The sequence below is a fragment of the Loxodonta africana genome, chromosome 4, assembly GCF_030014295.1.
Source record: "Loxodonta africana isolate mLoxAfr1 chromosome 4, mLoxAfr1.hap2, whole genome shotgun sequence".
NCBI lineage: Eukaryota > Metazoa > Chordata > Mammalia > Proboscidea > Elephantidae > Loxodonta > Loxodonta africana.
In genome coordinates, this window is record NC_087345.1 from 111,734,993 (window position 1) to 112,823,715 (window position 1,088,723).

Consider the following 1,088,723-nt stretch of genomic DNA (forward strand, 5'->3'; position numbering starts at 1 on the left):
TTGGTTTGTAATATTTCAATGTTTTGGATTCTGCTAAGGGTTGCTTTATGACCTAATATGTGGTCTTTTCTAGAGAACGTTCCATGTGCACTAGAAAAGAAAGTACTCTTGGTCGCTGTTGGGTGGAGTGTTCTGTATGTGTCTATGAGGTCAAGTTGATTGATTGTGGCATTTAGATCTTCTGTGTCTTTATTGAGCTTCTTTCTGGATGTCTAGTCCTTCACCGAAAGTGGCGAGTTGAAGTCTCCTACTGTAATTGTTGAGCTGTCTATCTCACTTTTCAATGCTATTAGAGTTTGTTTTATGTATTTTACAGCCCTGTCATTGGGTGCATAAATATCTAACATGGTTATATCCTCCTGGTATGTTGTCTCTTTAATCATTATATAGTGTCCTTCTGTGTCCTTTATGACGGATTTAACTTTAAAGTCTATTTTGTGAGAAATTAATATTGCCACTCTTGCTCTTTTTTGTTTATTGTTTGCTTGATATATTTTTTTCCATCCTTTGAGTTTTATTTGTTTGTGTCTCTAAGTCTAAGGTGTGTCTCTTGTAGGCAGCTTATAGACGGATCATGTTTTTAATCCACTCTGCCACTCTCAATCTCTTTATTGGTGCATTTAGTCCATTTACATTCAGCATAATTATGGATAGGTATGAATTTAGTGCTACCATTTTGATGTCTATTTTTGTATGTTGTTGACAGTTTCTGTTTCCCACTTAATTTTTTTGTGCTGAGTAGTTTATCTTTATATATTGTCTATTTTTGCTCAGATTCATTGTTGTTGATTTTGTTTCTGCTCTCTCTATTTTTTTCTTGTATTTTATTTTAATGTGTAATATAGTTTGTCTCCTTTGTGGTTACCTTAATATTTACCCCTATTTTTTGAAATGTAAACCTAACTTTTATTTATTCATATTGCATTGTGTTCCTCTCTGTATGAAAGATCTATGACTACATTTCTTAGTCCCTCTTTATTGTTTTAATGTTGTCTTCTTTTACATAATAACATTGCTGTTTCCTTGTTTTGAGCGCTTTTTTATCTTGATTTATTTTTGTGATTTCCCTGACTGGGTTGACATGTTATAGCTTTGTCCAGTTTTGTAGCCTTAGATTGATACCTGATATTATTGATTTTCTAACCAAAGAACTCCCTTTAGTATTTCTTGTAGTTTTCTTCTGTTTTTTACAAATTCCCTGAACTTCTGTTTATCTGGAAGTGTCCTAGTTTCACCTTCATATCTGAGAGACACTTTTACTAGATATATGACTCTTGGCTGGCAATTTGTTTACATCAATGCTTTATATAAGTCATCCCATTGCCTTCTTGCCTGCATGGTTTCTGCCGAGTAGTCCGAGCTTATTCTTACTTACTCTCCTTTGTAGGTGACTTTTCATTTATCCCTGGCTGCTCTTAAAATTCTCTCTTTATCTTTGGTTTTGGCAAGTTTGAGTATGTCTTGGCAACTTTCTTTTAAAATCTACCTTATGTAGAGTTTGATGAGTATCTTGGATAGATATCTTCTCGTCTTTATGATATCAGGGAAGTTTTCTGCCATCAAATCTTCAACAATTCTCTCTGTATTTTCTGTTATCTCTCCCTGTTCTGGTACTCCAATCACTCGTAGGTTATTTCTCTTGATAGAGTCCCACATGATTCTTAAGTTTTCTTCATTTTTTAAAATTCTTTTATCTGATTTTTCTTCAGATATATTGGTGCTTTACCTACAAGTTCACAAATTCTGCCTTTCACTTGCTCAATTCTGTTCCTCTGACTTTCTATTGAGTTGTCTAATTCTATAATTTTATTGTTAATCTGAATTTCTGACTGCTGTCTGAATTAAATTTTTCATTGCATTCCTGAATAACCTTTTTTAATTTCTTCAACGGCTTTATCTTTGTGTTCCTTGGCTTGTTCTGTGTATTGTCTCGTTTCCTTTCTGATGTCTTGTAGGGTTCTGTATATTAATCTTTTGTATTCTGCATCTGGTAATTCCAGGAAGGCACTTTCATGTAGAAGACCCCTTGGTTCTTTGTTTTGAGAGCTTGTTGAGGCAATCATGGTCTATTTCTTTATGTGACTTGATATTGACTGTTGTCTCTGAGCCATCTATAAGTTATTGTATCAGTTTATCTTATGTTTGCTTACTGTTTCCTAGCTTCTTGCTTTGTTTTGTTTTGATATGCCCAAATGGGTTGCTTGAGTGTGCTAGCTTGATTATTTTTGCTTTTGGAGCTCTGACGTCCTGTCCCCAGATGGCTAGAGCTGTTATCAGGTATATCAGAGTAGGAGTCCATTTACTTGTATGAATTCAGGTCAGGTGTCCAGGTAGCTGATCATCAAGTGTGTGGTACAGGCTCTGTCCTACAGTCTTAGAGGAACAAGTGTGACTGGTGTAGGTACCGGTATCTAGTTGCAGCAGGGTTTCATGCTCTGAATAGGCAGGGGGCGGAGAATCATCCCCCAGGTGTCTCTGAGGACACCCACAGTTGGATAGGTTCTGCAGATGGACCACGAGCACCCAATGTTTTAGTTGTAAGGCCTGGGAGGTACCAGTTATCCTAGGACCCTGTCACAGGCGGCTGGGTTACCCGAGTGGAGCCACCAATCCTTAGGCCCCTGATGTGGGTAGGTGAGGACCATGTTTAATAGGCAAAGCAATGTCAAACATCAAATACCCAACTGTCCACCAGTCAGCTGAAACAGTTGTGGCCTGCCAACAAGGGCCTATTCTCCTGAAATAGGCCCACACAGGTCCATGCAGTGGGGAAAAGTACTCAAATCCATGGACCATTTATGTCTGGACAGGAGCCGCTTCTGCCCTGAGCTCCACTGGTTAGTGGACCTGGCAAATTATCTTTCCCCGAATTGTGAATTTATTCCTTCTCCAAGGCTGGGAAGATGGCTCTAGATGCTCAACAGGGCCAATCTCAGGCCCAGGGAATTTAGCTGCTGAAGCCAGCTTGGGGGTGGGGGAGTGGTAAAATATGTGCAAGTACTTAGCTTTTGCTGAGAGCACCGTTCTTCTCTGGATCTGGAGGTGTGAATAGGCTGTGCGGCTGGCTGCTTCTTCCTGAGGAAACTGCGGCCAAACACTAATATCAGGCAGCCGCTGCAGCTCCTGGGAATGGTGCCTGAGGGCTCCTGGTGATTCACGTCCAGTAACTCCTCTCAGCTTCTGAACCATCTTTTCCTCCACTGCTGCTCGCTTTGTTTTCTACCTTTGTCTTTGTTGTACAGGGCTCCAGGCTTGTTGCAAATATACTCCTTTCACTTGTTTTTTTTTGGGTCTTTGTTATAAGAGGGCTTGCTGGAAACATCTGTCTATTCCATCATCTTGGCCCCACCTCCTAGTTAAGGTATTATTCATTTTTGAAGGTTCCTTATTCTTTTTATAATTAATAAATAATCTGTGGGGGATACTTCAAGACTGAGTGAATATTCTGTTCCCATTCAGTCAAATTATTAGAAGAGTCTGGGCACATGGTCTCTACTCCCTCAGCTTCTACTTCAGTGTGGCTTCTAGCACCACTGCTCTACCAAAACTGTTCTTGTTGAGCTCATTTATGACCACCAAGTTGTCTAATCCAAAGGACACCTTTGAGTCCTTATCCTGCTTTTTTACTCAGTTATACTGACACAATTTTATATTTCTAATCCAGTCTTGTCTAGTAAGTTTCAGTTTTCTATATCCCAACCAATTTATTAACATTACTAATTATTTTTCCCATTGTCCAACCCATAACTTGGAAGCCCTCTTTGATTTTCCTCTCTGCCTTCCCCTTTCCATCCAAATCCATCACTAAGTCCTTTGAGTCTACATTTTGAATACATTTAAAATGAGTCCACTTCTCTTTATCTCTGCCATCACCACTAGAGTTCACACCAATATTATTTCTCACCTCTACTGCTATATTAACCTTCTAACTAGTGCCCCTGGATCATTTTTCTTTCTTTTTAGATCTCTTCTTCACATAGCAGTCAAAGCAATCTTGTGTCAAATACTGCTGGGCAGTAGGACTGGAAGATGTTTAACAGACAAGCAAGCAGAGATGTCTAGGCATTTGGATATAGACTTTGGAGTTCAGGCTGGAGTGGAAAATCTGTTAATAAATGTAGGGTGAAAAGAGAAGAGGTCCAACTTCTGAGCCCTGGGGCACTCCATTGTTTAGGAATATGTTGGGGGAGATAAAGAAGAACCAGCAAAGAAGACTGAGGAGTAGCCAGGGAAGTAGAAGGAAAATCAGGGTGAAGAAAGTGTGTAAAAGAGGAGGGACTTAACTGTGTAAAATGCTGCTGATAAATCAAGTAAGATGAAGACAGAAAACAGACCACTGACTTAGCAAAATGTAGGTCACAGATCACCTTGACGAGAATAGTTTCAACACATTAATAGGGACAAAGGCCTGACTGGAAGGGGTCCGAAAGAGAATGGGAGGAGAAAAGTTGGAGACAGCAAATATATAAAACTTCTCAGGAGATTTGCTAACAAGGGGATTAGCTGGAGTGGGATGGGGTAATGTATGATTAAGAGAGGTTTTTCGTGTTTGTTTGAAAAACGAGAGAGATTACAGCATGTTTATGTGCTAATGGGAATGATCCAGGAGAGAGGGAAAGAATTGTTAGAGCCATGTCCTTAGGTAGATGAGAGGGGATGGGATTTAATGGACATATGGAAGGGCTGGCCATCACTAGAATTCATTAGTAACAACAGGACAGAAGGCAGAGAAAACACACGGATGCAGTGTCAGGTGCTTTGTGGAACCGTTCCAATTACTTTTACGTTCTCAGTGAAATAGGAAGCGAGGCTGTTAGCCTGGAGAGAGTAAAGTTTGGAGGAGAGGTGTTGGTGGTTTGAGGAGGTAGGAGAAAGTATGAAGCAATCATCTAGAAGAGTGAGAGAGTGAATGGATTAAGAGAGCATATTATGACTGACTGCCCTCTGAAGTACAGTTTTATTCTAACACACAGGAGGCTGCCGTGGATTGGAATCTACTCGAGGGCAACCGGTATTGGTATTATGATGGTTACCCTCACTTACAGTTAAAATGAGACTGGTCAGTGTGGTTTTACATTTTTCTCCAGTGTATATGAGTCAGAGGTGTAGGTAGATCAGGCTGAGCGTTGGATTCGACCAAGGCTGGGATTTACCAGGTGAATATTACAAAGAGGGAATGGATGAAGACAGTTGAAGTAAGTGCAAAAAAAGTGATTGTAATGACTGACTTTAATCTAACAGAGTAAAAAGGGAAAATATGACATGTGAGAGCTGGGTTACAGTGTAAGCATAGTGGATCTATGAATTTATGGGGGTTGAAAACTACTGGAGTTAGAGTATTTAGAGGGAGCAAGTAGAAAGTTAGGAAGTAGATAATAGTAAGGGAGTGCGCTGCTTGAAACTGATATTATGGGTTGTGATTACTGGTAATGATAAGATAAACGGTATGCGTGTGGGAGTAAGTACCCGAAGCAGAGAGGAGGAATTGGGGTTAAGTGAGAGTCCAGAATGTGAGAAAGATTATTTATTATAGATATTAGATATTATCATGAATTGTGGCAGGAGACATGTTGGCAAGAGTAACAGTGAGCCTGGAGGTAAACCTGGAAGGAATTGAGAAGGATGACTCAGGGGTTTATAGATAACTGAAACAAGAATGAATAATGTATATTTATAGTCTGATAACATATGAGATTCAAACCTGGGAGAAATGGGGTAGTAAAACTAAAACCACAATGCTGGAACGTAATAGATCTCATGAGAGAGGAACAAAGTGCTGTGACGATGGTTCTCAGGCTTCAGCAAGCACCAGAATCACTTAGAGACTTTCTGAAGTACAGATTGTCAGGCCTCACTTCCAGAATTTCTGATAAAAAATTTATGAGGAATTCCCAGGTGATGCTGATGTGCTGGTCCAGGGACCACATTTTGAGAATTGCTACGCTATGAAAATTCAGAAGAGGGAGGAATTGCTTCTAGCTGGAGAGATCAAGGAAGATTGAAGGAGAATATTCTTTATTTCTCTGCATATGCTTAGAAAGAGGAGTTTGGTATTGTCAAATATATTGACTCAATAGAAAAGAAGTCATAGTTTTCTGTTGGGCCACACATTTACTCATTCTGCAAGTCAGAGGTACAGAAGAAACATAGTTTCTTCATTTTGTCAAAAACTGGTCTGGTCTTCTGCACAAGACCCCACCTGCTGGATGGCCAGGAAAAAGCTGACTTTAGTCCATTCCATTTTCTAATTTGATATAGTTACAAAATTTTGAACAGTCTCTTTAGGTAAACGTCTACTCTCTTTTGGGTAAAATGTTTGGTTTTTTAGATTTCACCTGGCAGGATGTGGTTTTTGTGACCTTGTGGCTTTGGGGGGTGGGTCCTCATTTCCACGTGGTGTCCTTGTGCTGTTGTCTGGCTTCTCAGTTCTCTGTGGCAATGTCTCTTGTCTGCCAGGTTTTTGGCCGAGGCCCATCATTGGTGTAACTCATGGCCTGGTCACTTTCTCAGCTTGGTCTGAGCCCAGTGGTTCTCCTTGACTGACTTGGCATTACCTTGCTCACCCAGGTGCCTGGTCGCCTCTGAGTTTCTGGCCCGTTCTCTATCTGGCCACTGGGCTAGTTGATTATGGGGTCATCTCATCTTCTACCACACGGTAGGGAGGGATTTGCTAGAGCAGCCCCATGGCAGCCCCTCTAGGTCTCAGTTCCCATGCATTCTCATTCTCTGCCAGCACTTTTGGATCCCATCTATACCACATAAAGTACAGACAAGCTTTAGGGACCTGGTCTCAAACTTCCCTCTCTGCCAAATGACACTGAACCACCACTTTTTCTCTGACGTGGCACCACTCAGTTAGTGTGGGGACTACCTACAGGTTATCTTTTCTCCTAAACCTAACTGGAGGCAGGACAAGACACGCTCTGCCCTCAGCATTCCCTTCAACTATCCAATGGGCCTTCCTCCATTCTCCTTAAAGCCCCAGAGTTGGCAGGGTAGAGCGCATCATCCTCCCTCCATTGCCTACCTTCTTGTCCTTTCTTTTAGTGTATGTCATCCATTCTAAGATGCACTTCTGCCTCCCCCTCTGTTGTTGTTGTTGTTAGATGCCAAAGAGCCAGTTCTGACTCATAGTGACCCTATGTACAACAGAATGAAACACTACCCGATCCTATGCCATGCCCACAATCATTATGCCTCAGCCTATTGTTGCAGCCACTGTGTTGAGGGCCTTCCTCTTTTTCATTGACCTGTACTTTATCAAGCATGATATCCTTCTCCAGGGACTGGTCTCTCCTGACAACATGTCCAAAGCATATAAGATGTAGTTTCACCATCCTTGCTTCTAAGGGGCATTCTGGTAGTACTTCTTCCAAGATAAATTTGTTCATTCTTTTGGCAGTCCATGGTATATTCAATATTCTTCCCCAACACCACAATTTGAAGTTATCAGTTCTGTCTTTCTAATTCATTGTCCAGCTTTCACATGCATATGATGCAATTTGAAAATACCATGTCTTGGGCCAGGTACACCTTCATCTTCAAGGTGACATCTTTGCTTTTCAACACTTTAAACAGGTCTTTTGCAGCAGATTTGCCCAAGGCAATGTGCCGTTTGATTTTTTGACAGCTGCTTCCACGGGTGCTGATTGTGGATCCAAGTAAAATGAAATCCTTGACAACTTCAATCTTTTCTCCATTTATCATGATGTTGCTTATTGGTCCAGTTGTGAGGATTTTTGTTTTCTTTATGTTGAGGTGTAACCCATACTGAAGGCTGTGGTCTTTTATCTTCATCGGTAAGTGCTTCAAGTCCTCTTCACTTTCAGCAAGCAAGTCTGTGTCATCGGCAAAAAACAGTTGTTAACGAGTCTTCCTCCAATCCTGATGCCCCGTTCTTCTTCATATAGTCCAGCTTCTTGGATTATTTGCTCAGCATATAGATTGAATAGGTATGGTGAAAGGATACAACCCTGACATACACCTTTCCTGACTATAAACTGCCCAGTATCCCCTTATTCTGTTTGAACGGCTGCCTCTTGATCTATATACAGGTTCCTCATGAGCACAATTAAGTGTTCTGGAATTCCCTTTCTTTGCAATGATATCCATAATTTGTTATGATCCATACAATCAAATGCCTTTGCATAGTCAATAAAACACAGGTAAACCTCTTTCTGATATTCTCTGTTTTCAGCCAAGATCCATCTAACATCAGCAATGATATTCCCGGTTCCACATCCTCTTTTGAATCCGGCCTGGATTTCTGGCAGTTCCCTGTCGATATACTGCGCAGTCACTTTTGAATGATCTTCAGCAAAATTGTACTTCCTTTTGATATTAATGATATTGTTTGATAATTTCCACATTCAGATGAACCACCTTTCTTGGAAATAGCATAAATATGGATCTCTTCCAGTTGGTTGGCTAGGTAGGTGTCTTCCAAATTTCTTGATATAGATGAGTGAGCACTTCCAGCTCTGCACTAGTTTGTTGAAACATCTCAGTTGATATTCTGTCAATTCCTGGAGCCTTGTTTTTCACCAATGCCTTCAGTGCAGCTTGGACTTCTTCCTTCAGTACCATCAGTTCCTGATCGTATGTTACCTCTTGAAATGGTTGAACGTCGACAAATTCTTTTTGGTATAATAACTCTGTGTATTCTTTCCATCTTCTTTTGATGGTTCCTGCATTGTTTAGTATTTCCTGCATAAAATCCTCACTATTGCTACTCTAGGCTTGAGTTTTTTCTTCAGTTCTTTCAGCTTGAGAAATGCTGAGCGTGTTCTTACCTTTTGGTTTTCTATCTCCAGCTCTTTGCACATGTTATTATAATACTTTACTTTGTCTTCTCGAGCTGCCTTTTAAAATCTTCTGTTCAGTTCTTTTATTTCATCACTTCTTCCTTTTGCTTTAGGTGCTTGACATTCAAGAGTAAGTTTCTGAGTCTCTTCTGACATATATTTTGGTCTTTTCTTTTTTTCCTGTCTTTTTAATGACCTCTTGCTTTCTTCATGTGTGATGTCCTTGGTATCATTCCACAACTCACCTGGTCTTCGATCATTAGTGTTCAACTCATCAAATTTATTCTTGAGATAGCCTCCAAATTCAGGTGGGATATACTCAAGGTCATACCTTGGCTTTTGTGGATTTGTTCTAATTTTCTTCAGTTTTAACTTGAACTTGCTTATGAGCAATTGATGGTCTGATCCACAGTTAGCCCCTGGCCTTGTTCTAACTGGTGATATTGAGCTTTTTTATCATCTCTTTCCACAGATGTAGTCAATTTGATTCCTGTGTAGTCCATCTGGCGAGGTCCATGTGTATAGTTGCTGTTTATGTTGGTGAAAAAGGGTATTTGCTATGAAGAAGTCATTGGTCTTGCAAAATTCTATCATGTGTCTCTAGCATCATATCTATCACCAAAGCCATATTTTCCAACTACCGATCCTTTTTCTTTGTTTCCAACTTTCTCATTCCAATCACCAGTAATTATCAATGTGTCCTGATTGCATATTTGATCAATTTCAGCCAGCAGAAGTTGGTAAAAATCTTCAATTTCTTCATCTTTGGTCCTAGTGATTGGTGCGTAAATTTGAATAGTAGTTGTGTTAACTGATCTTCTTTGTAGGCATATGGATATTATCCTATCACTGACAGCATTGTACTTCAGGATAGATCTTGAAATGTTCTTTTTGACAAAGAATGCAATGCCATTCCTCTTCAAGTTGTCATTCCTGGCATAGTAGGCTATATGATTGTTGAATTCAAAATGGCCAATACTAGTCCATTTCAGCTCACTAATGTCTAGGATATCAATGCTTATGGGTTCCATTTAATTTTTGATGATTTCCAATTTTCCTAGATTCGTGCTTCGTACATTCCAGGTTCTGATTATTAATGGATGTTTGCAGCTATTTCTTCTCATTTTGAGTTGTGCCACATCAGCAAATGAAGGCCCCAAAAGCTTGACTCCATCCGCGTCATTAAGGTTGACTCTACTTTGAGGAGGCAGCTCTTCCCCAGTTGTCTTTTGAGTGCCTTCCAACCTGAGGGCCTCATCTTCTGGCACTCTTCAGACAGTGTTCTGCTGCTATTCATAAGGTTTTCCCTAGGTAATCCTCCCTCTCTACCCCTCGCATATTTTAACATCTCTGAAATTGAGTTTTAGAATTCATGTCATATCCTAGTTTAATTAACAGGATTTTTTCTTTCTTGGTGGTATAATAGTGCATCTTAAGATCAATACTGTCTTAAAAAATATAAAATATGGCATTTCTCCTATATCATGCTCTCTTTCCTTCCAACTTTAACCTCAGAGCTGAGTGCATTAATGGTGCCAAAGTCATTTTCCCTACCCTCTGGCAGAAGTTCTCCACTAAATACACAGAAAGAATTTAGTATATTATTTCTCCACAAGCCTGGCTTTCTGGCATATTTTCATGATCGAGAAGCCTGGAACAGTACATTCTAGTTCTAGTTCTGGAGAGCTTGGCCTCTGAGGTGGACACTGCGGTGAAACCTGATTTAAGGGAGAACAAAATACATTCATTTAATATTTGCAAAATGAATGTTATTCATGTTACACATGAAAAAGTAAAAGCAATAAATATTTTTTAAAAGATGTTTATTGATAGTGATGGCAACAATTTCATGCATAGTCTCTCAATAAATTTTAATTGCTAATAACTAATCTCCCAAAGTTATTAGAAAACATTAATATAAATTGAATCATCTTTAAATTAATTTATTTATCATTGAAAAGATGATGTTGTCCAGATGTTGTCAAAACTGGAAGTGTTCCACATGCAAAATCAAAAGGAAAGTTGAGTTCAAAGCCAACCAAACAAAAAAAATAGAGGGCAAAAACAGATACCTAAGCTTAAACTCAAGTATTCAGTTCGTTCATTATAGTATTAATCATAGAGCAAATTGCTTGAATTTTCTCCACCTGCTTTTGCCTGATTACTAGAACCATCAGAAAAATTCACAAAATGACATACTTTAACTTCTTTACCTGTAAATCTAAAAGGATTAAAAAAAGTTAACTGAAAAGTATATATAGAAATAGTCACCTGGTTATTTTTGTAGAGATGTTGTTGTTGTTAGGTGCTGACAAGTTGGTTCCAGCTCACAGCGACACTATGTACAACAGAATGAAACACTGCCAGGTCCTGAGCCACCCTCACAATCATTGTTTTGTTTGAGCCCGTTGTTGCAGCCACTGTGTCAATCCATCTCATTGAGGGTCTTCCTCTTTTTTGCTGACCCTCTACTTTACCAAGCACGATGTCTTTCTCCAGGGACTGGTCCTGCTGATAACATGCCTAAAGTATGTGAGATAAAGTATTGCCATCCTTGCTTCCAAGGAGCACTCTGGCTATTTCTTCCAAGACAGGCTTGTTCTTTCTTCTGGCAGTCCATGGTATATTCAGTATTCTTCACCAACACCATAATTCAAAGGCATCAATTCTTCAGTCTTCCTTATGCATTATTCTTCCTTATTTGCATGCACACGAGGCAATTGAAAATATCATGGCTTGGGTCAGGCGCACCTTAGTTCTCAAAGTGACGTCATTGCTTTTTAGCACTTTAAAGAGGTCTTTTGCAGCAGATTTGTGCAATGTGGCACATTGATTTCCTGACTGCTGCTTCCATGGGCATTGATTGTGGATTCGAGTAAAATGAAATCCTTGACAACTTCAATCTTTTCTCCATTTACCATGATGTAGCTTATTGATCCAGTGTGAGGAGTTTTGTTTTATGTTAAAGTGTAATCCATGCTGAAGGCTATAATCTTTGATCTTCATCAGTAAGTGCTTCAAGTCCTCTTCACTTTCTGCAAGCAAGGTTGTGTCATCTGCATATTGCCGGTTGTTAATAAGTCTTCCACCAATCCTGAAGCCACATTCTTCTTCAAAGTGTCCCGCTTCTCTGATTATTTATTTGCTCAGCATACAGACTGAATCGTAGGGTAACTATACTGTTGTTTTAGTCATTTCCCATAATAGGATTGAATAATTTGAAGCTCATGATCATTGATCCCTTTACTTCTCTTAGGCACACCCTCTGCTCCCTGTAATACATCTTAGAGTATAAATTATGTTAAATAAATTATTGAATAAGGAATTTCTTGTTCATCAGGAATATTCAAGTAATATAGCAAGATAAAAGAACTTTCATTTTAAGGATAATGGTGACATTGTAAGATATGTGTCAGGACTATAAGTATGATCCTTATACAATTCTCCCCGTTTATGTGGTGATTTTCTTCAGATTGCATAAAATTTAATAATATAAACTTTGACTTTTTCAAATAGAGAACAGGTGTGTTTTCTGCTGAAAAAGCCCAGTTTGAGAAATCTCTTTATTAACTCAGAATGAAGATGAAAAATTCAAAGGTGGACAAGCTATATATATCTGAAAGCTTTTAGATAATTTTCACTACAAATTAGAAGGTTGATAATAAATGAGAAAATGGAATTTATTTTTATTTTTTCCAAAACATTACCTAAGAAACTAGGTCTAGTCATCTAATAGTATACAGCACAATTTTGTTTGAATTTACTAATAGCCTCACTATGTTCACACCTGTAATTCCAGCATCCCCCCCCCCTTCTTCACTGGGTATAAAAGTAATTCTTAAAATTCTAAAAACTGTTAAAATATTGATAAGTGACAAGGTTGTTCAAAGTAGTCCTTGTATGAATGATTAGGCCAGGTGAATTTTGTTACAAGAATTAATATTAATATTCAGACAGTGACATCTGTATTTTATATGCAGAGCATGTAATTGAGGAGTTATTGCGATATGGAGATTTTTCCCTTCCTAATTTGCATTGAAGTGCTAGCCCAGGTTATTAGAAAATTGCCAATGAGCAATAGGTAGTTGAAGATATATGATGTTTTTGGTTTGATAATTACCACAGTTTCCTGTTTTGCTTTGCAAACAAGTCTTTATTGTCTACATTAATAAACTAAAAAAAGGCATTATTTTAATTAACTATGCCCTCAACTGTACGTTTTGCAAATGTGACATGAATCCAAAATACACTATAGTTTAATCAAATCAATATGCAAGTTTGCTTATACAGATGCTGAATTTTATTGCTTAGTCATTTTATTGAGCTAATATTAATGTTTTTTAATGTGAAAATATTTAACATCCCTCAGTTGTAATACAAACACCTCTATGCTTCACTTTCTATCCTTGAGGTTCCTTATAATCAATAATTATGTTAAAAATTTAAGTGTCTGGGGTTTTTTTTGTGTGTGTGTGTGCTTTGGAGGGCTTGAACCATTATACTTATTGGCACATAAATGTGTAAGTATATTTTGGCACATAAATTGCTGGATCACATGACAGTGTACGGTTTGACTCTTTTGTTTGTTTGTTCATTTGTTTTTTTTTCCTCACAGGACCAGTTTCCTAAATTCTCATCCTCTTCCCACTCCCACAAACCCGTCACAGGAATGTGGCAGTTGAAGAAATTCAGGAGTTCAATTTTTATTGTGAAGTTGAAACGTAGCTAAATTTAATATAAAAGTTAACATTTTCTTCAGAAAATAAACAAGAAGTAACAATTTTAGTGGTGCAGGAGATTTTGCTTGCCCCTCACTGAGTGTGGCTCCTGGAGAGAGCTTGAGAGAGCAGTTGTTCATTTGCTTCCCTCTCAGTGTCCGCAGCCCCACCTTGGACAGTGTGAGCATCTGACAGTTCTTGGTGTGATTCTAATCCTAAAAAAAAAAGGGTAATTTTTCTTTTTTTACTTTATTCAACTTTTACCTTCATGCTAATTTTAGAACTTAATCTTCAAGCAAGATACAACTGTACTGTGTAATTCATAAAATATTCATTATTTCTTTCCTTAATACCTATCTAATTTTTCACAAGGCTAACAAAAATGGATCCATGTTTTCTAAAGGATATTTTTGTCAAACTTCTTTCGGGCAGAAACAGTCTATTTTTCAGCCTTGTATATTTGCCACTTAGCATAGTGCTTGGCATATAGTAGGTGTTTGATAAATAGTTACTGAATGAATGAAATGACTACCAGTATGTCCCATTAACTTTGAGTAGATGATTACATTTTACAGTGTTTAAAATGTTCATGTCTTCTTGCTTATGGGAACATTGCCTGGTAGATGACAAAGTAATTAGTTTTATGTTTCCAAAGCCTATGCGTGATTAGATACAAGTTGACCCAGTCATGGATAAAAAAAACACAGTGAGTCTGGGAAAAAATAAAAGTTAATACTTCTATCAGTTTGGCAGAAGAAATGGGTAGGTTCAGATGTGGAGCCATGTGAAAGCATCCCAGGAAACCCAGACTATGGAAGAGCTCTTGGGAAAGGACAAAAGCTGTGTTAAAAAATGATACAAAGGTCGGAGAGGGAGAGCGGGGGTTATTGCTTACGGGGTGCTGAGTCTCTGTTAAGAATGATGAAAAATTTGAAAATGAACAGTGGTGGTGGTTGCACAACATGGTGAACATAATTAATGTCACTGAATTTTACATGAAAAATGTTGAAATGGCAAATGTTTTGTTCTATGTATTTTTACTAGGAAAAAAAGAAAGGAACAGACATGAGTGAGGTATGGTGGCTGGTCTATTTAGATTAGTGGGATAGGTTGCAGCAGGGGTGAGGGAAGAGAGAATGAGATTTCTATTTCCTTATTCCTGCCTTTTGTTCAAGAATAGGCCTGACAATAAGAAAACCCACAAAGGAAAAAAAAAGTTAGATAAATATTAAGTTGGAAATTAAGAAGAAAATACTAATGAATGAAGAATATAGGATTTTAAAACTCTGAGAATGCAGAGTAAAGTTAATACAGATTCGTAACATAGCTGCCAAAAAACCAATATGGTCATGAATATATGTACTCCTGGGTGTTGGGGGCAATTATGGAGGGACTCTAGCTGAGAATGTTACAATGATGTTGGGGTGGAAAAACAGTGATCTGATACCATGTTTAGCATGATAACAGAACAGATAGTGCTAGTGAGTTTTCTTAATCTACCACCACCCTCTACCCACCCTCTAGCTTCGTCCACTGGCATTAACACATTCTCTGAGAAATTCTAGAATGCAAAGACAGCCTCTCAAAAGCTAGTGTGTTTTCTTAGTTTATACATAAACATGGGCAGGAGGTGACGGCTGAGGCAGGTGTCCCTACTTTTGGAGAAATGGAAGTTTGTGTAAAGCAGCTGTGATGGGTGCAATCCCTGAAGAAAAATTTTGAGTTTTCCCTAGTGTAAATCAATAGGAAAACTACTGGGTTAGATTTACACAATACTCCTAGATCATTCTTAAGAGTAGATGGAAGCTGATTTGGGAGAGTTTTGGGGTGTTGAATTTAGGCACATGTATTTGAATATCTGTGAAAATCTCCTATTGATTTTAGCATTTTATCTCTCTATCAATATTCCTGTGCCATATACTGCAAGTCTTATTCGATACAATGCCCGCTCCAGTTTGATAAGCAGGGATTGTAATGGTGAGCATAGCCAAATTCTTGCTTACCCTGAGGTCCATAGCTAAGGCAAAAATGGTAACAAGTTTAGTTGCAACACTTTCCTGGAACATGGTACCCAGAAATAAGCAGACCCCAAACACTGATAACGTCGTCATGGAGAACTAGATTCCAATCTTAAATCCATTTCTGCCAAGAAGGGTGTATTCAAATTCTGTGAGCTTCTTAAATTTCCACTTGGCCTTTTTTTCCACTAAGATGTGAAAAGATGCCAGGAGATACTGGCCCGGCAAAAATGAATCACTAAAACACCTCGAAGCTGTATATCCTCTGCTCATGGTTTCACTACCAAGAACATATTCTTTAAATTATGCATTAATATGAAAAAATCAATTCAAACACCAATATCAAGAGACAGTTTCCTAGTCTGTCTTCTGCACAGCTCAATCTGATGATTTCATCTTCTACTGCTCTGTATTCACTCTGTTGTGCTATCAGTAGGCTTTGCTTGAAGAAGTCTTCCTCATAATTTTTTCTTTGGGGATTTTTCCTTTCAACAGCAAATGTCATTTATTGCTTTATGTTTATATTTCTTCATTTAAAAGTAATGTATACTATCTAAAGCATTAGGGAAGTAGGAAAAAATTACCCATACTTTTTTTCTTGTATTTTTTTCCTTCATTGTAGTGACCATACTCAATATAGAATTTTTTATCCTGCTTTTTGCCATTATATCATAAATCATTTTATATATTACTACATATTCTTCAGAAGAACCACTGACCCACAGACCATGTTAGTAACTACAGTTTATATCACTAATCTGCTATTTTTCAATATTTACTTTGTTTCCAATGTTTATTATTATTAATAATACTGTGATAAACATAATTATAAAGAAAGTATTTTCCATATATAGGATATTTTCTTTGAGATATATTATCATATTGTTATTTAAAATGGTTGCACATGGTATGAGATTGCCTATTTCACTATTATCAGCACTGATTATGACAATTAAAAAAATTTGCTAACCTGATAGCTAAGAATGATATCTCACTATTATATTACCTTTAATTTCTTGCCTATAATCAACCCTTTGCCTACAATATTTGTTGCAAATAGTTTTTCCATTTTTGTTGTTTGCTTTTTAATTTTGCTTACTTGATTTTTGACATAAAAATTTAAAGTTGTATGAATTAAACTTACATGATATTTTGCTTTATGTTTTTATATTAATGCATATGTGTTTCTAAGTTAAAAAATTCCTCCTTCAGAGGGCATTAAATATTCTATTTTCTTTCATATATATATATTTTATATTGAATGACAATATATTTATCTGAATTTATTAATATTTTAGTATATCATATGATATCCTAAACTGTGCCAAGCTGGTATTATAGAGATAAATAACCAATCATCTCAGCATTATTTCTTGAATAATTTCATGCTTTCCCATTGAGTTAGGATGCTTCCTTTATTATATATTTAGTTCTTACGAATAGTCAGGCCTGAAGACTCTAAAAGTGCGTACGGGGACAAGTAACAGATAGCAGGATAAGTTGTGTTTCTAGGAGTATCTCTCAGCAGAACCAGATTTCAGGCCTCTCTGAGGTTCATGCCTCCTTTCAAGTGTGCCTGGCATTTAAATAAACACATGCAACTTGCTCTTCTCCGTCCTTTAGATATTTACTTGGTGTTTCACGACAGTGGCCCATATCCCTTCAAATGACTTGAAAAGATAGAAAAGCCCTTCCGATGAAACCCATTTCAAGAGCATCTGTCCCCAAGTAGAGCATGAAATGGAAGAACTATGACTGTAGGATTTGTGAGCTTCTCCTGGACTAATGATTTTAGCACTGGGGTGTTAGGTGAGATATAAGAGAAGTACAGGACAGAGTTCTTGTCTTGGACAAATTTATCTTTTGGTTACATAATCAAAATGCATATGCCTTGTCTTAGTTATCTAGTGCCGCTACAACAGAAATACCACAAGTGGATGGTTTTAAAGAAATTTATTCCCTCATAGTCTAGGAGGCTAGAAGCCTGAATTCGGGGTGCCAGGTCCAGGGAAAGGCTTTCTCTCTCTGTTGACTCTAGGGGAAGGTCCTTGTCATAAATCTTCCCCTGGTCTAGAAGCTTCTCAGTGCAGAGACTGGGGTCCAAACTACGTGCTCCCCTCCTGGTTCTTCATTTTTGTTTGTAGAAGGTCTGCATGTCTCTGTGCTCATGTCTTTGTTTTACATCTCAAAAGAGATTGACTCAAGATAGGACCTAATCCTGTAGATTAAGTCCTGCCTCCTTAACATAACTGCCTCTAATCCTGCCTCATTAACATCATGGAGGATTTACAATACAAAGGATAAATACATCAGGTCACAAAATGGTAGACAACCACACAATACTGGGAACCATGGCCTAGCGTAACCACGCAATACTGGGAACTTTGGGGGCCACAACTCAATCCATAGCATGCCTGAAATAAAGTACAAGAGCAGGCCTACAGTATTGCAATTCAAATTGTGTACACAGATGAGAGGAAACCAAGCTAAACTTGGGAGAATGGGACGGGGCAAAAAAAAAAAAAAAAAAAAAATCAGAAAATTGTCCCTGAAAATATGTCCTCTCTGTTTTTGCTCTTTTCTAAGTTATGGGGTTGTTCCCTACCCCTCATCCCCAAGTACCTTTACTAGTTGGGTAACCTTAGGTAGGGTCCTTAACTTCTCTAAGTCTCAGTTTCTACATCTGTAAAATGGGGTTAATGATAGCAATTATCTCATGGGGGGTATTAGATAATGTATAAAGAGTGCTCAGCACAGAGACTCAAACATTAAGGCTATCAATAAAAGTTTTCTTCTCCACAACCTATCTTTTTGCCCTCTCTCAAAACTTATTCTCAAACCCTTCATTCCCACTGAAATTTACCAGACAGTGGAGATGGCCTTGGTAGTCTATTTGCATTAATAGACACGAATTCCTAAAGCAAACTTTAACAGCAGTCCAGGAATCCTGGGGAATTTGGGAAACTGGACAACACTTTGAGAAATCTCTTTTAATTTGAGTTTTAGGATCTCAACTCCCTAAACTGCCCTTCTTAGAGTCAGTGTGGTCTCTAAGAGGTGAGGGATGGCCAAAGTGCTGCTTGACATCTTCCCTGTTATCATCCAGGGGACTGCAAGTGTGAGAGCATTCTCTGGTGCTAGATGGCAGTTTTATCTGTTCCCTTCTGAGAAGAGATAAGAGCAGGCAGCCTGTGAAAGGCAGAGATCCCCTGTGATATTTGCTGATGGTTTTGTAGCAACAAGATGGACATTTAGCTACTTTTGTCTCAAAATGTGTTCCCCTGACTGTGTCTGAAATTTCTATGTTAAAAAGTCGATTTCTTCTCTTATACAAGAAGTCCTGGTGGTGCAGTGCTTAAAGCTCTTGGCTGCTAACCAAAAGGTCAGCAGTTCAAATCCACCAGCCGCTCTGTAGAAGAATGTTGTGGCAGTCTGTTTTCATTAAGATTATAGCCTTGGAAACCCTATGGGGCAGTTCTACTCTGTTCTATAGGGTTGCCATGAGTAGGAATCAACTCTGTTCTGCAAGTTATTTTTAGGAATTTAAAACAGTATAACCCCAAAAACCCAAACCCATTGCCGTCGAGTCAATTCCGACTATAATGACCCTATAGAACTGCCCCATAGAGTTTCCAAGGAGCATCTGGTAGATTCAAACAGCTGACCTTTTGGTTAGCAGCCATAGCACTTAACCACTATGCCACCAGGTTTTCCAAAACACTATAGGAAATATTTTTGTAAACTATTTAAAAAAACCAAACCCATTGCCCTCTAGTTGATTCTGATTCATAGTTATCCTGTGGGACAGAGTAGAACTGCCCCATATTTTTTCCAAGGATTTGAACTGCCGATCTTTTGGTTAGCAGCTGTATCACTTAACCACTGTGCCACCAGGGCTCCTGGGCTTCTTTTACACACTTTTTTTTTTTTAGTGCAAATATCCCCAAGAGGGGTAACAGTACAGTTTCCTGAATTGTCAAGCATTTACTGTTTACTGAAGACGATGATGTGTAAATTAAAAAGGTGTGGACTGGAAGTCTGGAGACAGTTCTGATGCTAGCTTGGTCCCTAGAGTGTCTTCCTGCATTGGTCACAACTTCTCTGATGCATGGCTTTCTTAAAAAAAAAAAAACTAATATTGCTTTTAATGACACTGATAATCACAATAACAGCTAACATTTATTGAGGACTTACTTTGTGCCAGGCACCCTGCCAATCCCCTTAAATACATTTTCTAGTTTAAACCTCACAAGCATCATCTGAGATAGTGACTATTATGGTCCTCATTTTTCAGATAAAGAAAACGTGGCCCCAGGGGTTAAGTATTTGCCATCACGACTGGCAGATAATAAATCAGTGAACTGGTAACTTAAAGCAAGTCTATGAGATGCTGAGGTGGTCTTCTTGATTATTCTGTATACAGTTATTTGGTTCTTTTATATGATTGATGTTTTCTGAAGACAGGTGAAAACATAAAATTTTATCTGGGGAAGAATCATTGCAAATTGAAGAATGTGGCAATATTTGAGATGTTTGTGTTTTTCCTAAAAATTTCCATTTTTTTTCTATTACCAAGACTTGACCATTTTCTCCCTTCTTTAATATTTTGATGCATCCCATCTTTAATGGATTATCATTCTTAAAATTTCACAAATTTAGATTGTGGAGAAAATTTGTTAGCTATTTGCAAAATATTTCTAATTACAACAATTTTCTTCTACTTTTTATTTGGCAAGACCCTAGAACTGTGACACCAGAGCCAGACAGAGTTGTGGGTGATTTAACAGCAAGTTAAGTATCTCTAAGAGTTGTGACTCTATGAAATAGGTTGGAAGAATATTTTAATAGGATATTTAATTACAAGTGTTAGCTGAGGTATTAAGATACATTAAGACTAAGATGCAAATAAAACTGATGAAAACCAGGAGTGTAATAAAACAGCTGGGCCGTTGGAGATAAGAGAGGGTTTTGTGACGATGAGTGTTTTGGGAATAAGCTGCTGCTGTGCTTGAGTTCTGCCTCTCCCAGTGCATGGAAGAGGAATGTGTGCAGGGGGGCAAGGAGAATGACCTTCAAAGGCACTGCTTGGAGAGCTTGGTGTTTATTCCCTGCAGGTAGAAAAACACAGTAGACAGATGGCAGATTCTGGGTTTGGCAGACAAGAGGTCAAGGAGTCATGAAATGGGTTGGACAGCTCTTTCAGCAGGGTAGTCAGACATGATATTATTTTGAGATTGTTCTGCATTTCCAGAGTTTTCTTAGGCTAAGAGATTATTTCTTGTGGACCAAATGGGGACCACACCTTCAAAAGAGATTTGGTTTTGGGTTGTTCTAAAGATCTTTTCTACCAGATGACACTTTGAGAGTGATCAAAACTCACAGCGTCAACGAGGGGCACGTGAATTTCATGTGCCTGAGGTTAAGATACATTATCACTTGTGTAGCATTCTGGCTAGAAATATGTAACCTAATCTAATTGTGAAGATAAGTAAGACTAGCTCAAATTGATGTATATCCTATTAAAAAAATGGCCTGTATTCTTCAAAAATGTCAGTGTCATTAAGGACAAAGGAAGGCTAAAGAATTGTTACAGATTCAAAGATATTAAAGAGACATGATAACTAAATGCTATATGTGATCCTGGTCTGAAATCTGTACTGGAGAGAAAGAAAGTGCTATAAAGGACTTTATTGAGACGATTGGCAACATTGGAATATCAACAGTAAATGAGATAAAAGTTTTAAATAAAAGTTAAATTTCCTAAATTTGACAGCTGTACTGTGGTTATAGAAGAGAGTATCTTTATTTCTAGGAATACTTGAAGTATTAAGTGGTAAATGGACATGGCGTATGCAACCTACATTCAAATGGTTCTGTGAAATACATTGCGTGTGTGTACGTGCACAGAGAAAGTGAATGTTCAAACGAATGTGGCAAATGATAAAAAATCCTAATTATGGGTTAAAGTTATGGAGGAGTTTTCTGTACCCTTTTTGCAACTTTTTTGTAAGTTTGAAATTATTTCAAAATAAAAGTTAAAAAATAAGCCAAGTTCTCAGCAAAGCCTTCCCACTAGCCAGAGTTTTTTCAATCCCCACTTCCTTACTTCCCACCCCCACAAACACCCCCTTCAAGAACCATAGCAAACCCTACTCCAGACCTAGTAAATCAGAATTTCAGAAGATGGGACCCAGGGATCTGTGTTTTAACAAGCTCTCTAGATGGTTCTTATGCATGGCAAGAACTAAGAAGCACTGGTTTAGATTAGTCAGGACCCCCATTTGGAATTCGGGGGTAGTTAACCCCATTTGGGCTGTTACACAATGGGGGAAAGGTAGGTTGGCATAGGGGAGGTGACCACAGCATCTACCTCACAAGGGTGTTGAGATAACAGTTGTTGAGGAAGGTAATGAGATTCTCCTTTCAGCTTGAACCTGGAGGCCTCAAGGGCACAGTATTTTTTAATCCAGCATTTCACATCAGGAAGTATAAATGACTAATGTATATTCATTAGCAAACAAATCCACAGAACTCTCTATTGTGAATGCAGAGGGATTATGGTGAGTTGGCAGAGTTGTCCATTTTTGGCCTAGTGAGAAGTGGTGGAGCTTTCCTCTCCTCTCATTGGGGATGTTTTGGAGAGAAACTTGTAAAGAGTGGTAGTACCTATAAGAGGAGGAGGAGACTGGCCACCAATTTCCTAATTGGAGAGGGTTCGATATGTTAGACTTGTTGGTCTGTCTGAGTAGGGAAAAAGGAATAGCATTAGAAAGATAGATGGGATGAAAGGGACTGGTAGCAATTTACACACCTACTCTCCGGTGTGGTAAGGACCAACTGCATAATTTGTGGGATCCAGAGAAAAATGAAAAGGCAGGGGTTACTATCAAAAATGATCAAGAATTTCAAAATAGCACCAGCAAAACATGAAACAAAGCAAGGGGCCTTTTTAAGCATGGGGCCCTGTGTTTCTCCACAGGATGCAAGCCCAGGAAGCAGTCCCTGCTTAAATCTTTCATGGTCAAAAGGAGGCCAGGCTTGCTAGAACTCCACCCATTAAAGTTGTCCAGTTGTCGGGTATTTTGCCAGGGGAGGAGCTGAGGGGATTTGGAACACACAAGTCCAGACCTTGCTCTCCCACTTCAAAGAACTGTGTGCTGCAGAGGTCTTTCTGGGTGTCTTAGTTATGTAGTGCTGCTATAACAGAAATACCACAAGTGGATGGCTTTAAGAAAGAAAAAATTTTCTCTCACAGTCTAGGAGGCTAGAAGTCTGAATTCAGGGTGCCAGCTCCGGGGGAAGGCTTTCTCGCTCTTGTCAGCTCTGGAGGAACGTCCTTGTCATCAGTCTTCCCCTGGCCTAGGAGCTTCTCAGCGCAGGGACCCGAGGTCCAAAGGACGTGCTCCTCTCCTGGTTCTTCATTCTTGGTGGTAGGAGGTCCCCATGTGTCTCTGCTCACGTGTCTCTTTTATATCTTAAAAGAGATTGACTCAAGATACAAACTAATCTTGTAGATTGAGTCCTCTCTCGTTAACATAACTGCTGCTAATCCTGCCTCATTGACATCATGGAGGTAGGATTTACAACACATAGGAAAATCACATCAGATGACCAAATGGTGAACAATCACACAATACTGGGAATCATGACCTACCCAAGTTGACACACATTTTTGGGGTCACAATTCAATCCATAACACTGGGTTACTAAAAACCTAACTGATATGCTCAACAGAGAACCGATACTTGGCAACTACCCCAAAAGTCCTCTGTAGTCAGTCATTTTTGGCTAAACAAGCAGTGAAATTCAAGAGAGGATTGAAATCACACACCGAGTTAAGTAATGATATGTTTACCTCATCCTAACTCTCTGATCTCAACTTCCACTTCCCTGTCCCAACACCCAAGGGGCTAAAACGTGGAGATGTAGGGCTAGGACTAAAAGGGCAGACCATACGTCCTTCCCCACTGCTGGTCCCTTGATCTAAGGGAGCCAGGAAAAGATGAGACCAAAATTTGAAACTGGAATGGGCTGCACGATTTGTTTCTTTTTTATAACTAAAACAACTATAAATCCAAGGAATCTCCTTGAAATATTATTAAGAGACAGAAAGTACAGATTTGATTGAACATTGTTGAAAGGGAGTGATTAAAAAACTCATTTTTTATTTGTACCCTGTGAAGCAGACTGTTCAATAAACTAGTTACACATTAAAAATTGTGTTTATTACAAGGCAGGGGAGTGAGGAAACCAATTCACAGCAGACTCAGCTGACAGATAATAGATTATGAACCTTTTCATTTCAAATATTGATCTGTGGATATCCAAGTAAACACAACATAAATTACCCTGAAAACATCTTCTGTAAAATAACTCTTTCCTGGAACTTCTTTTTTTTTTTTTTAATAATTTTTATTGTGCATTAAGTGAAAGTTTACAAATCAAGTCAGTCTCTCACACAAAAACCCACATACACTTTGCTACACACTTCCAATTACTCTCCCCCTAATGAGACAGCCTGCTCTCTCCCTCCACTCTCTCTTTTCGTGTCATTTTCGCCAGCTTCTAACCCCCTCCACCCTCTCATCTCCCCTCCAGGCAGGAGATGCCAACACAGTCTCAAGTGTCCACCTGATCCAAGAAGCTCACTCCTCACTAGCATCCCTCTCCAACCCATTGTCCAGTCCAATCCCTGTCTGAAGAGTTGGCTTCGGGAATGGTTCCTGTCCTGGTTCAATAGAAGGTCTGGGGGCCATGACCACCGGCGTCCTTCCAGTATCAGTCAGACCATTAAGTCTGGTCTTTTGATGAGAATTTGGGGTCTGCATCCCACTGCTCTCCTGCTCCCTCAGGGGCTCTCTATTGTGTTCTCTGTCAGGGGAGTTATTGGTTGTAGCCAGGCACCATCTAATTCTTCTGGTCTCAGGATGATGTAGTCGCTGGTTCATGTGGTGCTTTCTGTCTCTTGGGCTTGTAATCACCTTGTGTCCTTGGTGTTCTTCATTCTCCTTTGATCCAGGTGGAGACCAATCGATGCATCTTAGGTGGCTGCTTGCTAGCATTTAAGACCCCAGACGCCACTCTTCAAAGTGGGATGCAGAATGTTTTGTTAATGGATTTTATTATGCCAATTGACTTAGATGTCCCCTGAAACCATGGTCCCCAGACCCCTGCCCCTGCTACTCTGGCCTTCAAAGCATTCAGTTTATTCAGAAAACTTCTTTGCTTTTGGTTTAGTCCAATTGTGCTGACCTCCCCCGTACTGTGTGCTGTCTTTCACCTAAAGTAGTTCCTATCTTCTATCTAATTAGTGAATGTCCCTCTCCCATCCTTCCTCCCTCCCCCACCCCGTAACCACGAAAGAATGTTTTCTTCTCAGTTTCAACTATTTCTCAAGTTCTTATAATAGTGGTCTTATACAATGTTTGTCCTTTTGCAACTGACTAATTTCACTTAGCATAATGCCTTCCAGGTTCCTTCACGTTATGAAATGTTTCACAGATTCGTCACTGTTCTTTATTGATGCGTAGTATTCCATTGTGCGAATATAACATAATTTATTTATCCATTCATCAGTTGATGGGCACCTTGGTTGCTTCCATCTTTTTGCTATTGTAAACAGTGCTGGAATAAACATGGGTGTCATATATCTGTTCTTGTAAAGGCTCTTATTTCTCTAGGGTATATTCTTAGGAGTGGGATTGCTGGATTGTATGGTAGTTCTACTTCTAGCTTTTTAAGGAAGTACCAAATCGATTTCCAAAGTGGTTGTACCACTGACATTCCCACCAGGAGAGTATAAGTGTTCCAATCTGTCCACATCCTCTCCAACATTTATTATTTTGCATTTTTTGTATTAATGCCAGCCTTGTTGGGGTGAGATGAAATCTCATTGTAGTTTTGATCTGCATTTCTGAATGACTAATGATCATGAACATTTCCTCATACATCTGTTAGCTACCTGAATGTCTTCTTTAGTGAAGTGTCTATTCATATCTTTTGCCCATTTTTTAAATTGGGTTATTTGTCTTTTTGCAGTTGAGTTTTTGCAGTATCATGTAGATTTTAGAGATCAGGTGCTGATCAGAAATGTCATAGCTAAAAACTTTTTCCCCATCTGTAGGTAGTCTTTTTAATCTTTTGGTGAAGTCTTTGGATGAGCATAGGTGTTTGATTTTTAGGAGCTCCCAGTTATTTAGTTTTTCTTCTACATTCTTTATAATATTTAGTATACTGTTTATGCCATGTATTAGGGCTCCTAACGTTGTCCCTATTTTTTCTTCCATGATCCTTATTGTTTTAGATTTTATATTTAGGTCTTTGATGCATTTTGAGCTCGTTTTTGTGCATGGTGTGAGGTATGGGTCTTGTTTCTTTTTTTTTTTGCAGATGGATATCCAGTTATGCCAGCACCATTTGTTAAAAAGACTGTCTTTTCCCCATTTAACTGTTTTGGGGCCTTTGTCAAATATCAACTGCTCATATGTGGATGGATTTATATCTGGATTCTCAATTCTGTTCCATTGGTCCAAGTATCTGTTGTTGTACCAGCACCAGGCTGTTTTGACTATTGTGGCGGTATAATAGGTTCTAAAATCAGGTAAAGTAAGGCCTCCCACTTGGTTCTTCTTTTTCAGTAATGCTTCGCTTATCTGGGGCCTCTTTCCCTTCCACATGAAGTTGGTGATTTGTTTCTCCATCTCTTTAAAGAATGTCCTTGGGATTTGGATCAGAGTTGCATTAAATGTATAGATCGCTTTTGGTAGAATAGACATTTTTATAATGTTAAGTCTTCCTATCCACGAGCAAGGTATGTTCTTCTACTATGTAAGTCTCTTTTGGTTTCTTGCAGAAGTGTACTGTAGTTTTCTTTGTATAAGTCTTTTACATCTCTGGTAAGATTTATTCCTAAGTATTTTATCTTCTTGGGGGCTACTGTAAATGGCATTGGTTTGGTGATTTCCTCTTCGATGTTCTTTTTGTTGGTGTAGAGGAATCCAACTGATTTTTGTATGTTTATCTTGTATCCTGATACTCTGCTGAACTGTTCTATTAGTTTCAGTAGTTTTCTGGAGGATTCCGTAGGGTTTTCTGTGTATAAGATCATGTCATCTGCAAATAGAGGTACTTTTACTTTTTCCTTGCCAATCTGGATGCTCTTTATTTCTTTATCTAGCCTAATTGCTCTGGCAGGACTTCCAGCACAATGTTGAATAAGAGTGGTGATAAAGGGCATCCTTGTCTGGTTCCTGATTTGAGTGGGAATGTTTTCAGGCTTTCTCCATTTAGGGTGATGTTGGCTGTTGGCTTTGTATAAATGCCTTTTATTATGTGGAGAAATTTTCCTTCTATTCCTATTTTGCTGAGAGTGTGTATCATGAATGAGTGTTGAACTTTGTCAAATGCCTTTTCTGCATCAATTGATAAAATCATGCGATTCTTGCCTTTTGTTTTATTTATGTGGTGGATTACATTAATTGTTTTTCTAATGTTGAACCATCCCTGCATACCTGGTATGAATCCCACTTGGTCATGGTGAATTATTTTTTTGATATGTTGTTGAATTCTATTGGCTAAAATTTTGTTGAGGATTTTTGCATCTACATTCATGAGGGATGTAACTCTATAATTTTCTCTTCTTGTGGTGTCTTTACCTGGTTTTGGTATCAGGAATATGGTGGCTTCGTAGAATGAGTTTGGTAGTATTCCGTCCTGTTCTATGCTCTGAAATACCCTTAGTAGTAGTGGTGTTAACTCTTCTCTGAAAGTTTGGTAGAACTCTGCAGTAAAGCCATCGGGACCAGGGCTTTTTTTTTGTTGGTAGTTTTTTGATTACCTTTTCAATCTCTTCTTTTGTTATGGGTCTATTTAGTTGTTCCACCTCTGTTTGTGTTAGTTTAGGTAGGTAGTCTGTTTCTAGGAATTCATCCATTTCTTCTAGGCTTTCAAATTTGTTTGAGTATAGTTTTTCATAGTAATCTGATATGATGTTTTTAATTTCAGTTGTGTCTGTTGTAATATCGCCCATCTCATCTCTTATTTGGGTTATTTGCTTCCTCTCCTGTTCTTCTTTTGTCAGTTTGGCCAGTGGTTTATCAATTTTGTTGATTTTTTCAAAAAAACAACTTTTGGTCTTATTAATTCTTTCAATTGTTTTTCTGTTTTCTATTGCATTTATTATGCTCTAATTTTTATTATTTGTTTTCTTCTGGTGCCTGAGGGTTTCTTTTGTTGCTCTCTTTCTATTTGTTCAAGTTGTAGGGTTAATTCTTTGATTTTGGCCCTTTCTTCTTTTTATATGTGTGCATTTATTGATATAAATTGGCCTCTGAGCACCGTTGTTGCTGTGTCCCAAAGGTTCTGATAGGAAGTGTTTTCATTTTCATTGGATTCTATGAATTTCCTTATTCCATCCTTAATGTCTTCCAAAATCCAGTCTTTTTTGAGCAGGGTATTTATTGTTCAGTTTCCAAGTGTTTGATTTCTTTTCCCTGCTTTTCCTGTTAATGATTTCCACTTTTATGGCCTTATGGTCAGAGAAGATGCTTTGTCATATTTCAATGTTTTGGATTCTGCAAGGCTTGCTTTATGACCTAATATGTGGTCTATTCTAGAGAATGTTCCATGTGCACTTGGAAAGAAAGTATAGTTGGTTGCTGTTGGGTGATGTGTTCTGTATATGTCTACGAGGTTGAGTTGGTTGATTGCGGCATTTAGATCTTCCGTGTCTTTATTGAGCTTCTTTCTGCATGTCCTGTCCTTCACAGAAAGTGGTGTGTTGAAGTCTCCTACTATTATTGTGGAGCTGTCTATCTCACTTTTCAATGCTGATAAAGTTTGTTTTATGTATCTTACAGCCCTGTCATTGGGTGCATAAATATTTAATATGGTTATATATTCTTGGTGTATTGTCCCTTTAATCATTATATAGTGTCCTTCCTTATTCTTTCTGATGGATTTAACTTTAAATGGATTTAATTTTGTCAGAAATTAATATTGCCACTCCTGCTCTTTTTTTGATTGTTGTTTGCTTGATATATTTTTTCCATCCTTTGAGTTTTAGTTTGTTTGTGTCTCTAAGATGTGTCTCTTGTAGGCATCATATAGATGGATCTTGTTTTTTAATCCATTCTGCCACCCACTGTCTCTTTATTGGTGCATTTAGTCCATTTACACTCGGGGTAATTATGGATAGCTATGAATTCAGTGCTATCATTCAGACGTCTTTTTTTGTGTGTTGACAGTTTCTTTTTCCCACTTGATTTTATGTGCTGAGTAGATTTTCTTTATATATTGTCCTTTCCTCATATTTGTTATTGTTGATTTCGTTTCTGCTGAGTCAGCATTTTTCCCTTGTATTTTATTTTGATGAGTAGGATAGTTTGTCTCCTTTGTAGTTAACTTATTATTTACCCCTATTTTTCTAAATTTAACACTAACTTTTATTTCTTTGTATTGCCGTATCTTCCTCTCCATATGGAAGGTATATGATTACATTTCTTAGTCCCTATTTATTATTTTAATGTTGTCTTCTTTTATATAATAACATCACCGTTACCCTGTTTTGGGCTTTTTTTTTTTTTTTTTATATCTTTCTTTGTTTTTTTGGATTTCCCTCTCTGGGTTGACTTCTGGTTGCTCTGCCCAGTGTTCTAGTCTTGGGTAGATACCTGATATTATTGATTTTCTAACCAAAAACTCCCTTTAATATTTCTTGTAGTTTTGATTTGGTTTTCACGAATTCCCTCAACTTGTGTTTATCTGGAAATGTCTTCATTTCACCTTCATATTTAAGAGACAGTTTTGATGGGTATATGATTCTTGGCAGGCCATTTTTTTCCTTCAGTTTTTTAAATATGTCATCCCATTGCCTTCTTGCCTGCGTGTTTTCTGCCGAGTAGTCCGAGCTTATTCTTATTGGCTGTCCTTTGCAGGTGACTTTTCGTTTATCCCTCGCTACTCTTATAATTGTCTCTTTATCTTTTGTTTTAGCAAGCTTGATTATAATATGTCTTGGTGACTTTCTTTTAAGATCTACCTTATGTGGAGTTCGATGAGCATCTTGGAGAGTTATCTTCTCCATCTTTCACAATATCAGGGAAGTTTTCTGCCAAGAAATCTTCAACAATTTTCTCTGTGTTTTCTATTATCTCTCCCTGTTCTGGTACTCCAATCACTCATAGGTTATTTCTCTTGATAGAGCCCCACATGATTCTTAAGGTTTCTTCATTTTTTAAAATTCTTTTATCTGATTTTTCTTCAAATGTATTAGAGCCAACTGATTTGTCTTCGAGTTCAGAAATTCTAGCTTCTGCTTGCTCAATTCTGCTCCTCTGACTTTCTGTTGAGTTATCTAATTCTGTAATTTTATTGTTAATCTTTTGAATTTCTGATTGCTGTCTGTCTATGGATTTTTCCAGCTTATTAAAGTTTTCATTATGTTCCTAAATAATCTTTCTAATTTCTTCAGTTGCTTTATCTGTGTGTTCCTTGTCTTGTTCTGCGTATTGCCTCATTTCCTTCCTGATGTCTTGAAGGGTTCTGTATATTAAACTTTTGTATTCTGCATCTGGTAATTCCAGGAATGCACTTTCATCTAGAAGATCCCTGGATTCTGTGTTTTGAGAGCCTGTTGAAGTGATCATGGTCTGTTTCTTTATGTGACTTGATATTGACTGTTTTTTCTGAGCCATCTAGAAGTTATTGTATTGGTTTATGCTTGCTTACTGTGTCGTAGCTGCTTGCTTTGTTTTGCTTTGGTATACCCCTATGGGTTGCTTGAGTGAGCTAGCTTCATTATTTTTGGCTTTGGGCTCTGACATCCTGTCCCCAGCTGGCTAGAGGTGTTATCAGGTATATCAGTCTAGGAGTCCATTCAGTTTTCTTGTATGAATTCAGCTCAGGTTTCCAGGTAGCTGATATGAAGTGCATGGTACAGTCTGTCCTACAGTCTTAGAGGGGCAGGGGTGATTGGCGTATATACAGGTTTCTGATTGCAGCAGGGGGTCACGCTCTGAACAAGGCAGGGGGCTGAGAACCGACCCCAAAGTGTCTCTGAGGAAAACGCATCTCTTTTCCCTAGAGCATGCTGGTGGTTGGGTAATGCAGAGGGACCATGGGCACCCAAAGTTTTTGGTTGTAAGGACTGGGAGGTACCAGTTATCTTTGGACCCCTGTCGCAGGTGGCTGGGTGACCTGAGTGGAGCTACCAGTCCTTAGGTCCCTGATGTGGGTAGGTGAGGACTTTGTTTAATAGGAAAAGCAATGTCAAATGTCTAATGCCCACCACTCCCGCACAGCTGAAATGGTTGGAATTTGCCAACAAGGGCCTAGTCTCCCAAAATAGGCCTGCACATATCCATGCAGAAGGGAAAGGTGCTTAAGGTCCACAGATGGCTTATGCCTGGACAGGAGCCGCTTCTGTCCTGAGCTCCCCTGCTTAAGGGAGCTAGCAAATTATCTTTTCCCCTCAGTTGCAATTTTTTTTTTCCCTTCCCCAAGGCCAGGAGGTTGGCTCTAGGTGCTCACCAGGGTTTATCTCAGGCCTAGGGATTCAGCCGCTGAAGCTGGGTTGGGGGTGGGGAGGGTGCAGTAAAATATATGCAAGTATTTAGCTTTTGCTAGGAGTGTGCCGTTCGAGGTGTGAGTGCGCTGTGCGGCCGGCTGCTTCTCCCTGAGGAAACTGCGGCCGATTGCTCGTACCAGCCCGCTGCCACCACTACTGCTCCAGGAATGGTGCCTGAGGGCTCCCCGCGATTGGGGTTCAGGAACTCCTCTCCACTTCTGAACGGCCTCTTCCTCCCCCTGCCCCTCAGTTTGTTGTCTAAGCTTGCCTTTGATGCTCAGGGCTCCCAGCTTGTCACAAATATACTCATTTCACTTGTTTTTTCGGGTCTTTGTTTTAAAGAGGGCTCGATGGAAGCATCTGCGTATTCCGCCATCTTGGCTCTGCCTCCTGGAACTTCATTTTTTAACATATTTAATCTGTCTTAGTCATTTAGTGCCGCTTTAACAGAAATACCACAAGTGGATGGCTTTAACAAAGAGAAGTTTATTCTCTCACAGTCTAGTAGGCTAGAAGTCTGAATTCAGGGTGCTGGCTCCAGAGGTAGGCTTTCTCGCTCTGTCGGCTCTGGAGGAAGGTACTTGTCATCAGTCTTCCTTTGGTCTGGGATCATCTCAGCACAGGAACCTCTGCTTCTGGTGCTGCTGTCTTGGTAGTATGAAGTCCCCAACTCTCTGCTTGTTTCCCTTTCCTTTTATCTCTTGTAAGATAGAAGGTGGTGCAGGCCAAACCCTAGGGAAACCCTGTTTACACTGGATAAGGGCTGTGAGCTTAGTAAGGGTGTTATAAAAAAAGTAAGGGTGTTATAATCCCACCTAAATTCTTTTTAACCATAGGCAGAGATGATGATTTATAACACATAGGAAAATGACAAAATGTAGGACAACTACACATGACCTAACCAAGTTGACACATGTTTTGGGGGGATACAATTCAATCCATTATACAATCCGTTGAGAGTAAACATTTCAAACGTTCTACTTTCCTCCTTTTATTACTGTTCCCTTTGGATTTTTTAGGGCATGGTGACTGGGGCTTTTGATGAAATAACTCTTTGTCTCAGCACAGGGGACTCTTTGAATGCCATTTGGTTGATCTGATGTTTATAACACTTATTGTTATTATCATGAAGCCTTGGTGGCCCAGTGGCTAAGCATTTGCCTGCTAGCCAAGAGGTTGGCAGCTCAAATCCACCAGCTGCTCCTTCAAAATCCTATGGGTTAGTTCTACTCAGTCCTATAGGGTCACATTGGAGGTTATAAAAGTATTTAACCATTCCAAAATTCTGGATTATTTACTGATTACATTTATCTATCAAACATTTACTGAAGACTCAAATAGGTACTGCTAGGCCTCATGATGGATAAAACGTGAATTAGACACTGATCTCATTCTGAAGATGCTTCTAGTTCGATAAGGCTCAAAATGTACAGAAATAACAAGAAGGCAAGTGGAAATTGTTGAGAGGTACCTTAAAAGGACTGTGCCCTTAGATGCAGACAACTGCACTCCTACCTTGGGCTCTGAGTTTAGAGCACCGCACTGTGGCCCTAGGTGGCATGTCCACCAGGAGCCTGAAATTCCTCTCCTTCTCTTCTGTGTTCTGCATATCTGAGACCTCAGAATTCCACGTCTAAGTGGTCTCTTAGCTCTCGTCCCGAGGGTGGACTGTCTACTAGTGTGTGCGGGGGTGGCCAAGGAGTGGCCAAGGGATATATGCTTGCAGGGGCTGTGGATAGAACTTGTGAGTGTGCACCAACTCTTCCTGAACTATCTTTAACCATTATTTACTCATTAAGCATACTTTAATATCTAGACCATGTTACGAGGGACTCCTATCTCCCTTGCTTTGGGCCCCTGCAAATATTAGGAACAGGCTGGCCTGGCTTTGGGGATTCAGGAGGAGAACTTTGTCTTGGCAACATCTGGGAGGCTTCACTGGGGAAGTGGAGCTTGAACAAGCAGAGCTGGGAAAAGGGAAGGAGAAAGAGGAATGTCTGGTAGAGGTAACAACATACTCCAAGACATGGAGACTAGAAGTGCCAGACTTAAATGTGGAAATTGTTTTTTCATGAGGATACGGGTGTGGAAGAGTAGAAACTGAAGTTGAAAAAGTAGATGGAGACAGGATCACGAACAACACGGAGTGCTAGGACATAGTGAACAAGATTTTGGTGAAGTGTCTCATATGATCAGTACTGTAGACTCCTTGAAATCAATTTAGATGAACTGAAGTTCACAACATCTAATGTTCACATCCACAGGTTGTTGTTGCAACATGCTGAGTTGATTCTGACTCATAGCGACCCCTTGTGACAGGATAGAACTGCACCATAGGGTTTTCTTGGCTGTAACCTTTACAGAAGCGGATCATGAGGTCTTTCTCCTTCAGAGCTGCTGGGTGGGTTCGAACTACTAGTCTTTCTATTAGCAGCTGAGCAATTAACCTTTAAGCCACCAGGGCTTCTTATCAGCAGGAGTGCCGTTGTAGATTTGAACAACTTCAATCAGATCAGCTTTTTGAGGAGAGAACTCTGGCTTGCCATAGGGTAGCAAGCAGGGGAGTCTAGAAGGGCAGAGACCAGTGAGTGGACGACAGTATAGGACAGAAGCAATGATAATGGGGTTGGTAAAGAAGAGGAGTATTTGAGATTAAAAAAAAAAAAAAAGGACCATTGCTGTCGAGTTGATTCTGACTCATAGTGACCCTATAGGACAGAGTAGAACTGCTCCACAGGGTTTCCAGGGAGTGGGTGGTAGATTCGAAACTGCAGACCTTTTGGTTAGCAGCCGTGGCTCTTAACCACTGTACCACCGGAGCTCAATTTGAGATAATAGAAAGGAAGAAATAGATGGAGAAAGGAATAAAGAATGGATCTTTTTGTATCTGCATTCTTAAGAGGCTGGTGATGCTATTTGATGAAAAAGGTTATTTTTATTGGAGGACGGGGCATTTTAGAGCTTGTATAGTCAGTGAGATGATTAGTGAAGAATGAAGTTATGTGTTCTACCTCACTTAGAGCTTTATTGAATTATTTTAAGTTCTATCCTAACACCTTTTCTCTAGTCCAGGAAGCTAGATATGAGCCTTCTGTTGCCCAAAGAAGAAATTATCAGGTGGGACGAGAAAACATAGAGGTAAAAGTCAAAAAAAAAAAAAAAGACACTGAGCCGCAGGTATAAATTTGAAGAATACTTGTTGAGCCAGTTTCTTTTAAACTCGCTTTCTGTTCCCCTTTGTCTTCTCGGCTCCAGATTATATTTTTCTCATTGATGCCTTTTTTTTGGTAACAGCTTTACTGAGATAACCACACTATTCACCCATTTAAAGTGTACAATTCAATGTTATTGTTAGGTGCCATCAAGATGGTTCCTACTAATAGTAACCCTGTGTACAACAGAACAAAACACTACCCGGTCCTGTGCCACCCTCACAATTGTTGTTATGCTTGAGCCCATTGTTGCAGCCACTGTGTCAATCTATCTCATTGAGGGTCTTTCTCTTATTTGCTCACCCTCTACTTTACCAATCATGATGTCCTTCTCCAGGGACTGGTCCATCCTGATAACATGTCCAAAGTATGTGAGACTAAGTCTTGCCATCCTTGCTTCTAAGGAACAGTCTGGTTGTATTTCTTCCAAGACAGATTTGTTCATTCTTTTGGCAGCCCATGGTATATTCAGTATTCTTCGCCAACACCATAATTCAAAGGCGTCAATTCTTCTTTGGTTTTCCTTATTCATTGTCCAGCTTTCCCATGCATATAATAAGGCAATTGAAAACACCAAGGCTTGGGTCAGGTGCACCTTAGTCCTTAAAATGACATCTTTGCTTTTTAACACTTTAAAGCAATCTTTTGCAGCATATTTGCCCAATGCAATGTGTGGTTTGATTTCTTGACTGCTGCTTCTGCGGGCTTTGATTATAGGTCCAAGTAAAACGAAATCCTTGACAACTTCAATCTTTTCTCTGTTTATCAGATTGCTTATTGGTCCAGTTGTAAGGGTTTTTGTTTTCTTTGTGTTGAGACATAATCCATAGTAAAGGCCGTGGTCTTTGATCTTCATCAGTAAGTGCTTCAAGTCCTCTTCACTTTCAGCAAGCAAGGTTGTGTCATCTGCATAACGCAGTTTGTTAATGAGCCTACCTCCAATCCTGATGCCCGTTCTTCTTCGTATAGCCCAGTTTCTCAGATTATTTGCTCGGCATACAGATTAAGTATGGTGAAAGGATACAACCCTGACACACACCTTTCCTAACTTTAAACCTTGAAGTATCCCCTTGTTCTGTTTGAATGACTGCCTCTTGATCTATGTATAGGTTCCTCATGAGTACAATTAAGTGTTCTGGAATTCCCATTCTTTGCAATGTTATCCATAATTTGTTATGATCCACAGAGTTGAATGCCTTTGCATAGTCAATAAAACACAGGTAAACCTCTTTCTGGTATTCTCTGTTTTCAGCCAAGATCCATCTTATATCAGCAATGACATCTCTTGTTCAAGTCCTCTTCTGAATCCAGCTTGAATTTATGGCAGTTCCCTGTTGATGTACTGCTGCAGCTGCTTTTGAATGATCTTCAGCAAAATTTTACTTGTATGTGATATTAATGACACTGTTTGCTAGTTTCTGCATTCTGTTGGATCACCTTTCTTTTGAATGGACACAAATATGGATCTCTTCCAGTCGGCTGGCCAGGTAGCTGTCTTCCAGATTTCTTGGCATAGACAAGTGAGTGCTTCCAGCACTGCGTCTGTTTGTTGAAACATCTCACTTGGTATTCCATCAATTCCTGGAGCCTTGTTTTTCACCAATGCCTTCAGTGCTGCTTGGACTTCTTCCTTCAGTACCATCCATTCTTGATCACATGCCACCTCCTGAAATAGTTGAATGTCAACCAATTCTTTTGGTACAGTGACTCCGTGTATGCCTTCCATCTTCTTTTGACACTTCCTGCATTGTTTAATATTTTCCCCGTAGAATCCTTCAATATTGCAACTCGAGACTTGAATTTTCTCTTCAGTTCTTTGAGGTTGAGAAATGCTGAGCATGTTCTTCCCTTTTGGTTTTCTAACTCTAGGTCTTTGCATATTTCATCATAATACTTTACTTTGTCTTCTTCAAGCCACCCTTCAGAATCTTCTGTTTAGCTCTTTTACGTCACCATTTCTTCCTTTTGCTTTAGCTACTTTACATTCAAGAGCAAGCTTCAGTCCCTTCTGACATGCATTTTGATCTTTACTTTCTTTCCTGTCTTGTTAATGGCCTCTTGGTTTCTTCATGTGTGATGTCCTTCATGGCCTTCATTCATTAGTGTTCAGTGAGTCAAATCTATTCTTGAGTTGGTTTCTAAATTCAGGTGGAATATACTCAAAGTAAAATTCAATAGTTTTTAGTATATTCAGAGTTGTGCAACTATCACCATAATCAATTTTAGAACATTTTTGTCACCCCCAAAAGGCTCCCCGTATCCTTTAGCTATCATCCCTCAACCCTCCATTCCCCCCAACTCCAGCCCTAAAGCAAACGAAACCATACCCTTTGCTGTTGAATCAATTCTGACTCATAGCGACACTATAGGACAGAGTAGAACTGCCCTGTAAGAGTTTCTAAGGCTGTGATCTTTATGGAAGCTGACTGCCACATCTTTCTACCGTGGAGTGGTGGTGAGTTTGAACTGCCAATCTTATGGCTAGCACCTGAGCACTGTACCACCAGGGCTCCTTCTGACCTTTCTAAAAAAAAAATTTTTTTTTAGGCAACCATTAATCTACTTTCTGTTTCAACGAATTTCCATCTTTAGGACATTTTGTATAAGTAGAATCATATTACGTGTGGTCTTTTGTGCCTGGCTTCTTTCACATAGCATTTTTTTTTCCCAAAGTTTTATCCACATGTACCATGTATCAGACTTCATTTCTTTTTATGCCAAATAATATTCCATTGTGTGGATATAGGGGAACCCTGGTAGCACAATGATTAAGCACTCAGTTGCTAATTGAAAGGTCGGTAAGTCAGCAGTTAGAATCCACCAGCTGCTCCGCAGGAGAAAGATGTGGCAGTCTGCTTCTATAAAGATTTACAGCCTTGGAAACTCTATGGGGCAGTTCTACTCTGTCCTGTGGGGTTACTGTAAGTTGGAATTGATTTGACGGCAACGAGTTTGTTTTTTGTTGTGTATACACCACATTTTGTTCATCCATTCATCAGCTGATGGACTTTTCAATTATTTTCACTTTGGGCTATTATGAATAGAGCAGCTGTGGACATTCGTGTACAAGTTTTTCTGTGAACACATGTTTTCATTTCTCTTTGGTACGTACTTAAAAGTGGAATTGCTGTGTCAAATGTTAAGTGTATGTTTAAATTTTTTAGGAACTTCCAGACTGCACTAGTTTACATTCCCAACAGTGGTGCATGATGGTTCCAATTTCTTCACATCCTCACCACACTTCTTATTATCTCTTTTTGATTATAGCCACCCTAGTGGGTATGAAGTGGTATTTCATTGTGGTTTTTATTTACCTTTGCCTGATGACTAATGATGTTGAGCATCTTTTCATGTGCCTACCAGCCATTTATATATCTTCTTTGGAGATATGCCTCTTCAGATCCTTTGCTCATATTTCAATTAGGTTATTTGTCTTTTTATTGTTGAGTTGTAAGAGTTCTTTATATTTTCTGCATACTAGACCCTTATCCAATATATGGTTTGCAAATATCTTCTCCCATTCTATTAATTGTCTTTTAACTTTCTTGATAGTGTTCTTGAAGCACAGAAGTTTTTAGTTTTGATGAGGTCCGATTTATCTACTTTTTCTTTTGTTGCTGTGTCATATCTAAGAAACAATTGCCAAAGCCAAAGTTATGAAGATTTACCCCTATTTTTTTTCTGTTTTCTAGTTTTAGCTCTTATATTTAGGTTTTTGATCCATATTGAGTTAATTTTTGTATATGGTATGTAGCCAGACTATGCTTTGATAATTAATTTGTTTTAAGTGCTCAGTTCTACTGATGGCAAACAATCTAGTCAGTTATGAATAAACTCAATAGCTTCAGGTTTTCTCTGTCACTTCAGTTTTAATCCTAGTTTAAATCAGGATTTCCCTCTTTCCTCTTTTCTCCTTTTGTCTGGGATTTAGCTAAATCCCAGGGAGGTTAATGAAACATGTTGGCATGTAGGGTGGAATGGGTTAGAATTAGGGTTAAGGTTAAGTATGGGTCTCTGCCCCAGGATTAACTTCAAAAAGAGGACAATGATAGAACCTCAAAAAAGTTTTGGAATCTGAGATTAGGATGGACCTGCTCCCCAGTTCAAGCATGGCTACTCTGAGAGGCAGCAAGCTTCTCAGAGATTCTTATGGCTTGGTAAAGGTAACTGAACTGGCTGGGTAGTTTTTATTTTCACTCATTTAGTATATATTTCTTAATTGTTTACCTTGTGCCAAGAACCATTCTACAGTAGGGGGATAAAGAAGTAAACAGACAAATTGCCATCAAAGAGGAGTGGGAGGAGACAGGACAATAAATAAGCAAAGAAATGTATAAAATATTATGTGACAATAAATTCTAAGAAAAAAAAATTAAATAGAGGATAGAGAGTAAATGGGGCTGGGGATGGTATTTTATACAGGTTGGTCAGAGGAGGACTATTCTGATAACGTGACATTGGAACAGAGACCCAAAGGAGGAGTGGGAGTGAGGCTTGCAGATATTTGTGGGAAGAGTATGCCTGGAGAGGGAACAACAAATGACGTGTCCTCAACAAGGAGCAGGTTGGCATACACGAGGGTGAGCAAGGCCAGGGTGGTCATAATAAAGAGCGTAGACGCAAGGGGGTAGGAGATGAGATCAGAGAGGTGGTTGTCAAGGTGATAGTGGGCTAGACCTGGCTTGTTGCTGCCCAGAGTGATTGTGCAGGTGTGTACTGCAGACTGCTGGGAGTGCCGTTCACATATGTGAACCAGTGCAACAGTACTATAGGGTGATGCAGGGGGCAGATCATATAGGATTTTGCAGGCCATAGTAATGAGTTTAGAATTTACTCTGAGATGGGAAGCTGTTGTAGTGTTTTGCACTATTACCTTCCATTTAACAGCAACAGCCTGGCTTCTTGGTTGCAAACAGATCATAGAGGACATGGTGTAAACAGAGAGACCAGTGAGGAGTATTCTGTAATCCAGAAGAGAGATAACATAGACAGGATCAGAGTTGGAGAAGTGTTGAGAAATAGTTGGATTTGGTTGCTAGTTTGAAGATAGAACTGACAGCATTTGCTGATGGCCTGAGAGTGGGGAGTGAGAGAAAGAAAGGAGGCAAAAATGATCCCAAGGTTTTTGAACTGAGCAAATGAAAGGATGAAGTTGCCATAATAGCTAAGGCGGGAAGATCCCCCTTAAGGAGGCTTCACTGCGATGGAAGGAGAGCCTGAATCTTTGGTAGTTGGGTGACCATTGCCATGCCAATACTGAAGGATTAGATCTAGCTCCCAGGGTATAGTGGACACCTCAGTGGGTGGTGGGTGGGGGTGGGGTGAGGAAGAAGAAAGACATTGGACCTGGGTATATGACTTGAAGTTTGTACTTATTCATTAACATGAACAACTACCCACTCATTTTGTAATGTGTTGCCTATGGATAATCTGTGCTTAGAGGAAACAGAGTTCATGCCTTTGCCCCATAAGAGTTGAGCATCCATTGGCTGCATGCGACAGGACTGTGCAATATGGGGAACCACAGGATGCAGTGCACCGATCCCTTAGATAAACAGAAACCTCCATTTCCAGAGTTACTATTTTTATTTCATCTGAAGCTTTTTCGTAGCTCATTCGTCCAACGTCTTAGAGGTTCCCAACATTAACAGCATGTGTCTTTTTTGGGGGGGGAGGCAGGGCTTCTATCATGTAACAGCTATTTTGAAGTTGCTTTGTAACCCTTTCTAAAAGAGAACTCAGATGTAAAGAGAAGATCTGTCAGTTGGAATAAGACAAAGATCAGATTCAATTTATATCAACACAGATGGGCTTTGTGCTGGCATTTCCTGGATTCTGTGTCTAACACCCTATTTTTTTCTGTTCTGCAGGCTTTCCGATCCCAAACATTTGAGTGATAAGCTTATTATTCTTTCATATTCCATTATTTGAATGTAAGCCTCAAGGAGAAATTCATGTCAGTGGATTTTCATCTTTGAACTGTAAGATTGAAGACATCTTTGAACATTAAATAAAAATTTTGGTCAGTTGCACAATTTGGCACAGCGCCTCTGCTCGCCCGGAGTCCCTCCGCCTTTCTGCAAATCTTGCTTCGCGGGGACTACTTAGGTGGAAATTTTTTGATTGGGTGGCAAGTGTCATAACCGCCGCACAGAGTTTGGCTCCTCCGCGTCTTCAGAAGAGTAGGAAAAAGGCTTTTTAATACGCTGTTATACGACGAGGCTTCAAAGGCAGAAGGGCTCGAAACCTGTCTTGCCTGAGTTTCATTTATAACCGCTGGAGTTTTAAGAGTCAGCAGCTTTAAATATAAACAAACAAGAACTGTCAGCGAGACTGTGACAGTGGGCTCCTGAAGGTGGAAGGCTAAACCTTGATTTGGAGGCGCAAAACATGCGGCCTTGGAGGCTGAAGAGAAGGTTCAGCTCCACAGAGCCCTCAGGGCCAAAGGCTGGCTACAGATTGCTGAGTGGGCCAAGTAACGCTTACCCGGTGGAAGTTTGCGTCCACCTGGGTATCTGCTGATGGATCAAGTTTCGTTAACGCCCTATACTTGGGAAAAAGGAAAACTACAAGCTCCAAATCGAGATTATTTTTAATTCTCTTCATATCACTTATGTTTGATTTGTATTATTTTTATTTTTTCTTATTTCAACATCTTTCTCTCCCTCGGTCAGCATTTGCACACTTCCCCTTCCCACACCCGCTCCACCTTTTCATCTCCAGTCATCTCACGCTCCTGTCCTCCTTTGCGCCCGCCCCATCGCCAATTCTCACCCTCCTTCCTACAGTACCTCGCTTTCCCGGGGCGGGGACTGTCCCAGCCCAGGTCCGGCGACCCCTAGTAGCTGTAGAGCGCCCCCTCCCCGGCTCGTGGCCCCGCCGCCCCTCCGTGGCACCGCCCTGCGTTCTGTCCCAGCGCCGGCCCGCTTGGCCACCGCCGCGGCTTCCCGGGTGGCCCGGCGTCCCCAGAGTCACCCCGCCCCGGCTCAGCTCCGCCCCCGGCCGCCGCTGCCTGATTGGCCGCCCGCCCCCTCTCGGAGCTTCTTTCCTTCCCCTTGCCCAATGGGCACCACCACCTGGTCCAAAAATTTCCCCGAGGGGACCAAGGGGCTCTGCAATCTCCAGGTCCCGCCGGGCGGCTGGGACGACCGCAGTGAGGCGCAGAGCCGGGAGGGGACGCGGAGGGGGGAGCGGAGGCAGGAGGAGGAGGAGCAAAGGTGTTGGAGAGAAAACTTCTGAGAGGAACAGGAAACCTGCCGGAGAGGCGGCGGCTGAGGCTTCTCCGCGCGGCCGGGCTGCGCGCTTCGTGGGGTGTCGGTATTTCGGGCTTCGCTCCTGCAGGGCTCCCCGGCGCGGCGGCAGGACTGAGCCCCACACCCGGGTTCTTCGGCCGTGCTCTCCGCCGCCGCTCACGGCCGCTGCCGTCCTGCGCTGAATTCGGCTTCTGCCTCGGCGGCTCCTGGAGAAGGGCGCAGGGAAGAGGAGGGACATCCACTCTGGAACATGAAGCAGCATGTCTGATAAAATGTCTAGCTTCCTCTACATAGGGGACATCGTGTCCCTGTACGCGGAGGGCTCGGTCAACGGCTTCATCAGCACCCTGGGGTAAGCGGGGGCGCGGGCTGGGCAGCGCTCGCCCTGTCTCTTCTCCGAATCCATCCTTGTCCCTCCTCGTCCCCCAGCGTCGTCCCGCTCCCACCCGAGAGGGGCCGGGCCGGGCAGGGTCTGCGCCCGCGGACAGCGCCTTGCGCTCGGCTCGCTCGCAGGAAGCCGCCCGGAGAGGCAAGACTTTCTCAGCAAATTCTTAATCTCAAGTTCAGAGACACATCAGAAAAGGAGGAAGTGATTCAAAAGCCCCGAGACAGGCCCGGCGAAGAAGTCTTCGCTGAGTTCTCCATGGGTTGTTTTGATTAAAATGTCTGTTTTCCCTAAAAGTAAAACAAAACAACTCCTCTCATCTTTTCTCGCTACCTCTCCCAGTCCCCGTCTCTCAGTCCCTGCTTTGAAAGAGCAGTCGATAAAAGTCCGTGGCCTTGGACGTGAAACTCAAGCTATGTGGTGAGCTAAAGTGTGCCTTTGTCCTGCGGGAGGAGCTCACTGTCCCCTCTTCGCTGAAGTAATTTCCTTTTGGCCTTGCCAAAACGTAGACTAGCCCTTGCCCTCGGGAGAAGCCTAGTGGCTTTGACCCTCAAAGGTCTCTGACCCTCCTGGGCTCCAGAACTCAGACCTGCTTTCTATCCTTCCCCGGCCTTGGCCCACTGAAATGCTGAACTTCAGGAAGGCAGCCAGTGTAGGGTTCTTCAGATTCGAGATTGGTTTATGAATGGGATATAGGATTTACTTGATTGCTAGCATCTTTTTTCTGTCCTGATTATGAATTCCAGTTCATAGCAGTTCACAGTTTAAACGCACAGGTTTTTTGTTGTTGTTACTGCATGGTCTCAGCACGTAGACACGCCAGTTTTATTTACTTATTTTTTATTCTACTTTAGATGGAGGTTTACAGAGCAGACTAGTTTCTCATTAACCAATTAGTATACATATTATTTTGTGACATTGGTTGCCAACCCCACGACATGTCAGCACTTTCCCCGTCTTGACCTTAGGTTCCCTTTTACCAACTTTCTTGTCCCCTCCTGGCTTCTCTTACTTGCCCCTGGGCTGGTGTGTCCATTTAGTCTTGTTTTGTTTTATGGGTCTGTCTCATCTTTGGCCGAAGGGTAAACCTCAGGAGTGACTTCAGTACTGAGCTATAACGGTGTCCAGGGACCATACTTTCAGGGTTTCTCTAGTCTCTGTCAGACCAGTAAGTCAGCTCTTTTTTTTTGTGAGTTACAATTTTGTTGTACCTTTTTCTCCAGCTCTGTTGGGACCCTCTATTGTGCTCCCTTTCAGAGCAGTCAGTGGTGGTGTTAGCCGGGCACCATCTAGTTGTGTTGGACACAGTTTGGTGGAGGCTGTGGTAGTTGTGGTCCGTTAGTCCTTTGGACTAATCTTTCCCGTGAGATACCCCAGTTTTAGAGATTTTGGCCTGTGGAATTGGTATTCCTTCGTCCTGGCTGGTTACTGTTTTCTGCTGTTGGGTTTTGGGGCACATGACTTCACATGTGGTGTTCCCGGACAGTGACTTCCAGGCATGTTATAATGCAGTGGTGCCTACTCAGCACTGGGCTGTGGAAGTCACCAGTACTTCCATGACTCCTGTGACTTGTGCATTTCCCCTAATGAGTGAAAGAACCAAGGTAGATTTAACTTAATCCCTCTACAGTCAATATTATTTACCGATGAAACTAAAGCGTGGAAGATAAAAATATGAGTGACAAGTGCTTATACTGGGTTTGTAAGTCATAAACTACCTTTTGACTTAATTCTTATTTCTGAAAGAATGAATAGCACAAGTTCAGTTTTGGGCCCACAAGGACATTTTGCAGATGAACTCTGCTACACTTCACCCTTCCCCCTCATAGACGCTCTAGATGTGCGGAATGTGGTAGTTAAACTCCTGGAGCTTCAGGGCTAGAATGTGTAGGGTTCGGATCCCGACTTCACCACTTGTAAACCTTATGACCCCAGGCAAGTTACACAAATCACTCTGTGCCTCAGTTTCCTCAGGTCTGAAATGGTAGTTACAATGGTTTCGACCTCAAAGAGTTATGGTGAGGAACAAGTAAGTTAATATATGTAAAGTGGTTAGCACAGTGCCTGGCACATAACCTAATCACTTAGGTAAATATAAGCTGTCATAGTAATTATCACTACTTTGGTGACCTGTGAACAATAGTTACTTTTGTGGATAAAATAATACAAGCGATTAGAAATAAAGTATGAAGCCAAACAAACAAAAGGCCATATTTTTGTAAGGTCTTATTCAGTGAAAGTATGGTAAGCACAATATAAAATAATTACTAGAAGGGCTGTAGATGGTAAATCAGGAAACTACCACTTAAGCAATCGTGGAGTCTGCCCTACTCATTTTAGAGATTAAGAAACTGAGACCTAGAGAAATAAAGTCATTTACTCAAGAAACAGGGCATTAATGCCAAAAGCTGGAACCCTAGCCCTGTCTCCAGACAAAAATAAGCTTGAATGACATTTAATATAGCATATGCATTTGTATAAATAATTCTTATTTGCATTTAATATTTCTTATTGATATTTCGAAAGTTTAGTTTCCTTAGAATATGTTTGTGCAGCATATTAGTTTTCTGTTAACAGGCCAGGCCTTGTTGCAGATAATGTGACAAGACCTTCGTGCAGCTTGATTCTGAGGCAGGGCTTCCAACCAGCTTGGTCCAGTTTGAACCCCTGCTAAAAGCGTGCATTTCTAACAAGTTCCCAGGTGATGCTAATGCTACTGTTTAGGGACCAATTCTGAGAATCACTAGTAGACCCAGTGGTTCTCAAGAATCACCTGGGGCTCTTAAAATATATATTCTCATTCAGTATATCTGGGGTGGAAATGCAAATTCTCAACAGGGGTTTGAAGCCCTATTCTAAGGAGGGGTCATTAGAAATGCTTCTTGGTGAAGCTTGCTGCTTTGATTGCTTTCATTGGATATTCTTTTTTCTGAGATAGACTACCCAGCGGTTCAGCTAACTTTATATTCCTTTTGAGTCCTTTCTGTACTTGCTTTTGAGCCTCTTTTCACAGGACAGTTATAGTTCAAAGTCATTGCTGATGGGCCCTGATACAATTCCCAGCCTTCACTGAAAAATGTCCAGAGAGTATTCGAGGATTGCATGATGCTAGCCCTGTAGTTAGAATGGGTTCTGGGTTGAGAGTGTCCAGAAAGAATAATCAAGGGACACTGTAAAATTAGAAGTTTTGTGATATCTCAGTTGATAATGACATAATTACAACTGTGGTGCCTAAAAATATATCACTTTTCTTCTTTGAAAGCTCTGGAAACATACTACTTTAAAAAAAAATTGGAAGCTTCAAAAAGAAATAAAACTGAAATTATTAATCATTAATGAACATTTTCAATATCTGCTGTATGTGAGATATGCAAGTAAGGTTGCAAAAAACAAAACAAAAAAATCCTAAGTTGCTTTCAGAAAGCATCTGGCACTTCCTTTAAAAAAAAAAATTCTTAAAGGTATCATATTGCCTATTTCCTATTCTAAATAGTAAATTGAAAAGTCGTATAAGAGAGGAAAAGAAATTTGGGAAGAAAGAAGAGAATTGGCTTTCCTCACCTTAAGTCTTATACATGGACAGAACGACCTGGGTTCTTGTGCTAAGATACGAAGGTCTGCTCACAGCCCCTTTCGTCCTCTAATCCTCTGTGCTTCTAGCCATCAGGGTGTAGATTTCTGTGGGAGTGGTTAGGTAAGATGCTAAAACTGAGTTTTGATATTTTATCATAAAGTATTTTGTGGGTATTCTCATCACATTGATTTTTATTAATAGGCAGAAAGTTTTGCAAGTTAGGGATTCTGGATATGAAACAATTTTCTAAAAATTGGAGATATAAAATTTTAAACATTTGAGAAAATATCCCATTTACTTTCCTAATGGCTTAATCAAGGCTACGACATATTAATCATGCGTTGAGTTTATCCTGAGAAATCAGGAAAGCAGGACCTCTTTGAACATGATTGTTGGATTCATTCTGCTTTTTATCTACGCACAGTTTTTCTTTTTTATGGCTATGGTTCATTTTAATGCTTAGGACTTTCTCTTACCCTGTGGAACCACACTGTTGTCAGATTTTTGGGGGTTATAATGCTTGCGGGAGCGGATGTCCATGCCACGTGAAGTGTTATTCAAGTAATGTTTTAAGGTAACAAAGTAGGTGATGCTTAAAATATCCTTGGTGGATATTTTCTTTTGTAAGTTAGTGCTATGAAACTGAGAAGCAGCTAGTTATCGTTTTTCATTTTGTAGGGTTATTGTTTATACATTCTCTGTGTCAAAAGCAGAGTACATATTTCTAGTTGAATTTCCTTGCTTCTGTTAGTTGGAAATCTGTTGTGTTTGGTCTGCTGCTGATTACCCATGTCCTAGGTTTGCTAATTGTTCATATCATTTATTCTCTTTTCCTGTCAGTTTGTCTTTCTGAAGAATAAAAGGAGATTATATGTTGTTTCTTCTCCACCACCCCCGCCCCACTGTGGTATATTATAAAAGCAAATGAGAGGAAGAAACAAAAAAGCTTGACTTATTTTTTTTTATGGAAATTTTCTAGGAAAATTCACAGTATTCTTATATTTTTGTAGCCCTTACATCTCTTCAGAGACCTTATGAATTGTAATTTACAGTTCTCAAAATTTATTATACATAAGAATTGCCTGGGGACTAGGCTCAGTCAGAATCTACAGTTTAACAAGATCCCCGGGTGATTCCTATGTATAATAAAATTTGAGAACCACTGCTCTATACTAGTGGTTCTCAGAATTGGTTGCTACTTCTTAACCAACAGCATTAGCATCACCTGGTGCCTTGTTAGAAATGCAAATTCTCAGCAGGAATGCGAACCTGAAGGAACGTGTTGGAAGCCCGGATTGAAAAGGTGAATCAGAGAGATGGATTGAAGATACTGGCATTGTTATCTATTCAGCCCAAATAATTTGTTCCACTGTAATATAAAAAACTCAGTCCCAGCCACCCACTGCCACCAAGTCAGTTCCAACTCGTAGTGACCCTATAGGACAGAGTAAAACTGCCCCATAGAGTTTCCAAGGAGTGCCTAGTGGATTCAAACTGCCAAACTTTTGGTTAGCAGCAAAAAGGGCTAAAAAGTAAACTTAATCTCAACTCTTCATCCATTTGACACTTTTGGTAGCATGATTGTATTTTTCAAATTCAGTTTAGGAAGGTAGTTAATGAGAACCGAATTACACAGCATTTCAGGGTAATGAATAGATATTTATTTGTATAATAATACTTGGTGTGTAAATGAGTTTTGGAGAATATACATTGTTATTTAGCCTTTCAGAATCTTCAGTAAGGTGATGAGTTTTTCAGCTAACAAGGTGACAGTGTTTCACTGTATCCACAGTTTAGCAGGCCCTGTCTTGGGGGAGTCCCTTCTCACTGGGGATGTGGAGAATTTTCTTAAGCTTGTGACCCAGTTTTCAGTTTGAGCTCTCAGTCTGTTTCTCCCATCTTTAGAATCAGAGAGGCTTTGTTTGTGTAAAATCTGAATGCTTCAGTTGTAAAGATTTGCATTTCTCCCTCTGTCCAAAGTTATCCTTTAACCAGTATTACCTGATGTTTCTGAGTCCTGAATTATTGCAAACTAAAGTACAGCATTGTTCTTCCCCAGCTTGTGTAGGTGCAAGGGGCCTGATTTGTATTTTCTAGTTTAATTTTCCATCTAAGGATCTATTTAGGAAGTATTCATATTGACTCATTGAACACTGCCTTAAATCCTGTTGAATGAAGATGGTTAATATATTTTAAATAAAAACTAATTTTTTGCTACTGGTACATTTTAGGGTTATAGTTTATATTTTTCTTTTAGAAGGGAAAGAGTTTTATGATATGCTGTGCATTTATTTCAAATGTAGTACTAATTGCCCCCCCCCCCCCCATTTTCTTTATTCTGGCATTTATTTCCTTTGTCTTTTGACACTTCATATTTCTGGGTATATTGACTTGACCAAATAAACGGTCCAATACGATGGAGTGAGGAGTGAGCCTAGCAGAATTCCTGGGATGAATGGGATAGTAGGATCAGCGAAAGCTGTTATCGTTCCTTCACTGACTATATTCTGCACGGTTGAGAGGGTAGCAAATGAAAAGGGTGTGTATGTGTATTTGTGTGTATGTGCAGCTGTATATGTACGTTTAAGTGATTGCTGCCCCTGGCTTGAAGTTTCTTTTTAGCATCTACCAAGAATCAAAACTCACTAGTTAAAAGGGCTCAGAAAATATCATGTGACCACCAAATGCTACAGTGACCTCAGAGCATCATGATAGTCTCTTAGCAGAGTAACAAAAGATTAGGACCCTTATTTTTACTTACTGTTTGATTTTGGCCAATTCAATTAATTTTTCAATTCCTTTGTTTTCATGTTCAATGATGGATGTCAGGTGGGGTTGATGGTGGGTCACACAGTTTATAAGTCTGACTCAGTTCTTTAGATGAACAGGACTGTGTAAATGCTTACATTTTATTGTTGCCAATTACAGTCCCTTGAATTTTCTTTACTTTTTTTTTTCCTGCTTAACATTTTTGATATTTAAATGTTTGCAGACATGATTTATTGTTATCTTTTCTGTGGTTAAGAGCTACGGCTGCTAACCAAAAGGGTAGCAGTTTGAATTCACCAGCCACTACTTGGAAACACTATGGGACAGTTCTACTCTCTCCTGTAGGGTTGTTATGAATCGGAATTGACTTGACGACAATGGGTTTGATTTTTTGGTTTGATATTGTTATAGCTTAAAAAATCTTTTCCTTAATAGGACTGTGTAATCAATATTTTAGAGTTGTGTATGAAACAAGCAGTGGTTATAGCTAACTTTTATTTTTGCATAATTTGTAAGTTATGTTTAGCATCTTCCAAATATAGCCCTTCCAATTAATAGCCATGAAAAACCAACCAAACCAAACCCATTGCATCGATTCCAACTCATATGACCCTAAAGGACAGAATAGAACTGCCCCATAAGGTTTCCAAGGAGCGCCTGGTGGATTTAAAAAGGTTGGCAGCTATAGCTCTTAACCACTACACCACCAGGGTTCCGCTATAACTAGACATATATATTTACCTTTGCCTTGGCTAAGGCACATGATAATGCAATAAAATTATCTAAGAAACCACTGGACATTTGCATGTGTGTTTGGTGAGGATAGAAGATAACAATACGGTCTTTAATAGTGAGCTGTTTTGGAAATTCTAAGGGTTAGAAGTATAATATCATGGAACTTCAAATCAGCTTATGCACAAAGACCGTTTCTGAAGCGGTGAACATAAAGTCTATTTTAAGCTGAAGGTAGACTATTTCTTAAACCTAGAAGTGATTCAGTAAATTACATTGCAGCTTTTAGATCCTCTCCGGCAGAGAGCTCCGTCAGGTAAACAACCGTCACTCCTCAACTGCCCCTGATTGCTTGGCTTTGATGGAATAGAATTCAGAGGCAACTGCTTGGCTTCATTCTAGGTTTAACTGAGCCTACCCCCCTCCCATAGGTAACAATTTTCATAATCACATTTTACTTTTGTAATTGTTCTTTCTTGTACAGATACTATATATAATATATATATATAATTTATAGAATATAGAGAGAATACTATAGGCTCAAAATCTATAATTTAAATTTCAAGCACAGGGAGTGTCTTGTATACAAATATAAAAGAAGAAGTAATAGCCGATTTTTATGACAAGTTTATGGCATAATAACAGAATGAACATGACCCTTCTGTTACATCAGACCTTGGTAATGGATTATGAGATTATAATCAGAGAAGTGAAACTTTAATGATTTTTTATTCGTTCATTTATGCAACAGATGAACTACCTTTGCACATGTATTGATGCCTTTTTTTGTGTGTGTGGCTATCTTTGTGACCTGGGAAAATTTTTAATATATACTTTAGAAAACCATAATTTTAATAAAAATATATAAAACAATATACATGGAAACTAGTGAAAGAAAGCAGAACAGCCTGTTGATAGTGGTTGCCTCTGCATGGTGATCATGTAGGGGGTTTTAATTTTCATTTTTTGTATCTTCTGTATTACCCAGAATTTATGTGTTCTCTTTAATTGAACCATCTATTACTTTTATAGTTAAGAAAGTTAACTAAAATGAAAATGATGGTTTTAAATATTCTTTAATTTTATTACTGTTAATCAAAAGTACTAATTTTCAAAAGCATAAATAAAGCATTTGCCTGGTCATGGTCAGTGGAGGAAAACCACAGACTAGAAAACTGCACATTGATGCAATAGACAGTCAGATGTTTACCATAAAAAAGTTTATTCCTGGCTATTATTGGTATTTTAAAATTTGTCATGGAAAAATGTTTGTCTGGCCAGTAATGATGAGCAATTACAGATGGGTGATTTAACTTAGGCAGTAAATACACATATTTTTTATTTTAGAAGTCAGTTTGCACATATTATAAGAAATATGTACCTCAGCATGGCTGGCTTGTTCATTTTAGTAATTTAGCACTTACTGTGAAACTTTTTTACCTGTATATTTAGCCAGCTTCCATAGGGTCACTGTAAGTCGGAATTGACTCGATGGCACTGGGTTTGGTTTTTTTTTTTGGTTCTCTAGGCACTAGTTTTTGAGGGGTGTTGAAATCAATTATGTGTTTTCATTGAATATCTTTGAAATGGAAGGGTTAGCTCTGTTAAAATTCAAATCAGTAATTGGCTAACAATAGCTATTATACGGTTTATACCAAAATACACACACAGATCTTTAACATTGAGTTAGGAACAATTCATTATCAGGTTATTCAGAAAAAAAATTAATGATAAAACTGAAACAAATATCCACATGATAAATCAAGTACATGTGGTGGTTTACACTGAATGTGTTGCAGATTGACTCATTCATTCATTCAACAAATATTTACTGAGCCTCTATTATATAGTGGGGACATAAGTGTGATGAGCAACCAGATGTTAACTCATTTTTAATTATTATCTCAAAAACTTAGTCTTCCTTTGAGAATTTGGGGTGCGACACTTAGCTAGGATCTGTGGGAAACATAAAGGCATTCAACACCTTCTCTGCTTTCAGTGTTCTAAGGGCCACAAGGACAGGAATTGAATCTTTTAAACCTTGTGTGCTGTGTCACGCGGGCTTGCTATGAGTTGGAATCAGCTCCACAGCACACAACCATGCTCAGCACTTCACCCAGTTCCTGGTACACAGTAGTGTTTAAAACATATTTATAAAACGAGTGAAGCAATTATTTAGTGATGGAGATAAGGCAATTCTTTTTAAATGCCATTAAAGTGACTAAAAACAGTCTCAGAGGAAGTTAGAAGGGAGGATCCCTTCTGCTCTGGCTGGGATGACCTGTGAAGGACTTCAGGGTGAAGGTGGTGTTTAAGCTGTACTTTGAAGGATGGTTAGGATACATATTCTTGTACCCTTTTCTTTCATTTATTAAAAATTGGGGCAGTTTTAATGCCCCTTTTTTATGTTAATTTTAATAGCTTCAAAAAGCTGAAGCAAACAATTGGGTATTATTGAGATATGTAAAAACAGAAGAAATAATTTAAACATATTTTATACTTATTTATCAAATATAAGAGGTTTAAGTTTGGTTCAGATCCTCTGAGTTTTTTAGACTGCCTTCAATCCTTGTCATGTATACTGAATTTACTGAGACATAGGATAATGAGGCTGGCTCAGTCAAAAAGAAAATTGGCAATTATTTGTGGAAATTAATGTAATGTAACCAGCCTCTTTGGCTATAATATTTTTACTCCCTTTCTCCTCCGTTCTCCCCATTCGCAGTATTACATAGTATTTCTTTATGAGTAGTGCCCATAATTAGAGTCTTAAAATTTTGCCTCATACAGCATATGACGATTCAGGACACAGACACATTCCAACTTGGTATAGCACACCCGTCTGGTATGTATGGGGTCTGCCATACGCTCTTTTCCTTTTCGTGTTTCAACAAGTGATAAAGGCCATAAATGGATTCCCATGAATGGAGAGAAACACTGAGGAAGTGAGCAAAGCATAATCTAAATTCATATCTAGATTCTTAGAATTCAAACATGTATTATTGAGGTCTTATCTGTTATGGGAGGCCCTGGTGGCACAGTGGTTAAGAGCTCAGCTGCTATCCACAAGGTTGGCAGTTCAAATCCACCAGCCACTCCTCGGAAACCCTATGGGGCAGCTCTACTCTGTCCTATGGGGTTGCCGTGAGTCGGAATTGACTTGACAGCAAGGGGTATGTTTTTTTTTTTTTTTTGATATCCGTTATGGAAGTGTTTAATGTTGCAATATTATCACAGGTGTCGCTTTTTGCAGATTATAAAAAGCTGGACTTTTATTTTCTATCAGTTATCCAAGAGAATTCCTCAAAAAAGTCCTAGAGAAAACTTAGGTTTTAAAGGAAATAATTCTTAGTTATCTCAGGCATTTGAGACCTTGTTTTTGACTTCTTTGTGATGGTAATGACTAATTATGAAAATAAAAAAAATCACTAAGGGCAAACATTGCTACTCTCCACATATTATCTCCTGTTGAAAACAGGATTCTTTTAATTACGTAGGGAATATACATGGATTATCAGAGCTAAACATAAGAAAAAAAAAACATAAAAGCTTGGTTCAAATGACAACAAACCAGAACTGGATTAAAAAGTTGTTGATTTACTTTTCTAATGGTAAATCAAAGTATATTATTTATAAGAATTTCAGAGAATAAAGTGCTCTCTGACTTATATTCCAGTTCACATTTAGTTATTTGCAAACCTAATGCATTTTCTTGGGACTCTTGAATAAATACTCAACAGGTATCCCTTTCTAACCTAGCTCTTCTGCCTGATCTCAGAAGCCAAAAAGATTTGGGAAATGAGGGGTACTTGTTTATCACTTTGCCCACACGGAGGAAGCTGAAGAATTGGAAGACTACGTTATATTAACGAGTTGCTGTTGAGTCAGTTCTGACTCACGTGTCAGAGTAGAACTGTGCTCCGTAGGGTTTTCAACAGCTGATTTCTCGGAAGGAAACGGCCAGGTCTTTCTTCTGAAACACCTCTGAGTGGACTTGAAACTCCACCCTTTTGATTAGCTGTCAAGTGTGTTAACTGTTTGTACTATCTAAGGACTCCATATTATATTAGAAATAACATTTTTTCGTTGTTGTTGTTTGCAAGGAACAGAAGCCAAAAAAAAAAAAGCAAAGAAGAAAATTTATTGTAGGGATATTGGAGGAACTCCAAGAAAGTGAATGATGAACTGAATGCTCAAACTTAGGAAAGGCAGAAACCCAGGACTGCTGCTGCAGTATCAACAGCAGGACCTTCTGTTTGGGCCCTGCTCTTTACATGAGTTGGCACCAGCAATCCTATACAGTACTCTGTGTCTCTCTCCTTAAATTTCACATTACAGGGTGATAGAATATGCACCCACTTGAACTGGGATTAATCACTTATGTCCGTGAAGTCAAGTCACAATACCTAGATCTGGGTACCTGGGAAATCACTGTGAGCAGGGCTATGATTTCTGCCTACTTCAGGGGCAGTGTGCTATGGGGGAAAGGGCGCAAAGAGGACATTTCAGCTTAAATGTTGCTAATTCGTAGGTAATTTAATAGCAATTTATTAGTGCCTTAAAAACAAAAACACTATGTTGTTGTTAGGTGCCCCTGAGCTGGTTCCGGCTCATAACGACCCTATGGACAACAAAATGAAACACCACCTGGTTCTACACCATCCTCACAATCATTGCTATGCTTGAGCCCATTGTTGTGGCCACTGTGTCAGTCCATCTCATCAAGGGTATTCCTCTTTGTTGCTGACCCTCTGCCTTACAAAGCATGATATCCTTCTCCAGTGGCTGGTCCCTCCTGATAACTTGTCCAAAGTACGTGAGGTGAAGTCTCACCATCCTTGCTTCTAAGGAGCTTTCTGGCTGTACTTCTTCCAAGACAGATTTGTTCATTCTTTTGGCATTCCATGGTATATTCAATATTCTTCACCAACAGCATAATTCAAAGGCATGAATTCTTCTTCAGTCTTCCTTATTCATTGTCCAGCTTTTGCATGCATATGAGGTGATTGAAAATACCAGGACGTGGGTCAGACGCATTTTAGTTCTCAAGGTGACATCTTTGCTTTTTAACACTTTAAAGAGGTCCTTTGCAGCAGATTTGCCCAATGCAATACGTTGTTTTATTTCTTGACTGCTGCTTCCGTGAACGTTGATTGTGGATTCAAGTAAAATGAAATCCTTGACAACTTCAGTATTTCCTGTTTATCATGATGTTGCTTATTGGTCTAGTTCTGAGGATTTTTGTTTGCTTTATGCTGAGGTGTAATCCATACTGAAGTCTTTGATCTTCATCAGTGATTGTTTCAAGTCCTCTTTGCTTTCAGTAAGCAAGGTTGTGTCATCTGTATATCGCAGGTTGTTAATGAGTCCTCCTCCAATTCTGATGCTGCTTTCTTTGTCATATAGTCCAGATTCTCAAATTATTTGCTGTATGGAGCCCTGGTGGCACAGTAGTTAAGATCTTGGCTGCTAACCAAAAGGTCAGCAGTTCCAATCCAGGAGCTGCATCTTGGAAACTCGATGGGACAGTTCTACTCTGTCTGATAGGGTCGCTATGAGCTGGAATAGACTTGATGGCAATGGGTCACAGATTGAATAGATGTGGTGAAAGGATGCAACCCTGATGCACACATTTTCTGATTTTAAACCGCGTGGTATTCCTGTTCTGTTTGAACAACTGCCTTTTGGCTTATGTACAGATTCCTCCTGAGCACAATTAAGTGTTCTGGAATTCCCATTCTTCCCAATGTTATCCATAATTTGTTATGACCCACACAGTTGAATGCCTTTGTATAGTCAATAAAACACCAGCAAACATCTTTCTGGTGTTCTCTGCATTCAGCCAAGGTTCCTCTGACATCAGCAGTGATACCCCTTGTTCCACGTCCTCTTCTGAATCCAGCTTGAATTTCTTGAGTTCTCTGTTGTACTGCTGCAACCGCTTTTGAACAATCTTCAGCAAAATTTTACTTGTGTGTGATATTAATGATATTGTTCAATAATTTCTGTATTCTGTTCGATCTCCTTTCTTTGGAATGGGCACAAATTATGGATCTTTTCCAGTCAGTTGGCCAGGTAGCTATCTTTCAAATTTCTTTCATAGTTGATTGAGTACCTCCAGCACTTCATCTGTTTGCTGAAACCTATATAGAATGTGGAGAAAAATTATACCAACTCTGTTCCACAAGTTATTTTTAGAAATCTAAAACAGTATAGGAAAAATATTAAAAAAACTATTGCCGTCTAGTTGATTCCGACTCATAGTGACCCTGTGGGACAGAGTAGAACTGCCACATAGGGTTTCCAAGGAGTAGCCGGTGGATTTGAACTGCCTACCTTTTAGTTAGCAGCCATAGCTCTTAACCTCTGTGCCATCATCAGGGCTCCTTATAAACTGTAAAACATTTAAATATGAACTGTTGCCTCAGCATTCTATTTTTGAATGGCTTTACTGAGATATAATTCACATATCATAATATTTACCCTTTAAAGTGTGCGATTCAGTGGTTTTTGAGTATATGCATAGAGTTGTACAACCATCACCACAATAAATTTTAGAACCTTTTCATCATCCCCGAGAGAAACCCTGTACCCATTAGCAGTCACCCCATATGCCCTCTTTCCCCCCAGCCCTAGACAAATTCTAATCTACTTCCTGTATCTATGGATTTGTCTATTCTGGATATATCATATACATGGAATTATACAATATGTGGTCTTTTGTGACGGGCTTGTTTGAGTTAACATAATGTTTTCATTCAGTGTTTACCCACTGAATGAATTAGCATATGTCAGTACTTCATTCCTTTTTTATGGTAAAATAATATCCCAGAGTAAGGGTACATCACATTGTTTTTATCCATTCATCAATTGATGGATATTTGGATTATTTATACTTTTGGCTCTTATGAATAATGCTGCTATAAATATTTATGTACACCTTTTTGTATGGATATATGTTTTTACTTCTTTTTGGTAAATACCTAGGAGTGGACTTGCTGAGTCATATGGGAACTCTAAACTTTCCCTCAGCATTCACTGTTGTCATTACCCTGCTCTACCTTTTTTTCTCACACCACTTAATTACATACAATATGATTAATTATTTACTTTTGTTTATCCTCTGTCTTCCTGGTAGAATGTAAACTGTTTCAGGGCAGGAATTTTTTTTGTTTGTTTTGTTCAATGAATATTCAAAGTGCGTGTCTCTTTAGATATTTATTGAATGAACACTTGCTGAATTAGGATATACATATTTGCAAATTGCTAAGTAACCGTTAGTATAATCGCCTCTCTAAAAAAAAGGCAGTGTAATTATTTTTATCTATTAAATATCTGAGATCCATGTAGGTAATTCTTCTAAAATATGTAGAAGTTATCACTGGATTTATAGTACCTTGCTATAGCAAGTACTTTAACAGTCTGTTACATTATATCTATGTATACCTCCAGGTCAAGATTTACCCAAGCGTAAAACTTAGTTACACTGGCTAAGGTGGTTATAGAGGTTGGAAAGTCCAAAGTGCGTGGGTCAGGCTGGAGGCTTCTCCTGACTCACATAGCTGCAGGGGCTGGCGAACCCAAGATTGGCAGGTCAGACAGCAAGCCTCTGGCTCACAGGCTGCTGAGACCAGTGAATCCTAAGATCGGCAAGTAAGCCGCTAGCTCAAGTCCCCAAACCCAGAGACCAGATGTAGGATCCAGAGTGGGCAAAAGCCTGCAGTCTTTGCTAGAAAGTCCACATATATTGGCTGAAAGCCACACCCCGAGCAAACTCGTTTTTAATTGAATGGCTGCTCATAGCAGATCTCCTCATGGAGGTGATTATAGTATCTCAGATCTCATTATGGAAGTGATTACATCATTTCATAGCTGCCAAACTACATCATAACTGCCAAACCACTAAGTATTATTGTCCAGCCAAGTTGATACACAACCTTAACCATCACACTTGGTATTTCTGAAAGCTCAGCTTTATTTTTATGTGTGTGAAGAGTCAATTTGTAAGCATTTGTGAGAATATTTCTAAATATAGGCCAGCCCTTTCTCTTAGTGGATAGTATATAATACATCTAGGGAGACGTTTAGTACTTTAGCGGCTATTGGAAGAAAAAGTTTAGTTAGAAATAATTTGCTTATATGAAATCTAGGGAGTAGTTGAGAAATTTATAGAAAAGGGCATATGACAACCAGTAATTTTTAGTTTTAAAACTCAGTAATAAATGTCCAGAAAAGAACAGTCACTTAGTAACTATAGTCTGAGAACAAATGGTCAGTATATTTATTCTTCATTAATTTGTATTATATCTATTGAGATATCTATTGAGTAAGCCTGTTATAAGGAGCCCTAGTGATGTAATGGTTATGTGCTTGGCTGCTAACTGAAAGATTGATGATTTGAACTCACCTAGCAGCTCTGTGGGAGAATGACCTTGTGATCTACTTCCTGTCACATGGGGTTGCTATGAGTTGAAATAGACTTGACAACACCCAACAGTAGTAACAAGTCTGTTACAATGTGCTTGGCCTCAAGCTTGTGCCAAAAGAAATATGTTTGGCCAGTTGCTTTAAGAATTTGAAATTCTCCAGTGTTGTTATTGATTCTTGTTCTAGGAATTCTCACTGTTATCAATGTTTAGATACACTCTTTGAGAGCGTATTTGCATATAGGACAGAGAAATAAAGTGAAAAATATATGTACAAATTACAAAACTTAAAAAAGGAAAACAATGTCATGATTTATTTCTTCCAATTCTAACATGCTGTGAGCCTCTATGATGGATGGTTAAAAATGTACCATCTTTAGAAAAGTAATTTTGAGATGAAAGATACAAAATATTATGAGTTTTGCTTTATTTCTGTAACATGTAAATTAATCCAGTTTAACTGGATCGTATCAAGAAAAGACAGTGACTTAAAAAAAATTTATTATCCAAATCACAAAACATAGTTACCTGACGAATCCAAAGTAAGTTAATAATTTAAGGACTAGTGACTTGTGTTTGGCTAAAGTGTTCAAGGTCATTGCGAGTATCAGGGACATAACTACTTAAACATTTGCATTTCAAGTAGATTTTTGGCTTCAACCATGTTTTCAAAGAGGGTAATTTCAGTCCTGGTTCATTACATAGGTGGAGAGGGCAAAGAAAGGAATTTTGTTATACTCAGGGCCCAACACTTGTGGCTAAGAATGTAAACATTAAGTGATATTTTAAATCAGATCGAAACTCACTGTCAATGAGTGTTAGCTGCTAAAAGCTCTACTAAATTAATCTATCTCCAGGATTGATAACAATGAGAAAATGACCGTTATTTAAGTTTCTTTTATTTATCTGACAAGTTATGAGTTAATAGCTGAGTTCTAATTCTAAACCCCTGAGAAAAATGAGCCTCCTAAAGCCATTGTTATCTGTTAGGGGAGAAATCAACTGATTACTTCCAGTCTTAGCTGCTGGAGAATCTCTGTATAGGTATTTTAAATTATTATCAAATTGCAAGTGTAACTTTGTTAATAATTGGAGAATCTGAATAAAGAATTATTTAGGCAAACTGTCATGTAGATGTTTTGAAAGGTAGTAATTACTTTGGCAAGAGATGCACTTAAAATTATACTACAAGAATTTTCTAAAGACTAGGTTAGCATTCATATTACACATTTTTTTTTTCAAAATGGAAGTTATAATTAATCCAGTAAACTCTAAATAATTAATATTAAGTGCATAATTTAGTTTGAACCCTATTTAGTTAAAATAAATACATGTTAATTTCAATTTCTGTGTCAGAGACTGCTAGTTATTCCGCCAAATTCATTTTCCCTTCTTCCACACTCTTAGGAGTATTTGAGTTTTTTGGTGACCAGAATAAAGACCACGTTTCCGAGCCTCCCTTGCAGCTAGGTGTGGCCATGGAACTACACTTGTGGTCAGGCTCTCAAGGAGGCATTTACTGTCGAATCTTCCACCCCTAATCCAACTGCTTGAAATATGGGCATCATGGGGAGAAACTATCTTGGACCTTGCAGGTGAGACCAATGCGCTAGGAATAGTAGAAAATGAACCTTTTCTCTGGGTAGCCTCAAATACTGGCTCTACTATATTCTAATAAAAGATGAAACTAGATAGGCAGTTAAGGGCCCCATAATGTATTCCCTATTAGGCAATGGGAAACCATTGAAGGATTTTAAGCAGGAGAATGAAATCAAATTTTGCTCTGGGAAGATCAGATGGTGGGAAAGAGAAAGAATGGAAGAAGGCTGAAAACGGCAGACTAGGAGGAAGCAGGGTGACACACGATGGCAGCCTGAACGCAGACAGCTGTAATGGGGATGAAAAGTAGCTTGTCAGCAGAATCATTGAAGGGACAATATCTGTGTTTCACTTTAGACCTAGAAAAGATTTATGAGTTAAAATAGCCACCATTGCTTTTGAAGTCTTATTGTTTTTAGAAATCAAACAGTTTCTCTTTCATTGTGCACATTCAGGTAAATTGTCATTAAGCTGAGTATAACTTCAGGCCTTCCAGGTTTCCGAGGGGCTGTCTTCTCTCCAGCCTTAGCTTGTACCCATCTCCCTTTCTCTTGCTCTCTGTTTTATGCACACTGACTTGTTTTTACTTTACAATCATTCTCAGCTCCTTCTTGGCATCTTGCCACAGGGCCTTTACACGTTCTGCCTGGTAGGTTTCTGTTATGGATTGAATTGTGTCTCCCAAAAATGTGTGTCAATTTGGCTAGTCCATGATTCCCAGTATTGTGTGATTGTCCACCATTTTGTCATCTGATGTGATTTTACTATGTATTCTAAATCCTACCTCTATTATGTTAATTTGGTGGGATTATCGGCAGTTATGTTGATGAGGCAGGACTCAATCTACAAGATTAGGTTGTAGTTTAAGTCAATCTCTTTTGAGATATAAAAGAAAGAAGTGAGCAGATAGACAGGGGCCCTCAAACCACCAAGAAACAAAAGCCTGAAGAATAGAACATCCTTTGGACCTGGAGTTCCTTTGCTGAGAAGCTCCTAGACCAGGGGAAGATTCATGGCAAGGACCTTCGCCCAGAGCTGACAGAGAGAGCTGGCACCCTGATTTCAAACTTCCAGCCTATTAGACTGTGGGAGAATAAATTTCTGTTTATTAAAGCCATCCACTTGTAGTATTTCTGTGGTAGCAGCACTCGGTAACTAAGACAGAATTTAGGTACTGGAAGAGTGTGGTGGTGCTCTAACAGATACCTAAAATGTGGAGGCAGTTTTGCAACTGTGAATGGGTAGAGGCTGGAAGAATTTTAAAATGCCTGGTAGTAAAAGGCCTAGATTGCCTTGAAGAGACTGTTGGTAGAATTATGGACATCAAAGATGATTCTGGGGAGCACTTAGAAGGAAATGAGGAGAGCTGTTCACTGAAAACCGTGCAGATGGTGAGAAGCAGCAGCAGAAAAACAGCAGCAACAGAACCAGGAGACCAGTGTGAGACAGCACTGGAACCAATGCAGGATCAAGAATGCTGAGTGCCTTCTGGCAGAAGTTTATTGGCAGAGTGGGGAGCCTCCAGTCACTTATTGGTGGAGCAAAAGAGCTTTGGAACACTTTCCGGAGCAGGGCAGATGCTGGTGGTGAGGCCTGAGGGGCCAAGAGCCAAGAAACGAGGAAGTAGAACCTGAAGAGACAAGCAACAGGGGAAACAGAGCTACCTCAGTCTCAAAGTGTAGGGCCCTGACCTCCGGGGTCTCAAAGGGTGGAGTCGCCACTCAGATGGACTAGGAGAATGGAATCACCTAAATGCGAGGGAGCAGTGTTAATGTTCCAGTGGGCCTGGAGGGCAGAGCTTAAGCCTAGGGCTGAGGGGCCTCCACTTAGAATCTGGAGAGTATTGCCAACACCCAGGGTCTGGAGGGAAGGGCCATTGTGTAAATGATCTCAGAGAACAGGATTATTTTCAAGCGTTAAGGGTTTATATAATGGGTTCTGCTGACTTGCTTGGTGCCTGTTATCCCTTCTTTCTTTCCAATATCTGACATTTGTAATGGAAATGACTAGTTTGTGCCTGTTCCACCATTGTACTTTGGAAGCAGGTAACTTGTATTCTAGATTTCACAGATGAAGAATTTTTGGATTTTGGACTTGATTTAAGACTTTTGCTGTGATATGATGGGGTGAATGTATTTTACATGTGGCAAGGATATGAATTTTTGGGGCCAAAGGGTGGAATGTTATGAATTGAATTGTCTCCCAAAAATGTGTGTCAACTTGGCTAGTCTATGATTCCCAGTATTGTCTACCATTTTGTCATCTGATGTGATTTTCCTGTGTGTTGTAAATCCTACCACTATGATGTTAATGAGGCAGGATTATCAGCAGTTATGCTGATGAGGCAGGACTAAATCTACAAGATTAGGTTGTGTTTTAAGTCAATCTCTTTTGAGATGTAAAAGAAAGAAGTGAGCAGAGAGACAGGGGACCGCATACACCAAAGAACAAGAGCCAGGAGTGTTTCCCTTCTTACCCCTTCATCTTTCACCTAATTAATATCTACTTATGATTCAGATTTCAGCTCCATGGCTCTTCTTCAGTGAACTTTCCCTGATCTTCCAACTATGTAGAATCCCTTTGTTATATGCTCACACAACGCTATATACTTTATCACATTGGTATTTTTAATTTTACTTCTATTTCTATGATTATTTGATTACGTTTGAGTCACCCACTAGATTTTAAGCCCTGTATGATTTTGTTCACAAATATGTGCCTAGTACCTTGCATAGTATCTGTCACATAGTCAGTACTTGAGAAATATGTGTTGAATGAATGAATAACATTTTAGCATAATGGTTAAGAGCATAGTCGTTTGATTCAAACAAACCTGGTTTCAAATTATGGCTGCTCTACTCTTTCTGGTGATATGCTCTTTAGAAATAACTAGATACTGAAACTTCAATTTCCTTGTTTGTAAAGTGGGATTATTATTTAGTTTATAGTATTATCATGAGAATTAATGGAGACCTGTGTAAAGCACAAAGCATGGAGTGTCTGAGTGGGGCACACAGTTAATATACTTGGCAGCTAACCGAAAGGTTGGAGGCTCAAGTTTACCTAGAGGTGCCTCGGAAGAAAGGCTGGGTGATCTACTTCTGAAAAATCAGCCATTAAAAAATGTATGAATCATAGTTCTGCCTTTACACACATGGGGTTGCCATGAGTCAGAATCGACACCATGGCAGCTGGTTTATGTAAAGCACTTGGGAGCGCACCAGGCACATAAAACAAAAACAAAAACAAAACAAAACAAACAAAAAACCCATTGCCATTGAGTTGATTCCAACTCATAGCAAAACTATAGGACAGAGTAGAACTGATCCATAGGGTCTCCAGGACTGTAATCTTTATGGAAGCAGACTGCCACATCTTTCTCCTGCAGAGCGGCTGGTGGGTTTTAACCCCTGATCCTTTGGTTAGCAGCCAAGTGCTTAACCACTGCACCACTAGGGCTCCCCATCAGGTACATGTTGTTAGGCGCTGTGGTTCAACTCATAGAGATCCTATGAACAGCAGGATGAAACACTTCCCAGTACTGCGCTTTCCTCACGATCATTATTATGCTTGAGGCTAACAGTGCAGCTACTGTATTAATCCATCTTGTTGAGGGTCTTCCTCTGTTTTGCTGACTCTCTGTCTTACCAAGCATGATGTCCTCCAGGGACTGGTCCCTCCTGATAACATGTCCTAAGTGGTGTGACGAAGTCTTGGCATCCTTGCTTCTAAGGAGCATTCTGGCTGTACTTTTCCTAAGACAGATTTGTTCATTCTTCTGGCAGTCCATGGTGTATTCAATATTCTTCACCAACAACGTAATTCAAAGACATCAATTCTTCTTCAGTCTCCCTTATTCATTGTCCAGCTTTCTTATGCATATAAGGTGACTGAAAACACCATGGCTTGGGTCAGGTGCACCTTAGTCCTCAAGGTGACATCTTTGCTTTTTAACACTTTAAAGAGGTGTTTTTTAGGCACATGGTAAGTGTTAAATAGGTGGAAGCCATTATTATTACTATGTAGAAAATCAGTATGAGTCTCTCTTTGGAAGCTTAGCTGAGTTCATATTGCATTTATGCTAAAAGTTCTGTTGTATGGTGTTTGTAAAATTTTGTGGCATGCCAGTTTTTAAGCTGGTGTTTGTTTAGTAGGCTGTTCAAAGGCATGCTACCTTATCTATTATTTGTTTTGGTTTTGGCCTTTGTTTCTTCCTTACTGTGATAAAGTATGTTTATAAGTTGCAGGTGCTTATATTTATCTTTTATTACTGGTTTGATACATGGTATCCTTTTAATGTAATGAAAACACCCGGAGTGTGTTGACATTAGTAATAACCTTAGAATTGCTTGCCGTAAATACACCATATCTTCCTGGACTAAAATTTTCAAGTTTTTTTATACAGACAGTCCCCAGGTTACGAATATCTGATGAAAACCTAACACACGGGCAACTCATACTTGCACTTTAATGTTATGAACCAACCCCTACTCGCAACAAATTCAGCACTAGCACCTCCACTTGCTGCACCGGCAGCTTTTCAATCATGGGATTGCTTTGGGCCTTTTTTTGGGTAAAGTAAGGCTAAATCAGAGCTGTGTGCACCTGTTCTGACTTACCTACAAATTCTCAGACACGCTCAGAAACGGATCTAGTTCTTAACCTGGAGGCTGCCTGTGTTTGAAAGCCAGCATGTTTAGTTACTAACATTTCTTTCTTACTAGAACACAGTAGTAATAAGAAGTAATTTTGTTTTATTTATGCAGACAAAACAAATATTTGTTTGGGGACCATTAGGATAGAATTTTGTACAAGTTTCCACTGAATAGCTCGTGCTATTGTCCCTTCTCTGAGGTTTCCTATTGGCCAAAAATTCCTATAGAACTTCTGGGACTGGAAGAAGGATTAGCAAAAACATTTATCAAGTTTGGGTAATTAATCAGTTAATCAGTAAACAATCTGGTTAGAAAAATCTTGTTAAGTTTCAAACAGTGACTAATGCAATTATGATGCTTGCTTCTCTTAGAAATACTAATAATTTTTAGAGAAAACCATAGGGATTGGAAAGACAGAGAATATATCTACTTCTTAGGTATTAAATTATTGACACTCTAGCCTTCTTAGTTATGCCATATTTTACTAGCTTAGTAAAATATATGCATAGAAGGTATTGAAGAGCCTTTTAAAGGTTAAAGTTTTTTTTAAAAAACACTTTACAACAACCATTTTGCAAACCCTTATTAAAAAAATTACCTATGAGAAGGTATTTTCTTTTTGTTGTTGTTAGTTGCTGTCGAGTTGACTCTAACCCATGACTACCTTATGTATGACAGATTGAAACATTGCCTGGTTCTGTTCCATCTTCGTGTTTATTGGTTTGTTTGAGTCCATCGTTAATGACTATTGTGTAGTGCATTCCAATTTAGGGGGTCATCTTTCAGCACTATATTGGACAATATTCTATGTGAATCCATAAGGTTTTCATTTGTTTATTTTTGGAAGTAGATTTCCAGACCTTTCTTCCTAGTCTCTCTTAGTCTGGAAGCTCCATTGAAACCTGTCTGTCATTGGTGACCCTGGTGATATTTGAAATACTGGTGGCATAGCTTCTAGCATCATGGCAACATGAAAGCCACCACAGGACTACAAACTGACAGTATTACCAGTTGCCGTCGAGCTGATTCTGACTCATGGTGACCCTGTGCGTGTCAGAGTAGAACTCTGCTCTGTAGGGTTTTCAGTGGCTGTTTTTCTGAAAGTAGATTGCTAGACCTTTTTCCTGAGGTGCCTCTCGAACCTCCAACCTTTTGGTTAGCTGCCGAGCATGTAACTATTTGCACCACTCAGGGACTCTTTTTTTTTTTTTTAATTGTGCTTTAAGTGAAACTTTACAAATCAAGTCCATCTCTCATACAAAAATTTATATACACCTTGCTATATAGTCCTTTTTTTTTTTTTTGCTATATAGTCCTAGTTGCTCTCCTCCTAATGAGACAGCACATTCCTTCTCTCCATCTTGTGTTTTCGTGTCCATTCAGCCAGCTTCTGTCCCCCTTGGCCTTCACATCTCCCCTCCAGACAGGAGCTGCATGCATAGTCTCATGTGCTTACTTGATCCAAGGAGCCCACTCCTCACCAGTATCATTTTCTGCCTTATAGTCCAGTCCAATCCCTGTCTGAAAAGTTGGCAACGGGAATGTTTCCTGTCTTGGGCTAACAGAAGGTGTGGGAACCATGACATCCCTGGTCCCTCTAGTCTCGGTCAGACCATTAAGTATGGTCTTTTCATGAGAATTTGGGGTCTGCATCCCACTGCTCTCCTGACCCCTCAGGAGTTCTTTGTTGTGCTCCCTGTCATGGCAGTCATCGGTTGTAGCCACGCACCATCTAGTTCTTCTGGTCTTAGGCTGATGTAGTCTCTGATTTATGTGGCTCATTCTAACTCTTGGGCTCATACTTACCTTGTGTCTTTGGTGTTTTTCATTCTCCTTTGTTCCAGGTGGGTTGAGACCAATTGTTGCATCTTAGATAGCCACTTGCTAGCGTTTCAGACCCCAGACGCCACTCTCCAAAATGGGATGCAGAATGTTTTCTTAATAGATTTTATTATGCCAGTTGACCTAGATGTCCCCTGAAACCATGGTCCCCAAACCCCTGCCCACTCAGGGACTCTTAACTGAAATATACAAAAAAACAAACCTGGTGCCATCAAGTCGATTCTGACTCATAGTGACCCTATAGGACAGAGTAGAACTGCCTCATAGAGTTTCCAAGGAGTGGCAGTAGGTTCGAACTGCTGACATTTTGGTTAGCAGCTGAACTCTTAACCACTGTGCCACCAGGGCACCAACTGACGGTATAGCTAGTATTATTTCCTTATAGAACTGCTTAAGGTTTTTTGCTGTTTCTAGTCATACTGGAGTAGCTGGAGATGAAGTTCTTGATAAGTGCCACAGTAATTAATGTGACAGAAAACTAGTGTATCTGAAGGTTATTTCATCAGTCAGGTTTATTCCAGTTGCAAGAAACAGAAAACCCATTTCAAACAATTTTCAGCAAAGGAGAAAACTTTGAGGTCAAGATGACTGAAAAGTCTAGGTATAATAAACATTGTTACAGGACGCTGTTGTTCTTTATCTCTTGATTCTGTTTTATCATCGGTGTTACTTCATCCCAAGGCAGATCTTTTGCCTATGGTGGCAGTATGGCTGTGAGCAGCTTCAGCCTACACCCTAACCTCTTAGCACCCAGAGCTGGAGGGCGGGGAGGAAGAATGTCTCACTTTCTTAAACTTTAGAAAAAGTGCTGAAGTTACCTATGTTGGAATGACTTGAATAATAGGTCTGTCTTTCAGTTATACACTCTGTCCAGGGAATGAGATGTTCTGATAACAGAAGGGACGTCATCACGCGCTGAGCATTCTCTACTCTTCAGTCAGGGCTCTCTTGCCAGAAGGAAGAGCAGTGGATGCTGGGTAGGCAAAGGAGTACGCGTCTACCGCAGCCAAATAGGATCACCCCTCAGCCTACGCGAAACCACTTTTCCTAAGTCCTTGCAAAGCATTTATTTAAAAAATTTGAAGCCCTTAATTATTTTTGGTACATATATCAGAATATTCTCTTCCTGGTTCACTATTCTTGGGCTTTATGCTAGGATTGTTTCAAGTGGAGTCTACTTCCTGAGAAAAAGGAAAATTAAATACTTTTACACATGCTATTTTGAAGTCTCAATAGTCTGGTCTGGTTTAAACGTTACCTTGACATTAGCTAATGAAGAAAAACATTCTGAGGAAATCAAAGGTAGGGATAGTAGTGAGGCATCAAAAGGAAAGGCATTGGTTTATTGTACATAAATTATATCTCAATAATGTCGATAGAAAAAAAAAGGGGAATTTATGAAACAAACTTTTCCAAATAAGCACAGTATTCCTAAGTACAGAAGTACTTAGATAAATGCATCTCATGCATGAAAGCATAGGCATTCAAATCTCCATTTTATTCTTTTTGGATAGTTTTATATGTACTTGAAAGTCACTGAACAGTGTCACTTCCAATTATTCCCTTCTATTTTTTCCATAGTGCTTAACACCTTCCTTTGTATTATATAATTTATTTATTGTTGATTGTGTATCTCTCCTTACTAGAACGTAAGCTTCTTGAAGACAAGGGTTGGTCTGATTTGTTCACTCTTCTTTCTCCAGTGCCTGGCACATAGCAGGACTCTTAATATATATTTATTGAACGAATAAGTGAATGAACAAAACTACAACTAGTAGAGGATAACACTTATATCTTGGTGGCATATCTCAAAATTTTGGCAAAGTGTAGTAAAATCTGCTCTGATTATCTGGAATTTCTCGCATGGAGCTTGAAGGGAGAAGACTGGGTAAATACTGAATATTTGTATTAAGTGTTACTTTTCTGGTACCAGTACTTGAGTAAACCAAAACCGGCTGCTGTCAAGTTGAGTCTGACTCATGCAACCCCATATAGTCAGGGTAGAATGGTGGTTCATAGAGTTTTCAGAGGTTGACTTCTTTGGAATTAGATCACCAGGGCTTTTAGAGGTGCCTTTGGGTGAACTCAAACCTCCAGCCTTTCGGTTGGCAGCCAAGTGTTGTTAACCATAACCATTTGTACCACCCAGGTACTCCTGTACTTGGGTAGAACAACCATAATCCAAAGTTTGCCCACCATGGTTAACGAATGTAGAAAAGGGATTAAAATGACATTTAACTTTCTGATGTTAATGGTAGAAATTGATTTTCTGGATAAAAATTTTTCTATTTTTGTGGGAAGACTTTCTTTTGTCACTAAAGCTTCCTTTTCTTAGTACTTTCTTTTTTTTTTTTTTAAATTGGAGACATGAGAGAAGAAATGAGACATGGATTTAAAAGTTTATTGATTATTGGAAAAAAAAAGGAACCGATCTGATTGAGTTGTTACTAGAAACTCCAGCATTTGGGGAAGATTAAAAGGTAAAATACTAAACACAGCTATGGGTCTAAAGCAAGAGATCCATAAAGGAAATGTAACAGTAAATAAGGAAAAATAAAACATTTCCCATCACATCCTTTCTTTTCCTGTTTTTAAATTCCAAATCCTTTTAAGAAAACGTTTACTACTTAGCAATTCTTCAGGCAAAGCTTGGAATACTTATGCTGGGTTTCTGGCCTAGTGACAGCTCCTGAGCTGCCAAGTTCTTGGAATTTAGATTTTAGACAGAGAAGAGGCTTTTGCTTGGTGTGTGAAAAGGAGGTTGGACTGAACATCCCTGTGTGCTGGGGAGGAGTGAAGAAAAAAACGGGTGGACACAGCGCCGAGTGGCAAGCCCCTACTTTATGACTTTTTTACATTTAGAGACAATTCAGTGGTTAAGAATATTGAATAAAGAAGAGATATTGTTTAGTTTCACGCTGGAATATAGGACAGTACAGAAAAAAAAAGTATAATGATTTTTTTGGAACCAGTTACTATAGGAACTATGCACTTTTTACTTGAAAAAAATTTTACTTAAAAAATTACTTAATATTAAACTTTTTAAAATTATATTTTAGGTAGAAGTTTACAGTGCAAGTTAGTTTTTCATTCAAAAATTTATACACAAATTGTTTTGTGACATTGATTGCAATCCCCGCAATGTGTCAGCACTCTCCCCCTTTCCCTTTCAACCATATGTTCTCCACATTCATTTGTTCAGTTTTCCTGTCCCTTCTTGCCTTCTTGTCTTTGCTTTTGGGAAGGTGTTGCCGATTTGGTAGCCTATACTGAACTATACTGAACTAAGAAGCATGTTCCTCACATGTGTTATTGTTTGCATAGCATTACTTTGAAAGGGCAAAAACTAAAGGAATGGGTAGTTGTAATACTAAATCTCAAGGCCGGGGTAAATCTTTGAGTCCTGTGCCTTTCACAGACCTTTCAAATAGGACGACAGCAAGGCAGAGTTAGATCATGAAGATTTTTTTTATTCTTTATGATGTAGGATAATTCCTACTTATCCTGGCAGGAGATGCTATCATACTTCCTTGAGGTGGCGTTTCAGTGACAAAGCCCTCAGTGGTGATGGTGTTAGATGCCGTCGAGTTGGTTCTGACTCATAGCAACCCTATGCACAACAGAATGAAACAGTGCCCAGTCCTGCGTCCTTCTTACCGTCATTGTTATGCTTGAGCTCACTGTTGTAGCCACTGTCAATCTACCTTGTTGTGTATAATCCAGAAACAACCCATAGTTAGAGAGTTGTTTGTCTCCTAATAGATGTAATTTTTCCATGTAATTTGTAGATATGAATGGCATTATGCCTTAACATGTAAAGCTAAACAAATAAACAAAAAGCTGAAAACTGTATTGTTTGTGAGAAAGAGAGTGTTTTACTAAATCTACCTGTGTTCCTCCTAGCTTGTCTAATAAGATAGGACAACTATGGATGTTTGCTTATTTCTTGATTAGAAGTTTCATTGGAAATCATCAGTTTGGCAAGGTGATAAACCCAAACCAAACCCAGTGCCATCGAGTCGATTCCGACTCATAGCGACCCTATAGGACACAGTAGAACTGCCCCCATAAAGTTTCCAAGGAGCGCCTGGCGGATTCGAACTGCTGACCCTTTGGTTAGCAGCCGTAGCACTTAACCACTACACCACCAAGGTTTCCTGGCAAGATGATAGGACCCTAAAATAGCTGCTCAAAAGACAGTTTTAAAATATATTTTGGATAAGTTTTACTCAAAGTCTGTTTCAAGCTTGACATAGTAAAAGAGAATGAGAGAGACAGATATAAAGAAATAATGAGAACATGTGCTACAGAAAGACAGTAGCTCATTTTGTTTATGGGGCATGGTGGCTGCTGGTGAAATTGTCTTTCTCTTACCCCTCGGGGGACAAGAACGTCATGCCACCTTGGAGGCAATTGGGACAATCTTAGCAAAATGTCAAATGAGATTGCCTTGTTCCCAGGGAGACATTGCTTAGGGAAGAGTGAAGGCAGTGGGTACATGTTTGAATATGAATTGGTGAATTATTTGGGCAGAATAAAAAAAAAATATTGTGTACATTGGATTACTTGAGCCTTAGTTTCGTTCCTTAGGATGGCAAGAGGCTGAGAAATAAGGTGGTTTGCATTTAAAAGAAATTTATTTCTGGTAGCTAGGAGTACAAGCAACCAGAATGAAAGCTACCAAATTATATTCTTAGAAAAAGTTTAAATGAGAAAATAATTATGACTCTACTGCTGTTTGGACATCTTTGTTGTTGTTAGTTGCCATAGAGTTGGCTGTGACTCATGGTACTCGTGGTGACCTTATGTGTAACATTACTGAAAAGTTGCCTGGTCCTTAGACATCTTTAGAAGACCTTTTTGGAATAAAAAAAAAGCAATGGTCTTAGTTCCTGTTTTTCTCTTTTACCAGATAGGAATATGATCAGCATCAGTTTTGCAGATGAAAAGAGCACCTTTCATTTTGTGCCAAGGGAATACAAGTGTGAAGCAGAGACACCCTATTGACATGCTTCAAAGGAGTTAAAAAGTAGGGTCTGGGGTATTCACCAACCACTCAGATGAAGGACAGAATGTGGAAGGTGATATCTTTCCTGAATGTGTTTTTGTAAAATTGGTTTCCTTCAATTAAAAATTCTGAAGATGGAGTCCTTGACTTCAAGAGAAGCTTCTATAACGTTAATATCCTTTATGGCTTTCCACAGTTGACATTTTGCTTGTTACAACTTGATTACTTTTTATTTTATTAAATTATAACTCTGAGACTTTCAAATTCAAATTGTGAAAGGAAGAGAAATAAAATTGGCTAATAATGATTTTTTTGTTTTGTTTTGTTTAATGATATTGGCTAACGACAATAGCAATATTTATAAACTGGGCCCTTTAAGACTTAATAAGGGTCCTCATTTTGAAGAGATTATGTGCCATTCTTTTGTTCTCTACCAGTTGTTTAATATTATTGAGCTATGTATTCACCACAAACAGCATCCTAGGAAGAGGAGACTGTGAGATGTGAAGAGAGGGTCTATTTTATCCTGTTTCGTATATAGCCCTTAATTAAAGCACTAGTATTTGAGATGCTCTGCTTTCTAGCTTATTTTAATTATTAAAGGAGTTAGCCTCATAGTCCTCTTTAAAGGAGAATGGTATTTCTCTGAAATATCTGTTGAATAGAGTTTATCTTCTTTGAACGAACCTGTGCTAAGGTTAAGAGATTAGGATTTCCAGAAGAACTTTGAGACAGCTTTGAGATATGCTTATGTTTGAGTTTTTCTTAATGTTCCTGGGGGCTCATATGTCTCTTCGAGAATGTGAGAAAATTTATGTCGTAACTTCCCATAAATACGCACAAACAAAAATTTTGACATGCATTTGAGGGTCTTCAAGAACTCCCTGAAGTCCTCGCCTTAGACCCAAGCTTGGCAGTACTTGTGCTAACATACAATAATGTCTCTTACATTAAAATGCAAGCTCCATGAAGGCAGAAATTTGGTCTGTCTTGTATACTGCTGGATCCCCAGTACCTAGAACAGCCTGGCTCGTAATGGAACTTAATAAACGTTCATTGAATGAATGAATCAATCATTAAATGAGCAAATGCATACCTGTATTTGATGTTTTGGTATGAGGCTAGTCTGAAATTTTTGGTTCTTTGTACTTTATTGGTTCTTTACTAGCTATGTGACTTTCATGGCTACATATACTTACGTTGCAAGGGATAGAAATTAAGCTAGTTTAAGCAAAATAGAGGCTTTTTGGACTTGTGTAACTGGGAAGTCCAAGAGGAGATTCTGTCTTTAGGTACATCAGTTGTTGACATCAGAACATTGTCCTCTTTTTGCACTTCTTTCCTTTTTGAAGGCTTCATTCCTTGGCAAACTTTTTGCACTCATGGTGGGTAAAAATATTCCTGGGTGCTCCAGGCCTATGCCTTCCCTCATAGCGCTTGGTCTTAGAGGGAGCTAGTACCTGCATCTCTACTTTTTCTTTCATTGTTCACATCTGCTTTTGTAAAGGCATATTGGCCATGCTTGGGTTAAAGTACTCTCCTTTGGGGAAGCACTGTGTGTGGGGCCATAAGAGGGAAATGGGCTGGACTGAATCACATATCCTCCCTTGAGGGATAGAGGGGGTCCCTTGGTTCTTAGCTGTGCCATGGTAAGAGTTATAAGTGGGAAAGGGTACTTTATAAAAGGATATTGGGCAGACTAAAAAGTAACAGATGTCATTGGTACCTTTTGTATACAACTAGTTTAATTTAGGGTAGTATTGTGGTTTTACGATGTCAGGAGGTTCACTGAGTGTCCCTTACTGAGCAACTAGGTTTCTGGGTGATATCACCAAAAGCGCTTATGCCCTTAAAAGAACTTTCTTGCAGAATTCTTGATAAAACAAAGGTAAACATATTTCTGGTATTCTCTGTTTTTGACCAAGATCTGTCTGACAGCAGCAATGATATCCCTTGTTTCATGTCTTCTTCTGAATCTGGCTTGACCTTCTGGCAGTTCTCTTTTGATGTATAGCTGCAGTTGCTTTTGAATTATCTTCAGCAAGATTTTGCTAGCATGTTTTGTTAGTGATATTGTTAGATAATTTTCACATTCTATTTGATTGTCTTTCTTTGGAATGGGCAAAATGTGGATTTCTCCCAGTCTCTTGGCCAGGTAGCTGTCTTTCAAACTTCTTGACATAGAAGACTAAGCACTTCTAGCATTGCATCTGTTTTTGAAGCATCTCAATTCCATCAATTCTTGGAGCCTTATTTTTTTCTCAGTGCCCCCAGTGCAGCTTTAGTACTTTAGAATCAACAGTTCTTTATCATATACTACCTCCTGAAATGGTGCAACATTGACCAATTCTTTTTGGTACAGTGGCTCTGTATATTCCTTCCCTCTACTTTTGATGCTTCATGCATCATTTATTTATTTATTTTGTTCATAGAATCCTTCAGTAATGCAACTTGAGGCTTGAACTATCTCTTCAGTTCTTTTAGCTTGAGAAATGCTAAGCGTGTTCTTCCCTTTTGGGTTTCTAACTCTAGGTCTTTGTATATTTCATCAAAATAGTTTACCTTGTCTTCTCGACCCACCCTTTGAAATCTTCTCTTCAGCTCTTTTACTTCATTTCTTACATTTGCTTTAGCTACTCTGTGCTTAAAAGCAAGTTTCAGGGTCTTTTCTGACATCCATTTTTGTCTTTTCCTCCTTTCTTCTCTTTTTGGTGACCTTTCACTTTCACGTCTTCTGTGTCTTCCTGCAACTCTTCTAGTCTTCAGTCATTAGTATTCAGTGCATCAGATCCATTCTTGAGATAGTCTCTAAATAGATGGAATATATTCAATGTTGTACTTCGGCTCTTGTGAACTTGCTTTGATTTTCTTCAAATTCAACTTGAATTTACACATGAGCAATTGATGGTCTGTTCTACAATCGGGGCCCCTGACTTTGTCTTGACTGATGATATGGAGCTTCTGCATCATCTTTTTCCACAGATACAGTCGATTTGATTGCTACGTAATCCATATGGTGAGGTCCTCATGTATAATCATTGATTGTGTTGTTGAAAAAAGGTATTTCCAATGAATAAGTCATTGCTCTTGCAGAATTCTCTTGTGTGATCTCTGGCATTGTTTCTATCACCAAGATGGTATTTTCTGACTACTGATCCTTTTTCTTTGTTTCCAGCTTTTATGTTCCAATCACCAGTAATTATTAATGCACCTTGATTGCATGTTCGATTAATTTCAGACTGCAGCAGGTTATAAAAATCTTTAATTTCTTCATCTTTTGCATTTGTGTTTTGTGTGTAACTTTATAGTTGTATGAACTGGTCTTCCTTGTAGGCTTATGGGTATTAACCTATCACTGACAGCATTATAGTTCAGGATAGATCATGAAATGTTTTTTTTAACAATGAATGCAATACCATTTCTTTTTCAATCTGGGTTTCCTGGCATAGTAGACCATATGCTTATCGGATTCAAAATGGCAAATATCTGTCCATTGTAGCTCACTAATGTGTAGAACAGGAGCCCTGGTGGTGCAATGGTTAAGCGCTTGACTGCTAACTGAAAGGTTGTTGGCTCAAACCCATCCAAGGGCTCCGTGGGAGAAAGACCTGTCGATATGCTCCTGTAAAGATTACAGCCTAGAAAACCCTATGGGGCAGTTCTACTCTGTCACGTGAAGTTGCTATGAGTCAAAATCTACTTGACAGCACCTGACGACAACACTGCCTAGGATATCAGTCTTCAAGCATTCCATTTCATTTCTGATGACTTTAATTTTCCTTGATTCATCCATGAATCTATATTCTGACTACTGATAGATGTTTGCTGCTGTTCTTCTCATTTTGAGTTGTGCTATATCAGCAAATGAAGGACCCAAAGCCTTTACTCCATTAAGGTCTACTCTACTTTGAAGAGGCAGCTCTTCCTCAGTCATATTTTGAGTACCTTCCAACCTGAACACTCATCTTTCAGCACTATATTGGAAAATGTTCTCTTGTGATCCATAAGGTTTTCATTGACTAATTTTTGGAAGTACCTTGCCAGGTGTTTCTTTCCATTCTGTCTTTGTCTGGAAACTCTTCTGAAACCTCTCCACCATTGGTGACCCTGCTGGTATTTGAAATATGGGTGGTATAGCTTCCAGCATCATGACAACACACAAGCCACCACAGTATGACCAACTGACAGATGGGTGGTGGATTGCCATGTATAGTTCCACCCCCCCAAAATATAATCACCTTTAAAGAGAGAAGCAACTGCTGTTATAACTGTCCTATGTTTTCCTGCTGTTCTCAAGTAGGATAGTGACAGTTTATATGAACGGAGTCCCTGGGTGGTGCAAATGGTTGATGTGCTGTGTGCTAACTGAAAGGCTGGGGGTTTGAGTCCACCCGAAGACACCTTGGAAGAAAGACCTGGTGATCTACTTCCAAAAATCCAGCCACCAAAAACCATATAGAGCATAGTTCTACCCTGACGCTCTTAGGGTAGCCATGACTTGAAATCAGCAAACACATTTTTTACTTGGTTTACTGTGCTGGTCTCCCTGTTTCTATCTCCTCAGCTCCTACCAGTCTATTCTCAACTCAGGAGCCAGAGGGCTCTTTTTTGTAAAACGGCCAGATCATGCTGACCTTTTTCAACTCCAAACACTTCAATGACTCCCATCTTGTTCAAAGTAAAAAACAGAGTTTTTACTACAACATAGGCCCTGCAATATCTGGCCTCCCACACTGTGACCTTTCTGACCTCACTTCCTATTGCTCATCTTCTTACTCCTTGTCAACCACACCAGCTTCCTTGCCAGCCTTCAAATATGCCCAATATATTTCCCACTGTATTTACTCTGTCTGTTCCTTCTTCCTGGAATGCGCTTCTTCTAGGCATCTTCCTCACCTCCTTTAATATTTTTTAAGTCATATTTTATGTTTTCTTTTTTTTCCATAGCATGGATCCCTTAGCACAGTATATAATGTATGGATTTATTAGGCTTATTGTTTGTTATTTGTCTCCTCTGCATTCTTTCATGCAAGAACGTTGGTTTTGTTTGCTCTCAGACAAATAGCCGCCACGTAGTAGCTGTTCAGTTAACATGTGGAATGAATGAATTTCTTTATGACGAAATTTAAATGAATTTTTTTCCTGAAGTTACTGTCTTACAGGTGAACTTCTTTTAACAATTAAGTGGTGATAAATAATAATAATGAAAATGGTGAAGCTAATTATTATTGAGTGTGAAAGTACTGGGTATTTACAGTAAATAGCATTAATGATGATAATGATAAAATAGCTAACCTTTATTGAGTGCCAGCCTTATACTGGGCATTGTGCATTATCAAATCATTTAATTCTCAAACCAACCCTATGAGATCGATACTGTTATTGTCTCAATTTTATAGTTATGCCAGAGAGAGAACTCCCAACATCATGCATTTAGTATAAGATAGATACTGATATTAAATTGTGATATTAAAATTTTAAAAAGAAATCTATATTATTAAGTTTTCATTAACCCTATTCTAGTAGAAGCCAATATTTCTCTTTAGGAACTTTTATTTGTGGTTATGGTGATCACTATATGAAGGATTATGGATTAGGATTAAAGGTACACTTGCCTTTAGAGATAAATGCATTATCTTGGATGAATTATAAATTTTACTTTTGCCTCCAGAGGTTGGGGCCCTGGTGGTGCAGTGGTTAAGAGCTATGGCTGCTAATCAGAAGAGTAGGCAGTTCAAATCTACCAGCTGTTCCTTCAAAACCCTGTGGGGCTGTCCTACTCTGTCGTTTAGGGTCACTATGAGTTGGAATTGACTTGACGGCAATGGATTTGGTTTTTTTGTTTTCCAGGGGTTAGAAAACATAAATTTGGTCCAACTTGGAAGCAAGGATAATAATTTAATTTAGCATGTATACATGTAGCCCCTTTCAACCATCAGACTTTTCTGCTTGATTTTGTTTTCTTTGATTTTTACACCTTCAACTGGCTCTGTTTTCAGAGGTCATATAGGTTTACTTCATTATTTTGGGTAAAGATCATTCATGCCATTCCAGAAAGAGTGCTTTCTGCTCTTTAATGAAAATTCTTCAGAAGAGGCTATATCTGTCATTTCTACTGCAATTCAACTCTTGCTAGTAATATATTATTTTCTTTGTACACAGAAATGACTTAAAAATGGACTTTATGAACCTTGACAGCTGTGGCATTTTTAACTTGTGTATATTCACATTTATCCACTGTTAATTAACTGTTGGAAGCTGGGCCTCAGAAGGAATTATATATGAAAATGGGAAGCTGTTTTGTTTTTTGCTCTTCCCCTTTCTGGTAGTTCTTAGAAATACCCCAGTTATTGGTTGACTCAGAAATAACTGCTTGTAGCTTTAACAAGGTTAAGTTTTATGCCCTCCAACATGAGCCTAGTTACTCATGCCATAATGACTGTGGAAATTGGTCTATAGTTGCCAGAGGTTTTTCTGGCCAGGGAACTTCTCTTGTCAACTCTTTTCTCCTAGGTATGTTTCTCTTTTATGTATGACTAGCTAGGAAGTGGTAGTTGGTTTTCGTATTCATCTCTTTTTGAAGAAGGTAGCAAGCTTAAAGGTACATGGAAGAAGCAGTTCCTTCTGGCTATAGAACTAATCACCAACTGCATTGTACTGTATTCTGAAGATTTCAAAGGAAAGGGATGATTTTGAGTAACTAATGTTCCATTCTGCCTGGAAGCTTTGACTGGATTATTTTTTGAGGCCTCTTTTAGCCATCCCCTTCTAGAATACATAATTAAATGTTACTTTATAGTTTGCTGAGGGGATGAGCTAAAAATGGGCAGTTGTGTCATTATTACATACTTACTTCATCTTTCCTTTCTCTGATCTTCCTGCTACATCATCATCAATACTTCTTACTTCCTCTTTTGCAATTTGTTTACCCTTGTGGTCCATTAAAATATCAACTCATTCATTAAACAACTATTTTTTTGTGCACTTACTATGTGTGCCAGTCACTGTGCTAGGTGTTGAGAATATAAAGATTAAAAATACACTGCTGCTCACTATTTATTGGAGACATGCTGCTAAAGGTACAATACAATAAATAACATCTTGAGTGAATTTATATCAAATAAGGTGGGATCATAGAAGGAGACCCTAAGTCTCTGCAGGACGGGTGACTGTGGGGTTTATAGCTAAATTTTAGTTCATTTTGAGCCAAGGAAATAATATATATTTTTTTAAACTGTAAATTTAGGCTCTATTTTAGAAATATAGTAAGGATACAAAAAACACTGTCTCAAGGCAGTTGAGGGAACTGATGTAACATATATGTTTAAATAGAATCTTTTTTCTCCAATTGTTCAGTTTCATATATTTCCATTAGAAGTTATAGGTTTTAAATATTTCCATTAGATCAGGCTTGTTAATGTGGACATCAAAGCATGTATCTTTACTAATTTTTGTCTCTTTGCCCTACCAATTAGCGAGAGGTATGTTGAAATCTTCCACTGCGATGATGTATTTGTAAATGTCTCCCGGTAGTTCTATAAATTTTGTATGATATATTTTGAGGCTTTTGCGTATAATTTTAGAATTGTTTTATCTTCTTAGAGAACTACCTTCTTTATCCTGAATGATGCCTTTTCTTTGGCCTTGAAGTCTATTTCCGGATATTATCATTGCTATCGTAGCTTCCTTTCGATTAGTATTTTCCTAGTGTGTCATTTTCCATCCTTATATTTTAGGTATGACTCTTGTAAATAGCATATGGCTAGATTTTCACCGGGTTAGATTTTTTTTTTTTTTAGCGAATCTGAAAATCTCTCTTTTAAGTGAAAAGTCAAATATTTTAAATTTATTATGATTATTATGGATTAATTTCTACGTTTTCACTTTGTGGCTTCATTTATCATGATGTTTTCCTGATTTTTTCCCTATTTTCTTGACTCTTTTTGGATCAGTTGAATTTTTTTTTTCTTTCTTATTTCATGCATCCCCCCCCAATGGTTTTGTATTTATATACTTTGTTTCTATTGCATCAGTGATTACTTTTGAAATTTTACTATACAAAATATAAAGTATAAAAGGAATTGATATTTTATCTTCCTCCCTGTTTAATTCAGAACCATAGAACTATTTAACTCTGACCATTCCCTCTCAACTTATATGCTATTGTTATTCGGTGTCTTACTGCTGTTCTTTTTTTAACTCCACATTAGTAATTATTATATTTTGTACTGAAGATATTTAGATTAATTCATATGTTTACCAGTTTCTTTTTTCTGGTCACCTCATTCCTTCTTATAACTCAGACTTTTATACTAAGATTATTTACCTTCTACCTGAAGTATATCATGTAGATGATCTTTTAGTGAAATTCTGTCGGTGGTAAATTCTTAGTTTTTATTTATCTAAAAATGTGCACATATAGCCTATGTTCTTAAAAGCTAGTTTTGCTGGCCACATATATTTTGCTTGTGTGCTAAATTTTCTCTTGGCATTTGAAGAAATGATTTCACCGTCTTCTGGCTTGTGTTGTAGATGCCGAGAAGTTTGCTGTCAATCTAGTTGTTTTACAGGTGATTGTTTCCCTTGGGCTGCTTGAAAGGTCTTCTCTGTCTTTGCTGTTCTGTATTTTTCTCAACGTGTCTGCTGCTTTTTTTTTTTTTTTTGATATATATATATATATATATACACTTGGAATGGAAACCCTGGTGGTGTAGTGGTTAAGTGCTATAGCTGATAACCAAAAGGTCAGTGGTTTGACTCCACCAGGTGCTCCTTAGAAACTCTATGGGGGCAGTTCGGCTCTGTCCTTTAGGGTCCCCATGAGTTTGAATCAACTCAATGGCAGTGGGTTTTTTTTTTTTTTTGGTTTTCTACTTGGAATATGTTGTGTTTTCTGTATTTGTGAATTCATGTCTTTGATCAGCTCTAGAAATTGTCAGCCATTATCTCTTTAAGCATTTCCTCTCTCCTCCTTCTACGATGGTAGTTATGTATGAATGATACCCTTCTTATCCTACCCTTTTTGTCTTTTAGCCTTTCTTTGGTGTTTCTCTGTCTGTTTCTTTCTGCTTCCACCTGAGTAAAAATTTAAAAAAAATTTTTATTGTGCTTTAAGTGAAAGCTTACAAATCAAGTCGGTCTCTCACACAAAAACTTATACATACCTTGCTACACACTCCCAGTTGCTCTCCCCCAATGAGACAGCCCGCTCCCTCCCTCCACTCTCCGTTTTCGTGTCCATTTTGCCAGCCTCTAACCCCCTCTACCCTCTCATCTCCTCTCCTGATCCAAGAAGCTCACTCCTCACCAGCATCCCTCTCCAACCTATTGTCCAGTTCAATCCCTGTCTGAAGAGTTGGCTTTGGGAATGGTTCCTGTCTTGGGCCAACAGAAGGTCTGGGGGCCATGACCACTGGGGTCCTTCTAGTCTCAGTCAGACCATGAAGTCTGGTCTTTTTATGAGAATTTGGGGTCTGGATCCCACTGAGTAAATTCATAAGATCTATCTTCCAGATTATTAATTAACTCTGTCTTATTTACTGTTTAAACCCTGCTCACTTACTTCAGCAAAGCTGAAATTTACAATATCTGACGCTTCTAAGAATCCAAGTCTGTTATTGTTTTTGCAACGTATCTTGCATAGTGGCTTGTTTCCTTGTCCTATTAGTAATTTAAAAAAAAATTTGTGCTCATATTTCTTTGAATTTCACCTATAGCACAATGCTGTAATCTCTGGACAAAATATCAAAAACAAGCATCTGAAGGTGCTGGAAAGTGAGCAATAGCAGGAAGAAACCAGTGATGGAGGGTGGGGGTGGAGGTGTGTGGGTGTCTGTACTTGGAAGAGAGTGGCATTAGGGGCTTCCCATTTTTATGGCTTTTTTTTTTTTTTTAAATTACACCCACATTGGTGCCAAGCAGGTGACTAAAACTTAAACAGGAATCACAGTCTGGTAGTTGTAAACATCTGGCCTGAACTTTGCCTAGTGAGTCACTTTTACCAGTACCAATGATTTTCAAACTCTTTGCAGATAATTGAGAACTGATAGTAGTTCAGGTTCACTTCGATCACTGTTCATACGCTGAAGATAATCGCTTCACTTCAGCCATCACTGAAGAATTGGTCTCAACTGGTATTTCTTATTAGTTGCTGTCCAGTTGGCTCTGACTCATGGCGACCTTATGTTTAACAGAATGAAACATTGCCCAGTTCTGCACCATCTTCAACAGACATAAAAAACAAAGAAAACCAAATTTGTTGCTGTTAGTTGATTCTAACTCATGGTGACCCCATGTATTATAGAATAGCACTTTTTCATAGGGTTTTCTTGGCTGTAATCTTTATGGAAGCAGATTGCCAGGTCTTTCTTCTGCAGCATCACTGGGAGGGTTTGAACAGCCAGTCTTTAGGTTAGTAGTCAAGTGCAAACCCTTGCACCATCCAGGGTCCTTCAACTGGTATACCCCAAAACCAAACCCGTTGCTGTTGAGTTGATTCCGACTCTTAGCAACTCTATAGGACAAAGTAGTACTGCTCCATAGGGTTTCCAAGGTTGTGAGCTTTATGGAAGCAGGCTGCCATGTCTTTCTCCCTCGGAACAATTGGTGGGTTTGAACCACTGACCTTTTGGTTACCAGCCAAGTGCTTAACCGCTGTGCCACCAGGGGTTCCTTCAACTGGTATGAAAACCAAAAAAATACCTGTTGCCACTGAGCTGATTCTGACTCATAGCAACCCTATCAGACAGAGTAGAACTGTCCCATATGGTTTCCAAGGAGCGCTGGTGGATTTGAGTTGCTGACCTTTTGGTTGGCAGTTGTAGCCCTTAACCACTACGCCAAAGAAAGGTACTTTGAAAACACTTTGGACCTTGATGAACTATAATAGACAAGCTATGAAAAAAATGTTTCACAAACTGACTTGCAGTTGTACTGGGTACAGGGAGGTCTTGGAGGCAGGGTAGTGAGGATCAAGAAAAGGAAGTTATTAGATAGAGGAGGAAAATCCCAGGAGAAAAAGTCATGATCGCTTTCTTTGGCTGGATTAAGACTAAGTTTCAAGATACACAGGTTAAATCCTTTCTGCAATCATTGTCAGATATATGTTACTCTTTGAAAGGATATGTGTAACTCTTAGTTTCTTCCCTCCCAGTTTGGTCAGTGTCCATACTCTGGAGATAATCGCTTCACAAAATGTTGGCTTTTTGCAGTGATTTCTAAAAAAGTCAATATGTGAGAGACAGCATATTTTTGTTTTCCACATGATACTTATTTTTAAAAAGATAATGCATAGTTAAGTCATTTGGTGTGGTGATAGCACTGGTCAAGAAATTTAAGCATTTGGGTTTATGCAATATTTTTAGGGGGTTTTATGTACCAGTAAAGAGCCCTGGTGGCACAGTGGGTAAAGTAATTGACGGTTAACCAAGTAGTTCAAGTTTAGTGTTTATGCTAAATAAACATATGGATATAGATTAATTATATCTTTAATCAAACTCTATCTGGAAATATTTTTAATACCTAAGAGCAAGCACAATCCTAGCTTTGGAAGGAACCACTTTTGGGACTAGTAGCAGCAACAAACCAGTGCATAAATAAAAAACTTATTAAAAACTTTTACTATTTAAGCTTAAAATATTTGTGTTATTAAAGCACAATTTTTGTTGAATTAACACATCTTAAGTGTCATTGGTGTTTAGATTAAAAAAAGGTACATATTGAATGGCAAATAAAAGTGAATTTAACTCCTCTTGTCGTCATAGACAGGCAAATGTTGAGTACAGCCCTGAGTGAATTTGGTATGTTGCATCTGTTTTGCATTTACAAGTTAGAACACTTTTGGCAGGAAGTTTTGCAAGGAAGTTCCTTCCCTCTACTTGATTTGAATTGTATATGGCCTTGTGCAGCGGTATATCCATAGGAGCTGTCAGATATATAGTGTGAAATTGGACAATTGTAGCACCTAGTGTTTCCTGTCAAGTTATTCTGAATTATTAGACAAGTTAGTTGCCATAGAAACATGAGGTTGGCTCCTTATTTGGGCAACCTGAATATTGGTAAGTAATAAAAACTGTATATTGCTAAAAGTCAGGATCTTCACTTTTCTGAATACTATATTCTAAGAGCTATGGTGAGTAAATGGAACAAATCTGTTTCTAGCATTTTGCTTGGAGTGATAAAATAATGTATATACCCTTTTAAAAATACATACTAAATAATTAAACTTCAGGACTAGAGTGCACAAAATATGACAAATGTCAGAATCTACTATTGGAGGATGATAGCGCAAGCCCATTCTGTATAATTACAAAACAGGATCAGAGAAGTGAAAAACTACAAAATAGAAGGAACTTGTGAGATCGCAGCTGCCCCAGTTAAAAAATGAGACACAGAGAGGTTCAATGACTGGCAAAAACAGATGGTTATGTGGAGTCAGACCAAGGATTAGAACCCAAGTTTTTTTGTTTGTATTCTAGCGCTACTTTTAAATGGAGGTGAGAGAGGGAGTTAAATGCTGTAAGAGGATGATGGGGGCAGCGGTGATGGTGGGCAGCAGGACGGGGAGGACAGGAGGAGCTGTGTAGGTAAGAAGCCAGAAGTTTGCAGTTGAGGAAGAAATTTATATTGTCATCACAGTGAAAGTCCAAGTTTGGGAATAAAATTATTTGTGAGTAAGTTCTGAAAGTACTTGAATGTCCATTCAAGTCTTTGGGCCATTTTTTAATTGGGTGTTTTTTCTTTTTTTTGTTGAGTTGTAGGAGTTCTTTATATTATCTAACTATTTACCCCTTATCAGATATATGGTTCCTAAATATTTTCTCCCATTCCGTAGGTTATCTTCACTTTCTTGATTAAGTCCTTTGATGCACAATTTTTTTTGATTGTTTTGATGAAGTTTAATTTATCTGTTTTTGTTGTTGCTTGTGCTTTTGATGTCCTGTCTAAGAATCCATTGTCAAAAAACAAGGTCTTGAAACATTACCGCTGTGTTTTCTCCTAAGAGTTTTATGGTTTTAGTCATTGATCCATTTTGAGTTAATTTTTGTATATGGCGTGAGGCGTTCTTTTGCATGTAGAGATGGTATCTTAATTTGATTTGCATTTTCCCGGTTACTAATGAGGTTGAGCATTTGTTTCTTTACGCTTGTTCATGTCTTTTTCTCATTTTTCTGTTTGGCTGTTTGCCTTTTTCTTATTGAGTCTTTATAGATTTCTGACACTAAACTTTGCTAGTAAATATTTTCTCCTAGTTTATAGCTTGTGTGTTAGGAATGCTGCTAATATTTATGGATTCTTTGCATGAATTAGAAAAAGGTGCCTCCACTGGTTGAACAAACTATTCTCTTGTGCAAACGTACCACTTCTGGAAGATGCAGCCTGTGCCACTGTATATGGCTTTGCCAGTGGGACATGAGCATGTACTGAATTTCAGAACTGACTTTGTAGGCTGGACACCTATGTTTCATGTACAAATGCACAGACACAGCAGAGTCTTGTGTCTCTTTGTATTGTCTTTTGGTGAATGGAAGTTCATCTGACTGTCTACAAACAGAATTTATAGACAAGCTTATCAGTCTTTTCTTTTATGGCTGGTGTTTTTTTTGTTTTTCCTCAGTCTGGCTTAAGTAATTCTTCCCTACTCTCTATTAATAAAAATAATCACTCATACATTCATCTGAAAGTTTTATAGTTTTACCTATCACATTTGTCTTTAATCTACTTGGTATTGACTTTTTATGTATAGCGTGAGGAAGGTATGAATATATATTTTTTGCATATGAATAACCAATTGTCCTAGCATCATTTAACAGTCCATTCTTTCTCTGTTTTGATGTGTTTAGGTGTGGATTCCTGTTGTTTATCTGCTTGTGATTTGTTGGACTTCCTGGTTCTGAATAATTAGTACTTTTCAACAATTCTGGAGAATTCTGAGTCATTCCTCTTCAAATGCTGCCTCTTGTTAATTCTTTTAAATCTCTGTTTCTGAATCTCTGAATAGGTGTATGTTTAACTTTCTCCCTCTCATATTTTCCATGTATTTGTCTCCCTAAGCTCCATTCTAGATGATTTCTTTTGTTGTTTTCTTATATTTCACTAGTATCCTCCCCTTTGTCTGATCTGCTATTTAATCTATCTACTGAGTTTCTGCCTATTATATTTCAATATCTAGAATTTCTATTTAATTTTTTAAAAATCTGCATATTCCTTATATTTTTAAGTAACTCTTTTATTTCTTTTAACGTATTAGGACTCTTATTTTATATTTTGTATTTTTTTAGTCCAGTCTCTGAAGCATTTGAGGGTCCAATTTAACTATCTGTTGTGTATGTAGCTTTTCACTTATGGTTCCTGTTTTTGGTATTTTTTATTTTTTGTCATTTTTTAGTATAACCCAAACCCAGTGCTGTCTAGTCGATTTCTATAAGCTGTTCATTTTCCTTGGAACTTTATAGGAATTCTTTAAGGTTGGATGGAACTTGGGCTTCTTTTAGTGGCAAAAATTAAAAAGGCATTATGCATTATTAATGAAGTTTATGAAATACTTCAGTATACCACACTGCTTTGTGATTTTAAATGCTGTTAAGAATGAGATTATAGAATTAAGCTGTTTTAGAGATGGAACAGTCATCAATGAAGTCAATTAAAGTTTCAGTAAAAATACTAGAGTATCTACTACGTATCCATTATTATACTATGTGTGTAGCCTATACAAGAGAATTACAAATTTACCAGAGTGTAATGGAAGATGGAAGCATAACCTTTGGTCTTACATATCTAGATCCAGATCCTGGCTCTGCTCTTCAGCTCTCACGTAAGGCATGTTACTTGTTCTCTTCAAATTGAGGGAGAAAATACCTTGCAAAATTGTTTGGAAATTAGTGATAATGTATACAAACGTCTAGAGCAGTACTTGGCATATAATCAGTGTAGTTATTATTTGATAGAAAAAATAAAACTAATATGGGTGGGATACTTATAGAATATCTTGTAGACTAGATAATACCCTGAAAGTACAATAGAAATTAAGAGAATTTCTCCTTTTGGGAAATATAGCTTCCGGAGGAATTGGAAGCTGTATTCAAAGAATGAATTTCAGTTAAATTCTGAATCTTAAGTCCAGGCTTCAGTTAAGGTTTTAGATATGGAGAGAGTTAAAATTCTAGAAAAAAATTTTTCGGATAATAAGTGTTTTTTATTCATTATACTATAGCTTCTAATTTGTGGACTATTCACTAAAAAAGGAACACGCTGTCTTAGTTATCTAGTGCTGCTGTAACAGAAATACCACAAATGGATGGCTTTAACAAACAGAAATTTATTCACTCACAGTCTAGGAGGCTGGAAGTCTGAATTCAGGGTGCCAGCTCCAGGGGAAGACCTTCTCTCTCTGTTGGCTCTCGGGGGAGGTCCTTGTTATCAATCTTCTCCCGGCCTAGGAGCTTCTCAGCACAGGGACCCTGGGTCCAACGAATGTGCTCTGCTCCATCTGTTTCTTGGTAGTAGGAGGTCCCTCCTCTGTCTGCTCCCTTTTCTCTTTCATATCTCAAGAGATTGACTCAAGATAAAACCTGCTCTTGTAGATTGAGCCCTGCCTCATTAACATAACTGCCTCCTGCCTCATTAACATCAGAGAGGTAGAATTTACAACACATAGGAAAATCACATCAGATGACAAAATGGTGGACAGTTATACAATACTGGGAATCATGGCCTAGCTAAGTTGACACATTTTAGGCGGACGCAATTCAATCTATAACATACCCAATGAGCATAACCCAGTGGAAGACAGTGATGTGCCGGAGCCATGTCCTTCCAGCTTGTGAGCTGATTGTGCACATCTCTTACCAACTCTGTGTTTAGTGACTTTGAGGTGGTAGCTTCAAATTGACATATTGGGAATATTTACACCACAGAAATTGGCAACATTGCAAATCAGACCTCCCCACTCCCCCTTTTCCTGAAGTGGTTGTTAAATATCTACCAGCACCCCATGGTGTGAGGTAACATATCATTGCTGTTAATAGGATAGATTCTGAGTCTAGACTGGTTAGTTCAAATTATGAACATTTACAAATTGTATGATCATGGCCAAGTTATTTAATTTTACTGTGGTTCAGTTTTCTCATGTGTAAAATGACACTTGGAGTATATGAGAGGATGTTGAGCTCCTTGGAAGCTAACTGTATGAGAAAGAATGGAAGAGAACTAGGCTTGTTCATCCCAGAAAAAGAACACTTAGTGTGTATAGTTCCAGAAGGAAGAACTGGGACCAAAGAGGGAAGATTAACTGTAGGGCAAATTTTATTTATTGATTCATTTATTCATTTAACAACAAATATTTACATAGTATCTATCTACTATAACTCATTCAAGGAGCCCTGGTGGTACCGTGGTTAAAGTGCTTGACTGGTAACCCAAAGGCTGACAGTTCAAACCCACCAGCCTCTCCACAGGAGAAAGATGTAGCAGTCTGCTCCCATAAAGATTACAGCCTTGGAAACCCTATGGAGCAGTTCTACTCTGTCCTGTAGGGTTGCTAGGAGTCGGAGTCGAGTCGATGGCAGTAGGATTTGGGTTGGTAACTCATTCTAGTAGATGCCAGGGATATAATGATAAATCAGATGGATTCAGTCCTTGACTTTATGGGGCATATAATTTATTGGAAGGCCCAGACAATGAAGCAAGCAGTTATAAGAAAATGTGTTAAGTACTGTGATGGGAAAGACAGAGCTATTTCACCTCCGTTTAAAGCACATTTTTAATATTTGTGCTCTCAGAAAGATGCCAAATGGCCCTGGATGTATTCAAGAAGGGGCTGTTAGGGGTATTATAAAAGTTGTTTCAATGTTGTTGTTAGGTGCTGCCGAGTTGGTTCTGACTCATAGTGACCCTACATACAACAGAACAAAATACTGCCCAGTCCTGCACCACCCTTAAATCATTGCTATACTTGAGCCCCTCATTGCAGCCACTGTGTCAGTCCATCTCATTAAAAGCCTTCCTCTCTTTTGCTGATCCTCTACTTTACCAAGCATGATGTCCTTCTCTAGGGTCTGGTTCCTCCTGGTAACATGTCCAAAGTACGTGCGATGAAGTCTCACCGTCCTGGCTTCTAAGGAGCATTCTTGCTGTACATCTAAGACAGATTTGTTTGTTTTTCTGGCATTCCATGGTATATTCAATATTCTTCACCAACACCATAATTCAAAGGCATCAATTCTTTCTCGGTCTTCTTTATTTATTGTCCAGCTTTCACATGCATATAAGATGATTGAAAATACCATGGCTTAGGTCAGGTGTACCTTCGTCTTCAAAGTGGTACCTTTGCTTTTTAGCACTTTAAAAAGAGGTCTTTTGCAGCATATTTGCCCAGTGCAATGCATCTTTTGATTTTTTGACTGCTGCTTCCATGGGTGTTGATTGTGGATTCAAGTAAAGTGACACCCTTGTTAACTTTAATATTTTCTCCGTTTATTGTGATGTTGCTTATTGGCCCAGTTGTGAGGCCTTTTGTTTTCTTTATGTTGAGGTGTAATCCATACTGAAGGCTGTGGCCTTTGATCCTTATCCGTAACTGCTTTAAGTCTTCTTCACTTTCAGCAGGCAAGGTTGTGTCATCTGCATATCACAGGTTGTTAATGGGTCTTTTTGGAATCCTGATGCTGCTTTCTTCTTCATATAGTCCAGTTTCCCGGGTTATTTGCTCAGCATACAGATTGAATAAGTATGGTGAAAAGATGCAACCCTGATGCACACCTTTCTTGACTTTAAGCCACACAGTATTCCCTTGTTCTGTTCCAATGACTGCCTCTTGGTCTATGTACAAGTTCCTCACAAACACAATTAATTGTTCTAGAATTCCTATTCTTTGCAATGTTTCCATAATTTGTTATGATTCGTCCAGTTGAATGCTGTTGCATAGTCAGTAAACACAGGTAAATATTTTTCTGGTATTCTCTACTCTCAGCCAAGATCCACTCACATCAGGAATGATTTCCCTTATTCCGTGTTCTCTTCTGAATCTGGTTGGAATTTCTGGTGGTTCCCTTTGGATGTACTGCTGCAATCACTTTTGAATTATCTTCAGCAAAATATTACTTGTGTGTGATATTAATGATACTGTTCAATAGTTCTCACATTCCACTGGATCACCTTTCTTTGGAATGGGCATGGATATGGATTTCTCCCTGTCTGTTGGTCAGGTAGTTGTCTTCCAAATTTCTTGGCATAGATGAGTGATTACCTCTGGTATTGCATCTGTTTGTTGAAACACCTCAATTGATATTCCATCAATTCCTGGAGCCTTGTTTTTAACCAGTGCCTTCAGTGCAACTTGGACTTCTCCCTTCAATACCATCGGTTCTTGATCATATGCTACCTCCTGAAATGGTTGAATGTCGACTAATTGTTTTTGGTACAGTGACTCTTTGTTTTCTTTTCATCTTCTTTTGATGCTTGCTGCATTGTTCAATATTTTGCCCATAGAATCTTTCCATATTGCAACTTGAGGCTTGAATTGTTTCTTCAGTTCTTTCAGCTTGAAAAATGCCAGGTGTATTCTTGCCTTTTGGTTTTCTAACTCCAGGTCTTTGCATATTTTATTACAACACTTAGTCTTCTTGAGCTGCCCTTTGAAATCTTCTGTTCAGCTCTTTTACTTCATCATTTCTTCCATTTGTTTTAGCTGCTCTACATTGAAGAGCAACTTCCAGAATCTCTTCTGACATCCTTTTTGATCTTTTCTTTCTTTCCTGTCTTTTTAATATGTGATGTCCTTGATGTCATCCAACAATTCATCTGTTCTTTGGTTGTTAGTGTTCAATGCATCAAATGTATTTTTGAGATGGTCTCCAAATTCAGGTGGGATATACTGAAGGTCATGCTTTGGCTCTCCTGGACATGTTTTAATTTTCCTCCATTTCAACTTGAACTTGCATATGAGCAATTGATGGTCTTTTCCACAATTGGCCCCTGACTGATTTTGAGCTTCTCTGTTGTCTCTTTCCACAGACGTAGTTGAACTGATTCCTGTATATTCCATCCGGTGAGGTCCATGTGTATATTTTTCATTTATGTTGTTGAAAAAAGGTATTTCCAATGAATAAGTCATTGGAGTTGAAAAATAGCTACCATTAAAATCCTGTTTAACTTTTAACATCGATGATTGTATATGTCTTTATACCAGATTTATGCTTCTTCCCACTGCTCCTATCCTTTCTTTCCCTTCATTGCCTCCAAATTCAGTCTTAATTCTTTAAGTCTACAGGATGAAATGATTGTTTTTGTGATTTTCACAAAATTTGAGTATAAGGAATAGGACAAATTCTTTGAATTGGAGTCACTCTTAAGTATTGTGTTTTTATCTGAGCTATCAGGAAGTTGACTCATAGGGTTTCTATGAATTAGAATTGACTGGACAGTGAGGGCTTTGGTTTTACAGGGATCAGGTAATTGAGGATAGGCATACCCGTTAAAAACCCGTAGCCGTGGAGTCGATTCTGACTCATAGCGACCCTATAGGACAGAGTAGAACTGCCCCGTAGAGTTTACAAGGAGCACCTGCTGGGTTTGAACTGCCGACCTTTCAGTTAGCAGATGTGGCTGTTAACCACTATGCCACCAGAGTTTCCGAGGATAGGCATAGTATTTATGTAAATGTGTTATGATCTGATTTGTAGCTTTAATTTTCTCATTTGCCTTTAGGTTGGGATGATGCAGGTGGGAACTGTTAGCAGCCTTCAGTAGGAGCCTGTATATCTGTGGGAGTGGGCAGTCACAAAAATGAGTAAAAGGCCAGTGTGACTTAATATGTAATTTTGATGTGCTCTAAATACGATGATGACTTTTTTTGATCATCGTATGTTTTGAATTCCTAACATACCCTGATTAGAAAAGCTGACCTTTCTCTCACAGCATTTTTATTTAATATTATGTTGTGGTATTCTCAGGACTGTTTGAGCCTTTTAGAGTTAATGTCACATGCTGAACTTGGACATTGTGGAGGGTTGATTTACTTTCTCTTGACTCAATGTGACTTCCTGTTTCTAAGAAAACAGTTTTTAAAGACTCTTAAAAGGAATTTTCTAAATGCCTGGCAGCTCCTGGAAAACCACAGTTTAGTAAACTAGTGTGAATGAATCAGATGTAAAATAAAGTATATCCAAAATTTAAAAAAAAAAAAAGGAAAGAACCATAATGCTTGACCAAATTAGCATTTTGTTTTGAGAAAATTGAATCTCATAGAAAAATCTAGTGACTTAGGAAGTGTTTGCTTTTGGTAACTAGACAAACTAGGAACCAAAAGTTTCATTTTGTTTCAAGGAGACATTTTATCACAAATTGGGATTTGTTCTGGGCTGGAGTTGGTGCAGGCTAGTGAGTCTGGTTAATAAGTTTTAAAAAGTACGAAAAGCTGCAGTTTGGACATTTCCCTTCAAATGAATTCATATACTTGGAACTAATTCCTGTGCATTCTCATGATATTCTGAAAACAACAACAATAACAACAACAGTTATTTCCACCACATTGTCAACGGAAAAAATCCGTATCAGTGAGTCTTTGGCAGTTAGTGCTTTCCCTTTGGAGATTCACATCTCCTGCCTCTCAGGTCAGAGGTTTTGCTTCTATTTTCAAGGTGTCCTAAAATTGACTTCTTATGAGTATTTTAATTAGGGTTAAACATGTTTTTGTAACTACAGAGGCAATTTATCCATTTGGTTAATGTCTTAGTCATCTAGTGCTGCTATAACAGAAATACCACAAGTAGATGGCTATTAACAAAGAGAAGTTTATTTCCTCACAGTCCAGTAGTTCGAATTCAGGGCGCTAGCTCTGGGGGAAGGATTTGTCTCTCTGTTGGCTCTGGAGGAAGGTCCTTATGATGCATTAGTCTTCCCTGGATCTGGGAGTATCTCAGCGCAGGAACCTCATGTCCAAAGGATACGCTCTGTTTCCGGCACTGCTTTTGTGGTGGCGTGAGGTTCCCATGTCTCTCTGTTTGCTTCTCTCTTTTATATCTCAAAAGAGATTGGCTTAAGACACTACCTAATCTCGTAGACCTCATCAGTATAACTGCCACTATTCCATCTTATTTCATCACAGTGATAGGATTTACAACATATAGGGAAATCACATCAGAAGACAAAATGGTAGACAATCATGCAAGGGAATCATGACCTGGTCACGTTGACAGATGTTTTTTGGGGACACAATTCAATCCATTGACAGTTAATTATTTGTTGAGCACCAGCTATGTGACAGGCGCTCTTTAAGAAGCAAAGGATATAATGAGGAATAAGGCAGACAAGGTTCTTGATTTCATTTACTTATTAAATACCTCTATAGGGCTTACTGTATGTCAGCAACTGTGCCAGGCGCTTTATGAATATTAGATCATTCAATTCTCCTAACAATGCTATGAATTAGGTACTAGTATTTAGCAGTCCCCAGGTGATACAAATGGTTAATCAAGCCCTTGACCACTAGCCAAAATGTTGGCTCTTGGAACCCCCCCAGAGGTGCCTCGGAAGACAGGCCTAGTGATCTCCTTTTTAAAGGTCACAGCCTTAAAAACCCTATGGAGCAGTTCTACTCTGTACATGTGGGGTCGCCATGAGTTGGAATCTACACAACAGCAACTAACACCAGCACTCCTTATTTTACACATATACAGAAGATGGTCTAAAGTCACTTAGCCAAAGTGGCTGAGCTAGGTGCTGAATATGTGCTGCGTGCTCGTAACTATTTCACCCTGTGGTCACTCTATAAGCCTGATCTCATAAGTTTACACATCCCTAATATTAAAAAAAAATAAAACCAAAAGATACACACACACACAAAAAAAAGGAAAATAAAAACCACTGGTAATTTGGCCACCGTTAATAATTTGGTATCTGTGCTTTATCCCTTACATGTGTATGTATAGAGTATGTGTGTATGTTTAAACATATATGATCTTATTGATTGGTTACCACTTATTTTCACAGTGTATTATAAATGTCTCATGGTCTAGTACCTTTTTTTTGGATAGAATTTTATATAGTTTTGTAGGAAACCCTGGTGACGTAGTGGTTAAGAGCTACAGCTGCTAACCAAAGGTTGGCAGTTCAAATCCACCAGGTGCTCCTTGGAAACCAGGTGAGGCAGTACTATACTCAGTCCTTTAGGGTCGACTAGAGGGCAATGGTTTTTTTTTTTTTTTTTTTTTTTAGTGTTCCATGGTTTATCTATATCTACTATTTAACCATGCTTCATATTTTTTAATTTTTGAAACTCGTTGTAGTTAATATTGATACAACCAAATCTTTCTACAAATCTATGATCATTAAAAAGTTTCTAAGTTAAGAATGGTGTTAAAATTTTGTGAATAATTATACAATATCCACGTTTAGCCTATGCCTTATGAAAATGTCTCAGTTGACCATGTAAACATACTTTTCCTTATAGGTTGGTGGATGATAGATGTGTGGTACACCCAGAGGCAGGGGACCTTGCCAACCCTCCCAAGAAGTTCAGAGGTAAGAAATAGTATATTTGATTATGTGATCTAAGGGGGGATTACTTTTGTGTTTTAAAATAAATAATATTAAACTTTATTCAGTATGAAATTTTCAAATATAAATGTGTTCACTGAAAAGTCTCTCAAAAATTTCTCCATTATTTTTCTTCTTTTACACATTGAGAGATTTACAATGAAGGGATAATTTAAACCTTTGTTTTGCTATACAGTAGTCTATCTGTTGAAAACAATCTTGATAATTAACTGTGAAAGGCCACTTTTCAAGACAATAAATACCGCCATATTTATTTATATATTTCTGTGAGAATTATAATACAACTGTTATAATGTTTCATTAACAGCTTTAATTTATCTTTATAAAATTTCCAGGAGAGTGACAGTGATGTGTTGGCTTAGCTTTTAAAGTATCACTTTGGATGGTGTGTGGTATCTAACAATCGTCTTAGAATATTTTCCTAAGTATAATTTTAGATATAGCTTGATTATCTCCTCAATTCAAAAATTAGTCATGGTAAGAGACTGATTATAACTCAACTGTTATGAAAGAAGGATTAATGGAACCTGTAGAGAATCATAGAAAAATAAAACCAGTAGTTAAAAGCTTGCTCTGATCACTTTTATAGTTTATGTATATTTATAATAATAACCATTTTTAAAACAACATTCATTTTGAACTCTGTGTAAGCATTCGTTCTCACAAATGAATGGTGAAAGTGACTTTAATAAAGGGTAAGTAACTGGAGAGACAGTTGAAGGGGTTCTCTGGAGCCACACACCCAAGTCAAGAAATGCTACTGATTGCACTGGGGAAGGGAGATAACTGACGTTTGTTTCACTCTCTGTATTAGGCACTTTACATACAGTATCTCATTATAGGAATAGCTTATTTATTTAATTTTCCTAAGCTCAGATCCTTGCAGAGAGAGTGATATGCACAATAAATGCTCTTTGACACGAACTGGTCACTTTGGAAAACAGATCTAAATTTATTCCCAAGTAGAGAAATGAAGATAAAACAGGCTGTGAAAGATAACTCCCCTCTTACCACCCCCCTCCCCCAGGCCTTCATCAGCAACACCAACAAGACTACTCAGTGCCCCTGGGCCAGTGAAGTCTTCCCATAAACAATCTCCATTTAAGATGTACTTACAATAAAACTAGCATGAGGCAGAGTCAGCAGTTTTGACAAACGAGCTATTAGTAATCAAGAACAAGAGCTAATAGAACAACCTGATACAGACTGTATAATCATTGTGTGTAAATTGATTTAAAAGAGTATAGAAACCCTAATGGAAGAAGAAGAAGAAGAACAACAACAAAAAATCCAAACTCATTGCCATCAAATTGATTCTGACTCATGGTGACCCCACGTGTTCAGAGGAAAACTGCTCCATGGGGTTTTCTTGTCTGTATTCTTTACCGAGGCAGATCGCCCGGGTTTTCGTCTGCAGTGCCGCTGGGTGAGTTTGAGCTTCCAGCCTTTAGGGTAGTAGACAAACACAAATCGTTTGTTCCACTCAGGGACTTAATGAAAGAACAAACAGTATGAAAAAAGAATAGGTAGTTCTAAAAATCACGAACTATTATATAAAGATGAGGAGAGAATCGGTGCTCTGGAAAATAGATTTGGGGAAATCATTCAGAATGTAGTACAAAGAGATACAAAGAAGGACAATATGAATGAGTCATTGTCTTAGGCCGGGTTCTCTAGAGGAGCAAACCAGTGAGTGCGTGCGCGCGCACGTGTGTGTATGTATGTATATAATAGAGAGAGAGATTTATCTCAAGGAAATGGCTCATGCACTCGTGGAGGCTGGCAAGTCCCAAATCTGTGGGTCAGGCTGGAGGCTGGGAGGCTCCTCCTGACTCCTGTGGTTGTAGGGGCTGACGAAACCAAACTAAGCAGGTCAGGTGGTAGGCTGCTGGCTCACATCCCAAGAACCAGAGGTCAGAGTGTGATGAGTTGGATGCAGGATCCAGAGAGAGCTTTGCCAGAATGTCCGTGTATATTTGATACAGCCTATACCTCCAAGGAGACAGATTAGCTTTCAACTGACTGGCTTTTAACTGCTTGGCCTTTCAGCTGATTGGCTGCTCACTTCAGATTACAACATGGAGGATAATTACATAATACCTGCCAACCCACTGAGAATCATGGCCTAGCCAAGTTGACACATAACCTTTCATCGCAGTCATGAAAGTTTTATAGGACAGACCGAGAAGGTTTAGCAGTATCAAATTAAATTCTAGAAAGAAAAATGAAAGAGAATGGGAGAGAAGCAATATATAAAGGGAGTTAGACACAAACTCTCCTCAATTTAAGACAATTTTTCAAGTTGAAGGGGCATATTGAGTTCAAAGTAGGGTAAATAAAACAAAATCCACAGCTATACATACCTTTATGAACTGCAGAGCATTAGAGACAAAGAGCAAACAATTTAAAAGCAAACTGTGACAACAAATCTGTATTTGTAACAGGAGAAATCATGGGGTTCAGGTTCTGGCTGTACCCCTTGCAGCTGTGTCATCTCAAATAGGTCACTTATTTACTCTGAGCCTCAGGGAATATCTGTCATTGGCCAGTGGGAGTAGGAGTGGGTAAGAACATGAACCAAGGTTTTGTCAGGCTTGAAATCTTTTGTGAGAATATATGTAAAAATATTTTAAGACATTACACAAATGATGTTAGCTGTCGTAGAGTCAGCCCCTGACACGTGGTGACCTCATGCACAATGGGACAAAACACTGTCTGGTCCTGGGTAATCCCCTTGATTGGTTGCAGATTGGACCATTGCGATTGTAGGGTTTTCATTAGCTCATTTTCAGATGTAGATAGCCAGGTCTTTCTTCCTAGTCTGTCTTAGTGTAAAAGCTCTGCTGAAACCTGTTCGGTGTCATAGAAACACGTCAGTCTCCACTGACAGACGGGTTGTGGTTGCGCATGAGGTGCATTGGCTGGGAATTGAACCCAGGTCTCCTGTATGGAGGATGAGAATTCTACCTCTGAACCACCAATGGCCAGATACAAATGATGTTGCTTTTGTTAGTTGCTGTGGAGTCAATTCCAGTTGATAGCTACTCCATGCGTGCAGAGTAGAACTGCTTCTTGGAGTTTTCAAGGCTGTGACCTTTGGGAAGCAGATCACCATGCCAGGCCTGTCTTTTGAGGTGCCCCTGGGTGGGTTCAAACTACCAACCTTTCAGCTAGTAATTGAGTGCTTAACCATTTTCACCACTCAGGCACCAACATACAATATACATATTAAATTATGTATTTATAGGATCACAATGAATTGGAATTGATTCAACAGCACACAACAACAACCCTTCCATTATAAACTCCTTAAGGACAGTATTTTTATTTATCTATTTATTTCTCTATTATTGTGCTTTAAATGAAAATTTACAGCTCAAGTTAGTTTCTCATACAAAAATCTATACAGACATTATGTGACCCTAGTTGCTCTCTCTATAATGTGACAGCACATTTCCTCCTTTCCACTCAGGATTTCCTGTGTTCATTCAACCAGCTCCTGTCCCCCTCTACTTTCCCGTCTCACCTCTGGACAGGAGCTACCTATTTACTCTCATGTATCTACTTGAACTAAGAAGCACGCTCTTTGAGTATCATTTTATGTCTTATGGTCCAGTCTAATCTTTGTCTGAAGAGTTGGCTTTGGGAATGGTTTTAGTTCTGGGTTAACAGAGAGTCTGGGGCCATGTCTTCTGGGGTTTTGCCAGTTTCAGTCAGACCATTAAGTCTGGTCTTTTTACTAGAATTTGAGTTCTGCGCTCAATTTTTCTCCTTCTCTGCCAGGGACTCTCTCTTGTGTTTCCTATCAAGGTGATTATTGGTGGTAGCCGGGCACCATCAAATTCTTCTGGTCTCAGGCTGATGGAGTCTCTGGTTTATGTGGTTAAGGGCAGTATTTTTATTCTTTTTGTGTTTCCTAGGCATAGAGCTTTGCTTGTAGTGTTGTTTTTAGGCGCCGTCGAGTTGGCTCTGACTCATAGTGACCCTATGTGCAACAGAATGAAACACTGCCTGGTCCTGTGCCATTCTCACAATTGTTGTTATGCTTGAGCCCATTGTTTTAACCACTGTGTCAGTCCATCTTTTTGAGGGTCTTCCTCTTTTTCGATGACCCTCTACTCTTGTAGTAGACATCCAAAAAATAGCCATTAGTTGTTTTTGGATGAGAGATCCAAACTTTCTCTGGAATCATGTGATATAACTTGGTTCTCAGGGATCCCTAAACTTCATTGTCACAAGCTTGGTTAGCTTTTTTTCTGTTGTCATTGGGAGGGATTAATCTTATACAGATAAACCTTTAGGGTTTATGGCCTTCTTTCATCTGTTCTCTTTCCCAGTTAAGTGAATTGTCCTAAAATGCAAAGATCATTTTAATGTGTTCATCTTAGGGAACTAGGGGATACCAGTTCTGTAACCAGTAAGTAATTACTGTATATACAGATACTTGATCTCACAGTATTTGGCTAGTGCTGTTTCAAAGTACGAATTGTTCTTTTAGGTGCTCTGCCCCTGGAAGGCTGGTTTTTCCTGTAACCTGATATGTTAAGTTATTATCCTTGCTAGTTCTCATTTTCTACCTCCAGTCTTAGACTGGAAACCCAGGTGGCGAAGTAGTTAAGAGTTATGGCTGCTAACCAAAAAGTCAGCAGTTCAAATCCACCAGGTGCGGCTTAGAAACTCTATGGGGGCAGTTCTACTCAATCATTTATCCTATGCCACTCATCATTAGGGATCCTTTTATATTCGGGACTCTGGGCTCCCTTTTATCTCAAACTCCAGGCTTATCTATGACTCTGAACCGTATCCCAATGGAGCTTCAAAAAACGACCCCCTGAGCTGGGCTTGCATTTACTCTGGTCAACAGCCATAAGCAGATCTTGTCATTAATGCTTCATCCTTTCATATAACTTATCATTCTACAGCTCCTACTTTAAACCATTCTCTGCCTGAGTGCATTTCCCCTGCTCCCTTTGGCTTAAAAGGTCATTGCATTTTCACAGAATCACCTCCCAGAATCACCAGCCCTTTATTTCCAGACTCCTCTGCCAAGTTTCCAGAGCACCCTCCCTTATTACTACTTTTTAGATAGCGTGTAGAAACAGTAGCATATCAACAGTTCAGCTACCTCAGTTCCTCTTGCTTCAGCAACACAAATGGTACTCTGAAATTAATTAAAAAAAATTTCTTTCTGTTTGTTTTGTTTTTTCATACCCACTCTGTAATTTGTTAAAGTGAATCATAAATTTTTGGAGCTGTTAGGCAATTAAATCTAGTACAACTCCCCCCAGGTTTTGAATGAAGAACCTAAGTTCTAAAAAGGTTAAAATGATTTTCTCAAATAGAAACAGTTATACAATGAAATGTTCTTTTGACTGCATTGCATGGTCTTACATATGAACAGAGGCAGCTAAGTTTTAACCAATAAACACTTCCAAAGTGGTATTAAAAACTAGAGGACAGCTATTTTTCAATAGAAGCTATATAATCAGAACAATATTAACAGCACCACAGCAGCTTTATCTTAAGTGAGCACAAAACTTCTTTAATGATCTAATAGTCCCTATTTTTTAAAGATAGATTTTTAATTTTGGAATTATTTTTGATATACAGATGAATTGCATAGACAGTAAGGAGAATTCCTGTATATCCTTCACTAAGGTTCACCTTCACCCTGTTTAACAGCTTATATGACTGTGATACATTTGTCAAAACTAAGAAATAAACATTTGCATATTATTATTGACAAAATTCTAGATTTTATTTGAATTTCACCAGTTTTTCCACTAATGTCCTTTTCCTGTTCCAGAATCTCATTTCAAGATGCTTTTAGCCATCATGTCTCCTTGATCTTTTCCTTGAGTTTTATGACTTTGGTACTTCTGAAGAGTATGGGCCAGGTATTTTGTAGAATGTCAGTCAGTTTGGGTTTGTCTGATACTTTTCCTCATGATTAGACAGGGGTTTTGCCATTTGAGGAAACCCTGGTGGTGTAGTGGTTAAGAGTTTGGCTGCTAACCAAAAGGCCAGCAGTTCGAATCCACCAGCCACTATAGCCACTCCCATAGGGTTGCTATGAGTTGGAGTTGACTCGAGGGCAATGGGTACCAGTTTCTGGGTGGCGCAAATGGTTAAGCACTTGATTACTAACCAAAAGTTTGGCAGTTAGAACTCACCCAGAGACACCTCAGAAGAAATGTCTGGGTTGTTATAAGTTGGAATTGACTCAGCAGCAATGGGTTTGGTTTTTTTTTTTTTGGTATTGGCAACTGGTGGTTTTATGGTTTTTGTGAAGAATACCACTGAGGTTAAGCACTCTTCTCATTGCATCATATCAGGGGATACATGATATCAACATGGTTTATCACTAGTCCTACTTTTTATATACACTTAACCCTCTTTCCTCACGCTAAATTATATTAGTTATTTTAATTTATATTCTTTTCCTACCTAGCTCATTTATTCACCTACTTCAGCCCATTTTTTATAATATTCTTCCTTAGAACAAATTTCTCCAAAAATCGGTACATTGGACCTGTTGATAAACGTACGTTTTCTTTTCCGAGGAGAAGCTGATTTAAATCAAAGCAAGAGAGGTTTATGGGTTATTCTTTTACCATCAGGGTGATAAAACACAGATGCAACGGAGAACCCAGGGAGCCACTCCCCAGGTGGGCTGCGGGAAGAGAAGATAGCTTCTTGTCTTGGTTGATTAGGTGTTTTCTAGGTTTGGGCGATTTGGTCTTGAAAATTTCAAATCTGATCCTGTGATTGTTTGACACTTGACTATTTCATAATCTACCAACATTACTCAGGGATCACTTCTGATGAGCAACGAGTCCTTCTGAAGCAATGAGTCAGAATGCCTCAGGAGATGGAAATATAGTGCCATGAAGCACTAAAGCAGACACTGAAAAGCTGAGACTTGGGGGAAAGATTGACAAGATCATTTCTTTAACTCAGTTCCTTCTTTTCAGGTAATTCAGAAAAGTCACTTTGAAGGCCGGGCCTCAACTTTTTCGTGGTCATTACACAGTCAGACACATAAAACGAAAAAGGATTAGTTGAAATGGAAAGTATTCTTGCTGGGTAGTAGCTTTGACCTTTTATGTAGTTGAGCATGTCAATCTTGTCTAATACACTGTTTCTCTAATGTGAGCCAATTATAATACCTCCTCCACCAGCTTAAACAATTGCTGTGTTGGATTTTATCAGGTTTGGTGATTGTGTAGTAAGTTTTTTTTATGATGAAGGTAGAAACTCTTTCAGGCTTGAAATCAGCTAACATTTGTTGAGCATTTAACCCATGTACACTGTGCTTGGGGCTTCACATGCCTTATTATTTAGTCATCACAATAACCCTATGAAGGAGAAATTGTTGCTATCCCAATTTGCAGTTGAGAAAGTTAAGCATAAAGAAGTTATGCAACCATCTTAAGGTTGCAGAGCTCATTAGTGATAGAGCTGGGACTCAAACCAAGTTTGACTCCAGAGCTGCTTGTTTTTAACCACTACACCATGCTCTCTATTCAATTATGCCCTCCTATAAATTCTACCTGTTGGTCTTGTAAAGCCACATCGATTAAATCTGATCCCTCTTCTGTACAATAGCCCTTTAAACATTTGTTTAGAATGATAGTATTCCTGAAGACCTTTTCTTCGATCGTCTTGTTTTCTTTTATGTCTTTTACCTGTTGCCAGCTTTAAATTCTTCAATGATTTATCTAAGTTTTCATCATTCTGCCTTGTTTGTTTGTTTTCTGGCTAGGCTCCTGCTTGACAGTTTAATTTTTAATGGGGTAGAAAGAACTGAACACAGCACATTTGGGTGTAGTCTGATGATAATCTCCCTTTTTTTGGATGCCACACTTGCACCCCAAGAGGCTAGGCAGGACTCCCTAACTCACGTGGAGATATTGGTCAACCCAAACTCCTGAAGCTTTTTTAGTCACGTCTCTGAACCCTCATTTTCCTCCTCCTGTGCTGTGTAGGAAACCCTGCTGGCGTAGTGGTTAAGTGCTATGGCTGCTGACCAAAAAGTCAGCAGTTCGAATCCGCCAGGCGCTCCTTGGAAACTCTATGGGGCAGTTCTACTCTGTCCTTTAGGGTCACCATGAGTTGGAATTGACTCGATGGCACTGGGTTTGGTTTTTTGGTTTTGTGCTGTGTAATTGGTTTTTTGGAACCAAATGAAAAACCTGTTACATCTCACCTTGTTAGCATTGGCTCTTTGTTCTAGCCTGCCAAAGTCTTTTTTTGGATCTTAATTCTCATCCAAATGATTTATTCAAATCCCAGCCTCTTGACATCTCGACATTTGGTAAATTGGTGAAAGGTATGTGCTGTGATACTCATTTCATGTGTTATTCCAGTACTATTGAATATGTCTGAGGAGAAATAGATTAAAACTGTGTTAGCTGAGGTACCTGCAAATCAGACTATGGAACACTTGGATGGAAGTAATTTATTTGGGAAGTAATCCCTGGAAACATGAGTGAAGAAGTAGAAGAGAATAAACTGAAAGGAAGAAGAGTTAATAAAGCGCGTGTTAGTGCCCACTGCTGTGGGCAACTGGGACTTAATCCTGGTGGGGCCCTCTGAGAAACCATGCAGAACATGCCTCAGAATCACCCATTCGAGGACAGAAAGGCTGGGACCAACTTTCATCCTCTGCAGGTTGAGAGTTGCCACTGGAGGTGTTAATTACCTCCTTCCACAACCCATTTCTGGGTTGCTCCTCTATGAGCTAAGCAAGCTGCCCAGGTGTCAGAGAAAGACAGCCCTCATGCAGAGAAGAGAGATAGAGGAGGGTGAGGTGGCAACCTGATGGCGTGCTGGAAATTGCACTGCAGTTTTCAGTGAACTTGGGCTGAGGGGATGTGGGATGGACACCATCCACGACAAAGGCTGAGAACATGTATTTAGATTGCCCATGCATGCTCAGGATTAGCATACTTTTCTTTATTTGAAAGACCCAGAGCTAGACTGCATGAGGACAAGAACTGTGTCAGCCTTGTGCTCTGCTGAATTTCCAAGGTCAAGCCCAGTGTTTTCTTGGTGCTGAATTAATTTTAGTTCAATAAATGAATAAAGTTCTAGAACAAATTGTAATTCTTGAAAGCAATATATAATTCCATTTCTATCATCAGATACTTTTCTCATGTCTTAAATGTTCCATAGCATGTAACATAGTTAGCTGATTCATTGTTTGTGATAAAAAGTAATGTGTATACCCAGGAATGGATTACCCAGGAAATAAGGTAAGCACGTGCTTAGGGTATAACCAAACAGGGGCACCAGTTGTTCAAAGCAAAGACCCATAGATGCCAAGCAGACAGGACATAGGTAAGGGAAAGCAAGCACTGCAGTGGAAGAGAACTGGCAGGGCACTAAATGAAACTGATACCAGCTCCAGTGCTGAGGATGTGCCTGCCAGAAATAAAGTTTACGCAGGGTCACGAGTGCGCCCATGAGCAAGGTTGTTTAAGCTATAAGGCCCGTACTACTTCAATACCTTCATTGACAGCTGTCTCCTACAGTCCTCTCCCATGTGATTGAAACTCCTTATCTCAGCAGGTCTCTTGGGATTATACTACTTCTGATAAACAAGAGGTGGGGGGAGGGGGCCATCGAGTTTAACACTAGCTACTCTCACCCAATATGCAACTGGATCCAATGTGAGAGGTTACAGGGCAAGGATAGATTATATTGATAAATAACAGATCTCTGATCCATTTTGAGAGAACTCTTTTGTACATCCACATCTGCTGGTCTAGCAGCTCCAGCCAGGAGGGCCAGCAAAGCTCTTTGCAATGATACAGACACAAGGGTATGTTTTTGCACATGTCCTGGTGAACAACCAATGGAAACTCCAGTCCTAGATGATGCCCAAAAGTGAGGGAACTCTAATAAGTCGACTGTTGTGCTGAATTCAATCAAGTTACTTTTTACCTGTGTAGCATTTATGTATAGAGTTATGTCCTAAGTAAAAATTTTAGTACCCTGCATCCACTAAAAATTTATAATCTAGTTAATCTTATTCCACTAAAATGACATACGCTACTTTTGTGTTCAATTGCTAATGCTATAGTCACATGTAAAAAGAAGTTACAACATGGACAGCTAAGACACACATACATGCATACATATACATGTGTATATATATAACTCACATATCCTGTTTGAATGCACAAGTAAGCAGAGGAGGAGGCACCCCAGATTATCAGTGTTTACAGCCCTCATGTGCCTTAATCTGGCCTTGTGCAGACCCATTAATTTCTTATAGTCTTCAGTTTTATAATTCCAAATTTAAGTTCATTGGTAACAAAAGTGCATTCTCACTTATAAATCTGTAGTGTGAGTAGCAGAAGATGGGAACTTCTACTTGTAGTAGAAGAAAAAGTTTTAGGTTATTTAGCATTTTGTAGTTTTCTGCTACTCAAAGAAGTTTGGAAAATTGCTGGATTTTCAAGCCAGCCATTACATGGTTTATTCTAAAACATCGTTAAAATTCCTCATTTGAATGCTATTGCTATGTTGATCCTGTGCCTATGTGGTAAGTCATATTAACTACCTTCTGCTATAATCCCCATTATTAAACTTTTAGGAGGCAGTGGAAATTGGGTAATAAGTTTACCCTTCTCAACGAGGGTTTCAGAGAAAGGCCACATGAGGAAATGTAAACAAGTTCTTCTGCCTCTTTGCTTCTCCTGTTGAAGCTAGTCAGGGTTATAGAAGTGCTTGTACTTCAGTGGCTCTGGGAGGGAAGTTACTGTGGTTCTGAGTGGTAAAATAGGACTGCTATGGAAATTTCATGGGTTCCTGTTTAAGACAGCACTCACACAATTAATTGTATATCTAAAATGTGAATCATGCGTGAACTTTGGTTGCTTTGCTACTTGGAGTGTGAGGTTTAATTCTTCCCTCATAAGTTAGTTTTTTTTTTAAAAAAATACATACATACGTATATATGTATATATAAGAGACGAGTGATGGGCAGAAAATTAGCCCTTGGAATGTGTGTGGCTTGGTGGAGTAAGAACAGTTTTCCTTGGTAATCATGGGTCCATAGGCCAGTTTTCCTGCACTACAGGCTCACATGTAAAAATCTCCCTTCCAGTGTTGTGCGTGCTGTTAGTTGTGTATGTCTACATTTCTTGTAGATGCTGAATAAATACTGAGTATTTTAATGGTCAACACTACTCTTTCCCGGAATAGAACAGTCCTAAATATTGAAATTCTTGAGTGCTTATGATGATCTTCCTCTATATTGCCTCATTTAATACTTAACAGCCCTGTTTTGCAGACAAGGAAACCATACGTAGAGAAGCAAAGTAATATGCTCAAAGAGACAGGTAAAGAGTAGGTAAAGAGGCAGGCTTGCTTGAAGCTGGAAGATGGTGTTTTTTAACACTACAAGATTTTGTATGTATTTAGCAGAGATTTATTTTGACTATCTACTGTGTGCAATACAGTGTGTGAACTAGTTGTTCTTGTTCAAATGAATCAGAAATGAGTGCTGCTCTCAAGGAATTTATAATCGAATGAGGGAGATAGGATGTGTGCCTAAATAATGCACACAAGGTAGAGAGAGATAAGAGCTAAATAAAAATGTACAGCAAAGGTGTTGTGGGAGGATGGAGATTTACTTCCTGTTCTGAGAGATGAGGAAAGCGGCTTGATTAAGAGAGCATTTGACCTATAACCCGAAAGATTTGTACCTGTGGGGAAGGGCCACCTAGGCTTCTCAGGCCTAATATGCACCTTTTCTTGAAAGTAGTTCTTAGGATAATAATTGGTACGCAAAGCTAAATTCATTTTCTTTTTGAACAGTGTTGGATGTTTAGTGTTCTTTTGCGTGTAATACTAAGATGAAAGTACCAAGCCATTACCCTAATCTATTCAGTATTCTGTGGGACATAGACATGTAAGCCAATGATGACAAGTGGGCTACTCTACTACCACGGTTACTGATAGCTAATATTTGTTTAGCCTTTACAATGTATCAGGTATGATTCTAACTGCTTCATCTTCTATTAATCCATTTTATCCTTTCACAATCCTATGAGGTATATATTATTACTAAGATATTATTATTATCTCCATGTATTAGAGGGAGTACAGGGTAACATTCTGTAACAGAAATCCAGAAATACGATGGCTTATATAAGATAGAAGTTTATTTCTCTCTCGCTTAATAGTCCAGAGGTGAGTGGTCCAGGACCATCTTAGAAACTCTTCAGTCCTCAACAGGTGGCTTCCGGGGTTACTCCAGTAGTCACCACTTACCAGTTAGCAAGTGTAAGAGGAATCCAGGGCAAGCAGATTCTTCTTTCAGGAGGATGCCTGGAATTACACGTATCACTTCTACTCATACCTCATAGTCACATGGCTACATTTTGCTGCAAGGAGGCTGAGGAATGTGGTGTGAGGGGAGTGGCCATTGTGACTACCTAAAACTCAGAAGTCTGTCACCTTAAGGAAGAAGAGAACAGCTATGGGGGAGGGTAGCATTCTCTGTTATATCCCATTTATAGATGAGGAAACTGAGGTACAGAGAAGTTAAGTAACTTACCCAAGGTCGTACAACCAGAAGGAAACAAAGCTATGACTCAAACCCAGACCCTTAACTACTAACTATGCTATCTTTAAGCTCAAGGAGTATAGTAGCACAGAGCAGAGGAATGTAACTGGTTTGGGAGCCCAGAGCAAGAATTTAGGTAAGCTGGAGCTGTGGAAGACTGCGCAGTTGTTAGCCAGACAGAAAGGAGGGGGTTGAGGAGAAAGAGGCATTTCTAGCTGAGGCACAGAGGTGTGAAATAGCATGACCTTTCTCTGGTGTGGCTTCTAAAAAGGGTTAGAATTTAGGACGATGTGAAAGAGTGGCAGAGATAAGTATGGGGAAGGGTCCAGATGCCTAGCAACCTTAGATGCTGTGCTAAGGCATTTGTTTTTTATCCTAGAGGTTGAGGAGAATTATAGAATTTTAAGCAGAACTATGACATGATGAAAAGCGAAATATTGAAAGACGATTTTCTTAGACGGAGAGGTTGAAAATGGAGGATGTGATACCAACAAGAGGCTTTTAAAGTAGTTCAGGAATATTGGGTAATGGACTAGTATAGTAGCAATGAGACGGGAAGAACAGGATGTGTTTAACTATATTTAAAGCATGAAAAGACTATTTGATGACTAACTATGTGAGGGTGGGGTGAGCCAGGTATGTGAGGGAGAGAAAATGTCCTGGAATTTTTTCAGGTTTCAGACTTGGGCAACAATGTAGGTATTAGTTAAATTTGCTGAGATATAGATTAAAATAGGAGAAACAAATTAAGAAGGGGAAGGTAATGGTATCAGTTCTCTATTGCTATGTAATAAAACATTCCCAAACTGAGTGGCTTAGTGAGCAACATTTGTTTAACTCATGAATATTTTGGCTGGTTGGTTCTTCTGCTGTGAGCTAGCTTGGTTGATCTCTGCTGAACTTGTTCATGTCCCTGTAGCTTGTTGGCAGCTGGATTGTCTAGGATGGCTTCACTCATATCTGCTGGTGGGCAGGTTGCAAATGAGGATGACTGGACCACATGTCTCTCATTATCCACCAGGCTAGCTTAGATGTCTTCACATGGGGATAGTGTGCTGAGAACAAGAAAGGACAAACCCCAGTGCTTGAGCACTTTCAAGCCTATGCTTGCCTCCCATTTGCTGATGTTACATGGCCAAGGCCAGATGAAAAGGGTGGAGAAATAGACTCTGCCTTTTGATGAGGGGAGAGTGGGCTGAAAGTTATATTGCAAAGGGACATGCATATGGGGATGGGGAGAACTTGTGGATGCGTTTGGAGTTTACTACAGTAATGAACTTGGTTTTATGCATCCTTGATTTGGGTGCCTGTGAGCCATAGTTGTAGATCTAAAGTTTGTTGGATGTATTGGTCTGCAGCTCAGAAGAGAAGTCTATAGAAAGTCTATGGAAAATTCAGATTTGAAAGTTACCAACATATAGATGGAACTTAAAACCATGAGAATGGTTGAAAGTAGAGTGAGAAGAAGAGAGTACCCTAAATGGAGTCTTTGGGAAGATTTAAGGAGCCAGAAGAGAAACTAGACATATTGAGAGCCACAGTGAAGTACCAATATACAAATAACTAAAATAAAAATACTGACAATATCAAGTGTTGGTGAGGATGCAGATCAACTAGGAGTCTCATACATTATTGATTGCATACAAAATACAGCAACCACTTTGGAAAAGAATTTGACAGTTTCTTATAAAGTTAATTATGTACATACTATATAACTCAATATTCCCACTCGTAGATATTTATCAAGGAAAAATGAAAACACACAGAGAACCTTCTATGTAGATTATGTAGATCTTCATACAATGATTTGTACATGAATATTTATAGCAGCTTTATTTATAATTACCAACAAGTTGAAACAACCAAAATGACTTTCAACTGGTGAGTGGATAAACAATGCACACAGTAGTATATCCTTACAATGTAATACTCCTCAACAATAAAAAGGAACGAACTACTGAAATACTCAACACAGTTGAATCTCAAATACATTAAACTTTAAACAAACCCCTAACCAGTTGCTGTTGGGTTGATTCCAATTTATGATGACCCCATGTGTGTCAGAGTAGAACTGTGCTCCAGAGGATTTTCAGTGGCTGATTTTTCTGAAGTAGATCTTCAGGGCTTTCTTCTGAGGTGCCGCTGGGTAGACTTAAACTTCAAATCTTTTGCTTATCAGCCAAACACATTAACCATTTGCACCATCCAGGGACTTGCAGTGAAACCCTCTAACTCTTTTTAAAAAGCCATAACCCGAAACAGGTGAATGTATGAAGGCTATATATGACTCCGCTTATATGCCATCCTGGAAAACTCTGAGGCAGGAGGGATGAATTTGGCCAACTCAAGACAAAATAGCCATGAGGGAGGAAAAATAAGTCTGAGGTGATTAGAAGTTCAGTTGGCCCAGAAATACTCTGTCAACTTCACTGAAAAAAAAAAATTAAGACTTTCCAGTTTACACTTCTGTGACTTTTTTACTCTCAAGGCTGATTATGAGGGAAGAGGGAAAGAAACCTTTATTCATTTAAGATTTGTTGTTTCTTTGGATCCTCATAAGAAGGTCCTTGGTGAGGTCTTCAGATATTTATACAATAAAGTGTTACTTTTTCGGGGAAATTATAGGGTCACTGTGGAGTTGGAATCGACTCGATGTCAGTGGGTTTAGTTTTCTTGTTGGGCTTGTCCTTATGATAGTACAGCAAAGTACATTTTAGTCAGTTTTATAGAATGTTTGCCATTGTAAATGATTGTAGAGGTTAGAGTATTTCTATCTATACTCTTCTATATATTATATATATATGCTACTGTGTATATATATATATACATACTGTATTGTAGCTCTTAGGAGAATTGTCCCAATTATATTATTCCAGTAGAATTTCTTATGGGAAATGGCAATCTTTTCATAACATAGCTTCTGGGAACACATTGTGGTGGGAAACATGGACTATTTGTGAAACTGAAACTATATACCTCACTCAAAATACTCTTCAGTGAATGAATTAGTAGCTGTTCTTAAGTAAACTATTTCCCCCCAAGGAACTCTGGTGGCACAGTGGCTAAGCGCTTAGCTACTAACTAAAAGGTTGGTGCTTCAAACCCGCCAGCCACTCCTTGGGAGAAAGATGTGACAGTCTGCTTTCATAAACATTTACAGTCTTGGAAAGCCTATGGGACAGTTCCACCGGTCCTGCAGGGTTGCTATGAGTTGAAATTGACTCGAGGGCAATGGGCAGTGGGTATTTTCCCCAATTTTCTCTTATCTTGTAATACATTAAAAAACCAAACCAAACCTATTGCCTTCAAGTCGATTCTGACTGATAGCGACCCTACAGGACAGGTTTTGAAGGAACAGTTGATGAATTCAAACTGCCAACCTTTTGGAAGAGCTAAATCAGTGTGACTTTGTGTGAACTGAGATTGTGCTTCTGTGGTTTATGGTAGGTAGGGCTTACTTGTTTAACTCTCTTCTGAGTATAAACAGATTAATAAAAGTTATATTTTGCTTATGAGAGTCTGTGAATATCCTTAAAGCTTACTAATCATTAACTATTCAAGCTCACACTAAGAACTGAAGATAAAAGATGGATTTACACATTTTGTATTCAAGCCCAAGTCAACTACCTTTCCTTTCCAGGTGTTGATTTAGTGAGTGAACAGTTTAAAGATCTTCTTTGATCAGGTGCGCTTGTTTATAGCTTGTGGTTTTAATGGTAAATAGAGCAATTTCAGAATAAAGCAAACAGTGCTGGAGAGTGGCAATGTTTGTTTTACAAATGCTTGGTAATCGTTTGGAAACTTTGTCTTCTAAAGAATAAGATGGGTAAAGAACTAATAAAGCAGCTCTTGTAAATAGAGATCTAGCCTTAGTTGGAAATGCACCAGCAACCCACCCTTGTTCTCCCTAAGACTCTTGCCAAAAGAGATTTACTCCCTAAAAATGAAAGTGATGGGTCCCCAGAAACTAAGTCTTGGTACTTCTCTAATGTACTGCTATATGACTGTGATTGGCCTCTGTGTGTGTGTATCTTCCACTGGTTGACTTGGAGGTGATTAAACTTAAATTTCCAGAGGTTCTCAAGAGCCATGAAGACCTGAAAGATTATAAGCTTATCCAGAGAATGTTCCATCTTGGAAATGAAGGCATAAAAAAAAAAAAGTAGGCTAAAAGTGCTTTTCAGATTAACATTTTTCTAAAAGACTAAGGCTTTAATTCCGTTTAGAAATAGAACTACAGACATTTGTCCCTTTGCTTCTATTTAGATGTACTGCATGAAGAACAAGTGCAGCTATAATTGTTGTACGAAGCTACACAGTTACGCAACTTGACTGTGATTATATCTGCATAATTGAATATCTGGATGGGGTAAATACTGGTAGGGAAGGAGTCAAACAATGGTAATTGGGGGGCTAGATGAAGTGTTAGGTTCTGTAATTGTGTCATATAAAAGAAAAAAAAAAACCCATTACCAAAAATGCCACATTAAAAAAAAATGTGCAGAGGAACCAGATCGTTCCCTACTTTCACTTTAACACAAGGGATGAGTAGCACTGTTCTAGAGGCTTCTTTGGAGCATCTGCCTGTCCCTTCCTTCCCCTCCTAAATAAGGTTTATCAAACACGCTGGATTCAAGGTTTCATCGCTTTTTACTAGCCTGGAAATTCTGAGTTAGTTGAATAAAAACTTTGGCACTTTGAGACTGATCACTTTTTGCAGAATAAGCAAAGACAATCAGGAGCATTTATTTCATGTCCCCTGTGAGCCAGGCTAGTGCAGTGTATAGCAACCAAGCAAGCTAGAGACAGCCCCTCTGCGGTTGCCACAGGCCATAGCAGATGGTCAATGCTACGTATGAACTAGGTAACATAGGAACTCTTAGGAAGAAGGCGTAGATATAGTTCTTCAGTCTGGGAATCGCTGGCAGTCTCCTAGAGCCTTTCAGGTGGGTCTGTAAGATCAAACTATTTTTATAATAATACTAAGACAATGTTTGCCTTTTGCACTCTCATTCTTTCTTGAGTGTACATTAGAGTTTTCTAGATGCTACATGAAGTATGATGGTGTCATTTCTCTAATAGCTAATGGAATGTGCTCTGACATTTCCTTGTATCTTAAATTCCTCACTTTTAATATCTAATATAGTAAATAAAGATAGAAATAACCCATATAAACAAAACCTCTTTGGGGTTCTCAATAATTTTTAGGAGTGTAAGTGAAGTGGTCCTGAGAGCAAAAAGCTTGAGAACTGCAGGCTAGAGAAACAAACAGGTAACAAGAGTTAGGATTAGGAAGGTCAGCTGAGCTATGGAGAAAAATATGCGTTAAAAGCAGTGGGTAGTGAAAGAATGATGAACTATGGTCAGGGAAAGTAATTAGAAATCAGGAAGTCATCTGGTATACTAAGGAGGCAGGACAAAATGAATGGGAGGAGAAACAGCTGTTTTCTGTGAGCTCCCTGTGGGTCAACTTTGTATCCCTAACATTGTACCTTCAGCAGGATAGGTCTTTGGTGAACATTTGCTGAATGATTCAATTGATAAGTACAAAGATTATTGTGTCAATTAAAAATTTACATAGGAGATATTTACCACAGTATTATTTATAATGGAGTAAACTTAAATATATGAAAACAAACGAACAAAAAAATTCAGCACATCACGGTGCATTCTCAAGTGGGAATTTTATATTTTCAAGTAATATTTAATGACCTTAGAAAATGTGAAGCTTAATGTGATGCTGTGTATTTAATACATTTCTGTAAACCCATTACTGTTGGGTTGATTCCAACCCATAGCAACCTTATAGGACAGGGTAGAACTGCTCCATAGGGTTTCTTTGTGGAAGCAGATTGTCACATCTTTCTTTCAGGGAGTGGCTGGTGGCTGATGGGTTCGAACTGCCAACCTTTTGGTTAGCAGCTGGGTACTTAAGCATTGTGCCACCAGGGCTCCTTAATACATTTCCAGTTCTCTGAAATATATATGCATGAATAAGTATATATTTTCATAAATGTCTAAATGTCTCTCTATAGACTAGAACAATAGCCTTGGATAACCATAGGATATGGAAAGAGGTGAGACTTTTTAAAAAATACTCTTCAGATTTTTTTTTTCAGGGATTATATATCAATTTTATATTAAGGAAAAAAAATTTTTTTTAGACACATTTTTTTTAAGCTCACAAGGAAAAAAAATTAAGTTGAACTTTATATTAGGAGAGCTTTCTCTCCAGGCTGAGGATTTTTTATTTCTTCACGGTCTGTGTGAAGCCAGCCTGAAGGTCTGGAGGTAGCAGAGAAGGTGGGATTCCAGGCTGAGTGGGGAGCACTCTGCCTACCAGAAGGAAAACACAAATCTAAGAAGTTGCTTTAATTTGTACTGTAATACCTAATGCTCCATGTAAGGAGTTGTAACAAAGTCCGTGGTCAGGAGGAGGCCTGGCTGTTATCATGGAAGGGACAAGAAAGCTTATAGTAGTGACAACAAGAAAGTAGTGACTGGTATATCTGCAAGTGTTTCTGAGCCTTGCCATTTGGAAGGCATAAATTTAGGCTTACAATAGGAGAAAAAAAATAGTAATTAAAAATCTGTAATACATGTATTTTATCTATATGTATACATAAATACACTGCTGGCTAATAAATTTTCAGTGGTTTGAGTTTTTTAGTGCTATGGGAAGTAAATTGTCCTGTATTATTTCTATTTTACCTTTTTTTTCTCTTCCTTTTAGAGTAATGGGGACTCTGGGCATTTGAAAACAAAGGACCATACACAAAACTTAACTCAAAGTGAACCCTAGACCTCAATATAACAGCTAAACTCTAACGCTCTTAGAAGAAAACATAGAAGTAATGCTAACCTCCCCTCCCCCCATCTCTCCCTTCCTTCCTCCCTCCCTCCCTTCCTTCCTTGAAATGCTTAATTGTTTTTGATTTTATCTTTATTACCCCAATGAAGTCATATTTGTTCCTGGTGACCTTGATATTGCTATGGATTTCTTCAGTTCAGACTTTGCTTGGGTTTAGTGGAAGTGTTACCGCTAATCACTGACAGCTCTAGATAGGATGGTACGGAGCTGACATACCTTGTTCCTGGGTCACCATTTCAGTATTCTTATCGCACCCTCCTTCAGTCCTGCTCCACCACCTCTAATTACTTTTTGAAGAAACCCTTTTCACCCTTCGCTGGTAGGTTGTGTGTGTATGTGTGCCAGCTCATAGTATCAGTAATTCTGTATTTAATTTGTCTAGATTTGCTTGATGTTTGTAAAACTAGTATAATTTCCTTAGGTAAGATATAATTTGCAACAGAATGATACCTCACAATTTAAATAGCAGCTGTTGAGTGAAGGCAGACAGTTACAAAGTACGCTTTCTTTCCTTTTGAAAAAGAGCTGTGCTGTGGTGATATGAATAATGTATTTCAGGATGTATGTGGGTTTGCTACTGTCGTTTGATTTACATGGACAATGAAATAACTACTCATTTGAATTTGTTTTCAAATGCAGCACATGTTAGGTTCCTGTAAGGGAATTTAGAAATACCAGCTGTCTTGTTACTAAAAGAAGGTAATTCCTTCTGTATGTCAGTTTAGGTAACGGATACGGCCCATCCCCACCCATGTGGGGAGGGATGTTTCTTATGAAAAGTGAGAATTTGTAAACCCTGGTGGTGTAGTGGTTAAGTGCTATGGCTGCTAACCAAAGGGCTGGCAGTTCGAATCCACTAGGTGCTCCTTCGAAACTCTATGGGACAGTTCTACTCTGTCCTATAGGGTCGCTATGAGTCGGAATCGACTCGACGGCACTGGGTTTTGTTTTGGTTTATCATTCATTTGGAGCCCTGGTGGCACAGTGGTTAAGAGCTCCAGTGAACTATGACTGCTAACCAAAAGGTCAGCAGTTTGAATCCACCAGCCATTCCTTGGAAACCATATGGGGGCAGTTCTACTCTGGCCTATAGGGTCACTATGAGAATTGACTCAATGGGTTTTTTTATGGGATCATTCATTTGCAGCCCTGGTGGCATAGTGGTTAAGAGCTACAGCTGATAGCCAAAAGGTCAGCTGTTTGAATCCACCAGCCACTCCTTGGAAACTCTAAGGAGTAGTTTCTACTCTGTCCTATAGGGTCACTATGAGTTGGAATTGACTTGGCAGCAATGTGTTTTTTTTTTTTTTTTTTAAAGCATTCATTTGTAAACTATTTATTAAACAACTTTTATGTGTTAGGCCTGTGAAAGACACTGGAGGTACAATTGTAAACAAGCAGGTAATTTCTGCCTTCCCTGGCACAAAGGGCCGATGATACCTAGAAGGTTTTGGTTTGGCCTCTTGACCTTGATCATATAGAAAACTGTGCAGGGTAAGATGTGGCCCACAGACGATCCGTACCCTATTGTTTGAAATACTTTTAAGTATTATAAGTATTTCCTTTTATATTTTCCTTGGCATTTAATAAGAAAATATAAAAGAAAATACTGGCTGACGTTGGAGAATACAGAAAATCCCTTTGTCTATCTATGTGCCCAATTACAAAGGCGGAGCTATAGGCCCTTGGGGATGGACAGGTAGGTAGCAGCAGGTGAAACAACCTTAGTGGAAAGTGAAACTGTAGGACAGCCAGGCTGCTGGATCAGACGCCCTGCCATACCTGGAGTTTCTCCTTCTAGTGTCTAATCTGTGAAGCCGTGGAAATCCTCTCTTCTCATAGAGGATGAAGGTTTATACACTGAACTTGTATCTTTTAACAGAAACATTATGAAGACGGAATTTTTTAGATTCATCATGGCTAGAAAGAATGACTTATAGAAAAGCCTAGAGTTAGGGTGGGGAGTCCTTTTTTCCCCCTATTAAGGGCTGTTGATCTTGGCAAAAATTTATCAGTTAAGGGCCAACTACAAGGGAAAAACAAACACAAACTAAGGGGGGGAAGGAACTAATGTTAACAGGTATCTATTACTAGGTGATACTTGGTTATTTCTAAATTTTCAGGCTCAACTAATTTTTTACAGCTTAGCAAAAGGAGACATCAATGAATGTTAAATGAGTATTTATTATATGCTTTTATATATATATATTTTTAATATATTATGTCTAGTTAAAGAAAGAAGATTAGAAGTGAGGAGATGGAGAGAGAGAAATGTGGGAAGAAACAGTGGGGAAGAGACTGGCTGTCGGTGGATAGTTAAGAGATTGGCTGCAACAAGGGGATAGTTATGCAAGAGAAAGAGCCTTGCAGAGGTGGGGTGGGGGGGCTGGTGGGGAGGAGGTAACAGGACAGGTTCTTACCCTGGCCTGTTAATTCTGTTTCAGCAGGATCAAATTTTAGTGACCATTATTCTTTGAAATTCTAATTAACATTTAAGCAATTATTCTTTTATTTTGTGATCCATAAGGTTTTTAATTGGCTAATTTTTGGAAATTGATCACCAGGCCTTTCCTCCCAGTCTGTCTTACTCTGGAAGTCCATTTGAAACCTGTGCATCATGGGCGACCCTGCTGGTCTTTGAAATACCAGTGGCATAGCTTCCAGCATCACAGCAACATGCAAGCCACCACAGTAGGACAAATTGACAGATGGTGATGGATATATAGCATAGGAGTAATTATATAATGTTGTATAACATTGCACTGATTTTCAAATACATTTGGATGATTTTTCTGTCGAAAAGGATATTATGAAATCACTGTCATATGAAGAAATAGTCAGATAATATACAGATTAAAACGTAGGAAAACATAGAACAGACGTATGCCAGGCATATTATGTAATTTTTCTGAATATAATGATATTTGCTAGCATTTTTAAATTGATAATTTTCGTGATTTATATTCTCACTGTAAGTAAATGTCCATTTCAAGAATATGTGTTATTTTTTTGAAACATGGTCTCCAGAACTGTACATGCGGTGAGTATACAAAACCTCGATCTGCCCAAATTCCGTATGTTTCTAAAATCTATCCAAATTGTGGCATATATGAGTATATTGCAATTTTTTAGTGCTGTAAAAATTTCTGTTGTGTGAATATGCATGATTAGGACATTCAGTCTCCTGTAAATGGACATTTGGGTTGTTTTGATTTGTTTGCTACTGTGAACTCAGCTTGTACATATACACTAGAGCAAATGCACAGGAGTTTCTCTGCATGTTACCTAGGAGTGTAGTTGCTGGGTTCTAAGGTATGTGATCCTTCAAATTTACTGGATAATTCCAACTGGTTTTGTAAAATGGATGTACAATTTTACTTCTCTACAAGCTTAAGCAATTACTTTTAGCACTTCCAGAACTGTTTTTGAATTTCTGTAAATTCTCAAATGGGAGAGTCATAACAGCCACCTCCTATCCTCATTTTCTCATCTCATGCATCCCAGAAAGGATATTTTTCTAGGCTCTCCTCCAAGAATTATCACCACATAGGTACTTCCTGAGAGTTCAATAAAATCAGGGATGGATTTGGATCAGATAGTGAAAGAATAACAGTTGACTTAATTAAATGTTTTCATGTATTTGAAAAGTTCTATGAAAAATATAAGAACCAACTAGTCATCGTTTCAACTGAGAATGCAGTTGGAGAAACAGGCTCATATACTCTGAGAAACTTAGCATAGACAAGAAGAGATCTGTTACTAGCAAAGAGGGTGTTAAAAAAAAATTAAGGTGTGTTTTTAGATGTCTAATGTGAATGTGAAACCTTTTTCCTGCTTATACATTTGACCTCTCAAGACTGTGTACACATAGCCCTACAATTCTGTGGGATTATGCATGTGGTAGGAGGCCTGGTAGCACAGTGGTTAAAACACTCAGCTGGTAAATGACAGGTTGGCAGTTTGAACCCACCAGCTGCTCTATGGTAGAAAGATGTGGCAGTCTGCTCCCCTAAAGATTCCATTTTAGGAAACCCTATGGGTTGATTCTACTCTATCCTGTAGGGTTGCTATGAGTCTATGAGTTGAAATCAACTCGACGGCAACAGGTTTGGTTTTTATGCATGTGGTAAAAAAAAAAAATTTATGTCTAATTTTAAAGGATCTTTAAATCTTTTAGAATTAGATGATGATTCTGAAATATCAAGCTCAGTTGATACCAGCTGATAGGAGTTTATCTTTAGAATGTATAAGGAAGTGAGGAAAGAACATGAATCCATCTTGGTCAGATCACTACCCCCGGCCCTCAAGAACATGACACTGGCCCTAGTAGTTTGAGGTTAGTCCTGGTAATACCACAGCGACTGTTGGAGCCGCCTTCTCAGGAGCGGCATCCATCACTCTGAACTCTAATGCAGCGGTCTTTCAACTTTTTGGATCATGTGCCCCATTAGAAAATGAATGAGCATAAAATACATTTCTATGTAAATTATGTATAACTATAGTAAAAAAAAAAAATTTTTTTTTATAGTACCTGGTTGTATACATTTTTGAACATACACCAAAGTAAATTTGGAAAGATGGGGTAAAAAAAAAAAAAAAAAGAAACTTAGTTTCTGGCATTTTCTGTCACACCCTGGTGGACTGTTTGGAAGTCCCCTAGGATGTGCACACCTTTTTTGGAACCTGCTGCACTGGTATTCTGCCATTGTGATGACTCAGCTGTTTTTGTGCCTGGGAGATGCCTTGATGTGTAATCTAGGGCAGATATCTTCACTTTCCTTATTTTTTAAAGTGAGAATAATTGTACCTATCTCACAGGATTGCTTTAAAGAATAAATGCAACAAGGTACGTAAAGTTGTTAGCCCAGTATCTGAAATGTTAGCTTATTTTTCTGATGATGTTTATGAGTCTCTCTCTGCTCCCCTCTGTTTCACCTCTTCTGTTCATTCATGACAGCTCCTGCCTTTTCTTCTGCCTCAGGGATTTTGCTGTCTCTGTTGGCTTTCTTCCTAAGTCTTACTTACAAAGAGAGGATCTGCTTGGGCTAATTGCTTATATGTCCCATTTTGCCTGGAGCAGTGCTGGTTTTCCCTGTGTTCTTATAGTGACTCCTCTAACTTTTTTTTTTATTGTGGTATAACATATATAACAACAATTTTGCCATTTTGACCATTTTTAAGGGTTCCTTTAACGTTTAAAAGCATCCTGGCTTTGAAATAAAGGACATGGTCACTCTGTTACTGAGTCACCATCAAGTATAGAGGATGTGTGTGGGAGCAGACCTCTTGAACAAAGGCTACCTCCTAGGCACTGCATGACAGCCTAGAGGTGGTATCTTCAGATGAGGTGTTAATCTCTATCTACTCTAGCTAACCCCAGCTGTTACCAACAGAGAGAGGTTCCATAACTTACTATATATAAGGAAATGATGGTGGGAGTGGTGAGTGTGGCATGCCTTCAGAAAGATGTCTGATATAAGAGGTAACTATTAATAAATAGAACAATGCATTACTTTATGGAAGGGCTGGCAGCTGGAGTCAAAACCATGGTACCTTGGTTCTCCTGATAACTGTCTACCTGGATTGCAGAAATAGAAATCAAGAATTTATTGGGTACTGAGCTTGGGAAGGAAACCCTGGTGGTGTAGTGGTTAAGTGCTACGGCTGCTAACCAAGAGGCTGGCAGTTTGAATCCACCAGGCGCTCCTTGGAAACTCTACAGGGCAGCTCTACTCTGTCCTATAGGGTCGCTATGAGCTGGAATCGACTCAACGGCAGTGGGATTGGTTTGGTTTGGAGCTTGGGAATCTAAATCTGCAACCTGAAATTCGACATTATGGTGAATATTTTCCAAATTACAAAAAAAGTTTCATTTGATTTGGAATGAAATTGTTACTATTATGTAAAGTCACACTAAAGTTTATAACAGGAGTTAGAAAAAGGCCTTCTTGTCCTGCACCCAGTCCTCTAGAAAGTGCAAAATAGTTTCTTGTTCTCCGAATGGCTTACTCTGAACTGTTGCTCTTTGTCCCGTGGGTTGGCTCAGCTCTGGCCATGCTTTACCCCTGTTGGACATGCAATAAATTTTAATTAGCAATTGTGAAGGTTATTCAGACAGTGACAGATGAGAAAACCACACATGATTAGTGATTCATGCCTGTCTTCTTCACTTTCAAGTGGTTTTGATAACTGTGTTCCTGAGTCACAGTATTTAAAATTACTAGTTTATTTAAGGAGTCATAGGTAGAGTGTACACATCATAATAAAGAAAAACCAGAAACCAAACCCGTTGCTGTTGAGTCAATTCTAACTCATAGCGACGCTACAGGACAGACTAGAACTGCCCCCATACGGTTTCCAAGGAGCCCCTGGTGGATTTGAACAGCTGACCTTTTGGTTAGCAGCTGTGGTTCTCAACCACTATACCACCAGGGTTTTCTAATAAAGAAAAGGGTATTTTTTTTTTTTTGATATTTATTCCTTCTTTTGTAATATGTATTGGAATTGATGCCATAAAAATGGACAAGCTAACTTTTGCATATTCTGAGACGTGTAGGCTTGGTTTCTGAAAATGAACATAATATTTGATTGTGATTCTCAGACCTGAAATGTTACAATACTGGCACAATAATTCAAAACAAGAGTCTTTATTTCCTCTCATAGAATCAGGAGCAGGTGATGAATATAGTGGAACATATTCATTATTTCATTACTTCCCCAGGATAAAAAAAAACAGTGATTGAAACTGTATGAGTTAGAAAAACCAGTTATGACTTTAAAATGGCTACAATTCAGACTTTCTTTGACCTTTTCCATTATGGAATAAGCAGTAACTTTTCTTGGGTAATGTGTTTGAGTGATTGTTGCCTTGGATCACAGTCCATTTTTAATTTCCTGACTTGGCCATTTGCAAGTCAATGCCAATCTACCACGAATTTTGTTTCTTCTACTAGTTTCCTTCTTGGCTTTTCAAACTGAAGCATTGGGATAATAAATAGTAAAAACTTAACAGGGAATCAAGCTAATACCTTTGGAGAAAGGCTGCAGGTGTTTGAGTATACGTGGTATCATACAGTCAGATCTAGTACTGAATCTCACTTCTGTTAGTCTTTTAACACGTATTTATGAGTATGGATTTCCCCAGCCTTTGGCCTTTGCCATTTTCTCTTCATATTCTTTACACTTCCATTTTTAAATTTTTTCTGTTTCTATGATTTAAATTGTTATCTTTGTGCTGAAGGACTCTAAAATTATTTTCCAAGCTCTTTCTAACTTCCTAGTCTTTCCCGCTCCACTGTGACTCATCACCGCCCCCCATGATTCACTGAAATTTTAAACGTGTATGCTTTATGTATTAACTGAAAGTCTCGTATAAAACAGTATAGTCTATTGAACCTGTACTTAAAGGTAGTACTTAAAACATAGTACTTAACCAGTTTAGAGGAACTTCGGAAGATTATTTCTTCAGACAGTTTGGCTCTGACCTGGTCAGTTGCTCGGTATTGAATTATTTGGATAGTTAGGAAGAAAAAAGTATTTTTTTGTGAATTTGAAGGGAAGTCTGGAAGCATGTTTTTGTTCACTTTTATAGTTCCTTTTATGTAGCTACTAAGAGAATTAGACTCAAGTTAATTAAGAAAATAAACAAAGTAACACTCAACACACACACATACACACAAGCACCACTGATAAGAGAACACTTGAGATCTTTGTAGAGAAAGAGAGGTACATATAGTACACTCTTTTGAAACACCTAGTTTGGCTGCATGGCCTCATTGATAACCCTCTGCTTTTCTTCTTGTGGATCTGATTGGTGAGTATAAGTTACTCATAACATGGCCCACTTGTGTTTAGAAATAAGATGATAACAGCATTGCCAGATTCAGTTTATGGTGCTTTCAGCAAACCAGTTGGTGATAGAAGTCTGTCCATGAAATCCCCAAGAGACTCCTTTGAAAAAGACATGATTCACAAGACCAGATCTCAAAGGAGAGATGCCATTGTGTGAGGACCAAGCAGCAGCTGAGGAAAGAAGTTTACATGTTTTAGAGTGGCAAATTGTCAGGTTGTTTCTGCTCATTTTCTATTCAAACTCACGTCCCACGCTTCCTGAGTGCCACAGAAAACACTAGCCCTGTCTTCTCGAAGCTCAGTGAATGTGGGACACTAGGCCAAACAGAATGGGCTTATTCTCCAGGTTCCGTTTATTTGCATGCATATTTTGTTGAGGTTTCAAAGCAGCAGCTCACGAAGAACCATGCAAGAATCTTTGTGTGTGTGTGTGTGTCTGTGTGCACGTATACACACAAGTAGGTTTTATTTTGGATTTCGAGTTGTTTATGCTCACTTGGGATAAATGGGGTCAGATGTTTCATATTTAATTCCATGCTGTGCCCTTCCTGGTTAGGTACTATCAAGTTCTTCAAAAGAAATGTTAATGTTCGGTCTCTGAATTTGAGGGACAGGAGATTAGTTTGAGACACAAGTACCTATGCATAAAATATTTAAAGAGCAGAAAAAAATTTATAATCATTGTTGGATAGTAAACAAGGGTATAGGAGGGGGCTTCTTGTGGGCTTGTATTGTCAAGGAAGACTTTTCGAAAGAATGAGGTTTACGGTTTTGAATTTAATTTCAGTTTATTGGCATTTTTAAAATACTTACAATGCCAGTCTCCATGCTTAGTAATTGCTCTAAATTTTGACTTATAAGGAAGAAATGTAATTTCTTTTTGTGTAGCTTAGGTTAAAAACAAAAACAAAACCATAGCTGTTGAGTCGATTCTGTCTCATAGCAACCCTATAGGACAGAGTAGAACTGCCCCATAGGGTTTCCAAAGGGCGGCTGGTGGATTTGAACTGCCAGCCTTTTGATTAGCAGCCAAGCTCTTAACTACTGCACCACTAGGGCTCCATAGCTTAGGCAGGGACACAAGTGCTTTTTGATAATTGTGTTCCACAAAAACACATTGTGACCACCACAACTCTCTCTCCTTTTTTTTTTCCAAAAAGCAAATATTTCCTAAATTTTGCTTGGTTAAAATGTGATTTCTCTACAGACTCCTAACCCTCTGTAAGTGAAGTTTTTGTTACAGAATTTCTTCTTGTTTCTTGAAGCTGTGGTTCTGGGAAGGAGTTCAAAGGTCCTTCTTCAAACAGTGAGAGTCAGCTATCTTGGTAACAATTGTTCTAACAAGCAGATAGTTCAACTTTGCAGTCGGGCTATAGAAAAATAACCTTGGTACCATTTACCAGATAGAGTAGCCACAATTTATGTCTCAAATAAACTTTTACGTCTATGGTGCCACGAGGTTGCTTTTGTCCCTGCCTGGATTTAGGCACACAGAGTGGGGATATCACAATGTGTAATCATTAGAAGTGCAATAGAAACTGTGCATCAGTTGAACCAGCTTGTGTTTAGTGAAGTCACATCTGCTTTATGTCTGTGTTTGTTCAAGGATAAAATGGAAGAGAGCGCCAGGGCTCCTTTATGTTCCTGTGTTTTCATTTATCAGGCGAGAAACACGGGAGGTCTGTTGTTTGTCATTCTTGGATAACTTCAAAGTCCGTTCTGGCAAAGCTGTTGCTAATCTGTGGGCGGGATAGGCCTCCATGACCCCTGAGGAGATTTTTAATACTGCTACCTGGGAAATACTTCCTCACTTTTATCTGAAAAAAGTTGCACCTAACGTCATTTGCCTACAAAACTTTTAACAGAAAACTTCTGACTGTCTATAAATGAATAACATTTTGCCTGCAAAGTTATTTTCCTCCATACTCACATTTTCCTTTTAAAAGCTTATAGTAACACTTTCTGCATAAGGCTGTGTAGACGGTAAGACAATCAAGAAAAGATAGCACAATTGCTTTTTAATTTTTTTTAAAGGCATATCAGGAATACCAAACTCATTGCTGTTGAGTCATTTCTGCCTCTTAGCAACCCTCCAGGACAGAGCAGAACTGTCCCGTAGAGTTTCCAAGGAGCGGCTGGTGGATTGGAACTGCCAGCCTTTGGTTAGCAGCCAAGCTCTTAACCACTGTGGCACCAGGCTCCGTATCAGGAATAAACCCACCAAACCCACTGCCATCAAGTTGATTCCAACTCATAGCAACCCTAAAGGACAGAGTAGAACTGTTCCATAGCGTTTCCAAGGAGTGCCTTGTGGATTTGAACTGCCAACCTTTTGGATAGTAGCCGTAGCTCTTAATCACTATGCTACCAGGTTTTCCATATTATGTATCAGGAATAGGATCCAGTTAAATTATAGGCTCCTGTCACTGCATCCTATACTTTCTGTTTATGATCTAAATAATCCATATTTGTGGTTAAAAAAAAAAAATTCTGATTTTACCAAAGGCTGTGGGCTTTTATCCAACATTCAGGAATCAGAATAACTGATACTCATTCATTGCTTTCAATCATTTATTCATGCATGTGTTCATTCATTCAAGACACAGTTGTGGAGCACCAGGCATTTATCAGATGGTGATAAGTGCTATGTAGAAAAATAAAGCAGGGTCACCCAGAGTGCTAGCTGGAAAGGGGTTGCTATTTTCCTAGTGCTTCACTGATACTTGAGCAGAGGCCTGAAGTACAAGAGTGAGTCAACTATGCAGAAATCTTGGAGAACAGGCAGAGGCAGAGGGAGCATCAAGGGTAAAGGCTCTGAAGTAGAGGTGTCCTGGGTAAGTTCAGGGAATAGCCAGCAGGCAGGTGTGGCTGGGGTGGAGTGAGCAGCTGTACCTCACCTTAATAGCAGATGAGTCAGGAAGGTTGTGGAAGTGGTGTAAGTGGAGAGCAGATCATGTAGGGCCCGTAGGCTACTGTGAGGCCTTTGGCATTTACCCCCAGTGAGATGGAGCCATTGGAGGGTTTTCAGCAGAGGCCTGACAGGACCTGACTTCTGTTTTAACAGGCTCTCTCTGCCTGCCGTGTACAGAATCCATCACAGAGAGGCAGGGGCAGAAACAGACAGGCTTGTTAGGAGGCTGTTGCTATGGGCAGGAGAAACATTATGGTGGTTTGGATCAGGTTGAGGTGGTAAGAAGTCAGTTGTCTGAGATATATATATATATATTTAATTTTATTGTGTTTTTGCTGAACATTTACATAGCAAATTGGGTCCCCATTTAGCAATTTATATGCATATTTTTCAGTGACATTGATTACATTTTCACAATGTGTCAACATTCTCATTACTTCCATTCTGGCTGTTCCATATCCATTAATCTTGTTTTCCTGTGCCCCCCGCCCCCTTTTACTTTTCATTTTGCTTTAGGGTAAGTGTTGAGTATTTGGTCGTATATAGTTGATTTTTTTTTTTTTTTTTTAAAGAGCACAGTACTCACGGGTGATGTTTATTTTATGAACAAATATGTTATTTAACTGAAAGGTAGCCTCTGGAGTGGTTCAGTTTCAGGTTTAAAGGCATCTCAAGGCGACAGTCTCAGGGGTTCCTCTCGTCTCTACCAGTCCAGTAAGTCTGGCCTTTTTTGTAAATTTGAATTTTCTTCTATGTTTGTCTTCCATTCTATCCAGGACCATCTATTGTGTCCCTGGTCAGAAGAGTCAGTAGTGGTAGGTGGTAGCTGGGCACCATCTGGTTCTTCTGGTCTCAGGATAGAAGAGGCCATGGTTCATGTGGGCTATTAGTCCTACAGTTTGTTTTTTGAGTTTTTGTTTCTTACTTTTTCTTTTGCTCTAGGCAAGTAGAGACCAATAGTTGTATTTTAGATGGCTGCTTGCAACCTTTTAAGATCCCAGACTCTACTCACCAAACTAGGAGGTAGAGCATTAAGTTTATGAGCTATGTTATGCCAGTTGGCCAAGTTGCCCAAGAGACTATGGTCCAAAGCCTTCAAACCCAATAAACCAGTTCCATGAGGTGTTTGGTAATGTCAAGGAAGTATCTGTAACTGTGCCCCCTTTGTGCTTTATTATGTATATGAATATATATATGGCACAAACATGTGTATAGCTATGCCTTCAGATGCACCTATATGTGCACACGTATGTACACGCATATACCTTCCTATGCACACATATGCATACTTACCTACCTATGTAAACTCACATACATTTTTTGGTTGATATTGCTGTTGTTGCAAAATTGCATATGTTATACCATTTACCAAAAATGTCCCTTATTCTTGGATACTTCTTACTGTCATTATTTATCTTGGTCAAGTTGTGCAGACTTCACTGGCATTAGGTACTGCCTTTCCCTTCACCCAAAGTAATAAGTGTATACTATTTTTTTTTTTTTAATTTATTTCCCCTCCCTCCCCCTCCCTTCCCTGGAAACCACAGGAAAAACTTGTTTTCTGTATACACTGTATTTTTATGCAAATATTGCACACCTTCTAAATTTGTTTGCCAGTCGCTCCCCTCATCCTACTTCGAAGCATTTTCATAAGATTTTTTCCCTAGTCTGTTGGATCTCTTTTCACTCTTTTGATAAAGCCTTTTGATGAGCATAAATATTTAACTTTTAGGAGGTCTCAGTTATCTAATTTGTCTTCTGTGTTTGATAATCTATTTCTAAAAAAAATTAGATCCCATAGTTTTGGTCCCTGCATTATCTTCCAGGAACTTTATAGTTTTAGCTTTAGCACTTAGGTCTTTGATCCATTTTGAGTTAGTTTTTGTGTATGGTGTGAGGTATGGATCTTGTTTCAATTTTCTGCAAATGATGCCCAGTTTTGTCAGCACCATTTGTTAAAAAGACTGTTTCTTCCCCATTGAATGGACTTTGACCCCTTGTTGAAAATCAGCATCCATAGATGGATGGATTTACTTCTGGGCTTTCAGTTCTATTCCATTGGCCTATTTGTCTGTCATTGAATCAGTACCAGGCAGTTTTGATTACTGTGGCTGTATAGTATGTTTTGAAATCAAGAAATGTGAGGCCTCTTACTTTGTTCTTCTTCAATATTGCTTTCACTATTAGGGGGCTCTTTCCATTTAAAGTTGATGCTTAGCTTTTCCATTTCAGTAAAGAGCAATGTTGGAATTTGGACCAGGATTATAATCTATAGATTGCTTTGGGTAGCATCGACATTTTCACAATGTTAAGCCTTCTAATCTATGAGCATGGAATGTTCTTCCATTTATGTAGGTCTCCTTTAGTTTCTTGCAGTAGCGTTTTATAGTTTTCATTGTGTACATCTTTTACATTCCTGGTTAGGTTTACTCCTAGGTATTTTATCCTCTTGGGGGCTATTGTAAATGGTATTGTTCTCTTGATTTCCTTTATGGAGTTCTCCTTGCTAGTGTAAAGAAGCCCAACTGATTTTTGTGTGTTAATTTTGTAACCCGCTGCTTTTCTGAATCTTCTATTAGATCGAGTAGCTTTCTTGTGAAGTCTTTGGGATCTTCTGTGTATAAGGATCATATCATCTGTGAATTGAGATAGTTTTACTTCTTCCTTTCCAGCTTGGAAACACTTTATTTCTCTTTCTTGTCTTACTGCTCTGGCTAAGACTTCCAGTACAATATTAAATAGGAGTGGTGATAATAGGCATCTTTGTCTCGTTCCCGTTCTCAAGGGGAAAGGTTCTCTGTTGAGAATGGTGTTAGCTGTTGGTTTAGTATATATGTCCTTAATTATGTTAAGGAACTTCCCTTCTAATTTTGTGGAGAGTGATTCTTTTCCTTTGTTTTATTTATGTGATGAGTTACATTAATTGATTTTCTAATGTTAAACCACCCTTGCATTCCTGGTATGAATTCCACCTGATCATGATGTATGTTTTTTTTTGATATGAGGTTGAATTCTGTTTGGTTAGAATTTTATTGAGAATTTTTGCGTGTATATTCATGAGGGATATTGGTCTGTAATTTCCCTTTTTTATGTATCAGAGTGATGCTGGCTTCACGGAATGAATAAGGGAGTATTTTTTCTTTTCTATGTTATGGAAGAGTTTTAGTAAATTGGCATCAACTCTTCTCTGAATGTTTGGTAAAACTCCCCAGTGAAGCCATCTGACCCCAGTTATATTTTAAAGGTAGAACTTGTAGGGATTTTATTATTTTGGACAAGAATGAAAAAAGGAAGTGAAAGATGACTTTAGGGATTTTAATGTAGGTGACTAGAAGGGTAGAACTGATAGACACCATTATTTGGGATTTACATATTTTAATGCATTGTTTTTTACAATAATGCTATGAATTAAAAATTACTTTTGTAAAACAGAGCCTGCTGAAATACTTAGCTTACATTCAGTAAAATTCAGTGTATCAAGTGTAAGCTTGATAAATATATATATGTATATATCCATGTAAAAACCACCCAAATCAAGATATAAAACATTTCCAGCACCTCAGAGATTCCTTAATGCACCCTCATTATTGGTAGCTCTTTCAGAGGTAACCAATATTTTTACCTCCATCATCATAGAACAATTTTGCCTGCTTTTGAACTTTGTGTGGATGGAATGATATAGTACATACTTTCTTTTTAATTAATTTTTTTATTAAGATAAAATTCACGTACCATAAAATTTGCTGTATAAAATGTACAACTCAGTGATTTTTTAGTAAATTCACAAGATTGTGCAATAGTCACCATTCTCTAATTCCAGAACATTTTCATCACCCCCAAAAGAAACTCCATTGCCATTAGCATTCAGACCCCCACCTACCAGTCCTAGCAACCACTCATGTAATTTCTGTCCCTATGGATTTTCTTGGAGATCCTGGTGGTGTAGTGGTTAAGTGCTACGGCTGCTAACCAAAGGGTTGGCAGTTCAAATCCGCCAGGTGCTCCTTGGAAACTCTATGGTGCAGTTCTACTCTGTCCTGTAGGGTCGCTATGAGTCGGAATCGACTCCATGGCACTGTTTTTTTTTTTTTTTTTTTATGGATTTTCTTATTCTGGACATTTTATATAGTTGTACAATATGTACAGTTTAATATGGAATTGTACAATATGTGGCCTTTGTGTCAGATTTCTTTCACTTATCATAATGTCTTCATGGTTCATCCATGTTGTAGCATGAATTAATATATCATTCTTTATGGCTGAATAATATCCTCTCATATGGAAAAACCACATTTTGTTTATCCATTCATCAGTTGGTAGGCATTTGGGTTGTCTCCACTTTTTGGATATTATGAATAATGCTGCTAGGAACATTTGTGTACAGGATTTATGTACATATGTTTTAAATTCTCTTGGATATATTTCTTTTTTTATATTTATTTTACAGTAAAATGAAAAATTTTTTATTGTACTTTAGATGAAGGTTTACAGAGCAAACTTGCTTCTCATTAAACAATTAATAACATATTGTTTTGTGACATTGGTTGCTAACCCCATGACACGTCAACATTCTCCCCTTCTCAATCTTAGGTTCCCCATTACCAGTTTTCCTGTCCGCTCCTGCTTTTTAGTCCTTGCTCCTGGGCTGTTGTGCCCCTTTAGTCTCATTTTGTTTTATGGGCCTGTCTAACCTTTGGCTAAAGAATGAACCTCAGGAGTGACTGCATTACTAAGCTATAGGGTGTCTGGGGCCATGCTCTTGGGGTTTCTCCGGTCTCTGTCAGATCAGAAAAGTCTGTTTTTTTTTTTTTTTATGAGTTAGAATTTTATTCTACATTTTCCTCCAGCCTTGTCTGGGACCCTGTATTGTGATCATGTCATAGCAGTCAGTGCTGGTAGCCAGGCACCATCTGGTTGTGCTGGACTCAGTCTGGTGGAGGCTGTGGTACTTGTGGTCCGTTAGTCCTTTGGACTAATTTTTCCCCTTTGTCTTTAGTTTTCTTCATTCTCCCTTGCTCCAGATGGGGTGAGACCAGTGGAGCATCTTAGATGGCCAGTCAGAAGCTTTTAAGACCCCAGATGCTACTCACTAAAGTAGAATGTAGAACATTTTCTTCGTAAACCATGTTATGCCAGTTGAGCTAGATGTTTCCCGAGACCATGGTCCCCACAGCCCTCAGCCCTCAGCCCAGTAATTTGGTCCCTCAGGGAGCTTCCATGACCTTGCCTTGGTCAAGTTGTGCTGGCTTCTCTTGGGTATATTTCTAAGAGTGGAAAGTATATACTCTTTTGTGGCTGGCATCTTTTATTCAACATTGTATCTGTGTAATTCATTTATGTCATTGTATGTAGCAGTGGTTCATTATTTTTCATTACTTTGTTGGATTCCATCCTATGGACATACTATAATTTATGGATGGATTCTCCTATTGATGGGCATTTGCGTTGTTTATAGTTTTCGGTTATGATGAGTTATACTGCTTTGAAAATTCTTGTACATGTCTTTTGGACTGCCAAAAACACTCTTTCTCTTGGGTGAATATGCAGAAGTGGAATTGCTGGGTCATTCATCTTTCCCATTATCAGTCTTTCTACATCATTTTGTCATGCTTGTTCATGTTGGTGCTGGGTACTCCCTTATCAGTGACTAGAGCTGAGGAAATGTGCTTCTTGTAGACCTGCTCTAGGCACACATTTAGGACTGATTTTTCTTCTTTCTGTTTCCTCTAGGGCATGTTTTAGCATTCCTCTCTCTCCTTATGTATTTCCTCTTCTGCTGTTTACCAAAGCAGAGTTTAGCTTGTACCTGTCTGCAACTGTTTGTACAGTTACAGACTTGACAGTCTAAGATGATTTATAATGACACACTCCTTTATAGCAGTGGTTACTATGGGTTTTTGAAGGGTCTGGATTCCTCTCAGGGAAAAAAAAAAAAAAGCTATGAACCCTTCTGTAGAAAAATACACTTGCAAATATGTACAATTTTTCATACATTTTCAGGGGATTCATGGATTTCCATGAATCTAATCCGCTAGGGGTTCATAGTTCCTTCCCTACTTTGTAATTCCTTTTTTTTTTTTTTTTAAGAAAAAGTATGAATATACTTCAGTTTTTCCCAGACTCTTTAAAATCTTCCTCCCCAAGCTGTCACTTAGAAGGGCCACATATAAACAGATGTATATAAAACTGGCTGTATAGAGGCCCTGACTTGTGTATAGATGACAGAAGACGTGAGAATCCCCAGAATTTAGGGAAGTAGTTTTAGCTGTCTCGGAATCCTCATTCTTTTCAGTCTAGCCGGCATTTGAGAACTTTTCTACTGATATCCTTCAGCACTCCTGTTAAACTACTTAACTAGGGATTAAAATGAATACATGACAGGAGAGCTGGACCCTCCCAGGCTGAGATGGCACCACCTTGGTCTCATGGCACCCAGGAGGGATGTGTTCTCACCATTCACCTCTATTACCATGAACCCTGCCCTCCGCAGGCCTGGGCCAGTGAGCTTCCAGTCTCACATTTTTTTAATGGATGAAAAATTGGGTGCCACTCAGTTACAGGGTTACATGGAAAAGAACTGTTGTAGACTAAATAAAGTAGGTAATTAAGTAAAAAACAAACCAAACCCATTGCAGTCGAGTTGATTCTGACTCATAGTGACCCTATAGAGCAGAGTAGAACTGCCTCAGAGGGTTTTCAAGGCTGTAAATCTTTATGGAAGCAGACTGCCATATCTTTCTCCCACAGAGTGGCTGGTAGGTTCGAACCACTGACCTTTTGGTTAGCAGCTGAGTGCTTCAACCACTGCACCACCAGACCTTTTCTAAATATGATATTTAAAATAATTTGATGACAATGGTAGCAGAGGTAGGGCCTCCATGACCTGTTCTCTGGTGTTTTCTCCCTGAGTCAGAAAGTGAAAACTGCAACATTAGACTAAACATGTGCTATTTATATTTGTTGAAACTTTTGCTTTAAGTTTTTCATTTTAAGAACACACAAACTTAAAGGACATTGCCATAAGGTAATCTTGAAGTCCCACCATAGATAATTACAAGGTTTCAAATATAAAGCCCATAATAAATTAGATTTTTTTCCCTTGAAGATTAAATTTTTTTTTATTGTTGTTGAAAAATCTATTGGTTTAAAATTTTTACAAATTGTAGTACAAGGTGACAATTCTTTCTCCTCCTCTGCAACACCCATTTCCATTGCTTAGGAATAATCACTGCTAATAGTTCATCTTCCCAGGTTTTATCAAGCATGTATAAGTAAGGCATAGATTTGTTTTTACAACAATGGAATCACACCATACCCAGTGCTATGCAGATTAATTTTTCTACTTTGCAGGGTGTCACAGGCATCCTTTTTGTGTTATTATGTGCTGATCTACCTTTGTTGTTTCTTATCTTTCTCTTTTGAATGCTTGATTATTTCCTTTTACTTACCAGGTTTTGGAATAATGAGTTGGTACCCTAAGCCCCAAAGATGTCCAATAATAATTTTTTTTGTATAACTATGAACTCATGGATTTAAACATATTTGATGTGTTTCAACTCAGTGCAGTCATTAATCTTGAAGCGCAGATGGTCTCTTTTTTGTTCACTGGGAGTTTCTTCAAGCCTTTTGACATGACCTCAAGAGTCTCTGTTGGCTTCCTTGCTTGCAGGTATGACAAGGTATTCCAGGCTATCCTTCCTCCAAATTTAATTTAATTTCACCACTAAGATTAACTAGATCTACCTGCTGCACCCCTGGGTGTGCCTTATCAGTCAATCACCAAATAATTTTGAGAGCTACTGTGTGCGGGGAAGTCAGCCTGATCTTGCTATGTAGTGAGCAAGTCACCTCAGGGTTTTTCCCTTCTTCCCATGCCAAACGAGCCACAGCCCACAAAACAGCAAAAACAAATCCTTCTTATGCCTTTAAAATTTAGCTTTATTTTAAGAATATTTATGGGAAAGCACTGATCAGTAGAAAAGTAAGCAATTTTCAAATACAGCCATTTTTTTTTCAATTTTATTGTTCATTAACTGACATACAATAAAATCCACTCATTTTTAAGTGTGCAGTTCAGTGAGCTTTGGTAAATGTACACAGTTGTGCAACCAATGCCAGAGTCACACTTCCATCTTCCCAAAAGGTGTCTTCCTGTCCATTTTCAGTCAGTCCTTTCCCCCACCCCAGCTCCAGGCAACCACTGATCTACCTTTTCTTAGAATATCATATAAATGGCATCCTGTAGTATGCAGTCATTTGTTTCTGGCTTTTTCCAGTTAGTATGATGTTTTTGAGATTCATCCATGTTGTTTTGTGTGTCAGTAGTTCTCCCCACCCCCACCTTTTTTGGGGGAGGCTGAGTAGTATTTTATTGTGTGGATATATTTCCACATCTAGAGTTGGACATCTAAGTTATTTTCATTTTTTTGTTTTTGGCTCTTATGAGTAATACTTACATGGACATTTGCATGTAAGACTTTGAACATGTGGACATGTTTTGTTTCTCTTGGGTACATCCCTTGGATTGGGAGGGCAGTATTGTATGGTGGGTGCATGTTCAACTTCTCAGGAAACTACCAAAATGTTTTCTAAAGTAACTGAACCATTTTGTACTCCTACCACAAATATATGAGGGTTCCAGTCGTTCCACGTCCTCACCAAAATATGATATTGTCATTTTTTATAATTTTGATCGTTCTAATGAAAGTGTAGTGATACGTAACTGTGGTTTTTATTTGCATTTGTCTTATGACCAGTGATGTTATGTGTCTTTTCATGTGCTTGTTGCTCTTCCATGTATCATTTTCTGGTAAAGTGTCTGTTTAAATCTTAGGTTGTATGTCATCTTTTATTGAATTGTCAGAAGACTTTATATATTATGTGTCTAAGTCCTTTATTAGACATATGTTTTGCATTAGCAAAATTAATTTTATGTTTCATTAAAAAAGTATCCAAATAAGTCTATGTTTTTATTTGAAGAACAAAAGATATAACTTATCTGAAGATAATAATAATACATTTTAAACACAATTTCATAATCATGTAAGGGAGAGAAAAAGGGGAAAATTCATGACAGAAAGAAATATTGGGGAAAGAGTGAAATAAGAGTGTAGAGGGGTAAAATGATTAGCAAAAAGAGAGAAGGGGATAAAACCAAAGAGAGATGGAATGAGAGAAAATTTAAGAAATGGAGAGAGAGAACAACAAACAAATTTAAAGCTATTGAGGAAAACAGAAGAATAGGTATGAAAGGGAGATGAAGACAAAACAAACAAATACACAAAATGCTGGGAGAAGAAAATGCCACAATTGTTCCCCTTACTGCCCATGTCCTCTCAGCCAGCACTCTTGTTACCTCATCTCGGTTCCCTATGTCTCGCGTTCAGCCTGCTTTCTGGAGATTGCACCTTTCCTCTGACTTTGCAGCTGGTCAATATTTTACAGCCCCCGCCCCAAAACACACAAAATATCTGGGTTGTGTCCTTTCCATCTTTAGTGTATAAATGGCATGGACACTGGACTTAGTTTTGTTGAGTTCGAATCCTAGCTCTGCCACTAGTAGCTCTATGATCCTGGCAGGAACCTACCCTGTAAGCTTCAGTTTCACCATCTGCAAAATGGGGAGTAATAGTAGTTCCCACTTCATAGTTTTCTATGAAGTTTACATGAAAGAAACCATGTAAAGTCCTTATCACAGTACTTGGTACATAATGCTTGGTCAGTAAATGTTAGCTGCTGTTATTTTGTATGTGTGTGGTGGGGGCAGTTCTTGGCTGTAATTCCTTCTACCTTTGACTCTTGCCCATCTTCTTTTAATCTGGGAGTGTTTTATCAAACTAGAATAAGTAAGTGATGAAATATCACATCACGCATCATGCTTCTAAAATTTTGAGATAGAAACACGCCTGTATTTGTTCATCTGGAATGTAAAGTTGGAAGTAATAATAATGAATATTTATGTACTGCTGTTAACCTAGAGCACTTTCACATAGTACTGGTAGATATTTAATAGCAGAAAACTTACAGGGTGCAAGCCTGGAATTTCCTGGTCTCTGTAGTAGTGAGATGCCAAACCAAACCACGGTTTGATAAATACAGCTGAGGCAGGTGAGAAGTCTGAGCTTTTTATCAGTAAATGCAGGATATGAACTCTACTACCCCTTTCTTGACAATCACCTATGCCACAATTCCCATGTACAACACAAGGTGGTATTTCAAAGGTTGTGGAGAGTTCAACCTCTTTCCCAACGCGAGATTCCTTCTGCAGCATTCCGCATCTGTCTCTACCTGAATGGTACTAGCCAAAGTTTATTTGCCTCTGATTAATTTGTATTTTTTGGAGTTTTCCAATTGCTAGCAAGTTTTCCCTTGTAGTGAACCAAATTTTGTTTTGATCCTGCAGCAATATAGGAAAAAAAAAATTCCCTCTCTTTTTCATGCAAAGCTTTAGCTATGTATGGGGGATCATGTCTATTCTTTCACTATGCTAGGCAACGTTTCCCAGTTCCTATTATTGTTCTAATAATGTGTTTTCTTTCTGTACTCTCCTTACTTTCTCATTTACCCAGCTCTGGACACACCCTAATTTGTTAGGGTGTCTCTTAAATGTGGCACATATAATTGAGCCTCATATTTGGGATGTGTATAACTGAGCCCAATAATCTGAGTGTTTTTTTACTTCCTCTGATTGAGACCTCGTTCTTCTATTTGACAGCCAAAATCGGTTGTATCAACTTTTCAGGTGCCACATCAAAATATTCATTTATTGTATTTATGGTGACTGTATATCATTTGAATCGGGACACTCTTAAAAGTGAAAGGGGACATGATTAGTGACTAAACTTGGGCAACAGGTATAAACCAGAACTGTCCTGGGCACACAGAGATGTAGAGCCACCCTGATTTTATTATGTCAAACTCAAGCCTCAGGTCTAGGCTTTTTTTTTAAATTGCTAATAGTCCTGGTTTTCCCCTGCATGGTGTACTTAAGCAGTTGAGTTTTTTCTGAACCCAAATACAGAACTTTATATTTGTGCTTGTTAAAGTTTGTGTGGATCGTAACAAATTATGGATAACATTGTGAGGAATGGGAATTCCAGAACAGTTAATTGTGCTCATGAGAAACCTGTACATAGACCAAGAGGTAGTCCTTTGAACAGAAAAAAGGGATACTGAGTGATTTAAAATCAGAGAAGGTGTGGGTCAGGGTTGTATCCTTTCACCATACCTATTCAATCTGTATGCTGAGCAAATACTCTGAGAAGCTGGACTAAATGAAGAAGAATGGGGCATCAGGATTGGAGGAAGACTAACAACCTGTGTTATGCAGATGACACAGCATTGCTTGCTGAAAGTGAAGAGAACTTGAAGTACTAACTGATGAAGATCAAAGACCACAGCCTTCAGTATGGATTACACCTCAACATAGAGAAAAACAAAAATACTCACAACAAAACCAGTAGGCAACATCATAATAAATGGAGAAAGGATTGAAGTTGTCAAGGATTTCATTTTACGTGGATCCACAATCACCGCCCACGGATGCAGCAGTCAAAGCATCAAACAATGTGTTATATATGTATTTTTCCTTCTATTTTCAGTTCTTTTAGCTCTAACCTGTGCACATGTGTAGTAGTGGTATAGAGCAGTGAGTTTCAAACATTTTTTCATTTCAACTCTCAGTAAGAAATACATTTTGTGTTGTAATTCAGTATGTGCGCACATACATGTGCGTGCCAGAAACAAAAGTTTCTTTAAAGAGCAATGGGTTTTTTTGTTTTTTTTTAACTACTTGTAATACCTTTTATTTTCCATTCCATTCCACTCCATTCAAAAATGGTGGTTAAGACCCAATAAATTAATTTGCATGACCCATTTTGAAAAACACTGCTGTAAAGTTGTTCATTGACTCCTAAGATATCTAAAAGAGGTAGATGCTTTATGGTGGTAATAATAGAAAGCTAGTCTCCCTTGGGTAGTAAACCTGCAGTAATAATGATGAATAAGACTCTATGGCCTTTTTTGTTCTTATGGATAAATCCCTGCTTATAGAGGACTTAGCACAATAAATTGATTTTGTTTCAGGTCTCGCATATGAGAACAGCCATTAATACAGTACTTGGCCAACGAACAACAAGCAATTCTTGGATCTAAATATCTCTATTACATAACTATAACCTGGCATAAATACCGTGTTTTAGGCTTTAAGAAATTATTTTAGGCCAGGAGTTATCATTGCTATGCTAAAACTGGTTAAAAAAGTCAAGCCTACCTCTTTAATGTTTATTGCCTGTATTAACTGCATAATTGTTCAGCTATTAGAAAATTATTTTCTGAGTGGAGAGCTTGAGGCCATAATATTCCCTGCCCAAGTGTTTCTGGTTTGCTACTTCAATATTTCTATTAGGTCATAGTTACAGACATTCAGGTCTCTTTCAGTTCTCCTGATTCCCTGGTACATTTTTGGGTCCAGCATGGCTTATAGTTTGAAAGTGGAGAAAACTAGACTATTCCTGTTATGTGTTTTAATTTCAGTGTACCTGGACGTATTTTGTTCATTTTATCTTGAGAAATATAGTGTCTTTTATTAAACTGGAGAGTGGGCTTTGGAGACAGATTGAACTGAATTAAACCTATATCCTAGTTTTGCAACTTTAGGATAGATCTTTAAAATGATTCATGTCTCTCATTTTTCATTTGTAGAACTAATGCTTACCTCAAAGAGTTTGCACAAGAATTAATGAGGTAATTTATGCGACAACCCCTGATACATAGGCAGCACTACAGAAATATATATTTATAAATACACGTAAATATACATGTATTATGTAAAATGTATTTTATATAAATATTATATATGTGTGTGTATATATTTTTTGGGACCTGGTATTTTTGTAATGGGATTTAGAGACTTGTATTTAAGTTTCTGAATCAGTCTGTTTATTACACTTTCTTGATTTGCACTTTGAAGAAGGAAAAATTAATTGAAAAATCTTACCATATGATTTTCTGATAGCAAATTCCTTGTATGTCTTCTGTAATGGTTTACTTAATGCTAAAAATTAAACTTTGACAGGAATGTAAATTAGCATTAATACATTTGAATTTTATTTTCCTTCCCCTGTCCAAGTGATGGAAAACATAAGTTTCATTTGTTCTTGGGTATTAACTGTTAACATGTGAATCAGGTAATTTAATGTATGTGTGACTAAGATTTTGTAATGTTCCATTAATGTTTTAGCATTTATATTATTATTTATATACATGCAACATATTTTCCATGAAAAACCATTTATTAGTTTCTTTTGAAGTATTACAACTGTTTTATATATATGTCACGTTGAAGACCTAACGTGTGTCTGACTAGAGCCATGGTGTTTTCAATCGCCTTGTATGCATGAGAGAGCTGGATGATGAATAAGGAAGACTAAAGAAGAACTGATGCCTTTAAATTGTGGTGTTGGTGAAGAATATTGAATATACTGCTGACTGTCAAAAGAATGAACAGATCTGTCTTGGAAGAAGTACAACTAGAATGCTGCTTAGAAGCAAGAATGGTGAGACTACGTCTCACATACTTTGGACATATTATCAGGAGGGATCAGTCTCTGGAGAAGGACATCATGCTTGGTAAAGTAGAGGGTCATAGAAAAAGAGGAAGACCCTTAACAAGATGGATTGACACAATGGCTGCAACAATGGGCTTGAGCATAATAACGATTGTGCAGATGGCACAGGACTGGGCAGTGTTTTGTTCTGTTGTACATAGGGTAGCTATGAGTCGGAACTGACTTGATGGCACCTAACAACAGCAACAACAATATACATGTATATGTACGTATATGTGTATATAATTATATATGTGTGTATATGTATATATATCAGTATATATACACATACATATCTATATAATATTTCTCTAGAAGTTGTAATATGGTACAAGATTGTGATAGGATGGGAACCAAGACATGTTTCAATCCTGGCTAGTGTTTTTTGCCACTGTCAAACTTGCTAAATACCTTAATAGATACTTTAATAAATGCCTTAACAATTCAATCTTTAATTAAGTTCACTTCTATTATGAGGAAAGAGGTATTCTTAGCATTGGTAATAAAGACAGTACTTTTAAAGACATAAAAAAAAACCCATTGCATTCGAATCAATTCTGATTCAACTGTGATAATCAAATCAAAGATGAGGTACTTTAGAGAAGTCAGGTGGATGCTACTGTAGGAGATTTAAACGTTTATTGTATAGAAGTTGGATTAGATTTGTTCTAAATGATCTCAAGGGATATTTGTGGAATTATGAACCACATTTGCCTCAATATGACAAACTTGGTCAATACATACAAACTCCCAAATGACCCTGTTGTATTGTGACAAAACACTGAATTTGGGTTTAAAGGATTTTGGTTCATGTTCCAGCTCAATTTCATACCAATTTTGTGGACTTAAGAAAACTTTCAGTTTCTTTCTATGTAAAATGGAGAAAATAATCCTTGCTAACTTTCAAGGTTATTGTGAAGATCAAATGATCTTTATATCAATGTGTAGTACTCTTTACAGTGTCCAAAGCACTATAACTTTGCTAGTAAACTACAATGAGCTAGAGGTAGTGTGGTATTAACATCCTTTTGTACATCAAGAGATGTACTTTAGGGGTCAGTCACTGGTCAGGGCATTCAAGCATCCCATTGAATGGATAAACTTGTTCATATTTAGAATTTATTTTAATCTTGAAATTCTATGACAAAGGACCCAGGCAAATAACTTATTCTCTGAGTTTTTGCATCTTTGTCTCAAATAAGGGAAAGGCTGGATTTTATCTGAGGCCCCTTTGAGCGCTAACATTTTAGCAGTCTATGAATTGTAACTAGAAAAGGCTTATTTCTCTTCCTTCTCCAGTAGTAAAATAGCTGATATTTGCCTAGAGGAACTTATCCTGCAATCTTCATGGTTGCTGACCCATGTGTTATGATTAATTTTAATGCTTACTAACACACACAGTAAATTTTCCTTGGCTTTTGTAGTGTTCTAGAGGACATTTTACCTTTTAGATACTCTCTCTAAACTTGTCTTAGGCTGTTATCAACGGAGGTATAGGTTTGGTTTGAAATATCCAGGCTTAAAGAAAGCAAACAAAACACGTTCCTTTTAAAAACCTCTAAGCATAAACAGTTTTATATAAATACTGTAATTCAGGATGCTCTTCTTAGAGAAAATGAAGAAAAAAATACTAGAGTTAGAGTTATATTTTCCTCTAATGAATGCGTGCCTCTCCCTTGATTAACTCTGCATTTTAATTGCTCTTGTCTAGATGCCCTTCTGTCTGGCCCTAGGGAGAGTTTTCTTACCATTTTCCATTTTATCATTGGGAATGTCCTAGCTTACTCTTCTACTACAGAGACCCTTGTCTTCCCTTAACTTTGCTGCTCCTCTGTAGAGCAGAGAGAGAGAACAAGAAAAGCTCCAGAGGCTGTTCCTCCCTGCCTTACTCCTAGCGGGGATAATAAAACCCTTGGCAGCCATGTTCACTATACTCAGTATGAGGTAATTTTACAGGCTACCATGAAAGAGCCATTTGTTGACTGGCACTTACTGATGCCTTACCTTATTTAAATCTCACAACATCTGTAGGGAGGGAAGAGAAACAGATTTTCTTTCTACCTTACCAAAGGAAGCTGCTGGCCAAGATGCAACTTGAACTTTACTACTGATAATAGCCCCGAATGGAGCTCCAAGGGCAGTTTCTGAGGTCCAGAAACAGAAACCACCTCAGATACAAATATTTTAGAAAGTGCTTTTAGAGGGACATGGCAAAGCATTGCAAAACTACTTGGGTAATAAGTATTGTAAGTGGAGGTTTAGACTGGCTTCCTGCCGGGTTTGCTTAAAATCACATTGGAAGGTTAGGTCTTTGATTTACAGTTTTACATGCTGTGGATTTCCTGCTTCAGGCCATTTGAATGGCTTTCATATGTTTTTCCGCCACTTGTATTTCCACCAGGCGCTCCTTGGAAACTCTGTCCTATAGGGTCTCGACTCGACAGCGCTGGGTTGTATTTGTAAGCAGACTAAAAATGCCACCAATTCTTTCCATTTAAACTTATGAGAAGTTTAATTTCCTTCCATAGGTACAAAAAAAATGTTCTAATCCTAAACCATTGTTCTTACAATATTGCCTGACTGGACACAACACATCTTGTTGGATTACTAATATTTCCCGAACTTCTGTAATTCTGCAAAACTGTCGGCCTTAGGATTTAAGGTTAATCTTTTTAAAAATTTAACTCAGATTACTTCCTTTTATTTCTGCTTTTGGAGCTTGCGCTGTGAGGCAAACTTTTGCATTTTTTTTTGTTCTTTGAGTCTTGAAATGCTGAAGATATTATTGTTACCTAAGGAAAAAATAAAAATGCTAAACCAATTTCTAATTGAAGACCCCCCTAAAACTTCTTCCTAGCAGTTTATGCACCTCTAATTTTAGAGAATGAGTGAACTGCAGAATACTAGGGAGCTAGTTTTTTTTTTTTTTTTTTTTTTAGTTTTAGAAGCAGGGCTGGGAGCTCAGATGAGAGTGGGTAGGCTGTGAAATAGCTGAGCTCCTGCATGCCAAAAAGAGCAGGAGGCTTGTCAAAGTCTCCACCCTTACTGTGCTAGTCATTGTATCTGCATGTTTTAAGAGATATTACAAGGTAATAGAGATAAAATATTTTGCCCACTGCTATTCTGTTTTTGAGAACTTTATACAAAACATACTGGTGTACCTTAATCCGAAGGAGGCAAACCCTTTGTCATTAATTGGGCACTTTTGGTCTGTATTCAGGTTTTATGAGAGAACTCTACTTTTTGTTTCTCTTTGGTGAAAGCTCTATAAGGGTTTAGTCATCTCTTAATCTTAGTGGCGCTACTGCTGAAGGAATGAAGCAATGTTAATCATAATGCCTTATGTTCATAATAGGGCTTAAAGTTCACAGAGTACCTTCACACAGACTGTTTTTGTACATCTCAGCAGCCCTATGAATTAGGTGTGGTAGGTATTATTAATATTTTTATCAATCATGCAGTAAATTTAGAATCAGACAGAATAGCCCAGGACCAATATATATGTTTTTAATGTATAGTAAAGGAGACAGGGAATTGAAAACACACATGCACACACACACACACACTGCCACCGTCAGCAGCAACAGCAACAGCAGCAGAAGCATTTTTACAGAAGGCTGTATATGCCCTGTGTTCCCTCCTAGCAACGAAAATAGTTCTGGAAATTAGTCTCCACACTGAAACAAATACCAGTTATTTACTGTAATAGGAAATGGGATGTCACCTGTGGCAGGTTACTGAGGGAAACCATAAAAACTAAGCCCTGAAAGTGAAAAGGGCTCTTGAAATTGAAGCCTTTGTACCTCAGACAGGGAGAGTGGAGGGAACCTTGTTCATTATTTTGGCCGTCTTTACTTTCTCTCTTCCTCCTCTTTCCCCACCTCAGCATCTAACAGATTATTAAGCCCGTTGGTTCTGCTGTTTTTGTTTAAATGTATGTCTACCCTACAACTTCTGTACAGCCAAATTTGGATCTTCACCGTCTCAAATGAAACTTGCATGCTGAGCTTTTTGCTCTTGCTCCTGTCATCTTTCACATGTGGTAAGAGCTGAAGACTCTAATAGTTTAACATCTTCCATGGGATAAAGTCCAAACTCCTCAGCCCAACACATAACACCCTGCAGATGCTACCTCAGCCAAACACTACATTTTCCTCTCACAGCCTAGGCAGTTTCCTGAGCAGTTACTGATCCCTTGGCATTCTCCTTTGCTGCCTTTGCACCAGCCACTGGCTCTGTTTCAAATGCGCCTCCTTTCTGAGCATCTGAACCCCATGCCCATGTGCTGAATTAGTACTGATTCTTTAAAATTTGGCATGTGTCTTCTCCTTCAGACCTCGTCTGGTAAAGCTGACCAAGGCATCTTTGTGCCCCATAGCACCTCCCACAAGCTCCACTGTGCAACTTCAACTCATACTAGATGTCTGTCACATCTTCTAGACTGTGAACTTTCTGAGAACTGAGTCTGAGTTTAGCACCTAGCAGCACAGGGCCTGGGCCCTGGTAGGGGGTTACAGTAATCATGGGTTGGCCAAGTATTTGCCTTCATTTCATAATGACCTCAGCCACAGTGATCAGGAGTGGTTTGGCCACAGCATGGTCTGCACGATAGCTAGTGGTATCTTTGATTGAGATGGTCTAGAATTTAGAAACAAATATTTTTTTCTGTCAAGGAGCCCTTCATTTCTACTTCACTCAAGGACTAAGATTTCTTAGGAATTTGTAGTAATGGAGAGGAACAAACCCTTCTCCTTCTGTTTTCATTACATAAGTAAAGTCAGATGTGTAGACTGAAGGTTATAGAGTTCAGTTGTACTTGAACGCTAAAACAAAGTAGAGTCTGGCCTCTTGCCTGATAGAGGAGAGTCAGAAGAGTTGGCTTCAGTAAATTGGGAGCACCTTTTTAGTGATATCTGTGAACAAACTCTGTATTTGTGCTTTAAAAAGTTCATATATTCTCTTTGTAGTTGTTAGTATATATGAAATAATTTCTAGGATTTATAAGATATACTGCCAAGTGGACCAGCATTCAGGTCTAGTTCTTTGGCTGTCACATGCATGTGACAAGGGGTGATTATTATGTCATACAGTAATCGTGACTGTCTCTCAGCCTATGTTTAGCAGTTGGAAGGTGTCTGTTTTCTGCTACCTATAGAATATTAACTCATCCACATCAGTGGATTATACTAGAATTTAATAATTAGTTTTCTGTAGACTTGTGTGTCTGTGTGTGGGGGGGGGGTGATTGATAGAATTTGTGCTTGTAATTATAAGCTATAACACCAAAAATATTTCTTCTCTATTTTCTAAATTCCTTAAGAAAATTCACAGCCTTATTCTTTGATCATCTATGCCTTTACAACTGTAAGAAACTGAAATTTGAAAAAGATTAAGCCCAGCATTTGATTTTATCATTAATTTTAGAGAGAAAAATAGAACTTGAGCATGTTAGATAATGTAGTCAAGAATGTGGCTAAAATGGATAGTTGAGTTGACTGAATTTTATTTTTGTGGCACATATTTGAGAAATGAGAATGATTTTAAATATTAACACAAATCAACCAAACAAAGGTAGATTTGTTATATTAAATTCAGGCAATTTTTTTTTGTTTTGTGAGAAAAATGAAAATAATGCTTGGATTATTTATATCACTATTCCTTTATCATAGAATATAAAAAATTGACCCGATCCATTCCAAGCATACAAAATTATTCACATGTGGAAGACTTCCATTTTTCCCATTAAAAAGAAAATATTTTACTTTTGAGCTTGACAATATCTCAAATTCTAGTATTCTCATAGGTTTTCCTATCATGATACTTAGGGATAGACTCCGGACTATCACCTTGGTTTATTTATTTTTGTTTTGTTTTGCTTTGCCCTATTTTTCCATTATATCACACTGCCTCTCAGATTTCTATACTGTATTTACCTCCAATATGCACAACCTGGAAGTGATGACTTGGGGAATAGATGACTATAATGGTCAGCTTGATTGTTTGTACTTCCTGCACCACTTTGGCTGTCAAAGATGCTTATCACAAATAACTAATTGAGCAAGGTCAGATAAGGCAGTGAAAGTCACATGTCTCTTTCTATGCACTTTCGAAGACCAGGTAGTCCACCATAATTAAGAGGTGCTTATAATGTAATGATTACACTGGTTTGATTTCTTTATACATTGCACTGGCTATACTATAAAAAAACTTCAGCTAATGGAGAGGGATTATTTTAACTGAGTATAAAAAATTATTTGAAAAGGATGTTATAGAGGGAATTAAAAGAATTGGTTAGAGGATGGATTAGATGATCTTTAAATGTTCGTTATAGTCATGGATTCCAAGATTTTGTAAAATACTAGACTATAAGGGGGATCTGAGAGATGCTGGTATCCATAGTTACAGTGTTTTTGTTTTGCTGGTTTCTTGTAGACTGCCTTTTCAAGGTGTGCCCTATGAACCGGTATTCTGCCCAGAAGCAATATTGGAAAGCCAAGCAAGCCAAACAAGGGAACCACACAGAAGCAGCCTTGCTGAAGAAATTACAGGTAAGGGCAGAACTTGCATTTGTCTGGCTTAGGCTGGACTTAGACGAGTAATAATGGAAGATATGTATTCATAGTGTTCTAGCTTTGTAATTGTACCCAATACACAGAGAGTTAGAATAGATGTAGCAACACATTGAAAATGGAAGACAAAAGTTCTAAGGTGCGACCATTTACTTCCAGGAACGTAGGTCACACATTCTTGCTACTATTTTTAGGGTATGCCAGAGTAATTCAAAGCTTCACGTCAATCTGGAAACCAATTCAGAATCTCTGTTGGAATATCAAATCCAGTCATATTTTACTAGACAGAGTGCGTTTTTTTTTTTTTTTTTTCTGAAAGACATGGAAAAAAAATAATAATGGAAGTCTATTTTTCTGGTTTGGCTGAGTGTAATTTTGATAGAACTTAGTTTTATGTGTCATTAAAATTCCTGTTATTTTCAGGATTGAAACTGTATTTTGAGCTGTTGAAATTCACTTATCATCTTGGTTGGTTTTACTTGCAGTATTTCTTCTTACAGTAATTTTATAAGACGAAAGAGCCTAGTACTTTTCTGAAATTTCCAACATATGAGTGGCCCAGGATATTTGGCTGTATTTCAGCATTAAATTGAGATGATTATTTCACTCTGATGAAATATAATGATTTATATGATTATCTACTCCATGTGCCCTCCTCCCTCCAAAGCATCGAGAGTAAAGGAACCAGCCTATTTTATTCATAGTTTTATTCTTTGTTCCTAGAGCAGTGCTTGGCATACATAAATGTTCAGATATACTTACATCCTTGTCACTTACTGAACTCTGTTTATTACATTACCACACTGAATACTTAATAATCATTTTATAGCATGCTGCAGAACTGGAACAAAAACAAAATGAATCAGAGAACAAGAAGCTGTTGGGAGAAATTGTGAAATACAGTAATGTTATACAAGTAAGTCTCTAAAATATTTACTTTCTCCTAAAAGAGATGAATGTTTTATGGGTAATTTGCATTTGGTATGAATGCTAAACTGCATTAAAATTTTGAGATACAATAGTTTGTTCTTTGGTGGGAATTACTGATACAGTGACATTTCCAGTTGATGTTCAGCATACTGTTTTATAGATTTGGGAATAAGTTCTGTGTGTGCACATGAAGAATTTATCTGGATGTATGCGCAAATATACGTCGTTACTACATCAAAAGACAGTGGATGAAGAAATGTGATTTCTAATAAAATAGCCCTTTATAATTAGTGGGACTAATTTGTAACACATGAAGCTTTTTCTTTCCATTTTATAGAGAGAGGAAAGTTTCAAATTGTACTTTTATATGGAAATCATCCTTGAGTTGTTATTGCTATTTCAGGTAGTATGCATGCTCTGATTTATCTTAGCTACATTCTTTTCTTGTGCTTCATTTGATTGTTTTAGCTTTTTCTATGGTTATTTGTTAATATATGCCCCACCTTGTTCCAAAAAGAATGTAAGGCATCTTCAAAAATACATACCACATAACAAGATAAAAAAGAAGTAAGTAAGGCAGTTGGGTCAAAGAAAAAATGATGGTTGAATAAATAATGTGAATTCAGAGGTGAGGCATGTTTATACAATCCATGCTGCAAAGTCTGGTCAAACTTTTCTGGAAGCCTTTTTGTTGTCCCCTTAGCCAGAAGGGAAGCAAACATGTCACAGCATTTACATATAGCGTCCTTAACATAGCACTAAGTCAGAGGTCTAGAAGCACAACTGTTACCAGGAATAAGACCAGAGCAATGTTTCTTCTATCAACTCTCATAAAGAGGACACTGTTTAATATAGTGAACAATAGTCTTAACAACTTCCTTACAGTGAATACTACAATGAGGTGTTTCATAGAGCTGTTTTTAAAAATAATATTCCCTGATGTTTTGTCATAGGCCAATGTTAAAATGCCAGAGCATAGGCAGTCAAAGCAGTTCTCTGATGGGGCAGGAAGAGAGAGCTAAGGTTTGCAGTTCCCTGAATATATGATTTAGTAATGATATTAATAATGATAGATAATGTGTGGACATGTTATCAGGAGGGATCAGTCCCTAGAGAAGGGCAACGTGCTTGGTAAGGTAGAGGGTCAGCGAAAAAGAGGAAGACCTTCAATGAGATGGATTGACACAGTGGCTGCAACAGTGGGCTTAAGCATAACAACGATTGTGAGGATGGCACAGGACTGGGCAGTGTTTCCTTACGTTGCACATAGGGTTGCAGTGAGTTGGAACTGACTCGATGGCACCTAACAAAAACAACAACAGATAATGTAGTACCTGTACCATGAGTGGGCTGCATGTACCTTGGGCAGTCCTCCATGAATATTGTTTTTCTCACCAAGTTTTTTTTTTTTTTTGTTAGGTTTTCTTTTCTTTTTTTTTTTTTTTAATTAATTTTTATTAAGCTTCAAGTGAACATTTACCATTCCAATCAGTCTGTCACATGTAGGTTTACATACATCATACTCCCTTCTCCCACTTGCTCTCCCCCTGTTGAGTCAGCCCTTTCAGTCTCTCGTTTCGTGCCAATTTTGCCATCTTCTCTCTCTCTCTATCTTCCCATCCCCCCTCCAGTCAAGAGTTGCCAACACACTCTCCAGTGTCCACCTAATTTAATTGGCTCACTCTTCATCAGCATCTCTCTCCCCCCCGCTGACCAGTCCTTTTCATGCCTGATGAGTTGTCTTCGGGGATGGTTCCTGTCCTGTGCCATCAGAAGTTCTGGGGAGCATTGTCTCTGGGATTCCTCTAGTCGCATTCATATCATTAGGTATGGTCTTTTTATGAGAATTTGGGGTCTGTGTCCCATTGGCCTCCTGCTCCCTCAGGAGTTGTCTGTTGTGCTCCCTAGCAGGGCAGACATCGATTGTGGCCGGGCACCAACTAGTTCTTCTGGTCTCAGGATAATGTAGGTCTCTGGTTCATGTGGCCCTTTCTGTCTCTTGGGTTCTTAGTTGTCGTGTGGCCTTGGTGTTCTTCCTTTGCCTTTGCTCCAGGTGGGTTGAGACCAATTGATGTATCTTAGATGGCCGCTTGTTGGCATTTAGGACCCCAGGCGCCACAGTTCAAAGTGGGATGCAGGATGTTTTCGTAATAGAATTATTTTGCCCGTTGACTTAGAAGTCCCCTCAAACCATGTTCCCCAGACCCCAGCCCCTGCTCCACTGACCTTTGAAGCTTTCATTTTATCCCGGAAACCTCTTTGCTTTTAGTGCAGTCCAATTAGGCTGACCTTCCTTGTATTGTGTGTTGTCTTTCCCTTCACCCAAAGCAGTTCTTATCTACTGATTGATCAGTAAAAAACCCTCTCCCTCCCTCCCTCCCTCCCCCCTTTGTAACCAGAAAAGTATGTGTTCTTCTCCGTTTTTTCTGTTTCTCAAGATCTTATAATAGTGGTCTTATACAATATTTGTCCTTTTGCCTCTGACTCATTTCGCTCAGCATAATGCCTTCCAGATTCCTCCATGTTATGAAATGTTTCAGAGATTCGTCACTGTTCTTTATCGATGCGTAGTATTCCATTGTGTGAATATACCACAATTTATTTACCCATTCATCCGTTGATGGACATCTTGGTTGCTTCCAGCTTTTTGCTATTGTAAACAGAGCTGCAATAAACATGGGTGTGCATATGTCTGTTTGTGTGAAGGCTCTTGTATCTCTAGGGTATATTCCGAGGAGTGGGATTTCTGGGTTGTATGGTAGTTCTATTTCTAACTGTTTAAGATAACGCCAGATGGATTTCCAAAGTGGTTGTACCATTTTACAATCCCACCAGCAGTTCTCTCACCAAGTTTTGATTAGGTATTAAGTGGCCACAAATGGAGCTTCTGTTCCTTGTCAAGTACCTGAAGTACAGATGCCTGTGTGATCAGTTAGGGGCTGAATCAAGTGCACAACATGGTGGATGCCAAAGGACTGGAATCAGTCCATGAGTATTCTCATTGATCTTTGGTAAAATGACAGCCAAGTATATAATAATGAGCTGTTCAAAAACGTGATTTTTTTTTTTCAATTAAAGAACTGTCTTTCATTCTGAGATAAATTCCTTCTGATATTTTGGGTATTAAAATGACCTTTTGTTTTTGAGGTGCTTGTGACGGTAGATAGGAGGGTTGTCCTGTTTTGTTTTTCTTTACTCAGTTGAATCAAAGTTGTCAGCACTATATTGATCTATAGTTATGGAAGTGAAGTCTCTGGGTGGTGCAAACAGTTAACACACTTGGCTGCTAACTGAAAGGTTGGTGGTTTGAGTCCACCCAGAGATGCCTTGGAGGAAAGACCTGATGATTTACTTCCAAAACAATCAACCATTGAAAATTCCGTGAAGTACAGGTCTGCTCTGACACATGCTGGGTTGCCATGAGTCAGAACCAGCTCGACGGCAACTGAAAGAAGAAAAGGTTTGGAAATATTTGGTCCATGAACTCCAAACACCCTGAGAAATGAGGCTTCTACCCCCATCCGAGATGGGGGTAAGATCGGCATCCTCTTGTGCAGGCTGCAGAGCCTTTTTAGGATTCACACTGAAAGTAAAGGCCAGGCTGCCGCCTCATGGAGAAAGAGCTTGAGCACGCATGTAGGCAGGCATGGCTAATAATACTAAGTCCGCTGATGCATTATCTCAGCTTCTTTGTTTATCTTTAGTTTATTCTGTTTTTGTGGCTGTGCAGGAATTGAGAAAGGATGTGGTTTAGGGGAACCTCCAGGCTTCCTTTGGAAAGCCTGGCATTATTCCATTATTTATCAGTAGATGAAAATCATTCTGAAGTGTCCCCTGGTTTGTTTTCCTCATGTGCCCACGTCATTGTGAAGAAGATTTGGGGGTGGAGGTGAGGAGGACCCTAAAGGCAGGTTGTGGTAGTCAAGTCAGAAAGGTGGTGAGTGTGGAGAGTGAAAACAGCTCCTGTGTTTAATCTCCAAGCCTTGTGATGTGGTACATGATGCATGTATAAACATAAATGTAATTAACAGAGGAGATCAAAGAATGAAGGTGGTAACTCATGTCTTTTCCCTACAGCTACTGCATATAAAAAGCAACAAATATCTGACTGTCAACAAGAGATTACCTGCTTTACTGGAGAAGAATGCCATGCGCGTGTCTTTGGATGCTGCGGGCAATGAAGGGTCTTGGTTTTATATTCATCCCTTCTGGAAGCTGAGAAGTGAGGGTGACAATGTATGTAAATGCAAAATCAAGAAAAAAAGTGGGCTTATAAAGAAAATAATTCCTAATTTGTAAGAGACTCCAGAAAGTACAAAGAAAGGAAATACAGTTTTCATCCGTCAACACATTATTTTTAGGTTAATATCATTAATAGGTTAAAACAATTTATTTATAGTACAACTATGTGCAGAAATCATAAAAAGACAAAGTTCAGATTAAGTTAAAATTATCTTTCAACTGAAAGATAAGAACTTGTGAAAACTTGCATGAAAAGACTTAGTTGTCGTTGAGTGGATTGCAATTCATAGCTACCCCATGTGTTACAGAGTAGAACTGCTCCATAGAGCTTTCTTGGTTGAAATCTTAATGGAAGTCCCTGGGTGTGCATGCAGTTTGCAATCAGCTGCTAACTGAAAGGTTGGCAGTTTGAACCTACCCAGTGGTGACATGCTTCCATAAAGATTATAGCCAAGAAAACCCTATGGAGCAGTTTTACTCTGTAACAGGTGGAGTTGCCATGAATTGGAGTTAAGTGGATGGCAACTTTTTTTTTTTTTAAATCTTAATGAAGCAGATTGCTAGGACTTTTCTTCTGCAGTACCCCTGGGTGGGTTTGAACCATCCACCTTTAGGTTAGCAATGGAGCACAAAGCGTTTGCATCACCTAGGGACAAGTGAAAGAACTTTAGGCACCTTAATATTTGCTGAAGCTTTTAAAAGAGAGGCAGAGTTTGCTTTCTTGCCTAATCAGGACGAAGTGTAGTTATAAGGAGAAAAAACTATGTTTAGGAAATTGTCTGCATCCTTGAGTAATAGAGGAACAGTGTGAATCATGACAGTATTCCATTAACTGGCTTTATGGCCAGATGCTTACAGTCTATGTCTTAATAGATGTGTACAGTGGAGCTGTTAATTGGCATCTGCTCATCAATTGATGTAATGACAACTATATTTAAAATATGTTGTGGAATATATGTGTATTGTGTGTCACGTAAATTTTAGTAGTTGCTAAAATACTTGCTGCTACTTTACAGAGTGGGAGATAATGAAAAAAGTTATGTGAAATGATTCAGTAGGATCAATAGTTTAATTTTTTTGTGTGTAGTAAAGTAATACATGACAGTCCCTAGCACATGGGAGATGCTCAGTACATGCTGGTTGACACTGAATACTGAATCGGTTTCATAATAAATAGAACACCTGCCAAATATTGGGTCAGGTAATCAGGCAACAAATAGTTGAGATTTTTTTTCTTTATTAACATGAATTAGAAGCAATATAAAAGTATAGTTATCCTGACAGAATTCTCTCAATACTTTGATGACGTTTTTAATGTGCTATTTTAGATATATCTTACTTAGAAAAGTCTTATTTTTATGGTGAATCTATTTTTCTGGTGAATTTTGAAGTACAAATTCAATTCCACAGGATGCAAGCCTCTTGGTGTAATTTGGTTAATAAATTACCTGGTGACTTCCCCCCTAGGTAAGGTTCCGGAGGAGCATGGCAAGCAGGAATGTAATGCACTGTCAGCTTTGTGTGGGGTTTGCTTAAAAAAATAAGTGTGCTTTTTTTTTTGGCATCAAGTGATAGGAGCATGATACATGTTTTGATTTCAGCAGGTAGTTAGTTACAGTCAACTCTCAATTATTCAGGGGCTGATGATGCAGTTTGTGAACAGCCCATGTCCTTTGATGCCCTTTCTTGTCACGCCTGTCCCTCTCTGGCTCCTCAATGTGAGGGTCCTGTCCTGGCCCATAAGAATCAAACATCCAAAACAAACCAAACATGAGCTCATGCTCTGAAGGAATGCGATTTAATGATTGGCTACACGGGAGCTTTTAGATCAGCTGTGGATTTTATGAATTCATTGAATTGTTTCCTTTCCGTGTTCCCAAACGCCTTTTACAGTCACAGGAGAGTTGAATGTAATGAACTATTTCAAATAATTAGTTTTACTGGAAACAAAAAAAAGCATACCCAAACACTTTATCTTGGTCAAAGTGGACAACATAATTGTTAAAGTGCAATATAGAAGCCCTCCTTATATAGATGTGTCCTGTAAAGCATGGCTGAAACAACCTTCCACGTTGCTTTTTGCTGAAACAGCTCACTTTCTTTACTCACCACTGTGTGGCTTTTGTATGTGATTAAGGTTGCTTTGAAAGCAAAGCACACCCACAGCCCTATATTTGTCACGTATATAATTGATTGTAATGCTCATGTTCTTTCCTGGGAATAGATGGTATTTTTCTAAAATATAAACCTACTATATTTTGTTGGAGGCAATTGGGAACACTGTTGCTTTGTTACAGGTGGCTCGATTACTACTGATTTTCCTTTTTCTTTTTATTAACTTTTATTGAGCTTCAAGTGAACGTTTACAAATCAAGTCAGACTGTCACATATAAGTTTATATACACCTTACTCCGTACTCCCACTTGCTCTCCCCCTAATGAGTCAGCCCTTCCAGTCTCTCCTTTTGTGACAATTTTGCCAGCTTCCAACTTTCTCTATCCTCCCATCCCCCCTCCAGACAGGAGGTGCCAACACAGTCTCAAGTGTCCACCTGATATAATTAGCTCACTCTTCATCAGCATCTCTCTCCTACCCACTGTCCAGTCCCTTTCATGTCTGATGAGTTGTCTTCGGGAATGGTTCCCGTCCTGTGCCAACAGAAGGTTTGGGGACCATGACCGCCGGGATTCCTCTAGTCTCAGTCAGACCATTAAGTACGGTCTTTTTGTGTGAATTTGGGGTCTGCATCCCACTGATCTCCTGCTCCCTCAGGGGTTCTCTGTTGTGCTCCCTGTCAGGGCAGTCATCAGTTGTGGCCGGGCACCAACTAGCTCTTCTGGTCTCAGGATGATGTAGGTCTCTGGTTCATGTGGCCCTTTCTGTCTCTTGGGCTCTTAGTTATCGTGTGACCTTGGTGTTCTTCATTCTCCTTTGATCCAGGTGAGTTGAGACCAATTGCTGCATCTTAGATGGCCGCTTGTTAGCATTTAAGACCCCAGACGCCACATTTCAAAGTGGGATGCAGAATGTTTTCTTAATAGAATTATTTTGCCAATTGACTTAGAAGTCCCCTTAAACCATGGTCCCCAAACCTCCGCCCTTGCTCCGCTGACCTTTGAAGCATTCAGTTTATCCCAGAAACTTCTTTGCTTTGGTCCAGTCCAATTGAGCTGACCTTCCATGTATTGAGTATTGTCCTTCCTGATTTTCCTTTTAAAGTTATTTCATATAACAAGAAGCGGAGAAAAATTGAAAGACATAGATAACTTTTAAAGTTATGTTCAGGTACTTAGCAATTAGTTAAATTATGATTTAGGTTTTAAGTATCCAAAAAGATGTTCTGTGACCTAGATGAAATGCAAGAATGAAGCTGATGATAGCCTTGGGAGAAAGATGCTCACTCATAGCCTCAAAAATCAATGGTTCCTAACACTTAGGAGCACCTGTGTGATCTAGCTTTAGGATTGTGGGGTGGATAGTTGTGTACTAAAAATAGATTCATGAATCCCTCAGCTTTTAATTGTATAGAAAGCCCTTGCTTGCTGTTGAACAGTTAGAAAGTCATTGGGGACAGTCATCAACAGAGTATATAAATATTTCATTTTCATTTATCTTCTCATGATTGAATAGTTAATTTTTCATTTTCAATTTTGATTTAAGAAGACATTAGTTATTTACCTTGATGGTAGATTTAGAAGTGAGATAAGATCAGATATTCTTTTAATTACTGTAATGATCGAGAGACAATTTTAACTATTAGGGAAAGAGCTTCAGACAGCAAGTAGATTTTGCTATTTTGAAAGCTAAATGCCTTGAATTTATAGCAGCGGTGAGACTAGAACATTGGAGTTTTGGTTCTCACTGTAAAGTTCTTTTCATTGTACCAGGTACCACTTGAAAAGAAAGGTAGCTGCTAATGCCATATATTAGTTTTAATTTGTGAACGGTGAGCAATTCTATAATTGAGACTGTGGGTACTACAGAAATATGTCTTCTAATGAAACCTGGTAACGTAAGTAACTATAAAATTAAGCTGTTCATTATTAGAATGTAGCAAGCATAATTTTATGTCCCTACAATTTGATTTATGAATAAAAATACTCAGAGATGAAGTTGACATTGTTAATGATCCAAAAAAACCCAGTGCCATCGAGTCGATTCCGACTCATAGCGACCCTACAGGACAGAGTAGAACTGCCCCGTAGAGTTTCCAAGGAGAGCATGACTGAAAATCAGCTTGGGCTTATTTCTTTAAAGCAGTGTTCCCATAACCAATTTTAGTTTTTATTCAGCAATGAATACCAGGTTTAAGGAGTAATCTTATTTTTGAGTGTTTAAGATAAGAGAAAAGTAGATGCCTGAGGTCTAAATAATAAACACATTTCTATAAGGTCATACCATTGCTACATTCTCTAAATCCGGATGTCATTAGAATGTTTAGTAAAATTTCTGAAATTATAGGGAAGATCAAATTTACCACACTTACCTTTCATTCCAGAGAGAATACAAATGTAATATATTTTCTACATGCATTGGAAGTGATTTCAACATTTAGGTATACTGTTTTTTTTTGGTGTGTGTGACACACATAGCCTCTCTCTGTATTTGCTATGTTCATGGCATAAAACCTTGTGAGGAGGGGTAATGACCTATGTTTTAACTTTAAATAAGAATGCTCTACTGAAATGGGAGAGTAATAAAAAAAAAAGAGCTACAGTAGCTTTAAGAATCTAGACCGATAGGCACAATGGGGCATGATTATATGATCATTTATCAGAGGTATTTCACTGCAAAGACAAAAAGAATTGAACTAAAATGTGTGTGCAGGATTAAACGGGCCAGGCGTTTGGTCAATAACAAGGACTTCTGTGTAGTTACTTTCAGCTTCAAATCTAGCACCGAAGACCCACGCAGTGTCTCAAATGCAATTTATTTTTGCTTCCTAGATTGTTGTAGGAGATAAAGTTGTTTTGATGCCAGTGAATGCAGGACAGCCACTACATGCCAGCAACATTGAGCTTCTTGATAACCCAGGGTGTAAAGAGGTAAGTTCAAGAGAGCAGAGAATGAATTTATGGATTTTTCTCATGAGAGGAAAAAAGTCAAATAGTTTTTTTCATTGTGTTCATAGCATAATCTCAGTTATGCTAATTGTAATCCAAAAATAGATGTAGATAATGATTAGCTATTGCTATTTTCTGATGGTTCTTTGAAGATTTTATATGGAAATACATACTTCATTGTCCAAAGTTGTCTTTTGTTCTTCTTCTACTAGTTGAAGTAATAATACCTAGAATAGAATATGATCTATAGTCTTGTAACTCAACATTTCTTTATTGATAGGTGAATGCTGTTAATTGCAACACTAGCTGGAAAATCACTTTATTCATGAAATATAGTTCCTATCGAGAAGATGTATTAAAAGGCGTAAGTATGTGCTACATAGAACATTTGCTGAAAGATTGGAGATAGTTTTACTCAACTTGTAGATGTAAAACCTATGTAGCTGCTGCTGTTTCATATTTTAGAATTGTCACTATAAAGCATAATACTCACTATGAGTGTTTCACTGAGTTTTCCTTCCAATATTTTGAAATGTGTAATAATTGTTAACCAAGCAGCTAGCAGCAGAGCCCAGAGTATCAAAACCAGAAAGAGGTACCTGCTGCTTACGTCTCTTGTGTTCACAATTTTGTTGGAAATACAGTGTTTTTGACTTGTTTTTCTAGGGTGACGTTGTTAGACTGTTTCATGCAGAGCAAGAGAAGTTTCTGACTTGTGATGAGTATGAGAAAAAACAGCACATTTTCCTTCGTACAACCTTGCGTCAATCAGCCACTTCTGCTACTAGTTCTAAAGCACTCTGGGAAATAGAGGTGTGTAAATAATTTTGATTTTTAATAAATATTTACATAAAAAAGATAAGACTTATTAGACTGGTTGATGCAGTCTTATTGATATAGGCATCATTTACAATACACCCATAAAACAGAATAATTTTTTTGAATCAACTTGTGCCCCTTCATTTCTGTGACCAATTTGAAAGGATACTACTTCCTTTCCCTATCTTCTCTGAGGCCTCTCTCTCTCTCTAGGCATATCTATGGAGAGAGAGAGATGTATAGTATGAAATAATGAAATCATATGTATTTCAATACATAGATATAGTTTTTGTGTTTTGTGTATGCATATTATAGTTTTCTGTAGGGTGTGAACAATTGTAGATTAATAAGCACATATATATGGTTTTACCTTTAAAAATCCCTTGTGAAGTGTTGTCAAGACTGAACGGACTGAAGGCCATGTGCCTCAAATGGCATTGGAGTTCAGATGGAGTAGTGAGGACAGATCTTAGAACCATACAGCCTCTGAAGAGAACATTTATTTCTTCTGAGGATGCCATTTCCATTGCAATCAGGAGACCCATAGTTAAGAATTTGTTATCCTCTAATTCAAAAAGTACTTTTAAATGTGTCAATACAGTAGAGTTATTAAGAAAATGTAAGATACAAATTTTTCCTTAAAGTGGCTTTTAAATGATGAAGGGGATAAGGTATACATAACCACCTATGAATAAGCCAACATCTGAAAATTCCATCCTGATTTTTGGACATCTAAGCCTAAAGCAGTGATTCTTAACCCTTTCAAAGAAATCACTTCCCTTTTACAGCTTATATCTTGTAACACTCTCTTTAATACCCTAAAATGAAATTCATAATTTCATGATTAAAAAATTACCATAATGCCAACATTCTAAGATGAAGAAGAAATAAAAGGAAAATAACTTGTAATAAAATAATATGTATTTCAACATATAGATGACTACTCTAGAGGGTATAGTATTTATACTTAGCTTTAGTGGATACATTTGGATTTAAGAGAAGTAATAAAAGAAGAAGATCAGAAGACATTCCATATGAGAAATAGAGAGATATGAAAGAGCTGAGGTAAATGTAGGCCTCTGAATAAAAATTGGCGTCAGGTGAAGCAATAATAGAGCATATTTATTGTACATAATTTAAAAAAATGAGAGAAGGAAGTAACCATAATTGAAGTTGCGATAACAAGGCAAATTACATAGTTAAAAACAGAAAATGACCTGAGCCTTATTCATAAATGTTAAGCAAAAAACAAACAAACAAACAAATCAGTTGTTGTTGTGTTGATTCTGACTCATGGTGACCCCGTATGTGTCAGAGTTGAACCATGCTCTATAAGGTTTTCAATGGTTGTGATATTTGAGAAGTAGATTGCCAGGTCTTTCTTCTGAGGCACCTCTGGGTGGATTTGAACTTCCAGTCTTTACGTTAACAGCTGAAGTTCTCAGCTGTTTGTACTACCCAGGGACTCCATTTGTAAATATAACATCAGAATAATTCTCTATGTTATGACATGGTTTAGAATGCAGATGAAATAGTACCTTCTGTCCTGAAACCCACTACAATGTCTAGTACTCAAAAGGACTTGGGAGGCCCTATCCTTCAATAGGTGGCAGGGAATTGAGAAGGTCTGGGGGAAAGACCACACCAAAGCCAATAACCAAAGAGGCCATAGAGAAGTTGTAAGGTATACCTCTGGGAAGAGTTTCAGGGTTTAAGACTGAAAATTAACAGTCAACCCAAATAAATACATGATTAAAGTATGTTGTTTTCACACCATACATTTCTTATCATTGCACTTTAAAATTTTTAAAAATGTATGGATGTAATAATATGAAATATTATTTTGCAACTTTATTAATGAAATGCGGTGAGTTTCCTGCATTTCATGTGTCTCCGACTATTTCATGTTTGATTTTAAGTCTTTCATTCATTGAAGCGTCCCTTTCTGTAGTGAATTTCTCTTAAATTATTGAACTTTTCATATAGCTTGATGTAAAAACTTGTTAACCCACTGCCACTGAGTTGATTCCGACTCATAGCGACCCTATAGAACAGAGTAGAACTGCCCCGTAGAGTTTCCAAGGAGCCCCTGGCGGATTCGAACAGCCGACCTCTTGGTTAGCAGCCGTAGCAGTTAACCACTATGCCACCAAGGTTTCCAAAACTTGTTAGTATGATTATATACTAAAGTATTACCATCTTACATTTATGGTTTATTTCTGAAGGAGATTTGAAAGGTGTGCAGGATGTGAGGCATTTCTTCTTTTGTGCGCTACATCAGTCAGGCTTCAGCCAGGAAATAGAAATCATTCAGGCGTTTCGAGCAAAGAGGTATTTCATATAGGAAATTTGTTTTCAGCATTATCGAAAGGACTGGAGGAGGAAAAATGGGATGGTGTAGGTGGCATCATCTGAACATCAGGCACTGCTAGGATCCACTTCTGCTCCTTCTCTGGGCCTGCACACCTTGTCTGTACCCCTGTGCAGTGGGCTCATCCCCTTCAGAGTCTTCTGCTCAACCCAGCCTGCAGAGTCTGCCCTAGCCGACTGCTACCACTGTTACTGGAGCCCAAGGAGAAGCCTCTTTCTCACCTTCCTCTACTTTCCATCCTTATGGGAATGCTGCCCAAAGCCTTGCTGGTGAGAGCTTAGAAGGGTGAAGATGGTGCTGAGTGCCAACACACAGCATCTAGCACATACTGAACTGTCTTGTGAGTTGCAGACTAGATGACATCTTGGCCCTGCCCATTAATTGCCAGTAGCACCCTCCAAAATCATCATGATAAGTAAATGAACCCTCTCCTTTCCACAAAGGAGCCTTATTGGTGCAACAGTTAAGTGCTTGGCTGCCAAGCAAAAGTTGGTGATTCTAACCCACCCAACTGCTCTGTGGGAGAAAGACCTGGTGATTACAGCCGAAGAAAACTCTATGGGGCAGTTCTACTCTGTCACATGGGGTCACTATGAGTCAAAAATCAATTTGATGGCATCTAAGAACAACCCTCTCTCCCCCAAATTTTCAAAATGTCTTCCAGGGAGCTGTACCACCATTGTTGGACTCACTAATGTATGGGATAGGAGTTTTATATCTGGGATCCACAGATGGGCTTCAAGTTATTTGTTAACCCCTAGTAATTTTGGTTGTCACACACAAATTTTGTGTATCATTACTAAAAAAAATTTAAAAAAAAAAAAATTTTTTTTTTTTTTTAGTAATGATACACAAAATTTGTGTGTGACAACCAAAAGACTATATCAGATCCTCAAAGGTATCCATGACTCCCTGAAAGGCGTAAGAGTTCGAATATGGATAAGATCACAGGGGATGGTGTGGTTAGCAAAGGGTTTGTGGAAGAAAGATTTGAGAACTGGGCCTTGAAGGATGGGTGGGTCGTCAGCCACAGAGGAAGCATTTTTGTAAGACTTTATAGTCTTTGAAGCATTTTTGTAATTACTGTATTTGACCTGTGGGAGTAGAGGAAGACGAAGAACCTGGAGTCCGGCAAAAAGCATTAGAAAGTGTTATATATGTTAGTATACAGAATTTGAGGCTGGGGGAGGAGCCCAACACCAACAAAAAAGGTAATTTGTAGAGAGACAATAAACTATCCTAGTGGGACACACATTATGATATTTAATCTTCACAAAATTCCTATGAATTAACAGCATTTTGTACATGAAGAAACAAGGCTCTGAGATGTTATACTTGCCAAAATTATACCATAGTAACGAGCTGAGCTGGGACTCAAACACAGTGGTCTTTGGGCAATAAGACCTGTGCTTTTCTACTGTACTGTACCACTTGGCATAACCAGCTGCGTCAGAACTTCTAGCGCTTTCGTTTCCAGCTCTGCCTAGTGGCTCGGCACTTGGGGAGAGGCCAGTTTGAAGGACTGGTGCTGAAGGGCATGGTGTTAGTCAAGAGCATACATGGAAAGGCCAAGAACTAAGTTAGTTCAGACATTTTATACCTTGCGGTTCTCTTCACCTAGAACGATCTCTCTTCTAGTCTCTTTGCGTGGCTGGCTCACTTGCATCCTCCAGGTTTCACTTAACACACCATCTCCTCACAGCGGTCTATGCCGATTAGTATTTCTAAAGTAGCCTTCTCTAGTTACCCAATCTGTTTATTTCCTTCTTTGCACTTGTCAAATCTTGCCCATTTATTTGTTTTTGGTTTACTGTTTTCACCATTAGAATGAAAGCTCTAGTTTTATTCACCGCTGTGTTCTCGTTGCCTAGAAGAGTACTTGGCACATAATAGGCTCTTATTACAATCTGTTGAATGAATGGGGGAGAATGGGGAGAAACCCCACAGTACTTCCAGTTTCAGCCTTGGAAACATCTTTAGGAGAGACGCTGCATTTGCAGATGCAAAGCGTGAGCATCATGTGTGTACAGCAAGTTAATCGTTGTTATAACATGTCTCTATGGGGAATTTTATTTTTCTGTCATATTGTACTCTTATGAAAATAGATATTAGATTTGACAAGTCAGCATTAACAGGAGGGCAGTCATCTAAACTGTTGGCATTTGCTTGTGAGCAACATGGATATCATTTAGCCATTATCATCTGGGTTTCTTTGTCTTTAGGTGGTTCATCATGACCCGTGCCGTGGGGGTGCAGGACAGTGGAACAGCTTGTTCAGATTTAAGCATCTGGCAACCGGGAACTATTTGGCTGCAGAGGTAAGACTAATGGACATAGTGCTATTGGGTTCTCCAAAAGATGTTTTACTTGTAGAAACAGTCACTATACAATTTTGATTATTGCCTATATATTTCTGGATTGGCATATAAATTATTATAAAAATGCAAACAAAGTCTGAAAATAGTCTTTCTCTTAAAAACTTAAAACAATAATAACATCAACAAAACCCTACAGTTGATTTACTGTAACTTCAAGTGGAATGGGGTATCTGATTTGCATATGTATGCGATGCGGCCTAAAATTTGTTTAGCTATACTCTTTCTGAATGTTTGCATTGGAGGCATGATCCATTCATGTTGCTGTAGGTAGGATAGCCCAGATGGTTCGAAGCTTATTTTCCATGGTCTCTCTTTCACTGATGGATGGCTTTTATTGTTTAAGCCGGAGAAGAGGAAAGAGTTTTCTTCCTGAGAGATTGAATTGTCCTAAAACTGTTGATTAAAATGGTGAAAACATGCAAAGGTCTTTTCTTTCTCCACTAAAAGCATGTTGACAGCTAGGTAGATATGAAGGGTGGTAGAACTAATATAACATAACATAATAGGAGTTTTAGGAATGATTTAATTAAATTTTGGTTATCTATGTTAAAAATAATTTCAAAAAAATATTCATTTTCAGATGGATGAAAATATCCATTTAATACTCTCCTTAACTCTGTTTCTCTTTTTTAATCAGATTTTGCTCTCAGAAATTGCTCTTAGAATTTTTAATATTACTTATCTAACTTTTGGTTTTGGAGTTGGGGGAGAAGAAGGAAATGCGGTAGGCAGTGAAGATGGAGAACTGGTAAGAAGGTGCGGTGAATTGGAAGTGTGTCCTGAAGTTTCTATAAGTGTAGAACTATGTGGACCTCATCACCCTTTCCATCCTATTAATCAGCGTTTTTTTCTTTGTGGTACTTACCACCATCTGACTTACTGTACATTGTGTTATTTGTTTATTGACTGTCTCTGTCAGCAGAATGTATGCTCCGTGAGGGCAGAAATTTTGTCTTATCACCAGTGTGTTCCCAGTGCCTAGAGCAATGCCTGACACCAAGAAAGCATTTCACCAGCATCTCCTGAATGAACGAATGGATAAATAAATACAAAGCTTAGAGGATAGAAAGAAGAGACTTCAGGGTTTGTGAGCAGCATTTGAAGCCTATCTGGGCAAATTAATCTCTCTAAGCTCCAATTTCCTCCTCTGGAAAATGAGGATAATCATAATATTTATATAACAAGGTTATTAAGAGAATTGAATGAAGTAAAGTGCTTGGTATAATGTGTGATTCATGGTAAGCACCCAGTAAATGATGCTGACATGATTAATTGTATTTAATATGTGATTAAGTAGGGGTTATTTTTACTTTTCTAAGTATCTGACATTATATACTACTCAAATAAATGTTTTGAAGTAACGTTTTGGAAAAACAACCATTTGAAGCAAAAATAAGCACCATGGAAGGGAAGTTTGTCTAAAATAAGAATTAGAGAAGCCTGACAAGATGTGCTATAAAAGATAAGAAATTAGGATTAAATCCTCTCAGATCTTACGTTAGTGTTCTCTCGAATTTGCTTTTCAATCAATGCCTTTTTAAAGCTTCTGATGTTCTGTAGGAAACTGACATGATTTACACAACACTAGTTTTCTATGTTAATTTACATAATTAAAACTTGTCATTGATACATTCAAATAATTAGATTTTTAAGAATTAAATGGTTTATTAACTTCAATGAAAACCTAAGACTTCAATGCATAAATAATTAAAAATTGAAAAATAGAATGCAATTCATTCCTTGAAAAGAATTGGAAAGACTATCTTTTCAGTCCATCTCTAGAGAATATGACTTTAACTGCCAGATGTTATTTTGTCCGTTAAAGAGGCTGGTATATTTGGAAGACCTTTTCTTTAACCTTTAATATTTTATGTAGCAACTTTTTCATGGCAAGGTGGGAGGAGAAAATTAAGCATTAAATTATCTGAGAATTGAAAGCTAGGAATCTATTTTTGACTGATTTTAACTAGTATAACAAAATGGGTGCTTCTGTGTAGTATTCTAACCCCAAAATAAAAATCATAGCCTCAAAATACTGAAATCCGTAAGTTGATGTTACGTTTCCTAGGTCAGCTAAGTTCAGGCTAGATCCTGACACAGCCATATCTTCATGTCTCAGCAGGGTTGTTCCACTGGTATGCAAGCGCCCACAGGGGAGGCAAAGTCACAGTGATTGTAGTTACTATTACTTGATAAAAATTTGATTTCCAGTCAGGAAACAGGTGGTAACTAGCCTCTGCCAGCAGTTGATCTTTTAACATTTTGCTTTTGAATATGCCTAGCTATTTGGTTTTAAAGCATTTTCCATGCCAAAATTTTGAGTTGCAACCTCCTAGCATTATTTTTTAAATTATATTGTATTCTTTTTCTTAGGAAAAACTTATGTGGCTTTCATTTGTTTTATTTTTTTCTGTTATCTCTTCAATATCTGCATATTAAAAAAACAAGACATACATACTGGAATGTTGAGAATGCAAGAGTTGCAGTTCATTCTTTTTGGAATTCATAAAAACAGCAAAATAATCTTTATGATTTCATCTAACCTTCAGTATATATTTATTAAGTGCCTGAGAAATGCACAGCATGGTTGAGAATGCTGCAGGTACAGCAGAGGAGGCAGAGGACTCAGTCTTTGGGCTTTGCCCTCAAAGAATTGACCTTCTAGTTCAGAAGACAGCGAACAATAAATGACCACAGATAATAAGCAGGCAAGATCATGTGGGGCTGATTATGTGTGCAGGTGGAGTTATATCAGTGTGAGATTAGTCAAAGAAGGCTTTTGCTGGAAGTGAACTTTTCCCTGAATCTCGAAGAAAGTAACAGACACGAGGTGGTAGAGAAGTCAAAGGACTGTCCTTCTAGAAGTTGCCAAGGAGGCACAGACAGGGCCATGGAATGCCCGAATCATATGTAGACAATGTAATAAGGGAGGCCTAAAGGCGTTGTTTTGTTCTGTTACATATAGGGTTGTCATGAGTTGGAGCTGAGTCAATAGCAGCTAACAACACCAGTTCAAGAAAAGGGGCTCTGAAAGGAATTATTTAATGACAGATCCTTTGGCTTCAGTATTTTTGAATGAAGGGTTTGGACTGGATCTAATTAGTAATAGGAGTGAACAAAGAGTTTGAGGAAGTTTATTTTGGTAGCTACCTAGGTGCTGGGACTGAGAAGCTATTTGTCAACATTTGGTAGACATTGGAGATACACAGTTAAAAAAACAAAGAAACAAATAACTAATTTCCAACGCTGAGGAGCTCACAGTACTACATGATAAATATAGATAGCAGTATGAACAGTGGCATGTTTATGGGGAAGCACTGAAGTGCAACACACTTTTGATAGAAGGTGGTAGAGGCCAGAAGCGGAGCTGTGTGATGGATGTGTAAATCAGATGGGGAGGACAAAGAACATGCGGGCAGTGAGGACTGCCTGCGCACAGGCAAGGAGGTGGTATCATACAGGCTAAGGTGTGTGTGGACTTGGAAGTGATTAGAAGGTGGACCTGGTTGGCAGTTCGAATCCACCAACTGCTCCTTGGAAACCCCGTGGGGCAGTTCTATTCTGCCCTGTAGGGTCGCTATGAGTCAGAATAGACTGCATGACAGCGCGTTTGGTTTTTTGAGAAGGTGGAAGGTGAGTGATGAGGCCAGAAATGTAGGGCATCCAATCATTTCAGGTCATGTATATCATCATCCATTCAGGAGAATGGATTTTATCTTTAAAGAAAAGAGGAGTGTTATAAATAGATTTGTGTTTAAAGATGACTCTAGAGCTACACTGTCCAATATGGTGGTCACTAGTCACATGTTGGCTATTAAAATTAAAATTACTAAAATTAAATAAAATTAAAGTCAGTTTCTCACACTAGCCACATTTCAAGTGTACAATAGCCAGACCATGTCCGGTAGTGCAGATATAGAACATTTCCTTCACCACAGAAAGTTCTCGTGGACAGCACTTTCTGGAGCCTTTGAATTTAGAGGCAGAGTGACCAGATAGGAGACTGCTGAGTGATACTTTCAGGATATTTTGACAACTTGAACCAAGGGGAATGGCAATGGTATTGGCAAGGAGGGGAGGGGTTCAAGACATTCTTAGGAGAAAGACTTAATGGAGTGACAGTAATCCATTGCACGTTGGGGGTTAAGGAGGAGGAGAATTTTCCTAGATACCTAGCTTAGGTAAGCTGGTGATGTCATTTATCAATTTGGGGAAAATGGGAAGAGGTACAAAGTTGATGAGGGAAATAATCAGTTCACTTGTGAATATGTCTAGTTGGAGGTGCTTGTAAAATGTTGACATGAAGATGTTTAGTGGGCACAGGTTGCATAGCTTCTAGAAGTTTGGGGACTGACTAGGGCTAAAGTAGATTTGGGTGTCATCAGTATGGATAAGGTTGTCAGAGTATGAAGAGAATGGTAAGATGTTTTAAAGTAGAACCACAAGGAGCATCATCTTTTAAGGTAGACAAAAGACCAGGAGCCTGAGAAAGAGTTTAAAAAGGAGAAGTAACTAGAAAATGAATTGGGTTGAATCACAAATACCACAGAAGGAATGATAGAGCTTCAAAAAGGAGGGAGTAGTCAGCAGTTTCAGATACCACGAAAAGGTCAGGAACAAGATGTATCTACTGCATTTGGCAAGAACACGCTCACTTGTGAGTGTATTAAGAACATTTTCAGTGGAAACAGATTGCAGGGGTTGGAGGAATGGCCAGGAGGCCAGGAAGCAGAAGTGAGTACAAACTGAGTTTTCATAGCATGCCTTGAAATGGGAAGAAACAGATTAGTAATAGGATTCTATTAGACATATATTTTCATAAAATACATTTAAAAAATAAGATCGGTGAAGTTTGAGCTGTTTTTTGTGTCAAAGAGAAGTACCTAGCAGACAGGCATATTTATCATTTTAAATATTGCTTTAATGTGCCTGGTAAATTGGATTATGCAACTCTTCAATTATGTTTGAGTTTATGGCATTTATTTTGGTCAGTGTGGCACAGAGAGCCTACCCATTCTGACTCATAGCTACCCTATAGGACAGAGTAGAACTGCCCCCTAGGGTTTCCAAGACTAAATCTTTATGGAAGCAGATAGCCACATCTTTCTCCTTCAGAGCAGCTGGCAGGTTCAAATTGCCGGCTTTTCAGTTGACAGTTGAGCGCTTAACCACTGCACCACCAAAACAAAAAAACCAAACCAAACCTACTACCGTCAAGTCAATTCTGACTCATAGCGACCCTATAGGACAGGGTAGAACTGCCCCATAGGGTTTCCAAGGAGTGCCTGGTGGATTCGAACTGCTGACGTTTTTGGTTAGCAGCTGTAGCTCTTAACCACTACTCCACCAGGGTTTCCACTGAGCCACCAGGGCTCCTTTATTCTGACAGTAGATGATTGATACAAGTGGCGTACCAGGTGGAGGTATTATTTTGATAGTGTGAAGAAAACAAGATGATTAATGTTTGGTCCTTGCCTTCTAAGAGTTTGCAGTCTGTAGAAGAATGAAATTAAACCAATCATTGGGACATTGAGCTCTTTTTTGCGATTTCTTCCAGCGTGTATACATGTCTGGTTTTGTGTAATGTTTAAATTTTTAATGTCTACAAGTGACCATGATAAATCTCATATTAAGTATAAAGGATTGAAGGATTGCAACCTTAAATCTAAGCATAAATGAAAGAAGACCTAAAAATTGACTTATAGTGCCTAAACATGATATTTTAACAAGCACTTACTAGGTGGCTGAGTTATTAAAATATAGCCAGAGTGCTCCTTGGAAGTGAGGATGTGAGACTTTGTCTCACATACTTTGGACATATTATTAGGAAGGACCAGTTCCTGAAGAAGGACATCATGCTTGGGAATGTAGAAGGTCAGCGAAAAAAGAGGAAGACTGATGAAATGGATTGACACAGTGGCTGCAACAATGGGTTCAAACATAATGATTGTGAGGGTGGTGCAGGAATGGGCAGTGTTCGTTCTGTTGTGAATGGGGTCCCTATGAGTCAGAACCCACTCAACAGCACCTAACAACAACAATAACAAGTTATTTAAAAAAGAAATGTAAGAAACCCATTGTTTGTGTGGAAGTGAGGGGTGCACATCCAAAGGAAACTAGGGGATTTCATATGCTACTGATTTTGTGGTGTATTTGTAGGGACAAAAACACATAAATTGTAAGCTATTTAAGAATAGCACTAAGCAATAACTTTTTTTTTTAAAACAAATATGGAAAACATCTAGGAATTAAAATAAAGATATAAGACTTCATAGATTCTGCAAGATACTAGAGTGAACCAAGGTTTAAAAGTGGACCCTTATTCAACTTAATGATGTTCAACAGTTTAGTTTTAGGGAATTCAAGATCAAATTTTGAGAATAGACAATGCTGGAAACCTATGGACAAAATGTGGAAGAAAGTACTTAATTATGAATCAGACAATAAAGACCTTTGGGGCTTCAGCAGGTAATGCGTGACAGAGCCGTGGTAAACGTTAGTGATGCTCACAGCGGGCAGAGGAGGAGACTGGTACATTAGCCGGCTGTTTTCCCACAGTGTCGGTTTCTGTGAGGCACACGTGACATGAGGTGACAGGAGGGGAAGGCAAACACTCAGTTTTTTGCCTTTAATGCACAGCACAGCTGTCAGCACACTCATCACTGTTTTGCCATAGATCTACTTATATTACCTTATCAGTGCGGAGATAAAGTCATTCTATCACCTTTTGAATAGGATAATATAGCATCTGCGGTAAGTAGCTCTTTCACAGTCATGGGAAGAATTATAAATCAAGCATCATAGTTTCTGGTCCACTGCTTTCTACATTTTCTTTCCCTGGATATTATTAAAGCATAATTCTTGATTATCTTTACCAGAACAAGATAGACTGAATAATGTAAAATATTTTTTATGGTGCAGTGGTTAAGTGCTCGGCTGCTAACCTAAAGGTCCATGGTTCGAGCGCACTCAGTGGTTCCACAGGAGAATGATGCAGAAGTCTGCTTCCATAAAGATTTATAGCCTTGGAAACTCTATGGGGCAGTTCTACTCCGTCCTACAGTGTTGCTGTAAGTTGGAATCCATTAGACTCCAAGTTTGGTTTTAGCTTATTTGTTTGTAGATAAGCAAAATTGCCACCAGATGGCAGTAAACATTTATTTCCTAATTCTTCAGTAGTCTTCAGATTTAATTAATTTGCTAAAAACTTAGTACTTGTCCTGTACATTAGTTTAGAATCTTTTATGTTTAGGGCTGTAGTTTTAAATATTCCTGTGTTTAATTCTCTATCAAATGTATCAGCCATAATATATGTAAAGGGCCTGGCTTGTATGTACATGCATGTAAGTATAAACCAAAAAAACAAACCTGTTGCCGCTGAATCTATTCCAACTCAGAGCAGCCCTATGGGATAGAGTAGAACTTCTCCAGAGGGTTTTCAAGGAGTGCCTGGTGGATTTGAACTTCAGTCTTTTGGTTAGCAGCTGAACTCTTAACCTCTGCGCTGCCAGGGTTATACATCCACATAGATGCATACCAGACCCTCCCCCCCGCTCCCCAGAATGTAAGGTAAAGCTTATTTTAAACTTCCTTTCCTTTCTGGACTTACCAATCAGAATAATAAATTGGCCCTGAAATGCCAGTTATTGGCAGGAGGATCATAATATATAATTACTTTAAACCCGTAATGATTTTATGACATTAATGTCATAAATGCCGCATTGGTCTGGGATAGCCTTCCTTCCCACCTTGGAGGCAGGAGGCAATGCCCATAGCAACTAAGAGGTGTTGCTTTGGAACCTGTCACACCTGTGCTTCCTAACCCTGCCGCTCACTGTGGCGTCACTGCGCACGAAGTACTTAACTATATGTGCCCCAGGTGCCCCATCTGTAAAATGGGGTTAAGAATCCCTACTCATCCCACTCAAATGAGTTAACCTTTAAAAGCATATAAAAAGTATTCAATAAATTGTATTTACTGAATGAGGCTCTGAACAAGTCTCATTTTCTCACCTGTATGGCATTCACTCCCCCTGCACTGTCTTCTTCATTCTCTGGTCCCCTCTGTGCCAGTTAAATTCTACCCATCCTTCCAACCTTATCTCAAATGCTACTTTTTCCATGAATAGCTCTTGAATAAATTTGCCCACCCACCACAGATCCCTTCTTCCTCTGACCTACATTATTTATAAATTATTCATCCTTCCTTATCTCTCTTGTCACATTCTATTTTGTACAACAGCTGACTGTATTTATGTCTTATTTTCCCTCCTAGATTTTAAGGTCTTGTGGTTAGGGACCATATATTCTTTATCTTTGCTAAAATATCATATGCCACAATGCTTTGCCCATAGTAGGTGTTCTATTAATATTTATTGAATAAGTGATGAAATAGCATATCAGTTAAATGTCTCCAATGCCAGATTTATAATTTGTTATTATTTTTAACATAAGGAAATGTCTCCTTTTTAATTTCTAAAAGGTTTAGGAACCTCTGTATATTTCTTTGTCTTCCTTCTTTCCATTCATTCTTAGTTTAATTGCCTTCATAATTATTACTATTATTACATTTAGAGAAGGAGAGCAGTGGTATAATATTAAACACATTTGGCCTTGAAATAGTTAATATTGATGAATTTATATAGCAGTAGATTTGAGTGGCTTCTCTTTGTCTTTTTCTCCTTTTCATTATTATTATTGTTATTATTTTTGTTTATACTGTACTGAATTTACTGAAATAGTGACTTCATATTAAAAAACAAAAACACGGTGCAGCCTGAAAGACACAAGATGAGACAAAATCTAACTCATTGGCATCATCTTTAGTATCATTGCCAGACATGAATGTGTAAAATTTATTGGCATATAATTAGCATGATTAGAGTGTAATCATGAATTTTCTCTCACTTCACAGATGATGACCTTGAGTTCCGTGGAGGTTAGGTGACCTTTCCTAAGGCCTGTGGTATTTCCTTACAGAGCAGAGCCTGGATTCTAGTTCACCAGGCATCCGGTCAAGGATTGAACTCAGTGATTCTGAATGGGTGAACTATATGAAGACTGAATTTTAGAAAATAACATTGTCCTTGGGGTAGAATATGATTTAAGTTTCAAAGGGTGTTATTTTGAATTTGTCTTAGGCACCTTAATTCCTGTTTCTGTATGTGTTTTAGTTATGGGATTGTTTCTAGAATGGATTTAATTTCCAGTGCCTGGAACCAAGCTATTATAATGCTTATTGAATGAAAACTTGGACTATAAGGTACATCTTTGGTTACACATGTTGCATATCTTTGGATATAATTTAATTAAAATTTTAGTTTTTTTTTTTTTCCTGAATTTGAAAGAAAAGTCCGAATCCCTCAAACTGAAAACAAACAAAACCACAGTGATAACTGAGTAAAATAGGTGAATAACCTTCTTCTGGGTATACACTGGAACTTCCATTACTACCAAGTAAAAGTTGTCTTTCGAGCTTGATTAATCAGTAGACAGGAGGCCAGTCGCCTCTTTGGGCATCTACCTTTCACCCTTGTATTCCAAAAGCAAGGTTAATCCTGTTTTGGAATTAGTTCTATCACTCATAATTCAAGGGAATTTAAGTAGCGTGAGATAAGTATTTCTGTAGAAGAAGATAACCTTAAATCACCCTAGTTGTTGGTCTAGCAGTAACAGGCAAATCATAACTGGATTCCTATCCTTGTCTTAACCTCCTTGTACGTGAGTTTTGAACTCATGGAGACTGCTGTTATAAAGTTCTTGGAGTGCATTTGCTTTCGGTCCAATCCCCTCCTTTATGTCCCATTCCTAAACCGAGCATCTAGTGTCTTGCCCTAAAACTGCAGGCCCAAATTGGGACTCCTGATGCCTGCCTGATGCCACCCACCTGCCTGCCTGGATGCTGAGCTTTCTCTACCTTCATAACTTTTGTGGATACTGCCCAGTTTTAGTGCATCTGTGTAGTCCCTTGGCCCTGACCATCTTTAGTCTCTGTGTATTATGACTCGTTGCTCTGCTTCTGATTCAGGTATGAATAACTAAAAGAGATACATAGATGACATTGCTTATCTCTGATTTTTTCCTACTGCAATATTAAGAAATCAACCCTTTTTTTATTCAACAAATACTTATTAAATCCTACTACATACCTGCCAATGTTCTTGCTCTGAGGGTACAAAGTAAGCAAAATAGACAAAAATCTCTGCTTTCACAGGGCTTGCATTCTAGTGATTGGTTAGCCTTATTTTTTTATTCTTATTTTCTTTCTTTAAATAACTTAGTTTATTCCAATTATGAGTGAGTGTTAAGAAATTGTCAATATGAATAATTATTATACTGATTGGCCTAAAACAGTGTCTGATACATGGTAGGCACAGAGTAAGTATTTGTTAACGGAGCCTCTGGAGCCTATACATATAATTGGATGAGTTCCACTGTGATTCATGCCATCGGAGTCAGTTTAATTCTCAAATCGTGTATTCCCAACGTTAGGGTTTCAGCTCAGCCAAATAAACCTAGTTCGTAGTTATGCATATACATGTTAAAGTTGTTTGGCTCATAAGCATTTCTATTGGTCTTAACCATTTCTCCACCCTACTCTTCAAATAAATACATTAAACAGCAAGAATTGCACTGCTTCTGGAGAAGTGAAGAGAGAACCCTCCTTCAAATTTTGTCTCAAGGTTTTTCCTACCTCTTCGTTTTCATACTTGTGAAAACATCCTGACTCAGTTTCTTAAAACACAAGAGCTGTGTTTCTCCAGTAGGAAGAGTTGTCAGATCTTTTACTGTGCTTCTCCAAATTTCCCTCTTCTTTTTGATCAGTATCTTACTAGGGTGTAGCATGAAATGAAATATGTACTGCTATTACCATGGCAAATAATTTTATTTTATAAGATAAAATCTGTATCATTTTTATAAGGCTGTATTTTGAAAAGAGCTTAGTGTTATAAAAGTCTTATGAAAACACATCTAAGCAGTTTGTAAGCTTAGATTTTTAAATAGATACATAGGAGATTTTACTATAAATCTATTAAACATATTTTCACTTCATAATACAGATTCACAAGGATTTTTTTTTCCCTTGTCCACAAGTTTACTTTTGCCTGGGAAAAAGAATTGCCACCATTGGAGACACAGGATTGGATTGGAGTGGGTGAACCATCTTCTCCCTTAGTATTTGTCTTCTATTTGTATCCAAAATGGGTAGTTAAGGGAGGCTAGAGATATTACAGAGTAAATTTGTAATCTTCTGTATTTGATGATGTGAAGAACAAGTGTGCCCTCAACTGAGATATTGTATATAGAATCATCTAATAAAATCTATAAACTTACGTTATTATGATTTCTTTCTAAAAGCTTCCCTTTAATTTGAGGTCAGAGAAGAAAATACTGGGCTGGTTGGTCTCACTATTGGACCCATCATAGTTTTTCTTATGCTCTTAAGAAAATTTACTTATTCATTAAGTGTAGGTAATATACTCTAAAACTCTAGGGGAATATTAAATTTTCTCATGAATTTGACATATGGTCAGATATTTTGAATGAGGGCATCATGTTTACCTTTCTAAAGTGACCCTGTAGTTGGTACGCTTAACACCACGTGGGTAGGTTAGCCGAGCACCTGCATCCTCACCTTTCTACCTGGGATAAGTCAATGGGATTTAATGAGGAAGCCCAGTTTATAAGAGGGTAACGACGCTGTGAACTAAACTCGATGGGGAAGATGATATAAAGGTGATCTTGTGTTGCTGAACTGCTTCTTGTTGTTGTGTGCCATTGAGTTGATTCTGACTTATAGGGACCCTATAGGACAGAATGGAACTGGGAAAAAGGGTTTTCGAGGCTGTAATCTTTATGGGAGCAGATCGCCTGTCTGTTCTCTGGAGGAGCCACTGGTGGTTTCTTCTGTGGACCTATCAGTTAGCATCTGAGTGCTAAACCATTGCATCCCCAATGCCTCTGAGCTTCTGAGCTGTTAATAGCCTACCTTTTTTGCTTCCGTACTCGCTAAAGCAGATACCAATTGAGATCTCTTGATCAATATCCGGCATGTAGATTAAATGTGAATTCTTCCAGGACAGAGGTAAGCCTACTAGCAAGTTTACAGTCTAATTGTGGTCTGCTCCTAACCCAAATTAGGGTGTCATAGTAGGCATTTTTGTATTTTTATATTTTTATTGAAGTGCAACTAATACTCAACAAAATGCACAGATCATAGGGGTTTCATTGGACAAGTTTTTCACAATTGTATACACCTGTGTAAACCACCCCCCAGATTATGTGGAACATTTCCATTACCCCAGAAGCTAGTCTTTGTCTCTTTTCAGTCAATTGTCCTCCTCCTCCCCTTACCCCTATTTGTATTACCATAGTCTAGTTTTATCTCTTCTTGGATTTCAAATAAATGGAATAATACAGTGTGATCTTTTTGTGCCTGGCTTCGTCCACTTGACATAATGCTTTGGAAACTCTTCCTTGTTGTCGTGTGTATCAATAGCTCATCATTTTTATTGCTGAATAGTACTCCATTGTATGAATTTGCCACATTTTATTTACCTACTTTTGTCTAAGCCTAATTTCTGGCTCCATTTTATGTTCCTACCCTCTTTTCCTTCCTTTTCCCCCAAAATACTTCAAATGAATACGTCAGTCTCTTTTAGTAGATTTTTCTACAGTATGGTAACCTCTGCATACGTAGTTCTTTCTGCAGCTGAGGACAATTTTATTTTCTATTTCATGTGATTATTCTATTCCACTTATTCTTTCTTCCCTTTGGGTACTGGTAGCCCATTACTTGATACTCTCTTTGCTTGTCCTTTATGACTATTTTCTTTTTCTTAATTTTCATTTCTTTATGCCTTTCCTCTGTATCAAGGGGTATCTCTTAAAGTTTTTATCCTCTGCATCACTGATTTTCTGTAGCATCAACTATACTTTTCAGTGCTGCCAAAATGAGCTCTAATTTTGAATTTGTTTTCATTTTCATTGAAATACTCTAGCACTCCTCCTTATATTTTATATATTATTAGTCTTTGTATTATTATTGTGTTATTGTTGATAATATTATTCTCATCTTTTTATCTGCTTATCTTAGTCTGTTGCCTTTACAGAGAGTTCCTATTTACTTGTATTTCCTTAAGTATGACAAACCATTTCCTGGGAATTTATTCTTCATTTATTTTGCAGGAAATATTCAAAAAGACTAAGAAATAGATTTCTCTTGTTTTGACATATTTTTCTTCAGCCCCATGTTTTATTTTCCTTTCTTATTATCCTTGGACAAATGAGCTCTGTCCAGAGCCAGATGGGCTGAATGGATTGGCCTTTGTTTCATGTTTTGTTTTCTACTAAGGCAATTAAATCCTCTTTCTCCATCTTCAGCGGCAGGGCAGACTGATGGACACATGTACAGAGCAGTTTCTCGTTCTAGCAGAGGTCAATTTTATGTACCTGGGCTCTATTGCAGTCGCCTCTTTCTCCTACACCTTTCTCTGTTTTAATGTTATTACGGTGTGTAATTCCAGCACACACGTCATCCACAGTTCTTTCTCTTTTCTCCTCTTTCTCCATCCATGACCTCTCAGAAGTCTTCTGCCATCTACTCCCTCTACTTTCTGCCCAGTTGTTTCCTGAGGTTTGTAGTATCTCTGGTCATGAGGAGATAGAGGTGGTAGAACCAGGAAGGACAGGGGAAACAATTTTCTGCTCAATCTAACACCAGTTCCTAAGGGATGGAGAAACACTTGTGTGTAGGTTTTTGCTTGGCATATACCCTGGGTCCCTGACTCTGGGGACAGATAGTGAGAGCCATAGCAAGTACAGGTGGCTGCTATCCTTGAGTGAGGTCAAAGTGTGCTATGAGATGAGAACTGGACAGTTATCTGTGCTCTCCTCCAGCTGTATCGGCTTTATAATTAGTGTTGATTCATTGAAGATTTAGGTACTTTTTCAACTTTAGTTTTCAATGATATTGAGAGTTCTTTTGTTTCTGTTTTGTTTTGCTTTTGTCATTTTTTTCAACACTTTCATTGGTATTTAGTGATAAGTTGGGAGGGACTGTTCTCCTAGCTATTAGCTAAATGTCCTTTTGAAAAAAGACTCTCGACCTTACATTTTAAATGATAATTTTAACTGTCTGGAGTTGTGTGCTCCACAAGCCAAGCAAGTCAAATTAAAATGATTAAATTCAACTGGAAAGCTACTTATTTTGAGAAAAAAACCTTAGAAACCTGTTGTTTTACAAATTATTCAACTAGTTATTTCAGTACAACTAAGACATCCTCTTGAGATTGTGTAGTCAGTTGGGAGTCATCAGTTATGAATTCTAACAAGCTGGATGATGTGTGAGCCAAAACCCAACATATTCAGAATTCATTTTTTCTCATCTGAATAACCCCTAAGTGCCATATTCCCTCTAAAGCCCAACAGCATGTGTTTTTGTTTGTTAATTTCAGTAGTCCTCCTGTATTGGCCAGCTATCTGATCTACAGCCCCTGGTTTGCTCAGTTTTCTTTTCTTTGTGTAACACATGGAGCATGATCTTGCATCATTGTTAGAACTTTCCCTTGATCTGTATTTTTAAATTGGGTCCGAGTTATTGGTAAATGGCAGATTTTGTGGCAGGGAAAGTGGTGAACTCTCCTGAATGCTTCCCCAGAAGAGCTGAGACTGTCAGTTCTCACTTGTTCAAGGATATCAACAGTTCTGATATAAACAAAGCCCCTAAATGTGGCATTTCAGCTCTTGTCTTCTGCAAATAAAAAAAAAAAAATGCTTTAAGCAGATGTATTTTCTAACAGGTTTCTTCTTAGCTTCTTTTTTTATTAAACTTATTTAAGAATAGAATGAATTAAAGATCATTGGTCTTGTTACTGTAGAGTTTTTAATACAATTCAGAACTAATTACTTTTTTTTTTTTTTTTAGCTTAATCCTGATTATCGAGATGCTCAAAATGAAGGAAAAAATGTGGTGAGTAGAATTTTTTTTTTTCTCCAACAAATCCTAAGTATATTGTTCATATTTATAAGAACAAATAGAAAATTTAACGGGGAATTTAAAAACTAGGGACTCTTGAGAGAGAGTCTCTGTGTAGAGGCTGTGGATCAAAGGTAAAAAGTAAAAGAAGAGATGGGTTAGATTATAAGAAGATGTCCAGTAGTTGGGTGTTTAAAGAGATTTCTAGAACCTTGGAGGCCATTTATAACTGAATGGTAAAGGTAACTGACATCTGGAAGGTACAATGCATCTAGGCTTATTTTCCAGAAGTGTGTAGAAATTAGGAAGGAGAAATGGAGTTATAGCAGAATGATAAAATGGAACAAGAAGATAATCCATTTGCATTCAAAATAATTGGGTGTTATTTGTGGAGAGAAAGTGAAACATTAGGCAACTAGATGAGAGATTTTTCTGGTATTCTAAAGGGTTGTACTTAAAAAAATCTCATTTTAAAGTGGATTTTCATTAAAATATTTATTCAGCTTTCTGATCTCATCATAATTTGTAAATAAGATAACACTTTAGTCCTGTGACTTCATAATGCCAATATGACTTCTTTATTCAATCAAAATTTCAGTAATTCAGGACGTTTGATGTGATGCAGACAAAACCTCTTCTGAATGATGGGCTCTTTTTTTCTTTTAAAGCAAGTTAGCTAGATACTTTCATGTAATATAGAGAGCCTATAACTCAATTTTCCTGGGAATTTAGCAATACCTTTTGAAATTTATAGGTATTATTACTGCGTCATTAAAAATTCTACCCTTTGATAGAAAAAGTTAGAAGGCTTAATTAAAATGACTACTGTCATTGCACTGGTACATAGCTTTATGTTTTATGAGGATATTGGCATGGGAGAGGTGAATCAAATCAGAATTTCTAGATTGGATTAAATCCTTTTTGACCCCTTGCTTCAACTGGCTATCAAGTTTACAACAGAAATGAAGCTAAGGTATCATGTCATTGATCCAATGAAAGTTTTAAGTTATGTGAAAATGCTCCTAAATATACAGGTAAACTTATTAGATCAATTGGAACTTCTATTTTTAATTCAATTGCATCATCCTGTGTGGGGTCTTCTCCCCTTGGTTTTCAAATGATTGTCCCAGGATTGTTGGGTTCTTACTTTCCTATAATTTAGGAAAATGATATAATGTTTAAAAAGTTGACTATGAATCATGGCTCCTTTGGTCTTAGTATAAAGTTGTCCATGGTCTCCAGCTGAAGACCACTAGGAACACATCTGTGGTTGAACAAGTTGGGTTTGTTAGTCATTGCAGCGACAGAGTGCACGCCATGGGGGAATGGTGGAGCATCTCAGTAAGAGGGAGTTAGAAAGAACTTATTACAAGATTTGGCCTTGTGTAAGGTGATTTTGGGGCAGTTTAAGAAAGTGGGGCTTTGCTGTGGATTGGATGTTGTTAGGAAGTGTGGTAGTTCCATGATTTGTATCTTAACAAATCTTATTTACAAAGAGGGCAGAATAGAGCCAGGGTAATGCCATAATTGGTAAAGAGGGAGCCATCACTCATATCAGCTGGGGGAGGAGGATATTTACATAGTCTTTTTTTTTTTTGGCTTGAAGAATGTTCACATTGTGTCTGTGTTCAAACATAATTATGGAGTGGTCTTATTTTTGTCTTGATTCATCGTGGTCACATAGTGGGCTTGTCTGATGTTGGTGTTCTGTGAAATTGTTTATAGCCAAAAGGAGAACGCTACGGCCAGGTGAGGCCAGGCCAAGTTTGTAGTAACACCAAGACCTAGCTGATCCAAGATGTCAGGGGCTTTCTTTCTATTTCTCAAGGTTTATTTTTAAAATATTCAATGTGACTTCTTCAGCTTGGTGTAGGATAAAGAGAATTCTGTCTCTAGCACCACCATTGACTTGTATGGCCTTGGACAAGTCAGATAGATTTCCTGTTACTCGGTTACCCCACCTGTACGATGGAGTGAGGTTGTTTTCCCTACATACTTCATCTCCATGTTTTGAAGATAAAATTAGATCAGAAAAATGGAAACTCTTTGAATAAAAGAGGTTAGTAGACTAAAAATGTAAGTAGTTTCTATTAAAAAGGCATCATATTAAATCTCCAAATTGTGCAATAGAATTAAATCTCTGTGCTCATTCCCTTTCTGCTACATACTATTTGGTGATGCTATGGATGGTTCTGGGCAGAGTAGGGTGGGCAAGTGTAGCGTATAAAGGTTTACAAAGCAACACAGAGAATATGGATAAGTCATGAATCCATGGTGAAGTGCACTCTTTGTGCTAATCAGGATTTTAGTTAAACTTGACAGATTTTTTAAATTTCAAAATAAAACTTCTTTATTCACCTTTAAAGACAAGAAAGAGGACTCCTTGTTTAAGCAATTATCGTGGGTAAGACTTTAACTGCATACAACACAGGTGGGTCTGCTTTTGCAGTTTATGACTGGATCTCATCTCTCATCACAGAGGGACATCCAACTGGAGATGTTCAATTTAATTTTTGTTTTTTCTCCAAAGTCACTAGCTTGAAAGTAAACAAAGCTGAAAAGAGGGAACTGTAAAACTAACAGTATGGCTTCTCATTTTGTAGACTGTTTGCCACCTAGCAATAATTATGTTTCTGTCTAAAGAATAAAACAAAGGAGCAATTAGAGTTTATCTGCAGCCTGTGAAATGAAATCAATTTCCCAAAACAGAATGCTACCTCACCTCAGATCTGGATTCCAGTAACACTGAGTTCACTGTGACCATGCTAATTCTTTCTTTCCTAATTTTCCCTATGTTGTCTATTTAATGCCCAGTTAATATTTTTCCTATAATTTAGAAACCTTTCTCAAAATGTTGCTTTCCATTTTTGAAGTTTCAAAGGTTAATGCATGGTGCCGCTAAAATGGGGCGGTGTGTGTCAGAGCTCCCATTAAGACCCAAATTGCTGTATTTATTCTACAAAGGAGTCTATTATTTCCAATCTTACAAATGGACAGCATCCACAGGGACCCTGTAAACATTGGAACCGTGTCAAGCCCAGCTGGGAACCTGACGGTCATTAGTTTCTTCTCCTTGAAAGGCTACATCTTTCCAAATGGCTCTTTGAAGGGCTGTTTTTTTTTTTTTTTCAAATAACACCACCCACCTTAAAATTACAAAATTTATGTGGAATGTGGTCTGATTTTTCATGGCACTGTCTTTTGTCTGTCCCGGGGTTCCTCAGCCTCAGCACTATTGACGTTTTCGACTGGATAATTCTTTGGTGTGGGGGGCTGTCCGGTGCATTGTAGAATGTTTAGCAGCATCGTTGGCCTCTACTCACTAGATATCAGTAGCATCCCCAACCCCACCCCAGTCCAGTTGCAGCACCTATAAGTATCTCCAGAAATTGCCAGGTGTTCCCAGAGGAAGGGCAGAGTGTTCCCATGTTGAGAACCACTGGGCTACATTGGTAGTTCAGTGGTAGGATTCTTGCTGTCGAGACCCGGGTTCGATTACTGGGTAATGCACCTCATGTGCAGCTACCACCCATCTGTCAGTGGTGGCTTGGGTTTTGCTATGATGCTGAACAGGTTTCAGTGGAGCTTCCAGACTAAGACAGACTAGGAAGAAAGGTCTGGCAATCTTCTGAAAATCAGTTAAAGAGAACCCTATGGATCACAATGTTCCAGCCTGCAACCAGTTACGAGGGTGGTGCAGGACCCGGCAGTGTTTTGCTCCATAGTGCATGGGGTTGCCGTGAGTCAGGGTTGACTCAGTGGCAGCTAACAACAACAACATAAATAGAAATATCCCAGGAACCACGAAACTTTGCTGAAAGGTATTCGAAAATTCTATTCTGTAGATTTTCTTGAGGGATGCTGTTACCAGATTCTGAAAGAAGATCCCACAATTTCCTTGAGAAGACCATGTATCCCTCAGTGATCAGGTGATAAGAAAGAATCAAAGTCATAATAGAAATTAGTTTGAGAGTAAGAATTTGTTAAGGAAACATGGCAAGAAAAAAGTGTTGGGCGCTTTAAAATGGCTGTGTTGTATCTGATTATATCAAGTCAGCAGTGAGAGCAGTGGAGGATTTGAACAGGAACCCAGATGCTTGTACTTCATTATGCTGCCGTGGCTGAACACCACCAGGGTCTGAATGAATCAGCTCTGAAAACACATATGTTGCTTTTTACAGAATGTCTTTCTGGCTCGTAACAACAGAATTACGACAGAATTGCAATGTGATGTCTCTGCTAAAAATTCGATGACTCGCAAATGAGTGAACAGAGAAGGTGTTACAGAAGCTAACTGCTGTGCTGCCACTGGCAGCCTCCAGGACAGGCAGGAGAAGCAAGGAGAGCCATTAGGTTGCTCCACTTGCTTTTCATGGGGGATTTTAGACTTGTATAACCAGAGGAGCTGTGTGCTTGTCCTTCCAAGAAAAAATGCTGCTTTTATAAGAGCACAGTAGACCAGGTTAACATTCTGAGGGCCCACATTTTCCAAAAATGAGCATGTTTTGCAGAACTAGCTGATGATAAATTTAACACCTGTTCAAGCACCCTTGTGGCGGTGGTGTCTGCCGAGGAAGTCAGTTTTGTATCTTAATGTATGTTCATGATGCAAAAGGGAGCACATTGTGCATCGGTAATTCTGTGAAGGGAACTAGTGTTTCTGTGTCATTTTTCTTGCTTACAAAGAGATATAGGTGTAGGGAGAAAAAGCCACATGCACACAATTTTGAACTGGACTGTCTTCATATTATAAAGACATAATATTGATTTTCTTTGATGCCGAAGCTTGATTTGTAAATTAAAAAAATTATTATAAGTCATTGTTTAGATTTCCTTAATTAAAAATTCCTAGGGGCTGGCTTGATATTTACTGTTAAACTGTTTATAAAGGTGAGTTTGTTAAGCAAAGAGTACAAGAGATTAAAAGCAAAATGTTCAAGACCCACAGCATTGTTTTCAAAACCTAAACATGTCAGAAGCTTTTATTCACACAGAAACAATTGTTATGCTGTTTATAAATGGAACTTATCTATTCATTAAGGTTGTTGTCCAAAGACCTAAAAAAACTATTAAAAAAAAAAACAAAACAAAAATCCTTTTGCTGTTGAGTTGATTTCGACTCATAGTGACCCTATAGGACAGAGTAGAACTGCCCCATAGGGTTTCCAAGGAGGGCCTCGTGTATTCAAACTGCTGGCCTTCAGTTAGCAGCCGTAGCTCTTAACCACTGTGCCACCAGGATGTATTAATACATTCTGCTTATCCTATGTAATGGAAATAAAACCACAGCCCTTATATAACATGAATAATTCAGACAGCCTCTTTTAATTAGCCCTAACTGGTGAGGTTTTTATATGTTTAAGAAAATTCTTATTGTTATAGGTTGGGAGTGTCAAAATAAAGAGGCCCCCGACTACTCTTGTTGCCCTTCACCCGCAGGCATACCAATGGGTAGGGGCTGGGATGGCAATCTCTAAGAACATGGATATGATCTCTTTTTATAAGCCTAGAAAATTCATTTTATTAGCATTCCAAAAGGGGTGTGGTTGTAGAAGGATTGGCTCCTGCTAAATGAACTCACAAGTGACTGATGTACAAACCACAATGCCAACTTCCATTTGCTGAGTAGACCTAAATAGTTGAGTCAGTTTGTCAGTGCGTTTTCCTTGAATGAAAAAGCTGTGTCAAAAGCTAAATTATAATCAGAAGATTGCTGTGCAGGAGGCTTAGAAAATTAGATGACACATATTCCTTTCAGAGAGATGGTTTTCTCCCAGGAAAATTGAAATACTCCCTTGCTGTGTCAGGTACTGTCTATACTGGGCAATGGTGAGAGAAACTGTCAAATTCTTGCTCATCGATTCCCTGTGTTTATTTAGGCTTCATGCTGATCTTCTGTTAATAAAGCCTTTCTTCAAATGTGGTTCAATATAATATATTGGATTTTCCTTAGTTAAAATCATTTTTATTGATGACTTTCCAGTACTCTGCTTAAGCCACTTATTCCCAAATCTCCTTGGCCACATATTAACAAAACCCCTTGAGTTATTTGTATAATGACTAACCTTATTCATTTTTTTGTATTCTTACATTCTAAGGAACTCTTGCCATCTTTCACATGAATTAACAACACTTATTATATTGGTGGTTCCCTTTTTTGGCTGTAATACTGCAAAAAAAAAAAAAAAAACTCCTTTAAAATATTTCTTTATGATTGTTATTCTTTGGGTTTATTTTCCCCCATGTTTTAATGTTATTGAGGATATAATTAAAAACAACTTTCCTTTCCATCCTTTCAGAATTATCACTCCTTCTTCTTAAACCTCTTCTTCTACCTTCTTTTCCATCATAATCATTATCATTTTCTTTTTGTTTTTTTATTGTATTTTAGATGAACGTTTACAGAGCAAATTAATTTCTCATTTTTTTCAATATCAGATGTCGCCAGACTTTTTTTTTTTTAACCACTGAGAAGGAGTAAAAGAGGATTGTGTAGAGCCCGTAAAGAGTTTCTTGCCTCAGCTATTTGTAGTTTAAGGCAGACTGGAGTGTGGTTCCTGTGTTACCATTAGACTTCAGGGCCTCCAGGGAAAAATCCTTCCTTGTCATTGGTATCTTGGTATAACACTCGGATTTTTCTGTTGAGCCTCATGGTGGAGATCAACCACATAAGACACTTTTGAGCTCCTTCCCTCTTTCCTTCTTTTCTTCCTTCCTCCTCCTTTGAAGCACGTTTTTAATTTTGGTGAAGTCCAATTTGTCTACTTTTTCTTTTTTTCCTTTGTATCTTTTGTGTTAACATCTAAGATCGTGCTTAAGCCTAGGTCAGAAAGATTTACTCCTGTGCTTTCTTGTAAGAGTTTTATAGTTTTAGCTCTCATATTTAGTTCTATGACTTACTTTGAATAGGTTTTTGTATATAGTGTGAGGTGGGGTCTAACTCTGTTTTTTTGCATGTAGAGATCCAGTTGTCCCAGAAGAATTCATTGAACAGATGATACCTTCCCTGTTGAGTAGTCTTGGCATCTTTCTTTTATAGAAAGAGACAGTACATCTAGGGATAGGTGGTCATAAAAGTAGGGAGGAAAAGGCAAACATGTAGAAACAGTTATGCTTATCTTCTCAAGATGTTAACTGGTGGCTCTGGAAACTTCTTGATTATCATGGTCTCACAGTAGCATAATAGTTATAAGGACTGGAATCAGCTAGAACTAGGTTTGATTTTCGGCTCTAATACATGATATTTATGTGAACTTGACTCCTAGAGTCTTAGTTTGCTTATCTATATTATGGGGATAATAATATGTAACTCATATCCAGTTGTTATTAAAACCAAAAACCAAAGCAATTGCCGTCGAGTTGATTCCGACTAATAGCAACCCTACAGGGTAGAATAGAACTGCCCCATAGGGTTTCCAAGGAGCGAATGGTGGATTTGAACTGCTGACCTTTTGGTTAGCAGCTAAGCTCTAACCACCATGGCTCCACTTTTATTAAGCCACATATGTATTTTAGATATTGTTTTTTTTCCTGCCAATAAAAAGAGCTTCCAGCAAAACTGGGCCATAGACCATTTTCTTGCGTACTACTGTTTTTCTTCTAGTATACATACTCATTTCCCCCTCTTCAGCCCCCTCCCCCCATTTCTACCTTCCTATTTCAACTAATTATCTTTCTTTTAGGATCATGCTCCCAACTCACTATGAGAGTTGAAATGCAGCAAATGAGCAAGACCATGCAAAAGGTTGTCTGAATTTCAATTGGTAATAATTAAAACCCAAAATATCTTCAAGACCCCAAAGAATAAATTACAAGTAATATAACTTCACTTAACTGCCTGCTGGCAGAAATTTTATTGGGAAGAAGTCTTTTCAACTCAAAGGTGATCTCTAGAGACCCTCCCCAAACTTGGGATTCCATGATCCTAAGCTGTCACATCATCTGGGCAGCCATCTCTCCCAACTCACCTGGCTGGCCAGACTACTTATTGTTGGGTGATTTAAAGACTTGTAGATCTTCTCCCAGGATGGGAGGGTGTTTCTGCCTTTCGTAAAATTTTGTCTTTAGTTCTCAGGCTTCAGTGCCTTCAATGTAAAGAACTGTGAAAATGGGCCTCATGATGCAAGGTAATTCTTTCAAAAGACTTGAGGAAGGCTCTTGGCCAAGAGTTCATACTTAGCCTTTGAACAGTGACTCAGCCAGTGTTTGAGTGCTCTAGGCCTTTGGCTTTGGCCAGCTAGGACTGAAGCCATGGCCGGTTGAACTTGGGCTTCAACATTTACTGCCACCACTCACTGCTCCCTTCTCCTTTCCTGTCTTTCCCTTTTCCTCCCCACCCTTCCCCCCATTTCCTTCTCCTCTCCTTTCTCTTCCCTTCTTCCCCTTTCCCCTCAGTTCTTCCTCCTTCCTTCTTCCCTTCCCTCATCCTCCTTCTCCTTGTAGGTAATTTTACTCTTTTGTTTCATGGCAATGACAATACTTACCTTTCCATCTCTCAGTTTTTTCTTGTGATATCGATGAGAAGAACCAAGGGAACAGCTTTGTTACTGTGAGAAACTTTGTGTAACTTCAAAAGTATAATCTGCTTACTGTTTCTGCATGTCTTTCTTTCCCACCTCCCCATACTCCCTTATAAGGCAAAGTTGCTTAGCAGACAGAGAAAACCCCAATAACTTTCTGCCTTTTTCTAATCAATAAACATAGTTCATATTTACTAATTAGAAACACCTATTATGGGAATCACATCACCTGGGGAGAGTTTACAGTTCTCTGCCATCATTTAACTTTGAATTTTGGTCTTAGCAAAAGACATAAATCAAAGATGACAGGAGTTACCAGGCGGTGCTGGGCCATGTGGGAGTTTAGCAGAGAGCAGCCCCACTCCTTCTTAGGAATCCTGGCGGTTCTCTCTGTTTGTTCATAGTTCAGTTGTGCTGTCAATTTGTGCACCATTTACAGAAGAGACTAAAAACTAAACTGCAAGGGTTTTCTGGTCCCAGGAAGATGATGCACACAGTCTTGGAGAGCAGGGAATGGAATGCTATGTGACTGTCTTCCAATGATCAACAGTAATATCTCATCATCACAGCAGCCATTCAGTACACATTTGTTTTAAAAGGTTTTCATTTGCTTTTTGAGCATCCTTTTCCTCTCCCACTTTCATGTACCTTCTTGTGATGGTGCAATGACTCCCTCTCTCTGTTTTTCAAATTTCGCTTGTGTTAGTAAGTACATGTAAGTAATTATATTTATGTACTTAATTACCAAGATGATAATGCATTTGTTGAATTACATTTCGGTTTCTTGCACATCAAAGTAGTCCATGGGGCACTGGAGGTTGGGGCAGTTCAAGTAAAAATACATAGTTATTATTTTGTGTTACTTAATGTAAAATGGTAAGGTGTGCTGGGAATATTGACTAAGTTTCACATTATCATGAGGGATTCTATTTGTGAAGGTCTCATTTTACTTCACCTTTTATGCAATCATGGTATGTTCTTGGATCTAATGGAACAAGCTGATGAACTGAATGAGAATGTTGTTGATTATGTTTTGGGAGTTTGAGCATGAACTCTGGAACACGTCCATGCTTACCCTTTGATATATGAAATCTATTCAACACACTATCTTATCTCTTTATTTTTAATGTAGAGTGGTTAAAATTGCTGCTCTGTAAATAGATTTAATACAAGAGATGGGACTATAGATTGTGACGGTTAGTGCCTTAATGTTCAAACCACCCTCCAGAAGTGTCTAACTTATCACTGTTGATAATAACTACCTCAGAGGCTTCAGGTCTGAGCAACTCTTTCTGGATGATGCAAAAGACACAATGCTATAATTCAATAAAGAAATACATACATTTAAATCTTATCTCTGGATTAATTGGAGAGTTCAGTAAGAAATCTGATAAAAGTAAATAACTTTGTATACTTGCCTCCTCGACAGAGAGATGGAGACCTCCCAACTTCAAAGAAAAAACGCCAGGCAGGGGAGAAGATTATGTACACTTTGGTCTCAGTCCCACATGGAAATGACATTGCATCTCTTTTTGAACTGGATGCCACAACTCTTCAGAGAGCTGACTGCCTGGTTCCAAGGTAAAACAAACAAACAAACAAACAAACAAACAAACAAACAAGACATTGTTTATTTGAATAATTTTATCAGTGTGTAATGAATTAAAACCATAACGTTAATATTTTTTGACATAAAGATAGCAAGCATAAATGAAAAACAAGTGTGAGAAACATGCTTCTTGTGTGAGTGGATAATCATAGTTTGTTTTATGCTTATAAATAATTAAAATGTGCAGGGCCAAAGAAATTCTGAAAAATTCATAAGACTTATTACTTCTATGGCCTTTGGTTACTAAAATGAAAGATAATATGAAAGCATTTCTATCATTACTTATGTTGTTGATTTTTTTATGTGAAATACCCAAATCATTAATCTATTCACCCATTCTTTCATTTATCCAGTTATTTAGTCAACAGGCATTTATTGAGCATCTATGACATTCTAAGCATTGCTTTAGTCACTGGACAGAATAACACTGAAAAAATTGGTTATGTCCTTGCTTTAATGACCCTCTCAAGTGGGAGATAGTCCATAAACAATAAACTAATAAACATGAAATATATGGTCAGGCATTGAAAATGCTTTAAAGCAAAATTGCAGAGTATGGAGAGTTCTATTAGGTAAGAGTGTTTAGGAATAGCCTCTTTAAGTTGAGACATTTGAGAAAAGATCAGAATGAATTGAGACATCATGTCTTCTCTGTCTGGGGAAGAGTAGTTCAAGCAGCAGTGACAGGAATTGCAAAAATCTGAAAATTTACCAGGTGTGTTTAAGGACCAACAAGGAGACCAGTGGCTGGGAGTGAGGCGGGGGCGGGGGAGGAGAATTGGTTATAAGGTAGCCAGGATTTAATGTAAGAAAATATGTCTCCTTTTTTCTTCCAATTTGACTATTATAAGTAAGCTCTTTTGTCTAAATCTGTCTACTTTCCAGCAATAGCACAAGAATATATTCTCTAGTTGCATAAAGGAATCTTACCCATATTAATAGGTCTAGTGGCGTGGTTCTAAGTTGGCCTTGGGAAGATACCAGTAGTTAGGCTGAAGGTGCCTGTACACAAATGCAGACATTGTTGTATAGGTTCCTTTCAAGTAGGGTGAAAAGTTGCTGAGAAACACTGCAGCTGGCTTGAGCTTCCCAAGGTGTCTCATGGCCATTCAGACTCATGAGAAATGGGGCTGAATCTTGACCTTATGTGAATACATCTCTCACTCTTCCCTGCTCCATCAATATAAGCCTGTAATGAAGATTTTACTTGATCCAGGCATGTGACATTCTCTTCTTAGTATTGGGATCTTAGTCAATCCTTACTATGACTTGATTTGTTTTAGATTTAACTCATCAAAAATGGAGTCCTTTTAAAATTCTAATGGAGTTTGCTTAAGGAAATGATAAAAAGGATCTCACTTTGAAGTGCATGGATCTATGACAAGGCCCCTGAGCCTTGCTTTGTATGGAGGTGTTTATTACTATCCAGAACTGTTGAAGCACTTCTCAGTATAGTACAGAATTTTGTATTAACATGGATCAATTTGCCATTAATTGTATTAAAGATGGTATTAAGTAATATATAACTCTTGAACACTAGCTGTGTGTTAAGCCCTGTTTCAAGTTATTTATAAACATTATCTTATTTAATCTTGGCAGCAATCTGTTTTACAGATCAGGAAACAGAGGTTTAGAGCACCGCTTCTCACATTAGCTGTAAATTAGAATCATCTGGGTGGCTTTGAAAACTCTTGGTGCCCTGGCTGCACTGAGACCAGGGCTTAGAATCAGTTCATTCTGGTTTGAACCACTGCTGAGAGTTTGGATTTCCACCCCAGATATACTGAATCAGAATCTACATTTTAACAAGATCCTTAGGTGATTCTTATGTGTAATAAATTTTGGGAACCACTGCTCTACTAGTGGTTCTCAGAATTGGTCCCTAAGCAGTGGCATTAGCATCTCGGGACCTTGTTAGAAATGCAGATTCTCAGCAGGGGTTCGAACTGGATGGAACCAGCTCAAAGCCTTGATTTAAACCAGTGAAATCAGAATCTCAGGGATGGGAGGCAGGCTTTACTGTTTTTTTTTTTAAGACTACCCAGGTGATTCCAATTTGGAGTCTATAGTCCAATGCTTCTCAACATTTAATGTGTATATGAATCGCCTAGATTACACTTCAGATTCTGATTCTAACTTAGTCTAGGGTAGGGCCTGATACCCTGCATTTTTAACAGCTCCTCAGGTGATGCTGATGCTACTGGTTTGCAGGCTAGACTTTGAGTATCAAGAGCTTAGAGCTGTGGTTCCCAAACTTTGCTGCACTTTGGAACACAGGAGATCTTTAAAAAGTACTGATGCCTGGCTCCTGTTCCCAGACATTCTGATTTAATTGGTATGTGGTGAGACTTGGGCATTGGGAGTGTAAAAGCTTTCCAAGTGATTCTAATGTGCAGCAAAATTACCAAACTACTGGCTTAGAGTAATAAAGTTAATTGGCTGCTGTTACGCTCATGATCTTGGAGTGTGTGGAGTCTATATTCTTCATTACTCTGCTACTATTTCTTCATATTTTAGACATTCAGATTCTGTCAATGTCCTAATGACAACATGTTCTGTGGCATTGGTGCTAAAGAGTTACTCAATTTCCAAAGTTCTCCCAAATTGGAAATTATTATTACTGGAATGTAGTCTTTTTAGTGTGAAACTCAATAATCTAGGATAATTTAGGTAGATTTAGATTAAGAGGCCACAAAGCTGAAAAAAGCTATGACTTCACTTTCCAGACACTTAAAATATACTGAGGAAGAAAACTGAGTACAAATATGTCCTGTGTAATATAGTGCAGAAAAAGATAAGTGGTAAAATAGAGGAAATGCAGAATTTCTGATTATTTGAACAAAGATCGGTTTTTGAAATTCCTGCACTCTATTTTTATCTACTTTTATGCATGAACAGACTGTGGCATTGAATGAATCTCTCTCCCTGAGGTTGTTGGCCTTTTACTTTTGTTTTTTCTTATTGGCCTTAATGCTTTCTGCCTTATGTTGTATGATTTATTTGTCTTATCTTTCCTACTGAACTGTAAGCTCTTTGAAGACAAGATTACTTAATACAATGCTTTTCTTTTAATAGGCACTTTATACATATTTGTTGCAGAAATGAATGATAATAAAAGATTCACTAAAAATGGAAATATTTGAATTAGATAAAGTTCTAGCTGTCGTTTCATAGGTACTCTACCACAGTTTATATATCACGTTTACATGCAGATAATTAAGGTATAAAAAAACTACCATCAGGCAGTAGTTTTACCGGAGTTTGTTCCTTGATCAGTGGTTCTCACTTTAGCATACATCAGAATCACCTAGAGGGCTTGTTAAAACAGAGAATTGGGGTCCCATCCCCAGAGATTCTGATTTAGTGGGCTGGGAAGAGGCCTGCGATTTCGCGTTTCTAACAAGTCCCAGGTAATGCTAATGCTGCTGATCCAGGGACCATTTTTTGAGAACCACTGGACTAAGTAATAATACTGCATGCTTTGAAATAGTTTATAATACAGAATTCTCCCTCAAACCAAACTGATATTCTTATGTTTGAGTCAATTATTAGTCTAACATATATTTATATTCATATCATGTATGATGGTATAAATATTTACTGTGTGTCTTAATTTTTATAATCTTTTTTTTTTTTTTTTTAGGAACTCATATGTTCGGTTAAGGCATTTGTGTACCAACACGTGGGTAACCAGTACCAGCATCCCCATAGACACAGATGAAGAGAGGCCTGTTATGTTGAAGGTAAATGTTGCTGGGAATGGTTTAATTTTCAACTAAATGCTTTGTGACTAGGATTGGGGGTAACACAGGTTCCTTACAAATCACTTTCACTAGTATTAGAGATTATTGCAATTAAGGTCATTAAACACTCATTTCTGCAAATTGCTTATTTAGGTCACTCAGCTGAATGGCTGTGATTCAGGGGGATGCAGCCCAGGTATCACTGGTTTCTTAAGGTTCAAACTCCTGAGGAGAATTTGCATTTCTAAGAAGTTCCCAGAAGTTATACATAAGAATGACCTGGGGATCTTGTAAAAATGTAAATTTTGATTCAGTATATCTGGGGTAGAAATTCAAACTCTCAGCAGGGAACTTGTTAGAAGTGCAAATTCTCAGCAGGGGTTCTATCCTGAAGGCACCAGTTTGAAGCCCTGGATATCAAAAATGTGGTAGCAGCATGTGTGAGAGGAGAAGCTGCCAGGAGTGCATTTTCTCTGTTGACGCTGAAGCAAAGGACACGTGTGAAAGGGATACATTTCCTATGGGGCCTTGGAATCAGGGCAGAAAGTGGGGACCGCAAACTTCTGTGTCCCTACAACATTTCATGATGTATGACACATGTGGGAGTTGTGTCTGAATTATCTACTCCGCCTTGTATTTTTAAACTCTGCTAAGATGTGTTGTTGCTCAAAGAATAATGCATAATTATTTAAAAAAACTAATCTTAATGGAAAAACCCATTGCAGATTGGAACATGCCAAACAAAAGAAGATAAAGAAGCATTTGCCATTGTGTCCGTCCCACTGTCTGAGGTCCGAGACTTAGACTTTGCCAATGATGCAAATAAAGTGCTAGCGACCACAGTTAAAAAGCTGGAAAACGGCACAATAACTCAGAATGAAAGGAGGTTAGTAACTTTTTAAAATGCCTCTTAAATCGTCAAGAACCAGTTGTCAGCTGTTGCAGTAAACTTCAAGTGAATGAGGGGACTCTAAGGGAATATTGAGAACATTCTGAATGAGATGGCATCTCGATTTCTCTTGAGCATGGTGAGTGAATGAAAATGGCGAAATTAAAATCTAGCAGAATATTTACTTTTCATGTTTTAGTTTGGCTTGGAAATGGCTGTTTTTAGTTACTGTCTGATCTGTCATTTTAAATGCTTCCTAAGAAATTTGCCATAACTTTTACTGCACCCTGGAACCCTGGTGGTATAGTGGTTAACATCTCAGCTGCTAGCCAAAAGGTCTGTAGTTGGAATCCACCAGCTGCTCCCTGGAAATCCTATGGGGCAGTTCTGCTCTGTCCTGTAGAGTTACTGTGAGTTGGAATCAACTGGATGGCAATGGGTTATTTGTTTTGTTGCTGTTTTCCTGCACCGGTAAGTCAGGTAATAAATTTGATTTGATGTTTGGATTTAGAGTTCTTAGGTCCTAAAAGAAGTTTCATACTTTTCTGTTCTTATTTATTCAAGACACATTTTTCAGCTCACAAAACAAATATATTAAACACAAAAAATCTGCAGGGTGTAGCTCTCTGCCCTTATAACTCCCTCAGAGAAACCAGATCCTTGATTCTTAAGCTCTGATTGTGGAAATAAGTGAGAAAAAGAATGATATTGAGGACTAACAATTGTTGCACCCTACCTTGTATCAGATATTGTTTTAGGCACTATAAATATACTTTATCCTTCAGATAGTCTAAAGATAGATATTATCCCCATTTTACATACAAAGAAATTGAGAGGTTAATCACGTTGGGTAGAGTCACACAATTAGTAAGTAGGGGATTCAAGTATGCTTTTCAGTACAATAGAGTGTAAGCATTCTCCATATTTCCCTTGTTCTTGATCTGCTGTGTAAGTTTTGATTTGAATAAGAAAAACTGTTTACCAGTCTACCCAGGCATTCATACATTGGCATTCTCACACACAGCTGGTGAGATGAAAATTGGTATAAGTACTTTGGAAATAGTTTGGCAGTAACTAGCAAAGTTAAAGAAACAAATAGCTCCATGGCTCACCAATCCCATCCCAAGGCTGAATGTTCTCGATTATCTGTCCAAAAGAAGCTCCTGCATATGTGTACCAAGACACGTGTTCCAGAATGTTCAGCCTTGTTCTAAAAGACCCCAAGCTGGAAACCATCCAAGTGTCCATCACCAGGTGAATAGATGAATAAAGCGTGCCGTGTTATACAATGGAATGGTATAGTAATGAGAATAAATGAACCACATCTATGTGTAACAACATGGATTAATCTAATAAACTTCAGATTGAGTGGAAACTAGACACGACAAATGCATTCACTGTAATTCTGTCTGTAAAGTTGAAAAAAAAAAGCTCTCTTCTTTGGGGTGTTTAGGCAATTGGCAGAACTATAAAGAAATGCAAGGAAGTAATTATCACAAAAATCAGGACGGTGGTTAACCTTCGAAGGGAGAAAGAGGTTGTAATTGGCCAGGGGCTTGTGGGGGCTTCTACAGTGTTCCATTTCCCATTCTAGGTGGTGGTTTCATGGGGATTCATTTTATAAATATTTGTTAACTAAACAGATATGCCTTATGAGCTTTTCAGTATGTATCTTGCAATACAAAGGAACAAAATCCAACTTGCTTCCCTCCACTTCCATCAGTTAAAAAATCATAAATAGGCAAACAAATGAAATAGCTGTTCCTCAGCTTCCTCTCTGTTCTTAACCTCTGTTTTCCCCTTCACAAACCCCTTTTTGAAAACAACAGTTGTGTATCCAATTGTACCTCTAACCCTGTTGCGGGGAAATGATAAAGGCCAGAAGCTGAAACAACTGCCTCATTTTCTGGGCTACAGAGAATTGAATAGGGAATGATACCCGGTATGCAGATAGCACTGTTTATTTGCCTGCTATTTATCTGTTAATTCTCCTTTTGTCACTCTCGCACATGCCCAGAAATTAGACAGCCTTGCTTAAAAGTCTCTCCTGCTAAGCGCTAAGGTATTCCTGGATGAAAAAGACAGAGATTCATATTAGGAGTGGCTTCACCACTGTTGTCTGTAACCCTGCCCAAGTTACCCTTACCCAGTTCTTCCTGGAGAGAATCATAACTGTTAAAGATGATTCTAAGGAAGGTGGTGGACCAGGATTGATCAGGGAGCAGGCACCTTTATGTTCCCCATTTCCTTCCCCACTGTTTTAGAGTGAAAAACATTGTAGCAAAGAGATGGCTTTGCCTGAGAAATAGAAAATTGCAATAATTGGTTTTAATTTAGTAATTTCAGAAAAGCTACCTCCTATCAAAATTCATTCAAAGCTCCTTTCAGTACAGCAGGGCTTATTGGCATAGTTCAATGCATGTATATTATTTTTGCGCCTTTAAAATTCAATATAAAATTCTTCTGGAAAAAAAATCCTCCAAACTCTGACTTTTTTTCCCTCTGGAGGATGGAGTTATTATTAGACATTCTTTTACTCAAAACCGGGAAGAATGATACAAAGTGGAAGGAAAGGCTATACAGCACTGCAGATCTCTGTCTCAAAATGCCTGTATTCTTTGAATCCTTTCTCTTTGTTTTAGCTCCCCCTTTAATCACCCCAGCAATGGACTCTGGAGACATGGCTCCTGTGTTGTGCTCCAAGGTTCTCAACCTCTGAGATTTTTCAGGGGAATTTTCTGATCTTATAGCTGCATCCTGAGTTGAGAGTATTGGGAGCGTGGTTCAGGGGAGGGGAGGGGAGAGGGTAAACTGCTCTTCAGAGCTTGAGGAAATGACAATGTCATTCTAAGCCGAAATTTCTGCACCCTGTTTTACCTCTGTTGTATCTAGTTGCTGTCAAGTCTATTCTGACTCATGGCGAACCCATGTGTGCAGAGTAGCTCTGCTCTATAGAGTTTTCAAGGCTGTGACCTTTTGGAAGCACATCTCCAGGTCTGCCTTTGAGGTGCCTCTGGGTGGGTTTGAACTGCCAACCCTTCTGCTAGTAGTTGAGGCCTTAACCATTTACACTACCCAGGGACTCCATGTTTTACCCCTAGTTGGTACAGAAAAAGATGTGAAGGCTTCTATTGAAACATCTTATAGTTTAGAGATGTAATTAATTCAGCATTATGAAAGCCCTGTATATATGTATACCACTAAAGAAAGAAAAAAAAATCAAAGTAAGATAAGTCCATGTATATTATTTATTAAATGTAAAGTAACTGAACTTGTCAACTAAAGATAGACTATAAGATTGTTGTTGTTGTTAGGTGCTGTCGAGTTGGTTCTGTCTCATAGTGACCCTACGCGCAACAGAACGAAACACTGCCTGGTCCTGCGCTATCCTCACAATTATTGTTATGCTTGAGCCTATTGTTGCAGCCACTGTGTGAATCCATCTCGTTGAGAGTCTTCCTCTTTTCCTATGACCCTCTACTTTACCAAGCATGATGTCCTTCTCCAGGGACTGATCCCTCCTGATAACATGTCCAAACTATGTGAGATGTAGTCTCACCATCCTTGCTTCTAAGGAGCGTTCTGGTTGTACTTCTTCCAAGACAGATTTGTTCGTTCTTCTGGCAGTCCAAGGTATAGTCAATGTTCTTCACGAACACCACAATTCAAAGGTGTCAGTTCTTCGGTCTTTCTTATTCGTTGTCCAGTTATAAGACTAGGTTTTAAAAAAATCCAGTCTTTAAAATGTGGTAGACACTGGGCCATGCCATATGTTTATATGCAGTGGTAATAGAGTGGTAAACGCCTTGCCGTCAGTCGATCTCTACTTATAGTGACCCTATTGGACAGAGTAGAACTGCCCCACAGGATTTCCAAGGCTGTAATCTTTTGGAAGCAGACTGCCACTTCTCTTCTCCTGTGAGTGGCTGGCAGGTTCTAACCAAGCTCTTTAACCACTGCACCACCAGACATCACAAATTATATTCATGTCTTCATTCATCTTGAAGGTTGTTTTTAATTCTCCACTATAGAAGCTCAGAATCTAGAATAGGGGAAATCGAACATGAGATTGTCAGATCAGATATCCTTCTGATTCAAACTTAATATCTTCCTATAGCAATGCCACTTTCCCCTTAAATTTTATTTGCCTGTTATTACTATCCATCACCAGCTATCTTTTGTTTAGTATTTACCTGAAGTCTCTTTTTCTATCCTTTTATTTCAAATTTCCTAGACATTTTATTTTGGGTATGTCTCCTGTGAGTACTAGAGAGCTGGATTTTAAAATCTGATTTAACAGTTTATCTTTAATTGGCAAGGTCAGTTACTTGCATTTTGATAAATGATGTATTTGGACTCATTTTGTTCTTTTTTTAGTAGAGTTTTTTTCCCCCCTCCTCTCCTTTCTTGCTTTCCATTAGATTGATAGAGTTTTATATATTTTTTCCAATTTCTCTTTTTACCCTACTGGTTTAGAAGTTATAGGTCATACATCTGTTCTTTAGCCATTGCCCTTAAATTATGATCATACGTTTAACTATATATTCTTTCTTAAAAAATATGAGATTATTAATTCTTTCTTTCTTATTATGGGAGACAAGTATCCCAACATACTTTAACTTTGCACTGATATTCTCCCTCCCAACTTTTTTGTAATTGTCTAAAACCTTAGTTCAGCAGTTCAAATCCATCAGGTGCTCCTGGGAAACCCTGTGGGGCATTTCTATTCTGTCCTGTAGGGTCTCTATGAGTCAGAATCAACTCGATGGCAATAGGTTTTTTGGTTTGTTATTGCCGTTAAGAAGTTTACAGTTAACAGAATTGTTATTCTTATTCATAATATATATATATATTTTACTTTCAGATAATTTTGTAGTTTTTAAGAAAGTCTTTATTGTTCTGCAATTTCATTATGATGTGCTTACAGAAAATGTTATTTTTATTTTTCCCATTTGCCACTTGTGATACACTTTTAGTCTGAATGCTCATGTCTTCCTTAGATTTTGGAAAAATTTCAGCCATATTCTCTTCAAATATTGCTTTTTTATCTTTTTTTTTCTCCTTCTTTTGGAACTCAAATATATATTGGATCTTCTTAATTCACCCCCCTTCTCACTTCACTTTTATGATTTGTCATTTTTAATCTCTATGTTGCTTTCTGGATCAAGTTCTCAATATTGTCTTATAAATCACTGGTTTTTTCCTAGAATTTTATGCAGAATAGTTTATCTTCACTAGGTAGGTTTTTATTTAAATGGCTATAGTTTTTATTTCTCAGGTTTCTATTGGTTCCTTTTATACTTGTATATCCTTTATTCATATCTGCCTGTTTTTAAAATATATATGCTACCAATTTTGTTATAATTGCCTTCTTTATCTCCTTAAGGATTGAAAACACACTCATTAGAAGTTATTTTGAAATTTTTCTCTTGCTTGTACTTCGTTGGTAACAAATTATCTTCCTGATTTTTGAGTATGATGGCTTTTTCATTTTAATAATTTATTTTTGTTGTAGTTGTGGATATACACAGCAGAACATATACCAATTCAACAATTCTATTTGTACAATTCAGTGACATTGATTACATTCTTTAAGTTGTACAACCATTCTCATCCTCCTTTTCTGAGTTGTTTCTCCCCCATTAACATAAACTCACTGCCCTCTAATCTCCTATCTAATCTTGCCAGTTGCTGTTGTCAGTTTGATCCCATATGGATAGATCCTAAAAGAACACAGTCCTCAAGGCAGACATTCTTTACTAGTTAAGCTAAACTTTGCTTGGTTGTAAGAACACTTCGGGGAGATATTTTTGGTTTAAGGTTTAAAGATTATCTTAGGCCAATAGTTTCAGGGGCTGAGGATCCAGAAAGTCAGAAGTCCATGAGAATTTGAAATTCTGTTCTGTATTTTCCCCTTTTTGATCAGGATTCTTGTATAGAATCTTTGATCCAAATGTTCAGTAATGGTAGCACTCAGTTCTTTTGGTCTCATAGCAAAGGAGGCAGTTAGCCACATGTTCCATTTCCTCCTCCTGTTCCTGACTCTCCTCCTTCCTCTGTTGCTCTAGGTATCATGGCTTCCTTAATGTCAGTTTTCCATCTGGGGTTTGGAATTTTAATATGCAGGCCCTGCTTGAGTAGTAGATTTTTTTTTGCTTCTCTCTGCATTTACTCGTCTTCTCTATCGATTTTATGGTTACCTCCACCTGGCACCCCTAAACTAGCCCAGAATGATATCTGATATTGAGGGTGGGGGTTTATTGTCCTGTGGTAGTTTGGGGCTTTACCCACTGACATTTCAGGTGGTTTGAGCCAGTCCTGTCTATGTTACTTCCTCTGTTTCCTTCCACAACTACACAGCTAGAACCTGATCAAGGATCATGGAATTGTTAAGATTCCTTTTAGGGGTGGTGAAGCCCTACTTTGGTCCCTGCTTTCAAATCTTTAACCTAGTTTCTTACCAGTTGTGCGTAGTTCCTGTTACCTTGCAAGAGTTGATCATTATCCCTGCTCATCACTGTTTTTCTTATTTTGTTCCTAATCCACAACACTTTGTATGATGTTTTTGGGTGTGCTGTGTCTTTTTATTTTTAAAAATATATTTTACCTTTTGTTGCTGCATTTTTATTAGGGAGTGGGGGTGTTAAAGTTTGAACTAAAAGAATTACGTGACGGAAAGTTACAAAAATGGTTTTTAAAAAACAAATCAGTAATGGTAGCAAAATATGAGTTTGTAGGACCTGAGCACCTACTGACACAGAATTAGAGTTTGATCTAAATGGAAAAGGTCCAGTTCACTTTGCCACAGATATGATATTTAAGGTGAAATGGTAACAGTTTCAGAGGTCAAAAGAGAAGGTTGGTGTTCTTGGCTTCCATTGCCTCATCCCCAGAGAAGGTAGACTCTGCAAGCAAGGGTAATGTATAGTGACCCTCTCCAGACTGTTCGTTTTCTCCATCAGTCCATTAACCATCACCAATTTTCGGGCTATTTGAAAGACTTTGAAGCAGGGTGGTCCATAGTCGCTCACGAAACTGTGCTGTCTTAAATGTTTAAACACCCAAATATCATGAACTTGGAAGAGCAAGGGAAAAGGAATATTGCTAATTTTAAAAAAGAAAAATGCAGAATTTATACTCAAGCTGCACTTGTGGATTGAGCAGATAGCAACCGAGGCTCAACTTAATTTCAGTTTGTGGAAGTAACCTGAGCTCAAAAGAATTAGGTTTTTTTTTTTAAAACAATAACAGAGTTATTTGGAAGGCATTAAGTTACAATTTTAAAAGAAGTTCACATCACATTTTGATGAGCATGAATCATTTTACAATTCTGTGGTTGCTCTTGGAGATTAAACCTAAATATGTAAGTAGATTCTATCAGACACATTTTTCAAAAGGGATAGATTGGTCTAAAAGTTAAAACAAACATATGAAGGAACCATAGAATCCCTGGAGTTTTGAAGTGAAGTTTATGATCTTTGGAAGTATGCCGAGATGTCTATCTGTGTGGGTAAATTCTGGATTAAGCTTGTGCCCATTTGACTCCATAAAAGTACTCTCTCTCGGGAGGTAAATCTGGAGGCAGGATCAAGATGCTCTCTAACTGAATACATTCCACACTTTTCTGGAGTATTTGACTCCCAAAAGAGCTGTACCGTGTTTTTACACAACTAACAGGTGCCTTCTGAGTTTGTTTGCCCAGCTGCACCCTCCCCCCGTGAGGTATTTTCGTAAACCAAAAGAAACCAAACCCAGTGCCCTTGAGTCAATTCCAACTCATAGCGACCCTATAGGACAGAGTAGAACAGTCCCCATAGAGTTTCCAAGGAGCACCTGGCGCATTCGAACTGCTGTCCCTTTGGTTAGCAGCCGTGGCATTTAACCACTACGCCACCGGGGCACTACTATTCCAGTTTTTCTTAACATGTTGGCTGTGAAGAAAAATTATCTTGATGCACTTACGAGGATGCCTCATGGGGGTGGGAGGGAGGGTGCAGCTGGCAAATGCAGGAGGCATGCATTATTTGCATAAAAATAAGGTAGTAAATTGTAGTTTTCGTATTCATGTGGTCATAATTGATCATACTAATAATAGTACAGGATTGTGCTGATAGCAGTATATGGTTAAACTAATTTACATGCACAGCTTTTGCCTTATTTAAAAAAGTCATGTTTTCTGAGATTCTGATTTGACTAATGACAGCCTGTGGAAGACCCTGAGCAAGAACCACCCGTCCAAGCCATTCTTAGACTCCTGACCCATAGAAACTATGAGATATTAGGTTTTTTTTTTGAAGAATTACAGAGTTATTTGGAAGGCATTAAGTCACAATTTCAAAAGACATTCACATCACATCTTGATAAGCATAAATCATTTTACAGTTCTGTGGTTGGTCTTGGAGATTAAACCTATATAAGTAGATTCTATCAGACACATTTTTCAAAAGAAATAGGTTGGTCTAAAAGTTAAAACAAACATATGAAGAAACCATGGAATCCCTGGTGATTTGAAGTGAAGTGATCATATGAGATATTAAGTATCTAGTTTTCTCAGCCACTACATTTTGGGGTAACTTGAGCATCTTTTTATGTGCTTTTTGGCCATTGGTATTTCTTCTTTGGTAAAATGTCTATTCAAGTCCTTTGCCTACAAAAAAACAAATACAATGGGTGTGGTGAGGGGGTGGAAAAATTGAAATCTTCGATTGTTGGTGGCGTTGTAAAAGAAATCAACCACTGTGGAAAAAGTTGGGCGGTTCCTAAAAAAGTTAAACATAGAACTATCATATGATCCAGAAGTTCCATTTCTAGGTCTATACTCAAAAGAATTGAAAGCAGGAAATGTATGCAGCAATGTTTATTGCAGCCCTGTTCACAATAGCCAAAAGGTGGAAACAACCATAATGTCCATGGACGGATGAATGGATACATAGATGTAGTACATACATACAATGGAATATTCCTCTTCCATAAAGAGAAATGAAGTCCTGATACATGCTACAGCATGGATGACCCCTGAACATATGCTGAAATAATCAGTCACAAAAGGACAAATATTATATGATCCCACTTATATGAAATAGGCAAATACAGAGAGATCAAAGTTTATTAATGGTTATCAGAGGTGGCAGGGAGGAGGACATCAGGAGTCATTGCTTAGCAGACACTGGGTTTCTGTTAATGGTGGTGAAATAATTTGGAAAAGAGTAGTGGTGATACTTATACAACAGGATGAATATAATCAGCGTCACTAAATTGTACATGTAAAAATGTTGAATGGGCAAATGTTCTGTTATGTATATATATTTACCACAATAAAAACAAACAAACAAACAAGAACGAAGTGGGGGAGAAAAAGAGGGCTAAAGGAGGAAGGGTTGCTAAGACATGTCAGGTACTAAAGGCTACTGCTCTCAGCTATGATAATAACTAACGTTTAGAGTTAGAAGTGAATGTTATTGTACAGTTCTAGGATACTAGGTGATTTTTGTAGATCTGTTAATACTTTCATAACAATTTAAAGCATCTCATTGCTTACTCTGTTTTTATTCCAGATCATTTAAGTTTTTCCTGTTGTGTAAATTAAAGAGATTGAAATTTGGTGATGATCAGGAAATATAGTTTTAGTTAATCATTAAAAAAAAAAAAAAATGAATTCAGGAACTTAGAAGTATAGCTGCTCTCTCTTAAGCAAAAATACTCTGCTCTGAACAGCATCTGATGGTGTTTTCCTACCAAGACATCTGTTGTTGAGGCTCACGTGGCTTTGTTTTATAGTAGTATTTGCAAATGCTTGATTAGAGCCGGAGGTGGGGGTTGGGAGAACTGGAGAAGGGATATTCACTGTGAAGATTTAGGTTAACAATATTATCTTTTGCTGATTAAAAAGAATTCCTTTGTTTTCCAGTGTTTTAGTTCTAACTCTTTATTTTTCCAAAATTAAACATACCATAAAGTAAAATTTCCTTTTCAATCTGTGATAGGTTTGTAACCAAATTACTAGAAGACCTCATCTTCTTTGCTGCTGATGTACCTAACAATGGACAAGAAGTTCTGGATGTGTTTATCACTAAGCCAAACCGAGAACGTCAAAAATTAATGAGGGAACAAAATATATTGGCACAGGTGAATTTTTTTCATTAGTATTTTTTTTTATTGTATTAGTCATCTATTGCCGTGTAACAAATTACCCCAAAACATAGTGGCTGAAAGAACAAGATACTTAATATCTCATTGTTTCTGTGGGTCAGGAGTCTAGGAGTGGCTTGGACGGATGCTTCTTGCTCAGGGCCTTTCACAAGGCTGCAACCACAATGTTGGTTGGGGCTGCAGTCATCTCAGGGCTCTGCTAGGGGAGGATCTGCTTCCAAGCTTACTCATGTGGCTCTCTCTACAGGGCTGCCTCAAGACATAGTAGCTAGCTTTTCCTAGAAACTAGGGATCCGAGAGAGAGCACCCAGTGCAGAAGCTATAATCTTTTTTATACCCTAAACTTAGAAGTGACAGCCTATCAGTTCTACTAGTTCTATTAGTTAAACCAAAACCAAACAAACCCAGTGCCGTCGAGTTGATTCCAACTCATAGCGACCCTGTAGGATAGAGTAGAACTGCCCCATAGAGTTTCCAAGGAGCGCCTGGTGGATTTAAACTGCCGACCCTTGCGTTAGCAGCCGTAGCACTTAACCACTGCGCCACCAGGGTTTCCAAAGGAGTAAGTTAATAACTCCAGCCCACACTCAAGGAGAGAGAATTACACAGGTGTGACTACCAGGAGGCTGGGATCAGAGGGGCCCATCTTAGATGCTGCCTACCACCAAAATCCAAAAAACCAGATGCCATTGAGTTGATTCCAACTTATGGTGATGCGTGTGTATCAGAGTAGAACTGTACTCCATAAGGTTTTCAATGGCTGATTTTTTGGAAACAGATCCCCAGGACTTTCTTCCATGGCACCCCTGAGTGGACTCAAGCCACCAACCGTTTTACCTTCTAGGGACTCTTTTGCCTACCACAGGCCTCTAAAAATTCTGTGTGGTCAGATTATCTCCTGAAAGTGTGTTGGAAAAATTTCTAGGTAGGATTTTCAGGAGACCTGGAAACTGCCATCTCCATCAACTTCCTACTACTTTCTCCTCTCTTCCCTTGTTTTTGTTGGGTGCTGTCAAGTTGGTTCCGACTCATGAAGACCATATGTACAATAGAACAAAACACTACCAGGTCCTGTGCCAAGCTCACAGTTGTTACGCTTGAGCCCATTGTTGCAGACACTGTGTCAATCCATCCTGTTAAAGTTCTTCCTCTTTTTCACTGACCCTCTACTTTCCCAAGGTCCTTCTCCAGGACTGGTCTGTCTCTTCCCTAGGGAAGTATAAAAATGACAGTGTATTCATCAGCTCACAAATGCTCTATAAAATATCTTAGTTTTTTTCCCCCTAAAAATCTAGAGCTGCTTGTATACCTTACCTTCCTGAAATTATTCATAGCACTCTAGTAAACTAATTCACTTCTGAATAATATGCACATATGAACGTGTTGAATTTTATACATTTTTCATTCAGTCAATTGCTATTTAAAGTAATGGGCTTTTGCATTAATTAAATGTGGGCTCAAAGAAGATACTAAAAAAAAAATCCTATTATTAATGTACGTGTCTTGTAGAGGTGGGAAAAAGTAACAGTAGACATATTGTCAATTAATATTTTATAACTGAGTAAAGATATAAAATTGATATTTTTCTCAAGTACAATAAAGGTTGCAGATCTAATGGGGCAAAGTCTTTTCTGACAATAGCTATTCTTTTGTACAGAACATTTTATTTCAAGGACATTTATGACCTTGAAAGGTTTATTAATTTTAATCAACATATGTCAAACGTTTTATTTCACTAAATATGAAATTCAAAGTTTAGTGAATATGGAATTATTGAAGAAATTTGAATTTGTATTATATTTCATGAATTCCAAAGAGTAATTGCTTTCATTTGGCTTTTTCTTATACTAATTCTCACGCCTTTGCCTATGTGCTCTGTACCAATTTACTCATCCTACCAGCTTCTCTGCAGGCGATTCTACCTGCTGTCCTGCTGCCTAAAAGCATTATATTTCTTGATGTTTTTTAAATACTTCCCAACCACTAAACTTTCTACTAAAAGGTGCCCATCAGCTGCACATATGGCTCCTTATTTGTTAATGTTTGAATGCTAATACCCTGATTTGGCCACATCTTTGTATAACAAGACCAGTAAATAAAGTCTTTCATGAAGAGTTTTGGGAGCAATATTTGGAAGGAATTTTCTGATGTCAGTTTTAGGTTAAAAATACAATTTTTTAAAAAATATTATTTTGTTTTTAGATAATTTTGAAAGCAACAGAAGAAACTATAAAGCCTATATCTATATTTTAGTTCATCTTAATATACTCACGTAACTCGGTACAACCTCTTAACTTTGTATTTCTTATTTTAATAAAATATAATTTCTAAACAAAATTTATTTAAATAATGTTTTTGTCATTCCGTTTAGGGAAATCTTTTAGCAGTGTTTTTCGGTTCCTCAATAAATTGGCCCTGTATCCTTTTCTTTTTCTTTATATTAATTTTACTTCAATAATACGGAAGTGTTTTTTAGTCAATGTTTTTGTTAAAAAATGTGAGTAAGTTGTAAAACTTGTACCTCCATTCATCAGAATAGGCAGTTGTTTTTATTCCTATTAGGTATTTGGGATTCTTAAAGCACCCTTTAAGGAGAAAGCTGGAGAAGGCTCAATGTTGAGGCTTGAAGATCTGGGGGACCAGAGATACGCTCCCTACAAGTACATGTTGCGACTCTGTTACCGCATCCTGAGACATTCTCAGCAGGACTACCGGAAAAATCAGGTCAGAGGGTGGCCCTTATTTTAACTCTTTATAACATTTAAGGTATGGGGAGGTTCTTTTAGTTACTACTCTAAAGCATGTACAGATGAATGGGAAATCTAACTTTGAAATGTAATGTCTTATGTTGACAGCCCACAAAAATGATCTGTAAATCTTTTTGAGCTGAAGTGTGTATTCTTCCATATAGAATTAGAGCCATTGGGGGAGGATGTCCAGAGTCCTTATTGTGTGCTTGGTACCAGCTCCTGCTGGGCAGGATGCATGTATGTATGTATTATGGAAAAAAAAACCCAAACCCATTGCCATCGAGTCGATTCTGACTCATAGTGACCCTATAGGATAGAGTAGAACTGCCCCATAGGGTTTCCAAGGCTGTCAATCTCTACGGAAGCAGACTGCTCCTGTGGAGTGGCTGCTGTGTTCAAATTGCTGACCTTTCAGTTAGCAGCTGAGTGCTTAACTACTGCACCACCAGGGCTCCCGTATTCTGGAAGGAGAGGACGTGAAAGATAAAAGACTGCATGGGGAATTCAGAAGATGGAGATGTCATTTTTGGCTGGGGGAACATAGGAAGGGTACTTGCAGAAGAAGCATTTGAGTGGGATGAGAATCATTTTCATAAAGTCGTATAAAAAAACCAAGTGCCGTTGAGTCGATTCCGACTCATAGCGACCCTGTAGGACAGAGTAGAACTGCCCTGTAGAGTTTCCAAGGAGCGGGGTTTCCAAAGTCGTATAGAAGCAGGAATTTTAGGAATAGGGATTTATGAGGATAGAATGATGGATACTTAAAAGGGCACTTCAGACTTTTGCCCTAAGATATCCCTAACTGTGGAGGAAGGGAGCCCCAGTGTATTTATGGATTAGCTAAAAGGTGCCAACTGAGAGCGAAGTTCCTTTTAAGTCCCATTTTATTTATCTATTTTTCTTTTTATTGTGCTTTAGGTGAAAGTTTACGGCTTACATTAATTTCTCATTCAAAAATTTATACATATAATGTTTTGTGACATTTGTTGCAATCCCCACAATGTGACAGCACACTCCCCCTTTCCATCCCAGGTTCCCTGTGTCCATTCATCCAGTTCCTGTCCCTTCCCGCCTTCTTGTCCTGCTTTTGGACAGGAGCCAGCTATTTGGTCTCATATATTTGATTGGGCTAAGAAGTAAGAAGCACGTTTCTCACATGTGTTATTTTTTGTTTTGTAGGCCTGTCTAATCTTTGTCTGAAAAGTGGGCTTTGGGAATGGTTTCAGTTCTGGGTTAGCAGAGCATCCGGGGGCTATACTTTTGGAGGTTCCTCCAGTCTCTTTCAGACCAATAAGTCTGGTTTTTTCCTGTGAATTTGAATTGTGTTCTACATTTTTCTCCTGCTCTCTCCAGAACTCTCGATTGTGATCCCTGTCAGCGTGGTCGTTGGTGGTAGCCTGGTACCATTTAGTTCTTCTGGTGTCAAGCTGATGGAGTCTCTCATTTATGTGGACCTTTAGTCCTTTGAGCCAGTATTTTCCTTGTGTCTTTGGTTTTCTTTTGCTATGAGTAGGGTGGGACCAATAGATGTAATTTAGATAGCCCCTTACAGGCTTTTAAGACCCCAGATGCTGCTCACCAAAGTGGAATGTAGAACGTTTTCTTTATAACCTTTGTTATGCCAGTTTACCTAGATGTCCTCCAAGACTGTGGTCCCCAGAGCCCAGTCCCAGATACTTTGTCCCTTAAAGTGTTTGGATGTGTCTAGGAAATTTCTATGCTTTTGCTTTAGTCTAGTTGTGCTGACTTCCCCTGTATTGTGTGTTGTCCTTCCTGTCACTGAAGTTGACACTTATCTACTATCTAGTTAGTGATTTCCTCTCCCCCTCCTTCCCCACCCTTGTAACTCATTTTAATCTTTAAATCACATAATATTTTGCACTGTGTTCAATAATATAAATGTTTGTTTAATATAAATTTGTTTAAAATTTGGTTCGTTTTTTTATCCCCTGTTTCTGCTAACCAGTTTGAGAGAAGAGTGCATCATTAGTAAATTTCATGCATGAGTTTAGTCCATGAGGAAGAGTGGTGTGAGAGAAGGCTGGTAAGCCTTGTAGTGCCTAGGATATCAAGACTAGAGAGTGGAAGTTTTTTGGGAAGAGTTAGTAGCAGTTATTCAATGCTTACTTGTATCAAGTAAGTTCTAAGCACTTTTCATGAATTATCTTATTTAATCCTTAAAACAGCTGTATGATTTTCGTCCTGTTATTAACTCTCTAAAGATGAAGAGGGGCCCTGGTGCCATAGTGGTTAAGAGCTCGGCTGTAACCAAAGGGTCGGCAGTTGAAATTCATCAGCCACTCCTTGGAAACCCTATGGGGCAGTTCTACTCTTCCTGTAGGGTTGCTATAAATTGGAATCCACTTAATGGCAATTGGGTTAAAAGATGAGGAGCTCTGGTGGTGCAATGGTTAAGGACTCAGATGCTAACCTAAGGTTGGGGGTTTGAACCTATCCAGTGTCTCTGCAGGAGAAAGACCTGGCGATCTGTTCCCAAATAGATTATAACCTAGAAAATCCTATGGGTGCAGTTCTACTCTGTAACATGAGGTCTCTATTAGTCAAAATCAACTCTATGCACCTAGCAACAACAACAACAAAGATGCGGAGCCAGGCACAGAGAAGCTTACTAACTTGCACACGATCACAGTTTTAAGAATGGAGCCAGTATACAAATTCAATATTTTAATCATCACACTATTGCCGTGCTTGGTACTTCGGAATTTTTTCAGCAAGAAAAAAGACTTGCTTTAGGAAGAATGTGTTAAAATATGTTGGCTTTGAAATTCTGTTTAAAGATCAAGAAAAGGTCTGAAAAGAATATGTAAAAGAGATTAGTCAGAACATAAATCATATGGGAAGGGGTGGGGAGCAAGGGGACAATGTAAATAAATTCTTAAATACTTCCTAATATGATCCTAAATATAAATATTTTTCTTTCTAAGAACTGAAAATGGTATCATTGGAATTATTTTTCTTACCCTTATTGCATTCCTCTTATTTGGTGAGATAAAGTAGATAGAGCCATTCTTATTTTATTGGAAGAAAAATTAAGTTGCAGAAAGTTAGATAACTTACCTTCAAGCATTCTGAGAATCAATGTCTGAGATGCTCCCAATATGAGGGCCTCTGTTATGCAATGAGGGCATGTGTGGGTGGTTGTGAAAGATTGCTCAATGTACTCTATTTGTTCTTGTTTCTCTTCTTGGGTCTGAAAAACATATATTACTAGACAGGCCACCCTTCACATTTACAAGCAGTGCTGTGGTATCCGACAATGTGTGTCATTCACGATTGCTCCGTGCCTTTGGAAGGGTCGTTCTATAGCCCTGCCCTGCACTTCAGGGCCAGGTCTCCTTGGTTTGCTTATTCTGCTCAATCCTCATAGGTTGCCCAGGCAGCATGTCTCAACTGGTGTTGGTTCTTAGTACCTCAAGGTCTGGCATACACGGCTCTTTCTTTCTTTCTCTCTCTTTTTTTTTTTTCTTAGTACACGTATTGTTTTATGACATTGGTTAACAACCCCATGATGTGTCAGCACTCTCCCTTCCTGACCTTGGGTTCACTATTACTAGCTTTCTTGTCCCTTCTTGCCTTCTTGTCCTTGCCCCTGGGCTGGTGTGCCCATTTAGTCTTGTTTTGTTTTATGGGCATGTCTAATCTTTGACTAAAGGGTGAACTTCGGGAGTAACTTCATTACTGAGCTAAAAGGGTATCCAGGGGCCATACTCTGGGGGTTTCTTCAGTCTCTGTCAGGCCAGTAAGTCTGGTCTTCTTTTGTGAGTTGGAATTTTGTTCTACATTTTTTTCCAGCTCTGTCCAGGACCCTCTATTGTGATGCCTGTCAGAGCAGTCAGTGGTGGTAGCTGGGTACCATCTAGTTGTACTGGACTCAGACTGGTGGAGGCTGTGGTAGTTGTGGTCTTTTAGTCCTTTGGACTAATCTTTCCATTGTGTTCTTAGTTTCTTCATTCTCCCTTGCTTCCAAAGGTATGAGACCAGTGAGAATCTTAGATGGCCTCCCACAGGCTTTTAAGACTCCAGACGCTACTCACCGAAGTAGAATGTAGAACATTTTCTTTATAAACTATGTTGAGCCAATTGAGCTAGATGCCGCCCGAGACCATGGTCCCCACAAGCCCCAGCTCAACACTACCTCAGGGAGTTTGGATGTGTCTATGGAGCTTCCATGACCTTGCCTTGTACAAGTTGTGCTGTCTTCCTTAGTATTGTGTTCTGTCTTACCCTTCACCAAAATTACCACTTATCTGTTGTCTACTTAGACACATAGCTCTTTCTTACTCTACTCTGTCTTAGCCCAGAACTCATGTGACTGGTATGCTGAGAGACATGCAGTTCCCCCCTGAAAACACCCATCCTCTGATGAGTAAAAATAACAACAAGGAAACTCAAACTCCATCCTTCTAATTTTTTTCTCATTTGCTCTTAGTTTACCTAATCACACCACTTCTCTTAGGTAAATGTACACTTTGAGAGATCTGTTTTCCAAATTTCTTTAGAACATGTAACTGTAGGTGGTCCATTCCTTTCTTTCCTTTTGGAGCATCTCCCTAAGAGGTACATTGTTGAGCAGACAAAGGACTAGCATTCTTTGAGGGTTAGATTTTCTTTCTGCTCACTTTCTTGTGAATGTCCTATTTGAATCTCAGTGATAGTTGAAAAACGTTTTTTTATATCTGCTGAATTACGAAGGCTTTGTATCAAACATAAAGCAACTTTCTGATGTTTTTAGTACATGATGTAAAAAATGTAGGCAGCAAAATCTACTTTTTGCATAATTACTTTTTCTTTTATTGTTGCCTACATTTTATAGAGTTCTTAAAGGGAATTCAGTCATGGTTTAGTGGTGAACCAAGCCTTTAATATCGAGTCTCTGTTTATTATTATTTATAGAATTTGGTAACACTCCTAATTTTATTTGATTATTTATCTACATCTTGGATGTTTGCCTTTTACCAGAGTATGACTACAATCGTCATCAAAATGCATAAATCAATACCTATCTTTAAAATGATACACTGACTGAAGACATTTGCTTTACTTAACTGGCTACTTAATATACAAAGCCATCATTTGAAAAACCACAAAAATGCTGCCTAGAATGTAATTTGATTTGTGCAACGAATATCTATTTCAAGAAATAGGTGTGTTCCAGGAAATTTGACTTAAGACAAACCACTTTCTAATCAATACATTCTCCCAACATAGAACCAGAGATACATTCCCATGGAGAATCCCCAAGAAATCAAAGTGAAGACTTTTGATTGTGGAAGGGGTTAAGCCCACCAGTTCTATGGTTGAGTGTGATATGTTTCTTGGCCAAAGAATGTAAGAGATGATCAATAGTGATTTGAGATGTAGGAGAGTTAGTGTGAAGAAGGAACCCTGGTGGTGAAGTGGTTGAGAGCTCTGCTGCTGACCAAAAAGGTTGAATCCACTAGCAGCTAATTGAAAATCCTATGGGGGCAGTTCTGCTCTGTCCTATAGGGTCACCATGAGTTGGATTTGACTTGATGGCAGCAGATTTGGTTTTAGGTTAGTGTGAAGAATAAGGAGCAGACTAAATAACTCACGATTGAAACTTCTCAGTGGCTTACCTTTGCTCTTAGAAAAGCATCTTTGTCCTTTACCATGGCTTACAAGGCCTCTTTTGACCTACCTTTCGAAGTTCAGTTCTTGCTTTGTCCACTACTACTACACCCCAGCTACAATGGCCACCTTTATTTATAGAACACAGCAAGCTAGGTTCCATATCAGGGCCTTTGTACTTGCTATTCCCCTCTGCCTAGATGGCTGTCTCTCCAGACCTTCCCATAGTTGCCTCTTCATTTCTATTCTAGCTCAAATGTTACTTCCTTGATGTATATGCCATAGAAAGTTGCCACCTTTCTCCATATCTCTGTTTTCTTCATTTAATTTATCAACATGTAAAATGATCATATTTGTTTGCTCATTTACTCTCCTTTTCTCACTAGAATGTAAGTTCCACGAGAGTTTATCTATCTTATTTACTGTCGTACCCCTAGACTCTCAAATAGTGCCTAAAGTAGACCTTTGAGAAGTTTTATTGGGTGAATGAATCTGACTGACAAAGTAATTAATCATATTATCTTGTTTGATAGCTTTCTAAAGGTAAAAAGTGGCATGAAATTACACCATTACTTTAAAGAACAGGTTTCATAGATCATTGTATGTTTGAAAAGGAAATCAACCCAAGTGCAACTGGGATCTTCATGTAACAGCATAGTTCTCACGTCTCATGAATGAAATATGAAACAGTCATTTTCTTTTATATGATTATGCCCAAATTGTTGATTATGACTTTTAGTTAGGGTTACAAGAAGGACCTCTGTTAGGCTGATGAAAGCTACTATGTCATCAAAAATTGTTGATTTAACTAGATTTACTTTTGTTTTAGCAACTTATTAGAATGTAAGCACCTACATTAAAGATTTAATTATTTCTAGGTATAATATAAATTTCAAAACCATCGGTTTCCATTGAGTTATTGCTGACTCATGGAGATTCCATGTGTATAAGCATAGAATTGTGCTCCATAGGATTTTTAATGTCTGATATTTTTGGAAGGAGATCACCAGACTTTTCTTCCAAGGTGCCACTTGGTGGACTCAAACCTCCAACCTTTGTGTTAGCAGCCAAGCGTTGACCTTTTGTACTACCCAGGGACTTCATTATATAAATTAGGTATACGCTAATGAGCTTATTATAATTTAAATTAGATATATGCTAGAGTGTTTCATTTTCCTTTTTCAAAAAGACCTATGTATTGAAGAAATATTTATTTTCTTTTGACAATAATTTTTAGTGAATTTTCTGTTGTGAATAAATTAATCAATGTTGCCAATCCTAATAGAATGTGTCATTTCTAAGCTCTTTGACAGCTTGCTCTGACAGCCTTTCTTCTTTGCAGGAATATATTGCTAAGAATTTCTGTGTCATGCAGTCACAGATTGGCTATGATATTTTGGCAGAAGATACCATCACAGCTTTGTTGCACAACAACAGAAAACTACTAGAGAAACATATCACAGCAAAAGAAATAGAAACATTTGTCAGTTTACTCAGGAGAAATCGGGAGCCAAGGTTTGAAATGGTTCATGTAGTATTCTTCTCTGGTGGGAATTGTGGCTTTTTGATTTATTTTTAGAACTTTTAAAAGGTAGAATTCTTTCATTTCGCTAACTTTCATGAACAAACTATGTTGGACTTGGCATTATAATAATTGTGTATAATAAAGGGTTACTTCCTCCTAGGAGATCAAAGCCCATTATAGGTTTGTATTTAAATGTAATTATTTTCAACCTAAGTTGAAAATACATTTATATACATTATGTATATATAAATAAAGACTCTAGAAAGTAATTCAAAGCTATACCTAAAAAGAAAAATCTCTAATAAAGAGAAATGCATGGACAAATATAAAAACCCTGCTGTCCTCGAGTCAATTCAGACTCATAGCGAACCTACAGGACAGAGTAGCACTACCTTATTGAGTTTCCAAGGAGTGGCTGGTGGATTTAAACTGCTGACCTTTTGGTTAGCAGCCGAGCTCTTAACCACTGCACCACCAGGGTTCCAAGTGTAGGGGCTAGTAATAAGATATTCATGGTTGATAATTTTAAATTTTTTGTCCTTCCTGTTTTTTATTAACAAATATATAAAGGGCAAGGATAAAATTATGTTACAGGGCACATGAAATATAAAGATGTAATTAGTGATAGCAACAACAAAAGATAAGGTGGGAGAGGAATGGTATAGAAACAGAATTTTTTGTATGTTCTGAAGTTAAGTTGGTACCAACCTACTCTAGAATGTTATAAATACAAACTCTTAAGTGTAACATTCATGGTAACCACTAAGAAAATACATTAAAAACATATACAAAAGGAAAGGAGAAGGAAACCAAAGAGGCTAACTATAATAAGCCAACAAAACACAAAAGCAAGCAGTACTAAAGGACAAAGACGGCTTAAGACACACAAAAAACAAATAAGAAAAAGGCAGAAGTAAGTCACTTCTTATCAGTAATTACAGTGAATGTAAATGGACTAAATGCACCAATCAAAAGGCAGAGAGTGGCAGAATGGATAAAAAAAAAGCATCATCCAACTATGTGGTGTTTATAAGAAACACACCTTAATCCTAACGACACAAATAAGTTGAAAGTGTAAGGATGGAAAAAACATTCCGTGGAAATAATAACCAAAAGAGAGCTGGGATGACAATCTTAATATCAGACAAAGTAGACTTTAAGAAAAAATCTGTCAGAAGAGATAAAAATGGACATTATATAGCGATAAAAGGGTCAATTAATTAAGAAGATTTAACAATAATAAATATATATGCACCCAACATTGGGGCGCTCAAATATATAAAGCAAACACTGATAGAATTGAAGGGAGAAATAGATAGTACTACAATAATAATTGGAGACTTCAATACATCACTATCAATATCGGACAGAGCACCTAGAAAGAACATAAACAAGGAAACAGAGGACCTGAATGACAGTATAAACCAACTAGACTTAACAGACATGCATAGAACACTCCACCCCAAAACAGCACAATATACATTCTACTCCAGTGCACATGGATTATTCTTCAGGATAGACCATATTTTAGGTCACAAAGCTAAATTTTAAAAGATTGAAATCATAAAAAGTATTTTTTCTGACTACAACAGAGTGAAGCCAGAAACCAATAACAAAAAAAAATCTGGAAAATACACAAACATATGGAAATTAAACAACACACTATTTGAACTACCAGTGGGTCAAGGAAGAAATCAAAAGAGAAATCACAAATTATTCACAGTCAAATGAAAATGAAAGCATAACATACTAAACTTACGGAATGCAGCTAAGGCAGTATTCAGAGTTAAACTTATAGCAATAAATGCCTACCTTAAAAAAAGAAGATCTCAAATTAACAACCTAACCTGACAACTCAAGGAACTGGAAAGAATAGAGCAAACTAAGCCTAAACTTACCAGAAAAAGGAAATAACAAATATCAGGGCAGAAATAAATAAAATGGAAAACAGAAAGATAGTAGAGAGAATCGATAAAACCAGAAGTTGGTTCTTTGAAAAGATCAATAAAATTGACAAACCTTTAGCTAGACTGACAAAGAAAAGATGCAAATAACTAAAATAAAAAATGAAAGAGGGGACATTATAACTGATGCAATAGAATTAAAGACAATTATGATAGAATATTATGAACAATTGTATGGCAATAAAGTGGATAACCTAGATGAAAGGACAAGTTCTTAGGAGCACACAACCTACCCAAATTGACTCAACAGAAAATAGAATGTCTCAACAGACCCAGAACAAGTGAAGAGATGGAATCAGTGATCAGAATTTCCCAATAACAACAAAAAAGTCCTGGGCCAGATGGCTTCACTGGGGAATTCTAACAAACATTTAGAGAAGAACTGAAACGAGTACTATTCAAACTCTTCCAAAAAATAAAGATGGAAGGAATGCACCCTAATTCATTCTATGAAGCAAACTTAACCCTGATACCCAAAGCAGAGAAAGACACTACAAAAAAAGAAAACCACAGGCCAGTATCTCTTATGAATATATAGATGCAAAAATTCTCAACAAAATACTAGTGAAGAGAATCCAACAGCATGTTAAAAGAGTCATACCCCATGACTTAGTGGGATTTATTCCAAGAATGCAGGGATGGTTCAACATTAGAAAATCAATCAATGTAATATACCACATCAACAGAACAAAGGAAAAGAGCCACATGATTATCTCTATGGATGCAGAAAGAACAATTGTTAAAATCTAACACCCTTTCTTGATGAAAACCCTAAAAAAGATTGGAATAGAAGGGAAATTACTCAATATGATTCAGGGCATATATGAAAAGCTAACAGCCAACATTATACTTAATGGAGAAAGACCAAGAGGTTACCGTTGAAATCAAGAACAAGACAAAGGTGCCCACTCTCACCACTTCTATTCAGTATTGTGTTAGAAGTCCTAACCAGAGCAATAACACAAGAAAAAGAAATAAAAGGTATTCAGATTGGAAAAGAAGTAAAAATATCTCTATTCTCAGATGATGTGATCCTATATATAGAAAATCCCAAAGATTCCACAAGAAAACTTCTAGAGCTAATAGAGGAATTTAACAATGTTGGAGAGTACAAGGTCAACAAAAATCAATTAGGTTTCTCTTCACTGGCAATGAGAAATCTGAAAGGGAAATTAGGGAAACAATTCAATTTACAAAAACATCTAAGAGAATAAAATACCTAGGAATAAACCTAACCAAGGACTTGTAAAACTATATAAAACACTGCTGAAAGAGATTAAAGAAGACTTAAATAAATGGAAAGCTATTTCAGGTTCATGGATTGAAAGACTTAGTATTGTTAAGATGTCAACATTACCCAAAGCGATGTATTGACTCAACACAATCCCGATCAAAATTCCAGCAGCCTTCTTTCAGAAATAGAAAAACTGATCCTCAACTTTGTATGGAATGGTAAGAGGTCCCAAATAGCTAAAACATGTTAGAAGAACAAAGTAGGAGGACTAACACTTCCTGTTTTTAAATTGGTATACAGCTATAGTACTATAGTACAGTATAGTATAGTACAGGCAACAGCCTGGTACTAGTGTAACAGTAGACACATAGACCAATGGAATAGAATCGAGAATTCAGAAATAAATCCACACGTCTATGGTCAACTGATTTTTGACAGTAGTGCTAGGTCCATTCAATGGGAGAAAGAAGAGCCTCTTCAATAAATGGTGCTGGGAAAATTGGATTTCCACTCACTGAAACAAATTAAAAATGTATTAAGGACTTACATGTGCAAACTAAAACCACAAAATTCTTAGAACAAGAAGCAAGGGCAAGACTGTCAGAGCTAGCTTTCAACAATGGATTATCTAATAACACAAGCACAAACAACAAAATACAAAATAAATGAATGGGACCTTATAAAAATTAAAAACTTTTGTTCATGAAAAGACTTTACCAAAAAAGTGAAAAGATAGGCTCCTGACTGGGAGAATATCTTTAGAAGCCATATATCTGACAAGAATCTAATAACCGATATATATAAAACTTTGACAACTTAATATCAGAAAGACAAATAGCCCTATAACAAAATGGGCAAAAGACGTATATAAACATTTCAACAAAGAAGATATTCAGATGGCCACTAAACACGTGAAAACATGCTCAGTGCCATTAGCTATCGGAGAGATACAAATCAAAACAACAATGAGATACCATTTCACTCCCATTTTTAGGATGGCTAAGGAAAAAAAAAAAAAAACCCAGAAAAGAACAAATGTTAAGAATGTTGGGAACTTGAAACTCTTATCCATTGCTGATGGGAATGCAAAATGGTACAGCTGTTGTGGAAAACAGTGTGGAAATTCCTCGAAAAACTAAAAACAGAACAACCATAACAAAACAAAAACAAACCCGTTGCCATTGAGTTGATTCCAACTCATAGCAGCCTTATAGGATAGAGTAGAATTGGCCCATAGTGTTCCCAAGGAGCAGCTGGTGGATTCGAACTGCCAACCTTTTAGTTAGTAGCCAAACTCTTAACCACTACACCACCAGAGCTCTAGAACTACCGTATGACCCAGCGATTCCTCTCCTAGTTATATACCCAAAAGACTTGAAAGTAGAGACTCAAAAATAGACTTGTACGCCAGTGTTCATTGCAGTGCTATTCACAAGAGCCAAAAGGTAGAATACAAGCTAAATGCCCGTCTACATTTTGGATAAACAAAATGTGGTACATACATACAATGGAATACTGCTCAGCCAGTAGGAGAAATGAAGTCTGGATACGTGCTTCAGCATGGATGGAACTTGAATACATTATGCTTAGTGAAATAAGCCAATCACAAAAGGGCAAATATTGTATGATCTCATGTAAAAAGACAAGAAAAGCAAATGTGTAGAGACCAAAGTTTATTATTGGTTATCAGGGGTGGGAAGGAAGAGGAAGAACAAAACAAAACAAAACATTATCTCATTTAAATCCTTATACATTCTCATGAAGTACGCTGGGCATATATTATTATCCTTAGTTTAGAGATGAGAAAATAGAAGCCCAGAGAGCAACTTGCCCAAGATCACCCAAATAGTAAGGGACAAAATATGAGGTCAAATCACTGTTTTCTGATTCCACATCAAGTTCTCTTTCTGTACCATGCTGCATTATCTAGGAAGAAATGAAGGTAGAAAAGTCAAGCAGATTAACAAGGTTTTCTTAACTAATTAGTACAGCAAATAAGTGCTAGAAGCTAGAAACAGGCCTTGTAACTAGACCAGGCCACAGTCACTCTCATTAAGTGTGTGCTTATTTTACTTAGTACAACATTAGTTTTGATCTGCACTTGTTTTGATCTTCCGTTCTGGGATAATCTCACTTGAGGGCAGATAAATAATTTTCTTGATATTAATAAGTCATAGTGCTGTGGAATGAATATCACCAAATAAATATAAGCAACTGCATATCCTTTTTGGACAAAGTTTGTCTTCAATACAAACAATTGAATATTTGATTTGTTTCTAGCCATGCAGCAGATAAGTAACACATTAGAAAAATTTTGCATGAAAATAATATAAAATATTTATAACATTATAAAATAAAAATTTCTATGATTATATCTCAAATTATGTTTTTACTGTGATGTTTGTGTAAAATGCTGTGTTTTATGTTCAATTTATTTTTTTTTTCTCTTGCCAGATTTTTGGATTATTTATCAGACCTGTGTGTGTCTAATACCACTGCGATACCTGTAACTCAAGAACTCATCTGTAAATTCATGTTGAGTCCAGGCAATGCAGACATTCTCATCCAGACTAAGTAAGCCCAGATAATGGAGGCACCTTTTTCTGTTCATTATTTGTAGGCATTGTAGTTTTTTTTTTTTAAATCATATTTGTGAGTTTCTTAATGGAGTTAGTACGTGTTATTTATTTCAAGGGTGGTCTCTATGCAAATCGACAACCCCATGGAGAGCTCCATCCTTTCAGACGATATTGATGATGAAGAAGTTTGGCTCTATTGGATCGACAGCAACAAGGAACCTCATGGCAAAGCTATTAGGCACCTTGCTCAAGAGGCAAAAGAAGGCACCAAAGCTGATTTAGAAGTTCTTACCTATTACAGGTTAAGTATTGTACAGAATCATTATTCTAAATCTCATGTAGAGATTATTCTCTGAAACCTCTATGAAGAGGAAATTAAAAACAATCATATCAGAACCAGGGTATTTGCAAATTTATTACCATTCAAAGTATTTGAGAGTTAACATCTGTGTTTTTCACGTATACCACTTCTAATTTTATGATTTTGCAGTATTTTTGGAATTTTATGCAACAAAAGGTTTTTTTTTCCTAAAAAAATAATTGCTTGGAGTCGGTGTATATGAGAGATGTGTTGGAGCCTGGTGTCAGAGGTGGCTGTGGAGGAAGTTAGCCAGTAGTTTAGTATATAGTATTTATGAATATGTGGTGAACTAGGGCTTATGAGAAACTGATATCTGTAGTTATTTAGGTTCAACAGTGGTATATAGTCATAGAAGTCTCAATGGTAGTGAAAACTGAAGTTAGGGTGGTGGGTAGAGGTGCAGTTCCTGGTGGTCAGTCTGTTGGGAGCAGGAAACTAGCATCTTTTAGTTTAAGGGAAAGAACTCAAGGCAAAAGCCCTTGGGTCATGTTGGATTCAAAAGTGAGGAATTAGAAAAAGGAAGAGAATGACTCACCTATCCTGGTCTCTAGAGTTATAGCAACGAAACCAAAAACCCATTGCTATTGAGTTGATTACGACCTATAGTGACCCTATAGGACAGAGTAGAACTGCCGCGTAGGGTTTCCAAGGAGGAGCTAGATGATTCCAACAGCAGACATTTTGGTTAACAACCATAGCTCTTAACCACTACACCACCAGGACTCTACAGGCTAATTCTTGATCTCAAAGCCTGATGAATCCAGGTGTACTAATGCCGTTTGACTTGGTTACATTTGATTCAGGAACTGAGTGGTACTAGTCTTACAGAGCTTAGATATTAGAGGCTGTAGCTGAGTGGGGCTGGGAAGGGCAGACGGGTCTCATTTCATGTGAACTGTTATCACAGGCTTAGTATATTTGTATCGTAGGAGCCTGAGAACTGTGAGCCTAACAACACTTTCCACCAGACTCATATTACTGGAACAAGTAAGAGAAATCCTAATTGAGTCGGCCTAGGTACAATTTCATATATATATTGTCATTTGATTACTTAACCTACTACCAGAAGGGTTCCCCTCCAATATCACATACCCTTGAAATACTGGTGTCATCAAAGTAGATACTGACCAGTAATATGATGTTTTTAGAACTTTATCAAGATAAGACAAATAATGCAGTATGTTTAATATTTTTAAGGTACCAGCTAAACCTCTTTGCAAGAATGTGCTTGGATCGCCAGTATCTGGCCATAAACCAGATTTCTACCCAGCTGTCTGTAGACTTGATCCTGCGGTGTGTGTCGGATGAGAGCCTGCCATTTGACCTCCGAGCATCTTTTTGTCGCCTCATGCTGCACATGCATGTTGACCGGGATCCCCAGGAGTCTGTGGTGCCTGTTCGTTATGCCAGGCTCTGGACGGAAATTCCCACTAAGATCACGATTCATGAGTATGTTCAGGAAAAGCTCTTGGGGCCCTCGAACTTAGGAGAGGAACTTAAAATCAAACAAATGTCTTCAATTTTAAAGTGAATATATGGGAAGACATTTCTGTGTTTTAATTCAGGTTGTTACTCTTGTAGGGTAAAAAGACAACTCTTAACGAGAATGGAGAATCTTTCTGGAAGCCAATAAACAGAAATAGTATTATTAATAATAAGAGTAATAGGTGGTTAAAAAAAAAATAGGTGGTTAAGTGCTTAATATTATGGCAGACTCTGGTTTAGGTGCGTTACATGTGTTAACTTGTTTTACAATAGCCCCATTTTACAGATGAGACACAACACCTAGAAAGGCTAGCTGATTTAACCAAGATTATGAAGCCAGGACATTAAAGTAGTATGTGTATTTTCCTATTTTTTAACTATTAAACAATCAGTTTACCTTCCTTTATCTTTTTTCTATCTTTTCAGGTATGATTCTATAACAGACTCTTCAAGAAATGACATGAAGAGGAAATTTGCACTGACGATGGAATTTGTTGAAGAATACTTAAAAGAAGTTGTAAATCAGCCCTTTCCTTTTGGGGATAAAGAAAAAAACAAACTGACATTTGAGGTATTTTTTTTTTTTAACCAATTCATTTGTGAAGTTACTAAGGTTTCCATATAAAAAATTAGATACCTTGAACATCAACTATTTCCTACCCCTTATATTTAGGATGTTTTGGTAATTGAGTAGTTTAGTTCATGAAGGTATAATCCTCTCTGCTATTGATTAAAATATAGACTTACATGGTTCTATGATTACACTTGATGTTCAATATTCTTTTTCTTGATTTTTTTTGTTTGTTTCTTTATAAGTTTTGTTGCATTTAGTGAACACAGACATTGTTGTATGCTGTAATATGTTTGGATACTTTTTTTTGATCTCTATCCCGCTGATGTTTTTAAAAAGCCTCATGAAAGAACTGAAACATCTTCTAGTTGTAGTGTCATTTTGGGACATTTGGGACAAAACTAGAGAGAAGATACTGTAACTTTTTACCTGTTGTTTTAGCTATCTATTACTATGGAACAAATTACCCCAACACTTAACATCTAAAGCAACAAACATGTATTATCTCATGGTTTCTATGGTCATGAATCCTGGTGTGCTTAGCTGGGGCCTCAGTGTATCTCATGAGGTTGCAATTGCTGTCAGTTGGGGCTGCAGTCTTCTGGAGCTAGGTGATCTGATTCTAAGCTCACTAACATGGTTGCTGGTGGCCTTCCTTGCTACCTGTCGACCAGACACCTTAGCTCCTTGCCATGTGGGCCTTTCTGTGGGCTTCCTGAGTGTTCTTATCACATGACACCTGGCTTCCTCCAGAGCAAGTCATCTGAGAGAGAGAGAGAGAGAGAGAGAAAGAGTGCACAGGATAGAAGTTAGTCTTTTATAACCTAACCTTAGAAATGACATAGCATCATTTCTGCTGTGTTCCAATGGTCACACAGTCCAACCCAGGTTCAGTGTGCGAGAAGACTATGTATTGGTGGCCATCATGGAGGCTGGCTTTCACCCTGCCATGTCTTATATAGTATTCAGAAAACCACATAGCAAGCAGAAGAGGGAATATGTGTGTTTCTAGATAAATTTCGTGGATAATAACCACTTATTAAAGTAAATCTTAATGTAATATTTATTAAATAATATCTTCTGAATGAAATGAGTTCATATTTAATTGAGGCAAATAATTCTAATAAAAACTTCTTTTACGATCTTGATACACCCAAATCTTATCTTTTTGGTGGGGCTGATTAACTGGTCTTACTTGGATTTAATTCTAGAGTTGAAAAAATTGAAGTTCGAGTGGTTGCTTTTGCAGATATTTAAAATCTTAGGTGTTAAAGAATTAGAAAGTTCAGCAATACCTGAACTATTTTAATAAAAAAAATGTCAATTTGTTTCAGTTCTCAATGTTTTTCTTTTCTTTTTCACATCTTTTTTTTCAAATCAAAGGTGGTCCACTTGGCTCGGAATCTTATATACTTTGGATTTTATAGTTTCAGTGAGTTATTAAGGCTGACAAGAACACTGCTGGCTATCCTAGATATTGTACAGGCCCCCATGTCATCGTATTTTGAAAGATTAAGCAAATTTCAAGATGGAGGTAAGAATTTTTGAGAAAACTTATAACCTTTTTGTTTACTTAGAAGTAAGATAAAAAAATGAACCCATAGAGACGTGATCATTAATGTCTACCTACATGTTAATGTGTGTGTACATATAAACAGTAACTGTATGATAGGACTGAGTGATAATAGGGTTGATTTGAAAGCATGCTTGTTTCTTTTGCTAAAGCTTTGAAAGACAAATTTATAAGACCAAGTTCCATCCTTAGCAACTCACATTATGGCCAATCCACTAATGAAAATATTATGTGTTAAAAAAGATAAAATCATCTTAATATTTGTAATTATCCTGGTGTGTGTCAAAAGCTGACTGTTCTTCATAGCAGGGCATGGAAAAATGCAAAGAAAGGCAAGCTTCGGGTTACATCAGAGAAGCTGTGAGTGCACAGCCAGTGTGGGAGGCAGCCTAGTGAAGTGGGCAAGAGATTAGACTTGGGAGTCAGAGTGTTTGGATTCAAATTCTGACTTTTCCATTTATTAACTTAGGAAAAGTCCTTATCTTTTCTGTGATTTTCTTTTCTCACCTGAGATATGATGATGATAATAATCATATCTTCCTCACAGCTTCCTTACGAGAATGAAGTGAATGTGTACAAGGCATACAGAGCACTTACAACAGTGCTTGTCTCATAACTCAATCAGTATTATTTACAGTGATGATGGTCTTAGATTAGATGCACTGAAAACAGACTCTGAGATGGACAATTGTTTGGAGAAGGCATACCGAGGAGTCCACTCAGTATATACATCTATAGGGAAGTGAGGGAGGTGGACTAGGGTAGACAGAGAAGCTGACGTGCAGTGCAATTACAGCTGAGACTTCAGCTGATCCTACGGGAAGCTCTGGAGCTGGGATGATGCTTCAAAGTTGACGCAAATGAAGGCAAGGGGACTGTACTTTGTATCCTTGCATTAGCCAGTCATTAGTTGCCAGCTTCATCATGGAGAGGGTGGGTAACTTTCGGCAAGGCAGTTTTCTATGGTTAAGGTTTATGCCCAGTGAGGGACATAGTTGTGAGCAGTCAGCAGACATGATGCCCAGCAACTGGGAGAATAGGTGTATCAGCTCTGAAGAGGGGACTTGGGTGAAGCACAATAGTGTTCACTACAGCAAAAGAAGACAAGATTAAAAAAGTAAAACCAGAAATCAAAGTTCAGATATAAGGATGAAATACCTGGTTAATAATCATAAATGAGGGACATCCAGGTAGCTGAAGTAATTTACCTGTACCTAAATTTCAATTTCTCCTATATCCTCCAAAAAAATGGACAGATCAATTAAAAAAAAAAACTAAACCCGTTGCCATTGAATCGATTCTGACTCATAGCGACTGGATAGGACAGCGTAGAGATGCCCTACAGAGTTTCCAAGGAGTGCCTGGTGGATTTGAACTGCTGACCTTTCGGTTAGCAGCCGTAGCACTTAACCGCTACACCACCAGGGTTTCCACAGATCAATGTGAAGCAAATTAAACCACATAAATCCTAGAAGATAGAGGACTGTGCAAACTTCAGTTATTGTCAGTGGAGAGTTAACATCAATTATTAGTAGGAGTATCTCCACTTCAAGCCTTTGTGGCACCTAGAGGTTTCTGGAAAAAGTGTGTGGAAGAGACAGGAGGGGATTGAGAAAAATCACCCTTAGAAAGGGAAAATCCATCCTAAGTGTGAAAATAAGAAAAACGAATCTAGGTAGGTAAGAGAACTGACAAAAGAGGAAGGGACTGAAAAGTATATAGGTGGCAATCATGGAAAAACAGTGTTCCTGTGATGAAGAGGGTTAAGAGGAAGGGAACGGCATTGTTGGGGAAGGGAAAAAGAAACAAGATGGGAAATCCAAAATATCACATGATAAAAGAAAACCAGAAATTGAAGGACTTAAAACTTCTCCACCGCCCTTCACTAAAAGCTAAATTTAAAGCAACTGCACTTCATTACTCTGACAGGAGAGGGTGCTCTTGAACTAGGGAATCATGTAAACCACCTCCTACTGTCAACCGCATCTATTAAATGCATAGATGTAATCAGTCTTCTTCTATATGAAATTATTATAACACCAAAACAGAATGGAGAATCAAAACATTTCAGCTGATGAAAATTATTCTCTGAAAAATTACCATGAAGCAAAAGAAAATTGTAACATGATCCTCCAACCTGAAGTAAATATCTCCAAACAAACATTGAGACATGAAAAATAACTTGAATCGTAGAATCAAAAAACTAAGGACAGAAATGGACAAAGACCCAGGAAGAAATGAAATGAAAGGTGATTGAACTTAGGGAAAAAATAGAATAAAATGGTAGAATTCACTTTTTTTCAAAAATACAGATTAAATTGCAAGGTGCCAAAGGGAGATAGATTTGACTGAACGTACAGTAAAGGACAATGAAGAAAGGTAAGATAACAATGAAGAGAATGAACATTATGTAAAGAAATGAGTAAAACAGATGAACTAAATGATGCCTGGTTACCACTACTGACCGTTCTTATCAAGAGATGAACCCTGAGAGAACAGGAGAAAAACATGGCACAGAATTCAAATTTTTAAAAAATACAGATTTACTGGATCAGTTGAGACTAGAGGATTCCCTGAGACTATCACCCTGAGATACTCTTTAAACCTTGAACTGAAACTGTCCTAGGGCCACCTTTTAGTGAAATAAAAGATTGGCACATAAAATAAAGGATATTATCCATGAGTATGGTGCGCCATTAAAAAACCATCTACATGAGACCAAAAGGTCAACAATTACTCTAAAGCAAAGATGAGAAGATTAGGAGGCAGGGAAACTAGAGTAGTGGAAATGGAACAACCAGAACACAATTAAAGGCAATTGACACATTGTGAAAAATATAACTAATGTTTCGGAACAATTTGTGTAGAAATTGTCAAATGGGAACCTAATTTGCTGCATAAGCTTTCACTGAAACACAATAAAATATTATTTAAAAAAAAAAAGGAGAGAAAAAGTGGTTGAAATGGAAGATAGGCAAAGAAGAGTCATATGAATAATTGGAGTCCCTGAAAAAAGAAAAAAAAAAAAAAAACAATGGATCTGAACTAACATTTAAACTACAATTCAAGAAAACATTCTGGAAATAAAAGATGATGTGAATTTACATGTTGAAATGGCCTAGAGTAATCTACAAGACCTATCATAATAAAATTATTATATATATATTCAAAAAAATAATAATTAAAAAATAATTTAAAAAATTAGTCAATATTCAACCACTTCAAGAGGTAGCATATGATCAGGAACCGATGGTACTGAAGGAAGAAGTCCAAGCTGCTCTGAAGGCATTGCCGAAAAACAGGGCTCCAGGAATTGATGGAATATCAATTGAGATGTTTCAACAAACAGATGTAGTGCTGGAGGTGCTCACTCATCTATGCCAAGAAATAAGAAATATGGAAGACAGCTTCCTGGCCACCTGATGGGAAGAGATCCATATTTCTGCCTATTCCCAAGGAAGGTGATCCAACCGAATGTGGAAATTCTCAAACAATATCATTAATATCACACGCAAGCAAAATTCTGCTGAAGATCATTCAAAAACAGCTGCAGCAGCATATCGACAGGGAAGTGCCAGAAATTCAGGCTGGTTTCAGAAGAGGACGTGGAACCAGGGATATCATTGCTGATGTCAGATGGATCCTGGGTGAAAGCAGAGAATACCAGAAAGATGTTTACCTGTGTTTTATTGATTATGCAAAGGCATTTGACTGTGTGGATCGTAACAAATTATGGATAACATTGCGAAGAATGGGAATTCCAGAACACTTAATTGTGCTCATGAGGAACTTTTACATAGATCAAGAGGCAGTTGTTTAGACAGAACAAGGGAATACTGATTGGTTTAAAGTCAGGAAAAGTGTGCATCAGGGTTGTATTCTTTCACCATACCTATTTAATCTGTATGCTGAACAAATAATACGAGAAGCTGGACTAAATATGAAGAAGAACGGGGCATCAAGATTGGAGGAAGACTCATTAACAACCTGCGTTATGCTTGTGACAAAACCTTGCTTGCTGAAAGTGAAGAGGACTTGAAGCACTTACTAATGAAGATCAAAGACCACAGCCTTCAGTATGGATTACACCTCAACGTAAAGAAAACAAAAATCCTCACAACTGGACCAATTAGCAACATCATGATAAATGGAGGAAAGATTGAAGTTGCCAAGGATTTCATTTTACTTGGATCCACAGTCAACAGCCATGGAAGCAGCAGTCAAGAAATCAAAAGACGCATTGCACTGGGCAAATCTGCTGCAAAGGACCTCTTCAAAGTGTTGAAGAGCAAAGATGTCACCCTGAAGACTAAGGTGTGCCTGACCCAAGCCATGGTATTTTCAATCGTATCATATGCATGTGAAAGCTGGACAATGAATAAGGAAGACTGAAGAAGAGTTGATGCCTTTGAATTGTGGTGTTGGTGAAGAATATTGAATAACATAGACTGCCAAAAGAACAAACAAATCTGTCTTAGAAGAAGTACAACCAGAATGCTCCTTAGAGGCAAGGATGGCGAGACTGCGTCTTACGTACTTTGGACATGTTGTCAGGAAGGATCAGTCCCTGGAGACGGACATCATGCTTGGTGAGGTACAGGGTCAGCAGAAAAGAGGAAGACCCTCAACGAGGTGGATTGACACAGTGGCTGCCACAATGAGCTCAAGCATAACAACGATTGTGAGGATGGCGGAGGACCAGGCAGTGTTTCGTGCTCTTGTGCATAGGGTCGCTATGAGTCGGAACCGGCTTGACAGCAGCTAACAACAACAACAACATATTCAAAAAAAGTAGGAAAGGGAAAAGGGAGGGGCTATGAAAGTAAACGGAGAAAAATGGAAAGCGTATATGATGTTTGTTACTATTCTTGCATCTTTTCTGTAAGTTTAAATTTTTAGAAAAGTAAAAGTTTATTAACAATATATGAATGAGAGCAAAGTGAAGGCCAAGAACTGCAGTGATAAATCAAAGAGTAGGGACATGCAGGTATATACCTTTAATCTGCTGCTCAGATCTCACTAGTTTAGAGGCTTCTTTGAAAGATGCCAGAAAATACTCAGGAGTTGAGATGTTCATATTAAAGACACTTCCTGGTATGATGGTTGCACAATTTCCAGTTTGCTTTGAGCTGAAACATTCTAAAGAAGTTAGAAAATTGATCCTAACATTTGGTCTCAGCACTTAACTGTCAAGGTTTTACCCTAAAGCAAAGTATTTTTTTCTTCTGAAAGTTTGCTAACATCTTGTTTGCATCTGTCCTGTCCATTTTGTTACTTTAAGACACATTTTTTCTCTCTTTTAAATTTTTTATAGTTCTTATCTTTTTTAGTGAACTGTATGCATCTATGGATACCTTAATCATTCTTTCATTTATCTGACAACCATTAATTTTTTTATTCAACAAGTATTTTTTGAGCAACTGCTGCATGCCAGGTACTGTTCTAACTACTGGGAATAATAAACAATAAGATAAACAGCCCTTTCCCAACCCTTGTTGCAGAGGTTGTTGTTGTTAGGGGCCACTGAGTTGGTTCTGACAACAGAATGAAACACTGCCTGGGTCTGCGCCATCCTCACAACCATTGTCATGCTTGAGCCCATTGTTGGCAGCCACTCTGTCAATCTACCTCATTGAGGGTCTTCCTCTTTTTCACTGACCCTCTACTTTACCAAGTATGGTATCCTTCTCCAGGGACTGGTCCCTTCTGATAACATGTCCAAAATACATGAGGCAAACTCTCACCATCCTTGCTTCCAAGGGGCACTCTGGATGTACTCCATCCAAGACAGACATTCTGCCAGTTTGTTGTATTCTGGTGGCTTGTGTGTTGCTGTGATGCTGGAAGCTATGCCACTGGTATTTCAAATACCAGCAGAGTCACCCATGGTGGACAGATTTCAACAAAGCTTCCAGACTAAGATAGACTAGGAAGAAGGACCTGGCGGTCTACTTTTAAAAAAATTGGCCAGTGAAAACTTTGTGAATAACAGCAGAACATTGTTGGGGAAGACAGACAATAAATAAACCAGCAAACTCTCTACCCTTCCCTTGTGGTAGAGATAAGCAGATAATTAAAAAATGAATACACACTTAGCATCAGATAATGCTATGAAGAAAAAGTAGGACAATGATATGGCAAGTGATGGAGTGGGGGAGGGACAGCTATTTTGTGGTTATGGGGGGATTGAACAGCCTCTCAGACTTCTGAGCAGTGGCCTGTATGCAACTAGGAAGTAAGCTCTGAGGCAGGAATGAGTTTAGTGTGTGGAGGAACAGCAGAAGGACCATTGCAGCTGAGGAGGAGTAAGAAAAAAGGATAGAAGGAGAGACATTTGGAGAAGCCCAAACTGTAGAGCCTTAGAGGCCTTTGAATTTGTTCTCAGTTTGATGGGCAGCCTTTGGAGGGATTTGAGAAAGGAATGATGGGATTTGATCACTTTGTCTGCTCAGTGGAGAACAGAAAGTGTACATGTGGTCATGTTAGGAAGACCATTGTCAGGAGGCCATTGGGGAATTGGATGATGGTGTTAGACAAGGGTAGTAGTGGTGGAGGTGATGAGAAGTAGATGGATTTGGAATTTTACAGTCTAAAGTAGTGTAACTTAGATGTGGAATGAAAAAGACAGAAGAGAGTCAAAGATTACTTCTAGGTTTTGAACCAGCAACTGGGTAAATGTAGTATTATTTATTGAGATGGGAAAGATTAGCACATGATTGGGTTGGAGGGAGAATCAGGATTCTGTTTGGCCAGGTGTGAAATGCCTTTTAGACATCTAAGTGGAGATCTTATATAGACAGCTGTATATATGAACAAAACTTAGGGTAATATAAATGTGAGCAGCAGTGCACAGAAGGCATTCGAAATATCAAACTGAATGAGATCACCTAGGGAGTGATTGTTGATTGGGGCACCCCAACACTGAGCCATTAGAGGAGGAACAGAGCGGCCAGTGAGTAAAGAGGAAAACCAGGAGAAAGCGACATCTTAGAAGCCAAACAGAAAGTAACTCTAGATAATTTTAATTGTTTGTTAGCTTATGTAAACACATTATTGTTGTGTGCTGTCGAGTTGATTTCAACTCAGAGAAGTCCTATAGGACAGAGTAGATCTGCCCTTTAGAGTTTCCTAGGCTGTAATCTTTATGGGAGCAGATTGCTAGGCCTTTTCTCCGGCGGAGCAGCTGGTGGGTTCCAGCCACTGACTTTTTGGTTAGCAGCCGAGTGCTTAACCATTGCGCCACCAGGGCTTCTTCTGTATAAGCGTGCTTCCCAGATAATCATAGTAGGAAGCAATACTAGCTACTATTTTTTGAGTATGTGCTAAGTGGTTTTACATGGATTACCTTCCCTATAGCGTGCTTGTGCTTAACCATTGTCTTAGTTTTTCCTAGAGCTGCCATAACAAAATACCACAAAGTGGGTGGCTTTAAAGAATAGAAACTAATTTTCTCACAGTTCTGGAGGCTCGAAGTCCAAATTCTGAGGGCTTTGAGAGAGGAACTGTTCCATGCCTCTCTCCTAGTTTCTGGTGGTTGTCAGCAATCCTTGACATTTTTTGCTCGTTATAGATGGCTCTGCCTCCAATATTACATGGCATCTCTGTCCCATATATGACTCAGAAGGAATTATAATTAGGACCCACCGTACTCTGTTATGACTCGCTTAATTTCTGAAACATCTCCAAAGAAAAACCATTTTTTTCTCCCAAACAAGGTTACAACAGTTACAGAGGTATGGGGCACACAATTCAATCCATAACACCATGGTGCACAAAATCTTACTCCATTTTTAAAAGATAAAAACCATAATTTTACTCAGTATTAAAAATGATTCATGATAATCTTTCTCAAACAAAACAAGCCATTCTGTGGGAGAAAAAACCTGGTGATCTGCTCCTGTGAAAATTTGAGCCTAGGAAATCCTATGAGGCTGTTCTATTCTGTCATATAGGGTCACAATGAGTCAGAAATGAGTTGAGAGCACACAACAACAGCAACAACAAGAAGTTTCTTGTTGAGGTGATAAGAAGCATCTCTACATATACTGCATGAACTGTGACTTAGAGGGTGCTTTTGAGACTGGCATGTCATGTAGAGTGGTGTCTATTTGGGAAAACATACTTCTTTATTTTGTGGAAAAATGTTTGTGGATTTTGGCTAGATTTTTGGAATCTGAAAGAATGTGCTTATTCACTATGGTAGTAAATACCCAAGAAATCTGATATTCTAGTTCTTGGTGTATTAGAAATTAATTTGAATACAAGGGCCATAGTTTTAAGATCCCTTTTCTTAATATCTGCAGATCAGAGAATAAATTCTTTCTTATTGTATGCTCCTGTGGTTGGGAGCATGATGCAAATGGTGAGAAAATTATAATTTTGTTTTGTATTCCAGCATGATTTAATAACAATTATAATTACCATACAGATGGTACCTCGGAGGGAAGTTGTTATGGTGGGCTTCTTTCATTTCTCTCAATCCTAAAAGTCTTTCACAAGGAGTCATTTTGTTGTAACGAGCATTAAATATTTATTTAATATCATTAAATTACATACATTTGGAAGGACAATGTTTTTGTAGTAAAGCATTCCAATCTAGATTTCTTTTTGATACATCTATACTTGCAATCTCTTAACCACTACACCTAGTGGTGTAGTGGTTAAGACGTTGGCTGCTAACCCAGAGGTTGGCAGTTCGAATCCACCAGGTGCTCCGTGGAAACCCTATGGAACAGCTCTACTCTGTCCTGTAGGGTCACTATGAGTCAGAATTGACTCCACAGGAGTGGGTTTGGTTTTGATTTTTGTATTTGCAACACAAAGAATATAAAGTGCTTTGCTTTTTTGTCAATACTTCCTTGAGATGCATTTAAAAAAGTGACTGTGTGCTTTATTTACATTATATAACATAGAAAAAGAAGTGCCCCACAGGGATATATATTATTTGCTCATAAAATCACCAAAAATGCAAAATGTAATTAATGCTCAATGGATCTCAGATTGTTTTATAAATTTTTTTTTTTTTAAAAATACCAGTACAGAAAAGTATACATATTCACAGAGATTTTGGTTTTGGTTTGGTTTTTTTTTTTATTCACAGAGATTAATTAAATTTTTTTTTTTTTAAGATCTGTTAGCAAGTTAGTGGGATTGCTAAGAATTAAGTGCAAGAAATTAGTCTTATCCTTTGTACCACTTAGATCATTTATTATCCCAATGATCTAATATTTTAGAAAAATTGTATTAAGTTTAGAATTTTAGCCCATAAAGTTATTTTTTAAATTAACACTTACACTGGGGATCAGTCTTATAATATAGATATCTTGCAAGCCAAGTAAGCAAAATAGTTTAAAAATAAAATAGGACGAAGCAACGTCATGTGCCTCTGTATGTCATGCACCGAAAAGGACACAGCATCACTTATGTAGTGTTCTTGACAAAAACTTCACAACCTGTATCTCTTCACAAGGGATTAACAGACTTGTGCAAATTATGGAATATTTTACAAAGAAATGACTTGACTCTTCAAAAATGTCAATGTTGTTGTAGTACCAGACTGTTTTGGCTACTGTAGCTGCACAGGGTTCTGAGGTCAGATAGAGAAATAAGAGCCATCACACAAATAGACAAATGCACACCCATGTTCATTGCAACATTATTCACAGTAGCAAAAAGATGGAAACAACCTACGTGCCCATCAACAGATGAATGGACAAACAAACTATGATATATGCACACAATGGAATACTATGCAACAATAAAGAACAATGATAAATCTGCAAAACATCTCACAACATGGATGAATGAATCTGGAGGGTATTATGCTGAGTGAAATAAGTCAATCACAAAAGGACGAATACAGTATGAGACCATTATTATAAAAAATCATGAAAAGGTTTACACACAGAAAGAAACGGTCTCTGATGGTTATGAGGGAGGGAAGGGGTGAAGAGGAAAAAATACTAACTAGACAATAGATAAGTGGTAACTATAGTGAAGGGTAAGATGGTACACAATATTGAGGAAGTCAGCACAGCTTGACAAAGGCAAAGTCTTAGAAGCTTCACAAACATCCGAACTCCCTGAGGGACTGAGCTACTGGGCTGAGGTCTGGGGACCATGCTTTCAAGGCACATCTAGCTCGATTGGCGTAATATAGTCTATAAAGAAAATGTTCTGCATCCAAACTGTGGTGAGTAGCGTCTGGGATCGTAAAAGCCTTCAAGCGGCCATCTAAGATACATTAACTGGTTCCATCCTGGCTTGAGCAAAGGAGAATGAAGAAAGCCAAACACACAAGGAGAATATGGCCCCTGGCTACCCTTCTTTTTTTTCTTTTTAATGAAAGTTTACACATCAAGTCAGTCTCTCATACAAAACTTTATATACACCTTTTCTTTTTTTATATCCTCCTAGTTGCTCTCCCCATAATGAGACAGCACATTCCTTCTCTCCACACTGTGTTTCTGTGTCCATTCAGCCAGCTTCTGTCCCCCTTGGCCTTCACATCTCCCGTCCGGAGGGGAGCTGCCCAGATAGTCTCATGTGTCTACTTGATCCAAGAAGCCTACTCCTCACCGGTATCATTTTCTGTCTTGTAGTCCAGTCCAATCCTTGTCTGGAGAGTTGACTTCAAGAATGGTTCCTGTCTTGGGCTAATAGAAGGTCTGGGGACCATGACCTCTGGGATCCCTCTGGTCTCAGTCAGACCATTAAGTATGGTCTTTTTACCAGAATTTGGGGTCTGCATCCCACTGCTCTCCTGCCCCTTCAGGGATTCTCTGTTGTGCTCCCTGTCAGGGCAGTCATCGGTTGTAGCCGGGCACCATCTAGTTCTTCTGGTCTCAGGCTGATGTAGTCTTTATGTGCCGGCCACCCTTTTAACTCAGTAATGAAGCCCCTCCTGAGGTTCACTATTTAGCCAAAGATTAGGCTGTTCTATAGTGCCAACAGAGTCCTGGTGTTGCAGTGGTTAAGAGCTTGGCTGCTAACCAAAAGATTGGCAGTTCAATCAAATCCTCCAGTCACTCCTTGCAAACCCTATGGGGCAGTTGTACTCTGTCCCATAAGGTTGCTATGAGTCGGAATTGATTGGACGGCCTCAGGTATAGGGCCAACAATAACACACGTGAGGAAGGTGCTTCATGTTTAATCATGTAAATGAGACTAATGAGCACACCAGCCCAAAAGCAAAGACAAGGCAAAAAGGGACAGGAAAACTGGAGGAATGGAAACAGGGAATCCAGAGTGCAGAAGGGGAGATCCTGTGTACACATCGCAGGGTTGGCAACCAAAGTCACAAAACGATTTGTGTATTAACTATTTAACGAGAAACTAATTTGCTCCTTAAACTTTTGCTTAAATCGCAATAAGCAACAACAACAACTACAAAAATGTCAATGTCATGAAAGATAAAGAAAAACTGAGGAACTGTGTTCCAGATTAAAGAAGAAAGAGGCAGAACTAAATACAATATAAGATTCTGGAATGTGTCCTGGATTAGGAAAAAAATTACCTAAAGAAAGTGTTATTGGAAAAATTGGTGAAAATCGTGTATGGGTTGTATATTAGGTAGTAATATTGTACCTGTTAGATTTCCTAAATTTCATAATTGTACTGTGGTTATGTAAGAGAAAGTACAGGTTTTTAGTAAATATATGATAAAGAATTCAGGGATAAAAGTTATGATTCTGAAACTAACTTTGAAATTGTTCAGGAGATCGGTGACGATATATATATACATAGACAGAGATATTGATGTAGATATACAGAGCCCTGGTGGTACAGTGGTTAAGAGCTCCACTGCTAACCCAAATTTCTGGCTAAAAGACCTGGCATTCTGCTCCCGTCAGGATTATAACCTCTAGGAAACCCTGTGGGTTAGTGCTACTCCATCCTATAGGAGAGCAAGCACAGATACGGCAGAATTTGTGAATTCAATCAAAATCTGGGAAAAAGGTATATGGGAATTCTTTGTACTATTCTTGCAACTCTTCCCATAAATTTGAAACAATAAGGTTAAAAACTTAATTAGCTAAGTAGGAGAATTAATTTATTTTGTGCAAGTTGACACTTCAAACTTAAAGAATTATTTTTTACAACTTTACCAAGTATGTTGTTATAGCTGAGAGCCCTGGTGGCACAGTGGTTAAGAGCCACGGCTGCTAACCAAAAGGTTGGCAGTTTGAATCCACCAGGTGCTCCTTGGAAACCCCGTGGGGCAGTTCTGCTCTTCCTACATGGTTGCTATGAGTTGGAATTGACTCGATGGCATTGGTTTTTTTTTAAATAGCTGAGTCCTACCAGACTATAAATTCCTAATAAAAGGTCTTTTGGGCTCTAGATTCTTAACAAAAGAAGCAAGAGAACACATTTCTGGAATCTCCAAATGTGGAGAGAGAATTGTCAGGCATGGGAAAAATTCTTGTGGTACAGGGTGAGACAGGGGTTGATGCCAGGGAGGAAATCCCAGATTATGGAAAGTACCTGGGGGAAAAAAGAACTGTTATTTTAAAGGACAACTCATAGGAGGTGTGGCAGTGTTGCCACATCACAATACCCAGTGTATCATCGTTTTGGCATTTTATATCCAAATGTTTTGAATTATATTTTTGTATTTAGGTGAAGCTTTATTTCCAATTGGAAGTTATTTGCAAAGCAAAACGTTAAAAAAAAAAAGAGTAATTTTATAAACGTTGTTAGAGAAACTAGTTCCTTCAAGTGAGTGATAACAGTTTTCTATTCTCATACTATGCTTGGTAAATTCTGTGCAAAGAATCCCTCGGAAAAAGACCTGGTGATCTGCTTCTGTAAAGATTACAGCCTAGAAAACTCTATGGGGGCAGTTCTGCTCTGTCACATGGAATTGCTGTGAGTTGAAAATTGACTCTATGGCACTTACCAGCAACAACAATTCTACTCCAGCACAGCACAGTTGGAATTGGGCATTCAGAGAGATGGGTGCCTCGGTAGCCCGCCCCCAAGTTTGTTCGGCAGGTCAGGTGCAGGGGAGCGAAAGAAGAGGTGTGACTAGAAGGAAAAGACTTTCAGTTCTGGAGTTGCGTTTTGTGCCAGCCTCAGTGGCGCCAGTCTTAAATAGGGCGTGCATACACAGCATTCATTTGTCTTTGTGGCAAATCCTGTCAGTTTAAATGTTGGTGATTAGTGTTGGAGGTGATGGGGCTGACTGGCGTGGAAAGTGGCAATTACAGAAGTTTTCCTCTTCTGGGTCCTTGGTTCTGGTGCAGCCCACTCGGTGTCGCTAGAATTATCATCACCCTAGAGCTGGTTGGGGGTTTGAGTCTAACTCCAGTCTGTGGCAGCTCACCATCACAGTGACTTTTAGTTGGCACGCTCAGCAGAAATTGCTAGGTTCAGAAGCAGCTTTTCATTTTTGTGCCCTAGAGGTAGTCCATTCAGAAAATTACCCGGGCGTACTTGCCTGGACACACAGGGAGCCGGCATAGCCCTGGCCTTCACTGTAGGGAAATAGAAGATTCTAATCCTCAGAACTATCAATCCAATACCTTTCATTGGCCATGTGCTGACTTAAGAAAAGAAATATTGTTTTCAAACAAATGTATTCATTCCCAGCAGGCTATGTTGTTGAGTCAATTTGCTTTGCCTAATACCTATCATTTGCTCTCAGTGATTTAAAATGCACAGGCACCATTCAGTGTAATTGATCTTTTAGATAGAAGGATTATATCAAACAGTGTGCTTTTTTTTGGTCACATACAGAAGTTAAAATCAAACGTACATACCAGCTGATACACTGGATTTTTAAATATAATTTGCAAACATCCCATTTTTAACATTATGCATTTTTTTTGGCGTGTGTGTGTGTTTGCTTGCCAAAGGCTCTACAATCCAAAGATTTCTACTACTAATGATTAAGATCATGGGCGGCTATGTTTTGTTCTACTAGGGTCATTGAAATAGCTGGGGTCAAATGTAAATCCTGCTTACACATTCTTCTAATGAGCCACATGACTTGCTTTAACTCTGAATAATGAGAATATCGGCTGCATTTGAACCCATGTGTGCTAGAGAGGAGAACTTGACACAGTCTGTGAATGGTTTAGGTCTGATTCATTATTTAGCCATGCTGTTAGTATCTGCCCAATTATCCATGTTTGTTGTTTGAGTGGAACTGGGGTGCATATTTTAAACCTCCAGTGTGGAGAAATAGAGTCTTCACCATTAAGTAAACTTTGGGTCTTTTCACAATTTCCCCCCCACCCTTAAATTCACCATGATTTGGAAAGGCAGTGTATTATAGAAAACTGTAATTCTGGGACTAGGTAGAGACCAAAAACGGAGCTGAATGGTTTCTTTTCATCCTCCATCATCTTGCTTCTTCACAACTCTAAATTCTTGGGAGTTTCCAGATTTGAGCACATGTGGGGCTCTTTCTAGTCAGTAACCATATGTGCTTTTTTGTTGAATGTGTGGTTATGATGCTAGAAATGGGAAATCATTAAAAAAATCAATGGAGAATCCATTTACTTTTAGAATTTCCTTTCCTTTGAGGTTTCAGGTTTGGAGTTCAAGTGCCTGTGGTCCTAGAGACAAAGGCACAAGCAACCACCATAACCTGATATTATCCTTCTGCCCTAAAAGGATTAGAGCTTATTTTATGACTTATAGCCCTGTGGACCCAACCCAGTGTAGGGAAGAAATAAGGAGGGGAGTCAGAAGCACTTTGAAGTGCCTCTGAACCAAAACATGGTATTTTCAATTACCTCACATGCATGTAAAAGCTAGACAATGAAAAAGGAAGACTGAAGAAGAATTGATGCCTTTGAATTATGGTGTTGGTGAAGAATATTGAATATACCATGGTCTTCCAGAAGAAGGAACAAATCTGTCTTGGAAGAAGTATAGCCAGAATGCTCCTTAGAAGGGAGGATGGCAAGGCTTTGTCTTACTTATTTTGGACATTTTATCAGGATGCACAAGTCTCTGGAGAAGGACATCACGCTTGGTAAAGTAGAGGGTCAGTGAAAAAGAGGAAGACCATCAACGAGATGGATTGACACAGTGGCTGCAACAATGGGCTCAAACCTAACAATGATTGTGAGGATGGCACAGGACTGGGCAGTGTTTTGTTCTGTTATAAGTATCGCTATGAGTTGGAGCCAACTCGATGGCACCTAACAACAATGTATATATTATTAGAGAAGAAAGTAAGAGCATGCTTACTCTCCATCTAGTGGCAAATAACCAGCTGCTTCTTAAATTTAATTTTTTTTTTTTGGTCTTAGTAGGGATTTCACATGATCCACCTTGAAATGCTTTTTCTGGCAGCATAGTTGCTGTTAAAAAGGAGAAGGGAAATTGAGATGGAGGGTGGAGCAGAAACATTTTTTAATATTGTTATATGGGTAGGAAAGGAAGAAAATATCTGCAGACAGAAAATCTGCCAGAAAATAGTTTCTTTCTTTATAAAATTAAGAGGTTAGTCTAAATACAATCTTCACAGTCTCCTTCAGTTCAAAAATGTGATTTTTCAAAGATTAGTATGTAATTTTCATTTAATCCCTGGATGGCATTCTTTTTAATGCATGTTACAAAACACTCTTTATAGCAAATATCCATGGAGCATATCTTCTGCTTAATAGCTGTGATTGCTCTTTGTAGAAACACCAGCTGCAATGCCCTGAACCCAGAAGCCTTAGTTCACTCAAAATATCTGTGTACCTAGAAAGAAAGAAAGAAAAAGAGTGAGAAAATTGGGGTGCGAGGTGAGCCTCTGAGGAGGTATATATTTGGAGATGAGGGACGAGAAAGGACAGAAACAAGGTTTAGCATGAGGACCAAACCCGAAGAGCGAGTACCTACTTACCAGCCGGCTTTATTTTAAGGATTCTCCCCACTGTTCCTTTTTCTTCTTTAAGTTTTTGTCTCACTGAGCTTTTTTTAGGTCTCTGTAAAGGATTTTTTTTTTTTTTTTTAAGGATTTACAGTTGCAGTAGGGTTCACTGTGCTCAGAAGTGTTAGCAAGATTTACTTGCAAAGGGAAGATACCACAATTACTGTTCATCATTTGAAAATATGCCTTCATTAATTTTTTGTAATTTGGCCTCTCTCATCATTCAAGTTTTTCCTTTAAGTCGCCTTATTGTACCTGTCTTCCCTCATCTCTCTGCTTTCAGTGAGGTCTCTTAGCTTCAGACAGAACTCTCTTATGTCTACTACATGTCTTGTATCTTATACCTACTTCCCATATGCTGTTCCCTTCTTCCAACACCTTATCTCCACCCAAATTACACTCTTCTACCAAGGGGAGGCTTATAGATTCTAAGAAGAGGCAGGTACCCAGGGATGGATTACCCAATAAGCAAGGTACACATGGGCTTACTTGTGTTTACTTACTAATCTGTAGTGCACAGTTTCACCTGTGTTTTTTTTTTTTTTTTTTTTTTACCGCATCAGAGATGTGTTTGTGTGACCTTGGAGAGGCAGTTCTCTTCAGCCTAGTCAGTCTCCATGGGGGTTGACAGCTGGAGCAGGAGCTCTTCATTCCTGAAAGGAAATCTGGGCAGGGCAATCACAGCATCCACCACATTATCTTCTAGAAAAGTAATCTGATCAGAAAAACTGTGGGTCAAGACTCATATCTCATAGAAAATAGAGATTAGGGAGAACAGTAAAAACAACATTAAAACATTTGAAAGGATATCAGAGTTCTAGACATGAAAGAACTTTCTAGAAGCTACCTACTTCCAAATGTCCCAGAATCACTGGCATAAGAACTTGTTCCGGGCAGCAAGTCTTTTCCAGAATTCTCTTCCTCAAGATGTTGAGAAAGCTTCCTTGTGACATTCTGATCTTCTGAGTCTGCTTCTCCCACCAGCTCTGTGTTATGTTGATTGTGCCTCTGAGCACTTACTGGCTTAATAAATACTGTCTTTTATACTTCTATTTGTTTTTCTTCTTCAGCTTTTACAAGTTTTAGGAAAAATGCCTATGTAACCTTCTTTTGGAGCCCTGGTGGCATAGTGGTTAAGAGCTCGGCTGCTAACCGAAAGGTTGGCAGTTTAAATTCACCACCTGCTCCTTGGAAACCCAAGGGGGCAGTTCAGCTCTGTCCTGTAGGGTCGCTATCAGTTGGAATTCACTCGATGACAACAGGTTTAACCTCCTCTTAAGGAGCCCCGGTGATGCAGTGGTTAAGCACTTTGCTGTGAACCCAAAGGTCAGAGGTTTGAACCCACCAGCTGCTTTGTGGGAGAAGGATATGGCAATCTGCTTCTATAAAGATTTACAGCCTTGGAAACCCTGTGGGGATCGTTCAACTCTGTCCTGTAGTGTCTCTAAACCCAAAAACCCAGTGCCGTCAATTCTGACTCATAGCGACCCTGTAGGACAGAGTCCCTATGAGTTGGAATCGCCTCGATGGCACTGGGTTTGGGTGCTTTTTTTCTGAACTTTTTTTTATCAATGATGTTTAAGAGAACATTTTTTTTTCTGGGATTAATCTTCTCCCTGTATATCAAGAGAGTCTCAAATACGTGAATCTACTCTAGATTATGTTCGTTTAAAAAAAATGAAGTAAAAAAACCAAATCAGTTGAAAATAACAATATAATAATGTCTTTTCTATACTGAGTTTCTACTATATGCCAGGCTAAATTTGACAAGGTTTATATTGAACACCTACTACATTTCTAGGCCTTTTTCATATTTTTATATTTAATGCTTATCACAGTCTAGCAATTTAGGTATTATGGTCACTATTTTGCCCAGGAAGTAGGCTCTTAGAGAAGTTCAATAATTTGCTTAAGATCACACAGTTTGCAGTTTGCTAAGCCATATTTTAAATTCAGGTTTCTTTGCTTGTCCTTTTTCTGTTTTTCTTTCTTTAAAACAAAACAATGCTGCACTTTTTTTTTTTTTTTTTTTACTATTTTCATGTTGCTTTTTACATAGGTGATTTTCTCATGTGCAGGAAGTCTGTTTTATACTTCTTCCAGGTTTCTTAAGAAAGTTCAGTACAAAAGACTAGGCATTTTCTAAAGAGTTTTACTTAACTTGAAATGTAATTTGTCAGTCCAGATTAAAAAAAAATTTTTTTCAAGCAAAGAATCACCTCATTGTGGATGGTTTTTTGGCTTCTCAGAAACGAAGTTTTAATCACAAGTCTTAAAGGTTTTACCACCTAAGTATCTCTTGAAGCTGGATGTTTCGTGTCACTCCCTACAACAGATTTGACAGATCTCTCTGACTCTACTCTTGGCTCCTTCTTGGCATTCTGCCATAAGGCTCTTTCTAAATCCTTTCTTTCACTAGCTCTGATCATCTCTAGAGGATAATAATACAACTCTATAAGCTGGGGGTCTTCATCAAAACCAAAACCCACTGTTGTCAAGTCAATTCTGACTTATAGCGACTCTGTACCAGGTGCTCCTTGGAAACCCTATGGGGCAGTTCTACTCTGTCCTGTAGGGTTGCTATGAGTTGGAATTGACTCGATGGCAGTGGGTTTGGTTTGGTTGGTTTTGGTGGGACAAAGTAGAACCGCCCATAGAGTTTGCAAGGTTGTAAATCTTTATGGAAGCAGATTGCCACATCTTTCTCCTGTGGAGCTGCTGGTGGCTTTGAACTGCAGACCTTTTGGTTAGCAGCCAAGCTTTTAACCAGTGTACCACCAGGGCTCCTGCCAGAGGTCTCCATAATTGGAATTAAGTGGCTCTAGCTCTATCTATTGCTGTTCCCTAGGTAATCCTAAACAATTTTATCCCCTTAGATACCTTTCCATGAGCTACTTCTGAACCTTGTACATAGTTTTGTAACTCATCATCATCAGGTTGAATATATGTAACATGCCTTATAAAATGTGCATATACTTGAAGGACAAAAATATTTAGAGACCCTAATATTCCAAATATATAATGGAGCCCTGGTGGTGCAGTGGTTAAGAGCTCTGCGGCTATCCAAAAACGTTGGCAGTTCGAACCCACCGGCTGCTCCTTGGAAACCCTATGGGACAGTTCTACTCTGTCCTATTGGGTCACTATAGGGCTGCTATGAGGTGAAATCGACTCAGTGACCATAGGTTTGGTTTGGGTCTTTCAAGTGGAATTACTGCTTAGGCATTCAATAATAATGATTCAGGTTTATTGACAGAGAGAGGCCAACCAAAGTAATAAAAACTAGGAAAATAGATTATATTTCTGGTTCTATAACTCTAGTACCATGTCTAATATACTATTGTATATATACTGGGCTTTCAGGAATAATTATTGAGTGAAATGCATTGCATGAATGTTTGTAAATGACATGCTTTATATAAATATGTGTGTATTTGAGTGATAAAAGTAATTTCTAGACCGTAACATTTCAAATAAGTGATTGTTTTCTCTTTTATTACTTCTAAACTTTTAGTTTGACTTTCCAAACTTCCAATGAATGGCAGATAACATATAAATGCCGGTTCATGTTAAATCACGTTTCTGTATCGAGGCTTCCTATTTTGTTCCTGTAATTTTACTTTAGCAACTTAAGAATTCATATTATGCCTTTTCAGGAATCCCTGATGCACCATCTGAACAGAGCAATATGGTTCAAATATTCACTTGGTAACTCTGTAGGTTGATAAACTTCAGCAAGACTTAATGGGTCTGGTACAGACATAAACTATGTAATAAAGTTAAGTCACAAAGTAACTCTATAAATTCTTTATATTTCTTTAAGTCAGGGGTTACTCACATGAAGTTACAATAAATGATTTTTTTTTATACTTTGCAATTAATTTGATTTAGCAGAGGCAGAAGACTCTAATTCTAGGTTTGTCTTTGTGTCCCTGTAGGATGTGCCGGAAACAAAGGCACTGTCTGCAGTTTTTTGGGGGTTTGGTTTTCCAAAAATATCAGTCACACAGTACGTGAAGCACCTTCTATAGTTTGGTGTGAGGTAGTTTGTTCTTATTTTTTAAGCCATAGTATGTAGTCCTAATGTTTAAGCTATAGGGTGACTGAAACCTCTGGAGTTATCTAGGAGTGATATGAATAGGCCTAGACATGATTACTTGGCACCCAGGAAGAGCTACTAATGTTGTCTAAATGAGTTTATAGAACAGGCTCAATGCCTAGGGATGACTTCACAATAATAACAATGATTAAAAAGGACCTACAGTTATTTCCTCTAATTATAAACATGTTTAACCCTCAGAATCTGATGCCTCAGGGTGTTAATACAGTGGGATAGGGCCCCCAATTCTCTTAGTTTCTGTTCAAGAGAGTCCATCAAATTCCCTCTAAGGTGTATTATTAGAACCCAAACATAGATTTATAGGACATTAGCATAGAAAGTGACCCTAGAAAGCATCTACCTCATATATTAACTTTAAATCTTCATATACTACTCATTACAAACGGTTATCTAGATTCTCCTTGAACACCTGCAGAGACCAAGAATTTATGGCTTTCCTACTCTAATCATTGGGGTTCTCCCTTTAACTTCCGACAAGCAGCCCTACTGTTGTTCTCTGGAGCCGTATAGGAATCTAACATCATTTCCACGTGTCATTTCTTCGTATGTTTTATATCGAGATGAAATGTGATTTGTATGAGTGTATGCCTTTATCAAGACTGTTCAAACTTTTCATTTAAGATCTGTGCATTTCATGGTATGTAAATCATATTGCCATTCTAAAAAAACAGTATGTAAATTCATTTCGTGCTTGTGTTACCAACTGCTAAGCATTAAAGATTAATTTTGCAAATTAAAAACTTAAGGCTTGAGATACTGAAATAACTTCAGTATTTGACAGTGATGAAATCCAAAATAAGATACAGAACTCAACCACAATTTTTTATGAATTGCTTTTTTAATTCATTCTTTGAATAACACATCTTTAGGTGTGGGATAGGAAGTAATTTTCTCCTAAGTAGTCTACTTAATAGTCAAAAAAATGGATAACAATATCACTATATTAAGCTACATGTTTTCAGTAGGCTTTTGTTTTGTTCTATTTCTAAGTTTTTGGAAATAGGAGATCTGTAAATGTGCTATCAACATACCAGATTCAGTTAATGTTTATTTAGAATTAAGAAAATTAGGTGTCATATTACCCACTTTGTTCATTGACAATTCGTTATAATTTACTCCTGTGAAGGACCTCTCCATTTAGAGGTGATATTGTGTGTCAGTCATGCCATATTGTCAGGGACGATGAGCTGTGAGTACAGGATGGAACCACGTATTCATTAGCAAGGAGGTGGCCACTGCAATGGAAGACAATGAAATGGAGAAGAGTTGTTTTTCAGATATACAGTGAAAACATTCACGTCTTCCACTTTTCATTTTGAAGTAATACCTTATAATCGTATGGCACTTTTTATTTTTCGTGGCTCCTTTGCACATATCAGGTAATTTTATTCTTATAATAAAATCACAACATATTAGGATTAAAATTCTGAACATAGGATGGTGAAATGATTTGGCAAAGATCATACTTCTCTAATCTAAATCCTTTACCCCAGTCAAGGCCTCTTCATTGAAGCAGTCCCTTACTCTGCTCAACCTAAGATAATTTTCCCAATTAAAAAAATTCTTAAGCAATTTTGTGTAGTGTCCATGCCATGCTAATACTGTGTCATCTGCCTTTACTTGTTTTTCAGCTTTTTTTAAGAACAGATTTTATGTTTCCCCTGGTGGTGCGACAGCTAAGCATTTGGCTGCTAACTGAGAGGTCAGCAGCCCAAACCCACCTGGCCACTTCTGGGGAGAAAGACTTGGTCACCTGCTTCTGAAACGATTACAGCCAGGTAGACCCTATGGGGCAGCTCTACTCTGTTACATGGGGTCACCACGAGTTGGGATTGACTCCACAGTACCCAACAACTAGATTGTAAATTCAGGTGCTATTCCAGGCCCTAGAGAGAGCGGTAAACCCAGCAGAGTCCCTGTCCTCGTGGAGCTTGTGTTTCTATTGGAGGAGAAGGGAGGGATAAAATAAGCACCAAAACTTCCCTCCTCCTGCCCCCCCCCAAAAAAAAAAACCAAACTTGTGGCTGTCCAGTCAATTCTGACTCAGTAACCCTATGGGGCGGAGCAGAACTGCCCCATAGCAACCTTATAGGATGAAGTGGAACTGCCCCATAGTGACCTTATAGGACAGAATAGAACTGCCCCATAGGGTTTCCAAGGAGCGGCTCGTGGATTCAAACTGCCAACCTTTAGGTTAGCAGCCAAGCTCTTAATCACTGTGCCACTAGTGCTCCACGATAAACACAGAAACAAACAAATATAAAATATGATGTGAGATAGAAATACTGTAAAGCAAGTACATGGATCAAGAGTGATGGTGACCCTATTTTAGATAGGGTGACAAGAAAAGGGCTATTTGAGAAGCTGATATCGCACCAGAAATCAGAAATGAATGAGACAGCAAGTGATATGACCATCTGGGTAGGAGTACTCCAGGCAGAGGAATAGCAGGTTCTCTCCAGGTCTAGCATGTGAAGTAAAACTCCTTTGTGGAATCTTGCAAACACTGTGACCTAACTTGCAGTTGGGAGTGCTGATTATCTGTTGTCTTCATAGGGTGTTAAATCTTGCTTTTCTGTTTATCCCAGGTTGGTACCACGTTAACTATTATAACCCGTTGCTGTAGAGTTAATTCCGACTCACAGCGACCCTACAGGACAGAGTAGAACTACCCCCATAAAAAAAAAAAAAAAAACAACCCCATAGGGGTCCTAAAAGCTAGCAAGTGGCCATCTAAGATGCATCAATTTGTCCCAACCCACTTGGAGCAAAGGAGAATGAAGAGCTCCAAAGACACAAGGAAAATATGAGCCCAGGAGACAGAAAGAGCCACATAAACTAGAGACTCCATCAGCCTGAGACCAGAAGAACTAGATGGCATTCACCACCAGTGGCTGCCCTAACGGAATACAACAGAGAGTCCCTGATGGAGCAGAAGAAAAGTGGGATGCAGAACTCAAATTCTAGTAAAAAGACAAGACTTAATGGTCTGACTGAGACTGGAGGGACCCAGAGGACATGGCCTCTGGACTCTCTGTTAGCCCAAAGCTAAAACCATTCCTGAAGTCAACTCTTCAGACAAAACTTAGACTGGACTGTAAGACATAAAATGATACTGGTGGGGAGTGTGCTTCTTAGCTCAGGTAGAAACATGAGACTAAGTGGCCACTCCTGCCCGGAGGTGAGATGAGAAGGCAGAGGGGGACAGGAGCTGGTTGAATGGACATTGGAAATACAGGATGGAGAGGAGGACTGTGCTGTCACATTATAGGGAGAGCAACTAGAGTCACATAACGATGTGTGTGTAAGTTTTTGTATGAGAAACTGACTTGAACTGTAAACTTTCAAGCATAGTTAAAAAAAATATACTACCCAAGGATTTACATTTTAGGTTTATAGTACAAAAATGTAAACTTAATATTCCCTTAATTACCACTGTTGGTTGAATGTGGGCAAAAGAATATGGTTAATCAAACAACAGAGACCCAAGTCCATGAACCTTTGTTAGAGGATCTGGTGAAGTCAAATGGTTGGCATAAAAATAAAGTGAAATATTCACTGTAGCTATCAGTTAACAATAAAAAGCTGGAAAAATAAGAATAAACAACTGATAGTCAAACTGATAGTTTGAATCCACCAGCTGCTCCTTGGAAACCCTATGGGGCAGTTCTACTCTGAACTATGGGGTCACTATGTGTCGGAATTGACTCCATGGCTATAGGTTTGATTTTGGCTTATCCTTAGCTTAATGGAGGCCTTGATGTTATGTTAGTGTTTTAGTTTTCTTTGCATACAGAGAAGTCCTTTTATAACTCAGACCCCTGACTACTAGGGAGGAAGCACAGCTCCAGAGAAAAGTGGTGTAGAGAGTGTAGTCTTTTTCCAGCAAGCAGAGGCTTATAAGGAGATGCTGAGCAGAGATGAGAAGTAGAAAGACCTCCTGAGTCATGTCTTTATGGCTTAATATCATTTGGTTTCAAATAAACTTTGTAACAGCAGATGCATTTATTCAAATCTATTTATAAAAATAGGTTTCAGGGTAAATAAGAATGGTTTTTGGATTATCCATTTCTTGGGCTTCTTTTATTATAAAATGTCGAGCTGACTTTAGTAGTTCCAGAACAATTAAATTGTGCTGAACGATTATTCACCAAACTCTTCTAATCATATACGTTTACCACTCATAAATGCTAAGAATCTTTTACAATATCTATCTGAAATCTAAGCAACTGGAAAATACAAATTATTATTTTTACTCCTATGTGTTCACATTCTAAGAGAAAAGTGATAACAATCAATTAAATTGATGGCTTTAAATAATGTAAAATGCCAACAAACTTTCAACTAAAGGTCAGCAGTTCGAACCTACCAGCTGCTCTGTGGGAGAAAGATGTGGTAGTCAGCTTCCATAAAGATTACAGCCTTGGAAACCTTATGGGGCTGCTCTGCCCTGTCTTATAGGGTCATTATGAGTCAAAATTTACTTGATGGCAAGGGTTTTTTTTTTTTTTTTTTTTGTTAAGAGCTTGTCTTAGTTACCTAGTGCTGCTATGACAGAAATACAAATAGATGGCTTTAACAAAGAGAAATTTATTTCCTCACAGTAAAGTAGGCTAGAAGTCCAAATTCAGGCATCAGCCCCAGGGGAAGGCTTTCTCTCTCTGTTGGCTTTGGGGGAAGGTCCTTCTCATCAACCTTCCCCTGGACTAGGAGCTTCTCTGTGCAGGAACCCCGGGTACAAAGGACGCATTCTGCCCTTGGCACTGCTTTCTTGGTGGCTGAGATCCTCATGTCTCTCTGCTCCCTTCTCTTTTCTATACCAAAAGAAACTGGCTCAGGGTACAATCCAATCACATGGTTTGAGTCCCGCCTCACCAACACAACTGCTGCCCATCCCCCCTCATTAATATCATAGAGACAGGATTTACAACACATAGGAAAATCACATCAGATTTAAAAAATGGTGGACAATCACACAATACTGGAAATCATGGCCCAGCCAAATTGATGCACACACTTTTGGGGGACACAATTCAATACACGACAGAGCTGTTAAATCACATTTAAAAAACCAGTTGCCATCGAGTCACTTCTCACTCATGGCCACCCATGTGTGTCAGAGTAGAACTGTGCTTTATAGGGTTTTCAATGTCTGATTTTTTGGATGTAAGTTGCCAAGTCTTTCTTCCAAGGCTCCTCTGGGTGGACTCGAACCTCCAGCCTTTTGAATAGTATCTCAGCATGTTACAGTTTGCATCACGCAGGTACTCCAAATCTCTTATACGTTCTATGAATTCGCATAACTGTTAATGACTGTTGAACCCAATAGTGCTCACCAAGCAGTAAAATGACTTTTGAATAGGGAAAAACTAAATTATGGAATAAATTCCTTATGGCTTTTTACTTCTCTGAAGTTGGTAATGGAAACTTGGCTCATTGGAATAGTAAAGAAGGAAAGCATTCTATTCCCAAACCATTCCCATTGTACATTTACTACATCTGTCCTCCTTTTGGATTCTTCTCTTGAGGGAAATGGGATTAGTAAAAATATCTATCCAATTAAATAATAAAAGAACGTGAAAAGTCCATCTGCCTTTCTTTTTAAGCAATTCGTTCCCTCTCACCAAAGGTAACTCCTATTTTTTCAAATCAACTCAACACGTTTTATACATAATTTCAAATTGTGGTTGTTGAGTTAATATAAAAGACAGAGAAGTTGAATTTGTAGAGGTCAGTTTTTCCAAAGAATTTATATTATAATACAGTAGCTTTTTCATGAAAAACTTTTTAGTGGTGTTAGCTGATTATGGTTGAGAAAAGAAATAGTAATAGTTCTTCTTTTGCAATGTTGAGGACTGATCATCTCTGAGAATAGTCTAGCATTAGAAATTTTTCTGTGAAAAACAGATACCGGGCGCCTTGTACATTAGTGATTTATGTGATATTTGGCTTCTGTTTATCAAGCTGTAATAGTTCACAATTTAAGCACTGCTCATCAGCACCAAGCAAACCCAGAAAATATAGCATCTTTTAATTTGACACCCTTGAGTTGGCCATACATGGAAATATCAGGAGAGTTTTCTGGCTATCACGTACCACAGGCCTGTAAGGATGTGGTACAATTGGTACGGACCCTCCTATTTCACTGACAACATGTGTTACATATTATTATGGTTCTGGCTTCTAGATTTTAATTTCTTGGTGACAGGGTCTATATTTGGGGGAAAGAATTGTCTGGGCTAACTTTCTGTAATAATCATTTGGGTTAAATGTTTATTTCCCACGCAAACCTAAATAAGATGCAGACACTATGGATGCCGAGGATTTCTGTATGAATCAGGGGTTAGAATAACAAAGGAGCCCACTCTGCGTTAGTGGTGAGAAAGCATTTTTGGAGGCTAACACATATACATACTCAAATCAAAACTCAGATACATTTACTCGTTGAACATTGACAACCTGAAACTTTGCCAACAACCAGATGTGCATCTCTGCAATCCATGTAGCAAACATCGGGGGTTAGGGGGGTTAGAAATACTCGACTGCCGTGATTCTTTGAGAACCACAGAGAATGACGCATTCTGCTTCTAGGTTATTCTGACAGAAAATAGAGCTGTCTCAAATCCTTTTCCCTCAACCTTGTACTCACTTGGAAATTACCTTTTATTATTATTTTTTCTTTATCCCCTTTTTTGGTTTACACCAGTAGCAGTGTAATGAAAGATTCCAGACTGTCAGAAGGAACACCCACATTAATTTTTCCCGAAAATATGCTACTCTGGAAGATGTTACTTCTTTGCATACTCTAAAATATACTATTGGAATACCACTCTCACGTTAATTTTGTGTATGGTTAAGATAATGAATTTTAAAAGATATTTTCACCTTTCACAAGGCACAATAATAGTGGTTACCAGTGGCTTGATGATGATTGTGGTCTGTCTGCATAGGACCATCAAGATTCTTTTGAATCGTCTTTTAATTTTTTTCTTTGTTTGCTTTTCCATCCTGTAGGTATTCCCACAGTTTATATATCTGCACAGATCCAAGAGCTTTATCTCATCCCATCTTATTTCCATTTCTCTTTCTCTTGGTTTATACCCTGAGACACTCAGGAAAATTAAAATTCTTTGTCAGATTCTTAGGCCTTCGCCTAAAGTGAAGCTCCATAAACACCCACGAAGCAAAGACCGCTGTTCTGAAAGGAAAGTAGACATCTGTTCTTTTGACTCCTTGTTGCTTGTTGTAGGAATTTAGAAGTGAGAAGCAACAGTCAGGCTGGAGAATGTAAATTGTAGTGGTGTCAGGAGAATCCTTTGATACAGCTACTCTGTGTTCAGTGTAAAGAACTGGTGCATAGTGTGAATTTTGTTGGTGGACAAGTGACTGAGAAGCCTCACTCAGGAGAAGGAATAGAAAGGTAGCACCCTCTCATTGAAAATGATGTTTGTCACTAATTCGTTTCTGTAATTACCTTGAATATAATTGCTGTTTTGGAGTTTGAATTATGGCTTTCTATTCAAATTGTGTGAAGGAATGGGGAACAAATTGGCTAATACATGCATCTTCTCTAAGTGGGACTTCCCTTTTTGTTTTTGTGTTAATTTGTAATAGTTCTTTGTGTTGTTGTCTGTTTATTGTACTTTAGATGAAGGTTTACAGAGCAAATTAGTTTCTCACTAAACAATTAATACACATATTGTTTTGTGACATTAGTTGCCAACCCCACGACATGTCGACACTCTCCCCTTCTTGACCCTGGGTTCTCCATTGCCAGCTTTCCTGTCCCCTCCTGCCTTCTCATCCTTGCTCCTGGGCTGGTGTGCCCATTTAGTCTCATTTTGTTTTATGGGCTTATCTGAACTTTGGCTGAAGGGTGAACCTCAGGAGTGACTTCAGTACTGAGTTAAAAGGATGTCTGGGGGGGCCATACTCTCAGGGTTTCTCTAGCCTCTGTCAGACCAGTAAGTCTGTTTTTGTGAGTTAGGATTTTGTTCTACATTTTTCTCTAGCTCTGTCTGGGACCCTCTGTTGTGATCCCTGTCAGAGCAGTCAGTGGTGGTAAACCAGATATTGTCCAGCTGTGCTGGACTCAGTCTGGTGGTGGCTGTGGTAGTTGTGGTCCGTTAGTCCTTTGGACTAATCTTTCCCTTGTATCTTTGGTTTTCTTCATTTTCCCTTGCTCCAGATGGGGTGGGACCAGTAGGGTATCTTAGATGGCCACACACAAACTTCTAAGACCCCAGATGCTACTCACCAAGGTAGAATGTAGAATGTTTTCTTTATAAAGTATGTTACGCTAATTGAACTAGATGTCCCCTGAGACCATGGTTCCCACCCAGATGGGACTTTCTTAAAATTAAGTTGTAATCATTTTCCTCTTTTTATAAAAGTTATGAAAAAAAGGCAAAAAGGTTCTGATTTAAGGATAGGATTAAAACAAAACAAAATGAAAGCAAACCAGTTGCCATTAAGTTGATTCCAACTCATGGGAACCGTATAGGACAGAGTAGCACTGCCCTGTAGGGTTTCCAAGGAGCGACTGTTCAAATTCACCAGCTGAGCTGTTAACCATTGTGCTACCAGGGCTCCAACAAGAGACTAGAATTCACGATTTAAATGTTTTCATGCTATCTTTGTATCCGCACTTGTAATTCATTTTTTTTCTTGGAGATTAATAACCTTTTCTTTCAAACAATTGTAAAAGCTAGGGTCCATGGGCATGATAGTTGGTAGGTCTTACTGTGCTACACAAGGATATTATTAGAACTACCAACAACTCACCTACCATGTGTTATTTGAAAGCATTTCCTGAGAAAAGTAAACATTTGTTTTTAAAAATTGGTCATTTTGAAATGTGTCTGCAAAATCTTAGCTTTATCTTCAAAGAAAGATTCTGAGCAGTGCTGATATTATTCTTTCCTACTTTTGCTGTCAAGTTTTCAGTCTTGTTGTGACCCACTGACGGTTATAGCTATGTTCCTCCAGGTGTTGTGTGTGTTGACTTTAGGACTTTCTCATGCCAGGAAACAATGTCATGAGGACCATCCATGGGGTGGGTGAGATGATGACCCAAATGGTGCTCAGTAGAGGCTCTATCTTCCCCATGAGCATGCCTGACGTGCAGCCCAGCATCCATCCTAGCAAGCAAGGAAGCCCCACTGAGCACGAGGATGTAACTGTGATGGACACCAAACTGAAAATCATTGAGATTTTACAGGTATGTTGTATAAGAAAAATGAGCAGCTATGTAGTCGATTCTGATTCATGGTGACCCTATGTGTTGCAGAGTAGACCTATGCTCCATAGGGTTTTTAAGGCTGTAACCTTTCAGAAGCTGATTGCCAGGCATTTCTTTTGAGGTGCCTTTGGATAGGTTCGAACCACCAACCTTTCAGTTAGTAGTCGAATGCTTAACCATTTGTACCACCCAGGGATTCCTTAATAGAAACTATAGAAATGCCATAATAGAAACTACATAACAAAGATGTTTTGCTTGTTGGTTTAATTCCTTATACGTTTTGTTCCAAATCACTGTGCAAATACTCTGAAATGCTGTTTATTTTTATTTATTTATTTTTAATTATATATATTTAATTAATTGCAAGCCTGGTCAGAAAGCTCATGCTGACACTGTTTAACATGTTAATCATACTTGTTCATTTCCATCAAGTAGATTAATGATAACATCTAACAATTGTGGAGTGCTTTGAGGTTGATAAAACCTCTTTTGTATGTATTTTCTCACTCAGCATTGACACTAATTTTATTTTAACTTCATTTAAGAAGGATTTGAGAGAAGGCAAACTTAATTGTTGAAGTCCAACTTTTTCTTGTTTTAAATTGAATCAGACATTTGACTTCATGTGTCCAGATTTATTGCTGTAGTAAGAAACTCAAGTAGGTTTTTATTCTGTAAATTGTTCATAATTGGTTTTAGTGTTTTATTTAAGTGATTATCTCTGTGTTTTTGCTTCCAAAAAGCTAGGGATAATGTATTTAAAAAAAACTAACCTAGTTTAATACCTAGCTCTGTGAATTCCAAGGAGATTAATTATTGTTTTATGTCTACTAGTTTAGTGAATAAATTTCCCATTACCACAGTTATGAATTCTTAGCATTTTTTTTTTTTTTAAAGTTTGGAGAGTAGCTTATGATACCTTAATTATAGCATTTATTCTAGATTTGGAGAATGGGACCTGAAGTTTTCAAGGATTTATTAAGATTCTGGATACAGTTTAATAAGTCTTTTATCACAATTTAATGTAGACTGAGCTACCAGAAGTAGGTTAGTAGTCTTGAAAGGGTCTGTACATTTTCATTTAAAGTAATTAGATTTATAATCATTAAAGGTTTCACAGTTCCTTCAGGAATTCAGAAGGCTGGATCCTGAGAAATAGTGGCAGGCCTCCTGACACTGTGTTCATGACCCTGAAAAATCACTTAAAGTTTTCCTGTTCTCAGACTGAGAAACAGCAATCGCCTGGTCCGTGAACCTAATGAGCCCCTGGCTACATGTCATCCTCCTCATGGGACAGCCTCTCAGCTGTGTGACCTTATTTTAGCCCACAGTTACAGAAAAGCTGCATTTTTCAAAACAACCTCTAACAGCTGAATAAAAAATGATGAGCTGGAGACAGTATGACAGGGCAGTCTATGGCTGTCTCAGTTTACTGCTTCTTTTGGGCTCTTTATGTGTTTCTCCTTAAACCTCTGCTTGCTCTCTGGTTTCTGTGTCCCTGTGACTGGGTCACTTTCACTGTGCCTGTGTTCCCATGTGCTGGCTTTAAATATGTTTCTTCTGAGAACATCTCTTCAAGCATCTCTCTGGAGCCACACTCTGTGCTTTCTACCAGCTGTACTTCCTCTCTGTCTTCCTCTCATTTTTCCATTACTTTGTGTATCTCTTCTTCAAAGGTTTCTCTCTCTCTCAACCTCTCTCCCTTTTACTGTCTCCTTTCCTTCTTGCCTTCTGCCATCCATTTATTTTTCATAATTACACATACTAGGAAATGAAAGATTTTATTGGTTATATTTATAAAATACAACTCATCTTCAACTAAAAGTTAATAAATATTTTATTAATTTGTATTTTATCATTATTTTTCTTTATTTTTTACATAGGTTAAAAAAACAAACTTATTTTTTAAGCACCTGCAATCTGATTTCTGCTCCATTTCTTGTGCTCAAGGCTACTAAATCCAGTGACCGTTTCTTCCTCCTCTTTTCCCACAATGTCTCTCCTGTGTTTAAAACTCTTATTAACTAGAATCAGTTCAACCAATATGTGCTGCAGTGCTCACCACAGTTTAATAAAATAGTCTCTTTGGTGTTTGTCTTCTTTAGTCTGTAAACTCTTCAAAGGCAGGACTTACATCCTTGGCATCTGCTTTGTACCCTTGGCACCTCCCTCAGTACCTGATTTAACAAATGTTTGTTGAATTTAATTGAAGAGAGCTGACGTGGAGCTTGTTTCCAGCCTGTAAGGAGCATAAAGGTCTAGCAGAGGAGAGAGGGAGTTGGGGGTGGGAGAAAGAAAGAAAGAGAGAGAGATGGCAAACAGATGCATTTAACTATTGTATAGTCTGGGACGTGATTGGTCCTATAGGTGTAAATAATGTGTTGGGTGGGCAAAAAGGAGAAAAAGGGACTTGGACTAGGGAACCAGGCAAAGCTTAATTTAAAAATGGATTTCAGTTGTACCTTGGAGGATATTTCTAAAGTTATTTCGTAGTAAAGGAGAAGAATGTTCAAAGAAAAGGGGATACTGAACAAATGTGAGGAAGCATGAGAGAGACTGCTAGCATTCCAATGCTGTTGGAACAGAGTTTGAGAGAGAGAAAAAGAGAGAGCAAGGGTGAGGACGGAGAGAGAAAGAAGGGAGGGAAGGATGAATGATGCAACGGCGTCATAGACAGTGAAACAGAAGGTTAGAGGGTACCACGCTGTACAAATTTTCCTAAAACTTGGGTGACTATGTCATTTCTTGTCCTTATGAGTCTCTTTTGAGAGTGTAAGAGGCACTATTAATAATTATGTTGGGACAAAATGTTAAACAGGGACTATCTCAGGCAAACTGGAATGGAAGGTAACCCTATGTAATACTGCTCCTCTGCTGTTTGCCTTCTCAGTTCAGAAATCTATAGCATATATTAACTTTTCTGGTCTCCATTGTATTCTGTACCATGTGATTTAGCCCCTTGATAGTTTCCTAATCATTTTGACAAAGCTATATTTTGTTCTCCCAACTTGATTATTAGCTTTTTGAGGGCAGTGGGTTTCATGTTTTGCATTCCCTGTTGTATCTCCCAAGGAGCCCTGGTGGCACAGTGGTTAAAGGGCTTGGCTGCTAATCAAAAAAAAAAAAAAAAAGAGGTCAGCAGTTAGAACCCGTTAGTCACTCCATGGGAGAAAGATGTGGCAGTCTGCTTCCATAAGGATCTACAGCCTTGGAAACCCAGTGGGACAGTTGTACCTGTCCTATAGGGTCACTGTGAGTCAGAATCAACTTAACTGTAGTGGGTTTGGTTTTTTTTTTGGTTGGTGTTTCCTAGTAGGGAGTTTTATTTGGCACTGAATTGCTGTCAATAAATCGATTAATGAGAATAAGGACAACACAAACCCAAGAAAAAATAAGCACCAATGAGGAAATCAGTGGTATATAGGTGCTATTACTTAAGCTGCTCCCTTGTAGCCTCACTCCAGGCCTGATGGCGGCACAGCTGGGATCAACACTATGCAGCTGAAGACTTGGCCTCTCTGTGCATGGGGCGGGGCGGGGGGGGGTGGGGAGCGGAGGCACAGCTCCAGCATTCTCCTCCCAGAGCCAGCAGAAATTGCAACGTGTTTAGTGAAATTGTATCATCCAGTCCCATATATCTCTACCTGGAATTTTCAGAGAGCCATTGTGGGGAGTCAAGTTTTTTTGTTTCCCAAACACTGCTTTGGATTTTTACTGACACTGACTAGGGGAAAAGCATAGCTTACCTTAGTCTTAAGGCTGCTGAGCGCACATGCAACTAAGTTACCAGTAAAGTTTCTAACTAGTTCATTTTAAATATTGATAGTTATGTTCTTGGTGTCCTGTAAAGAATTAACATTTTAAAATATATCTGAATGAAAGTACATTGTTTTTAATGTTTCTTGTAGTTTATCCTGAGCGTCAGACTAGACTATAGGATCTCATATATGCTGTCAATATATAAGAAGGAATTCGGAGAGAACAATGAAAATGCTGAAATGTCTGCCAATGGCTCCCCGGATACATTACTACCATCAGGTATCACCTTTATTATTGTGACAGCATTTACTCTTTGTATCTTGTTCTTCTGAGAATTTGAAAGTATCTTTCCTTTCTTAATTTAAAACACAATAGTACAGGCAGTTCCCAGGTTATGAACGTCTGGTTTATGGACCACTCATACTTGCCCTTTAATGTTACGTAAATTTGCCCTCACTTTGAAACAGTTGAACCAACTCTTCCTTGCAACAAATTCATCACAATCATCTTCACTTGCTGCAGGTGCAGCTTTTAAATCAGGGAAAAGGCTCCCAGCATTTTCTTGCACCAAAGTAAGGCTAAATAAGAACCATATGCACCTGTTCTGACTCACCGATGAATTTGACTTAAAGACTTCCAAAGACACAGTTAGGAATGGATCTTGTTCAGGACCCGGGGACTGCTTGTACTTCTATGACAGAAAAATGTAAAAATAATCTTCACCAATGACATGAAAAAACATACAGACCATTAAATAACTTGCCTACAATGACAGAGAAGTTATTGGTCGTTACTTGGTGCCAAATCCCTTGAATCCATTTTCTTTTGTGATCTTCACAACTCTCTATGAGGTAGAGATACTTTTTATTGTGCCATTTTACAGATGAGAAAACCAAGGTCAGAGGGGCTAAGCTACTTGCTGAAGGTCAGGAATATAGTGCAGCAGGGATTCTTGCTGAAGTCTCTCTAACTTTAGAGTCTGAATCTTTTTAATCAGACTGCTGTTTTGGTGGAAATTCCAGGAAAATTTCTCTGCTTGGATCAAAGAGCGGTGTGAAATGCACCTGTCAGAAGGAAAAGTGCTCTGTAGGAATCCATGACCCAGCTCGAGAGAGAATAAAGACATGGCATTCCCTATAGGCCCAGATGTGGATGTTGGTTTCATTTTTTTTTTTTTTACCTTTTTTTACTTTGTATGATTGTAAACTGGGAGTGTTGCAATTTTCACATTTAAAAACTGTCAGAATGAACCCATTCTATCTCTGCGTGTTGAAGCATAACGAGGGGGTATAAAAATGATTGTAAACATTTTGTGGCTATAGAAAGAACATTATGAAAACTAACAAACATTAAAAGGCCATTTTCAGGATAGATTGGGCCATTCGTGGCAGGGTGGAAGCTATGTCTTATTAAAGACTTAGCCAGTTAACAGAGTACCCCTCCACCCCCCTCCCCCAACCCGGACAGGTTTGTATACGGATATGAAACCATCTCTGATCATCAGGTCAATGTCGTGAACCCTCCTCTTCTTTTTCCATTAATCAGTGTGACAGGAATGATTCAGTAATGGTAATTGTGTAGTTAATATGGATGCCTCCTATCCATGGATCTCACTGCCCACTGTCGGAACCATTAGAGCTATCGCTAAGGCTCTATGCCTCCACAGACGAGAGTTAAGCTTGCCTGAGCGAGAAGTCACTTTTGGCACATTTGCAACAGTGTTGTTTTTATGCTTCCCAGAAGAGTAGAACCCCAAAGTGCTATTTCCAGGAATGATATGGCAGAACCAGAAAATCTTGCTGGTGGTTGCACTGACAGTAGCATGAAAATTATTGGCTCCCAGAAGCCTGACTTCTGGAAACATGAGCTCTAAGTGTCAGTAAAGTACGAGAGGAAATGTCTAGGTACACCCCGAAAGACAGTCCTCTCTGATTTACCTGATGTTTTGTACTAGAAGAGATGTTTGTTTCCAGAAGAGATACCTTTCTAGGGAGAATTTTTTTCCCCCATATCTTGCTGTTTTCTTTTTATGCTTTGGAAGTGACCAAAAAAAAAAAAAAAAGTGTTTTTATCATTTAAATATGTTATCCTGGTAAGAGTATCTTCAAAATGTTAGTGTTAGGGAAGAGTAAGGAGACATGATTACTTGAAATAGAAAAAAAATTAAACAATCCACCTCCCTCTGAAAGAAGAAGGTATGACATTATAGAGGTAAGTTTAGGTAAAAGATTGTGTTCTTTGGAAATACTATATAGTAATAAGGTCTATTATAGGCATATTTTGATTCTTTAAAAAAAGTACCCTTCTATGTCATCACCCATTTAAATTATTACATATTTATATAATATATTTACACTTATATATATTAAAAAAAAAAAAAAAACCCAGAAAAACCAAACCTGTTGCCATCAAGGCAATCCCAACTCATAGCCACCCTATAGGACAGAGTAGAACTGCCACACAGGGTTTCTAAGGAGCAGCTTGTAGATTTGAACTGCCTAGCTTTTGGTTAGCAGCCTGAGCTCTTAACCACTCTGCCGCCAGGGATACTTATATGTACACACATGGAGTATATATACTTTATGTATATATACACTTGTAAACGGTACTTCTTGATCTTTTAAGTGTATCTTTGACTATAACAATATATATATTAGAAAATGTAAACTTCAATTTAAAATATTGATGTCTAAGTAGAACTGTATTGTGATTTTTAGAGAACTTTTAACTTTCGGTGGTGTAAAGAATTTAAGACAAAAGAATATTTCAGGTCAACTTAATATAAATATTGTAACTCCTATCTATATAGGATAAGATACAAAGTGAGTTTTACCATTTATCTTTGCAGCTATTGTTCCTGATATAGATGAAATTGCAGCTCAGGCAGAAACTATGTTTGCTGGAAGGTACAGTAACATTTATATATCTTTCTCTTACAGGTGAATAAGATTTTACTTAGAATTTTATTGATACTTTGCTACTGTTCACCTCCCTGTATCTGTTTATTTTTCAATGCTCTATTGTTGCCAACACGATTTCTTCCAGAAATGAAGCTGCTAATTTACTGTAGAGAAGAAAGCATAATTCCTCTTTAGGTCACATAAAAAAGGAAAAGAGAGATAAAGTCAGTGTATTGAATTTTCCTTGAATTCTTTGCTTTTCTTTCCTCAAATAATGGCAGCCCTTTAACTCCTCTGGTATAAATATCACTGCATCTTGCAAAACATTGCTTCCCTACATCTTAGAAATTGGAGATAAGAAAGTAACTTCTTTTAATGTTATCATTAACTTTGTATGTGAGAAATAAAGCTATTTTCTGCCCATGGAAATATCCATTATTAAAGAAAAAAAAATAGCCTCTGTCGTGAATACCCTCTTATGCTATCAGGAACCCTACCATTTATTTTCTTAAGCTGTTTTTTTGTTTTCACAAATGAAACTAGTAGCAGTCAAAAAGAAAAAGTAAAAGCAGTAAGTATCCAAAGTAAAGATTATTGAGTTTCTAGGAGGACATTTTATTACAGATTCTGACATGAAAACCTTAAAAAATAATCTATACTAAATGTTTTGTTGCAGTGTTCTTTTTGGTAGACAGACAAACAAGAACTAAGAAGGGAACTAAAAAGGATTTTTATCTCTAGTAAACATTTGGTTTAGCTTTGCTTTATATGTAGTGCCAGATTTTTTTTTTTTGCTTTAAAAGTATAGATCACACAACACTTGCCAATTAAACATTTTTCACATATACAATTCAGTGAGATCAATTACATCAGTCATGTTGTGCTACCATCATCACTATCCTTTGCCAAAATTTTCCTTTCCCATAAACAAAAACTCGGTGCTTCCTAAACAATAGTTCCTCCTCACCTCTCTCCCTCCTGACCCTGATAACCATTAGTAAACCCTGATCTTCATATATTTGCTTATTCTGTGCACTTCATGTTAGTGAGATCATATAATATTTGATGTGTTTTCCTCTTCAAGAATTTTCATTATTTCTAGGAAGAGAAAATGAACCAGTGTATGATTTTCACCTTAAAATAAGTGGACTTTTTATTTTATTGGAATCTTACTCAGAGTCCCAATATAGTAAACATAGAGCTTCTTTGGTGATGATTTGAGTGTGTGTGGAGTGTGCAGTCCTTCCCTTGCCCCTCCCAACCTGTCATGTGGAGGCCACTAGGGCTCTGGGGAAAATCAGTTGTCTACTGGTGGTGTTAGCTACCTTCGAGTTGGCTCTGACTCATGGAGACCTTATGTACAACAGAACAAAATGTTGCCCATTCCTGTGTCATCCTCACAATCGTTGACGTGTTCCAGTTCATATTATGGCTATTTTTTTTTTAGTTCATATTATGGCTATTTTGCCAACCCATCTCACCGAAGGTCTCCCTTGTCCTCACTGGCTCTCTCCTTCACAAATTTGATGTCCCCCTCTAGTGATTGGTCTTTCCTGCTGATGTGTCCAAATCAAGTGAGTTGGACAACGTCAAAGGTTTTCATTGGCTAATTTCAGGTAATAGATTACTAGGCCTTTTTTTCTAGTCTATCTTAGTTTGGAGGATCTGCTGAAACTTGTTCACCGTGGGTGACCCTGCTTGTCAATAAATGCTTTTGGACTGATTTGAATTCCTCACCAACTCATTCCAGTTTTCCCAGTACTCTCCCAGTTGAAGCACTGAAAGTCCCCCATCCTGGAAATCCCCTCAGCCTCAGGCAAACTGAGCAGTTGGTTATCCATGCTTTCAAGGACAAACACAAGGCTTTTTTTGCCTTTTTTTTTTCCATCAGTTAAATGAGGAGAAAAAGTAAAAATGTTTTCCTTTTTAACTTTCTAAATTGGGAAAAAGTGATAGAACTCTGAGAGCCTATACACAGTTTTAGTCATTTAAGAATAGGTGTTATATAAATACAAGTTACTTCAGAACTATTTTTGGCTTTATAGAAAGGAAAAAAATCCAGTTCAACTTGATGATGAAGGTGGCAGGACGTTTTTACGGGTACTCATCCATCTGATCATGCATGACTACCCTCCTTTGCTATCAGGAGCTCTGCAGCTGCTTTTCAAGCACTTCAGCCAGAGAGCAGAAGTTTTACAGGCATTTAAACAGGTAAGATGGAGAAGCCCTCGAAGGTTCCATAGAAGCAGCTCTGAAAATGCTGTTTATAACATCCAACCTGGCTTTATGGCTGCAATGTTAATGAGAATATGTGACTTTTGCTGGGGTGAAATGTTTTGTGATTGAAAGATGCATAAATCCAAAAGAAGGTAACTGTTATGGATGTCATATTTTTCGTTTTGATCTTTGAATAAGACATCAATCTTTAGACTGTTAATTAGTAATACCTATGTGCTTTTTTTCTTTATGTGCTTACATGTGTCTCACTAATATTTATTTCACTTAATAGAACATTGATCTTCATTAAAAAGTTTTTTCATGAATATATTAAAGAATGTGAAATAATTAGGTTAGTCATGTAAATATACATGACTATGTATCATAATATATAAAAATTATAATGAAAAAATTTATATCATAGATTAGATTGTAGCTATCTATTTTTTTTTCCCACTTATTTTTATGTTTCTACCTCTTTCCAAACAATCTCAGAAAATTAACTTTCGCAGTGACATTAGGGCTGGGATATCTTTTAGCTTAAAGTACACTGTGAAGTTTTACTAGGCTTCACTTTTTTTTTTTTTTTAATCCTCTCTAACACAAGAATATATTGGTCAGAGTTCACAGATAGTTCCTTGTAAATTTTCATAGGTAATACACATCTAAAATATTCATAAATTTTATAGAGCTATTAAACCTCAACAAAGAGACAAATACATTTAAAGATTTGAGAATTCAGACATAAAGGAAACAGGAATAAAAGAAATTCCATAAATAAAGGTTGAAATTCTTCTGTTTTCAGGTGCAATTACTGGTGTCCAATCAAGATGTAGATAACTACAAACAAATCAAGGCAGATCTAGACCAGCTTCGACTGACTGTAGAAAAATCTGAGCTGTGGGTTGAGAAAAGCAGCAGTTATGAGAATGGAGAAATGGGTGAAAATCAAGTAAAAGGTGGTGAGGAGCCAATTGAGGTTGGTTTTCAAGATCTATTTTGAAATAATCCAAACAGTATCTTTTAAATCACATATGTAACTGTATGCCCTATAATTATTTATAAAGAAAAACTTTGTTTTGAGCAAGAGAGCATAAAATATTCATTTGCCAAGTCAGTTAACTCCATAAATCTGTACTTTGGGTAATTCTCTTTAATTTCTACCACTGCTTACCTCATCTGTCTAATTTTTAACTTTCTCTCCCTTCCACTGTAAATTTTATATTCTAGGAATCAGGACAATAGGAGGGAGTGGGAAGGAGGACAAAGGAGAGAGGCTTAAGCTGAGATTTGTGGATAGAGGTGAATTTAGTTGTCATCATTCCCTGGGGTTATTTATTGGAAAACAGTTGCCATTGTCTGGTAAATCTGAATTTACTACATGTTTTACACCTAAGTACATATCTGAAGAGTCTTTTGTATATGCACATCAGACGACGTAAAAGAATTTTCATAGTAGTATTGCTTTTAATAGTAAAAAATAAACTAAAACTGGGAAGAACCCAAATGTCCAGTAAAATGGATAAACGGTTAAATGGATAAACATGTTCATAAATGGAATAATATATATTAGAGAAAATTAATGAATTGCAGTTATACATCAACAAGAGTGGATGACAAAAACATATCCAAAACAGACTAACTGAAATATTTTTCATATATTCCAGATGTTTTAGAAATACAGACATATGTGGTAAAACCATTAAGAAAAGCAAGGAGACGATTAACTTAAATTCGTAATAGTGTTTTCCTCTGGGAGATAGGGAGGGCCTCCAGGGGCTTAAAGTTGCTGGTTAAGAGCTATGGCTGCTAACCAAAAGGTTGGCTGTTCAAATCCACCAGGTGCTCTTTGGGAACCCTATCGGGCAGTTCTACATTGTCCTGTGTGGTCAGTGTGAGTTGGAATTGACTCGACGGCAGTGGGTTTTTAGTTATACAATATTAAAAAAAAATGTCTAAATGGAAGGGTAATATGCCAACACAGAAATACCAAAAAACTATGTTCGACCTAAGGGGTGGTCAAGTGGCGATCCTAAATCTTTTTTTTGTTTTTAGTCTTCAGTGGGTTAATTAGTTTCTGGTTTCACATTTCATTAAACTCATATGTTTGTTGTTTTCTTTTAAACTGTATTTTAATGGTCATGCTTAGATAAGCAATCAGTAAGTACCAAAGTCATAATTGGTAATACATAGTTTCTTAAATATCTGTTTAGTGTTTTAGTTTTTTTTTAAACTCTCAGAATGTGACTTTTTAGAGGTTTACCTACCCCAGCTTTTGTGTTTGTTGGAGTATACAAAATATTCTGGTGTGGAGAGTGATGTCAGAGCAGGAAATAATTAGCGTGATCAAAGTGCTGAAAAGTTCCAAAAGGGAAGTTTAACTAGTGGGCTACTACTTGCTACTTGTCTCAGGACTAATTACCACTTAACTGCACGCAAGGTTTGACTTAATCTTTTAGGAAATTTTTCTGTGATTTTATAATGTATGATAGTAGAATGTAGAATTTTTACATTTTTTATAACCAATTTTTTTAGGAGGGGAGAATATAATTATTCCATACTTAGGAAATGAGAGAAAATGTAACATTTATTTACTAATACACCAGGTCTTAGACATTTGCACATGTGCTTTCTCTTTTTAAATGTTACAATAAGATTTGGAGATAGTCGTAAACATCAGATGAACTGAAGCTCAGAGAACCCAAGAGACTTTTTTAATGTCAGTCAGCTCTATGTGACTCAACTGAGATTTGAATCTTGGTCTTTTTGATAATCAGTTTCAGGCTCTTTAACGTAAGATTGTGTCTTCTGACATGGTATGTGAAGATGTTAATAGATGTATTATGTGTTCACAGGTTAGAGTACCTCATCATTTTGAAAATACATATTTTACATATATTCTAGAGCATAAATATAAGTTGCTGCCCCTTTCAGAAAATTTTCATTCTTTTTTCACAAATACAGAGCAGTCCTAAACCTTAGGAGAGATGCGTTATACTCTGTAAAAATTTGCCCCACCTAAGAGTATAGGTGAGATGTTCCATGAAGGTTGTAAATCTCTTGTTTACAGTTGAAGTTCCTAATAGCTAAGGGAAGAAGGTGTAAGAAAGAGGCCCTATCATGTCCCTATCAAGGGAGAAGGTGTAAGAAAGAAGCCATATCCATGGCATCCTCTTAGAAGTTTAATAAATTGTTTGTATTTATGGAAGAAAGATAAACGAGTACTTTGATTGTATATCCTAAAAATAAAAATGACAAGTAGTTTGCATATATCTTAAAGATAAAACTGCTGATGGTTGCACAACTTGGTGAACATAATTAATGTCACTGAATTGTACACGTAAAAGGGTTGAAGTGGCAAAAGTTTTATTACATATTTTTACCACACACACATACGCAAAGATAAAACTGCATTACATTACTGTTTTTCTTTGGGCATCTGATAAATGTAAGTCAGTTGACGTGCCATGTATTTATTTGTCGAGTTCAGTTTTTATTAGTTCAGGAAATTATAGTCATTGTAGGTACATCAAGAGGGATATGATTTAATATGAAGAGTTAAATTTTATTAAAGGGATTTAATACAAGGAAGGGATTTAATAACAAGGAATGCAATGAAAAGTCTGGAGGAGTGTAGTTTGGAGGCTGCCATTAGACTACTGGTTTCAAGGTTGTCTTGGTTATCTAGTGCAGCTATAGTGGAAATACCACAAGTGGATGGCTTTAACAAACAGGTACTTATTTTCTCATAGCTTAGGAGGCTAGAAGTCCAAATGCAGGGTGCCAGATCCAAGGGCAGGCTTTCTCTCTGTTGGTTCTAGGGGAAGGTCCTTGTCATCAATCTTCCCCTGGTCTAGGAGCTTCTCAGCACAGGGAGCCCAAGTCCAAAGCTTGCGCTGTTCTTGTCACTTCTTTCTTGGTGATATGAAGTCCCCTTGTCTCTCTGCTTGCTTCTCTCCTTTATATCTCAAAAGAGATTGATTTAAGATGTAACCTAAATCTTGTAGATTGAGTCCTGCCTCACTAACTGCCTCTAATCTTGCTTCATTAACATCATAGAGGTAGGATTTATAACACATAGGAAAATCATATCAGATGGCAAAATAGTGGACAATCATACAATATATGGAATCATGGCCTAGCCAAGTTGACACACATTTTTGGGGGACACAACTCGATCCACAACAAAGGTCAATCATAGCTGTGATTCAGAGGTCAAGGAGCTGCTTAGACTGCTGTTGCCACTGATGCTGCTGCCATCACTGACTCAGACCTTCAGAGCATGTGATAATGGAACATGGAGTCCACTGGAGACATTCACATTTGTTGGGCTTTTCTTTTTAGCACTCACAGCCTTAGGAAGATGACTTTTCATGTTCCTTCTGGCTTCCAAATTCTACAAAGGTTAATCTCATTGTCAAGACCTGAACTGAATTAGAACTTCAGCTTCAGGGGAATCTGGGAAACCAGATCCTGTGATACAAAGGGAACATAAGGGGTTGATAATGAATGCTCAATGCCAGTTAATGATATGCAGCATAGAAATTACACTGCATAGGTGGTTATAAGCACCCCAGAATTGGCCATTAATTAGGTGTGTGACTTTGGGCAACTAATTTTCATTCTCTAGATTTTATTTTTATTGTCTATAAAGTGGACACAACTAATGCTTCTTACCTCATAAGATTGTTTTGAGGATTAAATGAGTAAACTTTGTACATATGGTAAACGTTTCGGTTGACATGAGTTCAGTCGGAACATATAAGCAACATGAGAATATAAACAATAAGATGACATATTATTTACCAAGGAGTCTAGAAGTAAGGCTCCAGCTTTAATTAATTCATAACCTCAATGCTATCATCATGGATCCATGGGCTTACTTCTTTTTTTTTTCCCCCATATATTTACTTTTTATTGAATTTGTTACTGTTACAGAGTTCTTGCATTGCCAAACCATGCCTGAGAATCCAAAGAAAGAAATGGCACAATGAACAAACTCATCTATCCATCAGACAGTATATAAAACTTGATTCATGTGCATTTTGATTAATTTCACAATCTCTTAAAAAGTGGTAGCAAGAGTTGGAATTTTAAATCTGCTGCAGGTCTTCAGATTTCTAGTAAAGTATGCCATTAAATAACACATCTAAAGTATTTATCTCAGTTCATTACTCGATAACATAACCCCCAGTAAGATTTTGCTGGAAAAGATGCATACTTTTCAGGGACAGTTTGTGGCTCAGTGTCCAAGAGATTATTTTTTTTAAGTTTTTGGTTCCCCAATGAAGTCTTCAGTTGAACCAAGAGTTCCTTGTTTCCCTTTGAAACATCCAACCTCCTCTTAGCTCAGCTACTCACCCAAATACATCAGAAAGTGGGTATCCTGCCTGCCACCTCTAGTAATGCCAACATTATTGCCCAAAAGTGGCTGGTAGGACCTGTCAGGAGACACTGTAACCCTCCGAAGAGTCCAATTCCTGCATTGACACCAGGGCTTTGAATCGGTTCAGACCGTTTCAGTCATGGCCGAGGAAGTGAAACAGAAACACATCCAAAGTTTTATAATTTGGCAGATTTGGTGTGGTAGCCAGAATGGGAAAAATTACAGGTCGAAGCCCTGAAATAGGAGCCTCGGAAGAGGGGAGCGACATACATCGAAGTGACGTGGTCAGCTGCCATCTTTCCAGTGGGCCACCTGTACTTCAGACTGCTCAAAATCTGAGGGCAAGACATTTGGTTGCTATGCAATGTGTATGCTGCCCTTGTTCTCTAAAAGGGAGATTAAGTTTTCCCGTTCCGGCTATCTTTCTGGTTTACCGTAACCTTAAAAATTTGAGCCTGTTCCAGTGACACTCCCTCAGCCATGACTGAACTGGACCGAACTGGGCAGAACCGGCCCAAAGCCCTGACACTTTCCTCAAGACTGAACTCCTATAGGAAAATGCTCCCCATAGTTTTGCTTCACTCTTGCTGGTCACAAGTCTGCAACTCCTGCATTTGGCAAAGGGATTTATTATAGAGAAACCCAGACTCTGCATCCAGTGGTCACATACCACTTTGAAATATTTCTATTGAACCAAGAAGACAAAACTAGAAAATTACCAGAATATCTTGTTAGATGGAAGAAACTTTTTGGTAACTCTGGGTAGCTTCCTCAAGTCCCTTTTAAGAACTAAAAATTTCTGGATAGTTTAAGCTGTAATTATTAAAAACAAAAGTGCTACATCACCTGTCTTTTGCATGGGCTTACTTCTGAGGCTAGTCCTTTTTACGGTTGCCTCATGGCACATGGCAGCAGCCATCCTAGATGTCATATCTATGCACAGCACCAAGAAAGAATATCTATGCCTTCCTGGGGCTCCTGTTTAGGGTAAAGGAACCCTTTCCTAGACATCACTCAGTAGACTTTACCTCGTATCTTCTTGGCCAAAACAGGGTCACATGTTTACCTCTAAACGAACGGGCCATAGGATTATTTTAGCCTTAATAAAATATATCCCTCAAGCTATGATACCTTCCCGTGACTTTCATGGGGGAAGGACAGAATGCGGAACAAAATTGGCACCAGCTGGTGAGAAAGAATGAAAAAACAATGTTGGTAGCAATCAACAGTGTCTGCCAAAATCAGTATTCAGTTAATGGTTGGTATAATTAGTATTTGTTTTTATGAGCTGCCCATTGTCCTGTTTATTATGGTGGTTTAGGAATTACCAGATTTTGGTGTTAAAAGGGATTTGTAAGGATAATTAAGTCTAATTCCTTATGTGATATTTGTATTTCTTGAACTGTCTCATCTAAGTAAGCTATTTCTTAAAGAATAACAGACTTCTGCAACGGAGAATTCACGACCTTCTCAGGTAGCACATCCTATTAAAATTAACGTATAGGATGAGAAATAGAATATTACCAGTCATTTTAAGCCCCTGGAGTCCCTCCCTATCTCCTAGAGGAAAACAGTGTTGTGAATTTAAGTTAATCCACCTCTTGCTTTTCTTAATGATTGTAACACATATGTCTGTAATTCTAAAATCTATGAAAGGTATTTCAGGTAGTCTGTTTTGGATATGTCCTTGTTGTCCATCTTTTTTGATGTATAACTGTAATTCATTAATTTTTTTAATATATATTGTTCAATTTATGCACGTTTATCCATTTTATTGGACATTTGGGTTCTTTCTAGTCTTGATTATTTTCTGCTATTAAAAGCAATACTGCTACGAAAATTCCTTTATGTCACCTGATGCGCATGTGCAAAAGGCTCTTCAGAGTATGCCCTCAGGTGTAGAACGCGTAGTACATTCTGCCTTACCAGGCAGTGCCAGTTGTTTGCCCAAGACCAAGTGACACTACCCCCAGCATTGTGGGAGCGTGTCAGTAGCTCCCTGTCCACTTGAATGCTGGTTTTCTCACTTTTTTATTTTTGATAATCAGGCACATTTGATGTTTTACCTCTGTTGTGATTTTTATTTTGCCGCATTCCTAATGAGCTTGAGCTTGTTTTCTTTTGTTTATTAACCATTTCACTTCCTCTTCCAGTTTATTGTTGTTCTTGTTATGTGCTATTGAGTTATTTTGATTTATAAGGACCCCATGTGACAGACTAGAACTGCCACATAGGATTTTCTTGGCTGTAATCTTTATGGAAGCAGATTGCCGGGTCTTTCTCCTAGGGATTTCCTGGGTGGGTTTGAACCACCAACCTTTCAGGTAGCAGTTTTGTGCTTCTGTAGGGGCAGACAGTTTAAAAAAAAAAAACAACTCACTGCCTTTGAGTCGATTTCGACTCATAGCGACCCTATAGGACAGAGTAGAACTGCCCTGTAGAGTTTCCAAGGAGCGCCTGTTGGATTCGAACTGCTGACCTTTTGGTTAGCACCTGTGGCTCGTAACCACTATGCCACCAGCGTTTCTGGGCAGATAGTTAGGTCTTACTAACTCATGTATATGTATATTTAAAATATTTTTGTGACTTCAGGTCATGGTGATGCTGAGAGTTCAAACTTGAACATAATATTATTACCTATTATCATTGTATTGGTATGATTTTCCAGGACAGTGTTGAATAGAAGTGGTGGTAATGGACACCCTTGTTTTGTTCCTGATTTTAAGGGAGACAATTTTAATATTTCACTATTGAATATAATGTTCAGTGTACATTTTTTTTTGCAGATACACTTTATCAATTGAGGAAATTCCTAGTTTGCTGGTTTTTACAATGTGTGTTGTTAACTTTAATTGAATGCAGTTTGTGCATCTGTTGAGATTATTTTTCTTTAATCTGTTATTTTGATTACATAAGTTAAAAACAGAGTTTCTACCATAGTAGCCTTGCATTCTAGAATAATATATTTTGGTGGTATTTTTTTATTGTTAGATTTAGTTTGCTAACATTTTATTTAGGACTTTATATCAGTGTTACGTGTGAGATTGGCCTCTAATTTTCCTTTCTTATATTATTCTTGCCAAGTGTTGCTAATACAGTTAAATTAATCCCATAAAATGAGATGCAGAGTATGCCCTTCTTTGTGTAAGATTGGAATTATCTATTTTATGAATGTTCAATAATACTTGTCTATGAAACGGACTGGATCTTGTATTTACTTTAGAGAAAGAGTTTAACTACTGATTAATTTTTTTTAATTGAATGGTTACAAGATCATATAAATTTTCCATTTTGTGTCAGTTTTGTGTATTTTTCTAGTCATATAGTTAAGTTTTCAAATTTATTAGCATATTTGTTTGCATTCTTTTGTTATCTTTTTAATTTCTGCTATATTTGTAGTTTCATACCCCTTTTCATTCTTGATATTGTTTATTTATATCTTCCTTCTGTTCTCTAGCTCAATCTTGCCAGAGCTTTAAGTATTTTATTCATCTTTTTAAAGAACCCATTTTTGGCTCTGTTGAGCTTCTGGGTTTGTTTGGTATTATATTTCTTCTACTATTCTCTAACTTTTGTGTTGATTGGTTAGTACATTAATTTTCAGGCTTTTTTTCTTTGATTAAGTATCTAATGGTATAATTTCCTTCTGAGGAGCTGCACCCCACAAATTTTAATGAGTGGAGTTTTTATTATTTGTATTATTCTAAAATTTTCATTATTTCTTCTTTGGCTCAGAAATAGTTGGAAGTAAGTTTAAATTTCCAAATGTAAAACTTCTCCTTTTGCTATTGAATTGTTAATTAATTAAATTGTGACAAAAGAATGTGGTTATGATGATATTAGTTTTCTAAAATTTGTTAAGTCGTTTTTTGGCCTATTATACCACTAGGTTTTTTAAATGTTCTGTGTATACTTGAGAAGAATGTAAATAAGTGCTTTATATATGGCTACTAAATCAAGCTTATTAATTGTTTTAAAATTGCTGATGTATTTACCAAATTTTAGTTTTCTTGACTCACCAATGATTGAGATTTGATGACATGCCCTAACTACTACAGTGGTAGGTTTTTCAGATTTTCCTTGCCGTTCTGTTAATTTTTGTTTTATACAGATGTGTGCAAATTTAAATTTATTCTTTTTACTGAGGGAAAGAAACTCGTGTCAGCTCAGTGTTAAATATTCTCTAAGTACTCTGATGGTATTATTCCATGTCTTTTGGCTTCTGTTGCTGCTGCTCAGAAGTTTGTGGTCTGTTGAACAGTGGTTCTTTAATTCTCCAACTCTAATTAAATATATGTAAACCTTTTCATTTCCTCCATAGCTATGATTTCATTTTTATATTTTTCAAACCTGTGAGTTTGTACTGTATTTTGGATAATTTAGTTATAGTCATCTGAGTCTCTCTTCAGGCATATTTAAAAATTTTTTAACTCATCTACTGAATTTTTAATTTCATGAGTTATACTTTTTCATACCTGTAATTTGACTTTCCTTTTTCCAATCTATTTGGTCATTTTGGATCACCTCTCCTTGGTTGATAATTTTTGTGAATTCCCCATGGCTGTTTTTCAGCCTGTTTTCAATAATTACAGGATCTAAAGCACATGGGAGTTTCATATAATTCTCATTCATGTTGGCTTGCTTCGTTGTATTTTTGTCATCTGTGATTATGAGCTTGTAACATTTCACTTCAAGGAAAGGGGATGATTTCCTCTAAGAGTATTTGTGATTACTTCAACCCATTGCTAGGGGGTGCTGCTGGCTTGGGACAACTTTGCTACCTTTCTGAACACCTGTCTTGAGGCGAGAGTTTTGGGTTTAGCTCCCTGTGAACTTCACAGTTCCACGGCGTTTACTTAGTCTCTGGGTTGCATTTGCTGTCAGGGAAATTTATTCTGTTGTCTTGATACTGGAGCTCTTTGATCTGGTTTCAGGTTACTTATTTATTTCTTGAAGAAAAGGGCAGGTGAGGTCTCTTGGAGCCCTCCTCTGCTTTCTGTGAGCCCAGCAATGCACTTAAAATAGGTTTTATATCTAGGATCTAGTTGTTTGTAATAGGAGGCCCTTTGCAGTTTTAAGTTCACTATTCTTGCAGAAGTCCTTGGGGATGTGTTTATTTATTCATTTAAATTATGAACTTAATTTCTTTGGAACTTTATGTATGAAGTTTCTCTAAGGCCTGTATTTAATCCAAAGAGGATTTCATTTGCTTCTGTGAGGCACCTTGGGATAATACATACTGTAACTATGTTAAACAAATTTTGGCTTGGGAATTTTGGGGCCCCGTAATAATGGGAATTCTGGCACCAAACCTTAAGTGAAAGTATGCTTGTCTTTGTATATCAGAGCCTCAGGAGAGTTTTTTTTTTAAACCCTTTTTTGACTCTGATTAGAGCCACAGCCAAGACAGCCACCCCTTTGGTCTTCTGTGAGTCACACCTTTCTCTGGATTATCATTGTGGGTGTCTCCGGTAGGTATCCACCACTTGTCTATCAGTTTGTTGTACTGTGGTGGCTTGTGTGTTGCTGTGATGCTGGAAGCTATGCCACCAATATTTCAAATACCAGCAGGGTCACCCATGTTGGACAAGTTTCAGTGGAGCTTCCAGACTAAGACAGACTAGGAAGAAGGACTTGACAGTCAACTTCTGAAGAAATTGGCCAGTGAAAACCTTATGAATAGCAGTGGAACATTGTCTGATATAGTACCAGAAGATGAGCCCTTCAGGTTGGAAGCCACTGCATATATGACTGGGAAAGAGCTGTCTCCTCAAAGTAGAGTCGACCTTAATGATGTGGATGGAGTAAAGCTTTCCGACCTTCATATGCTGATGTGGCATGACTCAAAATGAGAAGAAACAGCTGCAAACATCCATTAATAATCGGAACTTGGAATGTATGAAGTATAAATCAAGGAAAATTGGAAATGTCAAAAATGAAATGGAATGCTTGAAGATTAGTATCCTAGGCATTAGTGAGCTGAAATAGACTGGTATTGACCATTTTGAAACAGATAGCCATATGGACTGCTATGCTGGGAATGACAAATTGAAGAGGAACAGCATTGCATTCATCCTCTAGAAGAACATTTCAAGATCTATCATGAAATACAACACTGCCAGTGATAGGATAATATCCATATGCCTACAAGGAAGACCAGTTAAAATGATTACTATTTAAATTTACCCACCAACAACTAATGTCAAAGATGAAGAAATTGAAGATTTTTACTAACTTCTGTATTCTGAAATTGATCAAACATGCAATCAAAATGCTTTGATAATTACTGGTGATTGGAATGTGAAAGTTGGAAACAAAGAAGAAGGATCAGTAGTTGGAAAATATGGCCTTGGTGATAGAAACAACTCGGGAGGATTGCGTGATAGAATTTTGCAAGACCGATGACTCATTCATTGGAAATACCTTTTCAATAACATAAACGGTGACTATACACATGGACTTCACCATATGGAATACACAGGAATCAAATCAAATACATCTGTGGAAAAATGATGATGAAGAAGCTCTGTATCATCGGTCAGAAGAAGGCGAGTTGCCAGCTGTGGAACAGACCATCAATTGCTCGTATGCAAGCTCAAGTTGAAGCTGAGGAAAATTAAAACCAGTCTACAAGAGCCAAAGTATGACTTTTAGTATAAACCACCTGAATTTAGAGACCATCTCAAGAATAGCTTTGATGCATTGAACACTAATGACCAAAGACCACAGTTACAGGGTGACAACAAGGATATCATACATGAAGAAAGCAAAAGGTCATTAAAAAAAACAGGAAAGAAAAAAAGACCTAAATGGATGTCAGAAGATACTCTGAAACTTGCTCTTGAAATGTAGAGTAGCTGAAATGTAAGGAAGAGTTGATGAAGTAAAAGAGCTGAACAAAAGATTTGAAAGGGTGGCTTGAAAAGACAAACTCGAGTATTATGAAACATGTGAAGACCTGGAGTTAGAAAACCAAAGGGCAAAAACATGCTCAGCATTTCTTAAGCTGAAAGAACTGAAAAAAAATTCAAGCCTCGAGTTGCAATATTGAAGGACTCTATGGGCAAAAAATTAAATGATGCAGGAAGCATCAAAAGAAGATGGAAGGAATACACAGAGTCACTGTACCAAAAAGAACTGGTCGATGTTCAGCCATTCCAGGAGGTAGCATATGATTAAGAACCAATGGTATGAAAGGAAGATGTCCAAGCTGCACTGAAAACATTGGTGAAAAACAAGTCTCAAGGAAGTAATGGAATACCGGTTGAAATGTTTCAACAAATGGATACAGTGCTGGAAGTGCTTACTCGTCTATGCCAAGAAATTTGGCAGATAGCTACCTGGCCAACTGACTGGAAGAGATCGATATTTGTATCTATTCCATAGAAAGGTGATCCAGAAGAAAGTGGAAATTATGGAACAATGTCATTAATATCTCATGGAAGTAAAATTATGCTAAAGATAATTCAAAAATGGTTGCAGCAGTACATTGACAGGGAGCTGCCAGAAATTCAAGCTGGATTCAGAAGAGAAAGTGTAACTAGGGATGTCATTACCAAGGAGATGGATCTTGGCCGAAAGCAGAGAATACCAGAAAGTTGTTTACCTGTGTCTTATTGACTATGCAAAGACTGTGTGAATCATAACAAATTGTGGATAACATTGCAAAGAATGGGAATTCCAGAACACTTAATTGTGCTCACGCGGAACCTGTACATAGATCAAGAGGCAGTCATTCAAACAGAATAAGGGGATACTGCGTGGTTTAAAATCAGAAGAGGTGTTCATCAGAGTTTTATCCTTTGACCATACTTATCTAATCTGTATACTGAGCAAATAATCTGAGAAGCTGGACTATAAGAAGAACACTGCATCAGGGTTAAAGGAAGACTCATTAACAACCTGCATTATGCAGATGACAAAACCTTGCTTGCTAAAAGCGAAGAGGACTTGAAGCACTTATTGATGTAGATCCAAGACTGCAGCCTTCAGTATGGCTCACACCTCAAGACACCTCAACATAAAGAAAACAAAAATCCTCATGACTGGATTAATAAGCAGCATCAAGGTAAACAGAGAAAAAATTAAAATTGTCAAGGATTTCATTTTACTTAGATCTACAATCAACATCCATAGAAACAACAGTCAAGAAATCATAAAAAGACCTCTTTAAAGTGTTCAAAAGCAAAGATGTCACCTTGAGGATCAAAGTGTGCCTGACCCAAGCTATGATATTTTTGGTTGCTTTATATGCATGGGAAAGCTGGACAATGAATAAAGAAGAGCAAAGAAGAATTGATGTATTTGAATTATGGTGTTGGCAAAGAATATTCAATATACCATGGGCTATCAGAAGAACAAACAAATCTGTCTTGGAAGAAGAAGAGCCAGAATTCTTCTTAGAAGCAAGGATGGCAAGACTTTGTCTTACATACTTTGGGCATGTTATTAGGAGGAACTAGTCCCTGGAGAAGAACATCATGCTTGGGAAAGTAGAGGGTCAGTGAACAAAAGGAAGACCCACAATGAGATGGATCGACCCCAGTGGCTGCAACAATGGACTCTAACATAGCAAAGATCATGAGGATGGCCCAGGACTGGGCAGTGTTTTGTTCAGTCATACTTGGGGTTCCTTAGTTGGAACCCACTTGACAGCACCTAACAAAAACCTTTAGGTATCCCTGGTTATGTGCTTGGGTCTCTAATCCCACCTTCCACCATGCTTGGGGCTCAGACTTTGCTTCCTTTCTGTTTGTGTATGTCTGTGTATGCATGTGTGTGTGAGACATGTTACAACTCAGATTGTAGTTAATCATGAATGGACTAATGCCCTCAGAACCAACAATAAGTCCAGTGTATGATTACTGTTCTGAAATTTTTATGTATTTTCATTATTTCTGGCCTACGTTTGTTTCCTTCTCTTTACTGAAGAGATATTTTAAATATTTACCTGTCACTTTTAGGTGTTGTATACTTGGAAGGTACACTGTGCTGCTACTTCATTATATTCTATCTTTATCAGCTGTTAACAATGGAAAGTTCTTTATTTTGAACCCACATATTTGTCCCCATAATATATATTCACTTATACTAGATTTGAAGCAGTGTGAAACATAGCTGAACTTTCTTTACTAGATTGCTGCCGTACTTCTCAGAGGAATCCTTTTTTTTTTTTTTTTGCACATTCTGCTTATAGTTTCAGCCCCTTCACCATCATGCTCACTTACCTTTGAAAACACTTGAATTTCTCATTCTTCTTTCAGAATGATATTTAGAATCAAATCTAATATTTCAATTATGGCCCTTGCCCTCAAAGAATGATAACACAATGAACACACATAAATCAGTATGATAGTGTGCGTTGTTAAGTACTAGACAGTGTGGTCCAGAGTAGGGATAGACCAGAATGGGCCTGACTGCCTGGGGAAGGTTTCATTCAAGAGGCATCTTGGAGGCCTGTTTGGAAGAATTGGGAGGATTTACTTAGCCTATTTTTTTTCTTTTTTCTTTTATGTAGTTGAGACTAATAGCAACAGAATCAACATTCCACGTAAGTAGTCAGTTTGCATTTGAAATGATGGAAATTGAGAGTCTTTGAAGATTCTTGTGTAGGAATGTGAGTACACTCTCTTGGAAAAAATTGTCTGGCAGAATCTACTATGGAGCAGAAGAACAAGAGACCAAAGATGGGGGACCAATTAGGAGCCCGTTGTCCAAATTCATGTGTGAGGTGATGAAAGCATGAACTAGGGAGGTGGCAGTAGAAATTTACGCAAATGGGTGGATTGAAAGGTTAGGAGAATGGTGCGTTTCCAATGGACTAGTAAAGTGAAAAAAAGCAATAAGCTACAAAGTTACTAACTTGCACACAGCCAAGTAATCTACATTATGCAATGAACCGGTAGCCGGTAGCCGATGATAGTGACAATGTATTGTAAACAGGATGAAATATATCATAGTGTCAATGGAAACAGCCAGTAGCAGGCAGCATGCACTCAAGAGAGCCAATACAAATAATAATCCTTTGTTGTTTAGTAAATCTTTACAAAGGCTCTAAACACAGACGATTGGCATTGTTTTAAAACAGCTCATAATGGGCTAACTTTGTGCCTGCTTAGATAGCAGAAGAACAGATAACATTCATGTGATTATTTTAGTAATAAAAAATGTTTCCAATATGTAAAGCTTTTTTTTTTTTTTTGTAAGTGGCAAGTTTTCTATATCCTGTGGGCAATAAATGTGAATTGACAGGCCATCTACTGACACTAGCAAATCTCACCATATGATCCAAAATTATCCCAATGCTTATAAATACGAAGGAGAGTGGGATCGAGCTGATCTTCTAGTAAACCCATTGGATCCCTAGCTCCTGTGAAGTTTATTATCTATCGTGTGTTATAGTGATACCCTTTATTCAAATCATCTTCCAAGGCATTACAAGACTGTACCATCATTTCTGAAAGCTTAAAGGCTATAGTATAACAAGTTGACAATGTCAGAAGCATTAGGAGCAATTACCAATTCATCACATTCAAATACTTATTGAATTCTAAATATAGGAAGGTGAGATTAACTTGTGAAACCATATCTGAGTGGGTTAAGTCCGGATTGCCCTTAGTGTTCATCCACCTCTATATTAAGGTTTGAGAACTAGGTCACTTGGGCATGGCATTGTTTCTGAGAGAAGTTCCTACCCATGTTATTTATTTTGGTTGTCTTGAATTTTTCTTTACAATGATTTTGCTTTTATATCTGAATCTGCACCAGCATCTGTATCCATGTTTATATTTATATACCTACTTTTATGTGGTACAGCTTCTTTTTGAAAAATTTACTTAATCTTTCACTGGTCTAAAAATCTGATGTTTAAACCATCTGTTTGGTTTTTACTCCAAGGACTATATTTTTCACGTTCAGGTTTTCTAATTGGTTCTTTTTCATATTCATCTATTCTAGATTCATATCTTCCTGTTTTTTATTTCATGATATTTTGTTCTTTTAATGGATGTGTAATGTAAGGAAAATAATTAACTGAAAATGTCCCTGGGGGTTACTCTGGGTTGGCTAGACAATAAGCTGACTGGGAGTGGTCCCCTCCTTCAAAGGCTGCACCCTAACTCAGCTTCTCATGGCATCCAGGCTTCTTCTCCCGATCAGGAGCCTAATTATTATGGGCCTCATAGCTGGTGTTCCTAAACAATTCCTATAAACAGCTTTTTTTATTTTTTATTTATTTAAACAGCAGACACTTAAAATCCAAACTACCTGGTGTCCCAGCAGTTTGTGTTTGTTCACTGGTAAGGTTACTCTCAATCTTGCCCTACAAGAAATTAATTCAGGGAGATCTGCCTCTAAATCTAGACTCAATGTGATATCCAGCAGAGCAGCCTGGCACCTCTCTGTGTGATAATAGGAGGATAGGGGACCCATGTCTTGTCTTGTCCTTTTCCCTTTTCTAGTAAGTGTTCTTCCTTACCCATGCTGAGAGATACTGTGGCATCATCCTGAGCACTGTTACAAGGCAGGTGGAAACCACAGAGGGGTCCACCTGGCTTGAGAGAGATTATTCCTCACTTTATAATTGTTTTAAACATAATTTTTGAGAAGCCCTTCCAGAAGATTTCTTGATTGTTTACATTTCACTGGGAATGATAAAATCTTCTTATTGTTGAGTTTTTGGTTGTCTTCCTTAGCATTACTTTTACTCCTAGGTATTTGAATACTTGTTTGCAGATTTATCTTAGTAAGAGAATCAGTTACGGTTACGGGTCGCTTAATGTCCACAATGCATTCTCTAAAACAGGATGTTGTGTGATTTGGGCCTTTTGCAAACACCATAGTACAGGCATTCCCTGGATTATGAATGTCTAATTTGCGGATAACTTGTAGTTAAGAATGGACTGCCATAAAGCCTGTTATATTAAAAAAATGAATCAAATATACCGGGCAGTGCAATCACTTTGTATAGAAGAGACATAAGATACACACATTGCGTGTGGGAAGTAGTTGCCTTTGCTACATCCAGTTACATCCGCTATGTCTCATTCTCTGGTCAGGATTTCTGACCTCTGTTATAAGCTTATGGAACTACAGCCATATATTCAGTTGAAACAGACATCATACACTGCATGACTGTAATTCCTTTCTTCCTTGTCTGCCTCCTTTTCTATTTTCCTTTCTCTGTCTTCCTTTTTCTCTATTTCTCTCTAGGCCCACCTTTCCTGTCTCATGGTTTTTCTACTGCTTCCACATCCCATTACTCTTTAAAAACAAAAACTTTATTCCATTCTCTGCCTATCCCTTATGATCTTTTTTCTTTGATGGAGCAAATAGCAAGGAGGCAGATCCCCCCAGAACGATATCTTGGAAGAAAGTTGTGCTTTCCCAAGTGTTAATACTTTGATTTTGCACAGCAGAAGAATAATTCTACATAAACTTGGTTTCTTCAGCAAAACTTGTTATTGACTACCTGATTTTTGACAACATTGTCTGTTAGAGTGTTTAAGACTCATTGTCTGGTATAGAAAGATCCATGTATTTTAGACAGAATCTTTCTACTTGACCTATTAGGGGGCGTTGTGGTTATTGCACAAAGAACCTTTATTAATTTTTGAGAATGCTTTCCTGTTGTTAGGTGCCGTCGAGTCAGTTCCGACTCATAGCGACCCTATGCACAGCAGAACGAAACACTGCCTGGTCCTGTGCCATCCTTACAGTTGTTGTTATACTTGAGCTCGTTGTTGCAGCCACTGTGTCAGTTCACCTCGTTGAGGGTCTTCCTCTTTTCCACTGACCCTATACTTTGCCAAGCATGATGTCCTTCTCCAGGGACTGATCCCTCCTGACAACATGTCCAAAGCATGGAAGATGCAGTCTCGCCATCTTTGCTTCTAAGGAGCATTCTGGTTGTACTTCTTCGAAGACAGATTTGTTCGTTCTTTTGGCAGTCCATGGTATATTCAATATTCTTCACCAACACCGCAATTCAAAGGTGTCAGTTCTTCTTCAGTCTTCCTTATTCATGGTCCAGCTTTCACATGCATATGATGTGCTTGAAAATACCATGGCTTATCTCAGGCACACCTTAGTCTTCAAGGGACATCTTTGCTCTTCAACACTTTGAAGAGGTCCTTTGCAGCAGATTTACCCAGTGCAGTGTGTCATTTGATTTCTTGGCTGCTGCTTCCATGGCTGTTGATTGTGGATCCAAGTAAAATGAAATCCTTGACAACTTCAGTCTTTTCTCTGTTTATCATGATATTGCTCATTGGTCCTGTTGTGAGGCTTTTTGTTTTCTTTATGTTGAGGTGCAATCCATACTGAAGGCTGTGGTCTTTGCTCTTCATTAGTAAGTGCTTCAAGTCTTCTTTACTTTCAGCAAGCAAGGTTGTATTATCTGCATAATGCAGGCTGTTAATGCGTCTTCCTCCAATCCTGATGCCCCATTCTTCGTATAGTCCAGCTTCTCAGATTATTTGCTCAGCATACAGATTGAATAGGTATGGTGAAAGGATACAACCTTGACACACACCTTTCCTGACTTTAAGCCAGTCAGTATCCCCTTGTTCTGTCCGAACAACTTCCTCTTGATCTGTGTAACGGTTCCTCATGAGCACAATTAAATGTTCTGGAATTCCCATTCTTTGCAATGTTATCTGTAATTTTTTATGATCCACACAGTCGAATGCCTTTGCATGTCAATAAAACACAGGTAAACATCCTTCTGGTATTCTCTGCTTTCAACCAGAATCCACCTGACATCAGCAATGATATCCCTGGTTCCACGTCCTCTTCTGAAAGCAGCCTGAATTTCTGGCAGTTCCCTGTCAATATACTGCTGCAGCCGTGTTTGCATGATCTTCAGCAAAATTTTGCTTGCGTGTGATATTAATGATATTGTTCTATAATTTCTGCGTTCAATTGGATCACCTTTCTTGGGAATAGGTATAAATATGGACCTCTTCTAGTCAGTTGGCCAGGAAGCTGTCTTCCATATTTCTTGGCATAGACAAGTGAGCACCTCCAGTGTTGCATCCATTTGTTGAAACATCTCAATTGATATTCCACCAATTCGTGGAGCCTTGTTTTTCGTCAATGCCTTCAGAGTAGCTTGGACTTCTTCCTTCAGTACCATCAGTTACTGATCATATGCGATCTCTTGCAATGGTTGAACATTGACTAATTCTTTTTGGTATAATGACTCTGTGTATTCCTTCCATCTTCTTTTGATGCTTCCTGCGTTGTTTAATATTTTCCCCATAGAATCCTTCAGTATTGCAACTCGAGGCTTGAATTTTTTCTTCAGTTCTTTCAGCTTGAGAAATGCCAAGCATGTTCTTCCCTTTTGGTTTTCCATCTCCAGCCCTTTGCACATGTCATTATAATACTTTACCTTGTCTTCTCGAGCCGCCCTTTGAAACCTTCTGTTCAGTTCTTTTACTTCATCATTTCCTTTTGCTTTAGCTGCTCGACATTTGTGAACAAGTTTCAGAGTCTCCACTGACACCTATGTTGGTCTTTTCTTTCTTTCCTGTCTTTTCTGTGACCTCTTACTTTCTTCATGTATGATGTCCTTAATGTCATTTCACAGCTCGTCTGGTCTTCTGTCACTAGTGTTCAATGCATCAAATCTATTCTTCAGATCATCTCTAAATTCAGGTGGGATATACTTAAGTCATATTTTGGCTCTCATGGACTTGTTCTGTTTTTCTTCAGTTTCAGCTCGAACTTGCATATGAGCAATTGATAGTCTGTTCCATAGTCAGCTCCTGGCCTTGTTCCGACTGATGATATTGAGCTTTTCCGTCATCTCTTTCCACCGATGTAGTCGATTTGATTCCTTTGTGTTCCATCTGGCGAGGTCCATGTGTATACTCGCCGTTTATGTTGGTGAAAAAAGGTATTTGCAATGAAGAAGTCATTGGTCTTGCACAATTCTGTCATTTGATCACCAAGACCATAATTCCCAACTACCGATCCTTCTTCTTCGTTTCCAACTTTCGCATTCCAATCACCAGTGATTATCAATACATCCTGATTGCATGTTCGATCAATTTCAGAGTGTAGAAGCTGATAAAAATCTTCTAGTTCTTCATCTTTGGCCTTATTGGTTGGTGTGTATATTTGAATAATAGTCGTATTAACTGGTCTTCCTTGTAGGCATATGGACATTATTGTATCACTGACAGCGTTGTACTTCAGGTTAGATCTCGAAACGTTTGTTTTGATGATGAATGCAGCACCATTTCTCTTCAAGTTGTCATTCCCAGCATTGTAGACTATATGATTATCTGATTCAAAATGTACAATACCAGTCCAGTTCAGCTCACTAATGCCTAGGATATTAATGTTTATGCATTCCATTTCATTTTTGATGATTTCCATTTTTCCTAGATTCATACTTCGTACATTCCAGGTTCCGATTATTAATGGATGTTTTCAGCTATTTCTTCCCATTTTGAGTTGTCCCATATCAGCAAATGAAGGTCCCAAAAGCTATACTCCATCCACATCATTAAGGTCGACTCAACCTGGGGTGCTCATCTTCCAGCACTATATCAGACAATGTTTTGCTGCTATTCATAAAGTTTTCACTGGCTAATGCTTTTCAGAAGTAGACTGCAGGATCCTTCTTATTAGTCTGTCTTAGTCTGGAAGCTCAGCTGAAACCTGTCCTCCATGGGTGACCCTGCTGGTATCTGAATACCAGTGGCACACCTTCCAGCATCACAACAATACGCAAGCCCTCACATTATGACAAACTGATAGACACGTGGGGGATGCTTTCCTGGGTTTTCCTTTTATGGAATGCATTTCGTTGTCTTCATTTTCTATTTTTGCCCTTCACTTTATCATATATTTACTTGTTTATTTCACACTACATCTATGTTCTTTATGTCTAATGAGTCCCAAAAACCAAAACAAAACAAAAACCAAACCAATTGCCATAAAGCCAATTTTTGACTCATAGTGACTCTATATGACAGAGTAGAACTGCCCCATTGGGTTTCCAACTCTGTAATCTTTTTGGAAGTAGACTGCCACATCTTTCTTCTGTAGAGTGGCTGATGGGTTTGAACCACTGGCCTTTCAGTTAGTAGCCAAGAGCTTTAACCATTGCATCATCAGGGCTCCTTTGTTACATATGAGTATCAGTTAATAAGCCCTTTCATAGGCTATACTCCTGAAAATTAATTTTCGGTTTTTAGCCAAATGTTATTTTTATACCTCTTCATTCCCTTTTGGAAACCCTGGTGGCGTAGTGGTTAAGTGCTATGTCTACTAATCAAAAGGTTGGTAGTTCGAATCCACCAGGTGCTCTTTGGAAACTCTATGGGCCAGTTCTACTCTGTCCCATAGGGTTGCTGTGAGTTGGAATCGACTTGAGGGCAATGGTTTTTTTTCATTCCCTTTTGATGTATTGCAAATACTTAAATGTAATGTGTATACATCTGTATTTGTTTCTCTGAATTACTCTCACTGTAAGAATCTTTTCCCCATTGTCTTCTAGCTTACATTTAAAATTAATGCTATTTTCTCATAAATTTAGCATTTCCCTCCATTCTATCAGGGGCAATTACATCTTAGCTTTTTAAAAATTTTTTTTACTTTGCTGTTTGTTCTTCAGGCAATAAAATTGTCAGTGAAGGTTGTAAGTTTCTATATGTTTTTTCTCCTCAGTGAGTGGTTTACAATGAAAATAAGTGAAGTTGATTTTATTCAAACCAGAGCACAACTATTTCATTAGACCAGGAATCAACATTTCTGTAATGATTGCTTAGTAGAAAAACAAATCTAAAAGAAGGCTATGGTTCTTTCTTATCACAGGTGCCATGCATCAACCCCCTTCTTACATCCACATCAGGGTGTGCTGGAGTAAATTGTGACTAGTGAAGTTTTCTTCACATAATATACCAGGTATCAGACACATCCCCTAAGGGCTCTATTATATTACTGTTTTCATTTCCTGTACAGTGCTTTGTTATCATGTCACTCTTGATTAAAGGATTGCCTGTCCTTTCTAAATTTTATATAATAATACTGGAGAGCTTTTTAAATCCTGTGGAGCATAGTTCTACTCTGAAACACATGGGGTTGCCATGAGTTGGAATTGACTTGATGACAACTGGTTTTATAGTTGCATCAGAAAATTTCTGGCACAAATATCTGTACATTAATGAATTCTGTTGCATTGTTATGAAAGCAGTTATTATTTTACATTGAGCACACCTGTCATCAGTATATGCCCAGTTTTTCCTAGTCTATCTCTCACCAAAGAGGATGCACTACGATAGCACACACATTTTTTTATTACGTTATTCTTCAGAGGTGCAACAGTGTCAGAGATACAAATAGTAAAGAGGTTTGTAGTGTTTTCTCGAACATGTGGGTTTTTTCTAGGACATTAGAGTAAACATCATCAGTACTGACTAAAATAATATCAGATGAGTTAGAAAACACTAATATTGTATTTCTCTTGAAACCAAGAGGAAGGAAAACAGGTTTGTGATAATGTTAGAAATATATATTTGAGTCTGAGTTGAGGGAATGTCTGGAGGCAAGTGGCTAGTAATGAGGATTCAGCCTCTTCCACCCACTGTGAATCTTGACCGAAGTCCTCAAGTAGACTTAGGTGCCTTTCAGGAAAGCAGAAGCTGTCAACCATGACACTGTGAGAGTCAAAATTAGCTTTATATGCAATGTCAGATAAATAGGCCTAGAGCGATTTTAGGGATTTTGCAGCCCTCTAGATTTTCTCCTGAATGACTGGTAAATGATGATACTCATTGATGGGAAAGAGAATAAATACCTCCTTTTTCCATACAATGATTATCATTCAGTTGTCTGAACAAGGTAATATTTATTACAAAGAGCTTTAACTAAATTATTATCTATTATTTTTGGTCAGTCAAGTGTAAATGACTGAATACAAGATCTTTTCACCCATATTTTGGAGGGAGGTGGGGGAAGAGCGAAGGAAGGCACTTGGCACCTGAAGCAGCAGTGGGGTAAATGATACTACTTATTGGGTTGAATAGTGGTTACAGGAAGGGAAGGCTAGGGATACAGATGGAGAACAGAGTACTTTGCAGTCTTGCTGACTTGGCAGTCTTGCTGAGGAAAGGCCTTGTTTAACTTCAGTAGGGTGGGGATAAATACAAGATATGCACTGAGCTATTTTAATCGTGCAGCTGCAGATGCAGGCAGCTCTACGCTGTAGGATTTGGAAAGTTCTATTTTTAAAAGCATGATTGCCTTTACATAAATTAAGGAACAGGATCCCCATTAATTGGTGTCAATATTTAGTTCACGCTATAGTCAATACATATTATTTTCTTTTATAATTTTTGGTGTTGACTATAGTAGGGTTTCCTTGCCTGATGTTAAAAAAAAAAAATAGAGAAAAGAAAAAAAATTGTATTCAGAACCAGTATTTGTTTAGATATCCACTCTTTGAGCCTCTGCCTGGAACTCTGCTGTCTATCCAATTTCTAGACTGTTCTTGCTGTCTTGTTTTTGAATCTGCTGCCTTATATTATGGTACATACTATACAATTAAAAATCTATCTGCCTCTATAGAGTCATTTAACTAAGCTGCTCCCCATATTCCATTACAGGAAATAAATTCAGATTTTTCTAGATGATAGGAAACAACTACAATACAGTACAACTACTTTTGGAGTGCCATATTTATTCTTGATCAGTGTTTTCATATTATTGACTATAAGCATAACACTGTTCTCAGTATTATATAATGTATTTCTGCCTCTCCTGAGCTCTGGGAAAGCATAAGTTACACTTCTACATTTTGCATTTTACTAATATTTTTTCATTAGAACAAATCCAGGGTTTTGTAAGTCCGTCCACTAAACTAGGACCAAAGTTGTATAAGATATAGAGAATACAGTTAATTTCTGTTCCTTCTTAAGGAAATGTCTGGCAGCACTTTTAGTTGAAGTATTCTGGCATCAAAATAAGAAAACACAACCTAACTGTAGTTACATAGTTTACATATTTCTTAAATTCCCCTGATCATTGCTTTGGAATCATCCAGATGTTCTATGGGTTAATACTTTTGTTCAGTTTAATTACATTAAATTATCTTCTGAAATTAAAGAGGTTGTTTATTGAATTCTCCAGTGTTGCTTCCTATTGTTGACTGCTGGCAATTTTAAATTAAAATCATTATTCTTCATAATTCCCATACTTATGGAGTTTAGAATTGCCTACAACTTCCCCTGGGCAGACATGAAGAACGTAACTTTTTATGATATAATACATTCTGCCTGAGATTACTTTTCTTAAAACAAGACAGTTGCTTTTTCTTTAGGTCATTGTTTGAAAAGTAGAGTTAAATGAATGTGCTAAAGCTTTACTTGTATTTTTAACAGCTTCCCTTAAAGTTGACATATATCAGAAAGATCTTTCTGCTGTAGGAGCTTTGTCAATCTTTGTTGTTGTCAGATGTCATCAAGTCAGTTACAACTCATAGTGACGCCATGTACAACAGAAGGAAACCCTGCCAGGTCCTGCGCCATCCTCACAGTCGTTGCTATGCTTGAACCCATTGTTGCAGCCATCGCGTTAGTCCATCTTGTTGAGGATCTGGGGTGGTGGTTGGGCTGCTTTCATTTCCCTCCTAGTATTTATTATGACAGCTAGGTGACACAACCCTGGAGTCTAACTTAGTAGTATTTTGAAAGTTTTCAGTGATCATATACTTTTTGCAGTTCCTATTTTATTCAGTGAAAGAGACAAAATGGTCAGAAAGATAGAAGGAATCTTGGTGAGTATTATTTCATCAAAAAGCAAAGGGAATGTGTTTAAACAAAATCGTAGCAAACCATAGAGTCAAATGCTAAAGCAAGTTTTGATAATTATGAATCATTGACATAAAAAGCAATTTTAGTACAGTGTAGTATTGATTTTTTTATAAAATTCACAGGGCAATAGTCTGAGAGTCAAGACTACTTCCTAGGATTGACAGGATCACTGAAAGTGCTTGGATAGCCTCTACCTGACCATATTTTTAAAGAGATGAGAAAGAATCAGTACTGGGTAGAAACTGCCCATGCACAGGAAACATGGATGAAGCAGGGTGAGGAGGCAGGGGAGATGGGATTTAAAAAATTTGCACATCAAAAGTTCCCTTTGGAAAGGAAGAATGGCCTTTGTTCTCTGAGACATACAAGGGAATGTAGAGAGGTTTGTGGATGATACTGGAATTTTTTAGATGGAGAAGAGGAAATGCTAAGGTCATGTGGGAGAATTTCCATATGCTCAGAAAATGAAAGAGAGGTTATCTACTGAAGTGGTGCTCAGATTGGGAGCCTCACATTGGACAGTATTTGCATGGAGAGCAGCAAAGAGGAATAGAGTTTATAGTAGAGCAATGATGCTCAAAACTGATTAAGTCACTCTCTTGCTGGAAGTCTTTCATCAGAATTGTTTGACTAGCAAGAAAAGTATATATTCTTTTTTTCTTGGTTTACATTAACTTTGTGATTTGTGACAGAACGCAGTGGGAAAAACAGCTTTGGACAAATGAAACTATACTGATTGGCTTCATGTAACTTCGTTAGTTCCTGAGCTAAGACTCGGTTTCCCCCGTGAGAACCCAACACTGATATAGTCAGGAGTTTAGGATGGTTTTGACCCAAGTTGAATTTGCTATTCATCCCAAGTGCAATTTGTACATATTTTAAATCGGGGAAGTAATCAGACTCCACTCTCCTTTATTGTTCACTCCCTTGCAACACGCACTGTGTTTGTCTTAAGATTTTATGCTCATTTTGTGCTGCAGGAGCATTGGTTAAGATGACTTCTTCAACTTACGAGTCTCCCTCTGCCTGCACACACCTTCCTTATACTTAACTAAATAGTTTTCATCTTTCAAGACCTTGACTTCAACTTGATCTTCTTCATAATGCTGTCTACAGCCATAGCTGTTCTTCTCTGACTAGTGAATTCTCTTCAGTTCCAATCTTCATTTTCATATTTCTCTATTTTCTTAGATAACTGATAATTTTCTTGTGCGAAGGAACATATCTTCTATTTCTTTTAGATCCATTCACCATAGTCTAGTACCAAGTTTTAATAAATGTCCATGTATTTAATTACTTGTAATTGATGTTTTATTTTAATATGGTGAGTCTACTAGATGATATTTAAAAAATATATAATCCCTATAGTATTTTTTTTTTATGATTTGCTACAGATAATGGTTGTTACAGTTAAATATTTTTTGGTGTTTCAGATATTCTTAATAAGCTTTATTAACTTAGTAGTTTAAAGGATTGTTTTTAAGTTTTATTTTTGTCTTCATTTTCTTGGTTCCGTACACACTCAGGTGGCTCCAAGCCATGACTTCCAATGATGTCATGGTAACCTGGCAGAGAATCCTTGGGTTAAGGTGTTCTTTCTTCCTTTCCCGGAAACGTGTTTAGCTGTTATATCCACCTCCCCTATGTTCCCCCCCCCTCTGCATTTCATCCCTTATGATTAAATTTTACTTTTCATGCCCTATATTTTTACTATCCCTTCCTATATAGACAATATGAAGCCATGGTATGTTTGATGTACATAGTATAGAGAAATGCAGTAATAATGTCATGTATAATAACTTCTTTTAAATTTAACTCATTATTAGTAAAGCTACTTGTCTTAGTTATCTAGTGCTGCTATAACAAATACCACAAGTAGGTAGCTTTAACAAAGAGAAATTTATTCTCTCACAGCCTAGGAGGCTAGAAGTCTGAATTCAGGGTGCCAGATCCAGGGGAAGTCTTTCTCTCTCTGTCTGCTCTGGGAGAAGGTCCTTTTTATCAATCTTCCCCTCATCCAGGAGCGTCTCAGCATATGGACCCAGCGTCTGAACGGCGCGCTCCCCTCCTTGTTCTTCATTCTTGGTGGCACGAAGTCCTCTCCTCTCTGCTTGATTTTCTCTTTTATATCTCAAAATAGATTGACTGAAGATACAACTTAATCCTGTAGATTGAGTCCTGCTTCACTAACATAACTGCCTCTAATCCTGCCTCAGTAACGTCATAGAAGTTAGGACTTAAAACACATAGGATAATCACATCAGATCACAAAATGGTGGACAACTACACAATACTGAGAATCATGGCCTAGCCAAGTTGATACACATTTTTGGGTCACATAATTCAGTCTCTCATTTATTTATTAATTCATTCATTAATTTACTTACCATTTATCCCATAATTTGATTGTTATTGGCTAGTGGTAATTTTTAAGGAGCCCTTGTGGGACAACAGTTAAGTGCTTGGCTTCTGGCTGAAGGATTAGTGGGAGAAAAGACCTGGTGATCTGCTCCGATAAAGATTACAGCCAAGAAAACCCTATGAGGCAATTCTACTCTGTCCTATAGCGTCACTATGAATTGGAATCGACTCCACGGCACACAGTAACAACAGCAGCGGTGGTAATTTGCATGGCTCATTCAAGCCAAGGCACTATTTAATAGTAAAAAAAGAAAGAAACATTTAATTTGAATAATAAATTTTTTGCAAAGGTGTATATGTGGCCTACAAAGACATATTTGTGTTTATCTTAGGAATCAAACATTTTAAGTCCAGTGCAGGATGGAACAAAGAAACCTCAGATTGACAGCAATAAGAGCAACAACTACCGGATTGTTAAAGAGGTCAGCAGATATAAAGTATTTTTGTATGGGTTTTTGTTTGTATGACGTTTAATAGCTCTTGCTTAAATATTATATTTGATATTTGTATTTGTTCTAGCTAATTTTTTTCTCTCTTTAAGATTTTGATTAGGCTAAGTAAACTCTGTGTACAAAACAAAAAGTGTCGGAATCAACATCAGCGGTTGCTGAAAAACATGGGTGCTCATTCAGTGGTGCTGGATCTTCTGCAGATACCCTATGAAAAGGTTAGTTCCCTGTTACTTTTTCCTTTGCCTTTTTATTTTGATACCATTTCAAATGTACAGAAAGTGCCAAAAAACTTTTTTCTCCCTGGACTATTTTTAAATAAGCTGCCAACCTGATGTCCATCATCCCTGACCACTTTAGTGTGCGTTTCCTGCAGCAAGGACACTCCTCTACATAAACACACCACAACCCTCCAGATCAGGAAAGAGGGTGACCTTACTGCCACCTCATCTTCAGACCCCATTCAGGTTTCTCCCACTGTCCCAGCTGTGTCCTGTATGATGGAAGGGTCCGCTTCACAATCACATGCTATGTCTGGTTGTCAAGTCTATTTAAATCTCGTTACCCTGGAGCCCTCATGACACTGAGACTTGAAGGCTAGACCAGTTATTTTGAAGAATGCACCTCAGTTTGGATCATCTCATGTTCCTTATGATCAAAAGCAGTTATACATTTTTGGCAGGAACATGAGTGATGCTGAATTCTCCAACTTGTCCCATTACGGATTTTCTTAGTTACCTAGTACTGCTATAACGGAAATACCACAAGTGGGTGGCCTTAACAAACAGAAATTTATTTTCTCACAATTTAGGAGGCTAGAAGTCTGAATTAAGGGTGCTGGCTCTAGGGGAAGGCTTTCCCTCTCTGTCAGCTCTGGAGGAAGGTCATTGTCTCTTCTGAGCTTCTGAGCAATTTTCATGTGGCTTGGCATCTGTTTTCCCCCATCTCTGCTGCTTCTCTATGCTTAATCTGCTCTTCTGATATCTCAGTGGTGATTGGCTTAAAACATACTCTACACTTATATGGCCTCTTAAATAACAAAGAAAACCCTATTCCCAAATGGAATTATAACCACAGGTCTAGGGGTTAGGATTTACAACACATAGTTTTTGGGAACACAGTTCAATCCATAACAATGATGATGTTCACTTCAATCACTTGATTAAGGTAGTGTCTGCCAGACTACTCCACTGTGAAGTCACTCATCCTCTTTTTCTAATTAATAAATGTTTTGTGGAGGAGTACTTTGAAATATCATGTTCTTCATCAAAATTTCAATTTATTCACTCATTTATTTTTATCAGTATGAACTTGTGGATTCTCATTTTATCCAGTAGCTGATAATAGGTTACTATCATTATTTATTTTGATTCTCAGATTGTCCCAGATCTGGCCAGTAGAACCCCATCAAGCTGGCTTCCCTGTCCTCCTAGCATGTTCCCATCATTCTTTGAGGACTTCCTTGCTTTCTGGCACAATAAAATGTTTCAAGTTCATCTTGTGTTCTCCCTGCTTCAACTCTGGAATCAGCAATTTCTTCAAGAAGCTTCAGTTCCTTTTGGTGGAGAATGGTATTTAGAAGCAAAGTTCTGAGTACTGAGCATGCTTTTTGCTATTGGAATGTTGGTACTCCCAGGCCCTTTAAATGTACAGAGCTAGGAAATATATGTATGTGTGTGTTTGTATGTGTGTATGCATCTACACATATGGACATCATGTTTAGTAAAGTAGAGAGTCAGAAAAAAAGGAAAAGATACTCAACAAGATGGACTGACACAGTGGCTGCAACAATGGGCTCGAGTATAACAACTATTGTGGGGATGACGCAGGACTGGGCAGTGTTTCATTCTGTTGTACATGGGGTTGCTGTGAGTTGGAACTGATTCAACAGCACCTAACAATAACAACATGTACACACATAAACACACATGTACAATTAACTTGCATTTACTTTCCTATCTGTATTATTGAAAACCATGGGTTCATGCTGATACCTCTAATCCCAGCACCACGGGGCTCATTTTAGTTTCTCTTTTTCAGTATTGTACCTCCATTCTCTGATAGTGGGAAACCTGCCCCACTCATTGTCTTTAATATATGTTTACTTATTTGGCTAATGCCCTGTATGTAACTAATCTTCCATCTCTGCTGCTGCTCCATGCTCCATGTGAATGCCCTCTGCGTTCCCCTCAGGCCCTGACACCTCCCAGTGTGGATGTCCTCTTCATCCCTCTGGTGTACCAGCACTCCATGCCAGTTTCTCTCTGTGTGGATACCTTCCTCACTTGGACTTTTACTTCCTGTGCCGGGCTGCCTCTAACTTGTTGTTGTTAGTTGCTGTGAGTTGGTTCTAACTCATGGCAACCCCCATATATGCAGAGTAGGACTGCTCTGTAGAGTTTTCAAGGCTCTAATCTTTCAGAAGCAGATTGCCAGGCCTGTCTTCTGAGGCGCTTCTGGGTAGATTCAAACCTCCAACCTTCTGGTTAGTAGTTGAGTGCTTAACTGTTTGTGCCACCCAGGGATCAACTAGTTACTTTATAATATGTAAATCCATGAGGTCCCTGGGTGACACAACAGTTTGCACTTGACTACTAACCAAAAGGTTGGTGGTTCAAACCCACCCAGAGGTGCTGTGGAAGAGAGACCTGTGATCTGCTTCCATAAAGATTACAACCAAGAAAACTCTGTGGAAGAGTTCTACTCTGTAACACTTGGGGTTGCCAAGAGTCGGAAAAGACAGCAACAAAATTGTTTTTTTAAAGATTTATTATTGTAATTGTTTTATCATTGATATTGTAGTGTTTAAGTATTGGTCATGTGGTCAATTCTCTTTTTCAGTAATTGTAGTATGTACTATTTTGTTACTATGTTTGCTTTTATGGGTTTTCTCAGTTTTGATAACTAGATTGTTCAGAAATAGAAACAGAATAAGATGAATGTTTCAAAGAAATATCAGATACAGTAGAATTGGCTCTGATGTCCTTCTGTACTGGCCAGATTTTCAATGAGAATTGGATCTTTACATGATTGAAGTCCTTTTATATCTTTTAACTATCTAGATTAAACAAGTAAAAGAAAAGGATTAGTGGATTTGGAAATATTTTTTATTTTTTAGTTGCAAATAGAGTTATTATTATTATTTGCTTGTTGTCTAGTTAGCTAATCCTTATTTTAAATATGAGAAGGTTGGCCTGTTGATGACCTTAGGATGTTTGTTTAATTATAGATGGCATAAACTATAGACTGTTAGACTAGGAAAAACAGAAAAACTTTAAATTCATTTAATATAATGAATTCATTTCATACTCGAAACATGGGTCCATTTTCATCTCTGGCATTGACCACATGACAAATGGCACTTTCAGCTACACAGAACAATTCTAAGTGGTTTTAGTGATATTGTCAAATGACTACTTTTTACAAGAGAGCTTTACATTCTTTGTGAATTTTGAGACTTAAATTTCCTGTTGAGATTCTGAAAACTTTTCAGTTTATGTCAAAAAAGTGATAGTAGCACATTATATATAGCCCTCTAATTAGGACTTTGGAAAATGACATGAATAAAGAAGATGACTTAAGAGTACTTGTATTAAGAAAGAGGGGGACAGATGAAGAGATGGATAAGACAGGAGTGGAGAAACCAAAGAAGGAAAAGAAAAAGAAAGGTGAAAATGAGAGACAAAATTAAAAAGCAAAAGGAGGGGGCAGAGAGTTTAGGGGGGAAAATAGAGATAATGTGAGAAATATATAGAGAGAAAATTTTGCAGGGTTGAAGCGAGAGGAAAAGTGAGTGGAGAGGAGAGAGCTGAAGGACAAGAGGAGAAGGAGTAGATGCTGAGAGAACAGTGGGAGAAGGATGAGAAAGAGAGGGATCTAGAAAGTGGGGAAAGTAGAGAAAAAAGAAAAAAAACAGCAAGATACACAGAAACATTGGGAAAGGGAGAAACATAAGAGGGGCAAGGCCTACAAGGTGCTATAGAGAAGCAGGGAGAAACAGAGTATCAGGGAGACAGAGAGAGAAAGGGAAGACAAAAGAGATGTGGGGACAGAGACGGGGAGAAAGAAGCAGCTATGGACACGAATGGGAAAACAGCAGACAATCAGAAAGACTGGGGAGAAAGAGAAATGAGCTATGAAACCAAGAGTTGAAACAGTGGAGCAGAACAGATGCAGGAGGAGAAATAAAGAGAAGGTGAGAAATAGATCTAGCAAACAGAGAGGGGGATGGAAAAGAAACTGGGAGAGGGATGGAATCAGAAAGGGCACAGAGAAAGCAGAGCTTAGAGCACGTCAGAGAGAAAAAAAGTACAACTGTGAAAGAACAAAATTTTTTATAGTATTTTTGCTATATTAATAGTATGTTAATACTATAGTTTTTAATACTATTTTTACTATGTTTCTCTGTGTTATGTGCTACTTTTTAACTTACAGAATGATGAAAAGATGAATGAAGTAATGAATCTCGCCCACACATTCCTGCAGAATTTCTGTCGGGGAAACCCACAAAATCAAATTCTTCTTCATAAACATCTGAATTTGTTTTTAACTCCTGGTGTAAGTATTTTAATGACTTCAAGTATTTTTGGTAGAGTGTCCATCAAATTTGTTTTAGTAGCATTGTGAATAAGAGTTTTATTACTCTTAATCATCCCATTTTGCCCTCGTAAAATGGAGTATGTTTTATTTCCATTGTGGAAACATTTAAAGAAACTTGAAAAATCACATGAATTTTACCTGCAAGTGATAATTTCATTTATATGTATGTAGTTTAATGTGAAAAAAAAAAGATATGGTAGAACAAAGAACTAACTCTGTAATGCCACGAGTAAGATACATACGGAAAATTCAAAGGTAGAGTTAACTCTGACGGGGCTTTAAAGTGTTTTCCAGATACTAGGGAAGAATTCACTTTAAATAATAGGTAATTAAATAAATCTCAAGAATACTATTGCCAGCATGATAAATTTTATGATAGCTCCTTTTCCCAACTAAATTCCCTTGTGAGTTCAGTTTTCTTTTAATAGTTAATGATGTCATTGAATTTTGTAGAAGACTTGCACAGAAAACTCACTATGGCGTTGTATAAAGTATGTAACTGATCACAAGCAGAGAAATTAGCCTAAGTACTGTAAAATAGAAAATTGATCTTGTCAGAATTACGGAGGCCTGCTCCTCTGTGTTTAGCTTCTTGAAGCAGAAACCATGAGGAATATCTTCATGAACAATTACCATCTGTGCAATGAAATCAGCGAGAGAGTCGTCCAGCACTTTGTGCACTGCATTGAGACACATGGCCGCCACGTGGAGTACCTGAGGTTTTTGCAAACGATTGTAAAAGCAGATGGTAAATATGTGAAGAAATGCCAGGATATGGTAATGACAGAGGTATGATCTTCGTTTGCATTTTTTCAGCTTCACATAAGTAATATGCTCAAATATGCGTTTTCAGTTTTTTTTTTTTTTAATGAATTTGTGTATTTTAAACAATGGGTAAAATCCTATGAAATCTTTTACATTATTTGGGAGTGAAAGAGGCAAAATTTTTTACTCCTAAGTTTTCAATATTAAAACAAAGATGTGTAAACTCTGCTTTTCCAGGCTATGTTCCTGAAATATTGAATAGGATGTTATAGTGTTTCTTTTTTTTTTTTGAAAAGAATCAAACTAGTAAATAGAAACTATTAGTGATTTATTATAACAGGTTGAAACTTAGCTATTGATAAAAAAAATTGATAGAAGCTTAAAAATTAAAGAAAAACAAATGGATGAAGTACTTCATTTTATTTTGCCCATTTCATTTTGAAGTTTGACATTGAGTGTGAGATTTCCACAGTAAATTAACTTGCTAAGAACTAAGTGAGATGCTTTGGAGAACTGGCAGCACTTTGAGCCCATTTTGGTAAGTCACTGCTTCTGTGACTTACTTAATGATTCTCTAATGGATGGATGGATGAAGGCAGCTTCCATCCGTGGCTGCCAAACAGTTATCTGTAGATAATATTAATTTGGGAGATTTTCATAATTGTATACCTTAGATTTGAGGAAGGGGAGGTGTCTGTATTGATACAACATGAGTCCCTCCTGCCTTAAAGCCTTGAATTTTTAAATTTAAATTGTTGTTATTAAACATTTTAAATTTGAAAAATTTGCTTTTTTCTTATCTACATTTGCATTCACATTAGTTTTTCTTGCCCAGAAATGTGGGAGCTAGCTTGATTTTTTATTTATGATTGCCAAGGAAAGAATTAAAATCAAAAAGCCTCAAATATTTAACCCAGTCCTATGAATTTATTAGATGAAGTGTTTCTATGTGTAAAGAAGTGATTGTAATATTATATTATGTTAATAGATAATATATGTTTTTGATGCATATACATTCTCTTTCAACAAAACTTTCATATTAAGCCAACATATTGGCTTATTGGTTTGCATATGTTATCAATTCAAATATGCTAAATAGAAAAAAATTGTATAAGCTGTATTACCCACCAGAATATCTCACACTGGGGTTAAAAAATTGGTACTGGTAGTAGAAAAAGAGTAAGACATTATTGACGTTGAGCTATAAAATTGTAACCTGCTGTAATTCTCCACTGAGATTATATAAGCCAAATAAAAAGGAGAATTAATATCCAAAAAGCCTCTGCCTATTCATTTCTTTCTCTCTCTTTTTAGAAAGACTTTTTCTTCCTATTTCTTCCATGTCTGCTTCTGTCTCCATTCTCTACTGATGCCTTCCCAAGGCACATGGAATCTCCAGATTTTGCAGCGTTGTATTTGGCTCAATATAGTTCCTTACTTATTCAGTCGCTGTTGAAGTATGGCAATATTTTATTCTGCTTTTTGACTGTAGGCTCAGACTCAGACAATATAATGGTGAATAGAAACGTATGCACTTCTTACCCTCATAGAACTAATAATTTTGGGGAAACAATACTTATAGTATTTCTCATGCTTTGGCATTGGAATCCACCTGAAGTAGAGGAAATGACTTTATTCTTTTGGGAGGTTTAATTTCAGTGGGTAACTCACTGATGATCAATTTATCATCATCTATGTCATTTAATCTTTGCCCCCACCCACCTCTCCCATAGCTCCCCAGCTGGTTTTAATAGCATTCCTAACTGTTCACTTGGCATGTGACTAAAACCTTTTACACCCTTGTTGCCATCCTGCCTTGGCATAGTTCTGCTTTAGTAATATTATCTATGTTTTCACAGGGAGATGTGTGTGTTTTCAGATAGACCAAGCCTTTGGAAATAACTGTGAGGATGAACATTTGAACTACTATGTCGATTCTCTTATCATTTCAGTTGATAAACGGAGGTGAAGATGTGCTGATATTTTACAATGATCGAGCATCATTTCCTATCCTTCTCCATATGATGTGTTCAGAGAGAGACCGAAGTGATGAAAGTGGCCCCTTAGCCTATCACATCACACTTGTGGAACTGCTGGCAGCATGCACAGAGGGGAAGAATGTCTACACTGAAATCAAGTGCAATTCCCTTCTGCCCCTGGATGACATAGTCAGGGTGGTGACCCACGATGACTGCATCCCTGAGGTAAGTCTTGGAGAAGCTTAGCAGCAGTAGAATTAAGTGCTACAGCTGCTAACCAAAAGGTCAGCAGTTTGAATCCACCAGGTGCTCCTTGGCAACTCTATGGGGCAGTTCTACTCTGTCCTGTAGGGTCACTGTGAGTCAGAATTGACTCACTGGCAGTGAGTTTGGAGTTTTTTTTTGTTTCGAGTACCAGAAGTTCACCATGCTAATAATTAAAATGAAATAATATATATAGTCAAGGAATTATATTTAGCTGTACACTTAGAAAATTTAAAATGATATGAAAAAGTTTATGTTTTAATTCTACAAGAAGTTATGAAAGAGAAAAAATCTTTTTAAAGTATAGCCACTGCTGATTTACTGGAAGCTACTACATAAGACTCTTAAATTCTAAGCATGACAATGGGACTAAAATATTTACTTGTAATCTCTAGTATGTTTTTGAATTATAAAGTACATACTTCATAAATAATTCACATTCTTTTATTTGGGGAGGCTAGGATAGTGCAGCAGGGCCACATATAAGACTCTATAGGTGTGTCTTGTTTTATGAAATATACTCTTGGATATATGAACGTACATTTTGCTTTAGTCACACATCTTTTACTCTGCCCTGGTTTGGCTCTGATCATAGATAGAACTCAGTAGAAGCTGGTTGTCTGTCAGTGGGATGTTATTAAGGAAATTTCCAGGAATGTACATTGCAATCATTTCTTTTCTGCTGTTGTGGTGTATTGTTGCAAAGTTCATAAATATGTCATACACTGAGTATGACATAAAACCAAACATTTTAAATCACAGTAACTTCAAAGGTGTCAGGCTCAGTTCTTAATAATCTTATTAATGATGAATTTGAAAGTACATTTTTGTGAAATTTTATAGAATTATACTTCAAACTAAGGGTACTTCATGGCCTTGATTGATTTAAAATAAGGTGGCACAGAGGGGAAATGTGTAGTGTAGCGATTAAATCCAAGAGTTCTATCCTTATTTGAGTTCCTGATCTTGGCCATGTTTCTTCCCATGTGCTCTTCTCTTGGACTGCACCACTCTTACCTCCTCTCTTTACCTGATTAACTCACCTTCATTCTTCAGATCTTGATTCAAGCTTTACTTCTTCAGGAAAGATTTCCCTGACTTCCCTTAGTGTATTATGTAAGAGACTATAATTTAAAATTTGACATCTGAATTTTATTAAAAAACTGTGTCTTTATTCCTCACCCACTTCTCCAAGATTATTCTATGAGGATAAGAAGTGTGTCTGTTTCAATTCACCATTATAGTGCCTGCGTCTGAGCCTACACTTAATAAATATGTTTTGAATGAATAAGCGAATGAATTAAAGAACGAGTTGGAATCCTAGATCATTACTTCCTGACTGTGTGACTCCAATAGACTACATAACCTTTCTAAGCTTCAATTTTCACAGTTTTAAAGCAGAAGAATTATAATTTAGACCTGATGTTATACAATGTGCTGAGAGTGTTTGGCACCTAGTAAAGACTGTCACGATGATGATGATGATGATGGTGACAATGCGCTGAATGGCTCAGATGTCTCCCTACCCCATGATTGGTCCTTGGCACAGATAACTACCCTTGGAGGTTTGTTTTATATCTGAGCCAAGTAGAGATAAGCACTATGGGCATGGAATCTGGCCCCATATTTCTTATGCATTTAACTTGGATTCTATTAATCCTTTGAAATTATTTACATCATTTTTACGTATAGCCATTGTTCTAGAAGGAGGATTTATAGCATTCATTAGATTTTTATAACTTAAAAAAAAAAGGAAAATGAAAAGCAAAATAAAAACTACTGCCCTATTGTCTTAGTCATCTTAGTGCTGCCATAACCAAAATACCACAAGTAGATGGCTTTAACAAAGAGAAATTTATTTTCTTACAATCTGGTAGGTTACAAGTCCAAATTCATGGCGTTAGCTCCAGTAGAAGGCTTTCTTTCTCTGTCGGCTCTGTAGGAAGGTCCTTGTCCTCAACCTTCCCATGGTTGAGGAGCTTCTCAGGGACCCCGGGTCCAAATGACGTGCTCTGCTCCTGGTGCTGCTTTCTTGGTGGTATGAGGTCCCCAACTCTCTGCTTGCTTCCCTTTCCTTTTTTCTCTTGAGAGATAAAAGGCAGTGCAGGCCACACCCCAGGGAAACTTCCTTTACCTTGGATTAGAGAGGTGGCCTGAGGAAGGGTGGTGTTACAATCCCACCCTAATCCTCTCAACATTAAATTAAAATCACAGAATGGAGGACAACCACACAGTACTGGGAATCATGGCCTAACCAAGTTGATACACACATTTTTAGGGGAACATAATTCAATCCGTGTCATTCCATCCTTTGACCCCCCAAAAATCACATCCTTACAACATGTAAAACATATTCATCCCATCATATCATAGCAAAAGTCTTAACTCCAAGTCCAAAATCCAAAAATTCCTCTTCATCTGTGAAACATAGAGTACAAGTTATCTACTCCCAAAGGTACATTGGCAGAACAGGCACAAGCTAGACATTTCCATTACAAATGGGAGAAACTGAAGGGAAAGAAGGCATGACAGGCACCAAGCAAGTCAGCAGAACATATTACATTAACCCTCAAAGCTTTGAAAATAATCCTTTGTTCTTTGAGACAATTTACACAATAATCCTGCCTTCCAGCCTCTAGGTATTGGCCACACTCCAGATTCTGAGTGGAGGAGGACCCTTGGCCCTGGGCTTCAGCTATGCTTTCCAGGCCCACTGGGACAGCAACTCTGCTCCCTCAGCGTTAGGTGCACCATTCTCCTAGTCCGTCTGAGTCGCAACTCTACCCTTAGAAACACCAGAGGCCATGGCTCCACCCTTTGAAATCCCTGAGGTCATGACCATACCTTTTGAGACTGAGGCAGCTCAGCTTCTTGTGTTCCTTGTCTTTTAGCTTCTGTTTCCTGGTTTCTTGGCCTCTCGGCTCCTTGGGCCTCACACCCGCATCTGCCCTGCTGGGGCAAGTGTTCCAAAACTCAGTAGCTCCACTGATAAGTGCCCAGAGGCACCCCACCAAGAAGCCTACTGCACTCTTACTCTCTTGCTCTGTGGGTCGGCAAGCCTGGCTCCACCAGTAAGTGCCTAGAGGTACCCCACTCTGCCAGGGAGCCGCCTGCACACAGGCACTCAGTCTCTGGCTCCGTGGATCAGCAAGCCTGGCTCCACCAATAAGTGTCCAGAGGCACCCCACTCCGCCAGGAAGCCTGCTGCGCACAGGCACTCAGCTCTCTCGCTCCATGGGTCGGCTCCAGTGCCATCTGTGCTGGTCTCCTGGTTCTGCTGCTACTGGTTCTCTGCAGTTGCAGCTTCTCGGCTGCGCTGGTCCTCTGCTGCTGTCACACCTCTATCCATTCACAGTTATAAAACCACTTCTACATTTTAGGTATTCGTTAGAGCACCACCCCATTCTCTTGGTACCAAATTCTGTCTTAGTCATCTAGTGCTGCCATAACAGAAATACCATAAATGGATGGCTTTAACAAAGAGAAATTTATTTTCTCACAGCCTAGTAGGTTACAAGTCCAAATTCACGGTGTCAGCTCCAGGAGAAGGCTCTGTGGGCTCTGGAGGAAGGTCCTTGTCCTCAACCTTCCCATGGCTGAAGAACTTCTCAGGCACAGGGGCCCTGGGCCCAAAGAACGTGCTCTGTTCCTGGTGCTTCTTTCTTGGTGGTATGAGGTCCCCAACTCTCTGCTTGCTTCCCTTTCCTTTTTTCTCTTGAGAGATAAAAGGTGGTGCAGGCCACAGCCCAGGGAAACTCCCTTTACCTTGGATCAGGGAGGTGACCTGAATAAGGATGCTGTTAAACAATCCCACCTTAATCCTGTCGATATAAAATTACAATCACAAAATGGAGGACAACCACACAGTACTGGGAATCATGGCCTAACCAAGTTGATAGACACATTTTTGGGGGAACATAATTCAATCCATGACACCTATGCACTTTACAAATGGCTTATGTTGCTGATACTCATCCCTGGTACTTTATGAGGAATTTTTTTAAATCAGTGTCTTAAACAGAATTTAATTCATTTGAAAATAACACAAACAATATAGTAATTGAAATATTTTTGAATGACAATAAAGTATTATTTATTAAAATACTTTAATAAATTATTTATTTAAATACATATTTAAACATCGTGTTAAGACTCTCTTGGTTGCAAATGATAGAAACCTAACTTAAACAAAAAAGGGAAGTTGAAGGAGAGTTCTTCAGATAGATTCAGAGATTCAGATGATGTTAGAATTCTTTCCATCTCTTGTCCCTTTTCCTTCTCTGTTTTTGCCTCATTCTCTCCTTCTGAGCATAATTTTCCTTCATGCACATGGAGAAGATGGCCTCTAGACATTCAGATTTCCCTTGTTCCACTTCAGCAACGTTAGTAAGAACACAGGGAGAGAGAAGGTTGTTGACTCCTTCTTGTTTAAAATTAATTATTTTTTAATTTTATTGTGTTTTGGGTGAAAGTTTACAGTGCAAATTGTATTCTCATACAATATTCGTCTTTTTGTGATTGACTTATTTCATTCAGCATAATATCCTCCAGATTCATTCACGTTGTGAGATGTTTTGTGGATTCATCATTGTTCTTTACTGTTGCATGATGTTACATTGTCTGTATGTACCATAATTTGTTTATCCGTTCATCTGTTGATGAGCACTTAGGTTGTTCCCATCTTTTTGCTATTGTGAATAATGCTGCAGTGAACATAGGTGTGCATATATTCGTGTGATGGCTCTTATTTCCGTAGGATATATTCCCAGGAGTGGGATTGCTGGAGTGTATAGTATTTCTATTTTTAGCTTGTTAAGGAGGCACCATATCGTTTTCCATAGTGGTTGTCCCATCAGCAGTGCATAAGAGTTCCAGTCTCCCTGCAACTTCTCCAATATTTGTTATTTTCTTTCTTTTATGATTAATGCCAGTAATGTTGGGCATTATCGATTTCTCGTGTCTCAAGTATAACAGGTTTGCTTTGAGTAAAGTGCCCATTCTCGCACTAATCACTTGGCCTAGGAGAAGGAAATTCTAGGTCACGTGTTCACCTTGGTACAGGGGTGGAGTATCTTAGCAAAAAAAGGGGTATGGGGATGTTATCTGGGCAAACAAAAACATGTTAACCATAGTCCACTATAGGAATTTTCATAATTGATATTTGAAAATGATCAGTTAAAAACAAAACTAACTTTTTTTTTTTTGTATCTGAAACTCGTACAGGTTAAAATTGCTTATGTGAACTTTGTTAATCATTGTTATGTTGACACCGAAGTGGAAATGAAAGAAATCTACACTAGTAATCACATTTGGAGATTATTTGAGAACTTCCTGGTAGATATGGCAAGGGTAAGCATTTTGATCCATTAAATACTATCTCATGTTTCATGAGGTAGTTACCCTATCAATACATATTTTGATTAAACAGTATGTATCCGGATGAAAATTTATATTCACAGTATTGTGAATAATATTTAATGAGTTAATGTACACAAAGCACAGTGTATATAGCAACAGATAAAGTGTTTATTTTTACCATTACAACTTACTCTGTTATTAAATGGGATTTTAGTGGTCTTTTTACATTGGCTGGAGAAGACACTGGCAGAGATCAATTTGTATTCAACATCTTACTATGAATGCAATTACAAACCATAGATACAGAAGACCTCAAGAAGTCTTGACTGCTGCTTTCAGGCAGATAAGTACTTGGCCAAAGTTCTCAGGACTTACTAGCCCACTGTTGTCCATTCATAATCTCCCTCGGAACTAAGCTCCAGTAATTTAATCATTTGATTGCTCATGTCGGTCAATATATATTGTTTTTTACTTTGAGTCCATTTCCTCTTGTTCCTCTTGTATTCCAGCCCAGGGACTCTTTTTGCTTAGTCAAGGTTTCCAAGTGAAATTTGCTTATTTTATTTTTGGTGAGAGCAACCTTCAAACCATGCATTGGAGAGGAAGTGTGGATCTGGTCAGCATTTTCTAGATACTGCCTGGCATATGTTTTTGCTGATTAATATTGAGTAAATGAATAAATGAAGGAAGAAGCTTTCTTCATCGGTAACAATTTACATTAGTACATCTTAGACTTTTCTTTTGCATGCTGATTATTTCATATATATTTGCTTGTGTATTATTTTAGTTTTTTTTTTTTGGATATTCTCTAGTTTTTTTAAAGTTATGAGATATAATTTTCAACAGTTTCATTCATAGAAGATAGTGTATAGGTAACTTCTTAGACCTATTGTGAATTATGGTGGCCTGTCTCAGTCCCTTTAGCCATATGACGTGTTCTGAGTGCTGGTAGTTTTATATAGGCCTCATATAAATGTGTTTGGAGAGAGAGATTGGTGAGGTCCGTATTTCCACTATCTTTATAGTAATAGATGCCGGCTACTAGTCATAGCTCACTGCCTCACTTTAACTTCTCCAGAAGAAGGGAGGACAAAGTGGATCTAAAACAACATTGATTGTAGACCCAGCCATCTGAGAGCAACCTTCAAACCATGCATTATTCCAGTCCAGGGACTCTTTTTGCTTAGTCAAGGTTTCCAAGTGAAATTTTCTTATTTTATTTTTGGTGTGGTGTAGTGAGTGAGATCTTTGCTACATTCAAGCATGTGTGAAGTAAGGCAGTTCCTATTTATTTCATTTCTATAAAACTAAAACAACTCATTACTTTTATAAAATTTCTCAGGCAAGTCTGCATCTGTGGAGAAATCATTCTGATTTTTACAGGACTTTACATGCCACTCATATTTTCTCCATTGACCTTGTAAAAGTCCTTGTATCTGACCGGTTCCAAGTATCTCCAGAGACCTTGAAGTAAAGGATGACTTACATGCCAATGAGCTTTAAAATTGCACGTGCAGGAAGATATTAAACAGATTATAGACTGATTTGCAGAGTTGTGCAGTGCTATGGACTAAAGATAAGCTTGAAAAAGACCAAGGTCACATTCTAAGCAGCATGAGCTGTAAAGCTAAAAGAATTTTTTTTTTAACCGAAGAGAGCAGATGATAACCGCCACTGACTTGGAAGCACTTTTTACATTGATGTGTTCATAAGGCGAAGAGATAAATATATATATATTCTGAAAAATAAAGAGCATACATGTGGCAAATATTTTAATTATTTTGATTAGGTAGACAATCACGTTATTTATATATAAGGGCTCTGGGGGAATTCCAGGGTTGTCTTGGTCTATTTACTCATCATGTCCAACCACAACAACTTAGCTATACTGCCAAAGTATTTTTTCTTTCTTGCGTATTTCTCTTTTATTTATGTGTTAAAGCAGCAGTCCTCTAATCCTCACCAGGATTGACAAGGAATCACTTTCGGTGTTTCAGGGAAGGAAAGGAAAACCTGACTTTTCCATATTGGAGATCTTTCTCTCTCCCAAACAAAGATTAAGGAGCCACCATAAACTTTCAAATTCAAGTTGTAAAAAAGAATGGCTAAATAAGTAGAATATGGCCTTCTAAGCAAATATTCAGTTCACAATGATTTCTCAAAGTACAGACAAGTGTTCAGTAGAGCAGTGGTTCTCAAATTTTAGTGCCTATCAGAATTATCTGGAGGACTTGCTAAAAGAAACTTCTGGGCTACACCCCCAGAGTTTCCATTTTGGTAGGTCTGAGTAGCCATAGACTTTATATTTCTCACAAATTCTCAGGTGATGCCAAAGCTGCTGGTCCAAGGATCACACTTTGAGAACCATTGCAGTAGACCATGGTGTTTAAGAATAGGAATTTCAGAGGAGTTAGCCAGGCCAGAGCTCAAGTACAGACTCTGCTTCTTAAAATAACTCAGTTATCTCAGATTAGGTACTCAGCCCCTATAGCCCTGAGTTTTCTCATTTGTAAAATGAATTCAATAACAGCACATTCCTCATAGGGTTGCAGGGAAGAGTCAATGAGATAATGCATGTAAAGCTTCTAGCAAATGGCAAATAGTACAAGAATTGGTAACATCATCAATCTTGTCATCAACAGTATTATTACAAGTTTATATGTAATTTAATTGCATTGAGAGCTGCCTCCCAAAACTTCAGTAAGACCTATACCAATTAGTAATGCTGGGGGTAACCAAGAGGGAGACCGTACAGCACAGGCAAGGGCCAAAAACCAGGTCTGTGAACCTAGACATGCACCACAGTGAGTTGACGTAAATAGCCTTGTATGAGATGGACTAAATTCAGATGTTACCACAAAGTTATGAAATACTAGAACAATTTATTTACAGTTAGACTTATAACAATGAAAAATAGTGAAGGTAACCTAGAGGTAAGGTTTTGATAAATTGGACCTAAAGAATCACAGGATATTAGGGCTGGAAGAGACTGGTAGTCATGCTGTTCAGTTTTTTTGTGTGTGTGTGCAGTTCATAGTCTTTAACACCTGCCAGAATATTTCCATTAACAAAGATCTTACTGTTTCTTTAGACACGCTGGTTTCATTATTGCACAACTTTTAATTGTTTAATACTCTTACATTGAGCCAAAAAAAATTTTTTTTTTAAGTTATTATTATTATTTTTCCAGTCCCTCAGGGAGTTTGGATGTGTCTATGACACTTCCATGACCTTGCCTTGGTCAAGGTGCAATTACTTTTATGCTCATTTTTCATTAGGGAATTGGAAACTCAGAGATGTTAAGTTTCTTTCTCAAGCAGTGGAGCTGGAATTTAAATCCTAATTAGTTTAAGAGTTCATGCTCGTTCTGTCCCATCCTCTTGCCTCCCAAGGTTCTGAGGTCCAGAGAAAGCAGACAATGAATGGTATCTAATTAAGGCTGTGCTTATTTTGCTGTGGAATCCCTGACTGATGCAAACGTTTAATGCACTCAGATGCTAACCAAAAGATTGGAGGTTCGAGTCTAACCAGAGGTTCCTTGGAAGAAGGGCCTGACAATCTATTTTCAAAAACTCAGCCATTGGACCCTATGGAGGACTGTGCTACTCTGGCACACGTGGGGTTGCCATGAGTCAGAATTGACTTGGTAGCAACTATTTTTTTTAATTTTATTTTATTGTACTTTAGATGAAGGTTTACAGAACAAACTAGTTTCTTATTAAACAGCTAGTGCACATATTGTTTTGTGACATTGGTTACCAACCCAAGACGTGTCAACACTCTTCCTTCTTGGCCTTGGGTTCCCTATTATCAACTTTCCTGTCCCCTCCTGCCTCCTAGTCCTTGCCCCTGAGTTGGTGTGCCCCTTTAGTCTCGTTTTGTTTTATGGATCTGTCTAATCTTTGGGTGAAGGGTGAACCTCAGGAGTGACTTCATTACTGAGCTAAAAGGGTGTCTGGGGACCATACTCTCAGGATTTCTCCAGCCTCTGTCAGGCCAGTAAGTCTGGTCATTTTTTGTGAGTTAGAATTTTGTTCTACATTTTTCACCAGCTCTGTCTGGGACTCTCTATTGTGATCCCTGTCAGGGCAGTCAGTGCCGATAGCTGAGCACCATCTAGTTGTGCTGGACTCAGTCCAATGGAGGCTGTGGTAGTTGTGGTGCATTCATCCTTTGGACTAATTTTTGCCTTGTGTCTTTGGTTTTCTTCATTCTCTCTTGCTCCCAGACCCCAGATACTACTCAGTAAAGTAGAATGTTGAACATTTTCTGTATAAACTATGTTATGCCAATTGACCTAGATGTTCCCCGAGACCATGTCCACTTGTTCTCTGCACAGCAACCATACTGATTGAAAACTGAAAACAAAAACAACAACAAAACAGGTTTTCTGTTCAGGTCACTCGTCTGCTCAGATTCCTCTAGTAATTTCCCATGTCTCCCAGAGTACAACCATTATGTGATTTGGCCTTTCCTTCTGTTTTTTTTTTTTTTTCCTGCTACTACACATTTTCCAATGTTGCCTTATTCTCCCCTTTGCTCACTCTCTGTTCCATCTACTGTGGCCTTCTTGCTGCTCCTTAAGTAAGACAAATATGCTCCTGTCTCAGGACCTTTGCATTTCCCTGTAATGTTCTCCTCTCAAATATCCACGTGACTCCTTCTCTATCTTCTTTCAGGTTCCTGCTTAAAATCAAATATTCAAAGAGGCTTTTATTGACTAACCTATAAAAAGTAGCCATGTTTTTCCTCCACCTCCCCACCCCGCTTTGTTTTTCTTATCACCATCTAACATTTTTATATTTGTATCTGTTTCGGTAGAAACAAATGAAGAGCAGAGATTTGGTCTGTTTTGTTTGCTGCTATAATATATGTGACTTAGAGCAGTGCCTGGCACATAGTAAATTCTCAGCAAATATTTGTGGAATAAATAAATAAACAGCATCTGAAGCTAAAAATGTAAAAAGTAAATTTTAAACCAAAGTAAATACGGTCTTAGTAGAGAATAAGGTAGACATATTAATGGAATGAAATAAATAGCCCAAAACAGGCTTTTTAATATGGAAGACCTTTTATATGTAGAAAATCCAGTTTCCAGCTATACAAGTTGTGTGAGTAAAACGGTAATATTGAATGTTGGTGATGGTTCAGTGGGACGGGCATCAGCATACCCTGCTGATGAGAATATATGTTTATGTAGTCTTTTCGAAAAGTATTTTGGTAATGCAATAAAAAAACACCTTTTGTACCTTCATGTTCAGTAATTTTCCTTCCAAGAATCTGTCCTAGCTAAATAATTAGAAATGCTACTAAGAATTTATGGTCAAAGAAGCTCAACATACTTTTATGATGATGTATAGGAGGAAATAGCTTAAATATTCAATAATAGAGAAAGGGTTAAGTTAATTATGGATGTTATAATTATATGATGGATGTTATAGGGTCACTGAGGTTGTCCTTGAGGATTTTTAATGATGTGGGAAGGTATGTAGAGTGCTGAGTATAAAAAGGTGGCTACAAAACTTGATTATCGAGAATGATTTCAATTACATAAAATATATATGGCATAGCAAAAAGATTAGAAGGAAAGATACAAAATGTTAACTGTGGTTTTATCTAGATTGTGGGATTATGGATAGTTTTCGTTTCCCACTATGTATTTATCTGTATTTTTCAGGGATCTTATGATTAGTATATATTGAATTAAGGAGCCCTGGTGGTGCAGTGGTTAAGCACTTGGTTGCTAACCAAAAGATTGGTGGTTCACACTTATCCAGAGGCTCAATAGGAGAAAGACCTCGTGATCTGCTCCTGTAAAGATTACAGCCTAGAAAACCTTACGGGGCTGTTCTAGTCTGTCACATGGGGTCACTATGAGTTGAAAATGACTCAGTGGCATCCAGCCACAATAACGTGTATTGAATTAAGAAAAAAAGTTATTTAAAAAATTTTTTTTATTGTGCTTTAAGTGGAAGTTTACAAATTAAGTCAGTCTCTCACACAAAAACTTACATACACCTTGCTACATACTCCCAACTGCTCTCCCCCTAGTGAGACAGCCCACTCCCTCCCTCTGCACTCTCTTTTTGTGTCCATTTCCCCAGCTTTTAACCCCCTCTACCCTTTAATCTCCCTCCAGGCAGGAGATGCCAATATAGTCTCAAGTGTCCACCTGTTCCAAGAAGCTCACTCCTCACCAGCATCCCTCTCCAACCCATTGTCCAGTCCAGTCCCTGTCTAAAGAGTTAGCTTTGGAAATGGTTCCTGTCCTGGGCCAGCAGAAGGTCTGGGGGCCATGACCACTGGGGTCCTTCTAGTCTCAGTCAGACGATTAAGTCTGGTCTTATGAGAATTTGGGCTCTGCATCCCATTGCTCTCCTGCTCCCTAGAGGTTCTCTGTTGTGTTCCCTGTCAGGGCAGTCATTGGTTGTAGCTGGGCACCATCTAGTTCTTCTGGTCTCAGGCTGATGTAGTCTCTGGTTTATGTGTCCCTTTCTGTCTCTTGGGCTCATAATTACATTGTGTCTTTGGTGTTCTTCATTCTCCTTTGATCCAGGTGGGAAAAAAGTTATTTTTTAAAAAGACAAATTTATTATAAGGAAGTTATTAGATCTAAGAAAATCATTAGATGCTTCACATAAAAAAAGGAGATTCAGCAAGCAATTCTTAGAAAAGTTTTGGCCTCACGAATGAATGCAAATTAAAACAAATAGGCAGTATCACCTCAGATATTTAGAGGAGATTTTTACTATATGCAAGGAATACTAAATTTGCCCTTAGAATTTGTAGTCCTTGGTCTAGACATGTAGCTCTAGAATCTCATAACATATCTTTGGTGGCTATTTAATTTAGATTTTAACAAGGTAAAATGAAATAAAATTATAAATTCAGTTTCTCAGTTGTGCTAGTGGTGCTTCAAATGCTCTAATAAACACATGGGGCTGGCAGCTCCTATATAGGACAGCGCAGATACAGAAAATTTTCAACATTGCAGGAAGTTATATTGGACAGTGCTGCTCTAGTATCTGAGAAGTTATTTAACATAATTTGAAGATCGTGGAATGGTCATTTATAGAGCAAAACAAGAGGGACCACACATATGTAAGGACAGAGATTTCAGACTTAATTATGTCTAGAAATTTCATTCAATAAATAATTTTCGAATGCCTACTTACTACGTGTTGAGGTGCTGCATGTTCAGAGGTGAGCAAGATGAATAGGTAGCTGGTGTCCAGGATCTTATATTCCAATGGTGAAGACAGATTTTCACTTGCTTTTTCCCCAAAAACCTCTGTGACTGCTTCTCACTTCCTTCAGGCGTTTGCTAAAATGTTAGTTTATGGAGAGACAGCCTCCAAACAACTGAAATAAAGTAGTAATCATTGGTCATATGCTCACCCCTTCTGCAGCATTCCCTTCCTGCTTGTTCTGCTTTATTTAAGTGATAGGCAGTGACATTTGATAAACTATTTTGCAAATAGTAAAATTTATCTGAAAGAAGAAGAGGACAAACATTTCCTTATTTTTCAGTTTAAAAAAATAATTTTTTAATAAAACGTTAATTTTAGAGTAGTTTTAGATTTACAAAACAGTTGTGAAGATAATACAGAGTTCCTGTATATCCGATACCCAGTTTCGTATACTATTAACATCTTAAATTAGTATGATACACTTGTCACAATTAATGAACCAATACTGATACATTACTTTTAACTAAAGTATATACTTTATTCAAATCTCTTCTTTTTCCCCTAATCTCCTTTCCAGGATCTCATCTAGGATACTGTATGACATTTAGTTGTCATGTCTCTTTAGACCATTCTTTGCTGTGACAGTTTTTCAGACTTCCCTTGTTTTTGATGATCTTCACAGTTTTGAGTGATGGTCAGGTATTTTGTAGAATTTTTCTCAATTGGGAGAAGAGAACAAACATTTTAAAGGGAGGATTTTTTTTTTTTTCTTAGAAAAGATGATGGTGAACTTGTTTTTCAAGTTGTAAATGTGAAACTAAGAATCATTTCATTATTATGAAATTGGATTAAAATATTAAAAAAAAAAATCCGTGGAGTAGGCTATAGATTTGGGGAGAGATTTTAATTGTGATAAGTGATACACTAGAAAACAAACCTCGAAAAACCAAAGAGTGAGGCAAGATATTACTATTTAGTAAATGTTTGGAGGATGGGTAGATATCAATACAGAAGAAATTAATCAGAATTCTTAATTCAGATAGCCTTATAGCAGAAAATTCCAGACAGTTTGAGTTAAATATGAATCAAGATTTATATAGAGATGGGAGAAGAACTTTAATAAAAATATGGAATAAAAATTTGTAGTATCCTTTTTGTTTTATGGAAAGGAAGTTTTTTTCTTCTTTATATTAAATAAATGAAAATAATAAAAGATAGGTCCTGAATGTTAAAAATTAGTTTATGCGATGAAATGTAATGAAATAGAATAAAAAATAATGTGAAGCTACAACTGAAAAGAGCTTATTATAAAAACTATCTTAGAGTGATACATAATGTTTAGTCATTATCCAGGTTTCATTTTAAAAGTAGTTTTGTGGGTTTCAATTTGTTTGTACATGACAAAATATGGGCAAGAAGTGATTATGTGGAAAAGTGCCCAGCCTTTTTAACTATATAAGAAATGCAGAATAAAATAACTTTTAAAAAACTAGTGCCATCGATAAGAAATGCAAAATAAAATAACTTTTAGGTAGCATTAAATTGGCAAAAATTATAATTTACAAGTGTAGCAGTCAGTCGGGAAACAGATGGCATAATCCAAGAGATGTGGGCAGGGTTAAATAATGAGAAGGGATGGAGAAGCACCCTAAACCAAACCAAACCCACTGTCATCGAGTCGATTCTGACTCATAGCAACCCTATAGGTCAGAGTAGAACTGCACCATAGAGCTTCCAAGGAGTGTCTGGCGGATTCGAACTGCCGACCTCTTGGTTAGCAACCGTAGCACTTAACCACTACGCCACCAGGGTTTCCAAGAAAAAAGAAGCACCCAGGAATTGGAAACAATGCAAAACTGTTAATGTTCCCTGTGCCTGAACCGGCAAGGGGTGCAAACAGTATTACTAGAGCTTGGATGGATCTTGCAGACACTGAAAAATACTCTACTAGAGAACACAAGCACTACTAAAGTCTCAACAAGGAGAGGGAGAAGGGGGTAGAGGTGGAGGTAGATAGCTGACTTTCTTCTCTTCCCTTCTATGATCTCCTGCCAGTCAGTGCTTTGCATTAGCTGAACCCAGCCAGAAGCTTGAAAGCTAGTTGGTGGTAGTGAGGGAACATCCTGTGTTTCCACAGATAGATTATTGATAGCATTGCAAATTTATTGTTCTCTAAAATAGTCAGTCTAACAGGTATTGTGAAACTGTTTATATCCTCTTATCTGGTGTTTCCTTCTTTGGTGATATATACCAAAATACAAATAAAAAAACTGAAAGCAAAAACAATAATTTTTCATAAAAGCCATCTTTATAATGAAAAAAAAAAAAGAAGGAAATTACATAAAAGACTAGTAAGAAGGAAATAACTAAGAAAAATAGTTTGTATTTTTGGTGGTGTTTGTCTCAACTCATTCCAAAAATGGACCGAGGCATGAAAGTGCATTAGAATGATAGAATAAAGATAGCTATTTAAAATAAGTGATTAGATAATGTCAGTACATGAACGTATCTTATAGGAAATAATGTTATATGAATAATATGTACAAACGGATTGACATTTTAAAAATGCATATTGTTAGGTGCCATCAAGTTGGTTCTGACTCATAGTGACCCTGTATACAACAGGATAAAACACTGCCCAGTCCTGCACCGTGCTCACAACCGTTGTTATGCTTGAGCCCATGGCTGCAGCCACTGTGTCAGTCCATCTTGTATTGCACATTAAAAGATCACCTAATTCTGTGAGATGTCACTAGCTTAGGGAAAAAGTTGTTTGACCTACTCATGGCAGAATTGGTCTGCTACCTATTCAACTTTAAGGTATTTTTATCTTATATATCAGAAAATTTCACTATAAAGTGTTGTGCTAGAAAGATACTAAAAGAAATAAATCTTAATTTATATCCATCCTGGAGAAGTCAATCTTATATTAATTCTGAGACCATGTTAAATTTTAATCCTAGGTTAGATACTCCCCAAATATAGCCTAACCCAAAATTAACCTAAAACAAAACATGCAACTTTAGCCTTTCTTTTGTATTTAAAATCAATTAATTGATTCATTCATTTCACAAACATTTATTGACCATGTCGTATGTGCCAAGTACTGTGTTATATTCTGGAAAAATAATTAACAGACTACATAAATTCACATCAGTTATTTCCATTAGTTGTACTGTTCCCTACAATAACCCTATGAAATTAAACATACTAAAATTCTAATAGTCCTAATAACAACCCTGTCAGGTTGGTGTCCTTTAATAGATAAGGAAAAGTGAACTGCCCCAGGTTACTCAGAGGGGAAGTGACTTAGATGTAAAACAAACCCTTTATTCTTTCTTCTACTTCAATTCGGCACATATTTTCCAAACAAAAATATTGTGATACATGATTTGAGAAGGAAATCTTTCTCTTTTATGAATTTATTTGCATGTGAAAGGTCTTAAAGCAATACCAAGTTAAATTACATGTAATTACTATTTTGATTAATCACCTCATTGAAAAGAAGAAAATTATATAAAAATTTGGATTGTCTAAGAACATCTGGGACATATGGCCACCATATTTACCCTGCCACCACAATTTTGTGAATATTTAAACTTTCCTACCCTGCCCCAAACTTTCAATCATCTCACGCCCTAATTTCTCCCTCTCTCACTTTTCTCTTTTTTTATCTCCATGTTTCTTGTCTTTTCACCATCCCACTTTTCATTTGCTTTTATTATTATCTTAGCTTTTACAGTTTGTCTACCCTGACACACTTGGCAATGTACAGTTTGCTTAGCAAAATGACCAACTTCTGCCTTCTTTAATCACAAAAAGATCACAGCAGGAGCTAGGGCCCTGTTCTTTCCCTATCTGTCCTCAGCTCCAGTATGGTCTCTTCTTGCTTAACCTACTGGGAGAAGAATACGTACAAGTGCATGCTTTATACTTCTGTGCTTCCCAGATGGTCTGTGGCCGAAAATTTTTGGAAAGGATTTTAATTTTTTTTTTTCTTTCTGTCGTCCTCTCCAGATATTTTCTGTTTGTGTCTTCCATATTGGGCTAGGTATTGCAAGTAGAAAGAGATATATCTTGTTGCCACTGAGACAACAGAGTAGAACCGCCCCATAGGGTTTCAAAGCTGTGATGTTTACAGAAGCAGACTGCCACATCGTTCTCCCAGGGAGGGAGCAGCTGGTGGGTTCAAACCACAAGCCTTTGAGTTAGCAGCTGAGCACTTAACCACTTCACCGCCAGGGTTCCTAGAAAAGAGATATAAACCAAAACGAAACCCGTTGCCATCAAGTCAATTCCAACCCATAGTGACCCTACAGGAAAGAGTAGAGCCGCCCCATAGAGTTTCCAAGGCTGTAAGTCTTTATGGAAGCTGACTGCCACATCTTTCGCTCACAGAGCAGCTGGTGTGTTGGAACCGCTGATCTTGTGGTTAGCAGCCAAGCACTTAACCACTGAGCCACAACCACCAGTAGTCATATTCAGCACTTTTTTTGTACTTGTAATTATTGTTTTCTCTTTGGTGTCCTCACATAGAGAGGACAAGTGTTTTCCAGAAAAGCTAATCTTGGGGATAGAAGGACAAGGTGAACATGTGAGAGTAGGGAGAAGATTGGGAAAAGGGGGTTGGACGTCTGCGAGAGAATTCTGGTCCATGGACTAGATAACAGCCAAATTTGAAGGAGAAGCTACTGCAGAATGATAACATATTAGTGAGTTTTAGGCAGGAATGTTTTGATTTGAAGCAGCTTTAAAAAGCAGAAGTATTGAAGACAACTATTTTAGGACAATTATTAGAAAGACTAAGGAGCCCTGGTGGTACAGATGGTTAAAGTGCTTGGCTTCTAACAAAAAGTTTGGCAGTTCGAACCTACCCAGTGGCTCCACAAGAGAAAGACCTGGTGATCTGCTTCTGTAAAGATTACAGTGAAGAAAACCCTATGGGGCAGTTCTGCTCTGTCTCACGGCATCACTGTGAGTCCAAATCAACTCTACGGCACCTAACAACAACAACGTTAGAAAGGATATGGTTCCACTATTGAATTATAATTTGAAGATATGATCAAGCATATTAAGTTGTTTTGCATTTCTCTCCAGGTTTGCAATACAACTACTGACAGGAAGCACGCAGACATCTTCTTGGAGAAGTGTGTTACTGAGTCAATAATGAACATCGTGAGCGGCTTCTTTAATTCTCCTTTTTCAGACAACAGTACCAGCCTTCAGGTAACTTAAATAAGCAAACACACAAACAAGGATTCTGTCACAAAGAACTTACCTTATTTTTTTAGAGAAAACTTTAATCTATTCAGGAAAGCATTTCCTACACTTCTGAAGCTCATTCTTGTAGTATTTACTATTATACCATTTTCTGAGTTTACAAAACATTATTTTTTTAAAAAGAGACCCCATTGTCCATTGAATTTTCTTCTTTAAGCAGAAAGACCTCTCATAGGTATGTTGACTGCCAAGTGTTGAGATAAATGACGTGGTTCTTAAAATAGGTAGACATTTTGACCCAATAGTTAGTTCCACTCTAGTAATACATACTAATGGAATCAGCAGGGATTTATATACTAACATTTTCATTCAAGTATTTATAATACTTTAAAATGACATCCACCTTAAATGTCCACAGATGGGAGAATAGCTAAATAAATTATAGTATATCTGAAGGTGGCTTATTATGTGGCAATTAAAAATCATGTTTTTTAAGGAAAAATTGATGACTAAAATGATCATAATGCAATAGTAAGTGAACAGGCCACAGAATTGCATTATATCATCATCCAAATTGATGTGTGTGAAGAACATGTATGTGTACATAATAGAAAAACTCAGGAAATAAACATCTCCACATATTGATGCTAATTATCTCTACATGCTAGGATTACGGGTGATGTTCATTTCTATGGAAACCTTGGTGGCGTAGTGGTTAAGTGCTACGGCTGCTAACCAAAGGGTCAGCAGTTCGAATCTGCTATGCGCTCCTCGGAACCTCTATGGGGGCAGTTCTGCTCTGTCCTGTAGGGTCACTATGAGTCGGAATCGACTCAACGGCAATGGGTTTGGTTCATTTCTATGGTTTCCAACTGTTTTGCAGTGATTGTATATTACTCTTATAAAAATATTTTTCCAGCTATACTTTCTTTTGGGAAGACTTTTAAGCTACTAGATGCAGCCACGTGAAATTGTTTTGTGTAGATGCTGTCAAATATGGTCATCTCCTCTGCTGTCCCATCATATAAAAACCAACAAACCAGACAAACCAACCCAGAAATACCAGCTCTACTTATGCGTGGAAATAAACAAGGAACTGTAAAAAATATATATTTAAATTTCTGTTGTTGACTTCAAGAAATCCCGTTTTTTTCTGATTAAGAATGTGGTTAAAATACAAATGATTGATTTTCTACAGTGCCTGGAAGGAAGTAGGTGCATAATAAATGTTTGTTGAGAATGAGATATTTATTAAATAGCACTGAACCTTGTCAGACTGGATTGTATTTTACTTTGATGAACCTTTTTGATAATGTGTAGTTACCTTATCCAGAGTGTTAATGGTTTATTGGCACTATTTATCTTAATTTCCTTCTGTTGTCAGACACATCAGCCGGTCTTTATTCAGCTGCTGCAATCTGCCTTCAGAATTTACAACTGTACTTGGCCAAACCCAGCGCAGAAAGCCTCGGTGGAGTCCTGTATTAGAACTTTGGCCGAAGTGGGTAAGTCCTGCTGTTGGGTTTTGCTTATTTTTACATTGTCTTGAAGAAATTGTGCTTTTGGCTAATAGGCAATATAAGCATCTTTCCCATTTACAGCTTAATAAGGAAGAAAGCTATGGTCTCTGTAAAGGGGAAAAGCAATGATCAGCAAATAATTTAGAGCATTGCATACATTTCGGAAGAGAATATAATTGATACATTTCTAAACTTAAATTTAATAATTATTGCACATAGTGCTTTATCTCATTAAGATTTTATGGGAATGATTTTAGTTTAACTCTTGTCTCAGGTTTCATTTTGAAATTGTTTTAGTCTGTTAAGCAGCCTGACTTATAAATATCTTTAAATGCCAGTAGGACTTTCTGAAGATTTTTTAGTTTTTCCATTTTGTTTGAAATCCTTCACTGTTTATTGAGGGCTGCTATGCATTTTTTTTTTTTTTATGCATAGAAGGCTTCAGAAATTACAAATGATTTGGAAGGCAAGGTGATTATAGCTACTAGAAGATTAAAAAATTTTGGAAAAGTTTTCTCATAGATTCTTACTTTTTTTTGAGGAGGTTAATTAGGGTAGTACTACTGATTGGGAAGGGGAATAATGAGAAGAAATACAGACTTGACCAGACTTAAAAAAAAAAGGGAGAGAATTAAAAAAAAAAAAAAAAGAGGAGGCTTGACCATTCTCTGAACTAATGGCACTTCTGCAGGCTGGGGAAGGGCAGTTTATAGTGTGTTTTGTTATTATTGTCGTCATCATTGCTAATATTTATTGAGCACTTACCATGTACAATACTAAGTAATTTACACGAATTATCTCATTCAATCCTTAGGTAGGTACTTTTCATTCTTTATATTTTACATGTGAGGAAACAGAGAATTATCTATGTCAGGTGAATTGGCCAGGATTTATAATAGGTGCTCAGCAAATAGTTGATGAATGAATAAATGATTTCACTGATTAATGATTATTTAAACATTTTAAAGTAGTATTTCACACCTGTCTCCAATTTGACCTAAGTGATTTCATATTAAAAAACTTAACGAAGGCCCAAGTTTTGATTTGATTAAAAAGCCATTATAACCCAAGAAGATCAATGGAAAAATCATTAGAACTAATAGATTAATAGAGTTCATCCTGGTGGCTGATTACAAATAAATATTAAACTCAATAGATTTAATATATACCAAAAAATAAAGAGAGAACATATGTGGAAATATCATTCTCAATAGCAACAAAGATATTAAACACTTAGGAGTAAACTTACCAATAAGTGTGAAATAATAAAATTACAATACTATTATAACATATTGTATATACTGACGGATATAAAAAGTTTTAATAAATGGAGAGAGAGACTATATCTAGACTGGAAAACTCAATTTGTAAAAATGGTGGTTCTCCTAAATAAACTAATAAATTTAATGGTCCACATTGCAAAACCTCCTTTGCTGACACCCTCCCTGACCTCACACCCAACTTGGGCTTGGATGCCTCATGCTGGACCACACCCCACAAAGATGCCACCGTTTTCTAGTTTGGCCTCTGACACCCTCCTGTGGAGACACCCTCCTTACCTTGTTTAGTCTCCAGCATTCCACTTCAGGCTTCTACACTGTGATGCCCCCTCAGCCTGCCCAGGCTCTGACTCCCTCTGCAAAGCTACCCCCTTATATGGATGCTTTCTTCACACTCTTCCGCCTCTCCTCTTCACGCTGAGTCACTCATATGTGGATTTCTTCGCACCCTGCTTGATCTTTAACACCCTGTGACAGACCTTTCTGTCATGGACGCCCTCCTCACTTCACCCAAGTTCTGATTCTCCAGGGCAGGCAGGCCTGCTCCGCAGACGCCTTCTACCCTTTCTTGGGCTCCAATGCTCTGCTCTGGGCCACCACCACTCCTTCCCACTCCTGGCCCAGTAGTGACCTTACCTTGCTCTGCTTCACTAAAGGTTTTAGAACCAAATGGTTCAGGAAGAAAGGGAAGAGTTACAGGAAGAGGGAAAGGCCACAGCAAGTATCTAAAAATGTCTTTTTTCTTTCTCCTTTGTGCCACCTCTGTCCAAATTCACCATCATCTGATGTGGATCACTACAAGAGTCTCTCTACTAGACTCCCCGCTTCCACGCCTGTCCTACTGTAATCTATTCCCTGCACAGCAGTCAGAGTGATCCTAAAATGTAAATCAGATCATATCACTCCCCAGCTGAAAGCTCTCCATTGTACTTAAAATTTGTACTCCTTCCTGTGGCTTATGAAACCTTCTGAGCTTCAACTACGTCTTCTCTTTTCTCCTACTACTGTCATCACCCTTCCTCCTCCTCAACTCTGTTTCTTTCTGTGTTTGTTGTTGTTGTTAGCTGCCATCAAGTTAGCTCTGACTCATGGAGACCCTATGTTGCTGGTCCTGTGTCATCCTCAAGATTGTCAGCATGTTTGAGTCCATCATTGTGTCTACTGTGCCAAAACATCTCAGCAAGAGCCTCCCTTGCTGGCTTTCTACTTTGTCAAACATTATATCTTTCTCTAGTGATTGATCTCGCCTGATGGCATGTTGAAAGCAAGAGTCAGACAATATTCTGTAGTAATCCATAGGGTTTTCATTGACAAATTTTTGGAAGTAGATTGCTAGGCTTTTCTTCTAGTCTTTTTTAATCTGGAAGATTCCCTGTAACCTGTCAACCATAGGTGACCCTGTTGGTATTTGAAATTCATAACAACAGGCAAGCCACCACACTGTGAAAAACTGACAGACGGGTGATGGGTTTCTCGGTTGTGTGGTTCTTCTCCTCACTTTAGGGCATTTGCATGTACAAATTGTCTCTTGTAGACTTCCCCTTGTCAAATCTCAGCTCAAAAGTTAAGCGCTTAGTGAAGTTCTCCAGAGCACCAGCTATGCATTGTCCCAGTTTCCTCTTGCCCCTTATCATATTGTACTATCTTATTTTCCTCTTTTAAAAAAAAAAAAACTCAAATACGTTGTCATCGAGTTGATTCCAACTCATGGCAACCCTAAGGGACAGGGTAGAACTGCCCTATAGAGTTTCCAAGGAGCACCTGACATGTTTAAACTGCTGACCCTTTGGTTAGCAGCTGTAGATTTAACCACTATACCATCAGGGTTTCCTGTTTTCCTCTTAGCACTTATATTACTTTAAAGCATCTTGTTCATTTATTTTTCAACTTCCCCCTCTAGGATGTAAACTCTGTGAAATCAGGGACTTTGCCTTATTCACCACTGATCTCTGGGACCTGAAATTGTCCGGTACAGACTAGGCAAGTTAATAGGTGTTGTTGACTGACAATAATCTGTAGACTAGGTATATTTCAGATAATGAAATTTAGGCATAAAGAAGCTAAGTAACTTGCCCAGTTAATAAGTAGTTGAGTTTGAAACCCAGGCTTCTCTGAGTATGAAGTTTATGCTGTACCATGTTGCCCCAGAATTCCTATTTTAGGAAACCTTAACATAAACCCTTAACAGGAAACCCTAGTGGCATAGTGGTTAAGTGCTATGGCTGTTAACCAAAAGGTCTGTAGTTCGAATCCACCAGGCACTCCTTGGAAACCGTATGGGAGCAGCTCTACTTTGTCCTGTAGGGTTGCTATGAGTCCGTGTTGACTCGACGGCAACGGGCTTGGGTTTTTTTTTTTTTTTATACTTAACGTAAAACTGTGGCAGTTTGATTTGCTAGATAGAGACCTGTCTGAAGTTTTATAACTCAGGTTCAAAAACTTTTTGTGTTTTAGCAACTCTTTAAAAATACAAAGAGATACTGAAAATAAACATAGGCCTGATATGTAAGAATTTATAACATTAAAGAGAAAAAGGGTATAGATGTTTAAGAAAACTATAACAAAGAAAAGAGAGTACTTTGTTTTTATAAACATTTGATATCCAAATTTAAATCCATTCCTATAATTGCACATAGCTATTGTAGTTACGTTTGCACAGCACTTTATGATTTGTAAAGCGCTTTCACGTACATTAGCTCAACTTATCTATTATTATCAAAAATACTTCATTTTCTTCCTCATTTGTACATTGGATACGAAAGATAGTAAAATTCAGCAAGAGCACGTACTAAATCAGCACTTACCTTACTGAGAACAGCAAGCTTTTTTTTTATTGCACAGTAGGGAAAAACCTATGATGTGGGCGTAATTTTTATCCCTAGTTTACAAGTGGGGAAATGAGGTTAGAAAGGTTGCACAGCTTGCCCAAGGTTACACAGGCAGGCAGAGATCTGAACCCATTCTAGACTGATATCATCACAAACCAGTTTAAACAAACATGTTACCTGTTTTATGCCTTTAAGATAAAAAATATGGATCAAGATGTTTATTTTAGCTGTACATGAAAAAAATGCATAGGGTTTTCAAATAATTTAAAAAGAAGGTGAAGAGCTAGTGAATTAGGTTAGTAAGGCATTTGGGGAAGTTTTTAATGGAAAAAGAGTACATCCTAACAGGCATTGCTTTGTCTCTTTTCCCTTAATCATTATTACTCCAGAATTTTTCTACAGCTTTAGCTGTTACCATTATATGTTTTGAGGGTGTGATCAACTGTGAATATACTATGTGTGTATCATGTTAGGATTTTCTGATAAATCTTCATAAGCTTTTAAAAGTGAAGCCATGATCAATTGTAAATTTAACATGTATAAACCATGTTGGGTTTTTTGATAAAACTTCGTATACTTTTAAAAGCCCAGGTGCTTTTGATTGACTGATTTGTTTCTAAAGGAAATTACTGCTGTATACCTCCATTGCTAGTTTTAGATTAATTATGTAAAATATGAAAGTAATAAGAAGATAACCTAAACCTAACCTGTTGCCACTGAGTAGATTCTCAATCACAGCCACACATGTGTTACAGAGTAGAACTGCTCCATAGGATTTTCTTAGCTGTAATCTTTACAGAAGCAGATAGCCAGGTCTTTCTTTTACACCCCACTGGGTAGGTTTGGATCACCAATATTTAGACTAGCAGCCGCATGCAAACTGTTTGTGCCACCTAGGGACCTCTGTGTAAGCTCTTAATGTATAATAAATGCTTATTCCCAGGCAGAGTATTTACCTGTAATGTCCTTAAATGGAATAAAAAGCGTAAATGTCACTATGCATTCTCTGCCCTCGATGAGATAAGTTCAGGTTGGTTGTGGGAGCAAATAAAGAAGGGGTCCCTGGCAATAAATTGTACATCATGGTGTTCACTGAAATATAATAAACATACACGTTAAGGCCACGTGAATTTTAACTGTGCTTCCATAGTTGTTGTTCCTCAGTTTACCCATTCATAAAAATACAATAGCATGTGGTATAAGTATTTTGGGAAAAAGTATCCAAGAATTATTTCCATATTATTTCACTTAAAAAAGGATTTTACGCCATGTGTGTTAAAATCTTCAAATGATGTGAGGGGATTAATTTTGGGTATTTTGTTGGCAACATAATCTTATTCCCAAATGGAAATTCTATAAAATATCTTTTACAAATGGATTGAATCATGAGCATCTATCTTCAAGCCAGTCATTCCAAAAATTTTTGAACATGTAGAAATATTAACCCTTTGAGAAGAGATAGAAAAAATCTCTATTAAATAAATATATCTATTTTAACCTATCTAGTGTGCTGTAGTTGATTGTATAAAGACTTTGACATAGTATGCCCCTGTAATAATAGTTTTAAAAGCTCCATTATGATTTTTAAATTAAATCTGAGTAAGTTACAAGGCTGGACAAAACCTTATAAAATTAGTCATTCATTTGTTAATTCAACTGATATATAATGATTCTTTATTACCTGGAAGACATTTTTCTAGTTGTTGGACAAATGCAGTCTGTCAAACCCCATTTTCTGACCTCAATGAGTTTCCAGCACATTGGGGTTAGATAAAATAGATATAAAAATAACAAAGCAAAATAAAACTAAGTGCCTAATCTGTTACAAAGTTATAGAGCCTGACAGTGTCTAGATCACTGTAGATACTCAGTGAATATTTATTGCATGGACAACAGTAAATAGATGAGTAAAAAATAAAAAAAAATGAATATCTAGACTTGCCACTGTTTACATAACATCTGATTGTGTGATGCCCTAGCTCATTTAACCCTGTTGTTGGATGTTTATGCTGTTTCTAATTGCTTTGCACGTGAGGGAACGTATTTATAGGGTAAACACCTAGGATTAGAATTTCTGGGTTAAATTTAATTTTGACAGATACAGGCCTTGTCATGGATTGAATTGTGTCCCCCCAAAAATATATGTCAACTTGGTTAGACCATCATTCCCAGTATTTTGTGGTTGTCCTCCATTTTGTGATTGTAATTTTATGCTAAAGAGGATTAGGGTGGGATTGTAACACCGCCTTTACCCAGGTCACATCCCTGATCCAATGTAAAGGGAGCTTCCCTGGGGCATGGCCCGTACCACGTTTATCTCTCAAGAGATAAAAAGGAAAGGGAAGCAAGCAGGAAGTTGGGGACCTCATACCATCAAGAAAGTACCAGGAACAGAGTGCGTCCTTTGGACACAGGGTCCCTGCACCTGGGAAGCTCCTTGACCAGGGGAAGGTTGAAGACAAGGACCTCCCTCCAGAGCTGACAAAGAAAAAAAGCCTTTCCCTGGAACTGACACCCGAATTTAGACTTATAACCTATTAGACTATGAGGAAATAAATTTCTCTTTGTTAAAGTCATCCACTTGTGGTATTTCTGTTATGGCAGCACTAGATGACTAAGACAGGCCTCTGTAGAGATTGCTCAATTTATACCTGTCTTAGGCTGGGTTCTCTACAGGAGCAAAACCAGTGACGTGTATATATGTAGAGAGAGAATAGAGAGAGAGAGAGGTTTATTTTAACAAAATGGCTCATGCATTTGTAGAGGCCGGCAAATCCTAAATCCGTGGGTCAGACGTCAGGCTGGAGGCTTCTGTGAACTCTTGTGATAGCAGGGCTGGTGAACCCAAAATTGGCAGGTCAAGCAATAGGCTGCTGGCTCACAGGACTGCAGGAGCTGGTGAATCCCAAAATCTGTAAGTCAGATGGAAGGCTGCTGGCTCACATCCCAAGAACTGGAGGTCACAGGATGACAAGTCAGATGCAGGATCCAGAGAAGGTGAGCTTTGCCAGACTATCCATATATATTGGCTGCAGGCCTCATCCCCAAGGATAATTACATATCTACCAAACCACTGGGAATCTTGGCCTAGCCAAGTTGACACATAACCTAAATCATCACAGTCCGTCCCTTGTCAACTTGGCACCTGTGTACATCACTTTAAACCATATATAATCTCTAAAGACAATTATAAAGTCATACTTCAGTCTAATACATGCTTAACAAAATAAGAAAGAAATACTAAAAACATCCTCCTTTCTGCAATTGGTCACATGGTCATAGATGGTATTTACAACTACCTTCTTCCATCACTCATTCTGTATTCTCTTTACCCTCAGCAAGCATGTCAGCTGGTTGTGGTTCTCTGCCTGGTGGGATGACCCAAACCTTCATTCCTGAAGACCATTAGTAGTTATGTTAAAATTAGGTTGCTCTAGTTTTCCATTGACTTTAATCACAGGGCATGGTAATACTAAAGAATGTCTTAAGGGATCTCCTGTATGCTAGGCATACTCTTCTTTACCTCCATTATATAATATCAATCCAATTTCTGCTTGGTAATCAGGATCAGTCACACCAGCCAGTATGGTAACTCCCTTCTTTTTCTGTTGATCCAGAGGTTTGAGAAGCCCAAAGTGTCTGGGTGGCATTCTTAACTTCCAGTTCAGTGAAATTGGTGTTGTGTCTCCTGGTGGGAACATCCCTCCCTTTGGAACTAAGACATCTAGACCCACAGAGCATAGGGTCACAGGGACAGGAAGCAAAAATTTTGTGAATGTGTCACTAGGGGTAATAGTGAATGGTTCCACTTGCGTTCCACCCCTTGATTCCTGGACCCATGAATCGTGGCTATAGAAGAAACACCACCATATATTGGGTGCTAGTTTACAGCATACACAGCCTCCTGGAGCACATTGCCCCAACCCTACAAGGCATTGCCATCTTGCTGGCACCATAAATGTGTCTTTAGAAGGCCATTTCACTGTTCTGTAAAGCCAGGTACTTCAGGATGATAGGGAACATGGTAAGACCAGTGAATTCCATGAGCATGGGCCCATTGCTGCACTTCATTTGCTGTGAAGTGAGTTTCTTGATCTGAGGTGATGCTGAATGGGATATACCATGATGGTGGATAAAGTATTCTGTAAGTTCTTGTGTGCAGGGAAACTTTGTGTGCAGGGAAGGCAAATCCGTATCCAGAGTGTCTATTCAAGGAAAAACAAAATGCTGCCCTTTCCATGATGGAAGTGTTCCAGGGTAATCAACCTGCCACCAGGTTGCTGGCTGATTGCCATTAGGAATAGTGCCATATTGGGGACTCATTGGTGGTCTTTGCTGCTGGTAGATTGGACATTCAGCAGTGGCTGTAGCCAAGTCGGCCCTGGTGGGTGGGAGTTGGTGTTGCTGAGCCTGCGTATAAGCTCCCTCTCTGCCACCATGGCCACTTTGTTCATGAGCCCACTGGGCAATGACAGGAGTAGCTGGGGAAAGAAGCTGACTGATATCCACAGAATGCATCATCCTAGCCACTTGATTGTTAAAATCTTCCTCTGCTGAGGTCATGCTTTGGTGAGCATTCACATGAGATACATCTTCACTTCTTTGGCCCATTCAGAGAAGTCTATCCACATGCCTCTTCCCCATACCTCCTTGTCACCAATTTTGCAATCATCATGTTCTTCCAAGTCCCTGATGATCTAACCAAACCATTGACCACATCCCACGAGTAGTATACAGTCACACGTCTGGCCATCTCTCCTTCCAAACAAAATGAACAACCAGGTGCATTTCTCAAAGTTCTATCCACTGGGAGGATTCCCCTTTACCTCTGTCCTTCAGGGGGATCCCAGAAAGGGGCTGCGAGTGGTGCCTGCATATTGCACAGAACCATCTGGAAACCAGGCACAAGTTTTCTCCTCCTCAGTCAACTGATCACAAGAACTTCTCATGAGGTGATAGGTGCAAGCTGGAAGAAAGAAGGTAATGTGACAGGAGTGGAGACCATGAGCATTTGGGCCACTTCCTCATGTAATTTACTTATGCTTTCAGGTCCTTTTTGAGCCTGACCTTATATATACTACTTCCATTTAATAATGGAGTGCTGTTGTGCATGTCCTGCCTTAAGACTGTGGGTCAGACGACACCCAGTTCATGGTGGGCAGCTCAGGCTGCAGAGTGACTTGGTGGCCCATAGTTCAACATTCAGTTTCTACTAAGGCCCAATAACAAGACAAAAGCTGCATCTCAAAAGGAAAGTATTTATCTGCAAAGGATGGCAGAGCTTTGCTCCAAAATCCTAAGGGTCTGCACTGTGATTCACCAATAGTGGCCTGCCAAAGACTGCAAACAGCATCTCTTTCACTAACACTTCAAGAGCCATTGGATCAGCCGGATCATATGGCCCAAGTGACAGAGCAGTTTGCATGGCAGCCTGAACCTGTTGCAGAAAAAAAAAAAAAAAAAAAAAAGCAGAGACTGTTGTTATTCTAGGTCCCAGAATAGCAACTTTTCAAGCCACTTGATAAATAGGCTGGAATAGCACACCCAAACGAGACATATGTTGCCTCCAAAATCCAAAGAGGCCCAGCAGAAGTTGTATGTCCTTTTTAGTTGTAGGAGGGGCCAGATGTAACAACTTATCCTTCACTTTAGAAGGGATATCGCAACACGGCCCACACCACTAGACCACTAGAAATTTCACTGAGGTGGAAGATAACTGAATTTTTGTCAGATTATTTTCCCACCCTCTAGAATGCAAACATCTAACTGATAAGTCTAGTCAATGATACTTCTTCCTTACTAGATCCAGTCAGCATAATGCCATCAATGTAATGGACCAGTGTGATGTCTTGTGGAAGGGAAAGGTCATCAAGATCTCTGCAGACTAAATTATGATGTAGGGCTGGAGAATTGATATACCTTTGAGGTAGGACAGTGAATGTGTATTGCTGGCCTTGGCAGCTAAAAGCAAACTGCTTCTGGTGGTCCTTCAAAACTAGAATTGAGAAAAAGGCATTGACCACATCAATAGCTGCATACTAGGTACCAGGAGATGTATTAATTTGTTCAAGCAATGAAACCACATCTAGAACAGCAGCAGCAATTGGAATCACTACCTGGTTAAATTTATAATAATCCACCTTCATTCTCCAAGATGCATCTGTTTTTTGCTCAGGCCAAGTAGGCGAGTTGAGTGGGGATGTGGTAGCAATTACCACACTTTCATCCTTCAAGTCCTTGATGGTGGCACTCATCTCTGCAGTCCCTCCAGGAATGTGGTATTGCTTTTAATTTACTATTTTCCTAGGTAGGGGCAGTTTTAATGGCTTCCACTTGGCTTTTCCTACCATAATAGCTGTTACTGCACATGTCAGGGATCCAATGTAGGGGTTCTGCCAGTGGCTGAGTATGTCTGTTCCAATTATACATTCTGGAATGTAGGAAATCACTATAGGATGGTTTCAAGGACCCACTGTGAGACAGAGCTAAGACAAAGCTCCATTAATAATATGACCTCCATATGCCACTACTCTGACTGGTGGACCACAGTGATGTTTTGGGCCTCCTAGAATTAGTCAGCTCAGAGCCAGTGTCTAGTAATCCCTGAAAAGTCTGATTATTTCCTTTTTCCCAGTGAACAGTGACTCTTATAAAAGGCCATAGATCCCTTTGGGGAATGCTGGGAGAAAGACTAACACTATAAATTTTTTCAGCCCAGTGGGATCCTTACTCAAGGGGCCCACCTCTCCCTCATTCATATGGTTTTGCCTCTGTAAACTGGCTCAAATCTAGTAATTGATTGAGGGGCCGTGACTCTCCATTCTGGCGATTCAAGTTAGACTGCCATTCACTTGACCTAGAGTTCTTCTGCTTGTGCAGATCTAGTAAATATTTAGTAGATTTCCCATCCATCTCACTCCCAGGGACACCATAACTAAGTAGCTAATGCCATAATTCTATATTCTCTTATAGTCAGACTATCCTGATTATTGGTTTGACTCTGCTGTCCATTACAGTAACCGCGCCCACCTTGTCTTTTTTTGATTTAAGTGCTGCCACTTTGCCCCTACCACAGCCCCATTATAGTTAGGTGTCTTCATTCAGTTAGGGCAGTTCCCACTGTCAAAGCTGAGTTATATAAAATAGCGATCACAGCAGTCTTCAAGGATGCTGGGGCTCCCTTCACAAATTTGTTCCTCAAGGTTGTGGTAAAAGGTATGTCCTCTGGGCAATGCCTGTGTGGGTCTGTTGGTCCAACCTGATAAGTCCACCGTAACATGCCAATTTCCCTAAGCCTTTGGATACCTTCTTCTACAGTATCAGTATACCAAGGCAGGTCTGGCATTTCAACTTGATTTAGTGTAGGCCACTGCTTAATCCATGCTTCAGTGATCCAGCCAAATAAGCTATTAGATCATTTTCTAAACTCTTGAGCTGAAACATTGAATGAAGAAACTGTGCTTAGTGGGCCCATATCATTAGAATCAAACTGATCCAACTTTATGTTCTTTGCACCATTATCCCACACCCTTAATAGCCATTCCCCAGGTTTCTGTTTGTGCATATTAGAAAAGTCAAGCAGTTCCTTTGGAGTGTAGTGTACCTCCTCCAGGGTCACACTCTGTACTTTACGCCTTGGATCTTGCTAGGACTTAAGTCTAGTTATACGTCTAGAAGCAGAAATAGGTGGTCAGGGTGGGTCCTTGGGAAATTCAGCAATGTCTTCTAAGGAGTCTATTTGCCTGAAAAGCAATGCCTCAGTTGCCACCTCAGACAATATCTCAAAGACTGTTCAGGCATAGCTGGGTTAATCTCATCAGACTCGGTTGGAAGGGGTAATGGTTTTACTGGGGAGGGTGGCTTAGCAGGCAAAAATGGAGTAATCTCTTCAAACGGGAGTACGAGGGCTGGTTCTGTTGACAGAAGTGATTCAATGGAATTTAGGGGCTCGATGTCCCCTCGTTCCTGATTATCTACTATATGTCCCCATCCCCATCCTAAGTTTCAGGATTCCATTTCTTCCCAATCAATGCCCTCACTTTAACTTTAGATATCATTTGAGGTTGGGAATTCAATTGGCATTGTAATTTACCCACTTTTATGATAAGACTCCAGGTTTGTTTTTTGGCAGTATCAACTCTATTAGTACAAGAAATAAGGCTTTCTTTCAGGGGACAAGTGACAACTTTCAGGTCTGTTATGTGGTGCTTGAGCTGTGACTCTGAAGCCCTGAGGTCATCTCTTTCTTTGACCACTTGGTCTAACAGAAGCAGGACTAACCAACCAGCCTGCCGATATTTCTTATTCTGACAAAGTTGTAGAAAAATATCAAATATGCAGTCACCTAGTGCCTCATATCTCACAAATATTTGATCCATTGATTATGACATTTTGTACATTTCTATTGCCACCTCATGACATGGATTAGCAGTACCCTCGTTAATACTGGAGGCAGAGTCATCAGCACCTTTAAGATTAGCCAGGCTTGAGAATTAATTCAGAAAACGCATCTTTACTGTTTTGTTCCTCTAGAACCACTCTCATTACCAAGTATCTTAGGCTAGGTTCTCTAGAGGAGCAAAGCCAGTGAGGGGTATATATATTTTATACTATATATATATATATATATATATAGAAGGGGCCCTGGTAGCACAAATGGTTAAGTGGTCAACTAACCGAAAGGTTGACAGTTCAAACCCAACAGCTGCTCTGCAGGAGAAAGATGTGGCAGTCTGCTTCTGTAAAGATTTACAGTTCGGAAACCCTATGGGGCAGTTCTACTCTGTCCTCTGGGGTCGCTATGAGTCAGAATTTACTTGACAGCAATGGGTTTGTTTTTCGGGTTGTTGTTATATAAGGAAACCCTAGTGGCCTAGTGATTAAGTACTACAGCTGGTAACCAAAGGGTCAGCAGTTTGAATCCAACAGGCGCTCCTTGGAAGCTCTATGGGGCAGTTCTACTCTGTCCTATAGGGTTGCTATGAGTTGGAATTGACTCAATGGCACTGGGTTTGGTTTGAGTTTTGGTTGTTATATAAAATATAGAGAGATTTATTTTAAGGAAGTGGCTCACACAGCTGTGGAAGCTGGCAAGTCCCAAGTCCATGAGTCAGGCTGGAGGCTTTTCCTTACTGATTTGGTTGGAGAGCCTGATGAACCCAAAATTGGTAGGTGAGATGGCAGGATGTAACTCCTGGGGCTACAAGAGCTGGCGAATTCCAAAAGCTGCAGGTCAGATGGAAGGCTGCTGGCTCACATCCCAAGAGCCAGAAGTCAGAGGATGATGAATCAGATGCAGGATCTAAAGAGAGCTTTGCCAGAACATTTATATACATTGGATGCAGGCCACACCCTAAGGACACTCCCCTTTGAACTAATTGACTGCTCACATCAGATCACAAAATGGAGGATGATTACATATCTGCCAAACCACTGAGAATCATGGCTAAACCGTACCACACCCCACCAGCAATGTAAGAGTGTATCTTTCTCCTCCATAATGCAGTGTTATCAAACTCTCAGGTTTTTCAAATCTTATAAGTAAAAATTTAATATGTGTTTCCGTTTTTATGAGTGATGAAGAATACTTTCCATATGATTCTCATTGGTATTTCCGTTTCTGTGAACTGTGTCTTCCTATGGCTTGCTTATTTTTTCTGTTATTTTTTAAATTATTTGTATAAGCCTTTATATATTAAGGAAATGAGCTTGTTACCTATAAGTCATGATGTTTTTTCCCTCAATTTGTCATTTGACTATTTATTTTATATTTTGGAATGCAGAAAATTTTGATTTTCTTTTATGGCTTTTTAGGTTTTATTTTTATCTTCAGAGTAGCCTTGATGAGTTTGAGATTGTTTTCTTAACTTTCCCATTTGGAATTTTTATGGTTTTGATTAGTCTGTTTGTTTGTATACTGGTGTTGCTGTTTAAATTTTTTGGCACAGTGGTTAAGAGCTCAGCTGCAAACCAAAAGATCAGCAGTTTGAATCCACTAGCTGCTCCTTGGAAACCCTAAGGGGCAGTTCTATTCTGTTCTTTAGGGTTGCTATCAGTTGAAATCAACTTGATGGCATTGGGTTTGTTTTTTTCATTTCAATTTTTAAGGTATCTAAAATATATTTAGTTGTAAGGTATCTTAATCATCTAGTGCTGCTATAGCAGAAATATCACAAGTGGATGGCTTTAACAAAAAGAAGTTTATTCTCTCACAGTCCAATAGGCCAGAAGCCCGAATTTAGGGCGCCAGCTGGGAAAAGCTTTCTTTCTCTGTTGGCTCTGGAGGAAGGTCCTGGTCACCAGTCTTCCCTTGGTCTAGGAGCATCTCAGCACAGGAACCTCAGGTCCAAAAGGAGGCACTCTGCTCCTGGCACTGCTTTCTTGGTGGTGTGAGGTTCCCATTTCTCTGCTTGTTTCCCTTTCCCTTTATCTCTTGAGAGGTAAAAGGTGGTGCAGGCCACACCCCAGGGAAACTCCCTTTACTTTGGATCAGGGAAGTGACCTGAGTAAGGGTGGTGTTACAATCCCACTCTAATCCTCTTAACAGAAAATTACAATCACAAAATGGAGGATAACCACACAATACTGGGAATCATGGCCTACCCAAGTTGATACGCACATTTTGGGGGCACATAATTCAATCCATGACATAAGGTATAAGGTATGGAGTCAACTTAATTTTTTCCAGATTACTAGTCAGGTGTGCCAATACTTGTTCTTGAGTAACCTATAAAATTTGTATTCTTTTTTCTTTTTGGGGATTAACTGAGGATCTATCTAGTATAGTTTGGGTTCTAAACAGGAAAAATGCATTTAATATCTTTAATGTTTAAAATACGAATGCTTCAGTAGAGGTTTATTCCGTATAGTTTAACATGACACAGAAAAGTACCACTCCCTGCTAACCCCATTACCACCTTCCTTTGGCACCAACTGTTCTTATTCTTATGGGTCAGTATGATAGGGCTTGACAACCAACCAAGTTTGCCAATTAATGCTTAAACTTTCAGTTGCCTTTTCCCCCGTCTGTCAGTTTATCTATCTAAGCATATATCGCAGTGACAAGTACACTTTAAAAAGACCTTTTGTAGCAGATTTGCCCAATGCAATGCATTGTTTCATTTCTTGACTGCTGCTTCCATGGGTGTTGATTGTGAATCCAAGTAAAATGACATCCTTGACAACTTCAATTTTTTCTCTGTTTATCATGATATTGTTCATTGGTCCAGTTGTGCGGATTTTTGTTTTCTTTTTTTATTGTACTTCAGGTGAAATTTTACAGCTCAAGTTAATCTCTCATACAAAATTTTTATATATATATTGTCATGTGACACTAGCTGCAATCCCTACAATGTGACAGCACACTCCCCCTTTCCAATCCCAGGTTTTCTGTGTCCATCCAACCAGCTCCTGTCCCTTCCTGCCTTCTCATTCTGCCTCCAAAGAAGAGCTACCCATCTGGGCTTGTGTATCTGCTTGAACTAAGAAGCACACTCTTCTTAAGTTTTATTTTATGTTTTGTAGTCCAGGCTAATCTTTGCCTGAAGAATGGTCTTTGGGAATGGTTTTAGTTCTGGGTTAATGTAACATCTGGGGGCCATGGTCTCCGGGGTTCCTCCAATCTCAGTCAGACCATTAAGTCTGGTCTTTTTTATGTAAGTTTGAGTTCTGTTTTATACTTTCCTCCCACTTAATCAGGGACTCTCTGTTGTGTTCCCTGTCAGGGTGGTCATTGGTGGTAACTGGGCGCCATCTAGTTCTTCTGGTCTCAGGCTGATGGAGTCCCTGGTTTATGTGGCCCTCTTGTCTCTTGGGCTAATGTTTTCCTTGTGTCTTTAGTGTTCTTCATTCTCCCTCACTCCAAGTGGGTTGGGACCAATCTGTGCATCTTAGATGGCCACTCACAAACTTTTAAGACCCCAGATGCCACTCACCAAAGTGGGATGCAGAACATTTCCTTAATAAACTTTGTTAGGCCAGTTGATCTAGATGTCCCCAGAAACCATGGTCCCCAGACCCCAGCCCCAGCTATTCTGTCCCTCGAAGTGTTTGGTTGTGTTCAGGAAACTTTTTAGGATTTTTGTTTTCTTTATGTTGAGGTGTGGTCTTTGATCTTCATCAGTAAGTGCTTCAAGTCCTCTTCAGTTGCAGCAAGTAAGGTTCTGTCACTTGCATAACGCAGGTTGTTAATGAGTCTTTCTCCTATCCTGATGCTGCGTTCTTCTTCCAGCTTCTCAGATTATTTGCGCAGCATACAAATTGAATAGGTATGATGGAAGTATTCAACCCTGACGCATACCTTTCCTGACTTTAAACCATGCGGTATCCCCTTGTTCTTTTCAAACGACTGCTCCTTGATCTATGTATAGTTTCCTCATGAGCACAATTAAGTGTTCTGGAATTCCCATTCTTCACAATGCTATCCATAATTTGTTATGATCCACACAGTCGAATGCCTTTGCATAGTCAATAAAACACAGGTAAACATCGATCTAGTATTCTCTGCTTTTAGCCAGAATTCATCTGACATCAGCACTGATATCCCTGGTTCCATGTTCTCTTCTGAATCTGGCTTGAATTTCTGGCAGTTCCCTGTCCATGTACTGCTGCAGCTGCTTTTGAATGATCTTCAGCAAAATCTTACTTGCATGTGATATTAATGATATTACTCCATAACTTCCTCGTTTCGTTGGATCAGCTTTCTTTGGGATAGGCATAAATATGGATCTCTTCTAGTTGGTTGGCCAGGGAGCTGTCTTCCAAATTTCTTGGCATAGATGAGTGAGCATATTTGTTACCATAGTTGTTACTGTTGTTGTCCTTTATTCTTGTGTACCTCTCAGTGTCTTCATTTGCCTTGGTCACATTGTGCTGACTTCTATATTATGTATTGCCTTTCCCTTCACCAGAATTAATGTGTGTCTACTATCTGGTAGGTGATTCTTCCTCTCCTTCCATTCCATTCCTGGTAACCATCTAAGAATATTACTTTCTGTGAGCAAACATATTAACTTTTTATAAAAGTGGGATCATACAGTATTTGTCCTTTTATGATTGACTTATTTCATTCAACATAATGTCCTCCATATTATTCATAAGGTTTTCACTGGCTAATTCTTTTCAGAAGTAGACTGCTGGGTCCTTCTTCCTAGTCTATCTTAGTCTGGAAGCTCAGTTGAAACCTGCCTGCCATGGGTAACCCTGCTGGTTTTTGAATACCAGTAGCATAACGTCCAGCATCATAGCAACAGGCAAGCCCACAGTACCACAAACTGGCAGATGCATGGTGAAGCTGGACTATATAAAGAACAGGGCATCAGGATTGGAGGAAGACTCATTAACAACCTGCATTATGCAGATTACATAACCTTGCTTGCTGAAGGTGAAGAGGACTTGAAAGCACTTACTGATGAAGATCAAAGACTACAGCCTTCGGTATGAATTACACCTCAACATAAAGAAAACAAAAATCCTCACAACTGGACCAGTAAGCCACATCATGAAAAACGGAGAAAAGATTGAAGCTGTCAAGGATTTCATTTTACTTGGATCCACAAGCAACACCCATGGAAGCAGCAGTCAAGAAATCAAATGGTGCATTGCATTGGACAAATCTGCTGCAAAAGGCCTCTTTAAAAAAAGCAAAGATGTTGCCTTGAAGACTCAGGTGCACCTAACCCAAGCCATGGTGTTTTCAAATGCCTTATATGCATGTGAAAGCTGGATGATGAATAAAGAAGACCGAAGAAGAATTGATGCCTTTGAATTGTGGTGTTGGCAAAAAAAATTGAATATACCATGAACTGCCAAAAGAATGAACAAGTTTGTCTTGGAAGAAGTACAACCAGAATGCTCCTTAGAAGCAAGAATGGCAAGACTACATCTCACATACTTTGGACATCCTATGAGAAGGGATCAGTCCCTGGAGAAGGACATCATACTTGGTAAAGTAGAGAGTCAGCAAAAAAGAGCAAGACCCTCAACAAGATGGATTGACATAATGGCTGCAACAGTGAGCTCAAGCATAACAAGGATTATGAGGATGGCTTAGGACTGGGCAGTGCTAAGAATAACAGAGGTGCTGCTGCCATTTAATGAAATTTCCGCTGGTGTCGTTAGAAAAGTATTCATTGAGCAGTTCTTTGTGTAAGTCATATTCGTAACAGGAGCACTTATTAGGTGTTCAGTTCCATTAATGTACCTGATTCCTATAAAAAAACTACAAACAACAACAAAAAATCCCAGCCTTCCCCCCCCCCATTTGTTTAAAGATTGGCAGAAACTTTATAATACATTTTGAGCAACACTAAAGATTAGAATTTTTGTTGCTTAGAAAATACTGTGTAAGCAGTATTGTGTGTGCTTTGAAAAGGGAAATTATAATCAATATTAGGAAAACATTCACTAACTCACTAGGGAAATCTGAGTAGTGGTACAATTGATTGTTTAGGGTTACCTTAGAGCTATTATTATTCTTTTAAAACCTACTCAAGCTCTTGTTTAAATTGGTACCTGTTTTTGTGTTGGTTGCTAAAATTATCCTTTTTAAAGACATTTTTACACATCTTTCAGCTTCAAAGAATTTTCATCAGCAGAAATAGTACTGTCTACTGTTGTCTTCTCCTCTCATTATGTGAAGTGAGTTAGATACCTGTCTACTGCCCCCTCCACCCCCGTTTCTTTTTATCCCTTCAGTCTTGTAAAGAAATTTTTCTGGTGAATATAATAGCTTTAAGTGATAACTCTTATGCCTCTATTTCTTAACTTAACAGTTTTAACTAATGTCTATATTATCCACACTGTGAAAAATAAGGAAATTAATATATTCCCTTCATTTCAACCTCTTCTCTCCCACTCTACATTCTAATTATTGCTTTACATTGTTATGGTTTGCGATATTTGTGTTCTATTCTGAAACATAATTAAACCTTTTCTAGGTTGATAACAACTTGAAAAATCAATGAGCAGAACATACTATGATATATAAATGTTTTTCTCTGTAAAATAATTATAGAACAAAATGCAGCCCTATGATATTGAAACTTTTCCAACTTAATGAGAACATTCCAACTATGAATCTCTAATGGGTCATCTTTCCTTTGTTACTAGCTTTTTCTCTTCTTCATGTTCATAGTCAGTTGCCATGGTTTCTTGTATTCATGGCATCCTTTTCTTGAATTCCTTTCTCATTTTTTTGAGTATTTTTTTCATAGAGGGTTCAGGGAAGTGTTTCGGAGTCTTTACGTGTTCTGGAATGTCTTTATTTTGGAATTGCACTTTACTTTTAGTTTAGGTGGGTACATGCTTCTAATTTTAACATACTTTGTGCCTCAGAACATTAAAGATATTCTACTGTCTTCTAGCATCCAATGTTGATGATGAAAAGCCAGGTATCATTCTGATTTCTGAAAAGAAATCTTTCCCTTATGGTAGTTCTTGTGATTTTCTCTTTGTGGTTGATATTTACATTTTTACCAGAATATGGCAAAATATGCTTATTTAATCCTGTTTAACACAAAGTGGGCCAAAGAAAAAAAATTTTTTTTTTTTCTTAACGATTTCTTTCCCTTCATTGCCTGTGCTGTTTCCTTTTGGAACTTCGATCTGTTAGATAATCTCTGTGCTTTATTTTCTATTTTGATCTTTTATGCCTTATGTTCTAGAAGATTTCTTGACTTCGTTTTCCAGATTGCCAGTTTGGTCTTTGTTCGTGTTTTTTCTTGCTTAGCCAATTTTTAAAATGTTTATTTTTGCAGTCATATTTTAGTTTTCAAGAATTCTTTTTCTGATTTTCTTGTTTTTTTGGATGCGATATCTACTCTAGTATCTCTGAGGACAATAATTAGAATCATTTATACATTTTTAGTCTTCCCTGAATCTTCTCTGTTTTTGCTGTGGTTAGTTATTCTTAATGCTCTGGTTTTCCCCATGGTCCTTGGTGGTGTGTTCATAATTACGAAGATCTGTGCAATGACCGGGATGGGTGGCTAGCATGGGTTTCCTCTGCATTTTTGAGGGTCTATTTCTTCACTAGAATTCCGTAAATAGCAGGGCAAACACTGAGTTCCTAGTAAGGGGGTAAAGAAATGACATGCAGGCTTTCCTTTGAGGGGTGTGTGTGTGTGTGTGTGTGTGTGTGAATGTGCGAAGCAGAGGCAGGCTGGGAATACCAGCAAATGTTAAAATAAGGAGGGCTTTGCTTGGAGGTTGGAGCCTTTAACATATTTTCTCCCCTTGCTGGAGCGGCCTTTCCTTTTTCCTACCATGCCACCCGTTATTTGATGAGGAATTTTGGAATGAATTCAAGAGTTGCTCCATTTCTATGCCAGGTCCTAACACCTTCATTTGGCATTCTCTCCAGGCAGGTATTCTACTTTATTGAGAGAATGTTTCTCTAACTTTATCCTCTGGGGAAATACTGCTGCTGCCAACTACTCTGTTTATGCTAGTCAGATGGAGAAGGGCCTTCTCTTCCCAGCTATCCAGATGCTATTCCTTAGTGAATTGCCCAGAAGATTCCCCCAGCCCCACTGCCACTCTTCGTATTGGATGACCTGTTCTAACTCAAATGTCTTTGGGGCAGTTTCTTCTGTTCTTTCTGTGATGGACAAATTCCATCTTCATTCTGTCTGGCAAAAATGCCTCAATGTTTCTATTTTGCTTATGGCAGGCATTCTCATTTTTTAGTCTGTTAAAATATACTTTTCAGTAGATCCAAGAAAAAGGATGCGTTCTTTGTGCCATTGTCTAAGGTTTTTTTTTTTTTCAGAAAAACCTTCGAGTTTTTAATTTCTACTCTCAGATTTTTACTGCATACAATTTCATGCATGTGCACGTGCACAAACACACATGCACACATATGCACACACGCTCATTTAATTAATGAATGGAGAGGTGGGATTTTATCATGACTTTTCTGTATGCTTTCTTATTTTCTTTGGCAACTGGGAAGGTATGAATGTTCATGGTTATTATACAATGTGTTTCTATATTGATGCTGTATGAAGTATATTTCAAGCATTAATCATCAAGAAATCAAGTAAATTCTGGAATGTTTAATGAACTCATTTTACTAATTGGTATTGAGAATTGTAATACATTCAGGCTTAAAGTTTTTGAAGTTACATAAACAATTCAATGGCAGAGTTTAAAGATTTGATGTTTTTCCTTTTTAAATTGTTCTTTGTTTTTACAGCTGCTTTGGTAATGTATAAGAAGTCAAAGTAAGAGGAAACTATTTTAAATCTTTCTTTTTTCAGCAAAGAACCGTGGAATTGCCATTCCAGTAGATTTGGACAGCCAAGTCAATACCCTCTTCATGAAGAGCCATTCAAACATGGTACAAAGAGCAGCCATGGGTTGGAGATTGTCTGCTCGCTCTGGACCACGCTTTAAGGAAGCTCTTGGAGGGCCTGCTTGGGATTATAGAAATATAATTGAAAAGTTACAGGTATAATGACAGCATGAAATAGCATTAATATTTTCTAAATTATAATTTTTTAAATATGCAATCACACAAACAAAAAATGGTTAAAAATACATAAAATTCTAGTTGGCATTCAGGCTTTACAACTCCCTACCACCTGTACCCGAATTTAAATGCATAGGCTTCCAGATGTAAGTTCTTATTTATTTATTTATTTATAGTTATTTTATATTATTTAATGTGTTTTGATGGTATGGTTCCAAAACCCCAAAACCAAACTCATTGCCATTGAGTTGATTCCAACTTATAGTGACCCTACAGGGCAGAATAGAACTGCCCCATGGGGTTTCCAAGGAGCGAATGGTGGATTTGAATTGCCGACCTTTTGAGCTCTTAACCACTGTGCTACCAGGGCTCTGATGGTATGGTAGTGTGCCGTAATATCAAAATAATAATTATAATATCAATAATACAATAATATTATTTTCCACAAAAATTCACATAGTAAGTATTTATGTCCTTGCTTCAACTTATCTCTCAGTACTCTCTTATGCTCGCCCTCTCCTTTAGCCAGAATGGGCCAAGCACGATTATTCCCAAATTACTTGGGTAGTATCCCGCCCATGCTTTTGAACTGGATGTTCTGGTACATTGAGTGCTATTCAGGGAAGGGAAATATCTTTTCATCTGTGAAATTTAGTAGACCATTCCATGGAGAAAGTTGAGTATGTGTGAGGAAATTTTTGTCCTGGAGACTGGTCAAGGTATGAACTGGGAAAATACTAAATTATTCGGGGTCAAATGCAGATTAATTGGCTAAAGTTCAGAATTTTAATAGCAGAGTTTTATGGTACATTATTAAAAAGACAAGTTTGATTCAGATAGTATGGGAAACTTGAAGGACATGAACTATTAACAGTTTTTGGGGGAAATGTTATTATGATTGAGTAAACAGTTTTTAGTTTGCAGGGTAAGATTACCAGGGAGAGACTAGAGAAGGGCAGATTAGTTAGGAGTTACTAAAAATCACAACCAGTGAGGCAGTGGTATGAATGAAATGAAGAAACAGGTGTTGCTGACAATAAATTCAGGGTCAACAGGCATGGTAGCTCTTGGATAGAAATAGGGAGAAGGTATGAGGGGGGTTTAAAATGGCTGTGATGATTGGAGATGAAATGATGTTATTAAGACTGTTGTAAGAGGAATTGGGAGGACACGGTATGGGAAGATTGGCTATGGTCATTGAAAGTATGCTGAATTAGGTTAACAGATTGACATCCAGATATCTTATAGGCTACTGAATATATTGAAACTTAAATCTATATCTGGGGATAGTATTTAGAATGAGGATAGATGGTATTGCTCAGAGAAAGAGTATAGCAATGGGAGCAAAAGAACAGGCATGAGAGGCCAGCAATGGGTAGAATGGCCAAATAAGGAGAGAAAAAAGTAGGATTAGAAAGGAGGGAAGTCGGGTTTATGAGAGTCAGGGATTAGGACATTTCAGCAAGGGTAGGTGGGTGGTAGTGTCAACCAGCACAGAACAAGTGTGCCCTATACTTGTTTCAGGACAATGATAGGCACTTCCATTAAACAAATATATTTTGGGGGCATACTCTGTGTTAGCACTGTGTTTCTGGAGATGGAGCCCTGAGCAAGACAGAGTCGGTGCTTTCATGGAACTTACATGCTAACATCATTAGATAAATAAGATAATGTTAGATAATTAAAATTGCTGTGAATAAAATAAAGCAGGGTAACATGTGTAGAATTACTGGGAATTGATCCTATAGTTAGGGAGTCCTTCAGGCTGAGGTATTACTTGAATTGAGACCTGAATAATGAAAAGGAACCATCTAGTCCAAGATCTGGGGACAGAGAGTTCTAGGGAGAGGAAATAGTAAACGCAAAAGCCGTTAGGCAGGAACTAAGTTGGTGGTTTTGAGGAGCCAGGAGAAGCCAATTGGGGCTGGAATTTAGTGAGCAAAGAGGAGAGTATTATAAGTAAGCATGTCATGTAGAGACATGGTAAGGCATTTGGATTTTATTCTAAGTGTGATAGTAAATCTTTGGAGATTTTAAGCAGAGGTCCAGGCATAGAGACAGTGGTAGTTATTAGGTAGTTAGTGCATTAATTCAGGCAAAAGATGATAGTGTCTTGGGTTAAGGGGGGAAACAATAGTAATGGAGAAAAGTGGATGAATTTTGGGTATATTTGGATGTAAGGCCAAGACTTGGTGGATTGGTTTTATGAGTTGTGGGTGATGGAAGGAGGACTCAAGGATGACTTTGGGTCTGATATGATGGTATCATTTGCTAAGATAGGAAAGAATGTGGGAGAAATGATTGAGGGAGAGTTTGAATCAAAGGTTCTCTTTGGGAAATTTTAAGTTCAAGATGCCTATTTAGATATCCAAGTGGGTGTGGCAACTAGGCAGTTGGATATATGAGCCTGGAAAGATGTCCAGGCTGGAGATATAAATTTGGGAGTTTCCAGCATATACATATGAAATTAATGCCATGGAAATGGATGACAGCCGTCAGAAGTGTAAATTGAGACAAGAAAAGGACCAGGAGCTACCGGGAGTTGGTGAAAGAGTGGTCAGGACATAGGTGGAAAATAAAGAAAAGGTGGTGTTACAGAAGGTGAGAGCACAAAGCGTTTTAAGATGAGGAACACATGTGTAAAATGCTTAGCACTAGTTGAACAAGACAAGGACAGGAAAGTAACCACTGAAGTTGGCAACAGGGTGATCATTTCAAGTGTTCGGTAATAATGATTACTCACATTTATTAATAAGCAGCCAACATGTGTCAGAGGCAGCTCTATGAACTTAAATTTAATCCCCACAGCAAGCTTGTGTGATTTGTTATATTGTTATTTGAAGTTTCTGTGTTGGAAAACAGACTTAGAGAGATTTTGCAGTTGCCCCATGATTAAAATAAGGGTTAAAAGCAGGATTTACATCATTAGAGCCTGAGAACAATTTGCTGAGTAAATGAAATGAAGAAGAGAGGTCATCAGAAAAATAGTACATTTTTGCCACCACCAGTTGTTGTTGAGTCAGTTTTGAATCATGATGATCGTATGTGTGTCAGACAAGAACTGTGATCCACAAGGGCTTTTAATAGCTAATTTTTTGGAAGTAGATTTCCAGGCCTTTCTTCTGAGGTAGTTCTGGGTGGACTTGAACCACCAACCATTTGGTTAGCAACAAATTGCATTAACTGTTTGCATCATTCCAGAGACTCTTGATATGTTTTTAGTGGCATATTGTTAAATATAATCATATTTGATAATCATATGGTCTTCCGACCTTTATGTTATATCTAGTTTTCTCCTTTATGCAATTTCTTTCCTGCTAGTCTCTTTTAGGAGCCCTGGTGGCACAGTGGTTAAAAGCTTACCAAAGGGTCAGCAGTTTGAATCCATCAGCCGCTCCTGGGATATCCTGTGAGGTAGTACTACTCTGTCCTATAAGGTTGCTATAAGTCAGAATTGTTTCGACGGCAATGGGCCACCTCTTTTAATTGTCATCAGAAATTTCTCAGAAAGCTTATTAAGAGCAGTTAAAGTACAAATGATCGCTTTTGCTAAAGGAAAGAAAGCATTAAACATGAGTTAATGCCTGAAATATATTGTAATGACATGTGCAAAGACCTGGAGTTAGAAAACCAAAAGGGAAGAATACACTTGGCATTTCTCAAGCTGATAGAACTGAAGAAAAAATTCAAGCCTTGAGTTGCAACACTGAAGGATTCTACAGCGAAAATATTAAATGATGTAGGAAGCATCAAAAGAAAATGGCAGGAATACAGAGTCACTGTACCAAAAGAACAGGTTGATGTTCAACCATATAGTGTATGATCAGGAACTGAAGGTACTGAAGGAAGAGGTCCAAGCTGCACTGAAGGCATTTGTGAAAAACAAGGCTCCAGGAATTGATGGAATACCAACTGAGATGTTTTAACAAATGGATGCAGCACTGGAGGTGCTCACTTAACTATGCCAAGAAATTTGGAGGACAGCTACCTGGCCAACCTACTGGGAGAGATCCATATTTATGTGTATTCCTAAGAGAGGTGATCCAACTGAATGTGGAAATTATTGAACAATATCAGTAATATCACACGCAAGTAAAATTTTGCAGGAGATCCTTCAAAAGCAGCTGCAGCTGTACATTGACAGGGAACTGCTGGAAGTTCAAGCCAGATTCAGAAGAGGTTGTGGAACCAGGTATATCATTGCTGATGTCAGATGGATCCCGCCTGAAAGCAGAGAATGCCAGAAAGTTGTTTACCTATGTTTTATTGACTATGCAAAGTCATTCAACTGTGTGGATCATAACAAATTATGGGTAACATTGAGAAGAATAGGAATTCCAGAACACTTAATTGTGCTCATGAGGAACCTGTACACAGATCAAGAGGAGTCGTTCAAACAGAGCAAAGGGATACTGTGTGATTTAAAGTCAGAAGGTGTGTGTCAGCGTTGTATTCTTTCACCATATCTATTCAGTCTGTATGCTGAGCGGATAATCTGAGAGCTGGACTCTAGGAAGAAGAATGGGGCATCAAGATTGGAGGGAGATACATTAACAACCTTCATTATGTAGATGACATAACTTTCCTTGCTGAAAGTGAAGAGGACTTGAAGCACTTACTGATGAAGATCAAAGACCACATCCTTCAGTATGGATTATACCTCAACATAAAGAAATCCTCACGATTGGACCAATAAGCCACAGCATGACAAATGGAGAAAAGATTGAAGTTTTCAAGGATTTCATTTTACTTGGATTTACAATCAACACCCATGAAAGCAGCAGTCAAGAAATCACACAATACATTGCATTGGGCAAATCTGCTGCAAGAGACCGTTTTGAAGTGTTGAAAAACAAAGATGTCGCCTTGAATACTAAGGTGCGCCTAACCAAAGCCATGGTGTTTTCAGTCACCTCATATGCATGCAGAGCTGGACAATGAATGAGGAAGACGAAAGAATTGATGCCTTTGAATTATGGTATTGGTGAAGGATATTGTGTATACCATGAACTGTCAAAAGAATGAACAAATCTGTCTTGGAAGAAGTACAACCAGAATGCTCCTTAGAAGCAAGAATGGTGAAACTAGGTCTCACATGCTTTGGGCATGTTATCAGGAGGGTTCAGTCCCTGGAGAAGGACATCATTCTTGGTAAAGTAGAGGGTCGGTGAAAAAGAGGAAGACCCTCGATAAGATGGATTGACAAAGTGGTTGCAACGATGGGCTCAAGTATAACGATTGTCAGGATGGCGCAGAACTGGGCAGGGTTTCATTCTGTTGTACATAGGGTCAGTATGAGTCGGAACCTACTCAACAGCACCTAACAACAACAATGCCTGAAATGTAGCTGTGAGAAATTTAGAGAGGTGGTATCCCCATCCATGCTGCTGTAAGAAAGAAATTCGTTGCAATCAGTTTTCTACCTAAAAGAATATGCCATAGTTGATGGGTAAATAAATTGTTGCTTTATTTGAGTTTTTTTTTTCCCCTAAAATAGTTATTTTAAAAATGAAAAGGGGGTGTTTTAATCATTAGAGAATGTTCAGTATATTATTATTACCTACAGTTCATTTTAGAAATACATCAGTTAGGATGCTTTCAGCTATAATTAACACAATATTCAGCTAAAAGTGGCTTAAACAATAAAGAATATATCCTTTCACATAGCAAGAAATCTAAAGTTGGGGTTCTTCCATAGTTGATTAATTCAGCAGCTGGATGAGGTCAGGGTCCTAGTGCTCTTAATTGTTGACTTTCATTTTAAGGATGGTCTCCAAAGATCACATGGGGGCCATCTCAAATTTTGGATTCACATCCTTAAACTGCCTTGAAAATAGTAGGTAGTTTTGAAAAAATATCCTCCCTAGCTCCCCCGCCACACATGTGCTCAGAATACTTCACCTGATTTGATTTTGGCCAGTATCACATATTCATGCCTAGACTAATTGCTGGTAGGGAAATAGAATAACCATGATTGGTTTAAACTAATCAATCTCCACCCAAAGCTGAGAGGGCTGACCATTCCTGAGAAGTTTGCTGCCTAATTCAGAAATAAAATTGTGATTCTGTTAGCAAGGAAAAAGAAAGGCTATTGGGCAAGTGACCAGTTGTGTCTATCAAAAAGTATAATTTGAAATACTATTGAATGTGATTAAATCTCTGTATAGTATAATACTGCTTTAAATAATATATCAGGGAATTCCACATTGGAATAAATCGTTCTGGGTGGCCAGTGATGCACATAAAATTTTTTTTTTCAACTGTTCCCCAAGCATGCGTCAATTTATTCCCATTTGATGAATACCTGTCGTGTGTCCTTTACAGTCTTAAGCACTGCAGGGCCTATAACAGTGACTTTACTGACCTTTCATCTTTTTGGATGTATGTCTTTAGAAATCAAAGGGCTACTCACTCCTCCTTAATTCATAGGTGAAAAAAGACAGACCCAGCCATCAATGTTTACACATAAAACCAGACTATTTTTAAAGCACAGACATTCTGTAACCTAGGAGGGTAGGGCACATATTCTCTGAAATTCTCATGTCCTGGTTAATTTTCTTAAGTTTGTCATATCTCCAAAAGGCGAAATCTGACATACCCTTCACATGGGTTCTCTTATGCTCTATTCCTCAGGATGTAGTGGCCTCTTTAGAGCAGCAGTTCAGCCCGATGATGCAGGCCGAGTTCTCAGTGTTGGTCGATGTATTGTACAGTCCAGAACTACTGTTCCCTGAGGGAAGTGATGCAAGAATAAGATGTGGTGCTTTCATGTCCAAGTAAGTGGATATAATCTGAGTTTCGCCAGTGTTACCAAACTGAGAGGGCCTCTCTGGTTCTGGCTTTTTATTCTGTCTACACGTGATGACAGTCCACAGAGTATGTTAATGTCTGAGATCCACCTTAATAAGTAAATATCAAAATAATTAATTTGAGGCATTTGAAATTTTATTTTCATGAAGGTCAAGTTATCATAGTTTGCTAAAATCTGCTGAATTTAAAGTATATCATTATCATTGGGCACAGAATATCACAGAAAATAAAATTTTGGTTCTGATTCCTTTCTATAACTATATGGTGTGACCTTTTAAAAGCTTCCTGTTTAAAGTCACTGATTTTCACTAAGAGAGAAAGGAAAGAGAACATGTATTGAGGCCTTACCATGTGTGTTACTGTCCCATGTATTTCCCATGATTTCATCTAATCTGAACAAACACCCCATGAGATTGAGAGGTCCGCTCCATTTTAGAGATGAGAAGGCTGAGGCTCAGGTGTGCTTCAGGTAAAGCGCAATGAAGCCTCAGACCTAGCGCTCTGCCATGCTACTCTTTCATTTACTTAATTTTTTAGCTTTTTTTTTTTTTTGTGGAGTTGTCAGATCTATTAGAGCTAATATTTTTACCCTAGAATGTTTTCATTTTAGTGGAAAGTGAAAAATTATCAAGGAAGATCTGTAAGTATAAGCAGCTGTGAGAAAAACAGTAACTAGCTGCGGAGAGAAGAGACATGTTCATATGTGGAAGGCAGCTTGTTGAGAGATTTGTGGGTAATCACGTGTAGACTCAAGAAGGCCAAGCAGAAGGGCATGGTCTCCCTGGGGAGAATATCTGGATGGAGAGTCAGGTAGGACTGCCAACCTCCTTGACCATTTTCCACCACCATAACTTCCTGTGTGGTTGAGGATATTGTTGAAAGAGGTTTAGAAGCCCTCTTGGTTGACTGTGATGTGCTAAGGCAGAAACTGAGGGATGAGGGAATACAAGTATTTTCCTCTTTTACAAGTTAAAGCTGAGACTTTGGGAGAGAAAAGAAGGCTTGGGATGAGAAGAACTGACTACAAGATCTTGTTCAAGAATAGATGTAGTTTCTAAATTAGGGGCCAGAATCATGGATTCTTGGCTCCGTGTCCACTATAACCAAGGGGGCCTGGGAAGAATGTGTTTGTCTGGACAATTACTAGTCTCATCATAAGAACTTTAAAATGAAGAGGCCCAGATTGTCTGCAAAACTGATTACTGTGGAGGATATTAGAAAGAAAATTTTAAGTAGAGGTATTGCCTAGTAATTTAGTATAAATAAACATATATATATATGCCTCATACAATATCCTATAAAAACAGTAATTTGCGGCACATGCCCATTTCTTTGGTTTCAAACAGTCATAAAGGTCTCTGGCTTGTGGCAGCATGCACTGTCAGTCGTACAACATCTTTCTAATAAATGCTAGAGGCTAAAAATTTCATGTTCACTGTATGTACCACCAGGCATGAAAGGGATATAGGATATGGGTTATAAAGTGGAGAATTTTAACTCCAGGAAATTAGTATGATCCCACAGATATGACTGAGAGTTGATAGTCTGGAATAGGGGTTTGAAACTGGCCTGCAAGCTAAGTTGGTCTCATTGTCCATTTTTGTAAATAAAGTTTTATTGTAACACAGCCGTGCTCATTCGTTTCTGTATTGTCTATGGCTGCTTTCTCGCTGCAGTGGCAGAGTCGCCTGGTCGATACAGACACTGTATGGCCTTCAAAGCCTAAAAGATTTACTATCTGAACCTTACTGGTCTAGAACTAGGCAGTCAGTACAATAGCTACTGGCCACATCTGGCTACTTAAATTAAAATTTAAATTAATTAACATTAAATAAAAAATTAATTTTACCAGCTGCTCTTGCCAAATTTCAAGTGCTCAATAGCCACATGTGGCTGCCAAATTTGATAGTACAGATCTAGAACATTTCTCTTATCACAGAAATGTCTATTGGGTGGCATTCATCTACAACTTAAAGATACAGGTTTATGAAAAGGCGATATAAAGTAAATCTGAGAATCAACAAAGTACTGACCTGTACTGAAGATGGGAGCAGGCCTGTGGTAGCATCAGGCAAACTAAAGGAGAGAAGCAGCAGTGATACGAACTCACACCCAGTTGGAAGAAAAGGATGCCACATTTTACTTCAGTGGTTAGAAATAAGATTTTTGTGCTGTTGTGATTATATTATAGCCAGAGGCTCGGGAATGTCTATTTTCTGCTCTGATGCTTAACCTACCCCTCCTCCTAACCCTGGGGGGAACCAAAGGTTTTATTTCTAAAGGCATCTAACGCAGTTCACACCCAACTTTATTAATAGCTATGTATGGAGCTTGGTATTGCTGTACAGAGCTCTCTGGTAAAGCATAGTTGGAGACTATAGCTTAGTACAAGGTCTAAGTGAGGCTTCTTATTTCCCCAAATGATTCTAATTCTTGGAATCTGTTGACTCAGATGTGTCTGCTGGACAATGTGAGGGATAGACCCTAGGAAAGGACCTGGATTCACATATCCACCTAGTCACAAAGAATGAGAGAGAAGAGAATAAGTTAACATGGGGTTACCTTTAAATTGGTTAGTTACAGTGCATTCAAATCGGCACCTACTCCTCCCTTGTGAAGGAGAATCTCAGTGATATTCAAACTGTGGCATATGGCCCACTTATGAATTTTGAAATCAGCTTAGGGAGTGGGAGACAGCTAACTAAAAAAAAGGAATTAGAAAAGAATATGAAATATCAGAGTGCATTTCATATAGTAAGGGTAGCTTTTCTGTCCATTTTATACACACACTCACACATTTATCTAGATCCTGGGTTGTTTTGTGAAATTTATTTATTTTGATCATAGAAAAATATTTAAAAGCCACTGATCTATCCCAAACAAACATTATGTGATATATGCATACCTTTTAGAGGTACCTTAGCAAATGATCACTCAACTTTTTGCTTTATGTTTTCAGTACGGTTGGTGAATTAAGTATTTTATCTAAAGAATGGTTACAACGGAAATAGCCTGAGAGGGAGAAAAAAAAAAATTTAAAGAAATTTAAAATGTCTGTCAAAACTATAATGTATTCAAAGACTATCATGTGAAAGAAAGGTCCACAAGTAGAAGTTTTAGAGTGGCAGGCTTTACTTTTCTTGCAAGGAAAACTTTAGAACGACTGTTCTGCCTTCTGGACCAGACCACATGGATATGTAATGCCCTGCCCAGACTCAACATGTCTAAAATGAAATCATTTTTGCCTTCTGATGTACTCTTCTTTTGGAAACCCTGGTTGCATAGTGGTTAAGTGCCACAGCTGCTAACCAAGAGGTCGCCAGTTCAAATCCACCAGGTGCTCCTTGGAAACTCTATGGGGGCAGTTCTACTCTGTCCTATAGGGTTGCTATGAGATGGAATCGACTCGATGGGAGTGGGTTTGGGTACTCCTCTTTCGGCATGAAGTAAGTATCATTTAAAAAGTATCATCGTCCATCTATTACTCCAGTCTGTAAATTTCAGGTGTCTATGATCTTTCTCTTATTCCATTTCCCATATGCTATTATTTACTAAGTCTTGGCCGTTTTACTTCTATATTACTTCTTGCATCCTTACCCCACCACATGCCCTCTTCATCTCTTGCATTGTTCTCATTCCTATACTTCATCTTTTGTGGCCATCTATGGTATCTTTCTTATAAGTCATTTAGGTCCTTTACAACATGGGTTGCCTGTTTCCTACAAAATAAACTCCAGACCTTCAATATAATATTCCGTTCCCTACTTGTCAGACCTCATCTCTTCCAGTCTCTTGTTCCATGTGGCAGTTGGTGTACATCTTCTCGACACACAGATCAGTTTCCTGTCTGCCCTTTGTTCATACTGTTCCCTTGGCAGGGATGCCTTCTCTCCCCACCTTCCTGCCCAGTGTGAATAATTCATAGCTAAGTGTTATCTTTTCCCTGAAATCTTCTCTGGTCAGCCCTAGGGAATTCTTCCCCAACAGAATGAAATTTTTTCTTTCTTTAGTCTTAGCATTTGCCAATATCTCTGTTACAGCATTTATCACGTGATATATATATTTATCACTGTTATAAAAGAGCGTGTGAGTGTTGGCTGCGTACAACTTAGAGTGTGTAGGTACTTTTTTTCATGACTGATATTCCTGAGATCAGTGAACTGCATCATGTCACCCCAGAGTGATGCTTAGGAATTTTGACTGTGAAGCCAGGCAAACCTGGGCTTATTTCTAGGCCCTCCCATTTAACAGGAGGCAAGTTGATTTATCTCTCTGGACCTCCATTTTCTCATTAGGAAAATTAGCCTGATAATAGAATCTGTCTCATTGACTTGTAGGGATTGAAACAATACATGGAAAGCCTTTATATTTTGCCTGGCACTTGATAATAAGCACTTAAAAACCAGTTCCCATTGAGTCAGTTCTGATTCATGACAACCCATGTGTGTCAGAGTAGAACTGTGTCCATAAGATTTTTGATGGTTGATATTTTGGAAGTAAATCACCACTTCTTTCTTCTGAGATACCTCTGGATGGACTCAAACCTCCAACCTTTCAGTTAGTTGCCAAACATGTTAACAGTTTACACCACCAAGAGACCCTGATGAGCACTTACTAACCATTAACTAGTGAAACCTCACTTTTTCGCAGGGTTATGTTCCACAGTATTGGTTTTATATCACTGAAACCAGGCCATTTTATTCTACATTATTCTGTTTATCTATAAAGACTTGTATTTCACTGAATCATTTTGGAGGCCAGCTTTTTTAATAACATGAACTCATGTTGCTCTTATAAATACTGATTGTGAACATATTACTTAAATTAGAGTTCTTGGGGATAGTATATAACTGTGGCCCTCAAACTCTTCTAATAGAACACCAGTGTAAAAGTTCACCAGTATATAATTAGAGTTTTTGCTCAAGTTGTAGTAAAAATAGTAAATAGACTGTTTTGATCTTCCTTCGTTCCCTCCCTCACTCTTCTTTCTATCTTTCTTTTTGCTTTTAATCATGCAGACTGCCTAGACTTCTATCAAGTCCTAGCAGTGAAAAATAGCATATGATGATTAATGGAAACTGGGAAGCACTCTGTTATACTAAGGTTAAAGTGTTGTATACTACTAAAAACCCATTGCTGTTGAGTTGATTTTGACTCATAGTGACCCTACTACAATTATATAATATATGTTATAGTGTGTAACGTAGTACCAAACCAAAAAACCAAACCCATTGCCATGGAGTCGATTCTGACTCATAGTAATCCTGTAGGACAGAGTAGAACTGCCTCACAGTGTTTCCAAGGAGCTCCTGGTGGATTCAAACTGCCCACGTTTTGGTTAGCAGCCTAGTGTGTAACTACTATGCCACCAGGGTTTCCGTAATGAGGCATGGTATATATAAAATATTATAACATGATGTAATACAATGTAATATGATATTAGTATCCATATTTTTCCACTAGTAAAATATTTTAGGTCATATGATGGGATTAAGGATATCACTGCTTCAGTTTGTTTTTAAGTATTGTGTTTCACAAAAAGAATGCTCCCAGTATAAACCTGAGAACCACTGAAATATACTACTTGCAAGATAAAAAGAATGCCTCATAATAGAAAATTTATAAGCTAAAGTGTAATTTTTTTTAACTTTGGAAACATATATCTGATTTCATATTCAAATAATGGCATGATATATTTTCCCTCTAGATATGCTGTTTGTATATAGCTTCAAGAGAAATCATTGTCCTATTTAAGGTTTAATGTTTTGCTTTAAGGTTGATTAATCATACAAAGAAACTAATGGAGAAAGAAGAAAAGCTGTGCATTAAAATTCTTCAGACGTTACGAGAAATGTTGGAGAAGAAAGACAGCTTTGTGGAAGAGGTATTTTTTTAAATTTTCCATTTGAAAATAGTGTTTCCAGAGTACAGTAACAATGGAATTGTAATAGAACATTATATGAATACTTGTATTGCATATTAATGATGTATATACTTAGATGAGTTAGAGTTTTTGTCCTATTCACCTCTCATGTCTTACTCTGAATTGAGAAGTAACTAAGATTAGAATGACCTAAGTATTTGGTTTGATTTATTGTATTTCATCTTAGATATGTATGTTTTTCTCACATAGCCTCAATGGACCAAATCACCTTACTTAGCAATGAAGCAACTGAAAGGCATTGTTTAGATTTTGTGTAAAGTTCTGCTGCATTTTAAGCTTTTGGGTACATGTTGATTTTTTTTTTGTCTTAAATATATACTAATGGTGATTTTCTAGAATAGTATTTCAATGTTATGATATAATACTAATTCTTATAAAGGGAATAGTAAGTTTCTGTTCTTATCTATATTAGTTTAAATATTGCACTAATTATTTTCAGGAAAAAATCAATTTATAGGTAGTAATTGTCTGTTATTAAAAATGACAGCTCAGGTACTCATTAAGAGATAGCTAGCGGCATGCTTAATATCCAAGGTGATACACTTAAATATAAAATATAAATCTAGGGAAATATTTTTAGCTAGCTATCTATACTTTTATGTTAGTTATCAAACAAAATTTGTATCTTGCTTCTTAATAAATTTTGAGTTAGTTTCTGTAAGTACTAATCATCTGATAATGTTAAAACTAGAAGGATTTTTATTATATTTATTAATTTATTTTATGCTATTTAATTCCAAAAATATTGTAGTAGTAGCTCTTTTTTTTTTTTTTTAATGTATTCCTCTAGAAAAGAAATGCAGTGAATCTTGGCTATTAATAGAAAGGGCATTGCTTCAAAATACTCCATTCGAATCAGACGTTTACTTCAGTAATGAAAATGACTTCTGCTTTGTGTTAGTTCTTTTCCTCTTTTAAACTATATTTGGAGAACAAATTATAGAAATAAAAGTAGTCAATGCAATTTTAGCAAAATATTCTCTGATATAGGTGTCAAAAAATGCTTATAAGTAGAGGTATTACTCAAATACCTATACTCGAAATATTTTAAAAATATTATATCAGGTCCCTTGGGACTTTTTGCTGTTTCTCTGATTCCTTGAAATATTGCTATAGGTTGTTTGATTTTGACTGAAATGCTAGATCCTAAAATAGAAAAAATAGGGTCAATATAAATTTTTGACAGAAGGATGAGGTTTATGATAACAGCAACTTGTGCCTAACTTGAGATACATGGCAAGCTTTCCACTTTTATGTAATAAATTATTACTGAATTACTCTAAAGGAAAATAGGAAAGAAATCAACTAAGGTTTTATTTTGACTAGTCCAGAGTATTTTAATGTATCTTCCAAACCACCTGGAAATCAATCATGCTGGCATCTGTGTTCTCCTTCCCATTCTCACTGGTATCATGGTTGTTCAGGCTTTAGTTATCCCTTGTCTGAAAGCTCTAGTAGTCCAGGTGCCTGAGACCTTTTTGAGGCAGGGTTGCTGTTTTCACAGCTCCAATAGGCACCATTCACGTAAGATATGATGTGAATGGTGCCCCCAGGACGCAGCCCTCAGGGAAAAGTGAAGACTAGAAAAACTAGTTGGGGTGTTATTCATTCAGTCATGCAACACATATTTTGTGATCAACTACTAAATGCTGGTTATTGAGCTTGGCACTGGGGATATGGAGATGAATGACGTTGCTTGCACATGGCCAACTGCACAACTCCAGGGTGGACCATTCACAAACTTCTGGACCCCTGCAGTAGCCTTGGCAAGAGATCCTAGAACCCTTTCCGAAATCTTCAGGGGCTTTGCACTGCCTTGGTAGTCCAGGCCCTCCGTAATACTCTCTCTTTCTTTTTTTTCCCCACCCTCCTCAGCCATTTGTGGAAATTCATGTTACTCAGCCTACCTCTAATGTACCTCAGATTTTTCCTTCATTGAACCTTGCTACATATGGAATACCTTCTCTAACTTGCTAAAATCCAAATAAGCCTCAACACTCCCAGTATCAGCTTTGAGGAGAAGATAATCAGTAACACTTTTCAGTAGTTCCAGCCAATGGTGATTACTTTCTTAGTATAAATACCAAAATACTTTGTGTCTCTTTTGTGACACTTTAGGCTGTCTGTGGACATTTAATCCAAGCTCTTTGTTGTATAGATGATGTCGCTGAGAGTTTATGTGACTTGCTTGAGGTTACACAGCAAGTACCAGAACCAGGACTTAAACCAGAATTCCTTCCTGTCTGCTCAGTCTTCTTTTTATTAGACCACAGCCAAGTTTTACAAATATTGTGTGTTTCTATGAAGAAAGGTTAGTATACTTTGCCTAGCATGTTTTTGGCTCTATATTTTAAGACATAGATAGAATACAGTACTCGAAATAGGTAAAGGCTCAGAAAACCTTTAAGCAAATATTAAAGAATGTGGACATGCAGTTATTTCACCAAGAAAAGCCTGAAAGGAAGCTCCTGAATATTATTTATTAGTCTCCATATTACTAAGGACAGAATAAGACAAAATATGTAGCTAAAGAAATTACAGATTTTAGGCAACTTTTTAATTCTAAATGTTTTGGAATGAGAAGCATTTCTACCAGTGGAGGTAGAGGCTTTTTTTCTAATAAAATTGCAAAGAAAAACATAGCAGATGCAGAATAATTTAAATACCTACACTGAGAAAGGGATGGGACTGGTGATCTCTACATGGTGTCATTTGGCTCTTCCTAGAGCGATGGTGCTCAATTGTCCATGTCAGTGGAGGAGAGCTAGGAGATTCACCAGCCTCTATGAAATGACCTTGGGTACCAAGATTTAGAAACTGGTCAAAGCCACTATTTTACAGTTTATGTTGGACTCTCAATCAAACTCTGATTATCAGTAATGGCGTAATAGATAGTTTTACTTTCATGATTTTATCAGTTTCCCATTGCTGCTATTATAAATTACCAAGAACTTGGTGGCTTAAAACAACACAAATTTATTATTTTGTAGTTTTGGAGGTCGACACTGCTGGAGAATATGTGTGCTTGCCTTTTCTAGGTTCTAGAGGCTTCCTGCATTCCTTGACTTGTGGTCCCATCTTCCATCTTCAAAGCTAGCAATGTAGCGACTTCCAATCTCTCTCTCTCTTCCGCCTCACTCTTTCTGATACTCCTGTTTCCATTCTGACATTTCCTTTTCCTATTCTGACCCTTTTTCCTTCCCCTTAAAAGGACACTTGTAATCATATAGGACCCAATCAGATAATCCAGGGTAATCTCACCATCTCAAGATTTTAACTTAATCACACCTGCAAAGTCCCTTTTGCCATGTAAGGCAACATATTCACAGCTTCTGGGATTGAGACATGGACATCTTCGGGAGGCCATTTGACCTACTAGAATGATCCTTTTATGGACTGAGAAATGACATCTAGACTGTTGATGCATAGCTTACCTGTGGCTGTTTAAAATTGCTCTGTAGGATAATTTAAATGTGAATGAGTATAGCAAAAAATGCTTTGAATCTATGGATTTCATTGCTGTTTTCAAAGTATTTTAAAATATTTTGCTACTTATCCAACAACAATTCCAGGAAATATATAGAATAGGTAGTGTCATTTCCACATTGCTAATGTAGAAAGAGAGACTCAGAGAAGTGAATCCTGTTAAGTCACACAGGCTGCCTAATCCCTGGTTGTCTAATACCTGATCAAGTGGGTTTCTAGTATCTGCACATTGAAGCATTCTCAAGAGATCTTTCAAAATCGAATCAAAAGAGAAACCTCACATCAGGGTTTTCTGCACTAGTTAACATATTATTATAGCTATTTAAATTTAAAATTATTACACTTATTTAAATTTAGAACATCAGTTTAAAAGAAAATCCTTAATTTATTTTTGTTTCTTTGGTTCATATCACCAGAAATTGTGTGTCTCTGTGTGTGTATAATTGATAAAAATTTAGAAAGAAAACAATAAAGCATAAATTGGCTTTGTGGGTGAACCAGATGACCTTTAAAGTAATTTCCAACCTCGAGATCATAGTTTTCTGATTTTGTTAGCCTTCTTGGTATGTTATATGAACTGAAACCATCATGTAATTGTATTGTATTTTATCTGGTATTTAGTCAATTATTTTCTAAACATTTATAATTTATACTACTTTTGATTAGAATTCCTGAATTAATTTACTTAAGAATGTTCTTTTTTGCCTCATGTTTCTCAGTTCGTGCCAAAAGACTGGGATATAAGCTGCGGTAGGCAACATCTTGAAGAATTTCAATAGAATGATACAAGTAAAGGAAATGTTAATTTTCTGTTGTGTGTGAAATCATCTAGTAATCATGTAGTGACTTAAATTTTATTGCTTATTTTTATTGAAGGATAAAACATAAAACTAATACATACAAAGTCCTTAAGGGGGAAAAATTACATAAATTAGTTTTATAAAAATTCATCCAAGCATTGTTTGCTTAGGTGATTTTGATACAAAAGCCAAAGTTACAAAGTATATAACTCTAACTGCCTTTAAAGCCCAGTATTTTTTAATATTTATCCCTTTGGGGTCAGCCAGATTTCAAAGGTTTTTTTTAGGTAAGACCAGCAGGCATCTTTATTTACATGTTAAAAATACATGTATGTTATAAAATTTTCAGGGGGAAAGAGAAGAAAAGGAATGTTTTAAAATGGTTATAGGGCAGTATGATTCCTAATATTCTCTATCCTTGAAGGCATTTTTTTTTCTCTTCTTATTCCCATGACTTCTCTACCACAAAAAAGAAGTCGTATATTAAAAAAACCCAAATTATATATGTGCTATTAAAAAGAGTAGTTTAACTATAACATCATACCATTATTTTGCATATTTAAAGATATTTTAGCTATAGGTCTGAGGAGAGGTTTACCTGAAATGGTAATGGAGATGTAAAGAGCTATGGGGAAGAGGCTAGAGATGCGCTGATGGGGAGTTGGGGAGGGGGGCTGCTGAAAATAGGAAGGACCTTGTCCAGAGGATTCGTTTACTTTTAAGAAGTTTTTTTTTTGCAATTTATTTATCTTATACTTTTTAATACACATTTTCATTATGTTTTATAAAGCATTACTAATCAGTTCTCTCATAAAGAGGGAGAACCAAAAACCAAACCAAACCCATTGCCTCTGAATTGATTGCGACTCATAGCAACCCTATAGGATAGAGTAGAACTGCCCCATAGGGTTTCCAAGAAGCACCTGGTGGATTCAAACTGCCAGTCTTTTGGTTAGCAGCTTTAGCTCTTAACCACTACACCACCAGGGTTTCCATAAAGAGGGAGAAGCACATATAAATCATAAAAAGTAAAGATATATATAAAATTAGTAGCATCTGTATTTTAGAATTGGAAAAGATAATGAGTACTGAAAATATCCACTGATAGCCCATGGACCTGATAATTTAAAGTTTTTCTGCTTATGTTGTAGTCAAAGAAGTTGACCTATTTAGAATGCCAGTCATACTTTCCTCTGTGAATATATTCCTTTCTACTTGTAAGTTACACTGACATACATATAATCTAAAGGACAACAAACATGTTTCGTCAAGTTTAATATTCTTAAAATCTTCAGATTTAAAAGGCCATAATACCATAATATCTTTAGAATGTAATGTTGCAGAGATACCTAGAAACTGCCTCTATGATAGTTATGATGGCGTTTAAAGCATTGTTTTTTAAAAAATAATAGCAGCTAGCCTTTACTGAGAGTTTATCATGTACCATATACCAGGCATTTTTCCAAGCGCTTGTACGTGTTATTTAATCTAACTCTAGAGGTGGTAATGTCTCAGGGTGGCATAAATGGCTTACACTCAACTACTCACCTAAAGGTTGGCAGTTTGATACCCCCTCCCCCCAGCAACACCATGGAAGAAGGGCCTGCTTCTGAAAAGATTACAGCCAAAAAATAAACCTCTATAGAGTGGTTCTACTCTAACACATGGGGCTGCCATGAGTGAGAATTGGCTTGACAACAACAGGTTTTTTTGAATTTTATGAGGTAGTATTATTACCCCCTTTTTACTGATTCGAAAATGGAAGTGTAGAGAGCTTAGGGTCACACATCTAGTAGGTGGAAGAGAGCTGGGATTCTAACTCAGACGTTTTGGCTCCTGAGCTCACATTCCTAATGACTGTATTTTTACGCAAATAATGCACACCTTCTATGTTTGTTTGCCAAATACACCCTCCCCTCACCCCTAGGTATTTCTGTAAGCACACTATGCTAATTTTTTTACAGCAACATATAAAAAAATGGTGTAAAGGCACTTAGAAAAATACCTCAGGGAAGGGGAGGGCGTGGTTGGCAAACAAACATAGAAGGTGTGCATTATTTGAGTAAAAATATGGTATTATGTTAAAACAAGGAAACCCTGGTGGCATAATGGTTAAGAGCTACGGCTGCTAACCAAAAGGTTGGCAGTTCAAATCCACCAGGTGCTCCTTGGAAACTCTATGGGGCAGTTCTACGCTGTCCTGTAGGGTCGCTGTGAGCCAAAATCAACTCGAGGGCAGTGGGTTTGGTTTTTTGTTTAAAACCAAATGAGTTATATAACTTACCGTCATAAATATTCTGCTTTCTCAGATGTTCAACTAGATAGAATTAAAATATACTTAATTATATTCTTGTTAAAATTTGAATAGATGTGTAGTAGGAAGTCATCAATCATTTATTCAGTAAGCTGCCAAGAAAAGATTAAGAAATTTTAGACCAAGCTGATTGGGAGTAATGTAATGCAATAGCCACAGGAATTTTAAAGATTTGCTTCTACAGACTTACAGATCAATATCAGATGAGCCCCCACCCCAACCCCCCGACTATGGTCTATAGTGTTAGTAATGTGAATATTAGATATAAATGTTCTAAGCAGCACTCTGTTAGATGACCATTGCAGATAGTCCCTTGTGGAAATGTGGCATTCAACAAACGACATAGATCTTATTGAGAGCTGTGATCTTTACAAATGCCCAGGTAGGGTAGGTGGTATTACACATTGACAATGATTGCAGACGGTGGCTTCTTGGTTTGAAAGTTGGTATCTGGAGTGATGTGGAATAAAGACCTTTGAGAAGTGAGGCCTTCAGTTATTTTTAAGATAGCTTCCATCTTTTTTTTTTCTTTTTAAATCCTAAAATTTACTGTCATCAGAGTTAACAAGAATTTATTCTTTTCTCAGTAGCAAAAACAAAAGCATCATAACTAAGCTCTTATTTTGGATTTTGAGAAACAACAAAAAGAATAAATCAGAATTGTACCAAACAACTTAACTCCTACATCAAATACACGTGCTTATCAGTCCCAGCAGCAATCACATAGTGATAAATTTGTAAATTGTATTCAGCTTCTCTTATCGTAAGATTCTGTGCTGAGCCATTCACCTATGCATCTCCTCATTTGACTGTTTAGTAAGCAAACAAATTTCAGTAAAATTGCTACAGAGCGCACTGTAGCTTAATAATAATGTTTTGCTAAGGAAAAATAAATCTCAGCTTCAGCATCAACTGCATTTAGTAATATCCTTATTAAATGCATTTGTAGAGGTGAGTGCAATTTTTTTTTTTTTTCGGAATGTAATGTTCTAATGTTGTTTTAAAGTAGAAACAATACGGAACGTTGCAGAAGTGCTTCATTATCTTAATCATTCCTAATGTGTGTGTGTGTGTGAATAGATTGCTCTCTCCTTACACTAAGAGATCTGTGCTAGAAAAATAGTTAGTATACCCTTCTACTTAGGAAGATTTTATTTTATATTTTTATCCAGGCAAAAGGGCTTTTTGGTGAGCATAAAAGCAACCAAGAGTTGTTTTTAGAAATTTACCTTTTTCAGTTTCTAGCATGGCTTGGCCATATGTTAGGCAGTAAAAGTGATAAATTTCCCCGATTCATTATCATTAGTCGTAGTGTCCTTAATATTACAACAATCATAAAGTTCTTGACTATGCCTTGTCTTATTTTCCCTTTTTAAAATCTGACATAGTAAAACTCTTTGCTTCAGCAGTTTTTGAGATATGGCGTGAATCCTTAGGGATCTATGACTAAAAAAATGGTCATGATAAATATATTACCTCTACTTAAAGAGTAACCAACCGTTCATTGCTTCCAGTAAATGTAAGGCATTTGGTAACTAATGATTGTAGGTGAAAAATGGTGTTATGTTTAAAAAACTAAACTCTGATAACATCAAAATGCCAAAAATAACAAGAAACAAAGAAAAAAATTAAAAAGGCTAACATTAGTACGTTATTAAATAATCATGTTAATCATTTCCACCTAAATGTAACCTAAACCTTTTTTCAGGAAGTATTCTATGATTAGTTTCTTTTTAAAAAAAAACCCGTTGCCCTCAAGTCAATTCTGACTCATAGTGACCCTGTAGGACAGAGTAGATCTGCCCCATAGAGTTTAGTTTCTTTTAACTCCATGTTATTCTGGTCTGCGATCATTTCAGCACGAATAAAACCTTATCTGTCCTATTAGTGTAGACCTTTTAATGCCTTGCTATGTGAAGGTTTTCTTTGGTTTGTGTTCTGTTACTTTAAATTAGTTAGAAACTCATTGAGGACAGGGCATAAAGTGAAGAAATCCTTAGATTCTGTGAGGCTGTTCGTATTGCCCCCAACCCCACTCCACAAATTCTTGTACTAGTTTAGGGTAGAGACCGCCAGTCTTAATCATCACAGCGTTCCCAGTGTCTAGCATTGTGCCTTGCACACAGTTGTTGCTCAGAAAGTGTTTGTGGCCTGACAGTCTTATTTACACACAGTAGATATAATTGCTATCAACTCTGTAAGCACAACACATTGACCTTCACCAGTTATATCCAAGAAATAGATTCTAGAGGTATCACATCATGTTCTACTTTGCACCTCTTTTGTTGTTGTTAGTTGCCATTGAGTGGGCTCCTACTCAGAGCAACCTGATGCACAACAGAGTGAAACAATGCCTGGTCCTGAGCCATCTTCTCGATTGTTCATATGCTCAAGTCCATTGTTGTGGTCATTGTATATTTTGAGTGCTTTTCAACTTAGAGGGCTCGTCTTCTATCACTATATGAGACAATATTCTGCTGTGTTCTATGGGGTTTTCTTTGGCTAATTTTTGGAAATAGATCACCAGACCTTTCTTCCTAGTTGACCTTAGTCTTTACCACCCAGGGAATAATAGGTTTCTGTATAGTTGACATACCTGCAAAATTGCCCCAGGAACCAGAACCAAAAACCAAACCCACTGCCGCCGAGTCGATTCCGACTCATAACGACCCTATAGGACAGAGTAGAACTGCCCCATAAAGTTTCCAAGGGGCGCCTGGTAGACTCGAACTGCCAACCTTTTGGTTAGCAGCCGTAGCACTTAACCACTACACCACCAGAGTTTCCGCCCCAGGAACAGAGAGGACTGATGAAGATTATCTTGCAGAAAGCACATGTCCAGTGGGTTGTCTTAGTCTTTTCTTGCCGTCTGGCTTGGGAAGCAAAAGGGGGAGAAGTGAGGGAGCCCTAGACACTGTATAGTGATACTGGAAACTCAGCCAAGGGAGATTGAAGCAAAGGAAGGATGACTGGAGCTGAGGACAGCTGGCCAGCAAATGGGGAGGAAGTCCCTAGTCACTAGATTTCTGTTCCAAGAGGGGCTTCCTTCTCTGAGAAAGCACTTGGTAATAACAAAGTAAGAGACTTTGTCACAAAGGAAGCGACACCACCATGTAGGCTTTGAAGCAGGAAAATACCATTTATAAAACCCGGAGAACATAGAAGCAACTAGGGCTCTGGAGAGAAGCTGAGGTCCAGTCATCTAACACTGAGTTAGTCAGCTTAATTAAGGCCACTAGCTGCTGAGTCTACCAGCTATTGATCTGAAGCAGGGTCAGGATCTCCTGCCTCAGGACAACACTGGTGTCTGAAACTCTCTATGCTGTTATCCTAAGGAGAAGGAGATATGTATAAAGGTTGTGAAGCAGACTGGGCCTGTATGTCTTGCTTCCTCTATCAGGTACATTCACGATGGACTATTTGAATAGGTCTTCACAGAGGAGATATGCAACCTAGCATATGTGGTACTCAAACCATATTATGATTATCGTGATTTTTATTTAACTTTTGTTAATTGTGCACATCTAGAGAAGATACTTGCAAAGCAACAATGTGTCTGTGTCCTCTTGGATCCTCACAACTGTCTGAGAAAGGAAAGCATTATTTTAATCTCCATTTTATAGATAAGAAGACCGAGGCCCAGAGGGTAAAATGATCTGGTAAGATGATTGCACAGTTAGTAACTGCTAGAGTGGAAATGTTAATATAGGTTTTCTGATTTTACTCTGTGTGTAATGCGTCTCTACATGGTAAAAAAAAATTTTTTTTTTTTAAATAATACTGGTGGAAAAATATGATGATTTGAATTTGACTTTACTTTTTCGAATACATCTGTGAGATGTATTACTTTTACCCCCTCTAGATTTCTGAGGGTTCAGGAAAATTAAAAAAATAAAAACAAAAACAGAAAGCAAAAAACAAAAATGAGAAATGTATCTCATCTCATTTTCAAGTACATGCCCTGAATAATAGTAACAGCTACCTTTTTTATGACGTTTATATGCCATAAAAGCCAGGTGCTTGCATAATTGCTTTATACATGTTAATTCAGGTAGCTCTCATAAGAATATGTAGAGAAAACTGCAGCACAGAAAGATTAAGGAATTTTCTTAAGGTCATGCAGTACAGAAATGGTGGAGCCAGGATGAAAGTCCAGGCCGTATGGCTCCAGAGTCCATGTTCTCAAACAGTGCATGATGCTGTATGTCATTCTGTTATATTGTCAACTTTGAAAGTTGTAGGAATTTCATGCATGGCTGGCAAAGAAAAAGATTTTCTTGTTTAAAATAGCACACACTACCTTAAGACATTTCTTCTTGTGTCTAATGATCTTGAAAATCTACCATTTAGTGATTTCTCCAGGGTAGGGCTTGGTTTCTGCACATCCTATTCCATAGTTGAAAATCTTAAGCATTTTATGATAACTCTTAGTTGTTGAAAACAAAACAACGAAAAACATTTTGAATATTTGCAGATTGCTCAGTGCAGCTCTTTGCTAGTTCTATTTTTTCTCAGTTCTTCCTAGCCTGTGGCTGTTTTTAATTAAAATTCTACTTATATAGCCTATACTACTTCTATAGTCGTAGAACGGGGAAGACAAATGTGTTATGCTAATAGACACAACATGGCAACTTGGTATAAGAAGTCTGTGGCAAAAATAATCAAGATGAGGACAGATAGGTAATATCAGATAAAATGGTTATAATTAATATCAGATAGATGGACCCAACCATTGACATCGAGTCAATTCCAACTCATAGCAACCCTATAGGACAGGGTAGAACTGCCCCATAGAGTTTCTAAGGAGCACCTGGTAGATTTGAACTGCCAACCTTTTGGTTTGAAGTCGTAGCACTTAACCATTATGCCACCAGAGTTTCCAGATAGATGCAGTGATGTTAAAAATGGTAATTGGAGAGATGTGCTTAAATAGTTTCCACTGCAAATGTTGATTCCATTTGTTCTCAAGGTGCCAAAGTGTAGTCATCAAGGAAGTATTGCCAGAAGGCAAGTGGTAACCAAGCAGTAATCTTACACTTGAGAGTGCCTTAGAGAAGGATGCTTTCTTTAGGCTTCTCACCATTTACCACCATGGTTCATGCAGTCACTGATTCATTCAACAAATAGGCCGCACTGTATGAAGAGTCTGATAAGAGTCTCCCTCCCCTCTGGAAGAGTTAGACAGGACCTCTGGCTACTAGACCCATTGGCCACCCTCCTAAAGGAAATTGGTGATACCAATTTCACCAGTCAGTGCAACAAGTGTAAATGTCCAACTTTTCCTCCAGCCCTGGCCTTCCATACCATCCTTTATCTCTGTGACATTCCATATTTCCTTGCCCTGACTCTGCGCTTCTTCTCCTCAGTCTCCCAAAGTCTTCCCTCTACTCTCTGGAATTCCCACTCAGCAAACTCCCCTATAGCCTTCTCTTGTCTATATGTTCCCTTCATCTTTTTGTTGTGAATGAAGGCACACTCCCCCACTATGGTCACCCCACTTTCTCAGCCACACTTCCAAGCAGAGGATCTTTTCTCTCTCATCTTCCATGTGAAGAGGATATGTGTTCTTCTTGCTCCCTGTTGTAACTTCTAGACTGAGTCCTCTGCCCTCTTTTAAAAACCTCAACTCCTTTGAGGTTAATGTCTTCTTCAGTCTCTGTCACCTTGGGATCTGCCAGCATCCTTCTCGTCCACCCAAGAGTTTGGAACCTGGCTCCCAATCTGTGTCTCAGCCTCGAGACCTGCCATCACCAGGGGTGACTTCAATCCACGTGGACCACGTAGTCAGCGCCCTGGCCCGTCAGTCCCTTGACCTCTGCATCCACACTGACTTTCTTTCCTGCATGTCCAGCACCCAGTTCTTTGTTAGCTGTTTGGAATTTTCATCACTAGTCAATGATGCTTCTCTACAGTCGCTAATTCAGGCCTTCCACTTGCTGACTTTTACTCTTTACATTCAGCTTGCTTGTTTAACTACACCCATTATGACTGTCTTTGACCTAATCAGGACCACTGACCTCTCTAATTTCTCCTAATTCCTCAGCCTGCTCCCTTCTTTTACTTATTAACCTTAGATTGCGTGGTCACAAACAACTGTTCAGCAGCTGTTTAGATGGCTATAACAAACCGTCCCTACAAAACAGCCTGGAAGAGGGGAGAGGTAGTTCCTCAGGAAAATTGGAATATTGTTGCTAAAAGATGGGATGAAAGAATGCCAAGCAGGCAAAAACAAAACCAAACAAACCAAAATCCAAAAAACAATGCCATCCCGATCTTGTCTGCAAATTCTTGACAGATTGAGTTATTTAGATTACATATTTGGACAATTTTATATTCACTTTCCACCTAACTGTATATGTCACCTCTTTCCAAATGAGGCCAGAAATCTTGGCTCAAAGCTCTCTTAGAAAAAAAGCTTCTACTTCAGTCTGTACGCAGGCACTCTGCGTTCTCCAAAAATGAAAACAAAAATAACTGAGGATATCTTCTCTCAAGGATGAGGAAACATATGGACGAGAGTACGCTGCTTCTCATAGTCTGTAGCCTCTTGACAAGACATCTGCTACAACATTTTTTGTTCTTGGAACTTGGACTGTTGTTTGCCAATTGTTTTCATAAATATTAATCTTTGAAATCTTGACTGACATTTAAGTTGTTCTTTTTGGATTCTGGTCTTTCTTGTTTATATGTACCATCTTTAAATAATTGTTCCACAATACAACAAAAAAGCTTTTCTTATGAAAAATTTATATTTTAAAAGTGGGGGTTAAAATGTCTAACACGAATATTGTCGTTTTTTTACATTTGAATTCGCTACCCTTTTTCTTTATTTAACTACGTTTATTGACATTGGCTTCTGCACTGATTTTGAAAAAAAAGGAAAAAGCCTTACACTTCAGACTTGAAAGGATGTTAGGAAGATATTAAAGCTCAGCTTTCTCCATGTACTTGATTGATTCAGCCCCAAGCTAGATAACTATTTCTTTTTAGTCTGAAACTATAACCTTTAGCGAAGGTCTGTAGGTGGCACAGATGGTTTGCACTAGGCTGATAACCTAAAGGTTGGCTGTTTGAACCAGTCCAGTAGTACTGCACAAGAAGAGGCCTGGCGATCTGCTTCTGTTAAGATTACAACCAAGAAAACTCTATGGAGAAGTTTTACTTTGTAACACGTGGGGTCACCATGAGATGGAATTGACTCCAAAGCAACTAAAAACAACATAAACTTTATAACTGGATCATGATTCTGATCAGAGCTATGAATAGCCAGGATATTCACTTACGACATGTGACATACATCTTTTTCTTGATCCATAGCACTGCATGAGAAAATAATGGAAAAGTCTGTGGTGGTAAATTAGCAAATCTCCCACCAAAGGGCATTATTTAATGACTGTTGACAAAGTTTTACTGGACTCCTACGGAAAGCATTGAAAGTGATACATGCACCTTTTTTGGCTCATTTTTCTTAGGCATGGTGATGTTTTTGTTAGCTGCCATCGAGTTGACTTAATGTATAACAGAACAAAACATTGTTCAGTCCTTTTACATCCTTATGATTGCCAGTGTGTTCAAGTCCATCGTTGTGGCCATTGTGCCAATCCATCGCAGTGAGGGTCTCCCTCACCCTTGCTGACTCTCTGCTACACCAGACATGATGTCCTACTCCAGCGACAGATCCCCCTTGATTATGTGTCCAAAGTAACCCAGTTGGACAATGTTCTGTTGTGATCCATAAGGTTTTCACTGGCTAATTTTTGGAAGTAGATTGCCAGGCCTTTCTTCCTAGTCTGTCTTAGTCTGGAAGCTCTACTTAATTCGGACCACCATGGGTGACCCTGCTGATATTTGGAAAACTGGCAGCATAGCTTCCAGCAACATTGCAATATGCAAGCTACCATAGTATGACAAACTGACAGAGGGGTGGTTCTTATGCCTGGTAGCTCCTGATTTGTTTTACTGTTACCTCTGTTGTTGTGTGCCATTGAGTTGATTCTGACTTATAGTAGAACTTCCCCATAGGGTTTCCTAGGCTGTAATCTTTTCGGGAGCAGATCGCCAGGTCTTTATCCTCTGGGGTAGCTGGTGGGTTCAAACCACCAAGCTTTCAGTTAGTAGCCACGTGCTTTAACTATTGCTCCAGTAGGACTCCTTGCTGTTCCCTCTGTTGTTGTTTTTGTTGTTGATAGGTGCCGTTGAGTCAGTTCCAATTCATAGTGACCCTGTGTACAACAGAACAAAACACTGCCTGGTCCTGTGCCATCCTAACAATCGTTGCTGTACTTGAGCCTATTGTTGCAGTCACTGTGTCAATCCATCTTATTGAGGGTCTACCTCTTTTTTCACTGACCCTCTATTTTACCAAGCATGATGTCCTTCTCCAGGGATGAATCCCTCCTGATAAAGTGTTCAAAATATGCGAGATGTAGCCTTGCCATCCTTGCTTCTAAGGAGCATTCTGGTTGTACTTCTTCTGAGACAGATTTGTTCATTCTTTTGGTAGTCCATAGTATATTCAATATTCTTCACCAACACCACAGTTCAAAGGCATCAATTCTTCTTTGGTCTTCCTTATTTATTGCCCAGCTTTCACATGCATATGAAGTAATTGAAAACACCATGGCTTGAGTCAGGCACATCTTAGTCATCAAGGTGACATCTTTGCTTTTCAACACTTTAAATAAGTCTTTTTTAGTAGATTTGCCCGATACAATGCATCTTTTGATTTCTTGACTGCTGCTTCCATGGCTGTTGATTGTGGATCCAAGTAAGACGAAATCCTTGGCAACTTCAGTCTTTTCTCTGTTTATCATGATGTTGCTTATTGGTTCAAGTTGTGAGGATTTTTTTTTTCTTTATGTTGAGGTGTAATGCATACTGAAGGCTGTGGTCTTTGATCTTCATCAGTAAGTGCCTCAAGTCCTCTTCACTTTCAGCAAGCAAGGTTCTGTCATATGCATAATACAGGTTGTTAATGCCTCTCCCTCCAATCTTGATGCTCTGTTCTTCTTCCTAGAGTCTAGCTTCTTGGATTATTTGCTTAGCATACAGATCAAATAAGTATGGTGAAAGGATACAGCCCTGACACATACCTTTCCTGACTTGAAACCATGCAGTATCCCCTTGTTCTGCTCAAATGACTGCCTTTTGATCTGTGTACAGGTTCCTCCTGAGCACAATTAAGTGTTCTGGAATTCCCATTCTTCACAATGTTATCCATAATTTGTTATGATCCACAGAGTCAAATGTCTTTGCATAGTCAGTAAAACATAGGTAAACATCTTTCTGGTATTCCATGCTTTCAGCCAAGATCTGCCCAACATCAGCAACGGTATCCCTTGTTCCACATCCTCTTCTGAATCTGGCTTGAATTTCTGGCTGTTCCCTGTCGATATATTGCTGCAGCTGCTTTTGAATGATCTTCAGCAAAATTTTACTTGCTTGTGATATTAATGATATTGTTCGATAATTGCCGCATTCAGTTGGAACACCTTTCTTAGGAATAGGTGTAAATATGGATCTCTTCCAGTCAGTTGGCCAGGTAGCTGTCTTCCAAATTTTTTGGCATAGATGACTGAGCACTTCCAGTGCTGTATCCATTTGTTGAAACATCTCAATTGATATTCTGTCAATTCCTGGAGCCTTGTTTTTTGCCAATGCCTTCAGTGCAGCTTGAACTTCTTCCTTCAGTACCATTCGGCTCCTGATGATGTGCTACCTCCTAAAATGGTTGAACGTACATCAATTTTTTCTTTTGGTGTAATGACTCTGTGTATTTCTTCCATCTTCTTTTGATGGTTCCTGTGTCATTTAATATTTTCCCCATAGAATCCTTCAGTATCGCAACTCGAGGCTTGAATTTTTCCTTCAGTTCTTTCAGCTTGAGAAATGCTGAGCATGTACTCCCTTTGTCTTCTTGAGGTGCCCTTTCAAATCTTCTGTTCAGCTCTTTTACTTCATCATTTCTTCCTTTTCCTTTAGCTACATCCATTTTGGTCTTTTCTTTCTTTCCTGTCTTTTTAATGGCCTCTTGCTGTCTTTATGTATGATTCCTTGATGTCATTCCACAACTCATCTGGTCTTCGATCATTAGCATTCAACACCTCAAATCTATTCTTGAGATGGTCTCTAAATTCAGGTGAGATATACTCAAGGTTGTACTTTGGCTCTTGTGGACTTGTTCTAATTTTCTTCAGTTTTAACTTGAACTTGCATATGAGCAATTGATGTTCTGTTCTGCAATTGGCCCCTGGCCTTGTTCTGACTGATGATATATAGAGCTTTTGCATCGTCTCTTTCCACAGATGTAGTCGATTTGATTACTGTGTACCTGTATTACCTCTGTGGACTATTATTCAGTACATTTTAAATTATTTCAATTATTATACCACTAATATACCAATTTTTAACATTAAGCATGAAAGTGCTTCACATAGACAATTGACTTAATGCCAATTAGCAAAAAATCATCAGTTTGTGTGTAGTAAATGATGCAAAATGTAGAAAGTGACAAATTTTGAAGAAAGAGTATTTGATTGCAATGCCATAGGATTTTCTCTTCTTGACTAAACTACTTGTTCAGCATTTAATTTAACCTCTTTTTTTTTTTTAATTCATTACAAAATCGTAAAAGGGATGCTCCATTCTCAGGTTTTCATAAGAGGTTTGGGCTGTCTTTTTTTTTTTTTCCCCCTTATTTTAGCCAGAATACTCGATTGTTAAAGCGCAGTTAATAAATGGGAAGATATACTTACTCATTGATGTGATATACTAGTTATTTATTGAGATCTATCTGGAATCAAGTAAAAATATATTTAGGGTAGATGAGATTTTTGTATCTTGCCATGTTTCAAAGCTATGTCAGGGATTAGGAATTTATCTTGCAGTTGAGATCAAGCACAGTTTCTTCTATGGTCCTTTGGCAAGTTTCACGTCTTCTCAATCTGATATTTTCTGAAAGTAAAATAAGATTCATATGTTTGCATAGGATATTGCTAATTCTTGCCAGGGATACTTCTAGAAAAGAGCAAATTGAATACTTCTGTAATACCTCTCTTTTAGGGAGAAAAGAGAATATGAAAATTGGGCAGTGTGCCAGAATTAAGGAGCCCCAGTGCCACAGTTGTTAAGCACTCAGCTGTTAACTGAAAGGTCTGTGGTTTGAACTTGCCCTCTGCTCCCTAGGAGAAAGATGTGGCTGTCTGCTTCCGTAAAGATTAGTCTTGGGAACCCTATGGGGCAGTTCTTCTCTCTCCTATAGGGTCACTATGAGTCGGAATTGATTCGACAGCAAAGGGTTTGGTTTGTTTTTTGGTGGCGTAACAGTTAAGCTCTTGGCTGCTAATCGAAAGGTTAGCTGTTCGAAACCACCCTGCAGATCTGTGGGAAAAAGACCTGGTGATCTGCTCCGCAAAGATTACAGCCTAGAAAACCCTATGGGACAGTTCTGCTTTGTCACATGGAGTCACTTTGAGCCAAAATAGACTCAAAAGCACACAGAATTGGGCCAAAAATGAAGAGTAGATGAAGGATCCCCCCAGGGAAGGCCACTGCCATGGCAGCTAATGATACCACACTAGGTATTTTTTAGCAAGAGGAGCAGTGTTCCTTTGGGTCAGGGCTTAGACACCACAGGATTATTTGGAGAAAAGCCTGGCCTCGCTTTTATGCCTTAGCCAGATAATCGACACTTACTGAAAACCTGCCATGTGTTGTATCATACTCTGTGGGGTGGTTCAAAGGGTTGAAATGATACCACCTCAGTCTTTAACCTACTCATAGAGAAGATATCTACAAATGTTTTCTCTGTGTGCTTCTCTTGTGCTCATTTTGTTGAGGGCAGCCAAGATGCACTGAGCAGATTGCAGGCATCAGAAAAAGAGATTTGGAAAATTATTTCTAAACATCATTGTTTAAATCAGTCTAAACCACCAGTGGAAACATTGAAAAGGGGTTTTACGATCTTTTTTTTTTTTTAATGTGGAAGGAAAACAGATGATTGGCGTAAAAATTACAGTGAGACTAAAAAAAAAAAATTTTTTTTTTAAGGATTACCTAGATTGATATTTGAGTATAAAACTAAAACATTATATATTGATCTGAGTAGTTCCGAAGAATAATATGGGAAAATTTGATGGAATCAAAATGTTTGTGATATTCTTTAGCTTTGCACTGATTCTCAAAGGCATGGTTTGATTTTTTTTATTGAGTACTTTTTGGCAATGTTTCAGTATGATTAGAAAGAATTGAGTTTCAGGTATGATCTTAGAAGTTTCCATATTTGCTACAAATTAAAGAATTACCCTGGAATATCGTTTTAGCAATTAATTGTTTTGATCTTCTCACAACAAAATTTATACTTAACATTCTTCATTGAAAAATATCCCGTTTCTAGAAGAATACTTCATACTGTTTACAAGTATTTGTAAACCACCCACTTATAATTTTTACTATTTATTTTGGTAAATAAATAGTCTCTAACACAGAGGTGGTATGTATGTAATACCCACATAAAATGGATTTTTAAGGACATATCACAAACAAGAACATAAAAAGTTATAACTTCACATTATCCTGGCTTACAGAATATTCTGGTATTTTAAGGTAGCATATTTTGTTTTCTTAAATCTGAAGTCTTTCTGTTCTAGTATATTTTACACCAGTTTTCTTCTACCAGCAAAAGTCAAATAAGCCATATCAGGAAAATAAACTTCTCTTTACCTTCACAGAGTAATTCCTTTGTTCTCAAACAAGTGGCTGCATAGCTAAGTTACTGTTATTGGTCACTTTTGTTTTAAGGCTGATATAATCTTTCCCATGAGATTCTAAGTGATATCTTACTTGGCTAACTGCACAGGAAAAGGGAATTTCTTAGATCATTCAGACATACATAAGGAAAAAAAAAAATTTTTTTTTTTTTTTACTTATAGGTAAATACAGTAAACATGAGGCATAGAACATGGTGGTAGAAAATCAAAGATGTGAGTAAGAAAATGCTACCTGTGAAAAATGAGACTGAGCTATATTAATCTGGAAATGGAGAGACAGCCAGATCTATACAAGAATAACAATCATCAGAACATTGTTGTAGACATGTCACAAAGCTAAGTGGCTCATTGTTTGAAAACCAAATGTTTTAACCTGTCCACCCCTGAATTTCTCTAAATTTAATTTTACTCCCATTTATAACGTATGACCAGTGTATATGGTAAATAAATAGTTAAAAATAGTTTACACACTTTAATGTGAAAATCCTTTGTCTGCAGTTATTGTTCACTGCTGTTATTTTAAATACATTTATTAAAACATCTTACACATTTAATGGTATAGTTTGTTACGCTGTTTGTACTTCACGTTTGCCTCAGATCTTTCAGTGGGCAGAATATGATGAGGTGTATTAGAAAAGTCCAATGAATATTTATTGTAATCTGAGGAAACCAGACACGGAAAAAATAAAGTTTCTTGATTCTCAGACGTCTTTTATCTCACTCTTAAGGGTATTTAAGATAAAAACAACTTATTGTAATTGATTTATTTTAACAATACACTTGGTATTCACTGGCTATATCCAAACCTAAAAATGTTTATTGTTCAATGCTAAAAGTGGATTTAAACTGAATCATAAAAGGGTTTACTCTAAAAAAGATTTTTGGCTTTTATCTATCATCAACTCTTCTTTGCTGAATGTAATTTTTTATGATTTAATATTTATAAATTAGACAGCATGCCTTAAGAGAACCCAAAGTGAGGACATAAAGTAGTTCTGGAGAGAAGTATTTCTTTTTCCTTTAAGCTTATTGCTACAATCCCATGTGGATATACGGCAGTGTCTGACAAAGTTTCATAAACATAGGCCTTCTACACAGAACCATATTCATGCCATTTAAGAAACTGCTAGGGGAGATGAGACATTCAGGTTGAGACTAATGTCAGATTAGTACCAGTATACCAGGTACATTGCCTGGAGTTGAAATTAGAAAATGTTTTATGTGGAGATTATAGCTGTGTGAATTCCAGTCGTTCCCTTTCAAGAGGTCAAAGAACAACAGAGACTTCCTCCTACGTTTACTCCCGATCCATCAAGAAAGAAATCTCTAGGATTAATGGGGAAAATGATCCTCAGTGAACAATATCCTCCGAAGATTATTAACATTAGAAACACAAACAATGAAGTTTCTATGATACAAATATGGACATGAGCATGGCCTAAATAAATTTACAGTATTTTGTGTTCTCCAAGTCTTTTCTTTGAGGATTTCAGATCTAGAAAATTCCAGAATAAACGATAGAGAAGTTAGATGGTTTTTTGACCCAGCATGAATGAGAAAACAAAGTATCATCTATACTTTCTTGACTGCATACAACTATTAAAAATGAACTTAGACATTCTGGCTCTGTTGTTGTTCAATGTAATCAAGCTGGTCCTGACTCATAGTGACCCTATGTACAACAGAACAAAACACTGCCCGATCCTACGCCATCCTCACAAAAGTTGCTATGTTTGAGCTCATTGTTGCAACCACCGTGTCAGTCTATCTTGTTGAAGGTCTTCCTCTTTTTCGCTAACTCTCTACTTTGCAAGTATGATGTCCTTCTCCAAGGAGCGGCCCCTCCTGTTAACATGTCCAATGTACGTGAGATGAAGTCTCACCATCCTCACTCCTGTGGAGCATTCTGGCTGTAGCTCTTCCAAGACAGATTTGTTTGTTCTTCTGTTAGTCCATATATAATATTCAATATTCTTCACAACACCACAATGCAAAGGCTACAATTCTTCTTTGGTCTTCCTTATTCATTGTACAGCTTTCACATGCATATGAGACCACTGAAAGTACCATGGCTTGGGTTAGGTGCACCTTAGTGCTCAAGGTGATGTCTTTGCTTTAAAGAGGTCTTTTGCAGTAGATTTGCCCAGTGCAGTACATTCTTTTATTTCTTGACTTCTGCTCCCATGGGCATTGATTGTAGATTCAAGTAAAATGAAATGCTTGACAACTTCAGTATTATCTCTGTTTATCATGATGTTGGTTATTAGTCCAATGGTGAGAGGTTTTGTTTTATTTATGTTGAGGTATAATCCATACTGAAGGCTATGGTCTTTGATCTTTATCAGTAAGTGCTTCAGGTCCTCTTCACTTTCAGCAAGGAAGGTTGTGTCACCTGCGTAATGCAGGTTGTTAATGAGTCTTCCTTCAATCCTGATGCCACGTTCTTCTTCATATAGTCCAGATCCTCAGATTATTTGCTTAGCATACAGATTGAATAGGTATGTGAAAGGATACAACCCTGACGCACGCCTTTCCTGACTTTAAACCACGCAGTATCGCCTTGTTCTGTTCGAACGACTGCCTCTTGGTCTATGTAGTTTCCTCGTGAGCACAATTAAGTGTTCTGGAATTCCCATTCTTCGCAATGTTATCCATAATTTGTTATGATCCCAGTGGTCAAATGCCTTTGCATAGTCAATAAAACTCAGGTAAATATCTGTCTGGTATTCTGTGCTTTCAGCCAAGATCCATCTGACATCAGCAATGATATCCCTTGTTCCACATCCTCTTCTGAATCCAGCTTGAATTTCTGGCAGTTCCCTGTCAATGTACTGTTACAATCGGTCTTCTTTACAGACATATGGATATTATCCTATCATTTTCCTATCCTATCATCCTACAGCATTTTACTTCAGGATAGATCTTGAAATGTTCTTTTTGACAATGCATATGATGCTGTTCCTCTTCAATTTGTCATTCCCGGCATAGTAGACCATATGATTGTCCAATTCAAAATGACCAGTGCCAGTCCATTTCTGCTTGCTAATGCCTACGTTATCGATCTTCAAGTGCTCTATTTCATTTTTGACAACTTCCGATTTTCCTAGATTCATACTTCATACATTCCACATTCCAATTATTAAGGATGTTTACAGGTGTTTGTTCTCATTTTGAGTCATGCCACATCACCAGATGAAGATCCCGAAAGCTTGACTCCATCCATGTCATTAAGGTTGATTCTACTTTGAGGAGGAAGCTCTTCCCCAGCCGTCTTTTGCGTGCCTTCCAACCTGAGAGCTCATCTTCTGGCCCTATATCAGACAGTGTCCCACTGCTATTCATAAGGTTTTTATTGGCCAGTTTTTTAAGAAGTAGATCACCAGGTCCTTCTTCCTAGTCTGTCTTAGTCTGGAAGCTCTGCTGAAACCTGTCTACCATAGGTAACCCTGCTGGTAGTTTGAAATACCAGTGGCATAGCTTCTAGCATCACAGTAATACACAAGTCACCACAGTATAACAAACTGCACAGACCAAATAAGGAATTTAACATAATCTTGGGCTGTGGCAAGAGCACTGGTCTGGGACATTGGGGCTCTTTCTATGTCACATCTTAGTTGCAGAATCTAAGGCAAGTCACAGCCCCTTCATTCTTCATCTTCTTCATCCATAATGTTACATGCAAATCCAAAACTGGTGATCTTTTAAGGTCTCTTCTATCATGATTCTCTGATTCTCTTTCCTTGCTCTAGATTTAGATTCTTAATGTGACTATAAAAATATTAGTGGTAGACTTAAGCTACTCCAGAAGATTTTAGGGCAAAACAACTATTGAATGCCTACTATGTGCCAGGAACTGTACTAGCTACTGAAGATGTAGTAGTAAAAGAGAACAAAAAGATAAAATCCATTCTTTTATGGAGCTTACATTCTGTGGGGAAGCAGATGAAAAACAAATATATGTCAGAAAGGAAAAAATGCTATAATAAAAACTGTATTAGTTAATATCTATTAAATGCTCATTACTTACTAAGAATCATGTTAAATAGTTTACATGTACTTTACATACATACTTAGTTCTCGCAGCAACTCTATAAGGTGGATATAATTTGAATTTTACAGATAACAAAACTGAAGTATAGAGAGGTTAAGTAAATTGCCCCAGGTTCTACACACAGAACCAGAAGGTGACCCAGCTGGGATTAGGACCCTTTAGACAGTGTGGTTCCTAGGCTTGCTCTGTAATACTGAATTTCTCTGCTGCCTCTCTTGGGGTAAAAGCAGGGCAGGAAGAATAGAGTGATGGGGGTTTGTGTTTTATATGGGGTGTTCAAGAAATGTCTCTCTGACAAGATGATATTTGGCAAAGACCTGAGGAATGTGGTTTGGATGAGGGTGGTAGTGGTAGAGGTGATGAAATGTCATAGGATTCTGGGTATGTAATGAAGTTTTAGTGAAGGTCTGCAATGGATTGAATGGGAGAGATAAGAGATAGAGGAGTTAAAGTGACTCCAAGGATTGTGGCCTGAGCACCTAGGAGAATGTGGTCTGTTGGAGCCATTTATTATGAAGGGGAAGACCGTGGGAGGAGTCTTTATCTTTGCATCCTCTGTGCTCAGCACGGCAAATGGGTATAGTATGGGACTGACTTAGGTGCAGAATTATTCCTCTTCTTGCTAGGTTTCCACAAATAAATACATAGAGTTAAGGCAATGAATTTTAGCCAAGAAACTATGTCCTTTTTGCATAAGATTTTGAGCGTCCAAATAGCAGTAATGTTAAAAGGGAAAATGCAGTTTTAGCTTGCATTTCATGCATGATGAACCTGAATATAAGAAATATAAATTTAAGTTTCATTCTTATACAACCTATAGTGTTATTTTGAGTAGGTTTTCAGGGATTTAAAGTATTATTTCAGTCAACTTCCCCCTTCAGGCTGAGTAGTTTTAATAAATGACTAATGGAAATTTTATGAAGGGGGTAGAATTTCAGCTGGGCTCAAATATCTTAAAGACTGGGTCATTGGTGTTCTCCTCACTTGCCCTGCATTTTCGTATTAGTAAAAACAGCATCCCCATCCACCAGATTGCTCAAGCCAAAACCTTATGTGTCATCTTGATTCATTATTATCTCTCACCTCATACTAAATGCATCAGCAAGTACCATTTATTTTACTTATAAATGTTTCTTGAATACACCCATCTGCCTGTCTGCCCAGCTATCCCCTGGTTTAGTCCTGTTATCCTGGTCCAATACATCATCATCTTCTGCCTGGACTACTGCATGACCTCCTAATTTGTCTCCCTGCTTCCATTTTTCAGAATCTCCAATCCATTCTTTTTATAGCATGATAGTTTTAAATCATAAATCAGGTCATGTCATTCTCCTGTTAAAACCACTTGATATTTTTCTGTTGTTCTTTAAAAAACAGTAAATAAATTTATTACCAGAATCACTAAGGCCTTCTAAGGCACTAGCTTGTGGTGTCTTTTCAGCTCCTTTCCTTTATTTTACTGTAGTCTGTCTACATTGGTATCTTTTCTATTCGCCTAACAGGGTGATCTCTTTCCATTTAGAGGCTTTAGATTTGCTGTTCCTTTTGCCTGTGCTGCTATACCTCTGGCTATTTGTGTGTGTGACTGCTTTCATCCCTTAGATCTCAATTCAAATGTCACATGCTTAGATGCCTTTTTTGACAACCCTGCTAAAGTAATTTCCCCCAGTTGTTGTCTATTATTATACTCTATTCATTTTTTTTATAATTCATTTCAGAAAATGCAAACACCTAGTTTCATTTTTTGTTGTTTACTTGCTTATTATGTGTCTCCCTCAATAGGCCTGTAACTTCTATGAGGGCAAGTGTCTTATCTTTTACGTTTATTACTCTATGCCCAGTGCATATCACAGTGTCTTGAAGTACTCAACAAATATTTGTAAAATAAATGAAGAATACAGTTTACATAAGCAGAGAGGAATGAAAAGGGCATTTCAGGCTTGCTGAGAGTGTGAGCAAAAAACTAGAGACAGAAGTGTGCATATTATCTTAGGGGGCAGTACCTGAGTAGTGCTAAAGGGACTGGAGTACACCTAGCAGGAATGTTGTCAGTGGTGGCCCATGTTGGGGGTAGCGGCCCAGGGCCTGGGCTATAGTGGCTGAACGTGAGATAGTCTAAGTGCTAAGTGCTGATTGTATTCAAAGAAAGAAACAAGGGATTGATAGTAGAAGAGACATATTAAACAGTAGGTCTGATAGGGTGAGTCTGAGGTCGTAGAGAGGAAAGACAAGAGAACATCAAAAAGAGCATCTAGGAGTACAAGGAGGTAAATGCAAAATGGTTCAGGATGTGGTCTGTAAACAAATCATTCAGAGCAGCGTTCTCATTGGGAGTAGTCCTGTTGGTATGGTGCAAAGTTTTGTTTCCATAGGATGTGAGATTGGAAAGATGAGTAAAAACCAGCTTGTAGGAGGGCTTTGAAGTTAAGGCTGTGGGAATAGAATTCACCTTGTAATCAGTTGACTTTAAGCTACTGAAGGAAGGTTTTTGATCAGTGAGTGACTGTAGAAGGTTAATCCTGCTGTGGTACCATAGAGAAATGCCATAGCAGAGAAGTTAGGTAGGAGGGGATTGTAGCTGTCATGACAGAGCTTCCAAAATGCATTTCTAAGGTTGTTTCGCTTGTAAAGGATGGGCTTTAAATGTCTGTAATAAATTCCAAACTAAAAAGTATCCAAAGGAATTGTTAAGGAATGAAGGGCATGAAGACCCTGGACTTTGGGAAATTCTAGGAATGGAAAGGTCGGCAGGGACATGAGAGTGTCTCTCCTTTGTCATTCCTGTCTTTCATGCCTACATTCTCCTCTTGGTGAGTGATACTCATGTTTTACATTGAAACCTTTTGGAATTTCCTTTCCACCTCTAGCCTGAGGTGGTAAATGGATAAAGAGCCTCTAGAGCTGGGCTGCAGTATCACAACTCATCAGTGGGTGTCACCATCTCACAAAAGATTTATCCCTTTCTGAGACTTTCTCAAGTTCAAAGCTTTAAATTATATAAAATAATGTTTTATTTTATCCTATCTGTATTTTGATTTCTCACTTCATAATTATAATTATTCAAGTCACAAACTCAAAGCAAACTTTTCTAGTTCCATTTTTTTACAATAACAGTCATATTTTACTCAGAATTCTACTCATTAGTGATAATTTTTTACAATTGAAAAAGTCTGCCTAATTCCAGCTACAGTAATATTACATTATATTATTTTGATAATATTTGGTAGAGATAGAAATACATCTTAGAGCCAGAAAAAATATGGTTTGTATACTTTTCCTTTTTTTCTTTCCATGTAAAACTAAGTAATTAAGCAAAAATATCTTTCTACTTGAGCCAAAATGTATTTTCTGCTGTACAAGAATGTAGTAAATATTAAAATTTCTTAGTTTGTATTTGAAACAAAATGCTAAGCAAACTCAATTCTTCCCAGTCTTAAAAAGCTTCCCCCACCCATTGTTGAATGAGGCTCATTCTCTATTTTCATTTACCTATGTTTTATATTTGCCGTTAAATTAAGCAATTAGATCCTTGTCCCGCTTTAGTTTAAAATTTACAGTGCTGACATCCCTGACAACAATTTGTAATTTCACTTAATACGGTTTGATTTTAGTGCAGTGTAAGGTGAGACAGTTGAGATAGTACATTTTGTAATCTAACTGCCAGCCCAGATCCACACCGTCATGTAGCTTTGTTGTTTTTTGTTCCTAATCACGTATGCCGTAATGTTGGCTAAGTAATGAAAAACGTTGTTTCCTCGTGAACATGGCCTTGAAAATATGTCCAACAGATGCTAGCAAAAGAAATAAAGAGAAAGGAAAAGGACTTAGCTGGAAAACACCTTCATCAAAGACCTAGTTCCTCTATTTACAGAATTATCAATTTAATGGTCTGAAAGGTTCATTTGGAGTTTGCAGTTACGGTGTCCTTTGTTAGCATTAGAGAAATTACAGGCTATAGCACTATTTGAGAATTTGAGAATTTATGGAATTCTTAGATCCTAAACCTCTCAAAAACCAGTGTTTGCTAAATTTCAGTGTGGTATTTTTGTTCTTTGCATAATAGGAGATTTTCTGCAATGCACAGGAATTGGTATAATTCTATCTCAGCTCCTTTTATGGTAATTTTTCTAGTGTCTTACCTATGCAGATATGCCCCCATCACTCTAACGTAGAATTCAGGAAATGTGTAAGGAGCGAGATTTATTATTCACTCACAGGGTTCACCACTACTAACAAGAAATGCTTTCTGATGATATTGTTCTTCCTAAAGACTTATGTGAACTTCTTTGGACCTACCAAATAATGAGATTTGTATCAAAGCTTTGGCAACTCAGAGGCTAACCAGGTGGTCTAATCATCATGCTGTCATTTTTGAACTCAAACAGTGAAAACCCCCCACAACTTTAAAAAGGAACATTTATTGAAATATCGTGGAATGCTAGTTGTATGTTTAATGATCAAAGGGCAACTTTATTCTATGACGTCTTCATTGATTTTTATTTAAAAAAACAAAAACAATTTTTACTATTATTATTTTTATTATACTTTAGATGTTTTACAGAACACACTAGCTTCTCATTAAACAGTTAGTACACATATTGTTTTATGACATTGGTTAAACAACCCACAACATGTCAACACTCCCTTCTCGACCTTGTTTTTTTTATTACCAGCTTTCCTGTCCCCTCCTGTGTTCTAGTCCTTGCCCCTGGGCTGGTGTGCCCCTTTAGTCTCATTTTGTTTTATGGGCCTGTCCAATCTTTGGCTGAAAGGTGAACCTCAGGAGTGACTTCGTTACTGAGCTGATAGGGTATCTGGGGGACAAAAACAATTTTTAAAGACATTCTTGAAACAAGTGAAGATTCAGTCCTAGTCAGTATTAGCTGATCAGGTTATGCTCTTTAGGGTAGTATAGATCTAAAATTTATACAAAAAAAAAAAAATTTTTTTTTTCTAGTATAGTAGCCAATAGTCACATGCAGCTATTCAAATTTAAATACAATTAAAAATTCAGTTTTTCTGTCACACTCGCCACATTTCTAACACTCAATAGTCTTATGTGGCTAGTGGCTACTGTATTTAACAGCACCGATAGAGATCATTTCCACCAGCCCAGAAAGTTTTATTAAACAGCTCTGATATAGATTAAATTGATCTCTTTTGTTTAAAAATAAAAATCTGCAGACATTGCCATTTTCCTGGATTCAGTACCTTGTATATAGAAATGTTAAAAACAAACAAAGCCAAAAACTTAAAATGAAAGATGGATAGGAGTTCGTTTATTGTGTGTCCTGTTTCACTATTCGTTTTAAAGAGATTTTTACATTAGGGCACAACATTGGCAATACAATGGAATGTGTGCAAAGGTTAAATCTCTAGGTGTATTTCATCGCTCAATATTTACAAATGTAATAACATTGCTTGAAAACTAGATATATTTAAAATTTCATAATTGTGCATAGTCTGATTGGTTCCTGGAAGTAAAATGATGAGTATATGACCCTGGGATTTATAGTAGCCCCTGTGGCTCATGTACATGAACAGCTAGCTTAGGTTTGACAATATTCTATGTAATGTCTTAAATATATTCTTTTCAAAAGGCAAGGATAATATCGTAAATCCTTAGTCATTTTAGAAGTAGAAGAATTGGTATGTGCTTTCTCTCTGGCTGGCTTAGAAGCCTCAGTGTTATATGTGTCTTCTAGCCTGGCATAATCTAGTACTATATGACTGGTTTTAATGAACTGTTTCTACCGGTAGGGAAATGGGCCCTGTTTCATTTGCTGCTATGAAAGTCTGAAAACATGTGACTGTACATGTGAACACACTGTGCAGATGAAAGCTGCAGGGCACGATTGGAGGAGACATGGACTGCCAAGCCACTGAGGCGGCTGAGAGGGCGTCCTCTGCCAACAACAGCATGTGATTATGTAACGCCTGCAGTGTCTGGCACTGTGCTCCACTGGAGACACATCACGTGTTGTGCAATGCTCTTGGCCCTGCAATTCAATTAGATTGCTTTGAACGATCCGTGAGTCTGCAGGAGATAAGCTTTTACCGCTCTACACTAGAAAGCAAATAGGTTGATTAGCTGCACATGAATTGATAACTTGCCATTGTAATTCCAGCAAGGATATTTGCACTATATATACATCATAGTGCCACTGAAAGGCAGAATTTAAGCATTATATAACCTGGATAAATAATGGGGGGTTGGGGGGACAACCCTTATAACTAGAGAAAAAAATACTTTCTTACAGACACTTAGCAGTAGAACCTTAGTCTTTATAGGTTTTGCCATTGTTTTTTGGAATCTGCTTAAAGGTTGGCAGTGTATATATATATTTTTGATGCCATGATCTATGAATGAGAATAGAGAAATGGCTATAGTGATAATTTGGAGGGGGAAGAAGGTTAGAGAGAACTTGAAATTGTGAGTTCTGATGGCCTTTTAATGTTAAGCATATTTACTGTCTTTATGAGATTAGAGCTGATCACATTTAAGCAATTGGGAACCATCAGATATTAACTCTTTAATGTTTGGCTGAGAGTTCCTGGTACCTTTTCACAAAAGGAGATTTGCATTTAGGAAGGGAGGGTGATGGCAAATGTTGAGAAAATTGAGGCCTTAGAAACAAGTTGAGGATTATTATTGAACTAAGGTCTTAAAGAGCCCCAGGAAAACAACCAGAATTAGTGGTGTGGGTGTGACTTTCTCAGCTCCCTTTACTCCATTTTCCTCTAAATAGGATTTAAAGTTTCAACCAAAAGCCCTGGTGACAAGTGGATATTCATTAGAATTGTTTGGACACTGAGTTGAAACGAGAGGCAGGGAAAAGTTGTCCAGAGTGCTTCCATTTTGTCATATAAACAGGGATTAGGTGTACAGTTCTTTTGTGATTTTAGCAAAAGTGATCTCAATCTATGGCAAAACCAGTGTCATTGTAGTTTCTCCTCTGTTTTTATTGTCCCCGTATCCTTTGAAACCCTTTGAAAACCTTCTTAGGGCAAGGATTAATTTAATATAACCTTATGTCCTTACTTTAATGTAAGTGGATACTCATAAGTGGGTTGTTTTCTAACAGGTTCATATTAAAATCCAGATTTTTATCAATTTTTCATTTTAATACAGTAAATTATGTTTGATATTTAACATGCACATATATTTTCCCATTCATTTAATTTTTATAACTATCTGCAGTACTATTATTTCATTAAACCAAAGGAAAACTGATGCACAGAGAGGTTTAATGAGTTTCCCGGGTGACACTGCTAGGAGATGACTGGATAGGGGTTTCAAACAGATCTTAAGTATTTTCATCCCACTATACTAATGGCACAGGAGCCTTGGTAGCACAATGGTTAATTGCTCAGCTGCTAACTGAAAGGTCAGCTGTTTGAACCCACCAGCCACTCAGGGGGAGAAAAATGTGGCAGTCTGTTTCCATAAAGATTTACAACCTTGGAAACATTATGGGCAGTTCTACTCTGTACTACAGAATCGCTATGAGTTGTAAATGACTTGACAGCAGCAGGTTATACTAATGGTATAATGCAATATTGAATATACCATGAACTGCCAGAGGAAACAAACAGATCAGTTTTAGAAGAAATACAACTGGAATGCTTCTTAGAAGTGAGGATGACGAGACTTCGTCTTACTTACTTTGGATACATCATCAGGAAAAATCAATCCCTGGAAAAAAGCATAATGTTTGGTAAAGCAAAAATGAGGAAAATCCTCAGTGAGATGGATTGATACTATAGTCTGAAAAATGGGCTCAAATATATCAAATATCATGGAGATACGTAGGACCAGGCAGCTTTTGGTTCTGTTATACAAAAGGTTGCTATGAGTTGGAGCTGACTCAGGAGCAACTAACACCAACAATACCAATTGCCCACAAATGCTGTTCCACAGACTGGTTCCAGGCTGAGGAGTATTTCAGAGAAATTCTCATTTACTATACCTGTAGTGAGGGTCTGGACATCTATAAGTTTAAACAGCTTTCCAGGTGATCCTGATGCAAGATCAGGATTGGTAGCTACTTCATATCTAATATTCTGAGCTAGAAGCTATAGAGATAGCATTAGCACATCTCTGTTTATGCTGTACTTCTGTTTATACCATATATATACATTTCCTGTTCATCCTGTATACTCAAACCAAACTGTAAAAATATAGTTCATTCTTGTTTTTTTCTGGGAAAAACTTTAATAGAAAATATACCTTGCTTGAATAGACATAAAATATTCTGTGGCTAATGCGGTAGTATATTATAATAGTTCAAAAACTATAGTGGAAAAAGTAATTCAATAAATGGCATCTGCTTTTAAAAAGGCTAGCCTCCAGGTCTTAAATTGATGCTAGCTAGTATAACTTGGTTAATGAGTGAATTCATAACCAGTTTAATGAGTTGGTGATGGAAACATTGCTCTTTATCATCAGTGAATGTAACTTGCTGCTGCATCTTTACAAAATAATGAAAAAAGACTAGCTCATCCTCTACCCTACTGTAATTGAGTCTTTTTTTTTTTTTCTGTTTCCTGTTTACATCTTTAAAAGTTGATGAGTGATCCATCGTTGCCAGGATTCCTGAGCATCTTCCTTTCTTCATCCCACCCTCAACACTGCTTGCAAAGATCATAGTGTTTTGTACCACAGATCTTTATTTTAAAGGGAAATGTTTGTGACGGCCAAATTCAGCCTGTGAACCTAGGTTCTTCATGACCAAAGCGTCCTGGTTTGGGCTTTGGGAGAATTCCCGAGGGGCCTCTGAATGCATGTTATCAACCTGAAAAATTCTGACAGTTTTAAGTTATTGACAGGGCGCATGCAACTTTGCAGAACGTGTACTTTCTAGAAACATAATCTTAATGGTTCAGCTGTCATAGTGCAATGTTTTTTATTTAAATTTTATTTTTATTATATAATAAATAGAAATATGAGAAATTTCCTCATGTGTTGCATTTACAACAAATAATAAGAGGTTTTATGAATCTCAGTCATGAAGGAGTGAAGTGTTCTTTGAAAGCGACCTGAATATTAACGTCAGTTTTGTATAACTATTGAAAATGTACACCTTCACAAAAATGTCTTCAGGTAATAAATGAAGCTAGCATTACACACGTTAGTGAGACAGTTTTTTTTTTTTTTTTTTTTTGCGAATTGATGCCACAAAAAGGAAGCTACTCAAGGACAAAATCTGGGTGTTCAGTGTGATTCATATTGATACATTAATATGATGATGTTTATTCTGGAAAATAATTTATCCAGATTCTCTAAAAGAAACATAGTCCTTATATAAACTGATTTTTTCTAATTTCTTGTATAATTTTTCCAAGTTATATCAGCCTATAGAAGATCCTCATCCCCACAAACATCTAATTGATTAAATTTATAAATAGTATGTGTTTAAACAATAAAAAGAAAAATTTCTTTGGTTTATCAATCAAGGTTGAATCAGGAGAAAGGAAAACACAAATTGCTTTAAGGAAGAATGTGACACAAATTAATTACTAGAAATTGAAGAAATGAAAAGGCTAAAAGAGAATGCTAAGCAACTTCAGGAAGCAGCTACCACTCCTAGGATAGGAACAAAGAGGTTGAAATTATTAAAACTTAATAACTTAGAGGAAGGGTCTCATGGAACTGGGACCCAGACCTCCAAGAAGGAGACAAAGGCTGGTATAGGTGTCACTGAAGGAAAGTCATGTTGGAAAAACTGCAAACTGGATTAGTTGTTTCTATGAACAGGAGCCACCACTGCCAGGATGACACTCACAGGAACAAGAAGCAAAAACAGGAAGTCCACAGGAAGCTCATAGGAAGCTGACAAGAAGGAACAAGTTGCTTTTTCTTCCTCCAGCCTTGCAGTCTCCCTCTTGCGCCCCCAGTTGTCAGAGCCTAGTGTGGATCCAGCTGGCAAGCCTTGTTAGTTGCTGTCCAGTCAATTTGGACTTCATGATAACCCCTTGTGTGCAGAGTAAAACTGCTCCATAGGGTTTTCAAGGCTATGGCCTTTCAGAAGCAGATTGCCAGGCCTATCTTCTGAGGTGCTGCTAGATGGGTTTTAGCTGCCAACCTTTTGGCTAGTTGTTGAGCGCCATTCAGGGACTCTATGCCAGCAAAGCAGAAAGAAGATTTGTAAAAATTTCAGACCCAGCATCCCAAGGGGAGGGTTGGTGCCAAAAGACAATAGCTTAGTAACTGGCATGCTTGGGTTTCTTTGAGAAGCAAAGAAAAGTCTTTCACTAAAAATTATTTTAAATTTAATTTTTTGAATTGGCAATACATCACATGGTACAGAAATAGAACAGTTTCTTTCTCACCTTTATCCCCTTTTTTTTTTTACCCTAGCCCCACCCCTCCGCATACCTAGATAATGACTGTTATTTGTTTTTTCTGTATCCTTCCAGTGTTTCTTTATGCATGCACGAGCAAATCCAAATATATGTTGCTATCTCTGTTATCATATCACTTATCATACCACTGTTTTGTACCTAGCTTTTTTTTTTTTAACCTAAAAAAAAACTTGTTGATCTTAGCATATCAGGACTTAGAGAGCTTCCTCATTTTTGAAAACGTAATTGCCTTAATGAATTATTTTAAAGTTTTCAGGTTTTTTGTCTTGCATTTTGATCTCTTGGGTGTTCACAGGATAAAATCAAACCGTCTGCAATTACTGTTAGTTTCCACATTTTTTTATCTCTAAATTATTTCTAAGAGCTAATTGTTTCAGCTTGTACTTCCAGCACAATGTTAAATATTAACGGTGATAGTAAACATCTTTGTCTCTTCCCGGATTTATTGGGAATGCCTCTAATATTTCCATTAAGCATGGTGTTGACTTTTGGGTTAAGATATTTTATTTTGTTAAGGAAGCATCTCTTTATTGAGTTTGTATTTTTTAATAGAAAGTGATGTTGAACTTTGTCAAATGACTTTTCAGCACCTATAGAGAATGACCACATTTTTTATACTTAATACATGTGATGTATTTCCTTAAACTTCTTGTTTTATTAATAGATTTCCTAATATATGTAATATTGAGCTGTGTTTGCACTCCTGGAACAAAGTCGATTCGTTTGTGAAATTTGCTATCACATGTTCAGATACAATGAAATTTATAAATAACATTGTAGGCATTTGTTGTTAATATTTGTCAGGTTTTTTTTGTTGTTGTTTAGTGCCCTGTTGTTTAATTATTTTTTAATTTTATTGTGTTTTAGGTGAAAGTTTACAGCATAAATTCATTTCTCATTCAAAAATTTATAGACAAACTGTTTTGTGACATTGGTTGCATATCAGGTTTTTATATAAATGTTTTACTTGTTTCATAAGAATTATTTGGAGGTTTTTTGTGCTCTGCTCAGAAACAGTTAAATAGCATTGGAGTGATCTTAAAGGTTGGTAGAATTTCTCTCTGAAACTAGCTGGAACTGGTGCTTTTTGAGTGGGCAGTTCTTTCTTTGACAGCTTCCTCTACTCCAGCTATGGGAATGGTCCTTTTAGATTTGCTGTCTCATTTGGGTTCAATTTTGGTAAATTACTTTTCCTAAAAAATCGTTCGTTTTATTTAAGTTTTCAAAAATTGTTTTATACAGGAAACTCTTCATTAATGATATGAAGATTCCGTTATTCCTAGAGCTCCCTGTTTTAACATATATGTTCTTTCTCTCTCCCCCTCCCTCTGTTCTTTTGGTAGTCGTGGACCAAACTGGCTCATTCCAAGTGAGATGTCATAGACCCTGCTTTGTACTGCCCTCTTAGGTATCTTGTTGCTTTTGATAGTGCAAAATATGTTAGTGAGCACTGAGGTAGAAATTCCTTTTTATAATTGTATAACTCTTCAGAGTTTAGGAGAGTAATTTTTCACCATCTTCTGTGTATGCTCCTTTTTTTTTTTTAAATATAGGCTATTTTTTTGAGCAGTTTCAGATTTATAGAAAAATTGTGCAGAAGTACAGAGAGTTCCTGTATCATGTATGCTACTTTCAGATGATGAGAAAACACACAGATTTTGTTCTCTTTGAAGCCTAATTTCTTCCTCTGTTGTTGTAAATTTTCAGGAGGAAGAAAATAATGCTTTGCCTAAGGAATTAATTATAGTTTTAATTGGCAAATGAAAATAAAGAATGCAAGGTCAGCTGTTTGTTATCTCTTACTCTCCTTTTGGTCACTGTTAATAACCAAATTTAAGGTGACTTGAATTAAAATTAAAAGTGAAACTTTAAAATTGGTTTCTCTTTTAACATACTCTTCTCAGTAGCAGGCAGAAAATAAATGAACTGAAGTCAGTGTTCCAGTAGTGTTCCATGTACAATAGCAGCAAGTTACTGGAGCTGACAGCTTTCAAATGATAGTAGCTGGTTATATAAGTCACCCAAGATGGCTTGATGTACTATTATTTCCAGACGGAGTTGGAAATAGCACCTGCCAAGGCAACAGGCAGTCAGACAAAAACATAACAATTTACTTTCCAATAATTATCATCGCTTCTAGCCAGGCTAGAGCTTGATTGATCCAGTGCAGCAGAATATCTTTTGGTATGGATTTCTTTCAAGCCTAGAAACAAACATCATAACTGTAATAAATATTCCTATAAATCATTTTATGGACTTTGTTAGGAGAAATAGCAATAATCACTTTGCTTTTTATATGTCAAAGTTAATTAATACAAATCCCAGCCAATAAAAAAAAAAAATTTTAATACCATCTATCAATTCATTTCTCTTTTCTTTATTTCCCATCTACTTTCTTTTTCCACTCTCTCTTCTTAAAAATTACAGTTAATTAAGAGCTTTTTATACAAGAACTGCTTACATTAAAGGATTTAACTCATACTTCTTTCATAGCTGGTAAAATAACACCAAATAATGGCAAAATCTTACATCGTATTGTTCGTAAGTATCACATTGTTCTTGGAGTACGTATTTCATTGAGGAATTTCTAAGTACTCACTTTCAGAGGCTCATTAATCCTCAAACCATCATTGTGGAAGGCAATGTGTGGCCATGTTAATTAAACTCACCTGGAACAATTGAATCTAGTCAATTGCTCTAAGAGCTAAGTATTTTAAAAAGGCTTGAGGTTTGCTGTAAACCCAATGATAAGACAGACATTTTCAGTTTATCTCTACCTCTAATATGAATTCTAAAGGAACTTAAAAACTGTTCTTTTAAAATTTTGCCCTCCCCCACCAAAAAAAAGAAAAGGAAAACAAAATCTTATTCACCTATGAAAAAAAATGAATTCTGGCATCTTTCTTCAGGAAGATTAGTGTTTTTTTATTTCTCACTAATATATTTTGTGAGGCATAATTTCCATGAAGTTGTTTATAATTTTTAGTTTCTACACCTCAAGTAGTGTGAGGTATCCATGGAAACCGTCTAGCCTATATTCGGTGCACTGGCCCGCCTTCCCACACAGGTCAAGACATAAACAGTCCCAGATACTAGCTCAATTTATTGTGCCTTAAACATTAGACAGTTTTAACAAGAAATTGGTTCTGAATTGACACATACAATTTCATGTTTAATTAGCAGTTTGAGCCTCGCTACATTTTACTAACAGATGTAACATTCAAAACGTGCCATTATAACACATCTGCTGCACAGATGTATTTGAATGCAAGAACTTTGTGGCAAATAGCAGTAATGACTTAGGGGCTTAGCAAAAACTCAGACAGAACAGACATTTTTTTCTTTTAGATAATGTACTTTAAAATCATTTAGGCTGTGATTTTTTTTAAAAAAATAATCTTAGAAATTTATTTTAACAGTCTTATTGAGAGATAATTCACTTATAAAATTGACCCTTTTAAAGTGTGCAGTTCAGTGAGTTTTAGTATATTCACAGATTTGTAACCAACACTACTGTCTAACTTTAGAACATTTCATCACCTCAAAAATAAACTCTATACACATTAGCAGTTACTCCCCATAGCCCAACCCCCAACCTCAGGCAACCACTAATCTACTTTTTGTCTCTATGGATTTGTCTATTCTGGATATTTCATGTAAGTAGAATCATACATTATATTCATACATTATGTGGTTTTTTTGTTACTGTCTTCTTTCACTTGACATAATATTTTCAGTATTCATAAATGTAGCATGTATCAGTACTTCATTTCTTTTTTATTGCTAATAGTTTTTTTTTTTTTTTAATATTAAATAATATTCCAATTTATGGATATACCACATTTTGTTTATCCATTTATCAGTTGATTGACATTTGGGTTGTTTCTACTTTTTGGCTACTGTGAATAATGTGTACAAATTTTTCTGTGGACATGTTTTTTTTCTCTCGTGTATATTCCTAGGAGTGAAATTGCTGGGTCATATGGTAACTTTGGAAACCCTGGTGGTGTAGTGGTTAAGAGCTACAGGTGGTAACCAAAAGGTCAGCAGTTTGAATCCACCAGGTGCTCCTTGGAAACCCTGCGGGGCAGCTCTACTCTGTCCTGTAGGGTTGCTATGAGTTGGAATCAACTCAATGGCAACGGGTTTGGCTTTTTTTTTTTTTTTAAATGGTAGCTTTGTTTAACATTTTGAGGAACTACCAAACTGTTTTCCAAAATGGCTGCACTATTTTACATTCCCATTAGCAATGTATAAGGGTTCCGATTTCTCCACATCCTTGCCAGTCCTTGTTATTGTCTATCTTTTTTATTTTAGCCATCCTAGGAGTCCTGGTTCAGGAGTCCTGGTTGCACAGTGGTTAAGCATTTGCCTGCTAACCAAAAGGTCAGCAGTTCGAATCCACCAGCTGCTCCTTGGAAACTCTGTGGGGCACTTCTACTCTGTCCCCTAGGGTTGCTATGAGTTGGGATCAACTTGACAGCAGTGGGTTTTTTTGTTTTGTTTAGTGGGTGTGAGGAGTTCCTGGCTGGTGCAAGCGGTTAACACATTTGACTACTAACTGAAAGGTTGGCAGTTCAAGTCTGTGCAGAGATATCTCAGTATAAAGATTTGTCAATCTACTTCCTAAAATCAGTAACTGAAAACCCTGTGGAGCACAGTTATACTCTAACACACATGGGGTCACCATGAGTTGGAATTGACCTGATGGAAACTGGTTTTAGTGAGTGTGAAGTTGTATCAATGGGTGATTTTTTAAAGGAGAAAATTTTGATGTTATTCGTGCTTCATAAGTTAAATATATCTCTTTTATTGACTTTTCTATTACTCTCAATTTACAATATAAATACACCTCTCATTCTATTAATATTGTTATTTTCCTTACAAATTTTAATGCAGAATAACTCAGGGCATATAACATGAAAACTTAAGATGGTGATGAATTGGGGCGCCAAAAAGAACATGCAATGGTGAAAAAGGGAAAACACTGAAAATAAAAAGTTTGATCATAAGGTTAAATTGCCAGATTTCTCATATAATTTCATCTTGCTTTATACCTGAAAAATAGTGACAGTAGTGATGCCATATACTGTGAACCTTAATTAGTCTGTGTTACAATGCCAGATTAAAAGACGTACTTACTTTTTTACTCAATATACTATATTTCATCAATTCTAAGGCGTACCATAATTTCATTTATCACTAGAAAGAAAAATGCTGCTAGTTAAACTATGACACACCATTGATTTTAAAGTGACGTGGATATCAGAAATGTTAAAATGTAAACAAAACCGTGCATGTTAGAATCAATGAAATATAATAGCTTCTGTAGAAAAGGAGATGTGCTCGTTCACTTGACTGTTTGGAGGTAACCCAGTGTTCTATTTGTACCAGTATCCAGTGGAGAGAGCAAGAATTTTAATAGCTCAAACTTGATCAATGCCTTTTACTTATACTCATAAATAAATATTAAAATTTATGAGTATAAAAATTTCATGTATGTGTGTATATATACATATATATAAAATTTTTCTATTCATAAGTATCAACACCAATGGAAACAGCAATCAAGAAATCAAATGACACATTGCATTGGGCAAACCTGCTACAAAAGACCTCTGTAAAGTGTTAAAAAGCAAAGATGTCACTTTAATGACTAAGGTGCTCCTGACCCAAGCCATGCTTTTTTCAGTTGCTTCATATGCATGTGAAAGCTGGACATTGAATAAGAAAGGCCGAAGAAGCACTGATGCCTTTGAATTATGGTGCTGGAGAAAAATATTGAATATACGATGAACTGCCAGAAGAGCGAACAAACCTGTCTTAGTCAGAATGCTCCTTAGAAGCGAGGATACTTTGAACGTTATCAGGAGGAACTAGTCCTGGACAAGGACATCAAGCTTGGTAGAGTAGAGAGTCAGTGAAAAAAAGGAAGACCCTCAATGAGATAGATTGACACAGTGGCTGCAACAGTGGGCTCAAGCATAACAAAGATTTTGAGAACGGCGCGGACCGGACAGCGTTTCATTCTGTTGTACACAGAGTCGCTATGAGTCAGAACCAACTCCATAGCACCTAACAACATACATACGTGTGTGTGTATATACACACACATATACATATACATACACACACGCGTGTGTGTGTATGTATCTGTAATCAGGGAAAATTATGTGTGTGTGTGTGTGTGTGAGAAAGAGAGTGATTTATTGGTCCTTTTTTTTTTCCCAGTTTGGGAATAGACCAGCAACCTGTATTTCACTGAAATGATTATTTCTTTTCCTCTGCAAGTTGCTAATTCAACATAACTAGTTTTTTTTTTTTTTTTTTTTTAGCTTACCTCAAATCAAATTTATTGAGGGTTTTAAGCTTTCTTTGCAGTCTGGGAATGTGTTTGTGTTCCTTTCAGAAGCTAACTTCAGTGGCTGATTCACAAACCTGTGAAAATCAGTGTTTATACTGCAAATGCCTAGCACCACAGTACTACCAGAAAGCTATGCTTCCGTAACAGCAAATGTGTTTTGCATGTTATTAAAAATAAGTTTTACTTTGTTAGTGCCTTGGATTCTAGTTACAGCTCTAGATATAGAGAATAGTGATGCCTCTGCTGTGGCGTATGCCACAGGAAATCAAAATGATTTTCAAAACAGTGTTCATAAGACTGTAAGAAGCCTAGTCAAAGACTTCTGGTAAAGGCCTTTCTAAAGTAGGCATTTGGCACATTGTCCTTTTAATTTGCTCAAGTATCTTTAGGTTTGTTTGAACTAAGGCTTCCTTTTCTTTTAGTAATAATTGTGTTGATGCTTTGGAATAGTGATGAATTTTAAGGAATTCCTAGTTTCTGCTAGTTCTAAATCATTGTCTCATAGTTTTTCACTGTAAAATTTTTTTAAAATATGGTTCAGGTATGAACACAATGCAAAGCTTATGAAATCTGATAGTTGCTTCCATTAATGGAGGCAAAAAATATGGTCTTATGGATAAAGTGATGCAAGAAATTATCAAAATTATAATTATCAAAATTATGTTTAACCTTTATGAGCTAGGAACATAAAGCTTTACATACATAATTTCTAATCCTTAAAATAGCCCTGTGATGTGGGTGTTATCCACAGATGGGGAAACTGAGTCTTAGGGCAGTTAAGTAAAATTCTTGAGACACAAAGCCAAAAAAGTGGCAAAACTGAGATCTGAACCAGCTGTACTTGTCTCCAAAACATTATAATTTTTGCTAAATTAAAAAGCCTTCCAAGGCAAGGAGCTTTCATAAAATCAGTCCATTATGTGCTAAACTGTGTGTAGCTATTATCTCATTTTATTCTCAAGACCTCCCTCTGCAGAGTTCCTCTTTAGTCTAAAGATTTCATAAATCTTTCTTTCCTATATGAGGAGTTTCTGAGCCTATATTTCAGGTAGTGTAGTGAAATTTGGCTTCATACTTCTTTTTGTCCAACTATTTCCATTGATTGATAAATAAGTGCTAGTTTTTTCCTCCCTCTTAAGAAAAATCTCTTTATTACGGGGAAAAAGGACGAGGTTTCTGTGTGTATGGCAGGGAAGGACATGACAGAGGGACAAAGAGGGAGAAGAGGAAGGGCAGGGAGGGGGGAGGAAGAAAAAGATCTTCTACTACCTGCCCCATTGACAACTCTTCTGAGTCATGTGGCTCCTCTCTCTGCCCTGTGGGCCAGCATTCTCTTAGTTGTCGATCACAGCTTGTGGCTTATGGATTGAACTGCTAGTGAGAACACAAGAGCCTCCATAGAAACAGGAAGGTGAATACAGGGCTGAATAGTGCTGGTCTTTTAACACATGGGGTCGCTATGAGTCAGAATCAACTTGACCTCTCTTCACAATACCACCTTGCAAAGTTGTACCAATGTATCAGTCTTTACTAAATGATTGTGGAATCTAACGTGAATCATAGTATCTACAGATAGAACTTTAAAATATCAGGCTAAATGTGATTTTTCCCATTGTCCAGAAGGAAAGCCTCTCTCCTATTGTGCTTCATATTATTTTCCAGATCAAAGTCAATTCTTACACTTATTCCCATCTCCTCCCCACTCTGGCTTCTACCTATTATGTTCCCTAGGATCTACTGTAAGTATAAATCCATTACTGAGCTACATACCTCATTGCACCATCCCTCAGTGACAGTCTTTGCTCAAACTTTGAAATTACCACTTTTTTCCCAGCCTTTGATGTAAGTGTGCATGCTTGCATTGACAGCATTGGTTTCATTTTTTCAGTAACTAATAGTACCCTAGTAGGTTTCTATACTCTGTACCAGAGGATTAGGAGCTTAACTTCAGTGATTTTGTGCCATTGCCATTTGAGTGTAATATTATGACACAGTGATTTATGTATGAGTCCATTTTCAATAAGAAAATGGTATTAAAAGTCGGTATTAAATACAGGGTCTGCTCATCTTTTCTTATTTACTCTCTTCTCAACTCTTTATGGTTTAGAGATCAGATGAAGATTGCTTAATCAGAAAGCTAAACAAGCACAAGCGTAAATCCGTTCTCAAGTACTATTGGTGAGAGGTTACATAAGTTCTCTGCCCTGATTTTAAGCAGACCCTGTGTTTAAAATGGTTGAGGTGTAAGAGTCTGTTGAGTTTGATGTCAGTCAGCATGCTTCCTGTAATTCAAACACTGAGAGGCTTTAATTACACACCCCAAGAAAATAAATACAGTTTTCTTTACTCTTTACCATTTAAGGGGCACAAACCTATTCCATAACGAAGCCCTCTTAGCAGCCCTGTTTGTCTTGAGGCAAAGATATTTGATAAACTTGGAGCGATTCCTGAAGTCACTCTTATCTCCAGCATCATCACCAAATGTTTAAATATCATCATTTACTGTTTAAACATTTAAATTTCACAGATGAGATCAATAGTCTGGTGAAGATCTTTATATTGGAAAAAGTGCCATCTGTCTCAGCTCTACATATGTGAAATTTCTTTTAGTATATGCTGTAGAATTGCTTTTTGTACTCCCTTTCCTCATTTCTGACACATGGTGGTTGTTGTTGTAGGGTGCCATCAAGTCAATTCCAACTTATAGCTCCCTTATGTGACAGAGCAGAACTGTCCCATAGAGTTACCTTGGTTTTAATCTTTATGGAAGCAAATAACAAGGTTTTTCTCCTGTGGAGCTGCTGGATAGGTTCCAACAGCCAGCCTTTCAGTTAGTAGCCAGGCACTTAACCATTGTACCACCAGGGCTCCTATGACACATGGTAGAAATTTTTTAAGTATCTTCATAATGAATAAAAAGGAGAAGGAAGAAAGCAGGAAGTTGATTATTACTGTGATAGATGAATAATTGGTTTTAAAATTGTCCAGTCTTTTCTTCTAAGCCGTTTACTAGAATTGTTGAGATTTCTATGTGTTTTTTAAGATTATAATGATTATGATATTGTGTCGATGAAGAGCATGTTGTAAATGTATATAACAACTACTCCTATTGAAGTTTGTACTTCCTGTCCAAAGAAAGTTGGCAAAAGCACTGTGAAAAGGAATTGGCTTACACTCCCATGACTCAGAGATCAAGCCATTCAAACCATTAGACAGCTAGATTAGAGGAAATTGGCCACATTTTCCCAAGAGTTCTCTGAAGATGCAGTCAATTTTAATGGTGAACCTAATATAATAATTCCATTAAGATAAAGTTGTTGCAATAATTTATTTGAAATTATAAGTGTACCTTTTTACCCCTGGGAATTCAAATGAGGAAAAATACCTAACCAAACATGTTGCCTTTAAACCAAAAAGTTAGTAAAACATCAACTGTGTTAATACTAAAGTTTAACATTAAAATGAGACTATATGGAGACCACAGGTATATACAATCATACATCCTTGAAGATCTTGTCCTTGCTGATTAATAGCTAATCATTAGTCTTTGAGGGAAAAACCTAAATTAAGCATTTTTCCTTTGCAACTCTCATTACCTTTCGAATTTCCAGTTGAGGATTTAGTTTTCTAGGACTCTGGTTATAGTGTCATATGTTGATGATGTCTAGATTATGTTGTCCACAATGGAAAAGTATTACTTTTGTGTATCATTTATCCAAGGGGAGGGGTAAACCTGTGGAATCAGTACCTCAAATATTGCATCCTGGGTTTATTCCTTCCTGCTGCCATTAACACCTATTCAAGGCAAACAGTATTGCGCTTTCTCAAAAATCAAAGAAAATCTTTAGTCCTTCCTGTTTTTTTTTTTTTTTGTGTGTGTGTGTGTTTAGGAGGGATACATTTTTACTCTGCTTCCCATCCATTATAGACAGCAATTCCTGAGTTTCTTAATTTTTGGTAGATTGGATTTAGTGTAATAGGAAGCGGCTGGGGGTGGGGAGATGTTCTCAAACATTTACAAACTATTGGCATGACTTCTCTGGCCACAAAAGATGTCTTTTTATGGAGATATTTTGTTGTAATTTCAGAAGGTGGTTGTTAGTTATCTTGGCTACAGTACATTTAACACATCTGGGAAGTGTTCACATGAAGACATTGGCTAACAACTGTGTCTGGTGGCCTGGAATTGACTCTGATACTGAAAAGACTGTAAACGACATTCCTAACTACTTGGCCTAACCCAACAAAGGCATCTTCCATGGGAAGTCCTGTCAGGAATTCATTTCGGGTTTGAAGAACCAGTATAGAAGTCCAACTTCTCAACTGTGGTGGAATTCTTTCCAAAATTGCTTCATGTGCTTTTACTTCTTCCCAAATTTCTCCCATGGCAATTATAGCTCTAAGGTAATTACTTACAACCTGGCATTAGCATTTCTGAAAATGGCTTTGCAGTTACTTTTTTTGAGTTTAGGGTATTTGTGGAAGTGACTCCCATCTGAGCTGTCACCACTGTTCCCCATCCCAGATAGTGCAGACTACTGAGAATGCCCAAAGCGGGCTGGGACACAGCACTTAGCTCTCATTCTTCAAGACAGACTCCATGTTTGCTGACAGAAGTGAGGCCTGGTGAGTTTATGATGTAGCAATATCTAAAGTTTTCCCATTCTTAAATGAGAACTACTAAGTCCAACAGAACAAAATCCTGTTCCCTCTGTACCTAGTTCATCATTAATTTTTAGCCCCAGAGTTTATCTTTGCTATTAAAAACTATAGTGTTTGAAACAAAGTGGATTTTTCCACTTTAGTTGAAGTTCATAAGATCCGTTTTATATGGTGAAGGGTATACATGGTTTGGGGTGGCTTTGTCACATTAGCTCACAGGGTGTTATTTCAAGAAATGATTAGCAGCAGCTACAATTAGGATTTGCAGTCAGTTTATCACTTACTATCTTTGCTGTTTTCTTAGTAGTATATTAGAAATTTTTTTATGTTTGATAAAAACTAAGAAAGTGTGTACAAAAGCATGTTGTAAGTGATAAACTGTTTCATGAGTTTGGAAATTTTAATACTAGCAATAATAGCATCAACTAACACTATGTAGGCACTCTTCTAAAAATACTTTCTGTGTTGTTACCAATTTAACCATCACAGAAACCCTATGAGGGTAGGTACTATAACTATTTCATTTTCAAATTGATTAACTGAAACGCAGAGCAGTAAAGTAACTTGCTCAAGATCTCCCAGGAAGTATGTGGCTTCGAGGGGATTTGAAGCCAGGCAGTGTGGCTCCAGAGTTAAGAGTTAAGATATAGGGAGCTCCCTTTCTATGACATTCTAACTATTACATCTGAATATTACATTGTTGCTGTTGCTGTTAGCTGTCATCAAGTTGGCCTCCTGACTCATGGTGACCCCATGTGCAATGGACCATTGTGATCCATAGGGTTTTCATTGGCTGATTTTTCAGTACATTGCTGGGTCTTTCTTCCTGGCCCATTTTAATCTGGAAGTTCTGCTGAAACCTGTTCAGCGTCATAGCAACATGCAAGCCGCCAATGAGAGACAGGTGGTAGTTGTGCATGAGTTGTATTGGCTGGGAATTGAACCCTGATCTCCTGCATAGAAGATGAGAATTCTACCACTGAACCAACTGCCCCATGAGTATTATGTAGTTAGAAAATATATGGTTCTAACTAGGCTGGAATAGGATACAAGAAGAGTGTTGCTTATTTAATTTTGATGCTTATGAATCTGATAAGCACCTTGATTTTATTTTTATATGCTTAAAGAGAATTTAGAAATCATGGCAAATATGAAATTTGTTTTAAAGAGCACAAGTTGTACTCTATGGTCTGTTATGAACAGCTTTCTTCTTCTAGCAATTTAAAGTGCATCACTTTTTTAAAAAAATAAAGAATATAAAACCATTTTCTATCATTTCTCCTTTTTATAAAAAACATATAAACCATTATTTATTTCTTAGTTGGGTTCTTGGAGTAGTGTGATTAAAACATGCGAGTAAATTCTCTTTTACAGAAAGTAAAAAGGTGGCTGGTTCACAAGGATCGAGGCCTCTACTCACAACAGGTTCTCTTCCAGACAATGACACTAACTTGTGCAATTTCATGTTTGTCAGCTTTACTCACTACAGAAGGGACAACTGCATCTCACAGGATTAGAAGGAGAAGCACTACATTAATTTGTAGAGGAGAGAACCATGGTTAATACAAAAACTGAACTACCCTTTAAGGGTATGACCTCACATTTTTCTCCTCAGCTTAATACTTTAACCTCATCGTTTATAGGCCAGAAGTTCTTTCATAGTGTATCCTTCTGCTATAGTAAAATAAATTTTCCAAAGAAATGTTTTGTTCTATTTTTCCCCTCCTTCTGGAAGGATCAAATTTTGGCCACATGAAATTAGTCCAACTCAAAAGGTCCTTCGCTTTCTCTCTCTCTCTCTTTTTTTTAAAGACTATTTTCATTTCTGACGTCTCCTCTAGGTATCCCACTTAGGTTTTATAAGGGATTGTAGAGTTGTATTCATTGGTAGAATAAGCTCTTCCACCTCACTATTTCTTCTAAGACTAGGCATCACCTTTACTTACCATACCCTTATATGAATGAATCCCAAAGGAATAAAATGCAAGACAATAATAAATGCATGTTCTAAGAATTAAAGAACCAAAAAATAAAAGTCGCTATAAAGACAAGAAACTCCCAAGAATCAGAAGTCAGATGAACAGGAGCCAGCTGCAGGATCGAGACTGAGCAAAAGCTCTGGAGCCTTGCCACAGTGCCTGCTCGTATTTGATGCAGGCCACATGCCCAAGGAAACTCGCTTTCAACTGACTGGCTACTCACAGCAGATCCCATCATGGGGGTGATCACATATCAGATCTCAACTGGGAAGTGATCACAACATTATACGACTGCCAATACACTGAGAATCATGGCCCAGCCAAGTTGACACACAGATATGTAAAGGAAAGCCCCCTTGGAGTCAATTGCTTCCTCTTACCTGCTTCCATAGTGCCTAGTGTACATCTCTATCATTGAACTTATTTTGTTGTAAACTCTTTGAGGGGAGATTCTATTTTATTTACTTAGGAGAGTGCCTAAAACACAGTATGTGCTTAATGAATATTTGTAGAATGAAGAAAGAAGATAGGATGAATCCATAAGAAAGATGGAAAAAGTTCAATTCAGGCAGAAAATATGACGCAAGCAAAGAGAAAGAGAAAACTGTGGTTGAGAATTTATCACATAGTTCAGTTTTGTTAGAATATAATGTATGAAGGCACTATTGTAAGCTACAGTAGAAAAAAGTAGAGTAGGTACGGTTTCACAAATCATTGTCAAGTTGAGGGGGTAATGGATGATTCCTTAGTGTGGAGCCTAAATGACCAGACTGACTGTGATCTCCTTAAAATAAATTGAAATTGAGAAGGAAACAGGTTTAAAAGAAAAGGAATATTCTGTCTTGAACCAGTGGCATTACTAGAGAGGTGGGAGGGGGTGTGCGGACCTTACCCCTGACACTGTCAGAGTGGGTGACACCCAAATGGCTCCAGTATCCTGGCAGCAGGGCTGTGGTGCTGGGCGGCAGGGGTGGGGGGGGGCAGGGGGAGGCAGCAGCACTGGGGGAAGGGCCACCAAGGCAGTAACATCACTAGGATTAGTGTCACCCGTCACCCAATGTGGTAACTTGTCACCACTCCTGCCCCCCTCTGTCACCTGTCAGTCATAGGGTACAGGAAGCCAGGCTACAGCACCTACCATTGGGTGGAGAGGAGGGTCTCTGCCTTGGCCAGTGGGAGAGTGGAAGAGCCATGGGAGCCACAGGAGGGACGGGCTGTGCCACTCCACCCGCTAGGTGGGGTTCGCCAGCTGGCCCTGCCCACTCAGGCCCAGGCAGTGGTGACATTATGAGTTACCACACTGGATGACACCAACCCTAGTGAAGCCCCTGCTCTGAACATATTGAGTTTGAGGTGCCAGTAGGACCGCCAGAAATAGGTTTGGAAATCTAAGTGAATACAGGATGAGAAGTTGAAGAGATTGAGGTCGAGGCTGGGGGAAACACAATTGACAGTAAGACCTGCAAAATTGATTGCAGAAACCAAGGATCAGATGAAATTGTTGTTGGTAAGAGGGAAGGTGGAGAGAGGTTGTTGTTAGGTGCTGTGGAGTCGGTTCCAACTCATAGCAACCCTATGCACAACAGAACGAAGCACTGCCCAGTCCTGCGCCATCCTTACAATTGTTGTTATGCTTGAGCTCATTGTTGCAGCCACTGTGTCAATCCACCTCGTTGAGGGTGTTCCTCTTTTCTGCTAACCCTGTTCTCTGCCAAGCATGATGTCCTCCTCCAGGAACTGATCCCTCCTTACAACATGTCCAAAGTATGTAAGACACAGTCTCGCCATCCTTGCCTCTAAGGAGCATTCTGGTTGTACTTCTTCTAAGACAGATAGATTTGTTTGTTCTTTGGTAGTCCATGGTATATTCAGTATTCTTCGCTAACACCACAATTGAAAGGCATCAACTCTTCTTCGGTCTTCCTTATTCATTGTCCAGCTTTCACATGCATATGATGCTATTGAAAATACCACGGCTTGGGTCAGGCGCACCTTAGTCTTCAGGGTGACATCTTTGCTCTTCAACACTTTGAAGAGGTCCTTTGCAGCAGATTTGCCCAATGCAATGCGTCTTTTGATTTCTTGATGGCTGCTTCCGTGGCTGTTGATTGTGGATCCCAGTAAAATGAAATCCTTGACAACTTCAATCTTTTCTCCGTCGATGATGATGTTGCTCATTGGTCCAGTTGTGAGGATTTTTGTTTTCTTTATGTTGAGGTGTAATCCATACTGAAGGCTATGGTCTTTGATCTTCATTAGTAAATGCTTCAAGTCCTCTTCACTTTCAGCAAGCAAGGTTGTGTCATCTGCATAATGCAGGTTGTTAATGAGTCTTCCTCCAATCTCGATGCCCCGTTCTTCTTCATATAGTCCAGCTTCTCGTATTATTTATTCAGCATATAGATTAAATAGGTATGGTGAAAGAGTACAACCCTGACGCACACCTTTCCTGACTTTAAACCAATCAGTATCCCCTTGTTCTGTCTGAACAACTCCCTCTTGACCTATGTAAAGGCTCCTCATGAGCACAATTAAGTGTTCTGGAATTCCGATTCTTTGCAGTGTTATCCATAATTTGTTATGATCTACACAGTCGAATGCCTTTGCATAGTCAATAAAACAGAGGTTGACATCCTTCTGGTATTCTCTGCTTTCAGCCAGGATCCATCTGACATCAGCAATGATATCCCTGGTTCCACGACCTCTTCTGAAACCAGCCTGAATTTCTGGCACTTCCCTGTCGATATACTGCTGCAGCCGTTTTTGAATGATCTTCAGCAGAATTTTGCTTCCGTGTGACATTAATGATATTGTTCGAGAATTTCCACATTCGGTTGGATCACCTTTCTTGGGAATAAGCATAAATATGGATCTCTTCCAATCAGGTGGCCAGGAAGCTGTCTTCCATATTTCTTGACGTAGACGAGTGAGCATGTCCAGCAATGCATCTGTTTGTTGAAACATCTCAATTGATATTCCATCAATTCCGGGAGCCTTGTTTTTTGCGAATGCCTTCAGAGCAGCTTGGACTTCTTCCTTCAGTACCATCAGTTCCTGATCATATGCCACCTCTTGAAATGGTTGACTATCGACTAATTCTTTTTGGTATAATGACTCTGTGTATTCCTTCCATCTTCTTTTGATGCTTCCTGCGTCATTTAATATTTTCCCCATGGAATCCTTCACTATTTGAACTTGAGGCCTGAATTTTTTCTTCAGTTCTTTCAGCTTGAGAAACGCTGAGCATGTTCTTCCCTTTTGGTTTTCCATCTCCAGATCTTTGCACCTGTCATTATAATACTTTGTCTTCTCGAGAGGCCCTTTGAAATCTTCTGTTCAGTTCTTTTACTTCATCAATTCTTCCTTTTGCTTTAGCTGCTCGACACTCAAGAGCAAGTTTCAGAGTCTCCTCTGACATCCACCTTGGTCTTTTCTTTCTTTCCTATCTTTTCAGTGACCTCTTGCTTTCTTCATGGATGATGTCCTTGATGTCATTCCGCAACTCATCTGGTCTTTGTTCGCTAGTGTTCAATGCATAAAATCTATTCTTGAGATGGTCTCTAAATTCAGGTGGGATATACTCAAGGTCATATTTTGGCTCTCTTGGACTTGCTCTGATTTTCCTCAGTTTCAGCTTGAACTTGCATATGAGCAGTTGATGGTCTGTTCCACAGTCGGCCCCTGGCCTTGTTCTGACTGATGATATTGAGCTTTTCCATCGCTTCTTTCCACAGATGTAGTCAATTTGATTTCTGTGTGTTCCATCTGACGAGGTCCATGTGTATAGTCACTATTTATATTGGTGAAAGAAGGTATTTGCATTGAAGAAGTCGTTGGTCTTGCAAAATTCTATCATTCGATCTCTGGCATTTTTTCTATTGCCAAGGCCATATTTTCTAACTACTGATCCTTCTTTGTTTCCAACTTTTGCATTACAATCGCCAGTAGTTATCAATGTGTCTTGATTGCATGTTCGATCAATTTCAGACTGCAGGAGCTGATAAAAATCTTCATTTCTTTATCTTTGGCCCTAGTGGTTGGTGCGTAAATTTGAATAATAGTTGTATTAACTGGTCTTCCTTGTAGTCGCGTGGATATTATCCTATCACTGACAGCGTTGTACTTAAGGATCCATCTTGAAACGTTCTTTCCGATGATGAATGCAACACCATTCCTCTTTGAGTCGTCATTCCCAGCATAGAAGACTACGTGATTGTCTGATTCAAAATGGCCAATACCAGTCCATTTCAGCTTACTAATGCCTAGGATATCGATGTTTATGCGTTCCATTTCATTTTTGATGATTTCCAATTTTCCTAGAATCATACTTCGTACATTCCAGGTTCTGATTATTAATGGATGTTTGCAGCTGTTTCTTCTCATTTTGAGTCGTGCTACCTCAGCAAATGAAGGTCCTGAAAGCTTTACTCCATCCACGTCATTAAGGTCGACTCTACTTTGAGGAGGCAGCTCTTCCCCAGTCATCTTTTGAGTGCCTTCCAACCTGGGGGGCTCATCTTCCGCACTATATCAGACAATGTTCCACTGCTATTCGTAAGGTTTTTACTGGCTAATGCTTTTCAGAAGTAGATTGTCAGGTCCTTCTTCCTAGTCTGTCTTAGTCTGGAAGCTCAGCTGAAACCTGTCCTCCGTGGGTGACCCTGCTGGTATTTGAATATCGGTGGCATAGCTCGCAGCATCACAGCAACACACAAGCCCCCATATTATGATGAACTGAGAGACACGGGGCGGGGGGCAGTGGTGGGGAGAGGAGCACAGCAAGAAAACTGAGGACAAAAGGTTATGAGTTTGAGAAAGAAGGAAAACCAAAACATGACAGCAAGAAGGGACACTAGGATACATGTGTCCAGGCACAAAAGGGAAGTATGCTGGGGGCAGGGTGCAGCATGGCATGGGGACATGGGCTGCATTGTACAATCAGAATTGTGTTCAGGGCTTGCTCAATGACTTAAGCTTGGGGTCACAGTTCTCTCACCTACAAAATGGGAGTAACACGTTAGTAGTTGATTTAAACAGTTTAGACAACAATCATTTTAAAAACTAGTTTTTTTTTAATTAATAACCAATTAAAATATTTAAGACTTAAAAAGGGAAGATTGAGAGTTATATCTCTGATTCTTATAGGAGCACTGGCACAATGGTTAAATGCTCAGCTGCTGAAAGGTTGGTGGTTCGAACCCACACACCAGCTCTGTGGGAGAAAGGCCTGGCAGTTGGCTTCCATAAAGAATACGGTTTAGGCAACTCTATGAGGCAGTTCTGCTGTGTCACATGGGGTCAATATGAGTTGGATTCCACCTAATAGCAACAACATGATTCGTATCTCTAAGTGATTATATAGCAAAATATATTATTTCAAAAAAATGTCTTGTAACCAGTACAAAATTGAAGACTTAGGAGTTATTGTATTAACGTTTGATACAGGAATACACTGTTTTGCCCACCATCTTCCGAATAAAGCATCTTGCAATTTATGTACAATTACTCTGTTTTATCGAGCTTGTTTTCTTTGGTATGTGCCGAGCACATTTCTAGCTTTTTTTTTTTTTTTACACCAAGCTCCTACAACTAAGGTTTTTGCTTTCCAGTTCTTAAGGTGTTTATTATTACCACAAGTATTCTTATCAACACAGGAACCCTCACTTTTTAAAGAAATCTTACGTTTATAGCATTTCTGATTTTTCTAGTATATTCTATTGAAAGTGCTATTTTTCTTTTTTATTTGGGGGGGGGAAAGAATTGTTATAATTTTATTGAAAAGTATTTGTAAATTTTTGCTTTAGAAAATACTCTGCAGTATAAAATACATTTTTTTCCAGGTCTTAACATCATCCATAAAATGTAGGTTTTAATGACATTTTAATATTTACATTTTTCACTTTTATTTGAAAAAGGAAACCATAACCAACACTTTTCTTATCCTTTTTATTAGGGTAACACATTAAGAAAAATACTCCTCAATCGATATTTTAAAGGTGATTATGGAGTTAGTGTGAATGGACACCTATCAGGAGCCTACTCCAAAAGTACACAAGTGGGAGGTAAGGCTCATCACTTTTGTCTCAGTTTAGAATCCTCATGTTGTCATGTCACTGTTAACTCTAGTATTTTATCTAAAATGGCACAAATGTAAAAGATTCATTTAACAAACATTATTAAAAATCTTTGCACAACTTGGGGTTTACAAAGCAACAGATTTGAACATTAGGATTATATCTGCCTTTTGGAAACCCAGGTGGTGTAGTTGTTAAGAGCTACAGCTGCTAACCAAAAGGTCAGCAGTTCACATCCACCAGGCGCTACTTGGAAACTCTATGGGGCAGTTCTTCGCTGCCTACAGGGTCGCTATGAGTCGGAATCAACTCAACAGCCATGGGTTTGACTTTGGGAAAATGATTAAACTGAGTCATAATTTCTTAATCTATAAATTACAGGCAAAAATAAACTAGTTTTCTTCTTCTAAAGTATTTTTTATTAAGCAAAAGCATTTAATGATTTAGTAAGTTTTTTTTTAAATAACTTTTGATTTGTTTTTTTTACCCCAGTTTCTATTATATTTAACTTTATAGGGTAAAAAGTACCAGTAATAGATATTCTTAAGGTTTAAGAATTGGAAAACCTTATTTGCTAATTATGTCTGTAATTCAGTTTTTTTCTTTCCTCATCGCAGGAGGCTTTTCTGGACAAGATTCAGATAAGATGGGGATATCAATGTCAGATATTCAGTGTCTTCTGGATAAAGAAGGTGCATCTGAACTTGTCATTGACGTTATAGTGAACACCAAAAATGACAGAATATTTTCAGAAGGCATTTTACTTGGCATTGCATTGCTTGAAGGAGGAAATACACAAACACAGGTACCTGTTTATCATCATGGGCATTACGGTTGTCATTTGTAATTCTTATTGTCATGGCAGCCAAAGGAAGTAGTGTTTTTCTTTAACTTTTCATTACTATCTCAGAAAAAAGTCTATGTATCACATTTTCCTTATAAATCTATGTGATTTGCTGCAGAAACTATCCAGTAAAACAGACCATTCCTTAGAAGTACACTTCTAACATTATACCAGAAATTCTGATTTGTTTAGGGAAGTTTTAGGTCAAATTCCTGAAGATAAAAATAACACTTGAACTTCGTCTAAGAATTAAATTTGTTAGTTATATGAGGTAATATACATATACTCCTAACAGGATATTTGGTATTGTAGCAGGTTTCAATAACATTCACCACCCATCTCATCACCACCCCCACATACATTTTCAGAAGCTTCAAACAGTAACTACTCGTCACCCCCAATCTCACAGTGCTATTACACTGAACTCCATAATACTAAAAATTTTACTCTATTTCACCGTATTAAAAAATCCAAATAAAAAAAATTTTTTTTTTAGTAAGTGCGTTTTTCACTGGTGATTGGGTAAATCATTTAACGTCACTAAACTTCATTTTATTAATCTGTGAAATGGAAATAGGAGCACCCTCCATTTATTTCATAGTTGTGTTGCAAGTTTCATTAAGAATATGTTGCAAAAGAATTTCATAAATTCTAAAATTTTGTTATAATAGAGCCATAAGGTTCCTATAACTTCCTCATTAATATACTGGAACCTCCTTCCACCTTCCAACCCCTTTTTATTGAAAATATTAGGGATTGAGCATCAGCTTAATTTGTAGGACCGTAGAGGTCTGCTAATGTCACGTCTATCCTTTGAATTAACAGACTGCACTGTTTCACTGTAGTTGCTATGGTTACTGTGATTTTTTGGCCTGTTTCCTAGAGGAATTGCTAGTCCTCTGCTCAGGAGCTTCCTCTTGTAGGTGTGAAGCTGACTTCTAAGGTTTCATAGAACTCCGTGTATATACATTGCACATATCTAAAATTGCAGGACAAGCAACCACTTCAGACGTTCCCGTGTCATTAGAGTCTCGCTTACAAGTCCCAGGACCTATGGGTCAGGGCTTCAGGCATTCCTTCAAGACAGCAGATCTGCAAGCACCAAACTCCCTCAACTTGGCTGTTTCGATTTTCTTTTACTGGATTATGTTCATTTTTACTTGATCTGAAAATTGTTATTTATTTATTTTGGTACATTTTCCTCATGTTGTCTCTCATCAAGGTTATGTAACTCTCTTTAAATCACTGCAGCTACCTGGATTGGTTTCTTTAATAATTTTTTACTATATATATCTTATTAGTGTTGTGTCCCTCCCATGGTTTTTAGTCTGGATAATTTATAATTTCTCCCATCCCTTTCAAATTATGTCTTCTCTGGAGCATATCACCCCTCCTGTATCTTCCTTCTGCTGGATACTTCCGTAAGGTACTGAGCAGACAATGGCTAGGTCAAATATTCTCAAGTTTCAGTATTTCCCCATCTCACAAAGATCTGTTTTATCATACTCATAGGGTTGAACCCTGTAGACATCATTATTCACTAAAATTCATTTTAAGGTGGGCTTATCCTAGATTCCATGCAAAGGGATGTGGTTAATTATCTACCAAAAGAACTTAGTACCCGTTTATCAGTGGATTCCCACAGGTGAGGCTGCCATGGTAACGCATTCTAAATTAAATGTAGTGCAAGTGAAATAAAGAGAAAAATAACTCTTGGTAACTCTCCATGAGGTCACTTTACATAACATGATCACTGGACTAGTGGTTGTTTTCCTCATTATAAACTCATGAGGGCAAGGGATTGTGATTGCTTTTTCTTTTTGTTCTCACTTACTGATAGCATAGGGCCTGGCACATAGTAGGCACTCATGATGTAAGTATAGCATGAGTGCTGGACTTAGAGCGTGTGTGTTGAATCAATGCATGACCCTATAATAATATAAAAATCAAAGATCTCTTTGGGTACAACTTCTTACAGTTTGTAAATCTTTTTAATATATTATAAGGATGAATTAACATATAAAATGTGTTGGATTTTGATAGAAAGTGCTAAGTAAATAGAGGCTATTACTAAAAAAAAACATTAAATAATACAAGAGACTGGCAAAACCTGTCTATCTGTGAAATAATAATGGATAGCACTTTAAATGTGTGCTTTTATCTATAATGCTTATGTTTATTTTAAGCATAAAGACACAGTTTTTCTCCTCTTGGGTGTTGATACCTTAAAATATGTTTTCTTGCAGTATTCCTTCTACCAGCAGTTGCATGAACAAAAAAAGTCAGAGAAATTCTTCAAAGTCCTGTACGACCGAATGAAGGCTGCTCAGAAAGAGATAAGATCAACAGTGACAGTAAATACCATAGATTTAGGTATCAAAAAAAGGGATGATGACAATGAATTGATGACATCTGGTCCAAGAATGAGAGGTAAAGAAATATTTCAGTATTTGGGAGAAAAGAGTAAGAGAAAAGAGGGTAATAGTGTTTAGATACCACTTATCTTTATTTTCTCACTTACCTTGTTCTAATTATCCTAGCTGTGGCTTTGAGCATGGAGCTTCATCCTTAAATTAGTATGGTCTTGGGTTGACCCTGAAATAGCTCTGCAGACCCATACTTAAACAAGACATTATCAGTGCAAATCAACCAGTGACATGAAAATGTTTGATTTTATTGTGACATGCATGCTAAAGAACAACTGCCTCAAACCTTTTAAGTGTTCATGAAATTTAAACTTTAGGAACAGAAATTATAGCACTAATCTCCTTTGAGAGTTTCTTGGTATTTGGAATAACAAAAGCCTCAATGTACTAAACATGAATTATAAAGATTTTAACATTTTGAAGTTTGCTGTATTTTCCTCACTTTTTGTATATATGGACTCTTATGTTTTATATATATCGGAAAAACATGAGCCCTCCTGCAATTGGCTAAGCATTAAAATCTTTTTATTATGTCCTATTGCAAACTTAACCTTTTGTTGCTATCTTAACTCCTTTTTGGAAAATCATTGTACCTCTTGTCAGATGTTTTTTTGATTTCATTTTTAAAGAATTTAGGTACCTGGTTGTCTTTTAATTAGCCAAAGGAAATTAGTTCAGAAATATAAGAGCACTGCTTTATTTTCAGTAAGAGATTCATCATTACATTTAAAAGAGGGAATGAAAGGGCAGTTAACAGAAGCGTCTTCGGCAACATCCAGAGCGTATTGTGTATACAGAAGAGAAATGGATCCAGAAATAGACATTATGTGTGCAGGACCAGACGCAGGAAATGCTGAGGAAAAGTCTGCAGAGGAAGTAACGATGAGTCCTGCAATCGCCATTATGCAACCGATCCTGAGATTTCTTCAGTTACTGTGCGAGAACCACAACCGGGAACTGCAGGTATTTATTTTATTTTGCGAACTCACCCAGCGAGTGTGTTCTGATCTACACTGAAAGTGAGACTACAGCCCATGGTTATAAGTAATTAAATTCAAATAAAACCAACAAGGAGTTTTAGAGAGAGAATCAATAAAACCAATACTGCTTCTCTGAAATGGGAAGGAACTTTTCTAAGTGAAGAAAAATGTGAGGAAAATACCTTTATTCATGAGAAAATTGGGCTCATATACTATCATTCTGTGTATCCTCAAATCAAATTGTTTAAGCCTCAGTGGGCATCACCTAATACTAATATTCTGGTATATGATGAGGAAGGTCATATTTACCTCATCTGTAGGGTCGCTATGAGTCGGAATCGACTCGACGGCAAGGGGGTTGGTTTTTTTGGGTATACCTTCCATGGAGCCCTGGTGACACAGTGGTTAAGAGCTCAGCTGTGAACCAAAAGGTCAGCAGTTCAAATCCATCAGCTGCTCCTTAGGAACCTGATGGAGCAGTTCTACTCTGTTCTATAGGGTTGCTGTGAGTCAGAATTGACTTGATGGTAATGGTTTTTTTTAATCCCTTTCATGATTTTATAGGCTTCAGAGGCTTTCATTGTTTCCATCCTAATTCATATTTCATTTTTTTCCTTTTTGTGGTAAAAATATACATGTTAAAACATTGCCCAGCACAACTTCCACATTTACAATTCACCGATTCGTATTTATTAAGAGAGAATATTTACTATATTTATGTCTTCATTAGAAACAAGAGCTAATATAGAAGAGGATATTTTACAACAATGAAGGTTGATGCCTTTGTAAATGAATATAGTCCCGGTCTTAGATATTCTTTGCTACATTTTCCTTCATCAGAGAGATAAACTTAGGGGTGCCTAGGAATGTTGGACTTTTTTTTTTCCATTATTCATACACACTGCTCATGTCACCACGGACAAACACATGAAAGGTGAAAAAGTTAATTGACATGATTGAAGGTGAGTATGTTTATCTGAAAGGGTTCCAATCAGCAGACCATCTTCAGGTGAGACACACCTCCAATCATGCTGAGTCATCCATACTAGTAAGTGGCATAGTTGACTACCCACCAACTAAAAAAAAAAAACCCACCAACTAGACTTCAGTAATGAATTACAGTGAAACTGACTGGAATTTCTGCAGTAAATCCTGGGAAGTGTACCACAGCCTCCTGCCCCTGGATTTTCTCTATATGTTCAATGTTCCGAAGAGCACACATCTAATATTAATTAGAGAGACAGCAGAGTTTGAAGATGTCTTCTCTAGTAAGGATCTGGAGTACAGTTGTTCTGGGTTGGTAATAGAGTTAGATTCATATGTATTGGAATAAATGTCCTCCAAGGGGGTGAGAAGCCTGGAATTAAAGGATGTATGAAAAGCCATGACTCTTATGGATTACCCCACCATAACTTGGAAGGACAGCTGCCAAGTTGTTGAAGAGCAAAGGCCAGAAATAATTCCTTCTGGAGGGAGGACACTGGATATAAGCCTATGTGCTCATTTTAACCCATCAAGTTCTGTCAATGTATAACATATATATGTCATATAGCATCTGATCAAACATTTTACAATAGGAGTGTAGGATCAGGCAATGTAGAAACCACCACTTAGACAATGGTTGTTTAAATAAGAATGGTAAAAACAAATTCAAGTAATAAGTTAAATAAATTAATAAAAAATAATAAAGAAAATAAAGGCTTCTCTTCCTGCTTACCCTTTCCCCAGGGGTATTCCCCCCAAAATGACTGTTAACAGTTTGTGTTTCCCTTCAGAAATTTTTGTGTTCCTATAAGCATATAAATTTGTGCATGTATGCCTTTAAAAAGACCTGAAACAAACACATTTGGGGTTATACTATACATAGTGTTCTTCAACTTAGTTTTTTCATTTATTAATATATCTCAGTAATAAATTGCTTATTACTAGATTATGTTTATGGCATGTGGAAGTATCTCATTTTTATAGCTTCTTAGTATTCCAGTGTTTGGATGTACCATTATTTATTTAACCAGTCATGATCCAGTGGGTATGATATGGTTTCCAGTTTTTGCTACTATAAGCAGTGTGTTGTGAACCTCTTTGTGTGCTTATGGGCATATACGGTGTCTGGAATAACTAGGAGTGGAAGTGTATGTAAACTGAAAGTTTTGATAGATGCTTCCAGGTTGCCCTCCAAAATGGTTGTATCACGTATACTCAGTGAACAGTGATGCTGTACTGTTTGTAAGGGATCATTTACTTAAAAGTCATTATTTAAAAACTTGATTGCTTCCTTTCCAAAGGACCTCTTTTTTCTAGTTTCCTTTTGTTCTTTTCTTTTCCCTCATACCTACTATCTTTGCCCTCTGGGTTATATAGTTTTAAGACAATGATATTGAGAAGTGTTTATTATGAACTATACTGATAGGTGGAACCCTGCTGGCATAGTGGTTAAATGCTTGGCTACTAGCCGAAAGGTTGAAGGTACAGTGGCTCCGCGGGAGAGAAATGCTGCAGTCTGCTTCTGTAAAGATTACAGCCTTGGAAACCCTATGGGGCAGTTCTACTCTGTCTTATCGAGTCACTATGAGTCAGAATCAACTTGATGGCAACAGTTTTGGTTTTTGGGTTATACTGATAAATGTAGATGCTTGAGGAAAAACCTAGGAGACTTCTTCCCTTAAACCTATAAATGTTTCAATAAATGTAAACACTTTCTTTATAAAGAACAATTCCATCCTGCACTGCTGTGGGGATCTTTTTGAGCTAGGCAGACACACATAGAAGACAAAAACAGTTAGCACAGTGTTTTGTTTCTTAACTCCTTGGGCGTGTTTTCTTTTGCCTTTAGAACTTCTTGAGGAATCAAAACAACAAAACAAATTACAACCTTGTCTGTGAGACCCTTCAGTTTTTGGACTGCATTTGTGGAAGTACAACTGGCGGCTTGGGCCTCTTAGGTCTCTACATCAATGAGAAGAACGTAGCTCTGGTCAATCAGACCCTGGAGAGCTTAACTGAGTATTGCCAGGGCCCATGCCATGAAAATCAGGTAACTGTGAAAGCAGTTCTTCATGCAGAAGTATTCATGACTAACTTATTAGCAAAAGGATTAAGTTGGTGAAAGAATCAACCTTTGTGTACCTTTATCTAAAAGGTCTTCTTGCTTTGCCAGATATGTTTACTTTTGTACCAAAATATACAAAGACTGAATTATAGACTGCTGAATACTGTGCCATATTTTTATTTAATTTTATCATAAAAGAAAATTCCCATAAAACTGTTCAAGATGAAAATCAGACTTATTGAAAAGAGTGAGATATGTTTCTTCACCATTGCTCAGCTTTCGTCTCTAGTGAATCATTCCAGGATCTGTAGAATAAACTCCCCTTGGCTCCTCTGTCTCCACTAGAGTGGGTTGTATATATTATCTCCTTTATGCTTACAGTAAACTTTTGAAGCAGGTATTATTGCTCCCATTTTGCCGATGAATAGGCTCAGACTCAGAGATTAAGTGACTTTCCCAGTGTCTCAGAGTAACAGAATCAGCAAGTGGTAGAGCCCTTCCTAAAACTCAGGTCTTTTGAGCACTGGTAAATATAGTGCTATTTAACTGTATCACGTTTTTCAGGGCAGAGTTTCAACTCTCTCTCCCAGAATGTCTGTCTGTTGATTCCATTTTCTTGGATATTAAGAATACATTGTGGGGAGATGAGCAGAACATCTGGGGCAGTAAAGGCAAGGAAGAGTCACTCTGGAGTTTACTGACTGTTCAACGTCCACTCAGGCATTATAGATCATAACTATGGATCCAACCCTACAAGAAAAGGTTTTCAAATCACAAACATTTCTGGGTAAAATTTTAAAAGAAGCCATTGGGAGCAAACCTAAATGCTTGATACAGGCAATAAATGGGAAAAGAAATTTTCTTTTCTATTGTCAATTACATGTATACACATATACATATAGTACAAATGTTTACACACATGTACATATTCACATAAACACACATATATACATACATGCATTGTAAACATAGACTAAAAACACAATTACTGGCCTAAATAATTTCTTATGGGGATTTTTTCCCTTTTTTTACAATATGTAGATATGACACACTTAAAGAATTTGTTGATTTTGCCCTGTATGTCCCTATATTATTATGTTCCAGTCTTCTAAAGGAATGATACAAGAAAACCTAACTGTTGATTTAAAGTTAAGGAAAAATATACAAAATCAGAGATTTGGTTTTATTGTTGGTAAAACCATGTATAATCTATATATAATAGAAAACACATATATATATATGTATTTTTCGTTTATCCATGGAAAGCCATTTTGTTCCATACTTTTGAGTTCTGAAAGTTATTTACTAAAGCAGGTAAGCTCTAAAAGTAAAAACTACTAATAACATGAACCCCATACTTTGAAAATGTATGGAAAGAAATACGGTTGCTAGCAGATTCCAGAGATGACCTGCAAATAGATTTCCTCTAAGTTTGGCAAACACTTTAATGAGCAGAAGAACCTCAGGAAATGTAGAAGTTGGATGGAAACATCTTCCTCTGCGTTGTCAGGTGTCGTCGAGTCAGTTCCGACTCATAATGGCCCTATGTACACCAGAACTGTGTTAGAGGAATAAAAATTTCCAGGTACAAGGGGAGAGAAAAGGCTTATTTTGAAAAAGCAGTCATTGCAGAGTTGCCTTGGTTTTTCTCTTTCACACTTAACTCACTAGGGGTTCAATACTTTAAACCCCTTGACAATAGGTGCTATGTGAGAACAAGTAGGTTTTCAAATTCCAGGCTGCAAATTCCTGATTTTCCAGTTCTGTAAAATGAATTAAGTTATAGCCCTTTCACAATAGAGCTTAACCTTCAAAATATGGATGTTTATCTCTCGGGATGTTTTGTAAAGTTTACCTAATAAAGAACATTTTATCAATGACCTAAGGAACCCTGGTGGCCACAGTGGTTAAGCACTTGACTGCTAACTGAAAGGTAGGCGGTATGAACCCAAGAGCCACTCTATGGGAGAAAGATGTGACAGTCTGCTTCTGTAAAGAATTGCAGCCTTGGAAGCCCTGTGGGGCAGTTCTACCTTGTCCCACAGGGTAGCTACGAGTCAAATCAACTCCAAGGCAATGGGTTTGGTTTTGGTTTTATCAGTAACCTAAGTTTAAGAAATCTGCTGAACTTTTATGTCAGTCACCATAATTAACAGGGTGTCCCCAAAACATCAGGTGGCTCCCCGCTGCCCTGCCTTTGCTGCCACCCAACATGTGCAGCAGCATGACTTGTCACTTGTGTAGGATTAAGTAGCTGCCAAATTAAAATGCTACGTCATTACTACTAACATTTACTTAACAAACCTCTGAAATAAGGGGCACACCCTTTTCGTGAATGGGGGTATTCTCTTAGTCAGGATAGATCACATTTTAAAATTCTAAATTTAAGACACTCCTCTAACAATGAGGTATTTAAGTTAATCATCCTTTTTTTTTTTTTAATTTTATAAACCATCAAATAAACCCACTGTAAACATAGTATATTTTAAAAGACACTTGCTTCTCCCAGTGTTCTACACACAAAGTCATTTAATCAATACTAATCAACCAATCAACCAACAGGCAGACTCTCCCTAAAAGGGTAAGTCAAATCTTAATTATGTTTTAAAAGTCAGAAAACTGAAGTGATTCGGTTATTTTATGGCATCAAGATTTCTAGTGCTGTTATGATGTAAATAGAATGTTATTTTACAAACTTTTTGTTTTCTAGACTTGTATCGCTACTCATGAATCTAATGGGATTGATATCATCATTGCTTTGATTCTAAATGACATAAACCCTCTTGGTAAATACCGAATGGACCTGGTTCTCAAACTAAAGGTAAAGTAAATCCACTATTCAGTGAGAAAAATTTACATTTTCTATGTAAAACTCCAAGAACTCTGGTGGTGCAACTGTTAAGCACTCTGTTGCTAACAGGTTGGCATTTTGAACCCATAAGATGGCTCCATGGAGAAAGACCTGGCAACCTGCACCCCCTGGGGTAGTTCTACTCTGTCATATGGGTTCACTATGAGTGGAAATTGACTCGATGGTTCCCAACAACAATATAAAACTCCCTTTCAGAGCTGACTCACAATCTTCATCTAGCTCTTTAAAAAAAAACATGCTATTACATACTTTTCAACTAATTAATTGATAAAAATAGAGATAGCAAAAGTACAAAAAAACAAAAACCAAACCATGGACAGTGAGTTGATTTCGACTCCTAGCGACCATATATAACAGAGTAGACCTGCTCCATAAGGTCTCCAAGGCTGTAATCTTTACAGAAGCAGATTGCTACATCTTTCTCCTTCAGAGTGGCTGCTGGGTTCAGACAGCTGACCTTTCAGTTACCAGCCGAGCACTTGACCAATGAGCCACCAGGGCTCCTAGCGAAAGTATAATACTCACTAAATTGTTGATAAAATGTCAAATAAGCTTTGAGATAATATTCAATTGGAGGATATTTTATTGAAAGTTCTTTCAAGCAGCCACTTCATGTTTCACTATTTCCCTTCTGTTTTTATTTTACATTTTTCATTATGCAGAGAAGCAAAAAGTGCTGAGCATTCACTACACCAGATATTTTCAATTCATCTCGACTACAGAATTCGACCTAGCAAGTCACAGTTAATGAGACAATGTGGAAGGGGTGGTGTATTTTAGTTTTATGCCTCCTTCCTAAAAGTGGTTCTCTTTTACATTAAAATTTTATTTTCTCCCCCAAATTATAAACCATTTCACACTCCCTTTGAGAGGTTCCTTTAACTCAAGCATTGTATACACTTCCCAGCAGTTCCATTAATCAGAGCTCAGGAGTGCAATGGCATTTTAAAAATTTATTTCATCTTATTATTCAAATGGAAACAGACGAATGTACACAGTAAACTATATAAATTCCAAATGCTGAGGCATGATAATTCAATTGAGATGAATTATTAAAGACTATGTGATTATATTTAATGTTAAACAGGTAACAAATATCACTGATTAAATATAATTTCCTATGAAGACAGATCTATCTAATATCATAAAAAAAAAAATCATAGGAAATATAATTCAATTTAACTTTGGGTAAATTTATGGCCAAGAAGAATAAAGGTGATATTTTTAAAATTCTGTGTCTAGATGTAGATTTAGATATATAATGGGATGCGTGTATCTTGTACTTACATGAGGATTGTGCTAATGGCTGTTAGTAAGCAAATGTGTCTTTTAATAGAAGTGACGAGTTTGTGCCTTTACACTGTTTACATTTGCAACATGTATAAATTTGGGTTCTTCCATTCATAGATTAGAATGAAGGTGATCCATATGTAGGTTGAATTTGTGCCTTTCACCTCATTAACATCATGCTTCAGTTGGTGAAGTCAGGCGAGGCTTATCTGATAGTTTTTTGTATTTCATCTTAAATTTATCTTTACTTTAATTCATAAACTACATTCAGAAACCTTGGTCTTTGGCTTGTTAAATCCTTTATTAAAGACCATACCTTTAAATCTCACTTTAATTAATACAACTTAATGGGGGGAAATACTAAATAATTCATCAATTTAAAATAAAGCGTAGGCATATATATTATTTACCAGGGTGGGATGTAAAAAAAATTAAATGATGGATATTACTTTACAGTACAAAGAGGTTTTTAGCTATTCAGATAAAAAAATTTTTTTTAAGATTATTTACATTTTTATTTTATAAGCATAATTTATGCATACCTTTTAAAACATGACAGTCAGATAAATCAAGGGTTGCCTAAAATATTAAATGTATGGATTTGATTTGAAATATTTAAATGTTTCTACTTAAAGAATGAGGTGAGTATGCCTTTTAAAACAGTCTGTGAGGTGATGTACGTATTCAGTATGTGAACATATTCAGCCATATTCTATTGGCAAATTTGGAGACTTCAATAGGTAGGGTGCTTTAAATGATAAATTCTCAGTAACATTATAGAGATGTGATAGTTTAAAATAATTAAAGTTTTGCTTCATATCTTTTACACCTAAATTTAATTGCTTAACAACCCATTTTAGGTATACTAAACTTTATATATTCATACAGTATAAGATTTTATGAGTTGTTTTATACGTATGTCTTGTCCTTTTATTTTCATAACTGATCTGTGAATATGAAGTGCTGAATTTGTAAATTTTTTTTTTTTTTTTAAAGAACCAGTCTTCCTTTGGGAGAAAGTTTTCTACTAATACTGACACATCCACTTGATTTCTGTAGTATATATAGCTGCTTGTACTTTCAGATTGATTCAGATTTCAGCAGGTCATTTAAAACATTTTTATTCTTCCAACATACAATAAAAAAGAAGATAGGCAAAGGGGGGAAAAATATGTTGCCAATAGCATTCCAAAATTGGATCTATTTTAAAGCTATTATATATTAAGCCTGGTAAGCATGGTTCTTTAGAGAATAGTCAATGTTACCAGGTCATATGCTTTGAATTCTATGAGGGTCAGTTTAGATCACTCTAAGAATTTAAACTCTCCATGGACCCTGGTGGTGTAGTGGTTAAGAGCTTGGCTGCTAACCAAACTGACCGCAGTTCGAATCCATCAGCCTCTCCTTGGAAACCCTAGGGGCAGTTCTGTTCTGTCCTATAGGGTTGCTATGAGTTGGAATCAGCTCAACAACAACAGGTTATCAGTCTTGGAACCTTATTAGTATTTTAAAAAAAAATTTTAGGAGATGCTAGGTTGTAAAAATGGGTATTAGAATTGGTACAAATCTGTAAAAAATAAAAATGGAACAGGAGAAAAAAAAAAACCCTCTCTCCCCCATAAAAACTATACCAAATCTTTTCATAATGGGTAGTATCATCATTGTTGTCATCATCATCATTTACTAAGATTAGTCATTTAAAAAGGCTCTTCAGGCTGTACTTTTGAAAGAAAAAATCGTTGGATAGCATTTGGTATTAAAACTACTCAGTCGAATTAATTTGTACAATTGTAACAAAATATATGCAGTAATGTCTACATAGAACCAACAACTGACTCAGCTTAATATCTTGTCCTGTAAAATGTTAACTTTGAGTCATTTAGAAACATCTTAAAGCCATGGTGACTATCTTTCTTTTGTGTTCCAATCAAAGATTTTGTGTTGAGATTTCTATCTAAGTGAATATCACAAAAATACTGTAGAAACATCTCCTGGGTATTTTTTACATTTGCAATTTTGCCAAAATTCTATGGCAGCACATTGAAAACAATATCAGGAAGCATCTTTCAAGGCATTTAGGATGTTGTGCTTTGCGTGTCAGGTTTATCTTAACTCTCTGGCGCCCTTTTTGGATTATAAATTGACTGTATCAGACACAGTTTTTATATCCATGAAATATCTATAGGTAAAAATGTTAGAAACAGTGTATTTGTAGACCAAATTAGAACTCATGGGAGACAACATAAGCTATTTTCATTCTCTGTTAAGCAGAAATAGAAAATGTTATTATTCCAGAACCAAGATGGTAAACGTTTTCATACGTACCATCTAGAGATGGTAGTAAAAGTTATCAATACATTTATATTTTATTTCCTGAAACTTAACTCATGACTTCAGAATTTTATGATTAATTCTTACTAGTTATTGCTCAAATTTATTTAGAAGTTTTGATTTGCCAATATGTGCTACTGTTTAAAACCATTATGTTAAAGCTAATCTTAAAATCAGTTATGCTAAAGTCTTTCAACTATATAATGAAACATTTCTGTAATATATGTCATTAATATCTGCTCATCTTACTGTCTTGTTAATACATCGTCATAAATATGCCTATTTGGGAAATAGTGAAGGAAAATAGGATTATATTTTTAACGTATTATGTGAAAAATCAATTTTGCATTTAAAACCTTTTCACCAATATTTAAACTATCTCTTGTAATATATCTCACATGATTCATTAGTTTTATTTTGTGTTGACTAAAGTAAAACATCCTATTTTAAAATGTTAAGAAGACAAAAATTAGCGGTTTAAAATTCTGATTAAAAAAAAATGGTCCTGGTAATGTCAATTAAAACAAAAGCAGGGAATTGTTCATCCATGAAATAGACTTTGCATTAAATCATTCTCTTTCTCTAGAACAATGCCTCCAAGCTTTTGCTGGCCATTATGGAGAGCAGACATGACAGCGAGAACGCGGAAAGAATTCTTTTTAACATGAGGCCCAGGGAACTGGTAAGAAAGTTCTTGAAAGCTGTGTTAATAACTTGTAGCCTGAAAGGGACAAATTTATAGCATGAGTTTCAGGAAAAATATCTACTGACTTTTACTCCTTTACCAACGTGTAATGACACATCATGTCCTGCCATTATGAATACAGAACGCTCCATGATGGCAAAGGCCTATGTGATTTGGATCCTTATGACTTCATTAGTTTTATCCACTCCAAACACTTTTCTTAACGAATTGCCACACTCAACTATCTGCAAATGCTTTTTGCTAGAAAAAGAAATTTGCTCTAGTTTACCAATGCATTTGAATATACAGGGAAGATGTGTAAAAAACATTTGCATCCCTTGAAAATTGATTTATACCTTCTTTCTAGAAAATAAAAATTTTGTTTCGTTCTTGTCAGTGAAATGTCATGCAATACCTGGCCTAGAGAGAATTGTGCAGAGACTTGATAGGGATTCCACAGAGATCACTAGTGCGTCTTCCTGTTGTAAGTTATGATTTCCTCCTCACAAATGTTCTACAAATAATGAAGTAGTATAGGCATGCTTTAAAGGCACTGGGTTTTCAAAAGCATTGAGAATGTGCTTAAATCATATAGCCCAGTAGTACAAGTCTCACTCACATCAGCGCAAATACTGTGGGTATGCTGGGGAAATCCTATGAAAGGCTGGCATTACACTGGTTTGCTTTCTCCTTACTAGTGACGAATGGAGTTGAGAAGGGTAGATAAGGAAATAAGATGTGGTTCTATATAGATTATATTTAATGAGAGTTTACTGTCTACAAAGCAGTCAGTTAAGAGGAGCAAGGTATTCCCTATCCTTATGGTCATATGGGGCAATGAGTTACATATTCAGTCAACACTGGTAAGCCAACAGCACTCCACAAAAGCCCTTTGAAAATGTTATTCCTCTACCTATAACACCTTTGCCCTCTCATCCACTCCTTCCTTAAGGTCCACCCTCAACCTCTCGCCTGAGTTAGGTGCCCCTGTTCTGTGCTTCTTTGGCAGCTTACACTCAGCCCTGCTGTAGTACTGACGACACTCTGCTGTGTTTGCCTCTTTACTTGCTGTCTCTCCTGTCAGACAGTAAGTTCTTTGAGGTCTGACACTGTGTCATATTCACTGTTGGATTCTCACTGCCCAGTGCAGTGTCTAGCACAATATGTGCTGTTATCTAGTAGGTGCTTAGTAAATAATGGATGCTTACTAGGCTTCCAAATCTCTTAATTTGTATTTTTGGAAACTTCAACCCTATTGACATTCAAAAATCAAAGTGAAAGTTTCAAAGGAAAATAGGGACTGTTGCAGGAAAATGCTTCCTTGTTGAAAGTGATGTTAAATAAAGTTGGTTTCCAAGGTCATTTTCACTAAGAGTCCTTTTATACTTTTTGTGTCTCAGGAAGCTTTCCAATTTTTAATTATGTTTCATAGAAAATGTAAAATATATCTTGTTTTGTGATATCTCAGGTCTCTTTGTTACTTTTTTTTTTTAATAGGTGGATGTGATGAAGAATGCCTATAACCAGGGATTAGAATGTGATCATGGGGATGACGAGGGCGGAGATGATGGTGTTTCCCCAAAAGATGTTGGACACAATATCTACATTCTGGCCCACCAGGTATCACATTTTATGTATATATATATATGTGTGTGTGTATATATATGTATATATATATACACCCATTGCCATCAAGTGGATTCCAACTTATAGTGACCCTATAGGACAAAGTAGAACTGCGTCATATGGTTTCCAAGGAGTACCTGGTGGATTTGAACTCCTGGCCTTTTGGTTAGCAGCCATGCTCTTAACTACTATGCCACCAGGGTTTTCACAGACACAGACACAGACACAGACACACACACAGACACACACACAGAGGTATATATGTGTGTGTGTGTATGTACATTTATAAATATATATGTTTATTACACACACACACAGGTATGTATGTGTTTGTGTATATGTACATATATAAATATATTTGTTTACAATTAACAATATATATTTTTGTTAATCCTAACAGTCATGTTTTGTATCAGTGACCTATTACCATATTTTCAAGTTCTGGTTCCTTCATTTGTTCAGAACTTGCCCTCCAAGATCTGGGCCAAAGAGAGGGACAAACTCCCACAATGCCTGATTATGTTCCCAAGGAAGTACAAGGAAACAACTCGTGAGAAAACAATACTTGGTTCAAAAAACCGTTGGGCCAGGAGGGAGGAGACAGTTCCTCATGAGAGCCTGAGGAGTAAATAACCTATGGTGACAAGCAGAAATCCCAAAGGAGAAAGGAGGGGAGTTTACTGAGGAGACAGAGCGTAAAGTATGGGGTAAATTCCAGTCTAATCAGGGCAAGCTTCTGGCCTCCTTAAATTGTAGCCATACGTAAGCCATAAAATAACCCCCTCCCCCCAAAAAAACTGTTGCCTTCGAGTCAATTCTGACTCATAGCGACCCTATAGGACAGAGCAGAACTGCCCCATATGGTTTCCAAGGAGCACCTGGTGAATTCGAACTGCGAACCCTTTGGTTAGCAGCTATAGCTCTTAAGCACTGTGCCACCAGCAGCCTTTAATTGGTTTCTGCTGAACTTCTAACAAATATAAGGCTAAATTTTAAATTCTTTTGAAGGAACCACTTCAGTTTTATAATAACTTATGAAAACAGGCACTTGTAAGTGTTATTTGATTAATTCCATTAACAGAAAGAACAACTTTAGATTTGCATTTTCTGTGGGACAATTCTACTACTCTGGGTTGCTATGGGTTGGAATTAACTCCATGGCAACAGGTTCATTGTTTTTTTTGGGGGTGGGGTGGGGTGGGGGGTAATACAGATTTGTTTAAAAGTTAAAAAATTTAAACTTACATATGCCAATTTGATTTTAGCTCTAATAGCTCTCTCTTTTTTACGTAATAAAGTGTAGACTTTCACAAAGTCTTTTCTTCCCATTGACATACTCTCCCTTCTCTTGCTTCATAGTACATCTTGTCAGTTGACTGAGTCAGCATTGCTAGATACAAGGTCAGATTTTGAAAGGCTCTGTTTTTAAAGGTTGCTCTTTTTTCTTGCCCTTCCCTTGGTGTTACTGTCTTATGATTATAAATGAGTATAATTTTTACAACAGTGTAAGGGAATTTTAAAAAAAATATAAAGAAAAGAAGCTGCTTTTGTTTTGTAAAATAGTTGGATCATTGAGAAGATGTTAGATCTCATAATATAGCAAAATTCATAAACAGAAAGAGATGAAGGCAGATGAGCTGCAGCTAGAAAGACAAAAGAGCATTTTAGATATTTAGGAACTGAAAGCTAAGATGAAGGACAAGTGGAGGGAAGTGGAAAGGTTTCACCTGTGGAAACTACACTTACGGAAAAGTTATAGTTTTACAGTGAAAGAGAAATCAGGTGACAGGAATTGAGTCAAACTAGGACAGGAATGATTAGAGAGTGAATGTGAATGGAAAGAAAAAAAATCACAGGTTGAGAATTAAAATCATAGTGGTTTCTAGACGGAATAGAGAAATGTGATGACACAGCATTTGTAGATATTTAAGCAGTTACTTCAAAAGCTGTAGCATTGTGAAAGGAAAAAAGCAAAGAAGATTAGGGCGGAGTGAGAAGTAACAAGTCTTAGAAGAAGGAAGTAGAGGAATACAGTTACCCATATTTTCTGCTGGTCTTGCTCTTGAGAAGTGGTTGTCTCCTTTGGTGCACGAGCAGCTTCTAAGTGAGAACTGACCATGTAGCTGTTACGTGAGAAATGAACAACCAAATCAGCTAAGTCACTCTTGGAACCAGTGAAGTGACAGATGTTTGAGTCAGATCACTCCACATCTATGAAGAAAAAAGCTTAAAAAAGAATCTCAGATTGCTAGCAATTTGGGGTATGAAAATGTCAAGGGTCAAGAAAAGACATATTTTGGGTCATTTTTGTTATAAGCAGACTAAGTATAAGAGCAGAGAGTACAGACCTTAAAAACAGGCTAAGTTGGTCATTGAGAAGAATGGAAAAAGATGATAAAGCAAGAGCAGTCATAGATTCAAAGATAATGATACAATTAAAAAAAAAGAAAGAAAAACCTGTATGTGGGAGTGGTTAAATATTAAGATGGCATAAAGATCAATGATTTTGTAGATTTGAGTTTATGAAAGTGCTTGGTGAGGAGAAGATATATATTCAAAGGTGAATTGTCCAAAAAGTGGGGATTCAGAAATAGTAAAAAAGTAACAAGGGTAAAAGACAACTTATTGAGAGAATCAACATGAAATGAAGAGAGAAGACAATGGATCTGAAAACACCTTGAGTAGAAATAGAGAAGTTTTTCAACTTTTCAGAAACAAAATGTTGGAAAGGCAGTAGTTTGCAGAGCAAGAAATGTACAATATAGAGGTATATAAACAAAGCCAGAGTTCAGGAAGAGAGAGAAAGTTAGACTAAATAAAGGGAAGGAGGAGATTTTGAATTGCCAAATACTTTAAGCCTTATGATTAAATTGTAAGAACATAAATATGAAATGACAGTCCATATGGGTCAGTTCTAGAATCTCAAAACCAAACCCGTTGCCATTGAGTTGATTCCAACTCATAGCAACCCTATAGGACAGAGTAGAACTGCCCCATAGGGTTTCCAAGGAGTGGCTCGTGGATTTGAACTGCCTACCTTTTGGTTCGTAGCCAAGCCCTTAACTACTGCACCACCAAGGCTCTTAAAGAGTATATGGGAATGGAAAAACAAGTGGACTGATTATTAAATTTGTGGTCAAGGATGCTTACTACTTCTACAGGGCCTTGCTTCGTCTGTAGGACTCAGTTTGGTATCAGCTTTAACCCCTTTACCACTTCCTCCATCATTATAGTCAAAAAATCCCAGGGAGCTTTTTCTCACTCCCGAGACATATGCTCCCCAACTGAGGCACAGGACAGCTTCACAAGAGTAGAGATCAGCTTCAGTACCAGGAAAGAAAGCCCAATTACTGTATCCACAGACATAAGTTGGGTTCTTTGCTGAGAAAACAGAAATATTAGTGTGAGTGATGGGCTTTTGAAATCAAAGGTGATGGTTTATGGTCATTCCCAATTAAAGGCCAGATTAGGAAATCTTATAAGCCTTCCTGTTGGAGAGATACCCAGGATGAGAGTGGCATTATCTCATGTGAGGTCAGAGGCTGGAGCAGCATAGTCTCCACTTCCAGTGACTATACTTGAATAGCTTCTGAGTAGCAAAGATACATTTCTGAAATATCATTTCAGGAGGGGTTGAGTGGGGAGGGAACAGGCAGAGTAGTGAGGTGGACAGGATCAGTTCATTCAAGCTGATTTTCTGTGAAACAGGAGCTTTGAAGAAGGATGAATAGGATGTCAATCAAAGCAAAGCATAGTATAGAAATTCCTAACTGGATGAGGCAGGTTAAAGATTCCTGAAACAATGGGTTGAATATTTATTAGCACCCACCCACCTTAAGACACTTTCCTTTAAAGCATTTATCAGTTGGAGCCCGGGTGGTGCAGTGGTTAAGAATTTGGCCGCTAGCCAAAACGTTGGCAGTTTGAATCCACCAGCCACTCCTTGGATTTACCAGTTATTGGAAACATTCTCAGCTGTTGGCGTTTTATTCTTCAAACAAAAAAAAAAAAGTATTACCTACTGACTATATGCACTCACCATGCTATGGTATAAGTAGCTCTGTTGGCACAGTGGTTAAGCACTTGGCTGCTAACCGAAAGGTCAGCGGTTTGAACCCACCAGCTGCTCCATAGGAGAAAGATGTGGCTATCTGCTTTCATAAAAATTACAGCCTTGCAGAGCAGGAGAAAAGTGGGGTGCAGAACTCATATTCATGTAAAAAGACTAGACTTGATGGTCTGACTGAGACTGGAGGGACCCCAGAAGACATGGCCCCCGGACTCTCTGTTAGCCCAGAACTGAAACCATTCCCGAAGCCAACTCTTCAGACAAAGATTAGACTGGAATGTAAGACATAAAATAATACTCGTGAAGAGAGTGCTTCTTAGCTCAAGTAGAACACGAGACTAAATGGGCAGTTCCTGTCCGGAGGCAAGATGAGAAGGCAAAAAGGGAAAGGAGCTGGTTGAATGGACACAGGAAATCCAAGGTGGAAAGGAGGAATGTGCTGTCACATTACAGGGAGAGCAGCTATGGTCACATAACAGTGTGTGTATAGATTTATGTATGAGAAGCCAACTTGAACTGTAAACTTTCACTTAAAGCACAATTAAAAAAAAAAAGAACTCAAGAAAAGCTTTAAACACAGAAGAAAACATTCTTTGATGGTTATGAGGGTGGGGAAGAAGGGAGAGGGGAATTCACTAACTAGATAGTAGACAAGAATCATCTTATGTGAAGGGAAAGACAACACACAATACTGAGAAAGTCAGCACAACTGGACTAAACCAAAAGCTAAGAAGCTTCCTGAATGCAACCAAACACTTCGAGACACAGAGTAGCAGGGGCAGGGGTCTGGGAACCATGGTTTTGCAGGACATCTAGGTCAATTGGTGTAACAAAGTTTATTAAGAAAATGCTTTGCATTCCACTTTGGTGAGGGGAATCTGGAGTCTTAAACGCTTTTGAGCAGCCAACTAAGATGCATCAGTTGGTCCCAACCCACCTGAAGCAAAAGAGAATGAAGACCCTCAAAGACACAGGGAAAATATTAGTCCAAGAGACAAAAGGGCCATATAAATGAGAGACTCCATCAGCCTGGGACTAGAAGAACTAGCTACCATCAATGATAGCCCTGACAGGGAACACAACAGAGAGTCCCCGATGGAGCAGGAGAGAAGTGCGGTGCAGAACTCAAATTCATGTAAAAGACCAGACTTAATGGTCTAACTAAGACTAGAGGAACCCCAGAACACATGGTCCCTGGACTCTGTTAGCCCAGAACTAACCATCCCAAAGCCAACTCTTCAGACAAAGATTAGACTGGACTATAAAACATAAAAGAATACTCGTGAATAGTATGCTTCTTAGTTCAAGTAGATAACACGAGACTAAATGGGCAGCTCCTGTCCAGAAACCCCCTCCCCAAAAAAACCCACTGCCGTCAAGGAATCGACTCAGCAGGGAAAAGGCAGAAACGGATAGGAGCGAGTTGAATGGACATGGGAAACCCAGGGTGGAAAAGGGGGAGTGTGCTCTCACATTACAGGGTTTGCAACAGGGCCTCAACAATGTGTGTATAAATTTTTGTATGAGAAATTAACTTGAGCTGTAAACATCCATCTAAAACACAATTAAAAAAAAATTACAGCCTTGGAAACCGTATGGGGCAGTTCTACCCTGTTCTATAGGGTTACTATGTGTTTAAATCGACTTGATGGCACACAACAGCACCATGCTATGCTATATGCTAGAGACACTGAAATGAATAAGACTTTTGCCTATATCCTTGATGGCAAGTAACGCTTAATATACTGGGTTCATATTCTTAGGCTGTCTTTGGTGCAAGGACATTGCAAATAGAAGTAATGGGCCTCCTCTTTGAATCCTCATGTTCATGTATTGTCAGTCATTTTTATCAGACAGTCATAGCTGTGGTGTCTATGATACAAAATCATAATTGTTTTTTAACGGATATGCTTTCTTCTCCCTCATGATAAACTTTTCCTGCAGTTGTATTTAAGTAACAGTGTAGATTTAAACCACTGTCTGCTTATGTTTATTGTAGTGACACAGGCAGTAATTATCTTGCATTTATCTTAAATATATTTTCTATGGGATGACTCATGGCGATTCTATGGGGAACTTTCACTCAGAGAAGAGAGCCCACACTGTTCTCGTGATCTTTTCAGAAGTGACTCTTTTGACTTTCTCTAGACTAAAGTATTATATTTGGTTTCTTGGGAGGCCAACCATACTTGCCAAGTTCCTTATGAACTTTGTTGTCTAAACAGCTCCCATTCCGTGAGGCACAAATGCAAATGAGTGGTGGATGTAAGCTTTGCTTCAGAAGTAGCCCTGTAGCTGTTCTCCAGGGGTTTGGTTGAGTCCAAGCTTGGCTGTTTTCATTGTGCATCTTTTGCTCCTGCATGCAAATGGCTGTGCAGCTTGGTTTCTGCCTTTGCACATTTCGGTAATTCCAAAACCGAGATTCAGCTTCCTCCTTGTTTTACTATAATCATCTTTTGTACAGACAGTTTATTTTGGTGCTCTCAGACTTTCAGTTTTTGTTGTTATTCTTTTCAGGGTAGTGAGGTGGTTCTGCTTTTTCTACCATGATATCCTTTTTGGCCCTTCCTGTGGTTCATGTTACAAGAAACAAATAATGCTTCTTGTAAGTGTCTTCTCTAATCTACATAAAAGTATAAATATATCAAAAAGGGAATTTTTTTTTTTTTTAAGTTTGAATGCCAGAGTGTCGTTCAGAGAATGTCATTAATATTTAGCTTTGTGTCCTTTTTGGCTTTCCTCCCTATGTGCTCTGCCCCCTCTCTTTGCTCCAGTCTTCGTCTTTTATAATCTGCTACTTTTTAGGCCTCTCTATTTCTTCTCACTCCTCATTCTACTTGTCTCTCTATAGGAACAGCCACGGCTCACAATCTAGAACGTTGTCTGGTATTTTGTATATGTTTAACAAATATGAAACCATATTTTTTCTGTCTGGTTCCATGTGGCAATTCCAGTTTTTCTGCCCGAGGTCCTCTGTTTTAATACTTTGTGAGAAGTGAGTCCAGTGGGTAAGCAAATGATTAAGCGTTTGGCTACTAGATGAAAGGTTGGCAGTTTAAATCCACCCATAGGGGCCTGGAAGACAAGCTTGGTGATCTGCTTCTGAAAGGTTACAGCTTTGAAAATCCTATGGAGCAGTTCTACTCTGCATACATAGGGTTGCCATGAGTCTGAATCGACTCAATGGCAACTAATAACAGAAGTACGAAGTACATGGAGGAATGTTATATGTTGGGCAGGATGGGGAAAGTATTAGATAGCAAGCTTGTGTGGAAAGCAAAAATAATTCCTGGCTCATGGGGCAAGAAAGAATGGATCACTTTAATTGGTTATGTGAAACTGTTTTTAAAATACAGGCTTAAAAAATTTCATGAGCATTTTTTCCTATCACTAAATGGTCTTTGAAAACATAATTTTAATGTCTGCATAATTGTTCATCATTTGAATGCGCTGTAATTTATTTAATCACTCCTTATTGTTAGGCGTTTAGATTTGTAATGTTTTTGATATTATAAATTATGCTGTGATTAACATCCTCATACATTAATCTTTGTCTGCCACACTGATTACTTCCCTAGGATAAATTCCAAGAAGTTTAATTATGGGTCGCAGGGTAGTAACTATTTTATGGTTCTTGATGCGTATTGGAACATTATTTTCCACAGTGTGTGATAGTACTCTTCTTACTGAATCCTCAAATTATTACCATTAAAAAAAATCTTTGCCGAACTGATAATTTAGAATATAGCGATCACTCAACAAATGTTTGTTGAATGAATGAAAGGATTATAGATGAAAGGAATTTCAGTTTAATCCGTGTCTTTTGGATTACTGGTAAACCCAGCTATCTTTTCATGTGTTCTTTGGTCATTCGTATTTCTTTTGTGAATTACTTGAGTATGTATTTATTCATTTTTCTGTTGGGGTTCAGTTTTCTTTTTTTTTTTCAAGTAAATTATACTTAAGGATAATAACCCTTTGTCAGTTGTACTGTTATACTGATTTCTTCCTGATTCATTTGCTTTTTAATGTTTTAATGATAGTGTCCTTCCGCCATCTTGAAATCCGTTAAACACTCTCCTAGATTTTCTTCTAATGCACAATGGATTCTTTCTAGGTCATAATGCAGAAATAGTCAAAAAGGAAGATCTATTTTATCTCTAAAGATATATTTGAAGATTTAGTAATAACAGCAACCCATGAAGGCAGGGGTTTGTAGAAGATAAGTGTGGCTGATATGGAGTATGGGTCACAGAGAGGAAAAAGCCAGAAGTATAAACTAGGGGTACGGGAAAGCATGCTGATAATATTTTTATGTAAAATGTATACCATGAGAGATTCATAGAGTCCTACAAAACTGATAATAGCATACTGGCAGTCAAGGATCTTTTTCAACTGTTACAGACTTCTTTTTAATTTTATAGATCACCCTTTGTCAATCTTGTCAATAAGGTCTACATAGACAGAGCCTTATAATATCTTCTCCATGCCAGACATTTTTCTTATTTTTGTTCATGATTCCGTCACTCTCCTGATGTTAATAGAATATCGCCTGTTCTTAAAACCCTTTTTAGTGTTATCTTAGTTCCTTTAAGATCCAAATAGAGAAGTACCTATCCAATTTCCTGTATAAATTTCTACCTATTCTGTTTTGAATTCTTCTATCTGCTGTGTTCACTCAAAACTGCATACACACTCTCACACTAGTTTGTGCTGTATATTTTCCTATAATTGTTCTTTAATTGCTTCATGTATGTATATCTTAATAATTAGCAGTAGACTCACAAAAGCTAGCATCCATGGGGTCTCATTTAAAAAAAAAAGAAACTTTTCTAAAAAGAAAAAAAATCTATATACATACAAACACACACACACATATGAGATGGGGAAAAATGCTAGGTAAAATATATTTAAATGCTCTAATAGGCACCTACATATCTTTCGCCAAGAAACAAAGAATCTTTAGGTTACTGCCATTCATATGACCTTTCAAATTCATGGTTAATGAGGGCAATAAAAAATGTAGTCTAGGAAATAGATTGAAATTGAATTCTCTAATTGTTAGTTTGGTGTAAGGATCGTGAAGCCAAGTTCAGTGGAAGCAATTATTTTTCTGCTTAATATTCCATGTTTGATAGATATAAATTTATTTTTAAGTGACATAATTATTACAGCAGCAGTCTGAGTTCTAGCAGTGTAGAAGGCCTGTTTCTCCTTATGTCTTGTCTGATTTCAACTGTATACACTGAATTCAAAGTTCATTAGGACAGCTAGAGATAGCAGGCAGACTTTTTTTCTATTATTTTTTTTCCATACAGGAAAATATATGACATTTCGTAGCATATTTTAGACCCTTAGGTTGTTATCATGTCTCCAGCCCAAGCCAAGATCTCTTTTTTTCATTTTAGGGAGAGAGATGATGATAGGAGCAACCACAGCAGTGTTTTAAAGAGTGGAGTTCTTTATGTTATGCTGAAGAGAGTTTCTAAGATTCCTGATCCAGAAAACCAAACCTGTTGCCAACTCATAGCGACCCTAAAAAAAAAAAAAACCCAGTGCCCTGGAGCTAGAGGCCAGAATATAACTGCCCCATAGGGTTTCCAGGGAGCGGCTGGTGGATTTAAACTGTGCCTCCTGATAGTCCTCATTAATCTGTTTTTTCTTTAAAAATTGTTTCTCATAACTGCATCTCCTTAAACTATATTTGTTTTAAGGGATATGCATATAAATAACCCTAAGTAGCTAAATTTTAATTTTTACTAAAATCATATGAAGTATATATCTCTCTCAGACTATTTCAGATGTTTTCTTTAGAGACTTCACCTCTTTGCAGCTTTTATTTTCTTATGCTAATATGTAGCAATCAGCATTGCTTCATTTACTCTTTGGAGAAACAGAAGAGTAGATTTGTAATTGGGTACATAATGTCCATCTTTTAATATCTTTGAAGGGTTTTTAACTGACTTACGATTACTTCATTTTTATTATTACTTGTAATACAGACTGTAGAAAACACAGCTGAGTTTTTCACCTCACAAAAGGCACTTGTTACTCAGTGATATGTTGGCTAGAATATTGTACAAACAGCTTAGCTATTATTTGTCACCATACCATGTATTTTCTCTGTGAGCTGATTAAGCCACTCAACGTCTCTGACTTCAACTTTCTCATCTAAAAACAGGATGGGAATCCATGAGCTATGTTTGCAAAGTAAACTTTCAGCGATCTATATGAACATTACAGAGTGGGCCATGATGGCCCTATTACTGGATTAGATTAAGTTGCAAATAATCTGATGAAGCAACTGAGCAGCTCCTTGATACTTATGTGGTTATTTATACCTTAAACCAAAAAAAAACCTAAAAAAACAAAAAACCAAACCCACTGCCGTTGAGTCGATTCTGACTCATAGCGATGGCATAGGGTCTCCAAGGCTGTAAATCTCTACGGAAACAGGCTGCCACATCTTTCTTCTGCAGAACCGCTGGTGGTTTAGAATTGCCGACCTTTCGGTTAGCAGTCGATCACTTTAACCACTGAGCTACCAGGGCTCCTATATATACTTTACCTACTTATAAAAGGAATTTGAGTTGATTAAAAATGCACTCATATAATTAAACTGTTAGAATACAAGATCAAAAGTCTTGAGAAAGAAGGGAAGTCTGTATATTATGGGTCTTGGTTAATCTTATTGCTTATCAGTGGTAGCTCTGAATTTTTTAGTAGCAAAGAGTGAAAAGTAATGAATCTTCTAATTAATACCTATACAGTTCATTAATTACTACCTTTTTACTAGTATTTTAATTCTAAAAGGAATTATAACAGTGGCATAAGGACAGCATTGTGGGCAAATGTTTTCTAAAACGTTTTTGCAGAATATGCAAGGTTGAAAAATGCATGCAGCTGTATTGTCCTCAGGAACAAATAATGACAAATATTTGTGAGTTGTGATAAGAGTGATTATAACTAACCCTGAAGTGTGTTTAATACAACAGTTGTGAAAACAGATATGTAAGGTGACTTCATAGAGAGATTTTGAGAATGCAGGAATTTTCCAATATGTGAACTTAGTTCGGAAAAACTTTTTTAAATATCAAGAGAACATCATACCAAATTACAAAAAATACACTTATCTCATTTGCCCAGATATGTGAAAAACATGCTGTTTGTCTTGGCAATAGATATATAGAAATATAAGAAGGAAAGTAGCTTCACCTGAAAATCTAACACAGTTACAAGTTTTCTTTTCTAAAAGAAATAAGGAAACCAGGATCAGGTTTTTTTTCCCCCCCTCACAAAAAGGCATTTTTCTATGTTGCTGTCACAGAGTAGTTTGAGGTAACAAATATGTCATTATTCACTAATGTTACTTCGAATATCAATTATTCTGTGTTTCTTGGCAATGAAGGCAAAAAAGGAAATACTTAAATTACATGATTCATATGTAATGCAAAAAAAAATACTGATTATTCATGAAGTAAAAAATTTTCTTGTACTTAATTCTAAGAGTAATTTATTGAGTGAAGTCTTATCTAGTAAGATTAATTATTGCTGGTGTGATAGAGGTTTAAATTAGTAGGCCTTCCTACTAATGTAACTTAGCAATAAAAAAAATGCCTAAGTCAAATGCCAGATAAAAATCTTAGCTATATTCTTTTGCCATGCATTATCTGTAGTAAGAAAAAGTAAACAGATTTCCAATAATAATCTTAACATAATGAAAAGGGACAATTTTCTACACAAATGTTTCTGCACATGCATCCAGCACCCACACAGAGCCAGACTCATAGGAAGTACTCATTTAAGGCTCATTTAAACCTCATTAAAAGTATCACTTTCATGATTTTGCCAAACTAGATTCATTCTTAATTCAACACATATTTATTGATCACCTTCCATACCCGGGATGTGCTCTCAATGCTGGGGATAAAGTAGTGAGCAGACAGACCAGAACCCTGGCCTTCAGTGGGCTTACCTTCTGTGTGGATGCTTCCCTCCTTGACAGTATGTTGTTTGTTCCTCTTGGGGCATGCATTGTATTCAGTTCCACGGACATCAGTGGGTGTCTGTCTGCATTGTGTGTGGAATGTATGAGGCAGAAATGAGATATAACCTTTGCCTTCATGGAGTTTATGATTATAGGAGAGAGGCATTAAAAAAATAAACAAAAACACAACATTATGGCAAGTCCTGTGAAAGAAATTTCTGGGTTGCTCTGGGATCTCAGGAGCATGTATATAGGAATGAGTGTGAGGCAGAAAAAGAAGATGGAGGAGGTGGAGGGGAAGGGGGAGTAGTAGGAAGAGAAAAAAAAAAGAAGGAGGAGGAGGAGAAGAAGAGGAAAAAGAGAAACAAGGATTGTCCTCTATACCCAGTCATTCCCTCAGCATTCAAGCATGCAAATCTGCTTCTCTAAAAGTGCTATAGTTATTTTGTTAAAAATAAACAAAAGACTGTTGTTTATATTTGTCATCTCCATTTCCTATTTTTTCATTCTCTTAAATCCATTCCTGTCAGGCTTCCATGCTCACCGTGCCACTGGCATAGCTTCGGTAAGGCCACAGGTGACCTCCATCTTACTAAATTTAATGGTATGTCCTCATTCCTTCTCCTACTTGACCTGCTATTAACATTTTGCACAGTTGATCACTCCCTTCTTGTTGAAATACTTTCTTCACTTGCTTTCACACAGCACTATTACCTGGTTTTACTTCTTCCATGCCAGCTCCTTGTTTTGTTTCCTTCATTGTTTCCTACTCACCTCTCCTGCTTCTCTCAGAAGTGGTCCAGTCTGAGTATTCTAGAACTACTTCTAGGACTCACTCTGTGGATCTTTCTTCTCATTTATACTCCCTCCTTAGGCGATCACATAGCTTTAAGCATCATCTTTTTTGATGCCATGATAAACCCTAAAGTTGTATCTTCAGGATGGACCTCTCTTCTGAACACCAGACCTGTATCTCCAACTGCTTGTTTGACATCTGCCCTTGAATGTCTCACACTTAACATATCTAAAATGGAACTCTCAATTCTCTCACAGTCTTTCCAATTTAGACACAAACCCAGGCATTTGGATTCCAGAACCTGAGCTCCTAACCCTTAGTCTAACTCAAGGTTGGGCTGATTCCCCTCCTACTTGTTTCCATTGCGCACGGTGCTTTCTCTGATCATAGAACATATATCACTGAATTGTACTTCTTTGTCTCCTTTACTAGACTCCCAACTCAGTATAGGCAGGTGTTGTGTTTTGCTTATGCATGAGTCTCTTGGTACATAGTGCTGTGTTTGGTACAATAAGTATTTTTGATTGATTAAAAGAGTAAGTAAACAAGTGACTGTTACAGTCAATAAGTGCTATAGTTGGCTAGAAAGGAAATAGGTTAATATTGGCTGTAGTTATTGTCTAAGGCTTTGTGGAGGGGCTTATGTTTTAGATGGATTATAGGGATAAGATTTAGATAAGAGAGGAAGGCATTTCCATCATGGGGAAAGAATGAACAGAGGTGGAAGTAATGTCATCATGCTGTGTACATGGAGATTGGGCGTGCTGGGGCTTCACATCAGGGGACTGAGAAAGCAGTGTGGTTCTGACGTGGGAGGTAGCAATGGAGAGGCACACCTTATTGAATTGTGGAGGCCTTTAAGTACCAACAATAATTCAGTAATATATTTATTGAAATGTGACAGCGTAGACTTCTGTTACACTGTTTCTTAGAGTACTTAATTTTATGTTACCATAAAATTAATGAGACATTAATGATTTTGTAAAATGGTAAACACAATAACACAAAGACAAATGGCACAGAAGTCTGCTTTAGAAAATACTCATCAACTGAAAAAGCATTATTACAAAGTCTTAAAAAGGATCTTTTAATGATTGTACTTTTATTACTCATGTACTAATTTATACTCTGACATAATTAAGCAAGTGCTTTAAAATGAATCCATTATAAATGAACCCATGAGAAAATATAATTAGGAAACGCATAAGTTAATATGAAAACACTTACGTGAAAGCACTAAGCAATAATCTAGATGTATGTCCTTGTGTGTGTGCTTGCACATATCTTCCTGTAGTGCTTATTGATGAACTTGTTTTACAGCTTAAACATAAATGAAGAAAGGCCAAGTATATACCTGACATGTAGTCCTGAAGACATATTGTAGACATATGAGATGGGATGGGTTGGCAAGGCATCCAAATAATATTTTTTTAGTCAATAGATCCAGAGTAGAATTTTAAAATGATATATGAAAATAGTTTTTCCTGATCAATATCCAAAAGAATCATTTAGGTACAAGAGTTTTACCAGTTATGAGGTGAGATTACTTAGCCTTTGTGTTTTGTGGCTATTAGTGCAGTTTGAGTTTCAGAATTACTTACAGAGGCACAGGAAAATGACCGACCATTGTGACAAAATAATGCTGGTAGGTAAACTGTTGAACTAAAAAGTCAAGCCTCGGAAAAGGAAATAATGGTCCTCAGCCAGACCAAAAAAGTCCCCCATCTACGTCACAACCAAGTGATTATGAGAAGTTATTCAGTAGGTGGGAAGTTCTGGAAAGCCCCTTGTCAGGATTTAAGTTATCAATGACAGAAGGTTAATTTTAGGGACATAAAATTGGTTGGCTCATAATACATCTTCCAGAAATGTACTGTCTCCCTGTCTATCTATCCATCCATCTATCATTCTGGCAGCTGTTGGAAACCTGTTTGCGAGTTTGTGTTACTTTATATCAGGGGTTTGCAAACTTTCTGTAAAAAGCCACATAGTAAATATTTTAAGTTTTTTAGAGCTTACTGTCTTTGTAGTAAATACTCAACTCTGCCATTCTAGTGCAAAGACAGCCATAGACAATACATAAACAAATGAGCATGGCTGTGTTAAAATAAAACTTCATTAAAAAAAAACAAACAAAACAGGTAGCAGGCAGGTTTTGACCCATGAGCCATAATTTGCCAGCCTGTGCTTTAGATGATTTATATAATCTTATTATTTCTGTCATAGTCAGGTCATAGTCAGGAAGTTTCTTGTGTCCCACGTGTGAAATATCCTTGAGAGTATCTGTGAGTAAGAACTGATGGGTCTTTTATTTTTAAGTATTGTTCATGCTTATATTTATACTGTTTACTTCACTTTGCGTGTGATTGTAGCAGACACAGAAAGAGAGACGTGCACATAGAATTTTTGACTGAATAAAAGAGGTGACACTGGAGGCTCTTTCCTTCATTGCTGTGGTCCTGTGATTTCAGGATGCTGTCAGCAGTGGAAGCCTGGTCATAAATGAGAATTCTCTAACCAATTGATAGGCAGGCAGATGTTCATTCACTAGATTAAGAGTATGAATGAATCAGGTATGAATCAGAAGTGTGAACGAGTCAAGTAGAAGAGAAGCAGAAGAGGGGGACGTGAAGGTAGAAGTGACTGGAGTGAGAAAGATCGACACTCTAGGTCAGATGGCGTGCTAAAGAAGCCTGTCTGGGGAAGAAGGAAGTTTTCTGCTACACCTGATGTACAACCTAGGAAACACTACGTAGTCAGCTCTAAAACAGTGGTTCTCAAAATTTTAATGCGTCGCATCAAACTCTTGGACCACATCCTCAGATATTCTGATTTGAATACATCTGGGGTAGGGCCTGAAAATGCTTTTTACTATACATCCAGGATATTTTTGTTCAATTTGTCTGCAGACCACAGTGTAAAAAAAAAAAAAAGGTGCTCTAGACTTTCATCCTCCTCAGCTTCCTTCTCTAATTATCTGATAGCCCGATCACATGACTCAGGTACAGGTTCTTCTCATATCCTCATATCTTGTTTTTAGCTTTCTACCTTCCTGGTATCAGCCTAATCTGATTATCTAATTTTCATTTTTAACCCCACATCTCAGGAATTAAAGAAATTTAACCTCTGCTATTTACCAGCAAAAAATATTTTGTAAAAAATTGTTCACCTTCCTCAAAAATAAAAAGCACAGCCCAGGACAGGAACCATTCCAGAAGCCAACTTGTCAGACATGGATTGGACTGGACAATGGATTGGAGAGGGATGCCGATGAAGAGTGAGCTACTTGGATCAGGTGGACACTTGAGACTATGTTGGCATCTCCTGCCTGGAGGGTAGATGAAAGGGTAGAGCAGGTTAGAAGCTGGCAAAATGGACATGAAAAGAGAGAGTGGAAGGAGGGCGCGGACTGTCTCATTGTGGGGTGAGTAATTGGGAGCATGTAGTAAGGTTTATATAAGTTTTTATGTGAGAGACTGACTTGATTTGTAAACTTTCACTTAAAGCGCAATAAAAATTATTAATAAAAAACAAAAACACAGCTTCCTGGGGAGCAGACCAGCAAGGCTAGAGTAGCTGGTGCCCAACAAGAGGAAGAGGGGCAGAGATGAGGCTAAGGAGATAGGCAGAGCTTGATCATAAGGACATGTAGGTTCAGTTAAGGGTTTTGACCTTTACCATGGGAGCCATGAGAAGCCATCATTGCTGCCTTTCCTAAACCTAAGTATCATTTCATTTCTAGTTGATTTAAATGATGGGAAATGGCATAAGAGAGATGTGAGAGTCTTGGATAACCCCCAGGTATAGAGTTGGATGGTGGGTAGATGATGGTACGTTTCACAAAATAGTAGCCAAGAAGGCTTAGGGGTGGAATAGGTAGAGAAGAAGCTTGGGTCTAGATCTTTGTATTTAAGAAACCTATGAGACATTGAATAGGAGATGTACAACAAGCAGTTGACTCTATGTAGTTGGTTCTCAAGAAGGAGATCTTGGCTGGGAAGACAGGTTTGAAGGAGTATAAGTATATAGATGATATTTGAAATTGTGGATGTCAATGAGATTTCTGAAGAAAAGCAATTGGAATGAGAGGAGTAAAGGTCAAGAATGGAACCCTGAGTAATATCGGCATTTGTAGGAAAAAAGAAGAAGCCCACAGAATGATTTTAAAATGAGAGAATTCCAAATGGAAAATTTTGAATGAAAGAATGAGAATGAGGGAATGGCACCTGGAAGTCAAGGAAGAGAGAGGCTCACCAAGGAGAATGGGACCAATGGCCCCAAAGAATTTAATAAAGAAGAAGCAGCCCTAATCTGACCCCCTGGACTTGGCACTAAGCAGTTTGTTAACAATCCTAGCAAGATCAATCTACATTGAGTCATGGGCGCCTAACAGTGAACTGACAGCAGTGAACAGACTGTGGGATTACTCCTGAAAGTAAATATACTCTAAAACATACATTTGAATCAGAGAAGCAATAATCCAAAGCTGCTCAGCAACCATGTCCTCTTCTGACCCCTGTCTTAAGCAGAATGAAAGTGAAATACCAGTTCTAAAACCTAGAGGGGAGATGAGAATGAGATACACGGACTGATAGCATTGCAGCTCCAACTGTCTTGCTGTCACTCTGAGCAACTTTGTACATACCCTAAATATTTCTGCAATTGCTTTTCGGAAGTGTGGGGTGTATGTGTGTGTGTGTGTGTGTGTGTGTGTTTTAAAATGTCTACCATCCAAGACTTCCTAAGGCTCCTCGTATTTGCTTTCCTCAGTGACATTACCTGAAAGCCATACTGGTAAAGGGCTAATAGGAAATACAGGGTCCAGTTTGCAAAAGCAGACCTGTGTCTGCCAGACTAAGGATTCATTTTAGCGTGTACCAACTGAGCATGGTTCCATATGGCTCTCATCTGGTAAGGCATGCTATGGGATCACAGCAGTGCTGCTAATTAAATGCCAGTGAGTTTGGGTGCTGCAGTGAGGCCTTCACGCTCAAATTGCTGAGACCGAAGCAGAAAGAAGCGTATCAACCTCCCTGAAGCTCATTAGGCTAGGGTAGAGCTTGAATTCAGATAGCTTCAGTTTTCAGATCCTAAATGGATGCTGCAAGAGGGCCCACAAATGAGCTCCAAGAGGAATAAACAAACATTATGTCTATGTAGTTTTAACAGAAAACAATGTCTTCGGCCAAGTTTTCCTTGAATTTGTTCCCCTCAGTCACTCCTTATTTTACTGACTGTATCACTGATTCTAGAAAAGCCTCATGTTTAACTTGTTTTTATAGTTGATCACACCCACATGCTTCACATTGACACAAACTAAGGGATAAGTCTTCCAAGGTACGAAATACACATATGGAGGAAATATGAATGTTTTGGGTGCCTACAGATGGAGACAGGCAGTCAGGCCCTTGCTAGCATTTCCTGAGGGCCCTGGCATTCTGCTTTCCATGTATAGTGAAGTCTAAGTCTACTAAAGCACAAAGAAACTTTGTCTTGAAATCATCTTCTGCTCCTTCCTAGAATCACTGTGCACCCCCTTTCTCAGTGAGTAACACAGTTCTCTATGTGGTTATCAAGCCCAACGCCTGGCATTTACCTTGGCCTTCCGCCTGCCTCACCCAGATAGCATGTCCCATCAATTCATCAATTCTAACCTCTAAATACCTCTCAGGAGTCCCTGGGTGGTGCAAACAGTTAACATGCTCTGCTGCTAACCAAAAGGATGGTGGTTCAAGTCCGCCCAGAGGCTCCTTGAAAGAAAGGCCTTTCTGGTGATCTGCTTCCAAAAGCTCAGGCATTAAAACCCCTATGGAGCACAGTTCTACTCACATGCATGAGATCACTATGAGTCTGAGTGAACTCCATGACAACTGGTTTAGAAGTACTGCTCAGATTTGTCTACTCTTTCACCGCTCTCACTGCCCATTTCCTTCTACTGTCATCATCATTTCTTTCCTGAACAACTGCAGCAGCCTCCTATATCTTTGTCTCCCATCAAGCCCCTTTTCAGTCCACTCTCCTCAGAGAAGTCAAAATGATTATTCTACAATGAAAACTAGACTGGTCTGTCTCCTAATTAAACATGTCAATAGCATCTGATAGAACAGAGCATGCACTCACTAACATGGCTTATGAAACCTTTATGATCACGCTCCTGATTACCTTTAGCTTTTCTATTATTTTGGCAAACACTTATCAAGTCTTTACTTTGTATCAGGTGCTGTGTTCCACTTAATCATCACAATAGATCTTTGAGATAAATATTAACAAAGTACTAGAATCCACCCAAAGGCACCTTGGAAAAAAGGCCTGGTGATCTGCTTCCAAAAAATCAGCCATTGAAATCCTATGGAGCACAGCTGTATTCTGACACACTGAGGTCACCATGAGTTTGAATTGACTCAATGGCAACTTCGGTGATGGTGGATTATTAAATTCATTTTGTAGAAGAAGTGAAGCTTAGAGAAGTTAGATAACTTACCCAGAGCTGTACGATTATCAATTAACATAGAGGGATTTGAATCCAGGTCTGTGCAGAGCCCATGTGCTAACTATGGTGCTGCCCACTCTCTAGCCTCCTCTGCACCATTCCTCCCCTTGCACTATATGTTCCAGAATCTGCCCTCATCCTTCAGTACCACCTGGTTCAAAACTACCATCTCTCACTTGGATTATTGGAGTAGTTTTCTAACTAGTCTCCCTACTTCCATTTACCTTTGTATCCCTTAGTCTCTTCTCTAACACAGTAGCCACAGTGAACCCTTAAAAATATAATGTAGAGTATGTCACCTTTCTGCTCAAAAACTCCTAATACTTCCCATTTCTGAGCAAAAGTCAAATATTGGCATTGGCTTCTAAAGCCTTCCAACATGACCTTGTCTCTCTTTTCCCCCTCTGCCCAGCTCTTTGACTCATGGCTTCTTTCCTTCTTTCTTAACTCAGCTCAAGCTGCACTGGCTGTGCTTTGAAACCAAAAAACACAGTCCTGTTTTATGTCTTTGAACTTTGTTTCTTCTGCCTTTTAGGTTCCTACTAAAATGGCCTGTGGCTTTTTGATTCTCTTTGATTGAAAATGGCAACCTCCATCCCCCTGGTGCTCATTACTCCCATTCTATACTTTATTCTCTCCTTAGCACTTTCACATTTTGATTGACTGCATATTTTATTTGTTTATATCTCCCCCACTGCCAGAAAGTAAGCTCCTTGAGGGCAAAGACTTCAGTCTGTTTTGTTTGTTATTATAACCTCAAAGCCTAGAAAATTAGTTGGCACACACCAGGGGGCTCATTAGATATTTTTGGTAGAACATACATGACATTTTTATTTTATTTTATCTTATTGCATATTATATTTACCTCATGCTTGCAAAAGATATACCTATTGCCATCAAGTCAATTCCAACTCATAGCGACCCTATAGGACAGAGTAGAACTGCGACATAAGGTGTCCAAGGAGCCACTGGTGGAGTTGAACCACTGACCTTTTGGTTAGCAGCCAAGTTCTTAACCACTGCACCACTAGGCCTTCCTAAGATAAAAGGAGGTTTTTGGCACTGGATTGGGAGAAGTGGGTCTTTTGTTATACTAAGTTTGCACTATAAAGTGCTATATGGATCTGACAATATTAATTATATATAGCTGCATGGTATAATTCATGACCTCATCATAAAATGCCAAAAGAAGTTTATAATGAAGGCAATCACTTTGTCCCCAGTAGCTATATGTTTATGCTCAGTTCCTGTATCTTTAAATTTGTCTTCTTTACCAGGTAGCTATACATATAATTATTTTAAGAAAGGAGAACAAGTTTTTTTTTAAATGAGTGTGTCAGAATTTTCTTTTTTCCCGTTCTCCCTTTTCTTTGCATGGCCTGGCTTCATCTTTTCATTTGAATCTGCATAATTTAACTTCTGAATGACTAGATAACATTTAAAAGGTGTTGGATGTCACAGAATGAACAAGTAACGTAATACATTTGTGCAAAATTCTCTGTCTCTTTTCAGTTTGATTCAACTGATTTGAATCCTTACTTAGAGTTGAAATTCAGCTTGCCACCTCATTTCCTCCTTTATTAGTTTTGCCTTTGAAATGCAGAAGTTCATTTGAACCGTGATTCTCTCACTTTTGGGAACGACTGTACCGACGGCAGTGGGTTTTGGGTACCTAACAAAAGCTGATCTTTTTTTTTTTTTCTTTTAGCAGCTGTGGATTAGACAGGTAAACATAGAGACAGCAATGGCATGATATTTCTCAGTCTAATGAAACTCAAAAATAGAAAGCTGAAGGAACCTGAAGTTGAAATGCTTTCAAGAAATTGAGTTTAAAGTTCCTAAAAATCATCTCATAGTGCTTCCTCTCAACTCCCCTATTCCACCCCCAATTTTATATCTGTCTAATTTGTGCACTTCAGGTTGGATTTCTGAGCACATTGACAGTATGAGAACTATTGTGGAACTCATCATTATAATTCTGAGCCTTTAATTAACACACTTTAAAATGGCTTTGTCAGGACGATGAGCAGCAGAAAAGCAATTGACTCATTCTTAGAATAGGTATGTGATAAAGAAGAATAGAATAGTAAAACTGAGCTCTTCACTAAGCCTCATTGGTTCAGGAATTTAAGGAGTATCAGGAGCATGGATCATCCAGTAATTCACTTTGATATATCATGATAGGTATTATTGTTATTTCATAGCTAGGTAAATTAAACATAAAAAGGCCGAGTGACTAGTATGTGCTCCCATGAAAGGTCATTGGCAAACCAGAAATAGTCCCTAGTATGGATAATAAACTCACTTGCTCCAGCAATTATTTTGAGAGCAATGGCTCTCTAAGGTTTTCTGGTCAACCACAAGGACTGTTCTAATAGGGTCAAAGGCCTCAAAAAGATGGATGGCTTTATTTATCTCTTGGTGCTTGTCCTAGACAAAAAAAAAAAAAAAAAAAAAAGGCCACCAGAAACAGTGGAAGAATCATTATGCTTTTAAAGAGGTGAGTAATGCTACAATTCCTATTTTCTTTACTGTTTAAATAAGTTAGTAGTTTATTTCAGAAATAGAAATTAAAATATTTTTTGTATTTATAAATAGTACTGAAATTCAATCAATATTTACTAAAAATCATTCTCTTTTGGAAAATTAAACACATGTACCGTTAAAAATGGACCTAAGAACAAAAAAAAAAGAACTCTATGCCTGCCTGCCATCCATCCATCCATCCATCTACCCATCCACCCATCCACCCATCCACCCATCCACCCACCCACCCAGCCAGCCAGCCAGCCAGCCAGCCAGCCAGCCAGCCAGCCAGCCAGCCAGCCAGCCAGCCAGCCAGCCAGCCACTCATTCGACAAGTATTTATTAGGCAACTGTTCTGTGCCAGCCACTGTTCTAGATGCATAGGATACCACAGTGAACAAAACAAAGTCCTGTCCTCTTGGAACTTATATTCTAAGTGAGGGAGACACACACAAAAAAATCAAACAAAAAATATTTCACACTCACATACCATCATCTGAATTATTAAGGAGAAGGACGCTTGTGTTCAGCTACTGTTTCCCAGATGATATTTGAAAAATCATAAGAGAGGGGATGTAGATGTTAAAAATGGGAAATATCCAGCAAATTAACGTCTAGATGCTTGAAGAAGCAACTAAAGTGATATTATCCTCTGATCTCTGGATCTGAACAAAATATATTACTTCTTTGATGGGAATAATGAGACCCAGAAATTTCAAAGACTTCTCTTTAGTTGCATCAAAAAGAAATGGAGCCTGAAGAAATGCCTCTATTTCATCAGTTCTGTGGAGCAAAAGCAAAAACACCAAGAATGCATCATTCTGGGGCTTCCCTCACACCTGTTGCTACCTTCTGTTTCTTATTTGTTAGAATTTTGAATAACCCCACTAAACGTCTACAAATGACTTAAAATAGAATTATCTTCTTTTCTTACTTCCCTACACCAAAATGTCTTACTTATTTTGAATAAAACACTGCACCAATGATAAATTCAGAAAATTTTAATGAAACACTGGTTTCAGATATGATGACTTATGTATTATTTGTTTTAAAGTAGTTTTAGCCATTCAGAAAGTATCAAAGTATATTCTTACACTGATACCAGAAATAATTAAGCATTTTACTTCATTAAATTTTAAATGAAAAAATGTAAAATGGCAGATATTTTTCCTTAAAACTTTTTGTATAATCTTAAAATTAGTAGCTTCTGAAGTATTCAAGTAGGAGAAGGTATGAGCCTGTTTTAGTTGAGAACATGAAAATAAAGAATAAGTTGACTTACTTGTAGGGAAAAAGTTTATTTTAGAAGATAATTTTGCTTATCCACTCCTTTCATGAAGATGAAAAAATGGATGATTTTTACCAACTTCTGTAGTCTGAAATTGATCAAGCATGGAATCAAGATTCATTGATAATTCCTGGTGATTGGAATGTGAAAGTTGGAACAAGGAAGAAAGATTGGTAGTTGAAAAATATTGCCTTGGTGATAGAAATGACACAGGAGACTGCATGATAGAATTTTGCAAGACCAATGAACTATTCATTGCAGATACCTTTTTTCAACAGCATAAATGCTACTGTACACATGGACTTCGCCAGATGGACTACGGAGGAATCAAGTAGACTACATCTGTGGAAAGAGATGATGGAGAAGCTCAATATCATCAGTCAGAACAAGGCCACAGGCTGACTGCAGAGCAGATCATCAAGTGTTCATATGCAAGTTCAAGTTGAAGCTGAAGAAAATTAAATCATGTTCATAAGAGCCAAAGTACGGTCTTGAGTATATCCCACCTGAGTTAGATCTCACGAGTAGATTTGATGCATGGAATATTAATGATGAAGACCAGATGAATTGTGAGATGACATCAAGGACATCATACATGAAGAAAGCTAAAGATCATTTAAAAGACAGGGAAGAAAGAAAAGACTGAATTGGATGTCAGAAGAGAGACTGAAACTTGGTCTTGAATGTAGAATAGCTAAAATGAATGGAAGAAATGATGAAATAAAAGAGCTAAACAGAAAATTTCAAAGGATGGCTCAAGAAGACAAAGTATTATAATGAAATGTGCAAAGACCTGGAGTTTGAAAACCAAAAGGCAAGAACACACTCAACATTTCTCAAGCTGAAAGAACTGAAGAAAAAAATTCAACTCTCAAGTTGCAATATTGAAGGATTCTATTTTTTTTTTTTTTATGGGCAAAATGGAGCCCTGCTAGCCTAGTGGTTAAGAGTTCAACTGCTAACCAAAAGATCAGCACTTTGAATCTATCAGTTGCTCCTTGGAAACCTTATGGGGCAGTTTTACTCTGTCCTATAGGGTCGCTAGGAGTTGGAACCGACTCTAGGGCAACTGGTTGGGTTTGGTTTGATGGGCAAAATATTGAATGATGCAGGAAGCATCAAAAGAAGATGGAAGGAAAGGAATACATAGAGTAGGTGTACCAAAAAGAATTGGTCAACGTTCAGCCACTTCAGGAGGTAACATATGATCAAGAACTGATGGTCCTGAAGGAAGAAGTCCAAGCTGTACTGGAGGCATTGGGGAAAAACAAGGCTCCAGGAATTGATGGAATAGCAGTTCAGATGTTTCAACAAATGGATGCAATGTTGGAAGCACTCATTCATCTATGCCAAGTAATTTGGAAGACTGCTACCTGGCCAATTGACTAGAAGAGATCCATATTAGTGCCCATTCCAAAGGAAGGTGATCCAAAAGAATGAGGAAATTATCAAGCAATATCATTAATGTCACACACAAGTAAAATTTGCTGAAGATAATTAAAAAACAGTTGCAGCGGTACATCAACAGGGAATTGCAGAAAGTCCAGGCAGATTCAGAAGAGGATGTGGAATGAGAGATATCATTGCTGATGTCAGATGGATCATGACTAAAAGTAGAGAATACCAGAAAGATGTTTACCTGTGTTTTATTGAGTATATAAAGGCATTTGACTCTGTGGATCATAACAAATTATGGATAACATTTCAAAGAATAGGAATTCCAGAACACTTAACTGTGCTCATGAGAAACCTGAACACACATCAAGAAGCAGTCGTTCGAATAGAACAAGAGGATACTGCGTGGTTTAAAGGCAAGAAAGGTGTATATCAGGGCTGTATCCTTTCACTATACTTGTTTAATCTCTATGCTGAACAAGTAATCTGAGAATCTGGACTATATGAAGAAGAACGTGGCATCAGAATTGGAGGAAGACTCATTAACAACCTGCAATGTGCAGATGACACAACCTTGCTGAGAGTGAAGAGGACTTGATGCACTTGCGGGTGAAGATCAAAGACTACAGCCTTCAAATATAGATCACACCTCAACATACCTCAATATAAAGGAAACAAAAGTCCTCACAACTGAACCAATAAGCAACATCATGGTAAACAGAAAATATTGAGGTTGTCAAGGATTTCATTTGTCTTGGACCCACAATCAGTGCCCCTGAAAGCAGCAGTCAAGAAGTCAAAGGACATATTGCTTTTGGAAAATCTGCTGCAAAAGATCTGTTTAAAGTGTTAAAGAGCAAACATGTCACTTTGAGGACTAATGTGCTCCTGACCCAAGCCATGTTATTTTCAATCGCCTCATATGCATGTGAAAGCCCGACAACGGGTAAGGAAGACCAAGTAAGAATTGACTCCTTTGAATTACTGTGTTGAGGAAGAATATTGAATATACATGGATTACCAGAAGAACGAACAAATCTGTCTTGAAAGAATTACAACCAGAATGCTTCTTAGAAGCGAGGATAGTGAGAGTCCTCTCACTTAACTTTGGACATGTTATCAGGAGGGATCAGTCCCTGGAGAAGGACATGAAGCATGGTGAAGTAGAGGGTCTGTGAAAAAGGAAAACCCTCAATAAGATGGACTGACGCAGTGGCTGCAGTAATGGTCTCAAACATAGCAATGATGGTGAGGATGGCGTAGGATTGGGCAGAGTTTCGTTCTGTTATTCGTAGGGCTGCTATGAGTCAGAACCAACTCAACAGCACCTAACGACAACAAGAACAATTTCTTGTCATTTTATACATATCTTTTTCTCAGTCTGGCCACTATTATAATGGGAATAGTAGACTGACCTCTAAGAACCATAAAGGATTTAGATGTTAGAGAAATAAAACAATGCTTTTAAACACCTTGGATAAAGATGCTATTGTGTAGAATAATACTGGTGTTCCAAGGTCCCTCTTTCACTCTTGCTAAGGACAGAGGCCAATTCCTTACTTCCCTGTGGTTGTTTTGGTGAGAGAAAACAGTCTTGAAATCTCATTCTTGCCTTTCAATCTGTGACCCTTCAGGTCTGGTGGGCCATGAATCCTCCACAGCTGTCTTCAGAGTGCTCATTTGTTTGTTCTGTTTCCCTCCCCAGGTTTGCCAGACCATATTTCTCTCTAGTCTCTTTTCTCTTTCCTCTCCATTCCCACACTTTCCTCTTTGCCACCATCTCCTCAGGACCTTCTCTTTTGATTTTCAAGAGCCTATTTTGGAAGTTCAGAAAAACGAGCATTGTTTTTTTTTTCCTCCTTCCATGCTAGTTATGATTCTAATTCTGCTCGAGACTATACAGACAACTCTGCTCGGCTAAAGGATGAGGAAGTCTGGGAAAGGAAAAAAATAAAAAAGGACAGTAATATTTTAAGAAAGATTGAGATTTGTTAGTTTTTCCAACTAGTCCATTCCTTTCTGCCCTTTGGTGGGGAATCAGTAGTCTTATCTGCTTCCCACTGCCCACCTATAATACTCTTCCCCATTTCTTCTCCACCTGCTTTACCCACCCACCCACTCCAGCTCTTTAGTGCTCTCACCCCCTTTTTTGAGGGGAAACTGTACCATTTCCTCCTTGAGAAAAGGGCCCTTGCTTGCTGCCATCACAAATCTTGCAGTGTTTAATCTTAGACTTCCACTGGGTATTAATGGGCATTGCCCGTTGCCTAGATTCTGTTGACTCTGAAGTGGAGAGAGTGTACTTCAGCTCTAGGGGTGGGTTTCGCTTTACTAGCAACGGCTCCTCCTGATTTCCTTCTAAAATATCTAAGTGCAAACACCCGTGCTTTGGTGAGTATTGAGACCACACAGTCCGGTCTCATGTGAGAAAGCCTCTTTTTTCTTCTTGACAGGACTTTAACCTGACTCCTAACAGTAGTAATCTGGCATAAGCATCCTAAAGAACAGTTATTTCTTCTTTGGGCTGTTTTCTATATGAAGGACTGCCGCAGTACTGAGAGTAGGTCTGGACAGATGGCTCCATTGCCAACTAAACTCTCTCTAATCCCCAAATCCCTTTTCTAACAGAAAAGAATGGGCATGAGGATCTCAGTTTATCTTGCCATGGTTAAGAAAAAAATTTATGGTTTGTATCCTCTATTCCAACATGAGCATTTAATATGGCTCCAAATTCCCTTTCTATTCCTATCAGTCACTAAGCTAAATTTATTCTACGTTCCAGCCAACCTGGAGTATTAAGTACAGCTAAAGCACACCATGAGCTTTCCACCCTCCTGACTTTGTTCATACAGAGCCCTCCCTCTGCACAGAATGGCTTCCTTATTTTTCTTCTTCTCCCCTCTTTCTACCTGTGGACATTGTATCTACTCTTTAAAACCTTTATCAAATGCATTTTTTATAGATTCCTTTCCTAGTCCCACCAACCAAAATGTGATTCCTTGTAATTTTGTCCTTGTTTCCCCTTGTATTAATCACAATTTCTGTAATTGTCTTAATTTCTCCAATTAGGTTGTTTGAAGGAGGAAAATAAGTCTTATATCTATAGTCCCATAACAGCTGGAACTGTGCTTTGCATGTATAACAAGATCACAAAATAAGAGGAAAAATAGATGTTTAGAAAACTTGGAGCTTCTGTATTAAAAAAAAAAAAAAAAAAACCATTGCTGTCAAGTCGATTCCAACTCATAGCAACCCTGTAGGACACAGTAGAACTGCCCCATAGAGTTTCCAGGGAGTGCCTGGTGGATTCAAACTGCCAATTTTATGGTTCGCAGCTGAGCTCTTAACCACTGTGCCATGAGGGTCTGAAAAATCAATGTGTCAGAAATTTGAGTTTAAACATATTAAAATATGTAAGACCTTAATTTATACTTCTTCTGCTGATATCTTTCAAACAGGAACAGTATTTGGTATTAAAGTGTTGTATAATTATTAACCTAAACATCTAAAAAAAAGGCAATTATTCTGACTTCAGGTGTAGGCTCACTTTGTGATCTTTGAAAAGCCAATTACTGTGTTACAGTTTTGCCAATTAATAAAAGTGGAACTTGCATGAAAAAAACCCACAGATGAGAAGTGTCAAAGAGTAACTCTTGTTGAATATCATTTGAGTGCAATTTCTTGATTTTTTTTTACTCCATCCTTACTTGGACCAAAACATTAAGATCCCAATGATAAGAAGAGAAATGTAAATGGCTTAATAAGGAATGCCACTAAAAATGAAAAACCTATGTCTCACTTTATTCCCCAGCCTTGGATTTGGAGAAGCCTGTGATGTTTCTCAAAGACCCTGCTGTATTGTATGTGTTTGTGTATAAGGCTTGTATTTATGAGTGTGTATGTATTTTATGTATGTTTACATATGCATATTTTAATTTCTGTTTAGTGTTGCATATGTATTCAACTAAATTGCAAATATGTCATGATTAATAATGAGGTACATGATTTTCCTTTCAACATATAATGAAAGAATTCCTAGCCCTTCTTGGCAGTCTTTCCCTGTGGGGGATATGTCTTTATTCTTTTATCAGGCTAACTATCCCCAAATGCTTTTTATCCCTTCTCCACTAATAAATAGGCCTATACCTGCCCATGTGCTGCATTGCATTTTGTTTTAAATATTAATATTATGATAAATGACAAATTATCTCAGACCTCATTATTTCTAATTGTAATCATGAACTAATAAGAGTCTTTTATTGGTAAGATTCTTTTGGCATCACATACAAAGTAGGTATGCCAGAGATGGACACTATGTCCTCACCATATATGAAACAGTTGCTACTATTTTGACTAATATTGTTGTGGATTACAAATATTTCTAGGATCTAGAAATTTCCCACCTATGGTATTACTCCCTTTTAACAGTCAGTGTTGTCGTCCATGTTAACAGTCAGTATTGTTGCCCATGTTAGATCCCCATTATTACTAAATTCATTGTTGTTTGGATTTCGAGACCATGTAGTATAGTGACATCAGCTAATTTCAAAAACTATTGTGAGGGTTGCTTTTAATAGAGGAGTTGAGTTTCATAAGACAGCTGTCCTTGAGTATGTTCGTTACCTGGTTTTTCCCCCAGCTGTTTTTAAATTAGATTTCTTACTGTGACAACTCTCCACAGATGTGCCATACTTGTCCAAAAACTTACTATGTGTTTTCATCTTTAGTTTTTCAAACTGCATAATAGTAAATGATGCTATTGTTTCTGTGAATGCCATTATTTCTCTTTATTTATATCATGTAAGGGTACATTGCAGAATATGCTATGCCAAATGTACTTACCATAAAGAACCTACCACTAACAAAACTGAATGTCTTTGGCTGGCAGTGTTGTCATTCTACAGAATATTTTTAATAGGAATATATATATAGGGGACTAAACTTTAAAAAACTATGGACATAACTTAATTGGTCTCTGGGAAGTTGTACTGTGCTTTCAGTAAACTGTGTATTTGGACCAAGAGCTCTATATTGGCACTAGTCATTTTCACAAGTTTCAGAATCATCAAACTAGTCCTTAATCTTTTGTATTTTGTATACATTACAGGGATGCTGTCCTTGCTTTATCATATAGGGTTCAATTCAACACAAATTGAATGCCCAGAGCCTTCCTCCAAATAGCTTAAGTCTAGCAGAAGAGATATAAGTACGTAAATAACTATGAAATAAGGAAAAATATTAAAATTTTATTTCTGCAAACACGAGGAATTATACTATCATTTGATCTCTAATCATATTTCTTTGGTTTTCCTTTTTTAGAGAGGAGGAAACAAGAGAGTTAATTCACTGGGATTTAAGAGCCCTTACTCACTAAACACAAAATGAATAAGTCATTAATTAGCCCATTTCTTCATTGGCTCAAAAAGTATTTATTGAATCTATTTTATGTACCAAGTACTATTCGTGGCTCAAGAAAACACAGAGGAATTAATTAGACCAGGCCCTCTTCTGTGAGGATGTTACAACCCACTGGAGAAAAATAATAGTTGCTAAGATACAATAGGAAACCCTGGTGGCATAGTGGTTAAGGGCTGCAGCTGCTAACCAAAAGGTCAGCAGTTCAAATCCACCAAGTGCTCCTTGGAAACTCTATGGGGCAGTTCTACTCTGTCCTATAGGGTCGCTATGAGTCAGAATGAAATCAACAGCAGTGAGTTTTTTGTTTGTTTGTTTGTTTGTTTGTTATCTGCAATAATACAATACACATGTAGAGTTATCTCATTAAGACTACAGGGACGGAAGAGATCCTGAAATATTTCTAGTAAGCAAGATATCCTAAATTAAAATCACCTGTATGGATTCCTTTATTATTAATTGCATCATTTAAAATAGCATTATTGGTTTCTTAAAATAACCGTAGCAATTTGTTACACTATAAAGTGACTATAAGAAAGTAAAAGCTTTTAAATAAATAAATTAATAAGAAGTTATTCAAATTAATGTTGCATCTTGGGAAGCTATCAATTATTTACGATTTCGAGAGTTCCTATACTTAAATTCATTTGATTAAACAAATCTGTGTTGAGCACCTACAATGTTGTAGATATTATTCTAAGCCTTGGGAATATAGCAGTGAACAAAACAAATGAAAATCCAAGTCCATAAGAATGTAAGCTTACTTTCTTACAGGGGAGAAATAGTTAAGAAACAAATCAATTACAAAATATACTATATCAGGTCAAAATAGTTGTTATGGAGAAGAACAAAGCAAGAAATAGGGATAGATGTGCCAGGGGAGGCGAGTGGGTTGATCTTTCAAATGTGGTTATGGATAAGATGATATTTGAAAGGGGTCCTGAAGTAGGTGGAGGGAGTAAGGCAAGCAGATCTTTAGAGAAAGAGAACCCAGGTAGAGGGAACAGCAACTGCAAAAGCCCTGACATGGAAACATGTTTCTTGGGTTTAAGGAACAGCAAGGAGCCTTTGCGGGGGCAGAGGCATCAGTGGGGAGGGTTGTAGGAGAGGAGTTGAGAAAGATAGCAGAGTCAGATTATGTAGGTCCTTATTGGCCATGGGGAGTGCTATGGCTTAACTCTAAGATGCCGGCCATCAGAAGGGTGTGAGCAGGAAAGAGACTGGTTCTGACCACAAAAATCACTCCAGCTCCTGTGTTGAGCATAGACTGTGGAGAACAAGGATAGAGCAAGGAGACCAGTTAAAAGGCTGTCATAGTGTTCCAGGTGAGAGAAGCTGGTGGCTCAAACCAGGATAGTAGTGGTGGAGGTGTGAAAAGCAATTCAGTTATAGATGTATGGCCACACCTGAAACCTTATTATTACTAATCACTTTACCCTGCACCCTGTCTATAGTGTCCATTTCAAGCATCCCTAACTAGCATTCCTTCTAGCACCTCAACTCCAGCACATTTTTTTACCACACTAGAACCTATAATCCATTATCCTTCCACCTTTTCACTGTCCCTTCTAGCCTCACTTCCATCTTTATTCAATTTAAGTTCCATACCAAAAAAAAGAAAAAAGAAAAATCCGTTGCCCTCAAGTCGATTCCAACTATAGCGACCCTATAGGACAGAGTAGAACTGCCCCATATGGTTTCCAGGGAGCGCCTAGTGGATTTGAACTGCCAACCTTTTGGTTAGCAGCTAAAGCTCTTAACCACTATGCTACCAGAGTTTCCTTAAGTTCCATGGTCTGAATTAAATTCCTTGCATAGACCCATAACTTCTTCCATCTTTTTATGTATATGTTTATTACTGTCCTCACCTAGCAAAACCACCAAATCAAACCCCTTGCCATCAAGTCATTTCTGACTCATAGCCACCCTGTAGGATAGAATACAACTGCTCCCATAGGGTTTCCAAGACTATAAATATTTACAGAAGAAGACTGCCACTTCTTTCTCCTGCTGAATGACTGGTGGGTTCGAACTGCCAATTTTTAGGTTAGCGGGTGAACCCTTTAACCACTGTGCTACCAGGGCTCCTCACAAAACCACAGATCTCATTAATTAAAATTCTCTGGCAATGCTATCTCTGCACCTAGGGAGCTGAATGTCTTTGGGGAAAAACGTACAAACTTGCTTATTGCCTCACTTTAAATTCCTGACCATAGCATACAGGAGACCCTTTGGGCTCCCCAGCAATCCTAATACATTTGCCAAGTCCCTTTACTCCCCCTTGCTGACTGTTTCATATTTTCTCTTCCTCACATTTCCAACACCTCCTCTATCATCCTCATCATCAGCTTCCTCTTCACTGAAAAGTAAACAGGAAGAACTTCTACATATCCCCATCATCACAACTGCCAGCCCTCCTGAATTTATGCCCACATTCTCTGCTGTCACTAAGGGTGAATTTGTTTCTATCTAAGGCAAACACTTCCACATATGTACTGAATTGTTCCACTCTCACCTAGTCAAGGTGTCGCGGGAGTCAGTGTTTCCACTCTCTCAAACAAACACAATATTGTATCCCCCATGTTAAAAGAACCTTCTCTTTATCCCAACCCCTCTTTACCCATTGTCATGGAGTCCAGTTGATTTCAACTTATAGGGACCCTATAGCACAGAGTAGAACTGCCTCATAGGTTTTCCGAGGAGTGACTGGTGGATTCCAACTGCCAACCTTTTGGTTAGCAGCTGTAGCACTTAACCACTGCGCCACCAGGGCTCCTCCCCATTCTCTAGCTGCCATCTTTTTTCTTGTTTCCTTTTGCAGCAATATTCCTCAAAAGAGTTGTCTATACTCACACTTATTGATTATACTTACTTTCCTCCCATTCTTTTGTTTTTCTAAACTTTTTTTTTTTAATTTCATTGTGCTTTAGGTGAAAGTTTACAGAGCAAATTAGTTTCTCATTCAAAAATTTATACACAAATTGTTTTATGACATTGGTTGCAACCCCTGTAATGTGTCAGCACTCTCCCCCTTCCATTCTTATTTAAACTCACTACTTTGTTGTTGATCAGTCCCCTGAAACTGCTGCTGTCAAAGTTGCCAGTGACTTCTAAGTTGCTAAAACAAATGACCATTTCCCAGTACTCATTTGATTTGACTTACCAGAAATATTTGACACAGATGATCACTTTCTCTGCCTTGAAATTCTTTCTTCACTTGACTGCCAGGACATCTGGCTTGAATGTCTTTGTTCCTACCTCACTAGGTCAACTTTCTCTTCATCTTTGCTGATGCCTTTCACCTTTCTAACCTCTGCCGGAATTCCTTGGACTTTTTTTCTGTATCTAAGCCCACTCCTAGGTGATGTTATGAAGGCCCATGATTTTAAATATACCACAGTGATGACCACCTAGATTAGCCCAGACCTCTGCCCAGAAGCTCAACAGCCTGCCTCGTGTCTCATTTTGGATGCCTACTCAACACTAAGGAGCCCTGGTGGTACAGTGGTTAAGCACATGGCTTATAATTAAAAGGTTGGCAATTTGAACCCACCAGCTGCTTCAGGGGAGAAAGTTGTGGCAGTCTGCTTCTGTAAAGATAACAGCCTTAGAAACCCTATAGGGCAGTTCTGCTCTGGCCTATAAGGTCACTATAAGTCAGAATCAGCTTGACGGCAGTAGATGGCATAGATACTCAACATCTAAAGCTTCATGTGTCCAAAACTAGAGTATTGATTTTTTCACTTCTAAATATGCTTCTCCTGCATTTTTCCTTAGGAAGTGATATTTCTGAACATTTAATTGCCCAGGTCAGTAATCTTGGTGTTGTCATTAACTCCTGTCTTTGCCTCATGACCCAGGTTTAATCAAGCAACAAATCATGCCAGGTTTACCTTCAAGAACTGGCTGGCCACGTTTTTGCCATTTCTTAAAACATATGCTAAAGCATCTAAATGATTTTATCCTTTGAAACTCATTTTGATTTCTAGAAACACCTACAAGTCATGCCAAGTTTCATGACCATGGTTTTCTTAAGTGACTTATAAATTATCCTGAAAGGCAATTCTAAAATAATAGTTTCAAAAACAATTTTCACTAGGATAGTGTCAATGGGATGAATATTTAACTTACCAAATTACCACTTGGTAGGGTAATGTCCTTTTGGGTATATAGGTTCTGGATTATTGTTTAAAATTTATCTCCATTCTTTAGAATCAAAATTTTTGTTAAAATCTCATGAATAACAGGAAGACTTATTTATTGTTCTATAATGTTGATAAGAATACTGAATCTAGAACCACACTGCTGATTTCAATACTGGTCAAACATTTCTTAGCTACATTAACACAAACAAGTCCTTTAATTTTTGTGCCTCAATTTCCCCAACTATAAAATGGGTGTAGTAACAGTGCCTATCCCAGGATTTCTTAGAAGGATCAAATGAGATCATGTACTTAAAGTGTTTAGGACACAGCCTGGCACAAAATAAGAGGTGGTTCTAGGAGTGAAATAATTATATGGCAGAATCAGCACTATCATCAGCCTGCAGGGAATGTGAGGCATAAATAGAATAGTTAATTGAAAGGTGGAAAGCATTCCAAGATTCCAAGAATTGTTTTAAAAATAAGAAAAAGCACATTGCCATCAATTCCAATTCCAATTCAAATCTATATAAGGTAGAGTAGAACTGCCCCATAGGGCTTCCAAGGAGCAGGTGGTAAATTCGAACTGCTGACCTTTTGGTTAGCAGTCAAGTTCTTAACCACTGTGCCACCAGGTCTCAAAAACCAAAAAAACAAACCCACTGCTGCCGAATCCATTCCAACTCATAGCAACCCTATAGGGCAGAGTTAGTAGCTGAATGCTTAACCAGGGCTCCAAACAACCATAAAAGAGACATTTAAGGCAGTACGTATGTGTGTGTGTGTGTGTATATATATATGTGTATATATATATATATGTATGTGTATGTATATATATCAATTATCTACGAAGTGAGAGAACTAGCCAACAAACACCACAGACAGTAAAATGCTAGAAAAAGATTACTTCTACCAAGAACAGTTTAAAATAATTTATGGTGAAATCTTTGGTTTTTAAATGCTCAGTTTTGATTACAGTAAAACTGAGATCTATACCCGTAAAGCACCAGTTTTGACATATGAATATGCAGAAATGTAGGACTTTCATACAAACTACTAGTACAGAGTTGTGATTAGATGCTATAAGAGAAAGCCTTCTGAATTATAGCTATTTTATTTTTTGGGTTATTTATGTGTATGTAGGAAGCTACCACTTATACTTCTACCACTACACGCTGAACTACCATACTGTTGACCTAGTTGTTTTATGTTTCATGAAGTTTAAATTTGTTATAGGGAGTATCATTTATAGGACAGTAGAACTGCCCCCATAGGGTTTCCAAGGAATGGCTGGTGGATTTGAACTGCCAACCTTTTGGTTAGCAGCCAAACTCTTAACCACTGCACCACCAGGGCTCCATCATTTATATAGCACAGCAGGCATTCTTGCTGCTGGCACAATTATACACTTATTGAAGATATAAATCCAATAAGTATTAATTGAGTTCCTACTATGAGTAAAGCACAGTCTTCTCATGCTAAGAATATGCATACCTCCAAATAAAAATGTAAGATTCATGTACTAATAACAGCTGATCCTGTGATTTCACTTTTCACGTAGACATGCTTTCTTGAAATCCAGTTCATTACCATTAACCCCAGGACTGTGAAGCTATGTGTACAAGTGGAAAAAGTAATTTCCCAGTAAATGGAAAAAAAAACCCTAAAACCTTTATCTTTTTCCTCTAGTTGGCCCGCCACAATAAACTATTACAGCAGATGCTCAAACCAGGATTGGATCCAGATGAAGGAGACGAAGCCTTAAAATATTATGCCAACCACACTGCACAGATTGAGGTAACAATCTATTTTTTTTCTTGAAAAGGATGAACTGTAAATATATATGCTTACTTTCTACTTCAAACCATTTTCATCATTTTTCCAAAAAAAATGAAACAGAATGGTGATTTGTACTGTAGAAGTATCTACTCCAAAACGAGATGTGAGTGATCTATGAGAAACTGGTGTGCACGTTTTTCAGTTTTTTTTTAAACCTGAACTATATGTAAATTTTCTTTCTTTTTTTTTTTTTTTTATTGAGAAGGCAGTCATTGCAAAGCAGTGATGTTTTACCCAGAAAGAGATAGGATTATCATAATAGAAGCTATCATCCGAGAAAAGGCTTCTTTTAAAAAAATTGTAGAAGGCTTATTAAAATAGAAATCTTTGTTTCTTGAGAAAGTGTCAAAAGTGAAGGGAACACAGAAGACACTAACGAAGTTTTCACATCAGTAGCATAAGCTTGCATTGGTTTCACAGTTTCTCTTTTCCGATCCCTCCACCCTCCGTAATGACACGTTTGAATGCTGGTGGCAGTGAAGTTGCCGTGGGTCAACATGAGCTTACCGTTGTGTGCCCTGAGGCCCATCTGGCTGTCATTTACTAACTATGGTGTCATTTTGACACTAGTTCACAGAGCTAATCAGGCAGAAGTGAGCAGAGAAGTTGACGATTGTAACTTCTAATTTACATGTATACTTCATACTCATTGGCAGACGTTTTTTAGTTTTCTGCAAAGTATATGATGGGCATCGCTGTTATTAACACTTGGGATATATGGCAAGGGGTTTTGGTACTTTATTGTTTACTATTGTCAAACCTTTGGAATAATGAGCATTATTACTTTGTATCACACAGTGGGTTCCTTGCTTACATTTGTGAGCATTGATAATACTGCAGCTCTTAGACTTGGGAGACTTGATCTAGTGGAACCACGTGCTGGACCAGTAATAAAAACGTTGCTTACTACATCAAGTTCTTAGGAACGGAGACTCTGGCAAAATTAGGAAGCTGGAGAAATTTATATAATGAGATCATGGAACCATGAAGTTCGTTGGGAAGGTCCCAGAAGCCAAAATACAAATCTGGAGATCAGAAGCGATCCTCAGGACATTGCGGATAAAGTGGGCAGGCCAGAGAGAGGGACTTGGGGGCTATTGTTTGAGACTGAGATTTCCAGCAGTGAGGAGAAAATTAGCTGTAAATGCGCACATTCAGTAAATGTTCAGTGATCACTTACTTTCCACAATTCATACATATAGAAGACACTTCTGTGTAGTAAGTGTGTAAACAAAAGGGCCAAGGAAATATGGAGAAAACAGTCATTAGCTGCCCACAGGATTTCAGGATTAATTTCACAGAGAAGGTTGCCATTAAGAATATATTAAAGATTGAGTAGAAGTTTCTCTCTACTAAAGATTGGGCAGGAGATTTCAGGTGGGGGAAAGTATGAAAGAACAGAGGGTTTAGAAGAGAAATGGCTTTTTCAAAAAAATCTGGAGAAAGGGTTAGAAAGGGAATGAGTAGAATGAATGCAGATAGATCAGACAGGAGAACATCATAACAGGAAAGGTGAGAGATGGTGGTATGAAAGATGGCTAGATTGGTGAATCTACATATGTACTGACAGGGCTTGATGTTGAGTTACATATGGAAGGTAAGGGAAATGGTGTGCACAAGGATGCCCCCAGACATTTGGTTTGAATAAATGGACTGAAGTCAGTGTCATACATGGGAATCCTAGAAGATACCAGATTTGGCGGTTAAGAGGTAAGGGAAGATCATTTCTCCATTCTTAGAGAAACTGAATTTGAGGTAACATTGAGGCATCTATGCAGTTGGATATGGAAGTCCAAGATTGAAAAGAGGCATTTGTGCCAATATTATAAATTCCTCACATTGAGCAATTCTCATGCTCATTCAAAAACCAGCTCATACAGCCTTCTCAGAGGAGCCTCCACTCCTTCCTCCAGGCATTCATTAATTTCATTCCACTGTGCTTCCACAGCACTTTGATCATTCTGTTGGCTTTTGTTATCACTGGGAATATTGCTAGGTTTATATGTGTCATTTTTCTCCTTTTTTGAGGCAGGGTCTGGCCTTGATCTCCTTTGTACTTCCAAAACTCAACTTTGTCTGGAACATATCCACAACAATGAATAGTGTTGAAAGTAATTGTCTATAACTTCTAGACTCACCTGTAGCCCATTGCCGTCGAGTCGATTCCAACTCATACTGACCCTATAGGACAGAGGAGAACTGCCCCATAGGGTTTCCGAGGCTATAATCTTTACAGAAGCAGGCTGCCACATCTTTCTGCCATGGAGCAGCTGGTGGGTTTGAACCACTAATTTTTCAATTAGCAGCTGAGTGCTTAGCCACTGTGCCACTGGGGCTCCTTTATAGACTCACAGACTCTGGATAATAGGAAGGACCTTGTATATTCCCTAATCTGGTCTCCCATCCAAGGAGAAATTATTCTGTAATGATCCTACTTCTGCTTTACCTTCTTCCAAAGATAGAAATCTCACTATTTCAGGGAATACTGTTCCAATTTTGAACAAATTTAATAATTAGTTTTTTTTTTTAACTAGCTCTCCTTTAACATGTACTGTTCAGAACATTTGCTCCCCTCTTAACATGATGGTGTAGTGATTAAGAGTTACAGCTGCCAACCAAAAGGTCGGCATTTGAAATTCACCAGGTGCTCTATGGGGAAGTTCTACTCTGTCCTACAGGGTCGCTAAGAGTTGGAATCAACTCGATGGCAACAGATTTGATTTGGTTTTAACATGATAACTTTGCTCTGACATTTGAAGAACCATCATGATAACTAAACCCCCAGCTCTTGTAGGTTGAGGTTCATGGCTTTGTTTTGTTTTTCACCTTTGAATTTTTCATAGCTTCTCACCCAAGGACTGAATAAGCATTTGTTAAATAAATGTATTGAAAAATCATCCATCTTTGTTTTTTTTTTTTTATAGTTAACACATTCCCATTTCCTTCAGTAATACCACCAGTTTGTCAGTGTCCTTTGTAAAATGTGGTAAACAGAACCAAACATAATATTTAATATAGGCTTGGTTTATAATAATCATGACACTCTTTCTTTAATCTGCCCTGAGGTAGTGCATATTAAATCATGTAAACCTTTTTTCCGCCCACACAAATGCCTTTCATACCAAATATGTCCATTTCTTATTTTGTATAATTTATTGTTTTATCCTGTAAGTAGGAATTTTTGTTTATTTCCATTAAACTTATTCTTGTTTGTTTTATGATAGTACTTAGCATATGGTTTGTATATATAAATTATATTAGTTAGGATGCCTTCAGTTTTAAGTAACAGAACACCAAACTGAAAATAGCTTAAATAATACAATCATTTAACTACCTCATATAATGAGAAGACTAGAGATAGGTAGTCCTATAATTGATCAAAGGATTCAATGATGTCATCAAAGGTGCAGGCCTTTTCAGTCTTACTGTTAGGTCATCTTTAACATGCTTATGTTAACCTCATGGTTGAGAAATGGGTGCTAAAGTTCCAGGCATCACATTCTCACACAGTCTTTTGTTGTAAATAGGAAGAAAGAGGGTATGGACAAAAAAAGAATTTTTATTTTTGTATGTTTGGCCTTTGTTTTTCTCATATGGTTCTCTGCCTTTACCAGGAAGCAAAATCTTTCCCAGAAACCCTCTAGGAGATTTCTCCTTATGACTCATTTTCTAGAGCTAGGTCACATGCCCACCACGAGACCAGTCAATGGCAAAGGGAAATAGAATTACTCTTCTGGCTTAGACCAATCTGATTCATTCCTCAGGGCTGAGCACAGTATATGTCTACATGATAATAGATGTAATTTATTGAAATTTAGTCTACACAAATGCTTGCTTCAAAGTGAAACCACCTGAAAATGTTCAGCCTATATTTTGTTTAAAGTTAAACTATCACCAAATACCAAATAACTGAGATCTAAAATAATGAATTTTTACATACGGATATGTGCTTAAATGGATGATGTACCTACAAAAATATGTTTTACTAAGAACAGGAAAACATTTTAATCATATAAATAACCTTTCCTTGTAGAACTCAGAGCACATTATGTTAAATATATTATTTGTTGTCCAGTAGCTCTTTTTTTTTTTTTTTAAGGAAGAACAGACTAAGAACAAGGTACATACTAAAATATTATAAGTAGTGCATTTAAGGTTATCCAGACAATGACTTGCTAATTAAGAACTTCTTAGTCTCCACTATACTTCATGGAAATAAAAATGGGTGGCAAAAGTATAATGCTAATCCAGAAAAAATAAGAGATTCTGGTATTTGTTACTTATAATAAAGTATAATTTTAGTTTGGAGTCCCTGGATGGTACGGTTAACTCCCATGCCTGCTAATCAAATGGTTGAAGGTTTGAGTCCACCTAGAGGGAGGCACCTAGGAAGAAAGACCTGGCAATCTACCTCTGAAAAATTAGTCATTGAAAGCCTTGTGGAGCACGATTCTACTATGACACATGTGGGGTCATCACGATTTAGAATTGACTGGCAGCAACTGGTTATGGTACTAATTAAAGAGAAAATATGAAGTAGGACAATAAAGGGTTATTTTAGATATTTCAAGCCAGAACATTTTCTTCATCACTGCATTAGTAACATATCATTAATAAATGCATGCTGAAAACTTACTTAGAAATAGTCTAAGACTGAGGGGTCCAAAAGGCTAAAACAAATGCAAATTAATGTTTTCAGATTGTTCGTCATGATAGGACCATGGAACAAATTGTTTTTCCTGTCCCTAATATATGTGAATACCTCACTCGGGAGTCCAAGTTCCGTGTGTTCAATACAACGGAAAGGGATGAACAAGGAAGTAAGGTGAACGACTTTTTCCAGCAAACAGAGGATCTCTACAATGAAATGAAGTGGCAGAAGAAAATCAGGAGTAAGTACTGTAGCTGACAATAAACTAAAATGGTTAGTTTTGTACATAATACTAGATAAATTGGTACTTTGGGACACATGGTAGCAATTCATTTAAAAAAAATTTTTTTTTTTTTAAATTTCTTGCCAGCCCGATGTTACAGAAATCACTGGGTAGGCTCAGAAGTGTAAGCTCAGTCTACAACTTGAGCCGAGACACCTGCGGCTTAATGAAAACAGAAACCACCGACTAATTAGATCATCTTTTAGTGATGTTCCTACAGTTCTGTAAATATTATGAAATGCAGGGTTGCAGCTGTATGTCTCAACCGTTGAAGGAAAAGATGAGCAGCTGCAGGTTTGAAGTCCGTGAATAGGCCCTGAATGGCATTAACACCCAGTGAATAAGATGGAGAGACATCCGAACCAGCAGGCTCTTCTTCACTGTCCTGTGATTGAGCAGATGGTTTAACATATCTGAGTCATTCTTTCTTTTAACATATCTTTAGTGCCTTAAATCAAACAAATTAAAAATTTGGGGACACTTATACTCAAATAGAGCAATATTATAATTTTACAGTTAAAAATTAACATAATAGAACTGCCATTACTTATTATCTCAGGTATCAACTCAAGTCTGTTTGGAAAAACTGAGCTAAAAAATTTCTTATCAGTTCATTTTCTAAGATAAGGAGTATCATGAATTTTTAACAACAGCAAAAATGATAGGTCTCGTCTGTCACTTGGAAAGCTTACAAGAAGGTATATGTTCTTAATACCTCTATTCGACAGTGTTTCATCTTTTTAGTTTTCTAGGAACTTTAATGGTTATGGTTTATTAATTTGAGCTTGGGGACACAAGAAACACCATCTTTGGACATATAATTGTAGCAAGCAATTTTAGGTTTTTATCAGGATGTTTGAAAAAATAAAGGACTCACTCTCCTTCAGAACTTTATGGAATTCAGTGAAAATTCTGGGTGTCCAAAAGACACACGAAGAGTCAGTAATTTTGATTTGGGACACCTGAAAAACATGCATTTTTCTCCTTGACAAATAAGTAAATTGAATAATGAATTCATGCTGGTGGTCTGTGTTTTTTTCATATATAGTCATCTATCAAAAAAAAAATCTTAAAATAATTCCCAATGTATGTTTTACTTTTAAAAATCAGAAGCAACTTATGGGGTTATAGGTAAAATCTTCTTCATTTGATCAACTTACAAGCAAGGGTTTGTTGTCACAAATGTGTGCATCAACATCTAATTTTGTCTTAACATACTGCTTTTATAAATGAGGACCACTATTTTAGGAATGATGAGATGCAGTTGTTTACACTTTATGATTCATTAGTCTATTAAATGCCATAGCAATCATGAAAAGGCTAATTTAGGATTATAAGAAAAATTAAAAGGTAAGTCTAACTGTACTAAAATCAAAGTTAAATTTCAATGTCATTGGTGCTCTAAGGCCAATAAATATCTTCAAACAGCAATCTTCACTGTCATGTTTTAAAATTTCAGCCTTTTTCTTAGTAGACTTGAATAGCCTATTACACCAGTCTGTAGCAATCTTTTAAAGAAGCACATTGCATTAGAAATTCAAGGCACATTTGTTTTCAGTGTTAAAGAATAATATTTCCTCAGTACTTCTAACATACTCGGTGAGGTACGGAGGTTAGTGTGAGAATACCCCATCCCAAGAGAAGGAAAACAAGATACACTGAAGCAGAGTGCAGTTTGTAATTAAGCAGCAGAACCCAGGTTGGAATTTACATGATACAAATCTGGAAAGTTTATAATTTCTATTTCAATGTTGATGTACCTTTCCCTCTCTATTAAACCCAACATTTTAATCCTGGTATTAAGATATTAAGACTTAGATAATGTGTAGGGCCTGAATGAATGTGAGTTTCCCGGGTGTAAGCAATGAGTTTGTCTCCCATTCAGACGATACTCTTTACATATTTGTTAAATTATTTAGAAGGGGTAGAAAGAACAGTTTTCTGTTAATGTAATGTATTCAGGAGATGCACTTAATAATTCACTTCTGATGACAAACACAGAATCTCTTTTCTGAAAATATTCAGCAAAGTGTCTCCTACTTTTTGGGGATTCTTATTGTATCTTTCATTTTCTTCTTCTGTTTCAAACCCACCAAGTTCTTAAGAAGCAGTAAGGTTTAAAATTTATTTATAAGTAATATTTTAAATCACTAGTTCTCAATAAACAGTACTACACCATGCTATTCAGTTTCGGAGCTTCAGGCAACTGTTACTGTGTCACAGGAATTTTCACTGGAGATAATATCTGTGCCAGTACGGGGTTTAGTTTTTTTTTTAATATTTTTATTTCACTTTAAGATATGGGAATGGGGCCAATTTATCACTTTTACCAAATTATGCAGGGGTGTACACCATCCCGTTCAAAGGGGCCTCAGGCAGTGGCTGAGGTATCTCCCCTAATCTGCTCTAGGGATAGATGAGAGAGAATTATTATGGAATCACCTTTTCTGACCACCTTTAGCATTTGAAAAATTAAGACTTAGTCTTCTAAGATAATTTAGGTGTAACCTGGCTAAAAGATAAAAAAGTCAAACAGAAAACTCTCTTGTGATGCTGATTATCTTAGTAACCTTTCTAAAATAAATGATAATAAATGTTGACTTAAATGTGCTTTTATAATAAATTATAAAAATATGTTTGTAAGTGTTATTTCTGTAGGGCTTATGTGCTGAAAGCAAAATTTATTTTTCTGTTCTGTCCTATTGCACTTCTTGCCAACTAGATAACCCTGCACTGTTCTGGTTCTCGAGACACATCTCTCTGTGGGGGAGCATTTCCTTCAACCTGGCTGTGTTCATCAATTTGGCTGTTGCCCTCTTCTACCCATTTGGGGATGATGGAGATGAAGGCAAGTGCTTGTCTTTCTTTAAATGTTAAACATTTTAAAGTTCTAAAAATAATACCCAATATATTTTCTAACTCTCTATGGTTTCAAAATAAGAATAATTTAATTCTTGTTAAATAGATTTTTCTATATTTATTGTAAATAGAGCAATTGGTAAGTAGAGTATGACAGGTGATAAATGAGGAAGGCAGAAAGCAGTGATCAATAGAAATACGATTTTTTAAAAGCTCATATAGAGAAGAGCCATTAGAGCTATGTTATATATTGGCAAATAAAGGCATGAACAATATTTTCTTATTTCTACCTAACTGTTATCACTAAAGCATTTTATTATACTGTATCATCTCAATTATATAATATATATGGAAAAATAAGGGCTGTATGTCCAATTATTCATAATGATTACCTTGAATAGTGGAATTTATATTCTCTGTGCTTTCTATCTTGTTCAGTGTTTCTATAATGAGCTTACATGTAACCTGAGAATCTCTTGATTCTGTAATACTATGTCAGTGATAATAAATAGAAAATTAAACTTTTATAATCTCAGGCTTCAAAATATATAGCATACAATGAATATAATAATAAGGAAATAAAGGATATTGACTATCAAATTAATTTTATTAAACTAGTAATATATGAGATTTTACAAAAACAAAGAACTAGAGAAATTATCCTATTTTAAGTGAAATTTGAAAAATACGGGAAATATGGTAAAAGGTGTTGTTGTTAGTTGTTGTTAGGTGCTGTCGAGTCAGTTTTGACTCATAGTGACCCTAAGTACAACAGAAGGAAACACTGCCTGATCCTGTACCATCCTTGCAATCGTTGTTATGCCTGAGCCCATTGTTGCAGCCTCTGTGCAAATCCACCTCATTGAGGGTCTCCCTCTTTTTTGCTGACCCTCTACTTTAGCAAGCATGATGTCCTTCTCCAGGGACTAATCCCTCCTGATAACATATCCAAAGTACTTGAGATGAAGTCTTGAAATCTCACTCCAAGGAGCACTCTGGCTGTACTTCTTCCAATACCGACTTGTTTGTTCTTCTCACAGCCTGTGGTATATTCACTGTTCTTCCCCAATACCATAATTCGAAGGCATCAATTCTTCTTCAGTCTTCTTTATTCATTGTCCAGCTTTCACATGCATATGAGGCAATTGAAAATATCACTGCTTGGGTCAGGTGCACCTTAATTCTCAAAGTGACATCTTTGCTTTTTAATATTCTAAAGAAGTCTTTTGCAGTGGATTTGCCCAATGCAGTATGTCCTTTGATTTCTTGACTGCTGCTTCTGTGGGTGTTGATTGTGAATCCAAGGAAAATGAAATTCTTGACGTCAGTATTTTCTTCGTTTATCATGATGCTACTTATTGCTCCAGTTGCGAGGACTTTGGTTTTATGTTGAGATGTAATCCATACTGAAGGCTGTGGTCTTTGATCTTTATCAGTAAGTGTTTCAAATCCACTTCACTTTCAGCGAGCAAGGTTGGTGTCATCTGCATAACACAGTTTGTTAAATGAGTCTTCCACCAATCCTGGTGCTGCATTCTTCATGTAGTAGAGCTTCTGGGATTATTTGTCCAGCATGATATTTGAATAAGTATTTGTTTTTTATGGTGAAAGGATACATTCCTGATGCACACCTTTCCTCATTTTAACCCAATGGTAAAGGGTGGAGTTGTGGAAATTAACTTTTTTTTAAGTTTAGTAAAGTACATAGAAAAGTATATCAGAGGATTGGGAAACAATACAAGTAAATAACTTTGGGTGGCTTGGCCAAAAGAAAAACAGTTAACAAGAATGGCTTGGTGAAAAAGATGAGAGAAATTAGCAAATAATAACCATGAAGTGCTTTTATAATTCATCTGTTCATAGGGTTATTGTGAGAATTTAATGATACACTCTAGGTAAAGCATTTAGAATAGTATCTGGTAAGTACAGAGAGTGCTTAGTAGTTGTTGTTTTTATTGTTGCTGTAGGGTCAGTATTCATACTCTAAAGAGAATCCTAGTGAAAGGAATGGTATGACGAGAGTAACATGTATTTAGGCCCATTTCAAATGAGCTAGAAGTGAGCAGAAAGGGAAGTGGGAGTCCAGAAGTAATTTTCTATTCCACAGATCCTTCACAAGTAACACAGATATCAAAATCCTAAACTTTTAGCTGTAATATGAGTCATCATGGATAAAGTTTTTTTTTTTTTGAAGACATGTCAGTGATAAAAGAAGAATATTTGGCAGTGAAGTGGATGTGTGTGTTAAAAAATAGTAGAAAATGTAGCAAATATTTGATCACCCTTGTGGGGAAGTTGCAAATACATAGGGCGGTGGGAACAGCTTTGTCTTCATTGTGTTTGGTCTCAATTAGTGATGAAATCCCTCTTGACATGGAAAAATGTAACTCTTGTGAGGAGAGAAGTCCAGCATGAGAAGATAAATTAGTATCATCTACACACAGAACCCCTGAGAGTAAATTGTAGAGTCTCAGTTAATAGAAACATAAAATCTTAGAAATGGAAGGAGTTCTGGAAATTGTCTAATACGAAGTACTCATTTACCAGTTGAAGAGATGGAGGCCCAGAGAAGCTAGACAAGTGGCAGATCTCAGAGTAGAAAGTTAACCCTTTTTCTCCAACTCAGGACCTTTCTAGATAGATGATTGGATTGGTAGCATATAGATATCACATCCTTTCATAGAGGATATAATTTTCCCTGAGTCCCATGCCATAGTATACCTTACCTGGCCACCAAAACCAATGTATAGAGATAGCCTCTGCTGCCACTTACTGTGAATGGAATATGGTGGTAACGGGAAATACCAACAATCTGGACATTTTCTCTTTGTTCAGTCAAGGGAAAGCAGAACATTTAATATGTTTTTATACTTGCCTGAATAATAGTAGTTGTAACAGTAACATTAATAATAATAACAGCTAAACACTGATGAAGGTCAATGACTAGATTAGAGCCTTTAGTATGGATTACACCTGAACATGAAGAAAACAAAAATCCTCACAACTGAACTGATAAAAAACATCGTAATAAATGGAGACAAAATTGAAGTTGTTGATGATATCATTCTACTCAGAAAAACAATCAGTGTCCATGGGATCATCAATCAAGAAATCAAAGGATATATTGCATTGAGCAAATCTGTTGCAAAAGACCTCTTTTAAAAGTTTTAAAAAGAGAAGATGTCACTTTGATGATAAAGTGTGTCTGACCCAAGCTATGATCTTTTCAGTCACCTCATACCCATTGCCGTCAAGTCAATTCTGACTCCAAGTGACCCTATAGGACAGAGTAGAACTGCCCCATACAGTTTCCAAGGAGCACCTGGTGGATTCGAACAGCAGACCTTTTGGTTAGCAGCCGTAGCTCTTAACCACTGTGCCTCCAGGGTTTCCCAGTTACCTCATATGCATGCAAAAGTTGGATAGTGAAAAGGAAGACAGAAGAAGAAATGATGCATTTGAACTGTGGTGCTGGTGAAGAATATTAAATATGCCTTGGGTTGCCAAAAGAATGAACAAATCTATTTTAGAAGAAATACAACTAAAATACTCCTTAGAATCGAGGATGGTGAGACTTCGTCTTGCTTACTTTGTACATGTCATCAAAAAAGACCAATTGTTAGAAAAGGACATCCTGTTTGGTAGAGGGTCAGCAAAAATGAAGGAAACAGTCAATGAGATGGATTGACACTATACCCATAGCAGTGAACTCAAGCCAATGATCATAAAGATGGCATAGGACCATCCTTATCTTATAAATGAAGAACCTGAGGTTTGGGAATATTTTTCCAGTAATTTTAGAGTGGAGTACTGATATATGAGATATATATATATATATATATTAAACATGCTCCCCAGGTATTTCTGATGCAATGAGTCCACAGGAATTTCTTATATCTAGATAGCATGTGATTTTTAAACATTTTTTTCAAAATTTGAGTATAATACAGTGATTCGTTTTTCCCCTCAACTGCATTGTATTAAAGAAAATAAGTTCTTCAAGGTGATTTCAAGTTATTCAACTTATTAACAGTCATTGCAAGAGGGTTGCTATGTACCAGGCACTGTGCTAGTCCCTAAGGATACAAAGATTAGTAAAGTGGTCCTTGTCGTTGAGAAGCTCATGGTCTTGTCTAAGGACTAACACATGAGTAGACACAATACTGAAAATAGTCCATGGATTTATGCATGGATACCTACTTCAGCTGGACTGAGGTAGGAAAATGGGGAAATCTTATGAGGCTACATGAGAGGAAGAGGAATGGAGAGAGATGGGGAGATAAGAGATATCATGTTCTATACAGAAAACTATAAGTGATTCAGTGTGAGGTAGATAGCAGAGTTCCATTGTTGTTGTTGTTAGGTGCTTTCGAGTCAGTTCTGACTCATAGCTACCCTGTGCACAACAGAACGAAACACTGCCCGGTCCTGTGCCATCCTTACAATCGTTATGCTTGAGCTTATTGTTGCAGCCACTGTGTCAGTCCACCTGGTTGACGGTCTTCCTCTTTTCCGCTGACCCTGTACTCTGCCAAGCATGATGTCCTTCACCAGGGACTGATCCCTCCTGACAACATGTCCAAAGTATGTAAGACGCAGTCTCTCCATCCTTGCCTTTAAGGAGCATTCTGGCCACACTTCTTCCGAGACAGATTTGTTTGTTCTTTTGGCAGTCCATGGTATATTCAATATTCTTTGCCAACACCACAATTGAAAGGGGTCAACTCTTCTTCGGTCTTCCTTATTCATTGTCCAGCTTTCACATGCATATGATGTGATTGAAAATACCATGGCTTGGGTCAGGTGCACCTTAGTCTTTAGGGTGACATCTTTGCTCTTCAACACTTTGAAGAGGTCCTTTGCAGCAGATTTGCCCAATGCAATGCGTCGTTTGATTTCTTGACTGCTGCTTCCATGGCTGTTGATTGTGGACCCAAGTAAAATGAAATCCTTGACAACTTCAATATTTTCTCCGTTTATCATGATGTTGCTCATTGGTCCAGTTGTGAGGATTTTTGTTTTCCTTATATTGAGGTGTAATTCATACTGAAGGCTGTGGTCTTTGATCTTCATGAGTAAGTGCTTCAAGTCCTCTTCACTTTCAGCAAGCAAGGTTGTGTCATCTGCATAACGCAGGTTGTTAATGAGCCTTCCTCCAATCCTGATACCCCGTTCTTCTTCATATAGTCCAGCTTCTTGTATTATTTGTTCAGCATACAGATTAAACAGGTATGGTGAAAGAATACAACCCTGATGCACACCTTTCCTGACTTTAAACCAATCTGTACCCCCTTGTTCTGTCTGAACAACTTCCTCTTGATCTAAGAGTTCCATTATGTGAATTGAATTGAAGTCTCCAGTTTTGCTGTGTGAATTTTCTTTTATGAAGGACAAATTTTATATCAAAGATTTAAAAATATTTAGGATTAATTCTTAAAAAAAAAAAACCAAACTTCCATTATGAAAATAATATGTGCTCACTATAGAAAATTGATACAGATATAAAATATTAAAAATAGAGAATAGTCCCCCTTTTCCACCATTAATGGGTAAAATTTGGCTTTGGCATTCTGTGCTATCTTCTTTAGAGTCTGTCAGAGACATTTCAATTTCTTTTTTAAGCAATTAAATCTTCAAGTGGAAATCAGTATGACTGCTGCTATACAATATAATTATAAATGTAATTATACTTATAATTATAATATATGAAGAAGAAAGGGCCATCAGGATTGGCGGAAGGCTCATTAACAACCTGATGACACAACCGTGTTCGCTGAAAGTGAAGAGGATTTGAAGCAGTTACTGATGAAGATCAAATACCACAGTCTTCAGTATAGATTACACCTCAACATAAAGAAAACAAAAATCCTTATGATTGGACCAATAAGCAACAGTATGATAAACAGAGAAAAGATTGAAGTTGTCAAGGATTTCATTTTACTTGGATTCACAATCTACATCCATGGAAGCAGCAGTCAAGAAATCAAATGACGCATTGCATTGGGCAAATCTGCTGCAAAAGACTTCTTTGCGGTGTTGAAAAGCAAAGATGTCACCTTGAAGACTAGGTGCACCTGACCCAAGCCATGGTGTTTTCAGTCGCCTTATATGCATGCAAAAGCTGGACAATGAATAAGGAAGACCAAAGAAGACTTGATTCCTTTGAATTATGGTGTTCGTGAAGAATATTAAGCGTACTGTGGACTGTCAAAAGAATGAACAAATCTGTCTTGGAGGAAGTACAGCCAGAATGCTCCTTAGAAGCAAGGATGGTGATACTACATCTCACATACTTTGGACATGTTATCAGGAGGGGTCAGTCCCTAGAGAATAACATCATACTTCGTAAAGTAGAGCATAGGCGAAAAAGAGGAAGACCATCAACAAAATGGATTGACACAGTGGCTGCAACAATTGGCTCAAGTATAACAATGATTGTGAGGATGGCACAGGACCAGGCAGTGTTTCGTTCTGTTATGCATAGGGTTGCTATGAGTCAGAAACTGACTCTGTGGCATCTAACAACAACAACGACACAGAATGTAATTACAAACATCAATGTGAATTAATGTTTTTAAATAACTTTTATTTATTCCACAAATATTTATTTAATATTAATTTTTTTATGTGCAAGGCAATTTGCAAGGTACTCCATGAGTTCTTTCTACAGAGGGATGGACACCGGTTTTAAGTGCATGGTTTACCATTTTTTGCTTAATCAAGGGGAAGTAAGGAAGCTAGATGCTGTCTGGGAAAGAGTAGTCAAGAGACGGCTAGCTCACCAGGCATTTATGGTGATGCAGAGTGTGACTATCCATTAGTACCAAAGCTAGCACTTCCATAATAAGAACGCCACACTAAGACATTGCTTATGAAGAGTCAAATACTGGCTAAAAGTTGTTAAATGTCTGAAGATATTAGCAGTTTTAATATACTTAAGAATAAAACTCCACAACTTGCGGAATTTATGAGACTTATTTACTTGCTCCAGACAAGTTCACAGAATATATTTTTGTTTGTTTATTTAATCAAGAAATATTTATTTCTTACTGTATGCCAGGCACACTGATAGGCACAGAGATGTTTCTTACCCTTACAGGACTTACATTCTGATGGAGTCTTAATAAGTATGAGGGAAAGTTGAAGGCATTATCTTTTCTCTTTGGCTCTTTGAGGACTGTGAAGTCAAGACAGTGGTCAGGCTGTGTTTTGGCAGACAGAGCATGTACAAGCCAACATCATTGCTTGAGGACAAGGATTAAAGACAATTTTCAGAGCAATTTACTTTTCTAACTCATCTCCAAAGTTATCTTATAAGATCCATAAATTTGCTTCCCAATCCCCTTTCATCACTGCTTACTTAAAGAAAAAAACATAAGAACAAACTTTGCACAAATAAACATGTCTAAGCTAATGCTGTTTGCTGGCTTTTTTTTTTTTTTTTTTTTTTTTAACATCTAACAGGATTTTCCTACCTACTTTTGAGAGCTGTTCACAGTCACTGTGAACTCAAGGTTTATACGGAAATTAGTTTGAGACCAGGTAGTCCCATGATAGTGCAAAATCTCTGCACACCGAAGTCCCCAAGGTGTTTCGCATCCAGAAATGAAATTTATAAATAATAAACAGAGGCGTGGCCAAAAGAGATAGGAACAATCATGGAATATTTGCCAAAGTAACTGTTAGAAGATCTCCACTTTGTCGTTTCCCCTCTGACTACATCAGCCGATAGATGAGTGTTTGAGGTGCCAGAGCTGATCTAATCAGCCCAAGTTTCCCCTTAATTTACGTCTACAAATGCAGCTCCATATAACCTTCAGAAGGGGATTCCGTGACTCCACATGTCAGTGCAAACTGCAGTGAATTCTATTTTTTTATAAAGGAAATATATTTTTCAACCCCCTTTTTGGGGGAGCCCCTAAATGGAGTTCATTTTAAGACATTTGTAACTTTTACTTTCTGATGATTTAATAGCTCAGCGTTGTTTTCTTTTTTTGGCGCTCAAGTGGCCTTTAGTGTACACGCTCATACATATACATGCATACATACTCAGTGAAACCTGTGAGAGCCAGAACTCAAGGGGACTGCCCTGTTTTTCTTGGTCTTGCAAGTTTTCCACCTTTGACAGGGTGTAGTCTTAACCACTTTCCTGTTGTCTGTTTTAGGGGACAATATTTGAGTTTGCTTTCTCTGACAGGTTCCTGCCCCACACAGGTTCCAGCTTTCACAGGTTTTACTGTATATATGCATGTGTGTTTTAATAGTTAAAGCTTGTGTCTATTTTATTGAAGGATAAATAGTCTATATCCTGGATTCTTCAGAAGAACTTATAATATAGAAGCATGATAATAATAGAAAGGAGAAAATATGAGTTTAATGAAAAAAATACCAGATTTTACACGATTTAGCCATACGTTTAATGGTCATCAATCATAAATTTTGAATTAAGTTTCCCAAGCGAGATAGGTCTATGAAGAGTATTTAGCAAGTTACTCCCATCGGAAAGATGAAAGGCTCTCAGACTTAATGGGAGAAGCATTAACTAGTGAATATTAAACAGCCTGAAATTAATACAGATTTTCTGGAAATGTAATAATGAGTAATGTGTTCAAAGAAATTTCCTCTAAGTATAAAGTATAGATTGTTCTGAATTTCAGTGTCTTCTTGCTTGACTCACTATATTATGTAAAATAGAACAGCAAACATGTTAACCTTTTCCAGTTTTGTTCTCCATAAGAAATTAAATTCTTCCACATTTTACAGGTACACTTTCTCCGTTGTTCTCAGTTCTACTTTGGATAGCAGTTGCAATCTGTACATCTATGCTGTTTTTCTTCTCCAAACCTGTGGGTATTCGACCATTTCTTGTGTCAGTAATGCTCAGATCGATATATACAATAGGACTGGGGCCTACATTAATACTTCTTGGTGCAGCTAATGTAAGTACTTGGCTTTGTATGTTATAGAGTAATTTAAATGTGTTAAATGTAAAATTGTAACAATCTGTTTCAATTCATATTTCTACAGTAAGTTCTAATTTATTGTGAATCCAATTTAACCAGACTTTATACACTTTTTATTTAATTTTGAAAGAAAGGGAAAAAAAAATGACAAGTCAAAAGTTGATTTATTTAAGAAGGTAGCTTTGGGGGCATGACCCAGTTCTTCAGTCAATTCAGTCCAATTCAGTTTTAATGCCTTCTTCATCCTACACCTACAGCTATTGACAAAAATGACACTGAGCCTCTATTAGCATCCTAAAGTAACTTCTAAATCATCCAAGAAAGATTAAATTATGTTCAGGGGGATTTTAGAAGTAAGTATCCTTTATCAAATGACCAAAGAAAAATGATTGTTATATGAGAAAATATGAAATCGGGGCTCTTTCTATGTGAACAAATAAATTTGTGAAAGGCACAGATGAGATTAATTTTTTAACCAAATTTTAAAATACTAGAACAGGGGGAGCACATTTTAAAATTTGAGTTAGATAAGTTTAGAATAAGCAAGCCAGAGGACAATTCCAAATAGCAAATAATACACTTATAGAAATAATTGTATCCAAGCGATAAATTTTTAAAGGGATTAGACAATTTTCTGCATGATAAAGCCATAAAGAGATATTAAGAGAAGCTAAATGATCAAGATGGTGAATGAGCAAATGGCCAGGTAAGCAAAAAAACTTTGTTAATATGCCTGCTGAATACTTAAAGTACTTTCTATACATTTTGCTTCGTTTCTAACAATGCTTTATAATTTAGTCTCTGTACCTTATCTTCTATACTGTATGATATAGCTATTAAGGATAATGACTGATAATTCACTGTCTGGAATGTGATTTAAAAAAAAAAAAAACCTGTTCAATGTAATTAAAAAAAAAAAAAAAACCTGTTGAGTTTATTCTGACTCATAGTGACACTATAGGACAGAGTAGAACTGCCCTATAGTGTTTCCAAGGAGCACCTTGTGGATTCGAACTGCTGACCTTTTGGTTAGCAGCCACAGCGCTTAACCACTATGCCACTAGAGTACTCAAAAATATTTCTTAAATAAATAAACTAGTGAGTGAATAATTATCCTTGTATTTTCATACATTTACGTTGCCTTGACATAAAATATATGGCACATATTTGTTGATAATAAATAAATAAAATAGTCTCCCAAACTTTTGAGAATGTTAAAGCTGAGCTAATATGGCCAAATTCTATGCTTCTGCACTCTATTATATTATTATTCTTCAAAAATTGGACATTATATGTTCTATATATATATGTATATGGAAACCCTGGTGGCATGCTGGTTAAGTACTACGGCTGCCAACCAAAGGTTTGGCAGTTCAAATCTGCCAGGCCCTCCTTGGAAACTCTATGGGGCAGTTCTACTCTGTCCTATAGAGTCGCTATGAGTCAGAATAGACTCGACGGCACTGGGTTTTATATATATATATGACAACTCCCAGTTAAACAGAGCATTCAGGCAATCAAATCATCAATTACTCCTCAATCATTGTAAACAAAGGGAAGTATACTATACACACAAAGAGATCTAGGTGTAAAGTACCAAATACACTATTCTATAGGTTTTTTAAGGGCTTCACATTCATAGGCATAACTCTATTCTCCTCACTCCCTCACAACTCTATTTTTTCCTACTTTAATACCCAACACTTACAGTAATAAACCCTCAAAAAGTGTTAACATGAACTGAATTTGTGCTTTTAATGCTTTGGAAATAAGCTAGTATTGCAATGTTGCCAACCAAGCTAATTAGAGAATCCGAATTTATCTAAATTCTTCTACACTTATTAGTGTGTTTGGCTTCTTTTTACTTTAATACATTGGATACTGAACTATATTATTTGAAGGCGCAAATAATATAAACTGGTAGGTGGACCTCAATAAGACATTAATTCAAATGAGGAAATCCAAATTTGATAAAGTGAAACAATATCTAGAGAGAGTTGGGCCACCAATAACAAACATTTGCCAGGCCCCTATTATTTAACAGACACTGAAGAGACAAAGAGATAAAAGATGTGGTCCTTGTCATCCAGAAGTTTATGTCTCAGACTCACTGATTTGCATTTTGTCTTTGGACCAAGAGTATGTAAGGAGATAAAGAATAACATTTAGATGTCTATTGGGAATAGCAAAGACATTGGAATTTTTTCTTTTCTCCCTCAAATGGGACAGGATAAAGAGGTGCTTCTGCATAATTTGGGGAGAATGTTGTTGTTGTTGGGTGCCGTCTAGTTAATTTTCAATTTATAGCAACCCCTTGTGCCAGAGTAGAATTGCCCCATAGAGTTTCCTAGGGCGTGTTCTTTATATAGCCAGGTCTTTTTGTGGAGGCACTGGGTGCGTTCAGACCGCCCACCTTTCGGTTAGCAGTCGCGCTCTTAACTGTTGGACCGCCAGGGCTCTTTTTGGGGAGAATAGTCCCATCATAAGAAATGATTGTTTATGGGTTTTATAGGAGAGGCAAGTTTCATGCTTTAATTTCTCCATGAGAAGGAATATACACAGAGATTTATCAACTTTATTAACTGTGTGAACCCGTAGGTACTCTACTAGCCTTACACAGCATAGAGCATCTGTTTGCACAGCCCCCAAATGTACATTGTGGTTTACCAGTCTAGGACATTTTGACCAAATAATAATGTCAGATTTAGGACAAATTGGATGGAATAATTGTAATTTTGATATTGTAGATATTGATAGAAAAGTTGTCACCTATAAATTTATATTTTGTGGATTAATAGGAAAGTTTTAGTCAATAGTAATCTTAACTTTTAACATAACAATCTCATTTAAAAAATTATACATGGTTTATCATTTCCCAGGGACAGAAAAGAGAAAAAATAGTAAATGAAAATATATCAATCATGTTTTGTATCTTAGATTTTAGAGCAATTCATTTATATAATAATTATATATTTGCAAGCTTAATTTATACATAAATGTACTTTGTAACAGATGAAACTATGAGTGTTAAATTATGGCTACCAGAAACAGGGAAAAAAAATCTACCTGATAGTTTAGCCTTAATGAGAATCAGGATGCTAAATCTTAACCAAATCAGTAAGTCTTCAAGTTTTCTTCTTCTTATGAGTGAAATGAAGATATTAAAGCCTGGTCTAATGTGGAGAAGACTAGCTCAGACAATTAGTGTGGAAGACTTAGAAAAGAACAACAGTGGGAATGATAGTAATAATTGCTACCATTTACCAAGAATCTACTGTGTGAAGCACTATTTAATTGCAAAACATTGCTATCCTGATTATAAAGGTGTTAATGTTTTGGTTCACAGAGAGTTGTTTGTGGACTCAGTATCTTTCACACTGTTAAGGAAAAACAGAAAGTCCCTTTAGTAGAAAAGGAATCAAGTGGGAGAAAAAGCCTTCAGCCTGTTTTCAGAGCACTTAGTACTACTGGTTTCTGCTTATTGTGACACTTAATTATTATTATCTTTATTGTTTCTAAAAACTAAAGTTTTACCTGGATTGCAGCTGGCATCTCTCTACCCAGCACAGGTTATCTCAATATTTGAGGTGTTTCAAAAATGAAAATGTCATTTCTGTCTTACAAAGCACATTTTGTAACCTAGTACGTTATCTTCCCACCCTCTACATTGCATTTTTAGTTATTGATCATGAAAATTAATGTGTTATTCTGGCAAATATAAGTATTTTATATTTTTGGTATAATTTAATGTTTTTTCAAAGCCATTAAAATTATTCGAAAACCTCATTTAATAACTATATAATATTTCCAGTCATATGGATGTTATGTAATTTGTTTAACAATTCCATTATTTTTTGTTTAGATTTTTAGATATTTTGTTAATACATAATAATGCAGCACATACCTAAAAAGGATTTTTTTTTTATTATCTTCTGAACCCTTCCTATCTACAATGTATTTTTCTTTTTTGATAGTGCCTGGAAATATGTACCTTATTTAATGGTATTTGTAAATCATTTGCCTTTCTCACTGTTACTGTAATGTGGAAATATTTCCTTATGCTAGAACCTAGCCTCACAGTTTTGAAGAGAGGAGAAGCAAATGGAGTTTAGCAGATAGCTTGTCTGTTAACAACAGGCCCAGTGTTCAAATTTAATAATGCCATGCTCTTCCTACTTACTAGTAGATCGTTGTTACTGCTAAACTGTAAGGTTGAGTCCTACCATGTGTTCAGTTAACATATATAAATTCAATGATATATTCTTAGCCAACACATTCATATTCTTTCTCTCTCTCTCCACACACACACACACACACACACACACATTTTCATCTAATTTGGTCACTCAATACCCCCTACTACTTCTGGCATTCAGTTGCAGAAACAGAAAACTTCTCCAACGCTGAAGGATAAATAGCATGTGTTGAATCTAGTGAGCGATGCAACAGTTTACACCACCCATTTTACTGTGCTTTTTTCTAGGCAGTTTAAAAGATTTTCAGGGTGATTTTGACTATCTGCAAATTATGCATTATACACTGACCTTGGAACCTAACCCAGTGCCATCGAGTCATAGCGACCCTTAGAACCTAAACATACCTAAAACGTAATGCTATTGAAAAGGAGATTTTTTTAATCAAATCATCTCATTTTTAGTAAGAAGTAATTTACATGATTGATGAAACTATCGTAATGTAGCTAAAATATAGTTCAAGATAGTAAATTCAGTTTTACCTTTCAATAAATAAGTAGACAGTACTTTTTTTTTTTTTTGGCTATCATTTATTCCTGGAAAATAGGTCAAGTTTTCCCATAGGAACAATTTTAGATGAGGATAGAATTCTTGATCAGGAACATAGCATCAGATAAGACCAAAAGAATGGTATAAAAACAAAGGCATAGTAGCTGTACATTTCTATGATCACCTAAAATAGTAAAATTTAAAGGACATTGTGTAGAATTCTAAAGCTGTGGGACACCTTGAGGGCTGTTTACTACTAGGCATTTCAAAGAAACAAAGTCCTACAGAGGTCAGGAGGATTGACCAAATTAACTCAGTAATTAGTGGCAGAGCCAAGACTGAAACCCAGATAACCTTACTCTTAATCCAGTTGTCTTTCCAGTAGACTGAACTGCTCAATGAATTATAAAGTATATATGAAAATATTATTTGACTGTATAATTAATTTACGTAATTTAAATAAATGAACTTGCTTTTATGTATTTTAATTGACAAATGGACATTAGTTTTACTTTCTTTTTTTAGAAGACCTATTGGTAAATAATTTGGATGGTTGTATCACTTTTAAAAGACTCCCCAGCAAGCTTCCGTTGATGCTGTTTCCCTCTGCATTTTTTTCCCTCACCTTCACCCTGTTTCCCCCACCCCCAACAAAAAACATATCGGGGCAGTTTTGAGGGATAGGTGGAGAAAGGAAAAAATATGTAACAGTTATGGTCATTTATATTGATTTTTATTTGTATACTAACTTCAGGGCCCTTTCCACACCAGCTTAGGAGAGCATGGCCTTTTAACTACCTTGCCCAGCTCTGAAAGGAGCCCTGGTGTCACAGTGGTTAAGTGCTCAGCTACTAACTGAAAGGTCAGCAGCTCGAACCTACCAGCGGCTCTGTGGAAGAAAGATGTGGCAGCCTGCTTCTGGCAATGGGTTAATTGTCTAGGACATTTTGACCACAATCATGTTAGGTGATTATGTGGTTAACCTTGTTGCTGTTGAGTCCATTCCAACTTATAAAAAAAAAAAAATCATAGCATCCCTAAAAATGGAGTAGAACTGCCCTGTGGGGTTTCCAAGGCTGTAATCTTTACGGAAGCAGACTTTGCCACATCTTTCTTCCTTGGAGCAGTTGGTGGGTTTGAACCACTAGGTTAGAACCATTGACCTTTCGGTTAAGCAGGTGAGGGTGTAACTACCGCACCACCAGGACTCCAAACCAGCTCCTATAACCTCCATTTATTGTTGCCACATCAACCTTTGCCATACAAACTGTGATTGCCTACATAATGTTAGTGACAAATGCAACACTAGTTGTTGTTGGGTGCTGTCAAGTCGTTTCCAACTCATAGCAACCCCATGTGAAACAGAGCAGAATTGCCCCATAGGGTTTTCTTGGTTTTTTTTTAACCTTTATGGAGGTAGATCAACAAGTCTTTCGCCTGCAGAGCCTCTGGGTGAGTTTGAACTGCCAACCTTTTGGTTAACAGTGGAGTGCTTAACCATTGCTCCACCAGGACTTTCTTAGCATCAAATAAGTCATGAAATGATAAATATTAAAAACGGAGAATTTTTTGCAACTTTTTCATTCCTGGCATAAATATTCCCAGTTTGTATGAAAAATGCTAAATAAAATGATTCGTAAATTTTGAGGTCATGGTGCAAGAGAAACCAGATTTCAGCCTCTTTCCTACTCAAATCATTAGTCTTGCACTTATTTCTATTTAGTATGAATATTTCAAAACAAAGGGGAACAGTGTTCTTGTTGCTGACCTCTATGGAAGTGGGTGATTCCATGATATCAGCTCCACTCCAAGTCCTCTGAGACTTGGTCAAGAAAACAGAAACGTATCCATCAAGCTCTAGATCAAGGCTAAAAAGAAAAAATATATATATACCTGAAAACAAGGCAAATCTTTATTTATCTTATAAAGATGGCAGATGCCCTTTTAGATGGAAACTTATGTATTTTTGCATTATTTGGGAGCTGAAATGTATTGTTCTTTTTGAGAACTTAAATTCAATGTATTATTTTTTCCAGGGATAGCACTTATAAATAATTTTCCTGCATAATTTTTGTGATTCAGTTTAGGGAAGTAGAGATCAGGAAGCAACATATGAACAATTTGTCCTAAACATTTCATTCATCCTTTTGAAAGTCATGATTCCAGTCTTTATTTTTTATAGAATTTCATATTGACAAATTATAGTGGGTAAATCTAAGTAAATAATGTGAACTTAAATAATAGCCACTGAAGACATTTTAAAGAGTAAACTACTGAATATCACTTCACCCAGACATTCGCTCTCTCATCATATTCATGGGTGTTTTTTTGTCAAACAGTGTCCTGTACCAGCACCTTACATATATTCCCTGGTCTTCAATCATAATTTCTTATAATAATAAACCTACTCTTGGACAGTAAATAGAAAGACATCCATTATGCTGCAGCTATGTTTAATAATAGCACCGACAGGTAATGATGAATAACTAAATACTGAAGTAAGATTTTCTGTTTGACTTTATTCAAATTATTAACAAGATGATGAAAGAAGTAGCCACATCGAGTATTTAGAGGACAGTTAAGCAACATAGGAAAATTAGAGAAATGTTTGGGCTTTCTAGTTTTTGTGTTGTTGATTTCATTTGGCTGTCTTCACAATATGCAATAATAACCAGTTTCTCATTTCATCTGTATTGATTTGAAAGTTGAAGGAAAAGATGTGCCAACTTCTTAAATTTCACTTCTGCCTCAAAATGTCATGCTCCCCCTCATGTTATTTAAAATGATCCCATAAGGTAATTTCCTTTATAAATATTGGGAAAAAAATCAACATTGTTGCAAAGAGCAACCTTTTTTCCCAAAATTAAGTTTAGACAAATAAAGACAAATATGGAGCCATTAGATAATCTAAAGAACTCAGGGACCAATTTGGAAGAGGAAACTATGGAACCTTGGAATCTGTAATTCTTTCCTTGATGACTAAGCAGCATAAATTGTCTCTTCAGTTTGCAAATAGTGCAGTGATTCTAGAACCAAATAAACCAAACCCACTACCATTGGGTCCATTCCAACTCATAGTGACCCTACAAGACAGAGTAGAACTGCCCCATAGAGTTTCCAAGGAGCTCCTGGTAGATTCGAATTATCGGCCTTTTGGTTAGCAGCTGTAGCTCTAAACCACTACACTGCCAGGGTTTTCAGAACCAAATAAAAACCCGTTGCCGTCGAGTCGATTCCGACTCATAGCAACCCTATAGGACAGAGTAGAACTGCCCCATACGGTTTCCAAGGAGCGCCTGGTGTGTTTGAACCACTGACCTTTTGGTTAGCAGCTGTAGCACTTAACCACTATGCTACTAGGGTTTCCCAGAACCAAATAGATGGCGCCAAGTTTTATGATAACATCATTGTTTGAAAATCACTGCATAGATCATTGTTTTTGTAGGAGTATCAGTGTAAATTTCTGTATTTCAAACTTATGCCACAAAAGGTAATTTTAAATATAGTTTGAATATAAATAGTCTACTTGACCACAGGCATATAATAAACATTCCAAAATAGTTATTGAATGCTTAGCATGTGTAGAGCTCAGAAAATATAAATAATGCATTATATATTATTCTTTGTATGTAAGCATATTTATATTTTCTATGTATATAAAATAAGTGCAAAAAGAATTTTTTAATGGCAAATTTGTTTAAAATAACACTCAGTAGAGAATGTCTTGGGGGAGGGATCAAAGACAGATCTCTGAAAGTTATCTGAATTTTTTTTGTTATATTTCCACTGTAATAAAAATATTTAATGTATTGCTTATAATATGGAAAATAATAAAAAGTATCACATTTAAGGAGTCATCCTTAGTGGTTCGTATGCATTATGCCATTAATCCTCCAAAGAATTCTGTGAGGTAGGAATGCTTTTATTCCAATTTTTCAGAAGAAACAATTGAGGCCTACAGAGGTTGTTACTTGACCTAGGTCATGCAATGGGGTAAGGGAAGGAGCCACGGTTTAAATTCAGGTTGTCTTAATTGCAAATGTGGGCTCTTGATCCTTCTCTCTTTTCCTGGAACTGCAAAGAATACCACTTTTGCATATATTATGTTTACATGCAGGTTTGTCAACAATACTGAAAAATTACAAAATGAGAAATCTGAAAGAAAATCACAATCTTGGTGATAATAGGTTTTGTCAATGTTCCGCTCTTTACATGTGTTTCAGAATACATAAGAGTGAATCTAACCTCTTTCTCCCTTTAGCTTTGTAATAAAATAGTATTTCTGGTGAGTTTTGTCGGAAACCGTGGCACGTTCACTCGAGGGTACCGAGCAGTCATCCTTGATATGGCCTTTCTCTACCACGTGGCATATGTCCTGGTTTGCATGCTAGGCCTCTTTGTCCATGAATTCTTCTATAGCTTCCTGGTGAGTACATCTCTACACGGAGAATCTCTGCCTTAATGACATACAATACTTCTTATTCCTTTTCCTTTTTTTTAAACAGGGCCTGGCATTTAGGACAAATGATGTTATTTTTAGAATTTCTAAGGAAAAGCATTATTCTTATTTTTAGTCTTTTTCTCTGAAAAACCACATAAGTTGTGGAATTCTTTATTTCCTTCCTGAGAAGCAAACAACCACTCCACCTCTTGACACTGGCTTCATGTGATAGCCTGGTTTTGGTTTCTGCCGAAAAATACTTCTGTTTACGCTTCAAGATTGTTCCATTTACGCTTTGAGTGTTGAATAAAAAAATATGGATATACCTCCATAGATCCTGAAATTATTGTATTTTATTTATAATGCAGTGTATCATGTGTATCTTTAGAATGGTATATAAGTGGCATGAACCGAACCCAGTGCCCTCCATAAGTGGCATGAAGGGGGGGGGAAATGATAACCTAATAAAAAGACAATTTAAGTACAGTAGTATAATTTCAAGCTTAATATGCCATTGTTGTTAAATTTACCTACATATATCTACTTAATAAAATAGATTTTTCAGATTTATTTTAGAGTTTTTTGCTGTTGTTAGCTTTCCTTCATACATACATACTGTTTTAGAGCCATCAAATAGAGAAGTCAATACAAATATTGATAATATTTTGAAACTTAAAGCTGTAACATGTTAGCATCATGACACCATAGGAACAATTTATTTATATCTCCAGCCCAGAGTTGACATGCTATGGAGAATGCTACCCAATAAGATGATTACTGAAAACAAGTTGAAGATCTGAATATATTATGTTGACCAGTTTGCTCGGGTCATGAGGGACCAATCCAGTGCCTCCTGGTTCCTTGTTAGCAAGCACACCCATGTAGGAAGACTGAAGAGAGGCTGGTTTTCCATTGACCCTCAAACACATAAAATAGCCACAGTGAAGAGGGGTTTATTTATAGTATTTTGATACAAAATTATTTTCTAGGCAGTTAAGTTAGATCATTCAGCAATCAAAAGTAGAGTTCCTTCCCTCACCCCAATTCTAAAGATCCGACTGAATTCCTTGTGTCCTGATTCACCAGATTCCAGCTCTTTTACCTGCTTGTAATATATGAAGTCCTATTATATCCAGTTGTTACACCTGATTGTGAAATATAGTGTTCTATAATGTTTGTGTGCTTAAACCTTCCTGTCTATAAAATGGGTAGGGAAAGTAAGTACTATGAAGATCCATTAAAGGTATAATATGAAAAAAGATGTGAAATTATATATATGACTCATACTTTTCAAGGAAAGATGTTTGACAAATAAAGGTATTTTAAAATTATTATATGAGCTGTTATTAGTAATGTTAATTTTAATTTTTGTTATTTAACCCTATTTTCTAGTTTTATTTTCCTCTGATGTTTAATCTTTCCAATCTTCTAATACTAATGCTAATTTGTTTACATTGAGTTGGTCAGGAAAAGATATAGTCTATTCTGATGTTTCGAGTACTAGAGGGAAATTGAAATGTACATAATACTGAAAATGGTATTTAAACTATTTGAAAAGTATTTTATATTCTAAAGTGTATTTGAATATGACTTTGCCGTTGTGCTCCCAAATGTCAGTCCTTGACGTAAAATAATAAAAACCACGCTCTAGATTTTTCTCTCAGAAATAGACACAAAGAACCATCAACCTGTCCAATGTTAACTCATTCTGCATCCCAAAGACTCTTGATTTCATAGAATGGGACCCATTAATATGCATTTTTAGCAAGCATCCCAGAGGTTTCTGAAAGATGTAAACATTCTCCAGAGCTAACCTAGAGCACATTAGCAGACCTTTTCTTTAAGCCACTTTTGAGTTAAAGTAAAGGAAAATCTCAATTTATGTCAAGTAAGTGAGCTAAATAAAAAAAAAAAAAAAAGAGATTTTTCTTTTTTTTTTAAGTGAGCTAAATAAGCAATATTGTCAACACGTGGAAGTTTGATTTGCGTTAGTTAATTGGTCTGTACTGAAGAAAGTGGACTTTATCTCTAAAGATTGTTGCTTCCTCCAAGAGATAAACCGATAACAAAATAATTGAACATTATTTTTTTAATTTAACTATTTTAAAATATCAGAGTCCTAAGGTGAGTAAATAAGTTAATATCTATATAACATTCATCTGCAAGATTACAATGGAATTGAAAAGTAGCTGTATGAACCGCGGTACTCAGAAAAGCAGAGAACAAGGACCTGGCATTTCTGAAGGCATGCAAAACACCGATACCTGATTGTTTTAGGCAGTTTAGAAGTTCTAATTACTGCCCACAAAGTAGCAGGAGACAAACCCCAGTTATTTCCATTCTAAAAATAATATTATCTTTCAGACATACCTCATTTTTAAGTGAAGGTCAATTTATTGCTTTTAACCAGTTTTTTAAGACATATACTTGCTAAGGTATACTTTCAACTTTATAATATAGCAATAAAATAATTAAAATTGTTCTTAGTGTTGACTACCTGTGTTCTTAACTAGTGCATAGATTTTCTAGCACTAATGGCAAAACGGGTAACTCATACACCATTAAAAACCCATACACCACTAAGGGGAAGTGATTTAGCAATACTGTGTATTATATTTTTGTTTATGCTTCCGTTTCCAAAAGTACACACTGAAGTAATAGGTTTTGCCCTCATTATACCATTTCAGTAAGGAAAGATGTTGGCATTTCTCAAATATTTTTGAATTTGATACTTTTTCTATTGCACCAGGATCATAAAATTGTTTTTGTAATTTCACCTCTAATTCCTTGATGAAACAAACACTTAGGCTTTAATGAGACAAGCAAATAATTAACCTTGAGAAGAGATACATATAAAACAGCACATTTAATGAATTTGCCAACTATTCATCGCTTCAGTGGACCTCATTCAGCGTTCTCATTTTAGCCATTTTACATATTCCAGAAGCAACTGGAAATTAAGGGATAAATAGATAAAATGTTTAAGTACAATATTATAACTTTTAAATTCAAATTTGAAACTATGCTGTTTTATAATCTCCTACAAAATTGAGATTATATGAGTTATGAAACTAACGGGCACATTATATGTTGTTTAGTTTTATATTTATTGAGAATTAGCATGCTAATACATTCTAACTAGAAAAGAAATATGTATTTTGGTTCATATTCAAGGTGTAATTTAGGTGGCAGTTGTTTCACAGAGAAACTAGAATGGCTTGCATTTGTATTTGTAATTACCTTTATGCCTATTTACCTTTTGTTCTATTGCATTTTTTCTTTATTTTTGTAGCTTTTTGATTTAGTGTACAGAGAAGAGACTCTCCTCAATGTCATAAAAAGTGTCACACGAAATGGCCGCTCCATTATTCTAACTGCAGTTCTTGCTCTCATCCTCGTCTACCTGTTTTCCATTATTGGGTTCCTTTTTTTGAAAGATGACTTCACTATGGAAGTGGATAGGCTGAAAAACAGAACTCCTGTTACAGGTATTGCTATTACTACTAAATGAGCTTTCTCTGAAGGCAGATACAACCTGTGCTTAGCTTGTTAACTGGATCATGGATAAACAGTAAACGTGGAAATGCTTTCCTTCATTCCCTTGAAAACACGGGGTCTTCTTTACTACTAAGAACTCGTGAATGCGAAACACTCTTAGGCTGTATATTTGCAGTTAATGTATATAGGAAAATGCTTATATAAGAAATACCGTCTGAGCTTGGTCTCGGTAAGAAAGTTTCAGTAATGCTGGCTATATTACAGAAGACTGTCAACAACTTCATTGCAGGATAATAGCTTTGAAAGTCTTTCCCCTTGTTTTCTTTGTCTCTTTACTTTCCATCACCCCACAGAACATCTTAACTTGTTATGTTATATGGTAAGAACCATTATTCCATACATGTTAAATAAATCACGGTATAACATCATATTATACTTGAATAATTGAAAATGATAAATGCTTTGATTTGGAAACCATCAGATAGTAAGAAATTTGACCTAGAAGAGATGCTTGAAGTATTGTGATTAAAGGCCTCAGTATGTGGCTGTCAGAATTTGTTTACGCTCTTTATTTTTGTTGTTTGACTGGTTAAACACCACCCATTCACACTCACAGTGATTCCTGTGGTGTTTGGGCTTATTCGCTCCATTTTATTTTTTTATTTCTTACTTATTTTGCTTTCTAGTGGTTTCTTTTTTCCCCTTTCATACCTTTTGTTGTTTTGCTTAAATTACTTTATCTACTCTTCCCCCTCCCCACCCCCTTTGCTCTCTAGAAATATTAATGCTGTACTTTGCTGATAGTTTCTCTGGGTGATTCCATTGCCTATGGGTTGAGGAAAATGAAAACCACAAAATGACTCTTCTCCCCTCAAACTATCAAATTTAAAAGTAGGATTTAATGCCTGATACCTTATAAATGGTATTCTTTCTTGCCTTAAACACATATTTCTTAATTATTAAATTGATGAGGTTGTGGTAGTGCCTTTATTAGAATGAGGTAATTAAATGGCATTACTAAATCTCAAGGGGCAGTATAGAAATGTCATATCCACGGATTGAAAGTTATTAAATTTGAGACTTTCCTGAATTTTATACTTTGGTATTAGTCGTTATTTCTAGAAATATGAAATATTTTCTATAACTGCCTTGCTTGTGCTTCCTTAAATGTTACTTTTTACAGAGTTTTTCAAGTGTAAATATTTGGAGGAAACACTCATAAGTAAATAACTCCCAAACTTCCCTTTTACTAAATTACCTATGAACCATAGATGATCTACTGTAAAAAAAACCTTTAAGTTTTACGTACTTACTAGATGTCAGGCATGATCATATTGAGTTATTCAGTACAGAGTGAGTCTAAAGTTGAAGCATCATAATTTCTGAATGCAAAACTTATATAGTAATTATTAATTTATGAATCTAGGAGCAAATGTTTTTAATTGCATTATTTAAAAAGTGTTATTATGTTATGAATATAAACTTTTCCTTAGAAATAAAAAAAGTATCTCTCATTGGTTCATAACTGGTTGGATCATCACTGGCTGTGGGCTGCTTGGTTTAAAATAATTGACCTGTCATCAGCTCAGGGCACTTTGCCTTCTGTGCCTTGTCCTGTGGTCTGTTCTTTTTGTCATTACAGTTTGCACCTGGAATTGCCCGTTTTTCTCTACCTTGTCTTCCTGTGTATAAATCTTATGACTTTGGATGGGTCCTTCTCCAAAAAGTTTTCTGTGATTTTTGTTTTTCCTTCTGTAAGTCGCTTTTCCCTTTCCTAATGCACTAAAGGAAACTCTGGTGGCGTAGTGGTTAAGTACTAAGGCTGCTGACCAAGAGGTCAGCAGTTCGAATCCACCAGGCGCTCCTTGAAAACTCTATGGGGCAGTTCTACTCTTTCCTATAGGGTCACTATGAGTTGGAATCGACTCCACTGCAGTGGGTTTGCTTTTTTTTGGGGGTAATGCACTACAATACTTTACCTGTACTTCACTTTCTCCATTCAGTTATATGTATAGACCTCTCCATGCCCTCTTATTAGATATTGGTTCTCCAAGGCCTTGACTTCATATCCTCAGAGCCCAGCATGGAGGCCTCAGTAAATACTTGTTCATTAAGGGACTGGCCACCAGGGCACACTAAGAAATCCCACTTCTCTCCCTTTCTAACTACCTGACACCCACCTCACCCCCAAGTCAGTGCTGACGATAATGCCCCCACCCTTCTCCCCCTTGTATGCCCCTGTCAGGGCACAGGGAAAGATGGAGGTGAAATCAGTGGGCTCCCTTTCCTAGAGTGGACTGCCTTTCCTAGAGTGAGCTCCAGCACTCTCAGGTCCATCACTTTCATCTCCAGCACTGATGTTGCCAGGAAGCCCAGCTTTGATCCATCTCCTCATCACTTTTCCTCCTAACTCAAGCTCCCTTTGGCCACTTCGACCCCTCATCTCAGCTTATAAATGCAACAATCCAAGTAACCTTGGTGTGTGTTTCTCTGAAATGTGCTTGATTATTACTTCAGCCCTTTGCATATGAAAATGAACTTACTCTTGTCCCGCCATCTTATGGACTTTACTTGATGGCGCTATATGAAAAATACATTCAAGAGGAATTTCTTTACTCTGTATTTGTTACTAACCAAAAAAAAAAAAAGTCTTATAAAACTTTTGCTTTGTGCGGTCATTATTTTCTCTTCCATTCTGGCCAGGGAGATAGGTGGAGAGCCAGCCATCAGAAGAGGACTGTGGAAGAAAAGGAAGGTTTTGAATAGGGATTTGGCCAAAGATTCTTGCTTCCCTGTGGCATCTTATGCCATTATTCCCTGGAGCCCCATACCTTACTGTTAAAACTACTACCCCCTATAGTCTCTACCTTAGCCATAGGGAACAGTGGCTTCGAGCTCAGGAAATGCCCACTGCATTGCAGGAACTGTGTTCCTGGCATCTCAAGTCAGAACCTGAATGCATTTGACCATGGAAACATTGTGGTTAAGGTCACACATGGTGGTTAAGGTCTGCAGTAATAATACTTTATCTCAGCCACTTTAAGGGTATAAAAGGCTTTTAGTCGGTTGGCCCATGAACCTATTCTCCTTGTTTATAAAATTGCTTCATTACGCAAAATGTCTTCAGAGTTCCAAACTAGCTTACTAAAAGACTTCAGGAACATAGCCAAGTGCTAAGTTGGAGTAGTAGTGGCTTTTATTTATATGCTTTTATAACCATAGGAGCCCTGGTAGGACAGCGGTTAAAGCTCTCGGCTGCTAACCAAAAATTCAGTGGTTCAAATCCATCACCTGCTCCCTGGAAGAAAGATGTGGCAGTCTGCTTCCATAAAGATTTATGGCCTTGAAAACCCTATGGCGCAGTTCTATTCTGTCCCTACAGGGTCACTATGAGTTGGAATCAATTCGACAGCAGTGGAGTTTTACAACTTTGTCATTTATTTCTTGTCATTTGCATGTGTATCTCTATACCATATTCCATTTTGTGTGTTCTCAGGTAGTAATGGAGTTCCTACCATGACCTTAACTTCAATGATGGGAACATGTGAGAAGGAGAATTGCTCACCCACGATACCAGCTTCGAACACAGGTCTGTGGAAAAGACTTCAGGAACAGTATGAACCTCTGAATTTATGTTTAGTAAATGTTACTACCTTAAAGAGTTGAAATTTCAGGGTGGATTGAGATAGAAGAATTGGGGGTAAAAGAACCAAGAGGATTTTAACTAGAGAAAGTATTCTCATATTTGACAGATTGTACCCCTATCCTGTTTCTTACATCATTTCTATTCATTAGAACTTAGCGAGTTTACCCTGTGCTATGGGCTGCTAAAAATTCTATTACTATATTGCAAACCCATATCACACTAAGTGAGCCTTTTTTAGTGGTATAGCATTTAACACAGGGTTGTAGAAAAGCATGGGTTTAGAACTCAAAAGACTTGACCCTGGACGTGTCAGTTTCCAGGATAATGTCTTGATAAGTTATGCAAAATTCCTAGACATCTTCTGGATGGCTTGCCTGGAAATAGAGATCGATGGCACACTATCTAGATAGGTAGATAGATGATAGATAGATATTATACTTTGCCTCCATAGGAGCATATGGAACCATGCTTTAAAACTTTTTTTTTTAAACTCCAAATTGTTCTCTTAAAACGTGGCAGGAATTTGAAAACTGTTACATGTGTGATATTTGTGAACTGTAGAAGAAATTAATGGTCTCTTTCCAGAAGCAGCAAAGATTTAGGGAGTGTATGTCTTCAAGAATTTTAGGAGTTGTCTTATAGAAAAATGAGTATATTTAGTCTATGTGTCTATGGAGGACAAAATTAGACTCAGGGAAGATAACGGAAGAAAGAGTTAATCACAATGTAAGAATGGAGTTCCCCAGTTTCCATCTGGGAGCACATTGTTTCTCTAGTCGCAACAGTGCATTCTTTCCTAAATAGTGCCTTCCTTGAGATGTTGGACTATTGCTTGGGGAAAAATGGATAGTTCCTTCTACAGACTAAATGTTTCACTTTTTGACCTAAAGGGAAAATTAAACACATGAATACATTTCATCCTAGTGTCCAAGTAGCTGTAGGCACTATGAACATGACTTCTTTTCTCCTCTACCTCTTACTGGCCCAGCAAGGCTTACGAACAGTGAACCAGCTCATTCTCCTCATTACTGTGCTTGCAGTTTCTGAAATCCTGTGATATGGTCCTATAGCTTAAGCAACTCTGATATCTTCAGTATTTCTCACCTATTATAGCAGTTATTATTGATATAATATTGGAGGGCAAGAAGTTGAGTGATGCTATCTTATTCTGGATAACAGAATTTGGAATCACTTCGTGCTCTTCACCTATCTGCTTGCCTGACTGTTACTAAAATGCCATTCTTCACCAATAGGGCTATCAAACAATAAATGCTTATCTTGAACTCACGTAATTGGGAGTTTGGGGTTTCAAGTATAAAACTATGCATTTATTTCTATTATTTTTCTGCCAACCCATAATCCCAGGCCATCTCACTTTGTCCAAAGATAGTTTAAATTATCTCTAGATTTCAGAGTCCCTTCCGGTATAAAGAGGCATTTGGCTCATGGTATCTCTATGGACTCTGTTCTGTCAAGCAAGATATTTGTCCTCTCTCATGTCATCCTCTAGTATGATAAATGATAGGACAGGATCATCAAACTATGCCATGGGGCAAATATGGCTTGCCACCTGATTTGGTATAGACCTTTTCTTAAGGACAGTTGTAAACATTTTCTAATTGTTACAAAAAGAAGAAACAAAAATAGGCAATGGTGACTGTGGCACACAAAGGCAATAATATTCACCATCTGGCTCCTTACAGAACAAAGTTTACCAACATCTGCTCTAGAAGGTTTTCACTAGGTGCTAGAAATGTTGCATAGGACAGTACTCAGAACAGAGTCCTTCGGCATGTTACTAGAAACATGCTTTCAGATTAACGTAGTCATGTTTTATATAATTCTTCAGCCACACAGAAATCTGTCTTAAATAAACTACCATTCAGTCCATGTTTCTCCCTATTTTCCACAAAAAATATCATGGGACTCATTGTCAAAGTCTCCTTGCCAAATCCGTCATCCATGATGTCTGCCACACCTTCCCAATTTGAGATCAATCTGAACCTACATTGGCCTGTCTTGACCTTACTTTTTTCCACACTGTCCCTTTAATGATCCATTTTAGTGTCTTGTCATGGGGATCAGTATCAAGCTCATTTGTCAGAAATTTGAAGAATTTGTCATTACCTCAAATCTGGTTGTCCTCCCCTTCTCATTATCTAGGATTTTAAAGACATCTCAGCTATTTTGAAAACATGGACATAGTTTAAGTAGCTGGGTAAAATTAAATAGCTCCTAGGATATTTTTAGCCACCTTAAACATCAATTTATTTTCACCAGCACTTGTTCTCTGGTACTGTACTGTAAAGAAAGAGTTTTTTCTCCTTGACAGACTATGAAAAATAATATGTTAAAAAATGTGCTTTCTTGTTAACACAAATATTTTACATGGTCCCAAGTATAGTAACCCTATTCCTGCCTTGGTCTTCTATCTCTGAATGTTACTTTTTTTTTTTTAAGCAAATATACTTTAACTATGATTTGGTTTTAAGGACAAAATACCACCTTGCCAAAGAACCAAAAACAAAGTCAGTGTTCCCAGTTCTGAGGAAGCCAGCACAACTATATAAGGCAAGGTCAGAGAAGCTCCATAGACACAACCAAACTCCCTGAGGGACAGAATTACTGGGTCGAGACCTGTGAGGACCATGGTCTCAGGGAATATCTAGCTCAATTGGCATAACATAGTTTATAAAGAAAATGTCTTCCGTTCTACTTTGGTGAGTAGCGGCTGGGGTCTTTAAAGCCTGTGAGTGGCCATTTAAGGTATTCCACTGGTCTCACGCTTTCAGGAACAAGGGAGAATGAAGAAAACTAAAAGATACAAGGGAAAGATTAGTCTGAAGGACTAATGGACCACGACTACCACATCCTCCACCAGAGTCCAGTATAACGAGATGGTGCCCAGCTACCACCACTGACTGCTCTGACAGGGATTACAGTAGAGGGTCCTGGACACACACACACACACACACACACACACAGCATAGTTACTGGCCTGATAGAGACTGGAGAAACCCCGAGAGTATGGCCCCCAGTCACCCTTTTAGCTCAGTAATGAAGTCACTCCCAAGGTTCACCCCTCAGCCAAAGATTAGACAGGCCCGTAAAACAAAACGAGATTGAAGGGCCACACTAGCCCAGGGGCAAGGACTAGAAGGCAGGAGGGGATAGGAGAACTGGTAATAGGAAACCCAAGGTTGAGAAGGGAGAGTGTTGACATGTCATGGGGTTGTTAATCAATGTCATAAAACAATATGTGTACTCACTGTTTAATGAGAAGCCAGTTTGTTCTATAAACCTTCTTCTAAAGTACAATAACAAAACAAAACAAAGCCAGGGTTCCTCCTGCCAGAATCTCTAAAGATAGTTGACCACAAAGAGCCCAGACCAGCATCCAACTTAGTGGTGATCACTCACAGCATAGCACCCAGGAGCTCCTAAGGCACAGAGAGGTAACCGCCTGGGCCCACTCAGGAGTGACGCCTTCCACGTCATACACAGCGGTAGCCCATTGGCTACCCACCTCTGTGGAATTCTGTAAATTCTAGCTTTATACAATTTCCCAGGATTTGTTGTTGGTGCTCGCCCAGGCATTCTATTGTAATTTTTTCATATGTTGTTACTAATTGTGACATTTTGACCTTAAAATCAAACCAAACCTGCTGCCATCGCGTCGATTCCGACTCATAACGACCCTGTGGGGCAGAGTAGAACTGCCCCATAGAGTTTCCAAAGAGCGCCTGGTGGATTTGAACTGCTGACCTTTTGGTTAGCAGCCGTGGCACTTAACCCTATGCCACCAGGATTTCCATTTTGACCTTAACATTTTTTAAAAAAAGAAGTAAATATTTCTGTAAAACAGGATAGTAGTTAAGTCAATTCAGTATTAGCCCTTGATAATAATAATAACAAACGCGCCGTGCATCCATTCATTCAGCAATATCTGTTGATCACCTTCTCAGGGCCAGCCGCTATGCCAGGTGTTCAAGACACAGTGCTGAATAAACAGACATGGTCGTGGCCCTTTTGGAACTTATAGAATAGTGAGGAAAGCATAAAAATTATGAAATATCATGAGCACTACAAAGGAAGTAGACAGTGCTGTGATGGAGAATAAGAGAGCCTGGCTCTAGGTAGATTAGACAGAGGAGGCCTTTCTGAAAAGGAATTATTTAAGCTGAAACCTGGAGGATAAGACAGAGTCCGTCAAGCCAACGGGAAGGAGAAGTACAGGAGTGAAGGCCCTGCGTGTGCTCGAGGACCTGAGGAAGGCTTAGTTGGTGTCAGATATCCTGCTAAGCACACTGTATGCATCATGTTATTTAATCTTCACAAAACATGGTGATACTATTAATGAAATTCATGCTATAGGTAAAAACACTGACAGGCAGAGACTTTAAGTAAGTTACCCAAGATCACATAGCCAGTAAATCCTTCTAGATGTCTGATTTCAAAGCCTGTGCTCTAACTTTCTATGTGTCATTGGTCCTCATTAAATGATTAATCTGTTATTTTTCCCTAACCAAAATTACACATTGTTAAAACTCTGCTTATCATTTTGCCTTTCCCTGTATATACTTGAATAAGTTTCTTTATGCATGTTGTCTACTAAAGGCAATTTCTTACATGTAAATAGGCCCTATTATATATCTGGAAACCCTGGTGGCATAGTGGTTAAGTAGTATGGCTGCTAACCAAAGGGTTGGCAGTTTGAATCCACCAGGCACTCCTTGGAAACTCTATGGGGCAGTTCTACCCTGTCCTATAGGGTCGCTATAAGTTGGAACCAACTCGACGGCCCTGGGTTTGAGTAATTATATATTTGGAGTCCCTGGGTGATACAGTTAATGCACTCGGCTGCTTACTGAAGGTTTGGAAATTCAAGTCTACCCAAAGATGCCTCAGAAGAAAGGCTTGGCACTGTACTTCTGAAAAATTAGCCACTAGAGTACAGTTCTGTGACATACATGGGGTCTCCATGAGTCAGAATTGACTTGGCAACTAGTACTGGTTCTGTTATATGTCTACGAACCAGAGTTGATTTTGCCCTCCAGGGGACATTTGGCAATGACTGAAGACAGTTTTGGTTATCACAACTGGGGTGGGGACAAGAGGTAGTACTACTAGCATCTAGTGGGTTGTTATTGTTGTTGTTGTTGTTGTTAGGTGTCGTCGAGTCGATTCCAACTTATAGCGACCCTGTGTAGCACAGAACAAAACACTGCCTGATCTTGCGCCATCCTTGTGATCATTGTTATGCTTGAGCCCATTGTTGCAGCCACTGTGTCAATCCATCTCGTTGAGGGTCTTCCTCTTTTCTGCTGACCCTAGTGGGTAGGATGCTACTAAACATTCTACAATGCACAGGACAGTCCCTCACAACAAAATATTATTCAGCCCAAAAAGTGTCGAGGTTGAGAAACTCTGTTCAATTACAAGACGCTGGTTTTGGATATCAGTTTATAACTCCAAATACAAACTCTTATAAAAGGCTTCCCATAAAAGCGTCTACAACCTGTTATTCACCTAACATGCATACAAAGAATATAACTTCCATTTCTCTGTGGATAAATGGGAACAGTTGTCTCTCCCAGACTCATTACCCCAGGAAAAATCTTCCATCTCTCTTCAGGCTTTAAAAGAGCTGGGAGCTGGGGGTAGATTTTGCAGGAAAAACTCCCAGTGAGGGGAGGATAGCAAGGATTCAAGCTGCGATGGTAGAGGTTTTTCAGTCCTGGAAGTATGTCAGAGGTACTGTTGACATATTGTTGAACCAGAGATAGCTGCAGTAGCTTTTCACAATTAGAGATCATTCCAAAATCAATAATAAAAAAAATATAGAAATGCCTGTATTAAGCTACCCTTTCTTCTATATCCTTTCTGAATTTACATGGAAAGTAAAATTCATCTCATTGAAAGCTCCATGGATTTGCTCTTCTGGCCCACCACCCATCCACTACCAGCCATTCAATTCCAACCCATAGTGACCCTGTAGGATAGAATAGAACTGCTCCACAGGGTTTCCAAGGCTGTAAATTTTTATGGAAGCAAGACTGCCACATCTTTTTCCTGTGGAGCGGCTGGTAGGTTCGAACTGCTGACCCTTTGGTTAGCAGCTGAGCTTTTTAACCGCTGTACCACCAGGGCTCCTCAATTTTGACCACATGAATTTAAATACAAAAGTACGCTCAAAGCACAGGCCTGGGCTTTGTTGTGCAGCATTTGTCACTCGGATTTAAAAATAACTTTTCTCTCTAATACCAGGATTAAAATTTAATTTGCAAACCCTAGTGTGCATTTCTGATGGCCTTGGCCTTAGTTTGTTACCCTGTGGACAGCAGGTCCACATTACAAAAGGCCCAGACATACACCAAAGCATAATAACAAGCCTCATGGTGATTTGGTGGCAGAGTTGCCAGCTCCTGAGGAAGGCTCCTGTGGATGTGGGTAAGGTCATTGTCCCAACAGCAGAAAATTCTCACAGTAACTGGCAACCAACTGTGCATAAGAAAAATAACTTTTATTTTGTTTGTTCTAGACTTCCCAGACTTCCTGGGCAAAAAATATTCACACACACTAAAAAAAATAATATCACCAAAAAAAAAAAAAAACCTGATTTTCTAGAAAAGCAATGCATTTTGGGGTTAGCTTACAAAATAAAATCTAAATGATTTTGTAAGTCAAAATTTGAATGTACAGAAAAAAGAGGAAGTTCACAGATGTTCAGCATTTATGAGTAATTCACATTGGATATGTTTTGGTATTTTTCTTTATAGAAAATATTTATGAGTACCAGAAAACAGTCAGCCTTAACATATTCTATATTTTGGTTTCCCACCAGGTGCCTGGTGTTTTTTGTTTTTATTTCCTAGTTAAAAAAATTTTAAATCAACATTTTTCTAGTGAATTGATTGTACTTACAGTCTTAGACTAGCAAACAAGAGGTTTCCAATTTCACTCAGAATGTTTCCCAATGATAACCTGTTACTTTCTAAGAAACCATGATAAAACTGGTTATTTAAAATATCAAAGCAGAAGCAGAAAAAATAGCATTTTTTAAATACTCTTATTCAAGCATGTCCATATTTATTAAAATATTTATCATACCTTAGATAGGAGGAAATATTTCCGAGTTTTCAGAGTTAATAGAATGTATTTTTACTCCTTTCCTCATATGAAACATTTTATTTGTATCATGAATTAAGAAAAAATACTTTATTCTACTAATACTCAATTGAAATTTAGGATGATTTAACATATCGTTCGAGTATAGAATTTTTTAATTGTGTTAAAAATCAGAACCTTTCATAAGATTTAGCAACCATCCAGCAGTGATAATGTTAAGAATTATGACAGCTATTTATTGAGCCCTAACTGTGTACCAAACACTGTCCTGAGTTCTTACATGCATACATTTAGTTCTCATAAATGTCTGCACAGTAAAAGTCTGTTTTCACTAATTCTTTCTTTTTGCTCTTAAACAACCATACTTTCTCACTCCTTTTATTATTACCTTTTTCCCCCCATGACTCCCTTGCATCTTAAATCAGATGCATCTTAAATCTTTTCAACCATCTGTTCCCTCTCTTCCTATTAATACTGTTTATTATTGTTGCTAGCTGGCCTCAAGTTAACCCTCAACTCATGGCAACCTGTGCACAAGGGAACAAAATGCTGCCCGGTCTTGTACCATCCCTATGACCAATTTCTGATTGATCAGACCTTTGAGACCCACAGGGTTTTTATTGGCTGATTTTTGGAAGTAGATCACCAGGCCTTTCCTCCTAGTCAGTTGGAAGCTCCGCTGAAACATGTTCAGCATCACAGCAACATTGAAGTCTCCACTAACAGATGGGCGGTGGCTGAGCATGATACGCATTGGTTGGGAGTCACACCCAGGTTCTGCCTCACGGAAGACAAGATTCTACCACTGAACTACCACTTCCCCCAGTGGAACTAATTAAACTTCCTTCTGCATTCTATCATCCCCCAAAGCTAATATCCTACCAGCCTCCTTCCTTTCAGTACCTAATTTCCTATAAAACAAATGGCCCACACTTCCTCCTTCAGTTTCTGCTTCAATATCTTCCCCTTGGAGACCTAGTGGTGCAGTGGTTAAGCATTTGAGTCTGCCAGCCGTTCCTTGGGATCCCTATGAGGCAGTTCCTATATGGTTGCTATGAATTCAAAACGACTCAATGGCAATGGCTTTATCTTCCCTTAACAATTTGATGGCCTAATTGGTAATTCCAGTGGCCTTTTCTTGTTTCTCTTTGTCTTTGACTCTTCTGTAATTCTGACATGACCTTCTCCATCTTTATTTTCTTCCTTAATTTTGGATCACAGTACTCTCCCAGCTGTCTTACCTCCTTTGACTTTTTTAAATGCCTTCTCACCCAATAAACATAAAAATCATCTGAGATTCTTTCCTTGTCTTCATCAAAACACTCTAAATCCAGTTCTTCCTTCTAACTTGTCTGTTTCTATGGGCTAATGGAACCATCCTTTTCCCAAGTCACCCCTGGCTGGAAGCCTCAGCATGATATTTAATGCTGCCTTCTCCCTTCTTCCAAAAGCCCTATCAGCTCCTGGTCATTCATCCCTTGCGTTGTTTCTCACATCCTTTCCGTTCTCGCTGCCATTACCCTGGTTGAGGCTCATAGTCCATCATGCTTGAATTATTGCAACTGCCTCCTAAGTGGCCTTTCTGCCTCTAGTCATTCTCTTCTCTTCAGTTCACCCAGTATATCACTACTACACTACTTGTCAGAAATCACTGCTTTGAATATATCCTCCCCTACCCACAGCTCAACCTTTCCATGATGCTCCATTGCCTTCTGAGTAAAATCCAAACTCCTTAGAGCTTCACAGAGAGCTCACAGTTTCTCTCTCTAGCTTTCTTCCACTCCCCTAGTGCATGCATACTGGCTTATTTGCTGTTTAACATGTCAGCATGTCTTTTTCTACTTCTATTCCACCATGTGAAATGCTTTTCTACTCCTGTCTTATGCTATGGACTATTCAAGGCTGAACTAAGTGTCAATATTTTTAATGGACTCCCCTCTAATTATCTTTGGTATTAAATGTCCCCTCCCCCCCACCCCCGCCGCCGCCCCATCTGAACTTTTTGCCTTACTTCTGTGGATTTTGTCACACGTTAAGCTGTCTTGTTATTTGAATATATGCTTTATCTTTTGGTATTTCACCAACTAGATGGGCAGTGGTGGTTTACTGGGAGAATTCTCTCCTTCCTTGCAAGAGATTCCTGTTTGATTCCCCACCAGTGCACCTCATGCAAAACCTCTACCAATCTGTCACTGTAGGCTTGTGTGTTGCTAGGATGTTGAACGGGTTTCAGCAGAGCTTCCAGGCTAAGAATGACTACGAAGAAAGGTCTGGTGATCTACTTCCAAATAATCAGGCAGTAAAAGCCCTATGGAGCATAACAGTTTGATCCCATCGTGTATGGGATCACGATGAGTTGGGGGTGATTTGATGGCAGCTAACAACAACAGACAGTGAACCACCTTGTCCCTGTATACAGTTCTTCAGTAGCTCCCCATAGCTTTCATGATAAAGTTTAAACTCTTCTCTTTGGTGTGTGAAGCTCTCCATGACCTGTTCCTTGCCCACTTTTACTCTCACATCTTCACCACTTTTCAGCATATACTGAAACCCCAGCCATTGTAACCCACCTGCAGTTCCACAAACATCCCATGTGCTTGTACAGCCCATTTTATCTGCTTGGCATGGCTTACCTCACTAATTTACTGGCTAAGCATGCCCGCTTTTCAAGGCTCAACTCAGGATGCTGTCCCTGATGCCGCCTTCCATGAGAACCACTTCCAACATGGCTCCATGGCACCCAGTAATATTGCACTGCCTTTGTCATTCTTTTTTTTTTTTTTGTCATTCTGCTGACCTATTCTTCGTAGTGGACCCTAAGTTTCTGAGGGACTGGGAGACTTTCCTCTTTCCCACCTGTATTCCTAACGCCTGGCCTAGTGGCTCTTGATGTAGTGAACCGAGGCAAGTGCGACATGGGGAAGGACAGCTGGTCATGCAGGTAGGTCTCCACAAGGTGACATTTACTTTGGTGACTTTACCATGATTCAGAGTCTGGCTTTCCACCTGGAGGTCTGGGAACCTAGCATAACATAGTGAGAGTAGATCTATCTCACAAAGGTAGAACTGCATGAAGCAAGCTCATAGAGGCTACTGTATCAAACCAACATGCCTGTGTACTGATTAATTTTGAGTGAGATGACTGGAGAGTTGCTGGCATTGACCTGACCTGGGCATTCTCCTCTGTTTGCATGCCACATAGAAAGCCAGTTCTCTCAGTATGTATTTGCAGCCAATTTTTTTTTTTTTTTGACGAGCTAATCGTTTTGTGAATTGTGTGTAGATTTTACGAGTTTACTTCTGAGAGAACAAACAGCTTCATTTCCAAATTCTTGAGAAGAGGTGGCAGCATTACCTTGTAGCTTCTATGCACTGATTAATCTGGCACTTAGTATATAATAAACATTTGCTGTGACAAGAGCAGGTAGTTGCTGAATGAATAAATAAATGCAGATCATGCCCCTAAATATATGACCACTTTGATTGAAAGTCTAACCATTGTGAAGTAGCAGGTGGACATCTTCCAGGTGGCCTCATTATTCGAAAACCAAATTTTTCCTTAAAACTTTCTTACACATTTCTAACTATTTTTCCTTTTATCCTTCTTAGCCCATCATGTTAGAACCCACCACTGGGCTTTGGGAACCTAACCAGCATGGTACAGTCTGAGCTTTCTCCACTGCTTTCTGGCTTCCTTGTCTACTGCTGTGCTCACTGTTACCACTGAAAGCCATACCTCTTCCCATTCCTTCTTCCTCCTAACAGAATTTTATTTCTCCTACTTTCTAAATCAGAATGTGCCTTGGGGCTTACTTGCAAGGTAAGTGGTTAAGCCCAGACTCTGCCTCTCATCCCCAGCAGAGGTCTTTAATGCTGCATTTTGTACTTGCCCATCTCTGAGCTCCATCCTCTTCTTGAGGTACATCCCAGCATATTTTTAACCCTTTTAAGATCTCCTGGACAATGATATTCCACCCACTTTTTATGCCTCTGGAATAATCTGGAAAGGGAGTAGCTTGATTTTAACACATGTTTAGCCTCAAGGTGGGAGCCTTTTGAAATGCATGAAACTCAAAAATCCTGAGTGTGAGACTTCTTTTTTTTTTTTTTAAAGATTGAGCATTATCTTAGGTCATGTCTCCCAGATATGTGAATTTTCTAAACTTTTGACAGGTTTGCCTCTATTTTTGTGAGATCAGCCTCTGCACTAAGTTTCTCAGTTACTGTATTCTCATGAGAATGTATTAGAGCAAGAATAAGCTATTGCCAATCTTCATTCAGTCGTAGTGGCCATTTTCTCTTTGATGCCATTCCTTGTTTCCAGATGTTACTGGCTCCCTTCTTTTCTAGCTTCGAAACAGTAAATAATGCCTTTCCAACAAGGAATAATGCATTGAAATGATTCTTTTCAGGACACTGGAACCCCTATAAGTTATTCTTACCCTGCATTTGATCTTAGGGCCCTGTCACTGCTTCCTCGTGCAGCAGGTGGAATGCACTAATGTGAGCAGTTCTGCAGTATTCCAGGGCAGCTGTTTCTGCTTCATAGCTGTTAGTACTGCTTTTGTTCTAATGAAGAATACATAGTAGTGGTAATTTTCCTGAGATTCAAATTCCTTTAGTTTTATTTATTTTGCCTCTAAGTACTGCTTTTGCAGTAACAAAGAAGACATCATAGTGGTAATTTTTATGTGATAAAAAAAAAAATCTCTTAGCTTTATTTATTTGGGCTGTAAGTACTGCTTTTGCAGTAAGGAAGAATGCATTGTACCATGTTTTGAAAAGTTTCATGAAAAATAATAAAAATGCTAAGAAGAAGGAGACTAGAATAAAACGTTATGTGCGGTCATTCCAGGTACCTTTATATTTTACCTCATGTTTTGTAAATTTTCAAGAAATAAAATTTAAAAAAAAAAAAGATTTTATCATTGACTCATATTGGCAGAATTTATGTCATCCAGAGGTCACTGGTATACATGTGATCCCAGATAATGAGTATCAAAACCCATAACTTATAACAAAAATTCTGAATTGGTCCTTTAATCAGCATGCCTTCATTAGTGAAAACACGTAATAATATCAACAAAAAATGTAAGAGAAAATAATTGGTTCTTGAAAGGGTTAAAAAGAAACAGTTTCAAGTAAAATAAAATTTTCAGGAACCCCTCATCCATGTGATGCTAAAATAAAGTCAACTCAGAAGAGGAAAATTAGTCATTTCAATAAAATAGATCCTTGGAAATAGAATCATAATATACTTATTCAATGTGAGTTTGTTACATTAATTTATGTGGTTTTATAGGTGATGAAGAGTATGAAGATGGAATTGAAAGGGCGTGTGACACTCTCCTTATGTGCATAGTTACTGTGTTAAACCAGGGCCTCAGGAATGGCGGAGGGGTAGGAGACGTGCTGAGAAGACCCTCAAAAGATGTAAGTGGAAGGAAAAGTCATTTTTCAAGAACCGTGTAATCATTTTTTTTAACCTTTGAAAATAGCATTTACATTATGACTTTTGTTTTCTGGGTAATATGTCATTTGCTTGAAAGTTTAATGGTGGCTGTTAAAACCAATTAATTGTATACTAGGATTACCTAGAAAGAGCTAATGTGCTGAAAATCTATGTATGTTAGTAGAGTTATGAAATTTATCAGGGTTTGATCTGTGTATTGTATTATAGCAAGGAAATCATGACTGCAAACTTTGTATAGGAGTTGATTGTTACATAAATAACAGAAACTAGGCTGCCTCTTGTCTATCATGTTTCTCAGGTATGAAAAGTTACCCTTTGCTTTTGCATAGGAATAGCATCCATTATTTATCCATGACAAATATAAAATTTGAACAAATTCTAACAGAATTTCATATAGTAAAATGGCAAGGCTGAAAAAAGTCTCACTAGCTGCAAAATGTCAAGCATCAGGCTGAGGGCTCTAAAAATCTCAGTTCAGCAACAGGCTAGTTGTATAATGTTGTCAAGCCATCTAGCATTTCATAACCTCAGGCCCCTCATCTGTAAAACAACTGGATTGAATGATCTCTAATGTGTATTTTAATATTATTCATCAATGGAAATAAGATTGAGCTGTATGTACTTGATCCTGCAAAGCCGAGAAAGAAACTTACTTCAGAAATTGACAAATCCTTAGGTCCTCCTTAGGTCTCTAATTGCTGACCTTTGGAATTGCTGTTCAAATGCCTTTCGTTGGCTTCTGGGATAGGGGCCACTGCAACAAAATATATTCGGCAGAATGACATAGTAAAGTGGTTGCTAATGAAAGGTAAGTCCCTACGCTAGAAAACAAAGGTGTTAGTCATAGAGAAAAGAAAGGGTTCTTGGGAACTGGCCTGGGAGTTTTTCTCACAACTCCTGAAGGAAAGAAAAGCTAAGATAGAAAGTGCATCTAATGTTTCTAACTTGGAATACTATTTTATATTCAATTAGCAAACATTTATTGCATATATCTTCTATGCTAAACAATGTGCTAAACCCGTATGTCTTGAAAGTGTGTGTGTATATTTACATATATGTATTTTGTTTGTTTGTTTAATTTGTTTTTCAGGAGCCTTTGTTTGCTGCCCGGGTGGTTTATGACCTTCTGTTTTTTTTCATTGTTATCATTATTGTTCTTAACTTGATTTTTGGTGTTATCATCGATACCTTTGCTGATCTCAGAAGTGAAAAACAGAAAAAAGAAGAAATTCTAAAGACAACCTGCTTTATCTGTGGTAAGTGCTCGCAACATGCTAAAATAATGGCCAAAAAAAAAAAAAACTGCTCAGCAGAAAGGAAGGGCTAGGATAACTTATTTGTCATGCTTTTGGAAAAATTACTTCAAAATGAAGACTGGACAAAATTCAGATTATGTAACTCAGCATTGGGCTGGAGTTCTCTGCTTCCATAAATAGATGGAAGAATTACACGGCAAAGCTATCCTGTCATTATTTCTGCAATTTGTATGATTCTTTGACTATAGAATGTGATGCAAAATGCCCAAAGTGTCCACAAACTGGCAAATAGGTTTTTAAGTTACCGTAGTAACATACTGATTAAACATCAGGATGATTTTTATTTTATTTTGTTAGATTATGAATCCAAAGATGATTTTTCCGGCAGCTTGAACTTCTACTAACTGATATCACTTGGTTTTGGATTCTCAACTGTGCCTTCTTTCAGTTTTTAAGCAAACTGTCTTTCTCTCTCTGTCTCCCTCCCTCCCTCCCTCCCTCCCTCCATCCCTCCCTCTCCTTCTCTGTAACCCTCCCTCCCTCCATTTCTGAATACACTGTCCTCCTCTTTTTTCATTGTCACCTCTCTCTGGCCCACACAACTACCTCTTTGCCCTCATCATTCTCTTTGGTTCTACCCCCTCTGCCATGCACATCAGCCCTTTCTGCCCTCAGGTATTTCTGCCCTCAGGTATTTGGCCTCTGATCACCCTAGAATCCTTCCCCTTCCTTGAATTATCACCAGCTCCAGGTTATACGTACCATTCGTTTTTCTGTGTTGGGCTGAAAAATCTTTTGGAAAAAGTCACAAAACAAGCATAAGAGCTTCACTACAAAATCAGTCTATATAACTTAATTGGGCCCTGAATAAATGTCATTCCTTCCTTAATTCACTTTGGTTGACTGTCTCATTCCCCTCCGTAATGCTCCCAAACCTTTCCAACATTCCTCCGACAGTTGGAAGCATACCAGGTAATAACGTGCTAATTCTGAGAAACAAATGTAAATAAGACATACCCTGCTTCCAGGTTGTTCAAAATCAGTTGTGGGCCTCAAACATAATAAATAACATCCGTACTTAATATGTTAAGGGAAATGATGGAGGAGATAATGGGGAGCTGCAAATACCCAAAAGAGAGACACGCCTTCAGGTTGTGGTTGTTGTTAGTTGCCATCAAGTTTGCTCTGTCTGGCTCATGGCGACCCCATTTACAATAGAACAAAATGTTGCCTGGTCCTGTGCCATCTTTACAATCATTGGCATGCTCAAGTCCATTGCTGTGGGCACTGTGTATTTTGAGTGCCTTTCCAACCAGGGGGCTCATCTTCCAACACTATATCAGACAGTATTCTGTTGAGATCTATAGGGTTTTCACTGGCTAATTTCCAGAACTCAACTACCAGGCCTTTCTTCCTAGCCTGTCTTAGTCTGGAAACTCTGCTAAAACCTGTCCACCATCGGTGGCTCTGCTGGTATTTAAAATACTTGTGGCACAGCTTCCAGCATCATAGCAACATGCAAGCCACCATGGAACAACACAGTGACAGATGGGTTCAGGTTGGATAAGAGGCAGGAAAGAAAGAGTTGGGAAAAGCACCTTAGAAGACATGGTGACTGAGCTCAAGGTAAAGGATGAAAAAGAGCCAGATCAAAGTGGGTCGAAACATAGGGGCAGCATAAACAAAGGCATAGAGAGGAAAACAGCACAATGAATGTCCTCACTTACTCTAAGCAATTCGTTGTTTCTGGAGAATGAAATTCAGAGAAGGGCATTCCAAGAGATGAGGTGGGTCAGATGATGCAAGGCCTGTATGTGAAGCAGCTTAAACTTCATTCTGTGGATTTATAGAGGGTGGTGAACCATGAAAAAATTTTAAGCAGATGAGTGCAGGGCCCAATTTTTGTTTTAGAGCATGGTGGGAGCTATGGGAAGGTCATTTGTCAGGGGACAATACTGGAGGCAAACTAACCAGTAGGAGACTATTGCATAGTCCAAGTAAAAGGTAATAAAAGCTTGGTCCAGGAAAGTTAGTGGTGGTAATATTAAGAGTAGAGGACAAAGTCAAGCAATCTTTAGGAAACAGAATTTTTAGATCTTGGTGGCTAGGACTGGGTAGGAATGATAGCTTGGGTGAGTGGGCAGATGGGAATATGAACAACTGAGTTTGAGAATAGAAGAAATACAATTTAAGACAGGAATATGTTGAGTTCAGCTTTGTAAATATTGAAAGTGAGGTGTATAGTAGACATCCCAGTGAGATTCATCTAGCACATGAATGAGAATATATGAGTCTGAGCCTCGGAGAATGAGTCTACACTGGAGTCAGTAATTGGAGGATTCTCAGTCTGTTTGTGATAGCAGAATCTTAAATGTGAAAAAGACTCCCAGGGGAGTATGTAGAATGAGAACAGTACAGCTGAAAAACACTGGCATTAAAGAGTTAGAAGTAGAGGAACACATATAAGACACTAAGAACTTCAGGTCAGAATGGTTTAAAGAGAAACAGGAACATGTGGCTATAAGGAAGTAAGGGGAAAAAAACAGCCTTGGGAAGAAAAGAATTATCAGCTGTGTCAAAAGAGAGAGTGCCAATGACATATGAACTGAAATAGAGCCTTTAGATTTCTCCTTTAGGAAGTTTTGATGATTTTTAGGTAGTTTTCTTGGCAAGGTAAGGAAAAACAGCATATTGCAATATACTGAGGAGGGACTTGCCAGAAGGGAATTGAGACAGAAGAGTCTTCTGTTTATATGTCTAGATTAGAAAGCGAGCGCATGATTGAGGTATTGCCAAGGAATATGTCAATACAAGATTTTGGGGACTTGGGGAAGAGAAAAATATGCCTAGAGACTAAGGATACTCCTTCAATCTCAGACGGTAAATATGCTTCCTACCTTTTTGGAAAAAAATGAACCACATCCTAAATATTTTCTTTTTTCTATTTTTTCTCTTCTCTAAATGAAACTTATTTCCACTTCTATTTCTTCACATTTAATTACCACTTATTTTTCTTCTCCTGTAGTCTAAATTTCTGCATGTGTATTTTTTCCCTTTCATCTCTTCTCAGAGAGAAGCAGATCCTTCAGCTTCACCTGGGTCTTTGATTCTCTTAAATGTCACCTTTTCTGGGCCTTGTCTTTCTGTTAAAATCACCATCATCTTCATCTTTTTCAAAAACAAAAATGATTATTTGATTATTTATTGAATGCCTACTATCATCTGGCTTTTTATTTCTTTTAATTTTATTTTGAAAAATAAGACTATAGATTATGTATATTACTACCTCTTGGTAAATATGGAAACCAAGACTCAGATTCCATCAACTGTAGAGTCAAGATTTGAACCCAGAACTACCTAATACTAACATCTTTTAAACTGTACAATTCTCCTTAAATGAAAGTCATAATCAGGTTCTTACTTAAGGACAATCAAGCCTGGGACAGATCCGAGTTGAAGGGTGTAGTGCTATGAGGCAGAGCCATTGTGTGGGAGGGTGAGACCAATGGGGAAAAACAGCACTGCCCTTGACAACCTTTCTGAGCGTCTCCTGATCTTGCTTTTACACTGCTTCCTCTAAGCTCTTTTCTTTATGATCATAACTATCATATCAGCAAAGTACCTTGGAAAGGGGATCTCTTTGGAAGATTGTACCAGAAGGAGGGGCACCCCACTCTAAGATATGCTCCTGTCTCCTATATTCTAACAACAAAAAATGAAAAAAAATTAATTCCATCACTAAACCATAATTTCTGCTCCTCTAAGCTTTCCCTTAATGACCTGGATAGAGTCAAGCTTTCAGGACTTCCGTTCGCTGATGTACCGTGACTCAAAATGAGAAGAAACAGCTGCAAACATCCATTAATAATCAGGACATGAAATGTACAGAGTATGAATCTAGGATAATTGAAAATCATCAAAAATAAAATGGAATGCATAAACATCGATATCCTAGGCATTAGTGAAATGAAATGGCCTCAACTGGCCATTTTGAATCAGACAATCATATGGTCTACTATACTGGGAATGACACCTTGAAGAGGAATGGTTTTGCATTCATCATCAAAAAGAACATTTCAAGATCTACCCTGATATACAACGCTGTCAATGATAGGATGGTATCCATACACCTGCAAGGAACACCAGTTAATACGACTATTGTTCAAATTTATACACCAATCACTAAGACCAAAGATGAAGAAAATGAAGACTTGTACCAACTTTTGCAGTCTGAAATTGATTGAACATGCAATCAGGATGCATTGATAATTACTGGAGATTGGAATGTGAAAGTTGGAAACAAAGAAGGATCCGTAGTTGGAAATTATGGCCTTGGTGATAGAAATGATTCTGGAGTTTGCATGATAGAATTTTTTGCAAGACCAGTGACTTCTTCATTGCAAATACCTTTTCTAACCAACTTAAATGGGAACTATACGTGTGGACCTCACAGATGGAATACATAAGAATTAAATCAGCTATATCTGTGGGAAGAGATGATGGAAAAGCTCAATATCATTAGTCAGAACAAGGCCAGGGGCTGACTACAAAACAGACCATCAGTTGCTAATATGCAAGTTCAAGTTGAAACTGAAGAAAATTAGAACAAGTCCACAAGAGCCAAAGTATGATCTTGAGTATATCCCACCTGAATTTAGAGATCATCTCAGAAATAGATTTGCTGCATTGAACACTAATGACTGAAGACCAGATGAGTTGTGGGATGACATCAAGGACATCATACATGAAGAAAGCAAGATGTCATTAAAAAGAAAGGAAAGATCAAAATAGATGTCAGAAGAGACTCTGAAACTTGCTCTTTGAACATCCAGTAGCCAAAGCAAAAGGAAGACATGATAAAGTAAAAGAGCTGAACAGAAGATTTCAAAGGGTGGCTCAAGAAGACAAAGTATTATAATTACCTGTGCAAATACCTGGAGATAGAAAACCAAAAGGAAAGAACATGCTGGACATTTCTCAGGCTGAAAGAACTGAAGGAAAAATTCAGGCCCGAGTTGTGATACCGAAGGAATCTACAAGGAAAATATTAAAAGACACAGGAAGCATCAAAAGAAGATGGAAAGAATGCACAAAGTCACTATACCAAAAAGAATTGGTTGATGTTCAACTATTTCAGGAGGTAGCATATGATCAGGAACCGATGGTACTGAAGGAAGAAGTGCAAACTGCACTGAAGGCATTAGGAGAAAACAAGGCTCCAGGAATTGACGGAATCCCAGTTGAGATGTTTCAACAATCAGATGCAGTGCTGGAAGTGTTCACTCATCAATGCCAAGAAATTTGGAAGACAGCTACCTGGTCAACTGACTGGAAGAGGTCCATATTTATGCCCATCCCAAAGAAACATGATCCAACCGAATGTGTAAATTATCCAACAATATCATTAATATCACACACAAGTAAAATTTTGCTAAAGATCATTCAAAAGCATCTGCAGCAGTGTATTTAATGTCAGAAAATCGCGCTGGATTTAGAAGAGGACGTGGAACCAGGGATATCATTGCTGATGTCAGATGGATCCTGGCTGAAAGCAGAGAATACCAGAAGGATGTTTACCTGTGTTTTTTGACTATGCAAAGACATTCGACTGTGTGGATTATAACAAATTATGGATAACACTGGGAAGAATGGGAATTCCAGAACACTTAATTGTGCTCATGAAGAACTTGTACATAGATCAAGAAGACTTATTAACAACCTGCATTATGCAGATGGCACAACCTTGCTTGCTGAAAGTGAAGAGGACTTGAAGCACTTACTGATGAAGTTCGAAGACCACAGCCTTCAGCATGGATTACGCCTAACATAAAACAAAAATCCTCACAGCTGGACCAATAAGCAACACTATGATAAATGGAAAAAAGTTTGAGGTGTCAAGAATTTCATTTTACTTGAATTCACAATCAACACCCATGGAAGAAATCAAATGATGCACTGCATTGGGAAAATCTGCTGCAAAAGACCTCTTTAAAGTGTTGAAAAGCAAAGATGTCACCTTGAAGACTAGGGTGCGCCTGACCCAAGCCATGTTGTTTTCAATCGCCTCATATGCATGTAAAAGCTAGACATTGAATAAGGAAGACTGAAGAAGAATTGAGCCCTTTGAATTGTGGTGTTGGCGAAGAATATTTAATATACCATGGACTGCCAAAAGAACAAATAAATCTGTCTTGAAAGTAGTACAACCAGAATGTTCCTTAGAAGCAAGGATGGTGAGACTATGTCTCACATACTTTGGACATGTTATCAAGAGGGATAGAGGGATAGACATGTTGGAGAAGGACATCATGCTTGGTAAAGTAGAAGGTCAGCTAAAAAGAGGAAGACCCTCAACTAGATGGATTGACACAGTGGCTGCAACTATGCGCTCAAGGATAGTGACGATCTTGAGGGTGGCACAGGACCTGGCAGTGTTCCCGTTGTACATAGGATTGCTATGAGTCAGAACTGATCGGAAGGCACCTAACAACAACAGCAACAAGCTGTGCCTTCATTGTCAAAACTCTCATTGGCTTTTTACAGTTATTAAAAAGCCTATAACCTATAAATTCCTTAAAACATCACAATATGGCCTTCATCACCATATTGAAATGTTTCTCTCAAATATCACTGTTAATTACTTTCTGACCTTTTCTTCCAGCTCTGACTGCTCATTTTCTTGTCCTACCACAGGGTCTTATTCCTTCTCCCAACTCCTGATTTTATCCTTGACCGTTATCTTTATGTACTCCTTTTTGAATACCACCTTTATGCAGATTATTACCAAATATGTAGTCCTAGTTCTGATTCCTCCCTGGGAGGAATCTGTTTTTCAATTTTTCCCTGTTTTCGATTGTGTACTGCACATCTGGGCAACCATGTCGTATTGGCAGACAAACTTACCATGTCTAAAAATCAACGCACCATCCCTTTCTATCTCTTTTCTCTAACCCAGTTCCTTATCCTGACTTCCATATTGCAAGTAATGATACCGCATTGTGCCTTGAGTGATCTAGGCTGGGAACCTCACACTTTCAGCATCTCCTTTTCTCTCTTCCAGGTTCATCATGTGCTAATAAATTTGCTTCCACAGTTTCACTCATATTCCTCTACATATTGCTGCTGCCACACCTTGACTTGTCACACTGCCAAGCGGCTTGCTCAGTGTTGCCAGACTAATTTTTCCATTTTGAAAAAATTATGAAAATTTTGATTTTCATAATTTCCCTACTCAAAAAAACATCAATAGTATTGTGCATTCTATAACTCAAAAGCTCTGATTTTCCTGGTGTATAAAGTGTCCCGTGGAAACCCTCGTGGCGTAATGGTTAAGTGCTACAGCTGCTAACCAAAGGGTTGGCAGTTTGAATCCGCCAGGAGCTCCTTGGAAACTCTATGGGACAGTTCTACTCTGTCCTGTGGGGTCGCTATAAGTCGGAATCAACTGGACGGCACTGGGTTTGGGTTTTTTTGGGGTATAAGGTGTCCCACATTCTGGCCTCTTTTGTATTTTGCCTACCTTTTCACCCTTTGTTTTCTCATTTATAGGTCAAACTTCAGTCCAAATGTATTTCTCACCTTTAGCTTCCCAGACTCTCCAGGTGTTCTCAGTTAAGGTGTTTTGTTTGGAATGCCCAGTCTCCTAAGCTACTGCACTCTTGCCTCCTCTTTGGGGCCCAGCTAATGTCATTATTGCATGAAGCTTTCTCTGGTCTTAACAACCGAAAGGGAATGTGCCTCTTCTGAACTCCTCACATCACACTCGGCTATATGGTACTGCACATGTTCTTATTGCCTCACCCCCTATACTGCATGCTGCGCACTGTTGTGTTGTACAAAGTGCCTGCATGAGCTTCCCAGTCACACAGACATAGTTCTGCACTGGCTCCACATCCTGGTGGTGTGATGTTGTCTGTTTCTTACCTCCTTGTTTGCTCATCTGGAAAGTGGGCAATATAATGCCGTGTTTTGGGGTTGTGGCAAGTATAAATGACACAAGGCTTAACTGAGAGTAAGCCCTGAATACATGTTAATATCTCTTCTTTAAGTGATCCATATCTTGTTTATTTTTATGCCTCCTTAGTATGTATAGGGAGTTATTAGAAAATTTTTGCTTCATGAATGACTACTCAATAAATCAGCCGCAAATTAACATTGTCCCTGTACTTATGTCTCTTAAGACTTATAAAAGGAAGATAAACGAACTAAATACTAAATTGGCATATGTTGCAGACAGACAGAAAACCAGGGTACACTAATGCCAGGATCTTCTAAAATTCATCACATGCCAAGTATCATTTCTGTGGCATACACGTGTCCACAGGGATGTCGTTAGTTGCTGCTGAGTCAATTCTGATTCACGGCGACCCCATATGTGTCAGAGTAGAACTGTAGTCCATAGAGTTGTCCTTCCAGAAGCGGATTACCAGGCCTGTCTTCTGAGGCTCCTCTGAGTGGGTTTAAAACCACAACCTTTTGGCTAGTAGTCAAGTACTTGACTGTGCTATCCATGGACTCCTTATGCCCACAGCAATATGGAATGATATATCAGGAGGCACGGGAAGGTGTTAGATCAATATGGTCTATTTTCTGGAAGCTTCATGTTTATTAAAATATTTGAGGGGACATTTAAGTAATTTGAATAAATTTAAATAGTATTTTCATTTTAGAAAAAAATAGAATATTGTAAAGTAGAACAAGCTTAGTGTGAATTTTAAAAAACATAGCATTTAAAAAAAAATTGAAAATTGGTGCCAGGCACTCTAATCTGCTAAGTCCTGTGATCTCAGGAGCACTAAGTTGTACATTTCTGGCTGTCTTCCTTTAAAGGACCTTCAGCAGAAACATTTAAGAAGCATTATGATAATATATACCTAGATATGCTCTCATTCCTGGAATCACTTACCACATATAAGATATCATACATAACATGTATATTATACACCAAAACCAAACCCACTACCGTTGAGTTGATTCTGACTCATAGCTACCTTATAGGACATACTACAACTGCACCAGAGGGTTTCTGAGGCTGTAAATGTTTATGCTAGCAGACTGCCACATCTTTCTCCCATGGAGTGGCTGTTGAGCTCAAACAGCCAACCTTTTGGTTAGTAACCGAGCACTTTAACCACTGTTCTACCAGGGCTCCTATATAAATTTTAAGAACATTAAAAGCGTTAAGATATTTTAGGGCTATTGAATATTGTATAGTAGGTTGTAAAAGAGTTGTGATTAACTTAGAAATGGTTCCTGAAGAATTAGGTGTTAAATTGTGATCCAAAGAGAGATATGATATCAAATGACAGAGGAGAGAGTCTCCACAATAGGAGAGAAAGAATCAGCTCTAGGAGTGTACCAAGAGATGCCCAGAACAGCAATAGAGGAGGTGGATTCTATGACAGCAATGAGAACAGATGAGACTTTACCTGCCTCAGAAGCAATGGCCAGATGTTGGAGAGTCATGACTTAGAAAACAATTGCTAGCGGCCCAGGGGCAGTCATGTTACGGTGATGATTAGCAGATGACACAGCCGAAGCAGTGAGCATAGAAAAAAATTGGCTCTGCTATCCGTATCAAGGAAACCCTCGTGGCGTAGTGGTTAAGTGCTACAGCTGCTAACCAAACGGTCGGCAGTTCAAATCCTTGAGGCGCTACTAGGAAATTCTATGGGGAAGTTCTACTCTGTCCTGTAGGGTCACTATGAGTCCGAATCGGCTTGATGGCACTGGATACTGGGTATCCATATCAATGATTACTTTTTAATTATTAGAGGCTGAAAGCCCAGTGAGAAGGAGCTTTACATAGACCAAATGTTACAAAACAACAAAATGGAGAAAGGATTTGATGATAGGTCAGAAAGGGACACTTAGGTACCTAGAATGAAAGCTTTTTCCAGGTGATTTAATAGAAGATAAAGACTATGTTGCAGCCCTGGTGGTGCTGTGGTTAAAGAGTTCAGCTCCTAACCAAATGGTGAGCAGTTCGAATTCAGCAGCCACTCCTTGGAAACCCTACGGGGCAGTTCTACTGTGCTATAGGGTCACTACGAGTTGGAATCAACCCAATGGTAATGAGTTAAAGACCATGTTGTCAGAGAGGGACCATCTATGTCCTTTACTCAAAAGATTAATACCTTATTGTCTGTATTCATGCATTAAAATTATTCATTCCTTTATTTGTTCAGTAATTACTTACGGAGCATCTAATATGTGCCAGGGTATCCCAATGAACAAAACAGACAAAAATACTGCCATCATTTTGCTTATTTTCCAACATACATAAGAATGTCAGATGATAACAAAGCCTATGGAGAAAACTAAAGAAGAGAAGAATGGGGGTACCTGGGAATGGGTATGTGTGTACCCTTACTTTAGTCATATTGTGTAGGAAGTACAACATGAGTACAATCTTCTTATTTTTTGCACACAAAGTTCCCCTTATCCTTCCTTTCCTTTTGCTTAAGTCGTCTTATCTAATACCCTGGCTTCCACCCTTCATTCTATGTCATGTCATTTACCCTCAAACCTGTATGTTTACATCTTTCTCCATGTCTTTTGGTTACATATTCCAGCTTCCTACCAAACCTCTCAACATTGGTTATTCCACAGGCATTCTAAACTCAACATATCCAAAATCAAACATATCCTCCCTCTAAAATGTCTTCCTCCTGTTTTATTTTCCCTCTTACTGTAGTGACATTACTGTAAACACAGGCATCCAAGTCATAAAAATGAGTCACCTTTGATTCTTCCTTCTGTCTCAACCTATACCTCTAAATGAATATCAGGCCTTCGTAACTTTTCATTCCAAAATGCCTCTAGAATCTCCTTCATTCATTTATTCAATTATTCTGTCAACATTAGTGAAGGCCTGCTGTTTTTCGGACACTATCCCATGTGCTGGTAATACAAAAATAAATGAGACAATAAAGTAGTAGAGGCTAACGTAGAAACAGATAAATTTTCATAACAAAGTATTGTGGGCTCAGAGAGAATCAACCAACTGGCTGAGTCTGAGGGACCCAGAGTGAGGCCAGTGATTGAGCTAGGTCTGAAGGAGGACTACCTGCAAAGCAGAAAAGAGAGTAGATAGAGGCATAGCATTTTCAAAGGACTGGGTGTGCGTGGAGTATGGTGAGAAATTCAGGTGACTACAATGAATGTGCCCCAAGTAGATTATAGTGCACTGTCACGCCTGGTTGCTTGGGACTTCATTGGCAAAGGTGAAGAAGGGCCAAACAAACAAATTCTTGATGAGTTAAGTTTGACATGCCTGCAAGCTATCCAGGCTGATTATTCAGTAACAGCTGGAAATAGAAACTCAAGTGGAGAAGAAGGGTCAGTTTGGGGGATAAAGATTGAGAAATCATCAGCATGATGATCATTCAAACTATGGAAATGGATGATGAAGCTTGGAGAACAAGAACATATGAAGATGAAAGACAAGCAATTTCCCTTCTTTTGCATTTCCCCCTCTTCTGCTCTTGTGCACTGATCTCCCCACCCTGAGCCTCTTCTCCCACAGTCTTCCTCTAAGTCCTGCCACAGGAGTTTACTTAAAGTACAGTTCAGAGCAATCAATCAGTTACCTTTAGAATAAAGTGCAGACTCCTTGGCATTGCATTTAAGCACTTCATGGCTTGTGCCAATTATACCGTTTCATCTTCATTTCCCAGTGGCCCTTTCTAATCACGTCAGACAATGTAACACACCTCAAAAAAGTCACCTGCTTTCATCTCTAGCTTTGCCATGTCATATCCTCTGTCCAGAAGGCAACAGAACATGGGCTTTGGAATCAAGAGATGTTTTTCTTTAAATACTGACTGGTTTTTTCACTAGAGGTGCTAGCTTGAGTAATTTGTTTAATCACTATGAATCTGTTTCCTCAAATAGTCATGTTGGACTATAGTAATTATAATAGCATATTTACATACCTTATACTTGTCAGCACAAAGTAGGTGCTCGATAAAAATTAAATACCTTTTATTACCATCTACTTCTCCATTTGTCATAATCATGTTCCAAAGCCAGGTTTTTTAAAGCTTTACACTTTCTTGAAACCTTTTAAAATGTACCTGACCAGAATTCATTTTGCTCTCCTCTGTTCTTCCTTGGTTGAGAGGCTATTGCAGTAATCCACATAAGAGATAATAATGGATCCAACCAAGGTGGTAGCAGTAGAGGTGGTGAGAAGTGATTATATGCTGGATATATTTTGAAGGTAGAGCCAAAAAAATTTTAAACATGGATTGGATGTGGTATGTGAGAGAAAGAGAGGATTTAAGGATGACTCCTAGGCTTTTGCTTGAGTAACTGGAAGGGTGGAGTTATCTTCAGATGAAAAGTGGAGGCCTGTGGATGGAGCAAGTTTGGGGAAAAGGAATGAAGTTTATTTGGGGCAGGCTGAGCTGATGATAGGTCAAATAAGGTGAGACATAGCCATCAGCCAGCTAAATTTCGTGGTCTTTTCTGTAATATCCATTAATGTAAGTTAAAAGGGCATCCCTCATTGGGACAGATTTTTTACTTATCATGCTTTATATCTTATTATTTAAAGAGTCTTAATCAGGCTTGAGTGGACTTTTAAAAATATATACTTAGGAAAAGAGTAGCCAAGATTGGAATTAAATTTCCTGGCTTCTTCTCCAATATCTGAACTACAAAACCAGACTGATTCCCAACATCCCATTTTCCTTGGCAATCTAATTCATTTTTCCAGAGATGTTTTTCTTCATCTCCATTCATTTCCTTTCACACATTCTTAGACCTTTGAGAGAAAAGAATCTTACTACCCAGAGCCTCTCTTCAGTGTCCTTCCAGAGGCTCAAAATATGCCCTGGAAATTGAACAGGCCATCCCCTCCCAAAAATGCCTGAAACACAATAGTGTAGAAGGCTGCACGAGTGCCTAAATCTTCATTTCATTCATAGCACAGATTGCTGTCTACATTCGGTTGCCCTTTACTGATTATAAGTGGCTTTGAAGAGATGACCCTCAGCTGCCTTCCCTCTGCTTACCCAAGTTTCTAGATAGAATGATATGGGTAAAGGACTTTTTTTTTTTTCTGTCCTAATTAGCAAGAATACTTTTTCTCACACAATCTTTTTTACCTCTTAATCTTAGACTTGCAGTCCTGTTAAATTTGACAATCTTGATATGGCTATATTTTAAACTATCTTCACATTTTACATCTATAATAAGACTGCATTTCCAAGAATCCATGGGAAAAAAAAAATATTACTTGGAAAGAAATCTGTAAACTATGGCCTTTTTTTCTGAAGGTCTTGTGTGCTGTATTGTTTTTAATCATAACATTTTAAATCGGCACAGTCTTTCAGAAAGCATTTTCACTATAATTACTATGTTTTGTTTTTATGCTAAAAAGGAAATGCTGACTAAATGACAGATTACACATATTGTGTTTCCTGTGTTTTGCAGGACTTGAGAGGGACAAGTTTGATAATAAAACGGTTTCATTTGAAGAGCACATTAAGTCAGAACACAATATGTGGCATTATTTGTACTTCATCGTCCTGGTGAAAGTGAAAGACCCAACTGAATACACTGGACCTGAAAGTTATGTGGCTCAAATGATCGTGGTGAGTGATCACAGAGTTTTTGTCTGTGACTATATTGCGTTTTAGATGTTTTCACCTTCTGTACTCTACCTCCTCCCCAAATACAAAGGTTGTAGGAATTACTTTGTTAACTTTTAAATAGAACTGTCAATCGTTGAAGAACCCCTAGATGGGTTAAATCATTGGCTCCCAGTGTATTCCTTGGTTATACAAATCTCAACTGCCCAGGTATTATCGTCCTTTGACTTCATGCCTCCTGTCATTGCTAGCATTCCAATTCCACAGATCTGGAGCTTTCTTATTATCAAATATGAACAGAGGATTTGTACTTGAGAAAGTCTTTGAATTTTAAAAATCAAGGGTTTAAGAAATGAAAAATTGTGTTTGGGAACAGTATATTGTTTAACCCAAGTTGGTGAGCACTGGCTCCCTGTCAACATACACTCGAGGTTGATTTACCGTTATTGGTGATGGACTTGCATTGATCTTGCCATATGTAGTTGCTTATAATTTCTCAGTGAGATCAGTAGCATTGCTTAGAGAGTGTGGTTGTCAATGATTTGGAGTTTCTTCTGACTCACAGAAGATTAAAACTAAGTGCCCCAAGGGAAGCCAAAGTTACAACTTTAGTGTATCAAGATACACATTTAGTGACTCTCATACCATCTGATTTAAATTACTGTATTCTTATAATAAACGTGGAGTCCCTGGATGTGCACACAGTTAATGCTCTCAGCTGCTAACCAAACGGTTGAGGCTCAAGTCTACCCAGAAGCACCTCAGAAAAAAGGCCTGGAAATCTGCTTCTGGAAAATCCCATGGAGCATAGCCCTGCTCTGACACACATGGGGTTGCCATGAGCTGGAGTGAACTTGACAATAATTGATTATAAACATAGCTGTATACTGCATTTTTCTTCTCAAAAATCATTCTACAAAAATGGAATTCATTATTTGAGTGTGAGGGTTTAGAAGAGCATGACCCTCCTTACTGCTTTGTCCCAAGGATAACACTTAGTGAGCACCTATTTTGCAGAACACTGAAGTGTCGAGAGAGAGATCACAGTGGCTCTGTGTCCTTCCCTTCAAGAGCTTATGATCTGTGTAGGAAGACATAAACTACAATATAGGGAGCAACCAGAGACTGAAAATGAGCCAAAGATGCCTGACATTGTGAACCTGGTCATTGGGAGGAAGGTGGTGTTTTGGTTTTAGAAAGTAAGTGTGTCAGGAGGAGAAGCTGGTTAGAGTATAAGACTTGTTGATTTTGAAGTGAGACTAGGAGGCCAAGAGTTAGGGTTAAGAGAAACAGTTTAGTGACAACAGTGTTTGCCTTGGAGCGAGAAAGATCTGGGTTCAAACCTTGTCTCTGCCACTTATTGGGTGTGTGATCTTGGATATCTTAGATGAGTCTTGCAGCGTATCTGAGCTTCTACCTCCACCTCTTCATCTAAAATGGGGAAAATGCTACGTCTGCCAAAGGATTGTTGTGAGATCAATGAGGTGAAATGTACAAAAGTGTTTTGCACAGTGTAAGTATTCAGCAAATGACAGTTATCACTGTCCACATAGAATGAAAATTGAAGTCATTAGATTAGAGAAAGATGGGAGAAGTGAGGAAGTACAGAGAGAAGAGAAAACCAGAGACAGAACCTGGAGTCCCCCCTGTTTAGGAAAAAAAAAGAAAGATCAGTAAAATAAATAGAAAAGGAGGCAATAAAGAGGCAGAAGGGAACCAGGAAGTAGAATGTGCCAGAAGCTGGAAAAACAAAACAAAACAAAAAACCAACCAGTTGCCTTCAAATCAATTCCAACTCATAGTGACCCCATGTGTTGCAGAGTAGGACTGTGCTCCATAGGGTTTTTAAGGCCATGACTTTTCATAAGCAGACTGCCAGGCCCTTCTTCCCAGGAGCTTCTGGATGGATTTGAACAGCCAACCTTTGGTTAGTAGTTGAGTGCTTAACCATTTGTACCACCCAGAGACTCCTTGCCAAAACTCAAGAGGCAAGCATTTGAAAGCCAGAGTTCAACAATATCAGTTGCTGCAAAGAGGCCTACAAGAAGAGACAGGTGAAAGTCTTGGATTTTGGAGTGAAGAAATCACCAGGTGACTTTTTACCATAAGAGAAGGCGGCTGTGAAAGTGTCTACCTATCTTTAGCCTTAACATTAAAACCAGCATTTTACCAGTTACTGGTTCACTCAATGTTTTATGTATCCATGTACTTATCCATGTTTCTGCCCATCCCTTCTGTCCATGCCCTCTCCACAACCAGGACAGGAAGGTAAGAGCTCACAAATTTATTCCAACATGAAATGCCTCATCCAACCAGTGCACACCCAAGGCAGCTGGCCTCATTCCTGAATTTTAATGACCAGGCAATAAAAAATAGAGGAGTGATATTAGCTTAGGTCTGATGGAAACAAAAAGTCATTCCCATGGGAGATTGTTTATTTCCTGAAATAGCCTTTTTGGAGAACTCCTGAAAGCCTGTAGCTGATGAACTCAGTTCAGAAAATGTTACCCTAACCTCCAAGGAGATTATGGCCTTGTAATTGTGATTCTCCTGGAGCAAGATTAAAATTCTAGAGCACATAGAAAGTTGAAGCACGTCTGCAGCTCAATTCAAAGATTGTGTATTTTTCTCTCACCACCCCAGAGGTGACTACTCTGAACAGTTTGGTAGGAAACCTTCTAGCCATTTTCCTGCCGCTTTTGTTCATGCTTCTTAAAAATAGCTTTCTTTACAGAGTTGATTTGGTGTGTGTGTTTATCAGTAGGGCTTTGGAAGAATGTTTAAATGTTTAATAACTGATACAGCTGTTACCCTCAAGGATTTATGCAAAAGGAAATGAGGACGTTCCTCACATTCATTCAGGGAGAAAAAAAAAAAAAAAACTCAGCTGAATCCTGCTACGATGCTTAATTAAATCTTAGTTGTTTCTTGGGATGCTTAGGAAATGCCTCCTGATTTTGGTGAAATGGGAAAATAACAAGTTTAGTAGATATTTCTCCTCTGTATATATTTTTTCACCTCCGGTACTTCAACTTTATTATCATGCCAGTAAGCAATATTTATATCAATATTCATTAAAACATACATTATAAATGAAGTCGTATATTCTGGAAAATATACTTGTGCCTCTGCATCCATCCAGTAGTTCAGAAGTTTGAACTATTATCAGAAACTTCAAATTACCTCACCCCTGCCTTGCTCCACACCCTAAACGAAGCTGTTTGAATATCCAATGTCAGAATGTCTGAATTCTGGCATAAGGTTAGGGAGATGTGGGTAGATCATGGTGTCGTAGGAATGCATTTTCTTTTGACAAGCACACCCTCATTTTTTGATAGGAGAACTGATATTTCTAGCTCATATTTATTCAAAGCAGAAAATAAAAAGGGGAAAGGAGGAATCATACAAGAAAGTAAAAATAACGAAAGGGAGTTCAATAAATTAGAAGCAAGGGTATGAAAGCATAAATCATCCATCCCAAGCTAGTGATGGCCTTCAAGTATCACTAAGACCTTTTCTTCTCCCATTACCCAAAGGGTGATGACTGAGGAGGAACAAACAAAATAGAGATCGTTAGAAAAAATGCCCAAGGCTTTTAGATGTTTCTCTAACATTCTGGGGACATTTTCAGATTTTCAGTGTTCATTTGCTGAGACATGTTAGGGACATTTGTGGATATTTATTACTTGATTCAGCAAACAGCAGGACCAAACCAGGGGTGCTTGTAAGAGCAGGTACTGAGTATGCGTAGAGAACTGCTGCTTCCCCCGAGTGCTCTGGTGGTACCAGGCCTGCTCTCAAGACCTTGGCTGACATTTCCCGTAAGACGACCCGTGGATATTCAGGGATCATAAAAAACGGTTGCCATGGAGTCGACTCTGACTCATGGTAACCCATGTGTGTCAGAGTAGAGCTGTGCTCCATAGGGCTTTCCATGGCTAATTTTTGGGGAGTAGATCACCAGGCCTCTCTTCCAAGGCATCTCTGGTTGGACTCGAACCACTAATCTTTCGGTTAGCTGAGTGCGTTAGCCATTTGCACCACGTAGGGATATATCCAGGTCACCTGGAGTAGGGATTGCATCCTCCTCTTAATGCATGGCGCTTTATAGCTCTTCTACTTATTTGGCTCTTGCCTAAAAAAATGCTTCCTGACATCACAGTGATGTCATAAATGAGGACAAGTTAGCTCATGTTTTTGTTAACATAATTGTCTGTCTTTACACAAAAAATAATTGCGTGTTTCTTGAAGGCCACAACCAGGTGTATGGTAGCTCTTTGTTCTGTGCCATACCAGGGCAGGTAATATCTCTAATATGTATTAAAACCAATTCAATAAACACTGAGTGCTCCCTGTATGCTAGCAGCTGTGCTAAGGATTTGGTATGTAAAGATAGTCTCTTCCCTGAGGAAGTTCAAAACATTTGAGTGAATAAATAAAATAATGAGCAAATTAATAAACGAATGGTCTCTTCTTAGCCCTCAGATAGTTGGATATGATTTACAGAAAGATACACCAAAATAGCTGCAAGAGATTGGAATGTGAATTTCTCATTAGAAAACGTCATCCTTCCCCTCTTTTAAAATTAGAAGACAGAGATGCAGTAGGAAGGGTTATGCCAACTGAACCAAGTATAATGATTGCAATATTAAAAGTCAGGTGGCTGGTTTGAGAGACGAGGCACTTTAGTCCCTCTGTTGTCTCTCTCACCAAGTCTCAAGCCCAGGCCCTCTGTCCCTGCACACACTCTCAAGGGATGTGCCTTAAGCTGCTCTCACAGCAAAGGGGCAGGCGCATGCCTCGGCAGGTTTCTCAGCCTATCCCACCCTTCCGAATGAGTTCTTCCTTGCTATCATCCGTTAAGACCTCAGAAAGAGAGGGAGCGTCCTTTTAATGAGATGGAAAAGAAATCTAGTCACCCATTATTTTGGTTACATGAGGAGAGAAAAGAACTAACAGTTATCCAGATGTTTTTTGAGTCTGGAAGTCAAAATCAATCTTGTTTAGGTGAACCATATTTTTAAACAGTAACTGTTGGAGGTTGCGAGATGCTTGGGCTCCTGAAAGACATTGATTCTTCTAAGATTCACGTGCACCCCTTCCGTGTTAGTACCATTTGCCAACTTGATTTCTGCATTATTGTTATGTGTCACAATTATGAAATTATATGTTCTGATTCTGTTATTTATAATTTGTGCTAATTGTGAAATTGGATCTAATTATGCCAATTATATAACTGCTCAATCTTTAACTCAAGCCTGTTGTAAAGACTTTAGAATTTAACAAGAAACTTTTAAAAATGTTTATATTTCAAGGCAAGCCAAGGGGGTCTTTGCAGCTCAGCAATGCACAATTAAGAAGTCAGTGTATACATTCAAGGGGACACCTCCTTCACTCTCCACATTTTAATTTCAGACATGTGTCTTCAATTTAAGAGAGAGCTTTTTCCATTCCCAACTCTGGATTGCATTGTCATTGTGGGTTCTATCCTGTACATTATTCTAACTTTCTATTTAGTATTCATACGTAAGATATATGAATTACCACATTTTGCACATATGTTAACATCTTTCTAATCCTCCTTTTAGTTTGTGAAATAGACAGAAATGGTAAGTACTTAACAGTGTGGCTCTATGCAGAGTCTTCATCTCAAAGACTCTGTTCCAGTGCTCAGGGTGCTGGACCTCAGTGCTGGGTGAAAGGATTTGTGCCAAGTAGTGCTGAAATGATTTTCAGTGATGGAAGTGGGATGGGAAGTAAAGACAAGGGCAGGTAGGTAGGGCACTGACTCTGGTCTACTGAGACATTACAGGCGACCGCCTGAATTGATCAGAGTCTGCGGTGCCCTGATGATTGCCCACAAAGCTAAAGAAACCAAAAGTGCTAATCAGTGTTTAAGGAGCAGCTCAGTGTAAAGGAATAAACCTGGGCATTAGAATCCAAAATTTGACTTCTTAGTATTTCCATTTACAAGATTGGTGGCTCAATTGCAGCTCACTTTACCGTTGGTAAAATAAGTATAATCAGAGTAATACTCAAAACATTTAACAGCCTGTGTATTACAACCAGTCATCAGTCAGAACTCAGAATACATGTGGGCTGAAAATGCAGTGGGATCCTGGAGGCCTCCTGCTGTGCCAGACGGTCAACACTTTAGTTGCTGGATCACGAGGATGGTATGAAGAGGGAAGGGAACAACCAGGGCAGAAAAGGCTCCAGGGGTGTGTGTGTATATAGGGGTATTTGCAAGGCTTGGGTTATTTGGCAACCAATATGGAAAGATTGCAGTATTTTAACAACTAGGACACCTGTATCTGTGCATACCAGTTAAATATTGGCCCTGGGTATAACAACACTTCCCTTGCAGAGCTGTGATAAGAGTTAAATAAAATCTAACAATATTAATTATACTAACAATAAAACCAGTGCTCACTATGTGCCAGATGCCTAAGTCCTTTTCATGAGCGATCTCTTTTAAAGCCTCGTAACAACCTTATGAGGCAGATCCTGTAATTAACATCCCCACTCTAAGCATGAGGAAGGGGGCATTGCTGATTCTGGGTGGAGTTCTCACCCTCCATGCAGGAGACCTCGGTTTGATTCCTAGCCAATGCACCTCGTGCTCAGTCACCACCTGTCTGTCAGTGGAAGCTTGGCTGTTGCTGTGATGCTGAACAGGCTTCAGTGGAGCTTCCAGACTAAGAGGGACTGGGAAGAAACAGCCGGTGAAGACCCAACGGATCACAGCAGTCCCATCTGCACCAGATCATGGGGATGGCACAGGAGCCAGCAGTGTTCCATTCTGTTGTGCGTAGGGTGATATGCATCTGAGCCCACTTGTCAGCAGCTAGCAATAACAGCACCCGAGGAAACAGACACTTGCAGAGGATTGGTAACTTGCCCAAATTTGCACAGCTAGGAAATAGTGGAAAGGGATGCTGGGTACATAATGTGCCAGGCACTTGTAAGTGATCAATAAATGTCCTGTTATTTTTCAATTCTGACCATATATAAAACTAGAAGCAGTGGTTCCTTTGAGAATAGATCAGGCAGGCAGTACCCAGCGCTCTCAGCAGCACACCCCAGGCTCTTCAGAAGAGCGACTATAAAAATTCAACCTGCAAGGCAGGGAGGTGACCTAGCTAGGACACAGGAAGTCAAATGACAACTCTACAATGGCAGGAAGGCCTTGGGGAGGGGAGACCCATTGCTGTCAAGTCGTCGTAATAGCGACCCTCTAGGACAGGGTAGAACTACCCCATAGGGTTTCCACAGCTATAGATCTTTACGGAAGCAGACTGCTGTATCTTTCTCCCACAGAGCATCCGGTGAGTTCAAACCTCCAACCTTTCAATTAGCAGCTGAGATCTTTAACCACTGTGCCACCAGGGTTCTGAGAGGAATTAAACTAGGAAGCAAAAATACTGGTTGGCATCTGCAAATTTCCTACAAAGGTTAGAACTATTACCATCAGGATTATTACAATCGCAGGCAGAGTAGAAGCTGCAAGAAGTTTCAATTTAATTTAAAAAGTACTTCTTGGGGAGTAGTATGAGCAACTGATAGAAACAAGAAGAAAACATTGCCACGGCCCTCAAAGAACCGCAATGTAATGGGAAGGACAGCTATGTTCACTAGCAAATATAGTGTAAACCAGAGCTATGGTGAGAGACAGAAGTACACACACAGCAACCAGAGAAATCTTAAATTACACTGCCATATGCCTACTTAAAACACTTCAGTCGTCCTTGGAATAAAATACAACCTCTCCCATAGCCCATTATACAGTCTAGCCCCAGTCTACTTCACTAACTCATCTCATCCCACTCTTCTTGTTGCTCTTAGGTGCCACTGAGTTGGTACCAACTCATAGTGACCTATGTACAACAGAACGAAACACTGCCTCGTCCTGTGCCATTGTTGCAGCCACTGCATCAACCCTTCTTGTCAAGGGTCTTCCTCTTTTTTGCTGACCCTCTACTTTACCAGGCATGGTGTCTTTCTTTCAGGGACTGGTCCCTCCTCATAACTAGCGCAAAGTAAGTGAGACGAAATCTTGCCATCCTTGCTTCCAAGGAGCAATCTGGGTGAATTTCTTCCAACACAGATTTGTTCGTTCTTCTGGCAGTCCTTGGTATATTCAAAATTCTTTACCAGCACCATAATTCAAAGGCATGGATTCTTCTTCAGTCTTCCTTATTCGTTGTCTTGCTTTCACATTCGTATAAGGCAATTGAAAATATCATGGCTTGGGTGAGGGGCGCCTTAGTCCTCAAAGTGACAGCTTGGTTTTCAACACTTTAAAGAAGTCTTTTGCAGCAGATGTGCCCAATGCAATATGTCATTTGATTTCTACTCTTGACTGCTTCTTTCACGGACATTGATTGTGGACCCAAGTAAAATGAAACCCTTGACAACTTTCATATTTTTTCCATTTGTGTTTACATTGCTTATTGGTCTAGTTGTGAGGATTTTTGTTTTCTTTATGTTGAGGTATAATCCATACTGAAGGCTGTGGTCTGTGATTTTCATCAGTAAGTACTTCAAAGTCCTCTTCACTTTCCTCAAGCAAGATTGTGCCATCTGCATATCTCAGATTATTAATGAGTCTTCCACCAATCCTGATGCCACATTCTTCATATATTTAACCTTCTCGAGGTTTTTTTGCTCAGAATACAGCTTGAGTAAGTATGGTATACACACCTCCTAGCACACACCTTTCCTGATTTTAAACCACTCAATATACCCTTATTCTGTTGAAACGACCGCCTCTTGGTCTATGTACAGGTTTCACATGAGCACAATTAAGCTTTCTGGAATTTGCATTCTTTGCAACATTATCCATAATTTGTTATGATCCACACAGTCGAATCCCTTTGCTTAGTCAGTAAAACACAGGGAAACATCTTTCTGGTATTCTCTGCCTTCAGCCAAGATCCATCTGACATCAACAATGATATCCCTCATAACCATCAAAGAATGTTTCCTTCTGTGTTTAAACCTTTTCTGGAATTCTTGTAATAGTGATCTCATATAATATTTGTCCTTTTGCGACTGACTAATTTCACTCAGTATACTGCCTTCTGGATTCATCCATGATATGAAATGTTTCGCAGATTCATCATTGTTCCTTATCGTCGCGTAGTATTCTATTGTGTAAATATAACATAATTTGTTTATTCATCAGTTGCTGGGCACCTAGGTTATTTCCATCTTTTTGCTATTGTGAACCGTGCTACAGTGAACATGGGCATGTATATTATCTATTCGTGTGAGGGCTCTTATTTCTGTAGGGTATATTCCAAGGAGTGGGATTGCTGGATCATATGGTACATCTATTTCTAGCTTTTAAAGGAAGTACCAAATAGATTTCCAAAGTGGTTGTACCATTTTACATCCCCACCAGCAGTTTATAAGTGTTCCAGTCTCTCTATAACCTCTCCAGCATTTATTATTTTGTGTTTTTTGGATTAATGCCAGCCTTGTTGGGGTGAGATGGTATCTCATTGTAGTTTTGATTTGCCTTTCTCTAATGACTAATGATCGTGAGCACTTCCTCATGTATCTTTTAGCCACCTGAATGTCTTCTTTGGTGAAGTGCCGTTTGTATACTTTGCCTATTTTTTAATTGGGTTATTAGTCTTTTTGTTGTTGAGATTTAGCAGTATCTTGTAGATTTTAAAGATTAGGCCCTGATAAGATTTGTCATAGCCAAAAATTTTGTTCCAGTCTGTAAGTTGTCTTTTTACTCTTTTTTTTTTTTGGGTGACATCTTTTGATGAGCATAGTGTTTTATTTTTAGGAGCTCCCAGTTGTCTAGTTTCTCTTCTGGTGTTTGTACATTGTTAGTTATGGTTTGTATTCTGTTTATGCCATGTAGTAGAGCTCCTAGTGTTTCGCTGTTTTTTCTTCCATGATCTTTACCATTTTAGGTTTTATATTTAAGTCTTTGATCCATTTTGAATTAGTTTTTGTGCATGGTGTGAGGTATGGGTCTTGTTTCATTTTTCTGCAAATGAATATCCAGTTATGCCAGCACCATTTGTTAAAGAGACTGTCTTTTCCCCATTGAACTGACTTTGGGCCTTTGTGAAATATCAGCTGCTCATAGGTGGATGAATTTACATCCGGATTCTTAATTCTGTTCCATTGATCTATGTATCTTTTGTTGTACCGGTACCAGGCTGTTTTGACTACCTTGGCGGTAAAATGGATTCTAAAATCAGGTAGTGTGAGACCTCCCACTTTGTTCTTCTTCCTTAGTAGTGCTATACTTATCCAGGACTTCTTCCCTTTCCATGTGAAGTTGGTGATTTGTTTCTCCATCTCATTCAAATATGCTGTTGGAATTTGGATCGGGATCGCATTGTATCTATAGATTGTTTTGGGTAGAATTAACATTTTCATAATGTTGACACTTCCTATCCATGAGCAAGGTATATTTTTCCACTTATGTAGGTCTATTTTGGTTTCCTGCAATAGTGTCTTGCAGTTTTCTTTGTAGGGTCCTTTTAGATCTCTGGTTAGATTTATTCCTAGGTATTTTATCTTCTCGCAGGCTATTGTAAATGGTATTGATTTGGTGATTTCCTCTTTGAAGTTCTCTTTGTTGGTGTGGAGGAATCCAGCTGATGTTTGTATGTTTATCTTATATCCTGATACTTGGCAGAAATCTCCTATTAGTTCTAGTAGCTTTCTTGTGGATTGATTCTTTGGGGTTTTTTGTATGTAAGATTGTATCATCTTCAAATAGAGATAGTTTTATTTATTTTTTAAAATTTTTATTGTGCTCTCCACTCTCTATTTTCATGTCTATTTGTTCAGCTTCTGGCCCCCTCTGCCCTCTCATCTCCCCTCCAGACAGGAGATGCCCACATAGCCTCATGTGTCTGCTTGATCCAAGAAGCTCACTCCTCACCAGTATCATTTTCTGTCCCATAGTCCAGTCCAATCCCTGTCTGAAGAGTTGGCTTTGGGAATGGTTCCTGCCCTGGGCTAACAGAAAGCCTGGGGACCATGACCTCTGGGGTCCTTCCAGTCTTAGTCAGACAATTAAGTCTGGTCTTTTTACGAGAATTTGGGGTCTGCATCCCACTGCTCTCTTGCTCCCTCGGGGGCTCTCTGTTGCATTCCCTGTCAGGGCAGTCATCGGTTGTAGCTGGGCACCATCTAGCTCTTCTGATCTCAGGCTGATGTAGTCTCTGATTTATGTGGCCCCTTCTGTCTCTTGGGCTCATAATTACCTTGTGTCTTTGGTGTTCTTCATTCTCCTTTGTTGCAGGTGGGTTGAGACCAATCGATGCACCTTAGATGGCCACTTGCTAGCGTTTAAGACCCCAAACACCACTCTCCGAAGTGGGATGAGGAATGTTTTCTTAATCGGTATTATTATGCCAATTGACCTAGATGTTCCCTGAAACCATGGTCCCCAAACCCCCACCCCTGCTATGCTGGCCTTTGAAGCATTCAGTTTATTCAGGAAACTGCTTTGCTTTTGGTTTAGTCCAGTTGTACTGACCTCTTCTGCATTGTGTGCTGTCTTTCCCTTCACCTAAAATAATTCTTGTCTACTATCTAATTAGTGAATATCCCTCTCCCTCCCTCCCCCCCATAACCATCAAAGAATATTTTCTTTTCTGTTTAAACTGTTTCTCAAGTTCTTATAATAGTGGTCTCATACAATATTTGTCCTTTTGCAACTGACTAATTTCACTTAGCATAATGCCTTCCAGATTCCTACACGTTATGAAATGTTTCACGGATTCACCATTGTTCTTTATCGATGCATAGTATTCCATTGTGTGAATATACCATAACTTATTTATCCATTCATCCATCGATGGGCACCTTGGTTGCTTCCATCTTTTTGCTATTGTAAACAGTGCTACAGTGAACATGGGCGTGCGTATATCTGTTTGTGTAAAGGCTCTTATTTCTCTAGGATATATTCCAAGGAGTGCGATTACTGGATCATATGGTAATTTTACTTCTAGCTTTTTAAGGAAGCGCCATATCAATTTCCAAGATACTTCTACTTCTTCCTTACCAATTTGGATGTCCTTTATTTCTTTTTGTAGCCTAATTACTCTGGCTAGGACCTCAAGCACAATGTTGAATAAGAGTGGTGATAAAGGACTCTGTCCATTTGGGATGATATTGGCCATTGGCTTTGTATAAATGCCCTTTATTATGTTGAGGAATTTTCCTTCTATTCCTGTTTTGCTGAGAGTTTTTATCATGAACTTTCCATGTTCTGTTGATGCTTCCTGCTTCATTCAATATTTTCCCCATAGAATCCTTCAAAATTGCAACTCAAGGCTTGATTTTTTTCTTCAGTTCATTCAGCTTGAGAAATGTTGAGGATATTCTTCCCTTTTGGTTTTCTAACTCCAAGTCTGTGCGCATTTCATCATACTTTACTTTGTCTTGTCAAGCCACCCCTTGAAATATTCTGTTCAGATCTTTTACTTTATCGTTTCTTCCATTCACTTTAGTTGTTCCATATACAAGAGCAAGTTTCAGAGTCTCTTCTGACATCCATTTTAGTCTTTTCTTTCTTTCCTGTTTTTTTTTAATGACCTTTTGCTTTGTTTGTCTGTGAGGTCCTTGATGTCATCCCACAACTTATGTGGTCTTTGGTCATTAGTGTTCAATGTGTCAAATCTATTCTTGAGATTGTCTCCAAATTCAGGTGGTATATACTCAAGATTACATTTTAGTTCTTGTGGACTTGTTTTAATTTTCTTCAGCTTCAATTTACATCTGAGCAATTGATGGTCTGTTCCACAGTTGACCTTGTTTCTGACTGATCATACTGAGATTTTCCATTGACTCTTTCCACAGATGTAGTTGATTTGATTTGTGTGTTTTCCATCCGGTGAGGTCCATATGTATAGCCACCATTTATGTTGTTGAAAAAAGTCATTTGCAATGAAGAAGTTGTTGGTGTTGCAAAATTCTGTCATGTGATCTCCAGCGTTGTTTCTGTCACGAAGGCCATATTTTCCATCTACCAATCCTTCTTTGTTTCCAACTTTAGCATTCCAATCACCAATAATTATCAATGCACCTTGAGTGCATGTTTTATCACCTTCAGACTGCAGAAATTGGTAAAAGTCTTCAATTTCCTCATCTTTGACATTAGTACTTTTGGTGTGTAAATTTGAATAATAGTAGTATTAACTGACCTTCCTTGTAGGCATGTGGCTATTGTCCTATCACTGACAGTGTTGTACTTAAGAATAAATCTTGAAATGTTCTTTTCAACAATGAATGTGATGCCATTCATCTTCAGTTTGTCATTCCTGGCATAGTATATCATATGATCATCTGATTCAAAATGGCCGATACCAGTCCATTCAGCTCACTAATGAAGAGGATATTGAACTTTATGCGTTCCATTTCATTTTTGACAACTTCCAATTTTCCTAGATTGATGCTTCGTGCATTCCATGTTCTGATTATTAATGGATGTTGGCATGGGTGTTTCTTTTCATTTTGAGTTGTGCCACCTCAGCAAACGAAGGTCCCAAAAGCTTGACTCCATCCGTGTCATTAAGATTGACTCTACTTAGAAGAGGAAGCTATTCCTTGTCCTATTTTGAGTGCTTTCCAATCTGAGGACCTCATCTTCTGGCATTATATCAGACAACATTCTCCTGCTATTCATATGGTTTTCAATGGCCAATTTTTTCAGGAGTAGACTGCCAGGTCCTTCTTCCTAGTCTGTCTTAGTCTGGAAGATCTGCTGAAATCTGTCCACCATGGGTGGCCCTGTTGGTATTTGAAATACCAGTGGCATACTCTCCAGCATCACAGCAACATGCAGGTCCCTACAGTACAACAAACTGACACACGCACTGTGGCCCCTCTCCTTAGGCAGCTACAACTGAGCCACAGTTGCCCTTTTCTTTTTCTCAAAACTGCCTCACTTTTTTCCAGTCAGAGCCTTTGCACATGCGTGCCTTCTGCCTGCAGTCATCTTCCTCTGGCTCTTTGCATGCCTGGCACCGTCCCTAGAACTGCTACTCCATTTTCTCTGTATCCTACTATCGTTTATTTTCTTTATAGCACTTCTATTAATTTGACCTTATATGTTTTCATACTTGGTAATGTGTTTATTTTCTCCACAACATACACTTAAGTGAGTCATTTTCTTGTCTGTGTTGCTCACTTCTGTATTCCCAGCACCTAAATTCATACCCCCACTACCTATCTGTCAGTTTGTTGTACTGTGGTGGCTTGCATGTTGCTGCGATGCTAGAAGCTGTACCAACAGTATTTCAAAAATCAACAGGGTAACCCATGGTGGACAGGTTTCAGCAGAGCTTCTAGATTAAGACAGACTAGGAAAAAGGCCTGGCAATCTACTTCTGAAAATTAGACAATGAAAATTCTTTGGATCACAACAGAATAATATTTGATGTAGTGCTGAAAGATGAGCGTTCCTAAGTAGGAAGGCATCAAAATACACAGTGGCCACAACAATGTGCTGGAGCATACCAGTGACTGTGAAGATGGTGCAGAACCAGGTAATGTCTGGGTCAGCATGAGTTGGAGCCCGCTGGACAGCAGCTAACAACAACAACATATTTATGCCAAGCACATAGTAAACACTCAGCAGAGATTTGTTAGCAAATGAGTAAGATATAGAGCTACAGGAGCATAGATGACAGGACCATTATTTTTGGCTAGAGGCACTCAGGACAGTTTCACAGAGAAGGTTAAGAGAAAAGTTGGAACTTAAAAAATGAGGAGAACTTTGAGAGAAGAAATGCGAGGGGAACATATTCCAGTCGAAGTGTGTATCTTAAAGGGAATGGGTAAGCAGAGAGAAAGGAAACTAGTAATCATTAAGTTTATGATATGAGCTAGCAGATTTTGCATGTTACTTTATTTAATTATACTCATTTTATATAAACTGAGGCTCAGAGAAATACACTACTCATGCAAGGTGCTCAGTAAGAAAGTGCCAGAACTAAGGTCCAAACACAAATTTTCTGGGGCTAATGTCTGTCATTTTACCTTTAGCTGAGCCTTTTCCCAGTGAAGAATCAGGTAAGCTTGACTATAATCAAATATACGTAAGCCATGTACCGGAGAAAAGAGTGCCCCCCCCCCCCCAAAACACACACACACACACACACACAGCGCTTATTTTGGAAGGAAGAAAATTCTGCCCACTTCTCCAATATTTTAAGGAATTAGAATTCTTAGTCTCTAAATTGCAATAGTTGAGGTATAATCTAAACTTCCTTGAAATGTAGACCAATAAATTATTTTCCATCTGTTGAAGATATGTCCATTTAACCAACAAATTGAGTGTTTACTATGGCCAGGCACTTGGCTAAGGCTTAGGGACTCAAAGTTGAAACAGATACAGTAATTTCTTTTGGGGAGCTTTGGTGACGTAAGGGAGACCAAGAAATAAAATTAAGGAATGGTAATAATGCAGCATGGTGGCCCAGGAAATGAGGTTCGTGGAGGTCAGGCCTGGGTACTGGAGGTGGTCAGGTAAATGAGGATGGAGCAGGTGGAGGGAGCAGTGAAGTATGTCTAGAAAGAATGAGGATATCCAAGAGGCCAAAGTGGTCATCAGGTGACAGATCCAAAGGACCTTGTATACTTGGAAGGTTTTTCTTTATCCTGAAACCTACAGGAAGTCCTTCAAAGATAATAAACCATTTTTGAAAGGTATTTTACATTTATTTACATCATGGCAGTGTAAGGAATGGATTCAAGAAGGCCATCCTAGAGAAAGGAAAAAACAGGCAGAAAGATTTCATTACCCAGCAACAATGATGATAGCTGATACTAAGGAAACAGTACTGGAAATTGAGGAGAAAGGATGGATATGAAAAATTAAGGAAGGGGCTTTAATGATGGCCAGGGAGAGGTGGTTTAGGTCTCTGGCCTTGGATAGCAGGGGAATTGGGGCCGAGGGTAGAGGTGCCACAGGCATGAGTTGAGGAGCCATCTCAGTTTGGCTCATAGTGTCCAAGTGCATAGGTCTAATTTGGGTGTCCGTGTGCATAGGTCCAGTGAGAAACTGGACACATGGTTCTGGAATTCAGAAGAGAGGTCTAAAACAGACAATCCACTAGAAAATGACAGTCTACCACAAGGATAGGATTTTAGTTTCTTTTGTTCACTAGGGTATCCCAGGTGCCTAGAATAGTGCCAGGTGTGTAATAGATGCTCAGTAAGGATTTGTTAAATAATTGTAAAAATTTGTAAGTCACTGGAGTATATTTGATAGTTGAAATCATAGATTTGGATGAGACCATAAAAGAGAGACTGTATAGAGTGAGTAAATCAGAGAAAACATGAAGGGCACAGAGCTGTACTGTTATTTTATAGTAATAATAACAACAGCAGCAGCACTATACCAATAATACTATGCCAGTACTTTGTCTCCCACCCAGATTTTACTCATTAAAAAGTAGAACCAGGGAGAAGAAAAACAATTTCCATAGGAGGCCTCTGAAAGAGGATTTTAACTTCTCATCAACTGGTGAATCTAAAAGTGGTTGGGTCAGTTTGTGGATATCTGGTGATCCAACATTGATTAATGAGTTTTCACATGGGATTATGCTTTAAACTCAAATGTTTTGTGCAAAATGATTGGGATTTTATTGAATATATGAGCGCATCTTTGAAATAACGACCCATCCTAAGTCATTTATTTTTAAACTTATAAAGGGATGCTTATGTTTCTGATTCTCATAACCTTAATTAAAAGATTTCTTCCTGCTGTGCTGGAGAAAATTCTTGTTTCCCAGTTCTAGTCATTACCGTAAGATCTTGTTCAATTCTCAGTTGGCTTTCTGGAATAATAATGTCCACATTGTTAGGACTGATACATTTTACTCAGAAATTCTGGCTTTCTTCCAGAGGGTAACAGATGCCATCAAAATATAAGTTGTGGGAATAAGAACTATATACCGTGAAGTCACATGACGTCTGCCTAATGGTTTTTCACAGACTAGCATAGCCATGCCATGTTATGAGTAATTAATTAAGATGCAGTTAAGCTGAAATACTACTCTTGCATTAGGTAAGGTTTTCAGGCAGGCTGATTTCCAGAGGATTTTGGACTAGTTTTATCTACAGAAATTCCTGAAACATAATCGGTGAATTTTACAAAAGTAATTTAGCACTTATATCTCAAAAATTAGTCATTGAATATCATACTAGTGAGTGAGTTGCTTTTATGGGGGTTTAGAGATCAAGGTGTTTGGGCTACCTCAGCTCTCTGAGTTTGTTTCTTTAGCTGTAAGAATGAGGATAATACTCATCTTTATTAGGATTCCTTTATGGATTAAATGAAATCACATATATCCTAGCACCTCATAGGGTCAGGCACATGATTACTACTCAGCGAATGTTTGATCATTCCACTTCTACTTACAGTATTTTCTGACTAAATTCAAATACTTACTACTTTACAGATTCAGAGCATTCTTGAGCCCTTTAATGTTAAAACCCCTGATTCTGAAGAGTGTTCCTTTATAGGTTAGGCAGTTGTCAACTTTGATCTCTTCAATTAATAAGACGCATAGTGTCCTAGGCACGGTGCTGGTCCCAGAGGAAGAGACAGAGGAGATCAAGGCAGGTGTGGGCCCTTGGTCACAGAGTTCCCTCTACAGAGCAGATCCTAAAGAAGTCACCACAATTTTTGCATAGCTACATAGTGAGTGTTACCACTGGGGAAAAGGATTGGGCTGAGGAGTCTTCCTATTTTGTAGTTTGACTCAAGCTCAGATCCACTTGGCTCTGATTTCTTTGTTAAACCTGGTCAGAAGGTCACTTAGATATTTGAATTGCTTGAACCACTGAATCTATTTCAGTTTTACAAGTGATTTTAAGACAGTTCTTAGCACAAAAGGTGTGGTGTGAAACCATCAGGAGTGCCCCAGAGAGGATGTGAGGCACTGATATTATGAAAGGAAAGTGGTAGGAGCTACCGCTGAGTCAAAACAAAATTATATAAGAACTATTTTTTTTCCAGCTTACCTACATCTTTGACTTGGGGTTGGGGTGAGATTGAGGAGCTTTGCCTTTTTCTTGACTATGTCATGGGAGCAACAAAGGAAGTTTATTTCATTTTCCAAAGGGTACATTTTAGGTTTCTTCAAGTGAAGAGCTTGTAGCATTTTTTAGTCATGTAATCACCTTTTTTATTTTTTTCCAATATTTGAAAAGCTCCAGTATAAAGCACAAGATTTGTTTTGGAAATAATGTTTTGGCTCTCTAACTTTCCTTCTGCATTGGTGTTCTACTATGATTATTACCTCTTAAGAAAGTTTTTGAGGTGTTTATGTTTTACTGTGAGATTACAAAAGAGGATTTCAGACATGGTTGATATCAAAAACACCAATTCACCAGAACTTGAAATTCAAAAAATTGCTGAATTCAAGGGTGGTTTATTTACAAAGGAGGCTCTAAGTGGTGCAAACTGCTAACTGAAAGGTTGGAGGTTCAAGTCCACCCAGAAGCACTTCTGAAGAAAGGCCTGGAGATCAACTTCCAAAAAACTATATCACAAGTCATTGAAAACCCTATGGAACACAGTTCTACTCCGACACACTGGGGTTGCCGTGTGTCCGAATTGACTTGACTGCAACTGGTACTGGTTTCATTTGCAGAGAGGTACCTGCAACTTTACAAAGGTAATTACCCAGAGTTTTTTGTTTGTTTTATCTGTCTGAAGTTTCCAGTGTGACATCACAGAGTGGGCATCAGGTTGTGATATCAAGGGCCCCAGCCATAGTTCTACTCCATGGATATCAATTCCTCCTTTCTAAGGAGAATCTGACTAAATGTTTTCCAAAGCATCTTTTGTCCTTATCTAAAATTCTGACAACCCTAGTATTTAAAATATTTCTTTACATTATTTTTGAGTATGTTAATGTTTGTTTTATGTGACATACCAGAAGCGATTGTGGCAGATGTTGTGGAGTGGTCAGAATTTGACCGCTCCCATTTTGTTCACTGGAAGGTTGTGTGTGAGTTCACGGGGAGTCCTCTGGCTGGAGGCTGGCTGTTAAATCCCGACAGTCTCCAGTGCCTGTAACCACACCTCTGTGCTGCTGGCCTTTTCAGGAGAACAACACAGATTAAGGACCAGACCATGAATTTTCTTCTCAGAGCCAGAGCCAAATCTTCTGAGAGAAAATTAAACTGTGATTCTTGCGGGGGTTGAGAAATTTCCACTGTCTTCAGGCTGCAGCTGTTGTGCAGGCCCTCTGAGGATTCCTGTTTCCAGAGCTGGGGGCCTAGTCTCTTTCTGAATCATTAAGTTCAATTTTAAAATGTCGTTTTAGAAGACGAAGACATGATGACAACGGAGATGTAGTAACATTTTTACTGGGGTGATAAAATTTCTTATGACTTGAGAGCACCATGTCTTCCTCACTTTGTCTTCTAACATATAACTCATTTGTACCCAAGTCACCAAGAATGAAGTAAGAGCCTAGACCTTTGAAAGGGAGTTAGTGGAAGGGATCCTGAGTATGTGTGAGAGAGACACAGCGTGACATAGCGGTTTAGACATGGACCCTGGAATCAAATGGCCTGACTAGGGGATTTTGGGAACGTTGGGCAAGGTTATTTAACATCGCTGTGTATCAGTTGCTTCATCTATAAAATGGGCAAACATCCCTACCTCAGGGGATTGTTAACCAGGATTAAGCAAGTTATTTATTTAGTGCTGTAAACCTCTCCCATTGCCATCGAGCCGATTCCGACTCATAGCGACCCAATAGGACAGAGTAGAACTGCCCCATAGGGTTTCCAGGGAGTGCCTGGTGGATTTGAACTGCTGACCTTTTGGTTAGCAGCCAGACTCTTAACCACTACACCACCAGGGTTTCCATAAAAAGAAAAGAAAAGAAACCATCGCTGTCGAGCCGATTCCAATTCATAGTGACCCTATAGAACAGCGTAGACAGAGTAGAACTGCCCCATAGAGTTTCCAAGGAGCACCTGGTGGATTCAAACTGCCAATTTTCTGGTTAACAGCCATAGCACTTAACCGCTACACCACCAGGGTTTCCATAGTAGGCACTAAATAAAATTTGCTGCTTAATGATTTCTTGGGCTTTGAAGTGCTATTCAGACCCTCAAAGACTTTAACTTAATGAATTTAAATTTAATGTAACACTTCCTGTGATTCAGATACTGTATAAATATTAACTTGTTCAATCCTGGTAACAACCCCGTGAGGTAGGGATGTTTACCCATTTTATAGATGAAACAACTGATATACAGGGATGTTAAATAGCCTTGCCCAAGATTCCCAAAATCCCCTAGTCAGGCCGTTCGATTCCAAGGTCCATGTCTAAACCACTGTGCCATGCTGTGTCTCTCTCACACATACCCAGGATCCCTTCTCTAACTGCCTTTCAACAGACCAGACTCTTACTTCATTCTTGGTGACTTGGGTACGAATGAGTTATATGTTAGAAAACAAAGTGAGAAAGACATGGTGCTCTCAAGTAGGAAGAAATTTTATCATGTTTATAGTGGAAACCCTGGTGGCGTAGTGGTTAAGAGCTATAGCTGCTAACCAAAAGGTCAGTAGTGCAAATCCACCAGGTGCTCCTTGGAAACCAACCTATGGGGCAGTTCTACTCTGTTCTATAGGGTGGCTGTGAGTTGGAATCGACTTGACAGCAACAGAGTTTTTTTTTGTTTTGTTTTGTTTTTAATGTTTATTGCAATAGGTTAGATGTTGTAGGGAAGGACAAATTCCCTACCTTCAAGAATCTTGGGCTTAATTGGAGAACATTGTATATAGCCATGAAAGTTAGACAGTAACACCAGGCAGCAACATTTGACTAGCTACAAATGAGGAGCTATCCTACAGGCTGGGAGAGGAAGTTGTGTGTAAAGCAGATCTTCTCTAACTCCTGCTGAGAATTTGCATTTCTAACAAGTTCCCAGGCGATGCTAATGCTGCTGGTTAGGGACCAGTTCTGAGAACCACTTGTAGAGCAGTGGTTATCAAAATTTATCATACATAAAAATCACTTGGGGATCTTGTTAAACTGTAGATTCTGATTCAATATCTGGGGTGGAAATCCAAATTCTCAGCAGGGGTTCGAACCGATTCAAAGCCCTGGTATAAAGGAAAAGAACAGATCTGAGCAACCGATACTAAGAGAGTAGATGGACCCACTCACCTAGATTAGGTTGGGGCCAAATTGTAGTTAATTGTTCAGGGTAAGGAGTTGTGCTTAATCTGACAGACAATGGAGAGACATAGAAGATTTTTTAAGTCCAAGGATTATATGATTTTGAAAAATGGAATTTTTAGGAAATGTCATATGTTCCTGGTATGATGTTGTGAAGGGCTAAGAATCTGAAGGAAGAGACACAGTGGCCGTTGAACTGGTAAGAATATGATGGAAGGACCCTGGAATAGAAAGGAAGGCTTGGGTGGTGGAAAGATTTGACCAAGAATCAAATGGGCCCAGTCCCCCACACCCCGCCTGCCTCTCTCACTATGCTCCAGCCTTCCTTACCTTCTTTCGGAGGTTTTTAATCCTTCCAACCTTGCCATGGTTTTAGGGCCTGGGCTCTTGCTGTTCCCTTCACCTGAAATGGCTTATCCTCAGAAATTAAAATTCTCCTTTTCTGACCAACCCATCTAAAGAAGACCCCAGACCCTCTGTCAGAGCAACTTGTCGTATCTTACCCAAAGCGCCCACCACTATGTGAAATTATTTGCCTATGAATTTGTTAACTATCTTTTTCTGTCTTTGTTTCCTTGGTCACTGTTTCCCAATACCTGGAAGACTCTTTGGAACAAAGAGGGTCTCAACAAATATCTGTTGAATGAATGACTGAAATAACTCATCTCTGAGGATCAGTTTTCTGATTTTTTAATTCCATGATACCAAGTGAAAAACAGATTAAGAAAAATCTTTGCTGACAATGGATTAAGGAGAGATAATAAGAAAACAAGCTTTGAGTTTAGGTGACTAAAATAATAATACTTCTATTAACTGAAATATGAAAATATTATTCTCTCCCCAAAACACTCAGGGAGACAGTGATTTTGGTTGCCAACTCATTCCATAAAATAAGGGGCCATCTAAAGGGCAGTGATTCCCTTGTTTCTAGAGACAGTTAAACTCAAGTTCAGGAGAAAAGACAGAAATTGAAGACTTAGTTGTGGAAATCATACATAAGGCTTATGTTTGTCAATTGGTAATTCCAAAGATTGATTTACTGAAAACTGTTAGTAGAGTTATTTGTAGTTGAATGAAAATTCCACGGGGGCAGATAAAAAACCAAAGGAAGACACTAAGAGATTTTTAGCATAGCAAATAAATTTCAGTATGTAATATTTACATGGATTTTCTCACTATTTAGTCTGAAGTCAGAGCTAGGAGAAGGCAGAGTGTCAGCTGGACTAAAACATCTCTTCCCTTAAGGACCTGACTCTAGGAAAGCTTTCTCCCCAGGTCTGTCGTGCCTTGTGCAGTGATATTGACAAAGGACTCACTCCCCTTTTTTTTCACATGCATTTTGTTTTTCAGCACTTAATTGGAAAGGAGTTTTAGTTCTTAACTAGAAGCTACCAATACCATTTGCCATCGAGTTTACTTCAATTCATGGTGACCCCATGTGTGCCAGAATAGAACTGTCTTCCGTAGGGTTTTCAATGGCTGGTTTCTTGGAAGTGGATTGTCAGGCCTTTCCTCCAAGGCCCCTCTGGGTGGACTCAAACATCTAAGCTTTCATTTAGCAGTCAAGCGTATTAACCATTTGCACCACCCAGAGACTCCATACTCGGCACATGCTCCAACAAAATGCTTCTTCTACACTACCAATAAATTAGATAATATTCTACTATTTCCTAAAACTTATTCCACTTGTCCAAATAACCTGCAGCTCCCAGCTAGACCACTGCAGTTGCCACTAAACTGGGCTTCCTGCTTTCATTCTTGCCCCCGTAACGATTATTCCTCACAAAGTGGTAATTTTTAAATACAAATCAGAGTATGTCATTCCCCTGCTAAGAACCCTTTACTGGCTCCCACTGTAGAATAAAATCAAAACTTCCTGTCCTGGTCTAGAAGCTCTGGCTGCTGCTGTCCTCTGCCTTCTCCTCGTTGACCATCTCCAGCCACACTGGCCTTGCTTTTCCCACCACACACCATGCTTGTTTCCACCTGAGGCCTCTGAGCTTGCTCTTCTCTAGGCCTGCAACACACTGCTGCTTCTCTAATGTCCTTCATATCTCTGCTCAAATGTCATCACCTCAAAGAGGCTTTCTCTGGCAGCCTTCTCAAGAGAGGTCCCTCCCCCCGCCACCTCACCATATCATTCTTTATCCCTGCTTTTTATTTTCTTAAAACACTTGTCACTATCTGAACTTATATTGTATATTTATTCTTTTATTGTGTGTCTCCCTTGTTAGGATGTAACCTGCATTAGGGTAAAGGCTTTATTTTGTTCACTGGTATATCACCAGGACTTAAGACAGTGGTGGTACATAGTAGGTGCTTAGTAATATTTGTTGAATAAATGAGTGAATAGATAAACAAGAAATAAGTAATGATATACCCTTAGTGACTTAGCTTAAACCAAGAAACCAGTTGTCTTTGAGTCGATTCCAACTCATGGCTAGCTTCCTAATAGGGCAGATGATAGCTAATAGGCAAAATAGTACAGCAGTTAAGACCACAGGTGGTAGACTGTCTGAGTTTGTGTTGCAGTTAAGAGCACAGGTAGTAGACTGAGTTTGTGTCCTGGGTTGGCCACTTTTGAGCTGTGTGATCTTGGGCAACCTTAACCTCTCTGTGCCTTAGTGTTCTTCTCAGTTAAAACGTGAAAGAAAAGAAAAAGATAATAATGTTACCTACCTTAACACTTAAAATCATATTTGAATACCTCCAGTAGGAAGTACTCACTTCCTGCCAATACCTGTAACTCTTCAATCTACATTCAGTGGAGCCTCTAATCAGGGGAACCAACAGATCTAAAGTTGACCTCTTGAGATAGAAGACTGGATTAGGAATTAAGAGACCTGACAGAGCTTGGAAAAGTTACATAACTTCCTCTTGCTTCTTTTTGCGAAAAACAATGGAATTGAATTAAAGCGATAAAAATAACCCTTCAAATACTGATATTCTGTGGTTTTATAATCAGTTCCTTCTAGGACAGACTTGAAAGCCAGAGGCCTGAGGGGGTGGGAAATCATATACCAACCTTGAAGACAAGCAGTGGAGCTCTCTTCGTTATTAAGAAGTTCTGCTTATTCAAATGGTCAACAAATAATTCTACAATGTCAGCTAAATTTACTTTGTGGGACATAATCGGTCATGGAAAAACATGGTTCAGTTGGTTATGATTAGGTTACCAGCTCTGGTCTGTACGGAGAAATGACAAAGAAATGGCAATGAAGCTGGAGTCAGATTTAGGTCAACAACCCACGTCATCCATCTCTTTGCTCCACTACTCTCCCTCTAAATTAAGCTCTACCTAAGAAGGATTCGTAATTAGTTCATATCATTAGTGAAAGACAAGGGAATTAGATATAAACGGTGATGGAAACATGGGCTAACACACATGAATGCAATTCCTCCATCTGGCAGCATGCAAATTATTTCACCTGTTCAAATCTTAGTAAATAATTTGTTCCTACGCTCATTCTTATTCTTTCCAAGTATACGTCTTAGTGTGACTCTCTTGCCAGACTTCTTCTCTTCATACAACTTTGGTGTTTTATTGTTCCATTGATTTATCTTTCCCATCTGCATTATATGTTTTTGTAAGATTCCTATATTCGGTTGCAAAGCTGCTTTGTGAAATCTTATTCTTGTCTCCATCTTTGCACCTCTCTCTCTCTCAGTAGTTTGGCAAATGTGAATGGGATAGAAGCTAAGATTACATGATCTTTAATAAAGGAGAAAATATAGAAATCAGGTTAGCTATAGAGAAAAAATCGATCAGGTTGGCAAATCTGTCTATGGTACAAAGAGCAAAATGTTTGTTTCTTGCAGTATTTATCAAACAAGTTTGTTGAGAAGATGGCTAAAATGCTTGTAGAAAAGTAAGGAACCATTTTATTCAATTTAAATGACATTGATGTATTTTTTACATCATGAAATCTTTCAGTATTTCCAACAACAATCCTTGATATAGTATTTTACACAATTGCCTCAAAGGACTCTCAGAGATGAAAGTATATATCTAAGGTTATAAAGTGGATACATCCAATTTATATTTAGTAGAGGCCATTTCAATCACTCCACAGAATTTAGTAGATCAGGAATTGTATCATAAGTTGAAAATTTGGGCAAGTTGAGGTTTTGAATAATCATCAAAGCCCATAGTTAACTATTATTGGTTTTCATCCACCCCAGTTCACGTGGCATATGGGTGATTTTCTGTAGGACCAGGTAGTCAACTTATGTTCTTTTGTGTTTGGTGTGGGAAAAAAAGAGCCATAATACTGGTTTTATAGAGCCAGAAAATTTGTTATTCCAAAATTAGCAGAAAAGATCAAGTGACCTCTTATTCCTTATGGTTATTGGAACTACCAATATAGCAGCCTTTCTAGAGTTGACTGCTCAACAGGTTGCTGTCATTGTTGTTTCTCAAAAGGAAGTGTTCAAGCAAAGCACACCCTCCCTAGATTGAGTATTTTCTTCCTGTGATGAATGTAAAGTGGGGGGTTACAACAGGAGGAGGAACATTTTCTTAAACACTTGCATTCCCTTTAGTATTCTTACATTAAAAGAAATCCTGAAGCAACAGCAAAGAAGAACATGGTAGGTTTTATTAGTTATTCCAACAATGAAAGAATAGATCTTATTTTGAAGATACAAAGGAGACAGGACTGTAGTAGATGATTCCTGATAAAAAACATGCCTGCTACTAATGAAAAATATAAACATAATCTGACACCTAATAAATACCAAAACATCGAACTGAAATTAGCAAAAAGAATTGCCAGTGAAAGCTTTATCGATGGACTGTTGCACAGGGCGTGAAAATAGTTAAAGCTCACGTAGCCCTGCATTGCCTATTTGCAATTTAGTGGGATTTTCTGTTTCCCCTCCCATTGCTGTAATTAAACATTAAACTAGCAGAAAGTCCATTTTCTACATCAAATGGGCAATGTCTTTAGAGTTTGCAAAGGGAATAAGGAAAGCAGAATAAACTGCTTCATGAAGAGACTGATCATTGTAGGAAAATGAGAATATTTGCTGCATAATCACTGAAAACCCGTCAGCAAACAGAAGAGGATCTTTAACTGGTAATTAATTTAAAATAGATTTCTCTTCTGGTGCCTTTTAAAAGAAATCATGTGTATTATTTTTGTTTTCTAGTTTAAAATAATTTCTAGTTTTCTTGGTAAATTTGACAATGTGCAAGTGTAATACTATATTACCTAAAAATACTCAAATCAGAAATGGTTTCTTTCCAGGTGCCAGTTGTGGGATCAGTATTTGTATGAGAATTTCTCCCATTCAACACTAACCATTGTACCTGGTCATCCTTGCCACCCTTGTCATTTGACATCATCGTAATCAGAATTGTTTTTAAGAAACATCCTCCTAAACCCTCTAAATGATAGATATGCCTTTTAATGAAAACATTTTATGCTTTTAAATAATTATTTATTATTTAAAAATATTATTCACTATTTTCTATGAAAAACATCTTTTCTGCTTCTTCTACGATGAATACACAGAGGAGTAAATTTGTTTTAAGCATTTAACTGTAAACTACCATATATAATGACAAGCAAGGATGAACAATTTAATGTTTCTAGGATGTAAATACCTTCTTTCACCAACATAAACGCGACTATACACATGGACCTTGCCAGATGGAACACACAGAAATCAAATTGACTACATCTGTGGAAAGAGACAATGAAAAATCTCAATATCATCAGTCAAAACAAGGCCAGGGGCCGACTGTGGAACAGACCATCAATTGCTCATATGCAAGTTCAAGCTGAAACTGAAGAAAATCAGAGCAAGTCCAAGAGAGCCAAAATATGACCTTGAGTATATCCCACCTGAATTTAGAGACCATCTCAAGAATAGATTTGACGCATTGAACATTAGTGACCGCAGACCAGACAAGTTGTGGAATGATATCAAGGACATCATCCATGAAGGAAGCAAGAGGTCATTGAAAAGACAGGAAAGAAAGAAAAGACCAAGATGGATGTCAGAGGAGACTCTAAAACTTGCTCTTGAGCATTGAGCAGCTAAGGCAAAAGGAAGAATTGATGAAGTAAAAGAACTGAACAGAAGATTTCAAACGGCATCTCGAGAAGACAAAGTATTGTATCATAATGACATGTGCAAAGAGCTGGAGATGGAAAACCAAAAGGGAAGAACACGCCCGGCGTTTGTCAAGCTGAAAGAACTGAAGAAAAAATTCAGGCCTCAAGTTCAAATAGTGAAGGATTCCATGGGGAAAATATTAAACGATGCAAGAAGCATCAAAAGGAGATGGAAGGAATGCACAGAGTCATTATACCAAAAAGAATAGTTGACATTCAACCATTTCAAGAGGTGGCATATGATCAGGAACCGATGGTACTGAAAGAAGAAATCTAAGCTGCTCTGAAGGCATTGGCAAAAAACAAGGCTCCCGGAACTGATGGAATATCAATTGAGATGTTTCAACAAACAGATGCAGCGCTGGACATGCTCACTTGTCTATGCCAAGAAATATGGAAGACAGCTTCCTGGCCAACTGACTGGAAGAGATCCATATTTATGCCTATTCCCAAGAAAGGTGATCCAACTGAATGTGGAAATTATAGAACAATATCATTAATATCACACACAAGCAAAATTCTGCTGAAGATCATTCAAAAACGGCTACAGCAGTATATCGACAGGGAACTGCCAGAAATTCAGGCCAGATTCAGAAGAGGACGGGGAACCAGGGATATCATTGCTGATGTCAGATGGATCCTGGCTGACAGCGGAGAATACCAGAAGGATGTTTACCTGTGTTTTAGTGACTATGCAAAGGCATTCGACTGTGTGGATCATAACAAACTATGGATAACACTGCGAAGAATGAGAATTCCAGAACACTTAATTGTGCTCATGAGGAGCCTTTACATAGATCAAGAGGCAGTTGTTCAGACAGAACAAGGGGATACTGATTGGTTTAAAGTCAAGAAAGGTGTGCATCAGGGTTGTATTCTTTCACCATACCTATTTAACCTGTATGCTGAGCAAATAATACGAGAAACTGGACTATATGAAGAAGAATGGGGCATCAGGATTGGAGGAAGACTCATTAACAACCTGCTTTATGCAGATGACACAACCTTGCTTGCTGAAAGTGAAGAGGACTTGAAGCATTTACTGATGAAGATCAAAGACCACAGCCTTCAGTATGGATTACATCTCAACATAAAGAAAACAAAAATCCTCACAACTGGACCAATGAGCAACATCGAGAAAAGATTGAAGTTGTCAAGGATTTCATTTTACTTGGATCCACAATCAACAGCCGTGGAAGCAGCCGTCAAAAAATCAAAAGACGCATTGCATTGGGCAAATCTGCTGCAAAGGACCTCTTCAAAGTGTTGAAGAGCAAAGATGTCACCCTAAAGACTTAGGTGCGCCTGACCCAAGCCATGGTATTTTCAGTCACATCATACGTGTGTGAAAGCTGGACCATGAATAAGGAGGACCGAGGAAGAATTGACACCTTTGAATTGTGGTGTTGGTGAAAAATATTGAATATACCATGGACTGCCAAAAGAATGAACAAACCTGTCTTGGATGAAGTGCAGCCAGAATGCTCCTTAGAGGCAAGGATGGCAAGACTGCGTCTTACATACTTTGGGCATGTTGCCAGGAGGGATCAGCCCTGGAGAAGGACATCATGCTTGGCAGAGTACAGGGTCAACGGAAAAAAGGAAGACCCTCAAGGAGGTGGATTGACACAGTGGCTGCAACAATGAGCTCAACCATAACAACGATTGTAAGGATGGCGCAGGACTGGGCAGTGTTTCGTTCTGTTGTGCATAGGGTCACTATGAGTCGGAACCAACTCAACAGCACCTAACAACAACAACAGGACGTCGTGTGTACTTAATGAAAATTTTGTGCTATTACTTCTGAACTCCTATGTAATGAGTCTGAGGATAGAATAGGTCAAGGAAAAAACAATGGTTTGAGAAAAAAATGATTCATGTAATTAAAGTTGCAGGAGCCATTTCTTGAATCCTTGTGTGTTTGGGGAAACTTACAATGCCCTACTCTTTATATTAAAAAATATTGTTAGATACTCAGGCTTGAAAAATCACTAAGCTTCAAATTAAATTTTCATTCTATTATAGTGGAATTGTTCATTTTCTTTTCCTCATGTCCCTCTGAGTTCAGTCATGAAAACTGTGTGACTTGCTTAGTTTCCAGTTTAACCTTTCTAGTAAACCCTGAAGTAAAACTGTGGTTTGCTTTTGTATTCTAGCCGATCCAGTGTGATTCTCGTGAGTTTTGTTTCACAATTGATGTTCATTGCTGTCATTCCCAAATTACCCAGATAGCTGTAGTCAGAATATTGCTTTGCTAAAAATACTTTGTCTTAGATGAAACAAGCTTGCAGTGATATCAGGATACTACCAGGAAAGGCTTACAGACCTGCAGGTCACCCATGTGGTTTCTCACGGACAGCGCCCCAGACAGGCCCTCTCTTAGGTGACAAAGTTTCAGAGTCCAGTCCCAAACATTACAGGCCCAGACACTAGATCCCAGCAGGGTGCACGGAATGAACTGGGGTGGGAACACACTAATCAGAGTCAAAAGAAGGAGATGTGGATAGATCAGAATGCCTATGCATTGATTTAACAAAATAAATTATAATTTCCAAGCAGAACGGACATGGCTGGCCCATGTGTTTTCTCCTAAGAAGCCAGGATTATAATCAGGAGTTTGCTTAAAGAGCAAAGGATTGGAGCAACGGGAGTTGGTTACATGCTCCCAGTGTTAGTGGATCAGACTGAGATAGGCTGATGTGACATCATTGCTTGTGTAGCTGTAGGTGAGGTGTTAAACTAGAACTTGAATCCTGAGTGTGAGCCCTGTCTTCACCACTTATTAGTTCTGTGAAAGTCCATTAATGTATTTACCCATTATCAACAGCTCATCAACACTACGTGCTGGGTATTGTTTCAGTCACTGGGGGAGCAGCAGTAAACAAAACAGACAAAAATCCCCACTCTCATGAAGTTTATGTTTGAATAGTAGGCAATACACAAAATAAACAAATTCAGTAGTATGTTAGATAGTGGTGAGTGCTGCAATGAAAACTAAAGTAAGGAAGGGAGAGTAACCAGGGTGGTAGAGTCAGTTTTAAATAAAATGAAATGATAAGCATAAATATGACAGCACCTGGCCCATTATATTTATTCTAACTTATTATTGTTAGCTGCCTTTGAGTCAATTTTGACTTATTACTACTCTTATCTTCCATGACGAACAAGCAGGACCTAGCCAAAATTCCCCAGGAAAGTGCTGGAGACATAAATCCCTTTCTGCCTCGTTGGGTGGCCCCGTTTGTTCCAAGCTGGCCACCCTTCTCCAGATGAGTTGCCTCTAGATATGCTACTTCCATTGAATGGGTTACAGCTGGGTCTTTCTTTTACCTGGAAGATATTTTATCCTTAAGGTATTATTGCAAACATTTCATTTATCACATGTTGAGTTTTTACCTGAACTCAATTCCCAGCCAATGCACCTCATACATAGCCATCACCTGTCTGTCAGTGGAGGCTTGCATGTTGCCATGATGCTGAATAGGTTTCAGGGACTAGGAGGAAAAGCCTGACAATCTGCTTCCAGAAGTCAGCCAGTGAAAACTGTATGTATCACAACAGTCTGATCCTCAACAAATCATGGGTATGGCACAGGTCTGGGTAAGCGTTTCATTCAGTTGTGTATGGGATCACCATGTGTCAGAGGCTGACTCCATGGCAGCTAACAGCAGCATACCAGAGCAATTTGCAGGACTCTCTTCCAAGTTAATCATCTTGGAAATGGACAAAGAAAAGGATGCTAATACATTAATGATCTCAGGAGAAAGGGTCTTGGGACCTGGAAATTTAAGAGAATAAGAAACTACTATTTCTGGTTCTGAGTTTCTCATTATCTGTGTGACATTGGTTAAGCTGTGACACCTGTGTGCCTTGGTTTCCTCTCCTGTGCCTACCCTTCACAGAGTTCATGAAGGAATGAAATGAGATAATAAATACAAATGCACGATTGACATATGTGATGGAAACGGTGTTAATTTTAATAATGTTATCAATGTATTGATTGGTTCAAAGCACTTTTCCTTTCATATCTGTTCCTATCTATGCCCACAAACCTAAGAAGAGTTGAGGTGATAAAGCAAGAGCTTAGAAAATCCTAGGGCTACAAAGAGCTAGTCCAATCTCCCTCCCGCTCAGGAAACCTTCTTCCAAGAAAGGCTCAGAAAACAAACCTGAATCACCCAAGATCAATAGCCATTCACTTTCTGATCTTTTGTCTGCCAGTTATACAGCCTGTCCACCACACTGCACTGCACAGACATGAATGGCAGTGATGGTGCTGACCGCACTAGAAGATACCTGTGAGAAGGTTGGGTAGCTGCGTAATAGCTGGGGTTTAAAGTTATATCAAGAGAATGAGAAGTTCAGATTTGATAGATGTGATAAAAGGGAGCCATTGATGGTGTTTGAAAAGCAGCTAAAGAGAATGGTATTTAAGGAGTCCATCAGCACTTCACAGGCTGTATTAGATAGGAAGGGTCTAGTGTGGCAGACAAATTCATCAGTGATTAACTACAAATAGTAGGTGATGGAGAGATGACATCCACATTCTAGCATGTATACCTCCATGCATTAATATTTGTGTATTTGCTGGGTTTGTGTGTCAGGCACTAAGCAGAGAAAATTATTCATGGTCCTTAGTGCATGTGACATCAGGCAAAGATGGAAAAATGTGTTTTCTAAAATGTTATATTGGCATTTAGATCCCAGAAGTGCTACGTAAATTGTTTTATTTTTGGTAGCAAACACATCCTTGACAGCTTTGGATTTAAGCTTACACTCAGACTGGAGATAAATTGCCAGTGACCAACTCTGAGGGAGGACCTGTTCAGTAAGGTGGGTGAACCTGGCCAGGTGCATGTTGCTCTGTGAATCACCTGCAACATGAGGTTGCACATGATGCCATCCTGCTTTAAAGGAGCTTGAGCTTTGACTCCAACTTGAGGCCTGGGTACACAGTGCCCATCAGTCCCTGGACTCCAAGCCACATGGAAGCAGAGCATATCAGAAGCACCTCATTGCCCTATCCAGCCATCATAAGTGCATTTATTAGAATGGGATTCTACACAATAAGGCAGTGATATTGTGAAGCAGAGAATAGTAGACTTCTGTATTAAAAGTAGGATTTAGCTGGTAGAAAGTTTACGCTTCACATTGCATCAGCTCATTTTGTAAATTGGAATTTGCAATAAATACTTTTATAAATAAAAATCAGTATAAAGAAGATTTTCCTAAATTTGCTCCTTTACCTGATAAAAAAAAAAAAAATTTTTTTTTACCTGATAGTACACAACAAAACAATCTCTGCCTGGCATTATACACTAGGCGTGTTATTGAAATGTTGCACATAAATGGATTTTGTGTTGAAAATTGAATATTTGCAGTGTACCTGGGGAAATAACTACTTAAAGAAATCTTGTGATTATTCCTTTAGGGAAGAATTCTTTTAGGATGAATAGTAAACCATCTTTTTTGTTTGTTTTTATAAATTTGGTTTTTATATATCCCATTAGCCTAAAGACATTTGCATCTTAGGTTAAGATAATTAGGTTATCTTTTTTCCCAGAAGTAGTTAGTAATTGTATACAATCTAAACCAATACAAGCTGCGTTTTAGAATTGTATTGCCAAATCATTCCTCACACGTGTCAGTAAATTTAAAAAAGAGTTATGAGACAATGAGGAGGGGTCAACAAAGATTACTCTGAGGAACAGAAATGTGGGGAAATTATTCTAAACCTAATATGTAAACCATGACAAGGGATGGAAATAATAACCAAATTTCTTAAACAATGTTGTAGGGGTGTTGCTATCGTTCTAACAGATAACATCATTTCCAACCCAATTCTGAACTTAAATGTGAGGCTATTGGTAACATTCTTTTAAATTCTGAATCAGTACCTAGCTTCCAAAAAATTATTAAACTTTGGGGTGAACAACTGTACTGACTTTTTAAAATACTTATCACTGTCACACAAAGATATAATCAAAGCATTAGTAGTAGTATGGAAAAAAAAAGAATATGTTCTTATTTACTTGGTGAAATTTACAGGCCGTAAGAAAGAACCTCTATTGAAGAGCTAGGGATAAATTTGAGTCCAAAAGGACCTTGGAAGTCTTGGCTACTAACACTGGCAAGACCATCAATTTTCCATTCCTGGTGATAAATTTTAAATCCAAATAAATCCTGTTTGTTAGGGTACTAAAAAGCCTTGTCAGCTCTGAAGTTAAGTAGGCATGCATCCACTGGCTGTGTTTTGAAGCCACAAACCAGGCCAAAGTGCAGACATTTCCTATAATCTAAATTTTCAAGTGCAGAGTTATGGCACAGCCAAGAATGGCTCTAAGGGCCAGGCTCTTTTAATACAATCCATAGCATGGCCATGGGATTTGGGTCCAGGCAAAGCTAAAGGTCATTGTCACTTCTCCAGCTGCAACAATGAGGCCAGAGTGGGATGGGGACAGGGGCAGATTAACCAGTAAGCAAGGTACCCATGGGTTTATGTACATTTGCTTATAGAGTACACACTTTCACGTGGGTTTCACCCATTTTTGATGTGGTAAAAAACAGATGAAATTGTGCACTACGGATTAGTAAGTAAACACAGGTAAGCCCATGCATACCTTGCTTTTGGGTCATCCATCCCTGAATGGGTAAGACATTTACTTGATGTGTGGCATGATTCTCTGAGCCCTCTCAGGTATTATTTATTATGAGTAATAAATATCATATGATTTATTATTATAGGATTAATAGAGTGAATGTGGAATGTGGAAGATCTACAAATACACTGGAAAATAAGCCTCGTGGCTTTCTTTCAAAGTAACAGTCCAAATACAAATGGGGTCAGCTGCTGACTGTGTGGGCGCCACCCCTTGGGAAATCTGGCCACAGGCTGCCGTTTCAAAGACGTGGAGCCAGAAATAGCATTCTTCCTTTCTGGGATAGCTTCTTTCCTTTTGTATGTTGGTGATTTTCAAACAGTAGATTTTGAAAGCCATGGCAACTTGAGGAATCTACATTTTTATAAGTGGGAGCACATAGGCAAAAGTTGTACTTGGGGAAATGGAACAAATGAATAGGCTCTGGATTCCCGCAAAGTTACCAAGCAGAGGGGTTGGGAAAGAATGGAGGGAAAATCCTCTGAAACCCAAAAATAGCAATGGACATGGGAAAAATTGAAAACTCATATCAGGGTGACTCTTTTTTCTTGTCCCTGAAAATCTGTTGACTTCAGAACGTCGTAATCCCATGAGCCCTGTTACAGATCATTCCTCCCACTCTCTTGTTTTCTTTGCCCTTAAACATATGGTCCCACATGCTACACCTACACTGCCCTGTCCTGACTCCTACCAAAAGCATGTCATAAATCTTTCACTGATGTGGAAAGACATTGCACCCAGTCCTCTAAATACATCATTTTATTAAATTATGACAGAAATTCTAAAAGATAGGCATTATTATCTACATTTTCAGAGGAAGACAAGTAAGTAATAATCTCTGATCACTTGCCAATGAGAGGCAAAGCTGGGATTCAGAAGAAATCAGGCTGCCTCCAAACCGCTGCCCTCCAACCCCTGCCTTTTCAATCCCAGCCTGCGCATTGGTTCCCCTCACATGTGAGCATCCTTTCATTTGGGGCTGTCAAGAGTGGCTTTACCTGGATTAGTATCGACATAATCAGTGGATGGTATAAACAGTTAACATGCTCAGCTTGAGCCCTCCCAGAGGCACCTCAGAAGAAAGATCTGGTGATTTACTTCTAAAAAAAAAAATCAGTCACTAAAAACCCTATGGAGCACAGTTTTACCCTGACACACATGGGATTGCCATGAGTCTGAATTGACTCTCTAGTGACTGGTGTTAATATGGAACATAGACTTTTCCAGCATGGTACAGGGCACTTCACCTTGTTCCTGGATATTTCTTATCTCCAGACCCTTGAAAACCTACAGTAACAGGAACAGAGCTCTTTTCTCCTTCTTCATCCCCTGTGTTGGCCTCTGAATTCCTTCATTTATTCAGTCTGTATTTAGTGGAAGCCTACTAGGTGTCAGACACTGTTCTAGACTCTAAGAAGAGAGACAAACCCCTGCACTCCTAGAACTTTCTTCCTATGACTGAAGGCAGACAAATAACCATCAAATGTAGGTAATGTTACATGATGATGAAAGGAAAGAAAAGTGAGCTAAAGCAATAGAAAGGGATGGAAATACCATATTAGATAGGGTTATCAGGGACAGTCTGTCTGGGTAGGTAACATTTGAGCAGAGACCTCAATGGAATGAAGGAACAAGCCATGAAGAGATCTAGAGATCAGCACAGTCCCAGCCCTCACAGGACTGGGTGGTTCCTGTGAGAGGACCACCAACCAATGCTAGTGAGGGAGGCAGATGGTGGTGATCAAAGGTACAGAAGGGGAGAGAGCAGAGACCAGATCGTGCAGGGCCCCTTAGGCTAGGAAAGGAGTTTAGGTTTCGTGCTAGGAAAATTTATTCTAAAAAAAAAAAAAATGGGAGACTGCTTTCACTTTTTGATTCTGGGAAGCGTCCACCGTCATCAATTATATGTAGTGCACAAAATTCTCTCCTGACAAGGAAATGGGTAGAACACCTTAAATAGTTTAATCCTGAGAGCATCTCAGGCTGATGGGTTTCAAATTAACCCCTCAGGCAGAATGGGCAGGGGGCAGGGACAATGTATGTAAGATCACAATCCAACAGTATCCTTTTCCTGCTGGGGTTCAGCAAAGAACATGGATAGCTACTCAAATTTTTATTTGCGATAAAGACACCCTGGATAAATCTTTCTGCTCTGCATGGGCATATCCTAGATATGTATATAGCAGCAGGTCTCTGTGTGTGTTCTTTCTTTTGTAGCTCTCTTTGAAATAATCCAATTGAATGCCCACTATTTATTTATAGGTCTCAGACAAGGAACAATTAGAAAGGTAGATGCCTGACTAGCCCAATGACCTGAACTACCTGCCCTGCAGCTTCACAAATTGCCGGGCCTGACCCTCAGAGTTACTGATTCTATAGACCTGGGGTACATTCTAAGAATTTGATATTTCTAACCATTTCCCAGGTAATGTTGATGCTGCTAATGGGGAAACACACTTTGAGAACCACTCTCTTCTTCTTAAGTAGAGTTTTTAAGACAAAGAAAATAAAGATAAACAGTTAAAAGAACAATTAGAGAAAATATCTTAATAGCATGGACAAAGATGTGATGAAACCCATGTGAAATTGTTCATTACAGATTAGTAAGTAAACACAATTAAACCTGTTCATATCTTTCTTACTGTAAGCCAGTGCATACCTTGCTTACTGGTTAATCCACCCCTGGCAGAACCCCTTGTACAAATCTAGCCAAGAAATCCTCAAATCTGCCCTTTAGGCAACCTGAGCCTAGTGCCACCACTGGCTCTTCAGGTTTTCTGAATCATATTTGAAAGATAATATTGCCCTTTTTTGTTTTCGTTGTTGACTTTTTTCAGACAAGATAAATCTTGATGTAAACAGGCTCTCTTAGGAGAATAACATCCAAAATACATATGTAAATGCAGAATAACTGAAAGACGCAGAAGGATTATTAAACCATTAAGCCAGTAAACTGAAAACTCAGATGGAAATGTATGCTAAGATCAAGAGTGTCTTTGATGTACTAGGAGACTTCCACTGTCATTCTGGCTATGTCATTTATCTTCTGGTGTATGAGTTTGGGTCAGTGGTTTAAACTATCTTTAAGGCCTCTTCCCTCTCTATTAGTAAGAGGCATTCTCCAGTGGTGTGCTGATAAATGTTAAACAACCATTTCTGGGGGTGGGGGTGGTCCTGATTATAGCATTTGCCAATTTCCATGGTGTAAATATTACCACTATGGCTGATTTCAAGCTACCAACGTGGTATCTCTGAATGGAGAGGTAGGGAGAGATGTGCACAAATGACTCTCACAGATGGCTTGACCCAGTTCTCTTCTCTGGAAAAACAACTGTGATGTTCTGGCCCAATAATCCATTTTGAGAGCTAAATCATCTAGTCTGTACATTCACATTAATCATGTTAACCAAATATTTTGAGATCTGTGAATGCAATTTTATCCTCCAGGAGGTGTTGTCTGTCAAGCATGCATTCCAAAACAGTCACTTCTGATTTCAGTGCCCCCTTGGCTGACATGGTGGTGGTACCCCTTCCCTGTGCCCACTCCTGCCACCCTTGCCCAAACCACCATTAATGCCCACCTTTTTTTTAGACGTCTACAGTGGTCTGTAAACAGGAGTCCCTATCATGTTCATTCTGCAAACATCAGCCAACGTGTTCTGTTTCATTTTTGCTGTTGTCCGATACCATTCATCTATTTAAAATCTTCCAATGGCTTCCATTGTGTACGAGGCTCTTTATAACTACTCCTAGCCCACATCCTTCCTTCTGCCTCCTTACTTCCTTCCTTTTTTCTTTGTGTTCAGAGTCTTTCCCTCTTGAAACACTTGTAGAAAGACAGCAACAGGGATCCAGGAGAATACTGCTGCAAACCCTTTTGTTCCTTGGTCACTCACAGCTGGCTGGCAAACAAGCCTCCTCATCACTATATTAATCAGAGTGTTCCCCCAGATTCTAGAAACCTTTGATGGATTGGGCTCTAATCTCTGAGTCTGATTCTTCTATGGCTCCTAGGAGTCAGCTGGTGATGCCACAAAGTGGCTCTGGGTGCGGGCTCTGCTACTGTCTCTCTGAGTGTTTCCCACCCTAGTTTCTGCTCAAGGTTGGGTCCAGTGCCCCATCCTCTGTAGCCTTCCAGAAACTTCACATCACAGGTGCTGCCATAGCCCAGAGTCCTTTGCCCTTTCATGTTCCCAGTACTGACTTGGCAATCCTGCTAAAGTTATCAACAGGATCACTGTAGCTCCCCAGCATTGCTTAGTTGCTGTTGGGTCTGGACCCTCTTAGACCTCCCGAACCTTGGAACATTGCCTTCTTGCTGTGACTTTGTTCCTGGATGCTCTGTCAGTTGAGAATAGATAAAGACTCCACCAATAACAGATGTAGAGGCCCAAGGGCCATGGTTAGCTTTGTCAGGGGTGAGAGACCTAGGACCAAAAGAGAATGCACAAGCAGTGTCACTCCTGTGTGCAGCCACTGCCCGCTTACTCCTGGACAGACAGAAAGTTCCTATAGGGAGACCTGGGGCAAGAGAGAAGGAGGAGGTATCAGCCAAGGATGCAAAGTGGGTTCTCTGGGCTGTGGTCTCTGCTCACACTACAAGCTATTTTCCAATGGATGAGACTAGTCAGTTGCCACCACAGCCACACAGCTAAGCTGAAGGGTCCACATCATACATACACACCTTGCGTCAACTTCTATTTTCCCAGGTCACTGCCAAGAGCCCAGCTTTTCAAAATTGGTGCTTTCTCCGGTTACCTGGGATGGGTAGGCATTGATGGTCACAGTTCTCTCAGCCCCCAGATAGCCGAGAGCTACCATCTGGCACACAGAATAGACTTTCGCAGAACAGCTTGCTGGTGATGGCCCAGTACATGCAGTGCTCTTGCCCTTGGAATGCCTGTTGCATGAGGCCAGGGTCCTCTCTATTTTCTGGCTTTACCACTACCCACCTCCCTACCAGTCTGAAAATGTTCTCAGGACAGGTATTTTGATCCACTAGTCTTTGAAACTCCAGAGCCCAACACTCTTCCTGACACACTACAGCTCTTTCATAAATGTTTGTTGAATTATTTTGATCCAATTTTCAGCTGAAAGGCATCCACAGTCACTCCAGCTTCTAAGGGCAGAAAGCAGCATATGGGCATCAAGCTTTCACTTCCACGGAAGATTTTAGAGCCTGCAGGAACATGGTGCGGGGTAGGCCGTCCGAACCTCTCCACATGCCTGGGCCGGGAACGGGTCAAGTCCCGCTCCCACTGTGGTGTGCTCCATATGAAACAAAGGTGTGGTTGAATTGGACCATCTCTCAGTCTGTAACTTTCGGACTCTAATCCTGTGACCCTGCTAAGATCAACAGCCCTGATAAATCATTTTCATCCCAGCAGTCCCCTCCTTCGTCGACACTTTCACTGGGCCTGTTTTTCTCTTTGCTTTCGGGACCAGTGATAGATTAAATAGGCCTTGTCCCTGGAAAGCTCCCCAGACCAGCAGTCATGTTCTTACAACACCCTGGAGCTACCATGGAGAAAGAGGCCAGGTGGAGCACAGCAGTGATCCCAGTTGTTGTCAAGCTGACTCCAACTCATGGCCAATTTATGTGTGTCAGAGTGGAACTGCGTCCATAGGGTTTTCAGTGGTTGATTTTCAGAAGTACATCACCAGGCTGTTCTGGGTGGATTCAAACCACCAGCCTTTAAGTTAGCAGGCAAGCACGTTAACTGTTTGTACCACCCAGGGACTGTGCATCAATGATTGTTATTTGGTGCTACTGTGTCGATTCCAACCAATTCATAATAACTCCATGTGATAGAGTAGAACTGCACCATAGGATTTTCTTGGTTGTAATCTTTACAGAAACAGATCACCAGGTCTTTCTCCCACGGAGTGGCTGAGTACGTTCGAACAAACAACCTTTTGATTAGCAACAGAGTGCTTAACCATTGTGCCAACAAGGCTCCTTACAGCAATGATACCAGTGGCTATTACTTACGGACCACGAGTTAGGTGCCATGCACTGCTCTAAGGGCTCCAACCACTGTACACATTGCCTAGCAGCATAAACAGACTTTATATTTGAATAGTGCTTTATAATGTTCAAAACATTCTTACACATAATGTGAGCTTGACATTTGCACATTTAGATTTAAAATACATATATCAAGGTATGACAACGACACTGCTTTATAAAATAATTCAATACAGGTCTGCTCTGGAGAACTAACACATTTAAATTTTTCTGAATTCATGCAAGTTTGGTAATCTGCCACACTTACAGGAACATGCCAGGTATGGAAGGAAGATGCAGCCATGGTAAATAATGGTGGAAAAATGAAGCTTCAAGTCCTATTACATGTTATTTTCTCATTTATTTATTGTGCTTTAGGTGAAAGTTTACAAATCAAGTCAATCTCTCATACAGAAAGTTATACACACCTTGCTAGACAATCCTAGCTGCTCACCTTCTAATGAGACAGCACATTCCTCCTCTCCACCCTGTATTCCCCATGTCCCTTCAACCAGCTACTGTCCCCCTCTTCCTTTTCATCTCGCCACCAGACAGGAATTGCCCACTTAGTCTTGTATGTCTACTTGAGCCAAGAAGCTCACTCCTCACCAGTCTCATTGTCTATCTTATAGTCCAGTCCAATCTCTGTCTGGATAGTTGGCTTCGGGAATGGTTCCAATCTTGGGCTAACAAAGGGTCCAGGGACCATGACCGTCAGGGTCCCTCCAGTCTCAGTCAGATCATTAAGCCTGGTCTTTTAGCGAAAATTTGAGATCTGCATCCCACTGTTCTCCTGCTCCATCGGGGGTTCTCTGTTGTGTTGCCTGTCAGGGCAGTCATCGGTGGTAGCCAGGCACCATCTAGTTCTTCTGGTCTCTGCCTGATGGAGTCTCTGGTTTATGTGGCCCTTTCTGTCTCTTGGGCTCATCTTAACCATATTTCTTTGATGTTCTTCATTTTCCTTTGCTCCAGGTAGGTTGAGACCAATTGATGCATCTTAGATGGCCACTTACTAGCGTTTAAGACCCCAGATGCCTCTCACCAAAGTGGGATGTAGAACGTTTTCTTAATATATTTTGTTATGCCAGTTGACCTAGATGTCCTCTTAAACCGTGGTCCCCAGACCCTTGTCCCTGCTATCCTGGCCTTTGAAGCATTTGGTTGTATTCAGGAAGCTTCTTTGCTTTTGCTTTAGTCTGGTCGTGCTGACTTCCCCTGTGTTGTGTGTTGCCCGTCCCTTCACCTAAAATAATTCTTGTCTACCATCTAGTTAGTGAATATCCCTCTCCCTCCCTCCCCAACCTCGTAACCATCAAAGAATATTTTCTTTTGTGTTTAAACTTTATCTAGATTTCTTATAATAGTTGTCTCATACAATATTTGTCCTTTTGCAGCTGACTAATTTCACTCAGCATAATGCCTTCCAGATTCCTCCATGTTATGAGATGTTTCACAGATTCATCATTGTTCTTAATCATTGGGTAGTATTCCATTATGTGAATATACCATAATTTATGTATCCGTTCATCCACTGATGTGCACCTTGGTTGCTTCCCTCTTTTTGCTGTTGTAAACAGTGCTGAAATAAACATGGGTGTGCATATATCTGTTCGTGTAAAGGCTCTTATTCGTCTAGGATATATTCCAAAGAGTGGAATTGCTGGATAATATGATAGTTCTATTTCTAGCTTTTTAAAGAAGTACCAAATTGATCTCCAAAGTGGTTGTACCATTTTACATCCCCACCAGCAGTGTATAAGTGTTCCAGTCTCTCCACAACCTCTCCAACATTTATTGTTTTTGTATTTTCTGGATTAATGCCAGCCTTATTGGGGTGAGATGGTATCTCATTGTAGTTTTGATTTGCATTTCTCTAATGGCTAATGATCGTGAGCACTTCCTCATGTATCTTTTAGCCACCCGAATGTTTTCTTTGGTGAACTGCCTGTTCATATTCTTTGCCCATTTTTTAGTTGGGTTATTTGTCTTTCTGTTGTTGAGGTTTTGCAGTATTTTGTAGATTTTAGAGATTAGACCCTGATCGGATTTGTCGTAGCCAAAAATTTTGTCCCAGTCTGTAGGATGTCTTTTTGCTGTTTTGGTAACATCTTTTGATGAGCGTCGTGTTTTATTTTTAGGAGCTCCCAGTTGTCTAGTTTCTCTTCTGGTGTTTGTGCATTGTTAGTTATGGTTTGTATTCTGTTTATGCCATGTATTAGGGCTCCTAGTGTTTTCCTATTTTTTCTTGCATGATCTTTACCATTTAGGTTTTATATTTAAGTCTTTGATCCATTTTGAGTTATTTTTGTGCATGGTGTAAGGTATGGGTCTTGTTTCATTTTTTTTTTGCAGATGGATATCCAGTTATGCCAGCACCACTTGTTAAAGAGACTGCCTTTTCCACATTTAACTGACTTTGGGCCTTTGTCAAATATCAGCTGCTCATATATGGATGGATTTATGTCTGGATTCTCAATTCTGTTCCATTGGTCTATGTATCTGTTGCTGTACTAGTACCAGGTTGTTTTGACTACTGTGGCGGTATGATAGGTTCTAAAATCAGGTACTGTGAGGCTTCCCACTTTATTTGTAACATGTTATTTTCTTAAAGCAGCAAAGTTTACTTTTCTTCCCTGTCTCTTTTTAAAACAAGTTCCTAATATTTTCATATATTTGTGATTCCAGGAACAGTGTTTTGGTTTTCAAAGAACACAGCTAGGTCTTTTGTCTCTCACTTCTAGTCTTTAACATTGGCGAAACAAGAGTATATTTTCTAGCCCAACCTTCCTTCCTCATGGGCCCTGGGCCTGCACCTGCACCCCTATAAGAACCAACCTTTTCGTGCCCTTATCAAGCAGTACTTGTTATGTGAAAGTGGAGTGTTCTGCACTAGGCGAGGGAGTTAGGGACCCAGACACTAGTGCTGTGGGTGCCTTTTTTAATTTTTCGAAATACTGCCTAACCTGTCGTCAAGGCCACGCTGTTGCTACAGAGATGAGAAGCGCACCCTGCCCCTAGTTATATTAGGCAGAGATGGGGATGGGGTACGTGAGGCACCTCCCCTTAACTGGAATGATTGCATTGACTTCATATTTTTTTTTCCTAGAGCTGAATTTCCAGGAAAGTAGGAGTGGTGTCTTTCCCTTGTACATCCTCCAGTAAGGGTAATAGGTGCATTGCTAGTGTTCCTTTTCAGAGCCATTTCTGCTGACGTCTTTAGACCAAAAGGCCAAAGAGAGTAATGCAGCAGGTCATGCTGAGGCTCTGGGGAAAATGGAATAGTGTTCATACACCTCAGCCTAGGAGGGTTTGCAAACCAGTGTTAGAATGGAAAATGCAGTATAAATAAGAGGATGGTAACCAAGAAAATCCTCAGGAAATGGACTTATTTGTGAGACAGAATGTGACAGCACGTTCCAAAGCACGGCAATAAAGTCTGGAAATGTAGGAGAAGGTACCTAGTAAATGGTTTATTGATATCACTTTACAATACATAATAGGTGCAGTGAGTTGCCCGTCATTAGCAGTACTTCAAAGCACTCTGCAAAACTGCAATGAACGTCCAGCGTTAGTTCATTTCCATCAGTCCCTGCACATGCATCTCTGATGCACTGCCTAGAGGGCTTGTGTCTCTGATTTTCACTAAATAAACCAGCTCCTTTCATAATACCCCAGACGAAGCAATCAAGGAAGTTCAAGCTATTAAAAAAAAATAAAACATTCTTAATGTAATCTTGTTTTCTTTGGCAAGTTTGGGCGCTGAGCAAAGACATCTTCTTAGACATGGAGAAGTAGCCAAGTGCAATGAAAGAAACCCAAGATTCTCAGTCTCATCAGGTGAAGTTCAAAACCTGACTCAGCTACTTACATCACCTATATGGCATTGGACAAGTTATTAAGCCTCTTCCTGCCTCAGTGTTATAATCTGTAAAATAGGGATGATAACAGTCCTTACCTTATATAATTGTTGTGAATATTGGTCACAACATAACTAAACTGCTTGATACTTGGTAGACAGCCAACAAATGGGATCTATTACAATGATGTAGAAGTGTGTTGCTTGCTGTCTTTTTAGCTTACATGCAGAGAAATTTTAATGTGTAGTTAGCAGAGCTAAAAAGACAAAACAATTTCTCCAACCCGTGGCTCACTGAAATAAATTTCATTACTTCTTAATGTCATTCCGACGCAGAGAAAAATTACTGCAATTTTTGTTTTTTTTGTGTATGTGTGTGCAGGTCATTAAGTATAGACAACAATAGTGTATATACAAGCTATTCTGCTACATGATGTGTAAGAACTAGTCCTGAAGTGGACTGAAACCAAGTACAGGGACATCTGCTACAACTGTGTAGAGAGACTTCAAGGAATCTTAAATGTTCTAGGTTTCAGAGTGGGCGTTGGTAGTATGCTGAGTTTGGGCTATGTGGTTTCAAGGCTGCTTCTAGTCTAAATGCTATGTTTCTATTTGCTCATGTGGCAAACTCAAGATCACATTCATCAATTTGGTTTCTAAAACTTTCCTTGTATTTTTAGCTCACAGATTGACAAACTGGAAGAGATATTACTACCTAGGGTAACATTCTGATTTTACAAATGAGGAAACTGGAAACTCGGAGATTAAGGCTTTTCTTCCTTACATCCCATAGCTAGGTTTTAGCAAAGCCAAAACCAGAACCCAGGTCCCCTGACTTCTAGCTCAGTGTGCTTTCTACCATGCCACGTTGCCCTTCTCCCACAAATGGGCATCACATTTAAGAACCAAGTAAGAAAACAATAACACAGCTTTCTTTGACTGGCCCTGACAACCTCAGCATTTTCTTGAATAACCTCCAAATTAAATAAGTCAAAATTGATCTGACTGTGGAAGGGACTATTTAAAAGATTTTTACACTTTGTGTATTGATCTTGTAGTCATCAGAAAGATACAGTATTGTTAGAATTTAGGAATAGCAAGGGAAACATGAGGTACGCATGCTCTATGTGTCCCAAAGAGACTCATCAGATACATGTCTAGTTCATCTCTGAAAATTTGTGTTTGAGAAACCTTGATGAGCTCTGCATTGTAACCTCAGAGTCTAATAGTTTATCCACAACTTCTCTGACTTTAAACTACCCTGTGGTTAGATATTTTCATTCCTGGTAAAATAGGGAAATGATTTCATATTGACTAACCAAAGTCAACATGGGAATCTAATAATCACGTGCATGATCACAAGATGAACACAGCATATATGAGTAAACCCAGAAATGACAGATCAAATCAATCTGCTTCGTTAAACGGCAAAGATGTTTCAAGTCAACATAGTGAAGAAAGTGCGTTCTGTGAACCAATGACTGTTCTGTGTGTCTGTTCTGTACTTGTGGCTTAGGCTAAGGTCTGGGAACTCATCTTTCTCCTTAGCTGCTCAGAATGGGGTTTCGATGGAAGCCGTTCTGCATGCCATGAGAGCAGAGAGCAGGAACTTTCTGATTAATTGTAACAACTCTCAATTAAAAATGCATGTATAACATTTATTCTACCATCTATAGTGGCTGTATTTGAGTTAATTTAGGTGAAGAATATATTTTCTGCACTAACTTTAAAGAAAACTGTTTAGTTGTGAAACACTTTTAAGACTGCTTTATTCAACAAAAGATGACAAAAATGATTTAATTTTTTTCTTCATTTTAGTGAAAGATATAAAACATTCAACTCAGGACTCTTAAAATTAAGAAATAAGATCTTAAAACTTTATTCAATACTGAAAAAAATTATTATAAATTATATTTAGTTTCAGATAATGGTCAGTGGAGATATGGAGGGAAGAGAGGAATGAAGCTAAAAGCAGAAAAGTAGAAGAGAAAATACTGAGAAACAAGCAAAAAGCAACAAAAATAACAGAGAAAGATAACTTTCCTACCTTCTGTTTAACCACGATTTGTCATTATTTCATCATCATTTGAAGTTTCACTCCCTACCTAGACTATAAAGTCTATGAGCACAAGGATTGTGCTTGTTTTTGCTCATAGTAAACACAAGCAAGAATCATTAAATGAATGGATGAACAAAGGAGAAAATGAAGAGAGTGTAGGGAGGGAGAGTCCCATGCCCCACATAACTTGGGTGATGGTCCAAGGGTGCTGCAGTTGCTTCTTCAAAAGCAAGAGACTGTGGAATTGACTAACCCCAGCCCCATGGACACCTGCAATAGCATTTCTTTGGAGGCAGTTTCACACTCACCCACGTTCTATTTGGCAGTCTGCTAAGCGTTAGAACACCGTTTTGCCTCTGTTTCTTTTGGAAACTTTCTGAAAATGGATGTTCTTCCATTTCTCATGTTCAGCAGTACCATGTGTCCTTGTACCTTCTCACCCCAGGCCCAGCCTTCTGAGGTTCCCAAACGCTTCTGTTTCAACAGCCCCTCTGTAATCCTGTTCTATTAACACCTTTCCTCTTGCAGAATCCTGCCTTCTTGGCTATCCCAAGAGAATCTCCTTGTCCTTTAGCCCTCTGGTAGAAGCTGCCTATTTTCTCTACACCTCCACCCCCACCCCCATATTAAGGATCCTAGAACTTCAGCAGAATCTTGGTTCTTTGTGGCCAAGAAATCATCATGTCTTCACTCTCACATAAAATTGTGCTTTTCTAGCCCTTCCCATTACTGTCCTTTACTCAAAGATGATGACCATTGGCCCACACCTTTATCATCCACCCCAGCTACTGGCCTCTTTCAGGATGACTTCAGGGGCTTTGTGGACAATTCATGCAAATTCAGTGACATTTACTTCTTTCTAATACAGTTAAGACACTCTAACTCAGCACCATGTTCTGAAACTTGTATTTCCCAGAGTTGTTCCCCCTTCAGAATTCTAAATTTCAGTATTTCACTTTCTGTTCACAGACTCCTGTCCTCTCAACAGATCTCAATGCAGACAGATCTGGGTTGGGATCCCAGCTAAATCACTTGTTAGCCTCAGTTTCTTTATTTGTAAAATTCAGATAATAATAGAATCTAAGTTCATCGGGTTGTCGAAAGGAGAGCAGTAACTTACTCTGACTTTCAGAATGACAGTTGGATTCATTCATTCAACATCTGTTGATGAGGTATTCAGACATGCAAAGCCTGATAAGACAAGTGTCTGCTCTCAAGGACCTTGTACCAGTTGCCCTCAAGTCGATACTGACTTACAGTGACCCAATGTGTGTCAGAGTAGAACTGTGCTCCATAGGGGTTTCAATGGCTGATTTTTTAGAATTAGTCAGGCTTTTCTTCTGAGATGCCTCTGGGTGGACTCAAACTTCCAACCTTTTGGTTAGCAGCCGAGCGTGTTAACCATTTGCGCCACTCAGGGACTCCAAGGCTTAAGACTCCTCCAAGGGTGAACTATACTCTGTGCATATAAAAACTCCCCGGGCTACTTGTTAAAATTGCAGATTCCATCCCCACTCCAAACACCAAAACCAAAACCTGTTGGCACCAAGTTGATTTCAACTCATAGCAATCCTATAGGACAGAGTAGAATTGTCCCATAGGGTTTCCAAGGAGCAAGTGATGGATTTGAACTGCTGACCTTTTGGCTAGGAGCCTGAGCTCTTAACCACTGCATCACCAGAGTCAGAACCTCTCAGGGGATGTATGTGATTTTTGTGTGCACTAAAGTTTAAGAACTCTGGTCTACAAAGACAAAGATATTGAATTACACCTGGGGCATGGCAGAATAGGGAGATGGAGCAAAGGGAGAAGGTCTGAAATAGGTGTTATGGGGGAAAGTTTGGCAGAGGAAGCCAAGTGTTGTTGTTAGTTGCTGCCGAGTCACTTCCAACTTATAGCAACCCTGTGTATAACAGAACAAAACACTGCCCAGTCCTGTAGCATCCTCACAATCCTTGCTATGTTTGAACCCATCGTTGCAACCACTGTGTCAATCCATCTCATTGAAGGTCTTCTTCTTTTCGCTGACCATCTGCTTTACCAAGCATGATGTCCTTCTCCAGGGACTGGTCCCTCCTGATAACATGACCAAAGCATGTGACATGAAGTCTCACCATCCTTACTTCTAAGGAGTATTCTGGTCCTCAAAGTGACATCTTGGCTTTTTAACACTTGAAAGGGGTCTTTTGCAGCAGATTTGCCCTATGCAATATGTCGTTTGATTTCTTGACTGCTGCTTCCACAGGCTTTGATTGTGGATCCAAGTAAAAGGAAATCTTTGACAACTTCAGTCTTTTCTCCGTTTATCGGGGAAGCCAAATAGGAACCCATTAAGTATTTGTGGGATAGTATGGATGACCCAGCAGAGTGGGAGATCGTGCCTTGTAATGGCATCAGCAAATGTCTCTGTTCACCAGCAGCCAAGGCAGATGGACAGATGAGGAAGACAGACAAAAGTGTAGGGAAGTTAGGAGTGTCAGCAAAACTGTGTCTGCCATGGTGAACATTAATGTGTGATCTGGTAAGGAGAATGGAAAACAGACCTGTGGTAAATTCTTTATAAACATCAAAAGGTTGGAGGTTCGAGCCCATCCAGAGGTATGTCAGAGGAAAGACCTGGTGACCTACTTTCAAAAAAAACTTCCACTGAAAACTGTGGAGCATAGTTCTTAACACAGAGTTGCCATAAATCAGAATCAATTTGACAGCAACTGGTACTGGTCCTAAGCCACAAGCTCCTTGAGAGCAGACACCTGTCTTATCAGACTTTGCATGCCTGAATACCTGGCAATAGATGTAGAGGACCTGATTGAATGAATGAATCCAACTGTCATTTTGCAAGTCAGAGTAAGTTAGTGCTTGCCTTTGAAATGCTAATTAGCTGCAGCTGTATAAGTGCAGTTCAAAATGCTTCAGTATTTTTTATCCTTAATCCTTGATCAGCTCTGTCACTGCCATTGGGATTGGGGAGTATCTTAATTTTCTAGTGCTGCTGTAACACAAATACCAAAAGTGGATGGCTTTAAAGAACATAAATTTATTTTCTCATGGTTCTGTATGCTAAAAATCCAAATCAAGGTCTTGGCCATGTTGATTCCTTCCATGAGTCTCTCTCCTAGTTTCTGGTGTTTGCCAGAGATTCTTGGGGATCATTTGCTTGTAGGCAGTCCTCTTATAGACTTCTGTGTCCCCCTGTGTGTGTGTGTCTCTGTGTCTATTATGGTGTTTTTATAACTCAGAAACAATTAGGTTTACAATCCACCCTATACTGGAATGACCTCAACTGATTGATTGATTATATTATAGTAGGTTGCATATGGAAGGTAATCTGCTCTACCCAAGGCCAACTGATTAAAATCATATGTAACTACTCCATAACAGCAGCTAGGCTAGTGTTTGGCCAAACAACTAGGAACCATATTGTTGTTGTTGCTAGGTGCTGTAGAGTAAGTTCCAACTCATAGCAACCCTACGTACAACAGAACGAAACGTTACTCAGTCCTGCGCCATCCTCACAATCATTGCTATGCTCGAGCCCATTGTTGCAACCACTGTGTTAAACCATCTCATTGAGGGTCTTCCTCTTTTTCACTGACCCTCTACTTTGCCAAGCATGATGTCCTTCTCCAGACTGATCCCTCCTGATAACACGTCCAAAGTGTGTGAGATGAAGTTTTGCTATCCCTGATTCTAAAGAACATTCTGGCTGTACTTTCAAGACAGACTTGTTCATTCTTCTGGCAGTCCATTGTATATTCAATATTCTTCACCAACACCGTAATTCAAAGGCATTAATCCTGTGTTCTTCCTTATTTATTGTCCTTATTTATTGTCCAGCTTTCATATGAGGTAATTGAAAACACCAGGGTTGGGTCAGGTACGCTTTAGTCTTCAAGGTGACATCTTTGCTTTTTAACACCTTAAAGAGGCTTTTGCAGCAGATTTGCCCAATGCAATGCATCATTTGATTTCTTGGCTGCTGCTTATGGGTGTTGATTGTGGATCCAAGTAAAATGAAATCCTTGACAACTTCAGTCTTTTCTCCATTTATCGTGATGTTACTTCTTGGTCCTAGCCAGCTGGACATGTAAAATTAACCATCACAGGGAGGTATAAAGAACTTGTTTGTTATTCCTTGACTGACAGCAACAAGAAGAAAATCCAGCCCAAGAAACCGGATGAGATTGAGATTGAAGCCCAGAGACACATAGGTTGGGGCTTTACACTGTATCTGGGAAGGAAAGCGCTCTGTGGATGCTCATTCTAGGAATCCCCCAGGCAGAGGTAGTTGCAGCCACTACAAAGGGCCTTTCTGGAGTGGAAAGAATCTTAAGCAAGAAGGTCACTACAATTAATGTTGGGAGAAGGTGACTTAGAAATATAGGTAAGTAGATAGAGATACACACTGACAGACACAATCAATGGCTTACCTGGCTTCAAATTCCAGCTCTGCCATTTACAAGCTTCTGACATTGGTAGTTAAGCTGCTGGGGCCTCTATTTCCTCATCTGTAAAGTGGGGATAATATGATTTAACTTGCAGAGCTTTGTTGAGGATTGAGAAAAGTAATATAAGTAGTGCACAGTGATTCTATGACATTACGCAATCCAGCAGAGTTTTCTAGAGGGGTGGGAGTCTAGGCTAACTAACGTCTCTATGGTGGTGGAGGAGAAACACACAGACATACACGTACATGCATGCCCGCACTCAAGTACTCATTTATTCATATGCACACACACGGATGTATGTAGTACACGCACGCACGCACACACACACACACACACACTCCTAACACCCACTCCTCCTAGGAAAACAGAAGTGGTACCAGCTCTTGCCCCCTAGGGAAGTCTCACTCAGAAACCTTACCCCCAGCGTAATAAAGTGTTTCCAAAGGGAGCACACAGAGTAACCTGGGGCCATGCCCTCCCACTTCCCTCTTCTCTGAGTAGAGCTCAGCCACCAAGCTGCTAGGGAGCCTGTATTGGGGAAGTGGGAGGTGAACTAGCGTGGGTGGCTGGAACTGAAACATTTCTTTTACCACCCTTCTATTCCACCACCCCCTTCTCTTCTGTGCCAGGGGTGGAGGAGAAACAGCTCATGCCTGTGCTGTACCCACGCACACTTGGATCTGTTCTCCCCACCTCCAGACCCTACATCATCATTTATCAAGATTCACTGATTGCCTGCAGGGCTCATGGCACTGCTTGAAATGCTCCATCCAGGACCTCCCTGGGAGCCCCTAAGGAGTATGTTCCAATATTTGAGATCTTCCCCCAGCCCATGAAGACCAGTATCTACCTCCCTCTCCCCCACCCCCCATCTCCCCCTATCCTACCTTAACCCCCTGCCCACTTCTGGCCAGAGAGAGTACCTTTTGAGTTGAGTGGTAGGAGACTTTGATTTAAATGTTAATAACAGTGAACGTCAATAACCATTCTTTATGGAACTTCAGACTACCTTCCATACTGATCCCTTGTTCTGAATATTTGCTCATAGGAGAAGAATTTGGACTGGTTTCCTCGGATGCGAGCCATGTCCCTTGTTAGCAATGAAGGTGACAGTGAACAAAATGAGATTCGGAACCTCCAAGAGAAGTTGGAATCGACCATGAGTCTGGTCAAACAGCTGTCGGGTCAGCTGGCGGAGCTCAAGGAGCAGGTCAGCGCACTTGGGAGGTGGAGCTGGGTGGGGTGGAATTATTAATCACCTGGGCAAGTGGAGGCCCAGAGATTCCTGTGAGAGAAATTGCTATCCACAGAGGGCTGTCTTCCAGTTCACATGCCATGGATGAAACAGTAGCAGCTCTAGTAAAGCAACCCCACATTGTGCTGGAACACCAACATCTCAGCAAGCAGAGGCTTCCACTCATCCTGCCTCCCCATCTTTGTGGGGCACTTCTCCTTCTATGGAAGAGGGAAGGAAGGAGCAAGTGTCAAAATACAAGAATCTTTTTGTGCTTTTTGATAGAGAATCATATTTTCTGGTGTCATAGCAATTACTAAATTCATTAGAAAGGTAAATCACCATTCATATCTGTCACTTCAATGCCATAATCAATGCCTTGATAATATAGAGGTGTTAGCATTGTTAAAAACTATCAACACTGTGATAGCTATTAAAATAACTAGGATGATCGTGATGATTACGTGACAAGCAAGCTCTGCTTTAAAAAAATCATGGTTCCCTGTTCCCTAACCACAAAGAGGGCTGTTCTTTTTCTCTGTTTATGGAAATTCACTTTTTAAAAAACGTTTTTCCTTAAAGGAAAAATAACTGTATCCTATATGATGCCCGACAGACTTCAGGAGCTTGGGAAATCTTAATCCCAAAATGTTATGGCTCACCAGCACTGAGTATGAGTGAAGAAATCAGCTCAACACACTCTCTGTCTCTCTCTCTTTTTCCCCAGATGACAGAACAAAGGAAGAATAAGCAGAGACTGGGCTTCCTGGGTTCAAACACACCCCATGTGAATCATCACATGCCACCACACTGATACCATGGGGCGAAGCCGTGACTAGCCTTTCATCAGTGCCCTGCCTGATCCTGAATAAAGAACTGGGATGGAGGGGAGTGAACAGTGCCTATTGTTGAAAAGTTAAAAACAACCAAGTGCCAAGATGTTAAGTGGTTTAGCTCTGAGAACAATTTCTAGCTGTATTTTCATGGTTGAGAAGACCAAGCCTGAAACGCAGCAGCTAGAAAGCACACATCACACATTCTTAATGCAACGTGAAGTAACTTGCTCAAATCGATGGAGGGGGCAGGGAGGGACAGGGAGAAGGAGGTGCAGGGCAGATATAACCGATCAGAGTCAGCTTTGTCTTAAATGCTGACAGCAACCTTTGTTGTGGTTGGTTGGAATTTATTTCTTTTAATTGTGGCATATAGGTCAGTGATATGGGAAATAATACTTTGGTGGCTAAGTTTTACTAAGGAAAATAACTGAAAAGGATAAAAAAATGAAGGTTGAAAAAAATGTTAATGCTTCCACACTGTAGCTCTCTCAGGGCAATTTTTCCTTATTGAGAACATGAAACACAAAGGATTTACAGCACTGGAAACCTAGTGCTTAGGAGCTTAAGCCCCTCATGCTGACAACACGACTGGAATGTGATTGCTTTCTCCATGGCTCAGAGGTGCTCCGTCAACATGGAGCACAAAGGGGATTTTCACATAACTGGTTAAAAACGTGTTTTAAGTCATATATATATATGTAGTCTAAGCTTTTAAAAGATTTTGGGAAGAAAAAGCTGACAGTAAGCCCCAGGGAAGAATAATTTTAGAACATATGTATGCTATTAAAATACATTGAGATTAATAAATGAAAAAGCTTAAAGGTAACAGGAAATATTCAGACTCTTACCATGGTGGCATTGCCTTTTAGAAATATGGAGTAAAAGCTATTTGATTCATGTGTTCTTTCCTTAAGGAACTGAGTGTTTTTATTTATCCTAATCCCACGGTAAGGAAAAATAACCCAAGGAATTTTTTGAACACTCACAAAAATGCAGCATCTCAATTGCCTATCTTCCTACTGTATCAGTAAGGGGTTTTGAAAATGTAGAAAGATAATAATCTCTCTCCCAGATTATTCTCGTGTGAACTTATGCAACCAGGCTTTGTGGAGGGAGAAGACAATCTGCCATGCTCAGATTCTTCTTAGAGACTATGCATTTAGGACATTAGAGCAAAACACAGACCATGAAAATGTCAAGAACAAAAAATTACCTCAAGTCTTTAAATGCTTGCTTATTACCAGCAAGGTTTAAGGTCCAGATAGGGCTTGCAATCACAGTTTTAAAGCTTTTGGATTTGTCTAATATTACTTAAGTTATTAGCTGCTACAAATCTCAAATGATGGCCTATGGGGAATATAAAGAAAGCCTGAACCAATTCTTCTACACATTGTTAAAATGTAGATTTGGATCAAAGCTGTTGGAACTTAGAGGAACAAATTTTGGGACTGAATCCACTGATATCCCCAGTGTCATCCCAAGCTAAGAGTTCTTTACTTAGACGTGATAGTGTTTTTCCTGACCAATCTCTGAAGATCCGTGACCTCCAGTGTCCAAAGATAATAGAAGTTGAGATGCTTCTGCATCTCTGCTTGAGAAATTCAGCTATCATTCAATTACTCTTAATTCATTACTCAATTAAAACTTTAGAGTGTATCACGATTTTGTTTTTTAAGTGGCTTTTTTCTTTTTTCACCCAAACAGAAGTAGTTCAGCCATTTTTTTTTAATCCAAGACTATCATTGTTATTAACACTATTAGGTGAAGGGTACACTTTAAAATATTTTAATCAGGCAGAAAGTTTTACAGGTAGGAAAAAAAAAAGTGGTAAATATTGACACTATTCCAATGTAGGAACCTATCTCTATTTCAACATAAAATGAAGTGTTTCTGATGTCTGAACTAAAGGTCAAGAGAATAAATTCATTTGTGCAGTTGTGAGCAACCTGCCTTTCGGATAATGAACTATCTAGTCTTTTCTGACACCATGGTAGTTGTTTTTATAGGGAGGAAGCCATTGGCTGTATAACTGCTATCCGGAAATGACCTAATCTCTCCAACGGTTGTCTAGCGGCAGCTCATAGTTTTACAGCGTTTTGTTCTCCTCTGGAAGTATCCAGGAATTTGCAGCTAACAAGACTATTATTGATCAAAGTTTAAATACGTCTCAGTTGTGTTTTTAATGCCTCTTTCTTTCCTGCCTAAATGCTTAGAGATTATAAAGCAAAATAAACAAAAAAGACTCTTCCTAGGACAAATTCGCAATGGAGAAAATAATAATGGGGAAATTTGAAATTTTCAATACAATTTTGTTTGTTTTATATATATATAGCATATATATTAATGTAACTGGAATATTTGACCTAGGCAAGTATCAATTAATACACTTATATTTATATAGTGATATTAAAATAAATACAATCATCTAAGACTTTAATGTTAAGGAAATTGTTTAATATTTAGTTATTAAAACCCATATTGGTTTAAAAGTATCAGTTTCTGCTGGATGCAACTTTTAATTTCAGAGGGGTTTTGTTACATTCTGTGTTCCATTATGAGACTCAAAAGTTTAAATGCAAGTATACTGCACTAAAACATCATTTTAGAACATTTTGAGATAATTGTATAAGACTATAATATTCATAAATAAATTATATACATGCAAAACTTTATCATATTTTCTACCCCTTAAAAAAGTTAGAAAAGGGCTTATTCTCTTGCATATTTTTCTGTCTTAAAGAGAATGCAGTTTCCAGTAGATGGTTGATCATATCAGGAGACATTTCATTCAAGTCAGAACTAATTCCATGCCTATTCCTATATTCTCAGCTCACAACTCAGTGTTTTGGTGGCTCTTTTATTTTATGGTTGTTTTATAATAAACAGTAATGCAGTACAACCCACCCTTCACCCCTCACCTCCCAGGACGGAAATTGCATAAAGAGGCTGGGGAGGCCTTGGGGGAGAGTGAAGAATGAGACTTCCGCTTCCTAGTATACTACTGTTAGGGAAAAGAAAGCATAAACTTTAGACAATAGCAAAAAAAAAATTAAAAAAAAGCTTACCCTCCGGGATCCAGTAGACTCGGACTACATAAGTAAATAAATGTTTCACAGGCATAATGAAAAAGGCCTTAAACATACTGAGAATAATGCCTTACGAAAGAGCAGCTATAAAATGGCTTGCTGCCTATAGCTGTTGTTAAAGCTATGTGGAATGACAGCAGCATAGTGTGACCCACAAACCCAGTTCCAATAAGCTGTAATACATGATACAATGCAAAACGATGGAGCAGCATCTTAAGCACAAACACAGATGTATCCAAAGGCCAGACAAGTAACTGAATCGCTGTGTACACAGACTGTGCTGTGTGTAAGGAGCTGGGAGGTGGCGGTGAGCTCTCTATTTTCAAAATTTGACAACCAATTTCAGATTTTAGAACATGCCTGAGGCCAAATGAGGTCCTTTAGCCACTCATTTGCTATGTCTGAAATAAGTATTGATAAAGCTATGTCATTTGGTAGGAAAAAAAAAACACACACAAAACAACAAAACCAAGCAAAGGAGCTAAAATGCATGTGAAAACTGAGAAATCTGAAAATACATCCAGGCATCGTCTCTGAACGGGAGTGTTTCCTCGGACTTGAATAATTTATGAAATTTTCATGCCAGTACTTCTCATATCACCAGTAGGCTTTAATTTTCCTGGAGAAGAGGATTAATATATTGGCCTCAAAAAACTTGATTTTAATATATGTCAAGACCAGATTAGTATAACCTATAAATTAATACTAATAAATTTGGATTTGCGTAACTTTTTTGCATGTGATACTTTAACTTCTTTATTCATCTCTTACCAGCCAAGCCAAAACCCACTGCTGATGAGTCAATTCTGACTCATAATGACCCTGTAGGACAGAGTAGAACTGCCCCAAGAGTTTTTAAGGAGCGACTAGTGGATTCGAACTGCTCCGTTTGGTTAGCAGCCATAGCTCTTAATCACTATGACACCAGGGCTTCCCATCTCTTACCATGTTTCTAAATAACAATTCCATTGGTGTGAAAAGGAATTATTATTCCTATTTTACAAAATGAGATGGGAGGCACAAAAGTTTTGGTGACTTGAACTATGAAAACTCGCCATCAAGTCAATTCCAACTCATGGCGACCATATAGGACAGAGTAGAGGTGTCCCATAGGGCTTCTAAGGAGTGGCTGGTGGATTCAAACTGTCGACCTTTAGGTTAGCAGCCAAACTCTTAACTACCATGCCCCACAGTCCCAACTTGAACTCTACTGCTGAGCAAATCCTGATGGACTGATGTACCCAGGGTTTATCGGGTATTGGTCAAATCCCCAATTTATGAACTCTCCTTGGGTAATATCAGCATCATGTCTGATGGCCAACACGGGCTCAGTGGGCACAGACCATTTGGTTGTCTAGGATTTCATGGTTCTAAACACGCAGTGATTCAAGTGATAGTTCCCTTCAGAAGAGAACTGAGCACGCCACAGCTGAAGTCAACGGAGGTTGAACAAATCACATGCAGTCTATGAATAGAATTCTTTACTCATATGGGTATTTTCCAGTGTGCCACAGTTCCTTGAAGCAGTGTGGCAATTGTTTTGTTTTGTTTGGCTTTTGCAAATTGGAGAAAAGTTTGGAGGAAGGACATTGGACAACCGAGTTCCTCTTCTAGTCAGAGTAATTGGTACTAAAGGCAGTAGTATTTATGTGAGGGGGAGTGCTTTGACCAGAGTCTTCAAAAGTTTGCTCTGCAGAGCACATCCTCAGGTGAGGAATCTGTGTTCTTTAGCTTCTTCTGTGTCACTACCCCACAGCAGAGACAGATGGAGTCAGCTACGTGGCAAGCAAAGAAACAACAGATCAAACTTTATGCAGGTAGAAAATTTATAGGAACAAAGATTAGTTATTAGTTCAAGCTCAGTTTAACTCAATTTAACAAAATTCTGGTTCTACAGTTTCGGTATGGATTTTCCCCTAGATTAGCCTACTCACTTTTAACTGTGGTCCTTATGGGTAAAATTTACTCCAAGTAGAGTTGCCCTGGAGCCCTGGTGGTGTAGTGGTTAAGGGCTCGGCTGTTAACTGAAAGTGTGGCAGCCCTGGTGGCATAGTAGTTGACCAAAAGGTTGGCAGTTTCAATCCACCAGCTGCTCCTTGGAAGCCTTATGGGGCAGTTCTTCTGTTCAGTAGGGTTGCTATGACTCAGAATTGACTCAGTAGCAAAGGGGAGTTGCCCTGACCAAGGATGCAACTCTGCAGCTCACTGCAGCACATTCTTCCAAAGCCTCTCCCCGAAACGTATTTCCATAGGAAAAATTTCTTCGGAGACTGGTCCCTGTTCTTGTAACTGTGCTTTTTGCTTTGTTTTTATAATTTTCTTCACTTTGGACGATTGTATCCTTTCTGTATACCATAACTTGTTCTTTCCTCTCTTTCAACATGGGTCAAAAGATTATGATCCTGGTCTTCTCAGCAGGATATTCAAATAAGAATTATGTGAACAGAATAGCCTAAAATTTGGGCCTACTTTATAAAAAATTTATGACTCTTGATTTAGGTTTGGTCAAGGAGGCAGCGCACTATGTATGAGTGTTAGGGAAGAAGAATTTTTTTAGGGACAAGACATTTTACAATTGTGGCGAAGAGCTGGGGAAGAGCTCTGGAAGGCTGGGGCTTCTGCGTATGCTAGTGGACCTGAAGTCACTGCAATTCAACAGAGCTGGCAGTTGGGAGAGAAGCAAGTGAGAAGGAGAGCAAACTGGAACCCATGAGAACTGAAATTTGCATCTATCTCTCACTGCCTCCAAACTCCCTAGCACAGGTGACCTTAAAAAGAAGCTGGTTTCCTTCATCATGGGTGCATATGCACCTGACCCAGGATTCAGAGAAACTGAAGGAGGAGATTTCATGGGAGCTGAAGGAGCTGTGAGCCAGGTACTGCCCCACATCAACAAGGCGAGCCAGAAGATCAGGGTGTGAGCTGCAGTGACACCTGTCACACTTGCAGCGCTTAATGGCTGCTGCTTCACTTCTATCTTCCAAATCTCATGAAACTGTCCCCTCTCCAACTCATAGAGACCCTATAGGACAGAGTAGAACTGCCCCATAAAGTTTCCAAGGAATGCCTGGTGGATTTGAACTGCCAACCTTTTGGTTAGCAGCTGTGGCTCTTAACCACTACACCACCAGGGTTTCCAGCCTATAGCTATTTAAGGAAAGAAATTCTGGGAATAGTAGTTCCAACTGAGCCAAATTGACGTAGCTCAAAACCACTTCACTGGTAGACCCTGCTAATGCTCACCAAGAGTGATGCTCCTTTTCATACTGGGTGCCTGGAAGACAAACTCCCCAGCACCCATTGCAATGAGGTGAAGGCTTATGACTAGTTCTAGTCAATGGATTGTGAGTGGAATTGACAAGGCGAGCCAGTAAAAAGCCCCTGTGCAACCTTCAGTCCTTTCCCTGCTGGGCCAATTATTAAGATAGATGGTGGAACCCAAGTTAGAACCAACCTGAATCCCTGAGTCACCACTTTGAAGGGAACTATACTGGAGCATCGGAGAACCACAGAAAAATTGATTTGAGTGAGAAATAAACCTTTATGTGTTAAGCTTTTGAAATCTAAGGAGAGATTTTTTTGCTAAATAAATGAGATTGTACGTGTGTGTGTGATAATTTGTTACTGCAGCATAACCCAGCCTATCTGACTAATACAGACATAATACAGTTGCAAAATATGCAACGTGGATTTATCCAAGAAAATATGAAGAAAAAAATATATATAATATTCATAATAATCATATCATTATTTATAATTCAATAATTTAAATTTAGCCCAAATGTGCCGCTATGTGAGTGTGTTTAAAACTTATGATTTAGCCGTAAAATGGATTGTTATGAAATCTATGAGAAGTATGTAAACTGAGACAACATAGGAAAACAGGCAGTCAGTTTAGAAAAATGGCTAAAAATTTGAGAAGACACTATTAATTATGTAAAAATGTGCTTCTCAAAAGAACTCGAACTTGAACAGTATAATGATGTTCATAAAGTGGTTATAGAATTATACTTCATTTTCCATTTTCTTTGTCTAAGCTTTCTGTAAATTTTAAATTGCTTTTATAATTTAATAATGTTTTCTTAAAGAAAATGAAAGTTACATTGACTTAAGTCCAGCAAGCAGTTCCTAAGGACAAGTTTTCCCAAACTCATTTATGTTTTTATAGGATCACTGAAGGTGTAGATAAGTGAATACCATAGCCACAGTTTATATTGATTTCAACGAGACCTATAAGAAAAGTTTGCATGGTGTTCCTGTGGACAAGATAGAGAAATTTGTCCTGCATGAAGGTAAAGTTCTACAGATTTGTATGCAAGTGAACAATTTTACTTAATGTGAGCCTATAGTAAAATATTTTTGGCCTGTTATTAAGAGCTCTGTCCTTGGCACTTTCCCAACCAACATTTATGTCAATGTCTGGGATAAAGAAATAGATGGCAAAATTATAAAATGTGGAGATGACAAAGTTGGGAAGTAAAATAAACATGATTGACGACAGACTAACAATAATTTTGAGAACTGGAACAGTGAACAAAGCTATTCTGATGAAATTTAACTGGGAGAAATATAAACTTTAGCTCCAAAAATCTCAGCTGCATAAATTTAGAATAGAGCAGACATCTGCTCATGTAACACACAAACCTTGAGGTTTTGAATAACCTCTATCTCCATGTTTACATATTCTTTTATTTCAAGAAACATTTGAATAGCATTTATATGTGAGTCTTATTAAAGTAGTATAGGCAAGATATGATCAGGGATTTATTTCAAAGGGTAGGCAGTAGGTTGGTTACAAGAGATATTCAAAAGGGAGAATTTACAAAACTTGGTGGTCAATTGTTTGTTAAATGAATAACTTATAAGGATCAGCACAAAGCTGGTCCTTCTGAAGCAGAGATTAAAGATGTCCCATATGCCCAACTTTTCCAAACCGTTGCATCACTCCATCATCTTTAACATCAACTACTCACTCCCTCTCCCCTCAGCACTCTTTATCCTGTCTTTGGGTTTGGTAATTCACTGCAACATCTCACAGAACTCATGAGCCATACTTACTGTTAAGTGGTTCATTAGGGAAGTAACAGTACAACTAAGGATCAGGATCAACTTGGAAATGACAGGTACAACAACTCAAGATGCAGTTCCTTGATCAGGACAGCTTCTTCTCACCCTCTGCGACCAGTCCTTGCTGGAGTTGCTGCTGCTGGGCCCTGCTGGGAACCTTCTGTCACCAGGCCCTGCTGAGGCAAGTGTTACATACCTCTTAGCTCTGTGCAACCCCATCCCAGCCACCTCACGCCAGTCTCCTGGTTCCTATACTGTCTTGCCTCAGCCTCTGGCTGTCTTCTATGTTATAGCTCCTTTCTCTCTCTCCATGTCACCCTTTAAGTGTATCAAGATGTCAAAACTCACCAATCCCCTTGTTAGGGTTCCATATACCTTATTTGCATGGTCCCACTCCCACAAAGGTGCCATGCACTTTATTTACATTATTAGCAGGCTATCTAATCCCCTTGGTGGGCCACAAGCACCTCATTGCACCTAGTCAAAAAATACCTTTTTTTACCAACGTAAATGGTGACTATACACATGAACCTCACCAGATGGAATACATAGGAAACAAATTGACTACATCTGTGGAAAGAGACGATGGAAAAGCTCAATATCGTCAGTCAGAACAAGGCCAGGGGCCAACTGTGGAACAAACCATCAATTGCTCATATGCAGGTTCAACTTGAAACTGAAGAAAATCAGAGAAAGTCTACAAGAGCCAAAGTATGGCCTTGAGTATATCCCATCTGAATCTAGAGATCATCTCAAGAATAGATTTGACATGTTAGACAGTTATGACTGAAGACCAGACAAGTTGTGGAATGACATCAAAGACATCATACATGAAGAAAGCAAGAGGTCAGTGAAAAAACTGGAAAGAAAGAAAAGACCAAGATGGATGGCAGAAGAGACTCTGAAACTTGCTATTGAATGTTGAGCAGCTAAAGCAAAAGAAAGAAATGATGAAGTAAAAGAACTGTACAGAAGATTTCAAAGGGCAAGCTCGGAAGGACAAAGCAAAGTATTATAATGACATGTGCAAAGAGCTGGAGATGGAAAACCAAAAGAGAATAACATGCTCAGTGTTTCTCAAGCTAAAAGAACTGAAGACAAAATTCAAGCCTCAAGTTGCAATAGTGAAGGATTCTATGGGGAAAATATTAAATGATGCAGGAAGCATCAAAAGAAGATGGAAGGAATACACAGAGTCATTATACCAAAAAGAATTAAGTCAACATTCAACCATTTCAGGAGGTAGCATATGATCAGGAACCGATGGTACTGAAGGAAGAAGTCCAAGCTGCGCTGAGGGCATTGGTGAAAAACAAGGCTTCAGGAGTTGACCGAATATCAGTTGAGTTGGTTCAACAAACGGATGCAGTGCTGGAAGTGCTTACTCATCTATGCAAAGAAATTTGGAAGACAGCTACCTGGCCAACCACCTGGAAGAGATCCATATTTATGCCTATTCCCAAGAAAGGGGATCCCCCCAAATGCAGAAATTATAGAACAATATCATTAGTATCACACGCAAGCAAAATTTTGCTAAAGAGCATTCAAAAGCAGCTGCAGCAGTATATCGACGGGGAACTGCCAGAAATTCAGGCCAGATTCAGAAGAGGACGTGGAACCAGGGATATCACTGCTGATGTCAGATGGATCCTGGCTGAAAGCAGTGAATACCAGAAGGATGTTTACCTGTGTTTTATTGACTATCCAAAGGTATTCGACTGTGTGGATCATAACAAATTATGGATAACATTACAAAGAACGGGAATTCCAGAACACTTAATTGTGCTGCTGAGGAACCTGTACATAGAACAAGAGGCAGTTCAGATAAGACAAGGGGATACTGTGTGGTTTAAAGTCAGGAAAGGTGTGCGCCAGGGTTGTATCCTTCCACCATACCTATTCAATCTGTATGCTGAGCAAATAATCTGAGAAGCTGGACTATATGAAGAAGAATGGGGCATCAGGATTGGAGGAAGACTCATTAACAACCTGCATTATGCAAATGATACAACCTTGCTTGTTGAAAATGAAGAGGACTTGAAGCACTTACTGATGAAGATCAAAGACCACAGCCTCCATTATGGATTACACCTCAACAGAAAGTAAACAAAAATCCTCAAAACTGGACTAATAAGTCACATTATGATCAATGGAGAAAAGATTGAAGTTGTCAAGGATTTCATTTTACTTGGATCCACAATCAACAGGCATGGAAGCAGAAGTCAAGAAATCAAAAGACGCATTGCATTGGGCAAATCTGCTGCAAAAGACCTATTAACAGCGTTGCAAAGCGAAGAGTTCACCTTGAAGACTAGGGTGCACCTGACCCAAGCCATGGTATTTTCAATCGCATCATATGCACGTGAAAGCTGGACACTGAATAAGAAAGACCAAAGAAGAATTGACGCCTTTGAATTGTGGTGTTGGTGAAGAATATTAATATACCCTGGACTGCCAAAAGAATGAACAAATCTGTCTTGGAAGAAATACAACCAGAACGCTCCTTAGAAGCAAGGATGGTGATACCGTGTCTTACATACTTTGGACATGTCAGGAGGGATCAGTCTCTGGAGAAGGACTTCATGCTTGGTAAAGCACAGGGTCAGCAGAAAAAAGGAAGACCGTCAATCAGATGGAGTGACAAAGTGGCTGCAACAATGGGCTCAAGCATAACAAGGATTGTGAGGATGGCATAGGATTGTGCAGTGTTTCATTCTGTAGTACGTAGGGTTGATATGAGTTAGAACTGACTCGATAGCACCTAACAACAACAACAACTTAGTCATTTGGTGGGAGTTAACAAAGCCATGGTTACAAGACCATAAAAGTGATCCATTGCACCACAGGTGTCAAATAAGAGAAGAATCCAGAATGACTCTTGGACTTTTAGCTTGATGAATGGGAAAACAGTGGTGCTGTCCATTGAGATAGAGAATACTGGAGAAGGAGGGGGGAGTAGAAGATAAATTTCATCTTGGACACATTGAGTTTTAGTTGTTTAAGAGACACCCAGGAAGAAATATTTGTTAGTCAGTTGGATATGCAGGTCTGAAGTTCATGAGCGACATCAGAGCTAGAGATAAAAGATTTAAGAATTAGCATGATATACATGGAAAAGAGGCCAAAGGAACACCTGTATACTAAAAGGCAGAGTAGACATTAAGAAGAGAAGAAGGTCAAGGAAGGGCAGAGTCCCAAAGAAGATCAAGCAAGAGAAATCCAAAAAGGAGAATAAGAAAGAAAAATAGGAGTTAGTATAAGAAAGAAAAAGAAATATTTCAGAAGTAAAGGGAAAAGCCAGAAAAAACTCCTTGCCGTCAACTCAATTCCGACTCATAGCTACCCTATGAACTGCCCCATATGGTTTCCAAGGAGCGCCTGGTGGATTCCAACTGCTGACCTTTTGGTTAGCAGCCGTAGCTCTTAACCACTATGCCACCACGGTTTCCAAAGGGAAGAGAGAGTTTCAAAAACAAGGTGTGGAACTTCCTGTAAAATATGCTAGTAGACTATCAGAGTCTGATATATTTTCTCCTAAGCTTACATTCATAAATAGATAAAATCTAGTATAATACCATACCTAATAATATAATTCAAAAAAAAAACCACACTAATACATAAACTAACTTAATACTGTAACTAAAACTAAGAAAATTTTATTAAGGAATATCTCAAATTATATCTTGGGTCACACATTGCATGTCTTATTCTCAGAATAGTTTGTGGACAGCCTAGAGTAAGAAACTAAGAGAATTTGACTCAGCCCCCACAATTTGTTTAACTCTAAGACATGGCCCACACTTCTGTGAAAACAGGTGGTCATGCCTGTTTTACATGAGAACTATGTTCTGAGTCAGTCAGTTCCAGCATCAAACGTCCCCTTTACCATTCCATTCCCATCAGACCCTCTCATTCCACCTCTGGAATAATAAGCTTCCTGTATATAAAGAACAGAAAGTAGAACAAGGCAGGATAGAAGCATGATGCATCTTGGCATGCTTGGTCAGTGAAGGAACAATGTGAGTCTGGATAGAAAGATTACCAGGGGTAATGCTAACTGGGCATGGAGGTCCTCCACCTACATTGAATAAAAAATTCTGCAGTAGTATGCTACATCTGACTCTAATTTAGGAGAATTAGAATCAGTGTAGAAGGAAAGCAGCCTCTACTTCTGCAAGGATTGCTTGCTGGGCATTGCCATTTAGGCTACCAGCCATACATATCATCCTGCCTCAAGCAAGAGGTGCAAATTGGAGTGAAGCAAATGATCTGCTAAAAGGAGCTCTATATTCTCCCTCTTCCAGTAATTCTGGAGGAGTGAAGCTGGAAAGGTAGCACAGAATAGCCTCAGAATAGCATGAGATGCCCTGAGGAACCAAGTTCCTGCCAAGCTCTCAAGTCAGCCTTCACTAAGTAGATTACCACTGAATATTGAACTAAAGGCAGAGACAGCAGCAGAGCCTCCTCTGCATCTGGGTTTTTTAATATCCCTCTAAAAATGGTTACGGAAACCTTGGTGGCATGGTGGTTAAGTGCTATGGCTGCTAACCAAAAGGTCGGCAGTTCAAATCCACCAGCTACTCCTTGGAAACTCTATGGGGCAGTTCTACTCTGTCCTATAGGGTTGCTATGAGTCAGAATCGACTCAATGGCAATAGGTTAACAGGAAATATGGTTACAGGAGACATCGGTGGTTCGTTGGTCAAATTCTGGCCTCCCATGCAGAAGACCTGGTTTCAATTCCTGGCCAATGCACCCCATGTGCAATCTGTCATTGGAGGTTTTCGTGTTGCTATGGTGCTGACCAGGTTTTAGTGGAGGTTCCAGACTAAGATAGATTAGGAAGAAAGGCCTAGTATCTGATTTTGAAAATCAGCCAATGAAAACCCTATGGTTCACAATGGTCCAAACTGCAACCTGATCATTGGCATGATGCAAGACCAGGCAGTGTTGGTTCCATTGTCCATGAGATCACCATGAGTTGGGGGTCACCATGCGTTGGAGATCAACTTCATGGCAGCTAACAAAAAATATGACTACAGGAAAAACTACAGACAGTACAATCCCAGGATATTTTAAATGAGAATCATGTAACTATCATTCAAAATCTGGTTCCAAGATGTAGAACATAAGCCAATATGACCTTGTTACACAGCAATTCCAACATTTTTCTATTGATTCAAGATATATTGTAGTGTGGCCCTTGTCATGGCTTAAGATAATACTACATTACTGCATATGGACACATACATAAACACATACAAATAATATATGTACTATATTTTAAAACATTGAAACTGATTTTGTTTGTGCCTGTGCAGTCTTATTAATCTAGTGTCACCTTTGAAGACCCTAGGCTGGCTCAGTGAATGAGTTATACAGGCACCCACTGAAAAAAGTGTAATGGTAGATTCTGTGAAGACCATGGCTGATCACATTCCCACTCTCTCCTATCTTATTTGAACTATCCGTTACCAATTAGTCACATCTTTAAATTAAAAATAATTGTGCTGCATACAGAGGATGGGGGACAAAGTCAGCAACCGATTTTGGAAGACACCTTGTAAAAACACTGTCGGGAAGAGAAAAATGACCATGGCATTCTATCATTTTTCCATGAGGTCGTCATCTTGGCTAATGGTCAATGATGTACCCCTAAATAAATTAAATTTATTGAGTGTCAACTTTGTGCCTAATACTATATACTAAATGGAGAGTGGTAAACAGGGAATGAGGAAATCAAAATAAAAAAAACATGAGCAGGGGCTGGGGTCTGGGGAACTTGGTTTGAGGGGACTTCTAAGTCAATGGGCAAAACAATTCTATTATGAAAACACTCTGCATCCCACTTTGAATTGTGGCGCCTGGGGTCCTAAATGCCAACAAGCGGCCATCTAAAATACATTAATTGGTCTCAACCCACCTGGAGCAAAGGCAAAGGAAGAACACCAAGGTCACACGACAACTAAGAACCCAAGAGACAGAAAGGGCCACATGAACCAGAGACCTACATTATCCTGAGACCAGAAGAACTAGTTGGTGCCCGGCCACAATCAATGTCTGCCCTGTCAGGGAGCACAACAGACAACTCCTGAGGGAGCAGGAGACCAATGGGATACAGACCCCAAATTCTCATTAAAAGACCACACCTAATGGTATGATTGCGACTAGAGGAATCCCAGAGACAATGCTCCCCAGAACTTCTGATGGCACAGGACAGGAACCATCCCCGAAGACAAATCATCAGGCATGAAAAGGACTGGTCAGTGGGGGGGAGAGAGATGCTGATGAAGAGTGAGCTAATTAAATCAGGTGGACACTTGAGAGTGTGTTGGCAACTCTTGACTGGCGGGGGGGATGGGAAGATAGAGAGAGAGGGAAGATGGCAAAATTGGCACGAAACGAGAGACTGTAAGGGCTGACTCAATAGGGGGAGAGCAAGTGGGAGAAGGGAGTAAGATGTATGTAAACCTACATGTGACAGACTGATTGGAATGGTAAATGTTCACTTGAAGCTTAATAAAAATTAAAAAAAAAAAAAAACATGAGATGGGTCTTAAGAGAACTTAATAGCTACTAAGAGATGCAGATACATGGATAATTATGAAGCCAAGTGGTAAGTGTGATAAGAGCAGTAAGCTATGGAACCCAGAGGAAGGAACTTGGAGGAGAGAGGAGAAGGGTTCACAGATGGATGATTCGCTTTTGAGCTAGTAATAGAAACAGCTAACATTCTCTGAGTGTGCAGTAATGGTAACCTGGACTGTTTTCTAAGTACCATATGTGTTTTTAACCCATTTAATCCTCATATGACCTTATGTATATGTCTTAGTTATCTAGCCCTGCTATAACAGAAATACCACAGGTGGATGGCTATAACAAGGAGAAGTTTATTCTCTCACAGTCCAGTAGTCTAGAAGTCCGAATTCAGGGGGCCAACTCCAGGGGAAGGCTTTCTCACTCTGTTGAGTCTGGAGGAAGGTTCTTGTGGTACATCGCTCTCCTCTTGGTCTGGGAGCACCTCGGTATAGGAACCTCAGGTCCAAAGGACACACTCTGCTCCCAGCACTGTTTTCTTGGTGGTATGAGGTCCCCAACTCTCTGCTTGCTTCCCTTTCTTTATATCTTTTGAGAGATAAAAGGTGGTGCAGGCCACACCCCAGGGAAACTCCCTTTACATTGGATCAGGGATGTGACCTGGTAAGGGTGTTACAATCCCACCCTAATCCTCTTTAACAAAAAATTACAATCACAAAATGGAGGACAACCTAACCAAGTTGATACATACATTTTTGGGGGAAACATTTCAATCCATGACAGTATAAAATACTATAAATATCTTTAGTTTAACGATGAGTAAAATTAAGGCACAAAGAAGTAAAGCAATTTGCCAAAAGTCTCACAGCTGGTAAGTGATGGAGTGGGGATCTGAACCCAGGCAATCTGATTCTAGAATCCATACTCTTAGCCCACATTTTATTCTGTGCTTTGAAAGAAAATTGAAGACATAGGATGAGTAATGCACCAGGATGGGTGGGAATATAGTAGTGTATTCAATGGTTAAGGAAACATAGCAGGAGGAGGGGAGCTAGGCAGCTCTCAGGACATGAACATTCAGGATGAATGCCTGAGGGAAGAAAGGTAATAAAGATCAGCTCTGCCTCTTTGTACTTTTATTCATCAAACATCTTTAAGGTTCAGCTACTGTTCAGGAGCTGAGAAAGGCACTGGAGACATAAAGATAAATAAAGCATAACCACTGCTCTTGAGTGGCTCATATTTCAGGGGTAAGACAGACCAAAACTTTATCTCAATACAATGAGTAAATACTACGGTCAAAGTAAAGTAAGAGGTGCCATGGGAGCTCAAAAGAGAAAGGCACCATGTTCAAAGTACTGAGAAAGATCAAGCAGATGACATTTGAATATTTGAATGGGAATTTAGAAGTGGTTGAGGAGATGTGGCATTAGAAGTCAAAGGAAGAGTGAAGGCAAACACTGAGACAGAGCAGAAAAAATGAATGGTGTTCATGAAATGGCCAGAGCTGAATGTGGTTCAAGTGTGTCATAGAGGTAGAGAAAGAGTCAGGCTATGAAACTGTTCCAGGTTATACTAAGGAGCCATGAAGAATCATCAGAAATTTTTGTACAAGAAGAAGAACACAATCATATTAAATTTTAGGACTCTGTAACTGGCGGAAGAGTGATGGGTTGAAGAAGAAGCACCTAGCGGCAGGAAGGTCAGTTCAGTTAGGAGGTTTGTTGCAAAGATTCACCCAAAAGAACATAAGGCCTGAACCAAAGTGGTGATAATCTGATAGAGGGGCATGGACAGACCCAAAAGATATGGATGAGGCAGTGGTCCAGGCTTTTAGGGAATAGATGAGGGAGGGAGAGTTGTTAAGGATGATCTTAATGTTTCTAATATGGGGGAGTCGGTAGATGTCCATTACTAGGGAGGGAAAATACAGAAAAGTGGGTATGTTTGGGACCTGTTGAGTTTTAACTATCTATATTGAACCGCATGAATATAGTAGACTCTATTTGCTGAGGCAAAATACTATCATGGTTGTAATCTCTTTACACCTCAATGCAGAAAGCTTCACTATAAAGGCATTAGTAAGGAACAGAATATATTAGCCAGTTGAATCAGCTTCCTGAACATTGTACAAGATCTGCTGTGTACTTTGAATTCAGTTGTGAATAACCAATATTTCTATTATTTTACAGTGCTTTGACATAGGTTGTTGCTTTTAATCCTGTCAGCTACTCCGAAGGTTGTTGTTAGGTGCCGTTGAGTTGGTTCCAACTCGTAGCGACTCTATGCACAACAGAACAAAACACTGCCCAGTCCTGTGCCATCCTCACAATTGTTTTGCGTAAGCCCATCATTGCAGCCACTGTGTCAATCCATCTCATTGAGAATCTTCCTCTTTTTCACTGACCCTCTAATTTACCAAGCATGATGTCCTTCTCCAGGGACTGTTCCCTGCTGACAACATGTTCAAAGCATGTGAGATGTAGTCTCGCCATCCTTGCTTCTAAGGAACATTCTGGTTGTACTTCCTCCTAGACAGATTTGTTCATTCCTTTGACAGGCCATGGTGTATTCAATATTCTTCTCTAACACCACACTTTAAAGGCATCAATTCCTCTTCAGTCTTCTTTATTCATCATCGAGCTTTCACACGCATAGGAGGCAACTGAAGACACCATGGCTTGGGTCAGACATGCCTTAGTCTTCAAGGTGACAGCTTAGCTTTTCAATACTTTGAAGAGGTCTTTTGCAGCAGATTTGCCCAATGCAATACATCTTTTGATTTCTTGACTGCTGCTTCCACGGATGGTGATTGGAGATCCAAGTAAAACGAAATCCTTGACAATTTCAGTCTTTTCCCCATTTATCATAATGTTGCTTATTGGTCCAGTCATGAGGATTTTTGTTTTCTTTATGTTGAGGTGCAATCCATACTGAAGGCTGTGGTCTTTGATCTTCATCAGTAAGTGCTTCAAGTCCTCTTCACTTTCGGCAAGCAGGGTTGTGTCATCTGCATAATGCAGGTTGTTAATAAATCTTCCTCCAACACTGATGCCCAGTTTTTCTTCATATAGTCCAGTTTCTTGGATTATTTGCTCAGCATACAGATTGAGCAGTTACAGTGAAAGGATACAACTCTGACACACACCTTTCCTGACTTCAAACCATGCAGTATCCCCTTGTTCTGTTCGAACGACTGCCTCTTGATCTATGTAAACGTTCCTCATGAGCACAATTAAACGTTCTGGAATTCCATTCTTTACAATGTTGTCCATAATTTGCTATGATCCACACAGTCGAATGCATTTGCATAGTCAATAAAACACAGGTAAACATCTTTCTGGTATTCTCTGTTTTAAGGCAGGATCCATCTAACATCAGCAATGATATCCCTGGTTGCACATCCTCTTCTGAATCCAGCTGGAATATCTGGCAGTTCCCTGTCGATACACTGCTGCAGCCGCTTTTGGATAATCTTCAGCAAAATTTTACTTGCATATGATATTAATTGTATTGTTCAATAATTTCTGCATTTGGTGGGATCACCCTTCTAGGGAATAGGCAGAAATATAGATCTCTTCCAGTTGTTTGGCCAGGTAGCTCTCTTCTAAATTTCTTGGCATAGACAAGCAAATGCTTCCAGCACTGCTTCTGTTTGTTGAAACATCTCAGTTGGATGTTTGGAGCCTTGTTTCTCACCAGAAACCCTGCTGGCATAGTGGTTAAGAGCTATAGCTGCTAACCAAAAGGTCGGCAGTTCAAATCCACCAACTGCTCCTTGGAAGCTCTATGGGGCAGTTCTACTCTGTCCTATAGGGTCACTATGAGTCGGCATCAACTCCACAGCAACACGTTTGGTTTTTTGCTTTGTTTTTGTTTCTTGCCAATGCCTTTAGTGTAGCATGGGCTTCTTCCTTTAGTACCATTTTTTCCTACTCCTGAAATGGTTGAACGTCGACCAATTCTTTTTGTTATGGTGGCTCTGTGTATTCCTTCCATCTTCTTTTGGTGCTTCCTGAGTCATTTAATATTTTCCCGATAAAGTCCTTCAATATTGCAACTCGAGGCTTGAATTTTTTCTTCAGTTCTTTCAGCTTGAGAAACGCAGAGCATGTTCTTCCCTTTTGGCTTTCCATGTCCAGTTCTCTGCACATGTCATCATAATACTTTCCTTTGTCTTCTCGAGCTGCTCTTTGAAATCTTTTGTTCAGTTCTTTTACTTCATCATTTCTTCCTTTCGCTTTCGCTGCTCAATGTTCAAAAGCAAGTTTCAGAGTCTCTTCTGACACCCATTTTGGACTTTTCTTTCTTTCCTATCTTTTTAATGACCTCTTGCTTTCTCCATGTATGATGTCCTTAATGTCATTCAACAACTTGTCTGGTCTTTGGTCATTCAAATAACAGGTTTCAGCTGAGCTTCCAGACTAAGACAGACTAGGAAGCAGGACCCAGCAGCCTACTTCTGAAAAGATTTAGCCAGTGAAAACCTTATGAATAGCTGCAGAATAGTGTTTGATATAGTGCCAGAAGATGAGCCCTCAGGTTAGAAGGCACTCAAAAGATGACTGGGGAAGAGCTGCCTTCTCAAAGTAGAGTCTACCTTAATGACGTGGATGGGGTCAAGCTTCCAGGGCCTTCATTTGCTGATGTGGCACAACTCAAAATGAGAAGTAACAGCTGCAAACATCCATTAACAATCAGAACATGGAATGTACAAAGTATGAATCAAGGAAAATTAGAAGTTGAAAATGAAATGGGACACATAAACATTGATATCCTAGGCATTAGTGAGCTGAAATGGACTGGTATTGGCCATTTTGAATGGGACAATCATATGGTCTACTATGCTGGGAGTGACAACTTGAAGAGGAATGGTGATGAATTCAGCATCAAAAAGAACATTTCAAGATCTATCCTGAAGTACAATGTTGTCAGTGATAGGATAATATCCCTATGCCTATAAGGAAGACCAGTTAATAGGACTATTATTTAAATTTATGCACCAACCACTAAAGCCAAAGATGAAGAAATTGAAGATTTTTACCAACTTCTGTAGGCTGAAATTGATCGAACGTGCAATCAGGATACATTGATAATTACTGGAAATTGGGATGTGGAAGTAGGAAGCAAAGAAGTATCAGTAGTTGAAAAACATGGCCTTGCTGGTAGGAAAAATGCCGGAGAGCACGTGATAGAATCTTGCAAGACCTATGACTTCTTCATTGCAAATACCTTTTTTCACCAGCATAAACGGTGAGTATACATGTGGATGTCACCAGATGGAATACACAAGAATCAAATTGACTACATCTGTGGGAAGAAACAATGGAAAAGCTCAATATTATCTGTCAGAACAAGGTCAGGGGCCAATTGCGGAACAGGCCATCAATTGCTCGTAGGCAAGTTCAAGCTGAAACTGAAGAAAATTAGAACAAGTCCATGAGAGCCAAAGTACAACCTTGAGTATATCCCACCTGAATTTAGAGACCATCTCAAGAACAGATTTGATGCATTGAACACTAATGACCAAAGACCAGATGAGTTGTGGAATGACTCTGAAGGTAGGTAATTTTTTTTTTCCAGGCATTTTCACTGAAGTATTTTTCTATAGGAGAAAGCCTTTCTTTCTATTTATTTATTGAACTTTAGATGAAGGTTTACAGAACAAACCAGTTTTTCATCAAACAGTACACACATTGTCGTATGACATTGGTTAACAACCCCACGACATGTCAACATTCTCCCTTCTCGGCCCTGAGTTCCCTATTACCAGCTTTCCTGTTCCCTCCTGGCTTCTAGTCCCTGCCCCAGGGCTGGTGCGCCCGTTTAGTCTTGTTTTGTTCCATGGGTCTGTTCGATCTTTGGCTGAAGGGTAAACCTCAGGAATAATCTCATTACTGAGCTGAAAGGGTGTCTGGGGGCCATACTCTCAGGGTTTCTCCAGTCTCTGTCAGGCCCGCAAGCCTGGTCTTTTTTTTTTTTTTTTTTTTTTGAGTTAGAATTTTGTTCTACGTTTTTCTCCAGCTCCGTCTGGGGCCCTTCATTGTGATCCCTGTCAGAGCAGTCAGTGGTGGTAGCCGGGCACCATCCTGTTGTACTAGACTCAGTCTAATGGAGGCCATGGTAAATGTGGTCCATTAGTTATTTGGACTAACCTTTCCCTTGTGTCTTTAGTTGTCTTCATTCTTCCTCATTCCCAAAGGGGTGAGACCAGTGGAGTATCCTAGATGGTCGCTCACGGACTTTTAAGACCCTAGACACTACTCACCAAAGTAAAATGTAGAACATTTTCTTTATCAACTATGTTATGTCATTTGAGCTAGATGTTCCACAGCCCTCAGCCCAGCAATTCAGTCCCTCAAGGAGTCTGGATGTGTCTATTGAGCTACCATGACCTTGCCTTGTACAGGTTGTGCTGGCTTCCCCAGTGTTGTGTACTGTCACCTGAAGGTAGGTAATATTTAATACCTTTCTTTTTATAAAGACGAGAAATCTGAGTTTAAGTCAGTTGCCTTTGTTACCATACCGCTAGTTAGTAATGGAGCCAGAACACAACAATTTGCTTCTATCTTTGTCTTTAGAGAGAGCTCAGCCTAATGAGACTGCAAGCCCCTTAAGATTGGAACCGGTCTTATTAATCCTGTGATCCTGATGCCTAGTACAATGCCAAGTATATAATAGCACTGAATCACTACTTGAGGAATGAATAAATGAGTGTCACACATTTAACATGCCAGAATGCTTTACATTGTTAAATAACATGAGTATACTCATGAGTAAATATTTTCATGGAAATGAAAAATAAAAGACACTGGTCAGACTGGTGTTACTTTATGAGAATTAGCTCGGGAGAGTAGGTAGATTCCATTGGCTAAAATAATAACTAGGAGAAATAATGTTTTGAACAGAAATACATAAAAAGAGATATGTCCATGTAATAGTGTTAAGTCCCAAGCTGCTGACAGAGAAGACCCTTTCCTGAATCACACCTGAACAAGCTTTTTTATTGCTGACTTGACAAGGGTGTGTCTATACACCAGCTCTCCTCACCTTCTCTGGCTGCCCACTATTTTCTTATGTGACATTTTCAGTGAGCTATTGAAATTGGATGTGTCAGGCACATTAAAAGCAATGGCAGTTGTGGCAAGTTAGTTGATATATTTTAAAATAAACCACGAGGGCCATATGGATGCCAGGGGAATAAATTGCTCTGTTTAGCAACAAGTGATTTATTTAGCTGCGGTAGACGGGGTCTGAGGGAAGCCAAGCTGCATATATTTTGGTTTGGAAAAGCGGAGCTGTTTTCTCAGAAATCTCTCATGTGGGACCAAAATAAGTGCAGGAGAAGTTTATGAGAAGATTAATTAAATTCTTGATTTAAGAATGACCTAAGGGATGAATTTTATTTCCCATATGCTACAACACTGACCTCGTAGTGTTTCTGAAGGTGAGACGTATTTTGGGAGCCGTAGGTATTAAGGATGACCCAGACTTCATGAGTCTCACTCAAACTGCAGCAGCAGCATTTCTCTCTAGCTCGCTTATGAGGGCAAAGCATGATGTTTCTGAGGGTGTGGTAAACTGAAAGGCAGAAGAATGGCATTTCACTCTTTTCCCTTCTTACTATTCAGCCTCGTTTAGTGACTGCTAGATGCAAGATAATCAATAAATGCGAATGGGCTGAAATCTAAAGTTACAAAAGTACAGCACAGTGGTTGAAAAGACAGACCCTGGAGCCAGAATGCTCAGACTTACATCCTGGTTCTGCTGCTTACTCACTGTGTGACCTTAGTTGGACAAGTTCCTAGACCATCCTGTGCCTCATTTTCCTCATCTGTGAGAAGAACATAGGAATAGTACCTACCACATAGAATTAACGTGAAGTTAAATGGGTTACTGCAATTGCTGTACTAGCTTCCCCTAAAAAAATCCTTGATCCTACATCCTTTTCCAGTTTTGACCCCATTTCTTTTTCTCCTATTTACATCAAAACTCCTAAAAAGAATCACACAATTGCTCTTTGATCCGCACAGTCAGATTTTTATCTCCGCTATTCAACTGAAATCATTCATCAAAATCACCAGTGACCTCCATCTTGCCTAATCTAATGATCAAGTCCCACTATCATGGGACTCAATTTCCAGCAGCATTTAACCATTCTTGAATCCCTTGTTCTTAAAATACCACTCTTTCTTGTTTTTTTTTTTTTTGCCCCACTGGCCACTCTGTCTCTTCCTCATTGGAGTGCCCCAGGGTTTAGTCCCTGGAACTCTTCTAAACTTTTTCTGTATTCCCTAGATGACTTCATTCAATCTCATTCTAGCCAATGACTCCCAAATCAGAATCTCCTGCTCAAACTTGTCCCCTGGAATCCCTGGACTCCAACTCATTTTTCATATCTCTACTTGGGTGAAAAATAGGCCACTCAATCTTAATATCCCCAAAGCTTAACAAATTCCTCCCTACCCGTGTTCTTACTCATCTCAGAAAATAACTTCCTTCTTCCAGTTGCTCAGGCCAATGACCTTGAAGTTATTTTCTCATCTTTTCCATTTACATCCCACACGTGATATATCAGTCAATCCTGTAACATCTTCCTTTTTTGAATTGCTCTACTTCTTACATCTTCATTGCTTCAAGCCAGGTCCAAGCGACGATCACCTTGATTATGGCAATATCATATGTCATGGATTGAACTGTGTCCCCCCAAAATATCTGTCATCTTGAGCAGGTCATGATTCCCAGTATTGTGTGATTTTCTACCATTTTGTCATCAGATGTGATTTCCCTACGCATTGTAAATTCTATCACTATGATGTTAATGAGATGGATTAGCAGCAGTTATATTGATGAGATCTACAGGATTAGTGTCTTAAGAGAATCTCTTTTGAGATATAAAACACAGAAGCAAGCAGAGAGACATGGGGACCTCAAACACCAAGAAAGAAGCACCGGGAACAGAGCATGTCCCTTAGACCTGGGGTTCCTGCACAGAGAAACTCCTAATCCAAGGGAAGATTGATGACAAGGAGCTTCCTCCAGAGCCGACGGAAAGAGAAAGCCTTCTCCTGGATGTGACATCCTGAATTTGGGCTTCTAGCCTACTAGACTGTGAGGGAATGAACTTCAGTTTATTGAAACCATCCACTTATGGTATTTGTTATAGCAGCACTAGATAACCAAGACAGCATCTGTTTGGTTTCCCTGCTTCCATTCATGTATGATTTTTTCCACCACCAACATACGGATAAGTCAGGTCATGTCACTCCTCTGCTGAAAACACCCCAATATCTTCCCATTTCATTTGGAGACTAGGCCAAAGACCATACCATGAACTTCAGCTATGCTGTCATCTTTGCTGATCCTCTAACACATCATAACATGCTCCTGCCTCAAGGCCTTGAACTTGCTCTTTTCTCTGCTTTGAACATTTATTCTGCAAGGGTTCATATATCTGACTTCCTCACTGTTTTTGCAGCTCTTCCCAAAGATCAGCTTCTCAGAGGAAACTTCTCTTCCCTCCCTTTCTATCCCCCTTAACCAGCCTTATTTTTCATCATACCAATTATCATTCAATATATTATAAACCTGTTTATTTTTCCCTCTCAATAGGATGTAAACTTATCGAGAGCAATGACTTTATCTGTTTTGTTCGCTAAAGTTTCCCCAGTGCCTGAAATTATACCTGACGCAAAGTAGATGCTCAAAAAAAAATTATTATTTTGATTGATTTTTCAATATCTCCCATGCATAATGGAGACAATATTACTTTTATTTCACACTGAGATTTACCTGTAACTGTTTTAAAATACTCTTCAGACTGCCTTCCCTGCTAACTTGGCATGCCCCTGGGCCATCTTCAACAAGAAGTGTGCTCAGGGAAGACACGTGTTCACCATTGGCCTACACAAGTCAAATAACACACTATACCCTAAAGCTAGCTATCAGGAATGTGGAGATTCTCTCTTGCCCCTCAGCTTTGTAAGTGAGATTAAGAATGGCTGTGCTGTTTTAGAAAATATCATCTTGAAAGCTCTCTAGATGATATGCTGGTTTGATTTGATTGTCTTCATAAGCTATTTCCTTCGCTGTATGGATTATGGAGGAGACAGCTTTCTTCTCTAAGTCAGACGGGCCATTTAAAAACTTTTGTCCCCATGCTGGATGCACCACAGTGAGATCACCATCCAGCGAACCGTGGTATTGTGTGACTCGGGACATTCACGCTGGCTGAATTCCTGAAAACGTAACTGCCTGATTCCCAGGTATGAGGACCCCTTACCCGAAATGTCTGCTTAACTTTGAAAGACAACTTTTCCTGGGAACATACTTCCTGGTGAACAGGATCAGGTGTTGTTTAATAGATATTAAGTGGATACAGAGTGAACCATGGGCATCTGTTAGGGAGTTGGCTCCTTAGGCAAGCTCATTCTTCAGTCTTGGTCAGCAAGCCAGGGTTTTAGGAAATAGTCAGGGCTGGAAGCCACGTGCACTGAGAATCTAAGAAACCACCCACAGAGTAGTCATTCTTCCAGGCTCAGCCTCCTCAAACAAAAATCCCACTCTGTTCCCAGGCCGGAGAGCCTCCAGGGTTGAAATTGCTCAAACCTCATTTCACAGACATGTCACTGTATTCATTTGCTCCGTAGGTATGCGTTCAGGTTGGCCTCATGTAGGACTGTCCAAGTTAACAGAGACTCGGGGAATTTTTCAATTGATTTTTATGGCAAAAAGAACACACGTTCATTGTGAAAAATTTGGAACATACAGGGAAGTACTATGAATAAACACTTTTAACAATTTCGTGTATATCCTTCCAGCCTTTTGTCTGTATGTGCGTAGGAGTGTATATAGTTTTCAATAAATCTGATTATTCTGACAATGTTTTATAACCCTTTTTTACTTAACTCTTCTATTGTGAATGTTTGCCCAAATCATTACTTATTCTGCTATAGTGATTTTTGTAAATGACTACACAGTTTTCCAACATATGGATGTACCATATTTTATTTAATAACGCTTTACTGTTTGACATTTAGATAAATTTCCAGGGTTTCATTATTGAAGATAACACCATGATAAGCATTGTTGACAGAAAACATTTGTGCATTTCTCTGATTATTTTCTAAGAATAAATTAATTTGAGAGAAATCATACAGTCAAAATGTATGAATATTTTTAAGTCTTCAGAAAGATTTTGCCAATTTGTACTCCTACTCACAGAACATAAAAGGGTCTCTTTTTTCAAGGTAACTTTAGTCATCTCTTGACAACTGGGTAAACCTGCTCTGGTGGCCTCTGTTTCTGTGGAACTAACCTGTATCCCAGAAGCTGCCTGGGGCAACTGTGTGCAGAAGGCTGCCTGTGCACCTTAGGGCCTTCCGGGCGGTGTTTACTCATCTCCACAGCTGGGCCAGCCAAAGCGTGTGGAGGTCAGGTGATGTGCAAGGGATCATGCAGCCGGTAATGACTCAGCCAAACCCATGCAAGCTCCTGAACCTTGCTCAGATCACAAGGCTGAGGGCACTCACTTCCCTGAGATCCAATATTTCCAAATAATTAAAAGAGGCCACTAGAACTTGGTTTTGCAGACAAAGTTTTTGGAATGGCTGGTTCATTCTCAAGACTTTGCTAATTAGTGACATTAAAGGCTACATAATCCTGCCTGCCTTTTCTGTTTTGGAATCTACCAGAAAATGACGTGTAGAGCTTTCTCACATTGTATAATTTACTGTGAAGCTTTGTGAAGAGTGTATCCAGGTGCCCATTTAGGACTCTCACACTCAGAGCCATAATTGCTGAACAGCTGGACCAAAAAAGAAAAAAATATTCTGGTGCGTCTGATTCACTCTAATATATAAAATCCAAGCTGCATGGTAAGGCACTAGAATACCCTCACCAACATAAGAAAACCCCTGATGACAAGGATTGACCAACCGTTAAGGCCTCTTGTCTATTTTATCCATAATTCAGTCAGCCAGATTAAATCCACGGGAGCCATAGTCAGGTAACCAAACAAGACCGAGTCTCCTCAGGTGGTTGAGCCAGCCTGGGTGGATGGCTGCAGCTATTCCATGCAGGGTCTGTGCTTCCAATGGACTGGATCCAGCATCCCTGGATCACTCCCCTAAATGGTGCTTAGGAGTTCAAGATCCTCCATGGGCACTTGAGTTTTTTCTGATACTTTGCCATAGACTGTGGGACTCAAAGCTCAGTTGCCCCCTTAGCACAAGGAGCAAGAGAAAGCAGAATAGTATCAACCCATCTCCACAGCTGGGAGTACTCCTGGCTCTACCTGAAATGTAGATCAGTCACAAGCTTTGCATATGCAGAAGAGCCTGGTACACAAAATGAAACAAATGAACACACTGAAGAGATATATGCTTGTATGATAACTGCCAAGTTATTTATTTGTATATGTTGTTGTCGTTAGGTGCTGTCAAGTCAGTTCTGACTTGTAGCTACCCTATGTACAACAGAACAAAACACTGCCTGGTCCTGCATCATCCTCACAATCATTGTTAGCTTGAGCCCATTGTTGCAGCCGCTGTGTCAATCCAGTTCCTTGAGGATCTTCCTCTTTTTTTCTGACCCTCTACCTTACCAAGCATGATGTCCTTCTCCAGCGATAAATCCTTCCTGATAACATGTCCTAACTATACGAGACTTAGTCTCACCACCCTTACTTCTAAGGAGCATTCTCACTGTACTTCTTCCAAGACAGATTTGTTTGTTCTTTTGGCAGTCCATAGTATATTCAATATTCACGTGGCTGATTTCAAACTAGGATCCAAGTGGGTGTTTATAGAGTTGGGAGACTACGAATTCCTTTAAGTACCTATTTGCATAGGGTTGAGTTTCAGGAAGGATTTTGGCTTTTAGCTGAAGGATGACGATAGAATTTGGTGACAAGTCCCTGGGAGGGATGAGGACAGTTGGTGTCATGGAATGGCATGTGGCTTCTGTCAGAATCCAAGAGTGTTTTTGAAGCTCTGAGGAAGAGAAGAATTATAGCCACTTCTGGACTCAGCACAGCTCTGATGCTCTGAAGATCAGCAAGTTTGAGAGCCTTGGAGGTGCAGCCTTAGCATGGACCTGGCAACTCTCATGACAGGTTTGCCAGCAACGGCAGGTGGAGGTTCCTTCAAATGGTAGTGTGAGTAGAGGACACTGACAATGGGGAGGGAGAGCAGGAGAGAAAGGATAGGACAAACACCAACTGTGGTTGTGTCCAGTTCATGAGCTCCTTCAAAGACCTTCCAGAAATACTCAGGTGGGGGGCAGTGTACAAGGGACTGGAGGGCAGGTTAGGGCAAAAGCAGGCAATCCAGCTGTAAATGCTAATGTATCCCATCACACCAAAGTCCACGTATTAATGCACCAATCCTCATTGCTTGGCATTTAGGTAGTTCCCAATTTTATTGTTGCTAAAAATAACACTGTGGTCAACGTCCTTGAACATAAAATTTTATGTATATCTCTAATTAAATTCCTATATATGTACCTCAACATATTATTGAATATTTTTGCCTATTCACTTAAAAATCAAATTTATTGAGTTATAAGTTTTATGTAATATTATTCATACATTTAAGCATGCAATATAACTTTTGACAAATATATACATCCATGTAACAAACTCCTCAGTCAGTATATAAAATATTTCCATCTCCCAAGAAAATTCCTTTGTATCACTTTTCAGACAATCTAAGTACCCCCATGCTCTGCCTCCAGGCAGTCACTGATCTGATTTCTATCACCATAGATTAGTTTTGCCTGTTATAGCACTTCATAGAAATGGAATCATTGAATCATTCAGTATATACTCTTGTGTATCTGAATTCTTTCACTCAGAATGTGTGAAATGTATTTGAGAGTCATCGATTTTTTTATGTGTTTATTAGTAATTTTCTTTCTGTTGCTGAGAATTCTACTGTAAGGATTTACCAAAATTTCTTTACCCATTTATTTGTAGATGGTGATTTGTTTTGTTTCCAGTTTTTGGCTATTACAAATAAGGTTGCTATCTACAAGTGTTTTTGTGAACATGTGGTTTTCTTTCTCTAGAGTGAAATTCTCTTAGGTGAAATTGCTAGAAGGTATGGTAAGCTTGGACCCCTCATGGCACAGCGATTAGGAGCTCAGGCTGCTAACCAAAAGGTCAGCAGTTCAAATCTACCAGCTGCTCCTTGGAAACCCTATTGGGCAGTTCAGGTGGACTCTGTTCTGTAGGGTTGCTATGAGTCAGAATCAGGTTTTTGCTTTGTTTTGTTTTTCAATGTTAAGCCTGGAGTCCCTGGGTGGAGCAAATGGTTAAGCACTCTACTACTAACTGAAAGGTTGGAGGTTCCACCCACCCAGAGGCACCATGGAAAACAGACCTGGGAATCTGCTTCAGAAAGGTCATAGCCTTGAAAACCCTACAGAGGAGCAGTTCTACTCTGCACACACGGGGTCGATGGCCTTGAGTTGGAATTGACTCCATGGCAACTAACGACGACATGGTAATTTTATGGCTGGCATTTAAGAATCTGCAAGTGTTTTTCAAAGTTGCTGTACCATTTTACACCTCCATCAACAAGAGTTCCAGTTGTTCTATATCCTCGCCAACACTTGAGATTTGTAATATTTTTAAAATTTTAGTCATTCCAATGGGTATGATATATTACTGTGATATTAATTTTCATTTCCCTAATGACCATTTCATATGCTTATTGGCCATTCATATATCTTCTTTTTTTAAGTTTCTGTTCAAATTTTGTCCCTTTTTATTTGTCTTGTTTGTCTTTTTATTGTGTCCTAATAGAGGTTTTGAATAGGTCTTTGTATATTCTGGATATAAGTTTCTTTCTCAGATATGTACATTGCAAATTTTTCCGTCTGTGGCTTGTCTTTTCATTTTTTAATGGTGTCCTTTGAAAAACAAAGTTTTCATTTGATAAAATCTAACTTTTCCATTTTTTTCTCTTATTGCTAGCAAAATTAATATTTTTGTAGGGCATGAAGTACAAGTATCCATTTGGTTTTAAGGCTCTAAATAGTGTAATGTTTATAATATAGTCATATTGTAGGTAATAATGAGCAGAAGATTAAAAACAAATTAACCAAAAAGAAAAAAAAAAAACTTTCTTTCAAAAGCTTAGCTACAAAACAACAAAGCAACTAATCTTAAACCAAGAAGTCTGAAGTTTAGTAAAAAGATTAGCGGTTACTAAGTAAATATTTTCCAAAGCAGAAAAAGCCACAATAACATCCACGTGTTGTATACATGTTGCCTTACGTTTATGCTCTTGAGAAATACTTTCTGGAAGGTTTGCTTTGCATTTTTTTTCCCTCCTGTTGATACCCTCCCAGGAGGGAATCTGAAACCCGTGGTGCTTCAGGAGTCCATTCTCATAGGACTGAGGTTATAGGATAGAAACGTAAAAAATAATTTTGTTGACATTTATTTGAATATAGAGTTGAATGGCTGTTTTGAAAATACGTAGTATGAAAAATGATCTCTTTTACGAAATCCCTGGGTGGTAAAAATGGTTAATGGGTTCACTGCTAAGAGGTTGGAGGTACGAGTTCACCCAGAGGTGCCCTGGGAGAGAGACTTGGTGATCTACTTCAAAAATATTAGCCATTGAAAATCCTATGGAGCACAGTTCTACTCTGATACACGTGCGGTTACTGAGTCAGTATTGACTTAATGGCAACTGTTGCCGGTAAAATAAATAAATAGAACCTCTTCTGTGCTGGAAAAGCACGTGGTGCTTATCTAGGCATTGCTAATGCGTAGGACAGACAAAGCTCTGTGGCCACAAACATCATCAGCCTGACGCAGAAGCTGCAAGCTCACCATAAGCAAGTAGAAAGGACACTGTCCCACTCTAAAAACCAAACCCATTGCCCTTGAGTTGATTCTGACTCATAGCAACCCTATAGGACAGAGTAGAACTGCCCCATAGAGTTTCCAAGGAACACCTGGTGGATTTGAACTGCCAACCTCTTGGTTAGCAGCTGTAGCACTTAACCACTACACCACCAGGGTTTCCACCCTGCTGTTAGAGAGTCTGAATTTGAATCCAGCTTTCTTTGACTTTCAGGGAACGTTACTCATTCTGAGGTCCTGTTATTTTGTTTGTTTTTGTTTTTTCTTTTAAAATAGGGATATTACCTTTCATGGTGGTTGTAATCATTAAATAACACATGTGAAAACATTGAACTGAGGACTCTGTGTTATCTACAGAGGGTAGATAATAAATATATATTGAATCTGAATGAGTTTGATAGTTTAAGTTGCTATTTAAACCAAAGGATTATATAAAACTACTACAGATCATTGGCATCCCTACCTCACAGCTATGGCTAGTAAATAGCAAGGAATACTTGGTCATCAGTACCTTAAATATTCATTTAGTGGAATTGAGGTGAGGTTGTAGTGGAGTCATTACGGGGATGATAGAGTGGTTTGGGGATAAGAACATAGGATTATATCATCTAAGATGACTAAGCCCAAAAGAAGAATGGAGAAAATATGGTGAGGGTATATGGAAAGACAGCTTCAGTACAGGTAAAGTCAGAGAGAGCATTTCCCAGACAATAGGAAAATAAAAACTCCTTCTTGTTGGCAATATTGATTCCTAGCAACCTGGGTCTACCCATTGCCCATGTTAGGGTGGCATTTGAGATATTGTTTCTGGTACAAATCACTGTTTAGGGCATACTGTGCCCTGTTAATATCCACCCTGGCTTATAGAACTTAAACAGGATCTTGCAGGATTTGAATATGCAGGCACCCAGCAGCATGAGTGATAGTGTGCGGTTGAGGTTAATCATGGCTTTGGTTGAAAGATCAGCTTTATTGATAGGGAAGATTTATGGAGAGGAACAATGGGAGCGTCATTCATTAAGTAAATAATTGCTGAGCATTTACAGCGTGTACGGTAATACATGGAAGGTAAATGAGAAAAAAAGACTGAAGACCAAAAAGGAAGGAAATCATAAGTGAAAAAATGATGGGTTAGCTTTCAAAAGAGAAACCATTTTCCCCAAAAACTCAGTACTACAGATGAGAGAATAGATGTTGAGAGATAAATAATCCCCAGTAAATACTGAAGAGTTATTAATCAGAACTTGTATTAAGCATTTACCACTTGTCAGGCAGTTCGCTCTGATTTGTATAGGGGCTCTGGAATGACAGAGGGAAGAGAGAGCCATCAATGAATACAATATAATCCTAATCTTCAAAGAGTTCACAGTCTAATGTGAGAAACAGACATATAAACAGGTAATGAAATTATAATGTTACAAATGCCATAATAGAAATATGAACAGAGTGCTTTGGAAACTTCAAAAAATTGTAGATAGCTCCACAAAAAGGAAATGACGTCGAGTAAGGATTTTACCAGGTGGAGAAGTAGGCTAAGGACATTTCAGGCAGAATAATGTGGAGGCAAAAGCCATTGAAATTTGAAAGAATATATCATATTTTATCATGTTAAAGAAGTTTATTTGGATTGGTGTATAGAGTGCTTGGTAGAAAAGATGTAGTGGCAGAAGATAAAGCTGGAAAGGTATTTATTTACAAGGCAAATCGTAAAGAGCCTTGTAACCCACAGGAGAACATACAAAATTCATCTCCTGGACGATGGGAAACCAATGGAGATTTTTAAACAAAGAAGTGCTGTTATCAAATTTGTGTCTTAGGTAGATAATTCTGGTGGTAAGGCAGGGTTTGACTAGGAGATAATGAGCTTAAAATATTAACCATTTAAGAGGCTACCATAATCCAGATAAAAAATAATGAAGGTCTTAAGGCCTCAGCTGGCTCTCATCACCCCCCTCCTCACTGTCAATACTAAAGTCCCCTCTCCCTCAGCGTTACCTCTGCTGGCCTGAATGGTTTACCTTGGGACATGGTGTAGACTCTTCTTTCACCACTGTGAAAAGGGTCATCGGTCCATTTGGGAAAGGAATGGGGAATCATCTCTGTGTATCCTTTCTCCTGGCCACCTGGTACCTCTTCAGTCAATGTGTTGAAGGCCTGAAAACTTGCTGATATCTGAAGACTGGGCTTTTATTGGGGCAACCACCTTCAGCTTCCTAGTAATGTAGCTTTGATTTTTTTCCTACTGATAGAAGTTGAATACCATTATCAGCTGTTCATCCACCTTACTCCTAGGAATTCGATGTTCTATTCATGGTTTCCATAAATCTCAAGGGATCAGACACACTCAAGGCTCACTGACTTTGCTGATCATTATGATAAAACAGCCCCCTGTCTTCTGGTGGTCTTTACTAGTTTAACCAGTTGCTGTCAAGTTGTTCTGACTTTTGGTGACCCCATGTGATGCAGAGCAGAACTGTGCCCCACAGGGTTTTCAAGGCTGTGAGCTTTTGGAAGCAGAGCAACAGGCCTTTCTTCCAAGAAGCCTCCAGGTGGGTTCCAACCACCAACCTCTCGGTTAGTAGTCAAGTGCTTAATTATTTGCACCACCCAGGGACTCTTTTATTATTTTAGGGTCTTATTATCCCCACTGGAACCCTGGTAGCTCAGTAGTTAAGTGCTCAACTGCTAACCAAAAGGTCAGCAGTTTGACTCCACCAGCTGCTCCTTGGAAACCTTATGAGGCAGTTCTACTCTGTCCCATAGGGTCGCTATGAGTTAGATTCGACTAGACATCCTTTTTTTAATTCCCATTAAGGAGCCCTGGTGGCTGCTAACCAGAAGGTCAGTGATGGTTTGAACCTACCAGTTGCTCTGCTGAAGAAAGATGTGGCAGCCTGCTTTCATAAAGATTTACAGCCTTGGAAACCCTATGGTGCAGTTCTACTCTGTCCTATACAGTCATTATGAGTCGAAACTGACTTGACAACAATGAGTATTATCCCCATTAAGGAGCCCTGCTGAACCAATTATCAAATCACTCAAAAGTCAGTGGTTTGAAGCCACCAGCAACTTCACAGGAAAAAAGACCTGGCAATCTGCTCCCATAAAGATTTACAGCTTAGGAAACTGTATGGGGGAGTTCCACTCTGTCCTATAGGGTCACTATGAGTCGGAATCAACTCAACAGCATACACCAACACTACCCCCATTGCTATCAGTGAACCAAGTCCTGCAACAGCTTCTCCTACCATCAGCCCTGGTCTACAGAGAAGGTTGTTGTGTGTGCCATTGAGTCAATTCCAATTCATAGTAACCCTATAGGGCAGAGTAGAATTTTCCCATAGGGTTTCCTAGGCTGTAAATCTTTATGATGGAGCCCTGGTGGCATAGTGGCGTTGTGCTCAGCTGCTAACCAAAATATTGGTAATTCGAACCCACCAGTTGTTCTGCAGAAGATGTGGCAGTCCACTTCCATAAAGGAGATCCTATAAGGTCACTGTCCTATAATGTCACTATGAGTCCAAATCAACTTGATGGAAGAGGGTTTAAATCTATTTGGGAGCCAATTGCCACATCTTTTCTCCCACTGAACCACTGACCTTTGGGGTAGCAGCTTGCACTTAACAATTGCACCATCAGAGCTCCTTAACAGAGGCTCCTTAACTGAAATTTCTAGTGATGCAGGTGTTGCTTTCTCTGGTGAATGTCTTGTGGTCTTGACAAATTATTTGTCCCCTTGGCCCTCACATGGAACACAGTTACCAAGTGGCTCTTCCAAGTGTGCATAGTATGTCCACTCTAACATGCCCACTTTGCTGAGTCTTTTAGGTCCTTCTCTCACCATTTTTTACAGCAGTTCTGGCAGTTTAACTTCACTCAGTGTGGCCTATTGCTTTATACATACTTCTAGGAGCCATCCTAGTGACAAGTTCACACCATTTCCTGAAATCCCTATCAGGTGTTAAACCCTGTATCTTGAGAATAGCCCCAAGTCAATAAAATCCTCTCTCTATGATTTTATGTTCTCTCTTGATCAAGCACCTTCACAATCCAGTCTTGGGTGTACACCCCTGCATCCTAGTAGTACATACCGACTAAGGTTCATGTTCCTTTGGGATATAATCCTTTCCCTCCCTTATTAGGTCCAGCACCTCCCTCCTGAGTTATGCTGAAACTTAACCTTATTTATAGGCTTAGTGGCAAGGAGGAGCACACAGGTGATAAGGGGGTAAATGTTGCCTTGCTGGGGAGAGGCCTTGGCATTGTCTGCTTTCATGAGGAATCATATATTGTAAAAGGGAGGAGAGGGCCACAACTGTTGGCTCAGAATGTTCAGAGGAGTCTAGGAGACAAAATCTTGGAGGAATCCACCTAGATGTCCCCATCCCATGTGTCAGGGTCCCAGGTTTTCCAACTAATGCCCTGATCTTGACATAGCAGACCTGTCTGCTGGGAGTTTAATCATTTTCAAAGTTCAGTCACTCAGACTATTAGGTCTTGGGTCCTTTCTCTACTTCCGACTAACTGCAGGATATAAAGGCTTTTGCGTGACCTCTAGCTTTCAGACTTGCTTTCAATTACATGTCACTCAGCTGTTCACTATCTTTTCCCAGAGAATCAATGACTTTAGAAATAGCCGTCCTATATCATTATCCTTAGGGAGCCCTGGTGGCACAGTGGTTAAAGTGCTCAGCTGCTAACTGGAAAGACTGGCGGTTCAAACCCACCACCAGTTCCACAGGGAAAGACGTAGCAGTCTGCTCCCGTAAAGATTTACAGACTTGGAAACCCCATGGGGCAGTTCTACTCTGGCCTATACGATCACTATGAGTTGGAATTGATTCAACAGCAGTGGGGTTTGGGTTCATTATCCTTATAGTTACTATTTTTTCCATTTGTCTTACAGGCCCGATGTATCACACCCACTAGTGCATTCTTTTCCACCAGTTGTTATTGATAGTTACCGTTTAGTTGGCTCTGACTCATGGAGACCTATGTATATCAGAACAGAATGTTGCCTGGTACTATGCCTTCTTCATGATGGTTGGTATGTTTGAGCTCATTGCTGTGACTATTGTGTCAATGAAACTCATTGTGGATTTCCCTCTTTTTTGTTTTGGCCCCTCTAGTTTACCAAACATAAAGTCCTTTTCTAGCAATTTTTTTTTTTCTAATGATGTGTCCAAAGTAAGAGAGTTGAAGTCTCACCATCCTTGCTTCTAAGGAACTTTGTATTTCTTCTAAGACTGATTCATTTGTTCTTCTGGCAGCCTACAGTATAGTTAATATTCTCCGCCAACAGCACAGTTCAAGTGCATCAATTGTTCTTCTGTCTTCTTTTTTCATTATCTAAATTTCACATGCATATGAAGTGATTGGAAAGACCATGGTTTGGGTCAGGCACACCTTAGGCATCAAAGTGATTTCTGCATTTTTTAAAAGTTCAGGGTTTTTTTTTTTTTTTTTGCAGCAACAGCAGATTTGCCCAATGCAATGTTGTTTGATTTCTTGGCTGCCGCTTCCCTGGATGTTGATTTTTGATCCATATAGAATGAAATCATTGATAGCTTCAACATGTGGACCTTTCTGGATGAACTCACAGACATCAAATTGACTACATCTGTGCAAAGAGACGATGGAGAAACTCAATATCATCAGTTAACACAAAGCCAGGGGCTGACTGTGGAATTACTATCAATTGCTCAAGTGCAAGTTCAATATGAAACAGAAGAAAATCAAAGCAAGTCCATGAGGGCTAAAGTATGACCTTGAATACATCCTACCTGAATTTAGAGACCATTTCAAGAAAAAATTTGATGCACTGAAAACTAATAATCAAGATCAGAAGAATTATGGGAAGACATCAAGGACATTATACATGAAGAAAGTGAAAGACAGGAAGGAAAGAAAAGACCAAAATGGATATCAGAGGAGACTCTGAAACTTGCTCTTAAGTGCAGTACACCTTCCTAATTTATCACTGGTAAAAGTTTTAACCAGCAACAGTATTCTCTCTGTCAGCCAGGAGGTGAAAACCTAATTTATTGCCTATTTTCTGGGACCGATCCCAGGTTGGGTTCTCTGGAAACAGATGCAGACAAAGTTTGGGGGTAATATATTAATCAGGAATGAACACCTGTGAGAGGAGAGGAGGCAGTATTAGGCAGAGGTAGTTGAACGTGGTGAAAGCTCAAGAGTTAGTTTTGCTCATTGGTCATCCTGCAGTGGTCTAAAATAGCCGTAACTTTATACTTGCCTTCCTCAGTCATGGATGTGGGCCACTCCAAGGAGGATGTGACATCAGGCAAAGTGCTGTAGCTGAGGCCAACCCTGAATGAGCTGACCGCTGTAGACACAGCTGATCACACTTCCCACAACTGGCAGCAGGTCGTTCCTTGAAGGGGGATCTTGAGGGCATATTTCCAAGTCTATCACAAGGCCTGAATCAAGACAGATGCAGTAAGGAGATTCAGATAGATGATAGATAGATAGACAGGTGATTGATAGATAGACAGACAGATAGACAGATAATGGCATATGTACACACACGTATAAATAAGAGAGAAAATAGAGAAAGCAGGAAGAGGAAGGGGAGGAGGAAAAGGTGGAGCAGCTATTCAACAGTGTTCATATTTTCTATAAATTAAGAAGGCAAATTAATTTGCAAAAATCAAGGATGGTATAATCGGAGATTTGAAGAAGATGGAGTATTTGGAAATACTGGCTGGGAGGAATGTTTTAGGTTTTCTGACAGAATTTTTCTATCTCCCTACTGTTGCTGATCAATTGAAATTTATAGTGTAAATTTGCAGGAAGCCACTCCTGCAAGATTTTGAGTCTATCCTACAGTCTTAAATTTTCAAGGGCAGGGCTAGAGAGCATAGTGGGTGCAGACTAGGGTTTAGGGTTGGAATGATGAATATGGCAAAACCCGAATGGGTAGAGGAATTTAGGATGATGGGGACAATGTTTAAACAACTGGCCATGGAGCCCAACTGGATGGGTGTGGTAGAAAGGGATTAATTATTGAAGCTAGGATAAGGGTAGAAGAGGGATTTTAGTGCATATGTGTAAGCGGAAGAGAGAATAGATGAAGAGGTTGCAGTAAAAAGGTGAAAACACGAATTTGAGATCTTGGTGAGAAACCTCCTACCAAGAGACCCAGGATATAGCTATGCAGATGGGAAGTTGGTATGAACTGTAAAGTCATATCAGGCAAGCAAATGTCAGGTCAATGAATTGTCATCAAGAAACTTTTAGATAAGGCTGGAATAATCAGATCTGAATTTCAGGGTCTGCACAGAGCAAGGTAATAGATGCCATGCTTGTCCACTAGAAGTTTAGAATCTGAAACCCCCTGGGAGGGAATGAAAACCAGTTACCTAATTTCTGGAGAAAGAACTCCACTTGCTTTTCCCAAACTGGGAGGGACCAGGAGAATGTCTTGATGACAGGTCTAAACTACTAAACTACTAAAATAAGTTGAAATCTGCTCGGGTGGACTGAGGGTCAGAACACATTTTCAAAAACAGACATTGAATGACTTCTTCCTCTTTCACTTTCTGCCACAGTGTCTGCTGGGCAAGGAAAATGACTCATTAATAAATTTAGCGCCAGAGGCCTGACTCATTCAGAAACCTCTTAACAACCACCTCACCCAATCTTACTATAGCTAATAACATTCTCCAGCTTAGGCTGTCAGAAGTATGCCTTACACATGGGTAGCGGGTTTTATAGCTTGTCCTAGAAGTAGGCGTGCGGTATTAACACCCATTTTAGTGATGTGGAAGCTGAGCTGAGTGAATCACCTTAGGCTAGACATTAAATAGAGGGTAAAATTGTAGTTCTTTTTACTATCACCAAAACCAGCAAAGTGTCTACAGCAAAACACTTAGTTTTACAACAGCTACTCTACTTGATGGTTTGAGGTCTGATACAGTGACCTCACAGAAACAACACTATCAAATTTGAAGAAGTGATAACATGTTTATTAATGAGCAATCTGAGGACAGGAACAGCTTCTTAGTTAACTTTGTATTTCCTGTGTCTAGTACCAGTTAACCAGTTGCCATTGAGTTGATTCCAACTCATAGGGACTCCATGTGTGTTAGAGTAGAACCGTAATCATAGGGTTTTTAATAGCTGATTTTCCAGAAGTAGATCACCAAACCTTTCTTTTGAGGCACCTCTGGGTGGACTAAAACTTCCAACCTTTTAGTTAACGGCTGATAGTGTTAACTGTTTGCTTTGGTGTCTAGCACAGAGTTGGTAATAGGTATTCAAAAAATATGTTTGCAGGTGGCAAATTGGGGAAACTGACCAGCTTAAAGGACCTAAAGATACTGCTATTAATAGGAGGAGATCCCTCCCAAGGAAATAGCTTGAGGCAAGTCATCCTACAAAGAGAACTATGGTCGACAAACTCATCCATGCACACAGAACTTCTAATCAGTGTTTTAGTACCTAGACATAAGTGGACAGAAAAGAATCAACAGACACTTAAGGAAAGCATCTAATATGAGTTAAAGACAAAGAAAAATAAAATATAAAAGCAATTTGAAGACAACAGAAACTCTACAGTGAGAAGAAAATTATTTTTAAAGGAAAATCTATCATTATCATCCTCACATAAATAGCGAAAACGTTGAATTCATGAAACAAGAAAAGGATGCTCTTAAAAGGAATATTCAGATAACAAAAACAGGGGTAGGACTCTTCAAATGTAAAAATATAATGGCAGAAAGGAAACCCACAATTAAAAAAAATTGGAAGATAAATTTGAAGAAGTCTCTCAGAAATTAGATAAAATAAAGAACTGTAAAATAGAAAACGATTAAAGGACCAACCCAGGATAGCCAACATTCATATGATAGAAATTCCAGAAAGAAAGCATTGGAGAAAATCAAAGAAATAATCCAAGAAAATTTGGACGGGAGGTTCTAAATTCAAACTGATCACCAAAAGCCTAGCACAATGAATAAAAAAAGTGCCAACATCAAGGCACAGCAATGTGAAATTTCAGAACCATAGGAATAAAAGAAATTCCCATAATCTTTCAGAGAGAAGACAAAAAAATTAGGTCATCCACAAAGGAACAAAAATCAAAATGGCATCAGATTTCTCAATAGCAACAGTGGAAGCTAGAAGTCAATGGAGTAATACCTTCAAAATTCTGAGGAAAATTAATTCTTACCTAGGTTTCTATACCAGTCACACTACCAGTCAAGCATGAAGGGAGAATAAAAACATTTTCAGACACGCAACCTCTCAAAAAAATTTACTTCCCATGCATACTTTCTCAGAAAAACTACCCAACGAGGGAGTAAAACAAGAAAGATAAAGGCATGGCACCTAGGAAACAGAAGAACCCACATAAGACACAAGTGAAGAGAATCCCAAGATCCCAAGACAATAACAAGGCAACAGGCCTAATGAGCAACTACTTTATATGACTAGGTCAGAAGATTCCAGGTGAGATTTCTTCAAGAAGATGAAATTCAGAGAAAACCTAACATGTTAAAATGTACGGAGAAGAGATGTGCACAACTGGGACAGTTGAGGTGGAATAGGGATGTGTATCTAGAAAATTAATTGAATAAGAAGACAATTGTAAGAAAAATGAAAAGGGAAGGAAAATCAATCAAGCCACATGATTCATTTGAGAATAGAATTTACATAGTCTTAATAATTTAACATTCATCATCAATCTAACCAAAATTATAACTATACTGAAAGATTTGGAGGAAGAGAACTATGTGTGTATATGTGGCAGGTGGGGAAGGGGCAGTGAAAGAGAGCTAAATGCTTATCTGCCATGGTGGGAAGCTAATAATGCCTCAACTTGGAAAAAAAAATGAAGCACCAGCAATATCAGCATGTTATTTGGAAACATGGGTGGAAATATCAAAAGAAGCAGCTAAAATTGCTGGAAGTAATTACTTCTGGGGAGCAGCAAATATGTACATGTACACACACATGTCTTGGGGAGAGTAGAATTCCTCTGTATCCTATACCAAACCAAACCAAGCCCAGTGCCGTGGAGTTGATTCCGACTCATAGCGACCCCACAGGACAGAGTAGAACTGCCCAATAGAGTTTCCAAGGAGCGCCTGGCAGATTTGAACTGCAGACCCTTTGGTTAGCAGCCGTAGCACTTAACCACTACCCACCAGGGTTTCCCTGTATCCTATGTGCATATATAAATTACTTAAAGTAAAATCTGAATTTATAAATGAAAAAAAAAGTTTGCTAAATGAATGAATGAATACAATACCTTAAATACTATTATTTTTTTGTGATCACTGTCTTTTCTGAGAGGAATGTAATAAAATGTATGCTTTGTAGCTAAGGCAGACTTTGTAGTTCTCAATAGTGAAGTGTTCTCAAATGCAGTACCAAGGATAAGGAGATCTATTGCACTGCAGAAACTTTAGACTGCTTGGTCTTACTCCTTTGGTCAGTGTTTGATGCCAGTATCCAGGTAGTTCCTGAGACAGAGGTGGGGGAGAAACACAGCATGATCCCAACTGGCCTCTAGCTTCCTGGGCTCAAAGTCCCAAAGCCTTACATTTTTATATTTATCATCTGAATCACAGAAATTTCAGTTGTACTCCGTTAGGTCAAAGTAGAGAATGCACATGAATCCCCAAAACCAAACCAAACCCACTACCATCAAGTCAATTCCGACTCATAGTGACCCTATAGGACAGAGTAGAACTGCCCGATAGAGTTTACAAGAAGCGCCTGGCAGATTCGAACTGCTGACCTCTTGGTTAGCAGCCATAGCACTTAACCACTACGCCACCAGGGTTTCCAACATGAATCCCAGAGAACTCAAATCCAATCAATAAGTATTTACAGACACACCTACAAGAAAGCCATTTGGAGGTTACAAAATGTGAGGTATAAGCTTTCTCTCAAAATGTTTGCAATCTACCGTGGGGGAAGAGATATAAAAAGTGTGGAAATATTGGCAATAAAAGGCATAAATAGCAATTCAAGATAATAAATACTTGTCACAGGACAACATATGACTATGCAGCTTTCACGCTCCCCAGTCCCCCACTCCCCTATTCCTACCAGAAGTAGATCACCAAACCTTTCTTTTGAGGCACCTCTGGGTGGACTAAAACTTCTAACCTTTTGGTTAACAGCTGAGAGTGTTAACTGTTTGCTTCGGTGCCTAGCACAGAGTTAGCCCAGGTGATACAGAGGAAGGTGACCATCTCAACCAGTTAAGATGTGGGTTGTAATTAGTATTGAACAATTAACCTCTGGCACCCCCTGTACTACTGTTATTGGCCCAGCGGCAGACATGTGACCAATGTTGGTTCAATCAGATTGAAGGGAAAGACAGATAATCACTTCATGGGGGAGGAGTTTTTCATTTTCTCCTGCTAGCTGTAAGTAATAGAGAGTGTACCCCTAGTTGTTTTTGGCAGCCATCTTATGGCCATGAAGAAACCAAACAGGATGGCAGGGTAGAGAAAACCAGTGACATAACTGAGTCCCTGAATCAACTTTGGAGTCTGCCCTAACTCAGCGCCTCCGTCTATGTGAGATAATAAATTTCCTTATTGCTTAAGCTGGCTTTGTGAGGGATTTATTTCCAGTAGAATTTCAACGGAGACAATGACCAATTCCCAAACATGTGGGCAGATAATCATTATTGTGAGAGTTGAGAATGGGGAGAGTTCACTTCAGGCTAGATTGGTCAGGACAGCATTCAAAGGAACAGAGGCTTTAAGAATGAGTAGAATTTGTACAGAAGGAGAGGAGGGAGAAGACCATCCCAGACAAAAACCAGAAGATGAAAGGAATTTGAGAAGCAATAAAGGACTAGAAAGTGCAAAGTGAGAAAGGAAAAATGGGAGCAGAGTTTATAAGACCTTGAAGATCAAATTGAAGTACCTGGGACTTTACTCTTTAGGCAGTAAGGCCTCAATGAAAGTTTTGAATAGGCAAATTATCTGACCCTGTCTGTGCATTTGAAGCCAGATTCACCCACCTCAACGTTATACTCCCACTGGCCCACCATAAAAACAAGTGTCAAACGTTAGTTGGTATTTTACGAAAATGGCCGACACTGCTGCCCCTTCACCTCGGCCTTCCTGCACTTTGATCTCATCTCTCTGGCTCCACACTCATGAGTCTGTGATCTTGACTTTGATCCCAAATCTTTGGTTTCTGCAGATTAGCCTTTCATCCTGCTCATCCCATGATTTGTTCCTTGCTTCTTCTCTCTCATGAACTCTGGGCTAACGTGTTTCTCTGCACTGGAGTCCCACTGTGTTCTCGTTGAATGCCTTCCTTACTCAGAAGCCAATCCCCATTCCAGGCACTCAGGAAAGAAGTGGCAGAGAGATTCAGGTAGGAATGACAGGGCAGAGGAACGACAGTGCAGAGTGATGTAAACACAGCTGTGCCCCATGGTGAGAGCCAAGGTGGTTTTAAAAGAAATCACACAAGGGCTTAATGTATATGTTACACAAAGAGCTCGTAGAAGTTGACAAGAAAAATACAAATGACTCAGTGGAAAAATTGGCAAACAACTAACCAACGTGAAATGATGCTCAAATTCAGTAATAGTTAGAGAAAAGCAAATTTTTAAAAATAATTAAATACTGCTTTACTAACATCTTTTTCTCTAACAAAAGTTAAAAAGAGCTCTGCTACCTATTACTGATGAGGATGTCGGGAAAGTGTGCTCCCACATATAGCTAAAGGACATGAGACATACTGCTTTATTTGGAGAAGGCAAAATGGTGACATCTTTTAAGATCGAAAATACATATAGCCTTCAATCCAGTAACCCATGCTTGTTTTTATCTCATAGAAATAAAAATGGCAATACAAAAAGACATAAGTACATGGATGTTTACTGTAATGATATTTGTATGAAGGAAAAAACTGGACATAAAGTGGATACCGTCAGAGGGACTGAAAAACTGTCAAATATTGTGCAGTCATTACAAGTAAAGAATTGATACTACACCAGTTAACACAAAGGGATTTAGATAGGCAATAGTAAAGGCTAAGATATATCTGGAGGCCTGGTACCACAATGGTTAAGAGTTATGACTGCCAACCAAAAGGTCAGCAGTTCTAATCCACCAGCCGCTCCTTGGAAATCCTATGGGGCATTTCTGCTGTTTTCTAGGGCCACTATGAGTTGAAATCGACTTCACAGCAATGAGTTTGGTTTGGTTTTCGTTAAGATATATCTAATGCTTACTAAATGTTAGGCACAGTTCCAAGTTCATTACACGTTTAACTCATTGAGCCTCATAATAATCATATGACCTAGGTATTAATATTGTCACTTTACAAATAGGAAAACTGAGGCATAGAGAAATAACTTGTCCAAAAATAAGCAGTTAAGTGGCAGAGCTTGGATTTGAGCCCTTAGTGTTGCAGAGCTGCTGGAATGAGTGGGAGGAAAATGCAATAAAAAATGAAGAAAACCATCAGTCTTTAAAAAAAAAATGCTATAATCATTGCTATAATCACATTTAAGCATTGTAAAATTATATGCATGAATATAAACACATTCTTAAGGTTGGAAGGATCATAAACACAACCACCCATCTGATGCTTGATATGCCTCCATAATATCCGTGCTAGGATGGGAAAATTAATGCATTTTTTAGACCATCCTTTTTTATTCGGATCCCTGACTTTTATCAGTTATGTAGTGTTTATTCTGTCACTTGGATGTGATATAGAACAAGCCTATCGTCTCTTTCACAAGAAAGTCTGTCAACTGTTTTTAGATATCATATTCCCTCTAGGTATCTCCTTCTCTAAGTGACTTGTTCCTTCAATGAGCCTTCAACATTATTTTGCATTTCTATTAAATTGGTCATTCCTTTACAAATATGATCTGACCTATCTGTATCTTTTTTCAAGCTTTGAACTCAGAGTTGGTCATAATACTATATATACGGTCTGAGGCACACAGTGAACCATTCATGATCCTGAACTTGTGTTGATGCAAGCTAAGATCATGTTAGCCTTTTTAATGACCAAATCATGCTGTTAGCTCTTAATGAGCTTATTGTCAGCTAAAACCACTATCATTTCTATTTATTGCTGCAGAGCTGTCTGACATATGCCAGTGACATTATGGAATGGTCTTTGGAGAGAGACTGACCTAGAGTTGAGTCTTGGCTCTGTAGCATTCTATGTGACTTCAGAGAATTTGATGATGTTGGTCTAACTTCAGTTCCCTCAGCTGTAAGACAAATACAAGAATTCCAACTTCAGAGTTGTTTCAAGTATTAGAAATAATGTATACAAACGCTAATCCATATACCAAAAAAACCAAACCCGTTGCCGTTGAGTCAATTCCGACTCATAGTGACCCTATAGGACAGAGTAGAACTGCCCCATAGAGTTTCCAAGGAGTGCCTGGCAGATTCAAACTGCCAGCCTCTTGGTTAGCAGCCATAGCACTTAACCACTATACCACCAGGGCTTCCCTAATCCATATAGGTACACAATAAAAAGTAACCTTTAAAAAAAAAAAAAAAGTTTAATGCCGTTGTAGGTTCAGCTCACTATACCAATATTTGGAGGTCATTTGGGATGAAGATTATAGCTTCCTTGTGTTAACTCTTCACCCCTGCTTCCTGTCAACTGCCTCCAGAAATCTGTTTTGGCTGACTAATCTACATCCTTTGGGTAAGGTCAGGAACCATTTATTTTTCCATATGATTCTCTTTTCTCTAGTAGCCATTTGGGGTATTTGGATACTTCACAGATTCTGCTTTCTTTCCTGAGGTCGAAGGATTTACCTATTACTAATATTAATTTATTTGTCCACATTTCCACAAAAATCACCAAATAGTAGATTTAGTGATCTCATGAACCAGGACAACTGAGCTCATTTAGAGCAGTTAAGGGAATCAAATACTTCTTGCTCCAAATTCCCATCAATTCCACTTTCACCAAGACATTCTTCCTGGTTAAAGTAGAAGCTCCCGTCTCTCCCTCTGCATACTGATTGATGATTCTGTCAGTAGAGCAAGACAAGAATTTGTCAGATGTTCGACTTTTAGCCAAATGAGACCCCCTGCAGGTGTCCTCCTGGTTGGAGCAGACTTCTAGGCTATGTTGATATCTGGGTCAGGAAAGTATCCTCTCTGCCAGCTGGTCAGAAATATGTTCTGTTCTTAAAACCATCCAAATGCCCGTCTGGCAAGGACAAGTTTACCCAGTAAGCAAGGTACACTCGGGCTTACTTACTAATCTGTAGTGCACAATTTCACATGGTGAAATTCAAAGATGTGGTGAAAAGCAAGTAAACACAATTAAGCCTGTGCATACCTTGCTACCTGGTTAATACACCCCTGCTGTTTGATGTTCTCATCCTCAAGTTTATACATTTCTACACAATTGTACAGCTTCTTGATATGTAACTAATCTAAGTCCCCTCCTAAAGTGTTCGTTCTTTTTAAAATCTATTTAACCCAGAAATATTTCAACATAATATGCCCCTTCATGTCCCAGCCTTCCTCTCTGCTGATATTGTCGTTAGGTGCCGTTGAGTTGGTTCTGACTCATAGCGACCCTAGGTACAACAGAACAAAACACTGCCTGGTCCTGTGCCATCCTCACAATAATTGCTGTGTTTGAGCTTATTGTTGCAGCCACTGTGGGTCTTCCTCTTTTTCACTGGTCCTCTATGTTACCAAGCATGATGCCCTTCTCCAGGGGCTGGTCCCTCCTTACAACATGTTCAAAGTACGTAAGACAAAGTCTCGCCATCCTCCCTTCTAAGGAGCATTCTAGCTGTACTTCTACAACAGATTTGTTCATTCATCTGGCAGTCTGATATTCTTCACCAACACCTTATTTCAAATGCATCAATTCTTTGGTCTTCCTTATTCATTGCCCAGCTTTCACATGCATATAAGGCAATCAAAATGATGATGGTTTGTGTAAGGCATACTTCAGTCATTAAAGTGACATCTTTGCTTTTTAACACTTTAAAGAGGTCTTTTGCAGCACATTTGCCAAATCCAATAATACATCATTTGATTTCTTGACTACTGCTTCCATTTGTATTGGTTGTGGATCCAAGTAAAACGAAATCCTTGACAACTTCAATATTTTCTCCATTTATCATGATGTTGTTTATTGGTCCAGTTGTGAGGATTTTTCTTTTCTTTATTTTGAGGTATAATCCATACAGAAGGCTGTGGTCTTTGATCTTCATCAGTAAGTGCTTTAAATCCTCTTAGCTTTCAACAAGCAAGGTTGTGTCATCTGCGTACAATAGGTTGTTAATAAGTCTTCCTCCAATCCTGATTTCCCATTCTTCTTCATACAGTCCAGCTTCTCAGATTATGTGCTCAACATACAGATTGAATAAGTATGGTGAAAGGATAGAACCCCAACGTATACTTTCCTCCCTAGTAAGCTTAAATTCTATTATTATATTAACTCAAAAACTCTCAAATCTCCTGCTCCTTTTTTTCCCTATCATATTCACCTTTAAACTTGGGTCCTGATTATACTTCATAATGTGTCTACATCCTTAAGTCTGAAAATTGCTGGGGGAAAAATATTACAGAACCACCCTGAGTAGTCTAACTTTATGATCGCAAACCGCAGATGGGCACTACTACTTCATTTCTCTAGGAATTGGTTTCTTACTCTCTTAGTCAACATTTTCACATATCTCCTCCCTCCTCAAACACCCAACACCCACCTCTCCTCTCTCTCCCTGACATTACATACTGATATCCTTGCTGCTTCTTTGTGCTTGTTGTTGTCTCTACCTTGAATGTTCCCCCCTCTCCAACCCTCTTAATTTCATGATTCACCCTTTCATTTTATAGATATCTTTGCTCAGGCTTTCCTTAAAAACCTTATCTAGGAGGGCACCCTCTATCACTAACTCCCTACTCTCTTTTCCTTCATAGCACTTATTGCTACCTGAAATTATGTTATATATTTATTTTTTATTTTCATTTTCATAATTTCCATATTGACTTTCTTAATTTTTTCCTGGAGCGCCATCACTTTACTATCCATAAAACCTACCCTACTGAGTTTGGATACCTGCCTCCTGAGTCCTCTATCCTGCCATTCTAAGCTGTACAGATTGCCCTCAATGTCAGTTGTGTAGTTATCACACTAAGACTTTCCTTTGCCCTTCTTCAAGTTGAAGCCACTCTTTTTCAGATAACATATTTTTCTCTTGTTTGATTTACTCCTTCCTTATTTTGGAGCATATCCCCTGGAATCAGTACCTCTAGAACCACAGAGTTCAGAGGTGGGTAGTATATGATATAAAGATTTTTACACTTTGTGTTCACTCTTTTAGGTCCATCCACATGCCTCTTTCCCAGATTTCCTTGTTCCCAGTCTTACAATCTTTCTCCTTCCAAGCACTTGACCAACCAGTTAAGCCATTTGCCACTGCCCATGATCCCAGATGTATTCTTACCCCAGGCCACTTTTCTTTCCATACAAACTGAATGACCTGAAGCTTTGCCCATTGGGAGGATTAGTATGACCTCTGAGTAGTTTAGCAGGAACCATTTTTGGCTTGCATCACATATTGAGCTGATCCATCCTTGGATTACCTTGAATCAGGTACAATCTTTTTTCATCTCCATCACTTGGTTATAAGAGGATCTCATGTAGCCATAAGTTTGAGCCGAAAGAGAAGGGCTAATGAGAGAGTGGTGGATGGCATGGGAACCTGGGCTACCTGCTTGTGAAGCTTATTTTTGCACTCTGGCCTTGCCTATGCTTTATCCTGGAGGTTCTATTTCCATCTTACAATGGATTGTGCCTGGGCCCACCTGAACCTATGCCTCAATGAGTGTCACGACCCAGATCTTGAGGGCAGTTCTCACCACACATTCAATCGGTGTCTCATTTTCACTCATTTCATCTCCGCCAGGGTTCAGTAGCACGCAAGTGTATAGTTTTCAAATGTTGTGTAATTCTTATATATGGTATGGACTTGCTCTGGAACCCTTGGGGTCTATGTTGTGATTCTCCTACTAGGTCTTGTCTTAAATGCCACTTGGCTTTTTTTCTTACCCCAATACTTCTAACATTATGGGATCTTTTGTGTCATTTTGTCTAAACAGCAGGATGGGTTGTACTACAGTCTGAACCTGCTATAAAGCCCTTTCTTGCTCTGGGCCTCTCTCAGAAACGGAAGCCTTCGATGCACTCATTGAATGGATTACATCAGTATTCTCCAGCATGAAATATGCTGCCTTCAGAAACTGAATAGGACTACTAGTTGTGTTTCCTTCTTGAATGGGGTGTATGAAATGTAATTTCTTTGGAGGGAGTATCTTAACATGTACCAGACCACTAGACCCCTGAAAATTTCACTGATGTGGTGGGACCTTGAATCTTCTTAGTGTTAATCTCCTGCTCTCTGTACTACATCTGTTTTGCCAAAGCTTCCAAAATGCTTACCACTTCTTGCTCATCCTGCCTAATTAACATGACGTCATTGATTTAGCGGACCAATGTGGTGTTCTCTAGAAGGTCCAGAACTGTCCAGGTCCCTTAGGCTATATTACGTCAAGGACTAGGAGAGTTAACATAGCTCTAGAGCAAGGCAGTAAGTGTATACAGTTGTCTATCCCATGTGAATATAAGTTGCTTCTGGTTCTTCTTAATAGGATGGTAAAGAATGCATTTGTCAGATAAATGACCACATAACATGTACCTAAGGCCATTTTATTTGATCTAGCAAAGATACCACATTTGGCGTAACAGCTGTAATTGCAGCTACTACTTTGTTGGGTGTGCAGTGGTCTACTGACATCTTTCAGAATCTGTTTTCTTTTTTTTTTTAAATAGAGGCTATACTGGTGAATCAAATGGAGATGTAGTGTAATCACCATCCCTGTATCCTTTAGGTCTTTAATAGTGGTTCTAATATCTGCCACTTCCCTGGAATATGCTATTTTGTGGCAGTTTCAGAGCCTACTCTCAGATATATATGTGGGGGTTCTGCCAACTACCGAGTGTATCCATTCCAAATCATCCCTGGGTGGGTCTCTGGGTGCAGTGTATCCATCGTGACCAAACATGAACCAGGGTTCCACTTATTGCAAATGTTATAAATGTTATATCTCCCCCTTAATAGAGGGCCATGAAGATACTTTGATCCCCAGGTATCAATTCACTTAGACTCTGTCCAGCAGTCCTCAAAATGCCTGGGTAGTCTTCTTTCTACAGTAAATTGGGTATATTTTAGGTATTTAGGATTATAGAAGTAAACAGAACAAAATACCAGACTTGGTAGAGCTTATAGTGAATTGTACAGACCACAGATATAAATAGGTAAATATATAACATAATATCAGATGATAAGCACCAAAAAAAAAAAAAAAAAAAAATTGGAGTAAGGCACCAGAGCATGACTAAAGGTAGGGGTGGGTTATGCATTTTAGATAGGCTGAACACTTTAAGAAGGTGACATTTAAGCAGAGACCTAGACAAAATGAAAGACTAAGCCATGTGCACGAATGGAAGAAAAGTACTCCAAAATTTGGCTCTTTTCTCTCCATCTGTATTCCTGCCAGTCTAGTTCCACTTGTCACTCTCAGTAACCTCTTAGACCACCACAATCACCTACAAACTAGTGTTCCTGTTTCTATTTACCTATTTGCATAATCCATTAACACAGAGAAAAAAATAATCTTTCCGAAACATAAGTTAAATTCAAATTTTCAAGTTACTCATCTGCTTAAAACCCTCCTATGACTTCCTATTGCACTTAGAAAAAAAAAATCTCAATTCCTCATCACTACTTTCAAATATCTACATGATCTGGCCCCTTTTACTTTTCCAATCTTATGTCTTTTGCCTTCCCATCACTTATCATGCTCCAGCTACCCTGGTTAACTTCGTGTTTAAATCTTTCCAGGTAGAGCCCTGGCTAAGAGCAACTGGGTTTGTTGTTCCCTCTGCCTGCATCATTTTGCCCTCATCCCTTCACATGTGTGAATCCATCTTATAACTCAGAACTCAATTCAAATGTTACCTCCTTAGAGAAGACTTCCCTGACCAACTCTCTATCTAAAGTTGACTGCCACCTCCCTCCACTCCACTGTCAGTCTGTCTTATGTCTTTTTGTCCTTCCTAGCACAGATCACATCACTGGAGACCCTGGTGGTGTAGTGGTTAAGAGCTAAGTCTACTAACCAAAAGGTCGGTAGTTCAAATCCACCAGGCACTCCTTGGAAACTCTACGGGGTAGTTCTACTCTGTCGTACAGGGTCGCTCTGAGTTGGAATTGATTCGACGGCAATAAGTGTGGTTTGGTTTGAGCACAGATCACTATCTAAAATGTTATTTTTTATTTAATTGTTGTCCTATTTATATTTGTCCCCTCTTCTCAATTTTTAGAAAGATCCATTATTGAAGACCTCTTGTCTCCTTCAGTGCTGTATCCTTGATAATCCAACATAGTAGGCATACAATTCATGTTTTTTGAATAAGTGAATGAATCTCTATTCTTCAGTCCTACCATGCCTAATATTATTGATATGTGTGAAATTGCAGTCAGTAATGTATTTATGGCCCAGCCTTAGGCCTTCTAATGCCCTCTACTCACCAGCTAACCCTCACATGCCTTAGAAAGTTCTCTGACCTCTTCTGGAGAAGATCACAGCCTACTTCTTGAATTCAGTCATTGTGAATCACTCTGAGATCAATTTCACAACCCGTTCCTGCCTCTCCACCTCCTGGTGTCTTGCTTTATCTCCCACTTAAGGCATGTATTGGCTTTAAATTTTCCCCAGACCCCCGTGACAGAGGACCAGATACTATATTATCACCTCCAGCTGCCTTTGTGAATTCTCCACACTCTGTGCACTGATATTGAAGGCTGAAAGTTGTTTTCCCATTCCTACCTGTGACTCACCTTCCTCACTGTGTTCTTTCCATATTTCTACCTGCCACTTTCCACGGTAATGAATTTCTTACATTTATTGACTGTTTTTCTCCCTCCCCAACTATACTGAGTTAAAAGTCTTCTGGTTCTGTCAGGCTAGCCTCTAGCAAGACACGTTCTTTTCTATTCATGTGAAATGTGAACTATCCCTGGCCAAGAACCAGTACTCTAGCATCTTAAGCCAATGAGTCCCAAATCCAAATCCAGCTCATCAACACCATCTGGGCAGCCAGTCATTGACCTCCCAGCTCTTTATCTTTCATCTCCAATCTAGACTCTTAGTAGAATTAAGTGATAAAAACAGCACCTGTGCCTCAAGTCCTCTGTTGTTTTTGTTCGAGTGTTTATATTCTCTAAAGATATTTTCCTGAGCTCCTCTGATTTTCTCTGCTTTCAGACCCAAATGCTGCTTCTCTGCTTTCTCTTAGCAACAGTCAGGTTTCCTATGGACGAGCTTGGACATTGAGGGTCCCTTTTTGTCCTTCCTAGTACAGATCACATCACTGGAAGTTCAGACTTCTTGTTGTTATCTGCCTTTGAGTTGCTTGAACTCATGGTCACCCTATGCACATGGAACAAAATGCTGCCAGTCCTGCTCCATCCTCACGATCAGCTGTGGATCAGGCTGTAGCAACCTATAGGGTTTTCATTGGCTGATTTTTGGAAGTATATCTCCAGGCCTTTCTTCTGACTCCATCTCAGTCTGGACTTACGTCAATAATTTCTTTATCCCCAAATTTTCTTCTACCTTTGAGGTCTTTTGATTAGATACACCAGAATTCTTCAGACCTTAAAATATAATTCCTCTATGGAGTGGAAATTTCACAGTCAAGAAATCTGTATATCCACATAAAAGAGAATGAATAGGTGAAATAAAAAAGGAGATGATAGATAAAAAAAAAAAAAATGAACCCAGTTCCCAGGTAAGAATTGTGATGCTCATGGATATCTAAGAACTTCTAAAACTTCTAAATGGAAATGGAGGAGCCAATGAGGTACCTCACGGGCTTTTTTGCCTTTTATTGGGTACCATAAACATTTTGGAATAATCTGCCTCTGAACTGAAAATTTTGTGAGAATGTTTCCCACATTTAAGTTATAGATATAATATTAAACAATAATAACTACAGGGAAATGAGAACATCAAGTGATTTTCCAAATTGATTAGTCAGTTTATTTATTTGCATAATTACGAATGCAGCTAATGTTTCAGGTTGCAAAGCTATAGCATAAGCCACTTGAAAAAACAAGTAATTCAAAACAACCACCACCAAAATAATAGAATCCAGAAGCACCATGGGTTTAAACATCAGCTCTATGGAACCCACTGAGCAGCTCTGTAGGAGGAAGACCTGATGATCTGCTCCCCTAAAGATTACAGCCTAGGAAAATCTATGGGGCAATTCCACTCTGTGACATGGGGTTGCTATGGACAAGAATCTCCTTGATGGCACGCAACAACAATCACTTACTACCTCTGTAACAGTATTTAATCTCTCTGAAAAATACCAGTTGCTGGTGATTTAACTCCAACTCACGGCAACCCCATCCGTGTCAGAGTAAAACCGTGCTCCACAGGGTTTTCGGTGGCAGATTTTTCAGAAGTAGATCTCCAAGCCTTTCTTCCAAGGTGCCTCCAGGTGTACTCAAACCTCCAAACTTTCGGTTCGTGCCTCCCAGGGACTCTTGAACTTTACAATACTCATATATAAAAATGGGACTAAGGACTCCTTTCTGGGTTGTTCTGAGGACTTAGAGATATACAGGAAAGCACCAGCATGCTGTTTAAAAAAATAACTCACTAAATATTAGTTTACTCCTCTTCCTACCAGATGACTACTTCAAGCTCTGAGGTTTTAAACTTCATACATAGAAATTCATAGCTATATCCTTCTAAAAAGTAGGGGGAAAGAGCTTTGTTTTACTTCCTTAAATAGAGTATTCACCAGAACAACACCCTTCTACAGTTACTTAATAGTGTTAGAAAGGAAAACTTTGAGCTTTTGCTGCCTAGCAGATGCTTCATGTTGGTATATAGGGAGTGTAATGATATCTATGGTTTGAATCAATGGGAATTTTAATTCAGACCTCAAACCAGAAAAATCTTACTCCTATCAAGAAAGGATATACATGAAAGAGAAGTAATAGATGTAAATGAATCAAACTGGATTAGAACAGAATGATGAGGTGCACTGAGGATGTTCATCGTTTGTTTGGAGATGAAGGCCTGGACTTTCATACCGAATCTCACCCATGGCCTTAATTTTCCATAGATAATTTTGTTTTAAATTAGTATAGAGTAAAATGTAAAACTGTGATTCTCATTTCAAATTATAGGCTCAGTCATTCCTAACAAAACATTTTGTTATTTTCATAAAGATATAGAATTCTCCAAGATGAGGGAGAGCAAGACCTCAAGAAGAACAAAGCCATGGTCAATGAACTGTTAACTATCCCTCCCTCCCCCTCCCCCCAGTGCCACCATTCCCTGTGGCTGACCTCACACCATGGCACTCATCCCCACTGTCCTTGACTCAGATGCCCACAGACCCAGAATTGCAGTGAAGATTTTAGAGTCCAGAACAAGTAAAGGCAGGTGAGTGGCTTTGGTTTCATGTCTGGTGTTGGCCATGGATAGCATTCCCATCACAGGGATGAGGATAAACATGCTCTATCAGATGGATCCCAGTATAGATTTGCTTCTCTATTTCTACTCATTTGGCTTAGACCTTTGGCCAAACTTCTTGGATGCCACTGGTTTTGTTCCTGCTATTCTGAATACCAGGCCTGCCCCTATGTGGTACACAGCTCTGCTTCCTCCCTGGCGCCTACTTAGCCCCAGACCTCACTTCACTTCTAGCCCTGCTCACTTGGGCTGATATTGTTCACTGAACACAGGTCTCTAGCCCTTCCCTAGCAACCAGCTGCTTTTTGCTACCCCGAATAGGCAAAGCCTGCTCTGGCCTTAGCAGGCAGCCACTCTTGGTTGTCCTCACTTGGTCTGATTAACCTGGTTCTGGCAAGCTACTCTGTGGGGCCTGGCCTGGCCTGCCTTGGCCTTGTCCAGCTGTGGCACTGGGTGAGGGGAGGGGGTCTTCACAACCTTTCCTCAAGAGACAGCCTGTACCTTAGTCAGCCCAAGCCAAAAGGGTGGCCTCCTCTTCCTCTTCTGGGTTTGTGGTCCTCTAGTTATTTATTTATTTATTTTTTTAGTTATTCCTCAACCCTACCACCATTGCCTTGGCAACAACACATCCTGGGGCTTGCTGGGGAAATTCCACACTCTGATTTGGCACCTGCTTCTGGTAGCAGACAGGCCTGAAATGCTGGGGAAGAACACAGGCATGATGAATTAGACATTGAACTGATTGGGCCAACAATGGAGTCACTTTACATGAAAGTGACCTGCAAAGCAGAGTTAAGGAAATGTTTCTTTTCTTTCTTCTGTTAGCAATAAATCCCTGCACCCCAGGATGGCCTCAGCTTGGCAGGTTGATACTCAGATGATTTCTGATGGCCTATGTGCCAACCACAAGGCAAGCTTAAGTACTGCCAACTCAGCCTCCACAGAGAATCCCTTCTCTGGGGATGAGAGCTGCCATTCCAAACCCCGATGAGCTGGAATGTGTCCAGTCCTACCCCTTGCATGTAGTTACAGTGCACAGTGGTCAGCGGATTGGGAGAGCTGAGGGATGGCCTGTCCCTACAGGGAATGTTAGTCCATGTTCTGAAATCTGAGACATGAAGAGAAATTTAGCCATTGAAGAGCTGTGGTTCCAAAACTGATAAAAAGGTTCCAAGACCTTGTTCTGTCATATGCTTGATTACACCAATCCTTAGGAAGGCAAATGAGCTTCCATCTTAATTATAGCTTGGGAGGGAAGTGTAGACAGTTCTTTGACTTCTGTTTTATTCTGCCCATTCCAAGTGGCTATTTCCAAAGTGAGGAAAGAAGAAGAAAAGAGACATAAATAACATTCCACGGACTGTCTCATTTGCTCTGGAAAATCTCCTCAAAGGTTAATATTGCTCCTTATGCTTCAGGGCATGTGTGGGTCACATGCTGGGAGCCGGGGAGCTGCTCCAGACTCCTGCTGTGGTAATGTCCAACCAGGAAGACAGGGAAGGACACCAGGCAGCACAGACATTTAAGCTTTAGTAAACCAGTGTTGGCTTTAGGGTTATGTACGTGACTAGAAATCACAAGAGGAGAGAATTCTCAGCTGCCTTCCCTGAAGAAGAATGAACCAAGAGAGGGAAAGGAAGAGGGATTATAATGCCTTCAAAGTGTCTGGAAGGGAGAAAATCCTCTGGACGATGAGCAAATCGAAGCCACTGTCTGTCACAAGGAATGCCTTGGGGAACATCATGACCCTCAAGGTAAAGGGACATCTCAGATCCTACTTGGCACATGATGGATTCCTAATGCCAAGTATCCTGACCAAGGCATTTGTGGCAAGAAGTAAGAATAAGAGGAAATGGATAAAACCCCAATGGAGACTGTCTTATGGGAAGAAGCCAAAGAACTGAGTTACTCTATTTCTGGGGTAGTCTGAGAGTCCTCAAGGTTCGAGCCAGGGAGCCCAAGCCTCACATAACTGCATAGGCAATAAGATGACAGAGAATGTGACCAGAGCCTTACTCTGTTGTCAGGGAGAAAGTGGTTATGAAGGTCCTGCTAGAAGGTGTGGGACTCGTTTTGGAGAAGGCATAGAAACTCAGAAAGTGAGCTGGCAAAGGCAGTTGGAGAAATTTTAAAGAAAATATGTGGCTATAAATGCAGCTGCACTAGGTAGGCTGATGGAGAAATGAACAAAAGTCGTTTGAGGGCAAAGAAAGCAAGGAGGTATGGAGAATTTGGCACTGGGATGCTCTGGGCTGTGAAAATGAACCCCCTTTCTCTTGCCATTCCCGCCTCGTGTGGTTCTCAAGCACAGGGCAGAGGCTGGTAGACTGATGTGAAGTCATCTCCCACTGGTGTTGGAGGTGGGCAGTGTGCCTAGATGCCCTCAATCACCTACGGCAGGAGAACATCACCACTTTCCCATCAGCTGCCCCTGCTCTCAGCCTCCAAATACAGTTGGTGGCGGGGAACGGGCCACCTGCCCACCGGAAGTGAGTCTGCCTGGGACCACTGCCTTAATCCTCCCTGCCTGTCCGGGGTGGGATTCCTGTAACTGTGGTGACCCTGCCTGCTAAAAATCCCCAGCAAAGGTAATCGTGAGTGAGTGAATTTGAAATTGGTCCCTTGGAATCAGAAAATAAGCAGTCTGTCTGGGGCTTTGGGACCAGCACCGCAGCCCTGTCAGGACCCTGGGTATCAGCGAGCCTCATCTCCCTTTGTGACCTGGCTGGGGATGTGGCACAGGCATGGCCCTTTGAAGTGTCTGGGGTCTTTTGTTTGTTTTTTGTTTTGCTTTTGCAATTTGGGAGGGGGAGCCTAAGGGGCAAATTTCTGTTATCCTTTGCATCTATTAGTATCCTTCTACCTCACCACATTTATTTAGGGCATCATATAACCGTAAAGGTCCTTTGGTGGCACAGTTTGCACTTGGCTGCTGGCCGTAAGGTTGGCAGTTCGAACACACCTAGAGGCACTACAGAAGAAAAGCCTGGCAATCTGCTTCTGTAAAGATTAAAGTCAGGAAAATACTACGAAGTTCAGTTCCACTCTGTAACATAGGGGGTCATCATGAGTCAGAATCAACTCGACAGCAAGGGGAGGGACCTCAAGGGACCTCAAGGGATCTTTTGGCTTGGTCTCTGGCTTCCAGGGAGCCCCCATACTGCAAAATTATTCAAGACTGAAGGGTAATGATTTTAGATTTGTCCTCCTCTGACCTCCGGCATCTGTCCGATACCCTGATAATTTCACAAATGAAAGAAATGGCTCTGTTAACAAAAATTGATACTCATCCTAAATAGATTTTATAGTGGAGGCTAGGATTGATTTCTTAAAATGTATTGACTGCTTAATATATATTAGTTATCAACAAAATCAAGGCTTGGAGATAGTAACTTCCCTATAGACATAGCTGATACACAAGAGGATCAGGGTTTGAACACATGTCTTCTCAACTTCTAAGCCACTGCTCTTGCCATAATGCCATAAGGAAGGGAGAAAAGGAAATGAAAAACATTATTTTTTTTTAAAAAACCTGAATTAATAGAATTTCTTTTAAACAATACAATGTCAAGAAAATGTATTTTTGATTTGCTAAAAAAAAAAATCTTTGCCAGTAAAATTCATAGAAAACTCAAGTCCTGTATAAGCAGGTACTTCTAAAATTCAAGAAAGAAAGGTTTTCCCAAGCAAGATGAGCGTGACCCTGATAATTTGGTTTTCTGATACTGTCTTTAGCAAAGCCCTCTCCCTTAGCCACCCCCATGTTAATGAGTATAAGCCAAACGAGTGGAATCCCAAGTAGGGAGGCTTCCTAGAAAATAAGTATCTCCTCCAGTGAGGTAGGCTTATGATAATGGTCACTTGATCCACTGACAAACTTCTTTAAGAACCAGAGAGCACTTATACTTTCTCCTGTTGCAATTTTTGTCACAGGAGATCAAGATTCTTTCCAAAGCAGACCTTTCCAGTGAAACTTCCTCCGCCTTGGGGATGGCAAACTTGGGGAAGATATGCAGGCGCTCTCTCATCTCTCACTGCTGGCAGCCATGGTTAGCCTGGCATGACCCTCTTTCCCACTGACCTTTAATGTGGGTCAGAATCCTTCTCAATACAGCACTCTAGGCAGCAGAATTGACATGTGAAATGACACCCAATTGCCAGCTCTGTTTTATCTTGCCCCTTGTGAACTCAAAAGGGTGCCCCAATCTCCCACTGTTCTCTTCAGCTTGGTCTTTGTTTTCATTAAACAGTGGTATGGTCATAAATTTACTTACAAAACATGAAGATGCAGAGATAGAATGAAATTTTGTATTGCTCCACAGCTGCTCTGGTGTCCCTGGATGGTACAAACAGTTAATGTACTTGGCTGCTAGTTGAAAGGTTGGAGGTTTGAGTCTACCCAGAGGCATCCCAGAAGAAAGGCCTGGCAAAACCAGCATTGAAAAGCCTATGGAGCACAGTTCTACTCTGACACACTTGGAATTGCCATGAGTTGGAGTCAACTTGACAGTAACTGGCTATTGGTTATATTTCTGGCCATCCTTCCTGGAAAATGGGGAAGAGGAAAGGGAAGATTCTGTGCTTTAGACCAGGACTCCTCAAACATGAATGTGCATATGAATCACCTAGGCATCTGGTTAAAATGCAAGTTGTGATTCCTTAGATCTGGAGAGGGTCTTGAGATTTTATATTTCAAACGAGCTGTCAGTTGAAGTGATTGATTTCAAGCAGGGCTTTTCCACCCCAGATATACTAAATCAGAATCTATAGTATAACAAGATCCCCAGGTGATTGTTATGTATAATAATTTTGAGACCCACGGCTCTACTAGTGGTTCTCAGAACTGGTTCCTAACCAGCAGCATTAGCATCGCCTGGGAACTCGTTAGAAATACAAATTCTCAGCAAGAGTTCAAACTGAAATGAACTGATTCAAAGCCCTGATTTGAAGTCCACACCCTGAGTAGCAAGGTTGTTAGATACAACTATAAGTTTAGTTTGGTATTACAATTTAAATAGCCTCCTCTGTAACTCTTCATTATCTTTTGTATAAAAATACTTCAGTCTTCACAGAGTTCTGTCCCCTCCTCCTGCTTCTCTCAGGAATGGGTGTCTGGGTATATGAGGGAGGGATGTGTCCTTGGTGACTCATGGTGAAATAAGAAGATGATATCTATGAGTCCACATGAGTTCTCTGGACCATCTCTAGCCTCTGGTGTGAAGTGGCTGGTCTGGGCTGCTCCAGGGAATAGTGACCACTATGGTGTAACTGGTCTCCTCTCTAGGCCTGATGGTATCCAGATCTCAGAAACTAATCTGATAAATGGATCTTGCTAAGATATTAACAAATGACATTGATTCCCTGTGTCAGAAGAGACAATCTGTGAGCATCTAGAGAATCATAAGCACAATGGCAGACTGATGTTTAAGACTGATGTTTAGAGGCAGGATATTTCCAATGCCTTTCAAATCACACACACACACAAAACGTTATTATCGAGTTGAGTCTGACCCTGTAAGACAAAGTAGAACTTCCATAGGGTTTCCAAGGCGCAATTGGTGGATTTTAACTGCCAATCTTTTGGTTAGCAGCCTGAGCTCTTAACCACTTCGTCACCAGGGTTCCTTTAAATCGTAGGTGGCTACCTATTCCACCTAGAAATAAGGCTACGCTAAAATGCTCAAGATCTTGAACCCTTAGTTTCTGTTTCTGTAAATTATAACCATACCAGAGGATTTTCAGCTGGCACAGAAAGTGCTTTTGAGTGTCCTCCCACAGCTGCAGTGAAGCATGGTGAAGCTAATCATCTCAATCCAAGCAAAACCTGAACCCAACTGGAGTAAAAGAGTATTGAAGCCACTACCAGGTACACCTGAAGATCCACAACCCCAAATCTTGAGAATTCCAGAGCTAAGGTGTAAAACTTACCAAGAGGTGACTTTTACTATGATCCTTTCATTCACCCATTGATCTAGCCATACACCTTTGGTGAGCATTTAAATGTATTACACATAGTTTTTTATGCACTATGAGTCAATCTTTTGAGGTAAATGAACATATAAAGCTAAGGGTCACAATTTAAAAACAAATTTCCTGTTGCCTTAATTTGCAGAAGGAATATAGCATAATCTCACTCCAGTGTAAAATTTGCTTGACTTAAGTCCTATTGAAAGCCCCTTTAAGTGACACTCTAAAGAGTCACTGACAATTTTCTCCGGAGGATGCAAACCAGAGGCTTTTAGAATGCTCCACAGATTTCTGTTGAGAGCTCTCATTTACTTGCAAATCCACTTGACTATCAAAAGTGAAATAAGGAGAGGAGCCAAAGTCTTGTAAATAGAAAGAGGTCATTATTGTGCTGATGGAACCAAGTTGCTCAAACCTTTCCACTAAACCAATGAATTCTCCCAGCCCCTTTTCAGCTAATTTCACATTTTGGAAAGAAGGAGCAGACAGACTGGGTGACTTGCCCAAGCCACAGAATGTGCCACCACCAGAGTTTGGAATGAGACATATCGTTCCTGGCTCTCAAGGCCTTTCTTTGACAGCCCTACCTCTCTTTGGCTACAGGGATACCAGGGTTGCTATGAAGACCAAAAAAAAAAAAAAAAAAAGCATTAGAAAGTGTCATGCAGCTGTATTATTTTTATAGTCCTATTGTATGTGACACCTGCCTGTTGTGAATTCGCTCATTAAATGAGGAAAGCTGAGGTTTTCGTTATTTGGACAGCAAATGAGGCCTGGTCACCAGTACTGCAATTGGAGGCAGGGCTGCCAGCCCTTGAATCTTTGAAAAGGGAATGCTGATGGGATTCACCTGTAGCCAACCACCTCAAAGGCAGGGGACTTAGCCTTGACTATGGAACAGGAAATTAACTCTTGGTGTCATTAGTTCCAATATTGGAGTTGTGGGGAATGTACTGTGAATAATCAAGTGTATCTCATTCTCAGTAAGCCCACCCCTCCCAAAAGATTGACTCAGTTTACAGAATGAAGAGGGGTTGTCTTCACTGTCATAATGCACTAAGACAGGAAGACAGTCCTAAATCTCAAATTCCTTGACTGGATTCTTGCCTACTTCTAGTCCCTCAAGCCTAGGGGTGTTGGATCTTGCTCTTCAGTTGATCAGCACCTGGCTTAGACCAGTCTTGAATGGAAAGATCCACAGAAGCCATGCTCCTTTTTACCTTCCTGAATGTCTCTCAATGCCTGAAATTCCCACAGTGAGCCTTGCCTGAGAGATGGCTTCTCCCCAGCACCTACATGAACCATGCTTGGGTTTTGAATGCCCATCAAATGCCCATTGAGCCTGTGCACTAGGCCTTCTGACTCATCGGCTGAGGTTAGCCTCTGCTGCTGGGCTGTTGCCCTTTCACCCAGCACTCAAGCCTTCCTCTTAGCCTTCTCCTCCTCCCCACCAATAAAGTTTTGGCAAGTGTAGCAAGGGCGCCCACTCCCATTATAACAAGGTCAGTGTTGAGCAAATGGGTGGAATAGGCAAGGTAAGCACAGTGCTTACCTTGCTTACCAGTCATCCGTAGTGAACAATTTCACACGGATTTCACCACATCAATTTCACCCATGTGAAACTGTTCACTACGGATCACACAAGTAAACCCATGCTTACTTCGCTTTACTGGGTCATCTAACCCTGTCGGGGGCTGTAAACTTGAAAAGAGGCTTTGATTCTGTAGGAAGGTTGTGTGAGGTTGGGAGAGAGACAGATGCCAGCCATACCTAGAAGCAGAATCTTTGACATGGTAAAAAAATGTGATATTGCTCATTACAGATGACCTGGCAAGCAAGGTAAGCACCCTGGGAGCTAGATGAAGAATGATATGCCAGAAACTGTAGGAGTGGGTCCAGGGGTTTGCAGGGTGAGATACACAGGTCCGCCTCTAAGGGCCTACATATCAAGCTGCCTGGAGAAGTGGCCTGTAAATGTAACATGGACAGTGCCACCTTAAACCCACAGACAGGGCCCCTGCTTCATATCCTCTGCTTTAGAGGTCCCAGCTCTGAGCTAACCTACTCCAGCCTTTGCCCAGCTGAGTGACAAGTCCACAGATCTGAGGGAACATGCCCGCACAGCACACATACTGTTTCCAGGGCCATACAAAAAAAAAAAAAAAACAAACCCATTGTTGTCGAGTCTATTCCAATTCATACCAACCCTATAGGACAGAGCAGAACTGCCCTATAGGGTTTCCAAGGGGCGGTTGGTGAATTTGAACTGCCAGCTTTTTGTTTAGTAGCCGTAACTCTTAACCACTGTACCACCAGAGCTCTAGGCCATAAAAATTCCTGTCCAAACAGCTCTAAGTTCATTTCCAGGACTTGTTTGGGGTCTTTTCCCCAATGGTGGCCTACGGGTGCTTTTTGTAGAGGTGGGGTTTGATTACATGTGGGTCGAGGTATCCACACATGTGTGTACTAGGTCTCTGGTAATGTGGGGTAGAGCCTCTATGTATGTGCACTCCTGTCCACGGACCCATGCACACCTGGACATGAGAAATCTCTAAACATTCTTTTCTAGAATGCTGTTCTAATCCCCATCTGCTAAGTAATCTCATCGGTTCTCACCTGTTCAAATATCAGCTTCATGCTAACCCATTGCATTCGAGGCAATTCTGACTTATAACGACCCTATAGTACAGAGTAGAGCTGCCCCATAGGGTTTCCAAGGAGCAGCTGGTGGATTCAAACTGTAATCTTTTGGTTAGCAGCTGTAGCTCTTAACCACTGAGCCACCAGGGCTCTGCTGTATGCTAATGCCACCTTAATTTGTATGTTTTTCTCTACTGAACTCTAACGTATCTACTCGATAGTCTCACTTGTTTATATCACATGTGTCTCTCATATTTAACAGGGTTAGAACAGATTTCTTGATTTTTTTACCCCCAAAATATTGTGCCCTATATCCAGACTTCCTCATTGTAGTAAATGGCATGACCATCCACCTAGTTGCTCAAGAAAAGGACCTAGAAGCACCCTTATTTGATCTCTCCTACTCCCACTAAAGCATTTGGCTGCTAAATGGAAGGCTGGCGGTTCAAAACCACCAGCAGCTCCAAGGGAGAAAGATGTTGCAGTCTGCTTCCATAGAGATTTACAGCCTCAGAAACCCTGTGCAGTCTCTATGAGTCAGAATCGACTTGACGGCAATGGGTTTTGTTTTGTTTTGTTTTTCACTCCCCACATCAGATCCATCAGCATATTCTGCTTGCTCTACCTCAAATCTCTTTCTTCCCTTACTCTCTGCTGCCATCCCTTTGGTTCAAGTCACCGTCATCTCTTGCCTGGACCACTGACATGACTTCCTAACTGGTCTTTCTGCTCCCCTTCTTATCTTCCTACAATCCATTCTCTCCAGAGTGACAAAAGTGCCCTTCTTTTCACGTAAGTTAGATCATGCCTTTCCCTTACGTGAAAGCCTCCAATGGCATCTCACGGCCTTTGTGATGTGGTCCCTGCCTGCCTCCCCATCCTCATCTCATGCATTCCTCCTTCTCTCTCACTGTTTTTCAGGCTGGCTGTTAAGTTCTGCCAGCACCCCAGATTTGCCTACACCTTGCATGGCCAGCAACATCTCATAATGATGTCTTGGCTTAAATGTCACCTCCTCAGACTTCCCTGAGCAGTGTAACTAAAGATGGTCCTGATCCCCTGTCCCTCTGCCTTTGTTCTCCTTTTCAGGCCCTTATTTGTTCCTTCCATAGCACTTGTACCTGAAATCATTGTTGTCAATGACCATGTCTTCCACTCTTTCTATCATATTAGAATGTTTTTTTAAGGGCAGGGTCATGTCTGTCCTGTTAACAAGTCTATCTCTAGGGCCCCAGGCCATGTTGTCACTTGATGAAGATTTGTTGTGTGTATAATGAATACTCGGGGAGGATTGGTAGGTGTGACAGACAGTAAGACTAACATCTTTTACATCACTCTGGGACTCAGCCTAGTCATCTCTCCATACACCAGTCAGTCGCTAATATTTAAATTTCCCTTTCCTCCTGATCACTCACCTTGGTTTCTAGATCCTCTGCATGTGCCCTTAGAAGGCTCCTTCTTTCTGAATGTGATTCTATAGAAAATATTTAAGACCCTGACTAAAGTTTAAGCTATTGGGAGAAATGGATTCCACCCAGAGAGCAGCAGGTTACTCTCCACTCACAGGGGCAGTGCTGTCCTCAAGGAGCCCTGGTGGCGTTGCTTGGGTGCTGAGTTTACAGAGAGTCTCTCTGTTTGGGGTGGGTTTTCTTTGCTTTGTTTTCTTGTGTGCTCGGTGGCTTGTTCCTAACTCGCAGCCAATCACCGCACTGCCAGATGGTGCAAAAGATTTACCGGAATTTCGTTTTCAAATAAACCACAAGCTTGGATGAGCTAATGTTGTTCCACATAAAAAAGCCACAAAACTGGACAAATTAACGTTGTTTCAAGAAAAGAAACTTGTCCAAGCCATCAGTTCTGCCCTTCCCAGAGGGCTGTGATAGCTGTACTAAGACACTGGGGGTGGGGGTCATTGTCGTGTGAGGTCACCACAGCAAGGGATGGGTGGGAAGGGAGTACCTCCCCTCTTTGCCGCTGACTCCACAAAATAACTTGGCAGTGCCATGGACAATTTCATTCTTCTGTGGATCTGAATTGTTTCTGTCCAATTCGTCTCAGTTCCGCCAAGAGCCCAAGGCTGGCAACAGCCTCTTTCAGCCTGTCTGCAATGGCTGCAGTCCCTTCCCGAACACAGACTGCCCGAGAGTGCTCCCTGGGCAGGGAGTACGAACCCAGTAGGCCTCCCCATGGGTACTCAGCAGGGACACAAAGGCCGATGATTTATAAACAACTGCAGGCAGTGCTCTAGCTAAATCCCACCCTCAGCAACAGTGACAACGTAGTATAAGGGGTACGTTTTCCTAATTAGGGAATCCTGAATGCTAACCCCAGCTGCACTGCTTACCAGCTACGGGACCACGGGCAGGTTGGAAACCTCCGGAGAACGCTGTTTTCTCATCCTTAAAATGGGAATAAAAATACTAAGCCAACAGGGTTATTGTAAGGGTAAAACTGAGATAATGTGCTGACACAGATAATAAGTGCTCCCTAAATGTGAACACTTTATGGGTGATGATGGTGATGACATCAGTTGTTGTGGCTGCTGCCCTCATCCTATAGCACTCATTTGGTCTGCTGCTAAAAAGTCAGTCTCAAAGGAGATGTGTCAGCTGCTTCCTGTGGTCAGCTGAGTCGAATAAAATACCGTGAAGTAAACCATGGCAGGAAATCAATCAATATAACTCAAGCTGAAAGATGTAAAGAATCTAAAGAATTGCCTCAGCTTTAATCTTCCCTTTTCTCAACCAAATGCCCGTATAGACCCCTTATGAACTTTGTGTGAAGTTAGAATTCTATGAACTTACCTCCCCTCTGGGATTTTGCATCATAAATGATTATGTTTTCATCATAAAAACACTCTAAAGAGGTATCCATAGTCTTGGGGTTGGAATTTTGTTTTGCTGAGATAAAGAAATCTGGAACTTATTTGAGCAGGGATGAAGGTCCACAGATCTAATAATAACCAAAAATAGCTACCATCTATTGAGCACTTTCTAAACTAAACAACTTTATATATTTTATCTTATGGATGCTTCAATACGATTTGTGATATTCCCCATTTTGCAGATGAAAATTATAAAGAAAAAATGTACTACTTGTGAAAAGGACGCATTTACTTGACTATAAAGTCTGCTCATGCTATCCTGTTTCTGTAACATGTATTAAGATAGAAATCACTAGAGATGGACATTAGGCTGACACAAAATAATAACAATAAAATAATAATGTTAAAGAGTAAAAAAAAAAAAAAACCATTCAAAATGCTTTATAAGTTTTACCCCAGTCCTCACAACCACCTATAAGGCAGAGACTCTAATCACCCCCATTTTACTGATAAGGGAGCAACGGCAGAGAAGCTAATTACATGCCAGTCGTACAGCTTGTAGTAGAGAGCAGAGCTGGGTCCCAAACCCACGCAGTTTGACCTCTATCTCCATGCAACACTACCTCTTGCAGGCAGGACTCAGCCTACTGAAGTCTTGTGCACTGAAGAAAATGTTCCCTGCATTGTTCTGGCAAGCTGCCTTGAAATTCTTGCAGCATCTAGCACAACATAAGGTAGACCTACCATTCCATAAGAGACCTGTGCATACACAACCAGGTTTGGGTTATTATTGGGCTGAAAGGGGACAGTAAAGACCATGACTTCTTTTTTTTTTTAAATTTTTTATTGTACTTTAGATGAAGGTTGATAGAACTAGTTTCTCATTAAACAGTCAGTACACACATTGTTCTATGACATTGGTTAACAACTCCACAGCATGTCAACACTCTCCCTTCTCAACCTTGGGTTCCCTATTACCAGCTTTCCTGTTCCCTCTGACCTCCTAGACCCTGTCCCTGGGCTGGTGTGCCCCTGTAGTCTCATTTTGTTTTATGGGCCTGTCCAATCTTTGGCAGAAGGGTGAACCTCAGGAGTGACTTCATTACTGAGCTAAAAGGGTGTCTGGCAGCCATACTCTCAGGGTTTCTCCAGTCTCTGTCAGGCCAGCAAGAGGACCATGACTTCTTGCTGGAAATATTGAAAAGCATGGAGGGAGAGAAGTTATAAGAAATTATCTGCTGGTGTCTCAAGAAAGCCTAAAAAGGTTGGCTGGATTTTCTTGAGAACATGAAGAGAAACAAATAATTTTTTCTTTCAGGATTTAACTTGGTTTTCTCAAGGTTCTGTCTGTTTTACCTCAGAATGTGAGCAATAGGGTATCTTGATTTTTTTTTCTCCTGTCTGACTGATATCAAGACTTGACTTTTTAGTTGATAAATAAGGGTTAAAATGAGGCTTGGAGAATGTTTTGTTCATTTTGAAGCCCCAGTCTTCACCCCAATGCTCCTGAATTTTGGGGTTTAGAAGAGGGCTGCAACAGTCCAAGATAGGAAAGCCTCTGTCGGACCACCACAGTCCCAACTAAATAGCATATCTCCTCACAAAGCACCCAACTGAGTTTCAAATGCCCCCAAGGTCTGTTTCAGCAGCCCGAGATGTGGGCACTTTTGGAGCCTGCATTTCAGAACCTTCTGTGGTACTTTCCCTTCCCAAGGCAGGCCCCACCAGGCACTGACTCACTGCTTACCATTCGTTACTAGAAGTTCCGGATGAAGCAATGTAGGGGAGAAATTCACTGTTTCTACTCCCTAAATCTGACCGTGACTCATTATTCAGCTAACAACAAATGGTTCCACATCCTCCTCCGGAGCAGGAGGCCCAGAGCCCATTACATAAGCAGCAGTCTACAGCTGCTCCGGGGTAACTGAAAGTGAAGGCCTTCTGACTGGGAGCCCTGCCGGGAGTGATATGACTCTTTCCTCACCCTATGATACCAATCTTTATGAGGGGAGAAACCCTTTCTGGGAGAGGGCCCCAAAAGCCAGGGTGTGCTGTGGGGGTTTGGGTTTTGCACAGTAGGCCTGATGTTTGGAATAACGTGCCTTTTCTGCCTTGTTAAAACACAGCCCTTCCGCAGTGTCTCTGATCTTATCTATGAAGGAGCTGGAGCTGAGCTGTGTGAGGCTGAATCTGCCCCGTGTGCTGAGCAGAGGAGGAAACTTGCCATAGGGTTTCTGTGCCTATGGACCCACCCAAGAAGGACCACCCAGGAACAATCATTTTAGGGAGAAGATTCACATGAGTTGTTTCTGTGTAATAAGCTCAGCAGTGTGATCATAGAAAGTAGAGTTGAATTGCAAAGTCAGAGTAAAGGAGACAGTTGTTTATTTGGTCCAGGGAGAGAAGTGACTTTAAATTGCTCTTTGAAAGAAACAGAGGGGTTAGGTAAGATCATCTCTAGGCTCAGTAATCCTGTCTTCTATCCCAGCTGGCATTACCAGGAGAATTACTTTTGAGGAGTGGTAGAAGCAAAACAAATTCTGAACATCCATTTCCGGAACCAGCTTTGCACAGAGAAGGCCTGCTTGAAGATGCCACAGGGAGTACAAGTCATGAAGAAAATGTGATCTTTTTGAATGTCACCCCCTGGGGTTGGAATATGTACTACATGGCTCATTGGGAAAATCTATAGGCTTTCTGACTGGCCCCATTGTCTGCATGCAAGAGCTGAGTCGGGCTAGGGTCAAGTAGGGGTAAGAGCCATGGGTGAGGGAGAACACTAGCCACCAGCTTGGCTATGCTGTAGTCCCCAAAGTATATATTCCAGGAAATGGCCCAACACCATGAAGAGATAAGGTCCTGGAGAAGGCTGGCCTAAGGAGCTCAGGAAGACCAGTAAAACAAAGTATTCTGGTAAGAAATGGAGATGGATGGTGTTAGGGTCTCCAAATGTGTGCCGCCACAGGGAGGAGGGGGGCTGCCTTGAGGTACCTTATCTTCTAGAAAGTCACAGACATGGCGTCCCAGCAAATTTCTGAACTTTGGAGCCCTTGGCTTTTTTTTCATTTCAAAGCCTGTCCCTTTTATGGGTAGTCCCCAGGAAGACAAGCTAGGGCATGCAAAAAGAGAGATCTTCCTTCCCTATTACAGTCTCTGAGTATGGCTGGAGATGTGGAGATTGGGTTCCTCAGCACTTTGAGAAAAATACAAAGGTCTGTAAGCCCTAGTGAGAGAATAATAAGAGCCTCCTGGAGGCCCTAATAAGGAAACATGCTTACATGGGCTCTCTACTCCAGGACATTTTAACCAACACTCTCTGAACAGAGGTCACTCAACCCAGGGGCCATTTTTCTTGAACCCCACTTTACAACCCCCACTTACCTGGAGCCTGGCCAGGCCTCCACCAGCTCCTGTTAAGAAACTGCCAAAGAAGAGTGTTTAATCCACATGCCTGGAGAATATCAGGAGACACTAATCTTGTGGCTTGAGTAAGAGGGTCTCAGTGGACACCTCAGGAAGGAATGCTGACACACAGTATTAGATACTGGCTAATAGCTTTGGTAGAGCTTAGTTGTGTGTTTTCTCTCCTGTAAGGCACGTATGGGACACCAAAAGCAACTGGATAATATACCCAAAGATAATAATAGCTGGACCCCCACCACAGTATAAACTGTTCCAGTTTTAAGTCTCTACTAATCTTCCAGAAATTTGATATTTTAACTAAATATACTTTTTTTTATTCCCTCTTCTTTTAGAAAAATACATTTTAATAAAATATTCTCACCCAGACATTTTCCCTGAGTGGGAAGGAGAGGGTGAGTTTTTGCATTTAAGCAGCCTTTCAAAGCCGTGCTGATTCCTTCTCGCTTTGGCATGCCTACGTGAAGATGAAGACAATAGGGCCCTATGGGCCAGCCTCTTAGGACAGTTCCCCAGAGCCACTTGCCCTCACCCTGCTCTTCACTCAGGTGTGGGTGGGGCCTGAGAGAAGCATTTAGTTTCATAAATACATTTGGGAGAAAACATACAACAGAGAAACCTTAGGAAGAAAGAGAACAACCATCCTCTTAGCACGTGCAGCAATTCAGAGATGAAATGTATTTTAGGGGAAAAATTAAACACGGAAACCTAAGCTTGGAACTTCCAACACAGCCCTGAGAACACAGCTCTCTCCCACGCATTGACGGCAGGCTTGGCTCTCTGCCAAGGCGTTCAGTTGCAATGCTGGAAACTCCCTAACTTAAAACAATGTCTGGGTGTTTTCTACTTCCTAGGAGCTCTGAAGAGGGGTAAAAAGTTTAATAAATTGGTTGCTTAATTTGACTTCTCACACTCTAGGTACCGATGTGTTCTTACATTACCACACCTATGACAAACATGCCAGGTATTAATGGCAGGGGCTATAAACAAGCTCAGTGTGCCAAATTATGGGATTGCTCCCTATTCATGGTCCTCTGTGTAACCGTGTGCTTGCTGGGTTATTTTATAAGACCCACCTGCCTCACCTCCCGCAAAAGAAATATAGTCTTGCTTTCTAGGAGTTTACAAACGAAGGAGTCCAGATAGAAGACTAAGGCCTTCGGGTTTGAGTTTCTAAAACCCTTTTCCATCTTATCCTTCACTTCTCTTCATCTCACCTTCCCCTCTTCCTCCTCCTGGTGCTCCTTTACTGGACTAGGGGTGAGAGCACAGTGCTAGTCTTTCATTCTGCTCTAGGTCAGGGTGAAGGGAAGTGATTTGAAGTTGTGTTTCAAGTAATCTTCCTTTCCAACCCAACTTGTCTTTGCTGTTGCTGGCTTCTAAGGAGGATTGGAATATCAAGAAGGGGGAAGAAGTAGATGCAGAAAGTATTTCCTAGCAGGGAAAAATATAGATGAATACACAAAAGTTAAATCATGGAATTACAAAGCTGGAAAAGAATTTTGGGCTCTCATAAACATATCACCTCAATTTCTTCATAAGGAAAATGAAACAGGGAAAGGTAGGCAGTTTACACAAGGACAGAGAGTAATCATCGGAGGGTCTAAAACTTAGGACTTCTGAAATTTCCACTTCCTTCCACTAGGTAAATTAACCTTCTAGATGCCAAACAAGCACATGTGATTGGAAAGACTGCCCATAGGTGTAATCCTACTCCACCTTCATCTTTGCCTGTAAGTTCTTTCCTCTTATCCTATCATATTAAAAGAAACTGCCCTGGGATGTTTATCTGGATAACTGTTATCCGTCAATTATGCCTCCATGTATATGAGCAATGTGATAATGGTGTATGGAGAGGACACTGGATTAGGAGTCATGAACCAGTCCTAGGTCTGCCTCCAAAGATCTGCGGAGCCTTGAGCAACATATTTAGCAAACAGCCTGAGCCATTACTTTCCAATAGAAATACACAGTGAGCCATGAATATGAGCCACTTGTGTAACTTTGAATTTTCTAGTAGTCATAAAAAGTAAAATGAAATAAACCAAAAAACCAAAGCCATTGCGTCAAGTCGATTCCAACTCAATTTTAATAATATATTTAACTTAAATCTATCCTATTATCATTTCAATATGTAATCAGTAAAAAATTTAGACACATAATGAGGTACTTTACATCCCTTTTTTGGTATTAAATTTTTGAATTTTTTTGAAGCACTTCAATTTCGACTAGCCACAGTTCACATGCTCAGTGGCCACATGTGTCTACCATATTGGACAAGGCCGATCTAGACCTAGTATGGGTAAAATGAGAGGTGGTTTTCAAACAGTCATTGCTTAGAGTCCGAGGAATCTTCAAAGGTGCCTCAGGGAGTGTGTGTGTGTGTATGTGTGTGTGTGTGTTTGTGCGTGTGTGTGTGTTTGTGCATGTGTGTGTGTGTGTGTGTGCTCACATACGTTAATGGCTTCGGGAGGGCTGGAGATGGCCAGTTTTAGATCATCTACTCTAACTTCATGCAGAATAGTCCAGAGTTAACCATTGTAAATGTTAGGCTTTAGCATGAAAGTTTGTTGGGAAAAGAGGTTCCATGGCTAAATAAAGAAGTTAAAAACCCTTGCACAGGATAGCCTACAAGCTGCACTGAGAGCCCTGGGTCAGCTTCTAGAGGGACTGAAAGAACAGTAAACAGCCACTTGCCAAGAAAGTAAAGGGCCAGGTGACAAACTTGGGAGTGGCCCCACACACTCCTGCTCGTTGTAAAAGACATGTGGCCCCTGGGCTGTGCACTGTAAACTGGTGTGTCAGGTGCAGCCTGCCTCTCTCTCCCACCTGGTCAGGTTAATGGATAACAGCCCAAGTTATCAGCTGGGGCTTTGTGTGGTGCAGCTGTCCTGGGCCCCTGATCTTTCTGAAAGCCAAAGTGTCTGGAATCCAGGCTGATTGACACAGAGGTCACAGAGGATGGGCTTTCTGTAGAACACAGAACCTTGGCTCTCTGGTTCCCTAGGCATCTTAGCTTGAGGACTCTCTGCTTAACAGGGCTCAATACGGGACTCCAAGAATTTACCCTGCTCTCTTCATTTGAAACTGTAACAACAAAATACAACAGTGAAGCAGTATAAAATTCAAATAGCTGTATCAAGCAAATGATGCAGTCATTGCAGAGTATCATTAAATCCGATTTCAAGTCCAGCAACCAGCACATCCAGTCACTTCCTAGGGCCAAGCCAGTGTGAAATAGAGATTGGGGCTTTGGTCTTTGAAACCTAACTGTTGAAGAAAGACATGTTTTGGGGTTATTATCCATTGTTTAACAAGTTATTAAGCAGTCTCATTGATTTCAGTTAGACACATGGTCCCCACCCTTCTGGAACTTCTTAAATATTATGGTAAAATGAAGATGTCTTCAACATCACTTGGCTCAGGAGTCCAGCATCTTAGGCAAGCTACGAGATGGGCAAAATATAGAGCAGGTCCTGACAGGTTTACATTACCAAGGAGACAATTAACATACTCTGTACATTCCCCACTTTCTACCTCTTCTCCTTTTACTTCCCTCTGTTTTAGTGGTAGTTGGGTCTTTGGATTAAGTATAAGCAGAAATTCTCAGAGAGAACTCTAGATTTCTCTCCAGGTATAATGAAAACCACTGCCCAAGTATCTAGCAACATGCAGTTAATAATAATAACCCTTTTTCTCAATGTGCCAGACACTATGCTGTGTGCTTATAGTGATGCATTGCTTCATTTAATCTTACAACAGCCTTTAACAGTAGCCCATGTTTTATGGAATGGAAACTATCCCAGGGAGAATCAGACACATTCCCAGTGTCACAAAGTTAGGATGTGGTAGACCTGGGGTCCTAACCCAAGCTTAAGGGATATGCCACAGTCCTTGTGCCTTATGTGCAGCTCTTTTTTTGTCACCCTATAGGGATGCATTTTTTTTTTTTTTTAAAGGAAAATTCTATGGAAATCCTTTGGCCATGATATTAGGGGAGAAGATAAGTGAATATGTTCCTGCTCAATATTTATTACTTTGGTGGGGGGCGGGGGGCGGGAATTAATTAAACAACATGTGCTTAGGTCCTATAGTTGTAAAGCCATTAGTCTGGGACAGCCTTCCATCTACTGAAGGAGGAACTTTCCCGCCTTTCTGGGAACAACTGTCTCTCCATACCCTACTTCCTTGATTCCCACCAAGGACCCAGACTTACATCTTATTTCAACACAAAAAAGGGGGGGGAGGGGCAGGGATAAGCAGCTTAATGAATTATTTTTCTCATATGTGGATTTAATTCTATTAAATCTTACAAACATTTTCAAGCTAATTCTATTCAGTTCTGCATTTAATAATTTGCTTTTCTTGGAAAAAAAAATACAATGATGTGAAATTTAGATTTCCCTGGAAATGCAGGGTAAAAACACCTGAGGGATCTTACTAGAGAACCTTACTCTCTCAGCTGCCTGACAACTCAGACATCCTCTGATACAAATGTGTTATCCAAGAAAACTAGCTGAAAAGCACTTGGGCTTTCCTCAGTATTTGCATTGTGAAAGTCGTTGTTGTTATTGTTTTGTCAGGAAGTCGATTCTGACTCATGGTGACCCCATGTGTTAAAGAGTATAACTGCTTAATGGGGGTTTTTTGGCTGTATTCGTGGAAGCAGATTGCCAGGCCTTTCTTTTGCCCAGTCTCTGGATGGGTTCAAACAGCCCGTCTTTAGCAGCTGATCACAAATTGCATAGGGACCTCTTGAAAATCAAAATTTGTAGACCCAAATTATGAGCCTGTAACGAGGGCATGATCTATGATTTGGCTAATGTTTAGGATCAGTTTTCCTAGATGCCTATTTCACTCTTTCTCTCTCCTGAAAACTCCAGCACTTCTTCTGATCTTTGCTCTCCATTTATGACCTTTTTTGCTATTTCACTGTGAAGATAGAAGCAATCTATTTTCTTCGTGTGGGAGGGAATTTCCACAAGTGACAACCATATCTCCCCACATAACTGCATCTATCCCCATATTTTCTGCCTTTGCTCAATTTACTGAGGATGAATTTTCCCTGCTTCTAGCTAAGTCTGAGTCTTCTACTTTACCATCATCTCTCATCTGTTCACTAACATCATTTAATCTCCTCTCTCCTGTATCAGTAATTTGCCACTTCTACTAAACCATTCCCAATCAGCATACAAATATACTGTTATTTCTCCCACCTTTAAAACAACATAAACCAAAAAACTCTCTTGACCCTATATCCTTCTGTAGCTGCTGCCTTATTTCTCTGCTCTCTTTACAGAGAATGCCTCTAAAGAGTTATCTTTTCTCACTATCTCCTATTCTTCCCATTTTCTCTTGAACCAGTCATACCCACACTTTCATCTCTACCACTCAGTGAAATAACTGTGTTCCAAGTAACCAATAAATACATTCTCAGTTCTCTCTGACTTCACCAGTCTGTAGCATTTAACACAGTTGCTCACTCCCTCCTCTTTCAAATACTTTCTTCACTTGGGTTCCAGGATCCTACATATTTTGGGCTTTGCTTTTACCCCTATTAGCCACTTTTCTATCTCCTTTGCTGGTTTATCCTCAGGTCTTCATATTTAAATTTTGGATGGCTTCAAGCTTGATCCCTGGTATTTGGACATCTTCTCTTCTGTATGTCTGTACTCCCTCAGAGACCTCATCCAGTTCCATGACTTTAAGCACCATCTATGCACAGAGGATGTTTGCATGTATCTCTCCACCCTGGACCACTTTTCCTTAACTCCAGGCTTGCCCAACCAATTGCCTTCTTGACATCTCCATGCAGTTTTTTTAGTCAACTCAACCTTAATATACCAATTGGAACCTGCTCTTCCCACAGTCTTCCCTCTCTCAGTAAATAATGGCAACATGCTCCAGCTTCTCGGAACCAAAAACCCGAAGGCAGGAAAATGAGAATAAAAAATAGTAACTATTTCATAGGACTATCACAAAGATTAAATCAGTCAATATTTGTCAAGAACTTGGAACAGTGCCTGGCATATAATTAACACTACATAAACTTTTGTCTAATTAATAAAATAAATAAAAATTAACTTTGGCTGTTTCTATCACATCCTACATCTAATCATCAGTTAATCCTGTTGGCTCTTCCTTAGAAATAGATACAACATAGGATCACTTATCATCTCCTCTATTGCTAACACTCTGACCCAAGCCACCATCACCTCTTGCCTGAATTACTGCAATAGTGTTTTAACTGGTCTCCCTGCTTCTGCCTTTGCCCAGTAATACTATAGTCAATCTCAACACAAAAGACAGTAATCCTTTAAAATGGAAGTCAGATCATGTCACTTGTTTGCTCAAAATCCTTAAGTATCTCCCATCTTAGAGTAATATCCAAATAACTTAAAATTATCTGCAAGGCACTTCATGCTTTGCAAATTATCCCATCATCTCCATTTCTCTAAATGTACCTCTACTATGTATTATCCTACACTCTGTGATACACCCACACTCTTGCCCTCCTTTTTCTTGTTTGAATATACGAAGCACGTTCCTGCCTACCAAAAAAACCGTTGCCATCAAGTCAATTCCAACTCATAGTCCTTTGCATTTTCTGTTCTCTTTGCCTGGGTTGCTCTTTCCCGGTTAACCGAACAATTCCCTCCCTCATTTCCTTCAGACACACTCAATTGTTACCTTGTCGGAAAACCTTGGCTATCTATTCCCCACAAATAGTAACTGTCATCTCCACCACTCCCATTTCTTCTCTTCCTGTTTTCAGGGATTTTCAAAGCCCTAACATACTAAATATCACTATTTATTTGTTTATTGTTTCTCTCTTCTCCAATTAGAATATAAGTCCCAGGAGGGCAAGGACTTATATTTGATATGCTTCTGCACCTTCAGCATCTAGAGTAATTCTGGGCACAGAGTAGGCACTCAGTAAATACTGGTTGAAGATTAATGAAATCCTGACACTTGCGCACTTGCTCACTTGCTCTCTCATAAGGTTGTCTTTTGTGGGTAACCAGCCCAAGGAAACCACATTTTGGATAATTTTGTACTATGCAATTCTTTATATTCAACTTTTGGCTAAGGAAACTAAAAAAGATTTATTCTCTGAGAGTTAAAGTTGTCTAATAATATCTGATAAAGACACTCTTAAGGTTATGATTACCTAGCTGACAAATGACATATAATATGCCTCCTTCTCTCAAACTACACCGATGCCATTCTGGGTAGCAACCAAGCTATAGGTGACAAAAGTACCACCTAGTGGCTGAGGAACACAGTGTGAGCAAAGGCAGACGTGCGAAAGTGGATACAAAAAACTGCTTTGAGGAAACACAATAGATTAAAGTAAGTATGGATATAGCATGTTTTGCTTATCCATTCACCAGATGATGAACCTAAGGTCATTTTAATTGTCTCTAATCTGTAGCTATTATGAATAATGCTGCAAAAAAAAATCAAGTCTTTGTGTTTTCATTTCTTTTGAATAGATTTCTAAGAGTAAAATTGTTAGGTTGTCTGGTAAGTTTATGTTTCACTTTTTAAGAAACTTACAAATTGTTATACAAAGCAGCTACACCATTTTACATTCCCGCCAGCAATGCATGAGGGTTCCAGTTTCTCCATATCCTTCCTAACACTTGTTTTTATCAGTTATTTTGATTATAGCCATTCTAGTGGATGTGAAATAATATTTCAATGTGGTTTTAACTTATATTTCTAGTGACCAATTACGCTGAAGATCTTTGCATGTGCTTATGAATCACTCATATATATATCTTCTTTAGTGGAGTGTCTCTTCAAATCTTTTGCCCATTTTTAATTTAGGCTCTTTTTCTTCTTATTATTAAGATGTAAGAGTTCTTTTTGTATTCTGGATAAACATCATTTGTAAATATTTTCTCCCAATCTATGGTGTTTCATTTTCTTTCTTTTTTTTAAATTTTATTGTGTTGTGTTTTAGGTGAAACTTTAGTTTCTCAATCACAAATTTATACAAGAATTGTTTTCTGACATTGGTTGCAATCCCCACAATGTGTCAGCACTCTCCCTCACTCCCTTTATATCCCGGGTTCCCCATGCCCATTTGTCCAGGTTTCTTGTCCCTTCCTGCCTTCACGTCGTTGCTTTTGGGCAGGTATTGCCCATTTGGTTTCCTACACTTGATTGAACTAAGGAGCATGTTCCACACATGTTATTGTTTGTTTTATAGGCCTGTTTAATCCTTGGTGGTGCAGTGGTTAAGAGCTTGGCTGCTAATCAAAAGGCCAACGGTTCAAATTCACCAGCCACTCCCTGGAAACCCTATGGGCCAGTTCTACTCAGTCCTTTAGGGTCATTATGAGTTAGAATCGACTCGACGGCAATGGGAGTCTTTGGCTGAAAAGTGGTCTCAGGGGTGGCTTCATTTCTGAATTAACTGGGTGTCTGTGTTTTTCATGATTTTGTCTGTTTTTTCCTTGGTTTTGTCTGTGTTTTCCTTGATCTCTTTCCTAATCTCTTGGAGAGCCCTAAATATTAGTCTTTTCAATTCCATATCAGGTAATTCTATTGCCTGTTCTTCTACTGGTAGGTCATCTGATTCTTCATTTGGTCACTTGTTGGAGCCATCTTGTCCTGATTTTTAATATATTTTGATATTGTCTGCTCAGACATTAAGGTATCATTTTCTTTATTTATTGATTGTATGTTCATTAGTTTCATCCCGCTATTTTAAGTTTTGTTTTGATATGTTAGGGTGGGTGGCCCAGGCATGCTTTTCTGCTTGCTCCTCTGTGGGGATGATAGCTCTCATAATCTTGTTTGAGCAGGCAGGGCAGCAGCACGCAGGGTAAGCCCATTTTACTGTATACTGGTTTGGTGGGGTGGCTGAACATAGACTGGGTGGACACTGTCTGCCTCCTGACATTGGTCCACCAGTGTTGAAGTGTTTACAGCTCCTCTCCAGGTAGGTGAAGGTGTCAGACCGGAAGTGTTTCAGGCTTGCTTCCCACTATTCAGCTGCTGGTCGGGTGGTGGGACAGGACAGCAGTGTAGACCTAGTGCAGAGGCAGGCAGCACAGCAGGGACTGGCAGGAAAGGGGGAGGTGGTGTATGGGGCTAGGTGGGTGAAAAGAAAAAGAAAAAAATGGTGGCGCAGTAAGGGCCAGCCAGTGGGGGCAGGGCAAACCCAGGGGCCAGTGGGATGGTAGGGGACATGACATACTGGGCTAGGTGAGAGGGAGAGAGAAAATAAAGAAAAAAAATTGATGGCATGGTGGCAGCCGTCGGTAGGGGGTGGGGTGGACGAGGGGCAGCTGCAGCTGTGTGCTGGTACCTCTCTAAACACGGTGGTGAGGCCGGGTCTGGCAGGAGTGAGGGAGGTGGTGTACAGTACTTAATGGAAGGGAAAAAGAAAAAAAAGAGAAATAAATGAAAATTAATTTTGAAAACTGGCTGCACTGGACGGACCTGAGTGCCAGTGGGAAGAGAGGGGAGGTGGCTTATGGGGGTAGGAAGGAGGGAGAAGAAAAGAAAGTAAATAAAGAGAAAAAAATGGTGGTGAATCACGAGTCAGCAGGTGGGGGTGGGGCAGACTGGAGTGGGCCAGTGGCTTTCCAACCTTGGCAGGGCAGCAGGGTCTGCAAAAGAGGGGGGAAGTTGCATACACGGCGAGGTGGGCAGGAGAAAGAAAAAGAAAAAGAAAAATAAATAGATTTAAATTTTTTTAAAAACTGGCGGTACCGTGCAGGTTGGCAAGTGGGGCAGGACAGACCCAAAGACTGGTTGGAAGGGAGGGGAGGTGACATACAGTGTTAGGTAGGAGGAAGAAAGAAGTAAAGAAAGAAAAATAAGCCCCCAAAAAGCAGCACATCAGGAGTCAGCAGGTGGGTGCAGGGCAGACCTGGGGTAGCAACTGGCCAGTGGCTGCCTAGCTAAATGGTACGGTGTGGCCCATGGAGAAGGGGTGAAGGTGGTGTACAGGTTAAGGTGTAGGAAAGTGTGTTTCTGTGGTTACCTAGTGCTCTGTCTCCTGTTGGGAGCTCTGTGAATTGCCTTCCCGTAATACCTGTCTGAGGTTCTTGCTGGCTGTGGTCCAAAATGGCGAGGCTGTGCCGTGTTAGTTGGCAGGGGACCTCCACTCCGTATCTCTCCTCATTCTCTGTTTTCTAGCAGTTTCTTCTTCCATTTGGTGTTTGATTTGTTCTTTATCCCAGATTGACATTTGTATCTGTTTTACTTAATATTTTTGAGTCTTTGCTGCTGAGGGTCAGCATGGTGTCTGTTTACCGCGCCATGTTGGCTCTGCCCCTCTGCGTTTCATTTTCTAATGGAGTCTTTTGAAGTGCAAAAGATTTTAATTATGCTGAAGACATATTATTTTTTTCTTTTATGGATCATGTGTCTAACCTAAGATCACAAAAACTTTCTCATATGATTTCTTCTAGAAGTTACACTTATATTTAGGTCTATGATACAGTTTGAGTTAATTTTTACATATGGTGCGAGGTAAAGGTCTAAGTTCACTTTTTTCCTTTTTTTTTTTTTTTTTTGCATGTGTCTATCCATCATCCTGCCACTATTTGTTGTGAAAGACTACTTTTTCTCTTCTTTCACTATTGAATTGTCACTTTTGTGAAAAATTAATTGACTATAAATGTAAGGATTTATTTCTGAACTCTCAGTTCTGTTCCACTGATACTTATGTATATCCTTAGGTCACTATTATGCCGCCTTGATTACTGTATCTTTATAGAAAGCTTTGAAATCGGGTGCTCTAAGTCCTTCAACTTTAGTCTTTTTTTTTTTTCAAAAAAAATTTTTTTTGCCTACTGTATGTCTTTGCATTTCCATATAAATTTTAGGACCAGCTTGTAAATTTCTACAAAAAAAGAAAGGAAGGGAAAAAAAAAAAGATGAAATTTTTATAGGAATTGCATTGACCTTATGGACCAGTTTAGGGACAGCTGCCATCTGGACAATACTGAGTCTTCCATGCCATGAACATGAAATGTCTTTCCATTTATTTATGTTTCCTTAAAACCTTTCAGCAATGTTTTGTACTTTTCAGTGAATAGTACTGCTAATCGTTTTGTCTAGTTTTTCTATCAATTATTGAGGATGGGGTATTGAAATATCCAATTCAATTCAAATATTCAATTCAAATATCTCATTCATTTCTGTCAAATTTTGCTTTATGCAATTTTGAACTGTACTATTAGACATATATTTACATTTTAATTATCATATTTTTCTGATGTAGTGAACCTGAAATCTTGCCATTTTCCATTTTTAATATTATATTATCCCTACTTCCTAACTTGGTGCACCTCAGCTTCCTCACATGTCAAATAGTGTTAACAGTATCTACCACATTGCATTGTTGTGACAATTGATAAGTGGACAGATTTTTAGCACATTGCCAGGGTTATATCAGGTTCTCAATAAATGTTAGTACACCACTCCTCACTTATCAACATGGGTAAGTTCCAAAGACCAGGTTATTATGCATAAATGGAGGGTTTTTTTTTTTTCCTGTTTTCAGACCATCCATTTGTCTGATTTTTTTGATTTAGTAAATATGATCGTAGAAATAATAACAGCTAAGATTTACTGATGTGCTCATCACTGTGAGAAGTACAATTATTCCTCTGCAGAGAAGGAGCCTTGTAGGAGACAAAGTTGGATAAAGCTGGGCTGTGTGACTAGAGGACCCAGGGTTTAACCACTTCACCTTCCTGCTGTGCTGGGTCAGAGCTTCCCTCTCCCAGCTGCCTCCAAGGCACCACTCCCACTTACTGTAAGTCCTGGGTTCATGATCCTGGAGCCTGTTCTAACTCCAGGCCTGGTGAGTCATCTAGGCTCAGGGCTTGCCATGAAGGCACTGGCTGCACACCCGGCCCCACCGAGGTAGAGGCTTCAGGCTCAGTTCAGCTCATTTTGGGATGTCATTAAACTCGCAGGGATTTCTTCCCAACAACCTCTCCACGCCTCTTTCTTCCCCCGCTTCCCACTCCAAAGCAGTTTACAGCTGCAAGCCCTCAGGCCACATAACAGCCAGGAACTCAGAACAGGCTTCCTACTGGCTTGGTGCTGCCTGTGCATCCGCCCCAGAGGCCATGGCCACGGAGGGGGTTGGTCACCCCTCAGCAGTTGGACGCAGCGCCCCCGCTGGCAGGAAGGAGCAGAAGGAGCGGGGCAGCGCAGCCTAGCTTCGCAGAGACCACTCACAGACTCTCCTCGATAGTTCGCTCTGCAGCTGTTGCCGCCATGCCAGCTGCCTCACTGACGCGCAAAATAGTCAAATAATAGACTTTCTCTATTGTCGTAAATGCCAAATGTCAGTGAATGAGGAGTAGGTGTATTCCTTTTGCTTCCAGTAAATATTCTTATTCTCCATAAGTAAAATGGTATAAAGAGCATCAGGCAGGTTGGAAATCAGGAGTATAACTATTTTTCATCGCTATAAGCTGCTGGAGAATAAACAATGTATCACTTTATTAGTTTCTGTACAGGGCTTAGTACATTGTGTTTCTCAATTAAATATGAATTTGATTTACCAAACTTTCTTGTGCAACTTACAAGTCTTCTAAGCCATTGCTGGAGTAATTTCTTTCTAGGTGATAAAGCTAAAAATCAGAGTGAGGAAGTGTTTGCCGTGTAAGTCAAGAGAATTAAAATTAAAATTAGAAAAGGTTACCCTTAGGGGGAAAGGAGGTGTCTCTGATGGGGAAAAGGAGGTTGGCCTTGGTGAATGATGATTTCTGGATGCTGGTTTTATATATATATATATATATATATATATATATATATATATATATATATATATATATATATTTTCTTTTTTCAAATCTGTCCTTTTTTTCTTTTATTCACTTTACTATTCACTATTATTGGTTAGTCTGGACATTTGTGTTTATGTGCTTTTTGTTATGTGTTTTGTATTTCACCAAAAAAAAAAATTTTTTTTTTTAAATAATAATTTCCCTTGATTGCTTAAGTGCTGAGAGGGTAATTAGCTGCAGTCCTTGACTAGTGATGACCGGAGCTTCCGCTGAGGAAGAGCTCACTCTGTACCAGGTACCATACACAGGGTTTACATCCACTGTCTCATTTAATCTGTACGTCAGTATTATCAGCCACATACTATTAAAATCGTTCTAAAAATTAGCGCCTTGGGGCTTCAAAAAGTTAATCATTCCCCCAAGCTTTCACAGTGAAGAAGTGGTGAAGGTAGGCTTAGAATTCAGGGGTGTCTGACTTCAAAGTTTGTCCTCTTCCTCATGTAACTATTTTACCAATTTGTGGTTATCACGTTTATACAACTATGTTTGGTTAATTACTACTGACAATTCTTTTTTTTTTTTTTAACTGCTCAAGTGTTAACCATATAGCCCAGGTTCACTGCTGGCTTAGAAAACTAGTCCAGATTTTAGCTGAGGAATATCTCTGGAAAAAAAAGTGGATGCTTTCAATTTTTAGAAGTACTAAGAGACTGCATAATTTTAAGGATATTATGAAAGAATGTTATTTTTTAACAGGAAGAAAAGAATTCTGTACAAGAAAGGCATTGTTCAATACAAGTAAACTAAAATATAGGATTTTAAAGCAATTGCTGAAATATAAGAAAAGCTGGTATCCAGTTGACTGTGATGCTAGGAACTTTGTTCTTCAAATAGCCCAGATGTCATGTGTTATAGATTGAATTGTGTCCCACAGAAATGTATATCAACTTAGCTAGGCCATGTTTCCCAGGATTGTGTTGTTGCCCACCATTTTGTGATCTGATGTGATTATTCTGTGTCTTTAATCCTAACCTCTATGATGGTAATGGGAAACTGGATTAGAGGCAGTTATGTTAATAAGTCAGGACTCAATCTACAGGATTAGGTTGTACCTTGAGTCCACCTCTTCTGGGATATAAAAGAGAATCAAGCACAGAGGACAGGACCTCATACCACAAAGAAAGTAGTGCCAGGAGCAGAGTGCATTCTTTGGACCCGGGGTTACAATGCAGAGAAGTTCATAAACCAGTGGAAGATTGATGGCAAGGACCTTCCCCAGAGCCAACACAGAGAGAAAGCCTGGAGCTGGCACCCTGAATTTGGACTTCTAGCCTATCAGACTGTAAGAGAATAAATTTATCTTTGTTAAAGCCATCCATTTGTGGGATTTCTGTTATAGCAGCACTTGATAACTAAGACATCATGACATTGGACCTGCAGGTGAAAATACTTAAAATTTAAATACTGTTTAGTACTGCAGTGAAAAGTCTTTATTTAGCCCTATTTATCTAAATGTATTTTTTTGTTCTTAATTTTTAGAATAAACCTATAGCCAAAATATATGCCTACAAGAAAGATTGGCTAATCTATTATTCAAATTTACCCATCAATCATAAATGCCAAAGATGAACAAATTGAAGATTTTTATGACCTGCTGCAGTCTGAAATTGATTGAGTACACAATCAAGATGCATTGATAATTACTAGTGATTGAAATGCAAAAGGTTTAAACAAAGAAGAAGGACCATTATAAAATATGACCATGGAAATAGAAATGATACCAGAGATCCTGTTATAAAATTCTACAAGACCAATGATTTATTCATTGGAAAAAAAAATTTTTTTCTATAACACCACTGACAACTATACACATGGGCCTCACCAGTTGGGTTACACAGGAATTAGATCAACTACATCTGTGGAAAGAGATAATGGAGAAGATCAGTATCTTCAGTCAAAAAAAAAGCCAGGGGCCAACTCTGGAACAGAGCATCAATCACTCAAGTGCAAGGTCAAGTTGAAGCTGAAGAAAATCAAAGCAAGTCCATAAGAGCCAAAGTAGGGCCTTGAATAAGTCCCACCTGGATTTAGAAACCATCTCAAGAATAGATTTGATGCCATGAACACTAATGACCAAAGACCAGAAGAGTTGTAAGAGGACATTGAGGATATCATACATAAAGAAGTCATTAAAAAGACAGTAAAGAAGAAAAAGACCAAAATGGATGTCACAGGAGACCCTGAAGCTTGTTCTTAAGCACAGAGTAACTAAAGCAAACTGACAAAATGGTGAAATATGTAAAAGAGCTGAACAGAAGATTTCAATGGGTGAATTGAGAAGAAAAGGTAAAGTATTATAATGAAACGTGGAAAGACCTGGAGTTACAAAACCAAAAGGAAAGAAAATGGTTGGCATTTTTCAACCTGAAAGAACTGAAGAAAAAGTTCAAGCCTCCAGTTGTTTTAGTGGGCAAACAATTGAATGATGAGGGAAGCATCAAAAGAAGGTAAAAGGAATAAAGAGAGTGACTGTACCAAAAATAATTGGTCAATGTTCAACTATTTCAAGAGGTAGCATGTGAGTGGATAGTGTTAGTACTGTAGACAGAAATTCAAGCTTCTCTTAAGGCGTTAGCAAAAAGCAAGCCCCCAGGAATTGATGGAATGCCAATTGAGATGCGTACTCATCTATGTCAGAAATTTGGAAGACAGCTACCTGGCCAACTGACTGGAAGAGATCCATATTCATGCCCATTCCAAAGGAAGATGATGAAGCAGAATGTGGAAATTATTGAACAATATCACATTCTAGTGAAATTTTGCTGACGATGATTTAAAAATGACTGCAGCCATACATAGACAGGTGAGTGCCAGAAGTTCAAACTGGATTCAAAAGTGGACGTGGAATAAGGGATATCATGGCTGATGTCAGATGGCTCTCAGCCAAAAGCAGATAATAACAGAAAGCTGTTTATCTGTGTTTTTTCAACTATGCAAAAACATTCAACTGTGTGGATCAAAACGAAGTATGAATAACATTAGAAAGAATGGGGATTTCAAACACGTAATTGTGCTCCTGTAGAACCTGTACATGGATCTTAGTTTGAACAAAACAAAGAGTATATTGCATGGTACAAAGTTGGAAAGGGTGTGTGGCAGGGTTGTTTTCTTTTGTTTTATTGACTATGCAAAGGCATTGGACTATGTGGATCATAACAAATTATGGAGAACGTTGCAAAGAATGGGAATTCTGGAATTATGCTCATGAGGAACCTGTACATAGATCAAGAAGCAGTCATTCAAACACAGGGGGATATTGCATGGTTTAAAGTCAGGAAAGATGTGTGTGCTTCAGGTTGTATCCTTTCACCATACTTATTCAACCTGTATGCTGAGCAAATAATCTGAGAAGATGGACTATATGAAGAAGAAGGGGGCATCAAGATTGGAGGAAGACTCAGTAACAACCTACCTTATGCAGATGACACAACCTTGCTTGCTGAAAGTGAAGAGGACTTGAAGCACTTACTGAGGAAGATCAAAGACCACAGCCTTCAGTATGGTTTGCACTTCAACATAAAGAAAACAAAAATCCTTACAACTGGACCAATGAGCAACATCCAGATAAACAGGGAAAAGACTGAAGTTGTCAAGGATTTCATTTTACTTGGATCCACAGTCAACACCCATGGAAGCAGCAGTCAAGAAATCAAAAGACGCATTGCACTGGGCAAATCTGCTGCAAAGGACCTCTTTAAAGTGTTGGAAAGCAAAGATGTCACCTTGAAGACTAAGGTGCACCTCGCCCAAGCCATTGTATTTTCAATCACATCATATGCATGTGAAAATTTGACAATGAATAGGGAAGACCGAAGAAGAATTGACACCTTAGAATTGTGGTGTTGGCAAAGAATATTGAATATACCATGAACTGCCAAAAGAACAAACAAATCTGTCTTGGAAGAAGTACAACCAGAATGCTCCTTAAAAGCAAGGATGACGAGACCATGTCTTACATACTTTGGACATGTTGTTAGGAGGGATTAGCCCCTGGAGAAGGACATCATGCTTGGTGAGGTAGAGGGTCAGCAAAAAAGAGGAAGTCCTTCAATGAGATCGATCGACACAGTGGCTGCAACAATGGGCATAAGCATGACAAGGATTGTGATAGTGCAGGACTAGGCAGTTTTTCATTCTGTTGTACACAGGGTTGCTATGAGTCAGAACGAACTTGATGGCACCTAACAAAAAAACCACTCAGTTAGCAAGGTAGCTCTCTTCCAAGTTTCTTGGCATAGACGGGTGAGCACCTCCAGTACTCACTCCACTGAAGCATTTCAGTTGGTATTCCGTCAATTCCTGGAGCCTTGTTTTTTGCCAGTGCCTTTTTTTTTCAGTTAGCTTGGACTTCTTCCTTCAGTACCATTGATCCTTGATCATATAGTACCAATTCTTCTTGGTACAGTGATTCTGTATATTCTTTCCGTCTTCTTTTGGTGCTTCCTGCATCATTCAATATTTTACCCATAAAACCCTTCAATATTTCAACTTGAGGCTTGAGTTTTTTCTTCAGTTCTTTCAGTTTGAGAAATGCTGAGTGTGTTCTTCCTGTTTGCTCTTCTAACTCCAGGTCTTTGCACATTTCATTATAACAGTTTTTCTTCTGGAGCCACCCTTTGAAATCTTCTGTTCACCTCTTTTACTTCATCTTTTCTCCCACTCACTTTAACTGCTCTATGTTCAAGGGTAAGTTTCAACATCTCTTCTGATAGCCATTTTGGTCTTTTCTTTTTTCTTGTTTCTTTAATGACCTTTTGCTTTCTTTATGTATGAAGTCCTTGATGTCATCCCAGAACTCATCTGGTCTTCAGTCATTAATGTTCAGTGCATCATATCTATTCTTGAGATGTTCTCTAAACTCAGGTGGGATACACTAAATGTTGTACTTTAGCTTTTATGGGCTTGTTTTAATTTTCTTCAGCTTCACCTTGAACTTGCCGGCCCCTGGCCTTGCTCTGACTGATATCTTGAGCTTCTCCATCATCTCTTTCCACAGATTTGATTCCTGTGTATTTCACCTGGCAAGGTCCACATGTATAGTCATCATTTATGTTGTTGAAAAATGGTATTTGCAGTGAATAAGTCATTGGTCTTGCAAATTTGATCATGCAATCTTGAGAGTCATTTCTATCACCAAGGTCATATTTTCTAATTACTGATCCTTCTTTGTTTCCAATTTTCAAATCTCAATCATCAATAATTATCATTGCATCTTGATTTCATGGTTGATGAATTTCAGACTGCAGAATTAGTAAAAATCTTCCATTCTTCATCATTGTCATTAGTGGTTGGTGGGTAAATTTAAATATTAGTTGTATTAACTGGTCTTCTTTAGAGGCTTATGGATATTAGCCTATCATTGACAGCATTGTACTTCAGGATAGATTTTGATGATGAATGGGACACCGTTCCTCATAATAGACCATATAATTGTCTGATTCAAAATGACCAAAACCAGTCCATTTCAGCTCATTAATGCCTAGGATGTTGATCTTTATGCGTTCCATCTCATTTTTGACAACTTCCAATTTTCCTAGATTCATACTTCATACATTCTACATTCCGAATGTTAATGGATGTTTTCAGCTGTTTCTTTTCATTTTGAGTCATGCCACATTAGCAAATGTAGGTCCCAAAAGCTTGACTCCATCCATGTCATTAAGGTTGACTGTACTTTGAGAAGGCAGCTCTTCCCCAGTCATATTTTGAGTGCCTTCCAAACTCAGGGGCTCATCTTCTGGCACTATATCAGACAATGCTCCACTGCTATTCATAAGGTTTTCACTGGCCAATTTTTTTCAGAAGTAGACCATGAAATCATTCTTCCTAATCTTAGCCTGGAAGCTCTGCTAAAATCTGCCCTCCATGGCTGACCCTCCTGGTATTTGAAATACTCATGGCATAGCTTCGTGCGTCACAGTAATAGGCAAGCTACCATAGTATGACAACCTGACAGACACGTGGTGAATAAGAGTGATAGTCCTTCATGTTTATAGGCTAAGCCCACAGTTAAGGAGAGAGGGTTATATAGGGCATGCACACCAGGAAACAAGGAATTTAGGGGCCATCGTAGAATTCTGCCTACCACAAATAAAGATTATGTGATTAATACTAAAACTTTAGCAGCTAATTTGACCTGAATGTTTGTTGATTTTGTTTTAAAAAGTCACACACTAAACTGAATGAAATAAATACTGTGATTTACTTCTCTGATGTAGAAAGGCAGATAATTTTTAATGCTGTCTCATTAAAAACGAAAAGAAAGAAAATTCTCCTTTCCTGCCCTAGTCCAAGTTTTAACTCAGAATAGACCTTTTTATTAGTTTCCTATGGCTGCTGTAACAAAGTACCACAAGCCGAGCTGCTTAAAACAACAGATACTTCCTCACAGTTCTGGAGGCCAGAAGCCTGAAATCAGTTTCACTGGGCCAAAGTTAAGATGTTGACAGGGCTGCGCTCCTTCTGGAGGTTCAAGGGGAGAGTTTGTTCCTTGGTTCTTCCTGCTTCTCATGGCAACTGGCATTTCTTGGCTTGTGGCTGCATCACTCCAGTCTCTACCTCTATGGTCAGGTTGCTTTCTCCTTGTCTGTCTGTGCTCAAAGATCTCTCTGCCTCTGTCTTCTAAGGATACATGTGATTGCATTTAGGGCTCACCTGGATAACCCAGATACTCTCCCCATCTCAACATCCTTAACTTAATCATATCAGCAAAATCTCTCTTTTTTTTTTTTTTTTTTTTTGCCATATAAGCAAATGTCCAGGGAATAGGAAATGGATATCTTTCAGGAGCAATATTCAGCCTAATACAGTTTTATTCTTTAGGTTTTTAATCACTGAGCTAACTTCCAGTGTATATCCTTAAGACAGAATCATCTCTTAGGTGAAAATGAAATTTTAAAATCTAACTTATTTAGAGCTCTGGAATCACTGTGAAAATGTCCACATTTTTCAAAGCTAAGTATTTTGTTTAGTCATCATAGCTTCTACCATTATATGTATACTCTCCTTGTCTTATTTAATACTCGACTTCTGTCTTTTTACCCTTTTCAAATATTTTATCTTTCATTATGTCTTTAATTTGAGCTGCCAGAGGATAAATATTATGAATTGAATAAAAATATATCTCCAACTACTCATGTTTTAATTTATTTCTTGTTATTAACTACTGTGTTCACGTCCATCATAGTTTTTTTTTCAGGCATGGAATTTGTTTTTTTAAAAGGTATCTGTTTGCCTTTTGTACATATTTGCTTTAAACAAGAAATTCTGTGACTATGTAGTCTCCGTTTGTCATCTGAGAAAACACCTCTAGTAACTCAGCATTTTAAACTTCATCTTTTCACAAGAGTAATATTAATTTTAGCCATATTAGACATAATTGCAGAGTTCATAATAAAAATTGACTCCCCTTTCTCCCAGATTTTCCTTTCCCGTTCTTAAAGTTCTTGAAAGAAAAGGAAAAGAAAAAGAGAAAAAGAGAGGGGGAAAGAAAAGAGGGAAGGAAAGAAGGAAGAAAGAAAGAAATGAAAGAAATTACATAGAAAAGGAATATTTGAAACAGTTTCTAGGTTAACACCCCAAAACATTTGACTGCTCCATGTCCTTTCATTGACTGGATCATCCAGGGTGATGCCTATGACCTGGGACAAAGACAGACCATTGTGGTTAAACAAGTGGGTAAAACTGAAGGTTCCCGTCTGGATCTCAGAGGGAGACCTGGTGTCCTGTGCAAATATGGATAAACCATGGCAATTGTAAATTACTGGTTATCGGGTTTTTTAAACCAAGTTGTGCCTTTTTTCAATGGACATGTAAGTCCTGGGGGCTTGGTGAGAAAACCATCCAGCGTTCTCCTTCCTGTTGTGTCCTGTTCTGGACATGACAAAACGTCTAATGTTTGGCTCTGAAAGGCTAATGTCCAGCATGACTCATGTGTGGACAATGTTGTTTTATTTCAGGAATTAATTTTATTAAAGAGCTTCAAAGATATCTTTGCCTTATGCTCTAAGCTAGCCCTTCATTTTGGACATCTAGAAATTGTTCATCATTCTAAATATCAAATCTGAGGTAACATACAATTATAAAAACATAAACTATTTTTTATAACCAAACTTACTTTCTACCCTAACCTCACATCTTCCCTGTGTGTGTGTGCGTGTGAGAGAGAGAATAAGAGAAGATATGTGTATGTGTGTTGCACGTGTGAATGGGAAATACAGTGGATGATCTTCATGTCACTCCGCTGCTTACAAACACCCCAGTAACTCCCAAACTGCCTACCATAACCTACCAGTCCCACTGTGATTTGGCTACAATTTACCTCTTCCATCCTATCTGCCCCTCAGACACCTTGATCAAGATACATTAGCCACCTTCTTTTCCTCCTACTGCCTAACCTCATTCCCGGGCATTTCACTTGCTGTTCCTTCTGCCTGGCATGCTTCTTTCCTCAGATGAATGAATAATTTCTTGAATAATTTCTTTTATAAGGAACAACACAAACCTGGTTCCTAATGAGGGGGAGTTTAAAGATGTCCCGGATGTCCAGCTTTTCCAAACTGCTGTCCCACTCCATCATCTCTAATATCAACTACTTCTCTCAGTACTCTCCCTCTCATCTTTGGTTTCTGTAAGTCACTGCACTGTCTCACAGAACTCACAAACCATTTCTCAAGGAAATGGATCACGAAGTTGTGGAGGCTGGCAAGTCCCAAATCCGTGGACCAGGAATCAGGCTGATGTCTTCTCCCGACCAATGTGGTTGTGGGGACTGACAAACCTAAACTGGCAAGTCACACAATAGGCTGCTGGCTCACAAGGCTGTGGAAGCTGGCAAATCAGAACAGACAATAGGCTGCTGGCTCAAGGGGCTGCAGAAGCTGGTGAATCTCAGAATTGGCAGATCAGATAGCAGGCTGCTAGCTCAAGCCCCGAGAACCAGAGGTCCAATGATCACGAACCAAATGCAGGATCCAGTGTGAGAGAGGGAGAACTTCCCCGAGAGCATTCAGATCCATTTGATGCAGACCAGACCCTCAAGGAAACTCCCCCTATTTGAGAAAGCAGTGACTTGAGTCATACCCTTTAGTAAGGTAGTCATTGGGGTCAGGGTGGTGGCTTGAGTCACACCCCCTAGTAAGGTGGTGACTCAAGATACATCCCTAACCCTGCCTCATTAACACAACCACAGGCATAGGGCTAGGATTCACAACACATCAAAAAATGGAGGATAATTATATCAGATCACAAAATGAAGGATAATCATACAATATTGGGAATCATGGCCTAACCAAGTTGACCCATAACCCCAACCATCACAAGTTCCATTCATTTCATTTGCATAGTCTTACTCAATCATTGTGTGTAAGTAACAAAGACTATGACTAGAAGGGCCATATTAAGTAATTCATTGCACTGCACCAGATCTTTACATACTTTGATCCTTCTCATGCTTCAGGTCCCAGATCAAATGGCCTCTCCTAAAAGAGGCCTTCCATTATTATCCTTCTAATGTTGCCCTGCCCCTGCACTCTCTCCCATATGATCCTGTGTTCTTCATAAATCTTACCACTATTTAAAAGGCTGTATTTATTTGCTTATATTTTTAATGTCTGTTTTTTCCTACATGAATGTAAGCTTGTTTGTTTTATTGATCTCTATCCTCCAGCTCCTAGAATAATACCTGGCATAAAGTAAGTATTCAATAAACATGTGTTGAAATATTGAATCTCTTACATCTTCTTTCTCTCTTGCCCTCGTTTTTATCCTGTGACCAGGACATAGGGACATTCTGGAGAAACAGGGAGCATTCAAATATCCATGGATTCAGTTATAATAAAAATTATCCCAGGGCAGAAGATCAGGGAAGGGCTGTAAGCACTACAATCTTGGTGATCCTGGAGGATTTGGGGATGAGCACTGATACCTCCCCTCTATCTACCACATCCCCATCTGCCCACCGCAATCCCAGCTGGTCTAGCACAGACCAGAAACACCGTCTTGGTCACCTCTTCTCCCAACATATGCTTGAGATATGGAGTACATAACTAATTTAATGATTCAGGTGCTATTGGCCATGTCTAATAGATGTGCTTTGGGGACAGCATGAATAAGCAAGCTGGAAAGATGAGCCACACACCTGCAGCCATGTTACAAACGCCCTGCCCTTGTTCACACTCCGGAAGGGACTGGTTTTATGAGTCACTCTGGGTAAGGGGTAAGCCAGGACCAGAGAAGCACCAGAGACAGCCTCCTCCTGGACTGTGTTTTGCTTGCCTCAGAGGAGGAGAGCTGAAATGGAAAGTCCTAGCTGCACAGAGTCAGGAGGCAGGAGCAGTGATAGCGGTGGTCCTGCCTTTCTGCCCCAGGCTGAATGAATTACTTTCATTATTGCTCAATTCAAGTAAGGTTAAAGGCAGACCAACTGTCTATTTAGTATTTTTTTCCTCCTTTCAGTAAGTATCCAAAAGTCTAGAAATTGATATAATTTAAAGTTATTGAAAAGAAAGTTCAGCAGCTGCATCATATTTCATGCCATTCTCTCCTTCTCCTTGGGCCCAGCCTCTCCCTGCTCCTCCAGGCTTCTGTTGTGTTGCCAAGCACACTGCATAGAGTGGAGGAGAACTTTCTGAGTCCAGACAGGCTTCTCTGCTACCGATTTCATGTTAACCACTTACCCGGCAAGAAATAAGGTGGAGCCGGGTCCTTCCTTCAAGTTGAGCAGGTGAAGAATGTTTCTAACTGCTCTGGTGGCATGACCAAATGATGGTGTTTATTTATGTTTTACCCACTACTGAGTCCAAAGTTCAGTGTTTTTTAGATTGAAGTTGCATATTTGTTCCCTCGCTCGAATGCAGTGGGGGAAGGTAAGATCTGCTTGCTTTGAAAGGAGTTTACATGATTCACCAGTCTCTCCATCCATAATATGTATTGTGTTTCTGCATTGGGGGATGTATGAAAGACAGACAAAAAGAAACGAGACAGAACAAGTGGAAGGTTTTCCTGCAGCATGATTCTGTTAACATTGTCAGGAACTCTCAGATCCTTGATTTTCTTCCCAGCATAAAATGGCCTTCAGAATGTATCTGTGTCAGGCCGATGACTGCTGTTGAAAAGTTTCTTTAGCTCATCTCCCTACAATTTCACTGCAACAGGTTCACTGCAACCTCGCCAAAGGCAAAAGGATTGGCGCAGCACTGGGAGGATTGAGGCTCCGCTGAAGAAGAAAAGTCTTTCATTGCTTGCATACCAACTTCCTCATGCAGCTTAGAACTGGCTCTAAAATCTTGGAGCTCTTTAGAAGTGCCAGTAGGTATCTCCCCAGAGGCTGAGTCCAGCGTTGAAAAGAACTTCACCGAAGGCACAAGAAGATGATTGTGCAGGAATATCCAATGCTTATTGGCAATAGGAGTATTTGGAGCAGAATCTAAGAGCCAGTTCCACATTCACAGACTTGGAATTGGTAGTACTGTCATTCTGATTGCAGATCAGGTGCCACAATGAGAAAGCCCATGCGTACTCTTTAGAGAAAAGGCTTGTTCCATTAATCAGGAGTCAGGACTGAACCCAAATGCCTGAGGTCTACCAGAGATTTCTCTAAGAAAGAATGTTCTGGAAATTTCTATTTGCAATGTTATTGGGAACAAATGTACCTTAGTGGTTAGAGCTGGGTTTAGGTACAGGAAAAAGGATTCTACATTCTCATGTCAAATTATAACTGTTCTATTTTCTTGAGTACCTTGTCAAATGTAATAAACCATTCCCCTCCTATTCCATTCTTAGTCCATATTTTTAGACTCAAAGATGGGCTCAGAAACAAGGCTGCTACTAGGTGATGATAATGGTGTTGGACATAGAGCCCTTAGAATATGCCAGGGACTCTTCTCAGCACATTACAGATGTTGACTCCTGTAATACTTGTAAAGGAGTCCCTGAGTGGTACAAACGGTTAAGTGCTTGGCTACTAATCAGAAGATCAGTGGTTCAAACCCACCCATGTCTCAGAAGAAAGACTTGGCAATTTGCTTCCAAAAGGTCACCACCATGAAAAACCCGTGAAGCATGGTTCTTCTCTGAAACACATGGGGTCACCATGAGTTGGAATCAGCTAGATGGCAACTGGTTTGTTGTTGTTGTTGTTTTAATCCTCACAAGCCTGTGAGGCGGGTGCTGTTATTACCCCCATTTTATGGAAGAGGGAGCGTAGGCACAGAGTATTTTATGAATTTGTCCAAGTATCTACAGCTAGGTAATGACAGCAAAACCTAAAATTGGATCCCAGGCAATCTCACTGGTTCTAAAGTCTGTGTTTTTAACCACTCTACCACCTTGAGGCATATAATCACCACCAAGGGCACAGTCCTGAAGAAGGAGTCTACTTTGATCTTCCCTTCAGTATTTTCTAGTCATGCTTATAGCTATCCCTTTTCAAGTGGGCTCTTGGGTCCTTCTGAGTCACCTTTTCCATTCCTCTACTCACTCAGGGCCACTGAAGTTGGGAGCAGATTAGCAATATTTTATTTTAGTTCACTTCATTTTATTATTTTACTTAATTTTATCCTCAAAAATGTAGAACTGTCCAGGTTATATTATCCAAATTAATGGAGAGGTTTCATGTTGTCCCAGGAAAAATGAGCCCTTGACAAGCCTCCTAGAGAACATCAAGCAGAGGTCTCAAAATTCAGAGTGTGTGTAATTGCAGATCCCGATCAAACCATAAACCCATAAATGTAACCCATTGCGATCAAGTTGATTCTGACTCATAGCGACCCAATAGGACAGAGTAGAACTGCCCCATAGGGCTTCCAAGGAGTGGCTGGTGGATTTGAACTGCTGACCTTTTGGTTAGCAGCCAAGCTCTTAACCACTATGCAACCAGGGCTCCAATCAAACCATATAATGTATTAATTCATATGGTCAAGAGTAAAGAAAAACCTATACCACTTTTAAGCCAAAGTTATTTTAAAAAGGAAAAAGAGAGCTTGGAGCTGAATGTCCTTGAGCAAGTCACTTAATTTTGTCTGGCCTCAGTTTGCTCATCTGTAAAATGGCAAGCTGGACTAGAAGGATACCTTCTAGTTCTAACACAGTAATTTTAAGATAAGAAAAGTTTGGAAGTAAACTAAAACAGATTGTAATCACATTTTTTTCCTTTTTATATTTTTTCTTATTGTAGTAAAACAGATAAATAACTATTGACTACAGGTGAAAATTATTCAAAAGGTTTTCACTGGCTAATTCTTTTAGAAGTAGACAGCTGGGCCCTTTTTCCTAGTCTGCCTTAGTCTGAAAACTCAGCTGAAATCTGTCCTCCATGGGTGACCCTGCTGGTATCTGAATGCCAGTAGCATACCTTCCAGGATCACAGCAACGCACAAGCCCCCACAGTAGGACAAACTGACAGGCACGTGGGGGTTGGTCTATATGAAGAAGAACGGTGCATCTGGATTGGAGGAAGACTCATTAACAACCTGCCTTATGCAGATGACACAACCTTGCTTGCTGAAAGTGAAGAGGACTTGAAGCATTTACTGATAAAGATCAAAGACCATAGCCTTCAGTATGGATTACACCTCAACATAAAGAAAACAATAATCCTCACAACTGCGCCAATAAGCAACATCATGATAAATGGAGAAAAGATTGATGTTGTCAGGATTTCTTTTTACTCGGATCCACAATGAACAGCCATGGAAGCAGCAGTCAAGAAATCAAAAGACGCATTGCACTGGGCAAATCTGTTACAAAGGACCTCTTTAAAGTGATGAAAAGCGAAGGAGTCACCTTGAAGACTAAGATATTTTCATTTACATCATATTACATCATATGCATGCGAAAGCTGGACAGTGAAGAAGGAAGACCGAAGAAGAATTGACACCTTTGAATTGTGGTGTTGGTGAAGAATATTGAAGATACCATGGACTGCCGAAAGAACGAACAAATCTGTCTTGAGAAAAGTAAAACCAGAATGTTCCTTAGAAGCAAGGATGATGAGACTGTGTCTTATGTACTTTGGACATGCTGTCAGAAGGGATCAGTCCCTGGAGAAGAACATCATGCTTGGTAAAGTATAAGTTCAGTGGAAAAGATGAAGACCCTCAATGAGGTAGATTGACAGTGGCTGCAACAAAGAGCTCAAGCATAATAACGATTGTAAGAATGGCACAGGACCGGGCAGTGTTTCGTTCTGTTATGCACAGTGTCACCATGAGTCAGAACTGACTTGATGGCACCTAACAACAGCAACAATAGGTGAAAAGATTTAGAATTAAAACCCAAGAGCAGAAAAAAGATTTCTCCCTGATGTCTTATGCCCGGAGCCATGACTGTACTCATGAACAATGCACAGTGTAAAGTGTGAATGGGAGTGTAATCTGAGGGTAAAAGAAGAGAAATAATATGTCTAAAAAACATTTAAAAATTTGGCAATTTCATAAAAACTCCACTTGCAGCCTAATTCCTCTTGCAAAAGAACACACAAATCTTCAGTAAATCCTAGGTTTCCACAGAAGGCAGTGTGAAAACCCCTAGTTCTTATCTTTAAGTACCGCACTTATCCACTCTGACCTTCCAACTCTTCTTCATCCAGAGGCTGCTTTTGTATTATAGGAGGAAAGAATATAAAACTCTGCATGCACCTGTCCAGGTGTTTTTATGCTAATGACCCTTCCCTCTGGTTTTGGCCTTTTTTTCTCTTCATGAAAGAAAAGCAGGACATTGTAAACTTGGGAGAGGGTAGAGAATGCGGCTGGGGTTGAGTGTGGCATTGGACAAGTTTCCTTTCTGAAGTCATAGTTCTATGATGGTTGTGTCTTGGAAGTATCTGCGCATGGTCAAATCAGATCCCATTACATTTCTCGTAAAGGCAAGGATGGCCTTTCTCCCACAACAGGTCATTTTGGTTATATCTGTATTTAATTTCTGTTTTTAATTCTCAGGCATGCTGTAAATCTAAATCTTGTTTGTTCTTAGCTCTTCAGATGTCAATTTATAGAACTCTGCATTTAGATCTAGGCACAGAGGATGCTTGCATTTTAAGTCTACTTCTGATACCACCCCCACAGGGCCTCTGGAACAGGCAACGTGGCCTGGCAAGAACAGTCATCAGCAGAGTTTATCTCTTGAATTCCAGTACTGACCTTGGCTATCTGGACATGGACCATAAAATTCAAGGATCCCAGTTTGCTATGAGCCATCTTAGCATCACACAAAGGTCTTTTGCCAAGGTGCTGCCCGTACATGGAGCCTGAGTGACTAGTACTGGTCAGAGATTCAGGTATAGAACTGATGAATGAGTGGGAAGAAAAAAGCTCTGCCAGCTCGGTTTGAAGAAAGAAGTCATGTATCTTTGCAAACACTCAATTTATAAACTCACCAGGGTCACCAAAGCAGAGATGGTAGGTTTGCTCTTCCCAGTGTACACTGCCCACTACTCAATGCTTTTTGTGACTTTTTGACTCCCTTAGGGCTGTGTGGGAAACCCTGGTGGTGTAGTGGTTAAGAGTTCAGCTGCTAATCAAAAGTTCTGCTGTTCAAATCCACCAGGTTCTCCTTGGAAACACTGTGGGGCAGTTCTACCCTATCCTATAGGGTTGCTCTGAGTTGAAATCAACTTGGTGGCAGTGGTTTTTTGTTTTGTTTGTTTTGTTTTTTGTAGGGCTGTGTGAGATATTTACTGTAGCCTGAAACCACATGCAAAAAAAAAAAAAAAATCTATGGGGGCATGGGGAGGGACCCACAATGTGAGGGCAAGGGTGACTCTGGGCTCTAAAAGCCTTATTCTAGCTCTGGCATGCCATTCTTCCAGATCAGTCAGGCTCAGACTCCAAGATCTTGTACTTTGAAGCTCTGATCCAGTTACACCATTGAATAGAGGCCTAGCAATGACCTCAAGAAAATTGCCTGTATTTCATTTTCCCTTATTTGCAAGGGACAGAGGCACTGAGTTGTGCACTTAAGTTCTATTAGATAGAAACTCCATTTACTTGTGTATGCTTCTTCAGAATGCTTTGCACTGTTTTTTATTTTTGGAAATTTTGGTAAAACCACTGTTTTCCCAGTTTTCTGATATGCTCCTGAATTTCCATTTGTTGACAGTGTATAATCATTATCATCATCATCAAACACTTGCATAGCACTGACCATAGGCACTGTTCTAAATACTTTACATGTATTCATTCATTCATTCTTCACAAAAAGTCTATGATTATCTTTCATTTATGGAAACTGAGGCAGGGAGGCACAGATTGTTTAAGTGACTTGTCCGAGAGCACACTGGAATTCAAACACAGGCAGTCTGGCTCCAAAATCAGAACCTTTACTGCCATAACACATGGCCTCTCAAATACATATAGATACCAAATTAAAAAAAAAAAAAAAAATTCAAAGGGCCCCTAAAATACCATTGTGGAACTTCCCAAGGTTACCGTATTTTTACACAAATAATATGCACCTTATGCATTTGTTTGCTAACCATGCCCTCCCCCAAGCCATTTTTGTTAAGTGCGCTGTGCTAATTTTTTATAGCAACATGTTAAAAAAAAAATGGCATAGCTGCACTTATGAAAATTCCTCACAGGGGGAGGGCATAGTTGGCAAACAAATGTAGAAGACACACATTATCTGTGTAAAAATATGGTAGTTAAAGAAGACTATTTGCATATTTTTTACATGTATGTACTTGAACTATAATTTATATTATATTTTTATTGCTGTCTGGAAGTATCAATTTATCGTTATTTAATTCTACTCTTTCTATAGTTCCTTAACTTCCCTATTTTTGACGCTGTCTCCAAAACTTCCTAAAACAGAAGTATCTTTAGAGATAGAAGAGGCCAGGGCACAAATAAGAAGGGACAGTGACACTATTAGAAGTCTCTGTTGTTTTAGTAAATTCTAATGATTTCCAGTTGGAAGAATAGTTTTTTGTTTCTTATAAATGTTTGTTAGTATTTCAACAGAGCAATTCTAGAAAGAGAGTTGTACATTATTTTATTAATAATCTTTAGAGAAGATGATTCAATATTCTTCAGGAATGGAAAATTTACATTTCCCTTGGTAATTGCTTCCATGTCTTACATGTTCATATTTAGGAATTTCCTTCTAACTTTTATCCTAAAGCCTTCTAAAATAGCAAGTCAGAACTGAAAAGGAAAATGGATTTTTAACAACAATTCTATGAGCTGTGTTGAGCACTGCCTTCCAAGGTGTTGTTCTGATAGCAGAAATAGTTCCTACCCATTTTTGGACACAGGTTGTATTCCAATAAAATAGAAGCAATCCAATTTTCTTGTTTGCATTAGACTTAAACTACACCTTGTCTACTGGAAGTCAGAAATCAAAAGGAATTCACTTTTTCTCTCTCTCTTTTTATTTCAGTGTTTGCGGGGTTTTCAAATTACATGTCTTATATTGTTTTGCCTTATAATGTAAGCAAGTATCTTCTGCAAACAGCTGAAGGGGTCTTCGAAGATCCATGTGGAAATCACTCTTTTCAAACTAGAATGGGGACCCAATTCTACTCTCAGCTTCTTCTAACTCAGTGAGCTTGAATGTTATGGGACCTGAGCCACATTTCCAAACAAAAGTTAGAACAACTAAATTTCTTGGTAGCTTCTGTCCACAGATCTGTGCATTGAACTTGGTGGATTGGCACAGGCCTTGTCAAGGGAAGTGGAAGGTGGAGCTGTAGCAAAGGGAGATGGTTCCTTGCCTCTTCTCTCCACACTGCCCAGGTATGCACCAGCTGGAGATGGCTGCATTTCACCAAGCGCATGGACCCATTCTCAAAGTTTGCCAAGGACTCACATGTCACTGAGCAGGGAAAGAAATGTTCCTGCACCTGAAAAGAGTCACGTAGCTGTTCCCAGATGAGAAAACATCTGCCACAGAAAGAAGTAAGTGATGGCCTTCAGGGATCCTTGAAAGACTCTGAGGTCCATTGGGAAGAGAGAGCAGGCTGGAGCCGGCTGTTCCCTTCTCTCCAGTTCCTCTCCCCAGGGCTGCTCCGGCAGCAGAACCAGATGGAAATGTCATCAAATGCAGACTGTTTTATCCGTCCTGGTCTACACCCCTGCCTTCCACAGTGAAAGCTCCTTGGCAACGCCATGCCAAGGTTCTTTTCATTTTTAATTGAATCCTAAGAGGTATATTTTTTTTCTAGAGGTGCCAGCTTAAAGTAATTACTAGAATTCCCAATAGGGCTAATCAGACATTCATAGAAAATAAAAATGGGAGAGAAGATCTTACCCAATGGGCTTCTATCATTCTTCTCAGAAGGTTCTTTCAAACTAGGGCAGTGATCATGGTTCTTGGCATCGTGGGCTATTAATAAAAAAATAGGAGCCTCAAAATAAATCTTTGCCCAGTGAGATAAGAGCAACTGATTTCACCGCCTGGGTATCTCTATTCTGGTGACCACACACCTTTCATTTTCATCAGCTGTTTATCAAAATCAGATTAGTAAGAGAATAATCAGATCAGAATTGCTTATGCCTGTCTCAGTCTGGAATTACAAATGACTTCCATGTGCTGCTTGAGCAAGTACTGTGACCTACACGTGAACTAGCCTTTGTATTTCCTGCACCTTGTACTAAACTTCTAATTCCCCAAAGTCATTAAGTCTCTGTTGAATATTGATCTAAGTAAGATAGGTGAGGCCAGCTCCATGAGGGCTGTGGATATGTGGGTAATAGATTCTATCTTTGTGATAAATGGTAAGTCACTAATGAGTTATTTTGAGCTCTCTCAAGTGGAAGACAATGGAGCATTTAGTAAGCTGCAGAGTTACGTAAGACATCTCTTTCCAAACAAAGAGGAGGCAGGACATCTAGCCAAAGGATTGAGCACAGGAGGCTGTGTGGTCTGGTGGTTCCAGGGAGAGACGTGGGGCCAGGGCTTCCTGGGTTCAGCTACCAGCCGAGACTCTGACTCAGGGGGCTCAGAGCCAAGTCTCTTCGGTTGAGGCAGATGGACTGTAAAACCCAGGGGAGAGAAAACCGCAGGTCTGTGCTCAAGGACTCTGGGGGAAAAACACATTTTGGAAATTAAAAAAAAAAAAAAACAATTTACCCTGTGAAGTTACTATTTGGGACATTTTCCACATGAAATGAGAATTTTTCCTGTGTATTGGCTGACACGTCCTCCTCTGGGCTGCAGTGTGAAGCCAAACCAGTGTCTGAGGGTGTTCTGTGTGGGATGAATAGAGGAGCCCGGGGTCTGAGCAAAGTTAGTCAACCTTGGTGAGTTGTCACGAGTAATGTTTGGGGAGCTGGGCACTGGGGAAGTGAGTTTCTGCATGAATTCTTCCCTTTTCTTATTCATGCTGCCCTCCACAATAACATGCCCTCTGAAATCACGGGAGGAAAAATCCTTTCTCTCTGACCCCTGGAGGCTGCCCTTCAACCAGTCAACCAGTTTGAGTAGAGATTTTCTCAGCTGTAACCAGCAGCCTCTTTAGCTGCAGAGCCACTCAGGTTCCCAAGCCACGGTCAGAGCTGGGGCTGATGGGAAATGCTGAGTCCCACCAGCTCGGAAATTCTATGATGCTTCTGATCAGACAGAGTAGGTGGCTACCTACATGGGTAAGTTTGAGGGGCTGCTAGGCAGGTCTCTGCTCCCTGACACCATGCCTCCATCATAGCCTCATTTCTCTGGATCTGAAAAGTGTTCGATCTTTAGGAACATCTCACAAAAATGAGAACATTATTTATGAGGAATCTCTGAATTTAAGGTTTTAACTGCTAGTAACTGAGTTAACAATACCTTAGTGATGGTTGTGGTCGGCTTCTGTCAAGTCAGCCCCCAACTTATGGCGACCTAAACTGCTCTAAAGGGTTTTCTTGGCTGAAGCCTTTAAAGAAGCAGATTGCTAGGCACTTTTTTTCCATGGCACCACGGGGTGGGTTCAAACTGCCAGCCTTTCAGTTGGTACCCATTGCTGTCAAGTTGATTCCAACTCATAGTGACCAGATAGGACAGGGTAGAACTGCCTCATAGAGTTTCCAAGGACAACCTGGTGGATTCGAACTGCCGACCTTTTGGTTAGCAGCCATAGCACTTAACCACTATGCCACTAGTGTTTCCTTTCAGTTGGTAGCTGAGTGCAAACTGTTTGCTCCACCCAGGGACCTCTCATAGAAATTGGACAGGGGATGGTGAAGGCCAGGTTTTCCTGTGGAATGATGTGCTTGGAGAGAGAGAGCCCAGGATAGGAGAGAGAGATAAATTAAAAAACCTGTTGCCATCGAGTTGATTCTGACTCACAGTGACCCATAAGACAGAACGGAACTTCCCATAGGGTTTCCAAGGAGCAACTGGTGGATTCAAACTGCCAGCCTTTTGGTTAGCAGATGAATTCTTAACCACTGTCCCATCAGGGTTCCATATATAAATTAGGGAAGTGGATATGGCCTTCTTGGTAATTTTACCCAGAGATGCCTGAAAGGACTTTAAAACCTGGTGGTGGGTGGATATGAGTGTTGTGCCAAGGTGGTTACTATTACTCTGGGCCAAACCGTGCAAAATGGAACCCAAGTTTTCACTTGTGGTCACCTCATCCAGCCCCCAAATATACTCATGATGTCACTCTTCCCTACATTTGCCTGAGTGCACGTCGTCAGCCGAAGGTTAAAAGGCCGAGCTCAACGTCCCAAGTCCTAAGCTTCCCTATATGGAAAATAAAGGAAGCTCTCTCTCTTTTTTCAAATTAATAATCTTTTTGTTGCAATCTAGAAAAAAAAAATTAAATCTAAAGAGTCTATTCTTGCTTTTAAAAGTATCTGAGGGCACATTGTCTATTTTGAAAGACTAAATTAATTCCATCCCGAGTGAAAGAGAATTAAAAATAATCCATTGAGGTTAGTGACAATTTTAATCACATAATTTTCAGGCTGTGGTTCCTCTATTTTTGACAATTCACTATGACCAGCACATCACTGTCAGGCATGCCCTGAGTGACGGATGGTCTAATAAACACATCTCCTGGAAGGTGTAGTGCAGGGGGACCAACTGGGGATGGATTTTACAAGTTTACAGTCATCTCCTCTGGTCACAAGTGCCCCTGCCCCTGAGGTCCTTGGAGGGCATCCCCTTGCTCTCTACAATCATGCCCCTCAGACAAAGATAACGTAGCAAGAGTTCCTAGGGAGGAGGCTTTGGGTAAGAAGTCAAACAGGGCAAAAGAGGCGCCACACCCAGAGCAAGACAGGTACAGTCCCAAGTCTCCAGGCTCAGGGGCCCCAGAGGGCCCACTGCCATCTCATTGCTCAGCACCCTCACTGAGTATTACCCAAGTCTCCTCCACAATTCCTGGCAGCAGAAGGTGGCCCTGGCCCCCTCTCAGGGGCCCCAGCCTCCCTCTCGGGGAGGTATCCACATGGAAGAGGAAACACAAGCCAAAGTTCCACAAATGACTCTCAAGGCCTCCTCATTCTTCCCAGTCAGAGAGCCTTGTTAAATGGGAGATTTCATATCTCAGTCGAAAGCTTTGCATTAGGAGTACTGCTAGAGCACTGCCTTTTCCCAAGAATAATGGTAAATATATGACCCAAATCTCTTTGATTAAAGGACGTTTAAGATGACTTTCCTAAACAAAAAATATTATCAACAAGTACCCATACTTTGGAATGTGTGCGTGTATTTGTTGGGAAAAAAAATGAATTGTCTCCAAGCTGGCGGCTGCCTACAAATTTGAAATGTGATCTCTCTCTCTCTCTCTCAAAATATTAAAGTTCAGCCTTATCGAGAATCTCCAAACATTTCTTTTATTTTCATTTGCTTAAGATCTGAAATTTAAAAGATACAATATCCAGTATTAGTCATATACTTTGAGTGATGATCAGTCACATACTACGAAAAATATGTGTCAAATGAAAAAAATATATAATAATTTACCATGAACAAAAAGGTAGACTCTATAAAGGCAAAAAACGGCTAATTGTGTAATTTTAATAATTAAATTTGCCACAGATTTAAAGATTCATATGAATGCTTTCATATCCAGCCTGGAGAATGAAGCTCCATTTGTTATTTCTGACTACATTCAAAATAAAGATTTCATGATTCTTGAATGAGAATCCACGACCTACACAAAATCAAGCATACCAAGGGTGCTTGCTGGTTGGTTTTTAAATAAGCAAGTGGCTGTACATCACAATCTAATTTATGGTGGACTGGTAATGTACAAAAGCTCTGTAAATTTTTTTATCTTAAAAGTTGGGGTTAAATATGCTTCCGTACATGAAATATTAGCCGTTACATGAAAATCAGGAGAAGTGCCTCAGGTTCTACTTCTGCCTGGGAGAAGAAGGGAGAGAAGATGGTCACATCTGAGAAGCATTCAGATGTGTAAATCAACAAACTGGCGTTCAACCAGCACATAATTCCATGTGCTATATGCCCATCCTCAATAAAAGTTGGTGCTCTTCTCTTAAAAGTAGAATTTCTGTTTGAGGGCCAATTTGATAATAATGAAAGAAAAAAAGGAAGTCACAGAAGGGAATAGCAAGGCTGAGCCAGGAGACTACATCAATGAGGAGAATTGTCACAGATCTCTGGGTTATTGACTATGTAGAACCTACCTAAGGAAGGAAGAAACCAAATGTTTACTAAGCTCCCTCTCCAAGCCAGTCACTTTGCTAAGTGCTATTTCACTTAACCTTCCTCATGACACTGTGAGGCAGTTATGTTTTTCTCCACTTTACAAATGAGAAAACTAAAGACTAAATGACTTGTCCAAAGTCACACAACCAGTTAGCAGTAGTTAGGCTTCCCACTCTAGAAATTAGGGCCTTAACACTGAGGATAGGAAATCCAGCTCAGAGCATATGTCCTAAATCACCATCCCTTCCTTTTTGTATTCTACAAGTGTTTCTAACTGAATCAAACAAAAAGAAATACTGTACCTTACAGTATAATCAACTAATATTTAAATTGCTTGAGAGTTGCTTGAATTCATAGATTTGAAATGGAATAAATCGAAACCAAACTCTTTGCCACTGAGTTGATTCTGACTCGTGGCAACCCTTCGTGTTATGCTTCTGTTTTTCTGTATAATTAAATGTAGAATATGATTGAATATGTGGGCATGCAACATGTATCTTAGTCTTTAGGCATATATAGATAGATAGAGAGAGAGAGAGAAACCGCCCTGGTGGCACAGTGGTTAAGAGCTCAGCTCTTAACCAAAAGGTCAGCAGTTCAAATCCACCAGCTGCTTCTTGGAAACCCCATGAAACAGTTCTACTCTGTCCTATAGAATCGCTATGAGCCAGAATTGACTAGTCAGAAACGAGTTTTTTGTTTTGTTTATATATATATATATATATGTAAATGCACCAGCATTCCAGATACCTTTGGCAATATTTTTCCAGCTCAAACTCTATTTGCCTGGGGAAATTTGCAACTCTGACTTCTAGCATATGTGCAGTGTACCAAACCAGAAGCAGTCACTGGAATAAAGAAGCCAAAATGAATATTAGTTCTTGTCTACTCCAAATCCAGACCTTTCAAGTAGACACTCAGCTGAGAGATTTTATGTTCACCAGTTCATGTACAACATACAGTCATTTTAAAGCCCAAATACGGTGTCTGTGGAGATTATGAAAGTTTTATTAACAAAGAAATTCTGCATTATACACATCCCCTTTAAAAACAACCACCTCGAACATGTTGGAAACACGTTGTTTTCTATTCACAATTCCATCAATGCCAGACGAATGAAACCGCAACACCAAAGTACAGACCAGTATTTCTGAAGGGGATAATCATTTGAGATAATAAAGTACTAGAAAATCAGAAAAAAAAGAATCAAGGTATTCATTTCACAGGCTGAACCACTAAGCCTTCATCCAAATGAATGTTTCCACTGTGAGTCAATATAGTTGGCCATCAATTCTTCCTCATGCTATCCTGAATATAGAGTATACATCTGAAAACATGATAGAGTTCTTTGAGTGCAGAAAAATGAATTGCCAGCAAGATTTACAGAAATTTATGTCTACATAGCAAAAGTTCAGAGTCCACTAGAAAATGTAAAAGTATGGTTCATTATAGGAAATAATTGGTTTTTCAGGGCATCTTTTAAGTTCCTTTGTAATTGCTTTTAAATAACCACTCACCATTGTCCCTCAGGATCTCCCTTGAGTACCCTCTACTCTACCCTTTACTAAAAAAACTATAAAAATTGTCAAGTCATACTACATGCATGAGGGAGATACAAGGATATTAAAAGATTCTGATGTCCTGAACGTGAATAGAAAACATATATACAACGAGCTCTCTCTCCAGAACAACAAGCTGACGGGTGCAGCTGGAAACCCCTCAGAAGAGACATATAGACTTTAATCCAAAGAGGAAAAAAAAAATGTTAGGCCTGTTACTTAACTACAGTTTCTAAGGCCCTGGTGTAGCTATATTTTTTAGGCACGGCTCCAAGAAGCTGCCTACACAAATTTGGATGGCGCGAGGGAGGCACAGATGGTGGTCACGTGAAGGCACAGACCGATCCAGTGGGCTCAGTTACAAAGTCTGTACATTTAGGCTGCTGTATTCCTCCTATTTCAAGTACTGCCAAGTCCCGACTGTTCCCCCTCTTTCCAAAGTCTTGATTCATTTAATTCTCCTCAAGGAGGTGGAAGAGGAGGAGGATTGCGCAAATCTTACTGTTTTATGGTTTAGAAGAGACAATCACCATCTTGGCTCCTTGTCAGATTTTAAATGTAATATTTTGCTAAGTGTAAAGCTGTGTATCTGTTCCTTTTCTGTTGCCGTTATTGTAGCTTCAATATTTGCAAAACACAACACCAAAATACTTCAAATCCAGCCCAAAACAGTTTGTTATTCATGCAACACAGTTCTTATATACATCAATATATGGTGAGTTCCCAGCACAGGAATCTTTTTGTTCTGTTTTTTTTTTCTCTTCCATTTATTTATGATTTTTTTTTCCTCTTTAGGGATTTAAGAATGATTTGATCACACAATAGCAAAATCCCCAATTTAAATCTGAATATATATACATATATTCTGACTATAAACAAACTTGCTACCATGTCAGCTCTTGTTGGTTATATTATTTAGAAAAAGTAAGCACATAAGCTAAAGTTATTCTACCATCGAAATACCCAGTAAAACACAGAGCACCTTAATGCCGTTTAGAGTTTTAAATGTCTAATACAAAAACCCATAGTGTCTGCTATCACAAGTTGTTAAGGATAGTCGGGGTGTGCTTTCAGTGGTGCCTGATTCATGGTAAGAAGCATTAAAGCACTAGTTTTCCACTCTTTGAAGAAGAGTCTACAGCATTTCAGATTCTCCTTTTCTTCCTTACGTAGGAAACTCTGTCAAAAATCAAAATGGATTCACAGTTACTTGGATTTTTTAACAAAGCACAAAGTATGCTTCAGATCATCACCAGGACCCCTGACGTTCCACAGGTGTCATTTCTCCGTGTGATCAAATCTTATGTTCCAGACTCTCACCCACTACACTCCAGCGGCCTTCTTGGCCGGGACTAACATGTGCATAGGCCATTTTTAAAGCAAGTCAAAACATAAAAATGTTCCAACATCTGTTAATCAGGTGTTTTATCTGGAGGACATACATATTCACAGCCCTCCAGCTGACTTACCATTTCCCTTTCTGTTTGGATATTTATATTGTATAGAAATTGACACCACTATCATCACAATCCATGAAATAATTCATTTGTGTTCTGAGGCAAACAAGAAATGTTTTTCTTTTAGGGTAGAATTTCATGATTAATAAGGTATATCAATAGGCAATGTGAAGAGGCAAATTTAGGTCAGTTATTATCTTGAATTTCTGGTTTTAGCAGAGCATGCTAATAGAGAAAGTTCTTGAGAACATTTATGCTACATGAATTTCCATTTGGGACCCATTCCTTAAAAGAATGATATTGTTCAGAATTTTATAATAAAAATAACAAAAGAGGCAAGTCTCCCACTACAGGGTACTTGTACTTTGTTACGTCAGTCACTTAAACTAAACACTACCCTCCAAGTTAATGAACATATTACTCAAATATGGACTTCATAACATTGTTGCTAGTCTCTAGGCTGTGCATACATATCAATAATGTAATAATGTATTAAATACAGTTTTGTGACTAGGACGTGTCAGCATCACTCCGTCTTTCTCAAAAATACTTAGCTGCCAAGAGAAATACTTTTCAACGTAATACAAATGTGCTGTTTTGTAAATGTTTCCCATTACAAATGCTTTTGTTTTTGTTTAAATAAATGTTTCAACCTGAGTTTTTTGTTTTTTTCTTCTTGTAAAGCTTGGCATTCAGAAGAAAGAATCTTTAGGCCTCCACTCTTACGAGAGTAATTTCTCCTAACATGGGCTGTGCTGCCTAAGTACATTCAGGGCTCATTAAATAGACTTCTGAGCGTAACTGTAATTAACAATTAGCTAGAAATTAGTTTTAATCATTTGTTTTATACAATAGAATAGAAGCATAATGTAATTATTTTGAAACCTTCTACATCATTAAGAATACAACCACTACCACCTTTTAATTCTTGAGAAGCTGACAATCATCCAAGCATTTAATAAGTGATCTACTTAGAGCGCCAAACGGAGAGAGCTGAACAGCAAAGGCCGCCACCCCAGCCCAGGTGTTTATACCCCAGCCCAGGTGTTTGTTTATAATTATTCGGCTTTTCGCAAAGGCTCTTCCTTTTCTACTCTGCTCCTTTAAGCTATTTCAGGCCTTGAGAACATCACTACCAGGGAAAATAAAGAGATCCAACCCAGTCTTTCCGCTCCTTCCCTCTCCCTAACACTCCTCCAAGACACAGTGAGGGTAATGGAGGGCGACTCCAAAACGTAACAAGTGGGCCTGAAAAGCCAATTCACACCATCAAACTGGACCTACAGGGAAGAAGATTATATATAACTATGGGATAAAATAAGTATTAGAATCAACTTCAGACTATAAAGATAGATCTATGCCACTTTTTCCCTGTTCAGTGTTCTTTTAATATCCTAGAGTCTATTTGGATCTTGCTTACCTCATTAGAATTTTTAAAAATGCTATAGAAACCTGAAGAAATTGCTCTTTTTTTTCTGAAAAAAATATAAAAATATTCATTTAGAACCAGTGAATATTATTCATTGTCAAAAATGGTTTTTGTTTTTCTTTTTTTTTTTTAAACCGTGGCCAGTCAGTGTGCTATTTTCTCTCGCACCTTTGAGCAAGAATGTTAGGCCTTTTGCTGCTGGCCTTCGGAAGTTGTTAGGGAGCACATCCTAACACCCACATAAAAGACCTGGTACCTATGTTTCCACATCACAAAGCAGGCCAACAAGCACACAAGGCCACAGACCAAGTTAAGAATCATCTGGATGAGTAAGAACAGTTTGAAAGTGCCAGTGACGCTGGTACAGTCAGTTACATCCCGGTAAACAAAGGTCCTGCTGAGCGGCTCGGAGGAGGGCAGTTTGCACTGGCAGGAGTTGAGGGAGGTTTCGCAGGTAAACTGTGTGAGCTGCGAATAGTGGTAGGCAGCAAACGCCACAGCCAGCACACAGACAATCAAGGCGAGGGCACTCAGCAGAAAGTAGAACAGCTGCAAGAAAGCAGAAGAAAATCTTTCCAGTTACAAAGAACACTGGATGACCATTTATAAGGCTAATTAATAAAAACTGTACTTTTTCTTCTTTCCCCAGGAAGTTCCCTAATGAAGGGCTGTCTGTCTTTAGAAATTGAGTGCCTAAGACATGGAAATGGCTGTATGTTCATTAGTGAGCAATCTTTAAACTTTTATCACATTTTAATTTGTTATACACATGTGGGGTACTTTTCATGAATACATCAACCATATTAGTTTGATTGGAAACGCTGGTGGTGTAGTGGTTAAGTGCTACGGTTGCTAACCAAGAGGTTGGCAGTTCAAATCCACCAGGCACTCCTTGGAAACTCTGTGGGGCAGTTCTATTCTGTCCTATAGGGTCACTATGAGTAGGAACCGACTGTACGGCAGTGGGTTATTAGTTTGATTGTGGGATGTTTGTGTGTAAATGCAGTAAGCAGTTTAGATGAATCCCAAACAAGACAGTCATCCCTGAAAGGCGTGCTTGGCTTATTTTGACCCCAAGAATTGCTGATACTAAGACTGAAACAAGACTAGGAAGTAAAGAAGAGGTTTCTGTAGTGTTAACACTGTGCTGGCCAAAATTAGAATGATTGGTCAACCAGTAACACAAGTTAATAATAATAATAATAAAAATACTATATTCAATGTAGTGATTGACAAGCTGTGTCCATGAACACCAGGATTCCAAGATGGTGCGGGGAGGGGGGCAGGGGGAAGATAGTTCTAGAAGGAATGACAACTTGATGTCAGTTTCATAAATCTCATCCCAAATCCAACCACAAGTAGTTGGTTCCTGATCATGAAAATAAACCATTGGCCTACATGTTGGTCTTGAGATTGGAAGTCTGATTAAAGTTCTAGCTTTGCTGCTAAATAGTGTGAAATCCTTGGAAATTCTATTTATTTAGCCTAGGCCTGAAATATTTAGATAAAAAATCCGGGTATTCACTAGCATGACCACAATCAAATCTGTTTTACAGGACAAGAAATGTTCTTGTGACTCATCTACTGGAACCAAAACCAAAAAAAAAAAAAAAAAAAAAACCCAAACCCATTGCCATCCAGTTAATTCTGACTCATACCGACCTTATGGGACAGAGTAGAACTGCTCCATAGGGTTTCCAAGGAGAGGCTGGTGCATTCAAACTGGGGACCATTTTGTTAGCAGCCGAGCTCTTAACCACTGGGACATCAAGGCTCCCTACTGGCACCATTTCTTTCAATATTCCCTTCCTCTGAGGTCCTAGGCAACGAATAGAGTCCCCAGGTTTGGGGACCAGTGTACTCAACACAGTTCTTAGTGCAAGAATTGGGTGTTTTGGGGGGTCTGGGTAGTCAATACTTGCCTTGTACACTTCTGGTGAATGTGAATTCCACAAAGTAAGGGTTTGTTCCAATTATTAGTATTTGTCTCAATTTGTCTCAATCTTCAAATAATTCAAATCACAGCAAAAATATATTATTCTCTTATGGCTACCACAAAAATCCATTTGCTGAAATGGAAATTTTGTTCCTTTTTGAAAGATGACCTTTTGACTCAGAGATTAAGATTTTCCCAGGACCATTCAACAATGCACAGCCACACTGGGTGATGGTTAAGGCCGTGAACCAGGAGCCAGATTGCCTAGGTTGGAATCCTTTTCTCTTGATAGTCCCCTCAATAGTTATAAGCCTTGGGCAAATTAATCAATGTCCCTGTGTACCTCTGTTTCTTAATCTGTAAACTTGGAATGATGGTCAGAGTAGTGATTCAGTACTTCATAGGATTTTTATAAGAATCAAATGAGTTGATATTTATAAAGATCTTAGAACAGAGTCTGGTACATAGTAGCACTACTTAAGTATTAAATAAATAGATAAATTAGTACAGGCAGAAAGAGCTGCCAGGTCTCGGGACTCTTAGGATATAAATGCTACTGGTTTTGTCTTATTCTGACATGTGGCAGTAACAATGCATCCTTGGCTTGTAGGAAAGGTGTAAACATTTACATAAACACAGTGATTGCTCAGTTTTAATTGAACATCTTAAATATGTTAGAAGCCAGCAAGAGCACAAAGAAAAGTTGTGCCCTTAACTCCTTTGTATATGAATAAATTTATACTGGTGTGAACCTTACACAAGGTGATTGTGCTTCTCCCACCCAGCGAAAGCACCGGGCCAAGTAAACAGGAGTGAGCCACAGAACCAAGTTTCTCATCCACCTTAAGATATAAATATATACTTGATGCCCCAAAGCCTGGGGGCTACATCTGAGGCGCTGTACCACTTTTCCTTCACAGCTTTTAACTCATCTGACAGTAACAAGGTTTTGGGTTAGAATCTGTAATTTAAAAGCAAGTGACTTGTTTTACCTACACAGCACAAATAAACAATCAATGCAAGTGTTTACGATGACCTTGGGAATACGAGCAAATATATCTTGATAAAACCCCCGCTCGGGACGCGTTTGTCTCGCATGTGTCAGCCCATCAGTCTTGCGCTCCGCAGCGGCCGCGGGCCGGCGTCGCGGAAGCGTGGGCGGAGGCAGGAAGCCCCTCGCGCTTATGTAACCGCAGCGCGGATACGCGGCCCCGCGGCCCGAGAGCTCGGCTCTGGCTGGCTCTAATTGGTACCGGGCTGCAGCTTTAACGCATTTTGGTGACTTGGGGAGGAGGGTGGTTCTGCTTCGATTTAATTATCTTACCCGGTGGCATGAATGGTAAGTAAGGGCGCCTCTGCAGCGCGCTGCTCAGGAGGCTGCTGCTGTAGCAGCCCAGGGGCCTCCTGGATGTGGGCACAAGGCAATTTCGCCTTAAACGTCCTCATGGGGAATGTGCCCCGAAATGCTGCCGCAAGCACATGAACTGGACACGTTTCTGAAAATCAAGGTGAGCCCCTAGAAAGCGGGGCCACGAGGAAAGGCAGGAGGCCCAATCTACACCGAAAGGCCTGCCAAGCCCAGGGGAAGAGCAAAGAGAGGAAGAGTGAACGCGCTGTGGCGTCAAGGGCCTGACAAGGGGCTCCGGAGATGTTCTAGCTTGAGAGGAAAAGACAAGACCCCCATGGCTCTTGTCCCTAAAAGGTGTGTGTGTGTGTGAGAGAGAGAGACTACTATGATACCCGCCATCCCTGTCTGATTGCTCGCCCTGGTGGTTCGTTCTTGAACAGGAGGACATCAATTCTCAGCGTTTAGGCCAAAGTGCCAATAAAACCAAAACAAAACCAGACCGGCTTCCATACAGTTGATTCCGACTAAAACCAAACCCGTTGCCGTTGAATCCATTCCGATTTAGGACAGTGCAGAATTGCCCCATAGGCTTTCCAAGGACAGCTGGTGGATTTGAACTGCTGACCTTTAGGTTAGCAAACGAACTCTTAAGCATGCATCACCAGGGTTCTGAGTGCCAATATGGAGGACACTAAAACGTAGTTATGCTGATGAGAAACATCTCATGAAGATGCATTTTATTCCTTCCCTGCAAAAATGGTGTGAAAAGCACAAGGGAAGTCAGCAGTAATCTGTTGTGCCTTTGGAAAACTCGGAGATTGACTAGCGCTCATTTTCGACCTGAAGATAATATAGAGTGCACCTTCGAGAGCTGGCAGCCAGCATCACTAAAGGTCAGCTTCAGGAGAAGAGAAAAGTGCCTCAGCATTTGTCAGTGTCTGTCACAGGAGGGAAAAAAAAAAAAAAAAAAGGTAGCTAATGAGATCTTCCTAACGGGGAATTCTCAACCTGTCTGACATTGGCAGGGACTTTTTTTTTGCCCTTGCTCCTTATTTTAACAAACGTGCAGATGTTGAGATGGCTTTGGGGGCCTCTCTGGAACTGATGCTTTTGCCTCTGCTGTTTCCTGGGATGATCTCCAGGAAAATAAGGTTATTTCACATATATTGATGAACCCAATCTTGAATGTTTTTCACCTGGTGAATGAAGTTCCTGTAATCTAACAGACCATTTCTGCTGGGCTTTCTGAAATTTTTTTTTAATCACTGAGCCCTGCTGTTTAGACCTCTACAAGAAAGTAAACAAAAAACTCTGCTCTATCGGGCCTTCTTCTTTTAAGGAAAACCCTCAGGCAGGAAAAGTAAAACTTTTAAGTGTAGATCTACCTGCCAAAATTCTAACTCTGTCATTTTTTCCCCAAAAACAACACCCATTAATCTTTTTAATTAGAAAAGTTATATCTAGCTATTGGAGAAAATTTTGGAATTAAAGACATAAGTTGAAGTACAATTCCACCAGATAGTTATTTTTATGTACATAAAAGCCAGTTTTTTTCTCTTATGTAACACCATACCATACATTTTGTGAACCAGTTTTTGTTGCTAATAAATGTAAATATTTTTATTCTATTATTTTTTTACAGTATGATTTTTAAATATTGCATTGCTGCTTTAACAGTTTCAATTATAGTAGAATATACTAACACTTCTTAATTTTCTATCTTAATTTCCAAACAATATATTTAACTTTTATACCTTATGCTTTCTTGTTTTAGTGAATGAAAAGGTATCCAATTTTTGTTTTTTTAATAGAAGAGAAAACAATGTGACTGCACACACACACACACACAATTACAGAAAGCTTTTTGTTCTCTACTGCAGCAGTGGCAAGAAAATGTAGGAATTTGATTTCTACTAGCTCTGATTGCCGAGTTTAGTGTTTATCTCCTTTACTCTGTTTGGAGTAAATTCTGCCTTGCTGTGTGAATATGCTGTGTACTTGAATTGGCTGTAACCAAATGCACTACCCCAGCAGAGAAAAAAAATACATGCAAATGAAAGACACACTTGCCAAACCATACATATGACCAACCCCACCCCACTTTGCCCTCTCACTCTTGGCACAAATAATTTGGATGCACCCCGTGTGCTTTTTCTGTTTCAGTGATCCCACCTACAAAAGGAAATACACTTAGTCTACTTCATTATTAAAATATTCTAAATAACCCCCAAGATAGGGAAGTGGGCACTGATAATAGACACCTTTTCCCTGGCCAAGTGTTGTTGAACTAATGAATTTTCAATATTCCTTTTAAGGGCATTGAAGGACAGACTTCATATGCTCTATGCCTATCCAGTTCATGGAAACATAAGACATAGAAACAAAACAAAACAAAAAAGAAAAGCAATTAGTATTACCTTTGGGGGCTGGACCAATGCCCTCCTAAAACATTTTTTGGCCTGTATAAAAATGAACTTTCTGAAATAATCAGATATGCAAGCCCTTAAAAGGCACTCATTTATTTTGTACTCGTGTTTCTTTCTGTGCAATGATAAAAGGGAAAGAAAAAATCACTACTTACTTTCATAGCAAACTGGATACATGTCCGTTCATCAACTTGATATGAGACACAAAGCATAAACAAGCCAAGATAGGCCACTAAGCAGACCTGCAATGATGAGCATAGAGAAGGGATGTTATCAGGGCAAGCTGTACATTCCAATGACATCAGTCTCAGGGTCTCTCACCAGTAGCATCCTCGTTATCAAGCTGTCCATTTCATTTATTTATCTTTATGTGCTATTTTTCCTCAGCATGGCTTCTGGAACAGAGTTTTAGGAAGAGTAAAATCCATTTATTTCAATTTAGCCTGTATTTATTGAATCCTTTTAATGTGTCAGGCACTATACAAAATCCTTCAATATATATAATGACGAATAGAGTTTCCTTAACTTCAATGACTTTACAGTCCAGTACAGGACAAGACAACTTCATACAGAATTCTGAGACAGGGCATTATATGCCAAATATTATTCACAGGAGTACAAAAAGAAGAGAAAATGGCATTAAGTTGGGTGACTAATAAAGGCTTCACTAAAGAGGTAGATTGATTGAAAATGGTTCTTAAAAAGGATAGTAATAACAACATTTTACTGAATACTTCTTATGTGCTGGGGCTCTTCTAAGAGTTTTGTATGTATAGACTCATGTAATTCTCACAAAAACCTATAAAGTTGGTGCTCCATTACCTATGGAGCTCTGGTGGCACAGTGGTTAAGAGCTACAGCTGCTAATCAAAAGGTCAAAAGTTCGAATCCACCTGTTGTTCCTTAGAAACTCTATGGGACAGTTATACTCTGCCCTATAGGGTCACTATGAATTGGAATCGACTCAACAGCGACAGGTGTGTTTTATTATTATTATCCATAGGTCTCCGGGTGGTGCAAATATTTTGCACTCAACTACGAACCTAAAGGTTGGCAGTTTGAACCTACCCAGCGGCACCTCAAAAGAAAGGCCTGGCAATCTGCTTCCTTTGGAGCCAGCCCTATGGAGCAGTTCTACTCTGTAACACATGAGATCGCTATGAGTCAGAATCAACTTGATGGCAATGGGTTTGATTTTTTTACATTATTATTACTTCCCTCAGAAATGAGGAAAGAGACACAAAGCTGGTAAATAATGGAACCACGATTCAAACCAGGTAGCTTGGGTGAAAGCAGCAGCCTGGGCAAGAGCACAGAGGAAGCACCGCACAAAGTGTGAAAGAATAGCAAATATATGTGCCCATAGTTGAAAGAATAAAATATAGGGCAGAAAAGGTAGGTTGGAAATCTGGGGATGTGGGATTGTTTAGCAAGTAGTAAGGCCCCCTCATAAGGTTGCTATGAGTTGGAATTGACTCAGTGGCATCGGGTTTGGTTTTTTGGTTTTAAGGCCCCCTTGAAAAATTTTGAGCAGGGGAATGCCATGATTTGAGAGATGTGTTTTAGGAAAATGAGCAGTGCTGTTGGGTGGGTTGGCAGCAAGAACATCAGGATTTTATTTTACCCATCTGGGTAAGGTTAATGTATCAGGTGGGCCAGAGCTCAGATGGTCACAGGCATATCTAGAGAAGAGATGGGGAGGAAAGATGTACATCTTGGCTATCGCATGACTGACGGAAGGGAGAGATAGAAACCGACCCCCAAGTTTCTGAATGTCACTGATGGAAACAGGGAGGACGTACCTGACTGAAAGGCGGCTAGCAGGAGGAATAGCAACTTTCTGAGAAAATATACTCAACTTGTTAGTCGAACTGGTTTTTCTCTTTAATGCACTGAAGTTTTAAAACCTGATCTTAGCTACTAACCAAAAGGTTGGAGTTTAAAGTCCATCGAGGCCTTAAAAGAAAGGCCTGCCAATCTACTTCTGAAAAAGCAGTCTTTGAAAACCCTGTGGAGCCCAGTTCTGCTCTGATGCATATGGGGTCACCATGAGTCTGAATCATTCTGTGGCAACTGGTTACACTTGGTTGTTGTTTGTTGCTGTCGAGTCGATTCCAACTCACGGCAACCCCATATGTGTAGAGTAGAACTGCTCCATGGTGGCATAGTGGTTAAGAGCTGTGGCTGCTAACCAAAAGGTTGGCAATTCGAATCCACCAGGTGCTCCTTGGAAACCCTATGGGGCAATTCTACTCTGTCCTCATTGGGTCGCTATGAGCCGGAATCGACTTGACAGCAATGGGTTTAGTTTGGATCTTTTGGAAGCAGATTGCCAGACCTGACTTCTGAGGCACCTCTAGGTGGGCTCGACCTTTTGGCTAGTATTCGAGGGCTTAACCACCTGCACCACCCAGGGACTCCTAAAACATGTACAGTCTCATTCAATTTTGGAAACCTTAAAACGTTGATAAGTTCTACACTTTAAGATAAAGAACATAAGCAGCAGAATTGTATTTTTCAGTAAGCTCATTTTTCTGAGAGAAGGGTGTTAGAAGGATGGCTAAGAGACATTCAACAACTAGGTTGGTAATAGAATTCCTACCCCTAGGGCCAGCTTCAAACCACAGACAATCCCCTTTAAGGTAGAGAGCTGTTAACTTACAAAGCCAACACAGCATTTTAGGTGACACTTGTATCCTGTTCACCCCTTGAATGCACAATCAGTAAGTTGCTGTGCCTTCATCAATTCCTAAATTGAGGTTCTTCATGATTCTACTGGGCCATGAAGCCAAAGCCAAGTCTCCTCACTAGCACAGGCTGTTTGCAGGGTTTTCCATCATTAGGACTAGCTGTAGTTTAAAATCAGTAGATAACATTTCCAGTGAAGAGAAAAAGCATTAAAATGTGTGAGCGTGGTATGGACTGGAGAGAGGTCTGGGTAGAAAACAAAGCAAACAGGATCCAGGAAGGCAGCTTTTCAGCAGAGGCTGGCAGATGTAGAAGTAATGATACTGGAATTGTTTGTATAGCTGATAAGCCAAAATGTGGCTGACATTGCCAGCCAGAGATGAAGCTCTTCATTAAACCTCATAAAAACAAACAAAAAAACCCATAATTGAGGTATAAGTCTGATAAGACCTTTAGGGGCTTACTGTGTATCCTCACGTTAAGAATTTACAGAACTGAAACAGGAAGAATGAGTCCTTTTTCTTTATTGTCAACAAACCAGATACAGACTTCTGAACCTGCCTCTAAGGGGATGATTGTATCCCTAAGCACATGCCTTTGCTCCCTTGTTAGTCTCTGCAGGTGCTGAGGACTGGGCCCCTTCCCACATAACTGTCTTTGTCCCTAGAGGCTGCTGTGCTAACGCTGGCAATTGTTGAGACTTTCCTCTTTGCCTTTACAAGAGGCACATTCCAATAATGAGGCCTAACTGACCAGCATCTTAAAAAATTGGACTCATTGCCTCTGCCTGAACAAGTTTTCCCATTTCGGTAGTATCTGCTTCTTGTAACCTTAATCTAGGCTGCTTTCCAGCAAGAAGTTACACAGGAACATATGACCTCATTCTAGAGCATTTCATTTATTCAATCAACAGACCTTTATTGAAGACATAAAATAGCCAGGACCTATGAAAGACCCTGGCAACTGACAGGTGAAAAGACATAGTCCCAGCCTTCAGAGAGCTCTCAGTCCACTGAGGAAAGAAAGGCAAGAAAACAGTTACACTACTTCACAATTCCTAGGACCAGGCCTGCTGTAAGAATTACCTAGAAGGAGTGACTAACCCAGAGGAGAATTGAGGAAACTTCCAGGATAAAGATGAGCTTTGAAAGATAAGCAGAAATCACCTAAGAGAAGGATGTGGGGAAGGGAATTCTGGGTAGAGAGAATACTAGTAGGTACAAACACATGGAGGAATGAAGAGAAAACATTCAAGGATTCCTATATCTGCAGTGTGTGGAGTCCCTGGGTGGTACAAATCATTAACACGCTCATCTGCTAATCAAAAGGTTCGAGGTTCAAGTCCACCCAGAGGTGCCTCAGAAGAAAGACCTGGTGATCTATTTCCCCAAAAATCATCCATCAAAAACCCTATGGATGACAGTTCTACTCTGACACACAGGGGATCACTGTGAGTTGGAGTTGACCTGATGGCTAGTTTCTGGTTATAGCTGGAGTGCAGGACGACAGAGAAGAAAAGGAAAAAGATATATTTGAAGAGATAGACAGGAACTAGATCAGAAAGGCCTTTATTTCAGTCTAGGACATTTTCAGCAGGATAATGACATGATCAACTTTGTCTTTTGGGACAGTATCTATGGCTCTGAAGAATGGATTAGAGAGAGGCAATATTACGGGTAGGAAAACAAGCTAGCATTTCACTTATTCAATCAACAGACCTTTGTGTTGATTGGTCTGAGTGTGTGAAGAAATGATGAGTGTCTGAGCTAAGGTAGAAGTAGGGATAGACAGTAGGTGTGTTTGAGTGACAGTAGGAAGCAGAACCCATGGACTCTGAAGACTGATGAGATGTGAGGGCCGAAAGAGAAGGGTCAAGCGGGGAGATCAACTACCTGACCTGAGCAGCCAGGTAGGTGGTGCTGCCATTTAATGAGACATGAGTTATAAGAGGAGGAGCAGATAGGAGGGGGAAATGATGATACCCACATGGACTCAAACTTCAGTCACGTGAGTCTAGAGCTCAGAAAAGAGGTCTGGTCTGGAAATAAAGATTTGTGAGTCATCAGCATATGTGTAGCTGTTGAAACCATGGGAGGCCCTGTACCATCTAGAGACTGTCTAGGGAAAACAGGAGAGGGCCAAGGATGTTACCCAGTTATGAAGAACCTTTGAATCTTTTGAACACAAAGCATCTGAAATACACTTCCGGTCATTTTGGTTGTCCATCATGGCATGTCTAAAAATCGTGAAACTTTGATCATCCCTGTGGATTTTTGAAAGCTTTGCTTCTAGCCCTTTGTATAGGGTATTTGCTATAAAGCTTGAATTAATTCAATGTTTTAATTCTTTGGCTTTCCAAGAGGGCTTAAGAGGTCCTAGCAGGAGGGATTCCATTTTATTACTTACAGTTTTGCATGTTACCACTATAATTCTTTAACAGAGTTTATTGGTATTGAGTGTAGAACCTTCTGAGTAACATTTGTCAAATGCTTAAAACTGAAGGCTTTATGGCCATGGGAGGAAACCAGATTTCTCATGCCAGACTAAGCGTCTTGTTTCCTGAGCTGGCAGGATGTGGATGCACCAGGAAGACATGGTGTTCTGGCTTCCCAGGCAGGGAAGGGGGAGTTCATGTTAATCAGCGAGACCCAGCAGGCCTATCTGGAACAACATTCCTGGAGATCGGGGCCTAAGCTCACATTAGGTATGGTGAGGCCCATGGAACAAGAAAGCGGCAGTCATGCAAGGTTTTCAAGAAGGCACTCGTTGGACCAGGCACCCAGGGCAGGGGCTGACAGGTGGTGTCACAAGCACAAAGCCAAATGAGCAATGGGTGGCAATGGGAAAACTAATGCTGAAAGGGCAACAGGACAACCAGCCTGTAAGAGTGTGTTAACATTTAGTCCTTTTACAGATGGATAATCACATTGATAAGAAAATCTTGAAGAAATTTTAATGGAAAAATAAAAAAGACAACACTTGTTACTTTTTACCTATTTGGGGTATCTATTTCTACAATTCATGTAGCATCAAGAGAAAACCTAAGTCCCGAATTCCACCTTCTGTCCAAAGATATTCTTTGTCTCCACAGAGCAAAGTGTATTCTCTCTTGTGAGTTAGGAAGTTAAAACAGTTGAAATGTTCCCTGAATGTTAACTCCCTTTCTAGATGTATGCGTTGGGAGTCTTGTCACACCTTGTCTTTGTTTTTTTGTTATTCTGCCTATTGTACTTGCTCTGGTGCTTTTTGAGGGTTAGTGTTATGGCAAAAAAGTGAATGCTGCTGGGCCAGTGTCTGAGAGATTTACTCACATATTATTTTTCCCTTTTCATTTTGGCATACCTAGTCGGTACTGCCCTAAAACACTGTGTGAGAATGCGAATTATAGGCACTTACCCCTCTCCATGTTGTGCGTATTTATATTCTGGTCTTGTGACATTCACACAACCTCCAATTTATTTGTTTTCTTCCTTTTGTTGTCAACAGAGCTGCTTGACAGGGCTGTCTGGGGAATACAACCTTACCCTGTCAAATGTCTTTCAATGTCGCTCTTCTCCTTCTATCCCCACACCCCCCACCCCCCACCAGCTTTCATTGTATACCTGAAATGTGACTCTATTTCTGTAAGTTAATCAGCATTCACCTTTGTATTTAAAGTGCTCTAATTAATTCAGTCAATATAGTAATAAGATGAACTCTCTGCTCATGTTTGCACAATTGATCAACAAGAAGAGTGGCAGAACTATAAATGTTTCCCTGGATAATTTCTTAAAAGAATTTCTCTGGATTCTCATCTATTTAATAGAATTTAAGGTAGAATATTAGAAATCATTTTTAACAAATGATAAATATTTTGCAGTTTGTCAACTGAATGCAGCTTCACAGAGAGCTGCTGATTAATACATAGTGTACCAGAGACTTAAATAATATGCAATGGGACATTCTATGAGGATCTTTTAAAAGATATTCATTGGATCAAGATTTCTGAAGGACTGGAGAGTATTTTGGCATGGTGTCAGCATTTTTACTGAATTCTCATTGCCATTGCCTGTGGTAAGACAAACTCTATGCCAGTCATTCAGAATCACTTGCAGGGCTTGGTAAAATACTGATTTCTAGCCCTAGCTCCAGAATTTCTAATTTAGTAGGTCTGGAATCAGGAGAATTTGCATTTTTAACAAATTCTGTTGATTTTAGGTGATGCTTATGCTTTGGCCCTGGGATCACATTTTGAGAATCACTAATCTTAGCTATGAGGCCATTAGTGGTTCAGTGATAGAATTCCCATCTTTTATACTGTAGACCAGGTTTGATTCCTAAGCAGTGTTGCTCAATGCTCTACTTGTCTGTCAGTGGAGGCTTTCATGTTGCTATATGATGAACAGGCTTCAGCTGTGCTTCTAGACTAAGACAGGCTAGGAAGAAAGGCCTGAAAATCTACTTCCAAAAATTAGCCAATGAAAACCCCCATGGATCACACTAGAACAGTGGCCCATATAGTGCCAGAAGATGAGCCCCTTAGGTTGGAAGGCACTCAAAATATGGCTGGAGAAGAGCTGCCTCCTCAAAGTAGAGTTGACCTTAATGACGCAGATGGAATAATGCCTTCGGGACCTTCAATTGCTGATACAGCATGACTCAAAATGAGAAATAATAGCAGCAGTCATCCATTAGTAATTAGAATGTGGAATGTAATGACCACCCTGACAGGGAACAGAACAGAGAGCCCCTGATAGAGTGGGAGAAAAGTGTGGAGCAGAACTCAAATTCACATAAAAAGACCAGACTTAATGGTCTGACTGAGACTGGAGGAAGCCATAAGCCTCTGGACACTCTGTTAACCTAGAATGAAAAACCATTCCTGAAGCCCACTCTTCAGACAAAGATTAGACTAAAACATAAAATAATACTCGTGAAGAATGTGCTTCGTGGTTCAAGCAGATACTCGAGACCAAATGGGCAGCTCCTGTCTGGAGGCAGATTGAGAAGGCAGGAAGGGACAGAAGCTGGTTGAATGGACACAAGAAACCCAGGGTGGAAAGGGGGAGTGTGCTGTTACATTATAGGGATTGCAACTAATGTCATATAACAATATGTGTATGAATTTTTGTACGCAAAATTAACTTTAGCTATAAACTTTTGCCTAAAGCACAATTTAAAAAAAGAAAAGAATCTTAACCATTAAAAAGCTTTATTAAAAAAAAAAAAAGAATGGAAGGTACGAAGTATGAATCAAGGAAATTGTAAGTCATCAAAAATGTAATGGAATCAATTGGTCTCAACCCACCTGGAACAAAGGAAAATAAAGAGCACCAAAGACACAAGGTAATTATGAGCCCAAGAGACAGAAAGGGCCACGTGAACCAGAGACTACATCAGCCTGAGACCAGAAGAACTAGACGGTGCCTGGCTACAACCAATGACTGCCCTGACAGGGAACACAACAGAGAAACCCTGAGGGAGCAGGAGAGCAGTGAGATGCAGACCCCAAATTCTTATAAAAAGACCAGACTTAATTGTCTGACTGAGACTAGAAGGACCCCGGTGGTCATGGCCCCCAGACCTTCTGCTGAGCCAGGATAGGAACCATTTTCGAAGCCAACTCTTCAGACATGGATTGGACTGGACAATGGGTTGGAGAGGGATGCTGGTGAGGAGTGAGCTTCTTGGACCAGGCAGACACTTGAGACTATGTTGGCATCTCCTGCCTGGAGGGGAGATGAGAGGGTAAAGGGGGTTAGAAGCTGGTGAAATGGACATGAAAAAGAGAGAGTGGAGGGAAAGAGCAGGCTGTCTCATTGGGGGAGAGTAATTGGGAGTATGTAGCAAGGTGTATATAAGTTTTTGTGTGACAGACTGACTTGATTTGTAAACTTTCACTTAAAGCACAATAAAAGTTAAAAAAAAAAAATGTAATGATCGGAGATCAATATCCTGGGCCTTGGTGAGCTGAAATGAACTGGTATTGGCCACCTTGAATCCTACAATTGTATGGTCATCTATGCTGGGAATGACAAATTAAAGAGAAACAGCATTGCATTTACCATCAAAAAGAATATTTCAAGATCTATCCTGCAGTACAGTGCTGTCAGTAACAGGTTAACATCTATATGCCTACAAGGAAGACCAATTAATAAAACTATTATTCAAATCTATGCACCAACCATAAATGCCAAAGATGAAGAAATTGAAAATTTTCATGAACTGTTACAGTCAGAAATTGACTGAATGTACAATCAAGTTGTATTGATAATTACTGATGATTAGAATGAGAAAGTAGGAAACGAAGATCAGCAGTCGGAAAACATGGCCTTGATAACAGAAACAATGCCAGAGATCACATGGTAGAATTCTGCAAAGCCAATGATTTATTCATAGAAAATACTTGTTTTCAACAACATAATGGACAGCTGAGTTGGAATCAACTCAAAGCCAATGGGTTTGGTTTGGTTTTATACATATAGACCTCACCGGATGGACTACACCAAAATCAAATTGATTACATCTGTGCAAAGAGACAATGGAGAAGCTCAATATCTAGGGCCAGCTGCATAACAGACCATTAATTGTTCGTGTGCAATTTCAAGTTGAAGCTGAAGGAAATTAAAGCAAGTCCACAAGGACCAAAGTATGACCTTGCATACATCCTGCCTGAATTTAGATACCATTCAAGAAATAGATTTGACTGTGTATTTAGCTCTCTTAAAATCAAATGTATAAAAAATATATTTTAGTTCTCTTAAAATCAAATATAGAACTATAATTAAGGAGACAGTGCTATATAATGGAAAAAAATTAATCGACTCTATTACTTTAATAGCTAAATGATCTCAGACAAAAATTATTAAATTCTTTTGAACCTGTTTCCTTAGCTAAAATATGGAGACAATAATGCCTTCTTTTGAGAGTTAATCCAAAGATTAATGATAATATAAGCAAGATATCTAGTATAATGTCTAACATATAGCTGGAGAATAGCCAGTAGTGACTATTATTAATATTATTGCAATTAGAATTGAATCGCACTTGTAAGTTGATTAGAGTAGACAAAATTTAGAGTATGTTTAAGGGCTCTTAAGTATTTTGCCAATTTACCCATGTTTAGAATTGACAACAGATGTGGCGTCTTGGTTTATAAATAATGTGTATTAGCACCGGGGATACTTGGCATGATCTTTATATTTATGTAAGATGAATTGAATTATCTAGAGTGATGGTTTAGCATTTTAATGCTTATATTGAGCAGTTATTATATGCCAGGCACAATACTAAGTACTCTACATAAATTGTCCTGTTTCATCTGTACAAAAATCTTATTATGTTCAACATTTTTTATTGTAATTTAGATGAAGGTTTACGGAACAGACTAGTTTCTCATTAAACAGTTAGTATACATATTGTTTTGTGACACTGATTACCAACCCCACGACATGTCAACACTCTCCCTTCTCAACCTTGGGTTCCCTGTTACCAGCTTTCCTGTCCCCTCCTGCCTTCTAGTCCTTGCCCCTGGGCTGGTGTGCCTCCTTTAGCCTCATTTTGTTTTATGGGCCTGTCTGGTCTTTGGCTGGGTGGACCTCAGGAACATCTATACAAAAATCTTCTGGGGTAGTTGCTATTATCAACCCCATTTTATGTATCAGGAAACTGAAGCTCAGAAAGACTGCATACCCAAGGTCGCAAAGCAAATACAGATCTGCTAGCTTTACTTGTCAGAGGACAGAGCCTTACTCTTAGCCACTACACCGCATGACCTCTTCCCTGGTAGAGGGCTAATGGCACTGTAAGTAAAATGACAACTGCAGAGATTTGAAGTACGGTCTATCATTTGTTCCTCTCCTGTGCTGAATTGTATGAAGCACCACTCCTGTGTGAAGAACAAGGTCTCTGAGGTCCAAATAACTGTTCAGGCTGGGGGACCATGACTCAGTCCTTGGAAACTCAGTCTTATCATGTATAAAATGGAGAAAATAATACCTATGGTATCATTTGTTTTAGGGCTCATAAATAATGCATTTAAGGGCCTGGAATTGTAGTAGGTCTTTAAAAATATGTATTATTTTTGCATGTCATATGACCTCAAACTGTACCAGTGTGGTTTACTCTTAAATTTGAACTTAAATGGATAATAAATATAAATGTAGCATTCTATCGCATCTTAGAAATAATGTATTTCTGTTCATTCAACAAACACTTATTGCTTACCTACCATGTGCCAGGCACTCTTTGAGGCTCTGGAGATACACCAGTGAACAAAAGAGACAAAAATCCCTGCCTTGACAGGACTTATGCTTTAGAGCTGAAAGGCAGATTATAAACAAATAAATAAGTAAATATATGTCATTAATTGAGAAGAGCTATGAAAAACATAGCACTTACAACCTTCTAACTTGAAGCTATAGACACTCCCAGAGGACACCTTTCAGCCAAATAACAGACGGGGCTATAAAATTAACAACATCCGTGAAGAACGTGAACCTTAGAACAATCGACTATACAAGACCAAAAGGGCAACGTTTGCCCAAAACCAAAGAAGAGGGACATGAAAACTGGATGAATGGAAACAGCAAACCCAGGGAGAAAACGGGGAAGGTGCTGACACATTGCAGGGATTGCAACCAAGATCATGAAACAACTTGTTTAAGAATCAGATTGGAAAACTAATTTGCTATGTAAACTTTCACCTAAAGCACAATGAAATCTTTTTAAAAAATGAAAAGAATGTTGCACTTATCATCGTGACTTCATTTTATCAAAAACATGCTATACTGTTGTTAGCTGCCATGGAGTCAGCCTCAACCCTATGTACATATAATACTGCCGAGTTCTGTGCTATTCTCATGGTCGGTTGTGGAGCAGACCATTGTGATCCATGGGGTTTTCACTGGCTCATTTTTGGAAGCAGATCACCAGGCCTTTTTTCCTAGTCCATCCTGGTCTGGAAGCTCTGCTGAAACCTGTTCAGCATCACAGCAACATGCAAGCCCCCCCAGATAGACACGCATGAGGTGCACTGGCTGGGAATCGAACCAGCATCTCCCGCCTGGAAGGCGAGAATTCTGCCACTTAACTATCTTAGGGTGCTAACATGACGTGTCATTGCTGTGTGCCACTGAGTTGATTCTGACTCATACTAACCCTCTATGACAGAGTAGAACTGCCCCATAAGGTATCCTAGGCTGTAATCTTTATGGGGGCAGATCACTAGGTCTTTTCTCTCATGGAGCAGCTGGTGAATTTGAACTGCCAACTTTGCAGTTAGCAACCGAGCACTTAACCATTGTGCCACCAGGGCTCCTTCAACATGACATGTAGTAATTAGCAAAATACAAACAGCAAATCCTTAAAAAGGTATGTTCCCGCTAAACAATGAATTGATAATGCCCGGCAACCTCTTCAAAAAAGATGGTGGAGTCATGGTTTTTCCTTATGAGAACCTACCTGGTTCTGTTATTTCAATAGTCAGTATCCACTATAAGTTAACTAAGACTGCACAGGTTCCAAAAGACATGTCCCTGGAAAAGGGGCAATACAGGGTAACTATATTTTTTTTTTATATAAAGTTAACGTCAAAGATGAAGAAATTGAAGATTTTTACCAACTTCTGTAGGCTGAAATTGATCAAATGTGCAATCAGGATGCATTGATAATTACTGGTGATTGGAATGTGAAAGCTGGAAACAAAGAAGAAGGATTAGTAGTTGGAAAATATGGCCTTGATGATAGAAGTGATGCCAGAGATCACATGATAGAATTTTGGAAGACCAATGACTTCTTCATTGTAAATATCTTTTTTCAACAACATAAATGGCAATTATACACATGGACCTTGCTGGATGGACTATTTCTGTGGAAAGAAATGATGGAAAAGCTTACTATCATCAGTCAGATAAGACGGGGCCGACTGTGGAACAGACCATCAATTGCTCACATGCAAGTTCAAGTTGAAGCTGGAGAAAATTAGGACAAGTCCAGGAAAGCCAAAGTACCACTTCGAGTATATCCCAGCTGATGGTTTAGGACCATCTCAAGAAGAGATTTGACATGTTGAACACTAATGACTGAAGACCACAATGACATCAAGGACATCATACATGAAGAAATTAAAAGGTTATTAAAAAGACAAGAAAGAAAAAAAAGACCAAAATTGATGTCAGAAGAGACTCTGAAACTTGCTCTTGAACACTAACTAAAGCAAATGAAAGAAATGATGCAGTAAAGTGCAGAAGATTTCAAAGGATAGGTCAAGAAGACAAAATAAAGTATTATAATGACATGTGCAAAGACGTGGAGATAGAAAACCAAAAGGGAAGAACACTCTCAGTATTTCTCAAGCTGAAAGAACTGAAGAGAAAATTCAACCCTCGAGCTGCAGTAGTGAAGGATTCTATGGGGAAAATATTAAATGACTCAGGAAGCACCAAAAAAAGATGGAAGGAATACAAAGAGTCACTATACCAAAAAGAATTGGTCAACCTTCAATTATTTCAGGAGGTAGTGAATGATCAGGAACTGATGGTACTGAAGGAACAGGTCCAAGCTGCATTGAAGGCACTGGCGAGAACAAGGCTCCAGGAATTGACAGAATACCAACTGAGATGTTTCAACAAACAGATTCAGCACTGGAAGTGCTCACTCATCTTTGCCAAGAAATTTGGAAGACAGCTACCCGGCCAGCCAACTGGAAGAGATCTATATTTATGCCTATTCCCAAGAAAGGTGATCCCACTGAATGTGGAAATTATCGAACAACATCATTAATATCACACATAAGTAAAATTTTGCTGAAGATGATTCAAAAGTGGTTGCAGCAGCACATCAACAGGGAACAGCCAACAATTCAAGCTCGATTCAGAAAAGGACGTGGAACCAGGGATATAATTGCTAATGTCAGATGGATCCTGGCTGAAAGCAGAAAATACCAGAAAGATGTATACCTGTGTTTTATTGACTATGCAAAGGCATTGGACCGTGTGGATGATAACAAATTATGCATAACAATGTGAACAACGAGAATTCCAGAATACTTAACTGTGCTACGTTCTTGTACATAGACCAAGAGGCAATCATTTGAACAGAACAAGGGGATACTTACCGCATGGTTTAAAATCAGGGAAGGTGGGTGCAATGTTGTATTCTTTCACCATACTTATTCAATCTGCATGCTGAGCAAGTAACTAATCCAAGAAACTGGACTATATGACGAATGTGGCATCAGGACTAGAAAAGACTCATTAATAACCTGTGATATGCAGATGACACAACCTTATTTGCTGAAAGTGAAGAGGACTTGAAGCACTTATTGATGAAGATCAAAGACCACAGCCTTCAGTATGGATTACACCTCAACATAAAGGAAACAAAAATCCTCACTACTGGGCCACTAAGCAACATCATGATAAACTTAGAAAAGAATGAAGTTGTCAAGGATTTCATTTTACTTGGATCCACAATCAATGCCTATGGAAGCAGCAGTCAAGAAATCTGACAGCATATTACATTGGGCAGATCTGCTGCAAAAGACCTCTTCAACGAGTTAAAAAGAAAAGATGTCACCTTGAAGACGAAGGTGCACCTGACCAAAGTCATGGTGTTTTCAATCACCTTATATGCATGTGAAAGCTGGATAATGAATAAGGAAAACCAAGAAGCATTGATGCCTTTGAATTATGGCATTGCCGGAGAATACTGAATATAGCATGGGCTGCCAAAAGAGCAAACACATCTGTCTTGGAAGAAGTACAGCCAGAATGCTCCTTAGAGACAAAGATGGAGAGATTACATCTCACATACTTTGGACATGTTATGAGGAGGTAACAATTCCTGGAGAAGGACATCATGCTTGGTTAAGTAGAGAGTCAACAAAAAAGAGGAAGACCTTCAGCGAGATGGACTGACATAGTGGCTGCAACAACAAAACAATGAGCTCAAGCATAACAATGACTGTGAGGATGCACAGGACCAGGCAGTGTTTCGTTCTGTTCTATACAGGGTTGCTATGAGTCGGAACCAACTTGACAGCACCTAACAACAACGACAACATAAAGTTTTACAGCAAAATCAGCCATATACCTAAAGACATTAATGGAGAAAGTATATCTCAGCTCTCAATCTGACAGTTTCAAAACCCACCTTTGCAACTTTCTAGTTGTATGAACTAAGACAGGGTAATGCAACTTCTTTGTATCTTAGTTTCATCATCTGTTAGATGATAAAAATAATGCCTACTTCATAAATTGCTGTAAGGATTAAATCAGAAACCATATAAAAATGGATTAGTATACTACCTGTCACATATGAGACATCAATATGATCCAACAAATGATTCCATTCATTTAGTAATTTGGGCGCTTTTGCTCTCATATCACAGATTCACTTTTCAAAAATCTTTTTAATAATATTGACATTATTACCCAGGAAATACTACCCAGGAAATGCCAATCTTGGTAATCATGTGAGCTGTTCATGTTTCTTTGATTATACTATTATAGTTTTACAAAGACAAGCACTCCATGTTTGAAAAACTGCTATTCAGTTAAAAATGTCTTCTGGCCATAACAGATTCAAAATTAGTATTACTTTAAAAAAACATAATTCTTTCAGCCAAACAGTACACAGATGTTAATGGGAAATTGCAGAAGTGATAGGTGTGTAAATATAATGATTCAGGATCAATCAAAGGGTATAAAGCACATGAGAAGAAAAATATTAACAGTCTCTAAACACCACATACATTAATGTCCAGGGATTTAAACCCAGAACACTAATAATTTTAAACAGGTGTTTTGTTTTGTTTTATTAAACTAAGTTCAAATTAGTAGCTTCTTTTCCACTACAAACAAGACTATAGCTAGCAACTTAAACAAGACTATAGCTAGTAACAATTTTTTATAGCTAGCAACTTTTGCTAAGCAGTGTTTTATTTACCTTATGACATATTCAATGCCTTTTCATTTGCCTTAAGAATCTACAACCCCCAAGTTTCACTGATTTTACTTTTTTTTCTTCAGAGTACAGGCTGCCTGAGGGAGCACTCTAGTGCAGAAATCCTCTCTTTATCAAAGGATTAGGTTTCCAAGTGTCACCTGCCCAGGAAGAGTTTGGGTTTTAACACGCAGCCTCATTTATGAATTTCTATGTCTTTCCAGGGCTAGGGGAGGGGGAAATTTCCAATATTTATTTTGCAAAGATGACCTAAGAGATTATTTTAAAAAGAATCTGGTAGAGATTCAGGTCAAAATTTCTCAGCAAAATGGCAATTCTAGAAAACCAATTCTATTACAGAAAATTATTTCCTTTCAGTGTCTAATGAGAAAAGACATTTGTTCAGCCACACTGAAGTTTAGCCCACCCATAACACCCCTGGATGGTAGAGATCATTTTATCCCCTATAATCAGCCTTTCACCTGAAAAGGTGATATCTGACAGGTGTATGTCTGAATCACATACTGTAAATGTATGCATATTCATGAGTATGTAAAGACATTCAAATTGAATGGAAATAAATGTTCTATGTGCTGATAAATTAGAATACAAAAACAGGCTTATAATTACTTAGAACTTTGTTAAATCCACATCCTTTTGGAAAATAAATTGTATGAATACAATTTCTAGGGATTTATAAAGTGATTCTTATGGAAATTATTTTTTGTCCAATTGCAAGCAATGAGAGTGGTTTCACCTGCTTTGTTGTGATAAAAGTCTTTATCCATGACTATCTGATTGGTTGGTAAAGAAGTACAGAATATTCAGCAGCACTTACATACAGTTCTGAAGTCCTTTGTTTGGTTAAATAGATCAGTTATAACTCCAAGTGGTGGGTTTTATCATGATTTGAAACTATATGATAACCACAATTTTATATATATATAGTCAGTCTTGCATTGTAATTTCCATTGCTATGTTGTTTAGCCAATGTACCTCATGCGCAGACACCACCTGTCTGTCAAGGGAGGCTTGTGTGTACTATGATGCTGAACAGGTTTCAGTGGAGCTTCCATACTCAGACAGACTAGGGGGAAAGGTATGGCAATCTACTTCTGAAAATCAGCCAGTGAAGCCCTATGGATCACAGCGGTTCAGTCCTCAACTAGTCATGGGGATGGCACAGGACCAGGCAACATTTCATTCCATTGTGCCTGCAGCTGCCATGAGTCAGGGGTCAACTTGATGCAGCTAACAACAACGACAATACAAGCACAGAAATCGTGGGAAAGAAAATGTGCTGGTTAAGTGACTGCCCTATTTCTCAGCACACACTGTACTTTGTTGATGTTTGCTTGTATCTCATATGTTGTTTTATAAGTCTTTACAAAACCAGACTGATGGAAATGATAAAAACAAGTTGGAACTTGGGACCAGCAGCTGGCTGAGGGGAGCCTGAATCCCCCAAATCCTATGGAGATAGTGTGCTTTCCTTGATGTTCCTGCCAAAGTATGTACGGCTGGAAAGCTAGGGGGATCTGTAAGATATGTGCCAGCATAAATTTGTAACAAATTCATAAGTTCCAAAAACCTTGCTTGGAAATGATTGCCAATAGCTAATCATTTTAAGCCAGTGAACCCGCAGCTGAGTGTTTCATCCACTCTCTTGCAGGTGACTGAGAAGACAAATCCAAATGCTGTCTCTGTGTGTGACTGATCATGGAGAACTTCAAGGACAGTCCTTTCCGTTTGGGTCTCATTTTAATATTATGACGAAATTTGTGTATCTATGTTAAGATTCATGTTTCATAGGAACTGCTGGGAGATTTTACAATTCCACCCTCAAAAAACTAAATAAGAACGAACGATACAAGGGTGAGGCAATAAATTTGGTTGGCTGGGGGTGAAAACTTGGCTAAATAGTCAAAAGACACATACTATAATTCTGGTCTAAAATGTCTTTTTCCTTCCTTATCCATCTGGTGAAGTACTCTTCCTTCGACCATCTCACATCTAGTAATATTCATTCTTCAAACTCTGCCGAAGTATTTGTCCTACTTGGAAGAGGTCCCTTTTATATACTACTAACTTTGCATACATTAGCTCATTTAATCCCCAAAACAATGCAATAAATAAAAAATACCACTCTTTAGAAAAGTGTGGCTCAGAGAAATTAAGAAACTTGCAAATTGATTTTAAAAAAATTAAAGTATTAACAGGTTTTATTCCTGAATAATATCGAGGACTAAATTATATGATAATCCTCTCCCTAGCAACACTTTAAAATGCTGGATAAAATAAAGCAAACATTCTTAATTAATATAACAGCCAGCAAGAAAATAAGGGAAATCCACAGGGACAAAAATCAGAGAGGAGGGTGAGTCAGGGTGAGTTGTGGCTAGACTTCACAACAAAGAGGACTTTGTTTTAGTGGCCACATAGACCAAGAGTGCGTGCCCTGCACTTCTGCAGGTACAGAGATGGAACTGAAACTTTCGCATAAAGATAGGCCCCTTAAATGACTACATCCTTCCTGGACTAGAAAATAATTGAGCACTAGCACTGTAGGTCATCAAGGGTTTCTGTCTTAGCTGATTGGCAGCGGGGCGGGGGGGGGGGGGGGGCGGGAGTAATATTAAGGTTTTTCTACCATTTGCAAGGTCCTAGAACCTATTAAGCTGAAAAAATAACATGAAATCAATCCAGATAAATCAACCTGGTTTTTTCAATGAGAGATGGATAACAATGGAAAGGACAGAACAAAGGCAAACCTTTGAGTAAAGGCAATTTAAGAAACATACAAACCAACTGCAACATACAGATCTTACTGAAATCCTGATGGAGAAACATATATGAATTGATCATGGATATTGGAACACTGACTTGATGCTACTAAGAGATTGTTAATTTGTTAGGTGATAGTAGTATTTTCATTATTTTTTTAAAGTGTCTTTATATTTTAGACTTACACTGTGAAGTATTTATGGATGTAATGATATAATGTCTAGGATTTACTTCAAAATAATCCAGTGTATGATATGTGGGTGTGGAGGGAGTATGGGAGTATACGGATGGGATAAGATTTATCTTGAGTTGATAATTATTGAGGCTGGCTGATGGGAACATGGGGGTTCATTTTACTATTTTATCTACTTTTTTGCGCGTTTGAAATTTTCCATGATAATTTTTTTTTTCATAAGCTCTGGGTTCATGACACCATTGGAACACCTGGCAAAACAAAATTGTCTGTTTACACCCTCAAATAGGCCACACCAAGAAAAATCCTCTCGGAAGACGAACTCACAAAATTAGGAAACACATGAGAATCAATTCATTAGTGAAAGTTAGTACTTACTGTGCACATATACATACACGCAATCTAAGAATTAGAGTCACAAGAATTTCAAATAATGGAGTTAATGGCAAGAGCCTATAAAAAAGTACTTTTAAATAATTAAAGACAGGAAAGGAGGGATTGAAAATATGAATAAAGAACATGACACTTTCAAAAACACTCGGCCTATACAGAAAATCATCACTAATAACAAAATAGAAGTTCTAGAAATACAAAATAAAATTGTTGGAATTAAAAAGTCAAGGGACAGGTAATAGGCAGATTAAATCCAGGTGAAGAAGAGGACAGTGAACTAGCAGATAGATCTGAGGAAATAACCCAAACTACAGCACAGGGAGATAAAGAGAGTGAAACATAACACAGACGATAAGAAACAGGAAAGATGGCATAAGAGCGTTCAAACACACATCAGAAAAAAGTTCCAGAAAAAAAGGACTAAGGAGAAGAGAGAGACAATATTTGAAAAAAATAATAATAATGATTGAAAATTTTCAGAATTGATGAAAAATACAAAAATCTTAAGTTCAGTAAACACAACAAGTCCCTAGTAGAATAAACAACAAAATCCACATTTGGACACATTATAGCTAAACTATAAACACCAAAAAACAAAGAAAAATCTAAAAATCAAAGAGAAGGGGCATGTTTCCTACAGAGGGACAACAATTAGACATCTAGCAGAGAGTGGGATAATATGTTCACAAAACGAGGGTAAACAACAGCCAATCTAGAACTGAAGGAAAATTTCATAATCAGTAACTTGTATGTACTTACTAAGTAGACTAAAAATATAAAACAAAAGTGGGAAGAATTATAAGGAGAAATTAACAATTCCAAATAATATTGGGAAATTTGAACACATCTCTCAGTAATCTTTAGATCAAGTAGAAGAATATTATAGCAAGGATGTAGATGATAAAACAGCATGTCTTAACATGCTTGATTTTAGAGTTGAACATAGAATCCTAACTTCCAAAATGAAAGAATCCACATTTTTTCCAAGCTTATATGAGATTTTATAAAAATTAGCCACATATTAGGCCACAAAGTAAATCTCCTCAAAGAACTGATATTATGAAAAACATAAACTGATCACAAAGCAATTAAGCTGGAATAATCAAAAGGTGAAAGACATTAAGGAAGACCCAAATAAATGGAGAGATATCCTTTGCTCATTCATGTACCAAAAAACCAAATCAAACCCGCTGCCATTGAGTTGATTCCAATTCATAGCAACCCCATAGGGTTTCCAAGGCTATAAATCTCTACAGAAGCAGACTGCCACATCTTTCTGCCACAGGGCTGCTGGTGGTTTCGAACCACCGATCTTTTGGTTAGTAGTCAATCACTTAGCCTCTATGCCACCTCTATGCCCCACATGAGCCTCTCTGCTCACGTATAAACCAAAAGAAAAAAAACCAAACCCACTGCTGCGGAGTCGATTCCGACTCATAGCGACCCTACAGGACAGAGTAGAACTGCCCGATAGAGTTTCCAAGGAGCGCCTAGAGGGTTCTAACTGCCAACCTCTTGGTTAGCAGCTGTAGCGCTTAACCACTACGCCACCAGGATTTCCAAATGTATAAAATGTATAAGTACAAATTCTATGAATATACCAAAAGGATTTTTCTTGGAACTTGAAAAGTCAATTCTAAAATTTATATGGAAGGGAAAATGGCTAAGGATTGTCAAGACAATTCTGAATAAGAATAAGGTTGGTGGGGGCAGGAGTCATCTTTATAATAAGATGCATTATAATGCTATTTTAATCTAGATATTGCAGAATTGGCACAGTGACAGATAACAACACAAACTGAAGGGAATCACAGACATGAACCTCAAATCTAATATGGCAACTTGATATATGATAAATAGCACATGAGTGTGGAAGGATTAGTTACTCACTAAATGGCACTAAAACAATTAATCCATATAAGATAAAATAAAATATGATCTCTACCTCATATCATATGCAAAAAGTTACACCATTTAGGTTAAAATATAAACACAAAAAGTAAACCTTTAACATTTTTAAGAAATGCTATAGGAAAATATGACCTTAGAGTAGGGAGAAATTTCTTTAAAAATATATCAAAGCACATCCCATAAAAGGGATTGATAAATATAAACACATTAAAATTAAATCTTGTGCACAACAAAGACGCTATAAGCAAAAATAAAAGACATGGCGCCAACTAGAAGACATGTGCAGTACCTAAAACCACAAGGGGTAAGTAACAATGGTAAGAAATCCAATAAATCAATAGTAAGAGACAGACAATCCATAGAAAATAACTGTTGAATAGATGAATGACAGAGAAAAATATAAAATCGCCAACAAACGTATTAAATACGTTCAGTTCTAGTAGAAATTAAAATATAAACTAAAGCAAGATACCATTGCACATAAATAAACTCAAATTATCTAACAATAACAAATGCACGCAGTATGTAGATCAATGAGAACTCTACAGTTGTTAGGAATACAAATTAGTACAACTTTGGATTTGTACTGATTTGGCAATATGTAGTTGGTTTTTTTAGTCAGTTTAAGACACCTATATCCTATGACTCAGAAATTCAACTCCTAGATATATATACCGTAAAGACACTTTGAAACACGTGCACAGAGAGGCATGGACAGGAATGTCCATTGTAGCATTGTTTGTAATTGCAAAAAAATTAAAAAAAAATTTTTTTTTTTTTAAACAGTCAACTCCAATAGTATATTTATAGGGTGGATTCCATTATCAAGCATAATTAAGTAGGTTCTCATATTAGGTCCCACTTTTGAAATGATTACAGAGATATATTAATACCCCTGGGTTCAGAGCTGTGGGATAGTACAATAAATAGAAACATCTGAAATAGCACAGTCTATAGAATTTTTTTTTATAGAAATTGTACAATAAATCAATATAAATTCAATTACATAACATTATAACAAAAGTGTAAATGAGAGAACCATCCTGTTCAACCTTTTAAAAATATTACCAAGTGGCTTTTCTTATTAAGAGCACTTAAAAAAAAAATAAACAGGACACATTGAAACATCAGGTAATATACAGTAATATTACTTTTCATTTGAAAAGTGTTTTGTCCTTTTCAAAGTGAGGAGGTCAGTGTCCCCAAGCAGGCTGCAACCTCTCCTGCATTTCTCCCCTTCCCTTCCATGGCAACATGGGTTAGCTAGACACTGAGCTTTTTGTGATGTGTGTGTGAGGACGGGGGAGAAGGGGAGCGAGGCTTCAGGGAGGTCTCGAGGTGGAAAAATTTGTGACGCACTAGATTCGGTGACTGACTGAGAATTATTCATCTAGGGTTCTATAACACAATAGTTGTGGTCACCTATGTTCATTTTTGAAAACTATATTTAGTCTCAGACCCTTAGCGCTAACATGAGCCCCTTAAAAGGCACCCCAAGCTACTTGTTCATGAAAAGATTGAGATGAGGCCAACCTGTGTGAATTTGGTCTTTCTGTTTCAGAATCCAGTGAGCTGAGAGAGCATGAGAGAAATGCAAAGATTTAACATGTAGCTTGTGAACTATAATGGTCAAATTCTGTATTTCATATGCATGCAGTCATCAAGAAATTGCTTTTTATTTATTATAATTTTTTCACCTTATGTAGTCCTAGTTTGCCCTCCTCACTACCTTGGGTGCTACACTTTTCCACTGGGGATAATGCGCCTACCAAGGAGGTGATCCCAAGAGGAGCAGACCCTCCCCCTCAACAGAAATGATGAAGACTGAGCCACTGTTTCCCTAACCTTGGAAAGGCCTCCTTTTTAGCTTTCCTGGCACAGCTGAACGTGAGATAGGGCTAACTGAGCCTAATGGCCTGATACGTGCGCCACACCTGATACTTTTGAAGAAAGCATATAATGGTATTATTATTTTTTTCTAGTAATAAAGCTACAATTCTCTCCCTAGTCAGGGTCTAGTTAACACATTAGCAGTTTCCCCTCTTCTTTTCTTGTCACCTGTCATTATCTTCCACACAAGAGAGAAGCCTTGGTAATAACACATCTTAAAGGGTTTTCTAATGGCTCGTTACATGAATGCTGAATCAAACACTTTCAGAACAACAATTGTGTGGGATCCAACTAAAACAGCATCCTCAAGGTTTCACCCTGCCTCTCCCAGCACTAAGCACTCAGTCAGGGAGAAAGAAACTGCTCATTTCTGCAACAACAGATGCAGGCCCAACAAATTCTTCAGCAGACTGAGAATGCTCATTTGTGAGCAAACCCTTGCTCCCTAATGTACAGTCACTTAATGGTCTTTTGCCAGCCCTCAAGAAACATCACACTGAATCATTCACATTCATGACTGCATGACTGTGCTAGGAAGGGGATATGGCTCCAGCAACATGAGATCAGAAAGCATCACTTTAAAGATGCTCAAAAATCAAACCAGACCTATTGTAGGATCCCTCTAGAACTTCAACGACGACCATGCCTTTTGTTTGCTACTCATTTTGGAACTGGGATTGGAACAGTGTTCCGAAAGGAGGTATGCTGGACGGTTTTTAGTCAGTCTCCTCTTGTCTCTCCCTCTGGGATGTTCTGAGTATTTGCAGTACTTGATAAAGGAAAAGCAGAGCCTGATTCCGGATTTCTTAGCTGGACAAATGAAATCCTACGAGAAGCCCTTGAAGATGTGCCCAAGTTAGGGATCTACCAAGAAGGAGCAGGCCTACACTCGAGACTCTTACATAATGAGGTTCAGGGTTTTATCCTGACACATTGCAAAGAACAAAGAGTGGTGATCTAATTTCCAGAATCATCATCAAAAATGAAAATGACAGCTGCATATTACAAACAAGACCTGAAAGGTAGCTTCCCTTAAGTTCTAGAAACGACAAGCATGAGATCATAGCCCCTTTGAAGCAGCAGGCTCCTCCAGTTGCTGAACATCAGCGCATCCCCCAATGGCACAGCTCAGCCAACAACTCTCGTTTCCTCGCCTCAGAAGCCAAGGTGTCATTTAGCCAGCTCCTGTCCAGCAGTTACTCCCTGGAACAGCAGAGGAAGGCAGGAATTTACTAAATGGCATTTCCTAAGGCTTAAAGGGCTAAAGTAGCAAATGAAATGCCTAAGCTACTCTTAGAATTGTATTCAGTAGCTGAATTGACTTGGTTTTATTTCTGCAGAAATTTGATAAAAGTAGCAATCTGTAAACGCAGTGAAAACAGCCTCCTCCATATGTTTCTATACTGGCATGAGCACCGAGCCGTTGTACCCCGCTGGATCGCCACATTTGGTTTACTGGCTCAGAATCTCCCTCAGAAACAGTCAGACCTCTAGCTGTTCCGTGACAGCCTTAGGGCCTTCGTTAATAAGCTGAGAAATGAACTTATGGATCATTGAGGTAGTTGTACAAATTTATATTCCTCTTCAAAAGAAAAGCGTATTTTAGTTATTGCCATATGTATGGGTGGATACATACGAATTTTTAAAATTAGCCAGAGTGATCGAGGGAGCTGCCTTGCTCAGGCATCTGACAGTCAGCCCTGCCAAGTTTTTTCTCAATACTCTGAGATCTGAGGCTGCATACAAACTATCTGAAAGAGGCTATGCCTCAGAAATGGACTTCCATGCATTTTATGCCATAAATCCTGTTCCCAACATCTTTTTTTTGAGAAATTCACCTTCAGCTTATGAACTCATAGTAATAAATCTAGACTTGAACAATTCACAGCAAGTAACTGGTGAATCAGTGATAGAATTCTCGCCATCCTTCCGTGCAGGAGATCTCAGTTCCATTCCAGCTAACGCATCTCAAGTATAGCCACCACTCATCTGTCAGTAGAGGCTTGCACATTGCTATGAAGATGAACAGGTTTCAGCAGAGCTTCTAGACTAAAACAGTCTAAAAAGAAAGGCCTGGCAATCTACTTCAAATATCAGCCAATGAAAACCCTATGGATTACAATGGTCCTATCTTGCTGTATACGCAGTCACTGTAAGTTGGGGACTGACTCAACAGCAGCTAACGACAACTTAAAAAAAAAAAAAAATTACCATCAAGTTGATTCCAACTCATAGCGACCCTATAGAACACAGTAGAACTGTCTCATACGGTTTCCAAGGCTGCAATCTTTACGGAAGCAGATTGTCACATCTTTTTCTCGTGGAGCTGCTGGGGGTTGGAACCACTGACCTTTTGGTTGGCAGCCATAGCATGTCATAGCACTTAACCACTGCACCACCAGGGCTCCCAACTACAACTAAACAAAAAAAAACAAACCTGTTGCCATTGAGTTGATTCTGACTCATAAGGACCCTATAGGACAGAGTTGAACTGCCCCCATAGAGTTTCCAACGAGCTCCTGGTGGATTCGAACTGCCAACCTTTTAGTTAGCAGCTGTAGCTCTTAACCACTACACCACCAGAGTTTTCCACAACTAGAGGCTTAAAATCTGACATCATGAGGTCCCATCTATCTCTGGATTTTGATGGACCCTTTTGACCAGCACTTCCCTAGTCTGCCAGGATCTAGGCCCTAAAAATAAACTGTATTTTGAGGTGAAATGACACCTAATTAAAGTTGAATTAAAAACTAGATTTCGTTCCTGTCCTACAGTAATACAGAAACATGCATGCTGAATTCCTCAAAATACCCTGTATATATCTTTTTAATGTTGTTGATGCTAACCCTGCAGGCAAGAGGATCTAGTTAAAGAATACCACCCCTAGAAACATCACGGACAAGGCTAAAAAGCCAGAAAAAATCTAGGAAACATTCATTTTCTCAGACCAAATTGAAAGTGGGCACTATACTAGCAATCTATGAAACTGTTATACCAAATATTAGGGAAACCTATGCCACTGCTTTCTTTGTAGAAGGTAAGAGTTGGTAGTACTGACATCCAGCATTCAACCATATCAATTTAATTTTTCCTAATTATATCCTAATTTATTCTAATTAGGGGACTGAAAAATAAAGTTAAATGACCTTTTTTTTTAATCCTGCATTTCAGTAATGCTAAATTAACGTGATCTGAATACTTCTAGAGCCCAGGAGCACAAAATGGAAAAATAGTGTGTTAATTTATCATTACCTCATCACTCTCTGAAACGTTACCAATAAACTTAAATTTGTCTGCATTGAAAAACTGAAAAAGACTACTATATGTCATTCCTTAAACCATAGTTCAAAAATGGATATATACAAGTTTGGACATAATGGCAAGTATGCAATATATAAGAAGATTTCAATTTGACACTTACCTGGTACCTACTATGTGTCAGGAGATACATAGTGGCCCCACGAGTATGTAATATAAAAATACAGAGAATGGATTATTTTCATTTGATTATTCCAAAATCCTATCACTATTTCTATCAAAGAAGCCTGTGTGGTACAAGCAATTTGTGATCAGCTGCTAACCAAAAGGTTGATGGTTCAAACCCACCTAGTGGCTCCAAGGAAGAATGGCTTGGCAATCTGCTTCTGTAAGGATTAGAGCCAAAGAAACTCTATAGAGCAGTTCTACTCTGTAACACATGAGGTCATCATGAATTGGAGGCCAACTGGTTGGCAGCTAACAACAACAAATATTTCTATCATAAAAAAATCAAAACCCAAATGGTGATTGACATCTCAAAAGTTTCCAGGAATTAACTTTCTGAGATGATTTGCAAAGGTTTTATCTACCCACACTACAGGATTGAAAAATATCAGAACTCACCCCTTCTCCTCCTAATTTTAAAAAAGAAAGAAGGTTCAGGGACAACTTTCTGGTTATATAAACACTCCCTTGGCCTTTACTTGTCTGCCTCAGTATGAAGCTAGAGGCAGAGGTAAAAACACTCTCTCCTGTTATTTCTAAGCACCTAAAGACTTTGTGCAATCTTAACCTTCCTAATCCTTGATTCCATATTCCTGAAATTCAGAAAACACTTCACCAAATTCTTGATTATTCCCTTTTATTTTCATACACTTTTGCCAAATTAATTCAGTGACATTCTATTTTTATATTTACCCTGAGAACTTCAAGTACCTGTGAGATTATTTTCCTACTGTTATTTATTTACTATACATACCCAATGGGGATTGAGTTAGACCATGTAATTATTCACTCCTCAGTTCTCAACAATCCTGTAACAGTTGCTGTAATAAATAATTATTTCCCAATGGTATCAGAGATGCTACATTAGGTTTTGGAAGCATATTACAGTATGACAGATAATGGATTGCTATGCAATATATTCCTGAAAACATAATTCCAGGTTAAATTTCTCAAATGCCAATACACATATATAGAAAAATGACACCACATTTAGCTTCTTGACTTGTCAAAGGGTCAATCCAAAACTCCAATGCCAAACTTTTCTCTTTTCCAGTCCCTCTTCACAACTGTGTTTGAAAAATTTCACCAAATCACATCTTAGGTTGTCTGTGTATAAATGATGGTTAATAACTATATCTGTGTCTTACTTGCTATACGTCCTATACATACTTGTCAAGTCATTCAGCCAAATCAGCATGTCTTACTTTCTCATAAATTATGTATAATAACTATATCTGTGCCTTACTTGGTAAATGTCATATACATACTTCTGAATTTTATGGTTTATCCTGTTACAAAAGAGATAATCATGCAAAATTTCCTTTCTGTTAAATTGGGAATAAAGTTTTTTGTTTTAAATCTGGATACATCTGCATTTTTAATTCTTTAGTAATTCTTTAGAGTAAGTTAACATATGAAAACTGTTATTGAAATTCTTGATAGAACTCTTAATCATTACAGAGTTTAGGATAAGTTTTATTAATGACATTAAGGAAATACTCTTCCTTTCCTATTAAATTCCTGCCTTAAACTTTTTAATGTGATTAAGGGAGTATGTATCTCTATCAAGGGTTTTATTCTAGCAGGTGGGGTATGCAGCAATGGAGGGACAGTGAGGAAAGCAATAGGGCAAAGAAATTCCCACTTTCCCCCTGCTGGAGCAGGAGAACAGTGGAATGCAGATCTCAAATTCTCACAAAAAGACCAGGTTTAATGGTCTGACTGAGACTGGAGGGACCCTAATGGTCATGGTTCCTGGACTCTTTGTTAGCTCAAGATTGGAACCATTCCCAAAGCCAACTCTACAGACAGGGATTGGCCTGAACTATAAGACAGACAATGATACTGGTGAGGAGTGAGTTTCTTGGCTCAAGTAGACACTTGAGACTATGTGGGCAACTCCTGCCTGGCGGTGAGATGAGAAGGAAGAGGGGGACAGGAGCTGGTTGAATGGACACAGGGAATAAAGGATGGAGAGGAGGAATGTGCTGTCTCATTAAGGGGAGAGCAGCTAGAAGTACACAGCAAGGTGTGTAAAACTTTTTGTATCAGAAACTGACTTAATTTGAAAACTTTCACCTAAAGCAGAATAAGTAAATAAATAAAATACAAAAAAAGAAATTCCCACTTTCCATAGGAATATTCCCCCACAAGGATCAATGGACTAACAAATACTAAACATTCCCACTGGGGATAAGAGGCAACAGTTTGCTCTTAAATTGACTCTAAGGTACAGATGCCAAACCAAATAAATCACTGCAAGTGAAATACTCTGAAAGGTAAATGGGCTATAAAAATATTTTGTGTAGGTTAAATTTTCTAATCGGAAGTATTCATTACTGTCAGGTATAATAAGGGCACGTGTCCATCAGAATCTCAGGAGCTCTCCTCCAGGTATATGATTCATTATTTTTAGACCACTACCTAATGTGGCAGATATCTCAACAAATGTTACTGAATGAAGAAAAATAAGCCAAAGTTCAAACATGCCATGCTTAGCCTAAACTAAAATTATGTTCATTTGAGTAAGAAGTGAAAGGCTCCAAAGTTCTTAGATTCCTTCAATTCCTCTACATTATTCATCAATAAGAATTCTAGAACGATGAGCACACTTGAATGCTTATTTGACCCAATGACTCACACCACTGATAGAAGGAAATGCAGAACAAACTTCTGTATTTTCCTAGTTTTCCCTGCCCACAGCCAAGTGCATCCTCAAAGAACCTGTTTCACTCTTTATTGTCATTGTGATGTGACTTGCAACTTTCAATTCACCTATAAAGAATTTTGAGAGAAAAATGACACTTTTACAGGTTAAATAGTTTCCATAGAGGCTCCATTCTACTTTTTTCTTCTGCAGGAATCTTCTGTAACTCAAGTGAAAAGACTTTGGTCATCCCTTTGATGGGGAGTGGAGAGAATCACAGTTATGGATAGATCTGAAAAAAACCTATTTGCTTTCCTAAAATTCCACTGGATATAAATTTCTGCTCACGAATCACCAAGGGCTTCCTCAGTCTATAATCAAAGGTTCACTGAATATTCATCAAGTCACCTCGACTTTGGTCAACAAGAAGTCACCTATTGCACTTATCCACACACCTCAGTTCTAATGATTAAGTGCTTGGCTGCAAACCCAAAAGGTTGGCAGTTTGAACCCACCCAGCAGCTCCCCAGGAGAAAGACCTAGCAATCTGTTCCCCTTGAGATTACAGCCAAGAAAAGCCTATGGGGCACCTCTACGCTGTCCCATGGGGTTGTTATGAGACAAAATCAACTTGATGGAACCTAACAACAACATCATGGGAATGGTTATCCCTAAATCTCAAGATAATGGAATAGTCAGCACCCATTGCCATTGAGTCGACTCCGAGTCATAGCGACCCTATAGGGCAGGGTAAAACTACCCTATTTTTTCTACCCTAGGGTTTCCTATGCTGTAATCTTTATGGAAGCAGACTGCTGTATCTTTCTTCCATGGAGCAGCTGGTAGGTTCAAATCTCTAACCTTTCAGTTAGCAGCCAAGAGCTTTAACCACTGCACCACCAGGGTTCCTAATAAAATAGAAACCCTTGTTAAATAAAGAGACTACCACATTCTGGTAGGAGGCAATCAGAATAGTGAGAAATAGGAGAGTGAAGTACACAAAGCTGTAGATGGGGTGAGATGCATCATTCTGGGGACCCTGCTTGAATTCAGCCTAAATTTCAGAAGCTGGTTTGGCTCTGCCTCAGTTCCATAAATTGACCACTACTACTCTGGTCTAGGGGGGGCTTCCAATATAGAACAAAGTCTTCAGTATTCCCAGGAAGATATACTAGACCAGAATCACTCCCTATCCCTGGCGAAAATGACCCTGAGGAGGCCTCTCTCCACCAAGTTCATTTTCACTAAACTCCAGAGAGATTCAGAAAGCCCTGGACTAATCTAATATCACTGAGATTGCTAAATAGTCACTTCACTGAGAACAGGACAGAGAAAAGTGACATGGCCAAATTAGTATCTCTTTCATGGTTCAAACTGCATTGCGAAACATAGCAAGTCAAATAATGACCATTCTCCAAGTCTAGAGGTGAAAGAGTCACTTCTACTTTTAAGAGTGCCACTACCAATGATCGCTTCACTAATAGCTAATAAAAAGGGCTAACATTCATTGAGTGCTTACCATTGCCCGCACTGCTCTAAGTGCTTTACATGTATTTTTTTAATCCTCAGGACAACCCTAAAAGGTAGGAATTATTATTATCATTCTGATTTTATAAATAAAGAAGTGGGAGCCTGGAGAGTTTAAGTAACTTGCCCAAAGTTATTGAGTTGATAATGGTCAAGCTGGGGTGCAGTGGTTCTGCCTCGCTGTCTTTTCCTTTCCTGAAAGCATGGAAGAGTGCCCCATGACCAGCCACAAACAGTGTGATCAGGACAAGCACGGTGTGTGTATGGGACAGTGACATGTTGTCCACAGCTCTGCCCAGCTGAGACTTGAATGGTTTCTCACCCAGCTTCTCAGAAGAGACCTTTTTCACTTCTCTCAGGTCATCTCCACTAGCTGCTCTGCTCTAAATGTATTTTCTGTCAAAAGAAAATTTAAGATTACAGATATCATCAGGGTTACACACTATGAGCAAACTCCAGATGGATCCTAGATTACAAACAGGAAAGAACAGAGAACTGATTGCATATAATCCTCTTTGTACCACACCCAAGGAGCTTCCACTGCAATTAAGAGCATCAGGGCCTACAGGAAGTTCAGTCCTATAAGAAATTCTGGAGTTGTGTAATTTGCATGTTAATACTTTAAACCTTAAAATGAGTTTCCCCCACACTTCCCCCCATCTAATTTTCTTCCCTCCCCCCGCCACTTGGTAATGGGCATTTTGAGATTGGAATAAAGAAAAGAAAGAAAATACACACATATATGATACTCAAAACCACTGAATAAAGGAGTTTCATTCCTTTTTTTTTTTTTTTAATTTGCCTAGCCTTCAAGAACGTGTTTTTTTTTCCTCTGAGTATCTTGAACAGCCATTGAGGTGACTAAAATATCCAGCATATCTTAGTGAAAAGCTATTTTTAAAATCACTTGATTTAGGAAACTCTAATCATGATAATTTCATGGGAATTCTTAGTACACAAATTAAAAGTTTTAAATTACTCTGCAAGAATCTGTGAATTCAAATAATCTTAATTAGAAAATCACTGCACTGATGCATATTTATCAGGTATTTTTAAAGCCTGTCACTGATACAAAATTATTTCAGAGGTTGTTTTATGATTTATAGCACCTGTGGCCAGTAATAGTAGTGATGATGCAATATGAGACTGCCCCATAAGGTATCCATGGAGCAGCTAGTGGATTCAAACTGCCAGCCTTTTGGTTAGCAGCCCAAGCTCTTAACCGCTGTGCACCAGGGCTCTAATATGAGACTTGGAGTGTCAATTCTTGTCTCAGGGGCTCTCCCACTTTCAATCTCTGGGCCTTAAGAGAATGTCATTTGACCTCCCTTAGCCTGAGTTTCTTCATGTGCAAAGAGGAATCATAATTCCAACCTCAAAGTGTTGTTTCATGGGTAAAATGAAATAATGCACAGGAAAGAGCTTAATAAGGTACCAAATAACAAAAAAACCAAACCTGTTGCCGTCAAGTCAATTTTGACTCATAGCGGCCCTACAGAACAGAGCAGAACTTCCCCATAGGGTTCTCAAGGAGCAGCTGGTGGATTCCAACTGATGACCATTTGGTTAAGCAGCTGAGCTCTTAACCACTGTACCACTAGGGCTCCTAGTAAGCTACCAGGCCCTGTAACCTATCTAACATATTAAAATTAAAAACCAAATGGGAAGTGAAGCGGCAGTGTGGCTCCATGAGGAAAATGCAGATGCAATCTATGGTCCAGAAGTAGGAACTGACCTGGTCGAGTACTTTGCTAACTCCTGACTGTGGCTGAGTCTGGGTCTGGGTTCTTTTACTTGAGAAATGTTTTTTTTATCCCGTTAAGGATGTAGAGACTAGAAATAATACATGTAAAGCCTCCAGCAGCACAGGCACACACTAGGTGCTTAATAAACGACACCCATTTTAAATTAAAGAATTCGCTGAATGAAGCCAAGGATGTGATATGTTTCAAAAAAAACACCACCACCAACAGCTGAGCAGTGTTCTGCTTAGAACAGTACATCCGTTATCGGAGTCCCCAAAACACTTCCGCCATGGCCAGCGCCCTGGCCCTGGGGTTATCCTACTTCAGACTCCAGTAGATCAAGGCTGTGCTTCCCCGTATTCTTGCATTTCTTAGATAATTATTTTATAAACACTCAAGGAACCTCAAATTAAAAAATGAAATTAATATTACTCAATATGGCAACTCCATGTACAGGCATTTTCCTAGACCGCTTTTAAAACTAGATGAATTCACTTCACTCTTTGCTACTTACGTGGTGATAAGGGTGGAGTCCCGGGGATAGGATAAGGAAAAAGCCAAAGTGAATTTGTTGTTGTTATTGGGGTTGTTCACTTTGACAAGATAAACAGGCTTTGAGATCACCTCCCCGGCTCCAGAGCGTTAGAGTCAGGCCCCTTGGAGGCACTGGGAGCAACAAGCAGGAGAGGGGCAGGAGTCCTACCGCGTCCAGCCTGCCCCCGGGAAAACCAAGGGAGCCAGACACCAGTCACCAAGCCGTGCGCGAGTTAGAGGAGTGGAGCTGGGAAGGGCGCATGCAGTTGGGTTAGTCTTAACTCGACCATGCGGTTTTGCATTCCTGTTTGGCAAACGCGCTTAGGCAAAACAGACTTGATGCTTACAATGATCCCAGCCCAAAATGGAGTGTCTCTGACTAGCAAGGAGGAGCTGACGCTCGCCATAAGGAAGCCCACCACGGTAATGCTGATGCCCAGGGCCAGCTGCAGCAGGGCGAGCAGCAGCGGGAACCGGCAGCCGCAGCACGTCCGGGCCTCCTCCTCCCCGCACTCCTTGGGGGACCCTTTGCCCTTCTTCGGCCCCATGTCGTCGGGCTCGGCGGCGTCCCCGGACTGCAGCCCCCCCTGCCTCTGCTGGCCGCGGGGCCGCTTATCCTTGCCCATGGCGGCTGCGTGGGCGGCTGCGTGGGTTGCTGGGTGGGTTGGGTGCGTGTGCAGCGCGCTAGGCCCTGGAGCGCGGCGCTGGCTAGTTGAGCCTGCCCTGGTATTCGAATTACGGAGGCTGAACAAATATGGAAAACATTTGGAGCCGACTGGCCGAGCCTCCAAAGGCCACAGGCAGCCCGCAGCAGAGGGGGATTCGAGGGGGGTCGCCAACTGCCAACACGCCTAGACGCAGCGCCTGCTCTGCCCCGGGGCTGGGTTTGCCAATTGCCGGCGGGAGCTGCGCGGGTCCCCTGGCCTCCTAAATCCAGTGTGTTCTAGACAGGCTGCGTGTGTGTGTGTGTGTCTGTGTCTGTGTGTGCGCGTGTGAGTGTGTGTAGGATTTTTTTGTTTTTGTTTTCTGAAAGGTGATGAATGTTTAAATCATTCCAGTTTAATTAATAGACAATTTATTCCAAAATAGGCATTGCCGGGCTCCAAGATGTGAAGTTGTTTCTAGAAGTTGAATTGTTCTTATTTTCCGACAGAAGTATAATTCCTTCTCTTTTTTGAAGTTCTGCAATCCAGCTGACAAATAAAGGCATTTTTCCCATTGAGATACTTGCTTTTGAAATAACTATAAGGATGCTGGGCTAATTGTGAACTCTACCACAAGAATTTGTTTTTACGAGCTCTTTTAATAGTTTTTAGTTTAATAGTTTACATGGAGTCCCCGGCCAGTCTTCACAAATTTCCACAACATTGCTTATAGGGTCGCTATGAGTCTGAATCAACTCGAGGGCAATGGGTTTAGTTTGGGTTTTGTAGATCCAGTTATCTGGGTTCAAATCCCACCTTCTAGCTGTGTCAACATTGCCTAGGAAGATTATCCACCTTAGAGGTGGACAATGTTAGTCAACATTTGAAAGTTACTTTCACAGCACCTACAATGTGCTAGAAAGTAAGAATGTTCAAGATCTAGACCTGGTTTCTGCCCAAAGTCACAGAAAAAAATCAATAAAACTGTTTTTTCTTATTACCACATAACACTGTGTGCCCTCAAGTTGGTTCTGACTCATAGTGACTCTATAGGACAGAGTAGGACTGTCCCATAGGATTTCCTAGGAAAAGAACAAATGGACAGGTCTTTTCTCCCTCAGAGCTGCTGGGTGAGCTCGAACAGCGAACTTTCGGTTAGCAGCCGAGAGGTTTAACCATTGCAACACCGATTTCAATGAAACCATTAAGAAATGATCCCATTATTTTGGGGGATAGGTAGATAGACAGATCCTTTGGTATGGTTATTATAATATTCAGAGAGCTGTTTTGAAGAACAAATAATATTGTCAAGGCATTAGGACTGAAAAAGCCTACTCCCAGACTGTTCTCTATCAGCTAATTTAAAGAAAATCTACCTTACCCCTCCATTTCTTCAGAATTATAAACTAATCCTCAGCTCTCCTTACAAATTGTCAAGTGCCCAAAAAAGTACCTTTGAAGTTATAAAATATGTTCTTACCTTTATTCATTTGCAGAACTTCAGTATTTTCCTTATAACTTCCTTATGGAACAGTGGGAAAAATATGGTCCATGGAACAAATGCAGTAGCTAAGAAAGTAGAATTCAAAACACACTTTTCAGTTTCCAACCTAGAAGCAGTGTCCACCTTCACATGAGAAAGAGTTGCTGAAGCAAAGTCATTGTCAACTTTGGGACCATTATACCATCTAGGATTTCTGTTGAGGATGGACAATAAAAACTGGTGTTAACATCAAGAAACCCAACTGACTTGGGCCTAACTGAGAATAAACCAAATGACACAACAGAACAATGCTTGCGTTTTGCATTTACATGTAGTAAACATGTATGTATACAGAGTCAATTGACTACCGGGAATCAATTATTTGTGCTCATTAAATTAATAATATAACTACCAGTTAAAGAGCATCTATTCAGTACCAAATGCATACTAGGTACTTTACATACTTTACTATTAATCTTTACGACAACGTTATAATTACAGTTTCCACTTTTAGAGATGAAAAATTCAGCATTGGAATTATTAAGTGCCTTGGCCAAAGTCACTTGCCTACTTAGTATTAACCTTAAATTAGATTTGAGTGAGAAAAGTTGAATAAGATAATAGGGTATATTCTGCAGGTACATCTTCTATGTTTCAGAACTAAAGTGGCTTATAATTCTGAAGTTATAATTCATATATTTTTACAATAAGTGCTTACTTTTAATTGCCTAGTTGAGACATGTTACATATAAAACCTGTAGCAGTGAACAATACCCCAGGTAAGTTGTACTCTTTCTAGTTTGATCACAACTGCCTACTTCAGTTTTCAGCTTCCAGCATAGAAGACAGCAGTATAGGGAGCTTCATACTTGCTCAGATTTCCAGCCTCCTGGGTGAATCTTCCCAGTGTTTCAGAGGAACTGGCCTTTGGCAATACCACTAGATGATAGCAAGGAGGATAGCATTTTCACTTAATTGATACAGGGAAGTAGAAGCAAAGAAAAGGGTGAGAACAATTGATGTTGAGTGCTTCTCTATCACTAAGTTGAGTGCTTAGTGATAGAGAAAAATCACGGCTAAAATGGGATCAGAGAAGCAGTAAGGATACAACGAAGAAAGTTCTTCATATAATATGTCCTTTCCACTGGAAAAATAATTATTTCCAGCTCTTCACATAGTTTAACAGAAATGAACAGGTATTTTTAATATTAATAAATTACAATGTCACTGTTTTATAGCTTAAGCGATAACTTACTTATATTACCAGGAAAAAAGGCAAATAGAAACAAAGTGTATTCAGATAATCTATTGGCTATTCCCATAACACAAAACTGACACTCTAAATTAGAAAATCCGAGAGAGCAGTTAATATATGGTATGAGATTATGCTGGTTCTCTGGGGAAAATAACAAAATTTAGTTTCTCTATTTTTATCTTTATAGTCTGTCTCAGATGTAGCATCATTTTGGAATATTTATGCTTCAGAAGTTCAGAACAGGGAAGAAGATGCCTTTAAGACTAGTGTCATTAGCAAATGTCATTAAGAAATCCAACTAGAAATCATCTGTAAACCAACTGTTTCTGAACACTTGATCTTAGCTTCACCAAGAACAAAAACAGGAATTCACAACAAGATTATTACAGTTCCAAGGTCTAAATATCAAGTTTCTTTAAAAAATGCAATTAAATATATGAAAAATGTCAGTTAGGGCAGCTAACAGACACATGGAGAAATGCTTGTGATCACTAGCCATTAGAGAAATGCAAATCAAAACTACAAAGAGATACCATCTCACCCTGACATTACTGGCATGAATCAAAAAAGCAGAAAATAACAAATGTTGAGAGGCTGCAGGGAGCTTGGAACTCTTATGCACTGCTGGTGGGAATGTAAAATGCTACAACCATTTTGGAAAATGATACGGCACTTCCTTAAAAGCTAGAAATAGACATACCATCCGATCTAGCAATCCCACACCTAGAAATATATCCTAGAGAAAAAAGAGCCGTCACACAAATAGACGTATGCACACCCATGTTCATTGCAACACTATTCACAATAGCAAAAAGACAGAAACAACTTAAGTGCTCATTAACAAATGAATGGATAAAAGAACTATGGTACATTCACACAATGGAATAATACGTGGCAATAAAGAACAATGACGAATCTGTGAAACAAACATCTCACAACATGGATAAACCTGGAGAGCATTATACCAAGTAAAGTAAGCCAATCACAAAAGGACAAATGCTATATAAGACCACTATTATAATAAAAGCTCATGAAAAGGCTTACATATGAAAGAAACAATCTTTGATGGTTACTAGCAAGGAGAGAGGGATGAGAAGGAAAAAACACTAACTAGACAATAGGTAAGTGGTAACTTTGGTGACGGGTAAGACAGTACACAATACTGGGTAGTCAGCACAACTTGACCAAGGCAAGGTCATGAAAGCTTCATAGACACATCCAAACTCCCTGAGGGACTGAATTACTGGGCTGAGGTTTGGGGACCATGGTGTTGGGGAACATCTAGCTCAACTGGCATAACTTAGTTTATAAAGAAAATGTTCCACATCCTACTTTGGTAAGTAGTGTCTGGGGTCTTAAAAGTTTGTGAGCAGCCATCTAAGTTACTCCACTGGTCCCACCCTGTCTGGAGCAAGGGAGAATGAAGAAAACCAAAGACAGAAGGGAAAGGTTAGTCCAAAGAATTAATGGACCACAACTACCACAGCCTCCACCAGACTGATCCCAGCACAACTGCACTGTCCCTGGCTACCACTGACAGAGATCACAACAGATTCAGGCAGAACTGGAGAAGAATGCAGAATGAAATTCTCACTCACAAAAAAAGACCAGACTTACTGGTCTGACAGAGTCTGGAGAAACCCCGAGAGTTTGGCCCCCGAACACCCTTTTAAGTCAGTACTGAAGTCACTCCTGAGGTTCAACCTCCAGCCCAAAATTAGACAGGCTCATAAAACAAAATGAGACTAAAGGGGCACACCAGTTCAGGGACAAGGATGAGAAGGCAGGAGGGGACAGGAAAGCTGGTAACAGGGAACCCAAGGTCGAGAAGGGGAGAGCGTTGACATGTCATGGGGTTGGCAAGCAATGTCACAAAACAATATGTGTATTACTTGTTTAATGAGAAACTAATTTGCTCTGTAAACCTTCATCTAAAGTGTAATAATTTTAAAACAATGTCAATTAGCTTTGCTTTAAACCCAACCCACTGCCGTCGAAAAGAAGTATCAAATACTCTGAGGACACTTGGGAACTTGTTTGTGATATGCCACACCATTGGTATCCTATGCCTCACTGATTTCCATACCTAAAATGACTTAGGGAGGTTGCTGATCTGTGTGCCTGTGTGTGTGTCTGTGTGCACAACAAATAAAAGGAACTGCCTATATTTTTCTATCTTCTTTATTTCTGTCATTAATTTAAATGTGTGTTTAGGCTCAAATTTTTACTGAAAAAGTATTGCCCCATTTGTGATTTTTACATGGCAGTTTGTATTTTCAAGTCAAACATTTATGGGCAATGCATTCTTTATGGTCAACAGATGACTTTAACTTTCACATTCCACAGAAATTCTGTAGCGATGATAATTATCAATCATCTCATAGTGCATTTTACCTCTTTATAAGATACTATTTGGAGCCCCTGGGTTGTGCAAATGGTTAAGTGCTTGAAGACTAGCCGGTAGGTTGGTGGTTCAAACCTACCCAGAGGCCCCTCAAAAGGAAGTCCTAGTGGTCTGCTTCCAAAAGATCACAGCCTTGAAAACCCTACTCTGTACACCTGAAGCTGCCGTGAGTGGGAGCTGGCTCGATGGCAGCTAACAACAACAAAGGATATGCTATTTATAATGGCATCGAATTTTCTATTTAAAAATGTAATTTTGATGTTTCTACTGTATATGATAAATAAATAACTAAATTTGTTTTAATTGAAAAATACAGGAAGAATAATGGATAAACAACTGTGGTATATTCATACAGTTGGAATACTACATACCAATAAGAAGAAATGAGCTATTGATACAGGCAATAACTTGAATGACTCTCTCTGGCTATATATTGAGTGAAAGAAACCAGACACGAAATAATGCATACCACATAATTCAATTTATATAAAAAAAGGAAAAAATAATCTATGGTAATAGATGTCAGAAAGGGATCGTGGGGTTGGTATGAGAAATTGACTAGAGAGCAGGATGGGCTTTCTGAATGATGGAAGTTTTCTACATCCTGGTTTGGGTGGTGGTCACATGGGTGTATATAACTGTCAAAACTTCATTGAACAACACTTAAGATCTATGCCTTTTATCGTATGTAAATTGTATCTCAATTTTTAAAAATGTGATTTAAAAAAGAAATGCAGGGAGTCACTGGATATTCCTCAGTCCTAATTTCTCTCCTACCTTTCTGGCTTTTCTGTATTAATTACCTGTTGCTGGGTAACAAATTACCAGGAAAGTTAGTGGTTTAAAACAATGATAGTTATTTCATAGTTTCAGTGAGACAAGAACTCAGACAAAGCATAGCAGGGATGGTTTGTTTCTGTTCCACGATATCTGGGGTCTCAGATGAAAGTCTTGAAGTCTGGGGATATGGAGTCATCTAAAGGCTCGATTGAGGCTAGAGATCTGTTTCAAGGTGGCACACTCAACTGGGTGGCAAACTGGTGCTAGAAAGTTAGTTTCTTTCCATATGGCCTCTCCACAGATGGGCCTCTCCACAGGGGTGCTTGATTATCCTCACAATATGGTGCCTGGCTTCAACCGGAGAAGTTCAGAGATTGAGAGAGCAAGGCAAAAGCTATCCTTTTTATGACACAGCCTCAGAAGTTACATAGCAACACTTCAGCCACATTCTATTCTTTAGAAGCAAGTCACTAAGTCTAGTTCATATTTAAGAGGAGGATAATTAGAATCCATCTACTGAAAGGAAGAATATCAAAGAATTCATAGACATATTTCAAAACCACCAGACCCTCCTTCTCAAGCTTCTTCAAGGACTCTACTTCCTTTCCTAATCTCCAAAATGCTGGTATTCTTCATGCTTCCTTGCTTCTTCTTTCCTCTAACACTTACACATCCTTCTTGGCCTATGATTCCTTCCATCATTTCACTGATGACTCCCAAAACTATCTAAGAAGCCCAAACTTCTCTCCTTAGCTCTAGATCTGCACATGCAAATACCTACCCACATCTCCATTCGAATGTTCGCTCTGTCCTTGATCTACCCAGAGAAACTATCCCTTCAAGCCACCTTTTTAGCTAAATGGTAGGTTAACTCATAATGTAATGAACATCACCCTTGAGTACTAAACTGTTTTTTTAAAAAAACCATCTATACTAGACCCAATGGTCACCAAATACTCCAAAGCATAGATGAGAAGACTGGGCAGGGCTATGAGACTAGGTTAAAGGGAATGGAACAACTAGAACAGAAATAATGAGAAGGTTGATACAACGTGAAGAATATAATCAATGTCGCTGAACTTGATGTGTAGAAATTGTTGAATGTGAGCTGTTTTGTGATATACACTTCACCAAAAATACAATAATGTATTATTTAAAAAAGGGGAGGGGCACTTACCTCAGAGAGCTGCTATGATATATAAATACCATAATTCCTGAAAACATTGAGAACATTTCTTGGCATGGGGTAAGCAATTAATAAACACTAGCTTTTTTTTTTTTTTTTTTATTACTGGGGCCTACCCTTCTTCTTTTTTTTTTTAATTCCCTTTTCCCTTCCTATGCATTATCTTCCTCTGCAGTTTCTCTTTGGTAATGTCTTAGGCTGGGCTCTCTAGAGAAGCAAAACCAGTAAAGCATAAATATATAGAGAGAGAGAGAGAGAGAGAGAGAGAGATTTATATTAAGAAAATGGCTCACACAGTTATAGAGGGTGGAATGTGGATCAGGCTGGAGACTTCTCCTGATTCATGTAGCTGCAAGGGCTGGTGTATCCAAGATCGGCAAGTCACACATTAGGGCTCTGGATCACAGGCTATGAAGACTGACGAATTCCAAAATCAGCAGGCAAGATGGCGGGTAAGCTGCTAGCTCAAGTACGAAGAACTGGAGGTCAGACAAACAGGAGCCAGCTCCAAGATCCAGTGTGAGCAAAAGCCCATGAGCCTTGCTGGAAAGTCCATTTATATTGGATGCAGGCCACATCCCCAGTGAAACTCTTTCAACTGACTGGTTGATGGAGGTCATCACATCATCTCAAATCTCCTCATAGAGGTGATCACATCATCATATGACTGCCAAAGTACATCATAACTGCCAAAACCTGAGAACCATGGCCCAGCCAAGTTGACGTACAACCTAATGATCACAGGTAACCACATCATCATTGCTTCTGTCTCCTACATTCTCCACAGAAAGCATAATCCTCTCTTGAGTTCTTCTCTTCTACTCTACTTTCTGATGCTTCAGAACTTTCAGCTACTGAATTATTGCTTTGATTCACAATATGATTCTGTTTTTCCTCACCACATCCCTCTATACTCTCACCCAACCCTTTAATTGGGATTTTTCCAGATTTATCCCCAGACGAAGATGATTCACCTCCTTTCTCCTATAGCATTTTCTATTTCTTTAGAGAATCTCCCCCATTCCATCTCTGTCCCAACCCAGCTGCAGGGAAGTGACTATGCTCAAATGCTGTCAATCACCCAAGCCAGATCATAAAACATCTGTCATTTTATTTCTAACCTTTTGCTGTGCAGCTTGTAAGGCTTACATCAAAATAAATAAGAAATTCAGGCTTGATTTTCCCTTATTTCAAATTATTTCATGGAAGCCATGCTGTTTTCAGTCACCTCACATGCCTGTGAAAGCTGGACAATGAATAAGGAAGACCAAAGAAGAATTGATGTCTTTGAATTAAGGCAGTGGGGAAGAATATTGAATATACCATGGACTGCCAGAAGAGTGAACAAATCTGTCTTAGAAGAAGTATAGCAAGAATGCTCATTAGAAGGAAGGATGACAAGACTTCATCTCACACTCTTTGGACATGTTATCAGGAAGGACTAGTACTTGGAGAAGGACATTATGCTTGGTAAAGTAGAGGGTCAGTGAAAAAGAGGAAGACCCTCAATGATATGGATTGCCACAGTGGATGCAACAGATAGCCTCAAGCATAAGGACAATTGTGAGGGTGGCACAGGACCAGGCAGTGTTTCATTCTGTTGCACATAGGGTCACAATGAGTTGGAACTGACTCCATGGCACCTAACAACAACTGAATTGTTCACACATCAAAAACAATGTCTTGATAATCTAACATTAAGCTACATTTAGTCAAATGTTGGCAATAAAACTGGTCATATCTCTCAAATGTCATTCTCCTTAAAATGCCACACATGGTGTGGTGGGCATCATTGTTTTCGATGAATTAAAATCCCATTATTTATTGGGTAATGACCTCTCACTTACCTTTACATGGTCTTGTGGGGCCGCTGCCTCCCCATGACCACAGGAATGGGTCTTTGGCCCTGGCCTGGCCAATCATGGTACCCCTGCCCCCTACCCTGGGTTTAAGGGTTGGGCACATAAAGGGCTAAACATGAACAAGATGAATCGGAATCCTTCCATTAGGTATGAGATATGGATGTTCGGGTGGGTGTAGTCCTCTCTTCCTTTAGGAAAGGGGGTGGCCGGTGGTTGGTTTTCTTTTACACAACTTAGAAAATTGTGTTTAGAATAATAAGAGAAAAAAAGGCCAATAGGCAAAGAGAAACAAAAAGAAGAGCCAAAAAGATGTGAGTATGGGGAGGCGGAGCCAAGATGGCAGACTAGGCAGACGCTAACTCGGATCCCTCTTACAACAAAGACACGGAAAAATAAGTGAATCGATCACATACATAACAATCTACGAACCCTGAACAACAAACACAGATTTAGAGACAGAGAACAAACTAATACGGGGAAGCAGTGATTGTTTCCAGAGCCTGGAGCCAGCGTACCAGTCAGGTACGGCACAAGCACAGAGAGCTGCCCCACCCCCCTGAACTAACCTCGGGAGGGGGACCAGCCGTTCCGCAGGCGGCGTGGGACGCAGCCGGTAGGAGAAGTCCCCGGGAGGCAGTGACTGGTCTTGGAGCAGGAAGAGCAGCGTCCCAGCCAGAGAACCGTCCCGCCGGGATTTGGACTGGATGCAGGTACGGCATAAACACGGAGAGCTGCTCCACCCCCCTGAACTAACCCCGGGAAGGGGCCCAGCCGGGTCGCACGGGCGGCGTGGGACGCAGCCAGTAAGGGAAGTCCCCGGGAGGCAGCGACTGGTATTGGAGCGGGGAGAACAGCATCCCAGCCGGGACACTCGGTCACGGCACAAGCACAGGGAGCTGCTCCACCCATCTGAACTAACCCCGGGAGGCGGCCCAACTGGTTTTCAGGGGCGGCACGGTCACGCGGCTGGAGGGACGAGAAGTCCCTGGGAGGCAGCGACTGATTTTGGAGTCGAGAGTGCACCGTCCCAGTAGGGGAGCCTTGACGCTGGGCGTGGGGCTGGAAGCGGAGGATCTGACCGTGACTCTAGCGGGCCAGACCCCCCGGGCAATCTCCACACAGCCAGCACACATAGGCGACGTGCCCGCGGGAATCTCAGATATAATAGTCATTCCAAGCAAGACAAGCAACTCTGGCTATATTCTGAGGTGCTACTCTCCTATCTCTCTGTTCCCTCCCCCACCCTCCCCAGGCGGCTTCATTAACATCCGAATAGCCTGAGCCAGAGGGAGAACTCTGATAGGGATCTGACTGCATTTTTTTTTAGCGGATTTTCTGGAAAAACTAGTTTCCCAGTGATGGCTCGGAGACAATAATCCATATCAAACCACTTAAAGAAGCAGACCATGACAGCTTCTCCAACCCTCCAAACAAAAGAATCAAAATCTTTCCCAAATGAAGATACAATCCTGGAATTATCAGATACAGAATATAAAAAACTAATTTACAGAATGCTTAAAGATATCACAAATGAAATTAGGATAACTGCAGAAAAAGCCAAGGAACACACCGATAAAACTGTTGAAGAACTCAAAAAAATTATTCAAGAACATAGTGGAAAAATTAATAAGTTGCAAGAATCCATAGAGGGACAACATGTAGAAATCCAAAAGATTAACAATAAAATTACAGAATTAGACAATGCAATAGGAAGTCAGAGGAGCAGACTCGAGCAATTAGAATGCAGACTGGGACATCTGGAGGACCAGGGAATCAACACCAACATAGCTGAAAAAAAAATCAGATAAAAGAATTAAAAAAAATGAAGAAACCCTAAGAATTATGTGGGACTCTATCAAGAAGGATAACCTGCGGGTGATTGGAGTCCCAGAACAGGGAGGGGGGACAGAAAACACAGAGAAAATAGTTGAAGAACTCCTGACAGAAAACTTCCCTGACATCATGAAAAACGAAAGGATATCTATCCAAGATGCTCATCAAACCCCATTTAAGATTGATCTAAAAAGAAAAACACCAAGACATATTGTCATCAAACTCACCAAAACCAAAGATAAACAGAAAATTTTAAAAGCAGCCAGGGAGAAAAGAAAGGTTTCCTTCAAGGGAGAATCAATAAGAATAAGTTCAGACTACTCAGCAGAAACCATGCAGGCAAGAAGGGAATGGGACGACATATACAGAACACTGAAGGAGAAAAACTGCCAGCCAAGGATCATATATCCAGCAAAACTCTCTCTGAAATATGACGGCGAAATTAAGATATTTACAGACAAACACAAGTTTAGAGAATTTACAAAAACCAAACCAAAGCTACAAGAAATACTAAAGGATATTGTTTGGTCAGAGAACCAATAATATCAGATATCAGCACAACACAAGGTCACAAAACAGAACGTCCTGATATCAACTCAAATAGGGAAATCACAAAAACAAACAAAGATTAATTAAAAAAAAAAATACACATAACAGGGAATCATGGAAGTCAACAGGTAAAAGATCACAATAATCAAAAAGAGGGACTAAATACAGGAGGCATTGAACTGCCATATGGAGAGTGATACAAGGCGATATAGAACAATACAAGTTAGGTTTTTACTTAGAAAAATAGGGGTAAATAATAAGGTAACCACAAAAAGGTATAACAACTCTATAACTCAAGATAAAAGCCAAGAAAAACGTAACGACTCAACTAACATAAAGTCAAACACTATGAAAATGAGGATCTCACAATTTACTAAGAAAAACGCCTCAGCACAAAAAGGTATGTGGAAAAATGAAATTGTCAACAACACACATAAAAAGGCATCAAAATGACAGCACTAAAAACTTATTTATCTGTAATTACCCTGAATGTAAATGGACTAAATGCACCAATAAAGAGACAGAGAGTCACAGACTGGATAAAGAAACACGATCCATCTATATGCTGCCTACAAGAGACACACCTTAGACTTAGAGACACAAACAAACTAAAACTCAAAGGATGGAAAAAAGTATATCAAGCAAACAATAAGCAAAAAAGAAGAGTAGCAATATTAATTTCTGACAAAATAGACTTTAGACTTAAATCCACCACAAAGGATAAAGAAGGACACTATATAATGATAAAAGGGACAATTGATCAGGAAGACATAACCATATTAAATATATATGCACCCAATGACAGGGCTGCAAGATACATAAATTAAATTTTAACAGAATTGAAAAGTGAGATAGATACCTCCACAATTATAGTAGGAGACTTCAACACACCACTTTCGGAGAAGGACAGGACATCCAGTAAGAAGCTCCATAGAGACACGGAAGATCTAATTACAACAATCAACCAACTTGACCTCATTGACTTATACAGAACTCTCCACCCAACTGCTGCAAAATATACTTTTTTTTCTAGCGCACATGGAACATTCTCTAGAATAGACCACATATTAGGTCATAAAACAAATCTTTGCAGAGTCCAAAACATCGAAATATTACAAAGCGTCTTCTCAGACCACAAGGCAATAAAACTAGAGATCAATAACAGAAAAACTAGGGAAAAGAAATCAAATACTTGGAAAATGAACAATACCCTCCTGAAAAAAGACTGGGTTATAGAAGACATTAAGGAGAGAATAAGGAAATTCATAGAAAGCAACGAGAATGAAAATAGTTCCTATCAAAACCTCTGGGACACAGCAAAAGCAGTGCTCAGAGGCCAATTTATATCGATAAATGCACACATACAAAAAGAAGAAAGAGCCAAAATCAGAGAACTGTCCCGACAACTTGAACAAATAGAAACTGAGCAACAAAAGAATCCATCAGCCTCCAGAAGAAAACAAATAATAAAAATTAGAGCTGAACTAAATGAATTAGAGAACAGAAAAACAATTGAAAGAATTAACAAAGCCGAAAGCTGGTTCTTTGAAAAAATTAACAAAATTGATAAACCATTGGCTAGACTGACTAAAGAAATACAGGAAAAGAAACAAATAACCCGAATAAGAAACGAGAAGGACCACATCACAACAGAACCAAATGAAATTAAAAGAATCATTTCAGATTATTATGAAAAATTGTACTCTAACAAATTTGAAAACCTAGGAGAAATGGATGAATTCCTGGAAAAACACTACCTACCTAAACTAACACATTCAGAAGTAGAACAACTAAATAGACCCATAACAAAAAAAGAGATTGAAACGGTAATCAAAAAACTCCCAACAAAAAAAAGCCCTGGCCCGGACGGCTTCACTGCAGAGTTCTACCAAACTTTCAGAGAAGAGTTAACACCACTACTACTAAAGGTATTCCAAAGCATAGAAAATGACGGAATACTACCCAACTCATTCTATGAAGCCACCATCTCCCTGATACCAAAACCAGGTAAAGACATTACAAAAAAAGAAAATTATAGACCTATATCCCTCATGAACATTGATGCAAAAATCCTCAACAAAATTGTAGCCAATAGAATCCAACAACACATCAAAAAAATAATTCACCCTGATCAAGTGGGATTTATACCAGGTATGCAAGGCTGGTTTAATATCAGAAAAACCATTAATGTAATCCATCACATAAATAAAACAAAAGATAAAAACCACATGATCTTATCAATTGATGCAGAAAAGGCATTTGACAAAGTCCAACACCCATTTATGATAAAAACTCTTACAAAATAGGAATTGAAGGAAAATTCCTCAACATAATAAAGGGCATCTTTTTTTTTTTTATGCAAAGCCAACAGCCAATCTCACTTTAAATGGAGAGAACCTGAAAGCATTTCCCTTGAGAACGGGAACCTGACAAGGATGCCTTTTATCACCGCTCTTATTCAACATCGTGCTGGAAGTCCTAGCCAGGGCAATTAGGCTAGACAAAGAAATAAAAGGTATCTGGATTGGCAAGGAAGAAGTAAAGTTATCACTATTTGCAGATGACATGCTTATATACACAGAAAACCCTAAGGAATCCTGCAGAAAACTACTGAAACTAATAGAAGAGTTTGGCAGAGTCTCAGGTTATAAAATAAACATACAAAAATCACTTGGATTCCTCTACATCAACAAAAAGAACACCGAAGAGGAAATCACCAAATCAATACCATTCACAGTAGCCCCCAACAAGATAAGATACTTAGGAATAAATCTTACCAAGGATGTAAAAGACCTATACAAAGAAAACTACAAAGCTCTACTACAAGAAATTCAAAAGGACATACTTAAGTGGAAAATACCCTGCTCATGGATAGGAAGACTTAACATAGTAAAGATGTCTATTCTACCAAAAGCCATCTATACATTTAACGCACTTCCGATCCAAATTCCAATGTCATATTTTAAGGGGATAGAGAAACAAATCACCAATTTCATATGGAAGGGAAAGAAGCCCCGGATAAGCAAAGCACTACTGAAAAAGAAGAAGAAAGTGGGAGGCCTCACTCTACCTGACTTCAGAACCTATTATACAGCCACAGTAGTCAAAACAGCCTGGTACTGGTACAACAACAGGCACATAGACCAATGGAACAGAATTGAGAACCCAGACATAGATCCATCCACGTATGAGCAGCTGATATTTGACAAAGGACCAGTGTCAATTAATTGGGGAAAAGATAGCCTTTTTAACAAATGGTGCTGGCATAACTGGATATCCATTTGCAAAAAAATGAAACAGGACCCATACCTCACACCATGCACAAAAACTAACTCCAAGTGGATCAAAGACCTAAACATAGAGAATAAAATGATAAAGATCATGGAAGAAAAAATAGGGACAATCCTAGGAGCCCTAATACAAGGTATAAACAGAATACAAAACATTACCAAAAATGATGAAGAGAAACCCGATAACTGGGAGCTCCTAAAAATCAAACACCTATGCTCATCTAAAGACTTCTCCAAAAGAGTAAAAAGACCACCTACAGATTGGGAAAGAATTTTCAGCTATGACATCTCAGACCAGCGCCTGATCTCTAAAATCTACATGATTCTGTCAAAACTCAACCACAAAAAGACAAACAACCCAATCAAGAAGTGGGCAAAGGAGATGAACACACATTTCACTAAAGAAGATATTCAGGCAGCCAACAGATACATGAGAAAATGCTCTCGATCATTAGCCATTAGAGAAATGCAAATTAAAACTACGATGAGATTTCATCTCACACCAGCAAGGCTGGCATTAATCCAAAAAACACAAAATAATAAATGTTGGAGAGGCTGCGGAGAGATTGGAACTCTTATACACTGCTGGTGGGAATGTAAAATGGTACAACCACTTTGGAAATCTATCTGGCGTTATCTTAAACAGTTAGAAATAGAACTACCATACAACCCAGAAATCCCACTCCTGGGAATATACCCTAGAGATACAAGAGCCTTCATACAAACAGATATATGCACACCCATGTTTATTGCAGCTCTGTTTACAATAGCAAAAAGTTGGAAGCAACCAAGGTGTCCATCAACAGATGAATGGGTAAATAAATTGTGGTATATTCACACAATGGGATACTACGCATCGATAAAGAGCAGTGACGAATCTCTGAAACATTTCGTAACATGGAGGAACCTGGAAGGCATTATGCTGAGCGAAATTAGTCAGAGGCAAAAGGACAAATATTGTATAAGACCACTATTATAAAATCTTGAGAAATAGTAAACCTGAGAAGAACACATACTTGTGTGGTTACGAGGGGGGGAGGGAGGGAGGGTGGGAGAGGGTTTTTTATTGATTAATCAGTAGATAAGAACTGCTTTAGGTGAAGGGAAAGACAACACTCAATATATGGAAGGTCAGCTCAACTGGACTGGACCAAAAGCAAAGAAGTTTCCGGGATAAATGAATGCTTCAAAGGTCAGCGGAGCAAGCGTGGGGGTCTGGGGAACATGGTTTGCGGGGACTTCTAAGTCAATTGGCAAAATAATTCTATTATGAAATCATTCTGCATCCCACTTTGAAATGTGGCGTCTGGGGTCTTAAATGCTAACAAGCGGCCACCTAAGATGCAGCAATTGGTCTCAACCCACCTGGAGCAAAGGAAAATGAAGAACACCAAGGTCAAACTACAACTAAGAGCCCAAGAGACAGAAAGGGCCACATGAACCAGAGACCTACATCATCCTGAGACCAGAAGAACTAGTTGGTGCCCGGCCACAATTGATGACTGCCCTGACAGGGAGCACAGCAGAGGACCCCTGAGGGAGCAGGAGATCAGTGGGATGCAGACCCCAAATTCTCATAAAAAGACCAAACTTAATGGTCTGACTGAGACTAGAGGAATCCCGGCGGCCATGCTCCCCAGACCTTCTGTTGGCACAGGACAGGAACCATCCCCGAAGACAACTCATCAGACATGAAAGGGACTGGTCAGCGGGTGGGAAAGAGACGCTGATGAAGAGTGAGCTAATTATATCAGGTGGACACTTGAGATTGTGTTGGCAGCTCTTGTCTGGAGGGGGGATGGGAGGATAGAGAGAGAGGGAAGCCGGCAAAATTGTCAAGAAAGGAGAGACTGAAAGGGCTGACTCAAGAGGGGGAGAGCAAGTGGGAGTAGGGAGTGAGATGTATGTAAACTTATATGTGACTGACTGATTGGATTTGTAAACGTTCACTTGAAGCTTAATAAAAGTTATAAAAAAAAAAAAAAAGATGTGAGTATGGGAAGAGAGACAAGGGTTCGATGACATTATTTGAGCCTCTGAATACAACCGTGCTTGAAGCAAGCTCATCCTTGAGCAACCCAAGGCAGGAGTTCATCTTGTTCACCACTGCGTCATCATTCTTGGCATATACTAGATGCTCAATCAACATTTGTTGAATGGTTAAATAAACAAGCCAAAATATGTTCTTTTTGTTTAAGTGAGTTATTTCCATTCCTTGAAACTGAAGATACCCTGACTTATGCATCAGGATAACTCACCCTAGCATTGCCCATGAGCATCTTCATCTCTGCGATAATAGATATGCAGGAGTATGAGAAAATGTATAGCAGTGACAAGTGAGAATCAAGTTTATTTCCAAAAAGACAGGAATATTAAAATAACAGGATTTTTCCTGTCAAATTGTCTGGGAAGATACAAAGCCATTCTAGGGCAGGAGAGATATTTTATAAGGTGTTTATTTACAATACTTTTCCAATTTGGCATATGGGGAACTGCCAAGTACTATGTAACAATCTACACTGTCTTAGGTGAATTTGTACCAATAAAGCATCATGTTCAACTAGTTAATTACACCTGGAACTCCTGACACTCTTTTATTAGTCTAAATCCTAAAATTAAGTAGCAAGTTAAGGGATACTTGTACGCACTGGTTTTTAGCCAGGGGTGACCATCAGAATCACCTGGAAAGCATTTAAAACACATGGATTTGTGTTTATGTGTGTGTGTTTGTTTTGTTTTTTACACGCCTGATTTAGTTATGTGTAAATGAATTTGTATGTTTGGGATGTACTCTCATGATTAAGTCCCACTCTATAAACCTGTCCAGGGCCCTCCCCAAACTAAGGTCAAAACTCTTGCCATCCCTTAAAGCAACAGGAAGCATTCCTTTTCCAAAGACTGTGATCTCTTCATTCTATTTCTTCCTCAACAGTTGATTACTTGCACAATATTCTTTCTTTAGTTCATTCAATAAACATTTATCGAGCATCTGATATTGACGATTAACCCACCAGGCACTGGTGATGAAAAGGCAGGTTCCTTCCCTCAAAGAGCTCACATTCAACTGGAGGGAGACAGACACACAGAGAAGGGTAATAAAGTGTTACAAGTACTAAGAATTGTATGAAAGCTACAGTAAGACACAAGAGGCAAAGTTACTCTACTACAGCGTGTCACAATCTTGGGTGCATACACTGTGCATTTGGGAAAGGAGCAGGTACGAACAGACTTGGCTAACAGTGGTCATTCATGGCTTGTGGTTATTTATGAGCTGACTCTAGAACGTGTCAGGTTGGACCTACTTGTTCAGTCGGGACATTCTCTCAGACTTACTTCCCCATTTCACCCCAGCCAACAGCTCCTTCCTTAGTCCTGATCCTTGCAGTAGTCTTTTCTAATTTCTCTTTTTTTCTCCTTTCCCCCAGGGTAGGAAGGGTACACACATGGATAAGATGCTGTATGAACGCAGTGGTTGACCCACTCTAAAATGCCCAACTATATTTTAGGCCCTGTGAGGACAACCCTCTCTCAGCTCCCTTGAATAAACAAGGTCTTGAACCTCACATCTGTTGTTATGCATTGAATTGTGCTAAAGATATGCAGAAGTCTCAACCAACCTCTCTTGCCTGTGAACATGGCTTTGTTTGGAAATTGGATCATTGCAGATGTTAGCAGTTAAGTTAACATGAGGTTACACTGGAATAGTGTGGCTCCTAAACCAGTCTGAGTTGTCCTCTAGACACAGAGAGACAGAGGAAGGATGGTCATTTGAAGATACATCTATAAGCCAAGAAACATCTAGAGCTACCACGAGCTGGGAGAGGTAAGAAAGAATCTTCACCTAGGGACTTTGGAAGGAGCCCAGGTGGCACCTTGATTTGGACTTCTAGCCTCCAGAACTGTGAGACCACAAATTTCTTTTCTTATAAGCCACTGCCCACCAAATCCACTGCTGTCGAGTCCATTCCAACTCACAGTAACCCTATAGGAATAGAGTAGAACTGCCCCACAAGGTTTCCAAGGCTGTAAATGTTTACAGAAGTAGACTGCCACAGCTTTCTCCCATGGAGCAGCTGGTGGGTTCAAACTACTAACCTTTTGGTTAGCAGGCAAGTGCTTTAACCACTGAGCCATCAGGGCTCCTTATAAGCCACCTAGTTTTTGGCATTTTCTTATGGCAAACTAACAAAATAAACTAGGAAATTAATATACCTGTCGATCATCTGCAACCTTCTTCAAGACTTACTTTTTACTTAATATTTTTGTCTACAGGCAATTAGCAATAAACATTTAACATAGCATGTAAATTTGGGAAAAGGGTATTTCTTCAACATCACCCATTATATTACATAACAGATATTTTTTGTTCTGTTCCTAAAAATGTAAACCAATCCATACTGTAAATAATAATAATTTAATCTTCATGTATATCTTATTTAGAGGACAGGGGGAGCAACACAGGAGAAGAAGAGGGAGGCAATGTGAAGCGTTTACTGAAGCAAGTTGGTTGAGGTTTAGTAAGAATGAAACTAAAAAAAAAAACCCTAGGAAAAAACTAATCGAGCTGTTAAAAGTGGTTGCTCTGGGACAGTGGGTGATATTTTTCTTTTTCCTATTAATCTGTAGTCCTCTAATGGGCACATTATAACGTTAAAAAAAAAAAAACACTTTTCAAAAAGAAACTAATCTCAGTTGTTCCACAGGTTGCATTTTTGCTTCCTTCCTCTCTATGAGAGAAAACCCTGGTGGCATAGCAGTTAAATGCTACAGCTGCAAACCAAAAGGTCAGCAGTTCAAATCCACCAGGCACTCCTTGGAAACTCTATAGGGCAGTACTATTTTGTCCTATAGGGTCACTATGAGTCAGAATCGACTCCACGGTAATGGGTTTGGGTTTTGGTCTCTACGAAATGAAATTTTTCCATATTATTTACTATTTTCTAAAATACTTGTTTCCCCTGTTGACATTTTTCTGGAACAGAAATTAATTATGCCAAAAAATGTTCTATGTATTGACTAATGATGGTCTTTGGTTTGATTTACAGCTTATAATAACTTCCAATGGGACCGCTGATTTGTCACTCTCCTCCAACATCCAAAGAAAGAGTCCAAAGCCTCTGTCTCAGGTCAGATGTCTTCTGTTGTAAAAATAAGGTTTACTTTATGTAAGGGTCTATCTTCAGCCCACCTTCTTCGTAAGATATTTTTAACTATCCAGGTCATTGAACAATTTCTTTTTGAACTTCTATCGCACACAATAATTATTCATATGGTCTTAGATTCTGTCATTGTTTTATATGTTAGTCTTCATTCATTTATAAAGAATTATTGATTATCCACTATATGCTAGAAACTGTGAGAGTGCTAAGGAAAATTAATAGGATGGATTTCAGAAAGCAAACACTTAAAATATAATGTAATAAATACTGCAATTTATAAATATACACAGTGCTTTGAGAATCCAGAAAGAGAGTAACTTACTCTTTGTCCATCAAGGTTGTCATCTGAAGACTATGGGAGCATTAATCTTCCCATTTCCCATCCCACACTTTGATCTTCATCCACAAGAAGTTGCTGTGGCCTTGGCTAGAATCCAGTTTACCCACTGGCATAGTGGCTGTAACCAGGGCAAACTTGCTTGCTCCTTCTCTCCTCAAGTTTCCACCTATAACGTCAGTGTATCAGGTTGAGTTAGGGCTGCTTCTTTGGAAGGTATATGGCTCCCAATGTTCTTCCTTGCTGAAAGGCTCTCTCATTTCTCCTTTCTTCCTTCTATATGGCCATCTAATGTGTGGTAAGATTTGGGATGATGGCTAGGAGTTATGATAACGCCTGGTATAAGTACCTAGCCTAAGCTTTGTGATCCAGCTCAGAATCACATTGCAATCTGGGTCCAAAGTCCATTCAGCAATTTTCAGCATTCCTATGGAAACCCTGGTGGCATAGCGGTTAAGAATTTGACTGCTAACCAAAAGGACGGCAGTTTTTGCTCCTGTTGGGTCACTATGAATCAGAATCTACTCGACTGCAGTGGGTTTGGTTTTAGTGTTTATGAGGATGTGTGGCTGTGATTTGGAGTGGACTGAGTATTTTGGATGCCCCGTTCATAATACTATCAATATCCTTCCAATTTCTATCATTAGTCATTTTGAGTAAAGATTGTGTTTTAAATTTCTTTTTATAACCACCTAAACAATAGACAGAAAATTAGATATACAATAGATGCTCAAGTTAAAAGACATAAGACAGTACATGGAGGAATCTTATCTGGATATTTTCAGATACTAATTTCAATTATAAGATGATGCCGAGTTAATAATTTTTAAAAGAAAAATTCTGTGAGAAGGTGAGATAGGTGTACTACATTAAGATTAGGGCAGAAATTTCTGAAAGTTTGAAGGGTTATAATAAGCTAGTAGTTCTAACCTCTGATGTGTACCAGAATGACACTCTTTTTAAATGCCTATGGCCAAGACCTTTCTCTAAAGGTTCTAATTCAGGAGGTGGAGAGGGGTACAAACAACATCTGTATTTTCCAAAGGCTCCATGAGTGATTTTGATGCCTGTTGTTGTTGTTGTTAGGTGCCATAGAGTCAGTTCTGACTCATAGGGACCCTATGCACAATAGAACAAAACACTGCCCAATCCTGCGCCATCCTTACAATCGCTGTTATGCTTGAGGTCATTGTTGCAGCCACTGTGTCAACCTACCTCATTAAGAGTCTTCCTTTTTCCCGCTCTCCCTCTACTTTACAAAGCAAGATGTCTTTTCCTGGGACTGATCCCTCCTAACAACACGTCCAAAGTATGTAAGACGCAGTCTCGCCATCCTTGCTTCTAAGGAGCATTCTGGTTGTACTTCTTCCAAGACAGATTTGTTTGTTCTTTTGGCAGTCCGTGATATATTCAATATTCTTCGCCAAAACTACAACTCAAAGGCATCAATTCTTCTTCAGTCTTCCCTATTCATTGTCAAGCTTTCACATGCATACCATGGCTTGGGTTAGGTGCACCTTAGTCTTCAAGGTGACATCTTTGCTTTGCAACACCTTAAAGAGGTCCTTTGTAGCAGATTTGCCCAATGCAATGCGTCTTTTGATTTCTTGACTGCTGCTTCCATGGGTGTTGATTGTGGATTCAAGTAAAATGAAGTCCTTGACAACGTCAATCTTTTCTCCATTTATCATAATGTGGCTTATTGGTCCATGGCTGGCCATTATTCCAAAAAAAAAAAAAAAAATTAAATCAGGGCACCAAACCAATGCATCTGAAATGAGCCTGGTCCTTCACCTTTACCAACTTAAAGAACTTAAACTTTTATTTAATAAAGCTATAGTTGCTTAAAACATCTGGAACTTTTTTCGGGGAAGTTTCATCAAAAATGATTTAAGAGCCACCCAAGATAATCAGCCTTTTACTTATTGCTTGCACAGATCTGTTGTTGTTATTGTTAGGTGCCATCCAGTTGGTTCTGACTCGTAGCAACCCCATGTACAACAGAACGAAACACTGCCCGGTCCTGCACCATCCTCACAATCATTGTTATGCTTAAGGCCATTGTCGTAGCCACTGCGTCAGTCCATCTCATTGAAGGTCTTACTCTTTTCCACCAATGCTCTGCTTTACCAAGCATGATGTCCTTCTCCAGGGACTGATTCCTCCTGACAACATGTCCAAAATATTTGAGATGTAGTCTCGCCACGCTTGCTTCTAAGGAGCATTCTGGTTGTACATCTTCCAGGACAGATTTGTTCATTCTTTTGGCAGTCCATGGTATATTCAATATTCTTCTCCAACACCACAATTCAAAGGTGTCAATTCTTATTCAGTCTTCTTTATTCATTATCCAGATTTCACATGCATAGGAGGTGATTGAAAGCACCATGGCTTGGGTCAGGTGCACCTTAGTCTTCAAGGTGACAACTTTGCTTTCCAACACTTTAAAGAGACCTTTTGCTGCAGATGTGCCCAATGCAATGCATCTTTTGATTTCTTGAATTCTGCTTCCATGGGTGTAGGTTGTGGATCTGCGTAAAATGAAATCCTTGAGAATTCAATCTCTTCTCTGTTTATCATGATGTTGCTTATTGGTCCCATTGCGAGGATTTTTGTTTTCTTCATGTTGAGGTGCTATCCATACTGAAGGCTGTGGTCTTTGATCTTCATCAGTAGGTTCTTCAAGTCTCTTCACTTTCAGCAAGCAAGGTTCTGTCATCTGCATATTGCAGATTGGAGGAATGAGTATTCCTCCAATCTTGATGCCCCGTTCTTCTCAGATTTGCTCAGCATACAGATTAAATAAGTATGGTGAAAGGATACAACCCTGACACACACCTTTCCTGACTTTAAACCACTCAGTATCCCCTTGTTCTATTCAAACAATTGCCTCTTGATCTATATACAAGTTCCTCATGAGCACAACTAAATGTTCTGGAATTCTCATTCTTCGCAATGTTATCCATGATTTGTTATGATCCACACAGTCAAATGCCTTTGCACAGTCAATAAAACACAGGTAAACATCTTTCTGGTATTCTCTGCTTTCAGCCAGGATCCATCTGACATCAGCAGTGATGTCCCTGGTTCCATGTCCTCTTCTGAATACTGCTTGAATTTCTAGCAGTTCCCTGTCGATATACTGCTGCAGTCACTTTTCAATGATCTTCAGTAAAATTTTACTTGTGTGTGATATTAATGATATTGTTCGAGAATTTCCGCATTTGGTGGGATCACTTTTCTTGGGAATAGGCATAAATATGGATCTCTTCCAGTCGGATCGTCAAGCAGCTGTCCTCCAAATTTCTTGGCATAGACATGTGAGTACTTCTAGCGCTGCTCTGTTTGCTGAAACATCTCAGTTGGTATTCCGTCAATTCCTGGAGCCTTGTTTTTCGCCAATGCCTTAAGTACAGCTTGGATTTCTTCTTCAGTGCCATTGGTTCCCGTTCATATGGTACCTCCTGAAATGGCTGAACATCAGACCAATTCTTTTTGGTACAGTGACTCTGTGTTTTCCTTCCATCTTCTTTTGATGCTTCCTGAGCCGTTTAATATTTTCCCCAGAGAATGCTTCAGTATTGCAACTTGAGACTTGGATTTTTACGTCAGTTCTTTCAGCTTGAGAAATGCAGAGCATGTCCTTCCCTTTTGATTTTCCATCTCCAGGTCTTTGTACATGTCATCATAATACTTTGTCTTCTCGAGCTGCCCTTTGAAATCTTCTATTCAACTCTTTTACTTCATTTCTTCCTTTCACTTTAGCTACTCAACGTTCAAGAACAAGTTTCAGGGTCTCTTCTGACATCCATTTTGGCCTTTTCCTTCTTTCCTGTCTTTTTAATGACCTCTTGCTTTCTTCATGATGTCCTTGATGTCATTCTACAACTCGTCTGGTCTTCAGTCATTAGTGCTTAACGTGTAAAATCTATTCTTGGAATGGTCTCTAAATTCAGGTGGGATATACTCAAGGCCATATTTTGGCTCTTGTTGACTTGTTCTAATTTTCTTCAGTTTCAACTTGAACTTGCATATGAGCAACAAGTAATCTGTTCCACAGTCACCCCTTGGCCTTGTTCTAACTGATGATATTGAGCTTTTCCATCACCTCTTCCCACAGATGTAGTCGATTCCTGCGTAGTCCATCTGACGAGGTCCATGTGTATGGTTGCTGTTTATATGGGTCAAAAAAGGTATTTGCAATGAAGTCATTGGTCTTGCAAAATTCTATTATGCAACCTTTCACATTCCAATGTCCAGTAATTATCAATGCATCCCGATTGCACATTCGATCAATTTCAGACTGCAGAAGTTTGTAAAAATCTTCAATTTCTTCATCTTTGGCCTTAGTGGTTGGTGCATAAATTTGAGTAATAGTCCTATTAGCTGGTCTTCCTTGTAGGCGTATGTAGAAACCTAACTGGTGATTACTATATTTTTAAATTTTATTTTGCTTTAGGTGAAAGTTTTTGGCTCAAGTTAATTTCTCATTCAAAAATTTATACACATATTGTATTCTGACATTAGTTGCAATCCCCACAATGTGACAACAGGCTCCCCCTTTCTATCCCAGTCTTCCTGTGTCCACTCGTCCAGTTCCTGTCCTTTCCTGTCTTCTCATCTTGCTTTTGGACAGGAGTTGCCCATTTGGTCTTGTATTTTTGATTAAACTAAGAGGCACATTTCTTTTGTTTTCTAGGCCTGTCTAATCTTTGAAGAGTATTTTTTTTTCTTAAAGCTTAATCACCAGTTTATGACAGAAATTGAGTGTGAAGTAATCACCTCAGCCCTCAACTCCTTATCTCTGACCCCTAGAGTGAATGCTTAAGTCTCCACTGTGGGTGGCAGTCAGATTCACCAGCTGCTCCTTGGAAACCCTATAAGGCAATTCTACTTTGTCTTATAGGGTTGCTATGAGTCAGAATCAACTCAATGGCAACGGTTTTGGTTTTCTGGTTTTTGTGTGTATGTGTGTGTGGTGTAAACAGTTAATGTGCTCAGCTGCTAACTGAGAGGTTGAAGGTTCCAGAACACCCAGAAGCTCCTTGGAAGAAGGTCTGGTGATCTCTTTTATAAAATCAGCCATCAAAAACCCTAAGGAGCACGGTTCTACTCTGATGCACATGGGATCGCCATGAGTCGAATTGACCCCATGGCACCTGAAACTGGAAATGAATGAAAGCATGTTTCCACTTCCTTGTTTTTTCACAGATGAGGCTCAGTTTAGTTGCACTACTTACTCTTGGTCTCATTAGTTAATGGCAGTGTTGGGATTCTAACCCAAGTTAAGCCATTCCATTTCCATGGTTCCATTATGGAACTCCTCCCAACACACCACAAACAACAATGGACTGTTACAAACTTAAAGACACCCTCCAAGAATAACTGTCACTTAGAGTATTAAAAACACCATGCCGCACGGGGTTTAAAAGCAATCCTCAAAAACCCAAAAAACCAAACCCGTTGCTGTCGAGTAGATTCCAACTCATAGTGACCCTATAGGACAGAGTAGAACTGCCCTGTAGAGTTTCCAAGGAGTGCCTGGCAGATTTGAACTGCCGACCTTTAGGTTAGCAGCTGTAGCACTTAACCACTATGCCACCAGGCTTTCCAATCCTCAAAAAGGAATTAAAAAAAAAACTTAGAGCAACAGCAACAGTGCATGACTACTTTCAAAGAGACAACATTTACTTCTACACATAAATTCTGGTTTCTTAAAAATCAGTCTTGGACTTAGTGGACCAGTTCAGACTGGAAGAATCCCTCAGACTATTGCCCTAAGGCACTCTTCAATTCTTGAACCAAAACTATCCCCTGAAGTTACCTTTCGGCTAAATAGCAGGCTAGCTCATAAAGAACATCAGCTTTGAGAGCTGTGCTCCTTTAAAAAAATCATCTATATGAGACCAAATGGTCAACAACTACTCTAAAGCATAGATGAGAAGGTTGGGTGGAAATGAAACTAGTTTAATGGGAATGGAAAAACTAAAATGGAAATAATAAGAATTTTGATACATTGTGAAGAATGCGAACAATGTCACTGAACAATGTGTGTAGAAACTGTTTAATGGGAACCTGTTTTGCTGTGTACAGTTTCACAAAAAAATACAATACATATATAAGTTGCACAATGTTATCCTCCACCCATAGGTGTCCAATGAAAAGTGTCAATGTACCAGGTTGAGTTTTGTCAGATGATTGCCTCACTAGACAAGTTTGGCTCAGATTATCCTACAAGGCAAAAAATCAAGAGTATCTGAACTTTGGTCTATAATTGGTGTCTCTGTTTTCACAATCATGTTTTTAGATAGCATTGTCTACCTAATTGCCTTTTGTAAACTGACCTGTAGAACCCAGAGAAATCATGGTTTTCCAAATGCATTCTCACCACACCCCTTTTTAAGCCACCACCGAGAAAACAAATATAACATTACGAATTCTTAAAAAGAGGGCAGTGTAAGAGGGCTACCTACCATTGTTTACCAATCTCTCTTCAACAATCAGAATGTTACTCCACTTTGCTTCTAAATAATAATTTTGCTTTACAACATTATTTTTGCTGCTATCATGTCTTCAAATAGATGATAACACAGAATTCTGGTAAACAAAGAACTGGATAAAATGAACATTTTCTTGACTATATTGAGTAACTTTACTCAGAACAGCTCCTTTGGATAAAGGTAAAAAACAATGAGCACTCAACTTTAAAAAAAAAGGAAAAGATTTTCACCAAGATAACGGTTTCTTTGCTAACATGAGCAAAGTGAGAAGGAAAATACCTTTAAACATAGCACAAAAGAATAATTACTGAAAACTTTGTGCAGAATCATCCTGCCTTATTTTGAGCCCGCATCTTGTCCCCTAACAATTTCTTCCCTGGAACGTGGCTCAAGTGTGGAAGACTACGCTGGGGATGACAGAACATACTTCTGAAGGGACTGGCAGATAGTAGGTGTTCTTTCCTCCTTGGAAAGTTGTTAATTCTTCCCTTCCAGAGCTGTAAAGTCTGCTGGATATCTCCTCTTCTTTTTTCTTTTTTTCACTTACCTTCAGTACACTGTGTTCATGCAAACAACATTTGACAGGAAGGCCCACAATGACATGGATTGACACAGTGGCTGCAACAACGGGCTCAAACATAGCAACAGTTGTGAGGATGACCTAGAACCGGGCAACATTTCATTCTGTTATACATAAGGTCACTATGAGTCAGAGCCAACTCAATGGCACCTAACAACAAACTGTGTACTAGATGTTGCATGATTTTGGAGAAGATGAAAAGACAAATACCTGATTTCCTCTCGAAAGATCTCAAGTGCCTTTCAAGTTTTTGTGCATCTTAAAATAAAGTTTCTTACACCCCAGAATATATCTCTTGACTAAAATTGCTTAATTATTAAACAGTGAACTATAAAGCTAAATTTTAGATCGAGGAAAAAAAAATGTGTACTCAGAAAGTTAAACGGAAGAAATCGATTTTTTTTTTAGCTTAGAGGTTTATGTTCTGTAGCATGAGATTCTTGTGTGTGTAATTTTGTAGGATTGTGGCACTTTTGGGGGTGGTGTGGGTGGTGAAGTGAAAGTCGCTTCCCTTGTTGTCACCTCTGACTGGGTTCTGCAAGCACCCTAATGTCTAAGGGTGTCAGGACACTCTGTTCATTGTGTCAGGAAAAGAAACCTCACTGCTCTGTGTCCGACCGTGTGAAGGAATATTCAGCACCTCCAACTCAGATTCACAGCTAATGATCCCGGTTTGAAATTTTCAAGGGCCAGTTGTGTGGCCTCCTTCTTTCATGCTGCCATTGTCTTCCGGCAATTTCATTATTTGTTCACACCTCCAGAAGAAGAAGTAGAGAAGGAAGTTGAAACATAAATTCATCAACTTTTCCAACTACGTCCTTAGTTTTCCAGTTCTCTGGTTCTAAGGCGGCTTGTGGGAGAACCCAGAGCACTGAGGGGGAGCCATATGCAGTGCCACCAGAAAACACAGCACAGGGCCAAGCCCTCAAGTTAGGACAAGGCATATCCTCTTCATACAAAAGACAGTAGCCTAAGCAAAGATTTTACTACGGCACTACAAAAAAAAAAAAAAACTTGCTAAAAAATTGTTCTACTCATCTGAGGATTTCAGCTGCCCAAGTGATCACCATCATTGGAAACACTACACTCTATGTGTATGTGTGAAGGTTATATAAAACCTACTGTGTAATACACAACTGAATTGGGACTGTTACCTCCTTCAACAGGTAGGCATGCCTTAAAGTAAAAGGCAAGAAGTTTGCTTGTTTGTTTGTCTGTTTTTAATGACATCCATGTGGTCTGCTAGCATCATTTTGTAGGACCTCTTAGGAGACATGTTGAACTAAAGCTGTACAGCAAAGCCTGCATTTCTGATGTTGTATGGGTACAGTCATGAGAAACTGAACACACAGCCGTGAAGGGATTTTGCTTATTGGTGATGGCTTAAGGAATATGGGGCCCCTAAGCAAAACTGTGGGGCGAAAAATGTGGCAGTCTGCTTCTGTAAAAGCTTTACGGCCGTGGAAACTCTATGGGGTCACCATCAGTTAGAACTGACTCGATAACACCTAACAACAGCCCTCTCTTCTTGTATTCTTATTACCTTAAAAATAAAGTTCAACATGGAGAGACTTGCAAAGCCACACTAGAAATTGGATTTTATTCTTAAGGTAATAATGTTGTTGTTATTGTTGTTAAGTGCTGTGTAGAGTCGGTTCCGACTCATAGTGACCCTATGTACAACAGAACAAAACACTGCCCAGTCCTGCACCATCCTCATGGTTGTTGCTATGTTTGAGACCATTGTTGCAGCTACTGTGTCAATCCATCTAGTTGAGGGTCTTTCTCTTTTTTGCCGACTCTCCACTTTACCAAGCATAATGTCCTTCTCCAGGGACTGGTCCCTCCTGATAACATATGCAAAATAGAGAAGACTAAGTCTCTCCACCCTCCTTTCTAAGGAGTATTCTGGTTGTACCTCTTCCGAGACAGTTTTGTTTGTTTTTTTGGCAGCCCATGGTATATTTGATATTCTTCACCAACATCGAAATTTAAAGGCATCAATTCTTCTTTGATTTTCCTTACTCATTGTCCAGCGTCCACTTGCATATGAGGCTACTGAAAATCCCTTGGCTTGGGTCAGGTACACCTTAGTCTTTAAAGTGACATCTTTGCTTTTCAACAGTTTGAAGAGGTCTCTTGCAGCACATCTGCCCAATGCAATACGTCGTTTGATTTCTTTCTTTTCGTGTGTGTGCGTGCCTTAGGTGAAAGTTTTCAGCTCAAGTTAATTTCTAATTTAAAAATTTATGTACATATTTTTATGTGATATTGGTTGCAACCCCCACAACGTGACAATAAGTACCCGCTTTCTACCCTAGGTTCCCTGTGTCCATTCATCCAGTTCCTGTCCCTTCCTGTCTTCTCATTTTCCTCATGTTCTCTCTGGGACTCTCTGTTGTGATCCCTGTAAGAGCAATTGCTGGAGGTAGCCAGGCACCATCTAGTTCTTCTGATCTCAGGGTGGTAGAATCTTTGGTTCATGTGGTCCTTTAGTTTTAGGGATTAGTATTTTCCATGTGTCTTTTTTTTCTTCTTCTTCATTCTCCTTTGCTCTGGGCAGGATGGGACCAATAGATGTATCTTAGATGGCCACTAGCAAGCTTTTAAGATCCCAGACGCTACTCACCAAAGTGGGATGTAGAACCTTTTCTTTACAAACTATGTTATGCCAATTGGCCTAAATGTCCCCCTAAACTATGGTCTCCAAGCCCAGCTAGTTAGTTCCTTGAAGTGTTTGGATATCTTGGAAACTTCTACACTTTTGCTTTGGTCTAGTTGTGCTGACCTCCCCTACATCATTTGGTTTTTTGACTGCTGCTTCCATAGGTGTTGATTGTGGATCCAAGTAAAATTAAATCCTTGACAACTTCAATATTTTCTTCATTTATCATGATGTTGTTTATGGGTACAGTTGTGAAGATTTTTGTTTTCTTTATGTTGAAGTGCAATGCACACTGAAGGCTGTATTTCTGATCTTCATCGTAAGTGCTTTAGTCCACTTCGCTTTCAGTAAGCCAAGTTTTGTCATCTGCATATCACAGGTTATTAATGAATCTTCCTCCAATCCTGATGCTGCCTTCTTCTTCATATAGTTCAGCCTCTCAAATTATTTGTTCAACATGATAATAAGCTATTGCAAAGATCTGAGCAGCAGGGTAATGTGTTTGGATTTATACTTTGAACCAAGCCCCTGGCTACAGTGTGGATAATGGACTGATGGACGGCAAGAATGGAGGCAGGGACATCAGTCGGGAGGCTGCTGTAATAACCCAGCAGAGAGACAACGGTGGCTTGAACAGAGCAGCAGAATTAGGGAGGGAGGAAGGAAGAGTGCTCAAGTCTCTGACTTAAGCAACTATGAGTCGGCATCAACTTAAAGGCAACTGGTTTACGATGATTGAGGTTTCATTCATTATTAGGTAACAATGACAGGAAGTTTAATTTCTGCCCACAGGAATGAGCGCCTAAAGCAAGTCTGGCAGTCAATGCTCACTCCATGGATGCTCAGGAGAGAGGCACTCTGGGATGACACCCTCAGCCTCCTCCCCTGCTTGAGGGTGATGGTATTTACATGATAGAAGATAAAATAGCTACTATCAAAAACATTTAGACCATGCAACCCCAGAATTATTTGGAGGAATAACTACTTTTAATTTGCACAATCGATTGAAAATGCAGGCAGTCCCCAGGTTAGGAACAACTGACTTACGGACCACTAGTACCGGCCCTTTAATGTTATGTAAATTTGACCTCACTTTGAAACTAATGAACCAACTCCTTTTGCAACAAATTCTTCATCACAATCACCTTTGCTTGCTGCACAAGTGGCTTTTAAATCACTGAAAAATCTTCAAGCCTTTTCTTGCACTAAAAAATCAAAACCAAGCCTGTTGCCATCGAGTTAATTTGGACTAACAGGGGCCTTGTCAGGCAGTAGAACTGCCCCGTAGAACTTCCACCGAGGGCTGGTGGATTTGAACTGCTGACCCTTTGCTTAGCAGCTGTAGCTCTTAACCACTGTGCCACCAGCGTTCCTTTCTTGTAGGGCTAAATAAGAACCGTATGCACCTGCTACCGACTTATAAATTTGACTTAAAGGCACGGGTAGGAAGGGACCTCCTTTGTACCCCAGAGGCTGCCTAAACTGCCTAGTTCCCAGGATATAAATGAGATCCATTCCTAACTGTGCCTTTAAGTCAAATTTGTAAGTCACTAACAGGTATATATAGTTCTGATTTAGCTGTTCTTTAGTGCAAGAAGGAAACCCTGGTGGTGTAGTGGTTAAGTGCTACAGCTGCTAACCAAAAGGCCAGCAGTTCGAATCCACCAGGCGCTCCTTGGAAACTCTATGGGGCAGTTCTACTCTGTCCTATAGGGTCGCTATGAGTTGGAATCGACTCAATGGCAGTGGGTTTGGTTTTTGGGTTTAGTGCAATAAAGGAAACCCTGGTGGCTAGTGGTTAAGTGCTACAGCTGCTAACCAAAGGGTCGGCAGTCTGAATCCGCCAGGCGCCCCTTGGAAACTCTATGGGGCAGTTCTACTCTGTCCTGTAGGGTCGCTATGAGTTGGAATCGACTCAACGGCACTGAGTTTGTTTTTTTTTTTTTTTTTTTGGTTTTAGTGCAAGAAAAGGCTCAAAGCCTTTTCAATGATTTAAAAGCCGCATGTGCAGCAAGTGAGCGAAAGTGATTGTGATGAAGAATTTGTTGAGTAGGGGTTGGTTCGGTCATTTCAAAATGAGGGCAAATTTACATAACATTAAAGGGGAGGTGGGAGTTGTCTGTAGTCAGATGTTGTTCCTAATCTGGGGTCTGCCTGTATAAGTAGGACTTTTTTTTTTTTTTTTTATAATAAAGTTACTAAGTGGAGTCATTGAGTTTCCCACAAGCTTCTCGTTCCGTGCAGAAAGGGGCATAACCAAGTCTAGGAAGCTGGCTTTACGATATACTGCTTGAATATCCTTACCTAGGGATTTTCTTTATTCTGGGAATACATTTAGCAGAACTTTGATACCAGCACAAAGGCCTTGAGAAATGTTTAAAGTCATCATCCTGATTTTCTCCTTTATTATTGAATGTGATTCACAAAACCAGTATGCTATGGCTAATCTAATGGTTATGAGTTTCCTCTCTATAAAAAGTTTGAAAGACAGAGAGATTTAACAAATTATTTTTTAGAACAAGTGAGGTTAAAATATCTAAACAGAGACAGAGAACTAAAAGAAATCCTACATTTGAAACAGTTTTTACAATGCAGTATAAAACACTCAAAATAAATTTTTGCACTCATAATATTCGTTTTAAGAGCGCCAAAAAATATGATTTCTGTAATTTTTAATTTCCAGATGTAAGCTTTGTGAATTACACAAAATTCTACTACCATTATAGACTAATATCTAACAGCTCAAGTAAACTGCCTCTTTGATTTAGAAAGTGACAATAGCCTAATTTTATTCTTTTACCAGTTACCAACCTTTCGGGAGCAGATGGCCTTTCTCATGAAGCACCTCAGGGTGGGTTTGAACCACTATGCTTTCGGTTAGTAGCCTAGTGCTTAACCATTCACATCACCTAGGGACTCTGAAACTACCTCTCTGAAATGCATGCTTATAGAGCTAACATTCTGGCATCATCTCAGTTTCTCTAAATAGCTTTCTAAGACCACTGAACCCTTGAATTACTTATAAATATAATTGTGAATTACTTATAAAAATACTTATAAATATAATTGTGACAATCGTTTAGAAAATTTTTAATTTCCATAAAGAACACACACAAAAAAATTAAGTTAGCTAGATGCTAAGAAAATGAAAAGACAAGCCATAAACTGAGAAAAATATTCACAAATTATATATCTGATAAAGGATTTGTATTCAGAATATGTAAAGAACTCTCAAACTCAATAATAAGAAAGCAAATAAAAATAGCCCAGCAAAAATGAGCAAAAGAACTGGACAATAAAAAACACAAAAGAAGATATATGGATGGAAAACAGGCACCTGAGAAGATGTTCAACATCATTAAGCATTAGGGAAATACAAATTAAAACCACATCAAGATACCACTACACACGTATTAGAATGGTTAAAGTGAAAAAGACTGTGCCCACCAGGTGTTGACAAGGATGTAGAGGCACTGGAATTCTCACATGGTAGGCATGCAATATGCTACAATCATGATGAAAAACAGTTTTGTAGTGTCTTAAAAAGTCAAACATGCACCAATCATATGACCTAGCCCAAGAGAAACGAAAGCCCACATCCACACAAAGACTTGTACATGAATGTTTACAGCAACTTTATTTGTCATAGCCCTAAAGTGGAAGCAACCACGTGGCTAAATCTCAAAACAATTATTCCGAGAAAAAAGGCCAGGCAAAAACATACACACAGTGATTCCATTTACATCGAATTCTAGAGATGCAAACTAATCTATGCTGACAGAAAGCAGATCAGTAGTTGTTTCGAGATAGTAGGGGAAGCGAGGAGGGGCAGGAGGGGGCCTTGTAAAGGGACACAAGGAAATTTTGGAGAGTGATGGATGTGCTCATTACTATGTTGGCTTGCGTGATGATTTCACAGTTTTTTTATGCATATGTCAAAACATATCAAATTGTACCCTTTAAATACGCAGTTTGTCATATTTCAATTATACTTCAAATAAAACTGTTTAAAAATGAAAAAACAGGTATATGTTGTTAGTATTTGTAGTTTAAGTAGTTTGAGCCCGAAGGGCAATCAATATTTCACCAAGGGAGTATTTGAGATCAGGTGTCTATAATAAGTTAGTGATGATGCCCTGGAAGTGTGAGTTTGACCTTCAAATAATGCCTAACATTTTTCATGGCTACCGCAAGGAAGTTTCCTGACTTATTTTTACTTTATCTTTACTACCCTGTAAACAAGGCATATTTATTTTCTTGGTAACCAAGGAAAATCTGGCCATCTCCTTGCCAGGATGCTCTTAACCATAAGAGCTCTGTCTTTCATGCCCTCAGGCGTTCCACTAAAAGAAATCTGTGGACTGAATATAGAAATCACGTGCATCACATATTTCATTGGACTTTTTTGGGATGTCTGCAGATGAATTTTTTCTTGTCTATCAGTTTTATTGGCATTTAAATAATTCCAGCACTACCTGTAAAACAGATTGTCTTCAGTGGCTCACCTCCTCAGACCTTCAATGTCTTCCCTTAGCCTACAGAGTAATACCTAAACTTTGCAGCATGGCTACAAAGATCTTTTATTATTTGTCTGTAAATTACTTCCCTGCTTCCCTTCAAACCCACTCTTCTGACAATATCACGTACTCTTATGCCTTCACGTCTTCCCTCATTTTCTTCCTACCCCTCCTATGTTCCCTTCTCTAACTATGGAAATTATTTTATTATCCAAACCCAATCTGGATTCTACTCTTCCAGGAAGTTGTCTATCGTCTCCCCAAGAAGAATTCAATAGCCTTCAATGTTGCTCCCATAGTTAATACAGTGAACCTCAAGTTAGTCCTGATTTTATTGTTTATGTAATTAAAAAGCAAACCCACTCCACTGACTCAATTCTGACTCACGTTATTGTTAGGTGCCTCCAATCCTGATGCCCCGTTCTTCTTCGTATAGTCCAGCTTCTCAGATATTTCCTCAGCATACAGATTGAATAGGTATGGTAAAAGGATACAGCCCTGATGTACACCTTTCCTGACTTTAAACCATGCGGTAACCCCTCGTTCTGTTCGAATGGCTTCCTCTTGATCCATGTACAGATTCCTCATAAGCACAATTAAGTGTTCTGGGATTCCCACTCTCTGCAATGTTATCCATAATTTGTTATGATCCACACAGTCGAATGCCTTAACAAGTCAACAAAACACAGGTAAACATCTTTCTGGTGTTCTCTGCTTTCAGCCAAGATCCATCTGACATCAATAATAATATCCCTGGTGCCATGTCCTCTCCTATATCTGACTTGAATTTCTGGCAGTTCACTGTGGATATACTGCTGCAGGCCCTGTGGAATGATCTTCAGCAAAATTTTACTTGCATGTGATATTAATGATATTGTTTGATAATTTTCACATTCAGTGGGATAACCTTTCTTGGGAATAGGCACAAATATGGATCTCTTCCAGTCGGCTGGCCCAGTAGCTGTTTTCCAAATTTCTTGGCATAGACAAGTGAGCACTTCCAGCACCTCATCCATTTGTTGAAACATCTCAGTTGGTATTCCATCAACTCCCCAAGCCCTGTTTTTCACCAATGCCTTTAGTGCAGCTTGAACTTCTTTCTTTGGTACCATCGGTTCCCGATCATATGTTACCTCATGAAATGGTTGAAAGTTGACCAATTCTTTTTGGTAAAGTAACTCTGTGTATTCCTTCCATCTCGTTTTGATGCTTCCTGCATCTGTCGATTTGTCATACTGTGGGGCCTTGCGTGTTGCTGTGATGGTGGAAGCTATGCCACCGATATTCAAATGCCACCAGGGTCATCGATGGCAGACAGGTTTCAGCTGAGCTTTCAGAATAAGACAGACTAGGAAGAAGGATCCGGCAGTCTACTTCTGAAAGCAATTAGCCAGTGAAAACCTTATGAATAGCAGTGGAATATTGTCTGATACAGTGCTAGAAGATGAGCCCCAGAGGTTGGAAGGCACTCAAAAGAGGAGTGGGGAACAGATGCCTCCGCAAAGTAGAGTTGACCTTAATGACGTGGATAGAGTCAAGCTTTCAGGACCTACATTTGCTGATGTAGCATGACTCAAAGTGACAAGAAATAGCTGCAACTATCCATTAAAAATTGGAACCCGGAGTGTATGAAGTATGAACCTAGGAATATTGGAAATCATCAAAAATGAAATGGAACACATAAAGGTCCATATCCTAGGCATTAGTGAGCTGAAATGGACTGATATTGATCATTTTGAACTGGACAATCACATAGTCTACTATGCTGGGAATGACAACTTGAAGAGGAATTGTGTTGCGTTCATTGTCAAAAAGAACATTTCAAGATCTACCCTGAAGTACAACACTGTCAGTGATAGGATATCTATACCCCTACAAGGAAGACCAATTAATGCAAATATTATTCAAATTTACACACCAAACACTAAGGCCAAAGATGAAGAAATTGAAGATTTTTAGCAACTTCTGTAGTCTGAAATTGATCGAATATGCGATCAGGATGCACTGATAATTACTGTTGATTAGAATGTGAAAGTTAGAAACAAAGAAGGATCGCTAGTTGGAAAATATGGCCTTAGGGATAGAAACGATGCCAGAGATCACGACTGAATTTTGCAAGACCAACAACTTCTTCACTGCAAATACCTTTTTTCACCAAAATAAACGGCGAGTATACACATGGACCTCATCGGATGGAAAGCACAGGAATCAAATCGACTACATCTGTGGAAAGAGATGATGGAAAAGCTCAATATCATCAGTCAGAACAAGGCCAGGGGCCGACTGTGGAACAGACCATCAATTACTCATATGTAAGTCCAAGTTGAAAATGAAGAAAATTAGGACAAGTTCACCAGAGCCAAAGCACAACCTTGAGTATATCCCAGCTGAATTTAGAGACCATCTCAAGAATAGATTTGACGTGTTGAACACTAATGCCCAGAGACCAGACGAGTTGTGGAATGACACAAAGAACATCATACATGAAGAAAGCAAGAGGTCATTAAAAAGACAGGAGAGAAAGAAAATACCAAAACAGATGTCAGAAGAGACTCTGAAACTTGATCTTGAATGTCGAATAGCTAAAGCAAAAGGAAAAAATGAGAAGTAAAAGAGCTGAACAGAAGATTTCAAAGGGCAGCTTGAGAAGACAAAGTAAAGTATTACGATGACATGTGCAAAAAGCTGGAGATAGAAAACCAAAAGGAAGAACATGCTCAGCATTTCTCAAGCTGAAAGAAATAAAAAAAAAAAAAAATTCAAGGGTCGAGTTGCAATATTGAAGGATTCTACGGGGTAAATATTCCGACTCATAGTGACCCTATAGTTGTTCGCAAATCCATCTCCCCTACTAAGCTTATCTGTGTTCCAGCCCTCACCTAGTGCCTAATACAATGACATTTATCTAAGAAACACTCAATAAATGTGCAATAAGTAAATGAACGAAGCCCATAAACGTACCTCATCAACTAAGGAAAAGTACAAGGATCGACAGTGCTCTGACTGAGAAGTAGGGCAACTGAAACTAGAATACAGTTGACACTATTTAGAGAAGACAGTAGGTTAAGATGCATGGGTTTGAAGTCCATCTCTGCCATTTACTATCTGTGTGATTTTGAGCAAATCACTTAATCTAAGTCTCAGTTTCCTCATCTGAAAAATAGGGATAAAAATAATACCTAATTGCAGTCATTGTGATGATGAAATATGATGATTTATATAAAGTAATCACAACTACATACAATGTCTGACATATGATGAGCACTTACATTCATCATTTCTTCTGTTATTGAACCAGCAAAGTTGTTGCTTTCTCGATCTCTCCCATTTGACTAATAAATGGGGCAAAAGATGAGAAAAAAACAATGTTGAACTCGGAAGAGGAACTTGCTTAATAAGTATTTATTTAATGAATTCTAAGACACAAAATATCAGATTCTGAATTGAAGCAAATTTCCCCTAGCTTACTTGGAATTAGCAAACATAGACCACAGGGAAAAAACAGATTAATGACAATAGATGATTAAAGAACAAGAAGTGAAGTGTACAATTCAGGGATGTTTGTATAGATTTTTTATAATGTTTTCTTACTTTGAAAGGATTTCAATAGTGATCATCAATCCACTTGTTTAGATCTCAGTAAATATGCATGAGGACCCTTAAAATAGCACTATAGTCTGAAATCTGCTTTAATATTATTGGAAGGAGATCATCTATTAATGCTTTAGGATGGTTATCACTTAGAGCAATTGGAATTAATTCCACACATTTAAAGACAAGTCTCTTAGTCCAGGTTTTTCCAAGATCTGTTGAGTTACACTGAAAATAATTTATTGCAGTCAATACTCATTTAACTCCTAATTTTAACTGCTGTAGTAGTGGCAAAAATTCCCTCACATTGTGTACACTTAAATGTACAGAGAAATGGAATTTCTGTATTGCACTATAACTCTTCCGATGTCTCTGAGCCCCCACATTTTGGGGGAATTGAGGAAACATACAGGCGCCGGGGCGGGGGGGATGCATATTTTCCTTAATCTACAGGCATTAGTTCTGTCCAATTATTTGCACTATCTCTTCAGGTGATTCAACTTCTGCTTGGATGACTTCAGGTAAGCACTTAATGGCTCCAAAGTTGGACCTCTCCTCTGTCCCTCTCTGAGAAAGCTTCGGGTATAGGTAAGAGGACTGAAGCTTATGCATCTTTAGGGGAGATGCAGTCCTCAAATTCACACAACAACCCCTGGATCCCAGAATGGGTGGTCTGGGCTGCTCCATGGATTAGATCGTTGAGGTGTGAGAGGTAATGTCTGGCTTTTGAAGATGAAAGCTTAGCTCCCACCACTGAAGCCTGTAGACCAGATCATTTATCTCTACTTTCTAAGTTTTCACACTCTTTAGACTCTTCTCTCTGTCCCTAGGAGTCTACAGGTCTACAAGCTCTCTCTGCATACTTGGGGCCCCTAACTGGGGCATGTGGGAACTTTCGGGTCTCTTTGAGGTCACATATGTGTGATAATGAAGCAGTTGCTCCTCACCTTTCTACCAACATTGTGTGGCTACCTCCATGACATCTCCCTCAAGATGCTATCTTGAATGCACATCAAGTCAAAGGATAGAGCACTTTCCAGGGGCTACGGTGCCTTCCACACTACCCTCAGAGAAGGCACTAGTCTAAATGTCCTTCAACTTTCACATACCTATCTGAACATTGCTGAAACCTAACTTGCTGAGGTTTCAGCCTCACACAAGAGAAGCAGGTGAGAACATTGATATCTTATCTCCTCAAACTCCTTGTCTTCCTTCTTACTGTCATTTCCCTGAGCCAGAAGGGGCAGACTTCAGTCTTTCTCCTTCCTCTATTTCATATCCTCTTCATTCTTTCATTAGCCATCCTTGTAGCCCAGATGACTTAAGAGGAAGCGCTATCCCCTCTGCACTGTGGAAGACAGCTTACAGTTTGAATTCTCCTGGCTTAGGCTTGATAGGTTAATGTTTGTTAAGGAAATTTAGAACACTCTTTCTGAGAAAAACCTGGCTTAAATAACTCTGATCATTTTGAAAATCGTATTTTTTTAATTATTTTATGTTTTGTTGTCAAGAATATATACAGCAGAACATACACCATTTCAACAATTTCTACAAGTACAATTCGGTGACATTGATTATAGTCTTCAAGTTGTGCAGCATTCTCACCCTCTTTTTCTGAATTGTCCCCCACCATTAACATAAACTCACTGCCCCCTAAGTTTCCTATCTAATCTTTTGAGTTGCTGTTACCAGTTTGATCCCATATAGACAGTTCTTAAAAGAGCACAATGCTCAATGCAGATATTCTTTACTAATTAAGGAAACTATTGTTTGGAAACCCTGGTGGCGTAGTGGTTAAGTGCTACAGCTGCTAACCAAGAAGTTGGCAGTTCAAATCCACCAGGTGCTCCTTGGAAAGTCTATGGGGCAGTTCTACTCTGTCCTATAGGGTCACTATGAGTCAGAATCGACTCGACGGCAGTGGGTTTTCATGGATCATTTGGTTTAAAAAAAGATATGATCATTAAGGTTGTCAATTTGGCTGGGCCATGATTCTCAGTGGTTTGGCAGTTATGATGTTGTTTCTCAGTCATACAACGATATCATGGAGGTGACTCCATGATGAGATTTGAGATAATGTGATCATCTCCATGATGGGATCTGCTGCGAATAGCCAATCAGTTGAAAGAGTTTCCTTGGGGGATGGCCCACATCCAACATAAATGGACTTTCTGGCAAGGCTCATGAGCTCTTGCTCACACTGGACACGCAGCTGGTCCTGTTTGTCTGACCTCCGGTTCTTGGGACTTGATCTAGCTGTTTACCTGCTGTCTTGCCTGCCGATCTTGGGATTCATTGGTCTTCACAGCCTGTGTGCCAGAGCTCTGCTGTGTGACTTGCTGATCTTGGGTTCACCAGCTGTCATGGATTGAATTGTGTCCCCCCAAAATATCTGTTAATTTAGCTGGACCATGGGTCCCAGTGTTGTGTGATTGTCCACCGTTTTATGTGATTTCCCTATGTGTCGTAAATCCTATCACTATGATGAAATGAGATGGATTAGTGGCAGTTATATTGATGAGATCTACAAGATTAGTGTCTTAAGCCAATCTCTTTGAGATATGAAAGAAAGAATCAAGCAGAGAGATGGGGGACCTCAAAACACCAAGAAAGCAGTGCTAGAAGCAGAGCGTGTCCTTTGGACCTGAGGTTCCTGCACTGAGATGCTCCCAGACCAAGGGATGACTGATGACAAGGACCTTCCTCCAGACCCAACAGAGAGAGAATGCCTTCCCCTGGAGCTGTGCCCTGAATTCAGACTTCTAGTCTACTAGACTGTGAGAGAATACAGTTCTCTTTGTTAAAGACATCCACTTGTGGTATTTCTGTTATAGAGCACTAAATGACTAAGACACCAGCCGTTGCAGCTACATGAATGAGAAGCTTCCAGCCTGATCCACATTCCAGCCTCCACAACCATGTGAGCCATTTCCTTGATATAAATCTCTCTATACATGTATTTATACACTTTAATGGTTTTGCTTCTCTAGAGAAACCCCAGCCTAAAGCAGAAGACTTCAGGGGATACTTTTGGTTTAAGAGTTAAAGATTAGCTCAGGGCAATAGTTTCAGGGGTTCATTCAGCCTCACTGGCTCCAGAAAGTCTGGATTCCATGAGAATTTTAAATTCTGTTCTGCATTTTCCCCCTTTTAATCAGGATTCAAATGATCAAAATGTTCTTTGATGTCAGAGGCTAAATATCATTCCTAGACCTTTGTATTCCTTTTATAACCTTCTTAAATTTTTCCTGATGTAAATAGCTGCTTCTGAAAGAATAAGGAAAATATAAAAGAGGAATTCTCAATATATTTCAAAATTTTATTCCCCATTATAAGCTATTGTCATTACCCCAAATTCAGGTAAATTTAATGGGCAATATTAATTTGCATATTAATGGAGAACCCTCCAAGTTTGAAGCAAAGATAGAGCAAAAAATTGTTAGTAAAAAGCAGAATCAATTCTCAGAGAATTTTAAAACAAGAGAAATGCTTGCTGAATATAGGAATCCTTTTCAGGAGCTTCCTCAGAATCCTATAATTTCAGTCAGCTAACTAAATATCTGATGTTGGATGACTCACCACTACCTTAAATTATTTATGTTCAAAACTAGGCTCATATTTATTTTAGACATCTTTTAATCTTGTTAATGGTATCATACTTCTCCCAGCATGACAATCACCTTCAATTCAATTTTGACTCAAACCACATTTTCTGCAGGTATGTTAGGTACTGTGTTAACCATGGTAGCATGTCTAGGGCACAAACCTATCCTTGGAAATTTCTCCATAATGTTCCCTATCTAACCAATGAGAAGTCCCTGGGTGGTGAACTGGCTGCTAACAGAAAGATTGGTGGTTCTGGTCCACCCAGAGGCACCTCAGATGAATAGCGTGGTGATCTACTTCCAGAAAACCAGCCATTGAAAACCCTATGGAGCACAGTTCTAGTCATTCACACATGGGGTCACCATGAGTCAGAATCGACTTGACAGCCACTGGTTTTATCTAAACAAGTCATATAGATTTTTTCCTTTGAAATGTGTCTCATGTTTTCTTTTTCCTCTTTTCTACTGCCATCATCTCCTCATATCTGAATCAGTCATAGTAGCATGATGCCTACTCTCTCCACGCCACCTACTTCCTGATGCCAAGAACACAACACTATCTTCAGATATTTCTTGACTTCAATATTGTTGATGCTCAGTAAATATTTATTAGGTTTAATTAAGTTTTCTAATCCCCACATGGTTGTCTCTGACCAGCCTAAGAACTGTATCCAGAGGTAGAGAGAATGGACCTTTGTGAGGTAAAGAATTTAACCTTATCCAAAGAATTTGGCCTTTGTCCTTAGAATTTCCCCAGTGACTGACACCTCTTTAATGAGGTTTCCAGACCACACCTGAGGGTTTATGCTAATAAGATGTTTCTTGGTGGGGGCTGGTCAGGCCAGGAAGACAACAGGTGATTTCAGTTGACCTCAGAGCTGGGGAGGTGGAGGCACAAGTCAATCAATCATGCTTATGTAATCAGGCTCCAGTAAAGGCTATAGACGTGGAACTTCCATGGGCTTCCTGGTTGATGAAAGATATAAATGCACATGGGAAAGTAACATGTTCCTTTTTGAGACATGGAAACTTCATGTCGGGGATGCTCCCAGACCTCACTGTATGTGTCTCCTTTTTAAAAAAACAAACTGTAATCATACTTTGGTGAAGGGTAAGACAGTGTACAATACTGGGGAAATAAATATTTAAAAAAATGAGTAAAAAAGAGTTTAAAAAAAAAAAACTGTAATCGCATGGTGCTCTCCTGAGTTCTGTGAGTCATTCCAGTAAATTACCAAATCCAAGAAAGTAGTAGGAGCCAGCAGGTCAGAAGTGAGGGGGTGCCCTGGAGACCTCTAAAATTATGGCTGGCATCCTGAAGGGGAAGTGGGAAAACCCCAAATTTGTAGCCAGGAGGTCAGGAGTGAGGGCATTGTGGGAACTCCCAAGCTTTTGGGCAGACTTGGCAGTCCGGAGGACTGTGCCCTATAATGTGTGAGGTTTGACCTAGCCCTGGTGGTAGGATCAGAGGAATAAGAACTACATGTGAAGCTGATGTCAGGAAAGAGAGGAACAGAATTAATAATAGATTGATTTGATTTCCACAACCAACTATAATGCCAAATGTTATTTCATTCGTGCAGAACAACTACCAATGCTAGCTCACTACCCCTACTAAGTTGTTGCTGCCTTGGCAGCCACAGAACATTAGACCAGGTAGGTCACTCATTGTATCCTTTTAGCATTTTTTAAACTTCTTTTCTTCATCTTTCTGTGGATACCTTATGTGCACAATGATTTCTTAGTGTCCTTCTCGTCAGCATTCTGTACCAGTCACATATTTAATCTTACAAATGTGTTGCCTTTACTACTAATTTCCTCTTTATATGTCTTGAAATATTCAAAAAGCAAAGTCAAGGAATGGTGATAACTATATTTTAAAGACAGCAATGTAATGTAATAAATGGTCATTTTCCTGATTAGGGGAGCAGGGCAGCAGCATATTCAGTAGCGAGGTTCCAGAACCAATCAATGGCACTTCAAAAGAACACCCACTTCAGCCTTGCTCAGGCGTGAGTTCCTAGATCATCAAGAAGGACACAGAATGTTATTTAAATAGTTCAGAGGAGTTGCAGTTCACTCAGATGATACAGCTGTTGGTAAATAAGCTTGTTTATATTTATTTGATGGAGGGAAAGTCTTTTCGGCCTGCTGGCTCCCTGGATTGGTGCAGAAGGAAAGCAGGGAAGATTTTTGAGGAAACGCCGCTCTTTTACAGAGAGGAATGCGGTAAAGGAGGAGACAAAGACTGAGAAATTGCTGGAGCAGAACCAGCTGCAGTCCCCAGTGTCAGGAGCCAGCTGTAACACCCACCACGCAGTTTCAGTCTTGTAGAGAGCTGTTTTATTGTCTTTTGATGCACTCCCGAGTTCTGATGCTTTTTACAATCCTTTTAGATAGGGTCTTCTATATGTGAGTAACATAAATATACAGAAACAAACAGTAAATATATCATACAGGAACAAACAGAAAGAATTGAGGAAAAAAATTCACCAAAATCTATCACTTCTAAGTAATCAGTATAAATGCTTTCTAGGATTTTTTTTTTAATCATATATATGGTATATGCCTCAGTAATGTTCTAATCCCCAATAAATATTTGTTGAATAACTAAATTAATTGATTAATTAAAGGCTGTAACAATCCAGTTGGGCAAGTTTGTGCTCTGATTTTTTTTTAACTTCAATGAACATAATCATTTTATTTTCTGATATTGGTAGATCATTATTGCCTTCATTTTTAAGGGCTTTGGAAAGTTCTGTTGAGGAAATACGCCACAATTGACAAAACAATTCCTGTATACTTGGAGAACATTTATTTATTTATTTTTTGCATTTTTTTCTATTATAGATAATACTATAATGACCAACTTCTTCCATACAGTTTATTCCACATTTTTTGAAGCACTTCTTCTAGATAGATTCTCTTGATTAGGTGTCAGCAGACTTTCCCTGTGAAGGCCAGACAGTAAACATTTTAGGTTTTGTGGGCCAAATGGTCTCTACCCCAACTACTCAGCTTTGCTGATGTAGTGTGAAAACAGTCATAGGCAATACATAAATGAGTGTATCTGTGTTCAAATAAAAAATTACATAAGACAACTGAAATTTAATTTTCATATGTCATGAAATGCTACTTTTTTTTAATCTATTTCAACCATTTAAAAATGTAAAAACCATTTTGAGCTCATGAGCTGTACAAAAACAGGTGATGGGCTATATATGGCCCTTTGGCCTATAGTTTGCTGACCCCTGTTCCAGAGTCATGGTCCCTGGGTGATGAGCTAACTGAAAAGTTGGCAGTTTGAACCGAGTCAGGGGCACTGTGGAAGAAAGGCCTGGAGATCTGCTTCCGTAAAGGTTACAGCCAAGAATATCCTATGGAACTCGGTTCTACTCTGTAACAAACAGGGTCCCCATGAGGCAGAAACCACTGAAAAGCAACAGATTTGGGGGTTTTTCCTCACATCCCTATAGAGCCTAGGAATTACTGGGTCAGGCTGTGAGCATTCTATGGCTTTCAGTACATAACTGTCCAGTACTTTGCTGGTAATTTTGATTCAACCATATTTCTTGGTTGTTATGTTTCTAAGTTCAGGCATTTGAATAGTTTGTGTTTCGATCGTTGGGCCACATAATTACTATTAAAGGACTATGCAAAAGACTTGGTAAAGTAGAGGGTCAGCAAAAAGAGATGAGATGGATCGACACAGTGGCCAAACAATGGACTCAAACATAGCAATGACTGGGAGGATGGCGCAGGACCGGGCAACATTTTGTTGTATATAAGGTCACCATGAGTCAGAGCCAACTCGATGGTACATAACGCTTGCAGTTTATTAGCTCTGACCAGTAACCATGTTGTTACAATTGACTTACAGTGACAAGACTGTAGAAGAGGTCCTCTAGTCCAGCCTTCTCAAGCAAGAAAGGCCCTCGTTAAAAGTTGTCCAGAAAGGGTACTTTGGGATTTCATCATCCAGCCTTCATCTTTCCCAATTCAAACACATTTCATTTTAATTCTTCAGTTAAGCCTGAGAACACCTGGCCAGCATCCACCTTCAAACACAGAGACAATTATTAAGTTAATCCCTCTGCATTTCTTTCTCTATCCTAGATTGATAATGGTGAACAGAACTATTTCCTTTTGTGGGTGGTGAAACTGAAGAATAAAAATGGCTCTTCTCTGATTGGATGGTGACTCTGGAAAAGAAAACTAACTCAAAATTCCACGTTCTTCTGCCTCTAGAGCTAACTGTCACGATCATAAATTAATATTTATCAAGCATCCACTGGTTGCACACCGCTGTGTGAGGCACAATGCCAATTAGTCCTACTCATGACGGTACATTTTTTATTTTCTTTTCGATTTATTAAATTGTACCCTGCATTATTCAATTGCTTCAGGCCATAAATGCAAAATTGAAAATATTCAATTAGGACACATATAACAAAGCAGCAACAGTTAAAACATGGTCCATGACAACAGCAATTTTACAGTTACTATTCTCAAAACCTAGAAAGGGCAGATTTACAAGATGCTTGAATGCCGCAGAACCTGCCAGACCCAGGACAGTGAACTCCTTACAAAGAGGAAAACTCTTTCCCCAGATTCCTATATGTGGAATTTGGGACTCAAGATTTGGAGGTAGCTTCCCTCAACTGCTAGAATTTTTCTAAATCTCCTAATTTTGAAGAATTATACTCCTTACTCCAACTAAGAGAAGCTCAGCATTTTTCAAAGAAAAATACGAGTTTGAGAATATGCGTTTATACTCCTCTCACACCTTAAGTATATATATATTTTTTGGCGGGAGGGATGTTTGTATAAGCCAGGTGATAAGTTACATACAAAGAAAACAGCCATTTGTTTTTATGGAAATATCTTAGACTCTAAGACCAGAGGGGGTTCTTCATGGCTGAGGGTCATTAACAGAAGGGCGATACTCCACAGAAATCAGTCCAAGGGAGGGGCTTGAGAAGAGGTTTGCTTGTTTATCTTTATAAATGAAAGAAGGGAAGGAATCAACTGTTGCCTTAGTAAATGTGCAGATGGTCCTAAAGCATACAGTGTTTTTAATACTACAGAATAGAGGTAAAATTCAAAATAGCTCTAGCCAGTTTTTTTTAATGGTCTTACAAAAAGAAAATTAAATTTAATAGGGACAAATATATAATGCTATAACTAGAGGGAAACAAGCATACAAATGTAATATAGGAAAAGACTTGTTTGTTCTCAATACACTAGAAAAGAATAGGCTCACATTTGACAATGAAGTGAATTAAAATAATAATATAGTGTCACTGTAAAGTAAATCAGTAGATATTTAGGTTGTTAGATGTTTGCCATCACGTCAGGAGTTTAAATGTGTAAAAGTCACGCTGCGTTAGACTCAGCATAATTTTTGAAACAGCGCCTCGGAGTTATATGGTGAGACTCTTTAAAATGAAGGGTCCCAAGAATCTGCATTTTAAACAAGCTCACCCTATGATTCGTATGCAGGTTGTCTTGTGGTCCACACTTTGAGAAACACTGCTCTAGAGATGGCCCATTCTTCACAGCCACGCTGCAGTTCCGGGGTCCACCCCAGGCATGGGATGCTGCTCTCAGTTCTCAGCTGAGTGACCCGCTTTATATGCACCTGAGAATGAATACTGCCTAGGCTCATGCACAGGCCATCCACTTCTGTCTGTTATTTCCTTAAAGACATAACTCATTATTAAAACAACTTCTCAAATGACATATTTGAATATTTCTCTGTCCTCTAAGCTTTTGAAGACAGGGACTGTTCTTGTTCCTCCTGACGATCCCAGTGTTTATGACAGTGGAGTTCAGTAATATTTTTTTATTGTTGAATAATAGGCACAGTGTTATTGATCCATTTGTGTTATAAAATATATGAGATATAGCTTATGTCAACATTTAAAGAGATATAAACCTCTGGCTTACAGAGTGTATACTGTTCCTACTTACATTCAAGCTTTATCACTATGAATGGAAACATTTTTCTCACTTATTCTTGTACAAGGCATTCACCCACAGCTCTGCCTCTTCAGAACCATTTCAGGTACTTTAAAAATTGATCATAATTTATCATAGAGAATGTATTAACTGCCTTCCTAAGAACAACACTGTGTCTCTCCCCCAACCCCTCGGTTAACCTTCAGTCCATTCAGGTCTAAACCTGCCCTCTCTCAGAAAAAGACTGCTTTGAATTTCTTCATGTTGTGAAGCTGTGTCCCTATCTGCATTCCGAGTTCCGAGGTCCCAGGCCTGCAGCGCATGCATGCACACGCACACGCACGCGCGCACACACACACACACCTTGAAGCGTGACACACTGCTTCTTCTGTCTAATCCTCTCCTTATAACCTCTAACGTCCATGCTAATTAAAAGTCCTTCTAGCAATTTGTCATTTGGGTGTCATTTGGGTGTTACTCTGTGCATTTTTTTTTTTTCCCCAAATAACATATTAACTCATCTTCCCAAGTTTTAGATCATTTCAAAGCTGTATCTTAATAGGATTTCTCCTTCCATGAATTCTCCAAGCAAAACTCTTTGAAACCAAATTATACTTCGGTCTCCTCATAAATACAGTCCTTGCTTACCACTCTAAATTTGACCTTTAGTGAATTGTTGCAGTCACTAAATGGTGGTGGTGCATTTTTGTGTGCCACATTTTGAAACGTATTTGTTAAAAAAAAAAAAAAAAACACATTTTCAGAAAAAAATAACATCTCCTGTAGAAAGATTACCGATACTGGGGCTGTTTCCCCTGCAGGCCAGAATGCTGAGGGCTAGCTTTACTTTCTTCCGATACATGAAGGGCTTTTGGGAAAGAGATATCTGGTTACTTGTTACCCACGTCTGGAGGGAATAAATAAGAAACTGAAGGCTGAAGTTAAAGCAAGATAGCCATACGTTTAGCAACAAAAAGAACTTGTGCTGCAACAGTCTACCAAAGATGAGAATAGCACACATGTGGGAAAGTGTGGACCTTCACTGAGGGCCCTCACCTCAACAGGACCTGGCTAAGAGGCTCTCTTGAAGCCCTGTTGAGCTGAATTAATTAAGAAAAAAAAAAATAACTATAAGAGTGAACATGAAATTTTATTTTATATTTTTGACACTTGGTAATAATTTTTCTCAAATTAAAAAAAATGGAGTTTTTTATATTATTTGCATACAGGATGATCAAATGAGATAGCAACAGATGCCCAAAGAATAAATAAGATGACCAAAAGGATAGGCCAGTGATGTGTTACACAGAAGGATGATACAGTTTGGATGACAAAGCACACACTTAGAATATCCATTTATTCACTCATTCATGCAACCATATACATGTCATGGATTGAATTATGTCCCCCCAAAAATGTGTGTATCAACTTGCTTAGGCCATGATTCCCAGCATTCTGCAATGGTCCTCCATTTTGTGATTATAATTTTATGTTAAGAGGATTAGGGGTGGGACTGTAACACCCTTACCAAGTCACATCCAATGTAAAGAGAGTTTCCCTGGGGTGTGGCCTGCACCACCTTTTATTTCTCAAGACATAAAAGGAAAGGGAAGCAAGCAGAGAGTTGGGGACCTTATACCATAAAGAAGCACCAGGAGCAGGGTGTGTCTTTTGAACGTGGGGTTTCTGTGCAGAGAAGCTCCTAGTCCGGGGGAATATTGTCGAGAAGGACCTTCCTCCAGAGCCGACAGAGAGGGAAAGCTTTCCTTGGAGCTGACGCCCTGAATTTGGACTTCTAGCCTACTAGACTGCAAGAAAATAAGTGGCTATGAGTCGGAATCGACTCAATGGCAATGGTTTTGTTTTGTTTTGTTTTTTGGTTCTTTGTTAAACCCATCCACTTGTGGTATTTCTGTTTTGGCAACACTAGATAACTAAGACAATACACTAAGTGCCTGCTGTGTGCCAGACACTATTCTAGATACTTGAACAAAACACCGAGCCCTGTCCTCATGTAATTTACATTCTAGTAGAGGGAAGCTAACAATAAACAATAAATGTAATAAGTAAATCATAAAGTGTTTCACAAAGTGATAAATGATGAGAACGCAAGCAAGCAGTAGAGTAGGTTAAGGGGAACCAAGAGTGGCCGCTAGGTTGCGGTATTACAGTGGTCAGGCAGGTCTCATGGAGAAGGATGATGTGAGCAAAGGCTTGAAGGAGTGCTGGGGTGAGCCATGAGGATACCACTGAGGAAGACTGTTCTAGGCAGAGAGGAGAGTTAAAGCAAAGGTTCCAAGGCAGAAGATACCTTGTTAAGGATTGAACTGTGTCCTCCAAAAAATATGTTGAAATTGTAAACCCAGCCCTGGTACCTGTAAAAGGAACCCTAGTGGTGCAGTGGTTAAGAGCTTGGCTGCTAACTGAAAGGGTGGCAGTTTGAATACACTAGGCACTCTTTAGAAACTTTTGGGGGCTGTTCTACTCTGTCCTGTAGGGTCACTATGACTTAACAGCAATGGGTTTGGTACCTATAAACATGACCCTGTTTGGAAACAGGGGTTTTTGTTATGTTAATGAGGTCATATCACTGTAGGGTATGTCCTAAACCTAATCATTTCTAACTTACAAAAAAATAGCCTAGACACAGAGACACACACCACATGAAAAAAAAAAAATTGTTTAAAAGCCAAAGAATGCCAAGGAACCAAGAAATGCCCAGGGCTACTGACAAGGAAGGAATCAACATGCTGAGACCCTCATTCAGACTTTCAGCCTCCAGAAGTACGAGAAAAAAATTTTCTGCTTTTTAATGTCACCCACTTGTGGTATTTCTGTTACAGCAGCACTGGCAAAGTAAAACATACCTGGTTGGTTGAAGGAACAGCAAGGAGGCCATCCAGGTTCCCTCATCCCCAACACAGTGAGGGAAGAGCAACAAAGGATGAGATTAGAGGAAATAGGGAGTGGAAACAGACAATGAAGGGGTTCTGCACTAAGATGAGAAATGACAGTGGCTCTGACTAGGCTGGTAGCAGTAGACATAATAAATAAGAGAGGCCAGGGTGATAGCAAGTCATGAATAAGGAAGAAAAAGGGCTAAAGAACTGCTGTAGACAAAAGTTATACATATGAAGAAAAATTCACACATTTCCTTTCTCATCAAGGAAACGAACCACTGGATTCTTACATTATTTATATTGAATGTTGTTGCTTGTATAATTTCTCAAAGTGACTGACAGCATTTGAAGTAAAGATGAGTTTGCTCTGGCAGTTATTGTTGAATAGCAGAGTAATTTCTCTTACAAACTAACATGTCGATGTTATTTGTGTGTTTGGATTGCAGTGATTCCCTGGGGCTGCAAAAAAATGTAAACTGACTCAAAAAATAAATTGGGAGCTCATTTGAAAGCAAAAAACCATTTGGGGGGCAGGGGTAAATGAAGAGTATAAAACAAGTACCCATTTGTACAAGAGCAGATTTTTCTCTTTTCTTTATCTTGATCAAATATTGAATATCCGGTTATGCTAAGCGAAATTAGTCAGTTGCAAAAGGACAAATATTATATGAGACCATTATTATAAGAACTCAAGAAAAAGTTTAAACACAGAAGAAAATATTCTTTGATGGTTACAAGGGTGGGGAAGGAGGGAGAGGGGTATTCACTAATTAGACAAAGAACAAGAACTATTTTAGGTGAAGGGAAAGACAACACACAATACATGAGAGGTCAGCACAACTGGTCTAAACCAAAAGCAAAGAAGTTTCCTGAATACAACCGAATGCTTTGAAGGCCAGAGTAGCAGGAATGGGGGTCTGGGGACCATGGTTTCAGGGGACATCTAGGTCAATTGGCCTAAGAAAATGTATTAAGAAAACGTTGTGCATCCCACTTCGGTGAGTGGCGCCTGGACTCTTCAACACTAGCAAGCAGCCATCTAAAATGCATCAATTGGTCTCAACTCACCTGGAGCAAAAGAGAATGAAGAGCACCAAAGACATAAGTAGAGATGACCCCAAGAGACAGAAAGGGCCACATAAACCAGAGACTACAATGGACTGAGACCAGAAGAACTAGGTGGTGCCAGGCTACCACCAATGACTGCCCTGAAAGGGAACACAACAGAGAATCCCTGATGGACCAGGAGAGCAGTGGGATGCAGATCTTAAATTCCCGTAAAAAGACCAGGCTTAATGGTCTGACTGAGCCCGGAGGGACCCTGACGGTCATGGTTCCCAGACCCTCTGTTAGCCCAAGACTGGAACCATTCCTGAAGCCAACACTTCAGACAGGGATTGGACTGGATTATGAGATAGAAAATGATACTGGTGAGGAATAAGTTTCTTGGCTCAAGTAGACACATGAGACTATGTGGGCAGTTCCTGTCTGGAGGCAAGGTGAGAAGCCAGAGGGGGACAGGAGCTGGTTGAATGGGCATGGGGAATACAGAGAGGAGAGGGGGAATGTGCTGTCTTATTAGGGGGAGAGCAGCTAGGAGAACATAGCAAGGCGTATATAACTTTTTGTATGAGAGACTGACTTGATTTGTAAACTTTCGCTTAAAGCACTATAAATTAAAAAATATAAATATTGACTATCTGGGACCCTCCAGTGTATACTCTATGCTATTGGGTTCTCTCTTCAAAAACTGGAATTCCACCTATCCCCTGCAGTCCAAACCATCCACTGTAGTGAGAGTGCCCAGGGGCTCCTTCCCAGGATAGGTCTAGCTCCAGCTTCCCACCCCTACTCTAGTCCCCAGGCCTCTGTGCTGAGATTGCTGGCTTTGTCCTCAGTGGCTGATAAAGCTGCAGCAAAGAGGTCCACCCAGATCTGCAGAATTGTCGGCAAATATTCATCAGAGACAGATGGCCCAGCCAATTGCCTTCACAGCCCAGACTCTTTCTGATGGCATCCCTCCTCTAGCAAGGGATCCTGAGCAAGGGTCATCCATGCCTTATCCATTTGAAATGCATCCCAGGTGGAGTACTGGGTGCTGAGGATGCTACTCTCAGGGAGCCCTCCTTGCTGCTGGAAGGTCAGAAACATTTTTTCCCATCCAACCAATATCTTGTCACTTTGTAAGTTTTGCCTCCATCTGAGATTCCGTCCTCCGTACAGTGTCTATTCCTGCATTCTACGTATTAACCTTTTCTGTGTTTTTAAATGTGATCATCCTCACGAATGGAAGAAGAATGGATTCTGCTTTTTGAAACCTAAGCACCCAGGAACAGTTTCTGTAATCATTCAGAAAGAGCCAGTAGTGGTTCAGCTGGGTCTTACTCCCTGCATTGCTCCACCTGTTTCATGGGATCCCTACTTGAGTGCACACAGCCCATCCTTCCAGAGCCCTGAGACACCATAGTCTTCCTTTGATGGTCAACCAAGCCTGGTCAAGTTGTCTAGGCCTCCATCCTGCCTATCCCAATTTCATCATCTTTCTACCTATTGTTTCTTGGATGTTAGCAAAACTCCTGCCTGAGAGACTAAATTAATTCAACGGGCAAAGTTAGCCCTGGGGCCTGTCGGCTGCCTTGGAAGACCCCTTCCTCAACTTAAGGTACACCTCAGCTTGGAGAGGCCTCTCAGCCCCATCCTCCTCTATCAATGTCTGTCATATCCCATGGCCTGGTTCTGCACTTCAGTCCACATCACCTGTGTTTGCTCTAATTTAATAAACTGCCCCATCACAGGGCTTCCAAGGCTGTAAATCTTTACAGAAGCAGACTGCCTCATCTTTCTCCTGTGGAGAGGCTGGTGAGTTCGAACAGCTGACCTTTCAGTTAGCAGCTGAGTGCTTAACCACTGCACCACTAGGGCTCCTTAACAAAAGACACAAGTAGGATATTTATTAGTGTAGCTTGATATGGGAGAAGAGCTACAGTATCTTGATTGCTAACCCCTGAGGAAAAAAGTGTGGTCAAGACCGAACTGACCAGGCTCCAGCCATAGGACTCTAGAGCGGGTCGCATGACTCCTGTTTCTATGAAGTCTCAGTTAAACACAACACAGCAAATAAGGATGTGACCCAACCTAGTTCCTGACAGGCTGCCCTTGGCCCTGTCAGTTGAAGATATCCTAACCCCAGGTATCCTTCCCTGTACCTCTCAGCTTGACCACACTATGGACTATGCAGGCAGGAGGGGGGTACTAAGTGTCATGCCCCATGGTATGAGGGGGCCAGTCTTGCGAAAGTATTCACCTGGGACACGCAACACCTGGTTTTAAAAAGGGGGTGCTATATGGCAGTGGGCAAGTCAAAGAGTCTTATAGATAAAAACTAAAAGGAATCTTAGTGGTCTACTGTGGGACCAGAATTGCTTCCCAGGGCTTCTCGGCTCCATTTGTGCAGCGACCTTCCATCCTGCCTCCCTCAGACAGGACCTTAACTGCCTCTTCTGGTTATAAAAAGAATTGCTAAGGGCTGTCCAGAGTCAACTCACATAATCAGGGGGACTTCCTGCAGAGCTGGAAGGTGCCAAAACCAAGGCGCTGAGCCTTCTCCCCTGGCCAGGCTGCAGTCTGTGGAGCTGACAAATGTGTCCAGGGAAGGGTATGTGTTTGTTTACACAGCTTGAGCAGGGTGGGATGTGTCATGGGCAAGAGAAGACCCAGAGTGGGAATTAGGTTAGGAGGAACAAAGACAGAAGAATTTTTAAAAATAAAAACAAACAAAAAAGAATACAGTAGGAGGGAAAGAGCTGAATGATGTTTGTTGTTGTTAGGTGCCATCAAGCGGATTCCGACCCATAGCAACCCATGTGATGGCAGAGCTGACCCAGAGGGTTTTCATGGCTGTAGTCTTTATGGGAGCAGATCACCAGGTCTTTCTCCCACTGAGACACTGTGTAGATTTCAAACCACCAACCTTTTGGTTAGCAACCAAGCACTAAGATTCTAGAGATCTTCTCCCACATCAAGCTACACTAATCACTATCTTACTTGTGCCTTTTGTTATATTGAAACAAACATCTTCTCTGCCTTCTGAAACACAAACTATTCTCTATTTCTAGTAGTTCTGGATTTGAGATTTTAAGCAAAGAAGGACAAAATAACTACCCCTTAAGATGACTTTATCACAGATTGGAAATTAGATAATGATATTACTGGGATTTTTCTTGTAAAAATACTTTGCTTCCTGAATAAAATGTAAAAGGAGAAATGAATATATCACCCCTCTGGGCTCATGAAGGCCCCAGGATAGTGGTCAAGGCATTGATATTTGTCCGATGGTCTGGGGTTGCCATGTTGCCCCTGAGCCACTTAAACTTATAAATAATCGGTCAATATTTATTTGATCCCAGTGAATTGAAGCAGGAATATGGAATATAGCCACCTAGAGATTATCAACAATAAACTTCAAAGTCACCTTAACCATAATTTCTTTTATCCTACTGCAGAAATCTGGATTTGTATGGGCATTTTCCCATGTTTCCTTAAAGAAGAAACAAAAATTTGTAATCTGAAGAGTTCGAGAATGTGAGCATAGCTTTGGTCATTGTTAGTGCATACAGTGTGAATTTTTGTGGCCCTGAAGATGCACCGATCCTATTTTGAATGGGCCAAAGTAAATTCACTCCATTTTACTCAGCCACACTTATGTGTAAAACAAAGATGCCAGGTTCTGGAAGTGGGCTTACATTTCTCAGCAGCCGATTTACTTCTACGACTGATATGAAGCTGGCCATCAGATAATTGCTTTCTGCCCACCACTGTATCCTGTAATACAGTATGAACAAAAAGACTTGTAGTAAAGCCTGCCACTGCTTTGTGAAGTCATTATCTACCTTTATTAATTACTGTCCAATAGAAGGATGAGGTTCTATGCAAACCTGTGAAAAACACTACCACATCCAAACACAACACTAAAAAGACTGAGCTGAATACAGGGTTGTTTTTATTAAGAAAAAATAAATAAAAAGACCTACCTATGTGCACTGTTTTTTTTTTTTTTTTTTTTTTTAGCACAAGATAAAAAGTTCTGATGGTAATATTTCCCCCGCCTTCTGATACCCAAAATTCACCATCAAAAATGTGTTCCGTTGGATGCAAAACAGTACAGCATTACGCGTACTAGATTTGGAGCCAGACAACTGGATTCTGAAACTCAAAGACCACGACAAGTCCTCAAACTCTATGAGCCACGGTTTCCTCAAATGCAAAGTGGTTGCTTTTCATACCCAGCTATGTCTCTCTTTCCTGTGTAGTAGCCAAACCTCCTGACAACAACCTCCATAGAATTTGTCTTCCTGAGCGCTTCTCTGTACTTATGCCTTTTTAAAGTTACTATTTTCATGAAGCATCTCTTCCAGGCAACAGTGGATCTATTGTCTGGAATCCCTTTTTTGTCACAGTTTGGGGTTTTTCCAAATCACATGTGCCAGCAACATCATCACTAAACATTCCACGTGATGATCAATGGAAGAGTCTCTGTTGGTCTTTCTGTGACACTCGGTCACTTTGTTTTTTACACAGAGCCTTAAAGAGGGACCTCATTGGCCAGAGGAAAAAACAGGTGGTGAGCCTAGTTATCACCCTGCGGTCCTCCCTTTCTCATTTCCTTTTTTTTTTTTTTTTTGGTCTTTCTAGTCATGCTTGATTTGCATTTTTACCCCACCATTCAAAGGTGATACCATTTCTGCTCTCTCACACCAGTCTTAGCACTTCCTTTCCCAAGGCAGCTGTTCGAATGGAAATACTGCGGGCTTTCTAATGGAAATACTGCGGGCTTTCTAGTGCCACATACAGCACTTCTAATCCTTGCTCTGGTATTTACAAACTGTGGGATTAAAAAAAAAAAAAATTGGGATTAATGGTGACTTTTTCTTCTTTTTTTCTCTGAACTTCTATCTCCTCATCTGTTTAAATGAAAATCACATTTACTTCACGGGTTTGTTGTGTGACTAAAGATTACACATGTGCACCTGTCTCATGTAAGGTGATCAATGAATATTAATTCTCTTTCTCCTTCGTAAATGCTTTCTTCTTTTTATCTTCTGTTATCTTACTTTCATTCTAAGGTTCTATAACATCAAAGCTTTTTGCACCTTTCTTTCCCCATCCTTTCCCTATCTTTTTTTTCATCTTCCCTCAGCTCTTTGGCACTTCAGCTCAGAGTTTAAGTACATGAGCTTTTGACTCAGAGAGCCTGTGTTCAAAGCCCAGATCCTCTACCTCCCAGGACTATCACCACAGATAGGTCACTGAATCAGCCTCTTGCCCTGATAAATGGAACTAACAATAGGGCCTACCTCATAGGTTGCCCTGATAGCAAATGTGACAGTGCATGCAGAAAACTTAGCAGAGTGCTACATGCATAATAAACGGTCATTAATGTATTCTTTTCTCCCCAATTCGTAAATCTTGCTCTTCTCTTCACATTCATCAGGAACCATTTTTACCTTTGTGTTCTTCTAACCTCAAGTTTCCTCTTTCAGATTAACTCTTCCCCTTTCTGCCAAATTACTCTCTCACCTACACCCTCACCTACACACATATTACAAAACCACTCAAGGGTCATAAGGCCGTCACAGTGCCTGAAAACACTTTTTTTAAATGTCCATATTTTCATTCTTTTTGAGGCCTTGAAGTTGTATGTTACAGCCATTTAAGGATAAGTCTAGGGTCATTTTTATCATTCCTTTTTTTTTTTTTTCTCTCCCTCTCTCTCTTCGCCTCCAACAGGATGCCATCACTTTCTACTTTCAGACACATGCTCCCATCTCCTTCATCTGTGCCCTCCCTTCCGTTTTCATTATTGTTTCTTCTTTCATTTCCACCCCCTCATCTACTGATTCATCTTTCCCTGATAGTCTAGGCCAGGAACTTTAACTGATGATTCACTCTCTATTACTTTATCTAACCAATATAGAAAGAACCATATGTTATCCAACGGCTTTGTGTTATACCATGAATACATTCATCATTAGTTTAAAATCAGCCAACCACCAATTTCTTCTAGATCAATGTTCATAGTACATGGTTTTGGCATTTTCTTTCTCTAAAAAGTAGATATTTAGTGAAGAACAGAGATTCTCTAGTAATTTAATAGAGACCCAGCTAGCACTCCCAATACAGTTTCCAATCCATGAACATTGATCTATTCCTGAGTTCCCTAAATTGTTTTCTTTGCTGTTACACTTTCATGCTCACTTTCTCACCTGCCCCAATTTCCTAATACAATTCTGGTCCAGGATCTGCTGTGGCCCTATGTTACTGGATCCAATGTTACTGAGCTCTAGACATCCTCCTGCCCTTTAGTCTACTTGCAGATAGTATACCAAAAAAAAAAAAAAAAATCACTCTGCACAATTCATGTGAACAGCTTCCAGTAATGAATGCATAGTTGGTGCCTGATTCCAGGCTAAAATGTTCACATACTCTATTTTAGTTAATCCTCACAGACACCATTTTTTTTTTTAACTTTTATTGAGCTTCAAGTGAACGTTTACAAATCAAGTCAGACTGTCACATGTAAGTTTATATACACCTTACTCCATACTCCCACTTGCTCTCCCCCTAATAAGTCAGCCCTTCCAGTCTCTCCTTCGTGACAATTTTGCCAGCTTCCAACTCTCTCTATCCTCCCATCCCCCCTCCAGACAGGAGATGCCAACACAGTCTCAAGTGTCCACCTGATAACAAATAGCTCACTCTTCATCAGAATCTCTCTCCTACCCACTGTCCTGTCCCTTCCATGTCTGATGAGTTGTCTTCGGGAATGGTTCCTGTCCTGGGCCAACAGAAGGTTTGGGGACCATGACCGCCAGGATTCCTCTAGTCTCAGTCAGACCATTAAGTATGGTCTTTTTGTGAGAATTTGGGGTCTGCATCCCACTGATCTCCTGCTCCCTCAGGGGTTCTCTGTTGTGCTCCCTGTCAGGGCAGTCATCGATTGTGGCCGGGCACCAACTAGTTCTTCTGGTCTCAGGGTGATGTAAGTCACTGGTTCATGTGGCCCTTTCTGTCTCTTGGGCTCATAGTTATCGTGTGACCTTGGTGTTCTTCTTTCTCTTTTGATCCAGGTGGGTTGAGACCAATTGATGCATCTTAGATGGCCGCTTATTAGCATTTAAGACCCCAGACGCCACATTTCAAAGTGGGATGCAGAATGTTTTCTTAATAGAATTATTTTGCCAATTGACTTAGAAGTCCCCTTAAACCATGGTCCCCAAACCCTCGCCCTTGCTCCACTGACCTTTGAAGCATTCAGTTTATCCCGGAAACTTCTTTGCTTTTGGTCCAGTCCAGCTGAGCTGACCTTCCATGTATTGAGTATTGTCATTCCCTTCACCTAAAGCAGTTCTTATCTACTAACTAATCAGTAAAAAACCCCCTCCCACCCTCCCTCCCTCCCCTCCTCGTAACCACAAAAGTATGTGGTCTTCTCAGTTTATAATATTTCTCAAGATCTTATAATAGTGGTCTTATACAATATTTGTCCTTTTGCCTCTAATTTCACTCAGCATAATGCCTTCCAGGTTCCTCCATGTTATAAAATGTTTCACAGATTCTTCACTGTTCTTTATTGATGCGCAGTATTCCATTGTGTGAATATACCACAATTTATTTACCCATTCATCCGTCGATGGACACCTTGGTTGCTTCCAGCTTTTTGCTATTGTAAACAGAGCTGCAATAAACATGGGTGTGCATATATCTGTTTGTATGAAGGCTCTTGTTTCTCTAGGGTATATTCCGAGGAGTGGGATTTCTGGGTTGTATGGTAGTTCTATTTCTAACTTTTTAAGATAACGCCAGATAGATTTCCAAAGTGGTTGTACCATTTTACATTCCCACCAGCAGTGTATAAGAGTTCCAATCTCTCCGCAGCCTCTCCAACATTTATTATTTTGTGTTATTTGGATTAATGCCAGCCTTGTTGGAGTGAGATGGAATCTCATCGTAGTTTTAATTTGCATTTCTCTAATGGCTAATGATCGAGAGTATTTTCTCATGTATCTGTTAGCTGCCTGAATATCTTCTTTAGTGAAGTGCGTGTTCATCTCCTTTGCCCACTTCTTGATTGGGTTGTTTGTCTTTTTGTGGTTGAGTTTTGACAGAATCATATAGATTTTAGAGATCAGGCACTGGTCGGAGATGTCATAGCTGAAAATTCTTTCCCAGTCTGTAGGTGGTCTTCTTACTCTTTTGGTGAAGTCTTTAGATGAGCATAGGTGTTTGATTTTCAGGAGCTCCCAGTTATCTGGTTTCTCTTCGTCATTTTTGGTAATGTTTTGTATTCTGTTTATGCATTGTCCCTATTTTTTCTTCCATGATCTTTATCGTTTTAGTCTTTATGTTTAGGACAGACACCATTTTTATGACCAGTATATAGATTAGAAAACTGAAACTCTGAGAGCTTAGGTAACTTGCTCAAGGTCACTTAAGAAGCAGTGCCAGGAAATGCGACCATGTCTATCTGGTTCCAAAGCCTGCCTCTTTCTGCTTGCTGCCTTTTTAATAGGAATTGTTGAGGAGAGGCATTATTTCAACTTTATGACACTCAGAACTCTACTGATCTTCTCTAAGTACTTACTTTCTAGGATTTCAGGTGCAACACTAAAATTTCATATTGTTTTAAACATAGGGATCCTGTCTTTCATCTGTTGATTATTATTCTGTGCAGGCCCTGTGCTAGATACTCAAGATGCAATGGCAAGGGAGAAAGACAGTCTTAAAGAGCTCAGAGCAAAGAAGCATGAGCGTCAACAGATCAAGAACCTTACCCTCTTTTGACACATCAGGAATATAAATGAAAAATGAGAAATGTGGAAATGGGTCTTTCCCTATTACGTTTTATAAGCAACTGCTCAGTTTCAAGATGGATGAACTCAAGATAATTTTTTTTCCCACAGATGATGATGTGTCTACTCTAAACACAATTACTCAAAAAGCAAAGGCTAGAAGCCTTTCTGAGGCTACTCTAAGTTCTTCTACAAAAGGCAACCATTGCTAAGCCTTTTATTCACTATGAACAGAGGTGTTCGTTCTCAGGCCTTGGACCCCCCAGCATCAGGCCACTTCAGGGAGCTCCAAGGCCATAATTCTTCTGTGTCTAGGCTCATTCATCATTACATAAACTACTAGTTCTCACCTTAGGCTTCACTATTAGAGCTTAAGCTCTGGTGGCACAGTGGTTAAGAGCTCAGCTGCTAACAAAAGGTCAGCTGTTCGGATCTACCAGTCGCTCCTTGGAAACCCTATGAACCAGTTCTACTCTGTCCTATAGGGTCGCTAAGAGTCAGAATTAACTCGATGGCCGCAGGTTTTTTGTTTGTTTTTTTAGGGCTGAGTTTAGCCACAATATTCCTGATGATTGAAACTGAGACATCAGATACTTAGTACTCAAGAAGGACCAGTACCCACAGGCACAGAAGTTCTTGCTAATATGCAGCAGGTGTCAAGGAGTTCTACTGCCTTTACAATCGTGCTATTTACGAGCCTCTTTGATAGCTTTTTTTTTTTCCCTAAAAATAAACCAAGGCTCAGAATGTTGTCATCATCAGTTTTTGTGTTTATTCATTTATACACACATTCACTCAAAAGATATTTATTATGTACTTAATGTGTGTCAGGCACTATTCTAGGTGCTAAGATAAAGCAATGCATAAGTCATTCAAGGTCCCTGTTCTCATGGAGCTTAAATTACATTGGAGGAGACAGAAAATAAGCAAACAGATTAGTATATAGTTTCAGAAAGTGATAAGTACTTCTGAGGTCTTGAACTCCCCCGCATGTTAATGATAACAGTATCATCAGCTAAGCTTATACAGTGCTCAATATGATCCAGGCAGTGTTAAAATTGCTTTACCTGTATTAACTCATTTGATTCTCAAAATCCTATGCTGGAGTTAAGGGATTATATTATTGTTATTTCCATTCAATCAATGAGAAAACTGAGGCATAAGGAGGATAAGTAATTTGCTGGTGGTCTTGGGAAGAAGGTAATGTGACAGAGTGTGGTGGTACTGGGGAGGGGAGAGAACTACTTTAGAAGAAGCAGTCAGGAAAGACTGACTGAGAACCTAACATTTCAACATGGACCTGAACGATGAGAAGCAACCTGCCATGGAATGTTTGGAGGAAAAGCTTTCCTAGCAGAGGGAACAAGTGCCAAGACCCTGAGGTGGATACAAAGTCAGTATGTTCTAAAAGAAGAAAGAAGACCAGCATAGCTAAAATGGGCCTCTTGTGCAGTAAATGGGCAAGATGAAGTTGTAAAAGAGGCTGTAATCATATGATGTAGGACCTTACTGGGCATGGTAAGAGTCTGGCGTTTCTTCTAAGGAAAATGGGAAGATATCGAAGAGTCTAAGATGAGAAATGATAAGATGTGATTTATATTTTTAAAATATAACTCTGGCTGCCGTGTGGAATGGAGGCAGGCAGCGCTATTAGGAATCTATTGCTGTGGCCCAGGTGAGAAGTGATGATGATGGGAACTAAGATGGTAGTAGTGAACTGATCAGACTCAAGATATGATTTAGAGGTAGAGACAACATAATTTGCTGTTGGATTAAAGGAGGGTGATAAAGGAAATAGGTCATTTGTGATTACTATGGTTTTGTCCTGAGCATAGTGGCTTCTGAAAGTCAGCTGTTAAATTTTCAGAAATTTTTAAAGCCAGTTGTTAAACACAGCCATTATTTAAATTATATAAATTTACAACTAAATAAATTATATTAAAAGCAAAGGTAATAAATAGTCAAAACTCACCACTCCCTAATTATTTTATCACATTTTTTCTATTATCTAAGATGTTGAGGTTATTTATGGCTATGTGTTTTATCTATTTGGTGGAAGTATTACATAATGGTGAGCTGCTGCCACACGTCTTTTCTATGTTCAGTGATGTCAGGCTGGTGGCTTGAAGTCAGTCATGGTGGGAGTATTTACTTACATCATGGAAACTGGCAAACGCTACAAATCAAGGCTTGATTTATTGTTCTCTTGACTGCGCTGTTGATTGTCTAGGCTTATGAAAATCACAGGTAAAATGTTAACAATGCAGATTTGACTTAGAAGTATGTTGCATCTGTAGTCATTGAATAGCATAAAACATTGAGAAAAGCCTCAAAACTATTATCTGATTCAGTAAAGAAGTTACTCACATACCCCTTTCAGTCTAGAGACTAAGCATTATCCAAAGGCAATGGTGAAATCATTACATTGGATGGGACAAAAATCTAGTTTTTTGGTTTTTTTTTTTTCATTTTCTACTAGGAAGAGGATCCTGAGGAAGATTAGATCAAGCATGTTGTTGTTGTTGTTGTGTGCCATTGAGTTGATTCTGACTCATAGAGACCCCATAGGACAGAACAGAACTGCTCCATTGGATTTTCTAGACTGTAATCTTTATGGGAACAGATCACCAGGTCTTTTACCCCACACAGCTGCTGATGTATTTGAACCACCGACCTTTCAGTTAGCAGCCAAGCACTTAACTATTGCTCTACCAGGGCTCTTTAGATCAGGTACTAGACAAAATTTAAAAATGGTTGTTTGTTTGCTTCTTTCCACACATCTGAGTGTAACGTGTTAGTGAATTTGCAGCCCTGTTAGAAGCAGTAAACGCTTTGCTTTCCTTTTTTAAAATTACACTTGTAAACAACCTTTTTTTGAAGCACGTTTAAACTGTATGTATATGTAATAGACCTTCGTGGACTGCAGGGACCCTTTCAGCATGCTGAAGGCTAGGTCTTGTCATGGATAGGTAAATTAGATCTACTCTGTGAGCTAAAATGCAAACTCCATGGGGACAGGGAGCTTTGTCTGTTAGTTCACTGATATATCCCAAGAATTATGAACAATGCCTGGCACACACTAAGTATTTAACAAATAAGCATTGAATGAATAAATGATTTTTAATTGAGATAGTGAAAAATTTATATAAAAGAGTGCCTCGGAACAGAAGCTTAGAAACCCAACAGAGGATTTTAGAAAGTAGTTGTGCTGGGTAACAGCTAGAGAAGATGAAACACAACGCCTGTGACTATTTTTTTCATGATCTAGAAAAGAACTAAATAGGGAAATAACGTCAGTACTAATCTGAATATCATAGAATGAACTATATCTCCCTTCACTTTCTCTCCTTGCTCTCTTTAGCATCTCCGAAAGGATTTGATGATGTTGCGTGGGTATTTTAACAAAAGCTGATCTCACACTGGCATTATTGCATGATCGTTTTTTGCAAAAAGAAAGAAAGAAAGCTGCTCAAAAGACTAACAGGGTGTTTAAGAGTTCTCTGAGAAAAAGAACAGGCATGGAGATTTTTAAAACATATACTTGCCCCTTTATTCCTAGTCCCACCTGAAAACTCCAAGATATGCCATTCCAGGGCCCAAAAAACAATGCAGAAGAATTTCTGTCTCTTAAAAAATTCAGGAAATTATTTTTGCAACAAATTATTTCTCAATCACTGTTCACACTGGCCGATGAATAGCATTCTTGAGTTCTCTAGTGGGCTGAGCCAAACAAGTGACTTCAGACTTCAAAATCCCAAGAGTGATTTTGGCCTGGCTCTGACTTTCCCAGAGACAAAATTATCCTCATGCAGAATACATCACAAATACCAGTATTGGCTGTCCCTTTCCAGGTTTTAAAAGGGCCTAGAAAACCCATAGCCTTTTGCCTCCTTCCAAGATCCACGAGCACTCACAGCATTGGGCTTTACGAGCATGTATTGCATGTATTCTCAGTTGTAGTGTCTCACTTTTTTTTTTTTTCTTTTTGTTGGCAAATAGAACATAGTGATGCAGATGTCTCCCCAGATTCAAAATTTACAGGAATCTTCAAAAAAAGAAAACAATATGATTTTTTGCTTAGCTTTCCTTTTTAAAAGGACGCTTGTAGACAAGCTCTTTTTGAAGCATATTTAAACTGTATGTATAAAGAAACAACTTAGTCATTTCAAGGAAAACAATATCATTAGCTTAAGTGGAAAAAAAATCAAGCAAACTAGTATTACATCACCAGTATATCAGATTATAGCTGACTACTAGACTAAAAATGTGAGGGTGCCATATTTGGGAGGGTGTCACATAGACATTAGCAAAAGCTTTTACTGAATATGCTGCTCAGTGTCAAAATATTTAACTACCACATTGCTCAGTACAAAGTGTAATCTGTGTGAGTCAAGTAGGCAAAACAGAGCATCCCCGTGGTGCCCCAGAGTCAAATCCATTTTTGCTCTCTCTTGGTACCTTCTTTCTTATGGCTAATGCAAGCTTGTCCTTGAGCCCCTCCTGACACAATCAAGAGAGAGCTATAAACCATGGGTGCCCTCAGTTAGGATGATATTCAGTCGGCCGGAATGTCTTCAAGTTGGAGACAGTACACTATATAGCATAATTATGTGCCCATGTTTCTTCCTACATTGGAGGAGATGTAAGAAGGTACTGACCTTGAGAACATATGTTTTCAAATATAGGGAGATTTAAATTTTAGAACCTATTTTTTAAAAATTCAGGTGTAATATGCACGAATGTATACATATAGATAATAGATATACATATATATTCACACACATGCATACACACACAGATAATATGTGTGTATATCTAAACTGTATAATAAAAGAGTAATTGAGTAGCCTACTTAGAGTGAAATATTTGGCCAATGAAGATTACAGCATATGACAAAATAAAATTTTTAAGAAAAGATTACAACATATGCCCCACATAGCATAATATTTCCAAGGTATTATTGTTCTTATCATTGCTGTTGTTGACAATAACAACAGGTAACATGTACTGAGTACAAATTAGGTGCCAGGCATATGTACATGTATTGGCTTATTTAATTCTCACAGTAAATGCATGAGCTCAGAGCAATTACCTATAAGAGAGAGGTGAGGAGAATGAGGCTAAGAGAGATTAAGTAACTTGTCCAAGGTCAGAGTCAGAAAAAAAAGTGAAGCTGAGCCTCAAGTCTGGGGTTTGGCTGCTCCAAAGCCTATTTTTTATACTAAAATAAAATGAGCTGAATACTAAAATCACTAGGGACAGAAACTGATTTTCTTTGATGATTTTAAAAATAATCCTTGTTCTAGCACTGCCTCTGAATCATTATTATGATCACCAATTACAACATGGTTGTTTTATTGTTGCTGTGGTTGTGTGCCACCGAGTCGATTCTAACTCACAGCAACTCTACATGACAGACTAGAACTGCCCCACAGGGTTTAGTCCTTACAAGAGTAAAGGCCTTCTGCAAAGCTGCTTGTAGGTTTGAACCACCCACCTTTCAGACAGCAGCCAAGCATTTAACCCTTGCATTAACAGGGCTCCTTTCGGTAGATATATAAAAACATAACATTCAAACTTACACACGAATCACTAAGGCCAAAGACGAAGCCTCAAGTTGCAATATTGAAGGATTCTACGGGGAAATTATTAAGCTACACAGGAAGCATCAAGAGAAGATGGAAAGAATACACAGAGTCACTGTACCAAAAAGAACTGACGGACATTCAAACATTTCAGGAGGTAGTACATGATCAAGGACCGATGGTACTGTAGGAAGAAGTCCAAGCTGCACTGAAGGCATTGACGAAAAACAAGGCTCCAGGAACTGACAGAACACCAGTTGAGATGTTTCAACAAACAGATGCAATGCTGGAAGTACTAACCTGTCTTTGCCAAGAAATTTAGAAGACAGCTACCTGGCCAACCAACTGGAAGAGATTCATATTTATACCCATTCTAAAGACAGGCGATCCAACAGAATGAAGAAATTATCGAACAATTGTGCTGAAGATCATTCACAAGTGGTTGGAGCAGGAAACTGCCAGAAATTCAAGCCATATTCAAAAGAGGACATGGAACCAGGGATATCATTGCTGGTGTCAGGTGGATTATGGCTGAAAGCAGAGAATACCAGAAAGATGTTTACCCGTGTTTTATTGACTACACAAAGGCATTTGACTATACAGATCATAACAAACTACGGATAATATTGCAAAGAATGGGGATTACAGAACACCTAATTTTGCTCATGCAGAACCTGTACATAGACCAAGAGGGAGTTGTTTGAACAGAAGAAGCATATACTGCGTGGTTTAAAATCAGGAAAGGTGTGTGTCAGGATTATATCCTTTCACAATACTTATTCAATCTGTATGCTGAGCAAATAATTGGAGAAGCTGGACTATACGAAGAAGAATGCAGCATCAAGACTAGAGGAAGACTCCCACTGTACATAGGGTCACTAGGAATCACAACCAACTTGACAGCACCTAACAACAATAGCAAGATTTCTAATCATGAGAATTACGAATAAGTAAACTTTTATTGAATGTTTATAAATGCAGCAATACAAGCAAATAGACATAGTACGTTTGAGGTGAAATTTATAAACTGCATTACATCTACAACCAATTTCAAAATAATTTTTATACATCTAATAAAGAGAGTAAGTCCATTATTCATCAATTTACAGTAAGTGCTTCTCCACATAAGGTAAACATTCCAAAAGAATAGTGTACCGCTATTTTAAAATCTGAGTTGCCTTTAAGTTTTACAAATTGCAAACCTTAAACAGGAGTAACACTTGATGGGGAACAAAGAGAATTTCTGATTGAAAAAGAAGTCCAGTCATTTGTGTGGATCACCCAGCAGGTCTGACCATGTGACGATAACCATGAAAACGGTAATTGCACTAGATTAGTCAGTAAGGATTGGGCAGGCATAGCATTTTGTCCACTCTGATTTCTGTTAAGTCTTCATTTGATTTTCAAGACATTCCTGAATGGAACTGTCACATAGGAGCACAGCAGAGAGAATCTCATATGATGGAATAAGCTTTTTTAAAAGGAAAAGTGCACCATGTTACAGTATTTCAAGTTCCTGTTTTTGCCTGATGTAGACAGTTTTGGAAAACCATGCCTGAAACAGGGTGAAATTGAGTTAAAGTTTTATAGAGTACAGGATGCCAAAATTGAAAAACACTAAGTAGAGAAACTGCAACTGGATCCAACTCCCGACTTTTTCACATATATCTACTCTACAAAGCAGCACGTTATGTTGTTCCATTCCTTGTCATCACACAAATCTTCATTGTCCATATTTATCTCACAAAGTCAGTTCCAAAGCATTCAACAGAATTATTCACTGCATAGGTTTTATTCAGATCTGTTTAGGGTTTCCTCCCCATCAATGCTCAGAACAAAAATACAAAGTATACAGCATCTTATTTTATTCATCCCCCAGTAGCATAAGCTGAGGCATATCTGCCTGATTAGAATCCAGTAAAAAAGCTGGGTGACTCCAAATTAGGGTCAAGGTAAGACTGAGATACACGTTGTTGTTGTGTGCCATCGAGTCAGTTCCAACTCATAGGGACCCTATAGAATAGGGTAGGACTGCCCCACAGGGCTTCCAAGGAGCGGCTGGTGGATTTGAACTGCCGACATTTTGGTTAGCAGCTGAGCCTTTACCACTACACCACCAGGGAAGTGAAGCCCTTGAGGAATACGTGTATGTGTCAGGGGGAGAGAATGGGGCAAGGGTGACATATCTGAGTAAGGTAACCAAATACAGCACTGAAAATCTAGACCATGTAAAAATGATGGTTCATTTTAAGCCACATGTCAATTTATAACAATGAACAAGATCTGTCAATATCTCATTCATTCAACAAATATTTATGGAGTGCCAAGTCTGTGCTAGATTATGTTATAGTCATCAAAACAGACATTGCTAGTAATCAAAACAGGTGATATCCTTACCTTCATGGAGCTTTCAGTCTAGCGGGGAAATTTTGCTGTTAGGTGCCATCGAGTCGGTTCCAACTCAAAACAACCTTATATATAACAGAACTAAACATTGCCTGGTCCTGCACCATCCTCACAATCAGTGCTATGTTTGAGCCCATTGCTGTAGCCACTGTGTTAGTTCATCTCGTCCAGGATCATCTTCTTTTTTGCTGACCCTCTAGTTTACCAAGCATTATGTCCTTTTCCAGGGATTGGTCCCTCCTGATAACATGTCCAAAGTACCAGAGACAAAGTCTGGCCATCGTCACTTCTAAAGAGCATTTTGGCTGTATTTCTTCCAAGACAGATTTTTCGTTCTTCTGACAGTCCATCGTATATTCAATATTCTTCACCAACACCACAGTTCAAATGCATCAATTTTTCTTTGGTCTTTCTTTTGCATTGTCCAGCTTTTGTGTGGGTATGAGGCAATTAAAAAATACCATGGCTTGGGTCAGGTGCACCTTAGTCATCAAAGTGACATCTTTTTAAGACTTTAAAGAGGTCTTTTGCAGCAGATTTGTCCAATGTAATATGGCATTTGAATCCTTGACTGCTGTAAACATTTACGTTAAATAATGTTAGGGCTTTTGAAGAAAAATAAAGCAGGGTAAGGAGATAATGGTGCTTGGGGAGAGGGTGTGTTCTTTTCACGGGTGATCTGAGGAAGGTCTCTCTGAGAAGGTGACATTTCAGCAGACATGAAGACAGTGAGATATGTGGGAGACAGCATTCCAGGCAGTATGAACAACCACACAGAGTCCCTGAGGAAGTTGTGTGCTGGGCATATTTGAAGAGCAGCAAGGAGGCAGTGGCCCTGACACTCAGCCAGTAGCCAGAAGAGTGGTAAGAGATGGGCAAAGTAGCCAGAGCCTTGACTATATAGGTCCTTAAAAAGTGAATCATGTTAATTTATGGGTTGTACCTCCCTTGACAGAAACTCACATAATAGAAATCCAAATCACAGAATAAATGTACCAATTGTTTTACAATCCCCTAGCCATGTCTGTTTTCTGAAGTGAAGCATTTACTTCATTAAATAAATATTAACATGCATCCTAAAACCCCCCAAAATTATTTTAGATATAATGTTTCTAAGAAGAAGTTTCTATCAGTGCAAAGACAGAGGTATGAACAATCAGGACAGGGCGTTATTGTGCAAATGATTTTAACTGTGTGCAGAGACCATGCACTCTTCCAGATCAGCGTGTATGCAAATGTTTTTCTGCAGCAGAGCAAGAGTTAGATTATGCAAAATAGTGAGATACTAGAGTGGTGCTCCCTTCCATTCTCTTCCACTTAAAGGGGCAATGACTCCTCCCTCCCTTAACAAGTATATGGGGGGTCAGATATCAGGACCTCATGCATTTTAATACTGGTCTGTTGGAAATAGTAGAACCCCTTTCCACCTCCCACTCCTGTCCAATTCAGAGGAGGAAGAAACTTAAGCAGGAGAATGAAAAAGAGAAGAAGGCTGTACCCACCCAGCATCAAGATCAGTTTTTACAATCTTGCAGTAGCCCTCAAACTACACCCGCTAAATCATAGGGCAGTGTCCACAGATCTGCAAAAATTCCCTTAACAAAAGAAAGACGCAGATCACTGAAAAGGAAGTTCTTGCTCCCTTAAAAGCTTTGCATTGTCAGATGTGCAGGGGAAGGGCAGGTAGAAAAAAAGATGTGCTACATTTTTTATAGCTGTTTATGGTCATGCAAAAGTTTATGATGTTGCAATAAGGAGCGTCTGAATAGTACCTTCAAGCCTTTTTGTCATGTTTAATTGTGCTTATATTTTTTTCAGGTCATAACTTCATTTTATATTGTTTCATTATATATGTTACAGGATGCCTTGGCTGAGCTAAGGCTCAGATGTAGATGTTTCCAGGAAATGGATATAAGCAATGCTGCTTCCTCACCTATCCATTTGTATTTACTAATCTATTTGGGTATTGAAAAGCATCCTGGGAAAAGCAACTGAGCCATACCCACCAGAAAACTTCATTCAGGTACATTTATCCTGACTATTGGTCACTTTTTTCAACCTGTGGGATAAGTCTGCACTGTACCCTAGTCTTATTCTTGTATATTACTTAGATTTATATGTTTGTGAGTAAAAATGTACATTAATAAATACTATTTTTTTAGATTGAATCAATCAAGTATTAAAACTTTAAAGCTTAGTGAGCTTATTGCCAATAGATTTAAGAAAAATCATGACCTCACATGCCTCGCTTTGACACTTTCTGTGCCTTCTGTTAAAAATATCCCTTATGATGGGGAGACATTGGAACCTTCATACACTGCTGGTGGGAATGCAAAATGGCACAGCTGCATTGCAAAACAGTCTGGCAGTTCTTCAAAAAGTTATACATAGAGTTATCATATGACTCAGCATTTCTACTCTTAGATATATACACAAGAGAATTGAAAACACATGCCAACACAAAAATTGTAGATGAATGTTCATGGCAGCATTATTCATAATCTCCAAAAAGTGTAAATAGCTCAAATGTCCATCAAGTGATGGCTGGATAAACAAAACGTAGTAGTATATCTGTAAAATGGAATATTATCATGCATAAAAAAGAACAAAGTACTGATACATGCTATAAAATGGATGAACCTTGACAACATAATGTTAAGTGAAAGAAGTCAGTCACAAAATACCACATATTATATGGTTCCATTTATATGAAACGTCCGGAACAGGCAAATCCAAAGAGGCAAAAAGTTGAAAAGTAGTTGCCTGGGGCTGAATGGGATGAGGGTAGAACGGGAATGGGGATGACTACTCATGGGTACAGAGTTTCTTTTTGGGGTGATGGAAATGTTCTAAAAAGGCTGTGATGATGGCTGTACAACTCTGTGAATATACTAGAACTTATCAAATTATATACTTTAAATGGGTGTTTGTATGGTAGTGAATCATACCTCAATAAAGCTGTTATAAAAATATGCATATAAACAGTAAGTTTACCTTAACTCATTCTCTGCATGGTTTTTGCATGGTTTAAAAGGCAACGGTTGTGTATGGAGAGGATGTGGCTCCTATTATTACTAAAGTTAAAGCGAATCTGCATCTCCAGGGATTGTGCAGATGACTAAAGCAACTGCTATCAAAGAATCACTTCTGGGTGGTACCATTTAACAGCACAAATGTCCCTTCTACCTCTTAAATTGAAATGGCCCCAGCAGAGGTCAGCCAGTGGGGAGAGAATGAGGATACTCTAAGAACTCATCCTAAGAAAGAAGGCAACTAGTATAGTCACACAATTGCATATAACTTAGACAGTGATTCACGAATCCATTCCATCCTAATCCATCCATTTTGGTAAGTTGTGCACTCTGGAAAAGAGATTATAGATATGATATGGAAAAGCTGTATCACTAAAATCGGCAGAATTTTGTTACCCAAGTAGAAAGGTACCCCCCATTCTCCTTGCTTCACTCTTGGGTGATGGTAGATCCCTTTCTGGATTCAGGCTGCAACGCCACCATTCTAATTGAACCAACATTGGGAGAGCCTGACTTTCAGTTCCACAGGCAACAAAAATGCTGATGTCAGCAATAGTGACAGGGCAGCAGCAGACACAGTAATAGGAATAGAGTTCCAGCCTCCAAGTGGCAGATGGGTAAGACATTTGCATGTGGGTCTACAAAGTGCTGGCTCAGCCAGCTGAAGCATTAAGCCAGTGAACCTTATCATGAGTTCCGGGTAGCACAAGGAATCTTGTTGTGGGTTTCCCTATCCCCGCCCTTAAGTACCCGGGTGGCACAAACTATCAAGCAATGGGCTACTAATCAAAAAGTTGGTGGTTTGAATTCACACAGAGGCACCTCAAAAGAAAGGCCTGGTGATCTACTTCCAAAAGATCACAGCCATTGAAAACCCTATGCAGCACAGTTCCACTCTAAAACACATAGGGTCATAAAGTAATACTCATGAAGAGTGTGTATGCTTCTTAGGTCAAGCAAATACACAAGACCAAATGGGCAGTTCCTGTCCAGAGGCAGAATGAGAAGGTAGGAAGGGACAGGAGCTGGTTTGGTGGACACAGGAAACCCAGGGTGGAAAGGGGGAGTGTGCTGTCACACTCTAGGGATTGCAACTAGTGTCACATAACAATATGTGTATAAATTTTTGTATGAGAAATTGACTTGAGCTGTAAAGTTTCACCTAAAGCACATAAAAATAAATAAAATACATGGGGTCACCATGAGTTGGAATTGACTCCATAGCAATTAGGTTGTGTGTGTGCATGTGCGTGTACGTGTACGTGTATGTGTGTGTGTGTATGTGTTTGGTACCCTAAAATGGAGCATCGTTAGAAGGAACCAACTTGCAAGAGTGAGAACTGCAAACTGCTGGCAGAGGGACATGGGGGCAGAATTCCAGTTTTGTATTCATGGCGTGGATGCTCATTTATACCAGTACTAATCCACCAGGCGCTCCTTGGAAACTCTGGGGGGCAGTTCTACTCTGTCCTATAGGGTCGCTATGAGTCGGAATCGACTCAACGGCACTGGGTTTGGTTTTTTTTTTTTTTGGTATGTGGTGACCGTTCCTGCCTCATATAAGGAGTTTCATGAACATGCCCAGGCCAGTGTGAATGAACCACAGTAGAGGGTAAAAACCAGGACTGAGTCTTGAACACCTGTAGGTACCCTGAGGACTCCCAGAAGTATTGGAGGATAGAGGAATCGCAAAGGGCATAACTTCCTCCTATCTAATACATGGGAGCTCTCAGCCGTCAGGTATGAATGCCAATGTCCAGGATGTAGTGGACACCACTGCACTGTTGTCACTTGCCCTGCGCTCTTCTCCCCACTCCTTTGATACAGCTCTCATCCCACCGGCAGGCTTGGTACTGAGGTCGGGCCAGTCAGAGTTCCTCATCAGGCCCTCGCAGGACAGTGAGGGATCAAGTGCCTCAAGAGAGGACCATCAGAGTCCTTTCTCAGCATTTCTTGAACTGAAATTAGAAGACCCAAGCCTTCTCTTTGGTTATTAAGCTGTAAAGATGTGCCTTAAAGCTGCAGCCCCCTTACTCCCCAGCTTTAGCCTGGAGGAAGAAACTAGCTTGAGAGAATAAACTTAATATGCAGAGAGAACTCAAAATGAGAAAGGGAGAGAAGGAGGTCTAATGAGGTACACATCTGTAGTTCCTGTCACCTTGTCCTCCCCTCAGTTGGTGACACAGACCAATAATTTATTTCACTGCTACAGCTAATTTGAATTTGGTGTCTGCTTTTTGCCATGCGGTACCAGTCACCAGTTGCCATAGAGTCAATTTTGACTCATGGCAACTCCATGTACGTCAGAGTAGAACTGTACTCCCTAGGGTTTCAATAGCTGATTTTTCAGTAGAATGTCAACACTTTCTTCCAAGACACTTCTGGGTGGACTAGACTCTACAATCTTTCAGTTGACAACCTAGCACATCAACCGTTTCCATCACCCAGGAACTCCTGCCTTGGGGTGAGCCCTGAACAATACAATGACACGACCTGGCTAGTAAAGTCAGGTATGGCCACTGTATCACCAAAGGTAGAGGTGACGGAAGTTTAACAGACTGTCGTTTCTAGTTTTTCTTAATAAATTGGAAAATAGACTACCCACAATTCATGAAATATGGATTTGAATTGGTGGTGTCTTACATTAGAATTCTTTTTTTCCCTCCATTAATATAGTAAGTTATCCAATCATTTAAATTTATTATATCATTAAATTAATTAAAACAATATTCAACATCTGACATGGATTGGACTGGACAATGGGTTGGAGACAGATGCTGACGAAGAGTGAGCTACTTGTATCAGGTGGACACTTGAGACTGTGTTGGCATCTCCTGTCTAGAGGGGAGATGGGAGGGTAGAGAGGGTTAGAAACTGGCAAAACGGTCACGAAAGGAGAGACTGGAAGGAGGGAGAGGGCTGACTCATTAGGGGGAGAGTAAATGGGAGTATGTAGTAAGGTGTATATAAGTTTATATGTGAGAGATTGACTTGATTTGTAAACTTTCACTTAAAGCACAATAAAAATTAAAAAAAAAAACTATAGTTAAAAATGTACCTATATGATTCTATAGAAATGTGTATATATTAGCAAACTTATCATTATGTTAGATAATGTAGAAAAGTCAAATTAAAAATGAATAGAGTTTGTACTGCATGGACAGAGAAGGAAAGTACCCAACTCATAATTTTTAATAAGAATTTAGACTATGAATAATAGAATCACAGACCTTAGAAACTGAAAGATTTAGTAGATAATCCATCCCACCTGCCAGACAGTTGTTCCCTATTATAAAACCATCTATTTTCCAACAAATATTTACCGAGCTCAAGATCTGTCTTGGAGCTGGAGACTCAGTGGTAAACAAAAAAGGTGAAGTCCCTACCCTCCTGGAGCTTATATATAGCTTCCTTATATTGCAATAATTGCTACAGCTTATATCCTATTCATTGCCCACTCGTGCTTTGTACTTGATGCAGAATAAGAAAAAAAAAAAAAACTGAGCTCTGTTTGTTCTTCAGAGGTTCACAGTTGAAGGGAGAGATACAAGTTATACCTTACAATGTTAACAAACCAGTGGGAATAAAGACCATTCCTCATCTTGCTGTCAAACAGTAAAGAACCAGGATGAATGGATATTATTACTACTAGGGCTACAGTAACAATAGCTCTTAAGGTTCTCCTAGTTCGAGCACCAAAGCCTATTCTGGATCTTTTATTTTATTAGATTCACTTGTTCCTGCCTTTAGAGAATGGTGACCAGTATTTTGTTTTTGTGCTCTAATAAGTGGTGACAAAGTTCTGCATTCTAAATCTCTTGCTGAATGAATTGAACTTACTCTACTCGACTGTACTTTTACACGTTGCTGTGAAAAAAAATTAGCATAGCAAGCTTACAAAAATACCTCAAGGCGGGAGGACGAGGTTGGCAAACAAACATAGAACGAGAGTGTTATTTGTGTAAAATCCAGTAATTTGTTTAAATTAGAGCAAATTTTTATAATACATCACAAAAATACAACTATTTGTTTCACATGCAAATATTGTGAAGTATTTCTAGTCATTCAGAATGCATACCTGACTGTGGACAGTTAAATTAGTAAAATCCTTTTGCAGACTCCTGAAGTGTCCCTCCTATACCCTACTTGCCTCAGCTCAGGGTTTTCTGTAATGTCACCTGAGAGGCAGTCTAGTATAGCATTTAGAACATGGGCTCAGTAGCCAGGCTGCCCAGCTTTAAATCTTAGCCTCTTTCTGCCTGTGTGATCTTGGACAAGTAACTCAACCTCTCTGATATTCATATTCTCCATCTGTAATAATAATAATGCCAACTCCATAGGTTATTGTGAAGATTAAACAAAATCTTATGTGTAAAGTTCTTGGCAGAATGTGTGGAACATAGTAAACAGTAGTTCTTCATTGTGATTACATAAGAACTCGCAACAATCAAGTGTATCAAGATGATAAACTACCATCATCTTGAAGAAATATTTGCTTAGCTGTTTGGTACTAGTTACATTTATTCAAATGATTACTGTTTTCTTTAAAATATGAATAAATGTTACTTTCCAAGATATTGCTACATTCAGTAGCGGTACTCACTTGCCATGAAGGTGGTATGTGCATGACATTCTACCGGGGACTACAAAAAAGGAAAAATTATTAAGTCATAGTCCCTGCTTTCAAGAAGGTTATTATCCAGGAGAGGTATAATTAGATCAGAGTACAAAACAAAGTTAAAAAATTTTTTTTTTTACAATGTGGCAATCACCATAAAATAGGTACAAATAAGGTGTGCTAGTGATTCAGTGAAAAACAATCACATCCATTTGAGAGCACCAGAAAAAAAATTGCTGAAAGAGGCACCATTTGAAATGGGCACTAAATCGCACGTTCAGACGAAGGAGGCAGGTCTTTCTGGCCATGAGAGCACACTCCTGAATCTCTTCCTTCTTCTCGGACTATTCCCTCTTGATCTTATTCCTGGACTCATCTTTCTCCATTCAATACGTAAAAACTGGTGTTCCTCAGGGTTCCACCCTCCACCCATTTCTCAATCATGCACATTACAAATGCCATTGACACCCAAATCTAAATCTTTAGCCTTGATCTTTAGTTCAAGATTCAGACTCAATTAGCCAAGCACCTCTCATATGTGTTCTCCATCCACCAATGGCACCTCAAACTCATCATGATAAAATTTGTCTTATATCCTCCTCCTATATTCCCTATTGTCATTGATGGTTCCACTCTCTAGTAGTCAATCCAGTCCAAAACCTGTGAGTCCCTCTTCTCCCTCACCTTGCAGAATAAATAGGTCACCATTCCATAAAACCTACCTCCAAAATATTTCTCAGATCGCTCTGTCAGATTCTAACTTCATCGTTACTGCATTACGGTCTTTTACCTTGACAACAGCCGTATCTTCACAACTCTTGACCTGCCTCCAGAATTATTCTTTTTCAATCTATTCTCTATACTGCCATCAGAATAAATTTTATACAATACAAAACTGGCACTCTTTAAAACTTTTCAGTGGCCCCTAATTGCCATTCCCTCACTGCCATAGAGTTGATAGCAACCTATAGGACATAGCAACCTATAGGACTGAGTAGAACTGCCCCATAGGGTTTCCGAGGCTATAAATCTTTACAGAAGCAGACTGCCACATCTTTCTCCCATGGAGTGGTTGGTGGGTTCAAACAGCAAACCTTTTGATTGGCAGCTGAGTGCTTTAAACACTGCACCACAAAGGCTCCTTTAATTGCCATTATACAAATTAAAAATCTCTTGGAGACCCTGGTGGCATAGTGGTTAAGTCCTACGGCTGCTAACCAAAGGGTCGGCAGTTCAAATTTGCCAGGCGCTCCTTGGAAACTCTATGGGGCAGTTCTACTCTGTCCTGTAGGGTCACTATGAGTCGGAATTGACTCGACGGCACTGGGTTTTGTTTGGTTTTGACAACTCATGCAAAGTCCTTCATGACTGGACACCTTCTTACCTTTCACTTTTAGGCTTAAGACAACCAAATTGCCTACAGTTGCCCTAAACATACCTTCCTGTTTCACATCTTTGTGCCCTTGCTCCTTCAACATGTGCTACCTGCTCCTTTTTACCTGGCTTTTGCTTTCCCACTTTCTCTTCAAGATTCTGCCAGGAGTCCCTCCTTTGGAAAGCATGGCAAGGGTGCCTTTTGTATGAGCACCCATAGCAACCAGTATCAACCCCCATCATAGCATTCATTACACTGTTCTCTAATCATTGATTTATTCATCTTCTCTCCATAGACTGTACATGCCCTGAATATTTAACAAATATTCATTGGCTGCTTACTGTAAGAACACCATAGACAAGGCCCCCGGCTTCATGAAGTTTATATTTTAATGGAGTGTGTCTAGTGGGGCATGTATAAAGACAATCAACAAATTATTAATACAATATCAGATCCTGATAGAAGCTACTGAGAAAATAAAACAAAGATTAAAATATGACTAGCGTGATGATTTTTTGAGAGGGTTTCTGAAATCGAAATTATGGGGAGCCAGCCAGGTGAAGATCTGGGGAAGAAAGTTTTAGGCAAAGAAAGAGCTGGTGTAAAAGTCCTAAGTGAGGATCCAGCTTGTAAACTAGAGGAAAAGGAAAGGTAAATGTCTAGAGCATAGTGAACAGGTAGAAAGAATGATACAAGATAAGATCATAGAGACTAACAGGAAGCAGATTTTGGAGGCTATTGTATTCATTTCCTATGGTTACTATAATAAATTACCCCAAACTTCATGGCCTAACAACAAATATTTATTACCTTACAGTTCTGTAAGTTAGAAGTCTAACACAAATTTCCCTGGGCTAAAATCATGTTGGAGAGCTGCATTCCTTTCTGGACACTCCAGGGGAGAATCTGTTCTCTGGCCTTTTCCAGCTTCTAGAGGCCATCCACATTCCTTGGTTTGTGGCCTCCTTGGAAAAAAAAAAAAAAAAAAAAACTTTTTTTTTTTCCTCTATATTCAAAGGCAGCAATGCCGCGTCTTCCTGACCATTCTTCCATAGTTACATCTCCCTCTGATTCTGCTCTGCTTCCTTCTTCTGTTTTTAAGGACCTATGTGATTATATTGGCACCACCCAAATAATCCAGTATAATCTCCAATCTCGGGGTTCTTAACTTAATCCCATCTGTAAAGTCTCTTTTGTCATATTCACAGGATAAAGAGATTAGGACATGGATATCTTTCAGATCCCATCATTCTGTCTACTGTAGATGTGGAAAGAAATTTGGACTTTATTCTAATTCGAGTGAATAACCACTGGAGTGATTTTAAGCAAAAGAGTGATATGAGCTGGTTTATGTATCTAAGAGTTCATTTTTCATAGTGTGTGTTATGGATTGAATTGTAGCCCGCAAAAATATGTGCTGTAAATCCTAAATCCTATACCTCTTGTTATAATCCCATTTGGGAATGGATTTACTTTGTTATGTTAATGAGGCAGTATTAGTGTAGGGTGTGTCTTAAGTCAACCTCTTTTGAGATATAAAAAGAGCAGATTTAGCAAGCAATGAAGCAAGCAGGCAGAAATTTGAGAAGACAGATGCAATGCGACGTGAGATCCCCAAGGAACCAAGAAACAGAGGCTGAAAAGAGACAAGGACTTTCTCCCAGAGTCAACAGAGAGAGAGCCTTCCCCTAGAGCCGGTGCCCTGAATTTGGACTTCTAGTCTCCTAAACTGTGAGACAATAAATTTGTTTGTTAAAGCCACCCATTTGTGGCATTTCTGTTATTACAGCAATAGATAACTAAGACACTGTGTGAAAGGTCTGTATGAGGGCAAAGTGAAGGTAGGGGGAACAAATTAGAGTCTATCAGTGGTCCCGATGAGAAGTTGTAACTTTGACTAAGATGACAGCAGTGAAGGAATGGTGAGGATTGTTCAGGTTTGGAAAGTATTTTGGAAATAGAAGAAACAGAACTTACTGACAGATTGGATGTAGAAAATGGATGAAAAAGAAAGACTAAGGATGATTTCTAAATTTGTGACACAATCAACTCATGCATGCTAGTGTCACTGACTGAGAATAGTGAAGATTGGAGGATCAGTGGGTAAGTTTGGGATAGAAGGTGGACGTTAAGATGCGTCAGACAGGAATGGCCATGTCAAGTTTAAGATACTGTGAGACATCCAAGGGGAATCATCAAGTGGGCAGTTGGATTTGTGAGTCTGGAGCTTGCAGTAGAAAACAGAGATGGAAATCTAAATTTGGGACTCATCAGCATAAAGATGGTATTTAAAGTCACGAGCCTGAATGAGACCATCGAGGGAGAAACTGGACACAGAACAGGGCAAGAACACACCCGGGAAGTCTCAACCATCAACAGGCCTTAATCATATTTATGGCCCTTGCACCTAGCCCTGACATAGGGTGGCCTGTCCATAAATTGTTGAACTGAACATTGGAAAGAGAACATAGATCAATTGTGGGACTAGACATTATTAGAAATTAAATTGTATAGGCTGACACCATGCCCGTACCCATTGCCATCAAGTCGATTCTGACTCATAGAGATCCTATATGACAGGGTAGAATTGCCCCCATAGGGTTTCCAAGGAGCAGCCGGTAGATTAGAATTGCCAATCTTTTGGTTAGCAGCCAAGCTCTTAACCATTGCACCATCAGCTCTCCTATAGCCAGACAACTAAATAAATTATATTAAAAACAAAGGTAATAAAAACTCAAAACTTCCTAATTATTTTACTACACTTTGAAATAATCTATGCTCTTGAAGTTATTATGTCTATTGTGTCACCCCAACTCTACTTTCAGTGATAGTGCATTGGTAGTTTGAAATTGGTCATGGTGGGAGTATTTACACCATGGAGAATGGCCAATGCTACAAATTAGGGCTTTATTGCTTTGTTGATTGTTAGACTCAAGAAAGTAATACAGAAAATGTTAATACTGTATATTAGCCTAAATCTGTATGTCTGTAGTACTGCATTGTGAATAGCACAAAAAAAGAGGAAATATTTTTCCAGTATTTGAGAACAATTATCTAATTTAACAAACAAGTTATTCATATCACTGGTGAATGAGTGAGGTTCTAACAGTTGCTTCATTATTCTCCTTCATCTTACTCATTAACACAAGCAAAAGTATCAACCGACATTCATGTTAGAATTATACTTATCCATCAATTGCAACAATTGGTTGGCTAGGGATAAAAGAGTTTAGCAAAAATCGGTGAAAGCATTCAGTGAGAGTCAACTGGCTACATGGAATTTACAATGAGGAGTAATGTATATTTTATTATTACTTGTAAATTGCATGCTTTTCCCCACATCCTTTATAAAAGCAAAGTTCATATTAAACCATACACACAAACATATATATATATATACACACATATATATGTCTATATATACATTTTCCCCAGAGAACTGGTTAAACATTTACCAGCACACCACTGCTTACATCCAAACTTAATATATAAATGGTATTATAAGTGGTATTAAAATTATTACATTACTATCAATTTATGGGAAGCAACTAAAATATTCACAACAAATTCATGATCAGTATTTTAAAATATTGATAAGTTATGTCATTTGTGTTCCAGTAAAATTAAAATGGATCTGTCAGATATCATAAAACCTAGAGAGGTTGATGCCTGTAGTTTCATTTAATTTGCCTGAATTTATACCTGATGATTGATTTTTTTCCCCCCTACACAGATGCTGAGCATCAGAGGCACCTTAAAATATAATGCAGGCTAAGAAACTTAGCATTCTTAAAAAATCAGCTGCTAACCAGCCAACATTTGCACCTGATTAAATGATCTAGGCTTGCACTGTCCAATACAATAGCCACTAGCCGTATCTGGCTATGTAAATTTAAATTAATTAAAATGAAACAAGATTAAAAATTCATTTCCTGAGTTAAACTAACCACATTCAAGTGCTCAGTAGATATATGCGGCAAGTGGCTACCATATTGAATAGCACAGATTATAGTACATTTCCAACATTGCAAAAAGCTCTCTTGGACAATGCTGACCTAGAAAACGCCTTTCACATGGAAGATGCTCTATAATTACTAACTGAATATCAAGACTTATCCTACTGAAAAAAAAAGCTGAAGAGTTTTTTAAAATCAATAATTTATTTTTAGAAGACAATAAACCACTAAAATAACTGCATATTTGGATATACTTAGATATAATATCCCATTCAGTACTATTGGATTAATGGTATACCAAACCAAAAACCAAAGCCGTTGCCATTCAGTTGATTCCAACTTCCTACCACTTTTTATGCCTATGGACCTCAAAGGAAACCCTGGTGGCATAGTGGTTAAGTGCTACGGCTGCTAACCAAAGGGCCAGCAGTTTGACTCCACCAGGTGCTCCTTGGAAGCTCTATGGGGCAGTTCTTCTCTGTCCTATAGGGTCGCTATGAGTTGGAATCGACTCCACAGCACTGGGTTTGGTTTTTGTTTGGTTGGACCTCAAAGGTAAGGTGTTATTCCAATTCTAATCCATTTAACATCAAGGTGGGTTGCTTTTGAAATGCGTGAAGCTGAGCAGATGGAGTTGGAGCCTCGCTGTTGTGTAGGTTGAGCATTCTATTAGGTGATGCTTTCTGGATGTGTTGTTTTGTAAACTTCTGACTTCTTTTTTTTTTCCTTTATTTCTGTGAGTTAAGGCTTGCAAGCATAATTATGGCTCTCCTGTGTGATGGTTAGGGAGACCTGATGGGTTTGTTTTGGTTTTTCCATGGCATATTTAGAAAATCAGAGGTTCTCTATGTAACCTAATGGAAAAGCACCCATAATAAATTATCTACATAGCTCTCATTGGTATTTTGTCATACCACAGATCACTGGCACCACAATGCCAGCTCATATTTCTCAAAATCCGTATTACCGAAAATTTAAACACGCATTCTAATATTGAAAACACATACTATCAAAAAAGGAGGAAAAATTGTAGTAACATAAGGGATATTCAAGGTAAGAACTAATATCTCACATGAAACATATAGCATGCTCATTTTATAAGTCAAGACACGGTGGTTTAGAGAAGTTCAATATCTTGCCTTCCATGATCAGGCAAACAGGTAGTATCAAAGCTTAACCTTGTGCTCAGAGTTTCAGATTCCAAAGCCCATGCCTCTTCTGGAACCTAAAGCCTCTTCTCTCTAGACAAAAAATAATAGACGGTGACAAGAAATGTTCATTTGTCTGGATATCTGAGGTCATCTTTTGAGGCCAAAGTCCCTGCTTCTAATCCTGGCTCTGCTATCTACTAACTGCAACAAGGACAAATTATTTCACCTTGTGCCTCAGTTTTCTCCTCTGTTGAATGGGATTGTTACAGTAACTATATCAGGGTTGCTGAATGATAAAATGAGTTAATATACATAAAACACTAAAACAGCATGGCCCAGAGTAAATTCTACAAAAGTGCTTCCTATTATTATTAGAATAGCTAACATAAGTAAGAAACAAGTCAAAATATCTCCACAGTTGATGAAATCTGGAACTTAATTCAGCCATGTCATTCATTTAAAATCTGAGTAAGTGTTTAACTTGAGACAAAGCACAGACTGACAGGACTTCCCCCATTTGTGCACAAATGTGGAACTGTGTGACCTCTCAGAAGTGCTATCTGAATAGAATGATTTCTAGTATCAGGTTGCGGTCGGCATTGTCCATGTCTAACTAGCAAATGAAATAAAGAAGTGGACTCTTATGTCCAGTTCGTTAATGGAAAAATCCCACTGACAGATCTGGCCTTCTGTTTTATTATTATTTACCTCTTCGTAAGGAAAGAATAATTGAACTCAATAGGTTTACCTCTTAAAGTACTTTAGTTAATTTACCAGTTACTTTTAAACCATATTCCAGGGCACCCTACAATTTTAACCAAGCAGCATAAATGAGGAAAATAATAAAACCAATTGCCATCCAGTCGGCTCTAATTCACGACGACCCCACGTGGGTCAGAGTAGAACTGTGCTATATAGGATTCTCAAAGGCTGATTTTTTGGAAGTAAATCACCAGGACTGTCTTCTGATGCGCCTCTGGCTAAAACTGACCTCCAACCTTTCAGTTAGCAGCCAAATGTGTCAACCATTTGCACCACCCAGGGTATCTAAGAAAAAAAAAAAACATTGCTGTCAAGTCAATTCCGATTCATAGCGACCCTATAGGACAGGGTAGAACTGCCCAATAGGGCTTCCAAGGAGCGCCTGGTGAATGCGAACTGTGGACATCTTGGTTAGCAGTCGTACTCTTAACCACTGTACCACCAGGGTTTCCAAGAAAAATAATAGCTACCATTTATTACTCACCCACTGCTCTGCAATTGTTCTTCAGACATTGTCACTGACTCACATAAAAGCCAGTCAGAGGAAGGCACTGCTATCTCTGTTTTGCATTTGAGAAAATCAGCTCCCTAATTACTTGCCCAAGGTCACACAGCTAATGAGGGAGAAATGGGATTTGTACCCAGGTCTTCTTGATCTTAGAGTCGGAACCCATATCATTCTGCCACCATAAAAAGTCCATGAAATAATATGTAATGAGAACAGAAATATTTAATGTGATATTTCACTACCTTTAGTACATCTGAAGCAGAATTTCTAAAACATAAAAAAAAATTCTAGAAAAATCACTAGTGTAACATGTCCTAAAAACACAATAGACTCAGAATTTTATTCACTGGATCACCCGTGACAATGTAGGCTTTTTAGCAGGTGTAAACTCAAGTTGAGACTGGATTGAACAAGTTTCCATATCTTGCTCTAGCTCCCTTCTGTCTGTGCTGACCCCTCAGGCTTGTCTCCCCCTGTACCTACCAGTCTGGTATTCTGATGAATTGGCTACATGGCTCTCAACCCTCCCACTCTGTACCTGAGTCTGAGTCTTGACTCCTACATCCTGGCACGATGCTTCTTTCTTTTTGCACTCCTGGTAACCAAGTTTTTTGGTTCTGCTCCAGGACCCCCTCCTGTGATCTCCCCAGCTCAGCAGACCTGTAAACACAACTTCCCATGCCAAAATCTGCTGCCTCTCCCCACTTCTGGCCTCTGAGAGCCGTGTCCCGGATGTTACCTCACAAACACACAGTCCCTGGAGCACCTGTGGAATTCAGATGGACTAACTGGCCCCTACAGTCTTTCTGCCTTGCTAATGCACACTGAGAACAGAAGTAATTTCTGTGAGTGAGAACTGTAAACTTAACAAGACTGCTAGGGAACATAGTGTCAGAGTTTACTGCCTTCTGAGCATAGAACACATCCACGCTGGCACAGTAGCCAACAGCAATTACAGGGGCACAGGCCCTACCCCCTATTAGAACTGCCCACCATTCCACTAAAGACCCTGTCAGGCCACTGGGTTTCCTGCTGTTAACGGAAAAATCCCATTGACAGATCTGGCCTTCTGTTTATTATTATCCACCTCTTAGTAAGGAAAGAATAATTGAACTTTATGATCTTTCATGCTACCTACTTCCTAATATCCACATGCTTGATGAGGCCAAGAAATAGATACACAGTACTTCAATGCAGTGAGAGTGTCCGGTGCCCAGAAGAGCCACACAATGCATGAAAGTTTGAGTGTGTGTCGGGGGAGGGGGAGCAGCATTACATTCCCTACCTCCAGCAGGTACTAGTGCCCTTCAACTCCTATGAATTGAAATTCAAGCCCTAGTCTGAAATAAAACCATCTTCAATTCATAGATGATTTGGTGAAGCACCTCCGGGAGTCACTCAACAAAGAATTAATTAAAGCAATTATCTGCGCTGGACACTGGCCTAGCCTAGGCATTGGGAATACAGCAGTAAACAATTCAGGTGTCTGCCCTTGTGGCACTCACAAACTAGTGGGGAAGACAGATACTGAAAAGTCTCACGAGTCTTTCAAATATTTTAAGTGTTATGAAAGGCAGTTTATAGGAGATGAGCCTGGTCTAGGAATTCAGGGAAGGCTTCTTGGAGAAAGTGATATTTCACAGTTGCAGTGGTGCCACTAGGGTTGATGTCACCCAGTGCAGTAACTCATGGTGCCATCGCCCCGACCTGGGATGGGAAGGGCCAGCCAGTGAGCCCCCCTACAGTGACCAGAGCGCCCGGCCCCACCCCGTCACTGTGTAGGGTGGAACACCAAGCAGCACAGCCCTCCCTTCCCAGGTCCGCCTCCCAGGGCTTTCCGCTGCTCCTCCCTTCTCCCATTGTCCAAGGCAGAGACCCTCCTCTTTGTCCAATGGCCGGTCCCACTGCCAGCTGCTGCACCCTGACTGGCAGGTGAGGGAAGGAGGAATGTGGGGGTGGTTGATGAGTTACTGCACTGTGTGACACCAACCCTAGTGACAGGCGGTTAAGGTGTGTGTGTGATGAGTTACCACACTGGGTGATGGGTGACACCAACCCTAGTGACGTCATTGCCTTGGTGCCTACCCCCCGCCCCTCCCTCCCGTGGCTCTAGTCTGCCTTGGGGTCCTCTTGGTGACACCTCCTCTGACAGTGTCAGGGAGTGCAATCACACCCCTCACCCCACACTCCCCTAGTGACACCACTGTTCACGTGACACCCAGAAGATTAGTGGGAGGAAGAGAGGTGCAGAGAGTTGGGGAAATGGGGGAAGAAAATTCCAGTCACTTGGAACAGCGTGAATGAAGGCCCTGACATCTAAACAGGAGGGTACACTAAAAAAACAAACAAACAAGCAAAAAACACTGAAAGAAAGCTGGTATACTGGAGTCTAGAAAGGAAAAGAAATGAAAGATGAAACTGAAGATGTAGGCAGGAGCCAAATCATATACAGCATCTTTCAGGACATTGAAGGGTTTTTATTTTTACTTGAACTTAAAGGAGCCCTGGTGGCACAACAGTTAAGGGCTTGGCTGGTAATCAAAAGGTTGGCGGTTCTGCAAGAGAAAGCAAAGAGGAATTGAAGCACTGACTGATAAAGATGAAAGACTACAGCCTTCAGTATGGATTTACAGCTCAATATAAAGAAGACAAAAATCCTCACAACTGGATTAATAAGCAACGTCATGATAAACATAAAATATTGAAGTTATCAAGGATTTCATTTTACTTGGATCCACAATCAAAGCCCATGGAAGCCGCAGTCAGGAAATCAAATGACACATGGCACTGGGCAAATCTGCAACAATGGGCTCAAGCATAGCAATGATGTGAGGATAGCATGGGACCAGTCAGTGTTTCATTCTGTTGTACACAGGGTTGCTATGAGTTGGAACCAACTCAACGGCACCTAACAACAACTTAATATATCTAAAGTGGCTCCTTTTTCCATACTAAACCCCAACTGTTAAAGGCAGTTAAGAAGCTCTTGCAATATTTGGGGTTAGAGAATACAGGGTTTGGTATAGTGTATAAACCCATTGCCGTCGAGGCAATTCCGACTTATAACAACCATATAGGACAGAGAAGAACTGCCCCATACGGTTTCCAATGAGTGCCTGGTAGATTCAAACTGTCGATCTTTTGGTTAGCAACCGTAGCTCTTAACCGCTACACCACCAGGGTTTAGTATAGAGTATAGGCAGTAAATTAAAAAAAGGATGGATTTAATAAATATTTAGGAAATGGAATCTGCAGGACATCAGTATTAATTGGATGGGGGAGTAGGGCAGAGGGAGTTAAGAATGGCCATCAGATTCCTGATTTTAAGGTCAGGCAATCTTGCTAAAAATGTCATCCAATACATGTAGCTGGAAGGGGTGTTGCTATCAGGCTGCCCCAAGTTTCCAGCCCTGCCAGGGTCCTTTCCAGATTGAAGGGTTGAGGCCAAAGCAGAAGACTGAGAATCAACTGTAGCACGGTGATGAAGACATGTTCTTTTGCAAAAAGTCAACTCTATACTCGAACATTATGAGCCATTTTGAATGATCACCTTTTTGGAAACCACTCCAGCCTGCTGTGGAGCAGGGAGGAAATTACCTAATCCCAACCCTGTCCAAATCTTCCCCTAAGAAGAACCTCCTAGGGCAATGACCAAAGGACTGAGGTCAGAGTGAGGGTTAAGGGGCTGTGGATCGTTAAAGGGCTCCTTACCAGAGACTATGGAGAGTGTGGAGTGCCAAGGAGACAAACTAAATTGTAATCCACAGGGCAAAGTCTAGGTTCAAACACCAGAGAAAAACTTCAAACACTAAGAGAAGATCACAGTATGTAGTGTAGTGCCTGGACTTTGAAGCAGGAGATGGCAGAATCAAAGACAGCAGGTCAGGAGCACATAAAGTGAAAAGGTATATGCCTAGAGGGAGTGGGTGTTGAAGGAGCATCTCCACCAACATCAGGGAGTTAGAGCATATTGGGGAAGGATTACGATGGTCCAGAGAGTTCCTCGGTGATACAAATGGTTAATATGCTCACTGCTAACTGAAAGGTTGGAGGTTTGAGACCACCCAGAGATGCCTTGGAAGAAAAGCCTGGTGATCTACTTGTGAAAAATCAGTCATTGAAAACTCTGTGGAGCACAGTTCTACTCTGAGACAATGGGGTCACCAAGAGTTGGGTTAACTTGATGGCAACTGGTTACACTGGTTAATGATGGTCCAGACAGCTCACTGGGGTAGGGCAGGCAGCATTCTCCTTGTCTGTCTTTCTGGGGAATTTTGGTTATAAGAGGACAAGGCTTACCCACAGACTGGGGCCACATTCTGGAATGATTTCTCAAGTACATTCCTGGAGAATCATGGCTGTGAGTATATTTCAAATGGATCAAAATGAGGTATCTAAAGTACTGCCTTTGGAATGTGAAATGGCTTTAGGATAACCACTCAGCTTTCTTAGTGATATCTCCTCTTGAGAAATCATGGTCCAGTAGATTCTAAGCTCTTTGAAGACGATTGTCCCTAGTTGAATACTGAATCCCTAAGGCCCCTCACAATGTATAAGGGCAGTTAATATTCATTTAATAAATGAGAATTGAATAACAGATCCATGACGTTGGGAAGCTTTATCCAGTGGGTTAACCACAACCTATTCATGTGTCTGTGAGGAAATACACTGAGAATTCCAACTCAAATGTCAAGAACACCATTCTACAACTAGAATGAGATCAGGAATGTCCCCTCCTTCTATCTCCCTCACCTCTCATTAAGTTCACAAAGCACCAAGCCTCTGCTGGTGGCTCCTATGACCTGGAATAGTGACTTCAGCAAGGGAGGTTTGCTGGGAGGAAGTAAAAGGCTTGGATGGAGGCTCCCCTCAAGAGCTGAGGAGAGAAAGCAACTGTTAGAACTCTAGACTCCTGCCAGTAAAAACACCCCATAGTACACCTCAGGCCTTAATTTTCCTGTTGCTGGCTTTGTCATCTACTACATGAGAAAAGACAAGTTACCGAAAGTCTCTGAATCTGAGTTTGTCCACCTGAAAAGTGGAGTTAATGGTGCCTAGGTCAAAGAGTTTCAAGAACTAAACAATGATTGTAAGGCACCTGACTTAAAGCCTGAGCCATAATAAAGTGCTACAAAGGTGGCAGCTCTCTTCTCATGCTCACCTCCAGTCTTAGTTACTTAGTGCTGCTATAACAGAAATACAAGTGGACGGCTTTAACAAAGAGAAATTATTCTCTCACAGTCTAGGAGGCTAGAAGTCTGAACTCAGGGTGCCAGATCCAGGGGAAAGCTTTCTCTCTCTGTTGTGTCTGGGGGAAGGTCCTTGTCATCTATCTTCCCAGTCAAGGAGCTTCTCAGCACAGGGACCCCAAGTCCAAAGGATGACTTAAAACACAACCTAATCTTGTAGATTGAGTCTTGCTTCATTAACATAACTGCCTCTAATCCTGCCTCATTAACATCATAGAGGTAGGATTTACAACGCATAGGAAAATCACATCTGATGACAAAATGATGGACTATCACACAATACTGGAAATCATGGCCTAGCCATGAGACACAATTCAAACCATAACATCTCCCAACCCCAACCTTAGAGACTGGCGCCTCTACTTCCATTCTACTGTACTCAACTACTTCTTCCTTCCTCCTGCATCCACTCCAGAACCCACGTCAGTCACATAGGTCTTCCCCTATCTTCTGATTCTAAAGCAATTTTATCCTACATAATTTGCCAAGAAGTGAATGGCAAACAAAACCCTAGCTGCATTCAGGTGGGAGCTATCATAGACCGCATTTCTGCTGGAAGTTGCTCTCTTCAGCCCAAATGCCAAGGACAGAAGGCAGAGCTACAGAGACAGAACAACCAGAGGACAGATGCCCCACATAAAAAGACAATCCTTTCCCAGAAAGTATACAGCTGCAATTTGCTTTCTACAGCAAGAAGAGAAAACTCTGATAAATTCCATCCTTAAACAGATTTCTATAATTATTAGAACTTTAAAATACAGATGTTAAAGACCATGGGCTTAAGGAGTTAGTTAAATTTGTGCAATTGCAGATGGAAAGACTGAAGATTCTCTGACACTGGGTCATTAAATACCCTAATACAATAAAAGGACACCGCCAACACATATGGCAGAGCAGAGGAAAAAAGACTCACTGATGAAGAAAGAAGACAACCTGAAAAAGCCATTTCCTTTAGTCACACCACCGCAGGGATGGCTAGGGCCAAACCAATATCTATCCATTCTCCCCTCCCTCCTCCCTAAAAGATTCCCTACATTGTTGGGGAAGCCTCAGCTAAAATATTATATTTTCTATCCACCCTTGCAGATAGGAAAGGGCACTAAGATGTAAGAAAAAGTCATTGGGTGGGGCTTATAAGTAAAGCTCTTTAAAAAGGAATTGCTCAGCTGGCAGACACCCTTTTATCCTTCAGGAGTTCCAGCAGCCATCTTACAAACATAAGGCAATCTTGAGGACAACCATAAGGCAATCTTGAGGACTAAAGCCAGTGTTAAGGAGAGTACAGCAAAAAGTGAGTGTCTGGGACACTGATATAGTGGCATCGCTAGGGGGTTCCAGGGGGTGCAGACTACACCAGGTGACACTGTCAGAGGGGGAGACACCAAAATGACTGTCTATAAACTTTTTGTGTAGTGTTTCAGAAGAAATTTACTATTTTTTATAAAAAATATCCCTGTAGTTATAATAATAAAAATATTTTTCATAAGCCCAGCTTACATGTATCAATATACCTACAAGGCTAAAAATCTATGCTAACTTACGTTTTGAACCTTCTAATCCTCTCCAGTCAGAGTTGTCATTATTACCTGTAAAAATGGTATGGTGGTATCTGACCTCCTCTAGTTTCACAAGGGAGAAGGAGAATTAAGATCAACAGGCCAAGGCTGATTCCTACGAGGTGGAGGTCAGACATGCCTCCTCTCTCCACCATCTTTACCAATTCTGACACCAACTGTCCCTCCCACGGCACTCTCTACCTCTCTGAAGAGTTCAATAATTTGTTGCAATGGCCACACAGAACTCACAGATCATACTCACAGCTATAGGGTTTATTAGGGAAGTATAACAGGTTACAACTCAGGTTCAGGGACACTCAGATACAGTTCTTCCATCAGGACAGTCTCTTTTCAGCTGTGCCTGCAGGCATGCCTCTCTCCCAACCCTCTCGCCTCTGCCAGGGAAAGTGTTACAAAGCTCTTTTAGGTCTGCCAATAAGTGTCCCGAGGCAACCCACTCCACCAGTAAGCCTCGCCTGAAGGCGCTGAGCTCTAGCTCCATGGGTCAGCAAGCCTAGCTCCACCAAGTGCCTGGAGGCATCCTACCCCTACAGCAAGCCTCCTGCCCAAAGGCACCCAACTTCCTTGCTTAGTGGGCCAGGAAACCCACTGTGCCATCTCCTGCTGGTTTCTCCTGCCACCATTTCTCTGCCACCACTTCTTGCTGTCTTTAGTGTTACAGCTCTCTCTCTCTCTCAGTTTCCTGGTTCCGGGAGTTTCTTGAGCAGGGATCCCAGGTCCAAAGGACACACTCCACTCCTGGCTCTTCTTTCTCGGTGGTGGTGAGATTCTCTCCTCTTGCCTGTGGGATGGTTCACTTTAGGCCTAGTAGGGTGGCAAAACTGACCAGTCTCCATATCTCATTAGGGTTCCATATACCTTATTAGCATGGTCCCACCCAATTATTTGGGGGAGTTACAAAGACTATGGCTAAAAAAAAAAAAAAATGGCTAGAAGGGCCATATTGAGCAATTCATTGTACTGCATTACCCAATTACCATGGCATTTCCAATCACATGGCTACAAGCACGTTGTTGTTTTCATTGCTGCCGGTGTTTTTATAGCCACTGATTTTGTCAAATTTTCAAGTGTTTTTGTTACAATATTGTGGTAATTAGAAAGGGGGGGGTGACACCATAAATTGCCACACTGGGTGAAACCAACCCTAGTAACACCGCTGCACTGATGGCACTATTACCTTCACATTATCTCTGCAATCCCTACCTCCAAACTCCTTCTATGTGACTGAAAATGAAATTGCTAACTTGCTTGTTGTTGTTGTTACTGCTGTTAGGTGCCCTTGAGCTGATTTTGACTCATAGAAACCTCATGTGACACAGTAGGGCTGTCTGGAGTGATTTCTGAATCATAGAGTTTTCTAGGCTGTAATCTTTACTGAGCAGATCACTAGGTCTTTCTCCCATGGAGCTGCTGGGTGGTTCAAACAGCCAATGTTTCAATTAGCAGCGAAGCACTTAACCCTTGTGCTACTAGGGCTCCTTTCTAGTTTGGTTAAGGTGTTGTTATTTTGCTCAAATGCAGCTCTTAACTGATCCTCACACACAGCCTAGATTTCCATCTGTTTCCTTGTGAGTGTTATTATGTCCCATCAACAGGGACAGATTACCCAATAAGCAAGGTGCACATGGGTTTAACTGTGTTTATTTACTAACCTGTAATGCACAAAAACAGGTGAAATTGTGCGCTAAAGGTTAGTAAGTAAGCACAATTAAGCCCGTGCGCACCTTGCTTACTATAAGCAGATGTGTACCATGCTTACTGGTTAATTCGCCCCGGCCATCGAGCTAATTCCAACTCTTAAGGACCCTATATGGTAGTGTACAACTGCCTCATAGGATTTCCTAGGCTGTAATCTTTATGGAGTGGAACCCTGGTGGTACAGTGGTTAAGAGCTCAGCTGCTAACCAAAAGGTCAGCAGCCTGAATCCACCAGCCGCTCCTTGGAAACCCTATGGGGCAGTTCTACTCTGTCCTATAGGGTCACTGTGAGTTGAAATCAACTTGACAGCAACAGGTTCGATTTCATTTTTTTAATCACCAGGTCTTTTCTCCCATGGAGTGGCTGGTGAGTTTCAGCCCAGCATTTAACAGCCAAACATTTAACCATTGTACCACCAGCGCTCTTTCTTTGTGAGTAGGGATTATAAATAAGTATCAATTATAAGTTAATATATTATTTTATATATAAAAATATATAATTTATATTTATAATTTAAAATTTATAATTACTTCTTTGTGATTATTATATATATAAATTCTTGGTCTAAGTTAACTGTTCAATAAAATTTATATCGATAGTTCTAATTCTGTCAGTTAAATCCTCTTTAACTAGTCTTTTTTTTGCCTTTATAAAATACCAGATTCTGTTATAAGTAGTTCTCTGGATTTGGTGTACACCATCTGACAACTGATTCAAGGATCTAATGCTCATAATAGGAGTCTCTGGGTGATGCAAACAGTTAATGTGCTCAACTGCTAACTGAAAGCTTGGAGGTTTGAGTTCACCCAGAGGTACCTCAGGAGAAAGGCCTGGCAATCTACTTCTGAAAATTAGCCATTGAAAACCGTATGGAACACAGTTATATTCTGACACACATGAATCAGAATTGACTCAACAGCAACTGGTTATGCCCATAATGGGCAGGAAAGATAAGCAACTGATCAGTACATCTTACTTCTATTTTGATATGCCACATATCACATAAACATGTATCTCTATGAAGACTTTCTAAGGATCTTCATCAGCAGTAACAAGAGAAGGGAAACCACAGGTGTTAAAAGGCCCCATCTTCACGCAGCCCCTCTGGGTTCCATCATCCAGTTAGACCAGGAAAATCCAGAGGAAAAGATAGGAACCACTTTGGGAAGGTCCTTGTGGGTTTAGATTCTCCTCCTCACTCTACTTTTCCAGTCTCATTCTTGGCCAAGCTCAATTAACATGAGGAGCACATGGGCACAGGGAAGGACTGGGCAGATACAAGGGAGAAGAGAACCAGGGGGATCAAGCCAAGCCAGTGGTCTTAGGCTTGGCTCTCTCCTAGTCATCTTTATAATGTAAGAATCCCAAGAGCATTATGCACATTTTAAACTCAAGACCTCCTGCAGGAGTGCTTATTGTGATCATCTCACAAATACAAAAACACAAATGATTTCTACAGTAATCAGATTCATTTCCTATACTTAATACTACCTGCTCCATGGTGGTATGAGAAGACTAGTAAATGTATAAACTTCTTGAGCAGCATTATATAAATATAAAACGTGATTCATGTGTAGGTTTATAACCACAAAGACACAGTTGGTAGTCTACAGGAGGACTTAAGTATTTTACAAATTAAATAGGGACATGTGTGCTGCTCCCACTAATTTGTTGAGTATGCAACTGGAAAGCCTCACCTTCTATTTTGGAGTTTTAAATCTGTCACCTTCAACAAACAATATCGATAATTTATAAATCCATATTTTGCTTCAGTATCAGTGGGGTCCCTGCCCTCCTAAGATCCTTCCACGAGCCAGCCTTCTTTCTGTGGTGTGCCTGCAATACTGGCCCTTCTTCTCTGAGAGCAGGCTTGCACATCAAGAGAAGGAATTCCAAAAGGATCTTTTGTACATCCCTGATCTGTCATACACACACACACACACACACATACATCAACACCAAAACTTTTTTTCTTTTAGCTTTTTACAAACTCGCTAAGTGGGCTACATTCCCTTTTTTGATGTACAATGTAAATTGTTGTCCTCTGTCCAAAACCAAGGTGATTAAGAAAGGCACTGCCTACCTCGTGGGACTCTTTCATGGCAGGACAGGCAGAAGGCTCCACACTCCCAGGTGGATCTGATGCTGTCAAGGTCCTCAGAGATGCATAGTTAATTTGGATCAGATCCAGCATCCCAACACCCCTTACAGTCATCTCCTCAAGAGAGCCGTAGGGATTGCAGAACTCTAAAGAGGCAGAAAATCTCTATTCCCCATGGAAACAGTAATCCTCTCAGGAGAGTTCGGCTTCTGTTGAGAATCCAAGACTTTGCAAGCCAACATGATAAGCACTTCCAAAGTCACAAGGTGAATATAATGAGCATAGGGCTTAGAATACCCAAGCAGGAGGAAGAAAAAAAAAAAAAAAAAAACTGGGGCAAAGTGTTCTCTTTCATTACACTCTCTATAGTGATTTCCCTACTTAACCAAAGAAAAGCAATGGAAGCAGATTCCCCCTCACCTATTAAAAGCAGAAGGATGGATATTTTTAATGAAAGTATGGCATCACAAAATTCTTTAATTATAGACTGAAAGGGACTTTGACTCATCTTGTGTCTCCCTGGCTTTCAGCAGGACAGCATTAAGCCTTCCTAAAAAGATAAGACACAACCTATTTTTAAACACATCCAAGAGGGCATTCTAATCGTCTTCTCCTTTGTTAAAAAAAAAAAAAAATTTTTTTTTTTCCCATTTCTAACCTCACCACAGGTGAACTTTTCCTATTACTAACCTGAAGCCTTCGCATTAGAGTTTGGTTTGGTTTGCTCAGTGGAGATGATGAACGGCCAGTTAGCTTCAGCCTTTTCTAAAATGTATTTCCATGAGTCCAGCTGTATGGAATTGTACCCATTAGGATTTTTGGATTTACACTAATACTAATACAGAGCTATGTGCCAACTGAATCACATTCCGAAAGACTGCTTCTCTTCTTTTTTCATACCTTTTCCTTTCTCTGCTATCAGCTCAAATGCTAATTTTTCACCCTTCCTCAATTTTCTTTCAACACCACCTCCCCCTCCCCCGTCCCCCGCCACACACACACCTAGAATAAATGTGCACACTCATGCTGGTAAATAGAAAAACATCCCTGAAGCAACCAGCTAACACTTGGGCCTTGGCTATCTGGGGTAATGGTGAAGGACAGAGATTCTGGAGCTCACTGTCTGGGCTTGCTTAAATCCTGGCTCTGAGACCTTAGGCACATTTTATAATCTCACTACATATCCATTTTCTCATCTGTAGGATACAGACAGTAATAGTATCTACCTTATTTAAAAAAAAAAAAAAAGCCAATGTCCATCGAGTCGATTGCAACTTATGACAATCCCATGTGTGTCAGAGTGGAACTGTACTCCATAGGGTTTTCAATGGCTGATTTTTTTCAGAAAGAGATCTCCAGGCCTTTCTCCAGAGACATCTCTGGGTGGACTCAAACTGCCTACCTTTCAGTTAGCAGCCTAGTACATTTTTTGCACCACCCTGACACTCCACCTATCTTACAGTGTTGGGGAAAGGATCAGTGAATTAATACATGAAAAGTCCTTAGGATGGTGTCTGGTAGTCTAATTGTAATTGCTGTATAACTGTTAGCTATGTTACTATCAAAGAAAGAAAGAAAAGATCCCAGTTACAGCTTGAGCTGGGTATCAGAAAACTTAAGGAATGGAAGAGAAAACAAAAAATGTTCCATCAAGAAATAGGGAAGCCTGGAGCAGATGATACAAGTGGTAACAAAAAAAGAAAAAAAGGCTTCATTTGCCACCTTAGGCCTCTATCTTTAAACTATGGAAAGTTTATACTCTTACAGTCTTCTAAACTCTTTGACTCCCTAGGTTCCTTTCCTTTGTTCCTCCTTGCTTTAGGGGTCCCTGTTTGCCTTGGTCCGAAGTCTGCCTTGTGTCTTGTCTGCTCTATTGGCAAGGCCAAGATGCAGTGGTCCACTCTTATTTCATTCTCACTAAATAGCTGTCATTTTCAAGTGAAATTTAGCAGTGGAATAAATATTTATACCTCCCTTCCTACTACAAACATTCTGAGGAGATGTTTGGCTTTTTTTTTTTTTAAATAATTATTCACTCCAACTGCATTTTTACCCTTTCGTCAATTAATAAGAGGAAAACACGATACACTGCTGCCAGGAAATGCCGCTTTTTAAGGCTCTATTTGCACTTGGAACCAGTTTGGACAGAGGTTTAAAACCAGCCATTTTTAAAACTAGTTTTTCTTTTTCAAGTGTTATGATTATTAAACTGCCTGTTTGATGCTCCAAAGTCGAGAAACCTAAAACGGCTCTCTAAGCAGAAAGCCGACGGATGGAGGGTGCCTCCTCACGCCAGGGTGAGCCTGGGCCGTCAACGCCCGAGTCAAGCAGCCAGACGCGGTGCGCGCTTCCGCCCAGGACTCCGGAGACTGCCGCAGCGCGAGCGGCCGCGGCCGGGGCGGCTCCAGGAGGCGGAGAGGAGACGCGACTCCCGCAGACACGTGACCTCCTCCAGCCGCTGCTTCCCGCGACCCAGATCTGTCCCCGGAACCCGCGCCGGCGGGGCGGACCGGCGGACACGTAGCGACAGCTCCAGTGTCTGCTGTACCACGGTGCCTGTGCATCCGGCGTTCTCCCTTTGGTTTACGTGCCACTAACTATAATTAATGTTTCTGGAATCACTCGGGGAGAATGAGGATGTAAATATTACTCTCGGGTACAAGAAGGAAAAACCTTTGCGCGCTCTGTCTTTCTCTATTCACCACCACCCTACCCCCGACAGACCCGAATAGCTGCATCAGAGGGCTGGAGACTTGGGAGTCCCACGGGACAGCCCTCCCCTGGCCGCCGAGGCCTCTTGCCGCCCGCTGAACAGAGCGGCGTGGGCTATGCGAGTCTCTGGCACCTCCGGGTAACTCTCACTAGCAGTGAGTCATGCTCCGGTGATGGCTCTGGGGAAAGGTAGCCCGGCTCGCGCTGGTCTGTGCTTCCCCGTGCCAAGCGCCGGGGCTGCAGGACGAGCGCGCGCGCGCGCACGGGTTCCCCGCGCAGTGATGTGGCAGCAACCGCAGATCGGATCACGTTGCTGGCCCTGTGCTGGTACCCGTTTGAGACAGGATTAAGGAGGGAGGCACTGGAGGTGCCAGCGGTAGTAAACGTGGGCTCTGCACACTGCCAATGTCGCTTATCACACAATGGGGGTGGGGAAGCACACAGCGCCACCCGAGGCGCAGAGGGGCGACGGAGTTTAGCTGGCGAGTGGTGATAAATGCTGCATTGCTTTTCCACGGTAGCCCTTCTCGTGCCACCTCCTGTCCCCCCCCCCCCCACACCTCTCCTCCTCTCGCGCCTCCCTGCCGAGTTCCTCCGGGAGCAAACGAGGCGCCAAACGTCCTCGTATGCTGCTGTGATTAGTGGCACCGCAATTCCGGCTGCTGCGGGAAGTTTAGGTGGCCCAGGGACACCGCGTCGCCGAAAGACACTTGGATTGCGACACTCTGACCCTGTGACTACATTATTTATTTTAAATCCTTCAGCGAGTGGATTTCAAGTTGTCCCTTTTAGAGGCAACCCCCAGCCAGCGCAGAGGGGTCCCGCAGGCCACTGGGTGGTGAACAAATAAGTCTCCAAATGTTCCCTTCGGGACTGAAGTTTACGCACTGCGAATTCTCTTTCTCTTTCCTTTCCCTGGTCGAAACCAACAGCACAGTCGGTAGAAAAGGAAAAAGCCACGTTCACGTCCCCGCACCGTAATAACCGACCAACCCAGGGAGTCGCACATCGGACCCGAGAAAGCCCTGGCTCGCCTGCACCCCTACGCCTCCTCCCCCTCCCACAGCTGACTGCAGCGTCTTTGGGAAGATGAATAGCTTGGCCAAAGTTGTTTTTCCTTTCCGGTGGCCCTGATCAGGTGTCCCCGCCCCCTCCTGCCGCTAGCCTTCCCTCGTCCGCCTCTCCTGACGCCCCCCCTCCCGCCCCGGCCCGGCTCGGCCCGGCCCCTCCTCCCCCGCCCCCCCTCCGGGCTGGACCGCGGATGGTACGTTCCGCACGTGAGCTGGATGCTGGTTTGGCCGGCGACGCGCGTGCCCTGTGGCCAAACACTGCCCGGAGTGAGAGCAAACTACCAGCGCAGTGGGGCCGGCGCGAATGTGCGTGTGTATGTGCGTGTGTGTGTGCGAGAGAGCGAGGGAGCGCAGGGTGGGGGGGACCAACTGCTTCACACTTTCAACACTGCACTGAAGAGGGAGAGAGAGAGAGACTGGAGACGCACAGATCCCCCAAGATCTTCCAAGGCTACCGTCCCACAGATTATAGAACAGAGCCCCAAATATCGAAACAGAGAAAACGGACAGCGGTTGAACATGGACGAAGGAATTGCTCATTTGCAAGAAAGACAGTTACTGGAACATAGAGATTTTATAGGGTAAGGTGCAGGCACCCTTGCGATTATCTGTCTAGGCTTCGTTTAGATTTTTTTCTTATCCAGAAAGTGGTATGGAGCGAGCGACAGCAGAGCCCCTCCCCGAATGGGTGTCTGATGCTGATTTCTGTTTTGCAGACTGGACTATTCCTCTTTGTATATGTGTAAACCCAAAAGGAGCATGAAGCGAGACGACAGCAAGGTACGTGTAAGTTTCCGATGCTCCCCATAACCTGCCTGGATAGTTAATTAGGGCTATTGATTTCACAGCCCGCAAACATATTCCAGCCCTTGCGCTTCCCCAACTGTGAATTTTAAGTGGCTTGATCTATACTCTTGGGGGAGATTAAACATCATACCTGAATTTAAATTGCATTCAGAACAGTCCAGAAGAAAGAGATTTCTTGGGCATAGTTTATCCTCTAGTATGGGGGGGGGGGTGTATTGTCATATGCAGCAAATGAACGTTTAGCTTATTGTTTTCTTTCTTCCATGACTTTCATGTATTAAGGATACCTACAAATTACCGCACAGATTAATAGAGAAAAAAAGAAGAGACCGAATTAATGAATGCATTGCTCAACTGAAAGATTTACTGCCTGAACATCTGAAATTGACAGTAAGATGCACATTTTCTTTCTTTGCTGCTCTCCAAGGGCGTGTTAATAGCGTGGTACGATCTCCCAGAAATGTAAAAATAAATGTAAATTTTAGATGCCTGGCTTACAACTTGTGCTATAGTGTACAGAGTTTCCCACAAACTCAGAGTAGGTGCTCACAACTGAAGGCAAGAAATCATTTATAACCTGTCTTGTGGGAAGCTCAGAGTAGTATAGGAATAGTAGTATTCTTTCAAAGTGTTTAAGTTGCTGTGCTGAATGGAGAGTCAGTCCAGCCAAGTGTGTGTTTTTAAGTAAACAAGTACCCCCTCCTCTTTTGTACCACTGCAGACTCTGGGGCATCTGGAGAAAGCGGTAGTCTTGGAATTAACTTTGAAACACTTAAAAGCTTTAACAGCCTTAACGGAGCAGCAGCACCAGAAGATAATTGCTTTACAGAATGGTAAGTCAGTTCGCGGAGGCCAACCCATACTGATGAAGCAGGGCAGCCCACAGGCGAGCAGTATTAGGACCTCCCCCTTTCCGTGAACCCAGGGTCTCACTATCATTTGTTAGATTGCTTATACTTTCCCTTCATTGGAAAGTGCCCATTCCCCGAAGCATCCTAGAGGCTTTCGGCAGAGCTCGGAGGAATCATATTTTTATTTAAAGTGGCGGTCGCACGCTCTCCTCTTTGGTTTTTCAGCTGGCAGTAGAGCGCCCCCATGCTACCCACCCCCGCCACCCACCTTCTGTCCTCAACCGGTGGATTATATCACTCGATTACAGAGGAAAACCGAGCTCACTTTAGTCAATGCAGGGTCCACGTGACAAGCAGATGTTTTAACGTCGGTATTTTTCTTCTCTTCTCGCCTTCATTCCTCTGCCTGCCCCCCCCCCCCACCACCCTTTTTCACCCTAGGGGAGCGATCTCTGAAATCGCCTATTCAGTCTGACTTGGATGCGTTCCACTCGGGATTTCAAACATGCGCCAAAGAAGTCTTGCAATACCTCTCCCGGTTTGAGAGCTGGACGCCCAGGGAGCCGCGGTGTGTCCAGCTGATCAACCACTTGCACGCCGTGGCCACCCAGTTCTTGCCCACCCCCCAGCTACTGACTCAACAGGTCCCACTAAGCAAAGGCACCGGCGCTCCCTCGACCGCAATACCCGCCGGGTCCGCGGCCGTCCCTTGCCTGGAGCGCGTGGGGCAGAAGCTGGAGCCCCTCGCCCACTGCGTGCCTGTCATCCAACGGACTCAGCCCAGCAATGAGCTCGCCGCCGAAAACGACACGGACACCGACAGCGGCTACGGCGGCGAGGCCGAGGCCCGGCCGGATCGCGAGAAGGGCAAAGGCGCGGGGGCGAGCCGTGTCACTATCAAGCAGGAGCCCACCGGGGAGGATTCGCCGGCGCCCAAGAGGATGAAGCTGGATTCCCGCGGCGGCGGCGGAGGCCCGGGGGGCGGCGCGGCGGCTGCAGCAGCCGCGCTCCTGGGGCCCGACCCGGCCGCCGCGGCCGCGCTGCTGAGACCCGACGCCGCCCTGCTCAGCTCGCTGGTGGCGTTCGGCGGAGGCGGGGGCGCGCCCTTCGCGCAGCCCGCGGCCGCCGCGGCCCCCTTCTGCCTGCCCTTCTACTTCCTCTCGCCCTCGGCGGCCGCCGCCTACATGCAGCCGTTCCTGGACAAGAGCGGCCTGGAGAAGTACCTGTACCCGGCAGCCACCGCCCCGTTCCCGCTGCTGTACCCCGGCATCCCCGCCCCGGCGGCCGCCGCCGCCGCCGCTGCCGCCGCCGCCGCCGCCGCCGCCTTCCCTTGCCTGTCCTCGGTGTTGTCGCCCCCTCCCGAGAAGACGGGCGCAGCCGCCGCGACCCTCCTGCCGCACGAAGTGGCGCCCCCAGGGGCGCTGCACCCCCAGCACCCGCACGGCCGCACCCACCTGCCCTTCGCCGCACCCCGCGAGCTGGGGAACCCGGAGAGCTCTGCTCAGGGAGATCCCTCGCAGCCAGGAAAGGAAACCGCCTGAATCCTTGCGCCGCGTTCTTAGAAAGGACGGGCTCAAGAGGAATAATAATATTAATAATAATAAAACACCCTTACGTTTTTAAGGGAGGAAGTGTAATAGATGCACGACAGGCTTTAAAAAAAAAAACAGGTGTTTTTTGTACATTCGGAGTTTCTGTTTTGTTCATCCCTCACCACCCCATCCTCCACACACCAACATCCCTTTCTTCCCCCACTGGCTGTAAAAGACCCTCTGCCATACATACTCTTTTTACGTTAAATAACCTTCCAAAACAAGTTTTGCTTCCCTTTCGGCCATGTTCTATTATCTTTAAAAATGTAGAACCTAATTCTAGAGGAAGTCATCAGGTCCCCTCTGTGGGTGAGCGCCCTGAACCAGGGCAGGGGAAACAGAGTTCAGAGGCTTGACAACCGACAGCAGGGAGTTACTTGCCTAGGTCTCAAAGCTGCCCTGCCTGTTCAGGAGGTTTACCACAAACAGCATGAGGATCTTTTAGAAGTAAATTTACTCTTCAGTACTTTTTAATGTTCAGCTTTTTAAAAGACATGTTTTTCAAGGAGGAGGGAGTGAGTATGCAGTTGCTTAGATTGCGGCGTATTCTGAAGTGGTTTAAATGGTATCGCTTAGTAACTTGCACTTGTTAAAAGAGACGGAATTGGGCCATTGTCAAAACTAAGGGAAGGAGATGGAGGAAGGAGGCCCGAATCTTTCTTAGCACATTTGTTAGGATTTTATTGAGAAATAGACCATGACTCAATTGACTCATCTTTTCTCCTAATCATATGTATGTACATGTGTATACATGTACATACATATATGTGTGTGTATATATACATATATATACTAAGTGCATCTATCCCCACCCTATCATTATTTAATTATGTTCCTAATTTTTTGTAATATTGCTGTAAAAAAAAATGAATGTGCACTGAACTTACAAAAAAAGATAACAAGTTCAAACGGATTTATCCTATATTCTTTCAAGTCACAGAAATGGAGGAAAGAGTTAAACTGGTCTGTTTTAATTGGAAACGTTGTAAAGATGTGGGATAAAGCCCTCTGAGGCCTTCCTATCTCTAAGTCTATGTATTTTCTGGAGACCAAACCAGATAATCACAAAGAAAGATTTTTTAATAAGGCTTAAACCAAGACCTTGCCTAGATATTTTTAGTTTGTTGCCAAGGTAGCACTGTGAGAAATCTCACTTGAATGTTATGTAAGGGGTGAGACACAACAGTCTGACTATGAGTGAAGAAAATATCTGGGTCTTTTAGTCAGTTTGGTGCATTTGCTGCTGCTGTTGCTACTGTTTGCCTCAAACGCTGTGTTTAAACAACGTTAAACTCTTAGCCTACAAGGTGGCTCTTATGTACATAGTTGTTAATACATCCAATTAATGTCTGACATGCTATTTTTGTAGGGAGAAAATATGTGCTAATGATATTTTGAGTTAAAATATCTTTTGGGGAAGATTTGCTGAAAAGTTGCACTTTTGTTACAATGCTTATGCTTGGTACAAGCTTATATGCTGTCTTAAATTATTAAAAAAAATAAATACTGTCTGCAAGAAACCAGCTGGTTTAGAAAAGTTTAGTATTGTGATGATAGACTAGAAATTATGTTTATATTCTAGTATTTTCAGCACTCCATAAATTCTATTACCTAAATATTTCCACACTATTTTGTGATTTAAAAGTTCTTACTAAGGAATAAAAACTTTAATACACGATATGAGATTGTCTAATAATTAAAAAGACATAATGGATGTTCAATTAGTTTTAAGATACCTATAACTGTAGGGACGAAAGTCACTAAGTTTTTCATATATACAAGCTTATCCTTGGTTTGGTATCACAAGTTTACAATCTCTACCCTTCATATCTGAGCCTCCAGATTTGGCTTTGTCTACCTGCTTGTTCCCAGTGCACCTAAATGAAAAGTGTGAAAGAAAAACCTATCAGTCATTTGTGTGGTTTATGTTAGAGCCAATTTGCCAACACTTTTATGATTCATGAAGTTTTCACTTTTCATCTGTGATATCAGATAGCCTGTGTTGTATAATCTGGTGTTTCTCTTTCCCTGAGTCCTGTATAAATACCGGGTATGGAAATCCTGGTGGCATAATGGTTAAGTGCTACGCCTGCTAACCAAAAGACTGGCAGTTTGAATCCACCATGCGCTCCTTGGAAACTATGGGGCAGTTCTACTTTGTCCTATACAGTCTCTGTGAGTCGAAATTGACTCGATGACAATGGGTTTGGTTTTGATTTATATAGGGGCGTTTAATTTCTGAGTATATTTTAGTTTAGCTCCTTAATGTTTACAGAGTAACTGTGTTAGGGGACTTTACATAGAATTCAAGGAACAGAAATAATTTCTAGACTATTTTCTCAAATTTATAGTCAAATTTGTGATTTCACACAAACCGAAAGATAGTCAATTTTTAGTTTCAATAATTTTCTTCACAACCCCCTTGATTTTTGAAAGATGTTTAAATGATACGTCAACATTTATATGGGACATAGAAAAGTGCTCCCTCTGCTGACTTCATGGTAACCAAACTGCAAGTCACAGAATATGGAGCCAGAAGGAACCTCGAAGATCATCTCCTCTGGAACATTGCATTTTATAGTATGGGGAAGAGGAAACCCAGAGACGCTAAGTATCTTCCCAAGGTCACACAGCTACCTAGAGCCAGCACTAAAGCCCAGGTCTCCTGAATCCCTCAGTGAGCCTCTCATTGCAACATCTTGGACCAAATAAACTGAATTTGATTGAGCAGCATTCCTGAATCTTCAGGAATAACCTGGAACGGAAACAAACAAAAATTAACATTAGAAAATTACGTAGGATTTTTGAGCATTGTAATTTACTGAATTTTAGAAAAATATACATCTAAACTGAATAATTGGAAAAAATAGTGTTTCAATTATTTCGAGCTATATTTTAATGTCATAATTGTAATAAGGTTGATTTTAAAACCAAAAAGGTTCAACGTAAATTAGAGGTTAATGAAATGTTTTAGCACTTTTATAATTTTGGTATGATAAAATCTTAGAGTTGGACCAGATTTTATAAGTCAGTTGTTTAGGCCAAATGTCTATTCACTAGCATAATAAGAAAAAATCAGTGAGATCAGAAATGCAAAATATATTATCTATATTGCTTCTGAAACATGTTATTTTGATCACTGATTTATTTTAATGAATTAGAAGACTGGAGTTGTAATTCGATAAGGAGGCTTCTATACCTGCAATGAAGTTTTAGCTAAAATACTTCACAATATATACGGATTTTCCAGTTTAAGACAAATATGAATCAAGTCAATAATGCTTTTGTAAGTATAGCATTATACTGATTAATTTTACATACGTATACTTCTCAGCAAACTTTATATTGAGTTTACAAACGGACCTTTTTCCCCCAAAGAGCTAAACGTCAGTACATTTTTAAGGCACTAGACTAGCTTTTACTCTCTATATAAATCATGATTGAAGTTTGAGTTCTTTTCATTGTGAAAATGTTTTTTCCATTAGTTCTTTGTTACAGACCATACAGGCCATAGCTTTGGTTACTGCCCATCACCTGAGATTTTTTCAAAAGTTATGTAAAAGAAGACTCAGCCCGTTCCTGTCCATGTCACAGGTCAATTCTGAACCTCTCCATGGGAGGTGATTGCCAGTTGAGACTCTGGGAAGAAATGACTGGGCAAACAGACTAAGGACGTTTAGACAGAAGTGAACAGAGTTCTTGTGAATGAATTAAGACCATTATAATGCCAAAAGCTTGTTGTATTATTGTGATAATGGGATTATAGCAGTTTAATGTTTTTCATTAAACAAAAATTATTGATCTATTGGACCTTCGGATAGACATATTTAGGCCCAGCTATTGCTCTCACTGAGTCATTTTAATTAGTTCAAAGTGGATTTACAGTACTTGCTAAAGTGCAACATATGTAAATTCCAGTTTTTCAGAGAAGAATCTAAGTAGGGAATTGAAATGAAAAATTATCACATTTTCTGTAATTAAGATGATATTAATACTAAAATCGTGCAGTGTGTTCTTTAAAAATATGCTTTTCTAGGAGTTGTACATTTGTTTTAAAGCTGCGTTTCTTGTACTTGCTTAGAGGTTCCATATTAAGTACCCCCAAACACAAAACTATACATTTTTAAAAGTTGATATTTTAAAATTCTCATAATAAATTCAATGATGCCTAATTTATCTGGCATTAGGGAATAATATATGGCCCATGAAACAATAGCTCAGAAACCAGAAACTTCTAGGTTCAAATGCCAATGTTGGTTTTTGTTTTTTTTGTTAGTGGAAGCTTACTAAAATGTGTTACGCATGCCCCCTGAAGTGTCTTACACATGGCCTAGGACAAACAAAATGCCCTGTATGCATTTAACCTTTCTCAAAAATCAGGATCATCTTTGTGAACACTTCTGCACGACTATTCATGTCCTCTAGAAGTATTTGCACCTGCAGTAAATTCTTTTTGAGTTCTTATACCTGCTTTTTATAGATTTTCAGTGTCTTTACTCACGGCCAGGCTGTCAGCTGTCACTTCTTGATGTGTCAGAGTGCCTGCCTCCAACTGTTCTCTTAATTTGCTACCTCTGACTTGCTGTGGGCTTGGAAACCATTTAAACAAAACCACACCCATTAGAAATGTTTCTAAAATTAGAGTAAATAAGCTCTAACAGAGGACCAAAGGGGCTCTCCTATTAAGAAAATTGTGTGAGCTGGTGGAATCTGTGACATGTTTTCCCCCCAAGCTTTTTTTCTTTGTTTCTTTTAACGTCCAGATTCTCAGCGATGTTCCACACAAGATTATTTATGCAAAACCCTTAAGATATTTCATGTTTCTTAATCATTTTATTACATAAATATAAAATCAACTTGCTAATGGTTTTAGTCCACAGCTAATCACAAACTAAAGAAATTTTTATGCCAGGAGTAATTTGATTTGATAAATGTTTCTTTTTCTCAGGTTGATAGGAATAAGAGGACCAATGGCCTCAGTGAAAATTGATTCAGCATTGTGATTCATGGACGACCCTGCTTCTGGTGGGTAACCTCCTCCACCTCTGGGTTTTGGACATTTTGAGTGGCAAGTCCAGCAGAACCATTCTGGAGAACTAACGGGGAGGGTGTGCAGGCCTGGATGCTGCCTCTGAATGTAGACTCGGCAATTGGAGAGCCTCTCCTGATAGGTTTCAGATTCCCCCTTGACTGAAGCACCTTCCTCTTCTCTTTGAGCCTACGGATTCAATACATGGAGAGTACAGGGATACAGACATTTGTTGCACTCCTGTTACATGTGAGGTGCTGTGGCAAGTGCTGGAGAACCAAAGATTAATCTGAGGATCTCAAAGTCTGGTGGAGGTGACATCCATATGAGAATAAATTACAATGCAACACCAGTTGCTGTTGAGTCGGTTCTGAATCATGGCAACCCCACCTGTGTCAGAGTAGAAATGTGTTCCGCAGGGTTTTCGATGACTGATTTTTTGGAAGTATATCTCCAGGCCTTTCTTCTGAGGCTCCTCTGGGTGACTTGAACCTTCAACCTTTTGGTTAGTGGCCTAGCTTGTTAACCATTTGCACCACCCAGGGACTTCAGTGATGCAATACAGTAAATTCTACACAGGGGCTGATACAATGCTTTAGAGAGGAAGGTTGCTCGCTGCAACCTTCCTGGGTAAGTAAAAGAAGGCCCCACAGAGTAGCCAGGTTTTAGAGAATGAACAGGAGAATACATGAGGCCGTCTTTATGGAAAAGGCCCTGTCCTGCACCTTGGTCCTATGCTAAGCTACAGGATAGTTTAATTAGTTATATTTGACTTTAGGCCTGAGCAAGGATTTCCTAACCTCTCAGTCTTCTTAGAACTCAACTGCCATGCTGGCTGACACCACCATCTCCTCCTGAGGATCTAAGCCACGGCCTGGGATTGAGGGGTGGTGATACTGCAGAGGGAAATATAGCATTCATTGCATGCTAATATCTCATGCAGTAGGGGAAAAACAGCAGTGCCTCACAAGCCATTCTACCTTACCTCATCCGTCTGTCTTACAAAATAAACTGAGGGTGACTTCTTTCCCTTCAAGTAAGGGAATGATGACTCCTGTTCTCCTTTCAATACCCAAAGGAGAAATGAAAGAGATAGAGAGTTGTCCTAAAGGGAAACATGGCATCCTAAGTAAGGCCTGTTTTTCAAAAACCTCTGGGAGGAAGCTGAAGCAAAGAACTAGTCCAAGGTCATATAGCTCAGTAAGTAGTAGAACCAGGATTGGAACCAGATTTTTTGGTTCTGAGCTCTCTGCTCTTTATTATACCATAGTAATAGTAATGAGGAGAGGGCAGCCAGAGGGTTTCTCATGGAATGAATTGAGCTAGTTTCATGTGAGGTCTTAAGAGGTATAGTGTTAAAGTGGAAGAGAAAAGATTATCATAGCTATCCTAAATTATGCCATAAACCCAGACCCAGTGCCATGGAGTCGATTCCAACTCATAGCGACCCTACAGGACAGAGTAGAACTGCACCATAGAGTTTCCAAGGAGCACCTGGCGGATTTGAACTGCCGACCCTCTGGTTAGCAGCCGTAGCACTTAACCACTACACCACCAGGGTTTCCTCAATTATGCCATAGAGCATGCAATAATAATTATGATAAAGATGATGAAATTCTGGGAAACAAATTTCAAAGCCTCCTCTGCTATCTACTTAATTTGGACTTCCAGAAGTGTGCCCTCCTTGGTATGGAAGTTCACATTATCTGGTGAGTTTTTCATCCTATCCTGGTTGAGCTCTGGAAGTTCTCTGTAGTAGAGGGGCTCTAGGCTGGTGCAGCCGCTAAGCAGCATGCTGCTAACTGAAGGTTGTGGTTCCAACACACCAGCTGCTCTGCCAGACAAAGATGGGGCAGTCTGCCTCTATAAAGACTTAACAGCCTTGAAAACCCTACAGGGCAGTTCTACCCTGTCCTATAGGGTCGCTATGAGCTGAAATAGACTGGATGGCAGTGCGTTTGGTTTTTGGTTTAGCGCTGGACAGGGACAGCCTCTGCAATTAAGGAAGTAAGTAAGAGGATCATTTGCTTCAGTTTTCATATAGGTTATCTTTAAGGTGCTGTGAACTTTAGCCAAGGTTTCAATTTTGAAGCCCTTCAGATATGGGTGCTCATGTTTACACATAGAATATAGGTATGCATATTCTATGCTATACAACGCAGCTTCTGGGTATCCACCACATGAACTTTGTCTGGTATGCAGATTTACAAGCCGTGTGACTCGAAAATTAGTTTCAACCAAGGGTTTTCAGCTAGCATCTGACTCCTGGAGAGTTCAGTTACTGGGAGTAAACAGAAAACTTCTGATAACATTGCATCATAAAGACAACAGATTCTCTTCCTATGATATCTTAAGCAGGGCTTGGTTTTCGAGTATATATTATCTTAAACAAAGCTTATCTATATAGCTATAACGTAGCTGTGTAAACCGCTTGTATATAACAGAATAGGTGAATCAACTTGACTGCCCCCACCCCTGAGGTCTCACCAGACACAAGTGGGCGCTTTAATGGATCAATTTCTGAGCTCTATGTTTGTAACTTACTCATTTAAAAACTGGTAATCCAACCCTAGTTTCTTAAATCACCGAGCGTTGTGCGATGGAGGAACTAAAGGAGTGGGAAAGCATGTCATCAGCCTTGAGATCTTCAAGGAGCTCTAGGATTGGAAAGAGAAGCATTCTTAGGTTGCCTAGCGATAAATCTGCCGATGATGTCATTCTCCCGGAGGCCGGCCTCCCCCCTCCCCGCTCCTCCCCGCCCGACTTTCCTTCCTGCCTCTTCCCTTCCCCCTCCCACGCCCGGGTTCAAAGTACGTCCCCGCCGGGTGAGGGAGTCTGAGCCGGACGCGGCGCTGTCACGTGCGGCCGCACATGCCGGGGCGCACGCTGCGCGGCACGTGAGAGGGGGCGGGGCAGGGACCGGGTAGTGCCTGCGCTCGGCCCTCCGCGCGTGCGCAGTGCTCCACCGCAGCCGCTCCTCTCCAGACGCTGGCCCCCGGGAGCCCGCGGGCGGCGGACAGCGGGTGGTGGACCCAGGCTGCGGGCGGGGCGGCCGGGCGGGCTCTGAGGAGGCGCGCCCCGGACAGCTGCGCCACGCCCTTCCCGGCTGTGTCTTAGCGGGCCAGTCCCGGGTAGTCATTCCTCCCGAATTAAAGCTGGCTCTTTTGACTCCGGACTCTTCTGACACAGCAGTTTCCGAGCGGTCTCCCGGGCGCCAGTTAGAGGAAGGCTGATGGCCGCCTCCAGAGGGCCTCGGAGCGGGAGCTCGCAGGCTGGGGCTGGCCGCGCCGTGGGAAGTGAGAGGCAGGGCGGAGTGTCACACGGTGACACACCCGTCGGCGCCGGGCTGCGGGCGGGACCCCGGCCTGGCCTGGTCCCTGGGCCAGGACTTGGGGAAACTCCTGCAGGACGGTGGCGGTGGGGAGAGCGTGCTGCAATAGAGATCTAGGCACAAGAGTAGACATAGGCACCTTTCATTGGTCTTACATGGAATTTGGCAAATTGAATTCTCAGTAATGAAGCACGAGGGGATTGAGGTATTTGTGATATGATATTGGGACTTACCGTGAAGGGGTGACGTTAAAGAAGTGTTAACAGATTCTGCATTGTGCAGTAGAATGAAGGAAACTAGTGTAGCCAGGGGCTGAGAAGTGGGTTTTTAAAAAGACATTAAAATTTTATTCACAAATATTTGTCTCACAAAAGATGATCAAGTCTCATCCTTTCACCTTTTTTAAGTCATCACTTTATTTGATTTTGCAACACTTCTGGAAACATGGATGTTCTAAAACGGTCAAAAATGAATAATTCGTTTGGAGCCATTTTCAAAAGTTCATGTTGCCCTTCAGGTAACCGACTATACCCAGGGGTGTTGCAAAAGTAGGGAAACACCACCACCCCCCTGCAAACATGGTTTTGGTCACCTGATGGAAAGTGATATCTGGCACTGCCAGTAATATTTGGACAGATCAGGTGCCAGTATTTGCTAAGACATCATAGAGTAGTTGTAAACTCTCCAGTCTAAAGGGCACAATGAGTACCACCCTGGAGACAGACTGCTAGAAGCTGATGCACGTTCACAAAGCACAAGGCAAACTCATTGTCCCTTGTTTGCCTTTTAATGATATGTCCTATAAGTTGAGTCCTGTGTCCTGTATGTCCCTCACAATGAGTTTGAATAGCACTGTCTTCCCCCACCCTACCCCACCCCAACAGTTAAGCTTTTTTGGTAAGACAGGTTAGTTGTTAATAATATTCTGAAAGTTGAAAACAAAGATTTCAAACACTGAATAAATACATATTGAGCTCTTACTCTGGGTCAGGCATTGAGGATACAGCAGTGACCCATACAGACAAATGCTTCACCCCCACTGATGCTCACAACTTAGGGTCTCACAATTTCCCAGGCATTTGCCAACCAACTATTATTTATGACAATTAATGATCGTATCCCTCTGCACTGGATTTTTTCTGTTGGTTTTTATGAAGAATACTAGGTGAAAAGGACTGGGTCTCCAGTCTCATCGATGCCCTCTCCCTACCCTTACCTCACTCCTTTGGAGCCACACTAGCCTGCCTCCCTGCTGGTCTTTCAACAGGACAGGCTTGCTACTCAGAGTATTTGCAGTTGCTCTTTGCTTATAATACTCAGCTCCCACATTGTGGGTAGTTAATTTTAACCCTATCCCTTCTATCTAATTTATCTAATTCTGTATTCAAATGCCACTTCATTAGGCCTTCCCTGAGCAGTCCATAGGCAATATATAAAACACCCCCCGCCCCCCGCAGTATACTTTTACCATGTTTTGTTTTTCTTCATAGCAGGTTATCAACTCTGACACGTTGTATGTGTGTGTGTGTACCCCTGACACGTTTGTGCACACACATGCACACACAGTCTGTTGCTTGTGTTCATTACTAGCATGAGCAGGGACTTTGTTCTGTTCATAGCTGTTTCTCTAATGCCTAGAATGGTCCAAAAACCTATTGCTGTCGAGTTGATTCCGACTCACAGTGACCCTATAGGATGGAGTAGAACTGCCCCATAGGGTTTCCAAGGCTGTAATCTTTATGGAAGCAAACTGCCACATCTTTCTCCCAAGGAGTGGCTGGTGGGTTCAAGCCAAGCACTTAACCACTGTGCCACAAGGGCTCCTTTTGTCTAGAATGGTACCTTATACTAGATAAATATTTATTTATTTCCCTTTTATAAATAAATATGTAGTGATTCTCAATAAATATTTCTTTAATGGATGAATGAACATCCCTGACAAGCATGTCAGCTTGATTGCCTTCAAGGACAAGAGCTCACAGTTTCTCAAACATCCCATTTCATGTTGTGAATCCATTTCCTCAGCAGTTACTGAGCACCTGCTGTGTTCCAGGCATCATGTGACTTCACAAACTAAATGGAGAAGTCAACAAGTGGAAAGGAGTCAAAGGCAGTTAACATTCCATATTTGCAAATGGGGGAAAGATTCAAAGTGATTTGGAAGCTGAATTTTATTGTCTTCATAAAATTATAAAGTATTTACACACTGAGAGTACCCCTAACAAAGAGGTAGTATCAAATTCACCTTAGACCAAATGATTTCAACCTATTATGTTAGAAAACAATGAAACTGGACCTTATCTGAAATTTAAAATTAAAGAAGACTCAGATTGTTTTTCAAGCCCATGAGTCAGAGAGAACAAGCTGTAATAGCCCTGCAGAGGAAGAAGTACATTTCCAAACAGGTTGTATCTCATCTTTCAAATGGCTACCAACCCCTGTGTAGAGCAGGGTGGGACCCTCTGAATGTGACCTTTAATAGAATACGTGGCACATGTGACTAAGGCTTGAAGATCCTAGCTGCTTCAGCTCTTGGCTGTCTCTCCTGGTGTGGTAAATTTCGTTTCTTAGTCAGTGAGCTTCTGATTACCTACTCATCGGCATATCCTCACACCCAGCACAATGCCTGGCACACAGTGAAAGATAAATTGCTATTGAAATCTAAACTGTCCTCTCCATTCCCACAATCATTGTCCTAGTTCAAGTCTTTATCATTCCTTCCTTGGACTATCCTAAGAACCTACTTAGTGGCCTTTGTTCAGTCCTCTTCTCCCCATACATTGCCCATATAGCTAGCACAATCAACTTTGTAAACAGAAGAAGTATACCAAAGACTAGCCAGGGACTTCTATTACATGAAGAATACATGAAAGTCTAAACCTTCCCTTCCAGTTTCACTGCCCTCTTTTTCTCTTTCCCCCTACCAGAATATGTGTATCTCCCCTGCATAGCTGCACTGAACGAACACCAATTTACTTTTTTGCACTCACAAATGTTTGTCTTTGGGTGGAATGACCGTCTCCATTGGCAGGCCTCCTACTCATCCTCAAAACTCAGCTTAAATGGCACTTCCTCTGTAAAAACTTCCCCAACCATCTTAGTCCAAAAGTAACCTCACCTACTCCACTGCTTTGTTCTCTAGCCCTTTGTTTACATCTCCATGCCATTGTTTAAAATCTTATCCCACAAACATGCGTGTGCAAGAAGTGATGCATGTTCTTATTTATTTCGTTAAGTCTAACTTCAGGCTGCCTCCCCAAAGGCTGGTGGAAAAAAAACCTCAGTCACGTGAGCTCTCTTTCTCTTTAGGGTTTCACAGTGATCTGGGATGCCAGAATAACAAGGTTAGGAGCTGCAGACCTATGACTCTTCTGCCTTATTACTTCTGCCTCTACTTTCCACTTAACATAATCTTCAACTTTATAAGTACCAGGTGGAGTCCCTGAGTGGTGCAAATACTGAACATGCTCGGCTGCTAACCGAAAGGTTGGAGGTTCCAGTCTACCCAGAGGTGACAAGAGAGAAAGGCCTGGCAGTTTACTTTTGAAAAATCAGCCTTTGAAAACTCTGTGGAGCACAGTTTACTCTGACACACATGAGGTTGCCATGAGTCAGAACTGACTTGATGGCAATTGGCTTTTTTTCAGAGACCAGGCAATTAACCTAAATGAATGGCGTTGGTTAAGTGTAAGACCATAGAGAATGGTAGAGACACAGTGAACTGGAAGCTTAAAAGGAGCAGCTATTACTCAGCTCCAACCAGTTATAGCTAGGTAAGAATGTAGGCCTGGTATTGCCAGATTATCTGATTTCTTCCAGGAGAAGCCTTAATCTATCTAGATTTTTTGTGAGTTTTTCTATTTTTAAAGTGTTGGCAGTTGTTTTTAAAAACTTCAAAACACTACTCATTATAAATGAAACATATCCGTAAAAGTATTTTTTGGCCTGGAAGAGGCCACTTTAAAACCTCTTTTTTAAAGGAGAAAAATAAAAAGGCTTAGGGAGATGCCGTCTTCAAGCATTTAATCCCAAACTCCTCCAAGGTAAGAGCCCCAAAGCCATTCTTGGAAATGGGTGGAGGGTAAAAGCAAGGAGAACAAAAACAGACTACTATCTTACTATCCTGTCACGTTTGGACTCATCACATTGTATTATAATTAATTGTTTGTGGTTGGCTCCCCCACCTGCGTGCCTGAACCCCGCAGCCCCACAGGTTGGCACCACCTCCAGTCTCGCTTGGCCCTTGCTGCTGCCCGTTTACTTGTTCTTAGCTCCCTCTCAAGTTTCCTTTCCTGACCCTCCCAGACCTTTCTCTCCCCTTACCCTGGACCTCTGCTCATCCCCAGACTCCTCACTCAGCAAAAATCCCTACTTCACCAAGAGAATTCAGTCTATGGAGCATAATCTTCATGACCCTCAAGCTTCCCTCCGTCCCTCCGTCCCTCCCCCTTCCACTTCCCGTCCTACGGCACAAAGGGAAACGGGCTACTGCTCCTGTTCAAAGCTGACCCTTCTATTTGTGCCTTCGGTGGTGCAAACGGTTAAGTGCTTGAAAGGCTGGAGGTTCAAGTTCACCTGGCAATCTACTTCCAGAAAAATCAGCGGTTGAAAACCCTATGGAGCTCAGTTGTCCTTTGACACACATGTGGTCGTCATGAGTCGGAACTGACTCCAAGGCAACTGGTTTGGATTTTCGGTTTAACGTATTAAAACTCTCTGTTTAAAACTCCACTTTTCCTTTCATGGGGTAAGTCCAGATCTCTGTTAAGGGAGGTCTGTTATTTATTCTTCATTGTATCCCTGCAGTCAAGTACACTGCCTGGGACAGGGAAGATGCCCAATAAATATTTACTGAATAAATATCGTTTTTTGTTAAATCTGGGGGCTGTGCTATGGTCCCGAAAACATCTTCTAGAGACACAAGTTAACTGTTGAAATCTGATGCTGCTTAGGTTATTGATGCAGAGAGAGTAGTTTCCCCTGAATCTGAGAGTGGTCTAAATTTGGAGTAGATAATCCCACATGGAATGTAGCTGGCGGGCCAGGGAGTTCCTCCTGGGTCAGATTGGTGCCATCCAGCTGTGAGTTTGTTGTATTAATACCTCCTGTCTGCCTTCTCTGGTTACTGCTGGGGAGGCTGTCCTCTGGTATTGCTGAAGGGGAGCAAAGGGGAAGCCTCCATGGCCAAGGTGTCACTTTACTCTCTGCCCCTAGGTTTCCACCATGAAGACACCACGAGGCCAATAGAAAATTGTCTCTTGGGGAAAGCCAGATAAGTGCCAAGCCTCTTACTCTCTATATGTTTCAAGACATTTTTCCACTAGCTTTTTAACTTTTCTTTTTTTAAAATATTTTGATGGTATTTTAAAAATCTGTATAAGTCATCTTACTATATTTATCTTTTATCCTACCTCATGTTTTAAACAGTATCTCATATCCTGTTTTATCTTACCCTAATACCCGTTTACCTTTTGATCTTATTTTGCATTTTATCACTTTAAAATTGTTTCAAAAATGACTTCATTTTAATTTCAACATAAGCTAATTTAAACTTCCAGTTTTCTTTTTAAATTTTAATTTCTTGCTCTAATTTTAACTCATCTTATTCTATAGCCCATATCATACTTGTTTTATGAGCTTTTATAATTCTCTTGGATTAAAATTTTGCCTTACTATACCTTTAAAAATTTCTTATTCCCATTTCTTAATTTTTGGCTTTTAATTGGCCTTAAGCCTTCCACAATCCTTTAGCATCACATTTTAATCTTTTATTCTCTCCTTCCTTTTTGGAACCATAACTTTTCTACCATTCCTGTTATTTATGTATCTATTTTGCCCAGTTTAATGGTTAAGGTAAGAGGGCTATATGGTACCAGATATTTCATCATAGCCAAAAGTAGACATCCTGGGCTATATATTTGATTATAGTATTATATTAATGTTAAATTTTCTGAAATTGATAATTGTATTATGGTTATACGATAACTCCTTGTTCACGCTAAAGTATTTGGGAGAAAGTCTTATGATGTCTGCAATTTTCTCTCATATAGTTTGGTCATAATAATAATATGAATAGCAATAATATATATATGTATATTTGTAGAGGGAGCAAGAGAGAGATTGCTAAAGGAAATATGGTGAATCTAGATGAAGTATAGGCAAGAGCTCATTGTACTATTTTTGTAACTTTTCTATAAGGCTGAAATTTTTCCAAACCAAAAAGTAAATAAAACATCCCCTTGAATGTGAACTGGATATAGTGATTTGCTTCCAAAGGTTAAAGTATGGAGAGGAAAAAAATAGTAACTTTACAGTGGTCAAACCTGGCAGGTACCACCTAACAAAGTAGTCAAGATTAACATCACCAGTGATAAAATCATGTGGCTATTTTTTTTTTATCCTTTACCCGCCCCCACATGATGTGATGAGAAGGGTACTTCACCTCAGTGGAGTTCCCCTCAAAATTTAGAACCCTAGTCTACTAATCATGAAAAACATCAGGTAAATCCAGATTAAGAGACATTCTGCAAAAATACTTTAAAAGAGTCATGGTCATGAAAAACAGGGAAAAACTGAGTAACTGAAACGAACTGGGGATACTAAGGAGACATAGTGACTGTCTTAGTTACCTAGTGCTGCCATAGCAGAAATACCACAAGTGAGTGGCTTTAAAAAACAGAAATTTATTTTTTCATAGTTTTGGAGGCTAACAGTCCAAATAAAGGGTCTCAGCCATGTCTTTCTTTCTTGCAGACAGTCCTGAGTTCCTTGGCTTGTAGATGATCCTCACTTGCCATATGTATGCGTTTCCCAGATGTGTGTGTAACACTGTGTCATGGATTGAATTGTGTCCCCTCCAAAATATATGTCAACTTGGTTAGGCCATGATTCCCAGTATTGTGTGGTTGTCCTCCATTTTGTGATTGTAGTTTTATGTTGAGAGAATAAGGTTGGATTTGTAACACCACCCTCACTCAGGTCACGTCCCTGATCCAAGGTAAAGGGAGTTTCCCTGGGTTGTGGCCTGCACCACCTTTTATCTAAGGAAAGGGACGCAAGCAGAGAGTTGGGGAAATCATACCACCAAGAAGCAGCATGAGAAGCAGAGTGCGTCCTTTGGACCTGGGGTCCCTGCACCTGAGAATCTCCTTGACCATGGGAAGATTGAGGACAAGGACCTTCCTCCAGAGCCAACAGAGAGAGAAAGCCTTCCCCTGGAGCCGACATTCTGAATTTGGACTTTTAGCCTACTTTACTGTGAGAAAATAAACTTCTCTTTGTTAAAGCCATCCACTTGTGGCGCTTCTGTTATAGCAGCACTAGCTGACTAAAACACACTGTGTCTGTACTTTTTAAAAAAAAATTTTATGGTGCTTTAAGTGAAAGTTTACAAATCACGTCAGCCTCTCATACAAAAACCCATATACACCTTGCTACACACTCCCAATTACTCTCCCCCTAATGAGACAGCCTGCTTTCTCCCTCCACTCTCTCTTTTCCTGTCCATTTCACCATCTTCTAACCCCCTCCACCCTCTCATCTCCCCTCCAGGCAGGAGATGCCAACATAGTCTCAAGTGTCCACCTGATCCAAGAAGCTCACTCCTCACCAGCATCCCTCTCCAACCCGTTGTCCAGTCCAATCCATGTCTGAAGAGTTGGCTTCGGGAATGGTTCTTGTCCTGGCTCAACAGAAGGTCTGGGGGCCATGACCACCGGGGTCTTCTAGTCTCGGCCAGACCATTAAGTCTGGTCTTATGAGAATTTGGGGTCTGCATCCCACTGCTCTCCTGCTCCCTCGGGGCTTCTCAGTTGTGTTCCCTGTCAGGGCAGTCATCAGTTGTAGCTGGGCACCATCTAGTTCTTCTGGTCTCAGGATGATGTAGTCTCTGGTTCATGTGACCCTTTCTATCTCTTGGGCTTGTAATTGCCTTGTGTCCTTGGTGTACTTCATTCTCCTTTGATCCAGATGGGTTGAGACCAATTGATGCATCTTAGATGGCTGTTTACTAGCATTTAAGACCCCAGACACCACTCTTCAAAGGGGGATACAGAATGTTTTATTAATAGATTTTATTATGCCAGTTGACTTAGATGTCCCCTGAAACCATGGTCCCCAGGCCCCTGCCCCTGCTACACTGGCCTTCGAAGCATTCAGTTTATTCAGGAAACTTCTCTGCTTTTGGTTTAGTCCAATTGTGCTGACCTCCCCTGTATTGTGTGCTGTCTTTCCCTTCACCTAAAGTAGTTCTTATCTACTATCTAATTAGTGAGTACCCCTCTCCCACCCTCCCTCCCTCCCCCCATCGTAACCACAAAAGTACGTTTTCTTCTCAGTTTAAACTGTTTCTCAAGTTCTTATAATAGTGGTCTTACACAATATTTGTTCTTTTGCAACCGACTAATTTCACTCAGCATAATGCCTTCCAGGTTCCTCCATGTTATGAAATGTTTCACAGATTCCTCACTGTTCTTTATCGATGCATAGTATTCCATTGTGTGAATATACCATAATTTATTTATCCATTCATCCGTTGATGGGCACCTTGGTTGCTTCCATCTTTTTGGTATTGTAAACAGGGCTGCAGTAAACATGGGTGTGCATATATCTATTCATGTAAAGGCTCTTATTTCTCTAGGTTATATTCCAAGGAGTGGGATTGCTGGATCGTATGGTAGTTCTATTTCCAGCTTTTTAAGGAAGAGCCAAATCAATTTCCAAAGTGGTTGTACCATTTGACATTCCCACCAGCAGTGTAGAAGTGTTCCAATCTCTCCACAGCCTCTCCAACATTTATTATTTTGTGGTTTTTGGATTAATGCCAGCCTTGTTGGAGTGAGATGAAGTCTTATTGTAGTTTTGATCTGCATTTCTCTAATGGCTAATGATCGTGAACATTTTCTCATATATTTGTTAGCTACCTGAATGTCTTCTTTAGTGAAGTGTCTATTCATATCTTTTGCCCATTTTTTAATTGGGTTATTTGTCTTTTTGCAGTTGAGTTTTTGCAATATCATGTAGATTTTAGAGATCAGGTGCTGATCAGAAACGTCACAGCTAAAAACTTTTTCCCAGTCTGTAGGTAGTCTTTTTACTATTTTGGTGAAGTCTTTGGATGAGCATAGGTGTTTGATTTTAGGAGCTCCCAGTTATCTAGTTTTTCTTCTACGTTCTTTATAATGTTTTGTATACTGTTTATGCCATGTATTAGGGCTCCTAATGTTGTCCCTATTTTTTCTTTCATGATCTTTATCGTTTTAGATTTTATATTGAGGTCTTTGATCCATTTTGACTTAATTTTTGTGCATGGAGTGAGGTATGGGTCTTGTCTCATTTTTTTGCAGATGGACACCAAGTTATGCCAGCACCATTTGTTAAAAAGACTGTCTTTTCCCCATTTAACTGTTTTGGGGCCTTTGTCAAATATCAACTGCCCATATGTGGATGGATTTATGTCTGGATTCTCAATTCTGTGCCATTGGTCCATGTATCTGTTGTTGTACCAGTACCAGGCTGTTTTGACTACTGTGGTGGTATAATAGGTTCTAAAATCAGGTAAAGTAAGGCCTCCTACTTTGTTCTTCTTTTTCAGTAATGCCTTACTTATCCCAGGCCTCCTTTCCTTCCGTATGAAGTTGGTGATTTGTTTCTCCATCTCATTAAACAATGTCGTTGGGATTTGGATCGGAATTGCATTAAAAGTATAGATCGCTTTTGGTAGAATGGACATTTTTATAATGTTAAGTCTTCCTATCCACGAGCAAGGTATGTTCTTCCACTTATGTAAGTCTCTTTTGGTTTCTTGCAGAAGTGTACTGTAGTTTTCTTTGTATAAGTCTTTTACATCTCTGGTAAGATTTATTCCTAAGTATTTTATCTTCTTGGGGGCTGCTGTAAATGGCATTGATTTGGTGATTTCCTCTTTGATGTTCTTTTTGTTGGTGTAGAGGAATCCAACTGATTTTCGTACGTTTATCTTGTATACAGATACTCTGCTGAACTCTTCTATTAGTTTCAGTAGTTTTCTGGAGGATTCCTTAGGGTTTTCTGTGTATAAGATCATGCCATCTACAAATAGAGATACTTTTACTTCTTCCTTGCCAATGTGGGAGCCCTTTATTTCTTTATCTAGCCTAATTGCTCTGGCTAGGACTTCCAGCACAATGTTGAATAAGAGCGGTGATAAAGGGCATCCTGGTCTGGTTCCCAATCTCAGTGGGAATGTCTTCAGGCTCTCTCCATTTAGAATGATGTTGGCTGTTTGCTTTGCTTTTTTGCCCTTTATTATCTTGAGGAATTTTCCTTCTATTCCTATTTTGCTGAGAGTTTCTATCATGAATGAGTGTTGAACTTTGTCAAATGCATTTTTTGCATCAATTAATAAAATCATGTGATTCTTGTCTTTTGTTTTATTTATGCGGTGGATTACATTAATTGTTTTTCTAATGTTGAACCATCCCTGCATACCTGGTATGAATCCCACTTGGTCATGGTGAATTATTTTTTTGATACGTTGTTGAATTCTGTTGGCTAGAATTTTGTTGAGGATTTTTGCATCTACATTCACGAGGGATATAGGTCTATAATTTTCTTTTCTTGTGGTGTCTTTACCTGGTTTTGGTATCAGGGATATGGTGGCTTCATAGAATGAGTTTGGTAGTATTCCATCCTTTTCTATGCTCTGAAATACTTTTAGTAGTAGTAGCGTTAACTCTTCTCTGAAAGTTTGGTAGAACTCTGCAGTGAAACCATTTGGACCAGCGCTTTTTTTGTTGGGAGTTTTTTGATTACCTTTTCAATCTCGTTTTTTGTTACGGGTCTATTTAGTTGTTCTACCTCTGTTTGTGTTAGTTTAGGTAGGTAGTGTGTTTCTAGGAATTCATCCATTTCTTTCAGGTTTTCAAATTTGAGTATAGTTTTTCATAATAATCTGATATGATTCTTTTAATTTCAGTTGGGTCTGTTGTAATATCACCCATCTCATTTCTTATTCAGGTTATTTGCTTCCTCTCCTGTTTTTCTTTTGTCATTTGGCCAGTGGTTTATCAATTTTGTTGATTTTTTAAAAAAACCAGCTTTTGTTCTTGTTAATTCTTTCAATTGTTTTTCTGTTTTCTATTTCATTTAGTTTGGCTCTAATTTTTTTTTTTTTTTTCTGGTGCCTGTGGGTTTCTTTTGTTGTTCTCTTTCTATTTTTTCAAGTTGTAGGGATAATTCTTTGATTTTGGCTCTTTCTTCTTTTGGGGTGTGTGCATTTATTGATATAAATTGGCCTCTGAGCACCGATTTTGCTGTGTCATAAAAGTTCTGATAGGAAGTGTTTTCATTCTCACTGGATTCTCTGTATTTCTTTATTCCATTCTTAATGTCTTCTATAATCCAGTCTTTTTTGAGCAGAGTATTGTTCAGTTTCCAAGTGTTTGATTTCTTTTCCCTGCTTTTCCTGTTATTGAGTTCCACTTTTATGGCCTTATGGAAGATGCTTTGTAATATTTCAATGTTTTGGATTCTGCTAAGGCTTGCTTTATGACCTAATATATGGTCTAGTCTAGAGAATGTTCCATGTGCACTAGAAAAGAAAGTATACTTGGTTGCTGTTGGGTGGAGTGTTCTGTATATGTCTACGAGGTAAAGTTGGTTGATTGTGGCATTTAGATCTTCCGTGTCTTTATTGAGCTTCTTTCCAGATGTCCTGTCCTTCTTCGAAAGTGGTGTGTTGAAGTCTCCTACTATTATTGTGGAGCTCACTTTTCAATGCTGATAGAGTTTGTTTTATGTATCTTGCAGCCCTGTCACTGGGTGCATAAATATTTAATATGGTTTCATCTTCTTGGTGTATTGTCCCTTTAACCATTATATAGTGTCCTTCCTTATGCTTTCTGATGGATTTAACTTTAAAGCCTATTTTGTCAGAAATTAATATTGCCACTCCTGCTCTTTTTTGGTTGTTGTTTGCTTGATATATTTTTTTCCATCCTTTGAGTTTTAGTTTGTTTGTGTCTCTAAGTCTAAGGTGTGTCTCTTGTAGGCAGCATATAGACGGATCTTGTTTTTTAATCCATTCTGCCAATCTCTGTCTCTTTATTGGTGCATTTAGTCCATTTACATTCAGGGTAATTATGGATAGGTATGAATTTAGTGCTATCATTTTGGTGTCTTTTTTTGCGTGTTGACAGTTTCTTTTTCCCACTTGATTTTATGTGCTGACTAGATTTTCCTTATATATTGTCCTTTCCTCGTATTTTTGTTGTTTTTGTTTCTGCTGAGTCTGTATTTTTCCCTTGTATTTTATTTTGATGAGCAGGGTAGTTTGTCTCCTTTGTGGTTACCTTATGATTTACCCCTATTTTTCTAAATTTAAAAATAAATTTTATTTCTTTGTATCGGCATATCTTCCTCTCCATATGGAAGGTGTATGATTACATTTCTCAGTCCCTCTTTATTATTTTAATATTGTCTTCTTTTATATAATAACATCGCTGTTATCCTCTTTTGGGCTTTTTTTTTTTTTTTTTAATAATCTTGCTTTGTTTTTTTTTTTATTTCCCTGTCTGGGTTGACTTCTGGTTGCTCTGCCCAGTGTTCTAGTCTTGGGTTGATACCTGAGATTATTGATTTTCTAGCCAAAGAACTCCTTTTAGTATTTCTTGTAGTTTTGGTTTGGTTTTTACGAATTCCCTCAACTTGTGTTTATCTGGAAATGTCTTAATATCACCTTCATACTTAAGAGACAGTTTTGATGGATATATGATTCTTGCCAGGCAATTTTTTTCCTTTGGTTTTTTAAATATGTCATCCCATAGCCGCCTTGCCTGCATGGCTTCTGCCGAGTAGTCCGAGTTTATTCTTATTGGCTCTCCTTTGTAGGTGACTTTTCGTTTATCCCTCGCTGGTCTTATAATTCTCTCTTTGGTTTTGGCAAGCTTGATTATAATATGTCTTGGTGACTTTCTTTTAAGATCTACCTTATGTGGAGTTCGATGAGTATCTTGGATAGATATCTTCTCATCTTTCACAATATCAGGGAAGTTTTCTGCCAACAAATCTTCAACAATTTTCTCTGTATTTTCTGTTATCCCTCCGTGTTCTAGAACTCCAATCACTCATAGGTTATTTCTCTTGATAGAGTCCCACATGATTCTTAAGGTTTCTTCATTTCTTTAATTCTTTTATCTGATTTTTCTTCAAATATATTAGTGCCAAGTGATTTATCTTTGAGTTCAGAAATTCTAGCTTCTACTTGATCAGTTCTGCTCCTCTGATTTCTTTTGATTTATCTAATTCTGTGATTTTATTGTTGATCTCCTGAATTTCTGATTGCTGTCTGTCTATGGAATTTTCTAACTTATTAAACTTTTCATTATGTTCCTGAATAATCTTTCTAATTTCTTCAGTTGCTTTATCTGTGTGTTCCTTGGCTTGTTCTGTGTATTGTCTCATTTCCTTCCTGATGTCTTGAAGGGTTCTGTATATTAAACTTTTGTATTCTGCATCTGGTAATTCCAGGAATGCACTTTCATCTAGAAGATCCCTGGATTCTTTGTTTCGAGAGCCTGTTGATGTGATCATGGCCTGTTTCTTTATGTGACTTGATATTGACTGTTGTCTCTGAACCATCTATGAGTTATTGTATTTAGTTTATGCTTGCTTACTGTGTCGTAGGTGCTTGCTTTGTTTTGTTTTGGTATACCCCTATGGGTTGCTTGAGTGAGCTACCTTCATTATTTTCGCCTTTGGAGCTCTGGTGTCCTGTCCCCAGCTGGCTAGAGCTGTTATCCGTATATCAGTCTGGGAGTTCATTCAGTTTTCTTGTATGAATTCAGCTCAGGTGTCCAGGTAGCTGATATCAAGTGTGTGATACAGGCTCTGTCGTACAGTCTTAGAGGGGCAGGGGTGATTGGCATATGTACTGGTATCTGATTGCAGCAGGGGGTCATGCTCTGAACAAGGCAGGGGACTGAGAACCGACCCCCAAGTGTCTCTGAGGAAAACGCGTCTCTGTTCCCTACAGCGTGCTGGTGGGTGGGTTCTGCAGAGGGACCGTGGGCACCCAAAGTTTTTGGTTGTAAGGAGTGGGAGGTACCAGTTATCTTTGGACCCCTGTCACGGGTGGCTGGGTGACCACCTGAGTGGAGCTACCAGTCCTTAGGTCCCTGGTGTGGGTAGGTGAGGACTTGTTTAATAGGCAAAGCAATGTCAAATGTCTAACACCCACCTCTCCAGCACACAGCTGAAATGGTTGGAGTTTGCCAATAAGGGCCTATTCTCCCCAAATAGGCCCACAAAAGTCCACGCAGAAGGGAAAGTTGCTCAAGTTCCACGGATGGTTTATGCCTGGACAGGAGCTGCTTCTGTCCCACCTAGCAAATTATCTTTTCCCCCCAATTGCAATTTTTTTCCTTCCCTAAGGCCGGGAGGATGGCTCTAGGTGCCCACCAGGGTCTATCTCAGGCCCAGGGATTCAGCCGCTGAAGCTGGCTTGGCGGAGCAGGGGAGTGTGGTAAAATATACGCAAGTACTTAGCTTTTGACCAGAGCACGCCATTCTCAGGTTCTGGAGATGTGAGTGGGCTGTGTGGCCAGCTGCTTCTCCCTGAGGAAACTGCGGCCGAACGCTAGTACCAGCCCGCTGCCACCGCCGCCGCTCCGGGAATGGTGCCTGAGGGCTCCCCGCGATTCAGGTCCGGTAACTCCTCTCCACTTCTGAACGGCCTCTTCCTCCCCCTGCCCCTCAGTTCATTGTCCAAGCCTGCCTTTGATGCTCTAGGGCTCCTAGCTTGTCACAAATATAGTCGTTTCACTTGTTTTTGGGGGTCTTTGTTGTAAAGAGGGCTCCAGGGAAGTGTCTGTCTATTCTGCCATCTTGGCTTCGCCTCTGTGTCTGCACTTTTTGTAACTCAGAAGTGATCAGATTTAGAACCTACCCCACTTGGGTATGATCTATTTAACATGACAAAAAAAGCGTACTTCCAAACAGGATTACATCCACAGGTATAGGGTTTAGAATTCCAATACATATATTTTTTTTTGGCAGGGGGAGGGGGGAGGGAAGGGCATGTAATTTAATCCACAACAGCAATTAAGTGCAATATAGTCGGTATTTTGGATTGGATGTTGGAACAGAAAAAGGACTTTAGTGAAAAAAGAGCATTAGTTAGTTGAAACGACGTATTGCATTGGGCAAATCTGCTGGAAAATACCTCTTTAAAGGGTTAAAAACAAAGATGTTATTTTGAGGACTAAGGTGCACCTGAACCGTTTGTCTCATATGCTTGTGAAAGCTGGGCAATGAGTAAGGAAGACTGAAGAAGAATTGATGCCTTTGAATTATGGTGTGGGTGAAGAATATTGAATATACCATGGACTGCCAGAGCACAAACAAATCTGTCTTGGAAAAAGTACAACCAGAATGCTCCTTAGAAACGAGGATGGTGAGACTTTGTCTCATGTACTTTGAACATGTTCTCAGGAGGGACCAGTCCCTGGAGAAGGACATCATGCTTGGTAAAGTAGAGGGTCAGTGAAAAAGAGGAAAACCCTCAATGAGATGGATTGACACAGCGGTTGCAACAATGGGCTCAAGTATAGAAATGATTGTGAGGATGGCACAGGACTGGGCAGTGTTTCATTCTGTTGTACATAGGGTCAGTATGAGTTGGAACTGACTTGACAGTACCTAACAACAACGACATAGTTATTAGAGGAGCCCTGGTGGCACAGTGGTTAATTAAGTGCTCAGCTGCTAACCAAAAGGTTGTTGGTTTGAATTCACCAGCTGCTCTATGAGAGAAAGATGTGGCAGTCTGCTTCTGTAAAGATTTGCAGCTTTGGAAACCCTGTGAGGCAGTTCTACTGTGTCCTATAGGATTCCTATGAGTCAATATTGACTTGACGGCCGCAGGATTTTTATAGTTAATAGAATTGTACCTGAAGCCCTGGTGGTGCAGTGGTTAAGAGCTTGGCTGCTAACTAAAAAGTGGGCAGCTCGAATCCACCAGCTGCTCCTTGGAAACCCTATGGGGCAGTTCTACTCTGTCCTGTAGGGTTGCTATGAGTCGGAATGGCAACAGGTTTGGTTTGGTTTAGAATTACACCAATACTAATTTCTTAGTTTTGATAAACGTAATGTAGCTACGTAAGATGTTAACACTGGAGAAGGCTGAATGAATGGTGTATGGAAACTCTATATACTATCTTTGCAACTTTTCTGTAAATCTAAAATTATTTTAAATTAAGAATCTAAAAATATAAACACAACAAAACACCAGAGCTAAGCTGAGAGGTGAATGCCAGTCTTCCTCACTAGCCCACTAGCTAAGTGGCTTAGAACCTTTCAGCTTTGTTTAAGTATGATTTGCATTTGTGCCTCAGCAAAATATCAGATTATCACAGGCACTAGACGTCTACGAAAGGATGAAAATAATCTCTAGCAAAGGTTTAAGTAAGGACTGTTAACCTGTACGGGTTCTGAACACTGCAGGGTTAGACTTCTATGAAAGGGTGAAAATAATCTCTGACTATCAAAGGTTTAAGTAAGGACTGTTAACCTGTACGGGTTCTGAACACTGCAGGGTTCCTGGGTTAGCTTCCTGATGTCCATGAAGTAACAAAAGTGGCATACTGTCTTTTATGAGTATATGAGTACATACATGCTTGTCATGGATTGAATTATGTCCCCTCAAAAATGTATTAACTTGGTTAGGCCGTGATTCTCAGTATTCTGTGGTTGTCCTCCATTTTGTGATTGTAATTTTATGTTTAAGAGGATTAGGGTGGGATTGTAACACCCTTACCAGGTCACATCCCTGATCCAAAGTAAAGGGAGTTTCCCTGGGGTGTGGCCTGCACCATCTTTTATCTCTTAAGAGATAAAAGAAAAGGGAAGCAAACTGAGTTGGGGACCTCATACCACCAAGAAAGCAATGGTGGGAACAGAGTGTGTCCTTTGGACCTGGGGTCCCTGCATGAAGAAGCTCCTAGGCTGGGGGAACATTGATAGAAGGCCTACAGAGAGAGAAAGGCTTCCCCTGGAGGTGATGCCCTGAATTTGGACTTTTAGCCTACTTTACTATGAGAAAATAAACTTCTCTTTGTTAGAGCCATCCACTTGTGGTATTTCTGTTATGGCAGCACTAGATGACTAAGACAATGCTCTTAGGAGAGATTTAAAAGTTCAGGTTTTCAACACCTCCCCACCCCCCAGAAATGAGAACTAATGGGAATCCTTAAGTACATAAATCCCTTTCGAATTGAGTAAATATAAACCATTTTGTTTCATATCTATTTAGATAAGTAGGATCTATCTCCAGAGAAACGACGATGGTATATGTTTATTTATCAGTTTTATTCTAATTTTACAAGCCAGAGAAATTAATGACATTTTTATAATACAGAGTTTTTTTTTTTTTTTTAATTTTTATGTGTTGTTAGCTGCCACCGAGTCAGTCGCCTACTCACTGCGACCACGTGCACAGTGGAATGAAATGTTACTCAGTCTTATGTGATTGGTTTCAGACCAGACCATTGTGATCCACAGGGTTTCTCAATGGCTAATTTTCAGAAGTAGATCATCAGGTCTTTCTTCCTAGTCCATCGTTGTCTGGATGCCCCACTGAAACTTGTTTAGCATCATAGCAACATGTAACCCTTCATTGACAGATGGGTGGTGGTTGTGTCTAAGGCACATTGGCCAGGAATTGAACGTGGGTCTCTTGCATGGAAGGTGAGAATTCTATCACTGAACTACCACTGATACGTAGTACTGTTTTTAATGCAGATACCAATATTAAATGAATGAATGCTATTGACAAAATCTGAGCAACACTTAGGTATCTTTATGTACTACTTATTGCATTCATACATTCTAAAAAAAACCATTGAAAAAAGAAAGAGGGAATTTTTCATTAAAAAAATTATACTTGGCTTGTCTAGGATTATTCTTTGCGATCTGTAAGGCAATAGTTAGGCGTGTGGGTATTGGAGGCTGACTGCCTGTGTTATTTGTAGGATTTAGTAAGATTGCTTTTATTATTATAGAGTATTATGAATATTGACAAATATGCATTAGATTTTGGAAAAACTGTGCGCACAGAATCCACACACTAAAGGTCAGACAGGAGCTATCCACAGGCCTGGCACAAAACAACAAACTCAAAAATACGAGTTATTATAGTATCATTGTCTGCTTATTACTCTTAGGTAGGTCTTCTTTGCTCCAATCAAGGAATCATTGGATTGGGGATTGGCGGCCCTTGGATAAATTGCTTTTCCCTAATCTAGTCAGCTAAAGTCAAGAGAGACAGTCACAGGTTGACAAAAAATGGTTTTCCTATCACCAATTGCTGAGATCAAGGAATTTTCCTGGGAAGGGCTTGGGTGTGGGAAGGACTGTCACTGACCTATTTAATACCTTGAAGTACATATTGCATTGCATTGGGGGAAAATTCTGGTCATAGGAGAGGATGCATAAAGCTGAATTTTTCCTAAATTAGCTTCTAAAACAGAGTTAGTTGTTCTCCTATTGGGTAACTGTACTGAATTTATGGTCATAATTTATACTATGTTTAATGGCCCCCAAAGATGTTCACACCCTAACCCCTAGAACTTATGAATATGTTCACTCACATGGCAAAAGAAACTTTGCAGAAGCCGGATAGGGAGACTAACCTGGATTATTCAGGTGTGCCCAACCAAGTCATGTGGGTCCTTAAAACTGGAAAACGTTTTCTGCTTCAGCCAGAGAGATGAGAAGGAACAAGAGGAGGAAAGATTCGATGCATGAGAGGGACTCAACCTGCTGTTGCTGACTTTGAAGATGGAGGAAGGAGGCTATAAGCTAATGAATGCAAGTGGACTCTAGAAGGCAACTAGGAACAGCACTCAGCTGACAGTCAGCAAGAAAACGGGGACGTCGAGTCCTACAACCACAAAGAACTGAATTAACTTGAATGAGTAGGAAATGGATTCTCCCCTAGAATCTCCAGAAAGGAATGCAGACTGTCATGTCAACACCTTGATTTTAATTTGGTGAGACCTACGCCAAACTTCTGACCTAGAGAACTGTAAGATAATGAATTTGTTTTGTTTTAAGCCACGGAGTTTGTGGTAATTTGTTATGGCAGCAAGAGAAAACTAATGGAGTAGGCCTTATTGATAAGGTAGAATTTCAACAAAGGCTTGAAGGAGGTGAAAGAGGAAGCTGTGAGGAAATTTGAGAGAAGAGTGCTCCAGGCACAAAGGCCCTAAGTTACAAGCACCTGTGGCATATTTGAAGAGTAATGAGGAGGCCGGTATGGCTAATATAGCATGACCAAGGAAGAGATTAGTTGGAGATAGCATTATATTAGGACGGTTTTTTTTTTTTTTTTTTTTTGGAGGGTTTACCCTCTCTACTGTGAAATCTGACTGACTGCACTTTCTACCCAAATATGGAGAAAGGTAATCACCTTGACCTTTTCTAACTGAGAAATTAGTTGCTCAACCGACTTGACGACACCTAACAACAATGACATACTTATTAGAGGAGCCCTGGTGGCACAGTGGTTAATTAAGTGCTCAGCTGCTAACCAAAAGGTTGTTGGTTTGAATCCACCAGCTGCTCTATGAGAGAAAGATGTGGCAGTCTGCTTCCGTAAAGATTTGCAGCTTTGGAAACCCTGTGAGTCAGTTCTACTGTGTCCTATATGATTTCTATGATTCTCACAGGATTTAGCATCGGCCTGCAAAGACATCTGAAATTTTTAATACTCAACCCCCACACTTGTGGTTTTAGTTAGTTTATCTTTCTGGCTGTTGGGGAGTATATATGTATTTTGGCAGACGTAAAGGTGAATTCCCCGATGTGTCTGTCAGTTTGTCGTACTGTGGGGGCTTGCGTGTTGCTGTGATGCTGGAAGCTTTGCCACTGGTATTCAGATACCAACAGGGTCATGCATGGAGGACAGGTTTCAGCTGAGCTTCCAGACTAAGACAGACTAGGAAGAAGGACCCGGCAGTCTACTTCTGAAAAGCATTAGCCAGTGAAAACCTTATAAATAGCAGTGAAACATTGTCTGTTATAGTGCTGGGAGATGAGTCGCCCAGGTTAGAAGGCATTTAAAAGATGACTGAGGAAGAGCTGCCTCCTCAGGGTAGAGTCGACCTTAATGACGTGGATGGAGTAAAGCTTTCGGGACCTTCATTTGCTGATGTGGCATGACTCAAAATGAGAAGAAACAGCTGCAAACATTCATTAATAATCGGAACCTGGAATGTACGAAGTATGAATCTAGGAAAATTAGAAATTGTCAAAAATGAAATGGAACACATAAACATCGATATCCTAGGCATTAGTGAGCTGAAATGGACTGGTATTGGCCATTTGGAAGCAGACAATCATGTAGTCTACTATGCTGGGAATGACAACTTGAAGAGGAATGGTGTTGCATTCATCGGCAAAAAGAAAGTTTCAAGATCTATCCCGAAGTAAAACACTGTCAGTGATAGGATAATATCCGTACGCCTACAAGGAAGACCAGTTAATACGACTATTATTCAAATTTACACGCCAACCACTGGGGCCAAAGATGAAGAAATAGAAGATTTTTATCAGCTGCTGCAGTCTGAAATTGATCAAACATGCAATCAAGGTGCATTGATAATTACTGGCAATTGGGATTCAAAAGTTGGAAACAAAGAAGAAGGATCAGTAGTTGGAAAATATGGCCTTGGTGATAGAAACAATGCCGGAGATCGAATGATAGACTTTTGCAAGACCAACGACTTCTTCATTGCAAATACCTTCTTTCACCAACATAAACGGCAACTATATACATGGACCTTGCCACATGGAACACACAGAAATCAAATTGACTACATCTGTGGAAAGAGACAATGGAAAAGCTCAATATCATCAGTCAGAACAAGGCCAGGGGCCGACTGTGGAACGGACCATCAATTGCTCGTGTGCAAGTTCAAGCTGAAACTGAAGAAAATTAGAGCAAGTCCATGAGAGCCAAAATATGACCTTAAGTATATCCCCCCTGAATTTAGAGACCATCTCAAGAATAGATTTGATGACTTGAACACTAGTGACCGAAGACCAGACGAGTTGTGGAATGACATCAAGGACATCATCCATGAAGAAAGCAAGAGGTCACTGAAAATACAGGAAAGAAAGAAAAGACCAAGATGGATGTCAGAGGAGACTCTGAAACTTGCTGTCGAACGTCAAGCAGCTAAAGCAAAAGGAAGAATTGATGAAGTAAAAGAACTGAATAGAATATTTCACAGGGCCTCTCGAGAAGACAAAGTAAAGTATTATAATGACATGTGCAAAGAGCTGGAGATGGAAGACCAAAAGGGAAGAACACGCTTGGCGTTTGTCAAGCTGAAAGAACTGAAGAAAAAATTCAAGCCTTGGGTTGCAATAGTGAAGGATTCTATAGGGAAAATATTAAATAACACAGGAAGCATCAAAAGAAGGTGGAAGGAATACACAGAGTCATTATACCAAAAGGAATTAGTCGATGTTCAACCATTTCAAGAGGTGACATATGATCCGGAACCGATGATACTGAAGGAAGAAGTCCAAGCTGCTCTGAAGGCATTGGTGAAAAACAAGGCTCCAGGAACTGATGGAATATCAACTGAGATGTTTCAACAAACAGATACAGCGTTGCAGGTGCTCACTCATCTATGCCAAGAAATATGGAAGACAGTTTCCTAGCCAACTGACTGGAAGAGATCCATATATATGCCTATTCCCAAGAAAGTTGATCCAACTGAATGTGGAAATTATAGAACAATATCATTAATATCACACGCAAGCAAAATTTTGCTGAAGATCATTCAAAAACGGCTGCAGCAGCATATCGACAGGGAACTGCCAGAAATTCAGGCTGATTTCAGAAGAGGATGTGGAATCAGGGATATCGTTCCTGGTCAGATGGATCCTGACTGAAAGCAGAGAATACCAGAAGAATGTTTACCTGTGTTTTATTGACTACGCAAAGGCATTCGACTGTGTGGATCATAACAAATTATGGATAACATTGTGAAGAATGGGGATTCTAGAATACTTAATTGTGCTCATGAGGAACCTTTACATAGATCAAGAGGCAGTTGTTCAGACAGAACAAGGGGATGCTGATTGGTTTAAAGGAAAGGTGTGCGTCAGGGTTGTATTCTTTCACCGTACCTATGCAATCTGTATGCTGAGCAAATAATCCGAGAAGCTAGACTATATGAAGAAGAATGGGGCATCAAGATGGGAGGAAGGCTCATTAACAACCTGCGTTATGCGGATGACACAACCTTGCTTGCTGAAAGTGAAGAGGACTTGAAGCACTTACTAATGAAGATCAAAGACCACAGCCTTCAGTATGGATTGCACCTCAACATAAAGAAGACAAAAATCCTCACAACTGGACCAATGAGCAACATCATGACAAACGAAGAAAAGATTGAAGTTGTCAAGAATTTCATTTTACTTGGATCCACAATCAACAGCTATGGAAGCAGCAGTCGAGAAATCAAAAGATGCATTGCATTGGGTAAATCTGCTGCAAAGGACCTCTTTAAAGTGTTGAAGAGCAAAGATGTCACCTTGAAAACTAAGGTGCCCCTGACCCAAGCCATGGTATTTTCAATCGCATCATATGCATGTGAAAGCTGGGCAATGAATAAGGAAGACTGAAAAAGAATTGATGCCTTTGAATTGTGGTATTGGTGAAGAATATTGAATATACCATGGACTGCCAAAAGAACGAACAAATGGACTGCCAAAAGAACGAACAAATCTGTCTTGGAAGAGGTACAACCGAAACTCCTTAGAAGCAAGGGTGACGAGACTGCGTCTTACATACTTTGGACAAATGGACTGCCAAAAGAACGAACAAATGGACTGCCAAAAGAACGAACAAATCTGTCTTGGAAGAAGTACAACCGAAACTCCTTAGAAGCAAGGGTGACGAGACTGCGTCTTACATACTTTGGACATGTTGTCAGGAGGAATCGGTCCCTGCAGAAGGACATCATGCTTGGCAGAGTACAGGGTCAGCGGAAAAGAGGAAGACCCTCAACGAGGTGGATTGACACAGTGGCTGCAACAATGAGCTCAAGCATAATAACGATTGTAAGGATGGCTCAGGACCGGGCAGGGTTTCATTCTGTTGTGCATAGGGTCGCTATGAGTCGGAACCAACTTGATGGCACCTAACAACAACAACAACAAAAGGTGAATTGCCTGTCTTTATGTCTGTCAAGCTCTGAAGCACTGTCGTCAAGCAGCCAGGCCTCATTTTGGAAATCTTCTCACTTCAGTTTTGATCTAGGTCTACAACACATTAGATGTGATTTGTCTTAACGTTGACAGTTTCTGCCTAAGGTGTGTGTAGTTTGGAGTGCAAGGCACCCCTTTCCTCTCTGTGGTGGGAGAATATGTGCGCTGCCAGCTCGGAAGAGAACAAAGTAATGGAATTAGAATAGCTTCTCCTAATTTCTATTTTAAATTGCCCCCAAGTGTCTCATTTGGAATTCTTTTGATGTACTTAAATGTCTTGTTCCTGCTCGTGAAATTATGTTGATGTTGAGGGTGGGCTATTGGGTGTTGGTTAATTTTTAATCTAGGTGTCCCCAGTACCTAGCACAATACCTGACATTCAGTAAATATTTTAAAAATTAATTTACCCATTCACTGATTTGTTCATAAAATAAATGATCCTTCTAAATTTTTTATGTTTCCAGTATTGAAAAATAGATAAAATTTGGTGGGGTTGACAATTTATTATGTAATTGAGAAAAGCATTGCATTATTTTTTACATAGTTGAAAAATATTTTTGAGGGAATTTTATCTCATGAGAATAATAGACTCTAGATTCATTATAAATTGATGACAAATTAGCTAGAGAAAATTAAATAAATTTTACAAGTGAACCTAAAGGAGTGCATTGATAAAACATTTTATCATGTTTTCAAGCTGAAAAAAATAGGCTAATTCATATATTCAGTACTCTGTGTATGCGACTTGTGGTGGGGGGGCGGTTGTGGTAAAATGGGTGGAAGGTAACTGATCCCAGAATCCCTTTCCTTCCTTTAGTAGCTGAGCCCTCCCAATGATTGCGGAGAACAAGCGAGGTCACAGAACTTCCTTGTGAACGCCAGCCAGTGTTATGAGACTAGGCAACGCAGTGTCTCAAGACCAGCTCAGTGGAGTAGACTTTGACAGAGATATATATGGGTTATTTTCTTTCTCACACTGCAGAAGCTTCTATTGATTTAGCTACTCTCCCATCATCATGACCTTCTGAGACTCATGATAAAAGTAGTAAAGTGAGTCTGCACATGAGACGTCTCCCAAAATTCAGGGATATTTGTCCTCCAGAGGAATGGAGGGTTCTCATTTCATGATCTCATTCTTCTGGACCACTGGAATCTTGGACAGATTGTATTTATCTGTTAACCCTGGGAGAATGTCCATGTGGAGCTGAGTATTCTTGACATGTTAAACCAGTTGCCGTCGAGTCGATTCCAACTCGTGGTGACTCCCTGTGTGTCAGAGTAGAACTATGCTCCATAAGATTTCCAATGGATAGTTTTTTAGAAGTAGATTACCAGGCCTTTCTTCTGAGCACCTCTGGGGGGACTCAAACCTGCAACTTTCTGGTTAGCAGGTGAGCCATGTTAACTGTTTTTACCGTCCAGGGATTCCCCTGAAGTGCTACTTTAAGGATATTGCTTGAATACGAGTGTGGTCTCTCCAGTATTCACTCTCAGTAAAGAAGACGTATCCAAATTATACAAATTCTAAATATCAACTAGAGAAAAGTAATATATATACAAATGTACTAATCAGGATGTAGGTAATCATCAGATGGTCCTATTCATTTAAAAGCATCACCTAGGCACACAAAGCAAAGACAAAAGTAGTCTAAGGCCCTGACCTCAGAACTCTAGCCTCTAAGATGGGTGCTCATCATAGCTCACCAACTTCTGTGTGAAGATTCCTACTACAAATTCTGCTTAGATTCAAAAGGCCCAGCTGCATAAACTTAAGAATCACTTATACTTATTTTTGTCTGTCTCTTTATATGTAAAATGGGGATGGTGATGATAAAAGGTCATCTTCGGATGTCCTGGAGTTCAGAACTTTGAAAATGTTAAAGCGCTCTACAAACATTGGTTGTAATTGATTCCTAGGAGGCAGTAGCGCATAGACGTTAAGACTATGGAATCTGAAGTCACGTAGCCTGGTTTGAGTTTCATTTATTAGCTTTGTGATCTTAAGCAATTGTTTCTCTAAATCTATATTTCGTCACCTTTATAAAGAGGATGATTTTAATGACAGTAGTATCCTTATAGGGTTGCTGAAAGGATTAAGTGATGTAATCTAAAATCTTGTATTTGCATTTCTTTCTAGGCAAGTTCCATGGTCATGCAATGCTGTGGAAAGACTAGAATACTCCATTTGGCATAATGGGCTAACATACCACAACCACACTAGGCTCTTTCTCAGAACCACAGAGCTACACAATTCTAAACAACAATAAAAAAAACCATTGCCATCGGGTCAAATCTGACTCACAGTGACCCTATAGGGCAGAGTAGAACTGCCCCATGGGGTTTCCAAGAAGCAGCTGGTAGATTTAAACTGCCAACCTTTTGGTTAGCAGCTGAGCTCTTGACCACTGCACCTCCAGGGCACAACTCTTAGAAGCAGAGTTTATTCCATGCTGATGGATGGGTCAGCAAAGTGCAGGGGCCCTGCTCCTCCTGCTCTCCCCAAACAATGGGTTCAACCTTTAGCCACCACCCACTCATCTACCTGATAGCTTGTAAAACTAGTTTTCATTCTATCTGGCCACATAATCAGTTCTCATGTGCATTTTTTTTCCCCTGGGTAAGAAGATTATGAGTTCTTGGGTTTACTGTGGTCAGAGTCAATAGCCACCTATCAGGATGTTGGTTTACTAATGAGATAATTCAAAATTTCATCAGGAACTTAACTCTGTTGCTGAGAAACAAACTCCAATATCTAAAATCGACACAGATCTTCATGTTTTCTAACTAGAACTGAATATAGCTCAGTTAGGAACATCCTAGAATCTCCAGGTGGTGAAACACTCTGTTAGGACAGGTGGATGTCTCATACGCATCCAGAGCACTGAAATGCTAAGCAACTCGTTTGGCTGTCCAGTCAGGTCAAAGGGGGTTGGCAACTCTCAGTAAAGTTCTGAATGAAATGAAGTACAATCTTCCCTCAATTTACCTGGTAGTTGTATTGCTGGAACACTTAATTTTATTAAAACTATGCAAAAAAATGGGGCCCTGGTGGTGCAATGGTTAAGAGTTTGGCTCTAACCAAAGGGTCGGCAGTTCAAATCCACCAGCTGCTCCTTGGAAACCCTATGGGGCAGTTCTAGGCTGTCCTATAGGGTCACTATGAATTGGAATTGACTCAACAGCAATGGGTTTTTTTGGTTATGCTAAAAATAATTTGAGTTTATACATAAAATAGAGTTAAGTTTCAGGCTCGACTATGCAAAGGTTTTTCACCTATGCATTTAAGACAGGACATTAGAAAATTGTGAGAGACATAGATAACAGATTTCATTGTTTGGGGCTGACCTATGTATTGTTGACGTTTAGTATCCCTGACTCCCTACTATATTAAATGGAAGCAAAAAAAAAAAAAAAAAGCCATTGCTGTCGAGTTGATTCCAACTCATAGTGACATTATAGGACAGAGTAGAACTACCGTAGGGTTTCCAAGGTTGTAAATCTTCATGGAAGCAGACTGCCACATCATTTTTCCACTTAAATGAGAGTAGTGCTTCTGATTACTGGGAACACAAGAAACACCCCTGCAAATTTCCAAAATGCCCCCTAGTAGGGGGCACTGCCGGGGTTGAGAACTACCACCCTGAAGGTTTGTTGTCGTAAGTTTCTTTATAAGTCTTTTCAGAAAGTTTGGGATTCATAACAGCGGTTTCTTAGCATATCATTTCACGGACCTTTCAACTCACTTTTTATAAAATATTTATCCAGAAAATCTTGTTGGAACAATCAAATACAATTTTGCAAGCTGTGTTGGAGGCAACTCATCTGTAGGGCAATCCTTGTCTTCTAGATTCTTGTGTAAGGAATCTGATTCTTCAATGATTCAAGCAACATTGAGTGACTAAGTGTGGATTTTTTAGTGGTTTACTAATCTGTGGCTTTGTAAAATATATGCACTCTTCATGAATTACAAAGTTGTGACTTGATAACTGCTTAGTGGCCTCAGTGAAATAAGTTGTTGCTTTTGATCAAATTCACAGAAGATGAAAATTACCAATTACTACAAGGTTGTGTGGAGAAAGCCAGTTTCAAAATATCTTTGAAACTATATTACTTTGTCACTTTATATATAGGCTGTGGAGTGTGAGCAGATAAAATGTGTTCGCTGATAGTTCTTTTTTGGCAAAGAAGCACCTTAAGTCATTGAAGTAATTGGCCTATCCTCTTTCAAAAACAATGGAGCAAAGTAAATTAATATAAAGATAAAAAGCAAACTTCTGAGTAATGACTATCTCCTCATTGTCTCAGAATCTCTTCAAGCAACTGCTCACTGGAATCCTGCTGCTTTGGAGCCCTGCAAGGTTGATGGGCAGTAGCTGCTGCCCCCTTGTGAAAGACGATGTTACTGCAGAGATTTGGTTCTTGAAATTAACTAGGGAGCCCCACAGCCAAATGCAAGTGAAATAAATTAAGGTGTTTGTTTAAATGATGCAGATAATTAAGAACTTTTAAATACACTGTTCTTTCAGAAGGAGTAATCAAAACACTCTTTGTAATTGCCTGCAGAAGTGTTCGTTTTAATGTCATTCTCTCATTGCTTCAAGTTTTTCTGCTTTTCTTACCCAAGTGAAATGTCAAGGATGGCAACATAATTTTCAGGGCTCAGTGCTAAATGAAAATATGTGGCCACTTGTTTAAAAAACAGGAAAGATTGCTATTAACCATACTAAAATACTTTTCCTTTCTTCCACGGTCTCTCTCTTCTTATGATATTTTTTGCTTGCTATTTAATGTCATTCTATGTAAAGAAAAAGTAAATTTTTGAATTTATTAGTATGAATTTTACTATTCATCTTTATATAGTGCAATGCCAATTTTAAGTGCAAATAAATATAACTTGTATTCAATGCAAATATAACTCATAATGTGGAATTACTGAATTTACACAACTCATATTTTGTAGCTTGTATATGTATTTCATTCTAATCACAACAGAGGAAATGCTGAACAAAACTACTTCAGCTGTTTTTATTTCACTTCTTGATACATGCACGTTCAATCAACATACTCTAGCTTAGGCTTACTGAAGAGCAAGGAAGGACTAAAAGGAGAAGGGACTATGAATTGTCATGTATTTCCATTTCCATCTATGTCAGAATTTTCAGCGTGAGATAAGAAAGGATAAGATAGGGTTTCTTGGTCTTTTGTGCTTCTTAGAAAACTATTGCCTTCTTTCTGCTTTAGAAGCAAGCTATGTTTCAAAAGGAAGGAGTGGCTCTCTGTGCCCTGCTCACTCAGTCGTAAATGTAACATACTGACCTGGTATTTGCTTTGAGTCTCCCTGAACTTCCTTATATTTTGGGCCCGCTGGCATTCTGTGTTCATGGGACATTGCAAATGCTATATGTAAATGAGGAGGCAAGGAATACCAGACATGTTCACACATATGCTCCATTGTCCTATCAGACTTCACTTATAAAACATAATTTTACAAAAATAAAATTTAGAATTTCATGAGTGGTAAGCCAAGTACAGGATCCTTCTGAATCCAGGGTCCTGTACAACTGCACAGTTTGCATGTCCATGAATGAAGCTGGCTTTGTGTAACTTTAAGCAATTCCCCAAAAATATTTCCAAAATCAGTTTTGCCTGTTTGGGCTTCCACTGACTCCAAATAGGAATGTATAATTCAGGCTTTTTGGAAGAATGTAGTGGAGGGACTTTTCTTAATGTCCAACCAGAGGTTGCTGGTCATCAGTTAAACATAGGCAGGGGTGGCTGAAAGGGCTGGAAGGGGACTTTATTATGGAGCCATGTGCTAGTGCCCCGGCTTCCACAGCACCATGATCAAGTCTGGTTTGGGTTCAGAGCCATTGTTATGAGTTGGGGATAAAGGTCATTAATGTAGGAATCATGTGAAAATCTTTACTATGTCTAATAGGGCATGGAAAGGATCCCTGGTGACACAGTAATTAAGCACTCAGCTGTTAATTGAAAGGTCAGCAGTTTGGACCCACCAGCTGCTCAGTCGGAGAAAGGTGGCAGTCTTTCTGTAAAGACTACAGTCTTGGAAACCCTATGGGGCAGTTCTACTGTGGCAGCAATGGATTACCCAATAAGAAAAGTACACACAGGCTTACTTGTACTTACTTACTAATCTGTAGTGCACAATTTTACCTGATTTTCACCACACCAATTCTTTTTGGTATAGTGACTCTGTGTGTTCCTTCTATCTTCTTTTGATGCTTCCTGCATTGTTTAGTTTTTTCCCCATACAAACTGTCACAGATGTAACATACATTAAAAAACAAAAAAACACCAAACCTGTCACCATCGAGTAGATTCCGACTCATAGTGACCCCAGAGGAGTTTCCAAGGAGCAGCTGGGGGATTTGAACTGCCAAATTTTAGTTAGTAGCCAAGCTCTTAGCCACTGTGCCATTACTTCTGGGCTCCAGATGTAATATACTTACCTTGTATTAGTTTTGAGTCTCACTGAACTCCCTCACATTATTGCATTATCTGCTCACTGGCATTCTGTGTTTACGGGATACTGAAATGCTGTATGTATTTCTAGATAGAAATTTAGTAATAGTTTATTTAGTGGAATTTAGTAACATGAAAACAAATCCCAAACTTGAAGCAGGTGGGGATTTTGAGATAATTATAGGTAATATTTACAATGTCACAAGATCAAGCTCTGGTTTTGTAAAGAGCATCATTTCAGGGAGCTCTTGATACAGTGGCGCCAAAATAGAGTCCTCCTGCAGAGGGCATTGGATGACCAGGCAGTGAGCAGCCAGTGCACCGTGGTGCAGTCAACCTGGAGAGGGAGACCCGCTTTAGTCAAGCTCTGCTACAGATGCAGGGATGCCTGAGGTAATTGGAGAGGCAGTGTCAGGCTTTACTTGTGTGTTCCGCTCAGGCAAGCTTTCCTACTCTTCTTACATACGTTCTCTGTTCTGCAGGCCTGTTTCTAAAAAGTAACCTTTTTAAAAGTCAAATAAGTGGACGTTTGCAGCAGTGGTGGTTCAGTGATAGAATTCTTGTCTCCCATGCAGGAGACCCAGATTTGATTCTCAGCCACTGCACCTCATGCACGGCTACCACCTGCCTGTCAGGGGAGACTTGCATGTTGCTATGATGCTGAACAAGTTTCAACAGGCCTTTCAGACTAAGACAGGCTAGGAAGTAAGGCCTGGTGATCGGCTCCCCAAAAGCAGCCATTGAAAACTCTATGGGTTACAACATTTCTATCAGCAACTAATCGTGGGCATGGCACAGGACTGAGCAGCATTTCATTTTGTCATGCACAGGGTTGCCATGAGTGGAGGGCCAACTGGGCAGTAGCTAATAACAGAGGTTGGGTAAAATCTATTAGAAATGCACATTCCCTGAGTTGTGATAAATAGAACAAATGAGTAAAAAAATCACTAAAAAGTACTTTGAGGCATTCAAACTTTGAGAATTTGTTTTGATGACATTAAAAAGGGAAGAAAGATAGCTAAACTAATTTCCACTTGGGCAAGGACGTGTCTATTCTGCTTATCTTAAATTACAGACACTAAGTGTGTAATGGATTTTTGAAGGAATAATTAAATAAGAGGGAGCTGTGGGCATGGACAAGAGAGAAGGAGGAAAACAGAAATAGCAGAGGGAGTTGATGTGTTAAAGAATATAGCTCCATGCAAGAGAAAGGACATTGAAGCAAAGAATACCTGGACTTGGGAAATGAGCCTGGAGCCTGGCTGGAAGTTACCGGGCCATCATGGGTGGGTCAAGGGCTGAGCTCAAGTTATACAAACCGAGTATCTGGAACAGAGATGAAATTGCTGCCTTAGAATTGAGGGGTGATCTTGAACTGAGTCAGTTGCAGAAATAAAAATGCCATATATTTCCAACTTGAGTGCTCATGTATTAGGGGCTGATGACATAGACAAAAGTGGATGAGAGATGAGAAGTCATAGTTTTAGATACTTCAATATGGTCCCCCACATGAGGGTAAGGGCATTGTGGCATATGCTAAGAACTTATGCAAACAGGCCACCTTTTTACAACTAGACTCTGAGTGCATATTCATGAAGTATATACCAAGCATTGGGAAATGAGTAGAAGAATGGCAAGTGAGAAGGGACCATTTGTTGAAACATCTCAACTGGTATTCGGTTAATTCCTGGAGCCTTGTTTTTCACCAATGCCTTCAATGCAGCTTGAACTTCTTCCTGCAGTACCATCGGTTCTTGATCGCATGCTACGTTCTGAAGTGTAGTCCTTCCACCTTCTTTTGATGCTTCCCGCGTCATTCAGTATTTTCCCAGTAGAATCTTTCAATACTGGAACACGAGGCTTGAGTTTTTGTTTGTTTGTTTTTTAGTTCTTTCAGCTTGAGAAATGCTGAACATGTTCTTCCCTTTTGGTTTTCCACCTCCAGATCTTTGCACATTTCATTATAATACTTTACTTTATCTTCTCCAGCCACCCTTTGAAATCCGTTCAGCTTTTTTACTCCATCCTTTCTACCTTTCCCTTTAGCTACTCGGTGTTCAAGACCAAGTTTCAGAATCTCTTCTGACATCCATTTTGGTCATTTCTTTCTTTCCTGTTTTTTTTTTTTAATGACCTTTTGCTTTCTTCATGTAAGATGTACTTGATGCCATTCCACAACTTTTCTGGTCCTCTGTCATTAGTGTTCAATGCATCAAATCTATTTTCGAGATGGTCTCTAAATTCAGGTGGGATATACTCATGGTTGTATTTTGGCTGTCATGGACTTGCTCTAATTTTCTTCAGCTTCAACTTGAACTTGCATTTGAGCAATTGATGGTGTGTTCTGCAGTTGGCCTTGTCCTGACTGATGATATTGAGCTTCTCCATTGTCTCTTTCCACAGATGTAGTCGATTCAATTCCGTTGAATCCCATCTGGTGAGGTCAACACGTATAGTCACTGTTTATGTTGTTGCAAAAAGGTATTTGCAATGAAGAAGTCATTGACCTTGAAAAATTCTGCCATGCAATCTCTGGCATTGTTTCTATCACCAAGGCCCTATCTTTCAACTACTGATCCTTCTTCTTTGTTTCCAGCTTTTGCATTCCAATCATCAGTAATTATCAGTGCAATAGGCAAGCAGTATTAAAAACAATAGACAATATTACAAGCCTATTACAAGCCAATATTACAATGCAATATTACAAGCAGTAGGCACCTACAGGGAAGACCAGTTAATACGACTATTATTCAAATTTACTCATCAACCACTAAGGCCACAGCTGAAGAAACTGAAGATTTTTACCAACTTCTGCAGTCTGAAACTGATTGAACATGCAGTTAGGATGCATTAATAATTACTGGAGATTGGGATGTGAAAGTTACAAATAAAGAAGAAGGACTGGTAGTTGGAAAATATGGCCTTGGTGATAGAAATAATGCTGGAGATTGCATGATAGAATTTTGCAAGACCAGCAACTTCTTCATTGCAAATATATATTTTTTTCAACAACATAAACATTGACTATACACATAGACTTCCCCCGATGGAATACACAGGGGTCAAATCAACTACATCTGTGGGAAGAGATGATTGAAAAGCTCAATATCATCAGTCAGAACAAGGCCAGGGGCCAACTGCAGAACAGACCATCAATTGCTCATATGCAAGTTCATGTTGAAACTGAAGAAAATTAGAACAAGTCAACGAGAGACAAGCTATGACCTTGAATATATCCCACCTGAATTTAGAGACTATCTCAAGAATAGGATTGACACATTGAACACTAATGACTGAAGACCAGATGAGTTGTGGAATGACATCAAGGACATCGTACATGAAGAAAGCAGAAGGTCATTATAAAAACAGGAAAGAAAGAAATGACCAAAATCGATGTCAGAAGAGACTCTGAAATTTGCTCTTGAATGAATAGCTAAAGCAAAAGGAAGAAATGACGAAGGAAAAGAGTTGAACAGAAGATTTCAAAAGGTAGCTCAAAAAGACAAAGTGAAGTATTATAATGACATGTACAAAGACCTGGAGATGGAAAACCAAAAGGGAAGAACATGCTCTGCATTTCTAAAGCTGAAAGAAGTGAAGTAGAAATTCAAGCCTGGAGTTACAATATTGAAGAATTCTATGGGGAAAATATTCATCAACTCAGGAAACATTAAAAGAAGATGGAAGGAATACAGAGTCACTATACCAAAAATAATTGGTTGATGTTTAACCATTTCATGAGGTACCATATGAGCAGGAACCAATGGTACTGAAGGAGGAAGTCCAAGCTGCACTGAAGGGATTAGCAAAAAACAAGGCTCCAAGAATTGATGGAATATCAGTTGAGATGTTTCAAGAGGCAGTGCTGGAAATATTCGCCTATGCCAAGAAATTTGGAAGACAGCTACCTGGCCAACTGACTGGAAGAGATCTACATTTATTCCTATTCCCAAGAAAGGTGATCCCACCAAATGTGGAAATTATTGAACAATATCATTAATATCACATGCAAGTAAAATTTTGCTGAAGATCATTCAAAAGCAACTGTAGCAGTATATCGACAGGAAACTGCCAGAATTCAAGCCAGATTCAGAAAAGGACGTGGAACCAGGGATATCATTGCTGATGTCAGATGGATCCTGGCTGAAAGCAGAGAATACCAGGAAGATGTTACCTGTGTTTTATTGACTATGCAAAGGCATTCGACTGTGTGAATCATAACAAATTATGGATAACACTGCGAAGAATGGGAATTCCCGAACACTTAATTGTGCTCATGAGGAACCTTTACATAGATCAAGAGGCAGTCATTCAAACAGAACAAGGGGAAACTGTGTGGCTTAAAGTCAGGAAAGGTGTGCGTTGGGGTTGTATCTTTTCACCATACCTATTCAATCTGTATGCTGAGCAAATAATCCGAGAAGCTGGACTATATGAAGAAGAACGCGGCATCAGGATTGGAGGAAGTCTCATTAACAACCTGCATTATGCAGATGACATAAACTTATTTGCTGAAAGTGAAGAGGACTTGAAGCACTTACTAATGAAGATCAAAGACCACAGCCTTCAGTATGGATTACACTTCAACATAAAGAAAACAAAAATCCTCACAACTGGACCAATAAGCAACATCGTGATAAATGGGGAAAAGATTGAAGTTGTCAAGGATTTCATTTTACTTGGATCCACAATCAACACCTATGGAGGCAGCAGCCAAGAAATCTAAAGACACATTGCATTAGGCAGATCGGCCACAAAAGACCTCTTTAAAGTGGTGAAAAACAAAGATGTCACCTTGAAGACTAAGGTGTGCCTGACCCAAGCCATGGTGTTTTCAATTGCCTCCTATGCGTGTGAAAGCTGAAGAATGATTAAAGAAGACCGAAGAATTGCTGCCTTTGAATTGTGGTGTTGGAGAAGAGTATTGAATATACCAGACTCGACGGCAGTGGGCTTACCAAAAGAATGAACAAATCTATCTTGGAAGAAGTACAGCCAGAGTGCTCCTTAGAAGCAAGGATGGTGAGAGTATGTCACATACTTTGGACATATTGTCAGGAGGGATCAGTCCCTGGAGAAGGACATCATGCTTGGTAATGTAGAGAGTCAGTGAAAAAGAGGAAGACCCTCAGCGGCTCCAACAATGGGCTTAAGCATAACAAAGATTCTGAGAATGGCGCAGGATCCGGCGATGTTTCATTCCGTTGTACGTAGGGTCGCTATGAGTAGGAATTGACTCAGTGACACCTAACAACAACAAGATCTTTTTTGGTTTCTTCTAGTAGTGTTTTGTAGTTTTCTTGTATAGGCCTTTACAACCCTGGTTAGATTTATTCTTAAGTATTTTATATTTTTAGGGGTTATGATAAATGGTATTGTTTTCCTGATTTCCTTTTCATCGTTCTCTTCATTGGTGTACAGGAATCCAACTGATTTTTGTATGTTTATATTGTATCCTGTTACTCTGCTGAATCTATTAGTTGTAGTAGTTTTCTTGTGGAGTCTTTTGTCTTTTCTATGTACAGTATCATATCATCTGCAAATAGGGACAGTTTTACTTCTTCCTTACCATTTTGGATACCCTTTATTTCTTTTTCTCGCCTTATTGCTCTAGCTAGGACATCCAGCACAATGTTAAATAGGAGTGGTGATAAAGGGCATCTTTGTCTTGTTCCTGTTCTCAAGTGGAATATTTTCAGCCTCTCTCCATTAAGAATGATGTTGGTTTTGTATGAAAAAAAAAAAAAACCAAACCCTTTGCCTTCAAGTCGATTTTGACTCATAACAACCCTACAGGACAGAGTAGAAGTGCCCCATAGAGTTTCCAAGGAGTGCCTGGTGGATTCAAACTGCTGACCCTTTGGTTAGCAGCTGTAGCACCTAACCACCACGCCACCAGGGTTTCCTTGGTTTTATGTAGATGCCCTTTATTATGTTGAGGAATTTCCCTTCTACACCTATTGTATCGAGAGTTTTTATCAGAATGGGTGCTGGACTTTGTTGAATGCCTTTTCTGTGTCAATTGAGAAGATCATGTGATTGTTTTATTTATGTGGTGGATTGCATTGATTGATTTTCTAATGTTGAACCATTCTTGTGTACCTGGTATGAATATTACTTGGTCATGGTGTATTATTTTTTTTATATGATGCTGAATTCTATTGGCTAGAATTTTGTCAAGAATTTTTGCCATCTATATTCATGAGAGATACTGTAATTTTCTTTTTTGTGTGATGTCTTTGCCAGGTTTTGGTATCAGGTTTCTGCTGGCTTCATAGAATGGATTCAAGAAGTAGCTCTTCCTTTCCTATGTTCTGAAATAGTTTGAGTAGTAAGCTCTTCTCTGAATGTTTGGTAGAATTCTCCAGTGAAGCCATCTGGGCCAGGGCTTTTTTCTTTGTTGTTGGGAGTTTTTAAATTACCTTTTCAGTCTCTTTTCTTGTTACGGGTCTGTTCAGATTTTCAACATAATTTTGTGTTTGAGTTTGTTGTGTGTTTTTTTAGAAATATGTTCATTTCCTCTAGGTTTTCAAATTTGTTGGGAGTATAGTTTTTCATAATGTTCTGTCATGACCTTCTTTATTTCAGTTGGGTCTATTGTAATGTCCCCCACTTCATTTCTTATTTGGGTTATTTGCATCCTCTCCTGTTTTTGTCAGTTTGGTCAGTGGTTTGTTTTATTTGGTTATGTCTGAGCAGGTAGGCTGTGCTTTCTTTGTTGTTTGCTCATCTGTGGGCATGATACTTTTCACTTCCTTGTCCAGTAGGCAGGGCCAGTGGCTCAGCTATGGTGCAGCAAGTCAGGCCCATCTGAAGGGAGGGGTTGGAATGGGTTGTTTGTGGCACATACTGGGGCAGACAAGGCAGGCTGGAGGTCAGTGCAGGGCAGATTCTGGTAGCGGGTGCTGCTTGGGAGCAATATTCAGTGCACAGGGTAGATAGGTGTGTGGGGGGAAGAGACTGTAGTGTGTGGAGCTAATTTGGGTATGGGAAAGAAGAGACAGAAGATAGAGAAACGTGAGCCAAAAAAAAGTGCTGAGGGAGGCTGCCATTGGAGTGAAGAGACATGAAACTGAGAAATGAAGAAAAACAAAAAGGAAAAAAGAAAAATAATAATAACTAAAATTAAAAAAAAAGAAAGGCCTCTAGAGACCCCACTGGCACAGCTACACAGACCAGGGAAGTGGCTCCCAAGCCACGCAGTACAGCTTGGCTAGAGGGGGTGGCGATGGCACACAGTGCCAGATATTCAGGAGACAGGAAAAGAAGGTAAGTAGAGAGAGATGAGAAACTGAGAAATAAAGACAAAAAGGCAAAAAGAAAAAAAAAAAAGAAATGCCCCCAGGGATCCTACTGGTGCGACTGCAAGACCAGAAGAGTGGCTCCCAAGCCATACAGTACAGCCTGGCTAGAAGGGGTGGAGATGGCACACAGTGCCAGGTATTCAGGAGACAGGAAAAGAAGGTAAGTAGAGAGAGATAAGAAACTGAGAAATGAAGAAAAACAAAAAGAAAAAAAGAATGAGAAAACAAACAAAGGCCCCAGGGATCCCACCAGTGTGGCAGTGTGGACCCAGGAAGCAGTTCCCCAGTCGAACGGCACTTCATAGCCTGTCAAGAAGCAAAGATGGCACACGGAGTCAGGTATTCAAGAGAAAGGAGGGGGAGGAGGTTAGAAACGGCACTGAAGGAGCCAGCCAGTGTGGGCGGGATGAATCCAAGCAGCACGATGCCTCCTAGGTCGTGGTCACTCACCCTGGTAGGAAGCGGCGGAGGTTGAGCAGGCCGAAGAAGGGTAGGGGGTGGGAAGGCATGTATTGCTGGTTACCAGGTGCTCTGTCTCCTGCTGGTAACTCCATGAAGCTGCTTTCCCATACTCTGTGCCTGACGATCTCTGACAGGAGTCCAAGATGGCATACCCATGCTGTATTAGCTGCTGGGGGAACACTGCTCATATCTCTCCTCACTCTCTGCTCTCTGTCAGTTTCTTATTTCACTTGGTGCTTGATTGAATTCTTTATCTCTTCATTTGATGCTTGTCTCTGTTTTACTTAGCTTTTCGGGTCTTTGCTGTGAAGGGACAGTGTGGTGCTTCTTTCTATAGCGCCATGTTGGCTCCACCTCCTCTATCAGTCAGTTTTTGGCATTTTCCGTACCCTTCTTCATCCCCCACTTTTGGATCTCTCAAGAATAGACTTATATAATTCAGAGGAAAAGAAGGGGCCTGGTTTCTCAGCCCCTGTTGAGGGAGAAGCATTCAAAGGTAACAGGCTGTGCTAGCAGCTCTACTCTGCCCTCCTCCACACAGAACCACACACACTCCAGCCAAGCTCAGTGTAGGGAAGTGCTCCTGTGATGCCCTGAAACCTCAGAAGCACTGTGCAAATGGATCTGCAGCCCACAACTCTCATCTCATCTCTCTGTCTTGGGCTGTCCCATTTCCAGGTATTGGGTCATTCCTCCACTCAGTCCTCTCCATGTCCAACCCAGCCTCATCATTTTGTTGGCCTGTTACCTTTAATACATAAAGGTTGTCTGCAGGGCAGTCTACGCCTGCCCGGAAATTTCCTTCACTTACCCTTAATGACTCACCTACAAAAGGCAACTACACTAAGAGGAGAGAAGAGTCCAGATGTTTGGAAACAATGATCTTCTTTCCTTTCTGGACATGAGGGTTGGAGGAGCAGGGAAAAGTGATGTCAGTATTCTCTAGAAATTCTAGAATTGCTAAAAACAAAAGCAAAATAAATTAAAAACTAAAAAAGATATCAATTAAATTTTGTCCTCCTATCACCCTGTTTATCACCCTGTTATTCAAGTACAATTCTGTTTTAGGTGAGTGTTGTATCCATGTATTTTAGACAGTGACCCTGCCCCCAGTGCTCTCGGTTTCTACATCCTCTTAGACTCCCTCTCTGGCTTTTTTTGTCTGTGAGCTTCACAAATGCAGATGTTCCTTCAGTTCCTATCCTTGGTCATCTTCTTGGTCCACAGCAGCACTTCTCCAACTTGATTGTGCGTATGAAGAACATGGGGAGCTTGCTAAAATACCAATAGATTCTAATTGGGTAGGTCTGGAGTGGGTTCTGAGAGTCTACATTTCTAACCAGTCCCCAGGCGATGCTAAGGATGCTGGTCCTCTGACCACACTTTGAATACAAATGTTCACATTTCTGCCTGAGAGTCACCTTTTTCATTTTAAAATTTTTTATTTTTTCCTGTTCTTTTAACTATTGTCTCTGTGCAGATAGTTTCAGTATGCCCATTGTCAGTTTAATGAGTCGGAATCGACTGGACGGCACTGGGTGGGTTTTTATTGTCAGTTTTGATTTCCTTGTTCAAACTTCATATTTGCATATTCAAGAAGTTTCTGGATATCTCAATGCAGATTCTAGCAGCATCTCAACAGAACAAGTCAAAACATCACTCACCATCTTCTAAATATCTTTCTTGATGAATCTCATTTTCATTAAAGAGACCCCAAGTGGTAGAGCTTCAGAGTAGGTAAAACAGAGGAGATTGTCTAGTACAGTTTTCTCCATTTACAGTTAAGGAAGCTGAAAATAAGAGCAGTTAAAGTGGTTTTCCTAAAGGCAGAGCTAAGACTTGAGCCAGTTTTTGCCAAAGGTTTTCCCACTAGAGCAGAGCTAATCTTTCTGGCTACCTCACTTGGAAATCATGGAATCAGTTTTGATACTTTCCCTTGACTCCTATCGATAGTTGGACATACAACTGTATCATTACTACCCCTGAAAAATATCTCGTGAATGCATTCAGTAATTCCCATTCTGCCACACCATCAGTCAGTTCACTCCTATCCACTCTTGAACTACTGTTAGAATAACCTTTGAGCCAGTCTTCTCATATTCACTCCTTCCTTCTCAGTCCTACACAGAGCTGTCAGTGTTTCTATTTAAAACAGATATCGTTTCTGTTTGCTCATCTTCTCCAACCTCATTTTCCATTCATCTTAAAATTTCAGTCACATCAAGTTACAAAATGTTCATCACAGTTTCCCACCTGAGTGTCTTTGTTTCTTTTTTTTCTTTCCAGGCAGCAATATCCTCAGTTCCTATGACTGAGGAAATCTTCATTGTTATGATCTAGCTCAAAGGCTACCTCCTCTCTGAAGTGTTTTCTTATTTTCTAATAAAAATTACTCACTTCCTCCTTAGAGATCCCATAGCAATGGTTTAAGCTTTACTTTGGGCACTTGTAAATAAATTGCCATTAAGAATCAGTAAATATATGTTTTCTACATTCCATTTTTAAGTTCCTTAAAGGACAAGTGTGTGCATCTTGGTATATCTTATCTAAGCAGACTCTTTGTACTTGATAGGGTCTTTGTAAACATTTGCTGAAATAAATTGGGTAAATAAATCTATGGCCTGAACAGTTAAGACTTTCTGAAAATGCTAATCAATAGTGGAACATACAGGGGAACGTCTTTCAGAATTTGAAATTGGCAAATACCAAGGGGCATGAAAAAGCAGAGATATGATACATAAGGTACTTAATTTTCTTCTGGGTTCATTTGAAGGAGCAACTCAACCCCAGAAGCGGAGGAAACCATCCTTCCCTTAACTTACCCAGTTTCATTCCCAGTCTGGATTCCTTAATGCAACCAGACACCTGTGTGTCTGCCCCCAGCATATCATCTGTCTATTGTTACAACCATGTTTAAAATATATACATACATATATAAAACCCACAGCCAAACCAGGTGCCATCATGTTGATTCTGACTCATTGACTCATGGCAACCCCACATGTGCAGGGTTTTCAAAGTTGTGGCCTTTCAGAAGCAGATTGCCAGGCCTTTCTTTTGAGGCACCTCTGAGTGGGTCTGAACTGCCAGCCTTTCAGTTAGTAGCTGAACATTTAAGCAGTTGTGCTACCCAAGGATCCATCCATCCATCCATTTATCCATCCATATATATAGATATATGTTGTGGGTGCGTATATATGTGTGTGTGTGTGTGTTTGCCATTCAGTCAATTCTGACTCAAAGCAACCCAATATGACAGAGTAAAATTACCCCGTAGGGTTTCCTAAGCTGTAATTGCAGATCGCCAGGTCTTTTCTACTGCAGAGCAGCCGAACTCTTAAGCACTGCACCACCAGGGCTTTTATATATATATGGAATTATGATTCCATGATCAATTTAAGCTTGACAGGCTTGTGTAGCCTCACCTGTGTAATAAGGAGTCTGGACTACATTTCTAAGACAGTCTCTTTCTCCATAAAGTCTACCGGAAATTTTTTTTTTTAAATAATTTTTATTGTGCTTTAAGTGAAAGTTTACAAATCAAGTCAGTCTCTCACACAAAAACCCATATACACCTTGCTAAAAAAAAAAAAAAATACACACTCCCAATTACTCTCCCCCTAATGAGACAGCCTGCTCTCTCCCTCCACTCTCTCTTTTCGTGTCATTTTCGCCAGCTTCTAATCCCTTCCACCCTCTCATCTCCCCTCCAGGCAGGAGATGCCAACATAGTCTCAAGCGTCCACCTGATCCAAGGAGCTCACTCCTCACCAGCATCCCTGTCCAACCCACTGTCCAGTCCAATCCATGTCTGAAGAGTTGGCTTTGGGAATAGCTCCTGCCCTGCCTGGCTCAACAGAAGGTCTGGGGTCCATGACCACGGGGGTCCTTCCAGTCTCAGTCAGACCATTAAGTCTGGTCTTGTGAGAATTTGGGGTCTGCATCCCACTGCTCTCCTGCTCCCTCAGGGGTTCTCTGTTGTGTTCCCTGTCAGGGCAGTCATCGGTTGTAGCTGGGCACCATCTAGTTCTTCTGGTCTCAGGATGATGTAGTTGCTGGTTCATGTGGCTCTTTCTATCTCTTGGGCTTGTAATTGCCTTGTGTCCTTGGTGTACTTCATTCTCCTTTGATCCAGGTGGGTTGAGACCAATTGATGCATCTTAGATGGCTGCTTGCTAGTGTTTAAGACCCCAGACACCACTCTTCAAAGTGGGATGCAGAATGTTTTGTTAATAGATTTTATTATGCCAATTGACTTAGATGTCCCCTGAAACCATGGTCCCCAGACCCCTGCCCCTGCTATGCTTGCCTTCGAAGACTGGAAATTTTAATAATAAGGATTCTAAATTCTTTATTATGACCTCATCTAATTTTACAACTTCCCTTATTTAGCATTTATATTTCAGTTTCACTATCTCAGGTGTCTATAGTATTGTAACTTTATCACGTTATGGTATATAACCTCTAGTCACTCAAATGTCACCTTTGAGGACAGGATTTCTCAGGTTATCTGTATGAAATTCAACCCTTCCTCAAACTCCCGACATGACCTTTTCCCCTTAGCTGCTTTATTTTTTCTCTTCAGCTCTTACCACAATCGAAAGTATTATGTATTTACTTCTTATTCACTGTCTGTCTTCCCCTCTAGAACGTAAGCTCCCTATGGGCAGGGATTTGGGTCTTTTTTGCTCACTAATCTATCTTGTGCTGACCACATAGTAGGCACTCAATAAGTATGACTGAAAGTCTATTTACTCCTCAAGCCTAATCCACCTCCTTAGTGGATCCTTTCCTGATTTTCCTAGTTACCTCCTGTGGGTTCCTATAGCACTTCTCAACATAATCAACCTCGTGACTGTCCTGACATTTTCATGGTTTCCTACTGGGATTTACTTCTTTTTAAGTTTGAGGTGATATGTATTTCGATAAAGTAAGGTTTTGCTCATGCATGTGAAAACTCAATTACACACAAGATAGGAAAGATTTCACTGGTAGCAGAAAATATGAAAAAAGGCAGGATTTTAATGAACTGTCAGTTCAGTGATTCCATAATAAAGATAAGATTGCCCAAAATACTAACCAACCCACCCACCTGCCCACCAAATTTAGTTTTAGGCTGCATATCAATAAATCAAGTTCTTCTATGCTGACCTGATTAGTCCTGTCTGATGTATTCAAGAGTGGTCTAGTGCATGTTCAGGAGAGAGGAGACAAGGAACTATAATATTTGAAAGACCTGGGACTATTTACCCTGAGAAAGAGAAGAGTGGGGAATATATTGGTGAGAAACTATGCTTATTCTCTGTGGTCTTAAGGAAAGTTGGAAAGCATAAGGAAATCTGTTTTTGCTCAAAAAAATAGAGTAGAGGGGGGTCTGCAGAGGGGCCCAGAATGGTAGTCCTTCAGGTTGCAAATGTAGGATGGGATTGGTGGGAATGATGCAAAGAGGTTCAGGCTCTGCTCAAGGATTGCCAGAACTGCTTGTCTGAATGTATTGTTCCCGGTGGACAGTCTGCATCATCCCTGATGTCCCCAGCCTTCCTGTGTGTGGTGTTCATTGCTACACAGCATTTTAGCTCATTATTGTGCTCTTTACTAAGTATCTATGATTCATTTTATACTTTGAAAAAATTCACCCACTACTAAATTTTTAAAAAAATTTCATTCATCTAGCAGTTGCAGGAAACTTGTAAATAGTGGCTTTGAATAGATAGTTTGTATCGTCCACCTCTTTGCTTCATTTTATTTCGGTCCGTAGGCCCTATTACCTTCGACACATATATATGACAGGAACAAAAGTGACTGATAAACAGAAGTATAATGCTGGGAAAATAGGATTCTAACGTACCAGGTAAAGAGGCTCAGATGCTCAAATCTGGTGCTGCAGAGAGCGTCTCCCCAAAGCCACATGATTCTCACAGCAATGCTGCAGGGGCACTCTACAGGGGAGGAGCCCATTGCAATGCCTGCCTAATACATACTCTACTTTCTGTGCCTTTACTCTCTCCTCCCTTACCCCATACCAGTCTCTTCCCCACTAGTACAGACTGTCTGTGAAAACTTATCATTAAGAGATGCACAGAATCTTTTCCACCAGCCAATTAAGGCTGTGGATAGCTGCCAAACAACTGGAGTTTCTTCTTTTATTCTGCTGCCACCATCTTAAGATGCCTACTACCTGCTTAGTCCTCTTCATCTCCTGGCACAAAGCAGGTAAGCAGTAAAAACTTCTTATATGAATAAATCCCAACAGCTATTTTCTTAGTTCAGGATACCATCGCCTCTGGCCTGGACTCCTGCAGGCATGAGGTCTTTCTTGCTTCTAGTATAGACCCTTCTCCAGTCAGTTCTCCACTCTGCCAACCAGAAGACTAATCAGATAATTTCATTTTCATGCTTAAAATTCCCATGGCTCTCAGGATGAAGAAAAACTCCCTACCCTGGCAACCAAGGCCCTTCATGATCTAACTCCTACCTACCTTCTCTCTTAGCACTCTGGCCTTTTGCTGTCTGGTCACAGCCCCACAGTCTCTTCATCCTCCTGTCTTCTAGCCTGTTCCATATAGCCCTTCCTGGTTTATATCTCCTCCTCCAGTAAGTCTTCTCTGATACCCTAGGCTGGTACGGTGCTCCTGTGTGTTCTCATGACACCCTACCCTTGCCCTGTTAATGGTGCTTAACATTAAATGATGTAGTGAGGTTGTCATCTTCATTGGACTCCTTGAGGTGCAGAGCAAATCACATTAATTTCAGTATCGGCAGGAGGAAGCCCACTGCCTGGCCAACAATACGGGGAAACTGAATGTTTATAGGAAACCCTGGTAGCATAGTGGTTAAGAACTGTGGCTGCTAACCAAAAGGTCAGCAGTTCAAATCCACCAGGTACTCCTTGGGTAGAAAGAATGTGTCCAACATGTGTATACCCATTTTACAGGACTCAACTAGTCTTTCCTAAGGGGGATGGCACAAATACGTGGAGTGGACAGCAGGCAAAGAGTTAAGTGAACAAGAATTTATATTTCTAGCTCTACCATTAACAAGATGGTGCAGGAGCAGGTAACATTTTGTCGTGTTAAGCAGAAGGCTGCTGTGAGCTGGGGCCAAATGGATGGCAATGAACAACCACCACCACCATTAATAAAACATGACTTTAGTTAACAGGATGGAAAATTAAAATTCAAAAAGTCCCTCAAACTAGGACATAGAATAATTAATATTGAGAATTATTTTTTTTCTTTTTATCTTTCCTAAGATACTATTATTCACATGTGTAACCAAGATCTAATGTCTACTTTAAATAATATTCCTTTAAAAATGACACCCACATAATAACTTCCACGTTAAAGAGTGGTAAAAATGCAGAAACTGGGCATTATAAATCTTACGCAGCTTTATCATGGAATACAGGAAAGGGCTTTGGGGTCAGAAAAGTCTAAATCCAAATGCAGTGTCAGCTACTTATTAGTGAGTTGGGACAAGTTTCCCAGATGGCTGTGAATGTGAAAGGGTGTCCAGGACCTCGTATGCACCTGGCACACAGTATAGGTGCCGAAATGTTAGTTCGCTTCCTCTCACTTGTGGTTTTAAGAAGACCCGGAAATACAGAGATTTCGTTAAGGAATTTTTTTTTTCTTTTACTTGTGAAATAAAAGAGGCAGATTTGTTTTTTTAATTCAGTTTTACTTTGATTAAGAGGCTACCTTTTAAACAATAGATAACTCATTAGTTATAATAATTAACATTATATTTAGAAAAATGTAATTTTGGTGTCACTGGTATGCTATGCAGACCTTTTCTCTTTAGCAAATAAAATTATATTTTAAAACATTTAATACGTAAGAAACAAACCAACAACTGTAATGCCCCAATGAATCCTGAAATTTATTATTTGGGAGAATATCAGATATTGATCCTGTTTTACAGCTCATGACAATAATCAGAAAATACACATTTTGAAATGAAAGTCAAAAGAATAATTACATATAATACAGATTACAGATTTTTTATTTGTACATAAGCAAAGCAGTACTAAAAGCATATTTGTATGCCCACAATTAGTGAACGTGGCAATTTTCTGTTTAAAGCTGCAGCAACTCAAATCCTCCTAAGGTCAATAAGGAAAGACAAACTGAGAAATGCACTCGGGGCTAACACCATGTCTGGCTGTAAACCTATTTTTTAATCTTTCCCCTCCCCCCGCATATATATATATATATGTATATACTTTATTGCCTTTATATTTCTGCTGGTTTAATATAATTAGTATACTAAATAGTTATCTGCATTTATTTGGTTTCTAAAAATATATAAAATGCATTGGAACAGAGCTCCTGCCGCTTTCAAGCAGTCACTGTGCTGGCATCGAAAGCTTATTCTGGAAATGTAAAGCAGCAATACTGAATAAATAGTGATTGTTTTGTCTTCTCTATACAGCTGATGGCCTTCACCCAAAACTTTAAAAATACTGTAGCAAATAGTATAAACATGCAACTTAAAAAAAGGGACATAATAGAAAAGTAATACTTACGAACTAAATTTTAATAAAATATAGACTAATAAAGATAACTTTAGGTAGAAGAGGGCTGTGAACACACCTGTGTTATTCACGTATAAAGTAAGGCCCAATTTTTCAAAGGCGATGCACACCCGGAACTGCCCATCTTTGTACGCCTGAAATCAAGAGTTTTTGACTTTTTCCATATTATTTACTGAGTCCCTTCTTACAGTTCTAACTTGGAAAGATGTTCACAGAAAAGGCTTTAAATGAAGAGTTTCTTTTCTCTAAGGATTGCTTTGCTCTTATTCACAAAGAAAATTTTTTTAGTGCAGGTGCAAATTTTATTTATGCTGTGGGGGCAAGTACTTATCTGTCCTTCTTAAACACTGTTATATTTCACAACATAAATTATGGACTGTATCATTCTTGTTTTAGCTGATTTATGACTAATCTGAATTTCAGGGAGTGATGATTACTTCATTGATAACTGAGGGAATAGAATCAGTAATTCCTATTACTACCAAAGTGTCACAAATTCCCTGTGCATCAAGATGAAAATCAAATGCTCACAAACCAGAATTTATCTCACAAGGACAACAAAAGCACTGAGACAAGGATCATTCTCTGAAACAAAGCAAATACTTACGAGGTCAGATATACGGGTGCTACTTCAAATTACTCCTTGGTTCAAAAAAAAAGAAATCATCTTTTAATGTCTTTAATACTTGTAGAAAATCCTAAAAAAAACCATTGGCAGTATAATAAAAAAAAATTTGTAATCTAATTTAGTATTTATTAAACCAGGGTTTCCAATTTAGCATTAAAGACCTGAATGTGACCCAGATACAAAATTTTATATTTGGTATTTCTGTATACCGTTGCCTGCTCCTTTCTCCAAAATGTATCCAAAGATGTGGCACTTATTCTAACTCATTTGTATTCACAATAGAGAAAAGTGATCAGGAATAGACTAAAATAGATGTCCTAGCGAAATGAGTCTTTTCCCCTCTACTTTAAAAAAAAGATATACAAAATATCCCTATGTGCTCCCACAAGTAACATAACATTAAAAAGTAAGGCTGCTCAATGGATTCATCACATTCATGCTAAAATACCAGGAAACAGTATTTCTACCTGTTGTTAGGCCCATGATAATTATTTGGCAGCTTGAAAATTCTGATGGCATTATAGAGGTGAACTGTGACACTATGCTGGTACTACCAGTTGGAAAGATGCTTCTAGTCTTTCTTTAAAGCTGTAAGATCAATGCTGATAATAATTTACAACGAATAAGTTGACCATTGAGAAGAGCTCTACGATTCTGTTTTTTATGGCACGCCAAAGCACCTTTGCAATTTACAATTGCAAATATTTAATACATCTTCAGTTTAACATTTTTACTTAAATAGAATGGGATCGATTTATAAAAAAATTTATAAAAAATGCTTTTCTTTGTGAATAAGGTCTCAATTTTTCTGAACAACAAAATGATTCTTACTATAGGATGGGGTTTTTAAAAGTAAGTCATTATTGTCACAAAAGCTACAAATTATTTTCATTTTTAATTATCCTAATTTTTAAATACATGCCATTATAAATTGAGAGCAAATGTGTACAGGTTGTGGTTATTTAGGTAAGAATCATTTATTTCTCAAGTTATCTGCAAAACAGTGTAATGGCAAGTCAGCTCGGTAACTCCAAGAACTCCCCCCTCAAAAAAAAAAAAAAAACTTTAGTTGAGGTCTGCCATTTAGCTGGATCAGAAGAGGCAACTCTGCATTATTACTTTCAGTACTCTATAAGCTTCTATATATTTTCATAGCCATTCTTAAAATTTTTTCATAGGAAACCTAAATATAGCAGCATTCTCAGCATTCATTAAACCAATGATAAGTCAAATGTGTTAAAACATCCAAAGTTGTCTTCATGCATAAGACACAACTTACTTCCTTTTACTGTTACCATGACATTAATATATTAATCCACTTTTACTTTGTTCCATGTAAATAATACAGATAATATATTTTCCTCAGAGTTAAAAACTACTTTAAATTTCAGATTGAAGTCTTATGTATATTGTACCAAATTTCGATCAGAGGGAATGTAAAAATAACTAAGAGGTATCAGACCATACTAGTCTAGATGTTACTTGTGAATCTTAGTTAAGTCACTGTTCATGGAAAGGGTGTTGACTCATGTTTTGGTTTTATGAATTAAAAAATATGTATGTACGAATAGAGATTAATGTCGTATAAAAGTCAAGCTTAAAAACTAAAACAAGTATTGAAGTTAACTTTATATCCTTGGTAAAAATATCTGTCTCCAATCTACTTTCTCTCTGCCCAAGGGACTGGAGAGATCACAATGGTCAATAAATACAGGGTAAATAATGCGCAACAACAATTTACCCATGTGGTTATGCCAAAAGACCAGACATACGAGGTGGGTTATTTAAAAAATATCACTTGAAGAACATTCCTGAAGTAGACCAATCTGGTTCTCAGATCTATACTCAGAAGATCCATGAGGGTAAAATGACAAGGCAGGGCAGATACAAAACACATAATCCTACAGGAAACCCCATGCCTGTTTCAATAGATACTTAACAATCACATTTTTGTCAACAGTGTTTGCAACACCGAAAACCTTGTAAACATACAACTGACCTTGTGAAAATATTCCTGTTCTGGTATATGGTCATTCATGTTTTAGAAATATTGCAAAGGAAGATTAAATTCCAAAATTACAAAAGACAAAACAAAAAACAACCCTTGAATTATTTCACTAATTAAGCAACAGCTAGGATAAGCTCACAAAATAAGTGCAAGTGGGTTCTTCTGGAGTTATTTCAATGGTGGAACACCCTATGACACATGTGTAGTTGTAAATCAGCAACATATGGAGGGAGTTTGGCAACATGCACACAAAGTCATAGTCACACAATATGTAACATAATTAAGCCACAGGATAAGTATTAAAAAATATTAAAATATCAACATTCACACACCCACTGATTACATGGAATAAGTTACACTAAGCCAGTCACATACTTCTCTTCATTTGTAAGTCACTTTTATTTATGTATACACATAGAATAATACTTCTCATGCTCTCAAAATGCTACCAATAAAGATGAAGGCCTTGCATTACAGCTGCTGGACATAACGTCAACACTGTTGAAGTGTGAAAACACAGTTTCTTTGTTCTTTAGCATCAGTGCACAGGGTATGGCTCCAAGTGGTATGCAATTTACGACAGAAAAAAGATACAGTGGCTTGTGAAATATCTCCTCTGTTCATCATTGGCACAAATCAAAGAAGAAATTTTTATTGTCCTTGGTACCTTTATTGGGTCTCTCTCCCAAAGACACATGATGTTATACATATATGCCTTCAGGATTGAAACCAGATGAAATAGGATTCTGTAGAATACGAAGATTACTGGGGAGCTGCCGAGATGAGCCAGGTCGCTTCAGGGACCCAGACTGGAATGGTGCCTCTAAACAGGAAAGAAAGTCATTTGGTTTAATCATCAGCTTGGAGTATTTAGCAACTTGAAAAATTAAAACGTTTCCTGCCCTAAAGAACCAAAGAACCTGAAGCAGAGAGCTGCATAAAGAAATAACTGCAATCTCCTGTGGGTAAGGACCGAGAGGAAAAGACCAACTCTGACCCTCTCAAGTGGAGGTCAGTTTGATCAACCAATTTTCGGTGATTTAAATAGTTAATAAATCTTTTTAAAAGATGAGTTTCTTAGTCTCTTAGAGCTGCTATAACAGAAATACCACAAGTAGGTAGCTTCAGCAAACAGAAATTCATTCTCTCACAGTCAAGGAGGCTAAGTCCAAATTCAGGGCACCAGCTCTAGGGGAAGGCTCTGTCTGTCTATGCTCCAGAAGAATCCTTGACTCCTTCAGCTTCTCCTCCTCAGTCCACTGGTGATCTCCATGTGGCATCAATCTTTCCCCGTTTGTACTTCCTCGCTTCTGTGCCTAATCTGTTCCTTTAATATCTCAAAAGTGACTGGCTTAAGACATACCCTATACTGATAGGGTCTCATTAAAGTAACAAAAAAACCCTATTCCCAAACGGGATTATATCCAAAAGTATGAGAATTAGGGTTCTAACACATATTTCTGGGGGGCACAATTCAATCCATAATTGGCTGTCCAGACTATATATACATGCAAATTTTGCAGTGTCTTTTAAATATAAGCATGAATTAGTAAGAAAGAGTTTTAGGAGAGGAGAAAGGAAAAGGGAGGCAACAGGAACAGGCAGAAGCTAAAATTCAAATTAACAGACTCTGACTCATATATACTTTAGGGAAGGATTTTATAAAGAGGCAGGTTAAAACTAATGATACCAGTGATTTCATGCTCACTTAAATAAATACCCTAAATGTTACTCACATTCCCCCAGAAGCAAGAAGTTTTAAAGTTGGCTCTACAATTAGCTGTGAAGGGGAGGAGAATACTTTAACTTTGAATGAATTGCTTGCATTCAGTTAATCAGTTAGAATAAAAGCTGAAAAAAAAAAAAAAAGGCAGATTTATCAACATCTTACCCCTTTCTATGTCTGCATGGGAGGCCTCTACTTCAATGGGCTCGGCTGGCAAAACGGTAACTTTTGTCCCTGTCTGCTGGATAAACTGCTGAAGGTTGACTTGCCGCAGCTCTTTAGTCAGCTGCTCCAGTTCTTGTTCTTTGTCCTATGTGGAAGTTAAAAACATACTTTTTTTGAGGGTTCACTACCAGCCAGCTAAGGACAACCTCATCAGCTACAGGGGTTGAATGTGGCATACTTGTTTTCACAAGAGCACATTTCACAAATCTGGTTTAGGTCACTTTACTCTGTGGCATGTGTAAACAAAGGAAAGACAACAGTGTATTAACAAGTTCCTGTTAAATGAGACACTTTCCTCTTTTAGGAACATCACTATGTACCTGCAGATAAAAACATGGTACGTCTAATAAAGTTTCATCGATAAAATACCGGTTCCCATCTGTTCCAATGTTAAAGAAATCTTGGTAAGCTGTGCACAATTAAATTTCTCTATTAACCCCTTCATAACTGACTGCAAGTTTAATAGTCATTTGGTCTACAAGATTTCCTATGTCTTGTTTTTTGTAAACAGTCATGGATCCGTTACTGAGATTTCTACCACAACATGAGGAAAGGGAGACTCTCACAAGGTTCTCACTATGGGGTTCTTAAATCCTTGACAAAGACAGGCTGAGAACTTTAGAGCCCCAAAGAAGATCAGGCTTAGACAACTGGAAAACTCAAGAAGCAAGGCTTATTTAATTAGATTTTTTTTCTCTTTCTCTCCTCTACCAAACTGTAAGAACAGGTGGCAAGGCTGCCCCTAGGTTGGGTATGTTTGAGGGGTTTGGTAGAGGTAAGCAAGAGACACTAGTGATGAGTGGCTGTGTTTCACTTACTTGGTAGACAGGCACTTGGCGATATGCTAGTAGTTTTGACTATGAAACACTTTTCAGTGGGTAGTGGGATTTACTAATAATGACTCATAAACTATAAGCAATACTGAAGGCAATGTAATTTCCAACTGTACCATTTTTAAAGTGCCAAAATGGATCCAAATAGTAAAATACTGTTAAGTCAGAGGTTGACAATCTTTCACTACATGAGAAATTCCTGGTTTTCAGTATTTTGGTGGTAGCTTTCCTTCCCATTACAGTTAGTGACAGAGAAAGCAGATCACATTGCTTCATGAAGCCTCAGCTTTCTCTGCTTGTGGAACTGTTCATCTTCTAAAGCTGCTCGTCCCAAATGTCAGTGCGTGGGAGGGATCTTGTGACCATGTAGAGTCTATGTTTCTAACAAGTGTGCCCAGAGATTGCCCAGCACAGGCCACAATGGGATAGAAAACTTCTAAAACAGCAATGTCCAATGGAGCTCTCTCCAATGATAGAAACATTCCATACCTGCACTGTCTAATACTGCAGTTACTAGACACCTGTGGCTACCAAGCACTTTAAATGGCCAAGTGTGGGTGAAACAGAAATTTAAATTTATTTAGTATTTCTGAAACAGCTTTATTGAATACTATTTAATTTTGATTAATTTAAATTTTCACATGTGGCTGGGGCACAGTACAGATCCAAGCATATTATCATCTGTCGTGTCTCTTTTTCCTCTCACCTGCTAGCAACTATTTGATGCAATTTTGCAACCAACTCCCATGGCACCTACAACAGTGTCTTTTCAAGTTGAGTGAGCAGGGTCTAAGTGGTGAGATATAATTGTTCTCACATACGAACTACAGAGGGGGGAATCCAAGAGGAACATTTATGCCCGTCAGGAAAGCAGAGGAGGGTACTGTGGAAAGGGGAGGAGGGAAGAGAACTATTTACATCTTGGGAAAGAAGATGGGGCTGGTAGTGACAGGTAGGCAGTTGGCCAGCCAAGCAATCCTCGGTAATCTCTTTCAGCTTTTTTCCCTATCTCTAAAAGGTCAGATTTGCTATCTCATTATTAGTGTCCATTCCAGCTATGAGATTCTACTTTCTTCTGCCCGGTTAGCTAATACTACAACTGCCACAGTAAAAACAGCTTCTTCCATGGAGTAAGAATCAGCGTGGCTTTATTTCTCACTTTTGTTTTCATCTCACATTTAAGCTCTGTCATAAGTCACAAAAGAAAAAAAACAAAAAAACTTATAAACAAGGCTAGGTTTCTAATTGTTTAAATTAGGGGAGAGTAGCAACAGATAAAGAAGATTACAAGAATATATTAATTCTGTTAAACAGATGAAGTGTATTATTTATAAAAAAAGTTCTTACCTGTAATCGTTTGGTGGCTTGTCCAAGAGATCTTTCCACAGCTTTAATCCCATTTTCCAGTCTCAGGCTCTGCTGGCCCTGAATGTCAATTTCCCCTTTGACCTTACCAATCTTCCCTTTAACCTCTTCTTCATTCACTTGTGCCTCCTGAACCTCCCACTGCAATTTTTCTGCTTCAAGACCATTTTCCATTGTCTGGATCTGAGCCAAATAGTCCTTTAATTTGCTCTCACATTCTGTTATCTTCTGTCTTATTTCTTGAAGTTGATCCTTAAGCTGTTTTTCATTTTCCTGTTCAATCTGTAATTCATTTTCCCAAAATTCTTCCTCCTCAATTTCTACATCATTTCTTTTGATCTTCTGTTCTAGGCGGACAATTTCCTCTTCAAGGCTAGAATTATATTTTTGCTCCCAAAATCGTATTTCTACTTCATTTGATTCCAGCTGTTTTTCAATGGATTGAAGCTTCTCTGTCTGTAAACGGATCAGCTTCTTTAACTCATCTGCTGTTGTTTTGCAGTTATTCAGCACCTTCTGCTTGAATTCAGTTTCTTTACTTTTCCCAAAAATGTCCATTAACCCTTTGGCACCTCCTGTAAATGTTAATGATTTCCTTTTGGGCTCTCTCCTTTTGATTGATTTGTCATTCTGAGGCCTCAGTTTAGCTAAGGGAGGCAAACTCTGCCTGTATAAAGTTCTTTCAGGAATTCGGGCCACACTATCTGAAGTGGGTCGCTCACTGAGAGATGGCCCTGTTCGACGTAAAATTAGCTGTACATCACTGGCATACTGCCCCCATTTGTTTAAGGATATGATAGGATTTTCATGAGGTGCTAAGTGTCTTTCAGTATCTCTCCATTTTTCTATAAGAGTATACCTTCCAGTTCGGCCTAGGTAAAAAGGTAAGATTCAATTGTCAATGGTTATGCAATAGCTAAAATAATGCAAAAGAGGGTGCTATTTGATAACTGTAGTTTTTAAATTTTTATTTTGTTGTTCTTGTTGATAATAAACACAGCAAAACATACACCAATTCAACTGTTTCTACATGTATAATTCAGTGATATTGACTACATTCTTCGAGTTGTGCAATCATTCTCACCCTCCTTCTCTGAGTTGTTCCTCTCCCATTGACATAAACTTACTGCTGCATAAGGTTCCTATCTAATCTTCTGAGTTGCTGTTGTCACTTTCCTTCTATACAGATAGTTCTTAAAACAGCATAATGCTCAAGGCAGACATTTTTTTTACTAGTTAAGCTAAACTACTGTTTGGTTTTAAGATGACTTCAGGGGATACTTTTGGTCTAAGGTTTAAAGATTACCTCAAGGCAATAGTTTCAAAGGTTCATTCAGCCTTCATGGCTCCAGAAAGTCTAGGGTCAATGAGAATTTTCAATTGTGCTCAGCATTTTCCCCCTTTTGATCAGGAGTCTTTTACAGAATTTTTGATCAAATGTTCAGTAACAGTAGCTGGGCACCATCCAGTTCTGGTCTCTTGGCAAAGGAGGCAGTTGATCAAGGATGCAATTAGCCACACATTCCATATCCTTCTGCTATTCCTGACTCTCCTTCTTCCTTTGTTGCTTCAGGCAAATAGAGACCAGCTGTTGTGCCTTGGATGGCTGCCTGCAAGCTTTTAAGACCCCAGGCACTGGGCAACAAACTAGGAGGTAGAACAGAAGCACTAAACAAGTTATTAGGCCAATTAATTGCGATGTCCCATGAAACCATGACCCTGAACATACAAATCAAGGAACCAAATCCCATGAGGTGTTTGATTGTACACAGGCAGCCTCAGCAACTTTTCTGGGGCATTGTTATAAATATATCTATCACATAAATTTTGCCAATTCAGTTTTTTACAGGCATATGACTTACTGACAATTACAATAATTTGCTGTACAACGCTACCCTTAATCAATGCACTGTTTTTTGATTAACATAGAAGAGTAGAGTTTTCAAGTGAAGTTTATAGACTGCTTTTAAAACCTTCACTTAAAGATACAGAAGCCCTCAAGATAGGTAACAAAATAATATTATAGATTGTGAGTTGCACATATTCTTCACACACTGCTCAGAAATTCAACTTTATACTTTAAACCTCAGATAATCTTATATGTCTGTCAAATGCCTGACTTTCTAGACCTTCTTTTGTTTGGGGCAAGATCTCAAACTGGGACAAAGGAGGACAGTAGAATTTCCTATTTGAAGCTGTGAGAGGCTGGGCCTAGAAACTACGTAGAACTTCAAAACTTGAATCAATTTCTACCTTGCAAATCTCTCTGCTATGTACATTAGGACTTGGGAGGGTTGGAGGCTCCACTTCCCTTCCTAAAAGGGAGATAATGAGCCAGTGGAGAACCTGTTACTCAGCTAATAGGCAGCTGCCCAGGTTTCTTCTCTGCCTCCACATGAGTGCTTAGTCAACCCACAGCTCACACAGCTAGTATCTTCCTAGCTCACCTCTGGCAAATAAAAAAAATCACTTCAATGTAAATGACCCTTCAAAAAAACCTCATATAAAAAGAAGGGCCTTGAAGAGGACAAGCTGTGTTCAGTTTTGATTACAAGAGTTTCAAGGATTCTTGGGAAAAAAATTAAAAATGATATTACTAATAAACAAAAACAGAATAAAATGACATTTAAATAAAAAAAATGAACAAACAAAAACAGCCAACAAAAAACAAGATGAACCTAACTAAAAATTATGAAAGTAAGATAAAAGTTTTAGAAGATAATATAATATCATAAGCTTGAACAAGTTTCCTAAAAATATTTTCATTTAAGGTGGTCAAGTCAGATGGATTATTTTAATTTTAATTTTTTTTTTTATCCCTTAGTAGTTAATATTATTACAAAGACAAAGTAACTGACCCTGCATCTAGCAATTATGGTAAGAGAATACACAGCTGATGATTTATCTTCCATGCTTCCTTTTGGTTTCATGACCTTCTGAACCAACAAGAGTATTATCTGAATGACTTGAGTCAATAAAAGGAGATCTGAATGTGTAAATATGCACAGCCATGTATGCAATTCAGAAGTAGTACATAAAAAGTGATTTTGCTCTACATATATGGGCATATTCTCCTTTAAAGAAACTTGAAATCTTGGCTACAGGTGAGAGTTAGTGCTTTGGAGGCAAGGAGACTTGGGTTTTAATTACAAGTATATTAGTTACTACCCAAGTATCATAACTCTATTTTTACAATGGGAATAACAGGATACCTTGCAGGTTCTGAGGGTTAGCTATAATAAACACCTACCATACTCCCTGGCACCAGAGACAATCAATACATGGTAGCTATTATTAATTTTTTTTAAATTGTGCTTTAGGTAAAAGTTTACAGCTCAAGTTAGTTTCTCATACAAAAATTTATACAGAATGTTATGTGACCCTAGTTGCTAAACCCTATAATGTGACAGCAAGCACACTCCCCTTTCCACCCCAGATTTCCCATTTCTATTCAACCAGCTCCTGTCCCTTTCTGCCTTCTCATTTTGCCTCCAGACAGAAGCTACCCATTTAGTCTCCTGTATCTATTTGAACTAAGAAACACAGTCTTTATGAGTATCATTTTACATCTTATAGTCCTGTCTATTTCTTGTCGGAAAAGTTGGCTTCAGGAATGGTTTTAGTTATGGGTTAACAGAGAGTCCAGGGGCCGTGGCTTCTGGGTTTCCTCTAGTCTCAGTCAGACCATTAAGACTGATCTTTTTATGTGAATTTGAGTTCTGTACCCCACTTTTTTCCTGTTCTGTCACGGACTCGCCATTATTAATTTAAGACATTGTTGTTCACATAACAAGAAGGCTGACTAGAAATTTCCTTTAGAGAGCACCTTTAACGTGTCAAAACAATAATTTGACTACCAAAAAAAAAAAAAAAATCTTAAGTAATTTGCAGTACCTCTCAACTGTGTAAAGCTGGACATAGTGGAAAGGATGAGGGCTCTGGAGTCAGAAGGCCTATGTGCAAACCTGGCTTTGCCATCTAATGAATGATCTCAGAAAATTATTAAATATCCTTTAGCCTCAGTTTCTTCATTTATAAGATGAGAGTGGTGTTTTCTTACCTCACAAGGTTGTTCTGAGAGTTAAGAATGTAAAATATAAAAATGCTTTTAAAAATTGAAAAGTGTCATACAAATATTAGTTGTTACTATTATCAAAATACCTGAGCAAATAAGGGGAATGAAAAAGAAAGCCATAGCTTTTCTGGACTCAAAAAAGCATTTCAAGATTTTCAAGTTAAAAATTACTATATTTGTCCTAAGAAAAACCATAGGATGCATCTCAAGGTTCAAACTGTCCCATGTGTATAAACTGCTTCCTTGTGTATAAGCAGTGTATAAACTGTGTCTTTGGCTTTGCCACCTACTAACTACTTTTCGGTATCCTGTATTCTTGTCAGTAATATGAGGGTTAGACTAGATCAAGAGAACCTCCTCCGAATCTATCAGGCTAGTAGCAAAGGAAAAAAACAAACAAACCTGTTGCTGTTGAGTCAACTCTAACTATTAGCGACCCTATACGAGAGAGAAGAACTGCGCACCTGCAGTTGCTGTCAGAACTGACTGTAGATGGCAACTACCAGCCCCACCAGCCACTTCTTTTCCTCTCTAATCTTTCTAAACTGTACTTTATTTCTGTGTTAAGCTCTAAGTTACCTGAGGGCAGAAATACATTTGTTTTAATTTGGAATATTGTAAATGTATTTTCTCTACCAAAACAAAGACAAATGATGTCAAAGGTTTTCTGTTCTACTTATAGATTTGAGAAGCAGTTTGAACTCTGAAATGATGGAATTTCTGGGACAGTTTATGGTGGGTAACAAGGCAGAATATTTAGAATCTCTCAGAAAGTTCAGGATGTATAGTGACCAAACGCAAAGTGCATTCATGCTGGGTAGTTTAGCCACTGCATGCCAATAAGGTACATCTGTCATGCTTTGACTTTTACTCTGTCCATTATAACTTGAGAATGTGCTCTATTTGCACCATCTAACTCAACCTGGCAAGGTAGTCGGAGATTAGTGTGGAAAGAATTTCTTTCTCTACTATTAAAAAACATTCATATCATACAGAAAAAGCAATTACAAATTATCAAGGACCTACATGTAAAAAACTAAAACCATAAAACTTTTGGAAGAAAATGCAGAGGTAAAGTTATGGGACCTAGTTTTTAGTGATGGGCTATCAGATATGCAAACAAAAGCAAGAGGCACAAAAGACAAAACAGATAAAGGCGACTTCATAAAAATTAAATACTTTTGTTCATCCAAGGACTTAACGAAACAAGTAAAAAGACAACCTACAGACTGGGAGAAAATTTTGGAGAGCCATATATCTGATAAGGACCTGATATCCAAAATGAATCTAATCCAAAAATGGACAAAGGACTTGAACAGACATTTCACCAAAGAGGATATTCAAATGGCCAATGACCACATGAAAAGACGTTCAAAGTCATTAGCCACTAGGAAGATGCATGTATGAGACACACAATGAGATACCATCTCACCCCCATCAGAACAGCAATGATTAGAAAAAAAAAAAGGGCAAACAGTAAGTGTTGTCTAGGTTGTGGAGACACAGTAACCTTCACCCACTGGTGCTGGAAATGTAAACTGTTACAGCCACTGTGGAAAACAATTTGGCGGTTCCTCAAAGAGTTTTCATATTTTGATAGATTTATGTGATTTCCTAAAAATAATTTGAGCTATCCCGAAAGCCTCAGGAACCTCTAATCAAGAATTTATACACGGTCTACAATAAATCTTTCAGAAACATTTGTGGTTTTGCTCAGTCAGTCCACACTGTGCTAACAGTATAGCTAAATTTTTACTTTGTTAAGCCATGGAAATTCTGGGGTTGTTTATTACAGCAGCAATTTCCCCTAATTAATATGCCCACTATTATTTCACAGAGAAAAAATACGGTTAAAATTCTACAGATTTTTCATTTAGTGCTGAGACTCTGAATACCAATAACTCAAAATTACAAGGTGGATAAACGTTCAAGGATGAAACACTGAATTCAAAGCTGAAATAATCTTATCGCACAGTAGAAGCAGGGATCAATAGCTTTGGGCAGTTGAGTCATCTTTCACATCAATTCTGAATTCAATGAGTATTTATGACACTGAAAAAAAGCTGTTTGGCCAAGTTTTGAAGGATATTGTAAAGCATCTTCATTTAAGCTGTCAACTTCTCAAAACGGGTCTTGGACTGAATTAGATTTAGTTAAAACTTTTTAGACTGTTCATAAACAGGGATGCTTTTTAATCCAAGATGGATACTTGGTACATGTGGGCATTTTACCCTCTTGAAATTCTGTATAGAAAACGTGTTTACCACATGGACGGATGTAGTTTATTGTACCACTCAACCACCTGGACTTTTGTAAAAACTATCCACTGTTGTTAACACAGCCCACAGCTTGATTTCCAAATATAACAAAGTTAGGTTTGACATTTATTAATCCTAAAACTCCCTAAACAAACAAAGCTATATATTTTAATTCAAATAAATTATGTGTGACTCTTTTTAAAAGGGGCATTTACTAAATAAGTTGGTAGAGAAGAATAATAAAATACAAATGCTTTAATTTTCATCTCTTTAATAATTAAACTGAAAAAAAAAAGTCCCCAAGTATTAGTCCCAAATGCAAGAAATTTCATTAGACGTGGAATCCTAGGGTTCTCAGCGTTGTTTTAATACATGAAAGTGCTATACTATGTAAGGAAAAGTAAAAAAATGAAGCTGTCTATATTAAATGAAAGCCTCTAGCTCTGTATCAGCTATCAGCGCATCGGCCACAATGAAGGTGGCATAACCACGTCTACCAAATGCTAGGGTAGCATGGTGACAATGTGACTCATTCCAATCCCAAGCTAACTTGACATGCCTCCAATATAAACAAGCAGACATAAAATAAACTTTTGATAAAGAGCTCAAAGACAACGTGGCACTGATTACCTAGTATGGTGTTTAACACAGAAGTTTCCTCTTGATACGTGTTTGCTAAAATGGTAGCTTTAGGGTGCAAATATAAACTTTAACCACATTACTCAATTTACTGATGTAGGCGTTTATGCCCTCACCATGTTCCAAAAGGAAGTAAGGCATAATGGATGATAAAGATAAGCTTTAAAAGTTGAAACGGGGTAGGAGAATAAGATGGAGCCAGGAGATGTCACTAGTAACCATGTACTTAAGAAGCACAACTTCACTATACAGTAAGGTTAGAAAGTACACATTATCTTTCTAATGATGAACTATGTTATTTAATTTGTTGCATTTCCTTTTCCAAAAATATTCGCAACTATTTAAACAATAGGATAAAGAACATGAGAGGCAAAAGCAGTGCTGACTCTATACTCATGACTAGTAATATCTGGGGGAAGCCAAAGGACAAGCCTCATGACAGGTTTAGTTAAGCAGGAGGAAATGATAATAAGTAAACTGTGCTTATGAGATGTACTCCAGAACAAAATAAACAAAAACCATTAGAGATCTATATTCAAAAAGCAAACAAAAAACAAACAACAATAACTGAAAAAAAAAAAAAGGAAGCATAAAATACTTAAAGGATACCCAGGAAGTTCAGTTACTTACCTATGGCTTGAGCTAAGGCGATTACAACCTCCTGGCAAGTTGTGACTTCAGTGACCCCACACACAATCCTCTGAACTCCATCCACCCATACTTTAAGTTCCATGGTGCACCAGCCAGTCACCTAAAAGCCCTTAGACTGGTCATCAGAGTGTCAGGTCATGTCACTGGCTACGGATACACAGACACAGCAGTCTGTGTAGTCAGCTGAAAAAGGAAAAAAAAAAATCATTTTAAAATAAAGCATTTAATGAATCTTAAAATTATTTACTAATATGTACACAAATACTGCACATAAAAAATAACAATATACCACAATCCTATTACAGTTAATGTCCATATGTTTATTTTACAGAACTGAATTCAGCAGGACAAATGTAACTAATAGGCGTCTATCATGACATTGTTTCATATTACCGTTATTTTCATGATGATAATTTTAATCATTAAGTCATGCTCCACTGGGTTAAAAAAATCTTATTTACTTGACCGACCCCTGTTGTTCAATATATAAGCTGTTTCTTTTCTTTTCTATATTTTGTAATTATTTCATTGAAATTATTTCTGAGGTTTAAAAATTAAAAAAAATTAAAAAAAACCTTTTATGTCATTTTAAGATACTAAACCAAAAACCAAACCCAGTGCCGTCAAGTCAATTCCGACTCATAGCAACCCTATAGGACAGAAGAGAACTGCCCCATAGCGTTTCCAAGGAGCACCTGGTGGATTTGCACTGCCGACCCTGTGGTTAACAGCCGCAGCACTTAACCACTACGCCACCAGGACTTCCTTTATACTAGGAATCATAAAAAATTGAACCAATTTCTATGGTCTTGCCAGTGTTGACTATTAACAATTTTCAAAAACAATTGTAAAGGAAGCTTAATAACTTAATTTGCATTCTTTGTTTACTGTGTATTCTTTGTGTCTCCCCCTCCCAACAAAGGGCTGATGCCCTCTTATTCACCATTGAAACTCTAATACCAAGCACAGGAAAAGGCCCAGGAGTGCAATAAAGACTCGTTGAAGGAAAGAAATCCTTTGATGGCTAACAATTTCTCCATGTTTGTTTATGAATTATATTCTTATATGAACTTCTTGTCCATTTCTCACTTATTTAACTAAGGTTGGATAATTTTCTTAAATATATGAATTATTCACACAATACAAAAATTGATCCTTTATAATATTTTAATATTTGCTGTTTCTCCAGTGTCTGATGTTCAGTCTGTCTGCACTATTTACCAAGCAGAAATTTTACATTCTCTTATAGTCAAAACAAATGGTTTCACTCTTGTATTGATTAGAATAATTATTACTAATAATACTATTTTGCTAAAATCAATTATACGTTTTTTTTTTCCTGTGGGTTTTTAAAATCTCAACACTTTGTGTTATACATCTTTAATCAATTTATGATTTCTTTTGGTTGCCCTTTGTTTTGGGATCTTCTTATTTCTTTGTTGTTTAAAAAATGTTAATGTTTACGAGAGACAATAAACATTGATTTAAACAAAGAGAACATTTGGATTTGTTTACACATTTAAAATGGCACTGTTGTTTCAGGATTAATGACTTAGTAAAAAGCTTATTTAAAAAACACTAAAAACTTCTTGTAAAGTAGCATTTATTCCAAACAGTAACTCAGTCCCTTGTACATTCTCTTAAAGGTTCTAGGCCAGCTGGTCATTTGGGTAGAAAAGTCAGAACATGTACGAGGTGAAGGAGAATAAACGTAATTATTTTCTCCAGAGAAGTACAAAAATGCTTCTTTGCCATCATGAAGTCCAGGGAAAGGAGTCCCTGCATGTTCATTTCCTAGCATGCTCCTTGAGGTCTCTCTGCCTATGATTCAGTGCCACGGTGGTTTTATAAACCCCCTACATAAACCAAGCACAGGTCATCTTGCCTCTGTCCCCGAGTTGATTCCTCTTTGTGCCTCAGTTATGAGGTTCTGTGAGAAGTTAGTTCCTGGGGAAAAAGTACCTCGCAGCAAAGAAACTGAAAAAATCCAGTAAATAAAGTTAAACAAGTTTCTTTACAGCTAGAGCCCTCAGTGTCTTTAACAGGCCGGTGTACACTCTAAATTTCAAATAAGAAATTTTATTATATTATATGTGGCTGTTCCCAAACCACTTAGAGAATATTTAAGAAAACAGAAGAATTCTGACTTAAAACAAGATTTTTTTCATTTTCTACTAGGCTATTATCCTTTTTTAGGATAAAATTCAGATACTAAAATGTGGTCAAATATTAATATATTGCTTTATTAAGTTAAAAAAAAAGAACTCAGCTGAATTAAAGTCTATTTAATATCCAGTCCCTTATTTTTCATTAAAAGACTTTAATCTTGGGGAACTTCCCAGGAATGGCTGCAGATCTCATTAAAGCCCTCCCTCCAACCACTCCCAAAGAAACCCATCATTTAAAAGAAACTCCAAGGCTCATTTTTAAGTTTTTTCTTTCTTTTTAGGCTTTAGAACATTAACACATATTTTCCTTTCTGCAATATCAGTTTCACCTTGAACTTTTAATCACTAAATAAACATAAATGAACATAAAACTCATGTCCATCTGTTCAATATGATGGAGTAATGTGAGCAAACACTGAGCAAAAATAAAGCTGCTTCAATAGTTAATATAAACCTGCAAGGTATTCATTCTCCTGATCAGAGAATTCCTCCCATCACAGAGAAGAGTCCACTCTCTGCATTTTTGTTTTAGCACCACTAACAATGTTTTTCAAACTTGAAACCTTAACGAAGACATAATTGTCTTAAGATGTCAGATTAATAGTTACCTGGTCCAAAATTTTATTTCCAGGAGGGCGAAATGCCACCATTTTTAGGAGGACGTGGCTGCCATTTGGTCTTAGGCTGTGCTGAAAAGCAGCCCTAGCTTCCCTCAAAAATCATGGTGTTATTTATGAGGATTATTTAAGAACCATGTCCAGCAGAAGGCCCTGGCACTCTCTTCCGGAAGCTGTCAGAACCCTATTCTTCCCTTTATACCCTCTGGAATCTGACTTCTACAGCTTGGCTCCCAGCCCCAGAACTAAAGAGGGAAATGGAAGTCCTATACTGTAGGTGCATGTGGTAGTTTTCTCATCATTGGTAATAAGGACCCAGGAAGAGGGGCTCTGGCATCCCAGTTGGACTCTGGAATAAATTCTACACAAACAGTGATGTAGACTGAAGTAAGGTCCTATTGCATGGTTATTAACATAGTTCAGTTGTTTTCATTATTAGGTTTCTATCTCAAATACTATTATTTTAGTTATCTTTATAAATGGGTTTACTCAGTAACATATTACTGTAGAACAAGCGCTTTTAAGCTAAGAACCCTGTATTGTTTTAAAAGCCAATTAGAATTAAGCAGCTGCATCTGTGGAGATATTTCCTCCCAAGATCAGCAATTATATTTTTAAAGGATATAATGTCCTTGGGATGGTAACCATTAAGGTGTTGAACAATTTCCACTATTCCCTAGACACTAGAAACAAGCAAACAGGTGGCTTAAGGTCAGTTTTAACATTCTTCTTTGCCAGTTTTGCTCAAGGTCTGACGTTATTGCATACCAGAGAATTCTTTTAAAAACAGCATACAGATATACTGGGCTAATAAAACATCTTTACGACCGAGCTTTTATACATTATACATGTTAGCTACTTTAAATTGAGTGCTGATGCTAGCTAGCTACTAGCTGCTTTGGCATCATAAAGAAACAGATTCAACACAATGAACATAGTATATTCTGAATAGGACTTATTAGGGATATTAATAATCAGATACTATAATTCTCTTTTGTATAGAAAACTGGTCAAGAAAAGTAAAGAGAATTTAGTTTGCCTCATTCTAAAACAAATTTGCAGTGAAAATTAAATGGGCTACGTAGAATAATTGTCACCAAACAAAAAAAATGTTAACTTTTTAATGTTCAAAGGCCATCGCTGAAATAAGGAAGAAAAATGCTTATATGGGTCCTGTGGCCTGTGGAGATGGAAAAGGAACCGAAGATTAAAAAAAAACAAAAAAACCCTGGAGAACGTGATAGGATAAAACAACACAGAAAGAGGAGGAAGAAAAGAGAAAGTGAAAAAATGAGAGAAACACATTAAGAAGGCGGGCAGAGGCTAGGAACAGATACAGGTGGCAGTCTTCGCAAAACTAAGCAGTTTCAGCGTACCTGCTCCTGAACCACCGTACTCAGGTGATGCACGTTTATGACACTCTGGCTCTGCACAGTTTTGAAAACTCAGTTATACAGAAACTGCTTTTAAGGCCCCCCTTCTGTTTTTTGCTATAATGTAATCAGACAAATGGTGAAACAGAAAGTGTGGGTTGTAATAAAAGGGTACTCAGAGGTTTTAAACAACGGTTGACAAAACAGTATCGAAAACCTTTAGGGAGTACAGTACTTTGCAGAATAACTAAAGGATGGCACTTATTTCTGAACCAATAATTTCTGAAGGAAGGTAAAATTTTGACCTATCACTTAAAGCTCTGAGTAAAAATATAGGATTTCTATGCAATAATTATAATTTAGGAAGAAGAAAACTCTTTTCGACTACCCATTTTAGAAAACAAATGGATGTGTTTTCAGTAACCAAGGGTAGTCTCAAAAGTAAGCTCTGCTTCGGAATAATTTCTCTTATCAGTATAATATACTGACGCCGAACAAAAATAATTTCTCCTCTATTCCCCCCTAAGAGATAACTTTTTGTAAAACCATGATAACATTTCATGGAAATACAAGAATGTATTTATTAGACTGAATTCTTCTTTGACTTCTAGTTGACAGAACAGCACCAACGAAAGTGTTTTGTTTGGGATTTTGAGCCCGAAACACGGTACCTTGAAAAGGTGATGGGGAGAGGAGCACAGCAAGAGGCCGGAAAGCTATGGGTGGCATGAAACAATGGCCACTTTGTAAATATAAAGGGATTCTATGAAAGTGATGGGAACGAATCAAGACCAAACATAGAAGCTCCCAATTCAGCCAAGGTCAATGCCTCCAATGGCCCTGGTAGCCCTCACTCTAAGCAAATCCCAATGGTCCCAATCCCTCTAGTGGTAGTAGCCCTGAGTCAACTCTGAGATGGAAATGCCACCATTCCACACTGCCACTATTCTCAGCACATGCATCCTCTCTTCCCCCCCGCCCCTTTCTACCATTATATCATTGCCATATTCTTCCCAAATCATAAGCTAACCAACAATATACAACAGTATATTTGGCACCACCTGGTGAAGGTTCTAAGGCAACTGTGGACTCCTCACACACAGTGATGTCAGAGAGGGATTACAGTACTTTCTCCAGGCATGTAAAGATTACTCATTCATAGTTCACTGAAACTAAATGGATAAAATATCTTGCATTTCAGAGCAACCGACTGGTCATCAACTACCACAACCATTTCACTGAACAAAGAAGGCTAAGGCCTGGCCAGAGTACATCATTTGATCAAGGTCATGTAGATAGGTGGTAACAGAGCCAATTTTTGGAATAATATTCATTTAAAATACTCAGAAAACAAATTAAGTGACTAAGCATTAGGAATATGAAAAGAAATGAAGCACCCATTATAGCAAATGTTGGGGGAGATGCTCCTGTAAAGAGCTCTAGTTAAAACAGACCATAAAAAAATTATCACTGATATAAAAACATTAGCATGAAAAAAGTATGTGTGATTTATTCTTGCTTCATTTTCTTAAAAGTTTATGGAAGGTGAATGGTATGGGATCTCACAACTTGACTTTATGGTCACAAACTCTCTTAAATAGGAAATATAAAGATAGTATACCACTGGGTTTCATTTCTTGCCACGGTATTATAAAAAAGGAACATAAAAAGCCATCTGTTTAACCATTATACCTTCTGTTAGGGTTCCAATCTACTCTGTGGCCCTTTACAGGTAGTTTGAGGCATATGCGTAGAGCGAAGTTCTGTGGTGGTTTAACTCCCTATTAGAACTCTTGGGACCGAGATTAGAGACCACTCTCTCTAAGTCTTAACATACAAAACCCCTCAACTCTGGCATCAATTAAATCATGCTTCTGACTACATGTGCTATATCATGGCTCTCTTTCACTAATAATGAAAAAACTGGTGGTGAGCAAAAATGTTATAATGCACTTAAACTAATAAAAAAGTTACTTGTAAACTGGGGTGATATTTTAAAAAGACAGATGTAAGTACAAACAGATCTGTGATTTTTTTTTTTTTCACTTGAGCAGGTACACCTTAGTACCGGCACTCTAAACCAATCCTTTAAATGATAACATGTCCTTGTTTTTTTACTGAATCTAGCAACAACACAATAATAAATGGCAAACACTCACTAAACTCTTACTGTGTGACAGATGCAATGTTAACTGCTATTTTATTTAATTACTTCGATACTCATCTGTAACTCAATGTGATATGAATTGTTAGGAATAAAATGACGAAACTGAGGCACAGATGAACCAGTAACCAGTCCAGAGTCACTCAGCCAGTAAGCGGTAGATCCAAATCTGACTGCTGACAAAAGACAATGTTTATAACCAATACAAGTCACTTATATTTACAAAATAAAGTCATTAGTAAGTCTGCAAGGACATTTGTAAGCATACATCCTGCCTCAGCAGAAAAACTAAACAAGTAGATGTGACCGTGTTGATGGTGTTGTTAGGTGCCATCGAATCAGTTCTGACTCATAGCGACCCTATGCACAACAGAACAAAACACTGCCTAATCCTGCACCATCCTTACAATTGTTGTTATGCTTGAGCCCATTGTTGTAGCCACTGTGTCAATCCAACTGATTGAGGGTCTTCCTCTTTTTCATTGGCCTTCTACTTTACGAAGCATGATGTCCTTCTCCAGGGACTGGTCCCTTTTAATAACATGTCCAAGTAGGTGAGGCAAAGTCTCACCATTCTTGCTTCTAATGAGCATTCTGGCTGTACTTCTTCCAAGACAGATTTTTTTTTGGCAGTCCATGGTACATTCAATGCTCTTCATCAACACCACAATTCAAAGGGATCAATTCTTCACAGTCTTCCTTATTCATTTTCCAGCTTTCACATCCATATAAGGCCACTGAAAACACAATGGCTTGGGTCAGGTGCACCTTAGTCCTCAAAGTGACATCTTTGCTTTCTAGCACTTTAAAAAGGTCTTTTGCAGCAGATTTGCCCAATGCAATGCATCATGTGATTTTCTGACTGCTACTTCCACGGGCATTGATTGTGGATCCAAATGAAATGAAATCCTTGACAACTTCAATATTTTCTCTGTTTATCATGATGTTGCTTATTGGTCCAGTTGTGAGGATTTTCATTTTATGCTGAGGTGTAATCTATTGTAAGGGCTGTAGTCTTTAATCTTCATCAGCTAGTGCTTCAAGTCCTCTTCACTTTCAGCAAACAAAGCTATTTCATCCACATATTGCAGACTGTTAGAGTCTTCCACCAATCCTGATGCCCCCTTCTTCATACAGTCCATCTTTTCAGATTATCTGCTCAGCACACAGACTGAATACTTAGGGTGAAAGGATATAACCCTGATGTACGCCTTTCCTGATTTTAAACCAGGCAGTACCCCCTTGTTCTGTTCAAATGACTGCCTCTTGGTCTAAGTACAGGTTCTTCATAAGCACAATTAGGTGTTCTGGAATTCCCATTCTTTGCAATGTTATCCATAATTTGTTACGGTTCACACAGCAGAATGCCTTTGCCTAGTCAATAAAACACAGGTAAACATCTTTCTGGTAGTCTCTGCTTTCAGCCATGATCCACCTGACATCAGCAATGATACCCCTTGTTCTACTTCCTCTTCTGAATCCAGCTTAATTTTTGGCAGTTCCCTTTCAATGTACTGCTGCAACTGCTTTTGAATAATCTTCAGCAAAATTTTATTTGTGTGATACTAATGGAAGAACACCCCCAGTGCTTCTCAAGCTGAAACAACTGAAGAAAAAATTCAAGCCTCGAGTTGCAATAGTGAAGGATTCTATGGGGAAAATATTAAATGACGCAGGAAGCATCAAAAGAAGATGGAAAGAATACAAAGAGTCATTATACCAAAAAGAATTAGTCAACGTTCAACCATTTCAAGAGGTAGCATATGATCAGGAACCGACGGTACCGAAGGAAGAAGTCCAAGCTGCTCTGAAGGCATTGTCAAAAAACAAGGCTCCTGGAATTGATGGAATATCAACTGAACTGTTTCAACAAATGGATGCAGTGCTGGAGGTGCTCACTCGTCTATGCCAAGGAATATGGAAGACAGCTTCCTGGCTAACTGACTGGAAGAGATGCATATTTATGCCTATTCCCAAGAAAGGTGATCCAACCGAATGTGGAAAATATAGAACAATATCATCAATACTACATGCAAGCAAAATTTTGCTGAAGATCATTCAAAAACGGCTGCAGCAGTATATCGACAGGGAACTGCCAGAAATTCAGGCCGGTTTCAGAAGAGGACGTGGAACCAGGGATATCATTGCTGATGTCAGATGGATCCTGGCTGAAAGCAGAGAATACCAGAAGGCTATTTACCTGTGTTTTATTGACTATGCAAAGGCATTTGACTGTGTGGATCATAACAAACTATAGATAACACTGAGAAGAATGGGAATTCCAGAATGCTTAATTGTGCTCATGAGGAACCTTTAGATAGATCAAGAGGCAGTTGTTCGGACAGAACAAGGGGATACTGCATGGTTTAAAGTCAGGAAAGGTGTGTGCCAGGGTTGTATTCTTTCACCATACCTATTCAATCTGTGTGCTGAGCAAATAATCCAAGAAGTTGGACTATATGAAGAAGAACGGGGCATTAGGATTGGAGGAAGACTCACTAACAACCTGCGTTATGCAGATGATACAACCTTGCTTGCTGAAAGTGAAGAGGACTTGAAGCACTTACTAATGAAGATCAAAGACCACAGCCTTCAGTATGGATTACATCTCAACATAAAGAAAACAAAAATCCTCACAACTGGACCAATGAGCAACATCATGATAAATGGTTAAAAGTTTGAAGTTGTCAAGGATTTCATTTTACTTAGATCCACATTCAACAGCCATGGAAGCAGCAGTCAAGAAATCAAAAGACGCATTGCATTGGGCAAATCTGTTACAAAGAACCTCTTCAAAGTGTTGAAGAGCAAAGATGTTACCTTGAAGACTAAGGTGCGCCTGACCCAAGCCATGGTTTTTTTAATTGCATCATATGCATGTGAAAGCTGGACAATGAATAAGGGAGACTGAAGAAGAATTGATGCCTTTGAATTGTGGTGTTGGTGAAGAATATTGAATATACCATGGACTGCCAGAAAAACGAACTAATCTGTCTTGGAATAAGTACAGCCAGAATGCTCCTTAGAAGCAAGGATGGCGAGACTGCGTCTTACACACTTTGGACATGATGTCAGGAAGGATCAGTCGCTGGAGAAGGATATTATGCTTGGCAAAGTACAGGGTCAGCGGAAAAGAGGAAGACCCTCAACGAGGTGGACTGACACAGTGGCTGCAACAATGGGTTCAAGCATAACAACGATTGTAAGGATGGTGCAGGACTGGGCAGTGTTTCGTTCTGTTGTGTATAAGGTCGCTATGAGTCGGAACTGACTCGATGGCACCTAACAACAACAACAAATGATATTGTTCGATAATTTCCTCATTCTCATGGGTTACCTTTCTTTAAAATAGGTATAAATATGGATCTCTCCCAGTCGGCTGGCCAGGTAGCTGTCTTCCAAATTTCTTGACATAGAAGGGTGAGTGCTTCCAGCTTTGCATCCACTTGTTTGTGTGAAACATTTCAGTTTGTATTCTGTCAGTTCCTTGAGCCTTGTTTTTGGCCAATGCTTTCAGTGAAGCTTGGACCTCCTCCTTCAGTACCATCGATTCCTGATGATACGCTACCTCCTGAAATGACTGAACATTGACCAATTCTTTTTGGTACAGTGACTGTGTATTCCTTCCATCTTCTTTTGATGCTTTCTGCATCATTTAAATGTTCCCTGTAGAATCCTTCAATATTGCAGCTGGAGGCTTGAATTTTTTCTTCAGTTCTTTCAGCTTGAGAAACGCCAAGCATGTTCTTCCCTTTTGGTTTTTTTTCTCCAGGTCTTTGCACATTTTGTTATAATACTTTGTCTTCTCAAGCTGCCCTTTGAAATCTTGTGTTCGGCTTTTTTACTTCATCATTTCTTCCTTTTGCTTTAGATACTCTATGTTCAAAAGCAAGTTTCAGAGTCTCATCTGACATCCATTTTGGTCTTTTCTTTCTTTCCTGTCTTTTTAATGACCTCTTGCTTTCTTCATGTATGATGTCCTTGATACCACTCTACAACTCGTCTGGTCTTGAGTTGTCAGTGCTCAGCGTGCCAAATTTATTCTTCAGAGGGTCTCTAAATCCATGTGGAATGTACCCAAGGTCGTACTTTGGGTCTCATGGACTTGTTCTAATTTTCTTCGACTTCAACTTGAACTTGCATATGAGCAATTAATGGTCTGTTCCACAATTGGCCCCTTGCCTTGTTCTGACATGATATTAAGCTTTTCTATCATGTCTTTCCACCGATGTGGATTTGATTTCTGTGTATTCCATCTGGTGAGGTCATCGTGTACAGTCATCGTTTATGTTGTTGTGACCATAAGAGCTATAAATTTCATCACTTACTAAGGTGAATGATACATTTAACCCAATTCTTGTCACAAAACTGAGAAAAATCCTATTGCTGATGTTCAAAAATATTCAAACCAGACTCAATAAGGAATCCATGACCTCTGAGGTTCCTCTGGGAAACTGCTCCTCCTGTAGTCTCTTCCATTTCAGTAAACCAGGGTAGAGGTAAGGTCTAAATCCAAATGTGATCCAATGTCCCAAATCTATACCTGTTTGTCTGTCAAAAGCAGCATCATTTTTCTTCTCCAAACCTGAATTGATACTGGCCATTGTTAGGGATTGAACATGTTCTCCCGAAATATGTGCTGGCATTCTAGCCCCTATACATGTGAATTTGGGAATTGGGTTTTCTTTGTTATGCTAATAGGGCCATCTCAGTATAGGGTATAACCTAAGCTTAATTAGTCATGACTTATAAAAAGAGTAGATAAGACACAGAAGCAAGCATATATGGGGGAAGACAGATGCCATATGGGGATCCTCTACAAGCCAAGGAATGTCCAGGCTATGGACAAGAAATAAATCGACATAGCCCAGATCTTGATTTTGGACTCTTACCTTTCAAAACTGTGAAAAAATAGATATCTGTTCTTTAAAACTACCCATTTGTGTTTTAAAGCAGTAAGATAGCCAATTTATTAGTGATTTTTTTGTACATCTGAGTGATGACAGTGAGATGACAAATTATTTTCATTACCTTGTAATCACCATTCAGGAATGATGAATCAGTTTTTAATATTTATGACATTCTACAATGAAACCCGCCATTTTACTTAATTAGGGATACAAAGAAAATAATTCTTCATCCATGAAATCAAGATGACTATGGACTTCTCATTCAGATCTTAAATACTGAGTCCATCAATTCTGACAAACAAATTCATGTTTAGAGTTACAATGAAGTAAAATGTGAAAACCTTTTCAACAAAACATTGTTCTGCCTCATGGCTAGAGTGGTGACTTCAAATAGCCAAACTTTATTTGTCAAAACATTTTCTTTTACAGGCATATTTCTAAGTTAAATTAGTATGTAAACATCTCAAAGCAAAAAAGTAAATAAAATAATAATTTTAGGAGGAAACAGCAATAAAAATAAATATACAACATTAAGGAAAATTTGTTCCCTGTGACTTCTGGGTCAAAATAGCTGCCAGACTATAAAACGTCTACTTTAAGATTCAATAACACAGATGGTGTTAATTTTTTATTCAGCTAATAAAATATTATATGTTTTAAAATTTACAGGGTTTATGAGTCGGAATCGACTTGATGGCAATGGTGTTTTTTTTTTTTTTTTAATTCCTCATATTATCTTTAGTCATACTCTGCAATTAGTTCAGAAACTTTGGGCTTCAAATAATCTAGGAAGTGTTGTGCTATTTTGTGAGCATTCAGTATCACTGGAGAAGATGGATGCTAAGTTTGAGATGTGTGCTGTGAAATTTCAGGGCAAAAGACCTGATATGTATTGTAAATATCAGCGATGTTGACTAAAGTGGCACTCTACTTGACAATATTCTATTTATAGACCTGGAGTTGGCCTGGTCCTTGTCCTTTACTGAAACCACAGCACTGGGTGAAGACAGATGTGACTTGTCAATCAGCAGTCAGACTGAATAATGAAAGCTACAAACCTAACCTAGAGCACATAAATAAGAAATATAAATGGCTCGGCTGTAGGGAACAGCTACTGGATCAATTAACTGTGCTTAAAATCAGCATTTCTCAAGCTGAAAGAACTGGAGAAAAAATTCAGCCTGGAGTTACAATAGTGAAGGATTCTACAGGGAAAATATTGAACGACACAGGAAGCATCAAAAGAAGATAGAAGGAGTACACGGAGTCACTATACCTAAAAGAACTGGTCAATGTTCAACCATTTCAGGAGGGAGCTGTCATGGACTGAACTGTGTCCCCCCCAAAATATGTGTCAACTTGGTTAGGCCATGATTCCCAGTATTGTGTGGTTGTCCTCCATTTCGTGATTGTAATTTTATGTTGAGAGGGTTAGGGTGGGATTGTAACACCACCCCCTTACTCAGGTCACCTCCCTGATCCAAAGTAAAAGGAGTTTCCCAGGGGTGTGGCCTGCACCACCTTTTATCTCTCAAGAGATGAAAGGAAAGGGAAGCAAGCAGAGAGTTGGGGACCTCATACCACTAAGAATGCAGCACTGGGAGCAGACCATGTCCTTTGGACTCAGGGTCCCTGCGCCTGAGAAGCTACTCTACCAGGGGAGGACTGAGGACAAGGACCTTCCTCCAGAGCTGACAGAGAAAGACTTTCCCTGGAGCTAAAGCCCTGAATTTGGACCTTTAGCCTACTTTGCTGTGAGCACATAAATTTCTCTTTGTTAAAGCCATCCTCTTGTGGTAGTTCTGTTATAGCTGCACTAGATGATCAAGACAGTAGCATATGATCAAGAACCTATAGTACTGAAGGAAGAGGTCCAAGCTTCACTGAAAGCACTGGCCAAAAACAAGACCCCAGAAATTGACCGAATACCAACTGACATGTTTCAACAAATGCTGCAACACTGGAAGCACTCACTCTTCTATGCCAAGAAATTTGGAAGACGGCTACCCAGCCAACAGACTGAATGAGATGCATATTGGAGCCCATTCCAAAGAAAGGTGACTCATGAGAACGAGGAAATCATTGAACACTATCATTAATATCACATGCAAGGAAGATTTTGCTGAAGGTAATTAAAAAACGGTTTTAGCAGTACATCGACAGGGAACTGCCAGAAATTCAAGCTGGATTCAGAGAAGGACGTGGAAAAACGATATCACTTCTGCTGTCAGATGGATCTTAGCTGAAAGCAGAGAATACATGAAAGATGTTTACCTGTGTTTTATTGACTAGGCAAAGGCATTTGACTGTGTGGATCATAACACATCTTGGATAACATCGAGAAGAATGGAAATTTCAGAAAATTTAATTGTGCTCATGAGGACCCTGTACAGAGACCAAGAAGCAGTCATTCAAACAGAACAAGGGGATACTGCATGGTGTAAAATCGGGAAAGGTGTGCATCGGGGTTGTATCCTTTCACCCTACTTATTCAATCTGTATGCTGAGCAAGTAACCCGAGAAGGTGGACTATATGAAGAACACAGCATCAGGACTGGAGGAAGACTCATTAACAACCTGAGTTATGCAGATGACACAACCTTGCTTACTGAAAGTGAAGAGGATTTGTAGCACTTACTGAAGATTAAGGACTATGGATTATACCTCAATATGAAAACAGAAGTCTCCACAACTGGATCAATAAGCAAATAATAGCATGATAAATGGAGAAAATATTGAAGTCAATGATTTCATTTTACTTGGATCTGCAATCAATGCTCATGGAAGCAGCATTCCAGAAATCAAGTGAAAACCGAAGATACAAGGAAAATATTAGTCCAAAGGACTAATGGACCGCATGAACCACAGCCTCCAGCCCGAGCTCAGAAGAACTACATGGTGTCTGGCTACCACCACTGACGGCTCTGACAAGGATCACAATAGAGAGTCCTGGACAGAGTGGGAGAAAAATGTAGAATAAAATTCAAATTCACAAAAAAAACACTAGACTTGCTGGTCTGACAGAGACTGGAGTAACCTATGAGACTATGACCCCCAGACACCCTGCTACCTCAGAACTGAAGCCACTCCCATAGTCTATTTTTCATCCAAAGATTAGACAGGGCTATAAAACAAACTATAACACATGGAGCAACATGCTTCTTATTTCAATCAAGTATATGAGACCAAGTGGGGAACAGCTGTCCAAAAGCAAAGATGAGAAGGCAGAAAACCTGATGAATGGACATGGGGAACTCGGGGTATAAAGGGAAAGGAGGGGAATGCTGACACATCGCGGGGATTGCAACCAATGCCACAAAACAATCTGTGTATAAATTTTTGAATGAGAAACTAATTTACATTGTAAACTTTTACCTAAAGCACAATTAAAAACAACAACAAAAAAACCAAACAACATATTACATTGGGCAAATCTGCTGCAAAAGCATCCCTTGAATGTGCTAAAAAGCAAAGACGTCACTTTGAGGACTAAGGTGCACCTGACCCAAGCCATCATACCGTCAATTACCTCAGATGCACGCGAAAGCTGGACTCTGAATAAGGAAGACTGAAGAAATGATGCCTTTGAATTCTGGTGTTGGTTAAGAATACTGAATATACCATGGACTGCCAGAAAAATGAACAAATGTGTTCTGGAGAAAGTACAGTGAGAATGCTCCTTAGAAGTAAGGATGGTGAGACTTCATCTCACATACTTTGCACATGTTATCAGGAGGGATCTGTCCCTGGAAAAGGACATCATGTTTGGTAGAGGGTCAGTGAAAAAGACGAAGGCCCTCAATGAGATGGATTGACACAGTGGCTGCAACAATGGTCTCAAACATAGCAACGATTGTGAGGACGGTGCAGGCCCGGGCAGTGTTTAGTTCTGTTGTACACAGGGTTGCTATGAGTCGGAGCCAACTCGATGGCACTTTACAACAATATAACATATTACAGAAGAGTTCAGAAATCCTATGTAATTAATTTTCACAAAATGAACACATTTGTCTAATCACTTCCAAGACCAAAAAGAACGCCTTCCCTAGTCCTGACCCCCTTCTGCAAAGGCAACCATTATTCTGACTTCTATTGTTTTTGAACTCTCTATAAATGGACAATATTATATGTAATGGTGTTTAGTTTCTTTAGCATAACATTGTTTGCTGAGATTTATCCATGTTGCTGTGCGTAGCAGTTATTTCTCACCGCAGTAGATTTCCATTGTATAACTACATCAACAACTTATCCATCTATTCTTCTGCTGATGGACATTTGGGTTTCCAGTTTTTGCTATTACAATAATGTTCTTTTGAACACTTGTACCTAGAAGTAAAATTGCTACATTACTGCAATTTCCTACCAGCTGATCTCCCTGCCTTCCCTGTGTATCTACATTACTGCAATTTCCTACCAGCTGATCTCCCTGCCTTCCTTGTGTATCTATTTCGCACATTGTTACTTAAGAAAGTATTTTTAAAAAACCCATCTCATGCTCCTGCTCAAAAGACTCTAATGGCTCTCCACTGCCTTCAGGATAAATCCAAACTCCTCCCAGGTCTTCAACTTGCTAGTCCTCAATCATCCTGCAACTCTGCCAGTCACCCTCTACCCTTATGCCAAGACACCCGCTGTTCTTAGAATACATCACTCTCAAGCTACATATGCCACTCTCTCTCCTTGGAAAACACTTCTGACTCTTCGCTTGCTAATTCTTACATATTCTTCAAGCTTACTTTAGCTCTTTAGGAAGTTTTCCCCAATCTTTTGGCCCCTCTACTGATCTGGAGGTGGGCACTCTCCCTGTGCTTCCAAAGCACTAGTTGTTTTTATTTTATCACTGGGAACTCTAAGTAGGCTTATCTGCCTACTCTTCCAATTCCCATCATTAGCTTGTGAATCCCTCAGCATGGTGGCTGGCATGTACCGGTTGCGTATGTGTTTGTTGAATAAACAAATAGGTGCTACCTACACAGAACAGAAACTGGCAGAGTTCACCCTTAAATCACAGTTTACAAAGGGCAGTACAAACAAGAAAATGTCAATGTGAACCCAGAGGTAATGAAGTTGACATTCAGGTATTCTAAGTAAAGCCCTGCAGTATTGATTTATATACATATTTATATATATATTTTAAACATATGTGTATATATATGATATACACACACACACACACACACACATACCCCAAGTCAACACCTAAAGAAGAAATACTATTATTCTGATCTACAATTTATGGTTTCCATCTGACCTTAAATAAAACATTTAATTGAAATAATTCCATGGATATTAATTCTTAAATGCTCAGTGAAAGGAAGTGCTTGAGTAAATCATACCAATGAAAGAGGAGATGGAAAAATAATTACAAAAAATAAGTCTAATGTTAGTTCAGCAATGGGGAAAAAAGTTAGTATAAAATTCTCCTGACACACCTGTATTTCTTAACACCTCATCACTTAAGCAAAGGTTTTCACTTATTAAAAAAAATTAATCAAAATAGGCCAAATTTCACCAGCCAAGAATGATATATGCTTCATCCTACAAAGACAGGGAGCAGTAAATAAAAAGAGTGTAAGGAATCTAATGAACTCAAAAGAATTGATAAACAGTATGATCTCTCAAGACATCTCTCAAGCCATTTTCAGATTCCGGTTTAAAAATTACTTATCTGAATAAGTTGTCTAAGATTATAAAGAAAAGGGGTCCACAAATATTCTCCATTTTATAGCTTGGGAATATACACACAACGTAATACAGCAAGTTGCTCTTTGCCCAACTGTCCCTTCAACTATGTTATTTATTTTCTCAGCTGAAAAATGATTAAATTGCTTTGGATGGCAAAACGATAAATTAACCTTTTATTGATTCATAGCTATATTATTTCAAAAAAGAACTACATTAAACATTTATATTTTTAAAACCAGACTTTAAAAATTCCAAAACATTTATAATAACTAACAATTTATCCTTTCAGTGTGATTCTGCTACAAATAAAAAGTTATTAATTCAATTTTGGATATTTTGATTTGTAAGGACAATACATCTGTAGAGTTATCCAACAAAATTAGAAATTTGCCTCTAGAACTGAGAAGACAGATCCAACTCATCGAAGTAGCAGACAGGTGACAAAAAGCTATAAAACTTATTCAAGTATACTCTAATTACACTTTAAAAAAATTTTTTTATTGTGCTTTAAGTGAAAGTTTACAAATCAAGTCAGTCTCTCATACAAAAACTTATATACACCTTGCTCCCAGAACCCACCCAGTGCCCTCGAGTCGATTCCGACTCATTACACCTTGCTATATACTCCTAATTGCTCGGCCCCTAATGAGATAGCACACTCCTTCTCTCCACTCTCTATTTTCATGTCCATTCAGCCAGCTTCTGACATCCTTTGCTCTCTCATCTCCCCTCCAGGCTCTTAATTACTCTCTTAAGTAACATCGCTTTATCATTATTATACAAATCCATACAGCATCATCCTACATTTCCATTTTAAGATACTTGAAATTTAGTATTTTAATGTGTGTATGTACATATATAAAGGAATCCTGGTCGCACAATGGTTAAGCCCTTGGCTGCTAACTGAAAGGCTGGTGGTTAGAATCCACCAGCGGTCCCACCAGAGAAAAGACCTGGTGATCTGCTCCTGTAAAGAATATAGCCTAGAAAACACTATAGGGCAGTACTACTCTGTCCTGTAGGGTTGCTGTGAGTCAGAATCAACTCAACGGCACACAACAACATGTGTGTATATACAGGTGTATGTATATATGTGCATATGGTTTGAGCGTGTATACATGTGTACAATACACATATGCTCCTTTAACTATACTTGATAGTAGAAATCAGGGTGTTTTTTCCCCTTTTTCATATCGCCTAGTCCAGTAAACATAGTACATACTCATTTAATTAAGTAAATAACCCCGTAGATAACTGTTCCAGTTATACAACTATCCTTTGGCAAAGTGAGGAGATCTATATATTTCTAATTACAAATTTCCACCAATCCATTAATAATATTAATCCAACTCTGCTCCCAAAGAAGCAAAACAGTATAGATTTCTAAGGAACAAACTGAATAATGATAACTCTAAAAGCTGGATATGTGAAAACTAATATTAAGAAATTCTCAACAAATCACTACTTGTGTTTCAACATGATGGTTAAAAACATATTCAGGAAAAGATAAAGTAATTATTAAATTTCAGACTATGAAAAAATCATGAAGAATAACATTATGCAAGTGATGGTCTGACAAACTGATTTCAAATATTGATGTTAGTTCAGACCAACACACTTTTCCTCCTCCAGGTAAGATGTCACTTCATCACTCCTCCCTCCACAAACTCCTACCCCATGTCCCATTGTAACAACAGTAACCCTTTTTTCTTTTTATTGTACTTTAGATAAAAGTTTACAAAACAGACAAGCATCTCATTAAACCGTTAGTACATATACTGTTTTGTGACATTGGTTAACAACCCCATGACATGTCAACACTCTCCCTTCTTGACCTTGGGTTCCCTATTACCAATAGTCCTGTCGCCTCCTGCCTTCTAGTCCTTGCCCCTGGGCTGGTGTGCCCCTTTAGTCTTGTTTTGTTTTATGGGCCTGTCTATTCTTTGGCTAAAGGGTAAAACTGAGGAGTGACTTCATTACTGAGCTAAAAGGGTGTCTAGGGGTCATACTCTTTGGGTTTCTCCAGTCTCTGTCAGGCCAGTAAGTCTGGTCTTTTTTCGGGAGTTAGAATATTGCTCTATATTTTTCTCTAGCTCTGTCTGGGACCTTCTATTGTGATCCCTGTTGAAGGAGTCAGTGGTGGTAGCAGGGCACTATCTAGTTGTACTGGACTCAGTCTGGTAGAGGCCATGGTAGATACAGTCCATTAGTCCTTTGGACTAATCTTTCCCTTGCATCTTTAGTTTTCTTCATTCTTCCTTGCTCCCGATGGGATGAGACCAGTGGAGTATCTTAGATGGCCTCTCACAGGCTTTTAAAACCCCAGACGCTACTCACCAAAGTAAAATGGAGAACATTTTCTTTAAAAACTATGTTATGCCAACATTAACCCTTTTTGGAAGCTTACCCATGGCTCAAGAGTTATTATTGCTTAGAGAGTACTTTTTGGACTACAGTGATGGAAAAATCTCATTGATTAAGGGTAGGTTCCAAAGCTGATCAATGTAATGTTCTGTTGTATATTCTCAACTACAAAAATTATAAAAAATTTCTACTTAGTAGTGACACAATGACTAAGAGTTTGAAATTGCATTTTTTGGGGGGGGGGTTTCAAAGCTGAAGAACCAATTTTTATTTAACTGTTGAACCAAAAACCTTACATTTTGGGTGCAGCGGCCTCACAGGGCATCTCCTTTAGTGGTTCTAGTGGCATCTGTGCAGTCCCTACCTAAGGTGAGCTCGGTGGGACAGGCAACTGTGGATGGGCGCTGGGACCCCCTCCCCTTGCCACCCCAGAACCAGGGCTGACGCAGGACCCAGGGAGGTAGTGAGAGACAGACAGAACCTACAGTACATAGCAAAGGAGGTCCACTACATCCCGTTCTCTGATTGGGATTTCTGAACTCTATTATAACCTCATGGGACCAAGGACGTACATGTAGTTGGATATCAACTGAACAGACATTATGCGGTGCACACCTGCGTAACAAAACAAAACAGCCACTGCTTAAGTTAATCTAATACCCAAATAAATTTGCCAATAGAATAATCAAAGTCAAGAAAAGGATAACAGTATTATTTAGTTCTAACTATGTGATGTGATGCACATGCTCTTTGCTAATCACAGTACCACCAGGGTCAGACATGTGGTTATTTAGAAAAGTCACAAATCACAAGCATTCTTTTTCTTTCTAAAGTTATTTATAAAATCTAGGCAAATCAACTAATTTCTCTAAATCAAACTATTATTTATACCTTTAAGTAAACCCACTCAAGAACTAAATAACAAGTAAAAGCAAAATCATCCCTTCAGCTCGTAGGCAACAGGACAAGAACAGTGACATCAAAATTCTTACTATTAGAAAAAAAATCAGTGGAAGATGGCATGGGAATCATCAACTACTAGTACTGTTAATACCTCAAGAAGTGTCACACCATGGGCAATAGGTTATAATACGAGAATAATTAGACCTCTATGAAATAAAATCTTCTACTTTTCCCCTAAAAATGCAAACAAGGGTTAGATAATTTATAAGGTTAGGCAAAGTAGTCATCACTATCATTTTGTGATGAAAAGAAATTGGAAAAAAGAAAAACAACTGAAGTTAACTAATCTGCTCAAACTTTAAGGTAAAAAGAACTCGATATAGAACTCAGGTCTCTAATCCCCAATCTTCTAATACTCAGCTGCAACAAGAGTCTATCATTGCAATTCAGGACCCTACCCATTGGAGACCTCATGTCCTCTGCCTAGATTCATCACAAGCAGCTGAACAAAAAGACCCCTTTCACCTGCCTAAGAAAAACTGAGGAATGGATGTTGTCCTATCTAACTAGCAAAGCTAATTCTTCTGAAGATGCTATCAGCTTGATCACATCAGCCCCATCTTCTTCCTACTCAGGGAAATGGAGTCACCTTAAGAATTCACCATCTGAGCCCAACCCACAGCCTTGGACCATGTTCCTACCCAATCACAACAAATGTCCATGGCGTCCTTTCCAATGCTGTGGTTCCAGTACCTCATATTATGAGTGTCATTAAAACAGTTAAATAATAGAAAACAAAGCTCAAAACAGGCTAAAAACATTCTAAAAAATAAGGGGAAAAGACCTACAATTATGTAGAAAGAATAAAAGCCTGTGAATGTTCCATAAAGCTAGGCAGGAAAAGGCTGGCACAGACCTAAGTGATAAGAAGGATCTGTCCTTGAAAACAAAGGAGTAATTTATCAGGCCAATAAAATTCATTGTGAAGACACTAAAGTCAAATATAATAAAACCAAAAAGAGATAAAGCAACATTCTAGTTTTGTGCGGAAACCCTGGTGGCCTAGTGGTTAAGTGCTATTGCGGCTAACCAAGAGGTCGGCAGATCGAATCCACCAGGTGCTCCTTGGAAACTCTCTGGGGCAGTTCTACTCTGTCCTATAGGGTTGCTATGAGTCGGAATCGACTCGACGGCAGTGGGTTTTTTAGTTTTGTGCACTGTGGGCTGAGGCTACGCTGAGCACTAATTATATCTAAGCTAATAAACAAATTAAGTATGTTCCCTTTTAAATTTTTTTTTAAACAAGAACATTTTAAAGAACAAAGTGTTTTGAATTATTTTTCCAAATTAATCATGGGAATTAAAGAATATGTTGTACAAGTAATCTTTTTTTTTTTTTTTTTTAATGTGACCTGTGTAACAGTGATGAAGGTATACATTAAAGATACATTTAAAAGTCAAAGATTTAGTTGTATAGTTCTGGGTTTTCGAACATCCTTAAGAAAACTGGGGCTTTAAATGCAAGGTATAAAAACACATAAGTAACTTTGCAGGATCTGGGGTGTTCATGATTAATTAAGAATGTAAAATACTTTAAGGAAACTGTCAAACATTTCTTGTTCATTTATTTTTATATCTTCACTCTAATTTTTAGTTCTAAACCAAACCTGCTGCCGTCCAGTCGATTCCGACTCATAGCAACCCTCAGTTCTATTTCCAAAGGGACTGAAGAGGTTCCCCTTTGAGACTCTCATCTTAAAGCAAGGCTTCATCCTAAGAATAAAGGTAGAAACCACCAGGGAAAGCACCATGCACAGGACGAGCTATTTTATTACAGTAGCATTAGTTCACCCAAAGCACATATACCATGTGCAACCTGTGTGCCAAACCCAGAAGTTTAGAGACAATTAATTACAACATGATATAATAATTGTGATTGGAATGGCACATACAGGCAGAAAGACAATAAACTGAAGAATAGGTGAGACTGTTAATGATACACACCGCACAGGCACTCAGCTCAGTCCCAGACCTGAACTGGGCTTGGTTTAATACACATCTTCCTTCCCTCCCTTCCTCGTTCCTTCCTCCCTTCCTCGTTCCTTCCTCCCTTCCTCGTTCCTTCCTCCCTTCCTCGTTCCTTCCTCCCTTCCTCGTTCCTTCCTCCCTTCCTCGTTCCTTCCTCCCTTCCTCGTTCCTTCCTCCCTCCTTCCTTCTCTCTCTCTCTCTTTCTTTACTTTTAAAGTTTTAAGTTGTTTCATACTCAGGCTGTCTGGGTCATTATTTTCCTGTAGTCTCTGACTCTTGAGAAACAAGCATGTTGTGGTGACCTTTACAGGCAGCTCTTGATTTTGGGTCACAACCCATCCTTTGAAGCTCTTTTCCCAGCATCCCATTCCAGTATCTCTTTAATACGATGCACACACCACACACGCACACACAGACCCCCACATAAAATCCTGAAACAGTCATGAAGGTCCGCCAGTCATATAAAGGCTGCCCATGCTATGAACTGTATTTGCTTTTGAAAATAATTTCCTGAATTCAATGTGCTAAGCTTGTTTGTTTCAATCTAATCTGATTACTAGTTAAAAAACAAACAAAAATGAGAATTATTAATTTAATGCACTTGAGTAATAAAATCTTTAAAAATGAGAAAAAGATTTTGACAAAAGATATAATAAAATGGGATGTTGGTAGTAAAAAATTACAACCACTATCCTATTTCTAAAGAGAACTATACGTGTGTGTGTGTGTGTGTGTGTGTGTGTGTGTGAAATATAAAAACTATACAAAATAACTTACATGAAAATTTTTAAGTTTATTTTCAAAGGGTTTCCTTTTCTAAGAGCAGTGGCATACCAAGGGGGTAAGGAATAGCAGTGATCTGCCCAGGATGTTTAGAATTTCTAGTATGTGGTGATAATAAAAGGGAAGACTGCTTTTAACACTTTTAGTCAGTTTTGTTATTGTTTTAAAATTCTCTACAGACAAGGCACTCCTAACTGCACAAAGACAAATCTCTCCTATTGCTCTGCCCTTGGTAAAAAAAATACCAAACCTGTTGCCATCAAACCGATTCCAACTCACAGCCTGCCCTTCGTACACCACCGCTAAAGAGTTATCAAAATTCAGTCTTTTTGGCTTTTATACTCCCTGTGCAGACTTGTTCATACAAAAAAAAAAAGTATTTAAAAATTATTAAACAACTAACCAATAGAAAAATTTGATTAAATAATGAGATACAAAAGGAATAAAATCTACTTATCTCTCAGAGAAATAACCAATGTTGTGTATATCCTATTAACAAGTATGAGTATATTTTGTTCAGCAATCTAATTTTCTTACAAATAAAAATAAACCCAACTACTCTGTGTTTTATGGCTGTGTAATATTCCACTGTGTGGCCATACCATAATTTATTAAACTCGTTCTCTTACCCTAAGCTACTTCAAAGTTTTTAATATTATAAACACTGCAACAATCACCTTATTCAACTTGTTCTTCAACTTCTAGAAGCTGAATTGCTGGGTTAAGTACAAATGATAGGGGACTTTTGATATACCTTATCAAATTATCCTCTAGAAAAAAGGCTGTAATTATTTACTCACTTCTGAATTCACTTCTTCAACCACAGCCTCAACAAATATTTTTTGAGAGCCTCTGATGTGCCAGCTTCTATGCTAAGGTGCTAGGCAGGTAGCAGTGAACAAGACTGAAATGGTCCCCGCACTTAGGAAACTTAGAGTCTAGCTAGGAGCAGCACACAATAAGCAACCAAAGAAACCATGGCAAATTTTGTGAAAACCTACGAAGGAAATGAGCACTACACTGTGACCAAGTAAAAGGAAAGGGAACACAGGTCACTTAGGATAAATGCTCTGAGAGAAGAGGAGATTTAGTTTGGGGCCTGAAGGGTGAGAAGGGATGAGCCATGGGAAGAAAACAAACAAAGAACATGATCAAAAATCCACGTGAAACAGGAAAAGAAGGCCAGTGTAGCTGGAATCTAGAAAAGATGAAGAAAGCAGTAGGTGATGAAGATGACAAGGCCAGCAGAAGCCTGATTACACAGGGCTGTGTTAAGGAAGAGTTTTTATATTATTCCACTACCTCTCCCTTCTTTTCTCCCTATCAAAAACACATGACGCATTTTTCTGCATTCTTCTTAAAACATTCTTCTTAAATCTCTGCCAGTCTGATAGACAAAAATTGGTAATTGTCCTTTCCTTCCTCCTTCACTCTTCCCCTCTATCCTCTATTACATACTGAGTTCTTAAAACCAGTAGTTGTTCATCAACAAGACAAAGTTTCCCCTCCCCAACTTTTTTCTAATTCTTTGAATACTCGTGAAGTTGGTCGTTCATGTTTATTAATTTTTTTTTTTTTAATGAAGGTTCAAAGTGAGAATCATTAACAGCAACACATGGTACTTTCAGTCCTTGAAACTGTTATGCTCAACACAGGTATTAGGATTATTGTAAATTGTGTGTGTGTGGGGTGGGGGGGGGGAGTACTGAAAAAGAAATCTACAACTAAGCAGCAGCAGTTGCTTTGCATTTCAAACATGACTAAGTGATCCTATGAAAGATACCATTCAACCATTCACACCGAAACATGCTCTTCAAGAAAAAAATTCAAGTTACCCATCTTCTGGGCTATATTAAATATTAGTTTTACAGTCATCTTGGGTTTTTTAAAATAAAAATAAGGGTTATTTTCAATTAAATAAGTGAAGCTGTTCTAAATAGCCTACATATGAAAATATATACACTGAAAAATCAAATTCCCAGTAGTAATGAACTTAAATTTTTTTGAAGCTTTCTGTTTTGAACATTGTATTGTGTCTTAATCAACTCGACGGCAACGGGTTTGCTTTACAGGTATTGTGTCTTAAGTGAAAGTTTACGTAGCAAATTAGGTTACCATTTAACAGTTTTTATACAACTTGTTCCATGACATTGGTTACATTTTCCACAACCTGTCACCATTCTCATTATTTCCATCCTTTTTCTTCTGTTTTCATTAATCTAGCTTCTCTGCCCCTCCTTAGCTTCTCATCTTTCTTTTACGGTAAATGTTGTCCATTTGGTCTCTTATACTTGATTATTTAAGGTAACAGAGTATTCACAGGTGATACTTTTTATTTATAAGCAATCTATTGTTTGGATGAAAGGTGACCACCAGGAGTGGCTTCAGTTCCAAGTTCAAAGGGTGTCTTAGGGCGATAGTGTCAGGGGTCCCTCTAGTCTCTATTGCTACAGTACATCTGGCCTTTTTTAGGAATTTGAGTTTTGTTCTACATTTCTCTCCCTTTCTGTCCAGGACCTTCTATTGTGTCCCTGGGTCAGAACGGTAGGTTGTGGTAACTTGGTACCATCTAGTTCTTCTGGTCTCAGGTTAGATGAGGCCAACCTTAAATTTTTTATAAATAATTCCATATTCCTCAATAAGAATTTTTCACTTTAGGAAACAGGAGCCATTTTGCCAAAGTGATTAAGTATACACTGAGTCATAGTTTTCTCACTGATATGCCCTGTAATTATATATTCCATGAAGAATATTCAGAAATCAGTTGCTTCTAACTCATGTCAGAACATAAGCACAGAAGCAAGAAGAAGCAAACACCATGGAAGCTGCAGAGGCCATTTAAAAGAAGATACCAGACTTTACCCCAGTTAAATGAATTTATAACTGTATTCATGGAAGACAACAAATCAGCACCAACTGTCTGCACAGTCTAGTCATCTTTTCACCATTAAATTAATTTGGGAGTTGAAGTGATTTCTCGCCTTTGTTTCCTTCTATTTCTCCCTACTTCCTGAAAAGGGAAGATAATTTAACAAATTCTGAGGACCACAGTGCTAGGCTACATTGAATTCTGTATCTCATAACTAGTCTGCCCTACTTTGCTGTACCTCAGAGCTACATTCATAACTCATTGAAACACAGATGCTAAAAGCTATATCATCAGCCTCGGATTCTTTTAAGATATTATCCCATCTACTTTACCTTAGTAATTCTTTAGTAGCAGTTATATGAATTTGAAAGGTTATGGATCTGCAGTGGGTGAATGAATCTAGAAATCATCTAGGCCAGGGATTCTCCATCTGTTTTCCAATCTTAACACCAAACGGACAAGATACAACTTTCATAAACACAGTGGTCAACTAGAACAATCACAGCAACGGTGCAGGCTTGGGGAGTGAGGGGTGGGTGTGTGGGAAGGAGGAGTATGCCAAAATCCCTAAGTCTGTAGGAGCAGATGCAATAGCCTTATGCCCTATCTAGGATTTTATCATTCTTGCTACTTCCCTTCAGGGGAAATGATTAAACAAATAATTTTTTTTTTTTTTGCGGGGGGGGGGAGACTTTTGTTATTCTTTTCTGACAGGCTAAATAATTCCTATTCCTTTTCCTCCAGCATTTACTTTTTATATTTCAAAATTATAAAATTTTATAAAACCTCCTGCTTTCTGCCTTACTAAAATGAAGAGGAAAAGGAGAGGAAAAATCAAATAAAGGCAGGACAGGATCCAAATACAGCAAAATTTTTATTACACTTCCTCTGTGTAATGAGCCTATTAAAATTCATGCTATCAGATTAAGATTTTTTTTTTAAAGCCCACCTAACTCAAAAACCACCGTAAAGCTGATTGACCAACAAGCTGTACAGTTCATTCTAATTGGCTTTTTGTTGACTGCTTTTACCTTTCCAGGTACCTTGTGTTTATTGCCATGCTTTGGTTTTAATTTCCATGTGCACTAGTCCCTATGAACTGTATCCTATTTTTGAGATTTAAGATTACTTTGTTGTTCCCAATAAACTTTAATGGACATTTTCCCATTAGTCCAATACCACTGATAGAAATTATTAACCTGTAGAGGTAGGGTTAATGAGCTTCTTCTCTAGGTTATACCAAGGCACTGACCCCCACTCTGGGAGTATGACTTCCCAGCCAGTTTTACTCTTGCATAATTAAGTTGTATGGTCTAATAATAGTTCCTGTCTTCACAGTTGGCTCAGAAGAATGCCACCTGGGCTGGAAACAAGACATTCATACAGTAACATTTCCTTTAAAAATGTGTGTCCACTATGAGAAAAAAAAAAAAAAAAATCAGAAAATACCAATAAGAAGAAAATATAAAGCCATCTATAACCTTTTTTTTTTATAACCTTACCACCCAAGAAGTACAATCATTAGTAATCTTCTAGACTTATCTATGGAAACCCTGGTGGTGCAGTGGTTAAGTCGCATGGCTGCTAACTAAAAGGTGAGCAGTTTGCATCTACCAGGTGCTCCTTGGAAACTATGGGGCAGTTCTACTCCGTCCTATCCAAAACTGTCCTATAGGGTCACTATAAATCAGAATCGACTTGATGGCAATGGTTTTTTGTTTTTTGTTTTTTTTTTTTGGTTTTTTAGACTTACCTATACAAATCTGAGATACACACACATTTTCACATATACATATATGTATTTAACCTAGATATCTCCTGACTCTAGTCTGCGACTCCAAATGAGATCACATTAACCTTCAATATACAAATTAAAATGGTTCAAGCTCTACCATCCCACCTGACCAAGCATGAGTTTAGCAAGTATTTCCTCCCTATAGCCCTCCAAAAGCATCCCCCAGTTATTTTTAGGAGTTAACAAACAAGCCTATCTCTGGAGTCACCTGGCAGAGCTGCCTTATTTTCTTCTCTCAGTAAACAGTGCTATGAGTTCGAACTGACTTGATGGTAATGGATTTGTTAAATAGAGAGCTCATTCATCTATATTCACTACCCACGAAGTCGACTGAAGCACCTCACTGCTGAATGTTTAGGCCAGGGCTGAGCTCTCCAATATGCCCTAAGACATCAATACCCGAAGGAACAAGAGTACAGAGATGGGGAGGAACGTCTGCCTACTCATCTCTGCACCAAACTCAGTCACCTGGGCCCTCAAGTGGCTTTGCTTGAACTCAAGTCTCACAATTCTGTCAGTTGCTGGCCTTCATCCATAAGGGCGCAAACTCAGTCTAACAAGCAGTCATCACGATAAACCAAAAATCAAACCCTCTGCCATCGACTCATGGCAACCCCATGTGTTCCAGAATAGAACCGTTCCATAGAGTTTTCTTGGCTGTAATCTTTACGGAAGCAGATCATCAGGCTTTTACTTCCTGATGCCATTGGGTGGGTCTGAATCACCAATCTTTAGGCTAGAAGAGGATCGTAAACCATTTGTGCCACCCAGTGACTTTGTTACCATGACAACCTCTTCATTTTACCATCTTCTCTCAGCCTAAATCCATCCAAAAAAACCTTGCTCATGCCCTCATTAATTCATTCACTCGATTTTGATATATATCTGGGCCTTTCTTGCTTAAATCCATGTAATGCTTGCCACTGACCTTAAGATAAAGTTCACGTTCCTATCACTAACTGCCTCACTTCAGCACCTTCTTAACTCTCTCCCCCTCTGTGAGGCGGTCATGGCTCCCTGCCCCACTGTGTGCTGTTCCTTCCCCCCATCCTCTTTACTAGTTCCCACTTACCCTCTTGGTCTTTTCTCAATGAGGTGGTGGTGGGGAGGTGGTTATCAGTGGATGCTGAGTGCTCCCTGTATGTCAGGTACATTCACTAAGTCAAAATAACCCACTGAAGTAATGTTATCATTACCCCCAATTTACAAATGAGGACTGGAGGCTTGGAAAGGCTAACTTAATACAGCTGGTACAAGATGGAACTGAGAACTGAAATAAGGAAGGAGTCTGACTCCAGAAACATTACTGTTAACCTTTAGCCAGAGGGTGGTAAACCCAAGAAGGGCCAGGAAGGTTTACATATTAAATGTGAAGAAACAGTTTTCACCTCCACAAAGAAATATGCTTTTTTTTTTCTTTTTAAATACATAGCTCTCTAGATTTATTTCTTCCTATGATGGTGTATAATATTCACTTTCATCTTATAACTACCAGCCCTTCATGGAATTCATTTTCCCTCTGAAATAACAATCTTGATAATTATATGCCATTTTTTCTAGAGAAACTATTTACACGTTCTAGAAAACTCAAGGTGCTTTAGGATGAAAGTGTGAGAATAATACCTTATTAGGCTTGAAAAAGGAATACAGTGGCAAAATATAAAAGGATGTGGAAAATCTCACTATTTTATATTGTGAAAACAAAAAAGGCTATAAGCGATTTGTGTTTTTTCTGTTATTATCAGTAAGGTCAAAATTTTTATGTAGTGCTTCAATAGTTACATGAGCACATACCAAATTCTTATGATCAAAGGAGCTCCATCATGCTCTCTAATGGCCCGAGTGTTGAGGCACACTGTTTTGGTAAGAATTTCATCTCCAACTGATCCCACTGCATCTTATAACTACAGAGTGTCTGTGGTTCAACTGAGCTTTTCTGCTACATCTGAACTGTCCTTATTTTTTACGTCAAAGTCACAGTTACATTTCAGGGATGGCTGAAGCATCTAATATGTTCAGTTCCTAACATATGCCTCCTTTAAAACATAAGTCACACACATAAATTGCTCTCTGTAGTACATTTGTGGTAAGAAGCTCTTTCTTTTAACTGATGATGTAATATTTTAGTTTTGGTAGTAAAAGATTGCAGATGTTTATTCTAACAGCTTTCGCAGACACATGGGATTAATGTCAGACACGTAATCACAGTTCTGGAACACAGCCAAAACATGTACATATGCTATTCAATTATGTTGGCACCCCAGGCGTTTCAAACATCAACAATTTCTCAGCTGATATTTCCATTACAAATCCTGTTTTAAATAATTGTAGAGGGGTAAGAAATTAGGCATTACACATGCTAATGAAATCTAGCCCCATTTACTTTTAGTAGTTTTAGAGGTTTTATGGATTAAAATCTGTCTATAAATAGCAGGTAACTACAACTTTGCTTCACCTTAAAAACTGCCAGAAAAAATTTCCCCAGAATTCCTTGCTGCACATCAGTATAGCAATGTCCAAACTCTCTCTCTCTCTTTTTTTTTTTAATTGTTCTTCTTTCTAAAAATTCCTATGACCTAAGGGAAGCTTTGGCTAAGCCATGAAGGATTCCCGTGAGTTCGAGAACTTGACTTCAGGATAGCCTTCTCTACACAAATAGTGCTAAAAGTTTGTTTTGTATAAACATTTCAAAGTTCCTTACCTAGATTTTGAACAACCTGCTGTGAACATATAAGCATACAGACACTGTAGAAGTTTAATTTATATTATTGACTTAAATTTCTCCCATTTCCTTCCTAGAATATTGAAGCAGCCACATACACAATATTTCCACAAAGTTCCAAAAAGGTATTTAAAAATTTTATATGGTAAAAATGAAAATGAGTAAATCATCACAATAAAAGATGGGCTGGGCTGATAAAGTGCTGCTGACTATTTTAGAAGAAACTTTTTAGTAAAGCAAGCTCAATGGAATAATGTCTAATATGGAAATTTTTCAGATTTAAAATTTCCAAGCATTCCAATACCATGTGTTAATCGCCAGCTCCCTGGGGAGATGGGAAGATTCCTTCATGTACTGTAGCCTGCTGACATCATGCACATAAAATTTAAACTAAACACAGAAACACATAATGTTTCATTAAATTAACTAGCAATACGATGGTGAGAAGCTAGAAGACATTCTGGTAAATTTATTTGGAATACATTTATAAGTAAAACAAGTAGGTCAGATCACATCATTGAAACACCTTCTCTGATTTCTTGGATTTCTCTGAATAAGAAATATTTTCAATAATGATGGAAATATCTCCAGAAAAAAAAATTTTTTTTTTTTTTTTTTTTACGTGTGTAGCTGATACTGAAATCTCTATGGAAACCCTTTTCTCTCAAGCTATCAAATCCACCCCACTGGCATCCCTCAAATTCCACTTCACAAGCACCTTTAGAAGCAAACACTCATTTTCCTTCATTTAAATATCTCTCAGACCATCAACTGCTTACCGTTCTCACTGTCAACTGATTAAGACCTCTGTCATCTCCAAAAAACCCATGTGGTTAGTTCAGGTACCCAGAATTTTATAGCTGCAATCCATTTGCAACACTGATAACAAATCCTTCCCTGTCCTAAACCCTGTTCAAACCCCATTTGTATACTGCGTCATGAACACTACAGAGGTTTAACGAGTGTTTCTGACTCAGTGCAAGATTTCTGTACTGATTTTCCTCCATCCTGATGAGGAAGGATGGGTCTCAGGTATAACACAGAGCCAAAATCTACTCTGAGAATCCAAGTAAGTAAGTGATACAGTTAAAAAAAATAAACAAAAAACAAAAAAATCTAGCCTGGAGTGTTGAAATTTTAATGGCTGAGCAGTCGGAAAAATCAAAATGACCCAGAAAATCTACCACAATGTTAAGTCTCTAAATCTGGTTTTCGAGGTACAGAAACTGTAATGCTGGCAAAATAAAAATAATATGGACAATAGCTTGGCATTTTAAAATGCTTTAGTAACAGACTGGCTGAGCATCGTAAACTTCAAATAATGGAATAAAAAAGTCTGCAAAGTAAATTAACTTGGCACAGACTGTTGTTGTTAGTGTCGACTCATGGAGACCCCATGCGTGCGAAGTATAACTGTGCTCCATGGGGTTTTCAGGCTGTGACCCTTCGGAAGCAGATCTGCACGCCTGTCTTTGAGGTGCCTCTGGGTACGTTCGATCTGCCAACCTTTCTGCTAGTAGTCAGGCACTTACCTGTTGGTGCTACCCAGGAACTCCTTTGCCCCAAGCTACTGGTTGTAAAAGAAAGCTTACTGAATTATTGAGTCAGGCATCATCATAATTGCATAGAATCTTCATTTGTACTGGAAGCAGTTGGTCAGAAATTAGACATATTTAAGAAGAACCCTCTTATCTCTTCCTGTTTCAATCCTCTAGTCCTACACGTCTGTCATGCAGGGGTCAGCAAGTTATGGCCTGCTGCCTATTTTTGTAAATAAAGTTTTACTGGAACACAGTCACATTTATTCACTTATCTATGGTTGTGAATGTGCTATAGTACGACTATTTATTAGTTACAACAGAGACCACGTGGCCTGCAAAGCCTAAAATATTTACTATCTGGTCCCTTCTCAAAAAAGTCTGCCTAACTCCTGACTGGGTGACAGCATGGGTGACTGGGTGACAGCATGGGTGACTGGGTGACAGTATGGAAGAAGATAACCCAATGGTCCTGGCCTGGGAGCTGTTGATGCTCTGGCTGCACACATGATCAGAGGTGCAGCTATAGGAGGCACGGTAGCTCTGGGCAAACTTTCAATGAATGAGTCATTTTTTCCCTTCACATTACGAAGCACACTGGATTTTCGAAAAGCACGTTTAATAATAAGTATTTCTGACAAGGACATGAAACAATAATTATCACACTGTAACTAGTTTTTTAAAGTTTTTGTAAACAGTACTGGATGTATGCTTTTTGCATACCACGTAGTATTAGTATTACAGAGAATATTTGTACTTTCTGGGTCATCTGTTTAGTGCTGGTACTTTGTAAAACACATTTGTGAATACTGAATAATCAGTATAGTATTTCTGTAATCAACTACTCACAGAACTAGAATATTTATGGTGTTTTATGACTACACATCGCTGAATATACTATGTTTACAGATGAATATATTAAAATAGTTCATCATATGCATTTATGAAATTAAGATGTCTTAGATTATCAACAGAATGGTCAGTAATACTCCAAGAAATGTAATAATTTTTAAACATAGTCTGGCCTTTAACTATACTGCTTTTTTTGTGCAATAGTTTGGTTATATTTTTGATACATAAACAAATCTAGAACTAACCACTTGTCTGTACCCTACGTGTGGGGGAAATGCCCTTTGATTCCTCACTTGGTTCCAGATGCTAATCCAGGGCTGCTTATCTATTAAAATCTAACTTTGGGAAGAAAGATAAATTCAGGAATGTCTATTTGGTTTACAAAAAAGTTAAATATTACTCATTCAAGTGCTATGCTCTTGTACTGCCTTATGCTAACATAGGAATTTTTGCTGCATACCAAACACCTCAGCAGTTTGCCTGTGGCATTAGGTATAGCTCTGTAGACTATCGCATGCTGTAAAAACAATACTGTGTATCTGTACGAGACAAAAATTCATTATCAGGTTACAAAAGAATAGAATCCTCCTCATTTAGATTTTAAAAAGTCATCCTACTAAACCCTACAGAACTTTCTTTGAGGACAAGTTCAATTATGTGGAATGGGTTAATTTCTGCTTCATACAGATCCTCTGCTTGGGACTATAAAGCGTAAGACACAATGCAGATTTCCACTGTCTCATAAAAATTTGAAAACCATGGCTCTCAAACAAACAGGTTTTTATTTTCTCCTGAAAAAAGCATTCTTTTGATCATGAGGGAAAGCCACTAATAATTCTTTTATCATTAAATGCAGCTTAATTAATCACTGTAACATTTATCAATTATATAAAACAAATGAATTAAAATCAACTCTGAGATCTTGGGTGGTTTAAACAATGAATGAGCTCAGCTGTTAATCAAAAGGTTGGGGGTTTGAGTCTATCCAGAAGCACCTCAGAGGAAAGGCCTGGCTATCGGCTATCTACATCTGAAAAATCAGCCATTGAGAACCCTACGGAGCACAGTTGTACTCTGACACACATGGTGTCACCATGAGTCGGAACTGACTTGATGGCAATTGGTACTGGTACTATAATTTACGCTCCAAGAGAAAGATGCTTTATCCCTTTTGCTTTATTTTTAATTTTTTTATACACTAGTCTATTTTATACATGCTTCTCTGAAAAGTTGCCCTAAATTCTTTTTAAACGAACCTGTTGCCATCAAGTCGATTCCGACTCATGGCAACCCTGTAGGACAGAGTAGAACCACACCATAGAGTTTCCAAGGAGCAGCTGGTGGATTCGAACCACCAACCTTTTGGTTAGCAGCAGAGCTCTTAAGCATGGTGCCACCAGGGCTCCTCTTTTAAATTAAGTGAGGCACAAATAACCAAACCAACAAATTTGACATGAAAACAAAATTTAAAAACTGGGTGCCCTTTCTGAGGGACTGAACAAATTAAGGATAAATATCTCTGAGGAAGCAACACAATTAAACCTTGGTTAGAAAGTTATTGAGATAAATAGGAGAATCAATATGACAGTAGAGTTTGAAGACAGTTTTTTTAATCAAGTAGGCAAAACCATTTTTCTAAATAGAATGGTCACAATTTAAACAACAGAGAAGTTTAAATAATATAAAAGAGTGCCGAGGAGATAGTCTCGTTAAGAAAGTAACTTGGGTCTTGAATTAAGGTCAATCAAGAATACAGAGCAAAGTCGGTGTGTAACAAGAGATGCAACATTTAAACGTGGTGGCAAAAGACACTATCTCCTTGGAATGAGTACATGGAACATTATTTAAAAAGTGACATGAACATGAATATATGAACACACCTTAAGCAGAAATGAAATAAAGCCTTTTATTCTCTTGAATTTGGGGCTTGCTGTTCTACCCATGGAGCCCTGGTGGCACAGTGGTTAAGAGGTTGGCTGCTAACCAAAAGGTGAGCAGTCCGAATCTACCAGCCACTCCTTGGGAACCCTACGGGGCAGTTCTACTCTGTCCTATAGGGTTGCTGTGAGTCGGGATCAACTCCATTGCAATGGGTTTGGTTTTTGTTCTATCCACCAGAGGTCACCATTACCCAGAGGGAAAAGCAGGCTTTCTGACATATGAGTCACTTATTGCTGTGTATTTATTACAGGGATATAATAAAAAATACACGTGTTTGCAATATTCTTCTCTCCCACCCAAACCGTATGTGAGGAGGAAGCGCCCCCCCCTTAATGCAGAGAGACTGGTAATGAAGAACAGGCGAGGCGAAAGCAGCCTGAGAGGCTAACGCGATCTAGATAATAAAGTGCTGAGCCACATCACTGAGGGATGGGGAAGGGGAGGGTGCAATTCCAGAGAACTGAGATTCGTGGGACCGCTGCCATGCTAGCGAGAGACGATGAAGTGACCGGGAAAAAAGAGGTTTCAAGAATTTTTACTGTATATTATAAAAATAACCCCTCTTGAACATTTTCCAGTGAAAGTCTGCAGTAAAATTTTATATTGGTTTTTCAATTAGTTTTGCATGTCAAACCTAGGTTTCATGCATCAAAGCTAGTTTTAAGGAAAAAGCAAAAGCAAATTAGCTAGGGCTCCTTCAAGGTTCAAAATGTATATTTACAATGAAATTAGAAAGAGACTCTGACTCCATCATTGTGCCTTGCACACAACAGGCGCTCAGTAAACACTTTCCCAACTATTCCACCTCTGACATACAACACAAGAAGAAGCACCCCCCAAAAGTTGCAATCTCCTTTTTTGAATTCCATCGGGTAAGCAAGGGCCCAATTCTCTCAATCTGTACTCCACAGGTAGAGTAATACTCAGGGATTGGAGTTTGTTTTTATAATTTCATGTATGTGCATTACAGCAGCCAACACATAACCCATCTTCATCCATGTAGCACCAAAGGCAACCCCAAAGAAAGGGTAATTAGCTTGTTAGAAATCCTCAGCAGTTAGTTACTTTGTAAAGTACTGTCACGGACTGAACTGTGCCCTCCAAAAATATCCGTCAACTTGGCTAGGCCGTGATTCCCAGTATTGTGTGGTTGTCTTCCATTTTGTGATTGATGTGATTTTCCTGTGTGTTGTAAATCCTAATCTCTGCCTGTGGTTAATGAGGCAAGATGAGATTATGTTAAAGAAGTTTAGAGTGTGATATACACCCTTACTCAGGTCACAACCCTGATCCAATGGAAAACAGAGTTTCCGTGGGGTATGGCCTGCATCACCTTTTATCTTACCGAAACCCACTGCCGTCGAGTCGATTCCGTCTCATAGCGACCCTATACGGACAGAGTAGAACTGCCCGAAAGAGTTTCCAAGGAGTGCCTGGCGGATTCAAACTGCCGACCTCTTGGTTAGCAGCTGTAGCACTTAACCACTACACCACCAGGGTTTCCCCTTTTATCTTACAAGAGATAAAAGGGAAGTGGCAAGGAGTTGGGGACCTCATACTACAAAGAGAGCAGAGCCAGGAGCACACGTCCTTTGGAGCTGGGATTCCTGCGCTGAAAATTTCCTAGACCAGGGGAAGATTGAGGACAAGGACCTTCCTTCAGAGCTGACAGGGAAGAGAGAGCCTTCACCTGGAGCTGATGCCCTGAATTTGGACTTGTAGCCTACTAGACCATGAGAGAACAAATTTCTCTTTATTGAAGCCATCCACTTGTGGTGTTTCTATTACAGCAGCACTAAGTAACTAAGACAGTACTTATTTAGACTACATTGTCAACGTATTGGCAAATATGGTTATTGTACACAATTATATCTTTTGGATGCCTAACAACTAACAACTTTCTTATATAAAACTTTTACACAAAATTACAAAGATAAAAATATGTTTACTGAAGAATATTCAGAAAATGGAGAAAGGCACTTAAAAAATAAAATCACCTATAATTCCATAGAATGGGGGGAAAAGTGAAGTTTTGAATATAACATTTCAAAAACACACAAAAAAATTCATACATGGTTTCAAATTCTTTTAGTAATAATTCATGTCCTTTCACTCCCAAGCCCACTATAATCTCTCTCCCTCCTCAACAATGAAATGGTGCTGACAAGTTCACCTCATGGCTGCTAAGGGGACATGCTTTCATACTCACTTTACCCTTTCCTTTATGCCTTGGTATCTCTTCAGCATTTGCACTGCTGACCACTCCCTTGGAAACACTCTGATTCTGACTTCTTATAATCCGCTTTCCATGGCTTCTCCTACCTTTCTCCTCACTGCTCTCTCAGTCATCATTGCCAGCCGTTCCTTCTCAGGTCAACATTAACTACTGGAATTCCCCAGAATTTCTGGCTCTGTCCTCTACGCTTCTCATTCTACACTCTCTCCCTTGGTGACCAAAAGTCCCTTTCATGGTGTCAACTACTACCTGCATGTTGACGTGTCCAACACACAATAAAAATAGGTGCTTAATAAATGTTTGTTGAATGATTAATGACTTGCAAATCTAATCTCCAGGAAGTTTGCAACTCTCAAGGCCAGAATCACAACAATTGAAGTATGTTATCCACAACAGCTGGGATTGATAAATGGCTAGTTAATCATACGCATTTCTTTTGCCTTTCCTTTTTTAAAAAATTGAAGTGAAATTCACGTAACATAAAATTATCCATTTTAAAGTGAATAATTCACGGGCATTTAGTGCCTTTACAAAGCTGTGCAACAACCACCACCTGTATCAAGCTCCAAAACATTTTTAGCCCCTAAAAGTAAACCTTGTGCCATTAAGCAGTCAATCTATCCTTTTCCCCGAGTCTTAAAATTCAGAGAAATGCTCTAATAGAAATATATACAAGTAGACAACTGACAGAAAAGGGGAAGGGTCAGGAGAAACTTTCTAGGGAAGATGCCACGTCTTGAAGGATGAAGAGCAAAAAGATTAAAGCCTAGAATCTGTAAATGCACAGAGAAATGATAAAGAAAAAATTCCTGCATGGGGTTTTATATTAGTCTAGGTTAACTTTCTAGATTTCTGTAAGATGTCAAGACAATGTAAAAACAGATCAGCACTTGCGCTGTTTATATATAATACCTAAACAAAATGAGAAATCTCTGGGTCGATTATTCTGTTGTTCTATATAATTATTATGAAATGTAGTAAAATTTGCATCAGTAAAAGATATAAAAAACAAACAAAAAAAACCCCCATTGCCATCAAGTCAATTTTGACTCAGTGACCCAACAGAACAGAGTAGAACTGCCCCCTTATGGTTTGCAAGGAGTGGCTGGTGGATTTGAACTGCTGACCTTTTGGTAAGTAGCAGAGCTCTTAACCACTGTGCCACCAGGGCTCCAAAATATGTACTGGGGGTACAATTTACCTACATTTATTAGTAATATATCATTTAGCAAAATAATGGAAACAATATAATAGCAATACATACCAAATGTGTTCCCTATATTCATTTTCTTCCTGTTACCTGTTAGACAAACACCATAAGGTAATTGTCTTAGTCATCTAGTGCTGCTGTAACAGAAATACCACAAGTGGATGGCTTTAACAAACAAATTTATTCTCTTACAGTCTAGAGGCTCCAAGTCTGAATTCAGGGTGCCAGCTCCAGGGGAAGGCATCTCTCTCTGCCAGCTCTAGGGGAAGGTCCTTGTCATCAGTCTTTCCCAGCTTCTCAGTGCAGGGACCCTGGGTCCAAAGGACATGCTATTCTCCTGGCTTTTGTTTCCTGGTGGTATGAGGTCCCCCGTCTCTTGCTCGCTTCTCTCTTCTAGATCTCAAGAGACTGGCTTAAGATTCAGCCTAATTTTGTAGATTGAGTTCTGCCTCATTAGCATAACTGCCCCTAATCCCACCTGCCATGGAGTCGATTCTGACTCAAAGCGACTCTACAGGTCAGAGTAGAACTGGCCCATAGGGTTTCCAAGGAGAGGCTGGTGGATTTGAACTGCCAATCTTTTGATTATCAGCCGAGCTCTTAACCACTGTGCCACCAGGGCTCCTATATTACCATCACAGAGGTAGGATTTACAACACAGAATAATCACGGCGGATGACAAATGGTGGGCAATCACAAAGTACTGGGAATCATGGTCTAGCCAAATTGATACACATATTTTGAGGACACAATTCAATCCGTAACAGTAATGGTTTACAAAGTTTCAGCTGCAGCCCTGAGACACCGTTTAAAAATAATCGTCAAACAATGAATACCCAGAAAAACAAACTCTCCCTCATAAGAGAATTACCTCAGAAGTCACAGTTAAAAATTTGGCATTAAGATCCAACTAGTACATTTTTACCTAATCTAAGCATTCCTTTTAAAAGGAAAATGACTCAGTGCCCTTTTGCATAATGATAAACCTTTTTCTCCAATAAGGAGTCCTTTTAAAATTTAAGATTTTACTTAAACTAATTCAGTGATACATACATATGCACCCACACTTCCACACAAACCTGCATATGAATAACGTTTCTATTATTTAGTCTTCTCTGGGAGACAGAAGAAACTTTAGATTATGCTGCACCAACGCTATTTCGAAGAGTTATGGCTATAAAGCAATAAACTACATTTTTCTTTAATACAGAATTTCATAACTTGTACATGCAGATTAGCGCTATATCCTTTAAGGGTAGGCAATTTGGGAAATACACACATTCATATTTTGCCAGTTCTCAAAATGTATTTATAATGCCCTTCTAAAAATTTCTCTCAGATCAGTTTATTACACCTACTAAAAAATCTCAATTTCTTAATGGTCATATTTTCTTGAAAAAAAGTACAGTCACGTGCCACATAACGTTTGTCCAGGCAACGCCCAACTGCATATACGTCTGTGGTCCTATAAGGTCATAACAGAGTTCAGGAATCCTGATCAGCGAACGGGACACAGCGGATATAACTGGATGTAGGAAACGCAACAGCTTCCTGCACACAACACGTGTATCTCATGTCTCTTATATACAAGGCGACTGTGCTGACAGGCATATAATGGTACAGTACACTACAGTATCCCATATAACTCTGCTAAGTACAGGCAAGCCTCGGATTATGGATGAGTTCCATTCCTAAATCTGTCTTTAAGCTGAATCTGTACATAAGTCGGAACAGTTTGTTAGGCAGGGTTCGTATCTAACATTGGTTAGTCAAATGTTTGTCTTAGTGTATAGTATGCAGTGTACCTTTCCATGCATAAAAAATTAAACACTGCCAGATACACTGAAACATCTTTAACATAATCACACAGTAATAATAATGTTTTGATGTGTTTCCCAAAATAGTGCCTGTTTGTTATTACAAACCATTGTATGTACCTTGAATTTTGAATATAATAGGCTTTACGGGGGTGTTTTGTAACTATGGGTTGTGTGTAAGTGGAACGTCTATAACCTGAGGATAGCCTGTATATGATGATCTTACAGAATGTACCATGGACATTAAGTGATACATGACTATATTCCTAAACTCACTCATCTTCATTAGTCTCTGAACTTTAGATAGTGACCTCTTATTTTTAAAAAAGCAAGCTTAGCCCATATGACATGATTTTGCTATTACTAAAGTTATTTTAAGAGAACATACCACAATGAAGTATACATGCTGTCTAACTCCAATAAGTGGGTCAACATCAATACTGGTGTGCTGTAATCTGTATTCAATTATGTTAAACAGATCAGCTGGTCATACTGGAGACACTCTCCCAGTCGCCACAACAGATGGTAATGACCATCCATTAATAGCCTGAGCTGACTAGCTTTCCATCATCTGTACAACGCATCACCATGTCATCTATGACCCGAAGGGCCTCCTCTAGAGGCCTACTTGATTCAAGGACAGCACACTACTTCACCGCTATGGCCAAGCCAAACCAGGCAGAAGAGAACATTCTAGTGAGAATGCCATGATGAACAAGGGGGCCAGATTCACCAGAATTTGCTCCAGCTTTCAACAGAAGAAAGGATTACTGGGCAAGTCTACTTAAGTCACTCATGAACTAGTTTTTCCTAAATAACTTACTCCTAAGGGGCCAGCATCAGCCATCAGGCCCAGGGCCAGATCTAATTTGCGAATGCACTGAAAGGCTCTTGTAATAGGTCAATTTCCCTGGTTTTGGCCCAGTATCCATCCAATGCCTTCTTTCTTCTCAGAGCGGCATGCCGTGCAACTATAATGATGCAGGTTCACCTACAATCCCTTCTGCTGGTTCTCCCAATGATGTAATTTCTGGTCAATGACCCCAAGTTCTAAATAATTTTAAATGTTCAGTTTCTATATAACTTTATTATCCTCTAAGAAATTAAAATCAAATTCTTTATTTGGCTACTAATCCTGGGATCTATACTTAGTTTTATAAATTCCGTCATTTTTAGTTTAGTTTTCTGGCTTATATAAATTTTATTTCTGTTTGTCCATAAGAAATGTTAAAGTGTAATGCTATAAAATTTCAGTCTAATTATATAATGCCAAGAATTCAAAATTAAAAGAAAAAGATTGGTTAAAAAAAAAAAAAGGTAACAAGCTTCTGGAGCTATTTCCAAAAATATTTTAAGCAAGAATAAACAGTTTCCACAGGTGACTGCCAATTGTCTGTGTAGCATTTATTTGGATGCTTATGTTAAAATGTATGTGGGTAAGAAGCATGATAAAATGAAGCAATCCTTAAAAAAAAAAAAAAAGCAAAATTAACTTTTTTATAATAATTAAGATCTGGCCTGTGTGTGCCTTTTCCTGACACATACTCTCAACATTCTCTCTGACATCAGTTGCAGATGCAGCGTTCTTCTTCTGCCCCTAACCCACCTGTAGCTTGGTCAGATCTCATCAATTAAAGAGTACAGTCTTCCAGACTGCGAAGTCTGATCAGACCTCAGACACCAGTCTCAAGCTGTGGAATCTCCATGGCCTCCTCACTTCTGACTCTATGGCTATGAATTCAGAAGTTGCCACTACCCTGTTGGGTTCTATAATTCACTAGAATGACTCACAGAATCAGGAAAGCACTATACTTATGATTACAGTTTTATTATAGCAAGAAGATACAAATGAAGAGCTCCCCAAAGTGGAGCTTTCATGTCCCACTGGATACACCACCTTCTGTGCTTCAATATCTTTCATCAACCAGGGAGCTAACTTGAGCTTTAGTGTCCAGAGTTTTTACTGGGGCTGCCTTACGTAGGCTTGATTGACTGAATCACTGTCAACAGGGCTGAACTCGATCTCCAGTTCCAGCACAGATTCCAAATTGTAACTTTTGAGAACAGCAAGAATATAGAGATTAACTAAGATAATGTTACAAGAAAAATCCTGGGCGTACGGGGGGCTACAGCCCAAGATTATTGGGAGATACTACAATCTCAGATCAGGGAGAAGTTAGTTCTTAAAGAACCACTATAACCGAAGTACAGAAAGCAATGAAAAGCACTGGTTAGACTTTAGAACCAGGTAGGGTGATGAGATAATTTTAAAAAATAAACAAAATAATAAAACAGACCTTAATAATTTCTGGGCATTCAGAAGTTTAAAACAAAATGAATGAATTTTCCATGTGTTTCAAGGGAAAACAGGCTCTTCCTGCTCCTAGTTAAATAAATTCCTTAGTTGAAGGTTTTGACTCTCCAATTTTAGAGAATGTGACTGCTTGACAGGCAAAATACAGGATGAAAATAAAGATAATAGTGATTTGGCAACAAATTATAAACTCTAACTGACCAGGAGTACTGAAAGGTAACCATTAGTCAGAGTTAGTGGGGTCTGTGGTCACAGTGTTATAAAGAAGTATTGTTCTCTTCTGTTTTAAAGGATGGACAGCTGGGACCTTTATCAATAAAAGAAAACAGAAATGGCATTGTTGAAAATAGGCAGAGTAAGACTGAGATATACTACAATGAGTTATTTTCCTTAATTTCATTTATTTTTCCAAAGTACACTGAAATCATCATTTCTTATAATACAATGATAGATCATCTAACTGTAGATTTTTTTTCTCTTAACATCACTATCAAAATAAGAAAAGTGATTATTTCTTTGTAAACTGAGATAAGTAACTTAAAGTATAATGTTTCTTAACTTTAATGATACACTCAAAAGGTAAGCATGTTTCCATGGCTTCACGCCCGTTGCATTATACCTCACATCAATCTCTTTGCTGGTCAAGTGGCCTATTAATGAAAATATACTGACATAAATTATTCTCTGTCTCACAGTTTCGCACCTCAGATTTCAGACGGGAAAGGTGAAGAGAGTATTTTCAAGAAATTTAAACAGTAAGCAACAGACAGAAACAGCAATTTATAATTGTAGGTATTGCACTCCAACCCTGAACACTGTGCCGAGGTGCTCTTCAGTAATCCCCCGGTGGTTCAGCCCCTTATATCAAAGTGTAAGGAGAGAGACTGTCACAACTATTTGACCAAATGCTATCTCTAACTGGAATAAGTTCTCAAAGGAAAAAAGACCAAAAAAAAAAAAAAAAAAAAAAACCTGTAATTCTAACCAGATTTTATTTTCACAGTTATAGTCATAATACTGAGCTTTTAACTCAATTTTTATAAAAGACTGGTACTTTGGTCTATGATTAGAATTCAATGAAGATTTCACAGCCAGATTCTGTTGATTGTTTAAAGAGATCTTATCTCATCATAACAAACTCAATGAGGACTGTTAAAATTTGTTTCTCGTTTCAAATATTCATTCAGGAAATAATTTTTAAGTAGAAATGACAAATGGTAATCAACTTGCCTTGAAAATGTTTTTTACATGGAGATCACTGTTAAATGCTATGGAATTTGATCTCTATTGTATTCAACCAAAAAATACTGCATGTTAGTTCTGCCTATAAAACTATTTGCCTTGTATATTACTTCCCAAAAGGAAACTGGCCCAATGAGCCAAGGAAAGCAAATACGTTTTATTTTCCCTATCAGTCAGTCAGATTGCTTGGCTACAGATGTCAAGAATGTGATGCTGAGACAGATTATCAGGCCCAGCACATACAAATACCATGATCAATTAATACGCACACACTGGACATATTTACCATCCCTAGGACGAAAGTTGGAAACCCTGGTGGCGTAGTGGTTAAGTGCTACGGATGCTAACCAAAGGGTCGGCAGTTCGAATCTGCCAGGTGCTCCTTGGAAACTCTGTGGGGCAGTTCTACCCTGTTCTATAGGGTCGCTATGAATCGGAATCGACTTGATGGCACTGGGTTCTGGGTTTAGGATGGAAGTTGTTGGTTACGAACATTTTGTGTGTGTGTGTTCAGACAGCCCTAGTTCAAATTCTACCCCATCGCTTATTAGCCATATGGCTTTAGACAAATTACTAGATTCTTTGTCTCTAAAATGGAAATAGTAATCCTTCAATTTACCAGGATTAAGTAATAACATGAAGACTTAAAATAAGGCATGCAGTATTTAATAAATAATAGCTATTATTATAGGAATTCGAGTCTTTCACAACTCATTAGTGACTGGTCACATTAACAGAAAACAGGTATAAAGAGAACTTTCTGTACTGAACCTGATCTTGAAATAGGCAGGTCCCTGTTGGAGTGAGTGAGCCCTCATTAGGCAAGTCACTGGACACATGGCACCAGCCAGCTGTGCCTGCATCTGCTGAGCAGGGGCACTGGCAGCCCAAGCACGGCACAAGAACACAACTTCACGAGCAACAAAGGTCCACACTCTCAAAATCCTCAAAGCAATGCTACCAGTCTGAGGTTTGTCTTACACAATACAGAAATGTGCCATTTATTCAGAATGAGGTTTAGAAAAATAATAGTTACAAAAATAGAACCTTTTTATCCTTCCTGGGACCACTCACCTACCTAAGTATAGGATAAAAACTGGTAATTACACTTTTCTAAGAAATTTAGAAAGAGTCTTAATGTAGGCCTACTCAACATTCCAAAAAACCAGTGCCATCAGTCGATTCCGACATTAGCCATAATAAAAGAAAAAAGGATTTCTATCAACATGAAACCTTACTTTAATGACAAATAACTTATACACTGGAAAAACACCTTTAATATTTTTTAAGCTACTTAGAAAATGCTTATGAAATATCAATTGTAAGAATGAACATTATAGCTAACAGAAAATTTTAGGCCCTTTTATAATAAAAGTAACATTACGTATCAATTAGCTACAATAGGGCCATGACACACCAGATGCCTGGATGCAGTCACAGGAGCCCAGCAGGTAACCTGGATGTCAGCCCTTCCCTATTCCTTCTAAGACATCACTCTCTCCATGGCTTTTTCTATCAGATCAAAGAAGAAAGAAGGGACTGTCTTACCCATCTTTAAAAACAAAAATAAATCCCAGACTTCTCTGGTTTATCCTCACTTCTCATTCTTCATTTTCCCACCTTCTACTATCCTATATTAAGCTCATTCCTGTCAGGCTTTTTCCCCCATCACTCCAAAACCACTCTTATCAAGGTCATCAATCACCTTTATGTTGCTACATCTGAGGGTCAGTTCTCAGCCCTCATCTTACCGGACCTATCAACAGCACATGACATGGTTGATCACTTCCTCCTCCTGATATATTTCCTTCATCTGGCTTCCAGGACACTGCACTCTCTTGGTTTTTCTCCTACCTCACTGCTGTTCTTCTCAGTCTCCTCTACTCTATGACTTCTTAATGTTTGAGTATTCCAGGTCTCAATCTTTGGTCCTTGACTCTTCTCTATTTATATTCACTCCCTTCATGACCTCATCCAATCTCATGATCTCAAATACCATTTAGTAGGCTGACAATTCTCATATTTATATTTCTATCCCAGACCGATCTTCTTAACTCCCATCCTCACATCCAGGTGCCTCTGTGGTGTCCACTAGACATTTCGAACTCAACATGTCTGAAAACCAATTCTTGATCTTATCCCTCTAACCTGTCGCACCCATATTTTTCACCTCAATTCAAAGCAACTAAATGCCTAAAAAAAAATGCCTATAAAAAAAAAAATTATTTATTTATTTATTTATTTTTTTAAAAAAAATGCCTATAGTTACCATCAATTCCTCTCTGTCACAACCCATATCCAATCTGGCAAGAAATCCTACTGACTCTACCTCCATTTACCCTACCATCATCTTGCACTTAATGTCTTAGATATCTAGTGCTGCTATAATGGAAATACCACAAGTAGGTGGCTTTAACAAACAGAAATTTATTTTCTCACAATTGAGAAGGCCAAAAGTCCAAATATGGGGTGCTGGCTCTATTGACTCTGGATGAGAGTCCTTGTCTCTTTGAGCCTCTGCTCCTGGACAATCTTCATGTGGCTTGGCATCTTTCTTCCCTCATCTCTGCTTCTTTTGCTTGCTTGTTTAATCTCTTTTACGTCTCAGAAGAGATTGATTTAAGGCATATCCTACACTAATCCTGACTCATTAACATAACAAAGCAACCCATTCCCAAATGGGATTACAATTACAGGTATACAAGTTAGAATTTACAATACATATTTTGGGGGGACATAATTCAGTATATAACAGCTGAATTACTGCAATGGTTTCCTAAAGGGTCTTCCTGCCTCCCTCCTTGCACTGTCCCCACTTCTACCCCCAAATAGTGTGTTCTCAATATTGGAGGAAGAAGAGAAATTAAAAAAATATGAAATAAGGTAACATGGATTTGAATATGTAAATGACAAGACATAATCAAGTAGCTGGATGCTTACACATGTACCATGAATGCAACATTAGCCCAGACTGTGAATAGGTATTTTGACAGGTACCTCAAATACTATAAAGGACATTGCTGTTCATGACATGGCTTTCCAAATTGGGAAGCAACTTTTGTTCAAGTTCTAAATCAAATACAATTCTCCCTTAATTTGCATAATAGCTGCATCCCTGGAAAATTCATTATATATTAAGACCATGCAAAGAATGCTTTACATATACATGTAAAAAGCTATGTTCGGTATGAGTTTTTCACTATAAATGTAGGGTGCTGAAAAGCATTGTGTAGGACTGTCCTGTGCACTACAGGATGCCTGGCATCCCTAAGCATCTACTAAATACCAGTAGTATCCCTTCAATCACCACGACAACCAAAATTTCCCAAACACCCATGATGCAGAGTCATTCCTGCTTAGAAACATTACTGTAGAAATAAAGTCTGTGAATCTACAGGTATCTTGATGATGCAACTTGTTTAAAAGAAAAGAACATACTGAAAAGTACAAAGTGCCACCCTGAGTGTAGAATTAAAATTTATTCAAAAATATCCTAGTGTATCCTTGGTTATCAACTCAGATATTCCCTTGTTCTAACATGTTGGTGAGCTTGAATTTTTTGTGAAAAGGGACAGGAGTTTGATAGCTGGCAGCTAAGCACTATAAAAAATAACTTAAAACCTTAGAAATGCTGGTATGTAAATCCATTTTGCGGTAGAAAAAAAGGTAGGGAGCCACCAGAGTACAGAAGGGAATACTGGACTGATTAGGAATAAAAAAATCTGGATTGTCGACACAAGGGAAAGATTAGTCCAAAGGTTTAATGGACCACAGACTCCACCAGACTGAGTCCAGTACAACTAGATGGTGCCCAGCTATCACCACCGACTGCTCTGACAGTGATCACAATAGAAGGTCCCGGATACAGCTGGAGAGAAATGTAGAACAAAATTTTAACTCACAAAAAAGTCTTACAGGTCTGACAGAGACTGGAGAAACCCTGAGTATGGCCCCTGGACACCCTTTTAGCTCAGCAGTGAAGTCACTCCTGAGATTCACCCTTCAGGCCAAATATTAAACACGCCCATAAAACAAAACAAGACTAAAGGGGTACACCAGCCCAGGGGCAAGGACTACAAGGCAGGAGGGGACAGGAAAGCTGGTAACAGAGAACCCAAGGTCGAGAAGAGGGAGTGTTGACTTGTCATGGGGTTGGTAATCAATGTCACAAAAGAGTATGTGTACTAATTGTTTGATAAGAAGCTAGTTTTTCCTGTAAACCTTTCATCTAAAGTACAATAATAAAAAAAGAAAGATCTGGGTTGTAATTGAGGCTGCGTCAATGAAGAAATGTATTCACCCAGTCAAGAGAGCTTATCTACTGGCAAGGCACTAGGACCACAAAGATAAATGAAGAGTTTCTGCCCTAGGGGAAAAGTTCAGAGGGAGCAAGTCAGTCTCTCCAACTGGGTCTTGGTTTCTTCAACCTCAAACCAAAATCTCCAACATGCCTTCCAAGTAAAAAAGAAAATTAAGATTTTCTGTATATGCTTACAATATGCTCTGGGTGTAACACAGGAAAACCCCACAGAAGCAGGCCCTGTGGCACTAGAGCTACAGTAAAGTCACCATATGACATTATTATTATTATTTTTTAATGAGGATATAAATATTACTCCCCCAAATTACTTTTTTGTTAAGAATAAAAATCACTGTTTCTATTGCTCGACATAAAAAAAAAAAAAAAAACTGAGAATACACATCCAAATGATCTTTGGCAGCAAAATGGAATAGAAATGGAAGTTAATCTCAGCCCTTTTCAGAAAGCATTATTTGTTATACCAAAAAACAAAACAAAACAAAACTTCAATCATTTCACCCCTCAGTTTCCATTCTGACAAGGCAAAATTTGCAAAGATTTTGCACAGTAAAATTAAACTTGCCTACTGGCTGAGAGCAGTTCACAGGAGAAAACTGTAGCGAAACAAATGAAACATTAACAACCTGCTGGAAACAGTATTGCTTTTAAAGTTATCTGTATCTGTTTTTTTTTTTTTTAAGTGAAAACATTTTAAAGTAGCAATATTCTTTTGAAGAATGACAACTTGTTAAATATTTAATGAAATTATTTTTTTAAAAATTAACAGGGTTAAATGATGTGAGTACTTTTTCTCCTTACAAAGTTACCTAAAGTTCAGATTACTCCAAATCATTAACATTTCTACTTACCTCTAACTAGAAATTTGTTTACTTAGAAGTTTGATCCTTTCAATTACCATAATGCCCGAAGCCCCCAAACTAGAATAAGAACACTGTCTTTTAAATCAGCCATATCCAAACTCATATTCATACTCAACTGAACTTGGCTTTTCTCCAAACACACTATGCTTTTGTGCCTTTCTAGACTTTGCACAAGCTATTTCCCAGGCCATTCTAGGTCTTCTCCCCATCCTCTAAAGACCTAACTAGTTGCCATGGAGTTGATTCTGACTCACAGCAACTACCTGTATGCCACAGTAGAACTGTGCTCACTCAGTAGGGTTTTAAAAGGCTGATTTTTTAGAAGTAGATCCCCAGGCCTTTCTTCCGAGGAGCCTCTGGGTAGATCTGAACCTTCAACCTTTCAGTTAGCCACCTAGCATGTAGAACTGTTGTATTACCCATGTTGTTGTTGTTGTTAGGTGCCGTCAAGTTGGTTCCGACTCATAGTGACCCTATGCACAACAGAATGAAACACTGCCTGGTCCTGAGCCATCCTTACAATCGTTGTTATGCTTGAGCTCACTGTTGCAGCCACTGTGTCAATCCACCTCGTTGAGGGTCTTCCTCTTTTTCACTGACCCTGTACTCTGCCAAGCATGATGTCCTTCTCCAGGGACTGATCCCTCCTGACAACATGTCCAAAGTATGTAAGATGCAGTCTCACCATCCCTGCCTCTAAGGAGCATTCTGGCCGTACTTCTTCCAAAACAGATTTGTTCGTTCTTTTGTCAGTCCATAGTATGTTCAATATTCTTCGCCAGCACCACAATTTAAAGGCGTCAACTCTTCTTCGGTCTTCCTCATTAATTGTCCAGCTTTCACATACATATGATGTGATTGAAAATACCACGGCTTGAGTCAGGCGCACCTTAGTCTTCAGGGTGACATCTTTGCTCTTCAACACTTTGAAGAGGTCCTTTGCAGCAGATTTGCCCAATGCAATGCGTCTTTTGATTTCTTGACTGCTGCTTCTGTGGCTATTGATTGTGGATCCGAGTAAAATGAAATCCTTGACAACTTCCATCTTTTCTCCGTTTATCATGATGTTGCTCATTGGTCCAGTTGTGAGGATTTTTGTTTTCTTTATGTTGAGGTGTAATCCATACTGAAGGCTGCGGTCTTTGATTTTCATTAGTAAGTGCTTCAAGTCCTCTTCACTTTCAGCAAGCAAGGTTGTGTCATCTGCATAACGCAGGTTGTTAATGAGTCTTCCTCCAATCCTGATGCCCCGTTCTTCTTCATATAGTCCAGCTTCACGTATTATTTGTTCAGCATACAGATTAAATAAGTATGGTGAAAGAATACAACCCTGAGGCACACCTTTCCTGACTTTAAACAAATCAGTATCCCATTGTTCTGTCCAAACAACTGCCTCTTGATCTATGTAAAGGTTCCTCATGAGCACAATTAAGTGTTCTGGAATTCCCATTCTTCACAGTGTTATCCGTAGTTTGTTAATGATCCACACAGTCGAATGCCTTTGCATAGTCAATAAAACACAGGTAAACATCCTTCTGGTATTCTCTGCTTTCAGCCAGGATCCATCTGATATCAGCAATGATATCCCTGGTTCCACATCCTCTTCTGAAACCGGCCTGAATTTCTGGCAGTTCCCTGTCGATATACTGCTGCAGCCGTTTTTGAATGATCTTCAGCAAAATTTTGCTTGCGTGTAGTATTGATGATATTGTTCTATATTTTCCACATTCGGTTGGATCACCTTTCTTGGGAATAGGCATAAATATGGATCTCTTCCAGTCAGTTGGCCAGGAAGCTGTCTTCCATATTTCTTGGCATAAACAAGTTAGCACCTCCAGCACTGCATTTGTTTGTTGAAACAGTTGATATTCCATCAATTCCTGGAGCCTTGTTTTTCGCCAATGCCTTCAGAGCAGCTTGGACTTCCTCCTTCAGTACCATCAGTTCTTGATCATATGGCACCTCTTGAAATGGTTGAATATCGACTAATTCTTTTTGGTATAATGACTCTGTGTATTCCTTCCATCTTCTTTTGATGCTTCCTGCATCATTTAATATTTTCCCCATCGAATCCCTCACTATTACAACTCGAAGCTTGAATTTTTTCTTCAGTTCTTTCAGCTAGAGAAACACCGAGCGTGTTCTTCCCTTTTGGTTTTCCACCTCCAGCTCTTTGCACGTCATTATAATACTTTGTCTTCTCAAGAGGCCCTTTGAAATCTTCTGTTCAGTTCTTTTACTTCATCAATTCTTCCTTTTGCTTTAGCTGCTCGACATTCGAGAGCAAGTTTCAGAGTCTCCTCTGACATCCATCTTGGTCTTTTCTTTCTTTCCTGTCTTTTCAGTGACCTCTTGCTTTCTTCATGGATGATGTCCTTGATGTCATTCCACAACTTGTCTGGTCTTTGGTCACTAGTGTTCAGTGCATCAGTTCTATTCTTCAGATGGTCTCTAATTTAAGGTGGGATATACTCAGGGTCATATTTTTGCTCTAATTTTCTTCAGTTTCAGCTTGAACTTGCATATGACCAATTGATGGTCTGTTCCACAGTCGGCCCCTGGCCTTGTTTTGACTGATGATATTGAGCTTTTCCATCGTCTTTTTCCACAGATGTAGTCAATCTGATTTGTGTGTGTTCCATTTGGCGAGGTCCATGTGTATGGTCGCTGTTTATGTTGGTGAAAGAAGGTATTTGCAATGAAGAAGTTGTTGGTCTTGCAAAATTCTATCATTCTACCACCAGCATTGTTTCTATCGCCAAGGTCATATTTTCCAACTACTAATCCGTCTTCGTTTCCAACTTTCACATTCCAATCGCCAGTAATTATCAATGCATCTTGATTGCATGTTCGATCAATTTCAGACTGCAGCAGCTGATAAAAATCTTCTATTTCTTCATCTTTGGCCCCAGTGGTTGGTGTGTAAATTTGAATAATAGTCGTATTAACTGGTCTTCCTTGTAGGCATGTGGATATTATCCTATCACTCACAGCATTGTACTTCAGGATAGATCTTGAAATGGTCTTTTTGACGATGAATGCAACACCATTCCTCTTCGAGCTGTCATTCCCAGCATAGTAGACTATGTGATTGTCTGATTCAAAATGGCCAATACCAGTCCATTTCAGCTCGGTAATGCCTAGGATATCGATGTTTACGCATTCCATTTCATTTTTGATGATTTCCAATTTTCCTAGATTCATACTTTGTACATTCCAGGTTCTGATTATTAATGGATGTTTGCAGCTGTTTCTTCATTTTGTGTCGTGGCACATCAGCAAATGAAGGTCCCGAAAGCTTTACTCCATCCACATCATTAAGGTCGACTCTACTTTGAGGAGGCAGCTCTTCCCCAGTCATCTTTTGAGTGCCTTCCAACCTGGGGGGCTCATCTTCCAGCAGTGTATCAGACGATGTTCCGCTGCTATTCATAAGGTTTTTACTGGTTAATGCTTTTCAGAAGTAGACTGCCAAGTCCTTCTTCCTAGTCTGTCTTAGTCTGGAAGCTCAGCTGAAACCTGTCCGCCATGGTTGACCCTGCTGGTATCTGAATACTGGTGGCATAGCTTCCAGCATCACAGCAACACACAAACCCCCACAGTATGACAAACTGACAGACACGTGGACTCCCCTAATTACCTACTAAAACCCCCCACCAAACCAGTTGTTGTTGAGTCAGTTTCAACCCAGGGTAACCCCATATACTTTAGAGAAGAACTGCGCTCCATAGGGTCTTCGATGCCTGTGATCTTTCAGAAGTAGATCACCAGACCTTTCTCCCCAGGTGCCTGTGGGGGGATTCTAATTGGCATTTGGTTAGTAGCTGAGAGCTTAACCTTTTGCGCTACAGAGGGGTTTCCCTAAGGATCTTTTTTTGTGGTGGTGTGCCCTTGACTTATTCACCTTTAAATACTTGGCTCAAATGATACTCATAAGAAGCCTTCCTTTCACTTCTTCACAGTCACAGTACTTCCTAGAATCTTCTTCATTCCATGACTGCAGGATTTAAGACGGGACTGCAATCATTCACTAGTTGCTAGCCCCTCAGTAGACAGTCTTCTAATCCTAAAGCCTGGGCTATAGAGGGTCTGAATACAGATCTGCTAATGAAGAGATCAACTGTATGTAAGACAGCAGTGAAAAGACTTTGCTACTTTTACAAAAGGTCCAAGTTTTGAGGTTTGTTAACTGCTTCCAGTTTGGTGTTACTAGAAGTTATTTATAAATTATAAGAATATCATACTTGGTATGTATAATAATAATAATTATTTTATCAGTTTTCAAGGTTCAGGTGGAAGATTTTTTTTTTCCAAAAAGAAACACATCTCTACAGCTGATCTATAAAACAAGTGCCTTTAATTCATGCAAAGTCTCTTTATTAAATACAGGTAGATGTTCATACTTGAAATATATTTTTAAAAATTTCACCCATTAGATTACAATTCGTCCAAAGAATAGAGAAGCACAAAAGGAAAAAAAAAAGGCATACTACAGAAGAAGAGTTTATAGGAAAAATAGGTGTGGCTACTGAATACTCCAACTCATAACAGTAAATCATCTTATCACTCCCCAAAGCCTCATTGCCTTTCGAGGTCAGAAAATGTTTGACAGCAACAATACGGACCAATTCCCCACTGGAAGCTGAGGAAACAGATGTGCAACTAGTTATAATTGTTGTTGTTGTGTGTTGTTGAGTAGATTCCGAGTCATACCACCTACATGCCCAGTAAAATTACTGTAAAGATTGCCTAAGAAAGAGTGAGACAAGAAGTACCTAACACAGCAGAAACATCTATACATAAAATTGATCCACTGGCTTAGCAAAAATAATCTGCAGAGATGGGGATGGAAATTAACAGGTATCCAATTTCCAAATACATACTTGGTAATTGATGAGGTCATGATTTCATTTAACCTTTACCGTCACCCTGTGAGATGCCCATTGCTAACCTCAGTTTAACAAGTAAGGAAACCAAAGCTCAGAAGGATGAATGCGACCTTAAGCTTGTCTGACTCACATCCCCACTGCCTCATCCTGCTCTGACTCAAGGGACAACTGTCCATTCTCTGAGCACACATTACAAACTAGGTCTAGGAGTATACCATGCATCCTGGTTTGCCTAAAATAGCACTGGTTTACATTTTTATCTGAGCATAATTGTCAACAGTGTTCCCTGATTCACTCTCCAAAGTGTTTGGTTTGAACAATTATATGGTCTCTGTAAGTATAAAGAGTCTCTGGGTAATGCAAATGGTTAAGTGTTCAGCACTAACCAAAAGGTTGGCAGTTCAAACCCACCCAGAATTGCCTTGGAAGAAAGGTCTAGTGAAAGGTCACAGCCATGAAAACCCTATGGAGCACAGTTCTGCTCTGACAGACATAGGGTCACCATGAGTAGGAACCAACTCGATGGTGGCTGGTTTGTTTGTTTTTGGCTTGTAACTATAAAAGAGTGAAAATGTATTTATATAAAAATTTACCTAGCCTAATTTTTCTGTAGCTAGTCTTAGTCTGGGGCAAAACTGGAGGATCTGGGAAAAGAGTAATCTTTTAATAAAAATTATGATGATACTTAGCATTCACTGAATTTTTTCCACGTTAAGCCCTTTACATATACAATTTATTCTTCAAATATCTGATGAAGCAGATATTATTATACTCAATATTCAAGTGAGAAGACTAGAGTTTATGGAGACTGATTATTCAAGATCACACAATCAGCAATGCGGAAAGCCGACTTACACCCAGGTTGATGGGTCCAGATGATACCAGCCAGTTTCTGAAACTAGAGAACATGGACACAGCTCTTGGGACATCCTGGAGGGAAGGGATGAGGAAGAGAAATGAGGGATAAGGATGAAGCCAGAAGCCAGGAAGAAGATCACGATTTCTTGTCTTCCCTTCCTGCAATGTTTGAGTCTCTTCCTATAACTCCCATATCTTTGGTAAGTCTACTAAATTTTCAGTGATTTGTGTGTGTGTGTTAATAGAATCCAATGAAAGAGAAATGTTTAACAATGAACAAAAACTGAAGGACACACATGGGGGGCAAGTCAAAGGCAGATGAGGAGGAGCTCACCTGAGACAAGAGGACTCTGGACTTAGCAAGATCATGGGAAGACTTTCACAGGCTTTGAAATTGGTGTTTCAAGCTAAGTTTCCAGGGAGCGAGTACACCCCAGCTGAAATCTGAGGGAGAAGCAAGGGCAGAGAAGGGGAGGAGGGATCGAAAGAGCATCTAAAAGTTGATATGGCTATTAGAAGCTGTATTTTTCCCATTTCATGTGAACCTTCTTAGCTCGGTGAGACTATATGTTCCTTAAATGCAGAAATCATGGATTCTATCCGATTCCACTTTTATAACTTCCACTAAGTCTACTTTAAAGAAACTGCCTTTGCATACTTAGAAACAGAGGGTTATGATATCACTACCTTAGTTACATCTTTACATAAAATAATTTTGTTTTTTGACCCTGTGTAAAATTTTACATACTCCCTACTGCATTCAATTTACAGGGCAGAAACCAGGCCATAGAGAATGACTCAACTAAGGTGATAGTCACTGGTGCAATCAAGAATAGGATTCATCACAGCCTCGATGTGTATCAGGTGATCATGTTGTTGTTAGTTTTGAGTCGGCTCCAACTCATGGCAATCTATCACATACTGACCTCAGTTTTACAAAATTAGCCAACTGGCGAATACAAAACAACAATAAATGTTGATTGAATTCCCACTAATTAAACTGCAATCTGATAATCATACCTGATACTCAGATTATTCTGGCAAAGAAGAAATCAACCTGTAAAGAACCTAGTGAAATACACACACAAACATGCCCATGCGTGTGCGTGTGCAATCAGTATCAATTTAAAAAGATACAAATGTGCACTGTACGTACATATTTCTTTTTCTGGAAAAATACCAACGATGCTGTTAGTGATGGTTATCCTTGAGTAGAGGAATTACACTGAGGAAGGCGGTAGCCTTAATTTTCATTTTATACCTTTTTATGTATCTTAAAACGGGCAAATGTTTTAAACACACAATGATTAATGCTTTGCATCTGCTTAAAACCTCTTTTCCAGAATTTTGGAAAAATAGAAGGTATTAGTTGTGTCTTGTCAGAAAACCAATTTTCTTCGTAATCAGTTCTTGCTTTCTAAGGAGGAAATTAAACAAACCTGAAAATTATTCCATTATTTCACAATCAAATTTTTAATTTAAACTAAAGTGTTTCTTTGTCCCTAACTTCAACTCTTTTAACAGCAGGCTCCTTGTTGCGCAGAATTTTTCCACCACGCTCACCTCAGGGATCTGTGTCCAGTGAGGAGACTGGTCCCAAGCTGTGCCACAGCAGCACAGTCTGACCTTTCCAGGGCCTTAATCACCAGAGATCAAAGTTATAATCCTTTAGTTACATAGGAACTGTGGATGCCTGCAAATCCATAACCATTACTGGAAAAAGACCACTGTTAAGAGGAAGAACAGCACAAATAAAGTAATAATTAGACTTCAAAGGCAAAATATCTCACTCTGGGGTATACATCCTAAAAACTCCTTGTGCTTTTTGCCCAGGAGTAATCTCTAAACAAAACAAAGGAGGAATGAGTATGGGGAGGGGGGGGGGGATTGGGGGACAGTAGCACAACTTCATAAATCCAAATGGCTTCAGAATTAAAATAACTGCCCTAGTATTCACATTTAATTGATAAGGACTTACCCATTTTTAAATAATAAATTTGATCCAATGTCACTGGCAATCAACATCTGAACATTCAAACTGCAGTGTCATTTGATATAACAGGCACAGGAGACAAGACCAAGATTTAAACATAGGGACACTCTGTTTTTTTCATTTCCAGGGATGCTGGGTCCCACAACTCTGTTGTTGTTAGATACCTTCAAGTTGGTTCTGACTCACAGCGCCTCTATGTACAACAAAATGGAACACTGCCCAGTCCTGTGCCATCCTCACAATCGTTGCTATATTTGAGCCCATTGTTGCAGCCACTGTGTCAGTCCATCCAAAAAGGGTATTCCTCTTTTTCAGGTAACTTCTACTTTACCAAACATGATGTTCTTCTCCAGGAACGGGTCCTTCCTGATAACATGTCAAAAGTACGTGAGATGAAGTCTCACCACCCCCACTTCCAAGGAGCATTCTGGCTGTACTTCTTCCATGACAGGTTTGTTCATTCTCCTGGGAGTGCATGGTATATTCAATATTCTTCACCAAGAGGACAATTCAAAGGCATCAATTCTTCTTCAGTCGTCCTTGTTCATTGCCAGCTTTCTAATGCATATGAGGTGATTGAAAATGTCATGATTTGGGTCAGGTGTGGCTAAGTCCTCAAAGTGACATCTTTGCCTTTTAACACTTTAAAGAGGTCTTTTGCAGCAGATTTACCTAGCGCAAATACATCATTTGATTTCTTGACTGAGCTTCCATGTGCATTGATTGTGGGTCCAAGTAAATTTAAATCCTTGACAACTTCAATATTTTCTCCATTTACCGTGATGTTGCTTATCGGTCCAGCTGTGAGGATTTTTGTTTTATGTGTAGGTGTAATCCATATTAAAGGCTGTAGTCTTTGATCTTCAAGTCCTCTCAGCATACAGACTGAATAAGTATGGTGAAAGGATACAACCCTGACACACTCCTTTCCTGATTTTAAATCACGCAGTATCCTCTTGTTCTGTTCAAATGACTGACTTCTAGTCTACACAGGTTCTGCGTGAGCAAAACTCAGTGTTCTGGAATTCCCATTCTTCACAATGTTACCCATAATTTGTTATGGTCCACACAGTGGAATGCCTTTGGACAGTCAATAAAACACAGATAAGCATATTTCTGGCATTCTCTGCTTTTAGCCAAGATCCATCTGCCATATCTCTCATTTCATGTCCTCTTCTGAAGCCAGCTTGAATTTCTGGCAGTTTCCTGTTGATGTACTGCAGCAACTGTTTTTGAATGATCATCAGCACCATTTTACTTACGTGTGATATTAATGTTATTGGTTGATAATTTCTGCATTCTGTTGGATCATCTTTCTTTGGAACGGGCACAAGTATCAATCTCTTCCAGTCAGTTGGCCAGGTAGCTGTTTTCCAAATTTCTTGACGTAGATAAGTAAGCACCTTCAGCACTTCATCCGTTCGTTGAAACATCTCAACTGGTATTCTGTCAATTCCTGCAGACTTGTTTTTCACCAATGCCTTCAGTGCAGCTTGGTCTTCTTCCTTTCATAGCATCGGTTCTTGATCATATGCTACCTCCTGAAATGGCTAAATATTGACCAATTCTTTTTGGTACACTGTGTATTCCTTCCATCTTCTTCTGATGTTTCCTGGGTCATTCAATATTTTGCCCATAGAATCCTTCAATATCACAACTGGAGGCCTGCGTTTTTTTCTTCGGTTCTTTCAGCTTGAGAAATGCCGAGTGTGTGTTCTTCCCTTTTGGTTTTCTAAATTCAGGTCAGATATACTTAAGGCCATATTCTGGTTCTTGTGGACTTGTTTTAATTTTCTGCAGCTTCAACTTGAACTTGCATATAAGCAACTGACGGTCTGTTCTGCAGTGGGTCCCTGGCCTTGTTCTGACTGATGATTATTCAGTGTTTCAATAGTCTCTTTCCAGAGTAGTAGTTGATTTGATTCCTGTGTCTTCCATCTGGTGAAGTCCACATATACAGCTGCCATTTATGTTTTTGAAAAAAGGTATTTGCAATGAGTAAGCTGTTGGTCTTGCAAAATTTTATCATGTGATCTCCTGCGTCGTTTCTATCACCAAGGCCATATTTTCCAACTACTGATCTTTCCTCCTTTCTTCCTAACTTTCACATTCCAACCACCAGTAATTATCAATACATCTTGATTGCATGTTTGATCAATTTCAGACAGCAGAAGTTGGTAAAAATCTTCAATTTCTTCATATTCGACCTTAGTGGTTGGTGCGTATATTTGAATAATAGTCATGTTATAATTGGTCTTCCTTGTAGGTGTATGGATATTATCCTATCACTGACAGCGCTGAACTTCAGGAGAGATCTTGAAATGTTGTTGACAATGACGAATGAGACATCATTGCTCTCCAATTTGTTATTCTCAGCATAGCAGACCATATGATTATGTGAATCAAAATGGCCAATACCAGAATACTGCAGTTCACTAATGCCTAGCATATCGACCTTTATGCAGTTCATTTCATTTTTGACAGTTTCCAATTTTCCTAGTTTCATACTGTGTACATTCCACATTCCGACTGATAGTGGATGTCTGCAGCCACATCAGCAAACGAAGGTTCTGAAAGCTTTACTCTATCGACGTCATTAAGGCTGACTTTACTGTGAGGAAGGCAGCTCTTCCCAGGTCATATTCTGAGTCCCTTCCAACCTGAGGGGCTCATCTTCCGGCACTATGTCAGACAATGTTTTGCTGCTATTCATAAAGTGTTCATTGGCCAATTTTTTCAGAAATAGACTATCAGGTTCTTCTTCCTAGTCTGTCTTAAGTCTGGAAGCATAGCTGAAACCCGCCCACCATGGGTGACCCCGCTGGTATCTGAAATACTGGTTGTATAGCTTCCAGTATCACTGTAACATGCAAGCCACCACAGTATGACAAACTGACAGACATGTGGTGGCCCACACCTCTAGGAAGCATGATACTGGAGACACAGGTAAACATTGTAGTCTAATATGAATGGTATTCAGTTTGTCCAGCCTTTCCCAGAGACTCCGTTGATTCAGTCACTATTCAGTTCTGTATATAGACCATCTCAATAAATATCTCTATTGTAAATTTTTTTTTTTAGATTTTTTTTAAGAGGAGAATTGATTTTCAAATTTCTAATCATAAATATAGTATGTGTTTGTTTTAGAGAATCTGTGCTTTTTAAATGAGAACAATAATTATTTTCCTGTAGTTCTATCACTTTTTAAAAATGAAGACATAATTTATATTGTATGCCCTGATCATTTTACTTTTCAGATACTATCATTTTTCCATTTTATTAAATAGTGAAAACAATTATCTCTAGGTAGATAATTTATTGGCTGCATTAAAAGGTAAGAGTCTACTTCTAGCTGCACCGTAGAGCATTCTAGCTTTATTTCTCCCACTCCCAACATTAGGAATTACATATGTCTGGGCATGTGTTACCTTTTTTATATACGTTATTTATATGTGTGCCATGTACATGTTTATGAATCTTCAATAATTTTCCATATAAAATAGGATATTCTCTTTTTAATTCAAATCTCTTTGTTACATATTAAGATCAAATAAATCTTTGGGTCTATATCTGTATTCTTTTTTTAAAGCTCCCTACTAAGAGCCACAGACTAATTTTGTAATTGGGTATTATTTTTTCACTGATTTGAAAACATTCTTTTATATGTATTGTGTGTATATGTATATATAAAGAGAATGCTGTTTCAAAAGGCAAAGCTTTTTTGAAAGTTCGTATTTTTCTTGTCTTCTGCCAGACACCTACCGATAACCAAGATCATTTACAGGTAAAAAAAGTCCTTAAGCAATGGAGGTTAGGAGAAATAAGGCCATAAGGAAGTCTGTATGTATATATAATCACTCATTTCTGGTTTATAAAACTTCGAACATAAATTAGAAGAGTTTGTAGATAATCTAATAAAATAATTCAAATTTCAAAGCGATGGGCTGTAACTACAGATAAAAGGCGATAATACTTTAAATACAGATTTTTCCACGTACGTATAACAAATGGTTATGGCAATTTCTGCAAATTTTCATCAAATCCTATTTCTTTCATGTTTCATTAAGTAACCATTATACTGAACCTACCTCACTATCTGAAATAATTGAGATATATTATTAGAAAATGTCAACTTCAAATACGGAGAGATGAACTTTTCGTTTTTACTCTACCAAGGAAGTTTCATGCAAACTGCTACCCATGTTCTAAAAACAGAATTAAATAATTAGGTCACATTGATGGCTCCTTTCTTGGGAAAAGGGGAGCGGGGATGATGAATGCTACAGGAATGTTTATTGTCACTGAAATTCTTCAGGCCTGGATTCCAAGTACACATCTTAATGCAGGTTGCTATGACAACCTAAATTACAGAAAATGTGCCCCCCCAACCAAGCTGTTTTCTCTGCAAGACCATTTCAAGCCTCCTAAAATCTGTGTGCATGGATCATCTATAACAACAATAAACACCTCTTTACAAGTTTTATTCAGAAGTCACTCCTCTAAATCCTTAAAACCAAGTATAAACATATAAAATACAAATTCCATTAAATCTACATGGGTTAGGAAACCTAAACTGAAAATACACACACACACTGCTTAAAATACAAAATGTTGAGAGGATTCCGAAAATGCTCCCCATTGCCAGAGGCACAGTATATTACCACCATATGCTTCATTTCAGAAACAATAGGAAATTACTTGTAAGCAGTTTTGAAAGAAGATTATAGAGCTAAGTCCTGTTTATCATTATTTTCCCATCACCAAAGCTCTTTACGGGAAGGTACTAGGAGGGGGTCTGAGGGAAAACTGCAGTCCTATTCTGAACAGAAAGAAAAACAAATAAATTATCTGTAAAAACTTTATCTGTTTTCTCTCTCTTTTTTCTTTTACACAAAGTGTGGGTATTAAAGTTTATTTTCACACAGCTTCAAATTTAGAAACCTAACCAAGGTGACTTGTGATCAAATATGAACGATCCTCTACTATCAGTCTCTAAAAAGAAAAATGTCTCAAGATAAATGCATCATTATGGAGAAAATGTTATTTAGTAGAGACATTCTGATAGCAAGACATTAAAAATTCAAGTAACTCCACAGGGGAAAAAAATAAGTCAGTTTTACAATGTAGCAATACTGAGACTTCAAAGCTGGTTTTGTTGCCCATCAAAGGTAACACAACTACAATTAGATGCTTCATTCAGAAAAGCTTAGGGAACTCATGTACCCTCTTCTCTGAGTAAGCTGGGTTACTAATAGACAAAAAAGTTTTATAAGTATGTATAACCATACTCCAGTACAGGAGCCCATCTTTTATTTAAAACAAACAAAAACTTCATCTAAAAAAGAGAAAGAAGGCAGTTTTTAAGAATGTTTCTAAACAATAAATTAAAGAAGTTTCTTTGTACTGTAAGTTATCAGGCTGCTAATTTTTGGCATACTGAGCCTTGAAAAGAAATATAAAAAAATGAAAACTCTTTAGCAGCAAAATCCAAGCAACTCATACACTCCTCCACCTGCACTGGTGTGTGGAGTACCAGTAATGGTGCTCCAGGGAAACAAAATAAAATGTTCAAACCCAGATACACACAATTCCTAAACATTAGCCCTGAACCATAGTGCTTCTTGGCATGGCCTCTGCACAAATCCTCCTCAATAGAAAATAATGAATGTGTAAAAGAAAGCTTTATAGAACAGTTTCATCAGTAATGGAAACTAAGTCTAAAATGTAAGTGACTATCTGATCATGGAGCAAATTTTAGTCAGTTGAGCTACATAGTGCTTTTTTTTTTCCTTATGCTTGTCTTCCAAAGACCATATTACAAACAGCACAGCTTAAGCAGAATTTTTCAGCTCTCACCACAGGTATAACGAAATTGCCTTATGAGAATCAGACTGGTTTTTATGCTCAACATTTGTCTCCTTCTGGCCATGGCTCTTGCTAATGCCATAAGTATTTGCAGCAGAGTCTAGAGGAGACCAAATGAACTGGTGAAGATAAGGACTCGTGGTAATCTAGCAATTACTAGAAGGTTCTAAGGTTATACTTTTTATTTCGGGGAGAAATTAATTTATGTGAAACCTAAAAGGGACCTTTGAGATCCATCATCTGTCAAAAATGCAAGCACACAACTTTTGCAAATGAGAGAACTAAGGAATTTATGAGACAGCATGTTGGTTGGTGTCCTTAGAGTGTTTATTCACCTGTAAAATGTGGACAGTGTATTTGTAAGTGATTCACTTATTATATACAAGGTCAAATTATTTCTCCTTCTGGGACCACTAAGTCATTTGAATGTTCAAAAGACAAGACACTACATATTATGCATACTAAACACAAGTGGAAAATAATTTAGCTGCATATTCTCAAAGAGATTTTCTGCCCCCATAACTTAATGAAGCTAATTACTGGTCCTACCAAAGGGATGGCAGGTGAAACTATGGGGTGCTTCAGGCTTATCAAGATTATCGTGGAGATGAGTTAGAGAAACCAGTTAGTCATCAAGACTTTCCAACCTTTCACTGTTAGAAATATTTCTCTGCTGTCAAAAAGGCTGCTAATTTGAAGCATTAGTAGAACTAGTGCCCAGCAAGTCCAAAGTGCTTGAAGACAGAAGAGTGGTAATGCACAGCTGTACAAAATTTTGCTTCAGACTCCAAATTTGAAACCTACAACATGTTTCATGATGTCATTAGTGTCAATCCAAATTTGAACCTAGGAATTATAACACAGTGGCAAAATGTACTATTGCTAACTTTGTACTCATCGAAATAAAGGGCTTACAAATGACAATTTCTAAGAGATCACACAGTGAACTAAACCTATGAGTCTCTTAAAACTACGAAAAAGTAAAAAAAAAAAAATGAAAAGTGATACTCTTCTAGGGCGTATATGAGTAGTAAAAATCTTCACTCACCTTACCACACCGGGGTCTTCAAGCTGAAGTGGGTATGAGGTGGTGTTGAGGAAGGCTAGAACAGCAGGCAGGTATTACAGGAGGAATTACACAGGCACCTGAAAAGGTACGCAGTGTTCTTACGGTCCTGCCTAACCTGTATCTTAAAAATGCTAACCCACCCCGTTTGAACTTATAGTCATCAAACAGCAAAATACACAAAGTTGTAGCTTCAAGCAGTCTTGCAAGAAGAATTTTCACACCACTTTCCCCACTCTCCTCCTTAGTCGTTTGAATTGCAGTACAGTACTTGTCGGGTGGGTTTGTTTTTTGTTTCAATTAGTATTTTGTGCCTCTGAAAAAGGAATTGCAGTTGTTTCTAAAAAAAGGTCATTTGATGGGCCCAGTGTGTCCATGGGTGACTTTGAGCCTTTTCTCTACTGACCCAAGCACCCTGCAATACCACAATGATTTCTTGAAAGCTGTTAACAGTTAAACATTTGGAGAATTGCCTAAAGCAAGGACTAAAAAGGAGTGGAAGGAGAGATTTCAAATTTTTAGTCCTAAAAAATAAAAACAAACACATGCTGTACTTTTCTGTGGTGAGTACAAATCACCACCGCTGGCTAAACGAAGAAAGAAGGTGACTTGGCACCACTTTTTCTGGCCTTTTTATTGCCTGATGCAGTGAGACTGAACCTCTGCCATGGCGTTAGTTACAAAGAAAGACTTGGCCACAAGAAATCTTGGCCACAAGATGGGAATTGATGGAATTCATATGTCTGCCACGTTCAGACTATGCCCTTAACAGATGTTTCTGAATTTACTTATAGAAAGACCATCTTCCATCAACCACTTTTTAATATACCACAATCCTTAAATTCTGAGTCACAAAATAATATGAAATATCAAATTAGAAATGATTTAAGGAGAAAGAACTGGTGGACCTCAAATCTAATATAAGAAAAAATATAAATTTCAAACACAACTGTGGATGGGGGAAGTTTGTCCAGAATTTCCCCTTCTATTTTTTTATAGTAGGGTTCTCCCATACAAAGCTGCTATATCCCGAATGGAAACACTGTCTCCAGATCTAATTTTGATGCTAGCACAGTTCATATAACTTAATAGTTGTTATAAAAATGCCATTTGTTTTCCAATTATTTTTTACATCATGTTACAGTGCAAAGGTGCATTAGTGTATGCTTCCAAATTTTAAAGGAAAAAGAGAAAGCAGTTATACTAAATAATAATAGTAATGACCAAAAAAAGGTTATAAACTGTTATGGATTGAACTGTGTCCCCCCAAATTGTGTGTCAACCTGGGTGGGCCATGATTCCCAGTAATATGTGATTGTCCACCATTTTGGCATCTGATACGATTTTCTTGTGTTGTAAATCCTGTCTCTAAGATGTTAATGGGCACGATTAGAGGCAGTTATGTTAATAAGGCAGGACTCAATCTACAAGATTAGGTTGTGTCTTAAATCAATCTCTTGAGATATGAAAGAAAGAAGCAAGCAGAGAGTCAAGGGGACCTCAGACCATCAAGAAAGTAGTGCCAGGAGCAGAGCGTGTCCTTTGGACCCAGGGTCCCTGTGCTGAGAAGCTCCTAGTCCAGGGGAAAAATGATGACAAGGATCTTCCCCCAGAGCTGACAGAGAGACAAAGCCTTCACCTAGAGTTAACACCCTGAATTTGGACTTCAAGCCTCCTCAGCTGTGGAAGAATAAACTTCTGTTTGCTGAAGTCATCCACTTGTGGTATTTTTGTTATAGCAGGACTAGGTAACTAAGACATAAGCCAACAAGATATCAGAGAATTCCTGTTTATCCTCTTGTACCAGATGTTGGGTTAGAGGCTTCAACTAGACCTACCTAACAAAAGTTTGAACTTTTCTGCGGAGGCTTTTCCTTTCCATCTTTTCCCCTTTAAGACCTCATGTCTTTTTAGTTTTGCTTTTATGAAAATCTATAAAGAGTGGAAAGCAGACCATTGAAAAGGAGTTTCTAAAACTGACATAATCATTGTCTTCTCTTGGCCATAAATTGAGGTTACCACTATAGTCAGACATTTAAAGGCCAAAAGATTGTGGGGCTTATTTCCTTATACATCATTCAAAACAATTCAAATTTATATATATGCTGAGATCTCTCTCTTTTAGTTTTTATTATTTGTGAAATTCTGGATCAGCCAAGCTCTTTGAGGTGGGGTAGGGGGTGCCCCACCTTTGCTGGTGCCCTGAGATTGTGCTTAGGATGCATGTAGGAGATGTCAAACCTGACAGCGAGAAGTGAGGGACTCTTGTGCACCTGTCCCCACCTCTCCAGTCCTGTGACACCCTATCGTCTCCGCCTTCGATTACTACAACCATCCTAACCACTCAAACTATCACCCACTCTTCAGCCAGATCACTTTAGAAAAAACAAAACAGATCAAATCCTATGATTTTCCTGCTGTAAGAGCCTCCACAAAAGAAGTTCAAACTTTTGCTTGGCACGTCATCGTAATGACAGCATTTTCCTAATACAAACAGATACAGGATCTGGCTATTGTGAGAGGACTTACAAAGCCAATAGGAAAGAAGATGTTTAAACTGGGATGATCTCAGAAAATTTATGATGTAGAGGTGCTCTACATGAGGCCCTTCACATCCTTTTAGGCCACTCTCCGAAAACCACCACAGGACATGCCCCAGCCTCAACCCACCGCTCAGCTTCTCTGCCTTATCTCCACTTCTTGCTGGCATCTCCATGCATGAACCCCACCAACTTACTGAGCAGACCAAACTCCAACTACCCTTCAAAAGACAACTCAATGTTATCTCACCACCTCCTGGAAGCCTGCCCTCATCAAAATTAATCGATGGTTCCAGGTATTACCAAGTGGCTAACACTTAGTACTCACTGGAGCCTCGCAACAATTCTATGAGATAGATAATCTGCATAAGAGAATAATCAGAAAAGAAAACCAAAGAATAGAAAGGGTAAGTAACTAGTCCAATGTCACATACCTAATAAGAAGGGAGCCAGGATTTGAACTTGGGCAAATTGACTTCGGAGCCCATGACCTTCAACAACTGAACCTTACCACGTCTCACATGTTCCTCTATTATAACACTTAACCCACCCAGACCCAGAGTACACTTAGCATGAGTTATAATTAAATGCTTACCTCTGCTTAAGGGCAGAGATATTTGGCGCTGACGCCTCCATTCATATGCTTAGCACACAAGAAGTACTCAATAAATGTTTACTGAAGGCTTGATCAGCTTAGAGAGTTTTACTGCTAGGAGATGGTGCAGCCCTGCTCTGAACACAGATGTGCTTGACTATAAAGCTCCTTTTTTTTTTTTTAACCAGTCTCCCATCCCAATTTTGTTCGCCTATCCCACGCAGCTCCTAGTTAAGTGTTCACACCTTTTGCTGCACCTTCCCTTAAACCAACCAAAACCAAATCCAAAACCAAATCCGTTGCCGTTGAGTCGATTCTGACTCATAGCGACCCCACAGGACAGAGTTGAGCTACCCCATTGGGTTTCGAAGGAGCGTCTGGTGGATTTGAAGTAGCACCAAACCTCTATGCCACCAGGGTTTCTGTACCTTCTCCTAAAAAAAAAAATAAATCGATCCATACAACGTAAGGAACCAAAATGTATCCCTGTTATTTTATGGTTTGTTATTAATATCATACAAGAGATCAAAAGAGTCACAAAGGAGAATGGGTAGGACAAGCAAAGTACAGGATTAATTGTTTTTTTAAATAGCCAAGCAATAGTTTTTGTTCAAACCAGTGTGAAAAATGCATTTTATAAACTTTACTAGACAAATTGTATGATGATTGTGCAAATAAGTAAATCCCATAATCTCCAGCAGGAGACAGCATGAATATCAGGAAGTATTTACTTGAATAAAATCTTCCCCCACTAGCACTTCAGTATCCCACATGCTAGCGCTGTTTTGAGAAGACCGTCTTCAGAGTTTTGATAAGTATTCATCAAATTATCTAGATGTCTTTTATTGAGGATCTATGCCTCAATTTGAATTGCCTAGAAAACCACTGGTAAACACATATTAAGGGACAAACACAACTACATTAACAGAAGCTGTGTTTCACCACAAAGCACATATCAAGCAAATGTGGGACTGGGACATACCAAAAGGTTACACCCAGCAAGTACTGAGAAGGTAATACTATGGTCCCTGGTGTGGTCCAGAGATATGAGAAAACACATGGCTGTGCCACAGTTTCAGGAGAAAACATTCAAACTGATGGGAATGTTAGGAGGGAAGGGGACTGAAGAATAGATAAGGAAGTAGTATCTTTCTAGAGGAGACTGATTGTAAATGTGTCCTCACCATCATTCAGAAAACATAAGACTCTTTCAGAAGCACAATGAGTTCACAAAAGAATTTAGGCAGGACTGGTATTTCCCCTCAAAGAGCTGCTTTCTAAAACCAAGGAAAATCTAAAGGAGTTAACTGGTTTTTAATCTAAATGAAGTAAACTATAAATCTAACTAAACAGATGAAGCTGTGAATAGTCCGGCAACAGATACGGTTTCTTTAAACCTACAAAAAGGATTCTTTGGCAGTTTCCACAGTTTTGTGTAATCTGTTTGGACCCACTCCCCTACGGTACCATGAAACCCCACCTCAATCTTCTTTGTAGCCCCAGAATCTGGCACACCCAACAAATGAGGGCAAGGGGAAGGCCAGGGGGAGGGTCCTGATAAAGCAGGAATCTGGCATGCTATTTCCTGAAATGGCAGTGCAGGCAGCTCTTATGTCAATCTCTCTTTTCCTTCTTCTCCTAGAAGGAAGGACTGGTGGGGAGTGCACCAAGTCTGGAAATGGTGGACGAAAGTCATAAGTATAAAAGCAACGTAGATAAAAAAGTAATAAGAGGGATTAAAAACAGCTCACACATTTACTTCTTAAGACTACTGCAAAAACTCACTACAATGAGAGTAAAGAAAAAATTTAAAGGCCTAAACCCTCAAGGACAAAGGAATGTGGACAACACCAATTTCTGGAGTCCGGAAATAGGTAAATGGCAAATGACTTAAACCAGACAAAGCTGAATACCGAGCCTGCAATCTGAAAAGCCAAGCAGCCTGAATTAAACCACGTAAACTCCAAAAGGCTCAAGAATCGGCAGCAGTAATTACCTCCGGAAGAGGGGGTGAGGTGGTGCTAAAAGCAGGGGGATGCAGCGGTGTCACTAAGGCTGGCATCACTCAGTATGGTAACTCATGGTGTCACATCCCATCCCCATGGACCTGCTCCTGTACCAGAACATATAGACCTCTGTAATGTTTTTTGTACTGTTCCCTGTAAATCATAATTCCCACATACTACTGTTTTTCCTTTAATTACTTCATTCTCAAAAAAGTTATTGATATAGGTTCACAAATACTAATTACAATATTGTAGCTAAAACACCAGAAAATGTGACAAAATCAGCAACTATAAAAACACTGGCCGCAACAAAAATAACAGTGCACGCTTGTACTGAAGTGCAGATGAAACCACGTGATTCAAAGTGCCACTGTAATTCGGTAATAACGACAGCTCTGACCAGAGTGCATCAGAAAGTTCAAAAAGTAAATCAGCATAGAAATCTAGCTTTGTAGGTGTACTGATACACGTAAGCCAGGCTTACAAAAAATGTTTTTGTTGTAACTACAGAAATATTTTTATTGACAGTCATTTTGGGTCACCCCCTATGACAGTGTCACCTGATGCGGTCCACACCCCACCCTCCGACCCCATAACGCCACCACTGGTAGGACTGGTTTACTTAAGGAGCAGTTCCTTCCTGCTCTCACACAGTCAGGCAACTAAACCTCCACCCTTGCAGAAGACTGATTTTTATTTGGGAGAAGGTAAAACAATTTGTGAAATGGGGAACACAGGCACAACTGAGAGCAAGGACACATTCCGAAAACAGGGAGATAAAGTGATCAGCCTTCTACAAGCCTCTAGGCATCCAGAAAAGTAGCAGCCAGGCTCTAAACTTAAGGTAGGAGATCAGCAAGTCCCTCTCTCTCTGGAAATTCTGACCAAACCTGGATAAAATGCCCAAAAATACTGACTTTGGGGTTCCTAAAAGAAGTAATCCAACAGGACCAACTACAGAGAAGCCCACAGCCCAAGCACAAGCAACATGGTTAGAGCTTCCAATGAGCTTTCTAGAACCCTCATTCTGAAATATAAGCAGACGATTTAGGGAGAGGAAGCCCTGGTGGTGTAGTGGTTAAGTGCTATGGCTGCTAACCAAGAGTTCGGCAGTTCAAATCCGCCAGGCGCTCCTTGGAAACTCTATGGGGCAGTTCTATTCTGTCCTATAGGGTCGCTATGAGTCGGAATCGGCTCGACGGCAGTGGGTCTGGTTTGTTTTTTGGTATTTAGGGAGAAAGAAATGTCAATATAAGTATACAACTAACATATTTATGCTGGATATTGTACATATTCTTTTTTAAGTATAAACTACTTTTTAATTAAAAAATGAAAAACAACTTGTGACTCTAAGTTGTATTTTTATACTAACATAGCAACTTACCCTTGAAATTTTTCTAAATACATATTATAGACTCCTAAAGGAGCCCTGGTGACACAGTGGTTAAGTGCTCAGTTGTTAACTGAGAGGTCAGTTGTTCTAATCCATCAGCATCTTTACAGGAGAAAGATGTGGCAGTTTGCTTCTATAAAGATAACTGCCTTGGAAACCCTATGGGGCAGCTCTACTCTGTCCTATAGGGTCGCTACAAGTAGGAGCTGACTCGACAGCAATGGATTTGGTTTTTGGGTTTATGGGCTGCTTGAGTTAACCTCTTCTTAGCTCATCAGATTTGATTATCCAGCTTTATTGCTGTGCGTTAACCATCTGTTCAATAATACTGCTTCCAGACAAGAAAAAAAATCCCAAGACTGCTTTTTAAAGACCTGACAATTCTGGTTCAAAGGCTGTCTGGATGGACATTTTAGACTTTTTCCCATTTTTTCCTGATGGCCTCCGAGAACTGATTTTTAAAAGACCCCACCATAAAGAAGGGTATGTTTAAATTTTAGGGAACATTTCTTTTTTAGAATAGCAATTAATTTCAAATGACAAATAATGCTTTTTATTCTCCTTTTAAGAGCTGATAAACATTTTTACCATACATTTAAAAAGAGCAAAAAAATGATACAAAGAACATTCTACTGAAATCGAAAACTACTACAGTATGTAGCATATTCAAGTATGTTTTAAAGAATTGTGTAATTTCCTGAAGTGAGACACTTCATAATGTATGTTAATCTTGAATAAATGTCTCATTTCAGTTCAAAGAAAAGCATAAGCATAAGCAACCTCAAGCTGAAGAGAAGAGTACCTTTAGATTTAACACTATTTAAACCAGGCACTTGAGCAGATTGTACTTTGCCTATTGCTGAAACCTTATAACTTCCTGTCTTAGTGACCTAACGAAGAGAAGTCCTTAGAGAGTTTAGGGAATTACAGCATCCCATAGTTTTTGGTTCAATTTTGGTACACTCTTTCCCCTTGCTGAAAGCATATGATAGTGACTGTAATGCTGTGTTAATAATAATCACTTTGGCTACAGGACAGTCAACAGAAAGCTAAGAGGCAAGGCTGAATAGTTCACAAAATATATCATGGATTTTGGTCAGTTCATACCCTGAATGCTCACTGCCTAGTAATGGCTCTAAAAGTCAAGAGTCCACTCCTGCTAGGTACAAGGAAATGTTAGAAACACGTTAAGGGTCAGTGTGGGGAGATGGGGATAAACGACAAAGTGGTAAAAGCAAGCAGAAGGTGTGGCAGAAGAAGGGCGGGTGTGGGCAATAAGTAACTTGGAACCTTGTTGGGGTTGTTAAGAAGCCAGCGACCACTGGAAACGGTAGGTCAGATTAGAGGGGAACACAGGGAAGAAGTCAGCAGCCGTCTCATCCCTGCACAGTTGAGAAAGAAACTGGGTCAAGAGGAGCGGCCAGCAGAGGTGCTTGCAGAAGAGGCAAGCTGCCCTTGTGTGATCTGGGATCTCGAAGCTGCCTACACAGACATCACAGGTCCCAAAAGGGTACGTGGCTCCCCCAGTCTCTCTCGTCCACTGGACCCAAGAATATGAGGTCATCCACATTATAAGAAATCAAAGATCCAAAGAGAAAACTGGCCTTGTCCTCTGCGCATCCTGGAGGCAGCACAGATGACAGCAAACACCCTAACACCAAGCTCTGCAATGATGTGAATTTGGGGCAATCCTGCCCTCTCTGAGACTCAGTTTCCACATTGTCAGAGCTCTTGGGAATAAATGCGCCTGGTGTGTCTTTTAATAGCTGCCAATGGAACATCTCTGCCCCTGTGAGATGCAAGATCCTGGAAAACGAAGACCTGAGAAATATAAATCATCAAAGTCATACCTACCTCCGGGATGCTGGGGAAACCAGACTGGATACAATAATCTCACTCCTTTATGATTGAGGGTAGGCTCTGCTACAATGTTAGAAGACCATGAGAATCAATTGGTACAAGGCAGAGTTAAAAAAAAAAAAAATTCCCTTAGCATTTGCTACGTGCCAAGTCACTGTTCTAAGCACTTTATGCATCATAATTCACTTGACTCTTATAAAAATCCCCCCGAATAGGGACTTTCCTCATTTTCTGTTAAATAACTCATGTCCCAGGTCACTCAGCTGGCAAATGGCAGTCTGCATATAAACCCAACTCTGTCTAGCTGCAGTCTGTGGTCCCAACTACCTTGCAACATTGCCTCTAGCCAGTACTCTATAGCCCCACCCACTGTACCAGTGAAAGCCCTGTCCTCCCCCAAGAAAGGCCTGCCCTTATAGTGACTTCATCCAAATAATGATTTCAGCTATCCCTCCCTAAATTCCACATCTGTAAGACGGGGCTAAGACCACTTCCTTCCTAACAGAATGGAATCTTTTACGTGATAAATGCTTAGCAACACTTGGCACAATGCAGGTGGTGTCAATAATTGCTAATTTACTCCTTGACCTCAAGTAATCATTACCCAGATTACCCAAAGTGACTCCCTGTGCAGCCAAAGACAGAGCAACCACAGTACTGAGTCGCTTTCCTCCAAAAGGCACCAAACTAAATTATCCAAGTGTGTGTCCCCTCAAGCAGAGGGCTTGTCTGGACCCACCATCCAGCAATGAAAAATCCAGTTCTGGGTTGTTATTTGGTATATTACAATGACGTGCCACAGGGTCTATCGTTACTGCACTGACCAAAACAAAACACATTTCAGCAAACTACCATGTTGTTGTTAGCTGTTGTCTAGTGGGTGACCCCAAGCACAACACAGAACAAAATGCTACAGGGTCCTGCACTACTCGCATGACCTGTTGTGGATCAGACTGCTGTGATCCACAGGGTTTTCACTGGCTGATTTTTGGAAGTAGATACCCAGGCCTTTATTCCTAGTCCATCTTAGCCTGAAAGCTCCACTGATACCTGCTCAGCATCCTAACATCAGCGAACTACCATACATGGAAACTTTGTAGAACTCATGTCTGCATGATGTGGCTAAAGTGTGTTACCCTGGGCGTTAGTGGGTTTGAGCTCACGTCCCACTTCCACTAGCCCATAGACCTGGAAAGTCAAAGCTTCTTCAAGACTTAAATCCACATGATCTGCATCTGAAAAATGACAGGCTTAAGACCAGGTTGGTGGTTTGCATCTGCTCTGAACACATTCCAGTTTATTAATGTCCGTAAAATTTTGCACCCAGCAGTACAAAGGACTTTCCAAAAATGGTCTGGTAAGTACAAAAGATTACCTATGTGGAGTCTACCTTGGCCTTTTTTGTTAAATTGTATAATTTTTACTAAATGTTGGCTAAATATAAAAGAACACCCATAAAATGAATAAAACGTAAAGAATTACAATGAAACAAACATTTGTGTACCAACAACCAATTTTAGGAAAAACTGATAGAAAAAGTAAATTACTATTATCGCTGAAGCTCCTTTTCTGATCCTTCCTCACACAGCTCTTCATTCCCCTCACTCTAAATTGTGTGCACCCTTGCGATACACACACAGACACATTGTACTGCTAAAACAATATGCTGTTTAGTTTTCCCCAAATTTCTGAATTTCATATAAGTGGAGTCTTGCTATATGTAATCTTTTGCAACTTGCTTTTTCTGCTCAGTATTAAGTTCCTAATTCATTCCCACTGAAGCATGGACCAGTGGTTCATTTCATTTTCAAAGTTGTAAGACATGCAAAGGTGCAGGCTGTGGCTGGTGTTTACGGGTAGCAATTACTGTGGTTGGTCCCCATGCTCAACTGGTTGTTCATCATTTTCAGTATCATTCCAGTCGTACAGTAATCTACTGTTTGTAGAAACCACATCTTATTTATGTTTTCTACAATCCATGTTTCCCTTCCCCTCACCTCTTTTTTTTTTTGCATACAAAGTGCTACGAACACTGGTGTACATGTGCTCGGTTACAGGGTATTCTCATTTTCAACTTTAACACCAGTTTTCTTATAGCTGTGGTTCATAAAGTTTACTGGGTTGAGTAATTTTTTTTTTTAATGGAAAAGAATAAATTAGAAAAGAAAAATACCAGAGATAATTACTCTTAGTAGAATAAGGTTAGTTTCTGGAAACTTTTACTTAAATTATACACATGTATCACATATGTCTTATCACATGTATACACGCATGCCAATAAAAATGAATTTCTTACTGTGGGCCATAGTCAAAAAGTTAGAACTGTCTCCCAGTCAATTAATTTTCTCTTTGGCTATGTCTAATTTGCCACTATACCTGTTCACTGATTTTGTAATTCCAATTAGATTTCTAATCTTTCCTAGCTCTATTTAGTTTTTTTCAGACTGCCTCAGTCATTTTTATATTTGCTTACCATCTACTCACATTCTCCGTCTCACAACTATAATGAGTGAGATAACTACAGGTCTAATTCTGTACCTACTGTTTTAGTTGGTTCTATTCATGATGTCTTATTTACTTGTCTTTTGTGACTTTTGGTTATTTGAGTTCAAATTTCCTGAAACTCTGTGAACTCTTTGAGGCCGGAGTTGAAGACAGATTCTTCCAGAAAGAATTTGCACCTGCTTCTGCTACTATGCTGGAACCACTTTACAATTGTATAAGGCAGTCCCTGGGTTATGAAAGATCCGTTCCTATGTGTGTCTTAAGCTGAATTTGTAAGTAAATCAGAACAAGTGCATACCGTTCTTCTTTAGCCTTACTTTAGTGCAAGAAGGAGCCTTGATGACACAGTGGTTAAGAGCTCAACCTGCTAACCAAAAGGTTGGCAGTTCAAATCTACCAGCTGCTCCCTGGAAATCCTACGGGGCTGTTCTACTCTGTCCTATAGGGTCACTATGAGTCTGAATCTACTCAATGGCAATGATTTTTTTTTTTTAGTGCAAGAAAAGGCTCAAAGCTTTTTCAATGATTTAAAAGTTGCATGTGCACCAAGTGGAGGTGATTGTGATGAGGAATTTGTTGAACGGTTGGTTCAATCGTTTCAAAGTGAGGCCAAATTTACAAAACATTAAAGGGCAAGTATGAGTTGTCCATAAGTGGATGTTCGTACCCTGAAGGACTTAACTGTATTTGTCTTGATTTTCTTTGGACCACTCAGGTAGGTCTGAATTAGGACTGCAAACATGCATGAATGCTAGTTATTGGTCATGAAATACTAGACAGGCAATTATCCTTAGAGTTGGAGACGGGGAAGAAAAAAAAAAGGCAAAAATTGTGTTTCCAATTCAACTCTACACTATAAAGACAACATTTTGGGGTTCTAGCTTTATGTGGAGACAACTATTAAACTTTATGCCAAAGCAGGCTCTGGGCTTTGTGTCCTGTCTCCAGAGCTCCAGGAGACCAGGAAAATCAAAGCTCAAATTGGGTGTTCTGCTTACCACTCCAGGTTCTCACTCTGACTTTCAAGCCAACTGTTTGGTCTTTTTCTTTCTAAGTTCTCTTGCTACTTAAAGATATATTTTATATAACTGATTAAGCATTTTTGGTAGAAGAGTAGTTCAGAGTATACAGTCTGACATATCACCAGAAAAGTTTGCATTAGCTTTTTAAACAGCCATTATTTCCTCTTGGTTTATAGTGAAATTGTGTTCAGTTAAAACCAGTAGGTCTTTTTCATATAAGCTATGGTGAGACAGAGCCTTGGTGGTGCGACAGTTAAGAACTTGACTGCTAATCAAAAGGTCGGCAGTTCGAATCCACAAGTCACTCCTTGGAAACCCTATGGTGCAGTTCTACTCTGTCCTATAGGGTCACTATGAGTCAGAATCAGCCGGACAACAATGGGTATGGGTATTATGAGGTAAGTTTCCTCATTCCTGTACTTCTATAACTATTTTTTTTTATCTAAATGCAGAAATTCACATTTCAACCTACTAAATTTAGTCTTGTTTTAGTTCAGCCACTGTTTTGTTATTAAAATCATTCTGAAATCTTAACATGTCCTTTAATTTTACCTACACCTTGAAACTTCTTCATTCATGAACTTAACATGCCTTCTATCTCTTTATTCCAAGGTGATAAAAATGTGTGACACTATCATTCAGCATATAAAACATTACAGAAGATGATGTATGTAAAAAACTGATACATCAGAAAAGTACCACCCCAATACTACTAATTTCACACAATAGAAGATGTGTGCCTGGATATGCACTTTAAAAAAAAGAAAAGGAAAAAATCAATGTTACCTTTACCTAGGTATCCTTTAAGGATGATTATGAAGGTTTTCAGTATAGATCCTTGAAATGGGGGTTGCTATGACTCCTTCATGTGCCACAAATTGATACAGACATTAAAAGGTTACAGTTAACAAGGAGGATGGCTTTGAAAACTATGATAGAAATAATCATGTTTTAAATGGTGCTGACAAGTGAAACCCTGACAGCAACAGCAAAGATCCTTCAGGGACCTGGCTGGGAGGGTCACTCTGAGATGAAAATGGCTTTAGCCTTTGCTTCAATGATTAATTTTACAGAAGAGCAGAAAATTCACTCAGTATATCTGCCTTATCCCACCTCTAGGAGAAAGGGATCAGCAACTAAAAAATATATTAGTATCATATGGGGTGACCATATAATTTATCATCAAGGACGAAAGGTCCTATTATTAGGCCGGAACAGGAGTTAATCAGGACTGACCCAGTAAACCAGGACAGATATCACCCTAACATTTCTTTTCTCTTTGAATAAAGCAACTACCTCAGTCCCTGCTCAGATACTGCCTATAAAAGCACCCATCTATCACCTATTTTCTATCATACAACATCTATACTTACAGGATAACATGCTAACAGTGTCCCTCAATCTCCCCCAAAACACTATGTTCAATATACTCTTTTAAAGCAGATAGTTTGATTTTCTTATTCTTAAAGCTTTTTAAAGAATTCAAGTTATCTAAAATATTCACTGCATCAAAATATCTCATTCCATAATTTTTTTTTTAATTAGAATGAATTTAAATTATTTTTGCAATGAGAATATCTCACGAGTCCTTCCGATATCTAAATTCCCTGTGACGTAAAAATCAAATCAGAGCACATATGACTACTGCTCCTGCCTTGCTTGGCTCAATTTGGTCAGTAGCTGGCTGAGGCTACTGCCTCAGAACTCAGTGCTACTCCCACCCCACTCCCACCAGCTAACAGGAAAACACTGATACAGTTGGAAACCACACATACAGCTTCCGTTAAGTGTTTTGTTTGGCCAACATAGTGTTTTTTGAAATTTCACATAAAAAATACAGAAATATGGCTTTTCTTAAAAAGTCTAAAGATTTGCCAACATTTCCTAAGGACAATAATCAGCTGGAGCTGCGTGGGTACCATGCCGTTTATATACTCTTTCTAATTAGCCACAGTACACTCTTCCTCATGTCTGCTTTCTCTCCATTTGTAGGCCCATTCACTCAGACCAGCTTCTCCCACTAGGTGCTCAGTTAAGTTTCTATCGTTTTAAAATTTCTCCAAACCTGTTTTCTCACTTGTAATATGAGTACTTTTGCCTTGCAGAGTTGTGACAATTGAACAAAAATGTGCATAAAGGATCCAGCACAGGCTACACATCAACTATCCACTCAATTCCTAATTCTTACTATCATTTAGACTAACATACCCCCAAATAAAACCAACAGCCAGTGTGATAAAACAGGTTCATTTTATGAGATTTGAATAAAAATGAAGGGTATAATTTTCTTGTTGAAAAAACAGGTAAAAGAAAACCTGTATTAAATAAAAATAATGAATTCAGCTATACCATATAACCACTTGATGGAGAGAGAACACTCATGGCGTGGAGGGGAAGTGACTCAGAAGGGACAGGAAAGGTTTCTAGAACTCGTGCTTTGCTGATTTCCCTGTTCTCCTCATTTAGGCAATAATTTCATTTCTTGTAAGACGCTTTTACTGAAGGCACAGAAATTATGGAAGAAAATCTTTCCCACCCCATACAGAAAGCACGATACTATACTACATTTATCTTTTAAAACAACAAAATAGTGACTACATCTTGGGGTAGAGGTGTGTATGTGTTTCTTAAAATAGACTACGTGAGGCAGGTCTTTGGTTTTCCTTCTCTAGAGAGAAAGCTGCATACAATTACATTATGGCATAATGGCCAACCTAGACAAAAACAAGCCACAACAACAAGTTCTTATCTGTGGGTTAAGTATCTTCAACACATGGTGCATTTGCCTAAGACTGCTGGAAAGGGTCTTAAGACAATTTGATGAAAACAGAAAGAAAAGAAGTACACCTCAGGATGAAATCCAGCTTCTCATACCCGAATGTCTTAAACCACCATTCTGAATTTTGTCTCCGTGAACCTCAGTTTAAGGATCATGTTTTCAAGAGATCTTTGTCAATGCCCTTCGCCAACAATAAAAACTGGCCAGTGCCTTCCCCGTGTCCTGATTCCACCTGCTCCATGCTTCTACCACGATGAATGAGCCCCTGCACGTGTTCATCTGGCTTATCCCTACTAGATTTGTAAAAAGTCTTCAAGGACAGAGATTATCTCTGTGACCCTGCTACCCAACACAGTACAAGGAACACATAAGAACACAATGACTGTTTATTAACCAAATTGAAAGATACTTATTCTAAGAAAAAAATTAGTTTACAAATTAATTCTTCTCTAAATCATGAACAGCCATGCCCCTTTTTAATAAGCTAATCAGAGCCACTGACTGTATGACAGAAGCGCAGTTCCCTAGTTAAGAACCCAAGGTTTGGAGGCAGAGCCATAGATATAAACCCTGTTCAGCCACTTTGTTTTTGTTGTTAGCCGCCGTTGCATCAGCCCAACTCATGGCAACCCCAGGAACAAAGGAATGAAGCGCTGCTTTGTCCTGCACAATCTCCATGATCGGTTCACTGTGATCCATAAGGTTTTCACTGGCTGATTTCAGGAAGCAGATTGCCAGGCCTTGCTTCCTAGTTCATCTTAGTCTGGAAAAACCCAAAAACCAAACCCACTGTCACCAAGTTGATTCTGACCCATAGCAACCCTGCAGGACAGAGTAGAACTGCCTCATAGGGTTTCTAAGGATCGGCTGATAGATTCAAACTTCCTACCTTTTGGCTAGCAGCTGAGCTCTCTTAACCGCTACACCACCAGGGCTCCATCTTAGTCTGGAAACCCCACTAAAACTTGCTCAGCATAATGGCAACACCCAAGTCTCCCCTGACAGATGAGTGGTGACAATGCATGAGCTGCCCTGGCTGCAAACTGAACCTGGGTCTCCCCATGGAATGCCAAGATTTCTACCAAAGATCAAAAGCAAGTTCATTACATCTCCTGAGTCTTGGTAAAACGAGATATAATACTTATCTCCTAAAGTGTTAATTACCAGGAGCCCTGGTGGCGAGTGGTTAAGTGCTTGGCTGCTAACCAGGAGCTCTGTGGCTCAAACCCACCAGCTGCTCCAAAGGAGAATGATGAGGCAAAATGCTTGCATAAAGATTACAGCCTTAGAAACCACATGGGGCAGTTCCACTCTGTCTTATAGGGTTGCTGTGAGTCAGAATCCACTTGATGGCAATGGGTTTAAGGTGTTAATTAAATAAGAAGGTATATGTAATGTTCATCACATATTAAAAATTCAGCATTAGTTATTACATAAAACTGATTCTATATGCCGGATGGAGTCCCTGAGTGGTACTGCTAAAAAAAAAGGTTGGAAGTTCGAGTCCACCCTGAGGCACCTCGGAAGAAAGGCCTAGCAACTACATCTGAAAAATCAGCCATTGAAAACCCTGTGGAGCACAGTTCTACTCTAACACACATGTGGTCACTATGAGGCAGCATCGACTCAATGGCAACTGGTGCTTTTATATGCCATATGAATTAGATTCAATTTGAGTCACTGTAAAGGAAAATGACAGGTAATTTCTATCAGAAAAAGATGAATACAATCATAAAGACTATATTCACAACTTTGTCTTTTACAGATGTGTCATTTTATCGACAAATTCAACCCTAAAATAATTTCATTTTAAAACCAGCTTCACAGTTTTTTTTCACAGTTTTAGTGCAACTAAATGAAGAATGAATCAAGTACATAACACTTAATGAAATATAGTTCCATGCTCTGGGTAGAAATTCTTTAAGAAGAATATTATAAAGTCATCCCAAATGAACAATTACTTTCATATTTATAAGAGTTAAATATGAATTAAAAGAACCTTGAGCACCACATTTTACCCAATATGCTATCTACTTCATATGTAACATACGTAAGTGAACTCATAATAGAGAAATTAATAGATGAACAACTGCACTCAAACAGTCTCATGCCTCACTCACATCTTCCAACTTGCATCCCCTTCTAACAATCTCTCTCCATTACAGTGAAGATTTAGGATGATAGTTACCAATATGGTGGAACTGCCTTTGGGTTAGAATCCTAGCTTTGCCCCATCCCTACAGGGTCAAACGAGTTTGAAGAAATTATTCTCTGTGCCTCAGTTTATACGTATATAAAATGGGGGATGAAAAAGTACAAACTTTATGAGGTTGTGAGAATTAAATGAGTTAACACACATAAAGTACTTAGTACCTGGCACATCATATATTAGATATTATTATTAAAAATTTTCAATTATTATTAAAAAGCAGTTTCCAATTGCTCAAAATCCATTCACTCCTCCACTCAATGTCTACCTCATTGTTCTTGAGAAGATCATTGATGATTTGCTCATTACCAAAAATCAAGTCCTTATCCTACTTCAGTCCAGCCTCAATACTGCTTGCTGGCCGTCTCTTTGTTCTTGAGGTTCTCTTCTCCTTTGTTTCCAGGGGGCACTGTTCTCACTTTTTTCTCTCTGACTTGTCTTCCTGCTTGGCACGCTGCTAAAGCTCTATGCTCTTTGGCTCTCATTCTATCCGCTTTCAAGACAAGCTTATCTGCTAATTGGTCTTCGATTACCACCACATGTGTCCAGTCCCGCTCAAGACTGATCATGTGGAATGAATGAATGAAAGAAGGATTGGGCTGCATTGGTATTTCCAGCCCAATTTCCCCTCTGAGCTTCAAGTCTTTACTTTCAACTGCTTCTAGTTTATCTCCATCCAGAACTGAGCATATGACCTGTCTCCCTTTTCTCTACCCGCAAATATGCTGTGGTTAAACAACATGAGATACTATTACTTCTTTCTTTCTCCAAACCATCCTCTCCTCTCTAGTTCCGTAAGAAAGTCTCTTCATTTAGGTTCTCATGCTCTCACTTTTATTATTGTGCACACCGCCATCTGGTTTTTCTGCTTCCAGTATCTCAAAGATTGGAGGCAGGGAGAGAGGGGCCTCACAAACAATGCCAACAAAATGATCCGTCTACACTGATTTGATCTCATTACGCCACTGTTTAAAGTTTTTCGTTAACATGCATGTTCATATTCGAATATGAATAATCTATAACAGGTATTTAATGAGTGCCTCCCACATTTGGCACTTTTTTTTTTTTTTGAGCACATTTCCTAAGGAATCCCTGGTGACACAGTGGTTAAGCACTTGGCTGTTAATCGAAAGGTAAGTGGTTTGAACCCACCAGTGGCTCTGTGGGAGAAAACACCTGGCTATCTGCTCCAATAAAGATTACAGCCTAGGAAACCTGATGGGCAATTGCACTCTGTCCTACGGCGCCACTATGATTTGGAATCGACTTGAGGGCACCCCAACAACAGCGGCACATTTCCTAGGTCCCTAAATAGCACAAATGGTTTGCACTTTACTATTAACCTAAAGGTTGGTGACTCGGACTCACCCAGTGGCACTAGAGAAGAAAGGCCTGGGGGTCAGCTTCCATAAAGATTACAGCCAAGAAAAGCCCAGGGAGCAGTTCTAGTCTGTAGCACATGGGGCATCATGAATCAGAACTGACTTGACACCAAGTTTTTCTTTTTTTTTTTAAGCACACCTCCTAAGGCTCCCCCTGCATTTTGGTATAGAATTCCAGAAAGCTTAAATATGGTTAAAACTGAGGGGCAAAACAAGGTGTAAACTAAAAATAACTGAGTAACTAAAGTCTATCAAAGAACTATCTGGACTCATGAAAGTTGTGTATTAATTTGAAGCCTTCAAGGTAGAGAATAATGGAAAATTCAATATACTTTCATTTTTCAGGAGGGCTATAGACAACAGCTACATAAACTACATATAGGTTAAACTTAAATTAAAATTTAGAAATAGAAAGTCTGCCTAGTAACTGTGAGGTAGTTAAATACATATATACATACATGCATCTATTTACATATATATATATATACACACATACACACACATAAATAGATGCATGTATGTGTATATATATATACAGATACACACACACACACACACACACACACACACACACAGATATAACCGCCTCCATCAATGGATCCATTAAGTTTATATATTCCAGCCTTTCTTAAAAATCAGGTACTTTAACTACCAAACTGAATCCACAGTGTGCTTGATTGTGTAAATATTCGCACATAGTACTCACCAGGCTGCATATAGCTTGTTTAAAGTGTTTATACGCATGGTGTGTATGTATATATGGGAGAGAGAGGAGTGTCCAAACCTTAGCATTATCTCAGTAATAGAAATCTGTAAATATTTAATCCTATTTTTTATTTAGAATCAGCAAACCATACCTGAAAATGACTCTGTCTTTGGGCTTTATGAGGTTGCTACATATGCAAATAGGCACTAAACCTCTTGCCACCGAGTCGATTCCAAGTCATAGTGACCCTATGGGACACAGAATTGCCCCATAGGGTTTCCAAGGAGCAGCTGGTGGATTCGAACTGCCAATCTTTCGGTTAGCAGCCGTAGCTCTTAACCACTGTGGTACCTAAGCAGATACAATACACACATGCCCGGCATACGCTGCACTAGCATGGGATATACAATTCATCACAAATACATTTTCCACGTTTCACCCAGACCGTTCTATAATCAAATGAATGCACCAACACGCATACTTCCCTATTTCATTAAAGAGAATACACAAGTAACAATGTAACACTTCCAGGTATCTTAACAGCCTAAACGATGTGTTTCAACACGGGTAATTTACTTTTTGAGCAATTTCGGCATAAACAGCCTGTGATAAAAAAAACCAAACCCAGTGCCTTCGAATCCATTCCGACTCATGGCGACCCTATAGGACAGAGTAGAACTGCCCCACAGAGATTCCAAGGAGTGCCTGGCAGATTCGAACTGCCGACCCTTTGGTTAGCGGCCGTAGCACTTCATCACTACGCCACCAGGGTTTCCCAGCCTGTGATATTTTGTGTTTTTTTTTGGGTTAAGCCATAATGCTGATGGTATCAGGGGTGTACCATGGAGGATGGAATCTGGTGGCTCTACTCACGAAGCCCACACTCGAGAGGTGGTTACTGTAAATGCTTTGAGGACAGTTTGCTCATTAGCCTACTGGATGAATTCTCTTCAGTGAAATCAGCAGCCTGCTAATTAGCATGCTAAATGTTAGAAACGGGATCATTTTGGTGAAATTAAAGTATTCAAGATAAGAGGACCTGCTAAAATGTTTTAGAGACACTTTCACCCTCGAATGAACAGAGTAAGGATGTAGCGAGGCCCGAAGTCCGCATCTCAGATGGCAACAAGAAAACTAGGAGTGTTTGCTCTGCAAGGCTGTTATGTCTGCTTTGAGTAAACTTTTCTTCAAGGGTGTTGTCAGAGCACCTAAAACAGAGACCTGCACCTTCACTGGGCTTACAGACCAAGTTGTATCAACCATTTTGTGCTATGTTCTAGTGAATGTTTGTCTAAAAATTATCTGTATTTGCAATATGCTTTAGTCTGAAACTTGCTTTCAGTATTACCTGGTAGTGAGGTTGTGAGAGGGCCAGCGACCCCCACCTACTTCAAGCTTCTTTGGTGCAGACCATTATCTACCTATGTCCTCTTCCCCAAAATGACACCCAGAAGTCAGGCATGGCCAAACCGGCTTTGGCAGTTCACAATATTAAAGCTTCTTTTCTGCTTTTAAAATACAGGTAGGACGACTGTGGAAGAGTAGTCTGGAGACCTGTTATATTAGGCAATGCACAATCTTTCTGTGACTTAACTTTGCATGGAGAATACAAGTGATAATGGGTGTTTAGCCTACCATTCCACAGGTTTGCTTTGACAAACAACTTAAAAGATGTGAAGAATCATCTGAAAACTGTAAGGCACTATAACCATGTGCAATGTTATTCTAACCTTTTTGATTATACTGTGACTACACCATGAAATATAATACTTCTGGGCTGGTTATTGTTCTGCCTTTCTCCTGGATGTTAATTTTATCTATGTGCCTGCTTTTGCAAGGCCTTCATTTTGTTGCTTTTGTGCCCTTTCCCCTACACACACACACACACACACACACACACACACACACACACACACACACACACCGTCTAAAATCTAAGACACTCTGGACTGGAAACAAGATAAGCAATACATAAAATTAATATTATTATTAATACAATTATATGAAGAACATATATAATTAACATAATATTAAGTAAAACCCAAAGCCACTGACATCAAGTCGATTCCAACTCATAGCGACGCCACAGGACAGAATAGAACTGCCCCATAGAGTTTCCAAGAAATGTCTGGTGGATTCGAACTGCTGATCTTTTGGTTTTTAGCAGCCATAGCTCTTAACCACTATGCCACCAGGGTTTCCATAAAAGGGCAAAGGATATGAAGAGGTACTTCACCAAAGAAGACATTCAGGTGGCTAACAGATACATGAGAAAATGCTCAAGATTATTAGCCATTAACCCGCAGCTGTTGAGTTGATTCTGACTCATAGTAACCCTAAAAGAAACCCTGGTGGAGTAGTGGTTAAGTGCTACAGCTGATATCCAAAAGGTGGCAGTTCGAATCTACCAGGTACTCCTCGGAAACTCTATGAGACAGTCCTACTCTGTCCTATAGGGTTGCTGTGAGTAATATTAAGTAAGAATCAATATAGATTCCTGGAGGTTTTGAGATTGCCACTGAGGGTGCTCTTGTTAAAACAGGTGATGTTGGCCAGTCTGACTTACAGACGTAGAGGGGTGTTATATCTAGGTCTAGTCCCAGCCACTTAAACCCCAGGGAGCTTAAAAATAACTTGATTTGACCTTAGGATTGAACAAAGTGTTTCAGATCAGCTTTATACAACAGAAGCCTCTGCATATTTAACTAGAGTCTATTTGTTTTTTAGGGTGCTAGAAGGGCTCTATCTTCATTTCCACAACAGGCCTGAAACTTATTTTCATTAATAATATACCATCAAATTGCATTCACTCAGCACCAAAAATCGAGTAGGTCTATTTGTTTTGTTCTGTGCCTTTGTTATCAGATGCAGGGAAACACCTTTATCTCACACACTCTCAGAGACAGTGGGGCCAGGCGAAGGAGTTTAAGTCTGATCCTACCGACAACAGGGAACCACTAAAGATTTTGAATAGCAGAGGGTCACAAGTTCTAGCCACCCACTTTACCACTAACTGGGTTGGTTTGGTTTTTATGCAACCTTTCCCTTCTATTCTTCAGCAACTGGTCTTCTGAAAGAGAATTCAGTTCAACAACCTCCCAAGCCTCTCCCAGTGTTGACACTACTACGTCTCTATAGAAATTCCACAGGCTAGTATTTGATGTCAAACCAAAAAACCCAAACCCATTGCTGTCGACTCAATTAGGACTCACAACAACCCTATAGGACAAGGTAGAATGGCCCAATAGGGTTTCCAAGGCTGTGATCTCCACGGAAGCAGACTGCCACATATTTTTCCCATGGAGCAGTGAGTGGGTTCAAACCACCAACCTTTAGGTTAGCAGCCGAGAGCTTTAACCACTGTGCTACCAGGGCCCCTCCTTATTTGATGTCAGTGCTTCTTAATTATTAAAAATGAATTTTTTTGTTCTTACTATAGGTGCCTCACAGCCTAGGTGTTCTCAATCACAATTCTTAAAAGCCCGCTTTGTTAAACTTTTGGCACAAAGAATATATTTTTAAAGCATCATTCTCAACTTTGTCTTACAAAGATTTTAGGTTGTGCACTTAGTTGTCAAGTCAAACTGCCTATAAATGATTCACTGTATTAGTCCGCACTTAGTTAGGCTGTTGATAGATGGAAAAAAATTTTCTTGCTCAACATGTGAGGTCAAGAATAAAAACTCCAATGATCTGGGTGATTTTTTTCAGAAAAAAAACAAAATGATGAGAGAAATCAAAGAGTCTTACTAAGAAGTTAGGCTGTTTCTCAAATAGAGGAAAAATAAATAACAAGATGGTTACAGGCAAGCTCCCATATAAGCCAATTAGTCTCTGTGTAATAGTCACAGATGTGACCCATAATCTTAGCCATTTCAAAATACTAAAGTCACAACCAAACAGGGATGAATCCATGCAGACATTCACTGACGCCATAACAACACAGCTGGCATACCTTTGTAGATAGTAAGTCAGAGTCACTCAAGTGGCAGGCCATGGTGTAATGATGCAATGGATGGAGCCTTGGACCAAGTAGGGTCATAAAAGTGCTGACTCTAATATCATCTTGAATGCTCACTGCTGAAGGATCTTAGGGAATTAGGCTTTCTGAGCTGGTCTCCCTAACTATAAATTGTCTGAACTGATTATTTCCAATGACTTGGGAATCAAATTAGATAACAGACACAAAAGGGGCTGAAAAAATTGAACAGTCTTTTGCAAAAGTATAATGTGAGGAAAACCAACACTGAGAGATTAAGCTGCTGACTGGGAAAACAGCCTAAGATTCCAGAGCAAAATCACAACCTTCTTACTAATCTGTGCAAAACCGGGAAAACCCAGACACACGGTGTCAGGATTAGGTGTATTATCCTGGGCTTGTTCTGAACACAGCAGATGGGAGAGAGGCTGGAGACAGTGGCAACCTGGGTTGGGGAGAGGGGACCAGAAGACTTATGTATAATTTTCTTGGAATAAAGTTCAAATTCCTCAGTACAGCAAGGATACAAGACCCTCTATACCTTTCCCAACATTTTCAGTCCCATTTCTCTCTACTCCTGCAGTACACTTTACACTGAGTAACTCCAGGCACTATGTTACCACCCCAAAGGAACTCTGATGCCCATTCCTTGGGCCAGCCTCTGCCATGGTCCCTTAACTGTGGTGGCCCCCTCTGAACTTTCCCTTTCACCTCTCCTTCACTTTTATACCACTTTCGACCAGTCGTATTTCTTGTCCTTCAGTCCTTCTTCAGAACGTACTGTCTTCTAAATAGCTTTTCCTGCTTCTACAGTTATAAATCCTAGTCCTTCTTCTTTCCTATTGTACTTACTTTTACTTCCACAACAGCACTTTTTCAAATTCAGTTTATGCTTTGCTAAGTAGACCGTAAGCTTCTTAAATGGATGTAACATACATTCCAAAAATGTTTGTGAACATAAACAAGGTTTCCTCATAAACTGTACTGAAAGTGCTTAGTGGTATTCTAAGCCCAAGTTAACTGTAAAGCAAACCAGATATTTCCTAATGAAAAATCTGATAGGTAGAAACCTCAGTTCAGGACAAAGACAGAAAAAAAAACAAAACTGTTTCTCATCGGCGGCAGCGGTAGTTCAGTGGTAGAATTCTCTTCTTCTGTGAGGGAGATCTGGGTTTGAATTCTGGCCAATTCACCTCTTGTGTAGCCACCACCCATCTGTCAGTGGAGGTTTGCATGCATGTTGCTAGGAGGCTTAGCTTCTAGACTAAGACAGATTAGGAAGAAAGACCTGGAAATATACTCCCCCCCAAAAAATTTGCCAATGAAAATCTTATGGAACACAATGGTCCAATCTCACTGTGCGTGGGGTCACCATAAGTTAGAGGCTGACTCAAGAGCAGCTAACGACAATATAAGCAAACTTGCTATCACCAAAAGGCTAAACAAACTTTAGGACAATGTGGTATCTTTTCCCCTAGGGAGGAAAAAGGAATTATTCCTAACCTCAGTTCCTGACACTCCCCCACACCACCCCGCACGCTTAACTTTAGCGATATCAAGATGATTTGTAGTTTTCCGACAGACACATTCTTGCTTACACCCTTGAACCTGTTTGTTCTATTTGTATGGAATGTCCTCCCAGAAAATGTCTTTTCATCTTCAAGCCTTAGCTGAAGTGTGAATTTTCCTCTTAAGCTTTCCTTGATTTCCTCAGGTAGAATTAGAAATATCTTTCCAGAAGCATACACTTTCAAGCCCACCCAAGGAACCCACAGCTCCATTTTATTCATCATCATACTCCTAAAAGTATTTGTTTGAATATCTACAAAATACCTTAAGATTTTTTTTTTTGTCTTTGCATATCCAGCTCATAGGCACTCAATAGATACTGTATGAATGAATCAATGATGACTAAAGATACTGACCGATCTACCAACATCATTTATCCACAAATAGCTAACCTGCCTATACTGAGTTGAGGATGAGTGTTCACCCATCACCATATTTAAAAGAGGCAGATAAGCTCTGAGCACAACCTCAATAGTTTTCATGGCACTAAGTATTATTCCCATAGAAACAAAGCTCCCATCCATGAATAACAGCCCTGGTGGCATTGTGGTTAAGAGACTGGCTGCTAACCAAAAGGTAGGCAGTTCGAATCCATCAGCCGCTCCCAGGAAACCCTACAGGGCAGGTCTACTCTGTCCTATAAGGTCGCTATGAGTCAGAATTGACTCGATGGCAATGAGTACTATTAGTACCCATCAAAACGGCTCTACATTGGCCCATCAAACCCTATTCTAGATGAAGAACCTAAAATAGTTAAAACTGTTAGTGCTTTTAGAAGTCTCATAGAGCTAGAAAAAACAATACTAGTAAAAATTCCCTTTCTTTCATAGACTCTTGTGGGCAAAACGAAAATCTCAGCCCTGGCTTTTAGTGAAAATACCTTTGAAAAGAGATATTCCGAGCTCCAAATCACTGTGAACTTCTATAACACTTGCCTTCTAAAGCAGAAGCTTCCTTAAACACAGCGTTTGCTCTCTTTGTAGATTAGCCGTGGCATTTCCATTCTGTCAGATGGGCTTTCTTCCTCCTTCCCTTTTCTTTTTTGTACGATCAGGAAAAATCAGTTTAATAGTAACCCAAATAAAACATGATAAATAGCTCTTGCGGGGAAAAAGTCACTTGCTACATTCACCATTACGCTCCAACCTCAGCTGGGCTCTCAACACTGCTGTGCCCTCCGGTCATTCTCCCTGGACTCCCTAGCTCACCCAGCACTTAAAGAGGCTACATGCCCCAAAGCTCCCCTGCCTTGTTCAAACACCAACTTCAAGGCCATCTACTTTCACTCTCAAACAGAAAACCTTCATCCTTCACTTCTTAGAGAAATTATGGCCATTGGACATGAATTCCCTCCCTTGATTCCATCCTTCCTGACTCTAATTTTTAAGTAAAGGACCTCACAATCTGGCAGACTGTCTCATAGACTCATTACTGCAAGCTAATTCTCATGACCAGTTCACAAGAAAGACATCATCACACCCAGTTGACCAACAGATGAGCAAACTGAGGATCAAAGGGATTAAAGGATGTGTCCACAGTCCCACGACTACTAAATGACAAAACAGAATCTGGTTCTCTTGACGCTGAATTCACATTTCACTGCACCACGTCTGTTTCAATGGAGCCCCAATTTATTTTCCCAATTCTCCTCAGCATGCACCATGGTCTAGTCAAATTGGCCAAATGAACCTACCCAAAGCATTTTAACAAATAACCTTGCCTCTGCATCTTTAAAAAAAATGAATGCTATCTTTTTCTGACTATAAACTATATAACCATTATAGAAAATTTTGGAAAACATAGAAAGATGAAAGAGGAAGATTAAAAGCCACACCCCAAAAATAAGAATAAACAATTTAAAACCAAACAGAACATGGATGATTCACACAAACAACAACACTGAGTGTGAGAAACCAGACACAAAAGAGTACATGCTGTATGATTCCATTTATATAAAGAAAGCAATCAGTCAAAACTATGGAATGCTATTAGAAGTCAGGAGCATGAGGGATATACTCATTGCATGAAAATTCAATGAAATCCATCGTTGTGAGTGTGTGTGTGTCCTGAGGTCAAAAGCAGGATTAAGAGTTTGGTGTTTTTCTTCCTGGTGTCTTTTTTTTTTTTCATTTGGTATGCCTATTTGAAAAAATAAAACTATTATGATCACATTGAATATATAATTTTATATTCTGACATTTTACCTAACAAAAATGTATAATAAGCATTTACCCAAATTATTGTAAATTGTTCATAAATACTTCTAATGGCTGTATAAGAGTTCATTTGGCCGCTGTAGTATAATTTAATTAACCAGTGCCCTGCTGTCAACCATTTGTTGTTACTAGCCATTGAGTCAACTCCAACACAAAGTGACCCTATGTGTGCAGAGTAGAACTGCTCTAAAGGGTTTTCAAGGCTGTGACCTTTTAGAAGCAGATTGTCAGGCCTGTCTTCCAAAGGTCCTCTGGATGGGTTTGAATCATAAATCTTTTAGACAGTAGTTGAGTGCTTAACTGTTTATTCCACCCAGTGACTCCTTTCAACCACTTAGGTGTTTCCAAACTATTCAAAAAAAATTTTTTAATTTATATTGTGGTTAGAAAAGGGAGGGATACTGTTGAATTCATTCTATGAATCCAGCATAACCTTGATACCAAAACCAGGCAAAGACACTACGAAAAAAGAAAATTACAGACCAATATTTCTCGTGAATATAGATGCAAATGTTCTCAACAAAATTCTAGCCAAAAGAATTCAGTATCGTATCAAAAAAATAATACACCACAACCAAGTAGGGCATCTATACAAAACCAACAGCGAACATCATTCTTAATGGAGACAGGTTGAAAACATTCCCCTTGAAAATAGGAACAAGACAAGGACTCTCTTTATCACCACTCCTATTTAACATTGTGCTGGAAGTCCTAGCTAGAGCAATAAGGCAAGAAAAAGAAATAAAGGGCATCCAAATTGGTAAGGAAGAAGTTAAACTGTCCCTATTTGCGGATGGTATGATACTATACATAGAAAATCCAAAGGACTGCACAAGAAAACTACTGGAACTAATAGATTCAGCAGAATAGCAGGATACAAGATAAACATACAAAAATCAGTTGGATTCCTGTATACCAATAAAGAGAGCGATGAAAAGGATAGTAGGAAAACCATACCATTTATAATAGTTCCTAAAAAAAAAAAATACTTAGGAGTAAATCTAACCAGGGATGTAAAAGACCTATACAAAGAAAACTACAAAACACTACTGCAAGAAACCAAAAGAGATCTACATAAACAGACAACATACCATGCTCAGAGATAGGCAGACTCAACATTGTGAAAATAACAATCCTACCTAAATTAATTTACAAATGCAATGCAATCCCAATCCTAATACCAACAACATTCTTTAAAGAGATGGAAAAATTAGTATTTAACTTTATACGGAAAGGGAAGGGGCCCTGGGTAAGTAAAGCACGACTAAAGAAGAATAATAAAGTAGGAGGACACACACTACCTGACCTCAGAACCTACTATATAGCTACAGTAGTCAAAATAGCCTGGTACTGGTACAACAACAGACACATTGACTAATAAAACAGAATTGAGAATCTAGATATAAATCCATCCACCTGTAGTTACCTGATCTTCCACAAGGGCCCAAAGTTCATCAAATGGGGAAAAGACAGTCTTTTTAATAAACAGTGCTGGCAAAACTGGATGTCCATCTGCAAAAAATGAAACAGGACCCATACCTCACACCATATACAAAAACTAATTCAAAATGAATCAAAGACCTAAATATGAAAGCAAAAACTATAAATATCATAGAAGGAAAAAATAGGATCAACTCTAGAGGCCCTAATACACATCATTAATAGGATATAAACCATAACTAACAACACACAAACTCTAGGAGATAAGCTAGATAACTGAAATCTTCTTTAAAAATTAAACACCTATGCTTATCAAAAGACTTCAGCAAAAGAGTAAAAAGAGAACCTACAGACTGGGGAAAAATTTTTGGCTATTACAAATTCGACAAAGGTCTAATGTCTAAAACCTAAAAGAAAATCCAACACCTCTACAACAAAAAGACAAATAATCCAATTAAAAAATGGGCAAATGAAATGAAAAGACTTCACCACAGAAGACATGCAAGCAGCTAACAGACACATGAGGAAATGCTAGGGATCACTAGCCATTAGAGAAATGCAAATCAAAACCACAGTGAGATACCATCTCACCCCAGCATTACTGGCTCGAATAAAAAAAAAAACATAAAGTAACAAATGTTGGAGAGGCTGCAGGGAGACTGGAACTCTTATGTACTGCTGGTGGGAATGCAAAATGGTACAACCACTTTGTAAACCATACAGTGCTTCTTTAGAAAGCTAGAAATAGAAATACCATATAATACCACTCGTAGGAATATATCCTAGAGAAATAAGAGTTGTCACAGGAATAGACATATGCACACCCACATTCACTGCAGCATTGTTCACAACAGCAAAAAGATGGAAACAACCTAGATGCCCATCAACAGATGAATGGATAAACAAACTGTGGTACATACACACAATGGAGTATTACGGGATAAAGAATAACGATGAATCTGTGTAGCATCTCATTAACAGGGATGCATCCGGAGGGCATTATGCTGAGTGAGATAAGTCAATTACAAAAGGACAAATATTGTATGAGACCACTACTATAAAAACTCATGAAAAGGTTTACCACAAAAAGAAACAATCTGATGGTTATGAGGGAGGGGAAGGGTGGGGATGGAAAAACACTAAATAGGCAATAGATAAGTGGTAACTTTGGTCAAGGGTAAGACAGTATGCAACACTGGGGAAGTCACGACAACTTGTACGAGGCAAGGTCATGGAAACTCCATAGACACATTCAAACTCCCTGAGGGACTGAATTACTGGGCTGAGGTCTGTGGGGACTACAGTCTTGGGGACCATCTAGCTCAACAGTATAACACAGTTTATAAAGAAAATTTTCTACATTTTACTTTGGTGAGTAGCATCTGGGGTCTCAAAAGCTTGTGAGCAGCCATCTAAGATACTCCAGTTGTCTCATCCCTTCAGGAGCAAGGGAGAATGAAGAAAACTAAAGATACAAGAAAGGACTAATGGACCACAACTACCACATCCTCCACCATACTGAGTTCAGCACAACTACATGGTACCCAGCTACCACCACTGACTGCTCTGACAGGGATCATAATAGAGGGTCCTGGACAGAGCTGGAGAAAAATGTTGAATGAAATTCTAACTCACAAAAAAATACCAGACTTACTGGCCTGACAACACTGGAGAAACCTCTAGAGTATGGCCCCTGGATACACTTTTAGCTCAGTAATGAAGTCACTCCTGAGGTTCACCCTTCAGCCAAAGATTAGACAGGCCCATAAAACAAAATGAGACTAAACAAGCACACCACCCCAGGGGCAAGGACTAGAAGGCAGGAGGGAACAGGAAAGCTGGCAACAGGGAACCCAAGGTCAAGAAGTGAGAGTGTTGACATGTCGTGGGGTTAGTAACCAATGTCTTTAAACAATATGTGTACTAACTGTTTAATGAGAAGCTAGTTTGTTCTGTAAATCTTCATCTACAGTATAATTAAAAAATTTTTCTATTGTGAAATATATGCAACAAAAATATTTCAACTAAAAATAATAGGGATGACTCACACAAACAACAACATTGAGTGTGAGAAGCCAGACACAAAACAGTGAATGCATTCAACAACTAGCTATGCCAGGCCCCAAAGAGAATCAAACAAGCTCCTGCTTTCTAAGAGCTTATGACTCTAAGTAACTAAACATGTAAATAACTAACCTTAGGTCCTGAGTCTAGCAGGGAACACAACAAATCTGGAGACAACTCCACCCCTTCACTTTCAAATCACAACTGCACAGATGGAAACAAAGACGGGACCTGGAGGCAGACTCTGAAAACTCTGCCTGGGTGGGCACAATCATGTTGGTTAGTCTGTGGATAAACTTGTTTGCTGTGTTAAAAATTTGTTTTGAAGTGTTTTACAAATATTATTTATCGCATCACTTCTCATAATGCAAAGACACAGTACATGTTTAAAGTGCTAACAAAAAGAGGCAAATAACAATGATGGAAAGACAAGTAGAGCCAATAAAAATAGCTGAGTGATGAAAAATATTACATTTGCATATGGAATGAAAATCGAGAAGAATGCTGAAGGGCAAAGGATGAATCAGACTGAGGGTAAAAAGGGCTAACCTATGTAAACAGTAATAATCAGCCAGAACAGAGAAGAATGAGCTTCAGAAGTTTTTCCATTCTCAATATGTAACAAGACAGTCAGTACCAAAGGTGGGAACTTGGCCCGAAGTTAGTTTAGGAAGTTAGAAAACTGTTCTACAACAGAAAGGCTGAGTGCAGCCAGGGCTGGGCCTACCGAGGCTCTTGAAATTCAAGAGGTGAGGGATGAATTTGGGCACTAAGACCTGTTGAAAGGCCATTAGTATCCCAAAGACAACTAGCCACCTGCCTCAAGATATTTTTTGTGTAGACAAAGCTGCTCCACTTTAGTAAAAGATGACCCATGGAACACCCAGAAGCAAGGGCCTATCTTGTTTTATAAAGCTTCAAAGAACCAACTTAGGTTCCTAGAACTGCACTGACAGACTGCAAGCTTGAAACCTTAGTCACTTTGAACTCAGGAACACAGGAACTTAAGAAGGACCTCTTGGAAGCTCACTTGTTTGAAGTAGAGAGCTTCCAAAATTACAATGCAAAGAAGGAAAAGAGATATGCATACCTAAGGTAGAGAGATCAGCTCCTGAGGGAGTGAGCCTCTCCTTTAAAAGGGCTTGAGGGCCATAAAGTATTTTGGCAAGTAAATGTAAGGTTTAACCATTTTTTAGGGTGATCAAACAACACGTTCAGATATTTCAGCATCAAGGCATGAAATGGCTTACTAATTTAGTCCTGCTATATTCTTTATATAGCCTAGTGCATGAGGAGGGGATGAGAGTGAGAAACAGAGAAAAAGCAGAGTGAGAAGGGAAAGGAGCGAGGGCAGGAGGACAAGCAGGCAGGGAGGCTGGCCAACCAGATGGCCAGGCAGCCCAGGCCAGGAGGGTGGAGCCAGATTTCAAAACTCCTGGGCCATGAAAAAAAAAAAAAAAAAAACAGAACCTAAATTCAACTCTGCAGACAGTGACAGGGTTGAGCTTTCAGCAGATCAGAGACACACTGAGAGTTGTATATCCAGTAGTTCATCTCTAAAGGACAGGTCTCAGGCAGGGAGACCAGTAAAGTGGCAACAGTCTACATGAAAGGTGATAAATTAGAGTAGTGAATTACAGGGAGATGGAGAAAACGTCCTCAGGTGTTCGGGAGGTAAAATCAGAAGGATTAGATGAATTGGTCAAAGGGATGTGGCAGAGCGAAGGCAAGATTGGGAATAAGGTGGATGATGGTGCCATAAAGCCAGATGGAAAATAAAGGAAGAGGCTAGGAGACATGTTCATCATGAGAAACCGACACACGCTCAGTAGAGAGGAGTCTGGAACTCACAGTACAGAGCACTACAGAAACACAGATTTGGATGTCCATCACCACACAGGCTGGAATGAAAACAATGAAAGTGGGCGAGGCCACTCACAACCTGAGTCCTTGCATTCTTGGGATACGGACCCCTTTGTGAACATGATGAAAATTTTGTACCCTCTCTCACACATACAAAAAAAGTTTAAGCAGATAACATTTTGGAAAAAATATCAGGAAATTTACATGCCCCCCTGCTGCCCACACAGGGACCAAAGGTTAAGACATGCTGCGCTTGGAGGTCACAGAGTGGGAAGAAGGCCTACAGCAGCATTTCTCAACCAGGATAATACTGCCAAACTGCAAGCAATAAGTCTTCACCACACAGGATGCTGAGTGCTGCTGGTCTAGCCATTGCCCACAAAATACTAGAAATGCCCATATCTCAGTCACTGTGATAACAAAAACTCTCCACCTATTTCTAAATGTTACCACTCTGTTTGAGAACTTCTGGTCGAGAGGGAGAAGAGAGGTATGCTGAGGAACAGACAGCCAAGTTAGAAAGGTCAGGGACGGGAGGCAAAGCAGATCTAGTCCTCTAGACAACAGGTCAGCCTCGCCTCGAAAATACACCCAGATGTGACCCTTCTCCCCACCTTCACCACTAGCACCTACCCAAGCCACAATTAACCCTTGTGTAGATTCATCTTTTGCTTCTATCCTTACTTCCTCCCTAAAAGCTACTTTCCACATGGCAGCAGAGTGAGCCTTTTCAACTTCACTAATGTTATTTAACAAGCACCTTTATAATACTGTCATTCCCTGTTCTGAGTACTCTTCCAAAATTAATATTCATTTAATCCTTACAATAACCCTAAAAGATAGGTACCATTACTACTGCATTTTACCAATGTGACACAGAAGTTACAGGGCTAGTCTACAGTTACAGAGCCAGAAAGTGTACAGCTGGGATTTTAACCTGGGCAGCCAGATCCAGACTCTGTGCCCTTGACCACTACTCTATGCTGTCTCTCCAGGTCGTTCATTTCTCTGGTCAAGGCTCTCAACAGTCTTCTCATTCAGAATAAAAACCAAGATCCTTCCCAAGGCCAATAAGGCTCTGATATACAGAATGCTACTACTTCCTCTGCCTCATCTCCTACTACTGCCCTTGTTCCACGCCAGTTACACGGGTCTGGCTGCTATGTCATGGATACATCTGTGTGCACCCGCTCCAGGGCCTCTGCACTCACAGTCACCTCCACCTGGAGTGTTTGTCCTCCAGACAGCTAGAGTTTGGTCTTTCACTTCATTAAGGTCTCTGCTCAAATGTTCTCTCATTAGTGGGGACTTTCTGGCCATTCAATATCAAATTATACCTTCACTCCTACCCCAGAACTTTCAGCCCCCCACCTTTCTGTATTGTTTTCTTCTCCAAAGTTATTTCTCATCACATAATATAAAATTACTCATTCATTTATTATCAGCCTGCCCCCAGTAAAGTACACTCTCCAGGAGAACAAGAACTGTGTGTTTTATTCTCTGCTACATCCCAATGCCTGGAAAGGCAAGTAGTTCATTTGTGAGTGAATGAATGAATCAATAAACAAAGAAATAATGGTGCCATGGAAGTCAAGGAGGAGAAGTTTCAAGACACAGGGAGATGGTCCAACAGTGTAAGATTGTTACAGCAAGTTTAGGTTATATTAGGATTGAAAAATTTGCACTGATTTTGGCAATTACGATATTGGTGCCTGTGGTGAGAAATGTTTCTAAGAAATGGTGCTTTGCTGGAGAGTGAGTTGGCAGGTGAATAAGTAGCAGCAATGACCACTCCCGTAAGAAGCTGGCTGAGAAAAGAGATAGCTAGAAGGAACGGCAATGTCAAGAGAGACTGCCATACTGTTTTCAGGCTGAGCCTGAGGAACCAAGAGAAGGAGAGACTGAAATTCAACAGAGAAAAAGGATTATCTAGAAAGGCCATGGAAATAGGGTCCAGAGTATGGAAGATGAGAAGAGCTTCCCTGCTAACTAGCAAACACTCTTCTTAGATCCTTGGGTGATCTAAACTGACGATGTTCTCTAACTTGAGTGTTCCTCAGAACCACTGGACTTGACGGACTGCAGAGGGGTTAGCACCTATACTCCCCAAAGGGCACTGAGACCTGTCCAGATTCCAGTTCAGACAGAATGAGTACGTAGAGCTCAGTGGAGGTGGGTTAAGGGGGAAAGGAACTAACCGACCTTCCACTATGGCACTCCGTGCACATTCATTTCTGTATATGAACATGTATAAACATCTCTTTTGTTTCAAAACACCCCTGCGTGATAAATCATTAGCCTCATTTAGGGACTGTGAAATTTGGGGCTCTGTGAGCTCATAACTCCTCCAAGGATACCCAAGCGCAGCTAAGATTTGAACGTAAATGGGCAGTCTTTCAAATACACCTCATATGGTGCTACTCGACAGATTTCAAGATGGCAGTGGGGGAAAATCAGATAAGGACAAAAAGAGTGGGTGATCGCCGCTGGCAGGTATTCAAAGAGAGAACACAGTGAAATAACTGTCATTAACAGGAAAGATAACAAAAAAGTATATTTAAGTAGAGGAAGCCCTGGTGGCAAAGTGGTTAAGCACTCAGTTGCTAACTGAAAGGTCAGTGGCTCAAACCCAACAAGCAGCTCTACAGGAGAAAAGACCTGGCAGTCTGCTCCTATAAAGATTTATAGCCTAGCTTTACTCTGTCCTACAGGGTTGCTATGAATTGAAATCAACTCAACCGCACACGACAAGAAAGATAGCAAAAAACTATACAGGTATGCGTCACTTAACGGCCATGATTCGTTCTGTAAAATAGGATGTTAAGCGATTTGGTCGTTGTGCAATCACCATATTATATACTGGCAGTACCCATACAATCCGCAGTTTAACCCCCGTAAAGCCTATTATGTTAAAACCTTATGGGAGCCCACCGTACAAAGCCCCAAAGCTGTATGCATAGGACACAGGAGGCCGGCCTTGTCGGCTGGGTGGCTGGCCAGGCAGTAGCTGCGCCAGCAGCGGGATGAGGGCTTCGCAGTCCGGTAGATGGGTAGGAGGGTGTAGGGGGAAGGAGGCACGGCAGGCATGGAAGGGTGGCTGCAGGGAGCGGCCCCTGGCTGCCACTGCCCTGTTGGTGCAAACTCTTCCCCGATCAAGTGCTGCAGTAGCAGCAGCCGTGCCGCACAGGGCTGGAGCCGGACTGGCAAGTGTCCCAGCCTGGCCGGCGTCCCGCCAGCGCCACGGCAGGAGTGGAGGAGCCATGGCAGGCACTACTCTGCGCTGGCACAGCTGCTGGGCTGGTGAATTAAGTCAGAAGGAGTGTACAGGAGGCGGAGGAGGAAGAGGCGCTGCAGTTTTGTAGTGCCCCCAGAGCCCCAACACTCATTCACTTTGGGGGTCTGGAGTCTTTAAAACCGTTAGTGGAAAATAATAAGCAAAAGGAGAGCTGCTTTCCTTTTTTTAAAAAAAAAAATCTTACAGAACCACAGACCTATATACGCAGTTGGACGCATCCCGAATGGTATTATGTGGCGCATGACTGTATTTAAGTTGGTTAAATAAGGTAAACTGTGTATATCCGCCCCCGCCACCGAGAGACTTTATTATTATAACAGATAAGCAAATAACAAAAAGAGAAAGTAAATACAAGGAAATGAATGGGAAAGAAAAGACGGAAAGTCCGAGTAGGAAAGGTTTCCATGAAGGCCATGGTAAGAAACTAGAAATTTTCACGAAAGTAAACATCACAAAAACACATTAGCAATATTGGATACAGTTGCTTTTCATTTTGTTTGTGTCATCCAACTATAAATGTCAAATGACACAATAAAAACAATATAATAGACAACTCATTTTTCAACAAATATGCAAAGGCAATTCAGTGAAAAAAAAATTTCTTGTAACAATTAGTGCTAAACAACTGGATATCCATATGCAGAAAATGAATTTCAAGCCGTAATTCACACCGTATAAAAAATTAACTCAAAAAAGACATAAATGTAAAACCTAAAACTATAAATCTTCTAGTAAAAACCACAGGAGACAATCTGTGTGACCTTAAGTTAGGCAAAAGTTCCCTAAACATCAAAAGTATGATCTATAAAAGAATGAAACCTTAAATTGGACTTCATCAAGATTAAAAATGTCTGCTCTTCAAAAATCACTGTTAATAGAATAAAAAGACAAGCCGCAAACTAGGAGAAAATCTTTGCAAAGCATATATTTGATGAAGGATATGCATCTAGAATATAAAAAGAACTCTCAAATTCACAATAAGAAAACCAACCCAACAAAAACATGGGCAAAACAGGAACAGGCACTTCACTAAAGAAGATACAAAGGTAGGAAAAAAGAGACACAGAGAGAGAGAAACACATAAAAAAGATGCTCAACATCACTGATCATTAGGAAAATGCAAATTAAAACCACAATGAGATACGATTAATGACTAAAATTGAAAAGGATGACCATACCAAGTGTTGGTAATGATGTGAAGGAACTAAAACTCTCATACACTGCTGGTAGGAAAGTAAAATGACACAACCACTTTGGAAACCAGATTGGCAGTTTCTTAAAAAGCTAAACATACAACTCCCATATGATCCAATCATTTGACTCCTAGACTTGCCCAAGATAAATAAAAGCATATGTTCATATAAAGACTTGCATGCAAATGTTATAGCAGCAATAGCTAAAACTCAGAAACAACCCAGACGTCTAACAATAAATAGGTGAATGGATAAATTGTAGTATACTAATACAATGGAATACCACTCAGTACTGAAGAGAATGAGCTAGTGCTACATAAAAGAAAGGCTCGATCTATGAAATTTGGCCAATGAAAACCCTATAAATCACAGCAGTGTGATAGGGCAGCGTGTTATTCCGCTGTGCATGGGGTCTCCATGAGTTGGGGCCAAATAGATAGGAGATAACAACAGCAACAACAACTCCTAAGCACAACATGGATATAACTCCTATTAAGCATCCTGAGTGAAAGCAGCCAGGCAAGAAAAAAGTACATACTGTATGATTCCATTCATTTAAAATTCTAGAAAATGCAAACGATAATGTCAGAAAGCACAGCAGTGATTTGGAAGGGGAGATAAAATTAAGGGAGGGATTACAAAAGGGCGCAAGGAAATTTTGGGGGTTGATGGATACGTTCATTATCTTGATTGTGGTGATTTCACACATACATGCATAGATTAACATTTATAAAATTGTATACTTAAATACGTGCAGTTTACTGTATATCAATTATACCTCAATAAAGCTGTTTAAAAAAGAAATATAAAGAAGACATAATATATAAAGAGAAAATAAATACAACAGAGCATTTAAAAAAGCTACTTTTAAGGTTTCCTGAGCTCTAACTGTATCATGTATTAAAGACTCCTTTAGAAGGAGCCATAAGAACAACTATGATTCAGTAGAATTCCCATCTTCCACGCCAGAGACCTGGGTTCAACTCCCAGCCAAGGCAAATCATACACAGCTACCACCATCTGACAGCGCTGTGATACTGAATGGGTTCAGCAGAGCTTCTAGACTAAGATGGACTATGAAGATGGGCCCAGCATCTACTTCTGAAGATCAGCCAATGAAAGCCCTCTAGGTCACAACAGTCTGACCCATAACCAATCACGGGGATGGCACAGGACTGGGCAGAGTTTCATTCCATCATGCATGGGGTAAACATGAGTTGGGAGCCAACCTGATGGCAGCTAGCAAAAACAACTTAGAAGGGGCTAAATTTTACCTTAAACATCATTACAAAATATCACCAACCTATTTCTCAATAGTATTTATAAAGTAGGGTCTCATAGACTAGAAATCTACTCAAATATTTTAAGCAAAAATAAGAACAAACTCCTATTTTCCCAGTTCAACATTTATTAAGAGAACCCTAATTGTTTAATGGAGATGTTTCAACAGATGCAACGCTGGAAGTGCTCACTCATCTATGCCAAGAAATTTGAAAGATAGAGCTACCTGGCCAACTAACTGGAAGAGAGCCATGTCTGCGCCCATTCTAAAGAACGGTGACCCAACAGAATGCAGAAATTATCAATCTCATTAATATCACATGCAAGTAAAATTTTGATGATGATTATTCAAAAGCAGTTGCAGCAGTGTATCAACAGGGAACTGCTAGAAATTCAAGCTGAATTCAGAAGAGGATGTAGAACAAGGGATATCATTGCTGATGTCAGGTGGATCATGGCTAAAAGAGGAGAACACCAGAAAGATGTTTACCTGTGCTTTATTGAGTACATAAAGGCATGCAACTGTGTGGATCATGAGAAATTATGGCTAACATTGCGAAGAATGGGAGTTCCAAAACACTTAATTGTGCTCATGAGTAACTTGTACATAGACCAAAAAGCAGCCGTTCAAACAGAACAAGCGGATACTGCAGGGTTTAAAATCAGGAAAGGTGTGCATCAGGGCTGAATCCTTTAGCGACACTTATTAAATCTGCATGCTGAGCGAGTCATCCTAGAAACTGGACTACCTGAAGAAGAACGTGGCATCAGGATTAGAGGAAAACTCATTAACTATCTGTGATACGCAGATGACACAGCCTCACTTGCTGAAAGCAAAAAGGATCTGAAGCAAAGACTACAACCTTCAGGATGGATTACACTTCGATATAAAGAAAACAGAGAAGCCCTGGTGGCGCAGTGTTTAAAGAGCTTGGCTGCTAGCCAAGGTCTGCAGTTGGAACCTACCAGCCGCTCTGCAGGAGAAAGATGTGGCAGTCTGCTTCCGTAAAGATTTACAGCCTTGGAAACCCTATGGGGCATTTCTATTCTGTCCTATAGGGTCACTATGAGTTGGAATCGATTTGTTGGCAGTGGGTTTGTTTGCTTGTTTTTTAATAAAGAAAACAAAAATTCTCACAACTGGGCCAATAAGCAACATTAGGATAAATGGAGAAAATACTGAAGTTGTCAAAGATTTCATTTTACCTGGATCCACAATCAAAATCCACAAAAGCAGCAGTCAAGAAATAAAATGATGTAGTGCATTGGGTAAACACGCTGCAAAAGACCTCTTAAAAGTGTTAAAAAGCAAAGATGTTACTTTGAGGACTAAGGTATGCCTGATTCAAGTCATAGTGTTTTTAACTGCCTCATACGCATATGTGAGGACAGTACCGGGCTGGGCCGTAGTTTCCTTTTGTTGTACAATTGGTCACTATGATCTGGAGCCAATTCAACAGCACCTAACAACAACAATTTTTTAAACATATGTACCTGTATGAAGAGCCTTGGTAGCGCAATGGAAACCCTGGCGGCAGTTCAAATTCACCAACTGCTCACTGGGGTATGGGGCAGTTCTACTCTGTCCTATAGGGTTGCTATGAGTCAGAATCAACTCGACAGTAACGGGTTTGGCTGTTTTTATTTTTTGGTTTGGTGGTGCAATGGTTAAGTGCTCAGCTGCTAATCAAAAGGATGGCAGTTTGAACCCACCCAGCAGCTCCATGGTAGAAAGACCTGGGGATCTGCTCCTGTAAAGACTACAGCCTAGGAAAAAAAACCCTATGGGGCAGTTCTGCTCTGTTACACAGGGTTGCTAGGAGTTAGAAATCGAATCGACAGCACACAACAACAGGCACTTACATATAGAAGAATAATTCAAGTGATTGTAAGTGATTTTCCAGTAATACAACTACTATAATTAAGGATAAACATGATTTAGCACTCAGAAGCCAAAGACAGTAACAAGAGTGACAAGATATATCACTCACATGAGTAAATCCTGGCAGAAAATTATGACAACTTTCCTCTTGTTAAAACATGTATTTATATCTGGGTTCTTTTGAAAACAAAGAGTAAGACATATGCTACTGAATAAGAAAATATTTTTCTTAATGTATAAAATTTGGACAGCACTGGAGTTCACTGTAATGAGCTTTGTAATATAGCTGAATGTGGCAAAAAACACTGCCAAAAATAAGTCTTCTAAATCCTTACAGAAAGGCTGTGAAACAAATACGAAATAAATATTATTGGTGCCAAAAAATCTAGGCAACTTGTTCAAGGTCAGTCAGGTAACCAGCAGGCATATATACATGAGGGAAAAATAACAAGTGCTTCCAACCATAACTTTTCCTCTTCTCCACTGTGTGACCACTCATGATGCAAATGTCCTGGGGGCACAGAGGCCCAGTACAAATGCAAATCACACGGTGTTTCCCTCTCCCACCAGACTCCCAATATTTTAATACAGATAAAATCAGGTCTAAATGAACAGCAAGATAAGGTAAAGGATCTGGCTAAAGGGGATATCTTTATCTTGTCATGCCTTCCACAATGGAAAACAAACCAAACCCGTTGTTGTTGAGTGGGTAGGGAAATAAGAAGAGGGAGTCCTCAGGGAACATCTAGCTCAATCAGCATAACATAGTTCATAAAGAAAATATACTACATTCTACTTTGGTAAGTAGCGTCTGGGGTTTTAAAAGCTTGTGAGTGGCTATCTAAGATACTCCACTGGTCTTACCCCTTCAGGAGAAGGGAACAATGCAGAAAACTAAAAATACAAGGAAAAGATTAGTCCAAAGGATGAAGAGACCACATCTACCATGGCCTCCACCAGACTGAGTCCAGCATACCTAGATGGTGCCCAGCTACCACCACTGACTGTTCTGACAGGGATCACAACAGAGGGTCCCAGACAGAGCTGGAGAAAAATGTAGAAAATTCTAACTCACAAAAAAAGACCAGACCTACTGGCCTGACAGAGAATGGAGAAATCCCGAGAGTGTGGCCCCCGGAAACCCCTGTAGCTCAGTAGTGAAGTCACTCCTGAGGTTCACCCTTCAGCCAAAGATTAGACAGGCACACCAGCCCAGGGGCAAGGACTAGAAGGCAGGAGGGGACAGGAAAGCTGGTAATAGGGAAACCAAGGTCGAGAAGTGAGAGTGTTGACATGTCATGGGATGTTAACCAATGTCATAAAACAATATGTATACTGTTTAATAAGAAACTAGTTTTTTCTGTAAACCTTCATCTAAAGTACAATTAAAAAATTGGAAAAAAAAAAAAAAAGAGAGGGAGTCCTTGAGTGGCGCAAATGCATGGAAAGGTTAAGGTTTCTTTTTATTACTTTGACCAGGTGAACCATCTACTCCTTCTTTGTAAGAGCACCTAGCACAGAGCTTGGTACATAAGAGATGCTCAAAACTGCTGCTTTAATCCTCCCTGCTCTCCCAACCCAAGGGCACCCAGTTTCTGGCTGGCAAAACCTCAGGGTCCAGAAACACAGTATCACAGTTTGGGGAAAGCTCTGGGTTGAGTGCAGAAGAATAAATTTTGAAAGGACTAAAATCAACTCCAAAGTTCTCTGTATTACTTTGTGATCTACAAGATAGAAAAGAAATGGAATTATAAAGGTGTGAAGGAAAACTCTGAAGGGAAAATTAAAGTCCTATTAAAAAAAAGTTAAGAGAAAATACAGATGATTGTGTAAGAAGCAGGGAATAAAACAATAAGAAGAACATAAATACTTCTGAGTTATAGTGTGTAAAACTTATTTTGTAAAAAGGAGCCATGTGACAAAAATGTTCAAAGTTTTAAGCCTTCCTTGGCTTTGGGAGGTCATGAGACTTCTATGGCTAAAACAAGGAAGGCTTTCCTGAGACGGAAAGAAAGAGAAAAAAAAGAACTTCCAGACCTAGGTGGCTCTCATTTTCAAACAACTATTCTACTACATTAATTTTATGCTCAAATGAGGTCTAGTTATACAAATCATACCAACAGCTGGAAAGTAGTCAACATCCTTAGAACTATAACTCATTTTTCTACTAGAGTTTTCTTTGCCTACCTTCCTTTGAAGTCTGTCACTACAGCAATCTATAGCAGCTAACGTGTTATTATATGACATTGTGTAAAATACGGCATAGTAACATTTTTTTTCCTTCAGTAATTCTGTGCTGATGAAAAAGATATAATTAGTTTAATGATATACTTAGAAAAAGGATTATCTACAACAGAAAATCACAAGGGTAACACTAATTAAAAGGTGTCTCAATTTATTACCAATAATGAACTTTCCACAGAGCTCAAATACATTAATTTTCCCTAAAATCCACAAAGGTTCTGTCATATGATACATACAACCAACAAAGAAGTAACATGGGAGAGTGCCAGTCTGGCTTTACTGTTATGAAAAGCAAATTTAACAATGAAAAAGAAGACACTGAAGATACAAATACAAAAGTGATATTACTATCTGATTCATTATAACAACAAATATTTATTAAGCACCTACTATTTATTATATATGTAGGGTTGCTATGAGTCAGAATTGACTCAAAGGCAGCTGGCTAATGCCTGGTAGCCCTGGTGGCATAATGGTTAAGAGCTTGGCCACTAACCAAAAGGTTCACAGTTCAAATCCACCAGCCACTCCTTGGAAACCCTATGGGGCAGTTCTACTCTGTCCTATAGGGTCGCTATGAGTCAGAATTGACACTACATCAACAGGTTTTTTTTTTTTTTTAAATATATGTACATGCCCGGAGCCCTGGTGGCGCAGTGGTTAAGAGCTCGGCTGCTAACCACAAGGTCAAGGTCTGCAGTTTGAATCCACTAGGCGCTCCTTGGAAACCCTGAGGGGCAGTTCTACTCTGCCCTACAGGGTCACCATGAGTCGGAATCAACTCGAGGGCAATGGATTTGGTTTGATATATATGCTTATGTATCAAAAACCAGACATTTTCCTTGACCTTAAGGGCAGGTGAAGACGTGAAACAATTATGTAAATAATATATGCAATTATAAATTGTGGTAAATATGAAGGAAAAGATGATTATGATGTATGGGACAAAATAATAGAGCCCTAATTTATATGAGGGTGGCCTTCTCAGAGAAGGCCTTTCTAAGAAATAATATTTGAGCTTGCACACAAGGATAAGAAGTTACTCAAGGAAATGGTCTACAATAGACCAACAGCATAAACCCAGGTGCGAGGCAAGTCTGCTGCAAAGATGGCCAGTGCGGCTGGTGGAGACAAACTGTAGGTGGGGGTAAGGGGCCAAATCATGGACGACCTTGCAGGCATGCTGAGGATTTTGTATCTTATCCTAAGAATAAATGTGTTTCCTATGAGCTCTGAAGACTGTCAACATCAAGTGAATTTTTTCTTTTTCAAACTGCTGATAAGAAAACAGACTGGAAGGAGGATACAGTGTATGTAAGGAGCACAGTAAGGGGACCAATACAATGAGGAAAGATAGTAGTGGCTTGGAATGGGATGGTTGCATAGTAGGGTCTGAAAATCAGACAGGTTCGAAAATGATTTCTCATGGAAAATGGACAGGACTCTGTGATGAACTGGTTGGTTGGGCTGGGGGTGGGGCAGAGCAGAGCTACTTGTTGGATACATGAGATGTAGAGATGGGAAAGTTTGAAAGCGTGGGTGATTGATATTTTATTTCTGGAGAAGTTTGAGATGCTGCCATTTATTGGCTATCTATTCAAACTATGGTGTTGGTAACGAACATTAAATATACCGTATACTACCAACAGAAGTAACAAATCAAGTCTCAGAAGAAATACAACCAGAATGTTCCTCAGAAATGAGGATGGCTTTGAACACGTCATCAGAAAAGGCTAACTGCTACCCAAGAATATCTTGTTTGGTAAAGCAGAGGGCCAATGAAAACAAGGGAAACCTTCAATGGGACAGACTGACACAAGAGCTGCAGCAATGAACTCAAACACACCAGTGACCATGACGATGGTGCAGGCCAGGCAGTGTTTTGTCCTGTTACACATAAGGTCGCCATGAGCCAGGGCCAACCTGACAGCAACGAACAATAGGATGTGTCAGGTGCAATATCAGGTGTTCTAGTGGCCACAACATCCCTTTTAGTAGCAGCACTCCCATTTTACAGAAAGATAACTGAAAATTAGAGACACTGAAGTAGTATGGCCATGCTCACTCAGCTAGGAAGTGACAAAGTTACACCCAAGCCTGGTATACAGAGTACTTGGAAACTCTTTTTACACCTTGAGTTTTGAAATCTATCTAGGGTTGGAGTAAGGTAGCAACCAAGGAGAGTAAAAAGGTGATACTTTTTTTTTTTTTTTTTAACCGAAACCCTCATATTTATGATGTATAATGTTTTACTATCCCTCTTCTACGCCCATGCCACTTCTACCTGCAAAGAGTTCTGCAATGTTTTGAACACTAGCAAGATATCTAGGGCCTTAATGTTTTACAATAAATGAGCAAAGCTATTACAACAATATCCAGCAGCCAATAATATTTTTACTCCCAAGTCACTACAAACATCAACATAAGACAGATCAATTAATGAGTAACAAACCCTGAAGAACTAATCATTTCTCCAAATGACCGAAGCATTCAGGTAAAAAATTAATGCTAGCCACCCAGTACAGAAGACTACAAAAGTCAAAAACTGAGCTTCAGATTAAAAAGTCAAAACCTTAGAAATACATAAAAGCCAAAAAAGAAACTATACCATGACTACACAGAATTTAAAACCTGCAATTCCCAAACATCTCAACCAAATGCCAAAGTTCAGTAAGTAAGCATACACCCGAAAAACAATCTCTCTTCTTTGCAACTGCTTTCCTTGTAGCATGTTGACACTACAACAAATTTAAATGCCTTTCCTATCTGCACAGTCCCATGATTTGCTCCCTCTGTGTCTCCCTAATGTCCCCTCGGCTATTAAAGCCCAAAAATACGGTTTGATCAATGAACCTATATAGAACTCAATGCATTACTGCCAATCGTGTCTATTATTGAAAGTACCATTTTGAAACTCTTAAAATGAGACAAAATGAAGGGGAGATTTTTGAAGGGTTTTATCAATCTTTATTACAAACTGTATTTTATTACGTCTAATTCTTCAATAGAATAATCATCAAATTATGTTGTCTTCTTGGGCCAGTTCTACTCTGTCCTATAGGGTCGCTATGAATCAGAACTGAGTCGATGGCAATCGGTTTTTTTTTTTCTTAAAAAGCGTTATGGTTACATGTAATTTTTATGGTTTTGGGAAGAATACCTCTTGGAGACAAAATTAAAAGTACCCTTAATATGCCCCCCCAAAGGTAAAATGCACAAAAACCACTCCCAGACTGATGGTGCTATGTCCTGCATCCTGAGTCTTGTGTCCACCTGACACTTCTCCCTGAAGGGGGCTACCTGGCATTTACTAAGAAGTACAACCAGAATGCTCTTTAAAAGCAAGGATGGTGAGACTGCGTCTTACACACTTTGGACATGTTGTCAGGAGGGATCAGTCCCTCGAGAAAGACATCACGCTTTGCAAAGTACAGGGTCAGCAGAAAAGAGGAAGATCCTCAATGAGGTGGACTGACACAGTGGCTGCAACAATAAGCTCAAGCATAACAATTGTAAGGATGGCGCAGGGCTGGGCAGTGCTTTGTTCTGTTGTGCATAGGGTCGCCGTGGGTCGGAACTGACCAGACAGCACCTAACACCACCACCACCACTACCCAAGCAAAAGGCAAAAACCCAAACCAAACCCATTGCTGTTGAGTTCATTCCGACTCACAGTGACCACACAGGACAGAAGAACTGCCCCAAAGGGTTTCCACGGTTGTAAGCATGTAAGCATTTACGGAAGCATGCTGCCATATCTTTCTCCTACAGAACGGCCAGTGGGTTCCAACATCAGACCTTTCGGTTAGCAGCAGAGTGCTTAACTACTGAGCCACTAGGGCTCCTGGCAAAAGGCAGGACACTGAAAATCCATTAAGAAAAATCTTCCCGTTTTCTTTTCTTTCATAACATGATACCAACTCCTGGCAATCCAAAAAAAAGAAAGCTTTCAAAAGAGAGAGAGAGAAGAGAAAACTACCTGGGGCCTCCTACCAGAGGAGTGGTTAATCCCGCTAAGAGAATAGAAGAAATCTATACATATTTTAATATGCTTCCTTGGGACAAAACAGATCTAATGCAGAATTTAAAAATTCATAAACGTTCGTCCCCGCTGTCATCAAGCTAGGGGATTTTTTTTTTTAATGCAATGCTTTGATGTATTGGCGGGGTAACCTGACAGGTTTTAGTCAGCTACGAAAACGTGTCCTACATCTGTTTCCGTTCTAAATCCCTAAAGATAAGGGGCAATATTGATCCGCAATTCTAGCATACGCTTGTACTACTCAAGATGGCATTTAATTCTGGGAAAGTAGTGGTTTAGCCAACACCAGGCGGCTCTATGATGCTAAAATAACAACGCAACACTCGATTACGAACCAGGTGCTCCGCCTGCCTGTGAGATCCAGTGCCGCACAAGGACCCACACTCAAAGCTCACGTCTCTTAAAGTTGAATCTTAACAGGTTTTTCTGCGATTTATCCGCTAAAGTTTCTAGTTTGCAAAATGGAATTCCTTTGAAGGTCTCCTCTTCTGGACCACAGAGGGGGTTGGCAGCGAGGTGGAGTAGGGACGGAGAATGATTAATCGTTCAAACAAAATTTAAAATTCTATAAACCAATCATTTTTTCAGAGAAAAAAATAAGCTTTCACCAAACCGCCACCCGACAAACGAGCGCCCGATTTCCGTTTGTAAAAAATACATTAAAGAAGCCTTTGCCTTCCCAACAGAAGTGGCCTCTAAAACTCTTGCCAAGGACACTGGGAGGGAAAAGAAAAGCCACGAACAAGCTCGTACAGAGTCAAAAGCGAGTGTGTGCCGCGGGGAGAACGCGCAAAGAGTAACAAAACAGGGAAAAGGTGAACGGGTAGTGGGGAACCCGCGGAGGGAGTGGAGTGGAAGCAGAAGGGACGAAGAAACCGAAGGTGCAGAGAGAGGAATGAGGGGGCGGGGAAGGGGAGACCAGAGGTTCGCTGGAGGAGGGAGGGATCCGAGACGTTGCCCAGAAATCGCCGCCAAGTTAATACTTACTCAGTTTCGCAACTGCGCCGCCCCCGCAGACTGCCCGGAGGGGCCGGCCGGGGCGCTGGGGACACGGTGGCGCCCGGAGCCCGGCGGCCGCCTAGCTCCTGTCCCCGCGCCGCGCAGCCCCGCGCGTCTCCGGCCCGACGCTCCCCGGCCGCGCGCCCAGCGCCGGCCGGAGGCCGCGGCTGCCCCCGACGCGCCCTCTCCACGCACCTCCCTGGCCGGCGCTAGGTGAGTGTGGACGCCCCTGGAGGGGGTGCCGGGGTGTGCGAGGCTGTGCGAGCGCGCAGGCAGGGGCAGAGCCGCGGCAGGAGCCGCCCCAAACGCCGCTTCTGCGGGCGGGCGGGCGGACGAGGCTTGGAGAGGAGCCGTGCGGCGGGCGCGCGGGGTGCTGTGCGGAGAGCTGCACGGGGTGCCTGCCCAGCGCGAGCGGCGGAGTTGGCGACCGCCTCGCTCCCGCGACCGGTGCCTCTGGGGTTGGGAGCCGGGCAGGGCGACCGTGCGGCTCCTCCCCTTCTCTGGGCCGCAGGCTGAGAGCGCGAGAGGAGCCGCGCGGGTGCGCCCCCCTCGGCCGGGCGCTCGGGTTACAGCAACCGCTCACCGGCTCCCCGCCCGCGCCCCGCCCGCTCTGCTGTGCCGGGAGAGACAGTGTAACGGAACTGGGACGCCAGCGCTGCATTGTGGGAGCTTGGAAAGCTGTAGGGAGCGCGGCACTGCCGCTCTGGCCTCCCCTCATGCCCTCCCCCTCAGGCCACGCTTGCCCAGGCACCTCTTGCACGCCCTCCCACTGCCCCTCAGTCCACGACACACTCTCCGGCCGCCAAGGCCTGTGGACTAGAAACCCCGATGGCCCGGAGACGGTGAGATGTCTGGTGCCTCATTGATAGACTCGAGAGCAAAATCTTCCATAGCCCGAGGGTGAGACTTGTAAAACTGCACTCTACGGTCACCCGGAAAAGTAGGAGGCTTTTTCCATAGACGCAAATTGGGGAAAAAAAAAAAAATGCCCTTCCATCCCCCAAGGACTGGGTTTGAATTGCTTTTCATCTGGAGTGGCTGTGATTCAGCGTCCTCTTCTCACCAGCAGGCAATGACAGAGGCAGGAGAGGAAAAAACAGCGAATGAATCAGACGTGAGTAACAAAAGTTTAGAAAGAGCTAGGCCCAGATTGAGAAGAACCCTGGTTTGTTTGCTTGTTTTCCTCTCTCACCTACCTTTAAAAATAGTCAAGGAAAGAAACCTGTGTTTTCATTTGCAAGTGCAGATATGTATACATATTTTTATTACATACAATTACTCTAGCCACTGGACAAAATTCAGTCTTTGGTCCAGACTTGTGCTTACACATGCCCACACTCAACACAGCTGCTAATTTGGACGGAGATGGGGTGAAGATAATGGATGAGATGCAAGAAAGCATTTTAATTATAAAATACCCTCTTTAATTCTACAGACACTCATTTTTACCATCAAAACAAGGATATGAAATTTGAAGCACAACTTATTACAGTTCGTGGCACTCGGGGCGTGGTTCTGTTTTGTTTTGCTCATTGTTTTTTAGCCCCTTTGTTTCTTCCTCTTGTTTTTTGACCTTTATCCTACAGCTCATTAGTTCCTCTACCTCAGAGGTGGATTGAGAAGTGGTAAGACTCGATTTTGCCTAATCAGCATATAGAGGATTTGGGGACAAGAAGAGTTCTCTATGATCCAAATGCAAAACCTAAGGGAATATTATTTAAAGGTGAATCTCTACGGCGTGAATCTTCCCTTAACCCTAACAGGCTTTTCTCAAAGGAGTTTGCTAGCCTTAATGTTGACATTTCCTGACCTCTCATTCCTTTGTCAACCTTTCACAGTGTGTCATCACTCCACTGAACAACACCGATCACTGCCTAATTGCCAAATCTAATGGAAAAAATGTAATCCCCATCTTGTCCTGCCCTTTGTGGCATTTCTCAATGTTGACCTTTCTTTCCTTTTTAGAACTCTCCTCCCTTCTTTTTCTATGGTAGTCATCCCTCTTTTGCAGAGGCCTTTAAACAGAAGTGATAGCGGGCAAGGGTGTTGCTACTGCTAAACTGGGATTCATTATCTAGCTAAACCTGTATCTATATCCATAAACCTGTATCCTGTGACTCACGTAACTGCAACGCAAGGTATTACTACACTAAGAACACGTGGTTCACATCTGCAGTTCCTGGGGATAAACCCTTTCTCTGGAAATCTCGGGCAACATTTTTGTGATGTCCAGTTGTCGTATTGCCAAATTTGAGAAATATGTGTCTAGACTACCATTTCCCAAACTGATCTACTAGGGAACACTCTGTAAGGTGGGATGCTGGAAGACTGGTGCTCCATGCCCAGATAAGGTCCATGGAACACATTTGTGACCACAGTCTAGACTAACCTAGAAGCTTGTACCCAGAGAGTGACCATCAGCAGGTCAGAATCCATCAAGGGCAAAGTGTTGGGAAATCTCTTTATGAGGAAGTCTAAGGGAGCCATAGAAACAAAAATATTTTCACAACAGGTACATGGTGCTGAAAGAAATATATTATGGACTTTTTATATTTATTATATTAAATTATATTAAAAAATCCATAATATATTTCTTTCAGCACCATGTACCTGTTGTGAAAATATTTTTATTATCTGGCCCCTGTTGACTGTCTTTCCTTCTCTCACCACTTTTTACCCCCTGTGTTTCACCCACAATAAATTACTTAACAGCTCCTTAACTTCTCAGATGTAGTTCAGGACCTCTTCTCAGTACTCTTACCACCTACCCAGTGCCATTGAGTCGATTTCGACTCATAGCGACCCTATAGGACAGAGTAGAACTGTCCTGTAGAGTTTCCAAGGAGCGCCTGGCGTCACCACATTACCCTGAAATTGCTGTTTACTTGTGCAGCCCTCACTATCCTTCCCTAGCTTCACCTCCACACCCTTTTTAAAGCCAAGAACTATGTTATAGTCATTGGTGTATCCCCCATCCCCAATACAGGTCCTGACTCAGAGCTCAATTCATATTAGTTAAAATAAAAATTTAATGAATAAATGACAGTATAAATGGAATAAATTAATGCCCCTCATTCACTGTTACGCCTTTCTCTGATCTTCCTTTTTTTCTAACCTATAACCTGCTGAGATTGCAATTATTCTTCTTTCAATTAATAAGCATCATTTGAGTGGGAACTATGGTACTTTGCTAGGTTCTAGGATTACAAACATGAGTATGATATAACCTCCACCTTCCAGGAGCTGACAGTCCAGCTAAGAAAACATGCAGTAAAAAAGAAAATGAGTCAGATAATGCTGGTTGCCTATCCCACTCCCTTTCTCGCCTTTTTTCATGCTAACAGAAATCTGATTTTGTATCAAGCTGAAAAATTTCATCTCACAGCCTTCCTTGCAGATAGTGGTGACTAAGTATAGGGCAGTGGCATGTGGATGAAAGTTGCTGTGTGGGATTTCCAAGAAAACTATTTATGTGTGGAGGGATACCGGCAGAGCTGACTCAACCCCTATTCCTGCCTGGAACAAGGATGTGATAGCTGGAGTTACGGCAATGATTTTGTAATATCAGTACAACCTTGAGGCCAGAAGTAATACACTAAGGAAGACAGAGTAGAAAGACGAAAAGAGCCATCATAAGAACGCTGAACTGCCTACCTTTAAATTTCTTTTATGTGATAAAAAGATAACAGGTCGCTTAATGATAGCCAAACACAGTTGCAAACTGATACAGCAAATGATTGTCATCTGGTGACATAAGAGGTCTAAAAGTTCTATGAATGTACATTTAAGGCAAGGACGAATTTTGCCTGAAAGGAAAGGAGATTGGAGAGGGCTTCCCAGAGGAGGTGACATTTGGCCTGGGCTTTAAAAGATGAGTAGCTATTCACTAGGCTGGGAAAGGAGAGCAATTCAGATGAAACAGTATAACCCTGATACTACAGATCCTTTTTGTCTGTGGTGAAACTCATGCATCTTGAAATATAGATGAACTTAAAATTATATTTGATTAGGAAAGGATGATGTGGTATTAAGCATAGGAAATCATGGAAACCCTTATGGGTCAATAGCAGGAAGAATTTGAAGTACTAAGGGGACTATTACAATAATAATTTATATATATTTGCCCTCATACAATTTTCTTCCTATTTTTGAGAAAATATTTTTTTTATTATCCTATATATTCTAATCTTTAATCACTTTAAATTTTTTTAAAAATGGAATCATTTACAGTTCCTCATCTTATGTTATCAAGTCTTCGTTCAAACCACTGTTACTGATCAGTTTGGGAGGAAAAAGAAAAAAATCTTCTCTCCTGTTCACAGAATGTATGTGTTGAGCAAGTAAATATGATAGTCTTTCCCATTCCTAAATGAAAATATTGTACACATACTGTAATACTGCAGAGATCTATCAGTGTCGTGATTTATTGGGCCAATGTTAAAAGGCTTTTGGAAACAACCAAAATTTCTTAGATCTGTAGAAATTTTAAAATTTAATTGCACTTTCTTCTCCTTAATAATAAAAACAGTTTAGTTACCAACTCAAAAACAACCATTTAAAGAACCCTCCAATAATCTGATATGAGTGATGATGATCAGTGTATTTTTTTAAATAACGAAGTACAGTATGGAAAGAAAACACATAAACTATAAATGGAAACTACAGCAGGTTGTACTGAAAGAACCCAAACCACACCTGTTGCTGTCAAGTTGATTCTGACTCGTAGTGACCATATAGGACCGGGTAGACTATTTCATAGGGTTTCCAAGGAACAGCTGGTGGATTTGAACTGCTGACCTTTTGGTTAGCAGCTGAGCTCTTAACCACTGCACCACCAGGGCTCCATACTAAAAGGAGTACATTCAAATAAATTCAATAGGATTTTAAATGTGCTTGTGTTCATAGTTAGGTAGAAGTATTTCAAGAGGTTAATCCCATGAAAATGAAAAGTCTTGATTATTTTATTGTAGGTTAGAAGAATGGATTTAGTCAGCTGCAATTAAGTATGGGGAGTGGTGTTCTACAAGAGCCTACAAGAGTTTTGGGGAAAAAAAGCCTGGAAGTGGAACCTGAGACAAGAGTTCTTGTGCAGGTGACTTACTGAGGGAGTGTTGTCAGGAGAAAGGAGTGAGGGAGGTAGCTTAGGGCAGGGGAAATACAGCTAAATAAGGAGGTGGTCTCAGCTAGAGACCAGTTTTAGCCTGGTCTCATTGGGAACTCTGGAATAGGAAATGGACTACAGAGAGTTGATCCACGTGAGGCAAGGAAGCTGACCTTTTGTACTCCCACTGTTGGTAGGTCAGTGGCTGTCGGTTACCTGTATGTCCCAGGCAAGGCGGCTTCTGTTCCACTAAGGGCAAGGGCGATTCTGTGGAGAAGTAGGAGGCAGCTGTGGTTAGCAGTGCACCAGCCCAATGAAAGAGATCTGGGCATGTTACCACTGCAGGGGGAAACACTGGCATATATGAGTTAAAGCCCCAGACCAGCCTTTAATTATCCTATAGCAACTTAAGTGAACACAACATATATGACCTTGTTTCTAAAGGAAGATATGTTCAAAGAACAAGTAGGGATCCTAGGAACACATCTTGTCTTGTAGCAGTGCACTTGGGGACCTCCTCTTCCTTTGCCTGTCTTTTGTACCAAGCAACGGCGCTGGTGGTGGTTTCTGGTACTGAGGCAAGGTACCCAGTAGGGAAGGAACTAAGGGTGCTAGGAAGATTTTGGATAGAGCCAGGAGTCTGGTATAGGACAAGGGGCTTTTGGGTCAAACTATAACATAAGGAGTCACAAGGGCTCAGTGGCGTCACTAGGGTGGGTGTCATCCAGTGCCGTGACTCATGGTATCACCCCGCTCCCCCATGGGTGGGCTGGCCGGTTATCCACCCCCCCAGTAGGTGGAGCAGCCCACCTACCCTGTTGCCATGCATGGCTGAGCTGTGCGTTGCCCTGCCGGCCCCCCCCCCCCCCCCGCCCCGCGCCACTCACGCTCTCCCATTGTTCAGGGCCAAGAGCTCCTGCTGCGCAACAGTTACCCTCCCAGCCCGCCCCCTCCTTGCAGCTCATCCCCTCTCCTATTGGCCAAGGGAGGGCCCTCCCCTCCTCTCTGCCCAGTGGGGGGTGTGCCCCGCCTGCCTGCTTTCTGACTGGCGGTGAGGGAGGGGTGACGAGTTACCACAATGGGTGACAGGTGACACCACCCTAGTGACAGCACAGCCTTGGCGGCCCCTCCTCCAGTGGCGCCAGCCAGGCCACCGCTTCCACCGCTGCTGGCACCACTGCCACCAGCAACCCTGGGGTCATTTTGGTGTCACCCCCTCTGACAGTGTCGGGGGGTGTGGTCTGCACCTCCCCCTCCACTTCGCTAGTGGCCACTGCAAGGGCTAGTGCCTCACGCCTATGTCCGAGACCAACTTGTCGTTCTCTCCCTTTAATTCCACTTGTCCTAAGAATGTATTTGTCTGCTTACCTTTCCTTTGCCAATCACCTTTGCTGGCCTTCTCTTCCCTGGCCTTCTCGAGAGCTGGACTTCTCTTTCTTCCAATAGCTTTTCCACAGCTCTTCATGGACCATCCAACTTTTCACTTCTTTCACATTTTCTGGTACTTTTGACAGCTAAATATGATGACGGGAGTGGGGGAGTAAGAGTAAAAGTTCTTCCCATGCTATTCCCCTTCCTCTGCAGAATTTAACCATAGGTGTCATCTGTGGGTCTTGGGGGAAAAAAAAAAACAAAAGCCGTGTAGTTAGTTGATTGATCCGCATTGCAGGGAGCACCCAGACAGAGGCTGTCCTGGCATGTGCTGGGTGAGGCTCTGGGGTGCAGTGGGGGTGGGGGTAAAGGAGACAGATAGAGAGTTCCAGAGATGGTGCAGGAGCAGAAGCAAGGCAGTGCATGGTGAACCTCCAGCATCTTCAGAGACGTTACTCTCCTCCCTCTCCTGGCCCTTCACCATCCCTGGACTTTCTGCTAAAGACACCATTTTAGGCAGATGGACATTGACAACTCAGAATGGATGGGTGTGGGCAAGGGTGGCAAGATTTTGGCTCCTGTAGACCCTAAGGAAGGGAGGACGATCCCCCCGCTTTTTTTTTTTTTTTTTCCTTATCTGGGAGAAGAAGAGAAGTTCCCTTTACTTTAAGACTAGGGTAGTAATAAATGACTCCAAGATAGGAAATTATAAATCCTACCACTTTGACTGGAGTCAGAATAGCGTATCCTGATGTGGTACTCAAATAAAGAAGGGGGTGGGCCGTGGCCTCTAAAGTGTAGCTTGGGGGGTCCTATGTGATACCACCCTCCCTACCACCTACCAGGAGATACCCCTTTCTTCCTGCCACAGTCCTTCAGCCTCTGCAGAGATCTAAGCTTCCTGACCTGAACGGGAGGTGAGGCAACTCTTTTCAAAAAAGAATTTTAAAAGAACTCGAAGGCGCTTTTCCCAGAGAAATTTGAAATGTACCAAGGCATGTCTGCTCTGGCTCTACTTCTTACTACCTGGGTGACCATGGACAAGGTGTTTAAGTTTTCTGATCTGAGCTTCCTTAGCTGCAAAAAAAGAAGAGGGGGATAGGCAATATGGGAAGGATATTAGTAGCACACAGAGGGTTATTATGAAGATAAACTGAAGCAATGTGTGTAAAGCTTTCAAAACAGTGTCTGGCATATAAGCATTATTATTGTTATTAACTGGAGATTCTTAGGTTACCCTCACCAAAACTAATAATTGTAGAATTTTCTATTTCCATTTAGTATGTGCCAAACTCTGTTTGAAACGCTTCTCCTATATTAACTTATTAAATCCTCACAACAATCCTTCAAGGTATGCACTATTATTATCCCCATTTTATAGATTAGAAAACCCAGGCATATAAAGATTAAGTAATTTGCCCAAGATACCTTCATTAGATAATGGCAGAGCTAGGATTCAAACCCAGGAAGTCTGACTTCAAAATCTGCACTTTTTACCACTGAAATATGCAGTTAAAGAGTAAGTAAGACAAGGAGTCCCTGGGTGGCTGTCTTAGGCTGAGTTCTCTAGAGAAGCAAAATCAATGAATATATAGAGAAACATATATAGAGAGATTTATCTCAAGGAAATGGCTAGTGCGGTTGTGGAGCTGGCAAGTCCCCCATCTGTGGGTCAGGTGTCAGGCTGGAGGCTTCTTGTAACTCATGTGTTTGCAGAGGCTGATGGACTCACAAAGGACAGGTCAGACAGGCTGTTTGGCTCACAGGTCTGTGGAAGCTGGCAAATCCCAAAGTTTGCAGTTCAGATGGCAGGCAGCTGGCTCACAGGGCACAGAAGTTAGTGAATCCCAGAACTGGCAGATCAAATGACAGGCTCATGTCCCAAGAACTGGAGGTCAGGTGATGCAAACTGGATGCAGGGTCCCGAACAAGGGAGAGCCTTGCCAGAGCATCCATATATATATTGGATGTAGGTTACACCCCCAAGAAAATTCCCCCTACATCAGAGTAAGGGTGTGAGTTGAGTCACACACCCTCTTGTAAGGCTGTGACTCGAAATACACCCCACACTAATCCTGCCTCATTAACATGTAGAAGTTAGGATTTACAACACATAAAATGGAGGATAATTACATAATATCACAAAATGGGGGATAATTGCAGCAGATCACAAAATGGAAGACAACTCCACAATACTGGGAATAATGGCCTAGCCAAGTTGACATGTAACATTAACCATCACAGTGGCACAAATGGTTAGACACTCAACTACTAGCTAAAAGGTTGGCAGTTCACACCCACCCAGAAGTGTTTTGAAAGACAGGCCTGGTGATCTGCTTATGAAAGGCCACAGCCTTGAAAATTCTATGAGCAGTTCTATTCTGCATACGTGGGGTCGCCATGAGTAGGAATCGACTTAATGGCTACTAACAATAACAGCCATTATAAAGCATGTGAGCAATTTTAAAGTACTACAAAAGGAAAAGAGAGACAAGAGTCCAAAGTAGCTGAAAGAATGAAGACTAGGATGGGCACAGGATCAAAGTGAATAGGTGAGAATGGAATTCTCAAATTGAGAGATTGGGTTAGGCAGGCCCTTTCCACCTTGTTCCCAGAGTATGCTGGGATAAGGGATGGGGGGTGGAGCACAGGGCGACTGGGGCAAGTCCATCGGCATCAAAGCAACATCACGGACTGTTCACCTAACAAATAAGTGAACCTCCTAGTTTAGAATGTTTGATAAAAGTCTAGTTAACTTGCAAATTGAGAAAATATTTTGACTAGTTAAAAAAAATGACTGAGATGGCTATGTGCATTTTAAAAAACATTCCTGGTCTTTTTTTTTTTTTTTTTTGTCTTTTACCAGGTAAGCCACCATCCTAGGAAATGACCCAGGCTGTATTGTGTGTCTAAGAGAAATGCAGACACACTCTAAAGGAAGTGAGTGGCCCACCTGGAAATTCAGACAGCAAAGTCATTAGACTGAAGTTTGCCAATAGTGTAAAGCAGAGGAGCTCTGATAAATGTGACCCTCTTGAATAGCCAGAGCTGCAAGGGTACTTGGGAAACCACAGCTCCCAGTGTATATCTTCCTTTTTCTCCCCATTCCCAGTCCAACCTACTCTCAACTTTAAGGTTCAGTGTGATTGCTCTGAGGAAAGAAATAGGAGCAAATTCCTTACAGAAGTCAGCAGTGTCATTCCACTGGAACTATCTGAAAGCTGTGGAGAAAAGGCAGCTTCCCCAATCTCTTCCTACTTGCTCTCTCTGTCCTCAGCCTCCATTTCCTGATTGAGTATAGCCTGTTTTGTTGTTGTTGTTTGCTGTTGTTAAGTTGGCCTATGACCCTATGCATAAATGGAACAAAACACTGCCTAGTCCTTAGACATCCCCATCTCCTTGAAGGGCTGTAGATCAGACTGTTTGGATCCGTAGAGTTTTCACTGGCTGATTTTTAGAAGTAGATCACCAGGCCCTTCTTCCTTGTCCATCTTAGTCCGAAAGCTTTGCTGAAACGTGCTCAACAACATAGCAACATGCAAGCTTCCACTGGTTGACAGGTGTTGGCTATGCATGAGGTACGTTGCCCAGGAATTGAACCAGATCTCCCATATGGAAAGCAAGAATTCTACCACTGAACCACCAGTGCCCTCACACAGCTTGTTTAGCAAGCTCCAAAATCAATTTTCAAAAGAAGTTTGTTTATCTTGTTGAAATTATCTACCACCCTACTGTGAATCCAAAATAAAATAAAACAAACAAACAAAAAAAAACAAATCTTCATTCAAATATTTGAAATGTCTAGTCATTGGTTTCAGTGAGTCTGAGTTCTAACACTTAAATTAGCTCTGTGCCCTTGGGCAAATTCCTCACCTTCCTGTCTCTCTCTCAGATGGGAGGGTGACCTAATACTAGTGTCTCCCCCTTTGATGCCAGCATTGATTAGCAGATCTGGGTGACCAATGGAATCCCCTTGCCACTTCCACTATTCCCTGTGTATCTCCACAAAGACCAGGTGTTTATTCCAAGAGGGCCACATTTCCAGGTGGGGGGCGCCTTGTTCTTACAGCAAGGACTGAAGAAATCACTACAAGTGTCACTTCTAGCTCTAACATTCTGAATCTGAGTCATAAGTTAAAATAATTGGTGACATTGGAAAAGAGGAGATATGTCAGAATAGGCTTGCTCCACATTCTACAATGACCCAAACAGCAGTTCAAAATGCAGCTTGAAATTCAGCTCAAAAATCCCCCCCAAAAATTTTAAGATTAAGATATAAGATAGATTTGTAGTGGAACATAATATTCAGTGAATGTAATTCTATTTTATATTTTACACTTTATTCTGTAACTTCACTCCTAGCATTCAAATTATATATAAATTTCTGAGCATTGGTTTCCAAAAAGTCATCCAGAGAACACTATTAATCACTAGAGCTCTATATCAAACGAATGAAAAAACAAGAAAAGAAGAAGAAATAGCCCCACATTACTTTTTGCCCCTTGGCACTCGAAACCAGGAAGAGCACACACTACTAGGGGTCATGACAGCGCGTCAAACTGAAGAAAACACTGCACAATACTCCAGTGGTTCCAGGCGGAAGTAGATAATCAATTCAGCCCTGGGTAGTTACAGAGAGAGTGAACCAAGAAAAGGAAATCTTTTTCTTCTCCTCAGGGCAGAGATGTATTTTGTTTTTGTGTTTTAATCTTAGAATCTGATATTCCCTAGGGAAATGGTGGTTCAAACAAAAACACTATTAGAATTGAAGTATTAGAAATTAATCAAAGATGGAGTAGCACTTCAGTTTCTCTTCTATTTCATAGTGAAACAGCAATCATAATTGTACAGTGAAGGTCATACTAGGTAAGGGGTCTAGTCCTGTTGGGCCATTTTATGCAGTAGCAAGTAACAGAATAAAAAAGGGAGTTTTTAGGAAATAAAATTTAAGTAAAAACAAAGAAGCAAGACAAAATGATATATGGGAGCTAAAATTCCAGACTTGGGTAATCAACATCCAAATCTGAATGCCAGACAGAAAAAGGAAACCGATGGAGGCCCAATGGCAGCGTCAGTCAAGACACTATATTCCTAGTAGGCTGGAGTTGGAAAAGGGAAGAAACGGTGATTTGGAGGAAGAGCTACTTTGCATGTAACAAATATTTTATTGAAAGAGCTGAAGGACATTGTTACGATGTATTTTGTAAGTAGTACAGAATTAACATGAGTGTTTAAAATAAAAAATTTTATAAAAAGGAGAAAATAGACTACAGATGACCTTTGAATTTCTTAATATAAGTGGAAGAGAAAGTGCATTGAGAGGTAAAATAGGTTTGGAAGCGGTTTGAAAGTATACAAGTACTGAGTTATGATACTTCTAGGGCAGGGACAACATCTTACAGTTCTGTGCTTTTAAGCCTATTCTCCAATAGCCCGTTCAGTACTAACTACGCATGTCAGAAGTGCTTGAGTGAGTTCTTTTGTTAGGTAAGTTAAAAAGAGACCTGAGCCTTGTTCTCAGATGCTGTCGAGTGGGTTCCGACTGGTGACGACCCTGTGTACCGCAGAATGAAACACTGCCTGGTCGCTTGCCGTCCTGACAATTGTTGCTGTGTTTGAGCTCATTGTTGCAGCTACTGTGTCAATCCACCTCACTGAGGGTCTTCCTTTTTTTTGCTGACTGTCTAATTTACCAAGCATGATGTCCTTCTCCAGGGACTGGTCTCTCCTGATAACATGTCCGAAGTACATGAGCCTGAGCAAGGACCATTAGAATATTTGTGAATGAAGAATACTGAAGTCTTCTAAAGCTGTTTATCACTTTTTATCCTTTCTTCATCCTCCTGGCTACCCTAACCCCACCCTTGCAGGCAGAGGATGAAGCACTGTAGGTGGCATCAGGCAAGCTATGAAGCAGGTAGCATCAGCATCTATAGTGGTGACTGTGGTGCTGTGTTTGGGCAGTTTACTTAATAATCTGGGCCTCAGTTTCTACATTTGTAAAAAGGGGATGATGATGATGATGATGCGTATTTACCAAACAACCCATCCCATTGCCATCAAGTCGATTGTGACTCATGGCCAGCCTATAGGACAGCATAGAACTGCCCTATAGGTTTTCCAAGGCTGTAATCTTTGTGGAAGCAGATTGCCACATCTTTCTGCTCCAGAGCGGCTGATAGGTTCGAACTGAAGACCTTTCAGTTAGCAGCTGATCACTTAACTACTGTGCCACCAGGGTTCCTTATTTACCAAATAGGGCTGCTGAAAGATTAACTGTGTCTGACCTGAGTGTGTCCCAGTTTGGGTTAGCTCTTATCCTCGATCTTCTCCTGAAACCAGAAGTTTCTGCTTGGAGGCCAGATCTTTAAGTGAGGTGCTTTCCCTTATATGGTATTTTGTAGTAGGACAAGGAGTGGGATGTGAAACCAGAAATCCAGACTGCCAGTTAGGAGTGGGATACAAAGGGGAGCTTGATATCCTGGTGACAGTGCAGAGATGGGTACCGGTACCAGAGACTGCTTTTTAGCCCCCAACAGGCCAATATTACAGAGAATGTTTCCTTCATGTACTTGCTTTTGCTCTTGGCCTACTCTGTCAATAAACCCAATAAACATCCTCACTCAGAGGGGATTATTACAAATGAAAATACTGGTAAACCAGGCCTCTGAAAGGTCATTAAAAAGAAAAAATCAGTGTCTTGTTTGAAATCTGAGCCCAGACTGGCATTATTGCTGTGAATGAGAGTTCTGTGTGGCAGGGCAAAGGCTGAGCAAGAGAGAAGCACTTGAAGGGCTTTTTGGTGTTGACTGTGAATGTCTGTTTGTTGCTTCATGAAGCTGGCTTAGGGTAGCCAGATTGTATAGGAAAACCTTCTTAAGAGTCACATGGCAGCCTTTCAAAAACTCTTTAGATCAGAGCACGGAATTTTACTGGACTCACTCCCGCCCCCAGCAACCTCTAACAGGGAACCAGAACAGCTGTGAGTTATCTGTTCTGGGCAGAATTGCCTGGACATGAAGCGGTATGCGCCATCCTCCAGTAATCAAAGACTGCCAATAAAGTTCCCTGTCATGGCACACTTAAGCTAAAAAAATTAGAATCAGAACCTGTTGAGCTGGAAGAGATCTTAGAGCTCATCTCATCCAATCCACTCATTTTCCTGTTGAGGAGTCAAATCCAGAGATTCTTAGTGACTTGCTTAAGATGATGCAGCTAATTAGGGTCAGAATTAAGGATTGAGGCAATACAAACAACATTTTTTAAAAACCTCTAATGGTATTTGTTTTCCTTAAACATCACAGCATTTCTTTCCTTTGCCTTGTCAACTTTTATCTCTTTGCAAAATAATTGATGGCTGCAATAAGCTGGAAGAAGAGAAAATGTGCCAGCATACTTGGGGTTCTGTTAGCATTCTCTGAAAATACAAAAAGCGTTTGATTAAATAAAAAAAAAAAGAAAAGTTTTTTTTTTTTTTTTGATTAAATAGTTTGCCACCAATTTGGGAATACATGTTTATTTTCAAAGGCCACTTTCATTTTCAGAAGTTAAAGAAAAAAAATCTTTGTTCCATGTTCAGGCTTTAAAGGCTGGGCTTTCGACACCTGTGGTGATGGTTTATTGTTGCCGGTGGCACTGTTAGACCATTGCTTTGATGCAATTTGAGGCAACTTTTATCGAAGTCCTAATGTCATGTTGTTCTGATTATAGTATGTGCAGTTGTCAAGAGAAATCAGCAACCCTTGGTGAGCTCTGCAATCAATGGGCTGTGAGCAGTCAGTCAGGCTCAGAGAAGACAGCCTTCCAGGGTATTTAAGACACAGGAATTACTCCCAGCTCAAGATGCTTAGAGCCTCCTTTTTACTCAAGATCAAGCATCTTCAGAAGTCGTGTCGTAAGCAGTAGGGAAACTATTAAGTTCAACTGAGATAGAACAGCTAGAAAGAGAAAAACAAATGGGTGCTTGAAAGATGCAAAGAGGCTTATACCAGGTGTAGCCATTGGAGCCCTGTTGAGATTTATCTTTTCGTTTCCCATAGATGTAATTTAAGGAGCCCTGGTGGCACAGTGGTTAAATGCTCAGCTGCTAACCAAAAGGTCTGCAGTTTGAACCTACCAGCTGCTCTGAGGGAGAAAGATGTGGCAGTCTGCTTCTGTAAAGACTACAGCCTTGGAAACCCTATGGGACAGTTCTACTCTGTCTTACAGGGTCGCTTAGAGTCAGGCTCTACTTGACGGCAATGGGTTAGATGTAGATTAAGAATTTTCTGACATGAAGATTCATCTAGTTTGCGTTTTTATGTTTATATTTTTTCTTTTCTTCATTTTAAACAATTAACTTCCTGCCTATTAAAGAAAAAATGAAATAGAGGTCAGCCACTCCCTGGATTCCTCTGAGCTTGTGAGCATTCTTTCTCAACATGTGGCCACTTGCACACTGCCCTTCCCAACCTGAGACCCTCATTGCAGGCAGGAATCAAATTGCTGGTGCTTGGATGAGGGAAAGCTCAGTCTCAAGCTGTTCTCCACCCTCCCCGCAAGAGATCATGCATAGACCAGATTTTGTCCCTTTCCCCTCCTCTCAACTCTGTCTTTCCCTCTGCTTATCTCTTTCTTTGTATGTATATATAGATGTGAAGCTCTTTCTCCCTTCCCTTCTTCGCTGCCTTACAATTCTTTCCTGGTCATTTTAAAAGATCCTCTCCTCCTACACTTGTCTTCATTATTCTCTCCCTCCTATTTTTTGTCCCAAAGTCTACCTGTAATTCTTGGCTGATAAGCATAAGCGCATAGCTGGTGATAAACCTTGAAGGAGGAAAATACACAGTCATGTATTTTGCTGTATTCAAACCAGGGAACCACTGCCAGAATACTTTTGAAAGTTCCACTTTGACTTTACATTAAGTTCTTCATTCCCCCTCCCACCATATCCTTGTCGAATTTAATTTCCTTATTAAAGATAAATCTTTAAATTATTTCTAATTTAATAGCTTTTCCATTGTGAGTGCTACAGTATAGTGTTGTCTTTGACTGCTTTTCATTGCAGATATACTGCGTGAGGTGAATGAGTCCTTTTGAAATAATTTTGGAACCTGGCCAGTTTTGGAACATTGTTTCTCTGAGAAAATGAATTCCCAGGTTTTGGAAATGATTTATTTGAAGTTGGCTATTTCCTCTGTGTGTTGGTAACAAAATCTTTTTGATGTGGCGACATAAAATCAAAGAGACCTGCCTTGGTTTTTACTTTGTTGAATATTTTTATAATTTAACAAAAAACCCTGTTTACTTCTTGTATTTTTATTGTGTTTGTTTAACATTCTGGAGACCTTGCAATGAGTATTGTTGGTTGTTTTTAATTTTTCACAATCAAAGATTATATGGAAACTGCAGCTTTTTTTTTTTTTTTTTTTTTTTTTGCAACTGTCCAGCATATCTATTCTTACTTTCTTCCTGGGCGCATGGAGAGACTGTCTTTCTAGTGTCTTTTGTGGTTTGTTTCAGTTCTGACTCATAGGGACCCTATGTACAACAGAATGAAACACTGCCCGGTCCTGCGCCATCCTCACAGTTGTTTTTATGCTTAAGACCATTGTTGTGGCCACAGTGTCAATCCGTCTTGTTGAGGGTCTTCCCCTTTTTCACTGACCTTCTGCTTTACTAAGCCTGATATCCTTCTCCAGGGACTGAACCCTCCTGATAACATGTCCAAAGTATATGAGACGTAGTCTCGCCATCCTTCTAAGGAGCATTCTGGTCATATTTGCTTTGAGACAGATTTGTTTGTTCTTTTGGCAGTCCATGGTATATTCAATATTCTTTGCCACCATCCCAATTCAAAGGCATCAATTCTTCCTTCTTCCTTATTCATCATCCAGCTTTCACATGCATATGAGGCAATTGAAAACACCATGACTTGCGTCAGGTGCACCTTAGTCTTCAAGGAAAACCTGGTGGTGTAGTGATTAAGAGGTCTGGCTGCTAACCAAGAGGTTGAAGGTCAGGAGTTTGAATCTACCAGGCACTCTTGAAAACCCTGTGGGGCAGTTCTACTGTCTCCTGTAGGGTTGCTGTGAGTCAGAATCGACTCAACGGCAATAGCTTTGGTTTTGCTTTTGTAGCTAGGTGTGGATATATGAGTAGAAATGGAATATGTGTACAAATGATGTCAGGAACTTCTGTGTCACTTGCTTAATAGGAAATTCCTGACCTGGAACTTTCTCTTTCCTTCACTTAGCTGGTTGGGATGGGCAATCAGAGGAACCCTGGAAGCCTTTTGTTGATGACAGAGCCATTGCCAGTGTGGGTCTCCAAAAGTCTGAGTGGAGCACAGTTGCCTACCAACCTGGGAACTGATCCCAAACTATCACTTGAGATGCAAAGAAACTTCACTGTTCTCTGAACCACTGAATTTGGGGGCTCTATTTGTTACAGCAGAAACCCTGGTGGCATAGTGGTTAAGAGCTACAGCTGCAAACCAGAAAAAGGTCAGCAGTTCAAATCCATCAGGCGCTCCTTGGAAACCCTATGGGTCAGTTCTACTCTGTCCTCTAGGGTTACTATGAGTCAGAATTGACTCAATGGTAAAGAGTTTTTACAGCTGCTTAGCCTACTCTATAATACTATTACAAAAATTATTTTAGGAGGTGTCCTATTATATTTTACCGCAATACATGGAAAAATCAAACTATATGAGGAAAAAATAATTTCCTTCAGAAAACAAAAATCTAGACATTTTTAACTACTTTCCTTTGACGCTTATAGTGAATTTTCTATACATTAAAAATGTATAAGGTAATTTAATCTTCCATTCAGATATCAACATCTGTTTACCAAAGCCAGACATAATTTCCAAAGAGTTGTTATTTGAAAGGGGAAATATGTTCTGGCCTTAATTATGTCTATTAAAGGAAAGCAAGTAATAGAACACCCATCTCAGAAGCACGTTTCTTGGGTATATTATCTGGTGATAATCCTATTTTAATTAGGGCTAAATTCTGTTTGTGATCAAATGTAACCTCCAGAAACAAGACCTTATTTTACTACTCTTCAAAGATCACTCTTTAGTACGATAACAAAAGAAGCATAAAGGAAGGTTAACATCTTTGTACTTTTTTTAAAAAAAGGTATAAATTGAAATGGGGCAAGAATTGCACATACCTCTTCATGGCTTGTTTTTCATATCCATAATTGGTGTCATACCTAACGGTGCTTCTTATAAACGGCTGACCATCTTTGTATGTTTTTTTTCCTTTGTTTTGCTCACAAAGAAAAATAACATTTATAATTTAAGTTTTTTTTTTTTAAGTTCTATCATTAGAGTTCAGATTAACAAAATAATATAAAATATTACAGTTAAAATACATAGTGCCAAACAGGCCTATGCTGTGGCTAAAAAAACAAAAATGTAGGCTCTGAATGAAGGAAGGGTAAATTCATTTCTCATGGTCCTAAAATTGAAGAGGCAGGGAAAGGAGCTGTAAGAGAATCTGTGATCTTAACAACCTCATGTAAACCTAATGAATACTATAATATTCTTAGTAGAACTCAGAATTCTGAGTGAGTCCTGAGAAAATACAACTAAGACCACAAAACGGGCCTCAAGTGCAGGAAAACCGTCCATTCTCTCTTGACATATTTGTGCTAAGAGCAAATGCATCTCACTTTTTTTTTAAATGCAGTAGCATGGGCTTTAACTTTCTCTGCTTCTCCCAAAATTATGATAGTTGTTACCTAGATCTTCATTACACTATATGAACATTTCTACTCCAGCCTTAGGTTTCCATCTGTGGAGCTTTGCTGTGTGCCTCAGTAAACATTGTTTTCCCTCTTCTGCCAGTTCCTGGCTGCCTGACCAAGGGAAGGAGAAGCATCAAAACCAGGCTTTGGACTGACCAGAGAACATAGTTATAGGAGGGTGGTTACAATATAATATAGACTGTAGATCTGAAAAGAACCTTTGGTAACTTTCCTAACTATGTCTTTTTGTGAAAGACATAAACCATACATTATAGGCAATGGATTGCTATGTGGTATCCTGTATAGAGTCCTGGTGCAAAAAGCCAGAAGAACTAAGTTCTAATGCTGGCATCACATACTTTATGTCTTAGACAAATCCCAAGCTGGGCCTCAGTTTTCTTATCTGAAAATGAGAATCCTATATTAATATTTGTTTTCCCCAAGTCTACTCTAGAGGAAATTTATACCAGCAAGAAATTGCACAGCATACCCATAGCTCTAAATGATAATCTAGTTAAAATAAAAATAAAAGATGGTTGTAAAGAGAAAATGAAATCACAATACTGGGGAGGTAAATAGCTGAGGAGTGACTGTGAGAATGCCTCTAGAACAGGGACACGTTCACCAAAGGACCAAATCCAACTTGCCACCTGTTTTTAATGTGGCCAAGAGGCCCAAGAATTATATCCACATTTCTGCTTTATTTTATTTTAATTAGTAGAGTATTGTTTTTTTATAGCACTTTTAGGTTTAGAGAAAAATTGAGCACAAAGTACAGAGTTCCCAAAAAACTCCCTCCCCCTCGTCCAGTTCCCCCTATTATTAACACCTTGTATTGCTGTGGTACATTTGTTATGTTTGATGAACCAGTATTGATACATTATTATACTTAATAGTTTACATTAGGGTTCACTCTTTGTTTTGTGTGGTTCCCATAAAAAAACAAAAACAAAATTTGTTTTTTATGGGTTTTGACAAATTGATGACGTCCACCATTAAGGAGTACCTCGGTGGTGCAAACAGTTAAGTCTTAACTACAAGCAGAAAGGTTGGCAGTTGGAACGTGCTTACAGACCCCTCAGAAGACGGGCTGGCAATCTGCTTCCAAAAGGTGACAGCCTTGAAAACCCTGTGGAGCACTTCTTCTCTGCGTGCAGGGGTTCACCATAAGTCAGAATTAAGTTGATGGCAACTAACAACAACAACAATTGTAGGATCATACAGAATAGTTTCATTGCCCTAAAATCCCTTGTACACCAATTATTCTGCCTCAGCCTGGAACCCCTGGCAACCACTGATCTTTTTACTGTCCCTATAGTTTTGCCTTTTCTGAAATGTCATATAGTTGGAATCATACAGTACGTAGCCTTTTTGGACTGGCTTCTTCACTTAGCAATATGCATTTTAGGTTCTTCTACGTCTTTTAGTAGCTTGATAACTCATTTCTTTTTATCCTTGAATAGTACTCCATTGTATGGATGCATTGCAGTTTATTTGTTCACCTATTGAGGGACACCTTGGTTGCTTCCAATTTTGGGCAGTTATGAATAGAGCAACTATAAACATTCATGCACAGGTTTTTGTGTGGATAAAAGTTTCATCTCATTTGGATGAATACCTAGGAACATAATGGCTGGATCATATGGTAGACTATGTTTAGCTTTGTAAGAAACTGCCAAACTGTCTTCCAAAGTGGCTGTACCATTTTGTATTCCCACCAGCAGTGAATGAAAGTTCATGTTTTACCACATCCTTACCAGCATTTGGTACTGTCAAGTGTTTTGGATTTTAGCCATTCTTACAGGCGTGTAGTAGTGGTATCTCATTGTTTTTATTTATAATTCCCTAATGACATATGATGTTGAGCATCCTTTCATATGCTCATTTGCCATCTGTTTGTCTTCTTTGGTGAGCTGTCTGTTCAGATCTTTGCCCACTTTTTAATTGAATTGTTTCCTTAGTGTTGAGTTCTAAGAGTTCTCTGTATACTTTGCATACAAGCCCTTTTCAGATATGCGTTTTGCAAATATGTTCATCAAGTCTGTGGCTTATCTTTTCATTCTCTTAGTGATTCTTACATTTTAAAATGCTTTAAAAAATCAAAAAAATAATATTTCGTGACACATAAAATTATACAAAATCCAAGTATCAGTGTCCGTAAGTAAAGTTTTATTGGAACATCTCCATGCTCATTCATTTATGTATTGTCTGTGGCTGCTTCTGCACTACAACAGCAGAGTTGAATAGTTGTGACAGAGACCAGATGGCCTGCAATGCCTAAAACACTTACTCTTTTTTCCTCGGCGAAAAAAATACTGACACCTGCTCTAGAACAACCACATAGAAATTTCCTAGAGGGAGTTAGAATTTAGATTATAGAATTGCCTACAAGAAATCAGTAGTTTAAAATGTGAGAGGTAATGAGATCAAGGGAGAGATTATCTAGAGACGAAAGCTCTGAAGAAAGCATCTGGTAGAATGTTCATTTTTGCCAAGATGGGAGGGAAGAGGGTCTCTGGAAGAGACAGAAAAGGCACAGTAGGGCATAGTGTGCCTCCCAAAAGCCTAATAAGAAGTGAGTTCAAAATGTGGAGCTGGTCAGAAGCAGACACCTCAGAGAGATCAAGTCATTGAATAATAATAATAAATCATTGCATTTGGTGACTAGAAGTCACTGAGGAAGCAATTTCTATGAAGTAATGAGGAATAAGCCAGTTTTCAAGAGGTCCAGAAGTGAACAGGTTTGCCTTAGAAAGGAAACTAAGAAGATAATTATCTGGAGGGATTGCAAAACCAAAGGAAGTTTACATTTGCTTGCTTGTTTGTTGTTGTTTCATATAGGAGAAGACTAAGAATGTAGGCCTAACAAAAGCATTCAAGGGAGGGAGAGGAAGAAAGGAGACAGAGACAGAGAACCAAGCAAATGCCAGGGAAAGGGATGGAGAAAAAGTGAAGAAATGACTATGTTGAAAATAGAAGAGGTACTGCTCCTCCTGAAGCAATAAGGAAGAAAGAAAAGAGTGAAAGTACACAGAACATTTGAGGAGAGGAGGCAGAAAAGGATGTAATGACAGTAAGGGGCATAGTTACCTGCATAGAATAAGAGAGCTGGGATTATGATAGGAGGGATTATGCCAGGAGAGTTAGCCAATGACCATCCCAGGTGATGCCATATAAAGTCCACTGGAGGGTCTGAAAGGACTGTGGAGGAGCCACATTTGATAACGGTTTTCTAATGCTTCCCAGAAATTTTGTAACTTAGGCTTGGAGATGGAAAAGAAAGTTAAGATCGTCTGGGTCTAGGAATTACTGTGGAGGACCCAAGAAAAGTTAAGGGGTAGAAGGAGTGTTCAAGAAGACAGTGTTGAAACAACTTGCCCTAGAGTCCACACTGGCTGGTGGAACAAGGGAAATCAGAAAGGAGGTGATCAGCTGGGATTAGAAATGATTTAAGATACAAATGAGGCCAAAGAGCCGCTTCTGTAAGATGAAGGGAGCAGAAATAATAGAAATCAGTGAAGATGAAAATAGAAAGGAGGACCTCTACTGTCACCACCACCAAATTTAAGATCTTGGAATATTGATAATAAGGTAAAAGGTATGGCCACACTGTTAGGTACTATGGGGATCCCAGAAGAAATCTGAAGCTGCAGCTTCAGGGAGATCTACTTTGCCCTTCTCAGAAGCCCTCAGTCCTCAGAAAGAGAGTCAATTTTGAGGCATTTGAACAATGAAAGCCCCATTCCAGTGGACCTCAGTGTCCCATTAAGTTTGAAATGTCTGATACCACCACATCCTGGCTGGGCAGAACCATGGGTGCCTCCCAGGGTCCTGCAGGTAGCAGGTGATCGGAGACCAGATAAGTGACCTGTGAGTTGTTGCGAATGGGAATACATCACAAAGAAAAGCCTTAGCCAGAGAATCTTAAGTTGAATCTAAGGGGCCTAGTTGAAACTGAGTAGTACTTTCGAATGGAGCTCAACAAGGACTCAACTCAGTGACTTTGGCTCACTGTGTTCCCTTTCCCTCCCTCCCGGGGAAACTGAGATTGAATGAATAATAGCTGTGAAATACTCCCTTGAGAAGAAGACTCCTACACACTAATAAATATTAAATGCTTTTCATTACAATTTAAGTGAATGACTGGCTTCCAACAAAAATGTACCTCATAATGAATGGCATAAGAAAGAATGACATTTCTCCAAAATGTTATAAAAATATTATACATTAGTATTAATTTATAGTAGAATCATGAATGTCTGCATGTTTTGTTGATTGAATATTCATTTGCATAAGCATTTGGGGAATGGTGAGAAGTGAGTTCATAAACACTTGAACCATTTAATTATTTGGAGTACCTCTGTGTTGGTGAAAATTGACTGAAGGAGAGTTTAAAAGTTTATTTAGCAATTTAAATATTGGTAATTTGGGGCTATTTGAAAGGAAAAACATCTAACTTTGTTTTCTCAGCTATTTCACCTCCCCTTGTTCTCTGCCCACCCCCCATCTCTCCTGCCCCCAAATATTTCTTTCAGAGATTCAGCAAAAATAGACAGGAAAAGATTCACATATTCTAGAAAGCAGCTCATTTCCTGGTCTTGGTGACATAAGAATACTAGGTCTCCCACAGAGAAACAAATTGGATGACAATTTTAGGTTAATTGAATTGCTTGATGCTTTTCAAGTTGTTGGGAAATCAGTGCTGTAAAAGCCAGTTTTTTTTCAGTGCTACCTGTAGTTTCCTGTGATAGGAGATTTTCTAATTTACTCATTAAAAACAAAACCTAGAGCAAAGATTTGGAGACTTGTGTGTGGGTTTATGTTATACAATGATGGTGTAAATACACACCTGGTAAACAAAATTAAAACAAACCAGATTGCTAGAATTTTCAATCAATCAGATATCATAATTAGGGAGGGACAGAAATCTGTACAGAGGAAACTGTTGAATCTAGTTTTAAATCCTTTGAGGGCCAGATAGTTACCTTTTCTCACTCTCTGACTTTTTGGATAGAGATGGGAGTGGAAGGGCTTTGAGACATGAAACAATTGATAATGACACCAAACAAAATGGTTGATAGTCACAAAAGGGACTAAGCCATAAAAAAGTCTCTGGGCAGATACAAGCAATGGAACTGAACAGAAACTGAATGATTTGGGTCAGTGGTTCTGAAACTTTAGTGTGTATCAGAGTCACCTGGAGGGCTGGTTAAAACAGACTGCTGGGCTCCACTCCCAGAGTTTCCAATTCAGTACATTGGAGGTGGGCCCTGAGTGTTTTCCTTTCTAACAAGTTTCCAGAAGCTGCTGATGCTGCTGGTCTGGGACGACACTTTAACAACCATTGATTTAGGACAATGACTAGAACCAAAAGGGTTTAATGACAATGACGAGGGATAGAAGAAGATAATTTATTGGAGGGGATTGACAGAAGAAGGGATTAAGACAATGGACTGATGATTAAATTAAAATAATAAAAAGAGAAGGAAACCTTCAATTAAATGCCAGGCCCTGTGCTAGGCACGGGTTGATATATAATGATAATAACATCCAGAAGAGGAACCGAAAGATGCCCCAAAGCTTGGCAAATATGAATCAGTAATAATGACTATAGTAAAATAACTTTCCAGGGCCAAGATGGTTAAAAAGTGGTCCTGATTCGAAGCTACTTAAGAGATAGACGAGGAATAAGACAGATGGAGATCAAAATACCATATTTATTAGTGACTAAGGCTGGGAAGGATAATGTGGCTTAGAAGCGCAGCAATTGTGGGCTTTCTAATACTGTATCCCAGAATTAGGCAGACTTTTTTTTTTTTTCATTCAGAGCAGATGGATACATAATTCCTCCTCTGAGAGCCTCCTCTTATAAAACTTTAGCACGGAAGAGAAGACATGAATATATGCTTTATTCTAGCCATTCCTCAAGCAAGGAGAGCATGGCAATGATTGACCTGCAAGTCCAATTTACTCTTCTCAAATTTACCAATCAGTTCACTTCTCATTCCCTGAGGCAGAGTGGCAAAGGAGTAAAGAGGCCAGAAATGTTACACTGAATGAGGTCTTTCTAGATACAAGGAGACATCAGGAGTGGCAAATAAAGATCTTGTCCTTATAGGTAAGAGAACCTAGGTTGAAAGCACTTGAACATGTTCCCTTTCAATGATTCTATTGCATCTAGTAGGAGAACACCCAAGAGATTGAGGAACAAACGAGTAGTGAATGGTATTTACAAAGCTGGGATTCGTTTGCTAGGAAAATGCAAGATGAAGGAACAACATACTGTACTTCAGCAGTGCGGTGCCTTGGAGAGTTGGTGCTCAACAAATACTCATTGCCTGTAAGTCTGAACATTAGAATTGAACCTGAGCAATGGCTGGATCAATGTCCTAAGGAGAGGCTGATTGGTCTAAATGTCATACATGGCTTCCCAGTCTGCTCCTCTTTAATTGTGAACATTTTGTAGCCAGAGGGCGTAATGACTGGATTTCATTTTCTATATGCCAATGTCTATCAGTTTGTTACTTAGTAAAATGGTTCAGTTTGACATTTGGACACATACAGAAGGTGAAAAAAGAAACTAAAGGGCAGGGTCATGGTATTTAAACAGAATGTTTGGTTGTGCTAACATTTCTGGGAGCCCAACCTGTTCTGAACACCTAACTTATTATATAATCAATGGTTTGTGCACCAGCTCCTGTAGAGTTTGAGAGCCACTTTAGTTCTCCATCAGCACTATCATAATAGTGTCAGATTGCACACTGAGAGTTTCACCAGAGGTGCACAGTTCCACGTACAATGGCATAAAGGGCAGGGTATACCCCATGGAAAGTTCTCACCACTTGGTTTTTGAGTCTGCTGGGGCTCAGTGGGGCACCTCCTTGGCACAGTGAAAGTTCTTTAAATTGGACTTGTTTAAATGCCCCTGGAGGCATATTTTAAAGCTGGTATTTTAATTATATACCATTAACTACTACTGCTTCTGTGTATTCAAATGGAATGTCTTATACTCAGTTCTAGGGCCCTAGGTATTTTATCCCAGTGGGTAAAGTTTTTGTATGTAGTATTTTTGTTGTTTAAAGAAAAATGTTTCAATTCTGACATTTTTTACCAGAAACACAAAAAAGGAACCAGATGATGCCCAGGAACTCAATTAATATGAGTGGGTCAAGACAGATATAGGAAACATGGCAGGAAAGCTCTTTCTGAACTGGCTAAAAATAAGAAGTCTCAGAACCTTCACACATGTTTTATTACTCTAAGCATTCTACTTTTTTTTTGGCAAACCAGAATACCAGAAAGATGTTTACTTGTGTTTTACTGACTATGCAAAGGCATTTGACTGCGTGGATCATAACAAATTATGAATAACATTGTGAACAATGGGAATTCCAGAACACTTCATCGTGCTCATGAGGAACCTGTACATAGACCGAGAGGCAGTCGTTTGAACAGAACAAGGGGATACTGTGTGGTTTAAAATCAGGAAAGGTGTGTGTCAGGGTTGTTTTCTTTTGCCATTCTTATTTAATCTGTATACTGAGCAAATAATCCAAGAAGCTGGACTATATGAAGCAGAATGCAGCATCAGGATTGAAGGAAGACGCATTAACAACCTGTGATATACAGATGACACAACCTTGCTTACTGAAAGTGAAGAGAACTTGAAGCACTTACTAATGAAGATCAAAGACTACAGGCTTCAGTATGGATTACACTTCAGCATTAAGAAAACAAAAATCCTCACAACTGGACCAATACACAACGTCATGATAAACGGAGAAAATATTAAAGTTGTCAGAGATTTCATTTCACGTGGATCCACAATCAACGCCCATGGAAGCAGCAGTCCAGAATCAAGTGAAAGCCAAAGACTACAGACTTCAGTATGGATTACACCTCAACTTAAAACAAAAATTTTCACAACTGGGCCAATTAGCAACATCATGATAAATGGAGAAAATATTAAAGCTGTCAAAGATTTCATTTTACTTGGATCCATAATCAACGCCTTATAGAAGCAGCAGTCAAGAAATCAAAGGACTTATTGCATCGGGCAAATCTGCTCCAAAAGACCTCTTTAAAGTGTCAGAAAGCAAAGATGTCATTTTGAGGACTAAGGTGCGCCTGATCCAATCTGTGGTATTTTCAGTCACCTCGTATGCATGCAAAAGCTGGACAATAAATAAGGAAGACCTAAGAAAAATTGATGCCTTTCAGTTATGGTCTTGGTGAAGAGTATTTAATATACCATGGACTGCCAGGAGAACAAACAAATCTGTCTTGAATTTGTACAGCCAGAATGCTCTTTAGAAACAAGGATGGTGAGACTTCATCTCACGTACTTTGGGCACATTATCAGGAGAGACTAGTCCCTGGAGAAGGGCATCACGCTTGGTAAAGTAGAGGGTCAGCAAAAAAGAAGGAGACCCTCAATGAGATGGATTGACACAGAGGCTGCAACAATGGGCTCAAACATAGCAATGATTGTGAGGATGGAGAAGGACCAGGCAGTGTTTCCTTCTGTTGTTCATAGGGTCGTTATCAGTCAGAACTAGCTTGTCAGCACCTAACAACAGCATCTTAAAAAAAAAAAAATTTTTTTTTTTTTTTTTACGTCTTACAGTTGGGATAATAAGAAAATTTGAACCTAACCCATAAAAAAAAAAAAAAATTTTTTTTCTTTTTTTTTTTTTTACCTATAGTTAGGTCAAAACTTTTAGCTGAAAAGAGAAGAGATACTAACACTTTTAATATCTCTTTGAAATTCAAAACATCTGTATAAAATTCTAAACACTTGGAAAAATTTGTAAATTTACAAGTACTAGTTGCCATAAACATGTCTTCCTTATATTTTTTTTTAGTTGCCATAAACATTTCCTCCTTATATTTTCTTGATATTAGTAGAATGTCTTCAGAATTTACTTTTCTTAAATTCCCACTGCAGTTAGTTGATGTTTAGGCTTTTAGATAAATTCTTGTTTAAGAGCAATGATAGAAAAAGAGTGAAGAGAACAATTTCTAATCCAGATTCTGCCATAAAACAGTGGTATGATCTTGAGCAAGTTAGCTTTGTCATGCGTAAAATACCTGTTGTATAGCATTCAGAGATACATTGTAAAGACAGAACAAGACGATATATATAAAGCACTGAAAAATGAAGTGCTATATAACTTTTTTTTTCAGGATTCACATTACTTTTTATTAGAGCTTTTCAAAGAAAGTTGAACAGCCCAGTATCTTTTTTTTAAAATAATTTTTATTGAGCTTTAAGTGAACGTTTACAACTCAAGTCACTCTGTCACATATAAGCTTATGTACACCTTACTCCATACTCCCACTTACTCTCCCCCTAATGAGTCAACCCTTCCAGTCTTTCCTTTCGTGACAATTTTGCCTATTTCTAACCCTCTCTACCCTCCCATCCCCCCTCCAGACAGGAGATGCCAACACAGTCTCAAGTGTCCACCTGATGCAAGTAGCTCACTCTTCATCAGCATCTCTCTCCAACCCATTGTCCAGTCCCTTCCATGTCCGATGCGTTGTCTTCGGGAATGGTTCCTGTCCTGGGCCAACAGAAGGTTTGGGGACCATGACCGCTGGGATTCCTCTAGTCTCAGTCAGACCATTAAGTATGGTCTTTTTATGAGAATTTGGGGTCTGCATCCCACTGATCTTCTGCTCCCTGAGGGGTTCTCTGTTGTGCTCCCTGTCAGGGCAGTCATCGGTTGTGGCCGGGCACCATGTAGTTCTTCTGGTCTCAGGATGATGTAAGTCTCTGGTACATGTGGCCCTTTCTGTCTCTTGGGCTCATAGTAATCGTGTGACCTTGGTGTTCTTCATTCTCCTTTGATCCAGGTGGATTGAGACCAATTGATGCATCTTAGATGGCCGCTTGTTAGCATTTAATACCCCAGATGCCACACTTCAAAGTGGCATGCAGAATGTTTTCATAATAGTATTACTTTGCCAATTGACTTAGAAGTCCCCTTAAGCCATAGTCCCCAAACCCCCGCCCTTGCTCTGCTGACCTTTGAAGCGTTCAGTTTATCCCGGAAACTTCTTTGCTTTTGGCCCAGTCCAGTTGAGCTGACCTTCCGTGTATTGAGTATTGTCTTTCGCTTCACCTAAAGTAGTTCTTATCTACTAACTAATCAGTAAATAACCCTCTCCCACCCTCCCTCCCTCCCCACCTCGTAACCACAAAAGTATGTGTTCTTCTCAGTTTATACTATTTCTCAAGATCTTATAATAGTGGTCTTATACAATATTTGTCCTTTTGCCTCTGGCTAATTTCACTCAGCATAATGCCTTCCAGGTTCCTCCGTGTTATGAAATGTTTCACAGATTCGTCACTGCTCTTTATCGATGCGTAGTATTCCATTGTGTGAATATACCACAATTTATTTAACCATTCATCCGTTGATGGACACCTTGGTTGCTTCCAGCTTTTTGCTATTGTAAACAGAGCTGCAATAAACATGGGTGTGCATATATCTGTTCATGTGAAGGCTCTTATTTCTCTAGGGTATATTCCGAGGAGTGGGATTTCGGGGTTGTATGGTAGTTCTATTTCTAACTTTTTAAGAAAACACTAGATAGATTCCCAAAGTGGTTGTACCATTTTACCTTCCCACCAGCAGTGTATAAGAGTTCCAATCTCTTCGCAGCCTCTCCAACATTTATTATTTTGTGTTTTTTGGATTAATGCCAGCCTTGTTGGAGTGAGATGGAATCTCATCGTAGTTTTAATTTGCATTTCTCTAATGGCTAATGATCGAGGAAGTGTTATATAACTTTTAAGTTACATTGCTATCATCATCACCATATTTTTTAATTTATTGTGCTTTAAGTGAAAGTTTACAAATCAAGTCAGTCTCTCATACAAAAACTTATACACACCTTGCTACATTACTCCTAGCTGCTCTCCCCCTAATGAGATATCACCCTGTATTCCCTGTGTCCATTCAACTGCCTCCTGTCCCCTCTGGCTTCTTATCTCGCCTCCAGGTGGGAGCTGCCCACATAGTCTCATGTGTCTTCTTGAGCCAAGAAGCTCACTCCTGACCAGTAACATTTTCTGTCTTCTAGTCCAGTGCAATCCCTGTTTGAAGATTTGGCTTCAGGAATAGTTCTAGTCTTGGGCTAACAGAGGGTCCGGGGACCATGACCTCCTGGGTCCCTCCAGTCTCAGTCAGACCATTAAGTCTGGTCTTTTTACAAGACTTTGAAGTCTGCATCCCACATTCTCTTGCTCCATCAGGGATTCTCTGTTGTGTTCCCTATCAGGGCAGTCATCAGTGATAGCTGAGAATCATCCAGTTCTTCTGGTCTCAGGCTGATGTAGTCTCTGGCTATGTGGCCCTTTCTGTCTCCTGGGCTCATATTTACCTTGTGTCTTTGGTGTTCTTCATTCTCCTTTGCTCCAGGTAGGTTGAGACCAATTATCATCACCATTTTTAATGGATTAACAACATAAAGAACTGAAGATTGTTAGCTTGGGGAAAGGCAGAAGTGGGGTATCAAAAGTGTCTTCTGATATTTGAGGGCTTGCTTAGTTGATCTGAAGAGCAGACTTTAAAAACTGGTGGAAATTATAGTCCAATAGTTTTTAGCAAATAGTAAGAAACAACTCTTTCCAACAATGCCTTGTGAGAGTGTGATTCAGCTGTCTGTGATGGCATACAAGCAGAGTGTGATGCCAATTGTCAGAAATACTCTTTTATGACATAAACAGCTATGATTTATTGAGCTGGGTTGGACCAGGAATCTCTAACACCCCTCTTAACTTGCAGAGTCAGTGGCATTCCTAGAGCATGGGAAAACTGTATACTTCGTGAACATTAGCATAACCCTCCTAGAACTGCCGTCATTGAGCTGTACTTTAATGTTATGTGCTTGACCTTCACCTACACTCCTAAGAAGAAGCAACCAATGTCATATTGACATTAGCTATAAAAATCAAAGTGAGGATAGTATATACTATTTTACATTATATATTATTGTTTTCTTCGTATGAGAAATGCCTTTTAAAATTTAAGATCAAGGAAAGCCTTTCCTTTTCTGAGGAAGTAGAATTTCTCCTTACTCCAATAATAAATTTATAATTCTGTTTGCCCCTTGTCCTGGCTGCTAAAAAGCTCAAAGTAGATTTGAAACAATCACAACTCTAACAATTCTGAGTTGGCATGTTCATATTATCTCCTTTTCCCTTGGCCCTACTTCTGTTTTTCTTTTATAGTATTTTAAACTGTTGAAAATTTTAAAAATAGTCATTGTAGACTCCTTTAGTTCATTTTTCTAAAAAACATATTGTGCTATTCTTTCTTGAACCTACCTCATTACACAAAAAAATGGGTAGTACTTTTCTACTTTTAAACACATGGGGAAGATAAATAAGAAGTCCACAGTAAATTGTGGATTTGAAAAGTTCGCAAATCAATCTGATAACTATATCCTTCTTGCATATGAGGCCATGTTTACCAAAAGATCAGGATATTTGCTGTTTCTTAATCTTCTAAGGGTTAGGGGGCACTAGAAGTAGATTGCTCAACAGTCTTCAGGAAGTATTTTGGACAGCCTCAAGAGGTTTTAGACTGTGAAGGACTGGGACTCTTTGATATTGATGACAGAGTTTAATTTGACAAATTCAAAGACTTATAGTCCCTGCCAGTTTTTCTTACCATTCTACTTATTCAAATTTGATTCCCGCACTCCTATCTACATGTGATAGCACTTAACTCTTATCTTTCATAAAAAAGCTTCCTTTGTCTTTTTAAGCTCCGTAGGAGTCAACATCAGATGTTTGACTTTCAATTCCAGGAACGTTCTTTTGCTTTCTCAGAAAACACTGGAAAACAGGCACCATCCTCTTTGCATTCAAACTTGCCATGAATCTAACATGGAAAGTTTTTCTTCCATAACCTATTCTATATGCCCTTTGTTTTAAGCAAGTCAAAGATGATAAAGTATCTTATCAACAGGTACACAAACAGACAAATTAATATGTAAGTTCAATGGATCCTCTTATTTTGAAAATACTTCTATTGGTCTATGATTGAATTTTTACAATTTGGGCTAGATATTTATCATGCAGTTAAGGCAACTTGTTATTTGATTTAAATTGTTCCACCTCAAAAAGTGCGTGTAGGTAATGGCACTATTGCTTTTTTAATGTGGAAATTATATAGCTGGGCAATAAATTCAGCTTTTCTGACTTTTGAGTCTATTGAAGAATAGAATATCTAGTGTTTTAGATAATTTTGTATTTGTTTTTCCTATCTCCGTGAAATAAGACAGACTGGACATTTTTTACCTTTATTATATATTATAGTTTTTAAAATTACCCAAAGTATTTTAAGAAGAGTGCAAGAATTACAAGAGATTTTTGGCACTACTTAAAATTATATCATTAAAAAAAACCAAAGCAGTATGACTATAATGGCAAGTATGGCTATGAAAAATAAAGTGTAATTTCCTATATTATTCTTTATTGCTGGTTTGCTGATCAAATTTGCTAATTTTGTAAACAATATTTTTTAATTGCACCCACTGCTGCCAGGTTCCTTGAAGTATGAAAGGTTTCTATCTCTTACGTCTTATAAAGATTTTTAAAAATCTATTCAGCTGACTCTAATGGTGACTCATGAACCAAACTTAGGTTAATTTTACCTCATCAAATTGAACAAAAAAAAAAAAGTTTGAGTCCACCGTCAGTGATATTAAAAAACAAAAACAGGACGATTGCGTACTTGGTTTTGGATTTGTTCTGATAAGTTTTCCAGTCATAAAGTTTGAAAATTACACTTTGAAACTGAAGAAAAATTTTCCTTTGTAATTAATATGTGGGGAGATACTTTGAGAGTAGATAAATAATCCTCTGTGTTATCAAGCTTTTACCACTAGGTTTTTTTTTTTTTTAGTACCCACTGATAATTTTCTGTCTCCATGTTTTTTTTTCTATATTAGCATTCTACTATAAGGAAGCGCTTTCCTTTATTTGTTTATGTGGTTGTGGACTCATGGTTTCTTATTTTGTTTGTCGAGCCAAGGCCCAGGGTCACCCAGCAAAAAGCATGATTGACACACACAGGCAATGGAACCATGTTTTACTCACAGAAAGAGCGAGAGCAAGGTCAAGTTCACTTGTGGAGCTAGTCCCCATGGCTAGAGGCGGGTTCCACCCCTGCTACATGTGCAGGCCTGGTATTCTGCAAAAAACCCTCATATGCCAAAGGTGAGGGACCCTATTCCCTCCCAGCCAGAACAGATATAAGAATGGGGTTAGGCAGGTACCATATAATGCACACATGCACAGATCAGAGAGAAAGTTTACTGTAACAGGGAGGGAGTTTTCCTGATACGGAGAAGAAACTGGGATGGAGAGAGAGGCTGCAGTTCCCAGACTCTATTATCAGGGCCCAAGGCTTTCTGATTAGGCAGTCTAGGTGGGGTTCACAAGAATGTGTAATAGTCTGCTTTCCCATTTTCCCAACATTATTCGATGGGTTATAATCCACTACTATCATTAGTTATTTGATGCTCAAATTATCCTAGATTTGGTCAGTAGGGGCCCTTAATCTGGCTCTTTTTATGCCCCATTATTTTTGAACAATTCCTTACTTTTTGTGAAACAAGATGTTGTAGACTCATACTTTCTCTGTCCCTGCCCCTAAAATCAGCCATTTCACCAAGAAACGGTGTTTCCTTATAATGGAGAATAGTGCCAAGATATGAGCACTAGGTGTGCTCATTGCTACTGGTATGTCACTGTTCCAAGGTCCTTTCGGAGTAAAAAATGGATGGATGGATGGACGGACGGATGGACGGACGGATGGATGGATGTTGGTAAAACTGTGAATTCACGGTGATAGCTTCAATTCCAGTTCTACATCACAAACTACATCGTAGGCTAGCACTGGCCAATGGACACAAAATTACATGTATGTAATTTTTAATTTTCCAGGAGTCATGTTTTAAAAGGAAGAAAAATAGAAATATTTTTTTCTCTTTTTAAAAATTTTGCTGTTGTTGAGAATATACTTAGCAAAACATATACACTAATTCAGCTGTTTCTGCATGTACAATTAAGTGACATTGATGACATTCTTCAAATTGTGCATCCATTCTCCCCCTCCTTTTCTGAGTTGTTCCTCCCCTGTTAACATAAACTCAGTGCCCCCTATGGTTCCTATCTAATCTTTTGAGTTGCTGTTGTCACTTTGATCCCATGTAGATAGTTCTTAAAGGAGCATAATACTCAAGGCAGACAGTTGTTACTAGTTAAGCTACAATATTGTTTGCTTTAAGAACACTTCAGGGGATGTTTTTGGTTTAAGGCTTAAAGATTATCTCAGGGCAATAGTTTCAGGGGTTCATCCAGCCTCCACGGCTCCAGTAAGTCTGGAGTCAGTGAGAATATGAAATACTGTACTGCATTTTCTCCTTTTTGGTCAGGATTCTTTTAATATAATCTTTGATCAAAATGTTCAGTAATGGTAGCCAGGCACCATCCAGTTCTTTTGGTCTCATGGCAAAGGAGGCAGTTGCTCGTGGAGGCAATTAGCCATACATTCCCTCTCCTCCTCCTCTTCCTGTCACCTCTTCTTACTCTGTTGCTCCAGGTGATTAGAGACCAATTGTCATGAAGTTGATTTTAATAATATATTTAACCCAGTATGTCCAATGTAAAAAGTTATTAGGGAGGTGGGGCAAGATGGCAAAGTAGGTGGACACTCCCATTTATCCCCCCAGTAACTAACTCACTGACCAACAAATAAAAACAAGCACAGACTGAGATCTCAGATTTCCAGACAGCAGCTGCAGTATTAGAGAATTGAGGTGAGTCCAGAAGTGGGCCAGAGAAGAAAAGGGGTTGGCTCAGAAGCCAGGAGATCCTACCTACTAACATAGGAAGTGCTTGCTTATTGCAGTCATTTTCGGATGGGGCTGGCCAACATCCCAAACATGGAACACAGAAAAGGAGTTAATCTGAGGAAGCTCTAGTCCAATTTTTTTTAAGGTGGCACAAATTGGCCTTGGGAGTTCATGGGCTGGGAAATTGCAAGCAGGTGAAGGGAGACTGTAGTGTTGCATGACAGTGCCAATGAATCTTGCCGAGGCTCCAAATGGATGGGCACTAGGACCAGGAATAACTGCAAGGGCTCCAGGGTGAGGGGACTACTTGAGACTGACTGGGACAAAGGAAACAATCCATGATGAGGCACTGTGGGAGTGTCTGTGCAGGGGCACCGGTGAGGGAAAGACAAAGAGAGCCCCACACCATTACTACAGGAAAGTCAAGCCCCACTACTTATGAGATCACCTTTGAACAACTAAACCCCTATCCTCCTGAGCATGTGTATTGAATTCCAGAGGCCAAGTGTACAGAACTCTTGAACCAGCACTGAAAAAGACCTAGGGATAAGAGTGCCATCTAGTGGTTCTCAGGAGAAGGTACCAAGACTGCTGACACTGGGCCATTTTGACTCACAACAAACCTGTGTGGCTGAGGGAAGCTGCCGTGTGTGGCTCCCAGAGCTGTGAGTTTGCAGAGGAGGTGTGCCACATCTTTCTCTCATAGGGTGTCTGGTGGATGCAGGCCCCTGCTTTTTGGTTGGCAACCAGGTGCTCGGCTGCTGAGCCACTAGGGTGCCCAATCAGAAAATTTACCCACAATAAATAGAATAAAAAATTCAAAATAAAATAATAAAAAAGATAACAAAATGGCCCAAATTCAACAAAAGTTAGTAAAGCACATGAAATCTTAAGAGAAGAAGGAACAATCAAGAGCAAAACATGAAAAGGAACTCTCTCCTCTAGAAGCCAGCATAATGCAAAGAATAGATAATTTTCAGACTCTGGTGCTAAATTTGGAAACCCTGGTGGTGTAGTGGTTAAGTGCTATGGCTGCTAACCAAAAGGTCGGCAGTTCAAATCTGCCAGGCACTCCTTGGAAACTCTATGGGGGTAGTTCTACTCTGTCCTATAGGGTTGCAATGAGTCGGAATTGACTTGACGGCACTGGATTTGGGTTTTTGGTTTTTGGTGATAAATTTGTTTAAAGAAAGCAAAAAGCACACAGAAACTAAGAGTTCAGGAAACAAATGGAGGAACAAAATGAGAAACTTAACAAAGAAATTGAAAACTTCAAAGCAAAACAAAACAGAGAACTACTGGAACTGAAGAATAAAACATCTGAATTAGAAAAAGTATTATGGATTGAACTGCATCCCCTCAAAATATATGTCAACTTGGTTAGGCCATGATTCCCAGTATTGTGTACTTGCCTTCCATTTTGTGATTGATGTAATTTCCCTATGTGATGTAAACCCTAAACCCTAAACCCTGCCTGTGGTTAATGAGGCAAGATTGGGTTATGTTAAAGAGGATTAGGTGGAATGTAACACCCTTTTCAGGCCACATCCCTGATCCAATGTAAAGGGAGTTTCCCTGGGGTGTGCCTGCATGACCTTTTATCTTACAAGAGATAAAAGGAAAGAGAAGTGAGCAAAGAGTGGGGGACCTCATAACACCAAGAAAGCAGCGCCAGGAGCAGAGCACATCCTTTGGACCCTGGGTTCCTGTGCAGAGAAGATCCTAGACCAGGAGAAGATTGATGATGAGGACCTTCCTCCAGAACTGACAGAGAGAGAAACCCTTCCCCTGGAGCTGGCACCCTGAATTCGGACTTCTAGCCTACTAGACTGTGAGAGAATAAACTTTGGATTGGTGAAGACATCCACTTGTGGTATTTCTGTTATAGCAGCACTAGATAACCAAGAGAAAAAGAAAGAGAAACACTCAACAATAGTGTCAAACAGATACAAGATAGAATAAGTGAACTAGAAGACAAAATAACTAAACTAATCAAGTCTCAAGAGAAAAGAACAAAGTAAAGCAGACAAACCCAAAAGGAAATGTGGGATTAAATTAAGAAATCTAACATTAGAATTATTGGAATCCCAAGCGCTATAATGACGTTAAAGCCATAGAAACAATTTTCCAAAAGACAATTTGAGAAAATTTCCCAGACTGAACAGAGAACCAAGCCTGCAACTACATGAAGCTTCGCAAACCCCAATTAGAAGAGACACAAAAAGATAACTCTGTGACATACCGTAATAAAATTCTTGAAAATCAAAGACGAGAGAATTCTGCAAGCAGCAAGAGAAAAATCCAATACCATGTACCAAAGGTCTTCCAAAAGAATCAGTGTGGATTTCTCCCCCAAAACTCTAGAGGACAGAAGACAATGGAGCAACGTATATAAAATACTGGACCCAAACAATTGCCAACCAAAAATTCTTTTCCCAGCAAAGTTGTCATTCAAAACTTGGGTGGGGAGTGATCAAGACATTCCAAAACAGAAGCTCTGGGAATTTCCCACTACCAGACCAGCTTTGCAAGTATTACTCAAGGGAGCACTCCAAATGGAAAGGCAAGAGCATTAAGAAATCAGTACATAGTAAACTTTTAGATATAGCTGTATATTGATATTAATGGAGACACACCAACAGAAAAAGTGGAGGAGGGAGCATATCGGGAATAGATTTATTATCTTAAGGTTATATGTTAACTGTTGTTCGTATGTTAAACATTGTTGTAATTGTCAGTTGTGTAATGTAACATATGTGGTAACCACTAAGAAATCACCAAGACTAAACATTCAGAAGACAAGAAGGATGATAACAGAAAGGCTTGTTGCAAGAAAGCACTCAAATGTAAACAAAAACAAAATAGAATAATAATAAAGGATACAAATCACTCAGGAAACAAATAGCAAAATGTGTGAGGTAGACACTTGATTTATAGTAATAACCTTAAATATAAATGGTCTATATGCCCCATGCAAAAGGCAGAGAGTGGTGGAATGGATTAAAAACAAACAAGCATGATCCATCCTTTTCCTGTCTATAAGAAACACACCTTAGACGTAAGGACACAAACAGACCAAAAATAAAACAATGGATAAAAATATTCCATGCAACCAGTAAACAAAAAAGAGCAGAAGTGGTCATACTGATATCAGATAAAATAGAGTTTAAATCAAAATCTATTACAAGAGTTAAAGAAAGACATTGCATAATAATAAAAGGGTAAATCCAGCAAGAAGACATAATTATATATGCATCTAACAACAATGCACCAAAGTACATGAAACAAATACCAATATGAAAGATAAATAGACAACTCTATGATAATAGTAGGGGACTTCAGCACACCACTTTAAATTATAAATAGAACACCTAAAAAGTTCACTAAGGACATTGAGAACTTAAAACCGTAAGCCAGTTGGACGTAACAGACACATATAGAACACTCCACCCAGCATCAGAACAATATATATTCTTCTTCAGGACACGTGGATCATTTTTCAGAATAGACTACATGAAATAAGTCTCAACAAATTTAAAAAGATCAAAATCATATAAAGCATCTTCTCTGACCGTAATGGTATGAAGCTAGAAATCAACAACAGGATAAATAAGGGAAATAGAATAAATACGTGGAAACTAAATAATAACACTACTGAAAAACTATTAGGTCATAGAAGAAATTAAAACATTCCTAGAATCAAATAAAAATGAGAACACAACATACCAAAACCTTTGGGACACAGCAAAAGAAGTACTCAGAGGGAAATTTATAGCAATACATGCCCACATTAAAAAAGAAGATCCAATATCATTAATTTAAACTGATAACTTGAACAAATAGAAAAGGAAGTGCAAAAGAAGCCAAAAGCTACCAGAAAAAAAGAAATAATAAAAATCAGGGCAAAAATAAACAAAATTGAAAATAGAAAAGCTACCAGAAAAAAAGAAATAATAAAAATCAGGGCAAAAATAAACAATTGAAAGAACTAACAAAACCAGAACTTGTTTCTTTGAAAGTATCAATAAAATAGACAAACTACTGGCTAGACTGACAAAAGAAAAAAAACAGAAGAGGCAACCAAATTAAGAAATAAAATTGGTGACACTGCAACTGATCCAACAGAGATAAAACCAAAAAAAAGCAAAACCCGTTGCTGTCGAGTCAATTTCGTCTCATAGTGACCCAAGCTAACACAAATAGAGGTAGAAAATTTAAACAGGCTTTGTACAAAAGAAGAGATAGACAATGTCATCAAAAAACTGCCAATGACAACAACAAAAAGCCCAGGACCAGATGGCTACACTGGAGAATTCTACCAAACATTCAGAGAAGAACTGACACCGGTCTTAATATCTTCAAAAATGTACAAGAGGAAGGAACACTACCAAACTCTTTCTATTAAGCCACCATAACTCAAATAAGTTTAAACCAGGTAAAGACATCACAAAAAAAAAAAAAAAAAGAAAAAATTGCAGACCAATATCCCTCATAAACATAGATGCAAACATTTGCAACAAAATTCTAGCCAATAGACTTCAGCAACATATCAAAAAAAAAAAATCATATACCATAATCAGGTGGGATTCATGCCAGAATTACAAGGGTGGTTCAAAATTGGAAAATCAATCTATGTAATATCTACCACATAAATAAAACAAAGGAAAAGAACCATATGATCATATCAGTTGTTGCAGAAAAGGCATTTGATAAAATTCAACACCCTTTCCTAATAAAAACTTCCAGGAAAATAGGAATAAAAGGGAAATTTCTCAACATAAGTAATGGCATATTTGCAAAACCAACAGCCAACATTATACTCAATGTAGACAGGCTGAAAGCCTTCCCTTTGAGAATGGGAACTAGACAAGGATACCCATTATCATCACTCTCATTCAACATTGTACTGGAAGTCCTAGCCAGAGCAGTAAGACAAGAAAGAAAAATAAAAGGTATCCAAAGCTGAAAGGAAGAAGTAAACTCTATTTACAGATGACATGATCCTAGACATAGAAGACCCTGAAGATTCCAAAAGAAAGCTGATGGAACTAATAGAAGAATTCAGCAACAATGCAGGGTACAAGATCAACACACAAAAAATCAGTTGAGTTCCTTTACACTAACAAAGACTACTCTGAAAAAGAAATTAAGAAAACACTATCACTTAAATAGCCCCCAAATCAATAAAATACCTAGAAATTAACCAGGGACATAAAAGACCTATACAGTAAAAACTATAAAACACTGCTACAAGAAACCATAGGGTTTTCAAGGAGCAGCCGGTGGATTTGAACTCTCAGCATTTTGGTTAGTACTGAGCTCTTAACTGCTGTACCACCAGGGCTCCAGAAGTATCTATAAACCAAAACCAAACCTACTGCCATCAAGTCAATTCTGACTCATCTGTGGGTACTTGGAAAATACAAATATGTTGGTGCAGGTGCATATATTCATCAAAGACACAAATACGGAGACTCTTCAGACATTACTGAACACCTTCCAACACTGGTTTTCTGGGTTTGAAGACTTAGGACCATTGTCTCATGGGACAACTCTGTCAGCTGGCATACAATAGTTCACAGAAATCATGATCTGCATCCTAGTGAAGAGAGTAGCGTCTGAGGTCTTAAAAGTGATTGCTAGCTGCCATCTAAGATGCAACTATGGGCCTCTATTCACCAGGAACAAAACAGTAAGAAGGTAACCAAAAGTCCAGCGAAGAAACAAGCCTACACAAATCATAACCTCATCTACTCTGAGACCAGAAGGACTAGATGGTGCGCAGCTATCACCACTGACCGTTCTGACCAGGATCACTATAGATGGGAGAAAAATGTGGAGCAGAACTCAAATTCTTAAAAAAAAAAAAAAGTCAGACAAACTGGAACAGTATAGAACAGAAGACCCCCTGAGACTATCGCCCCAAGACACTCTTTAAACCTAGAACCAAGCTTATCCCCTGAGATCGCCTTTCAGCAAAATAGCAGAGTGTCACAAAAAATAAAGGATATGACCCATGAGATCAGTTCCATACTTAAAAACCATCAGTACGAGACCAAAAGGGCAACAGTTTCTCAAAAGCAAAAATGAGAAGATAATGCGGCAGGGAAACTAAAGTCCTGGAAAGGGAACAAACAACACAATTAAAGAGAATGTTGACACGTTATGATAAATGTAACTAGTATCACTGAACAATTTGTATGGAAATTGTCAAATAAGAACCTAACTTGCTGTGTAAATTTTCACCAAAAGCTCAATAAAATATTATCTTAAAAAAGTTATTAATGGCATATTTTACATTTTTTGATACTAAGTCTTCCTAATCCTGTGTGTGTTTTTCACTTACAGCACACCTTCGGTTTGGACTAGCCACATTTCAAGTGCTCGATAGCCTTATGTGACTAGTGGCTACTGTATTGGACTGTGCAGTCCTAGTCTTCTTCCTTTCCATATTTGTTCTCCATTCTCCAATTGTGAGAAACCTGTCTCCTGTTATCTTCAAGGTATTTACTCATTTGCTTAAGCCTAGAATACACAGGAAGTAGACCCAGAATCGCTAGCGACACCACTGAAAAAAGCAAACCTACTAATTAAAATATATTTGTTTTCATATTTTTAGATCAAAATTTAAAATGAAAGGCACAAACTTTATATGTACAATTCAATGAGGATTAACCAATGTATACACCTGTGTAACCCATATCCTTATCATTTTCATCACCCCAGAAATTTTCCCTGTGCTCCTTTCCAGGCAGTCCCCTGCCCTGCCAGAGGCAATGACTTACCTGGCCTTTTTCGTCATAGAGTAGATGTTCCTCTTCTAGAACTTCATACAAATGGAATTATAAAGTATTCCCTTCTTGCATCTGGCTTCTTTCAGTATAATGTCTGTAAAAATCATACATGCATATATCAATAGCTCATTACTTTTTGTTATATAAATATACACAATTCATTCATTCCCTTGGTAGTAGACACTTGAATTGTTTTCAGTATTTGGCTATTATATTATGACTTCTAGTCTCTGCGTGGACGTATGTTTTCATCTATCTTGGGTAAATATCTCGGAGTGGAATTACTGTGATATTTTTCTTTTATATGGTTAAGTGTTGTTAACATTTAAATGTTAACTATTCTATGCTGAAACCATTGATAATTCTTTACAGTTTTGTCTTCAAGGCTAATTAATGACATTTATATTACTGGGGCAATGTAATATTTTTTCATGCTGGGTGTCTTAGTCATCTAGTGCTGCTATAACAGAAATACCACAAGTAGATGGCTTTAACAAAGAGAAATTTATCCTCTTATAGCCTAGGAGGCTAGAAGTCCGAATTCAGGGTGCAGGCTCCAGGGGAAGGCTTTCTCAATCGGCTCTCGAGAAGGGTCCTTGTCACCAATATTCCCGTGGTTTAGGAGCTTCTCTGTGCAGGGGCCCTGTGTCCAAAGGACACACTTTCTTCCTGGCACTACTTCTTTGGTGGTATGAGGCTCCCATGTCTCTCTGCTCACTTTTCTCCTTTATATCTCAAAAGAGATTGGCTTAAAACACAGCTTAATCTTATAGATTGAGTCCTGCCTCATTAACATAACCGCCCCAATCTCATTTCATTAACACCATAGAGATAGGATTTATAATACATAGGAAAATCACATCAGATGACAAAATGGTGGACAATCACACAATACTTGGAATCATCGCCTTGCCAAATTGATACACATATTTTTTGGGGATGACACAATTCAATTCATGACACTGAGCTAGGTAGTGTGCTAGATAACATTTTCTTCTCTCCAAGTCTATGCTCATTTTGCCATTTCCTCCTTCTGCACCTACCCCCTTCCCTTCCTTTCCCTTTCATCTGGCTATCTCCCACTCATCCTCCTGGCATCACTTAAGATTTCCCTTCTCTTAGGAGCCCACCCTGGCCCTCCCAGACTGGACTAGATGATCCTTTAACTGCTCCTGTGTTTCTTTCTGTCATGGTCCTTGTCACCCTGCATTGTGAACTTTAATTTATGTGTCCATCTTCTCTTAGGAGCAAGAATTGTTTCTGTCTCCCTCTCTTTTTTTTTTTTTTTTTTGCATACCTGTTGCCTAAGCATATCTGGCACGGTAGGCCCTCAGCAAATGTTGGTTGAATGAATAATGAAAAGTGAGGTAATTTCTTCAAGGTCCATAGTGAGTTAAAGGTAGAACAGGGTTTTGAATTAATTTTGCTTCTTTTTAAATTCCTTTTTTTTCTCTTAATTTTCTGTTTTAAATATTTTGTTTAAACTAAACCAAAAGGAAAAGAGATTTTTTTACCCTTTGATTTGGATAAAGAGAGAAATTAGTAAATTCCCAGATGTCAGATGTGAGTATCTCAGAGAAGCAGTTGAGGCCAGTGGTGACATCATTCGATCCCTGTGCAAGAGCAGGACCCATGGAAGTGGGGGTCTCTGGGGAAACTTATCCCCTTCCATGGGCTGGTCTTCCTAATGAGAAGGACCAAGTCACAGGTTACAACACAATTTTACCCACAATCTACATTTTTAGGTCCCTTGGTCAGATTTTTAGTATCCAAGGTGACAGGTTGATTTACTGCTTTCATGCCTGGACTATACTGGAGGGGAAAGAGCTGCAGGATGTGCAGCAGTGTTTGTAGACATACATATGGGGACAATAATTGCATTGTCAGTTGCTGTCAAAGGAGACAAACTTTGTTGTTGTTGTTTTCCCCTGCCATTGTTCTAAGTGATTTTTCAGGCTTCCATTTAAAAGCTGGGACAGTATAGTGTGCAGTATTCTCTAGTTCCTGCTGAGATGCAAATGGAATTCTAGGCATCAAGAGTTAGATGGGATGGAACCAAAACCAAACAAAATGCTAAACCTGACAGCAGAACTCCTGGTCAGTCCATACTTCCTCAATATATAATACATCTAACTTTTTATTTTTTAATCACATCTTTCTCAAAACTGACTGCAGAAGGGTTGAATAAGGCACATTAGTGCCCATGTCTCCTTTAGTAAAACCAGCATTCCTGGGATTAACCCAGGATATATTTATTTTTCCCCAGAGCAGCAACAGTATAGAGTGTGCACAGATGGCCAGCAAAGCAAGATTTTGCTTTGTTTTGTTTTAGTTTGATCTTTCTGCCTTGTTGATAATAAACCACCACAAATTTTGATTATAGGACTCGTTTTTTCCTTCCTAACAGTTAAAATCTCAGCCTCTAGCCTTCCATTTGTTTTCTCTTTCCCTTCTGTTGTGCCTTTTTTCTTTTCTGGTTCAACCAAGTTTTCTAAGTCATATTGATTGTAAAATGGAATCTAATTTTATCTCAAGAATATATTTTGTGATTATAAAATGATTTTTAGCCCAATGTCCAAAGACTTTTAACATAACGTAATCAATTATCTTTTAATTAGTGATACCAGATAGCTTCACATCATTAATCAAGAAAAAGCAAATTACCTTTTTAATTAAAAAAAATTAATCTCCTATAAAGACACAATTTAAAGCTGTAGTAAAATTTATTGGTCACCTTCTGCAGCATCACAAATTAATGTACTGATTTAAAAAATCAGTTTCCACAAAAATACTGATGGAAATACCTGGCATCTTTATAGTACTGTTCATCAAATTTTGCAGATATGCATTGGCTATACCTACGAATACAGTTAGTGCTATATTTATGTTAATAAGTACAAATACAGTATTAACAAAAAGCAGATATTAATTTTACAAATGACCTAAGTTCCTGTACTTTCTGAGCTACAGAGAGACAAAATTCAGCTCAGATGTTACAATTTTATTTGTTTACATAGGAACAATTCTTGATTTATTAAGTCTGGCCTAATTTCACTCCTTTGAGGACCTCTTGGAGGGGGAATCAGGAAACATAGAGGGGGCAACTTAATGTAAGCCCTAGCTTTGCCTATAATTGGATTAGGTAACATCTTCAAGTTTCAATTGCCTGTTGAAACATCTTCCTTGATGGTTGCTGATTTGGTCCAGACACCATAAAAAGGATACATTTTTATGTAGGGCAGAGTTTCCACGAAAATCGATCATGGTTTTCCTCAAATTATGAGAAGGACTTGTGAGTTGGTAAATTTGTACATCATTATATGAGTTCTGTTTAAAGACTTTATTTGTAGGAGATATGAACACGAGATCATAAGTATTTGAGCTATTTTTCTAGATTTATGAATAGTCTAAGAAATGCTATCATGTGTTCTTTATTTAGGATTAATTAAATTATGTTTCTAGTATATTCTCTTTCAATAAAGTAGTTAAATTTAGATTTTTTTTAAATATAATTTCATCCACAGATATTTCAGTATGTATCTCTAAAAGGTAAGGACTTAAAAAAAGAACAAACAACTTTTTCTCATTATCATTTTCACACCCAAATCATTTATAATATGAATTTCAGTTTTGAAAACTTGGAAAGTAAATTGGGTTGCATTGATTATAATTGGAAATAATAACAAAAATAATAATATGATATAGGTGTTAGAGACATTTTCAATGACAGGTGTGATTATGATCGTGGATGATGAACGGGTTATGCCTTTGTTAAACCTTGTATTATTCTCTGTCATGACTCCTGTATCAAATAGAGTATTAAATTCTCATGAATCGTTTGATAGCTGCATTGAGAAGCTGTTGGAAAAAATGGGAACATAATTTTGCAAAAATTGTCAAATGAGGGTCTCACTAATAACTCTTCTACCAATCCTGCTAATTTGCAAGTTTGAATAAAACCCCAGTATACATTTTCAGAGCTCTGTTCCTCAGTTACTAAGCGTTTCTGAAGAAATTCATTCTTCCTTATGCATAGTTTGTATAATCTCACCTAAACCCTTAATGCTCTTTGGCAGTTTTTTAATTGCTCTCTATCTTATTTCCTGTCAAATTCATCATTGTCTGTGATCCCTGTTCCAAATTAGGTAGAAGATAGGAAGAGAGGCTGACCCACCTAGGTGAGTCCCATGAGGACTAATGAAGGGCAAGGGCGCATTTCAGTGATTAAGTACCAGTAGATTTAACGGTCAAAGACTAGTGAACAAGACCGAAATCACAACTTCAAACCCAGTCCCAGGTAGAGAGCTGGGATTTAAAAAATCAATAGCAAAATCATCTGGAGAATCCTAAAATATCTGGAATTTAAACAACACATTTTAAATAACCTGCAGGTCAAAGAAAAAAATCACAAGAGAACTTAGAAAATATTTAGAACTGAATGAAATGAGCCTTACAATATATACAAATTTGCGGGAGCGCTCTTGACGGATATTCAGAATGGTCTCCATTCATTGGGAGGATTACACAGGAGACAATGGAAATTATAGCCTAGTGTGCTTCGTTTCTATACCTGGAAAACTAATGGAAATCAAGACTAAGTAGAGACTAATTGAGTGTCTAAGAAGCATAACGTATTGGGGGAAGGTTCCTTTTTATCTTAGGAGGCACATATGCATTTGGTCAGAGCAAAGTCTTTGAGGAAGGTTTTAAAGGAGTTATGGGGGATTGGAGAATAAGTCCTGTCATGGGTGCAACAATGGCTTGGAGACCTAAAATAAAAGAAGAATAAATCAGTATTTTCTTAATAATATAGAACTTCAGGTAATGGAATTACCTGGAACCAGTACTAGAATTGGGTTTACCGTTTTATAAGTAAATGAAAACTTCAAGTTTGAAAATGGTATGCTATGGTATGAATTTGCAAATGGTATTTTCTTGGAGCAAACATGCCAAGGTACCCAAGGAAAATCTATGGCAATATCTGAGGGGTTGGGATAATAGACAGGAAAGTGGCAGATGAGCTTCCCTCTGGACAAACGTAAGGTTATAGTGCATTTAGGTAAAAATAATTCAGTCACACTTATGAAAAGAAATCTGGGAGTTAGAGGAGACTGCTCTTGTCTGCTGTTTTTAAAAGGAAAATGAAATAAATGGAGAAAGAGAGAAAAAGAAGAGGAAGAAATTTTGTGTGTGTGCCTGTGAAAATATTTTAATGTCATTGGAAATTTGCCTCAAGTTCCAGCCAATGTCACTAGCCATCGTCAGTTGCTGAGGAATGCCATAGTGTTACATTATACTCACGATTTCATTAAATTACAGAACTAAGGATTCATCACTTTCAGAAACCCAGCAGAGAGTTTCATTGAGTGGATGGCAATGATGAGGCACAGATTGTAATTTGTAATTACATCTGTGAGTTTAGTCATATATTTACTTCTTCTTGATTTCGGTCAGCATGAGGTAATTATGTGTTCCAGATTGGAGTGCATTCAAAGTTTTGCTTAAAAACTTCATGCAGCTTTCCCACTTTGCGCTAAGAAAAATCTGTTCCTAATGTTATGTACCCCTCCGGCATGCCATTAGTGGACACCCTAGAGATCAGAATAGCTAATAAAACTTAAGAATAGCTTCTCACAGAACAAATGTGAGATCCACATAGCAGTAACCAAATATATGCTTCCTCAAATCATATACTACACAGTTATAACACCTTTAAGCTCTGGGTATGTCCTATTAAGAAATCCAGGTTTGGGCCCTAGTAATGCAGAGTTTAAAAAATGAAAATAACATTACAAGTTCAAGAAAACAAAGTAGAATATTTAACAAACAGACCTCATTTCCCTCATGGAATATAATAGCCATATTTTTCCTTAGTTTCGACCTCATATACCTCAGTGTACACTTAGTTAAACATAATAATCCTTCTACATTGTCTTTCAGTTCTTTACTCACCAGTCTGTAACATTCACGAGGAGTCTCTGGGTAGTGCAAATGATTAACTTACCTGAGAGGTTAGAGATTCGTTTCCACCCAGAGGAGCCTTGGAAAAAAGGCTCGGTAATCAATTCCCAAAAATCCAGCCATTAAAAACCCTACGGAGCACAGTTCTACTCTTACACACATGGGGTCATCATGAGTTGGAACTGACTTGATGGCTGCTGGTCCATTTATGAGGTTGTATAAAACATGCTTAAAGATTACTTGTCACTGCCTCTTCATTGAGACCCATGCTTAGGTCAGGCAGTGAAAATAGTGAATGTTCATCTGTAAGGGTGGGCGCAAGGAGACTGAATCATGAAAAATTACAGCTGATGAAATTCTTCTGTTTTCCTACTCAGAATTCTGATGGATAGCCCTACCTGCTTAGTCCATATCTCTTCTCCTTCACATGCTGAAGGTGAGCCTCTTAGTTCAGTAAAATTCTTGGGTTAGTCTGGGTGGTCCTGGTCTGAGAGGAAACAAAGGTTGGATTTATTAAGTGAAAGAGCACAGAAATTCTGTAGGGACACTGTATAATTTCTATTTCTAGCCTGATGGCTGAAATCATGTTGTCTCTAAAGAGTTTCAGATTTGGGACTTCATGTACCCATTAAAAAAAAAAAAATTGAGACTGTCTACATCCTGGGGAGAGAGATAATCTATGTGTATGATGTAAGTGGTTTGTATTTCAGACTGAACTCTTTACCTTTGATACTCAATTGTCTGTGATGAAATTGCTCAGCAGAGAGCATCAAACTGATGCACCCTTAGGGATAAGCATCTTTGAATAGGTGAATGTGTCCAGAGCTTGGAGTGAGAAAACATACATAGGAGTCCTGGCTCAGCTGTGTGACCTGGAGATATTCTCTGAATCAACCTTAGTTTCCTCACTTGTAAATTGGAGATAATAGTAATAATTACCATAGCAGCAACAACCCTACTCATCTGGTAATTTTCCATCATGAGGATGGAAAGCACTGTGTTTGAAAATACTTTGTAATCTGTAAATCAGCCTACTAATGTTCATTATTGTAATTGTTCCTTGTATTTGATAACAATGCTCATGCCATTGTTATTTCTCAAGCCAGTTTTTCGACTATCCTCAGGATGGATTCCGAATTGTTTGAAGTGGACAATGACTGACATTTTATCATTCCTTCCTGCTTTCTATGCACATGTAGTCCACAAGTGCACAATGCAAAACTCTGGGCAGATATCCAAGCATTGTTTCAAGAGCTGGAGCTGGGTTTCTCTTTTGCATCCCACAGACTAATATAAGCTCAGATTCTCCTTCCATTCACTAATCTGGCTTTAAATCACATCAGTTAGGATATACACAATTGGTTTAGTATTTGGGTATTTAATTGTCTGGTTTTTGCATAATCTTTGGAACTTCATAAAACATTAAAAAATTCTCTGTAAACCTGGACAAGTCACTTAATCTTTCCAAGTCTTGGCTTCCTCATTTATAAAGTGAAGGAAATTGAATTATACGTCTTCCAGGGTTTTCCCCAGCTTTAAATTGTCATGATGTTAGTACAGTATCTCCCTAGATGTTTTAAAGTATATATATATATATATATATATATATATATATAACCCTATTTACAAAAGAGGGATGCTCTATGTAATAGGGATACCATATTTTTAAAATGGATTAAGACTTTTTAGAAACTATTTGACCAAGTAACTTTTTGTTAACTCATAGTCACCTTGCAACTTGTGGGCTTCAGGGTGCTTTAAGTGAATGTGATATTAAAGAAGAGGATTAAATTCTGACACCAAAAGGCATTACTGTCTCTGTTTCAATCCCTGTATGAGTGTAACATGTTACATGTTACAGTTACTACCCTACAAATCAAAAAGGTTATTAACCCTCACAATTCGGGGCACCAAATAAGCTGAATAACCCTTCGTCTCCGTAGTACAGCTTTACATGTGGGCCAGAAAAATGAACAAATCTGTCTTGAAAGAAGAACAGCCAGAATGCTCCTTAGAGTGAGGTTGGTGAGACTTTATCTCATGTACTTTGGACATATTATCAGGAGGGACCAGTCCCTGAAGAAGGACATCGTGCTTGGTAAAGGGTCAGTGAAAAAGAGGAAGACCCTGAACGAGATGGACTGATACAGTGGCTGCAACAATGGGCTTAAACATAGCAATGATTGCGAGGATAGCACAGGACCGGACAGTGTTTTTTTTCTGTTGTACACAGGGTCGCTATGCGCCAGAACCGACTCCACGGCTCCTAACAACAACAAGCTGTTCAGATGAACACTGAAGCCTTTATCTTTTAATTTGTTCCTTTATCAGCTAGAGAGAAGACTTTCAAAGTGGGGATCTGAGCCTGAGGGGAGGGTGCAGATCACTGGAGAGGTCAATGGAGCAACTTTTGTCCTTTCTAGCTACTCTGCTTAAGGATCATTTACAATTTCTGATCCTTTATCTACGGTTGCCATTGCACAAATAGATACAGATTTAGATAGATGGACAGATTGGCACATTACACGTATTCTACATACACACACGTACATTTGTGGTTCTAGCAGCCTTATGTAGAACAACAAAATGTCTGGTCTAGCACCATTTTCATGATCTTTGATATGTTTGAACCCATTGTGGCTATTGTGTTAAGCTATCACGTTGAAAATTTCTCTCACCCTCTACTTCACCAAACGTGAAGTCTTTTTCTAGTGATTGGCCTTTCCTGATGACCTGTGCAAAATAAGCAGGATGAAGTTTCATCATCCTTCTAAGGAACATTCTGGTTTTATTTCTTCTAAAACTGATTTGTTTGTTCTCTGGCAGTCCACAGTATATTCAATATTCTTCACCAACATCACAATTCAAATGCATCGATTTTTGCCTTCTTTTTTAATTGTCCCTTTCATGTGCATACGAGGCCACTGAAAAACAGTGGCTTGGGTCAGGCGCACCTTAGTCACCAAAGTAACAGATTTGCTTTTTAGAACTTTAAAATGGTCTCTCACAGCAGGTTTGCCCAATGCAATTCATTGTTTAATTTTTTTGACTGCTGCTTCCATGGGTATTGATTGCTGATCCAAGTAGAATGAAATCTTTGACAACTTCAGATTTTTCTCCATTTGGCATGACGTTGCTTATTGATCCAGTTGTGAGGATTTTCATTTTCTTTATGTTCTGGTGTAACCCATACTGAAAGCTGTAGTTTACCTCCATCAGTGTTTCAAGTCGTCTTCATTTCCGGTAAGCAAGGTTGTGTTATCTGCATATTTTGCAGGTTATTAGTAAGTCTTCCTCCAGTCCTGATGCCACGTTCTTTTTTATATAGTCCGGCTTCTCAGATTATTTGTTCAGCATACAGATTGAATAAATACAGTGAAAGGACACTACTTTGCTGCAGACCTTTTCTAATTTTGAACCAGGTAGTATCCCTTTGTTTCCTGTGAACAATTGCCTCTTGATTCATGTACAGATTCTCATGAACATAAATTAAGTGTTCTTTGTAATGTTATCCATAATTTGTTATGATCTACACAGTCGAATAGATGTGCATAAATATGTGAATGTATGATTCATATTTATTTAATCATTGCACATCTTACTTTACCTGTAAGAGACTTACTATCTTGTAGGATGATATAAGAAGTACAGTGAACTTACACAGTGTACCGATAGTCCGGGTGTTCCTCAATACAAAGACACAAGTGCATCATCCAAATGTTTTATGGTAACTAGCAATTTTTGAGTGTATACCATGTGCCAGGACTAAGCTAAGCTCTTTACATGTATCAACTCAGTTAATCCTCCCTACAACCTTATGAAGTAGGAGCTATTATCCCCATTTTATGATGGAGGATACTAAAGCCCGCAGAGATTAAGGAGCTTGTTCAAAGTTATACAATTAGCAAATGGCAGGAAGGTAGGATTCAACCCAGGAAGTTGGCTCCGGAACCCAGGCATTTAATCCCTCCACTAGGCTGTCTCTATGATAAAAACAAGTTTCCCAACAACCTTTGTTAAACAGGTATTCCCAATATATATCTCCCTGTACCCTTCATATTCTTCCTGAGCAGTTGTGCACATGATTAGTAGACTGTCATGAGCTTTGCTGGCAGCATGGTCCTACCAGATTCTGCCCATATTGGGCAAGGCCACTGTTATAGGCTGAGTTTCCAGGACATAGGCTCTGAGGTGGATAATTGTATGCAGGAAGTTTACTGAGGGTTGCTCAGGGACAACACCTGGTAGGAAGTGAGGTAATCAGGGAAGAACTGCACCCATTCAGAGGAGACAGAAGCAGATTTGAACTGTGATGGACTTGTATCAGAGACCTCAGGTCATCCCAGGGGATCTCTGGGGCTGGAATGGCCCTTCAGGGAGGTCCTGAATTGAGGCAAGGATGCAGGGCCTTTTTACCTCCACCTCAAGAAGTCATAGGTTGTAGGCTGTTTTAAGGGGGTTGCTGGGGGAACAGGACAGATCTCTTTGACTGAGGGCAGTTCCTGGTGAGGGACTCAGCTCTGAGTCATCTGCAAGCAACACTCCTAGCAGCCGAGGGAATAAGTGCCTCAGTCCTAATAGGATGACCTTAGCGATGAGTCCACTATAGGCTCTCAGAGTCGTGGTGAAATGGCAGGCATTGAAGATGGTATTTTAAGAAAAGGGCTCCCTGTCTTATTTTTCTGTAATAGAAGTCCTTGGAAGGGCAGCGAATGTAATGGAGAATTACATGCGTATGTAGTTGTGGGTTATAAGTAAGAATGAGAGAGACAGCATTCACTTGATGCTTTCCCTTCACGTATCCCACTTCTTTCCATTCTATTGCTGGCTTTTCAAAGCTTTCACAAATATTTGCCCAGGGCAGCTTAGCCAGGTGGACTCAGACTGTTTCAGGCTTTCAGGGAGGTTAAGACTGATGGGCAATCTCTCCATCTTCCCTCTGTTGAAAGAAATTTCTTGCCAATTCTCCGGGAAATTAAAATAATATGTCTCCTCTGAATGGAAGTTGCCTCCTTATATAAAAACCATAACTCAGGTAAGTTCTATATTATACCTGAAATGGTGAAATGATAAACTTGAAAAAAATGTTTCTATAGTCCCCACTTCTCAACAGCATAGAATTATTGCCCCCATTTTCTATGCATATGTATCTATACTTTGGGAGAAACATGGAGATTTGTTGTGTTTATAATAATTTCCATGTACTGAGAGCCTTCAGGAAACCCTGGTGGTGTAGTGGTTAAGAGCTACAGCTGCTAACCAAAAGGTTGACAGTTTGAATCCACCAGGCACTCCTTGGAAACTCTATGGGGCAGTTCAACTCTGTCCTATAGGGCCGCTATGAGTCGGAATTGACTTGTGGCAATGGGTTTGGTTTGGTTTTGAGAGCCTTCAGTATGCCAGTTACTTCATGTATATTGTTGCTAAACATCTTGACAACCATGCACAGTAGGTATTATTTATCCTGTTATACAGATGAGGATATTGTTGCTCCAGAGAGATTATATGAATTGTCCATCATCTGCAGCCAGTAAGTGATAGACAATGATTTGAAGCACTCTGTTAAGAACTTGTCTGCTAACCAAAAGGTTGGCAGTTTGAATCCACAAGCCGCTCCCTGGAAACTCTATGGGGCAGTTCTACTCTGTCCTATAAGGTTGCTATTGGAATCGACTCTACAGCAATGGATTTGATTTGGTTTTGTACAAATTCCAAATTTATTATAACTAATTTACCACATTGACTCTTTGTGAAAATATTTGAAAAGGGATTTGAAGGTCCTGGAGTCTTATTTGCGGTGTCTTGGGCCAGATGTTAGCTCTGAAAGCAGGAAAATGAGTTGAGGTAGATAAACAGGGCTGTACTTATTCCCCTGCCCACACTTCTCCTGCAATCCACTTTATGTATCTTGTGTACGATGGCAGGTGCTAATTGCTTACACAGCCCAGCAACACACGAAGTCTTTATTTAACTAGAAAACTTTAATAACAGGTTTTTGTCTTGCTAGAAACAGCCTCTAATCTTTGTAGAAGAGAGTGGTGAATTTTCCTCTCGCAGCTGGTATGAGCTTCAATTACAATAGAATGGTTAACTTTTCATCTGTTGTAAAGATCTGGAATGGGAACATATCGACCACAGGTGTCTAATGTCATAGTCTAAATTCAACTATGTTTTCCTTTAAATTTTATTGGTAGTATTTTCCATCATACCTAACGTTGAAGCTGGTAAACTTCATCAAAGACTTAAGACCCTTTCATGCTGCTGTTTTAATGGGGGCCTTTTGGAGAGAATGCCATGACCTAAATGATTGCTTCTCCTGGTGAAAATGTTTGGCTTTGGGAAGGACCCTAATATTTGCTGCCTCCTCCCAGGTTGGGAAGAAAAACAAAGTAGGGACAAGGGCAGTTAGTTCTTATTTTGCAGTAGGAATGGATAATGAAGACCTGTTCTCCCTTCCTGCAAAAGCCTCCCCTAGAGAACTTCCCTTGATAGGTTATACAAGTTTCATCTTTGACATGCTAGCTCACAGCCTGTGATATTTTTTTCTTAAACAGTTCCAGGTTTTAGAAAATGAAGTCAGGTTGTCAAAATCAAAACAGGTTAAGAGTGTTTGTACAGGCTCAGGTCTTTACTCAAGGCATTGAGTTACTGAAAGATTAGCCTTGCACTGAAATACTAAATAGCTGCACAAGAAATCTGAGAAACACCATTTAGTATTATTAAAGACTCTAAGAGACAGAAACTGAGTCATGGGAAAAGAAGGTATTGAGGATAAGGGTCAGTTAAGTGAAGCTTGTTGGGATCAGTACTGGAACAAAAAGGGAGAAGTTAGAAACGTATTAGTTTTTACTGAAGCCATTTATGGTTTCTTTATTCCATCAGTGGTACATAGATGCTTAAATACTTCCTGTAGGTGAGTTAAGTAACTAAACAGCCAGTGTAGCTTTCTGAACTGTGACTATAGAAAGGTGAATGTATTCCAGTTACAACCTTGTTTGGTAGAAATCGACAACAAAAGCTTTAGTGACAACAAGATACATTAGCCAATACAGCACAACAGGACAAAACCATAGTAAGGCACATTTACTGAGCAAAGAAAGTCACAGGCAGTGCCCATCATGTCAAGGTGGACACAGTAAAGTATGTCATTTAGCACAAGAGCCATACGCATTAGCAGACAAATACGGATATGAGGACAAAGGGCAGTGAAATACTAAACGCCTCTATAAACCTAGATACTTTTATAACAATCTTTAGAAGAAATGCTGGTGTTATAAGATAGTAAGGCTCCTGTGCCGCTGACAGTGTTGTACAGAGTTCAGTCAACAATCTTCAAGCACGTTATTAACACAGGCCGTGTCTTTGAAAAGGGAAAAATTCCGGAACAGAGAAGCTGGCGGACTCGCCTGCGGGCTCACAGCAGCCTGAGTCCAGCCAGCCTCTGTGGTCCTTGGCATCTCCTGAACTTAGGGTTTTTAATTTCCTCTCTAACCCACTGCTAGTGATTTTCCTCCCAGCATGAGAAAGAATGGCTTAATCCTCCCCTCTTTCTTCTCCTCTCTTTTAGGTTCAACTCAAGCTCTGCCACCTTCTTTCTCAATTGTTACATCCCACATTTCCACCTCTGACATTTATGATATCTCAAAGTGCTTACTGCCTATGCTTTTTACTGTACTTTAACAAAATCATTGATTGCCATGACATACATCTTGATTGTTTAAGATGTCTTTTTTTTTTTAGTAGAAGAAATGGGGATTTCCTGGTACTCTAAAAGTCTCCTTAGACTTCTTTTGTTTTTATTCAAACTTCTGACATAATGCTGAACTTAGAATGGAGACTCAGCAAATACTTGGTAGTGAATGAATGAATGAAGTAGTGTATCTGTTGTTAGCTGTGGAGTTGCCTCCCAACTCATGATGACCCCACACACAGTCTTCCCAGTCCTGCATCATTTCCATGATTGGTTGCAGATTCAGACGGTCGTAATCCATAGGGTATTCATTGGCTGATTTTTGGAAGTAGATTGCCAAGCTTTTCTTCCTAAGCTTATCTTACTTAGTCTGAAACTCTGCTGAAACCTGTTCAACATCAGAGCAACACACAAGCCTCCACTGACAGATGGGTGGTGGCTTATGCATGAGGTGCCTTGGCTTGAAACTGAACCTAGGTTTCCTTTATAACGAAAAAAACTAACCCACTGCCATTGAGTCCATTCCGATTCATAGCGAACCTATATGTTTCCCATAAGGAAGGTGAGAATTCTACCACCGAACCACCACCACCCCCAGCGAATCTGTGCGGAATTACCACATTGTTAATAACAATTGCCTGACAACAGCAATTTAAAAAAGATAGGGTTTACCTGGAAACTATTGCCCTGAGATAATCTTCAAACCTTAAACGAAAAATATCCCCTGAAGTCTTCCTAAAACCAAGCAGTAGTTTAGCTGAACTAATAAAAAATGTCTGCCTTGAGCATTATGCTTTTCTAAGAACTATCTATATGGGATTAAATTGACAACAGCAACTTGAACCTTAGGACTCAAAACTCGTTGTTGGCAAGTCGAATTCTGACTCATAGCAACCCTATAGGACAGAGTAGAACTGCCCCATAGAGTTCCCAAGGAGTGGCTGGTGGATTCGAACTGCTGACCTTTTGGTTAGCAGCTGAGCTGTTAACCACTGTGCCACCAGGGATCCAGGAACCTTAGGAGGCAGTGAGTTCATATTAATGGAGGAGGAACAACTCAGAAAAGAAGGGTGAGAGTGGTTGCACAACCTGAAGAATGTAATCAGTGTCACTGAAATGTACATGTAGAAACAGTTGAATTGGTGTATATTCTGCTGTGTATATTTTCAACAACAACACAATTAAAAAAAATTAGCTTTCTTTCACATAATAAATAAATAATTCTGGAAGCAAGCAATCCAGGGCTGTATAGTAATTATACAAAATTGTCAATGCCCCCAGGCTCCTTTAGACTGAGTCCACTGAGTCCACTTCAGACCGATCTGTGTTCCAGTATCCTGAGCATAAGGAGCCCTGGTGGCACAACAATTAAGTTCTCAGCTGCTAATCAGAAGGTTGGCAGTTTGAACCCACCCAGAGGCTCTATGGAGAGTGACTTGGCAATATGCTCACATAAAGATTACAGCCTAGAAAACCCTATGCGGCAGTTCTGCTCTGTCACATGGAGTTGTTATGAGTCAAAAACTGACTGGACGGCACTCAACAACAATATCCTGAGCGTGCAGAGACTTTCTCAAGGTTTCCTCATAGTTGGAAAATGGCTTCTGAAGCTTCAGTCACCACAGCTCAGCTGAAGAGAGGAAGAAAGGAGAAAGAGCAAAATAGCACAACTTCAGATGAGTCAGTTCCCTTTAAAGAGTTTTCTCAGAAACCTACCCAAGTGATCATTACATATATCTCCCTGATCACCTCTGGTTGTAAGGGAATCTGAGAAATGTAATCTTTGGCTGTACATATTGCCACACTGAAAAAAATTGCTTTTATTGGAAAGAAGGAAGAAGAATATGGATGGGCAATTATCAATCTCTGCCATAAGTAGTTGTCAAAATTGCTCCTGATTGGGGCTCAATCTCTTGATACACTGACAAGATTAGATATCCTCCCAATTTAATGCATCTGTGGGGAAAAAGGAAATCCTGGTGGTATAGTGGTTAAGTGCTATGGCTGCTAACCAAAAGGTCAGCAGTTCAAATCCTGCAGTCACTCCTTGGAAACCCTCCGGGGCAATCCTTCTCTGTCCTATAGAGTTGCTATGAGTCGGAATAGACTCGCGGCAACAGGTTTGGTTTGGTTTTGGTGGGGGGAAAAAAATGGGTGCTTTGGAATTCAAATATGAGAAGAAATAGTAACAGTCATCCTAAGCACGACTGATGAGTCAAGGATTTAGTGAAAGAGTACAAATCAAGTTTTGTGTTTAATAAGTACAAAGATTATACTAGATCAGCCTCCCACCCAGGCCTAGGGCTTTCCTTTAGAAGGGCACTGGGAAGACACTATATAAATTCCTACCTGAGATAAGAAAGTTATGAAATTTCACTGGGTTCTCATTTCTTAGCTGGAGCTAAAGGATTTATCTTGTCTTCTCCTGAGTTGGAAAAGATTAAATTGCTCAAAGTCCTCTAGGAGAAGACTGGATGGTTTCATGGAGTGATAGTAATTTATTTTATCCCATTGCTGAATTCCTGCAGCCTTTTCTGCCAAGAATCAATCTAAAGACTCAGGAAAAAAATTCTTATTTTTCAAGTTAGGATTAAAGCTGTAACAAAAATTTCAAAAACTGAAACAGACTTAAAAATACTGAACCTGTGCTTTGAAGCTCTGTGTTAATAAGACTTATCAAGAATTGTGAACAAATTTATGGTAATATCCTTATCTTCAAATAGTTTAAGAATGAAATTGGTCAAAGAAGAGTGATATTTGCCACATCTGAGAAATCAGACTTTCTCTCACAGTAAGACAAAATTGGGTCCTATCTGTCTTCATTCCTGATAATTGAGGTTTCACAATCCTCTTCTTTGCATTCACAAAAATAGGATCTTGTTCTGTGATCTGAAAAAAAAGGAGCTTGTTCTGTGATCTGAAAAAAAAGGATCTTGTTCTGTGATCTGAAGTATACCAAAATCATAATTTTAAACACTAAGAACCCATCAATTAGTTTTTACAGTGTGGAAAAGTACTTGTATTATAATGCTTAAATAAAAGGATGGACAATCATATGTAAGCTACAATTGCAACTATGTACAATATGTGGAAGGCAACCCACAAATCAAGAACGTGAGTTGTGTAGGTGATAGGAATGTGAGTAATTCTCCCCCTCTACTTTCTAAAATGTAGTTGTATATTTTTTATAACAAAAAGAAAATCCATCAGTCCTTGGCACTGCTAGGAAAGAGCAAATTCGATAGATATGATTCCATACCACAGGAGCTTATAAATCATTACCACTCTAATAATCTTCAGCTCTGCTCCACCTTGAAAATCAGGACCTGAACCCTGTCACTCTCTGGAACAGTTAAGCCTCTGGAATCCTAAATCCCATAGTTTATCCTCAGATTGCGGTTGCCTGTCTTTCTAGCTCTTTCATGCCTTTATCACAATACTTGCTTCTCAACATCATAACCCAGTGCCGTCGAGTTGATTCTGACTCATCTCAACATCATACAGATCTTCAATTCCTTTACTATCTCATTTTATTGCTAGAATACCCAATTTCTCCAAGTTTGACATCCTTCTTTATACAATCTACACTCAACTGCTCTCATACCAGTACCCTGAAATCTCTAAACACTGTTTCTTCCTAATTTATCTGCCCAACAAACTCCCCCCCCCCAAAAAAAAAACATGGTTTAATTCTTCTATCTTTCTGGGTCATCTAACATTGCTGTATAAGCTCATATAGTCCTGTGGATAGAACCCCTACAGAGGTAAGTTTTCCACTGTAGGCCTGACTTGATGCTACTTAATAGTCTTTGTGCTTTTTCCTGGCTATTTCTCCCTCCCATTTCCTACAGTGGCTAGTTCAAACCCTTTCCACTTCTTTTACAGCCCATTAAGTGTGTGTCACCAGGGTGTCCTCAGTCCCATCTCTCTGCTTATTCTCCTGCTTTGATCTCCATCTGTTGAATATTTGCCATCCCCTGAGTCCTGCACATACAGGTAGCCCTCAGTGCCTGAATATTGTTACTTCTTGGATGTCCCACAGGCATACCTGGATCAAACTCCTTGTATTTTAACCATAAAACTTTCTTGTTATAGGCTTTACATTTCAGTGAATTCAGATGACATTGATCAGCCACAATTCAGAAATCTAGAGTATCTTTGACTGCTCCCTCCCTTTTACCCTTTCCCTATACACCAGTGTAACCATATGCTGTGAATTCCATCTGTTAGAAATTGATCTCTCCTGTTCAAGCCCATCCTTGCTGCTTTAGTCACTTCCCCATCTTAAATGGCCCTGACTAATACAGCGTTCTCATAACTGGTCTTCCTGACTCCTGAGTTGTTCTCTCCAAGCCACCCTTCTCTCTCTCTTACAAGTGAATGATACACAATTTGGTCATGTTCCTTTCTGCTTAAAGCTCTTTGGTAGTTCCTTCATCACTTAGAAGAAAAAGTTCAAACCCCTTAATGTAGCAAACAAAGTCTTTTGTGATTTGAATTGTCTTAGCTATCTAGTGGCAAGTGATTAAGAGCTCGGCTGCTAACCAAAAAGTCGGTAGTTCAAATCCACCAGCTGCTCCTTGGAAACCCCATGGGGGCAGTTCTGTTCTGTCCTGTGGGGTCACTATGAGTTGGAGTCAACTAGATGGCAATGAGTTTTTTTGGGGGGGGGAGGGGTGAGGGGAGGGTTAGCTATCTAGTGTCATTTTGCCTCCACTGGTTTCTTGCACTTCAGCCACATTGAATATTCATTCATTCCGGTGAATGTGCCATTATTTTACACTCTTCCGTGCCCTTCCACATACATTCCATTATCTGCTGATCATCTGTTAATCTTCTAATTCACCTACTTCCTTGACTTCTAAGCAGAGTCTAGGGCTTTCTTCTCTTCTTCCTGTGGTTCTTTGGTCACATTGCTAGTACTGCTCTCAGTTCTCATCACATTTTTGCTGTGACTATTCATTTAGGAGCCCTGATGGCTTAGTAGTTAAGAGCTCGGCTGCTAACCAAAAGTTGGGAGTTCGAATCCACCAGACGCTCCTTTGAAACCCAGTGGGGTGGCTCTACGCTGTCCTGTAGGGCCACCATGAGTCAGAATCGACTCGATGACAACGGATTTGGTTTTTGGTTTTTATTCATATTTATGTCTCCTGCACTAGACTGTGAGCTCCTTGAAGGCAGGGACCATATCTCAGTCACTTTTGTCTTCGTCATGCCTGGCATATACTAGGTTGTCTAGGAAATGTTTAAAAAAAAAAAAAAGAAATGACCTCTGACACTGGGTCCCCTGTAGCTCCCATTTTGTGCTTTTTTTTTCCCTTCAAGCTTCTTGAAAGAATTCTCAATACTCTATAATTCCACTCCTTTATTCCTGCAGTTGCCTTCCCAACAAGGACAATTGAACTGCCACCCTCTTCACCGCTCTGGGAAAGGTCAGTAATGACTTGCATGTTGCCAAATCCCGTAAACACTTTTCAGCTCTTGACACTTTGTCCTCCTTTGTAAATTTCTCTTCTTTGGTTGCCCTTAAACTTTAGTTCCTAGGGGTTCAGTCCTCAATCAACTGCTATTTTTATATTCCGCATTCACCCTAAGCAGTGCCTTATACCTCAAAGGTTTTAACTACCACTTGCGTTTTAATAAATCTCCAAGTTCTCTAGGCTGGGCAGCTCTTTCATGTCCACCTGGACATACTTGCTTAGCATTCTTTCTCATATTTATCATGTTATATTGAAATTATCTAGGTGGGTTATATTGAAATTATCTACCTATATGGCTATTTTCATCTTGGAAAGGCAAGAGATTCTGATGGTTAAGGGTTTGAATTCAAACTCTGCTCCAAACCTTATTAGGTAAGTGACCTTGGGAAAGTTACTGAACGCCTCCAGGCATGAGCTCCCCCACTACCCCATTGCAAAATGGAGGTCTTTATAGTATTAAATGAGATGCCCTTATTAGGTGAGTGACCTTGGGAAAGTTACTCAGCTCCTCCAAGCATGAGTCCCCCATAGAAAAATGAAGGTTGTAGTATTAAAAGAGATGCCCAGACCTGCCACATGGTAGAAGCCCAACAAATTCTGTTATATGATTGTCATTCTTTTGCATCATGCCTTACCCATTCCTGTATTACCAGAGCTAAGCAGTGCTTTACATACTGTAGGCACTCAATACCAGTAAATAAATTGAACTTAACTAATGTATTAATGAACTAGAGGAATATTTATGCATGGTGACATATTCCAAAAAAAAAAACAAAATCAAATCAGTTGCTGTTGAGTCAATTTTGACTCATGCTGACACCATGTGTGAGAGTAGAACTGTTCTCCATAGGGTTTTCAGTGGCTGAGTTTTTGAAAGTAGATCACCAGCCCCTTCTTCCACAGTATTTCTGGGTGGACTCAAACCTCCAACCTTTTGGTTACCAGAGAACGCATTAACTGTTTGCACCACCCAGGGCTCTGGTGGCATATTAAGACAGTGCAGATGAGCTAAACAAAACAAAAACAAAACAAAAGTCTCAGTTAATTTACTTATTTTGATAAGTTCTAACACTAGATTGTAGAAGGAGGTTGGTATATTTGGTGGAGTGGACCCTGTAGAGCTCCACTCAGGTCCACCCTTCAGGACTGAAGCACTCGTGCCTCAGATGCTGGGAATCTGATGGCTGACCTCTTGCTGTTGAGAACCCCTTCTGTGATTGCCCTGGGATGAAGGGAACTGCCCAGCCTTTATGTAGAGACTGATCGATTAGGGGTGCTAAGGTCTGACCTCTTTGCCCCAACTCGGCAAATTTGTTGAGCTATTTTTTCTCAGCTCCAGTGCTCCCCATGGGACTGGATGAAGGGACTCCATTGCAGCCCAGTTTCTCCCTCTGCCCAACCGTGCTTCCTTTACATCTGTATAGGTGTTGACCCCCAAGAGCACTCCTTGTAATATCCTGTGTGCAAACTTCTATCTGAGGATCTGTTTCCTGGGAAACACAATCTTCCACATTTTATGAAGGACAACAAGAGTCCAGGGAATTATGTTTTAGACACGATGTGTGTCAAACATATATGAAATGACTAGCAGCATGCCTGGCACCAAAATGGAAAATATGATGATTATTTTTTATTTTAAGGTGTGAGAGGATTTGGGAAGAGGTGCCAAGACAGAACTAAGTGTCTACTCATGGCAACTTCAATCTCTGCATCTTGAATAGTGCAAATTATGAGTCCCTTAGGGTCTTGCTCACTTACATGTATTTTCCATCACTTGTGTCCTACTGGGAAATGCAAACATGGGAAGTGAAAGAAGTCCCTGAGGTGCCTGCCTATGGCAGGCTCTTGGAAAATGGGCAAACTCTATATTGTGATCGTATACCCCCGGCAGGCTGTGATAGAGTCAAGTTCTGGGCTGTGTTTTTATTAATAAGAAAAGAACAGTTATATTAGGAGCAATACACTACCTATCCATATTACATTGGAATTTTACTTTAAAGTGACTCTCTAGAGCAAAATTAACTCAGTAACAAAAACTTAGAGGTTTTAGTTATGAAGCTAGCCACAAGGTTCTAGCTCATTATAAATTGATTGTTAGCATGGATGGCCAGGACAGTTCGGATTTTTTTTTTTTTAGCTAGGGTATGTCATAGTTTCTGCTTATTTGTTACAAAAGGAACAGATGTATTTAAAAGTAGCACTTGCACATAAAAAGATTAAAAAATCCAGAATTATATAAAGTAAAAAGGAAAAGTCTTCTACCACCACCCCATTCCATACAACCCTACAATGTCACTCCTCAGAAATAGTCACCAGTAAGAGTTTTTTAAGAGCTTGATCTATACCTGGAAGAATATATATATATATATATGTATGTTTTCTGGTGGGATAGTGGTTAAGTACTACGGCTGCTAACCACAAGGTCCACAGTTTGAATCCATCAGGTGCTCCTTGGAAACTCTGTGGGGCAGTTCTTACTCTGTCATATAGGGTTTTTGTGAGTTGGAATTGACTCGACTGCAACAGACAGGTATATATATGTATATGTATATGTATATGTATATGTGTATGTATATGTGTATGTATATGTGTATGTATATGTGTATGTATATGTGTATGTATATGTGTATGTATATGTGTATGTATATGTGTATGTATATGTGTATGTATATGTGTATGTATATGTGTATGTATATGTGTATGTATATGTGTATGTATATGTGTATGTGTGTGTATATATATATATATATATATATATGACAAAACTGTGAAAATAATACATGGATAGTGAATCTAAGTTTTAAATTTCTTAAGCCAAAATAGAGAGATGTGTGAATGTAGAAATGTGAAAAGCTCTGCTCTCTCACCAGTCCTACTGTGCAGTTGAATCTCCTGTGTACCTAAGAGTGAGGAGCTTCAGTTATTGTTGGAATATTGCCAGCCTTCTACGTCTTCTTCCTAAAACAACTTCCTGTGAGAACACCAGGGGAGTCATGTGTTCCTTTGGAAGTTCAGCTTCTTTTGAAAATGGTGATATCTCATATTGCAACCTAATTGGAAGGACTTCTTTTCCCCTCTTTTTATATCTTGAGTTCTCCTAATCATGCTGCACCTAGATTTTCTGCTTTCATTAGCTCACATCACGTTCAGTTTAGTCACAACAGAAAATTGTAAAGTGTCTGCTTCTTAAATCCTTGCTAGTATTTCTCTTTCAATTTGTTTTTATCTGTCACAAGATGTAGCTCTCTCCCATCCCATCAGTGAGCTACATCTCCTATGTATATAGGATGCCTCAGTCATTACTGTAGAAATGCTTAAGAATAGATTTAAGAAAGAACTTCAGATTTTGAAGCTTATAAAATCACGAAATAAACTACCATTGAAAATTGTGTTATCTGTTTCCTTAGAGAATTCTAGAACATACAATGTTTGAACATAAAAGATTGGAAATGATCCAGTTTCATTTTGCTGAAGATGATTTTTTTCACAGCACAGCAAAAATAATCTAATATGCAGACATAAAATATGTCATGACTAGGAGTGACTAAGATTCAGGTGCATTTAGAGACAAGATCTGGACACATAAATTTGGACAAATAGATTCAAGACCTTGATGTAAGACAAGACCTGGGCTGAGTTCCTTGCACTGAGCAAGCAAATTTTATTGCTGCTTTTTAAACATCTCTAACAAAGTAGACAGAAACTATCCATACCCATTGCCATTGAGTCAATTCCAACTCATAGTGAACCTATGGGACAGAGTAGAACTGCCCCATAGGGTTTCCAGGGCTGTGATCTTTACAGAAGCAGACTGCCACATTTTTCTCATGCAGAGCAGCTGGTGGGTTCAAATGCCAACTTTTCAGTTGGCAGCCAAGTGCCTCAACCACTGTACCACCAGGGGTCCTTCAGAAACTGGCCAATATAAAATCATGCCAGTTATGTGAAGAAACAAAAAGAGTTAACCATAGCTAGAGTTTTTTATTTAGGGATTATAAATTTAGATTTTTCAGGTCTAAACCAAAACATATGGTCCTTTATTATAGACAGCACTGTTTTTCTTATAAGAAACAAAGGGCTAATTTATATTCATGTTTCCTTTGTCATAAAAAGTAGATATAAATGAACACCAAATTGTTATATCAGCACTGACTATAAAAAATAGGATATTTTTCTAGTTTCCTATGGGTTGTTTACAAGTCTTTAAATCCTTGCTTTGGGATTAGCTTTGTCATTAAAATCCCTCCCTTAGAGTGAGGTCTCACTTCAAAGAAGAGCCTTCTAATGAGTGGTGAGACGCATGTGCTTTTTTTTATCTGCACTAGAGGAAATGCTATAATGCCAACTAGCTCCTGAAGGATGCAACTATGACGTGAATTTAAATAAAATGAATCTGTAAAATAAAACTGTGAAAAACATCAACATGTTGAAAACTTTATGTACAATATGGTTGAACTCTTGCAGAGGGAAAAATAAAAAGCTGCTGTGAGTCAGAACTAGTGATGAAATAACACCTCTGAGATGGTAGAACTGATGAACAACCATGAAAACTACCTTTTATATCATATATCCTACAGACCCAGAACTTTTATGTTAAAATGGTCATTTTTCCTGTTTTTAAGCACAGTCAGGGCTCCTGGGTGGTAGTCTGCAGAGTAAAGACTGACTACAGATTTTTTAATTGCCACTACACTTTTGTAATCAGATACCATCCTAATTTTTTCCTTGGTCCATTACAGTAAACGTACTTGAGTCAGTCAAGCACAAACCTTCATACAATAAATAATTGTTTTGAATGTAGTGCCAGTTATAACTTGCTGCTATTTACTTATGCTTAACACAATTGGCCATGCCCAGTTAAATACCAGCATACAAGGAAACCTCACCCTGTTGGGAGAAAATTCCCCAGAACTATCAGCCCCCCTTGTGTCTGGGACAGCCCACAACAAATCTGACTGCACCAAGGATACAAGCCTGAAAGCTGGTGATTTTACACTGATACTCTGCTAAAACCTCCTGGCACCTGTGAGGTTAAAATCTCAAAACTGTTAGAAAGACAGAAAGTGTTTTAGTTATGTAGTGCTGCTATCACAGAAGTACCACAAGTGGGTGGCTTTAACAAACAAATTTATTTTCTCACAGTTTAGGAGGCTGGGAGTCTAAATTCAGGGTGCCACCTGTAGGGGAAGGCTTTCTCTCTCAGTTCTTCTGAGCTTCTGTTCCTGAGCAATCTTAATGTGCTTGGCATCTCTCTTCCCCAGGTCTCTCTGCTAGCTTGCGTTTAATCTCTTTTATATCTCAAAAGAGATTCGACTCAAGATACACCCTACGCTAACCTTGTCTCGTTAACATAACAAAGACAGTTCATTCCCAGATGGGATTATAACCACAGGCATAAAAACCAAACCCAGCCCACTACTGTGAGTAGATTGCCATTTATATCAACCCTATGGGACAGAGTAGATCTGCCCCATAGGGTTCCAAGGCTGTAAATCTTTACAGAAGCAGACTGCCACATCTCCCCACCCCCACCCCCACTAGGAGCAGCTGGTGGGTTCTAACTTCTGACCGCTTGGTTATCAGCCAAGTGCTTAACCACTGTGCCACGAGGGCTACTCACCACAGGCATAAGGATTAGGATTTACAACACATATTTTTGGGGGATACAATTCAATCCATAATAGAAAATAAGTACTTTTAACACAGCCCTGGAAAGGGAAAATAAATTCTTCAGGATTAATGCTAAATCCTGATGCAAATGAATTCGTTCCCTTGATAACCAGAGAGAAATTAAAGTTAATGAATTAAATATGCAAGTCTTCTTTTGTTGCAATTCTCTTTTGCAAATATTTCGATAATCTTGCATTGTCACCATTATCGGAAGGCTACTTTCTAGCTATCTGGAATGCATTTCCTTGTGGAGCATCTAGGTGCTTAGAATTTTGACGTTGAGCGCATTGATTAGATTTCAAGATTTTTCCTTGCTGAGCATAAGTGTGCTTAGAATTTTGATGTTGAGTGCATTGATTAGGTTTCAAGATCCTAAACTTTTTCTTTCATAAAATTTTAATTAAAAAAAATAGACCAGGGCATTTTTGTGTGTATGTATGAGTCACTATCAATATCTTTTGAAATAGACCATAAACTGCTTTATTTTTGCCATAAGTTTACTGAAAGTTTTTTTCCTGCTGTCTTAAAAACGTAGGCTCACCATAGATTTTTATAAGAAGGCAGAAGAGATTAGGAAGTTTAGACTTTCTATGCAATACCAAGGTATTTACTAGAAGGTAAGAAGTGTATTCTCATAGTAAGTATTTTCGGTTATTTTTTATGGCCAGATGTTTCAATATACTATTTCAAATTCTGGAACCACTCCCACCCATGTGAAGTCTAAATATGCATTTCTTGAGTCATTGAAAACCCTGGTGGCATAGTGGTAAAGAGCTATGGCTGCTAACCAAAAGGTTGGTGGTTTGAATCTACCAGGTGCCCCTTGGAAACTCTATGGGGTAATTCTACTCTGTCCTATGGTTGCTATGAGTCAGAATCAACTCGACAGCAACAGGTTTAAGTCATTAATTCATTAATACTTTGTTGGATTATATTTATACAGTTTAACACATTAATGCTTGTCATTGATAATAAGCCAAGATTTCAGAAAAGAACGAGTTAGTTTTTGTGAACTGGTTTTTCTGGTACAGTGTGGATTTGTATATACTCTAGGGCTCTGTACTTGAAGTAGGGAGGGGAGACGTTTCTGGTTTTGTAATATAGCTTGACGTTAAAGCCAAACATACCCCTTTTTTATCACTATATGGTAAAAAAGCATTTAATATCTTTGCTGATAGCAGTTCTGTATTGGGTGAATTGTTAAGTTAAATTTCTTAATCCAGGTTCAGAGGGACTGGAGATTTTATTACCTGGAAAAGTGAATGGAAAGCTGCAACACAAGACTTTTGGCCATGGTGTGTATAAAGATTATACCCAATAAAATATTCAGAAACCCTGGTGGCATATTCAATGCAGGAATGTTTTAGCTAAGTTTCATTAGACATTACATTCCTTACTGGGAATGCATGGCTCAGTACTCAGTTTACCTATTGCATAGCTGATGGGTTCACTTAAGCTTGCAGGAATCATCTAAGGGCCTCCGAATACCAATGCTAGCCTCTGAATAAGAGACTGCATTGCCTGGAATTATTTTATTTGCATAAATAAGACTATATAGATGAACTTTTAAAAGCCTAGGATGCCAAACAGTTCTCTCTCTCTGTCCTACCTTTTTTTCTCTTTGTCTTTCTCCTTCTTTTTTAAAGTATAAATTCTTCCCTAGAGCAATCAGAAGAAGGCTTAACTATCTCCCCCATTATTAACCCCTTAGGTGCTACCAACAGTGGATATTGAGATATTCTAAAAGGCCTGGTGGCAGCTTTCTTAGTGCATTTTTCAGAGGTGGATTCCTCACTACACACCTCATATGATAAGATGGTCCTGAAAATCTGATGATGACACCCCACCCACCTCATGCACAATGTGACACCTTGTCCCACCCAGTTAAGTAAAGGCCAGTGCCCTGATAGGGGGAGGTGGGTTCCCCAGGAGTTGGAGTACTCAGGCTGCATTAAGCCTATCCACATGGCCCATATTCTTTGGCATTGTTCAGTACACTCCTCAAGTGTTTACTGTTAAAAAAAAAAAAAAATTGTTTATTTTCTTTTCTGTTGCTGATATCAGAGATCATTTGACTAACCTAACATGGTTTGCAGAATAAAACTAGATTTGGAAAAATATCAAACCTCTATAGAAAAACCCGTTGTCATTGAGTCAATTCCGACTCATAGCCACCCTACAGGACAGAGTAGAACTGCCCTGTAGAGTTTCCAAGGAGTACCTGGTGGATTCAAACTGCCAACCTTTTGGTTAGCAGCCATAGCTCTTAACCACTACACCACCAGAGTTTCCATCAAACCTCTATAGAATGTTTTATTATATTCTTACCTCCTCTGGAAGGTTTTACATTTTAATAAATCATATTCTAAATGGGAAAATAATGCTAAAAATGAGGCAGGGAAGCAGTTTTCCCAGGGTAAAGAACACAAGTGAAAAGGATTCGTTTTTCTTCTCCATGGTTAGAATTAAGGGCATTAGAGCTAATGCATCAGTGTAATTTATTTCAGTTCAGATCAGTTCAATAAACATTTACTGAGCATCCACAGATACTGACATAACGTGAGGTGCTGTGGACACCAAGATGAAGAAGACACTGCCTCCTATTTCATCATCTGATGGGGCACACAAGTGGACATTTTCAATAACATGACAAGAATTATGACCAAGTTGTTTTCAGAGTGCTCTGGGAACTGAGAGAAGGGCATTAAGTCTGGCCTAGGGATGCATGAATGCTCTCAGAACACAACTTGAGTTGTGTTTAAAGTATGAAAAGGAGGCTGCAGAGCAAGGAAGACTGGGATGGGGAAGTGGGAAGGAAGAAGTACCATTGGGGAGATGAGAAGGTAATTCAGACAGAAGCAACAACATGAGCAAAGATGGGAAGACACAGAATAGGATGTGCTAATCAAGGACCTATGAACAGCTACTAACTGTGAATGAACATTGAGAAGAGAGGAATGACAGGCAATGGGTCTAGAGGGACAGGGCACTCAGGTTACTGAAGGCCTTGTATGTTGGGTTAAGGAACCTGGGCTTTAGTCTATAGGTGATGGAGAGAAGTAGGAAAAGGATGAATGTTAAGAACTGTGAAGTGTCTAGATTTTATCCTGCTTGCAAACCAACAAGTTAACCTGTGACAGTTTCATGGATGCTGGCAGAAGATAAGAGGTTCCTGGGTCAGAGACAAAGGGCTTTGTTACTCATGGCTCAACAAGCAGTGTGACCTTCAAATTCATGTTAGTCCCCTTTCCCTCTAAATCCCGTATGGACAACAAAAAGGCAGGCCCAGATGGACACTGTGCACACAGTATGTTTGTGTCACAGCCGAGAAACCCTGAGCTTAGGAATTCCCTATATTTATGATGGGTTTGCGAACAACCTGCCCAACAATTACCCTGGAGGGAAATATTGTCTTTATTATACTGAATGGCAAACAAAACTTCCCTCTGTCCCTGAGGGAGACACTATATCTTCTGAGGTCGTTTGCTATGCAAAAATCTTTGAAAGACAGTCTAAAACAAAAGCTGTCAGACCTCTGCTTATAAGGTATGCAGAAATGTGAGTGACATGTGAAAAATTGTCTCCCAACAGTAAAACAGATTTGTGTTTTAGGTGTGTCACTCTGGTAGAAGGTGGGGGATAAACTTTTGGCAGAGATGGGATGGCGTTAGGAGGTTGTTGCAATAGTGTAGGTAAGAGATGATGAGAGCCCAAATTTGAGAGGTGATAGGGATGGACTTGAGAAATATATAGAAGGTAAAAATAGGCAGCTCTTGCCATGTGAGAGAGCATATGAGAGAGCCAGCAAACTTTTTCTGTAAGGGCCAGATAGTAAATATTTTAGGCTTTGCAGGCCTTATTGCCTCAGATGTACTCGACCCTGCCATTTTATATAGCCAAATGAGTGTCAGTGGGTTTCAATAAAACTTTATTTACAAAAACAGGCTGTAGTTTGATGAGCCCTGGTCTAGAACAAACTCGAGGTTCTTGTGTTGTATGATTAGATGAAAGAAGCTGTGGTGATCCAAAACGTCAGTGATTCCAGCCCACCAGCTGTTCCTTGGGAGAAAAGAACTGACGATCTGCTCCAGTAAAGATTACAGCCTAGGAAACACTATGAGGCAGTTTACTCTGTCCTGTAGGGTCACTATGAGTTTGGAATCTACTCAACAGCACCTAACAACAACATGATTAGATGGATGATAATGCTAATAATCGAAAGAAGGGATTTAGCCTTTTTTTTGTTTTGTTTTGTTTTGTTTTTGCAGGTGTTAGAGAGTGGGGAGATGAGTTTTTTAAAGTTCTGAATTTAGGAAGGTAAGGGATATCCAGGTATAGATCTTCACTAGACAGCTAGATATACATATTTGAAGGTCAAGAGGACATCAGTGTTAGAGATGATGATTTAGAAATTCTAAGCATACAGATACAAGTTAAAACCATGAAAGTGAATGTCATCATTGAATGAGAGCATGAGGAGTAGAGAGGTGGCCCAAAGATGAAACCCTAGAAAAGCATCAATATTTAAGGGCAAGATTGCAATCAGGAGGTACAAAAACAACTTCTTCAGTGTAATATCACACGTGTGTATGTTTGTGTATGTGTGTGTGGAAAGAAAGGATTAGAGAATATATTTTAATGTTAAAACAAAGGAAAGGAATCCTGTCCAAGACTTTCAGTTCTGAAAACCCGAAAACCTTGTAAGACATTTATTCTTCATCAGAACAACAGAAGACTTCTAAGAAATTTCAGAGACACACCGATATTTTTCTTATTATGAGAATCAAGTTAATTGAGAGGGAGGACCATGTTTAGCCGTGTTGAAATCCAAATTACTTCCATTAGAATCTTGTTTTTCATTTCATCGGGGAAAGGCATACAGGTGGGTTTGCTTCATTCTCTTCTGCCTAGAAGTATAGTTGTGGTCACTAGTTATTCATTTGTTTTGTCAGTGCCTGAACATATATTGAATGAGGACTTACCATGTGCACAGGTAGGCAACTTGCCTGTGCATAAGCAAAATAATGGTGACACCAAGCAGAGTGTGACTAATATCTCAAGAGATGGTCACGGAAACCATAGTGATGCTATTCGTGCGTTTTCTCTGCTATCCTTCATAATTACACTTAGAAACTTCCAGAAAAAACAAAAAACAAGAATCCATGTTTTTCAGTTACAAAGACTTATGAGTTAGGAAGGGAAAACAGTAAATACAACCATAAAATTGCACATGCTTTGCCAGAAGATTTTGGAGTATGGAGGAATGGAATTCGGTCAACACTTTTCCCATCTATTTGACTTGTAAGAACAGCTCTCTTTGATAGCTTGTAAAAAAAAAAAAATTGTATTACAAGAGTAGAAAACACCTGTTTTTTTAAGACAAATATATAAAATCTTGTGATGAAGATGATGATTGTATCATCACACTAATGAGTTTGACTTTAGTTTAGACAACTATTTTTATTAATCTATATGACAATAAATAATTGAAAATCTTTAAAAATATTTTTAAATAAAAAAAATTAAACTGGCTTAGAGTTATCTAAAAACAAGCAAACATTCGTTTTTGCTTGCCTTAGCTTCAAAATGAAAGAACCTAGTATTAAGGAATGCAAAGAGTTAAGTGCTCAACTACTTACCAAAAGCTTGGTGGTTCAAATACACCCAGAGGTACCTCAGGAGACAGCCTGGTGATCTGTTTGTGAAAGATTACAACCTTGAAAACCCTGTGGAACACAGTTCTACTTTGCATACGTGGGTCAGCATGAGTTAGAATCGCCTTGACATCAACCAACAACAGCAACAAGAGTTATGTTTGTTCAGAGGTCTTATTTCATTAGCAGTGCAAAACAAGCCAAGCCAATAGTCAATTTCTTCACAGTACAAGTGTATATTTACATTTGAATGCAAAACACATCCACATATTTCCTTTCTGATGTTGTTACTTTTCAGATCAGATATAATGTCTTATCTTGTTTATATGCACTAATGAAAATTTATGTGCTATGAATAAATTCTTTGGTGGTGTCTTAGTCATCTAGTACTGTTGTAACAGAAATACCACAAGAAGATGGCTTTAACAAAGAGAAGTTTATTCCTTCACAGTCCAGTAGGCTAGAAGTCTGAAGTCTCTGTCAGTTCTGGAGGAAGGTCCTTGTCATCAGCCTTCCCTTTGTCTGGGAGCATCTCAGCGCAGAAACCTTAGGTCTAATGGACATACTCTGCTCCTGGCACTGCCTTCTTGGTAGTGTGAGGTTCCCCTGTCTCTCTGCTTGCTTCTTTTATATCTCAAAAGAGATTGGCTTAAGGCACTATCTAATCTTGTAGATCTCATCAATATAACTGCTGCTAATCCATTTTATTACATCATAGTGATAGGATTTACAACGCATAGGGAAATCACATCAGGTAATAAAATGGTAAACAATCATACAAGGGAATCATGATCTAGCCAAGCTGACAGGTGTTTCTGGGGGACACAATTCAATCTGGACAGGTGGTTTAATGTTAAGCCTATGGAGTAAGAACATATAATTTTTACTCCTCACTTTTTATTTTAATTCAAATAATCAAAGAAGCCCTGAGATTATTGAAAGTTATTATATGTTTTATGGGAGGGTCTATTGAAGAATCCTTTTGAACACTTGTTATGGAAATAAACCAAAAAACCATTATGGAAATAAAAAAAAAAAAACTTTTTTTTTTTTTTATAGGTAATGTTAAATCCCAGACAGGTTTAAGTACTAAATTTCACAGTGTTTGCTTCTGTAAATAATGGTGCTTGTGAAAAATGACTGTGCTTTTCAAAGTACATTTCCTTGACTAGTCAGATAACACATCTGATGGTGTCCTCTGGAAGTGAGACTTCTCAGGTCTCCAGGAGATGTTGGCTTGATGGACCACTCACATGCCTCCATTATTTTAAAAGCCTCTTTGGAAATTATAGCTCTACTTCATACAACAATAACCTGGCTCAGCACGATCAGAACCTCTTATTCCTTGTCCACCCAAATATCTTCCTTAGAGAAGAGAGTAAATTTGTCTAGCGCCAGGTGGATAGGAATAAAAGAGGATCATAAATGAATAAGGATATACTTGGAAGATTCTTTTTCCCCTATCAGTTTTGATGTACAGCTTAAGGAACAGTATTACCTGTACTGAGTCATCAGATATAAATGCTCTTAATGTCACCTTGTGAGTGCTTTAATGCTTTATGTCCCCTGCCCTTCTCCAGATCCTCTGTATAATCTCTGGGTAAGTGCAAAGATCATTTTCAATATTACTAAGTTCATTACTGAAGTAAATTTCTGCTCCATTAGACTGTGAATTTCTCCGGGGGGAGGCTGCTTCTGTTGTTTCCTTTACAACTCTCCTTATAGCAAGAAATGTGGTTGTGACTGGGACTTGATGAACCTTGCTGCCTGTTTGCCACGAAACCTTTAAGGTTTACTGCCATGTGTTATAAACAAGAAGTGAAAAGCTGAAAACTAGGTTGATTGCAAGGATGGGTCAAAGCCAAATCATGGAAAGCTTTACACACCAGGCTGATTTAGGCTTTGTGAGTTTTTGGAGCAGGGTGAGTAGTATGTTAGAAGCAGTGGTAAACCAAAAAACCAAACCCACTTCTGTCGAGTTGATTTCGACTCATAGCAACCCTATAGCGACCCTATAGGACCGAGTAGAACTGCCCGATAGAGTTTCCAAGGAGCGCCTGGTGGATTTGAACTGCCGACCTCTTGGATAGCAGCTGCAACACTTAACCACTGTGTCACCAGGGTTTCCGAAGCAATGCTAGAGGAAGCCAAATTGGTCAACAAGTATTTGGGAAATGGAGAGTGGATAGTGTGGGTTAGGAAGATGGACAGGGAATCAGGCCGTAAGTAACTGCGCAAGTTTCAGCAAGAAGAATCAAGTGCCATTAAAACAGACTACAAATACCACAGTGAAGAAAACCCCAGATCAACAAGGTTTGAAGGGGGAGGTGAGATACACACAGAATGGGTGTGGTGCAATTAATTACTTTTGTGTGTGGCCTTTGTAGCCGTGGCCTTATAATTCCCATCCAAAATTCAATCATGCGATCTTCAGGATCCTTTCTATCACCAAGGCCATATTTCCTAACTACTGATCCTTCTTTTTTTCCAACTTTCCCATTCCAATCACCAGTAATTATCAATGCATCCTGATTGCATGTTTGATCAATTTCAGACTGCGGAAGTTGGTAAAAATCTTCGGTTTCTTCATCTTTGCCTTTGTGGTTTGTATGTAAACTTGAATAATAGTCGTATTGACTGGTCTTCCCTGTAGACATACGAACATTATCCTATCACTGGCAGCACTGTACTTCAAGAAAGATATTGAAAAAAAAAATTTTTTTTTGATGATGAATGCAATGCCATTCCTCTTCAAGTTGTCATTCCTGGCATAGTAGACCATCTGATTGTCTGATTCAAAATGGCCATTACCAGTCCATTCCAGCTCACTAATACCTAGGATATTGATGTTTACGCATTCCATTTCATTTTTGATGATTTTCAATTTTCCTAGATTCATACTTTGTACATTCCACTTTCTGGTTATTAATGGATGTTTGCAGCTGTTTCTTCTCATTTTGAATCATGCCACATCAACAAATATAGGTCCTGAAAGCTTGACTCCATCCATGTCATTAAGGTTCTCTCTACTTTGAGGAGGCAACTCTTCCCCAGTCATATTTTGAGTGCCTTCCAACCTGAGGTGGTCATCATCAGGCACTATATCAGACAATGTTCCATTGCTGTTCATATGATTTTCACTGGCTAATTCTTTTCAGAAGTAGACCACCGTGTCCTTCCTCCTGGTCTGTCTCAGTCTGGGAGTTCAGCTGAAGCCTGTCTGCTTTGAATACCGGTGACGTAGCTTCCGGCATCACAGCAATACATAAGCCCCCATAGTACGACAAACTGACAGATGAGTGGGGACAATTCTTAGGTCTTCCTTATTCACTGTTCAGCTTTCGCATGCATATCAGGTGACTGAAAATACCATGGCTTGGGTCAGGCGCACCTTAGTCCTCAAAGTGATATCTTTGCTTTTTTTTTTTTTTTTAACACTTTAAGGAGGTTTTTTTGCAGCATATTTGCCCGATGCACTATGTCATTTGATTTCTTGAGTGCTGCTTCTATGGGCACTGATTATGGATCCAAGTAAAATGAAATCCTTGACAACTTCAATCTTTTCTCCATTTACCATGATGTTGCTTTCTGGTCCAGTTGTGAGGATCTTTGTTTTCTTTATGTTGAGTCGTAATCCATACTGAAGGCTATAGTTTTTGATTTTCATCAGTAAGTGCTTCAAGTACTCTTCAATTTTAGCAAGATTGTGTCACCTGCATATCGCAGGTGGCTAATGAGTCTTCCTCCAATCCTGATTCTGTGCTCTCCTTCATATAATTCAGGTTCTTGGATTATTTGCACAGCATACAGATTGAATAAGTATGGTGAAAGGATACAACCCTGATTTACACCTTTTGTGATTTTAAACCACGCAGTATCACCTTGTTCTGTTTGAACGACTGCCTCTTCGTCTATGTACAGATTCTGCACGAACATTATTAAGTGTTCTGGAATTGCCATTCTTCGCAATGTTATCCATTATTTGTCATGATCCACATGTTTGAACGCTGTTGGGTAGTCAGTAAAAGGTAAGCATTTTTCTGGTATTCTCTGCTTTCAGCTAAGATCCATCTGACATCAGCATTGATATCCCTCATTCCATGTCCTCTTCTGAATGCAGCTAGAATTTCTGGTAGTTCCCTGTTGGTGTACTGCTGCAATCATTTTTGAATTATCTTCAACAAAACTTTACTTGCGTGTGATATTAATGATATTGCTTGATAATTTCCTCATTCTCATGGGTCACCTTTCTTTGGAATGGGCACAAATGTGCATCTCTTCCAGTTGGCTGGCCAGGTAGCTGTCTTTCAAATTTCTTGGAATAGATGAGTGAACACTTAAAGTGTTGCATCTTTTTGTTGAAATATCTCAACTGGTAATCTGTGATTCCTGAAGCCTTGTTTTTCACCAATGCCTTCAGTGCAGCTTGGACTCCTTCCTTCAGTACCATTGGTTCTTGATCATATTTTACCTCCCGAAATGGTTGAACATTGACCAATTCTTTTTGGTATAGTGACTCTGTGTACTCCTTACATCTTATTTTGATGTTTCCTGTGTCATTCAATATTTTGCCCATAGAATCCTTAAATATTGCAATTGTAGGCTTGGATTTTTTTCTTCAGTTCTTTCAGCTTGAGAAATGCTGAACATGTTCTTGCCTTTTGGTTTTCTATCTCCAGTTCTTTGCACATTTCTTCATTATACATTGTCTTCTTAAGCTGCCCTTTGAAATCTTCTATTCAGCTCTTTAACTTTGTTTATTTCTTCCATTCACTTTAGCCACTGTACATTCCAGGGCAAGTTTCACAGTCTCTTCTGACATCCATATTGATCTTTTCTCTCTTTATAATGACCTTTTGCTTTTTTCATGTATGATGTCCTTGATGTCATCCCACAACTCATGTGGTTTTTGGTCATTAGTGTTCAATAGATCAAATCTACCCTTGAGATGGCCTCTAAATTCAGGTGGGATATATTCAAGCTTGTACTTTGGCTCTCGTGGACTAAACTTTTCTTCAGCTTCAACTTGAACTTGCATAATAGCAATTAATGGTCAGTTCCATACTCAGCCCCTGGCCTTGTTCTGGTTGATGATACTGAGCTTCTCCATCATCTCTTTCCACTGAAGTAGTTGATTTAATTCCTGTGTATTCCATTTGGCGAGGTCCGTGTGTGTAGTCACTGTTTAACTCTAGGCAACCAATAATCTACTTTCTGTCTCTACAGACTTGCCTTTTCTGGACTTTTCATATAAATGAAATAATACATTCTGTGGTCTTTTGCAACTGGCTTCTTTCAGTTGGTATAATATTTTCAAGGCTCATTCATGTGTAGCACTTCATTTTCATTGGCAAGTAATAGTCTGTTGTATGGGTATACCACATTTTATTTATTCATTCATCAATTGATGGACATTTGGGGAGCTTTCACTTTTTGCTGCTATGAACATTAGTTTATAAGTTTTTGTCAGGATGTATGTGTTTATTTCTCTTCATGTATACCTAAGAGTATAATTACTGGGTCACATGATAACTTTGTGTTTAACATTTTGAGGAACTGCCAAACTGTTTTCCAAATTGACTGCACCATTTTACATTGTCACCAACAATGTATGAGGGTTCCAATTTTTCCAATACTTGTTCATTTCTTTTTAAAATTATTATTATAGCCATCATAGTGGATATGAAGTTGATTTGATTTGTATTTTCCTACATGGCTCAAGCAGTTTGCACTCCATTATTAATCGAAAGGTCGGTGGTTCGAACCCACTCAGTGGCGCCTTGGAATAAAGCCCTGGCGACCTGCTTTCATAAAGATTACAGTGAAGAAAACCCTATCAACCTCAGTTCTACTCTGTAACACATAGGGTTGTCATGAGTTGGAATCAACTTGACAGTAATGGGTTTGGGTTTTAAATGGCTAATAATATTAAGCATATTTTCGTATGCTTATTGGCCATTTGTACATCTTCTTTAGAGAAATGTCTATTTAGATCCTTTTCCTGTTTTTTCGTTGGGTTATTTATCTTTTTATTATTGAGTTTTAAGTGTTTTGGTTGTTGTTGTTGCTTCAATATATATATACAAGTCCCTTACCAGATATGTGATTTGCTAATATTTTCTCCAGTTTTGTGGGTTGCATTTTGACTTTCTTGATGGTATTTTTTGCAGTACGAAAGTTTTTAATTTTGATGAAGACCAATTTATTTTTTTTCTTGTCACATGTGCTTTTGGTGTCATATCCAAAATGCCTTTGCCTAACCCAAGTCACCTTGCATTGGCCGGGAATCTAGCCCAGGTCTCCCATGTGGGAGGCCAGAATTCTACGAATGAACCATGAGAAAGTTGGACGATGAATAAGGAAGACAGAAGAATTGTTGCCTTTGAATTGTGATGTTGGCAAAGAATATTGACCATACCATGGACTGCAAAAAGAATGAACAAATCTGACTGGAAGCAGTACAACCAGAATGCTCCTAGAGGCAAGGATGGCGAGACTATGTCACATATACTTTGGACGTGTTATCAGGAGAGATCAGTCCCTGGAGAAGGACATCATGCTTGGTAAAGTGTAGGGTCAGCAAAAAAAGAGAGAGACCCTCAAGGAGATGGACTGATACACTGGCTGCAACACAGGGCTCAAGCAGAGAAAGATTGTGAGGATGCCTCAGGATCTGGCGGTGTTTCATTTTGTTGTATATAGGGTTGCTGTGAGTCGCAACTGACTCTACAGCACCTAACAACAAATGACAACCCAAGGCAAAGATATTTACTCTTATGTTTTCTTCTAAGAGCTTTACAGTTTTTGCTCTTATACTTAGGTGTATGATCCATTTTAAGTTAATTTTTTTGTATGGTAAGGAAGGAGTCCAATTTCTTTCTATTGCATGTAGATACCTTGTTATTCAGCCCCATTTGTTCAAAAGATTTTTCTTCCCTCTGGAATTGATTTGCTGCTCCTTAGCCCCCTCCCCGTACCCCCTTGGCAAAATCAGTTGACCATAAATGGAAGGGTTTTTACTTCTGGACTCTCAGTTCTATTCTGTTGATCTGTATGTCTCTTTATGTCAGTACCACACAGCCTTTATTACTGTAGCTTTGTGATAAGTTTGGAAATCAGGAAGTATGAGTTCTCCAACTTTGTTCTTTTCAAAATTGTTTTTACTACTCTGGATCCCTTGGATTTTCATGTGAATTTTAGGATTGGCTTGTTAATTTCTGGGAAAAAAACAAACTAAATTTTTGGAATTTTAATGGGAATCACATTAAATTTGTAGATCTGTAGATAAGTTTTCTTCCTCTCCAATCTGGTTTCTTTTTTCTTTTTTTTTTTGAATAATTAACCATGACTAGAACTTCTGGTACAATACTGAATACAAATGGTGAGAGTGGACATCTTTGTCTTGTTCCTGGTCTTAGGGGGGAAACCATTTAGTCTTTTACCATTAAGATGCTGGCTATGGATTTTTCTTAGATCAGTTTGAGGAAGTTCCTTCCTATTCCCAGTTTGTTGAGTGTTTTTGTCATGAAAGGGTGTTAGATTTGTCAAAAACTTTTTATCTGTCTAATTAGATGATGTGATTTTTTTGTCCTTTATTCTATTAATATGGTGTGTAACACCAATTGTTTTTTTGTTAGCTCAACCTTGTATTCCTAGTTGTTCATGGCATATAATCCTTTTTATATGTTGGTAGGTTCGGTTAGGTAATATTTTGTTGAGAATTTTAGTATCATAGAAGATATTGGTCTCTAGTTTTCTTTTTTTGTGATACCTTGGTCAGGTTTTGGTATCAGGGTAATACAAGCCTCAAAGAGTGAGTTTTGCCTGTTTTTTGTGCACGTATTTTACATATATTTTTACACATTGGTGCTATCATTTTCGTGTCAACAGTAAAACATAATTTAGAAAATTGAAGAAGAAAAGTCTCTTTCCGTTGTTCTTTCTTCCTTCCTGATGTTCCAAAATACATAGTTTTATTATTTAGTTTCTGTTTCAAGAGCTTCCTTTAATTTTTTTAAGTTAGGTCTGCTGTAACAAATTCTCTTAGTTTCCTTTATCTGATAATGTCTTGATTTCATTACTGAAGGATGTTTTTGCTGGATGTAGAATTCTAAATTGACAGATCTCTTCTGTTAGTACTTGAAAAGGGTTGTGCCACTTCTTTCCAGCCTTCGTGGTTTTTGATGAGAAATATCCTATAATTGGAATTGTTTTTCTCCTGTAGGTAAGGTGTCATTTGTCTCTCTCTGCTTTCAAGACTTTTTCTTTCTATTTAGTTTTCAAAAGTTTGAATATGATGTCTCTTGCTGTGGAATTCTTTAGATTTATCCCATTCAGGGTTTGCAGAGACTCTTGCCTTTTGCCAAATTTAGGAAATTTTCAGCCATTATTTATTTTGAATGCTTTTCAGCTCTGCCCTCTTTTTTCTCTCCTTCTGAGGCCCTGATCACATAAATATTAGATCTTTTGTTATAGTCCCACAGGTCTATGAGACTCTGTTCATGGGTTTTTTTTTTTTTGTCCATTTTCTATCTGTTGTTCAGATTAGAATATTTCTATTGACCTATCTTAAAGTTTACTTTTTTCTGACTTCTCCATTCTTCTGTTGAACTTATACATTGAGTTTTTGTTTGTTGTTATATTTTTCAGCTATAAAATTTCCATTTGGTTCTTATTTATATCTTCTGTTTCTTTGCTGACACTTTCTATTTTTTAAATTTGTTTCAAGCATGTTCATAATTGTTGAAGTATTTTAATGATGACCGCTTTAAAACTATTGTCAGATAATTCCAACATCTGTGCCACATCAGTGTTGCTGTCTTTTCTCATTTGAGATTTTTCTAATTCTTGGTATGATGAATAACTTTTGATTATATCCTGGACATTTAGAGTGTTATAAGACTAAATCTTATTTAAATCTTTCATTTTGGGAGGCTTTCTCTGATACTTCTCTGGCAGAAAGAGGGGTAGATAGTAACCTCTTTACTGCCAGGTAGGTGTGGAAATCCAGATTCTCCTCTCAGCCTCTGTTGACACCCTCGGTGGTTGGGAGTGGGAGGCTGTCATAACCGATGGGTGGGAATAGTAGTTCAGGCTCCATCTAGGGCACCAATAACATAGTCCTGGCTGGGAGAGGAAGGGGTGCCTCATTACTGCCCCACCAATACTGTTGGAGGAAGAGTGCTTTGTCATGACTAAGTGGGAATGGAAGTCCACATGGCCTCCACTGACACATCCCAGTGGAAAGGCAGAGGGGTGTCTCCTTACTGTCAGGTAGGAGTTGAAGTCCAGGCTCCCTCTATGATCTCTACTGACACTGTAGTGTAGGGAGGCTTATTACCGTCAGCCAGGGATGAAAGTCCTGGCTTACCACTATGCTACTAACACCACCCTGGCGGGTATTCCCCGTTCAGGTTTTACTGATAGGGATGGGAGTGGAGTTGCAGTTTTTTCTACAGCACTCCATTGGGGTAACTAAAAACCAAACCAAACCCATTGCCGTCTACTCAATTCTGACTCATAGCAACCCTATGGGACAGAGTAGAACTGCCCCATAGGACTCCAAGCCTGTAAATCTTTACAGAAGCAGACCATCACATCTTTCTCCCACAGAGCGAGAGGTGGGTTCAAGTCACCAACCTCTCTGTTAGCAGCTGAGCACTTAACCACTATGGGGTAGGAGTGGTTATTGTCTGAAAGTTTTCTGTATTGTTAGGCTGCTCCTTTCCTAGTTCTTTGGTTGGAACTGGCTCTTCTTGGGGCTTTTTGTTTGGTTTTGTCTGTGCCCATCAGGATTTACACATTAACTGCTTCTCCAGCAAAAAGAAAACCCAGGCACTTACTGCTATGTCTTTCCTCAAGTCCCAAGGTCCCTAGCCAGTCTGCCTTCTCTCCACCTTACAGAATCTCCTTATCTTTATTTTAGTATAATGTCTAGAGTTTTAGTTGTATTTCTTTTGTGCCTGTTTTTGTAGAATAGTTCATAACCAAACCCACTGCTGTTGAGTCGATATCCGACTCATAGCGACCCTATAGGACAGAGTAGAACTGCCCCATATGGTTTCCAAGGAGCACCTGGTAGATTCAAACTGTCGACCTTTTGGTTAGCAGCCGTAGCTCTTAACCAGTTCGCCATCAAGGTTTCCCAAGTTCATAACTAGTGGATATATAAGTTGATTCTGACTTTTGGTATTATATATATTTCTTCAGTGAACACCTAAACACTAGGTGACTAAACTTTAGGTGACTAATTCTTCGGATAGATAGATTATTAGGAAAGGAAATACTGACCTAAAGTATATAAACATAGTCAAGACTGTTGATATATTTTGCCAGTTGCTTTTCAGAAGGAGTATACCCACATACGCTTTGACCAACAATGTATAAAAGTGCTGATTTCAAACGACCCCCTAGTCAGTTGGACTTTAATTTTTTTTCTGATTTTATATATGCAAGTTGGTATAAAAGAGAACTTTCTACCATGGTTTTGAAAAAGATGAAGGATTACCATCATTTATTGCAAAAGAATCCACCAAAGAAAAGACATGACAATAATATCATCATTTTTTAAATGCTTAAACAGTTCCAGGCACCCTGCTGAACACTTATTTTATTCTCATTATAGCTTATGAGGTAAGTATTATTATCTCCATTTTTATGAGACTTGGAGAATGGAGGTAATTTGCTGAGGCTGCATAATTAATAAGTGGCAGAGTTGAAATTTAATCCAGTTTTGGCCAGTTCCAAAGCCCTTGTATGGATTCACTGGGGGCAGTGATGGTAAGCTGATTTGCTTACATGATTAACAGGCTCGGTCATTGTCATAATGAAGGGCAGCATTAGAACATTTCCTCTCTCAGCATCAGCAGATGGCAGATGGGAAAAACCATTCACTCTACTCATTTCAGTTTCAAAAGACAGCTATTAATAAATTGTGGAGAAAACCGATCAAGGATGCCATATTTCCACCTTCATTATAGACTATTAAAAGCCCTCGAATCAATATCTATTTTAAAATCTGTGATTGATTTATTTTTGCAACAACTGCATTCTAGAAATAACGATCAAACCCGGCAAAGCGCAAGCTGAGTTCTAGCAAATTGGCGTTTCAGCGGAGTGGTACATAACTAATGCTTTATTATTCTGAGGGATAAAGAATAAGGTCTTTTGCATTTTAAAAAATTGCACTCAAGTGTTTTAAAGACGGACCCTGATAACCATTCAAAGCTCCTGCTATGATGAAATGCTTTGAGATACTCAGAGAAATGAGCCAGCAAGATGTTCCTTTTCCAGTCTCAGCTAATACAATAATTACAACTTGAATCTGAGCCGAGGGAAATTATAACAGTTGTACAGACTCAAATGGCAGGAAAACGAGATTTTATTCCTCACATTTAGACTGTCATTAGTGAATCCTTGTGAAGGGTTATCTTGGAAGTATGAAGAATGTCATAAATGTGTGCAGGTGATCCTTATGCAGAGTGTATAGAGGTGTGGATTAATCATAAAAAGAATATTCATTTAATAATTTCAAAGCTTCGTTTGAGAATATGTCTGGGTGTGTATAAAGATAAATTATGCCTGAAAATTTCCATTCAGCTAATTTACCACACCTTTTTTTTTTTTTATTTTTATTAAGTTGACCCGAAGAGGGAAAGATCAATTATTTCCAGTTGCTATTCTATGGACTCATGTAAACAGCACAGGTTTGGCCTTTGCACAGCCTGTTAAAGGGAGTGGTGTGTGGAAACGATGAGGCCTTATTAGATTCAAAGTGAATCCAGTTTTAATTAAATACTAAAATCTAACTTTAATGCCTCTCGTTTGCTGCAATAGGATTTTGATAAAACACAAAGCTTATTATATCTGATTAAAAAGATGGTGTATTCATCTTTTAGAGTTCCTGCTGCTGTTGTTTCTATTCTTATTTTTAATTTTTGTTAATTAATAAATAGTGGGTTTATTAGAGAAAAGACAATATTTTATTAAATAGCTTTTTCATACAACCAGCAAAGAAAAGTTTTTTGACAATGAACTGTAGCAAACAGCATATGTTCACTTGAGAAAAAATTTCAGGAAATCTTTTTGCTTACAGAATACTGAATAACTTTGTTATTACTTGCGCTCTCTCCCTCTGGAAATCATTAAACATTTCCTTCAGGTGAGGAAGCTTGCTATCTCCATTTTTTCATGAATTATTGAAGGAATGAGATGAGTAACACTCCAGGTGTCATTTCTGTGATAGGATGACATAAATGCAATCTATTTGTGACCTCGAGGTGAAAGTTAACTCAACCCTGATGAAATTTGTTGGAGATAAAATTAGCAGATGTCGTCAAAGAGTAAAAAATGCAAGAGTCTGATTAAGTTTTACTTTCTCTAGAGATGAGATTTTATGTGTAGGAGCTAGAGTGATTTCTATTCAGTAAATATTTGTTTTTTGTACTCAAAATTGTAAATAAAACATTTATTTTTGAAAAAATAAAGAATTAATGTAAAAATTTGAGGAAATTGTATATACAAATAAAATGACTTAAATCCAGTGGCAGCCCATACCTGCCCATTGTTCATAAAGTATATACATACACACACATACATGCATACTTGGGAAGATAAGAAAGTTTGACCCTGTGTTCATGCTTTGAGTTATATATCTTTTAATCATTTTTGGAGAATAAAAAAAATTGGTGGGTGTAGCTGTTGTATTGGCACATTTGTTTTCCATGCTATTGGAAAAATAGAGTGATATACTGGGAGAAAATTTTAAAACTTTTATATTATATTAATACAAACATGTACAAATTGATAAGAAAAACTCAACCCGATTGAAAAGTGTACAATATGAAGTAATATTAAAAAGCCACTCACAATTATAATCTGTGAAATGTAAATTAAACAAGAATGATATGTGATTTTTGCCCACTGAATTGGCAAAAAAGTATAATATATAGAGTTGGTGAGGGTATGGGAATATGGGTGCTAGTAATGGAAGTATAAAGCTATCTAGCTTCTTAGAGAACAAACTGCCAGTATATAAAATTTTTAAATGTATATAGCCTTTAACCTCACAACTGGACTTACAGAATTTATCCTATAGGAATAATCACACACATGCAAAAAGATAAATGAATGTAGATGTCTATTACACCATTATTTGTGACACCAAAAAAGGTAATATCTAAATGTTCACTTATAGAGTAATGATGACAGAAATTATGGTTTTATAGACTGCTATAAATTTATTAATTGGAATCAGGTAGTTCTGTATTAAAGGACCATATAATTTGTTTTCCAAACTAGGCTACTTTTGATAGTGAAAGTGAACAGCATTAATAATTAATCCAAGACAATAGAATAAACCTAAACATGTGATTACCGAACTCTGTATACATTGACATAGAAACATGTCCAAGACACAGTTAGTTAAAAATAGCATTTCACAAAACGTTATATCATGCTTGGTAAAGTAGAGGGTCAGCAAAAAAGAGGATGGATGGATTGATGAGATGGATTGACACAGTGGCTGCAACAATGGGCTAAACATAGCAACGATTGTGATAACAGCGCAGGATCGGGCAATATTTCATTCTGTTGTGCAGGGTTGCTATGAGTCAGAACCGACTCAACAGCACCTAACAACAACAAACTTAAACTCTGGATGTGTGTATTTGTGTAAATGCACAGAAAAGGGTATGGAATAATACTTGGCAAACTGCTGACATTTGTTACTTCTGAGGAGGGGAGTGGAATTGGGGAGAAGGGTGAAGGTAGACTTGCTCTTTTTAATTCCATCTACATCTGAATTGGTGTTTTTCTTTTTACAATGAGCAAATATTTAAGTATTACTTGCAAAATGAAGCAATAATAAAAACTTTTCAAAAATGGTGACCATTAAAGAAGAGTCTTTGAATGCATCCCCCAATAACTTAGTTGTATTATCGACTGTGATGGATGGTTTGGTTGATACGGTCACCTTCAAGTGTAGACCCTAACATGTCTAGCTACAAAGCTGAGGGCAATCTATTCACTTTCAGTAAAAACCTCCTTCACTTAATAGTAATGAGCAATGGGCATTTTCTTTTACCAAATAGAACAGAAAGTTGCAGTTATGAATAAACTCAGGTCTAATATTATGCTAAAGGAATTTAAAACAGTTTGATAATAATTGTCAGTTAAATATTGACTATAAATATTATAAAACAAGCTCAGATTATAGTGCCTTATACAAAATTCTGTGGTGATGAAAATAGTTCACATTATATCTGTCTTTGCCAAAAGCTTCCTGATTGGGGGGGGCGGGGGGGAAACAAGTGACAGTATTCTTTCCATGGTAACAATTGTGCTGGTCCATTAGTTAAATCTTTGGAATACTATGATTGACAGTCTTCCTAAACTAGCAGATATTCATTCAGAAAATAGTCGCTGAGTTTCTATCACATCTGTCACTGTTCTAGGTACTAAAGATAAAGCAAAACATTCAAAATTTCCTGTTGTCATGGAATTTAATTTCTAGTTGTGGGAGACATAATGAACAGTAAACAAGATAAGTAAAACATTAAGTTTGTTAGATAGTGATGAATGTTATGGAAGATATAAATTGAGAAGGGTCTGCTGAGGGTGTGTTAGTTTCCTATTGCTGCCATAATAAGTTAACACAAACTGGATGGCTCAAAGTGACAAATTTATGCTCTGTTCTGGAGGATAGAAATCTTAAAGACGTTGGCAGGCCCATGCTGTCTCTGAAGACTCTAGAGGAGAATTTGTTCCATGCCTTCTCTTTGCTTCTGGTATTGTCAGCAGCAATTGGTATTCCTTGACTTGTAGGTGCATTAGTCTAATCTCTGCCTCTTTCCTCACATGGTGTCCTCCCTGTGTATCTGAATCTGCCTCTTCTCTTCTTCTTACAAAGACACCAGTCATACTGGAATAGGGCCCACCCTAATGACCTCGTCTTAACATGATTACACCTAGAAAGACCCTATTTCCAAATAAAATCACATTCACAGATATGGGTGGGGGAGGGTCAGGACTTCAGCATAACTTTTGTTGGGGGGGATACAATGTAACCCATGACAGAGAGGTATTTTACTTTTAAATAAAGTGATATGGGAAAGCAAGGACCTGAAGGAGATGAGGGAGCATGCCAGAAAGATAACTGGGGAAAGGAAGAAGAGCAAGTACTCAAAGCCTTCAGTGAGAGCATGCCTGAATAGAGATCGTGTTACTTCTTTTCCAATCTGAATACCTTTTATTTCTTTTTCTTGCCTTATTGCTCTGGCTAGGGCTTCTAACACAGTACTAAAAGAAAATGGTGAGAGTGAGCACCCTTCTATCCTTCCCAATTTCAAGGGGCAAACTCTCAATATTTCTTCATTAAGTATGTTAGCTCTTTGCTTTTCATATATGCCCTGAGTCATATTGAGGAACTTCCCTTCTATTCCAATATTCTTGAGGGTTTTCATCAAGAAAGGTGTTGAATTTAGTCAAATACTTTTCCTGCATCCAACAAAAATACAAATAACCTAATCGTAAAATGAGCGAAGGGCTTGAATAGACAAGCCACCGAAGAGGACATTCAAATGGCCACCAAATACATGAAAAGATGCTCAACATCATTAGCCATCAGAAAGCTGCAAATCAAAACTACAGTGAGATACCATTTCACTCCCACTTGGATGGCTAAGATAAACAAACAAAAAAACCCAGAAAATAATAAGTGTTAGCAAAGACATGGGGGAAATTGGAACCCTTAGTCATTGCTGGTGGGAATGTAAAATGGTATAGCCTTGTAGAAAACAGTGTGGTAGTTCCTCAAAAAACTAAAAATAGAACTACCATATGTTCCAGCAATTCTACTCTTAGGTATATACCTGAAGGACTTGAAAGCAGAGACTGAAACAGAGAACTTGTACACCAATGTTCATTGCAGTACTATTCACAATAGCCAAAGGTGGAAACAACCTAGATGCCCATCAATGGATGAATTTATAAATAAAATGTGGTACATACATACAATGGAATACTACTCAGCCACTAAGAGAAATAAAGTCTTGATACATGCTACAATATGGACGGAGCTCGAATACATTACACTGTGTGAAATAAATCACGAAAGGACAAATATTCTTTGACCTCACTTATATAAAAAGATAAGAACAGGTAAACATGTAGAGACCAAAGTTTATTAGTGGCTATCAGAGGTGGGATGGAGGGAGAAAGGAGGGGAAGGATCATTGCTTATGGAGTACTGAATTTTGGTTTATAATGATTTTTTTTTAGTGATAGAAAGATTATATTAAGGGCAGGATTGCACAGCTGATTAATGTAATTGCTGTCAATAAGTTGTAAACTTGTAAAAAGTTGAATTGGCAAAAGTTATGTGATAGATATTGTCTTAGTTTATCTAGTGCTGCTATAACAGAAATACCACAAGTGGATGGCTTTAACAAAGAGAAATTTATTCTCTCATGCTCTAGTAGGCTAGAAGTCCAAATTCAGGGCGTCTGCTCCAGGGGAGGCTTTCTCTCTCTGTTGGCTCTGGAGGAAGGTCCTTGTCCCCAATCTTCCTCTGGTCAAGGAGCTTCTCAGCTCAGGAACCTTGTGCCCAAAAGATGCAATGTGCTCTTGGCGTTGCCTTCTTGTTGGTATGAGGTCCCACTGTATCTCTGCTTGCTTCTCTCTCTTTTATATCTCAAAAACAATTGGCTTAAGACACTATCTAATCTTGTAGATCTAATCAATATAACTGCTGCTAATCCATCTCATTAACATCATAGTGATAGAATTTACAACACATAGGGAAGTCATATCAGATGACAAATTGGCAGACAATCATACAGTACTGGGAATCATGACCTAACCAAGTTGACACATATTTTTTGGGGACACAGCCCAATCCATGACAGACATTTTTACAACAATGACAAAAACAACAACAAAAAGAGTAGCTGCTAAGACTGCTTAATAGTGATAGAATTTACAACACATAGGGAAGTCATATCAGATGACAAATTGGCAGACAATCATACAGTACTGGGAATCATGACCTAACCAAGTTGACACATATTTTTTGGGGACACAGCCCAATCCATGACAGACATTTTTACAACAATGACAAAAACAACAACAAAAAGAGTAGCTGCTAAGACTGCTTATGGACAAGCAAACACCTCATGGGATTTGGTTCCTTGGTTTGGAGGTTTAGAGTTGTGGTTTCATGGGACCTCACAGTTAATTGGCCTAATACCATGTTTAGTTCTTCTGTTCTACCTCCTAGTTCATTGTGTAGTGCTTGGGTTCTTCAAAAGCTTGCAAGTGGCTATTCAAGGTACAGTTGGTCTCTGCCTAAAGCAACAGAGGAAGAAGGAGAGTCTGGAAGAATAAAAGAAAATAGGAGGCGGAAATGTAATGTGTGGCTAATTGCCTTTATGAACAACTGCTTCCTTTGCCATAAGACCAGAAGAGCTTGTTACCATTACCAAACATTTTGATCAAAGATTTTGTAGAAGAATCTTGATCAAAACAGGTAAAATGAAGAACAGAATTTCAAATTATCATGGAATTCAGACATTCTGGAGCCATGGAGGCTGGATGAACCCCTGGAACTATTGCCCTGAGACAATCTTTAAATCTTTAACCGAAAGTATCCCCTGAAATCTTCTTAAAACCAAGCGATAGCTTAGCTTAACTAGTAAAGAATGTCTGCATTGAGCATTGTGCTCTTTTAAGATCTATCTATATATTGGATCAAACTGACAATAGCAACTAAAAAGATTAGATAGGAAATTTAGGGAGCAATGAGTTTATGTTAATGGGGGACAAACAACTTGGAAACGGAGGGTGAGAGTGGTTGCATAACTCAAAGAATGTAATCAATGTCACTGAACTGTATAAGTAGAAATTATTGGATTGGTGTATGTTCTGCTGTGTATATTCTCAACAATGACAACAAAAATAAATTATTAAAAAATGTCCTTCTATTTAGGTTTTAACTTGGAGGAACTATAAATGAAAATGGCATTAGACAGTTTTTACCCAGTTCAAGGAATGAGAAAGCCAGCAGATTTATTCACACGTACTTAGATTCTAAGGAGAAATTCAAAGTAATGGGCATGTTGTATAGAAATTGAGAGAGATCAGATCTCTTAAATTCACTCCTGTTGCATCTCTACTGTCACAGGATAGGATCATTGTTTCCCAGGAGGATTGTGATAATCTCCTCATAACCGGTTATAATGCTTTAAACTAAATGTCCTTTCTGCTAATACAGTACCAAAAAACAAACAAACAAACCCATTGCTGTCCAGTCAATTCTGACTAATGGCATCCCTACAGGACAGAGTAGAACTGCCCTGTACAGTTTCCAGAGAGCACCTGGTGGATTTGAACTGCCAACCTTTTGGTTAGCAGTCGTAGCTCTTAGCCACTAGGCCACCAGGGTTTCCATTAATACAGTAGTCCCCTCTTATCCTCAGTTGCGCTTTCTGTGGTTTCAGTTATTGTGGTCAACTGCAGTCCTAAAACATTTAATGGAAAATTCTTGAAATAAACAATTCATAAGTTTCAAATTGCATGCCATTCTAAGTAGTGTGATGAAATCTCTCGCTGTCACGCCGGGGACGTGAACCATTCCCTTGTCCAGCATCTCCACACTGTATACACTACTCGCCCATTAGTCACTGAGTGGCCGTCTGGGTTATCAAATCAACTGTTGTGGTATCACAGCGTTTGTGTTCAAGTAACCTTTATTTTACTTAATAATAGCCCCAAAGCACAAGAGGGGTGATGCTGGCAATTCGGACGTGCTAACGAGAAGCCATAAAGTGCTTCCTTTAAGTGAAAAGATAAAAGTTCTCAATTTAATAAGGAAAGAAAAAAACTCACCTCATTTCACATCATCACAAGAAAGGTGAGTAGAGTACAATAAGATATATTGACATTCACATAACTTTTATTATATTGTTATAATTGTTCCATTTTATTATTATTGTTATTAATCTCTTACTGTGCCAAATTTATAAATTAAGCTTTATCATAGGTATGTAAATAGAGGAAAAAAACATAATATATATAGTGTTCAGTATTATCTGCTGTTTCAGGCATCCACTGCGGGTCTTGGAACATATGCCCTGCAGATAAAGGGGGACTACTGTACTGTAGTACAGGTATCATGTCTTTTCTAAAGTAGTGCAACAGCTTCTCCTAATCTGTCTCGCTGCCTCCATTCTTGCCCTGTCTTCAGTGTATTTTCAATTGAATTGTCAGATAAATCTTCCAATCGTGGAAACATGGTTTTCAATTAAAATGTTTCAATGCCTATCTAGAGGCTTCAGGTTAAACAGCTTAGAGTGGCACAGAGACTTAGTGACCTGATCCAGTCCTGCCTACCTCTTTGACTCATCTCACATTATTTATGTCCATCTTTAAAGAACGACTTGCAGCCTTCTGAAAGTGCCATGGTCTCTGTTGATTCCGTGCCTTTGCACATGCTGCTTCTTTGGCTCACTCTACATGTCATTCAATACTCAGCCTATGTGCTACCTCCTTAGAGAAGTCTGTGTTACATGCCTTTTCTATGTGCAAGCACAGCACATTTTGCAGTTACTATCGCTGTTGATTTACTGCATTGGTTTATAAGGTATTTTGAGGGAAGGGTCTAAATAGTATTTGCCTTTATGGTTCCAAGACCTAAGTGATCTCTGAAGGAGAGAAGATACTATGAAGAAGGAAGTAAGGAGGGAAGATTAGTGTATAGTATAAACATGACCTCTATCCTAAACAGACCCAAAAAATTGCCTACAATTGACTAAAGTTGTGTGAAGCAAAATAAAACTGGATCAGCGACTGCCCTGACAGGGAGCACAACAGAGAACCCCTGAGGGAACAGGAGATCAGTGGGATGCAGACCCCAAATTCTCATAAAAAGACCATACTTAATGGTCTGACTGAGACTAGAGGAATCCCGGCGGTCATGGTCCCCAAACCTTCTGTTGGCACAGGTGAGGAACCATTCCCGAAGACAACTCATCAGACATGAAAGGGACTGGTCAGCGGGGGGGAGAGAGATGCTGATGAAGAATGAGCTAATTATATCAGGTGGACACTTGAGACTGTGTTGGCATCTCCTGTCTGGAGGGGGGATGGGAGGATAGAGAGAGTTGGAAGCTGGCAAAATTGTCACGAAAGGAGAGACTGGAAGGGCTGACTCATTAGGGGGAGAGCAAGTGGGAGTACGGAGTAAGGTGTATAGAAACTTACATGTGACAGTCTGACTTGATTTGTAAATGTTCACTTGAAGCTCAATAAAAGTTAATAAAAAAAAAAAACAAACTGGATCAGCATTCTGCCTTGCCCAGAATTTATTAGCTGCTTTAGAAAATCAGTATATTGAATCAGAACTTGCAATATATGACTGCTTTTTTTTTTTTCTATCATCACTGCTGTATCAAAGGAACATCTTTCCAACATACACATCTGTTAAGTCTATGTTTTTATGTGATTTTCCTTAAAATTCCGAAGAACACAAAGGCATTGCTGTGCCTCTTAATAGGGTAGACCGGAGGAAGAATTGCTCATCTAACTAATAGCTGTTGCTGTGTTCACTGATGATCTTTCACTCCTCCTGGAGCCCTGGTGGTGAAGAGGTTAAGAGCTCAGCTGCTAGCCAAAAAGTCAGCAGTTCGAATTCACCAGCTGCTCCCTGGAAACCCCATGGGGCAGTTCTGCTCTGTCCTACAGGGTTGCTATGAGTCAAAACTGACAGTAATTGGTTTGTTTTGTGTTGGGGGCGGGGGTGGATTCCAATATAAGCTTGCAAGAGAGACATGGGAAAGTGCTTCTTATGATAATCAAAGTCTGATAATGGAATTGGCATAGATAACAAAATGTCCTCATTTAATTTAACAAATGTTTGAACAGCTACAATGGGCCAGGTACTGATCTAGGTACTAAACTAGGGATAAAATTTTAAATTAAATAATGTTTCTGCACTCATATAACTTTTATTCAAATGTCTTCAGTTTTCATTCTATAAATGAACGTGGGGGTAGAAATAGTGTGATCAAAAGGTTCAAGAGGTCTGGTTTGCCCTTAAAAATGGCAGGGAAATGGAAGAAGTCTGAAAGCTTAGCTTTCTATCGCACCCCTGGCAGTTTTCCTGGAGAGCCTGAACTGAACCTAAGGAACCTTCCTTCAGAGCAGCCCCTCCCTGCAATGTGCTTCCCTCCTGAAACAGAGGCCTGTTCGTTTTGGACACAGCCTCTCGCAATTCCACTTTCCCTGAATTACTTCTCTCATATATAGTTTTTGGTGTCTGAGTTGGAATTTTCAGAAACACTTGTTTGTTTCTTAATTTTTTTTTTATCTTCATGGATTAGGCCACTTAATACTTGGTTAAAATATTTGAAAAGAGAGTGATTCTATTTCTAGCTAATAGAGTGACATATTGAGGACATACTGAACTTCCTTATTTCATGTTGAATTCAATGAGAAACTCAAAATGCTAAATAACAAAAAAACTTTCACAACCAACTAATGGTAAATTGAATAGTCTGTTAATAATAAGGAATCATTTGTCACATTTTCCCCATCATCCCTTAGCATTAATAATATCCAAAAGAAATATCCAACTAAAGGAGCCCTGGTAATAGCAATATTTCAATTAGTGGATGGATACAAAGATTGGGTCAGTTCAGTTGGAAGTGTCTGAAGTGTCATTTATTTTAGCCTTTGTCTAATTTCCAGAGAGGGTCTGATGAGATATTGCCAAAAAAGGTTGAAAAGAATGATTCAGAACTAGTGTGCTAGAGGTGGTGTTCTTGATCCTAAAGGACAACCGTATATTGTATTGTGATATATATTTTTTTTCTGTTACTATTTTATTATTTTTCTGTTATGGTTACTATTTTAAATTACTATTCTTGTTATAAGCAAGGATAGCAAGACTTCATCTCACATACTTTGGACACATTATCAGGAGGGATCAGTCCCTGGAAAAGGACATCATGCTTGGTAAAGTAGAGGGTCAGAGAAAAAGTGGAAGACTCTTAATGAGATGGATTCACACAGTGGCAACAACAATGGGCTCAAACATAGCAACAATTGTGAGGATGGTGCAGGACTGGGCAGTGTTTTGTTCTGTTGCACACAGGGTCGGTATGAGTCGGAGCTGACCTGACAGTACCCTAAAAACCTGACAGTACCTAACAACAAGGTTGTGTTTCTAGTACTAATGTTTTCTATTACTTTTACTATTGCTGTATAAGACCAATCAATGGATTAAGAAAAAGTTCTCAATTTTATTGCTTATTTGAAAGAGTGTTTATGACAAGACATTCCATTTATTTACCTCTCATTAATTTCTCAATCCACGGCAGATATCACTCCTATAACCTTAACAATTGCCCATGCCTATATTCTGCTCAGACCTCTCTCCTGGCTAGACTCACAGTGACGCTTCTCACAGCTTATAGGACACCTCTACCTGAATAGCCTACAGCCACCTCAAAATTATATGTGTAAAATTAAATTCTTTATTTCCAGTAAAACACCCAAACCTGTTCCACCTCTTGAATTCCTCATCTCAGTGTCTTCACCATCCATCAGTCTGCCCAGAGTCATTCTTGATTCCTACCTTCTCTTATTTCCCGTATCCTAAGGGAAAATGAAAGGAGCCCTGGTGGTGCAATTGTTAAGAGCTTGGCTGCTAACTGAATGGTTGCCAGTTCAAACCCACCAGTGGCTCCATGGGAGAAAAGAACTGGCAATCTGCTCCCATAAAGATTACAGCCTCAGAAATTATGGGGCAGTTCTACTTTGTTCTTTTGGGTCACTGTGAGTTAGAATCGACTCAACGGCACACAACAATAATCGTCAATGAAGTCTGTAAATTCTGTCTGTAAACTGTCTCCCAACTCTGTATGGACGTCTTAATTACCAGTGATGCTACCCTGGTTTAGGTTTTGCCATCTCTTACACTGATCTGTACCTCAATTATGACCTGTGTGTTCACACCTTCATGCTTTTCCACAAAACCCTCTGCATGTGTATACTTTTCTCCCTTGCCTGCATGGAAGAATCCTACTTATTTTAAAATCTCAGCTTTTCTCTTCTGGGAAACCTTCTCACTTGTTTCCACTACTCTGCTACCCACCAGGGTTAGATGCTTCCAGATCATTTGGAATATAGTTTTGAATAACACTTATCAATTTGAATTATAGACATTATAATGATGTAGTATTTTATTAACTTTTAAAAATCCAGGCCATGGACACTAAATAAACATTTGTTGGATAAATTAATGAATTAATTAGTGAAGCTGGCAAATTAGCAGATTTTTCATTCCTGAAGAGCAGAAGAACACTGACAAATGATTAGGGAAACATCTTTAGGAACTGTGAATTCTTAGGCAGTAAACTGGGAAAGTCTAGGTCATGCTTCCATTGTTTCTTTTTCACTGCAGTGGGACATTTGAAGATAGAGGAATCTCTGGGAAGGGAACTACTGACAATGCAGTTAGTGTTGATGAAAGGGATTTAGGTACCTGGACCATGACTTAATATCCTGGAACGATAGACTCTAGACTAGGGTGACATGCATATTGCAAGTATGGGGAAGAACAAATATGTTTTCCAGAGGTTAGCTGACCTATCTAAGAGTCTCTATACTGTAAATGTAGAGGAAGCAAACACCCAGATAAATCCATGATGCTGATTACCTTGAGGGGAAGCAGATGGAATTCGGAAAGAAAAATTAGACTGAGGGAACTTCTTAGTGATTACTGTGAGAAAATAGAGGAGACTGAAAATATTAAGTAGAAATTCAAATACCCATACAAAGGCAAAGCACATGGGTTGTAAAGAAAACAAATACCTGTTGCAACATGTATAATCTTGTGGGGAACACCAAGACTTGGTGAGAATATTTTCATGAAATAGCTTATCCAATGTACCAAATACACGAATATCTCCTAGGAGGGAAAGTAGAATAGTACAATACGTTAAGAGGATACACATTTAGGAAAATCCACAAAATATATACTTGTTGTTAGGTGCCGTCTATTTGGTTTCAACTCATAGCCACTCTATATACAACAGAAGGAAACACTGTCCGGTCCTGTGCCATCCTCACAATCATTCCAATGTTTGAGCCCATTGTTGCCACCACCATGTCAATTCATCTTGTTGAGGGTCTTCCTCTTTTTTACTGACCCTCTACCTTACCAAGCATGATATCCTTCTCCAGGGTTAGGTCCCTCCTGATAACATGTCAAAAGTATGGGAGATAAAGTCTTGCTATCCTGGCTTCCAAGGAACACCCTGGCTGTACTTCTTCCAAGACAGATTTGTTTGTTCTTCTGGCAGTCTATGGTATATTCAATATTCTTCACCAACACCATAATTCAAAGGTATCATTTCCTGTTTGGTCTTCCTTATTTATCGTCCAGCTCTCACATACATATGAGGGAAGCGAAAGTACATGGCTTCAGTCAGACACACCTTAGTCCTCAAAGGGGCATTTTTTCTTTTTAACACCTTAAAGAGGACTTTTGCAGGAGATCTGCCCAATGCAATAAGTCATTTGATTTCTTGACTGCTGCTTCCATGTATATTGATTGTGGATCCAAGTGAAATGAAATCCTTGATAACTTCAATGTTTTCTCCAACATGATATTGCTTATTGGTCCACCTGTGAGGATTTTTGTGTTCTTTATATTGA

The 1,088,723-nt window shown here is 39.0% G+C and overlaps 4 protein-coding genes and 1 long non-coding RNA gene across 13 annotated transcripts; 2 read left to right on the top strand and 3 right to left on the bottom strand.

The window, feature by feature from the left end:
• The first annotated feature begins 41,389 nt into the window (after positions 1–41,389).
• On the top strand, positions 41,390–578,855 carry ITPR2 (inositol 1,4,5-trisphosphate receptor type 2). Of its 7 annotated transcripts, XM_064284460.1 has the most exons (57): positions 41,391–41,922; positions 93,008–93,078; positions 143,367–143,482; positions 144,333–144,419; positions 148,511–148,669; positions 153,622–153,720; positions 154,019–154,102; positions 154,405–154,551; positions 159,151–159,246; positions 174,233–174,277; positions 184,232–184,383; positions 188,055–188,154; positions 188,880–189,040; positions 199,027–199,168; positions 201,755–201,916; positions 208,895–209,067; positions 214,730–214,849; positions 214,970–215,155; positions 216,413–216,664; positions 217,127–217,271; positions 218,655–218,805; positions 247,865–248,058; positions 251,988–252,117; positions 254,687–254,744; positions 256,784–256,949; positions 257,761–257,934; positions 284,918–285,007; positions 285,127–285,252; positions 289,469–289,591; positions 290,222–290,422; positions 292,351–292,602; positions 297,865–297,990; positions 310,287–310,415; positions 311,794–311,914; positions 333,296–333,486; positions 340,141–340,283; positions 346,093–346,201; positions 399,003–399,111; positions 399,741–399,928; positions 402,214–402,397; positions 403,100–403,356; positions 406,207–406,407; positions 409,133–409,243; positions 413,502–413,597; positions 415,098–415,220; positions 451,024–451,131; positions 455,873–456,065; positions 458,830–458,955; positions 467,730–467,905; positions 476,933–477,097; positions 480,405–480,600; positions 484,107–484,199; positions 496,687–496,817; positions 497,948–498,113; positions 511,554–511,714; positions 563,108–563,269; positions 564,021–578,855. In XM_064284460.1, the coding sequence occupies exons 1-57, from the start codon at positions 41,831–41,833 to the stop codon at positions 564,105–564,107; spliced, it is 8,106 nt and encodes a 2,701-aa protein (XP_064140530.1). In that variant the 5' UTR covers positions 41,391–41,830; the 3' UTR covers positions 564,108–578,855. The 7 variants fall into 7 exon arrangements, with proteins under 7 accessions (XP_064140532.1, XP_064140530.1, XP_064140531.1 ...); XM_064284462.1 differs by lacking the exon at positions 148,511–148,669 and having other exon boundaries at positions 41,390–41,922; XM_064284461.1 differs by lacking the exon at positions 297,865–297,990.
• An 89,990-nt stretch (positions 578,856–668,845) lies between these two features.
• SSPN (sarcospan) lies at positions 668,846–712,043 on the bottom strand. The gene is made up of 3 exons (XM_003405361.3): positions 711,765–712,043; positions 678,854–678,940; positions 668,846–673,537 (listed from the first exon to the last, which is right to left on the bottom strand). Exons 1-3 carry the CDS (start codon positions 712,041–712,043, stop codon positions 673,172–673,174), a joined length of 732 nt encoding a protein of 243 aa, XP_003405409.1. The 3' UTR covers positions 668,846–673,171.
• A 44,129-nt stretch (positions 712,044–756,172) lies between these two features.
• LOC135231223 (uncharacterized) lies at positions 756,173–813,696 on the bottom strand. The gene is made up of 3 exons (XR_010321879.1): positions 813,280–813,696; positions 757,536–757,715; positions 756,173–756,608 (listed from the first exon to the last, which is right to left on the bottom strand). It is a non-coding gene; the product is annotated as an uncharacterized LOC135231223 (long non-coding RNA).
• BHLHE41 (basic helix-loop-helix family member e41) lies at positions 810,398–813,696 on the top strand. Of its 2 annotated transcripts, none has more exons than XM_064284468.1 (5): positions 810,398–810,748; positions 810,884–810,953; positions 811,257–811,364; positions 811,696–811,807; positions 812,267–813,696. In XM_064284468.1, exons 1-5 carry the CDS (start codon positions 810,687–810,689, stop codon positions 813,364–813,366), a joined length of 1,452 nt encoding a protein of 483 aa, XP_064140538.1. In that variant the 5' UTR covers positions 810,398–810,686; the 3' UTR covers positions 813,367–813,696. The 2 variants fall into 2 exon arrangements, with proteins under 2 accessions (XP_064140538.1, XP_064140539.1); XM_064284469.1 differs by having other exon boundaries at positions 810,400–810,748; positions 810,884–810,947.
• A 53,449-nt stretch (positions 813,697–867,145) lies between these two features.
• RASSF8 (Ras association domain family member 8) lies at positions 867,146–992,767 on the bottom strand. 2 transcript variants are annotated; one of them, XM_003405698.4, is made up of 5 exons: positions 992,665–992,767; positions 882,209–882,412; positions 874,589–875,478; positions 872,349–872,493; positions 867,146–871,280 (listed from the first exon to the last, which is right to left on the bottom strand). In XM_003405698.4, the coding sequence occupies exons 2-5, from the start codon at positions 882,309–882,311 to the stop codon at positions 871,159–871,161; spliced, it is 1,260 nt and encodes a 419-aa protein (XP_003405746.1). In that variant the 5' UTR covers positions 882,312–882,412; positions 992,665–992,767; the 3' UTR covers positions 867,146–871,158. The 2 variants fall into 2 exon arrangements, with proteins under 2 accessions (XP_003405746.1, XP_023410686.1); XM_023554918.2 differs by lacking the exon at positions 992,665–992,767 and adding an exon at positions 954,001–977,012.
• Positions 992,768–1,088,723: the final 95,956 nt, after the last annotated feature.

Bases quoted from the DNA above. Each gene is read 5' to 3' on its own strand.
- ITPR2 (XM_064284460.1), top strand. From the start codon at position 41,831: ATGTCTGATAAAATGTCTAGCTTCCTCTACATAGGGGACATCGTGTCC. The intron at 256,950-257,760 runs GTAAGATGGAGA...TTCTGTTTTCAG, and splicing joins TTTTACAGGCATTTAAACAG to GTGCAATTACTGGTGTCCAA. The intron at 563,270-564,020 runs GTCAGCGCACTT...CTTTTTCCCCAG, and splicing joins TGGCGGAGCTCAAGGAGCAG to ATGACAGAACAAAGGAAGAA.
- RASSF8 (XM_003405698.4), bottom strand. From the start codon at position 882,311: ATGGAACTTAAAGTATGGGTGGATGGAGTTCAGAGGATTGTGTGTGGG. The intron at 872,494-874,588 runs GTAAGAACTTTT...ACTTCCACATAG, and splicing joins AAGCCACCAAACGATTACAG to GACAAAGAACAAGAACTGGA. The intron at 871,281-872,348 runs GTAAGATGTTGA...TTTCCTGTTTAG, and splicing joins CCATGCAGACATAGAAAGGG to AGGCACCATTCCAGTCTGGG.
- BHLHE41 (XM_064284468.1), top strand. From the start codon at position 810,687: ATGGACGAAGGAATTGCTCATTTGCAAGAAAGACAGTTACTGGAACAT. The intron at 810,954-811,256 runs GTAAGTTTCCGA...TCATGTATTAAG, and splicing joins GAGACGACAGCAAGGTACGT to GATACCTACAAATTACCGCA. The intron at 811,808-812,266 runs GTAAGTCAGTTC...TTTTCACCCTAG, and splicing joins GATAATTGCTTTACAGAATG to GGGAGCGATCTCTGAAATCG.
- SSPN (XM_003405361.3), bottom strand. From the start codon at position 712,043: ATGGGCAAGGATAAGCGGCCCCGCGGCCAGCAGAGGCAGGGGGGGCTG. The intron at 678,941-711,764 runs GTAAGCATCAAG...TCATCATTGCAG, and splicing joins CATTTTGGGCTGGGATCATT to GTCTGCTTAGTGGCCTATCT. The intron at 673,538-678,853 runs GTAAGTAGTGAT...GCTTTCTTGCAG, and splicing joins GTATCCAGTTTGCTATGAAA to CTGTTCTACTTTCTGCTGAG.